This window comes from Peromyscus leucopus, chromosome 20 (assembly GCF_004664715.2).
Source record: "Peromyscus leucopus breed LL Stock chromosome 20, UCI_PerLeu_2.1, whole genome shotgun sequence".
Classification (NCBI taxonomy): domain Eukaryota; kingdom Metazoa; phylum Chordata; class Mammalia; order Rodentia; family Cricetidae; genus Peromyscus; species Peromyscus leucopus.
The window spans coordinates 42,663,598-43,817,030 of NC_051080.1; the positions used below are offsets into that span (position 1 = coordinate 42,663,598).

The 1,153,433-nt window shown below is 42.0% G+C and overlaps 9 protein-coding genes, 2 long non-coding RNA genes, 1 other non-coding gene and 3 pseudogenes across 18 annotated transcripts; 6 read left to right on the forward strand and 9 right to left on the reverse strand.

Annotated features, from left to right (window-relative positions):
- Nucleotides 1-4,455: 4,455 nt before the first annotated feature.
- LOC114703620 lies at nt 4,456-29,825 on the reverse strand. The gene is made up of 3 exons (XR_003736151.2): nt 29,678-29,825; nt 29,286-29,332; nt 4,456-5,710 (listed from the first exon to the last, which is right to left on the reverse strand). It is a non-coding gene; the product is annotated as an uncharacterized LOC114703620 (long non-coding RNA).
- A 46,422-nt stretch (nt 29,826-76,247) lies between these two features.
- On the forward strand, nt 76,248-82,791 carry Osr2 (odd-skipped related transciption factor 2). Of its 2 annotated transcripts, XM_028884494.2 has the most exons (4): nt 76,248-76,453; nt 79,754-80,515; nt 81,460-81,559; nt 82,249-82,791. In XM_028884494.2, the coding sequence occupies exons 2-4, from the start codon at nt 79,860-79,862 to the stop codon at nt 82,429-82,431; spliced, it is 939 nt and encodes a 312-aa protein (XP_028740327.1). In that variant the 5' UTR covers nt 76,248-76,453; nt 79,754-79,859; the 3' UTR covers nt 82,432-82,791. The 2 variants fall into 2 exon arrangements, with proteins under 2 accessions (XP_028740327.1, XP_037053621.1); XM_037197726.1 differs by lacking the exon at nt 76,248-76,453 and having other exon boundaries at nt 79,760-80,515; nt 82,331-82,791.
- Nucleotides 82,792-152,290: 69,499 nt separating this feature from the next.
- Nucleotides 152,291-679,444, forward strand: Vps13b (vacuolar protein sorting 13 homolog B). Of its 6 annotated transcripts, none has more exons than XM_028884474.1 (62): nt 152,291-152,382; nt 152,534-152,708; nt 161,246-161,389; nt 187,200-187,320; nt 192,896-193,063; nt 193,833-194,014; nt 201,083-201,257; nt 204,679-204,944; nt 210,064-210,159; nt 210,547-210,669; nt 211,102-211,239; nt 212,148-212,235; nt 213,168-213,359; nt 218,345-218,514; nt 221,364-221,558; nt 222,761-222,885; nt 237,475-237,656; nt 284,276-284,410; nt 285,147-285,320; nt 344,258-344,367; nt 347,991-348,138; nt 367,954-368,081; nt 373,050-373,284; nt 389,768-389,988; nt 396,702-396,905; nt 405,629-405,800; nt 406,309-406,423; nt 407,958-408,024; nt 411,270-411,678; nt 418,563-418,674; nt 443,757-443,960; nt 446,348-446,474; nt 450,131-450,274; nt 488,499-489,186; nt 510,798-510,935; nt 532,830-533,237; nt 554,332-554,534; nt 556,180-556,387; nt 556,673-556,857; nt 584,961-585,157; nt 589,786-589,967; nt 591,216-591,565; nt 597,042-597,203; nt 618,029-618,184; nt 624,924-625,187; nt 625,770-625,853; nt 626,027-626,202; nt 626,654-626,824; nt 627,515-627,716; nt 628,823-629,011; nt 630,396-630,542; nt 632,426-632,706; nt 634,796-634,923; nt 635,113-635,312; nt 651,045-651,163; nt 658,198-659,003; nt 663,164-663,340; nt 665,183-665,353; nt 671,442-671,618; nt 673,561-673,663; nt 674,259-674,508; nt 677,921-679,444. In XM_028884474.1, exons 2-62 carry the CDS (start codon nt 152,562-152,564, stop codon nt 678,167-678,169), a joined length of 11,988 nt encoding a protein of 3,995 aa, XP_028740307.1. In that variant the 5' UTR covers nt 152,291-152,382; nt 152,534-152,561; the 3' UTR covers nt 678,170-679,444. The 6 variants fall into 6 exon arrangements, with proteins under 6 accessions (XP_028740307.1, XP_028740308.1, XP_028740309.1 ...); XM_028884475.1 differs by having other exon boundaries at nt 347,994-348,138; XM_028884476.1 differs by having other exon boundaries at nt 193,836-194,014.
- On the reverse strand, nt 194,563-196,776 carry LOC114703634. The gene is made up of 2 exons (XR_003736155.2): nt 196,591-196,776; nt 194,563-194,690 (listed from the first exon to the last, which is right to left on the reverse strand). It is a non-coding gene; the product is annotated as an uncharacterized LOC114703634 (long non-coding RNA).
- Nucleotides 291,561-291,664, reverse strand: LOC114703652. Its single transcript, XR_003736157.1, has one exon. It is a non-coding gene; the product is annotated as a U6 spliceosomal RNA (small nuclear RNA).
- LOC114703632 (40S ribosomal protein S9-like) lies at nt 504,310-504,985 on the forward strand. The gene has a single exon (XM_037197727.1). It carries the CDS (start codon nt 504,329-504,331, stop codon nt 504,911-504,913), a length of 585 nt encoding a protein of 194 aa, XP_037053622.1. The 5' UTR covers nt 504,310-504,328; the 3' UTR covers nt 504,914-504,985.
- A 1,360-nt stretch (nt 679,445-680,804) lies between the features above and the next one.
- Nucleotides 680,805-692,264, reverse strand: LOC114703635 (cytochrome c oxidase subunit 6C-2). The gene is made up of 4 exons (XM_028884481.2): nt 692,148-692,264; nt 691,223-691,349; nt 687,480-687,608; nt 680,805-680,924 (listed from the first exon to the last, which is right to left on the reverse strand). The coding sequence occupies exons 2-3, from the start codon at nt 691,334-691,336 to the stop codon at nt 687,495-687,497; spliced, it is 228 nt and encodes a 75-aa protein (XP_028740314.1). The 5' UTR covers nt 691,337-691,349; nt 692,148-692,264; the 3' UTR covers nt 680,805-680,924; nt 687,480-687,494.
- Nucleotides 692,265-752,408: 60,144 nt separating this feature from the next.
- Rgs22 (regulator of G protein signaling 22) lies at nt 752,409-889,944 on the reverse strand. The gene is made up of 27 exons (XM_028884482.2): nt 889,839-889,944; nt 889,481-889,509; nt 877,151-877,213; nt 863,715-863,936; nt 860,016-860,101; nt 859,187-859,355; nt 854,142-854,271; nt 851,675-852,296; nt 843,889-844,050; nt 830,877-831,051; nt 825,673-825,803; nt 812,341-812,452; nt 810,340-810,459; nt 809,464-809,565; nt 784,571-784,765; nt 781,770-781,862; nt 778,868-779,037; nt 777,918-778,080; nt 775,439-775,597; nt 772,905-772,973; nt 770,157-770,318; nt 763,871-764,050; nt 759,476-759,631; nt 756,206-756,298; nt 753,787-753,880; nt 753,334-753,383; nt 752,409-752,598 (listed from the first exon to the last, which is right to left on the reverse strand). The coding sequence occupies exons 1-26, from the start codon at nt 889,861-889,863 to the stop codon at nt 753,379-753,381; spliced, it is 3,687 nt and encodes a 1,228-aa protein (XP_028740315.1). The 5' UTR covers nt 889,864-889,944; the 3' UTR covers nt 752,409-752,598; nt 753,334-753,378.
- Nucleotides 833,115-833,980, reverse strand: LOC114703616 (annotated as a pseudogene).
- Nucleotides 889,945-902,034: 12,090 nt separating the features above from the next.
- Fbxo43 (F-box protein 43) lies at nt 902,035-914,614 on the reverse strand. Its single transcript, XM_028884496.2, has 5 exons — nt 914,303-914,614; nt 911,229-912,681; nt 907,558-907,660; nt 902,671-902,874; nt 902,035-902,577 (listed from the first exon to the last, which is right to left on the reverse strand). The coding sequence occupies exons 1-5, from the start codon at nt 914,388-914,390 to the stop codon at nt 902,329-902,331; spliced, it is 2,097 nt and encodes a 698-aa protein (XP_028740329.1). The 5' UTR covers nt 914,391-914,614; the 3' UTR covers nt 902,035-902,328.
- Nucleotides 914,615-923,210: 8,596 nt separating this feature from the next.
- Polr2k (RNA polymerase II, I and III subunit K) lies at nt 923,211-925,998 on the forward strand. The gene is made up of 4 exons (XM_028884484.2): nt 923,211-923,352; nt 923,902-923,971; nt 924,525-924,617; nt 925,812-925,998. The coding sequence occupies exons 2-4, from the start codon at nt 923,911-923,913 to the stop codon at nt 925,832-925,834; spliced, it is 177 nt and encodes a 58-aa protein (XP_028740317.1). The 5' UTR covers nt 923,211-923,352; nt 923,902-923,910; the 3' UTR covers nt 925,835-925,998.
- A 1,705-nt stretch (nt 925,999-927,703) lies between these two features.
- On the forward strand, nt 927,704-994,830 carry Spag1 (sperm associated antigen 1). Its single transcript, XM_028884485.2, is given in 21 exon segments — nt 927,704-928,226; nt 937,259-937,400; nt 939,408-939,567; nt 945,191-945,316; nt 950,317-950,381; nt 951,718-951,827; nt 952,591-952,696; nt 955,314-955,444; nt 957,350-957,456; nt 959,998-960,036; nt 960,038-960,158; nt 968,067-968,351; nt 968,698-968,797; nt 973,021-973,173; nt 979,018-979,178; nt 980,871-981,003; nt 983,156-983,282; nt 991,816-991,861; nt 991,864-991,967; nt 993,595-993,963; nt 994,050-994,830. Coding segments are annotated over 20 exon segments (2,715 nt in total). The 5' UTR covers nt 927,704-928,226; nt 937,259-937,260; the 3' UTR covers nt 994,182-994,830.
- Nucleotides 994,831-1,002,984: 8,154 nt separating this feature from the next.
- Nucleotides 1,002,985-1,048,397, reverse strand: Rnf19a (ring finger protein 19A, RBR E3 ubiquitin protein ligase). The gene is given in 11 exon segments (XM_028884486.2): nt 1,002,985-1,005,120; nt 1,006,270-1,006,413; nt 1,007,816-1,008,029; nt 1,009,342-1,009,503; nt 1,009,991-1,010,105; nt 1,015,112-1,015,274; nt 1,017,628-1,017,772; nt 1,021,204-1,021,412; nt 1,028,102-1,028,706; nt 1,028,708-1,028,867; nt 1,048,277-1,048,397. Coding segments are annotated over 10 exon segments (2,490 nt in total). The 5' UTR covers nt 1,028,747-1,028,867; nt 1,048,277-1,048,397; the 3' UTR covers nt 1,002,985-1,004,426.
- Nucleotides 1,048,398-1,066,905: 18,508 nt separating this feature from the next.
- On the forward strand, nt 1,066,906-1,067,711 carry LOC114703618 (annotated as a pseudogene).
- Nucleotides 1,067,712-1,098,386: 30,675 nt separating this feature from the next.
- Nucleotides 1,098,387-1,099,248, reverse strand: LOC114703619 (annotated as a pseudogene).
- Between the last annotated feature and the right edge of the window lie 54,185 nt (nt 1,099,249-1,153,433).

Sequence of the window (1,153,433 nt, forward strand, 5' to 3'; positions counted from 1 at the left end):
CAGAGGCAAAGAGATGGCTTTAAGGAAACACAGAGGGAGACTTAAGAGCCAAGCTCAAGTCCACAGACGTACTTCACTGTGAGACCTGGAGATCACTCATAATTACTTGAACTCTCAGTTTCTGAAAGAATGTCAGCTCAAGAGATCAGCCACAGAGATTTAATTGGGTAAATTAAGTGGAAGTCCCATCCAGACTCAATCTATCCCTGCTCAGGCCTGTGTCCCCATGCAGGGGGCATGGCTAGGAAGCAGTCTCCATGGAGCACAGGGAGTCCACACCCCCAGAAGAGAAGGGGGTGAAGAAGTGAGGTTCCCTTTGACTCCTAGACAATGAACACAGGAAACTGAACTTTTCTTTAAAGCCAAAGAAGATTCTGAGTAGAAAATGGTCAGATTCCTAGGGTAATGCATTTTCTCCCTTAATGCAGGAAGGCATCACAAAGACTGGATCCAAGGGTGTTAAAATATAATAGAATTAGACTCACGGATTGCCAAGATCTTGATAAAAACAAAGTTCAGACACAGGAACCACCAACCCCGGCTGCCAGAATTTAAATCAAGTTAAGTCCAATCAATCTTCAGCATATTCAATGAGGGAAAACACTTTTTATAGCACCCGACCTGGACTCCAGCAGAGAATCCTCAGCCATGGGAATTCATAGACCTCTATAATGCCATGTTAGTCTACACTCACAGCAATTACTTCTTGCTGGGAAAAATGGGCATTTTAGTTGGAGATGGCACAAGGCCAGAGCAGAGCCTTTTGGAGGCATTAGAACCCTCAAAGTGTCACCAGTCACGGCCCGTGCAATCTCAGCTCACACAATCTGTGTTAGTGTAGTCATTTAAAGACAACGACGACGACAGGAGGACCCTGGGTCCGGAAGGACTGCAGACTCCATGGCAACAGAGTTCGCTCCAGGGGAAGTCAGGTGAGCTGCTCAAAGGCTCTCAGTTCTGTTAGTAAACCAAATGGGGACTGGATGGGATGAAATGACAGATGGCTAATATTTCTTATTCTTGTGTACACAAAACAGGTTTGAACCAGCCTAGGAGAGATTCAGGCATTCATCCTGTGGATTGGCCAATTCAGTCTGAGGTGAGGAGGCACTCCCAAGCATACCAGACTCCTTGGAAACATGTTAAGTGGTAATGATGATGGCCAGGGATGCCAGAGATGTCAAACGTATTTAAAAGTGAGGAAAACCCAAGCCTGCCGCCCTTTGGGTGGGACACCATTGACTCAGGGGGTGTGATTCCTCTACCGTGGTGTGTGTCAGAGCATCACAGATCTCACCTCACAGAGCCAGATGACACGTCAGGAAGAATGTTTCTTCATGAAGATAATGAAAATGGAGTTATCAGTGAGATCATGTTTCTTCACGAAAGATAATGAAAATGGAGTTATCAGTGAGATCAGCTAGGAAGTATAAGTTGGTAGTAATAAAAACAACCAGTTTTTAAGAAATTTTCTTCCTTTCTTATTGACAATTTTTTCATATAATATATTTTGATCACTTCTTTTCTTTATTCTCTTTGCTTAATATCCTTTGAGGAGAGACATAAACCATAATACAGCCTCTCAGCTAGTTTCCCTGGGTTTGAACATTACCTTTCATATTTTCTAAATGGGTGACATTTGAGAAGTCATTTATATCCCTGTGCCTGGTTTCCCTATTATTTATATTTATACTTATCTCATATGTTTATATACTATGTATTATTTCTATTTTTTAAGAGTTTTTTTTTTTATTTATTATGTATACATTTATGTATTTATTATGTATATTATTTATTATGTATTTATTTATTTATTTATTATGACTGCCGGCCAGAAGAGGGCACCAGAACTCATTACAGATGGTTGTGAGCCACCATGTTGTTGCTGGGAATTGAACTCAGGACCTCTGGAAGAACAGTCAGTGCTCTTAACCTCTGAGCCATATCTCCAGCCCCCGTATTATTTCTATTTTATGTATAAGATTCAGTAGCACTTTAAAGATTTTCTATGAGGAATTCAGTGTGTGTGTGTGTGTGTGTGTGTGTGTGTGTGTGTGTGTGTGTGTGTGTGTGTAGTGTTTAAAGCAATCCTAGTATAACAAGCTATCATATTTCCCATGGGTGATTAGAACAAAATGTATATTTAGCATAAATTAACCAGTATTTAACCATTTTCAAGATGGAAACAACACAGAACTATTCACAATCCCACTATTTTTACAAAATGAAAACATACAGAGTAGGAAGTATAAGTTGGTAATAATAGAAAGAACTATTTTTTTTCATTTTTTATTGAAAAACTTTTTCCATACAATATATTTTGATCATGGTTTCTCCTCCCTCCCCAAACCCCCAGATCCTCTCTATCTCTACCCACCCAACTCTACGCCTTCTTTCTCTCTTTTTAGAAAACCAACAGGCAAGGCAACAAGAAAACCAGAATGAAAGAAAAAGAAAAAAACACAAGAAACACACACACAAACCAAAACAAAAAAACCCACAAAATTATAAACCACAAAATCAGGAACTATAATACATAGGCAAAAGACCAGTGGGACAAAAAAAATTCCCAAATGAGACAAAAAGCACAAAAATACATTGAGCTCATTTTGTGTTGTCCATCGACTGCTGGGCAGGGAGCTGCCCTTAAGTGTGGTTAATATACCCAGTGAAAAATTCATTTTCCCTTTGAAAGAGATGTCACTTGGAGATAGTTTCTTGGTTAGGACGTGGGAGCTCATTTCTACTCCCCCTCTCGGGCTTAAACCTGTGCAGGCCCCTGCACGCTACCACGGTCTCTGTGAGTTCATCTACATCTCAGTCCTGCTGTGTCTGGAAGACACTTTCCCTGGTCCTCCAACTCTCACACTCTGTCTCTCCTCTTCTGCAGAGCTCCCTGAGCCCTGAGGGTGGGTGTGGTGACGACATAACATTTAAGACCGAATGTTCCAAAGTATCTCACTCTCTGCACATTGTCCAGTTGTGGTCTGTGTGTGTTAGTTCCCATCTGCAGGAGGAAGTTTCTCTGATGATGGCTGAGTGCGGCACTGATCTGTGGGCATGGCAGCAGGTCACTAGGAGTCATTTCATTGCTGTGTTCCTTCAGAGCACAGGAGTATTTGGTTTTCTCCTAGGCTTATTGGTCAGGTTCCTGCTCACTTGAGCGGGGTCAGGCGTAGGGTCCATCTCATGGAGCGGGCCTTAAATCCAGTCAGAGAATGTTGGTTACCCCGACAATGTTTGCGCCACTATTCCAGCAGCACATGACGCCGGCAGGCCACGGTTGTAGACTGCAGGGCTGTAGATGGGTTGGTGGTTACCCTCTCTTCTGGGAGCGTGCAGAGTACCTTCCAGCACCATAAACACTGGTCAGCAGGGTGAAGGCTCTGGGTAGGCACCAGCTCAACTTCTCTGTATTCAATGAGATATATAAGTGTTGTCCTTAGACAGATTTTTCTTTCAGCCACCGGCTCACAAATAGCGACCTGGAGACTTCTTATTAATTATGAAAGCTCGGCCTTCACCTAGGTTCATTCCTAACTAGTTCTTAAATTAACCTATATTTTTAAATCTACATTCAGTTGCATGGCTCAATACCTCATCTCTCTGTACTGCCCATCCGGCTTCCTCCAAGCTGGCTGCTGACTCTCTCTCCGCCTAGATTCCTCCTCTTCCTCTCTCTCTCTCTCTGCTCGGAAGTCCCGTCCATACCTCCGGCCTAACTACTAGCTATTTATTAAACCAATCACAACAGTGTATCTTCACACAGTGTACAAATATCCCACAACAGTTGTCCACAGCAATAGGCCTTACCATCTGTTTGTAGAGAGCAACCAATAGCCTTACAAGCCTTACAGCTTGAGAAGTTTGGGGTTTCTGTAGACTTCCTTTGACACTGGAGGTTTCACTTGGTGATAAGAGATGTCTAGTTAGTGTTTTGTCTCCCCTGTTTTATATGGTGACTCCATTTAAATTTCTTCCATTTGCTGGACAGTGGTGGTGCATGCCTTTAGTCTCAGCATTTGGAAGGCAAAGACAGGCAGATCTCCATGAGTTCATGGCCAACCTGGTCTAGAGAGCTCGTTCTAGGATGGTCAGGGATACACAGAGAAACCCTGTCTTAAAAAACTGAAAAAAAATTTCTTTTGTATATGTTTTTTGTTTGTTTGTTTTTAATTATGTATACAGCATATATGACAGCAGGCCAGAAGAGGACACCAAATCTCCTTGTTGTGGCCCACCATGTGGTTGCTGGGAATTGAACTCAGGTCCTCTGGAAGAGCAGTCAGTGCTCTTACCCTCTGAGCCATCTCTCCAGCCCATCTGTATAAGGTTTAAGAAGCTCCTACAATAGTGGGCTCCCATACGACCCCCAAATGGCCTTAGTATTCATCGTCCCTCCCCATATTCCTCTCTTACCCCCTGTCCCGTCCCCTCCCCACTTAATTTCCTCGGTCCAGTCTCTCCATAACTACATATATTCTAGTTCCTCTTCCTTAGGAAATCTTCCCTGCCCCCAGTCCTTTATTCTATACCTAACCCCTTCTATTATGTGGATTTTAACATACCAATTAAATGCTTAAAAGCTAACATCCATGTATAAAAGAAAACATACACTATTTGCCATTTTGGGTCTGAGTTGCCTCACTCAGGATGCTTTTTTCTAGCTCTATCTATTCACCTGTGAACTTCATAGTTTCATGCTTTTTAACAACTGAATAATAGTCCTTGTGTAAATGTACCACATTTTCATTATCCATCCACCCATTGGTAGACATCTAGACTAGAAACAACCATTTCTTGTTGCAATAGTTAATTTTTTTCCTCATTAATCATACATAATTTTACTATTGTAACAAACTACATTTTCTAGGTTTCTTTGCCAATAAGTTTAGTCATGTGATTAGATTAAGGCCAGTGTGATAAAATGGATGTTGAATGGAGCTTCTCGAAAGTTTCTTAAACTGAAGGCTGAATTAATTGGATTTTATATCATTTTGTCATCAAATTTACTCTCAACTGTTGTTAAAACATGGTAGCATTGGTTGAAATTCCAGGAATCATCTTACAAATCTAAAATGTAAAAACATACCAGAGAGATGATAGAATTAAAAAGTTGAAAAGTAGTGCATCCCCGAGGACATAATGAAGCAGCTGTTACCAGACGTGAACATCTGTCTTTGGGCCTCTCATTTGATGAGACCAAAAACTCTCATTGGAACTACTAGCTACTTAGAATTTGTTTCCTATAGTTAAACTAAATCCATGCATTCTTTCATTGCCTCTGCCCAGATTAAATTTTCTGTTTCCTAAATGCTCTGGTTTCCTCTTCTTGGCTGGTTTTCCGTGTCAGTGGACCACGGCATCGGTTCATGAGAAGAGTACAGAATGGGCAAACTGTTAGAGATTTAGGTTTTCAGATTGCTGTATTAGGGACAAAACGACAGTGGATAAAGCAGGAGCGACACTTTTCTCTGCCAGGTGAGACCCTCAGGATTACACTGCCCAAGGCCAGCATGGTGAGCTCTGGCTCATTGTCTTATCCTCAGTGAGTAACTTGTGGTCCAAGTTGCATGCTTCAGCTCCATCAGAAAGGAAGGAAACAGGAAGGAAAAGCCAGCTGCCTTTCTTGGAGGATGGCTCAGCATTTTCATCTGCCAGTTCAATTCTCATCTTATTTGCTGGAGTTGAGTTACCTGGGCACATCTAGCTGCAAGAGAGGACGAGAAAGACATTCTATATTCATATCTAAATGTGTATCTGATTTTAAAATCTAGATTGAAATCAATTTCCCTCAGAGTTTAAAAATTTGCTCCCTATCTATAGATTGCAATGATGTGTGTGTGTGTGTGTTGTGTGTGTGTGTGTGTGTGTGTGTGTGTCTGTGCACGCATGGGTGTGTTTTACTGGGAATTGACCCTACATCCTCACACAGGTTAGGTAAGCACTCTAACCGAGCTATACCCTGGCCATGCCTGCATAACTTCTAACTGAAAGTCTTAAATTAAAAAAATGTGAAACATTTTGAAAAATGATTAATAGTGTCTATTAAAGTGGAATAAATGTGTACCATCTGACCTCCAAATTCTTTCCTCGGGTTTTTGTGCAACAGAAAGGAACAAGTATGTTTAGCTCAAAGTACATTCATAGAAACTGGACTCATAATGGCTCATAAATGAACTCTAATATCCATTAATGGAGTGGATAAGTAGGTAAGTAAACACTAGAACAAGGTATTATGCAGCACCAAGAACGAACAGCTTTAACTAAATCTGCAGCATGGATGAATTTCACAATTACAGTGTTGACTGGAGGAAGCCAGGCACTAATTGTGACCTGCATTGTCCCATTTATATCAAGAACAAAAAACAAGGAAAATAATCTATGTTACAGGAAATCAGGATAGTGGTTCATTTTGGAGGAAGGAATGCTGACAGAAGGCAAGCCTGTTGGGGGCTCCGGGATGCTGGTTATGCTCATTTCTTAACCTGAGTCGGGGCTGCATATGTGTGCTCAGTGTGTGAGTAGTCATTTAGTCACACATTTGTGGAATATTCATTTACATTGTGTGAATATATGTCGCTGTAATTGGTTTAATAAAGAAGCTGACTGGCCAATGACTGAACAGAACAAGGTTAGGTGGGATAGCCAAACTGAAAATGTTAGGAGGAAGAAGGGCAGAGTTTGAAATTGCCAGCAGACACAAAGAGAAGCAAGATGGGCATGCCATACTGAGAAAATGTACCAAGCCACTTGGCAAAGCATAGATAAGAAACATAGGCTAATTTAAACTTAGCTAGTAACAAGCCTGAGCTATTGGCTGAGCATTTGTAATTAAGTCTTTGTGTCAGTTATTTGGGAACTGGTGGGTGGGAAAGAAACATCTGCCAACATGTATTTATGGTATGCATACTTTTTGCATATCTCTTGTATCTCTCTGATGTTAGAATTCCAAGTATTAGCCATTAGCTGGAGAAGGATTAAAGGAACATGAACAAAAGAAGTTAATATACAGCAGGAAACAGTTTATTAGGCACTGCTCAAGAAATTTTTTACTAAGCAAATTTTTTTTCAATGGATAACCAGGCATTAACAATGACAGTAGATACATTCTTTGAAGTGAGAAACCTCAATATGAAGTCAGCCATATAAACCCAATGGAAACTGAGCTCCTAGGGGCTCACAGAGGCTGAACCAACAATCGGGAGCCCACATGTGTCTGACCTAGGTCCTCTGCATATGGTTGTGTAGCTTAGTGTTCTTGTGGGACTCCTAACAGTGGGAGTTGGGGTGTCTCTAACTCTGCTGTCTGCTTCTGGGACCCTTTTCTCCTGCTTGGTTGCCTTGTCCAGCCTTGATATGAGGGGAGGGGCCAAGTCTTATTGCATCTTGTAATGCCATGTTTGGTTGACATCCCTGGGAGGCCTGCTCTTTTCTGAACGGGAATGGAGGAGGAGTGGATCTGGGGGAGTGGATCTGGGGGAGAGGGGCTGGGGAGGGAGGGGCTGGGAGGGAAGCAGGGAGGGGAAATTGCAATAGGGTTGTAACACGAGAGAAGAATAAATAAAAAGGAGTTATTATGACCACGTCAAATGTAAAAATAAATTTTAAAAAAGCCAGTGGAGAATTACTACATCTAATGCAGTGTTACTGACATTTCTTGAGTTCCACGGAGGAAATTTTGAATTTATTATTTGTAGCATGAATCCTAATTGGTCTTAATAAAAACCTGGAGACAGATATTGGGGTAAATGCTGAAAGATCAGAGAAGCAGAGCAGCTGGCCACTGGAGTTCTTACCTCTACCTAATCCTCAGCCTGAGAGGGACTGAGTTCCTGTCTCCTCCCACCTTATATTCCTTTCTCATCCCAGCCATATCACTTACTGTCTCAACCTCCCTAATGGATCAAAGGTGTGTGCCACCACTGCCTGGCTCTGTTTCTCTTTTAGACTGGATCAATCTTGTATAGCCCAGGGTGGCCTTGAACTCACAGAGTTCCATCTGCCTCTGCCTTCTGAATGCTGGAATTAAGGATATGTGCCACCACTGCCTGGCCTCTATGGCTAACTAGTAGTAGCTTGGCTCCACCCTCTGATCTTCAGGCAAGCTTTATTTGTTAGATCACAAACAAAATATCACCACAATTATTTAACATTCTCAAGTGTTTTGAAAAGTAGATATTACCCCTTTAATTTTCAAGTGAGGAAATGGGGACACCATGATACACTGTACTCCTTGGAATTGACATATAATATTGATCTTAATTGCCGTGGAATAATCCTTCTGTACACCATGAAGACGTGTTATTCTCATTGTTAATAAAAACCTGACTGGCTGATAGCTAGGGAGGATTTTCGAGGCAGAGAGAACACAGGGAAGAAGAAAGGACAGAGTCGGGAAGTCACAAAAGTCACGAGCCAGCTTGGATGAAGCAACATGGGAAGTTCATAGATGAGGTAAATGAGCCTCAGGGCAGCACAAAGATTAATAGAAACTGGTTAATTTAGATTGTAAGAGCTGGCTGGAGACAAGCCTAAGCTGAGCATTTATAATTAATAGTAAGTCTCTGTGTAGTTATGTAGGAACTGACTGGCAGGGAAAGAAAAGTCCACCTACATGCTTATACTTTATTCACTAGAGGAGAGAAGGACATTGCCAAGCCAGTCACATGAAAGGGGGCCTCTATCACCCAGAGGAGAAGCAGAAACCACAGGTGTCTTCTGTGATGCATAGGGAAGATTTAGGGAATCTAAAAACTGTCAGTTGTTTGAAATAAAATGGCCCCCAAAGGGAGTGGTACCATTAGAAGGTGTGGCTTTGCTAGAGGAGGTGTGGCTTATAGGAGGAAGTGTGTCACTGTGGAGGTGGAATTTGAGGTCTCATATATGCTCAAGCCATGCCCAGTGTCACAGACTACTTCCTGTTGCCTGTGAATCATGTTGTAGGACTTTCAGCTGCTTGTCCAGCACCATGTCTACCTGCACACCGCCTTGTCCCACCACGATGATAATGGACTGAACCTCTGAAATGTAAGCCACCCAAATTAAATGTTTGCCTTTATAAGACATGGGTATCACATCACATCAAAGATTTTTGAGATGAATGTTCTTATCCTGTCTTGACAATAAACACTGAAGAACAATTAATTCACAATGTGGAATCAGGTGTGTGTAGTAAGCAAACTGCTCAAAGTTGTGAAACTGGGTCAACCTTGCTCGAGAGCCTGCTATTTCCCATCTCTCTCCGTTTCCCAACATAGGCAATCCAAAGTAGTCTTTCTGCACCATGTCATTTGCTATTTATTTTTTCAGACAGGCTTCAAGCTCACCAGCCTCCTGCCTCAGCTTACCAATTGTGTGGATTATAAGAATAAGCCACTGTGTCCAGCTAGATTGCTACATTTTCAGTATGGGTCATTAATCAGGGACAGTCTCCAATAAAGATATTCCATAGTGATCTTAAGTTATCAGCAGGCCAGTGCCATCAGCTGAACACTATCACCTGAGTGCAACTTTGTAGTAGGACAGGCCCATAGGGTCGAGGAAATTGGCTCAGATCAGTTGCCAAGGCATACGCTTAACATACTCCTTAAGAGCCAACCTGGAGTCTGCCTGAGGGCCTAGCAACAGTCACTGTCAGAGTTCCTGATCAATGTCAGAGTTCCTAATCATGCCCAGCCAATGAGGGACAACCACACAGACTGGGTGCTGGGAGGAGGGTATATAAGGCCTTCCCTGTTATTGAATAAATGAGTTCCTTATTTGCCTTCAATGGACTCACAGTGTCTGTGTCATTGACGCCATGCCTTCTCACCCCCTCCCCCAAGAGAGTCCTTAGGATCCAGTTACACACCTTCACGTTACTTAGAAGACAATCACTAAAGCCAATTACAGCCTCATTACTACCTTACTTTGAGCATGGCATGGGACATCCCACTTGTTTTCTTGGAAACCCTACAGTTTGTCCATGGCTCCCATATGCTCATATATTTGAATTCTTGGCCCCTAGTTGGTGGAACTGTTTGAGAAGTATTAGCAAGTGTGGCCTTGTTGGAAGAACTGTGTCACTGGGGGCAGGCTTTGAGGTTTCAAACGTCCATGCTGTTCCCTCTCCCTTCCTCCCTCCTTCTCCCCTCCTCCCCTCCCCCCTGCTTGCAACTTATGGATGAGATGTGAGCTCTTAGCTGCTGCTCTGGTGCCATGCTCCCAACCATAATGGTGATGGACTGTAACCCTCAGAAACTGTAGGCAAGCCCCAAATGAGCTCTTCCTTTATAAGCTGGCTGGGTCATGGCATCTTGTCACAATTGTTCACCTGTGAGTGTGGCCTTATGTGGATGGAGTCCTTTCAGATGGAACTAAATTATGGATCTCAAGATGAGATCATCCTGAGTAATCCAGATGAGGCTTGATCAAAATAGCAGGTGTCCTTAAAAGAGAAAGGCTGGAGGAGATCTGAGCAGCAGAGAGCATGTGTTTCCTGCAGTGAACAGCAGTGTTGATGCACTGACTCACAACTGCTCCAAGTGCTGAGAATGTTGAGTGGCTGTTGTGTGCTCAGTCCTAAACGACTTCTGTATTCCAAGCAAGGATGGGAAAATCACACGAGAGAGGACAGAGAGAACGCAAGAGTTGGAGGATGAGAAAAGAGTGCTATGAAATACCGTCTTCTGGACACAATAGGGTTGACGCACTCATGAACTGGCTGCAGCTGTGGCTACCTGCTCAGGCTCGGACAAGCTCATTCAATACTCCACAGCACTAAGTGGACTTGGTGGGTTCCCAAAGCCGTGGGTTAAGGGGGAACACGGAGTTGAGAAGGGATGTGTTGAGGGCTGTCTGGGGAGGAGTGTGAAGGAGGGGTGGACAGACAGGGTCAAGATGCATTGTATACATGTATGGAATTGTCAAAGGATAAACAAAAGCTATTTTTTTTGGGGGGGGTTCGAGACAGGGTTTCTCTGAGTAGCTTTGCGCCTTTCCTGGAGCTCACTTGGTAGCCCAGGCTGGCCTCGAACTCACAGAGATCTGCCTGGCTCTGCCTCCCGAGTGCTGGGATTAAAGGCGTGCACCACCACTGCCCGGCTCATCAAAAGCTATTTTTAAAAGGAAGTTCATGTAAAAATAAAGGTAGCAATTAGAACTGTACAGGAAGTACCAAGGAAATGCCTAGAGCTGCCAGAAGGTGAACAGGCAAGGAAGAATTCTTCCTTCACGTCTTCAGAGTGAGCATGACCCTACAGAGACTTCATATTAAGCTCCTAGAACCATGAATAAATAAAATCTGTCTGATTGTTTTATGATAGTCTTAATGTATAGCCCATGCTGGCCTTGAACTTCTCACCTCCTAGTTTAGGATCCCAAGAGCTAGGATTAAAAGCATGCAATTCCATGACAAGCTCCAACTTCTTTTGTTCTCAATCACTGCGTTTATACTAGTTTGTTACAAAAGCCCCCAAAACTAATGCACTAAATGTGTGTCTTAGTCAGTGTTCTATTGCTGTGAAGAGATACCATGACCATGACAACTCTTATAAAGGAAAACATTTAAGTGGGGCTGGCTTACAGTTTCAGAGGTTTAGTCCATTATCATCATGGCAGGACATGGCAGAATGCAGGCAGACATGGTGCTGGAGAAGGAACTGAAAGTTCTACATCCCGATCCACAGGCAACAGGAAGAAGTCTATGTCATGCTGGCCAAACTTGAGCTTAGAAGACCTCAAAGCCCACCCCCACAATGACACACTTCCTCCAACAAGACCACATATACTCTAACAAGGCCATACCTCCTAATAGAGCCACTCCCTATATGTGGGATGACTCATCCCTAAGGGGCTTGAGGGCCAGATGGCCCAAAAAAGTAAAAAAGATACTTTCTGAGAGCCAGCCTGGGTCTGCGTGATGGTCTTAGCAACAGCAGCTGAAACATGATCTGGAGATGACCTGGACCAATGAGAGGCAGCCATTTCACACCGGCTGATGCATATTCATCAGACCTCCCCCAAGGGTGGGTGGAGAGTATATAAGGCTTGCCTCTTCCTGAATAAACTGAGCTTGTTGTTTTGACATTCTCCCGGAGTCTGTACGGTTTGACTCTGTGCCTACTTGGCCCCCGCCCTCAAAGGGAACAACAGCAAGGACCCTGCTACACCTATAGACCAAGCATTCAAACCCATGAGTCTGTGGGGGCCGTTCCTATTCAAACCACCACAATATGTAATCCTGTTTGATAGCTTCCTGTATAACCCACAAACGTAATTGTATTATCCATCAAGATGTTTATGATTTGAATATAGTCAAATTAAAATCATTAGAAGGCTTTCTGTCCATGTGTGCACCAGTAAATAGATCCTGGGTTCCATCCTCTGGACTAGATATGAGCAGGCCACATGGGAGCAGGCTGGCTCTCTGATGTGAAAATAATGAAATTTCCCCATCAAAACACCCATGCTGGGGTGAAAGAGGTGGCCCAGTAGTTAAAAGACTGACTGCTCTTTCAGGGGACCCCAGTTTAACCCCCAGCACAGGTGGCAGCTCTCAATCATCCTTCACTCCATCTCTAGGAGATCTGAACCCATTTCAGACATGCAAGTGGCGCACAGACATGCAGGCAGGCAGCAGAACGTGCATCGTCTTAGTCAGGGTCACGACTGCTCTGATGAAACACCATGACCAAAGCACCTTGGGGAGGAAAGGGCTTATTCTGCTTTCACTTCCACATCACAGTTCATCGTCAAAGGAAGTCAAGGAGAGCAGGAACCTGGAGGCAGGCGCTGATGCAGAGGCCGTGGAGGGGTGCTGCTTACTGACTTGCTCCCATGGCTTGCTCAGCCTGCTTTCTTATAGAACCCAGAACTACCAGTTCAGGGATGGCACCACCCATAATAGACTGGGCCCTCCCCCACCAATCACTAATTAAGAAAATGCCTACAGGTTGGCCTACAACCTGATCCTATGGAGACATTTTCTTAATTAAAGCTCCCTTCTCTCAAATGACTCTGCCTTGTGTCAAGTTGACATAAAACTATTTAGTACGCACATATCCATAAAAACAAAACAAAAAGCCTCAGTCTAGAGGTCAAAAACTGGCTTGTGCATAGCAGCCGGGCAGAACCCACGTAGTTCACAGAAGACATCCAGGTTTACTGGGAACTCAGCTGACAGAGAGGGAATCTTCCATCAGGTTGGAGTTCCCAACCACCCACAGCTGTTGTCCTTACAGGAGTCAGGCTGAAAGTTATAAAATCTTGTTACTTTCTTCAAGAGAGACTAGAAGTTTGGATTTTTATATGTAATTTTTTTTTTAATTTTATGTTATGTTGGTTTTTTGAGACAGGGTTTCTCTATGTAGCTTTGTACCTTTCCTGGAACTCACTCTGTAGACCAGGCTAGCCTTGAACTCACAGAGATCCGCCTGCCTCTGCCTCCCTAGTGCTGGGATTAAATGTGTGCACCACCACCAGCTACTTTATTTTTTTTAATGTCAGCATCCATTTAAAGTTTTCAGGCCAAATAAAACACAGATGCTTTGGCCTCTAAGTTCCTCCTTGTGAGTTAGAATTTTACAAATAAAAGTCATTTCATTTCACTTGGAAATTAAAAGACATAATTCTAGGCTTCAGAACATAGTGCCTAGAAGAGATATGGGACAATTCTGGTCATTCCTTGCTGATGAGCCTTGAACATAAGCTATAGCTGCTTTTGTTATCAAGTTGTCCTGCTACATGGACAGTTTGTAAAACCATCCCACTCAGCATGCAGTGAGCCAGGCTCAGGCAGTGGTGAGGCAGGCTCAGCATGCAGTGGTGAGGCAGTCTCAGCATGCAGTGGTGAGCCAGGCTCAGTCAGTCAGTGGTGAGCCAGGCTCAGCATGCAGTGGTGGCTGCCATCATAGGCTTGACAACTCTGACTTTTCCCGTGGGATACTCCTACAGGACGTCATCAAAGTAGAAGTAACCTGGGAACAAAAGGGTGGGGGTGGGTACAGGGCAGGGAGCCATGGTGGAATGTGCTTAAAGCATATTACATACTTGCATGGAAATGGCCTTGTATAAACCTGCATAATTTTTAAAAAACTGAAGAAGAGCCTTTCTTCCGTGGACTGCCGCTGTAACTGATGCTCACTGGCCAGGCTTTTGGAGTCTGTTCAAACAGAAAGGACCTTAGTGTCTCCATTCCCTGTGGGGCTACCTACAGCCATAGGAGCCTCCATGGTGTTACCAGAGGCAAGTACTGTAGGTGATCAGTCTGGTCTCCCCATGTAATTGCTCCCATTTCCATCAAATACCCAGTTGTGGCAGAACAAGACAGTGCGGAGGTCCCTCCATCTTATACTCTTGCTGAGGCCATTTTAGGTTTAACTGGAATTTGATATCCTTGATGGGAAGCTCTGTGGAAAATTACCCAACTTTATTCTAGGAACCCGAGGTCAAGATGCCCCAGCTAACTTATCTTAGCTTTTGTTAAACTGTCTGCTTATACAAAATCTCTCCCTGCAGCTGCTGAGTGAAATACTAGGATGTGGGTTTTAAAGGATTTTGCCTTTAAAAACCCCTTACTAAAATGCTCAGGACCACGCTTGGGTCCTAAATATCCGAGTGTAGTCCCAGCTGGAATAAAGACTTCCAGCTGGGTATAGACTGTGTCTGAGTGGTCATCTCTGGTGGGCTCTCTGTTTTGGGGGTCCACCTGAGGTTCCCCAGAGACTGGACCCTGACACTTGGGGGCCTCAGGCCCCTGGGAACAAGGAAGAGCACACTGGCTGGAGAGGACTCCTAAGGGGTGCATACCCCAAGATGTTTCAGGGCCCCTAGAAAATCCTCCCTGATGGATTGTTGTCCAGCACTCTGAAGGCACCTGACACCCTCTCCACCCCCCCAAAAAGGTAAATTGACAGCCATCTGGTCTGAACACCTCCAGAGGTTAGTTTAGTTGGTAGGAGGCACATCTGGTTAGGACACAGGAGGGAAGGTTGGATGCAACCATAGATCTTGTCCAGGACTAGACTCTCCTGGTCTATTCAGGTGTATGAATTATGTAGTAGCCATCCCTGACTGTCTTTACTATGTGTCACTCTGTATGTTTCTGTCAGTTCTGTTGGTTGGAGAAACAGATCTAAAACAGAAGGGGGAGTGGGCTCTAGACCAGCCACTGCTTCCCCCAGACTCAATGACACCCAACTTCCCGCAGGCTCAAGGGCTGCACTGGGCCACCTACGCACGTCCCACGGGGACCGTGGCCATGTTACCAGTGGCCGCTGTTGCTTTGCCAGTGCTGCCATCCTGAGCAGCAGGGACCACTGCAGCCACCGGTTTGCCTGTACTAACCAACAGCGCTCTTGAGTGTGAGACACACACCTTCGGCTTAAGACTGTGCCCTTTTATTGGTGACCCAAATCCTTTTGGTCCTGGCCAGATCACCCAGAGATCTCTCAGCCCCTCTGAAGGAGACTGACCTTTCCCCGCTCAGCCCTGGTGCTCCTTCCTGACTTGTTTCGTCACTGACTCCCACTTGCGGTCCACGGGTCCTGGGCTGTTCCCTGTGTGGAAGCTGGGAGGGGTCCAGCCTCTGATGAGGGGCCCCTGCCATCTAAGCAGAGTGAGCACGGAAGAAGAAATCGTTCCCTGAGATGTGCTCTCTCTCTCTCTCTCTCTCTCTCTCTCTCTCTCTCTCTCTCTCTCTCTCTCTCCTCCTCCCTCCCCTGTCCCTCCCAGTGGCACCTGGGGAGGAAGGAGTAGAGGTTCAGCCCCTTCCTCATTTGTGGTTGTCATCTCCATCTCTACCAGTGACTTGTATAATTGGAAGACCTCAAACCCTCCCTTTTCAGAGAAGCTGCAGACACTAATCAGCCTGTTGGAAACTGTTTTCTACACAGGCCAGCCAACTTGGGATGGCTATGAGCAGCTCCTGGCCACCGTGTTTACAGTGGAGGAGAGAGACCAAATCCTGCTGGAATGTAGGAAGTTGGCTAGATGATGGGACACTGCTTGATGCAGAGGCCTGGATAGAGTGAATCTTCCTGTCTACCCAGCCCAGTTGGGATCCTAATACCAATGAAGGTAAGAGGATGTTGGATGCTTTTTTTTGCCAAACATTATTGGGAGAATAAAAAGCAGCACTCAGAAAACCTACCAACTTATCCACGGTAAGTCAGTGTTAAGGACCTGATGAATCTACTGGATCCCTGGAAAGGCTCTGTGAGATACATAGTGTTCTTACCCCTATAGACCCAGATAGCCATGGAAACCAGTGAGCCACTAAATTGTTTGCAGTCAGTCCCAGACATAAGGAGAAAGTTCCAGAAACTAGAGGGATATGAAGGGATGAATAGGTCTCAACTTTTGGAAATTGCTCAGAAAGTTTACAACAGCCAAGATTCAGTAGAAGGCAGACAGGAAAGAAAATCTCTCGTATGGTGATTGCTTCCCTTGGGGAGACAGTCAAGGAAGAAAGTAGGAGAAATAGATCAGGAGAAAGGGTTCAAAAACTAACCAACATTATTTGATGAAGTTCCGAGCGCAGAACTGTTGGAATTTAGAAAAAAAAAAAATCCACAAAGCACCCTGCTCCGACATGTAGATGGCCTCCTTTGGCTTCAGCCACTGGGGAGGAGTGTGAGCAATGAAAGGCCGTTTAGAAATCCTCCAAGCCCTGAGGGACAGAGTCTCATCCAAGGAGGCTCACCTGTGTGTTCCTCAGGTCACACACCAAGGCTACAACCTAGAGGAAGGAAAGCAGATGCTGTCTCAAGACTGTATTTCACCCATCCTGCAAATCTCTGTTCTCACACTGAAAAAAAAAAAAAACAACAAGTATGGCACTTCCTGGGGGTGGCTGGATACTGCTAGCTATGGATAATGGGACTTGCACAGATAGCCAAGCCCTCTATGCCAGCATTGGAGGACATACCCCTTGGAATATACTGAGACTGAGCAGTGGACCTTTGATGTCTGCCCCAGCCTTGACCCTCCCAAATATTACTAAGCCATTCCACTTGTATGTGGATGAGGCCAGAGGTGTTGCCAAGGGATCCTCATACAAACCCTGAAAAAGACCAATGGCATATCTGTCCAAGAGACTTGACCGAGTTGCAGCTAGATGGCCAGCATAAAGAAGGGCCACAGCTGACAAATGAACTTTGGGGAAGGCTTGCTACTGACAGCACCACACTCTGCCGAGGCCCTGTAGAGGGGAGCACCCGAGATGGATGTCTAACCCCCAGATGACCCAACGTTGCGTTCAGTCTTACACATCGCTCCTCCACCCTGCCAGTTTCCTGAGGATTATGACTAACTTGAGGTAACTGACCAGGCAAGCAGGCCTGAGCTGACTGAGATTCTGTTGGTGTGAAGACATGATACAGTCACAGATTCCAAGATGGACTCAGGTATACAGGAGCAGCAGTAGTGACCAAGACAGGAATATCTGGGCACAATCTTTAATGGTCTGTATGTCAAATGCTCTGATTGGTCAATAAATAAAACACTGATTGGCCGTGGCTAGGCAGGAAGTATAGGCGGGACTAACAGAGAGGAGAACTGAGAGAACAGGAAGGCGGAAGGAGTCACTGCCAGCCGCCGCCATGACAAGCAGCATGTGAAGATGCCGGTAAGCCACGAGCCACGTGGCAAGGTATAGATTTATAGAAATGGATTAATTTAAGATAAAAGAACAGTTAGCAAGAAGCCTGCCATGGCCATACAGTTTGTAAGCAATATAAGTCTCTGTGTTTATTTGTTTGGGTCTGAGCAGCTGTGGGACTGGCGGGTGACAGAGATTTGTCCTGACTGTGGGCAAGGCAGGGAAACTCTAGCTACACTTTAAGCAGGGGACTGCCTGGAATACAGCCTAGGAGAGGCTGACTGGGCAGAACAAGAACTCGCCACACAGGATAAAAAAGATCAGCAGATGCTGCCAGTGGCCGACCCATCCTTCCCACGAGTCTGGCAGGGCAACTCAGTACGGATCTCCACCAAGCCACCAACCTCAGGGCCACAAAAACTGCCAAGCTCCTCAGAGCGAGGTATTTTTTTTTTTTTTTCCAAATTTGGAATGCCTGATTAAAGACATTACTTTGATGTGTGCTCATGTAAATCTCAAAGTGGGAAGGAAGATCCCAGGAAATGAGCCCAGAGAACACTGGGAGTTGGATTTTACTGAATCAGGCCTCCTGTGTTTGCCTATAAATATTTACTGGTACTTATACAAACCTTTTCAAAATAGGTGGAAACCCACCCCTACCCAAAGTTACTAAGAAAATTCTTCAGGAAATAATTCTTGAGTTTGGACTGTCCCTAGCTTTAAGGTCATACAATGGCCCTGCCTTCATGGCCAACGTGTCTCAAAGTCTGACAGAGGCATTAAGTATTAATGGGAACTACATTGTGTGTACAGGCCATACAGCTCAGATCAGATAGAAAGGATGAATAAACTCTTGAGACTTTGACAAAATTGGTCCTGGAAACTGGCAAAAACTGGACCAATCTCCTCTCCTATATCCTGCTCAGAGCCTGAGGTACTCCTTACCAGAAGGTAAGGTATGTTTGGGAGATCACTTCCCATCCTCCACAAACTCCAAGATATTCCCCCAGCAGAAATGCCTATTCACTCCTTTCCCAAGTCCTTGCAGGCTTTGCAGGGAGCTCGCCAGTTGGTTCTCTGAAGGGAATCCTCCAGCTCCCACCTCTGAACCTGTCCACCAGTTCCAGCCAGGAGACTTGGTTTGGATAAAGAGGATCTCTACCCAGATGCTGGAATCTGCCTGGAAGGGACCCTACCCAGTTACCCTCACCACCCCAACTGCTGTGAAAATGGCTGGTCTTGTCCCCTGGACTCATCACTCTCAATTAAAGATCACTAAGGACAATGACAGATCAACTGTTGCTCAGACTTCAGGCCCTTAAAGATAAGACTGACCCTTGGGGCTGGAGAGACGGCTCAGTGGTTAAGATAAGACTAACACGAGATCATTAACCTAGAATGCTATGTTCACCTTTTCCTTTCTCTCTGTAAGGTGGTGGGGGCCGATAACCCTCACCATCCTCCTATCTGGAATTGGGAATTAAGAATAACAGACACAGGGAAGGTGATAGTCAACCTGGCCGCAGATCAGCAACCCTGGTTCCATACAGACCTTTGTTCTTTTATGCCCACTTTTGGAGTTAGGTCTCCACAACTTTCCCTTCTGTAGTTCAACCAAACTTTTGAGAGAGAACTGTAGCAGGAATCTTAAAGGTTCTTACTAATAAAATCAAACCTGAGGCGAGTTATTGGGGTCCATGCTGGTAGATCAGAGAGACAGAACAAGCCACAGCTATCTCACCTCGCCGGATCCTCAGCTGGTCTTGTCTCCTCAGACTGGAGGCCTCTGAGTCCTCATCCGGAATGGGTCTCAGCTGAATTACTGCTCAAAAGCCTGAATGCTTAACCAGCCAAAACCTTAACCAGCCAAATGCTTAACCAGGCCAAATGCTTCTAGTTTCTGGTCCTCACGCCTTATATATCTTTCTGCTTTCTACCACCACTCCCTGGGATTAAAGGCTGGCTTTCTGGGATTAAAGGCGTGTGTCACCATGCTTGGCTATTTCCAATGTGGCCTTGAACTCACAGAGATCCAGAGGGATTTCTATCTCTGGAATGCTAGGATTAAAGGTGTGAGTGCCACCATTTTCTAGCCTTTGTATCTAGTGGCTGTCTGTTCTCTGACCCCAGATAAATTTATTAGAGTACACAACATTTTGGGGAACACAATACCACCACAGAGAACTACACCCAGTCTCTGTTTCCCTGGACCCTGTGACTGATCACCTTACTGTCAGCATTAGCTAGACCATTGATTCTTATTCTGATGGGGCTAATGGTGGGACACTGAATCGTCAACTGCATGGCCAACTAAATCAAACAGAGAGTAAACTCAGCTAAGCCTACTATGCCCACCTACAAAAAGACAAGTCAATGAGCTAACCCATGCTTGTAGAACCAGTAGGAATGTGACAGGGCATGACAGCATGGAGGTTCCTCCATCTTGTACTCTTGCTGAGGCCATTTTAGATTGAAGTAGAATTTGATTCCTTGATGAGAAGCTCTGTGGGAAATTACCCAACTCTACTCTAGAAACCCAAGGTCATGATGCCCCCAGCTAACTTAGCTTCTGTTAAACTGCCTGCTTGTACAAAACCTCCTCCTCCAGCTAACTGCTTACATTAGATTCTGTTCAACTGCTTGCTTGTACAAACCTCTCCCTGCAGCTGCCGAGTCCCACTTGGGTCCTGGATATCTGAATGTAGTCTCGGCCAGCAGAAGTAAAGACTGTCAGTTGGCTATAGACTGTGTCTGAGTGGTCAACTCTGGTGGGCTCCCCAGAGGCACAACATGGTAAGAGCCGGTGTCCACTCAGCCTCCTTGAGCCTTTGAGCCCTACTGCTGTTTGCATGACTTAGGACCTGTAGGAGCCTAGGATGAGGAAAAGGCATTTAATTTCTCTAAGAAACAAAAGCAGGACCACAACACAGGCTCTCTTAGCTGCTTTAAAATGTCAAAGACGGGCTGGAGGGATAGCTCAGCCGTTAAAGGCTAGGCTCACAACCAAAAATATAAAATGTCAAAGACTAAGAAGGTTCTAGAGACATGTCCTCATGTTTTTTTTACTCTAAGAAACAAAAGAGAAATTAGTCCCTTAAGGACTCTATGACAGTATAATCTTCAAGAAAGCAATGCCCCAGACTTTGAAGTCCTGCAGGAGTGAGAAGCCACTATCTCCAGCTGCTGCTGTGAGCAACACCAGTGAGCCAGAGAGTGGACAAGACTGTAGATGGAGAGACAGGCTTTGTGTTGGGAAGAGTGACAGGGCGCTGCCGTCTCACTGGGACGCCAAGTTTCCTCCCCTGGGCTGGGAGGTCAGGAGGTGTCCTTTCCTCTCAGCAGGGCTCAACAAACTGCATGCCTTAGTCATCTCTAAAATTTGAACGGGTTTCCACATCAGCTTCTTCACAAATGACCAACAGCACCCCTGCAGGGAACTACACAGAGCCAAAGAGGAAAATGTATTTGCTTTGGAAAGCACGCAATATGCTCTTAAATTTGCGTTTCAAAATTGAGAAATGTCCTTGAGCAAACTGCCAACTCCTTGCAGAAAAGATAAAGGCACTTTTTATTCTGCCCAGAACAAAAAGGTCCTGGCTGTCCTAACAGAACACCAACCTTGTACCATTATCTAAGAATTTGTTACACATTTTGTAAATCCTTCCAGCTAGAGTGACTCTGATTAGATAGGTAACTGTGATTTCGAGTTATGGCACTTACTCGGGAAGGGTTTTGAAACGTGCTGTTGTATATGGTAAGTAGAAATCTAAAGGAGCTGATTCTCCGAAGGCTCATGTAGGCTGTGGAGAAGCCATGCTATCTGGAGTTCAGTACAGGGGGCATCATGATTACAAAGACGACCAGTTCTATCAGCTGTGGCTCTGGCATGTACAGTAGTAAGAGGGTTGACTCCTCGTTGTATTGTCTCTGCTCAAACTCAGGACACCACACTGTCCAGTTTTCAAATCCCAGAAGTTAAGACGTCACAACAACCCCTTTACTTTTTTTTTCTAGGTTTCCATAGCTTTGTAAATATAGTATTTTATTAATTAGTTGAGACTTTCATACAGTGCACTTTGATCCCGTTCACCTCCCCCCGCCACTACTCCTACCTCCTTCCAATCAACTCCCTACTCCCAATTTTGTGTGCCCCTCCCCCGCCTTTAGAGATAACCCACCAGCCCAGTTTGTGCTGCCCCTGCACTAGTGGGTGTGGGGCGACCCCCTGGAGCACGGTCCCCCGCCAGGAGCCACACCCTCCCTTCCCCAGCAGCCACCAGCTGTTAATAGCTCTTCAGTTAGCTATGGAAGCTCACTTTTTAAAATTTGGTAATGAAGCTGTTAATAAACAACTATTCCAGGTTTTTGAAAGAAAAGAAAAAACACTGGAATCGTTACTAGGTAATATTTTTAAAATGTTTTCTACTTTCAAAACCGAGCATGAAAACAAGGATAGGATTTGAGGAAACTAAAGAAAGTAGGCCGGCAGATTTTGGTTAACTTCAGAGACTTCCTCAGAAGGCGGCTTTACAGTCTGGGCCTCTTACTTCAGCTGTGCCAGCTGTCACAGGACCTGCTGAAGATGAACTAAGGGTCTGTCTTTGAGTATTGTTTCTATGTATCAGCTAGGCATAATAATAATAATGTGTTTCATTATGACATTTTCATGATGTATTAATATATTCTATCATAGTCACACCCCTCAGACTCATTATATTCCTGAGACTGGTCTTGAACTCCTGATTTTGTTGCCTCCGTCTCCTCAATCCTGGGATTACAGGCGTGCACCATCACGCCCTGTACTTCCTTCTTATGTACACAAAAACATACAGACTCTAACTAGAGTGGCCAAAGCACAACATTCCAGAAGTGGACAGAGCTAACCTGAGATCCAGTCTACAGTGTTCCACATCAGAGATACCTGAAGTCGTGACAGCCAAGGTTCTAAGATGACGGAACCCTAGACTCTTCGTCGTATGTACACAGACACAAGAATGATGTCTGACATACTTTACTACATGGATAGGCATTCTAAAATAAAAGGGCTCCTGTCAAATGCAGATGTTTAAACTCTACAGTGCTGATTGTCATTATCTATCACGACTTAGAACAGAAATTTAAAACTTAAACTATCCTTCTTTGACATTTGAAAATGTGCATATTTCCTTTTATGTTTTATTATTTACTGTGTGTGTGTGTGTGTGTGTGTGTGTGTGTGTGTGTGTGCGCGCGTGTGTACACGGGTGCCGTGTTGGTCCTGAGGATGGAACTCAGGCAGTCAGCCTTGGTGGTGAGGACCTTTCTGCTGAGCCATCTCTCCAGCCCCATGTTTCCATTTCTTTCTGTTCCCACAGAATTGTATTCAATATTAGTATTTTCTTTTTCATTTGACAGAGATTGGGGATTAAAACTCATGTATGCAGGGCAAAAACTCTACCATTGGGCTACATCACCAGTTCCTATTGCGTATTATACTCTCTCTCTGTCTCTCTCTGTCACTGTCTCTCTGTCCTCTCTATCTCTCTGTATCTCTGTCACTGTCACTGTCTCTCTGTCTCTGTGTCTTTCTCTGTCACTGTCTCTCTCTGTATGTCTCTCTATATATCTCCATCACTATTTCTGTTTCTGTTTCTGTGAGTGTGTGTGTGTGTGTGTGTGTGTGTGTGTGGTGTGCATATGTGCATGCATATGCATTTGTGTGTAAGGAGGCCAGATGTCTTCCTCCACAACTTTTTATCCTATTTCGTGAGACATGGTCTATCACTGCACCTGGAACTTCATGCACCTAGGGTGGCTGTCTAGGAGTTAGGAGGACCTGCCTGTGTCTCTACTCCCGGCTCCCAGCCCCAGTATACCCAGCTTTACCAGGTACTGGGATCCAGACTCAGGTCTTCAGGCCCTCATGCTTGAGTGGCAGGCTCTTTACTGACTGATCCTTGTTCTCAGATGCATCCTCTCTAACTTCTTGTTTAAAGTCTCTTGTTAGCTGGGTATGGCAGTATGAGCCTGTAATTCCAACGCTTGGGAGACAGAAGCTGAAGGATCGAGAGTTCAAGGTCATCCTCAGCTTTACAGCAAATTCCAGGTCATTAAACTACTGCTCCTTACCCTTGTATCTCGTTCATCATATTAAAGGCACTGTATTTTATCCTTTGGGCTTAGACACATCAAGAAAACTGTATAGATCTTAATTTCATTACATTTCTGCCAATTTTGAGTAAAATGTTCCTAATCAGCACATGCTATAAATACATTTTAGACAAAACTTGGAACTGAACACACGGTCTATTCAAGCTATGGGAATTACCTGCCAAATACCCTAAACAGCTTTCATACCCTCAGCCTTTCTAAATTTCAACATTTAATCCATTTTTAAAAACTCTTGTGTATATCTATGAGTATATGACATGTGTGCATTAGAATGCAAGTTTAAGTGCGTGATGTAGGCACCAGATGACATGGCACACATAAGGAAGTAAGACAACTTTGAGTCTTAGTCCTTGGATTTGACCTTTTTGAGATAAGGTCCTTTGTTCATTGCTGCATATGCCAGGCTATCTGGACTGGGAGCTCCAGGGAGTCTCCTGGATCCCCTCCCATCTCATTATAGGAGCATTAGATTTACAGACACTTGTAACCAGATGGTTCCTGTCCTGATTCCCTGTTCCCAAATACCCAGCATCCACTTCCCACACAGGGGCTTATATTAATTGTAAATGCTCAGCCAATAGCTGAGGCTTGTTACTAACTAGTTCTTACAACTTAAATTAACCCATTTCTATTTATCTATGTATTGCCACGTGGCTAGATGCTTTACCTGTCCTCTGGCATGTCTTACTTCCTGGGCAGCTGGCTAGCATGTCCCTCCCCTTCACCCTTCTTCATCCTAGTCCTCAGTTTGATTGTCTTGCCTAACTTTATCCTGCCTTGCTATTGACCAAACAGCTTTATTATTAACCAATGAGAGTAATACATATTCACAGCATACAGAAGGATCATCCCATAGCAGATGCTTGCTGCTATGTCCAACTTTACATGGATTATGGATCCAAACTAAAGCCCTCATGCTTATATGGCAAATGCTTCATCCAATGGGCTATCTCCTCAGCCCCTTTAATTCATCTAAAAATTCAAATTCACATGTTAACTCACATGTAAAAAGCATTATTAAAAAGTCACTATGAGGCCAGGCAGTGGTGGTGCATGCCTTTAATCCCAGCACTCGGGAGGCAGAGGCAGGCGGATCTCTGTGAGTTCGAGGCCAGCCTGGGCTACCAAGTGAGTTCCAGGAAAGGCCAGCCTCGACTATAGAGCAAGATCCAGGAAAGGCGCAAAGCTACACAGAGAAACCCTGTCTCGGGGGAAAAAAAAAAAAAAAGTCACTATGAAATACTTTCAGGAAAGTACCACACAAAATTACTCAAAATAATTAAATTGTATAATTAATTATAATTCAACCAACACAGCCATTCTATAGCATGCTTTTCAAACATGAGCAAGGTGGCAAATATATTTGCTGGGTTTCTATTACTTAACTTATAGAAAGGCAACAAGATGTGTTATTAAATTTTTTGGTTGCAAAGCAAGTACTGCCATAAAAGGCATAGTATTCCTTTGGTGAATTTATTTGTTTCAAACCCTGGTGTTCATTTTCTGGGGCAAGGGGGATGTGTGCTTCAGAAATAAAAACAATAATGAAACTCCATTAAGAGAAAACAAAACAAAACAAAAAGGAAAAAAAATCACTGTAAGAGGCATGTCTGATAAAGGACCTGTATCCAAAATATACAAAGAACTTTAAAACTCAATAATAAGAAACAAACAACCCTGCTTAGATTCGGACAAAGATCTGAAAAGATCTCACTTCACAAAGGAAATGTGTGGAGAGAGAGGTCAAGGAAGCATATTTTTCAGCTAACTGCTTGTCTGTTGTGCACAGGCCAGCCAGGGTGGAGCTCTAACACTGCCTGAGCAGATGATCCTCACCTGCAGTCCTAGTGCCCAGGAGGTGAAGGCAGGGAGACCAGAAATTCAAGGTCATCCTTGACTACACAGCAAGTTTGAGGCCATCCGAGGATACTTGAAACACTGTCTCCAAAAAATTAAATAGATAGATAGGTATGTAGATAGATAGGTAGATAGGTAGATAGATAGATAGATAATTAGATAGATAGAGGATGGATGAAGATACTCAACATACGTCTTCAGAGAACCACAAATTAAAACAACAGGAAGCCACCACACATCTGGAACAACTAAAACATGAAATACTGACAACCCAAATGCTGGAGGAGCAATGTGGAGAGGCGACAGAAACTTCCACTGTTTAGGACTGGTCATAAGCCTGCAACCCCAGCACTCAGGAAGCTGAGGCAGGGGAACACAAGTGGGAGGTCCTGTTTCCATAAACTGATCACAGCTGTGGAAGCGCAAAGCAAGCTGGGATTCAATCTGGTGGTTACTCGGAAATCCTGACGTACTCTGAGTCTACAGCTTTGCTCCTCACAGTGACGCTGACAGCCGAGAAATGTATAATGTACGTCCACACAGAGTCCTGGGTATATGTTTCTACAGTGGCTTCCTTCAGATCAATAACCACATCACTTGAAAGAAAGGGTCTTTACATTTTCAGTACCTGAAACAATAGTGTCTGGACATACTATGTGCTCAATGAATGTTTGTTGATTAAGCCAATGAATAAATAAGTCTTTTCAAATAATTTTGGGAGTCAGGCAAAGTGACAAACACCTTTAATCTCAGCACTTGGAGGGTAGGGAAGGTAGATCTCTATGAATTCCAGGCCAGCCAGGCCTACATAGAAAGACCTTGAAAAAAGTAAAAATTTTGAAACAAAACAAAACCCTTCACACATTTGGAACTCCTGTTAAGAGTTACTGTTGCCTAAAACTCAACTCTATAATAAAGTATCTTTTACAAAGTGGCTTTGTAAAAGACACTAAATAAATCTCAAATAATTTAAAAGTACCCTGCTAACCACAGAGCATGTGATGGAGAAATCACCTATAAGGCCAGTGTAGATGGCTACACTCTGTGGAGAATAGTCTTAAGCACTTTAACAAATGTCTTGTCGCACACCAAAGCTCATGCTTACCAAGGCTGTGGAATCACTAAGTGGTTAGCAGAACCAAGACCAGACCTGCTGCCTTGCTCCTGCACACACGTGCTCTGACTTCAGGCCATGCCTACTCCTGCACACATGTGCTCTGACTTCAGGTCATGGCTCATGCTTAAAGGCAAGCAAAGGTGGCCACAAGCAGGACTGCCAGTGACCAGTAATGCTGAAGCCAAGTTCCCCTCTCTTTGGAAGAAAAAGGACAGTGTCTGGGAGAGCTAATGTTTAATATGCATGAGATTGTAGGTTCAATCTCCCACACACTTGCACACTCACACACACACACACACACACACATACAGATACACACACATACACATATACACATATACACATATACACACATACACACACATACATATATACACAGATACACATACACACATATACACACATACACATACACACACATACACACATACACACACATGCACACAGATACATATATACATACATGCAGAGATATGCACATACACACACAGATGTACATACATAGACACATACACACACACTGGTGTCATTTTCAACATGTAATTGGACATTACCTGTCCTGACCATCTGGTCCCAAATAACCAACTCAGAGGCTGAATATGAGTTATAAATGCTTGGCTGACAGCTCAGGCCTATTACTAACTAGCTGTTAGAACTTAATTAACCCATTTCTATTAATCTACCTTGTGCTGTGTGGCTCATGGCTTTACCTTGCTTCCTGGGCAGCTGGCTGGCATCTCCCTGACTCCGCCCTCCTTCTTCCCATCATTCTCAGTTTGGCTTTCTCCCTAACTTCCTGTCCAGCTACTGGCCTGTCAGCCTTTTATTAACCAATGAGAGTAATACATAATCACAGTGTAGAAAAGGATTGCTCCGTGGCATCAACATTTGCAATTTTTTGCATTTTCTGTTTAAGTTTTGATCTGTCAGAAATTCAAAGCATTTGCCTGTACTCCCTCAAACTGGAAACCATTCAAATAGTCCTCTTTAGGGGAAAGGGTTAAACCGGCTCTTACACGGTAATAATGACCATGGAATACCTCTCAGCCACCAAGAAGAGCAAACCCCTTATACAGAAAACAGCACAGGTGGTGCTGGAAGGAACTGTCGAGAGGGAAAAATCAAAGACCTCGCCAAACATTTGCATGGCATATGACTCCATTTGTAAAGGTCTCAAAACTGTCAAAGTTACATCGTCAACGAGCAGATGAGTGAGTCCTAGAGGTTGCAAGGGAAGGTGGGGGAACAACAGAGGACGATGGTCTTGACAGTGAAGGAGAAGTACAAACGGCCTTTGTAAAGCAGCTCCGTGTCCTAACTGGTGGTTCCAAGAATCCACACATGCTCAGACCGCACAGAACTTCACCCACACCCCTGAACGCCACTAACATCTGACTGTGCTCGTGAGTTTCCTAAGTTGGTGTACACAACATACAACAAAGGAAGAATCGACCCTCAGGGGAGATCCCTGAGGCTTCTGGGAAATATCTCTACTTTTGCAACTTCTGATAAATGCAAGATGACTTTAAAATAATTTTTTTTTAAAAAAGTACATACAATTTTTAATAAAACAACTGATTCAGCACACACATGTGCCTTCACTTTCTTCTGAAGTCCCTCTTACAGGATCAAAGGAATAAAAAAGGTGTGACGTTAAAAGAACACTACACACCAGTGTGTGATCACAGAAGCCAAGAAGCCAGAGGCTGGGGTGGAGCGCAGTGACAGGACATTTGCCGGTGTGCAGGCCTGTGTTAGGTCTTTACATTGGAAAAGGAAAGAAGCTGTACAACAAATGAATACAAGATAATACAAGATCCTATTTATAGCTGCTTTTCTGATGTCAGAGTGACTCCCTCCTGGACAAGGGTACCAGGAAGCTCGCATCCACAAATGACCTCAGGGCCACACAGCTGGGGAAGGAATGGCAGTGCTTGGCGGTCTGACTAGATGCCAGGCACTTGGAGACGAGGAGAATCACGGGAAACTTTTGAGAGGGAAGAAGCTGAGGAAGAATTAGAGTAATGACTGACTACGGGATTAGAGGAGCCTTTGAAGTTGGAGCTGCTGAGCCTGGTCCTCAGTGCCTCACTCGGGCTTCCAGGTTGGCTCTCTGGATTGACAGGAGAGTTAACTGGACTTGTAGGGTACCAGCAAGGCTACACACCTCTAGTCACACTTTACAGAGCAGCAGTCTCTTCCCTCCAAAGAAAATGAAAGTGTAAACAATCCAAATTAAGTAAAGTGCCAGAGGGAGGAGCAGCCAGAGAGAGGTAGAATACGTAGTCCTACAAACTGGGCCTGTATTTCCGTGGCTCGGGTGTCCTGTTGATCACACACCCAGATGTTAAAGCAGAAAAGAAAGAAGGAAAGAAAGAAAGAAAGGGAGGGAGGGAGAGAGGGAGGGAGGGAGAAGGAAGGAAGGAAGGAAGGAAGGAAGGAAGGAAGGAAGGAAGGAAGGAAGGAAAAAGAAAGGAAGGAAGGAAGAAGAGAGAAAAAAGGGAGATTTGCAAATTCTCTGTATTGGGAAGTTAGGCACAAACCCCAATACTTACCTGTGTGTATAACCCCAATACTTACCTGTGTGTATATTAACTAGAAGGTTTCCGGTCTCTATTGGATGAAATCTGGAGATGGAAACTTTGAGTTAGCACAGCAATAACCATTTTCTGTTGGGTCCTGCTGGCAGTCTTTTGTGGCCTCTGTAATTTAGCTGGTTAAACCCTTTCCTCGGGCCTGACAGCTAAGCCTGAGTCTGGTGGGCTTAAACATATTAACTAATTCAGAGTTGACTTCCCAAAGACGAGAGTGTGGCGGCATCTTCTGCGCTTCCACCCAAAGTTCCCCAGAGCAGAATTCAGCCCTCACCTCCCAGCTACAGGCAGGGAGGCCTGCCCAGTTGAAACCGCAACCCTGGAGCCCTTCCCAATAAATTACATCAAACAAGCCAACCCAAAGGCAACTGTCCTTACCAGTTTCATACGGGAATCGCCTGGGAAACAATCCTTTGCAGACCTAGTTATAAAGCCAGGTTTGAATAACAGAACAAGACGCTGTGAAAGTCAGTGTTCAACAAGCAGAAGAGACAAACGAAAAGATAAAATGCAGTGGACTCTTACCGGAGAGCTGTTGCCAGCCGCAGGAGAAAAGGCTGGCCTTCAGCCAAGTCTGGGTGCCCTGGAAAGCTTCGCATCTCCAGTGAGACAGTACCCAGAGTCCAGAACTCCTCCTATCCTTGGCAAGGTATTCCTATAATAAATAAACTACATTTCCCAGAATTCTCTTTGTCCCACCCTGGGGCTATACTTTAGAGCATTTTTTTCTTTTTTCTTTTTTTAAGTAGAAAAGTTCAAATGTGACAACCTTTTGACATGTAGAGTTGACTCAGCTCATTCCAAATCTCATCTTATCACTAGTGCCCTTGGGCTCGTTTTCAAAGATAAAGACTCAGCAGACTGTTCCCAGATCAGCACAACAAGGAGTCCAGTGTTATTTGCACTCACTGTTATATATCGCCCGCCCGTCCTCTAGGTGAGTGGTCATTAAACATTAGTATGTGTCAGAATCTCCTGAGCTGCCTGTTGAAGCACAGCCTGGGACCCCACTCCCACAGCCTCTGATTCATCGGGTCCCCAGTGATGCCCCAGATCACACTGTAAGAACTCCTGAGAAGTTGGGAGTGCAACTCAGGGGCTTGTGGGACCCTAGGCTCCAACTCCAGCACTCCCCACCCCCTAAAGGGAAAGCCAAGCACCAGGCTGGAGAGGAAGCTCAGTGGCTAGGATCACTTGCTGCTCTTGTAGAAGGCTGAAGCTCCGTTCTCAGTACCCACAGCAGGCAGCTCACAACCGCCTGTAACTCCATCGCCAGGGAATCCTCCTCTGGCCTCCTCAGGACTGTACACACACACACACACACACACACACACACACACACACACACACACACACCACAGGTGTGATTCCATTTCTCAAATCCTCAACCCAGGAGTTCTTCTCTTCTGTAGCCTAAGGCAGGCAGGCAGTGCAAGCCGGAAGCCTAATATTCACGTCAGGCTTTAGTTACAGTGTCCAGTGATAAATTCGTACCATGTATCTAATTCTCTGTCTACCTTGTCCTTGCCACAGCAAGTAAAATAGACTCTTGGGAAACACCACCGAGGCCCTGTGCCCCAGTCTGCCAGTTGTAAGGACATCAGGCTTCACAAATGAACTTGGCACATGAATACCTTCCACTGTCCCCTGGGGGTCATGTGAACTGCACTCTCTGCTGGATTTTCGAATTCACAGCCCACCCCCTTCACTCTTCACAGCATACGGCTCGGCCACTGGAGGCCCTTGAGGAAGAAGAAAAAGAAAACAACAGCCAGAAAACAAATTTGGTTTTCTTGTCATTCCAGGGCCACAAAACTCTTCCGGCCACGGTTCACGACTATCCATTAGCTGAAAACATGCAGAGATAAGCCACTATTTTGCTAGAGATACGTCTTCCAAATACCACTAAGCCTGACATTGTGTTTGTCCTTGAATTGAAGAACGATTCCATTTTATTGTCTTAGCCTTGGATGTGGTTATCACTGCTAGTAACCGAGGAACTCATTTGAAACAGAAGTCTATTTCCTGCCTCACAGAGCCTTTTATTCAAAAGGGGTCTGTTGAAAGCACAAAGGTTCAGACTTGTATACTGTTATACAAGAGAGAATCCAACTTCCTGATTGTTTGTTTGTTGTTATAAATACTCTGGGCAGCGGTAATGGTAAGAATCTAGACTCAGTCTAGGTTCTGGGACTGTGGGGAAAGCCACCACTCCATGGGAACCCCAGCAGGAGGCATGGGAGACCTAAATTTGGAGCCCTGGATTAGTGCCCCCTCCCAAGTGCTTTACCTAATGTTTTCATGTTTAACTGTTTATTATTTGTGGTGCTGGGCAGTGAACCCAGGGCCTGGTCTATTAGGCAATGTGTCAGCGAAGGGGCTGAGGATGCAAGCTAAGAAGGCCTGGGGATGATTTTGTCAGGACCGGGGTAGCCGTCACAGTCACAGGCAAGGCTTTTGCAGCTCAGCGCTGCAGGGGCAGCTGTGCTGGCAGCCCCAAGAGAAGCAGGGGCGTGTGTACATAAAGAGTTTCCTGAGAGAAGCTCTGGAACCATCTAAGGCAGACTAGGTGCACAGTTTTCTTTGAAAGCTCACTGCATTGTCAAATGCTCTCATTTGTTCTTCAAATGCTCTCTGTGTGCAGAGTTAGGCGTCCTTCATTGCAACGTAATTTGTGAGACCCTTAAAACATAACTAACTGATTACTAGTCACATTTAGGATGGTGCACATCAGAACATACCTGCTAACAGTTCCGATGTTTGCACAGCAGGACTGACAAAGGGAGGTACCTGGAAGGTTTGTTCTCTTTTTCAATTTTAAGATGTGCCTACATTTTTGGGTCTTAGACAAAGTTGATGATGCCCAGGCTGGCTTTCAATTTCTGGACTTCAATTCTCCTGTCTCAGCCTCCCTACTAGCTAGGAATATAGCTACCACCATCCTCAACTTTACTTTTACACCGTGTAAGTGTGTGTGTGTGTGTGTGTGTGTGTGTGTGTGTGTGTGTGTGTGTGCACCCATGTTTGTGTGTTACACAGTGCTTAGATATAAACAGTAATAAAAGGCTAATTCAATTCAGTATGTCATGCTGTTAAGAGACTTCCAGCTGCCAGCTCTTTGCACTATAAAAAAAAAAAAAAGAGGTGAAAAACGGGATTTGAGGGAACAGAAATTACATAAAGGTAAAAAATGTCATATTGTGAGTGGCTGAGGATTGGACTCAAGTCATCATCCAGGTGAAAACAGCCGATACCCTAAATACTTCTGGGAAACCATCTGTGGTCCTTTGCTAGACTCTGAAAATATGCAGCTCACAGGCCCTTCTGGTCCCTGCATGACAAAATCCTCCCTGAACAAGTGCGTGCGAATGAATGCTGGCACATGCTGAAAGGTAGACACGGGGGTAGGCGGATGTTTGCATAATGTGATTTTAGGTGTATGAACACACATCTCACACCCCAACAATGTCTGTGCTGCAGACCTGGGTCACAGAGTCATAGTCCTCCCATTAGGGGTATCTCATTCAGGCATTCCTCACTCCTCATTCTGGCCCTGACCCCATTCGGCCAAACACATATTCCTCCTACGCAGTTCATCACTCCATCCCTTTATCTTCACTCCGACAGTATGACAGTTCAGGTCACCATGGATTGCTGCTGGGATGACCGAAGTTGACTCCTGACTTGTCTCAAAGCTGCCAGTCCTTTCTTTCTCAAAAGTGCCAAATCCAGTCTTTCTAAAATACGAATCTGATCATGGCAATCCCCGGGTTAAAACCATTAGCCGAAGATGGGCACAGTGGTGCGTACCTGCATTCCGGCGCTGGAAGCAGAGGTTGGGAGAGGACTCTAACACAGGAACTCTGAGACCAGGCTGCGAAACCAGCTGGAGCTCTTCAGACCCTCAGAATGAGCGTTTAGTGGGTCCTCATGGTTGGTTGCTGTTGACCACTCCAGGCTCCTCTCCGGCTCCTGCTTCTCCATCAACACGCTCTCTTTTCTCTGCCTTGTGTCAGCTTTCCATTACTGTCACATAAATTAGATGAATTGCCTTAAAGAGAGGAAAGGCTTACTCAGTGTTTACCCACAGTTTTGTCGGCTTTTGTCGGCTTTTGGCCGTGACTAACCAGCCTGCGCCTGGGCCCCACTGTGACATGGGGTGTGAAGAGGAAGATGTCTTGTTTTATGACTTGAAGATCTCCAAACACAATCCACCTCTTACAGGTTCTTCTGCTTTCCTGCATCACCTCACTGAGTACCAGAGCCTGATGCATGGGCATGTGGACTATTGCAACCCATCGTTCTTGCTTCCAAGCTGCTCTTGCTTGGTTTCTGCTGCTGCAGGAAACACTATAACTAAAAGCATCTCAAGGAGGAAAGGGTTTATATTGCACCTTACACTTCCAGGCAACAGTCTGTCAGAGAGACAGGCAGGAACCTGGAGGCAGACTGAAGCCGAGATCACAAAGGAGCACTACTCACTGACTAGCTCCCATCCTCACCTCCCAACCTTTCCAACCCAGGCTCACTTGCCTAAGCATGGGACCACCTACAGGGGGCTGAGGCATCCCACATCAATCATCAATCAAGAAAATACTCCACAGAGAACCATAGGGGGAATTTGATGGAGGCAATTCCTGAATCTCCCTCTTCCCAAGTGGGTCAAGTAACAACCAAGATTAGTCATCACACAAGGTTGTCCTCTTCTTAGAACTCCCCACTACACTTTTTTAACAACCCCAAAGACTATAAGTTATTCTTACTTAGCACTTTCTTATTATGCAAACTTCATCTACATATTTCATGAATGCCAGAAATGTCACTTTTCACTACTGTATTTCTAATACAGTATATTAGATATAATACAATGCCTACTTCTAAGACATAAAACAATGTCTGTCCACAAAATAGTCACTCAAAAAATATTTGTTAAATAGATGAACAAATGAATTCCAGGAAATATCTTCTATTATGCTACGAGTGTCAGTAACTCACATTTGTGATTTTCTTACTACACCCTGAGGATATATTTGAGAGGGATAAAGACATAAAGGCAGAATTGCCTCAGAGAACCGGGGAATAACTTAAAGGAACTGACTAGTCCAATCACAAAGGACAGGGAGGGAGGAAAACCAGATACCCTGGGCAGAGGTGAGGTTGCATCACCAATTCAAAGAAAATATCAAGTACAACTGCATTTCATCCCCGAGGCAGCCCCATGAAACCAGACCCAAGGATTGAATGGCTAGACTGGGGAGATGCCATTACTTGGGCCAGCATCCACATCTAGGCTGGCTCAGCAATGGTGTTCTGCCACCAGGTCTATGCCATAGACTAAAGGAAAAGGCAGTGCCTTGGACAGGCTCCATCCTGACCAATTTGAACTTGTCTAGACACTCACGCCTATGACTAATTTTTACTTATCACAGACTTTCATAGGCGTATTAAAATTTCTCCAGCCCATACTTCATACATTCATCTCTTCTCTGGTAGGAAATATACTTCTCTTTTATCTATGATCAGTACAGAGAAAAGATAATACCGAAAATTATCTTGTTTGTTTCTTCTGCTACTGACCTCAATCAATCACACAGTAATGTTTCTGGGCAAGACAAAGACATCTTCTTCTTCAACCCTGTAATTAGAGACATTCTCCAAGGCTCAGCCATGAACTCCTGGTGTTTTCGTTCTGGATTCTTTCCCTGATAAACCAGTTCTATATCATGACTCTCACTTTTAGATTTACATTCCATACCAAAGATGTCTAAGGGACATCCACTCTGGCTGATAAGATTCCAGACCTACATTTTGCATTGTCTCTAGGACATTTCTCTTTGGACATTTCACCAAAGCCCCAGCTCTACAAACCCAACTAACTTGTAATCTTGCCTCCATTAAAAATATTTTTGAAAGGCTGGAGAAATGATTCAGCAATTAAGAGTGAGTACTGCTTGTCCAGGGGCCCTAAGTTTGGCTTCTAGCACCCAGGTCCAGTGGCTCACAACTACCAACTGTAACTCCATTCCAGGAGAGTGTGTGTTCGTGTGTGTGTGCACGCGCACACACACACACACACACACACACACACACACACAATGTTTGAGCCATATCTGGAACATTATTATTTTTCCTGTGGCACCATCATCCTCCGAGACCCCACAGAACACAAGCTGTCATCTCTTCGGCGAAGCCCACCCCATGTATTCTATTTAAAATTGCAATTCCATGGCTCAGTCTACCTGATTCTCCCCTTGAACTGCTCTGCTTATTCCATAGCACGCGTGCTCTCCTAACATAGTGAGCAGTTTGCCTATGTATTACTCACCAGTGTCTTCCCAACAACTACAGAGACGGGGATCAGCATCTGTGTGTATTCACTGGGGTCACAGCAGTAGCTAGAACAGTCTCCGATGTGCAGAAGGTACTCAATACATACTTGCTGAATTAATTCATTCACTCCACAAGAACCTATAACAAATAATATAATTTAAAATACTTATCTAACTAGAACTTAGGCTTCCTAAAGTGATGGACTTGATCCACCTTGTTCACTGCTGAGCACTCAGAACCACGTGTGTGTATACATCACAATTATCCCTGTAAGGTCTATGAACTAAATGATTGGATGGACAGATGGGAACTCACCAAGTATGACTTGGTACCAAGCCAAGAGCTTGAGGCTTCAATGATAATTTTTATATCACAGATCCTTTATTATGAGTCTGATTTTTTTTTTTTTTTTTTTTTTTTTGGTTTTTCGAGACAGGGTTTCTCTGCATAGCTTTGCACCTTTCCTGGAGCTCACTTGGTAGCCCAGGCTGGCCTCGAACTCACAGAGATCCGCCTGGCTCTGCCTCCCGAGTGCTGGGATTAAAGGCGTGCGCCACCACCGCCCGGCGAGTCTGATTTTTAAAGATATATTTCTTTAAATTTATGTGTCTGTGTATGTGCCTACAGGAATCATGGTATTGGGTGTCAGATCCCCTGGAACTGGAGTTCCAGGTAGTTGTGAGCTGTGCAAGAACAATATGTACTCTTAACTTCTGAGTCGGCCCTGATTCTACAGTAATTTAAGCATCTACATATAGTGCAATGTGAAGAAGATAAATGATAGAAGTGGAGACAGAATGCCATGGGAGCCCAGGAGCAGTTCCCCTAGAGTTGATTCTGAACAAAGGAGTCTTGAAGAAAAGGTACCTATTCATCTGCTCTCCGTGACAAACCCCCCAAAGGGTTCACGTGTAGATCTCGGAGCAATGTCTCTCGAATGTCACTTGCATGTAAGTCATCTTGTTAAAATAGGCTTATTTGGTGGACTTGAGGTTACCCACGAGATTTTACATTTTAAAAAGGTCCCAGGTGAGGTTGGCCCTCACACCACACAGTAAGTAACAAATATCCCACATGGATGAGTTTTCCTTTGTTTCTTTTATTTTTATTTTTTTATTTTTATTTATTTATTTATTTATTTTTTGGTTTTTTTCGAGACAGGGTTTCTCTGTGTAGCTTTGCGCCTTTCCTGGAGCTCACTTGGTAGCCCAGGCTGGCCTCGAACTCACAGAGATCCGCCTGGCTCTGCCTCCCGAGTGCTGGGATTAAAGGTGTGCGCCACCAACGCCCTGCTCCTTTGTTTCTTTTATACTTGACTTTAGTATTGTTCATGTATCTAATCCTCCCTCCTCAAATACCAGAGTGAATGAGCACAGCCCAAGCTCCAGGGACAGAGTGGATTTGAGCTCAGAGCCAATTCATACAAGGTATTCATTCTTCACACTGATGAGGATGGAAATGGGAATTAAAACTATGTCTATCTGGGGGTGAAGGTTTCTCCTCTTCTGGTGTCTTTGGCAAGGAAGTGTGTGACTTGCCCACCGTATGTAGCCATCCTAGCGCACAAGGAGCCTCCATCTCAGGAAGAAGCCAGTGTAAGGGCACCCAGCAAATCATGATGTCATGACTGATGACGTCACCCAGCTGCTAACTGTGCTGAGCCTGGATTCAAGGGTATCTTTGACCTCCCGGGTGGGTGAAATAACGCATGCTCATTGTTTATACAGAAGTGAGGCTGAGACTTCTCTTCTTTGCAGCACAGTTTTTCTAATGGTTACGTGTGGCTGTGAGGGGAACGCTGAACAGTGTCTCTGTTCCAGGCACCGTCCTAAGTAAACAAGATGGACATAATTTCCTACCCTTATAAAATTTATAACTTAAAAGATTAATTTAATGAGTCTAAATTCCAAAACAAATACAATTTTTATACTATTTATCATGTATTTCCTTGGCTGGAGACTATTCACTCTCTGAAACAGTAGTCAACTCTAGCCTCATACAATTGATTAACCTGAATCAAAGCCCCAAAGAGCCAAACTCATGAAATAAGAATCTTCATAGAGCCTTCTCTGCTGCGTCATTATTTTCAAGTTGGCTTAAGCAAGAAACTTCAAAGTCAAAACACTAGTCTCAAAGATGCAATACATAAAATAGACAAACCAGTGTGCCCCAGAGGGGTGAGGGGTCGAGCATTTCACCTATCCACCCTGCCACCAGTCAGCTCCTACACACACACACACACACACACACACACACACACACACACACACCACCCCCGAGGACCCACTTAGTTCTGTTGGTGCATTCCTCTCTTGCATTCACAGGATTGCATATGGCCTTGTCAGGGTAGAATTAAATGCTTCTGTTTGTCATCCATTATCTGTCTGCTTGTCTGACACCATTCTTGTCTCAACCCAGTCTCCCAACTATTTTCAAACACACATGCCCATTCTCAATTCTTGCCCAGGCTGTTTCTTGCATCAGGAATATTGAGCATTAACCTCTGTCTTCACAAAAACAGACTTGCACCACAGTAGGCATTACCAATCGATCCCTGTCCAGTGTGTTTTCTTTCTGTTGGGTGGTAGTTCACAGTCCTTATCTAGGTAGCACTTCAGTCAACCACTACCACTCCAAGGATCCATGATTCCAAAAGACACATCCTTTGATCCCTTTCTTAGATACATCTCTCAGTCTGTCTCTTTGATTCATATCAATACTTATAAAACACCTTCACATATACGATTCCTCAGGCTATAAATAAGGACAAGGCCTATATTTCTTCATTTGTCCCTCAAAGTCCTAGCTCTCTTCGATAACATAGTAAGATATTGTTTTATCATCTAAGCCTGCTTCTGTGATCACGGTACATATCAAAGTGTAAAGCTGCACTGTAATCTGAGGAGCTTCGGTCTGGAGACAGGGTAGAAGGGCTTGACACAGCCGATAGGTGCTTTGTATTTTTCTTTATTCTGTCTTTGAAAGCCACCGCTGTCCCAGTCTCCCGGAGACACTTTTCCTTTTTGGGTGAGAACATGGTTCAGAGAGAAACGGTGTTTGCTTTCAAGACGAAGGACCTGAGTTCAGTCCCCGGGACCACAGGGTAAAAGAAGGAACCAGCTCCTGCAGGTTGTCCTCCGACCACCACACACACACACACACACACACACACACACACACACACACACACAAATAAACAAATAAATGTAATTTGAAAATTTTTAATTAAAAATAATAATAAGGGATACTTTCACTTTAGCTGTTCCAGATTCCGTTCTGGACCAGACCCCAGTTGACTTCCCTCTTCAGTGGATGATCCTGCCCTCTACAGTTCTTTCTTATAACCCGGCTCCGTTCCAGAGGGGGGCCTCTCCCCTGTGGACATCGCACACTCATAGTGCTCCCCCTTTCTACACGGTCCCTTTTACTCCAGCATAAGTTGTAGTCATGGTTTTATTTTGCCCACTGGAGGTGGCTGTCTTAGAACAGGCTGAGCTGGTGACATGAAACGCCGCCGGTCGGCACTGAAAGTGGCCCGCAGCTGGGGCTGGAGACGCCAGGGACAGCCAGCAGCCAGAGAACCCAGAGGGGAACAACGGGTGGGGGCTGCTAGCCGCAGCTACTGAGAGCTCCAGGAAGCTGCGGCAAGCTGCAGCTGGTGTGAGTCATGGGAATCGCTGCTGGCACTGGGAGCTTGGAGCTGCTGACAGCGGACGACGGAGCTGGGCTTTGCCTGCTTGTGACTGCTGTCCCAGGCAAGCCAGAGAATCCTCAGCCCGCTTGTAGAAGGCAAGAAGCCTACGCTGCTCTCCCGGGCCCACTACAAGTTAATGGTGGCCAGGCCATTTGTCTTTGAGCTGCGAACTGGAACTGTAGGTTCTAACCCGGCTTGCGGGTCCTTCTTTGTGTGACACCCGGCTCTGTCAGAGGCTGTCCCCCTCCTCTCCAGCCTCCATACACTTGTCTTCAGCTGACACCAGTCTCTGGCATGATCATCTTCGGGCCAAACACCACAGTCAGTTTCTACCAGGAAATACTTAGAAACTTGATGCGTGGACAAAAATGGTTTGGGCTCTCTGCCTTGTGCTTGTGGATCAAATGTAAGCTCTCGGCTACTGCTCCAGTGCCAGCCATGCTTGCCTGCTGCCATTTTCCCCACCATGAGAGTGAAGGCTTCACCCTCTGAACTATAAGTGTAGTCTTCACCCCTCAGCAAGGAAACTCCTCTTTACACCAGGAGACCATTTCCACAAAGGCGAGTTATGGAGCCCAGTACCCATGGATAGAGCTACAGAACACCTCCATGCCCAGTCCCCACACACAGAACTACAGAACACCTCCATGCCCAGTCCCCACACACAGAACTACAGAGCAACTCCATGCCCAGTCCCCACACACAGAGCTACAGAACACCTCCACCTGAGGTTCCAGGAACGTAGAGGAAGGAAGAGGAGGCAGGAAGACTGTAAGAGCCAGAGGATCAAGGAGCTCACTGTGAGAATGTGTCTCCCGGTAATGTCAGAAGCTACACACACCGTCTCGCCAGCATGACTGTCCAAACATGAGTTGGCTAAGGGTCCACCAACAGACACGTCCAAGTGGATGGGATTCTTCCTTCAAACCTACACAAGGAACCACAGACAACTGATGAATGCTGAGAGGGGGGAAATGTCTTCTCAGAGGAGAGCATACCAGTTGTTACCAAAGACTAAATGATCGACTGAAAACATACATACAAGTAACATTGTACAGACTGAGCAGGTTATATTTAGGAATAGATATGTATATACACATACATATATACATGTAACAGCTGTTAATGGAAAGAGAGGCCATGAACTTGAAAGAGAGCAAGGAGTGGAATGTGGGAGGGTTTAAAGGGAGGAAAGGGGAAATGTAATAATATTATAATCTCAAGAAGTTTGAAAAAATCAAGAGTTCTTTGGAGCATCACCCTCAGGAAGGTGGCCTCCGGGTATGGCTCGAAGCCGGCACTCCATAAGTGTTCTTAATCCCTTCTGAAAACTTTATAGGGTCTAATTGCATGCTTCAACTAACACAAAAGGCAATAAGAAATACATGTCAAGAATGAAACATTACATTCCTCGGTTAGCAAAACCTTACCTTTCCTGCACGGTAGAACAGTGTGAAGGAAGTTAGCTCTGTGATAGCCCTAGAGAAGAGGCAAAAGACACAAAGCATAAAATTGCCATCTTTAAAGACTTTCAAGACCCAGAAGCCTTAAGCACAATACAACATTCCTTTAGCATTAATTTTTTTCCAGAAAGAAGATAAGGAAAGATCAGTGTTTTATAACCTTCTGGCATACAGCTAATGCAAACCCAGCCTCGTGCCTGCTTCTCCAGCCAGGGACAAAAAATCTCCAACCTGCTGGCCTGCTCTGCTCACCTGTCCTAGAAACACACACACACACACACACACACACACACACACACACACACCCTGCATATATCCATACTCACAGTGCTTTTGGGTATGTATGCATTGCACAAAGTTGTTTCCTGTTCCTTCTGCTGCTTTTTTAAATGTTTTATGTTTATTTTATGTTCTCATTTTATACTCAGCTTTTTTCACTTAACATTGTAACATTTTGAAGGTAATCAATAATATGAACAGTATCTTCCATGCTATTTCTAATTGTAAATAAATGAACCATTCTATAATAGTTTTCTCTTGACAACAGGGATGAAAAGTTTAGACCCTGTGTGAGAGAAACTATTTTATCTCCGTGTCACTTTAGAAAAGTTTCTTAAACCTTTTGACCTCTGTTTATTTATCTGTACAACGGAGACAATGGTTCCTATGTCAAAGGATTGCTTGGAGATCAAGCAAGATCACACACATAATGCCTCTATGATTTTATTACTCTTTATAACCTTTTATTAATAGCTATCCTTAACTACAAACTTTTCTCTGTCCATCCAAATAGTGCTGCTATACATTTCCAGTTAATCAGTGGCTTTGCAGAGATTAAAGGAGAATTTAAAAGAGTGAGAGGGGATAATGGGATAGCAGAGAACTTGGGAGCAGGAAGGCCCCGCCTAGCTCTGTGATGCTCTGCGTGCCTTGCCTAGCTCTGTGATGGCCCTGCCTTAGCTCTGTGATGGCCCTGTTTGCTGTGGCTCTGGTCTTGCTCTGCAGAAGCAGTAGGGGTCCCCAGGCTGAAATTCCATTCCCAGGTAGCTCACAGGGCAGAGCTGGTCCCTGCTGGGGTGTGTGGGCTGTGCCCACCTGCTCCCACACACAGCTTCATTCCACACTGACTCCCTCAGGATGACGGAAGCCTCTGGGGGAAGGGCATGGAGGCAGCTGGGAGGGCAGGACAGCTTGTTCCTGAGACCCTCTCAGTTGTCTGAACGCCTCAGCCTTTCAAAGAGGGCTGATCCCTACACAGAAATGCGAAACTGGTCTAAGTCAAATAAATCATGAACAGGCACTCTGGGAAAGAACAGCAGTAAAGAGGACAAAGGACCAGCCTAGCCTGTCTCAGCTTCCTTACTCCATTCTCCTGAACTCCCAAGATGCTCTTTGCTGCCCCTCAAAAACTCCTGAGGCATTCCACATAGTTGAGCACTCCGTGGGTTTGAAACCCTATGCATGCTTTTCTATGACACCACCCTCTCCTCAGCCAGCTCCTAATTCCCTGCAGGTTCCAGCTCCACCTCCTTGGCCCCCACTTCTCTGCTCGGCCCCCCAACAGCAGCCTTCTTAGAGCACAGCTCCAAGGCCTGTCCTCAACTTGAACTCTCCTTGTCTCCTAATGACTTAATCTCTTCCCATAACTTGAAATAGTATCTATGCCTACAGTGTGGTCTTCACCTTCACTTCTCTGCTGAGACTCAGTCTGGTTTATCCAATACCATAGATACAAAAGGTCTGCATGGCCATCAGAAATCATCTGAAATTTTACATATCCAAAACTGGGATATTGACCCTCTCTATTGGTCCCCAAAAGTTGTTCCCTCATCCGGCATTTTTCTTAGTAACTCTCAGCTGCACAGGAGTTCATGCTAGAAGCCAATCTGTCTTTGACTCTTTTTCCTACATTATCTCTATCAATTTATAACAAATCCCTCTTGTTCTTCCTCTGTCCAGCTGCCCACATCTTCCTACTGTCATCCTGTGGCAACATCACACCCAAGCTTTATCTTTTGATTCCTCTGCACAGAAATCAGGGAGCACAGAAAATACAATATACAGCATCATGTTTTAATTCTACATAAAAACATTTTCATAGACACCCACTGAAAATAACAGCTAATTTTTCAGGCAGCATGCAATAAATACTGCACATATAATCTCAATTAAACCTCCCAACTCTGTAATTATCTACTTATTTTACAAATAAGAAAACTGTAGCTTGAGGAGATAAGGTGATTGGCCCAGACTGACAGAACTATAACAGATAAGGTTAGACTCTGAGCCAATTTGAGGCCAGAGATGTGGCTCAGTGGTTATGGGGACTTGCTACTCTTGAAGAGGATGGTGTTTGTTTCCCACTACCCAGCTCCAGGGGTCAGAATCGATGGCCTCTTCTGGCCTCTGTGGGCACCAACACACAGAGATACACACACATACACACAAAAATCAATCTTTTTCAAACATTTGTTAGAGAATTTGAATAGATCTGACCGTGAAACCCAAGGCTCGTCAGTCACTGCTGCCCACATCTTACTGCAGAGGAGAGGCCTGCCGCTGGCCTCTGCCCACTTCCTCAGGACCATTTCCTTCAGCATCTCTGCTGTTCACTGTGTCCTAGACAACCTTGTCTTCTCACAAGGCCTCTGATGCCCTCCACTCCTTCCTGCCCGGGGCTTCGCTTCCCTCTGTTTGGTCTGGGTTGCTGTCTGTCTGTCTGTCTGTCTGTAACACTTCTTCCTCCTCATCTTTCAGCACTCAGCTCAAATGTGGCTTTCTTACCAAGAGAACTTGCCCTAACTTCTGACTTAAATTATTTTATGATGTTACCCTTTCTCACTGTGTTCTGCACTTTCCTTTCTAGCATTTACCAAATGTACTAAGTGTGTATAATATTTAATGTTTAGCTTTTCCAGAAATCCAAGCTCTGTAAGAGCACAGACCATGATTGTTTTATTCAACCCCATATCCTCTGAGCCCAGCACAGCAGTAGATGCTTAATTAACATGAATTAAGTAGGGCTGGGATGCAGCTTAGTGCAAAAGCACATGCTTAGCATGTGTGACACTTCAGGTTCAATCCCTAGAACCAAAACCCAAGGGAAGAAAAAGCCCGCTCGTTAAACAAACAAATGTACTTATTTATTTATTTGCCTTTATGGAAAAAGGACTTTTGCACGTTGTTAAGAAAGCAACTACATTCTTCAGTATATAAATAGGTAACGGATACCAGTTAACAACTCACAACACTGAAATAAACAAATAGTAGAATGTTCTACTATATTAAGTAATCAAGTAAACTGAAAAAGAAAAAACAGGAAATGGCCTATTTTAATATCCAAAATTTAAAAAGTAAGAGACCCAGAAGAAGAATAGTGCTACTAGAAAAAAAAGTAATGTTCCAGAGGTAAATCAAACTTCTAGTGTGTGTGTGTGTGTGTGTGTGTGTGTGTGTGTGTGTGTGTGTGTGCGTGCGCGTGCGCGTGCACACACACACATCAGATGTCTTTGTCAATCTCTTCTTCATTTTATTTTTTGAGACAGGATCTCTCACTGAACTGGGGCCAAACAGATTTGGCTAGACTGGCTGACCATCAAGTCCAGGAATCTGCTTGTCCCAGCCTCCTCAGTACTGGGATTATAGGTGCGCACAGCACGTGGGTGTGGGAACCCAGAGTCGGTACTCCATGCTTCACGGCAGGCAGTTTAACCCACTGAGCCGTCCTAACCCAGAGGAATTTCTTATATTCTGAAAAGCAAGCAAGAGTTTTCTTTTAAAAATGTGTTGATCTAAGCTTCTTTCATATCCACGTGTTGAAAGTGTTTTGCAAATTACACCAAAATCAGAAAAGCATGCCCAGTAGAATTCTCTCCACCTTCTTAAACATTACTTAGCCAGAAACAGGAAAAAAAAAAAAAAAAAAAAAAAAGCAAAGTTCCCTGTGCAGAGAGGAGAAGCTGTTGTTTGTTTTCACGAAGTTAATCCAGTGTGTAAACCTGTAGGCAAGCCCATCCTCTTAGCTGGAGTTGCATAATCTTCAAAGAAGAGTCCCTGGAGAGTCATAACCAGAATTGTTGACTCAACACCCACACTTGCTGTGCAAGACTCTTGGCCTTCTTCCAGCCTCCTTGGGATGAGGTATCCACACGCTCCTGAGCATTGCCGAGGAGATGCCAGGTTAGGAGGACATTTTCACATAGGCATTCGGGGTCAACCCATCTGCCCCACATTTGCTCACTCACTCAGGCATTAAACGAAACCCCCTTTCCACACCTTCATGTGACCAAACCCGAGGGAAAGGATCCTCCACAGCAGGCACAAATGATTACTCTGCTTGGGAACAGAATCCATGACTAGAGACAGTTCCAAGGCAGTGAAGGGCTTTGGTGTCCACAGGCTGAGGACACTCCAGACAGACCTCCGGCCTCTGCATTCTAACTCACAACCAGAAACCCAGTGATGGGGTAAGGCTCAGTTGGGAAAGCATACTTAAGGCCCCCAAGCTGATTCCCCAGCACACCACCACCTGTACCCCCAAACAAAACTGGATTCATCAAGCTGGAACTACCTTGAAATTCTGTTTCTTCAGTTTCTAACCACCCACATGTCTTTATGATGATTCGATAAATTAAGGTTAAAATCATTTCAGTGTTTGATTACTCAGTAAAGACAATGAAAAACATGAACAAAATTAGCTGGCTGGAGAGATCTCTAATCAGGTTGGGACTTCTGCCTGATGACCTGAGCTGGATCATCAAGCCCGTAATGGTACAAAGAGAGATCCAACTTCCACAAGCAGTGCTCTGACCTCTGCACGTGCACCAGGACACACATGGGCGCGCACACACACACACACACACACACACACACACACACACACACACACACACAAATAAATAAATAAAATGTAGTAAAAATTCAAAGAAAGACCTGTGGGTTTGGCTGTGTGTAAGCACACTCATACATGTGCACACACACACACACACACACACACACACACACACACACACCCTACTCACAAAGAAGCTTCAATTATCTCACCTGTTTGTTCCCACAGGCCCAAATTGCTCAACTTTGGGTTTCAGGTTGCAGCTACTGACGTATTAATTATGTTGGGTCATATTTCATCCTTTCAAACTGTCCTCACGGCTCTTTAAGCAGGATGGAGTTCTAACTGCAGGTCCTCCAAACAGGCTGGTGGAAGCAGCATGGTGTGCTTGGGGCCCTGAGGAGCTGCAAGTGAGGATGGGCTGAGAGGGTGCCTTAAAGGCAGACAGACGTGGCACAATGGCCAGGAGGTGACGGAGAGACACATTCCTGAAAATCCAGCAGAGTCTCATTTACAAGTTATACGTCGCCAAGTTCCTGGCTTTGGAGTACAGTTTCAGTATATGCAAGACAACTCTCTGAGCATTAACTTCCCCTCAGAATCTCCAGCTCACTCCTGCTTGATCCAGAAAGCCCCATTCCTCTCTCTCCAAACAGAGACTGTAAAGTGACTGCATTAGTACCTTGTACGCTTGAAAGTGATAAGACATGACTTTTTAATGGTAGTAATTCAACTTCTTGGGGGGGGGGTGCAGGATGCCACAGGTGAAATTCATCTTGCACACAAGTGGAGTTTCTTCTTATTCTTGTCATAAAAATAAAGGTACAAAGTTAGAAGAAACAAAGATGAATTGGTCAAAATAAAGTTTTCAAAATCTCAGAGACTCTCCAGCAAAGGAAAGGCATCTAAAAGCCCAGTTCCACATTCTCGGTGGCTGTGGCACCTCCTCCTCTGAAGTTGCCAGTGGCCCAAGACCCCGCCTAAAGTGCTCAGCTTTTGACCACACTTGAGCACAAACCCAGCTCGTGGAGGACACGTCATTACCCCTCGCCTACAGGGTATATAAGCTCCCTGCTTCAGTTTCGGTGAGTGACTTCTCCGCCCTGGTTTCTGGGGCTGAAGGACTCACCCCAAAGTTGCTTTGCTCAAATAAACCTGTTCTTTTTTTTTTTTCAATTTAGCTTGATCTGGCTTACTGTGTCGGTGGAGAAACCTATTATTGAGATACAGAAAACCTATTACCGTGGACAGGGTGATACACACATGAATGAGAGACTGTAAAGTGACTTCATTTGTACCTTGTACGCTTGAAAGCTGTTTGGATGCTAATTATTTTATCATCTGAGGAAATTTTGTGAAATGCAAAAAAAATTATTAGTACTGATTATGTGTGTGTAGTTTTAAAATCTGAGTTTGGTAAAAATTGTCCTCGTGTGGGGCATACCCACCACTCTGTCTGTCACACCAGACACCCACTGAGAGGGCACACCCACCTGCCAACATCAACCCAGCTCTTTTCCACAGAGCGCTACCCATAGCCCCTCCCACATCCGTACGGCCATCCCGTACGCTTGTCTGTCCTCCTGCCTTAGACAGCTCTGTCAGAGCCACAGAATGTAAGTGACTGCTGTTCCCATTTCAGAGACCCTCAGCAGTATGTTCCATTCATGTTTGTACCAGTGACTGCACGAGGCTTCCGCAGTGTTTAAAACGCTATGACATCGATAAGCCTACTAAAGCTCAAATGAGAAGGTTTCTCCAAAATACAGCAGGCAAGGGTGCTTCCCACCAAGTGTGACAACCTGGGTTCCGTGCCCGAGACTCACACGGGAAATGAGAAAACTGACTCTTGGCCTGCAAGCTGTCCTCTGACCTGGACATGTGTGCTCTCTCTCTCTCTCTCTCTCTCTCTCTCTCTCTCTCTCTCTCTCTCTCTCTCACACACACACACACACACACACACACACACACACACACACACACACACACGGGGTGGGGGGGCATAAATAAGTAAATAAGATGATTAAAAGCTTTAGTGAATAATTAAATGAAGTATAAAAGCTTTAGCTGCCAACTCTGCCTTAAGCATGCAGTGAAACACACAAACACATAAAAAGGAAAAAAAAAAAGTTCTGTGTCTGGAGTCATTCTCCACCCAAGGTGAACCTGATTTTTCTCTCTATCATTCTCAATTATTATATATCCAATAAATGCTGAGATCAGCACCGCAGCCTCTGGGAACCTTGGTTTACACTAACGGCTCTCTGCCTGTCATACTTCCAAGTAATGGTGGTTAAGGACTAGTAAAGAAATGAGCACCGCAATGTCATTAAAACACGCGGACACGGGCAGGCGCACATACACACACCACCAGCAGGGAACAAGAGTTACTCTAGGCTAGGCAGGCTTCTCTGAGGATGAGGAAGATGATCTGACCTGAGGGACCGGAAAGACCCCACCATGAGCAGACCTGCAGGGAGGAGTAGGGCTGAGGGACTCACCAACACTTCCGCTGCAGGTTGTGAGCTGGGCATGAGCCCCTGTGACAGTGGACTAGAAGATGTCTGCTTCAGCTGGAGCAGTGTGAGCAAACAGGATAAGATGAAAGGTGACAGGAAACAGAGGGGGGGCTGGAGAGACGGCTCAGCAGCTAGACACACTTGTTCTTTACAGAGGACCCAGGTTGGATTCCCAGAACCTGCATGGCGGTCACAACCACCCACAACTCCAGTTTTGGAGGAAACAGCACCCTCTTCTGATCTCCACAGGGCATCAGACACACACATGGTATGCATACATACATGTGAGCAAATAAATCATAGCACACATAAAATAAAATAACCTAAACATGATTTAAAAAAAATAGCTGGCTGTCCAGGCATGATGGTCACAGCAAGCACATTACTCCAAAGGCCTGGTAAAGGGCACACTGTCTCAGCTACAGCAAGCTCTAGTGAGTGTTTAGGGCGCTGGTCTCCCACCTGGGAGCAACCAGCAGCAGTTGGTTTTTGTTTGTTTTTGTTGAGACAGAGTCTCACTCTGTAGCCCTGGCTGTCCTGGAACTCAGATCTTTCGGCCTCTGCCTCCTGAGTGCTGGGATTAAAGGCTGCTGACACCACAGCCCTAGACTCATTGTGATGTTCTCAGAAGGGATGTCATACAGGCCACATTCCAGGGGCAGGGTTCACAGGCAGGCTTCTCCTCTGTAGTACACAGAATGTTTGTGTCCCTACACAATGAATATCTTGACCTTCTTACCCGTAATGGGATGGCGTTAGGCCTTTAAGAGATGGCTTGGTTGGTCCTGAGAGCAAAGCCTTTATGAATGTTGTTAGTTCCCTTCTAAAGGAACCCCTGTTGTGTGACAAAACTCCCTGGGCAGGGGGTGTCTCCTCACCCCAGATAGGGAGCCTGTGGCAGAGACCACCAAGTCAGGCTTGGTGAACCAATACCTTTTACTGGGGTTACTTACAGGGGTGTGGGTGAGGGGTCACTTACAGGAGCAGAAATGACCCAATGACAGACAGCTGCATCACCAGAGCCCACCGCAGCGTGGGTGACAGCTGTGAAGCCGGGAACGGAGCACACCGCACACCTGCAGGCAGCTCAGCAGGCTGGAGCGGGCCCTTTCCAGGTGCCTCCGCTGGTGTCAACTTCTAGGCAGGTTGGCATGTTTCTGCTCCTCCCAGGCAGCTGGTCTGGTCTCCGAGTCTTCTTGGCAGCTCAGCCTCCTTCCATGTCAGAGGGACTCGCAGCTTTTATTGCTTACTCGGGCAGGGAGGGGCCTAGTGAATCTGGTCGGTTTCTGGGACTTCCTGAAGCTCCTTGGAGTTGTTTATCTCGCTGTGTAAGAAGCTCAGTGAAGGATGGAAGGAGTCAGTCTCAGAAACGGTTGAGCAACAGGCCCTGACCAGTTCCTCTTCCCATTCTGGCCACATCAGGAAGTGGTTCCTTGACAGACTGAATTTATTAATCTTTTAGTTTTGGACTTGTAGGCCTCTATAACTGTGAGAAAATTTTTTTACATTAATTTATTTGTGTTTGTGGGATGGGTAGGTGGGTGTGCATTTCTAATGGTGCTTGAGGAGGTTTCTGCCTTGTGAGTTCTGGGAATCAAAATCAGAATGTCAGGCTTGGCAGCAGGTATCTTTACCCACTGAGCCATCCTGCTGGCCTGAGAAAACAGCCTTGTATTGTTTATACGCCATCTGACCAGTCCGAAACCCCTCTTACCCTGTTCTGGATCTACTGAACCCCTGCTGAACACCAGGAATGGAGCCCAAGGCGAGTGTCTTACCCCCTGGGTCTGGGAACTCAGCAAGCATCTGTAGGGGTGCATAGGTCTGAGGACTCAGCGAGCATCTGTAGGGGTGTAGAGGGAGAAGGAAGGCTCAAGGCCTCTTCTGTGCTCCTTCCTATGCAACCTTGAGCACAGGAATCACCCACTGCTAATATTAAATGCTGTGGTCCTTTCTGTGGGCCAGGCTTACATGCATTAACTCATTTAATCTCCAAGAGAGGAGGTAACAGCACCCACTTAAGTGTGCACTAAATAAATGTTTTAAAAAAAGATTTTTTAATTTAAATCAGACCAATGATTGTCTGAGAAAACTGAGTAGGGTGGTACTTCAGGGATTTCCCCTGGTCATGAAAATAACTATTGTGATGGTGTGGGAGTTATATGCATGATTGTTGTAGCCCATTTGCCACACTTGTACAGCCAAGAGCTCTATATGTAAATTATCTTGAAAACTGTACGAAGGGATGGGGAGAGGGCTGGGTGTGAAACCTACAAGCATGAGGACTTTGATTCAGTTCTCCAGCACCTACAGAAAAGCGGGGTGCAGCCGCCTGTGTCTGTAACTGCAGCGCTGGGAGGCTGGGCTAGGAGACCCTGGCAGGGCCGGCCTGCTGGAAGCACTGGAAGCCTCGGGTTCAGCAAGGACTTTGTTTCCAAAAAGTGTAATGGAGAGCGATTGAGGAGAGATCATCACCCTCCGACCTCCACACCTGCCTGCGCTGGTGAGTGCCCTTTCACTACTTACAACACATACACAAAAGAAATTTAAATAAATGAAAGAATAAAGCTTGCTTATTTTTAAAAACCCCACAAGATAAATAGTAATGAAGCGGGAGCAGGGAGGTGGCTGCATCTGTGTTCTCTTTACTTTGAATATGTTCAGAATTTTCCACATAAATAAAAACTAGGAACGTTTTTATTAAAAACAAAGGAAGGTAGTCTTGGAGAAGAGTGAGGAGCCATGAGGTCTGAGGCCCACATAGGGGAGAGAGGTGAGGGAACAGACTAGAAGGTCTGGGGAAAGGGTCCTTTCTCTCCTCCACACAGCTTGTCAAATATAACCCGTGCATAAATTTGTACTTCTCTTACCTCCTCTCTCTCTCTCTCTCTCTCTCTCCCCTTTTTAATTGAATTTGAATTTTTCCCATTGAATGTTCTAACTATAGCAGCAAGCCAACACGTCTATGTATTTGCACAGATCACTATCTTAATAGTTACCATCCCAAGAGAAAGAGAATTAGAAGGTAAAAACTGTTTAAATGTGTCTACCCAGTAAGTGACTTCAGCGAGGGACCCACAAACTCAAGCTAAAATTGCTAAAGAAATTTCCACATGAAGATGGTTGTGTTCCCAGAAATGGCTCTCATCAAACAAAAAAATGGGGGGTTGGGGAGGGAGGTTAGTGAATAGCCTTCATGTGTAGATGGATTTCTCCACCACGGCCTGGGGTTGTCAGAAAAAAAGCCTGCAAACTCATGGAAATTAGCAGTAATGAGACATAAACAGTCAAACCTCAAAATAACATCTCTGGCCTTTAGAATCAACACAGCTCTCCTGTCAGCCTGCACCTGGCCTGTCCGGCTGGATCTGGGAGCCAGTGGGGTTTTAGGCCCCTTTTAACAGCTGCCAAGAGCACATTACTCATGGTGGGACGCTGGCCTTTTATGTTGCCACAAGTGGCCCAGCCGTTGTTCGGACCTGGTGGAGTCCATTGACGGCTTTTCCTCAGAGCTGAACTTTGCTGTCTGATTTTTCCAGAAGCTCCAGTGTGTACAAATGTTACCCATGTATGCTGAGCAATAGCTCCAGGCTCCTGTGCTGGCCCATGGCCACACTCACTGCCTAGCCACGTACCCTGGTCCTCGGAGAAACATAGCCCGGGGCCCAAGTTAGACCTGCAGAGGATTATGGCCTCTGCCAGGTAAATGGTGGTCTGCCTTGTCAGTGCCTGGGTTCCCAGCACAGTGGAAGAGCTGGGAGGTACCAGCTGAAAATGAAAATCGCCTCCCAAAACCAATCTCTAGAACTGCAAATAAGCCTAATTGTAAAGTGCACCCTTGAAACCCATCAACAAGTCAGTTGGTTAGTTTGGTTACATGAATAAGATATTTTTAAATCCCTATGTCTAATTGACCATAGTCTCTGCATTTCCAAGCTGCGGGTCAGCCTGCTGTGATTAGATTTGGGGTTCAATCCGAGTAGATCATTAAAATCAGGTAATCATAGCAAGCCACCATATTTTATTATAATTATTTTCTATTGCCCTATGTTTGCTTCCCTTTTGGATCATAAGTGTCTTGGAAGTAAGGGGTACATCTGCCTTAGTAACTAGTATGCCTTCAGGGCATAGTCCAAAGATAGCCCTCAAGTAAACCTTTCTGAATGAATTAGGTGACCATCTAGTCTTTGAGTTGCTACAGGCTGTGAAGACACACTGGAATTTCCTGCTGCAGGGCTGTTAGCTGGGGTCTAAGCCGTTTGCACCTGCTCTCACCTTTCTCCTTCCTACGACAGACAGACTGTTAGAACGCCTCCCCATAAGGACTTGGGATGTACCAGTGTAGAGCGTCTGCCCAGCTTGCATGAATGGGGCTCCGTTACCGACAGGCGTGGGCACGTGGCACCACTCTAACATTACGGCATAAGAGGCGGACTGCCGAGATACATCTGGAAAAGATATCTTGTTTCCTGACTTTAAAAAATATTTTTTCAGATAAAACACTAGAACTTCTAGAGTTTCCCTTTCCCGTTTTTTATTGCTGTGAATGTAGACTCAAAGCCAAACACCCTGACCCTCATCTTAGAACCAAGGGTGGCAAGTAGGGGGAAGAAAATGCAGCACCCAATGATTGGAGCACAGAAACATAAAAACAATCTGCCTCCTCGTGCTCCACTGAGTCACTGGGACCATCTCTGGAACCAATTACCTCCAGCCTCCTGCTTAAGTAAGATAATATAAATATCTGTGAGGTTTGCGTCACACTCGGTCTCACTCGATTTTCTGTTACTTGCCTTTAAATACTTCCTAACCGGTGTCTTTTCTGCCTTCCACAGTCGGTAGATAGGACAGAGATTGTTTTGTTTGTTTTTTAAGTGGGTTACTCCCAAGCACCTAGCCTAGAATGCGGTAATGACCGATGAGTGAACAAGTCATCCAGGAGCTGTCAGGAGAGGGCCGCGCAGGCCGCTGCTGAGCTCTTGTTTTGTATAACTGGCTGCTGAGTGATGGCTGCCGGAATCTGTCCAGTTGGCTATGCTCGAACCATCATATTTATCAGAGGTTGGTTTCAAGCAATTGTAATTCTTGGGTCTTGCTCTTTGATTTATGTAAAGTATGGTTTATCAAAGTACATGCTGTCTGCTTGTCTCCTTAATATACACAATGCACACATATTTGTTCTGGAAGCTTGACGAAAAGGAATTGTCCTTCTAAGTTCCCCTATTATGTTTATTAACAGACCCTTTCTATGAAATATGGAAACTATTTCTCCTCTTTGAAATTAGCTGAAATTGGTTCCGCCGAAGATTGTCAGACTCTAGCTGTTTGCTGACATCATTTCATTTAGAGGTCTAGGATATATACCATCCATGGGGTTTCAAAATGTTTGATGTTTGGAACTTCTAAATTAAAAAAAAATGTGGAGCCTTGATCAAATGGAAAGGTTTTAAATATATCTAATGCAAATTGTAATGAAGCAAAATGTATACTAGCTTAGAGTCAATGACCCGTGTTAAAAGAGGGTCTGAAATAACAAAGAGAACAGCAATAATGCAAATATTATGCTAATAAGTTTAGGGATTGCATCTGTGGGAATTATAATAGGATTTCTCTTTCCTTTCATGCCCTTCTTCATCAGAGCCCAAGTGAAACTAGAGTAATGCATTTTCCATCAACAGGTGGCCACCCTTGCCCTGCCTGCGTCCGTCCGACAGGGGCCTTGATTGCGGCAGAGCCGATGCCCTGATAGCTGGCAAAGATGGATGCGATGGTTTTCAAAGCAAAGCAAAATGACATCCTCACACAAGACCATGATCAAAAAATTCTCAAAAACAAGCCAGCCAACAAAACAAAAACCTAGTCACAGTAATAAAAAAGGGAGGGGTCTTGGAAATACCACACAAGTCCTTTAAGGAAAGATAGATGGGGTCTCCCTAAGATGGGGCGCCCTACAGGCCCACGATGGGAACATAAATTATTGTGTAGGCTGGACCCATGAATAAGATGAACTATTCTACAGTTATTCAAAGAAGTTGAAGCTGGGCATAGGGCATGTGCTAGTGAGTTCTAGGCCAGCCTGGCTACAAAGCAAGACCCTGTCTCAAATAAATAAAGAAGCAAATAATTGAAGCCCAGGGAACCAGCCAAGTCAAGACAAAGTGTACATGAATAAAGTTAAGGCAAAAAAGCAGAACATAAAACTTGAAAAACGTGTGTGTGTGTGTGTGTGTGTGTGTGTGTGTGTGTGTGTGTGTACAGAGGTAGGAGAGAATTTGGAAGCACATCAACTGTTTTATGTTAAGCCAGCCAGTTCTTTTTATTTTTTCCCTGTGGAAGTTGTTTAAATTCATGATGTAAGAGGAAGAAATGTTCTCACACTGGAGGAGGTGTCAGGCCTTCCTAAGTGGGGGTACTTGAAGAGGCCTGACACCCAGAAGAGGAAAGCCAGGGATTGGGAGCCGACTCAGTGAGTAAAACGCGGATTACATGAGTCCAAAGGCCTGACTTGGGATCCAACTACCCATGTAACAGACAGGGACCCACGTGGAGGGAGTCACGTGTGCCTATAACCCCAGTGTTGGGGGCAGGGGCACTGGCCAACCAGCTAAACTGAAGCATCAAGTTCCTAGTTCAGAGACCCTGTCTCAACAAAAATAAAGTGGGCTCCATAAATGAAAACACTCATTTTTTGTGAATGTTTTCTGGCCTCTGGCCTCCACATGTGTACACAAGGGGCACATCACCCCCATATACATGAATACACACACACACACACACACACACACACACACACACACACACACACACACGGAAGTGAGCAGAGCAGCCTAAAGACAGGAATCTTGTTTTGCTTCTGCAGATCTCTTGGCCAGCCTGCTTCCCTGGGTGCTCTCCCCATCTTGTTCTTCAGATCATGGTTTAGGCAGCAGAAAGAACCTTGTCTGTTTAATAAGTTTGTGAGCAAAGGCTGGCCACTTCCCTTGTCAACAAACAAGCATTATCTGCTTCTGTTTCTCTGCGAAGTTGAGTTTCTACTCACCCTGACTGCTTATACAAAGCTGACTGTACACAGGAGAAAGAAATGACAATACAGTGTAAGCGGGTAGCCCTGAGTAGAGCATGGAGTCAGAACAGTTTATTTCTGAGATCCTTTCTTCTTTTTTATGCATATTTCTCCCTCATTTAAAGGTCCAGATGGCTTGTGAAGCCGTGGCTTTCATCTTGCATCAACCTATTAAGGACTAATGGAGCTATTTCTAGCAGTCTTTAAGTTTAAAAGAAAATGAAATAAAACAACAATTTGAAAAAATGAGAAAGATCATAGGCCAAGGAATGAGTCACTATTGACTGAAGTTTGGACATGGAGGTAGGTTTGACATTAAGCCACACCACATAGGCAACAATCTTTGTAAAATCCGGAACTGAGGAACAAAGGGTTAGACGGAGTGAGCCAAGGTCAAAATGCTGAAGAGCAGGATGGGAAAGATTCGTAGGTGGGCCTGCGGAAAGTGCACTAGGAGGCTGAGTTCAAGGAATGTGCTCTTCCCATACTGTCTGGGCAGCATGCACAGAGAATGTCACAGAGCTGTAGTCAGTGGTGACACAGTACAGTCCCAGTCAGAAGGAAGAGGACAAAATCTGGTTTTAACATAGTGAGGGGCAAAGGAGAGAGCAGGAAAGAAATGTTCACTACAGTCATTCAAAAATGGGTTCATCTGGAAAGAGTTCTGCAGAGGAGATGATGTTGCTGCAGTTCAGACTTTCCCCAGGGAGCCGTGAGGAGGTCTGAGTGACTAGACTGAGTCAGTGTTCTGATGCCCCTCTGCTCCCCAAAGTCACCATCAGGCTGCAATGGCTATCCTTCTCTATGCAACAGCCCCTTGGGGCTCTCCTGACAACTCCTAAAGCGATTTTTGAACCTTACTTAGACTCAATAATCCTAATTTTCCTGCCAACATTAATGACACTTTTTGTTTTGTTTTGTTTTTATTCCAGGTTGACATCAAACTTGCTGTACAGCCTGATGGTGAATCCCTGTCTCTACCTCCTGAGCACTGGGACTGAAAGCATATGCCACCACACCTACAGTCCTAGGGATCGAACCCAGGCCTTCATACATGCTAGGCAAGTACTGATCCACTGAGCTACAGTCCCAGCTGATAATGGAAACTTAGCTTCAGATTGAAAGTTAGAAAATAAACCATCCAGACCTCCGGTGTCAGGAAAATATGGTTACTAAGACATGAATGAGAATTTCTGGGGAGCTGAACATGGTGATACATGTAGATGGAAGTTTCTCCAGTCCCACCCGACCCCAGGGTCCCACAAGCACTTATAAAATAATCACTCAGAGACTTAATATTAATTACAAGCTGTATGGCCTATGGCTTCGGCACATTACTAACTAGCTCTTATAACTTAATTCAGCCTATTTCTATTAATCTATGCATTGCCGTGTGGCTTCCTGGCTCACCGGCACTTTCACATCTTGCTTCTCCTGGCAGAGGCTGGCAGCGTCTCCCCTCTCTCCTCTCACTGTCTCTCTTGGATTTTCCCACCTGGCTCCATCCTGCCCTGCCATAGGCCAATACAGCTCTATTTATTAGCCAATGGGAGCAACACATATTCACAGCATACTTCTGCGACATCCCACAGCTGGTAATCCTGTAATCCCAGCACTTGGTCTGCTGAGGCAAAAGGAGCATGAATTTGAGGTCGTCTTAACAAGGTGTTGAGACCCTGTCTAAAGCCAAAGCAAAGTAAACAGTACCTAAGAGCTGGGGAGGGGGGGATGGTTTCTGTGCTGAATGCATCACTGCTTTACCTGAGTGACCTAAGCTGTGGAGAGACGGAGACAAACGCTGCAGCTGATGGAGAGAAGGCAGCCCATGGCCTTTAGGGTCAAGAACACAAGTCAGGGCCAGTGAATGAGACATGCAGCCAGTAAAGGTGCTTACCTCAGAAGCCTGGTGACCTGAGTTCATGTAGAGCACACACAGGTACACACACACACACACACACACACACACACATACAGACACACACACACAGAGAGAGACACACACACAGGTACACACACAGACACACAGACACACAGACACACAGGCACACACACAGGCACACACACAGGCACACACACAAAGAGAACAACGAATTTTCTAAAAAGAATACAATCTCATTCAAATGCATCTAATTGTAAAGGTTTTTTTCAGCCCTGCTTTCCAACCGAGATTTTTATTGCTCTTGGCCCAAAGGCCCCTACTTGATCACCCTTCTGCCTGTTGAAAGTGCAAGCTCTCTAAAGAACTCTGTTTAATCTTTGAATCAGCTCAGGAAGATGGAATTACCATCCCTGGAAAAGTGCAGTTCGGTTTCAGGGAACTTAGCGCAGCTGCAGCACCAAAATGAAAATGTGACTGGCGTGGAGGCCGGGGTTAAGGGAGCCTTGCTTACCCTAGTGAGTAGCCTGATTCCATAAATCACGGGCTAACCTTTGCTCTGCTCAAATTAAAACATACACCGTCATAGCCTCCCCCAATCAAGACTTGTCATCTCCAACATCAGGATGGAAGACACAGATGCCGAAGAGGGGCCGGAGGGAAACAAAGAGGAGGAAGTGAGTAATCCTGGTGATAGTGACCGCTGTGTTGATAGGAGCCAGAGTGCCTGCGCCGTCTCAAGAACCGTGAACAAGTACAAGCACTGTTGGAAAGGAGCCTTCCAGCTTCGCTCTGCGCCTGACTGTAGAACACTGATAAGCTCCAGAGAGAGGGAGAGCAGCTGGAACTCTGCAGGCTGCTTGGGTTGCCTTTCTTGATATTTATTCCTAGATCACATTTGCAGCTGCTTTTATCTGCTCTTTAGAAGTTCTTGTATTTGGGAAATCGTTTATGGTAAAATAAAAACCCACTTGCTGACATGGAAATGTAATTTATTAGCCAGCTAGAAAACCAGTTATCTCTTAATGCATATATATGGAATCTGGAACTTTCTACTCTGTTCAAGATGCCATTTAGAGAGACTCAAATCTGTCATATCTAATGTTGCTTAGGGCTGACATTGAAAATAGTGCCCACTTTAAGAGAAAGTAAATGTGTATTTCCCCGTAACATGCATGAAAAATGACCAACCGAGAATAAGACAAATACAGCTGGATGAACAGAATGTAGGGAAATACAGCCTCGCCAGATCTCATTAAAAAAGGGCCAACAGATATCCATTCCTCCAGCAAAGGAGCATTAGAGGAGGGCAGAGATAATGTCATGAGGAAACTGACCCCAGGATAGCTAAGGTACAGGCTTTGGACACAGTAAGCTTGGGTGTAGGTTGCCATCAACGGCTCCTAACCAGGAGGCAAGGCAAGGTCCTGAAAGGCTCCTGGCCTCTGGTGGGGGTGGGGTGTGTGTCGGTCAGAACCTTGGGGGTCATAGGACTAGAATCCAGAGCAGGCTGTCTAGAGCCACAGCCACACAAAATAAAGTCTGTGGTATCACAGGTATCTTCAGAGCCAGGGTTTCTAGGCTGGTGTCTTTCTTGGTTTGCTTTCTGTTGCTGTGATAAAACACTAACCAATATTGGAGAAATTATTTTGGCCACTCCACGTAGTTAAAAGGATATTTATTTAATGGCGTAACTCACAAATTAAGTAATGGGTAGGTCGCAGGGTCTGGGGAAGGTGTAACGCAGTCCAGCGGTGTTCTCTGGAGCTCTGCACAGTCCACCTTCACTGTTCAGCATCCCGGCACTGAGAGAGCGCACAGAGAGAGCGCTGGCCCATCCAGCTCTCGGGTCCCCAGGCGCCTCCCCTCGCCCAGCCTCCTAGGTGTGACAGTTGCCAGAGTCTCAATGGGGGTTGGAACTTCCAGATCCAAGCTGGAATGGCTACCCACTACAAACCAAGAACAACTTGGGGAGAGAATTTATTTGGCTTACACATCAGTAAGAAAGCCAAAGCAGGAACTCACAGCTGTTTACCTGCTTGCATTCCTGGCTTCCTTTTTTTAGACAGCCCAGGCCCACTGGCCCAGGGATTTTACCATCTACAGTGGGCTGTGTCCCCCACCCCCCAAATCAATCAGCAATCAAGACCAGCGTGGTGGAGGTAATTGTTAGGTGAAGGTCTCTTCTCTCAAGTGACTCCAGCTTGTGTCAAGTTGACCAAAAACTACCTGGCAAAGCTGGATACCTAAGTAGATTCAGAAGTGGGATCAACCCTGTCTCGAAAAACCAAAAAAAAAAAAAAAACCAAAAAAAAAAAAAAAAACAGATGTGTAGGAGGGTGTAGATCTGAGAGCATAAGGGGGGGGGGGCGGTGCAGTGCCTCCAATTCCAGCCTCGCTGCAGCACTTTTTGGGTCCTATCAGCTAGGACAAATCAGACCAAAGAAATCATTTCATTCAGTCCAGCTTGGTGATGCAGTGGGTGTGTGGGGTTTTGCTTATAGAAGCATGGGTGAGGGGTTCCTTACAGGATCGAGGGCACCGTGATTCGCTTTCCATAGCTGCGGTAAATCCCATGATCAAAGCAACTTGGGGATGAAAGGGTTCATCTGGGCCACATGTCGCTGAGGGAAGCCCAGGCAGGGACTGAAGCAGAGACCTTGGAAGGACACTGCTTACCGCTTTCATCCTTCATGGTTGGCTCTGCCTGATTGTTTCATACAACCCAGGGCCACATGTCCAGGGGTGGCCCTGCCTCACAGAGTTGCCTGCAGGCTGTTCTGGTGGAGGCTTTTTCTCTACTGAGGTTCCTTCTTTCCCTTTTTCTCAACTTATGTCCAGCTGAGAAACCCAACCATGGTGATGGTAACTCAGCAGCATCAGCGTCATCACAAGGTCCCAGGGAGCACGAGCCACGAAGCTGTGTCACCAGTAACCAGGCCAGATCAACCCTCCACATCCTGTATAAAGAAATCCTGTATGAGCCCAAGGCCATGCATGGCCGGGTCCGGGGTGTGGGGGATGTGGGTAAGGCTGGTCTGGAACACGGGTGTGATGGTGGACGGTCTGAGGACTCCACCTGCTACCAGGAACGGCAGAGACACACCTGTTCTTCTTACGTCATGTCATTCAGGTTACATTTGGCCCAAGGCTCAAACTTTAAATGTGACAGAATGATGACAGTTTATCCCAAGTCATACAGAGGCCAGGGCTGAGGCCCTATCTGCTTCCTGTCATGCTCACAAGTGAATCAGATGTCTCCCTAGAGTGGACAAATGTCTAATCTTTGTTGTCAACTTGGCTTGATCTGGAATCAACTAAGCTGCAAGCCGGTGGGCATATTTGTAAGGGATTTTTCTGATCAGATTATTTGAACTGGGAAGACATACCCTGAATTCAGATGGCACCTTCTGGTGGTGCCCCAGATAAAAAGGCACGAAGAAGAAAACACTACTTTTGGCCTGCTTGCCTTCAGTCCTCTGGCAAGTCAGCCAGCAGCATTTCCCATGGATTCAACTTCAGCCCGCAACTTCAGGTTCCTGCCTGCAGGCTCCCATCTGACTTCCTCCACGATGGAGTGTCACCTGGAAGTGTGAGAGGAAGCACTCTTCCCTCTTCAAGTTGGTTTTGGTCACGGTGTTTTATCACAGCAGCAGTGAAGCAAGCTGGAACTGTGGACCTGGGTGTTTTGTCTTCCCAGCAGCCCTTCCTTTGGCTCTTGCCCTCCTCATGCTCGGAAGTGGTAATGAGATTCAGGTTTATTTCCCTGGTGAATTAGCCAGATAGGCACACTGCACCATAAGCCAGTGTATCAGGCCTTCTCCCGCTAGGCATTTATTATTTACAAATAACCTTTCCAAATGCTTAAAATTTATTCTTTCATCTAAGATTCGTGTAATAGGATATGGTAACACTATTACTATCTCTCTTTATATGAAGGAACTGAAATACATATGCAGTCACTTGTCTGAGATTGTACGACTAGGTGGCAAAGGTAGACTGCACGGTCAGCCTTGTCCTACAGCTTGTGCTGCTCATCCGCAAGGGATGACAGCCGCTGCCCCGGGGTTATGAGGATAACCTAAACTGGAAACACGAGCGGCCACTGTCCCAGGCCACCGGGCAAGCAGAGCAAAGGAGAAAGACCAGCAGCCAATGAAGAAAAGAGAGGGGATTCAAGGTATGATTTGAGTTGCCGTGTGTAGCTGTGCCTAGACCTTTCAATCATGGGCATGCAGTGACACAGACCACAAACTCTCTCTAACCACAGGGAGGTGGAGTTTGTCACCTAAAACCTAAAAAATCCTGGCTAATAAGGCTTGTCTGGGGGTGTCGGGGGGGTGGCGATCAGGAAAAAGAGAGCAAAGACGTGAACCAGGATGTGGAAAGCCCAAGGTAGCATTTTAAAAATTATTTTATCTATTATTATTCTGGGTGTGTGTGCATGTATATGTGTTGTGTGTTGGGGAGGGGCACCTATGTGCCATAGAATGCATGTGATCAGAAAACAACTTGTAGGAGTTGGTTTTCTCTATCGTATGGGTCCTGGGGATCGAACTCACATAGTCAAGCTTGGTGGAAAGCCTTGCTGAGCCATCTCACTGGCCTCAGGTTGGCCTCTATGGTATATTACTGTGACATTCACATTGCCTTCATTGCCATGGCCTGTGTTGGCGACCATCTGCAAATGTACTGTCTGTACATAGACGCAATCCACCGGCCCCTGAAAAGAAGCCCAAAGGCAGAGGCAAACAAGGTTATCACCTGACCAGGACAAAATGTGTGATCTGCCTTATAAATGCACACTACAAATAACCCATAGAAAGCAAGTTAAACACAAAACAGCCACACTTTGGGAACTGTGAAAAACTCTGGTCCACAGCAAACACCACCCCAGGAGACTCTTCTTGGCTCCCCAAAGCTTTTGAAATGCTCTTTTAACTTTTCTGATTTTAAAAAGTGATAATGAATTGCGACTCTCCTGAGAGGAAGCACAGTCCTACTTGAAATTACTTCCCCACAAAGCAACCTGGTGGCCCAGAAGGCACTTCCTAAACGTACTGAAGATTCTGTGGAGAAGGGAGCATGGAGGGGTTTACCAGCTGGTTCTTGGAAGATGACTCTTGAGTTAGCACACCCACCCGGAGACCAGCTGGAGGGAGGTGTGTGGTGCGAGTCTCTAGTGCCAGCGACTGCAAAGGTTGAGGCCCACGGTGCTCTTGAATCAAGGAAGTCAAGATCTCAGAGTGAAAAAAAAGGTCAGAACTTAAGAAACTGAGACAAATGACCAAGAACCCACAGCCAGTAAAGCAACAGCATTGTAAAGAAAATGCAGGTATTATGTTTGCCAGACCTTTGTCAACAGCGACAGGGTAAATAAGTAACTCATACTTTGTGAGCATATTATTATAACTTTGTTTCAAAAACTTGAGGGGCTGAAAAGATGGCTCGGTTAGCTTGAACTCGAGGACCTGAGTTCAACTCCCCAGAATCTGTGTAAAAGGCCAGGTGCGCACCTGTCACCACTGCAAGGAGGGACCAGAGATAGAAGGGTCCCTGGAGCTCCCTGACCAGCCAGGCCAGTGAAGTGCAGGTTCAGTGGGAGATCGTCTCAAAAAACAAATGGGGAGTGAAAGACACCCCCCATGTCAGCACACACATGCACACACCCACACCAACGAGTACACATACCATACACACAGCATACCAAAAAAGGCAAAATGAAATAAAAGTTGAATTACTCATCACAGCTTTTTCCTCACAAAATGAACTAGTTTGAAAAGCCGGAAGTGCTTGGTTAGCAAGATCTGGATGGCTACAAATCAGCGCTGAAGAGGAAAACTGTAACAAGCAGCCGCTCCTGGCGAGGCTCACCCTTGGAGGAGCTGGAATGCACTGGTTTGATTCTCCGAGGCAGGACTGAGTGCGCAGCCTTTCTCAAAGTTCTTCAACAAAGGAACAACCCCCCACCACCACTGCAGCAAAATTATTAAAATTCTGATGTGTCCTGAACACTGTGTAGGAAACTGTCATAGATCTCAGGGGTCCCTGCCAGGGCTCACATTTTACTCTGTAAATCCTAATTATGCTCTTGCTAGCTGAGGCCTAGCACCTGGGGTCCTTCTGGGACCTCCTGGCTCCTGTTCTCTCCCGTGCCTCCGCCTGTGTGGGAGAAGCCAGAAAGTACAGCTGCTGCCCCAGGCCCATGAGCTCTACTCCAGGCTCTGGAGCTTTGAATTCCCCCTGCATGTAATTATAAAGTATGCATCCAGTTATTTACTTTCCCTGTTCCATGCAGAGTGTGTTACTGAATAATCACAGTTCACAAGTAAACCCAGCTTTTCTGCTCCAAGGTCTGAATTAAAAAAATTACAACCCTCTATCATTCCACCTTAAACAGAAACCACTGCTTGTGCGGCTTTAAGAAGAGGACGGATGGAAACAATGAATCTCTGTGCTCTCAGGAACGCCAGCACACTGTGGAATTAAGATGTTTACATGCATTTTGTTGTTTCTGACAGCCCTAAATTGCCTCATTTAGAAAGGTAGAAAATAAAATGTCTGTATCCCTTGCATTTCCAGGAACCGAGTCTGGCAGCTGATTCACTGTTGTCTTCTAAAATTTGAAGCAAGAAAAATTACAGCTGAAGTGGCATCAATTTGCTCTATTTATCTTGGGAATTAACTTTAAAGCTTAATTGTCAGAGACAGTGACCTCTATCCTCATGAAAATCCCCAGAGAATTAGACAGACAGGCTACTGGGGGGCAGGGAGATGGAATTCAGGGTTGAAACCACCCTCACAGAGCGTAAAGGATGCAAAATGGCCCTACAAGTGCCCTTGCTCAACACTCAGACCAAGTTCCTAGCCTCTGCTTCTGTCTGACCCACGTTTCTGCCATTGAGCTGGTCCCAGAATTGCCTAGATGTCCCTTGCCAGAGGGAAAGGAAGTATCATTGAAAGAAGCTGAGTTGGGGTCTAACTCTAGACCCGGTTCAGCTCTCGAAAGACCTTCTGTGGATGGTCAAGTAGCTAGAGGATGAATTGAAGAAACTCTGATTGTTTAGGAAGGCCTCTGGGCAGGATTTCGCCTGGAAATTTCTCTTAATCTGGCAGAACTTGGAACAAATGTTTGGCTGAAAGCATATACTATCAAATTAATACAACAATTGTAGGATAGAGAACAATAAGTCAGAAAACAAAAATCCAAGCATACAGCTCATAAAGTTTGCTTTATGTGAGTAGTACAGTGCTGGAAAAGTACACATTGTACTCAGTGAAATGACATTCCCACCCACCCCACCCCTCCCGATCCAGCCCCATCCATTCTGCACATACTTAAAAACAAAGAAGAGGGGAAGAAAGGTATGAGCAAATGGTGTCCAGGCCTCTGCTGTGGTCAGTACTAAAGCCAGGTGCTCAAGAGGGACATCACTGCTGTAATGAGGTCATGGAATAGCTAGAGGAAACACTGACTTCACAGAATAGCCCATTGGAAAGTACAAAAGCCTCAGCTGACTGGCCCTGCCCTGTATCATTGCCTTGTAGAAGAGCTGTGATGAGCAGAAGCGACCAACCTGAACTGGACTGTCCCTGAGTACACAACCATCTCCTTTCCTGGATCTGTTAGATCAAGTTCAAAATCTGCAAGGGATGACATCTGCTTTCTTTTTTCTCTAAAGCATGGAGCTCATTCCTTGCTTTGGCTTTGTCTGTTGAGCGGTCTCTCTCACTCTAGGAAAGTTGTTCCCTTTGACCAAGGACAGTCCCAGGAAATATTTTCATGGAATGATGAGTAGGTGGAGAGTTGCAGTTAGCAAAATCAGATCAGGGAAATCAGTCACAGCAAGGGGCTGAATGTCAGATATCAAAGCCAAATAATCCCAGGGAGAGGTTCTCCAATGGACTGAAGAGGCTTCTAGGGTAATTCCATCCCACCAGTAACAGTAATTAATCCTAGGGAACAGGAGAGCTAATTTGAGAACTATGCAGAGTTTATCTTCTCAAATACATGCAAGTGGAAGCCAATGAAATGGGGCACAAGAAAACAGATTTGTGGCTTGGGATCTGAGAAAAAAAAAAAAAAAAAAAAAAACAGGTCATAGGGAACAAGACTTTGGAATAGCTACCTCTCCTTAGCTATTCCTAAGCAGCATTTTGGACCAATATTTCTCCAACATCCAGCTTAGTTACCTGGAGAGGTCTTTTAAATGGCCGGAATCCCAGACCCGGCTCTTGAGAAAGTCTAGTACATGGACTGGGCAACAGTACTACTCAGGTTTAGTTAATGGATTGAGACTGAACTTTTGAAATATTTGGACAGAAACAGATAAGCAATAGGAAGCCATTAGAGATTTGCAATATATTTAAGGGAAATGTTTTAAAAGGTCCTTAAGGAAATACCTGTTAGTGGAGACAATGGCGCGAAGGAGCTTTTCTCAAATTCAATCTATGTCACCTTACAGAGGAATGTTCCCCTACAGCAGGACTGTTAGAATCCCACCTAGCCCTTCCTCAGTCAGCCCTTCACTCCACACTGCACAGAGGACAGCTAAGGCTGGATTCTGGTACCTGAGAGTTCTTGGCAGCACACAAGACTTGGCAGGTCAAGTCAGCATCTTTTCCTGGAGGCAAATGTCAGCTTCACTCTAGATGGAGTTGTGAGCCATAGCAAAGAGAGCCCTCGCCTGAAACGGTAAGTCCCAATCAGGTCTAGCATAAGGAAATTCATCCCACCCACCCTCAAATCCCGTCCTGCCTCTGCAGCCAAATGTGTGAAAAGAGAGGACTATAAGATACTGTCATCAAAATAATTTCTCATTCTATGGTCCAAAATCCTTAAAGCCCAACATGTAGAAGAGGGCCAAACCAACTTAGGTGGGCTTTTCTACCTTTGCGGGCGCTTGGAAACTGCATGGTGAAGAATCGCTGGGTGTTTTAATATGTGTGTATGTGTGCTATAGAACATGCATGCCCTTCCTATACATCAACTGTATACATTACTATTTAGACATGTAATTACACCCTAAAAGGGGGAAATACGTTTGTATGTGAGGGGCTGATAAAAGAAAATGTGATTGTACACAGACGGAACATTATACTTTATTTTTAAAATATCGTATGGCTGGCATAAACAAGTCATAGCTTACAGATGTGTGTAAGTCAGCACGCACTGTGCACATCTGCTGGTTGGGAGGGGAACCTGGGCTTTAAATTTTGTTTGGTCTGTATGTTCTTTTCCTTTTTAGCAGAGTGGGAGCCAAAAGGATTGGATTACAGTAGGATATAAAATGCCTCCTTTAAGGAAATGAATGTGTAAAAGGAGCTATCTAGTCAGTTCTCTCAGACACGGGAACCCCTGGGGCTTGTGGAAATGTGTATTAGTGTCTCCTCAATGACACTCCAGATGTTCCTGCAGCGGTGGAACCCCACTCCCCACACACTTGTCCCAAGCCAGGTAGCAACCTGAAGAGTGACTGCAGATGGGAAGAGGAGCAGTGGCCTTTGCTGCCCTGTCTGCCCACACCGGGAAGACCAGTCACTGAGATCCATCCTAGGGTTGGAGGGAGGAACCCAGCCTGCGAGTACTCACGTGCGAGGCTCGGAGGCAGAGCTAACCCGGCAGGCAGAGGTCCCATCAGAACAACTTTAAATGGTAATTAACTTTCTCTATACCTATCTTTTGAGATCGGCCTTGGGCTCTGGCTGAGCAGACTCCTCACTGTGTGTGAGGTCTGCCTGCAGTTTTGACCCTGCCCCTCTGAGGAACCTGAGCTGTCCTTTCCCCCCACCCCTCTGGCAACAGAGGCTATTTAAAAATAAAAATAAAAAATAAAAAAACACAAAACACTTGTTCCGGCTTTTACAGACCCCCCTCACCTCTACCCTCCACTCCAACCTGTCCTGCTTCACATAGCAATGGGGCCAGGAAGAATCTGGGACGGCCTCCACGAGTGATGTACTATCTCTTTTTTCAGCCCCTCTGCCAAGGAAAACATGGAGTTCTGCTGCAAAAGACTAAATCGTTCAGCCTGCCCAGCACGGTCCCATGAGCTGCCACAGGGCCCTCCTTAAGGATCCATAATCTTCCCTTTCCAGGCAGGCTCCCGACGTCAGCTTTCTTTGTCCCGACCTCCTCACTCTGGACAGAAGTCTACAGCACCCCTAACTGGAGTCAAGGACTCAATGAGAAAAGGACAGGTGGTGGTAACCGGCTCCATGGTTTCAGAGTCCTGCAGATACAGACTCACAACACCCACCAGAGCAGTGAAGGGAGAGTGGACCGGACCCCAGATACCCGGCAGTGATTCCGGCGCCAGTGCACGATGTCATACTGTAGTACACAGAGGGAGGCAGGTGTGATGTCTACTGTAGTACACAGAGGGAGGCAGGTGTGATGTCTACTGTAGGACACAACACAGAGGGAGGCAGGTGTGATGTCTACTGTAGGACACAGAGGGAGGCAGGTGTGATGTCTACTGTAGGACACAGAGGGAGGCAGGTGTGATGTCTACTGTAGGACACAGAGGGAGGCAGGTGTGATGTCTACTGTAGGACACAGAGGGAGGCAGGTGTGATGTCTACTGTAGGACACAGAGGGAGGCAGGTGTGATGTCTACTGTAGGACACAGAGGGAGGCAGGTGTGATGTCTACTGTAGGACACAGAGGGAGGCAGGTGTGATGTCTACTGTAGGACACAGAGGGAGGTGTGATGTCTACTGTAGGACACAGAGGGAGGCAGGTGTGATGTCTACTGTAGGACACAGAGGAAAGCAAGCTGCAGCACGCACACGGTTGTCCCCGGCATCCATTCCCCTCTTACGTGGGAAAAGTCTGTACAGCATCTGGAGACCCAGAGGAAAGATTTCATTTGAAAATCTCCCTTTCCACCAGATACGCCCAGTTCTGGGTTCTGCTTTCTGTGGCCTCTCATCAGAGAGGGAGCTTGTCTTCCTCCTGTCGTCCTCGCTGGCACTCAGAATGTATCCGTGTTTGAGTAGAAAGTTTAACAGAGTCATCAATAATTGGCAATATTCACTCAACCTAGTAGAATCATCAGCCGGTAACCTTGGGTCTGGGATTTTGTGATTTACATGGTACCAAGGTTATAAATGTATGTGTCTCTCTCCCCAGTAGACTGAAGTTACCCAGGGCTGACCATACTGAACCCACATGCATACATTTTAAGTTATTTAACACATGAGTTATTCACAGTGGCACACACCTTTAATCCCAGCACTCAGGAAGCAGAGGCAGGCGGATCTCTGTGAGTTCGAGACCAGCCTGGTCTACAAAGTGAGTTCCAGGACAGTCAGAGTTACATGGTGAGACTGTTTCAAACAACAACAACAACAACAATAATTATCACATTTAAAATCTATCCATGCCCTTGCTTCCCCGATTTACAAGCATTTTAGAAACTATTGCTCTTAATACAATCCAGGTTACTACCAGGTCATATGGCCTGTCAAGATAGTGTGGTCAAGGATGAGACAGGGGGAACAGGACTAGTGGACACGCCCATATGACACATTTGTGATCTCCTTCCCACTCTCCAGGGCCTGGGCGGGCCCAGCACTAGGGCATTTGGATGTGTGCCTCAGGGCCTGGGCAGCACCACATACTACGTGTGCTTTTCCAGGCAAAGGAAAAGGTGGCTGTGGCCTGGCCTAATGCACATTAGAAATACTTCAGCCTGGGACCCTGACATCACAGTGCCCACCCAGTCTGGTTCCTGGAGACAAGCCTGCTTGCCAAGCAGAGCCTGGGTGTGTGTGGGGACAAAGGACAAAGAGGGTTAGGTGACTGTAAAATGGCATGTGCAGTTAACACACGCAGTGTGACCAGGCGTGCACAGGGTACGAAAGGAGTGGACCTCTCAGGGTGTTTCCCTGATTTATGACACTATCTAAGTTTAGGGCTCAGAGGCAAATTAACAAAGCTTATCTCTTTCTATAAGATTTGGACTCTCTGAGCTTGCATCTGAGTTTATCCTGGTCCACAAGAACCAGGCCAATCTACTTCCTTGACTCTGAGGAGGATGACAGAGCAAGAAGTAATCCTTTTCTCTTTGGGGCTCGTAAAGAACCAGAAGTGAGAAGAGGCTTGAACCAAGTGTGGTGGCCCATCAAGGTGCCGGCCTACTGAGAAATAACATCGTTGTACATGTCTTCTGGTTGGAAAGCCAAAGGCTATGCCGCTGCTGGCATTCATTTCTCTTTCTTTCTTTCCCCTTTTCTTTCCCTTTTTTCTTTTTGGTCTTTCGAGACAGGGTTTTTCTGTATAGGTCTGTCTGTCCCGGAACTCTCTCTATAGATCAGACTGGCCTCAAACTCACAGAGATCTGCCTGTCCTGAGTGCTGGGATTAAAGGCCTGCGCCACCTTGCCTGGCTAGCATTCACTTTTCAATAAATGAGCTGGCTTAGACACTGACCTTCTCCCCTTGACTTACAAGAATGTCCTAAAACTGTAGGAGAATTCAGCTGAGCGGTGGTAGCGCACGCCTTTAATCCCAGTACTCAGGAGGCAGAACCAGGCGGATCTCTGTGAGTTTGAAGCCAGCCTGGTCTGTAGAGCAAGATGCAGGACAGGTACCAAAACTACACAGAGAAACCCTGTCTTGGAAAAAAAAAAAAAAAAATTGAAGGAGAATTCAATGTAGTTTTAAAGATTACTGATAAATAGAAACACTAAACACTTTTAAAACCAAGGGAAACCAATCTTAAAAATTCTACTTTCCTTCCCCTACCTCAACAGGATAAAAGTTCAAGGTTTCCAACAGTGATACAGTTACCCAGTACACAGTACATAATAGACACTAAAAAATATTTGTTGAAAGGGAATTGTATGGGCCTTATAAGTTGGCACCACATAGTCTATTTGGAGTTTGGCAACTTGGATTGGATTCAAGAAGAGTGCATAATCCTCCGGGGAAATATTCTCAGGCAAACAGCTACAAGGATCTTCATTTTCCTTTGTTAAAACTTGTGTCTGAATTCAAATATTGGCCTTGGCATTTCCTCTGTGCTCCTGCTCTGAATGTTACTGTGTCAAACTGTTTGCACTGGGAAGCAAATCCTGTTAAGAAATAGGATCCCTGGTTGTAAAGAGATTACCATGCTCTGACCATCACACATTTTACATTTTAAAAATCCTCATAAGAAAAGATCATTTTAAAAGAGCAGCTATTTGTTTAGGCTGGAGACAGATGTGTATATAACTCATGACTGTGGGTAGTGCAAAAATTAATTTTTCTGTTTTCAGTGGCTTTCCTGTATTAACTCATTAAAAAGAAGCTTTTTTAAAGTCTGAAAATGGAGGATGACAAAGCCTTTGATTAAACTGGATTGGGGAGGGCTACTGTCTGTGAGGCTTTCTAGTACTCTTACTGCTAATAGTCCCCTGACCCCCAAATCTCTGAGGGGAACAAATGGTCAGTGGAGGAACTCTTTGCTCAGTGAAAACAGACACAGGAGTCAGGGTCTAGAGAGTCAGAGAGAAGTGGCCTCTCCGGGAAGTGAGTTCAGTTGGCATAAGATGAGAAAGCTTGTTTACGTTCAGGGCTTTAGTCACTCCAGAAGAAAATCAGTTCGCACTCCTTAGAGAAGCGGAAAGGACTTGATCCAATTTAAAGGTGGCAAATCAGCAGGTCCAGAATGAAGACCTATGTGCTGACATGTGGCCTGGTAGGTGGGCAGTTTGGAGCAGAAAGATGAAGAATGAGAGCTGGTTGGAACCAGTGCAGACAGAGTAAGTAAGCTGAATGTGTAGACAGTTTCAGGGTCCTTCAAGTGTCCTAAGAGCCTCAGGGTGACCCTGGAACACAGCAGCTCCTAGCCCTTGCCCACACTTCATCTCATCAGGTCCGACGATGCTTTACCCCTGTGACCTAATGCAGAGAGGACAGGCAGGCAAGGGCAGATGTGTGTGGAAGGGTACACAGCAGACATTTAGAGTCCCTGAGAGGTAGTGACTGTAAGAAAAGAATGACATTCGTCTGGATAAAGAGAGTGGGTGAGCATTCCAAAGACAGAAACTATAAAATGAGGTTAGATGCTCAATGCACTTGGTCCCTAAAGGAAACATTTGTTGAAGTAAAATGAGATCTAGTATTAGATTAACAATTTGGTGGCCGCCAAAGAAGACACTTGTTTTTCGAGACAGGGTTTCTCTGTGTAGTTTTAGTGCCTGTCCTGGATCTCGCTCTGTAGACCAGGCTGGCCTTGAACTCACAGAGATCCGCCTGACTCTGCCTCTCAAGTGCTGGGATTAAAGGCGTGCGCCACCACCGCCCGGCTAAAGAAGACACTCTTATCCTCGACAGGTTTCCAGGGATATTAAAGTTGTCCCTGTACAGCCAGGTGACCATAATGAAGAAATCAGTGACTGAATGAGCAAGTTGTCCCACATGTTTCCCCAGGGAAGGAAGAAAGAAATGGGTGGGGAGGAAGAGGAGGAGGAGGGGGAGGAGGAGGAGAGGGAAAGGAGCCTGAAAGAGGCATGGGCTTCTCTGTTGCTCCCAAATGTCGATTTCATCAGATCAGTGATTCTCAAATTATAGTGCCTCATATTCACCTGGAGGACTGATTTAAACCCAATTTGCTGGGCTGGCTCCCAATTCTGACTCAGTAGGTGGGGCAATTCGTTTGGCTACCCCCACAAGCTCCGTGCTGATAATAGACCACACTGAGAAGCCGAAGTCTCCTACTGTCTGTGGATAGCTGGAAATGCCTAGGCTGTCTTCTGGCCAGCATTTTAAAAAACAAAAGTCAGCGGCAGGGGAGGAGCTGCTGAGCTGGGCCAGGAGGATTGGAACTCACTGGAAATCAGGATTTCCGTTAGAATTCCCACCGTTTTAACTTTAGGAAGCTAATGCACACACACACACACACACACACACACACACACACACACACACACACTCGTGAACACACACAGAGCCACCACGTGAAGGTCCGATCTAGCACAGTTCCAGCTGCTGTCTTTTAAGACATGATAGCCCATCTGTCCCACGAGAGAGACAGTCTTCTGGGATGCTCCTGGCTCTTGCCCTTTGCTGTCTTCCTAGTTGCGGACACTGGCCGGCTCAGCAGGAAGAATGGAAAGCTGTCCTTAACCTCTCACCTAGGAGTTGACCTGACTCTTTCCATCCGCCGCTCTGGGACACTGGCAGGACAGAGCCCTCCGTGTCACCTCACCGCGCACCCTGGCAACCACACTTTGTCGCACCGGTCTTGAGATGCAGAGCCGGCTCTTGCGGGTCTTGCCCGGTACTTGCAGGAGCCAGTGCACTGTTCCTGCAGTTCCACACCCTCCTTCCACCCTGCCCCAGAATGCGAGACCTGGAGACCTGTTGTACTCTAGCCGGCAGGAGAGCATTGGGCCGCTCTCGCCCTGGTGACAGGTGGCTGGGGTGGCCTCGTTCCAGCCCTGGACTTGACAATCCAAACACAGACTAGACCAAAGCCCTGGGTTTGCGCCACCACCACCCCCATCACCCACCCCCGGCTTGGTCATGCAGCTTTCACCGAGATTCCATGTTTGGCCTCCCCAAGCTGCTTCCCCTTCAGTGTGTCCTGGTGTCCCCCAAGGTGGCAGCGAGAAGTGTGTATGCTGCAGACTCTGGTGGGAGGAAGCTGAGTGAGGGGCTCGGGCACAGGGAGGGTGCCCCTGGGGACAATACGCCCTCCTCACCTCCCTCTAGTGGGTATGGTCCAACAAAGGGCGCCCGGGGCTGGTCAGTCAAGCCTAACTTGGGATTGCCAGGGCAAGGATCCATGACTTGGGTGTCAGTCTAGCCGCCAGCTGTACGCACTACTTTCCCTCTCCTGCAAAGAGGCTCAGGTTCAAGCCAAGGGAAGCAAGGGGTGAACGAAATCGGGGAGGCCACACACTCACTCCCTGGAGCCCACGCCACGAAGTGTTCGACCTGCGCCTCCAGGGGGCGCTGCCGCCCTTCCAGCGGGCTGCAGAGCCACAGCCGGCCGCGGCGCCTTCCCACCTTGTGCAGTCAGAGAGCCCGAGACCCAGCCACACTTCTCAGAAGATGGGATTCTTAATCCTGGCCCCTACTTCCGCACCCTCAACTCCGCGTCAAAGGCGTGCCAGCCTCTCCGCTCCCCTGGGCCCTCTTTGCTCTATGACTGGAGTGCATGCTTGCGTTGTCTGCAGCAAAAAACAGCGAAGGTCTCCTCTCCGCAGAGGCTGGGGAAAGCTGGGGACCGGGAAGCCGGCCCTCAAAGGGATCCTAGGGAAAAAAATAAGCTTCCCATAATTTGATTTTTAAAAACGGTACAGGTGATTTAGCATGCTCACAGCGTGCAGTCAACTCCAGGGAGTCTGTGTGTGACACCTGCTGGCTCCACCCGCGGACTCCTGGGTGGGCTGGGGGCAGTACGTCGCCACCACTCCCAGCTCCTCTGTGCTAGGCCTTGACCCTTCCTCCCCTAGCGTAAACGTTGCTGTCGGGTTTGGGGCTGCAACCGCCCAGCCCGCTCCTGATCAGTGTGTTAGCCATTTCCTCGCAAGCGTCCCTGGTGTCCAGAGCCCAGTGCCGCGAGGACAGCAGCTGACCCGATTCGCAGGAATTTGCGAGTGGAACGGGCAGCTGAGCTCCGGAGGGAGCTGGGACGGCCCCGCGGAGACTTTAGACCTGGGGGTGCAGCTGGCCTGCGGCTGACTCCGGGCGGGACCTCGGCTTCGGCACGCCGGGGCCCCGCGGCCGGTTGATAGCCGGGCGGGCCAGTTTTTCTGCACCCGGCGTTGCTGGGGGTCTAGCTGGTGAGCGACTCGTGGGCGGGCTCTCCCAAGGAGTGCGCCCTAGACTCCGGCCAGCACTTGGGCCTCCCCGGGTCTGAGCACCCCGAAGTTCCGGTGAGGGTTCCAGGTGAGCAGGAATGTTCCGGGATGGGCAGGTGCAGCCGGCCGTGCGCGGCTCGGCACCGCCGCACCCCTCCAGGCCGCTGGGGCTCCCCGGGCCGCGCGGCTGCGCTCAAAGGCGCGAGCTCTGGAAATCTCCCCTACCTTTGCAGCCACCGCAGTGCTGGGGCTGGGTCGGCCCAGAGTTCTTCTGAGGCCCGGGTGCGCGGTAAACATGTTTACAGTAAAACCCTGGCTCCGAAGGTTTGGGGAAAGAGGGTTCAGCTAATGGGAAGGTGGAAAGCCCATCTACCCCAGGGGGAGAGCGGGCGGTTCGGTACCCAACGCACACTGGGCGTGAAGGTGCGAAGCCTGCTGCTGGAGAGGCTGCCTCCCCTTCAGTGAAGAGGAGCCTCAGGTCACCACCCGGTGCGTCTATGTCCTGGGGGATCTGAATGAAGAGAAAGTTCCCTCCCGTTCTCCAAATTGAGAAGGGCTGTGGAAGGAATGAGGCGGTTGGAGAGAGGGAACCGCAGGCATCCTGGGAGCTCAGGCTCGGGACCTGGCGCTAAAATGAAAGCAGCCTATGGAACCCACTCGGGAAAGGGTTTCTTAAACCCCCGAACTCTCCGAGGCGTTCTCGTACTTCCACGGTGTTCGTCAAATTTATTCTGAAGTGGTCAAGCCCTGCAGGATACTGAACACGGAGTCGCATGTCCCAGGCTCACTGTGTAATCCTTGAGAGCCGAAAACTGGAAAAAGGGGGAAAGAGGACCTTCTCTCCTGAATTATGTTTTTACCAAAGAAACGAAAATTTATATTCACTTCGACGAATAAAATAAAAGGCTTTTACCTTAATATGAGGTGGTTTGCGTAGTGACCGCCTGCCGCCTGTGCTTAGCCTTTGACGGCTCTCGGCGTGCAGCTCACGTCCACCCACCTCCCCACACGGTGGGGGTTACTGTAATTGTCCTTTGAGAAGAGTGGCTGAAACGCATCTTTTGGAGGAACGCTTTTGAATTATGCAGTTTCCTTAAAAGATCTATGCTCCTCCAAACACCCGCTAACGTAAGTGCCCTTCGGTGACTCGTTTGGGACCAAGGACGGTTTGCTTAGTTTTGTTCAGGCGCATCGCGTCTGAAATGAAGCTGCGTGGTGTAGATCCGTGCCATTCCCTGTCACCCTATTCCAAAGGGGCTGGAGTGACTTTTCATTCACACGCTCACAAAGTAACTAAACCTTTAGGAGAGCTAGGAAGCCTAACAGTGCACGTCAAATTCGATTAATTTTCCTGGCGGCTGGACAATGAACTCAATTTTTGCTGAGAATTAAGATAATGCATGTTTTGAGACGCTGGAATAGTATTTTCCTAAAATTTAAAAATGATTGTTCTTCACCCATTCCAGATGGGCTCTTCATTGTTTGCCAATGGATCGCAGATGCCCACTCCTTTAACCAAGTTGGTTAGCTGCTTATGAAATGTACATTAGCTGATTAAAGCTTACATATTGGAAGAAATTTCTTCTGGAACATTCCACATGTCTTGACACTAATTATGAAATTAGTCAATTGTCACTTCCATAAACAAACTTCGTTTTGAAAACAGTGGAGGAAAACAGACTACACATATAGCCATAATTGATCAAAAATATGGGCAGAACTATTTTACGTTGGGGCAAGGGAGGTACATACTGGAGAAGAAAATCCAGAGCTGACTGCCTCGGCCCTTTGAAGCAGATGATCATATAAACGTGTTAAGACGTGGAAACGAAGCTGGCCAGCTAACAAAGTAGAAGCACAAAATGCAAAATGCCCTTTGGACTCCTCTGAGGACTCGGAAAAGCAAAGACCCAGAAGCTGAGCTTCCAACAGTGTAAGGAAAAGTGTCGTCCTGGGAGAGGGGATGGGCGTTGTCTTAGTGTGTGAGATTCGAACTGAGTCACCTTGGGCTCTGCGTCTGGGCGAACGGGGAAACCTCGAGCAAACCTGCGCCTTTAAGACTCAGTTGCTATCCAAACACAAGTAAACAGAGTGGACCATTAGCGGGCGCCGGGCGCGGAGGCGGAGCCTGGGTGCCCCGGCCCCACTCCTCTGCAGGACGCCCGCCGGGAGGGGAGGCGGGGCCGCTACTAAAGCCTTGGACTCCGGGCGAGGGGCAGCCTGGGGCGGGCCGCGGGCCGCGGCGGAGCTGAGCGCGCTCGCTGCCGGAGGGGGATGGCCCTGCAGGGCTGCGGGCTCCGACTTCACCCGCAGTCCGCGGCGGGAAAGTGGCCCGGGCACCGCGGTCTGGGCGAGCGCTGAGGACGCCTCCAGAGCACGCGCGCTCCTTTTTACACATTCCGCTCCCACGGACCGACCAAGAACACGATCCGCTCCCCCAGATCATGTCCTCGGCTCCCGGGACTTCGCGCCGAAAAAGAAGTTCGCCCAGCTTGGACCTCATGACCTTTCCAAGCTGTGCGCGCTGCTGCCCCGACCTGGTCTGAACCGCGCTGCCCAGGCAGACCTCGGCGCTGGCGGTGAGTGTCTCCGGGCCCGGCTGTAGCTGTCCTAAGGAAGGAAGGGATGTGGGGGTTCCAGGAGCGCCCCGGTTCTGTGTGGAGAGCCACAAGTTCAGTCCCGGGCCTCGTGCTCTGGCTCCCTCCTGTCCCTCGCACGCAACTCCCAACTAACACACCCAGTCGAACCTTTGTGTGCTGCCCCGAACTTTTGTGTTTGGTTTGGGTAGATTTACGCCTTCGGCAAGATTTATAAAGAGGCGGATCGTCGTATTTTGTGGTCAAACCCCATCATCCCAAGACGTTGCTCCCCCGCTCCAGAAAGCCCGACCCACGCGTCCTACAACAGCCCTGGCTCGCAGCACAAAAGGGCCGGGACGCACGGTGCGGTCAAGCCGGCGACTCCGAGGGCGCATTTCGCGGGGAAGAGTCCAGTCATAGGTGATTTTTCCCCCAAGCGTGGGCTGGCCTCTTGCTTTTCCTTCCGCTCCCGCCTTTGCCAAGAGGGCAGCAGGCAAGCTCCCCAGGGGCCGAGACGCTCGGATTGTCGAGAAATAGCCGGGAAGGGAGTCGCGGTTGTGGGAAGAAGGGAGGACAAGGTGTTTGTGGAGACGGCTGCGCCGTCAGTCTCCCCACCTGTGAGCAGAGAACAAAAGAGCGCTGGCTGCTCCCGAAGCGAAACCGGGTGCAGACAGCTCTCTGCAGCCGACTCCACAAACTGCAGTCTTGAACAGAACAAGAAAATGACACGGGAGGAGCGAGGGAGCGGAGACAAACCCAGATTATGTGGAAGACATCCTAATTTAATTAACTCCTTGGGAGGGCAGAGGCGCGGGGAAGGGGCAGGAACTTGGTGGCTGCCCCCTGCACCTAATCAAGTCCCCCCCACACACACACCATCATGAGCTTTCTGGTTTATATAAAGTTGTGCTGTATTTGAGTATTCAACGAGCATACCCATCTATCCGTCATTTCACTCAGAAATCAATACAGATGGGTTAGCAGATGACCCCAAACTATTATTTTTAGATAACTCAGTGTATCACCCCTGTTACCAAAGCTGAAGATCCTTTATCAAATTAACCAGAGTGCCTGTGTCCCCCGGTGTTTTGAACGTCTCAGTAAACTGAAATTAGTATGTACAGTTCTCCCCTGCTGACAACCAGTGAAACTTAGAAAACGTCCAACGCCTGGGAACGCCATTGAAAACTGATGAAAGAAATGTAGCCTCATCTCCATTGAACCGTTTATGACTTTTCATGGTTTAACTTTCTCTCCTCGCAAAATTAAAAGAAACCAGTGGTCCGAAACAGGCTGGTGGAGAATTGACAGACAGCGGAGGGCTCGCAGTTAGTGCCTGAAATGGAGTGAGCACTCAGCCCAACAAAACGAAAGTACCTTAGAGCTCTGCGTCCACTTAAGCCATGGCTTGACATACATTGCTAGCGACTAGAGCGGGCTTTGGGAACCCGAACTCCCTCGTTAGTTAGGCCAGCGGCGTGTGGAAGGTGTTTAGGGGAGTTCTGTTTGTGAAAGGGTTTCGGATGGCACAGTGGCTGGCTCTTCCTTTGCAAATTAAAGCAAACTTACAGTGAAGCGGCAGTTTGGGACGAACAGAAATGATCAAAATGTCCTTTACGGTATTGGGAGGAGGAGAGTGGCTGCAGACAGAATTAAGATTGTGACCTTTATGGCAAAGTTCACTTAGAGCATTTAGAGTAAAAACAATCATAAATGCTGGTAGTCGTTCTGATGACCAACTCTCCATCCTGGCCCTACACGGCCTGTGCTGAGGATCGTGTATTGCCTCTTGTATTTATTTCTAAGAAATCTAGTCTGGGAATACACCCAACTAATAATTTCGGTTTCCTCTCTATGTGGAAGAGAGGCTGCTTTTCAACACTAGGGGGAAAATGTTTTGACTCCCTGAAAAATCCTCATTACCCACGGAGAAGGAACTAAAGATGAAATTTATTATTTTTAATTGAAGAGAAAATAATCAGTGATGTTAGTAGAATCCCCCCCACACACACTCACACACACCCCATAGGAGAGAGTTTGAGGGCTGAACAAAAGTGAATAGTGATTTGTGTGGTGGGAAAGTTTATTACTAATGGAGTTCACAGTTTCGGTTGAACGGTCTGACTGAGACCCTCTGACTGTTACACACCTCTCATTAACTCCCAGCCTGAACTCCCAGACCGCATACCACCAGGCAGAAGCAGTTCATTAATAAATCTCTTGTCTCCAGACTGTTCCAAGCAGCGGAGGAAGGTGGGGGCCCACGGAGGCAGCCAGTTCCAGCCCTGCCAGAGCGCTGTGCCATAGCGCAGCCCCCGAGTCTGCTGGCAGATGCACCCCCGAGCACCACTGCATAAACGCGTGGGGAAGAACAGTCTGGTGTAGAAGGGGTTTGCGGGGCAGGGGGAGCAGGCCAGGCCCTCGCCTCAGATGTTGGGGTTAGCGGCGCGCCCCGCACCTGGAGGCCACCCTCGGCGGGGCTGGCAGAGCCCACTTATAACAGGGGGTGGCTGTGGGAGACTGTGGGCCCACTGCGCACGCAGGTGAGGCGCTCCGGGGAACCCGGGCTGCCAGTGCGGAGGCAGACAGCAGGCCACACACACCCCGGGCCTCGGTGCACGCGAGGACCCCCTGCAGCTCCTTCCCTCGGCCTCCCCCAGAGCGCACACTGCCCCCCCCACACACACCCCGGGCCTCCCGAGGGTGCCAGGTCCAGAAGCAGACCCCTCATTGAGAGCCTGGTGCTCAGTCTGGGAAGAGGGGTTCGGGCCTCAGAAATGTTCTGTGTCCTCACCCCAAGCGGGCTGGCGTCTGAACCATCTGGAAGGGATCTTGGTAGGGGTGGGAGGAGGGGAAGGGGTGAGCCCAGGCCGAACCCAGCCCCGGGTGTCACTTTCCTTTCCTGCGGGCCCGTCACTGCTGATAAATGGGAGGAAGGCCGCGGAAGGCGCAGGAAAACCAGCGAGGTCAGCGCGGGGCGAAGCCGAGCCCTGCTAGTGCCCCGGGTGAGCGCGGGCGAGGCGACCACAGCGGGCCACAGCGTGGGGGACAAGCCACGCGGGTGACCGGGGTCCAGGCTGGCGCGGCGCCGGAGCCCCCGTCCGCCTTTCTTCCCCAGGCGGAGTCCCCTCTCCCGGAATCCGATCCTCCTGCCACCGGCTCGCCAGAGGGCCACTTGACGCCGGGGCCCTGGTGTCCTGGAGACGGGAACTTAGGAGATGTAACCCGCGGGGTAGCCCAAGGACTCGCGGGGCTGAATAATAATCACGGTGTCTCCCTCTCTCCCCTGGACGTTTTTAGGGCCTCCTCTGCGAGCTGCTGTTTTTTTCTTTCTCTCGCGCCCGCCGGCCTCTGAGACCTGGAAGAAGGGGGCGGCTTCCCGCAGCCCCCCGGAGCCGCCAGGAAGATGGGGAGCAAGGCCCTGCCAGCGCCCATCCCGCTGCACCCATCGCTGCAGCTCACCAACTACTCCTTCCTGCAGGCAGTGAACACCTTCCCCGCCGCCGTGGACCACCTTCAGGGCCTGTACGGGCTCAGCGCCGTGCAGACGATGCACATGAACCACTGGACGCTGGGGTACCCCAACGTGCACGAGATCACGCGCTCCACCATCACGGAGATGGCTGCGGCGCAGGGCCTCGTGGACGCTCGCTTCCCCTTCCCCGCGCTGCCCTTCACCACGCACCTGTTCCACCCCAAGCAGGGGGCCATCGCCCACGTCCTCCCAGCGCTGCACAAGGACCGGCCCCGTTTTGACTTTGCCAACTTGGCGGTGGCCGCCACGCAGGAAGATCCCCCTAAAATGGGAGAGCTGAGCAAGCTGAGCCCCGGGCTGGGCAGCCCCCTCTCGGGCCTCAGTAAACTGACTCCGGACAGAAAGCCCTCCCGGGGGAGACTGCCCTCCAAAACGAAAAAGGAGTTTATCTGCAAGTTTTGCGGCAGACACTTTACCAAATCCTACAATTTGCTCATTCACGAGAGAACCCACACGGACGAGAGGCCATACACGTGTGACATCTGCCACAAGGCATTTCGGAGGCAAGATCACCTGCGGGATCACAGGTGAGGCCGGGAACTACGGGAAGGTGCATTTGCCCAGGAACTGTCCCGGCAGACATCCCCAAGTGTCACTGAAATCCAAATCCCTCCCAAAGCCGACTTCGGCGAACCTCCGGCGCTTACCTCCCCACCCCAAGCGATGGGAAGGGGCCTCACTCGCTCCTTGAGCAGGAAAAAAATTTGGTAGCTTGGCTTTGGCCTAGGAGTCAGTAATTCTATTTCCTCTGGGTCGGCCTCGGTCCTGAGTGAGGAGTGAAAAGTTAACCTCAGACCCCGGAGTCCTCCCAACTGGGTGGACTGGGTGGGAGCGGGTGCAGGTTTGGGGGCCGTGGAACCATTTCCGGACAATCTACTGGTCCCTCCCCACCTCCCCGAGTACCCCAGAGCCGCCCACAGGCTTTCTTATTCTTTGAGGGGTCTCGAGGTCGCTGTATTTAGCAACAGCTCCCATCACCCTCACACCCTGGATTAGTAAAAGACAGTAAAATAATTCCCACGGTAGGGGTGTGGAGGTTTCGCCGAAATCTTATCCGTGACTTCTGAGGTGGGACTTTCGTATCCGTCCCCGAGGCTGTGAAGTGATTCCCAAAATCAGCCTCCACCCCACTCAGCCTTGCCCTCCGTCTTCGTTTAAATCCCAGGGAAAAGGCCTGGAGACCCCAAACGGCTCTTTGTGCAGCATGTGGAGCTCCAGAAATACGCCAGAGAGGGCGGTCAAGTGTAGATAAAGCCAGAAGGCCGTGAATGTTCCCAAGAGTCTGTTAGCTGAGGTTAACTATAAACAGAATTTCACAGAAAATCTAAGAACAACATAAACAATAGACATTCTGCTTCCTTTGCCCTCTCAAAATTTCGTTGGAGTAATTGTAAAAATTAAATTAATTGTAAAAAGTAAATCCTAAGCCAAAGGGATGATCATTTCAATGAAACCTTGTATTGATTTTCAGGTATATCCATTCCAAAGAAAAGCCCTTCAAATGTCAGGAGTGCGGGAAAGGATTCTGTCAGTCTAGAACTCTAGCAGTTCACAAAACTTTACATATGCAGGTAAGTTCATTTTCTTTAAAATTGCTTCATTTTTATCATTATGGCTTTACAAAAGTGTTCAAGCCAGGGTCTGTTTCTTAACGCTCTTTTCAGGTTAGCTTGGGGAGGGGACAGAGACACTTTTTAAAAAATATGAAATGAATATACATAATAAAGAATTTTTCTTAACGAATAGGCCAACCCGTCTATAATAAATCCTAATGTTAGTATTGTATTTTTTTCATCCCATCTGCTCCGTGTTTAAAACTTCCGTGTTTGGGAGGAAATAAAGGTAATTTTGACAATGGAGCCATGGTGAAATCCCATATGCTCTCTTTCCCAGGGGCCTCGTAATTTGTAGCTTTCAGGATGTTGAGGAATAGTTTAATTTTCCAGCAAACAGGAGCTTCATTTCCCGGGAGAATGGAGTTCCCTAGGAGAGGATCCCCCCCTCCTTTCCTGCCCTTGACGTGGCGATGAAATACGTGGCCACCGAGGTGGTCTTATCAGTGCAATCAGGCTCCGCGGGCGCCTGTTCGTGTGCTTCACGATTGGCGGATGAAGAACACAGATCTGTCCCTGCAGGTCCCTCTTTTGTTGTCGCGCGCTTGTTATGTTAGGGCTTGGTACAGATAAGACAGAAACTGTTGAGGTGGGTGCCCGTGGTGGTGTGAAGGATTAATCCTTTGCCTTGCTTCACATCTGAACAGGAATCTCCACACAAATGCCCCACATGTGGAAGAACCTTTAATCAGAGAAGTAATCTGAAAACTCACCTTCTCACCCATACAGACATCAAGCCCTACAGCTGCCAGCAGTGTGGCAAAGTGTTCAGGCGAAACTGTGATCTGCGGCGGCACAGCCTGACTCACACCCCGCGGCAGAACTTCTAGCGAAGCCCAGGATCTGCCCTGTCCACGCCTCCCACCCGAGGGGCCCACCCCCACCCCCACTGACCCCAGCTCTTCCCAGGCTGCAGCCGCACCTGCAGCTGCGGAGAGTTAACTGTTCTTCCGGAGGACTGAGAACTCTTAGAAAGACACACACTCCCCCCTTCGCAACCAGCATGTACTAGATCCGTGTAGATATTCACGGCTCATTTTAGAGCTCTGTACATAGTGTCGTGGGTCTTCGTCCCGTCATGTTGTTTTGTTTTTGTATCTTGTTGGATGCACCCAGACGTGGAAATTGGAAACCAAATTTATCTTTAAAGACTGTATTTTCAAAATAAAACTTTTCTTGTTTCAACGCTTCTTGAGATGCAATGCTTCTTGATGCTAGTCAACTTCTGTTTTCCCTGTGGGTTCCAGAGGCGGGGACAACCGGGATTCAATGGGATTCAATGGGAAGGGTGTTCTCTATTCCTCGGTTTTAAAAACAGGACTTCTCTTAATAAAATTTGAGTACTTCCTTCTTGTACTGTGGCATTTTGGAATGGGATCATGCCCAGTTTTTTTTTTCTTTTTTCTTCCAAATATATAAAATTGAATCGCCTTGGAGTCCTAGTCCTCTTGTTTACTCCAGTCCCTACGTTTGTTAAGTTTATTCCTTCAGGTAAGTATACTGTAGTAATCACTGTTGATAACACACTGTTCACTGTTATGCCCTTGAAAGGCCCTGATGGCAAGAAATACAAGAAAGGAGCTTCGCGTTCTGGAAGTCCTTGACCTGTTGTCGAAGTTTATGGTGGGCAACTGCTCCTACTTTAGACTTTGAACACTGATTTCTCACTATAAACACAGACTTTATCCTGCCTTCAGGGCATGAGTGTAAAATCCTCGGGCAGAACAGGAAGATATGGAGGATGGAGAAAGGAGGAAGGAGAAACCACTTAGTAGTGTTTGCACACAATATTTCTTTCCAAGGGTGGAGATCAATTCTGTCAGAAGGGTAGGATTTCTCCACAAAGCAAAGTGAGTGAGGTCACTGGCCAAGGTCTGCCCTTGGAAAAATGTCAAGTGTAGGCTACTCCTTGTAGGGAGCTTGCAGTTGATATGTGGTAGCCTTCCAAAGCATGTCACTGTTTCCCAAGTAGCTCTGCAGCACAGGACACTGGGGCAGCGGCAGCCCTGGAGTCAGCAGGATTTGGGCGGAAGGCTCTGGGTGGAGGTAAACAGCAGATGGTTCCAGATGAAAAGAAAATGACTCAATTCAGAGAACATCCCTGGAACCTGTGGCCCAGTGGCCCAGTAGGCGCTCATAAATAGTTTAATACTGAATAACAGGCTGAATCAGGCATTCTCGGATTTCTTTTAAAAACTGTATTATTTGTGCAAGGGTGGCTTGTTTAACCTCCGGGGATATCAAGCAACAAGTTTTTCGTTTGTTTGATACCTTAGGATCTTCCAGAATGATAGGTGGGGATTTGAAGATAAAATTTGAAATTTCTCACCAGTGCCTGTTTGATATAATTTCCCAGGGGGTTTCAAAGCATTTTAGGTTCTTCTGTTATCCTGCTCTCAGGGGAGCTGGATGAGAGTCACCTCTCCATCTCCCAGGGGCTCATTTCTCCACACCTGTCTCCTCACCTGGCTATGTTCTAACACAACACAAATGCATCCCCAGAAAGAAGAAAGCTCAGAGCCTTCACTAGGAGTGAGGTGGTGTGTGTGTGTGTGTGTGTGTGTGTGTGTGTGTGTGTGTGTGTGTTTAGAGGAATTAAATGGCTGTTTATTTTCTTCTGTTTGTACAGAATTAACTCTGTGACCTCCCCTAACCCTACTCTTTCAAGATTCTGCCTGCCTTGACATGGAAGATTTTAATACTTCAGGGCAGGATTAACATTGGCTGTCCCTAGAGACAACCCCCCACCACCAATCTTTCAGGATTTTTCCATGTAGTCAGACTCACAACCCCACCCCCTACATACTACAAGTGTCACAGTTCCCCTGCACAGGAGTCAGATGAATCGTAAAAGAATGACCCTTGCCCATTACCGAGCTGCAAGCCTGTCCTGGGGGTCCCTACCACAGATATATACGTGGACTGATACAGCCAGCGCATCATTTCCTCCCATTTATTCTAGTTGGTAAAGTAAGGCTCTTAAGTGAAGGAGGAAGCACAGAGAGAGCCCAGAAGGCAGTTCCTCTTCCCATCACACACCATTTCAAAAGTCAAGGTCAATTCACATACAATTTATTTCCTTATTCCTTGATTTATCAAATGTCTGTTGTGTGCTTTTCAGTTGCCGAATCTTGTGACAGTTGCCCCTGCCCTTTGGTTTCATTTTTGCTATTGTTTTATTTAGAGACCAGGGCTTCCACGGCAGCTCAAGCTGGCTAAGAACTTACTTGGTAGCCCAGACTGGCTTTGATCCTTCTACCTCGGCCTCCTGGGTGCTGGCATAACAGGCTGAGCCACCACACCAGACCTGGTTTTTGTTTTCTGTTTCTGTCTTATGCACATAGTGGCACATTTAAAGACTCTTGACTTCTCAACTAATTTAAAAATCTGTATGAGAGAGCTTAATTTAATAGCTCTCAGGTCCAGTGGCCATCTAGGCTCAGGCAGGACCACGCTTTGTGACCTCCACACAAGTGACTCCACAGTCTTCATGATTCCAGGTAAAATTCTGAATAGTTGATCCCTCTCCAAACTCTGCGGGTTTTTCTCCTCTATGCTTAAGTATGCAGGAAATGAATCTTGTGTGAGACATTCTTCTAAGACATTGTAAGGACAAGGCAGATCTTGTGTCTTGGGAAATAGAGTTGCTGCTTTTATTTTTTGCTTATTTGTTTGTTTTCTTTTTTAGTTCAGAGAAGAGTCATTATTTGTGTTTTAGATTAGCCCATGTTTCCTTACACCCCCTATCATAGCCAACTTATGAATCAATTGCCTTGGCAAAAGACTTGGCAGAGGAAAGATTACCCATCACAACCACAGTGCAGAAAAGTTAATGAACAGCAGTTACAAATGACCATTGAGTTGTGACTATAATATCATCTTGTCATCTGTGTGTGAGATCTGAAAGACATTTCTGAACACTAATTATATTGTAACCAGTTGCCTGTGCAGAATTACGAATGAGGGTCAGGTGCCTTCATGGGCACTTAGCTTGAAATGCAGGTCATTGCAGCCCAAGCCCTTTATTACTGCAATAATTAGCATTATTTTTTTTGCCAGATATCATTGTATAAGAGAAAAACTTCACAAAATCTACCTCTAAGACAACTACGTGCTTTAAAAGTCAGCAAATTCAGAGTCTAAAATTATAAATCGGCCCAATTACCTCTGCTGATAAAATAAAAAGCAGTGCCGGGAATTTCCTCATTTTACCTCTGTCTCAAGCCTGGATGGGCAGCCAGCTCCTGGGAGGTGCTTGGGAAACAGAAGACTGTCAGCACATCCAGGTTTCACACTATGTAGAAACAACAGAAAGTCTTAATATGAGATAAGTACGAAATGAGCTGCTCTTCTCATTACCATATCATTTCAATATTATTGTAATAAGGGAAGAGAACAAATTGACGAAACCATATAATACATTGCAAACACTTGAGCGTTGGGAGGATTACTCGTATCCACACTCACCAGTGTGTTATGTTGAGACAGTATTTCTCAATTTTTCCCTTCTAACATGTCACTTGACATTGATAGCTACTACTGATGACAATGATGCGCAATAAAGGGGGTGGAGACGCAGAATGATTCAGCTCTGATGACCTGAGATAATTCAAGTTCATTCTTGTTTCTTTTCTTCTTTTTATTACTTATTGCCTGCACCCCACACAAATTACCTTATTGTCTAAGCTAGGTGAGTTTTCTTTATTGAAACAACCCAAAACAAGAATTGATAGTTTAAAAAAAAACTGTAAGTAACCTTAAAAGCCCACCTCCCAAAATTTTTTGTAAATTATGCCATATCTGCTAGGACAATTTTTAATGAAAGAAACAGGAAATGTAACTAGTGGGAGCTTCAACAACAGAGGCTCTTCTTCTGTTTGATAAGATGTCTTCAGACAGGGTCAAGGGATTTGTAATTCACTGAAGTGACAAGGTCATCTGGACCCAGTTCTTCCCTCTTTACTGTGTAGACTGGGGCTCCCTTCATGGCCACAAGATGGCTGCAGCACCTCCAAGCCCATTGTTGGCTCATCAGACACATTCCAGAGGTAGAAAAAGATGAGCCCTTCTGTGGGTTTCTTTGTAAGAACTAGGAGTCTCTCCCACAATCCACCTGCAGACCTACCCGGTCTCTTTTGTCTGAAAAAGTAAGCTGTCTTCCTGCTCCTCCTCCAACCACTAACAAGGAGAAGAGCACTATAGCGTAAATGGCCAAGACTCCATAAATGACACTAGTAGGTCTTTCCCGAAGCCCAGGACTACCTGAAGAAAAACACAGATAGGAAAGCAGGCTACCGTGAACAGGAGGCAGGCGTCAGAAATAAAGTTCCCAAGGGCCGCAGAGATGCCTCAGCCAGAAAATTGCTTGCCCTGCAAGTTTGAGTTCAAGCCACAGCATGCACAGAAAAAGGCCCGCGTGATGGAAGTCATTCAAAATCCCAGTGCTGCAGAGGCAGACACAGGTCTCAAAACACCAAGTGGACAGAGCCAAAGGAACAGTTTCTGACCTTGACCTCTGGTGTCCACATTCACCTGCACAGGGATGATCACACACACACACACACCACCACCACCACCAACAACAATAACAACAACAACAACAACAAATAAAGCTTCTGTTAATAATCTTATCATGGAGAGGTTGATGTCATGTCAGATGCAGGATATATCACATACACCTATTTATTTCAACAATATAAAAACGACAGCAATCTTGGAACACTAAACAGAAAGACTGAAACACACCAAAAATGTTAGTAGGAGATTCCTAAGTGATGGACTCAAAAATCATGTTTGTATGTTTTTGTTGTTGTTGTTTGTTTTTGGTGCTTTTTTTTTTTTTTTTTTTTTTTTTTTTTTTTTTTTTTTGGTTTTTCGAGCAGGGTTTCTCTGTGTAGCTTTGGTGCCTGTCCTCAATCTCCCTCTGTAAACCAGGCTGGCCTTGAACTCACAGAGATCCACCTGGCTCTGCCTCCTGAGTGCTGGGATTAAAGGTGTGTGCCACCACCACCCAGAGTTTGTATGTTTTTAAAGACAAAATGTAATACACGGTATTTTAAAAATTCAAAATAAAGCCTTAACATGCTAAATACATTGGCATTTCTGTCTCGATTTATTGCCTCTGAGCGCCGTTGCCTGTCTATTTATTTCTCAGCCCCATACAGCCTCCGGTGGCTCCTGACCGCCTCTCATTTCGTTGTATGTTTACTTTCTTTTAGTTTTCTCTCCTTTCTTCCTTGATTTCCACTCAGAATTCCTTGTCCTATTCTTTAGATTTCTTTATCCTGGGTCTGTGTTTTTTCCCTTCTAAGAGCTTCTTCAAGAGTGTTCTTCAAGCTGTCACATTCAAGTACCCAAGAGCCTTTTTTTCTGAGCCTTCTCCAACCCCTCGGGTGAGTTGGAATTTCTGGTGATAACAACTAAGATCTCTATTTTAAACAAACACTTCAGGTAGTTCTTATGTGTGTGAGAGCCGGAGAACTTCTGAGTTAGCCTTTGGCACCACAGTTCCCTTATCTTATCCATCAGCCATTTACTATGTGCTTACCATAATAAACACAAAACAAATCTCAACCTCCTCTCTTTACTTACTCCCTGGCCTTGAAGTTGTCAAATTTTCCTCTGCTCTGATTCCTACTGCTCTTCCACAGTCTCTCCCATCTACTTTTCTATCGTTGCTGCCCAAATTTTCATTTCTTTTCATATTGGTAGACATTCTTGGCTTTGATGACTTATTTCTCATTCTTTGTCTTCTTAATCTACTCACTAAAGAGGCAAAAAAGGAATGAATAGAGTGCAATATTTGATTAAATGAGAACATAGAGTAAAAAGGGGGAGGATCAGGCATCACAGAGTAAGCATAATTTTGTTTTCAATCTGTTGGTTGAAATATTGTTATTGAATGTCTTTTTATTTTCACTCCTATATGAAGAATATTCGTTTACTATAGTAATACTTTATATATTGAAGTACAAATGTGTGATAGTTTTAAAGTAATAATTAGTTTAAATTGCTTTTTAGATTTTTAAAAAATATTAACAATACACAAAAGCCTCAGAGCAGGAGACATTTTGAGATACAGCTGCGGGACTGTTTATGGACAAGACATTTGACCAGAGGCTCAGTGTCTCGACTGTAAAACAAGGATTTACTCTGTGAGCTTCCCAGTGACTCTAGCTTGGACGATTCATGCTTTTCATTAAGAAATAGATAAGTGTGACTTAAGGAAAGTATTATTGACATCACAAAATCCAGACAATGAGAAGTCCCACCAGCTCCGGCACATCAATAGAAACAAATGTGACCTACACCTCAGACCGTTCCTTTTGTTTTCATAGAACCGTTGATGTTTAGAGAATCCACAGAAGACTGTTGACCAAAAGTAATGCATTCACACTGAAAAGTAAGTGCATTTATTTTTAGGTGATAAAAGCAATCACATTTATTGTAAAAACAAACAAACAAACAAAAAACTCACATAGCCTAGAAATATATTAAGGAAGTTTAAAAAATCTACTGTGACCTCTGTCCTGCAAATGAATCATCTTAATTCCATTCCAAGAGACAGCCACTGTGAGCGCTGAACATGTGTTCACACATGTTTTGCTATGAATAAGCAGATTGTGTATACACACAGACACACACACACAGAGACACACACACACACAGAGTTATCTATTTTGTAACTTGATTCCCTTTCCTTAACAAACGTTTTTTGAGATCCAAATACCTAGATCTGCCTCTAATGTTATCATGAGAAAACAAAACAAAACACTTTTAGATCTAAAGATTGCTTAAGAATCTAAAACAGAGAAATAAAAAAAAAAAATCTGTTACTGAAGTTATTTGCAGAATGCTGCCCTTGACTGACAGCCTTTTGTCCCTGATCTTCATGGCGGCACCTGAGAGTGCCCGAAGGGTTCTGAGGATTCTTCAAGGTGTGTCACATTATGGTTCGCGTCAGCGCACCTTGCTCTACCTCCCTGGCAAGAACTGAAAGATACAGTTCTTAAATCCCCTGGTGACCCATTATCTGTGGATCACTGGCGAGACAGAATGTAATAGCTCCTGCCTCTTCACCAGCATAAACTTCCCAGAGAAACCCAACTGCTGTGCCCTACATCCTCCATCCAAAGAAGGAAAGCCAGTGTAAGAGAAAAGAAGTACACTAAGGAGACCGGTGATGCAAAGGCTTTTCTCTTCTTTATTTTATTTTAATTTATCTCTTGTGTGAGAAAACAGTAACCATTTAATTGTAGAGACCAGGACTGGGAAAGTCATAACCTATCTTCCACGTGGATTATCTGAAATAAAAGGCTCCATGGGTCGCACAAGCTGCAGCTTTTGATCCACCAGGGAAACGGAGCCGTCCTGCCTTTGTGAGGACAGCATAAGAGGGTTTAGTTGGTGTTATGGGTCAGAATTGATCACTTCCCATTACCTTGTTCTAAAATAATCAGTGTTTCTCTGTCTTAAAAGCATTTCTTTTGTGAATTGAGTCACAAAGGCTCATAACTCTCTGAGGGACTGATTCGCAGGCCTCTGAAATGTTTACCATGTGGCACTGTTTTCGCAACATCGTACACTGACAGTGTTGTGTTGTAAATATTGCAATGTGATGACAGGACATGGCCGTGGTTTTGTGTGGTTCTGATCTAGGGCCATCTAAAAGCTCCTCATGTTATAATAATTGTCTTTACTTCCAAAGGGATCCTGCTGACTCTACCTCTCTAGAGATAAAAAAGGAGGAAGATAAAGATGACAATCTTATTAAGACTTGATTGACTCTTTGTTTCCTGTTAGGCAAAAAAAAAAAAAAAAAAAAGTACAAATACTCTGACCACCCTTTTCTTGTTTTTGTTTTGTTTTGTTTTTGTTGTTTTTTTTGTTTGTTTGTTTTTTCGAGACAGGGTTTCTCTGTGTAGCTTTGCACCTTTCCTGGGACTCACTTGGTTGTCCAGGCTGGCCTTGAACTCACAGAGATCCGCCTGGCTCTGTCTCCCGAGTGCTGGGATTAAAGGCATGCGCCACCACCGCCCGGCTGACCACCCTTTTCTAAAGTAATACAAAGAAAGTAATCAGATCCTGTGACCTAGACTATTGAAATTGAAAATATATTCCTTCAGCCCTGTAGGTCCATTAGAGAAACTCCAGCAGAAAGACACATGGATAAGAATATTTTCTGATACATATACACATGCACAAAGACCTACTTGTTTGTTTTTGTTGTTGTTGTTGTTGTTGTTGTTGTGTGTGTGGTGGGGATTCTCCTGGGAGGTGAGACAGAGGCTCTACCATTGATCGAAATCCCCAGCCTTCATGTATTAAAACTCAAAAGAACATAAATATCCAGCAATAGGAGAATGGATAAAGCTCATATTCACACAGAGAGCAGCAGACAGTACTAAAATGACCATATTAACGTGGTGTGTTAAGCGTAACGTTATATATTAGAAAGCAAGTTGTGGGGCAGTTAGAACACAGCATCGGTAGTTTGAGGACACATAGTTTACATAAACATAATGACAACATAAAATGTTCTCAGAAGTAATGAACTCCAAAGGCTGGATAACGGTTATAATAACTAAAGAGAAAGAGGAAAGAAATTAGGAACTAGTAAGTGTTGGCTGGGGACTTAACATTTGTGGTCTCTTTTTCTCTAAAAGTGATCTGAAGCAAATACGGGAAGGAAGACGACGGAACTGGATAGTAGCGGTACTGTGTTATAATCACCTCTGCACTTGGACGATTGGAGATCCACAGTCTCTCTCTCTCTCTCTCTCTCTCTCTCTCTCTCTCTCTCTCTCTCTCACACACACACACACACACACACACACACAACTTGGGATCAAATCCAGGGCCTGCCACAATCTAGTCAAGCATTCTGCAATGGCGTGTGTGTGTGTGTGTGTGTGTGTGTGTGTGTGTGTGTGTACACACGCACACTCGTGCTCATAGGGTGTGCATGTATGAAGGCTAGAGGTTGACTTCAGGTGTCTTCTTCAAGGCTCCCCATCTTATTCTTTGAGACAGGGTTTCTCACCGAACCCAGTGCCAGCTAATTCAGGCATACTGTCTGGCAACCAAGCCCAGAGGCCCCCATCTCTGCTTCCCCTGAGTTGGCATGACAGGTGTGTGCTACCGTGCCTTTTGGGGGGGGCGGGAGGGGGTTGGTTCTAGGGGTCTGAACTCAGGTACTCAGGCCTGCACAGCAAGCATGTTACTTGAGTCATTTCCCAATGCTCCCTGCCCCTGCCCCCAAACTCATTTTCCAAAGAAGAATCAGAACTGAAAAGGCTTTGGGGAAATGTCTATTATTGGATATTTAATAAGAAGTTCTTCAGTGGCATTGGTGATGCACTGGGGTACCAGGGACAATGTGTGTGTGTGCGCTCGGAACTTATATTCTACCAGAGAGACTAGATTGAAGGAGGAGGAGGAGGAGGATGCAAAGGAAGAAGAAATTAAATGACATTACATAGAGAATTTTATTTCATCTAAGGACAACAAAGTGGAGGGGCAGAAAAGTTACCTGATTTTTCCAAGATGCAAACTGTTTCTAGAACGTTCCCTTCCCACCTTCCTCACTTACTTCTATTACTGTAACAGCATAAACCAGTTTGCTAAAAACCTAACTAAATAGCTATAAGGAATTTGAACATTTTGAACATGACATTACATTTACACAGCTTCTTATTAGTTAGGTCACCGCTATTTATCCTCATTTCATGGGTGAAGAGAAAGGTGAATGGGGAGTCGCAGCGGGGTGGAGGAACTTGCCTAAGGCTCTGGAGGTAATAAGAGTGACAGGTTCTGGGTCAGAACTCAGAACTCTAGCTAATTTAATGCAAAATCTTGACTATGTGTCCCTCGGGTCTTGTTTTTCAGGTTAATGTGTGTCGAGTTCACACATCCCTGTGAAGCCAACCACACTCTGGACACCGTCAGGAAACGTATGCTAACATCTTGTCAGGTAAATTGTCTAATTCTTTTCATTTTCAAAGTTGGAGATTCATTGGTTAAAAAGCTTAGCACAGGTTTCGTGTTCATCGAGGTGTGCAAATTTCCCCCTCCAGATGGATGCAAAGAATGTGTGGGGTTATTATTTCCCCACCTGGGACTGCACTGCTCAGAGCTTTGCAGACAGGTTGCAGGCGAGACCTCACCCACAGCTGTAGTAAGGGGAAGAAAAAGAAGAGGAAAAAGAAAAGGCCCACGACGAGCTGATCCACTCGATGGTGTTACCAAACTCCAGTATTTGCAAAGTTTCCGCTGATTGGCTTCATTTCTATCTATTAAAACAATCCTACTATGATGAAATCTAAAGGTGATAATTCTGGCTCCTTCCCAAGTCCATTAGAAAATAAATGGTCACTTGTAGGAATAAATAAAATTGCTTTGTTTTTGTTTTCATTGTTGTTGTGTTTTGTTTTTTGTTTTGTTTTGTTTTGTTTTGGAGACAAGGTTTCCCTGTGTAGCCTTGACTGTCCTGGAACTTGCTCTATAGACCAGGCTGGCCTTGAACTCACAGAGATCTGCCTGCCTCTGCCTCTGCCTTCTGGATGTTGGAATTAAAGGTGTGCACCACCACTGATGGGCTGAAATAAAACTCGTTAAAGAAGGAAACACACACAGCCCCTTGGTGTTTTAAAGAAGACAGAAGACCCTTTTGTGTCACCTGTGTGAGTAGACAAGAGGACACTTAGAGGAGTCGTCTGTCCTCCCACCAGGCGGCCTCAGGGATTGAACTCAGGCCAGCAGGCTTGGTGGCCAGTTCCTTTACCTCCTGAGCCATCTTGCTGGCCTATAACAGTTCATAGAGGAAATATATTCCAAGGCGAATTTAAATTCACAGCTGCAGGATGCAGTGTGACCTGATTCCACCACCACCCAGGACTCCATTTGCAGAGCTCACACTCCACCCACGTGTTCCGCTCACACTCCACCCACGTGTTCCTCACTACAGCTCACACAGCTCACACTCCACCACGTGTCCCAGCTCACCCCCCCCTGCCGCTCACTACAGCTCACACTCCACCCACAGTCCGCTCACTACAGCTCACACTCCACCCACGTGCTCCTCACAAATCTGATTACAAGTTGAGGTTGGAAGCGCTCAATATTGATTGGTTCAGGGGTGCTCAAGAATTACTTGTTATCTTCAGTTTCCAGTGAGTTCTCTTTCCTGGGCTGATGTGTGAAGCCTGCCTTCTAAGGATCTCTCCAGGATCCTTATTAAGAACATCTGTAGGGAGCATCAGGATGAAGTGTTGAATTTCACCCATTTGGATTTCATTAAAGTGTCTATAGTTGTCAAGCGTTTAGAGAGTCAAGACACCAAGAGTTTGGGGTTTGACCCAAAGGAAATTGGTCTTCATTTTAAAGCTAAACAGGAGAGATAAATGAGCCAAAGTTTTCTTTCTTTCTTTTTTGAGAAAAGGAGATTTAAAAAAAAATTCCTTTCAGATGTATACTCTGAGAATGGAAGCTTTACCAGCCATACGTTCTACTGTAAGTTTTCCTAACGCCAGAACAAATGTGGGTTTATTTGAGGTGTCCATAAGTCAGAGTTTGTGGACCTTGGTGGGTCCACAGGCTGACTGCTGAGAGCCCATAAACCGTGAAACTTTAAGCAAAATGTCACACGCATATATAGATGTTATTCTGGAGAGGGGAAGCTATAGCCTCCATTAGGTTTTCAGTGTCAGCTGTGACTCAGAAAGGTTAAAAGCCCATGAGACAGCCCAGCGGGTGAAGGCTCTGCTGCCCAGCCTGACGAGCTCGACCCCTGGAATCTCTGTGGTAGAAGAGAACCTGCTCCTGAGGAGGAAGAGAACCTACTCCTGAAGAGGAAGAGAGAACCTGCTCCTGAGGAGGAAGAGAACCTACTCCTGAAGAGGAAGAGAGAACCTGCTCCTGAGGAGGAAGAGAGAGAACCTGCTCCTGAGGAGGAGAGAGAACCTGCTCCTGAGGAGGAGAGAGAACCTGCTCCTGAGGAGGAGGAGAGAGAACCTGCTCCTGAGGAGGAAGAGAGAGAACCTGCTCCTGAGGAAGAAGAGAGAGAACCTGCTCCTGAGGAGGAGGAGAGAGAACCTGCTCCTGAGGAGGAGAACCTCCTGAGAGAAGAGAGAACCTGCTCCTGAGGAGGAGGAGAGAGAACCTGCTCCTGAGGAGGAGAGAGAACCTGCTCCTGAGGAGGAGAGAGAACCTGCTCCTGAGGAGGAGAGAGAGAACCTGCTCCTGAGGAGGAAGAGAGAGAACCTGCTCCTGAGGAAGAAGAGAGAGAACCTGCTCCTGAGGAGGAGGAGAGAGAACCTGCTCCTGAGGAGGAAGAGAACCTGCTCCTGAGGAGGAGAGAAAACCTGCTCCTGAGAGAAGTCTGAGGAAGAGAACTTGCTCCTGAGGAGGAGAGAGAACCTGCTCCTGAGAGGAAGAGAGAACCTGCTCCTGAGGAGGAGAGAGAGAACCTGCTCCTGAGGAGGAGGAGAGAGAACCTGCTCCTGAGGAGGAAGAGAACCTGCTCCTGAGGAGGAAGAGAGAGAACCTGCTCCTGAGGAGGAAGAGAGAGAACCTGCTCCTGAGGTGGAAGAGAGAGAACCTGCTCCTGAGGAGGAAGAGAGAGAACCTGCTCCTGAGGAGGAAGAGAGAGAACCTGCTCCTGAGGAGGAAGAGAGAGAACCTGCTCCTGAGGAGGAAGAGAGAGAACCTGCTCCTGAGGAGGAAGAGAACCTGCTCCTGAGGAGGAAGAGAGAGAACCTGCTCCTGAGGAGGAAGAAAACCTGCTCCTGAGGAGGAAGAGAACCTGCTCCTGAGGAGGAGAACCTGCTCCTGAGGTTGTCCTCTGACCTCCACACTTGCACCATGGCACTTGTGTATAACTGCATATAAACATGAACACATGCACAAAATAAATAAATAGATAGAATAAAAATACTTTTAAAACCCAGCCTGTAAAAGAAGGCTAAGAAATGTTAGTTTATTTTCTTATTTATTATATATTTTTAAATTTGCAAAACAAGTAGTTTTTAAATTTCTCTTTTATTAAGAGTATACAATGCATATAAAATTTAAAACTCTACCAAAATATAATTATTTAAAAATATTTTCATGATTCATGTAATCTCTACTATGGGATTAAGTTTGCATGGGCACACACCCTGATCTAGCCTGGTTTAACAAAAATAATCTGACTAGTTCTTTGCCATGAAAGGGTGAGAAGTGAAAATATGCCGTAAAATCGGCACAAAGTAGAAAAAAAGTGAAGCCATTTAAAAGTTTTTCTCCATTACATTCTGTGTTATAAGAGGTTTTCTTTTTGGCCAACAGTTATGTTCTAATTATACTACAGTGGCATGTACTAATTTAAGTTGTGACTTTCTGAGTCAAAACAGCAATTCTGTTTAGTAAAGAACAGCAAATGACATAAATTCTGATGAGAAAAAGCACTGGGTTTTTGGGGTTTTTTTTTGTTTTGTTTTGTACATGTATAATGAATACAAATTTACACAAAACATATATGTACAAGTAACAAATATAATTCAAAGAAAAGAGATTATCAATTTGAGAGTGGGAGGCTTTGGGGGGTTGAGAACTGGGAAAGGCTGAACAGAGGAAAGGGAGGAGGAGGTGATGTAATTCTAGTTCAATTAAAAACATTTAAAAAAGAAAAATAAAACTTTGGGCATTTGGTTCAATTTTAAAAGTCATATTTAAAATTCAAATGTAATACTTATTTTCTGCACGTGATTTTTAACATATTTTGACCGGATCATATTTGGTTTTAAAAATAGATTATGTAGTATATATTGAGCTAGCAACATTTTCTTTTTCAATGTGGTTTTTCTGGTGACTCACCCATTTAGACTGCACAGATGAGAAGCACACTATGAATCCTTGGTTAATAGGCTATCTGCTACTTGTCTTTCATAAAGAACAGTCTATAGCTTATGCCCCCCCTTGAGCTACCTCAGGTACAGCCTACCCTGTCTTATCTGCTCCTCGTGCGGCAAGCCTTCCTCGGCCACCTTCTTGAATTTCCTATGCTTTCAGTCAGTTCTCAGCTTATTGTATGTGAACCTGGCTTGTTTCCAAATTAACTTGGCTGGTCTTTTCATCTTTCCTGTCCTTTCTCAAAAGCCTTGATTCACCCTCTTGATATTCTCCAAACGAAGCTTCATTCCAGGCCTCACATTCTCCACATCTGTGACATGTATTTACTGTATGTCAGTAACTTTTATTTATGATGTTTCCAAGTGTCTTTATTCTCTCCTGAAGCTTTGCCTCTCTCTCTGACTTTGCCTCAAAATATTTTCTTCTTTCCAATCTGTTCTTAAAAATGTACTTGAGTTTAATTGTTGGTGAAGTGTGGGCTCTCGCAGAGTTGCTCATTTGTTTGTACAGTCATGGTTTGTTTTCTGTTCCCTAATTCCAGTTTTTATTTAAGTAATATTACAGATTATGGTCTAAAATTATATCTCAATAAAACAGATACAACTCAGAAAAGAGTGAAACAGAAAAATAATGAAGTAAATGAAGTTATATAAAAATATTGTGCCTAGACACTAGCCATTGTTACTAATCCATGTTCTGCTTAGCCCCCCTGGCTCTCTGGAGCTTGCCTGTAAATCAGTAATTGGATCTTCTCTGCTAATTCACTGTTCTAGAACTACATAAATGCAAGTTATACCCAAGACTGTAGTATAGTGGCCAGCACATAGTTGCCCACTAAGTGTTTAACAACGGAACTGGAACTGAGTGATCGAATCCCCGCGCATACACATCAGCATAGGACTGAACATTTAAATAACTTCTACGGCTAAGTAGTCCATTTAAGGCTTGAAAATGTTGGCTCTTTGACATCAGAAGTAACGAAGTGACAGAGCTGGAAAGCCTCAGGTTGACCGCTCAGGTCAGTCCTTTGAGAACCACTGCCAGACAACAGCTGAAATTTGGTTTTGTGGACTAACATCATGTTCCCAGTTACCTTCTCATTGTGGGGATCTCACACTTATGGTGACCCAGTAGTAAATAATTTATCCCCACACAATTCTCCCTTTGGGAAGCAGAGCAATTTTTAAAAGTTTCCTCTAAAATGCGTTTTCAGTAGTTGACAGGTGGTTGGAGATGTTTCAGCAGCCGGGGTGGTGTCCCGTCTGTAATCTCCGCGTAGGATCAGTGTAGGTGACGAAATGCCATGCACACACACAGCGATGCTTCATTGCTAAGGTGGGTTTTGTTGTTTATTTTGTTTTCTGTATTCTAACCTCACCTCTGTTTCAGGTCTTCAGAAGCAATGCACAAGGAAACAAGACTTTATCAAGGACAGTGGGGTGGAAGTGGGAACAGCGGCAGGATTTCAATGCTGTGATCTTTCTTATGGTTCAAGAAAAAAAGGTATTTTTGTACTTGGGAGGAGCTCAAGCCATGTCTTTGTCCGTCTCCCGAACAGTATTAGTTCCACGAGGAACTCTTTCTAGTTCATGAGGCTCTGTACCATAGCTCTGAGTGTTAAAAAAAAAAAAAAAAAAAAGTGCAGCATCGCGTCAAATACCACCTCACAGCAGCTTCCAGTGGTAGGTCCCAATCCTGCCCTCTAATGTCAGTACGCCAATAACTTGGGAGAAGCAGAGGAGAATCCATCTTACATAAACAGATGAGATATTTGTGTTGAACTTCATAAAATGTGTAGTCACTGGGCAATGGGTCCACGTCATCAGGCCCTCAGCAAATTGCACAGCTTCTTCCTTTTAGATTCTAGACTTGGAAGTTTTCATTTTTTTTTCTCCAAATGTGCTAGTGAATTTAGCAAGTTTTCAGTCTTCCTGGGAGATCTGCCAACGATTAGCAATAAGTCAACATTAGCACACCTCCTGGGAGGACAGCAGGGTTAGAAGCTCAAGCTTCCTTTCCGCCTTCGGTGGTGTGGCTCGAGGATTAATTCACTGCCTTAAGCTGAAGCCTTACTGGGTATGAAGCGCTGAAGTCCGTGGCCTCAATTGACTGAATGATCGAGTTGAACGCCAGGCTGTCAAGAGGACTGTATCTCTCTGATTTGCCTAATAACTGATCTGATCGCAGCCTCCTCCCCCTCTAACAAGGAGACTCCATTGTCCTCACCCTGCAAGTTCTAACGTGTGCTCCCATCTTGACTCCAAAGGGTCTGAAGCACATGGCAGTGTGTCAGCACCTCTTCTTCTAGAAACAAAAGAAAGAAAGAGAGAAGAAGAGAAAAGAGCGTCCTGTGGCAGCCCACAGAGCAGGGCTCTGAGCGCCCACACCTGGCTGGCTCTTGTGTGGCACGTCCTCATCTCCTTAGTCATCCAAATAATAACTTCCAAAAACGTAAGAAAAAAAAAATGAGTCACCCTGGTACCAAGCCTGAGATAATGTGTATCAGCTTTGCTCGCATGCTCTGGGGTTTGGGAAGTGGCTTGTTAGAACTGAGTGCCATCCTTGGCTCTTCCCTGGAAACGCTTTTCTTAAACGCTGCTTTTGATCATATTTTTAAGACATAATTAAGGATCCCTTTCCTAGTCATGCTTCTCTCTTGAGCCTTATGGAAACAATCCGATGGAATTATACAGCCATGGCTCCACTTGCAGGAGCTCTTGGTAACGATTAAGGGTTCCTGGCTGAAACAATATGAGATAGGTGTTTGCTTAGTGGGTGTGTCAGCAGGAGGGGTTTACATTTTGTCTGTCTACACCCTGGGGTCCTATAAGGAAGCCTAGGGTCTGTATGTAACCAGGACATGTTCCTCTGACTCAAATTATATTTTTCCAGCACTTCTCATTCAATAGCTATTCAGTAAATATTTTAGTACCATTGTGTGTTAGGTGCTGTACAAACATGTCTGAGATAAATAAGGAAAAAGAAACCCATGGATACATAGAGGTGGGGAGAGGGACAGAGAGAGGGAGAGGAAGAGGGAGAGAGAGAGAGAGAGAGATTATGCAGGTATTCCAAAGAAGTATGTGGACGGTTCCTCTGTCAGCAGGTGCAGAATGGCAGGGTGAAGGGCACTCCCAGGGAGAGGAGACGACCCGGTGTGGAAGAACACTCAAATGGCTATCTCCAGTGGAGGCATACGGCTTTGGCAATGATCAAACAGCAAAACGATGAAGCATAATCCACAGAAGCATAATCCAAAGTCTTTTCAAAAGTCTTTTTAAAAACTTCGAGAAAAAGAAATTTGTCATCAAAACACCTGGACCACACAATGTACATTAACAATTAACGTATCTGTGAAATCTGATAATAAAAACACATGATTACTAAAGTATAACTAAAGTATAAAGTATTTTCCATACTGCTCTAACCGTAGTTCTGCTCCATTGAGACGACCTAGATGGCTTTTAGAACCACCAAAATGGGCCATGTCCTGAAGTCTCTTGCTGACTGAAGGTCTGTGTGCCTTACCCTAAAAATGCCACACAGAAAGCTGAATGTGATAGGGTATATCTGTTGCCCCAGCACTCAGGATGCTGAGGCAGGAGGATCATGAGTTTGATGGCAGCCTGGATTGTATACATGAGTTCACAATAAGGCTATAGGCTATACAATAAGACCTTGTTTCAAAATATAAAAGAAAACAAAGCCCCTCCAGCTGCCTAGGCTCTTCACTGAGGTGGATGGGCTGAAGCCCTGGGGTAGAATATGCTGCTGCATTCTTTGAAACAAGTGTGAAGAAAACTTTCAAGCACTGCCATGATCAAAAGTCCCTATACTTTGAAATCCATAATCATATTAGAGGATTAAAAGCACATCACTGAACAGTAATTTATTTATTTCCGTGTCTCCTTAGGCCTTTTGACTTTGATAATACAAATAGTGTGTGTTTCTGAATTGGAGGAGGTTTCTGAATTGTTCTCCAAGACCTTTCTCTTGCTGAAGTCAGTCTGGAAGGCTCCTTTTGTTACAATGTTTGCTTGCTATATACTTAGGTCCCTGTCAGTTTCTGGCTTTGCCCAACCCACTTTTTTCAGTGACTTTTGCGTAGAAGCATGAGGGTTATGAAAGATTAATAAGTCTTTACTAGGAATGTGGGGGGATGGGAGATGTAGGTCAAGAACAGAAAGTAGCAAATACATAGAATAAATGGGTTGAAAGATCTAACAAAGCAAGGAACTCTACTTACTGCCTAATGGTTCCCTATGCAGTGCACTTGACAATCTGTTTACTTAAAAAACAATCTAAAGTGCATCATGAGACCATTAATAATGGTCTTCTATTCAAGGTTTTTTGCTTAATGTATAGATACAGCTGCAAATGCAGCAGAAAAATGGGTAGGATACGGGATGGTGGATATATTCATTTGCTCCACTATTGTAACTTTTTTGCTGTTTTTTGAGACAGGGTTTCTCTGTGTAGCCCTGGTTATCCTGGAACTAGCTCTGTAGACCAGGTTGGCCTTGAACTCAGAGATCTGCCTGCCTCTGCCTCTATGATGCTGGTATTAAAGGCATGCTCCACCACTCATGGCTTTTATTGTAAACACTTTAATATATGTATTCAATATACATACATATGTATACATCTTATAAGATCAAGTTGTATGCATTATAGAATCACAATAACATCTATTTCAAGACCATAGTTGCTGAGCCCAGCAGCAAGTCTCGAATTCCAGCTAGTCACAAAGCTGAGGTAGGAGGACCACAAGTTCAAGGCCAGCCTGGGCAACTTGGTGAGCCCTGCATGGTAAAGTAAAAAGAGGGCACATTGGTAGAGTGCTTGAGCAGCACGCTCGAAGTCCTGGGCCCCATCACTCTAGTTTTATTATTTTAGAAGTCAGTGTTCAATAGAAGCTAGAAAAATGGCTCAGCAGTGAGGAGGGTCACTGCTCTTGCAGAGGACCTGAGTTCTGTTACGAGATCCATGTCAAGTGGCTCACAATCCCCAGTGACTTGGACATCCTCTTCTTCTGGCCTCCTCAGGCTATATATACATATGTTGCAAACACTCATATATACATTTATATAAATAAAAACAAAATTTCTTAAAATCAGAGTTGTAGGTAGCTATGGTCACCACTAAGGATAACTACTAGTCATGCTATTTCATGTAATCCATACAACAATCCTCAAAAGTAGCTTCTATCAATCCCATTTTGCAGAAGATAAAACTGAGACTCAGAGAAATCAAGTACTTGTACATCCCATAGCTACTGTGCGGTTTCACCTGACTCTTGAGCCCTAGTGAAGTTACTTACCATTTTAGCATTGAAGTTTTCTACTTGAAAACATTGACCTTTTAGGGCTGTCAGATTCTAAGAACATGGGGGATTTGATGGATAATGTGTGTGTAGATCAGGGAGGGGGTTGTAGGTCCAGTTGTAGAGTATGTACTTAGTAGCTCAAGATCCTAAATTTAATGTCCATCACGGGGGCAGGGCAGGGCCATTGGTTAGAGCTGCTATCTCCTATATGAGGCTTGTTTGTAACTAACCTTCTACCCTCAGGACCCTGGCTGTCCTGGAACTCACTCTGTAGGCCAGGCTGGTCTCGAACTCACAGTGACCCACCTGCCTCTGCCTCCCAAGTGCTGGGATTAAAGGTGTGCACCACTACGGCCTGCTATTCTTTAGCACTTTTGACTGAATTCATTGGAACCCATGTTTTCAGCGTTACTGAGCTCAGATCCTTGAATGTCTTACAGACACACCAAAGTGTGTGTTCCAAACTGAACATGCCATTCTTCTGTCCCAATCCCATTCCTCTCTCAGTAAGTGGCACCACAGAGTCACCAGCAAGCCTGGGAATCTCTCTCCTCATTCTCACATCTCCCTCAATCAGTCATCACATGTCTTTATTATCTCTGCTATCAGTCCCTCCCTTTCCCCTTGTAACCTCTTAATTTCATTTCCATAGCCACTATCTCCGCCTAAGCTTCAGATTCTCATCACTTCTGCCAGGCACCATTGTAATGATCTTCTGACTTTCTACCTGCCCTCAATAATGCTGTCAAGACGTTCCTTCTGAAAAGCAAAACGCATCATGCATTTCCCACTTAAAATCTCCCAAGGGTTCTCCACAGCCTTCAGGATAGGGTTCAAATTCATTGCACAAGAGCCATCAAGTCGCTTCCAGCTCCTATTGATCTGCTTCCCGCTGTATTTGTTCATTTGTTTCTGCTTTCATAGACTGCAGGCACTTCGCCAAAGAAGCTGTTTCTAGCCTTGGACCCTTCTGCATGTCACGGATCTTCCCCGGCCTCCAATTGCTCCTTTCATTTCTGCCTTTAAAGGCCAGCTCAAGAGTCACTCCTGTGAATAACTTTTCCTTTGTACCAACTCTAGGATCTCATGACACTCACTCATTGCTGTATGAAAGCATTTTCCATACTATCCATTTTCATCATCTTTTAACTCAGTATCAAAGTCTATTCCACATAGTGTCACACACACACACACACACACACACACACACACCCGTGACACACACATAGCGTGAGCACTCGCACACATCATAGCAGATGCTGCATAATACAGGGTTAAGGGAGTGGATTCTGAAACAGATGTTTCTAAGCTGGTTATGGTGTCTACACCTATGAATCTAAAGGAGCAGCAGAGCTCCACGTTAGCGGCTCCAAGGCTCGTGTCCTTCGGCCATTTCTCTCTTCTTGCTTCTGGACTGACAGCCACACACCTTTCATCCCCGAAAGGAGAGCCAGCGGCAGCCTAGGATATAAAACAGTATGATTGGAACTGACCAAACGAACAGGCTTCTTGCCTTCTACAAACTTGAGCTACTGTTCCTGCACAAACTTGAGCCAGGGGCCAAGGTCTCAAGGTCCGGGTTTACATCATTAAGGATTCTCTCTTCTATGCCATCAATTGATTTCTACTTTCTTTTCCCCATTTTTCCAGACGTCTCTTAGTGTTTTGTGTAAATTATTCACCAAATTTCTTTCTGAATGTGCAAGGATTTTAAAGACTAAAAAAGGAAAGAAAAACAACCAAATCAAGCTAGTGAAATGTTCTAGCTAATAAGCTTTTCTAGCTTTCTTGGTGGGGGGGACCTCCAAACATGAAAAGACTTTAGGAACACACAGCCTATTCAACAACTTTATTTAGTACATGATTAAATAAGGGTCTAGCAACTTGATTAAAACCTCTTAGCTGAGAGGAAGAGCTGTATGTTTTCATTCTGCCAAGGTCTGGTCCTTGCGGTCTTCTTAGAGACTCAGGTAATTCGCCTCAGCCAATGCATCGTCTAGGCAAGGTCCTACAGCAGCAGGTGTGACTTAATTTCCGTAACTATCTCCTGAGAGCAAGAAGAGAGGCGCGGTCTAGGGGCAGGATTCAGATGTAGTTCTTTGTATTTTGACCCTGATAGAGTAACAGAAGTTGCCAAGGGACCTCAAATTGTGGCTGGTTCAAGCCACTGGTCCTCTTTGACCATTTTCCAAAGACAGAATTGATGCCCAGAGTCCGGGCAGAGAACGGGGCGCCACAGGTGGAGTATGCAATGGCTAGGAGAAATGATCAGCAGAGCAACTTCACAGCTTTAGAGATTGGAACCACAGATGCAGGGCTGGGATCAGGCTTCGGACCACCGCCACGCAGATCTGGAATTCTGTCGGTGTTCTCTCCTGGCCTGTGACCAGACTGCAGTCTGCTCACCTGTCCCTAAACGCTCTTAGCTGGTACCAGGCAGGTCCACACTGTCTTTGACCTTCTGAATGAGTGGATGGGCTTCTCTTAGAGACTTCGTCTTGGCCCGTGCAGAAATCTTCAGGTGGAGATCCTCTTGAGAGCCCACTTGATATTTTCATAGCCCCTTTGGTATACCCGAAGCCGTTCTGCACTGCAGGCAAAGAGATGGATTTAACTGTAGGCTTGCGGTACTCATTTCACATGAACTAAGAAATAACTAGGTCTTGCTGGTGGGTTGTGGTGTATGCCTTTACTCCCAGCACTCAAGGCCAAGGCGAGGCGGTTCTCTGAGTTCGAGGCCAGCCTGCTCTAAAGAGCGAGTTCCAGGACAACCAGAGCTACAGAGGGGAACCCTGCCTCAAAAACAAACGAACAAAAACCACAAAGAAAATAAAGAAATAATTAGGTTTGAAGTTGATGGCTCAAACAAATGCAGCTTTGGGGGAGAGAGAAAGCAAGCCGTGAGGGAGAGGATGGGGAGCAGAAACGGGAAGTGGGGAGGTTGGCAGGGAAACAGATGTATAAACTCTGAGAGGGAAATGGGGAGGGAAGAAGACAGACTAGGTGGAGGACTGGGCAGAGGTGAGGCACGGAGTGGGCAGGGATAGGCAAGGCTCCAGGACCTCTCTAAAAGTGTCGCAAGCCCCGCACACGGCCGCGCCCAGCCTGGCCGCACCGCTGCAGCCCGGCTCGCTGCCCCACGGCCTCATTCCCGCGTGGGTCTCGGCGGGTCCCGAGGCGGGGAGGGCGACGGGCCACGCGGAGCCGAGGCCGGGCTGGCTGACCCCCGCGCGGACGCGAGCCGAGGGCCGCTCTCCCTTCCCGGGAGCCGGGCTGCGGCCACGCTCCACGCGCGCTCGCAGCCCCGGCGGCGGCTGCCCGCGTGCTCGCCCTTCCCGCCCTCCGCGCCCGCGCTTCCGACCGGCAGGGGGCGCTGCGGGGACGAATTCGAACCGGATGGCGAGGGGAAGCGGAGTCCTGGATCCTGGAGGACTCTGGATTCCACTAATTGAGCGACTTTGGGGGACCTTCGGGTGGTTGGTGTTTGCACCTCCTCCTTCGCCCTCTTCTAAACGGAAATGTAGGATTGAAATGTCAGTACAAGATTGAAAAGTAGAAATGAAATGTTCAGGTTTGCCGACCTCGCCTTCTAAAGGAAGCGCAAAGGACAGAATTTCAATTCTTGGCTATTAATAAGTATAATAACAGTCATTAAAAATTCTTCAGTCTCTGGAACAAAATATTTATTAAGATTTGGCCTATTTTGTTGAAATAAAGATGATTACAAGGCTTTTTTTGTTCATTATTGTCTGAGAGATTACATATATCAGTAACCCAGGAACAAGGCAAAGTCAATCCAATTTATAAAGAAATTTAAAAACATTAATATCAATGTTCTTTATAATAGCCTTTATCAAACTATCAAAATTATATGATTTTTGCATTCATAGTGGCCAATGAATCGTTTATGAATCTACTGTTAGGGAAATGATGCGAAGATGACATGAATTATTTAATTTATTGTCATGCTTAAATGCAGAGCCAAATCCTAATGGGGACTAGTGTTGTGTAAACTCTGATCAGAGATGAGAAGAAATCCCCAAATCCGCTGTGCACGTGGCCAGTTTAGACTCCAGAGTCCTGTGTAAACAGTGGGACTAGTATGGGATTGAGTTGCCTCGGTTATGTGTGGTTTACGCCTCAGAGGGATGGGCATCCCATTAAAGCTGGTGCTGCTAGACTTCAGTTTTCAAAGGTGATTTAAGTCGTTTTGAACAATTATTTGGCAGTGATTATAAAAGACAAAATGCATGGGACATGAAGAGACTTGTCATCTGTTAATGTTTATCTAATACATACATGTGTAATTACCTGGTATAGCTTCTATTTCAAAGAAGATTCCCAATGGCCCTATAGTAGCATGATTTGAAGATAATGTTATTCTGGCCAAAAATTAATCACGTCAGGACCCCAGGACATTAAACTTAAGATCTGTATGATTAGGTTTGGGGGTGGGGGGAACCTCAATGACTGTAGTACAAGCAGATGTTAGCTAGTTAGGCATTTTCCCAGCTTCTGCTAAAACACAAATCTCCAACCTGCTGTGCGTGTATCTGGTAGTCTAACCTCTCTTGTATCAGCTACACCCCAATCAGGGGTAAAGTAAAGCTGGTTAAATAGTTCTTTCACTTTGGTAAGGTTAGATTAAGTCATATAACTTAGGAAAACTACATAGGACACTAAATATATTTATCAGATTGCCTTTCATTTGTTCATTATATATGAACCTCGCTGAGATCTGCAGTGAACTGTCTGAAACAGTTCCTTATGTTTGTTTTACAGGAGGGAACAGGAGGCTCCCAGCAGTGTCAACTCATTCAAACGCCAGACAGGGTTTCTTAGTTTGTGTTCTATTGCTGCGATGAGACACCATGACCATGTTAACTCTTATGAAGGAAAACATTTAATCACAGGTGGCTTACAGTTGTGGGTTAGTCCATGATAAGCATGGAGGGAAGCATGGAGACGTGCAGACAGACATGGTGCTGGAGAGGTAAGTTTTACATCTGGATCCACAGGCAGCAGGAAGAGCAAATGAGCCACCAGGCCTGGTTTGAACTTCTGACACACCTCCTCCGATAATACCACACCTACTTCAACAAGGCCATACCTACTGATAGTGGCCTTGTTGAAGTAAGTCCCTCTGGGTCCATAGGGCCAATTTCTTTTTCTTTCTTTCTTTCTTTCTTCCTTCCTTCCTTCCTTCCTTCCTTCCTTCCTTCCTTTCTTTCTTTCTTTCTTTCTTTCTTTCTTTCTTTCCTCTTTTTTCCCCCTCAAGACAAGGTTTCTCTGTGTAGCTTTGGAGCCTTTCCTGGAACTCACTCTGTAGCCTAGACTGGCCTTGAACTCACAGAAATCATGAGTACTGGGATTAAAGGTGTGCACCACCACCATCCGGCTTCATGGGGCCATTTTTATTCAAACCACCACATAGGGCTAAAAATGTCTTCTTTTAGATATTTAACAATTAAATGGTACATTTTAAATCTTAAACTTCCTGTTCAAATTCTTTTTCAAATTAGTCAATATCCATCTTATTTCAATAAGGACATCACAGAGTCATTACTGATTAAAATGTGCCAAAGATTTTGATTGAAAACTTGAGTCAGCTAGCACCTGAATGCCCTCCACAGTAAGCAAGAGTCATTCTCCAAGGACCACTCCTGTTACGGTTTTGTTTTGTTAGTTTCGTAAAAGTTAGAATACAGCTCTTTGCCTAGCATTTGGATATGTTTCCCTTTAGCAGCAATCTCATAAGTGAAGAGAAGAATACATTTATGCACCGTTGTAATAGATGTAGCACCATTCCTGTGGGGATTAACCTTCATTGTGGACTTGACGGGGCTCCCCAGGAGACAGACTTTGGATGTATCTATGGCGGTGTTTCTGGAGAGGTTTGATGGGGGGGGGGATGACCCACAGTCACTGAATGTGGTGGGTGGCACCATAGCCCCAGCTGGGCTCCCACGCTGAACAAAGGGAGAAAGGAGTGTCAGTGCATCCTGGTCTCTGTGGCCTGCCCTGGTAGGTGTGAGAAGTGTTAGCAGTGTGCTTCCGCTGCCAGGATCTGGCCACACACCGTCCTTCCCTTCTGTCACCCTGTGAGGTTGTATGTCACATCAGTGAGAAAGTAATGGATGCAGTATCTGACACGTGCTTGGAATTTAGTGGGCACAATAAACATGTTATAGTAAACGACATTTGCATCTTTGTCCACTTCGTCTCTTTGAAATTCTATTTGGTCCTTAAAGAATCAAATGATAGATCTTCTGAGAAGTTCTCTGATCTCTCCCACCACTAAATTCTCCAATGCCCTGTGCATGTCTTCTTAGAGCATTTACATATCCCAGGTGTGTAAGGGTGACTTGTGTTTACATATCCCAGGTGTGTAAGGGTGACTTGTGCTTATATCCCAGGTGTGTAAGTGACTTGTGCTTATATCCCAGGTGTGTAAGGGTGACTTGTGTTTATGTATCCCAGGTTTGTAAGGATGACTTGTGTTTACATATCCCAGGTGTGTAAGGGTGACTTGTGCTTATGTATCCCAGGTGTGTAAGTGACTTATGCTTATGTATCCCAGGTGTGTAAGGGTGACTTGTGCTTGTGCATCGCATGTGTAAGACTGGCTTGTGCTGGTTTCACACTTTCCCTTCTGGACGGCAAGCTGTTGACAAAGCATCAGCAGTTTTGTGTGTCTTGAGTGGTGTCCTCTAGAAAGGGGACCATATCCAAACGTGAACATATCCAAATGTGTACAGCCTAGTGTGAACTCGTGTAACTCCCTTATAAATTTCTGTAAAGACCTTAGTATAAAATTTATGAGCTGGGCTGGAGAGATGGCTCAGAGGTTAAGAGCACGGACTGTTCTTCCAGAGGTCCTGAGTTCAATTCCCAGCACCCACATGGTGGCTCACAACCATCTGTAATGAGATCTGGCACTCTCTTCTGTATACATAATAAATAAATAAATCTAAAAAAAAAATTTATGAGCAAGGACACTTTGACATACAAAACTAGCTTATTGGAGCTAGGATGATAACTCAGTGGTAATGTGCTGGGCTGCACAGTGTGAGGACTGGGGTTCAGACCCGTAACACCCACATAACAAGCCTGGTGGATGTGGCAGCCCCATTATCCCAGCAGTCCTGGGAAGTGGGAGCAAAGAATTCCTGGGACAAGCTGGCTAGTGAGACAAAACCAACCTGTGAGCTCCAGGTTCAGTGAGAGACCCTGCCTCAGAACATAAAGTGGAACGTGATGAAGAAGACACTTGTTATAAACCTCTGGCCTCCACACATACATGCATATGCGTGCTCCCAAATACATGTGAACACACACACACACACACACACACACACACACACACACACACACATACATACACACACACACACATAACTTGCTGAAATTGGTCATAATCATTTCTCATTTGGTAGATATTCTACAATGCTTGCTTCATGATTAAAAAAAAAGTAGCATTTAGTGCTGCAATTAACAAAATTTTAGCATTAATCATGAATCTACAGCAACACTTGCAGGGGTTTTTAGTATAATCTTCCATGTCTAATAAAAATCTTTTACCAAGCTGCATACTGCTTCTCTACATTACAGAGCAGAAATGTTACATCAAAGCTGTTACATGTGTTTTTCAGAGATAGTGATTAACGTTTGGTATTAGACGATTATTTTTTCAGCTTCTATTAAAAGAATTAAGTCCCAAACAACATTATTTTTGTAGGAATAAAGCAACTTGAGGGCTAACAAGATGGTGGGTAGAGACGCCTACCACTAAGCCTGCTGGCCTGGACTCGATTCCTAGTGCCTCACGGCCTGGGTGCCCTGAGTTGTCCTTTGACCTCCATGCACATGCTGTGGTGTGTGTGCACACATGCACTAAAACATACACCCCCAAAATAAGTCAATAAACATGATTAAATATATAACTTGCTTAAGAATAATTAACAGGCCCTGGAGAGATGGCTCAGTGGTTAAGAGCACTGACTGCTCTTCCAGAGGTCCTGAGTTCTATTCCCAGCAACCACATGGTGGCTCACAACCATCTGTAATGAGATCTGGCGCCCTCTTCTGGTGTGCAGGCAGAACATTGTATACAAAATAAATAAATCTTTTTTTTTTTAAAGGAATTAACATTGAAATATATGTTTTAAAGAACAAATTGAGAAAAAAAAACTTACCTGTAAATGGACGGTTCTCCCCCACCCGCCAATTCCCAAATAACCACTCAGAGGTTTAATATAAATTGTAAATGCTTGGCCGGTAGCTCATGCTTATTACTAACTAGCTCTTACACCTAAATTAATCCATAATTCTTATCTATGTTTAGTCATGTGGCTTGGTACCTTTTCTCAGTGTGGCATCTCATCTTGCTTCCTCTGCATCTCACTGGTGACTCCTGGACCTGCCCTTCTTCCTGCCAGAATTCTCCTAGTCTGGCTTCCCACCTAACTTCCTGCCCAGCTACTGGCCTGTCAGCTTTTTATTAAACCAATTTGAGTGACAAATCTTTGCAGTGTACAAAAGGATTATTCCACAGCACCTATCTTTATTTATTTTGCTTCCAAATTTACCAACTTTGATAATGATTTAGACTCAGTGGAAAATTCTTGCTTTTCACACCATTCATTTTACATATAACATACTATTAGAAGCATATACCAGGAGTATTTCTGTAGTTTTTAAGCTACCATAGGAAGTCATGGGCTTCAGCAGACATGAATATTATGGCACTTTGTACACACTCATAACTATAGTACCTTCTTGTGCTACCTAATCTTATGTCAACTTGACACAAGCTAGAAGTTGGAATAAAGCCTTTTCTCTGCAAGTTACTTAGGGTCATGGTGTTTTATTGCAGTGTTTAGAAATCCTAACTAAGACATAGCTCCTGTTCTTCCCTCCCCCACCCTGCTGGCCCCTTCCTCCCCAAATATTCCCTCTTTTCTGCTTTCACACCATTCAGATATATATTTGTGTCTTTAAATATATATATTTAAATCTTTTATTATTAATATCTTTTTATATCTAAAAATTTGGTTCCATATTTGGGATAAAATATAATATTTGCTTTTCTTTTTTATTTTTTTACAGTTTTAAAGTCTACATTAATTTAGATAGTCATTTTTAATGCTTTAAAATACTATTTTATTTTTTGTGTACCTGTGTTCCAGAGTGTATGTATGTGTGCCATGCATGTACATGAGACCAAACACAGAAGTCTGAAGAGGGAGATGGATCCCCTGGAACTTGAGTTAAAGAAGGTTGTGAACCACTATGTGAGTGCTGGGACCAGAACTTAAGTCTACAAGAGTCATAAGTGCTCTTAACTGCTGAGCCATCTCTCCAGCTCCTACTCAGCTGTCATGAGGACATTCCACACATGTATAGTGTTTGTTTATATTCACTCCTTTCCACTCCCACTCCTGTTGGCCTCTTTTTTCTTCCCAACTAGTTCCCATTTAATTTCTTTTCTTTTCTTTCTTTCTTTTTTTTTTCTTTTTTTAATCAGCGCTGAGAACCGAACCCAGGGCCTGGCGCCTGCTAGGCAAGCACTCTACCACTGAGCTAAATCCCCAACACACCTTTTACTTTTATCTTTCCCTCCCTCCCTCCCTCTCCTTCCAGTAGATTTTATTAGGGTTGCTTACAGAACCACTGAAGAAAATGTCTCTTCCCCCCTTAGAAACCCTCAACTTCCTATAGATTCTTAGGGAGGGGCAGGGCCTCCTGAGTACCTCCATGCTCCATGACAGAATATTGGTCGGTCCAGTCTTGTACAGCTCTCATGAAGTGAATGAGAGCCGCTAAGAATTCAAGTCCAAGGGCCATGTCATGCCTAGAAGACAGTATTTCACAGAACTCCTTCCCATGTTCTGCTTCTTACATTCTTTCTGTCTACTCATCTACAGTATTTCCTGAGCCTTGGAAGGAGTGAGGTAGACATTCCACTTAGGGCTGAGCACTCACAGAAACATTCTCAGCTCTCTACTGGTTATGAGTCTCTACAGTAACTGGCACCCACAGCAAAAACAAGCTTCTCTGACTAACGCTGACAGAGGCACAGAGTTATGGCATAAACATAAATATTCAGAAGCCAGTTTGACAGATACACCGGAGATAAACAGATTGCCTGGAATTTCCTCCTATCTTTGCAGAGTGAGTCTACACAGGGCTCTTTGGAATACCGTTCAGAAGTAAATTTGCTGGTCCATCGTTTTTACGTTGTAACGATGCCGCGCAGTTGTAGCAGCCGGCAATGGAAACATGCGGACTTTCTAATCGCATAGCAGTTGCTCAGAGACTCAGTGTCCCTGCACCAAGTGGACGGATTTGCTAATGGGCAGAAGACTAATGTGGTTCTGAAGTGGGAACTGGGGGTCGTGGGAGAGATGGGTTTCTAGTCTAAGATTTAAAATATAAAAGTACAAAGTGTGTACTTCTGAGTGTCTTTAAAAGCAGCTGTGTGGCCAAGTTTATCACCCAAATAGTTCTTTCTCAAGAAGGAGACAAAACAAACAAACAAACCCCATGCCGCTCAAATTTTAAAGTAAATTTAAAAGACAATGCTAGGATGTCTTTTTTGTTTTTAACTAAATGAAAGCAAGCTTTAAAAGTTTATTTCCTTGGACGCTGAAATATAATCTGTGTTGGTCAGAGGACTTGAATAACAGATAAAAGTGACTTACGGCCTGGTGAAACGCCAGGCTGAAATCGATGCTTGCATCCCTGCTTCCCCTGGACCAGCTGCTTATGCTTACCTTCATTTGCTGCTTCCAGAGTCGTATTTACGCTTCTCCAGATACACTTCATCCATATGTGCCTTGGCCTTAGACGTCACAGAAGGCTCTTTTCGGGCAGCTTCCCAATCCTCTCATTAAGAAGATGTCACGCTCACCCTAAATAACCCTATAGACCATGTCACATGACATCACCACCAAGATAGCCCCATAGAAAACGTCATCTGACATCACTTATGGGCTTCCTCTCATTTTTCCCAGTATTGGCCTTTGCCAGGTTGCTCCTGCCCTTTCAATAGCTAGGATGCTTTCTTTTTTCCACAGATAGAAACCAGTGATCTAAAATACTTCATATTTCACTTGGTATGAATTTAGTTCCTTTAAGGGAATCACAATGTAAAGATGCTCTTTGGTTGTTATAAGTGGGTGTGCCTAAAGAAGTCCACTGACGGCACTTCGCTTCCTCAGTGAATGTTGGACTGTGATTTCCTAACTCAATATCAAAGACATCACAGTGCCAGGTGCAACCCCAGCTGGGTGGAGGCTGAAACACTAAGATCTCAAGTTCAAGGCAAACCTTAGCAACTTATGGAGACCCTGGAGACGGAGGTAGACTTTACATTTTTGTCTAATAACTAGTTCATTTCTGTTTTTTCCAGAAATTTAAAAGATTATAAGCCTTATAAATTATTTTTATGGGTGAATTGATGTGATTTTTTTCACTTTGACTGCTGAAAATAATTATGCATATTTATTGGGGGAAGACCAAATCAGTGAATTAATTTGATGGTACTTAATGGTTGATTCATGGAAACTGGCACAAAGGCTTTTATTTTTAAAGCCTATTTATTGAAATATACAATGATCTAATAGATCTGAATTGTTCAGTATCAAAACAGGCTTAAGAACTTCATCTGTAAAACAGGTAGGATCTTACTTGTCATCTTTCAGGAATATTTACATTTTTAACTTAAGCAATGCCAGATAAATTATATTATAAAATAAATTTAGCATGCTACAATTATTAGCTCTCCTGCATCTTTAACTTATAAAAAGCTTATAAAAAAGAATGTGATCTGATTAAAATGCCCACCTCTCTCTCATATGTTCTTGGTAGGAGAAGATATTGGGACTGGAAGATGGCTCCATGTGTAAAACACCTGCTCTGCAAGCACGAAGCTCTGAGTTCAAATCCTTGGAACTCACGTTAAAGCCAGACATGGCAGCTGTGTTTATAATCCTAGCGTTTCTATGACGAAATTGAACGTGGAGACAGAGACTCCAGAAGCCCAGGGCCAGTTGGCCTGGAATGCACAGTGGGGGCAAGAGAGCCCTTGTCTCAAGTAGGTGCAAGACTGGTGCCTGATGCTGTCCGTTGACTCCACAGGCATTCTGTGGTACATATGTGCCTTCACACACACACACACACACACACACACACACACACACACACACACACACCCTTTGATTTCACAGGCGTTCTGTGGTACACATGTGCCTTCACACACAAACACACATATACATGCACACACTCGAGTGCACGCACACACACAATGTAAATTTTAAAAATGTGGGGTTTTTTGTTTCTTTGAGACAGGGTCTCACTACACAGTCTTCATCGGTCTGGATGCCTCAAATGCAGAGATCCTCCTGCCTCTCCCTCCTGAGTGCTGGAATGAAAGGCTACCATCAATTTTAAAAAACTTTAAAGAAGATATTAACTTTTACTAACACACCATTTCTTCCAACCATTCAACACCAGTTGATAAAAAGGAAAAAAATCATAGTAAGTAATTTCCTCTTTGCACAGAATGTGACTGTCTCATCTATGGCAGTTTGTACAGCTGCATACAGAGGTTCACCACAGTTTTATAACCTGTAGTTTGAGGTTTGAAGAATCCTCTCCATGAATTTTACATCTAAAATTACTGTCAATGAAATTGTTCAAAAAAATTACTTCCTATGATTTTTTTTTCTTTTTGTCAACTGGTGTTGAATGGTTGAAAGGAATGGTGTGTGTTAGTAAAAATTAATATCCTCTTTAAATTTTCAAAAAATTTTTCCAGGCATGGTAGCCTTTCATCCCAGCACTCAGGAGGGAGAGGCAGGAGGATTTCTGAGTTTGAGGCATCCAGGCCAACCAAGACTGTGTAGTGAGACCCTGTCTCAAAGAAAAAAAAAAACAAAAAAAACAAAAACAAAAAAACCACCACATTTTTAAAATTTACATGAAAATATGGTATTTTAAAAATATTACATCTAATGCAAAAGTTATATGAATTTTCAGTATAAAATTGTGACTGTTAGCTGCTGTGGGATGTTCTATATGTCCTGTGGGAGCCCGTTCCTAGGTTCCTCGTGGCTTTACCCAGCAGGTCCACATAGAGGATGATTAGGACCATGGGCCTGAGTGCAGGTGTCTGAAATGGTCTGCACTTGGCTGTGCTGGGGAATGGTCTGTATGTCAAGTTGCTCTGATTGGTCAATAAATAAAACACTGGCCCGTGGCTAGGCAGGAAGTATAGGTGGGACTAACAGAGAGGAGAAATAAAAGAACAGGAAGGCAGAAGGAGTCACTGCCAGCCACCACCCTGACAAGCAGCATGAAAAGATGCCGGTAAGCCACGAGCCACGTGGCAGGGTATAGATTTGTAGAAATGGATTAATTTAAGCTATAAGAACAGTTAGCAAGAAGCCTGCCACGGCCATACAGTTTGTAACCAATATAAGTCTCTGTGTTTACTTGGTTGGGTCTGAGCGGCTGTGGGACTGGCGGGTGAGAGAGATTTTTCTTGACTGTGGGCAAGGCAGGAAACTCTAGCTACAGTTAGTGCTAATAGAATTCTCCATCAGACTGTGCACTGCCTGTCAAGACCATGAATCGTTCTATAAGCCAGCTTTGACGGTTGTGAGGTATTGACAGCGCTGGCGTGGTGTACCGTATTACAGTTTTATGTCCCCTTGAGGGCTTCTACTGCAGACCTCCTTGTTGTCTGGACCACTCGTTTTGATACTTAGCCACAGACTTGTATTTTAACATTTGCTTTCTGCCTTGGTCTTCTTAAAACCATAATGCTGTCAAAGTCAGGTTCTGTGCATTACAAGGTTTTTAAAAGTCTGTCTCCCAACTCTTGAGAATAGTTTTGGCATGCAGTACTTAGTCAATGAAAAATTCTTTAAGTAAATGTTGACTTTTTTTTTTTGAGTGTTCTGCAAGACAGTTTTCTAGAGGTGTGAAAAATTGGAATAGATGGTCTACAACATGGTGGCACACTCCTTTAATCCCAACACTCAAAAGGTAGAAGTAGGGAGATCTCTGTGAGTTCAAGGTCAGCCTAGTCTACATATCAAGTTCCAGGACAGGCAGGAATACATAGATTCTGTCTTAATAATACAGAAAGAAAAGAAAAAAGGAAATAGATGATCTCTGATGCTGTGATATACATAGTCTAGTGAGAAAAAATAATCACACCAAGGCCTGTTTTATTTATTAGATAAGCAATCCTTGATATGTAATTTTGAAATCCAAAATGCCCAGAGACTAGTTTGTTTTAGACAATGTATTTGGAAATAAAAATCTAATCCAAAATTAAACCATTAGGCAGAAATCCTGACTTTCACGAGTGTCTTCACTTCAATTTTGTATTCTAAAAAAGACTTCAATTTTGTATTCTAAAAATCTATTAGATCTCAAGAACTTTGTCATTGTAGAATGCATAATCTGCAGAGAGTTAAATGATAACATTTGTAATAGCAACCAATACACAAGAAAAGTGTCTAAAACCAGCACTTGGGACATAGATAGTCCTTGAGTCACTGTGTCTCTGTGGGTGTCCCTGGAAATGGACAGGGACTCAGTCTAGGCTCCTATAGGTCAGAGGTAGATAGGTAGGAATGCTTTCCTAACACACGATAGTCACACAAGACAGTCCAGTGAGAAAGCCAGGCTGCCTTTAAGGACACACGGAGTCCTTCAAGGAACAGTTCACATTCAAGGCCAGGTCAGTCATCACGGGGAGAGAAACCACTCAAGAAAGAGCAGAGGGACACCAGAAAGGAGACAGGAAGTGAGAGTCAAGGAGGGTCCTGGACAGTTACAGAGGTGAGAAACCTGCCGACTGTTCTGCATGAAGTAGACAGCCTGACTTAAATCATGGAAGAAGGTATGGACCGGTATGGACAACAGCGCTGGGACCCTAGATCTGGTGGTGGGCCTTTGGAAGGTCATTGGCCCTGGTACCCCCTCCCCACATTACACATGAGTTATGCATCAACCTGACGTTAACAGTCATTTCCCCAACATCTATAGTAACTGAGCCGCAACAGAAACCGCTGCCTTTTAGTGTTCTTCCCGCTACCATGGGGATGGTATTTCAGTTTGCATTTGCCAAGACTGGCCTTTCAGAGAATATGAGATCTGGGCTGAATTACTATAGTAATTTGTGAAACCTTTATTCCAATTAAATGTGTACATATCATGGTGCCAAGAAAAGTCTTGATTTTTGCAATCCCTGGTCACCAAGGTAGTGTGTCTTCCACATAGCTTGGGTGTAGATTTCTGAACACCTCTTAGTTCCAGTTTCCACTGTTATTCTGTGACTTAGATTTGTGTCTCTCTTTGCTAGGATAAAATATTGCCATTAACTTTCAGTGGCTTTAATTATTTATGAATTAAAAAGGTATAGGCTATATGGCTTGAGGTTTTCTAAGGTCTACATGTATTATATAGTGATATCTGTATCTGTATTGAATAGAGGTGAGTATTTTGATAAGATAAAATATAAAATAAATTAATGGCAACAATATATTCAACAATGATAATTTTATATTTATTGTGTGCAGGTATTGAATAAAAATGTTTCTGCCTTTACGTTGTTTATGAATCAATAAGAATTTAGCTTGAAACAATGCAGGCAAGCTTCGGGGCTCTGGAGCTCACACGCCTGTAATAAGTGTGATGTGGCTGCCTATTCAACCTCTCGTTAGCACTGTTACTGTTTCATAATGTAAATATTTTGATACCATACCTCCCTTGGCTCATATGAAAGTGCCTTAGCATTACTAAACGAAAGTTTTCACCCTTAAAAACCAACTCAGAGTATAGTGTTCCTAATTGCATGTCCCCTTCTTGAGGCCCAAGCATGTTCAAGCAGTATCATATTTACCTCATTCTCTGTTGTATTAACTAATGCCAATTTTTTTTTTGTTGCAACTACAGAGCACTGTGATTGACTGGTGAACATTTTAATGAAAGAGATCTAGAGAAAGATAACATTTTTTCCAAAGCAGGACCCTGCTGGTGCGACTACCTGTTCTGTGGGTATTTATTTAGTCTTGTCAGTTAATTTAGATAGAACGTTTGAAGTTACCAGTTTGTGACAGTCTTCAGAGAATGAACCATTGTGTGAAAATTTCTTTTAGGTACTTTCCCAAGCAAAGAAATTTTTTTCAAACTTGAATGTGACCCACAATGTGGAATAAATTTTATGTTGTGACCCAGCATGCATACACGCATATAATTGGGACAGAACTTTGATGAGACAGTGCTTTCTTTGCTGCTCGTCATGCACATGGCGTTTAAAGCTCTGTCTTCAGAGTGGTTGGTCCTCCATCCACTAAATTAATTCCTAAGTCTCAGAAGGGTCGCAGTCTGCCTTCTGAAAAGCTTAAGCCAAACATTTTTAAAGGGCGATTACTGTGTTTTCCTTATCTTTTCTTCCTAGTTCCTAGGGCTGTGCTCACTGGGGATAGACCATTTAAATGTTTGGGGAATGTTTTATTTGTCCTTAACCTAGTTTCAGAGATGTTATGATGTCACCAAGGTTGATCTACAAAGGCTGTAGGAAGCTCTTGAAAGAAATTTGTCGGTAATTAGAAGGTGAAGCTGAAACATGGGAGAAATCCTCACACCCTGAAAAAAACAACTGCAAAAACCCATAACACTGTCTAGTGCCCCCCTGGAAACTCGACTGTAAGTACTGACATATCTTTTTAACATGCCACCACTTCAATCAGAATGAACAATGAATTGACAAATCGAGCTTGTTCTTTTATAATTTTTATACAGAACTGTCGTCTTACAGCCATATAGCACGTTCCCTCCACTGCTTATAATGGCACTGTCTTCACACTTCAGGTAGATATCACAGCCCCTAAGAGTGGTGCACCGTTGCATATCCCCTGTTATCATTCCTCAGATAATGATCAGAGGCAGGGCTGAGAGATGGCTCAGGGGTTAAGAGCTCTGACTCTTCTTCCAGAGGACCTGAGTTCAATCCCCAGCACCCACATGGCAGCTCACACCTGTCTGTAACTCCAGTTTCAGGGGACACTGACACCCATGGCAAAACCACAAATGCACATAAAAAAATAAAATAATTGGAGCCAAATACTATTTTTGTATAAATCATACTTCCACCTTCTAATAATACAAACTAATTTAGGGCATGCTATTCAACAATTTAAATGTCTCATCTCTACATATTAATAGTATTTTATAGGGACCTCATGATTATATTGGCACCTTATAAATGCTACTCTAATCCAATTCTGTTAAGACAAATACTATCAGAATGGACATTTCTGAAAAGATCTCAGTGTTTATCAGTTGTTGAAAGCTTTCTTTGTAGCAACATTTTCTGTTTAGCTGAATAATTAGTTGAGTTCAATAAAAATTTGGGTTATTTGATTTATTTAAATAAATAAAAAATGTACATTTTGCTTTCCTGAGAGTTGGGAGGCTTACCTGGGGTCATTTTCAAGCATTTTCATATAATGGCATACAACCTTTTAAAAAAAAAAGTTTTCTTCTTCTTCTCTCATACATTACGTACGTCCCAAGAGCAGTTTCCCCTCCCATTGGCATTCTAACTTAACAACACTAAAATTCGTGTTTTCTTCTCAGCATGATTCCAAGTCCATCAGGGAAGCTACTGTTCCTTTCTGTTTCCAATGACTCTTCCTGTGTTTGTGGTCTTCCATTTTTTCCCATAGCACACAGATAACCTGTCCCTCGCACACTATACAAGCTCATCCCATGTTCACCCGTGGGCTTTTTAAGCTAAGTCATTTGATAAACGATTTAGGGTCATCAAGACTCTCTGATCTTTATGTTACTTTTGGGTAGTAAATTAGGTTAGAAGTTACAAAACTAAGCTTGCAATTTTGTGTATTTGTAAGTGTTTAGTACCTAGTGTTTTTAATCTATTCTTCAATATTTCTTTCAAATTATTCCTGCCCTAGGGCTAATATTTGCTTTTGTTTTGTCTGTTTTTTAGCAAAATATGAACTCAACATGACATAATTCTAAGAATGCTCCTTGAATGTTTGAAAGAGCGATGCACATATAAATGGCTTAGTGCGGCCCTTCCTGCATGATAATTAAATAAGGAAAGAAAGACGTGTCAGGAGAGGCTGAGATAATCTGAAAGAAAAATCTGGTGAATAAAACTGTGACAACTTCTTTTCTGGGCTGTTGTATTATTTTCTCTTTGAGAAAACCAGGACAAAAAGATGACTATCCTGAGACCCCGTTAACCCCATTCGGAGCACAGATTAGATGTTTCACAATGTCACACTTACTATTTTTCCCTTTTCATAATTTTCAAGTGAACTGTAACATAAGTGGTTTATTGGCTTGTTCATTCATGTTTAGGTGTTGGGCATCGCTAACTCCTTGACTTACAGTTTGAAATGACTACTCACTTCCCATACCACATTGACTATCAAACTGTTTGATTTTCACTCAAAAAAAGTTCTATTTGTGTGAAAAGAAGTAATGCCAGCCAGCAGAGCACTTAACACAAAATGAGTCTGTGATGATGGTTGGCTGAGGTTAATATTTAAAATTTGCATTTTTTATAAGTATGTTTATAAATTTCAATCACTCTATATTTTAAATATTAAAATTTCATAAAGCTAAGATTTTTGTAAATTTCTTTCTCATGCTTTATATTTTTCTCAAGTTTCTTAGCTAGGAACACTACCCTTCCAACCTGTTCTGTTACCTTATTTCTTATACCAATTTTCCATTTAATAACCTTTTTAATATACAATTATTTACATTTACGATGCAAAATTGAAAATAAATTTAAAAATCAAAGCAATTACCCAATCTGATAGTCTATGGTATTGAATATTTTAATTCCATATTATGAGCTAAAATAATTAGCATTATTCAATAATCATGTAACAATAGGACATTTAGTTGTTCAAGTTATAGCAATTGTTTTGAATTACATAACCTTGTCTAAATTTTATTGTCTATTAATTATATAAGTCAAATTTACATTGCATTATTTTTATGAGCAACAAATATTATATGACGGGACATTTTAGCCTGTTGATATTAAAAAAGTAGTAAAACAATTTAACAATTTAAAAGCCACACAGTGAATTATATTTGACTTAATAATATTGTTAGGGCTTCTTCTTATTTTTTCTTTCAAACTATTATTTTGTTTTCTCACCAACATAGTGAACCCACAATAGCCTTCTTATTTTAAACATTAATGACAATTCATGCTTTTGCAACTGAAAAGTGCATGGGCTTCTGTTGCATGTATGTGATTTAGTGAGTGTGGTTCTCTTTTCAGGAACCTTCCACTAAATGTTGGGAGAGGCACAGACAACATCTGCAGCTTTCGTTTCACTTAGTGAACGCGTCATGAGCTTTCTGCACGACAGCCAGACAGCAGCCGAAGTCCAGGGGTTGTGTTCTTACGTGAGCAAGAAAACGTTCTGCCTCCAGCTCCCACATGCTGTTCCTTTTTTCAGTGGTTTTTGGACCTCCTATTCGGCACCACTTAGCCTTCATTCTTTTGGGCATTCATCTGTTCAATTTGGAAGGCAGAGGAATTAAACTGTTTTCAAAAGTTTCTGTATATGAGAGACACTTCGTGGAACCACCTTTCTGTGCGGTTCTCCACAGAAAGGCTTGTGCAGACCCCCAAGATGTGCGTGGTGTCAAGAATGCTCTCAGGAAAGAAAACTCACAATCTTATTTTAAGAACATCTATTGATTTTTTTTCTAAAGTCAAGTAAATCCCCCCTCCACTCCCACTTTTTAAAGTGCTCGATTGGCAGGCAAATTTTTAATGGCATCCATTTTCAGGAAAAGACAAGGGACTGCCAGAGTCCGATGCCACAGCTCTTGGAGACCCAGGAGTCTGGGCCTGAATTTGGAGTTAACTTGATTCACTTACCTGCTCGCTGACTCTTTACACATGTATTCAGTTTTCATCGGCTTCTCCTCTTTCCTTCAGCGTAATCGCGTCATCTCCTTAGCCCGGAGAATCGCTGTCTGCTCCCCAGCTCCATTAATAAAGACCTTTAATTCCAGACTGGCATTCTTTGAGACAGGTTGCTACTTGGTTTTGTTTTGCTCAGATTCGTTATCAGGATTGTAGTGGCTGGCTGTACTTTCATTCCTGTGTGTGCAATAATTTATTTCCTAAAGTATTTGTGTTACACATTTTTGTACTGGGACTGAACCCACTTTTGTTCTCTAGCTTCTTTATGATTTATAGAGATTCTAAAAACAAAGCAAAATCACCCCAGCCACAAACCAAACCAAATAAATTCTTTTGGTTCTGAAAAAAAATCTCAATTCTTCATTTTTATGCTTCTTTGATTTCATTCCTCAATTATAAATACTTAAAAATTAGTTTGAAAAATATTTACTTGAAATCTGATAGTTTCTTCCTCTGGAGTTTCTCCTTATCGGTTTTACCTTCAAAAAAGCCTTGTTATGGAGGTGGTAAAGATCCAAAATAAAGTGAAAACTTGAAATAGTCCAATGAATCAAAACTGCTGTATACAGTGAGAAGTGAGGTGAACATGATCAGAATATGTTGTGTGCACACATGAAATTCTCTGCGTTAATGAGAAATATTGTATTAAAAACCAAACCGGGTACACAGACTAAAAAATAAAATTCACTTTACAGCGTGGCCGAGAAGACCACTCAGCAGTTAGTGACCGGGGCTCCTGCACAGGACCCGTGTTGGGACACCAGCAACCACCAGGTGGCTCACAGTAACCCCAGTTCCAGGGTGTCCAACACCCCCTGCTGGGCTCCACCGGCTCCTGCATGTGTGTGGTACACATAAACTCACACAGGCATCTACACACAATAGTAAATAAGCATTGAAAACGTCACTTTAGAATAACAGTTGTTGGTTGGCATTGTCTCAGGCTGTCTACCAAGACAATCCTCTCTTCCTTGTTTTTGGTAGCATGTTAACCTGACTGGATGTGAGTTTCTCTCCACAATTTGTGTTGTTCCACAAGTACTGAGAGCCACAGGGAGTTTCCATTTTCTCTAAGGGGCTTTGCAGCACACATTGATTTGGCCTCCTGTACGTGGGGCAAACAAATTCCAAGTCCATTGTTGAAAAGGCTGTGAGCCTCCTGGATTAGCCACCTCAAGAAGAGCACCAGACTGGGTCCAGAAGGGGGGCTGCAAGTTTAGTTACCCTTCTCAGAATTCCTCGAGGATTTTATTTGGCTAAGAACTGAGCACATTCTGGTCACCTCCCTCACCATATCTTCTTCATATTTTCACTGGATCTTTTCCTACTCCAATTTTATTTCAAGGTTGGCATTTCAGGTGCCTATACTTTATTAGTTTTTGAACCTTCATGTGCTGAATTTAACTACCATCATTTACAGTCTTACCATATAAATCTCATATTTTTGTATCTTTAAAATCACCTTTAAGTGTCTGGTGTTTTGAAAGAAAATGGCCCACATAAGGCGGGGCACTATTAGGAGGTGTGGCCTTGTTGGAGGAAGTGTGTCACTGTGGGGGTGGGCTTTGAGGTCTCCTTTGTTTAAGCTTTGCCCAGTGAGACAAACCACTTCCTGTTGCCTAAAAGTCAAGATATAGGACTCTTGGCATCTTCTCCAGCACCATGTCCGCCTTCATGCTGCCATGTTGCACCATGATGATAGTGGACTAACCTCTGAAAACGTAAGCACCACAATTCAATGTTTTCCTTTATGAGAGTTGCCATGGTCATGATGTCTCTTCACTGCAATAGAAACCCTAACTAAGACAGTGTCTCTGAGCTCAGCATTTCCTAAGTCAAAATTTATATATCAAGTTTCCTTCTATGCATATCTGTTTTTTAACTTAAAAATATTTGTGTTGTATTTTTAATCATGTGTATATGTTTGCTTAGGGATATGTGCGTGTGATTGCCTCTGAGGAGGCTAGAAAGAATGTTGGATCTTTTGAGCTGGAGTTACAGGCTGTTGCGAACTACCTCCCATGGGTACACAGAACTGCCTCCCATGGGTGCACAGAACCTCCCATGGGTACACAGAACTGCCTCCCATGGGTGCACAGAAGTGTTTTTAACCACTCAGCCATCTCTCCAGCCCCACCTTGAAAGAATAAACAGTATATGCTCTTAATGGCTGAGCCATATCTCTGGCCCCTGAACATACCCATTTAGAAGACACAAACCACTTTATTTTTAGTAAAACCAAGCTAGTTTCTCTCAAACCTCCTCTTTCTCTCTTATCCTTCATCTAAGTACATGGCAGTTAGCCAGGGAGCCAACTATGCTGGGATTACCCTAACTCACTAACATTTTCAAATCATCCCCTTCTATATCTGCATAGTTCACAGAGTTTAACAAGAGATCCACGGAATTAATACATGTAAATAATAGCTATTTATAAATAGAACAGACCACTCTACCTTCAAGTTTCCTTAACTTCCTGTCTTCTGCAGAGAAAATCCAAATCACTGACCTAGCTCTTGCCTGCCTGAGACTCACATTAGTAGTGTGTGTGTGTGTGTGTGTGTGTGTGTGTGTGTGCGCTGCGCACACACGCATGATTCCCAGAATTTCCTGTGCTATTCTCACGCCTTTTGTCTCCTGTCCTTCCCTCTCTCCTCTGTCTTTTTCTTGCCTAAGTAATTACTATTCATCTTTCAAGATTATGCTTGGAATATTATTTCCCCCCCCCAGAAAACCTTATTGTGACCTTGTCCTCTCTGATTTCCCATAAATTCTCTCATAGCACTTATCTCTTTATCTATGGCTAGAATCCACTAGAACGAGCTCTCTGAAGACATGGGCCAAATTGCAATTGGCTTTGTGAAAGTATTATAAGAAATATCTGTTGAACTGATATTTTCTCGTCTCTGTCTTAAAAAAGAAGTTGTACATGCCATGAAGAGTGTTGACAAGGGGGAAAGCACGCCAATCACGCAGGCATGTCGTAGACTACTGATGGCTTTATTGATAAAGGCAGCAGGGTGATAATCGAAGTGTTTAACTTGTTCCTTCATTTCACACTGAGAATTCTACATCGAGGAAATTCTGCCCGTACTCTGTAGCGCTGCCTAACTTGGACAACTTTTGGCATTCCATAAACGCTCAGATGGTTTTTAAGAAAGGATAAGCCATATGTAGCAGGTGTACTCTGCAATGGATGCTGACAACAGAGAGCAAAATACAGCTAACTGATCCCAGTTCTGGAACATCGCTCCTTAACTATGCTCCAAAAGCCCTTGGCAGGCATGTACTGGAATGCTCTGACTGTCCACATTCTTGGAGAGATGTCAAGAGGAAAAAGTTGCTTTCATCCAGCCAGTTTTCTGCAGTTCTACATTTCACAAAGTTTAACCTCTGAAGCAATTTTGAAAAGAAAACAGACTGTAAGCACACTTAAGGAAACATATTGCTAATCCCACCTTTACCCATTCTCAAAATTTGACTAATTTCCCATATGTTTCTGGGAGAACTGGCAGATCATAATGCACAATACTGTTTACTGTCTCCTATTAGGGAGGTTTGTACATGAAAAACATCTGCATGGCCTGAAAATGCAATGCTTTTAGTATTGTTGAGAGAAATAGATGTTGTAAACAGATGTTGTAAATACTGTAGTTGTTCTGGGGGTCTGTAATGCAGACACAGAAAAGGTGGTAGTAGCTAGAGTTTTCCTGCCTGCCCACAGTCAGGACAAATCTCTGTCACCCGCCAGTCCCACAGCCGCTCAGACCTAACCAAGTAAACACAGAGACTTATATTGCTTACAAACTGTATAGCCATGGCAGGCTTCTTGCTAACTGTTCTTATAGCTTAAATTAATCCATTTCTATAAATCTATACCTTGCCATGTGGCTCGTGGCTTACCGGCATCTTCACGTGCTGCTTGTCATGGTGGCCACTGGCAGTGACTCCTCCCTCCTTTCTGTTCTCTCAATTCTCCTCTCTGTTAGTCCCGCCTATACTTCCTGCTTGGCCACTGGCCAATCAGTGTTTTATTTATTGACCAATCAGAGCATTTGACGTACAGACCATCCCACAGCAGGTGGTAGTAGTTTTATATGTTGAGAATTTGGGTAAAGATTTATGGAAACCTTCTGTAAGATTATTCTATTACTGCTCTTGTTTTTAGTATATGCATATGTAGAGTATATGTGTACTGACATGGGTGCATGTGTGTGTGTGCTCCTGTGTGTGCAGGGGGGCATGTGTGAGTGTGTGTGTTTATGTGTGTGCTCCTGTGTGTGCAGGGGCATGTGTGAGTGTGTGCGTGTGTGTTGTGTGTGTGTGTGCACATGTGTATAAGCCACAGATCAATATGTGTACATCTTCTCTTGTTTTCCACCTTACATTTTGAAGTCAGGGTCTCTCACTGAACCTGGAGCTCACTGGTTGGTTTGACTATCTGGCTAGGAAGAAGCTCTAGCCATCTGCATATCTCCACTTCCAGAGTCGGAATTCGAACTCAGGTCCTCATGCTCATGTGGCAAGATTGTTGCTAAATGAACCATTTCCCCAGACATTTCTTTGGATAGTTTTTTTTATGAGGAACTCTAAGACCTAACATTTTTAGAAAACTGAGAGCTAAAACTTTCCCATATTAATCTAAGAACTTTACCACTGTAAAGATAGAATCAAATAATTTTACTAAATTGAAATTTGTTCACTGAAGTTAAGGATAGAGGGATCACCACAGTAGGAAATTCAAGGACACATGTAAATGAATAAATAACGTCAACATCACTAATTAGATTTAGGAAATCTGAAATTGTCTAAAATGTGTGTACACATTTTTAACGAGCCTCTGTGTGATCCTCAATCACTTCAGAGTTCTGGGAAGATGGAATAGGGAAGTAGGAGATAAGTCATCCAGAAGTCACTGCTGCTGGAGGGATGGGGCTAGCCTGCAATCCCACGTCAAATCAGAAGTTCAGTCCTCTCCAAGGCACTCAGTGGCTGTTAGATGGAAATAAAGTGATCTTTGCTGCTCTGCCCTTCACCTCACCGGAGCTTTAAAGTTCTGCTGCATAGAAGAACACTGTCCTCAATACGTTTATTGAAAGTTTGCTTTGCGACACTTTCAGTCTTGGAAAGATCATTGTGAAAAGCCACTATCACCCTATGGTAGTACCCCCGGAAAGCCCAAGAGTAGTTACATAAGGAAGCCCACGAAGGCCGAGTTCTCTCCACCCATAGAGACGATTCCACCAGTCTGAAACTAAGTTCATTCTTAAAAATATTAGGAATGCATTATTTCAGAGTAAATAGAAACAGACTCAGAAACAGCATTAACAGTTTGAGATTTGATGAACTTTTTCTTTCAGTCAGATTAAACTTTTGATGATGAGCATGCAGGTTCAGTTTAGATTCTCAAGTGAAAAGGCTGAAGACAAATGTCTGGAGACATTCTCGGCCCTGTGAGGAGCATGAAGAGCCAAATATTTCGTGAGAAGAAGACAACCTGTTTTCTCAAGGGTTCTCGTCCAGCCAGGCAAATTCAAAAAGGGAGACCCTCGCTGTGTTTGGTTTTTGCTTTCTGAGACAAGGTCCTGTGTAGCTGTTTGGCCCCAAACTTCTTATACAGGAGAGGATGGCCTTGAACTCCTGACATTCCTGACTCTATTGGGATTACAGGCATGGACCCCAGGCCCAGTTCTTAAAGAAAGGAGATGCTTTTTGTTTTTATAAATATTCATTTTTATTTATATTACATGTGTGTGTGTGTGCGTGAGTGCAGGTACTCGATGAGGCCAGAAGGGGTGGTGGGTCCCTGGGAGCTTGAGTTACAAGCAGTTGTGACCCATCTGACAAGGCATTTGGGAATGTGCAAGTGCAGTGTGTACGCTTAACCTCTGAGCCACCTCTCCAGCCCCAAGAAAGGCCATTGTTGACTCCTTAGTCCGTAGAAGAGAAAAAGAAACCAAACACTCGAGGCAAGTATCAAAAAGCAGAATGGTGAAGGGTGCTGGTGTTCTTTCACTTGGTAGAAGAGAAAGATAAAGCGTGTGCACAAGTGAGTATGTGCAAGAGTGAGTGTGTGCAGAGTGTGAGCTGCAGCTATGGTGATATTTTATTTGTACTGAAATGTAATTTTAATTTTATGTTAATAAAGTGCCTGGGTCAGAGCTATTAGAGCCATGCAGAGCGTGTGGTTAGAAGAGCTAGTAGATTTCTGTGTGTTCAGGATACAGCAGTATTGGAATATGCCTTTAGATGGAGGCGGTATTACAGCAGTGACAAGGAGTCATGTGTTGGGTTACAACCATGAGAAGGCAGACAGAAAGATATTAAAAAGACAAAAAAGAAGCTCTCTCTCGGAAGCTAGAGCACTGCAGAGTAAGATTTTATCTCTGACTCTGACTCTCGCTTTCTTCTTTTACATTGCTCTGTTTTTTTATTTTTAAAAAGACGATTGGATACATCTACACTGCAGCATTTAAGGTCAGTAATGAATATTCAATCTTGGAAGGATCACTGTGAAAAGCCACTGTCACCCTATCGTAGTCCCCCGGAAGGCCCGAGTAGTTACATAAGGAAGCCCTTATTGGCTCTGTGTTTCCAATTTCAAGAATGGTCAATGGAAGGAGCGGTTATGTAACTTGCGGAAGGTCACATGGACAGTTGGTGGGTGGACTGGATTTTAAATCCACAGCACTGATGCCAGAACCTGACCTCAGAGTGCTTACCGATCCCGCCCACGCTCTCTCTCCTCCCCTCGTGCCAGGCAGCGGTTTCCCTCAGTTTTACTTCCCGCGGAGAGCGTTCCCAGCATTTCCTCATCACTTCTCACATCTTCTCCTTTTATTGTTAAATCACGGTTTCGATTTTCTTCTATGAAGAAGCAGAGGTGTTTTCAAAAGATGTTTGCCCTTTTAGACTAAAATGTTTGCTTGCTTACATACACATTCTGCCCTCATAATCCCCCAAGATTTATTATGTGGAAAGTGTTGGAGATATATGTGAAGTATATGCCCAAGGAATAAAATCCAAGTACAGTTGGTCGTATAGAAAAATTAGAACAGTTGTAGTGACTAGCAGTGGGGTTAAACACAAGTCAAACGTTATACATTATATGGTGGGATATTGCAAAACAAAGAAGATAATTAATATGTAATGACAGGGCAAGTGATCACATAGGTTTTTAAACTCATTATGAAACTGAAAATGTATGATAAAGTTGTCATCCACATAAGATAATTAAATATGCATTTAATGGAAGACAAAAGAAATAAACCCCCATGTGTCTAGCCTCCACTTGACTCACTAAAGAAAAGACAGGTTTAAATGTTAAGAACCTTCCCCGTCTCAGGCTGGGACGGTTATAATCAGTGACTGCAACAAGGCTCATCTACGACTCATCACCCATTATCATTTTCAATAAGCATAACAATGTAAGTCCCTTTTGACATAAGGCATATAGCATAAAGAATCATCAGTCCGGGGCAGGAGAATTGGTCAGCAGTCAAGAGCACTAATTGCTTTCCCAGAAGACCTGTGATTGGTTGCCAGCACCCGCATGGTGCTTCATAGCCATCTGTTGTTCCTGTTTCAGGAAATCCAGTGCCCTCTTCTGGCCACTACGGGTACCAGCACTCACATAGTGCACAGACATATATGCAGGCAAAACACCCAGGCACATAAAATAAAATAAAAGATTTAAAAATGCAAACATTCTAAAAACAAAATAAGAACCGAGATGGAGGATGGAAGGCCTCTCTAGTTGCAGTGGCTACAGAGCTTATCAGTGAGCAAGGTGCTGATCTGGACTTCAAACGATGCAGAAAATTTAGATAAACATGGCCCATTCTGGTCTTCGAACTACTTTATAATGCTTTTCTATTATTGAGATCACAAAAGAGATTATGTTCATGTGGTTTCTGTCCATTTATATTTACCATATTAGATACTAAAACCAATAAAAATGTAAAATACTCACTTATTTAAAATAAAGTACTTGTTAACATGGGGCTAAGTCTATAGACCCAGGGGGAGATCCTTTCCTAGCATGCTCAAAGCACTGGATCCTATCCCCAGCAGGCCAACAAGAACAAAAACAGAGAGTAACATAATAGTGTATTTTAGGAAAATGTAGGTTTATTTCCCAAAATGACAATATTTAGTTAGGAGAATGGTATGATTTTTACATGTTGCTCTATTTTTTCCTTTATTTATTATTAATTTTATTGTGTGTGTGCATGTGTGATGTGCATACATGTACCACTGCATGCATATGAAGGTCAGAGGACAACTTGTGGAAGTCCGTTCTTGCCTTCACTGTGTGGATTCTGGGGACTGAACATGAACTCGGGTTGTCAGACTTGGCATCAAGCACCTTTACCCTGCAGGCCATCTCACCAGCCTGGCATCTGGCGTTTTTAGTATGTGGTTTAGTAGAAGACAGCTGGACTCTCCTATTTATTATGATATCACAAGTTACATAGCATCTGAGAAACCCCTTTGTACACTTGCAAGAGACCAGAGTGAGAAGACAAACAGGATTTCAGCACCAAGAACTTCTCATTGAGGAAACAGGAGCGTGGAATGCACAATTCAGAAGTGGCATAGGAACTGAGCTGGGGAGCAAGTGCCTGTGATTATAACTGGGAAAGACTTACATGGTGGAGACCTGAAGAGATGTCTCTAGTGGGCAGACTGGGTTATGCCAATTTAAAAATCCTAGCATTTTTACTTATGGCCATGGTCACTGGCCTCTACCTGGGCTTTTGAAAACTTCCTGCAGGAACAATAGAATTTAAATTCATCATCAGTCCTAGACTATTATAAAATTATGTAGTTGTCAATATTCTTATAGATTGTTTTTTCATTCAATTTCTTTAGTGTTTATACATTCAAAGAAGCAAGGTAAGCAGTAGTGACAAAGACAGGAAGGTGAGTCTGCTTATTGGCGTGCTCGGCTGAGCGGGAGGTTCACACACCAGCACACCATTGAGAACATTAATCTGGAGTACCATGGAGGAAAGTTACTAATGTTGGCAAGTGGGTGAGGTGGGCAGTTGGTGGGTTGAGCGTGAAATCTTTAAATGAAGTCCCCAGTACCAATACTCAGTGACACTTGTGGGCCATAGTGTGGGACACAAGTGTGCCATCGTGAGAAGTATAAGATACAGCTCTAGAGTTAATTCATCAGGGTTGGTTTTTTGGTTGGGGGAGAGGGGAGACAGGAACTTACTCTGTAGACCAGGCTGGCCTTGAATTCACAGAGATCTGCCTGCCTCTCTGCCTCCTGAGTGCTGGGATTAATAGTGTGTGCCATCATGCCCAGCTAATTCAGCAGTTTTGAGGAAGTGGGCAGGGGCTACCGTGGGACAGTTTGAAAATACAAAAAACTAACAAAATGTCTTCTTCCTCTACAGCTGCGTCATTTCATTGCTGGGCCTTGTAGATTTAGCATCAGATATTTTAATCTCTTGTTTCCTCCCGTTGAATCACCCTTTTCTGTGTTTGTTTTTCCTCTGTGACTCAATAACTAGAGAAGGAGTAATTGAGAAGAACACAACAATTTAACCCAAATGCTGAGAACATCCTTACTAGCTGAAATAATCATCAGTAGAGAGGCGTCCAGACCTTGTGTACCAGCACCACCTGCAGGGGGTGGGAAGTCTGCAGAGGCTGTAGTTACCTCTGTGGAGACCTGGGCTGCTACTGATGGAGGTTGGGGGACATGCTATGTTGGTTTCAAAATATTATTGTCCTTATTTATGACCATCTTTGCTGACTTCAACTTGGGCTTCTGAAAGCTTCAGGGCAGGAGCAATAGAATTAAAACAATAATTGTTTCCAGGCTATTATCAATATTCCTTTGGTTAGCACCTACTAAGAGCGGCTGTGGAGAAAACAAAGATCAACCACAGCCCCCCCCCCCACGCTCACCCACACTCTGAGAACTTTTAGAACCTTGTGGTAAGTCAACAGTTAGGAATGGACTCCATCTGGGGGACTCAGCCTTCTTTGGTGCAGACTGAGCGCTGCATAGCCCTATTTTACATCTTCCAGGATAAAGAACAAAGGCGACTTCACAGCTCTGAAGAGTGAGAACACGAACTGTTTGTGACGTTTCAAAAACTTAGGTGTACAATGATAGAAAAGAATCTGTATTGCATATGTATGTGAACCAATTAAAGATGTTCTTTCCCAGCGTAAGGCTCCACCAAACAAAAATCTCATTGGCACTCAGCTGGTCCTACAAGGAATCAGATGAAAGACACTACATGGTTTAGTACAAATGCATAAACTTCAACTTGAAGTCAAGTCTATACTACCAATACAATTCTCTTTTCCTTGTTAAATCATGTCCGAAGAAGCTAAAAAGATGTCTATACATTCCTACTCTTTTTATAGACTTGATAACAAGTACAAAATATTTTATTTCTAGTTTTTTGTTTTTGTTTTTGTTTTTTTCCTGAGGCAGTACGTCACGATGTAGCCCAGGCTTGTTTCAGCTTGAGATCCACCCATCTTTGCCTCCATAGTTCTATGATTGTAGGCACATGCTGCCACAGCTGGCTCCTTAATTTCTAGAATTTGAAAAGGAAGTGAACAGACCAGGTATATGAGAAGCAACGTGAGAAAACAGCCTTCCTTGTCTTCTCTTCATAGCAAAGAAAGACATCTTCTGGGGGGTCATCAGGAGCTGGGGGCTGGGAAGACAGCCAGTGGGAAAGTGCTTGCTGTGAACATATGAGGACCTGGAGCTGGGGGATAGCTGAGTAGAAGAGTGCCTGCCTGGCACATGCAAGACTCCTGTCCCACCAAGACATTTACACTTTCAAATGAAGACTAAGGTTGAGTCAAAACTCCCAACTATACCATGTTCAAATATCACACAAGTTATGAAAGTAATGATATGAAATAGTGAGTAGAATGACATTGTCAGAGGTGAGGGGATCTTAGCTCTTACGGAATCCTGAATTTCTCTACGTGCGTTCATGTCTACCAAAGACTTTCTTACTCATTACAAATACACTATTGGCTTGTCCTCGAAGCTAATCAATTTCAGATTCTAAGGGTGAGTAGAAGATTCTTCATTGTAAGTTCCTTAAATAGATAATCACATTAAGATTAGGGAACTACGAATATATCTTGTCATATTCCTTCATACCACAGTACTGAAATAATAAGAGATATCAAATAATTTGGTCAAAGTGGTATAGCCAGACAAAGGCAGAGGTCAGACTCGGAGATTGTCAGCCCTAAGTAGTTTGTACTCAGTTATAAATACTCAGGGACCTCAATGAAAAAGGATTTATTTGAGTTCTTTGTTCCTTGGTATTCTTTACAGACTTAATACCAGTGCTTTCCCTTTAATGGGCCCCTAGCACTTGCTAAGTGACCTGCTTCTCTGGGGAAATTTGGGAAATAGCAATAACAGGAGCTTGTGGACAAAGAGATCTTGTTATGTTGCTACTATCTTAACTCTTTACAGTGAGACAGACAAAATCATTTTTAACAAGAACACACACTCATTTTTCTCCAATCATAAGACATAATAAAAAGCAAACGGGAAACACTTTGCTACCGGTGTTCAGCAGGACTATCCCACCCTCCACAACCGCGAGCCATATGGTATCCCCTACCTGGTTCAGTCTTTAACCTAAGGATTTATTGCTGGGTGTCTTGGCAGCAAGCTGTGTGAGCCGAAGTGGAGTCTGATTGAGTTAATTAATGTGGTGGCAGCTTGGAATGTTGTCCAGCTGCCAGTGAGAATTATGTTTGTTTGCTTTGGGCCCAAGTGTGAAATGGCTGCCTGTTGATTTCAGAAGTGTGAGCGTACATTTTTATATCTCACACAAATGAATACATTTTTTGTACCCTACACATTTGGGGAAATGCTAAAATTTATTGGGTAATGTAATGTTATGTACCACTTGTGTGGCAGAAAAAGAACAGTGGAATTTTGCCGGAGAGGTTGACTTTGCATCTGTACAAGAAAGCGAAAACAGGTGGTTTATACCCATGAGCAGGTAAATAAACCATCTGAAATTAGTTCACTGGGCCCAAGGCTTTAAAGACTAACATTAAAAGCAAGTTTTCTCAACTAAAAGAGACCAGCTCTAGTAATGATGAAATAATGCTGAACATAAGAAACATAGTTTTAAATTTCTCCAGAAGGAATGGCTCGCGGGTTCTTCATGGGCTTGGAGGAGTGTGCTTTTCTCTTCCCCAAACACAACTCTTACTGAAGCCATCGTCTCACTGTGCACCCCTCTCTCCTACGTGACGGGGGTGGCCGAGTGCTGCCTGGTTGTCCTGGATGGCAGGATGGATTTTGCTGCTTATTATTTGTGTCTCAAGGGAGTCCTGTAAGCCAGCAGGTAAGTGCTGACATTGGACAAAGTCCCGTCGAAGGTGCTAGGAGGCATTACTCCCCTAGGTTTTCCCCAATGCTATTTTATTGAGATAACATACGTCAACAAAAGCAGAGTGGGTTAAGAAAATGCATATTTAGAATATATGAATACATTTCCTTTATTTCACTGTTCTGAAAAATTTAAAACAGTGAAACTAAGAGAAATCACAGAGTACTTAAGAGCAAATAATATGAATTCTCTCTCTCTCTCTCTCTCTCTCTCTTTGTGTGTGTGTGTGTGTGTGTGTGTGTGTGTGTGTGTGTGTGTTGCTGGGTGTCAAACTTTACTCATACTGGGTAAATGCTATTCCAAATGAGCTACTTCATTATTAGTAATAATGGCTCCCAGAATTCTTTTATGACAATAAGAACATTTTTAAAGATGTGAATGTAAGTATATCAGGAAGATTATATACTTATTATATTTTTATGCTTATTTTACAAATGAAAAAGATGGGAAAAAAGCACAGTGCAATTCTACTCAAGGTTCTCCCCCTCACCCCTAGAGTCTCCTAGGGTCTCACCATGTAGCTCAGGCTGGCCTGTGAATTTTGGCTCTTCCTGCCTCACCCTGCCCAGCGATGGAACTATAAGCATACACTACTACATTTAGTTTGAATTTCACTTTATTAGGAGTTGGGGGAAGGTAATTTTTTTTCTAGTCACCTATTGGCAGGTTATTTTTTTGTCAACTTGACACAAGCCAGAGTCATCTGGGAAGACGGAACCTCAATCGAGGAAATGCCTCTATCAGATCAGTCTGTTGGCAAGTCTGTGGGGGCATTTTTTGACTAATGACTGGTGTGTGGGAGACCAGACCACTGTTGGGGGCTGCTATCCTTGGGCAGTGGTGCTGGGTTGTATAAGAAAACATGCCACTAAGGCGGATCTCTGTGAGTTCAAGGCTAGCCTGGTCTACAGAGTGAATTCCAGAATAGGCTCCAAAGCTACACAGAGAGAAACCCTGCCTTGAAAAAACAAAACAAACAAAACCAAAAAAAAAAAAAAAAAGTCTAAACAGCATTTCTCCATGGCCTCTGCTTCAGCTTCTGCTGGTTTCTGCCCTAAATTTCTGTACTGATTTCCCTTTATGGTGAACTGTAAGCTGTTGTCTTGAAGTAAAACCTTTTCTCTCCAAGTTGCTTTTGTTTTTAATGTTTACCACAGCAATAGAGAGCAAACCAGAATGCCTGCTAAATAGCAGAACATGGCATTTTCTTTTCCTCCAGTGATCTTATGCTGTGAGCCACAGAAATATGAAGTAGGAATTAAGCTGACTATGGCAAGGCTAATACCTAGAAGAAGCCAAGGGCTCTTCCAGAGGATGAAGCCAAGACTCAAGGAGTCTTGGTGACATTGGCTTTTGAATGTATTAGCCGTTTCCTGCAGTGACTTTCTTGTGTGTTACTGTAGCTTTCCCATTTGATTCTTTTCCCAGGAACTTCTAACAGTGTGGTTGATCACCCATTGGGCACAATGTTCCCCTTTACAATTGGGGTGTTTGGATAACATCCCCAGCTGTGCTGACAGCAGCCACACAGCCAGACCCCTGATTTCAGGCCTTTCTGTAACTGTCGTCATTAGCAACATCTGGCCAGGACCATCTCTGCAGGAAAGTATCTTATCTGAGATACTTCCCAGACTCTCTGGGAACAGACTGCAGATAGATAAGCGTCCAGACTATTCATTAGTTCCCAAGAGAAGGTAAAAATTTACAATGAGACAACTGCCCAGGCCAGGCGGATGTGCTAATTAATCTTCACCCCCTTCTTCCAAGTGCTATCTCTAGTTCTAGATCTCCCTTTAACAGTTAACTCAGAACTAAAGGATTTTACACACTAGTTACATCAAGCTGTGACCCAGGTTGCCTAGTTACAGAGTACACTGCCCCCATCCTGCCAGAAAATAGTGCAGCTTGTACAGATTTCAGAGCCAAAGGGAAAAGGGCAGTTTAATTTTCACTTGTGACTTAGTGACTTATAGAATCCTAACATTTTTACCTAACCACTTCTAAGAATAAAGTTTGAACACATAAATTCCCTTTTTAAATCTATTGACCGAATTTAACTATTAGTTGATTCATTCCCCATTAGTCACTTCCATTTTGGGTTGCTAATGATAGCTGACAAGTACTGGTCTTTGTGTGGATCTTATTGTCTCTCCTTTCGACCCTGAAAGAATTCAAGCCTGGTGACCTTGCCTTGGCCAGAGTATTGCTGGGTATTGCATGAGTATTGCATGGGTATATAACTGAAAACCTCAGAGACTTGGGAGAGAATTAAGATGGGAAGAACTAGATGGTGAAGAACTAAGATGGAAAGAATTAGATGGGAAGAACTATGATGGGAGAATTGAGATAGAACTTAGAACAGCAGAAAATGTAGAGAGAATAAGGCAAGAAAGGAGCTAAGTGTGAAGCAGAGAAGAAGCTGTGCAGAGAGAGAACTGACTCAGAAGAGTTTCGTGTACGTAGGTTCATCCAACATCCCTCAGACTAGTTAATTTGCCACTTGTAGCATCTCTTCTGGAACTCTGGGAAAGGACCATAGAGGTACTGGTCCCAATAGTATTGTTAATCTTTGGTGTAATGTTATTTATGATGCTCTTCTGTTGTTAAATTTTTTATGGTAGGACTGGGGATATAGCTCGCTTAGTTAAATATTTGCCTTATAAGAACAAGGAACTGGGTTTGATCTCCAGAATTCATGATTAAAAAGAGCAGGGCATGGTAGCACACAGTTGTAATCCCATTACTGATGGGCAACAGGAGATAGGCAGGTCCCTACTTGGTATATTCTAGATTTAGCAGAAGACCCTACCTCCAAAAACCAAAACAAAAAAGATGATCAGTACATAAGGTACCCCACCTCTCTCTCTCTCTCTCTCTCTCTCTCTCTCTCTCTCTCTCTCTCTCTCACGCACACACACACACACACACACACACACACACACACACACAATCACCCAGTAAACATTATTTTACTCTGCATGTGTCTTAGTTAGGGTTTCTCTTGCTGTGAAGAGATACTATGGCCACAGCAACTCTTATAAAGGAAAATATTTAATGGGGTGACTTACAGTTTCAGAAGTTCAGTCCATTATTATCATGGTGTGACATGGTGGCATGCAGGCAGACATCATGCTGGAGATGTAGCTGAGAGTTCTACATCTTGATATGCAGGCAACAGGAAGTGAACTGAGATACTGGGCGTGGCTTGAGCATATATAAAACTTAAATGCCTGCCTCCACAGTGACACACTTCCTCCAACAAGGCCACACCTACTCCAACAAGGCCACACCTCCTAATAGTGCCACTTTCTTTGGGGGCCATTTTCTTTTAAACCACTACACCATGTTATAGGGATGGCATAGTTTGATTGTTCACAGCAAAGTAACCTCAGGGTTGTTCAAGGTGGTATGCTGTCAGAGTGGAGAATAAATTAGACATATTAATATAATATACACCCAGTGGTTATCAGGCCAAACTTATAAAAGGTTGCTGCCAGAACTTCTAGAACTTACTTGTTATTATAAGACAATTCAATAAATCTAATTTGGCATCAGGGAAACTATTTTTCCCTTAAAAAATTCTTTTATTTGTGGTATGTAATGACTATGGAAGAAAACCATACAAAAAATTACCCTGATTTTTTTATTACAATAATATAATCTTTTGTTTTCTTTAAAAAATGAACAAACGCCAAGTCTAATGCATGCTGCCCATGTACACATGGGTGTTGGACCCTTCACTGGGGTGTAGGCAACCTACCAGCGACCACATGCCCAAAGGAGTGTGGCTCTCCCTTCCTCAGCAGCAATAGTCTCTCTGCCAAAGGCGAGCACTCAAGGCCCCACCCCTAACCATGCTGGAGCTTTAACTGACCAGATCTCACTAGGGCTTGTGCAGGTAACCACAACTCTTGAGAGCTGATGTGTGCAACAGCTATGTCATGTCCAGCAGTCAGGATTACACAGCTTCCCTCCCCACCTGCCAGCTTTTTGCTTTCTTCCTCTGCCCTCAGAGATGTTCTCTGAGCCTGCACTGAGGAAGGTTGGTATAGATGATTCATCTACAGCTGACAGTTGCTTACACTTAGGCTGGTTAGGAGTCTGCATTAAGCACTACCCACTTATGGGCAGATAGAAAATGGCCCTGTCTTAGTTAGGGTTTCTAGTGCTGTGAAGAGACACCATGACCACAATAACGCTTATAAAAGAAAACATTTAATTTAGGTGGTGGCTTATGTTTTCAGAGGTTCAGTCCATTATCATCATGGCAAGAAACATGGTGGCATGCAGGCAGGTGCTGGAGGAGTAGCTGAGAGTACTACATATTCCAGGCAACAGGAAGTCAACTGAGACACTGGGCAGAATCCTGAGCATAGGAAACTTCAAAGCATGTCCCCATGGTGACACAATTCCTCCAACAAGGTCATACACACTCCAACAAAGCCACACTTCTGAATAATGACATTCCCAAACTACCACAGGCCCCTAAAGGGAGTTGCCTAGAGATAGTTCTTGTGATATTATGGAGAAGAATGTGGCTGCCTTTCGCCCTTGTCTGAAGAGTCTGCCTGAGGCTAAAGTGGAGAGTTTTGGGTTCATTCTGTTGGCAGAGAAAATCTCAAAACAGCCTAGTGTAGACTGTCATGTGGTTATTAGTGTTAGCTCTGATGAAAAGGAGCAAGCTGAGCAGGGTAAATTACAAAATGTAAAATTTGAGGAGGAAAGGAGTATCAGGAAGTGGAATGGAGCTCAGTCCTGTGTTCAAGGAGATAAACAGATTAAGAAATGAAATAAAGGGAGTGGTGACCTCAGGGCCAGATCCCACCCAGCCAAATTTCCAAATTGTGAAAAGGAATGAAAGAAAAGCTTAGAGCTGTGTGTGGTGTGCACGCCTTTAATTCCAGCACTGGAAGGCAGAAGAAGCTAGGGGGTCTCTGAGTTTGAGGTCAGCTTAGTCTACAGAACAAGTTCAAGGACAGCCAAGATTAGTCAGTGAAGGAAACCATTGAAAACAGAAAGCTGGTGAAGATGTAATTGAACCAGGAGACATGTTCCAGCCCCAGCAAGCAGCAGAACTTGGCAGCTTTGGACACATGGTTCTGGAGTCAAGGAGAGAAGAAAGGGACTTTGGAATATGCCTCTGGAAATTGCTGGGCATGTGTCAGGGGTGTCCCTGAACGGAGGCCCAGAGAGGCCATTGTGTGAAGCTGTGAAGGATAAGCCTGGCTTGTCTTGGAGACCCCAAAAATGTTAGAGATGCAGAGTCATGAGATACCTGCTAAGGAGAGCTGCTAACAGGGAGTGGAACCAGCCCAAGAGAAAGACTGTGTTCAGTCAACAAAGCTGAATGGCATTTGGACATCTGAAGAGCAGCTCTTTGACGTCATACAGGGAGTTTGGAGTTTGCCTAGGTGGTTTTTGGTCTTTCTTGGGTCCAGTATTTCCTCATTATGTTCCCTTCCTTATGTTTAAAATGGGAATGTATATCCTGTGCTATTATATGTTGGAGATATGTGATCTGTTTTTTTAAATTTTTATTTTATAGGGGATTGCAGTTAAGAGATTACATGAATTGCAGAAGAGACCTTGAACTTTAGACTTTTAAATATTGTTGAGACTGTTATAGACTATGAGGACTTTTAAAGTTGAACTGAATGCATTTTTCTAGTATGATATGCCTACAAGCCTTTGGGGGCCAAGGAGTATAATGTGGCAGTTTGAAATAAAATAACCCCCAAAGGGAATGGCACTATTAGGAGGTGTGGCCTTTTTGGAGTAGGTATGGTCTTATTGGAGGAAGTGTGTCACTGTGGAGGTGGGTTTTAAGGTCTCATATATGCTCAAACCACACCCAGTATCTCAGCTCACTTCCTGTTGCCTGCATATCAAGATGTAGAACTCTCAGCTCCTTCTCCAGCACCATGTCTGCCTACACAGGTCCATGTCCCATGATGATGAAAATGGACAAACCTTTGAAACTGTAAGCCACCCCAATTAAATATTCACCTTTATGAGAATTGCTGTGGTCATGGTGTCTCTTCACAGCGACAGAAATTCTAACTAAGACAGCTCTGAAGAAAGAAGAATCTCTAACCAAAGTTACAGCAGCACACACGCAGGGTCTCAATTCAAATACCCAGAAAGCAGCTTGGCAGCCTGACCATTCAACAAAACAGCAACAGGACCCCTCCAGGGTCTATACTCCCCCAGTTCAGGGCTTTTGCCACATAAACTTTATGACATTAATGTATTGCATACTTGTCATGGATGTTTAGCTCAGAAAAGGTTTTGTTTTAATAAACACGTAATGAGATATCCTGAAGTTCTAACATTAGGAGGTTAAGGTTAAGCTAACACTATGTTACAGGTTTTTGAAGTGTCTGGAAACTGTGTGTTTCTCTGTAGAAAATACATCATTGAAGGACGATGTAAAAGCCAGTTCTGTGGCAGAGTCACTGAGTTCTCTCCCCAGGTTCCACTGCAGACAGGCCTGGTTGCGCCCAAGATCTGCATGGGTTAGTTTATAAACTGAAGTCTTCCATTTCAGTTGGAACTAATTTTTGTTTATAATATGATAAGAGTATAACTCCATTATTTTGCAAGTAGATTTCTGGTTTTCTTAGTAACATTTATTGAAAATAAATGTTCTTTTCCAACTGGCCTGCATGTCCACAAGTAATTGACCATAGATGTCGACTCTCAGTTTTATTTTGTGCTTTGTATGTCTAGTCCAAAATTATCAAAAACTGTTTTTATTCCTGACAGTCTATAGTAAAAAGTAAAAACTTTTTTGAGGTAGCTTTTTACTCTATAGCTCAAGCTGGCCTTGAACTTACAATCCTCTTGCATTAGACTCTTAAGTACTGGGAGTAAAGCCATGTGCCATCAAACCTGGTTTATAATAAATAATGCTTTGTCCAGCACAGCTCCAGAGACAGCCCTGTCTGGAGCGGGGAGGAAATGAAGCAATGACAAACAGACATGAAAAGAACTGATTTCCACTGGGACTCTGTGTGGTTATTGAAACACCCTGGAAACCAAGAGAGTCATCAGTACAAACAGACACTGGAGTATGGGACAAGTTACTGAAGGAAAAAGCATAGGCCCAGCAGGCTCCTCCTTGGCCAGTCTTACCTGCATGGATGCAATTACCAGGTAGCATTTGCAACTTTTAGAGCATTAAAACAAACAAACAACCCTTTGGCTGGGGGCCTCCTCCATCTGCAGGCACATTTGGCTGCCTTCTTGTCTCCTAGCACTAGGCATTTATATATGGAAAACACTAATTGAATTCAGTTGGTTATTAAAAAAAAAGACATTGTGGTACTTTAAATAAGAACAGTCCCTGTAGGCCCATGTATTTGAAGACCTGATTCCAGTTGGAGAAACTGTTTGGGAAGGATTAGGAGGTGTGGCCATGGAGAAAATGTGTCACCAGGGTCAGGCTCTGAAGTTTCAAAAGACTTGCGCCATTCTCTCTCTCTCTGAAACCTCAGCCCCAAATTAAAGGCTTTCTTTTATAAGCTGTCTTGGCCATGGTGTTTAATCACAGCAATTGAAAAGTAACTAAGACAGACATGGAGTTGGGAGCTGTGCGAGGGTGGGTCCAAGAGGAATTTAGGGAGAGGATTGGAGGGTGAATATGTTCAAAATACTTTGCATGAACGTATGAAATTCTCAAAGAAGTAATAAAAATAGTATCTTCTTCAAAAGAATGGTTTATCCTGGATTTTCCAAGTTACCCCTAAATCTAATGCCAAGTCTCTTTTCGACAGTAACAATGGACAGCAACAAATGCAGACCAGGAGCAGCCGGTACAGTGCTGGAGGTTAAGAGCCGTAAAGCCATGGTGTAAAGCCAAGGAAGGCCAAGAGGTCAAGAACCAGCAAAACTGGAAAGCAAGAAGGCAGCCAATGTGCAGACGGAGGAGGCCCCCAGCCAAAGGGTTGTTTGTTTGTTTTAATGCTTTAAAAGTTGCAAATGCTACCTGGTAATTGCATCCATGCAGGTAAGACTGGTCAAGGAGGAGCCTGCTGGGCCTATGCTTTTTCCTTCAGTAACTTGTCCCATACTCCAGTGTCTGTTTGTACTGATGACTCTCTTGGTTTTCAGGATGTTTCAATAACCACACAGAGTCCCATTGGAAATCAGTTCTTTTCATGTCTGTTTGTCATCGCTTCATTTCCTCCCCGCTCCAGACAGGACTGTCTCTGGAGCTGTGCTGGACAAAGCATTATTATAAACCAGGTTTGTTGACATATACCAGGTAGACATTGCCTGGGCTCCTAGTCAGGCACAGAGTACAGGCTGCTGAAGACGGCCACCTCCCCCAGCCTCGACTCAGGGCCCACACAGCTGGCCAGTCATTGCTCAGAGCGTCCCCCCTCACCCCCCGCCCAAATGTAACAGGAAATCAGATAAACTGAAGGCAAATTGGGAACACACTGAGTTGGGGTGGGGTGGGGGTAGGGCTCGGATGTGTATCTATTCCTCAGTGGTTGTTGTTTTTTCTAGTTACTCAATTTTTCCCCAAGTAGTTGAGTATATCACCCCCTTTCCTGCAAAGTAAGGGCAGGAACACAGTCCAAGAACCAATGAACTGCAAAGCCCTCCCTGCACTTCCCTGGTTTCCCAAAGTCTCCCCAAAGCACAAGCATAGAACTACCCATCTCTAGATTTCCTTCACTACATGCTCACAACTGCATCCTCTTCCATTTATTTATTTATTTATTTATTTATTTATTTATTTATTTATTTATTCATTTATTCATTCATTCATTCATTCATTTATTATTTGGTTTTTCGAGACAGGGTTTCTCTGTGTAGCTTTGGTGCCTGTCCTGGATCTCGCTCTGTAGACCAGGCTGGCCTCGAACTCTTTATCCTTTGCTCTTCTTACTTCCCTTCTCATATGTTCCCTCATCTAACAAACCAGAGCTCCCCGAAGTCAGTGTCTGTGCTCGTTTGTACCCGTGTTAGGTGCCACTCTGCTGAATCCTGCCTGGTTCCAGGGACTTGCTCTGACTAGAGACAGTGGAAAGCTGGGCACTGATGGAGAAACCGCAGCTCCCTGGCTCGGCACGTGTGTCCTATACAGTAGAACAGCCGAACAAGGACATGGGGTAATTACATACAGATAAACAAGGAGGTGGGGTCAGCTAATCTTGGAGAGATGAGCCGTGTCTGTAGTGGAGTAGTTCAGAGAAGCAGCCCACAGGGAGAAAACAGGCAGGTGCCCTCTGGGCAGTTATCTTGAGATTTCATAGGAATGGATAGGATAAATCAGTTCATTTTTGTAAACAACAACAAAAAGCACCTTTAGGACTTGTTTATCTATTTTGCAGTGCTACAGAGTGGGGACTGAATGCAGGCCTTGAGCACTACCCCTCAGGTACACCCTCTGCTTTCCCTTCTCCCTTCCTGAGGCAAGTGTTTTGGCCCAGGTGGCCTGGAACTGGCTGAGTTTCTCAGAATGGCCTTAAGCTTTCAGTCTTCCTCTTCCTCCTCCTGCTCCTCTTCCTCTTCTATGACAACTTCTTTTTTTCCCCTAACTTTTCAAGGTTGGGTTTTTCTGTGTAGCTCTGGAACTTGTTCTGTAGTCCAGGCTGGCCTTGAACTCAGAGATCTGCCTGCTTCTTGTTAGTATTCTGACCTGCCCCTTGGAAACCCGCCCCTTGGTGCCGCCCTGTGTCTTGATGTAAAAGCCTCATTTTAAAGAAAAGCCCCACCCCATCCTGTCTCCCCCCTTCTCTCTCTCCATTCTCAGGTGATGTGCACACTTCTGCTTTCCCTCCCTTCCCTTTCTTCCTCTCTCTCTCTCTCTCTCTCTCTCTCTCTCTCTCTCTCTCTCTCTCTCTCTCTCCCTCCCTCCCTCCTATCTTCCTCTTCATCTCTCTATTATAATAAACTCTCTCCCCACATGGATGCAGTGCCTGGGTGTGAGTGACGGTTCCATGTACCGCCTGTAGCTGCATCTGCCAGCCATGTTTCCCTGCATGCGGGGGATACCCTGGCCCGGCCAGCTGGGGTCCCCCATGAGATATATCACAACACTTCTGCCTCCTGAATGCTGGGATTAAAGGCACGCACCACTACTGCCTGGATACTTTAGATCTTTTTGGCTCAGGCTCTCAGGTCCTGGAGTTACAGGCTGTGCCGCCATGTTCAAGAGATTATATTTGTGTGGCTTTACATTGTACTGACATTTAACAATACATTTTCCATTCTTGCATGAACACTTGCATTGAGCTCCCGCCCCCCCTCCCCCATACTAGGCTTCTCTGTGTGTAGCCCTGGCTGTCCTTGAATTTGGTCTGTAGACCAGGCTGGCCCAGAACTCACAGAGATCCGCCTGACTCTGCCTCCTGAGTGCTGGATTAAAGGCATGTGCCAACACCACCCAGTGCTTTTTTCCTTTTTTTTTCTAATTAAATTTATTTATTTATTGACTGGTTGCTGTACATGCATACACATGCGCATCTGTGCATGTGTGCCACAGAATGTGTGTGTGGAGGTTAGAGGACAACTTACCAGTGTTCTCTCTTTTTACCATGTGAGTACCAGGGATTGAACTCAGGCCTGCCTACATTCAGGCCTTTTTTTTTCCACTTCAGTTCACCCTGTGTAAAAGCCCACAGACACACCTAAGGATGCACTCATTAATGCCTTAATTGCTTCTTAATCAAGTTGAAAAAACTAAATTTTTCATCACAAGGCCACCCCTGGTTACCTTGCTACCCAGACAAGCACTTTCATTATGGCACTTTCATGCATACATAAATAGCTCTGTCCTGGTCATCCCCCTCCATCCCGTTTGCTTCCCTGACCAATGAGGCTCTATCCCTACCCTCCAAAAGGCTCTTTGTGTCCCATGGATTCCACTCCCTCTGTTTTGAGTCTCTCTCCTCCCTTGAGGTTTCCTCTTCCCCCTCTTGGTCCCCTCTTTACTTTTGAGATCCTTTCGATCTAGATTCTACATAAGTGAGAAACAGGTGTTTGTCTTTCCGAGTCTGGCTTAATTCACCTAACATCATGACCTCCAGTTCCCCTTTTCTGAAAATATTATATCACTTTTTGTTTATAGCTGCCAAAATTCCATTGTGTGTAAATGCATTTTCTGTATCCATCCGATGCTGATAGACAGCTGGCCTGGTTCCACTACTTAGCCTTTGTGATTAGTATAGCAATAAACATGGAGGGATGTGTGGTCCTGGGTGTGTTGGTTGGGACTCCTTCAGCTTCATACCTACAAGTACTATAGTTGTGCTGTATGATAGTGCTAATTTTAGTTTTTTGGGGCCCTCCATATTTTATTGTGGCTGCATATTTATACCAGCAGGGGATAAGAAGTTCTCCTTCTCTACATTTTTGCTAATATTTATTGTCATTTGTTTTCTTGTTGTTAGCAATTTTGACAGGGATTAGATGGACTCTCAAAGCAGGTGTGTGTGTGTGTGTGTGTGTGTGTGTGTGTGTGTGTGTGTACACATGTGTGTATTATGCATATGTCTTGTATAATATTAGTGGGACCAGCCTTAATATTATACATCCCAGGGGCTCAGAAGAGAGAACTACTAACGGCGAGGACTATTTTCAGGAAATAGAATTTCAGCACACCGAGCTCTATAGTTCACTTGCTTTAATTTCTCTGGCATAACATCCTATATACACTAGCTCCTTTCTTGCCTGATTTCTCTATCTATTACTTGTAGTGGGTAGCCATTCCAGCTTGGATCTGGAAGTTCCAACCCCCATTGAGACTCTGGCAACTGTCTGGAGACCCGAGAGCTGGATGGGCCAGCGCTCTCTCTGCGCTGGGATGCTGAACGGTGAAGGTGGACTGTGCAGAGCTCCGGAAAACACCACTGGACTGCAATACACCTTCCCCAGACCCTGCGATCTACCTATTACTTAATTTGTGAGCTACGCCATTAAATAAATATCCTTTTAACTACGTGGAGTGGCCAAAATAATTTCTCCAATAATTACTTCCTCTAAGTTCTATCTTAATTCTCTCGTCTTAATTCTGCCTCAACTAGGTCCTTTTCAGCTTGTTCTTACCCAGCTAGTACTTCCCCATCTGGCTCTTCCTCATCTTCCGTCTCATTCCTCTAGTACTCTCTTCCAGCCCTCCAATCTAGTTCTTCCCCATCTCAGTTTGTTCCTCTCAAGTTCTTACCTGTCTAGTTCTCCCATACTCTTTTCTCTTCTCCATCTTCGTGCCCTGGAAGTCCTGGTATATAAAGCTAGGCTTCCAGGGTCAAACAGAGGGGTGATAAGAATCACTGAGAGGCAATAACCGTTAATTATCATTTGCAACCCCAAAGGGAAGTGACCAATGTTGCAGGATTCTTAAAGGTACTTATTAATAAAATCAAACCCGAGGTGAGTTATTGGGGTCCATGCTGGTAGATCAGAGAGACAGAACAAGCCACATCTATCTCACCTCGCCGGATCCTCAGCTGGTCTTGTCTCCTCAGACTGGAGGCCTCTGAGTCCTCATCCGGAATGGGTCTCAGCTGAACTGTGTTGCTCCAAAGCCTGAAAGCTTAACCAGCCCAATGCTTAACCAGCCAAATGCCTAACCAGCCAAATTCTTCTCGTTTCTGGTTCTCACGCCTTATATATCTTTCTGCTTTCTACTACCACTCCCTGGGATTAAAGGCTGACTTTCTGGGATTAAAGGCGTGTGTCACCATGCTTGGCTATTTCCAATGTGGCCTTGAACTCAGAGATCCAGAGGGATTTCTATCTCTGGAATGCTAGGATTAAAGGTGTGAGTGCCACCATTTTCTAGCCTTTGTATCTAGTGGCTGTCTGTTCTCTGACCCCAGATAAATTTATTAAGGTACACAATATTTTGGGGAACACAATACCACCACATCTCCTCTCTTTTTGTCTAAAATTAAAGAAGCTTATAACTAATACAAGAAAAACTATCTTCAATAAGTATATGCAATATATACAGTCAAAACTTAACATTAATGATGTCTAGTCCATTAACATTTGACAGATTCAGATGAAAACTCCATTATATATATTAACAATGTCCAGTCCAGTAACATCTGATAAACTCAGACCAAAAAAAATTTTCATTACTTATCTTATTTAAAACAAGTAGTTCCTTTTTAAAAGTACTTTCCATAATCTCCCTTTTTATCTTATCATATCCATATTCTCTTTTTTCTTTTCATAATAGATTCAGTAGTCTACCTTTTGTCATTTTTATATCTTCCCCTTTTTCTTCAGCATAGATTCAATGATCCACCTATTTATCCTATTATTTCTTTATCTTTTTTCTCAGAGTAGATTCGATGATCTATCTCATATCTATATTCTCTTTTTCTTTTTGCTTTCTAGGGGTGAAGATATCTTTAGGGAATCTTGAAAAGAAAATTTTGGGGTTAATCATCAAGTCCTGTATCGTTTGTCCAGTCTCTGCATAATAGGAAAGTTCAGGGCTTGTTTCAAGTCCTTGTTTGAGTAGTCTGTCAGGCTGGATATTCTCAACTAGTCCTCTCGAAATTGTTCTGATCAGTTTGTAGTCCAAAGTCGATTTTTCCATGGTGTTAATCGGCTTAATGGCTTTATCATAGTCCATGTGGAATCATCATTGTAGGATCCTGTCATCTTTTTGAAGATTTCAAAGTCACTGTTAGGCGTAGTCATGGTTTCCTGTGGATATATTTTTTTTTTTTTTTTTGCCTCCTCTGTGGTTTGGAGCAATCACAGTCTGATAAATGTCTGTCTCTCGGAACCATGAACATTCTTTCCTAGAACAGAAAATCTTCACAATTTCTCCCCACCATTTGTCTTGCCAAACTTTTCCAAACTGACCTTTGCCGATGCTTTCTTGTAACACGATAATCCTGGCAATTCTTCTCTGAACCAGCAGCAGTAAACCCTTCGTCCCAGGTAGCAGCATCACCGCTGTCACCAACATGATGAGAAGGAGCTGGCAATGTGGAGCAGTAGCCACTGCTTCCATGGTCCCACCACTGTTTGTGGCTCAGTCTGGGCTAAAGCTTCTCCCAAACCTCCTAGGCCGGCTCAAACTCGGGTTCCTACTGCCTCTGTCTCCTTCAGCAAATCCTACCGGTGTGCGCCACCACAACCACCTGAGTGTAGCTTGGGCCTGAGCTGGGGCTTACAAGGCCACAGGCAAACAGCCCAATGCTTAACCAGCCAAATGCTGGTTGTCTCCTTGTGGAATTTGCCTTAAATCAGGAGACTTTCATGTGGACTGTTATTACTGCTAGTCCTTGAAAGTGGCCAAGGGAGATATCTGATTCCAGAGAAAGCCTTTCCTAAGGCTGTTCTCCACATACCTGGAACGTGTATGTCCAGAGAGTGATCAGTCCACACTGTTAGCCCTTCTTAGGGAAAAGTCAATTGGGAAAACTATGAAGGCACACATGATTTTCGTAACAGAAGACAGCTGATTTATAACAAGCCAAGAAACACCAAAAGCTCCTTGGAATTTGGCTTCCTCTGGAGGAATTCCCGATCCCTCCAGGTAGTGACTTTGCCGTAACCAGCTGAGTTCTTATGATGTATTCCTCAGGTGCACAGCACATATGTGCCTGTATGAGTGTGCATATGTGTAAAGGTACATGTGGAGTTTGAGTATCTTCCTCTTTTGTTGTCTGTGACAGATATTCTTGGTTGTAAACTTGACACACTTTAAAGCTAGCTCTTGAGTTGGGAAGACACACTTTCAACCTTGGCCACATCTGCTGGAAGCCTACATAAGGCCATGGAAGAAGGAAGCATTTGCTGTTTGCCTGCTTGCTCTCCCCTTGCTGGCAAGTCCATTCCTTCACTGGCATTGGAGTCTACTTCTGTGGAATTCTAGTGTACAATGAAAACTAGCTGAGACATCCAGCCTTGTGGACTGAGCAACTATTGGCTTGGACTTTCCATTCATAGTCAGCCATTGTTGGGTTAGCTAGATTGCAGCTTGTAAGTCATTCTAATATATATATATTCATTCTAACATATATATTCATTCTATGACATATATTCTAATATATATGTCTGTGTATACACATGTGTGTATATGTATGTGTGTATATATATATATATATATATACACATCCTGTAAGTCTTGTTACTCTAGAGGACACTGAATAATAGAGATTTTGGTACCAGGAGTGGTTCTAGAGCAACAGAAGTATGATGATGAATCTTTTAAGTATCTGGAATTGGCTTTTCAGGTTGCCCACACTCAGTTATCTTAGCCTCTCCTGGGAGCTCAGAAAGGGTTCAAAGCCTGTGATGTGAACTATTTTACAAACTTAAAGAGATAAATGCATTTGATTCTCTTGATTCACTGATTGTGGGTGGCGAAGGATTTATTGATTCTGTACATGAAGCTTTTGGCAATTTTGGGAAAATGATGATGCTGGCTGGTTGCTCTTAGTATCTCTGGATAAACTGACAAGGGACAGGGATGAAGTCAGTGATAAAATTGGCTCCAGAGGTGTAGAAACAGTGTAAAGATTTCTGAGTGTGTCCTAAAAGAGAATCTTTCCAGCAGCCACAGAACCCACGTTGCAGAAAATCAAACCCAAGTCCTCATTACAAGGCTGGCTGAATTACAGTGAAAACTCAAGTCCCAGCCATTAAAGTCAGGACATTAACTGGTAAAGAATGGGATCCTTAAGTTGGCTGGGAATGTGTGGGAGGACACTACTGAAGCTGAGAACTTTGCACCCTCAGATTCTCGAGGGTTTATCTCACCTGAGGAAGTAGTACCCTCAGCCCTACTCCTTGAAATATTGTGTAACAAATTATGCCTGAATTTAGGCTAAAAATAAATAATTACCTTCTCATAGTTCTAATGTATTTCACAAATTCAGGGGTGTCCTCCCTGGCTCGGATGAGGAGGGGTTTCTGGGTCAGTCTTTTCTCTAATGGTCCAAAATTAACTAGCAAACTTTTGACGGAGAACTTTCTCAATTTGCTAATACAACTACAGATCCTACAGCTAATCGCATGTTTACTGGTGGGAAAGCTGAGTTTCTGCTCAGCCCCCTGTGCAGATGCAGACCGAGGGCATTCCTGTACAACTACTCTCTACTCAAGAGAGACTTCAGAAAGACTTTGTGCACATGTGATATTTGGGAAAGCCTACTCATTTGACAATATTGGTGAAAAGGAATTAAATTTATTTTAACTACGTATAGAACAATGCTCAATTGAACACAGGTGGATAACTACTAATTTTTGATACTACAAACTGTGCCCGGATAATATTTTTAGGCTAGGGATTTGGCACCCTTTCCTGGTTACAAAAGAAAAATGACATGTTTAGCATTCTACATTATTTTTTGCTAAAACATATTAGTCACACTTATTGCTGCTTATTTTAAGAATCTGGCTAACATCCTGACAATGTTTTATTAGATTGTCACACATCTATATGTTTAGTGGAATGATTTTTGTTTTTGTTTTTTGAGACAGGATTTTTCTGCATAGCTTTGGAGTCTATCCCAAAACTCACTCTGTAGACCAGGCTGGCCTCGAACTCACAGAGATCTGCCTGCCTCTGCCTCCCGAGAGCAGGTGTGTGTGCCACCACTGCCCAGGCTGTGGAATATTTTTTTAATATTAAAACTTCTCAGTCATAGCTTCAACCTACTTGCTGTTCAAGTGATGCAGGTAACTTAAAATGTTTATTTTGCTAATTAAGTTTTCATAACTCAAATTACATGGTTATTTATTAAGGTATTTGAGGAAGCAGCTGCTATGAATTAGCAATTGCTGCTTTTCTGCGTGTGAAATCTAATACATTTATTTTCACTATTAAAATAAAATTTGGTATCTCCATAAATCTCATTTTTTACAGCAATCACCAATTCTCTTTCAGGAAATAGTAATTTTTTTTTTAACTTCAAAAGAGTTTTAGGCATGAGTGGGTACTGAATAACCTATACAGGAAAACTAAATTCAAGACACAATGTTTTCTTCAGAAGTTGCCCAAAGTAAGACGCTGGTAAAAACAAAACAAAACAAACAAACAAAACCGACAACAAAAAAGGAGACAACTTATCCGGTGCTGTTTCCACCCACTCGGGTACGTCTTCCAAAGTCTGAGTGTCTGCTGTTAGTCTACAAGTGGCTGCATTGAAGCATTTTATACATCTATTTAATAACATAACCCACACTGGCCCTTAAAACGGAATTTATTCCTTCTCAGTTATCTCACTTTTGACCCAGGGCTCTTATTTTGATACTTGTTCAGCTTTTTGGGGAGCCCCATATCGGACTGTAGTCTCATAGTCGCCCAGTGACCGTCTCTGGCCGTTTGTCCTCCATTCTGTGCACCTGCGCTCGCTAGCTAGGGATTATCTCACCATGCTTTGAGAAAGGAAAAGAACGAGCTTACGTACACGGTTGCTCTAAGCGCATTCTCAACTTCGTGCCCTCAGCCACCTTCCCAATAAACTTCAGTTGTAAATTTAAATCTTCCGCCCTACTTAGCTCCTCCTCCCTGCCTTTTACCTCCACCCCACCGGACCCGGTTCCCCTTCTCAGTTCCCCCAGCAGCCGCGGGAAGCAGCCGTCTGTTCTCAGCGCTGGAAGAAGGAAGGCTCCTGCCTCCCTCCGCCGCAGAGTCCCGACGTCCCGCTGCTCCAGTCTCCCGGCCTGCCCTGGGGCGCCTCCCCGCCACCGCCTCCGTCCGCAGCGCCACTTCCGGATCCCCGGTGCCTCCGCTTTACCGGTCCGCTCCCCGCCCCGAGCGTTGCGGAGAGGTCGGTCCGAGCCCGGAACGCGGTGGCAGCGGGGGTGCGGGCCCAGCCCCGCCGGAGTCGTCCCGGGCAGAGGCTCCGAGTCGCTGGTCCCGCCGAGAGAGCCTGTCGGACAGCGAAGCGAGCACACCCGGAAGTGGCGCGGAACGCGAGCGGCGCGGCGGCGGCGGCGGCCAGGTGCCCGGAGGTGGAGTGCGAGCCGCCGCTCTGTGGCTTGTTTGGCTTCGCCGCGGGTGCGGCGCCTGGCGCGGGCCGGACGCCAGCTCGGCTTCGATGGCCGGAGGTCCGGCTGCGCTCCCGGAGTCGACCGCCTCAGGGGCAGGCTGGGCTGCGGCAGGGCCGGAGTGAAGGGGCCGTCGCCTCCTGTCGCCGCCTCTCTGCCCACTCCCGGCCAGGTGAGGCGCGCGGGTCGCGGGGAGGTGGCGGCCGGACGCGGAGGGCGTTCCGGGGGAAGCTTGCTGCCGCTCGTCGGCCTGCCTTCCCGAGAAGTGCTTCTCCATTCGCTGCCCGCCGATTCTGATACATTTCTGTCTGTACCCCTTTCAGGATCGGCCGTTGAGTCCTCACTTCGAAGATGCTGGAGTCGTACGTAACTCCGATTTTAATGAGCTATGTGAATCGCTATATCAAGAACTTAAAGCCCTCGGATCTCCAGCTTTCACTATGGGGCGGGGACGTGGTTCTCAGCAAACTCGAGTTAAAGTTAGATGTCCTGGAACAGGTACGTCGTACAGCTGTCAGTGGAAACATCTTCGGTTGTTAGACATAACCTGCTTACTATGTTTTGAATGACAGACAAGTTTCCTGCTAGTGTGTTTTGCTGCTGTGTAGCTAAAGACTTCATTTTATAGAAAAAAAATGAGGCTTTCTACCTAGCGAGGGTTTATTCTATTAGGATTCTCAAAGGTTTTCAGCTGATAGGAAAACAGTTCTGTTCTTGTTAGCAGATTTTTTCATCCTGTTTACTCAGTTCCCAAGCCTTGCCAACTATGCACAGTCAGTTTTATATGAAGCTGGAGAACATTACATTCTTGTTCTACTCTTGGGCCAGTGGAAGAGTGAAAGACAGCAAGGTCGCACACATGTCAAAGAAAGTGCGTTCCTTTACCAGGAAAAATGACATTACCCACGGCATCCTCAGAGATGGTGTAGACACAGATGGAGAATGATGATAAAATTGGAAACATCTTTATTAATCACTTTTTATTATTTTTAGCATTGAAACGATCTGATGCAAATGAACTGTGACTTCAAAGTTCATATGTTTATTAATTCACTTACCACATTTATCAGTAACATATGCCAAGTACTTCTGTTCTGCTTGAGAATCCAGGTTATCTGTGGAAACCAGCTGCTCTGTAGGAGATAAGGGAGGACTTGATCTGATGGTGAAGATTTTCATAGAGTACTCTTTCCTGTTACTGGATAATCTAGATCCTTCCTCAGTTCTCCTCGGGCTTAATTGGATGTCTTAATATTTTCATTTACAGTTTTAAAAAATGATAACAAATCTGAAGTATAATAGTTCAACTTTCAGGATGGCTGTATCTGTGAATTTACCATCAGGATGAAGACACAGACTGTTTCTAGTACCCTAAAAGGTTCTCCTGCGTAACTAACACACCTCACCCCTAAGACACTGCTAATCTCATTTCTGATGTTTGTTTTACACATATAAAGAACTGAATTTGGAACTCATGCATGCTGGTCACATGTCCTGCTGAGCTACATGCCCTGGCAGTTAGATTTCTGTCAAGAAAGAGGTTTTTGCTTTTTATAAATCCGGAAAAAAAAAAAAAAAGATTTATTTTCCTATTTTTGAGTCTCTGATACACGGAGTGATTTCTGGTTTCTGGTTAGCCCCTTCTTTACTAACTCCCATATTGTTGTGAGCAGTAGTTTGTATAAGATGGCCACAATTTAGCTGGATGGTGGTGGTGCAGGCTTTAATCCCAGCACTTGGAAGGCAGAGGCAGGTGGATCTCTGTGACTTTAAGGCCAGCCTGGTCTACAGAGTGAGTTCCAGGACAGGACAGGAAGAACCAGGGCTCTTACACAGAAACCCTTCCTCAAAAAAAAAAAAAAAAAAAAAAAAAACCCACAATTTATCTTTTTTATCAGTAGCACTTTTGGTTGTTTATATTTTTGGCTATTATAAAGAAAGTGCCTATGAACATTCTTATATGTACATTTTTATATACATAAGCAGTGATTTTCCTTTAGTATATACCTAGGAGGTCGTCATATGTTTGGTTTTAATATGTATTGCCAATACTGTTAAACTATTTTAAGAAAGTAACTGTGGCAAGTGACAAATTGGAAGATGCGATATTAACACACATCTGACAAAGAACTCATTTCCCAGACACAAAACAGAGCTGGAGGGGCAGCCTCCTCACAGAAGGCAGGCTTAATTCGTGTGAGCGCCTGGATCCAATACCCAGAACCAAACAACATAAACAGAATCAATACTATTAAACTATTGGCAATACATATTAAAATAACAGTGTATTAGCAGTCATACTGTGACAGTTTTAATTATTTCACATTTTTATTCCTACTTGGTATGTTTGTTGCTTTGAATTTTTGGCTTCCTAGTGGGTGTGTAGCACACTGTTATACCATTATAAGTAATACTAGTTTTATGTCTTTTAAGCCAGTTATTTTTTTAATTAGTATATAATGTTTAGATACCATCAACGCTTATAGTTTTTATTTTTAGTACTGCATGTCTAGAAAATCTTAACAAAATGTGAGCAGATGTGATGAGAATAGACTTCCTTCTTGTCAAATTGGTTCTTTCCTTTCCTGCATGGGTCCTGGGGAGTGAACTGGGGTCATCAGCTTGGTTGGGCAAGCACCCTACCTGCTGAGCTACATGCCTACCTTCCACTAGTATTTTTTATTTTTTAAGCTAAATTTATTTTTGAATTTATTTTAAGTGTATGATTCTTTTGTCTGCTTGTCTGTCTGTGCACCACATTTGTATTTGGTGCCATTGGAGGACAGAGGTGTCAGATCCCCTGGAGTTAAAGATGATTGTGAGCTGCCACGTGGGTGCTGGGAATTGAACCTGAGTCCCCTGCAAGAACAAGTGTTCTTTTTTTTTTTTTTTTTGGTTTTTTCGAGACAGGGTTTCTCTGTGTAGCTTTGCGCCTTTCCTGGAACTCGCTTTGGAGACCAGGCTGGCCTCGAACTCACAGAGATCCGCCTGGCTCTGCCTCCCGAGTGCTGGGATTAAAGGCGTGCGCCACCACCGCCCGGCTAAGAACAAGTGTTCTTAGCCACTGAGCCATATTATTTTTGAGGTGTTTTTTTTTCTTTTCAGTTTTGTTAGATTTTGCCTTATGTATTTTGTGACTTTCTTGTATATTTTATGTGTTCTTCATGAATTGATCTTTTTTTTTTTTATCACTGTAACATGTCCTATTTGACCTTTTCTTTGTTTTATTTGGTGTGGCTGTGTGTTTGTGTGTATGTGTGTATTTATGTGTTTGTAAGTGTGGTGTCTGTGAGCATGGCATAAGTGTGTGAGGTGTATGTACATTGGCATGTGCATGTGTGTTCATGCCTCTGTGTGTGAGTATAGGCCAGAGGAGGACACTTTGTGTACTTCTCTATCACTTTCCACTATTTATTTTTTTTTTTAATGTATATGTTTTTATTTTTATTTATTTTTTTAAAGATTTATTTATTTATTTATTATGTATACAGCATGTATGACCAGAAGAGGGCACCAGATCTCATTACAGATGGTTGTGAGCCACCATGTGGTTGCTGGGAATTGAACTCAGGACCTCTGGAAGAGCAGTCGGTGCACTTAACCTCTAAGCCATTTCTCCAGCCCCACTTTCCACTATTTCTATAGGCAGAATATTTACTGAACCTGGAGCTAGCCTGATGGGTGCAAATCCCAGCAGTCCTCCCGTCTTCCCTCTCTCCCCAGTGCTAGAGTTATAGGTATGGCTGTGCCTCTTTTTTTTTTTTTTTCCTCCATGAGTCCAGGGATCTGAACTGGATGCTCAGATTTTCTTAGTATGAACTGTTACTCACTGGGCCATCACTCAGGCCCACCCCTATTAGATTTTCATATTTTGGGTATGGTTTCATGTAGTCCAGGATAGTCTCCAACTGTTGATCTTTAGTAACATTTTTCTCTAGATCCCCTTATGATGTCTGTCTTATCTGATAATGGTATAATTTAGCTTTCTGTAGTTACTATCTGCACGATATGTGTGATGGCTAATCTTGTTTGTTCACTTGCCCAACCCTGAGGAGAGAAGCTCAGTCAGGAATTGCCTTCATCAGACTGGCCTGTGGGCCGCCTACTGTGCCGCTGTCCCTGGGCAGGTGGGGCTGCTGTGTAAGAAAGGCAGTTGAGCAAACGGGGAGGGAGGAAGGTCAGTCAGCAGCGTTCTCCATGGTCTCTGCTCCAGTTGCTGCCTCGGCTTCTTTTGGTGACGTACTGTATCCTGGAAGCCACACACGCCTCTCCTCTTCAAGTTGTGCTTATCACAGCAACAGAAGGCAAACTAGGACAATATATATTTGGTTTTTTATTTTCACTACATTTGTATTTTCCTATCTGAAGTGTTTCTTTTGTAGAGAGTATATATTCACATCTCTTATGTTTTTAAATCGTCTGACAGTCTTTGCCGTTTGGTTGGAGTATTTAATTCATATATGTTCAGTACTTACATTTTATATGGTTGGATTTTCATCTTTCATTTTCAAATTACTTTCTGTTCTTTTGTCATTTTTTCCTTCTGGTGTGCCTCTGCCATTTACTTTTGTATTTAATAGAGATTTTTCTCAGCTCCTTATTCTTTTGATTTCAAGTTACTTTTGAGTTACTGTCTTAGTGATTGTCCACAGGATTACAACATGCAGTTGATTCACCACACTCTGAGATTAATGAGAACCTTCATTTCACTTCATTGTGTGCCTTTTTCTGGGGATGTGAACAAACCCCATTTACTTTAGACACTAACAACAGAGCAAAGAAACGATTCTACTAAGTCCGGCTTGGGGAACTAGTGGGAGTGTAAGTGTTCCAAAGGCACCTGCACCCCTGAAAATCCCACCTTAGCACGGGTGACAACTCATGTTTGTTGTATCCCTGGAGCTCACTGCACAATTTGCAAGCTGCCATACCCAAAAGTCTCTCCTCTCTTCAATAATTATTTATTACTAACCTGGGGCAGGGGGATTGTTAACCATCTAACATTAAGAGCTTTCTAACTAAGGTACACTTCATTAGCTTTTTGAATCCAATATGTCTTCCTTCTTCCTCTAGGAGGAAATGTTTTCATTTAAAAAAAAAAGCCAAACAAGTCTCTCTAATACACTTTGCCCTTGAAAAACTCCTTTTCTCGCTGCTGTGTTATTTTTGAGGGGAGCATGAGCAGTGTCACTTGACTTGAGCAGGGCACTGATGACAGAAAAGAAACAGGTGTACCCAAGTCTAGCTTGGGGAGCTTGTGAGCGCCTGTAGTTGCTTCCAGGAACCTGGGTGAGGAGAGCAGTGTTTGTCAACCTGTGGTCTCGACTCTGCTAACAGCCCTTTCACAGGGGTTGTTTATCAGATATTTACATTACAATTCATAACAGCAAAATTAGTTACGAAGTAGCAACGAAAATAATTTTATGGTTAGGATCACCATCACATAAAGTGTATTAAAGAGTTGCAGCATTAGGAAGGTTGAGAACCACTGATTTAGATTATAATGGGTAAGGGAAAGACAGCTGCATCTTTGAAATGTTCACTCAGCATAGGTGATATATTCCCAAAAGCTGCATCCCTGGAACTCTCTGCACAGCTGGCAGGCAGATCAGTCACAGAGGAGTCTCTTCTAAGCAACAATTGTCACTGTTGATGCATCATTGGGAAGGAGTCTTGTGACCCTATTCTGAGATCCTGAGTCTTGAAAGTTAGGAGAGCTTCTCTGTGTCTCTAGGAGGGTGTGTTTCAGTTTCACAGAAACACTGCCCAGAATCCCCTTCTGTACTTGCTTTCTTCACTGGAAGAAGAAAGGAGGAAAGAGTACCTCAACTGTCCATATATAACCATCGACTTACCTTTGTTTCTGGGCGGGTTTTCTTTATAATTTGATAGGACTTTGAAGAAATTCTTTTCATATTCTGCTAGTGGTGAATCTGTTATTTATTCCTTATTGATTTATGTGTCTGCAATTATATTTTAAAAAGTGTACACATTAATAAATACGGGATCAGAGCTCACTGGTTTATGTTTGCATTCTGTGATGGTTTGAATGTTGACCGTCTTCTCGTGCTCGCTGTGTAGACCAGGCTGGCCTTAAACTCCGAGAGCCGCCTGTTTCCGTCCAGTTCTGGGGTTAGAGGGGTGCACCACTGTGCATGGCGTCTCCATCCATTTTTGAAATAGGATTTTGTTGTTAGATTTTAGAAATTCTATACAGTAGATACTAACACTTTTCCAGATAAGCGGTTTTCATGTGTTTTCTCTCTTACCTGTTGTTAATATGGGCCATTTCCTGTCTTCTTTGCTGTTCAAAGGTTTTAAGTTAGATATAAAGTCACGTGTTTTGTGTTTGTTGTCTTTTATGTTCATTTAATATTTTAAATTTATATTTATAAAAGAACACCCCCTCACACACAATTATAGCTTACCTATAATAAGTAATTAGTTTTATAGATAAAGTCCTTTGTTGCCTAGTTTGGCCTTAAAACTTGATTCTCCTGCCTCAACTTCCTGAGTAGCTTGGATTATAGGCATGGATCACTGTGATTGGTTAGACTTAGATTTCTGAGAGATATTCAACTCTCAACTTAAATCTTGGCTAGCAATATCCCATGTACAGCCGTGCACAGCCATGTACAGCTGTGTACAGGTGTTTTAGGAAGCACCTCTCCCACTCCTTTCCTGACTTGTAGTTCTCATTGTCAAGCCTCACACCACGTGGTAGGTACTTTGCCTCTTTAGCTCTCTCTGTGTGTGTGTGTGTGTGTAGATATTCTAGTGGAGGGTTGCGAGTACAGCATTTTAAAGATGTAGCTTTGTATTTCTAGGAGTGGAAATAACAGGAAGGAAGTAATTTGTTGTTGGTTACTTGAAGATCTAGGTACAGTAATCAACATTTGTATTTTACCCTTTTCAAAGTAGATGCACCCTTGTTTATCACAATACTTTGTTGTAGGCGGATGTTTCCTGTCCCGACTGCCCCGTCCCAAATAATCGACTCAGAGACTGAATATGAATTATAATGCTCGGCCAGTACAATAGCTCAAGCTTATTACTAACTAGCTCTTACAACTTAACCCATTTCTATTAATCCACGTACTGCCCCAAGGCTTGTAGCCTTTACCTCTATCCCATTTTGTGTGTCCAACTCGTTCTCTGTCTGGCTGGAGACTCCTCTCACTCCACTCTTCCTCATCTCATCATTTTCAGTTTAGCTTTCCTGCCTAACTTTATCCTGTTCAGCTAGCTATTGGCCAGTCAGCTTGTTGATTAAACCAATTACAGCTACAAATCGTCACAGTGCACAAAAGGATTTTTCACAGCACTTTGTAAACAATCTTATTGACAATCAGATGACTACTAAATATAGAATTTGATTTGTACCTCTGACATGGCCTGTATGGCTCATAATTCCATTCTCTAATGTATTCCATTCTCTAATGTAGAGAACTGCTCCTGTTTTAGTATGTTGATAGTAGCTCAGTTGATGAATTAGCATTCTGATGACACTGAGTTCTTGAATTTAATCAAAGTATCTTCTCTCTGAGAAAATTGATTTGTGTCCATAGACTGCAAGTTTGTTAGACATTTTGCAAATACATTGTTGCACAAGTCAGGAGGTGCAAGCGGTGGAAATGTAACCACTCATTGTGATTGAAGACAGTGTTGGTAAAGGAGGTAGAAGGGAGAAGTATTTAGTAATATTGTGTTGTTGTAAATACTGATTAGCATATAATCTTGTGCCAGTGGAAGAGTATTTGAAGACGTTATTACCTCTTTAAGCTTACTATAATGAGATGCACTTATTAGTAAAGGTTAGTAACAACAAAATTTTAATAGTCTGGTTTTAGGCAAAAAACAAAACAAAACAAAACAGCAACAACAAAAAATTTCTGGTTGTAGTCATACATTTGACCACACTTATATAATAATAGTAATTATAATATTAGTGCTAGCATCCTTAGAGTGAGTTCTGTGTGAGAAAGACAGTTTAAACACTTTTTATGAATGAACTGGTTAATCCTCAAAACTATTGTTCTAATCTAAACATTGCATATAATGAAAAGAAGGCAGATGAGACAAATTTGTCCAGTTTGACTGGGTTAGTACATGACAGAGACAGGATTTGAATCCATGTCTGATGGTTCCACAGTTACTGGTTTTAACCACTTACCTGTACTTAGATGTATTTTTATTATGTTATGACACAAGTATTCAGGCAAAAAAATATATGTTTAATAGTAATTAAGTTTACAAGTACCTGCAGAATTGTACAAATGCAGTAAATATAGTTTCTTTGATTTGTTGCAAAAATTTTATCTAAAAGTGAGATGAGTATGAAGTGATTTTGGTCAAATTTATGTTTATTTTTTAGATCTGCGTAATAATAGTGGAAAGCAATTGGAAGCATTTCAAGTTGATACCCTCATCATAGCTAGGTTAAATATTTAATTAGGTACAGCACAGTAGATTATCCAGTCTCTTTCGTCAGGTCAGTCTTGTGTCTCCAAGTAAGCCTCTTTTTCAGCTTGTTTTAGGGACATGTTTGGAGACATGCTGTGAGATAGGGAAAAAAAAATACCATCATGGATAGCCCAAGTCTTGCTGCTGACTTCTTCTATGATTGCTGCTACTCCAGCATTTATAAACCTGTATCATGTACCTGGATGGTAGACTGTTCTATTTGGCAGATTAGGAAACTGAAACATGGAGAATTTAAATAACTTTTAAAATGTAACTTGTATAGCACATTTTTGTAGTTTATTATTACCTATAGTTTAACTTTTAGTTTTTTGAGACAGGGTTTCTCTGTGTGTAGCTCTGGCTATCTTGGAACTCACAGAGATCCACCTCCCTCTGTTTCCTGATTAAAGGTGTATGCTGCCACTGCTGGACTGATGATTCTAATTTTTGATAAGCAGTAATGCCTCAAATTTTTTTGAAAAATTTCTTTGCCTTTAAGAAAGGGGCTTATATATGACAATAACAACACTTTAAATATTTACTAACTTTTATTTAATATTTTATGTTTTAAGGAACTGAAATTACCATTCACTTTTTTAAGTGGCCATATTCATGAACTGAGGATTCATGTACCGTGGACAAAACTGGGCTCTGAACCTGTGGTAATTACCATCAATACAATGGAATGCATCTTGAAACTTAAAGATGGAATCCAGGTAAGAAACTGCTGAGCCTAGCTGTTACTGTTAACTACTTTCCACAGTAATTTTATTTGCTTTCAGGTAGGTCAGCTGTCACATAAATCTTGTATACTTAACTTTCTACATGTCCATTAAAGTAACATAATTATTTACAAAGCTATTTTTAAATCTTGGTAAAGTATCTAAAGGGTGTTTTTATATAAAGTTTGATTAGTCAGTTGTAACCCTACTAGGGATCATGTAGAGTTCTCATTCCCTGTATCGTATCCTCAGCACACTTGATCTTTATTTAATTGGTTGTCTGAGACAAGATCTTGCTTTGTAGACTTTTGTGCTGGAATTCTTCTTGGTATGCTTGCACATCATTGCCTGATTGCTTTCTAGTCTTTTTTTTTTTTTTTTTTTTTCTAGTCTTAAGAGAATTGATAAGTATGATTGAAATGCCATTCTTTATAAGAATTATAAGATAGTTTTAGTGTATCTTAAGTAGATATACTATGTTATCTTAGATAAAAACTTTTAATTTCTGGGAAGTTAGAGATTTTTATGAGCTAAAAATTATTTCCTATTTGAAGTAAATACTTCGTTAGAGTAACTCATTGGGCTTCTATATTTTTTTAAAATTTGTTTATGTGATCTTTGATTCTAAATCTGTATTATCCATTTTCACTTAAATAATGTGATTCTGGGAAATAAATAGACCAATGTTACATTCTCACAAAAATTTATTTTGTGAACTTTTAGTATTTGAGATTTATTTATAAATCTGTAGTTATATTGCAGCTTAGTTTCTTCTTAAACTTTTACTTGGTAATTAGTAGTCCTTAACCATCATCTGTTACTTGGATTTAAGTTTAGAAAAAAAAAATCTGGACTTAGTTATACCACCCATGTGGTGTTGTACATTAAAAGAGGGAAAATTACCCAAACACTAAGCATTTTTTCAGTGGGAAGGTACAAGTTTCAAGGCCAGATGTCCTATAAAAAACACATTTTAAACGAGACAGATTACAACTAATTCCACAGTAGGGGCTGTGGAATCATATTTGTAACACATGACTTAGTACAGTCTAGAACAATATCTGATATTGGTCCATGTAGATGGCTACTGCAGGCTGATCAGATTTCCTCCTTGCATGGTATTTGAGATGTGAGTTTTGTGGTATTTACAGCAAAAGGTCAAGTGTCATAAATGTAAACCACTCTCAAAACAAGTCTTTTTATAAATGTTTAAATTTTTGGCAAGAAAGAATTTTGAAAATTGCATTGGACATTTGGACAAATTATTTAGTATTATACACCCCTAGAGAGTAATACTCAGGTTTATGCTAGTGATTGGTATTACATTTAGACAAAAATCATTACAAATGAAATGATAGTTTAATGATATTTAAAACTATTTTCAGGTTTTAAGTTTTGATTAGTAGTTTGTAATAAAGTTAAAACAATGCCAAGTGTGAGTACAGCTGAAGAGCTCCACTCAAAAGGAGCTGCATAGAAGAGACGTCTTGGGAAGTTCGGGTTAGAGAGCAGGTACATATGGGCATATGGAAAAGTTAGTACTAAAATATGATTAAGAGCTGTCTGAGCCTTAATTGTTGTTATTATGCAGATACACAATTTTAACTGCTTTGCTAGGAAGGCATAGCTTGTTTGTAATGTTCACTCAGTCTCACTTTTCCAACACCTGCCTATTGCTTAATTGGTGGTGACCTGAAAGCATTACTCAAGTTATTCTGTTTTTAGCCACTTAGGGAAAGAGATTTCCAGTGATTTAGTGTGACTATGGCCAACAGGGTTATAATTAACTGCCTTAACATGCGTTTGTAATCCATTGTAATTACAAGACTTTTAGGATGTGAAGGTGACCAAGTTGTGTTAGATAAAATGAAGATTACATTGCTGGTCACACAAAATCATTTTTGACATTTACAAATTAATTAGTAATGCATTTAACCATTTGCTGTCTACTGTGTTAGTCATATCTGTGTTAGTCATTGTCCCTACCTTTAAATCCTCTTGACTTGTTACTTTTGACCTATGGTTTTCTCTTTTTGGACTTCATATAACAATTTGATTCATGACATATTATGAACACTCCATTGTAATCTAGTAAAGTCCTGTGAACATAAAACTAAAGAGCTAAAACAGTAAAATAGCTTACATTTAACTGCACATTCCTTTCTTTTCTTTCCCTGCCCCCCCCTCTTTCTTTCTGTTCAGCCTTTGTGGACTTGTTTTGTAAAATAGGAATAGACTTTCTACACAATTAAAAAGTTCTGTGATGGAGATATATATATATATTAATATATATATTATATATATATATATTAAGTCTTAAAACATATCTCTTCAACTTAAGTGAATGGAAATTTATTTTAAAAACTTATTCTGATTTTTGTACCACCTAGAAAGTAAATGTTTAAAATCCTTTTGTTTTGTTTTTTTAGGGTCTAAGTATATAGCCCTATCTCTCTTGGAACTTGCTACGTAGAAAATGCTTGTCTTGAACACACAGAAATCCACCTGCCTTAGCCTCCTTAGTGCTGGGATTAAAGGCTTATGCTGCCAGACTTACTCATGTTTAAAATCTTTAAACTTAATAAGTGCAACAATTTTTAAGACTGTCTATAGAATTAACTTTATTATTATTAAGATTGAAGAAATCATTTGAACTTAGACCAAAGCTTCAAAATAACACAAAAGAACTAATAAGGTTTAAAATTTTTTTTTTGGTTAGTGTATGTAGTTATAAACTCTCCGTGGTATTTGAAGTTATAGAATAAGCTTTTCTCATTATCTTTTCTTGCATTTTTAGATACTATGAGAATCCCTTATTGGCTTAGAATTTCTGATTAGGGCTTTGGAATTGCCATACTCTGTGGGAGCCCACAGAGGTTTCCTAGTGAGATCTGAGCTTGCTTTACCCAGCAGGGCTGCATAAGGGGATGGATTGACCATGTGTGTGGTTACCAGGTGTTTGGAAGGGTCTGCACTTGATTGTGCTTAGGAGAGGTCTTTTGTTCCACCCCTTGGCATTCCTTTAAAAAGCCCTTTAGAAGAGACAGAAGGGGCTGGTGGATAAGGATCCAGGCCCTCCCAAGGCTATCCTGTGTTCCTGTCTGTCTCTTTCTCCCCTCTGTATTTCTATCTAAATCTCTTATCCCTCAGTCCTCAAGTGTACTAAGGGGGAAAAGGTGGGGATGGTTCTCCCACAAATGGTGCCAGGAACGGGGACCCAGGGACTTGACGAAAAGGGTTTTAGGGGGCTTCATGGGTGTAAGGCATGCCAATAAGGAATTGATAGAGGTGACAGTATTTTATTCTCAGGAGTTAGGTGGTGGAATGATGAAGTTGGAAAGTGAGGCTGCAGCATATATTTTTCTATATCTAAGTTTCTCTCTCTCTCTTTTAATTTCTATCTATAAAAATTAAGGAAAAATTATAAAGTGGAATATAGGTATATAGTGTAGGAAGAAATTTAGAGTAAAGTAGAATATAAAATTATTGAGTTAGGAATGTAGTTTAAGAAAAAATTTAGAATAAGATAAGCAAAAGACAGAGAAACTATGTCCTTGATTTTCTAGCTATGTGGCTGTGAATGTAAAATCTTGGGGAAGAGTCAGAAAAATCTATCAAAGATGGAAACAAACAAACAAACAAACAAAAAAACCAAACCAACAACAACAACAATGCCCCCCCCCCAAAAAAAAAACAAAAAAACGGGCAGAAAAAGATTTCCATGGAAGCTCTTGGCCTGGAGACATCTTAGAATCAAGCTTTGAGAGGCAGAGGAAAGAATTTTCCTGAGGTGGATGTGGGTGAAATAAAACTTTCACTCCTCTGATGCTGCCACTGTATGAAAATGTTGTACCATCAGAATTAGTTTCTCTTTGGCCATGAAGCCAAGGAGAGGAGAGGTCTTAGTAATCTCTCTCTAAAAAACTAAAAGCTTTTCAGACCTTTTCTTTCTCAGATTTTTTTCCTCTTTCTGTAAGGGCAAAAATTTAACTCACTTGGAAACAACATCTGTAAGTATGGAAAAATCACCTGTAATTGCTCTAAGAAAAAACAAAAAACCTCTTGGAACAGGGAAAATCGTTTTTGCTAGTCCTGTATCTCCTTCAAGGCAGTATTAGAAAAACAGCAGCCAGAGTCCCCTATGGCTAGAGCCTAGCCAGAAAGTGCAGGCAGAAAGCGGAGCAAGGACAGCCTCCCCCAAGGTGAGTCCACAAAAGAGGCAGGGAGGGTCTGCTGGCATGGAGGAAGCAGTGGAGGCTTAGTTCCCAAAAATCTCTCTGAAAAGACTTTTCTTTAGGTACTTTCTTTTCCTTTCACTGACCTGGTAAGGTGGAAGAGCAAGCCACGAGAGGTTTTTGCTTCTGTCACCAAAATGCCTGTCCAAATGTGTGCGATTGGGTGGGCGTGACCCTGCTCTGGGAATAATGTCAGGTGAAGGAAATACATCTATCAATGCCAGCTCAAGGAAAATCTCCCATGGTAAAAGAACAAACACTTGACTCAAAAAATCTCCCTTGGTAAAAGCAAAAGCATGAAAACAAACCATGGAAATGGAAATGTGACGTACCTGAAAGGCATCTTGGGGAACATAGTCTGTAATGTCATCCATAGCCATGGGACAATAAAGAGAAAGGCAGTATGGGAAATGTAGTCTTTCAGCTCAAAATGGCGATACTGCCCCAAAACTCTGTTGTTTTTTCACCTCCAAATGCTTAGTCTTACTTCCTGAGAAGTAAGAACAGGTGAACAGCTTGGCTCTAAGGAGATTATTAAAGTGTTAATACCGTTTGTCAACAAGCTACTTTGAAATCTTTTAGAAAACAAGGGAAAATTGTCTTTACACTGAGAAATTGCTTCGGGTATGAAAAAAACTTAAGGAGTTGTGCTTAAGATACAAGAGAGAAACACTGGCATCATTAAAAGCACTCGTGGTAATCTTAAAAAGCAACTTTAAAAAATTAAGAAGAGGTAATTTTACTCTCAGTCAAGCTTAGATGAACTAGTCTCTGACTTAAAACTCTCAAGAAAACTTGCAGAATGATATCAAAGTTGACTTTAAACTCTGAGCTTTAGAAATGATTTGTGTACTTTCTGTTTTTGTTAATACTTCAGTTAAGAAACCTCTTCTAGTTGTTTGCTAATAGTTTGCTTTTGAATATGTTAGTTCTGTTAAGAGATTCTTTCTAGATGTTTGATAATAGGTTCCTCTTGAATATAAATTTGGTAAATAGTTCTTCTAAGAGACCTCTTGTAGATATGTGCTAATGTTTGTAAAATAGTTTCTTTATGAATATAAGTTTGTAAAATAGTTCTATAGTTTCCTTTTGAATATAAGTTTGTAAGAAGTATAAATGAGTATATGTTGAATGAGTTTGTGGAAAGTGTAAATGTTGAATGTAAGTCTAAATGTTTAATGTAAGTTTGTAAGAAGTGTAAATACATATAGTTAATAGTCATGCTAGTTGCAAATATGTATAGTAATGTTCATACCAGAATTATGGTGATATTAATGAACCAAGTTTGCTTAAGTTAAGGGAATGTTTAAGTTTGATGCAGTTTATTTGATGCGATTTGCATCAAGAGTTTATTGATTTAAAAAAGGACTTGGCACAGCTAAGTCTTTCATAGACATCTTAAGACTTATTCAGAAAAGAACATTCCATCTTGGTGTTCCTCTACTCCTCTACTGGGGGGTGTGGCAGCCTAGGGATCGCTGGGTTCTTCAAACTACTTGCAAGCTCCTGAGTCAGAGTTGAGTTAAGCTCTATACCCCCTCCTGCCAGAGGCTGGTGGTCAGAGATGGGCAGGCTTCTTCTTGATAGCTTCCAACCTAAGCCAAAGTATACCTGATGGAAAGCATATCTCCATGACGGGTAATGGAAGAAATAATCAAGGAGGACAACCTAAGATAGACCTAGTCTATCTGAGAGGCCTGAGGGGTTCTTTAAAAGATTAAGAGGAGGGACCTGTGGGAGCCCACAGAGGTTTCCTAGTGAGATCTGAGCTTGCTTTACACAGCAGGACTGCATAAGGGGATGGATTGACCACGTGCATTGTTACCAGATATTTGGAATGGTCTGCATTTGGCTGTGCTTGGAGAGGTCTTTTGCTCCACCCTTTAGCATCCCTTTAAATAGCCCATTGGAAGTGACAGAAGGGGCTGGTGGTTAAGGATCCAGGCCCTCCTGAGGCTATCCTATGTCTTTCTTTCCCCTCTATATTTCTATCTAAATCTCTTATCCCTCACTCCTCAAGAGTACCCTAGGGGAAAAAAATTGGGAGATGGTCTCCCACAATACTCTATTGGTTTTCTCCTTTCTTCTAGCATAGACCAGTGATGACCTTGATATAATGTAGATAACACAGTCTAGTTTCTGTCTGTAGCCTCTTTTATTTGAAGACTGAGAAGCAAGAATTTTATATATCCCATGGCTAGCACCTTTACTGCCTTTGGAAAAATGAGCCCTTACCTTCTTTGATGAGCTCTTTCTTTTGGCATGTATAAGAAAGAGCTCCAAAAGCTGCACACTTGTTAACAATCTTTGTAAAAATTCATTATATTATCATGTAGTTGGAGGAATATTTTTAGGTGGATCCTGTGGGTAAGTAACTTCCAGACACTGACCACATACCTGCTGCCTGAAAACTTCAGGCCTTGCGTTTGAGTTCTTGTTTCATGTGTTGTAACTGGAATGAACAAGTACTTGATTTTGATGTTTTCTACAAGAAGGTAAATGGAAGTATCAACAAAAGTGAACCTACTTGCAATGCACTGATTTGACTAGACTGGTCAGTAAGTCCCATGGATCCTTTTTCCTCTGTTCTCTGGCACTGGAATTACAGGCAATATGGCACCATAGTCCTCAGCTTTTTTTTTTTTTTTTTTTTTTTTACATGAATGCTGGGATCTGAACTCCTTGTTCTTGGTGGGGAACAAGCACTTTACCAACTGATCCCCACTAGCCAGCTCCTTTTACACTTGTTGTTGTTGCTACTAGGTGTTAGTTTGTGGGGTCTCTCTCTCACCCTGGTAGAAAACTTTGTTTCACAGTCTTTTTTTTTCTTTGTTGTTCATCTTGGGTCATTTCATTGACCAGCATTATCATTATGAAATGCTGTAGCAACACAATTCTTTGGCCTTAACTCCATAATCTTTATTTCTGTTCTCTTTGAACTAGTCTGTGGCATTGCTATTGATTTTATTATCTTCTTCCCTTTGCTGCAGATCTCTTTCTGTGCCTTCCTTCAATAATTATCTTTCACTTGCATCTTTTATCTGCATAATTGGCACATTGCTGTCATTGTTTAAAGTGCTTATTTCTTTTCTATACAGCTCCACACAGTTCTTCCAAGAAGCACAAAAATGAAAGGTGAAATTAATATACAACCAACCATTTAAAAATGTACAACTTGCTGGGCAGTGGTGACGCATGCCTGTAATCCCAGCACTCGGGAGGCAGAGGCAGGTGGATCTCTGTGAGTTCGAGGCCAGCCTGGTCTACAGAGCTAGTCCAGGACAGGCTGCAAAGCTACAGAGAAACCCTGTCTCGAAAAACCAAAAAAAAAAAAAAAAAAAAAAAAAGTACAACTTAATAGATAGTGGTATTATATTTTGTATAAAGGTTATTTTATTCACAATATTTTGTAACTACCAGCACAGTTTAGTTTCAAAACTTTTTCATCATCTCATTAAGATACTCTGTATCTATTGATGCCTGTTTTAATCTGCTTTCTCTCTCTGGGTTTGTATACATTCTAGAATGTTACATAAAATAATAAAACATCTACATTGTGACATTTTCAGATGGTCATTTAAGTTATGGAGTATGTGGTAGTTTAAATGAGAATGGCTCTCATTTGTTTGAATACGTGGTCCCCAGTTAGTGGAACTGTGTGGGAAGGATTGGGAGATGTGGTCTTGTTGGAGGAGGTGTGTTAAGGGAGGTGTTAAGCCTTTGAGGCTTCAAAAACCTCCTGCCATTCCCATGTGCTCGCTGCCTCCTGCTTGGGGATCCAGGTAGAGCTCTCAGGTGCTGCTTTAGTGCCATGCCCATGTGCTTGCCTCCATGTTTCCCACCACAGTGGTCATGGACCTAACCTTTGAAACTATAAGCCCAGTTAAACTCATTCTTTTATAATTTGCTTTGGTCATGGTGTTTTGTCACTGCAGTAGAATATTAACTAATACAGAGTAAATCAGCAATTCATCTTCATGGCTGAATAACATTTCATTACATACATACAAAACAATGTATCCATTTTCTGCATGGATAGAGACATGAGTTATTTTCACTTTTTGGTATTATGAAGAGTGATGGGATTATAAGATTTATGTACGAGCTTTTTAAGAAAGTCTTTTGGGTATATCCCCTGGGAATTGCTTCTAGGTCCATATGGCAGTTCTCTGCTTAACATTTGGATGACTTGCCAAGTTGTTTTTCAAAATAACCCTACCATTTTATGTTCTCCCTTTTAATATTCAAGAGTTTGTTACTCTTTGTTTATATCCACGGAACCAGTTATTTTCCTTTTATTTCACAACAGCCATCCAAGAGAGTAAGTGATATTGCATGTGTTTTTGATTTGTATTTTCATAGTAACTAATGATGTTACTTTTTATGTTCTTTTTGGCCATTTGTATATCTTTATAAAATGTCTTTGAGTAAAATATACATATTATGACTTTTTTTGTTTTCCTTTCTCCCTCCTTCCCTCCGTGTCCCTCTTTCCCTCCTTCCCTCCCTCCTCTCCTTTCTTCCTCCCTCCCTTTCTGCTTCCTTTCCTTCCTTCTTTCTTTTCTTTCTTCTTTTTGAGACAGGGTTTTACTTTGTATCCCTGGATGGCCTATGTAGACCAGGCTGGCCTTGAACTCCACAGATCTGTTCCTCTGTCTCCTCAGTGCTGGGATTAAAGGCTGGCCTCTATTCCACTTTTAAATGGATAGTGGCATTATGTACTTGCCTATTCATTGCCATTCAGTTTAAGTTGGTAAGCAACTTGTGATTTGAAAGAAAATGACCCCCATAAAGAGTAGCTTGTTGGAGTAGGTATGGTGTTGTTGGAGGAAGTGGGTCACTGTGGGTGTGGGTTTGAAGTCTCCTATGCTCAAGCTTCACCCAGTGTAGTAGAGTTCAATTCCTGTTGCCTGCAGATCAAGATGTAGAATTGTCAGCCACCTCTCTAGCACCATGCCTTCCTTCATGCTGCCATGCTCCCTGCCATGATGGTAATGTGTTGTGGGATGTTCTGTATGTCCTGTGGGAGCCCATTCTTGGGTTCCTCGTGGCTTTACCCAGCAGGTCTGCATAGAGGATGATTAGGACCATGGGCCTGAGTGCAGGTGTCTGAGATGGTCTGCACTTGGCTGTGCTGGGGAATGGTCTGTATGTCAAGTTGCTCTGATTGGCCTGTGGCTAGGCAGGAAGTATAGGCGGGACTAAAAGAGAGGAGAAATAAAAGAACAGGAAGGCAGAAGGAGTCACTGCCTGCAGCAGCCGCCAGGACAAGGAAGATGTAAAGTACCAGTAAGCCACGAGCCACGTGGCAAGGTATAGATTTATGGAAATAGATTAATTTAAGCTATAAGAACAGTTAGTAAGAAGCCTGCCACGGCCATACAGTTTATAAATAATATAAACGTCTGAATGATTATTTTTTACATAGATTGTGGGACTGCGGGGCTTGATGGAACCTGGAGAAAAGCCCTCCAACAACAGTAATGGACTAAACCTCTGAAACTGTAAGCCAGCACCAATTAAATGTTTTCTTAATAAGAGTTGCCATGGTCATGGTGTCTCTTCACAGCAATAGAAACCCTAACAGACAGAAATTGGTATCAGGGACCGGGGTATTGCTGTGAGAGGCCTGACCATGCTTTTGTTTAGAGGAATTTGGACTTGAGAAGTTTGGATTAGGAAAGCAGTTGAAAGCTTTAAGTGCTGCTTAGTGGGCCATCCTAGTAGGAATATGGAAACCAGTGCTGCTGAAGGTGATTTGAACTGTGGAGGTCTGGCTCAAGAAGTTTCAGAGGAGAAGAATGTTAGTTTGTGGCCTAGAGACCAATCTTGTGATATTTTGGTGAAGGATGTTGCTGCTTTTTGCCCTTGTTCAAAAAGTTTGCTTGAGACTAAGGTAAAGCATTTTGGATTCATTTCATTGGCAGAGGAAATCTCAAAACATCCTAGTATTGACTCTGTCCTGTGGTTATTAGTATTAATTCGAATGAAGATTTATAATGAAAAGGAGCAAGATGAGCATGGAAAAACACAAAATGTACAATTTGAGGAGAAAAGGAGCACCAAGAAGTGGAATGGAACTAAGTCCTGTGTTCAAGGAGATAAACAGATTAAGAAATGGAATAAAGGAGCCACGGTTTGTGTTGATATCCAAAGTGCCTCTTGCTCCCCACCTGGGTCTGTGCTGATGTCCAAGGGCCACCCTACAGCTGGTGTGATGGCGATGTGAGTGGCCTGTGCTGCCACTTGTGACCATGGTGGCATCAGGACCTGGGCTGCTGCTGCTGACCATGTCTGGGTCCATGGCCCTGTTGTAGCTGGGGTCTGTGCTGATGTCCATGACCCATGTCACTACCAAAGGCCACATGGATGTCTGGGTTCTGGGCTGCCACCTGTGCCATGTTGGCCACTGAGGGAGGTGCTGTGGTTGGAGCCTTTCCAATCTGAGTGGTCTGCACTGCCACCCATGGCCAGGGTGTCCACCAGGCCTGAGCCACTGCCTCCAGGGGCCATGTCTGGGTCTATGGCCCTATTGCAGCCAGGGTCTCTATCAATGTCAGTGGCTCCTGTTACCACTGAAAGCTGTGTAGATGCCCAGAATATGGGCTGACACTAGAGACCATATCAGTGCCTGAGGGTCATGCTGCTACAGGGGCCATACAGACAGGGTGGACTGCACTGACTGCCACCTGGAGCCATCATGGCATTCGGGCCCTGGTTGCAGCCTGTGGCCATGTCTGGGTTCTTGGTCCACTGCAGCTAGGGTCTGTGCTGATATCTATGGCTCCTGGTATCATTGAAGGCTGTGCAGATGCATGAGGTCTGGGGTGCTACCCTTTGCCATGGTGACATCCAGGCCCTAGAGGGTGTTAAGGACCATGTCTGGGTCCACAGTCCTACTGTAGCTGGGGTCTGTCTTGATGCACATGGCTTTCGTTCCTATCAATGGCCAAAAGGATGCCTGGCTTCCAGGTTTCCACCTGTGGCCATGTTGGGGTTTGAGGAATATGCAGCTGCTGGGGCCATGCTGACCTGAGTTGCCTGTGCTCCTACCCATGGCCATGGAGTTGTCTGAGCCTGCTGCTGCCTAGAGCCACATCTGTGTCCATGGCTCAGGTTACCACCGAAGGCAGTGCAGATGCCTGGGGTTGACACCTGAGGCCATGTTGGTGCCCCAGGATCATGCTGCTGGTGGGACTGTGCAAATCAAGGTGGCCTGTGCTCCCACCTGTGGCCATGTTGACGTCTGGGTCCGAGCTGTGCCTGGGGGCCATGTCTGGGTCCATGGCCCTACTGCAACCAGATCTGTGTTGAGGTCTGTGGCTCCTGTTGCCATGGAGCCTTGTGACTGCTTGGGATCTCTACCTCCACCTGGGACCATATTGGAGTCCAGGGACCACAGGAACCATGCAGCTGCCGATCTGAGAGGCCTAAGCTGCTACTCAGGGCCATTTGACATACAGGCCCAAGCTGCTGCTGCTGGCCACATTTGGGTCTGTGATCATGTGGCAGCTGGGATCTGTGTTGATGCCCATTGCCCATGTTAATCACAGGGGCCCATGCAAACCATATTTTAAACCACGAGTTGAAGTCCTAGGACTTCAATGAGTGGTCCTACCCCACTCTGGCTCTGGGATAATGGACCAATGACCCCAGCACAGGAAAGCTGGCTCTGCCCCTAACAGGAGAGCTGGGCCCCCATACTTGGGAAAGATGGTTCCACTTCTCAACATGAATGTTCTGAAGCTGGCTCCACCTCTCATCCAAGGGGAGTGGTCCCAGGGACCCAGACTGACCAACTCAGCAGCCACCCAAGTACACATCTAGGGCTTTGAGCTAGCACACTCAAACATCTACCCATCTATGACCTGCTGGAGTTTGTGAAGGGACTGGTCCTGAAGAACTGTGGCTACATGGTCTACATGACTCAGGGCAACAGCGGGATGTCCAGGGAGTTTCCATGGGGGTCCAGTGTTGATGGTGTGCTGGAGGCCAGAGGCCTTGAACTTGGCCAACAACATATTACACAATGAACATTTGCAAGGAAACTGCATGATACACAGCAACTCTCACGGCCACTAAGACAAATGAAGAGGTGATAGAGAGGCAAAGATGGAGGAGCTAAGTTTTTCCTTTTTTTTTTTTTTTTGGTTTTGTTTGCTTGTTTGTTGTTTTTTTTTTAATTGAAATTGATATTCTTAACTTGTTTTTTACTTTTTATTTTTATTCTTTTTTATCTTTATCTTATTATTTCTCTTTTAGTTTTCCTTTGAGAGGGACACTACAAGGGTGAGGGGTGGATGCAGAGGGATTGGGAGATGGGTGGGATTGGGGTGCATGATGTGAAATTCCCAAAGACTCCAAAAAAAAAAAAAAAAAAAAAGAAATGGAATAAAGGGCATGGTGACCTCAGAGCAAGATCTCACCGAACTAAGCTTCCAACTTTTGAAAAGGGTTTAAAGAAAAGCTCAGATCCTGGTATGATGTTGTACCTCTTGAATCCACACACTTCTCACTTCTGAGGCAGAGACAGAGGGATCTTTAACTTTGAGGCCATCCTGGTCTACAGAGCAAGTTCCAGGACAGCCAAGCTGATGCAATGAAGGAAACCATGGGAAATATAAATCTGGTGAAGGTGTAATTGAATGAAGGGGGCATATTCCAGTTTCAGCAAGCAGCAGAACTTGGCATCTTATGCTGCATGGTTCTGGAGTCAAGGATAGAAGAACGGGACTATGGAATTTGCCTCTGCAACTAAGGAAAGCTGCTGAATTCAGGTATGTGTCAGGGTTGTCTCTGAACGGAAGTCTAGACAGGCTATTTATTGTGTGAAGCTGTGAAGATGAACCTGAATTTGTCTTGGAGACCCCAAGATGTTGGAGATGCTAGAGTTGTGGGATACCTGCTGAGGAGAGCTGATGGAGTGGAACCAGCCCAAGAGAAAGTGCTGCATTTAACAGAGTTGAAAGGAGTTGGAGATCTGAAGAGCAGTACTTTGATATCAGACATGGAGATGCAGAATTTGGAGTTTGCCTAGCTGATTTTTGGTCTTGCTTTGGTCCAGTATTTCCTCTCTGTGCTCCCTTCCCTATGTTTTGGAATGGTAAAGTATATCCTGTGCCATTATATGTTGGAAGTATGTCATCTGTTTTTTGATTTTGATTTTGTAGGGGATTATAGTTAAGATATTGCATGAATCTCAGAAGAGTCTTTGAACTTTGGACTTTTAAACAGTGCTGATACTGTGATAGACTATGGGGACTTTTGAAGTTGGACTAAATGCATTTTGCATCATGATATGGCTACAAGTCTGTGGGGCCAGGGAGTGGACTGTGGTGGTTTGAAACAAAATGGCCTCCATATAGAGTGCACCATTAGCAGGTGTGGCCTTGTTGGAGGAAGTGTGTCACTAGAGGTAGGCTTTGAGGTTTCAGAAGCTCTTACTAGACCCAGTGTTATTCCCTCTTCCTGAGGATCAATCAGTATGTAGCTCTCAGCTACTGTTCCAGCTGCATGAGTGCCTCCATGCTCCCACCATGATGATAATGGATTAACCCTCTAAACTGTAAGCAACCCTACAATTAAATGCTTACTTAACTAATTAAGCACTTGCTGTCAAGCCTGAGGACCTGAGTTCAAATTTTAATTGAGTTCAATTTTAGTGAATTAAAAAAGAAACACTTTGCTCCTCCGTCTTTGCCTTTCCATTGCCTCTTCGTTCCTCTTAATGGCATTGGGAGCTGCTGTGTATCATGCAGTATACCCTTTTGTCCAAACAGCTTTCCTTGCAAATGTTCATTGTGTAATATGTTGTCGGCCAGGTTCAAGGCCTCTGGCCTCCAGCACACCATCAACACTGGACCCCCATGGAAACTCCCTGGACATCCTGCTGTTGCCCTGAGTCATATAGACCATGCAGCCATGGTTCTTCAGGACCGATCCCTTCACTCATTCCAGGGAGTCATAGATGGGTAGATGTTGGGGTGTGCCAGCTCAGAGCCCCGGATGTGTGCTGGGTGACTGCTGCATTGTCTGTGTATTTTCACAGCAATAGATCAGTGACTAAAATATTAGTTTTAGGATTATCAACTCAGTTTTTAGTTTAGCTGCTGAAACAGTGAGAATATCTAAAATAAAAGTAAAATACCAAAGCAGATAACCTTTGTGTGGGTAAAGGTATAAATAGAGCATACAACATAGTTTGAACAAAGTCTAAGAATTTGGGAGTAGAAGAAATCATGGTTTTCTGAATGTTTACCTGTGTCTGGAGTCTAGAAATAGTGGAAGGAAGACTTTAATTTATCTCTTTGGAATGTACCACTTTACTGTAAAGATGTGATTTTTAAAAGTACGTACAACAACAATAGCAGCAACAGCCGCAAACTCCAAACAATCTGACTTGTCTCTCTCAGGTTACAAATGAGCCTGAAATTGATGTTGCTTGAATATCAGCGTTGGCTTCCATGTTTCCACACAGTCACTCATCCTTGACTTACTGAGGGTGAGGGTGAGGGTTGTCACTGTTGGTGGCTGTAGATAGAAGTATATGGACTTCTGTTGTACTTGCTTTTCCTTTTTGACCTGTAAATACGTTTATAAAGGAAAAACATGATTTCTCTAGCAGGTATTTGTTTCACTGCTGCAACAAGGTACTTGACAGGAGCGGCTTAAGGAAGGTCGGTCTCCATCTCCAGAGAAGACCGTCAGTCAAGGCGAGGAGGACAGGGAGGCCGAACCAGAGGCTGGACAGAGTGGTCTCCAGTCAGAAGCACAGAGCAGTGAATGTTTGTGCTCAGCTGCTTTCTCCTCTTCCCTCCTTCACCACATCCCCGGAACTGTAGAACCCATGTGCATTCCCACTTCAGTTAACCCAATCCTAAAACATCCTCAGAGACATGCCAGAGATCTGTTTCCATGGTGATTCTAGGTCCCATCAAATTGACAAGATTAGCAATCAGATTCCAGTTTCTACTCTACAGGTCTTATGCCCCAGCCAGCAGGGCTTCAATGGGTTCTCGACCACCCTAAGGATGGAATGATAGGGACAGGAGACACAAAGAAAATACACCAAGACAAGATTCTGATCAAGGTGCAACTTTATTTTTCTCCAGGAGGTTTATATAGTTCCTGCAGGGTGGGAGGAGCAAGAAGCTGTTATCTGCATAGGGTGGGGCAAGCTAACAGGATGTTTATGTAGGATGTTTACAGGGTGAAAGGGTCAAGAGCTCTGACTCAATGACCTGTTGCTAGGCAACCTGACTGTAAGATGATCTAGTTCCCTGTCTTATGGGAGGGGGGTCTGTATTTTTCCACTAATTAGAGATTCTGTCCTTGTCCCTGACAGTCTTATATTTATCTACTTATCCATTTAGTTTTTGGGTATGATATATGTTTGTGTACATACTATGATGTGCATGTAGAAGCCATAGAAGCCAAAGGACAACGAAGGTATCAGTCCTCACCTCCCACCTTGTTTGAGGCAAAAATCTGTTTTCTTTTGTTTGCTAACGCACATGCTAGGCGTCTGCCTTTAAGCTTTGGGGATTTTCCAGTCTCCACCTCCCACTAGAATTACAGATGTGTGCTACAGTGCCTGGGTATATATGGGTTCTAGGGATTCAAACTCAGGTCTTAATGCTTGCACAGCAATTTACCCACTGAGCCATCTTACCCTGCTTCAGTTAGTGTTCATGGACGTGTATCATGGCGTTTGTGTGGATGTTAGAGGACAACTTGAGGGAGTCACTTCTCTTCTCACCATGTTGGGTCTGGGGACTGAACTTGGGTCCTCAGGCTTGACAGCAAGTGCTTTAGCTCACTGAGCCATCTCGCTGGCCGCAGCTTCTTTTTAATAAAATGGTTAGTTAATCTCTAAGTCACATTTGTTTATGGGAAAGATAAGAAATGCTATTTTTCCTGTAAATAAAATTCCTATAGCATTGGCAATATAAATACTAATTCAGGAGGGGAAAATGTTCTTAGGGTTTTCTTTATGTGCTGCTTGCTTCCTATTAATAGAGTATTTTCATATGTATCAGGGAAAACCCAGTAAGAGTAGATACACCTTTAAGAAAACTCAATAAGTTAATATTATCCTTTTCTTATAGTCAAGTGAGATGAAGTTTAAACAACTGGAAAATATGTTCTCTCGAAAAATGTGATGCATTTAATTTTTAGTCTTTATTACATAAGTATGCATGTTTTCTTATAAAAGTTAAAGGTATTGAGACCTTTTCTTTACCATTGTTTAAAATATCTGAATATATATGGATAGTCTAGAGTAAACGTTAGAGAATTGTAACTACTGAACAGGGATTCCTCATTAATTCAAACAAGAGCATGGTAAATAGTGTGCTTTTGCTTTCTTCCTATAGCTCTTCTTTAGGAGCCAAAGTCCCCTTCAATAAAAAAAAAAAAAAAGATGAAATGCATCATTATTATCTAAAAAAATTTGTACTTTTTTTGCCTGCTAATAATATTATGTATAATTTGATGTTTTTGATTTTACTTAAATTATTTAAAGTCTTTAGAGGATAAGTTGACTTAAGTAATACTGTTGAGAGTAATTCTGTGCTTGATTGAAGATTGACCTGAAACACATCTTTTTCTACTTGCATACTGAACATGCTTTGCATTGGCGTTATTGATTGATGGTTGTGCTGAGGGTCCATCCCAGAGCCTTCGGAGCCAAACCACTGCTAACTCCGCTGGCCTCTAGAAGTCATGCATGGTCACTAGGTGCTTGTGATGTTTTTTCTGCATGCTCATCTATTTCCTCTTTTACTTTTGATATTATTATATTGGCCAGATGATGAACAGATCTTGCTTCTACTCACCCATATGTTTAGAACATGGTGTTTAAGATTATGGGAAGTTGTGTATATTATTTCTTTCTAGAATTTTTTTTTTTTTTTTTTTTTTTTGAGACAGGGTTTCTTTGTGTAACTTTAGAGCCTTTCCTGGAACTCACTTTGTAGACCAGGCTGGCCTCAAACTCACAGAGACCCGCCTGCCTTTGCCTCCCGAGTGCTGGGATTAAAGGTGTGCATCACCACCACCCAGCTCTAGAAATATTTATAGTTTGCTTTTTCCCCCGAGTCTCTGGACTTGTTCAGTCTCTTTATTGACTGCTTATTTACTTTTGAGTCTTAGTCACACTGAGTAACCATGGTTGGCTTGGAACTTAGCATACAGCCCAGGCTGGACTTGCGCTCATACCCTCCTGTCTGCTTCCATTGTCATTACAGACATCCCCTGATACCCTCTGCCGCTTTGCCTTTTTTTAATGGACTCTGTCTTGTCTGTTCTCTTCGCCTCTTCTCTTACTGACACTCAGTTAAGGGAAGAGGAGAGCCGCATTTTCCTGGCAGTGCTTTATTGTCGGTCATGAAGTTTGAACTCCCCTCCATCTGTTTTTACAGGTTCTCTCATAATTCAGATATATTTATTTGTGGTCTGAATTTTTTGCCTAGGTAATAAAATCAAATCACTAGATTATAAAATGTCTTCAACTTGAGTCATAGCTGCATTTTAAATAGTACATTTTAAATGGAGACAGATGGTTTAGATACTGGTCATGACTCTGTTCCTGAGCCCATGGCTTGTTTTGTAAATGAGTTTTAGACATGGTCCTAGTTGTTTGACGGCTGCCCTCTGTGATTGTCCTCACACTTCCGCAGCAGAGGAGTGGAAACAGCAGAGCATAAGTGCTTTGCAAGCCCTGAGCACTTAGTGTCTGTCCTTTACAGAAAAAGTCTTGTTCTAAAGGTGCGTAATTATTTGAAAATTTCATTTAAATTAAAAATATGAAATATATTTTCATAGGAATTTTTATATTGATGATTATTAAACATTAGATAATCTGTATCCATTTTTATTGAGTTGAACTTTATTGAAAAGTTACTGTATATGTTACATTAATATTATGATAAGAGACAATTTAGCAAAGTAAATGTTAGATTAACATATACTGTGATATCCATGTACCTAGAACCCTGTGTAGTCATTTTGTGTTAACTAGAGACAGGGAAATGAGGTAATGAATTATTAAAATCAAACTATTAGAATATATATCAAATGTTGTTATAGAGAGACACTGTTCATCTATGTTTTTGTTTATATAGGTTTTAAGGTTTTGGATACACACACACACACACACACACACACACACACACACACACACACACACACACAAACACTTCTTTTAGTTACCTGAGCAGACTACTTGTCTCATCAGCAGGCTATCTGTCTTGTCGGAACACTCAAACTTCTCAAACAAGCACATCCTACTTCCACCCCACACACCTGTACTTCCCATTGTGACCCTCCACCCTAACCCCAGTGCTGCAACGTAAGAACCGGACAGGGCTTCTCCTAAGTGGTTTGATCTATTTTTATGATTTATTTTTAGTTCCCTCCCTCCCTCCCTCTCCTCCTCTCCCTCTCCCTGTGTGTGTGTGTGTGTGTGTGTGTGTGTGTGTGTGTGTGTGTGTACATGAGTACTGGTGCCTTCTGCAGAAGTGGGCACTGGATACCCTAGAATCACAGGTGACTGAAGTCAACTCCACATGGGCACTGAGAAATGAACTCAGGTCCTCCAGAAAAGCGGTACATGTTCTTAACTACCTAGCCATCTTTCCAGCCCCCCAAAACTTGTTTAACTTCTACAACAGGCAGAGGGACGACCTAGTAACAGCAAGGGAAAACATGCCCTAGAGTTCAGTCTAGAGTTGCAGCAAGAGCACCAGCAAAAGAGATGGCTGGAAGACACAAGACACTGCAGACACTGACCACGAACTAACTCCAGAAGGTAATGGTCCTAAAGAGACAAGACTGGAAACCCTGCTCTCAGGAAAATGCAGGGATGCTATATGTTAAGAGCTACTGTCTTGATACCCAAAGCTCAGGGGCTGCTGTACCACTAGCTACTGTTCCCAAAAGCTAAGTAGACGCTGGAACACTGAGTTGCTAGAAGCTGGCATCTAGAGTCTAGCACAACACACCTCTGATGAACACCTAAAAGTTATTAGTCTCTGGCTCAAAACTCAGACCATAAGCCTATGTAGTGTTCAGAGTAAGAACTCAGAGACCCTGGGGGCTTTAAGACCAGCCTGTAAGTCTCTGGAACTCAAAAGCTTGAAAATGACAAAGGACTCTCAGCCAGCCATCAGGAACAGCAGAAGACAGTTACCAAGCTCTATATATGAAACCAATAATAAAGTCTCAGTCCTTGAAAGGAACTAATACAAAGCTGTGTAAGAAGTCCACATTGGTGTTCCCTCACCACTCAGGTTTCTGAAGTTTTGCAGCTATTACTTATTGGCACCTCTCCTTTGGAATGTTTTTCTTCATCTTGCTACCTTCCCACTTGCAGGCTTTATTTCTTACCAGCACATAGAATAAATACCTAATTCAAGGACACTACCATTGGCCTATTTTCATAGCATCCTATTTTATTGCTCTCCATAGTGCCTAAACTTGGGCTACTCATTTCTCATTTTCATAAGAAGTAAGCTGTTTCCCTTTTCCTTTTTTATTCTTCCTTCTCCTTTCCTTTTCTTCTAGTGGAAGATCTTTTCAAGCCTCATGTTCTTTGTGATGCTTTCGTGGCTCCTCAAGCTCTGGTCAGGATTGTGCATTGAGTAGTGGGGTAGTTTTGAGCCATCCTCTCCTTAATACTTTAATATCCTCATCTTTAAAATGAGGATATTCTCGTATTCATTGGTTTGAATAGGAAGAGAGTGAGAGGTGTGAGTATATGTTTTGACAATGTGATAATTTGAGAGCATCATAAACACAGATTTTCCTTATTTTTTCTTTCCTACCTTACCTTACTCCTTAGGTTTTTAAAAGGGAAGTCTTAGTTGCCTTATTCTTTAAATCCTTGCTGCTCAATGAGGGAAGGAAACTTCTTTATACCATATGCTGCCACAGATTAGATCTGAAACTGCTCTTCCTGTTTTAGTGTGTGTCTGGACAGAGGTACCACTTACTCTATTCTATGTTTTCTCAAAGTGCTCAACATATACTTTTTTTTGCTCAGCTATTACTTGTTCAGGGAAAGTACACATTAATGGATATTGTAGTAAATTAAGTGCCCAGTTCCCACTCTAAATTCTGGTAATTATTATATGATATAATGTGGTTTTGGTCAGGTTGCCTCTCTCTGTATACTTTCTTCCCCAAATTTCTACCAATTCGTTTTCCAAATTTAGTGGTTCAAGAAAGGAGTATACAGAGAATTGTCACCGACCTCAGTAAAGAAGAATTATTCAGTGTGTTACTGCTGACTGGCATGGCTGGATTGTAGTGTAGCCAGAACAGTGTCCTGTGTGAGGGAGCTGAAGAGAAGACAAAAAGACTGGCGGGTGGTTGAGTCATCTGTCAACAGGAGCTCTTGTCCTGTGACCAGGTAGTGTGGACCTCAGAGAAGATGGGCCCCACCACCTAGATGGTCACTACACTTGTGTTACTAAACTGTGGACTACTAAATGGTACTCTTGGCTTTGGTGACAAATTAGTTATTTCTTTGCTTTTTGAGGTAATTAAGTGCAAGAATGAAAGGTTGTCATTTTCTTTCCTACCCTAATTGCTTGTTAAAGCCTATATGCATAAATGAATTTTGGGCTTAAGTCTCTGACTCATGAATGTTTGAAGAATGCATTAAAACTAAGGGAGTGACCCAAATTAAGTTCAATACAGCTCTTAGTTTTTAGGGGTGAGCCAGAGATTCTCATTTAAAACATTATTATTTGTGTGTGTGCGGTATGTGTGACCCTGGAGGCTAGAAGAGGGTGTTCAATCACCTAGAGCTGGAGTTAAAGGAGGTTGTGAGCTGTCTGATGTGGGTGCTGGGAACTGACTCCTGTCTTCTGCAAGAGCTGCAAGTGCTCTTAACTCCAGAGCCATCTCTCAGCTCTGAGGTTTCCATTTTTGTCACGAGGAATAGTAAAATATTTTCTGTGGTTCCTTTTTGTCCTTCCAGGCATACATCTTAGTTGGCTTCTGCTTTTTTGGCACCCTGAAGGGTATTGGTGCTCTTTGGGATGCCTTTTGATCTGAGCATTACAGTGCCTATTACCTGAGAGGACTGAAGGGGAGTGTTCCTGAGTCTTGTATTAGTTTATTTCCAAAATCTTTTCAGTGTCTCAGGAGCTCTTGGTGTCTAGAGCAGCTGGGTCTTGGGGAATATTATTTTAAGGTGTGTTACTTTTGTTTATGTTGCATTTGTTTAACTCTGTGAAGCTGTGTTACTGTGCCTGATTGTCTAATAAAGAACTGAATGGCCAATAACGAGGCAGGAGAAAGGATAGGTGGGGCTGGCAGGCAGAGAGAAGATATAGGAGAAATCTGGGAAGAGAAAGGAGAAAGAGCCAGAGAAGGAGGAGGACTCCAGGGGCCAGCTACCTAGCTGCACAATAAGTCTCAGAGTAAGAGTAAGATTTACAGAAGTAAGAGAATGGGAAAAGCCCAGAGGCAAAAGATAGACGGGGTAATTTAAGAAAAGCTGTCTAGCAACGAGCCAAGCTAAGGCCGTGAATTTATAATTAAGTATAAGCCTCCGTGTGTGATTTATTTGGTATCTGGGTGGCAGCCCCCCCCCCAAAGGAAAAAAACCTCCCAACAACAGCGGGTAAGCCTTCATCATTTTCTGCTTTCTGAGTTCTATGCCAGAAAGTACAGTGCACATCACTTTTTCTTTCCAACACTCAGCTTCTCTCTCCATCGGCTCGCTCTTGTATCTTAATTTATTGCCGTTTTTACAACGATGCATTTACCTATTTTAAGTTTTGTCCTCAGTCTTATCACAACTTTGTGAATTTGATAGTTGATGTTTTTCAAGTTTTAATTGACTAGACCTGTAAAGGCCGAGGGGACAGTATGCTACCTGAAGCCATGACCTGTCAAATGCAAGTAATAGATGTATTGCATTCAGTATTTGCTGCATTTCCCTCTGTTAGGAAGAAATGGCATTCTTGCTTATTTAAGGAGGAGCGAAGGGCAGCATTTTCAGAAATAGCTATGTGATCCTCAAGAGAAAACATTTTTTTGCAGTGAAATAGGCTTTCCAGAAATTTTGGAAAAATTGAAACCCCAAAAAAGAAAGATAGAAATGTAATATTTTGGGGTTAAAAGTTATCTCAAATATTCTGACTAGTATTTTTGAAAACAAAGTTTCTTTTATTTGAAGTTGGAAGTTTTCAGTGGATAAAAATGTGTAATATTCCAAAGGGATGCCTACTGGTGAAAAGCACAAGACAAATTTAAAAATAATGATGAAACAATTCCAGTTTTAGAATGTGGTACATTTATTTCATATTTTTATCTTGCTTTATTTTTATTTAATTGGATTGGGCAGGCTTTGACTGGAAGCCCACTTGTAATTGAGACAATTAAAATATAATTGAAGTAAAATAAATTCAAATTACAAAAGGATTCTTACCTAATTATAATATGTATATAATCACAGTTTCTTAACCACAGTTAAAAAAGTATTCACACATTTGGTAATGTTTGTTTCATAGTGTATATTCCTTTGAGTTCCATGGCTAATGCTCATTTGTATACATACTAAAATTTCAAGTATATTATAAATCTATTAAGCTTGCTTTTCTTTCCAGTAACAACAATGTAGTTCTGTAGAGAAGCTTTATTAACAGTGAATTTATTTATTTATTTTAAAAAAAAACCTCTTTGAAAACTCATATTTAGTCTGCCGTATTCTCTTTTTGCTTCTAATAACATTTTAAAAATAAAAATAACTTCTTTCTTTTGCTTTAAAATGTTTGTCATCTCTTGTGCCCCAGATTTATTGGACTGTGGTAGCGTTGAGTGGCTTTTGGCTGGAGTGTTTATTATGACATCACTGTAATTTGATGCAGGTTGTGATTTCAGATGGTTTCAGTGTTAAATATTTTCATAATTATGCTAGTTTTGGCAGTTCATGCAAGATTTTTTTCCCACATCTCCTTAATGAACATGTTTTACTTCTGGGCTTTTGAGGCAAACACGTTTCAGAAATTAATAGTATGCTCATAATGTTAATATTGTGCAGAAGCATCTAACTGGACGTTGTAAGGTCGTTTCTTCAACTGAGGGTAATTATATTTAGGTTTTGCTCTTAGTAGTAGTCTTGAAGTATTGGAGGTCTGAAGCATGCCTGTGACTATAGAAGATGTCATTGTAAAGCTGGAATTAGAAAGTTTTGTTGAATGAAACATTGTGGAATTATCCATTATCTTAAAAATGAACAAAAATTTATGCACATTGCCTTTGTTGTTTATGATATCAAATATTTTGCTTTTTGCTTATATGAAGTTTCAGACAATATTTTCCCAAATGTGTCACCAGCATCTGAAGTTATGTTGTATTGTAAAAGACTCACCTTTTATTAGGGTATATTTCTCTTGTGTTATTGAATAAGTATTTTTCTCTTTTTGTTGAATGTATGTGTGTGTTATGCTTGTATGTATTGTGTGTATGGTTCACATGTGGGTGGGTGTTTGGTACGTGTGTGTGCATGCTTGTGGAGTCCAGATGTTAAAGCCAGGGGCGTTCCTTTGTTCTTCTAGTGTTTATTTACTGAGGCAGGGTCTCCTGCTAGATCTGGCGCTTGCTGACTCTGCTAGTCTGGCCATAGCTGCCCTGCTGACCCCGTCTCTGCTTCTTGACTACTGAGATTAAGTGGACTGCCATGCCTAACTCTTTGGTAGGTGCTGGGAATGCAAATCTTGTCCTCATACCTGTGTGGCAAGTGTTTTATCCATGGAGCATATAACCCAGCCCAGAAGTTTTGTTATATATATATATGTGTGTGTGTTAGATTTTATTTATTTATTTTAATTTTATGTATATGGATGTTTTTCTTGCATGTATACCTGTGCATCATGTGCATGCCTGGTGTTCCCAACGATTAAAAGAGGGTGTTGGATCCCCTGGAACTGGAGTTACAAACAGTTGTGAGCAGACATGTGGGTGTTGAGAACCAAACCTAGGTCCTCTGCAAAAGCAGCCCAATGCTGTTAATTGCTTAGCCATTTATCCAGCCCTTGAATTCTAGTTTTTGAAAGAAGGCCTTTATGTTTTTTATTTGCTCCTACTACCAATTAGATCAGCAAATCTAGTAATTATTAGTTGTGTGTGTGTGTGTGTGTGTGTGTGTGTGTGTGTATGTGTGTGTAATAAAAACTAAATTTCTCCCCATTATTGTAAATGTCATAGTAATTCCTGAGTAGTGAATTGGAGGTCAGGGCACCATCATTTAATCTTTGTATTGGACTTCTCACTGCACATTTGCATGTCTCACGTTAAAAATGTGCCCTTTTATTCTTAAAACGAGAATAAGTTGACAATTGTACTTACCTTATTATTTGGTCTATTCTCTTTTCTCATACCTGTTTTCCTTTTGCATTTAATTAGTTAATTAAATTTGTGTGTGTGTGTGTGTGTGTGTGTGTGTGTGTGTTTTAAGGTGTAACTTACCTAGTTTTTCCAAATGGAATGACTCTGTGTTTATCTTCCTATTACTTAAAGAAAAAGACAAAAGAAAAAAGAAAAAGAAAAAAAATACTGCTTGCAACTACCTAATAATATTTTTGATAGATTTTTGAAATCCTTAATGACAAGCCTAATAACTAATTTATCTTAGGAAATAAGTCCACCAATTAAGATTATTTTGTAAATGTTGATTTAGGACATGAAAATTATACTCATTTGCATTTTATAAATGAGATAAGTAAAAATGTGCAATTTAACTTTCTATGATATCCATATCAAACCCATATAAACTTTATATCTACTACCAATAGTAATTTAGTAAGTATTGTTAAGTACTATGCAAAGAGTGGAAGAATCATGACTTTAATAGTTAACTAAGATGACTGCTTGGATTCCAAATAATGAAAATTTTAACATAGAAGTTAAAGAACAAGACATTAATTCTCTTTCTATTTATTTTATGTTTTGATATGGAAATCATTAAGAAATTTCTATTAATAGTCATGTAGGCTTGTAAAGCCATAAATAAGTCTTTGGATATTGCCAGGTAATTTGTTTTGGTAGTAGCTAAAGAAAGAAGCTCTGAAGTAGTTCGTGTGTGTGCATGGTGGATGCACTTCCCTTTGTGTGCACTGAGGCCAGAAGAGGATACTGCATGTTCTCCATCATTCTCCACCTGATTCCATTGAGGCAGGGCTTCTTTTTAACCCTGGAGCTTGTATGTTTTGGCTAGGCTGGCCATCAGAAGGCCCCGGTAATCCTCCTGTCTCTGCTTTCCTCTATGCTGGGTTACAGGTATGTGCAGCACCATGTGTGGTGTGTTACGTGTAGGCTGGGGTCAGCAGTCCTCATGCTGTGTATCAAGTGCTGTTAACTGCTGAGCATCTCCCAGACCTTAAACTAGTTATTGTTAAGTGCTGTTTGCAAATGCAGAATTTGAAAGTTGGTTACATAAAGTTTTAGAGCTAAAATATTGGAAGTCTGACTTTTAGTAATCATAATTCATATGCTGACCAAAATTTCCCAGTCCTTAAATGTGATCAATGTTGCTTTTTCCTTTAAAACAAAAATAGGATGACCATGAAAGCTGTGGTTCTAACTCTACCAACCGAAGCACTGCTGAGAACACAAAATCTTCCATAAAACCGAGAAGAGTCCAGCAGGCTGCTCCTACAGACCCGGATTTGCCACCAGGTAACCTCTGATGTTGAGATTACTGCTCTTACTGACCATGAGCTAGTATTTGTAGAACATATATTTTCAGGCTTATTTGCTGCCGTAAAATGTTTAGGCCATGTGCACGTGTGCTTTGCCACATGACTTCAGAACATGTTGGGCCAGAGCCCTCACAGATGGCTTCTCGTCAGATCTTGGTCCTTTCTTTTGTAGCAAGTTAGTCAGAACCTCTCTCCGCAGAGACTCAGGGTCTCCCTGTTACGCTTTGTGTTAGAGCCGAGAGAAGACACTGGGTCACTGAGGTAGCTGTAGCTGAAGGAAACCATAGATACAGCCTTTTTATTTCCGGACGTCTTTATTTACCCGAGCTAGTGGATTGCAAACAAACTCTTCCTAGGCAGATATTTAATGACGAGACCATGACATGCTCTGACATGTTAGCAGACCCATTGCTGCTTCCACAAGTCAGTTGTCAGTTACTTCTTTGATTTAAATTTTTTTTTGGATTTTTAAGACAGGATTTCTCTGTATAACAGCTCTAGCTGTCCTGTAACTCGCTCTGTAGACCAGGCTGGACTTGAACTTACAGAGATCTACCTGACTCTGCCTCCCGAGTTCTGGGATTAAGGATGAGTGCCACCATTGCCTGGCAGTTTTTTAATTTTTATTTTTTACTGTTTTTGTGTGTTGTAGTGGAGATTGGTGTATACCTAGGTTTGAAGGATCTCTGCTAGTTCCAATCCAGTTAACGTCAGAGGTTAGAGTTAGAGACACCATTTTGCAGCCCTGCTGCCTTCAAATATGTGTTCAGAGTTCCTAGTGCCCTTAAGTGAGAGTTCTCAGCAAAGTGGCTGTCTGCTGTGGATATCGCTCTATAGTGGGCCCGGGTGGGCCTGGAGAAAACTCCAGCTACAGCTGTCTGTCTGCCTTTCAGTTGCTTTGAGCTGGAGAAGGTACCGCAAGATATTTCTAAATGTTTCCAATTTTGCTTACTTTGGTTCCAGAAGTTTCTCAGCTTTTTCTTACTAATTACTCCTTTGGAAAAAAAATTAGTGTAAGTTGAAGTGGTAGTTTATACTAATTTATTTATTTATTTATTTTTTTGTTTTTCAAGACAGGGTTTCTTTGTGTAGCCTTGTGCCTTTCCTGGATCTTGCTCTGTAGCCCAGGCTGGCCTCAAACTCACAGAGATCCACCTGCCTCTTACCTTTCGAGTGCTGGGATTAAAGGCGTGCGCCACCACCGCCTGGCTATACTAATTTATTAAATGTGTAGCTTCTTAATTTCTTCAGGTTTGACAATGTATCTTCTTAAACTTCCCAGCATCCCCCATGGTGTATAAACCCATCTCTTGCTCTTTCCCTGTCTCTCCTGCTTCCTCTCTTCCTGTATCTTTCTTCCCTTCTGTCAGTTTTAGGTGAACCAGGTTCCGTATTCTGTTTTTCTTAAGAAAAACCTCAAAATGTTGTTACTTATTAACTTCAGACAGAGCCATTCTAAGGATGACTTGTTGTGAACTTGGATTCCAGACACCTGACAGCTCTTTTGGGTCAGCATTAGGATTAGATGGCTGGAATTAGGACAGCTGGCTTATTTGTAGTGCCATAAAACAGCTGGGTTCTCCCTGGGCAGCTTGAGGTAGCTTGTGGGTCAACATGTGCTTTCCACCTTGTCTGAAAAGTTCGGAAGTTGGTCCGAAGCAGCTGGATCCATCAGCTCAATACTGGGAGTCAGGGCAGGTCATTTTTGCTCAGGAGGGAAAGAGGAAACATTGAGACTCTATTGGATAGGCAAACAGTGATCATTTATTTATTTAAAGGATGACCTATACTGCTATTATTCTGCATTTTTTTTTCCCTCATGGTAGAGGCAAACTCTTGTTTCTAGTTTTCTTAAGGCAGAGTTATGTCTCTGTGGTTATAGTTTTTAAGTTGGAACATTTGTATGAATCAAAAAATGATTTAAAACTTTAGCATTGAATAATTTTTATGTGTATGGATGTTTTGCCTACATGTGTCTGTGCACTGTTTGTGTTCCTGCTGCCTGCAGAGGCTAGAAGAGGGCCTGGGACTGGAGTTACAGGATTTGGACTAGGCTCCACTGGAGATGAGCCAGTGCTCTTAACCATGGAACCATCTTGCTAGCCCCTCCAGAAATGATTTTTAAGAAAAGCTTTGGTGTTGTTAATAGATAGGCATTTGTTGTGCTGTTTTGCTGGATAAGTAGCTTTCTAACAGGCAAAGATCAAGAGTCAGTCTCTAGAACAGTCTTTCAGATTGTGTGTCTTTCCCCATTAGTGCATTGTGGGTCCCAATAAGCATTCTTAAAAATAAATACTCAGGACAGAAAACCTCAAGATAATAGCACGTAGTGAAAGTAAGATCTTAGGACGTGTGTGTGTGTGTGTGTGTGTGTGTGTGTGTGTGTGTGTGAGCGTGTGATCACACGCATGCGCACACGCACACATGCTTGGGCTGGGATTTAATGTCATTTCTGACTGGATAAAGGTCAACAGTGATGAGTCCAACTGATTTGAAACATATGTATTTTCTTTAAGTTAGTGATGCACATCCAAGAGCAGCAGTTTATGGGAGTAATAGTCTTGAGTTCTGGGCTTAGCTTTCCTGTAGAGACACTGGCAGTTTTTCCTGGTTGTTCACGGTTTTACGCCTTTCTCCATGTTCCCTGCATGGGTTTTTTTTGTAGTTGCTGTTTGTCTTTTCTTTCCCTTTGCTGTGGATCAAACAAAGCTTTACGCAGGTTAGGCAAACACTGTACCATGGAGGTCTGCACTAGCTCAGGTTTCTGTATTTTATCATGTGTAAGTGAGTCTATGTTTCCCTTCAGTCTTTCTGAATTAGAGTTTGGCTTTGATTGAAGGCCATTTTCTTTAAAATGTCCTTGAAGAGTATTGCTTTGATTTTAGTCAGAGTTTATTAATTGACTTACACTTTTCTTTATGAAATATTTTCTCTTTTTTAAATTTCCTACTTTAATTGTATGCTAGAAAGCTCAGAGATAAAATTTATGCCTTGCTATGTAGATGTAGTATAGATGCATTAACACACACACACACACACACACACACACACACACTCACACACACTTTAATGCAAATATTTAGGGTTTAGTTAAGCTCAAACTATGTATTCATTGGACCAGTAACTATAACTTAGTCCTTTTTGATTGCCAGGAGCATAAGAGCAAGCAAGCACATTCTGTGAAGGGTCACGTAGACCATGGAAGCCATGTTTTGTCAGTCTTCTGAGAATATGGTGAAACCAGCTATACATGATGAATAAAGTAATGACTGGCTGTGTGCTAATAAAACTTCAGTCTTGACAAAGTTCATACAGCCCATACTATCATGCAGCCCATCCTCTCTGATCACAATGCAAATGATTAGAAGAATGTAACTACTGATGTATTTGAGTTCACGTTTACTGGGTTTTTTGGGCGGGGGTGTTTTATCTTTTCTAAGCTGTTTTTGTTCCCGTCCCACCCTTGTTTACTGGTTTCAGAATGCTAAAGTAGCTGTTCACTCTGTGTGTTTTTTCTAGTTTTTATGGCATACTTGTTAGGAAATGTGGATAGAGGACTTCAAATGATCTTTCCTAGAGCTAGAACAGCATTTACTGTATAGCCACAGGCAATGCACATACGCTTCGCTTTGTTTCCTGAATTTTTTTTCTTGTTTATTAATAACATTATTCCAAGACATTACTATATTTTACATTTAAAAAAATCAGTGCTGTGTAGTAGTCGTTTCTCTATAGTTTGCTAAGCTATCTGTTATTCTTTAGAATGTTTTCATTTTTAGTTTTTAATAGTTTAACATGTAGGGTAAGTTCTTGCATACATCTCTTTATTTCCTTAAAGAGATTCTTACTAATTTATAGAATTAAAATGTATAAATTGTTTTCAGGTTTTTCAGCATAGGTGACAAAATTATTGTGTGATAATCCCTCATTATAACAAGGTTTTGGTGCATCACTATTTATTTTTACTATTACAAATCTTCCGTTGAAAATTTCAGATGGAAAAATGCTATCCCATACATTTTATAGCTACATAGGATTAATATTTTACCATCTAGAAATAGTTTTGTCACTTTGTGTAAAAAAAAAAAAAAACCTTAAAATATTTTATTAGCTAATTAGTATTGTGCTCTCTTCAGTTACTGCCCTTTGATTTTTTTTATATAAACATACCATTTGTTTGGAATTAAGAAAGCTTTATCATTTTAGTATATTTATTTGCTTTTGTTTTGTGTATGCTTGTGTGTGTATGGTCGCATTTGTGCCGTCGGGTGTGTGTGGAGGGCAAGATGAAGCAGTTGGTTCTTTTTTCCCACATGTGGACCACAGGGTCAGGTTCAGGTTGCTAGGTTTCTGGAGCAAGTTATTTAACTCCTGGGTCATCTTGCAATCCTGTCCCTGTGTTCTTTATTTTCCTTCTTTCACTTCTGCGCGTACAGGTATGCACACATGTGTACATGTGTAATACAGGTGTGTGCACACATAGCAGCCTCCGGCTAACATTGAACACTGTTTTTCTATTGCCCTAAACTTTATGTTTTGTGGCAGGTTCTCTCACTGTACCTGGCATGCATCAGTTCAGCCAGACTGGATCCCTGTGGAGGTCCAGGGATCCACCTGTCTTTGCTTTCCCAGTTCTGGGATTACAGATGTGTGCCGCAGTGCCTGGCTCTTTTTCCAAGGGACTCAGGTCCTCATAGTTGAGTGGCAGGCACTTTAATCACTGAAGTATCTCCCCAGCCTTGCTTTTTGTTTTCCTTTTTTCCCTCTGAAACAATGTCTTACCATATAGCACTGATTGGCCTGGATCGTGTTATGTAGACTAGACTAGTCTTGAATTCACAGAGGTCAGCCTGCCGCTGTCTTCCGCAGCTCTGTGTTCCTTCCTGTCTCCTTTCAGTTGTCTTCTCCTTGCCGTCTTCTGCACTCAGGTTTCTCCTCTGCTGTGTGTCACATTACGTGTTAGCCAGTGCAATCATTTCCCCTAGCTTTCTGTTCTGAGGCAGAGCTTAGATATTATTATGGCCAAATATAGTAAGGATGGAGTAACATTGCTGCACTTTAATTAATTGATTAATTCATTTTTGAGGTCATTTCTTGTTATGAAGCCCTGGAACTCTGCTTCCTTCTACCTCAGCCTCTAGGGCAGTTGGGACCGTAGGTATATGACACCATACCAACTGTTCATGAAACAGGCAGAAACCAGACAAAGTACGTATGTAATACAATGATCATTGTGTGGGATCTAGTGTTAACATTATTAAATATGGTCTCTGGTTTAGTATATTTGTTCATGTTTCCTTATAGCATCTTTTAGTAAAAGCAAGCGTATGTTGGGCTGTCTGCTAGTCTAGTTTATTTAAACTTTAGTTTCCTTTTTACAGAATCGTTTAAAAGAAACCTTTTATAAACATTGCTTAGTAGCATTTTACATTTAGTACCTTTTTACAGAATCGTCTAAAAGAAACCTTTTATAAACATTGTTTAGTAGCATTTTAAGAATATTTATTGGTAGACTTACAGCTAGCTAACTGAGCTTTTTACTTACTTTGTAGGATATGTGCAGAGTTTGATTAGACGAGTTGTAAATAATGTAAACATTGTTATAAATAATCTCATATTAAAATACGTTGAAGATGACATTGTCCTTTCTGTCAACATCACTTCTGCTGAATGCTATACTGTGGGTGAACTATGGGATCGGGCATTCATGGATATTTCTGGTGAGTAAATGTCAAGAAAATAGTGTTAGTGCGTGCTTTCCTGTAAATGATAAAATTGCATTCATTTCTTAACCATTTTTGGGGACCTTTTGGTAGCTGTGATATAAATTTTATACATTTGGTGTGGGAAAAGTGCATGTATACAAAAGTTAGCATGTAACTATGGGAGGTTAATAGCAGTTTAAGAACCATCAGATTGCTTTTGAAAACTTAAATTTTTTTCCCTTTTACCTATCATATAGTGTAATATGTTATAACAATGAAAATTATATTTGCTTTGTATTTTTAATGCTTTTTAAAAAATAATCATTTTATGCACATTGGTGTTTTAGTACCCTAGAACTGGAGTTACAGATGGTTGTGAGCTGGGAATTGAACCTAGCTCCTCTGGAAGAAGAGTCAGTGCTCTTAACCGCTGAGCCATCTCTCCAGCCCCGTTTTTAATGCTTTTTATTGAAAGAAAGGAAGTATATTGCTTTATATACCAGAACATGTGGAAGTTTTTGATTTTCTTGAAGCTTTTGGCTATGACTTGCCTCCCTCTTCTGCTTATTGCAAAGAGCTGTACAGCACTGGCAAAGCAGCCGGGAGCTGTCGTTTGCGGTGGCTCTTCCCGCACTCCGTATGTAGGCAGGTAGACATCTGTGCTGCTCACTTGTCAGGGGAGCTTCTAATTAAATAAATCATAAGATTGACAGATATCTGACACATTTAGAAGTGTTCTAATTTTCCTGTTTTGCTCACAGTGGTTTTCTTTTGTCTTTTGAAGCAGCTGATCTGGTGCTGAGGAAGGTCATCAATTTTTCTGACTGTACTGTTTGTCTTGATAAAAGAAATGCAAGTGGAAAAATTGAGTTTTACCAGGACCCTTTATTATACAAGTGTTCCTTCAGAACCCGCCTTCATTTCACATATGACAACTTAAATTCCAAGATGCCAGCTGTTATCAAAGTGAGTATCTCTCTTCCTAGTAGTTTGCTTATATACCTTTATTTTGTTTATTGGTTATTGTGCATGGTAATTATAATAAAAATAAAGGAAAAAATAAACTTCATCAATATATGTGCTATTGGTTTTTGTAAAAAGTTAAATGTATTAGTTTTTATATTTTTAACTTTTTGTACAATGTATTCTGGTAGAGATATTTTGGAGATAAGCTTTTCTGAAACTTTAAATTTCCTTTTTGGTTTTGCTGTTATTAATCCTTACCTTATTTATGTGCTGAGGACATCTTATAAAAAGTAGCGCAAGGCCCTGAGATTAAACTGCAATACCACTCAGGAATTCAGCACAGCAGTAATCTGTATTTTAGTCCTTAGTAGTTGTTCAGCATCATCTAATGACTAGTCATGTGGCTTAAGCTGTTTTATAAGGTTTGATATGATAACCTAATCTAATACTATAGTTTATTGGCTCAAAAATTTTTGCTGCTGCTGTTGAAACTGGATCTAACTCTGTAGCCCAGGCCATCCTGGAATTCACTGTATATCCTAGACTGGCTCTGAATTAGTGGCAATTTTCCTGTCTTAGCTTCCTGCCTGCTGAGCCACCATGAGCTACCATGCTAGGGCAAGCAAGTATTAGCTTTTGAACCATAGTTTCAATATGTAAATAAAGTTTTAGAGTACTGGAGTTTTCCAGGATATGTCTTTTGATGCATGTAAAGATTTACTGTATTCTAAGGTGGTAAATCTTTCATTGTGTGTAGTATGTAACCATACATCTTGTTTTATTACCCACTAGTTTTCGAACATTATCACATTTTATAACTGTCTGTATAAAAATTAGATTTTCTTTTTTTAACATTACATTTTTAGTAAAGCACTTTAAAAAATATAAATATCTTTTATTGAAACTTTGAAAACTGATTTCTAAGAACCCTGGAATTCTCAGCTTGAAGGGACCTTGGAGAACATGTGTTTTAATATTCTTAATTTTCTAGATGTGGAAACCAGGGGCCAGATAAGTAATTAGGTTGATGTCATATAAATTAATAGAGCAAGAGTGCTGGATGACTGATTCCTGGTTTAGGGCTGTTCCAGCTTCCAATAGGAGGATCCACTTACACTTGTATAATAGTATGGATTATATTTCTGAGAGCATACCCATAAAAATCACTCCTCCCTCTTTCTCTCTCTCTCATCATTAGGTGGGAACTGTTTTCCCTTTTATTGAAAATAGATTTTTTCTCATATAATATATCCTGATTATGATTTCTTCTCTCTCTATTCCTCCCAGTTCCTCCCCACCTCCCCTCCTATCCAGATCCCTCACTTTCTGTCTCTCATTAAAAAGCAACCTTCTAAGAGATAAGAGAAAATAAAATATAATAAGATATAATAAGATATAACAAAAACTAACATTTCAGACCAGGATAAAACAAACAGAAGGGAAGGAGCCCGAGGGAAGGCAGAAGGAGATGATTAGATGCAGAGACCCACTTGAGAGTTCTCACTCAGGAATCCCATAAACACTCAACTGGAAACCATGACATATACCCACAGGACCTGTGCCTTCCTTGAGAATGTTGTCCCAGTCTGTGAGTTCATATGTGTGTTGATCCTGTTGATTTAGAGGCCTTGTTTCCTTGTGTTCTCCATCCCCTCCGGCTCTTACACTCTTTCCACCTCCTCCTCAGGGATCCATGACGATAGGGAGTTGATGGAGACATCCCATTTAGGGCTGAGTGTTCCAAGGTTTCTCATTCTCTGCATAATGTCTGGCTATAAGTCTCTTTGTTTGTTCTATCTACAGCAGGAGGAAGCTTCTCTGATGATGGCCTATCAAGGCTCTGCTCTATGAGTGTAGCAGAATGTCATTAGGAGTCCTTTGATTGCTACGTTCTTTTAGTAGAACAGTAGTAATATTTGGTTTTCTTCTAATGCCCTGGGCTATCTAGCCTCAGGTTCTTGGTTACCTTAGCAGTGTTGTGTATGGGTTCTGTCTGGTGGGGTGGACCTTAAGTCAAATCAGATAGTGGTTGGTTCCTCCCACAAGCTTTGTGCTATCATTGAGCTAGCATATCTTCCAAGGAGATGCCATTGTAGGTCAGAGGGATTTTAGCTGGGTTGGTGTTTATAGCTTTCCTTTGGTAGCATGCAGAGTACCTTCCTGTACCCAAACTGCTGGAACTTAGGGGTGACGGCTCTATGGAGGCACCAGCTGAAATTCTCCATGTTCAGTGAGTTGTGTAGGTGTTGTCCTCAGCCATAGGGCCTTGCTAGTAAAGTACCATAACTCTGCCTTACTTTATATTTATATGTACAATTTTGTTTTTCCTTGATGGGGATCAGTCATCTGTATTTTACTTTTTATTTCCCACTGTGTTTAATCTATATTGGTTTATCTAAATTTGTTAGTCTTTCTATATTTGAATGAATGAGTGTGTGTGTGTGTGTGTGTGTGTGTGTGTGTGTGTGTACTCAGTAATATTGGTATCTCTGTCTCAGGAAAGAAACTTATGTTTCTAAGCCTTGAATTGGCTATTGGTGTACATGTACAGACAATACACTTTTTGAAATAGAAACTTGATATATATTCTAGGCTGACCTTCAATTTGTGATCTTCCTGTTTTATCCTCCATAATATTTTGTATTGTATAGAAGCTTTGCTATATAAAATAATCTTGCTCATTAGTGCAAGTTTAATTGTCCATAATAGGATTTGGCTAAATTAGAGGAAAACATAAAAAAATAAGTTAACTAGAAGGAAGGGTTATTATTGGCATACTATTAATGTGCGTTTTTTTGTTTTTTTTTGAGTAACTGATATTTTATTTTGAAAAGTACCTTGGTGTAAAGAAGTTTGCTTATAATTGCTCTTTTTTTTTCTTTTATTTTTTCTAGACAGGGTTTCTCTGTGTAGTCCTGGCTGTCCAGGAACTTGTTCTATAGACCAGGTTAACCTCAAACTCAGAGATCCGCCTGCCTCTGCCTCTGGAATGCTGGGATTAAAGGCTTGCACCACCACCACTCAGCTTGTAAGTGCTTTTGACTCTGCTGATTACCACAGAAACTTTTAAAAGTGTATGTGGCTAAGCTTACAGATCATTTAAGATAGTTTTTCCTTAATTATTATTCATTTTTATTTAGTAATTTTGTAGACCTTTTTCAGAGGCTTAAGTGGATTTTGAATTTATTTGTATTTTGTGTAGGCTGTTACAGTTTTCTATATTTTGTATGAAATGTGTTTTAGAGATTGTGTCATAAGAAATAGATCATGTGGAATAATAACTTATTTGATTTTCCCTCTATGTTTGGAGTTTCCTTCCTTCCTTCCTTCCTTCCTTCCTTCCTTCCTTCCTTCCTTCCTTCCTTCCTTCCTTCCTTCCTTCCTTCCTTCCTTCCTTCCATACTATGTTTGTTAGCACATAAGGTGAAAGGTAGCTTTTCTCCTGCAAGAAATTGAGGTGATCTGCCTGGGGGAAAAGCTGGTTGTAACCCTTTATAGGGCAGGGTGAGGGCCTTGAAAATGGGGAGATTGCTGCAGCCATGGGAGCTATGTGCAGTTCTGCAGTCTGTCTTTCCAAATTATCTTGGGGATGGTTGATCTCTGTAAACACTTGTCTGGGATGACTAAGCAAATCCATCTTTAATGTTGTAGGAGTCCTGTTTTACCACCAATACACTCTGTCATTCTACACTCCTAAAAGATGTAAAACTGGGTGGCAGGGGTGTTGATTCTTTTTAGCTGCTCCCTGCTGAGGAGGGTCATCTTGAGTAGGAGATAGTTTAGGGTTCATTGAAGAGGGGTCCTCTGGTCACATAGCTGGAGGAGAGTTTTAACTTGATTGGTCTCAAATGATCATGCAGTTGCCATCATGAACTCCTGGAGAGCCTTTTGAAAAGTAATTATATAGGGGTCTGTAAATAGATGATTTGGTTATAGAGCAAAACTGAGAGATTTCCCAGAAAGGTGGATGGGGAGGGAGAAATGGGCACAGGAGAGACAGAGTGAGCTGGTGAGAGGAAGTGGGTCTAAGTCGATTAAGGGCGACAGTGACAAGTCCCACTGCCAGGAAGGCTGCTCCCCGTCAGCTAGCAGAAGCAGCAAGGAGCTACAGAGCACTGGGAGAAGGGAACAGGAGAAAACTGAGGACTGATGCAAGGAGCTGGCCTGGGGTGAATGGGATGAAAGTTCCTTCCAGCCAGAGTTGCTCTGCTGCATTTGAAGGGCTTTTTGCAGATGTATCAGGAAACAGTGTCGTAGGGTGAGAGCCATTGGGAAAGCTTACATGGAACCTTTTGTTCGGGTATAGGGCGAAGTTCAGCAAGTAAAACATTTAAATGACAGGGTAAAAACGTAAGTATAAGGACAATAAGGCAGAAAGGAGAGATCCAGGGGAGGAGCCAGAGTTGGAGGGAACCAGATGCCCATATGTAGGAGGCTTGTGGTTGAATTGTTGTTTGGTTCTTGTGTCTTTAGCCCCATCTCAGACAGAATTTGTAGGTGCAGAAGCAGCATCATTTGTGGAGGAGGGCACAGATCCCATCCTTAGCAGCCCTCAGACTAGTCTTGAAGTACTACAGCAGCCAAAGGATTGAGTTGGTGCTCAATGAGGTTAAGCTGACCTGAAATGTAAGAGTTTTTTCTTTTCTGAGAGCTGGTGAGACAGAAAAGTTAATTCATGCGAAGAAGGCTTTAGTCCAGCTGTTTTAGTTCCGAGTCCTGAAAAGAATGGCAAGGAGAGGCATGAGTTGGATGGCCCATGGCCCATGAGTCCACCTTTTAGGGGTCACTGGAACTGCTTTCACGGGTTGGGGGCACTGATCTAGTTTGCACTGCTTCAGCTGGCAAAATGGATGATGGAGAAGTGTCTCAGGAGGGTCCATCCAAGGGGCTACAATAAAACTCAACAGAGGACAGAGATTCGTAACATAATTCGAGAAATAATAACTGTACAGCCTGTGGGGGCTATTAGGAGACAAAGTTAATGAGGAAAGCTTTTTTTGTTTTATTAAGAAAATTTTTAAAATTCATTTTACATACCAACCACGGATCCTCCTCTCAATCCTTTTCCAGCTCCTCCCTGGCCTCTCTCCCCAACCCCCATTCCCTCCTCCAAAAGGGTCTTTTTTTTCCTTAAAGAATGAAGTTTGGGCCGGGCGGTGGTGGCGCACGCCTTTAATCCCAGCACTCGGGAGGCAGAGCCAGGCGGATCTCTGTGAGTTCGAGGCCAGCTTGGTCTACCAAGTGAGTTCCAGGAAAGGCGCAAAGCTACACAGAGAAACCCTGTCTCGAAAAACCAAAAAAAAAAGAATGAAGTTTGTATATAAATATTTAGTCATGTATGATTAATTCCTTAGGAAAGTTTTCTATAATTTTATAGGTGTAAATATCTTATTAATGTGTTTAATTTTTTCTAAGACTTATAAATCTATATTGAACAATTATCTCCAGAGAGATTTAACCAGGACATATAGCCATTACTATTAAGGGGACTGTTCATATTATACTCTTGTTAGCCTGAAATATTTGAAAATATTTCCAGCTTGTTAGGCAAGGAATGGTAGGTAGTTCAACTGGTGTTTATTTATTAGGATTATGAAGAAAATAACTGGAGATTTGATTGCTGCGATATCCATTCAGGTTCTTCGTCTATTTTTCTGGTGAGGAAATCTCTACAATGGTTTTTCAGTAACTCCTGATGTATGTATCGATGATAGATCGTCCTTGTCTCTTGCTTGTTTTGCTAGGCCGCTTTCCACTGGTGCTGCTGTTACAGCGCACCCACGTCAAGGATAGGCAAGGCCCAAGGCTGCAGGGGCTCTTTATCAGACGTGGGAGGTAGAAGGAGCAGGAAACCAAAGACAGTCTAATTGTGACAGACAGAACTCAAGAAAAGCTTAGGCTGGCTGTGGTGGTGCGTGTGTACCTGTAATCCTAGCACTCTGGATACCAAGGCAGGAGGATTGCAAGTTCAAGGCCAGGCTGGGCTGCATAGCATGACCTAGGCCGGCCAGCCGCCAGCCTGGTTCTTCTTCTCTCCTACAAATTTAGCAGCAGATTCATATTCTTCCCACTCATTTTCTTATCCATTCATGGCTTATTCAGTGTGTGTTCTCAGGTAGCTTTTAAGGAACCTGGGATTGTTTTTGAAGTTTTGTCTCCCAACTTCCACCCCACATCCATCTCCCTGGCACCTTTATTTGGATGCCTTGATTTCCAATAAGAGGATGACTAGGACTTCTCTTTCGTGTTTCATAGATACTCAAGTGCCAGTTATTCTCAATAAACTAAGAAGGGCTTGATTTTATGGCTTAGTTGTTTCCCTCGCCCCATGTTTATGGAGCAGCAGGAAAACAATTACAGTTTAGCTGTGTTTGTATTTTATAATTGTTTTTCTTTTTAAGGAGAACTTTCAATGCCACGTCCTACTTGGTAGTAATCTTATTTTTTTATTATAGTTGATTCATGTTATAAATTTTGTGTCATGTTTTAATATCTTTAAAGATTGTCTGAAAAACTGCTTGAACATAGTTACTTGATTTTACGTATTTTGACAATAGCATTTTAATTATTTCCATACTTATACACTTACAATGTGAGTCTTTTACCCAGTTTTAACATATGGTTTTAGGATGCCTTATGGTAATAAAATTGAAAAGAGTGATTGAAGTTCTACTAAAGTGACATCATGAAACTCACTATTTTTTGATTTGACCTTTTTTTTTTTTAGAAGGATGAAGGGTGAAAATACTGTCATATTCTTCAATTGTTTGGTGACATTTCTCTTCTAGAATAATCTAGAACTCTAGTATGAATATATCTTCAGGTTATTAATTCTGTTTCCACAGTATTTATTTTAGTCTGACTTTTATCAAAAGTATATTCATCACAGTACATTTTTTTATTACTAGAATTTTAGAGTAAATGTTATTTTTGTTTAATTATTAGAAATGCTTGTGACATTGTTGCTTTTTATATTATATTTCATTTTAGGACTTAAATTGGTCAACTTAATTTAAAAGATATCTTTAAACATCTTTTTGATAATGCTTTTTTTTCTCCAAAATACAGATTCATACTTTAGTAGAGAGTTTGAAACTTTCTATCACAGATCAGCAGTTGCCTATGTTTATCCGTATAATGCAGCTTGGGATTGCTCTTTACTATGGAGAAATAGGCAATTTTAAAGATGGTGAAGCCGAGGACCCTGCCTGTCACAGTAAAGATGCATTAGGAAACATTGCAGGTTAGTATAACAGAAACTTAATTTAGAACTACCCAGTTTCACTACTTAAAACTTGAAGAGCAGAGCAGAGTGGAGCCTGTCAGCAGTGACAGTCTGGTTGCCCCATCCTGACAGCATCTGCTGAAGCCACCCTGTGTTCGTTTGCTGCCCGCCATTCTGATGGTTGCGTCGTCACAGCACATGGCTTTAATTTGCATCATTTTGATGGGTAAATATTTTGAGTGTTTTCATAGGTATTGGTCTTTAGTTATTTATCCTTGTAAAATATAAGTTAAATATTGCCCATTTCAGAAGTTTTTCTGTTTTATTATGAATTTGTGTTTATATGTTCTGGATTCAAGTCACATTTTGTGAGTTTACTTTGTCAGCCTATGACTTGCGTATTCATTTTTAATTAAAACGTTGCGTGCACGTGTGGGTGGGTGTGGGGGTGTGGAGGTTAGAGGAGAGATTGGTGGGGTCCATTCTCTTCTTTCACTTCCATGTGGTTTCCAGGGATGGGACTGGGTTGCTCAGGCTCGTGGGGCACCTTAGCTCCCTGGGCATCTTGTCACCCAGCCTCCTCATTTTTAATAGGTGGTTCATGAACAGAAGTTATACCTTTTGACAGAATATAATCAAGTTTTTCTTTAATAACTGCTGCTTTCAGTGCTGGGGAGTTGGTACAGATGTAAAAGCATATGCTCGACAAGCTTGAGGACAGGAGGTTGGATCCTTGGAACCATACAGATGCCAGCTAGCCCTGGAAACCACCTGTAATTCCAGAGTAAGCAGGTAGCCAGCCTAGCTGTGTCAGTGGCTCTGTGGTAGCTGAGAGACTCTGCCTCAGTGAATAAGGTGGAGCGCCATGGAGGAGGGCTCCTGATGTTGACCTTGGGTCTCTACACACCTCACACATGCTCCCACACGCCTGAGAACAACAGATGAAAGAAAAATATTACTTTCTGGACCTCAGAGAGCAACTAGGGGTTTTTTGTTTTGTATTTTATCAGAGGGCGAAAACAGCTCCATTGTTTGCTTCTGAAGGAGCTTGATTTAGTTTTACCGTCTTTAAAGGAGGATGTTTTCTTTACTGTTTTATTGTGTACGTGTATGTTTGGAAAACCGTGCAGAACTCTCAGAAAGCTCTGGGCAGCTCGATTATGACACTTGCTGGTGTCCTGTGTTCTTGTTCCTTGTACTGAGGCTCACGGGGGCTTCTGTACCTGGACATCTGCAGCTTCCTTGAATAGTGTAGACACATTCTGACCACACGTCTTCATTTTTTTCCTGATTCTCTACTTCAGAGAGTTCCAGTCACATGCATTCAGGTGACTTGTTTGCCAGAGATCTTTTGAGCTTGCCTCATCTATTAATGTTTATCTTTCGTTCTGTGTTTCATTTGATACAGTTTTTAGTTCCTGAATAATTCGCTCATTTTCTTCTGCAACTCATCTGCTTTTAGGTTCCTCCACCATACTTTTGTCTTTGGAAGTTCAGTTGGAAACTTCTGTGGTTCATGCCAGTTTAAGCCTCATGAAGAGGCGTGTGTTCTGTAGCTGCTTGGTGTCCTGTTCTAGCACTGTGATCTTATTTTTCTGGACTTGTTTATTGGCAAAATTATTAAGGCCACTCCACATAGTTAAAATGGAGGTTTATTTAGTGGTGTAACTTACAAATGAAGGGATAGGTAGGTCGCAGGGTCTGGGAAAGATGTAACACAGTCCAGCGGTGTTCTCTGGAGAACTCTGCTCGGTCTACTTCCAGCATCCAGGGTCCGGGAACCAAGAGAGGCAGTGCATCCGCATCTCGGGTCTTCAGGGTACTCTCTTGGCCCTGCCTTGTAGGCGTGACAGTTACTGAAGCCTCAAAAGGTGTTGGAACTTCCAGATCAACGCTGGAATGGCTGCCCACTACATCTCCCCCTTTTGTCTAAATTAGAAGGTTCTAACCTAATACAAGACTATATATAAAGGAATGGTTATCAAATATTGTCCAGGAATAATGAGGGATAATGACCTAGATAAGATGGAACTACAACCAATGCGAACAATATCAAGCAAGAAACACATACTAAAATCTAGAGAAGCCTAGCACATAGGTAAATGACATGTTACAAAGATCATTCCAAAAGGTGTGCTATCCTAAAGAACCTGTATATAATACTTAATATGTTCTATCTAAGATTATATATATGTTATTATAACTGCTAGTCTTTAATCCCATCAAAGACCTGAGAAGGAATATAATGGTACCTGAAAAATGTAGATGGATGCAAGTAACTTTCGGAAATCTTGTAAGAGTAGACGGAGACAGCTGGCAGCCTGGACAGTTACCTAATGTTTCTCAGCATTGTTGGTGCATTCAAATTGGCTACAGGCCTAGAGTATCTGACAGACCATTTTTAGAAGCAGGAATTTTGAAAGACCATCTTACCCTGTCTTGGCAGAGTACAGTGGTCCGCTACCCACTACACTTGTTTCTATTGTTTTACTTTCCCCTCATTATGTTTTTTATTTGCCTTAATAAATTGTATTTATTTTTTGAGATGAGAATCTTACTGGCTGCCAGGGCCAGACTCAAGATTGTCGAGTTTAGACACTGCTGCCTTAGCCTCTGGAGGAACTGGGATGGAGGATGTGGAGGAACCGGGTTGGGGGATGTGGAGGGACCAGGTTGGGGGATGTGGAGGAATCCGGATGGAGGATGTGGAGGGACCGGGATGGAGGATGTGGAGGGACTGAGATGGAGGATGTGGACGGACCGGGATGGGGGATTTAGAAGAACTGGGATGGAGGATGTGGAGTAACCGGGATGGTGGATGCGGAGGAACCAGCATGGAGGATGTGGAGGGACCGGGATGGGGGATGCGGAATGCAGAGGGACCGGAATGGGGGATGCGGAATGCGGAGGGACCGGGTTGGGGGATGCGGAGGGACTGGGATGAGCACTGCTGCCTCTGACTGCCTAGTTGTTTTGGTTGAGTGCTGGACATAAGTTTTGTCTTGCTGAGTTTTTTTAGATGTATTTGTGTTCCAACAAACAGTGACGTTACTTGGAAATGATTCCTTTGTGGCTTCTTCAAGTCTGTTAGATGGCAGCAGAATGCCTGTCAGCTTAAGTTCCTAGATCTGCTGCTGTTCTCTCTCTAAGAGAGACTCCTGAACTTGGTTGAGTTTCTCCTTTGTTGGATATGGCTTAGAGTTCATTCCAGCAATGAGATGGTGGTGATTAAAGAGTTCAGTGTTCTGTCCTTCCCTCATGTTTGATAGCCATTTTTGTGTGGAAACCTTTATTTCTTATGTTTTATCTTGTTTTTTAACTGGGATATTTAAAATACTTAGAGCAAATAGATTTGATTACAAAAGAAACTAATCATATAGTTCCATTTTTCCTATTTAAATGCTCTTTATTTAGTTAAAATGACTATTTTGATTGGCAGGTACTGAAGATGAAACAAGAATAGACATGCAGTATCCTGCTCAGTACAAAGGCCAAGAGTTATTGTCGCAAGACTATGAGGAGCCCCAGGGATGGGTGTCCTGGGCCTGGTCATTTGTTCCCGCAATTGTGAGTTACGATGACGGGGAGGAAGACTACCTTGGGAATGACCCCGTATCAACCCTGCTCCAGCAGAAAGTGCAGACTCTGAAGGATCCCATTGTTTCTGTAGGATTTTATTGCACAAAGGCAACTGTGACTTTTAAAGTAGGTTTCTCTTTCTTTTGTTACTAGTGTCTGTTAACTTCAATGTTTAAATTTTAGCAGCATTATAACTGAACCAGGGAGAGGTAGGGGGCTCAGTGGATGAAAGGTAGTATCTCATGGTTCTCATAAAATTGCTTGATCCTTCTAACTGAATTCTTGAATTTTGATTTCTTCTTGTCCTGTTAAAGTTGCCACCACTTTTCTTTCTTATCTATGTCATATAAACTGTCCTGCCCTGGATTATTCAGTTGGCATATAAACCTGCTTTAATATTAAAAAAAAAAAACAAACAAAATCTCATAGCTGGTGCTAGAGAGATGTTTTGGCCATTAAGAGCTCATATTGCTGTTTCAGAGGACTGAGTTTTGGTTCCCAGCATCATGTCAAGCTCCAGGGGATCCTGTGCTCTCTTCTGGCCTCTGTGGGTACTGCATTCATGTGCACATTACCCCCACATAGACAGACAGACGAATAATTAAATATAAAATGAATCTTTAAAATCTCACAGCTGCCTCTTTCTGTGATTTCCTTGTAGCAAAGTTTACTTCATATTAATTATTCATTACTAATGAGATTAAATGTGATATTTTCACACATGCATGTAGCAAGTACTGGAAGTTAATTGTGCCCTCTCTTTCCCTTGCCCCCCCCCCTTCCACCCCCTCCTCAGCCCTTAGAGTTACTGATGTACTGTCAGGCCATCTTCCTTTGGCTTCCTCCTGCCAGAGTGAATATGCAGTGCTGTTTTTTGTTTCTTCTTCTTCTTTTTTTTTTGTGGTAGTGGTAGTGGTAGTGATAGTGGGGTGTGTGTGTGTGTGTGTCCAGCATGTTTCATTTAATGTAATGTTTTCTAGTTTCATCCATTTTCCTGGAAATTTCATTCTTTATTACTGAGTAAATACCCCATTGTGTATTTGTATCTCTTAAATGTCATTTATTTGGTGATAGGCTTCTAAGCTGTTTCTGTATCTTGGCTATTATAAATAAATAATGGCATAATAAATACGGAATGGAGGTCTCTCTTTAGTATGCTGAGCATTTTCTTTGAATACGTATCTTAAGTGGGCTACTGGATCATATATAGCAGTTGTATTTTTCATTTCATAGACATCTCAATACTGTTGTCCATTGGCCATGTTGATTTGCATTCTCACCAGTAGTATGGCTGAAGTTCCTTTTTTCTATATCTTTGCTAATGCTTGTAATACATTTTCATTGTTTATGTGTAGATTTACCAATTTTACTTTGTTTGTGTGAGTGTTTTGTTTGCATGTATGTATGTGTTCTATTTGTGCCTGATACTCACTGAGGTCAGAGGGCAGTGGGTTCCCTGAACTGGAGTTAGAATAGTTGTGAGCCACCATCTGGGTATTGGGAACTGAATCCATTGTGAGAGTAGCGTGTGTTCCGAACTGCCGACCCATTTCACTAGCCTACATTCTTATTTATTTATTTTTTTGCATTTTTACTTTTAAAGAACTAATTTTATCCTTCCTCTCTTTGTTTAAGACAGTTCATTTTGTGTCTAGGTCCTCTTCTATTTTAAACAGCATTCAACTGCTTTCTTTATTAAAAGTGAATATAGCTAGGCAGTGGTGGTGCACGCCTTTAATCTCAGCACTCGGGAGGCAGAGCCAAGAGGATCTCTGTGAGTTCGAGGCCAGCCTGGTCTACAGAGTGAGATCCAGGACAGGCATCAAAACTACACAGAGAAACCCTGTCTCGAAAAACAAAAACAAACAAACAAAAAAAAAAGTAGCTATATATTCAAATAGAGTACATAACATGTATGATCACAGTGAGTAAAAGGGAACTTACTAGCACTTTGGTATCCCTCATTTGTTCTTTGATAATATTTTGCCTTCCCTTCCTTTCAAATATAACTCAGCTTGAATTTTGAGTTGTTTTCCTAGCTTTTTCTAATACTATTACCATACATGTCTATAATCAGTTCTTAATTTTTGCAACAAATATTTACTCATTTATTTGACCCAGAGTCTCATTTAACATGGACTGGCCTCAAACTTTCTATTTACTAGCCGAAGATGACATTGGATTTCTGATCCTGTGTCCTCTTAAGTGCTATGAAGGTTCACAGCCATCTACTGCTGTGCCTAAATTCAAATATTAATGCAGCTGTGTCCCTGAGTGAGTCTGAGTGAAGTCCGCATCCTAGTCTAGAGCTACATTGTAATTTAAATCAATATGATGTAAAGAACGTTTACTAGTAAGTTAGGTAGAGAGAGAGGAAATTATGTAACAGTGCGGGTTGCATTAAAAGGGAGAGAATTATGCATTTTAAAATTGGTGGCCGAGGGAGGTTGTTTTGTGAAGGAAGAATCATTTAAGCAAAGGTTCCTGAAAGAGAAAGCCTGGTGGATATATGGGAATGAGCATTTCAGGACTAGCAAGGGTTCAAGAGCTGTCCAGGAGGCGGCTAGTTCAGAGCAAGAGCTAATGTGTCAACAGTGTTACCTGCCAGGCAGGGGGTTTGCAGCAGTGCAGTTTGAAAACCACTTAGGCCATTTAGACTTGTCTTTATTTTGAGTGAGTTAGGAAGTGTTTGGACAGGAAAACTATATGATAATTCCAATTATTCTTTACAGTGGATCATTGTGATTGTTGTGCTGAATGGATGTGTGGATGCTGACAGGGGTCAGATTTGTACCTTCCCTCTCCCTGGAGGGCACTGTTGTGTCACATCTCACGCTTCAACACATACAAACACAGAACACTTGGTTTTCCTATGCTGTCCTGCACTTTGCACTGTAGTACATTTTATGAAAATTCCAACATTATCCATTTTATGAATATTGTTTCCTAAACCTCTGTGTCAAGTTAGTCATCATATTCCATACTTCTTAGAAGCTCTCACAGACTATGAGTTTTTAAACTCAGTACGTCAGTATGTCTTTAAAAAAAAAATAAGTAGTGAGGGAAGTCAAAGATTAAAAGTTAAGTACTACCTTTTCTAATGATTTATCAAATTACTGATGAAAATTGTATTCCATAGAACCAGTATAGGCACTTATGCAAAATATCTGTGGAGGGACAGTATTTGTTATTAGTCAGTCAATTTTGTTTATTTGTTTTTCAAGACAGGGTTTCTCTGTGTAGTTTTGGTGGCTGTCCTGGAACTCACTCTGTAGACCAGGCTGGCCCCAAACTCATAGGGATCCACCAGGCTCTGCCTCCTGAGTGCTGGGATTAAAGGCATGCGCTACCCCTGCCCGGCAAATATTTTTAAAAATGTAAAGCATTTGTGCTTCTCTAATGTTTCTCTGAGGAAAATATGTTGATATGTAGGAGGAAAATATTTGAATTCAGGGTTCCGCTTGGATTTTAAGAAGGTATGGACTTAATTTGTGGTTTATATTTTGGTCAGAAAATAAGGTCATGTTTCTATATTAGCATTTGGAACATTTGATATTAGTCCAACAAAAATCATGCTAAATTAAATGTAGCATTTTTGTAGTAATGTTTAAGTTGTTCTTGTAATGTTTAAGTCCTTTTAATCAATTAATTGCTTTTTCTGTGGAGTAATTGTAGACAGCTGAAGGCTGATCAAGTTTTGAAATTCATTTTTACTTAAATATTTTCACTTTCAGAATTCTGTTTAAAAATAGCAACTTTGAGAATGCCAGTACTAGAAACATATAAGAAATAAAAGCTTATCTGTAAAGAAAAAAGTATAGAATCTTTAGATTAAATGAGAACAATTAGTTCTCAGTATAAAGTAGTTAGGCTTAAAATTATAATTTCCAGTTCAATAACTTTTATTTGGCTTAATTCTTTTTTAAAAATGTGATCTCTCTCTTTGCATTTCAATTTGAAGTATATTATATATCCATTTTGCAGTCTAACACTAACCAAATCATTGCCAAATCCAAGGAGGACACGTTAATTAAAGAAATAACCCTTTCCTAAGGGAAGGAATGTTACATTGCAGAGGAGTTGCAGCAGTACTGCAGAGTTCTCCTCTTTGCCCGTTTTTCCTGTCTTTGTTACCAGTTTGTGCTGCCATGTGTGTTAGCCAAACCAGTAAGCAAAGGCTGATGTAATCCTAACTGTTTCTAGACTGTCATTAACCCTTGTCATTTTATCTTTCTGTTCTGTGATACAAACTAGGCTGGCCCATTGTGATCAGAGAAGTAGAGTTCAGGTCAGGTGTGCTCTCTTGCCCCCTGCACTTAGGCTTCAAAGGCAGGGGTCTGCTGCACATGCTAGCCAGCCTTCGGTACACAGGCAGGGGTCTGCTGTACATGTGAGCCAGCCTGGGGTACACAGGCAGGGGTCTGCTGCACATGTAGCCAGCCTGGGGTACACAGGCAGGGGTCTGCTGCACATGTGAGCTAGTCTGGGGTACAGAGTAGGGGTCTGCTGTACATGTGAGCCAGCCTGGGGTACACGATGAGCTCTGGACCACTCGAGGTTGTATAGGGAGACAATATCTCAAAAAACTAATCCTTCAAACAAAAACAACCAAAAGGGGGAAGTAATATAAACACATTCTATAAATAACATGCTACGAGTTTCAGGGCACAGCAGTGTTTGTATTGTGTCACTGGTGGTCCACATGAGTGCTTGTTTCCCACAGATGACAAGTGTTTGTTGCATGAATGAACAGGTCTGTGAGATAAAGTAGGGGATGCATTTTTGATAAGGAACACCTGTGAGTCTACCTCCTTTGGGAACTAGAAAGTCTTACTGAGTCTGTAGTCTGTGTTTTTCTGTAGCTTCTTTCTTTTAAAAATAGTGGAGAATCTTGGAAATGATCGAAATTAAAAATCAAATTAAATGAATTAAAGTCATAGTATATATAATATGTTTTTGATAGATTATTTGGGCCATCTTATGAGTGGGACTGTGAATATATGTAGCTTTTTTTTTTAAGTGCCATGAAGGAGTTAAAAATGTTGCATGTTTGACTTCTTTAGTCCATGGATAATTCGTAGCAGCTGTTTTTTTTTCTTTCTTTTTTTTGCACCTGTTTTTCTGCTTAATAATTAAATTTCCTGAATCTTAAAATTGGCCTTATTTTCATAATGCATAATGAAAATGACAATGTATTGCTATTTATGGCTAGTTTTGATTTACTTAATATCCCTCTATTTCTTAGCTCACTGAAATGCAAGCTGAAAGTAGCTATTATAGCCCACAGAAAGTCAAATCTAAGGAAGTTTTGTGTTGGGAACAAGAAGGAACTACAATTGAGGTAATCTGTCAACATTCACATGGGAACATGGGCTTTTGTCAGATATTTGTGTATTTAAAATACTTAGATTTACAGTCTTGCAGTCATTCTGTTTTAGTCAGTATTATTGATTGGAATAATTATTCCTTCAATATGCAACATGAATTTGTTTCAGAATGTGTGTCTGTGTGAGTGTGGGATGCTTGATGTTCACAGAGTTCCAACCATTGAGGCTATGAAGGTTTGAGGATACAGAGACAAGGAAGCTGTCTATGTCATAGTGTATCATTGTTGAATGCATATGAAAGGCAGCAGTCCTAACTGTTTTATGTAGAAAGTCTACAAGGAAAGTCTGTACTGCCGTTATTAAATACAAGTTCTTCATTCTAATGTCCCTTTCCCTTACAGGCACTTATGATGGGAGAGTCTTTCTTTGATTGTCAGATTGGATTTGTAGGGTGCAGAGCCATGTGTCTTAAAGGAATTATGGGTGTTCGAGATTTTGAAGAGCATATGAATAGAACTGAAACTGTAAGTCAAGAGCTTCCCCTTATTTTAGAGAAAATGCAAGGATAATGAAGTGTACTAATAACCATATAGGATCTGTTTGGCTGCCTTCGACTGTGGCTTGAAAGAGGGCCTTTCCTGTTCCCTCTGCATTTCCTGTGTAAGAAATTATGTATCGCAGGAGATATAAAAAGTTGATAGCACTTAACACTTAGATAATCATTCCAAACGTATTTCATTCATAAATGCTTTATTGTTTATGGTAGTTGCTTGGAGTGCCTTTTTAGTTTTTTAATTGTTCTTTGTCAAAATAGCAGTAAACAGAGATCGCATTCCTTTCCTTTTTATAGGAGGACATCAAGCTTTAGTGATTTCTGTTGAGTATACTAAAAGAGTGAAGTATCATTAATAGTAATGACTTTTTCTCCTGTTCGGATTTATGCATTCGTTTTTCAGGAATCCTGCTTCTTCATTTGTGGTGAAAATCTGAGTACAAAAGGTTTGACATACCTCACAAATTCACTGTTTGATTACCGAAGCCCGGAGAACAATGGCACCCGTGCGGAGTTCATATTGGATGCAGCTCTCCATAAGGTCCGGGGTAGACATTTGAGCCAAATACTTGCTGTGGATCGGTGGACACATTGTGTGAATACTTGTGATTGTTGTTTGCTTCTCAGTCTCTTCCAAGCATTGATTGTTTATTGAAACATTTGGAATGTTTTGGTCTAAGTTCTAAACCTAGAAAGGCTTAAGGGACGTACAGAAATATTTAGCTTTTTGTAGTATAGCCATAGTTTGTTTATGCATACTTACTCTTAATCAGTTATGGAGGAAACATATAGAATTACCTCTATTATTTTTCTTGTCTCTAAACTGTAAGATTGATGAAAAGGAACAAACTTCACTTTTCACTGCATACTTTTTTGCCATTTTTTCCAATTTTTCATATGATTGCATTAATATGCTTATAGAATATTAGTGAATTTTCAGATAATTAAGTAATAATCTTTCGTATTCATGTAATATAAACTTATAATTTATACTTTAATTTTCTAATTGAGATTGGCTTTCATAGTTAAAACTAAAGAATTTAATGTTTCCTAGTGTGATGAGCACACATTTAGAACATTCCAGTGTATTGTCAGTGTTTGAAGTGTTTCATGTCAGTATATTGAGGTAATTGTGGACTGCCTCTATTTGAAGGATGCATTATTGAGCAGTTTTGTGATAGTGATTAAGGTCAAGATACATACTCATTAAAGCTATTCATTAACTAGCCAGTGTTCCAAATGTCTAGTAGAAATATGGTTGGCCTCCAGTGAGGTCGGTGTTAGAGGATCACTACTCTTCTTAGGAGGGAATTTTCTGGATAGCCTCTCTTCTTTTGCTTTGCAATCCTTTGGGTTGATGCAGTCGGTGTAGGGTTGTGAACCAGATGTATTCTGTTTTAATACGTTGTTCTGTCCAATATTGTGCTCTATTTCTGTGTTAATTGGCAGGAGACGTACACTGAAGTAGCAGGCATGCAGAGGTTTGGTGCTTTCTACATGGATTACCTGTATACCATGGAGCACAGCTGTGGCAAAGGTGTGGCTTCTCTTGATTTGCAGTTACCTCTCCTTAAGCAGCAGAAAATAAAGGCAGCTTCAGAGTTAGTTGGCCCTTGGCATGCTATATTCCATTCCATTCCATTTATTTTCAGGTATTTTGGGGGGAAGGGTTTAATTTTGGTATTGTAATAGAATTTTAGTGTTATAATAGACTGGTCTAATAGATCCTGGCATTTTAAATCCTTTACTTGTATAGCTGTGCAAAAATACATTTAAAATACCCAACTAATATCAGTATCCATACACATTAAATATAAAAATTATATATATAAAATTTCATTTTACATTAGCATGTCAGAAAAAACAAACACTTCTTTTTCTGTACTAAATATATTTTGAAGACTATGTATAGAGATTTTTTATTAAATGTTTGTTGTTATGAGCAGAAAAGTAGAAGTAAATTCCTTCAATGCTGAACACAGGTTTAAATAGACATTTAAATAAGTAATGGTTATAAGCCATGTTAAAAAAGGAGCTTGGGGAGGCCAAAGTAAAAAAATGACAGCTTGTTTGAAGGGTTGAAAATTTCAGAGTTGATCTTGAAGGTAAGGTCTTTTTTTTGTAAAGAGAAGAACATGAGGCTGGAGAGGTGGCTCAGCCGCTGAGAGCATCTGGCTGCCCTTCCAGAGGTCCTGAGTTAATTCCCACAACCACATGGCGGCTCACAACCATCTGTAATGAGATCTGGCGCCCTCTTCTGGTGTGCAGGCAGACATGCAGACAGAACACTGTACATAATAAATAAATCTTAAAAAAAAAAGAGAACATATCAGCAAATTTCTGTCGTCTTTTTTGCATTGTTTTTGTGTTTTTAGTTTTCATTAATCAGAATTAAATATGGTGTTTATACATTTACTTTTTATGTCTGATTGATGCTTAAAATACTAATATAAAATTGATCTCTTCTAGGTCCAGCAAATCAGCAAGACTTTCCTTCAGGGAAAAATGAGGATTTGGGAATAGTCCAAGAAAAGTCTACCAAAAGCCTTGTTATAGGTCCTCTGGATTTCCGCTTGGACAGTAGTGCAGTACATCGGATTTTGAAGATGATTGTCTGTGCTTTGGAACATGAGTATGAACCATACAGCAGGCTAAAACCAGGTTTGTTCTTGGCTTAATTCTTGACTGCCAAGATGTTTCACTGATTGTGTGACTCAGTTTTACTTTCATTCTGTTATATTTTGCCTGTTAGCATGGGCTTTCTTTCATTTGTACATCTGTCAACTTAGTGAGTGAACTTGTTTGTGGAAGTCGTACGGTGACATGTGTAATTTTTGGCATAAGGACTTGAATAAGTCATATTTGTCAGTGTTTCCTTGTCATGCTTCTTTGTTTTTTATTTTATGTGGATTGATTAGTGCTTTGCCTACATGTGTGTCTGTGTGAGGGTGTCGGGTCCCCTGGGGCTGGAGTTACAGACAGTTGTGAGCCGCCATGTGGGTCCTGGGAATTGAACCCAGGTCCCCTGGAAGAGCAGCCAGTGCTCTTAACCATTGGGCCATCTCTCCAGCCCCCAGTGTCATGCCTTTTACTAGTCTTTTTAACACATGTTGGTGAAGTATTACCTGAACATGCATATTTAACATTCAAGAAAACTTAGGAACTACTGATAAAAATGAGTTTGCTATACAACTAATTTTAACACATGATGTGAAGATATTATATTTTCTTAAAATAAATTACTTTTAATTCAGTGAGACGACTCTATAGAAGAAAGTACCATACTGAGAGAATATAGTATACTAGTTAAGAACTCACCTGTGGAATCACAATACGCTTTGAACTTCAACCGTCACTTTTTTTCCCCCCCAAGACAGGGTTTCTCTGTGTAGCCTTGGCTGTCCTGGAACTTGCTATGTAGACCAGGCTGGCCTTGAACTCACAGAGATCCACCTACTGCTGCCTCCTGAGTGCTAGGATTAAAAGGCGTGCGCCGCCGCCGCCGCCGCCGCCGCCGCCGCCGCCGCCGCCGCCACCACCACCAGCTTAACTTTTTTTTTTTTTTTTAAATGTATATTGGCTTTCCTCCCTCTCACCCTCTCTCCCTTCCTTCCTTTTTTGCTTACCTTTGTGTCTGTGTGAGAGTGTTGGATCCCATGGAGCTGGACAGTTGTGAGCTGCCATGTGGGTGTTAGGACCTGAGCTTGGGTCCTCTGGAGCAGCCATTGCTCCTCACAGCTGAGCCATCTCTCCAGCCCCTTCAATTATCTTTTTATTTATGGGTATGTGTGTATGTTTTAATTCTAAATGAAAACAACAACAAAAACAAACAAACACACACACAAAACAAGGTGTCTTAGGTTTTTATTTCTGTGAAGAGACACCACAACCACAGCAACTCTCATAAAGGAAAACATTTAACTGGGCTGTCTTATAGTGTCAGAGGTTCAGTCCATTGTCATCATGTTTGGAAACCTGGTGTGCAGGCCGACATGGTGCTGGAGAAGGAGCTGAGTGTTCTACTTCTTGATCCACAGGCAACAGGAAGTGAACTTCCTATCACACTAAGCATAGTCTGAGCAAAGGAGCCCTGAAAGCCTACCCATACAGGGACGCACTTCTTCCAACAAAGCCACACCTCCTGATAGTGCCACTCCCTTTGGAGGCCATTTCTCCCCCCAAACCACTACACAAGGCAATGAGTATTTCAAGGCAATTGGTGATCTTTCCTGAAGGCAGATTTTTCTGTCTCACCAGCCAACTCCTAAATAACCACATGGAGACATCTTATTAGTTATAAAAGATGGGCTGATAGTTTAGGTTCGTTACTAACTAGCTCTTACAATTTAAATTAACCCACTTCTATTAAGTTGTGTACCACAAGGCTCGTCCACCTCCTCTGTGGACTTCCCATGTTGCTTCTCCTGTGTCTGCTGGCAACTCTCGGCATCTTCGCCCTTCTTCTCCCAGCATTCTCTCTGCCCTGAAAACCCTGCCTAGCTATTGGCCATTTAGCTTTTTAATTAAACCAGTCACAGTGACATATATTCACATAGTGTAAAGGAATAATCCACAACACTTTCCTATAGAAGAATTATGTCTATTCATCTCTATATATGTATGTATGTACATATATACACACACATACATATATAATGCATGTATACACACAACTAAAATTTAAAAATACATAAAATACATAAAATTTGAAATAGTTGATCATCTGCTAAATGTGATATATGTATATATGCTTTGTAATCCTAGTACTTGGGTGGTGGGAGTCATTATACATGGCCAGCCTGGGACAGATGATGAGGCCTGGACTTAAGTAAACAAATGCAGGAGTGCAAAGCAAGATGTTAGTGATCAGTGAGAAGACAGAGTTGTTCTACACTTGGTCAGAAAATTAAAACTTCTGTTTCTACTTGTTACACATATGTAAAGAACAAAAATTAAAAGAAATTATAAAAATTAAAATAAACTTCGAGTTTAAATTTCAAATCAACAAGCAAGCAAATAAATACCACCCCCAAAACAAAACAAAACAAACAACCTATGGTATGGTCAGTTTTGTATTGTTCTTGAGTGATTTTCATGTAGAGTGTTTCCTTGGCATTCCTTTTTCTGTTTTGGGTAAGACTTCAGGATTCTTCTCCTTTGTGTCTTCAAAATCTTGGAAGTCTCTGAGAGGTTCTCCAGAGATCTACTTTGCTTTTCTTTATCTCTTCCTCCTTTCCCCCATTGTCTGTGGTGTTTGTTTTCACTCAGTTCTTCTACTTGATATGTGGAAGGTGGAGTGGTGGATTGTTGGTATTCTGACGGTAAGCTAGCCTGTCATTATATATTCAATATAAGTATATAACACGTAAATTTATATATTGACTATTAATATGTAATATTCAATTTAGAATTTTACTTCCTGTATTGTCCAGTTTTGTTTCTTTGCTGTACTTTTGTTTTTAATGATCATTTTTCTGTTTAGATTATTAATTTTTGTAAACTGTCACACAGTTTTATTAGTGTTACATATTCTACTGTTTAAGCATGAGCTTAAATAGCAGATGTGCAGTAGTAATAATTGTCCAAGCATGATAGAAAAAAAAGATATAATTGATGATTGATCATGATGCTCACCTATTGCTTCCCTAATGATTTGTGGACTGAAGACCTATAAGTACATCATTTATATAATTGGAGTGAATATACCCTGTTAACTGATGCTTGAATTCTACAATTATGCTAGTTGAATTCTTACATATCAGCCTGATTACATATGTTTTAAATCTTAAGTTGTTAACAATTCTTCTGTATTGTTTTTATGTACTTCCCTATCAGTATATATTTAAGTAAAAAGTTAAGGGTACAGTTCTATGAATTTTATAAACTTAACCCCATCTATTTACGTAACTGCTCTAGAAACACAAAACATGATCAGTTAGAAATCCTTATTGCGCTTTCTTCAGATTATTCATTTTTCTGGCTTCAAGGATAACCATTATCCTTATTTCTAACATCTGAGAGTGCTTTGAGTATTTGAATGCTTGTTTCTACTGTTTATTTATTTTTGAAATAAGGTCTCATTGTCTAGCCTTAAATAGCCTGGGACTTGCTATGTAGATCTGACTGACCTTGAACTCATAGAGATCTATCTGCCTATGCCTCATGAGTGCTGCAGTTAAAGGCATGTGCTACCAAGCTTGGCTTGAATTCTCATATATGAAATTATACAGCATTTGCTCTTTTTATATTTGTGGGATTGTTCTTACTGATGTATAGGCTTCTTTTGTGTGGATATAATCTACTTTTCCATTTTACTTTCAATGACTGTTTGATTAACTTTTAGTTCTTTTACTGTTTTCATAGCGAACACTAGCTTACGTGTTTATACATTCCACTCTCAGTATATACTTCCAAACTGCATGTGTGAGTGGCTGAACCTTTCACTCCTTTGAGTATGAAACTTTCAGTTGCTTTTGATCAGATTATAACCTGCTACCAAATTTTTATGATCCACAGGCAGAAATGGTTTTTTATGTCTTAGACAGTTAAAAAATTTCATTTTGTACATATTAAAATTGTATGAAATATAAATGTGAATATCTCTAAGTGTATGTGTGTTTTGAACTCACGGCCTCATGCATTCTAGGCTACATCAAGTTCCACGAACACGAATTTGTTGAAGCCCATATAGTTGTTCATTGTCTTGCACTGCTTTTGTGCTCCAATGGTATATCTGAGTAACTGTGACATGATCTGGCCCATCAAGCCTAATATTTATTTATAGTATGACACTACTGACCATCCCTTCTATATGCGTGCCAAAATCCAGTCATTTTCATCTTTTAAATTTTAACCGTTCTAGTGGGTGTTCTGTTATGATACCTAATGTCTAGCTTTTTATATACTGTTTAGTGTTTGAAGAAGTCACATTTTGGGTAAGGTGAATAAGTTAGCCCAACTCCGTTTTCTTTTAATTATTTTCTAAGGGGTTTTACATTTTAAAAAAATACCCATTTTGGGGCTTGGAGAGATTGCTCAGAATTAAAAGTGTTTGCTGCTGTTTCATTGAACTCAGGTTCTATTCCCAGCACCCATGTGGCAGCTCACAAGCACCTGTAACACCAGTTCCAGGGGACCTGACAACCTCTCTGGCCTCTCTGGGTAGCAAGTCCTTCTGTGCTACACAGATGGACCTGCATGCAAAACGTAAGGAAAATACATGAAACACACACGTAAAGAAATCCTGAAGGACATCTGTCTGTCTGTCTTTGTAAGGGTATCTGTCTCCATCTGTACATATCTTTGTCTGTGTCAAATAGTTTTTTCTAGTTTGTGTTTTGTCTTTGTACCTTTAATTTTAATGGTCAGAAAATTGGTGTTATTTTAAAGAAAGAAATTATGAACTCCTGAAAAGAAATATCAAAATAAAATATTTAATTTCTGTATACCTACGACTTATACATTTATATTATCTAGTAATTTGTATTATAATCTAGAGTAACTAGATGTTAACTATTTTATGACTGTTTCATTGTTGAAGAATTGCCCTTAAAAATCATGGAGCTCATAAATTCAGTTTTTAGTTGTTTAAGAAAATTAACTTATTTAAAATATTCTTCATTGACGTTTCATCATTTTCATTTTAGAAGGTAAGGATGAAAAGGACGCAGCAGTGACCTCCGAGGATGTGGCTGCTTTGGAGGAATACATTCCCACGCGGCACACAAGTGTTACTCTGCTCAAATGCACTTGCACCGTTTCCATGGCAGAATTCAATTTGCTAGACCGTTTGCTTCCTGTCATCGCGGGAGGAAAGGTGCGTTTGTTGTTCATGGCCTGTTTTCTCTGGTGCATGCGTTATTAAAGTGTGTCTGCGTTTATTTTTCCCCTTATGGAATAAACTCAATATAATAGTTGTTGATTTTTAGAAGCTAACATTAAATAAAACACTTTTAATAAATCTAAGTTAAGGTTGTATAAAGAAATGCTGAAGAATATGGCTTCTAGAAATGAGAGCATACGCTGCTGTATTACCTCAGACAGCTGCTTTACAACTTTAACTCTTCCTTTCTCTTCTGGGTTTGATATTTCAAACAGTTGTTAATTTAGGGGTTAAGAAATCAAAATTTCTGCTGAATTATCTTTATTTCTTTTAAAAAATATTATATTTTCTTCCTCTGTCTCTGTCTGTCTCTGTCTCTCTGTCTCTGTCTCTGTCTGTCTCTGTCTCTGCACTTTATATACCTTGGCACACTTTGGAGGTCGGAAGCTAACCTGTGGGAGTCCGTTTTTGCCTTCTGCCATGTGGGTCCCAGGGACTGCTGTCAGGTCTTTAGGGTTAGAAGCAAGTGCCCTTACCTGCTGAGTCACCTCACCTGCCCTTTATGTCTTTATTTACACAATGAAGGCAAAACCAATATTGCTGTCAACTTCTCAAAGGACCAAGTGACTTCAGTCATGTGTGAAAGAGCATATATTTGTCCTTCACTGCAGCTAAGTGTTTTATAGGTCCACAGCTGTACTCCAGGAGTGGTATCTAGAAAGCCCTACTGTCTTACTGAAATGAGAGAAGCCAATAATCTAAACAAGTCATCTTGTTCCTATTCAGGCCTGGAACTGGACAGTGTTAGAACTAACACACTTCTGTTTGTTCTTACTGCTGATATGTCACCCTTATAAAGGCTCAAGGAAAGAAGCCAGCGAAGGGTCCAGCACCCTCTTCTGACCTCTGCAGGCATAGGTGCACCCCCATTCCCAGATACACATGCAGGCGAGACACTCCTATGCACGAAAAAAACCTAAAATAACCTTAAGACAAAATCCAAGGAAGAAATGTGATTCCTACAAGGATCAGAGATTGAGTGCACAACCACTTGCACTAAGAAACCACACAAATAAGAAAAAAGAGGGATAGAGTAGCCAGAGTTGGAGCACCTAGAGCTGGGCATTTCACAAAAGCGTAATTCAAAATGGAGAACCAAGAAAAAAGTTGAGGACAACTTTTGCCAGTAAACTCTTAGGCTTTATTAAGCTATTGGGATTTTGGAATATGGACTTGTTGCTCCTAGTAGCATCAAGAAGCAAAATTAAGGTAAAGAATATTAACAGAAATTGAGCCACGCATGTTTGCATGCTTGAATCCCAGCACTCGGGGGGCAGAGGCAGCAGGTCTCTGTGATTTTGAGGCCAGCCTGGTCTACAGAGTGAGTTCCAAGAGTATATAGAGAAACCCTGTTTTTTAAAGATTTATTTATTTATTATATATATAGCATGTTTGACTGCGGGCCAGAAGAGGGCACCAGATCTCATTACAGATGGTTGTGAGCCACCATGTGGTTGCTGGGAATTGAACTCAGGACCTCTGGAAGAGCAGTCAGTGCTCTTAACCTCTGAGCCATCTCTCCAGCCCTTGTTTTTTTTTTTTTTTTTTTTAAAGGAAAGAAAAATTAAAAAAAAGAAAAGAATATTATCAGAAATAAAGGGAGCCACTCCAGAATGTTACATGTGTCTGTTTAAAGATTGAGGGGCATACACAGTTCCTACAGATGTTTAGTCACAGGGGGTTATTTTGTATGACTCCATCCCATGGAGTTTAAAAAGAGACCGAACTGATCTACAGTGATAAGTGAGAATGCCGGTCTCTCCCGTGCCGGTGCCAACCTTCTGGAGCTCTTAAAGGGGCAGCAGTCCGACAGTCATTGTGCCTCAAAGTTCACATTAGTGTGGTTCATTTTAGGATTTTCCCCAGGTACCCAAACTAATTTAGAAAGCAACACAAAGCAAAAACTGAATTGGAAGTAGTTTCACAGTGAGTGCTGATATAAACAGTGAGGGTAGTATGTTCAGTCCATCAATTTTAACCACATTTCTCTCTGATATTACTGATTTTGGGTTAGAGAAACAGTTTGTCAATAGATTGTCTCAAGACAAGAAGGTCTTGGTTTTCTTTATTGAAAGCCAGAACTGGTTCATTTTGAGAGTCCCAGGAAAGGCAAGGGTACTTCCCATTTGGGTCCACTCTCTTTCAAGCTTGTCTGTGCCAATTTGTGAGCTCACTGCTGCTGCCAAAACCTCTGTGATTTAAGGACTTTTGTGCCTTTAGCATTTGTATCCTTTTTTTTTTTTTTTTTAGGTTTTTAAAGGCAGGGGTTTCTCTATGTAACTTTGGAACCTGTCCTGGAACTCGCTCTGTAGACCAGGCTGGCCTCGAACTCACGGAAATCCACCTACCTCTGCCTCCCCAAGTGCTGGGACTAAAGGCATGTGCCACCACTGCCCAGCTTAACATATGTATTCTTAGTAAATGTTTTGGATCATAATTTTGCTTCGTGTATACTTTATTATGTCTTGTACAATGTTTGGTGTGATCCTCTCCCGTTTAGAGTGGTTAAGGAAATAAGGAGTGTTAATGCTCCTTCCATTGATTGAAAAATAGAAATTATTAGCTAAAAGAGCAAGAATAATTTTACCTAAAATGCATTCTTTAAAAGTTGAGGCATACTTGAAATATCTAGAAGGCATTTGTATTTGGTTCTTTCATGAGAGTACTACCAAAGGCATCTCTGGAGGTTTCTCACTGTGAAATAGGAGGGTCTGAAGTTTTGTTTAGAGAGATATATGTAGATCAGTCATTCTTCTACTCAGATTAATACCATTACTTTCCAGAACTCAAGTAACTTCATGAATGCCACAAACTTCCAGTCACTTCGACCTTTGCCATCCATTCAGATATTGGTGGATAAAATTAATTTGGAACATTCTGTTCCTATGTATGCTGAACAGCTGGTGCGTGTAGTCAGCAGCCTTACTCAGCCTTCTGATAATCTTCTGCATTATTGCTATGTCCACTGCTACCTTAAGGTATGGAAAGAGAATTTTTCTGTTTGGTATTATCTGTTCAATTTATGAATATCAAATGAATTGCTTCTGAAATCTTTGTTCTTGAGGTTGTAATTTTATAAAATCAATATTTCATATGGTAAGATTTAAGTAAGATTTAGTCACTACTCCACTATAATTAAAATGTCTGTATTTTAAATTCCTTTGAATTCCAAGAAATTAGTAGTTTGATATTTGTAAGGCAATTGTGATTTTATAGTTTTAAAGATTTAAAAATATCACCCATAATGAATTTTGTAAGCAGTAGTATAACAAAATGTTTAATACCGGTGCTTTTTTAAACAAACTCAGGATACTTGGAAAGAAACATTAATATAGGCATAGTACTTCTTTACACTTTAACATACTTACTTTTAGTCAGCTTCTTCTTCTTGGACTCACAGTAATTCTTGATATAAAGGAAACATCTTATTTGTTTAGTGAGTCTGTGTGCAGGCATGCATGCATGCATGCATGCAGGCAGGCATGCGAGTACACACCCTTGTCCTTGTGGCTCTGAAGCTGAGGTTGACTTTAGATGTCTTCTTTGATCACTCTGAACATGATTTCTTGATAGTGGGTCTCCACTGTACTTGCAGCTCATGGATTGGCTGATCAGTGAATCCCTGGCTGAGGTTACAGGCATGTGACCTGGCTAGCTTTTATCCATGCGTTCTCGGGACCAAAGTCAGATCTTTACAATTGTACAGCAAACCATCTCCCCAGTCCTTCTTCTTCAAACTTAAAAACTATTTGAAATATTCTTGTAGCCAGTGAGGTGGCTCAGTGGGTAAAGGTGCTTGCTGCCAAGCCTGCCATGGCTGTGGGCACATGTGGAGTGAGAGGACCACTCGCGTGAAGAATACTTCCTCTGAATGGGTTTTAGATACTGAACTCATCTTCCTAGGCTTGGTGGTGCTTAAAAAAAATTCTTAGTTATATGTGTATAATGTAAAACAGATATAACACTAAAGATAATACTTTTATATCTCTTCAGATTAATTTTAAGTGTAAAGTATTTAAATGTAACTGTTGTTGAACCGTCTCAAACAGAACATGTTTTGTAGGAATTTCATTTGAGAAGTGGAACAAACATGGTAACATATTTATTGTGCAGCTGTTGGTAGTGACTCCCATCCTCACTTACTCTACTCTGAACATTTGATTGTGCTGTGTTGTTCTAGGTGTTCGGCTTCCAGGCAGGACTGACATCTTTGAATCACAGTGGATCTTACTGCTTACCTGTACCAATTATTCCCTCTTTCAGCACTGCCCTTTATGGGAAACTTCTGAAGCTCCCCACTCTCTGGTAAGTAAGTACTTGTTGAACTTTGTGATTTATGTTCATTTTTATTTTATAATTTCTGGATAGAAAAACTTCAAACATGTCTATCTTATCCTCTTGTACTAGCTTTATACAAAAGTTTAGAAAACAATTGAAATTGTTTTTTTATTGAGACCTAATGTGGAATAATCTTTTTGTACACTGTGAAGAAGTGTCACTCTGATTAGTTTAATAAAAACCTGAACCGCCAATAGCTAGGCAGGATTTCCAGGCACAGAGGATGCTGGGAAGAACAAGGGAGAGTCACCAGGAGACACAGAGTGAGTGAGACATGCTGGACGACAGGTAAAGCCATGAGCCATGTGGTAATACATGCATTAATAGAAGTGGATTAATTAAAGTTGTAAGAGCTATTTAGTAATAAGCCTGAGCTATTGGCTGAGCATGGTTATTTGGGAACTGGCTGGCAAGAAAGAAAAGTCAGCCTACAACCTAAGAAATGAAAACCTCTTTTTTTTAATTAACATAATTTTTTAAATGATTCTTTGGGAATTTCACATCATGCACCCCAGCCCCACTCATTTTTCAATCCTTCCATGTCTGTCATCCACCCTTGTACCTCTCCTCACAAAAGAAAATTAAAAAGAAAAAGAAAAATAATAACACAAAAAGAGAAAAAAATCACTCCACTCCTGATTTTTCCCACCTCTCCATCACATAGCCATTTGTTGCAGTGGTCTTGGGAGCTGCTGTGTGTCATGCATGGTAACTTTTTTGTCCAAAAAGCTTTACTTGCAAATGTTCATTGTAATGGGCTGTTGGTCTGGTTCAAGGCCTCTGGCTTCTGGCACACCATCAGTACTGGACCCTCACTGAAACTTCTCTGGGATATCCTGCTGTTGCTCCAGTCATGGAGATCCTGTGGCTGTGATTCCACAGGACCAGTCAGTCACATGCTCCAGTAGGTCATAGATGAGGTAGATGTTGGGATGGGCCAACTCAAAGCTCTAGATGTGAGTTTGCGTGGTAGCAGAGTTGGTCAGTCTGGGCCTCCACCAGGACCAGACCCCCTAGGCGAGGGTCAGGGCCAGCTCTCCCTCACCCATGCCATTGGGGCCAGATCTCCCTCAAGCAGGGATGGTGAGGGGTAGGGCCAGCTCTTCCTCTTGCAGGGCCAGTTTTCCCATTGTGTTGGCTGGCAAGGGGGAGGACAATTTTTCCAGGGCCATTGAGGCACCTGTGGACAGCTTTCCTGCATCCATGACACTACTGTGCAGTTCTCCTGCTGAGGCAACCATCGAGGGGCAGGACCAGGTTTCCATTGCCCAGGCCACAGGGAACAGGTGGAAACTCGGGCCATGGACATCATTACAGACCCTGGCAGCAGTAGGGCCACTGACGCAGACATGGCCCTGGCCTGCAACTCGGCCCTGGTGTGTCACCACAGATATTCTTTTCTACTATGCTGTACCCTTCATAATATACAGTTTGAAAGTGAAATGAGTAAGGTTCACCTTTTCAAAGAAGTTTGCCTATTAATCCAGAAAGTTTATAAAAGGACATAGTTTAATTAACTCTTGGAATGTATCCTGTGAAGAAAGCCATTTGGAAGTTACTTTTAATGCCTTGGTAGGTTTATTTTAGTAAATGTAATTTTCCTCACATGTCATTTATTATGCTATGCACAGATGGATTTAACTTTATATACATGGTGTATTCCATTGGAGTCTAATGCAGTTTATATTTTGATGTGTTAAGAAATGGGGGCTGGGCATGATAGTGCATACTTTAATACCAGCACTCAGAAGACAGAGGCAGGTGAGTTTTTGTGAATTTGAGACCAGTTTGGTTTACATAGCAAGATGTAAACAATATGACAGCCAGAGCTACATAGTGAATAGTGAGACCCTGTTTCAAGACAAAAAAGAAAAAGACCATAGCGTTTTTTTTTTTGTAGTATCAATTTTGTTATCATTTTTACTAAGTGCTTCAGAAAACTGTTATCTCAATTGTGTTATTTCATTTACTCTAATAAAAACCACAATGAAATATTTAGTTTCTTTGTAAGAAACCTTCTGTGTTGACATTTTCTGGATAGACATGAATAGGCACCGACTGGCATGATCCAGAAGTTTAACATCCCAGTGTTTGACTTTGCAAATTTTGCCTTTGCCTTTGAGTGACTTGGGCAGATTCTTGTGTTTTGCTCTTAGCCCATCTTGATTCCTTTAGCATTTTAGGAACACAATTTATATTTTGGTCTCTATTAGTTACTTTTCTTGTTGCTGACCCAATGCCTAATGGAAGCAACTTAAGTGGGGAAGGACTTTTTGGTTTATACTTTGAAGCTCTGTAATCAGTCATGTTGGGGAAAGCATGGTGCCAGGAGTGGAAGACTGCCAGCCACATTCTATCCAGTCAGGAAGCAGGGGCCAGAGTATAAATTCCCACCCCCGTGACCACCTCTTCCAGCACAGCTCTACCTCCTAAAGGTCACAGCCTTTCCAGACAGTATCACCAACAGGAAAGCAGGTGTTCGAACACATGAGCACACCGGGTCCTTTAACATTCAAACTACAGTATGTTCTGAAGTATTTAGATCTGCCAGCGCCTCTCCTACCTCCAAGACCACATACTACCATGGGGAGCAGCAAAGTCTCTAAAGCTCCATGGTGGTCCTGACATCCCTCTCTTGTGAACTCTTTTGTGAACATGCTCCTCTTTAACCTGATGAACTAGGCAGCAAATATTTTCTCTCTTATATCCTGTTCTTTCAGGAATGCTTGTCCTTTTTCTGAGGACTTTAGGTCTTGATATTAGCGAAGACCTCAGCCTGCAATCACCAAGTGTTCCCTAATGGTTCATGAGACAGCCAAAGACTGATTAACTTCATATTGCCTTAGTCTGTATAGCCTTTGTTTAATGAAGGAATGAGTGTGTAGTATATTAATTTCCTTGTTTCTAAAGCAGTCATACTTATTCCATTTACCTCCATGTTACATAGTCTCACAAACCAGGTTCTAAGTGTCTCTTTCCCCAACTCAGGCAATCCAGTTACAAGGTATTCTCTGATTACCATAGTTTCCTGTAGTAGGACATTTTTGAGGCCCCCATCTACTAGCTAAATTATAGATTTTCCTTTCTTTATTATTAATTGTTGCAAATGAGGGCTATCTTCTATCTCTTATTATGTTTTCTTTCATTCACTGTTTGATTTTTATTGTGAATTCCAAGGTTTTGGATCCCAGCAAAGGCTCTATACCAGTCTTAACTTGTGTGCTCTCTTTCCCTTACATCTGGCCAGCTGTGAAATATAGTAAGCCAACACCTCTATCTCCTCCTTTGGTTGTTGGTTGTTTTTACTGTTTTGGGAGACTCCCAGCTCCCAAATAAATCACTTCCGGAGGCTTATTCTTAATAATAAATGCCCAAACTTAGCTTGCCTTTTTTTCTAGCCAGCTTTTCTTAACTTTAAATTATCCCATCTATCTTTGGCTTCGGGGCTTTTTTCTTTCTCTATTCCTGTATACCTTTTCTTTTCTTCTTACTCCATGTCTGTCTGTGTGGCTGACCCCTTACTCCTCCTCCTTCTTCTTGCTCCTCCTTTCTATTTATTCTCTCTGCCTTCCAGCCCTTCCTATCCTTTCTCTGCCTTGCAATTGGCCATTCACATTTACACAGGCTCAGTAACACAGCTTCACACAGTTAAACAAATGCAACATAAATAAAAGCAACACACTTTAATATTCTACAACATCCTGTTTTTCTGCCAAATCAGAGCCTGATGTGAAGAATGGCATCTTCATGTCTTTTTTCTGTTGTATTTTATGCCTTACATAGACACTTTTTTTTATGGCAGTCTTAATGTCTACAACAAATGCCACTCAATAGCCACCAAAGCTTTTTTATGACATTGTCCAATAGATGCAACTTCTTTGAGGATTGCTGTATATTCTTAGTTCATCACTTGTTTTGGAGATATCTTCTACTCATGAGGTAGATGCCATTTTTAGTGATTGGAATAGGAACAACAGCCATCGGCTCACATTTTTGAATGCATAGTCACCAGGTAGTGGCACTATTTGAGAAGGATTAGGAGGTGTGGTCCTGTTGGAGTAGGTATGACCTTGTTGGAGGAAATGTGGCCACTGTGGGTGGGCTTTGAGGTTTCAGAAGTCCATGTTAGGCCCGGTCTTGCTCACACTCTCTCTGCCTGTGAATCAAGATATAGCTCTCAACTACTTCTCCAGCACCATACCTGCCTACATGATGCTTTGCTTCCTCCCATCATGATACTGGACTACCCCCCTGAAACTGAAAGCAAGCCCTCAATTAAATGTTTTCTCTTTTAAGAGTTGCTTTGGTTATGGTATCTCTTCACAGCAATAGAGCATTGACTTAAAACACCGTTCATCAAAGAGGCATGCCATTTCATACCATGAGGAGTAAGATGACCTCCCTAAGGATACTCGACTATGAGATACCTAAGCTAAGGTTGCATATCTTATCATGAATCACAGTGAACTGTCAGTACAACAAGGATGTATGACCCTGTATCGTATGGGAGAAGGTAGCCATATCTGAATTGCTTTTTTTTTTTTTTGGTTTTTTCGAGACAGAGTTTCTCTGTGTAGCTTTGAGCTTTCTGACTCACTTGGACCCAGCTGCTCAATCACAGAGTCCGCCTGCTCTCCCGAGTGCTGGATTAAGGCGTCGCCACAGCCTGAATTGCTTTTTCTTAAATTTCTCTCTTGAACTGATCATCCCCAGGTTCATGTCTCAGCCATTACAGGCTACATATATACATGTAACAAACCTACCTTACTCATCTTTGTCTTTTTGGTCCCTGTTAAGAAACTTATGCTGTGGAGCAATCCTTTTCTATACTATGACTATGTATTACTCTCATTGGTTAATAAAAATTTGACAGATTGGTGGCTGGGTAGGAAGTTAGGCAGGAAAGTGAAACTGAGAATGATGGGTAGGAGGAGGGTAGAGTCAAGGGAGATGCCAGTGAGCTGCCCAGGGAGCAAGACATGCTAGAGGTCAGGTAAAGCCATGAACCACATGGCAATACATAGATTAATAGAAATGGGTTAATTTAAATGTAAGAGTTAGCTAGTAACAAGCCTGAGCTACAGGTTGAGTGTAGCTGGAGTTTTCTCCAGTCCTGCCTGGTCCCACGGTCAGGACAAATCTCTGTCACCCGCCAGTCCTGCATCTGCTCAGACCCAACCAAGTAAACACAGAGACTTATATTGCTTACAAACTGTATGGCCGTGGCAGACTTATTGTTATTTAGTTCTTCTATCTTAAATTAACCCATTTCTATAAATCTATACCCTGCCACATAGCTCGTGACTTACCAGTATCTCACATGTTGGTACTCATGGCAGCGGCTGGCGGTGTCTCCTCACTGAGCCTTCCTGTTCCCAGAATTCTCTTCTCTGCTTCTCCTGCCTATACTTCCTGCCTGGCCACTGGCCAATCAGCATTTTATTTATACAGAGCGATATCCACATCATGTTGAGCATTTATAATTCATATTCAGCCTCTGAGTTGTTTATTTGGGACCCGTTGGTCAGGACACGATGCATCTGTTTACAAACTTACCTTTGTTAACTTGATTGGAGAAATGTGAATAAACATGTCTTTACCCAAGATAGGGCACTGATGACAGGATCAAAGAAAGTATTCTGTCTTTGCTTAACTTAGGAAACTAGTAAGTTTATTGGGGTTGTTTAATGGAACCTGAATAATGACATAGCAAAGCCTACATCCTTGGAGCTCCTGGTAACGTGTAGGCAGCTCAGCTGGTTGGAGTGCCTCCCTCCAGAGGTTCTTACTACTTCTCTAAACTTGTGGATGTTGTAACATTCTGAAGTGCTTTGGCCTGTAAGTTTTATTTATTTCCTGAGTTTTATGAGGCGCTTTGTTTCCAGGAAGGATTGCTTAAATTCAAGGAAAATGGCTATGCAACACAGCTGAAATTTCCATAGTTAAAAAGGAATATTTAAATAAGGTTTAGTAATATGTAGATCTTAATAGTATGAATTTCATGTAAAATAGGTCTAAAGGCATCTGAAGGAAAATATTCCAGTTTAAATACTTTTGAATGCATTCAACATCAAAAATTGTATTTATTTGCCCGTGCTTTGTAGTTTCACACATAAGACCATTCCCCATAATTTGTAACATTTGTTGTTTACAAAGGCATGTTGCTTTGAAATATTTTCTTTATAGTTTTTTCTTCATAAGTACTACATTCCTTTAGTTCTTTTTTTATTCTTTCTTTCTTTCTTTTTTTCCCCCTAGATAGGGTTTCTCTGTGTAGCCCACGCTGTCCTGAAACAACCTCTGTAGACCAGATTGGTCTCGAACTGCAGAAATCCACTTGCCTCTGCTTCCTGAGTGCTGGGACTAAAGGTGTGCACTGTCAACTGCCTGGCTAAAAATTACAAAACTTAGTACATTCAGATACTGCTAAGATAAGTACAATTGGAAGCCAGTAAACCACTACATAAAACAAACCACACAGTTGGTGATTGAAATCAAAATCCATACGAAGGCCGAGAGTTCTTTTGAGCACTTTTTAGATTATTGAAGTGGAACACACTGGTTATGTCTCCAGTCAGTTCTGCTCCCGCTGTTTTCTCTTTCCCACATCATACACACTGTTGCATGTGGATTAAAAAGTTCACACTCCAGATTTCTTGACAGTAGGTAAATGATGCTGTGTGTGTAATTCATTTTGTAGCATAAAGAACATTGGAAATACTCTTAGTATGTTTTGAGTTATCAATTAGAGTTCATGTAAATGAGCAAAAATGGTTTGTACTTTTAATGTAAAACTATTTCTAAATTGAACTGTAAATTCTGTATGAAACTTTAATCAGGTAAATTAATATTTCCAAAATATGTGATTAAATAACATTAAAAATTCATTCTTCCATTTAAATTTATTTTTTGTTATTTGAAATTTTGGGTTGTGTTTTATCTTTCTTTCTAAACTATATGATTTTGAAACATAAACTTCAAAACCTCTTTGTTTGCTCAGTGGTTGTCGTCAGTCTAATATGTTGTTAGTTCTCTTGTGTCAGAAACAAATTGGCGTGTGTCAGGCATGCCAAGACTCAGTGGTCAGCAGCGCTTGATAGAAGTCTTGATCAATCACTTTAAATTTGTAGTTGTCTGTTCCCAAAATAGGAGGGTATTTCATGGTCATTAAAAAGTAGCCAGTGGATAATGTGGAACCATAATCTTTTTACTAGTATCAGTTTTAATCCTTAGTCCCAGGCAGATCGCTGTTTTTAGATACCTGTTGGATTTCCAGATGAATGTTGAGAACAGAGCAACATATTTCCAAATGCATTTTTTAAAATTTCAATTTGAGCATTCTATGTAGAAAGATGTGTTTGTTGTGGACATGCACTGAGATATTTCCTTACTGAACTGGACCTTTGGTAACTAGCTCAAAGCTGAAACCCAGCATTGTTAGTATCTCAGTAGCCTGTGTAAGTTTCTCTCTTTTATGGTTCATCATTAGCCTGATTCTAATAGTAGCTTAGTTTTAGCTGTTCTGTGTATAGCACAGGTAACATATATTCCATTTTGACTGATTTATGTCACTCAATGCTTTGAAATATATCCAGACAGTAGGATGTAGTTTTGAAATTGCTTATTATTGCTTGTGTATGATATTCTATTACATGAACATTTTTTAAAGATTTATTTATTTATTTATTTATTTATTTATTTATTTATTTATTTATTATGTATACAGTGTTCTGCCTTCATGCATGCTTGCAGGCCAGAAGAGGGCACCAGATCTCATTACAGATGGTTGTGAGCCACCATGTGGTTGCTGGGAATTGAACTCAGGACCTCTGGAAGAACAGCCAGTGCTCTTAACTGCTGAGACATTTCTCCAGCCCCTACATGAACATTTTTAATTCATATGTTCTCGATCTGAAATTTTATTCATTTGTATTAAGTTTTTTTATTCCTTTTGCCATTTCCCCTTAAGCTTAAGTTATGCCATCTACTAAATATTTTTCAACTAACCATGATGTAATAGGGCACTGTGCTATGTGTGAGTTTGGGCAAAAACTGTAGTAGAATACAGAGAGTATCAATTGTCATGTGTCCCTGGAAAATTAAGTAATAGTGGAGAAGACACTAAAAAGCAATCAACTTTAAATTTCAAAGGTGAGTATGAATCACCCTGCTCTGTGTGTTTAAGAAAGGAGAACATTTCTTCAGTTATCAGGGACAGCTTAAGAGAAGAGGTTCTGTTAGGACTGACCTTCCATGACTGAGGGAAGTTTCTGCCGTCACAGGAAGTACAGTGGGCCAAACTCTGCAAAGTCCCTTGAACCTTTGATTTGTGTATGAATACAGTTATCTATACTTTTTAATATCAACAGTTAAAGGCAGTTAAGCTAGTTAATCATACATTTGTTAGCCCTATTTGTTTTTGATGGGGTTTTAAAACTTGTATTACAGTTTTAAATCACTTTTCTTCAGTACTTGTTTTAAAATGTTGTTTATTTGTTTATTTTTATTTTTATGACAGGGTTTCAATCTGTAGCCCAGGTTGTTCTGGAACTGAGAGTGATCCTCCTGCCTCTGTCTCTTGAGTGCTGGGATTACAAGTATGAGCCACCATGCCCAGGTAAAGTGTGAGTTTTACTTACTAAGTCACATTTGACATGTTTTGAAGGTTGAGTGCATAGAGCTGTTAATTGAGGTTCAGCCGTTTCTTTGACGATGGTGTTTGGGCCCTCACAGTGCTCTGGCCTTCTTGGGATACAGTGTCTGCAGGGTCACCACCATGTGAGTGCTAGGAACAGAACTCAGGTCCTCTTAAAGACCAGCAGTGCTCTTAACTGCTAAGTCAACTCTCCAGGGTCCCTTCTTTAATCTTCATTTGTGTCTTTTATGTGTGTGGTTGTTTTGAAGGTATTTTTATGATAGAATCTAAAAGAATATTTCTGATTAGATATAAAATTTAAAAACACATCTCATCTATAATATGCAAGCTTCTTCACTAAAAAAGAATGTCCTGGCTTGTTTTTATACCAGCTTGATACAAGCTAGAGTCATTAGAGGAGGGAGCCTCAATTGAGAAAATGCCTCCATAAGATGGGCTGTAGGCAAGCTTGTGGAGCATTTTCCTAGTGATTAATGGGTGGTGCCATCCCTGGGCTTGTGGCCCTAGATTCTATAAGAAAACAGGCTGAGCAAGCCTTGATGAACAAGCCAGTAAGCAGCAACCCTCCATGGCCTCTGCATCAGCTCCTGTTTCCAGGTTCCTGTCTGTTTTTGAGTTCCTGTCCTGACTTCCTTCAGTGATGAACAGAGATGTGGGAGTATAAGGCAAATAAACCCTTTCCTCTCCAAGTTTCTTTGGTCATAGTGTTTCATTGCAATAATTGTAGCTCTTACTAAGCAAGGAGTGTGGGTGGTTTGGCTAGCTTGTCCTTTTTAAACAGTAATTTGAGCATGTATCCCTGTTGTTTTTCTATAGATTTATTTTTTAGAATGTTTATTTAACTAAATTCCTTTTTAGCTTGTTTTCATAAACATTTACTGAATGTAAGTTACAATTATGTCCTGGCGCATAAGAGCTCCAGGTATGAAGAAACCAGTCATGATACAAAAACGATTAAATTCTGAATATAAAACTAATATAATTTCTAAGTTGGTGGACATAAAGATTTATATTAAAAAGAACAAACTAACACACAAAGCTGCCTCTCGAGAGCACTGCAGTGTTCTTGAGAAAAATGCACTTCTGATACAGTTCTGTGAATTTGCATGAATTTTGAATGCTGATATTTACAAGGTAAGCATGTATACCATTCCCATGACAAAAACCTATGTGTCCTTGAGGTTGCAGAAAGGACACTGCCACAAAAAGTATTCTTCCCATGTCTATGAAAGCAGCAACTGTAACAAGACCTGAAAACCCTTCATCCATCTCTGGAATTTAAACATGGCTTAGCAAGGGTGAGTGTAGTCATTTGTAGGCCTGACTAAAGTTACAAATTCTAAAACGCAAGTCAGCTGTCTGATGTATAGAAGTCAATGAATTTAACGTTATTTACCAACCCGATAAATTTTCAGTAGAATTCCTTCACTGTTTTTTGCTACATTAAAGATTGTTTTCATCTTAGCTTTAGTGGAACTATAGATTTACTCCCTAGATATATGTATGTCTTTTCCATCTGCCCTTGGACTCTGTAGGATGTGGTCTTTTGTTCCAGGTTTCAACTGTGTTATACATAACAATAATTCTTTGTTGTATTTTTAAGTGGCATCATGTATATAGATAGACCTTATTTTGTTTCTCAATTCACATTTAAAAAATGAATTCACAATAGCAATTTATAAGAACATTACAAGAGAAAGCTCTGGTCTTATTCATAGTCCATGACAACAACATACTTGTATTACACATTCTCACTTACACATTTTTAACAAATTATAAGTAATTGACTTGCATTTTTATTTGCACAGACAGTTCATACATTTTTATAGTGATGTTTGTCTGCTTTAAGATTATCTTAATGCAAGGTCTATTATGAATCTTTAAAAGTTATTTTTAATATACAATGTAGTAATTAAAAAAATAATTTTATTAGCATATATTATCAAAATACCGATTTTCCTGATGACAGGTTCCTAAATCCTTTGAGTTGGTCAGTCTTTCTCTTTCCTCATTCTTCTGGATTTGTTCTTTGCTTCACTTGTACTATTTTGCTTCCACTAATTCCTTCTCCACTGATAAAGTCTCTTTTTGAAACAAGGCCTTTCTCTAGTTCTCTGACTGTTCTGGAATTCACTATGTAGGCCAGGCTAGCCTTGAACTCTGAGATCCATCTGCTTCTCCCTTCCAAGTGCTGGACTTAAGGGCATGTACCCTACATCTGGCTTAAATGTTTTCATTTCTTAGTATGACAGGATGTAATGTCTACAGTGTCCTTACACTGGTGGTGTTGAGAGCAGGATGTTTAGATGCACTGCCCAGGACCTTGACCTTGCAGTGCGTCACCATGCAGCATTGGAAGAGCAGCTGAGAACAACACACACTCTAACTCCAATGTAACTTATTCGGAGGAAGCTGGCTGGCACATGTTCATCCATTTCCAAACTAACTGTTGTCACTGCAGTGCATAAGGTCGATGCATAGCGTCTGCGTGTATGTTCATTTTTGGAAAGTGGTTGTCTGGGGTAGAGGAGTGTACTGGGAGTAGAGAGTATACACTTTCATTTATCCTATCATTTAATTTTTAAAAGGAGCTTAAAAGGTTTTACTTTGAGTATGAAGTGCTTATGTCAGTTAAGTAACCATTCTATAAAACAAACAAAAAACACAATTTTTCATGTTTAACCTATCTCGTAAGTTAGTAAGATTTTGTATTGACTCTATTTTGGAAAAAAAAATGACCTAATCTTTATTGTACATGATATGAGCAATAACAAAAATAAATTTTTGGAATCAGTCTGTTTTCAGCCCAGCTGTTGATGAAAATAGTTTTTTTAAATTTCTGTGAAGTGTGTCTTAGAGTGGGTGACCATGCCTGCAGTGTGCATATGGCAGACGTTTAATGCTATCTGTTTTGAAATTGAGTGGATTGTTTTATTTCTTGACATGCAATAGGAAGAACCACACTGCTGAATTTCATTTTTATGTATTAAAAGCAAGAATTTTAAAAATAGAAATTATATTGTCACAGAAATTTGATTGCATCTGTATTATAATTTGACAGGAAATGGCAGATCACAGTCTTTTAAATTATAATTAGGGTATATTCATTTAAAGTGTTTGCTACCATGCAATTAAGATCTACTTGTTTCATTTCCTTCAATTTATCCTGGAATTTGTCCAAGTTGAGTTTTAATGAGTTTTTTATCCACTAGTTACACTAGGATTTATTTTTCCTTAGAGAGTAATGTTTGAATTGATAGTTTTAAAATCTATTTTGTAAAATGAACATATATTCAGACCAAGATTTCTAGTGTATTTGAACACTAGACATTTGCCAAATTAATGACTTTATATTAACCAACAGAACTATTAAAATACATCGTAGTGATATTTTAAGACAAGTCAGAACTTGTTAGCTGCTTTTGTATGCTTTTAGATTGAGTTGTTTTGTTTTAAATAAATGTGTAGTGGTATAAATCACAAGGAAAAGTCACACTTTTATTGTATATTTGCACTGACATTTTAAAGAGTCCCCCAAGGAACTTTAAGTTGTAAAATCTATTGATCTTTAAAATTTTTCTGAAGCAAAGATAATATAACATGAAGATTTGGTGAACTGGGCAGTAGAAACACCAACATTGGTTACTTTCCCTTGCTTTGTAACCTATGAAATATAATTTAAACTTGACAAAAGAAAGAGAAAAGCCTTCCCTATTGATACTGTTCTGTCACAACAGTAGGTACATTGTGTCAGTTACTGTGTGTTGCCAAATCACTTTAAATTTGTTTAGTTTAGTTTAAATACTAATTTAAAAGAGGTGTAGTAAACTATACTTTTGTTTGTAATTGTTTTACTGAAAAAGAAAAACCTTCAAAATGTCATGTGTGTATGGCAAAATTACCTTGCTTTATTATTGAAAAATGACTTGTGCAAATTGTATTTTCTCTGATAATAAATCTGAAGAAAAGAATTACTCTTCAACCTTGGCAAACAATAAATGTAGAATAATTAAATTGTTTTTGAATTTGCATATGGTTTTTATTCAAACCACTGTAATTCATTGGGAATCATTTGACATTACATCTGATGGTTTGAAAGTCATCGTATTGTATAAAGTATGTAAATTTATTCTGAGATAATAAAGTCCCATTTGTATCAGTATCAAATATCCCCTCTGTAATTTCATCTTACAGTATGGTGCTCTTTTAGGAGCATGACTTTGGTTGTACTCCTGTGCCCAGTGCTGTGTTGAGATGAAAGTGCATTGTCTAGGTTTGTGACACATTTTTCATAATGTTGACGATTCAGTTGTTTGTGTCCCCCGTCCGCCCCCCCAAGACAGGGTTTCTCTGTGTAGCCCTGGCTGTCCTGGAACTCACTCTGTAGACCAGGCTGGCCTTGAACTCACAGAGATCCGCCTGCCTCTGCCTCCAGAGTGCTGGGATTAAAGGCGTGCGCTACCATGTCTGGCACTTGGGGGTTTTGTAATTTGTTCTTGAATCTAATCCGTTTAATGACACTAGATATCCTTTTGGTGATATGGAGTCGAGTGCTGGGATTAAAGGCGTGTGCCACCACCACCTGGCTTGTGTTCTTTATTAGTGTTAGTAGTAATAGGATTTTTATTTGTCCAGGAATCCAAATGGAAATCTGAGAAAGTAGTAAAGAGAAGCAGCTGTCTGTTTTGAAACTCTCAGGAAATGAAAAAAAAAAAAAATTAGAAAAGGGTCCACATTAGAATAAATACCGTTCTGTGAATTCTGTTTGATTCTAACTTTTCCATTCTGATGACCAAAGTTCTGTTTATTTGGTGTAAAGAATCATGTGTGCAGTGTACATTTATTTTCTGGTTCATTCACTTTAGTGCCTTGACTGTTGGATTTTTGAGACAGGACAGTCTTGGCTGTTCTGGAACTTGCTCTGTAGACAAGGTTGGCCTCTACTCACAGAGATGTGCTGCCTCTGCTTCCTGAGTGGTGAGATGAAAGGTGTGTGCCACCATTGCCTGGCATATCTTAATTTTTATGGCAAAGCATGATCAAGACTGTGGATTGAAAGGTAAATTTAGGTAGAATTCTTTGATGCTGATGAATATTGGAAAGCTGTGAGGACTTGTGGTGGTTATTTTAATGTGTAACTGGATATTTTGTTATCTGGCATGCCAATTAAGAGGTAGGCCATTCTAGTGCTTATCTTCCCATTGCTGTTTTGATTTTTTCTTTCTGAGGGAGGATAATGGCCACTTGAAGCCATGTTCCTGGAATGCCATAGGGGATTTTTCTCCTTTTTTTTAAAGCAAAATTTAGCATTTTAATAATTTAACAGTACACAATTCAGTGCTTTTTAGTATTTTTTATAATGTGGCAATTATCCTCCCTTTTTAATTAAAAAATTTTAAAACTGCAAAAAGTAAAAAAAAAATCATGAGTGTGGGAAATGGTTTAGATAGTAAAGTGCTTGCTGCACATGAGGATCTGAGTTCTGATCCACAGAACACACATCATTTGGATATGGCAATGCCTCCCTGAAATTACCAACTTCACTGATGGGACTGGAAGGTGGTGGTGGTGGGGGCTGTGGGAGGAGGATCCTCGGGACTTGCTGGCTACTCCGCCCAGTCTAGCCTAATTGGTGAGTTTCAGGTTCAGTGAGAGGCCATCTCAGAAAGTAAAGTGTAGAGTGATTGAGGAAGACACCTGACATTGACTTCTGACTTCCCTCTCAACACACATGTACATATGTAAAAAATACATGAACATAATACATGAGTATATGCACATAGATGCTTACCATACATTTTTAATGTATAACTTTTCCCTTTTGTAGCATAATTTCTCTGTGTTGTGTATAAACACTACTTACTTATTTGTATGATTTTTCTTTCTACTTTTATGTATAGGACCAAAAGATCTCAGACCGTTGTAACTGAAGGTATTTTTGAACTCCCACATCTCACAATTCAAGCAACAAGAGCACAGACCCTTCTGCTGCAAGCCATATATCAGAGTTGGTCTCATGCCGGACACCCCAGCTCTTCAACAGTGAGTGAAGCTTTGATGACTGAGGTCTTCCAGACTGCAGGTAAGAGCATGCTTTTCCTCTTAAGGAAAGTCTATTTTAGAGGTGACTAATATTCAAATCCCTGTGTCCAGCAAGCTCAACTTAAGGTATATTTCTATGAAAGTAGATATTTACTTGACTGATATTTATACCACATTTTTAGAAACCACTTATCATTTCATGGCATCTAGACTGATTTCTTAAATTGGCAATTATAAGTAATGTTCCTCAGTGCACATGAATGTTCTGGTGTCTCTGTTTATTTGCTAGGTCATATATGTCTAGAGATATATCCATTTCTTTTGGAGTTTCTGGTTTATTGAAATATGAGTTTTTAAATTATTCTTCAGTGATCCTTTACACCTCATTTGTGTCTGCTATGATGTACCCTTTTCCTTCTCTAATATTTGTCTTCACTGTTTCGTTTTCTTAGTTTGGTTAAGAGTGTGCCAATCTTGTGTATCATTTTAAAGATCCATCTCTTTGTTTCACTGATTTTTTTTAAACACTATTTTAACTACTTTTTATCATTTATTATTTCTTTCCATCTTGTGGGTTTGGGTTTGACCTGTTTTTGAGTTTCTAAGACCTTAGTTACATGTGTATGCTATTTAGTTGAGTGCTTTCTTACTTAAGTATAGCTACTCATATCTATAAAGTTGTCTCTGAGAACCACCTTTGCTGTTTAAGTTAGATTTTCTTTGATTCTAGGAAGTTTTTGTTTCCTCTGTGATCTTCTTTAGTGACATACTTGCCATTCCAAAATCAAATTTTCAATTTCTTTGTGTTTTTGTAATTTCTTTTGCTGTTTGGTTATAATTTTATTCAATTATGATACAATAAAGGTCATGAAGTTTAGTATTTTTGTGTTTGTTTGGCCTCAATGTGATGTATTTTAGAGAAAATTTCATAAGCTTTCTAGTATAGTCTCTTCTTGTTAGAGTTCTATAAGGAGGATTGGGAATGGGGGCTCTAACTCACTAGGTGTCATCACATGGCAGTAGACAGGAGGACATTTGTCTGTCTGTCGTCTTTTGTTCTCTTTCTAGGCTGGCCTCACACTTGGGATCCTACTTCCATTTCCTCCTAAGTGCCAGGATTGCACGTGTGCAGCCTTGCCAAGCCTCTCTCTTCCTTTATGGCACTGACATCGAGTCTTGGGGGCCTACTTTGATGGTATTGTCATTCTGTTCACATCATGCTTTGCATGCATTTCAAGTTCATGACCTGATGAAGTTTCTGTCCTCTCAGTACCTCACAGAGGGGGCTAAACTCCAGGATGTCAACCCTTGTAGAATACACTGGTATCATATGCAACTCTAGCTGAGTTTCCATGTCCATGTAAGCTCATTGTGTTTCAAGGCCATTCAAAATTTTATTATTTCTTTCACTCTTGAGATTATAATACAATTATATCATTTATCCCTTCCCTTTTCTTCCTTCTTGTTGTCTTTCAAATTTTTCATTAGTTGTCATGTGGATGTCTGTATGTGTCTGTACAAACATATTCCTAACCTGCTCAGTCTGTACAATGTTACTTGTATGTATGTTTTCAGGGTATTTGGTATTGGATAATCAGTTAGTGGGTGCTTCTGAATTCTGAGGTTGGCTGAGGCTTTTCATGAAAGTACTGTTATAATTGAAAATACCTTGTTTATTTTTCACATTTTTATGTCAAGTGATAGTCTCTCTGGAGGTCTTGTTTTCTTTACTGTTTACTGCCTATGGTATTCATGAAATATTAAAATTTTTATTTTTGTGAATTGGTTCAAATAGCCTAAAAATGGTTAGTAGACTTAGGGGCATTGATTTTCCTTTATAATGTTTCTTTTTTTCTAAGCAAATTTACTTTCTCTTTCCCTTTATGAATTTATAATATGAGCTGTAACATAAAAAGAAGCATTTTGGAAATTCTCCTAAAGGGATGTGTTAATGTTTTGTAACCTGGTGTATCATAAGCTCTTAGTTTAGTGGAACTAATGTTTTAAAGACTGAGGAACTGGGCAAATGGGATTGTTAGAAAATGTTACCTCTTTTCTATGTACCTGAAAAAAAAATGAAACAAGTCATCTAAAACACTTAAAATAGTATGGGAGCACACAAAAGCTTCCTAGTGAGATTTGAGCTTGCTTTGCACAGCAGGGCTGCATTAGGGGATGGCTTGACCACATGCATGGTCACCAGGTGTCTGAGATGGTCTGCACTTGGCTGTGATGGGGGGAGGTCTTTTACTCCACTCCTTGGCATTCCTTTAAAAGCCCTTTAGTAGAGACAGAAGTGGCTGGTGGGTTTTGACCCAGGCCCTCCCGAGGCTATCGTATGTTTCTGTCTCTCTCTTCTGTATTTTTATCTATATATTCCTCATTCCTCCTTGCTCAAGAGTACCCTGGGGGAAACAGTGTGTGACTAAGATTTTAGCATACCAGATGCAGAGATCCATGGCCAGGCACCAGAAGTCCAGTTGATGAGAGAGAGGAGGGATTCTGTGAGCAAGGGACATTGAGATCACTATGAGAAAATGTACAGAGATAGCCAGCCAAACTAGTGGAAATGCATGAACTGTGGACCAGTAGCTGAGGAGCCCCATGGTACTTGGCTAGGCCCTTAGATAGGCGAGATAGCTGTTTAGCTTGAACTGTTTAGGGGGCTCCTAGGCAGTGGAATCGGGACCCGTTCCTGGTGCATGAGCCGGCTTTTTGGAGCCTAGTGCCTATGGCGGAATGCTTTGGACAGCCTTGGTGCAGGGGACAGGGGCTTGGACCTGTCTCAACTGAATGTGCCAGGCTCTGCTGACTCTCCATGGGAGACCTTGCCTTGGAGGAGGTGGGAGTGGGGGTGGGTTGTGGAGGAAGGCTCGGGGGTGGGAGGAGGGAGGAGAGGGAAATCTGTGGTTGGTATGTAAAATGAGTAGAAAATTTCTTAATAATAATAATAAAAGAAATCTGAAAAAAAAGATTTTAGCATACCATTTTCAAAGTTTACCTGTAGTATAGAACGTATCATCACTTAATCCTTTTTCTATTGCTATGACAAAATTGTTTGGGTTCATTACAGTTTGAAGAGATTGATTTTGCTCACAACTTTGGTGGCTAGAGGTTTCAGTGTGGAGTGCACGTCCTGCTTTCCTCCGTCAGGGACCCTTCTGGGTGTGTCACAGGTTGTAGAGAGACAGAAGGGAACATGGCTAGCTCCCTGGTGCAGCAGGGAGAGCTCCTTTGTCTGCAGTTCATGTTGAATCCACTTGTAAGAATCAGCTCCTCCTGAAGTCAGCAGCACCCTTCCCGAGAGCACATTACACTCTGATCTCCATTCCTTTTCAAAAGGTTTATTTATTTTTATTTTATGTGTATGAGTGTTATCTCTGAATGTATTTAAGTGTACCATGTGCATGGGTGTACCTGAGGAGACCAGAAGAGGGTGGTGGTCCCCTGGAGCTAGAGTTCATGGCAGTTGTGAGCTGCTGTGTGGGTGCTGGGAACTGAACCTGGGTCCTCTGCAAGAGCAGCTGGTGCTCTCAACTCCTGAGCCATTCTCCAGTTCTTAATGGTTTCACCCTTTAGCTTTAACATTGCCGCACTGGTGACCATATTTCCAGCATGTGAAACTTGGTGGATCACACTCAAGCGTGCATGCCTGTTACTGTAGAGTGCCATTGTGTGTGTATTTCACATTTTGTTCATCACTTGGTATATATTTGATTGTTAATCTTGCTGACTATTATGCAGTGTTGTTATACTTTCATACAAGTTCATACAAACACATACTGTCATTTCTCCATAGTATATTACTAAGAGTAGAATTACCGGAATTCTATTATTGGGAAGTCATTCTGTATTTAATCTTTCGAAGAACTGCCAAACTTTCCAAATATGTAACTGTTATATAATCTTATTGGTGTGTGTGTGTGGTGGTGTACCAACCTCTCCACATCTTTGTCATATTTTAATCTGTAAGGTTGGTGCTGCCGTCATTGTCAAGTGGTGTACTTGAGGCTTGATTTTTTTTTCTCCCATGAATAATGATGCTGAGCACATTGTTAGGTATCTATTTGCTATTTATATATTTTTCACTGAAAAATGTCGGAGTTTTTTGCTTTTAAAATGATTATCCTTTTGAATTGTGTAAATTCTTTTATATTTTGATTATAATACCCTTATGGTTTTCAAACATTTTCTACTACTTTATGAGTTCTTCTCATTTTTCTGAAACAAGTTGTTCCTAAACCCACATACATTCATGTCCAAGCAACTTGTTATAGATTAACAGAGTGTAAGCAAGCGGGTATTTTTCTCAGACAGTTCTTTTACTGGCAGGCTGCATATTGTGGTTACAAAAAAAGGATTAATCACTTTATTACTTATATAAGAAATCTTAAAAGAATCACAAACCTAAACTTTCATCTATGAAAAATAATCAGTCAGCTCTACTTTAAATCTTTAGGGTGCATACCTATTCATCAACAGTTTTGTATGTCAGGAGATTGAGGGCAAAAATGGGTACAAGGAATTAATCATCATCTTTGATCACCAACGAATCCTAGCAAGGAAAGTACATTAGCTAATAATAATTGGGCTGCTTTGTTTTTGATCCCTGACCTTAATGAGTCCCTCAGCAATGTGTCCTTGTCAGCTTTAGACGTTTTCGAGAGTTTTTCATCTTAAAGCTATTATCAAAACATCTTAATCTAACCTGAAGTCATTCTAAGATTCGTTTGAGCTATGATGCACTCTGAATCCTGTAAACACATCCCCCAACATTAAGATTAAAAGAACTGAAGCCAACCTGGCTCCTGGAACTCAATTATTTTTCTTAATTATTAGCCTAAGGCACAGTCTATACAGCTCCTCAATAGAAACTTATGTCTTCTAGCTGTGTGACATTTCCTTGTTTTATGTTTTATCCTCTGCAGCCTCTGCTTTATCATAGACAGGGCAACATGTTATCCTACCTTAACCTATGTTTTCCACTGAACTAACCTCTATCATAATCCTTTACTATATTTATTAAAAACTCAATCATCAAAATCCTTCTTAAACTAACACTATTACTGTATAAAATCATTGCTTCAGTTAAACAACACAGCTTAAGAGGAAATCATCTTCATAATAATCCACAGGTAAAAATGCCCAGTAGAACAGGGTATTCCCAAGAGATGATCGATCATACTGCACTAAGGGGAGTGGGGATCCCCACGCCCATTCACACCATGCCAGACAGCAGAGGAAAGTGGCAGCGGCAAACATGCAAAGACCCAGCAGTAGCAAGAAATACTCTGGAGCTGAGGCTCTTGGGGTCTGTCCGAGATTCATCCATCAGGGTTCTGTTTCTTGGTGGGCCCATCCCCTGAAGTCAGTTGCCATTTGGTGCTCCTGAGATGGCCACTGACAGGTTCTCTCTGCCCAAATGACTAGCTTGTGTCGAGTTGACATATAAACTAGCTACTACAGTCAGGTAATATGAGTATTTTTCCTTTTTAATATTAAAATTTAGGAGAGATGACTTAATTGGAGTGTGATAATCCATCTTTTAAATACCATTTTCTTTCTTTAAAAACAAACAGACAGACAGACAGACAGACAAACACTGATCCTGGAGACTGCAGAGCTTCACAGGTTCTCTACTACTGAGCCATATCTCCATTTTCTTAGTTTGTTGTTTGTTTCATTGAACTGAGAGGTTAATTCTCTCATCTTCAAAATGGGTGGTAGAATTATTATAGCTTCTTGTGATTACTATATATTATCTCTGGAGGTGACATTTTTCTTGTCTTGAACGTAGAATCTTGCCAGGAGTCTTCTATGTGGGGTATTCCCTATGGAAGTGGTTCTAGGGGATAAATTCCTAGAGATTTCTGTTTTCCTTGGAGTCTATTTGATTCAGTGTTTTAGCTGAGCAGATAGAGGATAGGTACAGCTGCATTAAAAGAACAAGGAGAGAAAACAATTTGGATAGAAGACAGTGATGTTGATACGAGAAGAACACAATTCAAGAGGTTGGTTATGTTTTGTTTGAACTTAGAGAAAAAAGTCTTCGTTGGTGTCTCTTTAATATGCTTGATTTCAAGGTGCCAAACAGAGCTCATGAAACCTGTGATGAAACACATGTTCTCAGTTTTCCTACAGAGTCCAAAGGGGAGTGCCGCAGCGCACGTGCAAACGGGTGTGACAGTGCAGTGGCTGACAGAGATAAGAAACCCCGTTCTTTCTTGTTCATGTATTTTACAGCTGTCTGCTAAGCATTCTCCTCTGTGAGCTGCATAATGGAAGGAGCGGACACCACAAGCTGTACTTGAATACTCGGAGTTGGCTCACCTATTTTAGGATGACTTTTCTTATACATTAATTCAGTTGGCTTTTTACCAGTGATATTGTTGTTGGCAGGCTATAGATTCTGTTCTACACATGGAAAAATTTATGGTCAAAGTGATGTAGTGTTTTTTCCCCCCTGAAATATTATATCATAGCTATTCACTAAGTCAGTTTTTGAAGTAAGATCTTTGGATCTTTCTTTTATTATTTTTATTGTTTCAAATTATTTTCCTGGTGTATGAGACCTGAAATAACTGGCAAAGATTAATATCTGGTAACCCATTAGAAATTATTTAATGAATGTCTAGTGAATACTTGTAGTTCATTTAAAATGTAATTTAAAAGAATGTATTAGAATTGTAATGTTTGGGCTTAATTTTTAATACTAATTGGGATCATTATTTTATGTAATTTTGTTGTTAATATTTCTGATAGTCATCAAAACAGAATTAATAATTCTTGTCATTTTTCCTGAAGATAAAATACAAAGTTACATGTGAACTTGGTTTGCCATGGAAAACAAAAACTTTCTATTTAGATAGTTCTTTATTTTGTTGGCTTAGTTCCATTGATCTGATATTTTCAAGGAATTAATTTACAGATTTAAAAAGGTATAAAATAATGATCAAATGGATACTTGACTCCCCCATTTAAGTGATGTCTTAATGTTAAAATAAAAATCTATTCCAGAAAGTAACTGTAAAAGTATTTTATGCAAGATTTCATATGGGATACCTTAATGGTTGAATAATAAATTTTACCTCATAAAAATGAAATTCAATAATACAGTAGCTTTCTCAGCTCAGTAGCATCTGGTCTATTCTCATGAGAGCCAATATTTTCCAACTCATTAGGATCATGTCATTCTGTATGTCGTCAACATTGACTTAGCCAAGCTACCTTTACTTACACAACCGCCAAGCTATTAAATAGGTCTCTTGTGGAGTGAAGTCAAATATTCCTTTTACTTTACTTCTGTCTTAGAAGAGAGGAAGAAAATATACATACTGTAACATTTAAACATCTGGTTTAAAACCACATCAGTGTAACTCTGAGCAAATTTACAGATTTGGTATTCTTCCCAGGTGTGCATATAAAAAGGATTTTGGAATTATTGAATACTCTTAAACCACTTAGAAAACAACTGAGGGATAGTGAGATGTTTTTTTCTGTTTCTCTCTTTTCAAAGTATTTTCTTTGTCCCCACATCTGAAAACGTCTTAAGTGTTCCACTGTACATATTTTTGATTTGTTTAAAAAATATCTTGCTGTATAGTGACATTAGCTATGAATATTTATTTAATAATAAAAACACTGAATTGAGTTATATTTATGTTCCAATGGAAAGATGAGCACTTCTTTTCTTCCTTCTCCTTCATCTTTGTTGTCTTTTTGATATCACCAAGACTGGCCTCTTATCTTGTAATGATACTTTCTCACCTCTAGAGTGCTTAGATTATAGGCATTAGTTATTATGCTCCGCTAAAGCTTCTTGATATTTAAATTTAAACAAAAAGCCATTACCTTTTGCAAATTTTGCAAAAAATATATTTATGTGTTTATTAGCGTGTTTCCATGACTGTGAGTGTGTAATCTACATGTATGTAATATATGCAGGTGAGCATATGGCTACACATGCATTCAGAGTCCATAAAGGACTTGAGTGTTTTCTCCATCACTCCCCACCTCACTGACTTGAGACTTGGAGTGTTGCTTGGCTGGCTGGCTGTCCTGTGAGTCTGGGAATCTGCTTCTCTCTGCACCCCAGTTGTTGAGGTAGAAGCATGATCAGCTATGCCCAGTCTCTGTAATGGTATTTGTGTGCTGGGATTCGAATTCACCTCCTTATGCTTTCAGAGCAAGAGTTCTTACTCATTGAACCGTCTCCTCAGTGTTGTGAATTTTAAAATGTCTATGTATGTTGTTCTTGTTACCTTACTATTGCTGTGATAAAACACCATAACTAAAGCAACTTACAGAAGAAGGAAGATTTATTTTAGCCAGTAGTTCTAGAGAGATGAGCTCCATCATGGTGGAGAAGTGTGACATGTGGCAGATATGGAGGCCAGGTCAAGAAAGCCAGGAGCGGACATCTTAAACGACAAGCGTGAAGCAGAGAGTGAACTGGAATGGCAGACTTTTCCTGCAGTGACACACTTCCTCCTGTGGAGTGGTGCCCCAGCCCTCCCCGCTCAAACAGCACCATCAACTGTTCAGATAGGTAGACTGTGGGGAACATTTCCCATCCAAACCTCCATATGTATACACATGTGTACACACACACACACACACACACACACACATACACACACACACACACACACATTCATACTATAAATATTTGAACATCATGCTTCTTTCAATTGAATTCCTGTCTGGGCATTGAGAATCCATTCATCAATCATGTTATCACCACTAATAAATCTATTAAAAATGAATAATTTATGTAGGTCTCAAGGACTGATTTTGGATGTTAATAAGGTATGTGTAGCTTAGTTTCTTATGGTATTTTCATTTAGACATTTGATAATGTTTCTAAAGTATTGTTGTTTTTTCAGATATATTTTAGCTCAAGAATGGCTTCTTTTTGGGGGGACGGGGTGGTGCGTCATCATCAAAAGGGATTGGGTGAATGATTGAATAATTTCAAGTAGGAGAACATAACCTTTATAAAATTGGAGTCTACTGTGAAGACTTGAGAAAAACTCAAATTCTTAAGTATTTCACTGGGCTTTTGAAAAACATGCAATTTTTGTCTTTATTATGATTTGTTAGTCTTACAGAAAATCTTTTATAAATATCAAGAGTATATTTTAATATGTATGTTGATAATGATGTAACTATAGAAGAATGTGTTAAATTTGTTAAGAAAACATGTTTTTTTTTTGCCTACAAAAATACTGTATTGATTATTTGCTTATTAACTTAAAATGTACTTGTCAGTTCTGTTAACTAAATAAACTTGAAAATATGTATTATGTCATATGCTTAGTTTTAGGGACAGTTAGTTAACCACAAATAGACATGGTTGTAGTATGTTTTGTATCAGCTCTGACAGGATCAAGTATGACTAAAGATACACAGTGGTTACTTCCACAAGCTATGGGATAGGCCAGTGCACACCACGATAGGCCAGTGCACACCGTCAGTGGCGCTTCCGACAACTCGTCCCACCTGGGCAGCTTCAACCAGCAGCCGCAGGCGCCATCTTAGTCCTGGGATGACGCATGTGTCTGAGGTTGAGGTGCTGCTAGTCTGTGTTGAGTGCTCTGGGGAGGATCTTGCCCCGCCCCGCCCCTCGGTGGCTGGTCTGCAGCTCCAGTTCTGCCTCTGTCACCATTATGAACCCTCTCCCTCCTGCTCTTCCTCTCTCTTCCTCTTTCCCTCCCCCTTCCCTCTGCCTCCTTTCTCTTCCTCCTCCTCCTCCTCCTCCTCCTCCTCCTCTCCTCCTCCTCCTTCTTTACGAATAGTCTCTTGTGTGTCAGTCTCCTTTGAATACGGACAGTTACTCAGTGTAAGACTATTCCTGGAGTGAGACGTACTGGGAGGGGTGGGCACAAGGCATCTATCTTTTCATTTACCATCTACCAGAAGACAAGACTTCTGGCAGCCATTCTGCTCACATCTGAATGCAATCTTGAAGGTGTTTGCCGCCTGCTTTGAACTCATACATACTTCTGGCTGGATTCTTGCCCACTGCTTGTATGTCTTATACTAGTCCTCCACATGGTCAGAGTGAGCCTGTACTAGAACCGGAAAAAGGGAAAAGGAATTGGTTTGCCATCTGCCCAGAGTGGAAATTTCTTCCTGTGTCAGTATATTCTGGGTCTCTGGTGTTCAGTATTTCTAGTGGACCATCTTACTAAATACTGACACACTGGATTATGGAATGGAGCATTAGATGTGACCTGATTTGGTTTGCAGGCAGCAAGGTGGAAGCAGTTTTGCTCTATGGAACCTATTACAGCACCTCTGTATATCATTACCAGCTTTTAGACTTAGGATTCCTTTTCAGAGAGCAGAAGCTGGCTGCCACTGCCACAGAGGGGTTTAGGTTATCACCTTTAGTTATCAGATACAAAGGGAGCTTTGGGTCTACAGACATAATTTGAGATGTTTTTGTATAATGTGCTCAGACTGCATGAAATATGCGTTCTCTCTATCAGTATACCATATAATAATTATTAATGACATGATGTCAGCAGCTAACCACCAGTGGTAAGTTAGTCCACCATTATCTGAGAACTGCAGTACTGAAAAATAAAATCCATGCTTCAGGTCTGTAATGTTTTTTTTTTTTTTTTTTTTTTTTTTTCTTCTGTGTATCGCAAATTACTTATTACTGCTTTTCCTTTCCCGGTTCACTAATTAAGATTATATAATCACTATTTTCTAAAGTTCTCAGTGTTTTCTCTGTCCTGTTTCTATTAGTGTGTTTCAATCATTCCATTATAAATGATAGCAGGGGTGAGTAGAGGACAACAGTGACTTACTTTAAAGTGTTATGTTTTTTCCTGCTTAGATAGGACCTTCCACAGTCTGTAACGGGAGTGGTGATGGCGAACCCCTTGTTCACCTGTGCAGAGGGAAGAAGTCATCTGGCATTTCTCCATTAAGTGAGAATGCCAGCTTTGATTTTCTTTCAGAGGTCCTTGTGGGACTGAGGGAAGTCCCTTTTCTTCTGAGTTTGTTGTGCCGTACATTTCAGCTGACCTCCCTAGTGCATTTCTGCTTCCTGAAGGTTCTTTTTGCAATACTAGCCCTGGTTTGTGTTGAATCAACAACAACAACAACAACAAAAAAAGATAGCTTTGCTTAAATATACTTTTTTTCCTTGTTGACATAATGTTATCAGTGAGTTTCTCAGCATCCACTCTTCTTTTGTTCTCATTAGACTTTGTTCCTTTTAGAGAATTCATCTTTCTGCCCTGTCAAACTGTAATCCAGTTTTTGAGGAATTGATCTATAACTCAATTTCATTTTCCTCTTCTTTAATTCTATATTTATTAGTTGGAAGCCCTAATTGAGAACAATGAGATAGGAAAGAACGTTGCTTGTGCAAGTCAGAAATGATCCCCCTTCTCAGCTGTTTTCCATGGCAAGTGAGGTGTGATGCTATGAATTGTGAGTCTGTTGCATACTTCAGTTATGCTACATTATAACCAGGAAGATGGGAAATCGGAGGAAAAGAGACATGGTAGGTAAGAAAGAGAGGAGGAATCTCAGAGAAGTGGTGTGATAAAGCTGATGCCATTTGCAATCTCAGAATTTATCTAGTGCTCTTTCTTTCCTCTTAAAAAACAAAAGTAAAACGTGAACTCAAGTCTGGGCTGCTTCACTAGCTACACTGAATTCCGCTTTGGGCACAGCTTTGTTTGTAGTGCTGGAGACTGAACTTGGAACTTTACACATCATCTGAGTACCCTCAGCTGCCAATGTAGTCTAAAGCCTCCTGTAGCCATGTAGTTTCCAGTTACTGTAACCCTAATCTCCAGTCTGTTTAGGATGTTATTCTTTTTCTTCTCGGTCTTGCTAGTACTTTTATTGTGACATAAAGAATCTTGAAGGATACAGCTTGTCATAAAATGTAGGGTAAAAATCTTAACATGAAAACCATGTGAAATGATTGTGATACTATTTTTGGATACTAGTATTTGTAGCTTTGTTTTCCAGAATGATTATTGTTTCTCTCCTTTTATGTCTCTTCTCTTAGAGATATTCTTAGTCATACCATGAAGTTTCTAGGCTAAGTCAGACTTTCATATGCTCCAAATCTCACTTTTTCTTCTTTCAGATTTATTAGTCTTTTTTGTTGGTTTGACTTCTGTTTTTTTGAGGCGGGGTTTCTCTGTGTAGCCCTGGCTGTACTGGAACTCACTCTGTAGACAGGCCAGCCTCAAAATCATAGAAATCTGACTGCCTCTGCCTCTTCAGTGTTGGAATAAAGGTGTGTGCCACCCAAGCCCAGCCCAGGATTTATTAGTCTTAATAAGTATCCTCTGTAAATTCTTTTTTTTTTTTAATTCAGTCAAGCAAAGGTCACTCTTTCTTTCTTTGTAGTATTATGGATTATTATATCATGTCAGTCCAACAAATGTGTTTATTAAGTGTTTTCAAAGGTCTTTCAGTCTGGCTGAGAAATACATAATAACATGTATTTTGTTTGTGTGTGTGTGTGTGTGTGTGTGTGTGTGCGCGCGCGCGCGCGCATGCCACCAGTGAGATGCTACCTATAGAGGCCAGAGAAGGGAGTTAGATTTCCTGGGGAGGCTGAATTGCCTAAATTGGGTGCTGGGAATTGAGCTCAGATCATTGGGAAGAGCAGAGAGTGCTCTTAACTGGCGAGTTATCTCTCTATCCCTAACATGTATTTTTTTGATAGCCATCACTCTATTGCAGTAACTTTTTCCCTGTTCTGTAGTAAGATCTCACAAGCTAGTTCAGGCTGCCTTGAGCTTATAGTCCTCTTGCTCCATATCATAACCTTGGGATTAAAGGTTTGTCCCATCATGCCTGGCTTTGTCACAGTAACTTTGTGCTATGATTCTTTTCAATTTAGTTTTCTATGATAGATGATATTGTTATATGAATCATAAGCTATTCCTATTAGCTATCATTACTTGCTCTCAATACTTAGATTTAGTTGCATCTTTGTGTGGTTTGGGTATCAGGGTAACTGTAGCCTCATAAAAAGAATTTGGTAATATTCCTTCTGTTTCTATAGTGTGGAACAATTTGAAGAGTATTGGTATTAGCTCTTCTTTGAAAATCTGGTAGAATTCTGTGCTGAAACTTGTATTTGGGGCATAAATATTCAGAATTGAGAATTCATCTTGTCCGTTTTTTCCTGTGATAAATATGTAGTGTCCTTCCTGATCTCTTTCAATTGATTTTAGTTTGAAGTCTATTTTATTAGATATTAGGATAGCTATACCAGCTTGCTTCTTCAATCCATTTGATTGGAAAGTCTTCCCAGCCTTTTATTCTTAGGTGGTGTCTGTCTTTGACGTTGAGGTGTGTTTCTTGTATGCAGCAAATGGATAGATCTTGTTTTCGTATCCAGTCTCTTAGCCTGTGTCTTTTTATAGGTGAATTGAGACCATTGATATTGATGGATATTAATGACCAGTTATTGTTAATTCCTGTTATTTTTTGGTGATAGTGTTGTATGTTTCCCTTTGGTATTTGTTGGTATGTGACTATCTATTGCCTGTGTTTTCATGGGTGCATCTAACTTCCTTAGGTTGGATTTTTCCTTCAAGGGCTTTCTGTAGGGCTGGATTTGTGGAGAGATATTGTTTAAATCTGGTTTTATCGTGGAATGTTTTGTTTACTCTGTCTATGTTGATTGAGAGTTTTGCTGGGTATAATAGTCTGGGTTGGCATCCATGGTCTCTTAGTATCTGCATAACGTCTGTCCAGGACCTTCTGGCTTTTAGAGTCTCCATTGAGAATTCAGGTGTTATTCTTATGGGTCTGCCTTTATATGTTACTTGCCCCTTTTTCTTTGCAGCTCTTAATATTTTTTCTTTATTCTGTATGTTTAGTGGTTTGATTATAATGTGGTGAGGGAACTTATTTTTTGGATCAGTCCATTTAGTGTTCTGTAACCCTCCTGTATTTTTATAGGCATTTCTTTCTTTAGGTTGGGAAAGTTTTCTTCTATGATTTTGTTGAATATATTTTCTGTGCCCTTGAGTTGGTATTCTTCTCTTTCTTCTATCTCTATTATTCTTAGGTTTGGTCTTTCCATGGTGTCCCAAATTTCCTGGACATTTTGGGTCATGACTTTGTTGGCTTTCGTATTTTCTTTGAGTGATGAATCTATTTCTTCTATTGTATCTTCAGTGCCAGAGTTCCGCTCTTCCATCCCTTGCATTCTGTTGGTTATGCTTACATCTGTAGTTCCTGTTTGTTGACTCAGATTTTCCACTTCCAGCATTACCTCAGTTTGTGTCTTCTTTATTGACTCCATTTCAGTTTTGAAATCTTGAACGGTTTGTTTCCCTCACTTGTTTAATTGCTTTCTCTTGGCTTTCTTTAAGGGATTTACTGATTTCTTCCAATTTTTTGTTGGACTTTTTCTCGATTTCTTTAAGGGAATTTTTCATTTCCTTTTTAAAGATCTCTAATATCTTCTTAAAGTCATTTTTAAGGTCGATTTCTTCTGTGTCTTCTGTGTTGGGATGTTCAGGTCTTGCTGATGTAGGTTCTGGTGGAGCCTTATTGTATTTTTGCACTGGTGTCTACCCATCTCTTTCTCCACTTGGTGCAAGCGGTGTCTGTGTCTGAGGGAGCCTTTCCTAGTCTGATTGATACTTTGGTCCTGTGGGAGCTCTTGGTCTAGTTTGGGCTCTTGGTCTAATTGGTGCTGATGTACTCTTTGTCTCAGGGAGCAGCTCTTAGTCCAATTGGTGCTGGTGGGCTCTGTCTCAGGGAGTAGCTGCATTCTCGGAGGGTGGGTAGGTTTGGGAGGGGTGGGGCTTGTGAGTTACAGGGTCTGGTGGGGGATGGTGGTAGTCCAACCTGCCTGCAGGAGGTCTGCTGACTGGCCTGAAACTGGGATTGTAATGGGTGATGGTGTAGGGGCACAGGGTTGTTCCCCTGGGCCCAAAGCCTAGGGGCTGGGGTGTTCCGCTATGAGTATAAAAACTTAACCTCTTAGTCCAGTCGGGTGCTGGTGGGTTCTGTCTCAGGGAACAATTGCAGTCTTGGAGGGTGGATGGGATTGGGGGAGGTGGGGCCTGTGGGTTACAGGGTCTGGTGGGGGGTGATGGCAGTCTGACCTGTCTGCAGGAGGTCTGCCTGTTGGCCTGAGACTCGACTGCAGTGGGTGGTGGTGTGGGGGCACAGGGTTGTGCCCCTGGGCCCCACCTAGACAAAGACTCACCTCTTAGTCCAAATGGTGCTGGCGGGTTCTGTCTTAGGGAACAGTTCTATTTGATACTTATTTAAAACACTAGTTTTTATTAAGATTTTTATGAAAAAGTTACCATACTCATTCATGTGTTTACCATGTAACTCATAAAAATTGACTTAATCTGAGGATCAAGAACTCCTGGGCTTCAAGAAATTGTCACTATTAATTTATTTTCATTCTTCAGAAAATTATTATATTTTGAGAGGCGTGTGTGTATGTGTGTTTGTATAGGTGCAGGTGCCCTTGGAGGGCATAGGCATTGGATCACCTGGACCTGGAGTTACGGGCAGTTGTGAGCTGCCCTGTGTAGGTTTGTACATGAACTCAGGCCATCTGCAAAAGCAGTGTGTACTCTTAACCATGGGTCCATCTCTCCAGCCCCTGCTTTTTATTCTTTGAATCACTATTTTAAAAAAATGGTTTACCCCAAATACATGGGTTGATAATGGCATCTGACACTTCTGGCCTTACTTCAAAGACCTATGCTCATGATCAATCAATCATAAATTATTGACACATTCATCTTGTAAATACGTTCACAACATCCATTTTTCTCCAACTTTTTTCATTTTCTCATTGTCCTAAAGAAACTCCACCATAAAATCCCCCTTCAATTTTTTGTTTTTGTCTGCCATATAGCAAGGGAACTTTGGAAATGTAGATGTAATGAAGCTACCCCTATTAATTCAGGGGACTCAGATAGAAGTCTAGTCTGTCCTGCTGACTCCTGAAGAGAGGTGCTTCTCCTTGCCATGGGTTTGTCCCTTACCTTCTTTTGATTCTGTATTCTATTTCTCTTTTTAAAATTTATCAGTTTATCCTTCAGAGCCCAATTCCAGTGTTAGTTTCTTAAAGGAGCCTTCTTTAAATTTAAAATACTTTCCATGACTGTAGTCACTATGCCTTACTTGTTCCTCAGTTGCTAGTATTTCCTCAGCAAGTCATATTTACTTTGGATAATGTCTAGAGATTGTGTGTGTGTTTCAGAGTGTCAATAGTTAACTAATTCTACTAATTTTAAAAGAGTATGTCTTTTTTCTCCTGCTCTTCCACCTGTGATACCATTTGTGGTATAAAGAATATGAAGTTAAAAATCTGTATGTGTAGTAAATGAGCAAAGTTACCAGCTAAAGTTAAGTTAGGAAATTTAAGTTACTAAACATGGCAAATTGTTAAAGTAGATTTGCGATATGCTTTCATTGTCTTCAGTCCTCAAGACCATCGTCCCTACTCCTGGAATTTCACTAGCAGGACTCACAGGTTGACAGTATCCCTTGATGAGAGTTTCTCTAGCATTATAGTGAGGTCATGAAGGGAAAGACATGAGCAGACTGAGGAGACATGCTCCCTCTGCTCACTGCCTCCTTCCGGAGGATGTATTTCAGTTTTCTTCCTTTTACCAGCCACAAAAATGCAACAAATTCTGTGATGTTTCTGCCTAGGGTATTTCCTTCAATATCCAAGCAACCTCTGCTTTGCAAGTACCAAAATCCCAGGCTCCAAGAAGAAAAGCAGTTGTTTAATATAAACTATATATATATATATATATATATATATATATATTTTTTTTTTTTAAAGATTTATTTATTTATTATGTATACAGCATATATGACTGCAGGCCAGAAGAGGGCACCAGATCTCATTACAGATGGTTGTGAGCCACCATGTGGTTGCTGGGAATTGAACTCAGGACCTCTGGAAGAGCAGTCAGTGCTCTTAACCTCTGAGCCATCTCTCCAGCCCCAACTATATTTTAATTGGTATAAAATCTAGGCACAATCAATTAGTCTTATCTGTCAGAGAATGGGGTAAATGAAGTTCCTGCATGCTGCCATCCACTCTTTTTTGTTTCTACATTTTATTCATCCAACAGTAATGTTTTAGATGTATCTGGGTTAATAAAATGTTAATTATTTTACCTATCTTTATTTAATACCATGAATGTGTTACAACTTTTAAATTATGTAGGTGACTGCCATACAGTTTTATTACATAGCACTGGCTTAGAAAGTGAGGTGATGATGTTCTACATATTGTTAAAGTTGAAGAGTTTAAACTTTAGGCTATTACTAAGAAGAAAGTGTGGCTGTATTTGTTACTTTTTATCACTAACAAAAATACCTGACAGACCCAACTTAATGGAGGGGTGAACTTGGTTCAGGGGTTTAGAGGTATTTCAGAAGTTCATTACTTCTGGGCAAGGCCCAGTGTTCGGAGCCACTTTGTCTGTGACCCTGGGAGCATGGGCTAGGGGTTTTTCACTTAGTGGCAGACTTGGGAAGCAGAGTCAGTTTGGAAGAAGGAGCTGGTATGACTTTTAAAGGTTTGCCCCTAACTACCTACTTTAACCGGCTTCTAACATAGTCCCCTAAATGACAGCCATCTTAGGAATAGGTGTTTAAAAGATAAGGCTGTTGGAGACTTTAGATTCAAACTGTAACAATGACTGAAGGTGACACATTTGCTTCTCTTTCTTCTTCACTGTCTTGCAACTAACTTTGTGGCAAAATTAGTTTGCTGGCCCATCTGGTCTACTCTTTTGACAGTCCTCAAACTAACCGTGTATCTTGGCATTTAAAACTGCCAAAGGGTTTCAAAAACATACAACAACAACAACAACAATTTGGCAGAGATCATATGCAGTCTAAAATATTTATTGTTGGCTCATGGTAGAAAAGGTTTACTGACTCATAGTTCATCTCCACTGCTTTTTCCCTGTAATAACCCTAGGGGTGACCAAAAGGACATTGCCCCTTTGTAATGAAAGTTGTGTTTATTAGTAGTCTATTTCATTATTGAGTAATGTGGATTACAACTATTTGAGTGGTTGACAATATTAGGTGTCTGTGGATTGATAAGGTGTTTAGAGCATCATTCCAGTATTTCTGTTGAGCTGTAGTGTGTTCTTTGGCATAAAAGGTACACTGCTGGCATCTATTGTGTAGCCTCAAGTTAAAGAAAGTCGCAGCTTACTTTTGATGTCTCCAGTGGTATAGCATCAACTGACTGATGAGTAAGTATACAGTAAGTGGTATGTAGACTTGATGTTCATTTTCTGAGAGCAGCTAGACAGGGATGGGTGACATGTGAGCATGGCTGATTTCACAACATAAATTTTTTCATGTTAATAGTCAGTCTATCAAGGGTGGCACCCTTTGCATCAGAAACATATTTCTTTCCTCTTTGCATCATTTATGATGCTGTATTGCCATGTCTAAATGGAGATGGTTCCAGACAGCAGTACTGTCCTTCTGCTTGACCAACAACTTGGTTCTTACTGGTTAGCTCTTCTTGTGCCATCAGCATGGGTAATATGGATGTTTGATCACGTGTTTTTGTCTTTTTCTTTATAGTTTGTGGCACTTGATCTTTAGTTTATGTGCCTGTTGCTTCCTATAGAAACAGGCCCATGGAAACAACTTTAAGGCTAACCACTTATGACAAGACCCATCAAGAACAGTGTTAGCCAGAATGAAATTGGCCCTGACGTCCGTACATTGCATGTGGGAGCTGTTGTTGATCAACTGTAGTACTATGATGGACACCATTAGCTTTCAGTTCTGTGTCATTATCAGTGAATTGACTTTGGTTTTTTGGAAACTTCCATGTATGACAGGCTTCTAATGGAGCATACTGCTTTACTTCAAGTGGTGGGTTAAGTTTCTCTGCTAGGTTTAGCCAAATGTGCTTGAGGCAACTGCAGCAGAATGCCAGAGACTGGGTAATTTATAGTGAACAAGATATTTATTGGCTCATGGTCTTGAAAGGATACATTTGCTAGAATATATAAATATCTATTGCCTTCCATTGTCCAGTTACCCACTGTTTTTCACTCTGTGTGGTATTTATGTCCTTTACTTGTTCTGATTTTTCAAAATAAGATTAGTTCTTACTGGGAAAATCACAAGAGTGCGTTGCAGACCTCGGATGTGACTGAACGAGATACCACAAAATACTTTGACCCATGAAACATTGCTGTAGTTGGCTTATGACTACTTTGCCTGCTTACTAATTCTTTCTTTTTTTTTTCTTTTCTCTTTTTTGAAAGTCATAGACAGTTTACTGCTCTGTAATAAGATAAAGGGGGAAAAAGACCCACCCTTGGGTAGCAGATAATAAGCAAGAGTCTTCTCCATTTGAGAAAGTTGTTCAGTTGCTCTGTATTTCCATTATTTTTCCAGGGCAAAACATATTGGGGAGATACAGAAACTCACAAGCTTGAAGCCAGGTTATTCTTATATTCTATAACTATGTCATTTGCAGTACTGTTGTTGCCATAGAAACTGGCTGTGCCCCAGACAAATGGGGTGCTGTTTTGTTACCACAAATCTTTATTCCAGTCTTCATCACAAGGAAGACATTGCTATGTGCTTTCAACCAGAGTCTCTTGTCCAGGGTTCTTGGTTTGGTTGACCACATCCTATTGAGTACAGCTCTCATCATCCCAGTTCTCATCATGTTGGGTTACAGCCTGAGGAACCCGTCAGTCATTGAATGATAAGTAGCCAATTTGTTTGCAACGTTAGGAAAATTCTTTCTGCACTTGATAAATGACAAGGAAACCTGCAGGCCATAATGTGGTGATTTTGGTCATAGGGCACAGGGTTCAGAGAGTCAGGATTAGCATCTTTGTCCTTGCTGTTGACAGAGGAGTTTGTTCAAGTGCTGGCTAGTTTCTTGTTGCCTAGTAAGGTCTTCTGCAGCCTCCTGCCCACCTCTGCCTCTACTAGAGTTCACTGCTTATGGTATCTCGGCATGCTGCTTAAATTCTCAAAATTTATTGTTTCTTTATTGGAAAATGTGGATATAAACATTTTTTGTGTGATTTATCATTATGTAATTACATTAATAGCAATAGCAAAATCTATTGGCTTGTTTTATAATTTATGAAAGATGAGTTTTTTTAACTATATAAAGGAAAATAAGTTAAAACTGGAAGGGATTTAGATTATATAAAGAACAACCAATGGTATTTGTAAAAAGGAGGATGGAACCTCCTAACAGTTACTTATTAACTTCATTGTACTGTTTGCTTTCTAACATCCTTTCCCCACAGAAGCCTGTGTATTTTTCTTATAATACCTACCCTTGTATTTACCGTAAGTTGCCATCTAGTTCCTTAAATGTTTCCAGTTTCATTTGAATGGGCTATGGAGACATTTTGTTTTATTCTATTTCAGTCAAATAGCTTTTAGCATCTATTGCAAACATTGGTCTTAATGCAACTATTAACCTTTCGTTATTAATATATGAGTCATTCTAGATAATTTTTATTAGTATAAGGGAACTTTACAACTAAGAAATTTTTTTTACTGTATATTAGAAAAAAATATATCCCACATGATTTTAAATATTACCTAAAATATCTTTTGAGTAAAATCTTGGTTATACAACATTGCTTTGTGAAAATTATAGACACTGTTACAGAAAATGTTAATAATGACTTCAGTTACTAAGCATTTGCTATGTGCAGGCACTCTTTTGAGTGCTTAATATCTTTGTTGCACCCTATGGTGTCATATCAATTTTAGAGGAAGGTACCAAACTCCTCACGTACAGCTAAAACCCTGGGTCACAGGAAGGTTCTGAAGCTGGAACACCACACTGTGCGTGGTGACTGTGCCTGCTCTCTTAGCACTGCGTCCCTGTCACCTGCTAAGTAAAGGACAGTGCAGCTGCTACGTGGATGACATAGTCATAGATTGCTACAGATTAAGTGAAGTTTATAAACGTCTCTAGATCACAGCACCTTTCTATTTTATAATGTGCACATGTGGAGTTGAGTAACGATGCATTTAGAAATCCAACAGTAATTTTAACATTAAATGAAGCATTATCACTTCATTGTATTTTGGACACAAAGAATGCTTCCTTTTTAGAAGTCATGGTATAGTTAGCTATCGTGATGGTTTGTACCACTCTTGCACCTGTTTCTTTTAAAAAGGAATGTCACAGTTTATAAGTGCTAAGAGTCAGTTTTTTTTAGGTCACTCACAACTGTGTTATAAAGTACTTGACATTTTAGTTTTAGGATTTAACCTCCTAACAAACATCACGTGACATTAGCAGCATGGTGCAATGAGAGCTCTCATAGGAATATTTGGAATGGAAAGGACGACTTTGGGTCTGTGAGGTTGTGTGGGCTTGAACGTGATTTCTATTTGATATATGAGCTGTGACATAACTCTTGCCTGACTGAGATGTGCTTGTAAGTGTGACACTATGCAGATGGTTTTTTTCTGAAACAAAGCCAAAAACAAATCTTGAATGTGTTCGTTTACTGGGAAAATAATACTTCATAGAAACATATGGAAACATTTTTACATTTTTATTTCATTAAATCAGCCTTTTACTTTCTAAGTATTTTTATGATTGTTCTAGTTAATATGTCATTTACCTCATATTTTCCGAGTTTGGTGAGACACGGGAAGTCTTACACAGGAAGTACTGAGATGTTGGGAAGCAACCAGCTTACATTTAGGAACTCGTGTGTTAGAACTAGAGTAGATGCTTATGGAAAGTTACGATACATTCTTTAGTTATTAATAATAAGAGTGGCTATAGTTAATTCTTTTAATCTCTGGTGGGTCTCATGAGGCTTTGTACAGAGTGGTTATTTTCTTTTTACTTAAATTATAAAATCACAGAACATTAAAAGGAACTCATGAGGAAAAAACAAGAGAAGAACATGACTGTTTTTAATTTTTCTTTCTTTCAATCTCCTGCCTTTATATAGAAATTTTATGTGGTTTTTATTTGCTATGTATATATCATTTTATGTTATGCTTTTTATAGTATTTTAAAATTTCTCTTTTGGTGGGCACATACCACTCCCATTGGCTTTCTCACTGCTGACAGGCATACAAAGACATTTTCCTCAGATTCTTAAGTCTTTTTCTGGCTCTCATTGTGTTTTCCTCTTCTGTCATGGAGAAATGATGGTGAATGTGGTGTATATTGCCTTTTCACTGAGCTCTTATATTGAGTAATTTGTGGTTTTATTTTCCGTTAGTTCATCTGTAGCATATGTAGAACTTTTATTGATTTGTATCCTTTCCTGTGTTTGTGTCCTTGATTGAGGAGGGAGCGCTTGAGCAGTTTGCACTGAACCTTCATGTGCCACCAATGTTGACGACTGGTGGATTGAATTGTGTATCTTGGAACCCTTTCTAGAAAACAATTCTGGTAAAATCATTCAGATGAGACAAGGCATATAGAATTCACTGTTCAGTGTGAAACACCTTGTTCTCTAATTGTAGCTAATGTCATTATTATTTATCCATTTGTTTCACAAAACTTGATTCTGAGACTTTATTCAGCCTTTTCACAGCTTTGTCTTGCATTATTTCTTCTTCTTTAATCTTCCTGGCTCTGGACCGATGCTTGTGTTCGCGACCTTTCCTTTCTAACTGGGACTGCTGCACTGTATCTGAGTAGACTTGGTGATAATGCTGCAGAGGCATTCTTGTATCCTTCTACCTGCAAGATGAAATTGGGATTCTCGCTCAGTGTCTGTCTGTAATCATTTCATGACCTTCTCTTCCATGAGCCCCATTTTTTAGCTGTTTGAATAACTGGTAAATGACAGGTTTTTTGTGATCTCTGGGCATCGTTTTTTTAAGTAGTAATTCTTAATATCAGTCTTACTCAGAGTATAGCAAGAGGGGTCTCACAAACCAAGATGGTTGGTGCTGGTGACATTTCCTGTTTAACCAATTGCCATCCTTAAATAACATTCTTTGCCCAAGTGTTTCTACTTTTTGTAATTAGTTATGCATGTGGATAGTGCTGTGCCCTGGGTTCTGTGTAAGACATCAGCAAAATGTGTAGTTCAGCTTTCTTCCTTGTCATTATCTCCTTGATTAATTTCAAAGCAGGTTTCCCAAGAGCTTTGAATAATAATATCTATAATAAAACTTGTGCATCTAGTTTGAGCTGCTTTTTAAATATGAAGACAAAATGGGGGGTATCTTCAACTTAATAGTGCCATAAGGTTAAATGATTATATGTATATTGTTTGGCAGTGGTTTCCTTACTTGTAAAATTGCCCTTTTCCATATTAATTTTGAATTTCAATTTCTGATTCTTTACAGTAAAGGACTATTTTTTAAAGTTAGGCTTTGATTTTAATAATGAGTAGTAAAAATTAGTTGTTTTGTTAAAAAATATGATCAATAGATTGCTGAATAGAGTTTAAGTTGTCTTTTTTGGTGACAAGTTGAACTAATAGGCTCTAGTATTTTTATATAAAATTTTGTTCTGGTATATTTCATCTTTCAGTACTCATACAACTAAGTGATTATAGAGTTTCTTTGTACATGATGTCCACATAAGAACTCTTTGTACTTTGGGCGGTCCTGTTACAGGGTTCCTTGCTAGAGTGAGTAAATACATTACCTCAGCCCTTCCCCAGCCTTCCATTGCCACTGATGACCCAGTGCTTAAGTTGTAACTCTATGCTGCTGACTGGGACCCAGGGGACTTATTTCATTTTATTTTTTGATGCCTTGCTGTAGGCAATTTTAAAGGTGTGGAACCAAGCCATTCTCTCCCTTGGCCTCATTTCCACGTTTATTTCCTGTGGGACAGCTAACCTTCCTTTAAAATAGTTGGATTTTAAAATTGTTCACCTAGTCAGTGATTACTGTGTGTAGTAGTTAGACTACTGGCTCAGTTTTAGCTCACCGATTTTTTTTTTTTAAGTATGGCTTAACTGTTAGTGTTAAACAATTCTCAGACTTGAAATTTTATAATTTATCACGTGCTTTCCTGTTATACACTTTATTCTCTCTGGGTGAATGTTTTTCACGGATTACTTCTATTTTATGCTTATATACTAAGACTTTTTGGCCTGATTTTTGTACCAGGAGTGTGTAATTGAGAACTGACAGGTTATATGAAGTTGAAAAGAAATTTAATGAGTTGTAAAAGCCAGTGCTTCATTTTTCCTTGGTAACTAATATGTTATTTGTGAGGAAGTGTCCTAAAAGGTTCCAAATGAATAAGCCTCCAAATTGCCTAGTAGTTTTCAATTTTAACACTAATAACTACTTCTTTTAAACAAGTTGAATTTTACTCCCTAAGAAGGATAAAGTTATTTTTAGAGTGCGTGAATGTTTCGGGCTTAAATATGTTAATCTCAGTTGTTCAACCTTACAGATAAAATATATCCATGTAAAAACTATATGTTTACAATAAGAAGTATGCTCTTAGTTTAGTTTGTTTCCTTTTTAAAAAAATTATAGAGTTTTTTCTTTATTTTTCATCCTTCTGAGATACTGTAGCCCAGGGTGGCATCAGACTTAGGAGCAGCACTCCTATTTCAGGCTCTGAAGGGCTGGTACTATGATTGTGAAAGGTTATGCCCAGGTGAATATTTTATTTTGCTCTGCTGTATTGTAAGGCATTGGACTTATCACTGTGAAAAAGGCATAGGTTGTCTGAGTTTCATCTTTAATGGGGAAACTGGCATCATAGGCATTGAACACCGGGTTAAGTCCTGCTGCAGGTGCAAATGGGAGCCCAGAGAGAGAGCAAAAGCTTGGCTGAATTTGGTGATTCACAGAAGAGTTGACATTCTCTAGTGTGCTCTCTCTCTCTCTCTCTCTCTCTCTCTCTCTCTCTCTCTCTCTTTCTCTCTCTCTCTCTTTTTCACACACACTCATACACACACAAAGGAGTGATGGAGTGGGTTGTGAGTGAGGCTAAGTTCTTTTCATCAAGATACTTGATGTAAGTGAATGGTATGCTCTGTAAAGAATTAGCATTTTATTTATAGATATAAGGAGTGTGTTTTGAAACTGTCTAAATTCCTAGAAAACAGACATTGAGATGGGAAGCAATACTTCGGGGAAGAAAAGGCTGGGTACAGTTTTCGACAGAAGAGTAGTCATGTTTTGAAACCGACTTGACAGGAGTCTCTGCTAGCTCAGTAGGGAGCTCTAAAGATAAGACTTTGGAGGAGATGACACGGGTGGAGCTGTCCGGTCACTTCTGTCAGCATCACCAGACGCTGCTTGTGGGTTTCCCCAAAGGTAGTACGCCTTTGTCAAGCAGTCCGAGAGAAACTATAGAACTGGAGGCTCCGGGACAGTTAGTTCACTGCAATTAGGGTGTTCTTGTTGAAAGGTGATTGAAGGGTCATATCTGTGTGTGTGCCATAGGAATGAGGGTGTGCTGTATCTGAGTATGAAATTAATCAGTAACACATTTGTTCATTGAGTCCATACATATTATTTGACACTTATTCTGTGCTAGGAATAGTGCTGGGCACAGATGGTGCGAACAAAATAGGTTTCTCCCCATTTTCCTATAGTGTGAGGACATGGGGAAGAATGTTTCAAGCTGATGAGAAATGGGTTACAAAGGACACATTATGAACAAGATGTAATAGAAAGGAGGCAGTTTTGCCTAGAGAGTTTTGAGAGAAAAAAGTGTATGTGCATGTTTGCTTATAGTAAAATGAAGATAGAGATTTTTTTTTTTGATTTTTCGAGACAGGGTTTCTCTGTGTAGCTTTGCGCCTTTCCTGGGACTCACTTGGTAGCCCAGGCTGGCCTCGAACTCACAGAGATCCGCCTGGCTCTGCCTCCCGAGTGCTGGGATTAAAGGTGTGCGCCACCACCGCCCGGCGAAGATAGAGATTTTAATAGTAAGTAATTGTTTTCTAGAGCCCTTGAAAACACAATGAGAATTTTATAATTCTAATAGCAGTGGAAGTCGTCAATTTTAATCAAGAAGTCATTACAGTTTTATTTATGGAGTAAAATATTAACTGTTGCCCACTAGTTTCTGTTTTGAACAGTCATGGTACAAATGTATCTTGACTTCTGGCTTTTCATGTTATGGCGAGTCCACCAGAGAAGACCTTTATTGTGAATTGAAAGTCTTTATTCCACCTGGCAGCGACTATACTCAGGTATTCAGGACCCAGAATGTATCCCACAGTGTTTAGAACAAGGGGCTCTTAAAGGCAAAACTCACATCCTGTTATCTTGCTGGGCAGCTGCAGGGGGAGGTTTTGTGCAATCAGTTTAACAGAAGCCAAGATAAAGTTAACTGGGTCATCTTGACCGTGGGATATCAGACAGGCTGCCATGTTTGCCTAGCATTTGTGTGGGTGGTGGGGAATCTCTGAACTACATCCTCACACTTAAATGGCAAGAGTTTTAACCACTGGGCCATCTCCCTAGCCTCAATAACTCTGCTTTTGGCTGGAAACAGCCAGCCTCCTTACAGAAGTCTTAAGGGCATGTTTTCCTTGCTGTTAGCCATTCTCTTCTCTCCGCGACAAAGCACTCTTCCCACCAAGCTGTTCCCACCTGTGACTACCTTAGTCTTTCCTGAGGTTGGTGGCTCCTGTTTTTCTGTTGCTTGCAGCACTCTAGGCCAGTCTATCTTCCCATCTTTTTCTGGTTTGCCTAAAAAAATTTTTTTCATATCATTTCTTTGGGTGACCTATAAGGGCCTCTTTCATTATAATTTTTAGCATCTTGCACTACTGTTTTCATAGTATTTATCATATTTCATTGAAATGTTTTATTTAGTTATCAATCTCTAAATTAATGTAAGACAGCCATAGTAAAAATAACCGTGTATATAGATAATAAGTAGAAAATAAATATGTTTTGAAAGAATAGCTTCCAGCTCTAGTATTTCCTAGTTTTTAAATTCAGGGACCGTATATTAAGTGCTGTGTTACCTTTTTGCTTATCTTGGTGGGGATGGGAGACAACAAGTGGCGATGAGCCATGGTTAGGTAAGGATGTTGCTCAGTTCAGTTGTGAAGAATGAGTTAATTTGGATCAGTAACAGGTAAAAATAGCTCACGTTGTAGGAAATCTTGCTCTTATGTATTTTGTCACTGTTTTGGTGGAATAAAAAAAGTTGAAGGATGTTAGACTGCAATGAAATCTATATTACAAAAATAAAAATTTTGTAAGCTATTTACTTCATGTGAAAACTAAAAAAATCCAGCATTTTCAAATGTTCTGTTTTCACACTGACAGTTATTGGCCAGTTTGTCTTACTTCATAAGCAAAAAGATCTGGCAGTTGTTCCTAAGTGTTCAGAGACTGATTGGTGTTGAGAAGTCACACTGTATGCTAAGCATGACATGTCACATGGTGACGCTTTGCTGCTCTATAACTGATTGAGTCATGCCCTTGTTAACCCCACCTCCTCTCACTGCAGATCACTTTACTCTGTTCATGTCTTTTTGTTTTCTGACCCATTGGAGTTAACTTGAGTGATCTCTGTGACCATTGAGTTATCTAATGCAGCCAGTGGGCTCAGCAGTGGGTACATATTACTTTTGTAGATAATGATTTGCTCTTTCCCAGAATCGCTCAGTAACTCTTAGTTCAGAAGGGAGGGGTAGGCTCTGTGAGCAGGTCCCTCCCTCCCTCATCATTCACTGGGTGTTAATAGAGCTGGTTTTGTAAGGGCCAATGCAGGAAGGCTATAGCTCTTTAAGTTTGTTATTGCCATGGCTATGTCATGCTCAGAGGACAGTATTTTGCTGCCCTTCTCCCCATTTGCAGCATTTTATATTATATTCTTGCCATTCCTTTGTCTGGGATAGCCTAGCTTTAGAGATGGTCTTAAATGCCCTTCTTCTGGCCGAGCCACTCAGCCATGCCTTTTTATCAGTACATTAAACATCTCATAGACTCTGCATTTACCACCTGTTCACTATAAAGAGAAGCTTCTCCCATGAAGGCTGAGGACAGCATTGCCTATAGGTATCAACATAGATGTTGGGAAGGCAGTTTGACGCCATTGCCTGGGATTGCTAAGTGCTTTGTGTCCCAACTCTCCTGACTACTCAGTGGAAGGGCTGACACATTCTGTGTTCATCTGAAGTTCTCGAAACAACTATATGCATTCTGTCATGAATTTTGACTTCTCAGTTACATTGGATGGTCTGTTATTTGAATGTATAAAATTTTAGGTATAAGTTGATGAACAACAGTTAGATACTTTGTCTTCTTGGTCAACTGTGTTTGCAGAATGAACTATGCCATTAAAGGTTCTTTTCATTTCAGTCCACAAAATCAGTACTGTTACTGTAAATGCCTGTGTGGCTCTGCAGCCTTGGTGGTTGTCTCTTAGTGATATGATGCAGTGCGCTTTCATGTCATTGCTGCCCCACCAGTGCTAACTGTTCTGAGAAGCATGCCTCAGTCTCTGCATTAAACTACCAGGTTTTTAATCCTGTGTGTGTGTGTGTGTGTGTGTGTGTGTGTGTGTGTGTGTGTGGAGAGAGAGAGAGAGAGAGAGAGAGAGAGAGAGAGAGAGAGAGAGAGAGAGAAATCCTATTTAAAGGACTTTGTGATATAATAGATTCCTCCATTTTATCTGATTCCATGTTGCTTATAAGACAAAGTGTGCGTATTTACTTTGCTTTTTATCTTTAGAATGTTGAAGTTAAAATAAGTTCATATATGTATGATCTTTTAATGTGTGACACAGTATATGAATATGTGAGGTTTTGTTTTTAAAGTTAATTTCCTTATGCCCCTCCCCCTCTATCTTTTTTTTTTTTGTATGTGTGTGTGGATACAAACACATGTAGGTTGTTTTCAGTGTATATTGAAATGTACAGGAAATAGAAAATACTTATTTTTGTATACTTTCATAAAGAATATATTGAGTTTTGGGTCTTTTCAGAACCATTAACTTCTCTCCTGTCTTCTCGCCCTTCTCTCCCAGAGCCTTCCTACTTTTCTTCCTTTCCTTTGGACACACCAGGCTTAGTTATGGTTGCCTGCCAAGCACGAGTTAGGTACTGCTGACTGGAGGTCGGGCAGCTTCTCAGTGGGTATACCACGGAAGGGAGTGACCTCCTCCCTGCATCCATGAACTCCCACAGTTCCTCAGGGAAGGGTGAGGCCCTGGGCTCCCCTCACTCATGCCTGACGCAGTGGTGAGGTGTGTTGTGTAGGGCTGTTCAGTAAACACATCTGCATGAGCTCGGGAGTGTCATGGCCGTGCCTTGTCCAGAAGCCCTGGTGATAGCACTTCTTCCCAACCATGGAGGGAATGACACAACATGTCCCACTTTGGGCTGAGCACTCCAGTCACTTCAAAGGTTGCTGCTACAGTGATGTAGGTAGCACCCCACCCTTCCACCCTAAAGACTGTAAGACAAGCTTCCTAGTGTTTTGTTCTTCTATGGGCTCTCTCCTGAAGTTAGAGTTTTCCTGCCTGGCCCACAGTCAGGACAAATCTCTCTCACCCACCAGTCCCACAGCCACTCAGACCCAACCAAGTAAACACAGAGACTTATATTGCTTACAAACTGTATGGCCGTGGCAGGCTCTTTGCTAACTGTTCTTATATCTTAAATTAATCCATTTCCATAAATCTATACCTTGCCATGTGGCTCGTGGCTTACCGGCATCTTCACATGCGGCTTGTCATGGTGGCTGCTGGCAGTGTCTCTCACTCAGCTTTCCACTTCCCAGAATTCTTCTCCTCCTTGTCCTGCCTATACTTCCTCCTGCCTGACTACTGGGTGTTTTATTTACTAGCCAATCAGAGCAACACATTTGCCATACAGAACATCCCACAGCACTCTCCCTGAACCTGGACTCTTTCTCTGATGTGCTTTTCATAGTAGATTGTGGGGAAGGTGATGCTGTTTTCTTTCCAAGGCTGGGTTGTAAAAGGCATTGAGGTTTCTGCCAGGATCACTTGGATAGTGTACTCTGAGAACACCTAGATGTTCCGTCTATTATAACCGAGGTGTCAGATACATTGGTTCAGTTGAGATTTCATATGTTCCAGGCTTACCCACTGGCAGCAGCTTCATGGGAGAAGCAAGTAGTACACAAAAAACTATTGGACTGTAACATTAAAACAAAAGATGATGTCCAAAGCCACCAGGTTTTTGGAGTAGTTATACAGGAATAAGTAACTGGCACAGATAACTTTAAGACTTGTTTTTAAGGGGGCTGGAGAGATGGCACAGCAGTTAGCAGCATCTGCTCCTCTTTCAGGGGATTTGAGTTCAATTTCCAACAACCATGTTGGGCACATCACAACCCCCTGCACCTCCAACTCCAGGAGATCTGACAGCCTCTGTGGCCTTCTTTGGCACTTACACACAGGTGGCACACAGACATAAACACACCACATACATATACTTAGATATAAATAATAAAAATAAATCTTATGAATAATTTTTATAAAATGTATTTTATCATAGAAATTAAGAAACATATTCTTTTTATCCTTACCATTTGACACTTTTTGGAATGTGGTAGTTTGTGCCAAAGGACACCCATGTCTTGTGACAGAATTGTAGTTAACAGATATTCTATGGTGAAGACTCCATCTAGATCTAACTTTCTATCTCGACAAAACCAATAAATAAGATCTAAGATAACTCACCTTAAAGGAGCTTAAATAAGCGTGAACATTCTATTCTTTTCTCTTTACTTACTTCTTTCCTGCTTTATGTACTAAGTTGATAGGCCAGTAAAGTAGTTCTGAACAGGCTTCTTGACAGGGAGATTTGTATCGACTGGTGTAATCTTGAAGAGGTTTTGTACATTCCAGATAGAGGAAAGCACCAACCTTGTGTGATGGACTGCTGTTTCTTGATTACTAACTCTTTGACCTCAAGTTCCTCGGAGGTCAGTGTATTAGGCATAATGCATTCAAGCTCGTTTTCTAAGTTATCTCTCATGTTTTGTCAATTGCCAGGTGGACTCTGAGCATCTGGGGGAAATGTAGTTACTCATAATTATTGATGGCCTGAAGTGCTTGACAAATATTTTAAAGAGTATTAATAAGGTTAAGCTTAATTAGGTTGGGGGCTTTCACATGATGGTGAGAAGACCAGGCCTTTTTCATGTATTTTCATGTATTTCCTTAGCCAATTTAGGCCAGCATACTTGTATATCGCTTTTGAAAATCAAGTGTTTTATTAGTGTTTACAGTTTATCAAAACAGTTAATTTAAGGTAGTTAAATGTTGTCTAATACATAATGTTACGCTTTATTATCATGTATTAAGAATTATATCTTAGCCGGGCGGTGGTGGCACACGCCTTTAATCCCAGCACTTGGGAGGCAGAGCCAGGCGGATCTCTGTGAGTTCGAGGCCAGCCTAGGCTACCAAGTGAGTCCAGGAAAGGCGCAAAGCTACACAGAGAAACCCTGTCTCGAAAAACCAAAAAAAAAAAAAAAAAAAAAAAGAATTATATCTTAAATATAAACAGCAAAGCAGAATTTTAAATATTATACATCTAAATGTGTAACTGGTATGTTAAGATATAGTGATTATGATTTGTGGTATTATAAATATCATCATGATATAAGTTCTAATAACTAAAATTTAATTTATAAAGCTGTTCACATTTTTGTACTTAAATTTATATAAATTTTACCATATTTAAAAGTAAAAACAGATTTTACTTTTCTTCAGCCATTCTAACAAAAACTTAGTAATAAGCACACTTTGCTTTAAAAATGACACAACCCTTCAGTTATTTTGTAAAACTAGCATAATCATAAATTTCCTATCCATGGTTTTTTCCAAAAATACTAACCCATATTGTTCTCTCTGGACCTGTTCTAAGGATGACTAATTCAGCTGCTGAGATCTCCTTTATGTGTTTGATGGAACACTTGGCTTACTGGAGCACAGCTGTGTGTTTATGTGCACTGCACACCTGCAGGACCCTGACAAATAGCTGGACTGTGCAGAGGATACAAAATTACGCTGGCAGCGCTGCAAATAAGGAAGTTTCTGTTTTGGAGTCCATATGTGTGTGTGCTTGAGATGCCAGCTGGTATATTTATGTTGCATGCACAGATGTAAAAGTGTCAACTGATTTTAGAACAGATGAAGGCCTACCTGCCTATGTACATTGTGTCAGCATTAGGAAGTGGTATGAATGTTCTTACAACTTAGGTCTTTCAAAGTAAAAGCTGCTATTAAAATTGTGAATGTAGGGCATGATGAGAATAGAGGATAGTAACATAATGAGAATATTATTGCTTTACCATTAAGTAAATAAAGTCCTGATTTATTTTAACCATTAATGATATATATCCTCTTTGGTGGCTAGCACAAATTGGCTTTGTGTTGAATTCAATTTATGGAGACTGAAATGTGAAAGTCAAACTCATAATAGCTACTTAGCTCAAAGGCTTTGACTGTACTGTTTTTAAAAATATATTTAATTTTAAAAATTGAACTGATAGTAAGTTCTTGACAGTTTCACCACATGTATTTAAATTAGTTATGATAGAGATTTCAGTCATTATAAGTACCAGGAATAGTATTTTCTAAGTTTAGGAATTTTTTATTTTTATTTATTTATTTTTTTAGTTTAGGATATATTTAAACCTATGTAAAATAAACCAACTAATTAATCAATCCTTTGAAAGAGCTGTCAATTGATTCTGTTAAAATATTCTCTGCAAATGAAGACCCAAAGATTTTTTGGAAATTGATCTTCAAATAAATATTTGAAAATTAGATGCTTTGTATCTGTTATGTGACTGTGGAATTAGATATGGATTTGAAACTAAAATTAATGCTCACTGCAGTCATATTCCCTAAAAACTACTATAGCTTTCTAGTTAATTAAATATTTTTAGCATTTTAGCATTAAATATTTTTAGTTGGCTTCTAATATTAATTAGATCTATTTCAATTGAACTATTTAAAAATATTTGTTTTTACTGTATTTGAAATCTATACAAATTAAGAATTTTTAGACATTTGCAAGTACAAGAGAGGTATTTTAGAACTTAACCCGAATAACATAAGATATGTTAAGCTATAATTTTAAATCCTGTTTTGAATTTGGAACATTTGGATTCAACATGTAGCTCTCTATTAGTTGATTCCTCTGAATTTTATATACTTTTCATTTTTCTGAGTTTATATTCTCAAACTTTTAAAATCATAATTATGTTTCACTAATGGTTTTGTGTTTCTAATTACTATTTTTATTGATGAAGTCAAACTATGCAGTTATTTGAATAGTATTTTAGTTAGCATGTCTTCATTTTTATTATTAGATATGGTATATTTTTCTATATAGAAAGGATATATATTTTATATAATTTTTAAAATGATTTTATCTAAAATCTTACTTTCAGCAAATGTGTAAAGAGCTTGAACATTTAGCATTATATATGAACCTTAAAAGTTTGACTTTTGACTAAATCAGGTTCCTCAGTTTATGCTGACAATTTGATGTGCGATAAGTTTGTGTAATGAGAGAGAAAGATGGAATAGAAACTTCATCTTGTAGTGTCTGACCTGAGCAAGTCAGTGTTTCTGACAGAGCATATAATTTTTCATATAGTAGTGTGGAATGGCTGTGTGAGCTATGAGAACAGGTTCTTCGAGCTGTAGTTGGCTTGGGTTTTTCCTCCAGAAAAGTAGAACAGTAATTCCAGCTGAATATTGTTGTGGATATTTAGATAATGAACAAATAGCCTTTCTGTGGGCAGTGTGTGGAGTGTGTAGGTTGTGGCCAGTGAAACTGAATATTTCTTTCACATCAGCAGTGGTAACAGTTTGAAATTATTCTTTGCATGGGAAGTAAGAGATGTGTCAGCTGGCATGAAGATGGAAAAAAAACCAAATGCATCATTATTATCATGCATTACTTCCTCAGGAATATTTTCAAGAAAGAACCAAACCCCATTTTTTTTTTTTTTACAGTGGAAAGACAGAAGCTTTTACTACTCATTTGAGAGATTATGTTCCATATATTGTGAGGTTATTTCATGTCAGGGCCAACCGCCTTTCCTAGGCTATCACTTCAAACACTGTTGCCGCCACGGCAGGTTGCAAGCACATGATTGAAGGCTTCTAGTTCTCAGCTCCCGCACAGATGTCTTTCAATAGCTATAGCCAGTAATTTCTTCAAATTGCTCACTTTATCAGCAGCACATGTCATCAATCCTGAAGTGGTTGCTCAAGTCAGACTGCAGAATCTTTAGCTTACAGATGCAGCTGCAAACAGGTGAACAGGCAGAAAGTAATTTGTGTAGCTTGGTGGCTGTCAGACGAAAGACAGACAGTCTGTGTTTAAAACAGATTGCAGGCCCTGTATGGGCCAGACAAAAGGGGTTTCTCCAACTGCAAATAATTCCAAGGTTAACATATTTTCCTTTCTGCCATTAGGTGATTTGTTAAAATTTGAAACAATGAACATTATAAATCTACACAGAAATTGGAGACAAGATGAAAGAGAAAATCAGATTACTAAATAGGTTTACATTTGTCCTTCCAGAAAAGTACAACTGGCATTCATAGATGCTTTTTTTCTCCTCACAAATAATTCAGGCCATAACAAAATAATTCTTTGATACTTAAAGATTGTAAATATTTAAGTTACATTAAGCATTACTGCTATGAAAACACAATACAGCCAGAACAGGGCAGTTTTATGAAAACATTTAGTTTCAAAATTGTTATATTGTAAATATTGGAATTTGCTTTTGTAAGACATTTTTTAGTGTTTTGTGTGAATCTTTCCTAATGTACTTAAGAAGTAGTTACACTATACGTTTCAGAATATCTTAATATACAGTAGCTATAAAACAAAAACTTGCATAAAGAAAAGACTTCCAGAATGTATGTATCTAAAAACTTCTCCCTGGTTTTGTTTTCTTGGATTAGAACATGAGGTGGACGGGTACTTGCTTTTCTTTAAAATAGTCATACTTTAAAAGACTGTTCCATAATCGTATTAGTATTGAGAATATTCATCATCTTATCCATAAATCTTTTTTTATTTTTTCAAAACATTTATTTTTTTCTGTGTAGCTTTGGCTGTCTTGGAACTTTCTCTGCAGACTAGACTAGCCTTGAACTCGGAGATCTGCCTACATCTGCCTCCTGCATGCTGGGATTAAAGGCGTGGCCACCATTCCCAGATGTCCATAAATGTTAATATTGATAGATTATCTTATGAGACTCTCAAATCAGATAAGTAATAATCATCAGTGCTAGGCTATGTAAGTGCAGACTCTCTTCACAAAACAGAACGAAGAAATTTGCTCCCCATAGTCTTCGTGAGTATCTCATAATTGAAAATTATCAAACAATACATACACACTCTTATGTACATTCAGATATACATATGATACAGTTTTTACAAATATTTCAAATATACATGCCATGAATGCACTTGGTACCCCATTCATTCATTCATTCATTCATTCATTCATGCATGCATGTATGTCTGTGTGACACATAGGTAGGCAGTAAACCAGTAGCTTGTGTTGTTATCACCCAGAACTCGTGTGGTGCTGCAGTGATTCACAACTCTGAGTGAATGTGTGCTGATTTATCCATTTTTGTTCTTTTATTCAAAATTAATTTAATATTGTAATTATAGATAATAGGTCTTTATGCACAATATTTGAAAGCACAGTTTTATGTATGAAATCTGATGCTAGTTTTGTTTATATTATGTGACTTGGGGAAGTTGATAAATGTCTCCTTACTTTTTAATGATCATAATACCATTGAAGTCATTTTCATATTAAAACAATTATTGTAAGTATTTTCTGTGATGTCTTGCAAGGATTTCTGGTGCACACTGATGGACAGATCTTACCCTGGGCCTGCACCCTTGACACTGTTCTCCCTCACCCACACCCTTAACCCCGTGTGCAGGGAAGATTGTCAATGTACTCCGTGTGTCTGTCTATCTGTGTGTGTGTGTGCACCCATGTCCATGCAGGTGCCTGTTTGCCGTGCAGACAGGTTCAGGAAAAGGACGTTGGACAACTTCCTCTATTGCTCTCTACCTTGTTGTTTTTTGCGACAGGGTTTCTCATTAAGCCTGACATTTGGCATTTTTTTTGCTAGACTGGCTGTCCAGAATTCCCAAGATCAGCCTGTGCCTGTCCCCAGTGCTGGGGTTACAGACATACATGGCAAACCTTGGTGTTTTTCACTGGAGATTCAAACTTTGGCTTTCCTGCTCAAAGAGCAGGTGTTGTTACTTACCGACCTGTCTCCTCAGTCCTCTAGAACCTGATCTCAATGTGGCCACCACTGTCGTAGCAGTCCCCGTGGACTGAGAAGAACCGCCTTAGGACAATAAGTGGCCCATGGGTCAGACCCAGCCTAGCACCAGTTTTTGACTGTAGCGAAGGCAATCATTATTAATTAGTTTTTGGCTCAGTTATGTTCTGTGGCTTCTTTGTGTGACAATAGTAGAACTGAATAAATATAACAGAAACTTTACATATTGCAAATACTAAACATTTATCTTTAGCGTACTAGAAAAAAAAGTTTGCCGACCCTCACTATAGACTATAGACTGAGCTGTTTTAAGCAAAGCTTCGCATAAATCCTGGATTTCATGTTTTGTGTTTCTGATGTGTTTTTTTTGTGTGTCCTTGATTCATATATTTGAATGTTCTAGATTTTCCCTGTGGTTTTTTTTTTTTTGGTTTTTTCGAGACAGGGTTTCTCTGTGTAGCTTTGCGCCTTTCCTGGGACTCACTTGGTAGCCCAGGCTGGCCTCGAACTCACAGAGATCCACCTGGCTCTGCCTTCCGAGTGCTGGGATTAAAGGCGTGCGCCACCACCGCCCGGCTTTCCCTGTGTTTTATTCCATGCCTAATAAATTATAACTATTTAAGGCATGCATTATGCTTGTAGCTCTTTGAATTCTTCAGTGTCTGTCATAGGTGTTTTGCCTTGTTGAGTAAGTTTATGACTAGTTGTTTAGTACTGCTGTAGGTTACTTACGTGGGCACCATCACGGGAGGTATGGAGCCTTTGCCTGATCTATTTCTACTTTCTGTTTTTAAGTTTATTTCTCTCTAATTTATTAAAATAGATATTATAGTATTCCTAAGTTATCATTTTATAACTATGAAACACCTCTTGTTCCTCTGTTTTTGTAATTCCCTGCAGTCTTTATATAGTGTACTTAATTTTTAGGTTTGTATGAGCTATGGAACAGTAGATCACATTTTCACCATTGGTATACTTGAAATGGCCTTCATTCTTTAATTTTAGAAAGTTTTGGCAATGACTCAGCTATTTTTGCTTGGAAATGCCTTGGGGGCTCTGGTGGGTGTGGGCTTGCTGCAGTCTGAATGGACAGCTCCTTTGTCCAGGCCTTCCTGGGCCAGCACCCACTTAGTTCTGGCTGCATCTCCACTGCAGTGCTTTTCAAGTACTAGGTGGTTTGTTTCAGAGATGATCAGTGGCTCTCCCAGGATTCGGTGATGTTCTGAAGGAATGGTATGTATAACCGCTTTCAACTACAGCCTCACAAAGTCTGACCAAGCATTTTATCTCAGCATTGTATTTCAAATATACTTACTACACATACCTGCATTATGTATTTATTAAGAGAGCAATATCACCATAATACAATTTTTTTCATTTGATGTCCTAAATAAAGTAAATATATTTTAGTGGTCAGTGCAAAAAGTACTTAGGCAGTCTAAAGGGCTAATCAGAGTCTTTTTATGCACTGGTGTAACGTGCTGTGCAATATAAGCTGAAATATATTCCACAAGGGAGGAAAATGGGATAGGTTACACACACTGTTCCTCTGAGTAATGCATGTAAGAGACTCCATCACTCACTTTTGGCAGGTGATTTTATATGAGGCTGCTGGTGAGGTGACTGTTTCCACAGACACCATTCAGCATCCAGTTGTGCAGCATAAAGAAGCTGGCAGCATTCTAGCAACATTTCACCAATGTCTTGTGGGCAACAGTGAGTGAGTGCTTATTAGTGGAAGCAGTGCATGATAGCATTGTATAGTATGTGCAGCTTTTCTGTGACTTGTTTAAGAAACATTTTCAGGGATGTAGTAAAATTTTGTACTTTTGTTCTTAGTGAGGAGGAAATGTAACTTCCTTAAACATCTTTTATAGATACATACAAGTACTTGGAAAAATATACACATTGTTATGTTTTTCGAGACAGCTTTCACTGTGTAGCCCTGGCTGTCCTAGATCTCACTCTGTAGATCAGACTGGTCTTGAACTCACAGAGATCCATTTGCCTCTGCCTCCCTAGTGCTGGGTTTAAAGGCGTGTACCACCACCGCCCAGCTGGAAATATTTTTGAAAGACTTACTAAGTAGTATTTTTGTAGTTTTAACGTGTTCTCCAGAAACTATATTTTATAGTGTTATATTTGGGCAAGTTTTGGGATATAGGATAAATTTTTAGGATAAGCACTTCAGTATATAACTATGTTACTCACAAAGATTTACAGGCCATACCTGTATGTTTAAGCTCTTTTATTCCTCTTTGACACTTTGATTTCCTTAGAGAGAATATGCATCTATTGTTTAAACATTGAACATTCCTTCACAAAGAAATTTTCTTGTACATGAACCAAAAGTTAAATCAAGAAGATATTAAATTGGTATGTTTTAGAATTGTTTTAATCTTTAAACCTTTGAACAAGTGGGTTTTTAAAAAGTCTATCATTGATACAGCTTTGTCTCTCCCTCCGTCCCTCTGTCCCTCTGTCCCTCCCTCCCTCCCTCCCTCCCTCCCTCCCTCCCTCCCTCCCTTCCTCCCTCCCTCATTTCCTCTCCCCTTCTTGTTACTTGGACTAATTGTTTCTGATCCCAGTCTGCTTCCTCTCTCTGTGGAATTACTTGTCATGAACAGATCATATGAAAGAATCAAAAGTGTGAATCTCTAGAGATTTAGAAATGTTTATTGTTCTATAATAGTCTATGATACAGTTAAACCACAGTTTTGGGTTATTATAAACAAGTTTTGTTCAGAGCATAATCTTTCACTTTTCTTTGATTAATATTCAAGAGTACTGCTTATGAGTTTCATGGTAGCTATATATTTAGTTTTCGAAGAAACCGTGAAAGTACCTTTAGTGATTTCTGTACCAGTTTGTGTGTCCTGCCCAGCACATGTCCACAGCACAGTGCTCGGTGTCTGCGCATCCTCACCAGCATATGATGTGTCATGGATTTGTTTTAGATGCTGGGGCAGTTGTGTAATGATGTTATTGTTACTGTACTTTCTTTTTAACCTAAATGCAATACAATGACGACACATATCTTTTTATTCACAAAAATCTTATACATTTCCTATTATTATTTGTGTATTTGGAGGAGTCTTTATACATTCTAAATACGTTGGTTCTTTGTTGGATATGTGATTTTCAAATGTCATTTCTCAACATCTTTTATCTCTTTTCATTCTCATATGGCAGGATTTTTTATGGATTTTTTTTTTAAATTTAGTTTAAGAATTCTTTGCCTACTTCTAGGTCCCAAGGATGTTTTTTTCCTGCTGCAATTGTTAATGGCATTGTATGTATTAAATTTTCTTCCACTTGTGACTTTTTCTTTCTATTATTGAGTAGCGGTCAGTAGCTCTCACTAATTGAATTGCTGTTACACCTCTGCTGGAGTCATGTAGGAGATTTATGTGCCCTGCTAGGATTCTCTGTTCCACCCTTCAGTTAGCTGTTGGTCTTCCACCCTGTTTGCATGGACTGATTCTTCTCTGACGTATAGATCCAGTGCTGTTAACTTTCCTTTTCACACCACCCTGCCCTGTTCTTCCAGTTTTGATACATTATAGTTTTATAAGTAGGTTAAATAAATGTCTTCGAGTCTTCCTCTTTGACTTGTGAAATACTTAAATTTGCTAATTTCTCAGCATTGGAGGATTTCAAGTTTGAAACTCTTGTGGTCATAGAACAGACTCTATCAACTCAGTTCTAATTTTGATGAGATTCCGTTTTGGGCCAGAAGACTATGGTCTGCCCTGTCTACATCTCCTGTGGGTCTTTGGGCACAGTGCACATTCTACTTCTTCTATAATGTGGTTGGAAGCTTGTGATGTGGTTTTTATCATCTGTTTCTTTATTGAAATTGAAGGTAGTTGTCAGTCCCTGGGAATGTTTCAGAAGTTTATAACTGCAGCATTTCAGCCAAATCTGTTTCGGTGTTCCTCATCTATATTCCTTGGTTTACACACATATTCCACATCCATGTTCCCTGGTTTACACACATATTCCACATCTATACTCCCTGGTTTACACACATATTCCACATCTATACTCCTTGGTTTACACACATATTCCACATCTATACTCCTTGGTTTACACACATATTCCACATCTATACTCCTTGGTTTACACACATATTCCACATCTATACTCCCTGGTTTACACACATATTCCACAGCTATGCTCCCTGGTTTACACACATATTCCACAGCTATGCTCCCTGGTTTCTACACATTTTGGATTTCTATGTCTTTTTTTTTTTTTTTTTTTTGGTTTTTCGAGACAGGGTTTCTCTGTGTAGCTTTGCGCCTTTCCTGGAACTCACTCTGTAGCCCAGGCTGGCCTTGAACTCACAGAGATCTGCCTGGCTCTGCCTCCTGAGTGCTGGGATTAAAGGCGTGCGCCACCATTGCCCGGCCTTCTATGTCTTCTTAACAGAATTTTCTTTTGTAATTTTTTTTTATTACTTGAAATTCTACGTTAACATTAAAATGCTTGTTGATAGAAAGGTTCTGTCTTTGTGTTCTGTGGCACTATAGGGGAACAGGAATATAGCTAAAAAAGAACATGTATTTCAGCATAGGTAGAAGAGAGAATTTTGCTTGTTTTGAGCTGCAGTCTGTCTGTTGCCTCAGGTGTCTTTGAACTCTGGATGCTCGTGCTGCCCCCTCACTACTGCTGGAGTGCAGCCTCGCTGAGGTCACAGGAAGAACTGACTCAGGACTGAGATGAACATATGTCAGTCCTGATGTAGCACATGACTCAAAACATCCCAGTGTACCCTACATCTGTGTGACAGATTATCATAGAAATGGAAAGCTAGCTCAAGTGGACTGAGACTTAAATGCAGGACTGGGACTGAAGATCCTGGAAAAAGCAGAAGGGGAGAGCCTCATGGTGGAGGTGTGGACAGTCATTTTTAGGTTAAAAATCCCAAAGACTAGACAATAAAAGAAAAGTAGACAAATGGAGTTTCTCCAAATAGAAATAAGTCAGATAGTCTCCAACTGAGCTTACTGTCTTGTGCTAACTGGTCAAAGGCTCAACAAAATGTAAAATCATGATAGTATGGAATAGCATTCAGCCATGAAGAGAAATGAATTTCTGGTGAACCTTAACAGGATCATGTTATGTGAAAGAACTCAAACAAGTAGAGAATAAGGTGGTGGTTACAGGGAGAGGGGAGAGTTACAGCTGGACAGACATTTGTATATTCTCTTTGGAGAAGTGTTTTCAAGTCCTTGGCCATCCCCAATTTTGAAACAGAGTCTTGGTGTGTATTGCTAGCTAGCCTGGAACTTGCTATGTATATGAGCTTGGCCTTGAACTTGAGACCATGCTCCTGTCTCTGTCTCCTGACTGCTGAGATTACAGGTGTGGCAACTGGGTGAGGCCCTTTGCCCCTTGTGAAGTAGGTACTCCTGGTTGTCCTGGAGGCCATGTAGGCTTTGTCATCTGCCGACTCCTAGAGCGTCCTGGGTGACGTTCCATCGCCTTAGCTGTCCCCTCTCCAGCCTTTCACTAGGTCCTTTCTTCATCTCATCCTGGTTCCTTCTTTAGTTTTTCCCATGAAAGAATGCTTACTACTTAGTATTAACTACTTGAAAACTCTTTGCTATAACTGAGTGATGAATATCCCTTCAATGCACAGTTTAGAATAATTTTTCTCTTTTCCTTTTTAGAAATCTTTATATCGGTATTCTCTTCTATCACTTTGTAGATTTTCTTTTGAAGCATGAATTCTGGCTGCTTGAGTGTCCTGCATGGCATGTTATTTTGTTTTATAAAATTATAATTTTGACTATCTTAATAGGAAAAGTGTAGTTCTTGGGTTGCTTATGATCACTGTCTTTCAGAGGCAGTTATTTTTATCTGACTCATAGATATTTACTGGAAACTCTTAAACAGCATGCTTTAATAGAGTTTTTGAATTATTTGTGTTTAGGTATTTATATAATTTTAAAAATCAAAGTCTTATTTTTGTATGTATATAGGTGTTTGCCTGCATGTATGTGTGTGTACCATGTGTGTGCTTGGTGCCCTCATGGGCCAGAGGGACCATCAGATCCCCTGGAACTGGAGTTACAGATGCTTGTGAACTGCCTTGTGGGTGCTGGAGATTGAACCAGGGTCCTCTGGAAGAACAGCCAGTTCTCTTAACTGCTGAGCCATCTCCCCAGCCCCCTCATCTATATAATTTTTAGTATTGGATTTAAGGAGTTTAATTCACCATTGTTTCTTCTATAACTTTTATCAAAACAGCATTTTTTTTTATAAAAATTAAATTTTGTTAAAATTATGTGTTGGGGTATATGTTTACATGAGTGTAGGTGGCCATGGAGACCAGAGGCTGGAACTAGAGGTGGTTGTGAACTGCCTGAAATGGGTACTTGGCTCCTTTGCAAGAAACAACACATGTTATAACTTCTTTACCATCTCTACATCCTTCCAGCACATTTTTGTTCTTAGAGTTCTTTAGTATACAGGTAAGACTGAAATAAATTTCAGATAAAATCAGGTGTCAATAGGTCTGCTATCTGGAGTCTCTAGGGACAAGCCTTCTTTGCCTTTTCTAGCTTTCTCAAGTATCAGCAGCTACTCTTGGCTCATGGTCCCCTTCCCATCTTCAGAGGCATCAGTATCATGCTTCTATGACAGTGGTTCTGACTTTATGTCTCCTTCTCTCTTCCTTTCTGTTTCTAAGGGTTTTTCACATCACACTAGGTTTACCCAAGTAGTCTTAAGTTCATCTCCCACTGCAGATCAACTCACTAGGGTCTTGTATGTTCTCCCTGTCCCTGACCCGCACCCACCCTTCCATCCCAAGTAGGTCAGTAGTACTGTCCTAGGACCAATGCCTATGGTCTTCCTTTCTCCTAAATTTTTGGGCATTTTACATCATAGTTTTTGTTTAAGTCTACCTAATACAAGCATAGTAAGACTATGGATAGTGTTACATGTGATCATTGAAATTTTCTCTTTTAAAACTTTAGTAGTTTTGTTCTTGCCTTGTTAGTGTTTTCTGTACATATTTTTGATTTATTTTCTAAAACTGGTAGAAATTCCAAATGCATGCTTAATTTTGGAATGGTTTTTTAGTATACTTTCCTCTTTTTAATGTCTGGTTGCTCCCCAATCCAAATCTAAGGCGTCTTGAATTTTTTTTTTCTTTTTCTTTTTTTTTTTTTTTGTTGCATTCTGTTTCTTGGATAAGTGTTTTCTTTCTTGACGAACACTCTTCCTGGGGTATAATACTCTACAGTTACCATTCTAGTGTAGGAAGTCTTCTGGTCTGGCTGAAGAAATCCTTGTTTCTTTATTTCACCTTTTGTCCCAGTTCCATTTCTGCTGCTCAGGTAACGCACCCTGCCCCATGCCCCAGCCCCACAATGCAGCTTTAGAGCAGAAGGCTTCATGTATGGCCTGCACTTCCAGGTCACACTGTGTTAATGGGAATTCAAGGCAGGACCTTTAAAGCACCATGTCTGCGGCCTGCTTTGCTCTTGGTTGTGTTCAGCTAACTTTCTCTGCTCTTCCATAGTCCAGGCCCTCAAGGTGAGAGTCAGCCATTCACAGTGCCTTGGATCTTTCTGTATCAATTCCCAGTCCAGACAGCTGCTGCATCCTCAGATATGCCCACAATCAACCTCATCTAGTTAACTGCTCACTATGACTCTCTTTGGGTGATTTTGGGTCATGTTAAGTTGACAACTAAGGAGCACGTTTTATATGTGATTCATAATTTGGCTGGGTATAGATTTTTCGATTGAGATTTATTTGTCTATAGTGTTTCAAAGCATGTTTTATTTCCTCCTGCTCTCAGCAAGCTGTTCAGATGTTTGATGCCAGTTTTTGTTATTTAACCTTGTGTGTGTTGCCTACTTTTGTTCTTGTGGGTCTAGGTTGTCTTTACTTTGATGTTATTTCAGAAGGATATTGCATGCTGTACTATTTCACTCTCCTCTCTATTCATTTGAAATAGGATTTCTCACTGAACCTGGAGGTAGGTTTGGACCCAGAAAGTTTCAGAGGTCCTCCCTTCTCAAAACTCACAGTGTTGGTATAGATCTGTGGCCACACCCAGCTTTTAACTTGTCTGTCAGGTTCTTAAGCTTGTGTAGCTGACTCTTATCCAGTGACCCATCTCTCCAGCCCCATGCACCCATTGTAATAAGGAAAACTGTGGTTCAGATTTTGCCACTTTCTGATTCGTTTTTGCCAAATCTGTATTTCTTCAAGACTTTTTTTTTTCCTATATGTAAAATGGGAATAGTAATAGCTTTCTTATTTTTTTGTGTGTGATGAATAAATAAATTAGGCATAATTAAGTGTTCAGTCAATGCCAAATGTTATAATAGTACTACTAGCACTATGATTATATAAGTTTTTCTGTCATTTAATTTTCCTCAATATTATTTAAACGTTTCCTGTCATGGAATTTGAAAACCTGCAAAATACACAACATTTGGATGCCACTTTATTGGCTGCATACACTCTTTAAACCTGTTACAGAGCTCAGTTCAGCTTTTGTTCTGAGGATGAGTACTATAAATTAAACTCATCTAAACTTGACAAATTAACAATTAATTGATACACGATTGTAAAATGGCTGTTTTAGAGTTTCTTCTGCTGTGGGAAACACCATGACTAAAAGCAATGTGTGGTAAACACCATGACCTTGGGGTGGAAAGGGCTTATTTTGCTTCTACTTCCTGGTAACTGTCCATCACTGAGGGAAGCCAGGGCAAGAATGCAAGGAGAGCAGGAACCTCAAGGCTGGAACTGTAGCAGAGGTCATGGCTCACCGGCTTGCTTCTCAGGGCTTGCTCAACCTGCCTTCTTATAGCATTCAAGATCACCAGCCTAGGGGTAGCCCTGCCTATAACATCAAGATAGTAGTACCCCACTGACTTGCCTGTAGGCCAATCTTAATGAAAGCATATTCTCAATTAAGAGTCTTTCTTCTTAGGTGACTCTAGCTTGTGTCAAATTGACAAAAATCAACCAGTACAATGACTAATGTGAAGATTAGAAAATTAAGAGTTCTTTCAGAAATGAGGATTAGTATATGGGAAGTTTTTCCAACATGCTATAATCATTCGGGAATCATTTAGCATGGTAATTCCTGAACACTGCTTAGGAAGACTTTCATATACTTTTGGAGAGATAGTAGGTATTCATGAATACACAATAGTTGGACATGAGATTTTAGAAGAAATTTTAATATGACATAGAATGCTTATTTTTAAAATCATGTAGAATTAAAGAATCTTCAAATATGAAGGATAATACTTTGTTTCCCTAAAATTTGAGGTGAGAAACAGAAGGGAAATAGTATTCCTGGATGTTTATGAATATACTCAAAATGAGTGGTAGAAAGACAAAATTATTCTGTAACATATATGGCATTGTTTAAGACTTTGGTTCTTTGATTTATTACTTTTCGTAAATGGTGCAAAATTTAGTTAATGCCTCTAATTTGTGATATTCTTATCTATACATTGAGGATACTAACACTTATATCATAGTCTTTTGTGGAGATTGAATTCATTTGTACGCATACCACAATGCAAGTCCTCAGTAAATGTTAACAGATTACAGATCCTCCTGTGAAATTTAGTTTTCGCCCCCAACCTATGCATCAAAAGTGAGGATAGTAGTATCTGTATTCTGGTCTTCTGTGCAGACTGACTCCATTTGTGTAGATAACACACAGTAAGTCTTGAGTACATTTAGTTAATCAGAGATGACCCTCACCTCTTCCTCTTCTCCCCCTTTCTTCGTCAGTGCTATATTCTGTAGGTTTCTCTGCTTGTATGATCCTCCCTCTGCTTTTTGACCAGAGTCAGGGTTGACCATTAAAATGAAAGTTTCTCAACTGTTCTCTATTAATAAGTATCATCTAGTAGAGATATTGATATCTACTTTTTTGATTAATTGATAAAAAACCCTTTGCTTTTTTTGCTTATAAGAGATTGTCCTTTATCTTACAAACTTTCTTGGCCTCAATCTATCTCCTCAATCAGGTAGTTTTCTTTGTAAATATCTGTGCCAAAGTAAATTAAACTTATTTTAAAATATAAAATTTATTGTGTTTTCTAAAACTAAATATGATTTTTAAACTTCCTTTTGAGTTTTATGTAATGATTTATCCATTTATTTTCATGTCTTGAATCCTACTAATCAAGATCTGGTTATAAGGATAGTTATGAGAGTTCAGCCCATTTATTTTAAATTTGCATTTTTTTACCTTTTAAATATTGAACTCTGAAACCTAACACAAATACTATAAGGACATCTAAGGTAGATAATTAAAGTATAATTAACTTTAAATACCTTGGTGAAGGAATATAAAAATTATTTAAATTCAATCAGCTAGTACATTTGCAGTTTTCTTTTATTAGGTGTGAAATCTAAGAATCCCCTGCCAACTCTTGAGGGCTCAATCCAGAATGTTGAACTGAAGTACTGCAGCACATCATTGGTCAGATGTGCCTCTGGGACCATGGGATCAATAAAAGTTTGTGCCAAAGCCCCAGGTATGTGCAGCTGGACCGTGTAAAACTTTATTGCCTGTGTAGGAGAATCGGCCTTGCCTTTTACAAGGAGCATTTGCTGAAATAAGAATTTACTCATTGTTCCTATGAATCAGAGCTTTTCATTGTTTTGTTTATACTTAATATTTTTAGTAGTACAGGGATGGTACTTACAAATTAATTTTTATTTAAGGTAAAGAACTTCACATATTTTTAATAGTAGTTATGAGGAAAAAATTAAAAGAATATTTATTGTTACAGTTTTGATAGAAATGTGCTGTGATAATGTATGATAATTAAAAATTGAATTAAGATGTTAGCATTGTAGATTTAGACACCTCATTTGGGTGTTACAAAAGTTAGTTTGTAATTGTATTCCTCTGTCTGCAGTGTTTTGTTGCATAATGCTCTCCTTAAGCTATTGGCAGTTCTTTTAGCAAACTTAAATTTCATCATATCATAGTATGTATTTTGCTGAAGTTTATCTCTGTCATTTCATTTTATGAACTGTTCTGAACATGTTCTGCATTCATTAGCATCATGTCAAAACTTAATTCTAACAGCTAAAATGGCATTATCAGTCACTCTGATTATTAACTAGATAGTTACAGTGGCAACTATTGTTTAATCGTTATTTTAGTGATATGATTTGAGATCAAGCATCCCCAAACTGTTGTATTTTACATAAATATTATTAAAATTTTTTTCCTTCATTTTTTCAATCAAAATGTCTCTTTAGGTGACAGTGGAAAGGAAAAGTTGGTTCCTCTGCTTCAGGGTCCTTCTGACACTAGAGACCTTCATGGCACCAAGTGGCTTAATGAGAGCAGGAAGCCTGAGTCCCTCTTAGCTCCAGACCTGATAGCCTTTACCGTCCAGGTTCCCCAGGACATGGACGACTGCCACCACTCTGGTACGTGCAGCCAACGGCTTCCTTCAGTTTACATTGCCAGTTTAGAAGTGCCTTTCCGTGCAGACTTCTAAGTCAGTTTCTGTTTGTTGGGATATATTCTGTAGTTAGTCTTTTTAAAAATTTTTGTTTTATTTCATATCAGTATTGATAAATGAAGTGTTTATAAATCAGGGTTTTAGGAGAGATTCAAACTCTTTGTGTAGCATGCAACCACAGAATTTGTGTGTGTGTGTGTGTGTGTGTGTGTGTGTGTGTGTGTGTGTGTGTTTTAGATTACAGCTTTTTCTATAGTACAGATTTTCTAATGCTGCAGCACTTTGGCTGTGACCCACAATTTACCATATTCAAATTACACATTTGGCCCACTCATAAGTTTTTATTAAAAAGTAAAAGGTTTTGATAGTGAAATTTACAAAAATCTACAAAAAAATCAAAACAATTCAGAAGTTGTGATTTCATTTTTTTGGTTGTGTTTTTACTGTTTCGCATAGCCTTTTATTCAGAATCTTATCTGTTATGTTGAGAGGCTGTTGTAGCACAAGGCTGAATGGGGACTAGGAAAGAAAGATGAGAAGCAGAGGCCATGTGCACAATGATGTGCTTGGTAAACCCAGGGTAGTCAGTCAGTGGAGCTAGAAATTAGGGATCCTTACAAGACTTCAGTGAGCTTTCAAATAGTGTGGAAGAGGAGAGCTCTGTTGACATCAGTCAGTAAAACACTAAGTGGAAGCACGTATTAATATATTCAGTACGGAAATTTGAAAAGATTTATAATTGTCCAGACAGTAAGTATGTGTAGACCGATACTAAGGAAGCAAACGGTTACATATTTAGGACTATCATAGACATGTGAAATTAAATTTTGTTACAGTCTATGTGTAGCTGAGTCATTAGCCCCATTTCAAAACTTGAAATGTGTAGTTTCAAAGGCTAGTTTAAAATGCCTTACCATGATGCTGGCGAAGAGAATGCTTTTCAGAAAGAAGGAATTATTTGCAAAGCAGCATGCCACCAGCACACAACCAGATACCCAGACCCATGAAACAGAATAGAAGACCCAATGATAATCCCATACCACTAAAGCAGTCTGAATTTTGTCAGAGGTATCCAAAACATACTTCAGTAAGAATGGTAGCCATTCAACAAATGTTGCTGGCGAAAACTGAGTATGCATACATAGAAAACCAAAAGTAGATACCTGTTCCTCACCCTGTCTTAATTCAACTCCAGATGGGTGAGAGATGGAAGGACTGGAACTTTGAAACTGTTAGGGGTAAGTAGAGAGGAAGCATTGGTTCCCTAGGACTCCTGCTATACCAGAAATAACAGCAATTGAGCAATGGGAAATACGATCACATGAAGTTAAACAGCTTCTGCACAGCAAACAATGTAGCAGTCGGCTAGGACCTACTCCACAGGGCTTGGAGCAGCCCAAAAATAAGAGGCACAGATGATAAATATGATCACATGAAGTTAGAAAAGCTTCTGCACAGCAAAAGGAATAGTCAGTGAAGTGAAGAAGACACCATTACAGAATCAGAATCTTCACTAGGTGTCCACAGGGAGGGTGGGGAGTATTGGCATGGAATATCTAAAAAAGGAAAACAAGATGTCAGAAAAGCAAATAATCCAATTAGTAAGCAGGCAAGTGAAGGGGAGAGATTCTTACAAAGTGATAATGTACATAGGCCAATAAGCATATGAGAACATCTTTAGAATCTTTAGCTACCATGAAAATCCAAATCTCAACTACACTGGAATTCTGTCTTATCTCAGTCAGAATTAAATTTTTCTCTTTTTATAATATCTAATGTAATACAAATGCAATATACATACAGTTTTGAGGAAATAATGACAAGAAAGGTTTTTATACATGTCCTTTCAGAATTTTTATCAGTCACAAGACATGAACAAATGTTTATATGGATACAGGGAAGGGAATGGTAATATAGTGTTGTTGAGAATGTAGATTGGTTTAGTCACCGTAGGAATCAGTTTAGAGGTTTCCTGCTGACAGTTAAAAATGGAAGTATTTCATGATTCAGGTATACCATTTCTAGACATGTGCCTTAAAGAGTCATTCTTGGCTTACTACAGAGATACCTTTGTGCCCATGTTTATTTTCCCATTATTTATAAAGTCAAGTAGAGAATCAGCACATATTCCATATATGCTTATCACCAGGTGAATGGATGAAGGAAAGGGCACACTCATGCATGCACTTGGAATTGCAATAAAATGAAGCACTTTGATAGTTAATAAATTCCAATAAAGAAAGGCAGTGTTTTTTTTTTTTTAAAGGAATTATCTTCTTTAAAGAGGAAGGCTTTAGTTCATAATAGTAGTGTGTTGAACACCAACTGATACAAGCTTGAGATGATGATAACTATGGACAAAATATTTTTCTAGTATTCTAAGGCAGAGAGAATCTTTTGAATCAAATGGTCTCTCTCTCTCTCTCTCTCTCTCTCTCTCTCTCTCTCTCTCTCTCTCTCTCTCTCTCTCATTTTTGGTTTTTCAAGACAGGGTTTCTCTGTGTAGCTTTGCGCCTTTCCTGGAACTCTCTCTGTAGACCAGGCTGGCCTCAAACTCACAGAGATGCGCCTGCCTCTACCTCCCAAGTGCTAGGATTAAGGGGTGCGTCACCACTGTCTGACTTCAAATGGTCTCTTAACTGTCCTGCTCTTACAGCACAAAAATATCCATTGGCAGAACATAAATCAGTGGCTGTGACTGTGTTCCCACACAACTTTATCTACTAAGATGGAAAGTGGCTAGTTTGGCCTTTGGGTTTCCTAACCCCTGTGCAGAGAGGTAGGCATGGTGATTCAATAAAATACCATTGTTAACATCTATTTAATCATGTTTTAAAAATCTGTATAAAATTAAGCACCTTTGCACAGTTATGCATGCTTTAGTTTTAGTTAGATTTTGTGTTTGAGTCCTGACATTGTCAGGGTGTTGAGCTCCCCAGACCATCCAGGCTCCGTGCGGCCACACAGTAAAGCACAGTGGTGTTTGCATCCTCTGTTTACTGTTGAGTTACAGTCTTCTACTTTCTGTTTTCCCATGTACAGAATTAGAAATAATGAGCCACACATATTTAAATAATAATGCAATCTTTTTCCCAGCAATATTAGTATTAATATTAATGATAATTTAAGACCATTCTTAGGGTTACAAAATTTATTTGCGTCTCACAAAGTTACAAAGTAGTCTAAAAACAAGTTGGTATAAGAAAAATTATCTGTGACATTTAGGGTACTTATCAGTTCAAATTTTATAATTTTTCATGATGTTAAGGAAATTCACATAATCATATTCAGATTTATTTTGGTGGTATTTTAATAATTTCTCATGGTGTTAAGGAAATTCACATAATCATGTTCAGATTTATGTTTTGTGGTATTTTTTATGGATTTGTGTGTAAAATGTTAATGTAATCATATATTTGGTTTTTAAAGAAATACTCTTTTGGGCTTATTTTACTCCTTAAATGTAATGTAATTTTTATTTCTTTATTCTGGGTATTTTAAAATAAATATTTCTACCCACCTTGGAACTACCAACCATATTCATGTTTTAGGATATAGTAAGGCACACGTAAATATTTTTATAGAGCCAGTTTCAATGTGAGGTTGATAAATCTTTTGAACAGGAACCTGGGTTTGAATTGAATGTGTGCATCTGTGCTTGGGTATCACTGATGTTATAGCCAAATTATAAGTCAGGATATCTGAATGAAAGAAAGGTAACCAGTTCATAAACAGCCTTTCTAGACTGAAGTATTAACTTCTCAGTGCTGGGACCCTGTCTGGCTTAGACCTGTGCATGCTGCCTCACTCTGTCTGAGTTCATGGGTGTGTCAGTCCTGGGGTCTACAAGGCCTTGACCAAAGAAAAATCCTTGGTGTCTTTGACCCCCTCTGGCTGTTAGAATCTTTCTGCCTTCTCTTCTACAGAGTCTTCTGAACCTGAGGGAGAGATTTGATGGAGACATCTCATTTAGGACTTAGTGCTTCAAGGTCATGTACTGTACACATTGTCCAGTTGGGGTTTTCTGTATTTGTTCCCATCTGCTGCAGGAAGATGCTTCTCTGATGATCCAAGGCACGGATCCATGAGTATAGCAAAGTATTGTTAGGAATCTGTTTATTGCTGTGTGACTGGCAGATGGTGAGGCAGTCACACAGCAATAAACAGATTATTATTATAGTTGCGCTTCTTGTTTTCTAAGGAGAGAATGAAAGAGTTGGGGCAGGAGAAACACTAATCAGAATATGGGGAAAAAAATCTATTTTCAATTAAAAAAGTTCTTAACTTGGAAGAGTCCCCCTCTCCCTTTATAGCATTGTCTCAGAAAGCCTCACTTGGTTGTGGGGTGGGGATGCTCTCTCCACTTGACAGACTATGTTTACAGGGAAGCACCTGAGAGTTCTTGTGTGGTCTTAGCATGCCAGTTCACATGCTATCTTCATGGTCCCCCTTTGGTATGACTGTTTAATGATGTGAACATTGTTATGTTCCTATATGTTACTAGAAGTGTACAAACAGGTTTTTCTGTGACTTTTTCATAACTGGAAGCATTTGATCACTGTAATTTATTTATAGATAATACTTTAAAATTAGTTTTAGATTAAACTCTTCATCTTTTATATATAAACTCTCGCTTTTTTTATATGCTGTGTTTTAATTTTATAGCAAATTCTGCTTGCTGTTTAAAAAAGCTCTGCATTTTTATTAAGTGTGGTTATTGATATAGCAGTTGGTTATAGAGTGTGTACTGTGTAGAAATATAAAGTAATCTTGGAGGACTGTGTACACCCCGTGTTCCTGGGTGCTGTCTCTAGGCCAGTGTTAGGAGACCTTTTTTCACATGTCCCCTCTTGGTTGGCTCAGGTCTACTGGCCTGGTTTTTCTCCCTGTTTCTTACTGTAATTACGTTTTCTGCATATACTGGTTTTTTCCTGTTGTCAATTCTTAACATCTGTCCTTGTTCTTTCTCTCTGTGCTTAGCACCATTCAGTCTTAAAAACTCTATCCAGTTTTTCCCTCTTTCTCTGAAACTCCTCCATCCCCCCAGTTTGAATAGGTCTGTTACTGTTTGTCATAGTTGCATGTATTTTTCTCTCTTACTTTTGGTGGCAGTACACATTTACATAATCTGTCTTTCTCCATCTGACAGTGCTCTCCAGAGTTAGTTACTGGATGTTTGTCACATGTTATTCAGGTCCTTACATTGTGTGACATGTAAAGAATGCTTGGGATGTTTTGGTGGGTAATGAATAAATGAGTGAACATTCATGACAAATAGTCAAGCTTATGAATGTGTTTGATAGACCAATAGTATGTTTTTAATATGTACTAGATTTCTCATCCTCTTCTTTCCACTGTTTAGCAGGTAACTGTACTGGTAGAGAATGTCTGCCGATGTCTTCCTCTGATAGTTCGAATCACCACTAGATAGCGTATTCACTGGATTATAACTTGCATTGTTCTGGCTTTACTCTTTACAGTGACATGAAATGACATGTCAGCCTTCAGTGTGCCTCCTGAAACTTACCTTCTCAGCTTTCTCTGCACATCTTCTTCTGTGATCTTGCCTTTGCTGTGGAAACCTTGGTCATTCTCGGCTCTGTTAGCATACTAGTCTCCATAGGCCTGAAATGTTGTTTACAAATCCTGAGAGTGCAGCCACTAACTTTTGTTTTGGATTATCATTTCCAAGATGTCTGTGTAGTTTATAGCTTTGAAAGATAACATACAGTGTCTCCTTTAGGAATCAAAGGACTTACTGCCTATCTTAAAACAATCAGTTCCCCGACTCAGGTTCCTATCGTGTGTGTCTTTGGCATGCACACATATCTGTTTGTGTCATGATGTCTGGGAACATGGGAACAAAGTAGCTGAGGCAGCTGTATTGGTATCACAGTTGTGCTTCCTATGTGGTAACTGACGTTAGTCCCTGACAGGGGTGTCTTTTCTTCCTCAGCACCCACACACCTGATTAGTAACATCTCAGGCCCTCATAGTTCTTGATACTAGAACAATGTTGTCATTTTTTGCTCCACCTTAAAAACAAACAAACAAACAAACAAACAAACAATTCCCTGCCAGGATAGTTCTCTCTTTTCTTCCTTAAGTATAGGTCATATTATTTATATTTGTGTGGGTAGGTGGCATATGTACATGCATTTAGTGGTGTATTGGGTGTCTTTTTGTTTTGCTTTCCACTTTATTTTAAATTATTGAATACTTAATGAACTTGCATGTCATCCTTGTGCAGGGACAAGCTAATTATTTGTGTACAGTTTCCGTTTTATATCATCTTGTTCCTGAGACAGGCTCTCTCCCTGAACCTGCGTGGCTGGCCAGTGAGTTCCTGTCTGCCCTCCGTTGCTGGCACATGTGCCTTCCCAGTGTTTTCCATGTGTGCTGGAGATTTGAACTCAGGTCGTTTTATTTTGACAGAAACTGTCTTTACCAAGTGAGCCATCTCCTCATCCCCAAGTATATGTCATTAAATTTTTTCTTTTTATTATTTATAATTGTGTATGTGTGTATGTGTGTGTTGGGGGAATTGTGTTGTGTGGGTATGTACACGTGAGTCCAGAGTTATTGGATCCCCCTTGGGCTAGAGTTTTATAGGCAGTTGTGACCTGCTCAGTGTGGGTCCTAGAAATTGAACTTGCATCTACTGAAATAGAAGTATGTAGTCTTTACCTCTCAGCCATCTTTCCAGACCCAAGAATAGGTTGTTCTAAAGATGATGCTCTCATTCTCCTTCTTGCTATTTGATGATCTCATCAATACTTCTGTTACCAAGTAACTATGTATTTATATCTCTGTGTCCATTTATTTTTTTTTTAGAATCAGCCTCCAAATTTCAGCCATACTTTGATGACTTTTCCCAAAATATATTAAAAGTGTTTAAAATCAGCATGAACCTTTCTTCTCTATTTCATAGTCCATTGATTTGCTAGCACTGACTGAATATCTTCTTCTTTTTCTTATATATAAGATTAGTTGCTCTCTCTCTCCTCCCTCCCTCCCTCCCTCCCTCCCTCCCTCCCTCCCTCCCTCCCTTCCTTCCACAGGTCTAAACATGATCAATCAGTGTCAGCCATTTCCTGTATGATTTAAGTTCACTCTCATGTGGGTTTCCTCTGTCTGTTTGAAACTGACACAACAGTGCTCCAAATGGACCACAGGATTCTACATAACACAAGGATATTTCTGCATGTATTTCTCAGACTCGTATAGACTTCATTTTAGTTACTCTTTGTTTTTAATTTGTGTACCACTGGATGCAGTGCTGTTTTTCTCATACAAATGACTTTTGCACAAAGAAAATTTCCTATATTTTATATATTTATATTAGTTTATGAAAATGAAAATTCTAGACTGAACTTTGTAGACTGTACCCTAGTTTAGTTTGTTCACCATTAATAGACAGGGCCTCTTTGAAAGTCTGGATGACTTTAATTATTTGTGCAAGTTGAAGTACATGCTTAATTTTCTCTTTCTTTCTTTTCTTCCTTCCTTCCTTTCTCTCTCCTTCCCTCCTTCCCTTCCCCCCCTTCCCTCCTCTTCTCTCTCTCCCCGCCTACCTTCTCTCCCTCTCCCCCCTCCTTTGTAAATACTGGCTGTGGTGGTTTGAGTGAACTAATCCCCATTACTCTGGCATTTGAACACTTGGTTCCCAGTTGGTGGCCATGTTTGGGAAGGTTTAGGAGATGTGACCTTGTTGGAGAAGTATGTCACCAGGAGCACACTGTGAGGTTTCAAAGCCAGGAGCCATTTCCAGTTCACCCTCTCTACTCTCTGCTAATGGTTTAAGACATGAGCCTCAGCTTCTGTGCCAGCTGCCGTGCCTGCTGCTTGCTGGCTTCTTACTGACCATGACATAAGCCCAACTGAACTCTTTTCTAAGTTGCCATAGTCAAGGTGCTTTATCACAACCACAGCAAAGTGACTGATACAGGCTTGCATTGTAGCCCAACCTGACCTGGAACATGAGTTCCTTCCCCTCGTCCTTGCTGAGTGCTAGGATTATGGACGTGTGCCACCACACGCAGCACTAGGTTTTCTTTTCTGTACAATACTGAAAGCACCATTTTCATTTTAGAGTTGGAAAGATAGAATTAGGTGTTTTCAGTGCTATTCTGCAATAATGTAAAGTAAGTGTTTCTAGTAACATAATCTTTGACAATTTAACATAATATTACAAATTGAAGACATTCTTTTTATTCTCCAGAATCGTTAATTTCATAAACCAGTATGAAGGTTTATATTTTATTAGGTTTTTATGAATGGAAATTATTTTATCTGTTACTTACCAAATAAGTAAGGGGGCGGGGCTTGTTATATTTTAGTGGAAAGTTAAAATTACAATTTTGGACTCAGAAAATCAGCTCAGCTGGATTAGTCTACCTTTTTGTTGATTAAAACATATCAGAAATTGCACACCATTCAAAGTTCTTTGGTCAGATAGGAATTTCTAAGGAGATCTAAGAACCTCTGCTTTCATTAGGGAAATGTCTTGTTTCACAGAATTCTCTTCATAATGGAAAATTAGGTGAATTGCCTTGAAGTTATACTTTTAGTATTTTTGACCTGACACTTGACTAGAAATGTTTATATATTGGACCAATTAAAGACAATTTACATTTGTGCTTTGTGTATAAATAGGTAAAAATTATACCCATCTATCTTACTACATTTCCTCTCTCTTCCCTGAGGACTTGACTGTGGACTTCATCTGTAATTGTTGCCAGTTTCTATCGTGTTCCCGCTGGGCTTCTGGTGCAAAAACCTTGTCTTCTTGATGACAGAGCTTGCCCGCATGATTTCATGCTCTTAGCATTTTTGTTCATGGGAATTAGGAGCAAAATGCAACTACAGCTGAACAGAGAGTCTATTTTTGTAATTTTGGACTTTGGGCTCTGTTATTGGAACTAAATGAAGAGATGCAGGTGTTCTCCAGTCCAAAGCCTTTGGGAGTTTTGAGGGTAAATGCTTGAAAAGAAAATGCATGTGTTTCCAGAGTTAAACAGCAGCTGTGAGACAAGGATTTATGTTTTTCTCAGAACTTTGGGATTTCAGAATGTTACATTTAATCACAAGCACAGAAAGGGGAGCAAATGTTAAAGATGTTAGGCATAAAAGTAAGTTTTCTGATCTCTTTACCTTGCAAACTAGTTGTGGGAATATGTGTACAGCTTGACTTTTAAGCATGACGTAACAATTTTTAAAAGATTATAGTAGTTACAGTATATAGCATTTTGAGAATGTTGCATTTGTAGTGGGAAATTTTTTATTCCACTAATTATGTAGCAACCTATTTTCTATTTAAAGAAACATACACATCCTCACACACACTCATTCATTAGATAATAGGTGTGGAAAATATTATCAATATGTACTTTGATTATAGCTTTTTATGATAAAATTTTTAAGTCATAACAATCTTATTATAAAAACTAAAATATTTTTAAATACAGTAAGTATAAGTCTATAATAATGAATTTTGACAGGTTGATGCTTAAATAAAGCATATATAAATACATTTAAAATGGTTTCTCAGATCATAAATTCTTTGTATTTTAGTTGCTAAAATATTTCAGTATTTATTTGTATTCTTGCATTTTTATTTAGCTTCCTTTTTAAAACTGCTTCTTTTTGATTTTCTGAGGGTCAAATGTACCCTGGCAGGTTGGTACTCAAGGTAATGCCCAGATTGTCCTCAGGCTTGCAGCCTCCTCTGTCTTCTGCCTCTGGAGTGTAGGATTATTATTATTATTATTATTATTATTATTATTATTATTATTATTCGAGACAGGGTTTCTCTGTAGTTTTGGTGCCTGTCCTGGATCTCACTCTGTAGACTAGGCTGGCCTTGAACTCAGAGATCCGAGTGGGTCTGCCTCCTGAGTGTTGGCATTAAAAGCGTGTGCCACCACTGCCTGGCTGGAGTGTAGGATTGTAGGTGTGTGCCCCCATGCCTCGGCTATTGTGCTGATTCTTTTTGTGTAATCAGTCATTATTTATTAATTTATAAACAAGTACTTTGTTACAGATTTTCTGTAAATAATCGTTGTTGCTAGTGGAAAACGCTAGTGCGTTCAGGAGATAGACATAAACGTCATGGAAGAAGGAGTGAATGATGTGAGAGAAGAAGGGCTCTTCTCTGGTCTTCTGGGCTCAGCTCCATCTTTGTAGTTGGAGTCCTTGCACCAAGTTAACCTTTCTGAGTATTGGTTTCTCATCTTTAAAAAAACTGATCTATTTTTCTCAGATTTTTTTGTGAAAACTAAGTTTAACATTAATAAAGTCAAGTTTGTTGTTAACTAAAATGTAATGAAAGCTTCAATTATTTTTTAGTTACTATATCATGTTAATTAGACATTTCAAATTTGCCCAATACTTTTATTTTCCCTCCTTGTTGTGTGCATCCCACTTGATCCCTTTACGCTTCAGTTTTTCCTCCAGTTACTTTATAAGCCTGGCGGTGTTTGGTTCTAGAATGGGCAGCGAAGCCTTTGCCTGGTTCCAGAATGTTCCTTGCACATTTACGCGTCTCCTGAAATCATGGTTTGATCGTCAGGAGCAGTTTCAATAGCAACAGGAAATTACTTTGCTCCTGGATTCTGGAGGGAAGCCAGAGGAGGGACCCCGTGAGCCTGTGGGCGGTCACTTGTCTTCCTCATTTACAGCAGAAGGTTAGAAGTCTGTGTTTTTCTATATGTTTAGTGAAAGAGAAGTGATAGAGAAAATAGTAGTAATTTCACTAATAAGGATCAAATTAATATAAAAGAAATAGTTTGGAAATGGGCTACATGTGTACTAAGCTATAAAGCAACTATAAAATCTGTAGTATTTAATCATTTATTTAAAGTCTCTTTAAGTAAATCAAAAGTCACTGTTATCACCCAAGTTTATATTTTCAAAAATGATACAATTCTTCAAATTGTTTTAGCTTTTCAAATGCTGGTTTTTGTATTTAATGTCAGTCGCACTAACCTTGCGAATTTGTCCGTATTTTGAAGTTGATTGTTTAGTAACATTCAGGGTTGAAATTCCTATTAATCTTTGCTCTCTTCTCCCTTCCTAGGTGTTTTAGCCCCATTCCACAGCTCCATCCCAAAGACAGCTTTTGTATCTCATTGTAATATACACTGGGCAGTTCCTAAAGACAGAGACCCTTGTTACTGTATGAGAAAGAAAAAAATATTTTTGCCATTTGGGTATAGCATTACTGTTTACAGGTTTTTGTGACTTCATTCCTAAATTGCTCAGTGGGAGAAAAATGTCGTCTGGCTTATAGAGAATAATTTGGAATAAAAGTAAACTTTATGATTCTTGCAGAGATGCAGAGTATTTAAGTTTCTACTTAGCTCATTACTGTTGAGGGAGCCAGGCAGATATTATAGACCAGTAATAAAATAAATTTGGGGGTTTATAAATTGGCTTTTTTTAGTAGTCAATGAGGCTGTTTTTCTTCCTGAAGGAGTTTGTTAATATTTGCATACCTATAGTGAAGAATTATTTTATATTGCTTTCATTTACTTATCATGTATTGTGCTTGTGCCTGCGTGTGTGTGTGTGTGTGTGTGTGTGTGTGTGTGTGTGTGTGTGTGTGAGAGAGAGAGAGAGAGAGAGAGAGAGAGAGAGAGAGAGAGAGAGAGAGAGAGAGAAGTGGGGGGAGGGAGAGAACTGAACTCTCAAAGGTGATGAAAAGTGCAGAGGCCTAGAGAACCAGACTCAGAAAACCTGGAAGGTGTTCTGAGCAGTGCAGAGCACCATGCTGAAATACATAATTCTCCCCTCATCCCCTAACTGGATTCCAGATGGCCAGGCTGATTTTAGCTTGGATAGTTTAAATATAGCCACAAGCTAGAAGTAATGTGGTGGAAGCAGAGTTCAGTGCATGGAGAATTAAGAGTCCCTCATGTCTGAGGGAGGTAATAATTGTAGAATTGTAGTTAAATTTGGTATAGACCTTATCATGAATTTAGCTTTTGAAATCTTGGCATACTAAAACTTCTTCATCTAGTTGTTTGATTAGTAACAGAAAAATCTCAAGGTGAGTTTTTTTTTTTTTCATGGTGGTTGTGGTGTTTTAAATTAAGTGTTCAAGCCTGGCTTTAAGTAAATAATTTATTTTAAATAATTAGAATGTTCTATTGAGAAGAGAAGAGACAGCAAATACTTAAACACCTAGTATGTGCACAATCATTCTGTTTTAATCATTAAGGAAATAGCAAGGGCTGGAGAGATGGCTCAGCTGTTAAAGGCTAGGCTCACAACCAAAAATATAAGGAAATAGCTGATCCCACACACAGTGGAAAGAAGAGTTCCCTTTCACAAAAGTTGCGTTCTGTTGATCATCACAGTTTTATTTTTGTAGTTATTTCTCCTTTATATTTATTATGAAAATTTAAAAGGAAATATTTAAACTACTTGAAGCTTTTCTTTGAATATAACAAGTTAGGAATTCTAGTTACATTTTTATTTTTCATTTGAAAAGTAGAACTCTGAAGTTGAATAGGAATAGCTGAATGAATATAGTAGAAAAATTTCTACAAACTCTGTTATGGATGACTTGGGAAATCACATAAGTATAAATATCCCATAGATAGTAATCCCAGAAAGCACAAGCAGAAAAATAAGTTATTGTAACATGTAAAAAACATAAGCTACAGGTAGTCAACAAAATAGATCTTAGTATACCAAAACATCTTACTTAAAACAACCCCCTCACTGCTACTTTTTTTTTTTTTTTTTTTGTGAATCAGGATCTCTCTACAAAGTCTTGGCTATCCTGGAACTCACTGTATAGGCCAGGTTAGCTTTGAACTCACAGAGATCCTCCTGTCTCTACCTCTGGAGCGCTGAGATTAAAGTCGTACACCACCATGCAAGGCTCACATGTTTTTGATAAATGATGTAATAGAACTGAGAAAGTTATGAGACTAATGGCTGTATTAGTCCTTTCGGATTATATTTATAAAGTCTCCAGAATTTATACAGCAAAGTTCATGTCAGATTTTGTAGGAGTTACTCTCCATAATCCTAGTTCTAAACTGTGCCCTAAGATCACTATCCATGATGCATTGAAAGAATTGTATTTAGGTCTGCAGAGATGGCTTAGCAGTTAAGAACATTTGCTGTTTTTGCAGAGGCCCGGGGTTTCGTTTTGATTCTCCAAGTCAAGTGGCTCACAACTGCTTGTAACTTCAGCTTCAGGGGATACAGTGCCCTCTTCTGGCCTCTACAGGTTCTTGCATGCATGTGCAGGCCTGTGTGTACACAACCCCCCCACCCCCACCCCCCACATTTTATTTAAAGTACAAGGATATTTGTAGCAGTTATTTATGGCAATCAGGAGGGGTTTTGCTGTCCAGTAGTAATTAGGAACCTGTAAAAATATTTGATGTCATTGGAAAATGTTCATATTAAAAGCTTATTTAAAAAGTAGTTAATGTAGCCTACATTGAAGAGGACTATTAGTATAGCTCAGTGGCAGAATACTAACCAGGCCTGCCCAAGGTCCTGGGTTCAAGTCAGAGCACCACCAAAATAATCAGTACAACAAATAATGCCAAACTGCTTTATTAATGACTTTTCTTGTAGCTGTGGCACTATACCCGATCAAACAACGGCAGGAAGTTAAGAGTCAGTTCCGGTTCACCGTTGAGCCTTCTCTATGACACCCAAGAGTGTTCTTCTGTGAGATCGAAAGAGAGACTTATCTTCAACATGGAGGGCACCATCCCATAGACCAGGGTCCCAGAGTGAATAAGAAGAAAAAGGGAGGAAGCCAGCATTATCTTCCTGCGTCTTGACTGGGAACTCCATGTTACCAGTTTCCTCATGCACCCACCAGCATGCCTCCTGCAACGCTGTATGCAGCAGAAAGCAAAAATGCAGTTGCTACTGTTCCCAGTCAGCTACTTGCTCAGCACAGTGAACCACAAATAGTCTCACATGTACTGTCTTGCGAAGGTTAAGTGTGTAAATGCTCTTTTGACTTATAATGCTTTCAATTTTTAATGTGTTTGTTGGGATATAAAATCATCTATTCTTAATGGTTTGGAGGCTATTACCATTGTAGAGCTACCATTCTTAAAGGACACTGTAAGAAAACTTTAGAGTTGATAATACCTTTGTTTTGTTTTTTGAAGAGTAGGTCAAAATAGTTGTGGAATACCTTTGTATAGGAACTTAAAGTTTGAAGCATTTTCAAGACAACAAAGGTTTGTGGTGGCTGTTCCTTTTGATTATACATTTGTTTCTAATTAACCTTTCTTTTGACTGAAGCATAATTCATTATTATTAGCTAAGCTTTTTAATTTTGGAAGTAGGACATTACCTTGATGTAAGTGAGTAAGGATAGAGAGGAAGAAAAAAGTCAAGAATTTAAAGAAGTATTATTACTGCATGTGAAAACGAGGCTTTCTTTAACAGCTCTATAGGTGTAGAAGGCAGGCCACACTTAGCTGATCAGTCTTGATAGGAAGACAGGAAGTCGTGGGCGATCCACTATTTGACAGATGATGTACAGTCATTAAAAGGAATACGCAACATTGAATTAACTGAAATAGGTGCTTTTTAAAAAAACTGTGTTCCCTTATAAAAGAGTTATAACCCTATAGGAGAATTTCTGGGTAGAAGCCTTTCAAGATTATTTGTAGTTGAGAAGAGTAAAGTGAACATCTTATAATGGCCAGGCATTGTTTTCAGATGTAAACAGGTAGAGAATGAGAGAGAAAAACTGACTCTTGCAACCCAGAATTCCCACTACTGTGCAGAGCAGCTGAAGTGGCCCTTTCGGGTGACCAAGTGGTTATCTTCACTCATTCAGTACATTTCTTTCTTTCTTTTTTTGTCCCCCAAACCTTCTGAGGCCATTCTGGGCTCTATCATATAACCCTGTCTGAAAAAAAAAATGAAAAGAAAAAAAGGAAATTAAAAAGAATATTGTATTTCAAAATGTTTAACTTCAGAATTATTTTAAAGTATAAAATATTTGCATCATCATTGTCAATTTGGCTGGATTTAGAATTACATCAGAGACCCATGCCTGAGAGTGAGTGTCCTGTGAGGGAGGGCATCTCCCTCTGGATTTAACTGAGGCAGAAAGTCTATCCACTGTGGGCAGAACTGCCGTGGTTTATGTGGCGGGCAGAGAGTGGGGGGGGGGGAGGAGGCCTGCAGACAGACAGCCCGCATGAAGATGGGAGGAAAAAGTGGGGGTGGGACTGGTGGGGGGTAGGAAGGGGTTCGATCGGGAGTGAAGTGTCTTAAACCACGTTGCACACATGCCTGTGTGAGATTCTTGATACAGGGTGAGGAGGAGATGAACTTAGTACCATCATTCACCTGCCTCTGCTTCCTGACTGACTCCGTGTGGTTAGCTACCTCACGTTCTGTCTCTTCACCTTCCTGCCATGCTGTGATAGGTCTGTCTTCCCAAATTGTGAGCCAGAGTAGACTCTGTCTTCATTTGGTTCTCTCAAGCATTGTCACAGCCTCAGGAAGAGTGAGTGATATAGCTTGTTACTGCTGCTTTTGTTTTCTAGAGCAAACCTTTTTTCTCTTTATTTTTCTATTTATTCTATGTGTCTTTATTGTGTATCTTGATTCCATTCATTTCCCTGCCCCTGCGAATCTGACCTCTGCCTCTGCATAACCCTCCCTAAATTAAAAAAAAAAAAAATTGAAGAGAAAAAAGGAAAAAAAAATTAAAAAACGGGCGGGGGGGATTTAAAAATCGAACTATGGAAGCTGCAGTGTGACACGGTAAGTCATGCTGTAAATCTCTTTGTTCATACGTTTTTTACTTACAAGTGTTCATTGCAAAGTCATTGTCTGGTTTGAGGCTTCTCTTTCTACTACACTATCAATGCTGGGTCCTTGCTAGGACTCTCCCTGGATATCCTGTTGTTTTTCTATGTCATGGAGATCCTGCAGCTTTGGGTCTATGTGTCAGGTCCTTTGATGTGCTCCAGCAGATTATAGATGGCGTGGATGTTGGGGCAGGCCAAGTCATAACCCTGTGCAGTCCTAGGAGAATAAGATGCCTGCACACAGCCGCGTGGAAGCCCACCCTCCTCACAGCTGGGGCGTGGTGAGCGCTTGTCATTGCTGAGGTTGTTAGCCTTCAGGGATGTGATCAGTTTAATTACTGACCAACTTTATCCACCGCCTTTAATGAGTATGGTGTCTAATGCCTGTGAGGTTTGGTTAAAAAGATAATGTTCAGATGTTATATGTTCTAGTTTTCAAAAATTTATCATGTTGTTTAATGTTTTTACTATCTTATCACATGTACTCAGATTAGTAAAACAGCCAAGATGATCTATAATCATAGAAATAAATTTGTGCATTTTGAATGGAATCTTAAAAGTGTGTTTGCTTTTAAGAATTAACTGTATGTCTCAGTACTGCAGTTCCTAGGTAAACTTTATACTTTCTATTCCTTCATCTGAAAACTTGGGTAATTTTCCTAAAGTAGTGCTGAGGCTTATTTTGAATCACATTACTTGGAAACACAAATATTTGTACCTCTTCTGATTTTCTTTTTATTATCTTTATAGTGACCATCCCAAAGCAGAATTTTAGAAACTCATGGTTTGATGCTTCATAGTTAAGAAGTAGTTTTATATAGTGAAAGAATGTCTTGAATTCTAACCCTGACCCAGGCTTTGTGTAAGTTACTTGATCTGTCTTTGGTCATTTCTTTGTCTGTTGCACAGTTTCAATAGTCACAGCGTTTCTGGTTAATTTATCAACTATTGCATGAATATACCCTTTTAGAGAGGTCTACATCTACATCCAGTGACTGAGGAAACAGATGCAAAGGCGCACAGCCAAGCACTTGCTGGAGACCTGGAGATCAGTTGAAGAGAGGGAGGAGAGAGCAGGGTCAAGATCATGATGGGGAAAACCACAGAGGCAGCTGACCCAAGCTAGTGGGAGCTCGAGGACTCTGGACTGACAGCTGGGGAGCTGCATGGGACTGAACTAGGCCCTCTGAATGTGGGTGACAGTTGTGTGGTTGATCTGTTTGTGGGGCTACTGGCAGAGGGACCAGTACTTATCCCGGGTACATGAACTGGCTTTTTAGAGTCATTCCCTGTGGTGGGATGCCTTGCTCAGCCAGGATCCGGGGGAGGGGCTTGGTCCTGCCCCAACTTGGTATGCCAGCCTGTGTTGACTGCCCAAGGGAGGCCTTACTCTCTATGAGGAGTGGATAGGGGGTGGGGTGGGGGGAGGTAGGATGGGTAGAGGTGGGGGGGATGGGAGAAGGGGAGAGAGGGGGAACTGTGGTTGGTGTGTAAAATGAAAAAGAATTTTTAAATAAAATGTAAAAAAAGATGATTAAAACCTAAAGTGGGGAGTGATAGCACTGACATCCACATATGGCCTTCACACACATGTGTGTGTGTGAGTGTGTGTGTGTGAGTGTGTGTGAGTGTGTGTGTGAGTGAGTGTGTGTGTGAGTGTGAGTGTGTGAGTGTGTGTGAGAGTGTGTGTGTGAGTGTGTGTGTGTGAGTGTGTGTGTGAGTGTGTATGTGTGAGTGTGTGTGTGAGTGTGTGTGTGAGAGTGTGTGAGTGTGTGAGTGTATGTGTGTGTGTGTGAGTGTGTGTGTGTGTGTGTGTGTGTGTGTGTGGTTCGTGCACACACACAAGGGGTGGGAATTATTGATTTGTGGTTAACATGAATAATTATCCTGATTAGTTTTAATACATGATTGTGTAACGAGGCCAGACTGAGAATGAAACACATTGTATGTCTTTTCTCTTATGTGGAATCTTACAAAACACATAAATAGATGAAAATGAAGGAAGAATGGTTAGGAATAGGAAGGTCTAGCAGCAGGGAGTAAGAGATGATATGTGTCCTAAGGACAAATAAAAAGCGAAGTTCTTTGTGTAAATTAGGAAGATACTGTAATCAGATACATGATTTTATACAATGAATATACACTTTTTTTAAAAAAGAAGAAACTGGATGAGATTTGGAATAAAGCCTGCTTCACATGTTTCCAGGCTGGTATTTACTAAGTTCAATGTGTACAATTTAAGTCTAGTTTTATCAAGATGGTAATGCAAATTTGGAATCTTTTGTTATTGGGAGCTCTTTCTTGGGACTTTATAGGAGGGCTATGCTCAGTGCCCATAAAGTAAGGTATACTATAGATGTTCTTACTAGAATGATAGGCTTTTCCATAGCTTATGTTTCTGTCTATGGTTCTCTGTAACTTAATATTCAATTCCAGTATTTATACAATGCTTTGTGATCCTGGAAGGGTTTCTGATTCTTTATTTTGCATTATTATTGGTTTGATGTGAAAATTAATAGTAGATATCTCGCCATATAGTCATGAAGATTAAGTGAATTCATGTGAGTAAAATATTTAGAATAACATTTGATATTATGTTTAGTAAGGACCCTTCCCATCTGAGGGTTTCTATTGCTGAAGAGACACCAATACCATGACAACTCTTTTTTTTTTTTTTTTGGTTTTTCAAGACAGGATTTCTCTGTGTAGCTTTGCACCTTTCCTGGAACTCACCTGGTAGCCCAGGCTGGCCTCGAACTCACAGAGATCCGCCGGGCTCTGCCTCCCGAGTGCTGGGATTAAAGGCGTGCGCCACCACCGCCGGGCCTCCATGACAACTCTTATAAAGGAAAAACATTTAATTGGGGTGGCTTACATTTTCAGAGTTTAATTCATTATCATCATGATGGAACATAACAGCATGCAGGCAAACATGTTGCTGGCTACATCTTGATCAGAAGGCAGCAGAAATGAGCTGAGACACTGGGTGTGGCTTGAGCATATATAAGACCTCAAAGCCCGCCTCCACAGTGACACACTTCCCCCAATGAAGCCAAACCACCTTATAGTGCCACTTCCTGTGGGGGCCATTTTCTTTCAAATCACAGCACTTCCAAATTAGATCATCTTTATTCTCTCCTTATCAGGAAGCATTTTCCTTTGAGGGATTCTTGAATATAAAGCCTGGAAGACATTTTAATGATGTTTATATTTTGTATACATAAAAATGATTGCTTTGAATGAAAACCAATGTTATTGAAAAAATTATTGAATCTAATGACTGAAAGGAACCAATACCAAATCCATGCCTTTTAATGTTTTTAGTTCTATAAAAATGAATTTTAAATTTGTATCATATCCCATACCATTTATAGCCACAGCATTTCTTTGCTCTGCATATGAATTTTTGGTTATATCAGGAATAGCTGTGTTGGACATCCCTGGCACACCACTTGGAAGTTCATTTCCTCATTTTAGTCCAAGCTTTTTACCATGGTGTCATTTCAGTGTGGTCACTATAGCCAGATGTTTACTGATCATTCAGAGTCTTTCCTTTCTCTCATTTCCCATCTTTTCTGAGTGGTAAGAAACTATCAGACTTTTCTGTAAACCTCCTCTGGATGGTAGAATCTGATCTTGTTTCTCCCTTACAAGTGTTCTTTAAGGGCCTCTTCCATTGCTGTCTGCTTCATCTCACACTTGGTAGCAGGACAGCTCTGTCCTCCATGGGCAGCATCCTCCCACACTGGAACTACAGCCCTTACAGGAGTGTGCCTGTGTCCCGCCATCTTCTTCAGCATAGATAGTGTGGTGCTTACGCTGGACATCAGTCTTCTTCTTTCTCTGTCCCCCATCCTCCTCATCCCAGACTTCCTCATTCAGCATGTTTTCATGGACCCCACCAAACAGGTAAGAGCCTCTTTTACTTACTTCTCATCTACATCCTGGAGTTGTTTGTGAATATTTTTATTAAAGTTCCTTCCAAACACAATTATTTTTGTCATTGTTTCCCACTAATTTGTGAGCAGTTCAAATTTGGGGTCTGCATCTTATGTCTGGAAGTTCACTTTCAGGTGTGTGGTTTCAGGTATCCAGTAAACTTTGTTCAATTAGGCAAGACATGGTGGTGCATGGCTGCAATCCCAGATTTCAGATGGAGAACAGCATGAGTAGGGGTTAAGTGCAGCCTCCAGAGGGACTTCCAGGCCTTCCTGGAACAGTGAGACCCTCTGCTACTCCCGCACCCCACCGCATCCGGAAAAATGTCTGTTGGATGACCAGCCCTGAATAAAAATTTACTTCAGTAACAATTACATGATAAGCCTATCTAACATGAGAAAGAGTGAGAATTAACTTAAGGCAAAAATAGGGAAATGGGCTGGAAACCAGTGTTTTGCCTAATAATTAGCACTGGCCAATTTGCTAGTGTCTTCCCTTATCCGTTCTCTACATTGTCATTAGTGTTTGGTCTTCTTGGCTTTCTTGTTTGTATTACTCACTTTGTCAGAAACAATGGTTGCTTCTCACTCAGAATAAGTATATGCTTGCAATATCCCTCTGTTTCATTCTTAGTCATTTCAGAATGGTATCATTTTTGTTATATTAGATGAAAAACAGTTTGAAACGTGACCCTTGTGTTTTTGCACATTTATTGCACAAGTGTGAAATGGATTCACTGAAGTAATTTAAGAATGTCTAGTTAGGAGGACTAATCCTTGGAGCAGGTTAAAGAGATGAAGATAGAGATCTATGGCTTGTAGGCTAAGAAACCAGGAAACTGTATGCACCAGATGAATGTTATGTTAGAGAATTTTCTCATAGAGGCTAAGAATCTGAGTAAATTGGTGTGGATGTGGACAGGAGGAGGTAAAATGTCTGAATTGACAGATGGGCTGGTGTGGTAGAAGTTATGTGTCTTCATTGCTGTGTGCAACATCTGCCTTGTAGGTGAGAAGAGAATGAACTGGCATGGGTTGAAGTGATGGCCAGTTGAAGCTGATGGACTCCACACACAGGAGTGACCTGGCTTTGGCATTAAATGTAGTTACGTTTACTGCTGAAAGTCAGGATCACACACTTTTGTCTCTGAATAACCTAGATCAGTGTTGGTCTTAATCACACGGGAGAGACTAATGTTCAGATTTATTTAGTGAAAAACCTGGAGTAGTTTTCTGTGCCATTGGTGGAACAGATTAAACTCTCACTGGTTGACTGATTCTCCCCCTGCAGTGTGGGGTGTGGGAGGATCTTCAGCCAGTTTGTCTTATTGGCAGCAGGGAACTCTATAAATAGAGTTTTCCCATGGAAGTGGTGTCTTAGTTGAAATTCCAGAACTTTTACTAAAAAATTTATGAAGTGGGATGATAGTAAGTTACTGAAGAGTCATCAAAGCAAGTATGTTATTAATTGGAAATTTCTTGACTTCATCCCCAGGGCCAGTTTAAAGAAAAGGGAGGGAAGGTTAGATTTGAAGCTATGCTTTGAATGCTGTGTGAGGTCTGTTTGAACTTTCTGCTTAGGCTGCAATTAATTAACTCAATTCAATTAGTATGTGAGTAAAAGTACACTTCTCTGGATCTATCAAAGGTATATTAATGGATTAGGTCCTGACAGAATTGTGATTCTGAGTCTGGTTAATATCAGAGTGCACTCAAATTTACCTGTCATCATTAATCTCTTAATAAAACGTAGCAATAACTATTCAGTATTTTATGTGTGTATTCTGATGTTTGTTTTTCTTTCACATATATCTCTACCTATGTTAGGTAGTGTATGTTTATTTGACTTCAGAGGACATGACATAAGTAAGTTTTAAGCCTCCTTTTTAAATGGTATTTTAAGATGTTACCTTCCAGTTCATTTGACCACTTTAAAAATGGTTAGAAATTTCTATCCTTGGGCTTTATAGCCTTCTCAGGTATGTACTTTTACCACAAAGAAGGGTGTTGAAAGTTTCTAACCTTCTTTTATTTGCTGCTGTTAGTTTTTTAGTAGCTGTCTTAGTCAGAATTTTCAAGAGAAACAGAAGTGATAAATTTAACATACATTAAAGAGAGATTATTAGATTGGCTTACATGATATGGTTAGAGTGCTCAATGGCTTTCTTAAAAAGGAGAGGCCAAAGCACAGTAGCTGGTCAGTGCATTAAGCTAGGTTCCTCAGCGTCCTACCTGGTGCCCAAAGCCTATAGGATTCTTGGAGAATCCTGGTCTTCAGTCCATGTTGGAAGCCCCCGGGAACTAGTTTTAATATCCACAAAGGAATCAGCAGGGTTCTTAGTTGACATTGGAAGTCTAGAGAAGTTGGCCTTAATGTCATCAAAGGAGTTAGCAGCAACAGGGTAGGTGGACATGCCAGTACCAGTGAAAGTCAAGAGAGCAAACCACCAAGTCTTTCTCTCTCCCATTTCTGGGCCACCACTCAAAGGTACCATTCACATTCAGGAGGGTTCTTTTCACATCAGTTAAGGCAGACATGGCCATAGGCTGACCTGAAGTATATAATCCCTTACTGAAGCTCTCTTCCCAGGAGACTCCTAAGTCATGTCAGGTTGACTGTTAAAACTGTCCATCAAGCTGGGCGGTAGTGGCACACCCCATTAATCCCAGCACTCAAGAGGCAGAGGCAGTCGGATCTCTGTGAGATCGAGGCCAGCCTGGGCTACAGAGCGAGCGAGTTCCAGGACAGGCTCCAAAGCTATAGAGAAACCCTGTCTAAAAAAAAAAAAACCAAACCAAACCAAAACAAAAAACTAAAACGAAAACCAAAAAACCACCACCAAAAAAAAAAAAAAAGACCAAACAAACAACCCCCCCACCCCCCAAAAAACACCACCCTATCCATTAAGGTGGCATTGCAGCTTGATGCTCCCCTTACCTAGATGCTTGATCCCTATAGCATTTGGACTTTATTCTTAGTGGGTTTAGACTATAAACATGTATGAATAAAGTTTAGGTAGAGAATTAGGTAGACAATCTTATAGTCCATACACTATAAGACCAGTATTACATCAGTGTAATCTCTGAGGTGAAACTCCCAAGACTCATTTCACTATTAATAATGATTCTCAGTCAGGCAACAATTATTCTCCATTCAAAACGTTTTGGTATGAACTTAGTGATGCTGAAAGCAACTGAAATATTCACAAGTTACTAGTACTTACTTGTTTCCTAGAGATACATATTTTCCAAGCAGCTCATATTTCTGTGTGTGAGTAAAGCCGGAAACCCTTGAAGAAATAGATTTCACAATTATCCACTTCAAAGCTGACTTTAATTTTGTTAACTGAGATATGAAACCATTGTATGTCTGTCCTAATTTACTACTTGTGCATATTAGTCTCTTAATTATTTTGGTAGGTCTATATACTTGAGCTGTGTGTCAGTTAAAGACTACCATGTTTAGTAGTGTTTTTCTTAAGTGAAATTTGCTATACCATATATATTTTCAAGTATGTATAGTGTATACATATTTGCAATCATTATATTTTCTTGGTGGATCAGACAAGAAAGTAGTGTGAGCCTTACTATGAATGAAAGGTGGGGCAAACAGAGGCAGAGTTGGGGAATATAGAAAGGCAATAGGTCAGTGAATATGAGCAAAATATGATTAAATGTCTATTAAAGCATGATAATGAAATCCATTATTTTTGAAGAGAACAATTCCAATGACTTAATGTTAATACAAAGACTAGATTTAGATAAAGACTGAGCTGTTTCACATGTTAGGTTATTTAGTTCCTGAGCAAACTTAGAGCCAAGTGCTGTGAAACCAACTGTTCTATAAACAAATACTCCCTGGCTACCTGCTGGGAGTGATGTAAGGGAGAGGGAACTGGATACAATCCAGAAATCAAGTCTCGTCTCACCATTGCAATCCAGTGTAGCCGTTCCTGCCTTGCACTGTCATCTCAGGAGAAAGAAAAGGATAAACAATAGAATAAGGACCTTGAATGCAATGTACGAAAATGTTCTAATAATGAGAATGACTAATGTGAGCGTCTTCCTGAGAAGAGTTCATCTAATTGGAGTGGATTACATCCCTTGGAATAGCTTAGTTACTGATACAGTGATGTAGAGTAGGTCTCTTTCATAACAGATCTCTTTCTGTAACATGTATTTTCTACTGTCCCTGGAAATAACTTGAAATGAATTTTCTAATTAGTAACCATTCTAAGGTGATGAAACAGTCAATATAACAAGGCAATATTTGAGTTTAGTTGAAGACTACACAAGGAAGTGGTCAGGTCATATATTCATTCCAGCCTTTGTATTATATTGAGGCAGTTACACAATTTACTTGTCTATGGGTGTCATATACTGGTAATGCAAATTCTGAAATGTAGGATTATGTGAAATGTTGAGTATATTGTCTTCAAATTTCAAATGATAACATTTTTAATATTTCTGCTGGGTCAATTTTGCAAAGTTTCAGAATTTATTAAGTATGTACTTGCTAGTTTTATGTCACCTTGACACACGCTAGAGTCATCAGAGAGGAGGGAGCCTCGATTGAGAAAATGCTTCCATAAGATTTGGCTGTAGGCATTTTCTTAGTGATTGGTGGGAGAGGGCCCAGTCCATGCTGAGTGGTGCCATCCCTGGAATGGTGATCCTGGGTTCTGTAAGAAAGCAGGCTGAGCAAGCCATGTAAAGCAAGTCAGTAAGCAGCTCCCCTCCATGGCCTCTGCATCATCTCCTGCCCTCAGGTTTCTGCCCTGTGTGCATTCCTGTCCAGACGTCCTTCAGTGATCAATAGTGATATGGAAGTGTAGGCCAAATAGACCCTTTCCTCCACAACTTGCTCCTTGGTCAAGTGTTTCATCTCAGCAATAGAAATCTTAACTAAGACAGACTGGGTTTAGCCTTTTTTTTTGTTTAAATAATAATAATAAAAAGAGATGGAGTATACATATTGAAGTAATTATAAAGAAAAATTTGACGTATATAACTGGGAGAACATAACTTTACTATCCTTGGCTGATACTTCGTGTTCTTAGTGTCTCATATTCAGTGTGACATCCAGAAACCAACCACATAGATGGACTTAAAGACAAAAGTTACATGATCATCTCAGTAGATTCAGAAAAAGCCTTTGGCAGAGTCCAATATGCCTTCATGATAAAAATCTTAGAGAATGTAGGACTAGATACATAAGTACATAAAAGTCATTTTTGAGGAACACACACCAACATCATCGCAGATGGAGAAAAATGTGAAGCCATCCTTGTGAAGTCAGACATGAGACAGCGGTGGTCCCAACCCGCTCCTTTGTAATACTGTTCTCTATCCCAGCTGGGGCAATAAGGCAAGGGAGGAATTAAAGGAATGCAAATGGCAAAAGAAGTCAAACTATCCCCATTTACAGATCACATGATACTATGTACTAGAGATCTCCAAAGTTGTACTAGAAAACTATTATAAATGATAAATAAATCCATTGATGTAGAAGAGTACAGAATCAACTTTCATAAGTCAACAGCTGTACTATATACCAGCGGCAAATACACAGAGAACGGAGATCATGGATCAATCCACTCCCATTCTCTATAGCCTTAAAGAAAATACGGCATCTAGGAACAAACCTGACCAAAGAATACAGGAGTCTTACAGTGAAACCTTAATTGTCTGAAGAAAGAGATAAAGATACTGGAAAATGGAAAGACATCTCATGCTCGTGTGTTGGTAGAATTAATGTTGTGAAAGTGACTGTTTTACCAAAACTCTTGCTAGAGACTGATAGACTCCTTATATAGAATCCTTTGGATATAGAATAAAGAACAATTATTACAGAGAGAAGACTCAGTCTTAAAATTGATTTAAAAAATTATGTGTGTACGCACATGTATGGGGTGGTCTCAGAGGCTAGAAAAAGACATCAGACCCCCTGGACATAGTGTCATATCCTCTGCAAGAGCAGCAAGCTCTCTGAACCATAGAGTCATCTCTCTAGTCCCTTACATTTAGTTTTTAGTTCGACTTACTGACTTGTTACCAGTTTCCTCCGATGTTGAGAAGTTAGTTGACCTCTTATGGTCTCTGCTTCCTTTCTGGAAAATTGGGGTGATAGAATTTTTATATGTGTAAAATAATGCATTTTAGGTATATAACATGTTAATGCTTGCTTATTATCATTAGTATTTAACTACTGTTAAATCATGTCATGCCTCACTATTTGCTGTAAGCTGAGCACATGTAAGGGGACGACTGTTTATTATAAGCACCAGGGAATCATGTGTTTTTCCTCCAATGTTAATGTTTTGGAGTTTTAACTTTGACAGTTCTGTTCCTTTGGATTGTGGCTTCTGGTTTCCAGTAGCATGTAATTGTTTGGCTTGGAGCTCTTACCTTTACTACTTTTCAAAAAGAGACCATTTCAGTCCTGAAAATGAGTTCTTTCTTTCAAGGTCCTGATATTTGTTGCCTAAGAATTACTGAGTTATTTAGTGAGGCCACTGGACAACTGATGCCACCTTCCGTAGTAGAGTGTATGATTGAGGATTCACTAGGATTAGTTTCTGCCCTTTGTGATAGTCCTGGAAAGATTGAAGTCTCCAGTGATGTTTCTTTAGCAGACTTGTTTTGTGGTGACAAGAGAACAGAAGATACATCCAGCACTGGCCATTCTACCTGTCCTTGGGCTTCCATTGTTGTGATTAACACCATGACCAAAAGCATCTTAGACTCCATCATCTAGGGAAGTCAGGTTTGGAGCTGGTGCTGATGCCATGGAAGATGCTGCTGGGCCATCTCAGGTAAATCATCACTTAAGAAAATGTACCCCAAGCTTGTCCACAGGTCTGTCTGCTGGGGGCATTTTCTCAATCAAGCGTTTCACTTCCAAGATGAGTTCAGCTTGTATCAAGTTCACATAAGAACTATTCAGCACACTACCTGTGGTTACTTGTTTAGAGTATTTTATCTAGTGTGGATTAGCAGTTGCCACACTGACAGGCAAATTCCACTAGTAACCGTGTTAACCAGCCTGGTGTATGGATGGACAAGGTTGAATTATTCATGTTCTTTGGTCCTACAGAGCAAGGAAGGAGTGCAGGTGGAAATTTTGGCAGATGCATGCTGGCTCATGAATACCCCATCACTTCTCATGTTCGCTTTATTTTCATTCTGATTTTGTTAATCACAGGAGTATAGGAACAGAGACAGATGCCTTGCTTAATGATTGCCTTAGGAGTTAGAACAACATCTTTTACTCAGATTAGCAATTTTCTATCTATCAAGGTATATAAGGAAGGAAAGTAAAAATTGCCATTTACTATTATCAGATCCTATTCATAGCACTTTATCTTACATTTTTAAACTGAGAAAATAGGCTTAGACATGCACATTTCAAGGGGGCTTATAAATTGTTTCAAAGATACACCAGTCATAAGTGGAAGAACCAGGAATAGAAGCAGTAAGTGTGTGCCCCATCGCCCTGTGTTCTGTTTGTGTTCAAGTGGAACTATAAACAGCAGGAGCCCGTGGCCAGCAATACTGCACACCTCCTGTCGCACTGCTCTGCCCGTGAGTGTGGCACTTCCAATAGTCTGCTTGTATCTGATTAATCTCGATTGTGTTCTGATGAAAGATCTTAATTTACTTGACTTGCAACCTGCTTTATAAAGCTAGTGATTTATTGAATATCTTGGAACCACATCCCTGACAGGCAGTATTTTAAGGTGAAATTGCTGTGTGAGGATTTTGTTAACCTGACGTTTTGTGGTTTCGCCTCATAAAACTGGTAAAGGACTCCCAGTGTGGAATGTTAATGGGGTGAAGTAATGAGTGCAGGCTGGGGTGGAAGCAACCAGACATGAGCAATCCTCCAGTTGATACTCAATGATTCTTGGGGACTGCTTTGTAGACAGTAGCCTTTCTAAAGATAAAAGCACTTGATTAAGTTCTGAAACTGTGCTTAGATGCCAAACTGTGCTCTACTCATGGGAAAGTAATTCATTTTAGGCTACTAGACTCTCTCGTGATCATTTTCACCTTTTAACTGAGTAATTATCAATTACTGATTTCTTCTAGGCCAGCAGTACTTTTACATTCTTCTCATGTTCCGATGTCTGTAACCATCTGTTCCACTTGTATATCTCAGTTGGTTAATGAGATTAGTAGTTTGATTTAAGTTAGGGTTAGTTGTGTGATTTTATTTCATTGGATCAAATAAATATGTATGTTTTCTCCCTTTATTTATTTTTACTTGAAAAATTTACAAATCACCAAAGTTTAGAAGTACCTTATTTATGGGACTCTGAGCCCTCACTTTTAGATTCCATCAGGGGCCCTTTGTGTTTTTCTCTGCCTTTTTTTTCCCGCCACTACTTAATAAGATTATGTATGTGGGAAAAATAAAACGAATAGAATTCTTCTACTAAGAAAGTTCGAAACCCACAGGCTCAGCTACAATATAATTCAAAAGTACACCAATTTTAATATACAGTGTTGTATTTTTTGGTTTGAATTTCAATGATAGAGCAAAAGAATGATCTTGAATCTTTTATTGTGAAGGAGATGTAATTGTTTATAGATGAAGAGGAATTTTAAGACTTTTTGGTCAAAGTGATCAATGGTAGAGGTTATAAATGTTTTTATACATAATTGTTACATTTTGATATTTTACTTTTATTTAAAGGTTTTTTTTCTCTGCTGAGCACACTGCTTGGGTATCTTTGAGATAAAGTTGAAAACTCTTTTATTAGCCCATCTCATCTTCTTGTAAGTTCCTGAACATATAACCTAGTTTGTGTTGTTACTCTCAAGACTAAACACAGTTTTAATCTGTTAGTCGATTGCTTCATAGTCAGGCAACCAGTTGTAAACTTATTTTCTTTGTGATTCACTTAAATACATCCCATTTTAACTTGTCCTTGTTTAACCTCCTTTAGACTAGATTCTGAGCATTAGTCATAGAATTGTTGAATATTATGTTTTTAGTTTTGCTTTCTTTTCTTTTTGTTTAAACTGCTGAACTGTTTTGTTTTGTTTTCCTCATGAAGCCTTGCAGTAACTATGTATCTGTTTTCAGATAAAATTTAAAGGTTTCACTCAGTGCAGCTGTTTATGTGTTATCTAATTGGTAAACAGAAGTCAGTTTTATTTCAGGATTCCTTTGTTCTTCAGAATATTGCTTTCCAGGTTAAAGGGTAGTGATACTTGAACTTACCTCTCAAAGGCAGTTTTGTAAAAAGCATTTAGCTACAAGCACCCATCACAGAGCAGTTTTAATCTGTGCAGGTGCATGTCTTAAGTGAGAATGTGGTATATCTAGAGAATTATAATTCAGATCTCTTAGTGTTATTCTTCATGATTACAAGGCCCTGGATACGTATTTTCGTCAAGGTCTTTGGTGATTTGATAGTAAATGGCCCTCAAAGGGGTGGCACTATTAGGAGGTGTGGCCTTGATGAAGTGGCTGTGGTCTTGTTGGAAGAACTGTATTTCTGTGGAGGCCGTCTTTGAGGTCTCATATATGTTCAAGCCAAGATCATTGAGAAAGACCATTTCTTATTGTCTGTGAGTGAAGGTGTAAGAAGTCTCAGCTCTTTCTCCAGCACAATGTCTGCCTGCATGCCATCTTGCTTCCTATCATGGGGATAATGGACTAGACCTCTCAACTGCAAGTAAGTCACCGCAATTACATGTTTTCCTTTATAAGAGTTGCCATGATCACCATGTCTGCTCACAGCAATAGAAACCCTAACTAAGACATCAGCTTTCACTTATTAGATAATTTGTGTTTAACCTTCATAACTTTGATTTATATACCTTTTACTTTCTCTCTGTTTACATGACAAGTATTTTAACAATTTCAGAAATAATAGTGATTTAAAAAAATTTGTTCTGACTAAATTATTTATTAATCATAGAATATGGCTGTGAGGGTCAATCAGTCATTCTAAACTCCTACTATGATGATTGATTTACTTATAATAAATTACCTTTTTGTACCAAGTTTATTGAAATGAAAATAAATATGTCTTGCTTGTTTCTTAGTCCTTCTCTATTGGGCTTTCTTTTGTTTTGTGTATCTAGAACATTTATACATTAGACTGGCAGAATTGAGAAGATAGCCACATAAATAATTATGTATATTTTTGTAGTTCACAAATGAAAATACTGCATACTCCCTGACATATAAAAGACTGATTTAGTGGCTATTGTGTGAACAAAGTTGTATTTTAGCAGTTCCGCTTTTCTATGGTTTTACCTTTGTGATTTCACTTATCATGATCAGCTATAGTTCATAGGTATTGAATGTAAAATTGGATAAATCAACAATTCATAAATTTTAAATTGTTCACTGTTTTGAGTAACATGAAATACTTTTGGATCCACCTGCTCTATCCCATACTGGATGTAAGTCATCCATTTGTCTAGTGTTTCCCTGCTTTCTAAGTGTCTTTCCGGCAGTCATCTCAGTCACATTGTGAACTCTGGTGACATTGCACTGCCTATCATCAGGTAATAATGGCACCACTGTATTAAGACTAGTGATATTGGTAATTCAGATCTGTCAAAGAGCTCCTTTAAGTGAAAAGTTCTAAGTACAGTACAGAAGAAAAATGCTGAGGTTATTAAGCTCTTTGGAAAAAATGAGTCTTAAATGAGCTTTAGTATGTCTAAGAAAATGAAAGACTAACACCTTAGAAAAATAAAGTTGAAGGTGTGTGTTTGCATATATAAGTGTATAATTATGAGAAAATTACTTTAGAGGGGACTGATTAAAATTTTTTATTTATAGGTTTTTGTCTTGGTATCTACTGCATGATCCTTCCTTCCTTCCTTCCTCCTTCCTTCCTTCCTTCCTTCCTCCTTCCTCCCTCCCTCCCTCCCTCCCTCCCTCCCTCCCTCCCTCTCTTTGTTTAAAGAATCCCTCTGCTCTGAGAGTGAGGAGATGGTGTTGGCTCCAGATGTTACAGTTCCAGTGGATTGCAGTGTTCCCGCCACTTGCATTTTGAAGCCGTTTGGGGGCATTGTTGTTTTTCCCCCCGAGTCATCAGATACACTGGATTATATAGAAACACAACCACTAAGCATTCCCAGTGACGTTATCTTCCTGTTTGGTCTGTGACTGTTCTCTTGGGAATCCATGAAATAACATCTTCCTTAGCATCTTGCAAGATTCTTATAAAAGACAACCATCTAATGATTCCAACAAGTAATGATAATGATATATAGGAAATGATAGCTTTCGTTCACCTTTCTCTCCTCTTCTTTTCCGTTTTTTCCCCTCTACTTCAGAGTGGCATAACTAACATTTCATACTTGGAATTCTGTCTTGTACATTATTGGATATTTTGTAGCATCTCTGATCTGTAGCATTAAATACTAGCACAACACTCACTAAGTTTTGATAACCAAAAACAGTTTCAAAGCATGTCATTTTCTCTCTAGAATCAGTTACCCCTGTTTGTGAATCAATGTTTGGAATGTGTGGTACATATGAACTCTAGTATGTATTAGCTCATTAAAAATACCTATTAAGAGGGCAAGTATTTTCTTAGTTATTTGGGATTTCAAATTATTTAGACGTGTTATTTGGACTAGGTCTCCTGGCACCATTTTTTGAAAGCATGTGGGACTGGAATAAGTTCATGTTAAAGTACCCTCTCAAAAAATTTTGACCATATATATTAAAACTTGTAGGGTTGTCTGGGTTTAGTTGTGCATGCTTTTAGTGCCAGCACTTGGGAAACAGAGGCAGGTGGATCTCTGTGAGTTCAAGGCCAGCCTGATTTACAGAGTGAGTTCCAGGACAGCCAGGGTACATAGTGAGACCCTGTCTTGGAGAAACAAACAAACAGACAATTACAGGGTTGGCCTCACGCTTTCCTTTGCCATCCATAGAAAATGGGAAATCCTATAGAGACCTGGGATTGCATGTGCGTATTTAAGGTGCAGGCTTTGGAAAAGAAAGAAATGGAATTCAATTAAGTGTTGACTACAGAATAAGTCAAAGTCCTGGGTCTTGCTTTTGAGCCATCACTTGCCATGTACTTCTTCTCCCTGACCCCGAGTGTCTGCACCTTCCATCTACACCTTTCCCTGTCTCCTTTCAGTCTTATTCTCTGTCTCTTAAGTGTTTACTTTCTTTTCCTTTTTTGTGTGTGTATGTGGAGTGCACACGCATGCTTACGTGTGGGTGTTTGTATGTGTCCACCTGAGGCTAGAGTTACAGGTGGCTGCCTATCTTGCATTTACATGTGTTCTGTGTATACAAATTCCAGTCCTCATGCTTGGCACGTGCTTAACCACCGAGCCATCTCCTCTGCCTCTGTTTCTTCTCTTTGCCCAGTTGAAAATTGACCAATGAAAAGGAAAACAATGTTCCCTTGAGTTAGATCAAGATGTTATTTGACGTAGTCATTATCTACAAACAGATACTGGAACTATAAATATCTTGTATTTTAATTGGGTTTTAGATATTCTCCAAGTTTTCACATTAGCCTCTTTTTAAAGTATCTAATAGTCATTGGACAAAAATGTAACCCCTAATCTTAAAAGCAGTTTAGAAAGTTAAATGGATTCAGTCTCTTCAAGTTCTTATTATTCTGGATAATGATTATTTCTTTACTTTTCAGCTTCCATTCTTATGCATGTTGAAGTATTCTTCATATTGTGTAATAATAGATAATTTACTTTATCATACATTTGATTTCCTAAAGTTTTTTTTTTTTTGTACCCTTTTCAAGTAATAAAGTGGTTTCAATAAAATCTTAACTTCTTTGGCTTATGATAGTGAACAAGACCTATAAAAGAAAAGTTAAATGATGACTACTAGCAATTAATAGCCTTTTCTGTTGTTTTATGATGGACTGGCCCTGTAAAGTGCTTAGAAAAGTTTACTTGAGGAATCAATTGTGTTAGTTTGCTAGTTTTTTTTTGTTTTTGTTTTTTCCTTGAGACAGTCCCACTGTGTCGCTGACTGGCCTAGAACTTGCTCTGCAGACTAGGCTGGCCTCTCACATAAACAGAGATTCCCTGTCTCTGTCTCAGGCTCTGCCTCTGAGATGAAAGGTTTTCAATAGTAGGCCTGGTCTTAAGCAGCATTGTTTTATCATTGTATTGCAAGGGAGTAATTGACTACAGTAGCCATGACAGTGACTGCTAAATGAGCATAAAACAGTTAAACTATGTAAAACTATTTATATTCTGAATTCTAGAACCTTCCAATTATAGTTATAGGGCAGCTATTAGCCCTTTAAAAGGAACTGTTTTGTTTTAATTGACATGTTGAATTAGCATAAGTTATATTAGTAATCATTTTGAAATACAAATTTTAAAATTTCAGTTTAAGTGACACTTAACACTGAATTAGGAAATCAACTACAATCTGTAAGGGATAGATGGTTACATCATCAGCATACAATAATCCGTATTGTATTTGTACATTTTAATACAAATAAACACAATAATGTTAATATATTTCTTCATTGGTGATGTTTGTCTCTTAGATTGTTAATATAAATGTATATTGTGATTGTACACACACATACACACAGGCATACAATTTTCAAGTTCCATGGGAATGTATATTAGGGCTTTAATTGGAATTTTCTTAACCTTTCTTTGTTTTATGCACATTTGAACCTCAACTGACTGTACATCTAAGAGTGATTCTCAACAAAGATCAAAACTACTGGGAAAACTTTTGAGGGGATTATCACCTGTGATCTATGGAACAATGAATTAAATTAACAACTTTCCTAAGCCATTGGGCATTGAGGTTTGGGTTGGTATGTTGCATAGCAAAAGTGTTTGTATTGGTCAATATTTCTTTTTCCAACCTCATTTCTTTATTCAACTAATGCTGTATAAGCTGTATTTATATACCTATATTTCCTCAGTAATTGTTTAGATTACATTTGTAACTAAAAGTAATTACAAATAATGCTCTTATGAGCATTTTAATATATGTCTCCTTATGTACATGCATAGAAGTTTTACTGCTCTTTTAAGCTTTGGGCCTAGTGTTTAAGAAACTTAGGTTATGAGTTTAGTTAGGAAGTAGTTTTCAGAACGTGATATGACTTACCTCTATCTCCTTTATCAAGTTTGGATTGATGGAATGGATGCTATTTCTTACTCTGCACTTTTCTTTTACTGTTGTACTCTGTTGACCCAATTGTTGTGAGACTTGAACCAGACTTTTCTTTAGTGTCTGCTAGAAGATTTCTCTTTTTGGTTTTTTTTTTTTTTTTAAAGAAGAAGATAGATTTTATGACTATATGTTTTTCTTGAAACCACAACAGCAACAATTCTATCTTTATCATCTCTCTCTCTTATCTATCTCTCTGTCTCTATCCATCTGTCTCTCTTCTATCTCTCTCTGTTCCTCTATCATCTATCTATCCATTCCATCTCTATCTATCTATCTGTTTGTCTGTCTGTCTGCCTATCTGTCTATCTATCCATTTATCTATTACCCACCAACTATCTATCATCTCTCTTTCTATCTATCTATCTATCTATCTATCTACCTACCTATCAATCATCTATCTTTCTATCTATCTATCTATCTATCTATCTATCTACCTATCAATCATCTATCTATCTATCTATCTACCTATCAATCATCTATCTTTCTATCTATCTATCTATCTATCTATCTACCTATCAATCATCTATCTTTCTATCTATCTATCTATCTATCTATCTATCTATCAATCATCTATCTTTCTATCTATCTATCTATTTATCTATCTATCTATCATCCATTTTTTCTATCTATATCATATATCATTTATCTGCCATCTGTCTGTTTTATTTTTTTGTCTGTGAGTGGATACAAGGGTACTTTTGAAAGTCATAGGATACCTTGTGGGAGTCAGTTTGTTTCTATCAAGTGGATTCCAAGTATGAAACTTAGATCATCTGGCTTGGCTATCAGTAGTGTCACGGAGCCAATTTGCTGACCCCTTTGCCTCATGATTTTTGTTGTTGCTGCTGCTTTTTGCTTTTTTGTTGCACAGGATTTCTCTGTGCAACGACTCTGGCTGTCCTGGAACTCACTTTGTAGAGCAGGCTGGCCTCGAACTCACAGAGATCCGCCTGCCTCTGCCTCCCGAGTGCTGGGATTAAAGGCATGTGCCACCACTGCCCAGCTTTGGCCCTTATGCTTTCATGTTCTCGCAGAATAAACTATTTCCAGACCATGGTTCCCATGTGATATTTCTGATGATAAATTTATTCAAGATTATGAAATAAAGCAATCATGAAAATAAAGTTTTCAGATGACAAGGAAAAGTTAACTATCTAACTTCTGCAGTGTTAACTCCACAGACATAAACTAAGTGAATCTGCTTTTTCTAGTACACATAGAACAACTCTACTCAAGAGGCCCTATACCCATATCATACTGTTATAAAACAGTTAAGAACTTGCAATATGACCTGTTCCTAATAGCTGGGAGCCTCCTAACAAGTGTGCTTATTTTTCAGGTATTCTAGAGTATTCCCTTCTTAAGGATTCATCATTCACACTTTCTCCTGTAATCTTTTTTTTTTCTCCTGTAATCTTGAGACAAAAATGTTAATAGGTAATAATTAGTGTAAATGAGATTAAGATAGAGGATTTTCTTTTTTACAAGAATATGTTCAAATATTATTTTGAGGAAACTTGTAGTACTCTATGGTATTAGTTTTTGTAATACTTGAAATAACATTATTTTATTGAGAGATTGAAGCAGCACAATCACGAATATTGAAATATTCTCACGTCTTAGAAGCTAGTGTAGTCTCCTTCATGTTCTAATATGAGCGGAAGGACTAAATAAAAACTGTGCTGGCACAACATCTTTGTTCCAAACCCTTCTGTGAGGGCTGAGAGTTTGCCTCAGGACCAGAACATTTGCCTGGCAGGCACAAAGTTCTTGGTTCAATGCCTATCATTGTCAAGAAAATATAAAACAACAGAAAACAAAAATCATGAAAGGGACTGACAAATTGACGTAGTGTTTGCTGCTGAGTGGATCCCTGGAGCTTGCATGTGGAGGAGAGAAGCAGTTCTGCAGGCTGTCCTCTGCTCACCACATGCATGGCACGGCAAGACACCCCCCCCCACACACACACACGGAGAAAATGAGTCAAGAAGTCCTGGCCTGCAGCTTCAGTGCAGCTTCAGTGCAGCTGATGTCGTCTTTGCTGCTGCTTCCCTTCTCTTCTCTTTCTTCCTTCCCTCCTTCCTTCCTTCCCTCCTTCCTCCTTCCCTCTTCCCTCCTTCCCTCCCTCCCTCCCTCCCTCCCTCCCTCCCTCCCTCCTTCCCTCCTTCCCTCCTTCCCTCCTTCCCTCCTTCCTTCCTTCCTTCCTTCCTTCCTTCCTTCCTTCCTTCCTTCCTTCCTTCCTTCCTTCCTTTCCTCTCTTTTGGTTTTTGGTTTTTCAAGACAGGGTTTCTCGTTAGCTCTGGCTATTCTAGCATTCCCTTTTAGACGAGGCTGTCCTGGAACTCAAAAATATCAGTCTGCCTCTGCCTTCTGAGTGATGGGGTTAAAGGTGTGCACCACCACTGCCCTACTGTCATCCTCTTGATTAAGCATGTGCATTGGGGGCAGGGAGGATGGATATATATATATATATTTGCCTAGCGGGTACAGAGAGACTGTCAATGCCCTGGTGCCTTGTCTCCTTAAATATGCTCACTTTTCTTTCTAGAATACCCTTTTAACCCTCAAAATAGTGGTTTAACTCCCTAGATTATTAACTATTTCACAATATGAAATCTTCAGGGTAGGAATTTCTCCTGTCAAATTTCTATGAACTTGCAAAAATCATATTCATACAATAATTTATTTATGACACTTAATAACTTCTTATTAGTGTTCCATATAATATAAAAACTACAGTATATAAAATTCATATTATGTTGTTTTTCTAAATTAGTTGTTCAAATATTTATTCTGGTTAAACATGAGGGTTTTTTAAGAAACCCAGGCACAAACACACACAAAACTAGCATTTGATTGTTTAGTAAACCTTTGTTATAGTATTAATCATGTCCTGACAGAGGTGTTTTATTCCTGTCTACAGATAATAGATGATCAGAGAACTGTATCATCAAATATCCTAATTTTTAGCAGAGACAGTAGATGCATAGGTGTGTTATTCTGCACCAGCATGGCTAGTGTTGGAGAGATGCAGTGCTGCTTGGCAGACTCGTCTTTACAGAGCCACTGTTTTCTCTTCAACAGGGGACTAGGATCCATCAGGCTTGTGTATCTCTGAGGGATTAATTTTCCTTTCTGAACTATTTCTCTGAATCTTAGCATTCATTCTAATACATTAATAGAGGTACGTAGTGATACTACTAACACTGGCTGACCTGAATCATTTAAAATTTTGGATGTTAGTTGCACTAGTAGACTATAGTTGGCCTCCCCATTAAGTAATTTTCCAAAATAAAATGAAATACAAAACTACCTGTGTAGACTCTGACCAGTATACCTGTTCCTAGTGGCATATGTAGGCATTGCCAGATTGAGATGGCCTCCCTAGGCTCTTTCTGAACAGTTGTGCTTTTCATTCTCATCTCAGTTTCTTACTTAGTATAGTGATGTCTTTATATCATGATAGCTCTCTAGAGTTATTCTCAGCAAATAGGGAATAATATAGGAAGCTAAATTTTAAGAGATGAAAGGAAACATGGAAATGATGAGGAAACCTTGAGGTTTAACATGTAAGGGGGAATACATTGTTATGTGATTGAATGATGAACAGATTTAAGATGTCCTGAAAGACAGATTCTAAAAATAATAGTAGCATAACTATTTTCTAAATCCTAAGTTGAAATTAATTTACTTAAAAGTGAACAAACGAAACAAACTTACGTTCTTGGTAATAAAGAAATCACTGGAAAGGACAAAGCATGTTTAAAGACTGTATTTTAAAGAAAATTGTATGACAGAGCTCATGTAGTCAGTCATGAGGTGTTGGAAGAAGCAGTCTCAATAGTTCACACATCCGATGTCCTGAAACAGTGTGTAGTGAGGGATTTGTCATTATCAATACCATATGGAGATCTGTCTCTGTTATAGTCTCTCTATTTACTTTTTGGTGCAGTACCATATTCCGGTCCTGAGCGTCTAGACAAGTGTTGTGCCCCTAAGCTTGTGTTCCCCAGCCCTGTGCATTGGTTTTAAAGGCAGGTGTACTTTCAGGGTGAATACTCTTTTGAGGAAGTACATATGGTACAGCTGGCAAACTTCTTCCAAAACAAAGCAGAAACACCACACAGCAGTTGCACGCCCATGTTAGTACTTAATTGTTATGGAAAAATGCAACCCTGGATTTAGTTCTCATTGTTCTATTTACCTGACCTGAAGCCACTTTTGATGTCTCCACCCCTTTTCTTCCAAAGGGACTAAAGGTATTTCCCAGCATGCCCTAGAGTCTCTGTCTTTGGTGAAGACTCCTCACTGATTTATAGCAATATAAAGTCATAAAAAGAAAGATAAGAACTCTGAAGAGCATTTTGTTATTCTGTCATATTATCTTTGGTTTTATGTGAGTTTTCCATTCTAAAATGTTTTTATTTGTAGTACTTGGATGTGTCACTTGAATTAAGTGTGATTGTAGTAATATTCAAATTTTTAGATACATGATTAAGAAAATGATAAAATAGATTGATCTAATTCATTTGAGCTCTCATTTGTGCTTTCTTGTTTTAGAACACAACGTAAATATAAAGAGAAAGGTATTTAGAAGTCACATAACACAGCTTGCTCTCTGAGATTTGGGCGGTGTTAGGAGGCATGGATTCAGTGAGAAGTGAGTTACAATTGTTACTCCGAAAAGCTTAAAAATGTCCAACTTTTAGGTAAAGTCATTACCAGCTTGCTATTCCTATCTTTTTTCTTTTTAAGTTTCAAATTATGTGCTTTCCAAGCAATATAGAAGTATTCCAGAATACAGAGAAAAGCCACCCATGCTAAAAGTGGTTGTTTCATTAGATTACTAAGACTGATTTTAGTTTTTCAAAAATTATTTTTGTATGTTCATGTTCTTGGAACTTGAATATATTTAAATACTTGTTCTTAAACTGCTTGTATTTAAAAAGTGTGTCAACTGCATTTTTTAAATGCAGTAATTGCCAACTATAATTTAGGTTATCTTTACTGTTTTCCTATTTAAAACAGTCTGATTATTTAGAAATCTATTCTTAAGAGTTGTAAATATACATTTTATTGTTCTTTACAAAATTAAACTCACATGATAAGAATATTTAATTCCAGTAAGTCCAATATTCTTTTTAAATATAACTAACTCCTTCAACTGCCTATGAAGTTATTGTTTATTTTCTTTTAGATCACTCTTTGTTATTAACCTTAGTTTTTAACCACGTGTAATATTTTTGTTTTCTTTAACCATAAGGAATTATTATTTTTAATGTTTTATATCATTTCAGTGTAGTTTGAAGTTAACTGACTTGTCTGTTTTGTGTTTTGAGTATCTTTCTTTGATTTCTGTCCTAGCATTTGTGTTTTTCAATGTACAAGCCTACTAAAAGTAAAGAGTTCAGATGAAATTGATCATTAAAGAATAAATGAACAGCAAACACAAATCAAGACTTCTTTATTTTCTGTTAAATAGCCGTTACTTTTTGTGGTGTTTGGTTTTTCTCAACATGACACACCTAGATATATTTGTGAAGAGACATATTGTGGGAAGAGAGAACCTCAGTTGAGAAAAAGCCTCCATTGTATTGGCATGTGGATAAGCCTGTAGTGTATTTTCTTGGTTGATAATTGATGTAGGAGGACCCACTTCATTGTAGGTGATGCTACCTCTCAGCAAATAGCCCTGAGTTGTATAAGAAACCAGGCTGAGCAAGCCGGTAAGCAGTGTTCCTCCACGGCCTCTGCTCTAGTTCCTGCCTCTAGATTCCTGCCTTGAGTTCCTACCCTGACTTCCCTTCATGATGGACTGTTACCTGGAAGTGTAAGGTAAAATAAAACTTTTCCAAGTTGTTTTTGTTCATGGTGTCTTTTCAAGCAATAGAAACCCTAGCTAAGATAGTTTTCTCCAAAGGAAATAATGCATGTTTTATCCACAGCATCATATACTGTGGGATTCTAAGTGGTACATACTTAGTGCCTTGTTACTTAGCTTGAGATTTCAGCATGTCTGTGTAGTGTTGCATGTTTCTTGGGAAGGTTATTCAGTCTCTCTGTTTCATAGTTCCTTCATTTGTAATAAAGAAAATGGCATTACCTTTTAGGTAGCGGTGTGACCTAGGTGAGAAAACAAATGTACAGTTCTTATCACATTTCTTGACACAAGTTGACACTCAATAAATGATAGTAGTGATCTTCCATGGTAACCACAGCAGGATTTTGTGCTGTAATAGAGTTCATGTATAAAGGAGTTCATGTCACATTTTCTGCCAGTGATACCTTTTCAGTTGATAAAATTCTAAGTGATGTATGTTTACATAGTTACACAAACCAAACATTTACTAATAATAAACCACAAATTATTAAAACAGTTTATATTTACAAATTTATCATTTATTAAAATTGAAAGAAGTTTGCATACTGATTAGACTGATATACTTATTTTTACATAAAGAATTAAATATCTGAATATTTGTCCCTACAGGATGTAGAGCATCTGATTTTTTAAAATTATTATTGTTGTGAACATTGCTTCACATAAATGGCAGAAGTATATTTAGAGCCACTTCAGAAGTTGTTAGAATTTTCTCCTTAATATTTGACAAGAATTGACTGAAGTGTTCTTTTTTCTTTTCTTTCTTTCTTTTTTTTTTTTTTTTTTTTTTTTTTTTTTTTTTTTTTTTTTTTTTTTTTTTTTTTTTTTTTTTTTTTTTTTTTTTTTTTTTTTTTTTTTTTTTTCTTTCTTTCTTTCTTTCTTTCTTTTCTTCCTTTCTTTCTTTCTTTCTCTTTCTTTCTTTCTTTCTTTCTTTCTTTCTTTCTTTCCTTTCTTCTCTTTCTTCTTTCCTTCCTTTCCTTTCTTTCTTTTTCTTTTCTTTCCTTCCTTTCTTCCTTCCTTTCCTTCTTCTTCCTTTCCTTCCTTCCTTCCTTCTCTTTCCTTTCTTCTTCCTTTCTTTCTTTCTTTCTTTCTTTCTTTCTCTCTTTTTTTTCTTTTAAAGATTTAATTATTATGTAAATAGTGTTCTGCCTGCAGGCCAGAAGAGGGCACCAGATCTCATTACAGATGGTTGTGAGCCATCATGTGGTTGCTGGGAATTGAACTCAGGATCTATGGAAGAGTAGTTAGTGCTCTTAACCTCTGAGCCATCTCTCCAGCCCTCTTTTTTTTTTTTTTTTTTTTTTTTAAAGAAGTAAAATCCAGCCACTCAATCAGCCACTTTTACAGTCAAGTATTATAATATAACATAATCCAAAGACACTTAAATGCTGGGGGATTATAGGAAAGTACTTAGTATCTTTGTTTTCTGCAGTTAAAACATTCATAATTATAATCTCAAATCTGAGCATAATTTCATTGGTCTTGCGTGGCAAATGTGTAGTGCAGAGTTTCCATGCTCTGTCTTCAGACCCAGGTAGGACTGCAGTGACATTTTGCCTTTGGATCCACTGTGTATTTGATTTTGGATTACCTTTGGTCTTTGAGCATTCAGAAACCCTTTACTGTTGCAACATTTCCCATGTTCAGTTTTGTGATCCCCTGTCATGTTCCACTTCTCTAAGATCTAGGTTCTATTATGGTAAAGATGAGATTTTTTTTTTTTAATCTTTGTAGAAACTTTATTTCCTCATGAATTGTTAGTGTGTTCCTAGAGCCGATCAATTCATTTGTTTCTTTCCCTTTCCCTTCCCCTTCAAGGATTGTTAATGTTAATATTAACATTAATATTAATGTTAATATTAATGTTAATATTAATACTTGGTAATTGTTATTTCAGGTTTGTTTGTTTTTCGTAATGAGTAATTAGAACATCCCAAAGTATTGCTCTTAGTTTTCTATTGGTCTAGAAAATGTGACAGTTGCTATCCACCCTTATGATTGGTCAGTATATACCAAAGTATTGCTCTTAGTTTTCTACTGAACTAGATGATGTGACAGTTGCTATCCACCCTTATGATTGGTCAGAACATCCAGTATTGCTCTTAGTTTTCTATTGGTGAATCTCACTTTAGATCACATCTGAGTGGCTGTAGTAGTCTACCTTGCCAGTTATTGGAGGATATCAGCACCACCTTGTGGTGCCTCCTTTGCTCTGTCATTAACAGTTAAAATTAAGAAGACCCCAGTGTCAGGTACTCTTGAAAGTGTATTCAGTTTTGATCACTTCGTCTTCATGTTATTTAATCTTTCATATTTCTATCTTTAAACATAAAATCCATTTATTGCAATGATTTATTTAAACACCTTAGATTTCTATAGCTTTTAAAGTGTAGGAATATTTTAAAGTGTATTCCTACTCTAGTAGTTTTTCTTGTTCTGTTCTAAGTTATATAATATTATTATGAGTCCTTTGATCTTAAAGTTATTTTACAAGTTATATTTTGGTGTGGGATAATGTCTTAGTCACTATTGTGTTACTGTTAAGAGATAACCAAGGTAATTAAAAAAAAAAAAACAAAGCATTTAATTGAGTGCTTGCTTATACTTTCAGAGGTTCAGTCCATAATCATCATGTCAGGAAACATGGTGGCAGTCAGGCAGGTATGGTGCTGGAGAAGTAGCTGAGAGCTAAATTCTGATCCACAGGGAGTAGGCAGAGAGGGAGAGAGGGAGAGACAGGGACAGAGAGACTGGGCTTGATGTGAGATTTTAAAATATCAAAGCCTCTCCCTAGTGACACACCTCCTTCAACAATGCCACGCCTCCTAATGCTTCCCTGACAGCTTATCAGCTGTGGACTAAGCAACCAAATAGCTGAGCCTACAGGGACCAATCTCAACCAGAGAGTAATTGAACCCTTAATTCTTTTTTTTTTTCCTTTTTGAGACAGGATCTCTATATGTGTAGCCTTGGCTGTCCTGGAACTCACTGTATAGACCAGGCTGGTATCCTCCTACCTCACCCTTCTAAGTACGAGAAGGAAAGGCGCATGCTGCCGTGCTTGGTGTAATGGAATTTTTGTTTTGACTACTGCTGGAATATAATACATGACTTTATTTTTATAAAATATAATTCTTTGCCAAAAAATTAAAATGTACTGATCATTTCACTGAAAACAATTATATAATCATAAAATAACATTTAAATGCAGCATTTTCAATAAATGCCAGGATATTGATTTTATTCCAAAGTTTCATGGTACATTTTAAATTTTTTGAACACATTGTTCCTTAATATTATTCTCTCTTAGATTACTTTTTGATTTTTGTTTTTGATTGTTCAGACAGGGCCCTTTCTTTGCCCCAGGCTATTTTGGCATGGATTGTGTGGCTCAGATAGGCCCAGTGTTCTTGGCAAACCTACCTCAGCCTCTTGAGCATGGATATTAAGGTAAAATACAATGGGAGAATATACCCTACATCAACCTTTGACCTTCACATGCATATACGTGTTGCACACTATAGACACACATAAGTCTATATATGTGAAGAGGCATACATACTCATGCACATTAGACACATACACATAAAAATAAAGCAAGTTTGATGTGTGAGTGTCTGCCTGTAATCCCAACCCTGGTCATTGGACATAGGCTTCCTGGTAAACCGGTCTATCCAGTCACTCGGGAGCTTCAGGTTCAGTGAGAGACCCTGGACAAACTGAGGAAGAGAGCAAGAGACGACAACACCCAATGTCGAGCTGTCTCCAACATACAGGCACTTGTGAAAATGTGTTCTCTCTCTCCACTAAACTTTGAGTCAGTGTCCATCAAGAACTATGAATTACTAAATTATAAAGAACTACTGTTTTTTATCTGATAATACAATTTGAAAGCATTTTATTATTATAAAATTGAAGATTTTGTAACTAAGAAAATGCTGCCTTTTAAAATTCTGTACTTCGTTTTCTGTTCATACTTTTAAACATATCCATGCCCTTTGGTCTAACCCAGGAGCAGTAATAAAAGGTGATGTAGCCAGTCTGTTATGTAACTTGGCAAACTGAGGCTAGAGATTCCAGGGCCAGAGCAAAGGAAGTATAGTGATGGTCAGTTTGGATGGATAAGTTCTTAACCATTTCAAAAAGATGTTCTTTGCTCTGCACACTGGTTGTAGGTTATGACTGGAGTGTGTGCATCACTCTGTGCACTGTAGAAATCTCTTTTCCTTGGAGGAAGTCACCGCTCTCTCAATTCTGTTTTCTAGTTACTCTTAGCAGGGAGTAGTGTTATTTTCATGGGCTTTGCAGCCACAGACTGAACATTCCATTGTCTTCTGTTTCAAAAGTGTAAACTGTGAGCTGAAAAAGAAAGCAAGGTGTACCTTTTTTTACCCCCTTCAGTTTTCTCACTTGTGAAACAAAGATAACACCTGCTTATGGTGTCACTTGTTATAATAACTAGAAAGGAGCCTTCGAGTGATCTTATCTGAAAATCCAGTAGACCTTCAGCTGTGTTACTGGGGAACTGAGGCAGGTGTTCAGTATCTCATAGTAATGCATCTGAAGGTCTAGGTGCTTTTTATCTCAGTGGTTGGCAGATTTTTTTTTATGAATGGCTAGATAATTCATATTTTCAGTTTTTCTGTTCTGAATTGCACTGATCCATTCTGCTGCTGCTGCAGCTGGGCAGCCCCCAAGACCAATATGTCAGCGAACCAGTAGGACATACTCCAGTAAATGTTCATTTATGGAGATTAGTATAAATTTCCTATGATTTCTCAAGTTGTGCATTATTCTTTTAAAAAAAATTTAAACTAAATTCTCCCCATTCAGACTCTGTAAAAACAGATGTTTGCTTTACAGAATACAGTTTGCTTATACCTTTCTAAACTAATGTGAAGGTAGGATCATGGACACTACAACAGAGCACCAGAGACTGCATTTCCCATGAATGAACCATATTGTTGTACTTCTGTTGTAAATGTGAAGCACTCTGGTGTGTGTGCGCGTGCTTGTAGGCACATGTGTATTTGTGTTGTGCACTTGATATTGAGGCGACAAGTCTCCCTCAGATGTTGTTCCTCAGTAGCTACCTACCTTTTTCTTTGAAATATTCTCCTGCTGGGACCTCTAGGCCTCAACAGATAGGCTAGGCCAGCTGGTTAGAGAGGTCCCAGTGTCCTCCAGTTCCTGCCTGCCCAGCACTGGATTACAAGTACCGTGCCACCTTGCCCAGCGTTTTCATTTAAGTGCTCGGGATCAAGCTCAGGTCTTCACGCTGTTGGGAGACCACTTCCATGACTGAACCATCTCCCCATCCCAGTCACTCTGATTTGGGAAGGATAACTTTTAGAGGATGTGTCTAGAATGATTATCATGGCCCCTTAGGTTATCAGAGTAATTAGCATACCACTCTCCACCCCAGACTGACCAACTAATGAGTAGAATTATTGAGATATCAGCAGTATAACTCTGAGTCGGTCATCATGAAGAAGAGTAAATGGAGAAAAGGTGCTATTTGGTATGATTGCTTGAGACATATTCAAGTTCTTAAGCACCTCCTGAAAAGGCGGTCTTTATTAATGTGTGTACTGCTAGTTTCTATCATTTGAGCACTACAGTGTTTGGGTCTGACTGTGCTTACAAGAAGACCCCCACCGTTTCCCCGCTGGACACGTGGTCTTCCTTTTGTCCTTTGGAACGGTTGTTTTACAGGCTGGTCACCAATTGAACAAACTCTGCTCTGATGCATAGCAGTTCTATTGAGGAAGTAGCTCTTCTTAAGTCTTTCTGTAATCCCATCACAGTATAGGCTGTTAGAGGAAAGAAGATTAGATACAATCATTAAAAACATGAAGAACTTCATAACTAGAGTACCAACAAAAGCAGTAATTGAAAAAAATAACAATTAGGTGTTAATTTCAGCACTTGGGAGGCAGAGGCAGGCAGAACTATGAATTTGAGGCCAGCCTGATCTATGTAGTGAGTTGTAGGGTAGCCAGGGCTACATAGCTATAAAAAAATAATAGCATGGATGACTTTCCTCTGGTATTTGTGACCAGCACAGCTGGTTCTAGGGCTTATAGTTTCAGGTCCAGGACCGTGAAGCCACATGTTTTGAAGGGGTGTTTCACCAGATGAGAAAGATAATGTGAACCAGTAGACCTTTTCATTGTCCGCTGCGCCTCTGAAACCTTGAGTCATGACCTAGCATCTTAGTCCTCTGTATTCCATCTTCTTCACCCAGGTTAGTGATAACAGAGCAGTGACGTGGGAAGTCCCCGACTACGTCACTGTCTGTGTAAAAGGAAAGTGTCCCTATTAAGAAATGAGAAAGTTGTTAGCTTTGCTGTATGATGCTATGGTCTATGTATCTAGCCTAATACAACAGTTTTATGTTTGTTTATACATAGTGACTGACCACATTGTCTTATGTACTAATCACACTTGAACTAATTTGATATAAACAAATAAGAATTGTAATATAACAGATGGCTTAAATTTAGCCTTTAACTCAAAATAAATAGACATTGTCATGTATTTTATTATAATTCAAAAATATAAAAAGTACTATCAGTCCTTTGAATTATTATTGGAAACATATGTTCATGGTCTGATGTATACATAACATTTGAGGTTGGAAAATACTGTGTGTGTGGGAGAGAGGGAGAGAGGGAAGGAGGGAGAGGGAGGGAGGGAGGGAGAGAGAGAGAGAGAGAGAGAGAGAGAGAGAGAGAGAGAGAGAGAGAGAGAGAGAAGAGAACGAACTAGTAAATGATGTGGGCAAGAGGCCAAAGAGAGTGTGGGAGAAACAGTGTGACTTAGAGCTTAAGGGATGAAGAGAAAAGGATATTTGCTTAAAATGAATATTTTATAGACAGAGTGTCAGACACTAAAAGAGAAATAATTTTTTAAACAAAAACTACAAGTACAGATTTTTATAGTCAAATGACCTGATTTTGAAACCTCTTCTCCAGGCTTATTAACTTTCATGATCTTAGATATGTTACTTCATTTTTCTAAGGTTCAATTTTAACATCTATTAGGAGTTTAAATATAACCCACCTCCTTGGGTTGTTAGGACAAGTGTAGTAAAGGCTGTGAAGTATTTAGAGTAGTGGCTAATATTTTGCATGTGCTAGTAATTATGTTTTATATCCTGGAGGAAGATCATAAGGACCACGGTTCATTTTGCATTTAAATGTAATGATAAGAATAACAAGGGAATAACGGAAGGATAGACAAAAGACACAAGTCTATCAACGCTGGTGTCAGGTGGGCTGGGCACACTCTGATGGAGCTGCACCAATGACCTCAACTCCCAGAACCCTGCTCAGTTTATGAAGTAAAGCACAGAGGGGAGGTGTTAGCAAGTCCCACAGGGGTTCTCAGTCATCCTGGAGGAGGAGCTGGAATTGCTAGTTTTTATACACACTGGTCAATCCTTGGTAAACAGCTGTACTTGAACAGTGGGAGGCATTGCCTTTCCAAACCTGACCCAAAGGAAAAGATTTGGCAGTTTTCCTTAGGACCCCTTCCTTTGTCCGTTATCTGTCCAGCTCCTGTCAGACAATATACATTCACCCTTAACCTCGCTGTTCCAGATCTTACTCATTCCTTACAATTGGTCATCTACTTTTCCAGACATTCCCTACTCAAATTATAGTCACCATTAACTCCTTTAACTCAGCCTTTCCAGACTCATTTTTCTGATGATGATTTTTCTCTCTGAAGACTGAAGCAATTAGCAATATTTAATTAATCTACTTAATATTCTACTGCACAATACTTCAGTGCTTCAGGGAAGTCTACTGGTATTCTTCATGCCTGTTGCTCTGGGTGGAATAGCTGTGCTCCTATCTAAAGCTGGTCCATCCTACCCATCTCTTCCTCCTCCTCAAGGACACTACAACAGTAGCTGTTCTCTTCCTTATGTCAGGACCATCCATGCTGCCCTCTGTGCTGGAGGAGCCTCAGCAGCTCTAGCTATGCCTGTTTCCTCTACCATCTTCAGAACCCAGCACTCCCCTGGATTCCATTCTCTCTTACCCACTCACCATATTCCATTACTTCTTCATGTAAAAACTCAACAGAATCCTCTGTCCTCTCTGTGCGCATTTCTTCTTGTGTTTCTGAACTCTTCTAACCATTCTTTTGAAAACCCCTCCTCTCTATTCCATTGAAAGTGCTCTTGTTCAAGTTATGGGGTACCCTTATCTGTCCAGTTTGCTGTTCTCAGTCCTCACTGAATCCTTCTTGTGGCAATATTTGACAGAGTTGGCAATTTTTTTTTTAAGGTTGGAACACTTCCTTCCATTTGTCTTCCCTTTGTTTCCCTATTTCTCTGGGTACTCTTAACTCTTTTGTCTGGTTCCTCATGATTTCCTAGGCTTCTTGATGTTGGAGGAGCTCAGTGCTGGGTGCTTGATACTCTTTGCCCTCTCCTTCTTGATACTCAGTGCCCTCACTGACATTACTGGTGCTGTCATTTCATCCCGAGGTTCTAAGTATCACTTATGTCTACTGTTCTCAAATTTATCTGTTTGGGCAAAGTCCTTGCCTTTAATTGTAAAAAGTATTTTTATTAATTCATTGTGAATTTCAGACAATAACATTTATCACTTTCACCCCAACTCTTTCCTTAACTCCTCCCATTCACCCCATCTCCATGGCCTACTGTGGTAGCTTGGATGATATGCCCCCATGTTCTCATGGTTTTGAAAATTTGATTTCCAGTTGGCACATGAGGGGAGGCTTAAGAGATAGGACCTTACGTCAGGAAGTGTGTCACCAGGCAAAAACTTGGAAGTTTCAAAAGACTTACACAATTTTTAATGTGCCTTTCTCTGGCTCCTGCTTACTGATCAAGATGTGAGCTTTTTAATTGTACTTAAGACTGGCTCAACCCACTACTGGAAATCTAGCCACCTACTGAGTGCTAGTGAAGTCATTGATCTTAGAGGAGCACCTAAAGCCACCACTTGACTAGACTAACTAGTATAGTAAACTATACTAGCATAACTCCTAACAACAATCCAAACATTGGTCTTCATATCTACAAATAAGGGTGCTCCTCACTCCTTATCAGAGAAATTTCATTTTTGTAATAGATGGAAACCATTACAGAAAACCACAATCAACCAAAAGGCAGAGTTGTGGTACCTAGTCCCGGCAGATACATCTGCAAAACAACCACACAGCTGAGGCACTGGGAACATTATGGAAGGAGTGGAAAGATTTTAAGAGCCAGAGGATCGGGGAGTTTCCTTTGAGACTTTGTCTCCTAGGAATGTTAGAAGTTACACCCGTGAAATCTTAACAATGTGAGTGCCTAAACATGAGCTGAACAAGCATGTCATCAATAGATGTGGCAAAGTAGACCAGGGCATGGGGTAAGGGGTATGGGTAGAGGGACCCAAGATCATAACCATATACAAAGAATTGCAGGCAACTAAGGGACAGTTCTTCTCTAGGGAAGAACACACTAATTTGTTGTACAACACCAAACTGTCAGTCCTGACATACCTATGAGTAACGTTATATAGACTGAGCAGGTTATAGCTAGGAACCTATATGTATATGCATATATGCATGTCATAAAATTAATGAAAAAAGAGTCTGAATTTGAAAGAGAACGAAGAATAGTATATGGGAGGCTTTGGTGGGAGGAAAGGGAAGGGAAAAATGAAATACTTATGATCTTAAAAAAAAGTATGTGAGCTTTCAGCTATTCTTGCCACTGTTCTTTGCTCTGCCATGAACTCGAACTGTCTAAGACTGTAAACCCAGTTAAACACTTTCTTTTGTATGTTGCCTTGGGCATGGTGTTTAGTATAGCAGAAGAAAAGTTACTAGTATGTTCACCAGTTGTGGTTTTTTTTTTTTTTTAAATAAAGTGTCAACTCCAATTTGTGCTAAACACACACACACACACATACACACACACACACACACACACACACACACCCTCTGTCCCTCCCTCCCTCCCTCCCTCCCTCCCTCCCTCAACCCTTTCCTACCTTTCTCTCCTATGTGGGGGGACCATTCACTGGAGCATGGCCTATATACTAGGAGCCATACCCTTAAAGAAACCTGACTCTTCCCAGATGCCGTCAGCTGTCTATATAGATCCTCAGTTAGTGGTGGGTCTCATGAGTCTCTTCCCACTCCATGCAAGTCTCTTGACTAACTTGATCTTTTGCAGGAAGGAAGCTTTCTGTTTAGTAGCAACTCCATTACTCTGGTTTGGGACCAGTATATGTAGTGTCGTCAATAATAGGATTTTACCAGTAAGTTCTAGTGGGAAATCAAGACCAATCTGTATCCTTTTCCCTTTAATTTTGTTTAATCAATTTTGACTTGGACATCAAGGAATATGTGCATGTGTATGATGAGCTTCTGCTTTTCCCTGCAAACATGTCTTTTCATCATTCTTTCTCTTAGGAAAATTTCCAAAGTCTTAAACATAAAGCATGATTCCATCTTAGCTCTTTTTGCTTACATTAGTATCCAATATTATGGAATAATATAATAACCCTTAAAAATATTCTAATCTAACTAATATGCCATATTGATTTTTTATCTGTTTTACTGTAATATTAATTGTGTACTGAATTTTTTTAATCTTGTAATCTTGACTACTTACTTTGGGATATAGACTCAAAATCAGAAGTTCAACCATTAGCTGAGTCTAGCTGAGTCTGATAGTAGCTGGAAAGTGCTACCGTATAGGTGTATATTTATTTTGTTCATGTGGATTGCCATATTTTCATGTCAGAATCCAAGTAATAAAATGTAAACCTTTCATCTAAAAATATTTCATTGAGGAATACTCATTTCATCATTCATTTCATAAAATGCAATTCTTTTGTCTTTGTCCAATTAGAGAAATTTAAATTATGTATTTACAAAGGAGCCACATTTCCAGTACAGATTATTTTAACCACATCAGAGACTAACTTTTTTCACATTTAAAGGCTCTTAGATACATTTAGGAAACCTAAGTATTTTGTATTGATTGTACTCAAAGATGGATTTTTATACATTTACTTTTAAAAAGGTTTTAGTGATAAAATGTTAAATATAAAATACCCATTTGCATATTGGATACTTTTAATTTGGATGTTAGCATGCTTTTACTTTTGCTTATATGTTTTAGAAAAAAAACTACAAACACCATGATGTGTCAAGTTTACATGCCTCAATATTAAATAATGTATTTTCCAGATGTAATTCTCTTTCAGGTAAAAGTCAGTATTCTCATTATTTACTTAGTACAATTAACAGATTTCTTGAAGTTACCCCCAAATGACACAATATTCCAGTTTTTCTAGTTACTCCCCCTCAAATGTTATTTAAAGACTTGTTTGTTTACAACAGAACCCACTCAAGCAATCAAGAGTCTCTTAAGCCTCTTGAATTTGGACCTTTCCTTTCCCATGTTCCCACAAGGCTCTTATTAGAAGTGACATAACTTCAGGCTTTTTCTAGTCTTACTCTCATGGTGCTGTTCAACTTTTTGTTCTAACTCTTTCATTTCCTGTACATTATAAGTTTGATTTATTCCGTTCAACTTAAATTTTGTTGCTAAACCTGATAGATGATGGTAATGTATACTTAACATACATCACATCAAAGGAGGCACATATATTTGCTCATTGATAAATTCGTGATCCACAACTGATTACTAAGTGGAGATTATGTTGAAATGTTTATTTTTGTTGTTTATTTATTTTGTATTATTTTATATTTTTAGATTATAATTACATCATTCTACTCTCCTCTCCTTTATTCCCCTCTCCTCCTCTCCCCTTCTCTCTCCCTTCTCTTCTCTCTCTCCTCTCCTCTCCCATATCCTCCCATATCCCTTTTGGTCCCTTTTCAAATTCATGGTCTCCTTATTTTATTAGTGGTTTCATACATGTATTTTGAGCATTACATCTTTTAAGTCTTCTTCTTGGACATAGGGTATAGCACCAACTTTTTACAAATGATATTATCATTTGTCTTCCAACTAATATTACTAGAGGTTTTTCTGTCACTATGTTCTTTTTAAAGTTTAGAAATGGAGTTACTCTCCTAAGATGTGAAGCTGTCGCAGACAGCAGTAGAGCAGCCATGTCCGTCACTCGCAGCCTGTGCCCTTGGACTTTCTGTTCTCCACCCGACCTCCTTTGAGCAAGCAGCTCCGTCCTTAGCATCTGTCCCTGGGATTTAGACAGATGGTCTTTCCATGATCACTTAGACTGCCTGTTCTCAGAACCTACGATAAGTATGATAGATCTCTCTGTCGCATGAATTACCAAGTTTATCAACCGTTCATTTGTTAGTATATAAGAAATTACTTTCAGTCTTTATATTATTGCTACAATACTTGTAATACGGGTGGCCCTGCACAGGGCCTCTGGCAGTCATTGAGATCACAGCTATTCTTATCACACTAAGGAATAGTCTGAGTGTCCTTGCCTCTGGGCATCACATCGTGGGGTCTGTTCTTCCTGTTTTGGTTCTCCAGTTTTCCTGTCAGTTCTATACATAGTTGTTACACATGAAAATGTAAGTGATTGTATAATTGAAGATGTTGCACCTGGGTAGTCCGGTGCTCGTCTGTGAACGACAGAAGCCTCATTGGCCGTTAGTTCCCCTCTGCCCAACTCCAGCATCGCTTCAGTGCTCCCTCTCCAGCATCCACTGCCGTTTTTATTGTAGAAGAGAAACCCGCTTAGCATTCAGTCAGTGAGCACAGAGCATAGGATTTAAGTGTGAACATTCCAGGGGGAGCCTTGACTTATTATTTTACGGTAGTCTATGCTTGAAAAAAAAAATGTCTACTCTCAAAAGTTATTGCCCCACAAGGAGAATGCAGTAGTGATACTTAGCCTAGGAATCTCAAACATTTGTGTGAAGATAAATGTAAATTCACATACAACTTTGGGTTATTGGCCGTTACTATGAAAGTATTATGGTATTCTATTTGGTTAATATGCCTAGATAGTATTTACTTTGTTTATGTTATTTGCTTTATCCATTAACTCCAATATTCTTAAGAACTGTGTTTATTCTTATCATCATTTTAATACTGAGAAAACACAGGCTTAACCTTAAGGAAATAACTATACTGCAATTCAATCCCAGGTTCTTGTGATTATAAAATGAGCTAATCCTTGAAGTGAGAATTTGAGAACACCGTAATGTAGGAAGGATGCTTGTTAGTATTTTCAGGTTATTGAGAAAACTTAACAGTAATCCAGTATTTGTTCATTTCTTCTCCATGTTTACTTCTAATTTAGTTCTTTATACAACATTTTGGGAACAAATTGTTCTTTAAGAATGTAATTTGATCATATCCACCTCTTTATACACCTCCTCCTTCAACTGCTCCCATCCCCTTCCCAACTTGATGTCTTCTTTTTATTTTTTTAATATAAAATACTGAATTGGTTTACAGATTTACCACTGCACCTGCTCAGCAATATTTTAAAGTTATACATTTCATGTCTTGTACTTTTTGTCATATTTATTCCTCAGTAGTTAGCAGTATTGATACTACTACAAATCATGCTTTTGAACTGTTTTTTAAAGTGAAGGCTATGAATCATTCCATCACAGGAATAGGTTTTCAGAAATGTGTTATTAGGTGATTTCTCTTTGTATATGCATCATAGCTTGTAATTATTCACAACCTAGATAGTATAGCCTAGCATATACTATGGTGTGTGTGTGTGTGTGTGTGTGTGTGTGTGTGTGTGTGTGTGTGTTACTGTTAAGGCTCAGTGGAAAACACCATGATATTATCCTCAAGCATGGATAGCCCCAGAAAGGGGAAATGGCTAAGTCCTCCTGGGTAAACTAGGAGGTGGGTAGAGGGGAGGGAATGGGGAGTTGGGGACATGAGGGATGGAGATGGCTGAGTTGGGAGAGGGACAGAGTGGGAGAGCAATGAAAAGATATCTTGACACAGGGAGCCATTATGGGGTTAAAGAGGAACCTGATGCTAGAGAAATCCCCAGAAACCCACAAGGATGACCTCAGCTATGACTCCTAGCAGTGGTGGAGAGGGTGCCTGAACTAACCTTCCCCTGTAGTCAGATTGGTGACTACCCTAATTATTGTCATAGAATCTACATCCAGTGACTGAGGAAACAGATGCAAAGGCGCACAGCCAAGCACTTGCTGGAGACCTGGAGATCAGTTGAAGAGAGGGAGGAGAGAGCAGGGTCAAGATCATGATGGGGAAAACCACAGAGGCAGCTGACCCAAGCTAGTGGGAGCTCAAGGACTCTGGACTGACAGCTGGGGAGCTGCATGGGACTGAACTAGGCCCTCTGAATGTGGGTGACAGTTGTGTGGTTGATCTGTTTGTGGGGCTACTGGCAGAGGGACCAGTACTTATCCCGGGTACATGAACTGGCTTTTTAGAGTCATTCCCTGTGGTGGGATGCCTTGCTCAGCCAGGATCCGGGGGAGGGGCTTGGTCCTGCCCCAACTTGGTATGCCAGCCTGTGTTGACTGCCCAAGGGAGGCCTTACTCTCTATGAGGAGTGGATAGGGGGTGGGGTGGGGGGAGGTAGGATGGGTAGAGGTGGGGGGATGGGAGAAGGGGAGGGAGGGGAACTGTGGTTGGTATGTAAAAATGAAAAAAAATTTAAATAAAATGTTAAAAAAGAGAGTCATAATTCTATACTATTCCTAATTATGTTGTGTGTGCTCAGTGGTCCCACCAGCCTCGGGATACCTTCCTTCTGAATGTCATCCTAGAAGTTCCTGGGGGTGGCAGTACAGTGTGACAGTTGTGAGAGTAATGTTAATTGTTTTTCAAATTTCATTGTCCACAATCCTCTGTTAGCAGATTTCCAGGGTCTTGTATGGCTTGCACGGTATAATGTTAAATAATAAGATTTTTCACGCAGGAGTTGAAAGATGGCCTGGTCACTCCATCTCAGTACCAAATAGAATACTTTTATCATTACATAGAGTAGTTGAGGTTGAGTCTCCCATTTCAGAATAAACCTGTTGAGATTCTTGTGAAGAGTTTCCCTGAGCTCTTCTATGCCCACCATGGGGGAGACTCACCTTTTCTTGTTCTTCTCCTGACCCTCTGCTGACGGCTAGAGGCTGTGATACTGACTTATTTCTTTGGGGAATAGAGAGCTTTCTAAATGAAATTCGAGTCCTTTCTATGATTACAGGCAGGAATTGAGAAATTCTAGATGATGCAGAGTATTTCCTTGGAAAGAAAGAGGCAGCAGAGGACTTGCTTCTCCTGGGATGTTGCACTTCCTCCTCATTTGTGATGGCAATCTCGCTCCTCCCAGCAGCGCTAGACGATTTCATAGGATACACCTTTCTTTTTAAAATAAGGAACGCGTATTTAAAAATAAGGAAATATTTTTAAACTGTTCAGAAAGTGTCTTAGCAATAAAATATGTTCAGAAAGATAACATTTGTGTCAGAGCATATCTTTGTTTTTCATAACAGTTGCAAATTTGGAAGTATAGTATATTAGTTCTCCTATTTACTTGTAAATTGTTAGTAAAGGTAATATGTAAGTATACATATATGCACGAAACAGTTTTCCCAGCTTACATTTAAAGCTTTTACATCATTTAAACTCTCATTAGCAATGTGATATTAGGCCTCAGAAAACACTTTCTTGAAGGGCCAGATTGATGGTAAATATGAGGCTCATGTGCTGTATATATAATCTCTGTTGCAGCTGCTCATTTTCCTGTTGAGTGCAAAGTGACTTTAGACAACAAGCTATAGCTGTGGCTGTATTTCAGTAAACTTCCTTTCTATAAATCAGGTGACTGACGTATAGTCTGAGGACTGAAGCATGTGTTAGCACTAATAAATTTATTTCCTTTGTCAGTGTTCAGATATAATCTTTTATAATTATATGTCCAGGTTTAGAATTCATAATTTGTGAACTTCAGTGTAGCTATATTGTTGTTGTTAGAGATGACTTACTCTGAGATGGAATCTTGAGAGCTGCATGTGGCCATGAACTCACTGTGGACCCCAGGCTCTTACACAACTCTGATGCGCTTCCTCAACTTCACTAGTATAGAGGAATAGGCAGGGATCACAAAGTAAATAAAATTGTTTTCAATTACATCTTATTATAAAACTCCTCATTGTTAAAAACAATACGGTAAGAAAATATTAATGTGTTATAGTCCTGCTTTAAGTGTATCAATAATTCATATATTTCTGTATTTTGGGACTATGCTCTATTTATAAATTTTTATATCCTAGATAATAATTGCCTGGTATTAAGTGAGTAATACATTTGTATTCTTAATCACTGCAGCCAGATACTCCATTTAATACCAAATACTGTTTAGCAACTAGAAGTCTCTATTTTTAATCCTCTTATTCACATCTAATCTTTACATCCATGTTAAATTTTTAACGTTGAAATTTTGTGCAATATTTAATATTTTCAGCTCTTCACTTTTACCTATATCTTATTTTATGATTCTGTTACAGAGAGAAAACACAAAATTGAATCCAATGTCTAATAGGGTAAAAAAAAAACAAGAAAAAAAACCAAAAAAAAACCCTTTGTACCTCACAACAGTGCTATTCCATGGAGTGCTCTATGTGATATTAAAACAGTGTTATTCTGGTTTATCCTCATATGCTTTAGTAAGTGTCAGAAAGTTAGGTAGGCTACATTAAAGATGGAGATGGCCTTTTACCTTAACATTTTTTCCTTCAAAGGCAAGCTAATTAGTATGGGAAGTCCATTTCAGGTTACTTTTTGACGAATCTGAAACTTTGAATTTTGTTTGATTTTAAAGAATGAAATGAAACAATTTTTTTAAAAAAAGCTTTATGTTCCAAGGATAACAGCCATGATTTTGAAAGATTAAAAAATATAACTTGCAGCTAGAATGGAGAGCAGTGTCTTGTTAGTAGCAATTTTAGGAGCTGTTCTGTGTTGTGTACCACTAGTCCTTAGGTGAGGTGTCAGGCTGTGATGGTAAATATCAGAAAATACTTGAAGTGAGGATTTACTATCGATAAAAATTTTAATATGAAGGGGTCTGTAATTAAACAGAAATACATAGTGTTATCTCATTTATCTTCTGTTTCAATGATTTTGAAAGAGTAATTTAAAGTATCTATTGGTATACAGAAATTTAAAAATCTAGAGATACTATAATGTGGATGACTCAACATTTATTCTAATTAATTTAGAACATCATCATAACAAAATATTCATGAGCTAGATAGATGGCTACGTCAGTATTAACAAGATTGTCACTTTAGCATGGAGTTGTGAGTTTGGATCCTTCATCACCCGTTCAAGAAGCTGGGTGTGGTGGCACTTATTTACAGACACAGTCCTGAGCAGGTGGAGACAAAAGGGTCCCTGGGACTTGATGTCCAGTCAGTCCAGCAGAATTGAAATTGAGAGTAATGCTGTCTCAAAATAAGGTGGAATATGATTGAGGAAGATATCTAGTGCAGTTTTTGGCCTCTACACACATGTACACATATGTGTGTGTACATGCATGAACATATACACACACCAAGAATTATATAAAATTTTATTAGGCTTTCTGCATGAATTTATAAACTAAAACACATGCATATGGTATTTTATTCTGTGCATTTGAAATTTTGCCCAGATATAGGGAATTGTATATATTCATCAAGAATAAAATGCTAAATCATTATAGTATAATATTAAATAATAAAAAAATCTGAGTCAGATGCAAGGGGATGGACTATAAACTTTGTACATTCTAAAACAGAGAGATTACATCTTGAGCTGGTTGGCAAGAGTAACAGCATACAGATACATTTTCTCTCTCTGACACATGGACGGACACACACACACACACACACACACACACACACACAAGTGCACATGAAATCTAGTATTACATGTTCAGTTAATATTGTCTCCCTTTGAATTCAAGACTAAGTGGAATATGCCATTTTTCAATGTTATAGAGTATGTGTGTGTGTGTTTGGGGGGGGGTCTCAACCTTTGATGTGTTAGAAAAAAATTGCAAATAAAAAGCGTCATGGTGTTTGAAGTTGTTTATGATTTATGTGGGCCACATTTGTAGCTATCCTTCATGGTTGTTTCCCAAAGCACCTGTCGATACCTCTGTCGCCTTTATTAAGTGACAACATTCTTACCTTCATTGAGAAAACTGAGTTCTCAGTGACCAAAATGAACCACATAATGTTTAGTATTGTGGTCCGTCAGAGAATTCAAGTTGAACCATGTTAGGAAGGCCCAGTGGTGAAGGATGTGTAGAAGTGGGTATTTAGGGAAAGACAAGTGCATTTCTAATATGCTAGTGTTTAGTCACTGTTAGTATGGACGGCCGTGACAGCAGCATTGGTGAGTCCAGAAGACAGTGAAGAACTAACTCTGTAGGCTAAACCAGCCTCACTGCCCTGCTGCTCTCCTTCCAGTTCCCACCGCTCACTCCTCAGGTTCAAAGATGAGCTTCACTTTAGAGTTTTATTGGTTTTGCTTTAAAAAGACAAAAGTGATTTGAATGATATTCAGGTATAATATTTTATTTGTATATTTACTTTCAAAAGCAGCATTTGTTTTTCACTGCTGGGTTCTTTGTCCTTTAGAGTTGGTTTTCTGTCTGGTACATTTTCTTTTGGCTTAAGTCATTTCTCTCATAATATATTGCAGGATAGTCTTTCTGTAGACAAATTATTTCTGTCATGTGTTTTTTTCTTTTTTCTTTTTTTTTTTTGGTTTTTCGAGACAGGGTTTCTCTGTGTAGCTTTGCGCCTTTCCTGGAGCTCACTTGATAGGTAGGCTGGCCTTGAACTCACAGAGATCCACCTGCCTCTGCCTCCCGAGTGCTAGGATTAAAGGTGTGTGCCACCACCACCCAACTTGTTTTTTTCTTTTGTCTTGTTTATCTGTTTAGTACTTAGGAACAGGTCATCTGTAACTAGATTTCTAGATGCAGTGAGCGCAGGCGCAGTTGGGGGTGTGTGTGAGCGTGGGCTTGACGGCCTGCACACTTGAACAGTATTTTTTACTTTCCTTTTCTCTTGTAACCTCTTATTTTTGTGTCATTTTAATAATTCTAAAATATTTTATTTTAGGTGCTGTATTTCTTTGTAGTGTACAAGGACTAGCAGTTAACATTGACCCAATATTGTATACATGGGTCATCTATCAACCACAAAAACGAACAAGTAGACATATGCAACAGGTGAGTGGTCCTATAAGTTTTTATTTTAACAAATCCAACATTTCTTCTGTTTTGTTGAGTTAGATGCTCCTGCTGTTAATGACTGAGTTTGGATGATGCAGGTATATCAGGGCATTAGATGCTGCTGTGACTGTCTTAGATGATGCTCTTGTTAGTGACTGGGGTGAAATGATGCTGTTGTTACTGATTCTCTTCTTATTTGTGTGCTAGAATTTCTTTAGGCCCTACTTTACACCTTTCAAAGAGCTGTAATTTTATTTATAAGAAATTGTGTTTAACATAGTTTGGCTTTTGAAGTAACTTTCTACATAGTTGATTATAATGCAGAACGACCATTTTGGTAGTCCTGTTTATTGTTACACATCTTTGGTTTTATTTAATAAACTTACTTTGAACTTTAACCCTGGCAATTCGATAGTTCTGATATGTATTCATTTGAAACAATGCAAATTACAAAGGAATAGGTATTATAGTTTCTAGAATCATTAAATATTCTGTGTTATGATACATCAATGTGATTCTGACAAACTGTTACCGCTCTCATTTTAGATGAAGTGACATTTTTGAGGTTTTTGTCTGCAGTAACAGTGTTTAGTAAATAGCAAAATTTAGTCCTTGAGGTCATGTTTATGCTATATTGGATTGTATTTATTCATGAACAGTTGTAATTTTGCAGTATTTTATTTGAGATAATTTTGTTATCATTTTCCTCTTATAAACTAATGCTATTCAGTAGGAGACAGATTGTTGCTGGAGTTGTCTACAGTCCCACCTGGGCCCGCAGCCACTCAGCCTCAAATAAACACATAGACGCTTATATTATTTAAACTGTTTGGCCTAATGGTTCAGGCTTCTTGTTATCCAGTTCTTTATCTTAAATTAACCCATTTCTATCAATCTATAACTTTCCATGTGGCTTGTGGCTTATTGGTACTTTAACATCTTGCTTCCTCTGTGTCTGGCTGGCGACTCCTGACTCAGCATTCCTCTTCCCAGCATTCTCCTCTCTGCTTGTCCTTCCTATACTGTACTTCCTACCTGGCTGCTGGCCAATCAACGTTTTATGTATCAATCATTCAGAGCAGCACATTCACAGCATACAGAAAGACATCCCCAACAACAGATGAACTATAATTACATAACACCAGTCTGTTCAATCGGAGGAGCATTTAGGTGCTGTTGTTTGGTGTTGGGTCACACTGTGGCCGCATCTTGCTGTGCACATGTTCTGCCACTCCCCTAGCTGCATTACAGCTCCCAAGCTGCAGCCATTAGAGCCTTGCCAGTCCTTTTTCTTGATTGAATGTCTACACCATATCTCCTGTTTACTCTCCATTTTAACAAGTATTTGCTTGCTAGACACCAAGATTGTAAAAATGGTATCACTAAAAGCTTCCATCCCTCTAAAATATTTAATACATTTGAGAATATTAGAAAGTACCAAAAGGCCGGTTTTGGTGATGGACACTTCACATGATGTGTCCAGTGTGATGTGAAGGCAAGAGGGAATTTTCCTAGGCAGATGGTCTGTGAGAAGAAGGGGTAGGTTACAGTGTGTGCCGCAGGAGTGAGGCTGACAGAAGCTTGTTCCTTCCTGAATATTTGGGCAAAGTCAGGGAAGTCAGAATCGTGGCAAGGAGGATTCTGGGCCTGAATAAACTGTTCTAGACACCAGCAAAAATAAGAACCCAGTTCTTAAAAGCTTTTGTCTGCAATCCTTCGTGCTGGTAACTGAGATTTCATCCTGAAGGATAGAGAGGAACTGCATGAACCTGTTGTGAACAGACCTGGATCTGAGAACGTTTGCTGTAGTCTGGTGTTGGGAGGGCCTCTAAAGGGTTTTCCTGTGTCGACATTCTGAAGTGGAATCTGCCTGAGGATGGCTTGTCCTTTTTGTCTGGGATGGCTTGTCCTTTGTCTGTTGTTGGGTGCACCCACACTATGACTTCAGTCAGTCTTACCTATGTGTTCCAGCCTTTCCGCTGGGACTTACTGTCATGTCTTTGTTTTCTCATTTTTAGAAACATCCTCATTTTAATCCTTTATATGATTATAATTCTTGGAGTGTATGATTTTCTCTCAGGTGTATGAAGATGGGCAGCAGCTGATGGGTCCATCAGGCCCCTGTCCTGGAGCTCAGTTCTGCTGCCTTGGAGTCCCTTGTGGTGGAATAACAGGCACATGTCACCACGCCTGTCTAACTATTGAAAGTGTGAAATAAACTTGCAACATAATTAACATACTAAATACATTATTATAATCAGGTACAAAATATTTTTGTCCTCACATTTTCAGGTTTTTTTTTCTTCTTCTTCTTCTTAGGATAGATTTCCACTTTCCTTCACTTTACTGTGTGATGGTTTGTGAAACGTTGTTGTCGTTGTGGAAACCACACTGCAGCCAGCTGCATGTACTATTTCATACCAACCACCAGGCTTACCATAGCTGTCATCCCTTGTTTCCCTGACTGGACTTTCCTTCTCAGTTGTGGCTAAAGCCCAGTATTTAATACTCATGCAGTTCAGCATTGATCTTTGATTCTACAGCAAAAGCACCTTTTTTTTTTTTTCCTTTGGCCCAAAATCTGACAGGTTTGTATTGGACGTCACTGGCAGTAACATCAGACTTTATTTCACTGAATAAAGAAGAAACGGCTGCTTCCTTGTCCAGCCCTGACTCATGTGTTCAGTGCAGAATACTAATACTTTCCAGCTTTTTCTAACTTTCATTGGTGTTCTGTGTTCCTTAAATATGCTGTGATTATTGCTTTATCAGACAAAATAGAATTCTCAAGATTCCTTCAAAAATTGGACTGTTCATATAATCAATAGTTATCCCCCCCATTCCCAATAGCATTATTTCCTAGTTGTCACATTCACATTGGGAATTTAGATTTGATTTGGTCTCCCAGTATTATGTTTATATTTCTCATTACGATCTATGCTAACCTATAGCCTTATAGGTTTTCACACAGAATTCTCAATCCTCATTTGAAAATATTGTATGGGAAATTCCAGACATAACTAATTCATAAGCTTTGATTAATTGTTATTGCAGTATTATTGTTATGTTCTTTTGTTAACCTCTTATTAACATATAAATTAAACTTTACTATATGAAGTATTTGTATGGAAAATTGTTTCTTGGGATCCTTGAAAGACTATTGGTTCCAGGAACTAAAGTGTGTTGATGCTTGAGTTCTCTATGTGCAATGACATAGAATGTTCCCACCCAACCTAATCACTCTGTAGTACCAACAATAATGCCTAATGCAATGTAAATGCTCTGTAGGTGTGTTCCATTGTATAGTGTAGAGAAAAGACCTCTGTAAGTTTAGTATAGTTGCATTCTGCCCTGAATATGCTTCATCCACAGTTGGCCAAGTTCATAGATCCGGAACTCACAGATAGGCAGGGCTGGTTCTGTCTCTTGTGGAGGAAATCCTCTAGTAGTATTGTAACATATTCCCTGAGTATATATGGGGTTACCTAACACATGAGAGAAACGAGAGAGATAGAGATGGTGTGATTTACAACAATGCTCAGTCCCCAGCTTCTAAAAGAGTGTCCTTAGTGATGCCATCTCTGCCCTTCGTTGCCTCATTTTTCCTTTGTTTCTTCCAGCAGCCTGTGGTAGCAGTTCCTCTTGTCACTTCAGTTAACAGAAGGAAAGAAGAGGAGCTCTCTGTTGGAAGTGCCCCATTGGCCAAGCAGCAGTCATACCAAGCCTCAGAATATGCCAGCAGCCCTATAAAAACAAAAACAGTCACAGGTATGTGTCAAGAACAGATGTATCAGTTTTCTGAGGATTAGTTAACCTTATTATTCTTTTCCATGTTTTTAATTAGAAGATAATATTAATTATTGAGGGAGGAAAACTTAAACACAATTTACATTAGTCATTATTCTCTACATAATATAAAAATGAATAGTACAGTGATTACTTTCCCCTTCAAATGATTGGTCTATACTGTGGTATTGTTGTTGTTTTTGTCTTGGAGAGGGGTTCTGTCTTTAGTTCTCCCTAGCTTTAGAACTCTCATGCTTTCTAAGTATACTTGAAGATTTATAGATGCTGAATACCATGGGTATAATGTGCTTTTTGTGAATTATGCATCCTCTTTCTCAGATGCCTACCCCTTTTCCCTTTCTTGGGAGGCAATTATGGTAGCAATAATGTTTCTTGAGAATAAACATTTTTTAACTTAAAATTTGATTTTTAAAGTTTTTAATTAATTTAAAGTGTTTGCTTTCTTTTTCCATTAATTGAAAGTAGATTTTCCTTACCTAATATGTAGTGGTTACTGTTTCCCTTCCCATCTGGATCTACGCCCTTTCTGTATTTCATTAGGAAACAAATAGGCTTCTAAGAGTTAATAATAAAAAAGAGAAAACAAGCCAAGTGGTGGCGCACGCCTTTAATCACAGCACTTGAGAGTCAGAGCCAGTCGGATCTCTGTGAGTTCAAGGCCAGCCTGGTTTACAGAGCGAGTTCCAGGAAAGGCGCAAAGCTACACAGAGAAACCCTGTCTCGGAAAACAGAGAGAGAGAGAGAGAGAGAGAGAGAGAGAGAGAGAGAGAGAGAGAGAGAGAGAGAGAGAGAGAGAAAGAGAGAGAACAAAAACTAACACATTGCAGTTGAACATAACAAACAAATAGAAGGAAAAGAGCCCGAGAGCACATTCAGGAGTCCTGTAAAAAACACTAAACTGGAAGCCACAGTGTATATGCAAAGGACCTGTGTAGACTTTGCAGCCACTGGGCATGCTGCTTCAGTCTCTGTGAGTTCATGAGCTTTGCTCATGTTGATTTAGGGGCCTTGTTGTTTGGTGTCTTCCGTCCCCCTGGCTCTTACACTCTTTCCACCTCCTCTTCTGCAAGGTTCCTTGTGCCTTGAGGGAGTCGTTTGGTCTCTTATTGTCTGTATTGTGACTGGCTGTGGGTCTCTGTATTTGTTCCTATCTGCTGTAGGAGGAAGTTTCTCTGATGGCTGAATAAGGCACTAGATCTATGATCTATAAGTGTAGCAAAATGTCATTAGGAATCATCATTATGATTATTATTGGAACAGTAGTATTTGTTTTTGCCCTAAGTTCCTGGGCTAACAAGTCTTTGGTTCTTGGTCACACAAGCAGTGTTGTGTATGGATTCTTATCTCGTGGAGTTGGCCTTAAGACAAATCAGATTTCTTTGAACATACACTCCACATATTAGTGTGTGTTCATCATTTTTATTTATATTGTATAATAAATTAATAAATTTGGAAAGTTATTTATAATTTATGGTCATTTGGATATATCTAATTTTTAATTGCCTTGTACAATGGAGAAATGAATTCCCAACTCTTGTTTTTCTTTTTAATGAGATGATTTTTTTTTTCCTGTTGCCAAGGCAGTTATCTTGCTTCAGTCACCTGTATTACAGGTGCATGCCACAACTTCAAGATTTATGCCTCAGTTCTTACTAGAAGTGTTAGTTTTATATTTTTAGCCACTGATGCAGTGTTGATCACAAGTTTGTCTCTAATGAAATTGTGTGGCATTTTTAGTTCACGATGACCAAAGCATGGTGATACCAAAGCACTGCATTTGATTTGGCTTTTCAGTTTCAACAAGAAGCAGCCTGTCTTCTTTTATTCTTGTGTAAGCAGTGTTAGCCCCAGGCAGCAGGGCATGTGCGAAGAGGCTGGGAGCATATCATCAGCACAGCAGTACAGGATTTTCTGTACTCTTCAGGAAGATCTCTGTCCTCCTAGTTATTAATTCCTAATGGTATGATGCATTTGTCCATTGTTGAGAAGATGATGAAATATCTGCAATAAACACAAAAACTCTGAAAACATAATATTGTGCAACTGTTAATTAGAATTTTATCTTAGATGTTTATATATTACTTATGAGGTCAAAAATAAAAACAGGCAGAAACTATGGCAAGGTAGAAATCAATCAGTAAGAACACACTGAGAAATAGCATGGAAGAATTAGCAGGCAATTTGAATTTAACATTTCGAAAAATGAGATTTTCATTGAGATAGGGATAAAAGAATATGTATCATCCATTTACCTATACTATTCAAACTACAAAAAAAAAAATACTTATGTGCCCTAAATATTTGTTTTCTCAAATTATTATAGAGGTGGTGAGAATAACTTAGGAAGGTATAAGCCCTTTACTTTTTACCTACATAGAATTCTTCTATGGTGATACACTGTGGCATCTTCCCTTCTTTTGTTCTTTTTTTTTTATTAGTTTAACATGCCATTCTAAAGTCTGTACTTTATTTAAATAATAAAGGAATCATTCTAGTCATTGGCAATGCACTTTTTTAAGGACAGTTTTAAGTGGGAAGACTGCCAATTTCTGTTAATGTTGATTCTATGACATTGTTTTTTTTAATATCTAATTTTAATAACTTGATTAAAAGCAAAATGAGTAATACCACTCCAGTCAGTATCCATCAACAGCAACTCATCTCAAAGTTCTCAGGCCATCCTTAATTTGGTTAAATTTGAATTTGAACAGATATGTTCCTAATTATAGTATGGAATTAGTATTAAGCATTAAAAACTACATTTTTGTGAATTTATGTATTTTAGTTACTTGCTTTAATCATGCAGTTTAGCTTAAAGTTCTATTCTTTTGTAATTAATTATGTATTTAATTTCATTTGAAAATGTTAAAGAATTGAAGATGGACATTAATGTGTAATGTACTCTTTGTTGAATTTATTCTCTGAGATAAAATGTAGTGGTAAAGTGTTTTCTGCCTTACATTAGAAAAAGATTGTGTTTCAAGAATTTTCTCCTTTGGGTTATAGACAGAGACCCTGTTCACCTGTAGATTATAATGATGATCCAAACTTCCATTTATCCAAAATTCGCTCTGAAGAATCAGTGAGTTTGTTCGGCTTCCTTACCGAGCATGGTGACCCAAAGCAGCTTCACTGAAGAGTTGCCCCCATCATGGAAGACTGTGACTCTCGCATAGTTGCAGAGGTGGAGCCCCAGTCTTGCTCTTGCCCCTCCTGGAATCTCTGACTCACCCCAGAGACTCCGATGCCCCCTGTAATTGGGGCAGAATTGCATCCAGTTGTTGAGATGACGGGATGGATACTCAGATGAGATCCCATGACTCTCCTTGCTGCCTCCGTCTAAGAGGGAGTGTCCACAGTTAATGCGCCCAGCTGAACATTGAAGTGGTCACTCTTGGGCATGGCGATAGTGTGCTGTACAGAAATGATACCTGACACCACATAGTTAGTACTAAAACAACTGGGAAATATTGGGGAAGGCAGTGGAAAACTCGGTCAAAACTAGGTTTATCAATGTGATTGTCTCCATTTGTAAATTATAAGAAAATTTTTTTCTTTCTGAGTCAAATATACCCCAGTGAAGCACTGCCCTAGGAGTATAATAGAATGTTCTGGGGATACTTTTTTTACTTTAATTAATTACATTTTGGAACATTTTGTCGAAAGCAGGCTAAGGAATTTCCATCTTCCAAATACAAGATGTATATTTCAATCCAACCGCAAAGGGCTCCCCTTTTTTAAAACAAATTAATTTTATCTTTAGGCTTTGTATTTGTGTATGTTTCTTTTCCATGTCTCTCTTTTAAGGTTTTATTTTTTTTTTCATTATGTTTATATTTGTGTGCGGGATAATGTAACCAGACTTTTCTTTTTGGGCTGCCAACTCACAAAAAAAAAATGACACAGAGACTTATTATTAATTATGAAAACTTGGCCTTAGCCTACGCTTGTTTCTAAATAGCTCTTATAACTTAAATTAACTCATATTTTTAAACTACGTTCTTCTGTGCGCTTGTTACCTTGTCCTGATTGTGCCCACTCTGGTTGTTCTGTGTCTGGCTGGTGACTCCTCCTTTCTTCTTCCCAGAGTTCTCTGTCCGTAGAAGTCCTGCCTAGCTCATGGCCATTCAGCTCTTTATTAAACCAATCACAGTGACACATCTTCACACAGTGTAAAGGAATATTCCACAACATTTCCTCCTGTTTGTCTAAATTAAAAGGAAAGGTTGGAATTCTAATATAATTATAACAATAAGAGCAATTATCAGGTAAAAATTACATTCATAATGTCCAATCCATTTGTATGTGGCATATTTGGAGAAAATACTCTATTACTTATCTTATATTGATGAATTTAAAGTTTTATACCTCAACCCTTTTTTATTACGACTTGTATTACCATCTTAAAACTATCTTTTTAGACCTTAGAACATTTATAAGATAAACAATTTCAGCTTTTATGTCTCCCAATCTTATGTATTTTATCCTTCTTTGTGAGTGTTTTTTTTTTTTTTTTTTTTTTAATTTGGTAACAAAGAAACATGTAACTATAACTATCTTGTCTTCACCTCCACCAAAGACCTGAGAAGGATATAATATTACCTGGAGCATTGAAGTAGGAGTCCTACCTACCTCTTCCTGCCTAGCTATTGGCCATTCAGTTCTTTGTTAAACCACTCACAGTGACACATCTTCACACAGTGTAAAGGAATATTCCACAGCAGGATGATATGTGCACATGGATGTACGTACCCATCTAGGCATCCAGCTCTCCTCAAAGAGTTGAGTTTCAAGCAGTTGTAAGCTACCCAGTATGGTTCCTGGGAATAGAACTCAGTGAAAACTTTAGTGAAAACTGCACCTGCTATTAACTACTAAGACATCTCTGTGGCACCACAGGAATCTTTTAAAGGTGTGCATACATATTGAGACACTGTAGTTAAAAATAGTTAATAAAATTTGTAAAGCTGCTTAGCCATCACCAGTAAAACAAATTTTAATTATCTGAGATAAAAAGAATGAAGAACTGAAGGGTGCCTGCCATTTCCTTCTTTTGAATGTTCATTGCTCCCACCGTATACTGACAATCATTTGTAAGGGCACTAGTCTCCTTAGGCAGTTGGCTCTGGAGATCCTGTCTCTACCTTTAGAGGCTGCAGTTACAAGAGGATTGCAGTGCTCATGCACCATTTACTTGTGTCTGGGTCTCTTACGTTTATTTGTTAATTCTGCATGTATGTGTGTGGGGGAAAGGGTGGCACTTCCACTAGCATGTGTGTGGCTGTCAGAGGACAACTTTGGGGAGTTGCTTTTTTTCTGTTGTGTGTATCCCAGGGTATTGGACTCAAGTCTTTAGGCTCGATGGCAAGTGTTTCTACCTGCTAACCTATCTCACTGGCCTAACTTTGTTTTAAAAGCATTTTTAAAGACATTCCCTTTTTTTTTCTTTACATTTATATATTTATTATTTACTGGGAGGTAGGTGGTAATTGCAAGTACATTAACTCTCTAGCCATCTTGACAGCCTTGTGAGTTAATACCTTTTTATCTTTGGCTTTCTGACATAGGAATGGCTCTAATGTCAGTATATTTTATTTAATATCAACAAACTGCATATCTTTCTCATATTTAGGTAAAATATACATAGATGCTTCAATAATTTGCTCGATAATAGTTCTGTTTATAGTTTTTGTATTTTATATACCTATTTTAAAGGAAACTTCTATTTTAAAAATATTATCTGGATTTTTAGAGTTATGTAGGATACGCTTCTTCCTAAATAATAAGGTCCAGTGACTAGGCTGTCTACTCATTGGCCATTAACTTGTATACAGTGAGTTAAAGGTCAAGTATAGGCAGCAAGAAACAACACAAACATACATTTTCTCAAGAACCAGGGTCCAAGAGGGCAGGAGACCTGTTGAAGAGATCTGGTTCCTCATCAGTGTATGCCCCATTGGAACTGACAACTGCCCACCGTACATTCTATCCCCTAAACAAACATGACTTGCTAATTAAAGCAGTGGCAGATCCTATATTGAATGTGAACTACAACAGAGCATAGTCTCATCAGTCCTTCCCTAACTTAAGATGTTACTCTTCTCTTTTCCTTCTCCTCCTCTCTCCCTCTCCTTCTCCTCCTTTTTTTTTTTTTTTTTTTTTTTTGACTGTGTTCTGATAGGTATGTGTGGATAAGTTGGTAAATCCGGAGAGCCCAAGACTGGTTGAAGACCTACAGGCTGTGTTTTAAGCCCCACGAGCCAGGATATATTCTTTCAGTCTTTAGAACCCAGAATTATGGTTTTAGCATTCATGTGGGGCATATTGCTATTGGCTTTACCACCAGTGTCTCTGGTACATGGGAGTCATTACAATCTCTGGATTCTAGTTCCAGTAAACAATTGCAGGAGACAAACAGCAGGCAGGGCCTTCTAGTGTTATTGCTCTCAAACAGGTCTTAGATTCTGGAATCCTCAGCCTTATAATAATCTAATAGCTTTGACATTGCTGTGATTTAACAGTGTTCTAACTCTATTTACCATCTACTTCAGTGCTCCAGAGGAAGGGGTATCCTCTAATCTGGCTCAATGATGTTACACTTCTAGAATATTCTACAGCTTTTTTTGAAACTACATGCAACAAAGATAAAAGAATCCCGTAGGGTCAAAAGCACATTTTGCATGTACCATGGAGCCAAGTTAATCTGTGAAGAATATTGACTGGGTAAAGAAAGTATCAGACGATTGTAAAATAAGCTCCTCTAAATTTGTGGGCTTAGGCAGAATGAGGAAGATCATGACTAGTGGATGTTGAAACAGGAGGTCTGAGATCCAGATTAAATAGGATCGCATAGGGTGACTAGTTCCTTAGGAAGGAAGGCTAGGAGACAAGCCCCGAGATGTACAGACATCTGGAGATCTATGTAAGCTGGATAATGAAAGGCTAGATGGGGAATGTACATCTATAGCATATTGTCTACTGGTTAATAAATCATTACTTTACTGAGAATAAACAATTTAAAATTAGAAGGATTACTCACAAGAGAAAGAAACAATAATCAAAAGGAAGAAGGGTGTTTATTGATTTCCATAACTCAAATGATCAGCAGGAAAACCAGATCTTGGGCACAAAGTAGTGCTAGAGACTGCACCGTCAGGACTTTGTCTTTTCATGGCCTGATTTTCTCTTACTGATCATAAGTTTCTTGGCTGTAGCAGTATGATAACATGGCTATGATAACCTTGAGTTCACATGCCTAATGCTTCATGATTAAAGAGAAACAGATCTTGTTTAGTGTCCATTGGAAGCATGCCTAGGGAGGATTTGCCTGACTTGTCCTGGATCATGTGTCCATTCTTGCATAATTGTTATGTACATGGAGATTAGTTGTTATGATTGGTCCACTGTTATCACAGTTATGTATCCAAATATCATGACATACAATACCAGAGAATAAAAAGACAGCAGAAATATGGCTCATAAGTATAATTTCTGTGAGCAATTACAGTTTGTTTCTATTAATGTTTCATTTTATAATTAAGTATAGCATAATTAAAAATGAGCAGATAACATATGCTGCAGTCACACATCCTGTTCTGAGAAGAATTGAATAATGTGGGTACTGTACACATGTCTATAAGAGATTGAGGATATAATCTAAAATAGGCATGTTATACTTAAGCCAGACTAGGGATCCCCCTGAGGATCAAAGCCAGGGCTTAAGCATGCTAACCAAGTGCCCTATAGCAGAGCTGTAGCTCCAGACCATGACTTTTTGAGATGGAGGTCTTGCTCTGTAGCTCATCCTGGCCTGGAATTTGTGGTCTTGCAGTCTTGGCCTCTAGGCTTCCTAGTGCTGGGATCACAGGCTTTGAAAGTCTGCCTTACTATTTTGATTTTTAGTGTAGAGTTTATTCAATCAGGGGACAGGAATTAGGATGTATATAATTTTGAACAGCCCAGTTCTTGTTTATATAATTTGTAATTTATTTCTCAGCTTTATCTGTTTCGTTGTAAATTTTTTCCTAGAAATCCATGAACTTGAGTCATTATAAAAGTGATTTGAACTATAATGTCAGTTAACTATGAAGTTCTTTGAAAACATGTTGTGGTGTTGATAAGTACATTGCAAGTGTCTCGAATATGAAGTTCTTTGGAATAAGTCAGTTATTCTAGTTTTTATATGAATTGGCAAGAATTCAGCAAAAATTCAAATTCTTTTTTAATGCAGTCTTTTCACTCCCTTTTAGCAGTCAGAACGAGATTATAGTTTCCAGATGAAATTCTGGATGTCAACATTGTGATGACATATATTTTCCTGGTTGGCTCAGCATGAGATGCAATTTTGCATGCCATGTCACGCTGACTAGCAGAATCCAAAAGCCATTATTTCCCAAGGGGCTTTCAAGAGTGAAAAATCTAATGGAGTTTGTGTTCTGATGAAAATTTTCAGGCATTATTGCAGTTTGCCATAAGTTGCTTGAAGCTTAAAATACCATCTTGCCATTAGAAATTAAAAAGGAATTGTAAAGGTCATTTTCTCTTTTAATTATTTAGATGTGTATTGCCAAGCGAAGTTACCAAAAATATTGATCATTGTAAAATACAGATCAGAAATAAATAAGATCTGTGAGATAATCCATAAAGGATTAAAAACCATAGTTTTGACACTAACCTGAATTCATCTCAAACTAATCACATACTCTGATTTACTTCAATTATAAAACAGTATTAATGTTATTCCTAATAATATGCTGTGTGCCCAACAAAGATATGTGGAAGCTCTTTAAAATTGTATACACACAGCAGCAGGTAAAGATCACATTTTGTGTGTGTGTGTGTGTGTGTGTGTGTGTGTGTGTGTGTGTATTTTAGGTATTAAAAAGAAAGTGTAGACTTGAAGCATAGTAGAGCTTATTTTATCTCACAGTCACTCCTTTGAAGACCTTGGGGGAGTAATCTTATTTTTTCTTTTTTCCTTTGGGTCCTAATCATGTGCAAATTCCTTTATGTCCATTCCATGGTTATCAAGTAGAACACTAGCTGTCAGGCCTGATGATCTGTGCTCAGTCCCTGTGGCCCAGTATGATAGGAAAGAACTGAGTCCACAGTCTTGCCCCTGACTGTCATGTACATGCTGTGGAATAAGGGCATCAACACTAATAATAAAACATCATCCATTATATTAGTGCATGTATGTAGAACACTTAGTTTACATTAATGCTCTCTGTTCAGCTTTATATTTATTTGTTATCTCAACTGGTTTGTAGCAACAGTAATTTTCTTCTTTATGAAGGCTCTCATATATCTATTTTCCACCAGCTTTCTGCTTAAGTATCTTGAACGTTCCTTAAGTCTAGAATGTGTTTTGACCTATGCTTTCTTAAATATGTTTATCTCTATACCTCTGCTTCTCCTGCTATGTGACATGTTTGATGCTGAAATCAAGATTCCTGCCTCTTGATCCTTTCCATTCTTTCTCTAGTTCTGATGCTGGTTTGTCCTTCTGTTTCCATGCTGCAACACTGGTTGTGGCCGTCTCACCCCAGTGTTAGCATTTCCAGGAAGTCCTAATGATTCTCAGTGGTACCCTCCTCCATCCCTTCACTCTTGCCAAATTCTCTGCTGTCAGTTATCTGCTTCCTTCTTTAGAGTCTCATTTTCTTAACTGAATGTAGGATGCCATGAAAAAAATTGACACAAGTACCATGTTCCTGAACATGTATTGACCAAAGTTAATTCACATTCAAACCTGCAGTAAATCTGATGTGTTTCTACAGTGCTTGTCTGTGTCACACCGTGTAGCTTTCCTGCCGCCTCAGTCTGAACATGCAACATGCATGCTTTGTATTACATTTGCCATTGTGCAACACAACACCAAGGAAAGCTGCTGAGATAACTTGACTCATATTCAAAACTGTGTGGTGAGGTACAGTATTTTTACTGCATACAATGTTTCCTGATGTTATGGATGCCTAGTGGTTTAATTATGGAAAACAAGGACTTTTAAACATTTTTCTTGGTGTGTAAGTATCAAATTATTAGAACTTTGGGTTTTAGTATGTTAGAAGTTTTATTTAAAGATTGCTGTTTGAGTTGCTGACTGAGTTTCATGACAGTGTTTCTGTAGGTGAATGGATGCATGTGTTTCTGCACTTGAGTGTACATATGCCAGCCCTGGCTTGCTTGTTACCCCTCATGACCTGAGCACCTTTTTTGTTTGTTTATCTTTGTTGTTGTTCTGTAAGTTTGAAGTTTTTAAAAACAAATTTCGATTTTTTGACATTATGGATAGAATAACATCACTTCTGCCTTTATATTACATTACTTCTTTGAGAATTCCATACAGTATGTTTTAAATAATCTTATCCACCCTTCCCAGATCCACTCCTCTTTTCCCTACCTACCCAATTTGAATCCCTCTTGAAAACACCCATTTTGGACATGTCTCACTGTTCTGGAACACCCCAATTAGGCTAGGCTGGCTGGCTGTTGAGCCTCAGGAGTCCCCATCGCTGCTTCCCCATGCTGGGGTGGGAAGCATAGACTCTCACTCCTGACCTTGTAAAATGAGTTCTGGGAATCTGACTCAAGCCCCATGGTTGAATAGGAAGTACTGTATCAGCTGAGTGCTTTCTCAGCCCTGCCTAACATTTTCATTCTGAAATAATCTTTTTCATTTGGATATAACTGCAAGTAATTCATATGTAAAGATTATTTTGTCCTGGAAGCATAAGAATACTTGTGGACACAATCCAGATTTTAACATTTATCCACTGCCATTTATTGCTGTACCATATTGCTGCGCTCAGCTGTCAATGTGGATAGACAAATATTCCAATAGTATTATATCATGAACAATTCTATGTTATGTATACTTAGGTCCAAATTCTGCAAGTTTTAAAAGACTAAATATAATTTTAGGAAACCAGTGTGTTGTTCGAATCTTAGATGGTCTTTTAATAAAAAGCCTGGAGCCAGATATCAGGTTGAAAGCTGAAAGATCAGAGAAGCAGAGCAGCCAGCCCCTACTTCTTACCTCTACTAAATCCCCAGCCTGAAGAGAGTAAATTCTTGTTTCCTCCCACCTTATATTCCTTTCAGTGCCCTGCCACATTACTTCCTGGGATTAAAGGCGTGTGTGCTTCCCACGCAAAGGCATGAGATCTCAAGTGCTGGGATTAAAGGTGTGTGTCACCACTGCCTGACCTCTGTGTCTAATCCTCAGGCAAGTTTATTAGGGTACACAATATATCCCCACATTTCCCCCTTTTTGTCTAAAATAATAAAAGGTTATACCTAATAAAAAACTATATACATTAAGTATATATAGTATATATTGCCAAGAAATACATTAGCAATCTGTCCATTAACATTTGACAGATTCAGAGAAAACACTCCAGTATTTATGTTATTTTGATTAGTCCAAAATGTTGTACCTAATTCACTCTCTGTCCTAACTTGTATTACCAACCAAAAACTATCTTTTGATGTCTTTCAAACTTACACGCTTTATACATCTTTAGTGAATATCTTTTCTGAATTTGTTAACAAGCAAAACTATAACTAGTCTTCAACTCCCTCACAGACCTGAGAATGAAGTAATATTACCTAGTTAAATAGGAAGTGCAAACAAGCGACTTCCAAAAAATGTGAGGAATGACAGAAACAGTTGGCTGCCTAGAGAGTCACCTGAGGTTTCTGTGCAATGTCGGGGCATCCATCTTTGACCTACAGGTCTAGCATATCTTCCAGATTCATCTGTGAAGCAGGATTTTCTGAAGGTCTGTCCTACCTTGTCTTGGTAAGGTGCAGCAGTCCTTTCTTTTGTGTCCTGCTTGTTCATTGTGGACAGCATACTGTCAGCAGTTGAGTCATGGGCACTGTCTTGCCAGTGGCTAACTTTTGCTCCAAAGAAAGTAAACTCCATATGGAGTTTCTTCAATGCCATTATCTTCTCTGAAATATATTGGTGCTGCCACGAGCAGACATGTCTCATTGTCAACAACAACAACAACAAAAAAGAACCTATGTTGGAGCTGATGAATGGAGGTGAATACACCCCCATCTGGGAATAATTTGGAGTAACTTATAAAGTCCTCATAGGAAAGAACAATGTCATCACCTTTCTTAGCCAGTCCCCTGGCCACCATCGAGTCTTTCAGTATTTATTAAGTACTAGACACTCTGCTAAGTACCCCCAAAACACACAGACAGACAGACAGACACACACACAGACACACAACACACACACACACACACACACACACACACACACACACACACACAGAGCATGTTTCCTCCATGGAACTTAAACTTTGGAGAAAAGGGTAAAACAAGGTAAAATGTGGTATCTGTATTGAAGACGATAAATCCAAAGATAAGGGGATCTATCCGTGAAAGGCATATGCCATTCAGCACTCCCAAAAACTTTGTTCAAACTGAATGAAATACAAATGGGAGTTTATTGGCTCTCTTGACTGCAAAGGGAAAGGTATTACTAGGTGCAGACTGAATCATCTACCAGGAATCGCTCTCCATAACTTTGGGTCAGTTTCCTATCTTCTTCTGCTTTGAACTATTCTTTAAAATTTTTTTTTTTATTCTTTGTGTATTTCATACAATGCGTCTTGATCATAAATACTGCTACTTCCCCCTTAACTCCTCTGAGATCCATCCCTAGCCCTGTGCTCCCAATCTCAAATAAATGTGTCCTATTTAAAAAAAAAAAAAAGAACCTATGTTATTAAAACATCTTAAATGCCATATTGTATAAATCTCTGAAGTGTTTGAAGGTGACCTAAAATATATCTGTTTGATCTTGAAAATGTACCTAATCTGACTACAAGTTAGATTATAATAACTACTAACTTTCATTTTTTAATATCCTAATAACTTTCAAGGACTAGGAATTTGCATTACATTGTTAAATGAACTGTTTAGGCACAATACCTTGAACAAGATTAGAAATATATGTGCAATATTTTCTAACAAAATTAATCTCAAATTTGTATCAATATACATAATTTGCATACAATATTACAATAATCCAAACCAATGTAAAACCTTTAAAACTAATAGTTGCTTTCTAAAAGTAGATTCAATAATCTACCTTTTAATCTTATCGTATCCATATTCTCTCCTTTTTCTCTTTAGAGTTGATTCAATAATCTACCCTTTATCCATCATTTTTTTTTTCAGAGTAGATTCAGTAATCTACCTATTATCTTATATCTATATCCTCGTTTTTTTTTTCAGAGTAGATTCAATAATCTACCTTGTATCTTATATATATATATCCTCTTTTTTCTTTCCCTTTCTTTTTTTTCAAACAAGAACTCTAAATCTAATTTTCTTTGTTTAGCATTTTTCGTGACAATTAACAATAAAAACTTGTAACAAACTATCCTAAATAATGATAATTATCCATAACACATTGAACGACCAAAAACCACCCACCCCACCTCTTGGGAATGTCGGCATCGTGTTCTTAAGATTTTCTTAAAATTACTTCCTGCTCTCTAGGGGCTAAGGAATCTTTAGGGTATTCTGAAAAGAAAAATTTTGGGTTGTCAAGTCCTGGGAGAGGTAGCTATATCATTATTTGTTGTCTAGTCTCTGCATAATGGGAAAGTACAGGGCTTGTCTGAAGCCCTTGCTCAAGTTATCTGTGAGGCTGGATCATTTCAGATAGCCATCTTGAAATTGTCCTGAGCAGTTTGTAGTCCAAAGCTGATCTTTGGGTGATGTTTGTCAGCTTAGTGTTATTATCATTGTCCTGATGGAATCTTCAATGTGGGGCCCCATTATCTTTTTGGAGACTTCAAAGTCACTGTTAGGCATGGTGATGATTCACTATAGAAAACTGATTGAGACTCAAACCTGAATCATATACAGGAAGCTAGATGAAGTCTTTTTTCTAGAATTAGTTAGTACTCTATATGACCATTAATATCATGACAAAAATTTAAAATATTAATATATTAATCTTATAAATTTTGATATGAAATTGATACCTTAAGAAAAGTTTTTAAGAGTTAAAATAAAACCAAAGAATTATGAGATTAGTGGCAATAGAATAGACCCTTAATTTTTTTTTTTTTCCTTTTTGTCCCATATCAGTTGGCTCTTCTGACATGATGCAGAGATTTTATATTTTCCTTTTAACAAGCACGCTTGGGTAGAAAAGGAGAGATTCATACTCAACTCCAAAGCCAGCTTTAATTTTTAATTGAACTGGGACTACTTAAAGACCACTTGCATCATGTATCTATAGAGAACAGCAGAAACAAACATTTAGGAAGATTTTTGAAATTTTATCCTGTTAGATATGTGATATACAAATAGGCCAATTTACTTTTTTCTTGGGACATTTTTTTTCTGAATGATTTGTCTTTTTTTCTTCAGATGTCTCATTTGTCCAGTGTTGTTAAGATTCCTTTGCCTTCATTCTCCTGAAAGTCAGAAACAAAAACCTTTCCCCAACCCTAACTTTTTAGAGGTTCCTTTTTGGCAAGGTATATCTGATTAAATAAGTTAGTTTAAATTGAATGACCATCTATGAGATCTCAAAATCCTGCCCCCACAGTGACACCATTGCTCCAACAAGGCCATACCTCCTAATAGTGTCATTCCCTATGGGTCAAGCAGTCAGACACATGAGTCTATGTGGACAATACCTATTCACATCAAGAGATTCAATAACCTCAATGATTGATTTATATGCATCATGACATATCAAATGAACAGTATTTTCATAAGAGATATAAACTTTATTAGCTTTTTTTTTTGATGGGTTCAAAGCTGACACTTAGCTTTTCCTTATCATCTGATAAGTGCTACAGTTGAAACACTAAGTTAAATTGGTTCCCAGCATAATACTTTTTCCACAGCATGTAAATAAATAAATAAATAAATAAATAAATAAATAAGGTAGTCAATAGTGATAATACATCCCCCAAAACAATTATTTATGTTATTTTTGAGCTAATAAAATTCATGTCTCAGAATTAACCTTATTCATTGCTAAAATAGAAAATAAATGTTTAAAATCACACTGTGGTAAATGTAACTTTAATATACCTCCAGTAATAAAAAGTAACTCCATTTAGGAATTATTTGTAGTATGATAGAAATATGACACATCCTCTATGCATTTTGTTAAATGACATGTCATAGTGCAGTATTTGAATGACAGGAAATGAATGTAGTAGTTAAAAGAATAGACTCTGAGGGCTTTGTGTATAGAGTCCAGTATTTCTGTTGCCACTGCCTGTCTAGTGACTTGGGGTAAGTTAATTAACTTCTTTGTGATTGGTTGTCGTAAATAGCAGTCTTGTTGCATCTGGATAATAATGTATTCTTTCTGGGCTGTTATGGGTTTAATGGTTGATTGTTTATATGTGTAGTAAGTAGGTTCTATAGAGGTTTCAGTAGTGAGTGTAATTCTATATTAGCAAAGGTTTATGTAGAATATTTATCCTGCCTAAAAAACATACTAAATTGTCATCTTACTTCCTGACAAACACGAGACACAAAAGTGAGCTGTTAATTGTTAGAAAATATGGTAGATTGAAAATAGTGTACATTTGTATTTCTAATTGCCACATTGTTATTTAATGATAAATGTTAATTATGTTTTTCTGTAGTCAGAAAGTTTCTCCGGTCCCACCAGGCCCCTGCAGTCCCATGGCCCACTTATAAAATAATCACTCAGAAGCTTATATTAATTATAACTGCTTGGCCATTAGCTCAGGCTTATTAATGACTATCTCATATGCTTAAATTAACCCATAATTCTTATCTGTGTTCAGCCATGTGGCTTGGTACCTTTTCTCAGTTTTGTCTTGACATCTTGCTTCCTCTGTTTCTGGCTGGTGACTCCTGACTCAGTCCTTCCTCTTCCTAGAATTCTTATCTGCTCCCCCTCCCCACCCCCCACCCCCCGCCTGTACTTCCTTCCTGGCTACTGGCCAATCAGTGTTTTATTTATCAACTAATAAGAGCAACACATATTCACAGCAAACAGAATAACATCTCACAGCACTTCCCCTCTTCTGTCTAATCAAAAAGGAAAGTTTTAACTTTAACATAATAAAATTACATATAACAAACTGTTATCAAGCAAGAATCACAGTTATAATATCTACTCTATTTGTATTTGTCAAAATTAAAGAAAATATTCTATTCCATATTTGTGAGTCTACAGTTTCATATCTAATTTATCTTTTATCATAACCAAGGACAATTATAACTATCTAGTCTTTAACTACATCAAGGACCCCAGAAGGAAGTAATATTACCTAAGTAAACAGGAAATACATTGTAAGCAACTTCCAAAATTCTGGAAATGACAGAGATAGCTGCCTACCTGGACAGTCATCCAAAGTTTCTCTGCAAGGTTGGGTCATCCATCTTCAGCCAATAGGCCTAGAGTTTTTTAGTTGCTTCTCTCTGTGTCCGGCAGAATGTCTGGTAGTTTCCTTTGTGAAGCAGGAACCTGAAGAACCATTTCACCTTGTTCAGTGGTTACCTTCCTATGGGTCCTGTATGTTCAGTTGATAAAACATTTTGTCAGGCAGTCCAGGCAAGAACAGTTTCTTGCCCAAATCGCCAGTTTTGCCAAGAAGGTAAACTCCATATGGAGTGTCTTTGATGTCCATCTTTGTCTTTGAAGTAAATCGGTGCTGCCAAGAGCAAACCTGTCTTATCGTCCAGGAATGTCTAAATTTTACATTTTTAAATGCTATATTCTGTAGGTCTTTGATGTGTTTGAAGGTTACCTACCTAACTGAAATATATCTAGAAAACTTAACTAACATGACTATAAGTTTGATTATCATAGATGACTAATTATTAATCTGTATTTCTCAACTATACACTACAATTTCAAATGAGTTGCACAAACAAAATACTTTAAACAAGAGTAGAAATATATGTACAGTATAACAAAATTAACTTTAAATTTGTATCAATAAACTACAATCCATAGCAATGTTAAAACATTTCAGTAAGTTGTTACTCTTTAAAAGTAGATTCACTAATCTATCCTTTTATCCTATCATATCTATATCCTATCCTCCTTTTTCTTTAGAAAGATATTGACTATGCCCAATAACAGTAATAATGGAATATGTTCTCAGAATTTGTCAAATGCAAATGCACTAGACATTGTTGATGTATTTATTGCTTTTATATATTGTATATAGTTATTGTACTTATTGTAAATAGTTTTTCATATATTATCTATAGGTTTTTTATTCTAGACAAAAAAGGGAAAATGTGGTGATATATTGTGGACTCCCCCAATATACTGTGATCCCCAATAAAATTTATCTGAAAATCAGAGGAAAAAGCCAGCCACTATAAGTACACATAGCAATTCAGGCAATGGTAGCACATGCCTTTAATCCTATCACTTGGGAGGCAGGGATCTGTCTGGATCTCTGTGAGATCAAGGCCACACTGGGGAACAGAGCCAGGCATGGTGAAATACGCCTTTAATCCCAGCACCAACCATAGAGGTCTGTAGTTTGTACAGATAGACAGGAAGTAACATAGCTGGGCAGGAAGAGAAAGCGGTGTAGCTGTGCTGACAGAGCCAATGGGAGAGCAGAACAAAAAGTCATAAAGGTGTGGGTAGACAGGAAGTAGTTCTCTTTGGAGACTGAGGTGTCAGTGAGGTGAGGTTAGCTTGTGACTTTTCCTATTTCCCTGATTTCTCAGTTTTTCATTTCTATATCTGGCTTTGGATTTTTATCTAATAAGACCCTTTAGCAATTCTTCTATATTTTTCTTACTTGCACAATTCCTTAAGGCTACAATCAGATTTTTAAGGACTGCGATTTTTAAAAATTGTATCATTTGAGGACTTCATACATGAGTACTGTATCTACATTACTTCCTCACACCAGCTTCCTTATCAGATCATTGTGTGGGAGAACACTGTATTTACAGTAAAGCACACAACTGTCTTGGGAGGTGGCCCCATTTCATTGTTAAGGGGTAGTTGCATTGATAATATTACTACTCTCTAAATGGATTTATCCCAAGTTATAAAAGTCATTACTTGGCTATAATATTTTTCAGTAGTTTAAAAAATTACCATAAACCTCTGATTTCAAAAAAGATTTTAATTAAATTGATAGAAATTTAAAATATGTTTATTTTGCCACTTTCTTATGCAAAGAGGTCCCAATGAGTATAAAGCTAATTTCTGTTAAGTAAATCAAGATAGGTAATTGTTATAAAGCAATTTATATCTAAATGTACACAGTAGAACTACCGTGTTCACTTTATTTACCATTTTCTGACTGACCCTTCACAGGTATTTATGCCATGGTTTGTTGTTCAGTTTCTTGTTGATTTTTGTTTATCTAATAAACAAGTTCTCACTAAAATTTATGCACTGGTTTAAAATATCTTTGGATTATATCACAAAAATTTAGTTTATTTCTATTTTGGAATATATGAAAATATGTTTTTGTCAGTGCCTTGAATTGTACCTCATCTTCAACTAGCTGAATTATACTTTTTCAGAAGGTAGTAATTGTTCAGCATTTTCTGTCCTTCCCTATCACCTTTTCTTCCTCTTTCTTCTCCCTCTTCTGTTTTCTTTTTTATATAAATTACCTATTTGTAGTAACATTTTCAGTTTAATTTTCATATGAATCTACTAAGATAAAAATACATAATTTGCATGTTGTTAGAAATTTAAAATAGCTTAAAGTTATTCTTGAAATTGTCAACAAATGTGAAGGCCTGTAGTTCTTGATGAACAAAATTTCATTAACAGTGGAATATCATTTTTATTTTATGATAACAATAGCTTTCTGTATACTTGGATTAATTTTTGTCACCCTGAACTCTTTTGTAGTTGAGAAATTCTATGAGTCTTTGTCATCAGAAATATTCATTTATGAGAAGACACATTTTCTATCACTTTATGATGGTGTATAGACAAATTTCTAAATGGTCTTATTAAATAAAAAACACGGAGCCAAATATAGTAGTGAAAGCCTTAGAGATCAGGGAAATTGGAATAGCCACCAGCCCACATTACCTCACCAGCTGTGTAACTTCCAAATGCCTTGACTTGCTGTCTACCCAGGCTGTTATTGCCGTGTTGTTCTGCCCTCTCATTGGCTGTCTTAACCCAGCTACCTCACTTCCTTGTCACTGCCTGTCTATACAGACCTCCAGATCTCTATGGTTGGTACTGGGATTAAAGGTGTATGTCACCACACTTGGCTCTGTTCGCTAGTGTGGCCTTGAACACACAGAGACCCTGCCTGCTAAGTGATCAGATTAAAGGTGTGTGCTACCACTGCTTGACTTTTGTGTTTACTTAAATTTGCTTGTTATTTCCTCTGATCTCCCGGCAAACTTTATTTAACATACAAACAAAATATCACCACATTTCAGCACAAATAAAATATCACCACCATGGTGAATTAGTCTTTCACAGAATTTTTATTGGCTTACTACTTTTGTGCTGAGAAGTCAATAAAGTTACAGCTTAGTAAGTGTTCATAAAGGGGTCCCTTTCTGTGTAATCAGCGCCTTCCTTCCCTCCAGAAGTTAGCCACAGCCATTGGTGACTTGAATTGCTGCTGATATCAGTAACTTTAGAGGACAAAGTGTTGTGGCACATATGATCTCAGATAGTTGCAATGAATTTAAGCAGAGAAAGAAACCATCTTCGAATACTTTCAGTATAGCTTTGTGAAATTATAGTGTATACATTTTACTAACTAACAAGCTGTTCTTATATTTAAGAGTCCCGACCACTATCAGTTCCTGTGAAGGCCATGCTGCACATTCATGAAGGTTGTAGAAGTCCTGAAGAAAGAATGAAAGAATTTATTGGAATATTATGGAATGCAGTGAAGAGCCTCACACTACAGGTAAATTTGACTATTAGAAATATTATGGTTCTTCTCAGAATGTTATAAAATTATAGCATATTTAATTGTGATATAATATTTCTGACAACATTCCCATGGTTTGCTCATGTATATTGAGGTTTAGGTTGGTGTCCTATAACATTTCAGTGTTTGATTTGTTTTCTGAGTCTCTGATTCCTCAGTAGTACTCGGCCATTTATAGAGAACTATTTTTGTGATTTTTGTGAGATTGTCAATCATACTGTCTCAAGTAAAGCATTATAAGCTGGTTACACTTGAATTAATTGAATTTTCTCCTGGGGAATTTCACCCAGATTGTGGACAGTGATGAAACAATCATATTTTTTGATGTCTGGTGATCTTCCTGACTTATCTTCAGGATCAGTTATGAGTAGACATTTTTGGACAGGCAGATGAATAGTCAATCACATTAATTATGAAAGCATGTTTTATAACATTAACACTAACAGTTTTGTATATGCATGGTAGCTTTTTAGCAGGGATAAACCTGAATCCAACTCTAGGAATTGCCCCTCCTTCTATCAAAATTGAATGGGAAAATTCTGGAAGATAATCCATGTTTCCCTTTGAGATTTTATTTTTATTTAAAACTTAAACTGTGGTAATTTAGATTCCATACCCAAAATATTCCCATGACATATTGTGCTGGCTGGTTTTATGTTATCTTGACACAAGCCAGAGTCATTTACAAAGAAGGAACTTCACTTGAGAAAATGCCCCCATCAGGTTGTCCTGTGGGCTAGTCTGTGGAACATTCTCTTGATTGATGATTAATGTAGAAAGGCCTACCTCACTGTGGATAGGAGCTATAAGAAAGCAGGCTGAGCAAGCTATGAGGAGCAAGCCATGCACAGAGCTCCTCCATGGCCTCTGCATCTGCTCCTGCCTCCAGGTTCCTGCCTTGAGTCCCAGCCCTAAACTGTGTTCATGATGCTCTGTGACAGGGACCTGTGAGCTGAGCTAAACCTTTTCCTCTCCAAGTTGCTTTTGGTCATGGTGTTTTATCACATCAATAGAGACCCCAAATAAGAAACAGACTAATAACATAAAACAAGAAATGAATTTGGTTACAGTTTTGTGTATTTGTTTTGTTGTAGCACAAATAGAAGGCTGATAATTTTGAAAGCCCATAAATATATAGGTAAATAATAACATTTTAAAGTATGTGCATCATGTACATTCTCTTAAGTCTTTGAAGGCCAATATATTTAGTCTCACAAGTAGTAGACAGTGTTTATTCATAGATTTAATTGTTTGGCAAATGTTTAGTTGACAGTATCATACATTTTTCTGTCAATTTTATATTTCCCCTAAGGAAAATGGCTTATCACCTATACCTCAACTCTGCTTAAACTTGTCTGACCAATAAGTGAATTTTATTGATTGCCCTAATAGATTTCTTCTGTGGAACAAAATAGTGAACAACATAAATGAAATGATATTAATCTCTGGTGGCAAAAATCGTCCTTTACGTATTTAACAGTTGTTTGTTCAGGACCTAGTAAATGCTGGGCACTGTGTTGTGTGCTGTAGCCCACATGAAATGGTCTACTGAAAGTTTGTAATATCCAGAAATTCTCTGAAATATTGTCAAGTAGTTTCTTTTTGCACTACTAGAGAGTCTCACATATTAATGAAGCTCTCTGCCACTGTGCTTCCTCGGTCTTTATTGTAAGCTTTTCCATGTCAGGCCCATTTCCTTTGTCTCTGTTTTCCTGAGTTCCAGCTCAGATCATTGTTGATATTCAAGAGTGCACAGATGAAAAACCATGGATGGCGTAGTTTACAATGTTCATTTTTCTTTAATTTGAAATTGTCTCTTAAAGAATAAAGGACATTCACTTAAAGACCACCTAGCACAGCATTAGAAAGCATTTACATATGAAGTGTTTTATAAGATGGCCACTGACTAGTTCTGATTTTTCAGATTAATGTGTAAATAGTTCTCTGTAAATGATTTGCTATCACATTTGTACCACATATAAATAACAAAAATTGTTTTTTTTTTCTTTCACTGAAAATAGATTCTTTCCTCATGCAATATGTCCTGATTACAGCTTTCCCTTCTTCTATTCCTCCCAGTTTATCCTCACCTCCCCTTCCCGCCTCACCTCAGGATCTACTCCCATTCTGTCTGTCCTTGGGAAAGTACAGGCTTCTAATTTTGAAATCTCACATACAGAGCCGGAGAACACCATGGCATAGATCTGTTTTAATAACACATAAACTTGAAATTTAAGAAAAAGAATACACTGCAATAATTTCATTTGTTAAACTATGAATACCAAACCTTTATCACTTTGTTGGGTTACTCTCTGTGTCTCCTACCTAAGTGCATAGCCCCTGACCCAGTAGGAATTAAATAGAGGTGGTTCTACTTCAAGAATTTGTAATAACCCCTTACTTTCACCCATGAATGTGTTCAGTGTTGGCAAAAGAGCATGCTGCTACCAAAACTGAAACAAGATCCTTGAAACAGAAAGGCTGTTGCCATGGAGAAATGAAGCAACACTCAGTGCCACTGCAGCGCATTAATGAAGAGGATATTTTTTTAAGATCGTTTGTATGTGGTGTGGTGCAGAGGGTTCCAACCAGGTGGTTTCCATGAACAAAATCTGACCCCTGACTCAGGATGTCTTACTGGCAGATTACTTCATTTTCTTTCCCTTGGATTGTCAGGTCCTTACATTAATGCAGAATTTACAGCCTCACATTTATGCCCAGTAACATAAATCACTCAGAATTTTACATTAAACCACAGTTTAGACACAAGGTTTAACAGTTATTCTAAAAATGTGAAAAGATTCATGTGATAGCCTCGGCGTATAGAATACATATCACTCTATAATAATTTTGAGTGCTCGCATTGTGTGTGTTTAGATTCTAATCACCAAAGAAATCCTCCTCACATGTGTCATCTTTAGAAAGCTTGTCTTCTAGACTGTTTACCTAGCTCATACTATATTGTTATATATGTATTACTATTGTCACCCTGTGGGAAAGAGTTGATGCTTAAGTTAATAGAGTGGGATGCTTTATGATTTTGGAAATTAGAGTGCAATCAAAATTGTATTTCTGATTCTGACTTTTTGTATGTAGTCACATGTTTTAATATCACTAAGTGAATGGCCTCAAATTGTTGAGAACATTTTTAACATGACATCAATATCTATATGAAATGTTATTCTTTATTTATATTTTGTTGTTTTAACCTGAGTTAGGAAAGAATGCTCACTTAGGTTATGCCATTTTAAACTGTATAATTAAACATTACCAATGCATTATGTTAATTATTTAAAATTTACTAGTGTTACATATAAGACTATTTAGACTTATTTCTTTTTCTCTCTCTTTCTGTCTCTCTTTCTCTCTCTTTGGTTTTTCAAGACAGGGTTTCTCTGTGTAGCCCTGGCTCCCCTGGAACTCACTCTGTAGACCAGACTGGCCTGAAACTCACAGAGACACACCTGCCTCTGCCTCCTGAGTGTTGGGTTTAAAGGCATATGCCACCACGGCCCGGATTGACTTATTTCTCAATGAAGTACATTGTGATCTTGAGCTGATCAACTGTTTTACACTTGTATGCTTAAATTGCCTGAGCTGTAAGATAAGGTTCTAAAACTTACTAATATTTTCACAATAAATAATGAAGTAAAAAAGGCAAACAGGCCCTCTGTGTGTCTTCATGAGTTATTTTTTTTTTTTTGAGAAATCCAAATGACAATTGAAAAAGTCAGTTGATATATCATATACATTTGTTTATGCAAAAGATTATGTGCCATTTTTTTCCCTTGAATTCAGTATTTGTCCCAGAAATATGAAGCCAACGTAAACCAGGTTGTTTATTTGTAGGTTAGTGAATTATTTATTATGTCATGGAAATCTGAGTGGAATGCCATGCTCTCATTAGAAATATATTACCTTGAAAGAAGGGATATTACTATACCTATTCTTATCTTTTATAAAATATAGTATCCTTGCTAACCCAGTTACCCGAAGTATCCCAAGGCTTAATAAGCAATACAGTTTTCATCTTACCTTCAAATCACATCTTTGTTGTAAAATTTCTATAGGAAACTAACAAGTTGTAGTTTATATTTGCTTAACAAAATAACTCAAGTATGCTAAAATTTGAGGCAATATTATAGCCACATACAAAATATTATTTTGTAATAGTCAACTAAGACTAACAGAACTTAATCTTTACTGGTTCTGAATTCAGAAAACAAACAAACAAACAAACAACAGTTATCATTGAGTTTTGCATTTGAACTTATTTGGTCTTAATGTACTGTAAGTCTGGTGAGTTAAGTAAACATTTTATGGAAAATCACAATTTACTTAATAACTTGAATGCTAAAATCAGAAAAAGTGCTTTGATTTCTAGGACTTTTCATTTTACCATGTGTAATACATATGGCGTGCACGCACACACACATTGCCTTTTAGGGTGTATAAACAAAGTTTCTTACATAGACACATTCTTTTAATGGTTGTTTAGAGCTGTGAACTGAGTATTTTATGTGTATGTTTATCTATTTTAGTCTGTAATTTTAAAATACAGGGCCTTGAATGGGCATAGAAATAGCATTATTAAAAAAAAAAATTGCAGCCTTATCTGGCTGCTGCTAACCAAATCTAATGAACTGGAGAAGCAGGGCGATCTTTTTCCATTTCTCTGCACATTTTCTAACTCAGTCATGATTCTTGAAAAGTGGTGAAGGGCAGCTGCAGTTTTGATCTCATGTCACTGGATGCTTTAATCAAGTTTGTAGCTTGAAACAATACTTTTTCAATTGTCATTTGGATTTCTTAAGTAAAATAACTCATGAAGACACACACACAGGGCATGCTCTCAGTTTTGACTTCATTATTTATTGTGAAGTTATTAGTTCAAATGTATGTTTGATCTCACCTGCATATTTTCATTCTGCTTTTCTTTTCTAGCTTGATGTCCAGTCTTGCTGTGTGTTCATTCCAAATGATAGCCTGCCTTCCCCGAGTACAATTGTATCTGGTGACATCCCTGGGACAGTAAGAAGTTGGTACCATGGACAGACCAGCACACCAGGAACAATTGTCCTTTGTTTGCCACAAATAAAGATTATCAGTGCTGGTCACAAGTGCATGGAGCCTCTGCAGGAGATTCCCTTTGTCATCCCACGGCCCATCCTTGAAGAGGGTACATTTAAATATTTTTTCAATTTTCTAAGAAAGCGCCATATTGATTTCCAAAGTGGCTGTACAAGCTTGCATTCCCACCAACAGTGGAGGAGAGTTCCCCTTGCTCCACATCCTCTCCAGCATAAGCTGTCTTCAGTGTTTTTGATCTTAGCCTTTCTGACAGGTGTAAAGTGGTATCTCAGATTCATTTTGATTTACATTTCCCTGATGATTAGGGATGTTGAGCAATTCCTTAAATGTCTTTCAGCCATTTGAGCTTCCTCTGTTGAGAATTCTCTGTTTAGCTCTATAGCCTATTTCTTAATTGGACTGTTGGGCATTTTGATGTCTAATTTCTTGAGTTCTTTATATATTCCGGATATCAGCCCTCTGTCAAATGTGGGGTTGGTGAAGATCTTTTCCCATTCTGTAGGCTGTCGCTTTGTCTTGTTGACTGTGTCCTTTGCTCTACAAAAGCTTCTCAGTTTCAAGAGGTCCCCTTAATTGATTGTTTCTCTCAGTCTCTGTGCTACTGGTGTTATATTTAGGAAGTGATCTCCTGTGCCAATTTGTTTAAGAGTACTTCCTACTTTCTCTTCTATCAGATTCAGAGTAACTGGACTTATGTTGAGGTCTTTGATCCACTTAGACTTAAGTTTTGTGCATGGTGATAGATATGGATCTATTTGCAGACTTCTACATGTTGACATCCAGTTATGTCATCACCATTTGTTGAAGATGCTTTCTTTTTTCCATTGTACAGTTTTGGCTTCTTTGTCAAAAATTATATGTTCATAGGTGTGTGGATTAATGTCAGACTCTTCAATTCAATTCCATTCGTCCACCTGTCGGTTTTTATGCCAGTACCAAGCTGTTTTTTATTACTTTAGCTCTATAGTAGAGCTTGAGGTCAGGGATCGTGATGCTTCCAGAGGTTGTTTTATTGTACAGGATTCTTTTGGCTATCCTGGGTTTTTTGTTTTTCCATATGAAGTTGAGTGTTGTTCTTTCCAGGTCTGTGAAGAATTGTGTTGCTATTTTGATGGGGATTGCATTGAATCTGTAGACTGCTTTTGGCATCTTGTTGTTTGATGCTGGCAGTTGTAGGTTCTCCTCTACCCCTGTCTTTTGTTTTATCCATATGAGTGTTTTGACTGCATGTATGTCTGTGCACCATATACGTGTAGTCTGCAGAGACATCAGAGGAGTACATTGTATATATTGGAACTGGAGTTACAGACAATTGTGTGTAGCTGGACATTTTTTCTGTCCCGCCCCAGTCCCACAGTCCTGCAGCCGCTTTTGAACAATAATTACTCAGAGGCTTAATATTAATTACAAACTGTTTGGTCTATAGCTCAGGCTTATTGCTAGCTAGCTCTGACATCTTAAATTAACCCATTTCTATTCATCTATGTATTGCCACATGGCCATGGTGTTACCAGTCTACTGGCATGTTGTTCTTTTGGCAGCAGGCTGGCATCTGCTCTGATTCTAACCTTCGTCTCCCTCTGTTTCTCTTGGATTTCCCACCTGGCTATGTCCTGTGTTGCCACAGGCCTTAACAGCTTCTTTATTAACCACTAGTAACAGCACATATTCACAACGTACAGAGAGACCCTCTCCCAGCAGCTGTGAGCCACCATGTGGTGCTGGGACTTGAACTCTGGTCCTCTGGCAGAACAGCCAGTGCTCTTAACTGTGCGGCCGTCTCCCCTGCCCTGTTTAGTTTTTGATATGTTAGTATATATTAACTTCTACATGAGGATTTATTATAATTGTAATGTGTACTGGTATATTTTGTTGCTCTCATACTTTTAAATTATAATTTATATATTAACATAAATTACCTATAAGATATACAAGATAATATGATTAAAAATACAAACAAGGAAATATTAGGATGAAAGTTGGTTTGAGTTTATTTTATTTTTAAAAAGGTTTTATAAACTATATTTTGATTATATTCCTTCTCCTTCCCTAATTCCTCCCTGGTTATCACAGCCTCTCTACCCACCCAACTTCATGTCCTTTTTCTCAAAGAAATGCAAAATAACAAAAACCAGGAAAACAACAAGAAAGAAAATCAAAACTAACAAAAAGAAGATCAACAGGACATAAGAATACCAAAACAAAAGAAAGAGAACACAGAAAATACAGGGAGTCTATTTTGTGTCAGTCAGCTACTCCTGGGCATGGGACCTGCCCTGGAGTGTGGTTGACAGATCCAGTGACACGCCATTGGAACAGTACTTCTTCTTATTCCCAATAGGTACCAGTTGCGTAGCTTCTTGGCTAGAGTGGGACGTGTGCTCACTTTTCCTTCTCAGTGCCAGGATTGTGTCTGCTTTCAGCCTGTGCACGTCTTGAGGGTGATGTCACCTTCCTGTGATCTTATGTGTGCCAGTCCTGTTGTGTGGGAGACATTATTCATGTGGAGTCACCCAGCAGCTCTGCTCTTGCTCTGTCGCCACTTCCTGGTGGATCCCTGTGGTCTGATAAAGACATCCCACCTTGTCTGAGTGCTTCCAAGTCTCTCACTCTGCCCCTTGTTCACTTGTAGATCCCGTTTCCTTACCGTTGACTGCAAGTAGAAGCTTCTCTGATGACAGTTGAGTGGTGCTCAAATCTACGGGTATCGCAATATGTGTGACACTGGGAATCTTTTAGTTATTATGTTCCTTTAACAGAATAATAGTATTAGGCCTGTGACCTGTCTAGTCATAGGTTCTTCTTTAGCAGTGTTATATACATACATGGTTTTTATTTCATGGACCGGCCTTAAATCCAAACAGAATGTGGTTCATTAGTCCATAGCATTTGTTCCTCTGTTGCTCTGGTATATTTTGCAAGCAGGTCTCTGTGTAGGTTGCAGGGTTTATAGCTGGGTGAAATTGATGATTACTTTTCTCTGAAATTCATGATTACTCTGGTAATGTACAAAGTTCCTTCCAGCACCATAAGCACTAGTGAGTATGGGTAAAGTTTCTAGTTAGGCACTAGCTCAAATTCTCCAATGCCATAAGTAAGTTTTCCCTTCAATGATTAGGAGCTTACCCTCAGGTTATGGAGAGTAACCAATAGCTTGTGATGTTTGGTAGCAGTGTGTGTTTGTGTGTGTGTGTGTGTGTGTGTGTGTGTGTGTGTGTGTGTGTACACATTGTATGGTGATTCCATTTAGCTTCATTTCATATATGTATGTATTTTAGATTAACTTCTACAGTAGTAGGCTTCTATATGGCTTTTCAAAAGGCCCTAAGCATCAGTTGGTCCCCTCACCACATTCCCTACTTTGCCTGTCCTCTCATTCCCCTCCACATCCTATTCTAGTTTCCACTTCATGTATTTGTTACCATATACTGTATTTCTCCTTCCATGGAAGCTCCCCCCACCCCTTACTAGCTCTTCAGATTGAAACACACACATCTACAGCATAAAAACTGACACACAAATATCAGAGAAAACATGCAGTGTTTGTTTTTTTTTTCTGCATCCTGGTTACCTCACTTGGGATGATGGTTTCTAGTTCTATCCAGTTGCCTGTAATTTCCATTTTTCTTAACTGCTATATAATATTCCATCATGAAACTCTACCACATTTGAATTATCCATTTATTAGTGATGGTCATCTAGACTGTTTTCAGTTTCTAGCTGTTAGGAAAGGAGCAACAGTGAACATGGATGAGCTAGTATCTTTGGAGTACGTTGTAGAATCCTTTGTGTATATCCCCAAGAGTGGTATAGCTGATCTTATGGTAAGTTTATTTTCAGCTTTTTGAGGAACTGCTAAAGTGATATCAATAAGGGCTATATCAGTTTGCAGTCCTGCCAGCAATGAATAATCCAATGTGATTATGGTAGATAATCTTTTTCATGTGTTCTTATTCAGTTTGCAAGTGTTTTTATTGAGAAAATTTTGCATTTCTATTCAAAATTACTAGTCTATCATTTTTTTTTTTTCTTTTTTGGGGAAAGGGGTCTTTGTATGGTTTTGGTTCATGGTAATAGTGGCTTTGTAAAGAAAAATAGGAAATGTTCCTTCAGCTTATGTTTTACTTAATAATTTGAGGAGTACGGTTTTTAGTTCTTTTAAGGTCTTGTAGGATTCTGCACTGAATTCAACTGGCTGTGGGTGAAAACTTTCCTTTCAGAATGAAGTTGTCCTTCTAGTACCTTCTATAGAGCTGAATCGATGAACATAAATGGATTGTTTGATTTTTTTTCCCCTATAGATTGTGATTGATGGTTGTTCTGGGTATAGTATTCTGGGCTGGCATCAGTAGTGTCTTAGTGCTTGTTTGACAATGTCCAGGATCTTCTGGCTCTCAGAGCCCTCATTGAAATGTAGTGTGTTACTCTCATGGGCCTGCCTTTTTAGGTGACTCCGCTGCAGTTTTTAATATCCTTTGTTTGTTCTGTTGATTTGCTATTTTGTGTTATGGGAAAATTCCTTTTTTTTTTTTTTTTAAATCTTATTTGGTGTTCTGCATGCTGCTTGTACCTTGATAGGCATCTCTTTCTTCAGACCTGGGACATTTTTTCTATGACTTTGTTAGAGATATCTTCTGTGTCCTGGGACTCTTTTCCTTCTATACCTATTATCTGTAGGTTTAGTCTTTGCATAGTGTTCAATATTTCCTTGATGTTTTGTGCCTAGATTTATTTAGATTTAACATTTTTTTTTTTAATTAGATACCCACTTTGTCTACCTCATTTTTAAGGTCTCAGTTCCCTCTTCCATGTCTTTTCATCTATTGCTAAAGCTTACTTCTGAGGTTTCCCTTTCTTCATTTCCAGTTTTAGTTCAGTGTGTATTTTCTTTAGTGACTCTATTTCTTTTGTAAATTCTTTTATGTCTTGAATTGTTTTCATCATGTCTTTGCCTGCTTCTGTTTTCATGCTCTTTTTTAAGGCATTTATTTATATCCTCTTCAAAGATTTTAACATGTTTGTGACTGTGATTTTGGAAGTCCTTGTCCTGTGCTTCAGCGTAATTGCTTTTCTTGGGACCTGAAACAGTAGGGCTCCTAGATTCTGAATGAGGTGTATTGTCTTGGCTGTTTGTGTTTTTGCACTGGGATCTGGTATAGATACCTGGTCTCCTATTGTTGGGTGAGTATTCTGTTCTTTGGTAGCTGTTGTCCATATTAGTTATAGTCAAATGTGGAGACTGTGTAATCTTTGAATCCCAGCAAAGTGTGGTGGATATGGGGCCCCTGGTAGATAGTCATTCTGCGGATGTGTGGGGAAGTCACAAGAGTAAGAGATGGGCTAGAAGGAAAGACTGAATGGGGCCACCAGGTGGGTCCCTGCTTCTTCACCAAGAGTATGATTCCCTAGGGGATGGGGATTGGTTGGTGGTTTGGGGTACTTTTATAGGCCAAAGTGATTTTAATTGCAGCCAGTTGAGTTATGAATGAGTATATTATGGAGAAGTCATTGAAGATATTATTTTTCAGGTTTCTAAGTAACTAATTGTGAGATGACTGGAGCTATGGTTCATGTTCAATATGTACTTGATCTCTTAGATTGCAGGGTTTTCAGTTGCAAATTCATACCTCTACCTCTTTGAACTCTGACATGCTCATTTCAAACAAAAGGTGAACTTGGAAAAATTGGATTCATAATGAAAATAATATGATTATGTATTGCAATAACAAGCCTCAAAATTTGACTACTACATAGGTCAGCACCTTGTTCATATTATTAGAATGCAAGAATAGGAATTATGGTATTTGATTACTGTATATTCTGCCTAGAGCCAAAAAGCAGATAACCTGTGGATATTTTAGCTCCAGATTTGATGTTTAATTCTCGGCCTTTCTTGAAATGAAAACTCCATTGAAAACTTTTTCTGGACTGGTAATATGACGTATTAAAAGGAGGCTTTTAAAAAGTTCTTTGTATTATCTTTGTCTTGATGTAAAACTTCTTTCTCTAGCATCTTGAGCACATTCATTATTTCCCATTTGAATTTGGGTCCTGGGAACTCTCCCCTGCCCCTGTCTGGGGGTGTTCAGAATCCACCTCTGATCGTTGTGCATCCCATGCAAAATGCTCTGGTCATAACGATTATGTTAAGTTCAACTAGTGAGTTTTGGGGACTCTTTTCCTCAAGTATAGAATTAATTTTGTAAGTTCTAAATTAAGGAATGTTACTAACATTCCTTAATGTTTGTGTAGAACCTTTTAAAGATGTAGCTCCCATGCCACGAAATTCCTTGTAAAGTTTCTAATTTAATGTTCTTTAGTGTGTTCACAATCTTGTGCAACCACCACTGTTGTCGGATTTTAGAATACTTTATTTTCCTACAAACGACATACCACATTGGCTATTACTCTCCATTTCTTGTGATCTCAGCCTGTCGCCCTTATTAATATGCATTTATATCTGTATGAATTTGGTGTCTTAGATATTTTGTATGAATGGAATCATAGTATGTGGTCTTTTGTGACTGACATTTTAAAATCATTGATGTAGTAGGTTTCACTTTTTTGGTTATTAGGCTTAGCAACACATAGTTTATAGTTCTCTCTTTTCTAGGTTTCTTTTCCTTCTGTCTTCACCCCTCTCATCATAATCCTCAACTGAATCTTAATTACTTTTGTTCAGCCTGTGGTTTCTCTACTAATGTGATGAGAATAGATGTGATTCCCATCTTACTCTATGCTCAGTTCCATCATCTAGCATGGCGTGTGAAAAGAATAGAGCTGACTACAATACTTGTAATCTATAAGGTTTTCACACAATTCTTAAATATTATTTGAAAGTTCATCGGTAATCCAATAGATTTTTCATTAAAAGCCTTTCTAGAAAATTACAGAAATGATAAATGGAATGATGTAGAAGCTATCTTATGAGAGATTTAAGGCTCTTTCTGTATTCACTTATATTTAAAGCTCAAGATGCTGAAATCTATCATCTAATTTCAGATGCATTGTGAAAAGATGGTCCCTGCTGTAGCTAGATTTAGTTTATGTAGGATGTTTTGGTCAAAGTCAACATCTTGAGTTTCATTAGGCAGCTCTTGCAGTGAGCCTTGCAAATGTAATTTGCTACATCCAGCCAACACCTCTGAGCAGATGGGTTTCTACCCTGTGCCTAACAGAGGTTTGTTATTTCTTCTTTGAAAGAGTTGCTTGTGACGTTAACAAAATATTTTGACAAATGGAATATTGAGATCATTTGTAAGTTCAAACTTTGCTGCTGTTGGATTTAGTGAGTTTCAGTATAAGCTAGTGTGGAAATTATTCAGCATCTATGCAAAACATAAAGGTGCTTTTTCTTTGTTGTTCTTGTTCACTCGATTGTTTTATGTGCATTGTTCCAGTCGAGTTGTTGAAAATGTGTCATATTCAACTTCTGTCAATTATGAAGATGGTGATGTGCTAGTGCAATATTTTATTTTCCCATTTTTCTAGGCTTATTTGTTTGAATTCTTAAATTATGTATTCAAATATAAATCCTTTGACTCTTAGAAAAGAAATTCTAATTTTCTTTTTATGGTAATATTTTTAAATGTCTTGAAAATGACCTTGAATATTTTACAAATGATGTTAAATTTCAGGCTCTTCCTGAGCCCAGGCTAGCCTAGTGTTTCCAATCCTCCCCACCTCAGTCCCCCAAGTGATGAGATTAGTTGTGCAGGCTGTCTCACCTTGTGGTGCAGCTTTTGAACTACCTAAATCTGGCTAACATGGTTGCTGCAGGCACTATTCTTTTATTACTCACATTCAGCCTGCTCCATCTTTTATTTGTCTATGGGTTTGGTAGCTCCTAAATGCTAAAATGGATTCTTACACCATCTACTCCATGCTCATCAATTTTGCCTTTATGAAATGTTAGAACATTTACATTAAAACAAAACCTAGTGTGACAGAACTAAATGCTTACATAGTTTTCTGATCACCTCTTAAAGAAATAGTTTTTTCTTGGACACTAAGGAAAAGATAATGTTTTTCCTTTTTAATATTTGTTTTTAAAATCATTGTAAAATGTTTGATACTATTGTGACACCTAATTTTAGGTTCACAATAAAATTAAGAGACAATTATAGAAATATCCTATATATTTTCTGCCTGTACACTTGCATTTCCCAGTTGACAACATCACAGACCTGAATACTGATTTGGCCACAAATGATGGGCCTGTTGAGACATCTTTATTTCTCAAAATTTGTAGTTTACTTTAGGACTGTCTTTTGGTGATATTTGTTATGTTTAATGACAAATTTCTACTATTATCTTTTCATACATAGTATTTTCATTGTCGCCAAATTCTCCGAGCTACACTTATTCATCTCTCTGCTTCTTCATCTGTTAGAACAGCTGGCACTCAATGATCTTATTATTTATTGTCTCCTAGCTTTACATTTTTAGACATATGATAGTGCAGCTGACATTTCTTCTGGGCGTTTGGATGGTTAGTATCTCTTCCTGTTTTCTGTACTAGGCTTGCATTGTCTGTAGGACCATTTCTCCGTTCATCAACCAGAATATCTCAGTTACTTTCAAATTTGGGCAACTTATGAATAATACACAGACTCACATATCTATATTATTTTTATTGTTAACTCTGTTGGATAATTACAGAAGTGTGTGTTTGTTGGATCATGTACTCTGTTTACTTTAGTTAAAAACTGCCAAAATGTCTTCAAAGGAGGTGTGTCATTTTATTTGCAGTAGCGATGAATGTACCTCCTTCTGATGCACAGAATCTGCAGCATGGAAGGCTGTGTTTTTGTCTGTCTCATAGCCCTGTGACACTTTCTCCTTATTTTAAGTTGCATATTCTTTGTGATATGTGAAAGGAAGCTTCAATGCCATGTGCGTACCTTTTTTGTTGCTAGTGATACCTTCTAAGGCTTTTACTTTTTGAATAGAATTTTATTCTTACTCAGTTTTAATAGCTTTGAGTTTGGAATAATAATTCTTTATTAGATGTCTCACTTAAATATTTTCTCCCAATCTGTGCATGTGTTTTCAACTCCTGAATATTTCTTCAGCACAGCATAAAAGTGTGAAGTTCATTGCAGCCAGCACATCAGCTCTTTCTCTTGTGGACTGCTGCTTTTAACTATTTCTGAAAAATCATCATCCATTTTCTCCTGTTACCTTTTGGGAGTTTTCTTAGTTTTATATGTTACATTTAGTTGTGAGCCATTTTGGATAATTTTTGTGAAATGCATATACTGCTCATTTTTTTCAGACAATTTTTATAATTTGTGTAGTCTCAATACATTAAATATGTTTTATTTGTATTATAACTTTTTTGTTTTATTTTGTTTATTTATTTTTTACATCCCAACTGCAGTCCCCCACCCCCAGAGCAGTTCTCTTCCCCCCTCTCCTCCACTTTTCCTCCTCTGTTTTTCTTCAGAAAAGGGCAGGACTCCCCTGGATATCTACCAGCTATGGTGTATCAAGATCAGTGAGAATAGGCAACTCCTCTCCTATTAAAGCTGGACAATTGGACAAGCCCCCGAGTAGGAAAGAAGGGTCCCCAAAGCAGACAGCAGAGTCAGAGACAGCCCTGCTCCCACTGATAGGAGTCCCCCGAGAAAACCACGCCACACAACTAACACGCGCAGAGGGCCCAGGTCAGTTGCCCCCTGGCTTCTGGTCCAGTCTCTGTGAGTCCCGAGAGCCCAGGTTAGTGGATTCTGTGGGTTTTTTTCCTTTTGTGCTGTTCTTGACCCCTCTGGGGTTCTTGCCCACATGAGCTGTCACTTGAGTTTTTGATCTTAGCCATTCTGACAGGTGTAAGATGGAATCTAAGAGTTGTAGTGATTTGCATTTCCCTGATGGCTAAGGATATTGACCATTTCTGTAAGTGTTTCTCAGCCATTTGAGATTCCTCTGTTGAGAATTCTCTGTTTAGACCTGTAACCCATTTTTTTAATTGGATTATTTGGTTTGTTGATGTCTAGTTTCTTGAGTTCTTTATATGTTTTGGAGATCAGCATTCTGTCAGATGTGGGATTTGTAAAGATCTTTTCCCATTCTGTGGCCTGCCTTTTTGTCCTTTTGATGGTGTCCTTTGCCTTACAGAAGCTTTTCAGGTTCATGAGTTTCCATTTTTTAATTGTCGATCTTAGTGCCTGCACGATTGTGTTCTATCCAGGAAGTTGTCTACTTTGTCAGTGTGCTCAAGGTTATTCCCCACTTTCTCTTCTATCAGGGTGAACGTAACTGGTTTCATGTTGAGGTCTTTGATCCACCTGGACTTGAGTTTTGTGCAGGGTGACAGATAGGGGTGTATTTGCTTTTCTTCTACATGCCGACGTCCAGTTGTTCTAGCACCATTTGTTAAAGGTGCTTTCTTTTTTCTATTGTACAATTTTGATCTCTGTCAAAAATCAAATGTTCATAGATGTGTGGATTTACTTCTGGGTCTTCAGTTTGATTCCATTGATCTACCTGCCTGTTTTTATGCCAATACCATGCGGTTTTTATTACTGTTGCTGTTGTACAGGGATGGTGATACCTCCAGAAATTCTTTTATTGTACAGGCTTGTTTCATGTATCCTGGGCTTATTGTTTTTCCATATGAAGTTGAAGATTGTTTTTTCAAGGTCTGTAAAGAATTGTGTTGGGATTTTAATGGCGATTGCATTGAATCTGTAGATTCCTTTTGTAAGATGGCCATTTTTACTATGTTAATCCTAATGATCCATGAGCATGGGAGATCTTTCCATCTTCTGATACCTTTCCTCAAAGTTCTTGAAGTTTCTTTCCTCAAAGACTTGAAGTTCTTGTCATACAGTCCTTTCACTTTCTTGGTTAGAGACCCCAAAATATTTTGTTATTTTTAGCAATTGTGAAGGGTGTTGTTTCCTTGATTTCTTTCTCAGTCTTGTTTATCATTTGTATGTAGGAGAGCTACTGGTTTTTGTTGTTGTTGTTGGCTTTCAGTTAATTTTGTATTCAGCCACTTTTCTGAAGGTGTTTATCAGCTGTAGAAATTCCCTGGTAGAATTTTTGGGGTTACTTATATATACTATCATATCATCTGCAAATGGTGATATTTTGACTTCTTCCTTTCTAATTTATATCTCCTGATCTTGTTTAGTTGTCTTATTGCTCTAGCTAAAACTTCAATTACTATATTTAAAGATTTAGAGAGAGTAGACAGCCTGTCTTGTCTCCGATTTTAGTGGAACTGCTTTGAGTTTCTCTCCATTTGATTTGATATATTGGTTTTATTATGTTTAAGAACATCCCTTGTATCCCTGATCTTTCCAAGATTTTTATCATGAAGGAGTGTTGGATTTTGTTAAAGGCTTTTTCAGCATGTAATGACATGATCATGGTTTTTTCTTTCTCTTTTTCTTTATATGGTAGATGACATAGCCAGATTTTCATAGGTTGAACCATCCCTGCATCCCTGAGATGAAGCCCACTTGATCATGGTGGATCATCTTTTTGATGTGTTCTTGGATTTGATATGCCAGTATTTTATTGAGTATCTTTGTATCAATGTTCATAAGGGAAATTAGTCTGTAATTCTCTTTCTTTGTTAAGTCTTTGTGTGTTTTATATATCAGGGTGACTATGGCCTCATAAAATGAATTTGGCAATGTTCCTTCTGTGTCTATTTTGTGGCATAATTTGAGGAATATTGGTAGTAACTTTTCTTTGAAAATTTGGTAGAGTTTTGTTCTAAAACCCTCTGGCCCTGGGCATTTTTGGTTTGGAATCTTTTATGACTGTTTCTATTTCCTTGGGGAGTATAGGTCTTTTTAAATTGCTTCTCTGATCTTTGCTTAACTTTGCTAAGTGGTATCTATCCAGAAGATTGTCCATGTCTTTTATATTGTCCAAATTTTTGGAGTACAGTTTTTGAAGTATGACCTAATGATTCTCTGGATTTTCTAGGTGTCTGTTGTTATATATTTGTGTTTTCATTTCTGATATTGTTAATTTGGAATTTCTCTCTCTGCCTTTTAGTTAGTTTGGATAAGGGTTTGTCTGTATTGTTGATTTTCTCAAAAGAACCAAGTCTTTGTTTCATTGATTCTTTGTATTGTTCTTTTTGTTTCCATTTTATTGATTTCAGCCCAGAGTTTGATTATTTCTAGTCATCTACTCTTCTTAGGTGTGTTTGCTTCTTTTTGTTCTAGAGCTTTCAGGTGTGCTGTTAAGTCTGTGATCTCTCCAAGTACTTTATGAAGGAAGGTATTTAGTGCTATGAACTTTCCTCTTAGCCCTGCTATCATTGTGTCTCATAAGTTTGGGTATGTTGTGCATTCATTTTCATTGAATTCTACGGGTCATTCAGTAGAGAGTTGTTCAGTTTCCATGAATTTGTAGACTTTCTGTTGTTTTCTGTGGTTGATTAAATACAGCTTTAATACTTGGTGGTCTTTTATCTGTTGATACTTGCTTTTTTACCGAGTATATGGAGAAGGTTCCGTGAGATGCTGAGAAGGTAAATTCTTTTGTGTTTGGATGAAATGTTTTGTAGATATGTTTGGTCCTTTTGAGTCATAATATCTGCTAGTTCTATTATTTCTCTGTTTAATTTATGTCTGCAGGACCTGTCCTTTGATGAGAGTGGAGTGTTGAAGTCTTTTATTAATGTTGAGTTCTGATGTGTAATTTAAGCTTTAGTAATGCTTCTTTTACAAATGTGGGTGCCCTTGCATTTGGGGCATAGTTGTTCAGAATTGAGACATCATCTTGATGGATTTTTCCTTTAATGAGTATGCAATGTCATCTCTTTTGATTAATTTAGGTTTGAAATCTTTTGTGAAATAGAATATTTGTATAACTATGTAAAGATGTGTTACATTCGTTTATTCTGCAGAATAATTGTTTAACAATAAACAAGTTGCTGTTTTAACTTGCCTTCCTAACGCACCTGATTGGTCTGACCAAAAGCTGAATGGCCAGTAGCTAGACAGAGCCACAATAGGCAGAGCTGATGAGCAGATAGAAAAGGTCAGCCAGCTAGTGGCCAGGGAGCAGCCAGGGACTAGCCACCCAGGCAGGGGCCAGCAGACACAGAAGAAGCAAGAAAGTAGGACACACAGAATGAAAGAAGGGTCAAAAGTCCCAAGGCAAAACATTGATGAAGAATAACATGTTATATTAAGTTATGAGAACTAGTGAGATAAGCATACAATAAGGCGAACTCACAGAGCTCCGCCTGGCTCTGCCTCCTGAGTGCTGGGATTAAAGGCATGCGCTGCCACTGCCTGGCTAACAGACTGTTTTTAAATATACTAATTCTTCATTGTGTGTTGTGAGTTACCTTGGATTTTGCCATTTTCAGCAATAATGAATTATAGTTCTGATAAAACTTCATAAAGTAGTAATTTTAGCACTTAATTCTTAAATTTTTAGATATTGAAGAAAATCTTTTTAACTGGAGATCAAGTATTTAATATTACCATTTTTGTATTTTGAACAGTAGGTGTACTTCCTGTTTCCTAGTGTGCATCCACTTCTGTTCCCTACATACAGTTTTGTTGACAGAGAAAATAACACCATAGGCTGCTTATAATTTCCCATTCCTTCTCATAAACTTGATATCAGAATAAGGGTCTGTGCAGTTATTTACTGTTCACTGACTCCCAAATGTGAGGGTGTGTGTGTGTGTGTGTGTGTGTGTGTGTGTGTGTGTGTGTATCTATCTGCATTAAGAATGACCATTGTTATAATCGCAATATGGTTTAATATCAGTGCCATGTTATATACTGTGTGGTAAAATAACAGGGCTTTTTTTTTTTTTTGTTCCTGGTTTTAATCAGTTGTAATTACTTTGCTTCTCTGGTGACTATTGTTGCTGAGACATGTACATAGTCTGACTTGTTGTTTTTAAGGTTTACGTTTCCCTCAGCTTTGGGTCTGTTTATTCTGTTTTTCCTTATTTGTTCAGAACTGCTTTGGCACTTGTTCATTTTCTCTCAATTATTTTCTTTTCATTATTTTTTCTTTTAATAAGGCAGTGAAGTCTCAATTTACACATGATTTTTAACCTTCATGCTTCTTTTTTTCTTCCTTGTTATTTAGAATTTTGTTTGAAAATTAATAAATTTTGCCAGAAAGAATATATCTAGAAAATGTAGACACAGATTATAACATCTGAACTAATTAACATGGAAACTCTTTAACTGTGCATAATAGCTTACACCTGCATGCCAGCAGTTGAGGAAGCTGAGGAATGATTTCTGGAGCTTAAGGAATTTAGTGCCAGCCTGCCCTCATACTGAGCGCCTGTCTCAGAAGTTCACTGATTAGATAATCAAAGTGTCCTGAGCTTTAAGGTCAGGCTCCTCTGGGAAGAAGCTACATGGAGTTCTCAGAATAACACAGTCTGGGCTAGTAATGGGTTTTGAGTTTATTTGAGAAGTCTCTGTATGTATTATTTGATCTATAATTTATGTAGATTATAAAGAGTCTTTATTTTGAGGTGTTTATGTGTGTAAAAGCATCAATGATTTGTCAGTTTTTGTCATAATAGTTGATCTTTGATTTTTTTTTTGTGATTGAATGTTCATTTCAGATCTCAGAATGTACATTTTCTTTTGAAGACAGATAACCTGTGTGCTAAGACCATGAAGTATTACTACTTTTTAAAATATTTATTTATTTATGTGTACCATGTTCTATCTGCATGTATTCCTGCCCTCCAGAAAAGAGCACCAGATCTCATTATAGATGGTTGTGAGCCACAGTGTGGTTTCTGGGAACTGAACTCAGGACCTCTCAAAGAGAAATGGTGCTCTTAGCCTCTGAGCCATCTCTCCAGTCCCTATTATTATTTTAAGAGAGTATAACATAACCAACTTCAATTTATTAATCTTATTCTGAATCGGAAATATTTTTCTACGATTCGTACCAATGTCAGTTGTGATGTTTTTTTTAATTTAACAAATTTAAATGTGATCCTTTTTCATCAAATAAATCACCATTTGGTATTTGTTAGAATAAAGTTTGGAAACTTAATATAGGTACACCTATCCATTTAAAGGAAGTATCTTAAATCATCTCAAAGATGTAAGACAAAGTTGGCAGAAGTTTAATTTTGTAAAGAGCATGGAATTTGATGTAAGTTTAAAAATTATATTAGAATTAGTTACAGATGATTTAAGGTTCTCATCCCCACCCCCCACTTAAGAGCAAAGTACTACTCTGGGCCAGGGAAAGTGCTGACTACGTGCTCGTATTCAGTTGTTCCTAGTCAAGTTACTATTAAATACCCTGTAGCTGTATTTATTATTGTATCATCAAAGTCCTAACTTCCTTTTTAAATATTTTGAATGTTCACACTTTTCAAGTATCTAACTCATGTATCTATATCTATATAGATATATCTGAATTTTAACACATTGTATGATTCACTTGGCAATATATTTCTTATATTGTCTCCAATGAAAAACAAAGCAAATGTGGTCTTTGGTCCTGTGTTTTGCTTCAGTATTTTTGTCAGTCATGGAATTTATTTGGGAACTGCAGCAGAATATTAGTTTATGATTGGGACTGGCATAATGGATGGTGGAGCCATGACTTATTCTGATATTTAACTCTTTCATATGTTCTGAAATATCTATAGTAAGTATTAAATGCCTCTCTAATTGGAAAATGAATGATCTCTTATGTTTTAAAATACTAGCAGCATTTCAACAGTAAGTATACTGTCCTTTCTGTACTTACAAGTAATCACATAACTTGACATTCTAAAATATGTGATAGGGATGTATTTTTCATGAATTGACAACAGGGTAATTATAGTTAAATATTTTAAGAGGACCTTTTAAATTATATCACACTATTTTACCTATAGTAAAGTATAGACGTTTTATTTTGTATGCTTTTACTGATAAATTCATTGTACATGAGATAAATACTAAACACAGTAAAAGAAAGGACTTTTTCTTTTAATTCTGATATTTATGCATGCTAAGTTTTACTTTAGCATGCATGCCTCATTTAAAATGTACCTCATGCACTATAAGAACCATCCAAGAATGTGTGAAATATGTCTGAGCTTTCCCAAAAGAGCAGACTCAGTCCTTCCAAGGCAGTGCCTAGAAGCTTCTGTTTTAAATAGCATGCCACAGAATTGTGGTGTGGGTTGCCCCACACAATAATAGTTATATCATTTTCCCCTCTCATTTCACACCCAGATTTCCTGGCTGTACAGTGTCTCTGCACATTATTAAATGCAATCCATTTTACACAGACTCCAAATGCAGGGACATTTACTATCCACCAAAGTGGGCAAAGATGGCATTTGGACTTCTATTCTGAACTTATTTCTTGTATTTAATTTTGCTTATATGTTGTTTATAATGTACACACTGAAGGGTATACAAAGTACATTATTGCAATTACTAATATTAAAGTTAAATTGATTATATTAAGTAGCATGGAAATTGTGTATATCTGAATATCTGAGACCCCACCTTTGCTGTGTCAAGTCTTAGATTTCAGATAGGAATGATAGAAAATTTTCTATTGATGTTAATTAACTGTATGATTTTGTTCTCTTATAGGTGATGCATTTCCTTGGACTATAAGCTTGCATCATTTTAGCATATATACCCTTCTTGGAAAGCAAGTGACACTTTCCTTAGTGGAGCCCATGGGATGTACCTCTACTCTAGCAGTCACATCGCAAAAGCTCTTTACCCCGGGACCAGATGGGAGACATTCTTTTGTTGTCTGTCTCCATGTTGACTTGGAGTCTTTAGAGATAAAGTGCTCTAATCCTCAGGTTGGTACATTGATTTATAAAAGCTAAGTGTGTTAAAAACATGTTCATTTGTTTTAACAAAGGACTTTTCTTTGGTTTTACTCTTTTTTCCCCCCTTTTATCTGGCCATCAACATTGTGGTGATTAGGTTAAAAATGGCTTTGTAGTTCTGTCAACTTTTATTATGAGAATGTATTGATGATAGAATAAATTCATCTTTTGACTGGTGGAATATAATCAGTTGTAGTTGTGATATTTTCAAATTCTGATGAACTATTTTTTTTTACTATTAAACTGGAGAGTGTACTGAAGTGATAATTATACTGAAGTATAATTTTTAATCAGATTCTCACATCTTGCTATATTTCAAACAAAAAGAAAAGACCATTTCTTAGTCAAAGTCATTGTTACTCCCATAACATTTTAGTTGCAATATGCCAATCCTGTTACCTTCTGTAGTTTTACAATCACTGTGAATTGATATTATCTGAGTTTCTATAAATCATTAGGTAACATGAAATTTACATTTTTAACTGGAAATATATTGTATATTTTCTACACTTACAGTCAATGTTGAATACTATTAAATGTGGTGGTATTGTGTTCCCCAAAATATTGTGCACCCTAATAAACTTATCTGGGGTCAGAGACAGAACAGCCACTAGATACAAAGGCTAGAAAATGGTGGCACTCACACCTTTAATCCTAGCACTCCAGATACAGAAATCCCTCTGGATCTCTGTGAGTTCAAAGCCACACTGGAAACGGACAGGCATGGCAACACACGTCTTTAATCCCAGGGAGTGATGGCAGATCGCAGAAAGGCATGAAGACCAGGAACTAGCAGCATTGGGCTGGTTAAGCTTTTAGGTTTTGAGCATCACAGTTCAGCTGAGAATCATTTGATATGAGGACACAGAGGCTTCCAGTCTGAGGAAACAAGACCAGCTGAGAAGTTGGCCAGGTGAGGTTAGCTATGGCTTGTTCTGTCTCTCTGACCATCCAGCATTTCGCCCCAATAATTGGCCCCGGGTTTGATTTTATTAATAAGAACTGTTAAGATTCCTGAGACAATTAAAAGCTATATTTTTAAAAACACCCCTTTCAGCATCTTGTCCACTCTGACCGGTCAGTATCCAAAAACCTCTATTCTGGCTGTAGCAGTTATTTGCCCATTTTTGACATATTTAAAGAAATTAAGTTTCACTCTCATTCTATATTATAAAACTTCCTTTTCAGTACAGTGCAGCTCTTTTCTCGTTTGCTTGCCTCTTTTGAAATATTTGCTTATCCATTTATTTATTGGGGTGCATACACACGCCACGGGCGAGAAGACAGGAATTGTTTCTGTCATTGACCATGTGGTCTTAGTGATGGAACTTGGGTTATCAGTCTTGGTTGCTGACACTCTCCCTGCCTCTCTGCTGTCTGCTATGTATTTGGTTTCATAGTGCTGTGTTTACTGCTCTAGTTGGTGCCATGAACCTGGGAGAATGGGGCCTAAAAATGAGGCAGGTTCAAGTCTCATGCAATGGCCAGTCTTATTCAGAGCACCAGACAGTTTATACTCTGAGGGTTAAAATGTCACCTGAGTAAAGCATACAATCACAAGGACAAGCCACATGTGGCCAAACCATGTGTTTGCATAGAGGCACATGAATAACAACAGCTGATGTAAACTCACTCCTATCCGCTACACCTGGGAGGAGCACAGAAGCATGTTTATTCCAAGAACAAATCTGTGCTTTTGAAGAAAGTGAGCTCACAAGACTTAGCTTATTTTCTTGGAGTTTTCTCATAAGCACTCAGAATTTGCCTGGCACAGCTCCATTCTTGGACTGTGTTCTAACAGCACATGAGTCTTCATCCCTTGTGTTGCTCTTGGAATGTTACTGCTATTGGCTGTTATCAAGTGTTTCCAAGAGTAAGAGAAACTGTTGAGTTTGAGTGGTGGCCCTTGTGCACTGGGGTGTGTGTGGGGGTTATTCTTATATAATATTAATAAAGGACCAGCCTTCATATTATACTTCCCAAGGGCTTAGAAGAGAAAACTATGAACAGCGAGAATTATTTTCAGGAAAATGAATCTAAGTACACCAAGCTCTTTGTCCGTCTACTTTATTTCTCTGGGATAAAAATCCTATCTACACAGCTTAAGTTCTGTGTTTGTGCGTGGCTCATCTCTTGCCTGATTTCTCTCTACCTTTATCTACTGTCCCCTCCTTAAGTTCTATCTTAATTCTCTCATCTTAATTGTGCCTCATCTAGGTCCTTTTCATCTCATTCTTACCCAGCTACTACTTCCCCATCTGGCTCTTCCTCATCTTACATCTTTTCCACACGTTCTCTCTGGTCAAAATCCTCCTTATCCCTCTCAGTTCTCTGTCCTCAAGCTCTCCGCTCCTCTCTTCCTCTCCGTCTCCTTATACTGCTAGGTTCTATCTTTTTTTCTCTGAAAATAAAATTGCCTTTTGATCCCTTTGACCCTTATCTGTCCAAGTTTTATGCGGTTTTTCTGCAAGATAGGGGAAAAGTGTGCTCGGGTACAGTTAGATGCCTCTGGTGATAGTTAAAGGGAGATCTGGAACTTGAGGTAAGATTTGGGAAAGGAGGAAGTTAAGCTTAATTGGCACATCAGCCAGGCCTTAAACAGCTAAAGTCTGTTCTTAGAGAGTACAGAGGTATCTCTGATAAGGTACTTTCCTCTGTCTGGGGATGGACCTGGTCGGATGCTGCCAATGACAATAATTACAGGGAGGCTTGAACTGGAGTTCAGACTGTGCATATCTGTCAGCGCAGAAGGTTATCTAAATATTCCTAGAAGTGGTTAGAGGTCTATAAAGTTAGTAATGCTGTAAGAAGGAAGGGTCCAAGCTGAATTGTGTGAAGCTATTACTTCAGGTCCACCAGACCTAGGCTGTGTCTCCGTGTGGTATTTACCTTGAATCAGGAGACCTTCATGTGGACTGTTATTACTGCTAGTCCTTGAATGTGGCTAAGGGAGAGAACTGATTCCAGCTCTAAAAGGAGAAGAAACGGATGAGCGTGAGGGAAGGAAGTCTTTCCTGAGGTTGTTCTCCAAATACCTCGAATGTGTATGTCCAAATCATGACCAGTCCACACTGTTAGCAATTCTTAGGGAAAAAAAATCAATTGGGAAAACTGTGAAGGCACACATGATTTTCATAACAGAAGACAGCTGATATATAACAAGCCAAATAACACCAAATGCTCCTTGGAATTTGGCTTCCTCTGAAGGAATTCCTTGATCCCTCCAGGTAGTGGCTTTGCCATAACCAGCTGAGTTCTTATAATACATTCCTTTGGCCCACAGCAGGTTATGTTGATGTGCTGTCCCCATTATCTCAGAATGTGATCTTATGTATAGCAAAGGGCTGTGACAGGTAATCAAGGTAAAAGGAGAGGCCATTGGAGTGAGCACTGATCAGTTCCTTTACAAAGATAGGTTTGGATACAGATATTTGTAGACAGACATTAACATGAAGGCCATGGGTACGTACTGTGCATTTGTGGAGCAGAACCTGGAATGTGCAGCTACAAACCCCAGGACAGCCAGGTCTTAGGGAGGAAGGAAAGGAGTAATTCTCCTCTGCTCTCCCATGGTATGTTATAGCGCCGATCTCATCGTTTCTTACTCATATTCTGGAACTGTGACACAAACATTTCTGTTGTTTTAAGACACCTCCTTGATGGTGCTTGTTTCCTTAAGTTCTACAAAACAGATTTTACTTCATATGTGTTTCCTAGCTTTCCGTCACTATGACAATAGTCTAGATAATGAAAAAATAAAATATAACAGTATATAAAAATGAAAATGTTGGTTTGTAATGTTTCCAAGATTGAGTCTTCTACTATTTCATTCCCCAAACTCTGAATTAACTCCTTTTCACTTCTCTTTCCTTGTTGCTCAGAGTTGGAACATAGGTGATTTGGGCAAGTCTTTCCCTCTTCTGAATACCTCTCTCCTTCCCTTACTCCCTCCCTCTGTCCCTGTTTTCCCGCTCTCTTTCCTTCTATGAAATCAGGCATTTTTGTTTTCACCTGGCTTCCTTGGTCATTGTGTAGACAGATTGCTGAGTGAATAGCTGTTGAATAAAGTTGTGAGTGTGCATTTCCTCTTCATGTTCTACGCCTCAGTGGGTATCTATATTTAACATTCTAGACCTCAGTGAGTATCCATCTTGTGTTCTAGACCTCAATGTATATCCATCTTGTGTTCTAGACTTCAGTGTGCACCATCTTATGTACTAGACCTTAGTGAGTATCCTATCATGATCTCAATAAGTATCCATTCCATGTTCTAGACCCCAGTGGGCATCTGTTTCATGTTCTAGATCTCAGGGTAATCCATTTCATATTCTAGATTTTGGTGGGTATTCCTGTCATGTTCTACATTTTTAGCAGGTACTGATTTCATGTTCTAGATCTCAGTGGCTATCCATATCATGGTCTAAATTCTTAGCAGGTACTTTTTCATGTTCAAGATCTTAGTGGGCATCCATTTCATGTTCTAGATCTCAGAGATAAGCTTCCATATGAGTTCTATTCTTTATGGTATGATTTTCTTCACCTCTTAATATTTAAAGAATAAAACATTTTTTATTTAGCCAGTACTTCATACTCAAATTGTCATTGCTAGTCAGTTGCCTTCACACATAGTTCATAGAATGTTGCTTTATAGATACTTATTTTTCATTTATATCTTAATCCAGTTTTACTGACATCCACTTAGCATACAATAACTCTGTGTTTAAGTTACCCAGTTTGAAAAAGTTTGGGATACATTCACTCATTAAACTATCCTGGAAACTACTCTCAAAATTGGTTATGTTCCTTTGAGACCCCACTTCCTTTTCCTCAGACATCTGTGTAGATGAAATTATCCTGTTGTGATTTTGTTTAGCCCCTTTCATTCAGCACAATTATTTTTAGATTACTTCATATTTTACACGTGTCAGTCCTGTTTTTATTGCTAAGTAATATCCAGCTATATGGTTTTGCTTCAGTTTATTCAATGCTTGTAATTAAACATTTTGGAGTTATTCAATTTTGAGCTATTACAGATAATGCTATCAATATTAATTTTTTTTCTCTTCAGACATCAGCTTTGGTTTTTAGGGATACAACTTGAAATGGCTGGATAATATAGTAGATATATACTCTGTTCAAAACTACCAAAGTGGATTAAATTTCATATTCTTAGCATTAGAAAATGAGAGTTTCTGTCACTCTGTGGTAATATTTAGAATGGTTAGTTAAGCTTTTCAGTTACACACATTCCAATTTTGTTGTGATTTTAGTTCTCAGTGTTCAGTTCAACTCCAAGATTGAAAATTGATCATTTATCCTCAAAATGTTTTCTTTATTTGGGTGGAGAAGCAATGTGTTAGCAAGTTTTTCTTTGAAAATAAAATTATGTTTGAGGTTTATGTCATTGTTTGCCAGGTTAAACACATGTGCTTTTACGTCGTTTTAAACAATATAAAAGTTGAAGGAATTAGAAGTAGTAACAATCAAAACAGTATTGTGCCTCTTAAGTAAATAATCCTAAACCCTCAGGAGTAGAACTTATTTCCTTTGGTTAATGCTTCCCGTGTTAGATAGTTCTTTTATTTACAAAAAAGAAAAACAATTATTCTTAAGGATTTGGATTGCAACAAAGTTGTTTAAGAGAAAAATCTTTCTTTATGAGAAAGAAAATGACGTGAAGTATTTTTTTTGGTAGTATCTATAGCCATTAGATCATCTTAAAACAAGAAATATCCATGACCGAAAATTTGAGGACTCCTTACACAAAGAGCAGCAGAAAACAGTGCAGTACACACTGCTTTGAATCAAGGATGCATTGGCAGCAGGGTTTCTATGCATCTATTCTGCCCTCATGAGGAGCCAGCCTCAGCATCTGGATGTGTCCTGGGGCTGAAACTTTTTATAAATAGGAGAATTTCACTTTTTAAAAATGGCAATCAGAGTATGGCATCCAGCTGTGGATTTGCTTATATGTTGTGTCTGCATTTCCCCCGGGCTTGTTTTATACCGTATATGCCAATATGTTCTCCTAAAATTCCATGATTAATGCTTATTTATGAAATCTTGTATAAATATCTTAGAACTCAGTCAAACATTTTGCAAGTTAAACAGTTTACTCTGAATATTGGAATGACATATCCCAGGGGAAGTAGATTGGATATGTTTTCTATCTCTAGAATTCTCATAATGCAATATTTTCCTTTTCCTATTCCTTATTATATCACTCTTCATTTGCTTTGAAAGAAATCTCATTTCAGATTTTTATCTCTGAAAAACAGAGAATATTTAGGTATGAAAATTATCTGGAAAGAAAGATGATAATGATTTCATAGGTCACAAAGTAATCACATTTGCCCAGGTATATGCTTGCTTTCTGCTGTTCACCCTGTTCTCTGTGTAAGAGGCTTTTGTGTTTGTTCCTTCATCATGTTTGAAAATGAATCTACTTCACCATAACGAACTGCTGATTACACTTCCATCCACGGAAATGCTTCTTTGGTTATGACATAGCACAGTGTGAGTTTGAGGCTGGTTTAAACAAATCATGACCCATGATGCCCTGGGAGTTATTTATTTTGTAGACTTTTGTTTTTGGACTTGTTAGTTTTCTCTTATATAGCATTTTAGTAGGTTGTGAATAGAGTCTGAAAACCTGATTCTCCTCCCTACTCTGCTCTGCTCAGGTCCAGCTCCTTTGTGAATTAGCTGATACAATGAGTAAAGCCTGGAGCAGGATCCAGAAGAGAGGCCCTCTTAGTTCATCTTCAGTCTGCTCAGAGAGCACAGCAGGCCCCAGCCCTGGCTCTCCAGTGCGGAGCAGTGTTGGAACGGTTCCACCAGACACCAGCACATGCAGCCCGTCTGCTGACATGGTGACCACCACTGAGGTAAGGATGAAGTTCTCTGTCACTGTTGAAAGTGACCATGACCCTCCCCACCATGGAAGCTGACAGATTGAGAAGGCTCCTGAGGAGCTCTCCTGTGTTCTGTTCTGTATTGTGTTTCCCTGAACTTCAAATCGCCTTAGCACTTTGAGTATGCTGTGATGTGATCCAGGACTGTGCAAGTCTGGGGTGCAGGAAGGGTACTGTTTGGGACTCTGGGAGCTTAGAAGTTGAGTGACAAAGAGGCTTGTGCTCCTCTTGGCTGTCTCTGTGCTTAGAGCCACCGTTTAAATCAGAGTGTTAACTATTGTCTTAACTTAGTGGTTGTGAGGTCTTTTGTCCTCAGTGTCCTCCTTCCCTTAGTCGTGAGCGCTGTGAGGACAGAAGTAATGCCATTTTCCTTTTATACAGTGACCCATTTAAATAGATGACATAAGAAATGTTATGAAAACAAAGATGGTGGAATGTGTGTGTGTGTGTGTGTGTGTGTGTATACATGCAATATTACTACGATATAAAGGAAGATAATATAAGATCCAGTAATGTATACTTCACTGTATGAATACTGTGGCATAACTATTAGAATTCATAGCCAAATAGTCAGGTACACATAAATAGACAGAAACGTACCCAGGATTCATATGCAGAGGCTACATATAGAATTATATAGTCTGTATTAGATACCACAAGTAGTAGTGTTATCGAAGCATGACTTTCTGAAGCAGTGGTAAACTTTTTGATACGGTTTTGAACCAAGCATAGTTTGGTCTTTATGTAAATTTCTGGGACTATTATTGCTAAAATAGTAAAAAGGTGGGGAAACGCATAATGAGGTTTTTTGCCCAAGTATTTATCAACAGCATTTTTGACTGTGTAATTAGTCTGTAAGACAATCTTCATTGGGCAGGATTGACCTATTCACCACAGGACCTTTTTAATCTCCAGGTCCTAACCATTAAATGTCTGAAATGACATCAATCACTAACACAGCCTAAATATCCTCCTTCATTTCCAGCTCTCACACCTGCCCCTCCTGCTGAGTCTCCCTGCTGAGAACCCCAGTTCTGCAGTAGGTGGTGGTAGATGCTGTAGTTAACCTCTCTGCTGAGAACCCCAGTTCTGCAGTAGGTGGTGGTAGATGCTGTAGTTAACCTTTCTGCTGAGAACCCCAGTTCTGCAGTAGGTGGTGGTAGATGCTGTAGTTAACCTCCCTGCTGAGAACCCCGGTTCTGTAGTAGGTGGTGGTAGATGCTGTAGTTTTATTTTTGCAGAGACAAGACAGTTTCCTCTGGAAACAAACACTTCCCAAAATAGAGAATGGGACTCAAGTAAAGGGGATGTTGCTCTGTTTTTGTAATTTTACAAATCAGTAAGAGCAACTGAACTCCTCCAAATGGCAGACTTTACCTGCTTTTAGGCTTCGCAACAGTTGGAAAAGATATATTTCTTGTTCCCACAACCAGCTTCTCTCTCCTGTTCATCAAAAAGCTCAAGAAGTACAGTAACCTAAGTGGTGGGAATTTTTCCCCCTTTTCCAAATGAGGCAGAGGTAGATAGACTGGCATCTCTTAGAGGAAGAGCAGTGAATTCTTACCTATGATGCCTCAGTGTTATTGGTTTCCAAGGCTTTGACAAGTGTTACAGGAAGATCCTGATTCCATTTGGCAGTTTCCAGATTTATTTGTTGAGTACTCATTTGAATAGTGTTCCTGTTATGATGCTATAAGATAAAATAGTTTGTAAAATAGAATGATTGAAGTTTGATGTAACAAATTGCTAGACAGAGATGGCAATGAGGAAGTTGGTACAGGCAGTTAAACTGTTTTAGTGGGAAGTTAGAGAGTGTTTCATTAACACATGCTAGAATCATGCAGTGTGTAACCAGTACAGAGGACCTGGCGGCCTGAATATACATGAGCTGTAACGGAAATAAATAGTATTGACATTTGTACAGAAACCATTATGAGATTTCTTCTGGGAAATGTATTGATAGTTTGGTTTAGAAGGAATATTTGAATTTTTTAAATAAATTAATGAGATTTTAATAAGTGAGACTTGGGTACAATTTTGTTTTAGTAGAGTTACAATGTAACAAACCAGAAGAATGGTCTTCATTCATCAAAGTGAAGACATTTTAAAAGGAAGAGATAAGACACATAAACCAGGGGTGAGAGGATTTTATTCATTTACTTTAAAACTAGTCCTGAGATGAAGATGGAGGTCAGTGTAGACCACCTGCCAAGTTTGCTGCATAAGGCCCTGGCTTCAATTCCTAGTTCTGCCAAAGAACCAAAGGCAAACTAATTCCAACTTTAAGAATTTTTTTCAATGGCTCACATCAGTTCATTTGAAATTAGAGTGTTGATTTCTCTCAGACTTTGATATAAAGATAAGTAATGAATTCCCTCAGAGAGGATTTATTAATTTGAATTAATTTGGTTTGACAAAAAAAAAAACCAACTAAAAATGAAAGAATTTTAATACAAAACATTCCAGAATTAATCATCAAGAAAAACTATGTAAAGAAGCTTTACAGGAAGCAATACAAAATCGGGCTGAGCAGCAAAGAAGTGGCAGTCATTTGCACAGGATGGACTCTTCTCTTGGACAGTGTGGCCGAAGCAGGAATCACTGCTACCCAGAGTCATTGGAGTGACTCGGGAAGCCTCTTCCTGGAGAAGTAACTTCAGATGCTTTGGCTGGTTTGTCTCCATGAAGGAGGCTGTGACTGGGACGGTTCTGATGCGCTTGCGAGGCTGAGGCTGGGACTTGCTTTACATCTTAGATGTTCATGTTTTATATGTCTTAAAGTTTCCTTTCCTCTAAATAAAATATTTGTGTGGGGATCACAGTGAACAGTGAATACACCTGAATTTAAATTTATCTCCTTGATAACTTGGTAGTAAAGGACAACATAAAATATTTGATTATGCTGGGGAGTGGTGGTACACGCCTTTAATCCCAGCACTTGGGAGGCAGAGGCAGGCGGATCTCTGTGAGTTCAAGGCCAGGCTGGTCTATAGAGTGAGTTCTAGGACAGCCTGGTCTACAGAGTAAGTTTCAGGAAAGGCTCCAAAGCTACATAGAGAAACCCTGTCTTAAAAAGTAAAAAAAAAAATTTTTGATTGTTTTCTCAATTTGTAAGTTTGTGTCAGCTGTGGCTTAACCGATTAATTCAACCAAAACTCAAACTTTGGGCCAACCTTTCATTTCCCAAATCCTTTTGGTTATAGTGTTTCTAGGGATGTGCTTCATGACCTTTCTAATTTTCTTTTCTTCTACCTTTGAATTACACAGTGACCTTGTTTTTGGGATCCTTTGAGTCCCATATAACAGGTATCTGTTTTTCCTGAATTTCCTTGTGTGCTCAGTGTATGACCTGCTCAACTTAATAGAAGTAAAAGTGTGTTCTCTCCTTGGAGAAGCTACTGAATGAAAGCATGGAATACAGAGAACCTGTGTCCCAGGAGACTGTCCATTTGCATCTGTTCCAATGCTTCCTTGAACATGGCATTACTGCACAGCTCTGCAGTCCTTTGCTTTTCTTAGTCATTATTGCACTCGTACTGTCCTTTTCATATTAGCAATGTTGTACATGAACTGATGTTCTGAGAACCATCTGAGCACAGAGCATGCACTACATGTTTTGATTCTGGCTGTATTCCTGACCCTTGCTCGTGTGGTTGCACATTCCTATTGTGAAGTGTCCAGTTGACTCCAGGGCACCGTCCACTCTAAAGCCAAGACACCACAGGCAAAGGAAGTCAGTGTGTTGACTTTGTTGTGACAGTTCACATGCTTTATTAGCATACAAACATATAGGCATGGATTTAAAGAAAATTATTATATTTTATTCGTTTTTGTTTTCACCTTTTGTTTTTTGAAACCAGGTCTCATTATACATCCCTGGCTGGCCTGGAATTTGCTACATAGACTAGGCTGGCTTCAAACTCACAGATCCACATGCCCTGGGACTAATGAAGTGCACCACCCTGCCTCGGTATAACAAAGTAGTAATATAGACAATAATATAGAGCTGCTGTAGAAACCCTGTTATTAATACCCAGAATCTTCCTCTTAAATAGTCTTGAAGGAAAATTAAATACTAACTTAAAATAGTATAGTTTTTAACCATGATAGTTTAAAAGAATCTCTTAATAAGTTACATGTTTGACTGCTTGCTTCTGGATAAATCTTGGTATTGCTGCTGTCTGCTTTTCAAGGCCAATGTTAATTTTTGTCAAGGAGAGGCACAGTAGCTCTTTATTGGGAGTACTTATTAAAATGATGGCTTTACATGCATTATCTCTTTGCGTTCTCAAGTCTGTACTTCAGGTAGGTGATACCATTTCTACTTTCAAAATGAAGAATTTATTTCTAAAAAGGCTAAATAGCTTCCCCAGGGTCATAAGGATACTAAATGTCAAAGGTGGAGTTTAAATCTTTGCATGCTGACTTCAGAATCTCAAATGTATAAATTCTCAACCGTAATCTACTCGTTAAATTTTTCAATAATATTCTGGGGAATCAATCCATGATTTTTAAATGTTAAACTAGCCCTGTACATCTGGGATTTATTGTATATTTATTTTATCATTGGGGGGGGGGTAAGGTTTGGCAGGTTCTTGCTATTTGCTTCCCCAGAATTCATTGTGTAGACCAGGCTAGAGCTCTGGCTGTCTCTGCATCCTGCATGCTTGGGTGCTGGGGTTAAAGCTATGTGGCACCACATTTGATCTTTCTTTTCAATTTTTCTTATGATAACCTTGCCATATTTTAGTAGAAAGAATATTATTGATTTAATGAAATAACTTGGGAAGTTTTTCTTTGGTTCTATTCTATGGGAACATGATTTTGATAAGAAAATTCTTATGATCTCTATGCTGCAAAGTAATCACAACTGAAATGGCACTGGATGTGATAGTTGAACTAAATAAAAGAAATTTTAACTTAGAAGACTGTCAGAACAGAGAGACTGTGACATGACACTGAATTTTATACTAGTCATTGACAAAATAATACTTAGGGATAAAAATCTGAACCTCACTCAAGTGCTTAACTAATGTCAAACAAATCTGTTGTTGACCACATTCGATGTGCTGTTTTTGGTGCAAAACTTAATAGATTTATATCCCATTCAACATTATTTTAATCTATATTTAAAAACACATGTTAGTCAGTTTTCCTCTTGTGGAAGTCCAGTTCATGAAAGGGATTAAAAGAGACCAGAGGAGGAGCTGAGCTCCTTGAAGGACACACACCTAACTACGAGAAGACTTTCCATAAGTGTTATTTGTGTGCAAACACACACCTGACTACAGAAGACTTCCTATAAGTGTTCTCTGTGTGCAAGGACACACACCTGACTACAGAATACTTCCCGTAAGTGTTCACTGTGTGCAAGGACACACCTGACTACCAGAAGACTTCCCATATGTGTTCTCTGTACAAGGACACCCCTAACTACCAGACTTCCCATAAGTGTTCTCTCTGTGCAAGGACACACACCTGACTACCAGAAGACTTCCCATAAGTGTTCTCTGTGTGTTAGGACACACACCTGACTACAGAAGACTTCCCATAAGTGTTCTCTGTACAAGGACACACACCTGACTACAGAAGACTTCCCATAAGTGTTCTTTGTGTGTTAGGACACACACCTGACTACAGAAGACTTCCCATATGTGTTCTCTGTACAAGGGCACACACCTGACTACAGAAGACTTCCCATATGTGTTCTCTGTACAAGGGCACACACCTGACTACAGAAGACTTCCCATATGTGTTCTCTGTACAAGGGCACACACCTGACTACAGAAGACTTCTCATTAAGTGTTCTCTGTGTGTAAGTTTTTTTTGCAAATTGTTGCTTTCACTTCTTTCTTAATTTGGATGATTTTTATTTTTTGTCACCTAATTGCTCTGACTAGAAACTTCAGTACTAACTTGATTTTACATTCATTAAAAAAATTAGGCAGTATTGCAAAGTTAAATATAATTTTAACTTTTCACAATTTTCTTTATTGTGAAGGGAAATTTATCACATTGTTTTGGCTTTAAAGAGTTTCTGTACAAAGAGTTAAAACACATATTGAAAAGTTGGCCTTGATTTTTTTCTGTTTCCATATTAGTTCTATATTTATGCTGTTTTTGTAATTTAATAAGTATTGTTAAATATGGTAAACAGAAATGAAATGATCTGATTTCCATTGTTTCAGGAGTAATTTTGCTAAGTAATGATTATTTCAGGTTCTTACTGGATATGGCATACAAACTTCCAGATGAACCAAGATAAATTGACCTAGAAAAATAAACTGGGTATTTTGGTTAATTTGTCATGAACTTTATATCTCAGACTTGGACTAGGGAGGTGTGCGAATAGTTGAGCATTGCCGTTTGGGTACGGTTTTCACTGCAGATGTGCAAAACAGAAGGGAATGAGGGCAGAAGCACGTTTACCAATGTCACAGCGCATGCCCACCCAGAAAGAACGCTGAGACTGCTCAAGAGTGCTTACTAACTAAGCTGCAGCCAGGGTTCTCAGCGTTTGTAGCAGGTACTCTGTAGTGATAACAATTAATTAGATGTTTTCTCGACACCTTTCTTCCCGTGGGGTATGTTGTTAGTTGGAAGATTTGATTAGGAGTGTTTCTGTTAAGAAAGGTGTAATAGCCACATTGTGTCATCTTTTATTGATTTGACTTTGTAAAAAGCATCCTGTTTTGGAAGTAGTTTGTGCTTTTTAGACGTTGTGTTATACAGCCAACCAGTAATAAAATTTCTGTAGCTTCTGAAGTTCTAGAAATTTCAACTATGGAAATTTAAGATCTACTTATTTTGTAGAAATATGAAAAACCAGCAAACAGCTTTTGGTTATGTTTGGGACAAGGAGCTGCCTAATAATTTTCTGTCTCAGTAAATCCCAAGACACTAGTTCTTTACTGTGCTCGGTCACACCTTGCTTTTGAGCTCCTGTCCCGAGCACTCAGTTGTCACAATTGTCTTTCACATTTGATCTTGGCTCCCTCTGGGGATTTCAACTGTCTTTGGACTGAAGGGTCTTCAGCTAAAGTGCAGAGGTCACTGGGAAAGCCTCGAGCAATGTCCTAAGCACCTGCTCAGGACAACATGTGTGGGAAGAGCATGGTTTCTGCTTCCTCTGGTATGGCTTTAGTTATCACCCTTGCTTTGGGGATGATTGGGCTATAGACAGTGGCTTCTGCTCTAACCATCTCCAGTAGAAACAGCACACTGACCGCCACTGCATGCCTTCTCAGAAATAGCACACTGACCGCCACTGCATACCTTCTCAGAAACAACACACTGACTACCACTGCATGCCTTCTCAAGGATTCTAAGAGCATTTTGCACTTGCATGATTACATAACCTAAGATATACATGTTTTGTTTGAGACATTCAAATCAACAGGGAACCATGAGAGATTATGAATGTATGCAAATGAAAACGTGTATCAAATTAGATAAATAACAAACTCAGAAAGCAAGAGGAAGCAGATCCTAAATCCTACCAGAATATGCAAGTACAGTTTCTTTAGTATTGCTGTAGCTTGGTGTTAATAATTAACCTGTACTTATGAAATCTTTACTATGTAGAAACACTTCCTTTATGTTCATGGTTTATTTTATGTTCTTATTTATTCTAGATTCTAAGCAATAAATATCATCATAAAAACTAATTTACAAAGGAGGTAATGGACTCTGGAAAGTGGAATTGTTACAAAGTCACATGAGTAGTATATAAAGTCCTTATCCTAACATATCATAATGCTTACTAGATTCAACCTAATTAAGTAGATATATGCGTGTGTACAAATGTGTCTTTTGCAAATAAACATATATGGTCTGTTTCCATCTAGGTTTTACATGCACAGTAGTGGAGGCTCTATCTCTAGCAGCATCTTTTCCTGCATCTGAGACTAAAGCTGTGCAGCTCCGGTTTAACTTCAGATAAAAGGGTTTATTTTGATCCAGGCTACTAAGCGCTTTCGAAAACAACAACAAAACACCCCAAACAAATAAACAAAATGCCACCAAACCTTTCACAGCAAGTTTGCTACCATGAAATTTAGGATGTTATACATACCCAGAATTCAGTATATAGTTAAGAAATTGAATAAGCTCATACTTTATTCCTCTAGTTGTCAGTCATACAAAACATTTTATCAAGTCTAACAGTCTACAAAAATAGGCGAGAGAAATATTTTCTTGATTGTTAAACTGTGCAGATCATGTTATTACATTTTTTTTCTAAATTCACCCGTAAATACTCTATACCAAGTACACATTTCTCCTGTAAAGAGATACAGAGTAAATAAATACCTTAAGCTGTGTGGGTCTCAGCTTCCCTGTAGCAGCTAATCATTTCCATCTAAGAGCAGAAATAGACAGGAAATTATGGCCTTGTCTGTGATCTTATAAAACTGTATTCCTAGACATTGGCTGTTTGGAGATAATCATTGGTACAGTCCTTATATACTTACAGAGAAAGCTGGAATGTCATGAACTTACATTATAACTATGTAAATAAACCTTCTGAGTAGTGTATGTTTATAATACTTAGCTTTATGTGTCAGTGGTATCATTTATATGGTTAGAATATATAGTACAAAAAAGTTAAAAATAATAATTTTTAAGTTTAAGTTTTATTTTGCCTGTTTTGGGTTAAATATCAACATTTGCTGGTTTCTTGCTTTTCCTCACCACAGGGGGATTCTATTCAAGCAGGTGATGATTCACCATTCTCAGATTCTGTTACCCTGGAACAAACTACCAGTAACATTGGTGGGTCCAGTGGCCGTGTTAGTCTGTGGATGCAGTGGATGCTCCCCAAAGTCACTGTGAAACTCTTTGCTCCAGATTGTGAAAACAAAGGCACAGGTACAGGATGCTTTTCTTCCTACTGTAAAGGTAAACAGTGAGTACTGCTTTTAGAAGAAATATTGGGTTAATTTTCTTTGATGTTGCCATTTAGCTCTTACAGTGTTTTAAGAGTGTTGCTCACATTGATTCTCATCTCTGAGTAAAGTTTATGTGTACATATTCTTTGACTTTGTAAAATCTAGTTTTGCTTGTTGGTAATTAAAATTTTCCACAGAAGGTATGAGAGACTTACCCTCTGACCATAACTGCATTGAATTGTCAGTATTCAAAGATGCTTGGCTAGTAACAGATTCAGTTATTCAAATAATAAGTATGGCTTCTCCTAACTTGAGACAGATACACCTTCTCTCACTAGTAAGTTCCTTTGACACTAGTGTTGCTTATAAGTATGGAAGTTTGTGTAACCTTAATATGGTCAGGATGTGTTAGCCAGTGTGAAATATAAAATTGGACATCGATGTTGATTATGAAGACTCTCTTGGTAATCGTACCCGTTTCTTTGCAGAGGTTTGTATGGTCAGTGAACTAGAAGACCTCAGTGCGTCCATAGATGTACAAGATGTGTACACCAAAGTGAAATGTAAGATAGAGAGTTTCAATATTGACCACTATCAAAGCAGGTAAATAATGAGTCATAAATACAGGAAAACTTCTGTTCTCTTTGAGCTCAGTCACCATAAGGATGTGTCTATTTTACAATTATGATTACTCCCAAAGAGAATACTTAACAGATGAAGTTGTTTTCTTAGCATTCTTTTATTCTTATCCAATAAAATTTTATGACATTACATATAGCTCTTCATAAATATCCAAACTACTCCTTTTACAAATCACCTCATGAGTGTGTGCCATGTGTTACAGATTTGTTCAGATGTCTGAAGCACTATTGACTTGTCTGGTTATTGCTTACTCTGTCCGTAGTCTACACAGAGGCAGAGCACCTGCTCATCCTCCTTAACACTTAGGGACTTCTCCCTTACTGTACATCATATAAATGTCATAGACTTAATACCACATATTCCCTATGTAGTCTCTCTGTACCAAAAGTAAGATTGTACGAAAATGACTTGTTTGTAATAAGTCATACAGAAAAAGTGAAGATAGAGATGTTTTTCAGTGTTTAAAAATGATCTAGCCATTATTGTTCCCTAAATATAAGTATAAATTCATTTTCTTTGTTTGACTTTATAATTCCAATGTTTATTTTATTTTGAAATATAATACACATACTATAAAATCCAAAGATGCTATTAAAGTATTTTAAATGATACTGTATTCTTAATTTCACAGTAATTTCTCTTATAAATAGTCTTAAAATCTATTTCTTATGAACTCATAACTCTCATCAGTTCAAGAGTTTTTTTGTGTAGCTATAGATGCCCAATGTGCTTTTGTACAAATATTGATCAATTATATCACCTAAAATAATTCTGCAAACATATTTCTAGTTCTCACATATCATACTGCTTATATCAGTAAGTACTACAAGTTCATGATAGCTGAAAATTGTCATTATGAAATATAAAATATTTCAATTGTTATGTAGTAGGACTTGTCATAATACTATCTTAATAATCAGGAGGTAGTTAGTTTTGTCATATTAACAATGAATTGTTTATTAGCATTTGATGTTTATTTCTTTAATTTCTTTCTAGTGCAGTGTATTTAACATGAAATTATTTTTCATATCAATGCAAGAACTGAAGTGATTTCTGATATGAATATTATGCACTATAGTTTATTATTAATTTTACTGTTGCATGTAAATTTTAAATTCTTTGTAAATTTTACATTTAAGATAAGTTATTCATTATGACATGCTTATTAATATACTTTATATGCTGGGCTCTATGCTAAGCACTAGGAATATAGGGTTTGTCCAAAAAGATTTTACATCTCTTTACCTTCTCATCTTATGGAAGAGACACAAATTGATGAAAAAGAAAAACAGTTAAATCTGTCATTTGGAGAAATGCTCCAATGCCAAGCCATTGGAGTGCTTTATGGATCGTTCTGCTAGGTACATTGTTATATCTGTGCTTTAGTACAGTGGACTGTGCTTTGCTTTAGAACTGTTGATATGGTTATGTATGGTCAGCTTTTTTAACTGAGAGAAATTGAAGAGAACAGATAAGGTGAATTTATGTTTTCCAGGCCAGGGGAAGGTTGGCAGTCAGGACGTTTTGAAGGAGTATTTCTGCAGTGCAAAGAAAAACCTGTGGTGAGACTCATTTAGTAATTTTGATTTTTGAGAATATATTTTAAATTGTTTGTGTTTGTTCTACTCTGCAATAGGACTAATAATTTGAAGAATTAGAACTCTGAATAAATTATTTTAGACTTCTTTCTCTAAAATTATGTTAAAAATTAAAGTTGCTTATTCTTTTAATCTGCTCATGTTTTGTAACCATATTCCTTTGTAGCAATTAAGTAAACTTATCCAAAGGCAAAAGTAGGCTCGTGTCACATTTATTGCTGTATTTTAGCATTTTTGAATGCCGTGTTGACTTTTTGGAAGATTTGTTCCTTTTGTTAGTAAGTTCATCCGGGATTGCCATTTTAAGAAATATAAAGTAATAATTCTATATGGAAAGCAATTATTTCATTATTTTTAATTTACTTTCATTTGCAATGATTTTGCAGAAGAAAGTACAGACAGAGAAGCCATATTCAAGAATGGCTCAGACCTGAACTTATGCAAACTTGAGCAGAATTAAAAATCTTGCCAGCTTTTTTTTTTTTTTTTTTGGCTTATTGCTTTTATTGCTTTTTTTATTTTTTGTCTTTTCGCCTTCTTTGCACCTGTCCATCACCTCAAGCCATGGGGAAGAGTGTTGGTCTTTGGGGCAATGTGGAGGTGTCTTCCTTTCCTGTACTGACAAGCTGAACAGACGCACCTTGTTGGTTCGACCCGTCAGCAAGCAGGACCCTTTCTGTAACTGTCCTGCCTTCTTTCCTTCTGTAAGATATCATTTCAAAGCTATACTCCAGACCTCCCCTGACAAGGGCCTGAAGAAGGAATTGAGCTGTCCGTGCAGTCAACTCTTGATGTTCATTCTTGTCAATCAAATTATAAGTGAACTATAATGTATTCTCATATCATAGAATGCCTTTTTACCATACTCTGGAAGTCCTCTGTACATACTATTATTATTCTGAGTTTATAAATAAGAGTAAATATTGCCATGACTGTAAGAATATCAAGTCAGTTATTAAGCAGAATGGCTTTCTGGTTGACTCTGTGTTGAATGATCAAGAGTTGACCAACACTGCGTTTGCTGTTCCCTGTTTACTTCTTGCCCTGACTGCTTTTTGTTTTATTTTTGTCATGCAGTTATCATCTTCTCATAGGTAATCGGAAGTACTTTACTTATTGCTGTCTTGTATCTAGACAAGTTTGTACTTCTGTTGGTTCCTGGTTACAAAATATATTTAGATTACTCCCTAATAACTTTCAGAAGTATCAAATGTATTTTTTTCTAATGGTACAACATATGTAAATATGTTATTTGAAATTATTTTTAAGTGACATTCTTAAAAGTTAATACAATTCATGAAATTTTTAAATATAGCTGATGCGTAGTGTAATAAGTCACTATAAATATTAATGTTTTATCAGTGTGTGCAAAATACTTTATATCTTTACATAAATCTCAGTCATAAATATTATCCTTATAAATATTTCATGATTTTCTCTTTACGTGTAAAGCTTACTTATATATTTGCATAATAGCAATTTTTTTTTCATTTGGGTTTTAACTTTTCTAATCATTTCTTCAGTACTAGAAATAGAGTCTGAGATGTGACATTTGTATCAGGAGCAGCTCTGCTTAGCTTTCTTTTTCTTTACTTGCATGCTCATTAATATCTATGAGGAGCATTCCTAGGTCTTAATCATTTCAAATGCCTTCAGAGAACCCCACACATTTTATTGTGAATTCCTTTAAAATTTTTCTTTCTACGTTAAAAAAACTTGTGCTAGAATAGGGTTGGAGCTCTGTAAGGGACTGCAAGTTGCATGAATAATCCCTGGGGCTCAATCCTCAAAAGAGTTAGTTACTTCTATGAAAATTTCTTAATTATTTGCTGTCTCTAAGAATTCATTTTAAACAGTATGATACTGATTCTTCGCCATATGAAAAGAATACATTAGCTCAGGTTTGTATTTATTCTCCTTATTCAACACAGTACAACAGTTTTAAAAAAAAACTACAGCTTTTCCCTTATGTAGCCCAGCTTTCAAGAATGTTTATACTGAACATGTTTTAAAGATTTTCAAACGTTGATATATTGAAATGCCTTTTATACTCTTTCTAGGGTTTAAATGAAAGCTTATTATTGCTGGATTATTCAAATTAGTGTAGCCTTCTCCTCAAAGTACTTTTTAGACACCTGGGATATGGAGCATTGCTGTGGCCTCTTCCACTGGGGTGATGACAGACTCTTTCCACCTGTTACTGCCTACTCTCCAGCAGCATAGGGATCAAAGTGGTAGCACTCTGTCTTGCTTTCCTGTGGTTCTGTTTCTTTCAAGCATAGAAAGAGAAAATCCAGGAATCTGAGAGTGGACACAAGAGGAAGTTTGGATGGGTTGAAATGGTGTGAAGGCAGACCACTGAGTGAAGGTGGTAGTTAGCACGAAATGATTACCTTCTATGTGTTTTCCAGTGCTCAAGGAATTAACTCCAAAAATGCATACTAAGTTTTTTTCACCATTCTTCATCATAAAGTCCAGTTTAAAAGAAAAATTAGTAGCTTGCAATTGAGCTCAGAAGTAGCGTACTTACATAGCATGTGTTAAGACCTTCAGTTCAATCCCTACCAATACATACACACACATGCATGCATGCATGCACTCACCAAACCAAAGCAAATAATAGGAGAAAGAAAAAACTCAACAATCTGAATTGCCTAGGCATTCCTCTCATCTGCTGTTTGTTTATAGACATCAACCTGAAAGAAAGTAGACAGCAAGGTGTCCTGGGGTGATGGGATCACAGACAGAGACACCACGGCTCATGGCTTTCCTTGTTGCCCTGTTTCTCTAATGCGCTCCTTTCTTTTTCTTCTTCCCTAGTTGAGTTCTGTTACTAATATCCCTCCATGGGCCCTAGTATCCAAAAACAAAAATCTTGTCTGGAATTAAAAAGAGGTGTTGGGAATGAGGTAATCTCTTCCAGTCTAATTTTATGTTAAGCAATGTGTAAAATAGAATTTTATGTACCACTAATTGATTAGGGGAAAATAGTTTTATCAGGGAATTCTTAACTCTCAGGTCTGTCAGTCTAATATTGCCATGGAAGCTTTCAACCTCTCTATAGAATTGATGACTCCCATGTTTATTAACAAGTGTAGGATGAACAATACAAAAAGGTCAAACTACTAGTCTTTTTTTCTCACACACATGTACTGTCTCCTTAAAAAAAAAAAAAGAAATGTGATTTGTGCTTGTCTTTTCTGGAACAGACAACTACAAAACTTCTAGATGGTGCTCATCAGCAGCATGGATTTCTTTCTCTGACATACACAAAAGCCGTAACAAAAAATGTCCGTCACAAGTTAACCTCAAGAAATGAGCGAAGAAGTTTTCATAAATTATCTGAAGGTTTAATGGATGGCTCACCTCATTTTCTTCATGAAATTCTTCTTTCTGCACAAGCATTTGATATTGTGCTTTGCTTTCCTTTACTTAATGCTATTTCAAGCATATTTCAAACGAAACTACCAAGGACCCAAAAAGAGAACAGGAAATCTTCTGGTCAGCCCATGAGGACCCATACGCTTACTGCCCGCAATTTACCTTTGATTTATATCAATACAAGTGTCATCAGAATTTTTGTTCCGCAAACCGAAGAAACACAGTCAACTGTCGAAGGTATAGTTTTTCTGGTTTTATTTTTTTCCATGTACATGTAGTATGGAGATGGTTGGGTGGATGTGTTGCATTAAATAATTTTCCGTATGAGGCATGGACAGTAGTCTTATTAAAATACGGACAGAAATCTTATTTTACATTTTGTCTTCTTTTTACAGGTGTTACTAAGTATCTAACTCTATTAATTTAGTAAAATGAGAAAGTTGAGATTATTTTTCCTCTGACATTTTCTGTCTGTAATTCTAATTCTATATTCAATTAGTATCCAAGATATGTCATTTTTGGTTAAAAAAATATTTATAGGGATGAAATTTATGAAAATTCTGTTATAAATACCCAGTGACAGAGTAGGAAGAAACCTACAACAGACCAGTCTTTGACTGTATGAAGTTAATAATCCTGCTTCCACTCACAAGAGTGATTTTAACATTTTAGTTTTCTCTATTGGATAAAAAAAAAAAATTGAAGATTAAGAGAGACAGTAAGCTCAGTTTTTTATGCTGTAAGTTTTCAGATTATGTAGACTGAGGTAAACCCCAACTTTGCTGCTTCCATTTTGAAATCCTGAGCACATTAATCTAAGTTTTCTTGAGTAATGGCACTAGTGCCTTGTTGGATGCAGGTTGTAGTAATAGAATATTGACACCCAAGCTCTCGCATCATGTTGCTAGATGCTATCAAAGAATGACACTAGGAAACGATGTATAGAACAGCAGTTCCATAGTCAGTTCTTAGTTCACAAAATTAATCCCGTGAGGAGGTTGTACCCTTTCTGCTAAAGCCTCATGTGAATCTCACTGTCACAAATAAATATTTAGCCAGATTGAATGATGTAACAGTACTAAGGTGCAGAAGACACTGAGTTGTGATCTTTTTTATGCTATCTGTCTGTTCCTGTGGCTGTAATTATCTTAACTGGAAATTAATAAATAATAGAAATTTATCTTTTACATTGGGTGCTTGAAAGTCCCAGATAAAGGTATTAGCAGATTCTCTGTGTGATGAGAGCCATTTTCTGCTTGTCGATTAGCACTCCATTGCTCCGACTTCACAGAGATAAAAATGGGGCAAATGGGACATACTCATTGACCAAATACCTTTAATTAATAGCAGGATGAATGCTGAGGACTGTGTTACTTCCTATAATAACCACTTCTTAAAACTATCATCTTGACTTTATCTGCATCGTAAGCATTTTGGGGGGACACATGCATTTCAACCCATAGCAACTACCCTGCTAATCATTGCAGCCTTATGAATACAAGAGAAATGGAAAATTTCAATATTGAGGCACAGGCCATACTCTATGCTACATAAAAATATAAGCAGTCTTTCTTTTTTCTTCTCCTTATTATTCTGTAGGGGAAGAAGACTGAGTGGCCAGTGGTAAAAGATACCAAAAAAGAATAATACCTGATTACACACTATCTTCTCTGTTACTGTCTGTTACTGTCTGTTTTCTGTCTACCTGGACAAGTAATCTTAATTGCAGAAGATATTCTGCCTGAATATCACCAGTTACTATGGTTTATTAAAATAGCTCTTTCCATTTTCATAATGAAAAAGTATTTGTATAGCTTTATAGACTTGTCAGGATACCTAGAGCTAACTTCAGTGAATTAGTAATTCTTAGTATGTATTCATTCCTATCTTTATGACTATTTTCATTAGGGATTACTTACTTTGACATTGAAAGTTAATATCTTTCAAATATGCTCTATTCTAACTACTATATAATTGCTTCCATCCATTCAAATAGTTTATAAAAGCGCAGGAGTCATGAAGAACAATTGACCCTTGTGAGCAAGTGATGTGTGAGCACCCGCTAAGCAGATAAAAGCCGCATGTCCTTTGCAGATGTAATGACCTTTATGCATTTACCTAATCATTGGCTTTAGTTATGTGACTATCTAATGAATATTATTAGATAAATAATTCACATTAAATTACACAGTAAAAGAAAAACCTACATTTTCAGTAGATAATTCTCTAAGGGCCTAATTTGCAAGTAATTGTTTTCTCATGACCATGGTAGAGATGACTGACACGAAAGACCACTTAGAGTAGCAAACACCCTTCGTTATCTTTTTTTTTTTTTTTTTTTTTCGGTTTTTTGAGAAAAAGTTTCTCTGTGCAGCTCTGACTATCCTGGAACTCATCTAAATTCATCTAAGGTTCATCTAAATTGTAACATACAAGAATGATATTGGGGGCTGGAGAGATGGCTCACCAGGTAAATGTACTTGCCACCAAACCTGGGGACCTGAGTTTGATCTCTAGGACCCATGTGATGAAAGGAGAAACCTGGCCCCCATGGGTTGTCTTCTGACTGCCACATACCCCACCACCCAGCTAAATAAATACAATATAATCAAAATATTAAAATAAAGAATGTCATTGGTTTATGAGTGAATAGCATTTTTTTTAGATAAATATGGCATTTTGTTTATCCATTCATCTTTTTAATACTTGAGTCATTCTCTTTTTTTCTTTTTCTGTGGATGTGGTTAGTGTTAGCATGTGCTGTAAATACTGGCTTGAGAGTATTTGTAGGAATCTGTGTTTTTAGTTCTTGATGTATCCAAAATATAGACTTCCTAGATCATGTAGTAGTTCTCTTCTACAATTCTCTATTATTGAGTAGCCACTGACCTGTATGGGAGCCCTTTTGTATTATAGCAGGATTGGTGGAGCTTTTATGTTGTTGGTTTGTTTTGGTTTTATATTTCTACATAGTCACATTTACTTTAAGAAGTGAGAATGGGAACCAACTCCAGCTGACACAGTATAGCCCTGTGGGCTGACGGCAGAAATTCATCATTTTAACTCTTGATGTATTTTGTATTACACTTAACAAAAGCTTATCAAAACAAGTTCTGTCCATCATTGATGTCTCTGTATATATGTCTAAAGCAATAGGAATCTGGCTGATAGAAGATTTTAAAAAAAAAATAGCATTATTTCTTTTGTATAGTTTTAAATTTCCAATAGGCTTCTAGAATTATGGAGTCCTATTTTAAGCAATTCCAATAATAAACCCAGAATTTTACTACTTGATTTTAAAGCTATTTATGTTGTTTGGTTTTTTTAATCTTTCTTTTCTTTTGGTGGCATTATTATTATTTTTTTGTTTTGTTTTGTTTTCAAGACAGGGTTTCTCTGTGTAGCTTTGCGCCTTTCCTGGGACTCACTTGGTAGCCCAGGCTGGCCTCGAACTCACAGAGATCCGCCTGCTCTGCCTCCCGAGTGCTGGGATTAAAGGCATGCGCCACCACCGCCCGGCTATTTTTTTTTTTTTTTGGTGGCATTATTATAACGTATATAATTTCAGAGTTCAGGTACTTAAGTGTTCTCTTAGATTGCTTTGAAGAACATTATGAGACAGAGAATATTACTGTAGATATCTTTGGAAATATGCTGAAAGCAAAATTTGATATAATTAAAGAAATCTTAGTAGAAGCAACAATATCATTGTTAAAAATACCATTAATTGACTGACTAGTAAAACAGAATAAAGAACAAAATATTTGTTCATTTTATTTTAGAAGTGCTTTGAAAGGAAGTTTGTTGGAATGATATCTTGAGAAGAGTAATTAAATTGAGAATGTCTGATAAACAGTCTCAGTGAGTATAGTATAATAAATGAAGAAACTCTTTAATAAAGGTGGCCAGTGTAGTTTGCATATTCAGCTGGCTGTGTGCATCACAGAGCAGTCTGAGATGACTCATCAAGTCTATTTCCTTTTAGTATGCATGTGCTCATCATAGTCACACATATTGAACCTTACTGCAAACATGACAGTAACTAATTTAAGCCTTTTGTTGTGTGGCTGTTATAGTGGTTATGATGTTATTATACATGATAAGTTCAGTATGCTTTCAACTTTAGGTATTTTATTCTGTTGAGCTTATGAGAAACCTAAAGGAAAGTCTCCCAAACACCTTTATTTTATATTTGACTTTAGAAAATTGGGTTTGAAGAGAAAAAATCTTATGTTGACAATTTCATGAAAATCCTCTTATTTCTGCTTCCGAATAATGAAGCAAGATTTCAGAGTTGTTTATAGCCTTTTCACTTAAAGCACACACTCATGCGCACACACGCGCGCGCACACACACACACACACACACATACAAACACACACACAGTTTTACCTCTACAAGGATGATCTTTCTGAATTATAGTTCTTGCTAATGTAAAGCTTGGTAACATAAAGCTTTTTAATAAGATCTGACAATGATAAAATTATCTTTAACATTCTAGTGTTTATTCAGGTAGGTGATTTTGAAAGTCTGGGTTAACCTGAGTATTGTCTGCCTCTTTCACAGTTATCAAGATTCCAAATCTATAGGTATTCCACTTCCCATGTTAGTTTTTTATTTCAGTATAGAGAGCTGGTTTTTGGATATAGTATGTGTCTCCTGGGGTGAGTAGTTCCTGATGAGCCTCAGTTAAAACAGCTAAAGCCAAGAAGGAAGGCATTGATTTTCATGTTGAAAATGCTTTAAAAGAGAATACCCTTGGCCGGGCAGTGGTGGCGCACGCCTTTAATCCCAGCACTCGGGAGGCAGAGCCAGGCGGATCTCTGTGAGTTCGAGGCCAGCCTGGGCTACCAAGTGAGCTCCAGGAAAGGCGCAAAGCTACGCAGAGAAACCCTGTCTCGAAAAAACCAAAAAAATAAAAAAATAAAATAAAAATAAAAAAAATACCTTCATGTGGCCCAACTATTAAATACAGGTTAAATAAGCCAGAAAGGTAGGCTTGTTTGTTTCCAGCTATAAAGTAACAGAAGAAACCTCTCAAGGCATTTCCATATGAAAGTTCATAGTTTTATCATTTTTCATATAAATGAATGAAATTTTTTTAATAAATTGAATACTGTTCATAATAAAATTAATTTTTTGATTTAATTTATAAACCTTGTCAGTAAGTAGTTCTTTATGTATTTTACTATGTAACCTACTGCGAGCACACTTGGCTCTCAGAGATCGTTCTCTTCTCGGATCTGGCATTGTATGTAACACAAGTATGTAATTGTCTTTCATATGCTCCCCATTTACTGCTTCTGTTGCAGTTGGGATTTCATATGGCGGGTAGTATCTGCAGCCTGGAAGGACAGTTAGCAAGTCCACTAATTGTACTTCTGTGGTGTAGTCTATTTTCCAGGCTTACTATTTATTGATTTAATTGCTGCCTTCTGCTTAATCAGAGGCCTTACCACATGGAACTATTAAGCTTGGCATATAATGCAAGATCTGTGAAATGTAAACACTGTTCATAGTATGAGGACCTATAATCAAGCCAGATCTCCTGTCATTTGAAAATAGCACAGCTGGTTGAGACGTAGTTTTCTGTTTGATCTTTTTTTTGCAATGGACTTTTAAAATTATTGTGTTTACTGAGATGTCCACATGCTAATATTTATTATGCTTGTTCATCTCCTTACTCCCATTTGATGCCCACCTCCTTCCATCTCCTCTCACCCCCACCATTGTGGCGTTTTCTCACTGTGTACCATCTTCCTCCTGCCCTGGGCAGCTAGCTCTATTCTGCTTTTTCATTTTCTCAATTCTAACTTTCTTTTTTTGGACTAATCGAAGTCAGACCATTCCAGCTGTTAAAGCAGCTGGAAATAATCTCCTAGCTTTTGCATTCTTTGGGCAGCACAGTTTGGGAAACACGAATTGGGCCTTTGCAGGCTGTCTGGAGGCCTTGCACCCAGCCCCTCTCTGTTCTCTTTGTGGCAGATCCGGAGGGTTCCTTGAGAAAAGCAGGTTTCCATTTCTCTCCTTGGTTTCTAATACTTTCTATTCCTCTTCCCACCACCACCTTCTCAGTGGTATTGGTAGTGTTTCCCACTGGTAGGCAGGTATACTATCACTGAGCTAACTCACTGACCTCATGGGTTATGTAGTTACTTAAAGTGCAGAGAGTTGTATATTATGTTAATAATGTTTAAATAATAGCTAAACAGCTATTATAGTTGATTTATTGTTAGAAGTCATCAAATTTAATAAAAAGGGTCATTAAAAAGGCCCTATCCCTTCCAAATAATTTGAAGTAGCTTCTCTCAAGCTACTTGAGTCTCAGTCTCTCTCTCTCAACCACACACACATACACACACACACACACAAAAAAAAAAAAAAGTTTTGAATTCTATAAGTTCAATCCGAAGAGAATAATTAGAGCTCAGGTATCTGTTTAGTCTCTCTCATACTTTGTCTTTTTATACTCTCACTTCTCATCTTCATCAGGAAGTGAAACCTGAAACCTGTTCCTCAGTGAGCACTGACTGTTCCCAGGAGCAGCCCCTGCGGTTGGGACAGCTCTGCTGACCAGCGGCGATGTCCTCTCACATGCCGTCCTCTGGCCTTTGTCGTCTTCAGCACTGGACCAGCCCATGTCTCTTAGACTGTCTGACATTTCCCAGCTGAAAGTCTTGCTGTGTAGTTGTGACACATTTCGTTACCGTTGCACGTGTGAATGTAAATGGCTGCGAGTTTTTGCCGGCTGTTAATACTCTGTTGTGTGTTTGTAATGTTAAAATTCCAGACTGGAAATTTTTTTCGGGAACTCTAGTGTGATTGTAGAATTAACTCATCATATTATATACATACACTTAATAATAACAACATATTGTTACGTTGGGTACAGTTCATTATTTTTTCATTGTGATTTTAATTGTGGTAACAGAAAACTACAAAATAAGTTTTGAAGGAAATAGACTTTAAAAAGCATCAAAAATTTTATTCTAAATATAACTTTTTGTTGTTTTTTTATCATTTATTGGCTGTGTTGTAAGGTATTGGCATCCCATTTCCTCAACTATTTCTCCTTATTCATCAAACATCCACATCCACTAATGTCTGTTTCTTTGTTGCAGTGGATCAGGCAGCACAGGAAGACACCGTGGTTTTGAAGGTTGGCTCTGTTGCCATGGCTCCCCAGGCTGATAATCCGCTCGGCAGATCTGTCCTCAGGAAAGATATCTACCAGTAAGTTGATTTTCTTGCATTCAATCTTGCCATACTTTTGTCCTGCAGAACACAGTGATCAATAAAACTTGGTTGGTGTGGCCTCTAGAAATACTTTTTACTGGAGATCTTTGATATTTCAAACCAGGCTTTTCTGATTTTCCTTAGTTGTGGGTTTTTAAATTCCTTCAGACAAATCAAGTATTCCTGTGAAGTGTTGATGAACAGCAGAATGTAAGTACCAAGTCACCATAAAGTGAAGAAGCAAAGCATGGAAAATTCTAGCAGCCTTCATATTTGACCAAATCTCTAATCTCATAAGAAAATGAGGTCCTTTCTAGAACTACCACATCCTGCTGGAGTCTTGTTGTATCAAAGTGAAGCGTTTTCTTAATTTAAGCATAAGCCATTATTTGAAGTGTAGGCTTGTGGATGTCATATGGATCAAAGCTGTAAAGAACAGCAAACTTCTAAGGAGAAATTTCACAGTAAACACTTTCTGCGAAAATGCCGGGCTCTGATTCTGTCACCAAGTGTTTGCAAACCACACCAAGCATATACGGATGACTCCACTGCTGAGCGTGTGTAATGAGCATGGTAAAAATAATGCAGAACCCGCACTGAAGCTGGCGCTGCTGCCAGACGTCCAAGTGCAACTGCTAACGGCACCAAGTGAGAGCAGTCACAGAAGTGCGGGTGAACAAGTGCTCGCCTGCTGGTCTGGACTTGAGATGTCAGGCTCTTAGTCTTTTAAAACTAAATGGCTGCTGCTGTCCAGTAGTCATAGCTTTGGAAAAGTTCCAATTTAAGTATCACTTTCACCACCTAGAAGATGACAGGGTCTCCCTATCTAGTCAGAGGTGACCCCCAGTCTCCATCCTGCTGCTGCAGCACCACCGTGTCCCAGTGCTGAGGTCACAGCTTTGTCCGCAGGACCCATGATGTAGTTTCAAAAGACCATCTCTGTAATGGATGTAGATTTGACTTATAAAGTTTTTCCCAATTTGTTTTGATTTACATATTGAGCTCTTCCTTATATTACTATTTTATGTAGGTTGTAGTATTTATCTCCTTAGCCTTTATTTAGTTGAGTTTATATAAAAATCCAAGGCTATCAGAGCTCTGTGAGGCCTAGAGAATTTTATAACCCCTCTTCTTGGGGATTTTAAAAATTAAAAATGGGGCCGGGCGGTGGTGGCGCACGCCTTTAATCCTAGCACTCGGGAGGCAGAGGCAGGCGGATCTCTGTGAGTTCGAGGCCAGCCTGGGCTACCAAGTGAGTCCCAGGAAAGGCACAAAGCTACACAGAGAAACCCTGCCTCAAAAAACCAAAAAAAAAAAAAAAAAAAAAAAAATAGTTGTTGCTTGTCTAATAACAATAGTGAGTTAGCCTTAGAGCTTTCAGAGCTGTTGGAATTTAGCTCAGTGGTAGAGTGCTTGCCAGTAAGACTGCGGCCTGTGCTTCAGTCTCGAGCCCTGTGATAGGAGCGGAAGGAAGAGTAGAAGGGATTTCAATTCCTAACGTTTAGAAGTTTTCCCATACGTTTATGTTCTGCACTTTGGGGATACACAGTCTTTTTTTTTTTTTTAAAGATTTATTTATTTATTATATATACAGTGTTGTTTGCATGTATCCCTGCAGGCCAGAAGAGGGCACCAGATCTCATTACAGATGGTTGTGAGCCACCATGTGTTGCTGGGAATTGAACTCAGGACCTCTGGAAGAACAGCAGTGCTCTTAACCTCCGAGCCATGTCTCCAGCTCGGGGTGGGGGGTGGGAATACACAAATCTGTATTAGAAGATCATTCTACCATTAGTGAAATAGACAGTGAGATTGCCCCCCCCCCTTTGCCCTTCCCTTTCCAGTTGCAGACCCTTTGTGTTTGGAACTCAGTTTGTCCTCAGTGGGATTGTTCCCTCAGGTTTGCTTCCTGTTCTTCCTGGGCTTGTTGTTACTTTCCTTGCTGGTCTTTCAGAGCGCTCAGTTTAATGTCAGCATCCCTCAGGGGCCTCTTTTCTCCCCTCCCCTCCCCTCCCCTCCCCTCCCCTCCCTTCCCCTCCTCTCTCTCTCTTCTCTTCTGCCGATTTCTGTTCTCATGGCTCAGGAGAAATTGAATTCAAAGCATATATAGTAACTTTGAAGTCCCACATAGACTAGGCTTAACACTATGTGTCAGAGTGTCAAACACCATAGAATTATGGAATCCTCAGGCCTGCTAGGGAGAGCAGTTTTTTGGAAAGCTCACATTCCAAGTCATTGTCATGTAACCAAACTAACGAAGGTTGACCCAGAAGTTCATCAGAAACATTTCAAGATCTCATTGAAATGCTGTGTCGTTAGTGTCAGAAAACAGAAACCACACAGGAATAAAGGCATCTGAGTAGGGGTGACTCACTGGGAAAAAAAAATACTGACATAGAGCAAAAGACCCTGGGCCCTAGGGCTTTGTTTTTATGAATATTTTAACCGTGAATCGCAGTGGACAAGGCTGAAAAGATTCATATTGTGTATTTCCTGAATATATGAAACTTTCAGAACCCAAAGTTTCACAGTAGTGGATTACTACTTCTCGTGGTATGGAATGAGGAAGAAATGGGAGTTGTATTAATAATGAAAGTTTCATTTTGATTCATGAAAATACTCTTGATTTAGGTAGCAAAGACAGTCTTTAAAAAGAGTGAGAACTCATAGTTCCTGGTCTTTAAATTAAAACAAACAAAAGCAGAAGCTTATCCATATCCTTTTGGGGTTTTATAAATAATTATCACATAAATAAGATTATTTACAGTTTTGGCCAATGGCAGCCTTTAGCCCATGCTCCCCTAGAGACTAAATAAAAATTCCTATCATAATTTTACCTTAGTCTTTCAGAGGACATAGCCGTGTTTACCTCATTAGCTTTCAAACATACTCATACTACTCTAGAGGGATAAAAAGTTTTAGGGGCTGTGTGTCAGGAACTAGGCATAAATATACATACATACATACATACGTAAATATGCATACACACACATACCTACATACAGACATACTTACATGTGTTTAAGATACCACAAAAATGCCCATATATTTCTGGTGGGAATGTAAAATGTCTATATTAAAGATAGTTATCATATGGTGTCGCAGTTCTACTGTATACCTACATGTCCACACAAAAGTTTATAGTAGAATATAATACTTTTAATCTTTTAAATTAAAAATAACCTAAAGACACATCACAGTGATGAATGAAAAACCAAAATTTGGCATTCTGTGTGATTGGCCATTATTCTGTCCTAGGAAGAAAGGCAGTAATGATAAATACTGTGACATGGCTTGACCTTGTGCTCCGGGCTGCAGTGGGGAGGTAGGTCATTCTCAGGTCAGATCACTTGGCTCTAGTGATTACTCAGCATCTGGGGGAGCCCCATACATACATGCAGCACGGTATAGGACCTTTGCTAAGAGGAAGATCCAGCCAGAAGAAATTGATTTGAACATTTCTTAAAAGACAAAGGCACACTAGAGGTATACCAACCCATACAATGGTCACAACTATATGTCACTCTTCTGCCTTTCAAATATGTTGAGCCAAAGCTGGGGTGATTATTATTTTTTTTTTTACATGAAACACTAATGGATTTTAATGAGGACCATTTTTTTCCTTTTTATCTTTATAATTTTATTTACTTCAACAAACACAAGAGATACATGATAGGTGTTTAGCATCCTTTTCTGATAGTTCCATCATCTTTTTCATTTTGAGATGACCTTTTAAACAGAGCTTTAGCAAGAATCAAAAAACATGATTGCCAAAAGGAGAAATGTTTTAGTAAGTAAAAGACTTCATTACTATTCTTCATATCAAGTATGTGTTGCTATAGCATTTTGTTTGGTATATGGACAAATGTATTATTGCAGCTGTATTCCGCTTTTAAAAACCTTTTTCAATAAGACTCCATATAAATTTTGATTGGTACAATGGCTTTTCTTTGTGTTTGGTTTCATTTGCACTGAACAGTGCTATACTAGAGAGAGGAGCTGTGAGTACACAGGGAAAGCCCTGTCTTAGAGACAGTTAACAAAAGGTGATATAATGCAACTGAAGTTGCAAATCATGCCACCCTTGGTCAATACCAGTTAGATTGCAGAGATCGATATACTTTATTTTGTCTAATTGGCAAGAAAGTATGCCTCTCAGATGTGTGTGGGGGCAGTCTTAACTTTAGTGTCCCTTTATATTTGTTTTATATATATCAATTATAAAATATCAAAGAAGCAGAGAAATGGGACCTCTTAGCAGGAGACAAATAACTCAAAATTAAGTCAGTAAGAGAAAGACCACCAAATGACACCGTTGCCTTCCTTAATTGATCTCAATCTTTATGTTTTTAGCCATGGTTCCTCACTGAACCTATAGCTTGCTGATTGAACTAGACTGCCTGGCCAGCAATTCCCAGGCGTCTACTTGCTTCCACATCCTCAGTGTTCTGTGGTTGATATATTGTGCACCCCAATAAAACTTATCTGGGGGTCAGAGAACAGAACAGCCATAATATAAAAGATAGAGGTTAGGCAGTAGTAGCACATGTCTTTAATCCTAGCATTCTGGAGGCAGAGATCCATCTGGATTTCTGTGAGTTCAAAGCCACACTGGAAACAGCCAGGCATGGTGACTCACACCTTTAATCCCTGGAAGTAATGGCAGAAAGCAGAAAGGTATATAAGGTGTGAGGACCAGGAACTAGGGCGGGTTAAGCTTTTAGGCGTTTGAGCAGCACAGTTCAGCTGAGAGGCTTCCAGTCTGAGGAAACAGGACCAGCTGAGGAACTGACTGGTGAGGTGGCTGTGGCCTGTTCTGCTTCTCTGATCCTCCAGCGTTGACTCCAGTACCTGGCTCCGGGTTTGTTTTTATTAGTAAGGCCTTTAGGATTCGGGCACAGTGTAAGCTTACAGATGGTGCTATCACCCCGGCTCCCCCGAGTGCTGGGATTTGAACTCTGCTCCTCACGTCTGCATAGCAAGCACATCTTCCTAGACCCAATGTTCATTTTTTAAATTTAAAAAGCAATACCAAAGTATAGGCACTAGGAAATAGAGTTTTTCTTCTTACCAGTACTTATTCCAAATACTAACCACTCCATGCTGCGTTCACGGTGTACACTTAGGCCAGTTCTGTTTGCGCCCACTTTCTTCTGTATGCGTCTCTCTGTTGTCTTGAGTTAACAGTGTTACTTAAGTGTCCTCTACGTAGTGTTTTCCAAAACGTATTTGTGTGAACTCATTAATATATTATGGTCATCTTCTCATATCATCCTATTCAGAACAAAATGCCTTTTTAAACTAGTATTTTATACAGCATAGGACCAAGGATTATTTAAATGGTGATTTTTGTTTTGAACCAGCTAGATATTCAGTATTTTTACAAATTCCCTTAATGTAACTATTCTTTAAACATTTCTATTAAACTTCTCAGACCTGAAAGAATCATTTACATGATAAAATATAAAAGAAAACATGAGTTATCTTCTTCAGTGAAAAGTCTAGTGAATCTGTCCTTAAGAATAACTGTATCACTTGGTAGTTGAAATTATTATATTGTATTTTGCTGCCATTGAATCATGCAGGCTGCATGAGTCACAATTCGACAGTACTTCATGAGTTCCATTGTTCCAGGCTTTAATGAACTCATCAGAAGACCTCCCAGTCTTGTGTCTCAGCATCATCTCCCTCCCTGAGCTGACCTCACCCTGTACCTCAGACCTCACAACTAATGCCTCTCTTCCTAGGACCATGTTCAGGTTAATATTCCCAGTGGTGTTTATTGTGTTATATTTTGGGGCCAGAATGCAGATATTTTCAACTTCCTTGAAGTACGGTTTTCTTCTATTTACGTTTTTCAGATGGATTTTTCTTTGGGATTCCAGCTCACAAGAAATTTTAATTAATTATGAAAGCTCAGCCTATAGCTTAGGTTTGTCCTACCAGCTCTTCCAGATTAAATTACCCCACTTCTATTCACCTAAGGTTGCCGTGTGACGCGTGGCTTTTACCTCTCTCCCTGCATGTCGTCATCTCCTCACTGTGTCCAGCTCACAGCTCGTCCTTTCCTCTTCTTGCGGTCTTTCTGTGCAAACGTCCTGCTGCACCTCCTGTCTAGCTATTGTTCTTTTAGCTTTTTATTAAACCAATCACAGTGACACTTCTTCACACACTGTGAAGGAATATTCCACAACAGGATTCTTATTATGAAGGAGTTTACATCGAAAGGGTTGTAGATTCTTAACATATTTGTGCCAAATATTTTTTTCCATGAGTTTCAGATATTTATATAATGTATATCAGTCATATTTTCCACTACCTCCCTCCAACTCGCCTTATTGTCTCCAGCGCTGTCCCCCCAACTTCATTTCCTCTTTCATTGTTGTATTAACCCCCCTTATCCAGTTAATGTTGCTCTGTGCAAATAGGTGTGGGCCATCTACTGGGCCATGAGCAGCCTTCCCCAGCCAGTCCTACTCTGTAGCCAGTAGCTACCAGTGCCTACCCCAGGAGAGGTGGGGTTTCATATAAAAGTCTTTAGAGCTTCTGTCTTCGTTTTTCTCAGATCCTGTTTAATTTGGGACTTTTCGGATCCTTTGATTTAAATTTCATGTTCTTTCTGCAGTCCTGGAGCTGTGACTGACAGCCCATGTGCAGTGAGGTCATAATTGTTGTGCAGCGGCCTTTGGTGCATACAGCACGCTTCTTACAGCACGCTTCTGTGGGAACTTGTATTTCTTCCTCAGTTCAGGGCACACCATCTCATCTATCAACATACTGAGCTCATGACTCAGGCATAGTGATTATTGTTTATGTTTTAGGGACAAGAACTTCAGTCTGTAGGCTTTTCACCTCAAGTGTTACATTTACATCTCATCTCAGTACTTTTTTTTTTTTTCCCTGCTGTTTAGGTAACTAGATTTCTGTTTTTCATATAACTATTCTTGTTACCAGGTGGGGAAGAAATTTACAGTTTAAATACATTTTATTTTGCATCTTAAAAATGTTGTATGATGAGGTAGAACTAGTATTATAGATTTATAGCTGGAATTTATGATGAAAACTCTTAAAAATTCCTAATATTTGCATTTCTTGGTTCTTGAGAATTCAATCCAGTTTTTTGTATGTGTGTTTTAAAAGCTCTGAAATGACTCATGACCAGATATAAATATTAACAGATTTATCTGATAAAGTCAATATATTTTATTTTTTACTTTATAAGTGGTAATTTTAATCATCTTGAGTGAAGTAACCCAGACCCAGAAAGACAAACATAGTATGTACTCACTCATAAGTGAATATTAACTGTAAACTAAAGGATAACCATACTACCATCCACAGACCCAGAGAGGCTAGGTAACAAGGAGGACCCGAGTGGAGTCAAGGGGCTGTGTATGGGGGGGTGCTCAGATCTCTCTGGGAAGGGGAAATAGAGAAGATCTCCTGGATGAACTGGGGGAGATGGGCATTGGAAACTTGAGAGATTGAGTTTGGGCGGAGGGGGAGAGTGCTGAGAGATGACTGGAAAAGGGGGCTTTGGGGGTTGCAAGGCTCGCACTAGCTAAGACTCCTGGCAGCAGTGGACACAGCCTAAACAGGCCATTCCCTGTGAGCAGACTGAGAGAGAGGAGGGACTACAGGAGCCAGGGGCTTCAGGAACATCACCAGAAAACCCACAACAAAGCTAGCCTGACTCCTGGGAACTCACAGAGTCAGAACCAACAACCAGGGAGCCTGCATGGAACAAACCTTGGCCCTCTCCATATGTATGACAGTAGTGTAGCATCATTTATTGGTGGGGCCCCTGCAGTGTGAGCAGGGCTGTCCCTGGTACTTTGGCTGACTCGTGGGAACCTGTTCCTCACACTGGCTTGCCTTTCCTGGCAAGAGTACAGGGGGAGGAGCTTGGTCTCATGGAGCTGGACAGGCCATGTTTGCTGATGGGGGGGGCGGGGGGGGGGGGCGGGGGGGGGGCTGCCCCTTTCTGAGTGAGTATCGAGGGAGTGGATGGAGGGAGGGGAGACTGTGGGCTCCATGTAAAGTAAATAAATGAATTCAAACAAAGATGGTTCCAATTCTTTTTTTCCTTAAGAGGTTTAGTTATCAATCTTGTTCTGTTTCACTATTATACAAGGAGGCAAATTAAAGTTCATTTTAGTTTTTCTCTTGGCCCTTAAGTAGTCATATTAATAAATCAGCTTTCAAAATAAATTTAAAGTATTGAATTCAATATTTTTAGAAAATGGTATTTACAGATTGTGTTTTTCATACACCAGAACTATGTCCAAGTTAATAAGTATGTTATGAAGATGTCTGTTCTTCTCCATACTTGTCCATATAGTTGTGGAATCCTGAGGCCCACTTACGTATCTGAGACTGAATCTTATAGAACTAATAAATGTGGAAACCATTTGAAATCTCTTGACTACCTATGTTATTATGCTGTCATATTGTCTAAAAATTTAGAAAAGCTTTTAGTATCTATTCTAGAAAAAATTTAAGTAAACTGAGTGTAACAATATGCTTTTAAAACCAAATCAAGTAACATATATTAAAAGAATTTTTGAAAGATTAAAATCTTTTTTGTGGCATTTTTAGTAGTTTCTTAATTTTCCTCCTGTTCTCAGGAAAGCCAGGCCTTTTTCGTATTAGGTATTCATGAGCTTTTGCATTCCACTTTACATTCATACCACAAATGCCCATGCATCTGCTTATGTCCATTCTTTAAAAACTTTGTGAATTGTCTGTTTTCTAAACAGTTCTTTGATACATTTTCTAGTCATTTTTAGTGCATTTATTACTTAACAGATAGGAACTTGATTTTTTATTTCAGTTTTTCTCCATAGAAAACTTATTCTCTTAAAAATGTCTACATGTGCCAGGTGGTGGTGGCGCACGCCTTTAATCCCAGCACTCGGGAGGCAGAGCCAGGCGGATCTCTGTGAGTTCGAGGCCAGCCTGGGCTACCAAGTGAGTTCCAGGAAAGGCGCAAAGCTACACAGAGAAACCCTGTCTAGGAAAAAAAATAAATAAATAAATAAAAATAAAGTCTACATGTTATATGAAAATTACCTATGAATTTTGAATACTAAGAGATGTCTTTTGTAAGTGAGACTTATGACATATATACCTTGGTCTATGGCAGTTTAGTCCACTATATTTTAGTTCAAAAGAATTCTGAAAAGTAGAGGAGCTGGAAGGCATAGTGGAGCATTTCCTTAATTCCAGCACAGGAGTCAAGGGCGGCCTGGTCCATGTGAGGTCCTCTGTCTAAGAAAAGGGAGGGAGGGAAGGAGGGGGAAGCACCATTTTGTTTTCTGCTGTTAGAACAGTTGCTGTGTTGATTCCCTCCAGGGATGAGCACAGACTCTGTTTCTGATGCCATTGCATCTTTCTGAGCAACCTTTGGACACTGGCTGCTCTGATTTTCTCTCTGAGCCTGAAACAGCAGAGTAAGGTGCAGAATATATGGTCAATATGTCTTCTTCTGCAAATGCTGAGAAAAATGTAACTTTTGTTAAAAACTTTACTTGATGATCAGTATTTTAATTGCATTAAAAGTTTTCTACAAAACTTCATGTTTCCTAAATGGAAACTTTATTATTTTATTCTGATTGAAAAATGTTTATAAAAAATTTAAAAGCTTAAATTTAATTGACATTCATGTGTTATTTATTGAGTTTTTAAAAAAATTTAATCATTTTATGTGCATTGGTGTTTTGCCTATGTAAAGGTGTTGGTTTCCCTGAATTTGTAGTTGCAAACAGTTGTGAGCTTCCATGTGCGTGCTGGGAATTGATCCAGGTCCTCTGGACGAGCAGTTCTTAACTGCTGAGCCATGTCTCTAGCTCCCCCCCCCCTTTTTTTATTGAGTTTTTAAAAGCATAATTATTCAAGTCTGAAATGTACTGTCTTGTTCAGAGTTTTAGTAGGTAAGAAAATGTTTATTTACAGGTACACAACTGTTTTACCCAGTACTTCTTAAAAATAATTTTAACATCTAACTTTAATTCTTTTGTTGTATATGGTCTCAGAGATCTTTATAAGGGCAGCCCTTACTTTCAAGGACATAGATGTGACTAAGAAACTGTTGGCTGAGAAGAACTTAACTCTTCAGTTCACATTTATTTCAGCTGCATATTAAAGCACACAAGTAGAAGAGATTCACGACTGAGCTCATTATCTACCCATCCATGAACTTAACATTAGTAATAATCAGTCATGGTTGTAGCAGGAATCTTAAAAGTTCTTATTAATAAAATCAAATCCCGAAGCGAGTTATTGGTGTCCATGCTGGTAGATCAGAGAGACAGAACAAGCCACAGCTAACCTCAACTGGTCAACTTCTCAGCTGGTCTTGTTTCCTCATCCCAATGGCTCTCAGCTGAACTGCTGCTGGAAAGCCTGAAGCTTAACCAGCCACATGCTTAACCAGCCAAATGCTTCTAGTTTCTGGTCCTCATGCCTTATATATCTTTCTGCTTTCTACCACCACTCTCTGGGATTAAAGGCTGACTTTCTGGGATTAAAGGCATGTGTCACCATGCTTGGCTTTTTCCAATGTGGCCTTGAACTCACAGAGATCCAGAGGGATTTCTATCTCTGGAATGCTAGGATTAAAGGTGTGTGCTATTACTGCCTGACTAGTGGCTTTTCTGTTCTCTGACCCCAGATAAGTTTATTAAGGTACATGATATTTTGGGGAACACAATATCACCACACATGGTTTCCAATAAAGGGCGACATTTAAAAACAGGGCATTCTAAGGATTGCAGAGACGGCTCAGTAGTTGAGAATACTGGCTGAGCTTGCAGAGGACCTGGGGTTGATTCCCAGCACCCACATGGTGGTTCATAACCATCTGTAACTCTAGTTCCAGGGGACCCAGCAACCTCTTAGGAGCACAAGGCACACACGGTGTACAAGCATGCGTGCGGGCAAACATGCACACACACAATTAATTTCAAATACTGGGAGATACTTTTTCCAGGAATTGTCATCATGAGCTTTCTTTTCTCTTGGTGAATGTAGCCGTTCCTATCGTCATTCCTTCTTGTAGTCTGCTAAAACTTACTGTATTAACAGGGAGCTCAGTCCCCGCAGAGATGCGCTCTTTCCTTCTCTCAGCCTCTGATTTCCATCTAATTCTGAATATACAAATGTTCTCCAGATTGTCATTGTGTTCGCTTTTGACAAGGTACGTTTCATTATCTAGTGATGTCCCTAATCTTATAGTACTTGGTATTGGCTTCAAATATCTCCCTTACAAGTCAGGCTGACTCAGAAGAGTAGGTACTTGACTAAAGCTTTGTTTTGAAGTGCTGTTGGCAGTCTTAGTCCTTGCCGTGGTCTTCGGCTGATCTAGTGGGGGCTGGAGATTTCCATTTGGCTTTAACTATAGGAACTACGTCTTTTGTGGCTTCCTGTATCAGGATATACATTCCCATGAATCTGTGTCTGCTGCCAAAAGCTTCCTCAATAGCAGTCTCAGAATGACTCTGTGCTCTACTTTCATAAATTGTAGGACATTTTCAAAATATGTTTTACACTTACATTGAGTTCTTTTGCTTTTTTCTTTTGCTCTTGTAATCCATATTGGAAAGAAACTACAGAATAGTAGGATATACTTCAGATCCTATCATGAATTTCTTAATTTTGAAAAAAATAAATCTATCTTATGGTTCTTTCAAATGCCCTTGGGTTTGTGAAGTGCACTGAATGTGGGATTTATCATTCCTGATTGGAGTCTTTCATTAAGGCACTAACATTTTCATTCCAAATTAATATATAAATGTTTATGAGCTTAAACATAAAAGAGAAGAAGCATAATGTACCTTTAAAATATACCCAAAGGGTCAGCAAGATGGCTCAGCAAGTAGGAGCTTGCCACCAATTCTGACAACCTGAGTTCGATTCCTGAGACTCACACAGTAAAGGAGATAACCAGCTGGCAGAAGTTCTCCTCTGACTTCCACTCATACCCACTCATCCACCTACAGCAACCTACAAAATAAATGATTGCAATTAAAAACAGTTTAAATATATTTTAAAATAGATGTAAACCTTTAAATCTGCAGAACATTTGAAATGTAATGCTTGTTTTACCATGGCTACTGACATGCCAAGCAGATCTTTAAAAAAATGGTAAAATACTCTGCTGTTCCCTTAAGTGCATGATATAAAATATTATCTTTTCTCTGGTAATAGCAGTAATTGAATCTTACAATTGAATAGTGTCCTATAGGTTTGTTTCTTATAGGTATTCATGGATGGAAGAATGGATGGATGGATGCACATGTCCTTTTTAAAATGTCTTTTGAGCAAACTTGTAAGTGTGAGATGCAGTGTGGGCCATTTAGTTACAATTTTAGCCTGTGTCGACTAGTGTCCATTTTCAGCCTAGAGCCTCATATCTCTACCACAGAGAAGCTAGTTAGAAGGAAAATTAGGAAGCAAGAATCATACACGTATTTACTATGTATACACAGTAAGTTCCTGTTTATGTCATGTGTGAGTGTCTTGTAATCAGCAGTGAGGTGATATGCTGCCTCAGAAAACAGCCTTGTACTTCTCCTGACAAAGCAAATAAACAGTTGTTTTATAAGTGTCAGTGTCCATGACAATTGTCCCATGCACATTTCTCTTCATCTATTACTCTGTCCACTGACATTAGTGTCCTAGGGTAAACAATACAGTTTTTTATTTATTTATATTATATATATTATATATATTATATATATGTTATATATATACATATATATGTATATATGTATATATATACATATATATAAAAATGTCATATATATATGTATATATATATATATATATATATGACATGCTTATCCTTTTTTAGGAGGCTGTATATCCTCCTTATTGAAACCATTCCTTAATCTGGTATACTTTTGTCCGTCCCTGTGATTTCTAACCTTGAATTTTGGTCAAAACTAGATTCCAGAAAAACAGTTAATGCTGACAAAAGGAGTGAGAAGCGCAGACCTAATTGTCATGGTAGGTAAAATGGCCATTTAATATTCTCCTATTTGTGCTTGTCGTGTTCTGAAGTTTTATATTCCATAGGAGGAAATTTTAATCACTTATACACAGTTTAATGACTTTGTGCATATGTAATCAGCCACATTAGCACTACCCAGAACCCCAGCAGCCTTCATTCCTGCCTATAATACTATGTATGTATGTCAGAGAGTAACACTATCCTGGCTTGGCTTTTATAATCATTGGTCAATTTTAAGAAAACTAAATGTTGGGGATGGGGGACAAGAAAAAGAAAACTAAATGTTAATTTCAGTTTCTAATTAAAACTAAATGTCAATTTTAATTTTCAATTTATGAATACTTCTTTTTTCAAACCTCTGTCACCTATAAATTTTCTTGTCATAGATTCTGAACCAAAGCAACACAATTAAACAAAAAATATAAATCAATAATTTTGAGCAATGTTAAAGCATAATATTAACATAAACTCATATTTTAATATCAAGTGATAGATAACTTATCCTCTGTGGTGTTTTTCATACAAATCTTTTAGTACATCAGTAAACCTTAATAACTGGTTATAATTAGCATTTGAACCAGTTTCTATCCATATTATTTATTGCTTTAGTTATAGCGAAAACTGTCATATACATATGTATTTGAGAGCACAGAGCTTCTCTATAGGAAATAGTGCTTTGAATTCTGGGAGTGTTTTTCCTGTCGTTGAATTGCCTGTCATCCAGGTATGGGTTTGATAAACTGACCCAACAGTGGAACAGACTCCTGTCCTGTGTCAGCTTATCAAGTACACTGTGGGCAGATGGGTTTGCATTGAGTACAGCCTTGGTCACTTTGAGTTCTGAATAGAATCCATGAAGCTTATGTTCTGTGAAACATAACCTCAGTATTTTCAGGTGATTTTAATGAACACCTGATAAAACTGAGGTATAGTGCCACCAAACTTAGAATTTCCCCAAATCTAGGAAAAAGAAACACATGCATAGGTTTACAGAATTGTAGCATCATTTGTTCAGGCAGAAGAGGAATTAATGAAATGTTCAAAAAGGTAGCCCTTCAATTTTCATTCATTCTGGTAAACAGTGTCAAGTTATCTTGTGAAAAAAGAAAAAATTAACATATATAATTGAATATAAATACATATGTATACCTAGTTTGTATCATATCAAGCATTCTTCTGGAAATTTTTGCTTTTATCTAGATCTGTATTTTGTCTAATTTCCGTTATTTTATTTGAAAATGCATCCAACAGTGCACCAGAATCATTTGTACACTGTCCAGGTTCAAGTATAGTCATGTGAGAAAGAAAATTTATACAGTTTATTCTTGTATTTAAAATATAATTCTGGTTCAGGTGAAAAGCTGATTCATAAGATGATATGGTTTACAATGTTACATTTAGCTTCATTCATATCAAGCTAAGATAAAATTGTTAACCCTTTTCAATTTTGGATGTATTTGCCTGCTATCTGATACACAATATGAAAACGCAATGTTCTGCGGCTCATCCTGTTTTCTCAATGGTGTTGTACAGCTACAGTACCTCCTCGGTGCGGCTCCCGGGCTCTCCCAGGCTCTGCAGCAACTGCACGGGTGGCACACTGGTCCTGGGCAGGAGGTGCCGTCCCTTCTGGTGGAACTACAGCATCCAGGGGCTCATTCTACAGGGCACTTCTTTTAAATGTGTCTGCTCACCTCGATCGTTGTGTAAACCATTTCCTGCCGGTAGGATTAGAGGAAGGAAGCACCAGGCCAAAGCGTTTGATGTGTGATGTACTGTAATTCCTTTCATGTGTTTGGTGGCTTTTCTATGATGATCAGTGTTCTGCTACCAATTGTGACCCTGGTGTGGTCCAGGTTATTAAAGTTCAAACATCTTTAATGTATAGGCTCTGTAACTATACCTAGCAGCATTATTGTAATTAAGGATACTGTTTTATTTTAAAAAGCCACCTCTCATTTTCATTAAAACATTTATTTTTTTATAATTGAGTAATTTTGTTAGTGGCTGAAAGAGATGATTCTATGTTGGGGCTGCCAGTTCTTACTCCACTGGAAGTAATCACATACCTTTAGGTCTCTTCAGTTTACCTTTTAGATGTGAATTTTAACTCAGCATTTCCCCCCATAGTTTGAGTATATAAAGTTGAAAATGAAATCTTGCTTTATAGTATGTGTGGTTCACTGCTTCACAGTGTGTGTGGATCACTGCCTGACAGTGTATGGATCACTGCCTGACAGTGTGTGTGGATCACTGCCTGACAGTGTGTGTGGATCACTGCCTGACAGTGTGTGTGGATCACTGCCTGACAGTGTGTGTGGATCACTGCCTGACAGTGTGTGTGGATCACTGCCTGACAGTGTGTGTGGATCACTGCCTGACAGTGTGTGTGGATCACTGCCTGACAGTGTGTGTGGATCACTGCCTGACAGTGTGTGTAGATCTCTGCCTCACAGTGTAGATTTGTAGGGTCTGAGGATATGTAAGCCCGTTATTGCTGATACGCCATGGCAGTAGGAGCAGCTCACAGCTCTGGGGGCAGGAGTGTGAGGCTGTTTGTTCACATCTATGTAGGCCAGGCCGCAGAGGGCACAAAACAGAATCTGGCTTATAAAACCCACCCAGTGACCCATTTCTTCCAGGTAGGACCCCCCCCCCCCGCCGCGCCCGCCCTAAAGTTCTGCAGCCTCCCAAGACTACACTACCAATGGCAAGTCAAGATTTGACATGAGAGCATGTAGGAACATTTGTATCTACACTATAGCAATGCCTTTAATGAAACAGTGTGGTAATTACACCCTTCTTTATTTTCAGTTAACATATTAAAGAACATTTAGTGATGAGCTGTGTTGGATTTAGGATGGCTTATTTGGAGGCATAAGATTATTGATTATATAAAATTGTCCTGACTTAAGCAATACTAATGCTTAATTGTAGACAGTGATTTAATGTTGTGATATCCATAGAGGGAAATTCTTTTTTTTATTCTTTGAGTCTTCTGCACCATGCATCTCCAACCCACTCATTTCCCCATCCCTTTGTATCTGCCCTCTGCCCTTGCAATCACCCCCAAAAATAAAATAAAATTAAAAAATTTAAGAGATACAAAAAAAGAGAGAAAGAAAAATCAATCTTGTCATGGGAGCTGCAGTGTGATGCAGTGAGTCACGCAGTGAACCCTTTTGTCCATCCATCTTTACTTGCAAGTGTTCACTGCAGAGTCACTGGTCTGGTTCAAGGCCTCTGGCTTCTGCTCCACTGTGGAAGCTGGGCCCTCCCTAGATCTCTCCTCTTGTTTATCCTGCTGTTGCCCTGTGTTGTGGAGATCCTGAAGCTTTGGGTCTTCAGCCCAACCTTTTCATGTTTCAGCAGATCACAGATGGGGTGGATGTTGGGGTGGCCAACACATAACCCTGGTTCTGGGCCTGGGTATTTGCAGGGTTGGTCAGTCCACCAAGTCTCTCCTGTCATCGCCACCAGGGTGAGCTCTCTGCGTTGCCCTGGCTAGTTCACCCTTGCAGTGAAGAGCAAGGGCTGGAGCCAGTTCCCCTGCCTTTCTGTCCTCAGGGTCAGGTCTCCCATACCTAGACCTTCATGGCCAGCTCTGTTGTGTTGCCCAGGCCTGGTGTAGGGCCACTCTCCGGATGGAGTGTTGCAGTAGATGAGGGGCAGGGACAGGTCTTATGATCATAGGCCCAGCTCTCCCACTTGCCTCAGGCATTGATGGACAGGGTTGTGGGGAGGGCATCTCTCCCACACCTATGCCGCCACATGATAGATGAGTAATGGGGACAGCTCTTCCATGCTCACAGCTTTAGAGCTGGCTCATCCACACCTCCGCCAGTGGGGTTGGCTCTATTGTGCTAGCCAGGCAAGATGCAGGGCCTGCTCTCCCAAGTGTGGCAGCTGGTGGCAGTCAGGGGAACTCTCCTGTTATTGTGACCTCAGGGCCAACCATGAAGTGAAATTCTATGCAACCATCAAGAATGATATCTATATATACCATTTATTAACATAAAACGGGATACAGATGTTTAGTTACTCAATAACACGGTCTTAACTGTCTATGTATTGTGAGCTTGTCTTTTATTGTTTATGTGAATGGAAAACGGCCTGCGGGCTTCAAGAGTACCACTGGTCATTTATAACTGTTCCAGGTCTTTGGGTAGATTGGATTAAGGTGACTTTATGAAATTATTTTGTATTTATTGATATTTTAATTGTTATATACAAAACATCATTATTCTATAGTCAGATTAAGCAATTGTTTAAAAATATTCAACTGCTAAATGATGATGACTGGATTCCCATTAGTATTTAACAAGTCCTGGTAGATGTGCTTATTTCTTGTGAGTTACTCCTCTGGCCCTCAAGCCGTCTGAACTGGGCAGTTGTGTTCCACAGTACAGTAAAGAACACTCAGGCTGCAGCTTCAGTCTGCACAGCCTATACCAGAACTAAAGAATCTATATGTGCTTTCCATCCCGTGCTCTGTCATCAGTGTGCACCTGATCTGTAAAATGTCCTGGGGTCACCCATCCACAGACAAGGCGGCCTCCACAACCTCCCTCAGCCAGTTATTCTCGACCTGTCCTCCCCTGAGAATTCAAATGCGTTGCTCTGTGCTGAGCTTAGGATCCTCTAAGGCTGGAGATGAGATGATGATGGTAAAGAAAATACCTTTGCTCTTCTCTGCTGCATTATCTCATTAAGTTTTTTTCCTTAATAAACAGAATAGCTTAGTGACTAATGTATGTAAATTTAAGAATCCTAATTTCCGGTTCCAGCTCTTCATGACCAGTTTTGTGGTATTTGTGGGTTTGAAAAATCCCCATAGATTATAAACACAGTTTTATTTTTAAAGGAGTTGGGTTGTTGCATGCCAAATCTAAATGTTTTTCCTTCCAATGTTTTTTAGTTTAAATCAGTTCTGGTCTGTGACCTTGATGGTACTGTCTTTATCAAGTTTAACTTGAAGTCTTACAGTTTTCAACCATCTACATAACACAATTTATTTCATAACATATTATGCTTTTAAAAATTTTGTTTCTAAGAGTGTTTTATATAGAACATAGGCAGCTGAATTTATAGTCGAGGTGTAGCTTTCGACTGTGATCTTTCAGATCTCTCTTACCTAAAGTATCTGCATCGAAATCTGCATGTACCCCTGTGGATGGTAATCTCCCTAGAAGCAATTGAAGGCAGCAGGAAGGTGCAGTTATTAGTGTCATCACTATCATTTTTTATGTGATTGTCTTTTTTTTTATCACAAACACATTAGAGTTTGATAGTAGAATCCATATGAAATGAAAGTATGTAATTAAAGAAAACAAAATTTAAATGATACAGAGAAGTGGGTTAATAAAATGAATACATTAAGATAGGAAAGGAATTTGCTTTATTAAAATGTTTTATTGCAATTTGGAACTCTTGGACTAGTACATTCCAGTTAATTCAGTTGTAATTTATCTTTATTAATGCCTCCATTAGATTTTTTTCTCAATATAGAAGCTAATTAGAAAGTTAACGTATTAGAATAAATATTTCTAAAGACTCGTGGTTAAGAATTCTGTAGTGATTTTAAATGCACACTACAAGGAATGGGGAGGAGAGAAGGGGAACAGTATTCCTGAAGGCTAGCTGACCCATGCTAAATGGGACTGTCCGTGGGGGAGTCTAGCATTTCCTCCATGCTTCTGAGAGGTTCTTGTGAGGCAGAAGAGCATCCTGCCCTGAGTCACTCATCCAAGAACTGTGTTGGTTTGTCTGACAGTCCGCCATTTTTATCTCCTGCTATATTTATTTCCCAGATTACTGTCATTCGTGGAAAATTGGTGATCAAATGTAGACATTGAATTTATTCAATACATAAAAATTGTACTTGGATTTACGTTCCTATTTTCTGGCTTGTTTAGCATTCTGTAGATCTCAAATTGAACTATAAGTGAATGAATTTTGCTACTTTACATTGAATTCCCAAGATATGCCTATTCAGCAATGAGCAGTAAATGGTTCCACATGAGCTGCTCCTTGTGTAAACATACAAAAGGCTTGCCCCAGACTAAATCAATTTAAAAAGGAAAACATTAAAGCTATGTTTCCTGTTATACACTTAGAGTCATCTTTGGTTCCTTATGATTACATTATTGACCAACTATTGCAGATTTGAGTTTACCCTCCTACACCACCTGCTGAATGGATCAAATAGTATGGGAGGAGAATTTCAGAAGGCCAAAGCAATTACAATTATAACTCCTATGAGGTAGCCGATAAAGCAGCCTTCTGTGTTAAGGGTAAGGAAGTTATGAGAATTGTACTTCTCCCTCTTTCCGGATTCACTGCTCACTTTCAAAGGCAGCAGCGAGGACGGAGCAAAGTTGGTAGAACTTTTTAGAAGCATATGCATTTGAGACAAGAAAATCTGATTTATGTTTTCCATGGCAAATTTGTCTAGAAAATACTTAATTGGGGAAGGAAACAATACTGTGAGGCTTTTGCTGTAAGATCATATTCTTAAGAAGGGTGTTATGAATTTTAGACATTCTAGTCCTTACTGATTTACTTCTAGTAGTATATTTTCTTTGTAAAGAATTGAAAATATTGTTGAGATAGTGTAAGATGAGTCGGACTTGTATTTTATAAGTCTAAAAATATTATCTGTGCCTGTTGCCGGTGGTGCACGCCTTTAATCCCAGTACTCAGGAGGCAGAGCTAGGTGAATCTCTGTGAGTTGGAGGCCAGCCTGGTCTACAGAGTAAGATCCAGGACAGGCACCAAAACTACACAAAGAAACCCTGTCTCGGAAAAAAAAAAAGCATCTATATTGTTTATTACAGAAAAAGTAAACCAAATTTGGTTTTTTTATACTTTTGTAGTTTCATATATATATATATATATATGAAAATTTTACTTGGGATAGTAAATTGGAAATATGTTTATGTGTCCTGATTTTGATATCTTAGGTGCTAAGATATTTAAGAAATTATTGAAGAAACTGTTTTACAAAAATGCACATATTTTTAATTGGTCTAAATTTTCCATAATAAACTTTTTCGTAGCCTTTGGAGTACAAAATTTGTTATGCTAACCAGCATGCTATTACAATGATTTTAGGCTAATGGAAATGTGGTTTGAATTCATTAAGGACCAGTGTTTTCTCTGTTGTGTTGTCAGTTTTTTTGTGGTTTGGTTTTGATTTTCCAAATTCTAGTGCACATTTGATATGGCTGCATCCCTTCGTGTCAGACTCTAGACCTTCACTTCTATCTAATAGTTTATATGGAGGCTGAGGAGAGTTAAAATAGGATGATATCTTTTCCTTTACACCTACTAAAGATTTCATGATGTAACAACCTCCACACACATACACACGTGTGTATGTATATGTTCTCGGTAACCATAGTTAACCAGAAACCAAGGCTTTCTCTGGATAGCCTGTGTGGTGGAACAATCTTTTTGTACACTGTGAATATGTATTACTCTCATTGGCTAGTAAAGAGCTGATTGGCCAATAGCTAGGCAGGAAAATTTGGGCGGCAAATGCAGACAAAAAGAGAGTGGAGTCTCCTGGAGGGTAGGTTGTAAGATGAACATGCTGTGCTGAACAAATGTGCTGCCATGTGTTAGAGTGTAGATAAGAAATACAGGTTTATTTTAGTTGTAAGAGCTAGTTAGTAACAAGCCTAAGCCATCGGCCGGGCATTTATACTTAATATCAAGTCTCTGTGTGGTTATTTGGGAGCTGGCCAGTAGTCCTGACTTAAAACTCCACCTGTGGCTATGGCATTTCATCATTTCTGTATTCTATTAGACAAGGTAAAATGACCATTGTGTGAAGTAAGCCCACCTTTTAGGCCAAGCCTCTTTATTCTCTACAGCTTCTTTGTCTCCTTTAAACTTTACCAAATAAGAAGTGGGTGGAACTCATTTGGTGCTTGATTCTCCTCTTGCCTATGGCCTTCCTTCTTTCCTGCCCATTCTCCACAGTAGCTTTTCAGAACCTTCTTATGTTTGCTGGATCTGCTGTTGCCATACCTTTGGACCTTGTTTGCCCTGTGTGAAATACTTCATTCTATGAGAAGATGGGGCTCTTTGGCACTTCAGACCTAAATATTTCCTTTCTCTTTCCTGGGCTCCCCAAGTCTGCTAGGAGGTCCTTGTGTGTTTCCAGCTGTGTTGTGCTCAAATCTTTTTTTTCTTTTTCTTTTCTCTAATTGCTTCTAAATCCCCACTAGATGTGAGGGATTGGGTAATGGTAGGAACACTGCCAGCAGCCTGGGACTACCACAAAACATGAGACACAGTGCCCAATAACTATCTGTTCAGGAACAAATGTAACATTGCTCCCTTGAGAAAATGCTGTGGTTTTCATAGTCCCAAGACTAGAGATGGTGATGGACTTAGCTGTTTGCCCACTCGCTACTCGCTACTTTGTATCAGTAGTGATTGTGTTGTCCAGGTACTGAAATGGACCATTCTGTGTGTGTGTGTCTGTCTCTCTCTCTCTCTCTCTCTCTCTCTCTCTCTCTCTCTCTCTCTCTCTCTCTCTCTCTCTCTCTCTCTCACACACACACACACACACACACACACACACACACACACACACACACAAAGAACTTGTACAAAGAAAATTAGTATCCTGTTGAGTGGAAGAAGTGAGAGGATGGATGTTATTTAGTACTATGATGGGATGAGAAAGAAATACATTCCAGGAGAGTAATGACCAGGAGAGAGTTTCCTTTTGTTTGTGTTTCCTGCAGAAGTTGAAAGAGCTGACTCTGCAGACCTGTTGTCTGTTTACTCTGTTCAGCATCATACCTATGTTGCCCTTTCATTGCAAATATGTTATTTACCTCTTTTATCCTTTTTCCCTTTTCTTAGACATCTATCTATTATAATTTGGCCTTGTTGATCATCTCATATTATTTCCCTAACTTCTGCTCTCAAATCCCACTCTTTCTCAAGCCTGCTCTGCCATTTTATGTGGAGTTGTTAGTTCTGAGCCTGTCTTCCTCACCAACACATATGTGTAAACAGTGCGTTTTCCTGAAGATCTATCTCCACTGTATCCCATGCTGTTAGTGCGCAAGGTTGGAATTGTTTCTTTCTTAATATTTTGACCAAGGAGTAACTAACTTAGAAATGTCTTTTAAATTTCTAAACATAAACAGTTTGCAGGTTCTCTTTAATAAAGCATTGAAGGTAATTTTATTGGCTCACAGAATACAGTCTGTATTAATTGGGTGAAATGTGTTGAGGCAAGGTTTATGCTAGGTGGAAATCAGTTTTTATAAATATTGGTGTGCACTTGAGAAACATGTTTTCTAATTGTCAGATACTATGTTCCATAAATATCTATATCATCAAATGTAGGAATTTGATTTTTCTAATTTTCTATTCCCTTTCCTCCTGCTTATATCATGACTGAGAGAGAGAGGTTGAAGTTTTACACTAAAGTGTAGCTATTAAGTAGAGCTATAACTGTGTTCTGTAATAACTACTTCTAACAAATGTTTTGGACAAGTTTTTGTCTAGCATCTGTTTTTCCATTTGCTGACTTTTTTGTTTGTTTGTTTGTTTTTGTTTTTTGAGACAGGGTTTCTCTGTGTAGCTTTGCACCTTTCCTGGAACTCACTTGGTAGCCCAGGCTGGCCTCAAACTCACAGAGATCTGTATGCCTCTGCCTCCCGAGTGCTGGGATTAAAGGCGTGCGCCACCACCACCCGGCCCATTTGCTGACTTTTAATCATTCTATTGTTAAAACTTTAGCTATGTCTCTTGGGCAAGATTATAACTACAGTATGTTAAAGTTGTTCCTAATGTTTTAGATCGAGTATGAATCAATTATATTTATTCTGATTTTTATTGTTTCATTTTCTGATTTTTTTATTTAGTTAACAACAAGGAAAAATCCAGGTTCTCCCTCATCTGCGCGATTTTAGGACTCAACTGAATTAGAAGAGAATTATTAGACAGATGCAGCTCAAACAACAATCTGGAAGACAACTCACCAGAAACGTTTAGAAAAAAACAACAACGCAGCAGACAGACAACTGTCAATGCAGACAGACAACTGTCAGTCCCCGCAGACAGACAACTGTCAATCTCAGCAGACAGACAACTGTCAATCTCAGCAGACAGACAAGTCATCAGACAACAATGTCAATCTCACAACAGACAACGTCACCGCAGACAGAAACTGTCAGTCAGACAGACAACTGTCAATCCCAGCAGACAGACAACTGTCAGTCCCTGCAGACAGACAACTGTCAATCTCAGCAGACAGACAACTGTCAATCTCAGCAGACAGACAACTGTCAGTCCCTGCAGACAGACAACTGTCAATCTCAGCAGACAGACAACTGTCAGTCCCCGCAGACAGACAACTGTCAGTCCCTGCAGACAGACAACTGTCAATCTCAGCAGACAGACAACTGTCAGTCCCCGCAGACAGACAACTGTCAGTCCCCGCAGACAGACAACTGTCAGTCCCCGCAGACAGTTCATGCTTTTTGAGTTTGGGGCAGTAAACGCCATCATGGTTAGCAGTGGAGGTTGCCAAGATGGAACATGGCAGAAGTTAGGGCTTCAGATAAATAATGGGGATCCCAGAGTGTCCGAGAAAGCACGCTTAGGCTTTTGAGCAGTATCTAAAAGAAAAGAAAAAATGACACTTTTCTGAAGTCAGAAAAATAGTCAGGCTTAAGTGAGGGTGGCGCTTCTGGGAAGGATAAGTGCATTATCTCATTAAGGGGGTCATCATTTTACCCACCTCCTTGGCATTATTTTCGGGTGAGTCAGCTTTCCTGGGGTGTGGGCTCTTGGCCAGCGGGTTGTCGGGCCCTGTTGAATTCAGTCTTCAAGGGGGATACAATGTTGTTAGTGTTCTAATCTTTGGATAAAATCAGAATAGTGTGGCTCTCTTCCCTTGGCTAGAGGTATCTTGTTCTTTTGATTGATCAAGAAGCCTAAGGAGGAGCGGTTGTAATGTTTTCTTTTCTGGTGTTTCCAGGGAAGCCAAACAGGGGGTCCAAAGCAGGCTATAAGCAAGGGATCCATCCTCCAAGGCTGCTGATTCTCCTCCTAGCTCCCTAACATGATGTGTATCCCCCAGTCTGTATATTATCACCCTGAAGTTCCCTAAGCTGTCTATGTATCCAAACCCCATTGTATCTATAAGTGGCCTTTGTTTCTTTTTATTTTCTTCAGTGTGCTATCCCTAATGTTGTACTATCTGAACTTTAAAATGTAAGTGATTCTATTCTTATTTGTAGTTTCGCATGACTGTTTAAAATTCTTACTCTCTGCTGCATATTGAGGATGTGCATATTCTTATCTGCTAGTGCAATGTTCTTGAAGTCTTTGAGGCTCTGTTTCTGGTTTCTATTTCTGCTCTGTCCCACTCAAAAAACCTGAGCAGCATATGAGAGTTAGCATTTGTATCTTTTTTGTGTCTTATTTTACTGGAACCCTCCTCATCTTGGAGAAATTCTTTACATTGAAGTTCAGTTCAATTCAGGCAAATCTGTTTTTGTCTCCATCTGAGAGCCCTGTCTGCCTCCCTGGGACAAGCCTCTTGAAATTTAAAGTTTTTGTATAATATCTGAGCGCCAAATGTCCAAATGCTGGCCATGACCTTGCAGTGGGGTTTTTAGGAAGGTGTGTGATTGGCCCTGGAAAGGGCTTTGAGGAGGGGGCATCTCTAAATTATGCTTGTAGTTTTGTCACGTGCTAACTTTGCAGCTTGGCTGTTTTTCAGCTTCTCTGAACTGATTTTAAAAAATGACCATAATATAACCTGAATCACAACGTTAAAATCATATGTGTAGAAGTACTTAGAAAAAGAGGATAGTGTGCTGTGAAACAATCATTATAGTGGATAATTATGAATATTGTACACCTTTATTAAACAATGTAAATTGCTAATACTTTTATGCCTGTGATTAACCTAGTTTATTAACTAATATCTTTCATGTTGATTGTCAATTTAGGGCAAACATGGTTATGATACTTTATTAGTAAGCAAATAACTCTGGAATATCTGTTTGCTTTTTCCATTGCTTCTCAGGAGAGCCTTGAACTTAGGAATTCTTCGAGATCCTGGATCAGAAATTGAAGATAGACAGTACCAAATAGACCTGCAGTCCATCAGTATTGGCACTGCCCAGTGGGGTCAACTCAAACCAGAAAGAGGGAGTGGCTCAGGAGGCGTGCTGACAGAGAGTGAAAGGAATTCCCAGAACCCGGCCCTGGAGTGGAACATGGCCAGCAGGTAGGAGAAGCCTGGGCAATGGCCTCCTCTCTAATCTTGCTATTAGGGCAGTTAATAGCCTTAGCACCCCAACGTATGTGCTTTTATATGTCTCTGCCTTTGTTACAGACACGAGCTCCGTTGTGCAGCTGTAGTGGGTGTGTTGTTGTAAGTAACTCAGAGTGGTCACTCCTGGACTCCGTAGATGATGTAAATGAGGTGCAGAGAGAGAGAGAGAGAAAGAGAGAGAGAGAGAGAGAGAGAGAGAGAGAGAGAGAGAGAGAGAGAGAGAGAGAGAGAGAGGGAGAGAGAGTGTCCCATTCTTCTCGATTTTTAGGGAGCTCTCCGTCACTCTCAGTATGTTCTTGCTAAGCCAGGCCATTCCTGTTTCCCCTCTCAGATGGACTGGTGCTTAGGGACCCAGATCTAAGGCTACTCACCACCTCAGTCTGTGGCCTTGACCCCAGGCATCCTCTGCTGGTGCCCCAGGTCGACTGCTGTTTGAATCTGCACACTGTGTGTCCTCTCAGTGCTTCTCTTCCCTCCTCCAATTCATCCTTGAACATAATTGGTTTATAACATTTTTAATTCTTTATTAAAAGTTTGATCATTACTTCAAATGTTTATCAGTGATAGCACAGAAGAAACACTCTCATCATGCAACAGAAGATGGCTGATGATTTGATGAGATTTCCTTTTTCCTGCTGTAGTAATAGGGCTTTCCTAGTTGTTATCACTGATTTAGTGCATCACACAAGTGAGAAAACACCCAGGATAGGGACAAGGACCTTTTCATCGCACCGCGCTGCAGTTGATGTTGGTTCTGACTTGGTTTGCTGCCATCCTTTCCATTTACGGCCTTTTAATGCACCCTGTGTCTCAGCACACCCCTTCCAGAGCACATTGTGTTTCGTGTTTCTCACATTGGTCATTTTGTGGAATTTGAGCTATTAGACTGTAATTATGGTGTCTCTCAGGATCTCAACCTTTCCTCCATAGTCACAGATTTTAATGTTTCTTCCTGTTGCTCTCTACTTAGCAGATCTCTTAATTCTTTCAAATTGACTTTCCTGAAATTCAATACTTATGTGTCACAGAACCAGATGATCCAATTTGCTTTTTTGGCAGATGCCATATAAAACTCTGCCCACTGGAAATTTCACAAAAGACATTAGTGCTCTCTAGACTATTCTCATTTTTTTTAAGATGTAGTAAGACTTGCATTTTATCTGCATTTTCACATGAGGTAAAACTTATGCCAATTTTCTGCTTTCAACTTTATCATTTTTATCATAAGGGAATAATAAGGTTGTACTTATGGAAAATATTAAATTAATTTTAAAGGAAATTTTGAGGTGTGGTTTCTAGTCAAACATAAACACAGTGATCTATTATTTCATAAAATGAAAACTAAAACTGCAGAGAGTTGCTGGGAACCTCTGTGCTGTCAGAAGTTGTGTTTCTCGGGTGTTTTCTAGTTTCATCTTCCACATCAGTACTGCTCCCTTTAACTCGCTATCAACTGTGGGTGCCAAACAGAAAGAACTGATCAAAGGTGAAAAATGTATAAAGTAGAATTAAAATAGGCCAGATGCCGGCCAAGTTCTAGAAGTGTTGTATCCATTGAGTGTCCATGCTATTTCCTCATTTGTCTGATAAGGCTGATAATGATCTTTCCTTCTTACAGGATTGTTTTGAGGAAGCATTAGGTTTCAAATACAAAAGCTATTGAGTAGACAAAGAATGCTTTAATATACATATTATTATCCATAAACTCCAATGGATCTTCAAGCTTAAAGCAAAAGGAGTTCAGAGATGAGCACCATTACTCACACCTATAATGCCAGCACTTGGGAGGCAGAGGCAGGAGGATCACTGCAAACTCAAGGCTAGGCTGTTCTACAAAGGAAATTCCAAGCAAGTCAGAACTACATAGGGGGACTCTGCTGGGGGGTAGGGGACATAGAATATACTGGTGAATCTAATGAGATTGGAAAGATGGCCGTTGTCAAATGGAACATACAGTGTATTAAAAATAGGAAACAAAAATTATTACAAAAGTAGTAAGTTCATTGATGGTAACAAAAGAGATATAAAACTGAAAGAACAGATAGAATTACAAAAAGAAAATATAGTTCATTGAAAGGCCTAGGATGACACTGATAAGAAATTGCTTAAGTCTGAATTTCTCAGAAGTTCTTTTTTCTGACAGTGTTTTGAGATCTTACAGAACTGAAGGAGCTGACTATAAAGTCCTCAAATAGGCACTGTCAATCAAAACAAGGGTGAAATTTTGTTGTGCTGTTTATAGGACAGACTTAAACACGTTATCCTTGAAAAATATCAAGTGACTAATAATTTTCTTTTTTAAACTCTTTGACTAACAATTCTTTGTCTTGTCTTTTTAGCATTCGGCGACACCAAGAAAGGAGAGCAATTTTGACCCCTATCTTGACAGATTTTTCTGTCCGAATAACTGGAGCACCTGCCATCACTTTCACCAAAATAATCTCCCCAGAAAATCTGCTTACCGAGGTTAGAGCATAATGTAGACTTCAATTTATTCCAAGTAACGGAGTGACTTCTCTGTATGTTATACAGTTTCACTGCATGAGCCTATCTTACACCAGAGTAGGTAATTAATAATGAGAATCCACATCCAAACTAATAAATGCTGAGTACCTTCTGCTGCCCATAGTAACCCATCAGGCTACTCTTCATAACGGGATTTTATAGGTGAGAAAACTGAGGCGCAGCTGCCTGGTCTGAAGGAATAATTCTGTGGTGTTTGTGTTTACTAAGTGAGCATTTGAGGTCCATTACGTGGGCTAGGAACTGCAGTAAGTTCAGGTAACCATGCCTCTATTAGCTTGTAATCCATTGTTAGGTGAAAACAGTTTTGTATATTAATTTAAAATTATAGAACCTTAGATTCCTTCTTTAACTTTTTTATAAACTCCTTTGAGGTTTATAATATTCTAGTTTGGTTTCTTTTTAAATTAATTAAATTTTTATTTAGTTTTTTCATATAATAAATTTTAATCATATTCTGTTCTCTCCCCCAACTCATTCCAGATCCTCCCTAGCTCTCTGTCCACCCAATTCATGGTCAGTCTGTCCGTCTGTCCGTCCATGTCCCCCCTCCCTCCCTGTTTCTCTCTTTCAAGAATAAAATAGAGGCTGGGCATAATGGTACACGCCTTTAATCCCAGCACTTGGGAGGGAGAGGCAGGTGGATCTCTGTGAGTTTGAGGCCAGCTTGGTCTACAGAGTGAGTTCCAGTATAGCCAGGGATATAAAGAGAAACACTGCCTCGGAAAAAAAAAAAAACTACAAACCAGAGCCAATGTTTAATTTTTTTGAACCAAATATAAACAGGAAGTTAAACAGTTCTTTAATGTGTTCTAGACAGAGTAACAGTCTCAAAAACAAAAATAACAAAAAAGAAGCAAACTAAAAAAACACCAATAGACAAAAACAAACAGAAAGCCAGAGAGACAGACAGTCACACACACACACACACACACACACACACACACACACACACACACACACACGACGGGAAGGGAGGAGGAACAGTGGGTGGTATGTAAAATGAAAAGAAACTTTAAATAAACAAGTAAACCTTAAAAAAAAAAAAAAACCATGAAGTCCATTTTGGTTTGGACAAATCCTCCTGGGTGTGGAGCTAGCCCTAGCCTGTGAGTCTTCACACCGAGTGACGCTCCACTCAGAACCCCTTTCCCTACAGGAATCAGGTGAACATAGCTTCTTGGTTAAGGGCAGGACCGTGTCTACTTCCCCGTCTCTGTGCTGGGATTCCGTCAGGCTGGAGCTGGTGCAGGTCCTGTGGGTGCTGTCACAGGCTCTGTGTCCTATGAGAGTCAGTCCTGTTGTGTTGGAAGATCTAACACCTGCGGCTCTTACAGTCTTCCTGCCTCTTCTTCCGTATAGAGAGGTTTGGTTCAGCCATTCTGTTTGGTGCTGAGATCTCCAGAGTCTTTGACTCTCTCGACAGTGTCTGGTTGTGGGTCCCTGTGTTACCACCGTCTTGAAGAAGAAGCTTCTCTGAGGAGGGTAGGGTGCTACTGTGACGGAGTCCCACTTTATTTTTGCAGCTGTGGCTTCCTGGTAGAGTGGTTGTGGGTGGAGTCACAAAAGAATGGAGATGTTCTGGAAGGAAAGGCTGATAGAGGAAGAACTAGGGCCCTAGGACTATACCAAGAGGCTATGTTCCTATGGGACGGAGGTGGGCCGCGAAGAGAAGCTAGTTTGGTTTCTTTAGAGCCCCCAAAGATGTATAAGGACTGCGTCTTATGGTTGGTTTCTTAGTAACACAGCTGGTTTAGACTGCACAATACCTTAGGAGGTGCTTTTCCCCAAAACTGTCATTGCTGTGAAAATATGAACAAAGATTCATACATTTGAACACATTAGAGAACTGATTAACTTCCTGTTTATATTTGGTTCACAAAAATTAAATATTGTGTCTGGTTTGTACCTTCCTCATAGAGGAAGCCATGAGATTGGCCCCTAAAACTACCATTAAAATAAAAGAAGAGCGAATGACCAACAAGAAGAAGAAACAAAAGAAAATGGACAAGAAACAAAACAAAACAAAACACAGATCACTTTGAAATAACTTTTTTCCTGGAAATAATTCCTTTCTTGTAGTCTTAAGTCACAAAGTTAAGAAATGAAAATAAAAATATATAAAAATGTAAATACAATTCTATCCCAGCTTAGTTAACTGATAATTTGACTTGAAGGCCTTGGTAATAATTCCTCCTTCCCAGGGAGTGGGACGGGAGGGGAGCAGGACTAGAGCTGTACCTGGCTGGCGTTGGGAGTTGGAGGCCTTCGCTGCAGCGCTCCCTTACCTCCTCCTCTCCGCTCCTGTCCTGTCCTTAGCTGTCCCATGTGAGTGCCCCGCTCACCTCCAGTTGTTCTGGAGGTGAGGACAGGACGAACGAGAGTAGAAATGATTCTTGCCTGTGGTACTAAGCTACTCCTCCTACCCCTGCAGGCCATGCAGCTCAGCACAGGACAGGAGAGCTCATCCTCTAGTTACCGGTCCTGTGTCACTAACATGGTACATGTTAAGACATGGTACAGTGACAAGACAGTTTTTTAAAAGGTACCTCTAAATTATTGTCCTTTCTTTTTTCATCATGACTTGAGTAAGAAAATAAGAATTCAAGTATAATAAACTAATATAGGAAATTTGTGAAGGAAAGTTTATTTAATCCCCCCTCCAAAAAAAAATCATACAAACATGCTGTTCTTTATGACTTTATTTAAAGCAGCTCCAAACTGTCTGGTGTGTGTTTAAACCAACCATAGTGTCCTTAAGTCTATCCTTGCATTACACTAGCAAGGAGATCTGCTGGACATTTGCAGACATTTGAACACTGTCCACTTGTGCCTCATGACAAGGGGCAGGACTTGTGCTTGTTAACTGAAGCTTCTGGGTTGTTTTTGTTTTGTTTGCCTCCTCTGAGTGGCTTCTAATGATAAATGTTCCAGGGACAAGTTATGAAGAACAGCACCAATTAACTGGTGGTCATCTACCTAGTGCTGCCAAGGTTTTAGCAGTTTAAAGAAGAGAAATTAGTATAGCTGTCTTGCAGTCAGCCCTTTTCTTTGTTATAAATCATTTCCTGTGGTCTTTGGCGAATGTTCGTCCAGTGGTGTTTCTAATTTTAACTGTTTACCTTTAGTGGCCTGTTTTCATCTGTCTGCTCCAAGAGCCGGTTGGCCTTCAAGGCCACTATAATCTTGGCAGTATTCTGAAGGTCCCAGCACTCTGATGTGGAGCTCGCTATGTAAAAGATTCTTGGTAGCTGTTTGTACATTTGAATCAATGAACAAGATCTTACTACAAAATTACACCATTAATTACATATAAAACAATGACAGTAGTTTGAAGTGTGGGGAAAAAAATAAATGAACATGAAAAGGTAAAAAAATTCCCATTGTTTCCTGACGTATGTATATAGCACACAGCCCAACAGACAGTACACCCTTAGAAGTACTTGTTAAATTGATCCATTCAACTATGTTAGTGGCTGTGCTTGGTAGTTTTGCTTTTCTCATTAATATGTATACTTGAGTCCCTAGAGAGTTAGAAAGTAATAAGCATCCAATATCATTTTACATTTTTCAATTAAACCTATTTTCCTCCTCTTTAGGAGATTTTAGTGTGTGGCCATTCCTTGGAAGTGAACATAACCACAAACCTGGACTTCTTCCTAAGTGTGGCTCAAGTTCAGCTCTTACATCAGTTAATAGTGGCAAATGTGACTGGATTGGAGCCGTCAAGCAAGGCCACAGAGGTAACCGTTACCTGATGTTGATTCTACTTTCTTCCTTTCTGCCAACTTTACAAAGGAAAACTTAATTAACTAAATGCTTTCTGTTAACTACCCTGCATTAACTTTTTTCAAAATATGGTCATAAATCATTTTAGATTGATGTTTTTTATATATATATTTAATTTGTTTATTCTCTTTTCCTCTTATCATGCAACGTCAACAAATTACTGTGGACTGATGTCAGAAAATCTATTGTTAAGACATGAGAAACCTGGTACAATTTTTATATACTCGGATATATTCTGGGCGGGAGCTCTTTTATGTGAACTTTGTAAGCATTCTACAGGAGTATCTTCCAAGAAATAATACCTAAAGCATTCACTTCGTTTGCTTGGTGATGAATGGCCATGATCATAGGCTGAATGCCTGCTTAGAATTTCAGTTTTGTTCTCATGCTGATTCATTGGAAGCCTAAAAACGCCTTCCCTAGAGTAAAATGCTCACAGAAGAGTTAATGTGCCTTGTTAGATGTGCCCCAGAAAGCTTGTCTGTTTCCATGCCTCATTAGTCATATCTGTACAGGAGAATGGATCTTCCGTGCAAACTCTCAATATGTAGAAGAGGTGTTGCTTTTCCTCCAGTGAGTGACACAGAATGCATCTGAAGTGCCCCTTGGTGAAGAAGGTGCATGCACTATGGCCTCATTTTATAAACATTTATTCACAGATCTTCAGGCATATCCTAATAATCTTGGAAGAAGATGAGGTCTTCCCACCCATTATATAGGTGAGGCCTTGGGATCTTAAGGTGTAACTAACATGCCTAAAATAGATCCTGAGTTAAGAAATGCAGCATCACAGAGTTGAAGTTCAGCCTTTCAAATCATTTCACTTTCTATCTCCCAGAAATTGTGTAACTCTCCTCATGGTCTTTATTTTAAAACAAACAAACAAACAAACAAACAAACAAAAGTTAAGTATGATAAAGCTTATGTTTGTAAATGGAGTTCACTAACCTAATCATCTTTTACCTACTATAATTTACTTAGGAATGACTTTAAATTGACTATAAATCTATATAGTATCCAAAATGTTTCTTCTAGTATATTTAAGAAAATCCATAAATATATAATTAATTGGCATGGAAATGAGCAAATTAAAAATATTCCCCCTTCATTTTCAGTGATGTTTATGAAGCAAGTGATGATGGAGAAGAGAATTTTATATTTCCATGGCACTTCTGCCTGTTTCTATTGTTGACTCTCACATCAAAGAAATGTAACTCAGATTATGGGTTTGCTTTGGGAATTCATACAATTTAACACTGTTAAATGATCATCTGCATACTTGTATTGTTTGTTAGTAGTTCAGGAAACAGCAGGTAAAGGGACACCTAGAATTCATAACCACTGTGATAATAACTCAAGTCATTCCTCAGATACTCATGAAGTAGAAAGCATGATGGCTGCTTTTAAGATGTTTCTGTAGTTCTCTGTTCCTTCTTGGTGCTCATTTTTGAAAGCACAGGCTCTGTGATCCTTTAAAAAGGGGAGCTTTATAGTATGTGTATTTACAGTTGAAAACATGAAAGCACAAAGGATAATTTGGTGTTGCCCCCAGCCTTAAAGAAATATTTGTGTGAACATTTCATCTTCTTGAAGAGATTCCGGTGAACGAGGAAGATATGATTCCATTCATGAGTTATTAACAGAAGGTACATTGGATTGTCATGGATAGAAAGATATTTCCTTATGATAGTATTCTTAACTATTCAAGCTATACTTTGAAAAGACCAATTGATTATCTTATAAACAACAATACTACAACAATTTTTCTTAATTCCTAATTTGAACTTGATTGTTGATCGACAAGTAGAGGCAAAAATGTTTATTTAAATGCGTATCCTGACCCAAAGAACTATTATTTCATGTTAGTGACGACTTAATCATAGAAACAAGGAAGTCATCGAGAAAGATACCTGATGTGGACCTATGGCCTCCATCTGTATATTTGATGGAGTGAGACCTGGCTCTAGAAATGTCTATTTGTCCTGTGATTTTCACTGTCCCTTCAACATTGCTACTGATATGTGGCTCCCAGAATATGCTGTTTCTTCTTCGCTTATCTATACATGACAGTCTTAGAAGGTATTTAGGAGAAATAAATATTACTCATAACTCCTTCTGTAGTATAAAATACTTTTGATCTCATAAATGGCCTAATTATCCAATCATGGCTATTAATAACAGTATAATATTTGCCATCAGTTTCAGGAACCCTTGCAAGAATGTCTGGGGCTGGAAAGATGGCTCAGAGGTTAAGAACACTGGCTGCTCTTCCAGAGGTTCTGAGTTCAATTCCTAGCAACCACATGATGGCTCACAACCATCTACAGTGAGATCTGGTGCCCTCTTCTGGCATGCAGGCATACATGCAGGCAGAACATTATAATATACACATAATAAATAAATAAATCTTAAACAAACAACAACAACAAAACAAAATGAGAATGTCCTTCCTCACCTAGCTTACTTCCACAGTCCAACATCCCATATCATCTTTATATCTCAAGGATTACATGGGGCTGTAAAGTACACCTACAATTGGTATTTCATTTATGTTCTTGGGTCCTGGTTCCCTCTCTTCTATATAAGGGAGGAGCCTTAATAGTAAAGCAGTGTACCATTCTGTTCTCTCCCCTTTATTTCTTCCCAGTAATTAGCTTGTCTGTGATACTGATCGATACAACTGCTTTACCTTTCGAAGGTTCTTTTACTTTATTACAAAATACTATTGTTGCCCATTAAGTTCAATCATGTGGACGTTGCTATCACTAGTGAAAGCATATTATGCACAGGCAGTGGTGGTGCACACCTTCAATCCCAGCACTCGGGAGGCAGAGGCAGGCAGAGCTCTCAGTTTTGAGATTAGCTTGGTCTATAGTCGAAATTCCAAGACAGCCAGGGCTATGCAGAGAAACCCTCTCTCAAAAACTAAAAAAAAAAAAAAGGAAGGAAGGAAGGAAGGAAGGAAGGAAGGAAGGAAGGAAGGAAGGAAGGAAGGAAGGAAGAAAGAAAGAAAAAAAAGGAAAGAAAAAGAAAAAGTCATAATATACTTTCAGAGTAAGTATGGAAGATTGACTAATTACATCTGCCAGTAAATTTCTGGATGTCATTGCATTAAAGTTAAAATTGTAATTCATGCAGATATTTTAAGAAATAAATCATTCTTATATCATAATAAAAGAAAACTAATAATTGTTGTAAATGTCCCTAAAGCTATCAATGTACAGATGTATAGGACATCAGAAACAGAAAATTCTGCCATTACATTATTTTTACTCCAGTAGTGGTTAGAGAAATGTTCACCATAAAGATTATTTATATATTATTTTAAAGCATTTGAGAGATATTGGCCAACAAGATGGAAGATAACAAACTATCTGTAAAGTGATGAAAAATACATATAAGATACCAAAACTATCTATAACTCAAAGTAATTAATGTATTTTTCCAGTGCATGGTGTTGTCCCTGAATAACTAAAATAACATAAACTTAATTAAGAACGTCTTGATGAGGTGTATCAAAGTAGCGCGTGCCCTATTGTGTCTCCCACCTCATGCTAATCACATTTTGCCACTTTCATCTCTGTAAGCCGCTCCTTTCTGGTTCCCCATCTAATTTCTAAGGGGCAAGAATAGACTTCTACCTCTTGACTCACTGTGGTCTTGGCTGCTTACTTATTGTAAGTAAGCAAGAGGACATCATTGCTTTTGGACCCTCCATCATCCCAATGTTCCCAAAAATTCCTCTTTGCCAATGTGAAGTGTTTCATTATAAGCATTTCATAAGTCGTACGTCATATTCATTGCATAACGGAGTAGGATAGTGTGATCTTCCTTTTATTCATATTTCCTGAAATTAGTTTTGGCAGTTTTATTTACTTCATATTTAGAAAAACTGTTTTTTGAGAACTTCATGCATGAATACTGCATCCACATCACTCCTACCCTCCTTCTCCACCTCCTATTTCCCTCCTCCTTCCCCAAATTATGACCCTTCTTATCATAACAATTATCATTGTTATGCATTTATTCATACACACACACACACACACACACACACACACACACACACACACACACGTATGCAGCCTACTGAGTCTATTTATCCTTGCCCATAAATCCATGTGTTCAGAGCTAACCACTGTAATTGGACAACCTATGTGGGAAATGGTCTCTGGAGGGAGCTGATGCCCCTCTCAGCAGCCACTGACCCCTTGTAGCTCCTCATCTAGGGGAGACCTGGTGCAGTCTCCCCATCTGCACTGATGCGTTTGACTAGTGCTGCCTGCCATTTTTAGGTCTTGTTCAGGCAACTGTATTGCCATGCTTGAGAGTTCCCAGGTGCACCTTCACTGTCGTGTCTAGGGAACATTACCCAGAGGCATCGTCGCTGTTATCATTGTCCCCAGTCTGATCCTGCTCATACCAGTGGCTTAGCAATTTACTTTTCATGCTTTGAACCATCCCTCACTTCAAGCCACTCTGCCTAAAGTATTTTCTTCCTTTTCTGCTTTGGACTATTCTATAGACCTAATGCACCATGGTTCAAAATATCCAGGTAAAAGACTTTTGAAGTGAATGTGAAGATTTTTTGAGAAAGTCTAGGTGTCAGAAAAATAATGTGTTCTATGAATATAAATTAGTAAATTTACCAATGGGTTTATTCCACCATAGTAAAATATTAAGTATTTTGAGTTATTGTACTAATATAGTATAATAGTATGTAAAAATATTGAGATGTGGATTTTTATCACTGGCTAATATAGTTTTCTTGGATAGTTTTAAAGTTTATTATATAATAAATATTTTCCTATGAGCTGTGATTGATTATATTGTAAAGAAAATGGTGGTAGTGATTTTTTATAATAGTAGATATTAATAATATATATTAACACATAAGTATATGTTGTTAACATTGATGTCTACTATTAATTATTAATGTTATTAATATTTTAATATCTACTATTAAAACATTAATAAATAGATGTTTCAGTGATTTATTTTTCTTGCTATTTTAACTTAGAAATAATATGCTTGGTCTCCATTTTAGGAGTAGGAACCTTTTTGGTTGAAAGTGAGGCTTTGTTACCAATATTGTAATAATCTAAAGATCACTAGGATTGATTTAAAGAGGCCTTGAGGGTAAATAAGAGGGAAAGGAACTCCTAAGTGTGTGGTGGTGCAGAACTTGAGTCAATGGGAGGAGGTAGGGGAGTGTTCACCCTGAACATGGAAGGCAGGGTGGGTTTGAGCACGGTAGGAGGGGGTGTGCTTGGACCATCTGTTATCTTGCTTGAGGAGGGCACGGATGGAGAAGGCCAGGTTAGAGGGTAACTCTGAATTCATAAAAAGAGAGGAAGGCTTATGATTTGGTTGGTGTGTGTGTGTGTGTGTGTGTGTGTGTGTGTGTGTGTGTGAGAGAGAGAGAGAGAGAGAGAGAGAGAGAGAGAGAGAGAGAGATCTGTTTAGATAGAAAAGTTGGGATTGAATATAGAGAAAAATAGCCTATTTATTTATTCTATAAATATTCAACTCTACTTCTGTATCAAACATAATATCATGACTACTAAAATAAATAATAGATGTCAAGTGTCTTCTCTAGTATACATATATTTAGTAGGGAATATAAGTAATAAATGAATAATTGGAGTTAAATGCAAATATATATTCCATTTCTCACTTCTGCCAAGATTATGTAGCTAAAGCTTTGTAACCAATTTGCTCTCTAACCATCCTGTATAAATCTCATTTAGATTAGAGGGGTGGTTGTCAGGGAAGCAAAGCACCCAGGGATAGAAATTAAATTTACCATTAAAGAATATTTAAGGGATCTAAGGAAATGGCTCATCGGGTCATATGCTCATATAATGATGGAGAACACTTGGATTTTGTGACCCTCATAAAAGCCCTCCAGTGTATACAGAATCCTTACACATCAGTGCTGAAGTAATATGCACCAAACTTAAACACTGATGCAAAGGGTCTGAGTAGCTCCTTCTAAGGATGGTACAGACATGGCCAGTACATGGGTGGAAAGGCTGTTCACTGCATCAGCCACTGGGAAATGCAAATCCAAACCACAAAGAAATAACCCTCCACACCTACTAAGATAGGTGTATTGAAAAAAATCAAAGAAAAAATTGGTAAGGAAAATTAGAACCTTGATAATTGGACTAGAATCTGTAGATGAACAATCTTATTAAATAAGAGACACAGAGACAATTGCAGAGTTAAAAGCCCAAGAGGTCAGAGCAATAACTGAGAGCTAAAAACCTTACCCTTCACTGCCGCTGCTGTCCTCCTCCGCCAGAGACCTACTTCCTATGTGTTCGTCCTTTTAATTGACTTGTTGTTCTGCCTTCTCATTGGTTGTAAACCCAACCACATGACCTCCTCGTCACTGCCCGTCTATACAGACCCCCAGGTCTTCTATGGTTGGTATTGAGATTAAAGGCGTGTGTCTCCATGCTGGTGGTATCCTTGAATACACAGAGATCTGCCTGTCATGTGATCGGGGATTAAGGGCGTGTGCTACCACTGCCAGACTTCTGCTATGGCTTGCTATTAGCTCTTACCCCCAGGCAACTTTATTTATTAACATACAAATAAAACCACATTTCAGTACAAATAAAATACCACCATAAGAATCTTTATTTGCATAGCCTGCTGTTAACCATGTTGATCATCAGGACATCGCTGCAAAATTCTGGTCTTAGGTTGAAAACAATGGCCACTCTTCTTTGGAGAGTTTTGCTGAATATCCTTCAAAACTAAAAAGTAGTCCTCCTTGTGCTTATTTATGTAAGCTGCACTAACTGAACTTAGTGGGTTATCAAAGCAAGGGGTTCTGGGAGGGAGGGAGGCTTTTGGAGGGTGGGTTGACAGAGGGAAATGTGATGTGTGAGATATATATATATATATATATATATATATATATATATATATATATAACCTATTACATATTATATTGTATATGTAGTGAATATATGTATACATATATACTGCATATATATTGTATATGCATATAATGTTTTCACAAATCATAAAATTTAAGACTTTTTATATTTTTCATTACTGAGCTCTCAAACTGGAGTGTAGAATATAGCTAATCACTAACGTTCTGAGCAAGAATATGTATAAACATTTAGAAAACCACTGAGATGTGAAGTCTGACCAAAGGCTATAATATTCAGTCAGTGTCACCAAAGCCCCAAGAAGATGTTTCTCTCTTATATACCAGTCTTTACATCAGTGTAGAGATGGTGGCTCTGTGTCTAGAAAACTGTGTCCTCTCCTTCCTTTTGTCATTTCTAAGGTGTCTGCGTTTATTATCTGTCAGGTTTTAGTCAGCATATTCAAGGAAAGAGGAAATGAATTGGGGAGTGATGTACATATCCATATGAGGACAAGCTTTGAAGTTGTATACATCACTTGTGCTGACATCCTGTTGGTCGAAACTTAACATGTGCTCACTTCCAACTGCAAGGAAGGCACAGAATTATAGTCTTTCTATAATATCCAGCTGGCCATCATTTTATTGCCGTATGCCTTATTGAGAAATACTTAGAAATAAGGAGGTCATGGAGAAGTCCATGCAGATCATCAGCACTCTTAGCCACAGGGACTTTGAGGTTACCTTCTAAGCAAAGTGAAAATATTTTTCACGAAGTAGCTTTGCATCCTTCACAATACATGACACACATCCCCGAACAGCCTAAAATTTCATACTGTATACTATATTGGAAATAATCATAGCTTGCGAAATGGGGTGATGCTATAGGGACGTTATCTTCTCCCATTGTTTCTAGCACTCTTAATATGAGTGTAGGTCTTAAGTTTTGAGACAAGTCTTGCTGTGTAGGCCTGGTTGACTTAATATTACCATGTAAACCAGGCTGCTCTCAAACCTATGGTAACTCCCATACTTCAGCCTCCCCAAGTGCTGATCTGCAGCGGTGCACCACCATAGCCAGCAAGGCAGCTGGTATTTTGGTGGTAAAGTACATTTTTCTGTGTCATGTGATTTTGAAGCTACCATTGCATGGTAGCCATGTTGTACATCATCTTCCAGACTCAGTCATTGGCTGATGTGGCTACAAGACTTAGGAAAGGGCAGTATTTCATACGAAGGCATTCTAAGAACAAGCTCCCCTTCCTGTGGACCGTGCACTCACATGTTGCTGCTGAAGCTCTCGCCCTGTTCTTACTCCTAATCACTGTCATGTGCAGAAAACGGGTCTGTGTTTTGAGAGGAGGTGGACACACAGAGGCAAAGCTGGGGCCAGAGGACTTGATTGGCGGCATCTGACTTCCTTGATACAATCGTTGAACATATGGTTTAGAGAAATGTACAGAGTTCTGGAAAAGTCCTTCCTTCCCTGTCCTCTCCTTTGTGGCATAACTACAGTGGAAGTAATTGGTCACACTGTGACTATGTGATGACAGAAGGCACACAGCACTGAGACGTAAATGACAACTGCTGTACCAGATGGCACTTGACAGTCTGTGAGAAGCATAATCTATATTGTTAAGACACCAGTATCTGGGTTTCAGTTATGTAAAGCCAACAGTATTCTAAGCTGAGTTGGTAAGTCCAGCCTGGTTCTGAGTGTGTAGTGGATGACACTGAGTAAATGCCTTGCTCTATATACTAATGACTGGATTCTGTAACTCATGGAAATTCCATCTCTTTCTATAACTAGAAAATGTAAGGCGTGTACAACATACAACTCCAATGACTTTAAAGAAATTGGTGTCTAACACTCAGTGGGGACAGACTCAGTACACGGTTTAAAGTACTGTAGAAAGAATGATGGATGCTTTAAAGCCCAAGCCCATTCTAGTCCTAGAGGAGGCATCTGTACGCATGTGGCTTCAAGCATAAGTGCCGCCGTAGGATTATTTCCCTATTGCCAGTGTAAGAGACTTTCAGCTAGGAACTGAAATATAGCACCGCATAGTGCTCCATAGTCTTTTAAGAAGCTCCAATTAATCTACCTTGTGTTTCTCTTACACTATGACCACACTTTCCAAAGTGAACTGACTTAAAGAGGAAGAGGGCTGGATGCCCTGGGTTATGCTCATTTGCCTTCAGTAATGATTGTTATTCCTTAATAGCAAGTAATCATCTAATTTAGCCTCCTCACAGAGGTGGTGTAAGGAGTAACCCATGCTCATTATCAAATCAGTGCTTTAGAAAGAAGGAAGCTTTTGTAGGGAAATGTAAACCATGTTTTGGAAGGCAGACCAGAACCACATCTTTGGAGATGTGCCGTGGGAGTCTCAAGCAGTGTGTCCTGAGAAGAATGGGAGCCGCTCACAGCACTAATTGAGCGTTGCTTCCTTCGCCTTCCCGCCTGCCTCCCCACCCGACCACTTGCCCTTAGGCGCTTCCTTAGCTGTTTCCCCATCTGCCCCCATTCGGGTTCCTTGCTAGACTGTCCCCTGTGTGGGGGGGACCTGTTACTGCTTTTTAAGAAAAAGAAAAAGTCTTACTTGTAAAAATAACTTACTTTGTTTTACTTAGCCATCACAAAACACACAGTGCTTAGTCTAAGCTCCATTATGATTTTTCAAGTAATGGATATTTACACCCAAAGTGACATTTCTATTTCTCCAGACTTTTTCCTGTTATTACATTTAGTCTGGGTACAAGTACCTAACAAATAAAAAACTACATCAAACACTACTCGGATGTCTACTGAGCATGGTAAGGTCACCTCTTAAACCATGTTATTGTCAAACTGTCCTTTGCTGCTGCTGCCTCTCCATGCTCAGCAACCAGTGTCCTCTCTGGGCTGCTCTTCTGCACTCCCCACACCCCAGGCCTCACTCAACTATTCGGCTGTAATTTATCTTCTTTTTATCCATGCTCAGGTGTCTTTCTGACGTCACTCCTGTGAGAGCCAGCCTAGTGGCGGTTCAGAGTCACCCACTGGAGCCTGTGATTTAAGTTTGTGTGTTTTTACCAAACTGCCTGGAAGGCTTTCCTTGCAGTTAACATAAGATGCTTGATTTAAAGGATTAACAGGAGAGCCGTGAGAATGTATGTAAGGCTGATGGGAGGTTTCATGCATTTTCAGTTCTTATTTCTAGACCTTTGCCTCTTTCTCAGAGGTCTTTCATATCAAGTAACTAATTCTCCTAGATCATAGAACTGTGTAAGATAAACACCAAGGCCTACACTTGGTCATCTTCCTTCTATACTTTTAAATTTTTTACTTGAGGGACTATGGACTAGGTGGTCCTTATCATTTTTTAAAAGTTGACCAACAGTACTTTTTAAAATGATGAAATTTATTTATTAATCATTTTGTAAACCTAGCTTTAAAAAATACTGGACTATTCAGGAATGCTGCTGTAGTAGACAGGAACCCCAGGCCCAGGCATTGTCTGTTGATGGCACAGCTGCCTGGACTCTGGTACCCACAGCTGTGGTTTGGCCTCACTCACTGTGTGAGGGTGCTCTAAGTTTTCTCTGTCCCTTCGCTCCTTCGTTCTGTAATGTGCCTCTGACCTGGAGATTTCAGACTGCAAAGCTATGGAAACTGAATTTCAGGAAGGTCTCAAAATTTGACAAAATAGGTAGCTACTATCAAAGCAAAGTTTCTGGTATTCTGTGTTTTTGTCTCTCTGTCTGTCTGTCTCTGTGCCCGCCCCCGCCCATGTCTTGCTCTCTTTTTCCCATCTCTCTCCTCCTTTTCTTTCCTCCTTCCCTCCCTCCCCTGCTCACTTCTCCTTCCCCTCTACTACTTCTCTCTCCTCCTCTTTTACTCTTCCTCTTCACCTCCTGTTAAAAATACTCAGGATAAGCCGGGCGTTGGTGGCGCATGCCTTTAATCCCAGCACTCGAGAGGCAGAGCCAGGCGGATCTCTGTGAGTTCGAGGCCAGCCTGGGCTACCAAGTGAGTTCCAGGAAAGGCGCAAAGCTACACAGAGAAACCCTGTCTCGAAAAACCAAAAAAAAAAAAAAAAAAAAAAATACTCAGGACATGTTGAAGTAGTTCCCTCACTTACAGGAGTGGGGTTGCATAGAGTTGGAATGGCCCAGGGTTTCACTATGCTTTGCTCCTTTGTTCCTGCCTCCCTTCAGTGTGTTGTCCATGCTGGGCTGGAGTAATTCTCCTGCCTTGGTATGCTGACGAGGAGACTGCTATAGACAATCACCTGCTCTTGAACTCTTCACGATTTCAGTATTTCCTTTATGCCTATACATAAAAAATGTTAGATTGAAATGGAATTGTTTATGTTTCCACGGAGTGGGGGGCAGTATTGCTTTGGTTTTAGGCTTTATTTCTAAATATGAAAAAATAAACGTTGAAATGTCACTAGAGATTTACATGAATTGGAATGAGGAAGAAAAATTGATAGCATGATGTTATGAAATAGTGAGAGGATAGACTCTTCCTGAAAAAGATGGGCTGATATTAGAACTTGTAATGCAACAGGGGAAAGCAAGCTGATGGCAGATTTCAGAACATTTGTAAGCTTAGTTGATAGGGAGCCAAGGAGATGCCCATCTAACAGTTTTCGTCTTCATTCTGAATAGGCTATACCGTTAGGTTGTAAGAACAATAACCGGGGCTAAGGGTTGAAATGGAGCATAGATCAGAATCTATAGAAATGAATACACAATAGTAGGTTTTAATGATTTATTTAAAAAATAAATAAATAAAACCAGAGGAATATAACAATGTAAATTCAGAGCTCGAGGTCCAAACCTCAGGCTTTACTCTTTGTGGAAGCCCAAGAGAGAGAGGGATTCAGATACTAGACACTAGGAAGTTGCTTAAAGGCTATTATACTTTTTAGAATGTGTGTCATCAACTTAAATAGTTTTAGATTTGTACAGTAGAGTAGATGATTCCCTTGTACTTTATTCCTAGTTTCCTTCCTTAAAAGGAATGAGCCAGCACTGATACATTATTATTAACAGGATATCACAGTTTTCACTGAGTTTACCACTGCCCTTCTCTAGAAGGGAATTTTGTTTCGGGATCCCATCTATAGCACTACATTGTTCTGTCTCTGGAGGCTGCCTTAGGCCAGCAGTCCTTGACCTGTGGGGTTTGAATGATACTTTCACAGGGGTTGCCTAATACCATCAGAAAACAGACGTTTACATTATTGTTCATGACATGCAGCAAAATGACAGTTAAGAAGTAAGTAGCAATGATAATAATTTTATGGTTGGAGTCATACAACATGAGGAACTGTATTAAACACTTGCAGCCTTAGGAGGGCTGAGAACCACTGCCTTAGACAATGTCAATTTCTCATGGTCCCCTTGTTTGGAATGACATTGACAATTCTGAATCATAGATTAATGTAGTACCTGTCTAAACTGTGCAAAATGCTTCTGTTCAGATTGATCTGTTAGAATATATAAGTAAAATCCTTTAGAATCTGTAAAAGTATACCTTTAAGTGTAAAAAGATTGAAAAGCAGTTAGTCAACATGAGTTGAAATGGGAGTTAATCAGTGATGTGCCAGGCATTTCTCCGTCTCTGACATCCTTCATGTCTTCATCTGCAGAGGGTTGTGCTGTCACTTCCTCTACTGGGCTCTCCTTGGCATTTTGATGACCTGAGAGAAAGCCCAAGATAGACCTCCAGAATAGGAGCAAATAGTGGTTAAAGTAACTCTCCCAGAGATAGTTTCTTTTTTAAAGCTGATAAGAAATCATAAATTTATTGTAAACTAGTCATTTGGTATACATACAATTTTACCACTTATTAAGGGTAGAGACAAGTTTGTGTACTAAAGAGATGGATGTGTGTGTTTATTTTTACATAAAGAACCATTTCTTGGCTAAATATTTGATACTGCAAGACAGTGCATCTTCATTGTTTTTTAGTTTAGATTTTGATTTTTAATCACTGCTGAGAATATCATTTTACATAAATGCATTCTAGAAAATGGTAGAAGTATATTTAGGACTGTTTCAGAAATTATTAGAAATTGTGTCCTAGTCCTAAGCCAAACTTTTAATTATTAAAACAATATTTTATTAGTTTTTTTTCTTCGTAACTCGTTTTTATTGATTCTTTGTCAATTTCACATCATACACCCCAGTCCCACCCACTTTCCAGTCTACCCACATGGTTCAGCCATTAAAGGCTAGGCTCTCAACCCAAAAACATAGACAGCTTCTTACTCATTATAAGTGAGGAAAAGTCTCAGCTGCTCTCAGACATGAGGAGGAAAGATTCAGGAAGTAGCCCCAACCTGCCACTTCTACTTCATTTGACCGTTTGGTGGGGGAAGATGAGTCTAAACTCTTAAAACTCTTACTTGTTGGAATCACACAAGGAATTGTTGTGCTGTAGTGATTTCGTCTTTATCTTAGGAGGGTCTGAGCAGCCCTTAGTCCTAATTCTCCTCAGCCATCCTTCCCCTCAGAGACCTCACTTTATAGGTCCATGCTCACATTAAAACGAGAGAAAAAAGTTGTAAATATAAGTACTTTCTATTTCTAGCCATGGATAATTTCTCTAATACTGCATTTTAGTGTTCTCCAGGAAATGTACCTAGGTTTTCTAGGCATTGCTGTAGGTCTTTCATGAAATGAATGCATGTGTGGTCCATATGAAGTTAGATGCCAGCCTTGAAAATAGCCTATACAAGGTCTTGAGGTGGATGTTCCTCACTGCATTTCCAGTGAGTATGAGCATCACCACTGTTTCAATATTCTGCATCCTACATTGAGTGTGCAGGGAGGTCTTCAAGTCAGAAATTGTATTCAAACAGGCTAGAATCAACATTTTAGCAAGGCTGTGATTGTATCTGGAGGCTCTGTAGGAGAGTCCATTTCCTTGCTTTTTCTAACGCAAGAGAGGCCTTCTGTATTCCTTGACTATGTGTTCATCCTCCGTTTCCAAAGCCAACAGTGGCTTCCAAGTTCATCTTACACTATATCACTCTAACCACAGCAAGGAGCAATTGTAATGTGAAAAATAGTTACCAACACTTATCATAGGACAACTTACCACATTTAAGGAATTCATTCAGAAGACCTAAGTTAGGAATAGGTAAGGGGCAGGAGGGGGAGAAGAGTGAGTAGACGTAAGAGTAATCCTAATGTACGTATACATGTGTGAAATTGTATTTGAACAAATTCAGTACAAGTTAATTTCAACTTTTAAATGGAGAATTTTATGATAAGTAAATATATTTTCTAAATCAAAAATAAAGATTTACAGTTGCCTTAAAATTTCAAAAATCTTTCTATTATATTCAGTATGTCTTAAGAAATAGTATCCTTTGTATTTATTTTGTTACTATATTTTAGCAGCTTCATTAAAATGTAGCTCATTTGCCGGGCGGTGGTGGCTCACGCCTTTAATCCCAGCACTCGGGAGGCAGAGGCAGACGGATCTCTGTGAGTTCGAGGCCAGCCTGGGCTACCAAGTGAGTTCCAGGAAAGGCGCAAAGCTACACAGAGAAACCCTGTCTTGAAAAACAAAAAAACAAACAACAAAAAAAAATGTAGCTCATATACCACTAACTCATTGAACGTGCTCATTTGTCTGGCATTTAATGATATTTAGTATTATGTAGTCATACTACAATCACTATTAGAATTTTTTTTTTCACACCAAAAAGAAATATCTCACTCATTAGCCATCACTCCCCAAGTTCCCCGTGCTTGGGCAGCACGGGCATACTTTTTTCTTCTACAATTGGCCTATTCTGAAATTTGACATACAGGATCATATCATAGGTGTCCTTTCACTTAGCACAACCTTTATATTATTCACTGTATGTTAGCTGGTATCAGTACTCAAATCTCTTTTTTGTTTTTATTATTGTATAGATAAGTACCACAGAGTTTTGTTTTCTGGGACTTTTTATACATTCATCAGTTGATGGTCCACTCAGGGCTATCATTAATGGAGCTACTATAAACAGTCATGTGCATGCGTTTGTGTGAATGTGTTTTCATTTATTTTGAAATGTGCCTGGGTCATTTGGTAACTCTATTCAACTGTAGTCCATTCATCCATCTGTCCTTCCTTCCTTTTTTCCTTCCTTCCTTTCTTCCTTCCTCCTTCTTTCCTTCCTTCTTCCTTTTTTTTTACTTTTAATTTCTTTTCATCACTAGTAATATTTTAACTAGAACCTCCTGGGTTCCATAGGAACATTTTCATCCAAGTGTATAATGTACACTGAGCATCCTCCTGTTCTTCTCCCTCAAGTGCCCCTCACCTCACAGTAGACCACTGCTACTTTCATGGTACACATACATACATTTAGGAATTTTTGTGTCTATATAAAATCTGAAACCTAAAGTTGAGAGTAAACATGCAGTATTTGCTTTCTGAAACTCAGTTTACTGAATATGATTATCTCTAGTTTTATCCATTTTCTTTCAAACAACATATAGTTGAAAAGATTCTATTATGTGTATATACGATGTTTTTTATCCATTCCTCTGTTGACTGGTTAGCTGTTACAGATAATTCCACAATAAGCATTGATGTGCAAGTATCTCTGGATAACTCAGAGTTTTGGGTAAATTCCCAGGAGTGATACAGCTGGATCACATCTAGTTCTCCTTAGAACGCCATACTGATTTTCCCAGTAGCAGGACTAGTTTACATCCTTACCACCATTTGCTTTTTTTCTTTGATTTCTTGATGATTGCCATTCTTACTAGTGTAAGATGCAAATTCAGTGTAGTTTCAATTTGAATTTCTCACATAGCTTATTGGACATTTAGCTTCATATTTTGAGAATTTCCTATCCATTTTATTAGCCTGTTTATTGATTGCCCAGTCAATAATTTATTTTTTTAAATTTTTAAGTGTATAATCTACGTATTATTTCTCTGTGACACTGAAATTGACAAAGACTTTCTCCCATTCTTAGGTTGTCCTTTCACTTGATCATTTATTTATTTGCTTGGCAGCAGAAGCATTTTCATCCCAGGAAAGCTCATTTGTCAGTCGTTGGCATTATTTCCAAGGTGACACAAATCTTTTCCAGAAAGAAAATAGTATCCTTTAGTGCCCTTGCTTATGTTTATGTCTTGAAGGGTTTTTTTGTTTTTGTTTTTGTTTTTTTAACATTTCCCCTATTGTTTTTTTCTCTGAAAAATTTCATAGCTTCAAGTCTCACACTAAGGCCTTTGATCCGTTTGAAGCTGCTTTGTCTCCTTCTCCACATGACTATCCAGTTTTCCAACATGAGTAATCTTTTCTTAAAGGATAATTAAATTATGGACCCCGAAACTATAATAATGAATGTTCCTTATCCTGTCATAATTAATTGATTTGTCCTGAATGTAAGTGGATATGTTACCACTACAGGATTTTGTAATACATTGGTGTTTGACAGTACTATTTACTTGGTGTTATAGAAAGCTTCCACACACAGACATGTTGCTTACTCTCATTGAAGTTCACATTTTTTAATGTCACCACTGATCTCATCTGAAGTCTGTTTGAAGTTATAGGCAGCTTCATGATGGCAAGCAAATGTGTTTTCACAAAACATTACCTTTTGCCTGAAACCTTGAGTTTTATCAGTAGGAACAAATACAAATATATTTTCCTTCAAGTAGCAGACTTACTTTGTTAATTTTGGAGAAAGCATTTGTGAAATACCAGTTAAGAATGACAATAGTTTTCACACTCATTCATTCAAATAAAAATTATTTTTCTATAAAGAGCTCAACTGGTGCAGCTCGTGGTTCAGGTCCACATCTGCATATCTTCCAGACAGCTGTTGTTCTCTTATGTCCAGGAAAATGCTTGATCATCACACTAAATACTAAATATTAAAATGATACAGATTTAAAGTTCAGGACTTAGTGAATAACTTTTAGTGTTTCATTAAGGAAAGTATTTTCTTTGTGTGTGTGTATGCATGTTTTTATGTTAGGGCTGCACGTGTGTATGTAATGCATATGCATATGGAGGCCACAAGACTACATCTGTGTCTTCTATTACTTGCCACCGACCTCAGTGAGGTGGGTCTCTCAATGGTTGTCAGTACACCTCCAGAGTACTAGAAATACAAGGGGCCTCCACCCATCCCCACCTGGTAATTCACTTTGTTCTGTGGCCCCTAACTCCTCACATCTGTCCAGCAAGTGCCTTACATGCTGAGCCATCTCTCCACCCCCAAGAATGCTGTTAAATGATACTTAGGTGCTCTTACTGCGGTTGTGTGGTTGGGAAGGGTACAGCAAAAGCAGCTCCTCTTGGTGCTTCTGCCCAGGCTCATGCCAAGGGACTCACCTTTTCTATTTCTGTGGAAATGTCACTGAAGGCAAAGGGCAAGTGGCACTTGAGAACTGCCGTGGCACGGGTTCCAGAAGTCTGTGTTACTGTTGCCGTGTTAACCTCCCTATCACTTCTCCAACACGTGGTAAAATTGATTCAAAGTGATTGGTCCTTTGAAAAGTAGATCAGTTATTGTTGTTATGTTAGAGCACCATATTGTTTTGTTTTGTTTAATATAACAAAATAAAATATAAGATACAACAAAAACTATCATATTGCAGCTGGACAAGAAAAACCAACAGGAGGAAAACAGCCCAAGAAAACCCACATGAATCAAAGACCCACATGTTCATACACTCAGAATCCCATAAAAACACTAAACTGGAAGCTATAATAGATGTGCAAAGGACCTTCAGTCTATGTGATTCAAATGAACTTTGAGCATGTTGATTCAGGGGACCTTTTTTCTTGGTACAGACTGTATGAAATTATCCTGGTAGAAATCGAACACTCAGCGAATACCCTGTGAATTTACAGTAATCATTATGCCGGAACTACCTGGAATTTTAAAAGTTTATTCCTTTAGTAAGGAAAACTATAGCCATATATGTTTGCTAGTTCATAATTGATAATATGAAAAATTCCTTTGGATTTTTCATGAGTCTAAGCTTAATTGGAATTTGAATACTGTGGTATTGTGGGGTAGTTCTAAATGTAGAAGAATCAAGATTACTCAAAAAAGTTGCTTTGCTGCTAACAGCAGCATCATGGTTCCTCCAGTGGAGTGGAGACAGAAGACTGTTTCTCCACAAGTGCTCCAACTTAACTATCCATCAGTCATGTTTTTAAAAATTAGAAATTAATGTTGGCAGATATGTTTTTGTATACCCCCCTCCAAACTGAGGATGCTGCCAACAGTCATGTGAGCAAGGTAACGTTGTACACAGGGTTATTTACCTGCTCACCGTAGCATGTTTCACCTTTGTGCATGTTTGAAAGTTTCCATGATGACGTCTTGAAAATGTATTTATAAGAATGATTGTGCTATAATCGAAACTACTGAGGGCGACGTGGAGAACAAAAGCGAGGATGCTCCAGACAGCGGAAGTTTACCCCAGAAGGCCTTCAGGTGACATGCTGCAGCAGTGCCAGCCAACCCCGGAGAGGTCAGGATTCCATTTCTTCATCGAGACGGGTGGTCCAAGCTTAGAAATTTCCTGCCTTAAAAATTGTTTGGTGTTGTTAGGCATGGCAGCGCATTCCAGTAACCCAAGAACTTGGAAAACTGAAATCAGGACCCGCCCCCTTCCTCCCTCCCTTTCTCTCTTACCTTCTACCTCCTACACACACACACACACACACACACACACACACAAAACCACAAACACACTTATTTGTTACTGTTTGTTACTGTTTTATGAGAGACATCCAGAAGGTAACAGGTGTATGTGAGATGTCCCTAACAGGCTTTAGAGGCACTCAGATGAAGGGAAGAGAGAGCTGCACATAGAAGGGTGTCAGAAATGGTCCTTAGCTGAATCCCTGAGCATATATGTTCAAGACACCAATTGCAAGAAAGAGTAAAATATATTCACAGCCTTCAGAGAGTTCATGCCTCAGATCAGAAGACACACTTTGAGAACATAGTGGGAAGGAACTGCTAGCAGATTTCAGCTGTTCCAGGCATGTAGGCTTCTAGTATTAGATTATTCCAAGTTATATTCAGTTTTCGTGCTAACTTCACTAGGATTTGATAAGAAACCTAGAGATTCTGCCTCTGAAATTTGGGCACCTTCCCTTAAAAGCATGCTTCGCTGGCTCCTGTCATACAGAGGAGAGCTGATCCTTTAGGTAACCTCTAAGGTGTGATGGCTTGTAAGGTCAGACCTTGCTACTCTGCCTGGTGCTTACTCTCCCAGCCACTTTGGCCTGTTGGCTGTCTTTTGAGCATGCCTGGTAAGATTACTGCCAGCAAACCTTTGCAAAGGCTTTCTGAGAAACTTTCAGATGTTCACACACAGCTTTTCTGAGAGAAGCTTTTCATAACTTGCCTTAGAACTACTGAGCTTCTTCGCCCCACCCTTGTCTTCCTCTTACGCTAATGATCTACTAAAACATTACAGAATCGAATTGCTTTCCTCACTTCTTCAGAAGACAGGTTCCACAAGGTTTTTGTTTGTTTGTGGACTCTTATAAGGCCAGTGTCTTAAATCACTAGATGCATTTAAGGACTCAGACCAACTTACAAAATAAGTGCATAATGGATATATTAATGAATATCTGTGAATGAAAAGTTCATATTTGCACTTAGTCTGTGCTTATTCTGACAGCAAAGACAATAGAAGCCTGTGTGATGAAACTTAAGCTCAAAATAAAGAAATGGGGATATCTACAACCACACAAAGTTCATTAGTATGTTAAGTTTTGGAAATCAGGCCCTGTGCCTTTTACCTGCCACCAATAAGCCATCAATGCTGCTGTTTTTGTTGTTTGAGGGGAGAGCATTGTTTGTTTTTACCAATGATCTGAAGACAGGCTCCTGTTTTCAAGAACATGGGTATACTATTCTCTATACTCTGCCTGTCTACTTTAATGACAAATGAACTAACTTTCCTATAACTCCACAATATTGGTGGATGGGGTACAGGGATTTGGAAAGGATCACTAGTGGGTTAGGTCTGGTGGCCAGAACAAGTTTGATATGACTTTTTTTCTAACTCTTGCTGACACAGTTGTTTTAACTTAAAACAGTACTTCTGTTTTGATGTGGTAAGAACATTTTTTTCCTATAAAATCACCCATTCCTTGGAATGAAGACAGTATTAGATCCTTATAAGTCAGATATCTTTTAGCACGGAATTGTTTATTATATAAAAATATTTTATTTAGACTGAGTCTGTAGCTTGATAGTGTTTCTAAGAGTGCCTAAGAGTAACTCATAGAAGATGCCAGGAACAGCCATAGTTGGAAGAGGGGTGTAGCGGTTGCATCATTTTCCTGGTAGATGTAACCAAGCTGGAAAGTCCGTTGTTGCTATTTGTAAAATATGTTCTTAAGAATGTACAAAACAAACTAGCACCCTGGGAGCTACATTACATATAAAAATAAAATACCTGCATCAAGTGGCTGGCCACTCTCTTTACATTGCTAAGGAAGCATTACTTATTGAGTTTTACTGCCCCAAGCAGCAGTCATGTTTTCACCACAGTCAGTGTTTTGAGCAGGGTCTTGGTGTGTATTCTAGGCTGCCCTCAAAATCACAACTCTCCTGCTTCAGCCTCATATGCCAGCATACCTAATCTTTTCCCGCATGTAATGAGTGTATGGTGCCAGTGAAACCTTGGACCTACCCGGCTTTTCCTTATTTAGTTTTGAGGCAAGCGTGTTCTTGTTAACAAGTTCTGGTAAAGTATTTTAAGGCTTCAGTTCCAAGGTATCCTTTCTCAATTAAAGCCCAGAGGCCAGTATAACCAGGGAGAGGACATTTGTACAAAATTGCCTGAAGATTTTGAATAACGCACAATAATTAAGCTAGCACAGCACAGATTTCAAGATGAATAGTGTATGACAATACATCACCTGTGTTTATTCTTTCATAGTACAGAGTACTTCAGAAATATCCAACTACAATTCCTTTAGTCCTTGTGAATGAAGGACACCCTAAATAAACAATGCATTCATTTATAGTAAAGGCAAGAAAAGTAGAGTCTCTCATACAGCTGCCTCTACTCATTTGGAGACGACCTGCCTGGGGCAAGGCAGGGCATGGGAAGGGCTTGGAGTGAGTTATTAACATCTGATAGACTTGACAGCACTGACTGGAGTGGAGTGGAGTACGCCTTTGGGGCAGGTGAGGTGGTTCAGAAGGTAGAGGCCTGAAGACTGAAGTGGCAGGAAAGAACCTACTCCTCCGAGTTGTCAGCACATGCATGCCCACACAAACTTTAAGAGATCTAGATCCTACCTTTTGACCTTACTTGTCTTTATTGGTATCTAGCCCGTTTTTTCTGAAAACACATAAACTTTCAAAGGTAGCATACATACCTGCATTAATACAAGTATGGAATGTGCAATGTGCACAAGTCAGTTAAAGGTGATTGTTCTATGTTTGGTCAGGTAAAAGAAATCTGTTAACTTTATAAGTTTGGACTGTACAACCAAACCTCTATCTATGCCATATGAAAGGATGGCATGTAATAATAAGTCATGAGGATTCTGCAGCCAACAAGGTTTTCCATGTCTCCTCCTGTTCCCATGCAAAGGATCAGCACACACACCACCTGTCCTGCAGTCTTTCCTGGCTTTTTTATGTTTGTAGTCAAGATTTTCAGGAGATCTTTCCCAATCAAATTTGATCTTCATTAATTTTGAAGAGAATCATAACTTTTTGTTTCCTGTGGAAGCAAAGGCATAACCTCTCCCCCAACACAACATATTTTTTGGCTTCTATTCTGAAGTGAAAACATTCTTTAAATATATTGGTTGGTTTAATTTAGCCGTTTCCATAATCCATTGTTTCTCAGCAGCTATTTTTTTTTTTTACATGAGCATTTAAAAATTCATAGTACCATATAGGATCCGAAGACCCTGTGTATTTCCCATTCTTATGTGCTTTATTGTTTTTATATTACTTTAGTCTTATTACTTTAGACTAAAGTCTTTCTTAAAAGACTTTATTATTTTTATACTCTTTTTTTCTGTGACTGTACTCATACACAGCAGTGGGCTCTGCATATGTGCCTCACATTAGACACCAAATGCAGACAGATTTTTCTTAGACCATCAGCTTACAGATAATGCTATGGAGAGTTATTAATTATGGAAGCTTGTCCTTTAGTCTTGTCTCAACTAGCTCTTATCACTTAAATTAACCTGTATTTTTTAATCTATGTTCTGCCATGTGGCATTACCTCTCTTCCATCTTACACTTCCTGTCTCCTGTCTGTGTCTGGCTAACAACTCCACCTTTCTTCTTCCCAGAGTCCTCTCTGTCTTCAGAAATCCCGCCTAACCTCTTCCTTCCTAGCTATTGGTCATTCGCTTGTTATTAAACCAAGCAGAAGGCACTTTGGCAGAGTTCTTCACAGTGTAAACAAATAATCTGCAACACCTGCCTCAATAACAGTAACAACAACATTGATACTAATATATACACTGAGGGTGGCTGACCTGTGGCATTGACTTTGTTGTTCTTTTTTTTTTAAAAAAAAAAAGATTTATTTATTATGTATACAGTGTTCTGCTTGCACATATCCTTTCAGACCAGAAGAGGGCACCAAATCTCATTCTAGATGGTTGTGAGCCACCATGTGGTTGCTGGGAATTGAACTCAGGACCTTTGGAAGAACAGCCAGTGCTCCTAACCAACCTCTGAGCCATCTCTCCAGCCCGACTTTGTTGTTCTTAATGTACCTGTATGCACAAGGATGACACAACTGCTTTGTAGCTGTCTTACTTTTATCTTTTACATGTTATCCATCAATCATCCTTTTGCTATCAACATCTCAAATCATCACCCCATAAGTTGTTCTTTGAAATAGTTTCTTCCCGGGTTTCTCTCTCTCTCTCTCTCTCTCTCTCTCTCTCTCTCTCTCTCTCTCTCTCTCTCTCTCTCTCTCTCTCTCCCTCCCTCCCTCCCTCCCTCCCTCCCTCCCTCCCTCCCTCCCTCCTTTCTTTCTTTCTTTCTTCCTTTCTTTTTCCAAGACAGGATTTCTCTGTGTAACAAACCTGGCTGGCTTGGAACTCAGAGATCTACCTGCCTCTGACTCCCCACTGCTGGGATTAATGATGTCTACCACCAAGCCCGGCAAGTTGTTCTTAGAAGAAAAAAAAAAAAAGAGAGATGGAGCGGGGTGGGGATTGTTTAAAATTTTCTCACATCAATAAGTTCCATGTCATCTTCCTACTCTAACAAACTTGATTCTTGTGCACTGAGCTGAGCATTTGAACTTGACCTACATCATTTCATTTTATTTCTACCTACACAAACAAAAGCTGTAAACAAATCCTGTTTTCCTCACATAGCGGCACACAGGTATGAATTAATAGAAACAATGGAACTCAATCATTCATTCATTCATTCATTCATTCATTCAGCTCCCTGGTTCTGTACTTTAAACTCCCAAGCTGGATTTCTGTTCTTGAACATAGTCATTTTCAAACATCATGCACCTGAGTCCAGTACCTTGTAAATGTCTTTTTTTTCTACATGTTAAAATAGATCCATATAACTAGAAAGGTTTTCTTTTGAGAGCCATCTCCCTGGAATCCAAAGCAATTAAATACTCCCTGGCTCCCTCCAGTCCTCCTACTTAACTCCTTGCTTTGCTCATCTACGCATCTCTCCTATTCTTTTTCTTTCATTTGTTGTGTCTACATCCAGCATTGTGTGTGTGGTAGCAAATAAGATTTTTTTATGTACCTACAATTATTGATTTTGCCATTTAGTAGAAAGACATACATTAACAACAATGTATAAAAGTTTTTTGAATCAGGGTAAAAAGTAAGATTCTGGAAAACAGACACTATAGATTTTGGTTTCAATTGAATTATAGACTGGATGTAGATATTCAAATCCTAATATCATTACCTATTAAGACTCTGATTTTGATTAAATTACTTTATATTTTGGGACCTCTTTTTTTTTTATCTTAGAATGTGGAAAATAATAGTATATACTTTATAGGGTTTATATATATGATAAGATAAAAAAAAAGAGCCAAGTTCTTGCTAAGTGTCTAGTAAATATTACCTGTGAATTTGATACTGTTGCTTCAGAGACTACCCAGGAACCAATTAGGTCATCATTGTTACCATCTTAATCACAATTATTAGCCCATCTGCAGATACCTATCCTGTACATGTTTATGCACATGGTTTACATACATATACACAGCATATTCCTAAACGCCCAAAGCCAGTAATCTAATTAAGAGAGAAAGTATCAGCATTAGAAGAAAATTGCAATAGAAGGTACTGTATGCTGCTTGCCAGCAAAGTAATAGAGATCACATGTCCTACCCATTTATAGGAGAGACAGTTCTGTGGGCCAAAGGAGGCTAGGCTTCACAGAGGACAAGAACTTTTCAGAGGGAAAATAATCCAGGCTGGGTGAACAAGATAAATGATAACACAGAAGCAGATGGAATGAGCATGAAGTCCTAGAATGGGGATTTGAAATTCGAAGCAGAAGAGTTGTGAGTACTGGGTCAATAAAGAATCCCTTAGTATCTAATTTATCTTTTATCATAAACAAGGAAAAATTGTAATTATAACTATTTAGTCTTCAACTACATCAAAGACCCCTGAAGGATATAATATTACCTAAGTAAACAGGAAGAGCATTGTAAGCAACTTCAAAAATCTAGAATGACAGAAACAGCTGCCTGTCTGGACTGTCATCCAAAGTTTCTCTGAAACATTGGGGCATCCATCTTTAGCCTATAGGCTTAGAGTCACTTTGTCATTTTACCCTGTGTCCTATAGAATGTCTGGCAGTATCCTCTGCAAAGCAGGAATCTGAGGAAACATTTCACCGCATTTTGGCAAATTCAGTGGTCATTCTCCTATGGGTCCTGCATGTCAAAAGTTTATACAACATATTATCTGCAGTCTAGGCAAGAGCAGTTTCTTGCTCAAATGGCTGTTTTTGTCAAGAAGAAGATTAACGCCATATAGAGTGCCTTCGAAGCCCATCTTTCTCTTTGAAGTAAATCAGTGCTGCCAGGAGCAGATGTGTCTCATTGTCCAGAAAGTCTAAGCTTTTAAAACATTTTAAATGCCATATTTTGTAGGTCTTTGAAGTGTGTAAAGATTATCTACCTAAATGAAATAGATCTATGTATACCTAGAAAACTTAAGTAACATGACTATAAGTTTGACTATCATAGAAGACTAATTATTAATCTGTATTTCTTTATTATCCATTACAATTTAAATAAGTTACATAGACATAATACCTTAAACAAGAGTAGAAATATGCATGCAGTATAACAAAATTAACTTTAAATTTGTATCAGTAAACTAAAATTTATAGCAATGTAAAACATTTTTTAAACAATTTTATACTATTTATCCTGTCATATCTATAATATCCCCCTTTCTTCTTTTGAAAGAGATTGTATTTATAATCAACCCCTTTAAATAAAAATAAACATTTATAAACAATATTTTGGGAATTTGGGTATAACTTCTCCTACTACTTTCTGCTGAAGGGGGTGCTGGTAATCTTATGGGGATCCTGAGAAAATTAAGAATTATGGTTAAATCCTGACTGGAGTAGTCTGTGATGCTGTATTCTCTGAGCCCGTTGCCTTGAAGCTGTTCTAGATGTTGGATCTTCTGGAGACCTCTCAGAGGAACTTGGATAATTACACCGTATTAGCCTAGAAGCAATCCACAGCTTCTCATCTTCTGTGGAAACAAAAGCAGACCCTGTTTTCCAAAGCAACATATCCTTAGACATAAATTTGAAGTCAAGACACCTTTAAAATTTATATATTGGTTTAACTCAGCAGCCTTTACAATCAGTGTCTTTCTGCGGTTAAAAATCCCAAAGACAATATAATCTGGACTCTCCGTGTGTTTTCCATCTTCATGTGGCTTATTTTTTATATTATTTTTACTGTCTCTTTGACAGTATACTGATAATACTCCTTTTCCTTTCTCTTCCAAGCCTACGTACATTTTTACACACACTGTAAACTGTTTAGAGGTTTATTCCATTTGAATCTGACTTATTGTAAATCTATAATCTTTCTCTGACCACGAGAGATTTTTAAACTGCTAAACTGTGTGTTTAGGAATAAAGGCAGCCTTGGCTGCTGACTCTGCCCATTTCAGCTTTTCAACATTACGGAGGTAATTCACCACCAGCTCTAGGAGCCATGCTGTCCACTGACTCTGGGAGGTAGTGTGTCTATGCCTCCATCCAGCAGCATGTAGCCCTGAAACCTTTTTGTTGTTGTTGTCTTCTGTCTGTACTAGCAAAAGCTAAATCCATGCAGCACACTGCACAGCTTGGAGATGCCTCTGTGTACTGTGGCAGGAATCTACTGTGCTGCAGTTCAAGCCCACACTCCGCAAACCCACCATAAGGTAGCTCAAGCCCACAGGCTGGCATTTTAGAATCTTTTTTTTTAAAGTTCTCTCAAGTTTTAGGTGGAAGTCAAGCCACCACGTTGGGCAGCCTAGTGTAGTCAGACATTTTCCTGTGTCCTGCCTGGCTTGCAGGAATGCATCTCTTCCACCTCTGCCTTTCTTCCTGTCTCTCTCCTGGATTTCTTGCCTGTCTCTGAGCTGCCTTGCCATAGGCCAAACGGCTCTATTTATCAACCAATCAAAGCAACACATATTCACATTATAGAGAAAGACATCCCACAGCACCCTTGAGCTGAGGAATTGCTTAGTAGGGAAAGGTGCTGCTGCCCGATGCTCTTCAAGCTCTGGACTCACATGGTGAAAGGAAAGAACAAATGTTACAAGCTTTCTTCTGAACTCTACATTTGTGTTAAGGAGAGGGAGAAGGAGAGAGGAGAGCAAGAGGGAGAGATTGATTGACTGATTGATTGATTGATTGATTTTAAAAGAGGAAGTCTCAGAGAGTGGGTACATTATCCATATTCTGTCATTATCTGCTGCCCTGCACACAATCACCACTTTCTGGAGCACTGTCCTGTGATTGGTTTGCTTAGGGAGTTTTTCTAGTTCTTCCTCACGTGGAACAGTGTTTTCCAAGCAGTAGTGTGCATGAAAGTTGCTGGGTATTCATCACTGATGCAGATGTCTGACACAAGGCCCTAGAATCTCTGCTTTACTAAGTGCCTTTGGCCATGCTGAATGGCATGCCCAAGGGGCCCTGCTGCGAGCCTGAGTGGCATCAAATAAAGAGTTGACATTTTTAAACCTGCTGTCGAGAGTCTTGTTTGGTGCCATCTTTCCAACTTTGTCTTCCATTATTCTCAATCATCTACCCTTTGAGCTACAGGGCCTTGTGCTTTTCTAGATACTTTGCCTGCTCTTAAATTTGTTTATAAGCTTCCTTCAGCTTAGGTTTGAATCCTTCCTTCTTCCAGTCTTGGTTCAGATGTGTACAGAAAGCATTTTTAGCAAGAAGGCAAGTGCTAACTTCCACTTGAACTACCCTCTGAGTGACCAAATGAGTTCTTTGTAAATGATTTGGTCCATTTGATCCCTTTATGAGTCATTCATTAGATATTAATGAACTCTGTAACAAATATTGTTTCAGGTGCTGCTGATAACTTGGGAGGGGACCACAAACTTTATTTTCATGGACCTTTTATTCTCCTGGGGCTAGTATTTATAATTTGATGAGGGCCCTTGTGGTATATTTTATGTTTTAGCCTTTGGGAAGGAGTAAATAATGGAAAGGTGAGATGGGAAGGTGATGTTATAGGAAAAGAGCATTTGAAAATAACATACCAAAATATTTTGTTTCTGGCATTGATCATGCAACATCCAAACGGAACTTTCGGTGACAATGCGAAATTCGGTTGAGCCAGGCTTTCTGTGACTCCAGCTACTTGGGAGAGATGGTTAGCCAGTGTAGGACTTTTTTTTTTTTTTTTTCATCTCTTAATGGTAGGGGAATGAAACTTTTCACTGTTGTTAAAGAAGTCCCACATGACAAATGTCCAAACTTAAGGTACATGTCAAATTTTCTTTATAAATAACTATGCAGAAAATTACCTTATTAAAATTTTAACTGTCAAAAAAAAGGGGGGCGCTGGAGAGATGGCTCAGAGGTTATGAGCACAGACTCCTCTTCCAGAGGTCCTGAGTTCAATTCCCAGCAACCACATGGTGGCTCACAACCATCTGTAATGAGATCTGGCACCCTCTTCTGACCTATCGTCATACATGCTGTATACAAAATAAACAAATAAATCTTAAAAAAAATTCTTTTTTACTACTTAAAGTACACCACACAATGAAAACTTCCTGGTAATCTGGATTAAGCTGAGTAGAGCTGTTGTTTTTTTTTTTTTTTTTTTTTTTTTTAAACTTTTTACCTGATTCAAATACAGTCACATTGTATGGAGAAGTATAGTTGTAGTTTTCATGGAAAGGCAAAGAAGTTAGGAGCACTTTCTAATGCAGTAGAGTTGGCAGTAGAATGTAAATGTTCTCTCATCTTGGCTGCCTTTCACTTCAGGACTTTTACATTATTCTTTTCAAAGTATCAATAATATAAGACAGAGGAAAACATGTGGTCTTAGTTCAGTTCACATTGGATGTGCTGTTAGGAAGTTAGGGTAGCCAGTGAGGTGTGCAAGTGATCCTTTGGTTTGCAATTACAAGGTGCGTTTCAGTGTGTCAGGAAGAGAACAGAACACTGAGGGTTGAGCTACTTTAAAGATCTGGGCTTAACTGAACCAAGTTTATTTGGGAAATAGACAAAAGTCTTCTGCCAGGTGTGCTTGCCTACTGCTAGATAAAATTAACTGTGCATAGGCTCAACTTATTCTGCATATTGGGAGAGATTTGGTTTAAAGCATGCTCATTTTTTGCTTCATTTCTGTGAATTGTGTAATTTCTTTAAAGACTTATGTGATTCACATGATCATCAAATAAGAATTTATATACAGTTTCATGGTAGATATTTCTTCAAGTTCAGCCAGTCTCCTACATTGCTGCAGAAGCTAAACACATACTTTTGTTTGACTCTTACAGAGAGTGCATGGGCTCAGTAAACTTTCATCTGCTTCAGGGTTATGGCTGATTCCATCTTAAAGCAAATTTATGAGAGTAGCTGATGTGATACAGTTGTTTCTAGTAAAATCAGACCAGCTATAAGGAGCCAATCTCAGTCAGTCTCTGAGTAACATTCTATGAGAAACAGACTCCAACTCAGACACCATTGTAAAGCCTGACATAATGAGCACTTGCAGCTGACTTAATCCTAGTGCAGATCTTTAAGCAGCCATGGGACAAAATGGTTTCCACATTGACATCAGTGGAAGGAGCTTTAGATTTTATCAGCAGAAAGAATAGATACCTTGTCCGAACAGTAGCCACTTTTAAAGAATTAGCATCATGATCCTTTCTGAGCCAGGTTGTTCCTGATACAAACCCATCTGTGTTAAGGTGCCCAGAATGTGGGGTTTTGTTTTCTTAAAACACGAGTTCATTAAAGAAAAAGAAAAGAAAAGAAAAGAAAAGAAAACAAATAAGACTTAAAACCCAGGGTATAATATATTCTGGAGCAATGACCAACCTATTCTGATTCACTATACATGTGAGAGGTATAGAGAGATGATAATAAGGGCTGGCCTTGAGTTCAAACTCTGTAATGCAAAGTTTTTCTTTGTACTAATTTGTTTTCATGAGCTTAGGAATCTCTGAAAATGAGTTTATGCTATGAAAGCTTGTATGTAAAGGAACAGGCATAACAGGTAGATGTTGGGTGACCTCTGCCCCTGTGCATGGGCTATACATCCTTTCTTTCTTTCTTTTTCTGGTCTATCATTTTGAAACAACACCAATTATGATCTAAGTATAGGCCTGGCCCCCTTCCCTAATTTACGACGTATTTAGAATACACACTGCAATAACACTCAACCTGACTGAGCTGCCTCACAACAGTGTTGTGAAATGTGATGATTTAAACTGATACAAAGCAGGCATGGGTGGCCAGTAATACTACTTCAAAGAACTGGGAATGCCCCTTGGTGAAAGGGAAAACTGAGACTACCGTGCTCGTCACTGTTCTGTCTGTTGGGTGGTAGTGAGTATCATTTGTGCTGCATTTTGGCATAATTACCTCATTATTGAGAAAACTTTCTTGTCATTATCTGGGACAGATACATTGTGTGGGATGTTGTGTGACATTTCACTTGGAGAAAATGAAGCGTTAAAAACCTTTGTTTTGTTATACTCTGTAATACTCAAGTTTATATCTTGATTCTTTACTAAGTTTCAGTTTTGTTGTAGTTCAACCCAGAGTCTCCTGTAGCCCATAGGCTGTCCTAGAACTTGCTGAAAGATCTGAGATGACTTTGAACTCTGAATCCTCTTGCCTTTACCTTTCAAAGGCTGGGATAGCAGGCATGTACTACCACCCCGAGCTTAAGTTCCTTTTAAATAAAAAAATACCATTGACTGGGCTCATTGAAGGAAGTTTTTCATGTGAAAGTCCACTTATTCTATTCTCAGTGGTAGAGCACTTTGCCTAGTGTGTGTGAGGTCCTGGGTTCAATCCCCAGTATCACACAAATATTTTATACACTAAGATAAATGTTACCTAACATATCACTGAGTTGAAATAGTAATTCACTGTAATATTTTCTGATCTATGATACTGAAAATTTGGAAGTATAAAATTATTCTCTTGTTTCTTGATAAAATTAATATAATTTGCTATTTACATAAACTCTCCAATGTGGGCAGTCTTTGTATTAAAGTCCAGTAACAACCTCTTCCAGCCCCAGCATGCCATACCATTCCATAAATATTTAGATAATGAAGCACGTGAGTTTTTCAAGTTTATAAATACTCTGATTTGTAATTTCAGTATGCTATAACCACTCCTCCCTTTTAACTGTATTTGATTTTGTAAGGCAGACATGATGTTTACTTGTTTGAAGCACTGCTAAGTTTTAGTCAGGGCAGTAAAATTAGGGTACATGTCACAGTGATACACAGATGTGGTTGAAACTTTGATTCTGTGGTTTTACACTTGACTTTTTTATAATTTATAAGATGTGGAAAATGAACTCATAATTGGAAAAAGCTACTTTGATCAAGGTCAGAGTCTGACTGTTGCCTGCTGAGGGATGTGTCACTGTTGTTCCACGTGCCTGGTTACCATAAGGCAGAAGCACAGGTGTGTGCACCTCACCTGGCTAAGTTCTGGACGTGCTTCTGCTTGCCATATAGTGCCCATTAGACACAGAAATGGAAAGCAGTAATGCGAAGTGATACATTGGAATGAAAGCTGAATTTCCCTTCATTGTCTTCCATCAAAGCAGAATTTATTATAGTCTTTGACAATACTCAAGAGTTTGCTTTCCACACATTTCTTCATATAAAATATTTGAACATGTTTTTATAGCATTTGTGTTCATCAAGCCAGGGTGTGTGTGTGTGTGTGTGTGTGTGTGTTGATTTTGGTTTGGGTTTTGTGTGAAACAGAGTCTCAACTTCCATTCTGGTTTCACACTCATACTGTTCCTATCCCTGTCTTCTAGATGTCAGGAATGCACTAATGTACCACCACACCTGCCTAGGGCTGCTTCCAGTGGGATTGTTAAAATGCTGACACTACCTAAGAAGAAGCTTCAACCCATCTTATCTTTTCTGTTCTACAATACCACTGACAAGTATCTAATTAAAACAAGGAGCAATCGCTCTACTTCCTTCTTTGATGTTGTCCCCTTACCCAGTGTGCTTTGAGTCCCGTCTCCTGAGCACCGTGAGTCTCAACAGCCCAGGCTGCACTGGGAAACCTACCTATCTCGCTCCCTTAAGAAGAGGAGCTAGCTCCAGTTCTCTTCTCCGCTCCAGCTTTCAGCACTGTCTCCACGGTGCTCATTGTCTGTTAATGGATAGCTGTGAAAGGATGGGGAAATGCGCTTCAGTCATCTTCGAAGTAAACTGTCAGCATGACATGTTTTCCTAGCTATTGAAAACCTTCTTATGTTGAAACCCACTGATAGTGAAACTGTAGAATTCCTGGGAGTTCAGGACCATCTGGTTGTGCTCCAGGCTTTAAAGCTGTTATCTCCACATAAAATTTCAGAGCCCTATACTGTTTTCCTCACCACACTATCCATTTTTAAGCCACAAACATTTTTCCATCTCTTTCAGATTTTATCTAAAAGTATATTTTAACAGTATTTTTAAAAGTTCTTAAACAATAACAATTTATCTTGATGGATAGCATGCTGTGTTTTTTCATTTTATTTTAATTAGTCATTGTGGAACCAAATTCCCTTTTGTTTTAGTCTTTGGAATATTGTTTAATTATTGTTATCATGCCAGATATCTTAAAGGTTATTTTACCAATACAGTTTCATTTAACATAACCCATATGGAATCAATAGTCTAGTTTCCTAAAGTGAATGCTTGGAAAATCTTACATTCATATGTTAAGAGTACACATCCTTTCCTCATTAGTTGGAAAGTACGGGGATTTTGGCACAGGTTCTGTGTGGAAGCATTGTGCAGCTTTTATATGGATTTTGTTTTTAGCCTTTGATGACACTGTTTAGAATAGGAAGTATCTAATAAGTAAAGCATTTTGTCTCAAGTGCTGCCAGTGTGTTTAATATATGCCTGGAGGTCTGAAACATTATCTTCTTCACTACAGTAATATGCATTTAATTCTCTGAAAGCAGAAGGTCGAACTTTTAAAAGGGACGCAAAGTACATTTTCAAACAGAATAATTCAAAACATATGGAACAGGGGACCAGAGTTATGTACAGTTGGTTTTTATGGTTTAATCATGATCATGTTAATGCACACCAGTAGCTAATTAAAGAAAACTTTTATTGTCCATTTTAAATAAGTTAGGTAGAGAGTAGAAGAGCTGAGGTAACAGTGCTGCCCAGAGATCCACAGTCCACTCCCCCGCTGCACACAGAGACTGCTGTTTTTGAAAACTTAGTCACATTCAACAGTACAAAGCAAAAGCTATCTTGAGACTAATTACACTGTGAACTTTTTGTTTCTCTCAGAGGAATGGTAAATTTGGTGATGCACAAATTTAAGACCCAATACATACAATGAATCGTAAAGTGGTTCTTCATAGTGGACCAGAACTTCCTCAGCTAGATAGGTAAATCTACAACGAGCTGGATGAACTGGTGGATTTCCAAACATGTCTCAATAGCCACCTTATCATGGTGCTAAAATAATTTGGAAGTTTGGAAAAATGGAGGAAATCCAGGCTTTTAACTAGAGTTCCCATTTTAAGGAATAGTTTTCTAGGACTGAGAAATTTATCTCCTTTTCTTCCAAAGAGAGCCAGTCTTTTGTCTCCCGGTCACTGATTCAAATTCCATTCTGGTCAGTAGTGAGTAGAATGAGCTACTGTGCAACTTGTGTTCAGTAACCCGAGTGTCCTGGGTGGATGGCTGCCGCTTTGCCCCTGCCAGGCTCAGTGACATGTGCTAGATCCTGATGTGCGACTCTCCATGTGAACGGGACACTCCCTTCCCTTCCCTTTCCCTACGGTCAACACCTATAGGAACACTTACAGGAACACTGTTCTAGGGGAGAGGAGATTTTAAACATTTATCTGTAAATCAGAAGCAAATTCTGCGTGCATAAACACTGCAGCCTCGGGTATGAAATTGCAGCTGACTTTCCTGATTGAGACACAAAAATAGCTTATTCTTGGTTGGGGTTTGCCATGGAGCCCAACCTGCAGATTTACTTAAACTATATAGAACTTAGTGTATAGGGCCTCAAAATGTGGATTACTTAAGTACTTATATTACTTTTTCGAATGTTATTTGAAATTTTGTAATTGGCAATGTATTTGGAGGTCTTTTTGAAAATCTTGACATAGTGACACAATGCTTTAAAATTAATCTTTTATCTTGAAAACAAATGACTTTATTTTTACTTAGTTCCTAAATCAAGTCTATTTGTTCATGTATTCCAAGAATATTAACAAGGTGTTCCTTCCCTTTTACTAACAAACTGCCAGCTTTCTCTTCAATGACCTATTGAGTAATCTCCTTTAGCCTCAGTTTGTTCAGCTGTAAGATGGGAATAGCAATACTTTCTCCTCAAAAGATGATAGCACTTAGGAAATACAGTGTATATAATATGTAACAATATGTAGCAAACAATAAACACACTTGTTCACAATCTCTGAGACATAATATAGGGTGGGAAGTTAAACAGCATGGAAAGGAGAGAGTTAATCTGCACCCAGAGAGATTGTAGACATTTTTTATAAAGACGGGGTTGTTTTAACTTACCCTGTATCAAGTACTTTATTCTTACATTCAGTACCTCACCTCGTTCGGTGTTGTCTCAGCCTTGCACACTAGTGCTCCAGTGTGAGAAGGTATCCATCCAGAGACTAAGAGGATTGCCCACACCGTGCTCAGTTCACAGTGTGGAGGACGCAGAGCCCACAGGCGTCAGGAGTGAGTTCGTACTGAGAAGTCTCCTACACGTGTATTTGCATCTTAACAGTCCTTAATTCAGTCTGCCAGGTGGTTTGTTTTCCTACTAGATAGGAAGAACAGTTATCACTGCACACTTGTGGATCTTCAGTGTGTTGGGCATCTACTCCTACGTATGCAGTGGAAGAGATCCTATCATCTAGCGTTCTTCACCTGGTAAAAGCTCCAGATCTATAGCAGCTACCCAGTTTAGGGAATTTCCTGTGTGCCAGATACATTATGAGGTAGACTGCATTTCTGGATCTTCACACCTACTCTGTGAGGCATAATTAACTCTATTTTATGCATATCCTTAGAGAGGTTTGCAATTTTGTCCAAAGTCCTATAATTAGAGAGTGTTGGGCTTGGTCTCAGATTTGTCTGACTCCAAAGCCCATATAGAACTATACATCACTATCCCTATCTATAACAATACTCTGAGAAGTGTATGTGCCATTAGACACTCTCATATCTGTGTGAATGTGGAGTAGGAATGTATAGCAGGCTGGATGGTATAGCCTGCCGTACATGTAGTTTGAATGTGTTTGTGTGTCTGTGTAATAGCCCATTGTTTTGGGGCATGATTAACCAATATAAGAGAAAGTAATGCAATCAAGAAAAGTAGTAAACACAAGATGTAGAATGCTACTGTGGGCACAAGAGTGTGTTGTTTACCATAAATCTTTCTGTAAGCAGGAGCACACACTAAAATAAGGATACAAAATGTAGTATAATGAAAACAGTGGTGAAGTCACTTAATCAAGTGTCGTATACTGTACAGCATGATGTGTGCAATATATTGTACTTTTATGTGACTGACAGTACAATAGGCTTCTTTATACTCATGTCACATAAATGTGACAAACCCATTGCATTAGCATACTCAAGACATCAAAATGAAACAGCAACTTTTGAGTCCCATAATCTTGTGGGAACTCGGGTTTATATGCAGTCCACCATCTAACCATATTGTTCTAACACTATCTGGTATTAATACCACAGAACATTTAAGCATATAATTTATGCTGTAGGAGACGTGTGTGAAGTACTAAGATCACCAAGAAGAAAAAGTTTTGATGGATGACTCTTTGCCAGCTGTGACCAGCACAGTGAGGTGCTGTGGTCAGGGCAAGAGCACAGAATACATAGGGTGACTTCAGAAAACATGGTGCCTCTAAAAGTAGGGATACATTGTTTTGTTTCAAATAATGTTTTTGTGTTTCTTGGTTCTGTAGAATCAAGATAAATGTTGTTGGAAGACCTTTTCATAAGTGTTTACTCATTATCTTTCATTATTAGTTATTTCACACTTAACAATGGGTCTTTGGTAGTCAGTGTAGATAACTGAGAAAATCCCTCCAAGTCCTGGGGAAGATGCTACTTTGGGAAAGGAATCTACGTACACCACGCTCTTTTGTCCTTTTACTTTATTCCTTTAGGACAAAACTCTGTACAGCTTCAGTTCTGTCCTGAGTCTCAGTTCCTCTTTGTACCTACTTTTTTCTGTCCCCTGAAGGCCCTAGGAAATAACTAAGCCTTATGTTTTTTGTCTCATCTTCGTCCTCTTTTCCCTCATCCTCCATCTATCCTTCCTGGCTCCTTACCCCTTGTAAACTCTACAAGAGATCTGCTTTACAGAATCTGTATCCTCCCTTCTCTCTAGCCATGTGGTTCTGTGTCTCCTCTGGAATTCTGCTCCAGTCCTTACTGTACCTGGTTATGCAGAAAGCTCTATTGTCCTCTGTCAATCTCTCTGCCATGCCCCTCGGCCTGAAGGAAGGGGATGGTCTGAGCTTCATTTGCAGAAGAAACAAAGCTATGCATCTAGGAGCCTGCTTGTCTCCTAGGCTTGGGGTAGGGGTTAGTTACCTAGAGGTTCAGCAAGTCTGAGAAGCTTAGCTGTTTGCCAAATGGTCTGTTAATATTTGAGCCCACAAGATATTCATAGCAAGGCACAGCTGAATATTAAGGCTGTATAATACCAAATATTCTGTGATAAATGGCTTCCCATTTGACAGACTGTTGGTTGGTCAAAGTATAACTTTAATACACAGCTGAATCTCTATAATATATTCTTGCGGCCCACAAGAAGTCAACTTACAATAATTTGTAGCATTTGACAAAATATTTTTTAACCAGTAAAATTGGAATCTAAAAACTGATAAATAGCACTTAGTAGTTACACTGTGCCTTAGGAATATTTGTCTATCACAAGTTGCCTTGAATCCTAGTGCAGTCCTTTTGGAAATACTCAGTAACTTAACAGATGTTCATGCTACTTACCTTGTAGTTTGACTTCTGGGAACCTGTCCTAAAAGTTCTTATCATTTATTATAGACGCTTATTAGCATGAATTAAAAGCCCAAATTTCTAATTGTGTAGGAATTGATGAAAAAAATTACTCCTAACATTAAATGAAATGCTGTGCAGCTTTTTACAGATTCTTTTAAAGTGGTACTCATGAGGCTGAGGCAGGAGGAGAGACTGTGTGACTGTGTGTATGTGTTGGGGCCAGTGTGGCTCCACAAGTGGGCTACATAGCAAGACCCTGCCACAGAAACAAAGTAACTTACAAGGATAATACCTTGTCTAGAAATGGGTTTCAAATTTGTCTCGTCAATATGAAGTCTGAGTAGCAGAAAGAAAAAAAAAACTGAAGATGTTAAATAATATGGTTGATGTTACTTGCTAATGCAGTGGGAATAGGGAAGGTTTATTTTCTTTTTCTTATTTTTATGGATTCCCCATGTTTATATGGATTAGTCTGTATCACTTCAAAGAGTAGCAAATGAAATGCCCAATGCCCAGTAGATAGTCAGAGGATCTCAGAAGAAGCTGAAGGTCTCAGAGGAATTCTACCCATCTGCTGCCATCAACCTGTCCTTTCTTCTCCACAGGGAGTCATTAATGGAAGACATTAGGGAAAAGCTACTTCCAGAGGCTTTCCTTACTGAATTATTGACTCACCTTTACTTCCTCCCAAATTCTGTTGTAGGAAAAAAAAATTAACATCTTTTTAAATGTCATGCATTTATGTTAATTTGATGATCTTTGCCCTTCAGAGTCTGAGCTTCTTATATTTTCCCCCTTTTTTACTGCTCAAAATCCTATAAACGAGTTTTATAATAAGGATGAAAAACACAGTACAACTTGCAACCAGGTGGAACCTGTATTCACTAACAATAACCCTGATTGGTGGCTGGAATCATTTACTATATTATTTGGGGGATTATTGTAAGACTACCAAAGTAATTATTTGGGGTAACATTTTTAAAGGCTGATTTGTTGTATTAATATAAAGTGGGAAATAGTGACCCTCAGAAGTACATTTGAATGCACACTTGTTATTCGTTCTCAAGAATTTGAGATGGTGTCAGGCATCTTGGCTGTTGAGAGACTGAGGACTGCTGCAAATTTCAGGCTGGCCTGTATGGTATAGTTCCAGGCTAGCCCAGGCCAAGGAGCAAGAGCCTTTTCAAAAAAAAAAAAGAAGAAGAAGGAGAAGGAAAGGAGAAGGAAAGGAGAAGAAGAAGGAAGAAGAAGAAGAAGAAGAAGAAGAAGAAGAAGAAGAAGAAGAAGAAGAAGAAGAAGAAGAAGAAGAAGAAGAAGAAGAAATAAAAAAGAAAGATTTCCCTTGGATTGTGAAGTGATTTAGGGGTGGGGTGGACTTTCATGTAGTTTTTGTGGTTGTTATGGCTTTAAGTTGTACTAAATTCCTTTTAAATGCCTTTAAACAGCATGTTTAAGTAACATTATTCATTTAGTGACACTTTATGTATAACTACCTGACATACCTGCTTGTTTTTTCTTAAAGATCTGTAAACAAGAACAGAAGAAAATGGATACATTTGATGGAGCCATAGCTGAAACTTCTTCCCGATACAGTGGTGCTCAGGACAGTGGAATCGGCAGTGACAGTGTTAAAATCCGAATTGTACAAATAGAGCAGTACAGTGGTGCCAGTCAGCACCGAATTGCCCGCCCCTCACACCAGTCATCAATTGTGAAAAATCTCAATTTCATTCCCTTCGACATATTTATTACTGCAAGTAGGATCTCACTAATGACCTATTCCTTGGTGGCCTTACCCAAGTTCAAATCACCAGAACAGAAGGAAGATGGGAAAACAGGCAAGAATTCTTTAAACCTGCCAGAAGTTGATTCTGATATAGCTCAGCCTAACCAGGCATGCATTTCCATGGTGACTGCTGAAGATCTCTTAAACAGTAGCAATTCTTATTCTTCAGGGAAAAAAATAAGGGTTCTCTCTCTTGAAAGCCTCCATGCGTCCACACGGTCATCTGCTAGACAAGCACTTGGCGGCACTGTTGTCCGGCAGCCTGGCCGAAGAGGGACCGGTGACTTCGAGCTCCATCCATTTCTCTACTTAATTGTATCTCAGCCTTCCTTGCTTCTGAGTTGTCATCACAGGAAACAGAGAGTGGAAATATCCATCTTTGATGCTATGCTTAAGGGGGTAGCCTCTGACTACAAATGTACAGGTAAGAGCCTTGACATAAACTTGAGTGTAGTTACTTTATTTCCTGTTTCAAGATTGATCAAACAAAAACAGCTGACAAATCAGACATGTTTTCTCTTCTCTGCAGAATATGGTAAATACATGTCTGCAACTGAATTGAGTGTAAGAAAATGTTGGGAGAATGTAGCAACATTTAACATTAGTATTCTCATTGTGCCTCCGAATATTTCATCTTTTTCCTCAGTAAGCTTTTTCTTGGCTGCAGAGATACTTATAATATCTAGTGTTTGGGAATCATAGCTATTTTTACTGGTAATGGCCCTTAGGTAGGTGATCCAAATTAGTACAGATGTTTTTAAAAAAGAAGAATAAAGCCTTTCTTACAAACAGAGAGCATCTTATAGTATTATAACCATATAGAACTTCTGAAACTCGTTGAGACTAGGAACGGGAGCTGTTCAGAGTTAAGATGTATGAACATTAAATAATAAGATCCAGTGAAAATGGAACCAGAGTATTAGAGACCCTGGAAATTTAGCAGCAAACACTGGAGAGTAGCTATGAATGTGATTCAAGACTTGAAGAGGAACCTAGCAAGCACATGGTAGTTTGGCATGTTGCTATCACACCAAATGGATAGAAGTCAGCAGTGAGACATTTGGAGAGCTGATCTGATCTGAAACTCAGGCTGTTAATTCTCATTAGAGAGAGCCATTGAATTAACTATTTTCTTGTTGATACAACAAATGCAACTTCAGGAAAGGAAGGGTTTTCTGACTCATGATTTGAGGGGATACATACAGTCAGTCCGTCATGGCAACAACAGCATAGTAGCAGAGGTATGAGATGGCACCCACATTGTGTTCAAAAACCACAGGAAATGGATACTGGTGTTCCATCTACTTTCTCCCTTCCTCCTCCTTATTCTTTTTCCCTTCTTATTTTTGAAATCCCACTCTGGTCCTTGGGGTGGTACCTCTCCTATTTAAGGTGGATCTTCCCTCCTCTGTTAAATCTCTGGAAAGTCCTCACAGTAACACCCAGAGGTGTGTCTCCCAGGTGACTCCAAATCCATTCCAGTTGACAAGGAAGAGTAAATATCACAACCATTTTACATAGCACATTACTGGAAAACAGGCAGCAAGGTGAAGACTCAGGCCAAGGGTGTGGAACCCAAGGCTCTTGCCAAAACTACTTCCTGGTCTCTCCTGTAATCCTCTGTAATAGTATCAAGCTGGCAGCTCATACTAGGCTTCTAAAGGCCAGCTGCTCACCTATAAAGAACTGTTAATCCACTGGCAGTTTAAATCAGCCATGTTGAGTATTTATTTATACCATAGATACTGGGAAATGCTATCAAACAGCTCTACTATTGTGAGAACCATTTATTAACATTAACTGGCAACTACTGTCTTCCTTCTTCAAACATTCTCGTCACTGAGAGCCTGTGATGTAATAGGTACTTCAAGGCACTAGAGATCTTGCAGGTGCTGTGTTAGCAGAACTTCTATTATTATCTGAGGATTTCTACCTACTTAACTGATGCCTCTTTATGGTTCGGCTTAGCATTGGTTGGAACTTGGCACAGATTAGAATAGTAAATCTTAATTCCCATCCCCTTCTTAAAGTCACTTAGCTACAATTTCTTATGTAGGTAAGGATCTTCAGTGGCTCTGCTAAGAGGTAATTGGAAAGACAGGGAAGAATGGTGGCGGGGAGGAGCTGATAGAAACATCTTTAGCCTCTTCCCAAACTTGCATTGTAAATATTGCAAAATCACAGATCACTCTCTTTGCTTACTTCAAGCTCAACCTATTGGTATGCTCTGTGTGTGTGTGTGTGTGTGTGTTGTGTGTGTGTGTGTGTGTGTGTGTGTGTGTATACATGTGTACGTGTGTACACATATATGAGGCAAGCAAATAGTCCATAGTAATGAATGGGAACTGCCAATGATGGGTTTCACTTTTCCAAATATATAGAAGTAGGTTCAACTTAATCTATTTTATTAGTATACTTCTAAATAATATGTCTGTCTTTTTGTCTAAATTTGTATTCAACAAGGTCATAAAGAGCTCAAAGCAAATATACTCATTTGGATGATAATATCTTCTTAGAATAAAAGAATAAGGAAAGATTTAGGTATTTCTCTCATGAGTTGGGGATTGGTGTAGAACCCAATTACAGCAGATGAAGCCAAAGTAGAGTTACCTTCTGAAGAAAGTCTACTGAGGAGTATTCTGTGGGTGCCTTCCTTGGGCATCTCCTTAGACCCTTGCATAGAGCAATTCTTGATTATAACCAAGTATTACCAGTATAGTATGCACTTTACATGGTCATATTTCTTAAAAGTTAGTTTAGCGCTTTGAGGAGATGTGGTAGAAAACCAAAACTGTAAGTAGTTAAAATACAATGACTTAAAACAAACAAATAAATAAATAAACTGTAACTGTCACTGAGTACTCCACCAAGAATTGTCCTGCTTTAATACATTCTCTTATTTTACCCTAATAATAACTCTGTGAGTATGTCATGTTTCATATTACAGATGGAGAAACTAAGAAATAAAGCTTAGAGAAGTAATTGCCCAAAGTCAGAGCTGTAATGGGAACAGCTACAACTGCAAACCCAAGATTAGTCACTTTTCTGCAGCTAGACTCTCTACCTCTAGGTGCCCTGAGGAGAGAGCTGTGAAGCCATTGTCTTCTTCAGACTTCCCTCTCTACACAGCTTGTACAAATGGTTCCCTCTCCAAGTTTTAGCTAGTGATTTTGTCTATTAAATGTGTCCAATGATTGACTATATAATATAGCCTGTCTTCACAATGTGACAAACCTGACTTCACATTCTGGTGCTATTATGGGATATAGAATTATCTGATAGGGCAGTTGTGATGAAGAGAGATAATTTATGAATAATTCTAAGGTACTAATGCTAATAATTCCTAGCATTAAGTCTAGTAAGTAGGAGTTCCTAATAAATGTTTATTATTCCTGTTTTCATCATTGTTATATGACAGAAAGATTACTAAGGTAGAAAACAGAAAATTGGACTTTTATTATCCACCCTGCCATTAGTTGGCAGCTCCCTTGTGCAGATACTTCACTTCCTTGTGTTTCTGTTACCTTATCTACGAAATAAGATGTCAAGTAGGACAATTCATTCCAAGTCTATGACTTCATCATTCTGTAATCTAGAATTCATCTCCCCACCATTACTTTTTCAAACCGGCGATCTATAATTAATCCATACTGCTTTAGCTGAAAGCCAGAGATATTAGGTTAAAGTCTGGAGGCAAGCCTCATACCAGTTTGATACTGCTGTTGACTTTTGAAGATATAAATTTCCTTTGGTACACAAAAATGCACTGATTAGTTTTCTCAGGGTTTTAAATAATTTTTATTAGATATTAATGAAATTGTCATTTAAAACTAGATGTTGGAAAGTTCTTTTCAATTGGTCATCCACTTGGGTGAACTGATCAACTCCTGTTATCAATTTAGTCATTAAAACAGAATTTATGTGGTGCTTTCCCATGCCACTAAAAGAAACTTGTTCCATGTACCTTAGTCTGTGGCAGTCCACAGACAGTAATTTTACGCATAGAAAATATGCATGGCTACTCTGTTAAAGTCTATGGGGTGGAAGGGGGAAGGGTGAGGAGGAAGTAGCCAGCCCTGTCATTGAGTTCTAAAGTCAAAAGTCCTTATTGTCTGAGTTGAAAGAATAAAATGGATTATCAAAATGAAGCTAACCTTCCTAGAAAGTTTAAGAGGAAATTCAAAACCAGCAGAAGTTAAAAATCAAGGAAGAAACAGGTTGTGTCTTTCTACATTGTTCATATTTTGGGGACATTTAAATGAATATTTTATGAAAGTAACAGCCCGGCGATGGGGAATTTAGCATGTCTGTATGTACAGGTTGGTTTGGTCAACTTAATACAAAACTAAACATTTCTGGGAAGAGTGAACCTCGGTTGAGGAATTATTTCCACCAGACAGACTTTTGGGCGTGTCTCTGGGGCATTTTCTTGTTTGCTAATTGATATAGGAGCCTGTCCCACTGAGGTGGTTCCTTCAGTGAGCAGGTAGGCCTTGGCTATATAAGGAAGGTAGCTAAACGATCCTGGAAGTAGTGTTCTCTGTGGTCTCTGCTTCTCTTCCTGCCTTGGTTTCCCTCAATTATAGACAGTAACCTGTAACCCTTTCCTCCCCAAGTTGCTTTTGGCCATGGTGTTTATCACAGCAACAGAAAGCTAACTAGAGCAATATGCTTCTCAATGGCTTTATTAAATCAATGTTTTGAACATACCTGCAGTTCTTAAGGAGATATTGTTTGGGTTTGGAAGGTCATTTTTATATTTAGTTAGTTTTCAACAACAAAAAAATTTATTATAAAAAATTGACGCCATGTTACTTGTAATTGTTTATTGATTTCCATGAAGGTCACAGCCATTACTGCATGTGCTCATGTATATCATATATATAATGTATATCTTTTATATGAGGATCCTGTGGAGCAAATGTAAATAATTTTTTTCACTCTTTTAAAGGGCCTGTTATGTTTAGAGGATAATATTTAAGAAGAGAAAAATAATTGTTTTATTTAAGAAAGTGTGATGTTTAGTTTTTTTGTCAACCTGACACAAGCTTGGATTTTCTGGGAAGAGGGAACCTCAATTGAGAAAATTCCTCCATCAGATTGACCTGTAGGCAAGTCTGTGGGACGTATTATTGATTATTGATTGATGTGTGAAGGCTTAGCCCACCATGGTGCCAGCCCCGAGCAGATGGTCTTCCTGGTATAAGAAAGCAATGCAGTAAACAGCACTCCCAACATGGTCTCTGCTTTTTCCTGCCTTTGAGTTCCTGTCCTGAGGTTCCTTCAGGACAGACTGGAAGCTAGAAGCTGAAATCAACTCTTTCCTTCTCAGGTGGCTTTGGGTCATGGTTGTTTATCAGAACAACAGAGAGGCAAACTGCTATGAAACAAAATTAGCATTGTCAAAGATTTTATTTAACTCATGATGTGACATCTCATTCATTTTATTCATTCATTCGTGTTACAGAAAGAGAAAATCCATGCCAGTGTCTTAGTCATCTTAGACAACAGTAGTCTAGAGTTCAAACTGTTATAGCATTAAGTGACAGTCCTTCACATCACTCCTTGTTGCAGCGTGGCTCTGAGTACTCTAGGGAGGTGGAGGTCTAATGTTAGCTTATGAAGGATTCATTCTGCTAACATATTAAGGGCATCATGATGAAGAATTTGAATGCAAACACTAAAACTCTGTTTAACATTTTTAGAATGTGCTGTTATATCTCAAAATAATTCTATTAAATTTATCAGTGTACTTTTTGAAACTATCCTTCTTCCTGTTTTTTTAGTCAGCTCCACTTAATGCTGTAGGACCTCTTACCCCTTTTTGTGTGCTTTCACTCTGTTCTCAGACCATCTTTAGGGCAGTCACTCATTCATTCATTTTGAACTCGTGCCATTTATGAAACAAATGCAGATGCTGGGAAACCTAGTTTCTGCCTTCAAGCATCTCACTTTAATAACTGTGCTGAGAATTCCTGATAAAGATTTAGGGAATGTAGGTCTTTGTGGAATGAGGTATGCTAGGACGCATTGAATGATGGACTTGTACTTCTCAAGAGACACTTCAGAAAGCTGCGTCAGACAGCCTGAACACAGAGGACTGCTCTAATTCTGTTAGTGGTAGGTTCAGCTTTCATTCTGCCCTCCATGAGTCCTAATGAGAAGTCTGTGGTTATTGCAATCACAGTTTCTAAATCCATAATTAGTTGTTTTTCTGTAACTGTTCTCATGACCTTGTTTCTTCTCTATGCTAGTTATCATGTGTTTGAACTTGAATTGTTTTGAATTTATTCATTTTGAGGTTTGGTGAGCTTCTTGATTCTGTAAATTGGGTTTTTGGTTTGTTTCTATTAAATGTGAGGTCTTGGCGACATCATTTATTCAAATCTGTTTACACCACTCTGTCTGGCTTCTGGTGTTCAGGGTTACATCTGGTTCTGTCCCACAGAGCTCTGCAGACTTTCTCATCCCACCTTGACCTGTATGATCATACGGTTTTTATTAACTATTTCATTTTTGGTTTCCTTGTTGGAAACTTGTGTTATTTCTACCCATTTCAGGTATGTGTGTATTGGCCTTATGAAGTGTGAGTGTGATATTGACTTACAGTCTTAAATACCTTTGTCGCTGCCACCAGAGCACAGACATCATCCTCTCCATGTGCTCACACACGCACACATGCTCTCAGCACAAAGCCAAAGAGAGGAAAGAGAAAGGATACAAGGTTCCCGTTCCCAGTTCCTGAAACCATAGGGACCTTAGTTCCCAGAGTGTCTATTGCTGTTTTCGTTGTCTGCTTCCCGTTGCTGTGCACACAGCTCAGGGCTCACTCTCAAATCAAAGTTATAAGAAGAGAGAACAAAAACAGACAAAACAAATGCAGAGACTCATTGTTGAATGAGTCATATCTGTAAGCTTGGCACCTCTTCCCAATTTGTGGTGTTCTTAACTTTTCAGAGTGTGTGCGTGTGTGTGTGTGTGTGTGTGTGTGTGTGTGTGTGTGTGTGTGTGTGTGTGTGTGTTTAAATTAGAAACAGGATATGAGTTAGGTGGAAATGAACTTATTCAGTTATGGCTGGTACTAGAAATTTTGCAGTTTTAAAATAATAATTTCCAGTCCAGTAGCTAGGGCCTGGTGTTCTGAAAAATTTACTATGTGTTTTCCTGTAGAAGTCATATTTTACTGTCTAAATCTGTGAGCATGGGTCATTGGAGTAGATGGTAGTGATAATTACTACTCCCAGGAAACTGTCAGTATTAACCCAAATTTTATCCATGTCACCACTAAGCTAGCGCCTGCCCAGATGTGCAGAGGTAACAGTGATGTTCCTTTGGGGTTCCTTAGTGATTTGTTTTCATACACCATTCAGAAAAGGAAATGCTGTGAAATTGTCTTTGTTGTCAGTCCACAGGATATGTGAAATACATATTTGCACACATATATGTATATGTATTTTATATATTTATACATAATATATGATATGTTTATATATGTATTTCTGAGACAGGGTCTGGGGATGGAGCCCAAGCTTGTCTGCACCTTTCCCCCTCCTGCCGCAACCTCTCAAGAGCTTAGAATCAGCTGTAGGCCACCATACCTGGCATACATTTCCTTCATATATGTATATATACATGAATTATAAATCCTGTAGATTATAACCAGAATATGTGGCAAGTAAAATCTACTACTCAACTACATCTAATTTATAAACTTAAAGTGAGATAAAAATTGTAACAGTTCTTATCTTAACCATATTATCTTATAAAGTGTAATTTCCAATCTGCATAACTTAGTGATCCCAAATTATACTAGTTATATCATTAAGTATATGCAATACTAAATTATTTCCTTATTCTAAAAACTGGAAGTTTATACTTAAAGACTAGCTTATCGGCTTGAGTTCATTTTTGACAGTTAATAATCAATTACAAATGATTTTCAATATAGTCCAAGTAAATAATACATCTGTAAGTCAACAAATTTTTAAATGTTAAAGTATTATGTCAACAGCCCTTTTCATACTCTGCCCACCTGGAGCAACCTCTAGCAGAAATGAGCTCTCTGCCAATACCTTTATATGTAACAGCTGTAGTATTGGCAATTTTCATTTAAATAAAGATGTATGTAGTTGTTTTCAACATAATCATATTAGTTGTGTTTATAAATATTTTAATGATATTTGTTTTGTTTAAGTAATGAAGTACAGGTTTTAAATGGCCTCCTAACTTGACAGTGTGGCCTAAGGCAGCTTCAGACGTCATTTTCCTGATTTGTTTGATGAGTTTGTGTTTTTTTAGTTTGTTTGTTTGCTTTTGAAGAAATGGCTGTGCCATCTGGTCATTTGTGGACAAGTTCAGCCATTCTAAGGGAATTAACCAACCCCATATTTCCTTAGTACACAGTCAGTCCAGGATCTTACTTCTCAGGCCAAATGAAAACAATTCCTTTGCCCACTCAGAACTTCTATACTGATAATAACTTTTCAAATATCAGATAGATTAAAATAAAAGCAAATCATAACACACTTTGTTGGATGCTAACATCAAAGACACAGTGTATGTAACATTGGATATTTTTCTGTATTTTCAAATGCTGTAGATATGAGGTAAAGTCCACTAAAGAGTCAGACATTGAGTGGAACCCAATAAGAGTTCTAGATTTAGAGATGATCAGTATTGAGTTCTAATTTCAGCTCTGTGTTTTTAATATCTCTGTATGGCTGTAAGCAAGTTAATCGTAATCTCTCTAAGCTTTAGTGTCACTATCTGTGACATGGGGATGACACTGGTAGCAGCTTCTTGGGGCTGTCAGGAGGAACAGACAATGTATATTTGCTATTCTTAGTTCATTGTGTGGCAGAGTTTAATAAACGCTAATGTTATTGAGGTTGCTTTTATTATTCTGTGTTACCACCTTTAAGTCTATTTAAAATAGTGATTGTAATAGGCTAAAAATAATTCCTCTGTCTCAGTGTCATTAAAGCTATTGTGCAACGTGAAATGTCTCAGTTACATCAGTTGGCTGGATCACCCTTTCAAACAGGACTGGAGAACATGTGCCAAGGACATTTGAGTAAACCAACAGTTGAAAAATCATAAACTAGTTTCTTACACCTCATAAATCATATCTTGATTTCATTGAGTCATTATGGCTTTATGAAAAGGACTGAATTGCATGTGTCTTTAGAATATAAGGTTGTTAATGTCCCTGGAAAAGCTTAGAATTAACCTGTGACTTCAATGTCATAAGGATCACAACTTGAACATTTATCTGAAAATGTAGCTTCTGGGAAGATTTCTTGCTGGTCTGTAAAATGAAGTGAAACTAATTTACACATTTTGTCAAATAAGTAGATTGCTTAAATGCATCGCTCAGGGAGGAAGGTAATGAGAAGTATGTGAGAATCGTTGTGGAGGATTAATAATATATGATGAAATACATTGGAAAGAAAATCACAAGACGTGACTTTTCATCTTAGTTCTGCTGCCCAGTTTCTTTCATGCAGCAACTAAATTTTTGATGATATAAATTTCTTTATAAAAGTGCTGCAGCAATATCTGCTCTGTATACTTTTGTACATTTTAACATTACTGAACTCTTTGCTTAGAAAACGGATGTTTACAGTTAGAATTAAGTTCGTCTTCCTTGGACGTATGACTACTTTTTATTAAATAGGAGAGCAAGTACCCGTGTTAAGTTGCACTAAATTTTAATCAAATGTTATCGTATAAAATATTTGAAACTCGTGCTATAATTTAACATGAAAACAACCAAATAGGGAAGATTTAGAATATCAAAGAAAGAGCAAAACAAAACAAAATACAAAGTCAAAAGAAATGCATTGAATTGTTATTGCACACGTTACCCTCTGGTTACCATCATGAAGTAGCAATACCAACTTCCATCCAGCAAGGTGAGGAAGACTGATTTCTAAAAGTAAGAACCAAGGACACTTTAATCCATTCTTTCTCATTGCTGTAGGATACAGAACAGCAGGACATGGCAAAAGAGCACTTACATATCTGTGCAGATGCCTGGGCAACAAAATGAGCTGCCGCTCACCTGGAATCCAGTACAGTTCAGAATTGGACTCCTCGTCATTTTCTGTCCAGCACTGAATTATTAGAACATATTCTTTTATATAATATATATATATATATAATTTTACAATACCATTCAGTTCTACATATCAGCCATGGGTTCCCCTATTCTCCCCCTCCCACCTCCTCCCCTTACCCCCAGCCCACCCTCCATTCCCACCTCCTCCAGGACAAGTCTCCCCCGAGGACTGCGATCAACCTGGTAGACTCAGTCCAGGGAGGTCCAGTCCCTTCCTCCCAGACTGTGCCAAGTGTCCCTGCATAAGTTCCAGGTTTCAAACAGCCAACTCATGCAATGAGCACAGGACTTGGTTCCACTGCCTAGTTGCCTCCCAAACTGATCAAGCCAATCAACTGTCTCACCTATTCAGAGGGCCTGATCCAGCTGGGGACCCCTCAGCCTTTGGTTCATAGTTCATGTGTTTCCATTCATTTGGCTATTTTTTTTTTCAATAATTGAGTAAAACTGAAATTTATTATAAGCCACAGTCGTCCTAGGGACCTCCATGCTATATATATAGCCTCTATGGTTCTATGGGTTGTGGTCTGATTGTTCTTTATTTTATATCTAGAATCCACCTATGAGTGAGTACATACCATAACTGTCTTTCTGGGTTTGGGTTACCTCACTCAGGATGATTTTTTCTAGTTCCATCCATTTGCCTGCAAATTTCATGCTTTCATTGTTTTTCTCTGCTGAGTAGTAATCCATTGTGTATATGTACCACATTTTTTTCATCCATTCTTCCGTTGATGGGCATCTAGGTTGTTTCCAGGTTCTGGCTATTACAAATAGTGCTGCTATGAACATAGCTGAGCATGTATCTTTATGGTATAAATCAGCATTCCTTGGGTATATGCCCAAGAGTGGGATGGCTGGGTCTTGAGGTAGTTCGATTCCTAATTTTCTGAGAAACCGCCATACTGATTTCCACAGTGGTTGTACAAGTTTACATTCCCACCAACAGTGGAGGAGTGTAGAACATATTCTTTACCTAGATTCCTTCACAATTTAATTTTCAGGTACTATAGGACCTCATAGACTACATTTGATTCTGTGGCTTTTTAACAAAGAAAGACTAGCTATTTAAACTATAAATCATAAAACAAATACAGAAAAGCTTACATATTATATATTTGTTTTCCTTTTCCACATCCAGTGGTCAAATTATCGACAAGCTCTGTCATCAATAAAGATTCCTTTTTTATGATTTGGTTTTATGTGTATTGGGTGTTTTGCCTTCATGTATGTGTATGTGCCACATTCATGTCTGGTGCTCATGGTGACTAGAAAAGGGCACCAGATTTTTCTGGAACTGGAGTTACAGACAGTTATGAGGCACCATATGGATGATGGGAAACCACCAGCTTCCCTGAACAGCAAGTGTTTGTACTTACTGAGCAATCTCTTCAGCCACAGTTGTACCCATTCTTGACTGGGCCTAAAAGGACTTAGCTAAAAGATGGCTTTTTCTCAAGTATTTAGAGAAATGTTGTAGCTATGGGGTCCCCGAGTCCTCAAGGAAGGAATCTTTTAAGTGTACTACAATTACTGTGACACCTGCGGTACTTTATCATGCTGCACTGTGGCTCTCTGTGAAGCTTCATCAAAAAAAAAAAAAAAAAAAAAAAAAAAAAGCCAGTGGAAATTGGAATTTTGCTATACTCAGTGACTTATTTGTGATTCATAGTGGGGTCTTGTTTCAGTATCATCCTTCCATCCAGTTCAGAACATTGAGAGCTGGCTGCTCTGGCTTAAGGGTTGTTTACTTCCTTGGTTCATATGTAGGCCATATACTTCTCATGGATGAAAAAGAGTGTACGAGTAGAATTTTGATAATCATTAGAAGTGAAATAAAAGGAAATTGTCAGATCTGTAATGTTTAATAGGGATGTAAAATGTATTCGTTATTTGAAGCCTTGGTGATTCGTTTTATTTTTATATAAAGTAGCTTTTTTTATATGTTACAACTGGTGACCAAACTTTCTTATTATTTTTACCTTTTTTATTATATCCCTCTTATTTTAGATTGGAGATAAAGAAAATTAAACTAGATAGAATAGACAATAAAAGGTATAACATACACATTGTGGTAGTTTGAATGGCTTCCATAGGCTAATATGTTTGAATGCTTAGTCATCAGGGGTGGCATTATTTAAAAAGGATTAGGAGATGTGGCCTTGTCGGAGGAAATGTGTCAGTGGGGGTGGGCTTTTGGGCTTTGAGGTTTCAAAAGCCCTAGCCAGGCCCAGACTGTGTGTGTGTGTGTGTGTGTGTGTGTGTCTGTGTGTGTGTCTGTGTGTGTGTCTGTCTGTCTGTCTCTCTCTCTCTCATCTCTCTCTGCGTGTGGATCAGGGACTACTACTCTCAGCTACTACTCCAGTGCCTGCCTTTATGACATCATGTTCCCTGCCATGATTAAAATGGACTAAACCTCTAAAACTATTACGTACTTTTTTAAAAAAGAGTTTTCTTCATCATGGTGTCCCTTTACAGTAGTAGAACAGTGACCAAGACAGATGTTGGTATTGCTATGACAGGCCTGACCATGCTGTTCGTTGTGGGAATATAGAAACTTTGAGACTGTGGACTAGAAAAACAGTTGAACGCTTTAAGTGAGGCTGCTGGGCCATCCTAATAGGAGCATGAAATAGGAGAACAGCAACAGTAATGCTTAATTTCCAAATAAAACCAGCAACAAAGCCATGATTTCACTTTTCCACATACAAACACTAATGTATTCTTTTTCCCTAGAATAGGTGGCAGAGTACCTTGAGGAATTTAGTTTTTTAGTGTCCTGCAATTTAAATATAATAACACCAATCTACAACACTTATCTACTGATATTATCTCAGTTGCTATGGGTTGGGGAACACAAATATCTGCGCGCGCGTGCGTGCGTGCGTGCGTGTGTGTGTGCGCGCGCGCGCGCACACACACACTCTTTACAAAAAAAATAGAACAGAAATGCTTTTGGCAATTACAGTCCTGTGTCTGAATCTCGTCACATGGCATTAGCTGATATTGTACCCACCTTCTTCAAATACCCATTATGTATTTCCTCTATCCTCAACAAGTGCTTCAACTTGGAGAGACTAACCATAACCTCATTCCTGAAGTGTCTGAACCCTTTGTCATCCTGCCTGTATTAGGTTATTGCAGTTTCTCATTGACCTTAATGACAAAACTTAATAATACCAAGAGATACCCAAAGGATCTCCTACATTCATAATCTTTGGTGACTCTGTTGAGAAGAAGCAGTCCAGTTTACCTCTAGTGATCTGAATCATCCACCACTCTGAACACTATAACTCTCTCTTACTCTCTTGACTCAAGGACATCAGTAGCCCAAAGTGGCTGTGGTCTAACCTACCAGTTCAATGGAATGTGTGTAGTGGTCCTCTTATAGAAGCTCATCCCCCTCGTCTGTAGGCCAGTGGAGCAGAAGGTCATGAGAGCATGAACCAGTTTTTTTCTAGTGGGTCAGTAGAGTTGATGGGGAGTGATTTCTACCCATTGATTCCTGGACCAGTGAGTCCTGGCTGTAGGAAAAGTATTATCATACATTAGATACTGGTTTAAATCATATGCTGACTTTTGAAGAACTCTGAATGAGCCCTACAGGCTTTGGACATCTAATTTGGCATGATAACTGTGTTTTTAAAAGCCCATTCCACCATTCTATTAAGGCAGCTGCTTTGGGATGATGGGGAAATGTTAAGATGAATTGATTCCATGGGCATGGGCCTAGTATCACACGTCTCTTTCTTGTGAAGTTAGTTCCTTGGTCAGAAACAATGCTGCATAAAATATGAGATGTTGAATAAGGCATCCTATAAGTCCAAGTATGGTGGTTTTGGCAGAAGTATTAGATTCAGTAAAAAGCAAATCAATAACTGTAAAATATTTGTCCTAGTAAGGACAGGACACTGCCCTTTCCATGATGGAAGTAGTCCAATGAAATTAACATGTCACTAGGTTGCTGGCTGGTTGCTCTGGGAAATGATACCATCCCAGGGATCTAGTGTTGATCTCTGCTGTTGGAAGATTTCCTATTCATTAGAAGCCATAATCAGTCCATGTTGTTGAGTCCAAGTGTAACTCCTGTTTCAGCCACTGTGGCCATTTTGTTCATGAGCCCCTGTGCAATGATGGTAATGGCCAGCAAAAGGGGGTGGTTATCCACGGAACAGATTATCTTATTTACTTGATTATTGAACTTCTCCCTTGCTGAAGTCACCTTTTGATGAGTGTTTACATGGATGCAAGTGTCTTCACATCCTTTGTCCACATGGATTGATCTGTCTACCTATCTCTTCTTCAGATGCCTTTCTCACCAGTTTTCCAGTCTTTGACCACTGAGCAAAAACATTACCCCATAAATCACTATATAAACATATATCTGGCCATTTCTCCTTCCAAGAAAAATGTATGATCACGTGCACTGAAATTCTATCCATTGTGAAGAGTTCTATCCCAGAAAGAGAATGTAGTCCTTTAGATTGCCCACTTCTGGGTGATACCTAAAGAGTGTGCAGAACCATCTGTAAACCATGCCCTAGCCTTCTCTTTCTCAGTCAACCAGTCATAGAATAGATACCATGAAACCACAGGTACATATTTGGATGCAAAAAGCATTGGAACCGGAGTAGGACCCATAGGCATTTGGACAGCCACTTCAAGTAACTTGCTTGTACCATTAACACGTTTGGGCTATATTGCTTATGAACTATGATGGGTTGCTATTTTGCATGCCCAACTTAATGGATTGGTATGTCAGTAGAGGTGATACTGAGTGACACTGTTTCCATTTACCAGCTTAGGGAACATAGAGGGGCCTCAGCTTAAAAACAAACAGGGAAGCCGGGCGGTGGTGGCGCACGCCTTTAATCCCAGCACTTGGGAGGCAGAGCCAGGCGGATCTCTGTGAGTTCGAGGCCAGTCTGGGCTACCAAGTGAGTTCCAGGAAAGGCTCAAAGCCACATAGAGAAACCCTGTCTCGAAAAACCAAAAAAAAAAAACAGGGAAATATAGTTACAATGAGGTATATATAGCAAAGCCCCAATAATCAATCATCCTTTAAATTTTACTAGACTTTTTCATGAGCAGAAATTTACAAGAGCTTTCCACCAGAGGGAAATTTAATACCCTTACGGTATATCATATCTGAGTTAGCACTCATATCCACAGTAGACCAGGGTCTTGTGATTAATATTGTCACCTTGACAGGACCTAGAATCACCTGCAAAACAAACCTCCAGGCATGACTGTGAAATCTTAACAAGATAGGCTAATTGAGAGCATGCCCATCAGGGAATTTCTACGTTAGGTTAATTAAGATGGGAAGTGATTCCCTAGCTATGGACAGTACCATCCCATGAACTGGAGACCTATGCTGAATAAGAATTAGAAAGTGAGGTCACAGGCGTGAGTTCGTAGGCGCGGTGGGCCTAGAGAATCTAACATGCCGGTTGCCAGAAGTTGGGTTTGTCTCAAAACCTATGTGACCCTACGGAGACCCTTCGAGAAATCGCGTCTTGACCAGGAACTGAAGCTGATCGGAGAGTATGGGCTCCGGAACAAACGTGAGGTCTGGAGGGTCAAATTTACCCTAGCTAAGATCCACGCCCTGGAGCTGCTGACACTGGACGAAAAGGACCCACGGTGTCTTTTTGAAGGCAATGCTCTGCTGAGGCGACTTGTTCGAATTGGGGTGCTAGATGAGGGCAAGATGAAGCTGGATTACATCCTGGGCCTGAAGATTGAGGATTTCTTGGAGAGGCGGCTGCAGACTCAGGTCTTTAAGCTGGGTCTGGCTAAATCTATTCACCATGCCCGTGTGCTCATCTGCCAGTGTCGTATCAGGGTCCGCAAGCAGGTGGTGAACATTCCATCCTTCATTGTCCGTCTGGACTCCCAGAAGCACATTGATTTCTCCCTCCATTCTCCTTATGGTGGTGGCCGCCCAGGCCGAGTGAAGAGGAAGAATGCCAAGAAGGGCCAGGGTGGTGGTGGTGCTGGAGCTGGTGATGATGAAGAAGAGGATTAAGTTAATGCCTCCCTAGACTGGAGGATTGTCTAGTTTTCCAGTTGACTAATAGAGCAGAATTAACACTTGGGAAAAAAAAAAAAAGAATTAGAAAGTGAGCTGAGCACCAGTAGCATTGGTCTCTCTCTGCTTCAGGACCAGCTGCTGCCTCAAGCTTCTACCACCAGGATTGGTTTACCTTGATGTATTGTACTCTGGGACTAGGAGCCAAAATGAACCCTTTCTGGGTTGCTTTTCTTGGGGTATTCTGTCACAGCAAGGAGGAAAATTACTGATACAGGTATTACAAAAATTGTACCAGTGTAATCAAAACATTTTTGTGGCTCTGGTTACTTGTACCTATCACAACAAAATATGTTGCCTGGAACTGCCAGAGAAAATCACTACTGGACTAATCTCTCTTTCTGGCATTACTTGACCAGTTCCCTCCGGAGCGCCGGTGCGGCTGGTGTAAGCAACATTAAGATACAAGGTGAGGATGAGGACAGAGTTATACTGGCTTTGAAGACCTTTCTGTAAGAGATAGTAACTTATAAGTAAATAGATTTCTATGTGCTTGGCTTTTTAAAATTCAAAATTCATTACTCATAAAATGTACTGGGGGCTGGGAGAGATGGCTGATCTATTAAAAGTGCTTGCTGCTCTTTTAGAACCAGGGTTCTGTTTCTAGCACCCATGTCAGGCAGCTGTGACTGCAGCTTCGTGGGGCCCAGTGCCGCCTTGCCTCCACCAGCACGCACACACACATGAATGAATGATTGAATAAACAAATGAATGGAAGGATGTGTTTTTGTCTCTATGGTGGGAACAAATGAATGTAAGTATTATGTTTTTGTCTCTGTGGTGGGAATAAGCATTTAGAAGAACCTACTGGACAGTACCTGGGCCTCATCATCTGGTCACTGCCATGTCACTCTCAAAGAAGGAAACAACACTGAGATCTACGGCAAAAGGAAATATGTTTCCCTTTAGTACCTAAATAAAAATTCAGCTTTTTTTATAACAGAAACACACCTTCATCCTCTGGTGGAAAAAGAATAATTAATAAAGCTTTTTAAATGGTATTATTTCACTGTTATGTGAGCTTATCAAACATTTTGTGGTAAATAGGAAATTTCAAAGAACTCTTGGAGATTTATCTCTGCACCTATTTTGAATTGTCTGTCCCGAATTATGTTGTATTTTGTACAATCGAAATGATACACTTACTGTGACTATCTGTTAGGAAGTAAAAATAACAGCAGCACTTTCCAAGATGACTGTCCCAGGTTTAGTGGAAGCATTCCCAAAGTAGGACAAAGCCATTGTCCATCAGCAGATAGGCCTCCATGATCAACCTTCTGAAAGCCATGGTTTTGACTATCCTGGGATTAGCTTTTGTAATCACTTCCGTAGACACTGAAAGGAGGCTTTGTGGATTGGTCTCTTTGGGTACTTTAGTGTGATAGATTATTTTCTTTTGCAAGTCTTCCTAAAAGAAAGTATTACAACCTTGTTGCTAACTCTCTGACCTGACTTTCTCACCTTGAATAAAATGTATGGCTATGAGCAGTTCATCACTTTTTCCGTTCCATTTCCCACCCCTGGTTTCTCATTTAAGAAAAACAACAACAACAAAAAAAAAACAAAAAACAACAAAAAAAAACAAAAAAAAAAACCTTGCCCTAGTTTCTTAGGCTTAGAAACAAGAAATTAACTGCACTCATCCACACCGGCAGTTTATCCTCTTTGAGAGCTTCCAGTACTTAATAAATAAGTGCTTACTACATATGAAAAGCCTGGAGGAGCATCCAATAGGAAACAGCTGTCGCTGTCTGTCACTTCATGTATACAATCTTTACAAGCTCCTTTAATCTCAGTTTATCTGGTGCTTTCTCAGGTATAGGGCCTGGAAGAATATATAGTGCACATCCAATTGTCTGGTCCTGATGATGATACCTAGGAGAAATTAAATTGAAGATAGCACTCAGGAGGTCCAGACATTGTCTTTTTCATTGTGTGGTCATTAGAGCACGCAGCGGTGTTGGAAGTGAGACAATCCACGATCATTCTCACACACCTTTACCACCACTGCTTCAGCAGCCGCCAGGACTGCCTATCAGTAGAATAAACTAGAAATTGACCAACAAGTCCTGTTTTTGCATTCAGTAACCATCAGCTCTGAACTCACATATTTTGGATGTTTCTAAGTTCAATTATTCTGTCAACCTTTTAAGTCCGTATACACTTTTTCAACCCAGTTATCCAAATACTTTGTCAAGAAGTAGCCCTCCAAGTGCTAGTTTCCTTGGCTAGATTTCGTAGATGTCTATAGTTGCTTTAATTCCTAGTTCTGGCTCTGCTTTGATTCTTCCCAGTTGGTTTACTGTCTCCCCTGCCTAGTCAGAGCTCTGTAATTGGCCCAGAACTGATTTCTTGCCAGAGCTCACGGTGGCCAGACCCTCCAACTTCTGTCCTATGAGGCACCTGCACAAAACCTTACCAACCTGAAAAACACTCAGACGCATTTTCAGAATTAGCTTTCCATTCCCATTCCTATTACCTTCTTAAATTCTTTAGTAAAGAGTCCTATTTTATCCTCCATCCTGAATAACTTACAGTTCCATATATCAGCATGTGCTTAAGCTTGTCTCAAGAATGGTGTTCTAGCCGGGTGGTGGTGGCGCACACCTTTAATCCCAGCACTCGGGAGGCAGAGGCAGGCGGATCTTGATGAGTTCGAGGCCAGCCAGGAAAGGCGCAAAGCTACACAGAGAAACCCTATTTTGAAAAAACCAAAAACCAAAAAAAAAAAAAAAAAAAAATGGTGTTCTAGTACTTAAAAAAAAAAAATGGCCAGGTGTTGTGGTATCCACCTTTAATCCTAGCAGTCAGGAGGCGAACAGATGTGGATCAGATCAGTTTACCTAGTTCTTGGACAATCCAAGCTATGACCATGTCTCAAAAATGAATGAATGAATAAATATATATTTGTGTGTGGAAGGGGGGTCATATTTGTATTTACTAAATCCATTTCGGCTGTGTCTGTTTTATTAACTAAACAGTGTGTTGAGGTCTTCTATGGTAGTGTGGCCTGAGTCTCGTCAGGGCGTCGCAGTCCAGGCAGTGTTCCCAGTGCTGTCACAATTACTGTTCTCTTCTTTAGGTGAATATTTTTTTCCTGAATTTTGATTGGTTCAAATTATTTTGAAGTCAACTTCTTTGAACATTAATCTCTGTGTTTTTAAGTGTTTCTGTGAAACTGTAGATGTTTGCAGATGTCATTTCTGATTCCAAGGGCATGGATATTTAGAATTTTAATGAAAAGTTATCTGGTCTTTGTCCTGTCTGTGCAAGAACCCTGCATGTTCAGTCATGTCTACCACATGTAGGAGTAACCATTTCCTCTCCACCACCCGCACTTAACATAATGATCTTTTATCTATTCCAATTAATGAAAATTTGATTCTTCATTTTAACTTGTATATCCCTGGTGAACAGTAAAGGTGAGTAGATTTTCATGTTTATCTTATGTACTCTCCTGAAGAATTAAATAGTGAAAATTTAAGAAGAAAAGCAAAACATGTTTCCCCAAATGCTAGGAGTAGATTCATAATTACCTAAAAATAAGTTTTTGAAAGTATATCTTTTTTTCCCTACATCTGTTAAATGATGTCTGCATGCACAGAACATTAGAATGCAGTTGAAAGACATCTAGCATACTAAGAGCAAACAATCAGTTCCTAGAAGTCAGTAGGAAAAGGAACCCTGTAGGAAAATGGGAAATAGATGTTCAGTAAGTGTGAATGTATGTGCGTGTATCTATTCAGAGGGACTAATTTCTAAAGTTAGTTTGCTATCTCCAATTATTACACACACAAAACCCTCCAGAAGGGCCTCCAGTATTAGAGGACAGTTGATGTCCCCTCCCAAACCAACAAAATAAGTGTTGCCGATTGTCTTAGTGTTGGTCCAGCTTGTTCTGTGAAGATGTCTATTTAATGATGCTGAGATCTGACACCCATTAATGTTTCTATACCATTATCAATGGTTCTGTTCAGTGGTACCCATACTGTCTGCTTACTTTCCAGACACTTTTTTTTTCATGATTTCTTAGTCAGTGTCAGTCTTTATATTCTCTAGTGTGGATTGTGATTGATGTGTATCAGTTAATGTAGTTAGAGTCCCACAGCCTGCTCAGAATCCTTACCTCTAGAAAGTATAGAAAGTGGTCTATAGTTTTTAGATGCCATAAGTACAATAAATTTCCAGCTTCCTGCAAATTGTACTTCCTGCGAGTTGTTTGAGTCTTCCTTGCCAGTGTTCTATACGTCATGTTAGTGTTTCTGCACTAATTTAGTGGATTTCTATTGATTGTCATTACGTTTAATCTGTTAGATTATCATATTTACTGCTTGATTATTTCCTCTTCCAAGTGAAAAATGTCTCCTTATATAGATCTAACAGGAAGTATTTACTTGATGGAATCACTTTTGATGATGTGTAGATAGCTGATACCTTGAGAAGAGACACTCAGATGCTGATAAGTTACACAGCTCTTGCATACTGAGTTGAGTCAACTCAAGTTGAGTTGAGTCCAGCAACAAGAAGTTACCATGCTTTCCCCAGGCATGACTATTGTATTTGAAAGAGAGAACAGTGTATTGTTCCTGTGTAATGGGACTACTCTTCCTATTTCCCCTGCTTTAAATTTAACAGCTGTAAAAGGGAAGCATGCACTAGCTTATTGTTTGATCTTTACCACACACATTGGACATCACAATCAATCGCTTTCAGGATTTTCTTTGAAATAACATACAGGTTCTTATGTGCCAGTTTTCATAAGGATCACATGATAAGGTCAAGAAACACAAATTCCAAGGCAGAATTTATATGCCCGGTTCACATATGACAGTAATACTATATAACCATATGTTGAATATAGTATACTATATGTAAATGCTATTCTTGAAAGCAAGCCAATCAATAAAGCCTAAAATAAATAATGCTTTAATAACACATTTCAGATAGGCTGAAAATGGGATAGATGGGTTCTATGGCAAGAACATTTCTATAAAAATGGCGTTCAAAGGACATTGAAACACAGAATAAAGCAGTAGTGAAACTGAAGGAAAACTGGATATTGAAAAGACTTTTTAAAGCCTATTATATTATATGCCAACATACAACAGTCATTTTTATTTAAAGAGCTATCTAAATAAAAAACTATACATTTCCAAGTCTTTAAAAGCAAGTTCTTTGGCATTACCAGTATCCAAAATATATTCCTAAAGGATATATAATGCTAAACAGAAAAAATTGAAATACATCATATAAAATGGAAAATGTCAAAATAGAGTCTAAAGTTGTAGTCATAATTAGAACTAGTAAAAGGCTGACCAAACTTTCTCATCATGGGAAAGTGGGTTTGGGAAGGCTACCGACAGCAACCTCCAAAGCTCAGCCATGAAAAGTGGTTTTGCTGTCAGGAAAACTCTGAAACAGATCAACCCCTGAGTAGTTCAGCCCACTGCATCTTGTGAACGTGTATGAGCCTCGTTTGTACGCTGACAAGCCACATTGCCGCTTCGTTTCCAGCGGTGTGTGTGAAGTGGGATCCAGTCCTCAGCGTGCAGTCTTTCCTTCACACACACTGTGACTTAAGATTGGAAATTAGTTTGGTAGTTCTGGTGTTATCATCCTCCCTTGTATACTTAGTTTATCTGTTTTAGACATACATACATATATTTATATGCACACACCATATGTATGCGAATAAAGGAAATATGGACGTTTACATAAAATGGTTTAACCATACTTTGATCTTATTTGTCCACCCAAATTCATGCACCAAACTGAGATGTTTGTGGTTTGATCAGTGTGTTTCCCTTCACTTTTGTCCTAGATCATGGGAAGACCCTGCCGGAAGCCCTTGACTATAACACTGTGTGGCTGCAGACGGTTCCTGGAGAAACAGACAGTAAAAGTGGGATTCCACCTTCCCTTGTTACACTACAAATTAAAGACTTCCTTAATGGACCAGGTATGGAAGTCATAATCATGCATACTTTATTTCCTGTGTGAAGATAGACAATTGCCCTCGGGTCTGTCAGTGGACAGTGAATAGCTAGCTTGTTTTCCAGAAGTATGCTCTCTTTAGGCTGCCCATCCTGAAGTTCCCAAAGCAAATGTGAATTTGAGTAGCACCTTCATCCTTACTGGCAGGAGGTTCCCACCCATCAATCATAGTTGCCTGGAAGCTGAAACCTTGTATTTTATTGCTGCTTTTCCTCTTAATCATGTGCTTCTAAAGGAATTAATGCAATTTTCTGTTCCTCAGTTTTATTACTACATATGAAGAAAATAGTATGTATGATGGATGAGTTTCGTGATTCCATATATTATAAGGGAGCATGCATAGATGAGCATACTTATTTCAAATACATAAAGAAGGGTTTTGAGAGGCAGTAAGTATTTGGTTTTAGATAGATAGCTTAATATCAAATCTTCACATAGGTCTGAAGAGCCAAGGGGCAGTTACTGCTCTTCTCCTAGTCTATGAATAAGGAGACTAAGACTGAACGAACATGAAGAACACTGGCTGATGTCATAGGGATAGATGAGCTGTTCAAACGGTAGGTTTCTGTGACTCTGAAGAGTTGATCCTTGTGTGGACAATGCTGATTAGCATGGCTAGGTCGGAGTTTCCTTCTCTATCTCCTCTTCATCTCCCCCTCCTGTTTTTACCTCCTTGATGTGATCGTCACTGTTTGCTTACTAGAACTGACTGTATTTAGTCTTGTGTTTGTTATACTTAAAGGACTCCTGAATGTATTAGTACTCAAATGAATATTGGTTTCTTCATAAGAAATTTAAAACAGGGACATTAGACTGTCTCAGAATCTCCAGTAACAACTAAAAGGTAGGAGTTTTGAGGAGAGATACTATCCCTGTGTGGACCATGCTGAATGTGTATGCTGTGGCCTGTCAGTCATTTCTGTATAATGGTAGGTAGATAAGAAAACAAGTCCTGCCTAGCAGTGGTGGCGCATGCCTTTAATCTCAGCACTTAGGAGGCAGAGACAAGTGAATCTCTGAGTTAGAGGCAGTCTGTTCTAAAAATGGAGTTCCAGGATAGCCAAGGCTAACAGAGAAAACCTATCTTAAAAGGGAAAAAAAAAAAAAAAAAAGCCAGTCCTGATGTCTGGACTGAGTAGACCTGGAACTGCCTGGGCTGATCTTCACTGCTCTGGTTCTGCAGCATATGTCTCTAGGGCTAGTGTGAAGAACTGGTTCTAGCCGGGTGGTGGTGGTGCACACCTTTAATCCCAGCACTCAGGGAGGCAGAGCCAGGTGGGTCTCTGAGTTCGAGGCCAGCCTGGTGTACAGAACAAGATCCAGAACAGGCACTAAAACTACACAGAGAAACTGTTTTGAAAAAAAAAAATAAAAAAGGAAAGAAAGAAAGAACAGGTTCTATTCATAGCAAATATACACATGTGATCTTAGGGAATGGGATAGCAGATGGACTGGAAGAGTGTGGATCCCACTTCCTAGTGCATAAGAAATATTGGATATAATCAATTGTAGGGGAAAAGTAACAATTTATATCCCACTAAGGAGAAAGAAATGAACACTGCCATTGACCTGTGGTGCATGCGTCCCTCACTCCATCAGCCGTTGTGGTGCATGCATCCCTCACTCCATCTCCCATTGACCTGTGGTGCATGCATCCCTCACTCCATCTCCCATTGACCTGTGGTGCATGCATCTCACTCACTCCATTACTGTTGCTTCACTCCATCTCCCATTGACCTGTGGTGCATGCATCCCTCACTCCATCTCCCATTGACCTGTGGTGCATGCATCCCTCACTCCATCTCCCATTGACCTGTGGTGCATGCGTCCCTCACTCCATCTCCCATTGACCTGTGGTGCATGCATCCCTCACTCCATCTCCCATTGACCTGTGGTGCATGCGTCCCTCACTCCATCTCCCATTGACCTGTGGTGCATGCGTCCCTCACTCCATCTCCCATTGACCTGTGGTGCATGCATCCCTCACTCCATCAGCCGTTGTGGTGCATGCGTCCCTCACTCCATCTCCCATTGACCTGTGGTGCATGCATCTCTCACTCCATCTCCCATTGACCTGTGGTGCATGCATCCCTCACTCCATCTCCCATTGACCCGTGGTGCATGCATCCCTTACTCCATCTCCCATTGACCTGTGGTGCATGCATCCCTCACTCCATCTGCCATTGACCTGTGGTGCATGTATCCCACATTCCATCAGCCGTTGATGTGTGGTGCATGCATCCCTCATTCCATCAACCGTTGACGTGTGGTGCATGCATCCCTCATTCCATCTCCCATTGACCTGTGGTGCATGCATCCCTCACTCCATCTCCCATTGACCTGTGGTGCATGCGTCCCTCACTCCATCAGTTGCAGGGTATCCCGGTCACAGGGCTGTTCCTCTGTAACACTGGATATGGTAGAACAGAGTGGAACATGCAGTCAGCTGCTGGAGGAGAAAACAGGAATTTGGAGTTACTTGTTACTTTTCATTTAGACTCAGTTTTGTTTGTTTGTTTATTTGTTTGTTTGTTGGCAATGGAACGAGTCTTTCTCTGTCTCACCAGCCAGCTCCCAAGTCATGACATGGAAACTTATTATTAATTATGAAAGCTCGGCCTTAGCTTAGGCTTGTCCCACTAGCTCCTATAACTTAAATTAACCCATATTTTTATTAATCTACCACATGGTATTACCTCCCTTTCATCTTTCACCTCCTGTTTCCTCTCTGTATCTCCTGGCATCTGCCATGCACCTAGATTCTCCTCCTCTTCCTTTCTCTCCTGGGCAATCCTGCCTATCCCTCCTCTTATCTATTGGCTGTTCTGCTTTTTATTACACCAATCACAGCAAATACATCTTCACACAGTGTACAAATGTCCGACAACGAGGCAGTCTTTCAGTTTGGCTAGGAAGTTATCTTACAGTTCAGATTATTGATTTGTTTGTTAGAAGGGTGGGATCTTTAAGTCAGTGATAAATTGAGCACCTTATTTGCAAGACAACCAGATACATTTATTTGAAGAGAAATGCCAGCGTATGAGTGAATAGTTACAAGTTCATAATTCTGGCATTTAATATGACAACAGAGTAAAAACATAAGCATAGCAAATGGTTTTAAAGCATTTATACTTATGCTTTTCTTAAGGTACTTTCAAAATTTGGAAATAGATATATATCGTTTCTGATTTCATAGTTAAAAAAATTAGCAAAAATATATTTGGAAATTCAAACTTTTAAGATATTTAATTAATGTAATTATTCTCTAACTGTATTTCTTAAGTTTGAATTTGTCCCTGATGCATCTCTACAAACAGTGTTTTAGTGGATGTTGCTGAAGTCTGTTTCTACTGCACTCCAGATGAAATGAGTGCTTCTGGTCTAGACATTGTACCATTTGTAGCAAAGTGGTTTTTGTTTTGTTTTGTTTTAGATTTATTTGTGTGTCTGTGTGTGCCACAAAGTGTCTGGTGGGCCACTTGTGGGGGTCACCAGACAACATGCAGGAGTTGGTTTTGATCTTAGTGATGGAACTCAAGTTGTCAAGTTTGGTAGTAAGTGTCTTTGCTACGGCCTGGGAACTTTTATATGCCTGATTAAAATTCCTTTTAGACTCGTGTGTAAGCACACATTATTTCCCTTCATAAGTGATAGTTTTCCAAAGGCACCAATCACAGTTGAGCCAAGCTAGACATTTATGGTAGAGGAGAGAGCGGTATGGAGGAAGAGGAGCAGGGGTTAGAATGCTTATTTTATTATGAAAACACTGAATGTTGTTTAACTTCTTCTAGCCCTAAACATTTTTATCAAAAAATACATTCATTTATTTGTTTATGTTGTGTTAAAGGAATATTAGTATGTCAGCTCTGTGACATGCCTTCTAAAACACTAGCCTAACAACTGAGACAAATCTTTCTTACAGTAAACAATGTCAGTTCCAGCACCTTGTAGGTAGTAATCCACAGAACTATTCCATTTCTCTTACTGTTTTTCCATGTTGTTCCATTATATTTAAGACTTCACAAATGCTGTAGCAAAAGTAGGATTAATTAAAAGGGAAGCACAAGGCATGTTAAAAATCTTTTAACATATAAAGATTATATTGTGTTGTTCATATTAGCAACTCAAAAAAAGTTCCTAGGGTTTCCGTTTGTTTTTTATTTTGTGTTACTGTTGTTAGGTAGTAGACCTGTAAGAGGACTGTTCCTTGTGCTAGGACTGGTAACACCTGCCGTTCAGATTGTCCTCCACCGCCGTTGCTCTGCTTTGAAAGGAACAGTACAGATAACACAAAGTATAGCCAATGACACTTCTGATCTTAATGGCAGCATCGGTGTTAGCGTTAAAATCGTTTAGCAATTAGTTTTTAAAATCTGTGTGCACATCATTCATTACCAAAGAATGTCTTCCTGTTACATCTCTAAACCATGTATTTTTATTTCCTTTTTGCTTGTTCTCTAGGTTGGGTTACAGTAACAATAAAAACTGGGATCATGAAATGTAGAGGGAAACTGTAAGTGCCTTCAAGTTCCCACAAAGGATATGAACGTAGTTGCTCTCGGATTTAGCCTTTCAGATCCATTTCTAGGCTCAGTTTCTCTCAACAAGGTAGCACAAATGCATTTAGGTTGCTAAAAATGACCCTGAGTTGTTGAGGGGTGTGTGTGTGTGTGTGTGTGTGTGTGTGTGTGTGTTCTTTACATAGTACCTTGGACAGATGACATATATAACCCCCACATCACAAACTCCTCTAAAGCCCTCCAAGCTTCACCTCCTTCCTCAGAGGCAAACAGTGCCCATTAGTGAGGTCAGTGGCTTGGAGAAACCCACAAAGCAGCAGCTACCACAAACCCTGGAACGGTATTTCCAGCAGGTGAGAGATTAGTTGGAACAAATTGGAACCACTGCAGTTCAGCTATCCTGGTTTCTTTCAACCTGTTTTTAAAATGTCGTCATTTTAATACACAATCTAAGCCCTGCGGAGCAGTCCACAGCAGGTTAATTTGAATCGTATGATGTGTCACTGCCCTCAGCTGACATGAGCTCTAGTCCATGTGTGAAGCCATAATAAATCCATTCCCAACCGAGGAAAATTCCCCGGGAGAAGGTGAACTAATCCAGGCCTCACACTGGCATGCTAGCCCCTGTAATTGAAAGCAGGGCCACCTGTTCCCTGGACAGTAAGCCTACACAGAAAGAAGTTAGTGTTAGATCAGATATTTCTTACACTGAAGGGCCACTCATACTTCTTGCAAACACAAATTCGGCTGTGGAGTGTTCACTATGACATCATACAGAAAATTAGGAATGTGCTTACTTGAGCCCAGTTCAAAGTTTTGCTAACCATGGCTGTTCTTAACTGTGAAAGGACTTTTTCTTTTTAATTTAATCAGAGCTGACGCATGAGCAGAACTGGTAAGGACGCAGCCTTTTCTAATTAACTTTAGGTTATTTGTAAAGACATGTGGCTCCCTGGGATTTTTTTTCCCCACTGATCTTTTGCAGAAAAATTTCTGAATCACCGTCACTTTAGCCATCAAGTGACATTTAAATGACCACAAAGAACAAAAGTGTCAAAATAGGCTATCATTCCTGAGTCGTTCCTGGTTTATTATGAAATAATCATTAGCTGCCTCATTCATCCTATTATTGAAGTAATGAGATTATATCCAACACAGGTTCTGAGTGGTTGCCTTTCTTTCCATCTATTATACATTACATTGTAGTTGAAACTACTGAGGCCGGGCTTAGACTGTGAATTAAAAAGGCTACTAAGGCCTTTTCTTCTAAAGGAGCCTCTTGATGAGTCCTTCCCTGTATAACATGTTCATTCATTTTCTCATCTAGTTTTCAGTTTTTCTCATTCCTTTTTAGTTTTGGATTGCTTTCATCTCTCTCTGTCTGTCTGTCTGTCTCTCTCTCTCTCTCTCTCTATGTATATATATATATATATATATATATATATATGTGTGTGTGTGTGTGTGTGTATGTGTGTGTGTGTATGTATATATACATATATATGTATGTATAATTATATATACTCTACTTTCCTTTACTTGTTCGTAATCCTTTTTCTTTTTTTTATTCTCTCATACATTACATCCCGACCACAATTTCCCCTCCGCTGCTCATCCCAGCCCCTCCCCTCTCCTCCAGATCCACTCCTCCTCCACTTCCCTTCAGAAAAGAACAGACCTCCCAGGGATGTCAGTCAAACATGGCATTACAAGATGTAAGTAAGACTAGGCACAAACCCTCCCATCAAGGCTGGGCAAGGCAACCCGGTAGGGGGGAAGGTCCCAAGGACAGGCAAAGAATCAGACCCTCCTGCTCCCCCTGTTAGGAGCCCACACGGACATTGTGTTCTGTGTTGCAGAGTTGGTTGAAGAAAGAAGGTACTCCAAGATGAAATTTCAAGGTCTGTGTGCAGCAAGAAGGTCCAGCCTCTCTGATGGACTGAACCCCCAACATACATACAAAGGCCATTTATTAATTGATACACAAAAGGTCCTTAGTCTCATTTACATGTCTTACTAAAGGAGAGCATCACATGCCCTCATGACTTTAGTCCTTTATTATGGATTGTGTGCAATACACAATAATACAAGAGCTTCAGGTGTGCCTGAAGCATCTTGTGACCAAAGTCATGTGATGGCGGCAAAGCCCCTTCAGCAAAACAATTCTACAACTCCCAGAAAACAGTCACTGTTTTTCACAAGGATTCTTCAAGGAATGTCAAAGTACTTCTAGAAAACAGCTGTTTGTTCTAATGTCTACCCTGGATACAGTGACTATGCTAAATTCCTACAACAAACATTAAGCTACACAACCATAACATATATGCAGAGGACCTTGCACAGACCCATACAAGCTCCATGATTACCTCCAAGTCTCCCTGAGCCCCTATGAGCCCTGCTTAGTTGATTCCATGGGTTGTGTTCTGATGTCTTTGATCCATCTTACTCCTAGAATACTCCCCCTGCCCTTCTGCAGGATTCCCTGAGCTCTGCCTAATGGCTGTGGGTCTCTCTATCTGTTTCCATCAGCTGCTGGGTGAAGCTTCTCTGATGATGATTGGGCTAGGGACCCATCTATGAGCATAGCAGAGTATCATTAGGAATCATTGGGTTGAATTTTTTTTTTTTTTTGTTTGGTTCTATCCCAAGTCTCTGGTCTGTCCAGCCTCTGACTCCTGGCCCCCCGGGCAGTGTCAGTGTGGGCTCCCTCTTATGGCATGGGCTCAAGTTGGACCAGTCCAACTTGATTGGACCCACCCTCAAGTTCTGTGCCACCACTGCCCCGGCATGTCTTGGAGACAGGACAAATTGTAGGTCCAAGATTTTGTGGCTGGGTAGGTATCCCAGTCCCTCCACTGGAAGTCTTGCCTGGTTACAGGAGATGGCCAGTTCAGGCTCCAAATCTCCTATTACTAGGAGTCTTCACTAGGGTCACCCTCACAGATTGGAGGGAGTTTCCACTTTGCTAGGTTTGCCCCCCAGTTCCAGTGGTCTCTTTAGTACTCTTCCCTCCAGCGTCCCCCACACACCAGAGATCTCCTGTTCTCATCCCACTCACCCCAAGTCCACTAGCAAAATCTGCTCTATTTTTCCTCCCAGGAAGATCCATGTGTGTGCCCCACCCCACCCCGCCCCAGCCATCATCTTCTTATTTGGCCTCTTTGGGTCTGTGGATTGTAGCATTATTTATTATCCTTTCTAGGCTAACAGCCAAAAATCATAATCCTATTTCTAATCTGTCTTCTGGTATACTGTGGTTTCACTGGTTATAATGATTTTTGTTGCTGTTTTAAAAATTTCCTAAACATCCTCAACTCTTTCACTTCTGCAGACCTATTTGATTTGAATTAACATGTACACTTGTTCTGTAAAGTAATGAAAAATCCCCTAGGTACAGTGACACACCATTCAGATGAATTTTTATATGAATGTAAAGTAGAGATTTTAACGTTTAAATTGTGTGTGTATGTATGTATGTATGTTTAAATATGTGCGTGCGTGCGTGCGTGCGTGTAAATATGTGTGTACTATGTTTTAGCCTTTCTTGGTGGAACTCTGCTCTTAGGTTCTGCTGTTGCTAAATCCATTACTCAATGAGAATTCAGTGTAATTTTAAACTTTATTGATGTGGGAATGTATGTAAGATATTTGAAGAAAAGCCAAATATGGTGATACTGTCATTCTGGCACTGAGAGGTGGAGGACGAAGAATCAGGAGTTCAAGATCATCCTCAGCTATATAGTAAGTTCCATGTGTCAGAGGTGGGGAAAAGGGATTTCTGAAGAAATTCTTTATAAAATAGCATTTTATAAAGAAAAAGAAAAAAGAGCCTATGACTGTAGCATTATTCATGGATTTATTGTGTGTGCATACACTGCCACACAGCATGGCAAGTATAAGGCATCAGATGACAACTTGCAGAAGTCACTTCTCTTTTTCCAACATGTTGGTTCCAGGGACCAAAATGAAGCCATCATTTGTGGTGGGAACATCTTCATCCACTGAGCCATCTTACTGATCATGTTTTGGTGGTGGTGGGGAGGGTGTTAATGGTGAAATTTATAAAGGCAAGAAGAATCAAAGTCTACTTAATTTCTTCTTCTTTTTGCTTTCTTTTTTTTTTTTTTTTTTTTTTTGTTGTTGTTGTTGTTGTTTTGTGAGACAGGGTTTCTCTGTATAGCTTTGTGCCTTTCCTGGAACTCACTCTGTAGCCCAGGCTGGCCTCAAACTCACAGAGATCCACCTGCCTCTGCCTCCCAAGTGCTGGGATTAAATGTGTGTGCCACCACTATCCGGCAATTTCTTCTTCTTGATGTTGCCCTGGTAGTTACTTGAGAAGGCCCTTCCTCAGGCTCTGGAGTCCTGGCTCTGGTTTGATCCAGTGACTTCCACTGTAGTGCTCACATGTACATTTAAGAAACATAACCCAGTTAATAAATCCCTAAGAACCTTAAAGTTTCCAATTTCTATTGTCAGCATATTACATGGTTTATTCTCCACATGATTTATCTGCATGAGCAGTAAACGTGACGTTGAGCTGCCAGTCAGTAAATGGACCAAGGACTTCAAAGCAGGAAAGGTGTTCATCATTTTACCCCTAGTTTTTCACCTAGAATTCACAGTTTTAAAAGAAGTGTCAAGTGGATGATACTTGGGGTTTTTCATTTGTTTGATACAGAGTCTCACTATGTAGCCCTGCTGACTGGAGCTCACTCTGTAGACCAGATTGACCTTGAAATCACAGGAATCTGCCTGCCTCTGCCTCCCAAGTGCTGGGATTAACGGTGTGAACCACCATATCTTCGAAAATGGGTGATTTTTAATAAGAGACATTCCTTTTTTAAAATTATATACATATATGCAATGTATCCTATTCATATCCCTCCCTATTACCACCCCCCAGCATATCTTGTTCCCAACTTTGTCTTTTTTATTTTAACAACCTGTTAAGTCTAATTAGTGCTGCCCATATGTGCACGGGCTTGAGGTCATCCACAGGGGTATGGACACCCTACCAGTGTTTCCCCCAGAAGAAAGGTGACTCTTCCAGAAACTGTCAACTGCTATTCACTTCCCGGCGTTGGGAGCCTCTGCCCATTCCATGCTGGAATTGTCACTCTCTTGATGCTGTAGAGGCCCTGTGTAGGTAACCAAACTGCAGTAGGTCCCTGTGGGTAGCAGCCACGTCTGGAGGCCAGTGTTTCACGCACTCCTCCCATCCTCTCCCTCTGACACTTCCCACCCCTTCTTTCTTAAGGTCCCTGAGCGGGGGCAGGGTCTGGTAGATGCTCCAACTGTGGCTGAGCGCTCACTCACTGTGGCTCATTTTCAGCCTGTTGAACAGCAATGCTTCTCTGCCACTACCCTCTTCAGGAAAAAAGTTTCCTAGCCAAGTTGAGAGCAGCACAAATCTATAGATATAAATAAATATTTATTGGGGAGTTTGATTACATGGCCATTTAGAAAAACAACAAGAATAAGTTCTCCCTTAGGGCCTATGACTTCCCTAGCCATGGGTTTTGACCATGTTTGTAGAACCAGGCATGAATTCCCTCCTGTAAAGCAGACTGCAGATCCAATCAGGAGAGAGTTTATTGCTCCCGTAAGCTGTAGAGCAGACCTCAGGTCCAATCAGGAGAGAGTTTATTGCTCCCGTAAGCTGTAAAGCAGACCGCAGATCCAATCAGGAGAGAGTTTATTGCTCCCGTAAGCTGTAGAGCAGACCTCAGGTCCAATCAGGAGAGAGTTTATTGCTCCCGTAAGCTGTAGAGCAGACCTCAGATCCAATCAGGAGAGAGTTTATTGCTCCCGTAAGCTGTAGAGCAGACCTCAGATCCAATCAGGAGAGAGTTTATTGCTCCCGTAAGCTGTAGAGCAGACCTCAGGCAGCCTCCCAGTAGCCCTGCTGCTGAACTCCTGCTCAGCAGTCCTGTCCCCTTGCTTCTCGTCAGCCTCTCCTGCCGGTCTCCTGAGTCTGGACCTCCTCCCCACTGCCCTCAGTGTTTCTGTCAGAACTCCCTCACCCTGCTCCTCTGTCCCTTCCTCTGCATTTCCTAATGTACATTGTGTTTTGTTTGTTTGTATTTAGTCTGATTGCTGTTTGCTTGTTTAAGTGAGGCTGTGTTGTGGGAAGTTTTGTGCTGTTCTGTCAGGATACAAACGGTGTCTGAAGAGATCTTTGTGTGTGTGCAGTCACTGGTCCTCGATGCCTACATTCTTTTTTTTTTTTTTTTTTTTTTTTTTGGTTTTTCGAGACAGGGTTTCTCTGTGTAGCTATGCGCCTTTCCTGGAGCTCACTTGGTAGCCCAGGCTGGCCTCGAACTCACAGAGATCCGCCTGCCTCTGCCTCCCAAGTGCTGGGATTAAAGGCGTGCGCCACCACCGCCCGGCCAGCCTACATTCTTGAGAGATTGTCAAGACCAGTTTCCTGGCTCTTGCTCTTCTCGTGGATATGTTTACTTTAGCTGGCATGTGCTGTAAAGAGAAAGAGTCGTCTGCTATTTGGTTACTTTGTGATATCTGTCATCAAAAACCAGAATAAGTGCTTAATTCATTCTCCTTACTTATCCATTTCAAAAGTAAATTGGTTTTCTATCTCATCCCAATGATGGCCATTTTGTTGGTATTATATGCTATTATTTTAAACTATTTTTTTAAAGGTGTTCGGATTGTCACATCATTTCACAGTAGGAGCCTCTCTTGACATTTTGAATCCCTGGGAATCATGCTTCCTGTTCTTTTCCCGTGTCTAACCCCTACCATGTCCCCATTGTAGTCTGTGACCTGTCTCCTTCGATAGTCATATCCTTCCCTGGGCTTTCCCTCTGATCTCAGTGATGCTCATTTCACAAGCAGCTGAGAAGATAGAGTTCACTAAACTGTAAACTTACCTCAGAACAGTGTTTGGTTCCCTCCAGAAGGTCTGTTCATTCTCTCTAAGGATGAATCTATGTCACTGTTGAGAGCAACAAGACAAACAAAAGACACAGGCACCAGAGAACCCGCCAAGATGATTGGAATGGGACACATTTAGCCCCTTACTAGTTTCTTTCCTGCGGCAGAGCCAGAGCACCTGACACAACCAACCTCAGGAAGGAGAGGTTCATCTTGGCTCCCGCTCAGGCATGTGGTCTGTCTGTCAGGGCAGGCATGACCGCAGGAGCAGCTCCTGTCCATGGGGATGGAGGCTGCCCTCTCACATCTCAGTGAGTCCGGAAGCAGAGGAAAGGGGGTACTGGGTTCAGCTGACTTCCTCACCCCTTCTTATCAGGACAGACCCCCCAGTCCGTGGGATAGTGCTACTTCCAGTCAGAGCAGTTCTCCACACACACTCCTCCCCCGCCTCAGCCAGTGCTCCCCAGAAACACCGCCCGGAAGCTCCCACAGCTGTCTAGCACTGGGCCTCCACTCGGACTGGCAATCAAGATTAACAGTCATGCCCTTGCATCGGCTTCCCTGAGGGGAGAGGCTCACTGGATGAGTTTAGTCCAATACAGTCATGTTAGAAAACCAGTGCATCCACCTAACCATACTTTCTGTATTGTGGTTTGAGGTAGGACACGGAATCAAATAAAAGGACAGTGCGTGCTTTATCACAGAAATGAATAGCTGAATAACCGCCCTAGTAGTCGTGGCACTAGATCACAGTGAAGGCGCCAAGGAGTGCTGCTGGCTGATTGACTCCACGCTTGCCAGTCCGGCATCAGCGCGCAGACAGAACATACCCAGTCCCACTCACTGTGCTGCCATTACTTGGTGCACTCAGGTCTGCCGCTACTGAAGACCTTACATGTCACATCTTCAGTGAAGACACATGGATTTCACTGTCTTCAGCAGCTTTCTGGTTTCAAGGTCTGTCCTCTGACTACACAATCTCCATTGTCCACTGTCACCAGGAATATATTTGTTTGAACAATGTAACAAAAATCAGGATTTGAATTACCGAGCAAGAGAAAATGTATATGACCAAATAGTAAGAGGAAAGTGCATTATAGCTAAGTAATAAAAAGATTTTATTACTGTTATCCAGCAAGTCGAGCTAGATGATGCATTTGTAAGTCCTGTGCTGTGCACTCGCTCCCTAGCTCAGGGCTCGGATTCCCATTACCCCTGTCGTGCAGCCGCCCGTGTGTGCAGTTTCCACTAAGCTTTACTTGTCTAAAATAACATCGTTTCTTTTACAAATAAAATTCCAAAAGAAGGAACACTTAACAAAGAAGCTTTCCTTCGTAGATGTTCCCATTTGAGTGTAACAAGCCATATTGAACCCATTGGGTGTTTGGTAAGAGATTTCATAATACATCATAAATGAAAGTAATATGATGACTATGGGTCAAGTCAAGTTGGAACATTTTCAATGGGGAAATAGCTGGAACTGTTTCCAGGAACCTTCTCCAGTTGGTGTTTGGTCCCCCACAAGGTGTGCATTTCCATAAACCGAGGAGAGTCACCCTGGGGTTGACTCCCACTCTGTTTTCATTATTGCAATCTGATTCTTCCCGCTCACTGTGAAGTTACCTTGCATGGTGAGAGCAGCATGAAATAACTGTCATTTGTTTGTATTGGTCTAATCTCCTCCTAACTCAATAGTCAGTCTGTCATTCTCTTTCCTGGTAGCTGTTCAGAAAGTTTGGAAGGGTAATTAGGATCTAATAATTGACAGCCATGGGTTTATTTGGTAACTTAAAGATACAAAATATGTTCCAGGCTTGGTGAGAAACTTGATCTGGCAGACAAGATGACTCAGCTGGGACATTCTATTATTGCTATATTTTCCTAAAATCTAAACTTTGAAAATAGTCCATTTATTACAGTTCAGTAAGGATTATGAAAAAATTCAAAACTCTCAAGTCCAAGAATCTGATAATAATTGGAATAAAGCCCACATCAACAGTCTGTGCTGAGTCTAGTCATGTTTATGGTTCTTACGTAGCATTATTCTGTATAATCCCCACTGTGTCCCTGTTGGTGATGACGTTACTGTATTTTATCAATTTGAATAACAAAAGTAGATGGCCCAATTTTTATTTTTACTTTTCTATGTTTAAACATAGTGCACTTTTTAAAAATGAATTTCCCATTTCTAAAAATATTCTCCTTATTATCTTTCTGATATTGAAAATACTCATCATGAAGGCACTAATTTTCACACACACACACACACACACACACACACACACACACACACACCACACACCACAAAATGCCTGGCTAGCTTAAGGATGTGCAAGTATATTGACCCTTAATAGTAAAACTATCAGCCCAAATTTAGTGAATGGGCAGGCATGACAGTTGTGATGTCAATGGAAGAATTCCGACATGCTGCTGAACTTTGTATGCCAACAAGTGTACTAGTTGATGTGTGGCCCTGCACATTCTGGCATGTGGTTCCAGTTTCTTGATGGAGCTGATACTTGGGGAGGAATACTGCTTTGTATAGTGGTCTCATCTCATTTCCCCATGCTTTTCCTCTTTCCACCTACCTGTCCAGCTTGCCCAAAGGGGCTTCCCAGTGACGTTGTCTCCATTTACAAGAGCATGTTTGTTTGTTCTGGCAGGATGGCTCTGCAGTCTCCCTGAGGGGGGCAGGGACAAGGGACTCTGGAGGCTGAAAGGCATCTTGCACAGAGATCGCACTGTGTACAAGCATACACTTTAAAAATGAATGATTTTAGTGTTTTAAATACCACCCTGGTTCTTATTGGAAAACTAGCATTACAGTTCTCTTGTGCTCTGTATGGCTCTTGTAGGATTTCAGGTTCCTAAGGACGTTCATCAGTTGTTGTTCAGTGACTAAGAGGATTTACTTGTGATATTAAATCTGAGATACACAGAGCAGCTTGGGCCTGACTCCACAGGAACAAAACCAGTGTTCTAGGGGCCCAGGAGTTTTTGCAGTCAAGCAGTGGTGTGAGGAAGTCACTCAGAAACCACCCCACAAATCAGCATTAAACCACACTTCACAGTCAGAAGACAAAACTGATGTCTAAGAAATGGAAACAGACTCTGAAATTATTTTCATATTCTGAGGAATCTATGCTTTTGACTTCACTGTGGCATTAAGAGACGGCCCATGTGAGAAAGCATGTCCCATGGTGCTGCTCAGAATGTCCTGTTTCTGTCCTAGATCAAGGCCTTGCTGATTATGTATGCAGGCTGGCCTCTTGGAGTCTCTCACAAGACAATAAGGAAGGAAGCTGTGCTTGCCTAATTAACTACACATTTGCCTTCGCACTTTTGTGCTATTATTTTTGAATAAGACTGTAGACCATCCTTTCATCTGAGAAAATGTGTCTTTCTAACTTCAGAGTATTCCAAAAAAAGTCATATTCAGTAAAGTAAGGTCAATAATACAACTCAGATACATGTAGAGTTGAATACTACCAAAAATGACTGGATTTTTAGTGTACATTTCTCTTTCCAAATTAATAAAGATTTGAACTCTGCTGATGAACAGAAGCCTGTGTTTAGCATTGATTTGATAGTATGATCACAATGTGTAAAAGACTATTCCCATGATAAACTGAGACTCCACCAAACTGGCCTGTGTTTTTGAGTTTTACTGACTAAATTGACTTAGGTTTAACTAATTTTCATCTGCTACATCTTTTGATGTTAATAAATTTAATAGTAGCCCTATAATTTTCCTAACATTTAGAAATGATATTGCATTATTTTCAGATTCTGAAAAGGGGCTACCATGACCTCAACATTTATGGTTCAGAGTAAATGTTGAACTGTCTTGTGCAGACTCTGGGAGAAGTAGAAACTTAACTTTAAAAGCACACTGAGACTCATTGCCTGGGAGAAGTGCGAAGTGAGCTAACGCTTGGCCCTGATGTGGATCTGCTTGACCCACAAGCTTGTGTAAGCCCATTTTATCAGCCTTTGTGATATATATATATATATATATATATATATATATATATATATATATATACACATATACATATACATGACTCAAATATTGAAATGGAGGAGGTAAATCTATCCTGTTACCCATCAGATACTCAGTAGTTATTGAGCTATTTTAATAAGACATAACTGCATAACCCTCTTAAACAGAGCCACATACTCCTCTTACTACTACATATTATATAGCCATTCTCTTACATTACCATTTCTTACTGTATATAAACATTTTAATTTAGTTTATAAATTTTAAAACTGAGTCATGCTTTTGTGTGCCATCTACAAGAATTGTATCTTATCTCTAAAACTTGAAGACTCATCTACATTTCTCAAAAATTCTATATTATACCTCATTCCTAAATCTATTACACACTTTAAGCTAGTTTTTTAATGAGGTTTGAGGTCAAAGTACTTTTTTCTTTTTGTATACATAGCTAACAAACTTGATAATACTACTGTCTTAATTCCATTTAATTGCTTTTGTGACATTTTCAGAAATCATTGGGCAATATTTGTTTGTACTCTTTCTAGATTCTGTGTTATGATCATTGAAACACACACACACACACACACACACACACACACACACACACCCTGTTCCAAGTCTGTTGTATCTTTGCACATGTGTGTATGTTTGTATATGTGCTTGCATGTGTGCTGCTTTGGATGCAGGTTCATGTGGAAGCCAGAGGTCTCTTCTTTGGTCACTCTCCACATTATTATTTTTTTTTCAAAGACCATGTCTGTCACAGAACCAGGATCTTGCCAATTCAGCTATACTGGATAGCCAGCAAGCCCCAAGGACCCTCCTCCTTCCACCTACCCACCACACCAACTTTTTTACATGGGTGCTAGGGATCGTTTTTAGCTAAGCTGGTCACCAGAGAGCCCTAGGGATCTGCCTATATTCACCTTTCAGGGGTGAGGTTATGGGCACACATAGTCATGCCCAGCTTTTTATAATGGATTTCAACATGTAACAATCATGCCATCTACAAATAAGCATTGTCTTTCTTTTTTCCTTTACAGTCTATATACTTTTTATTTTTCTCCCCTTATTTTGACTATGATTTCCAGTATGATGCGATGAGTAATGAGATGGACATAACATCCTTAGTTAGTTCCCAATCTCATGGAGAAAGCATTTCAACTCTCATAATTCTGATGCTAGCTCTAGACATATTGTATATGACATGTATCAGAGTAAAATATTGCTCTCTGTTGATATCTTGCTTAGGAGTTCTTAAATTGAATAAATATCGGACTTTCCAATATTTTTTCTTCATCAATTGATCTTTTTTCTCTCTAGGCTTTTAATTTAGTTAATCCAGCCTTCAAGTTCCTGAATAAACTGTGCTTGGTTGTAGAATTTTTAAAATGTTTTATTACATATTGTGTATGTGTGTACATGTGCATGCATGCACACATACATGTGGAAGTCAGAGGCTAACTTACCCACTGAACCATCCCACTGGCCCTTAATTGTGGACTTTTGTGTCTCTCTTGCTGAGAGATGTTGATGTGAGTTTCTTATGTCAGGAATAGCAGTTCCATAAAGTTACTTCAAAAGTGGCCTTTCTCCGTCTGCTTCTGGAGCACAGAAAAGAAGAGAGGAAAGGAGTGCCCTAGCCCTCTGGAGCCTGGACCAGAAGTCTCCTTCTGCACCTCTGTTGCACATGGCAGTCGTGTCTGGTTTGAGGCTGCTGCTGTTCTAAGCCAGTGGTGAAGGAGAGTACAAGGAGGCACTCAGCCCCACTTGGATAATGTTTTGAATTCTGTGTTTCTTTTCTTTCATTTACCATTTGCTTTTCAGAATCTTCCAAATAGCTATCTCTGGAGATTTTACAGTTGTGGTCTTTCTGTTGGGAGAGACAGGGTTCCATCTTCCCTGGGTTCCTGAAACAGTATTGAAGGAGTAAATTCATGACAGAGGGAAGCATGCACTATATACTTAGACATGTTTCATTACTTGCTATGGGAGAATGGGTGGAACAAGGTCAAGCCGATTTGCATAGACCTAGAAACTTCATTTGTATTCACATTAGGACCTGGTATGTTATATGTGGGTCCGCAGCCATATGGAATGTATGTTTTTATTGATATATAACAAATCACAAGAAATGTGAGTTTAGTCTCTCATGGACTGTAGTTGTTTCTAGGTGGGTTCAGCTAGTTCTCTGCTAAATGTGTGCGTCATTTGGGATCAGCAGTTCTATGGAGACTTCCTAAAGAAAACCTGCTTCTAAACTCATTCCAGCTGCTCCTTGTGTTTGTAGGAGGGAGGTCCCCATGTCCTGGTTAGCTGTTGTCCAACTGTAGGGTCACATGGTTCTTCTCACCTTTTTCAGGCTTCACATCCCTAACTTTCCCTCTTATCTTTCATGTGCCCTTTCCAAGGCACATGATTACATCAGCCCCTCTAGATAATCTCCTTATCTAACTGGGGACCTGGAGCAAACCTCAGACTCTCTTTATAGTAGACCAGTACCTATATTCAGTATCTAATTTAGTAGTCAGAGCATGGGAATCTTTGGAGGGAAGTTCATTATTAGAATTCTGTCTGCCACAGAACCAGATTAGTATGTTCTGAAACGTTCGAGTACCAAAAGACCAAACATGGGTTTCGTGCTGTTTGAGGCCTGATGCAGTGTACTGAGGATGAAGGATGTCTAGTTAGGGTCTTCTTAACTAGCAGGACATATAGCTCAGAGAAAAACAGTATGCAGACATAGAACCCCAAGGAGGAACACATGCTTCACCTTGTGAATAAACTTAAAGAAAATGCTGAGCAGTATTTGAACATTGGAGATTATAGAGAAACAGCAGAGATACATTATACACATGAATAAATGCCTGGTGCATGGTAAGGATCAGGAGAAGTAGGTTCTATATACTGAGCCTTTAAAGATGAGACAAGCAGAATCTACAGCTTAAAGGCAAGATTGTTTTTCTTCTATCATAATAGGTTGAATTTTTATGTCATAGATGAATAGGAGTCAGTAAAGAGTTATAAGCAGACGTAAATGTCATTACCTGTATAGCTTGGGTCCTAGCACCCTGGCTAGGGGAGGAAAGGGAATTAAGAAAATACACATGCAGTAAAGCTAGGATTATCTGGGGCTCTGCCATCACCACAGCCTGGAACCACAGCCTGATTACTGGGTGCAGTGCAGAGGGACTGCTCAGCGAGCCTCTGTAGAAAGTCTCTGTAGCAAGCAGCTCCAGATGTAAGCATGTGGGAGGAGAAAGCTGCAGTTGCTAGTGTTTGCACATGCTGATCAATTATTCATAAACACTCACTGGAACTGAGAAGAGCCTTGCCACCCCTCTTCAGCCTGGCCCTTACATGGAAACTACTTTGTAAGGTCCCCATGGAAATACTTTGTAAGGGTCTAAGGCCTTGGAGTCCTCAACTTGACTGTGCCCATGTCAACAATGCACATTCACTGAGGACTCCACTCTCTCAGGTCTTCCTGTGCTTCCTACAGGCGCACCTACCAGGATCACACCCAAAATAAATGCTTTGGAAATTGCTCTGTGGCACTGGATTGAAGGAAAGGCCTAGGCAGAGAAATCAGTTAGTAGACTTTATAATAGATGGGGAGGAAAATGAGGAGTGGTAGACGTGCTGGAGAGGGGGGGATTGGAGTCAAGCAATGTTTTGGAAGTCAAATTGGCACAACTTATTTGGGAGTTTGATTGGGAGTGAGCAAAGACAGTAGAATGAGGAACCAGGAAGTCCGAGTCCTGCTCTGAACCCTGTGGTTGACTGATTGTAGAGCCGTTCACTAGCACAGGTGACAGAACAGCAGAGAGGGGCTAATGAACTGTTCTGGAGGAGCTGATTGATGGGCCTTGGTCAGTTCAATGACATGTCCGTTCATTTTCCTCTTACACCTTTTTCATTCAATACAAACAATAGTCTAGGTGCTCAGTACACTAAGATGTATGACAACTGCTTCCCCATCAATCACAATTCACTAGGCAAGTGTACAATAGTGTCTAGCAAAATGCACTGGAAATGCACTTAGTAACAGAGGTTATAAAAGGTGGCCTAGAAATAAGAGCTGAGTCTCAAAAGACAAGTTAGGCAAGTAGCCAGGGTTATAAATAATTTTCATCTGTGTTCCTGGGAACACAGTGATAGCCGAGAGATGGAGATTCATCTCAAGATAATAGTTGGCTACTCTATGTCTACCCTCCATGGATGTTATACCAATCTGCAGTCAGAGAAAAATGGATCCCCTAGGTCTACCAGTTGACTTAGTGGGCCTGTCTGGGCAACCTCCTGAATAAGTGACTAAGTTGTTGCTATGGGTACAGAATGAGTACTTTTAAGTTCAAGTTTCTTGGTATAAAACCAGGAAGGTGAGGGGCACACAACTTATCAACTTTAGTTTTATTTTGTCTCACTATTATAATCATCTGCTAAAATTGTTCTCCGATTCTCATTGTGATAAAGTCAGGGTTACTTACTATGAGGCCACAGAATCTGGAGGCACATATAAAGGGCTGTGTAGACAGAGCAGGTAAATGTGTGAACCATTTGAACTATCTGTTTTCCCCCACAATATTTATCCTATTGCTCTATTGTTTTCTATAGAACCCCAAATTATACCTTTTAGCAGCATATGTTACTGGTTGACACAGTATCCACATCCAGAGTGTCATATAAGACACAAAGGTTAGACTTAATGTAAGAGAGAACTATAAGCCTCTTCGAAGAATCATGGCGCAAACCTCTGGGGTCTTAGGTTAAACAGTATAAACAAAATAATGGACATATTGGCCTCACAAAATTTAAATACTCAGTGTTGAAAAGCTGAAAGTGCTGTGCTAAAAGCAGCCAAAATAAAGTGAAAAGACAGTCCAACTTCATGGAATAAAATATTTACAAACCATGTATCTTAGAATAAGGACTTTAAAAACCCTTCAAGTGAAAAAAAAAAAGCATTACTGTTAAAAATTAGCAGATTTGGGGGCTGGGGAGATTGTCCAAAGGGGAAACCACTTATTGCACAAATATGAGGATCAGCATTCAGGTCCCCAAAGCTTATAAAGCCATGTGAAGTCTAACGCATCTATAATCCTGGTGCTCCCCCAGCACTAGGAGATGGCAGCCAGCACAGGAGAATCTCTGCTAGCTTGTGGGCCACAAGCTTGACATCTGCAGCAGGAATGAGACTGCTCAAAACAATTGGAAGAGGAGGGCAGATCCCTGGACTTGTTCTCTGAGCTCTACACTGGTGCCTGCCCTTCTGCACTCACCTGTTCACTTCTCTCTCTCTCTCTCTCTCTCTCTCTCTCTCTCTCTCTCTCTCTCTCTCTCTCTCTCTCTCCCCTCTCCCTCCCCCCTCTTTCCCTCCCCTCTCCCCCCTCTCCCTCTCTCCCTCTCCCCACCACACACAATGAGCAGAGTTAAATACATATTTTTCATTTTTCAAGCATTTATAAAAAATGGACAAGAAGTACATGAGAAAGCATTCAACAAATTAGTCACTAGGGAAATCAAATGAAGGCCAATCAAAATTAACATGGATGTGTACCTCACAAGCATGTTGATATATAAAGGAAGCAAGGCAGAAAGCATCCAGTATTCTATGGTTCTATTTCTATGCAGTGTCCCCAGTCAGCAAGTATGCAAAGACAGAGCTTGGTGGTAGTTTGAGGCTAGGAGTGGAAGAAAAGTAATAAGTGATTGCTAAGTAGTCAGTTTGTCTGTCTGTCTGTCTGTCTGTGGTGATAGTAATGTTCTGAACTTAGAATGTGAATGTGTCAATAAGGTGTCTGGAAACTAATTCCTGGACTGGTAAGATTGCATATCTGGAGACGATGATATGCACAGGTGTGCTCTCAAGGACATTTGGATCAACTCCTTACTAGGCCGTGCAAGGGAAAAGAAGAGGGAAACAGAAGTAATAAGGCCAGTTGGAAGACATCTGACATGTGATACATGTAAATTGGACTATAGATTTTAAGAAATTTCTGTCTACTTAACATTTATTGGAGTAATGCACATCAGTGTTTATCAGTGCAGAATGCAAGTCCCAGAATCTCTTCAGGTCATAACAGTTCGTAAAGGAGGAAGGTAAGGTCTGGAGATCCGAGATGTTTAGGATTGACATTTTGTCCTACACTGTTCTGGTCCTGTGAGGAGTTCTGTTTCCTTGGGAGATCCAATGCCAGTTTCAGATAGGTACCAACCTGGGAAGCCTACTTCAGTTTGCCATAGAACCTGAGGATAGAAGGTCCTGTCCTGGGCTGGGCCTTGCATGAGGGGCCAGCAGTTTAGGCCACTAAGCAGCTCGATAATGATGTTCCTTTGGTCGACTACACGAGAGGAGGTGACAGGTAAGAGGATGCAGTGCTCTGGCACTTTGATGAGTGTTAGCGCTCCAGGAGGTTTCTGAAGGTCGTTGTTGTTTTTGTAGCTGACATCAACTTGGATGCATCAAAGCCTTTGAAAGCAAACTTGAGTTTCACCAAGCTGGACCAGATACATCATTTTTTAAAGAAGATTAAAAAGGCACACAGCTTTGCACATAGCAAAGAGACCTCAGCCCCACCGGACCCTGTACTGAATAAGGATGAGCCTCCTGCCTCCAAATGTTACCGCGGAAAGTTGTCTACGCCCAAAGTTCACTGTGATGGAGCACAGAAGACGTCTTTTCAGGAAAACTTGTGGAGAGCCATTTCCTGCTTTCAGAAAGTTTCTGTCCATACTACCCAGATTGTGGTCTCCATGGAAACTGTCCCACATCCTCATACACCATGTGTGTTGGCATCACTGTCGAACCTCAATGGAAGCCTTAGTGTCAAAGCAGCACAAAGAGCACCTGGTGAGTGACAGAGGAAGGAGGGCGGGGCGGAGGGAGGAGGAGCAGAGGAGAGAAAACAGCGTCCTATGTAAGGTATGAAAATGTAACGTTTTCAAGATTGGTGTTGTGCAGAAATAAGTTTTAGACTCACTCGAGATTGGGAACATTTCCCGCTTGTGAGCTTATTGCAGAGATGCTGGTCCAGTTTGGTTCGGTTTGGTTTGGTTCAGTTTGGTTTGGTTTGGTTTGGATTGGGGCTGTTGTCATTTTGTTTAGGCTGTTTGTCTGTTTGTTTTAACAAATCCTGTGAGCCTGGGGTATTTCCAAGCCCTAAAATGTCCTATCCACCTCTTGAGGCACATTCTTGTAACTGTCTTCGGAACTGTTTGTTCCTGGCTTTCTTTAGCTGAAATGGCCGAGGTGGAACAACAGCATGTCGGGCATTTTGAAGCATTGGAACAGTGTTTTTCCCAGTGCCGTCTGTGGAACAGCACATCAGATCACCTGGGACCCTGAGACCATGCTGGGAATGTCCGTGCTAGACCCCACCCCAGACTACTGAATCAGACTCAGGGCGCAGGGCCCGATAGTCTGTCTCTTGTATGCCTTGCAGGTGATTCTAATGCAGTGCACTGCGTCACTGGGAACAGTTTATTGTAGAAAGAGAAGTTGCCATGGTAGCAGGTACACTGCACAGTGTCAAGCCAAAGCTCAAGTCAGCGAGAATGCCGCCGAGGCATTTTTGTCAAGCAGCAACACCTGGCCAGGGGAAGGCTGAGCCTCTGTGAGCCACCCAAGGCCAGCTGAAAACTGTAGCGGACAGGAAGCTCCCCGGCCATGATGTCTCCATTTTCTCTTCTGCTGCTGTGACTAAGTTGTTAGGTGCTTTTCCACACTGAAGCAGAAAGGGCGGCCATAAGGTATGTGAAGAGGAAAGTCAGCACAGGCAGGAAATAACCATTGCAATCACAGACACTGCTACTGTGAAAGCTGAGAGCCAGGTGCCAGACATCTCAGGAGGGAACCATATAGTTTCCACAATCCTGTGAGAGCCATGTCCTTCCCCGTGCCTGTGTGGAGGAGGGCTGTGGACTGCTAATGTGTCGGCTCTGTCAAGCCATAAGCTGTGTGCATCCTAGCTGCATACCGAAGGGAACCAAGTGGCAGCTGGAGACTGATCGTGACGGAGTTTAGAGAGCCAGTTTGAGCACAGCAGATTAAGAGGGTTTTTTTGTTTTAACTTTTATAGTTGAGTAGTAATAAATTTAAGCCAAAACATAGATGACGTCTTTCTTCCTCAATGAAGTATTTGTAACCAACCCAGCTAAGAGCTCTGTTTTTCTTTGTTGTCTTTGAAGTTAGAAATGAAAAATGCAGTGTTTGGGGTGTGAGAGATTCCAACCCTGGACACTACAGTGTCAGTCCACTGTGCTCATCTCCCACCTTCCTAATCGCTGTCCCTTAACTATGGCGGGAAAGGTTAAGACCAAACAGAGGAGCAATTTTAAACACGGTGGACTGAACCGTCTGTAGAGCGGGGCCTGCTTTTTCTCCTCCTCTGAGTTCATTTGCTGCTTATATTTTATTCACTTTTAAAGGTATTTATGCTTCATAATTGTTTTCTCTACAATACAATCGAAAACCTTTCATTTAGCTCTACAAATGGTCTGTTTTTTTTGTAATTTCCCCTTTATATTAGAAAAACTATATAACCCTCTTATAATTAATGTTCTTTTTATCTTGTTAAACAGGAAAATAGAAACTTCCACTTTGACTAAAACTTACAGTTTCAGTAACTGTGTTCAGCAAACATTTTAAAATAGTTTTTTGTGTCACATTAAATCAAAATTGAAGACAATCATTCGGTTGAAATAATTTACTATGGTGAAATCACAACAGAATTTAGTCAGCAAATCCATTGTGTGTGAGTTCGATAAGAGAGGAGCAGGTGTCAGTGGTTGCTGAAGGCTGCTGTCTGTGGACACTGTAAGAGAGGTCACTGCACAGCTCTTTTGGTGGTGGTGTTTGTTAGCAGTGAGGATAGGCTCTCTTTCTGGAGCCCAGGCTGCCCTCAAACCCACCTTGAAACCAGGCAGTTAAAGATGGGCACCATGCCTGGCAACTAGGTATAGTTTTGGTAAGTGATAAAAATGAAAAAGTTATACACACACACACACACACACACACACACACACACACACACACACACACACACCCTACCAGTAGTCATATTTCTTTTTGTAGTTTTCAAGTGGCGGTGTTGTCTATGCAGCCCGGTTTTTATGGTATATCTTTGAGCTCACTGGAATGAATGTCAGATCTGTATAGGCTGACTGTAATGCAGAAATGCTTCACTGAGTCTTTGACTTTACAGTTTGTGTAACTGTTGTGAGCGCCTGCAGCAGCTGCACTTCTCAAACTATTTGCTGAACCAAATTGAGCCCAGTGACAAAGTAGTCATCTCAGACGAGCTATTAAACAGAGCGCGGGATGGTGCCGCACACGGCACAGCATCTGCTTCACACATGGTGTCCTATAGAAGAACTCAAGATAAAACCATTGTCGAAAATTTCTTCATTAAAACCTCAGCAGTTTGCACTTGTTTATCCGAATCTGCATAGCTCCCCAATGAGACAGCACACTTGGGGTTTCTTCGGTTCTCCCTCACTTTCTCTTTGATCCTTTTTGATGTGCTGACTTTAATAAACACACTCAAAAACACTGTGCAAGAACATGGTGGAAAAACTACAAAGGACCAGCTCCAGCAGCAGAGCTCTGCTGATCCCTAACTTACGCAGGCTATTTTTAGAGAAATGTTTTTTTAACACTCTTTATGTGACAATGTTATATAAACAGGGAAAAGCAGTCCTTTCCAGATGAATTTTAATTTAAGAGCTGAAATAGATTTGTAATTCTAGAGGAATCCTATGTGCTAAGTAATTCTTAGAGAAACACCGTTGGGAATGTGCTGTAGGCATGTTCCCTCACTTGTCACGAGGACAGAAAAAATGAGTTTGCCTAATGATTTTTTTTTTTTTATCATCTAAGCTGTTAGAAGCTTATGGAAAGTATGTGGGGAAAGGGAATAATAAAGGCATGAAACAAGAAAGCTAATGTTTTCCCCCTAACATCATCAGTACATTTCTACAATCTGAGGGCTTTCCTACTCATTTCCTCATTTTAAAGTGAACAGTTACAAATTATTTACTGAGTTTGCTAAAAGAATTCCCATCTTCACCTAGCAGAACAAAGTGAAGTAGTTAAATATTTTCTGCCTAAGAAAAATAAATAAAATAAGCCATCCAGCTCTCCTCAGACTCCTGTGCTCCTGGGGACCGAGTATTTCAGGGACCTGAGTCCTCCTGTTTCCCCATTCTGCGCATGCTTTCAGCAGCAGTGACTCATGTGACTGACGACTCTTTCTGCTGGAACACTTACATTCTCTATGTGTCTGAGTGAAAGGGCCCTTGCCATCTGATTGTAGAAGATGCGATGCTTGTATTCTTTTAACTTGGTATATACTACAGGCAATCTTAGGAATGTTTTACCAGTAACAAGACAAACCTTAGTTAGAAATTACATCTTATATTCTGAAATATTTTAAGGTCAATAATATTTCTTTGTTATCTGTTAAATCTGTCCCATTGGAGAGTATGTTCTTTAAAAGTATGTTCTTCCCCCAACATGGGCACACAGTGTAATCCCCTTTTGCTGTTTAAAGCATGTCATTTCGAAGACACTCGAAGTATATAGTTATAAATTCTAAACTGGCAGCAAGTCTCTTTCCACAGGAGGGTGGGGATTGATCTCACTGTAGCTCCCTGTCAGAGTAATTTACAGCTCTATTAAGATGGCACGCCTTAGGTTTCTGCACACAGAGTACACAGTCAGGATCTGGGAAACCCTGGACTGGAGGTTGCCACGCTCTGTCTCGGGGCAATTAAATTAGCAACCTCCAACTAGACAAAGAACAGGGAAGCACAGCATGGACAGCTGAATGACATGCGGGGAAGATCCTGGGTAACTCCACCATTGACAAGAAAGAATCTGACCATGGAGACATTGAGGGGTTTTCTCGCAGGCAGAAAGCAGCGTGTTGAGCTCATTGTCAAAGGAACAGTGGTTTAAATCACTTTCTCTGCCCTTGCTGTACTTAACTTTGTATATAAACAGAACAAGAGAGAGAGAAAGGAAGCATAGCCATTTTTTTCCATGAAACTGGAATGCTCCCTTCATGTTCAGTACATTCAGGACCATCAAAGCCTAATACACATAGAACCTAACCCCCTCCTAACACACATAGAACCTAACCCCCTCCTAACACACATAGAACTTAACCCCCTCCTAACACACATAGAACCTAACACCCCCCTCCTAACACACATAGAACCTAACACCCCCCTCCTAACACACATAGAACCTAACCCCCTCCTAACTAGAACCCCCCCCCTAACACACATAACAACCCCCTCCTAACACACATAGAACCTAACACCCCCCTCCTAACACACATAGAACCTAACACCCCCCTCCTAACACACATAGAACCTAACCCCCTCCTAACACACATAGAACCTAACACCCCCCTCCTAACACACATAGAACCTAACCTCCCTCACCCCCCAAAAGTGAAACCAGCTCATTAACTGAAGCAAAGTGTTGGTCCCACTTTCCATGTTGTGCTTATCCTGAAGGAAATCTCTAAGCGTCCTCATAGCCTTTGGATGCCAGTTAGCACAGTAAATCAGATAAGTCCACCTAAAATCCCATGGTGCAGTGGTAAGCTATTTACAGCACCCCAAAGCCCCTGCTGCTTTCAGACAGAAATGCATCTCTTTCCAGGGTCTGAAGGACAAGAAATGAACTTCTTGACAGTAAAAGACAGAAGACAAACATAGCTTTTAAGGATCCACTGAGAATGGAAACATAAATGTAGCTAGTTGACAGCTATACAAATCACCAACAGTCCTTAATGAATATTGGGTGTGGGCATCAGGGTCCTGTCTTTTTTGACACTCTGTCCCAAGTAGCTTAAAGCCAACACTCAAGGAAAACAGGAATGCTCACTGGTCTGCAACATCTGGGGTTTTATTTGTCATTTTGGCATACCTGGCGAGCACAAAAGAAAGAGTAAAGGGACTGTCTTGACAATGAAATGAGTTACTGAATCTCGTGCTAATGAGAAGCAGAAGAATCTACTGCCCTTCTGTAGTCCCTGGGGTAGAGGTGCCTTTATGGGTTTGCAGAAGGAAAATGTAGGCGGGCAGAACAGATGGGCTAGAGTCCGTGAAACACAGCACCTCCTCATCCCCGACTGAGTACCACTGTTAACCCCGTGCAGAGTCCCTCCTTTTGCTCTAAGGTTCACAGCTCCTCCTGATAAGCTGGTATGGCATCTTTTCACCCTGAAATTACTCGTAGACTACTTGTTTTTATCTGTGAGAATATTTTTCTGCACATTCTGGTAAGCGATTGGGCATTCCCCAAAAATGTAGGAAGTTCTAAAACTTGAAAATGAAATAAAACCTAGTAAAAATATTGTAACTTCTCCCCCAAATAATACTTCATATTACTTCTCTCATATGACTAAAAATAGAAACACATGAGTATTAGAGACTCAACACGGATTATTTTTGCTGTGATTGTTATGATGTGTGAGTAGATGACTATTAGACATCAATCAGCAGTATCAATTCCACAACTAGGAAAGGTCGTTTTTATGTTTCAGAGTGTGTATGATGCGGGGTATGGGTAAGTGCACAGCATACACGGGAAGGTCAAGAGCTGCTCCATCTCTCCATGGGTCCTGGGACTCAAACTCAAATCACCAGCTTGCACCGTGAGTGCCATTGCCGACTGGGCTGTCTCACCAGCAGAAAAGGGCTTTTCTGTGCCAGGTGGGGCGTGGGGGATGAATACCTATGAATGTTTAGTATTTTTTTAAAACTAGTCAATTTTTGCTATTTGGACATGTTCGTTTGTTTGTTTATTTTGTTTTTTGAGACAGGGTTTCTCTGTGTAGTTTTGGTGCCTGTCCTGGATCTTGCCCTGTAGACCAGGCTGGCCTCGAACTCACAGAGATCTGCCTGGCTCTGCCTCCCAAGTGCTGGGATTAAAGGCGTGCGCCACTGCCACCCGGCATTATTTGGGCATGTTTATACAGAAGTCATTTATTTTGTTGAAACAAGTAATGTCCCTGCAATGTCCATGTCTTCAGTTTTGTGAAATGTATATGTTCTGTGGTAAAGAGCTATGCCATCAAAATGTTTCTTGTTTGTCGGGTTTTTTGTGTTTTAGTGCTGATGAGGTTCCCATACCTAGTAGCCCAGCAGGAGCCATTTAAAATTCAGAGTACAGCAACTTCAGAGAAATAGAAGTGAGCACTGTGTTCAGTCTCTCGTGTGTTCATTTCAAGGCGGCATGAAAAGTGAAAACTTTCTAATGAGCCGCAGGACAGGCTATCAAGGCAATCTCCTGTGCAGTGGTGAACATGATGTACCTGCCCAGCCTTTCTAGAGGGAGATGAGCTCACAGCAGAAAGATAGCCATCTCTGACTTTTTCTTCTGATTCATCACTGACCTGAACTCCATTTGAACCTGGTTAGACAAAAAACAAGCAGAATTCCTGGCCCAAACTATAAAATATAATTAAGCCCTTTTGAAACAATGTGTAAAAGAACATTGCTGTACCCCCACTTATAACCACTACCACCACCACAACCAATAAAGTTAAATCAAGCACTGCCTGTAATGGATTAAAATAATAAATGTTCCTGGACTTCAGTGTTTGATGTGCTTGAAGAAAACAGGCTTCCACCAGCCGAGTAGCTGAATGGAGGAAAGACATTTATTAATGACGAGTTCAAGGATGTGGCCTGCTTAAGATCATTGCTTTCTGTTTACTGTGTGTTACATATCTCTTGTGTTTTTACACAGCCCACATGTGTCTGCACACAATAATGGAATTCTTTTTTCAGCAAAACAATTGTTAATTGTATAAATATGATTCTCTCAGGGAACTTTCATAAGACTGTGCTTTTTTCTGATAGGAAACCCATTACCATTGTTATAATATCTTGTGTAAATCCACCTTCAAACTTTGTCTCTAACAGCATTAGCTTATCTTCCAATCTAATTTAGTCAGCAGATTTCAAACTTAATTCTTTTTTTTTTTTTTTGCCAGACTACTTTTGGCCTCAAGTGATATATTTTCACCATAGTCCGTAATAGTGATGTGTGCCTGTCCTGCATGATGCCAGGGTGTGGTGAAACAGTGCTTTCTGTTTCAGTTTCTCTAGATTTGGTTGCATCTGAATAAAAACAACAACTGTACAAACTTCACACATACTCACATTCAAACAGTGTGTTTTGTAGAGAGGAAAGGAGGCCTTTAAAACAACAAAACTGCAGTCAGTTGCCATGAATGTCATTGAACAAAAGGTTACTATAGAAGAAAGTTCCTAGTCCTAGTAACTCAGTACTAGAGAGAGATCTTTTCCTAGCAGTCCTTCTTTGCATCCTAACATAGAACCTGTTAGTTTAGTGTTCTGTGAAATGGGTATATGTTAAGATTCAAAGCCCTGAGAATGTAGGAAGCCACAAGCAACCCTCCACCCATGCAGTTGGTTGAATGTGTGACATTATTAAGTTCTGCCTATGGCCACAGCAAATTGTCCTATTGTCCACATAAGCCATGTGCTAAAGAGATTACTGGCAAAACAAGGCTGGCAGGAATGAATGAGTAAAAATATATTTGAGATACTCTTATACCCTGGCTGGTTCCCTAGACCTGTTGGCCATGTTAGCATTATGTACTGAGGCTGTGTAAGAGAGCTGTGACAGAACAGCATTTATTTGCAGTGCTGTTACCACCTCCAAAGTGAAGTCTGAGAATGGAGTTTCTATAAAGCAGCGAGTGCTTAAGTCAGAATGACAGACTCAGTGCTCTCGCCTGCTCCTTACTGACTAGCTGCCGTCTTCCTATGGAAGGCAAGGCCACCATGGGAGTCTGGGTGCTTGGCAAGAACTAAATGCCTTCTTTCTTTTTAATCTTCTTTTCCCTCTCTCAATAAAACTACATCACTTGAATGCCGAAGTCATCTATCATTAAATGTTTGAGGTAAAAATTATTTCTAAAGTCATACTTTTCTTTATCAAGAACCCTTTTGTCCTTTCCTCCCATAAACCTTATGAACCAAACACATTGCATTTAATACTAACTAGATAGGTTATGATACCAATTTAATAGAATAGTAACTACAAATAAAAACCTTAGTAGGTCTCCACAGCCCCTGATTCGAATTCCTGACTTGTAGGTTATTTGAAATAGTAAAACAATGTCATGGACTTTTAGTTACTTTGTGCCCCTAAATGTCAAGGAATGCTGGGATGAAGCCCAGCGAGGTAGTCTTCTGCTTCATTGAGTTAATCTTGAAAAGGTAAAGAGATTTGCCCAAGGAAATTCTGAGGGAGAATGGACTTTCATGGCCTCTGGTTTGTTTCAGACTTTTGATCAGACTTTATTATGCAGACCAAGACCAGTTTCTAAGCCACTGCAGCGAATTACCTAGCAAGTCATTTTGCTTTCAAAATTAAGTTTATATGCTGGAGTCCAGCTCTGGATGAGGGCAGGGTTTGAAGATGGATGGATGCAAGAGCGGCAATGGAGGAATCAGATATGGGACACTTCTTAGTTTCATTTTAGGAGAAATGGACAGAGAGGAAGCATACAGGAGTCATCCCCAGTGGGACAGGTCCCAGCAGAGGATGTAAGGAGTCAGCTGGGAAGGGAGTGAGCCACGCCATGGTGGTCGGGAGAATCTTGCAGCCAGACTGACTAGCAGCCAGAGTGTTTCTTTATTTATACAGAATTTAGTTAGCAGGGATACATTCGTGATGTTCCAAAACATAGATCATATCATTTTTGGTTTGGACATATGTTTCACTTCCTTTTGCTCATCTTTTAGTCATCATTAATAAACTATGACAGAACAGAGTTATCACTTCCAATCATTTTCCCCCAAGTTTTGATATCATTAATAAACAGAGTTATTATTCTTACTCATTAACCCCAAAACCCAATTTTTGAGAACTTAGAGGCATGTGACAGCCTGTTCTCAGGCTGGTAGCTTTGGTTGCTTCAAGGACAGTAGACCAAAACAAAATCTTCAGCCACCCTGGGCATTTTGCCATGTCCCAAGCAGTGTATTATTAACTCTTAGTGGTCAGAGTGCCCAGGAAAAATCCTCAGGCTAAAGCTGCAGTTATTATTCAAATTCTGGCATAATACAATCAGTGTTCACATTTATATCTTTATAGAATTTGTCTATATGTCTAATCCTGGCATTCTGTTGTTCTTTGGTCATATGACATTATAGTGGCTCTACATGAGCAAACTGTTCTAAGACAGGGAGGTCCTGACACCTCATACTTTTATCATCTTTCTACTCCATACTTTGCTCATCAATGTGTCTCCATATAGTACAGAGTTGTATGCCACGTAATTGTCTGAGTGTACAATGGGAAGAGGCTTGTAATTCGAACTGTGGACAACTCCTCGAGCCCACCGAATCTTGTTGACCTTTTTGAGTTTACTTTGTTTTGAATATCTTGTTCTGGTGTAAGTCAGGGACAGATGTCTCAAGAATGTCTCATAGCCTCATGAAGAGACCTCTGGCTTCTTTATGTGTCACAACCTCCAAGGCATAAGGAAGACCTTCAAGTAGATAAGGATTATCTCCCTAAAAGTGGGGGAATAATATGTTCAGGACTTTTCTGGGGAAGCTTAGAAGCAGCATTCCTGGAAGAAAGCAATAATGATTCGTAAGGAATTTTCCATCAATCCAATATCCCCAAACTACAAATATTTAAAGTCCCTCAAGTATGCAACAGGTGGAGATGGTAACCAAAGGTGGCATGGCAGCCATCATGTGGCTCAGCTTTGTTAGGTCTTTGTCAAGCAGCTGTGGTGGCTTTATGACTTCTGCCATTCCATTCAGATATGGCTGTGCCATTTAGACCCAATCTTCATCCATGTCACTGGCTACAGAAATGACTTCAGCAGGCATGATGGCACATACATATAAATCTAGCACTAGGAGGGTCTGAATTCATAGACAATGTGGGCTCAATGAGACCTTGGCCAACCAAGCAAAAACAAAAACAAAGAAAAACAACCAAAAAACCAGCCCAGCAGAACTGTCTTCATGGAAATTATGTACTGTTCATCTTAGAAACTTTACCGATATCTTTTACCATTCTTCCTCTCTAAGAAGGCTGTCATTTAGTCATGTGGTCAGATGTGCCAACCTGCTTTCATAAAGTAGGTCCATAGGATCGAATCAAATTTTATTTTTCCAGTAAATTCATACAGTGTTAAGAAAGAGAGCATGGTGGCAGATTGGAAGGGTGGAAAGAGCTATGACTTTTTAGTATTTTCATTTTGGTTTTCCAAGATCCAAGAGTTTTTTAAAAAAAATATACCTCCCCAAGACAAGGACCAAGTATGAGCAGCCGGTGTAGAAGATGTTTCTTCTTTCATGAGAAATTCTCCTTTTATATGGAAAGGAGAAAAGAAGAACTTCCTCTTCTAGCTTATTTTCCTGATCTCTTGAATTCAGAAGACCAGGCTTGGGTTAAAGTGGGAGTCTTGACTTTTAGTCTCTGACAAGCACTGATTAAGAGGTCTTGAGGACTTTAAGTTCTCCCTACAGGGAATGAAAAGGTGCCTTGGAGAAGCCCACGCTGAGCTCGCAGCTCCTGTTCCTTCATTCTGGGCACTGGTACTCTGTTCACTGAACAATGGGGACAGCTCCATGTTTTATTACATTACTGTATTCTGTCTTTTCATTTATGATAGTCATAGCATAATAGGTTTACATAGGCTTATTGCAAAATTGAATATAAGTAGGATCCAATCAATTTGCACATTCTGTTTGAGGGTGGATAACAAGGTGTTTTTGTTTCTGTTTTTTATGGTTAAAACATGCAAATGCTGTATTTTATGTGCTTCAAAATAATTGCTTGAAGGAATATGAAGTGGAAAGAGTTTAGTCTTTGGTAGTTTAATCATATTTTTGTGAATTATATTTAAAATATTTTTTTCTTCCTTTCTTTTTGAGACATCCTGATATTTTACTGTTATACAAATTTGCTCCTGGATGTTTTAACATATCCTTGCTGATTTTTAGTAGCCCAAAATTACTTCCAGCTGGATTAAAAAACCAAACCCAACCTACCTGGCTCTGCTTTGCCAGCACGTGCCGTCATTGCGCACCCTTGCAAACTCAGTCTGCAGGGGCTCAGTTTCGGTTGCACTTGGCGCAGACGGCATGTGGAAAGGAGGAACGTGACGTGGGGTCTAGTACATCCTGATGCTGACAGACTGGCAGTGTTCTTAAATAGTTTTCTAAACAAATGGTTTACATTTATTCATCTTCTAAAGGAGTATTTTAAAGGTCATAAGACTATTTGTTCCTTGAATGTAGTTTTTATATTCACTTGCAAAGTATGTCAATATGCAAACAAAGCAAGATGCCATTGATCCCATCATTTACTTCTGACATTATTCCTCAGTGCTGTTACACCTCATTTACTCTAATTAAATGTCTGCCGTTGGTTTTCAAAAACAATTTTAAAATATAAACAGATTTTTAAAAGAGGTAGTTCAATTGGGAACAAAAGTATTTCTTTAAAGTAGGGAGACAGAAGTTACACAGAGTGATGATCACATGGTCACTGAAGGCAACATTGGATCTTGGAACAGTAAAGAAGTTATGAGAGGAAAATCCAGTGGGATTCCAAAAATGTCTGTGATTATACCACTGTCAATGTACTTGCCGTTGAGAGTACCCTGGGTTTGTAGAGTTTAGGGGAAGAACATAACTTTGATGAAAGACTAAATTTGAGAATTTGTTTTTGTTTTGTTTTGTTGTTTGTTTGTTTGTTTGTTTTTTGTTTTGTTTTTTTTTTGTTTTTTTTTTTTGTTTTTGAGACAGGATTTCTTTGTGTAGCTTTGGAACCTTTACTGAAACTCGCTCTGTAGACCAGGCTGGGCTCCTACTCACAGAGATCTGCCTGCCTCTGCCTCCCAAGTGCTGGGATTAAAGACGTGCACTATCACTGCCCGCTGTGAAGTTGTAAAAATGACTTGATCAGTGGGGTGTGGAGGCTTATACCTTTAGTCTCGGCATTTAGGAGGCAGAAGTGAGTGGATTTCTGTGAGTTCAAGGTCAGCCTGGTCTACTTAGTCTCTGGCTAGCCAAGGACTATGTAGTGAGACCCTGTCTCAGAAATTAAATAAACAAAAATGCTTGATCTCTAATTGAAGTAAATTTAATATAAATATTTTGAAGGTTGTGATAATTTCATATCTTTTAGTTGAGAAATAATTTAAATCTATTTTTAAATAAAATATTTCTTGTAACATTTGAAAATTTAGAGAACAAAATATACAGAAAATGTAACAGATAGGATTTCAAATGCCTTTGTACTTCCCAGCCAGCAGACATGTGTACATGTCCTATTTGTTGTCAACACAGAGAACTCTGTGGAGTGATGCAGCCATCTCCAGTGTGTGCCATCTCCATTGTGGACATGGTGTCCAGCAGTGCAGAAGTCCACTAAGCAGAACAACATGTGCCTTAACTTACCTCCTCTTGCCATTTGTCCAGAGTTTAAATGTCCTAGGATCCAATTCACATAAACTCTGAGAATTCACTGTGAGAGGTGGATCTATGACAGCCCAAGAAAGCTATGTAGCATTAATGACAGAAGACAAGGTTAAGGAGACTGTCACAGAGATTGGCTCCTTAGACTGGATGAAAGGGGAAAAGTAATGAATAACCATGTTGCAAGTCCCAGAGGTTATGTTCTTGTTTTGTCAAAATCACGAAGTTGGTGACAAAGTTATGAAGTTGATCTACTTTCTTTTTTGACTGTGAAATTCATCGCCACTCTTTGTTAATAAAAAATTGCCACATCTTACAGTCCCTTTTACCAAGATTAAAACCATTTGAACTAATGTTTTCCTCTTACCACACTGTGGCTTTCTAAAACTGTGGCAGATGTACTGTTAAAACCTTATAAGCAGATGCTTGTGGGTGAACCTGTCTGTGGTATCACAGGTAACAAGGTCCTTTGCTAGGGCATAGTCATAGTGGGCTGATGTGCTATAAGTGTGGTGGGCAGGGAAGACCCATGGGAGTGAACTGAGTTAGGCTTCTAGTCTTGAAAGTGGGCCGTTCCTCACCTCCTGTTAGCTGTATGACAAGAGCATTCAAGAAGGGGTGACAAGGACCGAGCAGATGTTTCTATCTGCTGGCCATGTGTTTTCCTGACGCATTTCGCCATGCCCTTTTCTAGACTCTAGTAACATGAGCATGGTAGTTTCTTCGTCCTTTTATTCATCCACATATTCATATTTTCTTGGATATCACTCAGGTGTTTATTCTTATCCTCTTGGAGTTCAGTGAAGTGTTTCTTCATTTTGTTTTTAACTCCAATGAATTCTTTGATAAAGTTCATCATTGTTTTAAAGTCTGTGTCCTGGTATTCATCTAGGCACTTCGACGGCGCTTCTATAGGAGTAGTGGGTGTGATGGGAGACATGCTACATTGTCCATTCATGTTGTCTTTGCTATTTGACCTGGGCATGTGGTTGTGCATCTGTGTGATAATCTGGCTTTCGTTAGATTGGGCCAGTACAGGAGTTGCATACGCTGAATTATGCTGGGTAAAGCTGGCGGATGAGCTGTTTAACAGACCAATGCAAAGATGACTCAAACATGGGTCTGGAGCTAGGCCTGTGGGTACAGAGATGGTAGTGGACAGAGGGAGGGATGGGCATGGGAAAGAGGTTCTCCCAAGTCAAAGGTGACTCTTGAACAAAGTAGATTTGAAGACCACTAATCTGGACCTAGACCTGTGGGTGGGGGGTGCCCACAGGCAGCACTGGGGTGGATGGAGGAAGGACAAGAAAGGGAAGAAGCAACTTAGCAAGCAAAGGCCGCTAGGAACTAGGCCTGTGTGAACTAGGTGGTGGGAGAGAAGGGGCGTCCCCCCCACGCTGGGCAAAGGTGGGAGAGAAGGGGCGTCCCCACGTGCTGGGCAAAGGTGGGAGAGAAGGGGCGTCCCCACGTGCTGGGCAAAGGTGGGTGAGAAGGACGTCTCCCGTGCTGGGCAAAGGTGGGAGAGAAGGGGCGTCCCCCCATGCTGGGCAAAGGTGGGAGAGAAGGACGTCTCCCGTGCTGGGCAAAGGTGGGTCGCAAACAGTAGTTGGTTTGAGGGTTGAGGGTCTGGTGCCAGGTCTGTGGTTTGCAGACAGTGGATAGGCGGAGACCATGGTAATTCTCAATGCCACTAATATGTTCAAATAAGCTGGTGATCAGTGTTAGTAAGGCTGAGATACAGGCAAGTGCAAACTGTAGATGGCTAAGAAAATCAGAAGTGAGGGTGAGGTTTTGAGGAAGAATTAGAGACCAGAAAGAAGACAGATGAACAACAACGTTTTTTTTATTCATTTTACATGCCAACCACAGATCCCCTCTCTTCCCTCCTCCTGCCCCTCCAGTCTTTCCCCACCCCAGCCCACCCCCATTCCCTCCTCCAACAAGGTATGGTCTACCATGGGGAGTCAGCAGAGCCTGGTACATTCAGTTGAGGCAGGACTAAGCCCCTCTTCCTGCATCAAGGCTGTGATAGGTGTCCCACCATAGGTAGTGGTCTCCAAAAAAGCTGGCTCAGGCACCAGGGATGGATCCTGATCCCACTGTCAGGGGCCCCTTAAGCAGATCAAGCTACACAACTCTCGCTTATGCAGAGGGCCTAGTCCAGTCCCGTGGAGGCTCCACGGGTATTGGTCTAAATTTCATAAGTTCTCACTAGTTTGGTTTGGTTGTCTCTGTAGGTTTCCCCATCATGATCTTGATGACCCTTGCTCATAGAATCCCTTTTCTCTCTCTTCGACTGAACTCCTGGAGCTCAGCCTGGCGCTTAGCTGTGGATCTCTGCATCTACTTCCATCAGTTACTAGATGAAGGCTCTGTGATGTCAGGGTATTCACTAGTCTGATTACTGGAGTAAGCCAGCTCAGGCACCCTCTCTGCTATAGCTAGTAGTCTAAGAGGGGGTCATCTTTGTGGATTCCTAGGAACTTCCCTAGCACCCAGTTTCTCCCTATCCCCATGATGTCTCCCTCTATCAAGGTATCTCTTTCGTTGCTCTCCCACTCAGTCACTGTTCCAGATCGATATTCTTAATTACAATAAAAGAATTGATAGGACATGAAGTGGATTTTTTTTTGAATACCAAGAGTAATGGAGTTTATGAGCTATCAAGAGGAAGTGTTCCTGTTCTGCAGCAGTTCATGTGCTCAGCAGTCCCTACATAAATGTTGTTGGTTAACTTTAATCCCTTAGTACTTACTGAGATCTCAGAGCCTGAGAGACTCTGGTGTGAAAGAAAATTCTAAATGATTTCCTTTATCTTGGTATACTGAGTGGATGGTAGGTAACCAGTGAATGTCGGTTCAATAATAAATGCTCAAAATCCTCATAAATCGACAGCATAGGAGTGCCGCTTTTCTGACAGCTTAGACCTGGCTATATGGACACTGTCAACAAGAAGTTACCATGAAGGCCATTAAAACAAAGTCAAGTTCACTAAAGTAGGAGACTGTGTGTGTGTGTGTGTGTGTGTGTGTGTGTGTGTGTGTGTGTGTGTGTGTAGGAGACCTTTCAAAATCCAATTGGCTAGAAGATATGTATCAGATACTGGGGGGATGGATCTGTCTTTAAAATGCTTGCTATAAGAGCTTAAGACCCAGGCAAGATCCCCAGCACTCGCTTTAAAAAGTTGGTGAGGTGATAATTTGTAATCCCAGTGCTTGAGAAGTAGAGGCCAGGGAATTCCTGGGACCTAGTAGCCAGCCAGCCTATCCTAATTGGAGAGCTCCAGGTCCCATTAAGAGACAGTCTCAAAAATCAAGTTGGTTGGCCATCTTGAGGAACAACACCCAGATTTAACCTCTAACCTCCACATGCATGTACAAACATGAACACAAGGAAGTAGAAAGGGGCCCAGACAGGTTAGCACTGAAGGAGGCAGCAATGTACCTGAGATACAGAGATCATGTACCTGAGATACAGAGATCTTGTAACTGAGACAGGAATCGCGCACCTGTTGCTAAATAGTCCAATGACAGCAGAATTTGGTGACTGAAAACTTGATACATTTTATAGATTCTAAAACTTCAGAGAAAGCAGGTAAAAATAAAGACAGGGAAATTACTAGAAACCAACCAGTGATGTTTAATTAGACCCAGAAATACCAGTATTAGTTTACGGTTTTAATACATTTACTGATGGGTACATACAGAAATAGGTATAAATGTGTATATACGTGTGTTAGTATGTATTCACTTCTTATAGCTTTATCTACAGCAAGTGTGTGGTTGTTTGAATGAAAATGACCCCCATAGACTTATCAGGAGAGGCCCTGTTGGAGTGTGGCCTTGGTAGAGGAAGTGTGTCACTTGCAGTAGACTTTGAGGTCTCGGGTGCTCAAGCCAGGCCCAGGGTTGCTCTCTCTTCCCACTGCCTGTCAATCCAGATGCAGAACTCTCAGCTCCTTCTTCAGCATCATGTCTGCCTGCGTTCCACCATGTTTCCTGACATGATGATAATGGACTAAACCTCTGAAACGGTAAGCCAGCCCCAATTAAATGTTTTCCTTATGGCCGGGCGGTGGTGGCGCACGCCTTTAATCCCAGCACTCAGGAGGCAGAGCCAGGTAGATCTCTGTGAGTTCGAGGCCAGCCTGGTCTACAGAGCAAGATCCAGGACAGGCACCAAAACTACACAGAGAAACTCTGTCTTGAGAAACAAAAACAAACAAAAAAAAAATGTTTTCCTTATTAAGATTTGCTATGCCCATGGTGTCCCTTCACAGTAGTAGAAAGCTTGACAGAGATAGAGGGCTGGGAAGAGGTGAAACCCAAGGAGTAGTAGGCATTCCTGCCATTCAGAATTGGGCTTAAGTTACCATTCTTCTACAAGAACGAGGCTAGAAAGTAAAGATGTTTATCGCCAAAGGATAGTTCAGAAAGATCAACTTAAAGGTTTAGTTCCCAGGGACCAAAGTTGGTTCATTTTAAGCAGTAAATAAAAATAATAATTGAGCCAGGCATGGTGGTGCACGCTTTTAATCCCAGAACTTGGGAGGCAGAGGCAGATAGACCTCTGAGTTCAAGGTGAGCTTCTTCTACAGAGAGAGTTTCAAGGTAGCCAAGGCTACACAGAGAAACTCTGTCTCATAAAAACAAATAATAATAATACTGACTTTTGATTTGTAGAGTAGGATTCCATGTTAACATGAATACAAAGACAACGTGTAAAGCAGGGCACTAGAAAGCCACCATTGTCACCCAGCATAACAATAATCATTATGAATGCCATCAGTGAAGGGGACAGTGTGTGGAAGGTAAATGAATCTTCCCCAAGGGTAACTCGACAGTGAGTGGAAAAGCCCTCAGGGTTACTGTACATAGCAGTGAAATAGAAAGATCATATGTCCTGTAGGATGCCCCAAGGGAATCCTTTCTTTGGTTATCCTGTGGGAAATGCCTCGCCTCATTCTGCTCATGGGAAAACAATATAAAGTGAAATTGACAGATGGGCCATGGAACAGTTGAGATTCAGAATCTCAGAATCACATAAGCCAAGAAAGCTGGAAGGTTGGTTACACAGATTAGGAAAAGTCTTGACATATAAACTCAGTGGCATTCCAGCTTGGGTTGTAGGCCAGGAGAAAGACATCATCGGGGAGGAAGAGAATTTTAAATAAGATCTAGCGAGGTGTGGTGGTGGTGGTGGTGGTAGTGCTGCTGCTGCTGCTGCTGCTGCTGCTGCTGCTGCTGCTGCTGCTGCTGCTGCTGCTGGTGGTGGTGCTGCACACACACACCTTTAATCTCAGGACTCCTGAGGTGGAAGCAGACTGATCTCTGTGAGTTGAAAGCCTGTCTGATCTACAAAGCAAGTTTCCAGGTCAGCCAGAGACATTGTAAGACCCTGACTTGGGGAAGGAAAAAAAAAGGAAACAAATAACATGGCTGTGTGAAGGATGTATTGAAACTCCATATTTTTTTTCACCCTTATATGTCCTGAGATGAACAGGCAGGTACCACATGTCTTGCTTCTTTGATTTCTTTTCTTTTATTTATTTTTTTAAATTACACTCATGATATTAATCACATTTGTGGTATTCATGGATTACATTTGCAGTATTCATTCAATTATATATATATATTCAATTTTAAATGTCGAATGTCATTTCTTGAAGGGGGTAGGAGGTCTTAAATACAGGCTTACAGCACAATGGGAGGACCCTGGAGGGCAGAAGTTGGCTCCCGATGTTTTACAATCTTGCATCTAAGCTGTTAACGCCCATTATGCAGGATACACAGACAAGGATCTTCCCTTAAGCATTCAGGAGGGTGGAACCTGACAGGGAATTAGCATTGGGAGGATATCAAGGTCAAGGTCCACAAGCAAGGCAACAGTTACCCAAAACGGGGGCCAGGGCCCTGCAGGTCCCCCTTTTATTAAAAAATGAGCTTCTGACTTGGGTTGCGTGGGACGTCAGCAGGTCACCTTACCGGTCATGGAGACGCCTGCCCAGGCCACACAGGTGCTCTGTCTTAGGTTGGTGAGTGCCCCCCAGGCATTACCCGTCTCTGAATACTCATTATCATACCTGCTCAATCGTGTGTGACCTGCATGGTTAATTGCTGCCAAAGATCTCAAAGTGGCACTGGGCTTGCAATCTGTGTGTTCGATACAGAAAAGACCAACAGAGGTCCTATCTCACCCATAGCCAGTAGGCTAAAGGCAACTGAGCCATTCCCTTCCTTATCAAGCCATACTGTACGTTGGAGTCCTTGTAAGACAGTATCCCAAAAAGCTAACTGGAAAACTTGAGTTTATAAAATTAATATAATATATTCAGAAAGCCAAATCTGAGAGATGTATATATAACTACTGAACTTAATAATTTATCTGATGCTCCAATAGAATGAAAGATTAACTAACTGTGGTAGCTACTTTTGTTGCCAGGGTCTCCACTGTGCTAGCTGTAGTAGGCAATTATGAAATGGTAATCCCAGAAACAGTAGCAGCGGTGTGCGCCATTGTTATAACAGCAACAACGGCAGCAGCAATGTCAAATTCTCTTCTGTGTTGTGTGGACATCCACTGGCATGGATACAACTCCAGGAACACGAACCGCCAAGGCCCGTTTTTCTTGATCCCAGCATGACTTTGGCTGGCAGCTCTTCTGGAGAATCCAATCTCATGGCTACAGTTCCTAGGCTTACATTAATTGCTGCCAAAGCTGGCCATATTGGGCTCTCAATCTCCATTGGCATCAGAAGGGGAAACTCCATATTTTTGAAGCTAAAATATTTCAAAGTTTTTGGTTTTTTGTTTGTTTGCTGAAGACCTAGAGGAAGTAGCTTCCAAGGTTTTCCATTCATCTTTCTTCTCTTATGGTGATGTAAGATGAGGAAAGTCAAAGATGTGGGCACTTTTCTTTCCTGCCTGGCAAGTCAGAAACTTGGAGGGCAGATCCTAAACTGGGTCTGTTCTGTGGGACAGCCTCATCAGCACTTAGACCACACAGCCTCTTTTCCTTGATGACCTCTGTAGTATGCCACATGTTGACACAGTTGTCCGGAAATACAGTAACTCCATTGATAAAGAAGCTTTCTAATTTGGGGGTAAATTGGAGCTTCTCTCTAGGTTTTTACTTTGGTTTTTGTTTGTTTGTTTGTTTGTTTGTTTTTTAGTGTATAAGTGAAACATAGCTTCAAATTAAGATAATCAGCTGGGCATGGCAGTGAATGCCTTTACTCCCAGCACTCCAGAGGCTGAGGCAGACAGACTTCTATATGTCTGAGGCTAGCCTGTTCTAATTAACAAAGCCTTGTCTTAAAAAATCAAAAATCCTAAACGTAATTGTGAAAAAGGAGAAGTATCAGTGGTATATGTTTGATAAAAACTCATTTCTCACCATGGTAACTTTTAAACAAGCCATAGCCCTAACACTTGTGGCTCTGATGCCTTCTGTGGAAGACTTAAAGTTGTGTCTCTTATTTCCACAATAAGTACATAGAACATATGAAATTTTCAATTCTCCACAGAACTGAGAAGTCAGTGCGGGTACTGTACTTTAAAATGTGCATACACCCTGGGCTGAAGGTGTTTCTTAATCTTTCATCTTTTTGTAGGATCAAACAGTGTTAGGAAAGTAAGCCCTGAACATTACAAATGTGGCCTGGTGAAATTCAATATTCACAGTGACAATTTAGAGTATGAGTTTCTTGGTAGGAAAATGAACATACCACTTTAACTGTGCATCTAAATATCTTAAAGTCTGCTGTAAGCTTATGAAAAGGTTTTGATCCACACTCCTACTTCAAGTTCAAAAGGAAACCTATGTTTTAAAGTGTATTCCTTTTCTGGGTATATTTACTTTGAACTATAACATATAGTTTTTCTCATAAATCTAACCTGCCACTATCTGTTTTTAAGGCTTTGTAAACTTCAAGTGGTTATGAGGTGTGAAATTTGGATTAAGCTAAAGTTTTTAGAAAGCACATGTTTTGTATTTTGATTGTTTTGAATTTTAACATGGGCCAACCCTAAACTTGAGTGTTTAGCAGAGTAATATACTGGCTCCGCTGCTGTCAGAAATCACAGAAAATTGCCCTTTCACTTCATGCTAGGAATGGACAAATGAAGCAGCTGTTCTTAGTCTTAATGGACTTGTTTGAAAAACTTGAAAGTTTAATGAAAATATCTCCACTCATAAAACCTAAACTGTGCACACATGGAAAAAGTCATAATGTTTTGGCAACTATCGCTTTGTTAGGAATGTGAATGTCTACCTGCTTCAGAATTCTGTAATAATGGCCTTAAACTGCAGGAAAGCCAGCTGGGAAAGACCCTGGCAAAGGAGGAATCCCCATTGATTGAAATTTGCCCAGTCGTCTCCCTAACCTTCTTGCTTTCTTGGTCAAGAAGTAATTAAACTATACAGCCTTTCTGTTTCTCTCCTTCAGGCCCAAGTCTTGGATCATCAGTCCTCCTCAGCATAAGTGATTTTCTCCTTAAAACAAGCCTCAAGGAAAGAAGTCGAATTCTGATGGGGCCGTTCTCTGCTACTGTCCATCTGGAAGCTAAATGGTGTAAACACAGTGGCAATCCAGGCCCACAACAGTCCATACCAAAAGTAGCCATGGATTTAAGAGGTGGTCTGCTGCAGGTCTGTAGGGATCTGCCGTATTTTCCCCACAAGTTTTTAACTAGCCTGTTTTTGTTGTTTTGTTTTGAAGTGCCTCACTAAAATTTAAATGTTTGTGTGACAAGGAAGTTTATGGTATGATGGTGCCCATTTTAACAGCATTATTGAAGAATAAGTTATACAAAATCTGATTTACCTGTTTCGACAGTATAATTCAGTGGGTTGTGTTTTTGTTGTTATTTGTATATTCAGGGTTGTATGCTCATTATCATCATGGTCAACCTTAGAACATCTTCTCATTCATCAGTTGAGAGAGTTTGGGTATCTTTCCACTTTGCACTATTTCTGAATAATGTTTCTGTGAGCATCTGCAGACAAGTTTCCATGGACATACATTTTTCTTTCTCTTGGTTGTATAATTGAGAGTGGAAATGTCTGGTGAAACTTTTCAGTGGATGGAGTTTCTAATTTTAGAGCGGTCGGTCAGCCTGGATCAGATCCAGTGTCACCGAGACACACAGAGCTGTGCCATAGCTGTACTTCCTTAGGTATATGATGCTCCATTAAAACTTGACATGTTTCACCCCAACCTCTTATTCATGTGCCTATAGCCAGGTATGGAATGCATAAGATTCTCTATCCTATTTCATGATAATACTTAGGTAGCTCTTAACTTCCTTATGCAATTTCATGTCCCTCAAGGTTGTTAGACATCAAAAAAGTTGTGAGATTCACAATGATAGAAAATTGAAGTGACTAGTTTATTAGTAAAGGGATCTATTAAATATGAATTTCTTAAAGTCATCAACAAATTGTAATTTTTCAATTTCTCACCACCTTATACTGACATGAACCACATTTTAGGGGATTACAAAGAAATTACTTGTGACTTTGAAAAGGCTTTTATTTCTATCAGTAACCTTTTAAATGTGTGCTGCTTCACAGTGAGTTCAGTTGTGCTGCCTTTTTCCAAGGCAGGAAAGTACACATTAAGAACAGTACCAACAAGAGAGACAATGGAGTTCGTCCTCTCTGCATCCTAACCACTTGGCATTAATCACTGGGCCCCACAGTCATACAGCTGTTGTGGAGCTCTGTGCCCCTGGGCCCTCAGACTCTTCACACTGGACACTGGAGTGTCAGAGTCGGGGTGTGTGTTGACAGTCTGACTAAGCACAGACTCAGAATCCTGTAAGTTCAAGTCCGTTGGTCAGCTCCCTTCTCTCTTGTTAGAAAGCAGCCTTGGCCAGGATTATTTGATCTCATGACAAATGGAAGAAGCTATTCCACAAGGCTGTTTATCATTTTATTAATATTTGGCCTAGAGAATCTGTGTGTCCTAATCTTGGACTTTAAGAAATATTCTTTTTCCTCCTTGTTAAATGAATTCACAAATAATGCTTCACACCAATGTAATATCATCATTAATCTAAAGTTTAAAGTTTACTGTTATTCACACTATCTGAAATACGATTTTCTTGCTGTTATGTATTTATTCAAATATTAGAATTTCAAACAACAAATTATTATTTCTTGGAAATTATAGTTTATTATCAGTAATTATACTGAACATGATTATAGTCTCACAGTAATTCAAATATGATTTGTACCTAATTATCCTCAAGATAATGTTTAAAGACTGTAAATATTTCATACCCTTTTGAAGGTCTTCTGGGGTCAAGAACATTTGAATTGCCTGGCCCTTCTGCATGAATTATTCAGTGGGTATCTTAAGGAGGAGAGAAAATTTGAAGTGCCGATTCCCGAATCAGTACCCCAAATGCCATCTCCCGTGGATAAGACACAAGCTTTTAAAAGTGAACACAGTTCAGATGACCTGCGGACAGGCATCTTTCAGTACATACAGGATGCTGGTAAGTACAAGCAGTGTCAGCATAAGAGTACATGTATCCAAGTGCACTTAAAATGAGTTCACTGAGTAGCACTGTGGTGCACTAGAAAGTGCATCCATCCACACTTAGAGTATGGAAGTCATATATACACCAGTCGTTTCCTCTTTCCTCTTTTAAAGTTGACTTTTCCCATCTCAAATCTTTAAACTCATCAGTTTCATTCTCTATGTGATTTTCTTTTATTCTCTTTCTGAAAAGTCAACATGTTCCTTTTTTAAAACATGCAATTTTGTTTTTGTCTGGCAGAACCTTTGAAACTCCCTGGTACCTATGAAGTCTTGTTTTATAGTGAAACAGAAGAGAGCCCAGGGATGATGTTATGGAGGTACCCAGAACCTCGAGTGCTCACCCTTGTGCGAATAACTCCTGTGCCTTTCAACACCACAGAGGACCCAGATATCAGCACAGCAGACCTGGGTGATGTGCTGCAGGTGTGTGGTGGCTGGTTGTTCTTTCTAAAGTAAAAGCAGTATGAGGAAATGCTGACCATCCAGTAAGGGAAAAAAAATGTTTAGAGCATACTTACTTCTTATGTCAGTAGTAACAAAGATAAGCACATTCACTTGTGTACTGTATTAGGCATACATGTATAAAAAGGAGAGCTGTATTTTGATGTCTCTGGATCACCTAGAGTAGTGCAGATCTGGGCAGTTCCAGGTGCCCAGGTAGCATGCAGGAAGCTTGCCAGTTCTCAGCAGCCAGAGTCAATATCAGGTTCTGTAATGTTTTATAACTTAATAAAAATATAAGGAGCCAAAGTGTAGGCAGAGTTCAGAATCGGAGATGCTGGCCTAGGCAACAAGACAAGGCTGTGGTTTCTGAAAGCTGAGGAGAGCTTGCTCTAGAGTTCACAATATGGATTCTGTATATAGAGTAGTATGGAATTCTCAGTAAGGATAAAGGAACAGGACATGACAGGTGGGAGAGATGCCCTGATGCCATCTCCTGAGATTCTGAAGCTGTCCTCCTATTCTGCCAGTGAGCAGCAGAATTGAACTTGGGGCTGGAATGGGTCTCCTAGGTAGAAACAACTCTTAGGTTGCAGTCTTAGAATCATACAAATGATCTTGTTTCCTCGGAGAAGTTGAGAACAGACAATATGTAGCATTGGTCACAGGTTTGGATCAACTGCGATGTTCTCCTTTGTACCCGAAGTGCCGGGCCCGGAGCTGCTCTTGTGGATCAGAAGGCAGCTGCCATGCTCTCTCTCGGGTGCTGGAGCTCAGTCTAGCGTAAAACCGTCTTTGGTTGTTGAGGGTAGAAGAGCCCCGACTTGATCTTCCAAAGGGACCTTGCTGTTGTCACTGCCGTCTTACTGTGAGGGTCTCGAGGTCTGTGCTGGAGGCCCAGGTTGGATGCTGATGGCTGACCCTGAGTGGGAGGACAGTGTGAAGGGGGTGCCCTTCCTTGGTCAGTGTGTGCAGTGCACATGCTGTGTGCTGTGTCATCTCTTCCCCTGACCCTCTGTGTACTGACTTGGTCTCCTTAGGCAAACTCTGGTCTCCTAAAGTTTCCATTTCCTTGACTAAAAGTAACAGTTGGTGTTATCAACCTTTCAAAGTAATTATGGGCTATTACAATAACTGGGACATTACAGTTCATATGCTTAAATAAATGCTTTACACATAGTGAGGTCCTAAATGTTAATTCTTCTTCTCTACTCATTTTACACAAACACCTAGAGATTATTGTGAGACTTCTCCATGTCATCTCAGCCTCCAGTCTCCCATCCAACCTAGCCTTCTAGAAGCCTATAGGAACAGATGGATCATATGACTCCGTGAGAGAAACCCTCAGTGACTCTGTCACCCTGCTGTGCCTGCTATGGTAGCCTGGCAGGCCATGGACATGGGACATGCTTGAGTTAAACTAACCTATTCGTTATTCCCCAAACCAGCTTTAACTACCCATTTTTCTTTTGTTTATTAGTTTGATTTCTATTGTGTGATAAACTCCATGACCAAAACAACTTGGGGCAGAACAGATTTATTTTAGCTTGCAATTCTGGGTCACAGACTACCATGGGGGAAACCAGGATAGGAACTCAAGCAGGAACTGAAGCAGAAACCACAGAGGAACACTGCTTTCTGCCTGTTCTCCTGGTTCATGGTCAGCCAGCTTCCTTACATGGCTTGGACCTCCCTGACTAGAGCTGTACTTCCCACAGTGGGCTGGAACTTCCTACATCAATTAGCCTTTGAGAAAATGCCCCAGAGACATAGCCACAGGTTAATCTGATCTATATAATACCTCAACTGAGGTTCTCTCTTCCCTCTTGACTCGAATTTGTGATGATGATGATGATGATGATAACTAAATAAGCCAGCACCCTGTCAATTTCTCCTTTCCTGAAAACTGAAGTCCTGTCTACTCTTGGAGTAGCTAACGTTCTGTCTGTCCCTTGAAAGATTCTTGGACAGCATGTCCAAATGTGCATTCATCCTCCTGAAATCCTGGAGTGTTGATCCACTACTTTGATGCTGTTTTCACTTTACCCTATTCCTCTATATTTTTTCCTTCTATATTATGTATCTCAAGAAAAGGATTATATCTTACTACTCTGTTCCTTATATTAAATAGGGTTATTCAATAAATTGTTTGTGGTAAATACATGGATGCCTGGGTTCCTGCTGCCTGCTGTGCAGAAGTATTGCATAGTTTAGCACACTGTGGTGATAAAGCATGCACACTGATTTCTAACTTGAGCTGTGTCTTGATGTAGCATGCTGTTCTTCAGTGGTATCATCTGCCATGAACACATTACAAAACACAGGCTCTTGTGAGTTGATTGAATATTCTGCCAAGATCATTTTCCCTAGCAGAGACTAGTTCCTGATTACCAGGATAAGTCAGTCTGTTGGCCTTAGTCTAAAACAGAATTGAGTTTGGTTGGCTTTTTCCTTCAGGACCTTAAGTTCACTAAAAACTTAAGCTTCTGGCTCTAAATTTATAGGCTGACATCCCATCATTTCCTCATGACCAATGGGGTTTAGAAACAAGTTATTCATATTTTCTTAGTAAATTTATTTTGGAATTTTAATTGAACATATAGGAACATGCCTATATTATTCATCTAAATAGATTCTAAATAAAAACCCTGAATTTAATGTTTATAGAAACAAAAATGAGTTTATTTTGTGTCCATTTATAATTTTATCACATAAATTTTAAGGTTATAATACTAACGTCAACAAACTTGGGGTCTGTTAAGTAAACTAAAATGATGATGTGTGTGGTATAACAAGAACTGGGGTTAAAGGAACGCCACCAACCTGAAAGGAGTGTTGTTTTAAATGGAGTTAAGTAGAACTTCCTGCTATTACGATTTTATGTGGCAGTTTTCAGGTTTCCCTTTTCCTCACCTCACTGTATCTTTTAAGGATTCCAATGTGGAAAGTCTACTTTCTGAACTTGGCAATGGATTTTTTTTTTTTTAGATGGAGTCTCACTGTACAGCCTTGGCTAACCTGGAACTTGCTCTGTGTGTGTGTGTGTGTGTGCGCGCGCGCGCGCACACACACCAAACTGGGCTTGAACTCACAGAGATTTGCCTGTTTCTGCTTCTCAAATTCTAAGCTTAAAGGCATCTTCCACCATACCTAGATGAATATTTTAATCTTTAGATAGATCCATTATGTTACTTTTTTTTTTTTTTTTTTTTTTTTTGGTTTTTCCAGACAGAGTTTCTCTGTGTAGCTTTGCGCTTTTCCTGGGACTCACTTGGTAGCCCAGGCTGGCCTCGAACTCACAGAGATCTGCCTGGCTCTGCCTCCCGAGTGCTGGGATTAAAGGTGTGCGCCACCACCGCCCGGCCCCATTATGTTACTTTTTAATGGGAGAGGATAATATTTAGCTTGACTGATTGTTGTATGCAGCATATTAATGAGAAAGCAAGAGTACAGTACTAATGGAACAAGAGCAAAATTAGAAAATGTCTTTTTAAAGTATTTTCAGGTTTCTTTTTGTTATTTATATGTGTGTGTGTATCTCTGCGTGTGGGTATATGCACTTGAGTGCTGGTGCCTGTGGAGGCCAGAGGCGCCAAACTCCTCGGCGCTAAACAGACAAGTGTGATCTAGCTGGTATGGGTACCTTGAGTGGAACTCGGGTCCTCTGGAAGAACAGCAGGTGCTCCTAACCACTGAGCCATCTCTCCAGCCCCTTGAAAAATGTCTTTAACCAGGGAAGTGCTTTGACATCTTTTAGTGACAACTTTATTCTTCCCATTTAATTTTGCCCTTCAGATCTCAAAATTCTCCAAATTGAATGATTTTTCCTTAGTGAAATCTTAAGAGTTTGGTACATAATTCTTCTATGAAAACAAATCATGTTTGTAATTCCTTAAAGGTTTGCGGGGGGGGGGGGGGGGGGCGCAGAAGGAAAAGGAAAAGGCAAGGTTGATGGTGTCATTTGTTTATCACGAGGGAGAAAGATAATCCTCTGATAAGAAGTCAGTGTGCTTGTGCCCAGTTCTCTTTAGTTTATCCAGTTTAAAAGTCAGGACAATTGGTTTTTCTTTTTCTGAAAACCCATTTTTAATTATGTTTATCTTTATTGGGAATGAGCACATGTGAGTGCAGGTATCTAAGGAGGACACAAGAGGGTGCCAGATCCCCTGAATCTGGAGTTAACAGGCAGTTGTGAGCCATCCAAAGAACTCAGGTCCTCTGGAAGAGCAGCAAGTACTCTTAACTGCTGAGCCATCTCTCTAGCCTCAGAAAAATTAGTTTGTAAAAATCCAAGTGAAGCCCCATTGAATGAATAACAAAGTAATTTCTTATGAAATGGGCATCATCTCCATTTTACAGTTGGGTAAACTGAGACCTAGAGCAATTAATGAACTGTTCCTGAATCACAGAATTTATAAAGTAAGGGAGTCACAACTTTACACCCATCCGTCTGACTACAAAGCCTGTGTTCTACATAAAAATCTGGGAAAAGAATATTCTAGATGGTTTACCTGAGTGACAGTGAGCCCTACCTACCCTATTGAGAAATGTGGGGGGAAAAAAAGAAAATTATCCTTTTTCTTTATCATAAAATAATTATCCAATATGCCTAAGTAGCTTTAAATCAGTAAAGTAAATGCAAGAGAGATTAGCTCTTTACATATCTAAAGAAGGACCTGGAATGGGGAAAATGCCCAGACAGAGCATTATGAGACAAAATTAACCTCTAAAAATACCACTGAGAGGTTTTTTTTTTCCTGTTATTGGCCATTTACTGCTGGTTCTAGGACCTATCTTTAAGTCTTTAAAGTGTGATTTGTATACCCAGTGAGACTCCATTGAAGAAAATTAAGTTTTCACTTGCAAATGATTATCAGTTGGCTATAGCTTCTGGGTTAAGGATGGTAGCTTGTGTCCACTTCCTCTCTCAGTGCTGGAACCTCCTCTGGCTTAGACCTGTGCGGGTCCTGTACATGCTGCCTCGGTCTCTGAGTTTATAGGGTGGCAGTCCTGTTGTCCACAAGACTCTGTTTTCCTGGTGTCTTCCATCCTCACTGGCTCTTACAATCTTTTACCTCCTTCCACAGAGTTGCCTGAGCCCTGAGGGGAGGGATTTGATAGAGACATCCCATTTAGGACTGAGTGTTCCAAGGTCTTTCTCTGCACATTGTCCAATTATAGGTCTCTGTTTTTGTTCCCATCTACTGCAGGAGGAAGCTTCTCTGATGATGGCTGAGCAATGCACTGATCTATGAGTGTAGTAAAATGTTGTTAGTCATTTTGTTGCTGTGTTCCTTCAGCAGAATAGTAATTTTGGTTTTCCCCTTGTCTCTGGCCTATCTAGTCTCAGGTTCTGTGCCACCTGAGCATGTCACGGATGGGTCCATTCTCAATGGGCCTTAAATCCAATCAGAGTGGTTGGTTACTCCCACACTTGAGTGCCACTGTTGCACCAGTGTGTCTTGTGTACAGGCCGCCATTGTAGATCACAAGGTTTGTGGTCAGGTTGGTGTTTCCCTTTCTCCTCTGGGAGCGTGCAGAGCACCTTCCAGTTCCATGAACACTGTCAGTAGGGGTGAAGACTCTAGGTAGGCACCAGCATGACTCCTGTGTGTTCAGGGGTTATATAGATGTCGTCTTCAGCAATGGCCTTGCCATCACTTTGTGGAGAGCAGCCACTAACCTTGGCAATGGCCTGGGGTTTCCATGGAGCCCCTTTGGGCAATCTAAGGACATAAATCTTTTAAAAGAAGAACAACTTTGAATTTACTGTTAGAAAAGAAGCCCTGTCTTCTGGGAAAGTTATCTTTTGTGTTCGTAGCTTGTTGATGTCATAATAATTCTGGGGAATGCTGGATCTGCATGTGATTAATGGATGGAATGCTTTTGCTGACAAAGTGACAGCCAGAGGAGACAATGCCTTTCTCACAGCTCTACCATCAGTGGTTTCTGGGTATTATGTCCAGAGAAAGAAACTCCAGTGAGGGCAACTTGAGCAACAGTAGGGAGAGTTAATATCAAGAGTCAGTAGGGAGAGCAGCCCGAGAGCAAGGACATGGTGGTGTGGATGGGCCCCAGGGGAGTACCTCTGGGAGAAGGGCCAGCCCTGGCAGAGGGGCTCAGGGAAGACTCTTTCTTAAACAGGAAATAAGAAAAGAAGAAAAAAAATGGAGTTTATTTACTGTGTTTTTCTAGCTTCTCCTCTTGCACCTGCCAGAACGATTCTTGCTATTTAATCCCTTCTCTGTCCCCCTGGCCTCTTCTGTAGACAAGGTCTCCTGTCACTCAAGACACACAGGAGGGCATTTCTTGTCACAGCAACTTAAAATCAGTGCTTGCATTGACCAGTACAGTGACCAGTACTGTGTGGAATAGCAGTTTCACAGATTCACAGCGATAATGAGGCTTCAGCACTTTACATACCATTTTTAATTTTAAAAATTTGTTTACAATATGGTATATTGATATCTCTAGATTAGCACGGATTTGGTTTTAGTTTATTAATGGCATTTAACCCATTATCTAGATACCAAACAAAGACTTCATTAATTTTACAATTGTGTGATTTTTTTTCTTTTCTCTTTTATAATTATGTGGAAAATATTCCAGGTCAGGCATATATACTTGATATTATGAAATAAAGTATAAAAGACTTTTACTGCTCTAAAATCTAAAATTTTACAATCTCCATATAATTCTAGAACACATGGACCCAACAGACAGAGATTAGGGTTATTCACAATGTAATATGATTTCTCTCTTCCACACATAGCTTAAGAAGAAAAGAAGGAAGTAGTCTTGGGTGTTTCTTTTCAGCAGCGTTGAGCAGTTCACTGAGAATTGCACATGTGTTCCAGAATCCTGAGCTTTTTATTTTATAAGCACCTCCTGCCCACTGGCAGCTGGACTAATGTGTCCCAGAAGGCTTTATGCCTATCCATCATCTTTAGGAGAAGTGCTCAAAGCCAGATAGGAGATTCATTGTTGTTGAAATGCAGAAATGGAAAAAAAATCTGGATAGGCCTGGAGGAAGTGAGGAGCTGGGCCAGAGTCTTAGGACTCGAGGAAAGGAAAATGCTGTGCACCAAGTGGATACTAATAAATGTTTGTGGATGATGGACGGTGCTGGATGAGCTACTAAGAATGGTAACTTCCGGAAGCCACTGCCTCTTTTTTGGATGGAAAGAGGAAATACAAATAGAGAATTCCCTGAATATACTTTTACTCATTCTGTTTTGTGGTGTTGTGCAAGTCTGGACCAATTTAGGAATAGATCCCAAGGAACTTCTGATCACCTCAGCAGATGGAGATGAGGAGAGCAGGTCTAGGTGGTGTGAGTAATGAGAGGACTCTAGCTCTGTTTTCAAGTTCTGTCACTTCCAAGAGGGCTAAGTACACAAAACAAAGCCTGGCAGAACCTGTTCTAGAATGGAAGAAACACAGAGAGTATGCCTCTTAGCAAAGCAAGTTTCCAGCTCCTTGGAGCCACCACAACAAGCCTGCAAGGGAGAGATGGCTAGCTAGGTGAGTCAGTAGGGTCTCAAGAAGTAGAGAAGGGAGAAAGGGTCTTTTAAAAATCACTATCAGGGCTGGGAATGTCAAACTCAGAGTGCTTGTCTACCATATGTGAGGCCCTGGGTTCAGTTCCCAGTACCATTAAAAAATAAGTATGTTCAGAATTAGAGAAAGTTCAACATAACATTTTTAGGAAGTAGAATGTAGTCTGATTTGACAAAGACAGGCGGAACAAGGGTGGGTGAGTAGAGGAGCTCCAGTTGTGGTCATTGTGTGCTGGTCTGGATCCATTCCGTTGAGGGAAAGGAAGTGATGATTTGCTGGGCACCTGGTATTCACCGAGCACCAGATTTACCATTTCTGTCATGTCTCTTCATTAGCCCTGTAACCTATGAAATAAGGACTGTGGTCTCCACTTTGGATGGAAGGTAAGAAGGTCTGAGAAGTTAAGTAGTTTCAGAAAGTGGGGAGAGATAAAACTAGGATTCACACTGAGATTCCTGTGGATCCCTGAGTCCTGTGTTGTGTTACTTCAGCTACATGAAGACCATGGATTCATCTTTTACTTTATAGCTTCATAAGCCATTGTCAGTTCAGTCCTTAGAGTAGATTGGCCCAATGGTCTGTAAAGATGGAAAAGAGAAAGGGAAGACAGACGGAATGAGAACCTTGCCAGGGCTCTCAGAGATGACAAGGTTATAAACCAAGAAAGCAGTTTTGACTGAGAAAAAAGGAAGACACAGACAGATATGTCTTTGGCAACTTAAAGTCAAGGTGACAGGCAGATGTCGGGCAATGAGAAATATGTCGTGTGAGCATTCCCATTGTGGAAATAAAGGTGCTGCTCTGCCAGTGTGGTTCACTTTGCAAGGCCTCACATGGATGTGAGAGCTGAAGCCAGCCCTGTGGAGGGACTGGTGGTATCTTCATGTCAGAGACAAGGGAAGTAGCCTTGGGCATCTGCCCTCAGAAAAGTGGATGAATTCACAGGGATTTGACACTGGAAATTTATAGGCCCGATGAGCTGTGATTGTCTGCTGAGAGTCCCAGTAGTGCCAGAAACACTGCTGGAGCTGTTTTGTTCTTTGTGACAAGATGCAAATTACCAAGAGCTCAAACAAAACAGTAGCTCATCTCCCCTCCCATGTGGGAACCGTTGAGGTAGGTAATCTCGGACTGTCTGTACATAGCCTTCAGTCTAGGTGTCATCAGCTTCATGCTGTCTCCAACACTGGATGTTGGCATGGTCCAAGATGGCTGCCCAGACTTCAAGTACCTTTTTCCCACTCTAGCATGGGAAAAGAATAGGACAGACAGAAGCCATTCTCCTCCTTAAGGCTGTTTCTTGATGTCCACATCCTGCACTGCTCTGCTGCCAAGATCCAGAGTTGGGTCACTTGGCCTCACCTTGTTAAGGAGAAATTGGTATTGACTTGCTGAAGAGGCAGGAGGAGATGCTGGGAGACTAGAGCAGTCCCGCTGGCACAGAAGCAGCCAAAGGACCGAGTCCTGTTCTGTTTTGTTTACTCCAGAGCACCCCCCCTCCACTGTGGGATGCAGCATCTACTCATTGGTTCAGGAAGAAAACTCATTTTTCAGTTCATTGTGTGAAAAGTCTGTTAGACTTCTAAAAGGTAGAATTAGATAAAACTCTAAGTTACTGGGATTTTGGAAATAAAACGCAGTAAATAGTTTTAAATGATAGCACTCCTTACCCTTCAGGAAAGAAGCAGGGGAGGAGGCTGTCGGTGAGATGTGCTTTTCAAGTAAATGGAAACCATTTGCAAACTGGAAGAATACTGAAGTCATCTCTGTCCTGTCACTTTATTTGGTGATAGAAATTTTATTAGCCTCTTTCTCTCTTCCTATTAAAGACTCTTGCACTTAAGGATGGAGGAGGGAGCTGTTTCTTTCTGGAAACAAAGGACTGTGTTTAACAACTAGAGTGTTTGATGTTTACTATTCAGCACTAAGTATGTCTGGGAGGGGCTGGGAAGATGGCTCAGCAGGTAAGAGCTCTTGTTGGACAAGCATGGGGACTCTAGTTCTAACCCCAGTGCCAACCTAAAGAGCTGGGTATGGCTGTGTGGGTGCCTGCCACCCTGAACACGTGGTGAGCAGAGGAAGCAGGATGGCTCCAGTGAGAGACAGTCTCAAGGAGTAAATTGGAGAGTGATGGTGCAGGACACCCAGCCTCTTCCTCGGCCTCAGAGTACATGGGCACACATACATGTGCGTGTACCACATACGCAAAAATACAAAAAGTTGCGGTGTAAAACTATCTGATGAAGCAATAGTAAATATTACTACATAGTGTATGAATCCGTTTCCACTAAATAGAATTCTCCTTCTTAGATTCATTGTAAAAATCATGTTCATTTCTTTGGCTTTTTTTTAACTTGAGGATTTACATAAATATACCTGCGGCCTTCCCACCCCCCTTCTCTCCCATGACCTGTAATTCCATATTTATCATGCACACACACACCACTGAATCCAGTGAGTGCTGCCTGTATTTGCATGTGTTTAGGGCTGACCCCTTGGAATTGAGAGCTCATCCTGGAAAAAGAGAGATGTAAAACTGGTTCTCCTTCTCTCAGAAGCTGTTGGCTTCCTATAGCTCGTCACCTAGGGGTAGGCTTTGTGAAGTTTTTCACCATCTACATTGGCATCTCAGTGGGTGTGGTCTTTGCAAGTCTTGTGCAGGCAGTCATACTTTTGAGAGTTCATGGGAACAACATCCAGAAGAAACTATTTTAGAATGTCCCGCTGGAGGCTGGACAGCCTACAGTACTTAGTCTCTGCATGTTGGTTTATTATGGATCTCTCTAATAGTCTCTATCTGCTGAAAAAAAAGTTTCTTTGATGAGATATGAGAACTACGTTTATCTATGGGTATAAAGATGAGTAGGTAGGAGGCAGTTGGAAACTCTATTACTTTAGCAATATAATGTTAGTAGGTTTTCCTCTAGGGTCTGTGACATTTCTAGCCACTGGATCTTGGCAAGGCTTACAGTACTATGGATAAGAACGACATAAAGTGACACTTGCACCAGCTCTTAGCCATGACTGTGGAGTCTCGATTCTAGCTACAGCATGCGAGCTTAGACTTTGTCTGCTAGATTAGAAAATAGCTGATAACGCGAATCAAGAGCATTGCAGCTCACCTTGCCATCAGTTGTCTTGCACTGATTTCGTTCAGCATGAGTTCCCTTTCATTGAGTGGGCTGGAGGTCTGATCAGACAGATGTCAATTGCTTCTAAGACAAAAGTGTCACCAACGAGGCTCAGTTTTTAGGAGCACAGACTTGGGCATAAAGACTGGTTCTGCAAAGCTGGTGACCATGGGCGAGTTAGGTAACTTCTCTGCTCTTTGTCTCCCTGATCTATAAATTATGGATAACACTGAAAAGAGCACTTAGCACCAGCACTTAGCACCGTGTCTAGCATGTGGGAGGGGCTGTATGAGTGTGAGCAGTTAACACATTCAGCTAAGGGCTTGCCCTAGGCTTGCCTCTTGTCTTGCCTAGATTATGGATATTGAAAGACAAGTAAGTTTCAAAAGCATTGCCAACTACAAGTTCTTTATCCATTTCCTATCATCTTTATAAAGACATTCTCCTGTAACCTTGCACTGTAAGCTATCTGAGAGTTTGGGCCATAGCCATGTGCTGCTGTGTGGTGGCTAACAAACTTTGACAAGTAATAACAAACCTATGGTCTTGGGACTGGAAGAGGCCATTTCTTACTTGTCCTTGGTTCTCTGTTCCCTTTCACTGTTTCCCTGTTTGATGCCAACGTCGTGCAGGCCATTTTAAGGGACTGCCTTGGTGCTCGTGCTGTGAAAGTCACTCTAGTTTTATCACAGCTGTCACTCTTTGTGTGCAAGAAAGCTGAGGCTCACAGAGGGGACAGAAGACTGCTCAGGCCACCATTGGTAAAGGGCAAAGCCAGGACTCTAGCTCATTGGATGCACACTTTATAGACTGAGGGACCGCTATGGCTTTACTCAATTTGAGGCCCTTCAGAGCATGAGTTTGTCTTTCCCAAAATACGCCTTCACATATGGTCAGTGTGCCTCAAATTTACCAGTCCAGAGATGCTGTCCCCAAGCAGCAGACTCCTTCCTACAGCACATTTTTTTAAATCACCTCTTCTTTTCCACTCAAACTCTGTATTCTGCTCAATACTGCATTGTATTGCTTCTATAATTATGAAATAATATTTGAATTTCTATCTTACTACCTATATTATTGTTGAACAGGTCATCTTTCATTGTATAAAACTGATCTAAATCAAAAGCATGTGTCACATAGTTTTCTAAATATTGGTCACAATGTTTGAATAACGCAGACTTGCATAAGTCAGTAACTACAGATGGCAATGATTTCTTCATGACTTTATCAGCCACATAGTAGCAGTGAGATACTTGGAATGCTGTAGAAACAGCTGAATTATGTCTTGATTCTAGGCTACCAGTAAAACCCATTCTGGTGTCCTTCTTAGGGTTTTTTGTTGTTGTTTTTGTTTTATTTTGTTTTTTTCTTTTTTGAGTCATCTATTGGTCTGGTTGCTTTTGTGCAGAGAATACAGAAGAGTCTTAGCTGTAGGAAATTCTTGTCAAAAGGCCAATTTCAGTGGAAAGATGAGAGATGTGGTTGGTGTGTGTTTGTGTGTGTGTGTGTGTGTGTGTGTGTGTGTGTGTGAGAGAGAGAGAGAGAGAGAGAGAGAGAGAGAGAGAGAGAGAGAGAAAGAGAAAGAGAGAGAGTCAGTCATGTATCAGCTGACTTAAATAATCTCAGAGGACTCTTCACCTCAACCAGCGCTTTAACACACTCTCAGATGGCGTTCTGCTACACTGATTTTGAAATAAGCATCAATTGAATTCCTAGATTTGCCTTATTCAGAGCCAACAAAATGTAATATCATTCCTTACAAATACTCAACATGGATTCTCTTCTGTGGTAATGAAATTTTGTTCCCATAATTGCTTTTTCCAACTCAAGATTCCACTGAGGCTCATGGATTACATTAATTTATAGATTTCTCTTTTTTATTTCTCTCTCTCTCTCTCTCTCTCTCTCTCTCTCTCTGTGTGTGTGTATGTTGGCATGTGTGTGTGTGTTGGCATGTGTGCATGCATGCACATTTGTGTATGTGTAGTTGTGGGGGGTAGAGGTCAAAGTCAAGTATCTCCCACTATTGCTTTCCACTGTTTTAAGACAGACTTTGTCACTGGACTCAGAGCTCACTGATTGGCAAGGCTGACTGGCCAGTGTGTTCTGGTGATCTTCTTATCTCTATCTCCCCAGTAGGGTTACAGATGGATGTTGCCATGGGTAACTTATTTTATGTGTTCCTCAAACTTGTGTAGCAAACATTTCACTTACTGGGCCATCACCTTGGCTTCCCCTTTTCCTTCCTTCCTCCTTCCCTCCCTCCCTCCCTCCCTCCCTCCCTTCCTTCCTTCCTTCTTTGCCTGCTTGCTTGCTTGCTTGCTTGCTTGCTTGCTTGCTTGTCTTGTCTTGTTTTATCACCCAAGTTGAGCTCAAATTCTTGATAACCCTCCTGCCTTGGCCTCCCGAGTACTGAAATTTCAGATGTATACCAGCACACCAGGCTGCACTGGTTAATATGTTTCTGATATCTCTTTTAATTTGTACTAGTTCTCTCCTCCCATGCCATGTATTGGTCGGGGAGGACTCTTTGACCTGGGACATCTCGTGCTCTGTGCTGTGGACCACTGGCTGTAGTGGTAACACTACTTAACACCTTCTTTGCCCCTCATGTAATCATGCAGCTGGATAGAGCTTGATTCGATGTAAACTGAATTTTGGAAAGGTTGCTTCACAGGCAACATAGTATTGACATCACAGTAGGAGGCACAGCATGCCTGCTCATTTCACTTTCAGCAATGTGAAGATTGACCAGTGTGACCTGTCATATAAAAGCCCCATGAACTCTTGAGCAGCTGTTGTAGCATCTAGTAATATGTACTGTGTAATTTCCCTAACCCACAGATCTTAAATCCAGTCGTGGATGTTGACAGCGTTACAGGCAATCCCTCTACAGCCAGAAGGTTTGCTGCAGTTGACCTGCATTCTGACTTTGCTCTTGCCATACAACGCATATTCCATGTCTCCCTGACGTGAAGTTTGCTTAAGATTAATTAGCTTAAGGTCATGTAACAAGTAAGGTAACACAATCATGTAAATTTGCAGAATTGTTTAATGAAAAATTAGCTATAAAATACTGAGAAATTAATAAGGTAGATTCAAACTGAAATAAAAAGAATCACAGTAACAGTAGTGTTGAATCATTATGAATAAATCAAGACTAATGTCCTAGAGATGTTGTATCTTTCTAGCCCTAGCTTTAGATCCAAACCAGTGATGGATCTCAGTGTTAGCATCCCTTTAATGAGGTAAAACCGTAAGCTTTGTGGCAGCTTGCTTTGCATAAAGCCATGATGTGCAGCAAACACCATTCCATAAAGTGGAAGTGTATCACAGAAAGGTTCCTACAAGGCTCTAAATGTCATTTGCTTTCATGACTTGGAGTTATCTTGTCCAGAGCAGCAAGTTGCTGTCTTCTGAGGCCTATGGTTCTCACACTAATGAATCCAAATAGAGAAGGATTATTGGGCTAGAACTCAGAGTCTGTCTTTAGAGCCAGAATGGAGGAAAAGTTACAAAATACAGATGTCTGTCAGGGATTCTGTCCAAAGAGAAAAGCATGCCAGAAGTTAGAAATAGATATGTTATTCTACCCAAAAAAAAACAAAAAACAAACAAACAAACAAACAAAAACCTTGAATTTGGCTTTTACCCAGAAAAAAAAATTTTTTTTTTCTTAAATACTCAGATCAACCTATTAAGCCTTAATGTACTGTTAAGGTACAATGACTAGAAAGACATATTTTAAAAAGTCAAAGTTCATTATGTCATAGTGAGGGCAAACCTGCTTTCACTTCCTCAGAACCATGCCAGATTGTACCTGTCAAGATTCTGTAATCCTATATTTTTATTCGTGACTAAAAGTGTTCTGATATTTCTGAAATCATTAGTTTTTGCATATTAAGAATTTAAAATGGATCTCAAAACCTCCAAGGTATTTTTAAATTACGTGTAAGTTAAAAATGTCTATACTTCCAAATACTTAAAGTAAGCCACCCTGTTCTTGTTGTTTTATTGGGATTTCTGTTATGTTTGTTTGCTCTGTCATTGTGTGTGTGGGCACACACTTGCCGCAGCATGTCTGGGGATTAGAGGAGAAGTTGCAGGACTTGCTTCCAGTTGTGGGCTCCAGTGATCAAATGCAGGTATTCAGGCTCGGCAGGAAGCACTCCAAAGTGTTTGGCCCTCTCACGAGGCCCCATTTTATTGTTTTTTATTAATGGAAAATCTCTAAATTCAATGCGATTTATTTTGATTACATACTAAACTTTATGAATTGGTTATATTAGGGGAAATTTGTTCTTTGTAAAGTTTGGTTGGTTTTTTGTTTTGTTTTGTTTTGTTTTGTTTTGTTTTGTTTTGTTTTGTTTTGTTTCTCTTGAGTAAAGAGTTACTTATTCCAGGAGGCAGAAGTTTGGGGATGAGGAGTGGGAGACAAGAAGGCTCCTGGTTACTCGGTACTCCATGCACACTTAAGAACATTGTGTAGACACCGTGCTGGGCAGTGTTTTCTCTTTTATTCTCGTTACCTCTAGCCATACTTTATATTAGTTTTCTACTTCATACTTTTGTTGACTTTCAATGAATCTCACTAGGAAAACAGAAGCAGCTCCCACTGAAGTCTGCTTTTTACCCCTAAACGGATCTCGTAGCTGTGCTTTGGTTGTAGCTTATGATGTTATGAATTTGACTAAATTGTCTAAATAATTACATTCCCAAAACGTATTTTTTCCACATCACATTCTTTCTACATGATGATCTATTTAACAGGACATTGGTCAGGGCAGACAGTCATTCTGACTGAGAAAATCTGCCTCTCTATAAATGTTTGAAGAGTTGATTTAAAGACTTAAGAATTAGCAATAGCTTTGAGAGCACTGTTGTTCTGTTAGCCACCTGGAACCTGACAGTGAGCTAAGTGAGCAGAGCTGTGCTTCGACACAACCGCCTGAGATGTCAGCAGGCATGCTTTTTACACTATGGCTGCTCTTGTGATAAATCAAGGAAGTATAAGGTTAAGATTGATTGGGACCTAACTACTGGAAGTTATTATTTCAGGCAAATTTGATATGACAGAAAATAGGCAGAGAATGATGATCACTGTCAAAGACATTCATGTATTTTGTGATGCCATATATCATATACATGACTACTTTTTTGCATTCCACTTGCCTATAATGTTGAGGTGGTCACTTATGAATATGATTTTCTTGATAAAAGAGTTTTATTCTCTTTATTTAATTCTATTTGAAGAAATACTTTCAAATTCCAAGAACTTTTACTTTACAAGCAAAATTTAATACACATGTAATGATAAAAAAAATATTTGCTAATCTTTTGATTTTACACTTAAGTAAATTTAATTCATGTCTTTTCAAAGATCGTTCACTATGGTATGTGCCAATAACATTGTCATTTCTTGGTAATTTGATTTATGGATGTTTGAAATGTGATAACTTAAAGTGGTATGCATTTTGTACTCATAAGGAAATCTTTTAAGGTAAGTGAGGCCTTATCATGAGCCTCAAGGATAATCAGGCACATCCTATATCTTTGAGTTTATGTTTTTTGGTTTTTGAGGGGTTTTTTTGTATTTTCATTTCTTGACTCTTCAACAGAAAACCATTTATGACATCCAACCAGACTTAGGAAAGTTGTACTTCTTTAGAACATTGTTAATACATGGGTCTGTTTGTATTACTGACTATATCCTTCACTTTGCCTTCTTGAGAAGAAAGATTATGTGCTATTTATCCTTGTTCTCCAGTGCCTAAGGTGGTATTCACTGAGTGAAAACCATGCCTGAGTGGAAACTCAAAAAGAAATAGACATTGGCTAATTTGTTGAGTCTGTCCCCTGAAAGTGATGGCCAAATCAAAACCCTGTCTGTGCATTCTCTGTAGTCTAGACTTTACATATGTCACACTTTCTATGGATCTATGAAGGTCAGTGAATAATTAGGCTAAAGACAATGAGATCCTTGTGATACTTCTGGTAAGAAATTAAGACACACCACCTGGATTTGGTGCAAATCTCCACCATGTACCCATCAGGGAAGCGCAGAGTCCCAGAGGCCCACAAACTGAAGTTCCATCCGTGTGCACAGCTTTTAAGTGCAGTGAGAAATGTGTGTATCTGATTTTGAAGTTCAAAAAAGAAGTGCCTTTTAGCTTGAGTGGTTAAGAAGGGGTTATTTTTGGCTTTTGCTTTTCTAGGAGGGAGTGTAATGAGTAGTTTTGAGAGAAGGGAGATTTGAAGAAACACTGAGGAGACAAACTGATAGCATCTAAAGGCCTGAGCAGCATAAAAGCCGGAAACTGGTCTGAAGAAAGAGCCAGGGGCCAGAACTGGGACTCATTCCTTAGAAGTTTGCAGACAAGTTCATTTTGATGAGTCCAAGTTATTCTCCTGGGACATTTACCCAAAAGTACTAGAGGTCAGCCAAGCCCATTACTTGCTGAGTGTGTCATCCAATCTGCCCCGTACTCAGGAGTTGACACTGTGGGCACATGTGTGTCATCCAGTCTGCCCCGTACTCAGGAGTTGACACTGTGGGCACATGTGTGTCATCCAGTCTGCCCCGTACTCAGGAGTTGACACTGTGGGCACATGTGTGTCATCCAATCTGCCCCGTACTCAGTTGATTCAATTTTTTAATTGTATAGATTGACACTGTGGCACATGTGTGTCATCCAGTCTGCCCCGTACTCAGGAGTTGACACTGTGGGCACATGTGTGTCATCCAGTCTGCCCCGTACTCAGGAGTTGACACTGTGGGCACATGTGTGTCATCCATCTACCCTGTACTCAGGAGGTCATGGTGAGAGCATGTATGTCATGCACATATAGTTTCACATTTCTAATTTTTCCTTCCTGATATCTAAACTAATTCTTCTTCCTGTCAGGATCAGAAATCTCAGGTCTCTCTTGCCTCTTTGTCAATATCTCCATAGAACACCAGGTTCTCTTTGATGTTTAGCTGCACTAATTTAGACTATGAAGGCAAACTCAGATTTGTCAGAAAAGTATGGAATTTGTACATTGTGAGAAAAAATATGCTTTTAAAAACATATTTCAAATCTTTGGTGGCAACCCAAAGTATCTACTAATTTTTATATTGCGTGTTTCTGAGTTTCCTGAAATCAAGAAATGTATGTGTGCTTTCCCGACACTGGTCCCCTCTGTCATGAAAACATTACATTAATACTGATAAATTAAGTGTAATCTGAGGGTAAATGTACATATGTTATACATACATTTATTACTGTTACACATAGTCATACTTTCTCAAAAAGCATGATGAGTCTGTGTTTTACCCTATATGAAAGTTAGCCATTGAATTTTAAAGTATGGTGTGGCAACAGACTGCTTACATACAAAGGAATAATGTCCTTAAATACTTAGAGATAAGATTAAAATATATTATGAATTTAGGGTTTATATTAGTTTTATTGAAAAAAAAAGCCCTATAATAGTAAAATGATCTCTATTTTAAGTTAGTTTTTATCCAGAAGTTCTTAATATATTGGTATTACTCCTCTTTTGGGAAAAATATGATCTTGAAAGATGTCATATTATATACCTGCATCTGCTTGAAACCTGGTAGCTTGATAAATTGATAAGATAACTGGGTCATGTGTTAAGTTTTCTGAAAAACCAAGCCAAACAGAGATCCTAATAAAAGAATGTTACACATTTCCTTTTAAATACAAAGAAGTATTTCTCAGGGCTCTTAAATTACTATGTTCTAATACCAAGGGAAAATAAAATCTGGACTTCGAGTCTTGTTTGTACTTAGAGGTTTTCCGGACAGGAAGGCAGTCTTGATGCAGTACAGTAAGCCACAATACCAGTGGGGCATTACAGGTGAAGAGCACAGCTGTGCCCACACTCCAGTGGGGTCCAACTGTACGCTGAAATAGTTCCTGTGCAGAAAGAGAGTTTGCTTAACTTTGTTTCCCAAGAGTAGATCATATTAAAATGTTATAAAATCATGATTTCCTGCATTTGAATACTTGTGGTTTCTCAACTGGTTCCAAGTGTGTGTGTGTGTGTGTGTGTGTGTGTGTGTGTGTGTGTGTGTGTGTGTTTCCACATGCATATCCATGTGACTTCCATTAGCTGAAGATGTATAGAAGCTTTTCCTTCTTAAAAAATAGCATGAAAGGCAGATGCATGTTAAAAATACATATAAGCAGAAGTATTAGAGATTAAAAACATTTGCATTTTACCTCATTAAATGATAGACTTTTACAGTGAAGTGGAAACACAAAATAAGCAGATTCTGTGGTCAAAATATACTTTTTTAACTATTAAAAACTATACTCAATTTGTATTATTCTATTTGATGACTATATCTCCTATTCTGCATTATAAATAACTGAGTGTAAGAAAGAAAGAAAGAAAGAAAGAAAGAAAGAAAGAAAGAAAGAAAGAAAAAAGAAAAAAAAAAAAAAAAAAAAAAAAAAAAAAAAAAAAAAAAAAAAAAAAAAAAAAAAAAAAAAAGAAAAAAAAAAAAAAAAGAAAAAAAAGAAAAGAAAGAAAGAAAGATGAGTCTTCTGAACAGCTTTAGAAACCTGGAGCATGCCATCAAGTTCACTAACACATGCAGAATGGGAGTTCCAGGGTAGTGGATGGGAGGAAGGGTGATTTGACACAAGCCTTTATGTGTGGTGATAGATTGTGTACCCCAGTAAAGCTTACCTGGGGATGGAGGACAGAGCCAGCCAGTAAATTAGACATAGAAGTCAGGCAGTGGTGACACACACCTTTAATCCTATCACTCGGGAGGCCGCGATCTGTCTGGATCTCTGTGAGTTCAAGGCCACACTGGGCTACATGAGAGAAACAGAACCAGGCAGTGGTGACACACACCTTAATCCCAGGAAATAATATGACAGGACACAGAAAGGCATATAAGGCATGAGGAAACAGGAACTCTCTCTCTTTAGACTGAGGATTTCATAGAGGTAAGAGCTAGTGGCTGGCTGTTCTGCTTCTCTGATCTTTCAGCTTTCTCCTTGATATCTGCCTCTGGTATTTTTATTATAACACTTTTTAAGATTCATGTTACATTTATGCATCTAAGAGGCCCGTTGAACTCCCACTGAATACACTCAAATATAGCCATACTTTGTCAGAAAGACAAAGAAAATATCCTGAAGCAACCAGAGAAGCCGCTTATTATATACGTAGACAGTCGAGACAATTACCATCTGATTTCTCATCAAATATCATAGTGCTAGAAAACAGTACATTCAAAGTGCTGAATGAATACTTTTCATTAAAACTGCCCAACTAAAGTTAAATGCCTGAGGGAAATGGCAAAAATTAAACATGTATCCAACATTCATTTTGTTCCAAAGAATGTACTTTTTAAAAACCTGAAAGTACATAAGCACTCATAATGGCTGTGACAGCATGCACAAGCCTTGCACACGGACACATCAGCCAGAAACCCCGCATGGACAGGGGAGGGAGAGTCGGTTTTCCTCAGGAAGACAGCCCATGCAAGGTTACCCGTGCTCCAGTACACGGTCCTGCACCCACGCACATATAGACCGCACCAAGCATTCTGCTCACTTCAGTGAGTTCAGGAGAGAGAACACACGTGAACTGGAAAGGGAAATGTGGTAGGTTAGAGACTAGGGGGGAATTTGATCAAAATAGATATGTATGTGTGGAATTCTCAAAAAAATGTAAAGTATAAATGACATATAAATATAGTCTATTTTTCCTCTTTAAATAATGAAAGAGCATAGTTTTTATAGCCACTAATTAGGTATCTCTGAGTAAGTTCCCTAACTTGTATCAGCCACAGCTAATTTATCTGTAAAATGGAAGTATTTTCCTCACTAAGCTAATATATAAGAAACATAGGAAACCGCAAGGTGGCTTGGTGGTAAGGTGCTCTTGCACAGGCCTGACACCCTGAGCACGGTCCTCTGATCTCCACTTTCTTGCCGTGGCATACCTACACATACATGCATCCGCGCACACACACAAGGCAAATGTGACCAAAAAGGGTAGGATCTTCTCTCATCATATCTTCCCTCGGTGGTGATCATCAGTTAACTGGACTTCCTGGGAAGGCTAGTGTGCTGGGAGGAGCAAGGACAGTCACAGACTGTTGTGGAAGCAGGCATCGGTAACTGAGTCAGGACTGAAAACTGCTTTTGTATTCACTAACCAGTCCCACGCGGTCAAGCCTGCCTTGTTTGTGGGAGGACAGAGGAAAGAACAGCTGAGCAGGCTCATGGACTTGAGTGACCTAGTCTGTCCTGTCGACCTAACAGCACAGGTGTACAGGAAGGACAGTCCCTCTGCCCTCCGCCTAGGTGCTGTAGGGAGACTGGGCCTGTACAGGGGTGGCTAATTGCCTCACTTCAGCAGCCACTGCACAAAGAAATGGGAGCTATTCATCATGAGGACAGATGGGCAGTTGTAACTGCTAATAGTCTTGGCAGTACTAGTGAGTAATAAAAACAAATTAAGTGCCAAAATATTCTTTGCACCAAAAATATTTTTAAATGGCCAACACACATGCAAATCTTCCCAAATTAGCCATCAAGTGGAAACAAATTGTGGAATAACATTTTAAATGCATAAATAGATGTGCTTTTACCAACTGGCAGATATACAGCCTAAAATGTATTCATATGCAAAGGCAACATATGCTTAGAGTGCAGTTGATTATATATGGCTGGCTAATTTTTTAGATCCTGTCAAATAGTGAATAGGAAAACAAAATGTAATAAAAAAATTATAATCTTGACAGTCATTTGAAATGTACCATGTGTTACATGGGGAATGTGAGACCAGTCTACTTGTCCCACTTCCCATGACTCAGTACAAGATAGCCAGGCTTTCTAAACTGTTCTTTGGCAACCAAACTTTCTTGGAATAGTCATTTTCTTTCAAGTTATTCAGCACAGGCATTAGTCATAAATCCTCAGTTATAGATATATAACTAAAAATCATTCACATGGCCTCCTTCAAACCTAAAAGCTCATACTAAAATTATTTTAAATAGATCACACAAAGCAGAGCCAACTCTTCCTTGGGAATAATTAATTGCTACCATATGAAGCTGTAAGAACAATGTGACCATGTTTGATTTTTAGTTTTATTATGTCACTACTTATCTAGAAACTAGCTGGGTGACGTTAGCTTCTAACTGAAAGACAAAGGAAGATAAGTGAGCTGCAAGCAATGCTGTGCACAAATGGGTTTGATGGCAAAGTCATCTGAATGAGAGAAGCAGGGCCCAATGGATGCTTTTAGAACAATACAGTGTTGAAACTGATACTGTTATCTCCCTCCATTCATTAATGTGGGGTGTGGATGATACAGGAGACTGAACCGGACCTCTCTCACACTAAGCAAAGGCTACACCCAGCTGTATTAAATCAATTGAAAACTTTGCTCAGAATATCCAGTATACTAGCCCATAAGCAGCTTCAGCTCTTTCAGAATATTCAACCAAGAATACATGAGATGCACAAAAGTCTGAAAGAAGTACCAATGGCTCCTTTTAAAACCAGACATTGATCCTCTCTTCTACATTAAGACTCAGTCGCAGCTTCCTCTCTCTCCTCCCTAGTCACCATCGAAACAGATTTATCCTCTCCTGTCTGGACACTGAGTTGTATCTATCTCTCTCAACCTCGCAAGATTCATTTCACCCGAGCACATCCTCCTTACCCTCTTGGTTGGTGCTCTCTCTCATTCTCAGAAGTCCTTTGCCACAGCTACCAGCCTTTTTCTTCAGTGCTCTCAGCAGTCATGCAGATGATGTAGTCGACTTCTCCTGTTTTCTCTCTCTAGTGATCCCTCACTCCCTCATACAAACCCTGAACTTGTCATCTCCCAAAACTTTCCTGCCCTCCATGTCAATTAACCACCATCCTGATCTCCGTCAGTGTCTCATAGCCTTGCAGCCTGACGGCCCAGCAACTTCTACTACTGTCAGCTCATTAAGCTGTGTGAAGCTCTCCATAAGTGCTCGCAGTTTTCCTGCCAGCCTACTGTGTTTCCATACTCTTAACCAGTCTATATTCCTAACTCATCATTAAAAACACCCTCTAACAAATAAATACCCCAGGCCCTACTAGTTGCCACCCTTCCATTATATGCTCTTGATGGAAGGGTGGTGCAGGATAGACTGTATTAAGTTCTGTATCAGCAGTTAATCCCCCTTTGCACTCTGGAACAGCCAGCTCCTCACTGACTATTTCTACTGGGCTCCTTGGTACTTCCTACTCAGTATGTCTACACATGAGTTCATGGCTACCCTTTGACAAAAGTGACATTTCTTACCCCTGCATCCATTCACTGCCAGTCATGCACAGGAAGGGGTAGAAGGCCCTTCTCCAGTGATGAAATGCTGGCAGACCCCAGCTTGTCTAGTCCTTGCACAAGTAACCATAGCCACATTGAGCTCACGAGTACAGTAGCTGTGTCATACACATCTCCTCACCCCTGGCGCTAAGGTCCTTTCTGTCTCCAGCTTCTGTAGATGTCCAGTGTAGGACAGAGCAGTCCAGCATCATTTCTCAGCTCTTTGGCCCCCAACAAGTTGTGAACTCTTTTTTTTTTTTTTTTTTTTTTTGCTTTCTTTATTTTTTTTAAACTGCACTTCTCTTCCCTCCATCCCCAGTGTTGAAACAGCCGTCTTTCATTGATTGAATGGCCTAATGATTTCCCACACTGCCTCCAGCTTAGATTTTCTTATGTCAGATACTGAGTCCATTAGAATCTACTGGTGTCCTTTTCCTTCTAATTTCCAATATGACAGCCAATTTTCATTAGCTATTGTGTGTTTACTTTGATGTAGAATTTCTGGTGCAGAGTCAGAAACAATTTTTAACCCTATTCACAATGTAAACCTCTTCACCAAGACAATGCAGAATTTTACATTCCATTATTTATATTATAACTACACACTGAGTATGTTAATGTGTATTTCTAAATTCCTCTAGTCTTCCACCAAGGTTCTTGAACTCCTTTCTAAGGTTCCTGCTTAACTCATATCTCATATTTCTTCTGCCCCTAGTTATGAGTCCCTTGATCCAAAGAGGAGGCTCACTGGCTGCCCAGAGAGGAGTTAAAGAATGAGATGCTTTGATCTCTTAAGTTGGTGTGTATAGAGGACCATGGTTGATGGTTATGTAGCAGAAAAAGCATGTGGAGCTATGGTGTGGTCAAGGTTTATTTTATTTGTGAAAGTTCAGCTCAATGTTTAAAAAAAAATTTAAAAAAGAGCTAAAGAGATGTCTCAGAGATCAAAAGCGCTTGTTCTTGCAGAGGACCAATGTTCATTTCCCTGAACCCACATGGAGGCTCACAACCATTGTGACTCCAGTTCCAGAGATTCTAATGCCTCTTCTGGCCTCTGTGGTTACTTCAGAATACTCTCCACATAAAATCGTTTAAAGACCTAACTAGGGACCTACTGCTTACCTGATTGCAATGGCATTCAAGCTTCTGGGGCTCCTTGGGCTCTTGCCCAAGTAACTAAGCGCTAACATTCTTTTTTTTTTTTTTTTTTTTTTTTTGGTTTTTCGAGACAAGGTTTCTCTGTGTAGCTTTGCGCCTTTCCTGGAACTCACTTGGTAGCCCAGGCTGGCCTTGAACTCACGGAGATCCGCCTGGCTCTGCCTCCCGAGTGCTGGGATTAAAGGTGTGCGCCACCACCGCCCGGCCACTAACATTCTTTAAGGGCTTACTATATGCTAATGAATTTTTTTGCCTCATTTTATTCTTACAAAAATGTATGACAGTAGTTACTTCATTATCCACTTTTTAGAGGAACTAATGTTAGAAAAATCAGTTTACCCAAGAACCTATAGTAAGTGGAGCTGGGATTTAAATCCTGATAGCTCTAGCTGCAAAGTGCATGCATTTGTCTTCTGTACGTTTTAGTGGCAAACTGATACGGGCTGAGTTACCCATATCAATTCAGTGTGTAAATGTTTGCTCATTCACATATGAATTATGCACTCATTCAGCAACTCTGTGAACATTTGCTGTACACCCTTGCCGGGTGTGTAAAAACCTGGTGTTTGCCCAAATGGAGATCATTCCCTCAAGGAATGTGTTTTCCAGAGAGAATACCGTGTATAGAGATAAATATAACATGTCATGGACATGAGAAGAGCTGTGAGATAGACTTTAAAAAAAAAAAAAAAAACTATTGGCATTCAGAAAAGGGAGAAAATTTTTCTATTTGGGAATTGAAAGGCTCAAAGAAAGGTAATCTTTGATTTGGACTTTGATAGATAGAAAGGATTTAAACATGAGACAGTGAGAAAATAGGTATTTCCAGTTTGAAAAAAATATAGAAATAATGACCCAAAAGGTTATAGAAAAGCTTGCCATGGGTATCAAGAAAAGAGAATTTATTTTCTTTTTACTTCTTGATCTTCTTTTTGTTTTGTTTTCTTTTGTTTAGCACAGGTTGGCCTCAGATTCCCCAAGTGCCTGCATAGCTGAGGATGACTTTGAGTTTGTGATTACCTTCCTCCTCCTCACAAGTGCTGGGATTACACATGCACACCTTACTAACAGTTTCAAGAAGCAGTTGCTTTCACTGGCTACTCTGACTGTAGTACTTTTAAGTTCCCCAAACAGATACATCTGTTTCAATGTACTCATGCGTTGATTTCCTTTCTTCTTCATCCAGCATCTCCCTCCTCAGTCATGCATGCTCAGGATCCATCACTGGGGGGCTGGAAGGTGACTCAGTGGGCAGAGTCCTTGCTGCCTGTGCTGGCCAGTTTTGTGTCACCTTGACACAAGCTAGAGTCATCTGAAAGAATAGAACATCACTTGAGAAAATGCTCCTCGTAAGAACATTATAGGGCATTTTCTTAATTAGTGGTTGGTGTGGAAGGGCCCAGCCCAGGTGCTATCCCTGAGCTGGTCATCCTGGGCTCTATAAGAAAATGGGCTGAGCAAGCCATGGGGAGCAAGTCAGTAAGCAGCTCCCCTCCATGGCCTCTGCATCAGCTCCTGCCTCCGTTCCTGCCCTGTGTGAGTTCCTGTCCTGACTTCCTTCAGTGATGGCCTACAGTATGGAAGTGTGGCCAAGTAAACTCTTTCCTCCCCAACTTTCTTTTGATCATGGTGTTTCATCACATCAGTAGTAACCCTAAGACACTGTCTAATCCTGAGGACCTGAGTCCAGTGAAAACCTAGTGTAGCACCCTTCACCTATAATCCCCTTGCTGGAAGGCAGAGATGGGAGAATCCCTGAGGATCCTTGCTGACCAACCAGTGAGCTCCAATTTCAATAATATGAAGTGTGATGATAGAAGATGCTTGACACTGATCTCCATTCTTTTCATGTGCATGTGCGTGAACTTCACTGTAGATGGAAGTGAAATATGTTCCTGCTAAATGATGAAACATAACCCATTAAGGAAGGAAAAGTTTATTTAGGAAAGTTTTTTTTGTTTGTTTGTTTTTGTTTTGTTTTGTTTTGTTTCTGTTTGTTTTTTGGATTTAATTATGGCCTCCAAACTTTTAAATGCTGAAGACAAATGGTAAAGTAATGTATCCTTCTTCACTCAGGGGTCTCAGTCTAGTATAGTCTAGTATATGAAGAGTTAAGGGGTCTGAAGTATGTTAGAGACATGTACAAGAGTTAGTGCCAGCTCTGTTTGGCAACTAGGGAATGCTTGCAAAAGAGGAAACACATCTTACTACAGTACTTTTTAAGACAAACAGGATTAACCTATATGTTGTCTTTTTAAAGCTAAAATTTTAAGTTTAATAACACATCTCATGTATCTTTTGTGTATATGAATATTTGTTACTCAGTTTGATCTTTGTAATTAATCCGCTCTGTAAATATACAACAAAGATATTTGAGTTGTTTTCACTTTTCCTACTAACACTGCTGAAATACAAATGCAAAGACATAATATGCATAACAGAGACACACATGTACATATACATGCTCTCTTTCATTGCCATAACAGTAAAACAAAGCCTTAGAAATAAACTAAGAGATATAAGCACTTAATTCATAGTGGCTAGGAATGTTTTCTTTTCCCACATACCTTTGCAAAAACTGGAGCCGTCAATCTTCTTAAGCTGCCAGATTAATAAATACATTATCTCATTGTTACATATTTGCTTAAATTACAATTTCTTGAGTATTACTAAAGTTTCATAGCTTTTCCTGTGTATTGGCCAGTTTTATTTGTTCTGTGAAATAGTTACTATTAAGATCTATGCATTAGCCTATGCAAGCTGGTAAGTGATTCATGGGTGCTATGGAAAGCATCTGTCTCCTAAGTCAGAAACAAGACTGCATTACAGACAACCCCACAAGCACTGTGAGCATCACATGTGTGTTGATTCCCCTTGCTTTCTAACAAGGGCTATGCAGAAAGGGCCTGGGGGATGCTGCACTGCAGTGGACACTGGGAACAGCTGAAGTATGTGGAGCTAGAGTGGTGTGTCTCTTTAAGACACATATGTGTTCTTCTTTATGCGTCTAGTTGGTTCATAAGAGCTGTCTCCTGTCTGAACAAATAGTGCCTGGTCTCTCATTGACTCTTGCCTTTCTTACCTTGTCTGAATTTTTATATTTGACTTTGATCAGTGATGCTTTTTCCTGAATGCTGAATTTTGTTGCATACATAGCAATACTTTGCTGTTTCAAAATCAAAATGCAGCAGCTTTCTTTTCTCTTATGCTTTCACGCTGTGGTCATTACTGGTTTGATTCTGTATTTACTTCTGTGTGAGCAATGATGTAGGGTCTCATCTGGTTTTGTCTCTAAACATCCCCCCCATCCATCCCCGCACGTCTGAAAGCATGCTCTTACTTCATCAGCACTCGCTGCCTATTGTATCTTAACTCTGGCCGTAGCTTTTGAATACTGTAGTTTCAGAAAAAGCATAGAGTTTGTTCTCCATTATTTTTCTTTTAGATAGAAAACTGTGGGTGTTTTTACTATTGAGTGAGGGTTTTTTTAATGAATCTTCTAGAGTAAACAGGGTTAATGTAACTGAAAAGGATAGCCTACAGCATTCTTTTATACCTTTATCTTACTATCAAATTGTAAGGTTATAATTTTTGGAGGTTTAATTTACATTTCAGTGAGTATATTTTCAATTTTATTATTTTTTAAATTTTATTTATTTATTTTATGTGTATGGTTGTTTTGCCTGCGTGTGTGTTTTTGAACCATGTACATGTGTGTGCCCTCAAAGGTGAGAAGAGGGTAGGGTGTCAGATCTCCTGGGGGTGGAGTTACAGATGGTTGTGAGCTGCCGTATTGGTGCTGGAGATTGAACCTGTGTCCCCTGCAAGGGCACTGAACCATCTCTGCAGCCCCATCGTTTCTAGTTTATAACTTTTTTTTCCTTTATTTTCCCATAGGTCCCTTGTAGTTTGGAATATTGGGATGAACTCCAGAAAGTTTTTGTTGCATTTCAAGAATTCAGCCTGTCTGAAAGCAAAGTTTGTGAATTGCAGTTGCCAGATATCAATCTTGTGAGTGACCAGAAGAAACTTGTGTCCTCAGATCTGTGGAGAATTGTCCTGAACAACAATCAGAATGCAACAGATGACCAAAGGTAACACAGGCAGACGATAGAGGCAGTGGTTAGACTGGAGAACGGCCAGCTGGCGTCTTGTCTTCTCCCACGCCTCCCTGCTGACCTGTAGAGTGGAGCGCTAACAGGCTTGTGCCTGACTTAGAGACAAAAAGAAGTAGAGCTCAGTTCTGCTGTTTGACAGTCTGGGCCTTACTCATAAAGTAGTCTGGGAACCCTATGAGAGAACCTGTAACCTAAATGTAGAATGAAAACATCGAACAGTCAAACCTAACAAGCCATCCTCCTGAACTCAAAACACAGGGGAGTAGCCGAATAGACTCTGATGTTGCAGTTCGCGTGCTGAGGGTAAACATGGGGCAGTGAAAGGAGGATGACGGGAATGTGCTTGTCGGCATATGAAGTCAAACTGAAAATACATTCATCTTTAGTGATCTTTTTTTTACTCTAAGAGGTAAACTTTCAGACACTAGGAAAATTTGACCAACCAGGGTCAATTAGCTGATGTTTGCAGCTGTGAAGTCACATTGGTCATAATGAATTCCAGAATCTATAAGCTTCAGATAGTCTGATCATGTGTCCAGAACTTCCCAGTCCACTTTATAACTCCAGATTATGCCCAATTCTGGTATTTGCCTACTTGATGTGTTTATAGACTTAAAGTAGAGAAAAATAACTCCAGAAAGCTATTCAGCATGTGCCCTGGTTTACGTGCCCTGCCAAGCCTTTGTCCTTATGCTTTCATGAACGATGAGAAGAAGAATGTGAGCCTCATCCAGGGGCCTTCCCTGGGCCACAGGCTGTGTGTGCAGTGAGACCCCGCTATTCTGGCCTTTCCGTGTCTTTCCTTCTGGCCCTCCTTCCTCATGGGTTGGCCTAGGGGCTGCCTGGCTCCCTTGCCCATTCGCTTCCTTTTCTTCCTGGATAACATTCAAACACTCATGGGAAGGAAGACATCCACCACTCCAGCGCTTTGCAAATCAGGTGTTGTTTTGTTTAATGTAACTTTGATTCTGCCCATATGTAATCATCATAACACAGCATGTTGTGCTGGTTTTTACTTTATGTTGTAAATAGTGGCAAATGGTTTTTATTCTGAAAGTATTTACTTGTGTTAATAGTATGAGCTTGTGAAGCACCACACTGAAGTGACTCTGAGCAGCATTTTGGTCTATAGCCTCACAGTCTCTTTCATTGATTACATTGTATGTTTCATAAAAATAATGTTTTTTAACTTTATGTATTCTATCTCCAGGATATCTAGGCTCTTTAAAAATAATTACCTCCCAACATATTACCTGGTAACGTATTGTCAGTGAAAGTACACGTGAGAGGTAGGGTCTTGATTTTACTGAAAGGGAAAGAGCAGCAGGCCTCAGGGGTGTAGCAGATGGAGAGGAAGATTGCTTTCTCAAGTAGAGGTTACTCCTCACAAACCCGATTTCAGAGAATAAGCTGCAGACAGCCAAATTGATTTTTTGAAGCCGTTTCATTAATAGTATCGAGTTAGAAATGATCTCTTGATTTTAATTCTGGGAGAATGCATTTTCACCATGGAGAGTCCTCTGGGCAAGGTCAGTCCCTCTGACTCTGAAGCTTCGTGAAAGTTTCTGCGGTGGTGAGTTCGGTGCTGTTGAGTGCAAAGCCCTGAGAAGCCGGAAGTGCATGCAGCCGTCACACCCGGGTCTTCCCCATCAAGCTGTCGGCATTGCAGCCCCAGACCTGTGGCCCTTGCTGGGGACTTTCACACTACCTAATACTTTGTGATTAATCTTAGTTTGAATTGTTTGGAATGAATACCTTTTCAAGTAGAAACTGGTATTAATGAAATTTAATTATAACTGTTTTAAAATCCAACATAATCAATTACTATTACTATTGAACTCGAGTTGGGGAAAGCAAGTCGGGTTTCAGAATGGAGGGCCATGAGCCAAAAGAAGCAGAACAGTTGAGGAGATGCTCTGCTCTGAGCTTTGGAACTACAGATGGTTATTTAAGAGAACACTCTGGAAAGGGCACAGTTACAGACTGTGTGGTAATAAGAGACCCCCAAACAAAATATTCCCGGAGGCAGCTTTGGTATTGAGCCTTGCTCTTGTGTTGCTGAGGTGGAGGCAGCAATGAGCACTCCACACAGAAGGCTAATGAACGCACACAGAAGGGTGTCAACATCTTTGTTTCCACTGCTTGTAGAAGAGGGTTCTGGAAAGCCTGCTGCCCGCTGAGCAATGCAGAACACGTTTGCCGGATGTGTTAGAGTAAGATACAGAAGGGTATAACTTGAGAGGCTGCTTTGAGAAGTGTGGCAAGATTGAGACCAGAGAAGTTACGGAAGACAAGCAGAGTGGGGAAGAAAGAGAAGATTTGCTTTTATAGCTTTTGATGGTCATGCTGCAGTTGATAAAATTGTCATTTAGAAATACCACACTAGTAATGGCCATAATTGGGAAGTGAAAACGGCTCTTTCTAAACCAGAGATGTAGTCTGCTGGAGCACAGAGAGGTCATGGAGGTGGGGCTGGCCATTTTACAAGTCATGGAGAAACTTTAGGAGAAGAGGGCTGGGTCAGTAGAGGTGGTGGCAGCAGAGGCGATTTGCCAGAGGACTTTGTTTGCCAGTGCAGAGGGGCAGTTCTAACATTAAATGCTAGACATTACTGTAGTCTGTATACAGTATCTCATTTAATATTCAAAAAGTAAATCTAGTTACTATTTTCACACATAAGACTAAGACTAACCAGGTTGAAGTAACTTGTGCATTTCTACTAGAACTGCATGATTTTAAACTAGATTCTCTTCCCCTGTTCACTCTGCTTGCCTGTGTGCTGTATTGTAAAACTGTATTAACCATGTAGAGAAGCAGCGGTCCACTGAGAGCTTCGTTGGTAAAGACAGATTGCTGTTGGTAGATGTGCCACTTTTAGTCACTCCAAAAGAGCTTATATGGATGAATTTGTAGATATTATTTCTGACCCCCACGTGCCATTAAGATAAGATCAGTTTATATCCTGACATCCTGAATTCCCCCCTGTTTTATTTAAAGCATTCATGACCTTCTAGAGGTCACCCAGAAAAACTAAGAAGTAACCCTTTGGCTGCCCTGGAGATACAGCTATGTAAAAGTCCTGCTGTGTGTTCTCTGTTTGGGCTGTTTTCACTGCTCTATGTGTTTGCATTTACAACAGACTTCTCGATGGTTCAGCACAATGCTGCATGATGGGCTCTGCCTATTTCTGGAGTTATTACTTCTAGGAACTGTTTTCTTAGCCTGTTACAAGTGAGCAACATCCAAGCGCCCTCTAAATACTCTGATTGGCCATAAATTTGACCTGTTTTGAAAGGATGAAGTCTGCAAACATGAATAGTATAGGTTGTGAGGTTTGGAGTCTACTTTCTATTTCTGCCTGTTTCCTACAGTGTCTTTACTGTAGTATATTAAGTGCAGAGACAACTAATACATCACTCTGTCTACAAGTAAACACTCCATTTTAACCCTGAGGATGAAATTTCATTTGAAACCTCACACACAATTCGTAGAAAGTTGCTTAAACCAGCTTTCCCACCTAGAGACACTCTGAGAACTCCACGTGTTGGGCACAGTGATGCATGCCTGCAATTGCGGCACTTGGAGGACAGAGGCAGGAGGGCTGCGAGTTCTAGGCCAGCCTGAGCTGTAGAGCAGCTCTATCGTAAAGCGATCACAGCTCCATTTTGTGCACAGTGTTGGTTCGGTTCTGGTGCACTGGAGTTTGTATTCTGTCTGTAGTCGGTGTCGGTTGACGGGCTGCAGTAAACACGACCACGTCAGCGGGACTGCGGTCAGAGACGCAGTCGGCGCGCTGGTGTGCTTTGCCTTCACACCGCTCCTTCACAAGCACTTTCAGACGGCAGCTGGAGTCACACCTCAGAGACCCCACACATCCATGCCTCCTTCTGAGTTCCTCTCCTGTGTCCATTCTCATGTCCTCTCCCTCCTCCAGGAGAAGGTTCTATTATGTCACCGGTTAGGGTGAGAGTTCTTTGAAAGCCAAGGACTTAATCCTTCTGAAACTGGATGACTTCACTCTTCATTTTAACCAGACTACCGTGGATAAGAGGACAAGCAAGTGAAGAGAGAATTCTTGTAGTGTAATTACCACAGGACCACATTCTTTGTGCATAGTCATAACTTGGTGCCACTTAGTGCAGTATTCAGTGGGTCTTCAATAAAGAGTGTAGATTAATTCACAGAATGCATGTTGGACAATCAGAGAAGGAAAACAGTGGTGAAGCATTTGTGGTGACACAGGAAGTTTTAGGTTTTTAAACGGAGTCATGCTCACACTTGTGTTCTCCTTACACCAATAGGACACCAGACTGTCCATAAGGTCTGTGAAATGAGTATAGGAAAAAACTGGATTTGATCTAAGTCAGCATGCATGGAGGCTGAAGAGTAGTTTGAAAGTTTTCTGCAAATAATCCAAATAGAACATTCAACATAAATTGAATTTTAAAGCAAAACCAAAACTCTTGTGTGTGAGTAATGCATGATACTTGATGATTAATATATTGACTGGAGGATTTTTCAGTTCTGGCTTTAAAGGCCTTTTAGAAAGACATTGTGCTCTTGTGATACTGGGAAACGGACGTTGCTGAACTTGTTTTTCACAGCTCTGCAAGTGAATCTGGTTCTCAAAGCACCTGCGAGCCCCTCGTGACTCCAACAGCCCTGGCGGCTTGTGCCAGAGTCGACTCCTGCTTTAGCCCGTGGTTTGTCCCGGCACTTTGCATGGCCTTCCGGTTTGCACACCTGGAGTTCCGTCTGTGTCATCACTTGGACCAGCTAGGCACAGGTACGTGTCATGGCAGCATCAAGAGGACAGCTGCTTAGTTGCTCCATGGCACTGAGTGTTCTCCATATGGTGCCCCCCTTTACCGGCACCAGCCCTGGACACTGGCAAAGCTACTCTAAAGTTGATCTGGTACAGCAGGTGTGACCCCTACCCCTCACTGAGCAGTATTGTAGTACCATGTTGTGACATGTTTCCTAAGAGCATTTTCAAGGAAGTTTTTTTAACTGCAGATTTTACTGTAATTCCAATTATGGTATCTTTGAAAGAAACTTGTTTTCGTCTGTATCATACATTAGTGAGGAATAGATCCCCAAAGTACTTGGTGCTTATCACCTGAGTTCACAGTGCACATTCTCATTAAATTACAAGATGCATATTTTTACACATTTAAAAAACATGAATAAATTTTCCCCACTTAGCAAAAGTATGCGTCTATAAATTCCCAGTGTTACTTGAATAATTATTTCTCAAGCATTGTGTTCAGTATCAATGCTTTTCTAGTTCATACAGTTTGATTTAGGTTTTGGGTTTTCAACCTACATGTTATGGCAAAAGGAGGGGGTCATTAAAACTGGACACAGCTCCTGTGAAGTACCATGCCTTTTCAACAAGAATAGGGTTTAACTGCCTTTTCCTGAGTAGGTCTTTGTTGTTATAGAGATTTGGGTAATAGCTAGAGTTTTCCTGCCTTGCCCACAGTCAGGACAAATCACTGTCACTCGCCAGTCCCACAGCCACTCAGACCCAACCAAGTAAACACAAAGACTTATATTGCATACAAACTGTATGGCCATGGCAGGCTTCTTGCTAACTGTTCTTATAGCTTAAATTAACCATTTCCATAAATCTATACCTTGCCAGGTGGCTCGTGGCTTACCAGCATCTTCACATGCTGCTTGTCCTGGTGGCAGCTGGCAGTGACTCCTTCTGCCTTCCTGTTCTTTTATTTCTCCTCTCTGTTAGTCCTGCCTATACTTCCTGCCTAGCCACTGGCCAATCAGTGTTTTATTTATTGACCAATCAGAGCAACACATTTGACATACAGACCATCCCACAGCAGGTGGTTACAGAGATTTAGATGGTTGTCTCCTCTTGTTACTGTAATCAAAAATTTTATCTGTGGAAGTGAAAATTTATGAACATCAAGCACTAAATTCAAGAACAAAGGGAGTTCTTTAAAAGTCCCCTCATCTGTCTCCATGAAAGACTGGCACATCTTAATTGGCATTTGTCTTGTTTTCTTACAAGCCTCACCACAGCACCTGCAGCCATTCACTCCTGATAAAAATGTGCCATCTGACCTGGAGTACATGGTTATTTCCTTCAAAGAACCAAACCTGTATCTTCGGCAGTGGAGCGGCGACTCTGTCTGCCAGGAGATCCGGTTCTCATCTCAAGTAGACTGTAAACTGCTGGAGTGCAGAAACGTCACCATGCAAAGTGTGGTGACGCCCTTCAGCATCTCAGGGCAGATGGCGGTCTCCAGTGACGGGGTGCAGAAGCTGCTTGACGGCACCATGATCGTGGACTCTGTGCTGGTAAACTTCGGGCAGCATGCCGTTCACTCCCTGCACACTGCAGTGCAAGCTTGGCAGCAGGTATGCACGTTCCAGAGCGGTTGGCCATTTAGCCGCGTGTGGTCTGTTATTACACACTCCATGTTATCGCTTGTACTTAATTATGAGTTAAGCACAAACCAGAATGTGAGAAAATGAAGAATTTGATGGACGCCACTATATGCTGGCTTTCTTTGTCTAGGTAAAGTGATGTAAGGGTTCTCTTTAGAAAACACTGGAGAATGTGGGTTCACACACGCCTCAGAGATCATGCCCATCTACAGCTAGTGTATGACTAATATACCATATCTGGGTGGAAAGTAACATATTCCCAGGGATTTTTCCGAAGTGCTATGCCTTTATTTAGCTGAAGCTTTGACTTTGGTGTGCACCAGAGTGTCTAAATGTTCCGTGCAGAAATGAAGGGCTTATAACAGAAACATAATGCACAGTGGGATAGAACCTGGGAACAGAGCAGTCTAGTCTTGCCCTTTGTTGAAATCCTGCCTTTTTGATTCACTAGAGTATTCTTATACTCATAGAAAATCATGGTGACTTTAATAATTTTCTTGTATTTTTGTAAGAAATTGTTCATATTGAAAAACAGAAGATGTATAACCCAGTGTTGCATGGCATATTTAAAATAGGAAACCTCCAGTAGTCTGGCAGTATGGAAATGGCCCCACAGAATGTCTGAATGATAATACATCCAGAGATACAGCAGTAAGTTGCTTCTGCTTTGGGGCTAATTTTCATTGCTGCATTGTGTTGCCCTCACATTTAGTCACCGTTTAAGCTGAGACATTTGTCTCCATTTGAGCATGTCCAAACACTGTGGTAGAGCTGGTAGAGCTGGCTTCCCAGGATGAGTCCTTCTCCTGTGCTGACCTCCTTAAGTGGCAGGCATGGGGGGGGGGGGGGGGGGGGTCCTGCTTCTACAAGAAGTTTCTTGGGGATGAGGAAGAGAACTTGGGGGGAATTTTTATGAGAATAACTTGAGGATCTTTATGGAAACAATTTTATGAAATAAGTAGTTCTAAATTTTTTAAGTTCTCTAGCCTAAAATGTTTATGAGAATTAGATTTTATAAAAATAAAATTTAATGTTCACTTTATACGCATGAAGACCTATACAAGACTAAGGAATTAATTGCTTGACATGGTACTACAATAGCAAAGGGAAGAAGATAACACATCTGGTTTATATTTTAAGTCTTTTTTAAGGGCATTCCATGGTTTTCTTGTTGCAAAGGACATGCATAAAATAAGAGCTAGTGTGATCTAAATCTTTGCAGCTGGTTCAAATAGCAATGTGAAAAAAACTTCCATAGCTCCAATTTCTAGGGTTTTTTTTTTCATATCTTGAACAATGCATTTAATAAAAAACAAACGTAGAAAATAGAAAAGAATTCTTGATAGAGCATTTAAGCCCAGGACATTTTTGTCTTGGTATGAGAGCTTTATAAGAAGACTCATATGTAGCAACTACTGCAAGATGGCCTTCAAAATATCAGTTTTCTCCCAGAGAAAAAAAAGATTCTCCTAGACACAGCTATACACATAAATAAAATATGGTACATAAATATTTAAATGTTTTAAACCACATCAGACTGTGAATGACTGACTGGTTAGCACAGTGCCTTGCAGGAATATTCCATTAAATAGAGCCATGTGTCACACAGCAGATTGCTGACAGGTACATTCTATGAATAGTTGGTTCTGATTTATACAGGGATTTGGCAATGTTAACATGAGCCACAGAGGATATGCTTCTGTAATTGTTGCTGTAATTTTCTTGTTTCCTCCCATGTCAAGGGTACTTGCCACCAAGTTTTAATGTGGTAGGCGTCAAACCCTGTGTATTCTAAAGTAAATACGAAAGTACACTACTTTGAAATCAGAGGACATTTGACATTGAAATGGGCTGATAAAGGCTTATTAAATTCATTATTTCTGTCCTGAATGTAGTTTATTGCCTTTAGAAGGAAGTTTGAAACTTGAATTTTATTGTATGTTTAATAATGCTGACATATAGTATAGTTATTGGCAATGAAAAATGAATTTAATAAGTAGAACAAGAGATTTGAGTTCTTCATTTACTCTCTAAAATCAGCTTATTATCAGGCATGAAACAGTTTGGCCCTTCACCTTCAGGTCATAAGTTCAAAATTAACAGAACTTTCCATCAGTTCTGACTTCTGTGGCTGTAGAACGCTCTCCCCCCCCCCCCCCGCCCCGCTTCTCTCTCTCTCTCTCTCTCTCTCTCTCTCTCTCTCTCTCTCTCTCTCTCTCTCTCTCTCTCCCTCTCTCTCCCTCTCCCTCCCTCCCTCCCTCCCTCCCTCTCTGTCTGTATGTGTGTGTGTCAGGATGATGGCTTCTTTCATGAAACTAAACTAAGAACTCAAAACACCACTTCCTGTCTGTTTCCTAGGTCTGAACAGAATAGCATTAAATGGAGGTCACGCTCACATATCTCCCTTCCACCAAACGTTAGCTCTACTCTGCCTATTCCTGTCCAACAAGACATGAACTTGCAATGTGAATAAGCCATCTTTTAACTACAAATCCTTGCAGGCATTCTGAGACTTAATGTAGATGATGTCACATAAATGAATATATGCATTTTTATATGCTATAATAGAATCTAAAACATTCCAAGAAATGTTGAGGCTTATTACAGTTATAGTAAATTCCATAGATGAAGGAGAAGTTGAGAAACTTCCCCGAGGACCTCAAGGATTCTTTAAAAAAATGTAAACAATCCCTTTGTGTTCTTTAATTTACATTTTCCCCCTAAAATCCTCATCACATTAAATCGTCATCAGGTTTTAGGGATGAGGAGAGGGATGTGATTTTTTTTTTAACCTCCATCTGGTAACTTAACCTCTGTGTTGAGATTGATCCTAGTTCATTATGAAAACTGAATTTTAACCTCAGGGTGTGGAACTGAGTGGGAATTGTAGTCATACCCTTCCTTCGTGTTTGTACTCTTGCATGGAAAGGAGAGAGAAATGTTTACAAGGAGAGCAGTCTATTTTGATTATATAAGACCAAGTGGAAAAATCAAATCAAAACTAATCATACACTGTGACTCTGGTTTGATTAAAGGTTTTAGATAAATACATTAAATAAGATTGGGTAGAGCAGGCTTAAGTAGTCAGGGCCAGAGCCGTCAGGAAAAACCCTTCCAAATGAGCATAAAAGTGATGGCTTAAATTCACTTTTGGAATATTTTTCTAGTTTTTATAAAATCAATATGTTTTACCAATATAATTATTAATGTTAGGCTAGGTATGGTTCTTTGGTAGCGTGCTTACCTGTGTGCATCTGGCCCTGGGTTCAATTCCCAACATAGTTAGAAACAAACACCTACTTGTTTTTGTTGTTTCCTAAATGGTTATTGAGAACTCAAGTATCAGCAATGCTATGAGTATTAGAGGTAAAGTTGTAAAAGATCCAGGTCCTATTCCTTCCCATAGGCAGCAAGTATAGCATCTGAGTGGAGCAAACTAACAAGTCCTCTGAGCTGATACAATGTGATATGCCAGCATCAAATAGAGAAACCTGACCAGGCCTGGGGAGGGCTCAGAGAGCTACTTTGAGGCACTGGCTTTATACATAGGAACCTACAAGCTGGATACACACAAGTTGGTCCAACAAGAGGTAGAGGAAAAGAGGTCCCAGCAGAGAGAAGGGACTGGGTCAGGAAGCAGCTGGACACCTGACTGAATAAAGGAGGGCAGGGATGTGAAGTGCCTTGGGGAAGGGGCAGGACTGGAGTGCCCTTAGAAAATGGCACTTGAAATGCAACTAGTGTTGTAGGCACAAGCCCAGGAAAAGCAGACACCTGAAACCCAACAACAGATATGGTTTAAGCTCATGACTAATGGTTAAAAGCCATGTCAGAGAGCATTAATCGTTACAAGTGTTTGGGTCTCAGCCAGATTAGTGTGCCTGTCAAGCAAGGTTCTCCACCATAAGAATTGAGAGGTCACGCAAGAATGGATAGATGATTTAAAAAGAAGAGGAAAAAGAAAGAAGGAATTGTAGTAGTAGTGGTGGTGGTAGTTAGTGGTAATGGTGGCGGTGGCAGTAGTTACAGTAGCAGCAGCAGTAGTAGTAGTTACAGTAGCGGTGGTAGTGGTTGTAGTAGTTATAGTAGCAGCAGTAGTTATAGTAGCAGTAGTAGTTGTTATAGTAGTGGTAGTTATAGTAGTGATCTTCAAGATTATCTGGGAGAATGAGTCCTGTCAGGGCCCCCTCGCCACCCAAAAATATAGAACACACACTTTGGGAGTATTCTGCATGGCTGGGGTTGGATTCTGTTTCCCCCAATTTTTTGCTGATGGAGCTCTGGGTCTGGTCTCTGTCCTGGCTGGATATCACTGACATTCATCCATACTCACTTAGACTTCATGCCTCCCAATCCCTGTATCATCCTGCTTCGGAGTTATGTCACTCTTTATCTTCCTCACCTCAGTAAAGGGGCATACTGTAGGATGTGACATTCTTTAGATCCTGAGCCAGAAAACAGAGGCCACTAGAGAAGTATCTGCTGTCTGTTACCTCCCATTACCTGCACATCAATGAGCTACTTGGGAATTCTTCTTCTTTCCTCAAGTGGATACCTTTCTTAGCTGCACTCTTAGTTTCCCAAAAGCATTTGATTGGTTCTTAAGCCACAAGCTGGGTGACAAAGACAGTGAAGCCAGTGTTCTAATGTCACAGCACCCGGTAGGGACTCCTTTAGGCTGAAACGGGTATCAGCATAGGAACTTATTACTAATCAGATGAGCCTTCACTGTTTAATATTAGCTACTGAGCTATTTACTGAATGAAACAGACACTGGGAACTTTTTCAACTCACATTATTCCTCTTAAAAACTGCAACTTGGCCTTTAAATGGATTCTGGAGTTGATCTGTTTTGTATGTTCAGCCTTTTAACAATAGAGGGAAAGTTATGGTTTTATTTATATCTGTCCCTGAGCAGATTTACACACACACACACACACACACACACACACCCGTCTTCCATCCTTCCCTCCCTCCCTCTTAAGAACCCAGGGTTGTAGTAACCTAAATGATCCTTACTTTCTGTAGGGTACAAACTGTGGCTTTGGTAATTGGCCTTGATTGTGGAGTTTAGAGGGCTAGGAACATGGTAATTTTAGCCTCTAGTACTCTGCTCAGAAACGTGCATGACCCAGTACAGCACTCTTTATAGCATGTTAATTCGTTTTAAGAAATGTTAAATGTTTGTGGGATCTCATTGTTCCTTTCTTCTTCTGGTGCGTATGATTTATTTTGTAGGAATATAAATTGAAACACATTCCTGGAACGTATGATGTCTTTAAGATATTTTTGTTGTGCTTATCCTGAAAGTATAGAATACCAGAGCTAATGACAACAGATCCTTTAACATTTGTGTGTTATAACAATGGCCACTGGGCAGACAGCTGCCAAACATCTTGCAATTAATCTGATACACACATTGGCTTTCATATTCTTTTTCTTCCAGAACAAATGCCCTGAGGTAGAGGAGTTGGTCTTCAGCCACTTTGTGATCTGTAATGACACACAGGAGACACTGCGGTTTGGCCAGGTGGACACTGATGAGAATGTTCTGCTGGCCAGTCTCCATAGTCACCAGTACAGCTGGCGTTCTCACAAATCCCCACAGGTATTTGAGAAGCAGTCTTACAAACAGCCATTGTTCAGGTTGGGATTTGTTTATTCTGCATTTATGTGTTTGTGTCCGGTTATTTCCCTGTGTCGTGGCATCTGATGGAAACCCAGGGATGTTCAAAGGCCGTGCTTCCCGTGGAGTGGAGTGCTTCCTGATAGCACAGGTGCCGCTCAGGACAGAGAGGCCTCTAGAGCTGAAGCACAGAGGCCTGAGGCCTGTGCTGGGCAAACTTGCTGTTCTTCTGTGATTTGATTTTCCCATCTACAGAATGGGGATGAAACAGTCTCCGCTCTGTAGAAGGCGTTGGACTGATGCCTGCTATGCAGTCAGCAGTATGTGCTGAGCACAGCACCCATTCATTTACTCAGATTTCCTCTGTGCACGTGTACAGCACCCATTCATTTACTCAGATTTCCTCTGTGCACGTGTACAGCACCCATTCATTTACTCAGATTTCCTCTGTGCATGTGTACAGCACCCATTCATTTACTCAGATTTCCTCTGTGCACGTGTACAGCACCCATTCATTTACTCAGATTTCCTCTGTGCACAGTGTACAGCACCCATTCATTTACTCAGATTTCCTCTGTGCACTGCACAGCACCCATTCATTTACTCAGATTTCCTCTGTGCACATGCACAGCACCCATTCATTTACTCAGATTTCCTCTGTGCACATGTACAGCACCCATTCATTTACTCAGATTTCCTCTGTGCACATGCACAGCACCCATTCATTTACTCAGATTTCCTCTGTGCACGTGTACAGCACCCATTCATTTACTCAGATTTCCTCTGTGCACGTGTACAGCACCCATTCATTTACTCAGATTTCCTCTGTGCACATGCCTTGTACTGGGTACATGCTTGTCTCTAGCAGTGCAAACACAGCAAGTCATTCTGTGGTCTCAGGGACAGCTCAAGACAGTGACTATAATGACAAACTGTGCCCCGGGAGCACTGGGAAAAGACATAGCAAAGGATGTCTGTTTTCCAAGTGGTGTAATTCCACTTTCCCGTCACTTTAGATGGGAATAATTAGCGAGATGTTCCCTGCAGGGATAGTCTAGGGATGAATTAAATGCAAAGATGTGGTCTTAAATGAGAAAAAGAAATCCAAGCAAGTATTCTCAAGAAGGATGTATTTCTAAAACTCTGGGCAATAAACTATCTGCTTGTGATTAAAAGTAAGCCATTAGATTAGAGAGCATGTTTTCCCATGTGGTCCACAGGTCTGTTCCACCCTCAGGCTCCACCTCCCTTCTTTCTCCTCTGTACCCTAAAGAGCTAGATTCTTGTCTTTTACTTATTTTGAGTTTTTTCACATGAAATGACCCCACTGTTATTATAAAATTTGGAAAAATAGATACGATGAAATATTCTTTATCTAAATATCTTAATTTTAAATCAAATTAATCTGACAGGGCTTTACAATTCTAAGCTTTTGTAATACAAATTTTTTGTAAAGATTTGTTTTTATTATTTTTAATTATGTGTGTGGGAGTGAGTAGGTCTATGCACATGAGCACAGGTGCCCACAGCCGCCAGAAGCGGCTAGGATGCCCTGGAGATGGTGTTCTGTACGGTCACGAGCTGCCTGACACCGATGCTGGGAGCCGAACTCTGGAAGAGCAGCACATGCTCTCAGCCACTGAACCATCACTCCAGTGCCTTGTAATAGAAATTCTTACAGTGCTTCTTACACAGTGATACTGCACTCACAATTGTCCTAAATCACACATACTTCCATTTCCATTTGAAAATGTTCCATGCTAGAGTTTCCATTTGTCCTGTGTGACATGATGGACATTGTATTTAGTTCAACTTTTTCTTCTTGTTTGTTTGTTTGTTTTTTTCTTATTGCCTGCAACAGTTAGAAGCATACAGGAATACACCCAGACACTTGCAATGGCAGCCATAGTAACGCTGTGAGCCTTTTCATCCTCCAAAGGTTTACAGAGTCCCTGCATCCCTAGCAATGCACTACAAAGGCAGGAAACAAGCCTCAGAATAGCTACACTAGCATGTGACTGTGTGCTCGAGTAGCCACATCACCCACACACAGCCAACTATGGGCCCCAGCTGACAGAGAGCAAAACAGAAGACACTCAACCCTCCGCAGTGTGACACCCCACCACTCCACCACCCCCACCCCCACCTCCACCCCCACCCCGACCACCCCCACCCAGACCACCACCACCCCGACCACCCCCATCACCACCTCCACCCCACCCTGACCACCACCACCACCACCACCACCCCGACCCTCAGGATTCCTGAACATTGGAGCTCAGCTGGAAAGGCCTCAGGACTGTGGGGTCATGCAGTTCCTGGGAAACAAGAATGGAAGGCCACTGCCACCATTACGCCTGTCATATTTATGTTTAAAACAGTTATTACTAGTTTATTTCACATCTCTATGTAGTTTTTTGCTAATATTTTAAATATAAGGGAGCTTATTTTTTTCTTTTCTGGAGACTTTTTATTAGTCTATATATGTAGTTCTCTACCCACAATCCTGTCTTCTTCCTCTATACTTTGGCTGCATGGTTGGTTTGTTAAACTAGCCAAGCTGTGAGATTTTAAGAGAAGGGCTGAGAAACCTCTGATACAGTACACCATGGAAGCCTAAAGCTGAAGATTTAGATGATTCTCGGTCCAGGTGTGAACCCTTGCAGAGGGGTTAACTGTATCACCAAACTTCTATAACTTTTCACTTACATAAATTAAGTTCATGTAAAACATTATCTGTAGCCAGATGTGATGGTGCACCTGTAATCTCAGCAGCCAGGAGGTTGAAGCAGGAAGATCAGAAAATTCAGATTATTCTCCACTACATAGGAGTTCAAGGCCAGTCTGAGCTGAGTGAAACCCTGTTTCAACCCCATCCGCCCCAAAAAAGAAAACTTTGAGTTTAAATCAGACTTCTTTAAAAGAAAATGATGTCCTTTTTATGTTTCTATGTATGCTGAAATGTATTTTAAGACCTCTGAAGCCAGAGGCCTTAATGGGCCCAGAGGGTGCTCCTGGAATTCCTAACATCCACAACAGCACATGCTGCTCTAATGAGAGGTTACATCTGAGCTCAGAGCAGAAAACCCAACCACTTAACTCCCACTGCACCTGGAGCTCATCAGAGATGCACAAGTGAGCAAAATGTTCCTTTTCCAGATTCCAAGGCACAGCCTGCACTGCCCTGCAAACTTGGTTTTAGGAACGTTTGTGTCTGTGTGTTTATGCAACCTCAGGATTAGTCGATTCCTAGTCTCCAGGAGAATTTCTAAAGTTCATGGACCTAACTCGACTGAACAATGAGCTTATATTGCAGAGATCAAGGAAGTGACCATGACACCCGGGAAGGCTTCGGAGGTCAGGAGATCTTCGAACCACACAGAAGGTTGCTAACAACACTGAATCCCCGTAGGACAGGAGGAAACACGGACATGGCCAATCCCAGAAATCTCAAGCTGAGGAACCTCTTAGGGTTGAGAAGTCATAAACTTCTCTTATAGTTTCTAACACATGCTCTGAATCACTTCAAGTGTTGGACATTCCACAACAACTTCTTGCCTAAACAAACAAAAGAAGAACAGAGCTGTTTCTTAGGGGATAAGTGAACATGTTCAGCTGCACAGAATTGTAGATGACACCACAAAGGACTTGTAAATACTGGGTTTAGCTCACTAGATAGGTTGAATGACCACAATAACCATCAAGGAGTTGGTCTTCAAAGAAGTTTTTCATGTTATACCGAGTTGAATCTAGATCCTGAAAATATAAGTTCATGGCATCTTCCCAGAATATGAGCAAGTGTGTGCATCTCAAAGATAGGGGAAGTCTTGTTTGATTTAACCAAACTAGGTAGAGCAACACCTCCATCAACTGTAGGCTTTATGTATAAGCTATCAAAAATAACTTCCTTTCTGGTTCTAGAGAGTACTTTGGTTAATCTCTTGAATGGGAATACTTCTGCTCTGTGTGTAAGAGTTCACACTTCTTTTTACCTTCAAAAGGCATAACTTGTGAGTTATGAAAATTTTTAGAAGTGTAGAATTCCAATTATTAGTGATTTAGTTTGTTTTATTATACAGATTTATTTTGATTTCATGTATATGTGCACCATTGTGAGTAGAGTTAAGGATGGTTGCTAGCCACTACATGGGTGCTAAGAACTGAACCCTGGTCTTCTGCAAGGTCAGTCCGTGTTCCTAACTCCTGAACCATTGCTTTAGCCCCATGGTCATTTCATTTTAGTAATAAAATCAAGCAAGGTAAAAAAAAGGGGGGGGGTTCTAGAGAGTGTACATAAAATAACAAAATACTTCTCTGCAGTGAGTGTAAAAGTAGTGTATGAGTTCATGAGCATCTTTTAAATTGTAAAATGTAGCTAGGTAAGAATTAATTTTGATGACCAGCACAGCATCTTGCAAAATATTCAATAAAAGGACATAGCACCAAAAATACAAACCCTACATTAAAGATGTAGGTTGGCAAATGATCTCTAAGGGCCAGGCGGTAGATATACGAGGCTTCTATAGCTTTCCGACCTGTGCTGCAGCTTCTCAGGATGCAAGAGCACAGTAGAGTCCATACATGAATGAGCAGGGTTGCATCCCAGGGAGACTTGATTTATATATGGGTAAGGGGGTAATTTCATTCCACTTTGACACATGTTGAAATGCTTTTATTTTTCAACATCAGAAATATAATGGTTCAGGCTGGAGCAATAGCTCAGCAGTTAAGAGAACTTGTTGCTCTTACAGAAAACCCAGGTTCAATTCCCAGCACTCACATGATGACTCACAGCCATCCCTAACTCCAGTTCCAGGGGCTCCAGTGCCCTCCTCTGGCCTTCTTAGGCACCAAGCATGCACATGGTGCACAGGCATACTTGTAGGCAAGACATTCACATATTAATAAAAATGAATAAATCTAATTTTTAATAAAATATTTTTTAAACTCGGTTTTTAAAATGTAGAGGTTCACAGCCTAACCAGAAATGCTCTATTTGCTCATGAGCCCGTGTGCCAGTCCCTGTTTTCAGGCCTTGTGCTAATAATAGACTTCGAAAGGCTAAGGTTTGATTCACAGGACTCCTCACTCTGACCTTTGTGATGTTCTCATCACTTCCAAACCTGGCCAGACTTCTCCAAACCTTGAGAAATGATAAGTTACAGTGTACCTCATACAATAAGCATGCTCATGAAGTAGCAGTGAGGTATTTTGTTATTCTCATTCTGTACCCAGGCAGTGTATGAGCTTTGGAAAGTTCCCCAGTTCCCTTTGTGGATATAGAAATACTTTAAGGTGAAATCTGATCATTTTTTTCATTTTCTTAAAAAAGAAAGCAGTGTGTATTTTGAGTACAAGACTGTCATTTGTTTGTTTTTGTTTTTCCTGATTTTAGAGAAAGGGTTTCCCTGTATAGTCCTGGCTGTTCTGGAACTTGCTCTGTAGACTAGGCTGACCTCAAACTCAGAGACCCACCTACCTCAGTCTCCTGAGAGCTGGGATTAAATGTGTGTGCCACCACCACCACCCGATGGCTCAAGGCTGTCTTAGAATTCCAGCCAATTGTCCATTTTGTGAACTGGACTATAACTCCTATTCAGTTGTCGCTCTTTCCAACTGAGTTCATGTAACACATTTGTTCACACACATCCAGAGAAAGAACAGAGTCCTTATTGCCTCAGTCACTATTTAAAAACTCAAAAAACAGACAAAGGCAGGAAAGGCTCTGTGTTAACAACATTGTCAAATGTGTCAGGTAGGCTCTGTATGCACACACACACATGTTAAGGCTGGTTTGGTTTTGTTTGTGGTGCTGGGGACTTTGAAGTCTGTTTAAAAGAACAAATGAACAATATTTTGAATGAATTATTTGAGAATGTCATTCATATACACAATGAATTTTTCACCCCTCCCCCAGTCCTCCTGGATCCTACACGCACACCCCACACCTTTTTTGGGTGTGTCCCTCTTATACATTAAAGTTGCTAATGGAACCGGAACTTCTTTTCTAGAATTGTTTGGGTAAGAAGCTTCGGCACCATTAAAATAAGCCCAAACTTTGAGCCCATAACTTTCTTAGTAATCTCACATTAGAAAAGAATGCAAACTAAAGCAAAGACTTACATTCAAAATAATTCATCACAACTTTAAAAACACTAAAAAACAAAGATACTCAAATGCTTATGTTTTAAAATACATTTTAATTAAAATGGAATTACATTGCTTTCCTTTCCTCCCTCCAGCCCTCCTATGTCCCCTTCTCAAACTGATAACCTCTTTTTATTTGATTATTATCGTTACATATGTATACATATGCACAAGTACATAAATATTACCTGCTGAATCTATTTTTGTCATCTCCTATAAGCAAGAGAAGAATTTAAATTCTTTATACAGAATGTCATCTTTACAATATAAGGAAAAAAGCACAAAAATATTGAAAGAGATATAGCATTTATATAATACAGTGCAGTGTTAAAAATCAAGGCCTGACTTAGTTTCCTCACAGGTCCTTCTGCCATTATTTTTCTCCACCTTAATTAGTCTCCTTTCTTCTGTTCATTTTTAATTGATAGTGGTTAGTTTCTTTTGGTCTATCGTATGTATTAAACGTGCACATCCTCCTAAGGAATGTATTCTCAACTGAGATAAATTTTGTAGACACAATCAGTACCTGTCGGGATATCTCTGTAAAAGTTCAGGACAGGGAGAAATGCTCACTGACTAATTAAAATCCCTGCTTTGGGGAGAGAAGCCAGGGAATTAGGAACTAAATTGGTTGTGTTTAGAAGCAAGGTCTTCATGGGAACATGAAGGAAATGTTTCCACGTCGGAAGTGAGGTGAGGCCCTGGCAAGGCTTCTATATTAAGCAGACGCAGGATCTATAATTATAATATAATCTGTATTAACTGGCTCCCAGCCCAGTGTGGGGGAGTACAGGTGGTGGTCCGGATGCGTGGACGGCGTGGATGGCACGCGTGGTAGGGAACTTAAGTAATCTGGTGCCAGTGTAGAGTCCATGTGTGGAGCTGCCAAAGGGGAACGTGGGTAAATGCTTGCAGTGAGAGCTATGATATGTTGTGCTAATCAGTTTAATGCTGTCTTGAGATGTGATGGCATAAAGGTAAGACATCTCCATACCCATCACAGGCTGGACTGAAGGGTGAGTAGAGGTAGCCAGTAGACTACAGTGGAGAGAGCACCCTGCAAAGCCTAGGAGATACATACACATAAACAGCATGTCATGGTCAAGGAAATTCAGTGTTTTTTCATTGTAATTCAGGGATAAAATGGCAGGTTATGCTAAAGAGATGGCTCTTAAGATGAGTTGGCCAAATTTTGAGGTATAAATATTCCTGCCATAGCTGGTTTCAAGCTGTCAATGTCTTAACAACCTTCTAGAAATCTCTGGCTACTCAGAGACTGGTTTTCATAATCAATTATAAGCCAACTCTAGTTTACCAGTGTTTGGAGGAGTTCCGTCCTCGAGAGCCTGCAGGTCGTCTGGAGATGCACCTGTGTGTAGCAGGCGGCTTTGGGCTGTGGCCTCCCGTGGGCTGAGGAGTGTCACAGTCACAGACAGTCAGCAGCGGGGTTTCTGGTAGAGTTGAGGAGACAGACGGAGGAGATGAGGCACACAACAGGAGAGTGGTTTGTACACTGCTGCATATCCTAAGCCTGGACAGACGCCGTGCTGAGCACAGGAGACCGATTACTGGGGAATAGCAGCTGGGAGTTCTGAACAGCACTAAAGCTGCTTGAGGACTCTGGGTTCTAAACAAAGGGGGCAAGTTTGGGCAGGGGTCACAACTAAGCTACTGATTGACAGAGTTCATCTTCTTTCTGTGGCTTTTCCTTGAGAGCAAACATAGCCATGGCGGTGCAGGGAGGGTGCAGGGTGGCCTGTCGTTTTTTTTGGCCCAGGGCACCAGCACTGCTAAGAATGGAGAGAACCCTGGAAAGGAGGAAAGCCATGGAATTGATTATAATGTGTATACATTTGGCCCGACTGTTCTCACAAGCCACGCGTGTGCGCAGAAAGACTGTGAGTAACTTGCATCTCAAACTTGGACTGAGCTGTCTCTCACCCGAGTGTGAGAGTCTTCTGTATGACTCTAAACAAATGGACTCCCCCAAATCAGCACTCCTCAGAATTCACTCTCTATAACATAACATCTACAGTGTTACCACCCAGCTGCCATGTCCTACTTTTGATTTTAGCCTGGAAGCCATTACTTTGTTTAATGTCATTTTCCATTTGATAAAGCTGGAGCTTTCAGAACCAGCTAATTCTGGCCTCCTTTTATCTGACAACCGTTCCTTAGTCTTATGCATCCCTCCTGGATTTCAGCACAAGCAGGAGGTAGAAACTAGGAGCTCTTCAGCACTGTCTGGGAACCTTAGCCATCCCTTGGCTTATTAAGGCCATTTGCTATTTTCTGTGACACTGTAGGTGACAGTGTTGCTGGCCTTGGTGACACTGCTCAGCAGCCAGCCCTTTCCCACTTTCCTCAGCCCCAGCCTCGGCTAGCCTGTCAGGTTCCTGCTCATCTTCTGTTAGGAATCCACTAATACTTTCTTAGTCTGTACAGATTTTATTCTTCCTTGCTCCAGATCCCCTTCTCCGTCTTAGGCTTCTGTTACAAGAGCACCCGTTATAAATAACAAAATCTCTCTTCTTCAGCTATTGCTATCTAGCAAATTATCATAAAACTTGACTAGCTAAAATAATAAGCCTTATATCTCAAAAAGTTTTTTTAGTCGGGAATTTCAGGACTAGATTAATAGTTATAACACAGGGTCTGAAAAGACTGCAAATAAGACTTCAACAAGGGCTGAAGTATAGTAACCATCTGAAGGCTTGACTGGGCTGTAGGATTGACATCCAAAATGACGTACTCATGTGGCTCATGGTAGGAAGTTTCAGACACTCACTTCAAGGATCTCTCTCTAGAGTTGCTTGTGTATTCTCTTGATGTGGCAGCTGGCTTCCTCTAGGTTAAGGAACCCAAGACAGAATGAGGCAGAACCAGTGTCTATGCATAAGCTTAGGAGTCATTATCATTTCTGTAACATCCTAGGGGTAACAAATCAAGCCTAAAAATGTGGAAAGGATTACACAAAGAAATGGATACCAACAATCGAGTATCATTAGACTGTCTTAGAAAGGAGCTTGGTAATAATTACCTGTAGTAGAATTGGTGGGGGATAGTTTGAAGAATGGGATCTGTGCAGGGAGAATAAGATACATAATAAAAAAAAATAGGATGTAGTAAGAAAACTGGGACATACTAGTATTTTAAGAGTCAAGAAAGGAAGAATTGGGGAGGTGGCTCAGTCAAGTAAAGTACTTGGCATGCAAGCGTGAGGACCTGAGTTTGTATCTCCAGCACTATGTTTAAAATAAATAAAAATTAAAACCTAAGGACAGTGCCATATGCCTATAATTCCAGTGCTAGGTAGGTAAAGACAAGGAAATCTCTTAGGGTTACTGGCTAGCCAGTCTAGCCAATTGGTGAGCTGCAGGTACAATAAGAGACCATGTCTCAAGAAAATAAAGTGAAGAACCATGCAAGAAGTCACACAACATTGACCTCTGGCTTCCTCACATACATGCACACATGTACACACACATACATACGTCAGAAAAAAGAGAGTATCTAGCTGGATAGAGTTATCACTATTGTTAGATATCATAGGAAATTGAGTGATGCAAAAATTGAAGAGACTTATATTGGATATTTAGGACATCACTGATGCTTTCATTACTGAAAGAAAGCCCCTTGTGTGGAAAGATGAAGATAGAAACCTACTATGGAAATGTACTATAGAGGCTGAGAAATGATTGGCAAGTAAGAAAGTGGGGAGGACGAGTCTGGAGTTTTTGTTTGTTTGATTGGTCAGGTTCATGTTTTTGTTGTTCTTTTTTAAAAAACCTTATTTGGAGATTAGACACAAAAATTGCAAGGCCAGGGAAGATTTTAAATACATTTAAGCATATGAAAAGAAATTGTGAAGAGATTGATGATGTAGAACAGAGAAAGAACCTTTAATAACATGAGGACTTAGAAAAGAGGACATTTTGAATGTTAGCCACAGGTTGACCTTGGATAGTGTCTTAGTTGGGTTTTTATTGCTGTGAAGAGACACTATGACCACAGCAACTCTTATAAAGAAAACATTTAATTAGGGTGGCTCATTTACAGTTTCAGGGGTTCAGTCCATTATCATCATGACGGGGAGCATGGTGGCATGCTTGCAGACATGGTGCTGGAGGAGTAGCTGAGGGCCCTACATCTTACAGACAACAGGACACTGGCGGTATCATAGGAAACCTCAAAGCCCACCCCAGTGACACACTTCCTCTAAAAAGGCCACTCCACCAAAGCCACACCTCCTAGTAGTACCACTCCCTATAAGATTATGGGGGCCAATTACATTCAAACTATCATAGATGGAAGAAGTTCACAGCAGATACCTATTGCTGCTTAATAAACTACTCCAGGCATAGAGGCTTAAAACCTTTCATCAGTTCATGAGTCTATGAGAGATCCAGAGCCACTCCAGCAGAGACTTTGCTGTTCCCATCAGGGTCCACTCTGGAGACCATAGTCACCTTGAAGATCAGCATATGCTGAGTGACCTAAGATGGCCTCACCCACATACTTGATAGTAGGCAGGATATTGGCCAGGTGTCTTGGTTCTCTGGCATGCACAGAATTCTTCACATGGCAAAATTGTTCTGGGAGAACAAGAAGACTGTGTTGTCTCTTAAATCTCAGCTAAGAACTCTTAGTATTATTCTGACACATTGGCCAGAGCATGTTACAAAATTAGGCTGGCAAAGAACCTGCACAGATGATTTGTGGCCATTTACAACTTAGAAGGGCCTCTTCCTAGAGGTCAGAGAGACAGGTTAAATGGAATGGGTTTACCCAGCATGAAAGGGAGGAAAGGTATAGGAGACTATAATGATGCTGGCTGTGATTTGTGATAGGCCTTCAGTAGATGCTTAACGAATAGAGAAAGCTAGGGGTACTCAGTAACTTCTCAAGTAGTTCTCAAGATCCATAGGTTAAAGTAATAATCTAGCAATCCTGTGTTTATAAACCCCACTTCTGTATCATTCTGGATGGCTCTGTATATACTATGCAGCTTTTTAAAAAATGTGTACGTGTGTATACCATCAGGGCAGTCAGGTTCTTAACCAAGAATGGTTCCTGGTCCTCTCCATCCCTGCCTCTTGGTGACAAAGCCAGTGCTGCAGAAGGAGGTGAGGTTCGTGCTTCGAATGGAGCTGACCTCCAGGCCTAATGCATGTCCAGGCCTTCACACTCCTGTTTAACCTTCTGTATTTATTCTGTAGAAATTATTACTTGCCATGAACTAAAACTGCATAGAATAATTACAAAATATTGTGTATTGAAAGTAGACTTCACTACACATTAAACTTGCCACATGCTGTCTTTTTCTCTAATCATGAAAATCATTTCCCAGAAATCGACAGTATCCCCTTATTGTTGTTGAGGGCACAGCTGTCTGCAGCTAGCAATCCCCTTGAGAAGAAGGCTTTTATGCCTTGCTCTGCGGTGACAGTAACAAGGTTCTTTTTATTGTTACTGACATCAAGATAGCTAAAATCAACGGTGAGGTAAACACTTCTTGGGACCATCTGGCAAGGATTTTAATCCAAACTGTTCTGTAAACATTGATTCTGTTTGAGCACCAGGAACTACTGTCCATTTGCCCTCAATTGCTTCCTTCATTTTACACGGCAATCAGAGCTAAAGGGGCCTCTGGACTAGTTTCTTCACTCTCTTTTTTTCAGGGATTCCAGGAAAGTCACATTTCTCTGAGGGACCTTCCAGTGCCTTCCAGAGTCATCTGTAGACTAAATGAGGCTAGAGTGGGTTCCAACACTAAGTGTCTAGCAATGGTGACATCTCCTTACTTCCTTCAATTGGACACAGGAGTTTGAGACTCTGCTTCTTTATAAAAATCATCTGCACTGTGGCCTTTCCAACCTTTTACAAGATAGGACTGTGATGGGCACTTCATCCAATCCTAGGGTTTTCTGGAGCTTTCTACAAGACTGCCTGGAGGTTGACTGGGGATTGTTTCAGCTGTGAGGCTCAGAGAGGAACGGCTGCTGGGACTGCTAATGCCTCTGGGACAGAAGTCCAGGCTATGCTGGGCCTGACTCTGCCTCTCCCTGGCAGTAAATTCCATATGTTGAAATATACTTTGGAGAATACATACTACAGATTCCATAAGGTTTTTGTTTTGTTTTGTTGTTTTTTTTTTTTTGTTTTTTTTTTTTTTTTTTTTTTTTTTTTTTTTTTTTTTTTTTTGGTTTTTTGAGACAGGGTTTCTCTGCGTAGCTTTGCACCTTTCCTGGAGCTCACTTGGTAGCCCAGGATGGCCTCGAACTCACAGAGATCCGCCTGGCTCTGCCTCCCGAGTGCTGGGATTAAAGGCGTGCGCCACCACCGCCCGGTTCATAAGGTTTTTTTTTTTTTTTACAAGATATTCAAAGCCTTCCCACAAGCCATTACCCTGCAAATGGGAGTCCTCAGTGTTTAAACATAAAGGTTCTTTACAGGGCTAATTTTAAGTGTGAATTTGAATATGGAGTGCTTAGGAAAAGGCTATGCAGCTGGACCATTAAGCATGATGCTATTTTGACATTTTTAACTTATGGGAAATACTGATTAGGAGTGTTATAACGACCTCAGCATACATAATGTGATTGTCTTTAATCATGACCCATTTCCGTGGGTCTGTGTGACAAGCACATTAACTGAAAGACTCTTGCACTGTGGCACTTCTAATTGTCTCCATGCTTTTCATTGTTTCCAGGATATTGAATAACTATTATTTAAAGGTCAGAATAATGCCCAAGATATGGCCAAACCCAGTGAGTGTCAGACACAAGGAATGTTGGATGACTTCAGTTATGATTATTTCATTTCTCATGACAATTCTTGACTTGCCAAGCTAGTGGATTTTAAGAAGGCAGAGCAGGTTTTAATTTAAATGTGAACTGCCCCTTTCTTGTGGAGTCAGGGACCTCCCTTCAGGTACCAGTTGCTGTTTCTCTTGCCCGACTTGCACTTCAGGATAGCATGAGTTAGGACAAGGTCTTATGCTGCACATCCCCTCACTGGGAAAGAAAACCAAATGCACAGCTTGGAGCGGCTCTGAGAACCCAGAGTCACCATGGTTATTTTAGCCTTTATAAAAATGTTTTCTCAGTGTGGCAGCACAACCCAGTTCAATGAAAATAGATAGGAATTTTGGATTTCTGTCTGTTGATTTCTTTTTTTCTCTAATTAAAAATTGGAGATAATGATTTTAATTGTCCATGAATTTAAAATCTCAGAAAACCTCTCAATCTTTTCTTAGGACACGTGTTGGCAGTCTCCTAAATTAAACTAAATTTTCCTGAACAATGACTGTTGCATTTGAGAGCAATTTAAAAATCAAATTTCAATTCTAACTTTGGGTAGGTTTCTCCATCATTTATACTTGTAGTTAGTGAACAATGGATTTTTAAACAAACAAACAAAAGCTGACAATTTTGATTCACAGACTCAAGGATATTTAGCCAAATCTGAATGGCTGTCAGTGGCCTCTGCAGTTTTTCTTGGCTTCTGTTTCTCAGCTCCCCTAAATCACCCTTTTTCATTCCATCCAACATATTCTAAACTCTTCCTCAAAGAATTATACCTGACTAAGTTCATGACTAGCATCAACTGCCGTGCTATCCAGAGAGTGGGTCTGTGTGTCAGCAACACCAGAGTGTGTAGGTGTAACTGTATTAAAGAATAAGACATTTTCATTGTTTTACTTAGTAATTAAGAAAATGTAAACATCCTCATCTGCATGCACATATCAAAGTTCAGTGAATTCTTGCCTTAGATGCTATGTGGTAGGATTAAAAGTAAAAAGGCTTACAAAATTCTGAACTTAGAACAGCTATCTGTCAACATCAGAGCTCATGTTATTTTAGTCACATATAACTTAACTATAGGGAACACCCACACCCCTTAGAAACATATGTGATGTTGAAATGAACTCTTTCATAACAAGCCTGTATATCATTGCCTACTTTCTTAAACCATGTATATCTTTATCTGGTTTCATGATGGAAATATTTGAAATGTCATTAATGATAATTTTAATAAATGAGCAAGCTTGGATATTGAACTTTTTGTCCCAAAAAAAAAATCCCTATTTTGTTTCCTCTAGTCTGATGCATTTAGAATTGATCATCTTTGAAGCAAAGAACATCTATGAGATGGCCCATTGTTTGGGAGGCAATGTCTAAATGGGAAGTGCTGCTGCTGGTCATGCTGCTCCCCTTAGCATCTCCCAAATAGTGTAAGCAGCCAACAACTGAACAGACTCATGCATACACAACAAAAGTCCATGAGCAGATTCCGCATACAGATCTGTTAACAGAGTGGCTATTTCAGAATGCTCGATAGAAAGGTGTGGTATCGGACATCACAGCTTACACCTCTGGCAATTCAAATGGCTGTTATAAACTTAGGATGAAATGGCACAGTGCGGTGACTGAACACTTTGAGGGTCTCAGTAGAATGAGTGGGTAACATGTCCTTCAACCAAGCACGTTCTTTACTTCAGCTATTCTCACTGCCTTCCATGCTTCAGTCCCTTGTGTTTATTGATCAGTGGCTTCCAGAGGAAATGGCCACAACTGACCCAGGCTTCACTGCTTCTGCCTCTCTCTTACCAGCTCTTCCTGCTGACCCTCACATCTCCATATCCCCTCTTGACTTCCTAAAACAATTGTTTTTATTCCAGTATGACTCTTCCATTTCCAGGATGAATATTCAGTGGCTCTATTTGGATTATAAGAAAAACTAGTAGAGAAAAGGAGACAAAAGAGTTAATAACATAAAATGTTCTAAACTATATTGGCAAAAAATGTTAGTTTGAAGCCTTTGCTTGCCACTTTTATGATGTGTCTTTGTTTCTGATGCCGTCAGTATGCTTGGCAGGCCTTAATTTTATACAGAAAGAACCACCGTATCCCTAGTTGTCACGTAACTGCTAGGCTGCCGCTTGCTTTTGTTTGTTTTTCTTTTTTTTTTTTCCAAAATAAAAATACTGTCATTTTTTAACTACACTTCAACCTGTATTTCTTCATGTTATTTTTACTTTAAATAAAATATGTCCTCTGGTCAAACTTCCTGCTCTCCCAGGAGAGCACCTCTGGAGCCTACTGCATTTTTTCCCTAATGTTGAATAGAATTTTGCAACATAAATCTTGTTTGATATCTGTTTTTGTGCTGTTACTGTCAAGATTTTTAGACCCTGTATTAGTTCCCAGCACCCACATCAGGCGACTCACAGCTACCTGTAACTCCAGTTCCAGGGGATCTGACACATCTTCTGGCCTCTGTAGGCATTTCCATGCATGTGATGCACATACTTATACTCACTTTCACATTCACATATATATAAAACACAACATAAATAATTTAATTTAAAAATAATAGAGGCTCTGAATTCGTACATGGAAAGGTCTTATACTTTCCTCTCCCAGAACTGTGACCCTGCAGGAATCACTTGGGCTGTTGTAGTCCATGTTGTTAAGGCTGAGGGGGGTAGGGGTGCTCTGTGAAAGTTGAGTGAGGAAGGGGTTATCTGACTTATAAATTTGTTTTAAGGAACAATTAGGACAATATATAAGCAGCATTAGTCTTGCATATAGTAAGTGTCTCATGGATGGCAGGTTAGTAATCTACTATATTTTATTCTTAGCAGCTTCCTAGTGCTGCTGTATTTTCATTATACACTGTGCCGAAACAAAAATACATCTAGATAAATCACTGGATACATTTATATAATATTCCTTGCCTTTTTTATATGACATTAGGATAAATTATTACATAGAGCTGGTGGGTCAATAACTATCCGAAACTGAGATTTTTATACTAGGAATACTCTCTAGCTAATATTTCCACCCCGACCAACACTTTGCAAGTGTCAGGTTTCTCTCCCTTTAAGTCATTTCATAGTAATCACACAGCATTGGTGACCTTAATGGAGTCAGACAATCTGGAGGGGAAACTTACAAGCACTTCACACTCTATGGAAAATGAAGTACTCAGTGGCCCGTGTGCCCTGGCAGCAGTCACCCTCAGGAGCCCACGTCCCATGGTGGCGGTCAGCCTTAGAAAGTTGTTTAGAAAGGCTTTCATAAGTTAGCACTTGAGCATTTTTCTTTTTCATACCCAAATAAGCTGTACAAAAAAAAATCCAAGTTCTGCACGAAAAAACAGTTTTATTTCTACCTAATCATTCTTTCCGATGAGAAATTGTATCCTACAAATGTGAAAGCCTCTATAGGGTCCACAAATTGTCAGTGTTTAGTCATGATGATATCAAGCCATTATGTAGAATCATTTCTGCATGGTTCAAGCTAACCTGAACATTCTTAAATTGAGCTTCTTGAACAGTTACAATGCATTACGTATCTCCCATATTTCCTCTCATTGTTGTGCTAATTTTCCAGTGTTTCACATACATGTTCCACTTAAACCAGACACTGCAGACAGGTAGTTGAACTTTGTTTTCCAGATATTATTTTGCATAAGTAACATCTTTTTAAATTTTCTAAATTTTATTCATGATACTCACCTATCATATCATTTTTTGTTTCCTTGACCTTTTTCCATATTTTTATTAAAAGTTTTCCACATGATATATTTTGATCGTGGTCCCTTCCCCCCAGATTCTCTCCTAGTTGATGTTTTACTATCAGTGTCTCAGCCTCTGGATTTGGACTCTTAGAGGGCACATTGGTTTACAGTTTAATATCATCCATATAAGACATAGCTCCTATATTGAAAGAATATTCAAAACAGGCAAGTTTTTAATATTGTGATTTAATTTAATACTTATTTTATGCATAAATATCTCTACTAAAATTTGAGTATTAATTTTAATCATTACTTGATTCATTTATTAATCATTACTTGATTCATTTATTCAATAAATTTATTAAATTCCCACTGTGGACTAAAATTTTACAGTAATGAGTTTAAAAGTTTAACAAATTAATGGTGTGTAAGTTTTAATGTATTATATATATGCAAAAGTTATAGGTTTAATGTATATTAATATATATCCAGTTGCTTATTTCACTTGAATTACATCTTAATATTTTACCCTCCCTAAAAATTCCTTATAATGAGTACAATGAATTATGAAAATTTTTGAAGCTGTTGGAATTTTTAGTTCCTCTTTAGAACATGATACATTACTCTAGAGTAAATTATGAAACACAAAAGCAAACCTCACTAATTTATTTTTGAGGTGTGAAAATCTTTACAACAGTTTTTAAATGAATAATGAATGTATTAGTTCACAGTAAAGTATTTGGCAACTGTATCATGTAGACTTTAAATGTAGTATACAACATCCACTTATCCCTTTCCCTTCCTTGGTCTGCTCTGTTTTTCTAGATTTCATCTGATTTTTCTTTCTTCCTGAATGTATCAGTTCGGGAATTCTCTCTTTAGACATGTCTGTGGGTGGTCCTCAAGGTCGATGTCTAACTCCCCAACCACTAATTCTGTTTTATTTTGTGTAGAAAAAAAGAGTTGAAAGCTGTCTATACTCCCATCTGAAATCTTCAGTAGGAGAATTACACATTTAGTCTGCTGAATAATAGCGCACAGCCCTCAGGATCCCCCACAGTTGTGGCAACTGTCCCTTGCCCAATTGCTGCCTTTAAGTTGTCATTTAGAAGTCCAGCGAGTGAGCCCTGGTCCAGTTTTCCACTCAGTGGGAAATATGCAGCGCTAGCTAAGTAGTCCCAAAAAGACGAAAGCCTGGGTTGATGGGAAGGCGGTGGGAAGTGAGTCGGTAAGGAAGACTCTTCAAATAAAGCTCCCCAGCTGATAGAGGAGCATGAAGAAGAGCCTTGGGCTCTGGGCAGAAGGGGAGCCTGGTCCTCCTCTCTCCACACAGCCTCTCGTCCTGATGTGTGGCTGTCGGGCCTCCACACAGCACTGACTCTTCTGTCGATACTATGCTTGGGGTGCTGAAGGTTCTGTGACTACCCGCTAATTCCTACATAGATCACAAACTCCTTAGCTTCAGAAATCAGTGCCTGCTCCACCTAGGCCACCTGTCCAACTCCCACCTCCCTTTCTCCAGCCAGCTGGCACTCTGAACTGTGTCTGCTGCTGCTCTTCAAATCTTACATTGCCCTCTGGCCTCCAATGAACTGTGATCTTTAGTAGAAGTTCTACCCAAACTGAGACCTGGCTGTTGAGGAAACGGCCTTCCCCTTGTCTGGCTGCCCCGCCCCTCCTCTCCCCCACTGCTGGTCTGCATTATCTGCTCTGGAGTATTCTCCCTAGACGGTAGTCCACTCCTGGGGGCTGCCTCATCTCTTTCACAGTGCGTCCATAGTACCTTATGCAGCTGCAGAATAAAGATGTACTGGGTGGATGACAGAAAACATCTCATTAAAATTAGGTAGTCTAACATAAATTTCATAGTTTTGTGCCAGATTTTATATTTATGTCTAGAAATTAAAATCCAGATAGGAGCTTCAATTCTTAGTGGAAACGTTCAGTTCCTAGAGCAGGGAACTTTAGTCACTGGAAACAAGGAGATGACTCCCACCCTAGCTGGTGCCTGTGGGTAACTGGTGCCAGAGTCCCAGGCCTAGTGATTCCACCCTGAGCAGGAGAACTGATGTGCTCCTGGGCCTTCTCAGTTCCTTCTCATGGGTTTTCCTCCTAATAATATAATTGCTTTCCTGGTAAATTATATGTGTGCAATTACCAGTGATAGATATTTTTTAACAGTAGACCCAGAACATTGTAAATACCCAATTGATACATATGGAGAGAAATGGTTTTTTCCCACTTAACTTTTTTGTATGAACTGAATCAAAATGTATCTGAATTTTTATAATTCAAAGAAAATATCTATGCCCACATTGAGAAGAAATAACTGACAAGGAAAACCCAACTGTATTCCTTGGTGGTACTGAATCAGTAAAAGTTGTGTGCAGGAGGGAGAAGCTTTAATTAATCGAGCTCATATGCAAATGTGCACATCCTCACTTAAAATCTCATTGTATATATAAAGCCTTCTCTGGAGGCTTTGGCATGTTCAGGATATTTAACTTGATTTGACCTTGAGTACCTTGCGTCTTTTTTTTTTTTTTTCATTTCCAGCTACTAGTATCCAAAGTAAACAACTTTCTTGTTTCCTTTAGCTTTGTGTGGACCTGAACCTTATTCCCAGTTGCTGCTATTTAAAAAAAAAAGGAAGGAAGGAAGAGAAAGAGAGAGGCAGAGAGAGAGAGAGAGAGAGAGAGAGAGAGAGAGAGAGAGAGAGGGAGAGAGAGAGAAAGGGAGGGAGGGAGGGAGGGAGGGAGGAGGGAGGGAGGGAAATGATTCCAAACACTGCTATTTATTTCTCTCTTTTTTTCCCCCTTGTAACTAATATTTAACCATCAAAGATACTCTGGTACTTTTATATTGTGGAGTGTATGTAGGTGAGAACATATTTCCCCTAAGGGTACTTGCTGTCCTGGATTTTTGCATTTTGTCCCTACAAAAGCCTGGTTATTTCAAAGGCCCCTTGGCCATTGTGTGGAGGAAGAATTGAAGAAAGGCCTGAATAAAAGCAGGGGTGTTAGGAGGATTTAGGGGAGACTTAGCTGTTCTCAAAGGAAATGCTACTGCAGTTGGCAGCAAAACACATCTTGTAACAACTATAGTGACCTCGGGAAACTTTTAAACTAAAGCATGTTGTCAACGATGAAATTAAAAGAAAACGATCTGCTTCCATCAAGACTTTGGTTTTGATGATAATTCTGTGTGTACCTGAGGGCATCTTTGTGGATTTGTAGCTCTGTGGATGTTTTCAGTCTGTAGTTCCATGTTCCATGAGTTTCACCTTTAGTTACATCTACTAAATAATAGAATGAAAAGTGTTAGATTTTTGTATCATATAAACACTTTACTTAAACTATCAGTTTCTTTATAATAATTACAAAGCATATCAAACATTGCTTAAATATCTTATAAAGAAGTACTAATTATTATGTTTAATATATAAACTGATTTTTATAATTTAAGTTAGTGATTACTAGTCAAAATAGTAAATATTTGAATGACTAACAAAATGTTATTACCAACACTCTCAATTCTAATGAGTAAGTGAAAATATGCACCCAGAGGTTCAGTTGGTAAAAGTTACAGTTAGTATATAATGCAAAAAATAGAAGAGCCGAAGGCGTTTATCTCGTATCAAAATGTTGAAGATTTTTCTGATTTAATACTGCAATTTCATAAGAGGTATATTAAGTAAACTGCATCTTCTGTTTTGTGTTTTATCATAAGAAAAAAGTAAGGAGTGGTAATTTAGAGTCAAAAATAGAGCTACAAGCCACTCAGCTGAATCTGCTATCAGCCAAGACCAATGTTCTTTGATCTCACATTTAAACCTTCTTGTCCTCCAAATGAATGAAATGGCCCTTTTCCTCCTCAAATGTTCAACAGACCTTTTGCCATTTGATAGGACCATTATTTTAAAATGCGATCTGGAAAACAACATTGACTCTGTGGCATATTTGCTATTCTTAGCCTGGTGAAATAAGCTGGAAGTAGATGAATAATGCAGGTTAGAGAGAAAACACATGCTAGAGATTACAAATAGAGAGGTTTTCCAGCATGAGACTTTCATTTTAGGACTAGATTTTTGTTGGCATGTTTGGCATTATGACGATAATTGTTTTTCTTTCCAGCTGTTACACATCTGCATTGAAGGCTGGGGCAACTGGCGTTGGTCAGAGCCCTTTAGTGTGGACCATGCCGGAACATTTATTAGAACAATTCAGTACAAGGGTCGAACCGCTTCGCTCATCATCAAGGTTCATCCCCTCAGCGGGGTGCAGAAACAGGTGAGTTCCCTTGTGCTCATGCCCAGACAGCTCCTAAGTCTTTGTAGAATGGACATGAATCCTGATTGTCACCAAGTAATATGGAAAGTGAAGCAGAGGTTGTGTGTCTCTGCCTCCTGACACCACGCACAGGAACACTTAGTGAGTGCCCTGCTGGTGGTGCTGATGGTGGTGGTGGCAGCGGTGGCTCCGGTGGCTCCGAACCCCTGTCCTTGTCCTTTGCAGGAGCTGCTAACGAGCAGTCAAGTTTACTGAGGTTACTTCCACCTTTCTCCCTGTCACCACCCACCTCTGGGAGAGGTGCTAATGAGCTGTGAAATAACCAAAAGGCCTTTTCTGAAGAGGAAAAGAAGCAAAGAGTAGTAGAGATGGCTGACCCACCAGTGGATAACCAAGAGTGACTTCTCATGCACGTGCACGCAATAGGACGTGCGAAAGTGTTGCGATGCTCTCCTGTGACAGACTGAGCTCACGCCCAGCCAGCTTTTCTTTTCCTAAGAGTTAATAGTAACTGCAGTAAAAGTTCACTGCAGGCTGACTCTTGGCATATAAAACCTCAGCTCTCAGCACATATTTTTACGTATTTTATAAAACTTCCTTTTGGCTGTTTTTGAAGTTCTAAGACTGCAAAGGGAAAAAAGTATCTGACACTTTTTTTCTGTGTTCTTAAGATGTGAAAATGTGGTTTCTAAAAGATATTTTTCAAGTATGGAGCATATGACAGAAGTAGAAAGGAAAAAAGGAAGTATTAAAATCTGGAAACTGGCTTCCCCACACACACTAGCTGGATTTGTCTTAAGGGTTTTAACAGACACGCCTGCATCTGGGTTGTAAAGGCAGAGCAGAGCTCATGTGAAGAACTGAGGACACCATAGGGTCAGCATTAGTCCTGGGAAGGGGGCGCCCTCTGAGGGAGCCACGGGGCTCTTCTCCAGAAACAGGCAGCGACTGGCAGGAGGGAGGTCAGGCCCCACCACACGTCCTCAGTCTGTAGCTCTCAGGGATCTGGACTTGAGGTTCTCATGACTGTGGACAAGAGCAGTAAAAACAGAAGGCCCAGCAGAGCCTGACAGAGGGAAGGGAGAGGAGTCCTGGTTAGACCTTCAGTCCTCACAGTAGTGACTGTCCCCAGGAAGACTCCAAGGATGGGACACCATCTTTGTTCATAAGTTGCAAATTCATGTAAACCCTGGCCTGCACACTACTGGCAGTAAGTGGAAAGGGAATGTCGAGGCCTCGCTGAAGATGATGCTTCATTGTGTCTTTGAAAAATAGATAGACTTTCCAGACAGGACACTACAGACAAACATAGTCAAGTAGACAAAGACATAAATGTAAAACAAATGAGTCTTTCTTATGAGAGGACCTGCTTGCTTGTATGAAGGAGAATCCCAAGGAGCTGAAGTATTCACAGGCTCCTATCTACCCTAAGAGTTCTTATATGGTTGTACTCATATATGGTAAATGTGGTCATTCAGAAATACATCATCCACCTTCCTTCCCATTTATGCTCGTCTCAGAAATGGTCATTCAGCTTTGGGTCAAATAGTTTAGACAGGAGGCCTGATACCTCAGACCTCACAGTCCTTCCTGTTGTTAATCTCTGCCACCACTTAGGAAATTCTTTCTGAAACTGGATACAACATCTTCTACCAAGCTTTTACTGTTCTCCATGATTGTCATGCATACACAGCCAGCACACAACTTACTGTGAGGATTCTGCAAGCAGCCTCTACATTACAGCCCTTAAAAATACTAGACAGCACAAACAACAGAGCCGTGCTCAGCAGGCTGCATTTAGATGTGTGCATATCTACTTACGCATAATAGAGCAAAGAGGCCACAGTTTGAGAGTCGGGGCAGAGGAAGGAGCTAAGGGAGGAAGGGGAGGGGCAGTGATGTAGTTATATTTTAATTAAAAGTATATTTAAGGGGCTGGGGAGGTGGTTCACTGTACCTGGGTTCAATTCCCAGCACCCATTTGGCAACTCACAACTGTCTGTAACTCTAGTTCCAGGGGATCTGATGCCCTCACACAGACATTCATGCAGGCAAAACACCAATGCAGATAAAATAAAAATAAATTTTTTAAAAGTATATTTAAAAATAGATAAGAAAAAAGAAAGACATTCTAACATGGATGGGAAGGTCTGTAAGCCCCGGCTTGCAACACACACACACACACATACACACACACACACACACACACACACACACACACACACAAACGGTTTCTAAAAAACCTTGTCAAAGTTTTCCCTCTCTTCTCCTCTGTCCTTCCTACTCACACACACACAAGCAATATTTAAAAAGTTTTTCCCATTAGATTTCATTTCTGCTGCCATGATAATTTAGTGTTCAGATCTGGCACATCCAAAACACAGAATATTTTCAAGTGGTTGAGGTTACAAAGAAAGAAAGTAACCAAGCTTCTGGGAGCTTTGCCTCTTCTCTTGGCCTCTTTCCTTCTCTCCCACCTGCATTTAGAAGTCTGCAATAAACAGCAGCTGCCTAATTACTGAGCTCATGGGATGCAGGTCCCTAGCGTGCGCTAGACATGTTGATATGCCCGACAGTGGGGAGGGGCCAGAACCTGCTTTAATATGGATACTTGGTCTGTCTTGCTTACATCATTTCTCACAAGTGAATGGAGCCTGACCACGTACACAGTTTGCCCGGATCTTTGTGTGTTGTGCAACTACTGTTGTGTAAATCTTGTACCCACATTTGCTTCTGTGTTTCCTGTCTCTTCACTGACGAATCACCTACCAGTCTAAAAGCTGGAATGCATGTATTTGTGCATCTCTGTACATCCACTTTGAATCATAGTTAAGATGCTGTTTTCCGTGCATCTGGCACTCTGGAGTTACTCTTTTATATCACTGTTCTTTTTGGCACTGATCTAAGAGGAGCTCTGAAACCTGCTAAGTGAAATCATATGTAGAAGTCTTCTTTGTGGCTTTGGGGAGAGAGGAATTAGTGTGAAACCTGGAAATGTGTATTAAAGAGAAACCCTACACTTAAAAAAAATTAAGTAGCTGTCTTCAACTGGTAAATTAATCTTGATATTCTAACTGTGATTTGCAAAATAAAGGCACTGTTGGTTGGCCAATTTGAAGAAAAGCAGACAGCTCTCCTGAACCGGGTTCCCTGAGAGAGCACCCTGCCAGTAACTGGCCATTTTGGATTTCCCCTCATATAAATAGTCTTCCCTCCCTGGCCATTTTTAAGGATTTTCCCTTTTATCAAATTTGAAAGCCTATTTAAAGGGCTTTTTACTTTATAATGAAGCTGTAAAATCCACCAAGAGGATCTTTGCCTTTAAAAGAAGTGAGTCCCAGATGGTTACAAAGGTGCTGTGGTCTCTGTGAAAGCCAGAGTCTTTCCTCAGTCCTGGGCGCACAGGCCATGAAGTAAGCTTCATGTATACATGTTGCCAGGCCTGACTATATTAAGAATTAGCCAGTTAGATACTACCTTGGAGTTTTCAAATGTTTATTTAAAACTAGGTACTACTATGGCATCATAAGACGGACTACCATGAGGGCCTAATAATCCCTAGCCCATGTTAAAAGGAAAGCTTGCCTACTAATTGAGGACTCACAGTTGAGTTTTATGGTTTGCCTCTGTGAAAGCATAGTTCTAGAAGGTCATAATGGCTAGCATATCTAAGGAAGTATAACAGTGGAGAGCAGCTTCTTTCACAAATGTGCTCCTAAAGAAATGGAAACAAATGATTGTGAAGCAAATGGCTAAGAAAAAAATGATAGGAGTTGGAGAGATGGCCCAGAACTCAAGAGTGCTTAATAACTTCAGTTTCAGGGAATCGAGGCCCTGAAATAAGGGAATTCCTCCAAAGGTACCTGAACACACGTGATCCACACAAACTCATGCAGGCACACACATACACATCAATAAAATAAATCTTTTTGTTTGTTTGTTTGTTTTTTGTTTTTTGTTTTTCGAGACAGGGTTTCTCTGTGTAGCTTTGAGCCTTTCTTGGAACTCACTTGTAGACCAGGCTGGCCTCAAACTCACAGAGATCCACCTGGTTCTGCCTCCCGAGTGCTGGGATTAAAGGTGTGAGCCACTACTGCCTGGCCAATAAAATAAATCTTTAAAAATAAAATGCCAAATCCTTACTACTCAAATAATGCAGTGTACTACAGAAAGGTCGTTTAATAATGGGTCTCTCATTCTAGGAGGTTTGTCCTGGATAGATAATATTTTACTCAAATTCAGTTACTCATGGGACTGGAGAGATGACTCAGCAGTTAAGGACATGTCCTGTTCTGCCAGAAGACCTGAGCTTGGTTCCCAGCACTCACAATGGCTGACTCACAACCACCTGTAACTCCAGCTCCAGGGGATCCAGGTCCTCCTCTGCCCCCCACCTGCACACATGGCAGATACACACCCACACCCTCATCTCATAAATAAAAATTAAAAATAAATCTTTGAAAAATAGTTATTCATGTTTATTCGTATAAATAATGGTGCATTGAAATCATGGTCACAGTGTGCTATCAATGAAAGGAAATGTGTTGACTTTCAAGGTTACTTACACCTTGATGTTATAAATTATGCCTTTTAATCTTCATAAATTATGCCTTTTAATCTTCACAGCAGAGGATGAGGTAGAGCCTGCTGTTTCTTGGTTTGCTCCTCATCAGAAGGAGGAGGCAAGCCAGTGTGAGTTAACTCAGCATCGTAACGCTGAGTCTACTTCCTGCCTCTTTCTGTATTGACTTCCTAGTCTCAACGCGGCCACACAGGCTCTGCATGTCCTCTTAGAAGACATGAGGGCAGATGCAGGGAGACTTTTTATCCCCTGTACCAATGAAGAGTGGAATACTCACATTAAACACACAGTTCCATGTTTACCCGAGGCATTGACAACAAGAGAAAGGAATTCCCTTATACCACCTGTAGTACGGCTGAGGGCCACGGAAGGTGCCTGGCTGGCTTTGATACCTAAACCAACTCCAGTGTTTAATAGCAAGAGAGAAGAAAGACACAATATTGAGATGAGCAGGGAGCCAATGGTGCTTGTCCAGTGTGTGTGTTCTCTTTCTTGTAAGGTCTGAATTGATGAGTAGGTACTGGTATTTTAAGACCCACGTTTATTGGGGTTATCTTCAGTGTAGACTATGGGACAGATTCTGTGGGAGTCACCTGGCAAGCTACTCAATATCTGCATACCAGTGTTTTCTTCTTGTCAAGGAGAATCATACCAGCACCTACTTTATAAGAATTAAAGTGGCTAATTTGTGAAAATGATTTGTATTGAGTTAGGGTTCTCTGACAAAACAAGCCAATATAGTATGGTGGGAGGGGCGGTGATTGATTGATTATAAATCAATTCCCATTACTATGGAAACAGAAGTCCCAGGATCTGCAGTCAGCAAGTTGAAGAGTCAATATGCAATTGCAGACTGATCCTGAAGTCCTCAGAACCAGCAGAGCTGCCCAAAGCTAGCAAGTATTTCCATTTGCATGAAATGACTAGAAAAGACCAGTTCCCTACTGAGCAAAATACACACCCTGTACTATTCACATTGGCTGGATGCTGCCCTTTCACTGCAGGAGGGGCAGTCTGCCCATTCACATGTAATGTCATCCAGAAGTACCCAGAACGGATAACATTTGACTAGATATCTGGGCAATCCATGGTCCAGCCATGTTGATATATTAAAATTGGTTTCATGTGCTTAGACTTGTAATAATATGTTTATTAGTTATTGATATTATTTTATAATTGGAAAATACCAGAAATAAGTGATACAGTTTATAAAAGTATTATATTTAGGGTCTGCAGTTATAGCTCAGTGATAGTGCACTTGGCTAGGATATGTGAAGAAGCCCAGGGTTCAATCTCTAAACTACAATAAAGAAGGAAGTCCTGTCTCCCTTAGTAATGGTAAATATTTCATATTACAGATGGATTTGCTTTCTAAAAATATTAACTATGTCAGAGTAAATTTCACAATAGCTTTCCAGTTTCAGTCAACTTAGAAAATATGTCTTACTATCTATCCCCTATAGCCTATACACTCGTAGCTGGGTGCAAAATTAGATAATCCATGGGATTGTTTATTTTTCAAGTTGTATAGTTCTACAATGTGGAAAAACAAATGTAATTCTGTATTTCAACCCAAGCTCATTTGTATTAGTTTCCACTGAGATCTTGAGTGGATAAGATGAACTCTTGGAAAGCAGCCTGGGGGAGCACAGTGATGGCACAGCTGCTCTCACCCCCACCCACCCCACCCACCCCCCCCCGATTCTCAGCTTCTGTGCCGTCTCAGTACTAACCAGCACTCCTGGCCAGTCACCTCTCAAGAAGGGCTTACTACAGGCTCCACTTTAGGTCTGTCACCCTTCTCCTCTGGCCCTTCTCTGGCTTCTCACTCTGACTCTACTTAGGGTAGTCCGTAGGGCTGAGCTTCCACCCTGCCCGCCAGGTAAAGGTGCGCTGGCATGCTTTCACAACTTCTATCTCACAGGTCTTTAGCTCAGTCATCTCTCAAGAACCTGACCATTTCCAGCTGTTACTGGTCCATGCATACGTGTCTCCTCTTTAAATATCACCAACTCTGTATGATCAGAACAAAATTCGTTTCTTCTTTAAAGGCCCCTTCCCTGTCTTCCTTCATTTGTAACGAGCATCAGTGGATCTCTGCAGGTTAATGACATCCAGATTGATGAATCTTTTGTGTACTTACATGTCATCTTTTAGATTATCATCTGTGGGAGACAGATCATCTGTAGTTATTTGTCTCAGAGCATAGAGTTGAAAGTGGTTCAGCATTACCTCGGTCAAGATGGACAAGCTGTAGTCCGAGAGCACTTTGATTGCCTCACAGCCAGACAGAAACTGCCTTCGTACATATTAGAAAATGGTGAACTGACAGAGTTGTGTGTGAAGGCCAAAGGAGATGAAGACTGGTCAAGAGATGTGTGCCTGGACCCCAAGGCCTCGGAGTATAGCACTGTCATCCAGGTATGCGAGGTATTGACATCTTAACAGAGTGGCTGGAAAAGAGGAAGTGGTCTCCGTGTGCACCTCACTTGTTGTAGCCCTTGTTCTGTAATAAAATTACAGTTGTAATGTCAGAAAGCGAAATCTGAAAAAGCACAGAAAGACTTGGTGAGGGCTTCGGGCAGCCGGCTCCCATCAGTCCTTCCAGATGCTACTGCAATGCGTCTTGAGAGTCTGATGCTCTGAGGCTGAGGCGGGACTGTGGTCCTCAGCTCCCCACTTGAGGATGTGTTGCTTTTTATTTCTGTCTGAATATTTGCCACCATTTTCATCCACTTAAAAAATGGATCTCTTCGTTCTCCCAGCCCATCTTGCATCACTTTCTGTGTACAGACCCTTCACCTTTATGGAAAGGATTCCCTTTGTCTCATCATAGTCCGTCTATGCCATTAGAAAGTCTGCTTTTGCTTAGGTGGTTTTCTCAGTGGCTTTTTCCTATAACTGTGAACTTCTTTCATCATCTAAACTGATATTCTGTGACTTATTTTGCTTAATTATCAAGCTGTTTAGAATCTAATGGGGCCTTTCCTGTCTTATGTGCAGGTGCCTACTTCAAACAGTTCCATTATTTATGTATGGTGCACAGTTTTGACTTTGGAACCCAACTCTCAAGTTCAACAGCGAATGGTGAGTGCTTTCCCAGTCCTGAAATATGGTGAACGACTCAGACCTTTCCTCTTCTCAGATAAGGTCAGAGTGACCCAGGGAAGAGATTTATTACAAGTATGTTTCAGCATCAAACAGCTGGAATACTGCAACAAAGCAAATATGAATGTTGTTCTGTCCTTTTACTTTTATAGATCGTGTTCAGCCCTCTTTTTATCATGAGGAGTCATCTTCCAGACCCCATTATCATACATTTGGAGAAAAGAAGCCTGGGTCTGAGCGAAACACAGATTATTCCAGGCAAAGGGCAGGAGAATGTACTGCAGAATGTAGAGCCCGACCTTGCACACCACCTGACATTTCAAGCGCGGTATGAGCAAAGCGAGTTCTCTAAGAAGCTTGGCTGAAAAGTCACCTCGAACTCTTTTTGTTTGCATGGATGCTTATGTCTTTATCTGAGAAGAATGTTACTTTAAAACTGCTCTGCCTCAGCCATGTGCTTAGATAGAATTTGGCCTTTTTCATTAAGCTTATAAATAACCAAGTGGAATCATTAAAAGTGTGATTTAATTTAGATTTTATTGACATGTTACTACAAAGAAGAGATGGCTAGAGATCTTACCCAAGTATGGACAGGTGGGAGGAAAGAGGTAGGGCCCACATCATCTCATAAATGTCATAAATCTCTTAACTCCCTACAAAAAGGGGGAGGACTCCCCACAAAACAGTATGTCAATCTAAGTACATTTATGATTGAATTTTTTTCAGTAAATTGTAGATCACTTGGAATCTGATAATGCTTTTTTCTTTCCATTTCCTAGAGAAGAATATGATCCTTCGGATTGTGCTGTTCCCATATCAACAGCCCTCATTAAGCAGATAACCACTAAGATACAACCTGGAGGCACAGTTAATCAGATGCTTGATGACTTCTATGGGCCAGAAAAGTCCCATGAACCCATTTGGCCTTACAATAAGAAGGATTCTGACAGGTAACGCTCATCATTAATTTTCTACATGTACTTCTAACCATTAAGAAATAACCATTCACAAAATACTAGCTGTGTCACTCAGATTCTCTGCTGCTGTGACAAAATGCCTGAGGAAAACACCTTGCAGGAGGAAAGATTCATTTGTCTCACAGTTTCAGAGGTCTCAGTCCATTATAGTAGGGAGGGCACCACAGAGCAGAGCAGAACCCGTCATGGCCATCAGAGCACAGAAAGAGAATGTCTTTGCTCTCAGCTTTCTTCCCTCTCAGTCCCAGCCTATTGGATGGTGATGCTCACATTCAGAATTAATCCTCTCTTGAAATAACTTCATCAGCATACCCAGAGGTATTTTGCTGAGAATCTGATATGTATTTCTCAGTCCAGTCAAGCTTATAGCATGATTAACCATTGTGCTAGATACAGTAAATGCGGTGGAGAAGACCATTTGCAAGCGTCTTCCAGACTCTGATGTCATCAGTTTGGTTTAGCCTTATGAATATCTTTACTCATAAGGTGAAGCTTCATTACATGACAAGCTGCTTTCTTGTGCTTGCAGATGCAGCACTGGGTGAGTCTGGCATGCCAAGGTATTCTGCGGGAGCATTGTGTGTCTGGAATGCTTAGACATACTTCATAAATTCTGAACTCATCATGTTTCCGTGAGTCACTTGGATGTGTTATTTGGAACAGGAATGAACAGCTGAGTCAGTGGGATAGCCCAATGCGAGTGAAGCTGTCGGTCTGGAAGCCATATGTGAGAACCCTGTTGATAGAACTGCTGCCCTGGGCCCTGCTTATCAATCAGTCCAAGTGGGACCTCTGGCTATTTGAAGGAGAGAAGATTGTTCTACAGGTCCCTGCTGGCAAAATTATTATTCCTCCTAATTTTCAGGTAATATGACTTAAAACTCGCACATTCTTTTTCCTCAATAACTCGATTTTATTCTTAGGTTATTCTTAGGATCTTAACAGGATGAATCACTTATGAAAACTGACCTGGTAGGTGCATACATAAAGGGTATGGAATGTTCTTTGATATTGAAACATTTTTCAGATGTGCTTTTCCTCATCAGCAGTACTACCCATGACTGAATTATCATTACATCTAAAAACACATACTGTTTACATTCTCATTCTCATTGTATACAAGATACTTGACAAGTACAACAGCTGTATTAAACACTAAATACTGAGCCTCTTTTCCTTATCACTGGACTTGTTGTGAAAGTTTACTTGGTGATTATAACACCATAGAATCATTAGTGACACATGGTAGAAAATCCTCACCAGAATCAAAATTCACAGAAAGACACCAGAGAACTAACTTTTTAAAGCTAACCCATTTCAAGAAGAAATATAAATTTATAAGGAAATCTTAAAAAGTATTTTCTAATCGAGAACAATTTCAGAATCTTCTTTTTGAGTTCCAGTTTATAAACATCTTTATTCAATTGTATATTTCCTACTTCTTAAAGCAATCAGATGCCATCACCTTATTGAATTGGAATGTTAGCCCGTATGGACCTAATGTTGCATATTATTCTGATGTCAAATGAAATGGAACCTCTCAGTTTTTAAGCCTTTGGAATTCATGGGGTAGTCACAGCTTGAGTTTGTTTTTTCTCTCTTCCATGAACTTGAATTTCATTGTGAACCAAAAAGGATATTGGAAACCAAAATTAAATACATGTTGTTGTTTAAAAAAAAAAAAGTACAGGGGACTATTTGGTTGCCTTAATAGACCTATTGTATAATTTTGGTTTAGTTTGGTTTGGTTTGGTTTTTTTGAGACAGGGTTTCTCTGTGTAGCCCTGGCTGTCCTGGAACTTGCTTTGTAAATCAGGCTGGCCTCTAACTCAGGGATCAGCCTGCCTCTGCCTTCCAAATACTGGGACTAAAGGTGCGCACGGCTACACCTGCCTTTGTATAATGTTTTTTAATCCTGGAATAAAATATGGAAGAATTAAGAACAATAAAATTGAGGCATTATTTTTCCAGGAAGCTTTTCAAATAGGAATTTACTGGGCAAATACAAACACTGTGCACAAATCAGTAGCAATTAAACTGGTCCATAACCTGACCTCTCCGACGTGGAAAGACGGCGGGAACGGTGAAGTAGTGACGCTGGATGAGGAAGCGTTTGTTGATGCTGAGATCAGACTCGGTGCCTTCCCGGGACATCAGAAGGTAAAGTCTGTGTGGCTGTGTTGCAGGGAGATAATCAGCCACTCTCCTAGACTGTGTCCAGTGCGTCTCCTCCCCCTTCAGCCCCTCCTGGTGCCATTTGTCTAAGTCATTTACAGCGTAGATACCTGGTTGCTTCACTTCCTACACTTCTGCTTTACAGTGGAATTTTTTTCCCTTACTGATGATAAACCCTGGGTTACGTAATTCACCCCCGTAACTGCTCCGTCTCAGAATACTCACCGTCACTTGATTTATGGTATGGGGAGTGGACTTACTCCCGAATATTCACAAACTGCTTCTGCCCTCCTCCTTCAGAACAGCAAGTAGGGTATCTAGCACTATGAGCATTGAGGAAAATGTCAAAGACTGCACAGGAGTGGTCATCTTGCTGGAAAGGGCATCCTGACCAAAATGATGACTAATTTGATTCTCTTGTAGAATTAATGCTATAAGAAGGAATTACATTCTTCAACGCATGATTGTAAAACTTTTTTATTGGCTCTTTGAGAGTTTCATACAATGTGAATTTCGATCATATTCACCCTTCTCCCCCAGATTCACCCCTACTACCATACCCACCCAACTTTGTGTCCTTTAATAAAAAAAATTGAGACCTATTTGTGCTGCCCAGATATTATTATTTGATGTGTGGTCTCCCACTGGATCGAGGACAGCTTACAAGGGGTGGAGGGCTGCAGTCTTAGAGAGCACACACACTCTCCGATAGTCCCACTGCTGGGGATGGGATTCTGTACCCAGCTCCCAGCTCCATACCGGCATTTGTCCTGGCTGGGCTTGCACAGCTTTGCGTGTACTGTCACAGCTGCTATGAGAGCACATGTGCATCTGCCCTGCAGTGTCTAGATGGCCCCCATTCTTTGTCTCAGCCGCTGCCTCTGGCTCTCACACTAGAATCACGCCTTCTTCTGCAATGACCCCGAGCCTTGGGAAGTGATAGAATACATGCATCCCCTGCAGGGCTGAGTATTAGGCAGTCTCTCTGCACCTTGATCATTGTGGAGCTCTGCGTTAATCAACATTTACTGCAAACTGAGAATGCTAGCACGTACTCCAGAAAAAGGTAAAATTGGTACTGTCCTGGGCAAACCTATATATAAGACAACTCTTCAGGAATAGCTGAGGCTAGGTGTAGTGGTACACACCTGTAATCCAGGCACTTGCACAATATAGAGGCCTGGGGATTCAGAAATTGGGGCTAGCTTGGGCAGTAGTTAAAAACTGTCACAAAAGAAACTGCAGTCAATAAGTCTCTCTCCGTGTGTGCGCGTGCGTGCGTGTGTGCGTGCGTGTGTGTGTGTGTGTGTGTGTGTGTGTGTGTGTGTGCGCGTGTGTAAACACTGCTGTCTTTCCTTGCTCCCCACAGCTGTGTCAGTTCTGCATCTCCTCCATGGTACAGCATGGCATACAGATTATCCAGATTGAAGATAAGACTACAGTAATCAACAATACACCATACCAGATATTTTATAAGCCACAGTTGTCTGTCTCCAACCCCTGTTCTGGAAAGGAGGTAAGCAATCCATAACATGGTTGTTCTCTCTGTTTCTATCCATTCACTAGAAATAGACTCAACTCTTTTCAGCCCAGGGCAAAGAAGAAGCTAACCCTGAATATAGAAATCCTCCTATTTGTGCTGGATTTGAAACCATCGACGGCAAGTTGAAGTTACACAGTGGCAAGTGAACAGAACGCTGGCTGCAGCAGCCCTGGACGGCGCTCAACCAGCTCTCCTCTGCAGCCTCTCCTCAGAGGCGCCAGCATGGTCCTGACGCAGGCTCGTCGTCACTGACTACACAGTAGTGGCTCCAGAGTGTGATTATGAACATGAAGGCTAGTGCCTGAACTGAGCCATGGCTCGGAGAGCAATGAGCTTTGTGTCCACAGGCAAGCAAATGTGCTCATGGGCCAGTTTATTTTGTTAACATCTTACAGTGGCAACATGTGCAGAAAAGAAATCCGAGAATATCAGGATTTCTAATGTGATTATTTGTACAATTTGTACAATACAACAGCAGTCATAGTTTAAGAAGGTAAAAAGGCCGGGCGTGGTGGCGCACGCCTTTAATCCCAGCACTTGGGGAGGCAGAGGCAGGCGGATCTCTGTGAGTTCGAGGCCAGCCTGGACTATCAGGTGAGCTCCAGGAAAGGCGCAAAGCTACACAGAGAAACCCTGTCTCAAAAAAAAAAAAAAAAGGAGGTAAAAAGAAAGGCGTTTTAAAACAATGTAGAAGTTCCTTCATGCTGTTAAAACCATCTAGTAGATGATTATTCTTTAGTCTGTGCTCAGCATTGTCCCTTTCAGCTCGTAAAAGTTGTTCTCAAATGATCAAGTGATGTAGCACGAATCTTAAACAGTCTTATTAATAAAATCAAACCTGAGGCCAGTTATTGGGGTGAAACTGGAAGATCAGAGAGACAGAACAAGCCACAGCTAACCTCACCTGGCCAACTTCTCAGCTGGTCCTATTTTCTCAGACTGGACGCTTCTGTGTCCTCATCCCAATGGCTCTCAGCTGAACTGCTGCTCGAAAGCCTGAAGCTTAACCAGCCAAATGCTTCTAGTTCCTGGTCCTCACGCCTTATATACCTTTCTGCTTTCTACCATCACTCCCTGGGATTAAAGGCCTGATTCCTCCCTATGTCCCTTTTCAACAGTGACCCTGCCTCAGGCAGGTAGGATCTTTCTGAGATATGGAGTCCCTGGCTATTCTGGGAGACTATGGGACAGTAGGGATTTTTTTTTTCAAGTCTAAAATTCAGAGGCTTGAGTCGTTGACTAAGACTAACAGCCTGAGATCATTCTGCAAAACCCACAGTAGAGAGAACCACAGTGGTTCTCTGACCTGCTTCTGTGTGTGTGTGTGTGTGTGTGTGTGTGTGTGTGTGTGTGTACAGACACACTAAACAGACAAACAAAAGGTAATATTTATATGAAGAGGCTCTAAAGTTGGAAACTGTAAAACTCCATTTGAAGGCTGGGCTCAGAGCATGTTTCTCCTGCAAGTGAGCCTCACAGCTTGCCGTCTGAGTCCCCCGTGCCTTTTCCTGAATCCTGTTGAGGTCTCTTTCTGCAGATTCCTCCTGTCCCACATGACTCGTTCCCCAGTGCATGGCATCTCTTTCCCCAGGCCATGAGGATTTTTGCAGTGCCTAGGGGACTTTGGTACTGGCTCATAGGTCAACCTGACACCATATTGTTTGATTCTGCCTGAGAAGCAGCCGATGCTTCCACAGCCATCACTGTCACGTCAGGGCCTTTGCGTGGAGGCAGGATCACTGGCTCACCATGTCTCCATCTTGGCCACTCTGTGAAATCACAAAGTTATGGTTTCTTAGAATAGATGCTGCTCTGTGCTGCTGGATTGAGCATGCTCCTCTGTCTTGTCTTTCCAGTATTTTCACGTTCCAGACTGTGCTACCTTCAGCGTTGGTCCAGGTGGAGAACATCCTGCTATGAAATCCAGCTCCCTGCCTTGCTGGGACTTCATGCCTGATGTGGGGCCATCAGTGGACACAGCCGTGCTTCAGAAACAGATACTGCTGGGCTTTTCTCCTGCACCAGGTGCTGACAGCTCTCCGTGCTGGAGCCTGCCAGCTGTCATTAGACGAGAGTTTCCTAGACAGAGTGTAGCAGTGCCCTTCGGAGCCCTAAGGGAGAACGGATTCTGCACCAGGTATTTTACAGTGTGCGTGCTCTTTGCCTGTCATTGTTGCTGCTCATCAGGAGGCCAGGACAGCAGTGCTCCCTCCCATATGTGATCCTAGGTTCCCTTTCATCTTTAATGATTGTAGATATTGGATACAGTCGAACAAAGGTCATGATCACAAACAGGTTGTCTGCTTAGAAGATTTTCCCCCTTTGTCCCATATGCTGCAGGGAGATGGGGAATGGGGGTGTACCAGAATGGCAGTGATGTATGGTAATGGAAAAACAAAACAAAAACATTCTTTTAAGAGCTCATACTCTCTGTAAGAAGGAAGGCAAAAGATTGAAGAAAGTACACTCGGCAAGTTTTTCTTTTCCAGTATTTTACTTTTACTTCAAAATGGAATTTTTCACAGAAGACATTTAGAGAGATAATAACATAGATAAACCCAAGCCAAGGAATATGTTGTGCTGTGGCTGTTCCTGCACGCAAGCTGTTCCAATTGCAGATTACCAGTTATGCAAATAACAACCACAGGATTGGGCAGAGACGTGTAACGGTTTCTTCCGACTGCACGTGCAGCTTGTGGTTGTTTCATATCGGGGTCTTTTCTGCAGCTGTCAGGAATAACTTACTATGGTCCATGCAGCCACACAAGACCCTGCGCTGTGACCTTGTGAGAGGCACCTTCTTCTCAGGGTTTGAAGTCATACACTGAGATTTAAACCATCCAACTCTTTGGATGTGTGTAGAGATTTGTAATAATCATTTTAAAGATTGCAGCCTAACTGAAGATCTCCGAAACGGCCGGTCCTGTTCCCTCCACACACGCTTTTCCTCTCTCACGTCACGAAGACCCCATTGAACAAATCGTTTTCACTCCTAGTCCTGTGACGATGGTCACTTTGTATTTGGTTTTAGAGAACATTAAGCATGTTGAGTTCTCTTGAAAGGTATGTGAATTATTTTTAAGTGGAAAGTCAAAATTTTTAACAAAACATGTGGAAATTAGGTTTAAATTTGCTAAGACTCACAGTATAAATTAATCTTCTGTGCAAATATTAAGTAAGTTAAAAGTATGACCCTGTAGTCCTGGCCCCAGCTTCGTGGCTCAAAAGGAAATTGGAAGCTGGCTTGCCCAGCCCTTCCAAATGAAACTGGAAACAGTTTCCTTGTCTGGGTGAAGACTTCACTCTGAAAGGAAATGTCCTCTCTGTTCTCTGGGCTCCTCATCTTTCCCACCTCAGTCCAGCAGTGGACATTTGGTAGCATGGTGGCTGCATTTTCACCAAATATTAGTGGATACTTCCCATTGTCACTCCAGACAAGGACAGTTTTAGGGGAAGCCTCTCTGCAAATGGGGAAATTTTTGGTGCAGCATTGACCCTTTTTAGTCATCATGAACTAAGAGCTGCATTTGGCAAATTACCTAATTTCCTTAATTTGATAATTAGTGCAGTGTATCAGAATTTTTCTTTCTATTCAGACATAAATACCATTTGTAATCTGTAGGACAGTGGTGGTTTTCTCTTTATAATAGCAGTTATCTGCACCTGTGCAGCCACTTAGAAACAAGGACTCCCAGCCTGCTCTGGTGGCCAAATGTACGTCCTGTAAAGTATGGTCATTCTGCGCAATTTGACAGCACACTGATGGATTTGCCTGCCGTTAAAATGGAAAATAGGACAAACACACAAATTTGCTAGAAATTTCTTTAAAAAAAAAAATGAGAAGTAGCTGAGTTCTTTCTTTACCAAACTCGTTTGGGGAGGAAGAAAGTGCAGCACTTGAAGAGTGTGAGGCAATGAGCACAGAGCCAGGGCGACGAGCAGCAGCTGTCTGTCTCGATGACAGTGTCGTGAGGGGTTAATCTAAAGCCATGTTTCACATTTTGAGTATTTTATAATAAATGCATATTACTACTTCTATAAAATTAGTAAACCTACATTTGTGTACCCCAACTATTCAGTGGGGGACAGGCTCCTTTTCTGGAAAACATACCCTCTGAGTTAGAAAAGAGGCATTCCAGAGTTTGGAATTTGTACATTCAAGTAAACACGAACCAGAGAGAAGCCTGTGTTCCCCTGTAAACCATGTTGTCTCTGGTCTCTCCCAGGGCAATAGCACTGACCTATCAAGAACACTTTGGAATCACTTATTTAACCCTCTCAGAAGACCCGAGTCCTCGAGTAATTTTCCACAACAGATGTCCAGTAACGATTCTCATAAAGGAGAACATAAGAGGTATGCTTCACAGCCCTGAAGGGAAATGATAGAAGACATAGATTTGGGGAATTTTGATTTAGTAGATACCTGTGACCCTATGAAGAATACTTATTAAAGCATCATTCCTTCCTTCTAGTGTTTGATGTCCCTAAGTCTTTGTCCTTAAAACAGAGGTCTGCATGCCCCCCCTTTTTTTTAACATTTCAGATATCCCAAAGTTTGAGGTTTATTGCAAAAAAATCCCTCCTGAGAGTTCAGTTCATCATGAGCTGTATCACCAGACTATCAGTTACCCAGACTGCAAGACCAAAGACTCACTTCCCAGCCTCCTTCTGAGAGCGGAAGTGACGGGAGAAGGGACAGCGGAGTGGAGTGATGCTGTCGACATGAACAGTCAGGGGACACAGGTCAGTGACTGCTCTTTCTGAACACAGCTTCCTTCTTTCCCTCTCCCTCCCTCCCTCCCTCCTTTCCTCCTTCCCTTCCTCCTCCTCTTCCTCCGTCCCTCTTTCCTTCCCTCTCCCTCCTTTCCTTCTTCCCTCTCTCCTTCCCTCTCTCCCTCCCTCCTTCCTTCCCTCCCCCTCCTTTCTTCCTTCTTTCCTCCCATGTGTATTATTTGTGTATGTGTGTGGGCACACATGCACCATCGTGTGCATGTGAAGGTCAGAGGATAATCTGTGAAAATCAGTTCTCTCCTACTTCAAGATGGGTCCTAGATTTTGAACTCAGATTTCTAAATGCTGAACTTGTTGGGCTGACAAGATGGTCCAGCAGGTAAAGCACTTACTGCCAAGCCTGATGGCTTTAGTTTAATCCCTAAGATGCATGTAGTAGGAAGAGAACCAGTTCCACAGGTTGTCTGTCCTCTGGCGCGCACACGCATGCGCACACACACACACACACGCACACGCGTGTGCACACACACACACGCATGCATGCACGCACGCACACGCACACAAATATATAAGCAAACAAACAAACAAATAAATTAATACATGTCAGAAAATGAAAAATCACAGCTAAACTTGTCTCAGTGTGAGGGCACTTGTATATACATTTTTATAACTTCATCAGGCTCTAAATTCTTAAATACCAGTCACATGAGGGGAACCCATCTCAGATCTAATACATGTCAAAAATGCAATACAATTATAGACTTCTTTGTATGGAAGGTTCAGCTGTCCAGGTTTTCAGATGTTTATAGCATTGATTCTAGATTAATTCCTTTTTTTGAAAGCATGCCAATTTAAAAATTATGCTAGTCATCTATAAATATGTTTTTAGACTTCAGCAATAAAATATCCTATCTTTTACTCTAAGTGTTCCTGGCATTATTTTTATTGAAATGACACTTGAACATAGCTTTTTTTCCCTGTTGTGCTTAAAATTTAAATACATTTACAATGCTGTACAATCACCAGTTTTCTGTCACTATGACAAAACACCTAAGAAAATCAGCATAAGTTCAAAAGATTGGTTCCGGTTTGTGGTTTCAGAGCTTTTAGTTCCGACCAGTTCTGTTGCTCTTAGGCCAGTGATAAGGCAGGAATATGGCAGAGCAAAGCCTCTCACCATGGGTGCAGCAAGCAGAGAGGGGAAGCAGAGACCCGACCAGAACAAAATACATCCCTCCGTGGCATGCCTGCAGCAGCCCACTTCATCCAGCTAGGAACCACTTCCTGACCATCTATTTGGCTGTGAACTTGGGATGGCTGACTCCAGAAGGAAGTTAGCTCCCTCCTGGTCCACTAAGCTCCATAGTATCACCAGCTGGAGAGCCAGCCTTTAGCACATACACCTGTGGGGCCTTTTGTATCCAAGCCACAGCACTGACTACCTGACTTCAAAGCTTTTCCTCACTCCCAACAGAAACTGTAATCTTCCTCTCCCCTGCCCTGTAGCCTCTATTCTGCTCTCTGTCTGCATGAATTTGTCTACTCTAAGCATCTCAGATAAGGAAATGATGAAGTATTTGTTCTTAGTGCCTGGTCTATTTCATGGAATAGATGTCTTAAAGGCTTATTTATGTTATAGCATGTATCAGAACATCATTGCTTTTTATGACTGAATAAATTTGTGCTTATACTTTCTTATAGGTCTTTCACATTAGTTATTCTTCACAAAAGCTTGTAAAATATGACCTGTTGTAATGGCCATAAGTATGTGTTAAAAGTATAAAGTATTTATGAGAATAATAATAGTTAACATTTGACAGCCACTCTGTGTCTGATGCTGTGCTGAGCACCCTGACTCTTTTTTAAGCTTTACAACAGCCAAGCAAGTTATGACTCGCTCTAGATGTGGGAGGGGAGCCCTCCAACAGTAGCATGACCTGAATCCCATGCGTTTAGAAGACCCTAAGAGTGTATCCAGCCCTGCCTAGCTCCAGCATGTGCTACCTATGCCGGTCCTTATTTGGACGCCCTTGACTTTTCTTTCCTGGTCCTCAGGAACACTCTCCTCTCAGGACCTATAAGAACCCCTTGACAGTCTCCTTCCTCCTTCTTTGGGCCCTCCATGGTCTTGTATAGCATTTGTAATTTTAATTGAACTTCTCTTTTCTTTAAGCATTAAACATCCAGAATCCTCTATGTGATACTTATTCAGCTTGAATGAAAAAATATCCAAGACAGTTCTACAATACAAATACAAACCATTGAGGTGTTGTTTTGGTTCCAAAGAAGTCGCCACACTCACTAATTTATTTAATATCAAATTGCACATAGATGTTCTTACTAGGATTTTTGTCTTTTTTTATATTTTTATACATGTATATCATATACTCTGATTGTAAAAGAGAGAAAACATGCAATTCTTGTCTTCCTGAATTTAGTTTATTTCATTTAATATGATGATATCCAGTTCCATCCATTTTTCTGCAAGTGACATAATTTAGTTCTTTATGTTTGAATAATATACCATTGTGGAGATATATATTGATAGGTAGGTAGGTAGGTAGATAGGTAGGTGGATGGATGGATGGACGGACAGACAGACAGACAGACAGACAGATAGATCAATCACAGATGATAGATAGACAGATTTAGATAGATGATGTTTTCTTTATCCATTAATCTGTGGATACCCACCTAATTTGTACTTAAATGATCTCCTATCATATCCTCATACCCCATCCACAGCCTGCAGCCAAGTGCCTGTCATCACTCTGAGATCTTAATAAAGGTCAGCTGAGTAAGTTAGTGACCCAGTGAACAGATGGAATAAGAAGCAATAGTTACCAAAAGACAGGAGGCCACGAGAGCCTCAGGTGTGACTGTAAGCACAGAGCACCAAAGGAGACAAGGAGGAAAGGGCCAGATGGTGACGGGAAGGTCCTCAGCATGAGCCTGACTGCAAGGTCCAGCCCAAAGCAGGGTAAGGCAATAATGAGAGTTGCAGGCTGGGAGCAAGCAGAAGGCCGGAAGACATAGGAGGTGAGCATGGGTGTGGCCATAAACGTGAGGCCAGTGTCGGGGCAACTCTTCTTGCTCCAGAGAGGAGCAAGTGAGAGGACAGTGAAGGAGACAGTGCCCGGAGAGACAAAGCCAAGGAACGAGAGAGTAATTCCACCCGCCAGAGGGGCACCGCCACTTCTCTGCTGGGGAAAGAGGCCGGAGTGGGCACAGGAGTGGGTGGAGCCATGCGGACGGGGGAGCCTGGAAAAGTAAGTGACTGGGTTTTAGTAGACTAGAGTTGATGAAGTAGATAATGAATGGTCTGCTAAGAGAGAGAAAAGAGGGTAGCGGTCTGAGAGGAGCTGTGAACACAGATGAAGGGTGGGGAACAGAACAAAGAGTGGGTGAGCAGCCTGTGGAGATGCATTCACTATGGTCACCTGAGTCCCTGGGACTGAGCCTTACATCGGCAGTCCTCTTCTGAGCTGAAACTCTGCTGCATCTGTGCAGCCTCAGATGGCTACAGTCTCAGTACTTTCCACATAAGTCCTGTCAGTCCCCAAGTGTCCCTGAACCCCACCCCACCCCCCACCCCCACTCCCCCACCCCCGCATCAGCTTGAGCACTTTTGCAATCTTACTCATGTATGACTAGGGAATTCCTTACCATAGGCATGCTGTCTGCCAAACTGTATTTTGGGAGTTCCCATTTGCTTTAAATTCCTCAGCCTTTTGTACTGGGGGACACTTCAAAGCTCAGAAGAGGTGCTCTTTCCGACACCTTGTCACCCGTGGGGGAGGACCGTGGAGGCTCATGTTCCCATTCATCTTTTAGGAGCTGTGTGCCATATCATATGTCCTGCAGACTGGCGCACTTCCTCCTCGGAAAGAAGATGTCTTTCAGACCTCTCACACATCTTCTCAATAATAACCAGGCATATAAACACTGGGGAGAGAAGTCGCCGAGTCCTGAGGGGAAGGCAGTCCTTGGTAAGCATTGCCTTGTCCTCCGGGAGCACTCCTCAGCTCAAGGTCCCAGGGACAGGACACAAGGCAAACACTGACCTAAATAAGCAGAACGAAGTCACTCAGAATTTGTGATGGGTCCAGACTTTGTGTTAGTCCTAGCTATATCTCCAGGCTATTTTGTACAGCGGACAGTCTTGTGTTTTATAATTTTGAAATGGGGTACATGAAACAACACATACAAATAATTTTATAATCTCACAAAGAAGATTCTTTGCGCACAGAGAATCTCAGTAAACAGTGATGGCCTAAGGAACAAGTTTTAAGTCATTGTTTTGATCTTATCAGCAGAATGGTTTGGACCCTGCCATAGCACATGGGATTTCAGTTCTGGTAGTCAGAACCTTATTTTGGGTAGTTAGTCAATGGTATGTTGAAAAAGCCAAATCAAGATGTGGAGAGCACATAGAAGTTACTGTGTAACTAGCAACTTTGGCCCAGCCTGCTCCATCCAGTACAGATGCTGGGTTATGACACGTGCCAGCCATCAAGCTTGGTGCTACTGGACACAGGTGTCACAGTCCATGCTGTCAAGTTCACATGTGAAAGAGACAGTCATTAGTAAGAACAAGCAGTCAGCTCTCATGATACTGTGGAGAAAGGAGACAGGTACCCTCAAGGGAAGCGGGGCTGGGAGTGTGCCTCTGGGCGAGGACCTGCCTCCCATCTGTGCCATCAAGGCTGGAAAGGCGTGAATTAGACAGGAGGGTGGGAGAACTGTCTAAGCAGAAAGAACATGTTGGAAGCTCCGGAGCGCAGATTGGAGCATAGTCCTTCCAGGGCACTAAATGCCAACGTGGCTGTGATGCCAGGTAAAGGAAAGGAGAAAACAGAAGGCTCTGGGCATTTAGGAATTGCTAGGACCATGTGTGACCTTGCCAAGACTGGGCTTCATCTTAATATCATTGGAAGTCACTACATCTTTACTCAAACTCATTTTTTCTATCCTTCTTTGTGCATGCATGTGAGTGTGGGTGCATGCATGTATGGCGTACATGTGAAAGTCAGAGTCCTTACCTTTTACTGTGTTTGAGGTAGTCTTCAGGGACTTTCTCCACCTTCCGACTCGCTGTAGGAACACTGAAAGTCACAGGTGTTCTTGGCATCTAAACTCAAAATCCACACATTTAGTTTGCAGGCACTTCACCCAGGAAGCCTTGTCCCATTGCCTGTGGGCAGCCATTTCTGAGCCATTAAATGACAAAGGGAAAAAATTGTTTTGTTTTTTGAGACAGGGTTTCTCTGTGTAGCCCTAGCTGTCCTGGAACTCGCTCTGTAGACCAGGCTGGTCTTGAACTTACAGAGATCCACCTGCCTCTGCCTCCTGAGTGCTAGGATTAAAGGCATGTGCCACCACCACCTGGCTAAGGAAAAAAAATTGAGACAGGGTCTCTCACTGGAACCTGGGGCTCATGAGGCTAGCCAGCTTGGGAGCCGCAGGGAGCTTTTTCTCTCCACCTCACCATCACTGGGATTATAAGAACATGGTACTGCTAACGTGTCCCCAAATACGGTGTAATTCTCCACTTGAGTAAATAGATAAATGTAGTTAAGGATAGTGAATCTTAGGTAGCTCCTTTGATCACCACAGGCCCTCAGCCAGTAGCTTTAGAGTTTATTTACTGATGAGAGGCTGCAGGCTCACAGCGTGTAATCAGTTAAGTGACCTAACACTAAACTCCAGCTGGTTGGCACCTGGAGCTACTCAGGAGTTCCCCACTCTGTTCTCCCTCCACCAGGTAGAGGTCACTGACTGGCCTTTGGGGTCTTGACTTGGCTACAGATGCCATCACCTGCAAGTTCACCAAAGCTTCAGTCAGACAAGCTTTCTAATCTCCCCTTTGCCTAGTACAGAGCCCCCTCAGTGGCATGTCATCTCAAAGCATCCATGTGTCACACTTGTGGCCTTGCCATTGGAGATGGTGAGGAACCCCGTTCTTACTTCTAGCTGGAAGCTGTCTCAGTAGCATCTGCTCTTTATCCTTGTGGTTCTCTAGGGCAGTGGTTCTCCACCCCCTTTCACAGGGATCACCTCAGATATCATGATTCATAACGGTAGCCAAATTACAGTGACGAAGTAGCAATGAAACGATTGTATGGTTGGGGTCAGCACAGCATGAGGAGCCGTGTGAAGGGGCCCAGTGTCAGGAAGGTTGAGAGCCACTGCTCTAGGGCATCACAGAGTGAGTGTTTACTTCTCCTTTCTCCCGTCCCACTCCAGGTTTTTGATGGCAGCCTAAACCTCTGTTTCCTTACCCAAGCCAAACCTTCTGGCTCCTTGAGTCACTCCCTCAGCAAATGTGATTCCAGACATATCCCTCGTTACCCTTGTCTGAACACACCAGCGTGTTATGTTCCTTTTTTAAAATCTGGCAGCCGGAATTACACACAGTATTCTAAATGTGGTCTAACCAGCTACTCCTCCCTTTCCTTTCATTAATAAAGCAGGAACTGGGCTAAACTTTTTATTTACAAGTTCAGACTGTTTGTTCCCCCAGGTCTTTATCATATGACTTGCTATATACAGCTGACTTTTTGAACCCAACGATAAGACTTTACATTTATTCCCAGTACATTAAGTCTTGTTAATATTGGCCTAGCCTATCTTATTGAAATTACTTTTTGTTAAAAAACTGGGGTGGAGGCTGTCATTTAACATATTAAGCATTCATGGTAGTTTTATGTCCTTTACAGATGTGGTGAACATATATTCTACATATTCACCCAAGCCAGTAATAAGTATATTGAGTGAGAAAACCCAAGGTTCTCCTGTGGAGAACCCCTGGACACTTTTCTCATAACTGGGTTAGATCACCCCGTAACTCACCAGACAGTACTTCCATCTACTCCACAGTTCTAAAGTAAGACAGTGGGCCCCAAAGCATATTTAAAGTATGCTGAACATGTCACATGTATAAAAATATTGTGAGACACATCCATTAAGGGTTATAATGAACCAGGACCCAGATGACAATCAGTTCATATCACAAGGAGTCACCATGAACTTCACTGGTGCTCGACGCAGCTATATCTAACCTCCGTCCCGGAACTTGAGTATGGAAGAAATTGTCAACCAGTGTGGGGATCTGACTTTGAAACTGGGTAGTATGGGTATTGGAGCTTCTTGGTTATTTCTCACACACACCCCAACCCCATGTTGGGGCCAGAAGTGATATCAGCAAGTTGACACCCACTTCCAAGTGTCTGCCAAGTGGCCTGGTCTAGAGCCTCCTTATGTGTTCATAGTTTGTTCTGGCTGAGTCACAACCATTCCAAGATAGTCAGGAGCAGAGATATCTCTTAAATGTTTTTTCAAAAAGTATATAGCTGGTGAAATTATATCCAGAATATGTACTGCTCTCTTCTCATCACCTCTCCAAGATTTTCTATTTTAGTCATCTTAGAAATTTATCTTTCTCCTTTTCTTTTCTTGGAAATCTGATTAAATCCACAGCATCAGCTACTGTCTACCACCCAATCATGCCCAGACATCTCTCTGGCCCTCAGATTTCTCCTAAGCTCCAAGTCTGTACTTTTGGCCTTCTACCAAACTTCTCAGCCAAAGAACTTTATACAAGCACCTCAACCTCAACCTGTCTGCAACTAAGATGATCATTTCCCAGACCATGTGCAGCCAAGGGTAGCTGTGAATGCAGCCCAACAGAGAATCACAAACTTGCTAAGAGAGTTTTGAAATTTTGTGGTACTCAGTTGCATGGATTTGAGCATGAACTTTGTAGATGACACTGTTGTGTTGTCAGAAGTTTGAGCACACCTGCCCTGTCTCTGCTTCAGTTAGTGTCAATATTTCCCCAGAACAAACACCTCATATGATGCTGATATAAATGCATGTGTGTGTGTGTATACACACACACACACACACACACACACACACATATATGCTGCTTGTCTCAGACACTCTGTGTTGCCCCAATCCACCACAGCCCCTCAGTGTAGACGCTGCACCCTGAGCTGGAGGAAGTAGACTGGGAATTTAAACCCAAAACTTAAACACAACATCCAGCACAAAGACAGCGTAGAACTGAGCATGGCTGACAGCAGGCTGTATCTCCCTGTTCTCCCCCAGGTGAGAGACGGCGGCTCAGCACACCCACACACCTCTTTGGAGGCAGTCGACAACACGTACATATCAGTGCTCCTAGTTGAAACACTTTTTAAAGAACTCAGCACAGCTGGATGTGCTGCTGCATGCTAGAATCCCAGCCCTTGAGAGATGGAAGGAGGGTCAGGCGTTCGCAGCCAGCTTCTGCTGTATACCAAGTTTGAGGCCAGCGCGGGCTACATGAGAACCTGTCCCAAAAGAAAAGGCCTGTGGTGTGTGTCTGTAACCTCAGCACTTAGCAGCTGGGGCAGGAGATCAGGAGTCAGGCTCATCCTTGGCTCTAAAACAAGTTTGGGGACCACCTGGGCTCTATGAAACCACCTCAGAAACTTGAAGAAAACTTTTAAATTAGTACTTCATACATGCATATATAAATAACAAGGTTTAAACTTATTCTTCCCAATATGGGGATGAATATTTTATGAAAAATAAGTCAGAGCTTAAGTCAGCTGAAAAAATAAAATGCCTAATTATCTTTAGGTCATTGTAGACATAACAATTCCTTGCTCAAGGTAAGTTTTATATCATCTTTAATGTAAAATTTCACAAGTAGGAAACTATTGTCTTTTATCATTTTTTAAGAATAGAGTTTCTCCGAAGGAAAAGTCTCTAAAAGTGTTACATATTTGTGTGTCTCTCTGTGTGTGTGTGTGTGTGTGTGTGTGTGTGTGTGTGTGACAGAATGCACACTCTGACACAGTGGAGAGGGCAAAGAACAACTTTTGGAAGTTGATTCTCACTTTTCACTTTAACGTGGTCTTTGGTCTTTGGGAGCAGACTCAGGCCTTCAGGATTGCTCAACAAAACACTTTTCCTGAGGTACTGGCTAGTTTTTTGGAAGAGAGAACCTCAGTTGAGAAGTGCCCCCACCATATTGGCCGTGGGCTAGCCTGTATTTTTGATTGAAGCTCACTGTGAGAGCCCCCTCTGGGCTGGTGGTATGAGATGCTCTAAGAAAGCAGGCAGAGAGAAGACCAGGAAGCAGCACTCCTCTGTGGCCTCTGCATCAGCTCCTGCCTCCAGGTTCCTGCCCTGACTTCCCTCATTGATGGAATTTAGATGAAATAAACCCTTCCCTCCCCCAGTTGCTTTTGGTCATAGTCGTTAGCACAGCAATAGAAACCCCATCACTAAGACAGTGGGATTCTCAGTTTTGTTTGTTGACAGGTAGCCAGAACAGGCTGAGGATAAAAGATAAGGATGTCTAAACTCTTCCACCTAAGAAAAAAACATGAAAATTTGAGGTGGGGCAGAAGCACTCGGGTAGTAAATAAGTTGCAACAGGAAGTCAGGCCGGCAGGATGTATGGTAATGGGAACTGGGGACCATTGGGGGGGATTGGGAAAGATTGGAGGAGGGGACAGCATAAGCAATTTCACTGACAGGGAGACCTTTTATTTTAGTGTGACTAACATACTAAAATGCTTTATAAGCCCCTTCTGGTACCCCCAGATCCTCTCGTGGGTTTCTAGGGGGTACACAAGGGATGTCTGCCTGTGTATCACCACAGAACTGATCTGCATGGGAAGTTAAATTGGTATAATTTTAAAATACTGCTTGCTAAATATAAATGTGATAATCATTTTGATGAACATGGCTGAATGACCAGAAAAGCACAAGTTATGTTACATGTTTATTATTGGTAATGGTGATAAGAGAAAGGCTCATGGCATTCTTCTCGACAGCAGGTAGGACGTATTTGGTGAAGTTCTGTAATGCAGACTCACATGACACAGCATGCAGGAGCTCCTGACTCTGTTTGCTCTGCCAGTCACTGTTCCCTTTGTAGTCACTAAATCTCCAACAAGAAGCCTGGTGTGACAGGGTTTCCTCTGGCTTGTGGGCTGCCCTGGCAGGGAAGGCAGTGTTATAGAATATTATGTTAAGGTGTATTACTTTTGTTTATGTTGCATTTGTTTAACTCTGTGAAGCTGTGTTACTTTGCCTGTCTAAAATACCTAATGGTCTAATAAAGAACTGAACGACCAATAGCAAGGCAGGAGAAAGGATGGGTGGGGCTGGCAGGCAGAGAGAATAAACAGAAGGAGAACTCTGGGCAGGGAAGAAAAGAAGCACCCAGGGAAGGAGGAGGACTCCAGGAACCAGCCACCCAGCTACACAGCAAGCCACAGAGTAAGAGTAAGATTTACAGAAATAAGAGAACAGGAAAATCCCTGAGACAAAAGACAGGATAATTTAAGAAAAGCTGGCAAGAAACAAGGCAAGCAAAGGCCAAGCATTTATAATGAATAAGCCTCTGTGTATGATTTATTTGGGAGCTGGGTGGCAGGCCCCCCAAAGAGGAAAAAACCCCAACAGCAAGGCAGAGCAGCAGTGTGTCTGCAGTCACAAAGAGAGTATGCCGGAGCTCAGTTCCCTTTGTCCCATTGCTTTCTTTCAGCCCAGGACCCCATCCCCTGGAACAGTGATACCCCACATCAGGCAGGTCTCCCGTTACTCAACCTTCTCTGGAAACACCCAGGAGTGTCTATGATACTAAACGCTGTCATAGTGACAATCAGGATTGCCCATCACAACTACCTCATCCATTCCACACAAGCATGTACTAGTATGCAGTGGAAAATATAAGCTAGGACTAAACGATGGTTTCGTTCTTGACAAGGTTACTCTGGTAACAAACCACTGCCTCCCTACTCCCCTCAAGAAAAGTCTGCTTGGCCATCCATCATTCGGAATCTTTTTTTCATACAAAAAACAAATTAAAGCTCTACCCACTCATTATATCAAAATTGAAGCTCACTGTTTCACAGTGAGTGCTGGGTCTATGTATTCTAGACCTAAGAATTTACTCCCTCTCCCTGCTATTCCATAGAACAGAATAACATCTCTAATTTGGGGGGGGTGGATAAGAGACATGTTGCAGCCATTTACCCATACCAACTCTGAAGTTTCTCTGGGAACATACTGAGGAGTTTATACCTGAAACAAGAAACAGTCTTTAAGTCCTGTCCTTCCTCCTGGGAGCAGAGCACCTCAGAACTCTTCAGGTATCTGGTCAGCCCTTAGGGGATCTTCATTGACTATATGAAAATTCTGTTGGCACTCAGATAGTAGGTTCCACTTAGCCTGGACTTCTCCAAAGCTCAGCTGACTTGTTACCTAAGTCCCACTAGGCAGTGACTGTAATCTTGATCCTTTCCCAGGCCTGTCTCTTTGCTTTCGTTCTTCCCTAAGTCCTTCTGTGCTGAAGGCAGGTCTTAGAGAAAGGTATAGCATTCAAGCTGAATTGTTAGTTACTTCAACAGTTAGAAAGTTTTAGCCAGTAATGTGCTACCTCCCATCAGTTCCAGCCTGTGTGCTGACCGCCTTCATTCAGAGGCCCTCAGACTTCACATCTTGCTGGGGATTCATATTAGTCTACTTGGACTCTAAAAAAATACTGTGGACTGGGAAGCTCCTAATAGCAGATTTATTTCTCGTGTTCCGGAGTCTAGGAGGTCCAGGAAGAAGGTGCTGGCAAATCCATTGTCTGACATTGACTTCTTGGGTCGTAGGTAGCCGTCAACCCCAGCATAATAACCATTGTCTGGTGAGAACCTACTTCCAGGATCATGGGTAGCTGTAGCAGGCTTTCTTTTGGGCCACCAGCCAGCTCCCAAATCATGACGTGGAGACTTCTTATTAGTTATGAATGCTTGGCCTTAGCTTATGCCTGCCCCACCAGCTCTTATAATTTAATTTAACCTGTGTCTCTTCGTTGACATTTTGCTTCAGAGCTTTTTTCCTTTCTTGCATTCTGTGTGTCCTGCTTTTACTGCTTCTAGTGTCTGGCTGGTCCCGGGCGTCTCCCTCATTCTCCCCCTCTCTTCTTATTCCCCAGCCTAGATTCTTCCTCCTACTTAATCTCTCTGCCCACCAGAGAGATTATCCTCTACTATCTCTATCCCTCTACTGCATCGCTATTGCCATTCAGCTTTTTATTAGACCAACCAGGTACCTTAGGCAGGCAAGGTGGAACAGCAACACATCTTTACATAATTAGACAAATGCAACATAAACAATGTAACACACCTTTACATAGTTAAGGTGATATTCCACAACATGTAGCTGTCAGTCCCAGCATAATATGCAGCATTACTCAGAGACAGTAAATCATTTGTGATTTAGTGAGTGTGTAGAACTGTTATTTATTCCATGTGTAGGAAAAGAAAGAACCGAATAATGATGGCCACAGGTATTTATCTACTGTCATTTTTCATGCCAGAGAGTGAGGACTTTCTTGGTAACCTTCTAATAGGGAAGGTGCTTAGGATTTTGACATTCCAGTTAAAGGGAATGCAGACGTGGAGACCACCAGTAATCCTAAGAACACTTTTATTTTGTAAGTACAGAATTTCTAGATGTGTTCCTTCATTTGTCCTCACAGCCTGGCCATTCTTTCTCATTCATTACTAGACATAGCCAGCAATGGCCAATCATGCTGTCAGTGTGTTCTTACGTCTCCACCATTGGCCCTGGCTTTATGGTTTGTCTCCTACTTTAGGAGACTTAGTACTTTCTTTGGCAATTCTATGATAACCTCCATTTTTGTAGCTTTCACAGTCCACTTTAACTTCTTGACCATTAAGCCAGGGCCTCATCTTTCGGGGTTTTGTTAAGACCCTGCCTCTGTTGCGAATGTGTGTGTCAGCAGTCTACGGTAGGTTGTGTCTGGTTTCAGTCTGCAGAGCAAGGGCGGAAGCGGCCCCCATGATCTCATCAGTGGTGACGTGTATCAGTTTTGCCTTCAGCCTATTGGCCAAAGCTGATGGTATGGCTGTGCTGATTTGCAAGGATGAGTGTAAATCGTGTTCTGTACTGGGGGACCTAGACACGGAGCACCAGGAAGGTATGATCTTATCGTCTCTGATAACTGATTCTTAGTAGGTTCCCTACATAATTCCAAAGACTGAATAAAGAGATTAAATGACAGTACCATCAGAGGCAAACAAAAATCTCCTTGAAATTTCTGGTAACCTGGTTATTGGTCCCTAAAGCTCTTGGGTATTGTCTTTGTTTGTTTTTTCTTTTGCTGTGACAAAACACCATGACCAAGGCAACTTATAAAAGAAAGCATTTAATTTGCCTATGGTTTCAGAGGGTTAGAGTCCATGATGATATAGCAAAGGCATGATGGCAGGAATAGCTGAGAGCTCACATCTTGATCTGCAAGTAGGAAGCAGCGAGAGAACACTGGGGATGGCCAAGTCTTCTGAAACCTCAGAGCCCACCCCCAGTGACACACCTCCTCCAACAAGGCCACACTTTCTAATCCTTCCTAAACAGTTCCATCATCTGGGGACCAAGGATTCAAACTTAAGAGTCCAAGGGAGCAGTTCTCCTTCCAAGCACCACAGGTACCTAATCCCTGACCAGTCCGCCTACACTGTACAAAGCTTTGAAGTTGTGGCTTGTTGCCCTGACTACAGAAAGTGGTAAAGAGAGGTGTGATGAGTCAAAAATCTTTTCCTTTAATTCTCAGTGTGGAAAGAAAGGGACATAGACCACAGAATCTCTCTTCAAAGTCCAGACTCTTTGGTCAGAAGTACCTTGAAAGTTTAGGTCATTTTCTTGCTATCAAAAGTCCCTCGAGCACTTAATACAAACCGTCAGCCAGCCTTGCCTTTATTAGCTTAGACTATTTAAACACCTTTACTTCATAATGCCTGGAGATTACTCTGAGGATGAGCCGAACACTAAATATTTCCCTGTTCTGATCATTTCATTTCCTTCCTCAAGGCATAAAGCAAGTCATGGACAAGACAGTTCATCCCTGAGAAAACAGAATATAGATGGAAGCAGAGAGCTTTATAGGTTACACCAAGTTAGTCATCCCAGACCTGTCAACCTGGGAGAAAATACCATACAAAGGATGATTTTAAATAGCAGGAAAGCTTTCATACAAAGGATGCCTTTAATTTTCTTTTGAATTCCATTTATTTATTTAGTGCATGTCTGTACACAAGGCAGCTTGCAGTAATAGAGTCTCTCCTTCCATCACGTGGATCCCAGGGGTCAAACTCAGGTCATTGGGCTTGACAGCAAGCACCTTTACCTGCTGGACATCTATCCAGCCAAGAAGTGGCTTTTATAACTGGGAATATTTCTCTGAGAATTTATTTAGTTTAGATTTATAAGATGTGACATTAATTTTTATGATAATTTAATTCTTATGTTGGAACAATTAGAGCAAATTTAAGATACCAGGTCCTTTGAACTGTTTTTGGAACAGTCCGGGAGACTTGGCTGCATAGAACACAAGCACAGCAAACTGACTTTGTCTTGCTATCAGGAAGTTTAGAAATGTGATTGAGTCAGATCTGGAAATAGGTAACTGTGATGCACACATGAGAAACTTTGTGATCAAGCAGAAGTATGTTTAACTGCTTTTAGAATGTGGAACTGAGGAGGGGAATAGAAATAATAATCCCATAGAATAAGACTTCCCTTCAACTGTGTTGAAGATGTACAGGTTTTAAAAAGGGGTTGGGGGTGTTCTAGGCACAGAGAACCCAGGAGTCAAGGTGAATGCAGTGAGGGCCAAGACTATAAGAGTAGCTGGTCACAGTGGGGAGGAAGAGGAGGGTGACATCCAGGTGCCCTGGAAGCTTCGGAGGGTCAGGATTTCTGAGGGAAGAGCCACTGTAAAAGAGAGAGGCTCAGTAACCTGGACATTGCTTCTGAGTCTGTGGTCTGTGTAAACGCCCCTGGGGCCTTTGTGTACCACTCTTAGAAGGCCGCGTTCCTGCTGTCAGACAAACACCTAGCTTGTTTCCTCGTCTGGGGTTGTCAGTCTGCTCTTCACTTGCTGACGTGGACCTAGGTACCATTACCAGTCACGAGACTCTGCACTCAAGCACACCGAAGCTCTTGCTTCTGCCCTCAGGTACTCTTAGCTGTGAACACGATGTTCTTGGAGTTGTTTTTCACACAGCTCTGGTCTGTTTTCAACTATTTATCCATTTAGGCATCCTTGGTATTTAATGCTGAAAGGCCGTCTGTTCTGCTGACCTGGCATCTGGCTTCTGAGATAGTAGAGGCTCTTATTTTTTTAGCTTTTAGCCCACTTTCTCATGGTTGAACAATTAATTTTGATAAACAAATTAACTTACCTGAAGTTTCTGGTCATGTGAGGGACTTTGGGGGTCTTACTGCTAGCTCTGGAGAGAGTTCATTTTTGTGTTCTACATGTCCCTGTAATAGTAAGTCAACAAGCAGGCACCTGAAAAGGTTTGCACATTGCATTTAGAGTCCTGAGTTGTAAGGTTTTTTTCCCCCACAGCAATTCATATGCACATATAAAGCTGGCCCTGTGGCTGGCCTCCAGCCCACAAGGGGCTAGTGCCAATTCCAAAAAGCAGAGAATGAAGACACACTCATGCTCCATCATCCATCATTTTTCTCCTATGAACCTTACAGCCTGGATATTGAAAAATCTGGATTTGATTTTTTTTTTTTTTCCAACTCAACCAGATAGCCTATACACATGGTTAGAAAGTGTGTGCAGTGTTGAATCAGAACTGGAGGACTTGACATCAGCCATTTCAACACTGTCCTTATTTCTTTTTAATCAGATCTGGAACATTCTTTTGGCAGGTTGTGTTCCTCACTGGCTTCGGATATGTGTACGTGGACATTGCCCATCAGTGCGGCAGGGTCTTCATCACCATAGCCCCAGAAGGAAAAGCAGGACCTATTTTAGGCAGCGCCAACAGGTGGGTCTGTTTGCCTAGCAGCAGTGCAGCGAGCTACTAGTTATCATTCTTGTTGTACCCATGCATTCTAAAGGTTTTGGTTAACTATGACATTATTCACAAGTAACACAACTAGTAAGATCTAGTTGTTAAATTATTCCTCCAGCATATATAGATAATAATAACATCTTTCTTGAGTCTCCCGGTTCTGTGCTAAGTTCAGGAAACTTATTTTCAAGCTAAGATATGCTCCTCAGAATGTTGCCATTATTTGTAGTATAAAATGCAAGCTAGTATCTCTAAATCCACATAACAACTTTGTCAATAACTAGACTTTTCAGTTAAACTGACAATAAATCTAAACAAAGAAGCCCGACCACCAGACTTTAAAAACATGAATCAAGGAGGCTGGGGAGGTGCTCAGGGGTAAAATCCTGATGGTACAAGCATAAGTACCTGAGCTCAGCATCCACACAGAAGCTGAGCACAGCATCAAATACAGTGGAGCTCAGCGCCCACACAGAAGCTGAGCACAGCATCACGGGTCTTAAATACAGTGTTGCAAGACTGGACACAGGCAAACCTCAAGGGCCTCTGGCTGGCCAGTCTAGCCCAAATGGCAAGCTCCGGGTTCAATGACAGACCCTGTCTCAAGAATAAGGTGTGGAAGGGATAGCAAGATGGCTCCCAGGTAAAAGTTTATGCCACCAAATCTAATGACCTGAGTCCATCCCCACAAGTCACATGGTAGAAAGAGAGAACCAATTCCTGAAAGTTATCCTCTAGCCTGCATACATGAACCAAAAGTGAGCATTTGCCCCAGAAAAGGAAATAAAAAATAAAAACAAGCCACGCAAATAATTAATATCCTTAACTTAAAATAATCATATAATTCAGTAGAAGTAAAGATACCCCCTACTCCCAAAACAAAAATGGCAAGAAAGACATGAGCAGAAACTATAGGAAGAGGAAAATATAAATAAGATAGTACCTATCAAATTAACAGTAGTATTTCATCTTATTCAGTTGTCATAGAAATGTAATTGATACAATTTTCTTGAACACACTTTCTACATATTAAAAAATTCAAAACCCCTTTGGTTTAGGATAGTGGTTTTCAACCTGAGGGTCAAATGACCCTTTCACAGGGGTCACATATCAGATCTGATACTTACATTATGATTCATAACAGTAGCAAAACTATAGTTATGAAGTAGCAACAAAAATAATTTTATGGTTTGGGTGTCACTACAACACGAAGAACTGTGTTAACGATCACAGCATTAGGAAGGTTGAGAACCACTGGATTAGAAATTCCACTTTGAAGAGTTTGAGTTCAGAAAATAATGAAAACAGTACACAAGGATATACATGGAGGTGTTTATTTCATTGTTAGTTACAGTGACATAATATTGAGAGTACAAATGCTTATCAAATATATCAAAAATGTTGTATCATGGGATGTAGGTGTTAATGGCTGCTGTGGACTGGAAGAAGCATATAATCTAACGTAGAATAAAGCAAGCCTGTTATGATGCTGAATATATGTTCCGTCTGTGAAAATAGACACCAATATATTTTTAGGCAACACTGGAAGAGAAAGAAAAATTTCAACATTAGTAATAGATGTGGGTTTTTCAGTGCTTATTTAATAATTTCTGTGTGCACAGATTTTTCTTTGGGCTGCCAACTCACAAATAACAACACAGAGACTTATATTAATTATGAAAACTTGGCCTTAGCTTAGGCTTGTTTTTAACTAGCTCTTTTAATTTAGCCCATTTCTATTAATATGCATTCTGTCACGTACCACCCATCCTGCTTCCTCCTTGTCTCCTTGTGTCTCTCTTATGCACCTAGATTCCTCCTCTTTTCTCCCTCTGCTCAGAAATCCCACTGCCTAGCTGTTCACCATTCAGCTTTTTATTACATCAGTCACAGCAATATACCTTCACACAGTGTACAGATATCCCACATTTCCCTCTCTTTGTCTAAATAGATAGGAAAGGTTTTAACTCTAACATAGTAAAACTACATACAATAAAAACAATTATCAAGTAAGAAATATATTTACAATGTTCAGACCATTAGTACTTGGCAAATTCAGAGAAAATATTCCATTATCTATTTATATTGGTGAGTCCAAAGTTTTCTACATAATTTATTTTTATCCTAACTTTTATTACCAACCCAAAACTATCTCTTTAGACCTCAAAAAATTTTCTGAGATAAACAACTTAAGCTTTTATGTCTCCCAACCCTATGTATTTTACACCTCTTTTGTGAGTTTCTTTTCTGAATTTGCTAACAAGGAAAACTGTAACTATATCTAATCTTCAACCCCATTAGGGACCTGAGAAGGAAATAATATTATCTGAGTAGACAGGAAGTGGAGCAGAGCAAACAATTTCCAAAGCTATAGAAAAGCTGCCTGAACAGTCACCCAAGGTTCCTCTGCAATGTTGGGGCATCCATCTTTGGCCTGTGGGCCTAGCATATCTGACAGACTTTTCTGTGAAGCAGGAATTTTGAAGGACTGTCCTACCTTGTCTTGGCAAAGTTTGGCAGTTGCTTTCTTTTGTGTCCTACTTGTCCAGTTTGGACAGCATACTGTCAGCAGTCAAGACAAGGGCAGTTTCTTGCCCAATGGCTAATTTTGTCACAATGAGAGCACACTCCATATGGAAGTTCTTTGATACCCATCATCCTTTTTTGAAATAAATTGGTGCTAGAAAAATCCATAGCAATGTAAAATATTTGAGATTAATAGTTGCTTTTTAGTTAAAAGTAGATTCAATAATCTACCCTTTTTTCCTATCCTTTACATATCCTCCTTTTTCTTTTTAGAAAGAGATTTTTAAATATAACCTCCCTTGCTTAGTTTCCTCCCTTACCATGACCAGTAATAATTAGCTACCAACCCCCTTAAATGATGACAAGCATTCATAACCAGCTGAACAACCAAAAACCACCCACCCCACCTCTTGGGAATGTGGGTATCATATTCTTAAAATTACTTCCTGCAGTCTGGGGGAGATGGTATCTTTAGGGGACTCTGATAGAATTGGGATAATGCTCAAGTCCTGGGAAAACAAGCTGTGTCACTTGTTGTCCAGTCTCTGTGTGATGGGAAAGTGCAGGGCTTATCTGAAGTCCTGGCTGGAGAAGTCTGTGAGGCTGAACCATCTCAGGTAGCAGCTTTGAAGTTGTTCTGGATGCAGAATTTTGAGGACACTGCAACAGAGGCATTCTGAGAGGCTGGATCACCTGGGCTACTTGTTTTTATTGGTGTCTGGCCCCCTTTTTTTTTTCTGAAAACACATAAACTTTTAAAGGTAACATACATACCTGCATTAACACAAGTATGGAATGTGCAGTGTGCACAAGTCAGTTAAAGGTGATTGTTCTATGTTTGATCAGGTAAAAGGCATCTGTTAACTTTATACGTCTGTTTGGACTGTACAACCAAACCTCTATCTATGCCATATGAAAGGGTGGACTGTAATAATAAGTCATGAGGACTCTGCAGCCAAAAAGGTTTATCATGTCTCCTTCAGTCTCAGAGCTGTTCCCATGCAGAGGATCAGCATACACACCACCTGTCCTGGAGTCTTTCCTGGCTTCTTTTTTATGTCTGCAGTCAAGATTTTTAGGAGATCTCCCCCAATCAGATCTGATCTTCATTAATTTTGAAGAGAATCATAACTTTTTGTTTCCTGTGGAAGCAAAGGCATAACCTCTCCCCCAACACATTTTCTGACTTCCATTTCCATTAAGACTGGGCCTTGTGCTTGCTAGGCAAGCGCTCTACCACTGAGCTAAATCCCCAACCCAAGACATTCTTAAAATATATAGGTTGATTTAATTTAGCAGTTTCCACAATCCAATGTCTCTCAGCAGCTATTGTTTTCTGTTCATTAGCATTCAAAAAATTCAAAGTCAACAAAGCACCATACAGGATCCAGACACACTATGTATTTCCCATCTTTGTGTGGCTTCTTTTTATATTACTTTACTCTATTTTTAAAGATTTTACTATATTATCTTTAAACTTTTTTTTTCTATGACTGTCTATACCCTTTTTTTTTCTTTCTTTAGCAACTAAGCACATTTTTCAACATACTGTACCTTTTTAGAGGTTTTCTATGTCTGGACCTAGCTTTATTAAGTGCCTGCAGCATTTTCTGACCACATAAGACAAATCTTAAACTACCATGTCAGCTGCTGTGTGGTTCAGCTTAGCTCATGGTGCTGACACATGGTGCTGTCTGGCTCAAGCCCACAGGCAGTGGCCAGGAGCAGCATCTCTGTACTCTGAGCACCTGCCTGAGAGACCGCGGGGCTAGGAAGCTACATCCAGCTCCTTGTCCCCAACTTTTCTTAGCTTTCTCAGGCCCTGTGTTTGGTTATTAGAGCCTCCACATTGAATACCATATGTAGATAGATTTTCCTTTGGACTGCCAGCAAATAACAACATGGAAACTTATTGTTAATTATGAAAGCTTGGCCTTAACTTAGGCTTGTTTTTAACTAGCTCTTATAACTTACATTACCCCATTTCTATTAATCTACATTCTGTTACATACCATCCATCCTACTTGCTCTATGTCCCCTCACATCTCTTTCATGAGCCTAGATTCCTCCTCCTCCTCCTCTTCCTCTCTCTCTTCCCAGAAATCCTACCTATACCTCCTGTCCAGCTATTGGCCGTTCGTTCAGCTTTTTATTACACCAATCACAACAATACACCTACACACAGTGTACAGATATCCCACAACATTTCTCTACTTTAATTTTCTGAAATAGATTTATATATTTTATAATCATAAAATTAAGTTACAATATAAAATAATAGTACCAATTTTCATACATTTGTTTAGGACTTTTAAAAATATATTTCTTGTATCTACATATGACTAAAAACTCATTAGTTCAGACAGACCTTGCTAATTTTTTATAATATTTCAAATAATATTAGATAGGATGCTTACTTTGCCCAAACATGTTTGTTTAAAAAATAGTATAACAAAATTGGAGAGTAAAATTAAGTTATACAGAATAAAATCTCAAGCCTACACATGTATTTCAGAAAATTTTATCTAAGTCATAGTAAATGTTAATGATAGTAGCCACAACCCACACATTTGAAGGTAAAATTAAGAATAACACAATGTCTACTCATATTTGTTTGGCTTGCTCTTCCCGGGTCATGCATTCAAGTGCTTACTAGATGTCAGGTCTGTTCTAGGAATGGGGAAATGGTGAGGAAAAGGGGGGAACCCCTGCTTGACATTCAATTCTCACAGGCACAGAATGGGAGAGGCCGGAGCGAAGAAGCTCCCCGGGTACAGTAGAAGATCAGCCCAAAGAGAGGTGTGCGGTGGCAGGGCCTTAAGACAAGGAGAGTGGAGTTCTGAAGAATGAGTTGGAGGGAAGTCTTTTCAAGAGACTGGCATCAGAATGTGGACTTGAAAGCAACAAGGCAGTTAATTTAAGAACGTCAGCACACAGCCAGGCCACAGCCAGCAGAGCGCCTGGCCTAGAGAGAGCAAGCAGAGGACAGGGTGGGCCCATGGCAGTGGGTGAGGGTGAGATTAGGAGAGGAGAAGTGAGTGGTTCAGTGCCTTGTGAGTTCCTGGAGAGCGTGAGTGGAACTGAGTGAAATGAGGAACTTGGGAGCTTTCAAGCAGAGTGCTTACGAGACTTAAATGTTTAGATCATTGGCTGTTTTGTTGAAGTAAGATTGAGAGAAAGCAGTCAGGAACCTCTTTCAGTTCTTCTGGGTATTCACACTAGAGGCCCTGGTATCAGAGAGAGTGGTGAGCACGGTCAGAATCTCGGCATGCTTTTACAGAAAGCCAGCGGGGTTCCCTGCTGTTGGGAATAGGGATTGAAATAGAAGCATCAAGAATGATTCTGACCCACTGGTGGGATATGGTTGCCATAACTGAAATGAGAAAGGCTGTATGTAGACTGTGGGTATGGTCAGAGTTTGATTGCAGACATGGTCAGTTTAGTATCACTTAGGTTAGTACTTAGGAGCACAAGAATGGAGTCAGGAAAGTCCTAGGCACCCACTTTTGGGTGGTTGTCAGTGGAGATGGGGAAGAAAAGAAAACCATGTGCTAACTCTAAGCACTACAAGGGTAAGTAGTCAGAGAGAAGGGGAAGGATTCACAGGGTGGCTGAGGATGAGAGACCAGACAGGAGAGAGATGTGCGAGGGCCCAAGGAAGGAAGAGGAGGCTACTGACGGAGATGGACGGTGCAGAACTGAAAGTCTGCATTTGCCTTAGCGCCAGTGACCTTGATCAGGGTCCTTAAGTCACACTGGGGAGCATAAGCCTGCTTGCAGCAAGCTTCAGAGAAAAAGAAAGGGAAGGGCCCGAGGTGGTGTGGGAGAATGCCTTAGTTTTTACTGAAGAGGATTGGAGGACTGGGAAGGAGTTAGAGAAGAAGTGAGGTTGGAATAGAATTGTGTCTGCTCGGAAGAGGAAGACAGCAGCATGTTCGCACACTGGCAGGATTGCAGAGGAAGGGAATGGGGGACACGTGGCACTCTAGAGTGATGACTTTGAGCAGGTGAGTGGGGGTGGTACTAAAGTGCCCCAAAGAGGCATGGACCTGGGGACTCTTCAGCTCTAGAAGTGGGTGCAGGGCTGGCAGAACATACTTGCACACAGTGGTTGTACATACTAAGCTGAACTTTCTTCTTGCTTAGCTTATCTTTTTTAACATAAGAAGTGTTGTTTTTCTTTCTGCCATGATCATCATAACAGAGAATTAGTACATAAAAAAACGAGGAATTTGGAGTTAAAAAAAGGAATCTGGTGTTGATGAGAGAAAACACATCTAAAAACATGACAAGAGCTTGTAATAGTCCTAATGGGAACATTTCCCAATACTCTTCAAGCATGGCTGCCTCTGTCCAGACATGCACCAAAAGTTGAGTTCTTGTTTTTTTTGATGAGAATCTGTCCCAACATGGGGTCCTCAGTGAGGCACTGTCCTTAAAAAAGAGAGCAGAGATACTAACGAGCGTTGCCTTTCCTCTAGAGCGCTGCAGAAGACTACTACGTTTAAAATGTTCATCACCCGCTTGAGCCTGGCCGTATCTGACGACCTCACACACCACAAGGCGTCAACTGAACTTCTCAGGCTCACTCTGGACAACATTTTCCTCCATGTATACCCTGTGCCTGGTGAACTCCCAGGGGAAGAGCCCCCCTCCACCCTCCTCCAGCTTTTCAGTGTGGAGGTCTACTTTGGGGACCTGCAGCTGGACAACCAGCTTTACAACAAGTCCAATTTCCACTTCGCTGTCTTGGTCTGCCAGGGAGAGAAAACTGCACCATCCCAGTACTCCAGAGTGCAGAGTCTCCTGCTCTCCACCAAAGACTTGGAGGGGTACAAGGAGAACTGCTTCATCAAACTCCGCCTCACTGGATCTGAGGGGACAGACTTCCTCTTTGATGTCAGCGAGTTCTCTTTTGAACTGAAACCAGCAAGGCTCTATGTGGAGGACACCTTTGTATACTACATCAAAACTTTGTTCGACACCTACCTTCCTCACAGCAGGGTGGCTGGTCACCATGCAGAGCTCTCTGCAGGGAGGCAGGTGCTGCCCCTGCAGGTGAGACAGCATGCCAGGGCCTTGGTGAACCCGGTGAAGTTGCGGAAGCTCGTCATCCAGCCAGTGAGCCTGCTTGTCAGCATCCATGCTTCCCTCAAGCTGTACATCGCCTCCGACCACACCCCTCTGTCCTTCTCTGTGTTTGAAAGAGGACCCGTGTTCACTACAGCCAGGCAGCTGGTGCACGCACTGGCCATGCACTATGCTGCTGGGGCTCTTTTCCGAGCAGGTGAGGATGCAAGGGAAGGGTCTGTGGTGGGCTCGCACCTAGACAGAAACGGCACCCTGGGGGGGAGAGCAGGGAAGAGGTGAGGCATGCAGGCTACACATCTAACAGAGCTAGGTGTGAACTGTGGCTGTGTAAGCCTTGGGTGACTTCACACCTCCCTCAGTCTGCGTCTTCATCTATAAAGTGGATTTTCAGATCCTGAGATCAGCCGAAGTATGTCAAGCCTGGCATTTTCCTTGGCACTTAGCAGACTCTCAAGCCTTCGTAGCTGTAATAGTTTAGCTCTTACACAACGTAGATCAGTTAAATGTAGCAAACACATTTTTAGTACCTTGCAGGCACAAGACTCTGTCTCAGTTCGCTAGTGCAGCCAGGAAAGTGAGCCTGGGCCCTCAACGCCTGACCTAAAAGATGTCCAGTTCTAGGTGGCCGGTCTCCTTCATTCCAGATCATGTAGGTGAGAAGCATGTATGGAGAGCCCTGTGTGTCCCCAGCAGTCACTGCCTGGCTAGACAGAGCACAGGGAAGCCTGTCGGTGGGTCTGCTCTCCACAGACTCGTCCAGAGAAGAAGAATGGCCCTTCCTACCCTCTGCTTGGTGGCAGGCAGATGGCCTGCTGCAGGCTGTGGGGTGCATTAAACTTGGTGTCAAGGGGAGAGGTAAGGCTTCTGTTTCCCGTCTGGCTGGAAGAGCCTGCGGGGGTGTCTGCTGTGAGGGCAGAATTTCCCATGGGGAGTACTGTGTGCTGAAGATGAGAAGTGGCTCCCTGGGATCTCAACCACTTGACAGTCATGTTTCTGACTCGGCCACTCTTAGACAGGTCCAGGTTGATAGCCTGGTCCTCATGGTCATTAGCACTAATGTCAAGAGCAGTATCCACACTTGGCTTTGTTACGTCTTCTCAGTAAAGACCCTGAAGACCGACTTCCTGAAAGTGACGAGGGTAAGAGCTGCTGTCCTTCTGTCTCGTGACCTAGACTGTTCAGACTATGGCAGCAAGTGACTGTGTTACCATTGATGAGAGAGAGGCCAGTAATCATGCTACATGCGTAGACTAAACTCCCCCATAGTGAACTATGTAGAGAGAATAGGGCCATCCTGACTGCACTTCCAGGGAGCGTGACTGCTGACCTACCCCAGACACTTAGCCTTCTGGGAGATTGGCTTGTAACAGCTCTGCTCAAAGGCCGAGGACAGAGGGAGGCTTTCTGCAGTCAGAGCCAGCACTAAGCTAGGAAGACGGGGTAGAAACCCCACCCGTGCCCAAGAAGTCATGGCCTCTGGAGCCCTGTGCTGAGCTGACTGCTTCATTTTACTAGGGGAGTCTCATGTGGACATTCTCTTGGCCTTTTTTCTAATTCACTTAAAAATCCTGTGATTATGTCAATCTCAGTATGTAGCAGGAAAGAAATTCTAATACCAAAGCCATTTTAAAGCTATTGAAAATATTGTCACTAAAACTCAGTGGTCAGTCTGAATATTGTCTGGAGAAAACAGCCTTCGGAGGAGTGGGGAAGGGAAAGGTCACAGTGAGGGTGGTCACAGCTAAGGATGACAGACTAGCATTCCTGTAGAGAGAGGGCGTGGGCTGGCTGGGAGGAGGCAGGTTGTATCCATCTCACTTGGGTCCGCATTCACCCATTGGGCTCAAGAAGGTTCCTGGCTGGGACAGTCGAAAACACCCTGACCTCATTTCTAGGGAAGTTTGTGAAGTCATTTGAAGAGGCTTTAAAAATAAACAACAGCTAACTAGAAGTGAGTGACCCTGCTCAAAGGGAGGATGTGGGCTTGAGAATTCCCCAAGGTCCCTGGTACCTCCAGCTCTCACTCTCGGACTAAGCCATAGAGGCTCAGGTTATCAACAAAATTTCCAAACAGCTAAGCCACAGATATGCAGATGGCCCCCTGTATTCTTGAGTCCAACCAACTGTAGCCTGAAAATACTCGAATTACGTGGGTTGAACTAAACTTTTGTTCTTGACATTATTCCCATAAGTATGTAGAATAAAGAGGCCAGCAAGATGGCCGGCGGCTGGCGCAGTGGGTAAAGGTGAAAGGAGAGAACTGAGTGGTCATCACAGATTGTCTTCCGGCCTCCACAAGTGTACCTGGCCTTTGCACACCCACATCCACACAAATCAGTAAATGTCATAAACATTTTTAAAGTCAGCATAAGAACATTTGAGGCAGCTTTTGCTATACACACAATCCAGAGGCCATTTCCATATACTGGAGGACGGGAGAGTTGGATGCTGCATACACATCTGTATGTGTATCTGTACATCAGGGCTGGACACCTCTGGACTCTGGAGCCTGTGGGGTCCTGTGCCTGGGGAAGCTGAGAGCACTTCATTTGCTTTTGGAGAAGACCAACAGAGAGTGTCCTCGGATGCTTTGTCTTCTCTGCCCAGCCTAGACGCCACTGACTTGCGTCTCACTCCATAGACAGCACTCTGGTGGTGTCAGGCCTCACTGACCATAGCAGAGATGTCAGCATCACCTTCATGGAGCGAGGAAGAACAGGAAAGAACTCCCAGTAGCTGGGTGGGAGCTAAGAGACGAGGCTGGGCTGGCCCCTCTGTGTTCCCAGATTTCCAAATCTGAAGCAGCAGTCAGAGATCTCTGCCTGACACAAACGTCAAGGGAAACCAGTGCTTCTAAACCAACCCTCAGGTAGAACTTTATGATCATTCCAGACTAAGGAAAATCTGCTTTTTTTTTTTTTAAACCTTTCAGGGATAACTTACTCCATATGACCCTGCTTTTGTGTGTGTGTGGGGGGGGGGGGAGCAGGGATCCAGTAAACTAGCCGAGACTGTAAACCCTACTCCCTGTCTCTCCAGCCATAGACTGTGACTTACTGACATAATCTTACCTTAGTGTCCTCTGCTTCCTGCCCAGTGGGGATGCTGCCCCGCATCACCAAGTGAATACCCATACAGCTCTGAGCCTAGAGGCTCAGTGGTCAGGGTACATTTGCAAGGTGGTGATGGCACTGTTTGCCTTGCTGCTTGGAGGACCCCATGGTCAGTGCCTTACCCCATGTGGCTCCACTCCCCACTTTGACTGAACCCCGCCTTGACATTCTAATGTTCCAGGGAAAAGGGCTCAAAATTTATGGGTGTCCTTCCCTCCCTGCCTTGATAGTGACCTGGGAACTTGGGATTCCTCTTGGGTTGGTGACTTAACTGCACATCTCTATCACTGAGACGTGATGTTGAGAGAGAGAACCGTTCCTACATGGGCCCTGGCCTCACAGCTTTCCCAATAATAAAGCCACAGTACCGGGCTGGTGCTTGAAGATTCCTGGAGGAAGTTGCTTTTGCAGAGTTCTCCCCACTTGGCCCTGGTCCTTGACCAGCCCTGGAGTCCTCTGGGTTTATAGCCCTCAAGCCCCATCCTCTCGTCCCCTCCCCTCCAGGCGGAAGGGGAAAGGCAGCTGTGGACCACACCACAGCCTCATTCCCACAAGGCAGAGGGCTGTGTAGGCCACTGAGCAGGCCAGCTCCTGGCAAGCCTGAGTTTAACTAGGAAAGCAAAGCCAGCCTCCGGGGACCCTGGTGGGGAACAGCACTCCCTCTCACTAACCTAATCAGTCCATCCCTGTCACCGATGTTTACACAACTGAGGCCCGGTGGGAGGGGAGACATTTGTTCACCGTGGCTCCGCTCTAGGAGAAGCACTCAGCATGATGGGGTTGGGAAAGATTAAAATAGCTCCTCTCTCCTTGGCAAAGTCTGCATCCCTTGGCAGCACCCTGTTTCGCATCTGCTCCTCCCCACCAGGCAGCTCCTGCACTGCTGCCCTGGCAGGTTGGGACTTCCCAGCCTGTGAGCACCTGCAGCCCAGAGCGCCTGCCTGAGCTGGGGTGTTCTCTGCACATGGTTCCCTTTACAGGAGGACAGGAGACTTAGACACAGAAGTCATATTAAAGCTATTTGCAAGGCTGCCAGAGGATCACTGTGATTTATAAAGTATGAAAGTTCACCATTTATGAATTCACAGAGAATGAGTTATTTCCCATGTTTTGCTCCAAAGCAGCTTATGACACCCTCCATTCTAGTGTGAAAGGGAATTTCAGGGAGAACAGGCCGCTTTTCACACATGCTGAAACCACTGAACTCAAGGTCTCACTAACCCTTTCCCTTTGTGTCTTGCAGGCTGGGTGGTGGGGTCTCTGGAAATCCTCGGCAGCCCCGCCAGCTTAGTGAGAAGCATTGGAAATGGGATCTCGGACTTCTTCAGGCTTCCATACGAAGGGTTGACACGAGGCCCAGGGGCCTTTGTGAGTGGAGTCTCCAGAGGGACCACATCCTTCGTCAAGCACATTTCCAAAGGTAACTAGCGAGGTCCTTACCAGTCTTTGTCTGGTTTTTCCAGTGTTCAGTCCTATAGCAAAGCTCATGTATAAGGCTTCATGTTTTAAACAAGTCACTGCTTGCCTGTAGTGTATGAAAATGTTTCAGAAACTGGAAGATTTTAAACCTCTCATTGGGAAAACATGGACTGGCTCAACCGTCATTCCATGCAATAAATACAGAAATATTGAAGGTGTCCATGACTGCTGCTGAGCATCAGAAATCCTACACTAGTTTCCTCATCCTATTTTTAAAATGCAGATACAGTTGTCCCAACTTTCTTAAGGACATGAATACACTGTGATGAGGAAGCTGATTCTTAGCCAACTTCACTCCAGCTCCCTGCATACACAGTGCCATCTTGTGGTCCAGACAGGTCCTCAGGCATGGAGGCCTAACTGCTTCCCACCAGGAGAATGTTTTCATTTCATCCAGTGTTTGCTTGATATTTTGGTCAGGTTGGCAGTGACTGGGAAACTAACAAGGGCCATCTGAGTCCCCTTCTCTTCTCAGCAGGAGGCAGAGAAAATAGGGCAAAGGCCTTCTTGCCCATAAAAGGCATTTTACTGTAGACAATACCATAACTCTGTTATGAGTGAGCAGGTTATGGAAGTCTCTAGAAGGCTCAAAAGAAGACTTAAGCTTGAAATATGAGAACCCATGATCCATAGCAAGGATGGAGCTCTGGGTGGGGGATTGGCAAGAGAATAGCAAAAGCAATAAAAACGAATTCCATGAACAATGAAAGGGCGCCTCCCCCAGCCCCAGATCCCAGGAGGCCTGGGAGCTGACGAGAGAGTCACAGCTGTGTGCCTGGTGGGCTTCTCGTTCCTGCCGTGTGTGCGTCTCTGAGGTTCTCTTGTTTCTGTGTACAATATGACAACAAACACCTGCTAAGCTGAACCTCAGTGGTAAATGTAAGTGCGTGCACGTTCAGACCACAGGTAGGTGGCAGCTGCAGAAATGGCACGCGCCATTCCTTTTCCTCCTGGCTGTGCTGACTGAGACGCACACGCACTTGGTGGAGGTTTGACCTGTTCAGCCCGTGGCTGAAGCTGCCTTTCTCAGGAAAACCAAACAGAATCGTCGCTTTGATGCCTTTGTTGTCTTTTCCAACAGTCAACATCTCGATGACCAAAGCTACGTAAGTTTCCTGTAGTAAATAGTGATTTCCTCAGAATTCCAAATGGTAAGGGTTTAATGTCTCCCTTTTTTAAGATTGAAGTCATGGCCAGGTGTGTTCATGCTTGCTGAGGAAGATCCCAAGTTCAAAGCCAATCTAGCTTGCATAAGAGAACAAAGGGAGAGGGAGAAGACTGAATTCATAAAAAGACAATAATTTGAGTCCTAAAGTGGGAACATTTCTTGGCAATCTATCTAAAACTAAGCAGCTTACATGTAACCTGTCTGAGCTCAGGAAGGCAGGTAGGCTGGGGATGTGGTCAGTAGTAGAATAAGCAAGGCCGAGGTTCAATCCTCACTAATGTACACACACCAGAGCAGGTAAATTTTAACCTTTTAGAACCAGACCCCATGGAGGACTTCAGAAGGAAGGGTGTAGAACTCTCAGCTGCTTAGCGCTAGTTCCTGTGCCCCGCTGGGGAGTGCCGGCACCCCCATGTGCAACTGGTACATCTCCTGCCTCTAAAGGCTGGGAGAGAAGAGTGTCCCTCCCCACAGGGCATACCAAGGGAAGACCCAAGTCTGCCGGTGTGCCGCCTCCTCCTCCTCCTCCCCCCACACACACACACCTCCAAGGCTACCACCTCGAGCCCACCGTGTCTGTGACGAGGAAATCAGCCCATGCTCTTGTACCCTCAGGTACCTTGACGTCCATCACCAACTTGGCCACCAGCCTGGCCCGGAATATGGACCGGCTTTCGCTGGACGAGGAGCATTACAACCGCCAGGAGGAGTGGAGGCGGCAGCTGCCGGAGAGCCTGGGCGAGGGGCTGCGGCAGGGCCTGTCCAGGCTGGGCATCAGCCTGCTCGGTAAGGGACGAGGGCTGCCGTCCGTCTGACTCAGCTCAGAGTGGCCACGATGCCTTCTCCATGGGAGTGGTTGTGAAGTTCATGACCTTTCACAGGCAGAGCTGAGCTTAGACAGGATCAGACACTTGTGGCGACGTCTGCAGTTATCCGTGGAGCACTGAGACAGGACCAGTTCCACAGAGTTGTGCTCCTGAACAGGGCTATCTCAGGACTGTCTGGGGAAGAGACTCCCCTGCACAGTGCCTAACATGGGCTTGGCGGAAGGGCTGCAAAGCAAAGGGTAGCTAACTGCACGGGACAGCCCTGAGCACTTTTAGAAGTGAGGAGCCATCAACCACAGCATCACTCCCCATCACCATGGCTGCCTGAGCACTGTGCACATGCCACTTAAACTGGTGAGGAGCCAGCTTCCCTTCGATTTCTTTATTTCAGATCAGCCCATCTCAAAGCAGCCAGATAGTATAGTTAGAGGTGAAGATTGCTGTGGGGATTTCAAAGTATCAAGTGTTTGGAAATAAGTTGCTTTGGAAAAATCTATAAAAAGGAAGCTCCAGAGCTGGAAATGTGCAGGGTGGGATTTTCAAGGGTGTTCTTTGTTTATTCGCTTGCAAAGGAATTTAAAACTGGACTGCTTGGCCCCCTGCCTCCCACACATCTGAGGGAGTATGCAGTGTGTGGAGATCAAAGTGACCATGAGGTGCAGAGCACAGGGTGGAAGAGATGAGGCTGAAAGCTTCCTCCCACCTTTATCCTGATCTCCACTCAGCTGCTCGCCCTGCAGCAGCACGGTGGGCTGAGGCTGTGGGAGGAAGCGGTAAAACGTTACAAGCATAGGTTAAGTTACCAGAGGTTATGGAAGCAGCAACAGTTTGTGGCGTGGGGTGCTGTCATTTGATAGCGTGTGGAAAGGGGGAGCCAGTGACCTGTGATGAGTGTGGGTAAATCAGCAGCCTCCTCGATTGATTCTGCAGTCCAAAGACTCCTGGGGGTTGGCACAGTGGACAGAACTGTGTCCCTCAGGGCCCTGGACTCCAGGCTAGGTTATCCAGGTCCTTTCTTAGTGACCTTAGGCAAAGGTTTAACGTCTCTAATCCTGGACTTGTTTGTAAACTGGAGTTGATTAATGCAGTTATAAGAAATAGTGACCAGGCAGGGGCCACAGGGCACTTCCGGGGCAGACATGAATTGGTGTTCTACAACCAAAGGAATTGTGAATACTGTCCTGACTTCAGAACAGCATTTGAGCAACTACAGGAACGTTCTTGGGGAAGTCTGTCTGATGAAGTCACTCTGTCCAGAGGGGCCTCAAGGGGCCTTGAGGCACCTTGGGGCCTCAAGGTGGTTATTTGGGGACTTGGGGTTGTTTTAAGCTAAGAATCACCCTTTGCTTTGGTCATGAGTGTTCTTCCACCTGTCCAAGAGATCTGAGCTGGCTGTCAAAGGCTGTCTCCATCCTGGTCGTGAGTCCCTTCTGGTCCTGGGATTCTATACTCTTCCCACAAGGAAGCTGCCTCTGTCCTGCTCCCCTGTTGAAGTTTACCCTCTGGCAGAAAGCTCTGCTGTGTTCAGTCTCTGGCACGCTGGGAATGGCAGTGGACTCGTGTGCTGTCTGCATCTGAGGACGACTCCGTGTCCACCCCCCACCACCAGTTCCCTAGCGCTGGTCAGCTTGGGCCCCCAGGAGCTCCAGTCCAGACTGGTGCCCCTCCCCCAGGGCTGCAGATGTCTCTGGACTCCTGAGTTTGTGGTGAGTGGCCCCAGCTTGGTGGAGTGACTTCCTGTCCCCCAGGGTCCAAGGGCCTGTCCATGTCTCAGAGTGTACAAGCTGCCCTGCAGTGCATGGTCCAGGCTCAGCCGTGTGCTAGGAGGACAGGAACAAGTCTCCGTGTCACCATGTCAGACTGATCCCCAGAGTGTTTAAATTGCCATGTGACGCTCAGAGCTGTGCACAGGTTGGAGCTGTTGTTCTATAATAATTGAAGACCCCGTGGGGACTGGAACTCCAGCTGCTCAGATGTTTCTTTCTATAAGACTCAGTTACTGAGATACACTGACAGAGCATTTTAGGGTGACAAAGTCCCTTCACACATGCCATCGTACTCTGCCTTAACAGCCTTGGTGTTAACTTGTGACTACTCAGCAGGGACCTTCCTTTCTCCCCAGTCACCTCCTCTCAGGGCTCCCAGTTAGAACCAATCAGGACAATAGAATGAACAGCTGAGAGTCCCAGGGTAGGAAAAATGCATTGCCACTAAACATGCCCCTTTCCTGCCTCCTTGGGGACACTGGAGTGCCATAAAGCACTTGAAAGTCCAAGGACGTCTGTAGCTACTTCAGGCCATGTGGCTCCAAGTCATTGAGGCTCACGGGGTTCTGCCCGAGCTTTACCTTTGGGAACGGGTGGCCCTGCAGAATTGGCGCTGGCTTTGCTTACATGTACCAAATTCACTCACTCGCCCACCTGCCACCCATGCTTCTGTGCCCTGGAGCCTAGCCAGGAAAAGCTGACCACCTCCGTATCACTGTTCAGTTCCGGGTCCCCCACCCACCAAGGGTCCTGCTGCCTAACGGACTGATGCAGTCATGCCTTTCAGAATCCCACAAGACAGGCCTACAACAGACAGAGACAGAGCAACAGAGGAGGTCCCCTTAAGGAGACCCCTGGACATCAGACCTGCTACCAGCAGTTCCATTTTCAGTTAGTTGGGACTTGCCGAGTGACAGATTCCAGTTTAACTGCGTCCTAGTCTGCTGTCCGGCTCTGAGGAGGAAAGCTGGCCCCAGGCTGGAATGCCAGCGCACTATGTGGTCTCTTGCAGGTCCCAGCAGCGTGGTGTCCTAGCTTAGGCCTAGGCTCCTGTTGTGAACAACAACAGATTGCATTGTGTGTAAAGCTGCCATCAAAATAGACTAGTAATAAATGTCCTCGCTGATCACAGGAGAGAAGGAAGCACTCAGCGAACAGTTCCTTGCTTCTTCAGGACAGGCCTCCTACAGCTCAGGGTACAGAAAAGGCTGTTCCCGTTCCCTGAGGCCCAGCACTGCGTCCATGGGTGCCCCTCCCACACTCCTCCTTCCTCCACTCACTTCATCACATTACAGCACTCTCCATGTGGCCACCCGCTCCACGGGCTGGTTGCCAACAGACGACTCTTGAGATCAGTTTCCACTACCTAAAGCCGTAGAGCAGTTTGAGAATACGACAGTAAATAACTTAGCCGTTGTGGGACTTGGCTGGATCCTACCTACAAAGAAGCCTCCTAAAGCTTCCCCAAGCAGCTGCTTCCCTCCAGCTAGAGTTACAAACTGCCGGCTGGTTGTTCCTGTCTAAAGAGCCTGTTCTCCAATCATGAGCACAAAATAAGGGGTCCTTGGCATCTGGTGGTGGGTGAGCTCCATGATGGCCCCTGGGCTGCAGAGTCTGGGGCCGCACTGCAGACGAGTGACCTGGAGAGCACTCCTTGTCTAACTGGCGGGATCTAACCCTGGGTCCTGGAGCTCAGCTCTTCTGGCGGCTCCAGTAGTGTGTATCCATCAAAGCCGCTGCAACCGGGGTCTGAGACAGAAGGGAGTCTCCCTGAGGTGTGTATCCATCAAAGCCACTGCAGCTGGGGTCTGAGACAGAAGGGAGTCTCCCTGAGGTGTGTATCCATCAAAGCCACTGCAACCGGGGTCTGAGACAGAAGGGAGTCTCCCTGAGGTGTGTATCCATCAAAGCCACTGCAACCGGGGTCTGAGACAGAAGGGAGTCTCCCTGAGGTGTGTATCCATCAAAGCCACTGCAACCGGGGTCTGAGACAGAAGGGAGTCTCCCTGAGGAGACAGAAGTGAGCACCCATGTGGACAGTATCAGCTGTAAAGGACACATCCCTTGCCCAGGTTAGTCTGGCACATGAAAGGGAAATGGGGGAAGATCCTAAAGGAGGCAAACACCAACCCCCAATGCAGAGTCAGTAGTTATAACAAAAGCCACACTGGGAAAGGGCACTTTCACCTAGAACACTGGCAACAATTTGTGATGGATTTGCAGTAATTTATCCTAGTTAATAGGTAGAGGCATAAGGATCAGGAAGTCAAAGCCATCCTTGCCTCTGTAGTGACTTAGAAGTCAGGCCGGGCTACAAGAAACGCTCTTACAAACCTGGACCAGCGGGACGCTGTCGTCTCTCCTCAGTCCATCATCTCCTTAGGTTTGGGTGGCATTACTCTAGGCTGTCACCTCTGTCAATGCCTAAACTTAAATGTCTGTTAAAACCTAAAGGCCTGGAACCTGTGAAGAACAGTCCCCTTGGATATGACCTGAAGGAACTAGTCTAGTCTTCTCTTTCAGTGGATTTTGCTCAGTGGAACACCGGTTGAAATTAGATCATTAACCGAGACCTGGAAATCTCCTTTTACCCAAGAGACGTTGAATTGGTGGCATTAGGAATAATGGGATTTGACATGTACTAAAATTTCCACCAAGGAACTGTGGAAATTTTTGTGGTACTCCTGCCAGGCTGGAGCTGAAGGCAAAGAGTTGTCAGGAATTATAAAGCAACCTCTCCTGAGATAAGGAGCCCTTTGCTACATCATGAAAAGTCAGGATCCATGAGGCCCTTCCTGACCTTATCACTGACCCCTAAAGTTAGAGGATCTAAAAATGAGTGGCAGAGGCATGCCTTTCATTTGTAACTACCTTCAAGCTCAGTTAAAAAAAAAAAAATGGGGGCTGCAATGGTAAAGCTGTACAGCAATTTGTGAAGCAAGTAGTGTTTTAATAGCTATTCTAAGTCAAGAGTGTAACCAAACCTCAGCTAAAGTGAGAAAGAATGTAGTTTTTTCAATGTGGAAAAGGAGAGAAGAGCCTGTTTGATAAACTGGGTGAGCAAATAACCCAAACTCCTTGGACTCAGATCAAGGCCCAACCACTCAGCAGTTTGTGACCTTGGGAAGATCCCTTAACTTCTCTGTGTCTGTTGGCCTTACTCACAGGATGATGATGATTGAATGACCTCATCGGGTGGAGTCCTTTGTACAGTGCTCAGTTCATAAGCACTCAATAGACGGGCTATAACAGAAATCATCTGCCGATGACTGCTTTTCCTAAGTAAATATTAAATGATAATATTGAATTAATACAAAATCATTGTTTTAGGCAAGGGAGGGGCCAGTGATTAAGAGTGGTGGCCGTGAAATCCTGAGGACCTGAGTTGAGATTCCCAGCACTTATGTAAAGTAGCAGGGCATAACTACATAACTATAACTCCAGCAACAGAGCAGATAGATCCTGGGCCTCACTGGGCAACCAGCCTAGCCAAAAACCTCAGGCAGAGAGCACTAGAGGGAACACCTGACACCTCCCTGTGCCTCCAGAGGCACCTCTCCCTACCCACACACAAAAATGAGGGCACAGAAAGGGGCTGATCACCTTCCAGTTAAGTTTATTGGGCTCTGCAGGCTCTCGAGGCAATGCTTTCTCCCAAAAATGATTCTTTCTGCAGAAAGGCACAAGGGTAACTGTTGTGGGATATCTGCACACTATGTGAAGAAGTATTGCTGTGATTGGTGTAATAAAAAGCTGAACAGCCAATAGCTAGGCAGGAGAATATAGACGGGACTTATGGGCAGAGAGAGAACTCTGGGAAAAAGAAAGGTGTAGTTGCTAGCCAGACAACGAGGAAGCAGGATGGTCAGTAAGGAGATGAGGTAACGAGTCAGGTGGAAGAAGGTAGATTAAAAGATGAGTTAAGTATAAGAACTAGTTAGGAACAAGCCTAAGCTAAGGGCAAGCTTTTATAATTAGTAAGTCTCTGTGTCATTATTTGTGGGCTGGTGGTCCCGATGAGAAAGTACTACCACAGATAACACTCCAGAAGTCTCAAGTTTCTAGATCCTGACTTATGAACCAAACCCAAGCTAAGCATTGTTTTGATGAAGAAAACATCTAGTGCAAATGTTCTTTAATATAGATTATTGGTGAACAAAACATTTTAATGAGGGCAGGGATTCATTTTCAGTCAAGATTAAACCGAGTTCCAGATTGAGGTTTTTCATAATCTGAAGATTTTAAGCCTCTGTCCTCACTCGAAACCTTTTGTTATTTCAGGTGCTATTGCTGGTATAGTTGATCAGCCAATGCAGAACTTCCAGAAAACATCCGAGACCCAGGCTTCCGCAGGACATAAGGCCAAGGGTGTCATCTCGGGTGTGGGGAAAGGAATCATGGGGGTATTCACCAAACCCATTGGGGGAGCTGCAGAGCTTGTGTCGCAGACTGGCTATGGTGAGTAGGTTAAAAGAGATAGGCCAACTGAGATCTTATGAACTAGTGCACATTCCTATTCAGGTTCTCTGAATCTAGCCTTTCACACGAGCAAGGGATGAGGAATAAAATGGAAAATAGTAGCTATCTTTTTGTATCCTAATGTTTATTTACAGAGTAGGACTACTGCCAATTAGTAACATCAGTGAGTAATTTCAAGTATTTCATGCCCCCCCACTTTTTTTTTTTTACAGTACACTTAACAGACTTTAATAAAAAGTAACCAGTTAGAAGTTTCCAACAGTATGGCAACAGATTACTTTTCACGTGATAAACTAGGACAAACAGGTCTTAAGTCAGGAAGACATCTGTGCCTGTTGACTATGGAGAGCAGGAGAGGGCATGCACACTCATCTTTGGGAGTCATCTGCATTTTTCCAGTTGAGTCTCCTGGCCAATGAGAGCAAAGGCACATGGTGTGCAGCTAAAATGCCTTGCCCCAAGCAGACGCTGGGAGGCCTGGGGCAGAGGGCCAGGCCATCTCCCCAAATGTGCCGTGTACAAGTGCATAATGGATGGTGTGGAAAGGAAGCACCTCTTGGCAGAACACGTTAAAATACCTTGCAGTAAACATGTGACTAGAATTACCTTTTTACTTAAACTTGATGGCATCCTTTGGCCATGCAGCAGGCAAATGAGCTGGCATTCAGGCCATAGGAGGTGCCACCCACTTGTCAGACAGCATATTCTGTGTCTGCATCCGGCCAGACAGTCAGGACACATTTCACTGCAGGAAACCTGTCCCTGAGCTCTGACAAGACAGCCTCATCACACACACTATCCAGAGCACCCTCTGAGAAGCCACACCTGCAGCCACGCTTCTGCTCCGCTCTCCACTCCAATCCCCTGTGGGCGGCAGGTCACTCACAGGGAAACTGACCGTACAGATTGCTACAACTCAGAGGTGGAAAAGGTTAAACTCTCCCTTACTTATGAAGAAAAAGTGTTCTTTTTGCTCCAAACCCAAGTGGGGTAACAACTCGTACTTCATAAGCTGCTGGGGTTTAAAATGCCATTGTCTCTTACATGTTTCCCAGGCTTAGGAACTTATGTAAGAGCGTCTCAGAGCAGAGCTTCACATGGCCTTTTTGGTTTCCATCACTCTTGTAAAACTTTTATGACCACACTGAAGGTTTTACAAACCACTAACTCTTAGTCTAATGACTATGCCTCGTTTATAAACATTTACAAGCCCTCCGAAAGCACACACGCTGTACCATCTTTGGTTCTGGAGTCTCTTTGGAGGCTTATGTGGCTGCTGCTGGGTGCCCTCATTTGGTCCTGGCACCAGCAAAAGCATGTAATAAACCAGAGGCCCCAAGAGCACTCATAAATGTATACAGAATCTTGTTTAACAGCTGGATTAAGTCATTTAAATTTAAATACTCTATCTGGGCAAACCGTGTGCCTTTGTATGTGCTTTTGGTTTTGTTGTTTTCGGCCAGTCATAACAGGTATAGAAATACTGTATTAAGCAGCAAAGCCAAGAGTGACTTTTAAAACATGTAAGTCTTAAATGACATGTAAGATACTGTTGATGACCAGTTTTCTCTTAGCATCATGCTTCCTCTAAGTCAGTGGTTCTCAACCTTCCTAATGCCGTGACCCTATAATACAGTTCCTCATGTTGTGATGACCCCAACCATAAAATTATTTTTGTTGCTGCTTCCTAACTGTAATTTTGCTACTGTTATGAATCGTAATGTAAATAGCTGTGTTTTCTGATGGTCTTAGGTAACCCCTGTGAAAGCAGTGGTTTAATGGTTATCTATAAACTTATTTCCAGAGATGTGACTTCATCTTGAATCTGTAACATTTTATGGATAGCTATAAGATAACATCACTATAGCAGAGAACTGTTTTCCAGAAAATTAGTACAGCTCCTTTGCTTCTCATACCACAGGTATTTTACATGGAGCTGGACTTTCTCAGCTTCCCAAACAACGGTACCAACCAAGAGATCTACATGCTGACCAAGCTCCAAACAGCCACGTCAAATATGTCTGGTAAAATTCTTGAACCCCTCACTCGGTTTACATTCACACTGCACCTTGGTTTGCTCCATTGCTACTGGAGACCAAAGGACCAGCTGGTGTGGACAGCATCGTTTTAGGGAACGGCTGGTCTTCCTAGAGGCTGGCTGTGGTAGAACCACAATAGCTCGTAAGAGGCTAAGGCAGGATTGTCAGTTCAAGGGCAACACAAGGTGACAAAATTATCTTCTCTACTTGGATCTCTTAAGGATACACACCGTTAAAAGTCTGGGCCTGCAACAAGGATCAAAATTCCCTGTGGAACCAGAGTTCTAATTGGGGGTGTCATTTCTGATAGGAAGAAAATAGCTAAATGAAGCATAAGAAAATCTCTTCTCCAGGAGCCAGGCTCTGCTGACCAGAATCAACTTAAGAATTGACACTATTTTTTTTAGCCAGCTGTAGCAAATACAGAAATACTGTAATATTAAGCTAAAGTTAACAGTCCACTCTGCCCTTGGGAAGGGCTTGGTTTTTGAGGGGATATGCCCCAATCACTGACAGACAGTGAAAGCTGTTGTGACTGTTTTTCAGGATGGCTCCTGACCACTTCCTTCCTTTTAAACAGGAAAATGCTTCAGTCTCTGGGTAGACCAGAAGTCCACATGGCCCTGGATGTAGTCCTGGTGAGGGGCTCAGGCCAGGAGCATGAAGGGTGCTTGCTCTTGACATCTGAAGTGCTCTTTGTCGTAAGCATCAGTGAGGACACACAGCAACAGGCCTTCCCCATCACGGAGATCGACTGTGCACAGGACACCAAGCAAAACAACCTGCTCACTGTGCAGCTCAAGCAACCAAGAGTAGCCTGTGATGTGGAGGTACAGTTCCCAAACCAGGATGACTGGGGCTAGCTCTCGGGAGTTGAAATGTAGCATCATCACTGGTGCTTAGGCATCTAGACCAGGAGAGACAGGAAGGATTGATTGTAAAGGAGACAAGGTCGGTATTGCAGAAGGGACTAGGAAGGCCCCACCCACCTGTGTGTGTGAACCCTACAGAGAAGAGGAACAGTACCCTAGATGTGCTAGCTACTGGATCCTGGCAGTGTTTACATAAAATGGACGCTCAGGTAGAGCATCCAGAATACCAGGATTCAGAAGCCCAGCCTGAGCAGAGTGGTTCTGGCCTCCTACAAGCCATCCTACATTAAGCAGATGCACCCACTGGGACACTGCTCTCTTCCTGTCTGCCTCCCAGGTGACGGCCTGAGCCACACATCCTAATTACTGAGTTTTTTGTTGTTTTTTGTTTTTTAATTTTATTTTCCCATATGAGATAGGGTGGTCCTTACTGGGCACTGAAGACTGACAATCAAGGTTACAGAACTACCCCCAGCAAGACCTGCCCAATTCCTTCTTTCATGATTCTTCCCGATACAGGATCTTGTCTCCCTCACATTATTTGGGTAGAATTATCTGAGCAGATGGAAAGCAGCCAACCACAACATCTCCTAAGATCTCTCCTGTTTCTTGGACTGTAATCAGTCAGGCTTTAAGCTGGGGCTTGGCACCAAGACTACACTGCAGCTTTCAGTTGATGACTTTCTGGGAATAAACAGGGGTCGGATGTCCAGGCTGACTTTATTAGATCTGCCAGAAATCTTCTGATCCAGTTGACAATAATTATAGCAGCAGTGATCTGGCTGCAGAATTTGGCAAAGGACAGTAGCATTGTCTTCAAGTCCTTAGTCCTGGAGAAACCTCCAAACCCCAAGAAATATCTGTGACCAGTATTTTTCTTAGTTGGCATAAAAATACTTTAGATCTTCAGCTATGTGATTTATCTTTTACTGATACCTAATTCTCATCCTCCTTTGCACTTCTGTTTGAGGATTTGGGGGGGGGGGGCGGGTTTGCTGAGACCTGGTAACACCAGTCGGCATGTTGGAAGCTGTGAAGGTTGAGGTGATGAACTCACCAAGCTAAGAGACGGAAGCATAAAAACCTGCTGGTGTCCAGGGATAAAGGAATGGCAGTTAGAGGCAGAAACACAAAGCAGCCCTTCAAGACAGCCATTCAATAAACAGCACCCAGTTCACACACACACCTCTCTCTGGTACTGTGCAGAGTAGTTCACACCTCTCTCTGGTACTGTGCAGAGTAGTTCACACCTCTCTCTGGTACTGTGCAGAGAGTAGTTCACACCTCTGTCTGGTACTGTGCAGAGTAGTTCACACCTCTGTCTGGTACTGTGCAGAGAGTAGTTCACACCTCTCTCTGGTACTGTGCAGAGAGCAGTTCACATCTGTCTGGAACTGTGCAGAATAGTTCACACCTTTGTCTGGTACTGTGCAGAGAGTAGTTCACACCTCTGTCTGGTACTGTGCAGAATAGTTCATACCTTTGTCTGGTACTGTGCAGAGAGTAGTTCACACCTCTGTCTGGAACTGTGCAGAATAGTTCACACCTGCCTGGTACTGTGCAGAGTAGATCCCACTGGGCTTTCTCAGTACAGCTTTGTCCTACCCTTACCTTCAGCTTGTAACTACTCCCATCTTGTGTCCATGAAGAAGACTGAAGCTGCAGGACACTTGGAGACCCTTCACCGAGAGTTGGAAAACTGTGTCTCAGTAGGAGGGAAGAATTGTGGGAGGCACTGGTTGGACTGTCTTCTGCAGCTGTCCTGCTCAAAGCAGAACCTAACGCAGTCCCAATCCAAAGCCTCCTGCTGTGAAAACCAAGAGCGGTATTTCCAGCTCTATAAAGTGCCCCTCACCTTAGAGGCTAGAAACAGAACTCCTTTGAATTCTGGAAGGAATTAATTTGTAGATGACATCACTGAGTATATTCAAATATGGCAAGTTTTGGATTTTTTTTTTTTTTTTAAATCAGCATTGCTTTTCTTGGTTAAATGCAGTCATTTTTTTTTTAGGGATAATTGCTTAATATGCCTGGCACATTATTAAAATCCCCTATGAGAGGCTCAAAATGAGTCAGGAGGTCAATTTATTCCTTGGCCAGGTTCCTTTCACAACACAGGCTTTCCTGCTGCTGTTCAGGAGCAATTAAGCCTTTTTGTATATTCAAAGCTCTCCAGCTGAATTCTGGCCCCATCAAATGATATCATCAGAACTCTGGCCTTTGCCTAGTGGTGCACAGCTTTCATCTGTCAGTGAATCTTAAAGGCTTTTCTTTCTCAGGCTGAAAACTATAAGACCCAAACTCTAACACAAGCCTTAACTTACACCTCTGGCAGGCCCTTCTACTACCTGCTTTCTGTAGCTTTTTACAACTTTTTATACTTTTAGCTACATTTTTTTCTGGGCCGTTTAAATTCTTTACATTACCGCAACTCTGAAACTAAAACACCTCTATTTAAAGGTTCCTAATTCTTCCAGAATGGCCTTGCCAGTATTCAGTAGGTCACAACACTACAAGGTTAGTGGCTGCTGACTTCTACAGACCAGTGGCCAGCTCTGCCAATTCCCTCCTCAGCTTGATCTGTGCACTAGATAGCTAGCTGTGGGACTTCAGGGTGAGAAGAATTTATAGTCCCCACTGCCTTTGATGGGTGCTTCCTCAGACTGTCTCACTTAAGAACTTAGGTAGTTTATCTATCTATCTCAGTTCTTAAGTTCCACTGAAGATGAGCCAGACTTTTATGAACTATAAATGTAGTTTGCATCCTCCCTTTTTGCCATAAAAATTTCCCCTTCCTCTGCCCAGTTCTGTTTTTTTTTTTTTTTTTTTTTTTTTTCTGGCTTTAAATCCTAGTATTTATAAAAACAGAAAATGTTACAGTTCAAAAAGGTAGGAGGTTTTGTTTTTTAAAAATGTTCTGCCCAAAGCCACTGGTTCTCTTCCCTGCCTTCTGACAGGCTGTGGCAGCTCTGGGAGCTGGGGCAACTCTTACTCCGGGATGCTGAGTTGCATACTGATTACATTTAACCAGAGGAGCCATTTTTATCCTTTGTTCCAGGGCTGCTTGGTAAAAAGCAATGACGGATGTGATAATAGTTAATGAGTACTATCAAATGGTTAACTTTAAACAGGAGAATTTTATGCAAAATGAGCCCTTTATCCAAAGGGAACGTGTCCTGATAGTCTTATGGAAACTGGTTACATGTGCCAAACTTGCACTGGGATTGCTTTTTCTCAGAAGTGCTGATGTGGACAGAATGGCTCACAGGATGGCCTAGGAGACACAGTGAACAAGTGCACCCAAGAGAATAGTTTTGTTGTCACAGTATCACAAAGGTTGGTGACTCTAACAAACCTTTGGTTTTGGCAGGTGGATGGTGCCCGGGAGAGACTGTCGGAGCAACAGTTTAACAGGCTTGTGGACTACATTGCAAAAACATCTTGCCACCTGGCTCCAAGCTGCTCTTCCATGCAAACATCATGTTCTGTGGTGGCTGTGGAGCCCCCCGCTGCCACTGTCAGAACCTACCATTACTTAGCTGACCCCCATTTTGCTCAGGTGTTCATTAGTAAATTTACCATGGTAAAGAATAAAGCCCTAAGGAAAGGCTTCCCCTGAGTCCCTCAGGGAGGAGGAGTTGGATTTTTTGCTGAGCAACACAGAGTTCCAACACTCAACATGGACAGAAGGCCAACATGTCTGTAGTAACAGGCATACTAATTTTGTAAGGACTTACATCTTACCTTCTCCCCAAACAAAAAAGATACTCCTCCAAGTGGGGGGAAAAATTCCAAGTGGGAGAGGAACAAATGATCAAAGAATCCTATATATGTTATATTCTTAACATACATAGACTTTTTTTTTTTTTACTCTATGCCATTTGCAGAAGTTTCCACTGTAATTTCAATCTATTAATGCTCTGCTTTCTAGTAAAATGTGGACAGGCCTTAGAATACAGACCCAGAAAATAAAACTCCACCACCTCTATAATACAGTTGTTTCGCTTGTTGAATGTTTCACTTAACTACAATACCATTCTTTTTAGGAAAAACAATGCATATTACCCTCAAAGTCAGCAGTCTGATTTGTCAGACTTTTAACTGCTCAGGTATATTTTGGAAAGCTTATGTTTTACAAAGCTAAAAAGTAACATTTTGTGTCTACCAACAAGAACAGACCATAATGCCTGTAAATTTGTTTGGTTCTAGAACTCCTTAGTATATGGGTGTAAGTTAAGAAGAACCCTAACACTGCTAAGCCGTGGTGGTGCACACCTTTAATCCCAGCACTCGGGAGGCAGAGGCAGGTGGATCTCTGTGAGTTCCAGGCCAGCCTGGTCTACAGAGCAAGTTCCAATACAGTCAGGTGTACACAGAGAAAGCCTGTCTCCAGCAATGCCACCAGTCAGGGCCAGTTCTCTGTGAACTGACTTGGTAAGGCTTGGAGATAATTCCTAGTGTCTGCTAAGTATTATTTAACACCTAAAGAAAGGCTTTGATGCAAGACCTGGAGTCAGCAGTGATCTTAAAGTTCTCAGTGACTGTCACAGTCTACCCACTGATGGCAGTCATGCGTAGGCCTGCAATTTGTTCCCTTCAACTGTAAGTAAGACAGTGCAATTTCAAAGGCCCCTGACCTTCAACTCTCAGATCTGCTGGGCACACATGCCCACCACATCCCTATTACTGAAAAACAAGTCATTGATGGACAATTCAAGCCAAATATGAAAACCATCCATGCACTTAGTCTGTGACTCATTTAGGAAAGCAACATTTTTGTCAGCCTCAAGAATAATTATTTTTAAGAATGTAAATATGTACTGATTCTTGTATGGCTTATGGTAATTTTACATATTGCCAGGAATTATATAAATAAAGTATTGCTGACCATGGATGAATGTCTATTTTGAGTTTTTAGTTGGCAGGTTTTCGCTAATACCCTATTTTAATATAGCTCATTCACTGAGTACTACACAAGTTAAACAGAATAAGGACTACTACTGATCAAATTTGCTTTTTCATTGTACACACTAGATACAGCGCAGTCATAGAGCTCTTAAGGGGGCAGGGAGCTGAGTTCAATGCCTGTACCACCAAAACAAAAACAAACAAACAAAAAAACTAGACTTGCATCAAATAAATATAACATTGGTCACAACAAAATCTAAAGGATAGAAAAATTCTGAAGATACTAATGAAAAAAGCTTTATCTCCAAAAAGAAAAAAGTTTCATCATTTATTAGACTTTTTTTAAATGACCATAAGACATTACTTGGTACTAGTTAAGTGTTTTTCTAGATACTACATGTATTTCCATTTCTCATATATACTGTGGTTCATTAATAAAAGCAAGTATTCGCTGGGCAGTGGTGGCGCACGCCTTTAATCCCAGCACTCGGGAGGCAGAGCCAGGGGGATCTCTGTGAGTTCGAGGCCAGGCTGGACTACAGGGTGAGATCCAAGACAGGCACCAAAACAACAGAGAAACCCTGTCTCAAAAAACCAAAAAAAAAAGCAATTATTCTAACAGCATGTCGTCATATTTCCCCATTCTTTCTGATTGATCTGGAACTCGCTATGCTGGCCTCTAACTAGAGAGATTCACCAACACCCATCTCCCTCTGCCTCCTGCAAAGAGACATTTTATTGATAGGACTGGAACACCCAAAGCTGGAAGATTAACCACTCAGGTACTCCAAGGGACCAAAGGCAGGACTAAGTAACTGCAAGCAGGACCTATCTCAGTGAAATGACAAAACATAAGAGCAATTATACATGTGTTGAAATAATGAATTGGGAGCTGGAAAGATGGCTCAGTGGTTAAGAGCACTGACTACTCTTCGAGAGGACCCAGGTTTAATTCCCAGCACCCACATGGCAGCTCACAATTGCCTAATGCCAGTTCCAGGGGACCAGACACTCCTGGCAAAAACACCAATGCACATGAAATTAAAAAAAGAAAGAAAAGAAATAATGAAGCCGGGCAGTGGTGGCGCACACCTTTAATTCCAGCACTTGGGAGGCAGAGGCAGGCGTATCTTTGTGAGTTCAAGGCCAGCCTGGTCTACAGAGAGATATCCAGGAAAAGCGCAAAACTCCACAGAGAAACCCTGTCTCGAAAAACCAAAAAAAAAAAAAAAAAAAAAAAGAATTGACAAGTTATCTTTATAATATTCATTCAGAGTTATATGAATAATAGATGTCAGATTTTTAAGCCCCTGAATTATCCACAATAATAACCAAGCAAAGACTTACTGTCCATATAATTGTTAATTGTTTATTGAGGTAACCCACTCCTTAGCCCACATATTCATGTTTCATAGTTCAGGAACACAGGTCAGCAATGAACTTCTATTGAGTGCAATCCAAATATTCTATGGAGAGAAACACAATGGCTATGTTAATGATGAACAATCTTTATTAATACCAATGAGGTCTACACCTACTACTTACTGATACTCACCTTCACCCATTTCTGGCTGCCTAGTGTCAAGCTCCCTGACCACCTGCCTAGCTTCCATTCTGGGCAGACCATAACTTACTCTTATTTCTTGCTTTTATTTTAGCAGCATTCTTGTTCCTCTGACATCTGTATGCTCTTCTTTAAATTGTTTAACTTTCATTTTTATGTCTCTTGATATCAGTGCTAAAGGACATTAACAGTCCATGGTATGATAGAGAGTATTCTTACTAATTTCCTACCAATGGAAAAATGAAGTTGTTGGTTTTGTTTCTGTTTCACTATAATGATAAATCAGCAGTAATACTCTGGATATTTAATTCATGCAGCTGTGGTGGTTTGAATAAGAATGGCCCCCATAGGCTCATTCATCAGGGAGAGGCACTACTTGAGAGGGATTAAAAGGTGTGGCCTTGTTGAAAGAACTGTCACTAAGGGTGGGCTTTGTGGAGTTTCAGAAGCCCAAGCCAAGCTGGTGCCTGCCAATCCAGATGTAGAACTCTCAGCTGCTTCTCCAGCACCCTATCTGCTGTGTGCCAAACACTGTATAAGCAAGTCCCAATTAAATGCTTTTCTTTGTAAGTTGCTATGGTCATGGTGTCTCTTCACAGCAACAAAACACTGATTAAGAGAGCACCTACCTGATTTTGGATAATAACCAGAAATAGAACATTGCAGAATTAAACCTTCTATTAGACAAAATCTAATTACCTTAAAACATCTGTAATAGAAAGGTGTAGTAGACCTTTTTGTCACCCCAGATCTTGGAAAAGGTACATATTTAGTGGAGTTGAAATGCTCAGCAAAGAATAGTATATATTATCTACATCACATCAAACTCATTTTACAGAGCACAGAACCAAAACGAAGGGCAGAGTCTTTATTTAAATTGAAATGAATAGGACCCTAGACAGTAACTTCAAGCTACACAAAGACATAAAGTGCTCTGGTCGCAAGTCTATGATACTGTAATTCTGGTTTTTAACTCTTACTTTAAATCTTTTTATAATATTTAAAAAACATAGGCACTGAAAACAACTATAAATCTGTTAATGAATACACAATATATAAAAATGTGTAACTTATGGCATCAGTAACAGGGGAGGCATTATAAGGTGGTGTTTTTGTGCTATAATTTACATTTGTTAAGTTTATTGTTATAGCTGTTCTATGTCTCATAAACACAAAAATACTAATTTATATAAAAGGAAATAAACCAACTGAAACTTGTCTTTCATAGGTATATGTATGCATACACACAAAAGACCACCTAAATACCAACAAAAATAGAAGGGGCAAAAAAGGCCATAAAACATACCAAGAAGGAAAGAATGTAATAATGTCTTTCCATACTAGTAACTGACTTACATGTACATAAATTAAATTCCCCAATCAAATTACACTTAAGGTCCTAGAAAGTGAAAGGAAAGCTATTCCACAAGTAAGTAGTAACTAAGTGACAAAAGTAACTAATTTTTGTCTGATACCAGACAAAACCAGCTTTAAGGGGAAAAAAAAATGCAAGAAACAAAGACATGATGGTAACAGGGCCAATTACCAGGAAAACAAAAGTACCTGCACCACACATCAGAGATCCAAACAGATAGCGTCAACAAAAGAGAAATAAAAACTGCTCAATGAAGTAGTAGAGGGCTTACTCTACTTAACACTAGACAGAGATGAGGAAATAGAAGGCTTAAAACAGAGATAATTGGAATTCATATGTCTGCATCTGCTCAGTAACAGAACATGGAATTCTCTAAGACATTATATGGGTGGTGGTTTGAATAAAAATGGCCCGCGTAAGTGTGACTTTGTCAGAGGAAGTGTATCACTGAGGGCAGGCTTGGAGGTCTCAGATGTTCAAGCCAAGCCTAGTGTGGCAGTCTCTTCCTGCTGCCTGTGGATCAAGATGTAGAGCTCTCAGCTCCTTCTCCAGCACATTGTCTACCATGTACCACCATGTCCCAGCATGATGATAATAGACTAAACCTCTGAAACTGGCAGCCACCACCCTCAATTCAGTGTTTTCTTTTTAAGAGTTGCCATGCTCATGGTGTCTCTTCACAGTAATAAAACCCTAAGACACCATGATAAGGCAAAAACAAGCCTTGACAAATCTTGGGAGCCTTGATAAGTATCTTCTGACCACACTGGCTTAATTAAAATAGGAAATCCAAAATTCACTGAAGCAATGGATCAATGAGGAAGTCACAAGGAAAAGTTAACTCAAATGCACAACCTAATAACATACAGCTCAGGGAATTTAAAGAAGAGCTAGTAAAGCTACCAAAAGAAAGGAAATTATTAGATCAACAAAATAATAAGCAATAAAGAAAATCTTGATTCTTTGTAAATGTCAAGTATACTCAAAAATCTTTAGTTAAAATGAATGGCAAGAGAAAACAGAAAGCTCAACGAAGAACAAAAAGTGAACTTGTAAGACTTGCCAGCATGAACTCAAGAAGCAATTGACACTAAGTCTACACAGCAGACTGAAGTTATTAAATTAGTAAGATCAAATCAGAAATCAAAAACTTCACAAATGAAAGTTGAGGAACAACCAGATAAATTTTACCAAAAGTTAAAGAACACCAATCCTCAAATTCTTCCCAAATAGATGTGGTTATTTGAATAAAACTTCCACACTGAGTCTAAGTCCAGCACTGTCCTGATACCTAAACTAGGCAGACATAAGAACTCCAGTCCAATCACAAAGCAATGCAAAACTCAAGACTAACAACACAAATCAACCACCCAGTGAAAGGACTGATTATATACAAAGCACAAGAGACTTAATTTCTAGAATGCAAGGGTGAATTAATATATAAAAATTAATAGATGTAGCTGAGCAGTGTGGCACGCACCTTTAATCCCAGCACACAAGTACTCAGGAGGCAGAGGCAAGTGGATCTCTGAGTTCAAAGCCAGTCTGGTCTACAGAGCTAGCTCCAGGACAGCCAGAGCTGTTAAAGAGAAATCTGTCTTAAAAAACAAAGTAAAACCACAACAAAAAACAAAAAATTAATAGATGTGATACATCATACAGAATTTTTAAAAATTCCACAACCATCTATGTCTCAATAGACATAGAAAAAAATCTGATCAAACAACTTTTTCATGATTTAATAAACAAAACAAACAAACAAAAAACAAATTGGGACTGGAGAGTCGGCTCAGCAGTTAAGAGCACTGGCTGTTCCTCCAGAGGACCAGGATTCAATTCCCACCATCCATATGCCTGCTCACAACCATCTGTAACTCCAGTTCCAGAGGACCTAACAACCTCTTTGACCTCTTCAGGCACCAGGCATGCAAGTGGTCCACAGTCATACATGCAGACAAAGCACCCATATACATTATTTATATAGCTACAGACTTAGATTTATGTAGAGATATATACTTTTTTTTTTTTTAATTTGGTGGGAGTGATGAGATAGGTAAATCTCTGTGCAGCCCTGGCTGTCCTAGAATTCACTCTGTAGACCAGGCTGGTCTCAAACTCAAGCGATCTGCTGCCTCTGCCTCCTGAGTGCTGGGATTAAAAGCATGTAAGTGTTCTAAACTGTAAAGACACACACCTGTACTCTAGTTCAGTGTATCTCAACATAGTCCACTACAGATGAGTCCACGGCTAGCATGCAGCTCGTGCAGCTAATTGAAAAAATGAGAGCTTTTCCTGTAGACTCCTCCGCAAATAAAGATGCCCATTCTTGCCACTTCCATTCAACATAGTATTGAAAGTCCTAGTCAGAAAAATTAGGCAAGAAAAAGAAAATACACCCAAAAAGGAAGTAAAATCTCTTTGTAAGTAATATTTTATATGTAGAAAATTCTAGTAATACACACAGAAACAAAACAAAGCTGCAGGGCATAAAATCAAAATACTTAATAATAGAAGAAAGTGGAAACAGTTCTATCTCTAATGGACACTTAGGCAGACTTAGAGCCCAGGGACAAAGCACCACTGAGAGACGAACACTGTTAAGATGACCACACACCCCAGAGCACTCTGCAGACTGAACACAATCCTTATCAAAATCCCACCGTCATTGTTGATAGAAGAAGAAAACCCATTCTAAAATTGAGATCTCAAACAGCTCCAACAACTGAGGGGATGGGATGGAAGACTCACATAGCCTAATTCCAAACCTACTATATAATCAGAGCAATGAAACCAATGTGGACAAACGTGGTAAACATAAACCAGGCTGAGGTCACAGCTCAGTATGTGAATGCTTGCTATACAAGCATAAGGATTTGAGTTCAAATCCTCAGCACCCACATAAAAAGTCCCCCAGCCTTGGGGAAGAATCAGGTGGAGCTCAGGAGCTCACTGACCAGACAGTCCAGTGGAAACAGCTTCTTGTTTAGGGACACTGTCAAGAAACTACAGCAAGAAGCAACAGAGGAGAACTCTGAGGGGAAAGGATATGTTTTTAAAATGCTTCTGGGACAATGAGTTATCCATATACTAAAGAATAAAGCTGGATCTTTCCATTACATCATAAATAAAAATTATCTTAAAATGGATCAGAGAAGACTTAGAGCAGTGGTTCTCAACCTTCATAATGCTGTGACCCTTTACTAACTCCAACCATAAAATTATTTCACTGCTACTTCATAACTGTAATTTTGCTACCGTTATGAATGGCAATGTTACTCGATATGCTGACTATCTGATATGCAACTTCCAAAGAGGTCTTGACACACAGGTGGAGAGCCACTGACTCAGAGGTATAGCTAAATTATAGCATGCACTTCACATACACAATCACCCAGCACCACCAAAAAATAAAGGATCAAAGACCTAAAAAGCATTAAATACACAAAGTGTAAGACTTTTGAAGAAAGCACTTAAGATGCTGGATTTGGCAATGATTCTGGGATATGACACCAAAGCCCATTCAACAAAAATAAAAAATTCCCCACCAGAGAGAGAGAGAGAGAGAGAGAGAGAGAGAGAGAAAAAGGCAGGCAGTGGTGGCGCACGCCTTTAATCCCAGCACTCACGAGGCAATGACAGGCGGATCTCTCTGAGTTCAAGGCCAGCCTGGTCTACAGAGTGAGATCGAGGACAACCAAGACTGCTAAAACAGTGAAATCCTCTCTCTCTCTCTAAAAAACAAAAACAGAGAACCGCTCATCTAAATGAAGATTTAAAAGTAACCAGCAGAACGGAATGAAGAAAGAATCCCCAGGGCGGAAGGCTGGCCAGTGACTAAAGCACAAAGACACCAAATCAAATCCAGAGTTGAGAATCCCAGAATCTCCACAAATGCCAGACACAGCGGCTCACCCGCAGCTAGCCTCATCAGGGCTCTGGGGCCAATGCAGTCCTGCCTCAGTAAGGTGTAAAATAATACAGGAATACTCTCCACATTAACCTGGGACCTCCACATCCCCACACACACATGCCAACACAGTGCAGGGGGAAAAACCCCAATATACCCAGAGTATATACAAATGGCCAATACATGCAACCCCCCAAACTACAAATCATTAGGGAAGCTCTAATCAAAACCATCCTGAAGTATGCCAACCCTATAAGATATTCAAGATAGCCATTATCAAAACAAAGTAGTTAAGTGCTAGGAAGCACGTACAGGAAGAGATCCTGAGCGCTGTGGAAGTACAAATGCTGCAACTACTAAGGAAAACAGTAGTGACTACAAACACACTATCCTATGATCTACCAATCCCAGCGACTGACAGGCAAAGACAACCCCACCGTCTACTGACAAACAGATGGACTGAATCAGTACATACAAACAACAGGACAGGCACGGTGGCACACACTTAAAATCCTAGTCATTCAGGAAATAGTTCACAGCCAGGTTGTGCAACTTGATAAGGCCAAGTCTCAAAATTAAACTATATATATATAGTTATAACATAATAACACGATACATTGTATATTATTGTATATATTGTATGTGTGTATGTACATATATATATGTATGTATATATAAAGGATAAGATGTAGTCAAAGTCAGTGATATAATGCTTGCCAAGTATGCACAATGCTCCAGGTTCAATTCCCAGTAACAACATAAAGTACAGTATTTTCAGCCTTAAAAAGGAAGAAGTTCCCGACAACATGATAAAACACTACGTTAACTGAAATGAGCCAATCACAAAATGACAAATAGGGCCAAGCAAGATGGCTCAGAGGGTTAAGGCACTCGATGCCTAAGTCTGGCAAGCTAAGTTGGATCTCTGGCATTCATATGCCAGGTGGAAGGAGCTGTTCTATGACTTCCACACGCATAAGAGGAAGAACAACTCCACAGAAAGGCAAATAATGTGGTCAAATCCCTAACGAGGAAAACTATCCAGGTCTGGGACAAAGGCATAGTAGCAGTTTTGTAAGAACTTGTTACCACTGAACTGACAATTAAAAATGGTAAGCTTATTCATACTTTGCTAGCTAAGAACATTTTTGACATAACTTCAAGTAACTGATCACCTGTACATTCTGAAGTCACTTCGCACTCTGGAAGATACCAGCCCTCCTCATCTCTTCAAAGTCCTTCATGGAGTCATAATGCCTGTAGAAATCTGCATATGCCTTCTTTCTGGGTTCAGCCACGCCAAACTGAAAAAGAACATCGCCCATTACATACTTATTTTTCAGATTAGAAATGCCTAAGAACAAAATAAATCAACAACATATTTGTGTTCCTTCTTTACTGACCCCTGTTTCCTAAGACAAGGGAGAGGTAACACAATGACAGGAAGAAAGTCTCATGGTAACTACACAGCAGACGCTTACTAGGGACAAATCGCCCTACTCCTGGGTAAGGTTGTGTGTCCATATTTGTATGTGTGTTTGGTAGAATAAGTGCACAGTTAAAAGACAGTACAAAATAAATGAATAGCCTTCCCTCCAGCAAACCCTAAATATTGCCAGTTGAAACATGGTAACATATCCTCCTGGCTCAACATAAGCAGAATGTGACACAAGAGAGACACAAGAAAGTGCCAAGTTACATTTTAACAAAGGAGAATGGAACCAAAGTGACAGTTGATTACTTCAAAAGAAGGCCTTTAATAAAACCACTAACACTTCAGCATCAAAGAAGAAAAGGATCAGGAAGAGGTGTGTTCATTTTAGGTTTTGTCTTGCATAGATGATCAGCACAGAAGGAAGGAATGGCATTTCAGAGACCAGGTGGAGTTCAAGCAACTGATCAGAGGCTGAGCAGGAGCCATGGCTGGCATTTGGTGATCCAAATGCATGTCTGGGGCATGGCAAAGATTTAGTCTCCAACAGCACTGCTTAGTGTATTCTGCCAAATTCAATCTCATCCTGCACATTAACAGTACAACTTCAAGTACCAATCCACATCAGTGAGGTGCTACAAGAAACACACAGAGTCATTCTGCCTAAAATGAAGTAATACAGTCAATGTTACTGTTCCTCCACCTATTAGAACCCCCAATTTCTTCTAGCAAGAGAACAGGAGGAAGACTCCTCCGTGCTCTCTGCAGCCTGCTGAGGCTCTATTAGTGGTTAAGTTGATGTCTACAGGACAAGTCTAAAGGATGTCCAGACAGCTGGTGTTCTGTGAGGCTGGTGTTGGGAGAAACTGGACTAACAGTCATTTACTCTCCACAATGTAAACAGAGGCCATCCAATGCACAGAGGGCCCAAACACAACAGAACGTTCACAAAAGACAAATGCTCACTCTTCTTGAGCTAGAGACATCCATCTTTTCCTAAACTTCCAACTCTGGGACTTATACCAGAATACCCCATTTCCCACAGGCTTTTGTATTGGGTAGTGGACCATCAGTTCAATTGATGCTCAGATCTCCTGATATGGAATAAATTATAACACCAGGTTTCTTGGTCATCAGTTAAGCTGACACATCTGGGCAGAGGGAACCTATGGGCATATACATAGGGCATTTCTTAATTGCTAACTGATGTAGGAGGGCCCAGCCCACTATGAGCAGTGCTACCCCCTGGCAGGTGGTCTTAGGTTATATAAGGTAGCTGAACAAGTCAAAAGAAGCAAGCCAGTAAGCAGCATTCCTCCTTGGTTTCACTACAGATTGCTACTATAAGCTAAATAAACCCTTTCCTCCTAAGTTGCTTCTGACCAGAGTGTTTATCAATCATAGCAACAGAAAACAAACCAAGACAACTCTACAAATTTTGGATGGCACGTGGTGGGTCTTTTCAGCCCAGTAAACTCATGAGCCAATTGTGCAGTAAACCTTGGCGTCTTTCAGTACCCACACGGGGATGTATAAATGCTCAGTACCCGTACGGGGGATGTATAAATGCTCAGTACCCACACGGGGATGTATAAATGCACACGCACATTTATCATGCCGGCTTTGTTTCTGGGTGCCATAATACAACGGGCAAGTCAACCATGAGTTATTGGTTAGAACAAGAAGTATTTTTCATTAACATAATTTGAAAACAGCGTGGCTTTATAACCTCATCTAAACTAGTGAGTACACACATTTAGTCATCCATCCATCCAGTCGTCCACAGACTGCCCACTACACAGTAGGTAGTAAGGATCTGAAAGACCAAGCAAGGACTGAGGTTTCTCTCTCTTTCAAATGGTAGCAAGGCATGGGCACACTTAACACCAACAAGGGTTCCCTGTCAGCTCTCAAACCCACAGGGACCCCATCCCTGCTCCTCAAACACTTCTACACGTCGGTAACCTCCTTAACTAGACAGACTGAATCCTACTGTTCTTTGTATCTTCCAAACCCACCTACATTATACTGTGCCCCTCATTCAACATACACTTCTAAAGACCCACTGTTGTGTCTCACACTTGACAATGGACTGCCCCATTTAAAAAGAGAAAAAAAAAAAAGGCACCTGACCTTAAAAAGCTCAGTCTGGTACAGATTTATCAAAAGTTTCTAAGGTCCTGATTTTAGCCAGGCAGTGGTGGTGCACACCTTTAATCCTGGCACATGGGAGACAAAGGAAGGCAAACCTGAATGGAGGCCAGCCTGGTCTACAGATTGAGTTCTGATAGCCAGAGCTACACAGAGAAACCCTGTCTCAAAAAAAACAGTCTTCAATTTTCTCATGGTTTTATTACAAAAACATGCATAATAATAAACATTTTGAGAGAGGATCTTAAATAACAAGGTACTCTGACTAAACAGGGAAGGTAAGTGACAGGAACATTAAAGTCTATAGCAGGGCCAAGCCTGGTGGCACACACCTTTAATCCCAGCACTTGGGAGGGAGAGGCAGGTGGACAAATGTTCCCAAAGAATTCACTCTAGACACTCCCTAATCCTGCTAACCCTCAGATCTCTGAGTGGTCTATGAGCAAGTTCTAGGCCATCCAAGGCTCTATAGTGAGACCCTGACTCACTACCCCTCAGATCTACAGAAGGCCAGCATTAAAATGCTACTCTGGTCAATTCTTCAAAATTGCCTAAATGAGGAACTGTTTTATCTATATCCTGCACATCTACCCTCTGTTGAAGGTGGGAGTTTATTCTCCCCAAATGGATAAAATTCTACCTTGTAAGACCTTTGGAAATAAGGTCTTAAAAGACATTCAAAATGGCATGGGTCCTAACCTAGTCTTTTTTTTTTTTTTTTTGGTTTTTTTCAAGACAGGTTTTCTCTGTGTAGCTTTGCGCCTTTCCTGGAACTCACTTGGTAGCCCAGGCTGGCCTCGAACTTCCCAAGTGCTGGGATTAAAGGCGTGTGCCACCACCGCCCAGCCTAACCTAGTCTTTATAGGAGGAAATCCAGCAGTTACAGAAGACGTGTGAAGAAGACAGCAAAGGAGAGAGGACCTGGAAGGCATTGCCCTTGCTCTTTAAAAACTGAAGAGTGTGGTGGCACAAGCTTTTTAATCCCAGTGTTGAGAAGACACAGGCAGGCAGATCACATGAGCTGAAGGCCAGCCTGGTCACATATCACAGCCACAGTCATATATCTCAAAACAAAAAAACCTGTGGGAAAAAACCTGTGTTTAAAATACTCAGTCGGTTCATCGATATGGCAGCCCTCGCAAACTATCACAGCCTCATCTGAAGATGAGGGCAAACTACACGGGGCTGAGTGTTCCTGTCACACTGAAGTCCAAGGGAGGTAGGAGGAAGGAATACATTTAAAATGGAGTTTCTTTTTTTAAAAAGCTCTTAATAAATATGAAAATGTTCTAAATAAAAAGCTTGTGACCTAAAGCACCAACAGCAAACACATACCTTATAGGCAGCGGCAACTCCCAGGGCCATAACGAACGCGCCAACAATGTGAACCCGCAGGCGCTTGGCCAGGAGACCACGCATCTGAGGTTTCGGCAACGTACCGGAACTCATGGTGGCGGATGTCCTTTACGGGTTAAAACAACAGAGAGAAAACAGGGTAAGTGACTGAATGGCCTCTTCATGCCCGACGCACTTTCTGTAACTACAGCCGAGGCCGAACTCCTCCCGCAGGGCTGCAGTGACTTGGGCGGCTTCATCTCTGGCCCACTGCTCTCCTACGCGCTCCACTACCCGCTCCAAAGGCCTCGGGAACCGGCACAACCAGCACCCGAGGGGCAAAGACCTCCGAGAGCGGCGACCCCGCCACAGAAAGGCAGCGCGGATCTGGCGGTTGCGTTTCGGAACTAAGTCTGCGGCGACAGCTCCCGTTCCTGAGACTGTGAGCCCGGAGCCTCGAGGCCCCAACTCCCCGGCTGCCGGCGGGTCGGGTCGGGCCCCCCGGGTCCCCGGCGCCGTCGGGTCGGGTCGGGCCCCCCCGGGTCTCCGGTGCCCGCGCCGGCGGAGGCTGCACCCCTTACCCAGGTGCAGCACCAGGCCCCACAGGTCAAACGACCCAGTCAAGGTCACCCTGGCCTCGGCAAAATACAACGGAAAACGGGCCCGGCGGCCACCAGGGAAGCCGCGGGGCTCCGCAAAGCCCCTCCAAGGCCCCGACGGCGCAGAGCGGCGGGCGGCGGGGTCGCCAGAGCCCCCCCCGGGCCGCCAGACCCGCAGCCTGAGGTCGCGGCGGGGACGAGCGCGCCGCGAGGACGGGAGGCCGCGGCCCCACTAGGCCAGGCGCAGGGCACATCCTAGTTCTCGGCCCAAGAGAAGCCGGAACCCGCAGCCGCCCAAGCCCAGGGTCCCTAACGCCCCGCCTCACCTCTGCACCAACGTCCTTCCCGGTCCTCGCAGAAATGGAGAGCCTGTCGGCAGCACGCAGGCGCGCGGGTCCACGCAGGGCCCGGCTACGGTAGCCGCTGGAGTGCAAAAGTGTGCAAACGCGTACCCGACGGGTCATAGCCGAAACGTAAGTCAACACTGCTTTCTTTTCTAGGTGCAGCCTTGAAAATGAGTCTTGACTACCTAAGAAGGTTTCTTCAGTAAATTGGAAATATTAAATCTTGCCCCGTGTTGTGAATTTATTAAAGAATTCATTGATATTTCACATGTGGGGAAAAAAATCAATGTACTATATAAATTCATTACATCATCTTGTTGAATGAAATATAAAAACGGGCGCAGCAAAGAAACCAAAATAGCCTCTCCGTGGGTAAAAAGGGAAAAGTTTATTCCAAACTGCAAAGGCTGTCTTCCGGGAAAGCGGAGAGAAGCGACATGGGATGGGGGTGGGGGATGTTCTCAGGGTTATAACTGAATGGGTACTTGGGAGGAAGGCAGCCTATGAGCCAGGCTGGGGCACCACTGTCATAAGTTAATAGAAAGCTACGTGTCCATTTTCATACAGATTAGCAAAATGATTCCTTTTAGCAAGGAGGAACTTTGTTCAAGCCCTGAGATAGTGCTGACTTTTGTCTAAATTCCTGACCCTGATACTTGCATCAAAGGATTGCCCAAACCATGTGCGCATTTTCATTACAGCTATCTTGACGCGAATAAACACTTGGTGTTGGTAAAGAGAGAAAAGGCTGATTTTAGAGCTTAACAGATATAAAGATATTAAGTCCTAGGAAGAACGGGAGATGTACCCCACAAACTTCATGACGAACCTGAGCAAATTGTAATCGGTATTTGTGTTCTTAATACAAAAAATAACTACTTCCAATGATAACAACGTGGATGTTTTTGGAAAGCCAACAAGAGAAGACCTTTTGTGCCTTGGGATGTTTATCTTGCTTTTTATTGAAATCAACTAGATTCACAGGTGTTACTTAAGTAGACTGAGTAAGCCTCCTTACATGCAGGACTTCAGATGGAGTAGAGTGGTGGTTAGGAACCCTGGCAGAGAAGCACCCGCCAATCACATTATATAAATAACCGAAGGTGGTGTAACCCAGGGCACAGTGAAACCCCTGAGCTATACCTCCATGGTTAGAAAGAAAGGTATACCGGGAATCAAAGTGCCAAGGCTATCAATAACCCCACAGGGTGAGAATAAGACCACTACCACAGTTTTTGAGCCAAAGCAAGCTTTATTAAATACTAGTCAGGTAGATACCCAGGATTCCCGGAGCATGACACCAAGGTACATTAGTCAGAGGTTTGTAAAGGCAAAACCCACAAGGCTACATACTTCTGCCTTTGCCCAATCAGAGCAAGCATACATCCTGACATACTTCCTGCCTAAGTACCTCCCACCTACATCCGCCTACCCGCGATCAAGCACACCTTATAAAGTTGGGTCACCTGAGCTTGTTTACTGGAGTGAAACACTGTGGCTTGTTGTCTTACGTGACCACCAACCCCAGCATTCCAGGAAGTTATCCGCCCTGGGCGAGTGGAGCTGACAAGTTAGAGGCATCTTCGTTTTATACATCTCGGGCACAACTTAAGCCATCACACTATTTCTGCAGGAGGAGAAGCAAAATGGCAGAAAAGCAAACAGATCGTATGTGACGGCAAATAGTCTGGGGTCTTCGAGCTGCCACAGGCTGTTCAGACTGCCCTGGAACTAGATGCCTTTGCCAAACTTTGAGGGCGGAATTAAGGGAGGTTCCTGCTAAACAAAATCTCACTTTTAGTCATCTGTTTACCCAGCGAAAGTCCTTCTGTTTAGGGCATTATCACCAGCACTGCTATTTGGGAAAACCACTTTGGAACTGGATTGTAGGGTGAGAAGGGCCAAGAAAGACACCTTGACCCTGACTTGACCACAGGACCAAGGGCTTGGGAAAAAACCAATCCTTGAGATTGCCCCAGAGCCAGGCTGCAGAATCCCACCAATCCCTGAGGTCCCTGAGCTCAAAATGCCACCAATCCCTGAGCTCGCCTCAGAATCAGACCACAAAAATACACCAATCCCAAGCCACCCTGGAAAGCCACACACACACACACACACACACACACACACACACACACCGCCCCCCAAGAAATCCTATATAAGGTCTGTACCCTGTTCAGGTTCCTTCTATTTCCCACCCCAGGCAGCCACCCTCCAGAGTTCTTCCTTCCCAACAAATCTCTTGAGCGAAGTTTGTTGTGTAGTGTGACATTTTCCCTGGAGCTGGACAGAGCAGAACTGTAACACTGGGGACCCTCGCCTGCTCGGGCAGAGCTGTTACACTTGCATTGGGGAAACCTTTCCTTGGAGCAGGGCTGTAAGCTGCTCTACTCACGGTGACTTGTGGTAGTCCTTGGCTCTGGACGGCCAGGATACCCTTCCACCCGAACTGCAACACTTACACAGACGGCAGTTAAAACAGCTCAGCCCTGCCAGGCCGTGGTGACGCACACCTTTAATCCCAGAACTTGGGAGGCAGAGGCAGGCAGATCTTTGTGAGTTCAAGGCCAGCCTGGTCTACAGAGCGAGATCCAGGAAAGGCGCAAAGCTACACAGAGAAACCCAGTCTCAAAAAACTAAAAAAAACAAAAAAAACAGCTCAGCCCTGACTTTTATTATAGCTAGCAGATATCTTGGTTTTAGTGTCAGGATCATAATGCTGACTTCATGGAGTGAGTTTTGTAGTGTTCCCTCCTTTTCTAGTTGCTGGGACAATTTCAGGAGCATTGGTTGTTAGTTATTTGGCCGCGTTGTGTTCTTACCCTGAAAGGAAATGTCACGAAACATGACAGAATCCGCTAATAAGAGTTTTATTAGAGATAAAGGGACAGAGAGTGTGCAGGCCTGTGGAAAACACGTGTGTGGAGGAGAAGGAGGAGGAGGAGGAACTGGGAGCATGGCGCTCATTTTTTAAAGGCTGGGCATGGCCAGGTCACGTCACCACTCCAGGCATGTGTGTAGATCACATGGCCACGTTGCGCACTTACGTCGCCATGAAACTTCACGGATCCTGGTCACGTGAGATGCTCTCACCTGGAAATGGCTATCCTGACCTGGAACTGGCTAGGCGGAAGTGTCCGCCTGGCATATGCAACTGTGGGGGCGTGTTGTGAACCCTTCATTGGTGTTAGCTGTTCTTTAAATCTTTGGTATAAATTGCTGAGCCGAGGCCTTGTTGGGAGATTTTTATTACACCTCAATTGTTATGGATCCATTTAAGTTGATCATACCCTCTAGATTTAAATTTGGTAGCTTGTTTAGGTCTAGAACTCTATCCATTTCTCCTAGATTTTCCACGTTTTTAGAATATGTTTTCAAAATATCCCCTTGTGATCTCTGAACTTGATTGGAATCTGCAGTAACCTCCTCTTTCCCATCTTTAATTATATTAATTTCAGTCTTTTTTTCTTTTCGGTAAGTTTGTCTAGGGTTTTGCCAATCTTGTTTATTTTCAAAGACCAGCTTTTTAATGATTCTATGTGTTGTTCTTTCAGGCTCTATTTTACTAATTTCTTCCCTCCCCCCCCAAACAAACAAAACCCTGAAGTACATCATTAGGTTGTTTGAGATCTTCCTGTAGGGTTTGTTTGTTTGTTTGTTTGTTGTTTGTTTCTGAGATAAGGTCTCTGTAGCCCTAACATTTGCTATGTAAACTAGGCTGGTCCTGAACTCCTGGAACTCTGCCTGCCTCTGCCTCCCAAGTGCTGGGATTAAAGGCTACTATGCCCAGCCTTTCTCCATTTTTAATTTAAACACTCATAGCTATAAACTTTCCTCTTATAATTAATTGCCTCTGGCTGTATCCAAAGGCTCTTTGAACCTGTTTTCTCATTATTTGATTCTAGAATTTTTAAAAATGTCCTCCCTGATTTAAATGACCAGTGTTGAATCAAGAGTCTATTGTCCAGTCTCCACGTCACCATGTCACTTTTGTGGTTTTCCGTGCTATTGACTTTTAGTTTCTCTATGAACTGATAAGTTACAGAAAATAATTTTGACTCATTTGTATTTGGTAAGACTTGATTTGTAAGTTAGAATGCAGTTTACCAACCCCCTTAATCTGCTTTCCCTCTCTCATAAATGTATGTCTAGTACTTCTAAATAGACATTCTGAACATGGAATCCTCCCTCTGTCCTTTTGTTAATTTCTATTTCTTCTTCTCTACTTCCAGTGCCAGTATCTGATTGCTTCCCAGAAATCAACTCTCCCTCACTTTCCTCCACACACTTCTAACAAGTCCAAATCTGATTTTAGTTTCACACAGGATCCAAGTGGGCCAAATGATGTCATACATCACCTTGGCCACATCCATTTGCTGGATATGAGCACAGGTCCTAGACAGATCGATGAAGCTCAATTCTACAACTTCTGTTAAGATTAACGGGCCTAGGGGATCTTCCAGGTAGGAAAACATAGTACGTGAAAGAGTTTTGTAGATCTGCAGGAGCACAAGGCCAGAGAGCAGTGTATGCTTAAATGGACCAAGTGTTGTTTGGAAAAATAAATGGTGTTAATAACTCACCCTTATAATGGAATCTTTAGGAAGTTTTAAGAGTAATTTTATTTCATTTGCACAAAAAATGGGCTCAGAAAAAAATAATAAGCTTGAGGCCGGGCGTGGTGGCGCACGCCTTTAATCCCAGCACTCGGGAGGCAGAGCCAGGCGGATCTCTGTGAGTTCAAGGCCAGCCTGGGCTACCAAGTGAGTTCCAGGAAAGGCGCAAAGCTACACAGAGAAACCCTGTCTCGAAAAACCAAAAAAAAAAAAAAAAAAAAAAAAAAAAAAAAAAAAAAAAAAAAAAAAAAATAATAAGCTTTAAAAATAAGCATCTAGGGATGCTCGAGAGATAGCTCTGTGGTTAAGAACATGCACTGATCTAGAGAACCTAAATTTAGTTCTCAACACCCACATCAGGGGGCTCACAATCACCTGTCATTCACAGAGGACTTAATTCCTCTGGCCTCCACAGCACCTGCACAAATAATAAAATCTTTTTTTTTTTTTTTTTGAGACAGGGTTTCTCTGTGGAGCCTTGGCTGTCCTGGAACTTGATCTGTAGACCAGGCTGGCCTTGAACTCAGAGATACACCTGAATCTCTGAAATAAAATAAAAATTACTTTGTTTAAAAAAAAAAAAAAAAGGTAGGTTGAAAGCCTATGCTGTGTGATCTAATCCTGAAATGTATACATGCATGTATACATATGTATTTATATGCAAAAGTGATACTAAATTGAAATCCCCTCAAAACTTGGGGATTTTTGTTTGTTTGTTTGTTTTATTTATTTTTTTTTTGAGACAGGGCTTCTCTGTGTAGCCCTGGCAGTCCTAAAACTGGCCCTGTAGAACAGGCTGGCCTTGAACTCAGAGACATGTCCGCCTTTGCCTCCCCAGTGTTGGAGTGCTGAGACTAAATATGGTGATATTTTATTTGTGCTGAAATGTGATTTTATTTGTATGTTAATAAATAAAAGTGCCTGGGGGTCAGAACTAATAGCAAGCCATAGCAGAAGTCTGGCAGTGGTAGCACACGCCCTTTAATCCAGATCACATGACAGGCAGATCTCTGTGCGTTCAAGGATACAGCTCGCATGGAGACACATACCTTTAATCTCATCATCAACCACAGAAGACCTGGAGGTTTGTATAGACAGGCAGTGACGAGGAGGTCATGTGGTTGGGTTTACAACCAATGAGAAGGCAGAACAGAAAGTCAATAAAAAGACAGACACACAGGAAGTAGGTCTCTTTCTGAGGGGAAGGACGGCAGCAGCAGCAAAGGGTAAGAAAGGGTTTTTAGTCTCAGCTCTTAGCTACTGCTCTGACCTCTTGGACTTTTAACTTTGCATTTGGCTCTGTGTTTCTTATTTAATAAGACCATTATATCTACAGCTAAAGGTGTGATTTCCTTCTCGAGGGTCTAAGGAAGAATCTGCTTTCTTGCATTTTCTAGCTTTTGGAAGCAGTCTACATTTCTTTGCTCATAGTTCCTGTGTGACTCCATTTTCTGTTACCATCATGAAATGCTTGAGACTGGGAATTCTATAAAGGAAAGAAACTTCTGAAGCTTGCAGTTAAGAAGGTTCAAGGCTGCGGCATAACCATTGTCTTCCAGCTTTGGTGAAGAACCTCTTGGCTCTCTTACGTGTTAGACGGAATCATGGTGGACACATCTCTGAGAGCAGTGCTGTGGTAAGACCACAGTCAGAGAACACTAAGCTGGTCAGGCTTGCTCTTTTACAACAGTCCCTTCATGAGAACCAGGTTCCCACAGTCTGCACCGACTCCTTTTAAAGGTGACTACTCCAGTGACCTTCTGCTAAGTCCTGCGTCCTCACAGTTCTACTTTCTCAACATAGCCTGCAATGGGGTCAGATTCCAGTACCCAAAAAGTGGGCCATATCACACCTGAATCATAGCAGCCACCTTTTCAGCTTCAAAGCTAACCGCCACCCCCACTTCTGTACTGTGTGAGCACGTTTATCCTACATGGATAAGGGTAATCTCCCTATTTTAATATCATCTAATTCCACATGAAACTCAGCTTCCCTTTGCCATGTAATATAATCCAGGGGTTAGCAAGTGGAATTTTTTGATGCTTGTCATTATGCCTGCTACAAGAGATGTAGTCATAATTAATACCATATAACAAATATTTCTATTCTCCATTCAGGCACATAATAGCGTATGTTTCCTGTTCCTCACCTCCTTTTTTGTGGTATTGGGAACAAGCCTAGTACTTCATGAATAGTAGGCACATGCTTTACTTCTGAGCTATATCCCCAGCCCTTTCTGCTCCCTTTCAAGTTAGAGCCGGATATGGCTTGCTTTGACTGATGAGATCTGACTGGAGGTGGCTGTATTGTTTCAATTGAAACTTTACAATCCTGTAGTAAAGCTTCCCCCCTGCCTTTGCTGTGATGCGTGTGTCAACTGAGATGAGAGCCTCAGTCTGGGAGACTGAGTAGAGTCTCCTCCTGGCCTGTGTGAGGCCATGTTGTGAGAAGAGCTACATGGTGTGTTATCCCATGGAGAGTCAAGGGGTGTTTGGAACTTGTTCTAGTTAGATTTAATTGTCAACTTGAAACAGCCTGGAGTCATCTAAGAGGAAGCCTCAATCTTCCTGAGGAATCGCCTACATCATATTAGCGTGTCTGAGAAGATTGTCTTGGCTCTTAAATGATGCAAGAGGATCCAGCCCAGCATGGGCAGCAGCAACCCTAGGACAGGTGGGCCTGGGATGTGTAAGAAAGCAAGCTGAGCATGAGCCAGAGAGAAAGCCAGCAAGCAAAATTCCTCCTTGGGTCCTGCCTCCAGGTTCTTGCCTATATGTAGGACCTGCCCAACATTCCTTGGTGATGGATTGTGATCTGGAAGTATAAATCAAATGATTCCTTTTTTCTTGCAAGTTGCTTTTAGTCAGAGTGTCGTGGGTTTTTTTGTTTTTATCACAGGAACAGAAAGCAAATTAAAACAAAATGTGTATGTGTCCAAAGGCCATAGATTAAAAGCTTGGTCCCCAGCCTGTGACACTATTGGAATGGGGTAGAATCTTCAGACAGTAAGGACTAGAAGAAAATTGGGTTATTGAGGTATGGCCTTGAAGGTGTCATTGGCATCCCTGCTTGCTCTACTGTATATTCTCTGTCAGGGTTCTCTAAAGTAACAGAACATGTAGAATGGGTCTCTGGATATATATATATAGAAAGGGGGGTTATTAGAATGACTTATAGGCTGTGGTCCAGCTAATTCAACAATGGCTGTCTGTGAACAGAAAGTCCATGAATCCCAGTAGTTGCTCAGTCCACAAGGCTGGGAATCCCAGCTGTTCTTCAGTATATGCTGGAATCCTGAAGAAGTTGGCTGGAATGCCAGTGAAGGAATAGATGTGTTATGATGGAAGGGCAAGCAGGCAAAGGACAGAAGCTGCCTTCTCCCATGTCCTCATATGGGCTTCCAGCAGAAGGTGTGCCCAGCTTAGAGGTGTGTCCTCCCAACTCAAGATCTGGATTAGAAGTGGGTCTTCCTACTTCACATCAATCAAGACTCCTCACAGGTGTGTCCTCCACTTTCAAGTTTGAGTTAATTTCAGATATAGTCAAGTTGACAACCAAGAATAGCTGCCACATGGGATGTGCCTCCTCACCAGAGGCCCAGAGCATCAGGGCCAGGTGACCATGGATTGCAATCTCTGAACCCATTAGCGTCAGTGAATCCTCCTCCTTTCAAGTTGCTTTGCTCAGGAGCTTTGTAACAGTAATACAAGAGGAAGAATGGCAGCCTGAGGCTGAGCTCACCCTGACTATGCAAAGGTTAAGAGTTAGGTTCGCATGCTGTGTGGATGCCGAGACATGAAATAAGTGAAAATACAGTAATAATGGGTAAGCAGGGGCTTATGGTGACACTAGAATTATATTATGTTGAGCATCAACATGTCTTCCAGGTTAAAGACAAAAGAAAAGTTTGCAGCTCCACCCTGATTAATGGTCTCCCAAGGCCTAACTCTGGCCACCAGGGGAGCTGGGAAAAGGCCCTGAGTCTTGAAATGGAGCCTGCCTTGTGCTTACAAGATCTGCATGTGTGGATCTAAGAAACCCTAGATATTTAGGCACCTTTAGGTGTTGAGGGCCCAAGGCATCAGCTCCCCCAACATTGCTGATGAGACACAAGACTTCCCTAAAGCTTAAATGTGGATCAGGGTCAATGTTCTCTTGCTACCAAAAGGACTGAGGCACTGCTTCCTGTACTTACAAACCCCGGGCAGCCCCTAGTAGTTTGCAAACATGCACATTCTTGTGGTGACATTTTATTTGAGCTTTGATAAATAAAGCTTGCCTGGAGATCAGGGGAAAAGGCCAGCCATTTTAAGTAAACAAAGTCAGGCAGCACACAACCTTAATCCTATCACTTGGCAGGGTCTCTGCGTGTTCAAGGCCATACTAGAGAACAGAGTCAAGTGTGGTGACACAGGTCTTTAATCCCAGTACCAACCATAGAGGCCTGGAGGTCTGTACAGACAGGCAGTGACAAGAAAGTGAGGTAGCTGGGCTAAGAGCCAATGAGAGGGCAGAAAAGCAAGGCATATAAAGGCATGGGTAGACAGGAAGTAACTCACATTTGGAAGCTGCAAAATTGGTTAGGTAAGGTTGGCTGGTAGCTTTCTGTATTTTCCTGATCTGTCTAAGGCTTTAACCCAAATTTCTGGCTCTGTGTTTTTTCTTTAATAAGACCATTTAGAAATTCATCTACCTTTTTCATTGCAACCTCTTGCTGATCCCATGAGAAGAGCATGGGTTCTTGTTATCTGAGATGGACCAAGGGATGCAGGGAAGGAAGCCAGCAGAAGCAGAGCCAGAAACTAGAGCGCCAGGCTCTAGGGATTTCCTGCTCTTCAGAAGCTGTAGAGAAAACCTCCAGAAACACAGATCTAGGGCTGGAGGGGTGGCTCAGTGGTTAAGAGTACTTGCTGCTTTTGCAGAGGACCAGAATTCGATTCTCAGCTCCCACATTAGGTAGCTCACTCTTCCATACCACCACTAAAAAGGAATCCAACATTCTCTTCTGGCCTCTACAGCACCTGAAAGCCCATGTCTGTCTCCAGAAGAAAGAAAGGCAAATCTGCCTCACTGGCAGCCTTCATTGGCCTATGGTGATGATTTATTGGGCACCTACTGTATACTTTGGGTTGTGGCTAATGGCTGGGAGTATTATCCCAAGCAGCCAGGAGGACACTCTTCCAAGTTTATTTTAATTGGACAGATATGTCCTCCTGAATCCTCATAATTCAGCCTCACTGCGGTGAGGTCTGGGCTTCCTTTGGGCATTTCAGAGCTAGTACTAATTAAAACAGCTTTCCCCGGGTCAGTCTGCTATCAATCACAGAAGCCAGGCACAGATGTTCCAGCCTGATAAAGGCCCTTATGAAGTGAAGCCATTAAATGTAAGAGTTGTGTTCAACTTAGCTGCATTAAGCAGACAGAGAGAGAGCAAAAGAATCAAAGTTTACTAGGTCAGAAAAAAAAGAGGAGGGAAGAAATAGCATCTTTATTTTCAAGAGGATGCAATAAAGCCAAAAGATATAAATTATCTAAGATAGGACACTTGATAACGACCTTTTAATTGACTTGAAAAAAAATGGATCTCTTGGTAGTTACTTCAGAATCCAACTTTGAACTTATGTTTATTTTAATTTATGGACATGGTGAACTAATCAAATCCAATAAACATGGGTATCTTTAGTTACCAGATGTTCTGCAGGGCAGACAGTCACTGTGTGCCAGCAGGACACGGTTTACACAGTTGTTAGAGGAATGAACAGTCACACTGACACTGTGCTGCATTTCAACTCTGGTGCCTGGGCCTGGGGAGATGGCTTGGTTGTTAAGAACATTTATTGTTCTTACAGAGGACACAGGTTCGATTCTTAAGACTTATGTGGTGACTCACAGCCATTTGTAACTCCAGATCGCTCTTCTGGCCTCTACAATCACTGCATACACACAGGCATACATATTGGCCAAACACACCCCCCACCCACACACATAGAAAACAATTAAAATCTGGGGGCCCAGTCTCTTCAGAAAAGACCATGTCCATCAACACTAAGGACGAGTAGACCTGGCCCCTTTGCACCTTCCCTCTGCCTAGTGACCCGCTGCACTCTCTGGACTTAGGATTGGGGCACAAGAGGGTGAACTGTGTGATTTCAACCTCATTTTCAGGAATTAGCTAACAGAAAGGCACCACCATAATTCAGTTTTCTGCACCCGCACTTGCCCTTGTGTGGAAGGGTAAGAGCTATGTAGCCCATCCCCTTACCTTTAGCAGCTAAGAATTTTGTTAAAGAAGACTCATGAGCACCAAGACCAGAGACAGAACTCAGTACCAAATGAAATAGAAATACTTAAAGATAAGATGGGAGATGACTTGTCCCTTCTTGTGTTCAACAGCCATGAAACAAAACCCACATTCAAGCATTGCCCAACCTGTCAGAAGACAATGTGAGAAGTTCTTGTCCTTATCCAATTTACACTTCTGCACTGATTGCTCTGCTTAGCACAAGGGTGAAAAAATAAATATGTCTTACATCTTCTAACAATGAGAAATTATGTGAGGAAATGAAGCAGAGAGAGCATGCCATAGAACCCTTTTGGACGGGGCCATCTTCTAAAGATAAAAAGTTATGTAAGAAAATGAAGCAGAGTGGGCACACAGTGCCCTTATAGATGGGGCCCTCTTCCTCTTAGAGTCCCTACCGATCTTAGTCACCGCTCTATTGCTGTGCAGACACACAGTGACCAAGGCGACTCTTAGGAAGGAAGCACTTAGCTGCGGGCTGGCTTGCATCGTTGTCATGGTGGAGAGCGCGGTGGCATGCAGGCAGGCATGGTGCTAGAGAAGGAGCCTAGTGTCACCTCCTGAGCCCCAGGCAGAAGGCAGAGGGAGAGACTGGGTCTGGCATGGGCTTTTGAAACCTCAGAGCCCACCCCCAGCGACACACAAGGCCACACCATTCCAACAAGGCCACACCTCCTAATCCTTTTGAATATTGTCACTCCCTGGTGACTAAGCATTCAAACATATGAGCCTGTGGGGGCCGTTCTTACTCAGACATTATAGGTACCAAAAAGGAGAAAAGAAAGATGCAAAGGAACCTACAGATTGAAAAGCAGTCATGTGGTCAGCAAGATGTCATGTGTGCCAGCACACACACACACCATAAATGTTTAAGTATCCAGAAACATGTCAATAATCACAATTAGTGAGCTATATTTTTAAAAACCACAACTGAGCAAAGGAAAAAAAATACAAAGACCTGGAAATCAACAGACATGTGAGCAGGAGTTAGTTATTGTAAGCCTGGTGCAGTGAAACCACCGAACTGGACCACTCTGTGGGTAGAGAGCCGGTTTCTTTGGGAAATCAAGCTGCTGGGCTGTCTCAGGGCATGGAGGGGGTGAGGATGGGGCAGTAAGGAGCAGGAGAAGTCTTGTCAGTTTTATGGGTACAGGTAGAGGCGGGAGGAGAGGTGCAGGCCAGAAAACCCCGGGGCATAGCATGGGGGCTTGATCTGTAGCAGGCCCTTTGGGTTAATCAGAAACTAGATGCCCTTTGCCAGAGGCGGCTGGAGGCAGATGGCTTTTCCTGACAAACAGAAACCCATTCACAAGGTTTGAGGAATACTGAGTCTGGGTTTTTTGTTTACCTGCTAGCAATCCTGTTACTGGGCGGGAATCTAGCCTGAGCTGAGCCTCCTGTTACTCTGTCGGTGCCTCTGCCATTGGGGTGCCAAGGAGGGGGGCGCTTTGGACTTAACAGTGATTTGATGATATTAAGGAGTACAATACCTTTTTGAGAATTCAATAACACTAGAACTTAGAAATGTATGCATTGGAATTGATCAAATGATATGATGATGAATATTTGCCTCAAAGTAATCCAGGGATAGCTGACAAGCTGAATCTGAGGAGAAGTGTGAATCTTGAGCGGAAAATTAGGGAAAACAACCGGATAGTAACTGTGCATCAAAGTGTCTGCTTCCACTGCTGAATGCTGCCATTGTATTGTGAAATCAATTACAGGCAAAATACAAAGAAATGGCTATGTGTTCCAATAAAACTTTATCTACAAAGGCATTCAATGGGGCTGGGACTCAGGCTTTGGACCACGTGGTGGTTTGAATGAAAACAGCCCCACGCACTCATAGGGAGTGGCACTATTTGAAAGGATTAGAATGCCTGTCCTTATTGGAGTAGGTGTGGTCTTGTTGGAGGAAGTGTGTCTTTGGGGGTGGGCTTTGAGGTTTCAAATGCTCAAGTCAGGCCCAGTGTCTTTCTCTCTTCCTGATGTCTGTGGATTTAGATGTAGAACTCTTGGCTCCTTCTCCAGCACCATGTCTGCCTGTGTGCTGCCATGTTTCCCGTCATGCTGATCATGGACTAAACCCCTGAGACTGTAAGCCAGCCCCAGTTAAATACTTTCCTTATTAAGAGTTACTGTGTTCTTGGTGACTCTTCACAGCAATAAAACACCAGCTAAAACAGAAGTTAGTACCAGGAACTGAGTTATTGCTCTGATAGGCCTGACCATGTTTCTTGTTGGTGGAATGTAGATTTTGGATTAGGAAAGACGTTGAATGCTTTAAATGGGGCTTGATTGATATGTTAATCTGATTAATCTTTATCAAATAAATAATCAGGACTCAAATATTGGGGTAAGAACTTGAAAGATCAGAGAAGCAGGGCAGCAGCTGCCAGTCGCTTCCTATCTTTCTGGCTTCTCTGACCAAAACGAAGCTAGATCCTCTCTACACCCCACCTTATCACTTCCTGTTTCCTCTCTGTACAGACCTCCAGACCTCTATGATTAACTGGTGGCTAGCTCCACCCTCTGACTCCAAGCAAGCTTTATTTGTCAAAACACAAACAAAATATCATACATTTCCCCCTTTGTGTCTAAATAAAAAGCAAAGGTTTTAACTAACATAGAAAAACTATATACAATAAGTACAATAACTAAATACATATATACAGGTAATAATTACATCAACAATGTCTAGTCCATTAACATTTGACAAGTTCAGAGAAAATACTCCATCATCTGTCCTATCTTGGTGAGTCCAAAGTGTTGTACCTAATTCACTTTACATCCTAACATGCGTTATGAACCCAAAACTACCTTATATCTCTCAACCTTGTACAGTTTACACCTTTTTTTTATGAATTTCTTTTCTGAATTTGTTGACAAGGAAAACTATAACTATCTAGTCTTCAACTACATCAGAGACCTGGGATGGATATACTATTACCTGAGTAAACAGGAAGTGCAGAGCAAGCAACTTCCAAAACTAAGAAACGACAGAAACAGCTGGCTGCATGGACAGTCACCCGAGGTTCCTCTGTAACACTGGGGCATCAATCTTTGGCCTGTAGGGCCAGAATATCTGACAGACTCTACTGTGAAGCAGGATTTATGAAAGGCTGTCTCACTTTTTCTTGGCAAGGTTCAGCAGTCATTTTCTTTTGTGTCCAATTTGGACAGCATACTGTCAGCAGTTGAGGCAAGGGCACTTTCTTGCCCAGTGGCTAACTTTTGCCACAAAGAAAGTAAACTCCTTATTGAGTTTCTTCGATGCCCATCATATTCTCTGAAGTAGATTGGTGCTGCCATGAACAGACATGTCTCAATGTTATAAGAAAAAGAACCTATGTTATTAAAACATTTTAAATGCCATATTCTGTATGTCTCTGAAGTGTTTAAAAACCACCTATCTAAAATATAACCCTGTTTGACCTTGAAAATGTACCTAACATGATTACAAGTTTGATTGTAGTAGGTGACTAACTACTAACATGTATTTCTTTATTATCCTAAATAGTTTGTAATAATATCTTTGAAGGACTAGAAATTTATATTACATTGGTAAATAAGCCATATAGGTACAATACCTTGAACAAGAGTAGAAAAGTATGTACAATGTGTTCTAACAAGAATAATCTTAAATTTGTATCAATATATAAAAATATCTTAAACAAGAGTAGAAACATATATACAGTATAACAAAAATAACCTCAAATTTGTATCAATATACAAAAATCCTTATCAATGTAAAATATGTGACTAGTAGTTGCTCTTTTTGTTTAAAAGCAGATTCAATAATCTACCCTTTTATCCTATTTCTATACCCCTATTTTTCTTTTTAGAATGAGATCCCTGAATCTAATCTCCTTTGTTCAGCTTTTTTCCTGACCATTACCAATTACAACTTGTAACCAACCCCCCCAAATGATGACAACTATCCATAACCCACTGAATGACAAAAAACAACCCACCCCACCTCTTGGGATGTGAGCATCATGTCCTTAAAATTACTTCCTACTGTCTGGGGTGAACCCTGAAAAAAAAATTGAGATGACTGTCAAGTCCTGGGAGAGCTAGCTGTATCATTTGTTGTCCAGTCTTTGTATAATGGGAAAATTCAGGGCTTGTCTATGAGGCTGGATCATCTCAGCCCAGTCACCTTGAAATTGTCCTGAGCAGTTTGTAGTCCAAAGCTGATCTTAGGGTGGTGTTTTTCAGCTTAGTATTGTTACCACAGTCCTGGTAGAATCATCATTGTGGAACTCCATCTTCCCTTTGGAGACTTCAAAGGTCACTGTTAGGCATGGTCATGGTTCATTGCAGAAAATGTAAACATTTTAAATGTCATACACAGCAGATCTCAAAGAGGCTAAAAAACCATAATTTGTTATGTATATGCAGAGTACAAAAACTTAATTCCTAATTACCTAATAGAAATTCAAACTTGAAATCATGTACAGGAACCTAGGTGAAGCTTTTTTCTAGAATTAGTACTCTATATGACCATTAATATCATGACAAAAACTCAAAGTATATTTATATATTCTCAAAAGTGTATCCTAAGATATCTTGAGAAAAGTTTAAAGAGTCAAACTAAAATCAAAAGATTATAAGATTAATGGCAATAGAATAGTCCCTTAATTTTGGTTTTTCTTCTGTCCCATATCAGGTGGCTCTTTTGACATGAGACAGAGATTTTGGATTTTCCTTCTAGCAAGCATGCTTGGTTTTATAGTAATAGAGAGCCATGTTCCAACTCCAAAGCCAGCTTTAATTTTTAATTGAACTGGGACTACAAAAAGACCATTTGCATTATGTGTCTGTACAGAACAGCAGAAAAAAATATTTGGGAAGACTTATTAAATTTTATCCTGTTGGAAATATGATATACCAATAGGCCAATTTACTCTTTTTCTTGGGACATTTTCTCCAGATGAGTCATCCTTTATCTTCAGATGTCTCATTTGTCCAGTGGTCTTCAGATTCCTTAGCTGGATGCCTTCATTATCCTGAAAAGACAAAAATAAAACCCTTCCCCAGCCCTAATTTTGGGAAGTTTCCCTTTTGGCAAGTTTTATCTGATCAAATGAAAAACATTTGTTAATCTTATAAGTTAGTTTAGATAAAATGGCCATGCTGTTAGATGAACTATCACCTCTTCTAATCAAGAGGTCTTTCTTGTTCAAATCTAATCTTTTTAATATTTGCTTTATGGTTTCTCCTGAAACATTTGTTTTATATTCTAAAGCTGTTCTACCATCCAGAGTATTTTTTTTTTTACAATAGGCATTAGGTCCTTCAATTGCTCTGGGGAGGAGTTTCCCCCATGGTGACAGGGAATAATTGAACCAAATTTGACATGGGGGCCTGAAAGAGGCCCCCTGAGGGCCTTCTGTTTGAATTATTCCTAGAAAAAAAACATTGTTTCTAGGAATGCCCTGTCTACAACCCATTTTTAGGTAAACTTGTTTGTCACAATTGAAACACCTGACATTTTGATTTTTCTTCAAGCCTCTGGAAATCACCTCTCCTTTCCAAGCATCATTATGGTTATGAGATTCAATACTGACTGTATCTCAGATCCATTCTTCTATGGGTGCTGATCTTGCTTTTAAATGCCTAATTACCCTTTTGCATTGTGAATTAGCATTTTCAAAAGCCAAAGATTCAATTATTATTTGCCTAGCTTGGTATCATTCTGTTTTTTCAGCTAAAGTCAGTCTTTATAAGAAATCATTGAAGGCTTCTTTAGGGCCCTGTATAACTTTAGTAAATGGCTTAGTTCTCTTTCCAACTTCTTCAGTTCTGTCCCAAGCATTCAAAGCTGCTGCACAGCATAGAGCCAGAGTGTGGTCATCATATAGAGACGGTCTTTGCACATCAGCCATGAGCATCATTGCCCTTTCCAAGAAGTTGGTCTTGGGAGATTTCCATACCTCTAGCCCTACTTTGTTGTTCAATGGTCCTAGCCTCATCTTTCCACCAGGTCCTCCACTGCAATTGAGGACCAGGTTCCAATACTGCTGTAACCAAGTCTTTCCAGTCTTGTGGGACAATTCTGTTACTAGTTGACCATGAATTTAACATCTGCTTTCACAAAAGGTAAATGCATACCATATGAGACCAACTCTTCCTTAAATCTCCTCAAATCTAACATTTCCACAGGAATCCAGGCAGCTTTTATATAGCTTTGGAGATACCTGTCATTTGGAAGTTGTTCCCATAAGGTGACTGGGTAAATTAAGGTTGGTTGTTTGAAAACCTTTGGCTGTTCCTCACTAATTTTATAATATAACGGTGAGGTTGGTTCTCCTTTAAATTCCTGTCTTTGTTTGTACGGTTTTTCTAAGGCTTGTAACTTATCAGTCAAAATGGCAATATTTTCTATAGCAACTTTTTCTAAGGCTTGTGTCTTGGCACTCATATCAACAAGATAAAGCAAGAATTATTAAACTAATAATGTTTATAATTGACATTATCTGTTAATTATCCCCTCATTTAATTCTTCCATTTTTAAATCACCAATTGTGTAATCAGACACAGACTTAACCCCCTCCATTGTAATAGTGTTTCCCACTTTTTTAAAAAAAAAAAAAAACTAATTCCCCACTTTAAGAATTCCCAATTGTCTCACCAAATCTGCTGACGATGACATGAAGTGTGAGACTGGCTGCCGCTGTTTAGCATGTCTGAGCAGAGAGCACAGTCAGTGCACAGCCCGGCTAAGGAAAGCTGCAGCTGCTAGAGTGTAGCTGTGAGCTGAGAGTGTGTGATGGTCACAAGAATAAAAGCCTGAGCAACTACCTAGTATGGCAGCAGCCCAAGGAGTGGGGCCAGGGGAAGCCCACAACCCACAGGGAGAGGGAGCTGGACATCTGAAAAATGCACACAGGGGATCATGTGGAGGAAGCATGTGTGGTAGGAGCTGCTTGAAGGCAGAGCTGGCCAGTGGTGATGGGCTAACTCCCGTGGCATTTGGAGCCCAAGTGCCTGTGGAGATTGTTTTAGAGAAGCTGCAACAGAAAAATCCCAGACTCACTCAGAGGGCTTTTGGAAGAAAAAGAAAACCTAGCCAGTGGGGTGGTGACTCCAGTGGGTACAGCTCTGGTGGCTACTTCATGAATTCATGCCCCAAAAGTTGGATGCCAGATGATGTGTTAACCTAATTAATCTTTATCAAATAAAAATCAGGACTCAAATATTGAGGTAAGAACCTGAAAGATCAGAGAAGCAGGAGAGCAGCCACCAGTTGCTTCCTACCTCTCTGGTTCCCCTTACCAAAAAGGGGCTAGATCCTCTCTATACCCCACCTTATCACTTCCTGTTTCCTCTCTGTACAGCCCTCCAGACCTCTATGGTTAACTAATGGCTAGCTCTGCCCTTTGACTCCAAGCAAGCTTTATTTGTCAGAACACAAAGAAAATATCACACAACAGGGCTTAATGGGCTACACTGGTAGGAGCATGGAAGGCAGTCATGCTGAGAGCAATGTAGATGATGATGGCCTAGCTCAAAAGGCTTCAGAGAAGAATATTTGTATGTGGCTTAGACACAGTTCTTGTGATATTTTGGCCAAGAATGTGGCTGCTTTCTGCCTTGACCAAAAGTTTGGATTAGTGGCATCAGCAGAGGAGATTTCAAAACAGCCTAGTATTGACTGCTTATGTAGATCTGTAATGAAAAGGAGCAAACTGAGAAAGGAAAAATACAAAATGTACAGTTTGAGGAGAAATGAGGCACTAGGAAGTGTAATGGAGCTAAGTCCTGTGCACAAGTGAGATAAACAGATTAAAGAAAAGCCTGATATTAAAATGAATAAAGGAATGGTGATCCCAGGGCAAGATCCCACCCAGCTAAGCTCCCAATTTGTGAAAAGAGATTAAAGAAAAGCCTAGGGATGTGAGTGGTGGTGCATATTTTGATACCAGCTCTCTGGAGGTAGAGGCAGATAGACTCTAGGCCAGCCCAGCTTAGGCAGTGAAGAAAGCCATCAAAAACAGAAAGCCAATAAAGATGTAATTGAATGAGGGGACCATATTACAGTCCCAGCAAGCAGCAGAACTTGGCAGCTTTGACCACCTGGTTCTGGCTTGAGACTTAAGGATACAAGAAAGGGGTTGTGGAATCTCTCTTCAAAGCCACTGGGGCCAGGCATGTGTCAGGCGTGTCCCTGAATTGGTGGCCTAGAGAGGTCATTGTGTGAAGCTGTGAAGGTGAAGCCTGATCTACCTTGGAGATCCCAAGATGTTGGAGATGCCAGAGTCATCGGATAGCTGCCGAGGAGAGCTGCTAACAGGGGTGGAAGCAGCTCAAGACAAAGGAGTATGTTTTAGTCAACAAAGCAGAAAGGAGTTGGAGATCTGAAGAACACTTTGACATCAGACATGGAAAGTTTAAGAGTTTGCTCAGCTGGTTTTCTGTCAAGCTTTGGTCCAGTATTTCCTCACTATGCCCCCTTCCCTATGTTTTGTAATGTATCACCTATACAGTTATATGTTGGAAGTATGGGATCTGCTTTTCTATTTTTATTTTACAGGGTATTACCGCTTCTTACCATGAATCTTCAAAGAGACTTTGAACTTTGGACTTTCAAACACTGCTGAGACTATGGGGACTTTTGAAGTTGGACTAAATGCATTTTGAATTATGACATTGTTACAAGTCTCTGGGGGCCAGGGAGTGGAATGTGGTGGTTTGAATGAAAATGGGCCCCATAGACTCATAGGAAGTGGCACTATTCGAAAGAATCAGGACATGTGGCATTGGAGTAGGTGTGGGCTTGTTTGAGGCAGTGTGTCACTGGGGGTGGGGTTTGAGGTTTCAAATGCTCAAGGCAGGCCAAGTGTCTGTCTCCCTCCCTGCTGCCAGTGGATCCAGATGTAGAACTCTTGGCTTCTTTTCCAGCACCATGTCTGCCTGTGTGCCGCCATGCTTCCTGCCGTGATGATAATAGTCTAAATCTCTGAACTGTAGGCCAGCCCAAGTTAAATGCTTTCATGGCAATAGAACAGTGACCCAGACAGGCTATAATCTGCCCACCCCCTGTAAAATGATCATTATTGTAGTTGGGTTGTATAGGCATGGGGTTCACTGTTTTATTCTATTTTCACACATAAGCAACTCTGCTTTTTTTCATAATAAAATCTTGAAAATAGTTGTATGTGTGGGCGCCATGGGCCCTGGCCCCCGACTGTGAGTGGCTGCGGCCTTGCTTGCTGACCTTGATCAGATGTCCTCCCTATTCAGATTCCCTGCCGGTATCCACCCTTCTGAATGCTTAAGAGAAGTTCCTTGTTTGTGTATCCTGCATTTTGGGCGTTAACAACTTAGATGCAAGAATGTAGAACATTGGGTCTGAGATATGTAGACCATTGGTAGCGAACTTCTGCCCTCCGGGGGTTCCTCCATTTGTGCTGTAAGCCTGTATTTAAGGTTTCTTCCCTCTTTCAATAAACGGCATTCGGCATTCAGCCATGGTGAATGACTCGCTGTCTCTTGTCTCTATTTTTTAATCCGCAGCCCTTCGCTCGGACATGGTGAACGGGTATCGGTAATGTGCGGGCGTTACCGCTACAAATGGAGGTTCCTACCGAGATCTGAGAAAGAAGGACCAGCTGACGGACACTCTTGGAAGGCCGGCCGGCATTTTAAAGGTAAGAGTGAATTGAAATGGGTGCAATTAGCTCACAGTCAGTTAATTGGACTGTTGAAGCAGGAAGGCACCAAAGTTAAGTAAGGGCAAGACAGCTAAAGATTTTAAATGAAAAAGGAAATCTTCCCAATAGAGAAGAGGGAAGGAAAGGAAATTTCCCGTTAGAAAAGGGAGAGAAAATTTTAATCAAGAAAAAAGAATTTTCCCAGTAAAAAGAGGAAAAAAATTTTGAAACTAGACCTAAAGATTGGGGCCCTGTAGAGAAAGGATGAAGGAAAGAGAGAAGCCTCTTCCTGTGGTAATGGAGGAAGAAAAGACTTTTTCCAACTGTAGAGTTTTCAGGAGAGCTGAAACTCTGAGCTCTTTATTCCTGCAAGTGCAGAGCAGCAGTATCTGAATTACAAAGAATCAGCAGGTAGGCCTCATTGCTGCTGGCTGAACAGCAAGTGAGCCCAGAGCTTAAAGTTTTGCTGTCTGTTTGCATAATTTTGGTTCAAATGTTTTTTATTTTTCCCTCAGAGTGGGAATAATTCAATATTTAGGATCCCTTTGTGGGAAATGTTTTTCTGTTTTCCCTTATGGTGGGAATAACTCGTTATTAGGTAGTCCCTTCATGGGAGTAGGAAGTTTAAACGTGAGTTTGTGTGTGCGGGGCGCGTGGCGGACAAAGGCGTGTGCAGCACATGCAAGATGGCCCGAAGCAGCGGGCGGACAGGTACATGCCTGTGGGAGGCAGAGCTGTGAAGGAGTGCGGCCCAGGCAGGTGCTGGCAATAGAGCCCGAGCAGTGGGCAGAGCAAAGCTAAGCTGCAGCCTCAGCTCTCGCTTCAGCGAGCTGAGGCCGGGAAGGGACTAGCACTAAAAGTTTAAACGGGCCTAACTTCTGGTGAAAAATGGTTCCGGTCAGGACATTGAATGCTAAGTCAATGCTGTTTGAATAAAGGATGTTCTGTTCTTTTGATTGTCTTGATAAATGTTTGGATGAATGTTTGATCCTCATGGTAGATAAACTAAAGGAACAAAATTCATAATTTTGAACTATATATTTGGTGTGCTCTTGTCTGTTGATCATTACTGAAAATTTGGCTCTGCAATTTAAGTTGCTTTCTAGAAATTCTTGGTTTAATTCTATAAAAATATAACACCTGAAATGAATTGGGTTATCAGCTTATTAAATAATGTTGCTAAGATAAACCCATAAATGATAATCTCTTACTGATAAAGAGGTTACAAAATTATTTTTCCAGTAAATAAATACAGGTAAATTGTGTGGTCCACATTGTTAATAATTGGTTATTTGCATTAATGTGTTACTTAAAATTTATAAAAAAGGATCCTCTCTTAAAGATTTTATAAAATACTAAAGAGTATTACCTAAAGTTTACCTTTTCAAATCCTATAGAGATTGTATTTAATGCTTTTATAATTGGCATATGTAATAAGGACCATGGAAACAGAAGCTGGTGATAGAATTGCTCAATTATTATTGCTTTCATATTTTAAATTCAAAATGGTGCCAATATATATATAGAACTGGAGGCTTTGGAAGTACAGGGAAAAAGGTGTTTTGACAAACAGTTATCAATGATAAACAGCCTAAATTAAAAATAAAATTATGTGGGATTGAGATTGGAAGATTATTGGATTCTGGTACTGGATATATCTATAATTTCACAAGAATCCTGAGATCCCAATTGGCCCCTTAAAAATTCTACCTCTAACCTAAAAGGTATCAGCACAGCTCAGACGCCATTGCAGAGCAGGCTACTTATAAATTGGAAGGATGAGGAAGGTCATGCAGGAACTTTTCAACCATTTGTGCTACCTGACATTCCAGTGAACATGTGGGGACGGGATGTGTTAAATGGTATGAGAACAGTGCTTACTACACAGCCTGTACAACAGATGCTGAAGAGTCAGGGCTACTGCCCGGGCAAAGGCTTAGGGAAAATGTTGCAAGGAGACCCGCTCCCTGCGGCAGACAAAAACTGTGTCACTAGGGGTCCTGGCGATACTAGAGGATTAGGGTCTTTTCCGTAGAGGTCACTGCACAACAGCCTTCAATAATACAACCGATAAAAATCACTTGGAAAAGTGATGACCCTGTATGGGTGGAGCAATGGCCCCTTACTAAGGAAAAATTGGAGGCTGCGTATGCATTGGTTAAGGAGCAGTTAGATGCTGGACATATCATTCCTTCCACTTCACCTTGGAACTCACCTATATTTGTTATTAAAAAAAATCAGGAAAATGGAGGCTATTACAGGATCTTAGAGCTGTAAATAAAACCATGCTTCTCACGGGAACAACACAGCCTGGCTTGCCTGCCCCTGTGGCAATTCCTAAGCATTGGCACTTAATTGTGGTTGACTTGAGGGATTGTTTCTTCACCATTCCTTTGCATCCTCAAAGACAGGCTATAGTAGAACGCTGCCATAGTACCTTAAAAACCTTTTGCTAAAGTAAAAAGGGGGGAGCTAGGGGCTCATCTCTCCTCTCCACATTCTATTCTTTCCCTTGTTTTATGTATTTTAAATTTTTTATCGATGGATTCTGCTGGAGTATCTGCTGCAGATAAGCACTGGAGGGCTCCTGTTGCAAATCATCCTCTGGTGCGATGGAAAGATCTTTCTACTGGCACTTGGAGGGGACCCGATCCGGTGTTGGTGTGGGCCCGGGGATCTGTTTGTGTCTTTCCACAGGACAATGAAGTTCCTCTTTGGGTTCCTGAACGCTGTGTGTGCCCCGTGACTGCTACTGAATCCCAACATGGCAGAGACCTATTGGGCCTTCGTAAACCCCCGCCCCTTCTGATGCCAATGGGGACTGAGAGCCCAATACGGCCAGCCTTGGCAAACATTATTGTAAGCCTAGGAACTGTAGCCATGTGGTTGGATTCTTTAGAAGGTAATGTATGGTAACTTTTTTCAAAAATGTTGAGAATGTGCCACACCTTGAAGATTAAGGATAACTCTGAAGGTCAATGAACTTCATTTGTTAACAGTAGCATGCCAGCTAAGCCTTTTTCGCATTTTGCAACCCCCCTCAAGCTGGTGTAGTACCTACTTTTCAGGAATGGCTCTGTGCAACATTTATTTGCCTCCTGAAATTCATCTAGCCTTTTTGAAGATACCTCAAAATTTGTGAGCCTGAATGTAGCCATTATTCTGCTCCTTGTTTGCTGTTTTTGTTTTCTGTTTTCTTTATGTCTCTCAGTTGTTCTCTTGCAGACCTGCCAGCCTAAGTAGTGCTGGGATCAAGAAAAATGGGCCTTGGTGGTTCGTGTTCCTGGAGCCGTGTCCATGCCAGTGGACCGTGGCAGCTAGACACGGATGATGCTCACACGCTCCAGACGAGACTCTGACATCGCTGTTGCTGTTGTTGCTATTATAGCAGTGGTGGCCACTGCTGCTATTGTTTCTGGGATTGCTATTTCATAATTGGTTACTACAGCTAGCACAATGGAGACCCTGGCAGCAAAAGTAGCTACCACAGTTAGTTAATCTTTCTTCTTATTGGGCATGATAAATTTAATTCCACTATTATACATTAAAATTGGCTTTGAAAGTTGTAAAAAATTATTAAAACTCAAGTTCTATTTGCTTATGGGATACCACCTTACAAGGACTCCAATTTGCAGTAAGGCTCGTTTAAGAAGGGAATGGTTCAATTGCCTTTAGCCTCCTGGCTATGGGTGGGTTAGGACTTCTGTTGGTCTTTTCTGTGTCGAACAGATTGCAAGCCCAGTGCCACTTTGAGATCTTTGGCAGCAGTCACTCTACAGCTCACGTGGTTGAGTCTGTATGATAATGAGTATTCAGAGACGGGTAATGCTTGGGGGGCTGCCATCAACCTAAGACAGAGCACTTGTGTGGCCTGGGCAGGTGTCTCTATGACGGGTAAGGTGGTCTGCTGACGTCCCACGCAACCTAAGTCAGAAGCTCATTTAATAAAAAGGGGGGACCTGTGGGAGCCATGGGCCCTGGCCCCCGACTGTGAGTGGCTGCGGCCTTGCTTGCTGACCTTGATCAGATGTCCTCCCTATTCAGATTCCCTGCCGGTATCCACCCTTCTGAATGCTTAAGAGAAGTTCCTTGTTTGTGTATCCTGCATTTTGGGCGTTAACAACTTAGATGCAAGAATGTAGAACATTGGGTCTGGAATGTAGACCATTGGTAGCGAACTTCTGCCCTCCGGGGGTTCCTCCATTTGTGCTGTAAGCCTGTATTTAAGGTTTCTTCCCTCTTTCAATAAACGGCATTCGGCATTCAGCCATGGTGAATGACTCGCTGTCTCTTGTCTCTATTTTTTAATCCGCAGCCCTTCGCTCAGACATGGTAAACCGGTATCGGTAATGCGGGCGTTACCGCTACAGTATGCTTTTTAGCATCACTAAGAAGACCCAGTTCAGTCTTCAGCCTTCTTAGCATTTGTCTTAAAGTGAGCACTTCTCTTATATTTTACTTAGACTACTCACCTTTTATTTTCTCTTTTGTATATGGACTTGCAAATGACAAAAGAACCTAAGAGCCCCCTAAGCAAGAGTATTGTGTTCACCTTCCCTGTTTTATGCTGTGCAGACATTATATGTGGTTATACTTCAGTTTTAATGTTTCTCCTTTATTATACTGTGTGTCACTTCAAATCCTCTTCTTCCTTTCAAGTCGTTCCATTTGAAGTTCTCTAAGTAACTTAATACAAAAAGCATCTCACTTTTGGTCGAGGGTGCCCGGTCCGTAGATAGTCATGGAGGCTTGTATTGGCCAGCCTGTGCTAGTTCTGTGGGTGTGAAGATGACAGTCCAGTCTTAAACCCTGGGTAGCTCTCCAGATCTTCAGCCCACTTCTTGCTTATCTCTAACAATGTCCTTCAGGATTCCATGTTCTGACAATAACTGGCTCTTCTGTCATCAAAGAACCAGTTATTTGCACGATGTCTCCTGCTATCTAGGGAGACAGACTAAGAACAAACACAGATGTAACCCAGGAAATGATTCTAGGATCCCATAAAGATGATGCCACACCAAGCCTTTCCCAGCCTTCAATTATTTGCACAAGCACATTATTTATTTAAAGTCTATCTGCCTCATCTTATTTACTTTATGTTTGTGAGTGCTTTGCCTGCATACATGTCTGTGCACCACATGCATGCCTGTTGCTGGTGGAGGTCAGGAAAGGCCATCAGATCTCCTAGATCTGGAGTTATAGATGGTTAAGCTGCCATATGGGTGCTATCAAGTGAATCCAGGTCCTCTGCAAGAGCAGCAAGTGATCTTAACTACTGAACCATTTCTCCAGACCCATATTTGGCTATTTTTAAAGACACCATAGTTGTGCATACTTTGAGATGCTGGCTTGAGTTTTCACATCATCCATTCCTTCCATGGTCACTAGGGAGAGAGATTCTTCCCACAGAGTTCTTGGGAGTGCTCAACTTGCTAAAATGATTTAAACTTCACAGATAGAGGCAAATAATCTTAAATGTCATAGCTTTTGGTTAATATTTTTAAGGGAAGAGGATGTTTTAGATAATTAATATTAAGTCTATCCAAGAGGAAGGGTATAAAGAATAGATAATCAGTAAGTATAAGATATACAAAGTTATCGAGCCAAAGGGAATTGGATTGGAGGAAAGTCAAGAAAGGCAGCCATAGAGTAGATTTTCGTGGCTGAGAAGGGCCTCAGGATGATTCTAGCAGGCACTGGGAAGTAGTGCTCCTTAAACTTTAATGTCATATAGATTCTGATTCAGCCAAGGGCCTGACAGTCAACATTCTGACAGTGCTTGGATGGTGTGATGCTCCTGATAGACCACATTTTTGCTCAGCAAGGCTGTAGAAGATCCTAAGTGTTCCCATGGCCTCAACAGCGGGAAGGATGGGCTCTAAGACTGATTGGTGACAGATCCAGAAGCACATGGAGAAGAGCAAGACCCTGAAGCCAGGAACCAGTGCTCAAGCACACTGTGTAAGACTTGGGAAATCACAATGCATTCTATGAAGGAAAATATTATGCCTGGTGCTGGCTCACTCCCTAACACCAGAACACAAGCTACTTCAAAGGACCCAGGGGATTGGGATGCCCAGCAAGGAGGGCATACATGAGGAGGTAATGTGGCTCTGAAGAAACTGCAGATGGATACATGATAATGTTTTCACCCAATGCATGCTACACAGCAGTAAGTATAACCCTTACTGGGCCACGGCACATACCCAGTGCTTTAGCTCTGTAGTTGTCTGACATTTCTAATACAAAAAAGATTAATGAGCATAAGACAGATTTGTTCAAATAAAAACATCAAGTAAAATAGGAGGGAACCATCTATGCAGAATACTGAACTAGAAAAACAGCTGGCACCCTTAGGAATGAAAACCAAGGAAAATCAAGCAGGTCAAATGTCAGCAGAGATAAGACTAAGGATGGAGTATTGGCCAGAAGAACCAAATATGACACACTAAACCATGTGGATAAACTTCAGGAAGGTGATGGATCACAACTGTCTCCTGGCAGGGTATCCAAAGTGCTTGCAGCAAGTCAGGTCCCTGGGCTGAAGGTAAGGGCCGGGTGTGGTGGCACATGCCTATTACAGCACTCAGCAGCACTTAGAAGGCAGAGCTGGGAAGACCTCTGTGAGTTCTAGGCTAGCCTGGTCTGTAGGGAAAAGGGGCCAGCCAAAGAAACCTACTCTGGCCCTGAAACCAGAGCTACTGAAAGAAACATACCCTGGCCCTAAGACCCAAGTCAGCAAAAGAAACACTTTAGCCCTGAACCCAGAACCAAAGAAACACACCCTGACCCTGAAACCAGAGCTAAAGAAACATACTTTGTCTCTAGAAAAAGAGCCAATGGAAAAAAAAAAATACACCCTGGCCCTAAAATTAACACCAAAAGGCTAAAAAGGACCAGTGGAAAAAAAATACAGTTTGGCCCTGAAACCAGAGCCAACTCTGCCCCTGACCAACTGACTAACAAAACCAACCAATCCCTGAGCAAGAAAACCAACCAATCCCTGAACACAAATTCTAGCACCCTAACCCTGAACCCAGAACCAAAGAAACACACCCTGACTCTAAAACCAGAGCCAAAGACACACAGTTTGTCCCTAGAATCAGAGCCAGTGAAAGAAATACACCCTGGCTCTAAAATAAGAGCCAAAAGGCTAAAAAGAACCAGTGAAAGAAACACAGTTTGGCCCTGAAATCAGAGCCAACTTTGCCCCTGTCCAACAAAACCAACCAGTCCCTGAGCAGGAAAACTAGCCAATCCCTGAGCAGGAAAACTAGCCAATCCCTGAGCAGGAAAACTAGCCAGTCCTTGAGCAGGAAAACCAGCCAGTCCCTGAGCAGAAACTCCACCTCTACGAAGCCCTATATAAGCCCTCTACCTGTTCAGTTGTGTAGTCAGAAGTTTTCTCTGGTCCCGCCAGGCTCCCACAGTCCCGCAGCCTTTTTATAAAATCACACAGAGGCTTAATATTATTTATAACTGCTCTGCCACTAGCTCAGGCTTATTACTGATTAGCTCTTACACTTAAATTAACCCCCAATTCTTATTTATGTTTAGCCATGTGGCTTGGTATCTTTTCTCAGTTCTGCCTTCACATCTTGCTTCCTCTCTGTCTGCCTGGTGACCCCTGACTCTGCTCTTCCTCTTCCCAGCATTCCTTTAGTCTGAATGACCCACCTATACTTCCTGCCTGGCTACTGGCCAATCAGCATTTTATTAAACCAGTGTACAAAAGCATTATCCCACAGCACAGTTGGGGGCTGTGCTTTCCCACCCTGGCAGAGGTAGCCACTTTCCTGGACTCCTCCTTCCCAAATTAATCTCTTTCTTAAAAGAGTCTTGGGTAAAGATCTTCATTCACCAGTAGAACAGAAGAATCTTGCTGAGACATCCCTTAGGGGGATTGAGCAGATAAAACCTTGCTTAGATGTTCCCTTAAGGGGGCTGGGTAAGGCTGAGCAGAAAAAAAGTAAAAACTTTTTGCCTGAGCCGGAGGACATTGCTACATTTCTGCAGGAGTTTCCCCTTTAGCAGAGAGGAGAAGAAGAAGAAGGAGGAGGAGGAGGAGGAAGAAGAAGAAGAAGGAGAAGAAGGAGAAGAAGGAGAAGAAGGAGAAGAAGGAGAAGAAGAAGAAGAAGAAGAAGAAGAAAAGAAGAAGAAGAAGAAGAAGAAGAAGAAGAAGAAGAAGAAGAAGAAGAAGAAGAAGAAAACATCTTGAGCCAGAGAAAAGAAGCCCCCTTAAAGGGGTGTGGGATGTGGAGCAAAGCTCAGCTGTAATGGCTCTCTCTAGAAAAGAGCAGATTGCTACATCCTGCAGGGAGACCATCCCCCGCCTCACCTCAGTTTCAGGTATCACCTGACTTCCCAACAAGTCAGGATACCTCTCCCTCGAGAGCTGTCCTGTTGCAGCTCCAGGTGTGGCCTGGCTTCCTGACAAGTTAGGATTCCTTTCCCTCCAGAGCTGTAACACTCCCATGGACTACATATCAAGTTTCAGGTTAGCCAGGGCTCCAAAGTGGGCAAAGTGAGAGCCTGTCTCAAAACCAAAAAAAATAAAAAATTGGCTTATTGGAGCAAGGGAGTGAGTCATATACCCATATTCTAAACAAACAAACATTTCAGATCTTCCAGAGTTCCAAGGGAGTGTCATGAACAAAGCAATAAGGCTTGCTACTCCCATTAGCCAAACTGAGAAATTGCTGCTCTCACCCAGTCATGAAGTAAATATTTGATATGCTGCTGTCTTTGTATTATTTAAAATTTCCATAACTTCATTTATATATTCCATAATGGAACTGTGCACTGCTCATTATGATTTTAAATTTCTTTTTGAATTAAATAAAATGTGCTTCAGAGAGAAGCAGGAGGGACATGAGTGTGAGGACAGTCCTCAGCTGACCCGGAAAACATGGAATTTTAAACTGAGACTGAATTCAATTCCACTTTCTGTCACTAACATAAAAAAGGGCACAAGAGCCATGTGCTCAGTTAAAGAACAAGGTAATTTCTACATGCAGAAGCAGGTCACCCAAAATTCATATTTGTTAAAATAATTGAACATCTTACAGTATCTCTGTATTCCAAACAGTGGATCTTAGCCATTTGGAGAGCACATGTTGGTAAGTTGTGTGTTATAAACCTAACGCCAGGATTAACTGTAAACCAAACAACTTGATGTCTTACTTGTGTCTCTGAGCAGAACTAGATAGCACAAGTTAGAGGTCCTCAATCTAGCTAGGCGGGTTAAAATGTGTTGGAAAGGGATACTATTCCCACTGGGTCACTCAATTCTTAAAAAATTAAATTTGAAAACTGTCACACACACAGTTGGGTGGGAAGTCTAGAAAGTTCTTGTCACTAAGCAACTATAGCACTCAGAATAAATACCAGGCACCACAGTTCTCCCAACTCCCCATCCTCCGCCCTAACTGATTACTCGGAGCCAGTGCCAGATGGCATGTAATTTCCCCTGTACATATTTTATTAATTGCCTCTAAAATATAAAATATATTTTACAATGACAATAGCATTATTCTCATACCTGAAATGAGGATAATCTTTATTGTCATAAAATTTATTATCATAAAATTTACAAGGCTTTTTTTTTTTTTTTGACTACTTGAATCAGGACCCAAGTGAGCGACAACCTGCTAATGGCTGGCAAGCCTTTCTATCTCTTTTAATCTGTAGTTTCTTTTCTCATCTTTTCATTTCCCCCGGCAAGTTATGGGACAGGTTTTTATTGTAGTGGCTGTATGCCACAAAATGTCATATTGGGGATAAAGCTGGCTGCTGGGACAGCACTGTGTCCTGCAGCTCTTGGTGCAGAGGATGCAGCATTAGTATCTGTAGCTAGGACAGCACTGTGTCCTGCATGCAGCTCCTGGAGCAGAGGATGCAGCATCAGTATCTGTAGCCAGGACAGCACTGTGTCCTGCATGCAGCTCCTGGTGCAGAGGATGCAGCATCAGTATCTGTAGCCAGGACAGCACTGTGTCCTGCAGCTCTTGGTGCAGAGGATGCAGCATCAGTATCTGTAGACAAGACAGCACTGTGTCCTGCAGCTCCTGGAGCAGAGGATGCAGCATGAGTATCTGTAGCCAGGACAGCACTGTGTCCTGCAGCTCTTGGTGCAGAGGATGCAGCATCAGTATCTGTTAGAAAACAAAAGCCAAGGAAGAAGGCAGATTGGGAGGGAGGAGCAGGTAGTCATGCTTCCTGCTTCATCACAGTCTGAGGGAAGACTCTCCCATGAGTCCTAGGTCACTACGGTGACCCAGCCCAGACTAAGGTCCTCAGTGGCCTTCTCATTGCCTCAAGGCAAGGCCATGCTCATAACATTGTGAAAAAGCAGTTCTAACAGGCCTCAGTTTGCCTTTCCAGTTTCTTGTCCAGCGTCACCTGACCATAAAGGAACTAATCTATGTTCATGGTTATAACATCAAATAATGGGGCTGGAGAGGTGGACCAGTGCTTAAGATCATGTGCTGCTCTTACAGAGGACGTGAATTGGGTTCCCTGCACTGGAGTAAGGTGGCTCACAACAGCTTACAGCGAATCTCTTGCCCTCTTCTGACCATTAGAGGTAACTGCACTCATGTGCACACAATTTTAAAATAAAATAAAGCTTAAAATGAACCAAGCATTGTAGGTGGCTTTATAATGAAGTACCACAGACCTCTGCCCTCCTGTATCCCACTGTTACTGCACTTTTCAAAATCAACTATTTTTACCTATTCAGTTGATTACCTTTATTTTCACAGATAACATCATTGTGCATTAATACAATAGATTGAAAATATGATATCAAACAAGTTTCTTGCTTTGTTGACATGATGTTGACATGAGACATGCCTCTGAACCCCAGCTACGACAGCTGAGTCACTCACACCACCTCACCACCCCTTTCCTGTTTCTCCAAATACTGCCTTCTTGGGTACTCTGAAAGCTACTAATAGTCACATGCCTCATTTGTGTTACATGCTCCTGACGTGTAAGCATTACCAGCTGATTTCTCCTCTTGGTAGAAACCAATAGTGCTTAAGATCTTGCCCTTGGAACCATAGGAGAGAGAAAAATCTTCTTGTTTCCCAGAGAAGACATTGAAGTTATTTAATGGGCTCAACAAGAAAGGCATTTCCCACTGTTAGCGTCTGAGAATCGCTGAAGAAAGACTCCAGATCAAATAGAATGCAAACTCAAGGAGCGTTTATTCTGCAGAAACAGCCAGCATGCAGGGTCCATCATCCTCACAAAATGGCGATGATAGCCTGAGACAGAGGGCACAGGTCTTTTTAAAAGCGACTTGGGGAATTCTAGTGTGATGAGCTAACGTGATGGGCAGTCAAGGGGCAGTTGCATGGGGCACATGTTGATTGGACGGGGCCAGCAACAGTCCCACTCACTGTGGGCCTTTGTCATATCGGTCAGTAACAGCCATATCCTGTAACTTTGGACCCCCAAATTAGCTAAACTTGGCTGGGGACTTCCAGGACACAGGCTCAGTCCATTATCTACAAGGGAATTGTTCTGTGTCTAAGATGGGGCATAGTCCGGGCTCTTCACCAATGAGGTTGGCAACCTGAGTTTGATTCCTGGGACCCACATGATAGGAGAAAACCAACTACTACAAGTTTTCCTCTGACCTCTACACACATGCTATAGCAGATGTACACACACACACACATCACACACACACACACACACACACACACACACTAAAAGACATAAATAAATAAACGTAACTTTTAAATTACTTACTAAAAGGTATCACATTCCTACTGGAGAGGAAGTAGATATGACGATGAACTGTGCTCTAATCAGGCAGACTCAGCCTGATGACAGACCTTGCTGGAACCCAGAGGATCAATACGAGCTAGTCTGACCTCTTCTTAGAGGCCAGAGAAAAACAGAAATCTACCTCCCAAACTGGTGCTGTAACTAACCCTTACAAACACTTCTGCAGGATGCTTCTTCCTAAAAGGATTACTGCAATGCTTTCTGTGACATGAATTTTGAAAGTGAGAAATATAGAAGAGTTGATGAGGTATTTGCTTTTTTATTTCATTTTATTTTTACATTTTTAATTGTTTATGTGTTTGACTGTTTTGTCTGCATGTATGGGTACCACATATACATGCCTGGTACCTGAGAAGACCAGAAGAGGATGCCAGATCCCTGAAGCTTCTGTGAACCACCATGTGGGTACAGGAAGCCACATCCAGGTCCTCTGAACGAGCAACAAGTGCTCTTAATGACTGAGCCATCTCTCAGCCCAAGTTGATGAGTATGGTGATATTTTATTTGTACTGAAATGTGATTTTATTTGTATGTTAATAAATAAAGTTGCCTGGGAGTAGGAGCTAATAGCAAGCTATAGCAGAAGCTGGGGCGGTGGTGGCACACACCTTTAATCCCGATCATATGACAGGCAGATCTCTGTGTGTTCAAGGATACAGCCAGCATGGAGACACACACCTTTAATCTCAATACCAACCATAGAAGACCTGGAGGTCTGTATAGACAGGCAGTGACGAGGAGGTCACGTGTTGGGTTTACAACCAATGAGAAGGCAGAACAGAAAGTCAGTAAAAAGACAGATACACAGGAAGTAGGTCTCTTTCTCAGGGGAAGGACGACAGCAGCAGATAAGGGTAAGAAAGGTGGTTTTAAGTCTCAGCTCTTAGCTACTGCTCTGACCTCTTGGGCTTTTAACTCTGAATTTGGCTCTGTGTTTCTTATTTAATAAGACCGTTACATCTACAGACGAGGATTTTACAGACACCAGCACTAGCACCTCTGAAGAGTCAAATGATCCAGGCAAGCTCCAAAGATGTCCTGTAACAATTTCCTCTGGGATTCAAACTTCCATCTTGGAGGGAAACTTCTTAAGACTTAGTGTTCAATAGGGAAAAGAAATAAGAGGATGTTTTAGGAAGGATGTTTACAAGGAGTCTAAGGGGAGGTGAACCACTGCATCCTGCAGGGAAGCCCAGTAACGCAGGAAGTAAATGTGGTGATATTTTATTTGTGTGTTAATAAATAAAGTTTGCCTGGAGAGCAGAGGTCATAGCCATAAACAGAAGTCAGGCAGTGGTAGCACATGCCCTTAATCCAATGGCAGGCAGAGTCTCTGTGTGGTCAAGGACACAGCCAAAAGTGATGACACATGCCTTTAATCCCAGTACCAACCATAGAGCCCTGGAGGTCTGTATAGACAGACAGGCAGTGATGAGGAAGTGATGTGGCTGGGCTTAGAGCCAATGAGAAGGCAGGACAGGAAGGCAATAAAGGCACAGGTTAGACAGGAAGAGGCTCTCTTGGGAAGCTATGGCAGTGTGGTGAGCTAAGGTTAGTTGGCGGCTATTGCTCTGATCTCTACGGCTTGCACCCCTGTATTTGGCTCTGTGTTTCTTATTTAATAAGACTGTTTAGAAATTCACCTACAAGTAAACAACTAAAGATAACTTCAGGAAGTCCCTGAAACCAGCCAAATCCACAAGGCCCCCTCCCTCCTTATAAGTAAAGACTGCAGGGACCTCTCAGACAAGCCAAGCTGCGACCCAGAACCTTAGACACGCTGAGGAGACTCCTGCTAGGGGACGTTCAAACCGAGCAGCCCAGAGAAGGCAGAGACAGCAGAGCTGCTGCCTGCTCTCTCCAGCCTGCTGATCCGCCTGCAGGCTGTGCAGTGAGCTCCAGGTTCCCCGCTTTGTGAGCCATCACCCACGCAGAGGTGCACTTTGGTGATGCAGCCGCCTTTGAGTCAGTTCTGATCCTATAAGCAACCCCTCACCCATACTCCTATAAATAGTCCCAATAAAACTCATTAGCTCACCAAGATGGACTTCGGTGGTATTTGTACTTTGGTCTCTTGTTAATTCTTTATCTGGGGTGAGTTCACATCTCCTCAGGAATAGTGTCATAGCAGGTACCATCAAAAAGAAACCTCAAGGCATCAAGTATGAATATCCAGTAAATGGTCCAGAAGACCTCGATCAGACGAGCCTGCTAGAAAGCCGCTGGATCCTTAGTTGCAGCCTCTGAAGGATGCTCTGTGTGGTCCATTAGTCAGTACAGTAAACAGAGAAGTGCTGCGTGGACTGCCAGTCCTCCCTTGGTGTATGTAAAGTGAATACGTTCAGGCCAAGGTTCACCGGGTAGGGGCCATCCTGTCATCTTTCAGGGTGCACTAAGTATTCTATAAACACATGCAAACACCACCCAATAAACCTAACCTCTAAAGTTTTATTGGTGTGAAATTAAATTCTTACTGGCTAAATGTTGTTTCTCATGAATTGACTCATAAAGATTTTTGTTAAGCTCAAGATTTTAATACTGCAGCTCACCAAAGAGCTCGAGCTATTTGAAGACAATCACCATGTCTTAGCCGCCGCAGTTGCTGTTTCTTTTGCTTAGAGAGTAAATCATGATCTCTCTGTAAATTTGGGAAACATAATGCTTTTATTCTTCCTTGATCAGAACAAAGTAATGGGCCATACTGTCTGTATAACACACACTGACACTGACTCATGCTCCCAGTAGGAAGACTGAGTCAGGCCAGTTTAAAATTTAACCGTAACTGCCCCAGAATAGTAGTGCTCATTCACATTCAGCTGGATCTTGAAAAGCATCATTCTGCAAACATTACCTGCTGAGCAAGAGAGCTGCTTTGAGTGACCTGGCCTTTTGGAAATCAAGGTGTATCCTCAGGAGACTGCCATGTTTTGTAGCAACTAATTATAATGCAGATTAGGACTCCTAATCTGCTTTGTTAACAAAACTGACAGTATACTGATGAAACTGGTCATGTTGGAGACCTTTCTTCTCCTGCAGAACTGGGCTGCATCAGCGACTGTGAGCAGTGGGAGAAAGTGGGAGTCTCCTCTGGGGTCTGGGAAAGGAAATTCCTAGAACAATTTAACCAGGTGCTGTGAAGTGGGAGCAGGTGCCATGGGTGACATTCATGGGAAGCAGGTGCTGTGGGTGACATTCATGGGGAGCAGGTGCTATGGGTGACATTCATGGGGAGCAGGTGCTGTGGGTGACATTCATGGGAGTGTGTAGCGAGGGTGACATTCACTGAGGACTGCCCAAAGACACTCAGACGTCAGTGTTGCTGACATCACAGACATGACACCCACCAATGTGGAGATGCACAGACTGGGAAGCAGCAATACCAGCTTTGTATTAAAAATAACATTGTAACTTAGCAAAACAAAATAAATGAAAATGAATGATTAGTTCCTCAGTTACAGTGAATTAACACTAACCCTACCCTCCCACCCCCCAGTACCTGTCTTCCTTCTCCAGTGTGTAAAGCACTATGAAACCAGACAACCCTATTCTAGGCTCTATTGCTAAAACATTTAAAGTTATTTGTGTGGGGGCTGAAGAGAAGGCCCAGTGATTAAGAGCGCTTGCTAGTCTTACAGATGGTCCCAACCTAGGTCCTAGCACCCACATTGGGTGACTTACAACTACCTATAATTCTATCCACCTCCAGGGGATCCAGTGTCCTCTTCTGGCCCCTGTAGACAACACACACACACACACACACACACACACACACACACACACACACACATGCACGAATGCACACACAAACATAATAAATAAATAAATAAATAAATAAATAAATAAATAAATAAATAAGTCTCTAAGTCATTTGTACAGACGTAAGAAAGTTAGCCTTTTCCATCAAACACTTTAAGAAAACTTGTATTTAGGACACGGACCACACAGTTTTTATCTTCACCTTTATGCAAATATATTAATCCTTCAAAACCCAGTACACCAGTCCTGGTGGGAGCTCCACCTCAGCCCCGGCATCCATATACCCAAAGAGTCTGGAATGTTCTGGTAGAAGCCCCACTTCAACTCCCCTCCCCCACCTCTCCCCAAACCCTGCTGCATCTCAGAAAGCCCTGAGAAACGCATCTCCTCCCCAAGAGATGCTCAAGACCACTCCCACAGGGTATTCAAACTGCACCCCAGAAATAGACACATGGTTTTTCTGTCTCTCTTCCCCATCTCCCCTCTGGGGGGCTGGAAAATCATCTGGGAGTGTTTTACCCATTAAACTGGGGCTTTTTCTAATTCTGTTTAATTCGGTCTGATTTGGATTGCTGCATTGGCAGAGAAGCTTAACTGGGTACAGAAACTTTTCACACAGGAGCCCTGATGCATTCCAGGAGCCTGTGACCTGAGCAGTAATGGAGAAAAGACACAGCCAGCCTGTGTTAGGATTTTTAAAAAAAGCATGCTTCCTGTCCCTGTGTGCCTGCTCTTCTGATTTGGTAAACAAGACACCATCTTGATTAAGAGTAAGATTTTTTTGCCTTGTTGAAACACTTCAATTAGAGTGGAGGTTTCTTTGTGACCCAGAGTCATTTCTAACACAATGACATGTAAAGATGTTTACACTTTGAAGTTCATGTCCTTTAAAATGTAACTGTCCCCCATTAGGCTGGGTTTTGTTTTGTTTTGTTTTGTTTTGTTTTGCTTTGCTTTGCTTGTTTGTTTAAGACAGGGTTTCACTAGGTAGTCCTGACTGGTAAACCTTTCTTTTTGATTAGACAGAAAAGGGAAAGTGCTGTGGAATGGTCTTTTGTATGCTGTGAATATGTGTTGCTACCATTGGTTAATTAAAGAAGCTGCTATGGCCTATGGCAAGGCAGAATAGAGCCAGGTGGGGAATCCAAGCAGAGAGACAAGGAAAAGAAGGCAGAGTGAGGAGATGCTGAGTGCTGCCGGGGGAGCAAGATGTAATGGAACACAGGTAAACCACGTGATAAAACAGATTAATAGAAAGGGGTTAATTTAAGATGAAAGAGCTAGCTAGCTAGAAGCCTGAGCCATAAACCAAATAGTTTGTAATTAATATTAAGCCTCTGAGTGATTATTTTATAAGCAGTTGCGGGACTATGGATAGATTCGTCTGGACCGTGGGGCTAGGCAGGACAGAGAAACTTCCACCTACAACTGGTATCCACCATTAGACATTGATCCACATAGACCTGAAAAATCTTTAAAAAGATTCTGAGAAACAGAGCCAAGAGCAGCTTCCTAGTTCATGTCTTTCATGGTACAGACACTGCAGCATTCGAGCTTGAACATAGTGTGGCAGATTCCCACCACAGTACACAGAGGCGTCTCCAAGTCATGCAGCACATTGCATGGTGGATTTAGGTTTTGCTAGCACAGACAGAAGAAGATTTCTGGGCTGCACACTGCTTGGTGGAGGCATAGATCCACTGCTTTCCAGAGTTGGTGATGAGCATGGCTCCCAGAGCCAGAGATAAACATACCTCTGCCATGTTGGGAAGCTGAATGGGGTGGAGCCAGCAGCCAAAGCTGCAGATTCAGTCCTGGCCACATAGCTTAACAGTTTAAAAACTCTCCTGGTCAAAAAAATGATTACAGATACACAATAGGATAGATTCAGATGGAAAAAAAAAACTCTAAATGGTTTACTCTATGTTTAAAAATATATGTAGGCTTAAGAAAAAAGAAAAAGGGTAGAGAAAGTCCTTAAAAATGGAGTAAAAAAAAGCCATGTAAACATGGAAAATACACAGAGAGACTGGATACTGTGTATTATTGTGTTGTCTTTGGGATTTTTTAACTGCAGACAGACATTTGATTATAAAGGCTGCTGAGTTAAACCAACATATATACTTTAAAGGTATCTTGACTTCAAAATTTGGGTCTAAGGATATGTTGCTTTGGAAAAGAAGTTCTGCTTTTGTTTCCACAGAAGATGAGAAGCTGTGGATTCCTTCCAGGTTAATATGGTTCCACCAAGGAAGACCCCCTGAGAGGTCTCCAATGGGAGACATGCAGAACAGCTTCAAGGCAACTGGCTGAGACAATGCATCCTCACATACTACTCCGGCCAAGATTTAACTATAATTCTAAATTTTCTCAGGATCCCCGTAAGATTGCCAGTGCTCCCAATCAGCAGGAAGTAGTATGGAAAGCTATGCCCAAATTTCCAAAATACTGTTTATGAATGTTTGTTTTTATTTAAAGGGGATTGATTATAAATGCAATCTCTTTCTAAAGAAAAAGGATATGATATAGAAAGGACAGACTAAAAGGATAGATTGTTGAATCTACTTTAATCCAAAGAAACAACTGTTAATCTCAAAATACTTTACATTGGTATGGATTTTGGTTTATTGATACAAATTTAAGGTCAATTTTGTTATATGTATACTTCTATTCTTGTTTAAGGTATTATATTTATGCAACTCATTTAAAATTGTAACATATAATTAAGAAATACAGATTAATAGCCATTTATGATAATCAAATTTATAATCATGTTAGTTAAGTTTTCTAAATATGCAAAGATATATTTCAATTAGATAGGTAATCTTCAAACACTTCAAAGACCTACACAATATGGCATTTAAAATGTTTTAAGAACTTAGACATTTCTGGACAGTGAGACACATCTGCTCCTGGTAGCACCAATTTACTTCAAAAGAGGATAATGGGCATCAAAAACATGTGGCTGGAGAGTTTTCTCTCCAGGTCCCACCAAGCCCTGGCAGTCCATTTATAAAATAAACACACAGACGCTTATATTACTTATAAACTGTATGGCCATGGCAGGCTTCTTGTTATCTACTTCTTCTATCTTAAATTAACCCATTTCTATTAATCTATAAGTTGCCATGTGGCTCGTGGCTTACTGGTACCTTACATCTTGCTTGTCATGGCAGCGGCTGGCTGGTCTCCCTGCCTCAGCCTTCCCCTTCCCCCAATTCTCTTCTCTTTGTCCCGCCTATACTTCCTGCCCGGCTACTGGCCAATCAGTGTTTTATTTATTACCCAATCAAGTAACACATGTAACATACAGAACATCCCACAGCACTTCCCCTTTTCTTTTTTTCTAAAAGGAAGGTTTTAACTTTTGCACAGTAAAATTACAGTTAACAAAACCATTATCAAGCAAGAATTATAGTTATAAAGACATCCCATATGGAATTTATCTTCTTTTTGACAAAACTAGCCATTTGGACAAGAATCTGCCCTTGCCTGGACTGCTTGACAATATGTTGTGTAAACTGAACATGCAGGACCCATAGGAAAGTGACCACTGAACTTTGCCAAAACAAGGCAGGATGGTCCTTCAGGTTCCTGCTTCACAGAAGAAACTGCCAGATATTCTGCAGGACACAGAGAAAAGTGACTGATGAACTTTGCTAGAATGGGCAGAACAGTCCTTAAAATTTCCTGCTTCACTGAAAAGTATGTCAGAGACTCCAGGTCTGTAGGCTGAAGATAGATGCCCCAACATTGCAGAGGAACTTTGGGTGACTGTCCAGGCAGCCAGATGTCTCTGTCATTTCTAGAATTTTGGAAGTTGCTTGCAATGCACTTTCTGTTTACTTAGGTAATATTATATCCTCCTAGGGTCTGAGATACACTAGGAGCCCTGGAACCTTCAACACTCACTTCATCCAACACCAACATAATCGGTCTCTTTGATATGGCCATCTATATTTCTTTCTGACTGACTTTTAAAGGCTTCAATTTATCTGCTCAGTTTATTTTGGGGGAAAAAACACATGAACACATGGTCAGACACCATATTTGATAGGGATGATCATGTGGTCAGGTGGCACCATCTTAAATAAGGGCAATCATGTGGTCAAGCTGCCATCTTAAATAAGGTCAAAACAGATAGTTCATCTGGCCTCACCACTATTTTTACTAAGGGCAGCAAAAAGTCACTCCCTGTCTGTGGCTCAAGCATGGGCAAGGCACTGGTGCTCAGGCTGTCTGTACCGGGGAGAGGTCAGGAAATTGCTCACACCACACATTGTCTTACCATTGTTTTATGGACTGAGAAAAGACCTCTGGTCTTGGCCTGATGTTTCTTAGCAGCTGCTCTCAGGCTCAAACAGGTGGGGTCCAGAGACCCATCCTCCCCACATGCTGGTGATATAGCCAACTTGCCAGCCCACTTCATTGCCTGACTCAGTTGTGGGCAGGGGCAGCATGTTCCTATGCCAGGATAATATAGCAATAGTAATGCTTAAGAGATTTTAAATCTTTTTTAAATGCCATATACTTTATTTTTGATATTGCAAGAAGACATTTGAGAGATCTTGAACCTTTCCTTGGGAGCAATTTTTAGGAAATGGTTCAGGATATAAATACCACTTATACATACTTTTAAACACAAATCTGTAATTCTGCTAGGACTCAAGGGTATGAGTCCACTTCTGCTGTTTTGCAGATACCCATTGTCTGCTCTTCTATGATATGGATTTCAGTACTGATTGATAATGCCAATTTATCTAAAACTTTTATTTCCTTTTATGAAAAAATTCATATAAGCCTCAGAGGATCAAAAGAAGCCATTGGATCCACTTCACAGAGGTCAAAGGAGCTCCAGACAAATGAGTTTCCTCACGTCTGTTCGTGAGGATGGTATTTCTCTCCCTCCTGGTCTCCCTTTTGCAATCACTAAGACCATGGTCCAAAAGGCTCCAAGTAAATTCATAAATTTTAACTCCCATCTCTGGTCTATATTTCAGCAGGCTGGCAGAAATGTCAAAGCAGCAGTGTGGACCACAACCTGCAGACTCTCCCTGCTATGGATGCCAGCAGAGACTCTTGTCTATGTGATGTGGACCAGACCAGCCAAATGTAATGATTTCCTTTCTCTATGGCTAGGTCAGATGACCACATGCCTGAGTTCTCTCCTTCCCTTTTACTAGCCAGAGTCCTGACCACCTGCACCTGACTTCAGTTTGAAGCAGCAATGACTAATATGTCATCCTGTGCTCCCTGTTCCTAGGACAGGCTGGAGGGCTACATTAAGGATGGAAAGCCTAGCATAAAGTCCACCAAAAGGGTCTTTTTCCTTTTTTCAGAGGGTCCTTTTCTCAGAGTTGGGCTATATCCTGGCTCACAAGCCCCTTTTCTCCGGTTTCCCCTGTCAATATTCTTTGCCCTCTCAGGAGACAGCTTAAGAAATAATTATTTCTATATAAGTCATTCAGGATTGTAGTCTGGCTATACTACAGGACATTAAAAGTGGCAGTGGATGCAGATCACTGACAATGGCGTAGAGAATGTCTCTCCTTGCTCAGGATCTATTCAGGCTTAGGAATGTAGGCCTCCCTGTCCTTGCTGACTTCATTGGACTGTGACCAACAGGGAAACCTGTATATTCAGATTTAATTCATATATATATGCTCTCAAGTTACATATATACTCTCAAAGTTATATATATATATATATACATATATATAAATATACACACACATTTAACAGATTTTGTTCCCCCAATCCTCAAACACCTGTAGAGATCTGAGAATATGGCATTTAATATAAAAGCTTTTAATGATAGGGAGACATGTCAGCTCCTGGCAGAATTCTGTATCTCCTCCAAGAAGATAGATGGCCACAGAAGAACTTCAACCTGGAAGCTCTTGGCAAGGCTGGCCACACAGCAAAAAGTTGATATCCTGTCCAGACTGTGAATAAAAGGAGGAATAGGGCTTAGTTGTCTTTTCTGCCAAGACAGGTAGGATGACCTCCCCAAACTTCTACTTCACAGAAAAAATCTGTCAGGTCTTCTGGGCCTATCAGTTGAACAGGTGCTGCCTTTGGGGCCTCTGTCCCCACAACGACCATGGAGAGACTTGGGATTGCTGCCTAGGTAACTGGAAAGCTGTCTCACTTCTTCTTAAATTTATCCTTCTCAGATCTGACAATGTTTGATGACTAGGGTATCAGTTTAACAGCTCCAGTCCCAAGATTGTGTGTGTGTGTGTGTGTGTGTGTAAAATATGCACTCTCCAATAACAGACTTGTATTCCTCATTCACAGACTTCATGGTACAGAATAGACTGGTTTCAGATATAACTCCAGAGGTTCAAAGTTTTAATACTGATAAATGCAGCTTTGATAAATGAATAGAATATTGACTACAAAGCATTCTTAAGAGCCCTTAAATGGATTTTTAACCATTTTGCTATGATAAAAATCTATTCCAGCTCTCTTACCGATACCTACAAGCTCCTGGGAAAAGTTCTGCTACTGTATCAAGAAATCTGGTCTGATGAAAACCAGCAATCTCCAGAGCCCATTTTTGACCTCACCCACTTTGGAGCATAGTTTGCAGTTTCCCTCCTCCTGTCTGGGCCAAGGGGCTCCCCAGACATGCCAGCCTGCACCAGCTGGCACCAGCTCTGAGGATGCCAACCCCTACATGAGGACGCCAACTGGGACGGATGCACCCCCCCATCTCCAGAGAAATGGCAGATGTGATGGCTTCTGTACTCCTAAAGAACACATCCTTCAAGTCACTGCCAGTACCACCCACCTCTCTACTCAGCTGGGCACCTGCCCAGCAACTGGAACCTGGTTTTCCAAGATGTCCCAGTGAAGGGCATATTCACTCTCATGCCTCACTCGTTCACCCTTGCCTCTTCTGTACAACCAGGGCACTTCTCTGTTCCATTCTTTATCCATGGCTAGCCCAGTTCATAAGGCCAATGATAACAATCTATCTTTTCTCTAGCGACCTCAAGGAACAGATGCCTGAGATCTCCACGACGACCACAGCTAACCACGCTTCCTCACTCACGCCTCCCGTTGTGTGTGACTCCCGGCTTCCCCCTCCTCACTTCCCCCCTTCTCAGGTTGAAGCAGTCTCGGGAATTCAGCGTCCTTGTTCCCCCACTCGCTATCCATAACTCACCTTTTTGCAATCATCAAAATGGAGGAATGCTAATATTCTGACCCACTCATGAAATCCTGCTCCTTGGCCCCACCCTGCATCCTGACGTAAAAGCCTCATTTTAAGGAAAAATTCTCCCTTTCCTCTCTCTTGCTTTTCCTCCCATGAGGTGTGCACCTCTCTCTCTCTCTCTCTCTCTCTCTCTCTCTCTCTCTCTCTCTCTTCTCTTCTCTCCTCTCTTTCTTCCCCTCTCTCTTTCTTTCTCTATCTTCTCTCCCTCTTTCCTATCTTCTCTATTATAATAAGCCATTTCCATGCGGACGCAGCATCTGAGTCATGAATGACTGCTGCTGCCCTGCTACCGCATCTGCCCAGCATGCCAGCACACGCAAGAAACCCTCAGGGTCCCCCACGCACTGTATCATAACACATTGCCTTTAACAGAACATCTTCTGAAGGAGGGGTCCCACAGAACAAAGGTAGGTCTTTGCTCCAGAAACAGGTCAGGGCCTGGCACAGCCGCGCCTTTGGCAGGACACCCCGAAAATTGGAGGAGGCCCTGGCCCTCTCAGGCAATGACTTGGAAATGACAATTTACCCAGCTGAAAGCTGATCTTAGTCTGGTGGAGAGCAGGTGTTGGGGAGGAGGGTGTTTTCCCACCATGTGGCCCCGGGCCAGTGGGGGAAAGTCAGCCCCCTCAGTGGAACCTCCAGATGAAAAGTTTTCGCACCAGGATAAGCCTCTTCACAGAGGCAACAATCCAAATCAGACCAAGTCAGACCGAATTAGAAAAGCCCCAGTTTAATGGGTAAAGCACTCCCAGGTGATTCTTCAGCTCCCCAGAGAGGAAATGGGGAAGAAAGACGGAAAAACCACGTGTCTGTTTTCTGGAGTGCAGTTTAAATACCCTGTGGGAGTGGTCTTGAGCATCTCTGGGGGAGGAGCTGTGGTTGGCGGGACTCTCTGAGGGGCAGGGTCTGGGCAGAGAGGTGGGGATTCCACCAGAACATTCTAGACTCTTTGGGTATATGGATGCCAGGGTGTCAGGGGCTGAGGTGAGGCTTCCACCAGAACATTCCAGACTCTTTGGGTATATGGATGCCAGGGTGTCAGGGGCTGAGGTGAGGCTTCCACCAGAACATTCCAGACTCTTTGGGTATATGGATGCCAGGGTGTCCGGGGCTGAGGTGAGGCTTCCACCAGAATACCATAATTAGCAATATCGTCACTCTTTAGTAAAGAAATCTAGATGTTATTAGTTCTGACCTCAGCTATGCCAGTTACTTTGTATAAGAACATGAAAAAGAACGTAACACATTTTTATCATTTTGGACCTTTCCTCAACTCCCTTTAGTAAAATACGGTTATTGTTATCAGTATTGTTATTTTTCAACTCCTTTTAGTAAAACACAGATATTGTCATCAGTGACACACGTTAGAGAACCTGAAAGCTACGACAGGTGCTTAGAAAGGAGGGGGGAGGTGCTGCTGAGACAGTTCAGTGGGGACCCAGGACCGGGGTCTGAATCCCCAGCACCAGGGAGAAAGTTGTGCGCACCTGGAACCCCGGCTTCGGGAAGTAGAGACAAGGCACCACGTAAGCTTCCAGCTCCGGGAGAGACTCTGGCTCAAGAAAACAAGGTAGAGAGCCACAGAAGAAGGCAACTGTTGTCCTGTTCTGGCCTGCACAAGAGCACACAGAGCACACACCTGCACGTGAACATACATGCAGAACACACACACACACACACACACACACACACACACACACACACACACGGGGCAGAGGGGATCAGAGGACTAGGATTCTGAATTAAGGTTTTATTTTTCAGGTAATTTTCAATTAAATATTAGAAAAACCAGACCATGACACCTTGGAAAAGATAATTTAAAATTATGAAGATGATAGCCTTAAGTGAGTCACACATAGGCTTTTCCATCATACTCGATTGTTGTGAAGTAAACTTGTCTTTCCTTTGGGTCAGGCAAGCACTGACAGGCATTACCTAATATACTAAAGTTACCTTTTTGCTGCCTAAAGGTGAATCACCAGGCTCTCGGAAGTATGGTAGAATTACCGATGCTCTGGAAGGTCTTAAAGTGTGTGTGTGTGTGTGTGTGTGTGTGTGTGTGTGTGTGTGTGTGTGTGTGACTTTCAAACAAATGGGGATTAAGGTAGCGAGGGGCAGGGCAAGCAGTCCTTCCAATGTGGTGGTGGGTGCTGGTTGCTGAACCCACGACACAGACCTTCTCCTACAGTGTAGAGATCCGGCTAAGTGAGACACTGCCAGCTACACGTACGTGCTACGCTTCAGGTCAGCGACTGAGTTTTAAAGTGGTCTTTCCTCTTTATTGGCTGGAATTCCAAGAAATCTAAAGGCTTTAACTCAGCTGCATTCTGTAGTCTACAGTTTCCAGAATTTAGGACTATCACCCAAGCAGCCTTTTCAAAGTTTAAACACACTGAAAGTCTGGGCTGAATACGTGGCACAAAAGTACTGAATTGACATCTACTGACATTAACCCAAGACGGCGTGTGGAGCCGTGAACCTTAGAATCAATCAAAACGCCATAGCACTGCTACACTGATCTGCTACAAGCTTGGTAGGTAATTTTCGGTTCATTTCATTTTTACTAAAATGATGGCTGTATCAGATCACCGACCAGAATTTACTGAGTTGTTGCTAGACACAGCGTCTGCCAGCAAAACAAGTGCATTTGTAAACCTTGCTGTCTCCACAGGTCTCCATGCAGGTCTGACCCCATAGTGACCATTCCTCCCGTCATGTTGTCACAAAGATCCACAGAGGCACACAACTGTTCTTCTAAAGCCACGACGCTATTGTTCTGTGTACTATTTGGGACTTTTAGAAGTCACAAAATGGTCTATTTTTACTTTATTGTTTTACTGGGAGAAAAACCAACTAGGAAAATGTAGATCTCTATTTCTGCTGCATTGAAAGGCTTGCACTGGATGATGAACTGTTTTGGCAACAGATAACAGTGTCAACAGCCCCCACAAATGTCTCTTGGTTAAACGCATTTAGACCTCCATGTAAGATGCATTCTGCCGTGTTCAATATGGTGCTAGACACGGGGAGAAAAAACCAGCATGTATGTAATTCTTTCAAGCAGGAGGCATGAGGTTGCTAAAATCCTCAGCCTCCACAATAGCATTATTAATCAGCGTGTTTCACCAACCAAAGCTGTAAGGTTTGTGGGAGAAATTCTAGAAGGAGCATCCAGCTAGAACAGGATATGGGAGCCAAATGGAAAACATGAACCAATAAAAGAAAAACGTTAAACTAGCCGAAGTCTCGGTTTAGTCTTTGAAGTCAGTTCAAGTCCCACATACTTGAGTTCTGATGTAATCTTAAGATGGTGGGCACAAACAAGGACTCAGAAACAGCTTTTGTAACTTTTGGACCGATTGCACATGAATCAGCTTGCTGATGGCTGTAATGATTACGCAGTGGCCTTTGCTGAGCTACATTTGAATGAAAGCAGCCATTCTCCCCAGGATGAAACGTTAATAAAGACTTACCAAGGAGAAAGGCTGGGCTCCCAACTCACACCTCCCCACACGTGCGTGTGAGAGACTTCACACGCACGTTACGTCTTGCTCCTCCGTGAGCCGGTTCTCCCAGACTGCAGTAACGCATAGGCTTTTGCACGCAATCGCATTCTTCCCATGTGACACATGTTTGTTCCTTGCTCGCCCTGTCATCTGTCGCTTTTCACATTCCAGTTAACGAGATGATTGCTTTTCTCTGCACAGGAATGCTTTTCTGAGAAGAGATAATTCCCTTGATTTGGAAAAAAAAAAAAAAAAAAAAGATATTTCTGGTAGGATGGGGATTTCAAACACACATGGTATCAAAGGGCCATGCCCATAATGGACAAAAATGTATTCAATTAAAAGCACATCTCATTAAGTGTGTCCTTTTGTGCTGACAAGTCTTAAAAGTAAATAGTATATAAGATGAAAGTACACAGTGATTTTTTTTTATAATAATCCATTTAAAATCCTTAGATGAAATGAGTGTTGTTATAGTACTTCACTTTCCCTCCCTCCATCCCTCCTTCCCTCCCTCCCTCCCTCCATCCCTCCCTCGCTCTCTCTCCCCCTCTGCTGCTGTGATTTTGGAGACAAGGTCTCATAAGCAGCCCAGGTTAACCTCAAACAGCAAAGCTTCTGCTCCCAAGAGCTAAGACTCCGTGTGGATGCCTACTCCTTAGCTATAAAGTGTGACACTCTGAACGACATTCACCTTCTTCTGATGACAAACCAGGAAACTTAGTAAATAGTATTTAACCTTAAAAAGACAGAACAGCGTTGACTAGCAATACTATAATCTTAGTATAGTTATGATTCCAACTGGATAGAAACTCATCAATATTTCTTTATAGACTACATATCAATAATCAAAAGTGGTGTAACTAAGAAACACAGCTTTGTACGGATAGACTGTGCCACACATAGTGCGCGGTCCCCTGGTGGCAGTACTGTCACATGTAAACACAGCAGCCTGCAGAAGAAAAGAGTTGCCCTTGCCATGATGTCTGGGGGTAGTTACAGGGCAGCTTCTCAAACTATTGAGCACCTAATCAAACACGCAACCCAAGCCTCAGCGTGGTGGATGACCACTACTGAGATACATGGTAAGACAAGAAAGAAAATGACGCTAACTTAGTTGAGGGGAAACTAGGGATAGTTTTAAAGGGATAATTTGTAAGATGAGTCTCTGGAAATGAGTTGGGCAACGAGGAAAAGAGGGATTCCTAGGCAGATGGACAGGCACAAACTGCCATAGGCCACTGGAGTTGTAGGTGACTTGAGTGCAGGATTGATCCAAGTGTGCTGTAGGCCCATTTTCAAGGGTTGAAAATTCTTTTTACCATGGTGCTAAACCACCAGGAATATGTGAAAGTTTACCAGTGACCACTCCAGCTATCTCAGATTTCATTTTCTTTCTGGTTTGACTGTTAGTTTATGATTGATCAACCAATGATATAACCTCAGTCTAAGTGTGAGGTTAGCCTTCCTGCATTTCTTGCTGTTGTGCATGGGTTATTCCAGTTTTCACAACAATCCTGGCCCAAATTATACCTTTTGAAGGAGAAAAGCATCTTTCCCAGACAAGTAGTGCTGTCACATTATGGTAGCTGGGTGATGTGCAAGCGTGCATTTGTAAACAGCATTAGTTCGAAATGGTGTAAGCTATTTGTATTAAGGTTCAGGAATTTTTCCTTGAATAAGTACCTAGAATTCTTTGTTGGTAGTCTTCGACGATGCTTTTCTTTTTGTTTCTTTTTTGTGAGATGAAGTTCCACCCTATTTAGCAATTCAGCAATTAAAAAAAAAACTTGCTAGAAACTCCACATTTGCTATGTGAAACTATATGCCTTATAATGTACCCTTCTTAAAATCTCACAGACAGGATGATAAAAAGAAAGCCAAAGAGTAGGATACATTCATGTTGAGTTTGGGAGAGGAAGCCGTGAGTGCACCAAAGACTTGGATAGTGTGTGAGACAGAGGATGGAGGGAATGACCCTGACGTACAACCTGAGGAGAGTCTGAGGGCTTGAAACATGGTGGATAAATAACATTGTAGTCACAATTCAACCTGTGTCCAGGAGCCCTGTAGAGGCCTCCCTATGCCTTGTCCTCTGGGCATTGACTTTGACTTCTAGGAATTTTTTCCTCATCCTTTTCACTTCTAGAATACATCTGCAGTTGGCATCACAGAGGCCTTTTGTGGGGGTTGTACAAATTTCATAGCTTGTTTCTGATGCAAGTTTGGGAGCCTAGTGGTTGTTTCAGAAATTGAAAAATTATAGAGTTTTCAAGCCAGGTTAGTGGTTTTGTTGAGAATACAATCACATCAAAATTTTAGCTTTCAGTCTAGTCAGTATCAGTTCCAAGTCAAAATCTCTTCCAATTATAGTGTTTAAGCAGCCGGCACACATCTCTGCTTAGCGTAGTCCTCCTTGTTTTAATTGTGTCTATTTTAAGGACTTCTAAAATAATTGGTTAGAATAAAAATGGTAGTCATTTTTATTGAGGGGATGTTGTGAGAGTGGGGGGACCTTTCTGGGCTCTTGGTAGACTCTCAAGGCCAGTGTGTCTGAGGGTTACTAGTCACCAGAGCCATCCCGAGCCAGTGGCTTGAAATTTTTTTCTGAATGAACATAGATTAAGGAAAAATGTGGAAGAACTCCCAAGAACAGGAAGGGTTCTAAGGGAGAATCACCGCAGTGTTGCCCTGCCCAGGGGTCTTCTATGAGTCTTGTCTGTTTGGTTGTGAACCTAAACTTGAAGCCTGAGTCATTTCTCTAGCCCTCTTTTATGGGTCTTATGGCAGGAATTGGAGACTGAAATTATCTTTATTGAGATTGGTCATTTTGAGTACACTGTTGGGTAAGCCCGCAAGGAGTCTTCATGCCCTATTCATGCTCCCTAGCATGACCAGAGAAGTGTTCATGTGTTTCTTACTCACCCAATCAGGCTTGTAGACACGTGTTTGTGGTTAGCTGGTGGTCTGCCATGAGCCCTCCCTAACTCCTGCCTCATCCTTACTTGGGCCTTCCCCGGGAGGCTACCACTACCTAAATGAAAAGCATCAACACTTTTGAAAAAGGGAGGTTGCAGTTGACTTTCTGAACTTGGAGAACTCAAATCATCAGATTTCATACTAAGTTTAACTGCAAGACACAGAGAATGTGCCTCCTGGCTGGACTGTGCTTTCTTCCGCATCTACTAGTTAAATGGATTAACTTCTGCCCAATGCTTTCTCACAGTACTTGCTAAAAAGCAAAGATCACAAAGTGCATGAACATCAACGCCTTTTAGCCTCTTTTAGAGGTCTGGACACATCGTGCATGTGACCTTCCCTCCAAGTCATCAGAGGCATCAGTTTCACCAACTATTTTGCCATATTACAAAACTTGTTAATTTCCTGCCTGAGATTGTCTCCTTGATGTACACTGGCTGATTGGTACCTTCCATTTTGGGTTTTTGTTACCCTATACCTAGTAACTTTGCATTAGTTAAAGCCTAGACAAGCTGCTGTAACAAAAAGGCATGAAAAAAAGTAATTAAAAAGATGGCAGTTTTGGCTTTCTCTATATAATTGTCCAGAGTGAGGGAACTCTAGTTCCATAGAGGTTCCATCTATGTGCAGAAGCTTGCCTGCCAGCACAACTGTTATCTGGCTTATAGGAAGACTTGAAATGAATACCATACACTGCTGTGCACATCCTCTGGGCTTGAACTTGGTCAGATAGCTATATCTACTGTTGCAAAAAATTCCTCCCCTGGGGGTACCTAGGGTGAGGAGTTTCCGGTAGGAGCATGGGGCACCCTAAAGCAGCAGATCTTAGAAGGCTTGGGCTCAGTGGCGGCACAGAACTTGTGGGAATAGCCAATGTCTGATTTGATTTAAGGCCCACTCTACGAGAAGGAACCCATACCTGATGCTGCTTGGGTGACCAAGAACCAGAGACTAGATAGCTCAGAGACCTAGAGTAAAACCAAACACTACAAGTCTAAATATATATATATATATATCAATAAATTGACTCCATAGATATTCTGCTATACTCATAGATCAGAGCCTTAACAGTCATCATCAGAAAGCCTTCCTCCAGCAGCAGTTGGAAACAGATGCAGAGACTCACAGATTTACATGGAGTGAGAGTCCAAATGGGAGGTCTCCATCAAATCCCTCCCCTCAGAGCCCCTTTGAAGGGGAGGTGGAAAGATTCTAAGAGCCAGAGGGAAGAGAACACCAGGAGGACAAGGCCCTCTGAATCAATTAAGCAAGGTGTGTATGTTCTCAAAGAGACGGAAGCAGCAAGCACAGGGCCTACATGGGTCCTCTGCATCTGTATCACAGCTCTCAGCTTGGTGTTTTTATGGGACTCCAGAGTGCGGGAACGAGGGGTCTGTTTCTTATGCCTGCTCTTGGGACTCTCTTCCTGCTCTTGGTTGCCTTCTCTAACTTCAACATGGCTTTTATTTCAGGAGGGGAGGTGGGGAAGAACTGGGAGGAGTGGGGGTCGGGGACAGTATAATCAGGATATATTGTATGAGAAAAGAATATTTTCAATAAAAAGAAAAACAATGGGGAAAAACCAAGGCTTGCACTCATCATGGATGATGGCTGCCTTCATGGGTCCCCTTCTGTTAGTCTCCCCCAGTTTATACTCTGGGGACCATACATAATTAAGGCAGAATTGTATGCAGATGGCTGAGATGAGTTACTGGGAGCTCCAGTGAGTGTCCAGTGATCTTTCCCACCTGCTTCTTTGAGGGAATGTCAACAGTCAATAAGCCCAGCTGCTGCAAGGAGGCAAGCTTACCTGATGATGGTGATGGCTGTTTTACTCTATAGCATTTACCCATGAAGTAGACTGAGACATGACGGTGAAATACATTATGTAGTTATGGGAATTCCATTACTAAGAGGAATGAGGAGAGACGCTGGGAAACAGCAGTTTGTTATAAGGGGATAAACAAGAAGACTCCACGCAACTGTATCATGTACTGCTGAGTAGATTAGTTCTATGTGACCAGCCGCAATCAGCAGATAATTCTTTTGCTGTTCAGACGGAAATCATAAACAGCTAAAATCTGGCTCCCTTGGTGATAGCAACTTAAGCCCACACTGTCAGGACTGCATGCAGTGTAACAGTTCTGGACTGCACCAGTGACCCAGCACACAGGAGTTAGTTGTGGCTCTGAGCTTACAGTGTTGGGACCCTTGTTTCTTATCGAGAACGCTCCAGGCTTGGAGTGTCAGGACCCTCACCTCTTAGCATTACAACTTTTCAGCAGCCAGAGCTTGTAGCTCTCAGCAACTTTCTGGCTCTCTCCAGGTTAGATCTGCAGCCTTTCTGGAATCTGCCACATCCCCCCTCCCAACCACTCCCCTATAGCTGCTGCTGGGTGCTGGTGCTGGCCAGCACTGGGGGGTGCCTGCTCTCAGTACCAATGCGGGCTATTCAACCCCCAACAAAGAGTACAAGTAGACAACAGAGCAATTAAATGAGGCTTTACTGGGGTCTAGGCCACAGCACTTGGGGAGACCATGTATAGGGAAAAGCTCCCCTAGACTGCTTAGAGGAGACAGAGGTACACCATACCTAACTGTCATTAGTCAGGAGGTATTCTGCCCAGACAGATTGAGGACTACAAGGCCCAGGGTGGCTGTAGACCAGTTCGTCTAAGTCCATCTGAAGGCATTATGGCCAAGGTAAGATCTCTGGAACTCTTAGAGGGCCTATGGGACAGTTGAAATTGAAGGGGAGTCCCCAGAAGCTGTGTTTGGAATGGCAGTAAAGGCAATTGCAGCCATGGCGATGGAATGGTTCACACTGCACTGGCAGCCATGGAGATGGAATGGTTCACACTGCACTGGCAGCCATGGAGATGGAATGGTTCACACTGCAGTGGCAGCCATGGAGATGGAATGGTTCACACTGCAGTGGCAGCCATGGAGATGGAATGGTTCACACTGCAGTGGCAGCCATGGCGATGGAATGGTTCACACTGCAGTGGCAGCCATGGCAATGGAATGGTTCACACTGCACTGGCAGCCATGGAGATGGAATGGTTCACACTGCACTGGCAGCCATGGAGATGGAATGGTTCACACTGCAGTGGCAGCCATGGAGATGGAATGGTTCACACTGCAGTGGCAGCCATGGAGATGGAATGGTTCACACTGCACTGGCAGCCATGGCGATGGAATGGTTCACACTGGCACTGGCAAGCCATGGCGATGGGAATGGTTCACACTGGTGCAAGCTGGCAGCCATGGGCGATGGAATATGGTTCACACTGCAGCATCTGGCAGCCATGGCGATGGAATGGTTCACACTACTGCAGTGGCAGCCATGGAGATGGAATGGTTTCACACTGCAGTGGCAAGCCATGGTGATGGGAATGGTTCACACTGCACTGGCAGCCTCTCAGACTTGAGCAGCCTGAGGTTTTGGTTGTTTGTTTTGAGATAAGGTCTCAAACTCATTTCCTGCTTTGGTCTCCCAAATGCTGAGATCACTCACACACACACACACACACACACACACACACACACACACAGAGAGAGAGAGAGAGAGAGAGAGAGAGAGAGAGAGAGAGAGAGAGAGAGAGAGAGAGAGAGAGTTAGAAATGACTATAGGAAAGGAACCTGCAGGGAAGAGGTGGACTTGACGGTGGTGGGAGGGAGACATGACAGGTGGAGGCTAAAACTAAACAGGATGCCCCATCCACACAAAGGAAATTGTCAAAGAACAAATCTAATTAGCAGGAAACTCCACAGTTAAAGCTACAAAAGATTCTGAGTTCTTTATGAACAACTAAACAGAGATTCAAAGAGATTAAATGAATTGCCCCAAATAAGAAACTGCAACAGATGCAGAACTAGACTTGATTTCTGCTGAGTCTGTGGATGACTTGTTATTTTGTCTGGAGCTTGGGCCTCCCACACGCCAGGCAAGTGCTCCACTGAGCCACAGGCCCACCCTCACTGGATGTATTTCTGTAGGCAGAAATTTCATTGTCATTGTAAACAGTATCAGAATTAGAAAAAGAAAGTATACTCAGTTTTTATGCTGTATTTTTCAATTATATGACAAATGGAAAGACACATGTTTAAGAAATACAGCGTGTCAAATGTGGTAGCACACGCCTTTAATCCCAGCAGGGGCAAAGCTGGTGAGATCAAGGCCAGCCTGGTCTACATAGTGAGTTCCAGGACAGCCAAGACTACATGAAGAGACCCTGTCTCAACCAGGCAGTGGTGGCACACACCTTTAATCCAGTACTTAGGAGGCAGAGGTAGGTGGATCTCTAAGTTCAAGGCCAGCCTGGTCTAGAGAGTGAGTTCCAGGACATCCGGAGCTACACAGAGAAACCCTGTCTGGAAAAACGAAGGAGGAGGAGGAGGAAAAGGAGGAGGAAGAAGAAAGGAGGAGGAGGAGAAGGAAGAGGAGGAAGAAGAAAGAAAAGGAGAAGGAGAAGGAGAAGTACAAATTATATCTTTAACTGGCCAGAGTACTTTTGGATTACTTCTACTGAATTTCCTTTAAAATACTTATATTTATCTCAAATAATGTAACAAAACTATGAGCTCAGGTTCAAGCTTACAAAAGAGAGGTTTTTTTTTTTTTTAAAGAAAACTCATTAAAATCAAGAAGAATGTTTCATCAAATGCCCAAATATAGCACAACTAGAATTTATTTAGTTATCTGTACACACTCAGGTCAGATTTAAAGACAGTTAAGGCTGTCTAATATATAGCATCACTATATTAAATGCAAGGAACTGACTTAGGGAAGAAAGGGTTTATTTGGCTTATGATTCCAGGTTACAGCCCTTCATTTGGGGGAAGTAGAGGCGGGATCTCAAGGAGCTAATCACATCACAGCCACAATGAAGAGCAGAGAGAAGCGAACAGATCTGTGCTGCCTGTTCATGGCTTCTCCAGCGTCTCCTGTCTGGTTCAGTTCCAAGTCTAACCCACACTGAAGGTGAGCCATCCCACCCAATCCACAAACAGACAGTCCCACACTCATGCACGGAGTGCAAAGGAGATTCTTGGGTGGTTGTAGGCTCTGTCATGTAGATGGTTCACTACAGCACATCGCTATAGTACGTGTTTTCGATGAACAGTGGTGTTTACCTTCTAGGGAGTTAATACTAGAGTCATTTCCTTTTTTCCCAACAACTGTTTCTTGAACATCTGTTCTTTGGGTGTTCTATGTAAGGTACTAGTATAAAAGTAAACTGGCAGCTGCCTCTAGGCTGTGCTGAGGCTGCTGCTGCACAGTGACTTCGGCAGCTGTGGCGATCTGTGTCTGTAAGAAAGCAGTATCACCAGGTCTGACCAATATCAGGAGGAAGAGGCCTATGTTTCAGCCCTCACCTCAGCAAGGCACTTAGCCAGGAGAATATCATGTTTGCTTTTAGAGTTCCCGAAGGCGGGTGGAAGGTGGCCATGCAGGAGAAAGAGATAAACTAAGTTCCAGATTCCAGGTGGTGAGGTTCTAGAATAAGGTAATTTAATTACCCAGCAATAGAGAGGAATGGAGAATTCAAAGGATGATAAGAACAACAAGCAGGCCAGGACCAGACATTCATGGGCACATGGCTACAGGAAAATCTCTCCTGATGGCAGCGATTCTATTCCATGCTTTGAGGAACCAAAAATGAATGTGTAAATACTTATAGTATAAAAATGACCATCAATTTAATAAACTAACCTTTCTTAACTATAAATTTTATAGCTAAGCAAACTGTCTACAGAATACTTAAAACACAGATGTCAAACATCAGAGCCCACTCTGACATGTAAAGTGTTGGAAGTCATCACAATCACCTCTACAACAAGAAAGCAGCTCAGTGAACAGAAAGGCAACAATTCATGGGTGCATCAAAGACCTGTAGTAACAGGGTGATCTCCGCCTGCAGGAAGGTGGTGCCTGCAGGCAGGAACACACAAGCACAGCACACCAGGTGCAGGGCAGCAGGTGATGAGGCTGACTACAGAAGTGAAAACCTCTCAGTGGCTCAGTCTTAGGGGTGACTCCATTCTTCCTTGAGGGTTGTTGTTGTTTGGTTTTTGTTTTAATTTTTATTGATTTATTTATGTGTATAAATGTTTTGCTTGAATGTGTGTTTGTATACCATGTATGCACCTGATGTCCACAGTGGCCAGAAGAAGGAGTTGGATTCCCTGAGACTGGAGTTACAGAGAGTTGTAAGATACCACGTGAGTGCTGGGAATTAGCCTGCATCCTCCGGAGAGCTCCTAAGTGCTGTAACTGCTGAGCCACCTCTATGGCTCCATTTTCTTGAGTTTTACCCCCTTGGAATTCTATCATGTTCTCCTTTGAAGACCAGGCCAAACCTCTCCTACTGCTGAAAGGGGGCTGCTGTGGGATAATGTTTTTTGTACACTGGTTTAATAAAATGCTGATTGGCCAGTAGCCAGGCAGGAAGTGTAGGCGGGATAAGGAGACAAGAAGAATTCTGGGAAGAGAAGGGCTGAGTCAGGAGACGCCAGCCTGCCATCCAGGGAGCAGCATGTAATGTCACACAGGTAAAGCCATGGAACACGTGGCGACATATAGATGAACAGAAATGGGCTGAGTTTAAGTGTAAGAGCTAGTCAGTACTAAGCCTGAGCTAATGGCCGAACAGTTTTAATTAATAAAAGCCTCTGTGTGTTTACCTGGGTCTGAGCAGCTGCGGACTGGGGGCGGACACAGGAAAACTTTCAGCCACCTCTATAGTTCCTTGAGTTTACTAGAACTGACAGAGGGAAGACTCTGTTTTGTTTTGCTTTTTTTTGCCCCCCCCCCTTAAACCAATGCTCCAACAACCTGGCAAAAGAGAAACACTCCATTCAGGCTCATTAAAACACTGAGACATAATCATAAGACAAAATATGTTTCTTCTTTCCACATAATGAGGTTTAACAAGAACTTCAAGCCTTCCATACTATCAAGGAGGCTTTAGGAAAAACAAAACAAACAAGCAAGCAAAAAAATTCAGAGAAGAAACAATTAAGAGCACAGAGGAAATCTCAGACTCCTCTACCATAGTAAGTTCAAAATTACTGCCAGACAGATACACACAAAGCCCACACCAAAACGAAACAGAGTCTTCCTTCTGTCAGTTCTAGTAAAGCTGTGCCTTTGGTGGTGGCCTGGTTATCACAAAGCCCACACCTCTATCTAGCTCATCTTCTTTTGCTGTGTACATGTTTTGCTTCAACAAAAATTAACAAGTCTAAAAGCAGACAGCACAATCCAAACCACAATAGCAACACCTGAACCAGGCTCAAAGATGGCAGGAATGTTGGCACTGTCAAAATGAGAAGCATGCAATGACTGTGTTTAATAATTAAGAGTTCCCCCTTAAAAACTGGATGATAACTGGGTGGTGGTGGCAGCACACACCTTTAATCCCAGCAGAGGCAGGCAGATCTCTCAGTTCGAGGCCAACCTCTTCTACAGAGCTAGTTCCAGGACAGCCTAGAGAAACCTACACAGAGAAATCCTGTCTATAAAAAAATAATCAAACCAAGCAAAAACTGGATGATATACAAGATCAGATTCATAATGCAAGCACAGAGAAGAAATTCCAAGGAAAAATCAAATGGAAACACAAGAAATAAAAACCAGTATCTCAGACATGAAGAACACGTGATGAGCTTATCTAGAGTGGTCACTGCTGAAGAGAGACTAGTAGAAACTTCCAAAACTGAAATGCAGAGAAGGAAAAGGATTGGAAGGAAGGTGGCTGTGTGAGGGAAGAGCAGAAGGCAGAGACAGGAACGGAAGCAACATTCACAGTGATAACGGCAAATCTTTCCAAAACTAATGACAGATGCCAAGCTACAGACACAAGAGGCTTAGAGACCAGCACCCAGGACAGATGTGCAGAAATTTGCAGCTGAGTGAAAGCTCTTAACCACTGAGCCAGCTCCTCAGCCCCCAGCACAGGCCATTCAAACTCAGGAGGACCAAGACCTTGAAGCCAGGGGAAGGGCAGAGCAACTTCCCCACAGACAGGCAAAGGTGACATCTGACTTTTCTTCAGAAATTACACAGCAAGAAGAGAGGGAAATGAGATATTTTAGGCACTGAAGGAAAAAACCTGCTAACCTATACTTTTGTATCCTGTGAAGTTGTCTGATAAAAGGGAAGGAAAGAAAAGGTTCTCTAAGTCTCAAATACAGCTAAGTCTTTTAAGAGAAGAAAAACTGTATAGGTTAGAAACTATCTGTATAAAGAAAGGAAGAGTATCAGGGAAGGAATAAGTGAAAATAAGTAGTATGTATTAAATAACTCCTTATGGAGTTCGCTTTCATTGTGGCAAGGTTAGCCGCTGGGCAAAGAAACTGCTCTTGCCTTTGACTGCTGACAATGTGCTGTGCAGACTGGACATGCAGGACACAGAGGAAAAAGACTGTTGAACTTTGCCAATACAAGGCAGGATAGTCTTGAAAATTCCTGTTTCACTGAAAAGTCTGCCAAATATTCTGGGCCTGTAGGCTGAAGATGGATGCCCCAACATTGCAAAGGAACTTTGGGTGACCGTCCAGGCAGTCAAGTGTCTCTGTTGTTAGGTAATAGTACATTCTTCTGGGTCTTTGATGGAGTTAAAGGCTAAATAATTTTATAGTTATAGTTTTCCTTAGTTATGATAGCAAGTTAGGTATAAAACTTTGGACTCACTAAGATAAGATAGATAATGTAGCATTTTCTCTGAATTTGCTAAATGCAAATGGACTGAATATTGTAAATTAATTCTTGATAACTTTTTGTTGTATATAGTTTTACTATAATGTTAAAACCTTTCTTTTTATTTAGACAAAAGGGGGAAATGTTATTGTAGAATATTATTTTAAGATGTGTTACATTTGTTTATGCTGTGGAACATTTGTTTAATGATGCAAAAATGTGTTGCATTCTTTTTTGTTGCATTTGTTTAACTCTGTGAAGCTGTGTTACTTTGCCTGTTAAAACACTTGATGGTCTAATAAAGAGCTGAACGATCAATAGCGAGGCAGGAGAAAAGATAGGTGGGGTTGGCAGGTAGAGAGAATAAATAGAAGGAGAAATCTGGGAGGAAAAAGGAAGAGGAGCAGGAGAACAAAGAGAGGAGGCCACCAGGGGCCAGCCACACACTAAGAGTGAAAGTAAGATATATAGAAATAAGAAAAGGAAAAAGTTCAGAGGCAAAAGGTAGACGGGATAATTTAAAGTGAAAAAAAGCTGGCAAGAAATAAGCCAAACTAAGACTGGGCATGTATAATTAAGAATAAGCCTCCATGTGTGATTTATTTGGGAGCTGGGTGGCGAGCTAAGAGTTAAAAAAAAAAACAAAAAAAACTATATTGTATTTTATTTTTATCTTAATTTTCTTCATATCCTACAATGTTTGTACTACCCAGGATATCTAATCTGAAAGTGGGCTTTCATTAGTTGAAATGAACCTTGAAGACTCTGGGAAAACCAGAAATTTCAAGAGAATTATAACTCACATGTTGAGAGGACAGAAAATTGAACCACAAGAAAACAAACAAACCAACAGAATCTCAACTGAAAGTAAAGGATGCAGGACGGGAACCACAAGAGCTTGGTGAGACAGTGGCCAGTTCCACAGCCACCAGAGGATTTCGGGACGTTTTATGGAGCAGGGCAAGGTGGTCCACACATTGTCTGGTAATCCTGACGACTCAGGAGGGTCAAGGACAGCTCACAGCAGGAGCCTCACCCCCAAACCCAGAACCGTCTGTGAGTCCCTTCTTTAGGAGAAAGATGAAGTATGCCAGCTGATACTTTCCCCATTGAAAATTCCAAACTACCTAGAGATTTGGGGTGACAGTCTTGTCTTTGAAAAGACCCGCTGGGACTGTGTGGGGCTGTAGGACATCGTTTCTAATCTGGGTTGTAGTTCTTGGAGGTCCTGAGTTATGTGTGCCACAAATGCCCCTCTCAGGTCACTCCTTACACGTCCTCCTTTCCCGGGTGCACATCGGAAGGTGTGTGTCTGGTTCTCTTTTGCCACAGGTGTAGCCCTGGACCAGAGCTTGTCTCTTTCCGAGCACTGTTGCTTTCTGCCCTAACAGTGTGCCTCAATGAAGAGTCTGTAGTGTGAGTCTGTATGGAAGTCACCTAGGCTTCTGGTAATGATGGCAGTTTCAGAGTATCTCCCATGAGTAACTGGACGGTTTGCAGGGAGTGCCCCATGGAGTCTGAAATGCTAACCCACATTATGTGGGCCATGCACACATTGCTCTGTGAAAACCACTACTTCAGCATAGTCTCATCATAGCCGGGAATGGGGGTGGAAGGCTCTTCTGTTTCTTGGGTTAATTATACTAGGAATAGTCACACCCTTAGTCACCCAATGAATAATAGATCTGCTAACCAGAGTAAGCCTGCCAGGAACATTTGTTGAAAGATTGCTCAAGGGGCATAATATTGCTTTTTCCTTGAGGACTATAATAGGCAAACAATTTTAATTCTTCTAGCCTAGATAGTATAGTATTCTAAAGTAATGCAGACTATCCAAAAACTTGAGTTTTCAGCTTCTCATGTTAGTTAAAGTTGGCTTAAAGAAATCCTGCAAAAGAAAAAAAATGAATGAGAAAAGATATCCAAACAATAATGATAAAAATTTAAAAGAGCTTTCCACTAAAAACAAACAAATGTGGTGTCCTCAATGTTCAGGGCATTATGAAGTTAACCTAACAGGCGGGGGACTTTGAGGGTGCGGTGTGGAGGCTGACTAGAAAGAAAACAAGATCAGCAGCCTGAGAACATTAGCCACCTGCTCCCCCAAAGCCCCCAAGTGCTAGAAAATGGGATTCTGTGAAGCCAGATAAGAGAGGGTAAGAGAGGTGCCTTCACCGGCTACTTTGAGTATATGGCCTGGCCGTTTACACACACACCACATTCTGCCTCTAGACTGCTCTGAAAAGCGCTCGTTAAACTCTAACATTAGAATCCAGTAAAATCTTACAGGTCCATCAGTATCTGAATGGAGAAGGAACTGGGCTTGGAGTTTAGTCTGTTACACATTCCCAGCTTAGAGGAGCTTAGGAAGCCTGAGCTAGAAATGCACATTTCCCCTCCCAGGTCCTTGATGGCGTGGAGTAAACAGAAGCATTCTCCCTGGAGACATCTCCTCTTGGGAGACTGTACATAAATCAGAAGAGTAGCTGTTCCTACCCTTTGGTTTGGTAGTGAGGCATGAGTGTGTGGCTGGTGTGTCTGAGTGGGCATGTGGTTTGGGTCTGTGTAGATTTGCCTATGTGGGAGGGTATTCAGTCAAAGGGAGTCTCACACTCTGACTTACCTGGTACCTATCAGCAGCAGAGTGTGAACACGGGCTTGAATGTTGCTACCCTGGAAAATGGGAGAAGTATTAGGTCTGGGTCCTTATCTATCGCTCTTCCTCAGCAGAGGAGAAATCCTAGACACAGAGAGACTGAACATTCTCCTCACTGGAGGGTGGGGAGTGGGTGGTGGGGAGAGTGGGTGCGTCTGGTTCTGGAAGGTTAGCAAAGAGGCAAAAAGAGGACCAGAGCTGAGGGGGACCCCTGGGAACCAACTCTGAGTGCTGTGGAGAGACAAGTTCTCCTTCAAAGACAGCGGAGCCAGTAGGAAGCTTAAGCAAATTTGTGAAGGATGACGCACCTGCGCAGAGGTAAGAGAAAGATACACGAAGTGAAAGTGGCTGCTGCAAACTCCAGAAAGTAGTCTGTGTGAGGCGTCCACAGAGCAACTCTGCACAGGAGGCAAAAGTTACCTGTAAACATCTTTCTTTCCATTTCCTCTTGAATTTTCAGAAGGATTCGCTCCTGTTCCAAGGCTTCTATATACTTCGAATAGCACCAGGTTGGCTAAAAAAAAAAAAAAAAAAATCAAACTTAATTATTAAAAATTTTGCCAGATTTCCCTTAGGAAACAAACTAAATGTAAAATAAATCTTTACTGCTCCTTTCTTTAAACTTTTTATTGACATATAATGCATGCTGTGGTATGGTCTGTATGTCAAATTGCTCTGATTGGTCAATAAATAAAACACTGATTGGCCAATGGCCAGGCAGGAAGTAGGTGGGACAAGGAGAGAGGAGAATTCTGGGAAGCGGAAGGATGAGGGTCAGAGACACTGCCAGCTGCCACCATGACCAGCAGCATGTGAAGACTCTGGTAAGCCACCAGCCATGTGGTAAGGTATAGATTTATGGAAATGGATTAATTTAAGCTATAAGAACAGTTAGCAAGAAGCCTGCCATGGCCATACAGTTTGTATGCAATATAAGTCTCTGTGTTTACTTGTTTGGGTCTGAGCAGCTGTGGGACTGGCGGGTGACAAGGATTTGTCCTGACTGTGGGCAAGGCAGGAAAACTCTAGCTACAAACATGTACCAAGGAAAGTACATCTTAGATATGGTAGCTCATACCTGTAATTCCAGTGTGAATGAGTCTGAGACAGGAAGATAAGCATATTTTTGAGGCTAGCCTGGGATACATATTAAAGCCCAGGCCAGCCTGAACTATATAGTGATACTGTTTAAAAAACAGAACAAATTGAAACAAAGAGGAATATATTTGAGATATTTCTGTCGTATCTCTCTCTCTCTCTCTTTTTTTTTTTTTGAGACAGGGTTTCTCTGTGTAGCTTTGGCACCTTTCCTGGATCTCGCTTTGTAGACCAGGCTGGCCTCGAACTCACAGAGATCCTCCTGGCTCTGCCTCCTGATTGCTGGGATTAAAGGCGTGTGCCACCACTGCCCGGCTGTATATCTCAAATGATAATACAGATTTTCCCCATTTATGCATTTTCATCCTTTTAACTGTGTACCACAGATCATCATCATCAACCTACTTTATTCTACTTTCCTAAGAATATTTATTCCATAACAAAGCTACTTTTGTCTGTAGCCTTGACCTGAATCTGTAGATTCTCTGAGTGAGGAAGAATGTGAGGGTGATGATACAGTTGACCAGTGAACAATGTCACAAGAGCTTAGGGACACAGTAAGAGTGACTCAGTTATCTTTATACTGATAATGAACTTAGGTGCTTATAAAACAGCCAAGATTATTTTGGGGGTGATAGCTTTGAATTTAGGCTGACTACTGAATAACAGTAATTGATTATTATTCCCTAATTTTCTAGAGTGACAACATGCAGAATTAAAAAAGCAAAAGTCAATAGTAAATATGCATATTTTAAAGGTGCCTCTGACATCCAGAAGCCATTCAGTTTCCTACAGAAGGGACCCGATTGTTATCAACGACATCATCGTTATCAGCATTGTCACCCTTTCTCTTTTTGCTCAGAGGAGATTCTATGCCTTGTTTCAGGCAGCAGAGTAAACTTGGACGCCGACAGAGCTCAGGACAAAGCCTCTATGTCCACATCCCTCGTTTAAGCTTGTGGTGTACAGGTCATGCCGATCATTTGCAGATGCATGTACTGGCCATCATCCACTTCAGATAGATCTGTCAGTACACATCTCTACAAAATCAGCCATTTCTCTTCTTCCATGAGAGTTTTAGCCTATCAGTTATCTCAGTAGGGTAACAACTTATTTGGCATTTTTAAGTGCAGAAACCATTGTTTTATGAGTTAGTATTCTCCTAAGATGCAAACTTTTTAACACAAGTCATTAAAAATGGATATAAATTAAACTCATGTTTCAGAGAATTGGTATGAAGGCACTAGTTATAAACATAAAAATGCAAATGTATTAGGTGGTGGGCATGTACTACAAAGAATCAAGAAACAGACTAAGTATTTCGCATTCTCCTCCATCTCTGAACTCAGCACACTAATCTATGGGGGTTGTTGGATTTATACTGTTTTCTTCAGGAAGACTGTCACTTCACTGTCTTCAAGTTAAACCTTTGTGAGCTAAGGAGGAACTCAGCGAAGGACCACATACCTAGTATGTACAAGGCCCTGAATTTCAACTCCCGCATGCGCTGGGGAAGCACTTCCAAACCCATAAAACATGATTTCCCTTTATTATACTGGGTAATGTACATGTTCTCTGCAGGCTGGGGGACCTTTTCTTCCAGTCTCTCTTAGGATTACCATTTTAGCCCATTTCATATCTGTACCATACACGGGCCCATTTCATAGACAACCTCCTGCTGCTGAGTGACCAAGTCACTGTACACCCACTGCTCTGGACAGGAAGTGGCCCTGCGTCTTACCTGCCGCCCGTAAGCTTGCAGGCCCAGTAAGGACTCGCTGGCCAAGGGGGCTTTGGTTAGAGAGCCTGTGGCGCTTGCATACTGCTTGACGGCCTGTAAGGAGAGCGCGAGTTACTCCAAAGCAGATCAGAGGCCCTCAGAAGTTACAGTGTCACATAAGAGAGGAGTTCATGGTGGGTACGACACTTGAAGCCTCAAGCCAGTCTGCACTTTGATCTTTAATTTTGGCACATTATTACAAAAACATTGAAAAAAAATAAGACAAATAATGAGGTAGAACATAAAAATCCAAGCATCAAAGAAGGACTACAGTTCTCATGAACATAGAGCCAGATTTTCCACTAGGGAAAATGCATGGACACAGAATTATAATCTGCCTACAAATGGAATCAAGGTGTATGTACTCCTTTTTCATGTAGGTGTATTGGGATACGTCCCAATACGAAGAAATGCAGAACTGAAAGGCAGGCCTTGGATTGCTTAGCACCAAGTGTTTGCAGAACAGTATCTCTTGTGTGGTAAAATGGACACACCATTCCGTTGTGTGGCTGACAGTCTCATGCACTCAGATATTTGCCGATGGTGACATGAGTAGCTGTCGTTACGTTGTGTGGATGAGAGAGTCCGCCTGATGCCTTCCTTCATCCTTTCAAGTGGAAACTAAGGTCATTTCCAACTTTGTATATTAGAAATCAATCAGTATACATACATCTGTGTTCATTTTCATGATGATTCTCTCATGCATAGTAATTTCCTAGAAACATGTTAGCTGAACTAGAAAGAATGAACATGTTAAAAAAAAATATGTGTTGTCAAACAAGTGTGTGTGTGTGTTCGTAAGTATACAGATACATCTGAATATGGAGCCCAGAGAACAGCCTTGGGTGCTCAGCACAGTATTTATGAGACAGGGTCTTTCTTTTTCTTTCTTTTTTCTTTTCCTTTATTATTAAGAAATTTTCTATTAATTTTCCATACCAACCACAGATCCCCCTCTCCAACCTCCTCCTGTCCCCCAGCCTTCCCCCTCAACCTACCCCCCATTCCCACCTCCTTCAAGGCAAGGCCTCCCATGGGGAGTCAGCAGAGCCTGGTACCTTCAGCTGAGGCAAGTCTAAGCCCCCCCCCCCCTGCATCAAGGCTGTGCAAGGTGTCCCATCATAGGCACTGGGCTCCAAAAAGCCAGCTCATGCACCAGGCATGGTCCTGATCCCACTGCCTGGGGCCCTTAAGCAGGTCAAGCTACACAAGGAGACAGGGTCTTTCATTCCTAAGGAAGGCTAGGCTGCTGGCCAGTGAGCCCTAGGGGTCCTCCTGTTTCTGTCTCCCAGTGCTGGATTACAAGCACATGCCACCATGCCCAGCTTATCCACATGGTGCTAGGGACCAGACTCACAGCACTTTACTGGCTGAACCATCTTGCCAGCCCCCAAAGCTTGGAATTTGTATTTAGTTACATTGATGTGACACTGTTCTTATGACCTTGGTATTAAACTGGATGTTCAATTAAAACTTTTCCTAAGTCTTCTTTAGTCACATTCTTCAGGTGGTCTAACTCCATTTAACTCCTTTCAAGAATGAAAATGGGTGATGCAGTTGATGCCATTTTGACAGAAAGATCTCGATGACTGTGAAGACAGCTGGTCTTTACGTGTGATTTACTGGGTTGCGTATATCCTTTCAACCCCGTCCTCTGGGATACAAGTGTTGTGACTGTCTCCATTTACTGACAAGACGAGAACTTGGGGAACTGAACTGCTTCGCTTAAGATGATCGAATTGGGCTGGGGGGACGGCTTGATGCTCTTCAGAAGACCCGAGTTCAGTTCCCAGCACCCATGGCAGATGGCTCACCTGTAACTCCAGCTCCAGGGATTCCAAACCCCTTTTCTAGTCTTCACAGGGACCTGCACACATGTGTCACACGCACACAAACATACACATAAAAGATTTAAAATAATAAAAAGAGAAAACAGAAGTAATGGGACTAGAACTTATGATGGGGCTAGGATCCAAAGCCAGGAAGTCCTGCCCAAGGCTCCTTATCTACTAAGCTGCATAGTCTCAAATGAGCAGATAATACCTGACGAGTCCACGGTTGAATGGCCTTTCATACCTACCAGGCCAATTAGTTTCCCTCAAGTCATGTAAGATAAATACTATTTCTATTAATTGATAGTTGAGGTTGGGAATCATACCCACAGAGAAGTCTTATCTATTGCAAAGGTTATTTTCAGTATACATTTTATATTATAAAAAGTTGTAGGTTTGAAACAAATATCTGCTGCTACTACATTGGTCTTCCTTACATTTCCATATGAAAATAAACACAAGTGTGAAGTTTGCAGTTACCAGTAAGTGGTAACAATATAGTTACCATCTACAATAAGAGTATTTAAAGAGGCTAGGGTTGGAGAGATGGCTTAGCAGGTAGAGATACTTGCCACACAAGCCTGGTAGCTTCAGTTGGATCTCCCTGAACTCGTGTAGAGATGGAAGAAGTGGGTTTCAGAGGGCCCTGGCTGCCAAGCCTGATCATATTCTTGAATTTGACCTTTGGGACTCACATAGTGGAAGGAGAGAACCCACTCTGACAGTTGTCTTCTGACCTCCACGTGCACACTGTGGCATAAAAGCTAGGTATAGTCAGGCCCCCTGTTACCCCAGAGCTGTGGGCATGGAGACCAGAGGATCACCAGGCCAGGCTATTTCCAGGTTCACTGTGGGACCCTGCCTCATAGTAATAGAGCAGAGCATAATAGAAAAGGACATGAGGTCCTGCTCTGGCATCTACATGCGCATACACAGGCACCGCCACACATGCATATACATATATCACACAATACACCTCTCCCTCTCCCTCTCTCTCTTACACAGGCACCTCCACACATGAATACACACACATCTCTCTCTCTCTCTCTCTCTCTCTCTCTCTCTCTCTCTCTCTCTCTCTCTCTCTCACACACACACACACACACACACACACACACACACACACACACAAGAGGAGCATCACTCCAGTGGATGGAAGCTGTTGGTGTTGTCTAGAGGCATCAAGAAACCCTTCATGAAGAAGAGAACATATCTGTTAATTTTGGGAAACTCAAGAACAGTCTGAGAGCTGTGAATGCAGGCTTTAAGTCACTAAAGCCTGTGTTCCATAACTCCTCCCCATATCTCCCCATATCTCCCCATCCCACATTCTTCTGTAAGCCACACATCACCTTATCTTTTAGAAGTGTGATTCCATCTAGAATGGATTTGGTCTTACCTTTCCGATTCTGTCTTCCTCTGACTCTGACAGTCTCTTTTTCTGCTTATATTCTTGTCTTCTCTCTAAAACACTCATAATTTTCTCATCTGTTAAATTCTTCCTAAACTCACAGAACTGTGGCCAAAACTTAAACAGAACTCCAAAAATTGTCATCTGTAAATAAAAAAAAAGTGCGTCTCAGATTACAACTTTCTACAAATGTACCGAATTAACTCTAACTTGCCCCAATAATGGATTAACTTCTCCAGCCTTAACATGCACTGCCTCCTTTCCACCTTATTGTTTGCAGACTTGGAGCAGGAGCTCCTCTTCAGAGTCTTCCCCACCAATGAGAAGCCCTTTAAAACACTCACAGGGCACACTTAAAAGAGACTTTATTCTTTATGTTTCCCTAACCAATTGATTACATTAATAAAGACTCCATTAGGTCTTTTTAAACAAGAAATTCATGTTTTCTTTTAAACTGCCCCGGTTGGTGAGCCACACTCCGAAGTTTTATGCAAGTATTCCAAGTATTCAGTTCTTCAAGGGCACTCTCCCCCCACCCCCAGCCCTTCTCTGTCTTTTAGAGAAAGGAAATACCATTTTGCCTCTGGAAAGGCTCTTAAACAAAGCTGCAGATCTGAGAATAAATCTTGAGTAACTTTTAAATGATACAATCTCTTTTATGTGAGAGCAAGAAAAAGTAACATTTAAAAAGCAAAAGGGTATCCCAGACCAATGCTCCATGAGGACACTGCACATTAAGTGATTAATTGTGATGTTTATGGAGATAAGAGTGGCTGCTGTAACTCCCGGGCTGAGTTTTACATTAGCTCCAGAGGCGCACATTACTTCCAGGAAGGTAGGACTTGCCACATCAAATCAAGCCCAGCATCTTATGGCTAAGAGTGGCCTTGAAGAAAAATGAGCCCTTCCATTAGGCCCCAAGCCAGTTCTCTTAGGGTAAAAGAGGAATTGTCTTCAAAGTCAATGCTTGAGTCTTGAATTAGCAGAAGTCACTACTCACGTTTTCTAGTCATGAATATAATTACTTATTCACTCTTTTTGTTGTTGTTGTTTGTTTCTTTGTATCCTGGAATGGCTGTCTTGAAACTCACTCTGTAGACCAGGCTAGGCTTGAACTCACAGAGACCCACCTACTTCTACGTCTCGAGAGCTGGGAATAAAGGTGTGTGCCACCACCACCCAGCAAAAAGTGCTTTTGTTTTGTTTTTATTTTTGTGTTTTGTTTGTTTTTTGAGACATGGTTTCTCTGTGTGTGGCCCTGGCTGTCCTGGAACTCGCTCTGTAGACCAGGCTGGCCTCAATTCACAGAGATCCTCCTGCCTCTGCCTCCCGAGTGCTGGGATTAAAGGTGTTTGCTACCACTATTCCCCAGCTATGAGTCACTCTTTTTTTTTTTTTTTTTTTTTTTTTTTTTTAAGATAGGGTTTCTCTGTGTGACAGTCCTGGGTGTCCTAGAACTCACTTTGTAGACCAGGCTGGTCTCAAGCTCACAGAGAGCCACTTACCTCTGCCTCCCGAGTGCTGGGATCAAAGGTGTGCACCACCACCGCCTGGCTATTATTCACTCCTTTTAAAATACAATCTTGTCATTGTATTCTGTAGCTCCTTGGGAGCATGAATGTAAAAATTTGGAGACCCGTGCCCATGGATGCCTTAGTGACAAAGCATTAAACTGATTCTGAATGGCATCATTCTACCCATGGGCTAGTGCATCTTTCAGCCCTCATCAGATGCTTCTATTTGCAGTAGTTGGTGATTAACACAAAAATCCAAAACTGTCCAAGGTGCAGAGAAGAAACTCTAGAAGGCATAGCCCCAAACAGAACATCTATACCACGCCCCCTCCTACAAGGCTCGGGAATTATTGCAGAAAAGGAGACAGGAAGAATGTAAGAAGCTGAGGGGGTGGATGACCACAAGGACACATCTGCACATGTGAACTCCCAGCAGCTGTGACAGTGTGCACAGCATCTGTGCAAGCCCAAGCCAGACCAAATTCCAGCATGGAGTTGGGAATCAGGCACAAAATCCCAACCCTAGAGGTGGAGCTCTTGGCAACTCTCAGCTGTTGGGAGAGGGGGAGTCAGTCTTCTAAGAAGGTAGCTCCTATAAGACAACCGTACTTCAGCAGAAGGCCATGCACCAAGATTATTTGGGCAGCACAAATTTGGTCTGGATGGGTTTTAAAAAGAAAAGACACTAAGTTGGGTAGGTAGGCAAGAGGGCTGGATCTGAACAGAGTTGAGGGAGGTTGTGAATACAATAAAAACACATTATATATATATAATGTATGCTATGAGTCTCTTCAGCTTGAATGCTTGGCTTAGTAGTTGGCATCTACTAACCCTACTTCTCAGTTATCTCTGTAGAACCTGAGACATTCTTTCTTGTAAATGTTATCCTACCAGGACCCAAGCTTTCAATGGAAGGCATTAAAAATGTTATAATGCCCCAAAATGCAGTTGACATTTGAGACTAATATTGTTTATTAATACACATTCTCCTGTACCTGCAGAACCTAAAAAATGACCAGATTCTAAGATATATTAATGTATCTAGGCCTGCCTCGCTCACTGCCCGCAGACGGGAAACCTTCCGTGCCTGGCAGTGGTGTGGGGACAGATAGGCTAAACTGATGCAAGGCTAGAAGAGCAACTTCTAATTTGTGCCTCAGCCCTTTGGTTCCACTTTGCTCTTATTTCCAAGTTGACCTTACACTCCTCTGTCATGACGATCTCACATATCCACGTGGTCAGAAATACCTACTCTACATTTAGACCACAAAGGTAACTCACAGACTTGACAAGCTCCTTTGGATCTCGTGTTTTAAGTCTCACGACAGGGACAATCACAAGGAGGGAAGGAAGATGGTACTGCACGAAGCTCAGGGATAAAGATGGGAAAGTCCATTTATGGAACTACAGCCATTTCAGCGACCCTGGGGAAGAGACAACGGGGTGGGAAGAGATGCGGCTATAGGTCTGGAGCAAACTGACTTTGCTCTGTGGGCAGCGGGAGACAGCAAGGCATTTCCAGCAGAGGCTGGCACGATCCCACGCCCTTCTGAGGAAAAGTACTCCACTTGCAGCCTGTTGGATGGAGAGAGCCCAGAGACCACAGCTTTGGTAATGGTGAGAGGTCTGCAGATCTGAAGTGGTATGGGGGTGAAGAAAAACTGATAGTATGTCACAACAGGAGATAATGACTGAGTTTTAAGGATTGGTTGGATGTGGGGTTAAGGGAGGGAAGGAGAGGAAGGACATAAAGATGGCTACCAGATCTCGGGCTCGAATCTCAGAGCTGCCCCTCGGCAAACAGGAATAACTCCAGATTTGAGGAAAGAGGACCTGAAATGAAGACTCTGTATTTTCAGATGTCCTAAGGTGCCTCTCTGACGCCACCTCAGGAAATCAGACAGGGTAAGCCTGAGGACACAGGTCCCGCTCTAGACAACACAGAGGAGCACGTTTTGTTCTGGTTTGTCAGGTCTGCAAGGCGAGGCAAAGTCCCCGGATCTTAGCAGATGCCACGGTTTCTGGTGCCGTGCTTTCTCTGTTTCTCTCTTGCACATCCTCAATCACTCCTCTGCCTGTCTTAATGCAGAATTTGGATTGTGAGTCCACTTTCAGTCCCTTAGCAGACTTGAATACAGCTGGTTTACAAATGAATGCTAAGGGGTAATGGCCTTTTTCCATGCCCCAGGGCAATCACACTCCAAATCTGTTTCATATCACTTAGTTTGTGACATGGCCTTCCTCGTTACCCCTATTATAACTTATTTTTCTTAATCATTTTTTAGGAACAACATCACTAAAAGGGTTTTCAAAATGCAAATAAATTATGCCCACCAAGTCAATGTTTTCTATTATTTATCTTAAAAAGAAGTAACTTGAGCAGGTTAAAAGAGGCATGAGTTTCCTCTCATGAGTGTATGTACTTTATGCTGGTTAAGCACTTAAATCTCCTCTCACTTTTTTATGAGCTATTCGAATATTTCAATCTTTAAAAATATACACATTTTAAGGCCTACATATTTTACACATTTTTGTGGTAGCAGATATTTTAAAAGGGAATATGAATAGTGGGAAAGGAAGGAGGAGTTACCTGGAGTATTTTTACAATTTGTAGATAAAAACAGTAACTGTGAAAAGTCAAAGTATATTATTTAGTTCATTTATAGCATTATCAACAATGCAGTACATAAGTTACTAGTTTTGTATATTTTAGTGATATAGGCAGAAGGTATCTACATTAAAGAGAACAAACCCCAGTATTACTGGGGAGATTAAAATTTTGCCATACAAGAGTAATGTAAAAGCTTGGGAGAACATGTTGACTGCTGGTGTATTTAACACATGCTCAGCCACTGCCTTCAGCTCTTACCTGTGCCTCTCGGAACACATATGGTCCCAGCTCCTTCCGGTGTTCAATTATCTTCTGGGCCTGCTCCACTGGAATATCGATCTGCAAAGCCGGGGGGATACAGGAGTTGATGAAGCAGTTGATGATGGTCGTGATCTTCTTCTGGATGATGGACTCATCACAATGTGAGTGGCACAGATCCTGAACAAGGAGGAGAGACAGAGCAGACGCCATCAGTGCTTTTCCAGACACTTTACAGTCTATACCTCTTAGCTTGGGCTTGTGAGGGCATGGTGACATGCCAGAACTATCTTTAAAAATCCTTTCTTTTAGACCCAGGGAGCCTGTCACTGGTACACATGCCTTGCTTTCATTTAATCTGTCACTAGTTTCCCAAAGCAGCGACAGTGTTAACGCCTGGGGTGACTCCTTAACAGCTATACTGTTCATTGAGTACCTGCCATATGCCGGGCACTGGTCAGTCTCCTTGGAGGAGACATGTGAAAGCCTATGGCCCAGAACTGGGATGGAGTCCCTAGCAGAACACTGAGAATCTGCATTTACCAAGTTACAGCTAGTTATAAAAGCTTTCCAAGCTGGGCGGTGGTGGTGGCGCACACCTTTAATCCCAGCACTCGGGAGGCAGAGGCAGGCGGATCTCTATGAGTTTGAGGCCAGCCTGGGCTACAGAGTGAGTTCCAGGAAAGGTGCAAAGCTACACAGAGAAACCCTGTCTCAAAAAACAAAAACAAAAGGCTTTCCATCCTGACTGCTGCCACAAGAAGCTAGCAAAAATCTGCCTGTTGCTGTTAAACAAGAATGTCCTTACAATTACTTAGGATCCATAATGCTCCAGTCTGTATGAGGTGCTCTTACATCACTGGGAACAAATACAAGGAAAAGCAACTTTGATATGGACAGGGTGTCCTCCATTTGGTGTACAGCTCCAGGGGTTCAAGACCCCAGTCCTTGGCTAGGTGGATTCTGGGTGCCGGTGAGGCAGAACCCCCTGTCGGCCAAACATGTGGCTGAGTTTTCTCACCTCTTGGCAGATAGGAAGCAGGAGGGAGGGGACCAGGGTTGAGGCATATGTCCTTCAAGGTCATGCCCTAGTAACCCATCCTTATGAGGTCCTACCTCTACTTCTCAAAACTGACTCCAGCTGGCAACCAAGTATTCACCACCTGCCACATGAGCCCCTGGGGGACATTTCGTGTTTCAACTATAACGTCACCACATTATTCCTTCTAGAAGGATTTTAAAAGTAGTGATAGTACATTAAAATGTTCTAGTTTTAAAGTCACAGTTGAAGACAGTATTTTTTAATAGATAGCTTGGCTTGAATTACAGCATTTTTATGTCAAGATTTTTGCTCTGTAAATCAGTTGAAAGCAAACAAATTTGGAAACTTCTAATTCTAGGCCAGAAATGAGCTAACACTGAGTAAGCACTTGGGGGACACTGGTTATTGTAATAGATGTCTTAGGCTATCAAAGAAAGGAAGCTTGGCACCAGGCATGTGAAAGTTTATGTAGGGTTTACCATATGTTATGTAGAAGAAAAGCTTAATATTAATATTGCATTATAAACAGCATGTCTATTCAACTTCGCATCAACTCAGAAAAAGCCTATTTGCACTGCATAAATTTGGTAAACTATTCACTGTTTACCATTACTTGTAGGATTATTATATAATTATTTGTTGAACTTGATTATAAATATGGAATACAAACTTGTAAAGTAAAAACAAGTTTGCAATGTTACAGAATATTAATTCTGACTAATGGGATAGAACTTAGAATCATAACTGGTATTTTTTCCCAATTTCTTTTTTTTTTCTTTCCAAGACAAGATCTTATTATATAGCCCTGGCTGTCCTGGAACTCACTTCATAGACCAGGCTGGCCTGGAACTCACAGAGATCCACCTGCCTCTGCCTCCTGGGTGCTGGGATTAAAGGTTCTTGCCTTGTTAACTCTCACCTACTACGAGGGTTAAGGATGCTTTCCTCTAGAAAGCTTTCTGGGGCTCCTTCAGTCGATAGAGATGCCATCTTACCCTCTTCCCTAACATCCTGGGCCTTGGATGTGTCTCTCTTTAGATACTGTGAGTCTGAAAGGGAACACTACTTGGTCTTTGTTGTATCCTCAGCATTCATCTTAGCCCTTGGTGTCAAGGGGTGGAGTCAATAACAAACCTGAGAGATTAGAATACTTCCTCCCAATTTTTTTCTCTACAGATCTCACATGAACATAGACTTTATATAAAGTCCTGTTACTGCTCAGTAACTAGCTCTAGAGAAATCAATAGGTGAACATTATTTCACATCACTAATCATTCTCCTAAATGATTTTTTATTGACTGTAGAGATGAATCAACATCTCAATTAAGTACGCAATATCCTGTTGTAGACTTGGTTCTTTCTGATTTTTCACAATCCAGAACACCGTTTGTCCAAGATTACCTGAGCTGTCTCTTTGCTTATTTCCAGTGTTACCACCAGGCTGCAGCACAGCTTTGTGGCTAAGGACAGGGGTACCAGAGACAGGATGACTTGGTTGAAATTCTACCTCATCAGAACGTGGTCATAACTGACATTCCTTCCTAGTAAAAGGTGCTTAGATCATGAGGACAGCTGCTTTGTGGATCCAGAGTAGAAAGCCATCACTGGGAGGTGGTGAGGATGGAGCCTACCTGGAAGAAGCAGGTCACTGGAACCTGTCACTGCCCTACTCTGTCCTTTTCCTTCCTGTTTTCCCTTTCTCTGCTTCCTGTCTGCCAGTGTCTACTGTTGTTCTTCCACACTCTATACGGCCTGATGGACTGAATGTCTGAAACCATGAGCTAAAATAAGTACCTCCTCTCTCTAAGTTGTTCTCTCAAGTATTTTGGTCATGGTAATGTAAAGTCAGAGCACAATTATTAACTGCACAGCTGGCAAGGTGTGGCAGTACACACCTATAATGCCAGTACTCAAGAGGTTTGTCTCAGTTAGTGTTTTCTGTTGCTGTGATCAAACACTGTGACCAAAAAGCAACTTGGGAAGGAAAGGGTTTATTTGGCTTACACTTCAGCATCACTGTTCATCAGTGAAGGAAATCAGGGCAGGTACTCAAACAGGGCAGGAACTGATGCAGAGGCCATGGAGGGGTGCTGCTTACTGGCTTGCTTCCCATGGCTTGCCCAGCCTGCTTTCTTATAGAACCCAGGACTGCCAGACTCCCAGGGATGGCACTACCCACAATGGGTTGGTCTTTCCCCATCAATCACTAATTAAGAAAATGCCTTACAGGCTTTACCACAGCCTGATCTTGTTGGAGAATTTTCTCATCTCTAGTGACTCTAGCTTGTGTCAAGTTGACATCAAACTAGTCAGCACAACTGACCCCTTGTCAACTTGTCACACAAACACACCAGTGTTAAACTTTTCCTTTCATATTTATGGTGGTTTGAAAGAAAATGTCTTGTCGGAGTAGGTGTGATCTTGTCGGAGGAAGTATGGTAACAGTGAGGTGGGTTTTTGAGTGAGACAGTTGACTTCCTGTTACCTGCGAGATACAGGACTTTCCAGCACCATGTCTGCCTGCACACTGCCATGATGGTAATGGACTGAACCTCTGAAGCTGTAAGCCAGCCCCAATTAAATGTTTTCTTTATAAGAGTTGCCATGGTCATGGTGTCTCTTCACAGAAATAAAACCCTAACTAAGACAATATTCATCCCCGATATCTCACATTAATAAGAACATCACAATATAAGATATCCCAAATTTTAAAAGTCCCACAGTATTTAAAAATTAAAACACCTAAAAATCTAGTCTCTTTAAAATAGCTAGTCTCTTTTAAAATTCAAAATCTCTCAACTGTGGGCTCCTGTCAAATCAAAAATAAATAAATATTTTCTCACTTCAAGAGGGAAGAACCAGAGCTCTGTCACAGTCTGAACAAATCAAAACCAAATTCCAAAAGTGTAAATAACTCAACATCCAGTTATCTGGGATTCACTCATGGTCTTCTGAGCTCCTCACAGGGCTTGGCTCACTTCTCTAGCTCCGCTCCTTGTAGCACACACAGCTTGTCTTCAAAGTCCCATCTGGCTCCACTCTGTACCTACTGCTGTTCTTGGTGGTCACCCCATGGTAGTGACATCTCCAAAATGCTGGGGTCTTCTGTTGAAAATGGGCTGCAGTCTCACCAGTAGCCTTTCTTAGGCTCTCTTCAGCGACTCCAGCCCTGCCACACAGTGCCAAACCTCAGCTGCTCTCTATGACCCCTTCATGCCTTCAAAACCAGTACCATCTGGGTGACTTTTACACTACCAAGTTTGGCTGCCAGCACAAGAACACAGCTTTTGGGTGCTGACTCTGAGGAGATACTTCCCAAAAGATTTTCCCTCAGTGATGCTGGTCTCTTTTTAATAACCCCTAATTGCTTAGCTTCAGTTGACCAGCATCAACTGTCCCAGTAAAGCAAAAGTTTCACTTCAGTGGATCTGGTCTCTTGTTAATCACAGTGGACGCTTCAGCCCCACATGACCAAAACCACAGATCCTCAACTCAAAGTAGCAAACAACCCTGAGTCTTTAAGTGACTCTCAAACTTCCCTCTAGAATTCACAAGTCAGGCCTCTGTTATACTTCCTGGTGTTCCTTTTCATTATAAGTCTGCATAAGACTGGCCATTAATAATTACATGACACAGTCAATACTATGCTGTCTTGAAATCTCCTCTGCTAATGCCATTAATCCAAAACACTTCAATTTAGTCTAAGGCAGATTTTTTTGGACAAGGGCCAAAAGCAGCCATATTCTTGGTCTTTAGGCCTGGAACTTCTTGTATGGGGCCATTGCAATCCACATTGCTCTCAGCACCACTGTCTTCCATACTCCTACTAGTACGGTCATTAAGCTTTGCTTAGAGCATTAAACTGCTTTCCTAATCCAAAGTTCTGAAGTCTACATTCAGCCAACAAGCATCATGGACAGGCCTGTCACAGCAATACTCCACTACTGGTACCAACTTCTGTCTTAGTCAGTGTTCTACTGTTGTAAAGAGACACCATGAGCAAAGCAACTCTTATGAAAGAAAGCTTTAATTGGGAGCTTGCTTATAGTTTCAGAGGTTTAGTCCATTATCATCACGGTGTGGAAAATGGCAGCATGCAGGCAGACACTGGAACAGTAGCTGAGAGTGACATTCTGATCCTCAGGCAGAGAGAGAGAGTAGTGATTGACCTGGGCCTGGCATGGGTTTTTGAAACCTCGGAGCCCACTCCCAATGACACACTTCCTCCAACAAGGCCACACTTACTCCAGCAGGTTACACCTCCTAATCCTTCTCAAGTAGTGTAACTCCTGATGACTAAGCATTCAAATACATGAGCGTATGGGCCATTCTTATTCAAACCGCCACAAGGCCAAAGGGAGAATATCACCACAAGTTTGAAGCTATATTGCAGAAGAAATATTAAAACAGAGAACAAGAAAACTAGTATGTTGGAGAAAACTTGGATTTTACTGAACAACTCCATATTGAACAACTCATTAGTGTTGCTCAAGACACACTTAACTTATGAGCCAACAGAAATCACTATCTCAATTAAATTTATTCTTTTCCCACACTTTTGCAATGAGATAGAATAGGCTCCTTGTTAGGAAATCAGCCTATACACCTGGAAGTATTTGGGTGTGGGTTAAGGTACCTCTTGGCATGTCTAGAAAGCAAAACAAAGTCTCCTCCTCTCATCCAAGGTGAAGATTCTATATGATTCCATGAAGACTCCCAAGCCTGAAACTAAGCTGCCTCTGCACCTAAGCCCTGTCCTTTGACTTCTTTGGCTCTGAATATGGCCACTGTTTCTAGCAGAAGAGCTTCCCTGTCCTGCCAGTCCAACAGTGTCTTTGGTTATTATCACTGTACACTTGGTTAGGAAGAATTCTTGTAAAAAGGTCTTTGTTATAGGGATATATATATTAGGAATGTCTCCAGGAAAAAATGTGTGTGGTGCATTTATGGATGCATGAGATAGAGAGGTGTAGTTAAAACACTCTTCAGAAATGTACTAGACCATATTACATGTTCTCGAAAGCACAAATACTATCATGGGGCTCATTCTTATTCTTCATTATATAGCAAGAGGTGTCTCTAGACAGTGGACAATAAGTATGCCAATGTTTAAACATTAGCATGAAGAAAATTGGTGATATTGGGATATATTATACAAATCCATAAGCTACAGACGTGTATCTCCTCTCTTACTGCACCGTCTCTTCAAACAAAAGTCATTTTCTCCAGTTCCCAATACAATACCTTAAACTTCTGCACTTCTTGCCAAAAAAGTACTCCATTTTCCAATAAATCTCCTTTCAGAGCCACAAATCGTTGAAATTGCCTTGCAATGACTGGATTCAATAATGCTTTACGGAAAGCAATAATCTCACAGGATGAAGATATCCACTTACTTGCCACGGGCTGTGCAAACAATACAGGAGATCAGACATGTCCCCAAAGTAGCAATCAAGTCGTTAATTAGACTAAAACCACCAACTTCTATTTCTTTTGATTTGGCTACTGAAATCTGTGATGTGGATATAATAGACTCTGACGGCTTCCCCCTCTCGCTCTGCCTTTTGTCTTTGTTTAATGGCTCCATTAGTTTTAGAAACCAGAAAGAAGAAATTACTGAGTGATTTACATGTAACTACACTGTTAAAACATTTTATAACCATTACAGTTCGGGACCAGTGAAAAAAAGAGAACAGCGTAATCGTAATGCTATGACTTGGTATAATTACATTGTGATTTATCTCATGATTGCATCATTTTTAATTATTTATTTTATCCTTGGGATTATAATATTTTTAAGAAAAGTCAAATAATCCTATAATTTAAGGTGAAAATTTACTCTAATTCTATCCTAGTAAGATCATGTTTTTATATGACATGCTTTTAAACCACTTTAGTAGACTATGAATTCTAATGAATAATTATAAAAATTCATAATAGCAATTCACAATTATTACTTATTAAATGTATTACTGTTGTGCTGTTAGGAATGGAAGCCAGGGCCTTATGCATGCAAGGTAAGTGCTCTCCCACTGAACTTCACTCTGGGACCACTACCAATTCTTTCCTGAGCCTCACTGGGTAGCCCTAGCTGGGCACTCACTGTGAAGCCCGGCCTGGCCTCACTTCACAGAGCTTCACCTGCCTCTGCCTCCTGAGTGCTGGGATTTTTTTTTTAATAATGAAATTCTGACTGAAGATTTACTTTACAGATCACAAATCTAGATGTACCCATGATGTTTTAATAATGCTTAAAGGTATTTCATCTACATCCATTTTATATTGTAACAATTTTAAAATAAACTTTAAAAGATATTTTGCCCATTTAAAGTCACACACTCAACTTCTTTTATTCTCTCAGATTCAAAAACCATAAATAGATTTTATTAAATTTAGCACATTTATATATTGAAAATAGATTTCAATCCTGTTGGAATTTGCTGGAGTTGATGTTAGTAGATAGCCATACAGGGAAGCATCACTCTAAAGGCCATGTTTTAGAAGGACACACAAATTGAACCGATGACAAAATGCCATTACTGACAAGGACTAACTAAGTTCCTGAGACAAATCACATGCGACCATCCATACAAATGTTTGCGAGAAGTCTGCAAGAAATGCCCCAGGACACCAAGGGAGGAGTAATGGGTGCTGCCTGGAGGGGGCTGAAAGGGGCAGCAGCTCCGGGCAGTCTGGGTGAGTGGTGGTGCCATTAACCCAGACATGGGACACAGATGCCTATCACTGTTCGGTGAGGCACATGCCATGTTCTCCGGACAAAAACTCAAGACTCTCAACATCTGGTCCATATTAAGAGTACAACCCTATAAATAGGAACAACTATGGATTAAAGTGGGATGTTTATTTAAAACCCACTCAACAAAGACTGTTTTAAGACCTGCTTCTTAAGATACTAAAACTTAGCCATTTAACAAAAACCTGTAATTTAAATAAATAGAAAATAATGCAAAATATAATTCACAATAATATAAACTATAAGCTCACTATACTTAGTATTTCAATAAAACTATAACAAAAACAAACCTTTCAAGAGTACCTCCTTTCAAGAGGAAGCCACAGAAGACAGCTTCACGATGGATAACACATTCCTCCAACATATGAGGATAAACCTGTATCTTTGCTAGCTAATTTGGAGGGGTCACCTGGGTCTCACTTTTCATGACCTCCAGAGGATAAATCCCCAGGAGCTTATAGACTCGCTAACAGGACTGTGCTCATCATACTTGCTAAGAAGCAAACTAAGCCGTCTACTAAAGCATGGCATTACAGAGATTTTAATAGTCTCCAAAATGATAGCTGCCCCAGCTGCTTTCACGCTAAGCTGTAATGTGAAGTACGGGGTAGGGAAGGATGATTTAACCTGCTGGCTGTGCTCATGTGACTTGTTCGTTCTGTGTAATCCTTTCTCCTGATACTAAACTACCACCCACTGTAAGAATAGCTTGTCCAACACACCCAGGACATGCACAATTAAACAGATGTACATGGGTCCATCCACCCCAGTGCTGGAGAACAAACCTAGGGCCTCAAGTGGAAAGAGCATGTTTAAAGGTCAGCCATGTGCTCCACAGTTGAGGTCAGGAGCTCTACAGAGTCACACTTACCCCCAAGTTCCATCTACCAGCAGGACACAACCGGCATCAGTCAGAAGTCTAGACAGTAAGGGTGTGTGTGTGTGTGTGTGTGTGTGTGTGTGTGTGTGTGTGTTGGAGAGAAAGTGTATGTGAGTGTGAGTGTGTATATGACTGTGTATGAGTGCATGTATGTGAGTATGCGAGAGTAGAAATGAGAGTGTGAGTGTGTATACATGTATGTGAAAATTGTATGTATGTAAGTATATGATAGTGTGTTTGAGAGTGTGTGTATGTGAGAATGTGAGTGAGTATGAGTGTGTGTATGAGTGTGTGTGTGTATGTATGTGTGTGTGCTACTTTGACAGAGTAGAACTTATGAGAGAATATAATTACTTGCCTTCCAAACTCCAATTTTCCTGTCATGCCTCTGCAGTAAAAGCTCATCAGCTATGTCTTTCATCCGTATCTAAAAGCAGAATCAATTATTTTATCAACATACTCAGAATAGCCAAAGCTTGAATTGTTTATTATTTTAACAGCTTAAGAAATGAGGCAAATGTCAGGTTAGGTAGTAAAGTGTCACTCAGGAAAAAGACGCTCAGGCTGAGAAGCGAAACCTGCAGGCCGCGTCCTGGGGGGTTGGGGTTCGGGGAGGGGGTCTCCTGGGAAGCCAGTTCCCTCAGCTGCAGTCACCTGACACTGCTCCAAGTGCTGGTGACAGGTCGCTTCAGCTGTGTAAGAACCGAAACTGCGGAGCTGGAGACGGCCTCACGGGTGTTGTGCTGTCCTCTAGCCAGTCTACATTTCCCATAAGTGATTTTTACAAGAGGCCCAGAGTTCAAAGGAAGGCAGAGGTACAGCTGCCTTCCATATCTGCTGGTTCTTCAGCTGTGGATTCGACTAACCTCAGATGCAAACTATTCAAACAAGAAAACTGCATCTGCGCTGAGCACGTACAGGCATCTTCCCCTTATACTTATTATTCTAGATTTATTTAGCATTTTTATTGTATTATGATTTTATAACTAATCTAATTGGTGAAATAAAGTATATGGAGAAATGTATGTAACCATATGCATTTTATAGAACAGATTTCAGCATCTTCAGATTTTTAGTATTCCATAGTCCTCTCTGGATACCAAGAGAGAACTGTATTTGGGGGAGGGGGGTTCGTTCTGGTTGTGTATAATATCTCCCTTTTCTGGGGAACTACTCCTGCCAAATCTATGCTGTGTGTCTTTTGTTCATTATCCATAAAGATATTCCTAGTAGCTCATCTAAAAAGTCCAGGTCTGTAAAACAAAACAAGGCTGCAGCTTGAACCTGGGGCTACCTGCGTGCTAGGCAAGCTCATGCCATGCCCTGTGCCTTTGTGACAGCCACAGGTCAAAGGAAGGAGACTGGGTCTTTCTTGCTACATTCCAGAGCTACCCCAACTCTATCTTTTCTAAAGTTCGGGTGTCAGTTCCTCCCCCAAGGATGTGAGATGATGTGCTAGCACCGTCTATTCAAACTTCCCACTGCTTTGATCTTCTGCTGAAGGCTGCTAGGATCCGTTTGTTTTGTTGGCCGCTCAAAGAATGCAAAGCCAGGAAATGACTACAAGTTACACGGCTGTGGTAAAGATAAAGAGAAAATGTGGTAAATAATATCACTAAGCCAAATGTCACTTCATCTGGTTATGGAGAGAGAGTTTCCCTCGTCAAAGGAGATTTGAGTTTCCCCAAAGCTTAGGAACATCTTGCTAAGCGAGTTAGCTTGTCCCCATACTATAACCTGTGTTCTAACTATACTGTGTCTTCCTAACATGCTCAGCTAGAAAGATCAAGGCTATCTCCAGATAAGTAGGCCCCAAAGAGCTCGACAAATTGAAAATAATAGAGGCTATTTTTCATGGGGTTTTTTTTGATCAGTATTAATGACACTTGTTTAAAAATCAAAATTATACATGATAAGCCAACCTCTTTTTAAGTATACTGCTGATGTTTTAAATGACCAAAGTAATATTTGCTTCATATAAAAAAAAGTGAAGCAAATGATAAGCCTGCTTTAAAAAATCAAAATCAAAAGCCCTCACTTTCTAAACATATTCTTCAGTGGGCAGATCTTCCCAGTACTTTTTTCATAAGCACAAACATCCAGAAATACGGCAGATGGTTGTGCATAGAGACGTGTCTGAACATCCAGAGGCAGAAGCAGATGTAACAGAGTTATCTCCGCCATGCTGCTCTGCACCTTCTTAGTTTCTCAGTAAATGACATCTGTCATGCATGTGGACATGTCCGTACATGTGGACAACTCATTTTTATATCAAAATTAAGTATTCTCCCATGTGATACTGCAATGGATGCTCTTGTATTATTCTTACTCATCTGTGTGAAAACTTAATAACATTAAAAATACCAATTGCCCGGTCAGACACGATGGTGCAAGACTGAGTTCCAGGCCACCCAGGGCTATATAGAGACCCTGCTTCTAAAAGAAAAAATTAAAAATTAAAAAAAAACAAAACAAAACAAAAAACAAAACCCAATTGCATTACCAGATGAAATTTAAGTCTCTTCTCCTTGCTGGGTGCCATGCTGAGAAGCCAAGCACACATTACTGTTGAGATGGGGTATCATTCCGTAGTTGTATCTGGGCCTCTAACTTGCAGCGATCCCCGGCTCTACCTCCAGAGTCCTGGATTACATGCTGCCATGGCCTAGTGCAGCTGTTGTTGAGAGTCTTATTTCTCAAATGAGAAAATGACAGTAATGAAGGAGGAGGAGCCACAAATGTGTGGCAAATGTCGGGGTTAGAATTTGAGAAGCCTGAGTCCATGCTTTTAACGATTACCTACTGAAGGATCATGGCTGGTCAACAGGTACTCACATTCACGGTTTGGCTAGGTCCTGCCAACTGCTATCCCAAGGTGACACTGCCATGTACCTTTATCTTCTGACGTGATGCGAACTGCTCACTCGCGAGAAACAGCGGTAACCACACGTTCTCCAGTCTGTGCAGGACGTGCTTCTGGATCTCCACCAGCACCGGCGCGTCCAGCTGCTCGTGAAGGATCCTCCCCCAGCCGCCGCTCAGAAGCATTATCTAGGAGAATAAAGACAACAGAAACCACGGGCTGTGGTTTTAACCAGTGAAAGCCATTGTTCCACCGCCGGTGTCCAGCTTTTTGCGTCCTACTGGATAGGAGCCGGTCCCATTCTCACAGAGCGTCTTCTTACTGTGTGGTTTTGCTTCCTAGGGAATGTTGGGAAAAGCACAGGAGTGAGGGTGTTTTTTTGTTTTGTGCTTGTTTGTTTTCTATGTCAGGACCTAATTTCTGCGACTGAGCTCCACCCTGGCTCCCAGGTACTAAGTTTTTCTCTCTGTGGTCTCACTAACTATGACACAAGGCAGTGAACATGGCTTTTCCGAGTTCTCTTCTAGAACTAATATTCTTATAAACATGTGATTCTAGCGGAACTGACCCATTTGAGGAAGCATATTTCTTTCTGTAGGTACGGAAAATGAGGCATCGGATCAGTGAGGAGGGATTCTGACCCAGCCCCCGGAGATGTACACATCAGCAACAACAAACCGGGTCGCTGGGTCGCTGGGTGGAGGTGGTGGGGGTGACTGCCCACAGGCACGTCCCTGACAACATTCGGGAAGAGCAGAGAGGAAGAGGCAGGTAGAGGAAGGTCTGTTTTACAGGTGCTCTTCTGATTTGTACAGCCAGCAGCACTGATAAACATCAGGAGTCCGCGGCCTGAATCTTCACTCACGGCCGTTTCTAGCAGCCAGTCATGGTGCTTTCCACCTGTTTCTATGTACTGTCAATATTCTGCTCATCGGGAAAAGCCCTCATTGTTTAGTTCACCTTTGATAAAGAAAACACTACTAATACTTTATATAAAAACAAAGCAGAAATCATCTTTCTGATTGTCCCTAACAATATTAAATAAGAGTAAATAGTAAAATTTCATTTTCCTAAAAACAGAGACTGGTATGCTGCCGAGAGAGCTAAGTGGTTTCAAACTTAGTCAAGGACAGGACGATCTGCATAAAATGTGAGGCCGATTCCCAAGTATACACTAGGTAGAGATGGACTGAGCAGAAGGCAAAGACAAAGACTGGCTGGCCCGCAGGACAGTCTGTTGTTAGCGAGACTTTCCCACCGGCATCACAGTCCTCAGCATGCCGCATGTACTACAGTTCACACAGTAAATCAGAGGCCACGAAACCTCACTCGATGGAGCACAAGCCAAACAGGAGACAAATGCTTCCCGTGTGTTCATCCCACACGTCACCTCTCTGGGATGCCCACCCACGCCTCTGACAGGCCCCAGATCTGTATCTCGGAACTAACATGCTGCTCTTCTTTCCCTCTAAGCCAAGACAGCCTGTGGGGCTGCTTGCCTGAACTCATGAATATCTCAGAGCCTTTTCTTTACTAAACCTAACATTAATCTGAAATTTCCACTTTCTAAGTATAAATCATTAAAGAATATTCATCCTTATAAGCTCCTAAAATAAAAAAAAAAAACATACACAATACATTTGTTTTTCAGATAGAAAAAATCCCAACAAAAACAAAACAGACCACTTCACACTAAATAAATTATTTTTAACTCTGAATTTTAAAAGCACGATCAGATTGTTTCCTGTAACTGATGGCTTTATTTTTTATTAGAATCTGTAATTCAGGCCACTGCTGTGGTACAACCAAGTGACTAAACCTATGTTCACAGTCCATGAAAAGTTTCCAGACTGGGCATGGAGGTACACACCCTTAATCCCAGCACTTGGGAGACAGAGGCAAGTCAATCTCTGTGAGTTTGAGGTCAGCCTGGTCTACATAGTGAGTTCTAGGATTGCCAGGGCTATGTAGACAGACACTGTCTGAAAAAACAAAGTAAAACAATCATTCCAGGGTGACAGAATCATAAACAGGGTTTTCAAAGATCAAAAGCCTTTTGAGTAAGAGCAGTTTAGGGGAAGAAATCAGAGGTAGTGGTTAGGCTCAGTGGTGCAGAATGGCTCCCTTTTGCTGAAGATGTATGGCCTGTCCATACGGTTTCACACTTGGTCCTGAGCACCTAAGACAGTGTGTGACATACTAGTGACACACACAGTCACTCAGCGAATGAATGACAAATTCAGATCAGTGTGCAGCTGTTGTGGTACCGCCAAATTTATGACACTGCCCTTAATACTGACCGAGATGAACGGCATCTTATCTAATAAAGTACCTTTAAAAGAATATATTTTAGGACATATAATACTTGAGTGGACTTTAGATGTCTGTAGATACTCACCAAACACCTAAACCAAAGTGTCTATCCAAAGGGCAGCACACGATAAAAAGAGACCGTTGTGCTTTTGGGGAAAGGAGGAGGCTGCTTCCACCCTCCAAACACGCTCGTACCTGGTTCTGCTGATACAGGGAAGCTGGGCTGTTCGGGCCGAAGAAATACTTTTTATTGAGGTATTTGTTTTTAATGTATATAGACTTTGCCTCCCTTTGCTTTTGGTCTTTAAAAAGGATTCTTCGGAACTGTTCGATATCTATCCAACACATAAGGTCGATGCTGGAAAGAAAGCACATTCCTTCTTAGTTATTCCTCTAAATTCAATTAGACACCAGCCAAGCTGTTGACAGTTGGAAGGCGGCTGTCTGGTCAGGTCAAGGACTAGTGGATACAGTGCAGCCTCAATCCAAGTCCTGCACAGGACGCTCCACTGCTGCACAGGCTTAATCCTTGCTAAGACTTCTCACAAGGAGTCCTGGGGTTGGAAACAGATCTCTCCTTTACTGGTGGTGTCTAGTATCTTCAATTTCAAATATGGGGAAATGCCACATATATGTCATAATTATTCAACAACAGGACAAATTTAGAGTAATTCTCATCAAGATGAGGAGAAATGATGAAGTTTGGCTCTAAGTTCAAACCAGTTTCTGTTAATGTGAGAGAGAAAAATATGACCAATATTTCAGTTTATAGCACATAAGTTTCTAAAACTACAATGTTTGATTTATATATTAGCTAATAAAACTGTGAATTTTTACAATAATTAGTGAAATATAAGAGACACTTTCCAGAAATACTAAAGGGAGCAGCAGAAAAAAGGAAAGCTTACAAAGTATTTCAAGCTGCTAGTGCTAAAAATACCAGCAAGCATCACATGATCACTGAGAAGGACACCCGGGGTGGACATGGCATTGAGGAAAAGTCATCTGGTAGATTTTTGCTCATCAATTTTAACGACATAGGCAAAGATCTACTACCAAGCCATTAATATAGCATAAATCAAAATCAGCACAAAAAAGGATTTCTTTTTACTGAGAAATATATTTAAAACTAGGTATTTCCTCACCTTGAAGAATGAGACTCTAGGAACTGACGGAAATGTTCAAATTCCAGTTTGTTGTTAAGTAGATCATTAAAGGTAAAATGCTTGTATTCCTCAGGAACATTACTCCAATATTCTGTTTGTTTAGAGACTTCGGCCAGTGACGGTATGCAGGTTACAGATCCAGCAGTGTCCTGGTGACAAAATACTTTCACAGAAATCTCTTACTGCGACAAATTATTTACAATTTTAAACAGAACCCCTGAAATAAAAATTAACTACTGGGCCAAGGCTGGTTAACAACTGGTAGAACTGGGTAAATAAACGAGATGTTCACACTCTGACTCTCAAATTCTTTACTGTTCCGTTTTACTCCATTCCTTTTTAATAAATACTTAGTAAACATTTATAGACAAACAAGTACTCTGTGTGCATGTGTTATGAGCACAGATTCGTTTGGGTGCTCATGTGTGCAAAATATTTGCTTTCGAAATATTACTTTTATTTCTCAGTAAAAGGGAAATGTCTTTTGTAATAAAAACAAAACCATAAAATAATACTTCCACCCAGAGATAACTACCATCACAATATATAGCCTCTTTGCCCTCCTCTCTCTGTATATATATATACACACATATAAATTATATATAAATATATATAAATACACACACATATATAAATAAACTATATATGCATGGTGCACACCTTTAATCCCAGCACTTGGGAGGAAGAAGCAGGTGGATCTCTGTGAGTTTAAAGTTAGCCTGGTCTATAGAGTGAGTTCTAGGACAACTAGGCCTACACAGAAAGCTTGTAATGAAAAAATACCAAAAAACAAAGAAGTTGTCTTCTAGCATCCACATAAACACATTAAATAAATAAATAAATGCAATTTTAAAACATATATATAAATATAGCACACATATAAATATAGCACATTTTATATAATACATATAAACATAGCATATTTATATATAATATATAAATATAGCATATACAATATTTTTAAATCTTATATATTATGTATAAACAATAGAACATTTATATATGCTATATTTATAATACATAAAATATGTAATATAACATTATATATTATGTGAATAATATATAATAATATACCATATATAATATATACATGTAGCATATTTATATATTACATATTAAAATATATGTGCATATGCAGTTCATTATAAATTAAGATATGATCCTGTACCTATGGTTTTATAACTATATTCTTTATTTCAATAATTTATAATAACATAAAATATTGTTCCATAACTATTTAAAATTTTTTAGATTCATTTTATGTGTATGAGTATTTTGTTGACAAGTATGTATGGTACCACGTGTGCCTGGTGCCTGCAGAGGTCAGAAGAGGGCATCAGACCTCTGGAATTGGAGTTAGAGACCCTCGTGAGCCACCATATGTGATGGGGGATTGAACCCACGTCCTCAGTGGCTCTTAACTACCGAGTCATCTCTCTGGCACAAACCACATGTAATTTTTAATATAGTTTGATCACCTCTCTATTTAAAAAATGTGCAGCCATGAGATAAGCTACCAATGTTTCAAAAAGCGATGCTCCTTATATGGAAGAATTATTGTACAGCATTATAAACTGTGTTTCTGAAGCTTAAAATACAACGTTCTTTCTATGTGCTACCTCTGCGATGCTTGTTACTTCCCGGGTTTGAACTAATGGTGCATCCAATAGAAAGCTCTTGCACAAACAAAGCAACTACTGAGGTTTTAGTTTAAAAACAATTGTTTTTGAAAACCTTATTTATATAAAAATAAAAACTTCAGTGAAACAGAAAAAAAGAAACTAAAAATTACCCCAAACCCACCATTCAGAACTCTCTCTCCCATTTTGGTGAACTTTTTCCCAGACATCTCCTTTTGCATATATGTACACATGTGTATATATACACACATGTAATGTTACATAAGTAGGATTACATGATATGAGTGGAGGATTGGTTTTGTTTTGTTGACACAGGCGCTGTCTTTGTAGCCCTGGCTGTCCCGGAACTCTCTATGTAGACCAGGCTAGCCTCGAACTCACAGAGCTTTGCCTGCCTCTGCCTCTTGAGTGCTGGGATCAAAGGTGGGAGGCATGTGTCACCACCGCCAGCTTGACATTAGTGTTTCTATTCCGTGTATTTTTATATAACTGTATATCCGGAACAGATCAATTAACCACAACTTTTATGTAGATGCATACATTAATTTTACAGGTTTATGGACCTATCAAGTTTTATCTAATCAATACAAAACTTGAGAATTTGAGCTGGTCGTTATGGCACATACATGTAGTACCTGACTTGAGAGGCAGTATTAGGAGGAGGATGAGCGCAAGGTCATCCTCAGCCACATACTAGGTAAAGGTCACTCTGGTTTACTGTCTCAAAACAAGCAAATAAATAAATGTCACAATTTTGTAAATAAAAATAAGAGTTAATCCCCTAACCAATCCTATGATCTTTTTATTGACTTTTCCAACTATTTCCCCCATTTCTCTTTTTTAAAAATCTGTTGCTATAGTATGAGAGATTCTTTTTGTTCAGAAAATGCAACTGAACGCTTGCAATTTGACAACTAATATAGTTACTGACATGCGGAAAATAATGAGTACCACTTAAGGGGTTCTCCTGCAGTTTAAGCCCAAGTTTCTGGTCTTAGGAAAGTCCCTCTGTCACTTTACCAACCTGCTTTTCCCAGCTATGCTGAACATGGCATTACGACACCGTGACCCACAAATGTGGCAAGTGGGGCAGCAGGGTGGGGTGGCAGGGTGGTGACGCTTCCAAGTCCCTCTTTAACGAATATGCATCTCCATATAAGATCACTTACCAGCAGCGTACAAGACAGAAACTCTCTAGGATTCTGAACGGGGGTTTTCTAAGTACAGCCAGCGTGTCTTACCTCAGCCAGCTTGGAAACTGTTTCTTTATGCAAAGCTTGTAGCTTTCTGAAGTATGTGGAATCCAGCTGCCGAGTCTCTTCCTGTAGTTTCACCTAGAAATCAACAAAGCTTATAATACTAGTAGAATGCACATTATGAAAATGGGGGACAGAGCACAGTTTCCCAAAAACAGAGAGCTTTTACCAAGAGGGCGAATTGCTTCTGAAGCAGGAGCAGAGAGCCCTACGTCATTAAAAATATTAGCTACAACAAAGGGACACATCGAATACACACAACAAAGAATGGACATTTTCTTTTTAATGACACAGTTGCTGTCAATGAACCCTCCTCCCTGGACACACACAGTGTGAATACGTTGATACACTCTCAGTCTCTAATCAAAGTAACTGACGAGTCATGGAGAAGGCAAAGGCTGTGTGAACCAAACAGTTCACAGGAGAACAAGAAAGGACAGTGTTGTTTACCAGTGTTCCTAAGTGCTTTATTGCTATAGCAAAAGAGGAAACAGCTGATCAAATTACTGCTCATAGCGGGTTTGTCTTCCTAACACATAAAGCGTCAATTCTCTATAGACAGGACAATAAGACCACTTTCTAGTTCTCTATTGCAGGGAAAAACCAGTCACGCCTGGTTGGCTAGCTGCCTGAGAACTTTCTGTATTTAACAGCTAGCTTTGGTAGTCTGCTTCAAAGTCCTTCTGTATACATCGTACAGTCAGTGAGTCTTTTCCAATAGTCTTCTGAATTGACGTTAAGGAAGATTCTAGAACTAAGATTAATGTTTTCCCTTTTATTAAGAACAAACAGTATATATCTGTCTTACACATTTTTATAAGATTCATTTGCTAATGCCAAAAATGTTTTGGTTCAGGGCGCTTATACTTCCCAATATCTTTTACAATTACAGGATCACATTACAGACTTCATGTCTTCTATGAAATGCAGTATATATTATAAATGAGTTAAGAGAGACTTTTAAAATATTACAGGGCATTCTAATTTTTCTATTGTACCTGTACATCCCTATAATAAAAAGGATACTATGTTAATTTTTTAGAACTGTGAGAATTAAGGAATGAAATCTATTTTGGTCTCTGAATTTATTAAAGTTTTAGAATTATTTTAGTTACAATCCAATGAGAAGAGTCTATGCAAAGTTTTTCTGTATTAATTTTATCATAATTGCTTAATTTATCCTTCTTGGAAGACAATGCAAGTCCTTGGGTAGATATTAATAGAGAATAGCAATTCAGCAGCAGCACCCCCACCTCCAACACTCACACCAGGTACATGCATTTACCTAATGGAAAAAATACCCAAGGACAGTTTTAATTTGTGATTCAAAAGAAATATCTAAAGAAATTTCCTCTCTTCGTCAACAATGATATTCCAATCCTGACATCTTTTGGAATGTAAAAAGCTATGTACAAACGTATCCAGTTGAGCATTATGATCTGATAAACACTGGTACTTTAAGTAGCAGCGTTGAAGTCAGAAGGTCTGCTTTTCACCATACACAGGAGGGAAGCATTTAGATTTCTATGGGTGTGCTATTTACTATAACCCACCCAGCAGAAAATAAAATGGGTCTTTTCCCTTCATCATAAGCCCACTGCTGAGGAATATCAGTGGGGACAATAGCAGTCTGGCTAGTTTGCACCAAGCAAAAGCTCACATTCCTCTTCTGACATACTTGTGCAGAGAACTAAGAATGGCAGAGATTAAGTCTTTTGCTAGGAGACAATAAGGAAACGGGCAATAAAAAAAACAAAACAAAACAAAAAAAGCCTAAAAAAATAAACAGAGTTAATAAGCATTTTCCCTGCGCGGATCTTGTGTCTTCTCTAGTCATGACTGCAGAGCCCTGCCCCCCCCCCAGGCTGTGTCCCTGAGACTGTGCCCCCTGAGACTGTACCCCCTGAGGCTGTGCCCCCCCCCAGGCTGTGCTCTCCTGAGACTGTACCCCCTGAGGCTGTGCCCCCCTGAGACTGTACCCCCTGAGGCTGTGCCCCCCCTGAGATTGTGGCCTCCTGAGGCTGTGCCCCTCCAGGCTGTGCCCCCCCTGAGACTGTACCCCCTGAGGCTGTGCCCCCCCGAGGCTGTGCCCCCCTGAGACTGTACCCCCTGAGGCTGTGCCCCTCCAGGCTGTGCCCCCCTGAGGCTGTACCCCCTGAGGCTGTACCCCCTGAGGCTGTGCCCCTCCAGGCTGTGCCCCCCAGGCTGTGCCCCCCAGGCTGTGCCCCCTGAGGCTGTGCCCCCCTAGGCTGTGCCCCCTGAGGCTGTGCCCCCCTGAGGTTGTGCCCCCTAGGCTGTGCCCCCGAGGCTGTGCCCCCGAGGCTGTGCCCCCTGAGGCTGTGCCCCCCAGGCTGTGCCCCCCTGAGGTTGTGCCCCGAGGCTGTGCCCCCTGAGGCTGTGCCCCCTGAGGCTGTGCCCCCCTGAGGCTGTGCCTCCCCGAGGCTGTGCCCCCCAGGCTGTGCCCCCGAGGCTGTGCCCCCCAGGCTGTGCCCCCCGAGGCTGTGCCCCCCAGGCTGTGCCCCCCGAGGCTGTGCCCCCCTGAGACTGTACCCCTGAGGCTGTGCCCCCAAGGCTGTGCCCCCTAAGGCTGTGCCCCCCTGAGACTGTACCCCCTGAGGCTGTGCCCCCCAGGCTGTGCCCCCCCGGCTGTGCCCCTAGGCTGTGCCCCCCTGGGCTGTGCCCCCCGAGGCTGTGCCCCCCTGAGGCTGTGCCCCCCAGGCTGTGCCCCCCCCCCAGGCCGTGTTTGAGCTCTTTCCTGCAAGCACCTGTTGACCAGGCCATCATACCTTTCTGTAAGCCGCTTGGTCTGACATCACCATCTGTGTCCAGGGTTCCAGAAGGATGAGGAGGATATATTCTTCTGCTGTGTCAAAGAGGTCCTCAAACGGTGGCTGGATCCTCATGTAAATGTCTTTCTTCTCTTCCTGTTGAAGTCCAATGTCCAGAGTGGCTGACGGAGCGATGTAAGTGGCAAAAAGGTACTAGAGAGGAGAGGGCGGGACAGAGAGGCTGTGAGGAGCCACAAGTCAGCCAACTCAAAGCGGCAAAACTAGGACTTGTCCAAAGTATGTTCTCTTCTTTTCTTTTTCGCTAGAAACGAGCAACTAGTCATTTTTTCCTCAGATGACAAGTGCATACAGATATGCTATGATTGACTGGTGTCACCTTGAGCGCTGGGTTTTCCTTGAGTGCTCTACCAGTGACCCACACCCCAGCCTTCTCAACAGCCTGGAAATCACATTTTGTTCTACAGCCTGCCATCCTAGCACTCGGGACAGGGCCAGAAAGGTCAGTTCAAGGTGGCTTTGGCTTCATAGTGAAGTCAAGGTCAGTTCAAAGTCACTTCAGCTTTACAGTGAGGGCAAGGTCAGTTCAAGGTCACTAGTGAAGTTGGGACCAACGTGGGCTATGATGCTGCCTCAAACAACAACAACAAACCCAAAACCCATAAGAAACAAAAGCCAAGATCGTATAGGGCTAAAAATCTGGCTATTGGTAGTCTTCTAACCTAGATGTCAAAGGAATTACCCATCCTCTATTTCTAAGAATGGCTAACTGGTCCCATTGGGCATAAAATGCCTCCATCTGGTATCTAAAGCTGTGGGATGGATACTGGAAGGTGATGGGTAAATAGGAGGACACGCACAGAACTTCCCACAACCTCTCCCAAATGCTCCCATTCTACTTCTTTTTCTTGTTGCTCAATAATAGCTATTCAGACATAAGGAGCAATTTAATAACACTGTCATATCACTATCCCTGAATAGTAGCTATTGTTTATATTTATAAATTAAATATTAAAATGTTTTTAAGGCTCAGGAAGTACTGCCCCTCACATAACCCAGACCCGCAGAACCAGAAGAGGCCAGAAGAAGAGCAGGAATCCAAGAGAAACTACCAGGAAAGGGTATATGGCCTCACCCATCACGGGCAAAGCCCCAGGAACTCTGGGACTGCAGAGACCAATGGTTCCTCCTCTCCCTTCCTCCACATCACACCACTTGGAACCTGCCAGAGATCCAGAGGACACTGAGAAGTTCCAGCTCAGCCCAGCTGACAACAGTTAACTCAGGGAGTCTTTTTATTCCTCATTTTCTACTATGACAGTTCCACTCTTACGTTTATTTCTCACGGCAATTTTGCTGTTGTTCATACGTTGCTCAGTTAGGTTTTAGGACTTTGCCCTGTTGGCTATAAAGCCACCTCATATACCCTGCTCTTATGCCTAAGTCTTTTCTTCCTTCTTTCATCCTTACCCCTCTTCCTTTTACCTAATTGTAACCTGCCAGAGATCAAACAATCTCAATCTACGGCCCTAAGAGTGTCCCAGCTTCTCCTCCCACCGACTTTACCCGATTCGATTCTTTTTCAAAGTCAACCCTTACTTCTCATACTTGGCCACCTTTCTTCCTCCCACTGCTCATCTTAGTAACTAAAATCCAAGCACACTCCATACTATCCTTGATTGCTTATCCTCCAACATTTGCTAAAATCCGAGGGCCACCCTGGCTGACTGGCTAGCAAACGTTTGCACAGCTGAGCTGCCAAGAAGCCTCGCTTGCTTCCCCAGGGAGTGACAGAAAGCTCACACCAGACCCCTGTCCTTCTACCCAGGGAGTGACAGAAAGCTCACACCAGACCCCAGTCCTTCTACACAGGGAGTGACAGAAAGCTCACACCAGACCCCTGGGCTCCTGAACTAGGACACACCACCACAGCCAAGTCTCATCTGAACATTGTAAATACTTCAACTAAAACAATATAGCTGATAAAACATAAAGAAAGGAACAAAATAATACCTGATCTGTAAATCCCATCACAGGAGCATAAGAAACATGAAAAACCAAGTCAATATAACTCCCCCCAAATTATTAATCCTACAGTAGTGGCATCTAGTGAAGGAGAGTTAGATGATATCCCAGACAGAACTAAAAATGTCTATAAATATGTACAAAGATACAAACATGTGAATGAACTAAGGAAGATAGTGGATGACAGGAAAGAAGATTTCAGCACAGAGACAGAAATAATGAAGAAAAACCAACCTGAAATGTTGGAAGTAAGTCAATAAAAGGCTAGAAGGCTGTAGCAACGGTGGGCACAGAAGCTTGCTCTGAAGGCATATTTCAAAAGGATCATACAGACACTCTCCCAGCAAGAAACGAGATGCCAGTCTGGAGCTGGAGGCAGCTAGGAAAGTACAGAGAGCAAAATACAAACACAAAACCAAGAGAGACACCAAGTCACATACAAAGGTGGGTCCGTCCAAATAGTAGATTCATCAACTGGAACTATAGAAGCTCACAGTCTGGACAGGTAGATTTCAGGTTCTGAAAGGCAACTGCCAGCCCAGAGTACTATGCCAGGCAAATCCATTACAATTGAAGGAAAAATAACAACTTTCCATGATTAAAAAAAAAAAAAAGTATGACCATTGAGCCAGCTGTACCAAAGATACTCAAAGGAATCTTACATAATTAAGAGAAAGAGTATCCATCCATGAGGCTGTAGGAAAGAATAAACCATACTAGAATAATAGTAAAGCAAGAGAGGAAGACTGAAAAAAAATCAAGTACTATAAAACAAAAAATGACAGGAATTAACGCACATCTTTTAGTAATGGTTCTGAATCCTGATTGTCTCAGTTCCTCAGTCAAAGGCACTAGGAGATCAGGTGAAACGTTGGGAACCATCTATTTGTTGCCTCAAACACATGCACCTCATCACAAAAGTAGACACTGCCTTAGAATAAGTAGATGGAAAAAAGTTTCCAAGCAAATTGACCTAGCAAATAATCTGGTACCACTGTTCTAACATTGGACAACAGATTTCAAAGCAGGTGAGAAAAGACAAGGTCACTGCTCATGATTAAGGGAACAGTCAGTCAAGAGGACATTAGAACTCCAACATACAAGCCTAAAACACTGATAGAGTCAGTTTCATAAAGAAATACTACTAGACATAAAGTCACAGATTGACCCGAGCACAAAAGTGCTGGATGACATCATCCCCACTCTCATCAATCGACCAGTTATCCCATCAAAAAACAGGCAGAGAAATACCTCAATTAAATGATATCACAGATCAAATGGACTTAACAGACATCTTTAGAATTCCATTCCATCCAAACACCACAGAATACACATTTTTTTCTCAGAAGCCCATGGAACTTTCTCCAACATAGCTCATATAATTAGGCCACAAAAAAACTTAGCAAACTCAGACAAACTGAAATAGTTCCTCATATTCTACCTGATTACAAAGGAATAAAAGTACAAACCAAGGGCAAGAGAAACCTTAGACCACATGCGAACACGCGGGGATTAAGGAACACACTGTTGAACAATGAGTGGGGCCTGAGGAAGTCGAGAAGGAATACAAACATTGCCAGAATCAAATACAAATGAAAACACAAGGTATGAAACCCCACAAGACAGGATGAGAGCCGTCCTAAGAGGGGCGCTTACAGCTCTAAGTGCCCACAAAATGAGAGTGCGGGGCTGGAGAGATGCCTCTCGTGGGAGAACACTTCCTGCACTTCCAGAAGACCAGGGCTTAGTTCCCAGCACCCACACTGGACAGCTCACAACTGCCTGTAATTCTAGCACCAGGGGATTTGACACCTTCTGGTCTTAAAAGGCAAATCTTTAGGTAAACTAACCAAAAGAAAGAGAGAAGACCCAAATTAATAAAATTAAAGACAAAAAGAGAGCCATTAAAACAGATATCAGTGAAATTCAGAAGATCATTAGCTCTTACCTAAAAATATATATTCCACTAAATTAGAAAAAAAATTAAGAATGGATAAATTTCTAGACATACATGACTGTAAAAATTCATCCAGGATGAGATAAACAGTTTAAACACAGGTATAATAAGGAATGAAATTGAATTAAAAATTTGCCAACTGGAAAAGTCAATGCATATATGGATTCACTGGTGAATTTTACCAGACCTTCAAAGAAGAATGAACATCAATGCTTTCCAAACCAGTCCATAAAATAATGAAAGGACATTACCAAACTCCTACAAAACTGCTATTTTCCTGACTCCAAAACTAGACAAAGATAAAGAAAATACGAAGAAAATCACAGACCAATTATTGATGCAAAAATCCTCAACAAAATACTTGCTAAACAAATTCAAGAAAACATCAAAAAGGTCATTCATCATAATCAAGTTGGCTTTATTCCAGAGTTGCGGGGTTGGTTCAACGAATGCTGTAAATTGCATGAACTGTTTCAAAGACAGAAATCACGTGCTTATGTTGGTAGATGCAGAAAAAATCTTCTGGAAAGGTCCACCACCACGTCACATTGAAGGTGCAGAAGGAAGACTCTAAGAGTCTCTGCTTTGCAGATGACATGACTTATACCAAAGAGAGCATAAAGATTTCACCAGAAAACTCTGAAAACTTAACATTTTCAGCAAAGCGGCAGAATACACAATTAATATCCAGAAGCTAGCAGCCTGCCTTCATGCCACAACAAACATACCAAGAAAGATACTAGGAAAACAATCTTAGTCAAAATAGCCTAAAACTACCTTCTAATCACCCTAACCAAGGATATCAAAGACTTCTACAATTAAAACTGCAAAACAAGGAAGGAAGAGGACCAGAAAGACACTGGGAGACGGAAAGGCTGTCAACAGGCGGGCACCTCTGCCGGGTGGCCATCTCCAAGTGCAGCGCTCATTTTCCCTCCTCTTCCTCCCTTTTGCTAACTCAGACCTCGGGGTACTGTTTATTATCACCTAAGTAATTTCCCCTTGTTCGAGTCCAGCTCCTATGATGATCAGCATGATCCTTAGAAGTAACAAGATTTATTCCATCTCCTTGCTTCTTTGTATTTTTTTGTAAAATCACAGAAGCAGAGGGTTTGTGCTTCCTCACCTCTTCAAGGTGATGGAGGCAAAGGCAGACAAGGGAATAAAGACAAGAAGGCTGAACTCAGTTGTCAATTCTTTTTTTTTTTTTTTTTTTTTTTTTAGTTGTCAATTCTTAAAGGGCACGGCATTAGTTTTCCTGGGGAGATGTGAAGAAATACATACGAGCTCCAGATAAGAGTACCAGTGGCAGGTAAAAGAGGCCAGCGGTGCCCACATCCAGCTTACAGGCCCCTGTTACTAGGCCTATTTACAGGAGACTGGGTGAGGGATTACTCACAGGTGTGTGGTTGACTGCCTATCAATGAATGAAAACATGGGTGACTTCAACTTCCCCAAAGCGGTGCATGTAGAGCCCTCCTTAGCTAATTTCCACATCCTATATGTAATGAGCACTTCCCAATACCTCATACAGGTAGGAGAGGATTGCATACTGCTGGGAGGGCCAGGAGGAAGTGGCCAGAATTTCAGGTTAGAATCCAGTGACCCTCCCTCACCCCCTCCCTTTCCTTCCACAAGGATATAGTAGCAGGCTTTATCAAGCCCGGTAGTCACAGCTACTTTCCAAGATAACGATGGCCATGTTATGCCCAGGCGACAATGTTCCACAACTTCAGAAAACAAAGTAAATTTACAAACTGACTTTCAGCATTAAGATCTGAATATCAGGCTGGAGAGAGAGCTCAATAGTTAAAACCATTTGTTGCTCTTCAGAGGAGCCGAGTTCAGACCCCAGCATCTACATGGCAGCTCATAAGCATCCTTAATTCTAGTCCCAGGAGATGCAACACCCTCTTGTGACCTCCGAGAGCACCAGGAGTACACGCAGGGCACGTGTGTCCTGCAGACAAACATTCACAAACATCAGAGAAAATGAATCTTAAAAAAAAAAATTAAAATCCCAAAATGTCTTTCTAATAATCAAGGAACAACTTGATGACTTATAACTATAGGATACTCATATATATATGAAAAAGATAAAACAACACACATAATTAAAAAAAAGTTAGCTGGGCGGCGCACGCCTTTAATCCCAGCACTCGGGAGGCAGACGCAGGTGGATCTTTGTGAGTTCGAGGCCAGCCTGGTCTACAGAGCGAGATCGAGGAAAGGTGCAAAGCTACACAGAGAAACCCTGTCTCGGAAAAAAAAAAAAAAGTTAAGCACCTTTATAATTTTTGTAAAGGTGAGGTAACTTTTTAAAAAAGATTTATTTATTTATTATGTATACAGCATGTATGACTACAGGCCAGAAGAGGGCACCAGATCTCATTACAGATGGTTGTGAGCCACCATGTGGTTGCTGGGAATTGAACTCAGAACCTCTGGAAGAGCAGTCAGTGCTCTAACCGCTGAACCATCTCTCCAGCCCTAGGTGAGGTAACTTTAAGTCGATGCTACCTAACATTTTGATGACATACAAAGACTATCATGTATTTCCTGAATAACTAATTTAACTACGAGTTAGAGATATTACTACCATATCTTGGGTCATTTGGTGCTTTTCTGGCCACCCAGCTCTTTTTCAACCACAAAATAAATAACAACACAGCTCCTGTTAAAGAGAAAATGCTCCCTTCATGTTCTACACGGCCACTCTAACTATAAAGCAAAGATTCACGCATACACAGCTGTGGCAGACATGATTCCAATTTAAACATTAACTTATGATGCTTTCCCAGGCCAGGAGGAATACAAGCATCGCCTGTCTATGATCAGGCTGCCTGGCACTGTGCACAACACAGCTCTTAGCTCCATCTCTCTTGGAGACCCTCAAAGGTTATATAATCAGGAAGTGCATGCTGGGCGTCCTGCCCACACCGCTACACCTGCGTCTGTGACTCACTTTCTTGGCAAGTGTATCAAATGTGGGAGGAGGGAGCAGAAGGCTTCTCCCTTAAAAAAAGTTTGGAAATTCTGGGAGTCCATTTTCTTGCCTTGTTGAACTGAACTCTTAATAAGACTATTTCATTGCTAACAGGACAAGCCAGAGAAAAGGATGCAGGATAGGTACCATGGAGACAGGAAGAAGAGCTGAACAGAGGAGGAAAAGGGAATAGCAAAATGAATCCAAAGAAACAAAGACCAAAACCAATTAAAAGGGCATGGAAGGGAAAAACAATGTTTTGATAAATATTTTGCTTTTTAATGGGCAATAAATGAAAATAATATTAACTTACTTTGGGGGTGATGAAAAGATCTCACTATTAGCCCAGGTTAATCTTGAACTTACGATCCTCCTGTCTCTGCCTCTTGAGAGCTTAGTAAATAAGGGCACACCCACTGTACCCATTTAATAAATTAATTTTGTACACATTACTTATTTTGGCATCATATGGAGAAAGGTTTGTATTCTTGCTTAAGGAAATCTCAGCTCTTCATTGAGATGGCGCTCTGCACACTCTCTGAACTGCACTGCCTAGGGCATGGAGCAAACAACCTTTGGCACTGGCCAATGACCTTTGTATTTTCCAGGCTGATCATAGTTTTGCATGCTAGATTAAAGAATCACCAATTGATAATTTTCATTTGGTGGGTAAGCATTTGCCTGCCATGTGTTCAATACCCAACACCATGAAAATAATAAATAGTAACAGTGAGCATCTTCTTCATTTAGTAGATACCAACCTCCTTTTAAATATGCCCTAACACAGGAAGATTCATCTTTACCATGCCAATGTTTTCTTCTTATACAATCAAGCTTGGACAAGCACACCTGGCAGATGAGAGTGCAGGATTTCTGAATATATCCTTTTCCTTTCCTTTTTTTTAAAAAACAATTTAAAAAGCAAAGCAACTGTGAGACATTCCACAGTTGTCTGTGACATTTGGGTTTCTTTTTGTACCAAGTACTAACTGATGAAGTGGGAATACCAGTCACACTCCAGAAGTGTGCTGCGTGCACATGGAGGAAGCACCGAGTGAAGCTTCACCGGGCTGAAGGTGAGCAGTGCTGGGAAGGAACCTTCCCATGAGCTCAGGCTGCCTGACGCGCTGCAGCCCAGCACTCATCTGGGTTCCAATGAAAACAAGACCAATTTCTGTGCAGCCTTAAAAGGCAAAGTCAAGAAACCACCAAACACTGCGCCACATGTGCTGATTCGCCCTGCTACTCTGCAGCTGTTGGCCGTGTTAATGGAACGGTTTCACATGCTTCCTTTTGATGTATTCATTTAATGACGGGGTGTGGGATCTTAATGAGAAGCCTGGCTACAGTGCTTGCCTGATGTTTGACTGTCCCCACCAGGCCAGGCCTGGAAGTGGGAAAGAGAGAAAACTCTAAAACTGGAAGATGTTCCCAAACCTACACGCTGTGAGACCTGAACACCGGCCTATAGGACATCTGGCAGATGAGATGGGCAGGCAGACATTGGGGACACTTGTCGACTTTCCTTGATGGTCTCAAGACAAAGAAATGATAAGTGTATGAGATATGGGCACACTTAATATCCTGCTTTGTTCATTATATTAGGTTTGCACATATCAAATCACAATGTACCCATAAACACATAGAGTTATGGTGTGCTGATTTAAAAAGTAATAACCAACAGATTTTTCAACATAATTAGCTGAAGTAATGGAGAGGTTAGGAGAAACCATGTACGTTTCAGCATGTTGTGCCATCGAGAAGTCCATTTTTCTTAGACTCATTAATTGACTATAACGGTAAGGTCAGCAGAAGACATTTTAATGTGTATCTTTCATATTCTTCTAGGAGTTTTCCAAGATAACTACCAAAGGAATATCAGAAAAAAAGGTCTGTTTGCAGTTGCTTCTCCAGGTAAGTCCGTTGGGGTTTGCCTTACAGACTGACATGGTGGTGCCAGCTGAACCTGTCATCCCTGGAGCAGAGGAGGAGACGGCCTGCAAAGCCCACGCTACTACTTCTTACACTGGAAAGACAGAGGAAGGGGAATCTCTGGGCTGTGGAAACGCACAGTTTGTCAAGTTTTAATTTTTTAAAATCAGCTCCTGTTCAAGTTTATAGTAAGCAAACTATGGGGGACTTGGCAGTTCTGGAGCAAGGGTAAGATGCCGTCCGTGAGGGCACTAACAAGGAGGTTCTGAGCAGTTCTGAAATCCGGGGAAATTCTGAAGGTGGAGGGTAGGGCTTCCAGCTCTAACTTGAAATGGAGAGGGGTCAGAACGACACTTCTCTGCCGCTCCACCTCCTTCCATCGTCAGAACGCAGGCTGCCTCGTCCTAGCTCACAGGAGCTAACCAAAAAACTCGGAAATTTTGTGAACCAACTATTAAATTTAGTCATTATCAAAAGTTGAATTAAATAACCCTTTAAACATAGAAATTATATTAAAATCAAAGATAATGACCACTTAAAACTCAATGCTTCCCACTGGCACGATCTCACTGCCATTCAGGACTGTGATGTCATTTGCCTGCACAGATCGGTCTGGTGGAAAGAGTACAGGATGGTTTGCTGCTGCGCATCTCTGCCCAGCTCTGTATTCTACCCTGACATATTAGGAGCTCGAAATCACCTACCCTGAGCATATTTCCAGCCAGAGATTAGTGCATGCTACAGACCAGGGCTACCCTCCACCGTTAGCTGCTAAGCATCACTATCACACCACTGACTAAAAGGCAAAGACTCCCTTTTTCTACCATGACCACTAAAAGGCTTGAGATAGGGTTGGGAAGCAAGACAGTAGATAAATCAGCTAGTTCTAATGTTTACTGGAGGTAAAGCCACACAGCTAGAATATCCCATATCCTATCGGCACATGCCAATTTATAACATTTTCCTTACAGACTGTTTAATTAACCCCATTTTGAAAGTATGTAGTGTAATAATTTCCCTGTAGTTTCATCAAAGTGAAGCTATCTGGAAGAAAAGTATTTCTTTAAATTCGCCTCTTCACACTCTGAACAGCATTCAGAAGGGCAAAGCTGAACCCGAAATGTTGAATTTAACTTGAGTCAGGGGTAAGGATACAGTGGGAGAGAACTTGTCGATTTGTCCTCCTGAGGAAGTATAAGGAACAGCTCTGAAGAGGAAGCAGTGAAGCATGAGGGAGGGGAAATAAAAATATTGGGTCTCCACTCCGAGCTTCGCTTGCCTATGGCGCCAGCTCCCTTCACAGATCCTTCAGCTCAGCACAGCAGCGCAGCCCTGACGCAGAACACACTGACGTGCTTCAAGGCGCAGCAGCAGGGCACAGGAACCTCTCAACTGGACTCAACAACTCTGCTCTTGGAACTTATATAAAACACCGAGATGAAACTGCTCTCTGAAGCTAAAGGCGAAAGGAGTCCCTAGGGGTGTTTATAACAGGGACATGAATGCCCCATGCTGGATAGTTCCAGAAACCACAAAACTCGGCAAAAGAGAAGTCTGTTTTTATAACTATCCACAGCTCTACTGGGCACAGAACCTTGTGATCTGAGTTCATATGAGGCAGAAAAAGAAAACAACAAGCAAATCCAAGCAATCCAACCTTTTTTTTTTTTCTGCAAAAGAAGGAAAAAATGATGATTTTTAATGACCTCTCACATCCCACTAGGAGCTCAAAAACATGACTGAGAGTCCGTGCCGAGAGGATAAATTACAGATGAAGCCTTGCACAGATGGGCTCGCATGTGGAGAGCCTTGCATTGTTCAGTTAGGAATCCCGAAGATGGGAACCTAGCATTGCAACATCCTGGTCTTGCGAGGCAACTGCTGCAGAGATCTGCACATGACGGGACTTCACCAAGAGATGTCAACGTGGAGACAGGCAACCCGAGAGCTCCCGGCCACTGCTCAGCCCTTACTAATGAGACCTTGGAGCAGAAGAACTTCAGAGAACACCAATAGGATATCAGAGGGACACTAGCTCGAACCAGTTTGGACAGAATGAAAAATCAGAACATGTTAAGAAAGCCGGAAACAAACCATAAACTCAAAGGACAAAATAGATTAGAGTTTTAAAAGTGACCGGTCATTGCTTAAGACATTCTGAGCAAAGCCGATTAACCAAGCACACAATGCAGTAAAACAGACAAATAGCTAAGGAAACTCCAACAGTCAAAGGCAATCAGAACTGCCCAAGGATTTTATCATCTCAATTTTTTTTTATTAAAAAACTAACAAAAGCAGCATGAATTTAAGGGAGATATTTAACCTCCAAATATCAATATAGAAATCAGTGAATAGCAATTCAATAAGAACATGATTATAGTCACTTTTTTGGTTTAAAAAAAAAAAAAACCAAACTGACAAAACCCAGGCCAATTCAGGAAAGCAGACCGTCAAGCAGTTCCGATGAGAAAAAGCGGTTATCCAGCAGGCTGCGTCCACAGCAGGTACAGCCCCTTGGAAAGCAAACATTCACGCAACAGGTTACCTGCCCTCTCAAGAGCAGACGCCAACTCTCCCAGCCCTACGGATATCTCTCCAGCTAGTGTGTCAGGCAGAGTAGCAGACACTCAGGACAGTGAGCTGGGACACGGTCAAGGATGCTCTGGGACACTTCCCTTCTGGGGAGTCTCCTCTTGACGGGAATGTCCTTCCTTGGAAGCATTGGCCCCGTCACTACAAAAGCAGCCAGTGTGGCTTTCTACCTCTAGACAACCACTCAGAGTTATTTTGAATTATTATGTATGGTCTACGTTTCAAAAGGAAATTTAAAAATCATTTGAGTGAGATAAGAGGGGAGGAGAGCTGGAGAGATGGCTCAGAGGTTAAGAGCACAGACGCTCTTCCAGAGGACCTGAGTTCAATTCCCAGAAACCACATGGTGGCTCACAGCTGTCTGTAATGAGATCTGGTGCCCTCTTCTGGTCTGCAAGCATACATGCAGGCAGAACAGTGTATACATAATAAATCAAGTTTTGTTTTTGTTTTTTTGGTTTTTTTTAAAAGAGGGGAGGAAATGTCACTATTGTTCACGTCAACTTATTAGAGGATAAATGTGGCATCTAGAAGGCCAGGCTGTGGACCATTGTGGGTGGTGGGATATGAGAAATCATTAAACCATTTCACTCAAAAAAAAAAAAAAAGCTGTTTAAAAACACATGTCTGGCAATGACATTCATAGAAAAATAATAATTAACTGTGATTACATTTATACCATGTTGCTGAAAATGCAAGCATGCCAACAGATTATTTCATTTATTAACACAAGCCAGTTCCAGTTTTAAACATCCAAAGTGGACACAAAGATTATCCTCACGGACTCCCAAGTCTCACAGGGAAAATGTCAATGGTGAAGGTTAACATGTAACATTCACAAGGATATCTTAAAACATTAATGTGGAAGATTAAGCAAGGTAGCAGACACTCATCTTTGTAGAGAAATAAATAATAATAAAAGCTTACAGTTAGTATAAGGTCTGGAGTCATAACAGTTCTATTTCCACAATTACCAACTGCTAGGGAATGGCCTTGGCAAAGTCTCCGTTTTCTAATCTACAGACTGGGGGCGGGAACAACAAAAATACCTACCTCTCAGGTTTGTCAAGAATTACAGCAGCATACAAATGTATTAGCACAGAACCTAGGAGATGGTAAGCATTCCACAGCGGACATAATTGTGATCTAGAGAAGTTCAGGTCCTAGCCTTCCTTGGATAAGATGGTAAGAGAAAACCTTGGGTCTGGGGGATGGGGGGGGCCTTATTTTTTCTGATCCGTAGTATGTGCAGAATATTCAGGCTGCATTTGGGCAGCTGGTACGGACACCAGCAGGACGGCTGGAAATAAATGGTAACTGTGAGACAGAGAGCTGGTCGCTGGACGTGTTCACCCTGAAACCACTTCACTAGCAAAATGAAGGTCAAACAAGAACTGTGCCAACTCTGCTCAGTGATTCACAGAGCCCAGGAATCCAATCTACTGCTACTGGGGATACCATCTCTCTGTAACAAAAACAAATAACCTAACAAAGCTTGAGAGTAATTGCCCAGCACTCAAGAAACTATCAAGACACTGAAATTTCCAATAAAGCTCTAAGGAGGCCCATGGCTTCCCACACTCACTCACATCCAACCTCACCCCTCACCCTGGTCCATTCATCTTTGAGACATCGCAGCTTGGTAATTACTGCTGTGTAAAGCAAGGAGTTCTGTTAGCGCACCTGGAAATACACGCCGGCCTAGAGGAGCACTTAGCTCATAGCACTTTAATGAAAACGTCAGGACCACCCTGAAGTGTCTAAGCCCCATAAACTCCGAGAGGAGTTAAACAATTACAGTAATGGATGGCAGTGAGCAGAGCAGACTCATCTTCCACACAGCCCCTCTTACGTCACCTTTTTTTTTTCCCCCAAATGAGTTTGTGGTAACAACACCCAAGGTTTGGGTTAAACTAAAGTTAGCTCACATGTCACTGGAAAATGTTGCCAGGACCATGCAAACTTAGAGGAAAAGGTCTGCCTGGTCCTTTCCTCCGACCTTTCAATGTCTCCCTGAAAACTGGAAAAGGCCCAGAGGTCTGGGGTCTAGCAGCAGTGTGTGCTCTGCGAGCCCACAGGGCCCCTGCTCGGCTCCGAGCCTAGTCAAATGCAGGCGTCTGTGGGCACAGCAGTGAAAGTGTCTAGACTAAGGGTGATGCGCCATTGCTGATCCGATTGCTCTTTGGTTTGTCTTGTTGTCTGTGGCTGCGACTGCAGAGCGGGAGCACAGCAATGGGACAAGTGTGTGGACACTTGGAGAATCCCCAGGCAGGTCACCCTGTGCAATCTAGTGTGGCCATCGGAACCACACTGCCTCCTGTCACCCCATAGGAAATGATGCATGGGTGTGTGAACAAATTCTGCACTGTGTTACAGCTGAGGCGTCCTAAGATCAGTGCGGTGTCTAGGTCTTGTGTGATCTGTCAGCTCAGCTCCTGTATTCCCTTTCTCTCATGAATGCTGAAAACACAAAATGGGAGGCAATACAGCCTGGGGAGACGGACCTTGAAGACCTGAGTTTAATCCCAGTGCCCACTGTGACAGCACACATCTGTAATTCCAGTGCTGGGATATGCAGACAGATCCTGGGAGCCACCCAGGGGTCAAGTCTGTGAGAGGCCCCGCCCCAAAAGATAAGGTAGAACGGGATGGAGGAAGACAGCCAACATCAACCTTGTCCTCCTCCCTCAAACAGTGTTCTGCACCCCAGAGTCACGGGAACTAACTTATCACTGGGCCTCTTCGGGGGGTCACTGGAGGAATGTGTGGGACAGAAGCAGTCAGGCTCTTACCACAGTCTTGGGCCAGAGAGTGCTGACAAGTCAGTATGTGGAGATGTCAGGGATGGGACTTGCGATTATCAAGATGGAACCTAGTTATGGTTGGAAAGATTGGAAAGAACTCAAATTTAGTCTGAAGCTGTTTTAATATGAGCAAAATGGAAAAGAATCATTTTTGTGTGTAAGGGGTTGTCATCAAAAGAAAGATTTATTTTGTGTTAAATAAGACTAAAAGGAAAGATGCTTTTGGCTCAAAAATTAGAGAAAATGAAATGGGTCCCTCATTTCTAGTGCAGTTCAAAAGTTTTATTTTTAAAATTATTAAAATATTTTAAAATCACCATTACCTACCAGTAAAGGAAGAGAGTATTTCCTCTCTCCATCACTCCGCTGTCTCTTTCTTTCCAACACAACTGGGTTACTTCAGCAGTTCTTTCTCCTGAGAGAACAAGCGTCTCCAAGGACACTCTTGTGTTCAGAGGACCCAGAGCGTGAAATAATCTTTTTAATTTTTTTAAAGATTATAATAATATAAAAACATCATTTCCCCTTCCCCTTCATCTCCCATGGGCATATATTCTCACTCTCTTTCAAATTCATTTAATTGTTAAGTATATCTATGTACATGTACTGCACATATATTCTTAAGTTTACGGCTACACCCTGCTCAGTCATATGTATGTTTCAGGGCTGACTCTTTGGTCTCGGGTAACCAATCTATGAGTCCTGGGGAGGTCTGTTTTTCCTGTTCTCGGCATCCCTCACTTTTCCTCTAGTTCTGTGTGTGGAGCCAGGGCCTGGTGGGCTTTCCCCACCCACTTTGGCATGAATGTTATTATTGTCCTTGCTCAGCTCATGCTTAGGTGGCGTGTTTGTGACACTTAATGGGTGTAGCTTCTGACATTACTAGGAGACACAGTCTCACAGGAAATCCCTCTGAGAGACTCTCAACAGAACGTGGTTCTGGTCGGTCCAGTTTCATCACACTGTATTTGAACTCAGAACAAGTTGTAGCAAAGGCTAAGGTGGCAGCGGTGGCTAAGGTCGTGGCTAAGGTCGTGGCTAAGGTCGTGGCTAAGGTCGTGGCTAAGGTGGTAGCGGTGGCTAAGCAAACAGCCCTTGACTTAGCTGTGTTCCTTCTATTTTCTTCAATTACTGCAAGTTCTTCTTTCCTTCCCTGTTATCCAATTGGCAGAACCTTAATTAGATACTGGCCCTGAGAACAGCAAGATTTCTTTCTTCTCCAGGTTGCTCTGCACTAACCACAAAATGTTCTCACCTGCATCACCTGGTACAGTCCCTGAAAGTCCACATGCGACGTGAGAACTTTCATGCAGAGAAGGAAGCAAAGCCCAACAGAGGCTCTGAGCTCGTGACTGAACACGGGACAGCTCTCGGGAAGCGAGAGCTCTCCGGGAAGCACACGGCCCTCCTGCCTTCAGTGTGTGTAGCTTCCTCAAGCTTCTCCTTCATGCTCTCTCTAACACCTGTGCTCAATTTGCTATTAAAAACCTTTTTTTGACTGGAATGGTGATCATGCCATTAATCCAGGTGGATCTCTATGAGTTTGAGGCCAGTCTGGCATACAAATCAATTCCAGGCCAGCTGGGGCTACATAGTGAGACAGTGTCTCAAAAACAACACAAAAAAGCCTTTCTGGAGATAGTCCAACTTTCCTTCAAAAACAAACACTGAGCTCGGCTTTGTCCCTGCTGTGTGGCTTTGCCGTGTAAGTGCTTGCCATGCCTGAGTTCCATTCTCAGAACCCACAGTGGAAGGAGAGAACTGACTCCTGGAAGTTGTTCTTTGACCTCCTCACAAGCGTGCTGTGCTGTGTGTATGCCTTTGCACACACATCACACACACACACACACACACACACACTCAGAATCATAAATCATAAAAATAAAAATGAAACAAGTAAAAACATCTCATATGCTTACTATGGGCTATATATAAATGTAAAGTAGAAAAATATGTATTTGAATTAAATATTAAAATATATTTTAATTTATGCAAATAATATAATTTGCACTCTACATTTCACTTTGTGCACAACCATTCAAAACTTGTGTGTAGAAGTCTCAACATAACTTTCACTTCATGACACCTGCCACTTAGTCCCCATGTCCTGTTTCTTGGGTTTGTGCTGTCCTGTTTTCTACTCAGGCTAGCTGCCAGGTTTCCACCGGACCCCTCACTCTGCCCTGAAGACTTCCTCCCTTGCTATTTCAGTCATGTGTTCAGCTGGGTGTTGCTTATACTTCACCCAGCATTTCTAGAAATTGTATAGAGGAGGCTTTTCAAGTCATCTGGGCTGCCGACATACCAGAAAGAATGTCTCAGAAGGACAGCTCACACATTTTCTTTATGAATAGCCACAGTAATCACCACACACACACACACACACACACACACACACACACACACACACACACACACAAAGATTCTTTCTACCTACTGAGCCTGGGAAACAAAACCCAAGCGCCTGTCTTCACCTTCCTTTCTGTAAGAGGAAAACATTTGCCTTCCCTGAGAATTTGTCACTGTTCCCCTTGTGGTGAGCCTGGTTTTCCAGTTCACACTTTGTCAACTTTCACATCTCTCCAAGGTAAAAAAATTAGCATTTAAAATGTGCCCAGCAGAAGAGTGACATAAAAAAAAACCACTAAAGAGCTCATAATTCAAAATTACTAAACACACAAAGAAAGAATCCACTATGTCAGCAGAACTAAAAATTAGTTCTTCCAAGAACTACAAATCATAGAATTATTGAACACTGTGGCAGCCAGCCTCTAGGGTGGCCCCTATAAACACCCTGATATCCAGGTTTTCTCTCCTTTCCTCTCTCTCCCCTTCACTCTCTCTCCCCCCCTCTGGTTTTTGATATAGGGTCCCATTATGCAGTTATAGTTGTCCTATGTAGACCATTCTGGCCTTGAACTCACAGAGATCCTCCTACCTCTACCTCAAAGAGCTGGGACTAACGGCGTGTGCCATCACACCTGGCTGTCATGCCCTCTCTTGATTTCTCCCCCAGGTATGGACATAATGTATGGCTTGCTTCTAACCAACAGTACACAGACACAGAGTGATTTATGTGCAAAGACAAGTACACAATTATATTATGTGAAAAGGTAACGCCCACCTTGCTAAGGAGTCTCCTCTGGGCTGAATGGACAAACAAGTTGTTGTATTGTACATAACCACATGCAGAGAGCCACATGGCGCAGCTCCAAGAATGGCCTCTGGCTCACAGCCAACAAAAGTTCTCAGTGAGGTAGTTTGCTGGGAACTGAATGTTACTAACAACCACAGGAACAGTAAAGCAGACCCTTCCCCAGGCTGGTCCATGGTGAAAACTACCCAGTCTTGACCACAAAGGACCCAGCACTGTTGCCACCAGAATCCTGGCCACAAAGACGGATACAACACATGTGTGTTGTTCTGAGCCACAAAGTTTGTGATAAAACTGTCATGCAAGAATAACAAATACAGCTAAAGACTAATAACACCTGCTCTAAATGATAAAATTTAAAAATATATGGAAGGAAAGAAAATACCAGGAAGAACTATAAAACACAAATATGCTGTTTAAGAATAAAAATTATAGCTGGGCATGGTGGCACCAACCTTTAATCCCAGGCAGAGGTGGGCACATCTCTAAGAGTTCCAGGCTAGCCTGGTCTTGTAATAAGTTCTAGGCCAACTGAGACTATATAGTGAGACCCTGTCTCAAAAAACAAACATAGAACGAAAACACCCCCCCAAACAAACAAACAAAAAGCCTTATGAATAAAAGACATAATTTAACTCAGTGGGTGGGTTGCCTAGCAAAATGAAGACAGCATGCATTGCAAAGCACCAGCATGGTTCGGATGGGGAATCCAGGACAGGACGGAATCCCCAAGTGTAAACACTGAAAGATGTGTCAGCTGAGGGCTCCCCAGAGCCGACACAAAAGCATGATGCCTGAGATCTGAGAAGCAGCTGAAGCCTAAGAACGAGCATGGCAGCAGGCACATTGTGGTACAACCCAGAACTCTGGAGTCAGAGGGCAGGCTGAGGCAGTAAGGAAAGGCGTCCAAGAGCATCAACAGACTTCAGCAGCCCCGACTGAACGCTGACATCTGCACACTGCTAAGAGCAAACAGTCTATGGTCGGAAGAGGAGGGCATCAATGGACATGGAAGGAACAAGACGGGGTAGTGAGGGTGGATACGGTCAAAATACGTGATTTACACTATGGAAATGTTACAATTACGTCTGTTATTATATAATTAATATATGCTAACTGCAAACAACAAAACCATCACATCCTTAAGTCTATAATGAACTAAGTCACCAGAATAAAATGGACATTTTCAGGCAAATGAAACCTGTGATTTTTTTTTAAAAGAAGAATGTCTTCTTTTCCTTTTTACAAACTTAATTTTTACTTATTTATTATAGTGCTGGAGACTGAAACCAGGGTCTCACACCTGCTAGTCAAGTACTTGCCAATGAGTCAAATGCCCAGCTCTGTTTCCTATCTCCTGAATCTTGTGTGTTTTGGTGTGTATGTGTTGGAACACTGTCCAAGAATGAATATGGGAAGAGATTTCTGAATGTTTGTGAAACTCTAAGAAACCAAGACAAGAGTCTTGTGGCCTCTGTTTCTCCAAAAACATGGAACTGGTCTTGGATTGTGCTTTTGTGTCCCCCACCCACCCCACCCCCACTATGGCAGATAGGGGTGATTTTAATTCAGATTATTCATTACAACTGGCTATAGTTTTTAGTTTATATGTTTCTATGGGAAAACATGTTTTTGCTGTGTGCAGCTTGCCTGCCGTGTGTGGCCTGCCCCTGTGCTTGTCTACTTTACTATTTGTTGCTGGAGGGCTTCTCTCCAGGTTCCACCAAGCCCCGCAGTCCCACAATCCACGTATAAAATAATCACTCAGACACTTATATCACTTATAAACTGTATGGCCGTGGCAGGCTTCTTGCTAACTGTTCTTATATCTTAAATTAACTCATTTTTATAAATCTATACCTTGCCACGTCGCTTGTGGCTTACCGGTGTCTTTACATGTTGCTTGTCCTGGCGGTGGCTGCAGTGTCTCTCCCCCCTTCTTCCTGTTTTCCCAATTCTCCTCTCTCCTTGTCCCGCCTATACTTCCTGTCTGGTCACTGGCCATCAGTGTTTTATTTATATAGAGCAATGTCCACAGCAACTATGTGACTCCTCATCACCCTCAGAGTACGAACTGTCTGATGCTCTGAATAAAGTGGCTATTCCATGAGACTTAGCCCACCTCATCTGTCAGCTCCCCTCTTCCAGGTCCCACTGCCTCTAGGTCAGCTCTGAGGTAAGAGAGAGGGACCCTCACAGGAGATGAGTGGGAATAATGGGAAAGCTTTGCCTTATGCTGAGCTTGTGAATCATTTTTAAAGAAAGAAGGAACACAAGCATTAAAATCACGACTATTAGATTGCTGGCAAGTTGTTTATGATTATAATCCCCAGTTTCCAGAAGAAGAAACTTTAGGTGAAGAAGTATGGGACAGAGTACAAAAGAATATTGAAAATGCATATAAACAAGGGGGAGATCCCTACTCAATTTGGGGTCACTTGGGCATTAATTAGGACTGCTTAAGGCAGCCTCGGTAGTTAAGAGCAGTGGCTGTTCTTCCAGAAGTCCTGAGTTCAATTCCTAGCACCCACATGGTGGCTCACAACCATCTGTAGTGAGATCTGGCGCCCTCTTCAGGCCCGCAGGCACACATGCAGGCAGAATATTGTATACATAATAAAAATCAAAGGAGGACTGCTTAAGGAAGATAAGGAGGCCATCAATCATGGAGAAGAGAAGGCTAATTCCTTGAATGAATATGAACTGATGATCAAACCTTAAGACAAAAAAGTCTAACCACCCCCTCCACCCCTCCACCCCCAATGCCCCCCCATCCCCTGCCAGGCAAAATTGAAAGTAAAAACAGTGCCAGTGACAGCGACGTCAGCGACAGTTCCCTCAGCCCCCTCCCGGAGCCTCCTTTAGATCCATATCCCCCATTGCCTGAGAAAGACCCTGAAGCGTGGGGTGAGGAATTCGATAATCAATGTAAGCTTAAATTCCCTCCATTTCCTGATGAGGACTCAGAAGAGCCTATGAAAATGCTCACTTCACAACCTAGGCAAGCTAGGGCAGGAAAAAGGCATCGGTTCCCAATTCCTCACCACCTTATGAGCTGTGCTTGGTGTCTCCAGTGCACTAACCAATCTATTTAAAACCCTCGAAGGAAAGAGGACTGTGTTGGACAGTCCTCGAATATTATCGCAAGAGGCAAGAAAAGACCTATAACTATTTGAATCCAGACTAAAAGAGGAATTTGTGTATTATGTGGATCCTTCACTTCCTTTAAACTTACTTATTTTCCCCACTAAATTGTCTCCCACGTGTATTATAGCATAAGAGGATAAACCTTTGGAATGGATTTATTCACACGATAAGGGTCATAAAATACTAACTGCTTACCTTTCTCTTCTTGCTCAATTAGTAAATCAGGGGAGGACCCAATGTTAACAATTATATGGATTTGATCCTTGCTGTATTATAATAACCTTAACTAACAATCAATTGTTTAAAGTGTTACAGAACTCTGAATTTTCAAATTTCATTTGCAGATTACTATAGAAGTCTAGGAAATCATTATCCAGCTGGCAAGCTATGGGATTTCCTCATACAACAAATAATTTTCCATTCCATCCATCCAACCATCTCCTGTTCCACCAGCAGATACTTATCTTATTGATGGCTCATCTAAAGACATTCATGGCCCAGATATTCATCAATCTATTAATACTTCTTTTTCCTCAGCCCAACAAACTGGCTGTTTTGATTCATCTATTATGGTTAATTCATAAACCCTTAAATATCATTTCAGATTCTGCTTATGTTGTAGGATTATTTCCAGCAGTAGACTCACACTCATGCACACTGCAACCTCCCTGGTTTTATTGCAGAAGGGAATAAGCAGCAGATACATTAACCTGCCCTACTTTTACTCCCCAGAAGAAAACTGGGAAGAGGTCTGCATCTGTCGTTGCAGATGGATCCACTGGAACATTAGGATTCCTCTTTGATTCCTCCAGCCCTCATCAAGGACAATGGCGGAGGGTGAGGAGACAGTGGAGGTCACCAGAAAGATAGCAGACCTCCAGCTAAATGACAAAAGGAGATATTCACCATGCTATCACAAGTCAAGTCTGGCCACCTGGGCCAAGTTAAGGCCCTTGCACCAAGGGGGACGTTATTCTATGAAACACACAGAGCCTACGTCACCTGAGAATTCTTCTCTGCCAAAGCTTGCTGTTTTGATCTGTGCATTTGTGGTGCCTCTGAGCACACGTATTGGAGGTTCCTCATCCTCCTTTGCTTCAACTTGTAGATTGGGTGGATCCAGCTCCTGTTATCATTACTAAGGACTCCGTGTTTGTGCCTGGACCTTGGGACTGTAATAGACTCATTCATTCATCTGATTTGAATCACTTCCTATTTGCATAGGACATCATAACATTTGTATTCCTATTAAAGGTAAATATGGGCTTATGTTCTACAAGATACTACTAATCATGTGGGTCTCTTTTCAAGCTATTGTCTAGATCTTTCTGACCAATATAATAATGTAACCAATAGTACTGGACACAGTTTGGAAATGCTTCCACTGTTCTAATATTATTCAATTAAATTTATAATTGCTTACTTCTAGGATACTCATGCATCAAATGACAATTAGATTTATCTACAACATCTCAAATCAAAACACTCTGGCTATCCTGTTATTAAAAAATAAAAAAGAGAGAGAGATTGGAACATGGTTCATGAATGAAGCTATGTTGAGATTTCTGAGTACTTGTGAGAAAATTCCAAGAAACCAAGACAAGAGTCTTGTGACCTCATTTTCTTCAAAAACAGAATTGTTTTGGAATGTGCTTTTGTGTCCCTCTTTGCTGTAGCAGACAGGAGTGAGTTTCCTTCAGATTATTCATTACAACTGGCTATCAATATTTGTTTATATGCTCTAAGGAAAAACATGTTTTTACTGCATGCAGCTTGCCCAGCACATGTGGCCTGCCCTTGTGATTGTCCACTTTACTCATGTGACTCCTCATAATCTCAGAGTATAAATAAATTGTCTGATGCTCTGAATAAAGTTGGCTATTGCCTGCGACTTTAGTCTGCTTCATTTATTGGCTCCACTCTCCCAGGTCCCACCACCTCTAGAATGGTAAACATGCTTATAAATATAAGCATATCTAATATAAATCTATCATATGTATTTGTTATATTTAAAAATATCAATGTTTATGCTAGAGAGGGTGGTAGATTCTAAATGCAGCTTTTATTGCAACATAAATTTTCTTAGGATTTAAGAACACAAGTTAGAGAAGGCAGCAGTGTTCTGTTGTGAGTCCTCACTAAAACAAGCAAGCAAAGTAAAGTGCAGGATCTCGTCTCCAAATCCTCTCAGTGCTGTGTGGCCCTCTAGAGGCAGGACTTGTACCTACACAATGCCAAGACCTTCGTTCTCTTGAAGTTGTGTAGAGAAATCCTCAAGGCATGGCCAGGACACTAGTTCAAACTTCTGTGCTCATGAGTGACACTGAATCCTTATTGTTGACTCTCCCCTGTCTACCCCATCTACCGCTGTCCCTGTACTACTACTGGGAGAATAAAACTATGTTCAGAAAGTCACATAGGTCCTTTGTCACCAACTCTTAGTCCCTTAGGGTGTAACTTGGCAGACATGAAAATGATACAAAATCAAGTTCATAGCACATTCAGCATGTAGTGGCAGATAGAGTCCCTTGGTGGCATTATCATTTCAAAGATCTGTATTATAAATGAATCTTTGAAGAAAGCCACACAATATTTCTATTGCCATTAAATGAGTGATATTTCATACTGTAAAACAAATGGGTAATACAATGATATCATAGACAATTCCTGTATCTAGAAGAATAAAAACTTTGCATAATAAAACCCAAGTTTTTGTTCTTCCTCCAAGTATAAAAAAGTAAAACAACTATAGATACAAGATTAAAATACATTTCTAAAAAAATCACATGAATTCTCTCCTTTTATCTCTTCCTATTCAGTCCTTAAGGTGAGTATTCTACACTGGACTGCTCTTCACATTCATGCCTTGACTCCCAAAGAGCAAACCTTGGGGGAAATCTTCTAGGTCTTGGCAATCCCCAAATAGAGCAATCTATTTCTAAATAACCCAAACTGCCCAGTTTCTGGACCAGGCAGAGTTAGCTGAATAATGGCATTGCTAAGAACCAGGAAGCCTACAAAACCCTAGTAGAATCTCCTTCTTCATATGTATACGAAATCTGGTTAATTATCAACACACAAATAATCCCCCTTCACTGGGCAGCTGAAGACTTTTGGGAGGAGTCCTTTCTGAGTAGTGAAAACATAATAAAACTAACAGATGGCGCTGCAGCAGACAGGGGCGGAGGGTGAGGGGAGGGGGGCAAACTGAATTACAGGTAGAGGATTAACAAGCAGAACTGTGTGGTCCCAGAAAACTGGTAAATTAGAGATTCATCTCAAGATTTCATGGAGACATCTGGGCTATGTTGCAGCTGCAATCCTCATTCTCACGGCAGAGAGTGCATAGCTGCCACTGAGCTACAAAGCATAGTTACTCACGCTGGAGTTGAGGGGGTGGGGGTGGAAGCAGCCAGACAGCCAGCGGTGCACTCTGGTGTCCTGAGCAAGATTGTAAAATATAAATAATGCGATGAAACTAACTCCCTGAGCAGCGTTTGGGGGTAGGACCCTCTGGGATGGGTTATTTGGGGTTATAAGAATTACCAAGTGATCAACAGATAGAGAAGTGGTTCTTAGTTGTCTAATTCTGGAGACCTTGCTCCATAAAAGATCTGAAGAACCTAAAAATAAAAACCTCAAAAAGTCAGCTCAAGTCATAATTCTGCTCTCATCCCCACCTCCTGCCACGGCCCCTGAGAGGCTGCTCTCTCTGCCCCCGTTTGCAGGGAATCTTCTGTCCTTCCTGGTCTTGTCTTTTGTTGCTGTTTTTCCTTCCCTGTTTTGCTTCAGGGTGGTCGTGAAACGCTCTCTCCTCCGCCCTCTGAGTGTCAGTGTCATGTGGCCGGGAGATGGGAGCCCAGATGCCCACATGGGGCCTGCCCAGGCACAGCGATGTGCCAGCAGCCTGGCACATCCAACAGCTGGCATCTGCAGGGAGCTCCGGGGACACTAGGCAGAGCTACTCCTGTGATTCACTGCACATCCTCTTAGTGTTCTCTTCAATCCCCACAGGCAAACCCAAAAGGTGCGCTAGGGGGAAGGAGACGAGGCATTCTTTATTGGAAGAACAAGTCGTTGGCAAGAAAAGAAAATAAAGCAAACCAAATAAAATAGAGAAAACGGAAAACTCATAAATCAGATTAGAAGACAACACTCTGCCTCCATTTAAATGAAGTATTTCTGAGGCAGTGCTCTGATGTCTGCAACCCAGCTCTCTCTGGCCTGGGGCTGGACACAATTTTAATTTTCCTTTGTACTCACAGCTTTGCACAGAGCAGTGCATCTGCTACTTACTTGGGCTTGCTTGCATACTTTAAAAGGCTGGAGTGTCTCTTGATAGAACAGCTGATGGTAGGCCTGGAGGTCAAACCAGAAGTACACACTGTGCTTCCACAGCTGCGGACGGAGAAGGGCAGAAATCAGCACAGCCAGTTAGTAAGGCCCTCAGAGCTCCGGTTCCATACATGTGTGTAAGTGCTCACTGCTACCACAAATCGCGTGTCTACAGCAATATGTAATATAGTTATTGCTCTTGTCAGCTGAACACTATATTTTTGCATGTAACCCTCCCATACAGCTGATCATTAAAACAGAAAACGTTTAGAAATAGTAATGAATACAGAAGTCGCAAGCATTCTAGTTGACAGGTAAAGAGCATGTCTTTGTGGCATGAAAGCACAGTCTGAAGGTGTTCTGATACATCAACATATGGGCAAATGCATATCATAGCAGAACTAAATATTAACTACTAAGGCAGTTAGTCACTGCTCATATGGGTCATTGTAATTTTAAAAACATTACTGGAAATCATTTTACCTCTATTCATTGTAGTTTATGGCTGTCAGAATTATTAAAAATCAAGTATTAATAGAAATAAACTAAATATGGCATATTAAATTGAGATTAAATCTTATAATTATAGTTAGTAATATATGTCAATATTTATCTGTATTTCACTTTTCTTTGTAATTTCAGTAGGGTGCTAAACCAAAGAGAATTATAATTCAGTTGGATGGTTAAATATTAACTAAATATCAAGTGTAGATTTAAATTTATCAGATGGGAATCTGAACATCAGATCTATTTATATGAACACCAAGTTATTTTAATGCCACTTATTTTTAAATCAATTAAAATAATAAATCCAGATTTTAAATAATTTTTTTCTACCTTGTTTCCTGACTTCTCACAGAACTTAGTGAAGAAGAATCCAGCTCTATTTTCAACATACAAAGACTGTAACAAGTTTTCCATGTCAAATCCTCCCAAGGCTCCAGCATCAGTTTTAACCTAGATAACAAAACAGAAGTTCATTATCCCCCCAAAACAATGCAGTGCTTCATAGCCCTGTACAAGAGGGTTTCATAAATTCTGCTGGGTTGTCATTTTATTTTTGTAGCATATATGTAATTAATGCAATGTGCTTGCATCTGACTGTCATGTAAGATTCATTTATAAAACTCAATTATGGCAGGAGAATCCATTCTGTTATAAACCAGTGTGGTTCTAAGCCCGACGTTAGAGTAGCTCCCTGACCTTAGTGAATTTCATGTTTCAGGCGCAGTGGCTCCATTGGAGAGCCTTCCACATCTCCGTTGGTGGCCTGTTTCCTACATATTTATTGTTATTTTAGCCTTGAGGTGCTGCTTTTCTGGCTACAAGTGGGTTATAAAAAGAACCATCTCCAAGGCCTCTCCGCGCTGCTTGTTAACTGGGAGGGGGCAGTCTTTGGACGGTCGCACTCCCACAGGTCATGGCCTTCGGAATGAAATGGCCATGGAAGTTCTCATAAAACTCTGCTGTTGATGGTTTCTCTGCCAACAGAGCTAGTAACCCTGATCCCACCCTTGAAACATGGGGAGCTGGCTACTTCTCAAGCACACGGATGGCTCCAGAATACGGCCAGGGATGGACTGTTCGTGGAAACTCACTTGATTTTATGGAACTCAGACTTCTTCATGCCGCCCTCCCCCACCCCCCACCAAACAAGCATGATGGGGACACGTTTAGCAAGACTTTTTATTCCCTGCATCTCACTCTCTCTGCCTGCTAAACAAATTCTGAGGTGAGAACATAATGTTTGTTGTTTTTAATGTCTAACTAACAGCATTTGAAACTAAAATATCCTTATTTTAGTAGGAAAAGAATCCTAGTTAGTAGAAAAGGAGAACTATTTACTTAAAATAAAAGAATTATGCAAAAATATAACTAAGTGTTCAGATAGTGTTGCAAAATGCTGAAGATTCTACTAATAGCACAACTCTCAGAGGACATGAGATCTTCATTTAATACACCTCTTTAGAAGTTTGTTGTCTAAGCAGCTGCACTCTGGAAACCCCCTGCAGTAGTTTGAATGTAATTGCCCCCATAAGCTCATAGGGAGTGGCACCATGAGGAGGTTGGCTTTGTTGGAGTAGGCATGGCCTTGTTGGAAGAGGTGTGTCACTGTGAAGGCAGACTTTGAGGTCTCAGATATGCTCAAGCCATGCTCAGTGCTCAGAGCACTTCGTGTCACCATGTCCCGCCATGATGATAATGAACTAAACCTCTGAACTGTAAGCCAGCCCATTAAGTTTTCCTGTATAAGAGTTGCAGTGGTCATGGCGTCTCTTCACAGCAACAGAAACCCTGAGACACTTAGTCTTCATAAAATAATTTGAAATTTCCAGGACTTGACATCCACTGTTATTTCAATCAAGAGTTAAAAACTAAACAAGAATACTAAAGGGTCTTATTTTGTGTCTGAGGTAGCATCAACCCAGGCCATAACAATTGTTTGTGAAAAGACTGATCACCAGCATTTGAAAGGCAGAAGCAGGCAGGTCTCTATGAGTATGAGGCCAGCCAGAGCTACACAGAGAAACCCTGTCTTGAAAACCAAAAAAAAAAAAAAAAAAAAGGAAGGAAGAAAGGAAGGGGAAGAAAGAGACAGACAGACAGACAAAGAGGAAGAGAGGAAGAGAAAGAGAGATCAGGACTAATGCAGGGCTGAGTAGAACAATACTATAAAAAAAAATCACAGGTGAAGAGTCTGTGAGGAAATTCCTTTGCAACTAAAAAGCAAAAGGTGTTGTTTAGTAGAGAAAAAATATGTTTTTTTTTAATCTCTAAAATTAGGTACATTGGTTGATTAAATGAGGAACATGGTTATTCAGTCCTTAAAATACTTACATTATGCTCTTCTGTATAAGTATATTTTCTCTCCAGCTGGGGCTTCAGACACTCAGAGATGTCAGTAAACGATGTCAAACGAACTACTGTGCTTCCCTCTGCCAACTGTGACCTAAATTATAGACATGAGAACAAACTGATCAATTAGCAAGTCTGAGTGCTGTTGATCTATGTGGCATCAAAGAACTGCTTCACGGTTCTAAAGACTGGATGTGAAACATATATTTATAGCAAAAATTCTAATTGGTCTTAATAATAAAAACCTGGAGCCAGATATTGGGGTGAATGTTGAAAGATCAGAGAGACAAAGGAACAAGCCACAGCCACCTCTTACCTTGCCAGCTCCTCAGCCTGAAAGGGATGAGCTCCTGTCTCTGCCTGCCTTATATTCCTTTCTCCACCCAGCCATATCACTTCCTGTTTTCTCTTCCCTAGTGCTGGGATTAAAGGCATGTGCCTCCCAAGTACTCAGATCAAAGGCATGAGACCCCAAGTTCTGGGATTAGAGGTGTGTGCCTCCCAAGTACTCAGGTCAAAGGCATGAGATCCCAAGTGCTGGGATTAGAGGTGTGTGCCTCCACTACCTGGCCTCAATGGTTAACTATTTGCTAGCTTTGCACTCTGATCTCCAGGCAAGCTTTTTTTTGTTAGAGCACAAACAAAATATCACCACATTTCCCCTTTTTGGCCTAAAATTTAAAAAAGACAGTTTTAACTAATATAAGAAAAACTATACACAATAAGTACAATAACTATACACAATATATACAGGCAATAAATACATCATCAATGTCTAGTCCATTAACAATTGACAAATTCAAAGAAAATACTCCATATCTATCCTATCTTGGTGAGTCCAACAGGTTTTTTCTAACTTGCATTACCAAAACTGTATTTTAATGTCTCTCAACCTTGTATACTTTACACCTTTTTAGTGAATTTCTTTTTTGAATCTGGTAACAAGGAAAACTATAACTATAAAGTCTTCAACTCCATCAGAGACCTGAGAAGGAAATAATATTACCTGAGTAAGCAGGAAGTGCAAGCAAGTGACTTCCAAAAAATGTGAGAAAAGATAGAAACAGCTGGCTGCCTGCACAGTTACCCAAAGTTCCTCTGCAACATTGGGGCATCCATCTTCAGCCTACAGGCCTAGAATATCTGACAGACTCTTCTGTGGAGCAGGATTTTCTGAAGTGCTGTTCTACTTGTCTTGGCAAAGTTCAGCAGTGACTTTCTTTTGTGTTCTGCTTGTCCCATTTGGACAGAATACTGTCAGTAATAAAAGCAATGGCATTTTCTTGCCCAGAATTTCTTGCTAAATTTTGCCAGAAAGAAAGTATACTCCATATGGAGTTTCTTTGATGCCCATCATCTTCTCTGAAGTAGACTGGTGCTGCCAGGAGCAGACATGTCACATTGTCATTAAAAAAAGCCTTATGTCATTAAAACATCTTAAATGCCATATTCTGTAGATCTCTGAAGTATTTGAAGATGACCTGTCTATATAAAATATATCTGTGTGACCTTGAAAACATACCATGACTACAAGTTTAATTGTAGTAGGTGAATAACTACTAACCTGCATTTCTTTATTATCTTAAATAGTTTGTAATAATAACTTTCAAGGACTAGTAATTTGTGTTACATTGTTAAATGAGATGTATAGGTACAATAACTTGAATAAGATTAAAAATGTATGTACAGTATGTTCCAACAAAAATAATCTTAACTTTGTATCAATATACAAAGATCCATATCAATGTAAAATATTTTAAGCAAGTAGTTGCTTTTTAAAACTAGATTCAACAATCTACCCTTTTATCCTATCATTTTTATATCCTCCTTTCTTCTTTTTTTTCAGACTAAGAACCTTGAATCTAATCTCCTTTGTTCAGTATTTCCTAAAAACTATTACCAATAACAACTTGTAACCAACCACCCTAAACAATGACAAATATCTATAACCCATCGAATGACCAAAACCACCCACCCCACCTCTTAGGAATGTGGGCATCATGTTCTTAAAATTACTCCCTGCTGTCTGGGGGCAATGGCATCTTTAGGAGATTCTGAAAAGAAAATTTGGGGTTAATTGTCAAGTCCTGGGAGAGGTAGCCCAGTCTCTGTGTAATGGGAAGGTGCAGGGCTCGTCTCAAGTCCTGGCTAGAGTAGTCTGTGAGGCTGGATCATGTCCTCAAATTGCCCTGAGCAGTTTGTAGTCTAAAGCCAAATTTTAGGTTGTGTTTTTAAGCATAGTGGCGTTATCACAGTCCTGGTAGAATCATCACTGTGGGCCCCATCATCCTTTTGGAGACTTCAAAGGTCACTGTTAGGCATGGCTGTGGTTCACTGCCAAAAACTTGAACATTTTAAATGTCATATGCAGCAGATCTTGAAGAGGTTAAAGGATCAATATTTGTTATGTACATCCAGAGTACAAAAACTTAATTCCTAGTTACTTGATAGAGACTCAAACCTGAAATCAAGTACAGGAAACTAGATGAAGCCTTTTTTCTAGAATTAGTTAGTATTCTTTATGACCATTAATATCATGAAAAAAAGTTTAAAATACACACACATATTAATGTGTATATTAATCTATACGTTTTGGGATATTTATACTTTAAGAAAAGCTTTAAAGAGCTAAAATAAAACCAAAGGATTATGAGATTAGTGGCAATAGAATAGTCCTTAATTTTGGTTTTGCTTCTGTCCCATATCAGGTGGCTCTTCTGACATGAGACAGAGATTTGGGGTTTTGGGTTTAGAGGGGAGAGCCACACTCCAACTCCACAGCCAGCTTTAATTGTAGAAAATTGGACTGGAACTACAAACAGACCATTTTCTTTCTGTATCTGTAGAGAACAGCAGAAACAAACATTTAGGAAGATTTATAAAATCTTATCCTGTTTGAGACGTGATATACCAATAGGCCAATTTAACTTTTTTTCTGGATGATTTGTCCTTTTTCTTCACATGTCTCATTTGTCCAGTGTTCTTTAGATTCCTTAGTCTTCAGTCTTCTGAAAAGACAAAAACAAAACACTTCCCCAACCCTAATTTTGGGGAGGTTCCCTTTTGGCAAGTTATATCTGAACAAATGAAAAGCATTTGTTAAGTCTTAAAGTTGGTTTATATTGAACAGCCACACTGTTTGATTAACCATCATCTCTTCTAATTTAGAGGACTCTCTTGTTAAAATTGAATCTTTATCAATTTTGATGGTATCCATAGCTTTTCTTCTCCTGTGGAAACAAAAGCAAAACCTCTTCCCCAACATAACACTCATCTTGGTTTCCATTCTGAGGTCAGTACATCTTTAAAGTATACAGGATGATTTAATTCAGCAGTTTTTTTTCTATTATCCAATGTTTCTCCTCAGCTGTCATTCCTTTCTCATTAGCATTGAGAAAACTCGAAGTTAATAAAGCATTATGTAATCTATTACATTTCTATTTATTTAGCATATCCTTTAGCATTCAATTTGGTCTTTCTATAACTGTTTGCCCTGTAGGTTTATGTGGTATACCTCTAATCTGCTTTATATTGTAATAAGCAAAAAACTGTTTCATTTTACTAGAGACTTATGCTGGAGCATTGTTGGTCTTATTTATACAGGTATTCCCATGATGGCCATAACTTCTAGCAAATGTGTGATTACAGAGTCAGCCTTTTCAGAACTCAAAGCAGTTGCCCATTGAAATCCTGAATAGGTAACAATGGTGTGATGTACATATTTTAATTTTCCAAATTCTACAAAACAAAACACATCCATCTGCCACATTTCATTCCTTTGAGTATCCTTTAGATTACTTCCTACAGGTAGTGGAGTTTGGTTGTATAAAGAACAAGTAGGACATTTCCTTGTCATTTCTTTAGCTTGTTGCCAAGTGATGGAAAAATCCTTTTTCAAATCCTTGTTATTGACATGGTATTTTTTATGAAACTCTGAGGCCTCCAGGATATTTTCTACAAATAGTTGATGAATTTCATCATTACCTTGTGCTAGAGGGCCTGGCAGATCAGTATGGGATTGGATGTGTGTTTTATATATAAGGGATGATTCCTATTCCTTATTATTTCTTGTAATTAAATAAATAATGAAGTTAATTCTCACTAATCAAGAATAAATTCAGCAGTTTTAGTGTGTAAAACAACTCTTTCTACATACTGAGAGTCAGTAACTATGTTAAGAAGTTCTGTAAAATTCACTAATACCATCAGAATAGCATATATTCTGACTTTTTAGACAGAATCATAAGGACTTTGAGGCACTTTACTTAAATTTCCTGATTTATAACCTGATTTTCTTGATTTGTTTGCATCAGTATAAAATGTATGGGCTCCAGAAATTAGTGTTCCCCATATAAAATGAGGAAGAATCCAATTAATTCTCTTTATACATTTAATTATCTTGCTTTGGGGATATTTGTTAATCTCTCCCAAAAAATTATTGCAAGCTTTTTGCCAAGGTTCACTTTCTGCCCATAATTTGTCAATTTCATCATTAGTAAAAGGTATTACAATTTCTGCTGGGTCTATTCCTGCTAATTGATGAAGTATCAATTTTCCTTTTTAGAATAAACATAACTTTAAAATTTTTTACTCTGTTTATGTGGTAAAAAGCTCCATTCTAAGATAATATCTTCCCTCTGCATTAATATCCCTGTAGGAGAACGCATAGAGGGTAAGATAAACAGAATACAATCAAGCTCTGGATCCAAATGCTCCACATGTGCATCCTGTAATTTCTTTTCCACCAAAGCCAATTCTTTCTCAGCTTCAACTGATAATTCTCTTGGACTATTTAAGTCCTTCTCACCATTTAAGATTTTGAACAAATTACTCAGTTCATCATTTTTTACCTCAATAGTGGGTCATAGACTGGCAATGTCTCCTAGCAATCTTTGAAAGTCATTAAGAGTCCACAATCAACCTCTCCTAATTTGCACCTTTTGGGGCTAATTTTTGGAGACGTATTTTATATCCTAAATAATTAGTAGAATCTTCTCTTTGTATTTTTTCAGGAACAATTTGTAATCCCCAACAAGGTAAAATTTTGTTTACTTCTTCAAACATTCTTCCTAAAGTATCTGCATTTGAATCATCTAGTAAGATGTTGTCCATGTAATCATAACCTATAGATTGGGGAAGTTGTTTATATATCATTTCCAATGGCTGTCATACAAAATATTGACACAGGGTGGGGTTATTTAACATTACCTGTGGGAGAACCTTCCATTGATATTTCTTAACAGGCTGAGAATTATTATAAGTATGCACCGTGAAGGCAAACTTTTTCTGTCTTTTTCTTGTAAAGGTATTGAGAAGAAACAGTCTTTTAAATTGATAACTATAAGAGGCCATCCTTTAGGTAATAAAGAAGGCAAAGGAATTCTAGGGTGTAGAGAGCCCACTGGCTGAATTACTTTGTTAACAGCTCTTAGGTCTGTTACCATTCTCCATTTTCCAGATTTCTTTTTAATAACAAATACAGAAAAATTCCAAGGGCTGGTTGCTTCTTCAATATGCTGAGAATTTAGCCTCTCTTGCCAGCTGTCCTAAGGCCTGTAGTTTCTCTGACATCAAAGGCCATTGCTCAACCCAACAGGTTTGTCTGTCAACCACTTTAAAGGTAGGGCTGTTGGTGCCTTTGAAAGATCAGCAGCTGTTGTGCCCTGTTCTTGTACAACTTGAATGGTATGTAACTGTTCTTTATAATACCTTCTAATATTTTTCCCAGAAACATGTTAATTTATGGTTTATTTCTGAGATTGGAGGAAAGTTAATCTGAGTATTCCATTACTGTAATCAATCACATCCCCATAAATTCATTGCTATGTTAGCCACATATGGCTTTAATTTTTCTCTGTCCTTCTGTCCCTATGCATTCAACCCATCTCACACTCTGTTTTACCTGAGATAACATTCCAATCCCTAAAACCTGAACAGTTACTTCCTAAAGAGGCCAATTTGAATGCCAAGATTCTGGTGCAATTATTGTTACATCCACACCTATGTCTACAAGACCTTCAGTGATGATATCATTTATTCATAGTTTTAATGTTGGTCTTTGTTCATTTATAGATGTTTGCCAAAATATTAGCTTTATGGTTTCTCCTGATTTTTTGTCCCCTCTTTTATACCTGTTCTATCATCCAGAGCAGTATGGTTTCTTACAATAGGCATTAGGTGCTTTAATTGCTCTGAGAAGGAGTTTCCTCCACAATGACAGGAAATCACTGAACCAATTTGACATGGGGGCCTGTGAGAGGTCCCCCCAAGGTATTTCATGATGGCAAAGGGTTACCTTGTCTGTCCTTGTTGATCTACATTCATTAGTCCAGTGCCTGCCTTTGCCACACCTTCTGCATAATCTAGAAGTGAGGGGCACTCTGTTGTGATTATTCTTTTAAAAAATTGTTTCTAAGAACACCCCAATTACAATTCATTTTTGGGTGACCTTGTTTACCACAAGTGAAACACCTGACATTTCAATTTTTCTTCCAACTTCTAGAAATCACCTCTCCTGTCCAAGCATCATCATGGTCATGAAATTCAATATTGACTATATCTTGGATCCATTTCTATAAGGGTGGTAATCTTTCCTTTAAAGGCCTAATTCTCCTTTTGCATTGTGCATTATCATTTTCAAAAGCCAAAGATTCAATTATTATTTGCCTAGCTTCTAAATTTGGTATCATTTTATTTACTGCTGAAGTCAATCTTTGTAAGAAATCCATGAAGGTTTTCTTTTGGGCCCTGTATAACTTTAGTAAATGACTCATTTTTCTTCTTACTTCTTCAATTCTGTCCCAAGCATTCAAGACTGCTGTGTGGCATAAAGCCAGGGTATGGTCATCATACAGCAATTGCTTTTGTACATTAGCATAGTCTCCCTCTCCAAGAGTTGATCTTGGGAGATTCCCATACCTCTAGCCCTACTTCGTTGTTCAGTGGTCTTAGCCTCATCTTTCCACCAGGTCCTCCACTGTAATTGAGGACCAGGCTCCAAGAATGTTGTAACCAAGTTTCTCCAGTCTTGAGGGATAATTCTACTATAAGTTGACCACAAGTTTAACATCTGCTTCACAAAAGGTGAGTGCATGCCATATAAGACTACCACTTCCCTGAATCTTGTTAGGTCAAACATTTGCACAAGAGTACATTCAGCTTTTATAGCCTTGGGCATATCTATCATTTGGCAGTTCCTGTAAGGTTACTGGATAAATTAAGGTTGGCTGTTTGAAAACATTAGGCCGTTTCTCTCTAACCTTGTAATGCAATGCTGAGATTGGTTCTCCTTTAAATTCCTCTATCTGGGTCTGAATGATCTCTTTTTAATAAGATTTTCTAAAACTTGTATCTTAGCACTTATAGTAACCAAATTTTTTAGTGATAAAACAAAAAAGATAAAACTGACAATGTCTATAATTGACATTACATAAATCCAATCTACATTAATTATTCTCTCATTTAACAGTTCCATTTTCAAACCATCCAGCAAATTATATACAGAGACCTAACTCCCTCCATTATAATAGTGTTCCCAATTTTTTAATGTGGGGGAAAAAATCTCTCTGTGTCTTTTTTTTAAAACTTATTCTCCCCTTTAAGAAATCCCAGGGGCTGGAGAGATGACTCAGAGGTTAAGAGCACTGACTGCTCTTCCAGAGGTCCTGAGTTCAATTCCCAGCAATCACATGGTAGCTCACAACCATCTGTAACAAGATCTGATGCCCTCTTCTGGCCTGCAGTCAAACATGCTGCATACATAATAAATAAATAAATCTTAAAAAAAAAAAAGAATGGCTTTAAAAAAAAAAAGAATTTCCAGTTTTCTCACCAAATCTGCTGACGATGACAGTGAAGATGTGAGGCCGACTGCTTCTGTGTAGAACAGTAGAAGCCCGAGTGGGTTTTCAGGGCAGCTACCTACTTTGTCAGCAGCTCAAGGAGGGGGTCCAGGGAAAGCCCACAACCCACTGGGAGAGGGAACCCACTGTCTGAAAAAAATGCACACAGGAGATCGTGGGGGAAGAAACACATGCATTGGGAGCTGCCTAAAGGCAGAGCTGGCTGGTGTTGAGAGGCTAACTCCAGCAGTGTATTGAGCCCATGTGCCTGTGGAGCTTGTTGCAGAGAGGCTGCAACAAAACCTTAGCTGGTAGGGTAGTGATTCCAGTCACGTGCAGCTCCAGTCTGTGGCAGTGTCTGTAAAGCCACAGGCAAGCAGCTTTTTCGTGAATTCATGACCCAAAAGTTGGACACCAGATGTAGCACGAATTCTAATTGGGTCTTAATAATAAAAACCCAGAGCCAGATACTGGGGTAAATACTGAAAGATCAGAGAGACAAAGGAGCAAGCCACAGCTACCTCTTACCTTACCAATGCCTCAGCCTGAAAGGGCTGAGCCCCTGTCTCTGCCTGCCCTATATTCCTCTCTCCACCTAGCTTTATCACTTCCTGTTTCCTCCTCCCTAGTGTTGGGATTAAAGACATGTGCCTCCCAAGTACTCAGGTCAAAGGCATGAGATCTCAAGTACTGGGATTAGAGGTATATGCCACCACTGCCTGGCCTCTATGGTTAACTAGTTGCTAGCTCTACATTCTGACCTCCAGGCAAGCATTATTTGTTAGAGCACAAACAAAATATCACCACAGGTGAAACATGAATTTTTCCCCTAAAACTGTGAACAGGAAAGCCTTAAAGTCTGGTCCAGATAGGGAAAGGAAAGAAACAAAAGGTGTCTTGAGTGGGAGGAAAATGTTAAAATAATTGTAAGATGAATTGCTAAACAGTCTTATAAATAAAAAACCTGGAGTCAGATATTGGGGTGAAAGACTGAGAGATCAGAGGATTAGGACAAGCCACAGCCAACCTCACCTCACCAACTCCTCAGCTTCCAAAGAGACTTACTTCCTGTCTACCCACGCCTATATACCTTTCTGTTCTGCCATCTCATTTCCTCACTCTGCCCAGCTACATCACTTCCTCTTTCTGACCAGCTCTGTCACTTCCTGTCTGTCTGTATAGACTTCCAGACCTTTATGCTTAACTAGTGTTGGAAATTAAAGCATGTGCCACTACACCTGGCTCTGTTTCCAGTGTGGCCTTGAACTCACAAAGATCCAGATGGATCCCTGCCTTCTGAATGCTAGAATTAGAGGTGTGTGATACCATTGCCTGACTTCTATGTTTAATATAGTGGCTGGCTTTTTCCTCTGATCCTCAGATAAGCTTCATTAGGGTGCACAATATATTGGGAGACACACTATATCACCACAAACGATCTTTACTCTCAGATAATATACAATGTCTACAGAAAAAGAAAACCTGCTAACATTAATAATTGAGTTCAGTTAGATCACATGATACAAGCTAAATGCACAAAAATAAATTATTTCTGTACACTAACAATGGACAGAACAAAAATAAAACATTTCATTCAAAATAGCCTTAAAAAGAAAATATTTAAAAATCAAACTTTAAACTTTTTCCTCCACATCCAGTGACTTTAGACTATTATTCTCTTTCTAACATGTTTTTGAGACAGGGTCTCACTGTGCTGTCCTGGTGGCCTGGAATTCACTGTGTACACTACACTAGGCTGGTCTCCAACTCATAGAGATCCACCTGTCTTTGCCTCCAAAGTGCACCACCACACCTGGCATGCTATTCTTTTTCTTTTTTTACTTATTAGTACAAAAAATGCTTTCAACATTGTTTGTACAATGTGTTCAAACAAATCTGAAACCAACAACATAAATATATATGGTAATTCTCAGAGAGGTGAATTTTTCAACCAAAAAACCCTCATCTATTTATTTTATTATATATTTACTCTGCAAATTTTACACGTGTACACAATGAAATGTAATCATTTCCACCTTCAATTTGTCTCCTTCCACTTCCCCCAAGTCCTCTCCCTCATAACTCATGTCTTCTTTTCCCTTGTTACATCCAGTTATGGCTGCCTTGTGTACGTGGATGTGGGACGTTCACGCCGTCCAGTGGTTACACCCTCAAAGAAGATTCCCCTCCCCCAGCAGTCTCACCTGGAAATAACTCCTCAGTGAAGGATGAGACTGGGGAGCATCTCCTTCATCTATGTGGGGAACTTTAGTTGCTTGATCATGTAACCACTGGCTGGCAGGTTCAGGGCACACCCAGAGGACGGCCTTACAGCACTCCTCCCCACCCTCAGCTCTGAAATGGCTCTGCCTCCTCTTCTTGGTGCTCCCTGAGTCCGGGGTGGGGTTGATAAAGATCCCCTGTAGGGCTGAGCACTTCCGTCAGTTAGGCATCTCTGCTCTGACTATTGTTTACCACAAAGGGAAACTTCTTCAATCAAAGTTGAGAGCAGCACAGGCCCTGGTTCAGACCCAGTCTCCACCCCAGGTCTGCAGCTGAAACAGCTATGAGCTGTGCAACTTTGCTGTTACTCTCATTTCTACCCCTATGTCTCATTTTTAGTGTTTAAGACAAGGTAGCCCACATTGACTTGAAACTCATCCTCCTGCTTCAGCATCCTGAGTCTGGGGTTATAGGCATGTGCCACCATGCCCAGGTATGCACAAATTAAAAAAAGAATAAATTATGGAATACTATTCTGCATTAGAGGAACAAACTGTGGATACATACAATCATGGGAATCATGCTGAGTGAACAAGGTCAAGTTCAAAAGGTTGTACTGTCGTGATTCCGTTTACATACATTGCTAACAGAATGGGCTACGTGGATGTCTCTTGTTTTTAATGCTGTAATTATTCAAGACTCCCTGACCCTGACTTCAGCACTGAGCACTGAACTCAGCATCCCATGTTTAAAAGCAGACATGACAACATCAGTATACATGCCCCCCTGTTTTGTCTTCCATTTATTTAACAGTTTTTAATTTGTGCGTGTTTATCTGCATGGATGTGCGCCACAGGCATGCCTGGTGTCTGAGGTGGTCAGAAGACAGTATCAGATCCCTTGGGATAGGAGTTATAGGCGGTTGTGATCTGCCAGTGTGGGTGTGGGGAACTGAACCTGGGTCCCCTGGCAAGAAGAACACATGCTCTTAACCATGAGCCGTCTCTTCAGCACTGCATAATTTTGCTCTTTATTTTGAGACAAGGTCTCATCTGCAGCCCAGGCCTGCCTTGAATTCGTTGGGCAGTCCAGACTGGTCCTGACCTGCTGCTTAACTTCTCAAACAGTTGGGATAACAGGTCCCTCCACCAGACCAGTTTCCTTTCTGACAATAACATGTAAACTACACTTCTCTCAAAATAAAAAGTTCAAAGAAGGGTGATCTGTACTAATTGGTTCATTTTCACCTTCAAAATATTTTTCCAGGTACTACCATCTGGCCTTGAATTCATAAAGTCAGTATTGGATATTAGTCAATCTCTTTGTCATGGAAAAGTAAGCATTTAACCTGCCTGTAGCATGAATCTTAACAGTTCTTATTAATAAGATCAAACCCTGGGCCAGTTATTGGGGTGAATACTGGAAGATCAGAGAGACAGAACAAGCCACAGCTAACCTCACCTGGCCAACTTCTCAGCTGGTCCTATTTTCTCAGACTGGAAGTCTCTGTGTCCTCATCCCAATGGCTCTCAGCTGAACTGCTGCTGGAAAGCCTGAAGCTTAACCAGCTAAAAGCTTGTTTCTGGTCTTCACGCCTTATATATCTTTCCTTTCTACCATCACTCCCTGGGATTAAAGACTTGTGTCACATTGGATGGCTGTTTCCAATGTGGCCTTGAACTCACAGAGATCCCAGATGGATTTCTCCCTCTGGAATGCTAGGATTAAAGGTGTGAGTGCCACCATTTTCTAGCCTCTGTATCTAGTGGCTGTTCTGTTCTCTGACCCCAGATAAGTTTATTAGGGTGCACAATATTTTGGAGAACACAGTACCACCACACCTGCCGACTTCGCAGCACACTCCCTTAGAATCCCGCCTTGTCCTCCGGGACACTGTGCAGCTCCTCGTGTGTTGCCCCTCCTCGGGCCCCTGTAGGTCTCTTCTGCTGCCTCCCCCGCTCCACCTTACTAGACGCTCACGGACTCAGTGCTCCTCGGGCTTTTCTGGGCTCCAAACCCTTCCTTCAGTTGTTTTGGTCATAAATATCTCAAGCATCTCCTAACATCGCATTAGACTTTTATTATGGAAACATTAACAGTTTCAACACAAAGTTTTTGTTGGTAAGGATATGGAAAACCTGGAACCGAGTATACTTCTGACTCAGCCCTCAAGAGGACTTTAAACTCTACATTCATTCATTCAATTCTAATTAAATGTGCACCGTGCCACATATTACATATGATTTGCCGTACCTATAACTTATATATCTATATTCATATAAGCTTTTCCTATAACTGAATGGATCATCTCCCTCCTCCAACCTTATTTTTCCTGTTTCTGAGCACAGGTTTACAAAAACTAATGTAAAATGGTTCTTAAATGAAAAGTTCAACTTCAGTGGAGAAATTTCTAAAGTCTATGTGCACATCAAAGGTAACATATATCATGTTGGTGACAGTATCATGAAGATGTCACTCTCCCTCGTGCTAGAAAGATAACAAATTGTTACATTTCCTAACAGAGACAATTGTGTAATGCCTAAAAGAACTTAGCAGTTCTGAATTTGTCTTCATTCATATATATGAATGAGATACAGTTTCTGAATTTGTCTCCATCCATATATATGAATGAATCACAGGTTCTGAATTTGTCTCCATCCATATATATGAATGAGATACAGGTTCTGAATTTGTCTCCATCAGTATATATGAATGAGACACAGGACTTACACAGTGGTAGTGGCAGGATGACTTTGTAAATATGCTGAAAACCAGACTGTATCACTTCATATCATTTCAGTTGTTAACTTTATTGTTATATGAATTTTACTTCAGTAAAAAAGAACAAATGTCAAGTAATACATTACAAAATAAAGAATTGTCCAAAGTTAATATCAAAGGATATTCTTCAGGAAAAATAAAACATCCCACTGGGAATTCGGAGCAATTATAAAGTGAGGAAAGAGGAGCAGGAATACAGTGCCCTATTTTAGTGGTGCCAATGCTCTTCAGGTCTTACGGGTCCTCAAACTTGAGAAAACCTGGACTAGAAGAGAGCCCAGTAAGTATTAGAAGGCCCTGCTGGGAGGTCACTTACAAGTCCTGACTGTGGCTGGACACCAACACTGTCTCTTCTCACTTAGTGTAGGCAGTCAATCCTGAGCCTCAATGCCTATTACTGAATCCTAAGAATTCATATTAAAAACCAATAAACTACTGCACTTTAACATTAAAAACAACCTGTACTTACCCTTTCTCCGGTCCGTCATCCTTAGAAGGAACTGGATGCAAGGACTCGCTCCTCCCAAATTTTTGGGTCCCTGTGCTTACTCTTGATAATTTCTTAGATTTAGGTGTTTGAAATAAACCAATTTCTTCTCCCTAAAAAGTGAGAAGATAGTGAAATGGAAAATGAGCAAAATGAAAACAGAGAGAATAAAGTTCTGCACATATACCTCAAGCTTGTTTTATCTCTAGACTTCAAGCCTCCCTCTACTGCCTACTAAATATCTCATTGAAATAGAAATGCTACCCTCATAAACAGGCAGGTTTTATGGGACAGGCCGAGTGAAATACAATAGCAGTTCAGGCAATAAGAGGAACCAGAGGCTGGCTAAGTCCTTACTTCCAGGGCCATAGATGCAGACTCCTTCCTGGGAAGGAACTCGCAGCCATCCCTTCTTCCAGAACATAGGTTTAAAACTTGTGTGGGAGAGCACCAGTAAGCGGTAGGGCAGGGGAATAAAACCAAGATGCTTGCTTAGCTGTAACCAGGGATCTAGAATTTAATAGTACCGCATCTTTCCTTTTCAGGACATTTATGTTTATAGTCCTTTTTCTCATTCTTAGAAGTGTCTAATGGAACAAGCAGGAAAGAGGGTTCAACAGCTGTTAACTGGCTGTTTAAGAACTGGCTGCTTTTCCAGAGGGCCTGGGTCCAGTGCCCAGCACTCACGTGGTGGCTCACAACCATCTGTACTTCCAGTCCCAAGGAAGTTGAAGCTCTCTTCTGGCATCTGTGGGCATGCTCATAGTACACAGTTATACATGCAAACAAAATACCCATACATACAAAAGTAATAAAATATATTCTTTTTAACAAGAGTATAAGGAAAACTGTGCACCAAGGGCAGTTGGGAGCGCTCAGGCAAGCTCCAAGAGAGACCTTGGTTAAAGAATAGGGAGTGGGGCGGGGAAGGGGACCGCTAGCCAAGGGGAAGAAGAGTCAGCCCTGGGAAAGAGAACAGGCTCAGGAAACGGGCACAGCTGCTCTTCGCTGCTGGAGCTTCAGGTTAAGGCTGGGTGTGCGGTGCTTGTCTGTAATCCCAGCACTCGGGAGGCTGAGGCAAGGAGGTCACAAGCTCAAGGCCAGCCTGGGCTACATAGCAAGTCCCTGTCTCAAACAAATCACATATAGTTTTAGGTATTAAGCAACTGTTAATGAGAAATACTGTAAGAGGCTGACTATAAGTAAACATGTATTATACAAATATGGTTAAATTTATAGAAATAGAAAATACAACAGTAGCTTCCAGGGTCTAGGGTGGGAGAAGGAGGCAGAGTAGTCTTGAGGCTATGAAATCATTTTTATTTATGTATTCGAGGCAGGGTCTCACCATGAAGACCTGGCTGTCCTGGGACTCACTATGGAGACCAGGCTAGCCTCAAACTCACAGATCTGCCTGCCTCTGCCTCTGCTAGGATTTAAGGTGTACATCACCATGCCTGTCTATACATTATTTTTTAAGTGTGTGTGTGTATGTGTGTGTGTGCCAGGTGTGCGCCAGGTGTGTGTGTGTCAGGTGTGTGCCAGGTGTGTGTGTGTCTGTGTGTGTGTGAGTGTGTGTGCCAGGTGTGTGCATGTGTGTGTGTGTGTGTGTGTGCCAGGTGTGTGATTGCTCTTGGAAGTCAGAAGATCCTCTGGAGCTGGAGTTGTATACAGTTATAAGTTGGTACTGGGAACTGAACCCAGGTCCTCTGGAAGAGCAGCAAATGCTCTTAACCACTGAGTCATCTCTCCAGCCCCTCTTCATTTAAAATTAAATTAAAACATAGTTTAAGTGTATAATACATGGAAAAGCCTGTTGGTAAGTTTTTGGATTTGAGTGTGAGTGTGTGTGTGTGTGTGTGTGTGCGCACGCGCACATGCCTGAATGTATATGTATGCATAGCACACTTGTGTAAGTGCACACAGAAGCCAGAAGAGAGCATCAGATCCTCTGAAACTGGAGTTGATACTGGTGAGCCGCCTTATGTAGATGCTGGGAACAAAACCCAGTTCTTCAACAAGTGCTCTTAACCACTGAAGCATCGCTCCAGCATGTCGGTTCAAGTCTTCGAGTTTGAATGTTGTTTCTTGGCTGGCAACCATAGGAACAGCAGAGAGGTGGTTCAGCAGGTAGGGGTGCGTACTGCCAAGCCTGACAGCCTGAGTTCAGTCCCAGGGACCCACATAGTGGAAGGAGAGAATCGGCTCCCTGAGTTGTCCTCTGAAGGCCCCATCTGTGCTCTGTGGCATTGCGCGCGCACACACACACACACACACACACACAAAGTGAACAAACACATGTAATTTAAATAAGAAGAAGAACAGTCAGAGTAAATGATGGGAGAAAACAAGTCACTGCCGTGGGATTTCTTTCTGTACGCTGTGAATGTGTGTTGCTATGATTGGCTGATAACTGTTTGGCCTATGGCAAGGCAGCTTAGAGGCAGGCAGGAAATCCAGGTAGATACACAGAAGAAAGGCAGAGGGGAGAGATGTGAGCCAGCCGCCCAAGGAGCAACATGTAATGGGACGAAAGTAAAGCCACGGAACATGTGGTGATACACAGATTAATAGTTATGGGTTAATTTAAGATATAAGAGCTAGCTAGCAAGAGGCCTGCCATAGACCATACAATTTATAATTAACATAAGCCTCTGTGTGTGTACTGGGGTCTGAGTGACTGCAGGACTGGGCAGGACACAGGAAAACTTCCAGCTACAAGTCACAATAAAACAGAAGAGGAACTACCCTTTACTGTGAATGTGTTGATGCTTACGTACTGTGTGTATCCATGTGCCAAATTTGTAGGACTACATACTAAAAAGACCATAATTTACTGGTTATAAAAGTTCTACTTCTCACCGGGTGGTGGTGGCGCACACCTTTAATCCCAGCACTCAGGAGGCAGAGGCAGGCAGATCTCTGTGAGTTCAAGGCCAGCCTGGGCTACAAAGCGAGTTCTAGGAGAGGCGCCAAAACTACACAGAGAAACCCTGTCTTGAAAAACCAAAAAAAAAAAAAAAAAAGTTCCACTTCTCAGAGCATTTTCTGCCAAGGAGTGATGGAGCATGTTGAGTGGGATCAGAACACACCACGTGGTGATGGTGCTCACTTCACGTGGTGACGGTGCTCACCTCAGGAAGAGAACAGAGAAGTGGCAGACAAGTCTGGTTTATATTACTTTCCACACAAACTGAGCTCTCTCCACTCCTCGGACACTGCCCACTCACTGGAGTGTCTTTTCTTAGTGTGTCTCTTATGTTTTTTCTCCTCTACAGCTGCTCGGTTTGATGATGTTTATCTAAATCATCAGATATCAACAGATGGCATGCTCACTGTACTGTGCCTGCAAGACGTCTTTACCTAGTGCCTGGGTAAACTGCATGGGCTAAGACACTCAGTATGCAGGTGTGTGGTAGGGCCTCAAGGCAAAAAAGCAGGTCAGGAAAAAGGAAAAAATGGATGAGAAAACAATGAAATGGGTAAGAAAATAATGAAAAGTGTGATCTCTAGTGGCAAGAACATCACTTGGGAGAGGGAATTAGAAATGTAAGTCCTACTGAATCTTGATCTCTGGTGAAACCCAGGGTCTCTGCACAGGTTCTTTGGGTGACACTGAAAACCACCTACTAGCAGCAATGCCGAACACATAGATCACCTAGAATTTATTAAAACACAGGTCCTAATTCGTGGCTCTCATGTTCGCATGGGGCTGGAGATGTAGGTTCTAAGCCAACTCATAGGTTTCAGAGTGACCCCAGGCTTTCCCAGGCCAATGACATCAATCTGCGAGCTGGCATACTTTGAAATTTCCTGGGGAGATTTCTAATGTGTACCTGGAGTTCTGAAACCACAGAAAAAGAGAAACTGTGACCCTGCTGGTGACACTGAACTACCGTGCGTGGAAGGAAACACTGAAAATGTGTTACACATTTTGCTGCCTTTGAAATGAGACATGCTGACTGTAAAACAACCGTGTGGCAGTTCTGTGTGGCTGTGTCCAGTAACAGAATATTCTGTGATACCCTTAAGGCAGCAAAGATGAGTGAGGGCCTTTACCACTGTGGTCAATGCATCAATGTGAGAAAACATATAAGGTTACTTACTATTTCCTTCAATTACCGTCTCTTTTCAGACTTTCCCCTCATCTTCCTGTCGTTTTATTCTTCACTGTGTGCCCAGCTCCCTTCCCTTGGTTTTGGTGTGCTGCTTTCAGCCTGTCTACTCAATTCTACGGGGCTATTCTATGTTAGGCTGTTCTAAGGACATGCACTCAACACAGAGAATTCCCTTGTAATTCTAGAAGGAGGTAAAAGGCAACAAACAGGTGAATCATATGACTGTAAATTCAATAAAGCAAAGCAAGGCAGGGCAAAGGGTACAGACAACGATGGAAGATGCTCTGTATGTGAGAGCTTACGTGGAAGACAGCCTCTCATTAAGTGAAGGATGAGCTGCCATTCAAAGGATGTGAGAGGTAAGATTCATGGCTGTGCAGCAAAGGTGCATCAAACACAGGGAACAGGGAGTGCCAAGCCCTGTGGTCTCCCTTGATGCTCAATGACAAGCAAAGGAACCAGTGTGGCTGGGTTGGAGTAAACTGGGAAATGAGGGGACGAGGCTAGCAGGGACCCGCACAGCCGTGCACAGTCAGACAAGTGAGTGGCATGGCTGTTGTGTCAGAAGGCTCTCTGCTCACTGAACACACTTCTTCCGACCTGAGGTGGCGTGTAGGCCGCCACAGCAAGAGCTTGTGATGAATGCCAGTATCCGTGGCTGCCTTGGTCATTTCTCATTGCTCTGATAAATTATGCTAATAATGGCAACTCAGGGGAGGAAGGTGGTATTTGGACTCACAGCTCCAGAGCCATTCACTCCACCATGGTGGGGAAGGCATGGTGGTGAGAACCTAACACACTGCATCCACCTTCAGGAAGCAGAGTGTGAACAGGAAGTGGGGCCTGGCTAATAAGGCTTCAGAATCCAGCTCCAGTGACCCATTTACTACAACATGGCCCCACTTTTAAAGGTTCCACAACCTTCCTAAATAGTGCCAGCTAAAGATTGTTCAAACATGTAACCCTGTAGGGTGTAATTCACATTCATTCACAGCAGTTGGCAAACACCCAAGGATAGATGTGAACTGTGCAGTTACTAAAGAGTAGGTCACACACTGGACACCCTACCTGGACCTCAGGGACCTGTGGAATGCAGGACTTAGGTCTTAATGGAAGGAGGGTAGCCATCTGTGGGAAAGGATCAACATCCTTCCTCGGTTTCTCTTGACGGAGGCGCCAGAATTTCAGTTCAGCACTAGCATTCTTTGTTGAAGATGAATGAGTAACACAAAATCTTGGTGCCCTATTTATTGAAAAAAACAAATTTAAGATTCAACATGCTACGATGAAACTATAACAAATCTCAGAATCAAAAGCCTACAAACCGCATAATCTACTCTCACGATTACTAACTCTTTCTGTTACTTTCCATTTCTTTTTCTGCTGGTTCATGTTAAAAATATTTTTCTATATATTACTTCATTATACTTCATTCACTAATAGAAAAGGTAACATATATTAGAAAAATTCATAATATTAAAGTTATCTGCTTGATAAGAAAAAGAAATACATAAAACAATTAAGTAATTTAAAAATAACATAAAATATGCTGTGGTGGTTTTAAAACAGTTTGGTATTTATTTATAATATCAAATAAAAACTGGTCAAATTAAGTTAACATTTAAAAATATATAAACATCTCATTTTATTTATTTTTGGGGGGGTTTTATGTTGTTGTTTTTTTTTGTTTGTGTTTTTTGAGGCAAGGTCTCTTTATATATCCCTGACTGTCCTGGAACTCACTATGTAGACCAGGCTGGCCTGGAACTCATAGATCCCCCTACTTCTGCCTCCCCAGTGCTGGGATTAAAGGCACACACCACCATGTCTGACTAAAAATATAAATACTTGAGAATATTCAAGTATACTACTAAAGTGGGCTAGACTGCACATTTACATGTTTTTCAAGTCTTATACTTTGAAGGCAGGAATTAATTTTACAACAATTTATACAAATGAAAGATGAACTCTGCTTCAGAAACTGAAGGAAAAGACTGGCACAAGACTGAGCCCACACCAGCTGGAGGACTATCCTAGTAGTCAGTCCGTGCTCGAACCCTTTATGGTACTCAGCACTAACTCCAGCTCACAGGCCTGTGACTACATTGCTCTTTAGATCAGGTTTCACCTGATGTCAATTTCACCTGAGGACTAATTCCTATTCCACGTTCCAGAGACTGACAGAAAACGGCTTTCCTCTAAAACAGGAGGAGAGAAGATGTTCCCAGTGGACGTGTAAGGAGTGCAGAGAGCCCAACGGCCACAGTCAGTTTAAGAGCAGAAACCACGCGTCAGTGTGGCTGCTCCTCAACTTCACTTATTGCTTATCTGTGTGTTAACAGGAAGTGGGTCCACAAGCCCCTTCCCGACTCCTACATGTGGTGTCCAGGGAACATAGACCCCCTCAATCTCTTGATTAAAGTGTATTCATATGGATCCACAATTCTCTGCTGCCCTTACCATTTTAACTGGCTCTTATTCCACTCACAGCATTAATCTTTGATGAGCCACTCTATGAACTCCACTATAACAGGACAGTCCACCATGAATTCTAACCTGGTACTGCTTTATCAGACAGCATCATCATACAAGCTCTCACGCACAGTGGTTTTACATGTCTTTATTCTCAAGATCTAGTGATCAGAAGACACTTTGGACATAACCACCAAGAAATTGGGGTGTGTGTGTGTGTGTGTGTGTGTGTGTGAGAGAGAGAGAGAGAGAGAGAGAGAGAGAGAGAGAGAGAGAGAGAGAGAGAGCAGAAACAAGCCTCTAATGTTTTTCAAGGAGTGACTGGCCATACACACAAGGGAAAACAACTCAGGAATAAAACAGAGCATACTTTTGATACACACAGCTTGGTTACACTTTGAGACAGTTATGCTGATCTTGAAAAGCTTGTAGAAAAAAATTACGTTATATAATTTGTACTGATGGTTTCCAGGAGTTGGGGAGGGAGGAGAGAAGGAGGTTGGTGCGGTGCTGAGACAGCAGTATGAGGCTCACGTGTGGAACGTCCTATGTCTTGACTTTGACAGACATGCATGAATGTATAAATGATGAAATAACATTGAACTAAATACACACACACACACACACACACACACACACACATACACATGAGTGCATGTAACATTGATGAAATTGGAAAAGATAGGTACATCAATGCTGATTTTACTCATTTTGATATTGTACTACTATGATGGCTATTCTTGGGTGTCGACTTGATTACATCTGGAATTCACTAAAACTCAAGTGGTTGGGTACACCGGTGAGGAAATTTTTATTTTTTTACTTAAGCAGTTTTTAATGAAAGCTGTATATGAGATGCCTCCAATCTTGCACCTTCTCAATCATTTCTTCCTTGTATTTGCCCTTCTCCTTTCCTACTGTTGAGACATGGCTTCTCTTTCCGGGATCTTTTCTGACAACCACCTTGCTGGGGTGGATGCCCGCACGGACAGTTGTGCCAATAGCCTTTTCTCGCTGTACTCGTTCGATGTCGACGTGTTTCTTCCTGCACATCTGGACCACTGTGCCAATCTGCTGGCTGCTGCAGTTTCTTTGGACAACCTGAATCCTTTTGAATGGGCATAGACTTCACATTGTACTTCTGTCTCAGCTCTCTGGAAAGAGGGGAAGACGTGATCTTCCTCCAATGTGAGAAGATGTGTTGAAATGCCCTTCGTAGCTCTTGCTTTGGTCAGAATTCACAAAGGGATTGAACTTTGTTTTGGCAGCTTCTGTCCAGTGATGGCCACGGAAGGAAAGAGGGATTATTTTTTTCTTAATTAAATCATTTGAAGTATGAAGACCCACTTCTAATCCATATCTTTGTGGTGGGAAGATCCATCTTTAACCTGGCCACACCTTCTGCTGGCAGCCTATATAAAGGATATGGAAGAAGGATACTTGCTCTCTTAGCCTGCTTGCTCTTGCTCTGGCTAGCTAGTCATTCCTCACTGGCATTGGAGCTGACTTCCCCAGGATTCCAGAGCAGACAGAAGAGCCACTGGGATAACCAGCCTTATGGACTGAACAATGACTGTGTTCTTGCACTTTCATGTGGTAGACTCTTGTGGGCAGCAAGAATATATTGTAGAGACTCAACTGTGTATTAAAGTCATACTTTGACTGGCCAACAGTCTGTCAAATGGGAAGCCATTTATCATGGAATATTTGGGTTTATACAGCCTTAATATTCCAGCTGTCTTCTGCTATGAAATTCTTATATGCCCAAACACTCCCAGACCATATTGGAAATAGCTAAATTTCTCAGACACTGATCCACTAGGTAAAATAACTCCCCTGCTGAGCCTAGGAGACAAGCAGGCTGCAGATTCATAGCTTCATTTCTTGTGCAAATGAAGATCATATCATCCTTGCCTTTGAGCTTATGGGCATTACAGAGCAATTGACTGAGGACAACAGGGCCTTTTGCATAATCAGGTACAATAAGGACTGGAGTGGAATTCCACAGGCAGACACAGAATCATGTGACCAAAGAGAGGGGAAGACAGAGATTCTGTAGAGGGTAAAGCAGATCTCTTGTAGAATTTATCAGAGCCAGCGGTTGCTGTGGATATCGCTTTGTATGCTGTGAATGTGTTGCTCTGATTGGTTAATAAATAAAGTGCTGATTGGCCAGTAGCCAGGCAGGAAATATAGGAAGGACAAAGAGAGAGGAGAATTCTGGGAAGAGGAAGGCTGAGTCAGGAGTCACGAGCCAGACACAGAGGAAGCAAGATGTAAAGATACTGGTAAGCCATGAGCCATGTGGCAAAGTATAGATTTATAGAAATGGGTTAATTTAGGATGTAAGATCTAGCTAGCAAGAAGCCTGCCACAGACTTATAGTTTATAAGTAATATAAGTCTCTGTGTGTTTACTTGGACCTGAGTGGTTGCAGGAGCCAGGTGGACACAGGAAAACTCCAGCGACAAGGGGTAAGAAGCCAAGAAGGATAGATGGAGGACGAAGGAACAGAGGACGAAGATCAGGTCAAAAGCATAGGAGCTTACCAAAACTATGAGGACAGGAAAACTGGGCACAGAGGGGAGCTGAATGTGAGGACAGAGCTGAAGCTGTATAGACAGAATTTTGTCATAGAGGAATAAAATTAACAGACAAAAGAGCGTAGTGTACATAGATTCCTTTCCCTCAGACACCTCACACCATATGTAGCATCTTTCCCAGGACTCTGGGAGGAATTTTCTCATGGTAGGAACTTGGGAAAATTCTGTTATCCTTAGTAGTCCACAGCATATAAGCCATTCTAATAAGTCCCTCTTCTCTATATTAGGGAGATGAATTCTGTAATTGCTGTCCCTCTAGAGAACCCTGACTGACGTTGCAGGATACTATCACTGAAGGAAAACACACATAATATCTCTTTGGATTATTTCTTACAACTGTATAAATATATAATTATCTCAAAACAAGATGTTTAATTTTGAAATGAGATGCTAGAGAGATGGATTGGCAGTTAAAATCATATACTGTTTGTTTGGATATCTGAGTTCAGTTCCCAGCACTCACCCCAGGCAACTCACAAACTCCTGTAACTCCAGTTCCAGAGAACTGGACGTTATCTTCCTGCTTTCAAGGACACTGCATTCATGTGCACATACACACAAACACAAAAATATTTTCATAATAAAAATAATAAAAACAAATTAAAAAGCCAGAGTTCTTCTATCCTGGCAATTTTTCTGAAACTCAATGATAAGTTGGGTGGTGTGTATATATGAACCAACTATAATGCAATTTATACCTTTCTGTGTGCCTCAAGATTTATTTTATTTTTATTTATGTGTCTGTCTGCATGTGCACAGATGGATAGGTGCCCACTGAGGCCAGAAGAGAGTGTTGGAGCCCTCTGAAATCTAGGTGCCTTGAATGCTTGGGACAGAATTGAAGAAGTAGGAAGAAAAATTGAGTAATTTACAAAAGTTATGCAGGGCCCAAAAGAAAACCTTCACAGATTTCTTTAAAAGGCTGTCTTCAGCAATAATAGAATGATGCCAAATTCAGAAGCTAGACAGATAATAATTGAGTTTCTGGCTTTTGAAAATGCTAATGCACAATGCAAAGGGATAATTAGGCCACTAAAGGAAAGATCAGCACCCTTGAATGAATGGATCTGAGATACAATTAATATTGAATCTCATGACCATGATGATGCTTGGATAGGAAAGGAGATTTCCATACATTTGAAGAAACTTAGTAATGTCAGGTGTTTCAATTGTGGTAAACAAGGTCACCTAAAAAGGGACTGTAAATAGGACATTCCTAGAAACAATATTTTTTCAAGAAATAATACCAACAAAATGACCCTCCTTCTGGAATATGCAGAAGGTGTGTTAAAGGGAAACATTGAACTAACAAATATAGATCAACAAGGGACAGACGAGGTAATCTTTGCCATCAGGAAACTCCCTGAGGGGCCTCTCACAGGCCCCCATGGCAAATTCAGTTTAGTCCTTTCCTGCTATCATAGAAGAAACCCCTTCCTAGAGCAATTAAATAACCTAACGCCTATTGTAAAAATCATACTTCTTGGGGTGATAGATATAAAGAGAGAACAAAAAATTCAGGAGCAACCATGAAGTGATTTGTTTGGCAAACTTCTATAATTAACAAAGACCAAAATTAAAAATATGAATAAACAATGTTCTTATTGAAGGGTTTGTAGACATAGGTGTAGATGCAACAATAATTGCACCAGAATCTTGGCATTCAAATTGGCCTCTTCAGGAGGTAAATGTTCAGCTTTTAGGGATTGGGACATTGTCTCAAGTGAAACAGAGTGCAAGATGGATCGAATGTATAGGGCCAGAAACACAAAGAGGAAAATTAAAGCCAATATAATAATTCCTGGCCAGTGAAGGGGTATCAATGGAAGGGTCTCCCACAGGGAATGTTAAATAGCCCAACCCTGTATAACAGCTGTTGGAAGTATCATGTAAAAAATTTCCTAAATCTTTAATTTACCATTACATGGATGATATTTTACTAGCTGATTCAAATGCAGATATCTTAGAAAGAATGCTTGAAGAAGTAAAGAAAATTTTGCCTTGTTGGTGATAAAAAATTATTCCTGAAAAGATACAAAGAGGAGATTCTATTAATTATTTAGGATATAAAATAGGTCTACAAAAAATTAGACTCCAAAAGGTGCAAATTAGGAGAGAATGGTTATGGACTCTTAATGACTTTCAAAGGTTTTTCAGAAACCTTTCTTATCTATGGACTGCTATTGAGGTAAAAAATGAACTGAGTAATTTGTTCAAAAACTTGGAGGGTGACAAGGACTTAAATAATCCAGGAAAAATACCAGTTGAAGCTGAGAAACAATTGGCTTTGGTGGAAAAGAAAATACAGGATGCACATGTAGATCAGTTTGATCCAAAGCTTGATTGCATTTTGGTTATTTTACCTTCTAAGCATTCTCCTACAGGAATTTTAATACTGAGGGAAGATATTATATGTGATCCCATATGGGTCTACCAGGCTCTCTAGCAAGAGGTAATGAAGAGATCAATAAACTATTGATAGGAAATGTCCTGGAGGCCTCAGAATTTCATTGAAAATATCATGTTAAAAGTAAGGGCTTAAAAAAGGATTTTTCCATAACCTGGCAACAAGCCAAAGAAATTGTAAGGAAATGTCCTACTTGTTCTTTTCTTTTTTTTACCTTTAGACTCCCTGAAGTCCTTTTTTTTATTTACTTATTTTTTTTTTATTTTATGTGCATTGGTTTTTTGCTTACACAGATGTCTGTGTGTGAAGATGCTGGATCCCCCAGAACTGGAGTTACAGATAGTTGTGAGCTGCCATGTGGGTGCTGAGAACTGAACCTGGGTTCTCTGGAAAAGCAGCCATTGTTCTTAACCTCTGAGCCATCTCTCCAGCCACCCTTCTTGTTCTTTTTACAATCAGACTCCACTACCAGCAGGATATAACCCAAGGGGGTACTCAGAGGATGTACAGATGGATGTGTTTCATTTTGTAGAATTTGGAAAATTGAAATATGTGCACCACACTGTTCAGGATTTCAATGGACAACTACTCTGAGTTCCAAAAAGGCTGATTCTATAATCATACATTTACTAGAAGTTATGGCCATCATTGGTATACCTGTACAAATTAAAACTGACAATGCTCTAGCATATGTCTATGGTAAAATGAAAAAATTGCTTATTACAATATAAAGCATATTACAAGTATATCACACAATCCTATTGACCAAACAGTCATAGAAAGCTCAAACCAAACTCTAAAGGATATGCTAAATAAACAGAAATGTGTAACAAAAACCCCCAGAAATAGACTGCATAATGTTCTATTAACTTTGAATTTTCTCAATGCTAATGAGAAAGGAACAACAGCTGTAGAGAGACACTGGATAATAGAAAAAAACTACAGAATTAAATCAGCCTATATACTTTAAAGATGTGCTGACCTCAGAATGGAAACCAGGATATGTGTTACATTGGGGACGAGGTTTTGCTTTTGTTTCTACAGGAGAAGAAAAGCTATGGATACCATCAAAATTGATAACGGTCTATTTGAATAAGAGAGACCTCTTAATTAGAAGGGGTGATAGATCATCAACCAGCATGACCATTCAATTTAAACTAACTTATTACACTAACAAATGCTTTTCATTTAATCAGATATAACTTGCCAAAAGGGAACCTTCTGAAAGTTAGGGTTGGGGAATGGTTTTTGTTTTTGTCTTTCAGGGGAATGAAGGCTAAAAAAAATCTGAAGAACACTGGACAAATGAGACATCTGAAGAAAAATGATGAATCATCCAGAAATAATGTCCCAAAAAAAAAGAGAGTGAATTGGCCTATTGGTATATCACATATAAAATTTCATAAGTCATCCTAAATATTTGTTTCTACTGTTCTCTAGAGACACATAGTGCAAATGGTCTTTCTATAGTCCCAGTTAAATTAAAAATTAAAACTGGCTTTGGAGTTGGAGTGTGGCTCTCTCCTTCTCTAAACCCAAGTATGCTTGTTAAAAGAAAATACAAAATCTCTGTATCATGTCAGAAGAGTCACCTGATATGGGACAGAAGAAAAACCAAAATTAAGGGACTATTCTATTGCCACTAATCTCATAATTTTTTGGTTTTATTTTGACTCTTTACAACTTTTCTTAAGGTATGAATTTTATATCAAAATTATAAGATATATATATATATATATTAAACTTTTGTCATGATATTAATGGTCATATAGAGTACTAACTAATCCTAGAAAAAAAGGCTTCATCTAACTTCCTGTATATGATTTCAGGTTTGATTTTCTATCAGTTTTCTGAAGGGAACCATGACTGTGCCTAACAGTGACTTTGAAGTCTCCAAAAAGAAGATGGGGCCCCACAATAATAATTCTATCAGGACAATGATAATAACACTAAGATGACAAACACCACCCAAGGATCAGCTTTGAACTACAAACTGCTCAAGACAATTTTGAGATGGCTATTTAAGATGATCCAGGCTCACAGACTACTCGAGCAAGGATTTGAGACAAGCCCTGCATTTTCCCGTTATGTGGAGACTGGAAAAAAAAAATGATACAGCTACCTATCCCAGGACTTGACAATTAACCCAAAATTTTTCTTTTCAGGATCCCCTAAAGATGCCTTCACCCCCAATCAGCAGGAAATAATTTTAATAACACAGTGCTCACATTAGTGGGGTGGGTGGTTTTTTTGGTCATGAAAATAATTTTAATAACACAGTGCCCACATTCCCAAGAGGTAGGGTGGGTGGGTTTTTGGTCGTTAAATGGGTTATGGATAATTGTCATTGTTTAGGGTGTTTGATTACAAAGAAGATTAAATTCAGAGTTCTTATTTTGAAAAATAAGAAAAAGAAAAAAGGATATAGATAAGAGGTAGATTATTGAATCTACTCTGAAAAGAAAAAGGGGAATGATATAGATATGATAAAATAAAAAGGTAGATTATTGAATCTACTTTTAAAAGACAACTACTATTTAAATATTTTACATTGGATTGGATTTTTGTATATTGTATACAAATTATGTATATTGATACAAATTCAAGATTGAAAATACTGTACACATATTTTTAATCTTGTTCAAGGCATTATACCTATGCAGTTTATTTAACAATGCAATGCAATTTTCTAGTCCTTGAAAGTTATTACCAACTATTTAGGATAATAAAGAAATGCAGGTTAGTAGTTAGTCATTACAATGAACTTGTAGTCATATTAGGTATGTTTTCAAGGTCAAGCAGAAATATATTTTAGATAGACAGGTCATCATCAAGCCCTTCAGAGATTTACAGAATATGGAATTTAAGATGTTTTAATAACATAGATTTTTTTTCCTTTTTTTATGACACATGGCTGCTCCTGGCATCACCAATCTATTTCAGAGAAGATGGTGGGCATCAAAGAAACTCCTTATGAAGATGACTTTCACTCTGGCAAAAGTTAGTCACTGGGCAAGAAAGTGTCCTTGCCTTGACTGCTGACAGCATGCTGTCCAAAATGGGCAAGCAGAACACAAAAGAAAGTACTGCTGATCCTTGCCAAAACGAGGTAGGAAGACTCTTTAGAAAATCCTACTTCACAGATGTCAGATATTCTAGGCCTGTAGGTCAAAGATGGATGCCTTGACATTGCAGAGAAACCTCAGGTGACTGTCCAGGCAGCCAGCTGTGCCTGTCATTTCTCACATTATTTGAAAGTTGCTTATTTGCACTTCCTCCTTACTCAATTAATATTATTTCCTTTTCAGGTCTTTGAGGGAATTGAAGATTAGATAGTTATAGTTATAGCTTTCCTTGTTAACAAATTCAGAACATAAACTCACTAAAGAGGTGTAAAGTGTATAAGTTTGAAAGATATCAAAAGATAGTTTTCAGTTGGTAATGCAAGTTAGGATAGAAAGTGAATTAGGTACATTTTGGACTCACCAAAATAGACAAGATAATGGAGTATTTTCTCTGAATTTGTCAAATGCAAATGGACTAATAATTGTTGATGTATTTATTGCCTGTATATATTATATATAGTTATTGTACTTATTGTATTTAGTTTTTCTTATATTAATTATAACCTTCTTTATTATTTTAGACAAAAAAAGGGGGGATGTGGTAATATATTGTATACCCCAATACAGCTTGCCTGGGGATCAGAGGACAAAGCCAGCCACTGTATTAAATATAGAGGTCAGCACACACTTTTAATCTTAGCATTTTGGAGGAAGAGATCCCTCTGAATCTCTGTGAGTTCAAGGCCACACTGGGAACAGAGCCAGGCATGGTGGCACACACCTTTAATCCCAGCACTGGGAAGGAAGGAAGATGGCAGAGCACAGAAAGGTATATAAGGTATGAGTAAACAGAAAGTCTCTTGAGGCTGAGGATTTAATAGAGGTAAGAACATGGCTGGCTTATTCTGTTTCTCTGATCTCTCAGCTTTCATTCCAACATCTGGATCTGGGTTTTCTATTAATAAGACTGTTTAGCAACTTGTATTACAGTGTTTCCTACTAAACCATGAACCCTGGAATGGAGCAGGCTTTAGCCTATAAAGAGTTACCACAGCATTTCACCAAAAGTGCTAAAAACAATTCAGTGAGATGACAAATCTGTACCAACAGCTGCACACGATTGTGAGAACTGATCATACAGTAAGCTGTACAGGGACGTACTTACAGAGATCAGCCAAATCTTCCATGCATCTAAAGATACCCAAGCACACCAAGTATCTTAGTTCCTGTTCTATTGCTGTGAAGAGACACCATGACCACAGCAACTCTTATAAAGGAGAACATTTAATTGGGGGTTGGCCTAGAGTTTCAGAAGCTTAGTCTATTATCATCATGGCAGGGAGCATGGCAGCATGCATGGTTCTGGAGAAGCAGCTTAGAGCCACATCCTAATCAGCAGGTGGGGGTGGGAAACTAGGCCTAGCATGGGACTTTGAAACCTCAAAGCATACCCCCAGTGACACACTTCCTACAAGAAGAACACATCTCCTAATCCTAATCCTTTCAATTACTTTCATCCCCAGTAAGCAAACATTCAAATACAAGAGCCCGTGGGGGCCATTCTTATTCAAACCACCATATTCCACTCCCTGCCCCCCAAACGCTTGTAGCCATAGCATAATGCAAAAATGCATTTACCCCAACTTCAAAAGTTCCCATAGTCTATAAGAGTCACAATACTGTTTTAAAGTCCAAAGTTCAAAGTCTCTTTTGAGACTCAAAGCAATCTCTTAACTGTAACCCCCTGTAAAAGCAAAATAAAAGAGCAGATCACATACTTCCAACATACCATAACACAGAATATACATGGCCATTCTAAAAGGGAGGAAATGGAGCATAGTGAGGAAATACTAGACAAAAACAAGACCAAAAACGAGAAGGACAAATTCCACACTCTGTCTTATGTCAAAATACTCCAGATTTCCAACTCCTTCCAGGTTTGTTGACTACAACATATTTCTCTCTCTTTGACTGGTTCTGAATTCAGTCTGCAGCTTTCCTTCACAAATATCCCAGGACTCTGGCATCTCTAACATCTTGGGATCTCCAACACAATCCAGGCTTCACCTCATTGCTTCACACAGTGGCCTCTCTAGGCCTACATGCAGGGACACCCTGATACACGCCTGGCCTCAGTGGTTTTCTTTAGCCATAGAGAGAAATTCCACAACCCTTTTTCTTGTATCCTTAACTCTAAATCCAGAGCTACATGGCCAAAGCTGCCAAGTTCTGCTGCTTGCTGGGACTGGAACATGGCCCCCTTATTCAATTACATCTTTATTAGCTTTCTGTTGTTGATGCCTTCCTTCATTGCTTACATTTTTCTTTACTTCTTTTTCCCAAGTTGGAAGCTTAGCTGGGTAGGATCTTGCCCTTAAGTCACCATTTCATTCCTTTATTCCATCAGGCTTGTCTTTAAGCTTTTTCTCTCTTGAGCACTGGACTTAGCTCCATTATACTTTCTGGTGCTCCTTTTCTCCTCAAACTGTACATTTTGTATTTCTCTTTCTTCAGCTTGCTCCTTCTCATTATAGATCTGCATACAAGAGATTACTAATAACCACATTACACAGTCAATACTAGGCTGCATAATGTTTTTGCATTATGCTATGGCTACAAGCCTTTGTGGGGCATGGCGTGGAATGTGGTGGTTTGAATAAGAATGGCCCCCGTGGGCTCTTGTATTTGACCAACACCATTAATCTCAGGCAGATTTTAGGGACAAGGACAAAAAGCAGCCATATTCTTTGCCAAAATAACACAAAAATGGTCTCCAGGCTACTTACTAAAATTCTTCCCCTTTGAATCTTCTTGAACTGGGCCATGTAATTTACATTGCTCGTAGCACCACTGTCTTCCATACTCCTACTAGGATGACCTCTTAATCCCTGCTTAAAGCATTCAGCTGCTTTCCTAATCCAAAGTCCCCACGTCCACATTCCACCAACAAGCAGCAAGAGCAGGGCTGTCACAGAAAACCCCACTCCTGGTACCAATTTCTGTCTTCTTAGTCACTGTTCTGTTGTTGTCAGGAGACACCATGACCACAGCAACTTTACAAAAGAAAGCATTTAATTGGGGCTTGCTTATAGTATCAGAAGTCAGTCCATTCCGTCATGGCAGGGAGTGTGATGGCAAGCATGGTGCTGAAACAGTAGCTGAGAGCTACATCCTGAGCCACAGGTCAAGAGAAAGAGAGAGCCTGGACCTGGCATAGGCTTTTGAAACCTCAAAGCCTACCCCCCAGTGACATACTTCCTCCAACAAGGCCACACCTCCTAATCCTTATAATATTTACAAATAGTTTCACTCCCTGGTGACTAAGCATTCAAATATATGAGCCTATGGGGGGCCATTCTTCTTCAAACCACCATACCAAGTATCTAAAAGATAAGTGCTTTTCAAAAAAAAGGCAAAGATAAATGGGTCACTTTAAGTTTCCACAGCTATATAATCATGAGACAAAAGGTATTATTTATGACTAGCCTAAGAAAAATAAAGGAAATAACTTTAATCCTCGTTATTTTCCTTACCAATACAGAAGCAGAGGTTTTATAACCTCAATCTGAATGTTTTTCAAATGTTCTTCTGTCCACCGGGATCCATGCAGCAGTTTAAACTTGGATAGGATTTCTGTAGAAAGGTAGCGCTCCCCACTGCTCACAAGGTAGCATTTCTTCATTTTCTCAAGATGTCTTAGATAAAACAGTTATACACATGTCAATACAATATTCAACTTCTCGAATGTAAATGTTTCAGACAAGTAGTAAATACCTCAGACCAACACTCATTACAGAGTACTAAAGGGTTTCATAGACATAGACTATTTCCCAGGGTGTTTGCTTTTCTCAATAAGCTGGATGGCCTTGTAGAGCTGTGCATGTCAAATCTCCAAAACGTGTAGCTTTGTTACCTATAATGGTAAAAAAGGCAGCAGATGTAGGTAAGTGAGGACTAGAGAGAAATCAGCCTGCAACTCCCAAGACCCATGGGAATGCCAGAAATTCTTCTACAGTGAGGCCAGCCATGAGGATGTAAGGGAGACGTCAGAAAGGAGCTATGATGTCATGTTGCTGGTTTTGAAGGTAGTGGAAGGAGCCCTAAACCAAGGAGTATAGGCAGTCTTGTTGGAGCCCATTTTTAGGTTTCCTAGTAGCTTTACCCAGCAGGTCTGCATAGAGAGGATGATTGGATCACAGGCCTGAGTGTAGGTGTCTGAGATGGTCTGCACTTGGCTGTGCTGGGGGAGGAGGTCTTTTGCTCCACCCCTTGGCATCCCTATAAATACCCTAGGGCAGAGACAGTCAGGGCCCAATGGATTAGGATCCAGGACCTCTTGAGGCTATCCTGTATTTTCTATTTATATTTCTCTCCCCTCTATCCTTCTAACTAATATTTCCTGCTGCTCCTACTCAAGAGTACTCTGGGGAAAATGTGGGGGTGAGGGATGGCCCCCTACAGATGGTGCCCAAACAGGGACTAAGACAAAAAGACTAAGAAAAAAAAGAAAGAATATATATATATATATATTCCAAAGGGCTTGGTGAAAGTAGGAGTGAGGTCCTGTCAGGGTCTGGTCCAGTTTTGTAATGTAAAAAGTTAAATGGGGCAGGAGGTTTTATCCTCAAGAGAAAAAGAAAAAACAGACTGGAAGGATGTCTGCATATAAGGCTGCAGAGTAGAATCTTCTCTATCAAGATTTCTCTCTTTCTGTCTCTCTCTTAATTTCTATCTATGAAAAATAAGGAAGGTAGAGTGTAGTAATTTACTGCAGGAAGAAATTTAGAGTAAGGTAGTGTAGAAAAAATTAGAAAAATAGCATAAAGAAAATAGGGTAAGATAGGCAACTACACAGAGAAACTAGGTCTTTAATTTTCTAACTTTGGGGCTATGAATGCAAACTGGGGGGAGGGGAATCTATCCTCTTTGAGCTTAACAGGCAGGGAAAAGCTCTTCTTTGAGCTTATCCAGCAGAATAAAAGATTCCTATGGAAGCTTTTGGCCTGGGGACAGCTAAAATGCTAAGTCCAAGCAGCAGATGAAAGAGATTTCCCCTGGGGCAGATGCAGAGGACAAAACAAAAATCCTTTGCTGCATGAGCAGTGCCTGAGAAAACTTGTGTAACACCTTACCAGCAGAATTAGTTTCCTCCTGGCCATGAAGCCAAAAAGATTAGAGAACAGAAGTTTTGGGAAAACGTGATGGTCTCTCTCTCAAACTAAAAGCTTTCTTAAAAAACTTAATCTCTCTCTAAAAAAACGACAAAGCCTTTCAGAACTTTCTTTCTCAGTTTCTCTTTCTGTAAGAGAAAAATTAGATTCACCTGAAATAGTTCACATGTGGTTCACTCTAAGAAACAGAAAAACCTCTTAGAACAGGAGAAAAAAAATTCTCTTTGCTAAGCTCTGTCTTTCTTTCGAGCCAGGAGAAGCAGCAGTCAGAATCCCCTGAGGTTAGTTAGAACCTGCCTGGGGGAATCACCTGTAATGGCTTTAGAAACAACAAACCTCTTGGAATATGGCAAATCCTCCCTGCTAGTAAAAAGAACAGCCAGAAGTTCCCTGTGGTTAGTGCCTAGTGAGAGTGTGCAGGTAGAAAGCCGAAGCAGGGACAGCGTCCCCCAAGGTGAAGCCACAACAGAGGTAGCACAGGACCTGGGGAAGGGCTACTGGCAAGGAGGAGGCAGCAAAGCCAAGCCTCTCAGCTGCAGCTGAGGCATCGGGGACTTTGTTTCTGAGTGGGCACCTATCAGAATGAAAAGGTTGCTCAGAATCACCCTACTGCAAAGATGCCCTGAAGCAATGCAAACCCTCTCTGTTAGCCTTGTCTCTTCACTTCTAACCAACAACTGAGAAGCGATTAGCCAGCACCTCTGAGTCTGAGTGCATTCTGAGGATACTAGGGTTCCTGCAGCTGTCAACAGCTTCCTCCAGCATGGAGCAGAGGCAGGAAGGTGCAGGACCTGGGGAAAAACTGCTAGTGTACAAGCAAAGCCAAAGCCAGTGGGAACAGCACAGTCACCTGCCTGACTACAATCCCTGGGTTGGTAGATGAGGCTACACAGCATCCATGCCTGCAAAAAGAAATCTAAGAAAAGCTCTTTTCTATCAGAGAAAGGACCTGGGGAAAGTTGCTAGAGGTTGAGCAGATTTGAGGAGAAATGCTCCTACCTCCAGAGGCAGCTAGCACAAGAACAGAGCTGCAGCCTGAGGCATCTGAAGTTCTGCATCTGGGAGGAAGAAACAAGCAGGCCTAGATAAAGATCCATCAGGGAAAGGCTCTCTGAGGGAGCTGTAGGGAAGCTTTGCTTTAAGTGTTTTTGTTTCTTTTCACTGACTGGCTGGGGCAAATGAACAAGCCCTGAGGAAATTTTGGTATCAGGGATGCCCACCCCTATGCATGCTAGCAGGGCAGGTGCAATTCTGATCTGGGGCCAGTATCAAATGAAAGAAAAACACCTAGTGGGGCCAGCTCAGGGAGAACAGAAAGCTCTCAATCTCCTGTGGTGAAAAAGCAAAAAGCTTGACTCAGATCTCCCAGGCTAAAGGCATGAAAACAAGCCCGGTAAAAGGGAACTGGAAGTTGGCTCTTGGACCCAAAAGAAACTATAGGAAATAAAGTCTGAAACATAGTGATGCTATAGAGAAATGCATCCTGGGAAATGTAGTGCTTAGAAACAAGACAGCCTAGGCAAGCCGGTATAGAGAAAAGGCAGACAAACTGGGACAAACACTTTCAAATGCTCATCTTAAAACATTGCTTTTTTTCCAAGCGCTGCTAAAAGACTTGGCTTTACCTCCCCCAAAAGCAAGCAGGTGATCAAAAGCTTGCTTACAAGAGATAATTAAAATGAAAAAAGCTTATGAGATTGAGTTGTGTTTAAGATTCCAGAGAAACATTGATATGAGCATTAAAAGATGCTCATAGTAAACTTAAAATACAGTTGTTGTTGTTTTTAAGTAAGAAGGAGGAAAATTGAGAGTTTGTTGAATGTCAGTTCCAAGGAAAAGCTGTAAGGAACTTGGAGCTGTGCCACTTTTGGCTCCCTAATAACTGCACAAGAAATTTTTGCTAAGACCTTTATGGCAGTTCAATACAAGAATTTCACCCTCAGTCTAAGACAAGGCTTTTCGGTAGCTTTTCTGCTATAACAGAAACATTTGCCTGAATTATGACACAGGGAAGCTGTTACTTTGGGGAGTGGCATTGTCCTGAGAGTGTTACAGTCTCCTAGCAACAAGAGTTACAGAACTCACTAACTCCCAGCATGGAAAGAGCCATTGACAAATTAGGCTCTTGTTTCCAACTGTCAGGAAAACTTTTAGAATTATATAAAAGCTGACTGTAAACTCTGAACTTTACTATAAACTCTGAACTTTAGAAATTATTTGAGTACTTCCTGTCTTGTTAACAATTTTGGTAAATAGTGCTTCTAAAATCTTTTCTAAGAGATAGGTGATATAGTTAAGAGACTCTTCCTAGTGTAAACTAGTTCTGTTAAGAGTAAGAAGTAGAGCCGAACAGTGGTGGCACATGCCTTTAATCCCAGCACTCGGGAGGCAGAGCCAGGCAGATCTCTGTGAGTTCGAGGACAGCCTGGGCTACAGAGTGAGTTCCTGGAAAGGTGAAAAGCTACACAGAGAAACCCTGTCTAGAAAAACAAACAAACAAACAAACAAACAAAAAAAGAGTAAGAAGTAGAAAATTAAGAAATCTCTTTTAGGTGTTTGCCAAGTTAGACATTTGCTAATGGTAGCCCTTTAGAGAGTTTCCTAAGAGATTCTTCCTAGTGTAAATTAGTTAAGAGTAAGAAGTATCTTTGCTAAGGTAGTCCTATAGAGTTTCCTTATAAATATGTTTGTCAAATATATCTATAAAATTTCTTTAAGACATATAGTCCTATAGAATTTTTTAAGACTATAAGCTTGTATGAATATAAGAAGTATATTTGCTAAGGTAGTCCTATAGCGTTTCCTTAAGAATAAAAGCTTGTAAGAAGTATAAATAAGTATATGTAGAATGTGAGTTTGTGAAAAGTGTAAATGTTGAATGTGAGTCTAAATGCTTATTGTAATTACATGTAAATGGCCGTGCTTGTTGTAAATGTAAGAAGTGTAAATAAAGTAAATCATAGAAATATAAGGAAGGATATAAGCTTTAGGTCTAGGGACATGGTGAAGGTTTAGAGTATGGTTTCCCAACCCGGGATGCAAAAAACAGCATCCATAGCAGACTGCAAACTCGGCAGTTCCAAAAGCCCCAACAACAACAAGAAGCAGGTTCAGAGACTCATGACCTGAGACCTACGGAACATCAGCATGGCGCAGATGGCAAACGCACGAGGGTCTGCAAGCTTTCTGCCAAAAGGAAGTCGTGGGAAGAGCAGACACACGAAGCTACGAGAAAGGTGAACAACAGGCTTGGAAAGCCCAGCCGAGATGCTAGGCTGCAAGAAAGGCAAGTGGCAGACAGTGGCTTGGAGAGCCCAGTGGCTTGCATCGCTGGGGGAAAGGTGAACGGTGAGCAGCAGTGAGCAGTGGCGACTGCAGAAACCAGACTGCTTCCAGGAGTGGAGAAGTGGGGTCAGTACCGGACAAGCAGCTGAGACACATGGGAACTGCTGAGTGCTCCGGGCTGAACAGTCAGACCAGGATTCTGTGGAAACTGCTGAATGCTACAGAGGATTCCTAGACCTGAGATGCTTAATACTGGACTGTCAGCAAGGCAGGTAAAGAGACTCAAAAAAGCTACAGTTTGTAGCAGCTGGGTTTTCTACCAGAGCCGGGGTTGCCATGGGAGGACCACAGTTCATCTCATGGCAGCTGAAGGAGCCTTGAGCCCATGTGGCTGTGAGGTGAGGCTCTCTAGCCTGGTCCAGGGGTGGTCTGGTTACGGAAGGCTAAAGACTGTAAAGAGAGACTTGCTTGAACTGAAAAAGTTTTGGTTATAGAACTCCTCATATTTGGAGTTGTTTGCTATACACAAACTTAAAGGCAGCTGACAAGCCAGGCCCTGATTCTGAGCACTCAGAGGAACTTTAAGAAAGGTACCAGAACTCTTTTTGAACTTTTGAACTTAAGAAAATGAACAGTAGCAATTTCGATGCAATGGGACAGTTTGAATTTGCTTACACAGATAGACTCTGTGAACTCTGATGATTTATGGAACTGTTTATGTAAAAATGGAACTGCTAGAAAGTTGAATTGTTTAATTAGAGAAGTTTTTTCCTAAAAAATTATAAAGAAAGGGGGGAGTGTTAATATTCCTCAGTCTATTTAATTAAAAAAAATTTTAGTGTTACTTGAGTGAATCAATGTTATGCTTTATATAGTTCTATTAAGAAATTGTTTTTTGAATGTAGGTTTGTAAGAAAGTGTTAATGATCATACTGAGAGTATGTTTGTAGGAATTATAATGGTGTTTAGTAACATTTATACCTATTGATATTGATGCACCATGGTTTGGTGAAGCCACGGAAGTACTTAAGTTTGATGTGAATACATCAGAAGTTTATCCTATGTTTTGTTTGCAAGAAATTCAAATGGTTCTATTAAGAGTTTGCTTTAAGATGTAAGGTTGAGAGAATTGTAACTATGTATAGCAATATTTATGTTAGAATTATGTTAACCTGTTAATGTCAATGATGAAGCTAAGGGAGTTTTTAAGTTTGATACAGTTGCATCAAGAGGTTTTTTTCTTTTTTTTTTTTTAATTTAAAGGGCTCGATGCACCTAAGACTGCTGTAGTTACCTTAGATGAATTCCAAAAAGAAATGACATCTTTATTATCCTCTACTCCTATACTAGAAGGTGTGACAGCTATGGAGAGTGCTGTGAGCTCTTAATGGGGAGCTGCTTTTATATATTAAGAAGGGAGAACCTGCTGGAGCCCATTTTCAGGTTCCCTAGTGGCTTTACCCAGCAGGTCTGCATGGAGAGGATGACTGGGCCATGGACCTCAGTGCAGGGTCTGAGACGGTCTGCACTTGGCTGTGCTGGGGGAGGTCTTTTGCTCCACCCCTTGGCATTCCTTTAAATACCCTAAGGCAGAGACAGTCAAAGCCTGATGGGTTAGGATTTAGGCCCTCTTGAGGTTTTCCTGTATTTTCAATGTTTCTCTCCCCTCTATCCTTCTAATTTTCCTGCTTCCTACTCAAGAGTACTCTGGGAGAAATGTGGGAGTGAGGGATGCCCCCCAGTCACCTCAATAAACTGGAAAATGTAAAGAAATAGGTTCCCTCTAGAACTGTTGCTTTAGGTCACTGAATGTGGGAAATTCATTATAGAGACAACAGAAGTCCATGGTATTGGTTCTGAAAATCCCAAGGTTTCTTGCATATGACTCTCTTGATATGTCTTACAAATATGGATCAAGTCAGGTTACAGAATCAACCATTTATTGAGCCCTATTCAAAGCATAAAACCTGTGACCCAAATACTATTCTAATATGTATAGCAACCCAGTCACTAGTAGATCTCTACCAAGCCCTTAAGAAGAAATGCAGCTTAACATGCTTCAGATTAGATCAGGAGCTACAGACATAAGGACTTCCTTAAAGAAGTATCCTGTTAAGATGAACAGTCACAGTAACCTGAAGCATAGGGAGATAGCCACAGGCAGATCTGAGCCCCACCAGACTTCAGAAGAGACTTCGTACAAACAGACAGCTATGTGGAATCTGACCAAAGACCATAGGATGTGTTAACCAGGCAGGTTGCTGAACTAAGAGGCCCACACAGTGGCATCCATACCTGTCTATATGAGTGTGGTCATATAGCTGATAAATTACTATTTGTATAAAATTTTTATAATATTATGACACTATAAAAAGTAGAATAATTTTAGAGCAGATCTGGAATTTATGGGAAGAAACATTACTCAAACTGTTATTGGTATATTTTTCATTTATTTATTTTTTTGTTTTACTTATTTTGTGTGTCTTGAGTGTTTGGCTTGCATGCATGTATATGCCCTACATGTGTGCCTAGTGCCCATAGTGTTCAGAAGAGAGCAACAGATCCCCTGGAGCTGGAATTATGGATGGTTGAAAGCCACCATGTTGGTGCTGGGAACTGAACCTGGGTCCTTTGCAAGAGCAGCAAGTACTCTTAACCATTAGGCTACCTCTCCATCCCTGGTATCTTACAGCTATAAAATCAGAAAACTTGTGATTTGTGATTGTGGTAAAAAATTATTACCATAAAATAAATGTCATTGTTTTTATCCCTCCCAATGCATAAACTATATTTTAATATTTAATATTTGTGCTTGAATAGCTCAAATATTCTATAATTTATTTTTTAAAACTTTTGAAAATACCTTTGATGTCTTCCAGGGTCCTTAAGGACTTTTAGCCTCTCGATATCCATCCACAGCCACCAGTATCTTTCTCCTAATGTTCCCTTTAGAAACTTCTTAAATCTTTCAAATTCCCTCCTGCTGCCAATGTCATAGGTTCTGTGAGGAACACACCAGTCGGCCCTGCCCTCCGGCCCAAGACTCTCACTCTTTGAACTTAAACTTGCTTTTTCCAATTTCTCTTCTGAGATTTCCTTTTCTGTTTCAAACTGAGGTGAACTCACAATCTTCCTTCTAGGCACGGGCTCCATCCTATCGAATATCAGCTGGGATACATTGTAGAAGTTGATGTAGCCTGGGATGTCCCTAAAGGAGTGGCCTGTGATGTGCTCAATGGCTTGTCTCAAGATAAAGACTACATAGTTGTTGAGAAATTCTTCAACTGATGAGAAATGCATTGTCAGGTTCTTGTCAACCTGGCCCTCTTTCCTTTCAAGGTATATTCTCAGAAGAGCTTGGGAAGGAGTATCTTTTATTGATACAGAGCCTTCTTCTTCTTCTTCCAGCTCAGGAATTATTTCAGTGGTTTTAGTTGGGCTCTTTGTTTTCCTGGGGTGAATTCCATCATCGAATATAAAACTCTCTGTATTAAATTATAAAAGGCTGATAGGTTAGATATGACACAAACTCTTCCACTGTTAGGTTCTGTAGAAAATGGCAAATAGGGCAATCACATGGACCAGTAACTTCAGAAGAATTCTCAAGCCTTGTTGGGAGACCATGAGGGAAAATCTGCCAACAGGAATTAACTTTCCCTTCATGCATATGTACTAAATATTTATAATAGGCTTTAATAACTATAATGCATGTAATTCTTATCATAAGTAACAAAATAATGTAGGGACTTGTAAAAGATTACATCCCTCCCAAACAAAATACAGTTTTAGTTCTTACTTTCTCTTTCAGAATTCAGTGAACTATGAAAGTGTCACATGTCAGTCTCTCCTCCCAACTCCACAGCTCAGGTGATTGTCATCAATGTGCCTGCCCTTAGTGACTACTTTCTGTTGCCAGATTTGAAATCTCCATTGACAAGAAACATTTCATTATAATTCTGTATTGAAAATGAATACAACAACTTTCCCCCAAGTCTGTAAGTCTGTGAAGGGATGCAAGCGCTCTTCTCAATCCCATAGAACCGGAAGAAGGCTGGGCTGGGCACAGAGACAAGGAGAGCATTCCTGCCCAGTGCCCTTTGGCCAGCCTTTCTGTCCACTATCATGTGCTCTAGTCTTCCACTTCAATATAGTGAGAAAGAGCAGGAAGCAGACAGAAATCTAGATATTTTCAACCACAAAGGTTGGTTGGTTTTTAATCTAGACTTTTCGGTCAATTATTGCAGCTAGGTCCACCTTCTCTGGGCACTACATACTTATCGCAGAGAGGTTGGGGTGAACTGCTAGTGACTTCCTGAATTCTCAGGAATCATATCTGGGATTTCTGCCTTCATAATATCATAGTTAGTGACTCCCATTTTGTGGCAGTTTCTTTCAATTTTTGTGAAAAATTGGTATCACCCACAAAAATTCCCTATGAACTGATCTGTTTTCCAAGAAGAAAAATAGTCTAAACTGAGAAGTAGGAAACAAATTCAATTTCCCTCAATGATTATTTCCAAGTTATTGTTGTTGTTATTGTTGTTGTCGTGAGACACAATCTTCTTGCGTTAGCTTCTTGAGGCCTGGAATTCTAGCATGCTCCAACAATCCCAGTCCATTTGCTTTTAGGTCAGAAATATCATACCTACTTTATTGCAAAGATTTAGTAAGAGGAATTTATAAAGTATGACAGAAATAAAGACAAGACACTCCCTGGCTGACTACAGAAGGTGTGCCAAGCTCTGGGCTTGCATTCTCTACATATTTACTCTATATAATTAGTCTAAGCTGATAGATGAGGAAAAAGCAAGATTACAAGTGGAATAACTCACAAGGACCATGTAACTAAGAGCTGGGCATGCTCAGGTGGTCCCACCATGCTAACACAGCAGAGGCTGAGGCGAGAAGGATCACTGTGATCGCAAAGCCCGCCAGAGGTACTGAGCAAGTCTGCAATTAGCCTGGACTACACAGTGTGACCCTGTCTCAGCAAACAAAATCACATGACTAATAAATATCAGCGTTCAGTTCTAACTGCCTCCATTTTACCATATCCACTTCTTGAATCTTTAGTCCTGGTACCTGGGAAGTTAAAGCAGCAGAACTGAGTTTGAAACCAGCCTGGGCTACATAAGGAGACTCTTCTTCAAAACAGAATAACAATAAACAAACAATAACAAAAGCCAAACTAAGCAACAACAATAAACAAAACCCACAAGAAGTGAAAGGCGGGCAGGGACTGTGTGGTGAGTTTTTTTCCCCCGGCCCCTGAACTCTGAACGGCACAATCACACCGGACAGCCTCTCTGCAGGGCCTGCTCTTCACTTACCAGACACGGAAGAAATAGCTGGGGAAGCAGTTTTGTGGTGGGGTTTGCAGCAGGGTAACGAAAAGGTCGTTACTGTTTTCTGACTTTCCTTTGCTAGTGTAAACCATTCTTTTGTTTGAGTATAGGAGGCCTAGGAAGAAAGAGAGACATTAGTTTAACATAACCTTAACAGTAGTCTGCCAATCAAAACTCTAAAAAGAAACTCTTTATAATTCAATTTATGGAATATAATGTGTGAGGGAAAACATTTCATTAAAAGACAATTGTACTAAAAATTCAGTAGATGGAGAATGGAGGCTGGAGAGGTGGCTTTGTAGTGTAGAGCACTCGCTGTTCTTACAGAGACCCAAGTTCATTCCTAGCACACAGAGTGGCTCAGAGGCCCGTCACTCCAACTCCACAGCAAACATGCACACAGACAAATATGCGTATACACACGAATAAAAAAATAAGAGAGAATGTGAAGGGAATAAATTTCAATTCTTTTCTTTTCATATTAAATGGTGACCACAGAGAAAAACCTGTGCCTGCCAACCACCACACTCCTGTCCTGACGTCCACCACACTCCTCTGTCCTGACGTCCCACCACACTCCTCTGTCCTGACATCCCCCACCCCCCCCGACCCACCACACTCCTGTCCTGACGTCCACCACACTCCTCTGTCCTGACGTCCACCACACTCCTCTGTCCTGACGTCCACCACACTCCTCTGTCCTGACATCCACCACACTCCTCTGTCCTGACGTCCACCACACTCTCTGTCCTGACGTCCACCACACTCCTCTGTCCTGACAAAGTCCTGACCACCACACTCCTCTGTCCTGACATCCACCACACTCCTCTCGTCTGTCCTGACACACTCTCTGTCTGACTCCACACTCCTCTGTCCTGACATCCACGCACACTCCTCTGTCCTGACATCCACCCACACTCCTCTGTCTGACGTCCCACCACACTCCTCTGTCCTGACATCCACCACACTCCTCTGTCCTGACGTCCACCACACTCTCTGTCCTGACGTCCACCACACTCCTCTGTCCTGACATCCACCACACTCCTGTCCTGACGTCCACCACACTCCTGTCCTGACGTCCACCACACTCCTCTGTCCTGACGTCCACCACACTCCTGTCCTGACGTCCACCACACTCCTCTGTCCTGACGTCCACCACACTCCTCTGTCCTGACGTCCACCACACTCCTCTGTCCTGACTCACCCCTCCTCGTCCACCACACTCCTCTGTCCTGACGTCCACCACACTCCTCTGTCCTGACGTCCACCACACTCCTCTGTCCTGACGTCCACCACACTCCTCTGTCCTGACGTCCACCACACTCTGTCCTGACGCCCACCACACTTCTCTGTCCTGACGTTCCACCTCACTCCTCTGTCCTGACGTCCACCTCACTCCTGTCCCCAGTATTCCCGGTTCTGCAGTCTTCTGACTGAGTGTGTGTCAGAAGCTCTCTACACACTGTCTCCACTCAGCCACCTCTGTGTCTCAGGCCAGGCTCCCACAACTCTGGTTGGGCTATGGTCACAGAAGTGACTCCTGACTCTTCCTGTGTCTAGGTAGGCCTTTAGGCTTTTCTTTCCTTTAGTCACCCACAAAAGCTCCCTGAAGTAGAAATTTCTCTGTTGTTCGAGGGGAAAGGAGTCTAAACTTAAAAACACAAGGGGGACTGCTTTGTGTATCTTCAAGCCAACCAACTCAATCTTTGAGCTGACTGTTTAATAGAAGTTAGGAGGACCACAGCCTTGGAGAGGCACATGAGGTCCCAACTCTAGCTGAGGAGCTGCTGACAGTGGCTACCGGGAGGAGGTATTTTTCTTTGGGGTTACAGCCACTAGCATGCTGTTCATGATGCAATAAATAACCCCATACTTATGCACATGCAAGGAACCATAATTAAATGCTCAATGGCTGCTCCTCTTATAAAACACAGGGATGTGGGAGGCGGACAGCTGAGGGGGGACCCTTCTGTATGCTGTGAGTGTGTTGCTTTCACTGGCTGATAATAAAAGCTGATTTGACCTATAGCCAGGCAGAATGAGGCTGGGCAGAAAAGCCAAAATCTAGGAGATACTAGGGGAAGGGCAGAGTTGGGGGAGATGCAAGCCAGTCACCCAAGGAGCAAGATGCCAAAAGACCAGGAGGCCATGGGTCACGTGGCAATGCATAGGTTAATGGAAATGGGTTAATTTAAATGCAAGAGCTAGTTAGTAATAAGCCTGAGCCATCGGCCAAACATTTATAATTAATATAAGCTTCTATGTGATTATTTGGGAAGTGACTGCAGGATGGGGGGACAGAAAAACGCCTCTGATTACAGGGGACTTGTTAGAGGGGGTCCAGAGGGAGGGGGAATAGGAGAAGGGGGTGGGGCAAAACGTTGAAATGTACTATATATGTGTATGAAGTTGTCAAAGGATACTGAAGTTGGAAAGAAGTTTCTCTCTCTCTTAATTTTCCTGAAGATCTAGGGAAGGAGGAGGGTTGTCCAGGATCCCTCTCTCTCTCCTATTTCCAGTCTGCCACATGCAGGAGTGGCCTGGCTCACACGCAGGACCTGGGACCCCTTGTCTGTTGCACACACTCCAAAGGGCAAATCAGGCCACACAACAAGACAGCATGAGAAGGAAATGAGGGAAACTTCTGTGGCCGCTGGCTCCTTACGAGCACAAAAGTCCTGAAGAGTCCAGTGCAGCTCCGTCATCTCATTCATTTATTTATTTGTTGGCTTGGGTTTTGTGAAATAGTAGATCTCTATATATTGCTCTGGATGGTCTCAAACTTACTAAGTAGTCCAGGCTAGCCTTACACTCAACTTGAGATCCTTACACTCAACTTCAGCATCCCAAGTAGTAGGATACAAGTGTGCTACTATACCTAGCTTATATCCAAATCATTTATTATTGATAATTACAAATCCATTCTACATTAACTTGGGCCACGACTCTGTTTCTATTTGTTTAAAGGGAGGAAGGAGTGAGCAGTCTAATTTTCCCACTTGGTGCTGTTAAGAAATGGACCCACTGTTTGTGTGTAGATGACAGAAGGAAGACTCAGAGAAATATCACAAATGATCACTAACAGCAATTCCCACCTACAGCCTGGTTTCAATAATCTGAGAATACAGAGAAACTTCAATTCTCAAACTTCAAAAGCTGTGACAGATAATTTGCAATTGAGGTTGTAAGAAAGAGAATGGTGTCTCAGAGACAGCAAGGGTACTGCAGGCTGGATTCTCGCTGTCTGCATGGTAGTTGTTCCCTTGCCAGAGGGACCTCCCCTTTGAGGTTTATTGACTCTATCAACAAACATTTCGTGGCACCTCTAATATTTCTATAATATGTAAGAGAAAAAATACTAAGAATAAGTATAACAGAGAAGAAATTGAGTCTTTAACACATCATCAAGCATTATTCAGCAGAGAAAGAGAGGTAGTGTACTTCTCTCAACACTTTGTAAATAATGCTGGATAGGAATGCCCAGACTTCAAGAGTAACTAGGTGTGATACAATGAAATGAAAAATATGCATTCAAATAACATAGATCTATCTACTGTAGTACAAAAAGCATAGGTGGCCTCTTCCCATCTGTTTTGTTTGTTTGTTTGTTTGTTTAGACAGTTTCTCTGTATAGCCTTGACTTGTCCTGGATCTCCCTCTGTAGACCAGGCTGACCTTGAACTCATAGAGATCCACCTGCCTCTGCCTCCCGAGTGCTGGGATTAAAGACATGAGCCACCACCACCCAGCTCCATCTGATTTCTCTAACTGTGGGTCTAGAACACTCTGTTGATAAAAATTGAAGCCTAACTCTAGCTTAGCAGAAAAAAAAATGGCCATAACTGATTGCCAATGTCTGACACAGACAAACAATAAAAAAATAGCGCACATGGGCCACATGCTTGCCAGTTCAGATTTCATATGTATTTGTGTATCCTGGGTATATTGCAAAAGGAAAGAGTTGGTAATTGGAGCCAAAAAATAAAATAAAATACAAATTCTCACTATGTTATAGACAATCTAAAAGGACAGTTGATTCTAGGTCACATCTATTTAAATCACTCACAAAGACTCCACACTTAAGCAATAACAGAAAAGGAATCTGTCTGATAACAGTTAAAAAGTGATGCGTTTCTATAACTAAGTATCACCTAGACAATGCTCAGCATCCTTACTGAATTGCTACAATAACAAATTCAGAATATAGTCTGTAGTGGGTTGCTGGGGGTGTCTTTCTGTATGCTGTGAATGTGTGTTGCTCTGATTTGGTTGATAAATAAAATGCTGATTGGCCAGTAGCCAGGCAGGAAGTATAGAATAGGTGGGATAAGCAGAGAGGAGAATTCTGGAAACAGGAAGGGAGTCAGGAGTTGCCAGCCAGACACAGAGAAAGCAAGATGTGAAGGCAGAATTGAGAAAAGCAGCTGCAGTACTGGCGGATGAGAGAAATTTGTCCTGACCATGGGCCGGGTGGGGCACAGGAAAACTTCAGCTACAGTGGGTAGCTGTTCCAACTTTGACCTGGAAGTACCACACCCATTGAGGCTTCCGGTAACTGTCATGCCTACAAGGCAGGGCCAAAACAGGGGCCCTTTAGAGCTGAGATCAGGATGTGCTGGCTCTCTTGGTTCCTGGATCCTGGATGCTGGATGTAGACAGAGCAGAGTTCTCCAGAGAACACCGCTGGACTGCACTTCACCTCTCCTGGATCCTGTAACCCCTTTACTTATAAGTTACCCCTCAAAATAAACCTCCCTTTTAACTACGTGGAGTTGCCTTAATACCTCCACCAGTAATAGTCTCCATGCCCTTGCTCCCTAGAGATATGGAGCATGTATCTCAATCCTCTTTGCTGCTCTGAATCCACAAGCAAAGTCCTTCTATTTGCATTTGAGTTTCCGCACATCCAATTAGTCAGCATACACCCATAAGGAACCCAACTGTGCATGGGGTGGGGGCTTTAAATCAATTTCTCTTGAGCTGAAACAAAAGGCTTTGTTGCTGCTGAGTCATAAAAACCCTCATCTTACCTGGCCAAGAGAAATGTAGAACTTTTTCATAATCATGAGATGGTCCTCTTCAATGGTAGGAGGAGGTGGGGTGGGCAGCTTTCTCAGGATCCAGGGGGAGAAGTTTGTACCTACTATGAAATTCATGCCTGAGTTGCTCCATGTTGCTTGTGAGATCAACTTGGCCAGTCTGTATTGTAGAAATCACAAACTAACAAAGGCTTACTCATGGAAATATTCTCTTTTCATTTGTATTTTATTTAAAATAATAATTTTAATAATTCTAAGCAAAGTTCAAATTTTAGTAAAATTTCAGGAAAATGTTTCCATGTTTACACTTTAAAATGAAGTCCTTAGCCCCACACAGATGTTCTATATTTTTAAAGATTCATTTATTTTTATATTTGCCTGCCTATGGATAGGTAGCGCATGCATGCCTGCTACCCATGGAGTTCACGAGAGGGCATCCAATCCCCTGGAACTGAAGTCAGGGATGGTTGTGAACCACCATGTGGGTGCTGGGAATCAAACCCGTGTCCTCTGCAAGAGCAAGTGCTCTAACTGCTGAGACTGCTCTCTCGTCCCCCACATTCTGTTTCTCATGTCACACTGACATTCCCTTTGTGTTTCCATAAACACACTACGGATGACAGGTAATTTTTAAAGTAAATGATCAAAGAGATAAAACTGTGAGATTTCTTTAGAAAGGCGGTGTGATTTTTGCCAGTGTTTTAATTACCCCTATTCTATAGCAGATAGGGTCCAAACTCAAATCAGTATCATAAAAAATAACTTTATATGAAGCAAACAGCTATTTAAAAAAACACATAGGCAGATGGCAGCGTGATACCTGTATTCAAAGTAGCAATCACTCTCCAGAAATGCCGGGAGTCTTTTTCTTTTGATCCACTTAATACCTTGTTCACGATTGAGACACTATTAAGAGAACATGAAGAGAAAGTCATCTTTGGGTTCCCATTGTAACAGTTTGCAGAGTACTTGCCTAGAATGTGTGAAGGCCTGGGTTCAATCCCAGCAGAGGCATGTGCATGGTGGTGAATCACTGTAGTCACAGGCATGTGCATGGTGGTGAATCACTGTAATCACAGGCATGTGCATGGTGGTGAATCACTGCAGTCACAGGCATGTGCATGGGTGAATCACTGTAATCACAGGCATGTGCATGGTGGTGAATCACTGTAATCACAGGCATGTGCATGGTGGTGAATCACTGTAAGCACAGGCATGTGCATGGTGGTGAATCACTGTAATCACAGGCATGTGCATGGTGTTGTTGAATGGTGGTGTCACTGTAATCACAGGCATGTATGGTGGTGAATCACTGTAATCACAGGCATGTGCATGGTGGTGAATCACTGTAATCACAGGCATGTGCATGGTGGTGAATCACTGTAATCACAGGCATGTGCATGGTGGTGAATCACTGTAATCACAGGCATGTGCACTGGTGGTGAATCACTGTAATCACAGGCATGTGCACTGGTGGTGAATCACTGTAATCACAGGCATGTGCATGGTGGTGAATCACTGTAATCACAGGCATGTGCATGGTGGTGAATCACTGTAATCACAGGCATGTACATGGTGGTGAATCACTGTAGTCACAGGCATGTACTTGGTGGTGAATCACTGTAGTCACAGGCATGTACTTGGTGGTGAATCACTGTAATCACAAGTATGTGCATGGTGGTGAATCACTGTAATCACAGGCATGTGCACTGGTGGTGAATCACTGTAATCACAGGCATGTACTTGGTGGTGAATCACTGTAATCACAGGCATGTACTTGGTGGTGAATCACTGTAATCACAGGCATGTGCATGGTGGTGAATCACTGTAATCACAGGCATGTGCATGGTGGTGAATCACTGTAATCACAGGCATGTGCATGGTGGTGAATCACTGTAATCACAGGCATGTGCATGGTGGTGAATCACTGTAATCACAGGCATGTGCATGGTGGTGAATCACTGTAATCACAGGCATGTGCATGGTGGTGAATCACTGTAATCACAGGCATGTGCATGGTGGTGAATCACTGTAATCACAGGCATGTGCACGGTGGTGAATCACTGTAATCACAGGCATGTGCATGGTGGTGAATCACTGTAATCACAGGCATGTGCATGGTGGTGAATCACTGTAATCACAGGCATGTGCACGGTGGTGAATCACTGTAATCACAGGCATGTGCATGGTGGTGCAAGCCTGTAGTCCAGCACAGGGGGATCAGAAGTTCACGACTATGCTATTTCTTCTTTACTTTGGGTCTCAGGTAACTCTTCTGTTTCTTGTTTCCCATGGTGGTAGATAGATCCCTGAAGCGATGCTTGTTATTTTTATTTTCTATTACGTATTTCTTATTACTTAATTGTACAAATTTCCTTCTAATGACTAATTTAGCTACATCCCAAATTATGATAGTTTACTTTTTTTCTTTGAGACTTATTTTTTGACTTATGGGTTATTTAGAAGTATGTTGCTTAATTATTTAAGTATTTGGAGATTTTTCCATAGTTTTTGTTATTGACTGATGGTTTAATTCTGGGGTGATCAATAATATATTTCATATAATTTAAAATATTTTCGTTATTATAATAACTTTAATGCCAGAATAACATCTATTTTGAAAATCACTCTAGTGTACTTTGTAAAGAACATGCCCTTTGGCTTTGTGGGGTGAGGTGTCTATAAGTATCAACGGGTTGGCGTCATTGCCAGTGAGATACAGAATTATCCTGTCCCTATGATCATGTTTCTCCTGATTACCAAGAGCAATGTTTTCATCTCAAACCTCAACTATGGTTTTGGACATTTCCTCCTGATGTTTGATTAGCACTTATCATGTATTCTGAAGCACTACGGTTAGGTACACACATATTAAAGCTGGTTTGTTTCCTATGAATTGACATTCATTATTGTGAAATACCCCTCTTTATCCATAGTAAAAGTCTGAAGACTACTTTGATACTAATACAACCCCAGCTTTCTTTTAATTAGTAAGTATATGGCATATACTCTCTTACTTCTAATATATGTATTTGATACTTAAGGTTGGTTTCTTTTAGGCAGCAAATAATTGAGTCTTCTTTTTTAATCCCATCTGACTCTAATATTTAATTAGGATGGGTAAGCTACATACATTTAATGTAATTAGTGATGTGTTACTAATTATTGTTGCTACTAAATATTTGCATACTTAGCTAGAAAATGCTTAGCTAATAATTTGTATAATTCAATTTCTCTGATCCACCTTCAAAACAATGCTTTAATGTTTATTATTATCATTACAGCAATAGAAATTAAAAGAAGAAAAATATATCTGAATTTAGTAGCAGGAGAATTCAAGTCGAGCTGTCTGAAGCTATGAGCAGACCCATTTTTCAGCCTGCTTCTACCTTGTTCTAAAATAGCATTTTAAAATAAACCTTGTCCATGTCACTATCCACACAGCAAGTCTGAGGAGTAGTTAGTGGCAGCATGCGTCCACACACAAGTCTGAGGAGTAGTTAGTGGCAGCATGCGTCCACACACAAGTCTGAGGAGTAGTTAGTGGCAGCATGCGTCCACACACAAGTCTGAGGAGTAGTTAGCAGCAGAATGACTGATGGGAGAAACAGGGTTCATCATGTGACTTTTTCAAGGGACACAGCTGGTGGATTTGGCCAGCTTTGGTTTGCTGACCTAAAGCGAACGAGACAGAAACTAGCAGCTGATAACAGGATGCAAAGCCAGGGAGGTCAGAGTCAGAGTATTCCTGGAGGCTTCAAAGTCATCTCAGTTCCCAACTGTGAGCAGGATTTGTTCAGAACTCCAGAAGAAATAGCTTCTTTCTACACACATTTCAAATTTAGGAAACTGAACAATAAAGAATATGCATATTTATACCAGTATAAATGCACCTGACATTTTATACACTCAAGGCAAACCACATGACCATTCTTATATTGGTTGATAAAAATCAACCAAACTGCTAAACCGGCCATTCTGTGTGAGCAGGCGACACCGTGTTTGAAGGACTTTCTGTGTAAGCCCAGCACACTAACGAATGTGACGGTGCTTCAGAAACTCAAGTCAGTTTCACCGAGTGCTCGCTCTCTCTCTCTCTCTCTCTCTCTCTCTCTCTCTCTCTCTCTCTCTCTCTCTCTCTCTCTTTCTCTCTCTCTCTCTCTTTCTTTTTTTTTTTTTTTTCGGAGCTGAGGACCAAACCCAGGGCCTTGCACTTGCTAAGCAAGCACTCTACCACTGAGCTAAACTGATTTATTCCTATTTTCTGTGAATGAGTGTTTGCCTGAATGTATGTCTGTGCACCATGTGCTTGCCTAGTGCCACAGAGACCAGAAGAGATCCAGTTCCTGATTCCCTAGAACTGGAGCTACAGACAGTTGAGATCCCCAGTGTAGGTGCTGGGGATCAGGGTCAGGTCTGCAGGAGCAGTAAGTGCTCTTAACTACTGGGCCCTGTCTCCGGCTCACCAATGCTTTCTTGATCTTACAAGGAAGAGACTCGATCGATCGCACCGGCTCACCATGATAGTGTAGTTGACACTGATGGCTTCATCTTCCCTGGGGACGCTCTTCTGAAGAGATGCAGCATCGTTTTTCCCTTTCCTTATAACATCGTAGATGGGATTTCGGGGTTGCTGGTTTCGCAGAACTCTTTTCAGTTGTTTTTCCAGAAGTTGTGGCGCATTATTAATGACTTCAAACACTCCGTAGTCTACATTAAATCTAATTGCCTCTGAAAAGGTCTGTAAAATAAAGTATGAAAATTTTTAAAATTTAAAATACAGAAATTCATTGTCTCTCGGAGGACCTGACATCATATAGTCATCATCTCAATCATTATCTCTCTTCCCTTTTAGATCTTGGGAATCCCTTGGCTAGAAGACACAGGATCCACTGAAGGCTTCCTTACCAGGAATTTATGCCATGAAAAAAGTGCCAGGGAATGTTATGTTAGAAATCCTGTTTGTGTAATCCTACCTCTGTGATTCTTTGAAACTAGAGGAAAATATCCACCTGGCTTCACAGGAGGGAGGAGGAGGGTTACTGGGTACGTGTGAAGAAAAGGAAAATGAAAAAAATAATTCTATTGCCTTTTAGCCTCAGGAGTCATGAAAGCTAACAATTTCTCTTTCCTAAAGGGGACAATTAACTACACTATGCTCGTCATTTAAGACTCTGACTTTGGGTAAAACTGTTGAAGAATTTTAGGTCCTTTATTTCCATAAGAATTAATGGTACATTGACTATATTTTCTCTAATTTTGTCCTTTAAATCTAGGATCAGGTCCCTTTTTCAGAGCATTCATTTACTGTCAGTGAACTGGCTCTCATTCATGTAATTTACAGATGCTTAGCCAAGTGGTAGAAAGGATCAGACTCTTTCCTACGGTTCACTAAGTGCCCCAGGAGAGTTTTGCTGTATATATTATATATATTATAATGCAATAAGTGGCAGGGTATCTTTGTAAACTTTAAGCTAAAAGTATGTATTATATATGTCATATGTATCACATCTCAAGAGTCTAAGGCATTTAATGCATAGACAACAGACTTAAGACACACATCAGTCTACAGTATATCACCCTAGAGTTTGACTCCAACATGACAAGTTTAACTTAGTAAGTATAAAACAATCAGGAAATTACCTAGAATGTTTCTTTAATAACCACATTTTATTCATGATCTATTACATTTGTCTTCTGAATACAGGATTCAAACAGACAACCTAAATGTCAAAAATACACTTCTTGATATGGTATCCTTGGACTAAAGAGATGTACAAGTCTGTAATACCAGAGACAAGATTTATCTGGTTAATGGAAGGAAATGTACTAAATGTGTTGGAGAGTCATCACACTTACAGGGTCAGGGAAATGGGGCTCTACAACCAGAAGGGCCATCTGAGATAAATCTCCTCTACTCCTGCAGGTTTGCCTTGTACCTGTCTTCACCCATATGAGATACAGCAGCCAGATGAACACAAAGATAGGATAAATCCAAAGTAAAGGATGCTAAGTAGTTAGCTCAGTGAAGAGAGAAAAATTTCCTACTAATCAAATAAATGTTCAAACAACGGTGATGCTCTGAGCCCACATGCAGCCAATGCTTAGTACTACTGGAAAGATAAAATTGACAGAACTAGCAGAAGAAGAAGTGCTGCTTGCTGGGGTCTCCCAGGTCTGTAATGATCACCTTAGCGCCCCACCCCCAGCACTTCCAGCTCCTGAGACAGCTGTTTAGGAGACGACCGCTGCAGTGGTTAAGGGACAGCCTGGATTCAGAGCTATGGAATGACAGATCTGAACCACACCAACGAGCCTGGCCATGTGCCTCACCTATGAGAAAGCTAGTGTGTGCGACCCCTTTCCTACGCCAGGTACTGTGCTGAGTAGTAACCCTGAGGGTCAGTAGGGCTCCGCGGTCACCAGGCTGATGTTTAATGCCTAGCTTCTTATTTTCTCTGGTCTTGCTGATAAAGGCACAAATGCATGAGGCAACACCACATATGGAGGGAGAACTGTCATGGGATGACTACAGGGAGGAGAGAACAGTGTAAGGCACAAAAGAGAAAGCTTCCGTAAACAAGGCACAAGGACCAGATAATGCAGCTCACTTTCAGAACAAAGGTTTTATGTTAATGTTCTGGGAAACAGGAAGCATGGCGACATGGTAACTGTGGGAGCAGCATAGAGCCCTTCAGTTCCTTGGTAGCAGTCTGGAGGGGGTGTGTCTCCTTGCCAGTGCATGAGCTGGGGGCTAGACTGAGAAGAGACATCACCATACTCTGGGGAGGTGTCACTGCATAGAAACGGCCATCAAAGCCAGGTTTGGTGTGCTAACTAGGGGCTCTCTGTGTAAAGCAAACCGGAAGCTAAGGAAGGGTGCATGGTCTCTGTGGTGTAACGGGGGGGGGGGGGGGGGTGCCCCGATGTGCTTGCTTGCTGCAGAACTCAGGAGTGATGACTAAGATGCCTTTAAAACCAGGGCATTTTAGCCAGGGCTCATGGTGAGTGCTATCGCCCGCTCAGAAGCCATCCCAACTTCCCGAAGTGCACAACCTAGAAAACTAAACAATTTTTTCCAGACTACCTATTGTACGGTTTGAAAAATGGCTTAGGCCATGCTGCTTATAGGTATTTACAAAGCCAGTTGGACCCTGAACCAAGGTAAAAGGTAAAAGATGTGTGTCCATTACAGGAGGAAAAGCTAAGCAGGTTAAAATGAAGAAAATTCCAACTGGTGCTGGCACATGCCTTTAATCCCAGCACTAAGGAGTCAGAGACAGGTGGATTCTCTGAGTTCGAGGACAGCCTGGTCTACAGAACTAGTTCCAGGACAGCCAGGACTATACGGAGAAATCGTGTGTCCAAAAAAAAAGAAAAAAAGAAAAAAAAAGAAAAAAAAGAATGAATGAATAAAAATAATAATAAAATAAAATGAGGAGAGGAACTGATCAAAAAGTAGTACAGGGCCAGGAGCAGCTGGAAAAACAGAACAAGGGAGACTGAGACAGGAGAATCCAGAGTTCAAGGCCAGCCCGGTCTGTATAACGAGCGGCCGGTTAGCCAGGGCTGCATAATGAGACCCCATTTCAAACAAGCAAATGCATAAATACAGAGTGTTTTAAACTGTCCACAAACTGCTCGTGGTATCATGTGCCTGCAGTTCCCAGCATCCAGAGGGCTGAGGAAGAATTGCTTGAGCCCAGGTTCAACAGTAAACCATACCAGCCTGGACAGCATGGAGACCCTGTCTGCGCAAACCACCCGAGCCAGCCTGGATCACAGAGAGTGTTTTTCAAACACTCAAAAACATTTTCAATGTTTATGCTTGAGAGTGTTTAAAGGCAAGCACAGCAGCACACGCCTCTAGCCCTAGAATGTGGGAAGCTGAGGTGAGAGGAGCATGAGTCCAAGGTCATCTTCGGCTACATAGTGAGTTCAAGTCTACCCTGGGATAAAACAAGAGCCAGTCTAAAAAAATACAGAACGAGATCACTTAAGGCTTAACCGTCTCTGCCAAGGGTAATGTTTTTCTGCTTGAAAGCTATGTGCTAGATTTGATCTCAGAGGTCCTTAATAGCAGTATGGCTCCAAAATGTTAAAATGTCAAATAACAAATTCAATTGCTTCTTTCTCTGAAGAAACAAGTATATAAAAATTCGTTATTTTCCTATGATAAAGTCAACAAAACATTCACTTACATTAAAATCCACATAAATGCAATGCTAGGGTATTGAGTCTGGTCTGGTTAGTATACTTGAAATTAGATTTGGCTAAACTAGAAACACTACAGGAAAGAACAGGCAGAATGACTAATCTCAAGAAACGCTGGGGAAACTACTTTGCCTTCCTGAGCTAAAAGGGGGCAGAGATTTTAACTAGACAATCTAACGGTGCCTTCCATGTTCAATATTCTATTTGCTCATGATTGTCTCCCTGGAGGAACCAGTCTGTATTTGTCTTAGTTGGGGTTATCATTGGTCTAATGAAACACCATTGACCAAAGCAACTTGGGGAGGAAAGGGTTTATCTGGATAATACTTCCACATCACTGTTCATCATCTAAGAAAGTCAGGACAGGAACTCAAACAGACAGGAACCTGGAGGCAGGAGCTGATACAGAGGTCATGGAGGGGTGCTGCTTACTGACTTGCTCCCCATGGCTTGCTCAGCCTGCTTTCTTACAGAACCTAGGACCATCAGCCCAGGGATGGCACCACCCACAATGGTTTGGACCCTCCCTTATTAATCACTAATTAAGAAAATGCCCTACAGCTGGATCTTATGGAGGCATTTTCTCAATTGAGGTTCCCTCCTTTCAGATAACAGTGCCCAAGTCCACTGTTCCTCTACTGGGTCATTCATTTATACAGTACTGAGTCTCTGGTAAGTGACAGAGTATGATAGATGATCTATTACTATACTGAGGGAGCATGTATCACAAAGCCCTAACTGAAATGAGCCACAGAGTATGCATAATCTAATAGAAAAGATACATAAACACATACAGACAGGAAAGACTGTCTTCACGAGGAATGAACTCTAAAGCTAGGACTGAAGTCAAATCAAGTTAAGATTAATCCTGCGGAGTCCTTGAAAGCACTATACAGAGTAATGCTGTCTTCATCATTGTTTAACTTGAACACAGCCAGTTTTCCTCCAGCGTGGAAATGACAGCAACTCAGATATTGACCAGGTGACATTGCAAGCCTATGTTTAATGTTCATGTTGCACAGAATATTCATGTTTAATGACCGAGTTGCTCTTACTTAGTGAGACAACTACTTTTTTAGAAGGCAAGAAGGATGAGATGCATCAGGGAATGGCAGATTCTCATGGTAGGCCTCAGACCTTTCTAGGAGACATGTTCATGGAATGATACAACACACAGAATCACCTCCTATTAAAACCACCTTAGTTCTGTGCGCTGGTGTGGGCATCTCAATCTGTATAACAGCATGCATGTTTCAGGGCCACATCAACACGTAAGAAGCACAAGAGAAGTGTTGTGTTGCACATAGGGAGTCGCTTAACTGGCTTCAGAAAACTAAGGAAGAGGTGTAGAAAGTGGGATGCTCAAGTTGGTCTGAAAGAATGAACTGGCAGCCGTCAGACAGACAAAAAAAAATTCATCAGAAGGAAGAGTCAATGCACCAATACACAGGAGCGCAAAAGAACAGGCCAGCCTGGGCAAACCGCAAGCTGCAAGGCATTGTTGAAGCTTGACAGGTGCAGGAAATACCGGATGTAAACCTGGAGGACGTAGACCTGGAGGGCGTAGGCCTGGAGGATGTAGACCTGGAGGATGTAGACCTGGAAGAGAGGCAGGAGTCCGTCCATCCAGGACCCACCACTGCACGCTGCTCTTCACAGAGGAAGGGTCCACAGTTCGTGATGGTTCAGGCCGATCCTTGACCAGTGGCACCAGCACCTGTTGTTATAACCTTTGGGAAATGCCAGTTCTCGGGCCCCTCCCTAGAGCCGGAAACAGGATGGAGCCCAGACCTCCAAACCCTGTGAAGCCCTTCAGTAGTTCCAATGCTCCTCAAGTGTAAGAACCTTTGCTTTAGGTGGACAGAGTGCTGCTGAAGAACTTTGAGTGAAGGGGATAGGATCTGGGCGACGACCAACTCTGAAGTCCACATGTGCCCACTCCCTTACACTGACTCTCTCACAATCATGTACGTGGCGGTGCTGGCCATCTATGTTCTACCATGAAAGAAAGAGGCCAAGCCTTCAGTACGACCCCAGTTTGACAAATCCTTTTTCCTTTTCCCCATTTCTAAACTTATCTACAAAACTTCTAAAGTGAATTCAGAAGTAACGGTAAAAGGCACCGCGAGTGGGGGACATGGAATGAGTAACACGGAACATGTTCGGGGCCCAAAGCTGACCGGACTGATTTTGACAACACAGCTTCCAATCCTACAACAGCAAAGTCTGCAGCTTGCGCCTCAGACCCAGACAAGCTCCTGCAGACTACCCCTTTTCTGACTTAATTTTCTCATTTTGAGAGTGTCATTTTCTAAGTGTTCTAAAATGGATTGACCTGGAGGTGGTGAGAGCTAGCTTTGTGGTACTAGTCATCCATGTGCGAAAAATATTTTCACAGAAAAAGTAAGTGCATGAAAATATTTTTACCACAATAAATTGCTGGTTCCACATTTCTCTGGAAAGAAGAGGGGGAGAAAAAAAACCTGTGAATAATTAGTGATGTGCTTAAACTGCCAGCCCAGCACCACTGAAACTTACTGGTGCCAAATTATTTAGCTGAACAGTATTTAAATTAAAAACTAATGACTAGGTTAATTTAAGACATGTCCATCTCTGCTCCAACTCTGTCTCTACTAATTGAGCTCCAAAGCTGTATTTCAAACTTGAATCCTCATGGTGGATAAAAACCATCCAACTACTTGAGTATAACAAGTTGGTTACCATTAACAACTTCTCTCAATTTAACTTTTATTGACGTTTTAGATGCTGAACTATAAATTGTTTACTAGACATTCAACCATGAGATAGAAGGAATAGTGTGCCACATGAAATAAATGTATGGAATGTCCTTAGTTAACGAAATGCGTTACAGTGGGTAATCTGAGTATTTTATGTTAGAGCTAAGGGTTTATCAAAATGTTCAAGGTATAAATCCTGAACTAAACAGTCACCTAGAGTTCCATCAACATGCCTTTGAAAATCAATCTCTGGGTATTTAATTTTTGGCAAGGGAAGACCCAAGTTCTCCATCTCTTTCAGCCCACTCATCTCTCAAATTTATATTCTTTCTCCATCCCCCCTCACCCAACAATTCTTCAAGCATATAACTCTTTCATAAAGCTGCAAGAAATTATAATAGTTTACAGATTAAAAAAAAAGTGTGGAGAATCAGGCCAAAAAAAGTTATGGTAAAATTCCAAAAGTGCATAGCTAAGCACGGTCTGGCAAACATATGACATACCTATCCTTTCAAGGCGGGTATAGAACAGGCCACCCCTTCAGCTTCTGCAAACCATAAATGTCACAAACATTTGAAACCACCCACAGAGGACCAACCTAAATCTATGTGGGCTCATCTACTCAATCCCACAACAGTCACTGAGCATAAAACACACAAAACAAAACCAAAGGGAAAATGTTCTCACACTATAGCACAGAAGAAAAGCGAATGAGCAAACACTTGTCCATAAAGAGTTGACAGGAAACAAACCCTCCCAGACACCAAATGAAAACAAAATCTGAAAGTGAACTTGGCTTGAGAACAAACAGAATGAAGTTATGAAAGCTGAGATCTGGAAAGTGCCATGATCATTTATAACAGCGGCGACTGTCCTGGATTTCCCTCGTCAAGAGCAACATGGGGCAGGCTACCAGCCATCAGTTCTGGATCTCACAGCGTGTCCCAAGAGTGTGATGGTGTAATGGAAGGAAGTGTGAGAGGAGCCAAAGGCTGGCTCTGGCCCATTTTGGCCTTGAGCTTGTCCCTACAAAGGTGGGATGGGGTCTCAGAAGGTCTGGAAATCTAGATTGACCCAAGACCCATATGAGTCTGTGATAGCTATATTCTCGGGCTCAGAGTGTGTGCGATGTGGTAAGGAGGTGAGAGAGGAAGAGAAGTGAGAGGACACATTATAAGGAGTCCCTGTTTCAAAGATTTTACCTGGAAGACATAGAAATGAAAAAACGAAGGCTCTCTAAGGAGTTGGGGGAGATGTAGGAGAGGCCTGGTTTGTTGATTCTAAACCGAAATAAGCAGGAAATGAGGAATTAACATTTTTTTCATTTAGGTAACTCCAGCCTTCCACCATAGTAGGCAGACAGATGATAAATTAATAGCTATAGATAGATGATAAATACTCTTTTTGTATACAATAAGAATGTGGGATAAGATTCATTCCACATTCATCATTATTATCATTTAATAATATCTGTCATAGAAATCATCTTAAGGGAAAATTTTATGGAGAAAAATCTCTCTTCCCCCACTTCACCCCTCCCTCTCTTCTAATACAATACATTTCCCAGCCTCCACCTGAATACCTCTACATACATGAAGATTTACCACTTCCCAAGTCAGCCCTCTTATTGTTTGAAAACTAGGCTCTCATAAACAGGGCTTTGGCCTGCCTCTGGATTCCCATTCTGTGAATCCATTTCCCTTGATTAGATCTTTACATGTTTGGAAGAGTGACCCCATCCTAGCCAGGTTAAACACTCTCACGTCTTTCAACCCTTTCTCATCTGACATGGCTTCCTGAGTGTTTACAGGCTGAGTCTCCCTGAGACTGGCTTGGCAAAGCAACTCTTAACATATGGGACCAAGATCGCAACACAATATTCCAAATGTGGTCTAGCAATTCAGCCCTTTCCAAAAAAACACCAAGTGCCTTCTATGCTCCAGACTAATATTTTTCTTGATCTGAACTACACTTCAGTTAATGTACCCTAAGAACACATTAGCTTTGTTTGTTTTACTTCATTTATGTATCGGGATAAGCATGAGGCCTCAGCCTGTTATCCGAATGACTTGTTTATATTTTGTCCCTAGTTCTACAGTAGGACACTCAAAACTGTCTGGGCATGTAGCCTTGGGTGGACCCTGTCATTTACTAGCTGAGTGGTCTTAAACTGGAAAAATATTGATTCTCTTATAATTTTTTATCCAAGTCTCCAAATTTTTAAAAGGCAAAACTAATGCCAGATTTGTGTGACATGGGAGAGTCGTCTGGATGGACACTGACCCACCAAGTCAGCTGCAGGAATTGCATTGCCTCCTGTATTTCAGGAGTGAAAGTTGAGTCCCTGAGGTTACAGAGAAAACGAACTCTAATATGTCACACACATTACCTCACTCCATAGCAATCCTGTAAGATGCACTGGTTTTGTTATTGAGAAAGAAAAAAAAAGGTTAAGTGGCATTTCTAAAAGCACGGGGTTAATGAATGGAGGACCAGAACCAACCGTAGCTCCTTCACACGCCTTCCTAATCACTAGAGAGTGAGCACTGAGCAGAGTATGGAGTTTGTATGTGGGGTTCATGTGGTTTGGTGGGTTAATGGACATAGAAACCAGAAAGACACAAGTCCTGTGAAGGTAGTCTGGGTAGAAGGGTTAATCTGAGGCCACACGGCAAAAGTCTTGAATTCCACACTAAAGTAATGTTCTGTTCAGCCTATTGGCTATTAAGAATCAACCCTACAGGTTATAGTTAGTGAATCAGTTCAAACATTTGAAAATTAATTTCACAGATAATGATGAGGGTTTGGACACAAATAAAGCACTATCAGGGGTGTGTACTGGGGATATTATTTCAGATGGAGTTGGTGTGAAGGCTAACGGAAGTGATGAAAGTCAAGGAGATGGTGATATCTCAGAGAAGAGAGTTCCAGGCTGGAGCACTCGGTGTCTTCCTTAGGGTCTCTATTGCTGTGATGAACACCATGACCAAAAGCATGGGGAGGAAAGGGTTTGTTTGCCTTACATGTCCTGAATCACAGTCCATTGAGGAAAGCCAAGTCAGGAACTCAAACTGGGCAGGAATCGATGCAGACAGAGGCTGTGGAGGGGAGCTGCTCACTGACTTGTGCCCCGTGGCTTGCTCAGCCTGCTTTCCTACAGCACCCAGGACCACCAGCCAGGGATGGCGCCACCCACAATGGGTTGGACCCTCCCACATCAATCACTAGGAAAGTGCCCTCCAGGCTTGCCTACTGCTGGATCTTATGGAGGCATTTTCTTAATTGAGGTTCCCTCCTCTCAGATGACTTTAGCTTGTATCAAGTTGACATGAAACTAGCCAGCACACTTGGCATATTCATTTTTAAGAAACACAAAGAAGGCTGGAGAAGAATTAGGACATCAAAAGGAGAGGAAACAAAGATCAGGAAATGGAAAGGCCAAATCCTGCCATGGTTTAAAGCAGAGTAGGAAAAAACATGATTTAATTAATTATTTTTATAATACTATACTGAAATCATAACACACCATATTCACAGGTGCCTAAAACGTCAATATCTGATCCAAAAAGACAGCTTAGTTTGGCACACTTTCTCTAAGTGAACCCATATTGGCTGCTAATTCTTATCTAAGTGCTCATAAACTAAACATTACTAATCACTAATCTGATCTAGAACTCTGCCAGGCCCTTGCCTTGAGAATTCATCATTCTTCTCCTTCCTGTCCACAAATCCATTCTGGAAATCTGGGACGGCTTCTTCCTTCTCTTGCAGTGTGAAGAATTGGCAATGGATAGGTTGACTAAGTGGTACAAAATAGGCAAAGAGCTGGAGAAACAAGGGGTCTGGGAGGGGAAAGGCAGAAGGAACGAGAAAGGCGGAACGGAGCCATGGGGATTGCTGCACTGGACCCACTAAGGGTTGACCTGTGTGAGTGCTGAGGGGTGAAAAGGCAGCTCCCCAGGGAGCTTCACAGATGCCACACCTGCCAAGTGACCTAAGGCCTGAAAAAAAAACAAAAACACAAACTGGGCATGTCTATTTTGACTGGATGGCAGGACTATGGCTGAATTTTTCCTTTTTTTTTTTTTTTTTTTTTTTTTTAAAGACGGGGTCTGAAACAATGTAGCCCAGGCTGGACTCAAACTTAGGGACCCTTCCAAACTTCTGTCTCACCCTTCCAAGAAGCTGGGATTACAGACATGAGCCATCGTGCTTGGCTTTGATTTTCTGTTACTGTTGTGTTGATTTGTACAGCTTAACACAGATTTCTGACTGTGGCCAGGAACTCATTTACTTCCTGGAGGCAGCAGGCAACTCAATTACTTCCTGGAATCATCAGGGAACCCATTTACTTCCTGGAGGCAGCAGGGTACTCAGTTATTTCCTGCATCAAATAAGCACCAAAATAGTCTCCAATCTTGGCACCAAGACATAAATGCTGAGAAACTGAAATGTAAGATTTAAATTGTTTCTTGTTTGATTGGTTTGGGGTTAGGGGGTGTTGTGAGGTGTGTGAGGTGCTGGGAGGTGACCCAAGGGCTGTAGGCATGCTGGGCTAGCACTCTACCATTGAGCTATATCCTTACTCCGGACCCCCGGCCCCAGACAGGCCTAAACTCACTGTGTATCTCTATATCTCTATGAATGACAGCCAAGCATGATGCCAACCTTTCTCTTTCACACTTTACAAAATGTGCTTCTTTGGAAAGAATGGAGATTGCAGAGCCTGGGGGCGGGCAGAGATGATATAATCTGGGAAAGCAGAATTCTACTGAAGGCTGCTGCGTTACACAGGAGTCGCGGTGAGAGCTGGGAAGCCATGCCCTGAGGACCCCATGGGAATCCCAAGGGCAAAGGTGACTTGGCAGCTCAGCTCCCCGTCTGAAAGCACCAAATGCTTTGAGAGAAAAAACATTCACAAGAACAGCACTCGCACACCTGTGGGTCATTGGTACAGACCTTCCCCCTTCAAAAGACGCGGTCAGTAGGACTTCCACATAGCTTATGGTCCACTCTTCAAAAGTACTTGTGACTTCTCTAAGTTCCATTCCCCCCCCCCCAGTTAAAATTTTTTGTGTGTTTGGTCTTTTTTGAGACAGTGTCACATAGCTAAGAATGACTCTGAATGTATGATCCTGCTGATCCCACCTCCCAAATGCTGGCATGCAACACCACCACTGTGCCTGGTTTTGGTGGTTATCATTCCTAGCCAATTTACAGCTACATGACCACGCATGCGCTGACCACGCATGCGCTGTCCAGCAGCCAGGCAAAATGCTTAGTCACTCAGGGCCTTACGTGCCACGTAATCTGTGTGCACCTTGTGGTCATGTAATCTGTGCACAGCGTGATCACGTCATCTATGCGCATTCATGGCATAGCCCATATGCCCATGAGAGAGGTGACCCATAAAAGCAGGCTCACTGGCTCCCTGACCCTCTCTGCACGATTCCTTTCTGGTAGGCCTATTCGAGGTCCCCTTTCCCTCCCCTAACAAAACTCTTACAGTGGGTTCCGTTGTACCTCGAGTTCTCTCTTGCCCAGTAGACAGCACGCAAATAAATAACAGTGGCACTGGCATTACAGGCGTGCACCACGACCACGGGGCCTGGTCTGGGTGATGCTGGGGTCGGTACAGGCTCTGTACATGGTGACTAAGCACTCTATCAACCGAGCTACATTCCAAGCCCTCGGCTTGTAAAAATTCTAATGAAGAAAGTTTTCACGCTTTAAAAATTTAACTAATTTCCTTTGAAGTGCCACGCCTCACTGACTTCATTTCTACAGGACAGTGCAAACCATTTCGGGAACTGTCGTGTTATGTTCCCCAATCTCTTCATACCCTGCTCTGTCAATCATTGCTATTGAGCTGAAACTCTATTAACTGGCATCCACCTATGTGTCCTGAGTCTTATTTATTACTGATACAAACTCTAGTTGCTGTAAATACAAATTCTACTCCAATATCTTCCCAAGAGGATAACAATAATAACTAGAGTAAAAAAAAAATGGTAGTTTCTTGAGATTTTGATATTGTCCTTATCAGCCTGCTCCAAGTCTAACATGCTGCCAAATACACCAGGTCAGGACTTTGTACAGACGCCTTAGGTGGTCAGGGAAGCTCCAGCTTTCCTCAATAAGAATATTTCTACATAGGATTCAAGCCCAAAGGTCTAACTATAAAGAGATATAAACTGAGCAAAGTTTCTTAATTGACCATTATTTATTTATTTACTTATTTATTTATTGTTAAGATAACAATATTTATTGTTCTTTATTGTTATTTATTAAGATATTGTTAAGATAGCCCAGGCTGGCCTCTAATATTTATGGCAATTCTCCTGCTTCAGGCTTCAAAGTGCTGGCATAGGGGTGTTAAAGGTGTGATTAATCACATCCACAGTTTACCTTAATTGACCTTTATCTCTTATAGTTTATTTTATTTTACTTTTGAGACCAGGATTCACTATGTAGCTCTGGCTGGCTGGAGACTTTCAATGTGGGCCAGGCTGGCTTCCAACTTACAGAAATCCACCTGGCTTTGCCTCATGAGTGCTGGGATTAAAGGCCCATCATCTCCTAGTCCTTTAGTTTATCTAAGAAAAACTATATTTGATATATATGTCTAATAAGATAGTCCAGCTTTGGAACTGGTGAGGTGGCTCCATGGTAAAGGTCCCTGCTGCCCAAGTCTGATAACTTGAGTTCCATCACCAGGTTCCATAGAAGGAAGAGAAAACTGACTCCATGATGTTCCTCTGACCTTCACATGTGCATGTATGCACTCACGTGTACACACACACTCATACACACATGCACACACACTCTCTCACACATACTCTCCAGCGCACACACACTCACATACACATGTACATGCACATACACACACGTGCACACACACATATGCACACACATACACACTCACACATACACTCATACACACACTAATAATTTGTAAATACCTTGCTGAAATATACCCAATAGAACATCATAATGTACTCACAGGAAGGCTTAAGAACTCATTAAAGTAATCCACAAGGAAGTCATCTGTTGCCAAGTAATTTTCCTGCAAAAACATAAAAACATATTGTGGTCATGTTTTGAAGTACACCTGTATTACAATGACTTAGATCTTTGAGGCTTTTTAAGTCAGTTACACATTGAACCCTCACTACAAACCTAACACTGTCTCTGGAAGGGACAGGAAAATGGGTGAGCACTCAGCAGACACAGAGCCGAGAGTTCAAAGCCGGTCTCAGCGGTGCAGTGAGCTCCGAGTAAACTGGACAGCTTGAACCAAACAGAATGGATCTTCTCTCAAAAGTCCTCCCTGCTGCAGCTCGCTAGCACGTGGACATGAAGGATGTAGCATCACATGTGAGCGAAGTATCAACAGATACAAACTGATGCAGCACGTGATAAACTTCTCAGACTTTTAAAATAAGCACTTCATAAAAACAGAGGCAGGAGGTCTACACTATCGCTCAACAGGTAATGTTCTTGCCATGAAAACCTGATAACTGAATTCAATCCCCATGACCCTCACGAAAGCGGACAGAGAGCAGACTCGGTGGAGCTGTCCACTGAGTCCCACATGTGCCCCTTGGCACACACCCAATATTAATAATCATAAATGACACAAATTTAAAATAAATAAAAATGGAGGCAGCGTCACGGTTGAAGATGTGAAGCTTGTTGCTGCTCGGTTAAGATGACAAGCTACGCATGATACTCATCTTCTCTGTAAGCGTGAGATGCAGTCCGCAGGATCTGATCCTGCCTGCTTCTGAACCCAGACACGCTGGCAGTGCGTGTGTTCTGCACACAGATCGTATACATTGTTTTCTACAACTGTCTCATCCACCGACAGAGCCACTTTTGAAACTGGCAAATCCGAATAACCACTGCCAAGAACAAACTGCTCTCCCAATCCTAAACCACCTTCTTTCATAGTCATTGTTTCCATTGTGTCAAGAGCACATCATGGCTCGCTCGGCCCAACAGTACATGTGGTTATTTTGTTATTCATAATTATGTTTCAATTTTGCAAATCTAACACGAAAGTTGAAACATGACACAATGCTATTATTTCCATATGGCTGATAATTTCCTTTTTATGAAGTACTAGCTAATTTTTAAAAATTAGTGAAGGAGTGGCTGGACAGATAGCTCAGTTGGTAAAGGGATTGTTGTGTGGACTGGGTGGTTTTGTGTGTCAACCTGACATAAGCTAGAGTCACCAGAGGAAGCAGCCTCAGCTGAGGAAATGCCTCCTTGAGATCCAGCTGGAAGGCATTTTCTCATTTAGTGATCAATGGGGGAGGGCCCAGCCCATGGTGGGTGGTGCCATCCCTGGGCTGCTGGTCCTGGGTTCTATGAGAAGGTGGGCTGAGTACGGCAGCGGAAGCAAGCCAGTGAGCAGCTCCCTTCCAAGGCCTCTGCGTCAGCTCCTGCCTCCAGGTTCCTGCCCTGCTTGAGTTCCTGTCCTGACTTCCCCCAGTGATGAACAGTAACGCTGAAGTGTGAGCCAAATAAACCTGCCCTGCCGCCAACTTGCTTCTTGGTCATGTGTTTCATCACAGCAACAGAAACCCTAACTAAGACACTGTGTAAGCATTCGGACTTGACTTCAATCCCCAGTGCTCACACAGGAAGCGGGGTGTGGTGGTGTGCACTGACTTCAATCCCCAGTGCTCACACAGGAAGCGGGGTGTGGTGATGTGCACTGACTTCAATCCCCAGTGCTCACACAGGAAGCAGGGGGTGTGGTGATGTGCACTGACTTCAATCCCCAGTGCTCACACAGGAAGTGGGGTGTGGTGGTGTGCACTGACTTCAATCCCCAGTGCTCACACAGGAAGCAGGGTGTGGTGGTGTGCACTTGCAGTACCAAGTCTGGGGAGACAGAGACAGGAGGACCCCCAGGCTCTCTGGCCAGCCAGTCCAGATCTCAGTGAGAGACCCTGGCGGGGGTGGGGGGGGGAGAAGGTGGAAGTGGGGGGGAGGGAAGAGGAGGAGGGGAGGAGGAGGAAAGAGGGAGAGAGCAAAAACCAGTGGGTAGACTTCCGAGGAACAGCACCCATGACTGACCTCTGTCTGCACTCACATGCATGTGCATGGACACCAGGAGGGGGGCGGAGGAGGAGAAGACGATGAAGATGAAGAGGTAGCTCTACACAGGAAGTACCCTGGTATATTTAAACCTACTTTGGAAAATAGATTTGTTTTTGGTAACTTAGTAACTGCAGTGTCTGAAGAGAATTATAAATAGTTCTAGTTCAAGATTCATAACTAGGAACGTATTAGAAATCTCAACTAATCAACACAGGGTTCAGTTTGCTAAGACCCCAAGTGATTAAAACAGATGAACCAAGGATTCAGCAAACGCACCACCTCAGAGCAGCGCCTTGGCAGCGTGGCTCCGAATGCTGGTCAGCGAAGGTCTGCTGAGGTGGAGCGAGGCGGACACCCACCGTTGGAGGAAGCTGTAAGTTAGTAGCCATCCGAGTCTGGCTTCTGCTGCTGCAGGCCAGGCCAGTCTGACGCTGATCTTTTCTCAGTTGAGGGTTCCTCTTCTGAGATGACTCCAGCTTGTGTCAAGTTCACAAAACACGGGCCAGAACAATAGCTTTATAGATGTTCAAGCTTCTGAACTTTATTTAGTGAAGCGCCAAGTTAACTCTTGAGAAACACATCCTAGCTCGATAATTTTAAGTGTTGCTCAAGTGTGTTACAATAAGAGCAGCCGAATTTGGGTAGTGGCGATAAATTCCAAATGAAATAATGCTTTAAAACAAAAACTATGTCTTTCAGGTGAAATTCTTTTTATTAAATTCTGTAAGTAATTTTAAAAAGTAACCAAACTTAGCCCGGCAGGCGGTGGCACACACCTTTAATCCCAGCACTCGGGAGGCAGAGGCAGGTGGATCTCTGTGAGTTCGAGGCCAGCCTGGTCTACAGAGCGAGATCCAGGAAAGGCGCAAAGCTACACAGAGAAACCCTGTCTTGAAAAACCAAACAACAACAAAAAAAACCACAAACTTTATACTAAGCCACCAATCATGAATCCATGGATAGAAAAATGTATATTTATATTAATTTTACAAATTAACTATATTATATTAATAAACATATTAATAGCAGTGGGGTATAAAATTTCTTGTTAAATTTTCTAAAATATGCATTTCATTTTCATTTTTAGCTGATTTAAACTTAGCTCTATGCATTTTGTAGAGCCTTGTGGACCTCAATAACCCTCAGATTCACAAACTCACTCTAGAGCAGTGGTTCTCAATCTTCCTAATGCTATGACCCTTTAATACAGTTCCTCATTTTGTGGTGACCCCAACCATAAAACTATTTTCACTGATACTTCCTAACTGTAAATTTGCTACTGTTGTAAATCGTAATATAAATATCTGTGTTTTCTGATGGTCTTAGGCGACCCCTGTGAAAGGGTCATTCACCCCAATGGGGTTGTGACCCACAGGTTGGGAACCTCTGCTCCTGACGCTTCCAGGTCCAAGAGCCTCTAACTCACTTGATGAGGCACCTGCTTTATTTTGATCTCATAATCCATTTCAGACATGAACTTTCCTGAAACACACCGAGAGTGAATCTCTGGGAACGAAACCAAAGGGCACACATTGCAGTCCGGTTCTCGCTGCAGACTCCACAGTGATAAACACTTCAAGTGGACACAGCATTCCTCAGCATCTCTTCTTGGTTGCTGAGCTCCTCCTGCTTGGGACTGACAGTCCTGGGGTCACAGTGGCCCCTCCTTTCCTCCACGGCGAGTTGGCACTGTGGTACTGTCACATGCTCAGGTTTGTGGGGACAACCATAGAAACTTAAGATCTTGTTCAAATACATCAAAATCAGCATTTCTTTTGTTTAGCTATGTCTTAACTTTTATGGTTATTAAATATATGACATGTGAAATAAGTGTATATGGCAAGTGCTACCCGCTCTGGCATTAATGGCATTTCAGCAGGAAGCTGCATCTCTAAATAAGCGAGTATTTTCCACCACAGTTACTAGTTCAATGTGTTGACACATCTAGTCACATCAGCAGGCAGTCCTGCAAATCAAAGAGGCTAGGCAAGTGCTGTGCGTGCGCGCGTGCGTGCGTGTGCATGTGTGTGTGTACGTGTATGTGTGCATGTGTGCATGTGTGCGTGTGCATGTGTGTGTGTACGTGTATGTGTATATGTGTGTGCACGTGCATGTGTGCATGTGTGCGTGTGCATGCGTGAGTGTGTGTGTGTGTGTGTGTGTGTGTGTGTGGTACTGGGATTAAGCACAGAATCTTGAGCATGCTAAGGCAAGAATTCTACCACAAAGTAGCATCTCTAGCCCTAAACTTATGGAGATCTGAGAAGCTTTTTACTCCCAAAGCCCTTGAATTATAAAAGAAAAGCCCGAAAGCCTTAGATCTGGGTTAGTGGCTCTGCTTTTCTCATTGTTTCCTCAATCCATTACTTGGACATTTTTAAATTAACTAAATTTTCCAAGTCAGGTTGGTATCTTCCAAATACCCAGCAAACTTGATGGTTAAAGGAATAACAAGAAAGTCGAGTTACACTTCGTTCCTCCATTACATCACCCACAGGTGTGACTCAGTGTGAGGGGGAAGGAAGTGAGGGAGAGAGGGAGGGAAGGAGGGATGGAGGGGAAGGTCTCCTTTAATTCTGCCGTTTCCTACAGGTGTGCCTCCTGAGAAAGTGAAATCAGCGTGGCCCATTTGAGTCCAAAGTTGCCAAGTTTCTCACGGAAGGAGGGTGGACCAGTAGTCTCTGCACACGCGCCGGATGGCAGCTGTCATGTTCTCCCTCGCGTCCTCATCATTCCGTCACAGTTCTCTCTTTTTGTGTAGTGTGTGTAGGTCAGAGGACAGCTTTCGGGGTTGGTTCTCTTGCCATGCAGGTTCTCAGGACCAAACTCACATTGTCAGCCTCGGCAATCCCCTGCGGCGCCGTCTCACTGGTCCGCGTTACAGCTCCTCCCTTCCCACCCATTACTTAATTCTAATCTCAAACACCCAAGTCTTCCTCCCTGTGTAAAAGTCCTTCCAGCCTGATATGTGTATATATAATAAAGAATTGATTGTGTACAGTGTTCTGCCTGCATGTATGTCTGCAGGCCAGAAGAGGGCGCCAGACCTCATTACAGATGGCTGTGAGCCGCCATGTGGTTGTGGGAATCAAACTCAGGACCGCTGGCAGAGCAGCCAGTGCTCTTAAGCGCTGAGCCATCTCTCCAGCCCCCCAGCCTGATAGTCTAACTTAAAGGAGACAGTGGTTCTCACTTTCTCCCCTTCTCCATCTTAAAGGGTAAAGGTGGATGTGATAATATCTCTAAGTCTGAACCTCACAATTAACAAATAAATATGACGCTTAGCATCCTGACGACAGGAAAGGTTGGTGTCTTCATTTGCTTCATTTGCTTTTTCATGTTGTGATAGAACAACTTAGGGAGGAAACGGTTTATTTCAGCTTACAGCTCCCGGGTCCATCCCAGCATACAGTCCATCGAGAAGGGCAGTCGGGGCAGGAAGTCAAGCCAGGAACCTGGAAGCAGGAACTGAAGCAGAGGGTGTGAAGGAACGCTGCTTGCTGGCTTGTTCAGTTTGCTTTCTCATACACCGCAGAAGCACCTGCCCAGGAGCGGCACTGCCCACGCTGGGCTAGGCTCTTCTGCAACAGTGATCCATCAAGGAAATGCCCACGGCTGCACCTGCAGGCTGATCTGATGTGGGCGCCCTCTCAGCTGAGGTCCACTCTTCCCTGGTGACTCTGGCTTGTGTCAAGCTGACAGAACAAAGGAAAGCCGAGCCAGCACCGCCCTCTCCCGTCAGAGGGAATGCTGTTTTTGGAATTCCCGACTGGTAATGTGTGTCCCCAGAACAAGCGACAGCCATTGACTACTTTATTTATGGAACAGTTCCAAAAAGCATTAGAGAATTGATCCCTGTCCTGAGTATAGACCTCCATAGGGATGAGTGATCTCCAATAGCAACACTCCAAAGGCCCTCTGGGATGCATCTCAGTTTCCAAAAGCCTTTGCTAAGTACCCTGGCTCCGAGATCAACAATGTCTTCAGGAAAGAAGGGATGAAGGGCGATAGAACCAGTGAACCCTGCATCTAACTGCCCCGCCCTCCATGGTTCCCACACGAAGCCACCTGTTACTGAGCATGCTCACAGTCACTCAACCCACCATGTTCCATTTGGAAAACAAACACCAAGTGATCACAGCCATGTAGCCTTCTTCCTTGGGGCTGGGATTATGGATCTTTTGATATATTGTGTTTAAATATCTTAGGGTTTCTGTTGCCGTGAAGAGACACCATGACCACAGCAACTCTTATTAAAGGAAAACATTTAATTGGGTGGCTTACAGTTCAGAGGTTCAGTCCATTATCATCCATGGTGGGACACGGTGGCAGGAAGGCAGACATGATGCTGAAGCTGAGAGTTCTTATATCTTGATCAGCAGGCAACAGGAAGTGGTCTAAGACACTGGGCATGGCTTGACCATATGCAATCTCAGAACCTGCCTCCACAGTGACACACTTCCTCCAACAAAGCCACACCTCCTAATAGTGCCACTCCCTTTGGGGCCATTTTCTTTCAAAACACCACAAATAAGGATGGTATTTTCATGTTTTAGAAATCTCTCTGTTTACTATAATAATATCCAAGCTATAAAGATAACAGTGAATCTGAGAAAGCTAAGCCTTAGTTTTTCGAAAACAACTCCAGTTTTCACAATTAAATGCTGTAAATACTGTTAGAAGCTGAAGCCCCTTTTTAAATGATATTTTTTTGAGAATTTCCTTCATAAATCCTCTATTTACATCATTTCTAATCTCCCTCTCCCCTGTGACTGCCTCCTGTGCTCGCCTACTCCCTCTCAAATCCACGGTCTTTTCTTTTACAACATATACACAGAGAGATATACAACCTACTGAATCCATTTATGTTGCTCATATGTGTGTGCTTAGGGTTGGCCATTTGGCCTGGGTAACCTGTCAGGGCCTTATCCCTGGAGAAAACTATCCTCCCCTCTTAGCAGCCATTGGTCCCTATCTCTCTTGTAAAATGTCTCCCCATTTCACATTGGCATGTCAATGCCAGGGCCTTGTAAAATGTCTCCCCATTCACATTGGCGTGTCAAGGGTGTCATTATGCAGGCTCTGTTTCGGCCACCGCATTGCTGAGATTGGATTCAGCTTCTCAGTCACATCTAGAAGACATGATCTCATAGCAGGTGTGTTAGGTACTTTTCTATGCTGTGATAAGACACCAAGACCAAGGCAACTCATAGAAGAAAGGGTTTATTGGGGTTACAGTTTCAGCGGGTGAGTCCACAGCATCATGGCAGAGAGCATGGCGGTGGCAGGCATGGTGCTGAGGAGTGGCTGGGAGCTACACCCTTGGTGACAAGCAGGTGACACAGAGAAAGCCACATGGGAATGGCATGGGCTTTTGAACCCCCAAGCCCATCCCCAGTGACACACCTCCTCCAACAAGGCCACACCTCCTAGTCCTTCCCAAATAGCCCACCAACTGGGGACCAAGTATTCAAGCCCATGAGCCCCGGGGGCTGTTCTCATCCAAACAATCACAACAGGCATTTCGGTCCTCAAGGCCTTTGCTTCTTTAACTCAGGGTCTGATATAGCTGCAGCTGACCTCGAACTCTGCAGTGGACATGACCTTGAAGTCCTGATCTTCCTGCCTCTACCTCCCAAGTGCTATGACACCCCACCTAGCTAAAGTCCCTTTTAATTTGATGGTAAAATAAAGACATACTTTCTCTTTTTGATTTTTTTCTTTTTTAAGCAACTTTTAATTTGTTTTTTAATTTTTTTGTTTTTTATTTATTTATTTAGGCTGGCCTCGAACTCACAGAGATCCGCCTGCCTCTGCCTCCGGAGTGCTGGGATTAACAGCATGCGCCACCACACCTGGCTCAGGAGCCACTCTCATAAATTTGACCAAATTCACGCACTGCCTGTCTCATGAGACCATGTGAACTCAGGCCTTTTGCCACAGAGATTGGTGGTGTGGATCTGCTGCACTGTGAACACAGAAGAGCACTCAGGACTGCAAGCAGTGTATTACTTCTCTCTCTCTCTCTCTCTCTCTCTCTCTCTCTCTCTCTCTCTCTCTCTCTCTCTTTGGTTTTTCGAGACAGGGTTTCTTCGTGTAGCTTTGAGACTTTCCTGGAACTCGCTTTGTAGACCAGGCTGGCCTCGAACTCACAGAGATCCGCCTGCCTCTGCTTCCCGAGTGCTGGGATTAAAGACGTTCACCACCACCATCCAGCCTGTATTACTTTGCAAGAACTCATGCATCATTTACATAAACAAAAATATGCTCTGCAAAGGACATAAAGATATATTCGTGTTTTTGTACTTGTTTCTCCAAAGAAAATTACCAAAGTTCAACCAAACACAATAAAGATGCTAAGCAGGATATGGTAGCATGTGCCTATAACAGCAGCGCATGGGAGGCAGAGGCTGGCAGGCAAGAGTTTAAGGTCATCCTCATTTACAGAGTTAGAGGCCAGCCTAGACTACCTGATACTCCATCTCAAAAATTAAAATCACTAAATGAAAACCAATCCACTGAACCAAATTAATCATCTGAGTAGCATGCTCTGTATTGTCATGTGCTTGGGAAATATAAAGGTATGTCAAGACAGTTCCAGCCCACAGTTTTGTTAAGAAATTTCAAAATTTATAGATAAAATGTTTAACTAGCTGGGCATGATGACTCATGCCTACAACCTAGCATGTAGGAGGTTAGAGGCAGGAGGGTCAGCCAGCTACAAACCAAGTCCAAAGACAGTATAGTCTACATAGAGCTCCAAGGTAGCCAGGGCCACATAGCAAGACTCTACCCCAAAACAAGCCTGCCACCTAAAAACAGAAATTTAAATATATACAACGACCCTGGCAGACAAGCAGTTGATTCCAAATGAATTACTCTATGCTTTGAAAATGAAGACCCCATGTGAAGGTTAAGATCTTTTGTAGACATCCATAATAACAATGTAGTTTTCAATTACTGGTTGAGAAAATATGAAGAAAGTTATTATAAACACTGGAACACCAAAACACCACTTCTTAAATGACATAGGGAATTATTTGTGTAATCACAAGCAGTTTCCAGGCTGTCACTGAGGTTCCCTTTGGTCACGTGATTCTGTTCTCCTCAGAATGCCATCTCATGATCCAAGGTAATTGCTTCAGTTCAGCCTCACATCGTTGTCCCAGCAAGCAAGTAGAAAACTGGCTTACTCTTGCTTTCTATACTTATATGAATTTTAGAAGCTCAATAACCCAGCATCTGAATGTGGCTGGACCACAATAACAAGCCTGTGATGACGGGGTCAGCCACCCCTCTGTAAACACCAGCTCTCCAGAGGTAGGGCACAGACCTTCTATTGCAGCCTCTCAACCAGAACTCAGTTACATGACCCTGTTTAACTACTGCAGGAGAGACGGAAAACAAGGCTTGGGGTCGCCGTCACCCTTCTCTAAGAATGTGTAGTTTATCGATGAGAACACCGCCATCACACTTCAGAGAAGAAGGCCAAGCATCTGTCCGAGGCAGGTTAATGATTTAATGAGTAGCCAACACTTGGTTGAGCATGTGAATTTGAGAATCTGGTCACAAACTGGTTTCCATGGGAAGCTGTCCAGAGTGCCAAGGCTGTCTGCATGATGTTAGGTTGGGAAGGCTTCAGGGGGATGAGCTGGGCCTGAAGGAATGTGCCAGATTGTGCAATGGGTGGGGAAGGACAACCCAGTCAGAAGTGACAGCAAAGGCAGGAGACAAGTGGGCAGCTGGCTGGGGCCGGAGGCATGTGGAAGTGCTTTGTAAACTCAAAACAGGGTGGCTGTGGTATTCATCGAAGGGAGCAGGGATGGGAGGCCAGACTGAGGAGGACTCCATGTTTGAACGGCTCTGTAGGCTACTAGATAAGCAGCCTCCATGGTAGTTAACATCTGTGAACTTTGACTCCCTCGTCTGTGGAATGCGGGAAACAGCCGCCACCTCATAGGGCTATCTTGAGGTTAAATATTAGTCTGTGGTCAGCATTCAAGGATACAAGCTGTTAATCAAGTTTCTTACAGTGGAGCAACATGGTACTTTTGGAAGGAGTTAACAGCAGGATGATAGCCATGATAGAAGCGATGAGACACATAATCCAGCACAGCCGATGCACACAAGTTTGCTCTTTATGCTTTAGACAAAGAAAAGCTATAGTTGAGAAAAGGAATAGTGAAGTAGTGATACCAGTTAGGACTGCAGCCAAACTCTGTGCCTGGGGATGAAGTCTGACATAAAACAGCAGGTGTGCAGATGCCGAGAAAGACACAGACAGAAAGGAGCTGGAGGGAGATGCTTGCAGTCAAGGGATGAAGAAAGAAACTTGGATGACTCCATACCCAGTGTGCCATTTACCAAAACACAAGAAAGTGATGGAAAAGCAGAAATGGGGGCTGGAGGGTGGAAGGAAGCATTCTGGGGAGGTGACATGGGGACGTCTAGAAGGTGCAGGAGCATCATATGCAGAGCATCAAAAGTGGCGCCTGGACCCAGGTGTGGAGGCACACATCTGTAATCCATCCCTGCTCTGGGGAAGTTGCAGCAGCTGGATGGAAAGTCTGACGTCATCCTGAGCTACATACATAGCAAGTTCCAGGCCAGCACGGATTATATAGTGAGACCCTGACTTAAAGAGAGTCTGAGCAGATGGGCTAGGGGTGTATGGACAAAAGAAGAGCTCACCCACAAAATTCTGTAGAACAGATCCCAAAGGTCAACAGTTTCACAGGAGAGAGAAAAGAGAAGCTGGAAAGGGAGAAGGCGGCAGATCTGAGGACTGGAGACAGTGGGTGCCAGTGAAGCCGAGGGGAACAGGACCAGGCAAGAGTGTCTTCCAGCACATGCTCTAATGTTAAGTGGTGTGTTAAGTGCTCTTAAGACGCCCAGGCAGGAGCAGTGCTGGAGAGGAGCACTCTCTCAGAAGTCCTGCTTCACTGAAGAGCACTTCAGGCTTAGTGCCTGGAATAACTTAAATTTCCCATAAATGGGGCTTTGCCAATCTGCTGGAGCACTTCTGACGTGCTGTGTGTACCTGTATGCTGGTGTGGATAGACACTTGGAGTTGCTCTTTCATCCTCCTCTTCCTCTTCCTCCTTCTAGCCCCGCCCCTCCACCCTTCTTCCAGGATCTGCTGACTTATCCCTCTCTCCTCTATTAGCCCCCTAGACTGTAAATGTCTTGAGACTTAGTCCCAACATTAGGACAATACTTTGAATATACAATCACTCATGTTTGTTGAACAAAAAGCCAAAAGTAAGATATCAGCCAACAAGAGAAATAAGTGTTGGCGAACACTGTAATAATAGAAGTGGTTAAAGCTCTGGCCGGGACCTTGGTAGGAATAGGCTTTGCTACTGTCCAGCTGTACCCTGGGGCAAGTGCCTCAAATATGCAATAGGCTTTACAGAATATACTCCAAAGACAGCACTCCCCCAAATGATGTGTCTATTTGCAGATATTTAGGATGCTCAGTTTCTCCAAAGTCTGAATAGAAAAAATGTATAGAAAAAAATTTAAACAATTATAAATGGACCACTGTTTTTGTTTTGGTTGTTTGGTTGGTTATTATCAGGGCTTTTTGTTTGTTTGGGGTTTTTTTTGTTATTTATTTATTGGGTTTTTTTGTTTGTTCCCTTGTTTGAGGCAGGGAGGGTCTCCCTATGTAGTAGTCCTGTCTGTCCTGGAACTCTCTCTGTAGACCAGGCTGGCCTTGAACTCACAGAGATCTGCCGCTCCTCTCCACCTCCCAAGTACTGGGATTAAAGGCACACTACCATGCCCAGAGTTTTGTTTTTTGTTTTTGTTTTTTAAGCAGGGTCTCCTGTCGCATGAACTCCCAGTCCTGCCCCCATCTCTGATGCCGGGATTATAAACGTGAGCCACCTCACCACTGAATCGACCCCTTTCTTCAATGCCGTATATTAATGTTTACTGCAGCCAGGAACTGCCCGGCACATCACAACAAAACCATGGAGATAAGCCTGCCCTGGTGGAGACTCTGGGAGTACGAGACATTAAATGCCCTTTTACAGGAAACAGCTTTGACAATGATTGACATCCTTATACAAATCAGGCCTGTGCGTTGTTCTCACCGAAGTGTTAACTGAAATGGCAAAAAGGAAAAGCACACACCTCTTCCACCATCTAATCTTTTCTATGAAAACAAAAGCCGAGGGGGGAACACTAAGTAGCCCCTCTAAATTATACTTACAAAATCTTCTTCTGTAATATCTGGCGGGTCTGAAACGAGACAAAACGTTACGTTTGAGCACTCAGATCCATCTGACTTCCCTTTAGACTAAGTGAAATACTCGGATGAAGTAGGGCAGCGCCTCGCCCTGCTGAATACTCCCGGTGAGCTCAGTAAAATGTTCATTATCCGCACATGGATTAGATTTTAAACTAGAATTCAAGGTGGGGAGGTGGGGAGGAAAGAGCTCTGGACTCTGGCTTGGAACGCACGGTGACCCTGGAGCTAGCCCAAGGTCCCCAGCTGCAAATGGAGACTATAGCAAGGCGCGGGCACAGGGCCTGCGCGGGGCGGGCGCGGGGCTGCGGGTCCCACCTACCGGCCGAGAGCCGCTTCTCCGGCATGCCGCCGTCGGGGCACCCGCTGCCGGACCCCGCTGTCCGGGAGCCACCGGCGCCTTGCGCCACGGCCTGGGGCTGCCCGCTGCCGCGCGTCCAGGGTTGCCATGGAGCTGGACAATGCCAGGCTGGGCTGGGGGTGGCGGCCGGGGAATGGCCGTTACTGTGGAGACCGCCGCGCTCCCAGGATGAAAGGCCGCCAGGGCGAAGGGGACTCACCCATGAGAAAGGACCTGAGAGCCAGGCCGCAGTTTTCTTAGTAAAGCCACACACTTGGTCAGACGCCTGTGGCAAAAGGTAATCCCCCTGGCTCCGTGTTATGACCGATGCGCTTTCATGAACTCAGACCATTAAAAATTACCCGAACAGGAGATCACAAATTAAGATTGTCCTGTAATGTGTGTTCTGGAAAACAGGGTAAGAGAGCTGGGCGTGGTGGCATACACCTGTAATCCCAGCAGCTGAGCGGTGGTGGAAAGAGAAATCAAGAGCTATGGGGTGTCCTCAGCTACATAGAGTTTAAGGTCAGCCTGGGCTACTGTGAAGCAAAACCACAAGAAAGAATGTTTAAAAAAGAGAGAGAGAGAGAAAATTTAAACTAACTATTCTAAATATTAAAAAAATTTTATAAAACATATGTCTGTATCTGTAGGCTCGACAGCGGTGGCTTACGCCTCCCCGGCAATGCTTCCAAGACCAATGCCTAAACTGAACCGCTCCACCGCACCCTATCACCCCACACCCCATCCCCAAAGCGGGTCTCCGAGCTTCATCTTCTGGCCAGGGTTGTGGCAAAGACCCCCAAAGCCCGCACTAGGAAGGTGGAGGCAGAATGATCAGGAGTTCAAGGCCAGCCTGGGCTACATGAGAACCTGTCTCAACTAAACGACAGAAGATCAGATAATACATCTCTTAAGCCAGAAACCTGGGAGTCTCCCTCCAAACCCCATATTCAGCATGCACTGGATTCAGCCAATTCTACCTTACAGTATGTCTGTATTTGGAACCTTCTCTCCATTCCCACTAGCAGTCACACACAGCCTTAGTCCTGGTTCCCATCTGGTCTGTTGTAAAAGCATCCTGACTTGTCTGTCTTCCAGTCTTTGCTTCCAGCTAGGAGTTCTCCTTAAATCCATTATCCATGCTGAAAGCAAAACCAGCTATCTCCGTGCAAATCTGACCTACTTAAGAACCTTCAGTGGCTCCCCATTTGCCTCCTCAGTGTGGGGCAGGTATTTGTGTGCCCTGGAGACAATGGGTGCCTGTGTTCCAAGGAAGCAGGACACCTGCTCGCCTGCTTGTATTTATTGCTCTTTCAGTATGACATAGAAAAAAGACAAAAGTGAAACCCTGCCCTTGCCAGGCAAAACCAGAAAGCCAGATGAACCCAAGGGAGAGGGGTAGGAAGGGCCAGCGAGGCGAAGGGAGATGAGGGGTTCCTCATAGTCTGCATGGACCCAGCGAATCCTGGTTTTATCAGTTGGCTCTCATGACCCAAGTACCACTTTGGATGCTGTCCAGAGGATGTGGCAAGCTCAGGAACAGGCAGGTAAGAGCTGAGGATGCTAGAGGATGGTGTGGCATCGACCAGCACTAGAAGATCCGACTTCAACCCCCAGACCCTACATGGTGGCTCAGAACCCCAACTCCAGGGGACCCCACACCTCTTCTGGCCTTCACTAACTCCCACAAGGATGTAATGCACATACTTAAGATACATACACATAGATTTTAAAGAATGGAGCCAGAAGATCTGAGAAGTTAGATGTGGGAAAGAGGTATGTGGGAATGATACTTGAAGGTTTTGGTCTGAACAAACAAAGGAGTATTGTCGTCAGTGGAGATACTGAAGACTGTAGGGTCACTGGGAAAGAAGTCCCCAAGCCAAGATTTTGAGTTTGCAGTTGACACAGGACTGCAGGATGTGGGATATTAGCTTGAGAATCAGCACACAAATCAGCTTCTTTTTCTTTTTCTTTTTCTTTTTCTTTTTCTTTTTTCCTGCCACCAGAGAAACCCTCCTGGTCTTTTCTTTGCCAGGAGCATTCTTCTGGACTCAGCCTGGGAACATTTCCTGCCATATGTATGTTCCCATGGACTCCTGTCCTGGGTTCCCCCCTTGTTCTTGTCTATCCATTGCAAACCCACACCTTAAAGCCACAATAACATTGAAGTCACTGACTCATGCCCTCGTGTGCCACCACCAGACAGTAAACCCTGGGCATTTTGGAGGATGCTCTGTTGGCTAGCCTCTCCCTCTGCACCACACTCATATCGTGGAGTGGCTACTGGTTAAGATGAGCCTCTGTGTGGCCTCCTCATTGCAGTTAGAGCACTGTGCTCTGCTCATAGGCATGCGTGTTCCTTCTGGTCAGACAGCCGCATTGATGAGTACATCTATTTAACACGGATGGTGCCTCATGTATTGCCCCCTCTTACCAGGAACCCTGAACAAGAACCTCAGCAGAACAGCATTTCAGCATTGTTCTCATTTTCTAGTTTAGAAAACAGATCTAGAGAGGTAAAGAGAGGTTAAAAAATTTACACTGACACCTTTTTTTTTTTTTTTTTTTTTTTTACTTTTTTTTCACATTCCAAAGCCCTTGCTCTTAGATGATGTGTTAGTTTTAATGGCAACTTGACACAAGCTAGAGTCATTAGAGAGGAGACAGCTTCAACTGAGAGAATGCCTCCATGTGATCCGGCTGTAGGCAAGTTTATTGAGCATTTTCTTAACTAGTGATTGATGTGGAAAGGCCCAGCCCATTGTAGGTGATGCCATCCCTGGGCTGCTGACCCTGGGTTCTATGAGAAAGCAGCTGAGAAAGCCATGATGAGCAAGCCGGTAAGCAGCGCCTCTCCATGGCCTCTGCATCAGCTCCTGCCTTCAGCATCCTGCCCTCTTCCTGTCCTGAAGTTCTTCGTTGATGCAGTGATGCTGAAGTGTGAGCCAACTCAACCCTTTCCTCCCAAGTCGCCTTTGCTCATGGTGCTTCATCACAGCAACAGCAACTCCAACCAGGACAGATGGCGGTATTGTATGGCTTTTTCCAAAAAGCAAACAAACAAACTCCCAAGATTAAAAAACACGGGGATCACAAAGACAGTAACTTGAAGCCAAATGCCCAGACTATTTTTATAATAACTTTAATGATATATAGTTTATATACCACCCATTCCATTCATTTTAAGTGTAGAACTCACTAGTTTCTTTTAATACATTCAGAAATGCACAACCAGGCAAAGTTAGGACATTTCTAACATCTCAAAGAAGTCACAATACTTCAAATATATCCCCATCTCTATATACCCCTGTCTACCTTCTGTCTCTATCAAACCCATTCTAGACACTTCCCATAAATGAGATCACATAGCTTGTGGTCTTTTGTGTCTGGCTTCCTTAATGTTTTCAAGGTTCAGGCACATTGTATTTTTATGAATAGATAGTATTGTTATATGTTTATAGCACATTTCTTAATCCATTTATTAATCAGTGGACATTTAGGTTTTAGGGATAACGATGTCATGAACATTCTTGTATGGATTTCTGTGTGCAGACTTTTAAGTACCTAACAGAACTGCTGGGTCAACTGGTAACTCTACACTTAAAGTTTTGAGGAAATAACAGGCCATTTTCCAGACTGTCTATACCAGTCTATATTCCTTGACCAACACTTCTGACATTCTTCCTCTTGGGTGTGAAGTGGTTTTGTGGCATCTCCTTGATGACTTGGTTCTCTTGATTTTCAGAGCATTATAGTCTGTCTCTGCCTTCCCTAACCCACATGATAAATGTGGTTTTTCTCCACAATTAATCTGTAAATACCCAAGATAGCTTAAAACAAACGTCTTCTTTAGAAACGAAGTCTACATGAACAGGAATTCAGTTTATTATTTTCTAATTAGAGAAATGTAATCAGAAACCCCAAAGGGTTTGAGAAAGCCTAGCATAGAGGTTCCTAGTATACTGGAAGCTCCCCTTAGAGAGCCCAGGAGAGCATCATCATCTCCCCAGAAACAACTGAAACCATGAAGCAGTGAGCTATGTGGCCAAGACGGATAGAAGTGACACCATATTAACTTTCTAGAGAAAGAAAAATACAGGTTTTCAATATGAGCGTCCACCAAATGCCCCAGAGGCAAGCTTCTGAACTAAGGCATTGATGTGTGCGTGTGGACTGGTTTATGTAGCCTGCTCGGGAGAAAGTGATGGCCACACCTGCAGTCACCTGTGTGACTGTGCTTTGTGTGCTTCCTTGGCTTTGGAGGGACAGAGTCCAACCTAAGCCCCATTCCCAAGTTTTTTGAATGTGAACAAATATGAACTCCATATTAATTTTGATAGTGATTTAGTTTTTGACATTTAGGACATTGAACATGGCCGAGCATCTGGATATAGAAATGAACAAAAAGTGACCTAATATTGGGATAAAAAAACTCTGACCTAAACTCCTGCAGCAATCCACCTTGCAGGCTAAAACACAGTTGTTGGCTCAGAACAGTCTGGACTTGGTCATAGCTGCCAGCTTCTATAACTGTGCCCCCACGTCTAACTCAGAACCAACCAGAGAAAGACCACTTGCTCCCTAAACTAGCCCCAAGGACGTGTGCTCGATACTAGCTAACCCACTTTCAGCGTCCTGTGCCACAGTTTCCGCAGAGACCCCAACGGAGCGCTCTCTGCCTTTCCCCACAAAGCGATCCCCTCCCTCGCCTGCGTTGTTCCTGAAAACCACAGGCAGTGCGGGTGGACGCCGGCCACAGTTCTCAGCGGGTCTGTTCCAGTTTGGACTGTCTTGCTGCCACACCGAGAGACTACAAGCCAATTTGAATGTGCAGTGGATGCACTGGAGTGTTTTCCGAGACACTGCACAGTGCCTCAGCGGGTAATATTGTATGATGGCATCTCCACTCTCCAAGCCCTGAAATAACTGCCAGCATGGGAAAGAAATTTAAAAACAAGACTAGAAAGTTTATACATCAAGTATTTCTACAATCCTCTTGATTACTATTATCTTTTTCTGTTGTTAAATTATATACCTTATCTATATTGGAAAACAATTACACACACCCACATGGCATTTAGTTGGAAAATGCCAGGGAATTTTTTTTCATACTTCCTAAATTAACAGTTTATAATTTTTGGAAGAACATAATTAGTTTAATATATTCATTAGGCAATTTCTTAACTTACCCCAAGTTCACTACCATCTGGACCTGCTGGCTTAGATTTGCTCTAATTGTCAATATATCCCACCCCATTGCCTTGTTTCTGGTCCACACTGATGAGATAATTCCATTTCATTTTTAACGCTTTCCTGGTCAATGCGAATATTGAAGATGCTAATATTACTCTAGGATGTTGTGATGTTTTTTACAGGTAAGGAATACTTTCTGGGGCCACAGAGATGGCTCCATGGTCAACAGCACTTGCTGCTCTTTCAGAGGACCTGGGTTCGATTCCCTGCACTCCTGTGGCAGCTCACAACCATCTGTTACTCCAGTCCTAGAAGACCCAGTGCTTGCTTCTGTTGCTTCTGGCTTCCCTGGGCACCAGGCATGCGCATGGTGCCCAGATAGACATGCAGGCATGCACATGGCGCCCAGATAGACATGCAGGCAAGCACTCATATGCGCAAAACAGTTGCTGTTGTTGTTTTAAAGAAAGCACCTCCTGTTTTTCTCTTCTCTCCCCTCACCCTGTGTTTCTTCTTTCCAAATTCACTTTCCTTTTTGAAAATGAATTTGAAAGCTCTTAGTGATAATTTTATGTGTAGTGTGTTTTGCCTACATGTGTGTCTGTGCACCACATGTATGCCTAGTGCCCACAGAAGCCAGAAGAGGGCATCAGATCCACTGAAACTGGAGTGACAGACAGTTGTGAGCTGCCACATGGATGCCGGGAATTGAACACAGGTCCTCTGAGAGAGCAGCCAGTGCTCTTACTCTGAGCCATCTCTCTGGTACCTTTAAGGGATTATTTTGAATTAAGTTGATATCTCTGATATCTCTAAAAAGTTGGAACAAAGCTCATCATGATGCAGTAAATGCTCAATAAATATGTACTAAACCAATGACCCCTTTTAAGATTATAAATATTTGCACTAATATATGTCTGTGTACCATATGCATGCCTGATACCCACAGAGGCAAGAAAGGCATGGGGTCTCCTGGAACTAGTGTAGATGGACCTTTCTTTTTTGCCATTCAGTTTGAAATAACCAACATGAAGACTTAATATAAATTATAAATGCTCAGCCAATAGCACAGGCTTATTACTAACTAGCTCTTACAATTTAAATTAACCCATTTCTATTAATCTATGTATTGTCACATGGCTTGTGGCTTTACCTGTCCTCCAACATGTCTTGTTCCCTCTGTGTCTCCTGGCAACTTGTCTGACTCTGCCCTTCTTTTTCCCAGCATTCTCTGTCTGGCTGTCCCTCCTATACCTCCAGCCTAGCTACCAGCCAGTCAGCTCTTTTATTAAAGCAGAAGGTGCCTTGGCAAAGACACATCTTCACAGTGTACAAAAAGATTATTCCATAACAAACTAGAGTTAAAGTTGTGAGCCACCATGTGGGTGCTGGGGAACAAACCTGGGTCCTACTAAGAAGGGGCAAGTGCTCTTAACCTCTGAGCAATCTAATCTCTCCACTCAAACAACATTACCTAATGAGGAAACCAACACATTATTCAAAGTTACGGAAGAATATTGTCTCAAAACGCCATGCTCTATGCACGTATCAGTGATTGGGGGCAGGGAGGAAGCCCAACGACTCAGATTTCTTACTTATTCACCTGAAGCCACAAGCACAGCAAGCAGTCTTTAAGAAGGAAGAGAGCAATGAGCACAGAGGTCCCTGAGGCAGGACAGGGTCCATACAGGCACCATGCCAATGCTTGAGGAAGGAGACAGCATCTTACACTTCCTGACAGCAAAGGGGAAAACGGGGCATGTTAGAGTCCTTTGTCACAGGAGTGGTCCCTTCTCCCTGCCTCACTCTGCTCTGCCTTCCTAACCTCAGCAAAGACGAGTAAGCTCATAAAGAAAGACCTCTGCCAGACACAGGACGTCTGTCCAGACTAAGGACCGGGAACACAGTGGATCAGAGGATCACTGTGCTGGGAAGGAACAGAAAGGCCGGAACGTGCAGAGATTACCGTACAAAGGAGCTCCAGCTGCCCTGAAGGAGACAGCCAGCCTGGGACAGGAAGCAGGTGACCCGCTGTGACCCCGTGGAGAAGCAAGGAGAGAGGGTGACACCAAAGGGGGAGAATGAACGGCCCTGGCACAGGTGGAAAGGGATCGGAAAATGAAACATGGTGGAATCAGGGCAGCAAAGATGTGGTGTCTCGTTTCTGACTCACTCGAAAATGACTGAAAATTAATAACTGCAGTTGAAGTTTCCTATGCTACTGGCTGGAGGAGGACAATGAGATGTGGATAAAGTCTCATGTCACGTGGCAACCAGCTCTTATCACTGCGGCCACTCAGCTAAGCCTCTCTACGGTCCACCATGCAGGAGGCACTTTGCCGAGGGAGGGAGAAAGGTTAGAGCTCTGCCCTCCAAGAACTCGCTAATGGTGGGAGACAAGGCTTTAACACCAGTGAGACATGGAGAGGACCACAAAGAAAAGATAAACACGAGATTCAAGGAAGGTAAAATTTTCACCTTGGAGAGATCAGATGACAGACGGGCAGGAAGGATGGGACAGCTGGAGTCTAAGTCTACACGGCAAGAGAAGGAAGAAGAGAGAAGACACAGGGGAGCTCAAACAGCTTGTTTGGAATAGAGTGTGCAGAATGGATAGTGGGAGAGATGCTCAGTCTGGACTTTAAGAGGAAGCCATGCAGCTGGGCGTCGTGGCACAGCCTTTATTCCCAGCACTCAGGAGGATCTCTGTAGACCAAGGCTAGCCTGGTCTACAGACAGAGTTCCAGGACAGCCAGGACTGTTACACAGAGAAACCCTGTCTTGAAAAGACAAACATCAAAAAAAAAAGAAGAAAGGAAGGAAGGAAGGAAGGAAGGAAGGAAGGAAGGAAGGAAGGGAGGAAGGAAGGAAGGAAGGAAGGAAGGAAGGAAGGAAGAAGGAAGGCAGGCGGTGTGGGCCACGGTTTAGTACAAACAACCTGGAATCAGACGTTGCTGAGAACATTGGCAGGAATGTCAGGATGTGACTAAGGTCTGCGCCCTGTCCCTGCTTCCTGCAGGAACATGACACCATTTCACAGTGCACGCTCATCTGCCCATCTCCACTGTCCATGATGAGGGAGCCAGGGTGCAGGTCTGGTGGGCAAGTTAATACAGTTAAAGCACACATCTGTGTCCACCAACAAAGTGCTCTGTTAGCATCCTGGAAAATATCACACACTTTCAAGATAGTCAAAAGAACTGAGTAATAACTATTTCCCAAATTTATTCTATATATACTTTTTTAAAATGAAGTAAAGAAACAGTTTTCCTATTTGGAAATGTCACAGTATGTGTCAAACTCATAAAAGCTGAACTTACTTGTAGAAGGCCCTTATCGCCATAAATAAGTCTTTGGTGCCCCCTAGTGAAATGTTTTAGTATTCTCTTTGAAAAATTAACTGCTGTATTTGAAATGAGTGGGTAATTTGATCTTTCAAAATACTATTTTAAACATAAATAATTTAAAGAAATAGCCGGGCGGTGGTGGCACACACCTTTAATCCCAGCACTCGGGAGGCAGAGCAAGTGGATCTCTGTGAGTTCGAAGCCAGCCTGGGCTACAGAGTGAATTCCAAGAAAGGCAATAAAACTACACAGAGAAACCCTATTTTGAAAAACAAAAAACAAAACAAAACAAAAAAAAAAAGAACTAGCAGAAACAGGAATGTAATTTATTAAGTGCCAAAATCCTCAGTAAATCTTTGTGTCATGCATTTATAACTGTGATATATACAATTGGTTAAGCCAATGGACTAGAATTTAGCTTTGGTAGTTGCAAAGAACCCGAGCTCAGTCCCAGCATCCACCGTGGGCAGCTCACATGTGTGACTCCAGTTCCGTCAGGCACCTGCCCTCATGTGCACATACCCATACACAGATACAAATCTACACATCATCTAAAATAAACGTATTTCAGAAGAACTTAATTTAACAGTGCCAAGGTATCAAAATGTTTCTTGTATAAATTACATTGTATACATATATGAAATTCTAAAAAATTCAATACAAATATATTAAAATAAATGTCTCGGACTAGAGGTGTGGCTTGGTTGGTAGAATTGCTTGTTCGGCACACACGAAGTCCCAAGTTCAACCCACAGCATCCCGTAACCCAGACGTCCGGCACACACCTACAGGTACTTGGGTCATCCTTGGCTCCATAGAGAGTTTGAGGCCAGCTTGGTCCACATGAGAACCTGTGATGCTTTTTGTTTTGTTTTGTTTTTTCTTGTTGTTGGTTTTTCAAAGCTAGCAACATAAAAGTGGCTTTAATACCTTGCAATTTAAATCTTAATAAACCCACAATTAAACCTAGTGCTTTAAAAAGTTTCAGTAAATTTCAATACCCTTCTTCGTGCCCACGGGAAAGCTAGCATGAAATGATCAGCTTGCTTTTGTTGTTTTTTCTTCATATTTGACACAGTTTGTTGCCTTTTTCCCCAAGTCAGCTCAATAGAATATTCTTGCCTCAGCTATAAAGGCTGTCAAAGAGACTGACCATGGCAAGTGGAGAGAGGAATTCAACGTTCTTACACCAACAGTGAAAGGTAACGTTCCACTGCTTCTCCTCGGAAGCAGTGGTCTTTATTTCCTTGTTTTTAAAAAGTGAAACAGAATGAGGAATGAGCCAAGGTCCCCATCCCTTTCTTTTGGAAGCCCTGTGGGAACATGGAGCGGCCCCACAGAACTGCTCGGTGAGTCTTTCTCGCCTCTCCCTTCGCCCAGCCAGCAGCAGATGAGGATGTGGGGTGGAAAGCAGAGTGTGGTGGCGGATTGTTGTTTTTGTTTCATTTTTGGGTTTGAGACAGGGTCTTATACAGCCCAGGTCAGCCTCAGATGCGTTATGGAGGCAAAGATGACTATGGACTCCCGGCCCTCACATGCAGGGATCATGGGGGTTTGCTGCCACACCCGGTTTCATTTACAGTTTTGAATGATAGAGTTTTTAAGTCATGCAGGAAAGGAGGAATTACTCAAGTAGAATTATTTGTAATTAGAATTTTTCCCCTAGTGGGCCAAAAAAATTGTTAATAGCAAAGCCACCTTCCATTTAAGGCACTGTAATCACACATGTATTGAGTTCTCAAACAGCTGTGCAAAGACCTCTGTCCTGCACCAACAGCAGATTACCTCTGCTATAACCCTGACCTTGTGCTGCCTGTGTGGCCTGACACAAAGTCATCTCCCTGACCCCCAATTTCCATTGTATTAAAAGGAGTAAGATGATTTCCTCCAGGGCTGGAGAGATGATTCAGCAGTTAAGGGCAGCAGCTTCTAATAGATACGTTCTTGGAATCACGTTGAGGAAGGGCTTAGAACAGAGTCTTAGCAACTCAGTGAGTGGCGTGTGCATCTGTGTTCAGCCAGGCAGTTTGTGAGCAGTTCTGACGTTGACCCCACGCTTCACTCAGCCCCAGGTTCTGTGCTATTGCCCCACACGTCTCCAAATGAGCAGCAGCACCAACTGCTGTTCCCTTTGGAGTCTCTGGGCAGCTTCCCAGTATACTGTCCTTAAACTCCCTCCCCTGAGGGATGAAGGAAGCAGTCAGCCTGAACCGGCCCAGTGAGTGAGCAGTTCAAAGAGGAAGTAAGAGAATCAGGACTGAAGTAAATTCCTAAAAAGTACATTTAAAAGCCTCTGCAGCAAACAGTGAAGACTACAGCATAATTAGTACATTGATCCTGGTGCAGAAGATGTCTCAGGAAATTAAACAGATACCAAGATGGGTATGGTGGCCTGTAATCCCAGCACTCAAGTAGGCTGAGACAGGAGGATTGCCTTGAGTATGTAGTGACTTCCTTGCCAGCCTGAGCTACATACAAAGTAAAAGTCTATCAAAAGAAAGAAAGAAAGGGGGAAAAAAAGACATTCAACTTAATTAAAACCAAATAGAATATATATATATATATATATATATATATATATATATATATATCTTAAACACTTGAATTATTTTCCTAAATAATGTGTTAAGAGCTTCATTTAAATATGCACACACACATATTGTTCATACAGCAGTCACCTAAGCACACAAATTATAATCTGTTCTCAAAGTTTCCCTCTTATGAGTCTAGAGAGATGGCTCAGTGGTTAAGAGCACTGGCTGCTCTTCCAAAGGACCCTGGTTCAACTCTTAGCACCCACATGGCAGCTCACAACTGTCTGTAACTCCAGTCCCAGGAGATTCGACACCCTCACACAGACATACATGCCGATAAAACACCAATGCACATAAAAATAAAAATAAATAAAATTATTTTTTTTAAAAGTTCCCCTCTTGTGGCCAGGTGCTTTTAATTCCAGCACTCCGGAGGCAGAGGCAGGTGGATCTCAGTGAGTTCGAGGCCAGCCTGGTCTACAGAGTGAGTTCCAAGACAGCCAGAGCTACACAGTGAGACCCTATCTCAAAATAACAAACAAAAAATGTCCCTTCTTATACTAATTTTTCAAATAAAACTTAGCTCTTTTTTGCCACTGAAATTATTCTTGGAAAAAGGTACATTACATACACAAATTATAGCATCCATTAGCAATGACTTCATACATTTTCCTATTCAAAACCCGTCTCTTCTACCCAGTCCAAATCTTTCAAAATATTAGAATCTGTGGCTATAATTCCAGAATTTTTAAGTATTTAATTATAAATGTGTGACTTATAGGAGTTTGTTAATAAAATTCTGTATGAGTAACTTACTGTGTGAGTAACTACAGAGTCTCCATAATTGACATTTAAATTATTAGTATTAAGTAAATTTTACTGAGCCAAACGTCTACTAAAATAGCAAGAGAAGGATTGAAATTATGGATTGCATTTGATGGAACTTGTAAAAACATTTTATTTATATTTAATTTCAGCCATTAGCTCATTTTCTAAACCTGAAAGTGCACTGGTCTAAAGTTAAATATTTTTCAAATTATTTGGGAAATTATTTAAAAAAACAATAGAAGAACATTTCAACACATAGTTATGAAATGCACAAATTTAAAAGTTACATGAAGCAGTAAAACACACATATGTAACAACCCTGAAAATTCTTTATTTAAAATATTAAGTTATAATATAAAGTGGGAATATGACATAGTAAAATAAAATTCTCTCAAAACTAATCACTTTAAAGAAAATATACAATGGTATGCATTATAACATATACAAAACAGGAAATAAATCATCATCTGTCATCAACGGGAAGATTTGCATGTGTTCAAAACAGCCATAATTTTAAGTCAGACAGAGCACGGCCAGCCAGCAGGGGGTGTCTCCTCAGTCTCTTTAGAGCCGTTTTAAATTCCGCTTGCTCTGGGCACTGCCTGGGAAAGCATCTCTACTGCTCCGTGGCTTTGCCGACCCTCTCACACACTCTTCAGACCCATGGTAGGCACACAGACAAAGCACACAAAAGTCAAAGCCGCAGGCCAGACGGCTGCACAGCCCCCTCTTCCTGTACGGCTGGTACTTCGCAGGGGACTGGCACCTTGGGCAAGGTCTTAACGCTTCGTCACTGAAAAGAGTCCTGGCAACCTGCAGTGGAAGCAGGACACTCAGTCTTCCAGTGCAACTCCGCCATCACTTTATGCCACACTATAATTCCGATAACTTGGGATCCACACTCACCTTTACGAACTGCTCCTGTTTACTCCTCAGGTGCGTGAAGGAAGAACTTGCTACGGGCGTCAGAACATCTCCCCAAGGGGACAGAGTTGGCGTTGGCTCGTTCTGAGAGGTGGGTGCCTGTGCCTGTGCCTGCACCGATCTTAAGGCTGAGCGACTTAGGAGCTGGAGCCGAGTGGCAGCATCCTGAACATGTAACACAGCCCCCTGTAGTAAAGACGGGAAGAAGCGATACTGAAAAATCAGAAACTTCCCAAGCCAAGACAGCGTTCTGCCTGGCCTGGATTTCAATGTTTAGGAGTGGTTATATCACTAGGGGCTTCCCCTGGATTCGTTCTCCTAATCAGTGCGGAGCTGGGGGCAGGCAGTCTTTTCCCACCTAACTTTTAAGTCAAAGAAAACAAGTTTGGAGATAGTTCTGCAGGGAAGTGCACTAGCCATGACAGCCCGATGTGGTCATGAACGTGAGATGGGAAGTGGAGGCAGGAGAATTGCCTGGGAGTCTATAGCACAGCAGCCTAAACAAGAGAGATCCTGTACCAACAAGGTGGATGGCCAGAACCAACTCCTCCTCAAAGTTGTCCTGACCTCCATGCTCAAGCCTTGGCATGGGTGGTCATGATCTCTCTCTCTCTCTCTCTCTCTCTCTCTCTCTCTCTCTCTCTCTCTCTCTCTCTCAATTTTGAAAAGAATGCTTTTTGGTTTTTTTGTGGATATGGTCAATTACTTTTCCATTTAAGTCATTTATTTATTATTGGCCAACTTTTCCTCTATGGAGTCAGACGGTATAAAATGGTACACATTAGACTGTAGACCATGTAGCCGCAGCTGCTCGGTTCTGGGTTCGACAGCAGAAATACCCAAGAGAAGAGCTGTTCCAATCAAACTTACTTTGAGAACACAGGTGACATTTCTTAAAATGGCCTTGGGCTACAAAGCATAGTTTGCAATCCATTTTAGAGCCAATATCTAAAAAGAGGGAGTTGGGGGAGGGGCGAATCTTTTCGAAGTCTGCCATGGAATCTGCAATTCTTACCTTAAGCACATGTTGGACAAAGGATTGCTGAGGTCATATAACCCAGGGTCTTTGGCTGGTCTGCAAAGATCTGGTTCTGATTCATTGTTATGGTTGTTTTATATAGCCTTGATATTTTTAAAGGAGCAAAAGCATCTCTCATCTGAACTAGATCCCCACATTATTCAAATGTTCCGTCAAAAAACGTGTTAATTGGCTTGTACACCTTAAAAGTATACAAGGTCCTTTTTTCAATTAGATACTTCAATAAAATTGGAAAAAATAATTAGAAAAGCATTTTCAATAAGTGATCTTTATAGTCTTGTACTTTGTTGTAAAGGTTGTAATGGGGGGGGATGTCTCTCTAAAAAAACAGGCAAGACGAGCCAACTATCAGGATGAACACACTGGATGAGTTTCTTCACAATTCACCTGTAATTGTACTTCTCTTGGGAGTCTCCTGAGCTGTACAGTGATCCCAGCACTGGAGGGGCAGAAGCAGGAGGGCCAAGGAGTTCAAGGCCAACCTTAGGGACAAAGTGAGTTCAAAGCCAGTCTGAGTTCCGTGAAACCCTGTTTACAGTCTGGGGAGCTGGCTCAGTGAGGAAAGGGCTTGAGCAAGTGTGAGGAGCTGAGTTGGGATCCCTGGCCCTCAGGGAGAAGCTGGCCAAAGTGGTCCGTGCCTGCAACTCCAGTCCTGGGCAGGCAGAGACAAGCAGGTCCCTGGAGCGCAGGACCAGGCCAGATTAGCCAAGCTGCTGAGCCCCAGTTCATGAGAGATGGTCTGCCACAGAAGTAAGGTAGGGAGCAAGAGGAACACACCTGACATTGGCCTCTGGCCTCCACATGGGCACACACACATACGTACACATGTATACATGCACACACACACACACACACACACACACACACACACACACACACAGACGCAAACATGCAAACATACTAAGCAGGACATGGTGGTACACACCTGTAGTCCCAGCATTCAAGAGGCAGAGGCAGGAGGATTGCCATAAGCTTAAGGTTGGCCTTGTCTACATACAGAGTTCCAGGCTTTCACAATGAGAACCCCCCCCTCAAAAAACAAAGCACAAATGTTTAACAACAGGAGAAGGTGATCCAGAGAGGAGGGTGGAGGGAGAGGTACTAGTGTTGAATGGCTGGAAAACTAACTGAATCCCTTCCAGATAAAATAACAAATTTCGGCTGGGCATGGTGACATATGCTTTTAATCCCAGCACCTGGGAGGCAGAGGCAGGTGAATCTTGAGTTCAAGGCCAGCCTGGTCTATAGAGTGAGTTCCTGGACAGCCAGGACTACACAGAGAAATACTGAATACTGTCTCAAAAAATAAAAAAATAGCAACTAGCATTCCAAGTACATTGCCTAGGAATACGAGAACTAGAAGCAGAGACCAGAAGCCTGGTGTGCAGTCTCACACCTGTAACCCCAGAACTCAGGAAGGCGAGGCCATCCTGGAGTTACACCGTGAGTTCTGGAATACAGCGTCAGACACTGTCTACAGAAGCAATCGGGACAGTGCCAGAGGAGAGAGGGGAACTCTGGAATAAACCCATACTCCAGTTCACTCTGAAAGCTTGTGATGGGAAGGGGCTCTGGGAGCAAACATGTCAGGCAACGCAGCCTTCAAGGAGCCAGACGGGAGGCTCGGAGGAGGAGGGGGAGGGAAAGGTGCCTTGTTCTTTATGACATCGCTTTACATGTGGCAGGGTCACGCATGCGCCACCGCATGCAGAAGGCATGAGACAACCTGAGAGAGTTCAAGATCCCGTTGTTGGGCCAGCAGTGCCTTCACCTGCTCCTCCACCTCACCTCCTCCAACCTCACCTCTTCCAACCTCCTCTCCTCCACCTCACCTCCTCCACCTCACCTCCACCTCACCTCCACCTCACCCCCCCCCCTCCTCCACCTCACCTCCACCCCCCTCACCTCCCCCCCCCCCCCTCACCCCTCCCCTCACCTCCACCTCACCTCACCTCCTCCACCTCCCTCCACCTCCCCTCCTCCACCTCACCTCCTCCAACCTCACCTCCTCCACCTCCCTCCCCCCCCCCCTCCACCTCCCCTCCTCCACCTCCCTCCTCCACCTCCCTCCTCCACCTCACCTCTCCCCTCCCCTCCTCCACCTCCCCCTCCCTCACCCCTCCACCTCCTCCAAGGTTATCTTTTCTCCCCCTCCTCCTCTTCCTCCTCCTCTTTGTCTTCATTTGTTTGTTTGTTTTTGTTTTGTTGGGACAGGGTTTCTCTGTGTAGCCCTGGCTGTCCTGGAACTCACTCTGTAGACCAGGCTGGCCTTGAACTTGGAGATCCGCCTGCCTCTGCCTCTCAAGTGCTTGGATTAAAGGTGTGCACCATGACCATCGGGCTAGTTTTCTTCTTTTTTAAATGATGGTGAAGATGTGAGGGTCAAATATTTTATCTGCAATTACCAGATGGTTGCCAACACAACCAGGTTTTTTCCTTAGAGAAATTAGGTAGAAAATGGAGTGATGGAGTATGCAATTTAAATATTAATAGGTACTTGTTTAAAAAAGTTTCTTTTTGAGACAGGGTCTCACTGTGTAGTCCTGGCTGACCTGGAACTCACTGTGTAGACCAGACTGATCTTGAACTCAGAGATCCACCTGCCTCTATGTCTCAAGTGTTCGGATTAAAGGCATGTGCCACCACCACCCAACTATTTGAAACTATTTTTTAAAGCTTGTCCCTCACACATAGGACAATAGTCTCTAAAAACATTATGTGGGGCCTGGTAAGATGGCTCAGCGTGTTAAGGGGCCTGTCACCAAGCCTCTTATCTTCTGACCTCCCCAAGACCCACAGGTGGAAGGAGAGAACCAACTCTTGTGTGGTGACCTCCACGTGTGTGCTGTGGCCCAGGAGAACATGCTTGCCAATGCGAGTGTGCAGCACACACAGGCACACACTTTAAAAAACACATGAAGGAAGTGGTTATAATGTCAGCGGCTTCACTGTTTGGTGGCCCCAGGATCAGGTGCCACAGCTGTCAGCAGCCAGACACTGAGAATTCGCCCCGATGCCGCCTCACAGTAACAAGAGAAAACTTTTCCTTGGAGCTTTACTTGACATTAGTCCCCAGTATCTCACGGGAAGAGAGATCCGCAGATGTGCGTTTAGATGGTTGTACTTGTTTAGATCATGTTCCACCCCAGTTATTATAGTGCTTCCACCGTCCTATGACACAAAGCCGTGTCTCTGTGATGAACGTGACAGTTTCTATAAGACTCAAATCCTCAAAGGAGGACAAGTTACCCTTCAACCCGCCAAGGGCACCCTCCTGGGCCACCCTGCCCTGCCTGCCTCACTGACCTGCAACTCCTGGCCCAGGTCTCAGCAAGGTCTCCTTTTGATTCCCAAGGACCTGTTCAACAGTCTTTGAAATGTCGAGGAGAACTTGAGACTCTCTAGGCACACCTGTGCTACAGTCTCCCGTCCAGCTGTGCCGTCCCAGCACATGACCCCCAAGCAGCAGGGGCCATGTCAGAGTCGTCAGAGACGTCCACCATGGTGATCTGAGCAACTTGTACAATGGCTGGCATGCAATGTGTGCTTAAAACACTGGGTTCTTAAACGCTTCAAGGGCATCTCATTATGAAGAGGCCCTGGAAAACCACTGGTGTTTGAACACTGTTAACAAGTCCACCGTGGAAACAGCTTGGTTCTCTACTGCACTGATGAACTAGGTGGGAAGAGTTTAGAAAAAGTGAACTTCTAAGGGAATGTTTGCTACATGGAAGCAAAAGACTGGCAGATGAGAGAAAGACCAAGCTTGGAGCTCAGAGATGTGGCGTCACTAGCCACAAGCCACTTTGGGGACGCGTCCTGCACATTACCTGAGTGTTTGCTTTCAGATGTGTGATATAGCGTTTCCTCCTCTCGTTTGCCTTTTTATCCTGAGCCACAATTTCACGCCAGTTTCTGCTGACATTCCAAGCACTACAATAAACAATCAGTCTGTTACTGCGTGTTCTCCAAAGGTTGAAATTTTCTTATAAGATAACCAATAATAAACATAATTTTAAAGCTCTTGAACAGGAAATTTAAGCTTAAAATTACATAATAATATGATTTGATCAACTCACTGTTTCAGATTGAGTTACCATATGAAAGAAGTCCTATTAAAACACTAAGCACATAGTGGTATTATCTTGATAGATCACTCTTCCATTTATGCTCATTTAATTTTTAAAAAAATATATTTTTGTACATAAAGGGCACATACATGCCTGGTCAGAGGACAACTAGTTCTGTTCTCCAACGTGTGGGTCCCAGGAACTGAACTCAGACCATCAGAATTGGTGGTAAGTGATCTTACCTGCTGAGTCACACTGCCGGCCCTGCAAACCAACGTAAGCCGTGGATGGTGGTTTAGAGCTCTAATCCAAGCACTTGGGAAGATGAGACAGGACTGACTGCCATGAATGCAGGGCCAGGCTGGGGTACACACACCGAGTTCAGGGCCAGGCCGGGGTACACACACCGAGTTCAGGGCCAGGCCGGGGTACACACACCGAGTTCAGGGCCAGGCCGGGGTACACACACCGAGTTCAGGGCCAGGCCGGGGTACACACACCGAGTTCAGGGCCAGGCCGGGGTACACACACTGAGTTCAGGGCCAGGCTGGGGTACACACACTGAGTTCAGGGCCAGGCTGGGGTACACACACCGAGTTCAGGGCCACTGGCCTGTTAGGCTCATGTGATATTTGATATAAATTTGGAACACAACATGCAGCAAATGATTATCATCTAGTATGAGAAGCTACATTGATTCCTCCTGTCCTCCTGTACCCAGCAAATCTGCCACTTTTGGCCAAATGAACATAGGAATAGCCCTTCACCAGAAGCACAGGTGACAAATAATAGATCCTATTGGTGGGAGCACCATAGTTAATCATATAGGGTCCTGTTTCTAATGCTGAAGAGAGGCCTGTTGCCAATAGTGTCTATTTTATTCACAAAGCTCACGGCGGCGGCAGCAGCTAGAGCCCAGCTTCAACCTCTTTATCTCTCAACAGCTACGTAGTGAAAAGAACTGTTAGTCTTTCTTTCTTGTTCTAATTTAGCCAATCACGGAAAGAGACCAGAAGACTAGGAAAGAAGGTGCTCACCCTGAGGGCCAGGCAACGTTCCAGTTATCAACACTGCTTTACGTTGCCTTGGTGATGCAGGTGGCATCACCTCTCTAAATCAATCTACATGCTTTACCTCACACAAGAGGTGGGCAGAAAGTCACCCAGGGCCAGGGGCTGGCTCAGTGGATAAAGTCAAGGGTCATGCCAATGTGACAACCTGAGTCTCATCACACATAAAAGTGAAGTAGAGACCTGATTCCACAAAGTTGTCCTCTGACCTCCACGAATGCCATGGCATGCACTAGTGCACACACACATAACACACACACACACACACACACACACACACACACACACTTCTCCATAACTATCTCATCTTCATCCCTCATGTTATCAAAAAGACTACCACTAAGATCATAAACACACATTCTTTGCTGCAAATACTCCACAGGGAGGGGAGGCAAAAATCATTGATGTATGACCAGTACCAGTGGTTCACATAAGCAGCCACCTAACTGTCACCCAGCGCTCTGACTTTCCTGTATTGAAATACTCCAGCATTTAAAAACAACATTCCTGTATTCAGCCATGTTCATTTTTTTTAAGACAACTTACCATTTGAACACCTTTGAAACACACATACAGATGCACACACATGTGCATATGTTATCCATCTGGGTTACACCAACATGTGCTTTACCAAATATACTCTGAAAGGGGGCAGAACATTAAGAGTTTTCAGGAGGGTATTGGAGCCCAGGGGGGTAGACCTCCATCTATTTCTGGACTGCTGCAGGTGTTTTATTTATCTAGGGATGTTTCTTCATCTGCAAATTACACAGGTAGACAAGATACCTCAGAAGACTTCTAGCAACAAAATATGTAACTTTCTACAATAGCCTAAAACAAACGTGTGGGAGAAAAGCAAAGACGGGCTTTGGAAGCAGCAGCCATAAAAACAGCAAGGACATAATCCACACTTGATACCTTCCCATCAAGAAAGAGACCCACGAGGCAGGGGGTGTCACCAAGCCTGAGGACCCACACACTAGAGAGGGGAACTGATGTAAATGGTCCTCTGATCCCCACATGCAAATAATTACAATCTTTTTAAAGAGGGTCACTGACTGCCACATGGCTTCTTCTCGCTGGCGTGACATCGGAGTATCCTGCCTTGCGATGGCCCTGCAATGCAGTCTTGCTTGTGGTCATTGTCAGCTGATCCCACCCTCCACCCCCAAGTCTCTGCAAGCCCCTCCGAGTACAGTATCTGTGGACACAAGGTCCTCAGGTCCAAATCCCTCAGACACAACGACCTCTCTCTGCTGTGCTAACAACAGAGGGAACAAGGCACAAATCCACAGCCTCTGAAGACCAAAGCCTGAGATGAAAGCAAGCTAGTTCTCTCGATTCTAGCGTTTGGACTAAATAATAACATCCATGCTTTGTGATGGTTTCTCAGTTACCATAATTATTTCTCTTATTTCTGGTCAAGTATTATAACTTTAAAACAATTTGTAGCTGACAATGGGATGTGAATTTTTAAATAAAACGTTTAAAAATCTGTGGAATAAACTGGGCATGGTGGCACACACCTTGTAACACCAGAGCCTGAATGGTGGAGGCAGGAGGATCAGAAGTTCAAGGTCATCCTCAACTACATGGTGAGTATAAGGCTAGCCTGGGGTACAAGAGACCCTGTCTGTCTGTCTGTCTATCTGCCCTCCCCATCTCTCCCTTCCTCCCCCCTTCCCTCCCTCTCCCTCTCTCTCTCTCTCTCTCTCCCCCTTCCTCCCTCCCTCCCTCTCTCTCTCTCTCTCTCTCTCTCTCTCTCTCTCTCTCTCTCTCCTCTTCACACACACACACACACACACACACACATGCGCGCACAGTGGCAGTGTAGGAGGCACTGGGGAGTCAGCTCAGTTGGCAAAGCGCTTACTGCGTAAGCGAAAAGACCTGCGTTTGGGTCATCAACATGAAAGGCCCAGCACACACTTGTAATCCCAGTGTGGGAAGGTGGAGCCAGGAGGATCCTGGGAGCTTGGCCAGCCTAACTGGTGAGCTCCACATTCAGTAAGAGATCTTGTCTCAAAAGGTAAGGTGGAGAGCAGTTAGAAAGACTGAAGAATATGGACTGACTTCTGGCTCCCACACACCCCACCACCACCACCAACATCATCTTGATTTTTCTTGTCTTGACCTTGAACCTGAGCAATCCTTCTGCCCCGGCCTCTTCAGTATCTGGGATTACAGGCCTGCACCATTATTTTGCATTTAAAGAGAAGGAATTACTTAGCAATCTCTACTCAGGAGGTCATTTAACTAACCTCTTATGTAGTGTGATACAACCAAAGACAGAAAAACAACAAAGCAAACACCAATTAAAAAGATGAAAGTTTTCTTTCATGAGCAGTTTTTATTTCTTACCTGTATAAACTCTCTGAAGTCAAGGAATCTAAAACCATAGCTAAAATATGCTTCAGATTTCTATACTGTAATTCTGTCAAGATATCCAGATGTTCTATGCCCATCTTCTTGCCAATCAATCCGGCCAGAACACGCTGCAGTCTGTCTATTTTCCCATCATCCCTTTCCTCAAAGAACTCCTGGTCATTCTCCTGCTGGGATCGCTTCCTTTTGCTTTTCATAAAGAGCTCATGCACTAACTGCAAGGCTGGCGTATTTGATAACTTCTTAAAGCTTAAAGCCGCATCCACAATCTTCTCATCGGAGCCTCCCTGACCCTCCAAGATGCCAGAAGCTGCGTCCACTCGTGTTTCAGAGTCGGGAGGACTCACCTGCTTTTCATCTTCCGCCTCTGACTGGGAGCCTTGCTCCCTCAGAGTAGACAGTCTTCTCAGCCTTCCAAGATGCTTTGGCTTTTTTACGAGGTTCCCCACTCTGGGAGTTCCCTTGCGTTTCTGAAACAGTTCTTGCAAAGAGCCCTCTTGGTCAGAAAGGGAATCTTCTGACTTATCCCAGCTAAGGGAGCTAAAACCACTGTCTTCAGGGGTGGAGACACTGTCTCTCACTTCTGCTGTAGAAGAAAATGTCTGGCCCCCTTTAAATCTAATTTTTGATATGAGACTACTTACTGGAGTTACAGATGTGGTTACATCTGCTCCGTAGGTTGTCTGACTACCAGAGGAGCCCAGAAGTTCAGGACATGTGTTCTCATCACTAACACTTAAACTGCTATCGCTAAAGTCGTGTGTGATAGAACCTTTAAAATCATTGCCTTGAATTGGAGACAGGCACTCTACTTCGAATAAGCCGCACTCTCCTGTGGAATCATCAATTGTGGAAGTCTTATGCTGAGAAAAACTTAACCTTGAGTTCTGACTGCTGGAAGTCACATCCTCTGTTTTTATCCTGCTGGTAACTAATGGGCTGAGGTTGTCCTGCTTTGGGAAACCTGAAGTGCTGGCTGGGATGTGCTTCTCTAGGCTAAGAACGTGGCTTCCACTGCTTTCCAGGGAACTGCTTTGTGGATCAGAATCCCCCTTCAGAAAAGTGAAAGATAAGTCGAGCCGCCTGCGTAATGAGCTTGTTTTTCTTTTGACTTTAGGAGTCTCACAGAGTTCTGGGCTTCCACCCTGCTCCTTCCTTGGGAACACAGATTTCTTTCCTTGACTGGGAGATGCTGCAGGATTGGCTGAGCCTCGGCTTGGCGTTTCAAGATGCTCATGGGTTAACACCGGGTCTTTTTCCTTCTTGATGAAGCTGCAAGTCCCCGAGAGCTCACGATGGCCCCTATGTTGGAAGGAAGATGTGGAACAAAAATCTCTGAGGCTGGACCACTTGGCAATGGCAACAGGGGAGTCCTCTTTGCTGCCTGCTCCCTGGCTGGCTGAGTACCTTTGGGACATCTTCGAGCTCTCTGTCGTAACAAAGTAAAAACAAGTTTATCCTTTCTTTGCAATGAGAAGCCAAGCAGCTTACACCAAAATATATTATTTGTGTTAAATACAGAGAATGGGAAATTATAAAACGATTTTTTCAGAAGTTACTTAAAAACTAAACCCTCATAATATACGATCGTATATTTCCTACTTAAACAACACCTGGAAAACCAGATGTAAATATCCCGACTGCTTGACAACTGCAGACAAAGCACCGGGCACAGATACTTTATTGCAATGTTCTTGTCTTGTCTTGTTTTCCCTTGGACAGGCCTTCTCTGTGTAAGCTCTGGCTGTCCTGGAACTCGCTTTGTAGCCCAGGCTGGCCTCGAACTCACAGGCATCCGCCTGCCTCTGCCTCCTGAGCACTGGGATTAAAGGCATGTGCCACCACTGCCCAACTCTTGGAATATTCCTAACAAAAACATAACAGCCTTATTTTCAGATTATTTTGTTACTGTATAGTTTTTCACTGAAGAAAAATAGTTTTAGTATTCTAACTTCTTGGTGTCCAGGTAGTTATTTCTTTCAAAGCTCTGGAGCCACTTAAAAATCACTGTGGGAGAATGGAGCTACAGCTCAGAGGTCAAGAACTCATACTGCTCTTGAGAAGGACCCAGGTTCAGTTCCCAGCACCCACATCAGGCAGCTGTCAGATCCTGGTTCCAGCTGCCCTCCTTTGGTCTCTGTGGGCCCCATACTCATGCACATGATTAGAAATAAAACAAAAAGTTAAAAATCACTGTTTTTTCTTTCCATTTATTTGTGCGTGAGTGTGATGCACATTTATTTGTGGGTGTGTGTGGAAGTAGACAAGAACTTTTGGGAGTCGATTCTTCATACCATGTGGATTTGGTGATCTATGTTACATAAGTTAGATATATGAGTAAAAAACAAATATTACAGAAACTACTATGGTAAACACAATATTAGAAGATCATTTTTGCAGAGTAAAGTAATTTTTAACCTTTACTCTTTTTTGACAGTTTTGACCCCTGATGCCCAGGAGGTCAAGATGATTAAACTTTGCTTTCAACAAATTGCATTATACTTTCAAAAATTTTTGTCTCCCAAATATTAAGGAATAATGTTTCATCTCATTAATCATTTTCTCCTGAAAAAATATTAAATTCAAGCAGTTTGTTGAAGTTGGATCAAAGCTTGTTTTTATTCCACGTGGCCAGCGGCCTTCTAAAATGTACCCGTTCTGCTACTTCACCACTAGGTGTCTCAGCAGCCTAGGATTTGGGAAACGAAGCCGAAACCGTTGGGGATAAACTGGGAGCCCAGATATGCTCCCTCTCCCCGAAAAACCACAGGCTGTCTGCTGCCGTCATTCTCATCTTTCCTGTACCCCAAAATGCCTGCTTCAAAACTTTGGAAATTTTTCACGCAACCACAGATCGCCTGGCTGACTGTACTGACCCAACAGTTGACTGATGGCTCAAACGAACCTTTTTGATGCTCACTTAAAAACAAAACAAAAAGCAGGTTCTGATAAAGGGCTCAGAACTCTTATCTATAAATGACAACGTCCAATCACCAGAGAACGGCTTAGTTAAGGCAGCCGTCCTCATTCGTTCATGTGTGATGCCTTACCATCAGTCAACCTTGAGCTCTTAAGACATGTCAAAGTAAGGCGGGCTTCCACGTAACTAAGCCTCTGGTCTTTGCGTCTAAAGTCCATGCCGAGGTACAACCACTTAAAGAGAAAAACCTGAGCAATCAACCGAGCGGCGCAGCAGCGCCCCGACGGCTACGGCTGGACCGGCACAGGCGGCATGCGGGGAGGGTCAGCCCCTGGGGACGCGTCCCGGGCGGCGGCCGCGCCCCGGCCTTCCTCCTCCGCTAGTCGTGGACGTGGGGACCTCCCCGATTCCAGGCCCGACCGCCCGGGAGCTGCCGCGCCGTCTGCTGCGGGCGGGGCTAACGGTCGTCACCCTGGCGTGCGGGAGGAGGGGAGCGGCGCGGGCGGGCGGCGGCGGGCGGGCGCACCTGGGCCGCGCCGCCCACCTGGGCACCCTGCCCCGCCCCGTGCACGCCGCCCTCCCCTCCCTCGGTCCGCGGCCCGCCCCGCCGTCGCAGCCCCGCCCTGCCCCAGCGCCCTGCCCAGCGCCCTGCCCCAGCGCCCTGCCCCAGCGCCCTGCCCTGCCCCGCCCAGCATCACTCGGTGCCCCCTGGGGGCTGCGCCTGTTAGAAACCGTGCGGTGCTGGGGATCGGCACTGGAAAAGTTCCCCAGGCGTTCATGTCAAAGCAGCCTGCCAACCGAACTGCCTCTGGATGGTAAAGTCATAGATATCCACCCCATGACTGACTTCCTTACTACTTGATTTGGGGGTAAGAGAGAGGCAGAGGTCTCAGCGAGTCCAGGCTGGCCTCAAACTTAACTTGCTAGGTAGCCAAGGCTGCCCCGGAACTCCTGATCCTCCTGCCTCCATCTCCCAAGTGCTAGGATTACAGGGGTGCCCCCACCAAACCCAGCAAGACTACAACAACAACACACCCTCATTTTTTTTTGTTTTGTTTTGTTTTTATGTTTGTTTTGAGACAGTGTCAGGTGTAGTCCAGGCTGGACTTGAACTCGTGATCCTCCTCACTCTGCCCATCCCCTCATGTACTGGGATTATAGGCATGTGCCACCACACCTGGCTAATGATTTTTAAAAATAGTTCTTTTATATTTTCGGCCTTGTTTCTACAACAAACAAACATAGATCTTGTGAACAGAAAAAAAAAACTGTGAGGCACAGGCCCACAGCCTCCGCAGTCAGGAGGCAGAGTCAACAGCAGGATTCCCATAGAGACCAGCTCTGTATGCACACCAAGTTTCAGGCCAGCCTGGGCTACATAGCCACTGCCTTGAAAAACCACCCAAACAAAAGTTATGAATAATAAGAGAGATCTGCTCATTGTTTTCAGACATTCCTTTTTAGGCATCAGAAACATCCAAGAACCTTCCATGCCAAACACATTTAAAGGCCTGATTCATTCACTGTTTCCTGAGTGCAGAATGGAGGCCAGGCACAGACCTGTCACCCTGAGTCACTTCTAGCCGCTCTGCTTTGGGGACCTCTCTTCCGAGGCCCACACCAGTGAGACATCCCAGCTAGGTGCTTCACCGTCCCCAGGTTAACATAGTTCTCATTCAGGACCTGGCTGCCGCCTTTCAGCCGCTGACAGCCACTTTACACCCTCTCCTCTGAGGATGTTTCTCTGCCTGGATGCCCCTTAGGCATTGCAAAAATAGGTGCAGTATATCTAAACTCAAACTCACAAATACTAAGCTCAAACTGCACACTAGCTACTCCTACACGGATGAATAGGGCACAGCTTGCTAACGAGGCTGGCTTGAAGAACAGGTGAGACCCTCCCTCCCTGGGGCTCTGGCCAGGTGATAACTATTATTAAAGCTCAGGTAAAAATTGATGGCTCGGCTGTGAAGAGCACTCGCTACTCTTCCAAAGGACCCAGGTTTGGTTCCCAGCACCCATATCACACTTAAAGCTGCCCGTAACTGTGGCTCCAGGGGATCTGATACCCTTTTCTGACCTCTGTAGGCACCTGCACACGCAAGGCATGTACTCACACAGACACATTTAAAAGTGTTTAAAATCGCTGTGCTTGTGGTAATGACTCTTCGTATACATTTTCCCGTAAATAAAGATGCTGAGGTGTGGGCAATTTGACTCCTTAATTAGCAGCCCTGATTGTCCTGAGCAAAAGGACTGGCAGGCAGACAGAGCCACGTCTATGCCAACGTCAGCCATTCTGAGCACTCCACCAATGCTTTGAGAAATCTACGCAACCGTCTCTGCTAATGCTCCGGCTTCTGCAGAGGCAGCCTCACAGTTCCAGTTTTAGCTACACTTATTGCTATCCCAAGCCTCAGTGACCCCTCAATGACCCTAAAATCATCCCCCATTTTGGCCAGAGGAGTAGCACATCCCCCAGTGATCCAGCAGAGAGACACCTTTGACCTGGTATAAAAGGGCAATACTGTATTTGCAGTACACACCCTCCTCTGGCTATATGAGCAGGCTATTTGATTTACTTGGTGAGTTGCCTAGGAAACACCCTGATATGATGCTTCCCCTGCTCTTGAGATGTTTGGCCCAATAAAAGTCCTCTTGCCTGTTTCTATTTTTTATTCATCTATTTTAAAATATTTTAGATTGTGTGTGTGTGTGCGCGTGTGCGTGCGCGCGCATGTGAGAGCACACTTGCTTTCGCATGCATGTGAAGGTCATAGTAAAGCCTGATAGCTTACTCTTTCCTTTGAGTGTGTGGGTCCCAGGGCCTGAACTCCATTTGTTAGCCTTGGCGATCAGCACCTGAATAGTGCAGGCTGACAGGAAGGAGTTGATATGAGGCATGGCAAGGTGGCTGGCTGCTTGGCAGCTAGAAAAGGGTCGGCTGAAGAGCTCCGGAGCGCAGCTGGGGCAGGTGGGGCAGGAGGTAGAGAGGATGAGAGAAGAGAGACTGGGTGGACCCAGGGCTGTAAAGAGTCAGAGAATAGAAACTGTAGGCCCTGATGACCGAAGAGCTCCAGAGAGCTGGCAGGATTTTAGGGCAAGGGTCTCTGATACCTGGATCCCGAGAATTATGTCACTGGCCACCTGTCAAGGGCTGAGGAGTCCAGACTTTCTAGTCCTAAGCCGAAGCTGTAACATGTGCAGAGCTGATTGACGGTCCTGGTACTGTTGGCTTCATAAGAGCCGTAGAGCAAAGGGTGAGGCACCCAAGGCTTGCACAAGAGCGAACACTGGAGGGCGCCACTGCTGCTCAGGTCTGGAGAGCTAGACATGCTGCAAAGGGCAGCGCTTGACGGGCGGTCACGCCCCTTACAGTTCCATCTGGGTAGGGCAAGAAGCCCCCAGCCACCCTGCTGGTAACAGTGGCTGGCACAGGACAGGACGGTGCTATAATGTCATAACAGCAGTGGCACAAAGAGCCAACTAACTCCACTTGAGGAGAGAGTACAGTGCTGACTTGTAAGCATCCACAGGTGGATTTTGATGGGTGGGTAGCAATTAAAAGGCAGATAACAGAGAATTCCAAATTTAACAAGCAAGAGCAGCTTGTTAGACACATTAGAAGAGCTGTCCATCACTCACTACAGACTTTATTACAGAGAGTGCTTTCCTCTGGGGACTCTCAGGAAGTTGAGTGAGCTAGACGGCATGTCTCAGGCTGAGTGAGAAAACAGCTGAGGGAGTCAGCCCCTGGATACCCAGCCTGCAGGAGATCAGCTATTCACCCACAGTCACTTCAAACAAGTGGATGGGGCTACAGACAGACAGACAGACAGAGAACAGCCAGGGACGCCCGACCTCCAAGGCAAAGCCAGATGGGGTCCCTGCCATCAGCTGAAAGACACTTTCAAGGAAAGTGTCATGAGCAACACCACCAGCAAAGTCGGAGCTGAAGGAGCGAGGCAGAATATGAAAGACTAGATTTTATTGCCAGCTGCACGTCACCTGAAATGATGTAACGCCTTGTTTTTTCTGATACTGTGAAAATGTAGTTTTTTAAACCTAAAAATCAATGAAAAACATGTTTATTACTTAAAAAACAATTTATAACCAGCATGGTGGTGCACATCTTTAATCCCAGCATTTGGGAGGCAGAGGCAGACACAGGCAGATTTCTTATGAATCTGAGGCCAACCTGATCTACATAGGGAGTTCCAGACCAGCCATATCTACATATTGAGAGTTGATAATGATGATGATGATGATGGTGATGATGTACTGTTACAGTTGGGAACCATGGCATAGTGGCTGAAAGGGCAGGAGAAAGCTCCTGAGAAGTGGGGACATTCCGTCTCAAGAGTTGTGGATGATTGTTAAGACAGGTTTCCTGCAGGCAATGCAGAGCATCTTAGAAAAACAGGTGCATAGAATGGAGGACAGAAGTGAGGGTGGCAAGGAGCCCAGCAGAGAGCTGCTGTGTCACTCAGGAAGACCGCGAGTGGGGGCAGTGAGCAACCTGGACCAACATGCTCCTCAGCAGAATCAACGCGCGGGGGATGAGAGGTTGGGGGGGGGGGTAACGGAACTGCCTTTGGGGGAAATGTGATACTAATATAATGTTGAGGAGGTACCTGGACAGTTTAAGGGGCAATGAACTCATGACACAGATGACACTTGGTGCTCCCCCACTCTCCCGGCTCCTCAAATAGTCTTTGTTCTAGCCATTTCATCCTCCTTTGCTCAGCATGACAGTCCTCGGCCCTGCAGCACTTCCCAGGTATCGTCTTCTAAAATTCAGTTACCTAGAGTGGAGGATGGCGCTCAGTGGGTGGAAGTTTGCCTAGCGTGCAGGAAGCCCGGGTTAACCCAGCATACCCCAGACAGCACTGGTGTGAGATCAGCATCTGGGAGGGAGGCAGGAGGACCACAAGTTCAAGGTCACCAGCTAGATAGATTTGAGGTCAGTTTAGGATGCACGAGCACACCCCCAGACAAAGAGGGTGATGTGGTAGTTTGAAGGTAATTGCCCCCGTAAGCTCATCGGGAATGACACTATGAAGAGATGTGGCTTTGTTGGAGTCAGACTTGGAGGTCTCATATATGCTCAAGACACACCCATTGTCACAGTTAACTTCCTGTTGCCTTCACTGTTGAATTATCGACTCCTTCTCCAGCACCATGTCTGCCTGCATACCACCATGTCCCATCATGATAATGGACTAAACTCCTGAAACTGTCAGCCACCCCAATTAAGTGCTTTCCTTTATAAGAGTTGCTGTGGTCATGGTGTCTCTTCACAGCAATAGAAACCTTGACTATGATTGTTGAGTAGACAAATGATATATGTTATAATCATGAAGATATTTTTCCCAGGGGTGAGGCTTATCCACTGAATTCTAGATGTGATGACACCAGCGATTTTCCCAAATACGGGGAACTCTGCTGCATGAATTCATGGTAGCTGTGGACTTTATTCATACTCTCCTTTGAAAATAAAGGATGTAATCTACTTATTTTAATTTCTCCACCCCATTGTAAACAAAGGACTTTTTGCTTATGGCTAAAAATATCCAAATAACCACTGTATTGTTATTTTTCAAATTTAAAAACGCTTATTTACTTATTTTTCAGGAGACATTTTATTACAAGTGAAGGAAAATGAGTTCCCCAGAAGCAGGCACAGTGGCTCCGGTATCCACAGAACCAGACACCATGGCTCCAGTGTTCCCCAGAAGCAGGCACGGTGGCTCCGGTATCCCCAGAACCAGACACCATGACTCCAGTGTTCCCCAGAACATGGGAGGGGGAGAAGGATGGGAAGTACAAGGCCCTCCTTGGCTACATAGCAAGGTTTGAGACACCGGTGAATCATCTTGCTGACCCTGGTATATTCCTTATCTATCCAAGTCTTTTGCTTCTCTGTGTGGTGGTATCGTGTTCCCCATATACTGTAGACCCTAATAAATTTATCTGGGGTCAGAGACAGAACAGCCACTAGATACAAAGGCTAGAAAATGGTGGCACTCACACCTTTAATCCTAGCATTCCAGAGGCAGAAATTCATCTGTTCAAGGATACAGCCAAGCATGGTGATTCACGCCTTTAATCCCAGGGAGTGATGATAGAAAGCAGAAAGGTATATAAGGCGTGAGGATCAGAAACTAGAAGCATTTGGCTGGTTAAGCATTTGGCTGGTTAAGCTTTCAGGCTTTCAAGCAGCAGTTCAGCTGAGATTCATTTGGATATGAGGACTCAGAGGCTTCCAGTCTGAGGAAACAGGATCAGCTGAGGAACTGGCAAGATGAGGTGGCTGTGGCTTGTTCTGTTTCTCTGATCACTCAGCATTCACCCCAATACCTGGCCTTGGGTTTGCTTTTATTAATAAGTACCTTTAAGATTCATGCTACATCTTTGCTCTCTTTTCTTGGATCAGGCTCCCATGACAGAATTCTACCTACTTGGTTCCCACAAGATCTAATTTCTTTTGAGGCTCGTTCAATAAAACACCATGAATTTTTTCCCAGTGACCTCAACATTCAAGCTATGCAGAAATTGTTATCATTAAGCATAAAAGAAATTCAGAGGTTCATGGGAAAAATGGCAACTTGTTTCATCATAACCATTTTATAAAGGGTTAAAAACCTCAGGATGGCAGGACAACCAGCTTCACTAGGAGAGAGCCATGCAGTGATTTCTGGCATGTGATGAATGTTCAAAGAGTCAGCTTAATGTTGTCATTGAAAACAGGGCAGCATCTGTGGGGTATGGTCCATGGTGATGTTACAGTTGCTGCTAATAGAGTGTTGGGTTGGGAACTGGCACCAATGTGAACCATTATGGAAATACTAGATCTCTTTACTGTGACTAGGCATAACACCACCATCCTGTAGATTCACACGGTACATTTATGATCAACATGTGGTGATCCATTCTAACCTTCATACCTGTTTTGTGATTTAAAAAAATTTAGTATGTGAACAGATTTAGAATCCAGGAAAAAGTTATGCTTAATGGTGCATACTTGTTATCTGAGCACTGAGAGCAGAGGCAGGAGGAATTCCAGGCTAGCCTACACTACAAAGCAACACTGTATAAGAAAAAAACACCTGGTTGTGGTGGTGCTCGCCTTTGATGCCAGGGCGTGGGAGGTAGAGGCAGGCAGACCTCTGAATTCAAGACCAGCTTGATCTACAGAGAGTTCCAGGATGGCCAGAGCTACACAGAGAAACCCTGTCTCGAAAAACAAAGAAAGGAAGAAAGACGGAGGGAGGGAGGGAGGGAGGGAGGGAGGGAGGGAGAGAGAGAGAGAGAGAGAGAGAGAGAGAGAGAGAGAGAGAGAGAGAGAGAGAGAGAGAGAGAAAGAAAGAAAGAAAGAAAGAAAGAAAGAAAGAAAGAAAGAAAGAAAGAAAGAAAGAAAGAAAGAAAGAGAGAGAGAGAAAGAAAAAGAAAATACAAGAGCTGGAGAGGCCACTCAGCACTTAAGGGCACTAGCTGTTCTTGCAGAGGACCAAATTCAGTTCCCAACACCTGTGAGGGCAGCTTCTGATCGTCTGTAACTCCAGTCCAGGGGATCCAACAACTCTTCGGATCTGACACTAATACACACACATCACTTAAAATAACAACAAAATCTTAAAGTCCAAGATGTCTTGCAAGTGTGAAGGTCTCACATCCTTGACAGTGGTAGTTTTAACCTAGTGTTTATTGACAGATGCCTGATGTACACATTTGATTACCTCTTCCCTTTTGTTGAGACTTTGTAACATGGCTGAGGGTCAAAATAGGCTGTTCTTCTGTGTGTAGAGGAAGAAGCTGAGTACTACTGTTTTCCTGAAGATTTCCTTTTTAAAAAATTACCGTTGTGAGCCTATGCAGGTTAAGCAGGCATTTTACTACTGAGTTGAGCCACCAGTCCTGAAAATTTTTTGACATCTAGGAAGATGTCAGTCTAGGAAGAACTGGAAATTTCTCAAGCTGGTGGATACCACAGGTTTGAACTCCTAGAAATAAAAGGCAAAGCTCCGAGTTCTCCATTTGATGGATGGAGAATGGGAAGTACAGCCTACTAAGATGCCAGGATGTGCATTGGCAGAGAACCTGTCTCTTTAATTTTTAATAGTTAATTAACTTTTAATAACTTCACTTCTCCACCCTATTGTTTAATATAAGTGACTGATGTAAAAGAATTGAAAGAATGTAAATGACCTGAACTCAACAGATAGGTTTTACTGAATTAAATGTTTGATCTTTGAGAGCACACACGCGTTCTACGGAACTGTCACTCTCTTCCTGTGTGAACGAACACTGGAGGGAGGAGCTGACGCCACCGACTGGTGGGAGTAAATGGAGCTGCTCGGAAGAAAGCCTTTGCTTCCAAAACGGAGGGAGATGGCAGGCGTTGTCTGCACGGGTTATCTCAGCACTGAGAGGCGAAGGGACAGGACTGTGCGGGTTTACAGCTTGCCTGGGCAACACAGAGTACCCTTAATAGAGTGGAAAAGTGGTGACAGGAGGGAACCGGAAATTGAACAAAACAGACAAAAAAAAAAAAACCAGCCGCACAGGCGTTGAACAAGTTGAAAGCCGCAATGCAGAGGTGTCTTCATCCCGTGAAAGGACTGGTAGGGTGGCCCGGTCGTGTCGGCCCGGCAACGGCGCCTTCAGGATTCCAACAGCGCGTGTCCCCCGGACCCCTGCTCTGCGTGCCCTGAGAGACGCACCAACCTTCGACTGCTGAGCTGTGGAGACGTTTTGCTTCCGTGCTTCCGTGGGGAGGGGGGGACATGAACACAGAGCCCACGGGAATTAGGGAGGAAGGAAGCACGGCCACCCGTCTCCACCGCCAGCGCACGGGGCTGCTCCGATTTACCGCGATCGGAGCTCCAGGGCAGAGGGGGCGGGGCTCCTGTGCGTCATAAGGCAGCGCCGGAAGCTGACGAGCAGCGCCGGTAGCGATTCTGCTTCTGAAGACCGGAAGGAGGGTTTGCGTGCACAGAGAAGCTTCTCTGAGCTGCCGAGGTAAGAGATCGGCGGCTGAGGACTTTGGACGTAGACTGGGGGCAAAAACTGGAGAGACACTTGGTTTTAGAAAGTTCCCGGGTGGCACACGCCTGCCCTTGAGCGCTTGGGAAGCAGAGGCCGGAGACTGCCGCCTTCAACACACACCTTGACTTTGAGGTTAGCTTAGGCTATAAAGTGAGTTCCGGGCCAACCTGAGCTACAAAGTGAAGATTCTCCCCAAGACCAAATCCGTAAATAAGTAATTAACGAGCAGCCCCCCCCCCCCCGTGGAATTAGTGTCGGGAGAGGCTTTGATGGCGTCGCTGCCCCCAGCTCACGTCTGAATCCCTTTGCTTCTTAGGAGTGGGGTGATACTGGGCTCACAAACCCGTTCTTCGCCTCAGTTTCTTCGTGTGTAGAGAGTGATCCCCTCCAGGGTCTTGAAGAGTGGAGTAAACATTCATAACGTATTTAATGTTGAGAATGTGTTTCATCGTTCAGACCCAGCCCACAGTTTGGGGGGAAGTACAAATAAGGAATTATGATTTTATTCCCTGCTGTAATACTAGGGTTGGATCTTCGAGCCTCTGCATATTGGGCAAACATTCTGTTCCCGAATTTTTCTCTTCGGCCCAGGAATCAGGACCTTGCATAGCTTCTGGGAAAATGGGGCCTGGTAGGTTTTGTGCAAAGGCCCTGTAATTCAGTCTTTGACTCTGATTTCAGGCACTAACAATGGACACTCAGAAAGACGTTCAGCCCCCAAAGCAGCAGCCGATGATATATATTTGTGGAGGTAAGATTAACATTTAAGTAAGAACGTTTTACTTAAACTTTCCTTACATGAGTACTAATCTTTAAAGTTACAAGTGGAGCATTTTAGCCGGGCAGTGGTGATGCACGCCTTTAACCCCCGCACTCGGGGCCCAGAGACAAGCGGATCTCTGTGAGTTCCAGTGGAGCACGTTAGCAGTCATTAATTTAAAAATACCTCATTAGGATTCGTCTGTTGTTTTGTTTTGTTTTTCGAGACAGGGTTTCTCTGTGTAGCTTTACGCCTTTCCTGGAACTCACTTTGTAGCCCAGGCTGGCCTCGAACTCACAGAGATCCGCCTGCCTCTGCCTCCGAGTGCTGGGATTAAAGGCGTGCGCCACCACCGCCGGTCTTTTCATCAGGACCAGGTGCAGTACCGACAGCTCTTGTTTTTCCCTCCGTGGTCTGTTTAGTAATAAACAGGCACTTGGCTGCCTCGGGTGCTCTGGCTCGCTCCTGAAGAAATCCCTGGTTATATTCGCTTCCCTGTAGTGTTTCTCTTTCAGGCATTGAATAAACATGTTTTATTTCCTAGAGTGTCACACCGAAAATGAAATAAAGTCCAGGGATCCAATCAGATGCAGAGAATGTGGATACAGAATAATGTACAAGAAGAGGACTAAAAGATGTATCCTTTTGACTGTTCTTTCTAAATGTAAGGGGGAAATAATATTTAGGTTGATAAAAACTAAGTTCTGATAAAAGTAGTAATAACTTTTGGATTATTTATTTTTAAGCAGATTGAACATGGATTTATTAAGGAAGAGTAAGAAAGAACTGAGAATGTAGGAGGCTCCAAAGGAGGTATATCTAGATTAATTATGGTAATAGGATTTATTTTTCCCTAAACTTGGGGTAGAGGCAGGCAGAGCTTTTTGAGTTCCATGCAAGCCAGAGCTGCTTAGTGAGACCCAGTCTCACTGTAGATTTTTTTTTTTAATTTTTAAAGTAAACATGATTAGCACTTTCGTGTGTCTTTCATTATGGGCTCTAAGTAATTAAAAAACTAGTTGATTTGGGTTTACATAAATATTTTTATTTTTTCAGGAATTCTTTGTTTTTAGAAGTAGTCATTCTTGGCTGGGCGTTGGTGGCGCACGCCTTTAATCTCAGCACTCGGGAGGCAGAGGCAGGAGGATCTCTGTGAGTTCGAGGCCAGCCTGGGCTACCAAGTGAGCTCCAGGAAAGGCGCAAAGCTACACAGAGAAACCCTGTCTCGAAAAACCAAAAAAAAAAAAAAAAAAAAAAAAAAAGAAGTAGTCATTCTTGATTGTTATGTATGGATAATCTGAAGTATGCAAGAAGAAATTAGTGGAGACTAGCGAGCCCTACAAATAGTCCAAATACAGAAAGCAAATTGTTTCACAGTAACTGACATGAACTCTTAAACGTCATCATCAAGTGTTTCAGTGTTTTTGAATGATTTTTATTACCTTTTAAAATTTATATTATTTTGTATCATGGAGATGAACTAATGAAATGGAAGTTGTGTACTTTATTCTTTAGATAATGTCTGATTGCCATAGTGAAGTTCACTTTTGTTCATCTTATATTAAATAGCAAGCTTGGTGCAGAGGTGGTTACTTGGAAGCCTTAGTATTACACATTTTTTTTTTTTTTTTTTTTTTGAGACAGGGTTTCTCTGTGTAGCTTTGCACCTTTCCTGGAACTCACTCTGTAGACCAGGCTGGCCTCGAACTCACAGAGATCCGCCTGGGTCTGCCTCCTGAGTGCTGGGATTAAAGGCGTACGCTGCGACCACCACCCGGCCAGTATTACACAATTTTAAGTACTGTTCAGAATCCTTAACTGGGTTCCACAGTGGTGGTCTTTGATGCTCGATGAAGAGTGGGATTCCAGAGTGTCTTCATTCATACATCTGCCCCACTGATGTTTCTTGCAGCTGTTGACTTAGCTTACTTATGACTACAACTGTAAACCTATGGTTTCAGTTTAGAAATGTGATTGTATTCTGATACTTTGTATAAAGGAATTTTTGGTTTAGCATACGGCTTTTAATTTATTGTGCTCTTAATCTCTCACGCAATGAAGATGAAAATTGTTTCCCCAAACCACACTTTTATTCAGTCTTGTTAAAAAGTAGCGTTTCAGGCCATCAAGCCGGTGCTTGCCACCTCGCCAGGTGACCTGAGTTCAGGCCCTGGAACCACATGGTGGGAAGAGAACTAACTTCTGGAGCTTGTCCGTCCTCTGACCTCCGCGTGCGCACCAAGACTTGAGCATACACAGAGAAAAGAAAGAAAGAAATAAAATTTAAATAAATTTATCTAAATAAATAAATTTAAAAATTCTAAGTGCTGTTTTTGAGAACCCTTTTTGAATGGGCTGAAGAAATAAGTTCTTTGGAAACCATAATACTTTGTTTACAACTGTAAACTATCCAGAATACCATTGTACTTGCTGTCTGTAAGATTGTAAAAAGTCAAAAGTAATATAAAAAATTAAAGCGAACAGAATAAAAGGGACAGCTGGGCCTGAGGGCTGACTCAGGAGTTAAGACACTTACTGTGCCTTCAGAGCCCCTGATTCTGTTCTCAGCACCCTCGTTGAGTATCTCCCAACAGCCCGTTACTCCGGTCCAGGGGATCTGACACTGCCTTCTGGGTATCTCATACATGCATGCATACACTTTGAAATGATGTTTTAAAAAGAGGACTACGGGTGTAATAACAAATGTTTCCTCACATTTACAGGTACACATAGCCCTCAGACCACAAAATGAATTCTGGGAGCTGGGGGTTGTGGAGCCTGTCTGTGATCCCAGTGCTTGGGAGGTGGAGGCAGGTTCATTTAGAAGTCAAGGTCATCTTTGGCTACACAGCTAGTTTGAGGCCAAGTGACTGCCAGAGCAGAGTGCTCCACCAGAGTTCTTTCTTTCTTTCTCCAGCCCTCAGTTTTCTTTTACTTGTGTCTCACTAAGTTGGCCTTGCAATCCTCCTGCCTCAGTCTCCTCCAGAGCTGGGAGTACAGACCTGCCCTCTGGAGACCTGCCCTCTGGAGACGCGCAGTAAATAGAGCGCCCAGAGCAGCCCCATGAGCCGCTGTGTGACCCCAGCGGGCCTTGCTTTACACCTTGGTTTACCGGTTGCAGTTCGTCCTCTTCTGAGGACCTTACTTGCCCACGGTGTTTTTCAGATCGTTTTGACCTTTTTCAGTTCCGCATAGATTGTACTAGCCAGAAGAAAGCGTTACATGTAAAAAGAGAATTACAAAGCCCACAGAATGACAGCCATTCTCCAGATTGTTACAGAGTCTTTCAGCTGAAGTCCTTGGTGTGGAAGTTCAGGTGGTGGCTTGAGCCTCACTTTGTGGCTGGAACGAGGTGTGATGTCTTCAAACACCTGGAGCATATGATGCTGTTTCCACAACTGGAGTCTTCATCTATAAGCATGCATCGTTCTGAATCATTCATTCTTTATGCCCGCAATGGGCGCTGCCAGCAGACTTGTCTGTACTTAAAGAGTATATCTTGATTTGATAAAGAGTATTATCAAATTCTGTTACCGGCTGGGCGCACACGGGCTGCTTCATTCATCTATTTTAACGAGTCTGAAATGTATTTGAAATGGAAGTAAATTTCTCCACAAATGATCTCTAGTGTTGCATTCATCTGAGTTGCTTAAGCCTTAATCATATTTGTATCTCCAGCACACAGTGGGGTGCCTTGCTCGTCGCCAAGCTCTTTGGGGAATGTGGGCTCCGTGAAGAGGGAAATTTGCCTTTCATATATTCTTGTTAAAGGACAGTAGGTAAATAAGCGTAGGGTGCGGCGCCAAGTCTGGAATTTTAATCAAGGTTTACAGTTACGAAGGAATAAACGCCACTCAGCAGGAGTGCAGCATAGAAACGTTTTACCTCAGTAAAACACTGAAGCCAAAGGGAAGGAAGGGCAAGTCTGGCCCTCAATTCTGGTCCTGGGGAGGGCAGACGTGGGCTGGGGCCGGCGAGGCCAATCAGCGGGTGGACGGCCTGGTAGCCAGTGGCGGCGGAGGGCTCAGTCTCCGCCCAGCTGCGTCTCAGTCGGTCGCGGTGTCGCTAGCTGGGCGCAGGGTGAGAGCCAGGTGAGCACCCTCGGGGCGGGGACGAAGCGGGGACCGCACCCGCACACCCGCACACCCGCACTGGACTGGAGCGTGCTGGACGGACTGCTAACTGCTTCGACCCGGGGGACCACAGCCCACGCCGAGGGAAGGACTCCCGACGCAGGCGCTTGCAGGTGGGTTGGAGAGCGAGCTGCTGGGCGCCTCCTAGACCGTTTCCCCGGCCTGTGGGTCCTGGAAACTGTTGCCATGGCAGGGGGATGCCAGTTCCCGTTTCTGGCAGCAGAGGGCGCCCGGCCACCTCGGTGGGAGAGTTGGGCTTTTCCCGTTACTAGGGTTACCACGAAACGCTGCAGATGGAGAAATACGGGAAGTGGACGTTTAGCAGGATGATGGAGAATAAATCAAATCCAGCCAAGATCAAGCTTTAGAGACTTAAGACTGCCAAGAAATGTGGAAAAATTCTCTAGAGAATACATAAACCACCATTTGGAAGCTGAGAATTAACTTGAGTAATATATATTGAGGCAAGGTCTCGTGGAGCTCAACTTGACTGTGTTAGTAGCTGAGGATGATCTTGAACTCCTGGCTCTCCCAAGTGCTGGCATTATGCCAGGCCCAGCTAACATGCAGTAATCTTTTGTTGTTGGTTTTTTGTTGTCTTGTTTTTTGGTTTGTTTGTTTGTTTTGAGACACAGGGTTTCTCTGTGTAACAGTCCTGGCTGTCCTGGAACTCGCTTTGTAGACCAGACTGGCCTCAAACTCACAGAGATCCGCACGCCTCTGCCTCCGGAGTGCTGGAGTGCTGGGATTGAAGGCCTGGCATACGGTAATCTTAGGAAAATGTATCCTATGGGGGGAAAAGCAGGACAACTCTCAAAAGATTCTCAGATTTTAGAATAGTGTTCAGAATGAAATTTTCTTGGTTAGGTAAGAGATGGCTCTATCATGTTTTTTTCAATGTATTTTATTCCAATAAAAATTCCAATGATTATGGGATATTTCCACTCAAGATAATGTGTTTTAATCCTGTTAGATGCTCAGTTCTCTCCCACAAAAGGTTTACCAGCCCTTTTGAAATTTTCTCTCAAGAAAACATTCTGTTTTGCACACATCAATGAAAGTTCTTCATGCTTCGCTGGTTAAGAGCACTGTTGTGCTTCCAGAGGACCACAGTTCAGTTCCCAGCACCCACATCAGGTAGTGCATAATGGTGTGCAACTCCAGCACCAAGGGCTGGTGCTTTCTTTTGACCTCAGTGGCTCGAGTGTGTGCGCATGCCCACACACACACACGTAAAATTCTTCAAGTTTTCCCCCAATTCCTTTTAGATCTTCAGATTATCCTTGTGATGGAATGCATTCTTCGTTCTTAGCCTAGAGGTGAGTTATGAAAGCTACAGTCTAATTAATTCCTTGGCTGGCTCTTATTCCAAAGTTGAAGAACTGTTATCTGTATTCTATCCCTAACCAAAGCCAGCAGCAATATGGAAGAGAAGTCTACATACCCTCCCTCTGTAAACCACACTCCCAGGGAGCAGTAATGCTAAAAAAAAAAAAGCTTCTGTGAATTAGACCTCTGCTACTTGATCAACAGTAGGTTTAGAGGCAGAGCCAAGCAGATCTCTGAGGTCGAGGCCAGACTGGTCTACAGAGCAAGATCCAGGACAGGCACCAAAACTATACAGAGAAACCCTGTCTCAAGAAACCAAAACCAAACCAAAACACAAAACAAAACAAAAAAACCGCAAACAAACAAACCAAAACAAAAAACCCAGTAGGTTTAAGTGCAGTGGCTTTAAAAAGAGAGGAACTTTGGCAGTGGTGCCCAGCACCCCTAAGAAATGTATTTCCCTTTGCAAACATGCATTTGTATGTGTAGACGTGAAATAGAAAATTTTATAAAACTAATGTTACATGGTACATAGGTTTTCTTTTTATTATTTTTAAGTGGTGGGGGAGGACTAAAATGTAAGTGAGGCCCCATGCCTTGCTATAGGCGAGTGCTGTAGCACTGAGTGGTATTCTAGTCTCTCTCTCTCTCTCTCTCTCTCTCTCTCTCTCTCTCTCTCTCTCTCTCTCAACAGTTCACTAACTACTAGTAGAATTTTCTGGAGAATACCTAAATCTAAATAAATTACAACATTGTTTCATCCAAACGTGTGACTCCTTCAGAATTGATGGAGTCCAGCACGCAATGTGCTGTGTCTTCTCTCTTAGCTTCTGGTCAGTCTCTGCGGGAGTAACTGCATGCAGACAGTCCAGCCAATAGGCGGGCAGCACAGCTGCGTCAGGACAGCAAACAGGAGTATGAGGACAGAGTTCCAGCCACTGCTGAACAAAGCTGGAGTGATTCAGAACACACACATGAGTTCGCCTTTTCCATCATTTTCATGTATAATATACCTCCAGTAGAAAAGCTAGCATTTTTTAATTGTCACAGGTTTAAGGATTCTACACAGAAAAAAAAAAAAAGTACTTAGCAGAACTTAAAGGATCTTGTGAATCTTGATTAATGTGTTTTTTATTACATGCTGTGACTGAACTATTGCTGCAGAAATGTGTGATCCATGCTGTTTGTGCTGGTCAGTTGTTTTTTTGTTTGTTTGTTTTTGCCAACTTGACACAACTGGGGTCATCTATGTAAGGATCACAGCTCGGATGGAAAGGTGTCCTGGCAGCTGGAAGCCAAGGAACACCATAAAGTCACACCATACAGCAAACCTCAAAAACCAAGAGAGTGGCTACCTCTGCTCCAGAAAGACAAGGCAGCAAACTGAACAGGATACAAGGTTTATATAGAGTTTCTTGGGAAGGGGGTGGAACTTTTCATGGTGGAGCTTTCCAGGGTGGAGATTGGTGGGATTCCATGTCCAGAGATTGGGCTTTTTGCTCTGCAGGGTGGGGCCAGGGGTGAGCAGTTAGGGCAGTTAGAGTGTTCTGTGGGTGGAACCTGGCAGTTAAGGGGGGGCAGGGGGAACTGGCCACTCCTGTGCAGGGTGGGGGCAGGGCACAGCAGTTAGGGAAGCTAGAGTATTCTGTGGGTGGAACCTGGACCACTCGAGTGGTTTGAGGGTCTTACATTCCCCCTTTTGTTTATTATTAATAAACAGGTCACAGGAAAGGGGGCAATGTTATCATTAGACTAAATCAGGGTGTTGAGGTTCTTTGGGCAATCTTGATCTTCATCAGCAGGATGTAACCCAGTACTGCAGGTCTCTGGCTCTGTAGCCAGGAGATGGTAATCCTGTAATAGTAACTGGTTAAAAGTCTGGTTAGAAATCTCTTGGATCTGCTGTTGAAGAAATCTAGACAAGAAGTTTATAAGGCAGGGTGCAACTAGCAGGATTGGGAAAAGAAGGAGAAGAGGGGTGAGAAGGGCAGCACCCAGTTTCTTATTGGACTATCAGTGACCCACTGGCCAGAGGCATCAAGATGTTTCTTATGTTTTGAAGGTCTGTCTGAAGTTGTCCGATCTTATCTTTTATAGGATTGCTAAGGGCAGCCTACATCTGGCCAACATCGATGGTGATCTCTAGTTTGATCATAGAGAAAGAAGGAATAGGGGACAGGTATTTCAGAAGTCGATTTATGTATCACAGGGATAAGCATCTCCTTTTGGCAACCTGCTGGTGAGCAATCTCCAGACCCCACCGTACAAGTGGTCTGGTTGAACCATTAAGTATAGATTTAACAATGGCATAGAGGGGAAAGAAATCTGAAACAATTTCCATCATCCTAAGTCACTTTCTTACACCTTCAGAACTTTCACGAACATGACACTTTAATACACTTTCTTATACCTTCAGAACTTTCATTTACATAACACTTTCTTATACCTTCAAAACTTACATCAGCTTTCACATGCTCAGACAATGCTTTCTTAGACCCTCAGAACTGAAGTTTCCTCGGTGCTTTCTAAGTTTTCACATTGTCAGACCTTTATAACATCTGTACGTTCCTGTATGAGTACATGAATGTGCAGCTTTTTTTAAATGTGCAGCTTTAATACCTTATTAAACAAGCATTGTTTTTTTTTAATTCTATCATAAACCCTGTTTTTATGATTCTTTGTTTTCAGGACAGGAATTATCGCACAAGAATAAACATGCATAGGTGATAAACCCCAGTGAAGGAGAGATGGATAGGGGAGGTTAGGGGACTGAATCAGCCTTTGACAATCTGATATAGAGTAATTCCTGACCTTATTATGACTGGCTGTTGACTAAAGGTGAGAGTCTCTTGAACAATAAACATCCCTATGTAAGAGCTACTCCAGATAGGTGTAGGCAAAAGAAATAGAGGAGAAAGCAAGTTTAGAGATAAGAGAATTTGGAATAATTTGTTTGTGCAGTGGCAGAAATTGCCATAGTTTAAAATCAAGAATGCCAATTTTGGCCGTCTGAACTGTACTAAGGCCAGAGAGAAGCTTTAGTAAAATTGGAGTCCGTGGAGGAAGAGGGGAAGGGTTGCCAAGTGAACTCCACTGCAGGGAGTTTCTATCAGCTCCAAGTGGGAGCTGAGAGGAAGGACAAGGGCGCAGAGGCCCAGGTGGGCTTAAGGAAGCTGTGGGGCTTACTTAGCAGGCAGCTCCTAGGAGGAGGAGGCCAGGAAACAGGGATGGTCCAATACTTGCCCACATGGTAAGCCTTAGAGGGTGTAGCAGGTTCCAGGAGCCAATGAGAGGACATTTACCAAGTAGGCAAGGAGAGATGGATGGTTAGAGCAGGTGGAGGAAGAAGCAGCTGAAGAATTTGGAACCAAGCATGATGGGTAGCAGAAGCCAGCAGAAAATGGTCTGCACACATCTTAAGGGTCAAATCGGCAACTTGAGTGGTTTTGAAATGTTAAGACATGGGCACTAGGGGCTGAAGGGGAACTACTGCTGAGGTGCTAAGTCGGAGATCCTGAGCCAAGCGGTAGGTTCCATTGGCTTTAATAACTGCAAGGATGGGGGTATTAAAGCGAGAAGTGGGGAGCAGAAGATTCTTTCTTAGGTCAGAGATGAGAGGCTTAAGTCCCCTGAGGCTTTGGAAAGAAAATGGGTATTGAGCCTGGGTTATATATTTGGTGGGGTTTTGTAGTTGAATGATAAGGGGTGTGATGTTTGGCTATAGAGGGTTTTAGGTGTCCCATACCTAGGGATCTACCTGAGAGGTTGGTAAGAGAAGAGGTGTGTCAGATTGTGTGGTTTGGAGGAGGAGGAGGAGGAGGAAGGGAATGGCTAGTGAGCCTGGGGTCAAGCGGATGGGGGGAGCAAAAGAAATAGAGGTTCCCACTTTGGCCAGGAGGTCCTTTCCCAGCAAGAGGAAAGGACAGGTTGGCACCATTAGGAAGGAATGGGTAGGAGAATACCTCTCAAGATACCGCTAAGTGCTGGGGTTTTGTGAGCCTGGTAAGGCTGTCTCCTTACTCCAATATACAAGAATGAGAAGAAGAGGTGGGTCCCCAGAACTCCATCAGGACTGAAGAAGTGGGCCCAGTGTTCAGAAGAAAGGACATGAATCGCCCTGATACTGTGGTAACTATGTGAGACTCCCTGTCGGAGAGGTCAGTCATCAGGCCATCAGGCCAAGGGAGCCCAGGGCCCCGCTCACTCATTCATGGCCAGACCAAGGAGGTCAGATGAAGGACGATCTGGGCTTGATGTCTTCATGCCGCAAGGAACATGGGGGCAATCAACACCTCAATGGCCTTCTTGATGGCACCTTGGACATTGGGTGGTTTACGAGGGTTCAGACAGGTCCAAGCCCAGTGACCCTCCTGATCACATTTGAAACAAGGACATCGAGGTTCTCGGGCTTTAGGAGACCAGGGCACCTGGGCTTTTGCTTTGGTCAGCTGAGAGGCCTAAGCCATCATCAGGTATTTTTGTTTGGGGGTTTTTCCTCTCTCCCATGGTACACCTTGAAGGCACAGTGAAGACTTCTGCCTGTGGAGTCAGGGGTCCTCTCCTTAGATGTTTGAGTTTGACCCTAATATCAGGGAAATTCTGAGAGAGGTAGGTCATAAGGAGTTGTTTCTGATCCGGGGGTCTCAGGATCCAGATTGGGATACTGCAAGAGGGCCTCTGTAAGGCGGTGTAGGAATTGAGATGGGTTTTCATCCTTTTCCTGGATGACCCTTTGGACTTTTTTATAATTTACCACCTTAAGGGTGGCCTTGTGGATACCGGCCAGGAGGCAAGTTATAAATCGATTCCTAGCTAGGACGACTCCTGGGGTACTGTAATCCCATTCGGGGTCTTCGTCAGAGAATGCAGTAGCCTGGTCCCAGACTCGCCTATGCTCCTCTGGGAGAAGATTGTTGGCAAGAGTCATATAAACATCATGCAACATACCAACATCTAATATTGGGTAATATATTGGATATACAGTTGGTTTTCATAGAGCAAGGTCTCATGTGATAGTGGAGAGTGCTCTGCCTCACTGCCACATTCTCAGCCCTGACTGGGTGGGCAGCCTGTTGCTGAGGAGGGAGAAAGGGAAAGTGTAGAAAGAGAAGGGACCACTGGTTGAGGCTGATAAGGGGAAGGTTCACTAGTGTGATAGAAAATAGTGGAGGAATTATTTGTTTTGGGCTTCACAGCCAGGAGTTGTTTCCTCCTTGGTTGGTTTATCCTAAATGGCATCACACCACATGGTTCCTTTAAGATTACCTAAGTATAGATTTTTAACTATTAACCCCAGTGTTACTGATTTTTCAGACTTGTGACCTTACTCAATATGCTTACAGATCTTTGAGGCAAGATTTATACCTTAGCAAAAGTTTCAGAGAAAAAACAAAAGCGTATGTGAGGAGCAGCAATGGTGCCCACTGCAGAGTCTGTCCTCTGTTTTGTTTGCTCCCTTTCTGTCACATGGCAGGTGGCTCGCCTGATTACAGCTCCAAGGGTGGGGGAGTGTGGTCAGGTGACGAGGGCCATCTGTACATAGCCTTAAAGACTGTGGCTGGGGGTACCTCCGCTTCCAAGAGCACTAGAGGGGTGCCAGACTCAGGGAAACATTTACACTGACCGAAGGGAAACTTACCTAATTGATTCTGGTGGATGGGGTGCTGAGCGGTCAGTGAGCCAGGTGAGTCTGTGGCAGGTGGGCCGGAGATGAGGGATGGGGTCCCAGTGCAGCTTAGACCATGGGGAAATGCAGGCACTAGGAGAGCCTGAGTCTGTCACCAAATGTAAACAACGCAGCTGGGATGGAAAGGTATCCTGGCAGCTGGAAGTCAAGGAACACCACAAAGTCACACCACACAGCAAACCTCACACAAGAGATTTATTGGGAGGGAAAAACCCAGAAGGGTGGCTGCCTCTGCTCCAGAAAGACACAGCAGCAAACTGAACAGGACAGAGGGCTTATATAGAGCTTCTTGGGGAGGGGGTGGAACTCTTCAGGGTGGAGATTGTGGGATTCCACGTCCAGAGATTGGGCTTTTTGCTCTACAGGGTTAGGCCAGGGTCCAGCATTTAGGGCAGTTAGAGTGTTCTGTGGGTGGAACCTGGCAGTTAGAAGCCCTCGGGGGAGGGGCCTGGCCACTTGAGTGGTTTGAAGGGCTTACAGTCTAGGAAGAGGGAATTGAAATTAAGGAACTGCCTTCATCAGATTGGCCAGTGTGGGGACATTTTTGATGAATGATTGACGTTGGAGGACCCACCCCCTGGGGGTGGTCCTGGGAGGTGAGGGGGTAGCTGAACTGGAGCCATGGGGGTGAGCCAGGGAGCAGTGTTCCTACAGGGCCTCCGCCCTCTCCTCCTGCCCTGACTGTCACCCCTCAGTGATGGCCTGGGAGGGAGCCGGAAGATGGAGTTAACCCTTTCATTCCCAAGTGGCTCTCAGTCATGGAGTTTGTCACAGCAGCAGAAAGCAATCTGGTTCTGGTTTTTGGTCACAGTACCCCTCCCCCAGTCTCTGTTAGTGTGAAGGTTTTATGACAGACACATTTTGTAAATTTGAAAATTTTTTCAGATATTGAATGCCATTTATGTATTTATTTTGAGACAGGGTCTCACTGTGTAGCCTTGGCTGGCCTAGAGCTCTCTATGAAGACCAAGCTGGCCTAGAACTCATAGAGACCTACCTGCTCCCAAGTGCTGGGATTAGAGGCATGAGCCACCACACTTGGCCCTGCCTTATTTTTATTTTTATTTTTTTTAATTCTTCAGATTTTTAAGTTTGAGGAAAGCGCTGAAGAGGCTTTTTAAAGTAAACTGTTATTTTATGGACGTAGGTGTTTCACCTGCGTGTGTGTTTGTGTGCCACACATACCTTGTGCCCACAGAGGCCAGAGGAGAGCTCCAGATCACCTGAACGGAGTTACTGTAAGCACGGCGGAGGTGCTGGGAATCACACCCAGGCCCTCGGTGCTTGGCCACTGAACCAGCTTTCCAGCCCCACACTCCAAGTTTTAAGACACAGACTGTTACATGTCAAGCTGTTAAAACACACGAGTTCCTTGCAGGAGGCTTTGACACCTGTCTGTGCAGTGGGGTTAAGAAGACTTTGGCTCTGTCTGTGGCAGCTTCATTTCATGGCAGAGGCACATAGTTTATTTCATCATGAAAGTCTTCCAATTTGATTGTTTTATAAAGCATACTTTATGCACCCAAACCTGTCCAGCCGTTCTGTTCCAGTCTTGTTTAAGGTGAAGACTGAGAACACATGCCTGAAGAATAGTTACCTCAGCTGATGTTCACAGTTGTTATCAGAGAGAGGTTCAAGACAGCCTTCCTCTTTGGGAAAAAAATCACTCCGCCCCTTGTCCTCTGGGAGCACTCCACAATCCCGGCTACCCAAACTGAGCTGAATTATTGTACATATTAGATCACACCTTGTTGTTTGGATTCTAATGGCTCCCTCAGGGGAGGGGGTGAGAAGGCATGGCATCAATGGCACAGACACCAGGAGTCAGTTGAAAGCAAATAATGAACTCATTTATTCAATAACAGGGAAGGCCTTATATACCCTCCTCCCAGCACCCAGTCTGTGTGGTTGTCCCTCATTGGCTGGGCATGATCAGGAACTCTGACATTGATCAGGAACTCTGACAGTGACCAGGCACTCTGACAGCTCCTGTTGCTAGGCCCTCAGGCAGACTCCAGGTTGGCTCATAAGGAGTATGTTGTGTGCATGCCTTGGCAACTGATCTGAGCCAATTTCCTCAACCCTGGGCCTGTCCTGCTACAACACCTATTTTCTTATACTGTGTTTCAGCCATGACTGCTAAGGACTGCCCATCATTGTGGGGCTTTGGAACAACAAAGACATTTAAAATTCCCGTTGAGCATTTGGATTTCAAGTATATTGAAAAATGTTCAGACGTGAAACACCTGGAAAAAATTCTTTGTGTGCTGAGGTAAGCATTTAAAAAATAATTTCATGCTTCAGCATGCCAGTTTTAATTATGCAATTGCCCTTTATTGTGAAGTATTAGAGAATTTTCAAATACTGGGGTTGTTATGTGGGTTCCATATTAGTTTTATACTGTGGTTCTGGAGGGTTCTGACCACATGGACTTCCCACATGGACTTAGGCTGGTTTGGCTCCAGGGGGTTCTCTTCTTGTTTCCTCTGAATTGTGGAAGAAGAGGTAATGCAGCCGTGTGGGGAAGGTGTGACAGCAAGTGTGACTCACTGCTGCCTGGCCCCAGGGAAGAGATGGCTGGGGAGGCCTGAAACCGGAAGTTACCAGAGCCCCATGCGGTGCTGTCCAACTGTGTGCGAGCGTCCCAGGTGTGGTGGTTAAAATGCAGGTTTAAGGGCCTGGTTCCCAGCCATTGCACTTCAGAGAGCCCGAGGGGGAATGTGCTGTTGACAGTGCAACTGATTGTTCTGGGGGGTTCGGAGTCTGCGTCCAGAGCCACTGCCCCGTGGACTGCCGGCCCCCGTGGACTGCCGGCCCCGTGGACTGCCGGCCCCCGTGGACTGCCGGGCCCGTGGACTGCCGGCCCCGTGGACCCCGTGGCTGCCGCCCCCGTGGCTGCCGACCCCGTGGACTGCCGGCCCCCGTGGACTGCCGGCCCCCGTGGACTGCCGCCCGTGGACCCCGTGGGCTGCCGGCCCCCGTGGCTGCCGGCCCCGTGGAGTGCCGGCCCCGTGGACTGCCGGCCCCCGTGGACTGCCGGCCCCGTGGACTGCCGGCCCCGTGGACTGCCGGCCCCTTGCCAGGACATGGTCGCGGTGCTCGGCTCTTCCCTGGTTCTTGCTGCTTTCTCTGACCCTCTTTTCTTCAAAAACACAGATTTATTTATTTTATTTTATATGTATGTCTGCATATAGTATGTGCACCACATGCATGCCATGCCCAAGGAGGCCAGATAACTTCATTAACTTTCTAGGGAAGGAATTCTGTTTCTTACATGTTTCACTTTAGGGGAGTTTTGTCTAAGCTGTTTCTCTGCCATTTTCTCCTCATACATTAAAAAAAAAAGTGCTAGCCAGGTGTGGTGGCGCACGCCTTTAATCCCAGGGGAGGCAGAGGCAGGCGGATCTCTGTGAGTTCCAGGCCAGCCTGGTCTACAGAGCGAGTTCCAGGAAAGGCACAAAGCTACACAGAGAAACCCTGTCTCGAAAAACCAAAACAAACAAACAAAAAGTGACAAGGGCTGGGGACATTTTAGAATACTTGCCTAGTATTCGTGAGGTCCTGGGTTTGATTTACATCAATGGAATTTGGTGTCAAATGTTGCAATTCCAGCACTAGGAATGTGAGCCCAGAAGGATTAGACATCTATGGTCATCCTCAACCACACAGGGAGTTAGAAATCAGCCTGGGCTATATGAGACCCTGACTCAAACTGAGATATATATCTTTTTAAACAGAAACTCCTTGAAAAGGAAGCCTATATTACCTCTCAGCTTGTCTCTAATATTGAATTTCCAATGTGTTTTGAAATTGCTTTGTGCATGAAGTGAACACATATGTTAGGTAGGATTCAACTTAAAATGTGTTGTTTTATGCATATGGGTGTTGTGCCTACCTGTGTTGTGTATACCTGTGCTCTGTGTGCACACGGCAGCCACAGAGGTCAGAAGAGGGTGGAGGCTGTCAGATAACCTGGAACTAGAGTGGCTAAGCTGTGAGCTGCGTGTGGGAATAAGTCTCAGGTCCTCCGGAAGAGCAGCTGGAGCTCTCGACTGCCAAGCTCTCTCTCCAGCCCCCATGTCAGCCTTTGATGCACGTGATGCACACTGTTTCCTTGGAATCCTCACCCTGCGTGTGCTGTAGATCTGCTGGATTCCGATGCCAGCCCTGCACAGCCTTTGAAATCAAAGTACCGGGGGTCCCAGAGAACCCAGTTTGCAAACCAGCAGTCTAGAGGTCTCTAGAAGATGCCAATCTAACATTATAAGTGCTCTTTAAGGTCCGGTGAAGAAGGCTACTATCCTGAACTCATGGAATTTTGTGAAAAGCGCCTCATGGGCTTGGCTCCTGAAAGTCGAGCTCTGAGGAAAGACAAGCCTGCAGCAACCGCGTCCAGCTTTACAGCAGAGGAGTGGGAAAGAATCGACAGCGATATAAAGGTGAGCGCGGACCGGTTCCGGGCAGTGTGTGCACCACTGGAAGCCTGGCCTTCTTCCTTTCAGTGGTGACTAGTTAGAAAGTAGTGGGGGCATCTTGATTCTAGTTAAATGTTGTGAGTGTGTGTGTGTGAGTGCATTCTAAATTTCTGTATCATGTCCAGCCACAATCCAATCACCATCCATATCTTTATATAAAGATACCTGGGCTGGGAGTGGTGCGGCCACCCTAATCCTGGCACTTGGGAGGCGGAGACTAGAGGATCAGGAAGAGCTCAACCTTGGTCACATAGTGAGCTGGAAGTCAATCCTGACTACACAAGACTGTCAAAAAAACAAAAGCAGAAGTCCTGATGGTTGGCTGTGGGTTTTTTTACTTTCTTGATTTCCCTTGGATGTCTGGTTGAGGATGGCTCTGAGCTCCTAAGCTCCGGCTTCTGCTTTGTGAGAGCAGGGATCACAGGCTCATGTCTCCACACCAGGTTCCGCTTTGTCGTGATGGTAGTGTTTCTATACTAAACCCTGAAATCCGGCAGTGACCGTCCTTAATTCTGTTGTCTTAGTTAGGGTCACTGTTGCTGTGATGAAGCATCATGGTCAGCAACTCGGGGAGGAAAGGGTTATTCAGCGTCACAGTTGTCACTGAAGGAAGTCTGGACAGGAACCTGAGGCAGGAGCTGAGCAGGGGCCGTGGAGGGTGCTGCTCACTGGCTTGCTCCCCATGGCTTATTCAGTCTCATAGCACCTAGAACAGTTTCTGGGGCAACCCTCCCCCATCAGTCACTAATTAAGAAAATTCTCTACAGTCTTGCCTGTACCCCGATCTTATGGAGCATTTTCTAAACTGAGGCTCCTGCTCTCAGATGACTGTAGCTTGTGTCAAGTTGACATAAAACTGACCAGCTCACCTGTTCTTTTTGCTAGCTGTTTTGCTTCATTTAGGGCCTTTGCTTGTCAGTTTTTATACTTGTCAGTTTTTATGCAATAAATGTGCTTCTGTTTGGATCGAACTCTTGCATCTTCTTATTGTTGCCCAGGCTGGCCTCAGATCGAGGTCTCTTACCTGTGTGTCTCAAGTGCTGGGGTTGTATGCTGCCACACTTGCTTTGTGAGTCAGTTTTAGAAGAACTAACATGAACTAACATCTTGTTTTGCTCTGTTTTTTCTTGAGACAGGGTCTTTCTATGTCTCCCTGGCTGGCTTGTAACACACTATGTTGACTTGATTGGCCTTGAACTCACAGATCCACCCGGGACTAAAGGTGTCCTCCATCACGTCTGTCTTAGAACAGGATCTTAACAATATTGAGGCTTCCATTCAGGAACACTGTACAGTTTTCCATTCCTTTAGCTCTGCACACGGGTCTGCTCCCCCCCCCCTTACAGATGAACTGGGCCTCTCTCTCACCATTCAGTCTAACGGTAGCTTTAGATTTTATGTAGGTACCTTTGCCAGACTAGGGACTCCCCTGAGCCTTGGTTCATTTTGTTACTGTTGTTTGTTTTGTTTTGAGATAGGGTCTTTCTATGAGGCCTTGGCTGTCCTGGGACTTTCTGTGTAGACCAGGCTGGCCTTGAACTCAAATATTCCCCCTCCTCTGCCTTTTGAGTACTGGGATTAGAGGCATGCGCCATCACACTCTGCCTGATCCTTGTTCAATAAGAATTTTTTTCATAAGTGTGTTTTAAATTTTGTAAAACAAGTCTTTTCAACATTTATTGAGTTGATAATATGGTTTTATTTGTAGTTTCTTAATATGATTTAATAAGATATGTAGACATCCTATACACACAAGTGTGTGTGTTTGCACGCATGTGTGCGCACGCACACACATGCACATATGCGCACTGATGCTAGGGATTGAGTCTAGAGGCCTTCCATTTTCTTAGTATAAGATTTACCAGGCTGGAGATATTGCTCAGTGGTTAAGATCACTGGCTGTTCTTCCTGAAGACCTGGATTCAATTCTCAGCAACCACATGGCAGCTCACAACTGTCTGTAACTCCAAGATTTGATACCTTTATACAGACATACATGCAGGCAAAACACCAATGCACATAAAGTAAAAATAAATTATTAAAAAAAGATTTATCACTGAGGTGCATCCACAGCCCAGATATTCTTTAATTTTATACAGTAATGTCTTAATAGTTTTTCAGTATATACTTTTTGCATTTTTTATTAAATTTTATTCCTATTTCCTATTTCCTTGCTATTATTTATCTTGTCACCTCACTATGAAATTTGTCATGAGATACAAATAACATTAAATTCATCGTTTTAACTTTCTTTTAGATACTGGAGATAAAATCCAAACTTTATACGCTCTAAGAAAAGTGAGCCAGATTGCAGCCATTTTAAACATTTTATCGCTGTCATCGACAGTTCAGAAGTGTTGAGCATATTCTGAGTATATTCACATTCTTGCACACCCACTCTCCAGAATGCTTTCAATGTGCAAAGAAGAAGCTCTTTGCTTATCAAACAATAGGTCTCTATTTCCCCTGCTCCCAGCCACGGCCAACTGCTTTCTGTTCCTGTTTGACTACTCCAGATAGTTTGCGTTAGTGGAATTTCAGTTTCTTGTTTGTGTATTTACTTTGTGTGTGCATGCATGTGTGTAACACGTGTGTATATATGGGTACATGCACCTCTGTGTGTGTCCTCAGAGGCCAGAGGAGGGTGGCATTGAGAGTCCTGCACTGTCATGCTCTGCCTTGTTCCTTTGAGGCAGGATCTCTCCCTAAACCTGGAGCTTGCATGTCTTATGTTCTTGCTTTTGCTGGCACCCATGGCCTTCCTGTTTCCACTCCCAACGTTGCTAGGCTACAGGTGTCCAGGAGACCACTCCTGGCTTGTTATGTGAATCTTGGGATCTGAACCCATTCCCTCATGGTTGTGTACCAAGTGCTCTTAGCCATAGAGCCACCTTTCCAGTCCCGGAATTTAAAATTTAGTTGCATATGAGTTTATAATTATCAAATTGATCTTTAGAGATTAACTGTCTATCTGTGTTCTTGTTAAATTCATAGATTGGTTCTGAGGCTTTTTTTGTAGATGCATTGAATTTCATTTTTTGTTTTGATACACTGGAGCTTCTACTTGCTACTTTCCTAGTGGGGTCCAGTGTAGCTACTGTGTGCTTGTTTGTTTATTTATACTTGCCATATTTTAAGATTACATTTATTTATGTGTGTGTGTGTGTGTGTGTGTGTGTGTGTGTGTGTGTGTATAAGAGAGAGCTATCACAAATTGTTTTTGAATGTACCACTCTGGCAGAGAAAATGGCTCAGTAGCTAAAAGCACTTGGCACCCAAGTCTGATGACTTGAGTCACCCCCAGAGCCCTGTAAAAGGCTGAATGCAGTGGTGCGCATCTGTAATCCCCGCACCTGGGAGGTGGCCTTAGCCGGAAGGTCTAGGGCCAGCCAGGCTGGAGCGTGCGGTGCCCCCAGAGGAGAGAGTCTCCCCAACTGTAGCGTGTGCACACCTCCCCTCCCTCCCCTTCTCTTCTCCCCTTGAGCTCAGAGATCCACCTGCCTCTGCCCCCCCCCCCTCGCCGCGTGCTGGGACTAAAGGCGTGCGCCACCACCGCCCGGGCCCCTCTGCAGCTTTTTTATTTTACTATTTTGTAAGTAGCACTTTCTGCGCATCGTCCACATTTTATAGGGCAAACAGCTTATCATGCGTTGTGGACGCTGCTTTCCTTTTTTATCCTCCGCTCCCTGAGCTGTCTCCTCATGACCCTTCCTTTCTTCTTGGTCTTCATCGAGTGTTTTAGTTCTTGTCTGTCTGTCTGTCATCCTCTCTGGGGCGTGTGTCTCTGTAGTCACATGTGTCACATCCATGTGGGAGCACGACATTACCTCAGCTGTCTCCACCTTATTTGGGGACAGAATCGCTCTGAACCCGGCCTGCCTTACTGGCTGTGCTGGGCTGGCCAGGCCTGGGACGCTCCAGTTCTGCCCTCCCGGTGAGGGAAGTACAGGTGCAGGCCACCTCGCCCGGTCCTCGCGCTGTGTGGCCAGCCCTGTGCCCGTCAGGCCATCCACCTCCCCTTCACCCCTTTCTCTGTCACTTTTTTTTTTTTTTTTTTTTTTTTTTTTTCGAGACAGGGTTTCTTTGCGTAGTTTTGATGCCTGTCCCGGATCTCGCTCTCCGTCACTTTTATAATGTTCTCCTACTCCTTTATAGTCCTCGGTTTCCATTTTAACTCTGCACTGTGGCTCTTCTGTTTCTCGTCAGGCCTCCTTTCCAACCACTCTTCTTCCTGCACGGACCGCACAGGTAATATACTGTGTTATTCAATTCCAATGTCTTCAAATCTTTGCCAAATATTAAAGCTGTCAATATATATTTTCTGAATAATCAATAAGAAGAATCTCACTGACACTAGGGAAATCTCCTAAGTTTTCCTGGGCACCTGTGAACTGGTAACTCAGTTCAGTGCCCACTACTTAGGCTCTACCGTGTGAGCCATGTATGGGGGTGCATGCCCAACTTCCAGCATTTGGGGGGAGAGCAGGAGAGCGAAGAGCTCAGGGCCACCTTTAGCTACATCGTTTAAGGCCAGCCTGGGCTACATGAGACCCCCAAAAGATAAAAGTAAGATAGGCAATAGCTACATAGACATTCTTTAAAATTTTTATTTCATCCACCCATCATCTCTCTATCTCTCTCTGTGTGTGTGTGTGTGTGTGTGTGTGTGTGTGTGTGTTTGTGCACACGGACCACATGTGTGGAGGTCAGAGGACAACTTTTGGGGAGCAGTTCTCCTCTACCATCTTCATCCTGAGGATTGAATTCATGTCATTCATCTGGTAAACAAGTTCCTTTGGCCACTGAGCCATCCCACCGTCTCAAGTACTCTTTTTGTGTTGTTGTTGTTGTTATTATTATTATTACATGTAGAGAAAGCAAGAGAGTGAGAGAGAATGTGTATGTACGGGGTGTGGGTCAGAGGACAACTTGCAGGAATCAGTTTTCTTCTTCCACTGTGTCGTAGGGTTTCTGTTGCTGTGAAGAGACACTATGAGCATGGCAACTCTTATAAAGGAAGACATTTAATTAGGGTGGCTTACAGTTCCAGAGGTTCAGTCTGTTATCATGACGGGGAGCATGGCAGCAGGCAGGCAGACATGGTGCTGGAGGAGTAGCTGAGAGTCCTACAGCTTGCGGGCAACAGGAAGTTAACTGAGACACTGGGCAGTATCCTGAGCATAGGAAACCTCAAAGCCTGCCCCCACAGTGACACACTTCCTCCAACAAGGCCACACCCTCTCCAACAAAGCCACACCTCCTAATAGTGCCACTCCCTATGGGGGCCAATTACATTCAAACTGCCACACACCTTATGTCCTGAAGTTGAACTCAAGTGGTTCAGACTCAGCTGCAAGCACCATTAATGGCTGAGCCATCCAGTGCCCGCCCCCAAATATTCTCAATGAGACTCAACTACGCACTGAAAAGAGTTAGTGACATACGTTTTGTATCAAGGGTATTTATAGCAAGTAAAAAGGAAGGACTTCCAGAGAGAGTGACGTGGAACTGAGAACACTCTTCACAGTCCTCCTAATGGTGGTCAAGCTTCGAACTCTACAGTTGCCTTCTGCTCCATCCTTCTCAGAGTTGGGTGTCCGAAATCAAAAGAGAGGAAAACACAAGGCACTTCCATGACCCCGAAACACAACCGGGAGGGGAAGATCATTTGCCTCCAGTTCGTGGCTCTGACAGCTGCCCTCACAGAGGCAAGGTAGGCCCTTCTGGTTTGTGGGGTCGGGGTGTTGACAGGGGAAGGGTGGTGGCTGTGGCTTACAGGGACCTCGGTCTGGCCAGAGTAAACCCCTGTGATGTAAGTGTGCAGGGTTTCCCTCTTCTGGTAACTCCTGGTTCCTCCTCCTCCTCCTCTCTTTTCCTCTCATTCCTCCCCCCTTTCTCTTTCTTTTTTATTTTTGGTGTGGTACTGGAGTTTACTTGGGACCCCACACTCGGCGAGGACTGTGCCCCTGAGCTCTGCACCTCTTTTATTTTTATTTTGAGACAGTGTCTCCCTCGGTGTTCTGGGCTGGCCTTGAACTTGTGACCCTCCTTCCTTACCTTCCTGAATAGCTGGGATTACAGGTTTGTGCCTTCAGTTCCGGCTGCCCTCTTGTGTAACTAGATCTGATGGGTTGGTGATGGGAACAAAGCTATCTTTTCTCAAGGCTGGCGTTTGGGGTCAACAGCTTTCATCTTTTCCCTTTGCTGCTGCTCTGGCCAGTTTTTAAGAGCAGGAAAGACGTGGCTCAGTGTTTGGGACTTTCAGAGAACACTTGTGCCTGTCTGGTAGAGGTGCGGTGACTGTCACCGTGTAAGTCAGCTGACTGCACATGAGCAGGAGCACACACAGTTTAAGCATGTGGAGATGGCCCTTCGCTCCTTAGTGTGCGTGCTTCTCGGTTTCCATTCTTTTGTAGGTGGTCCCTATTTGGTCTTGCAAATCACCCCTTTTTAACTCAAGGGTCACAAAGAAAGGGTCTGTTGGAGGTTCAAGTCCCTCTTGTCCACTTAAAGTCAATCTAGGCTTTTAACACCGGATCACCTTGCTATTTCTGACAGGATGACTACCCAAGGCTTTCCATTTTGTGTTCTTGTTATTCTTGTGTTTTGTTGTTGTTAACTTACATTTATTTATTTATTTATTTATTTATTTATTTATTTATTTTTATTTTATTTTATTTTTTTGATGATGGTCTTCCTATGTAGCCCTGACTGGCCTGGAACTTAATATGTAGACCAGGCTGTTCTCAAATTCACAGGAAATCTGCCTGCCTCTGCCTCCCAAATGCTGGGATTAAAGGTGTGCACCATCATGCCTGGCTATCTATCTTTTATCTTGTACACACACACACACACACACACACACACACACACACACACACACACACGTTTGGGGACATGCTTATGCCACAGTATGCATGTGCAGGTCAGATCTGGCAGGGTGGGTTCTTTCCTTCTACCTTACAGATTCGGGAGACTGAGCTCAGATCTTTAGGCTTGGCAGCAAGCACATTTACCCACTGAGCCATCTAACTGGCCCCTCATTTTTCCTAGACTCTTCAGTTGTATTTCCGGGTCACTTTCCATCACTCTGGTCTCTGATAATTTACCTTCCTAGACCTCTTTGCTCCTCATTAGGGGTTACACAGGTAGTGGGGGTGCTGCCGTCTGTAACCAATGAATGCTGAGTTACTAATGGAGCACTGTGGCCTAAGTCTGTGCCCTAAACCATAACAACATAGAACACTTGACCTGGCCTTTATTTTTGTCTGTCTATTTATTTTTAGTTTTTGTTTTAGTTTTTGTTTTTTGTTTTTTTGAGACCAGGGTTTCTTTGCATGGCCCTCCTGTCCTGGAACTCACTCTATAGACCAGGCTAGCCTCGAACTCACAGAGATCCTCCTGCTTCTGCCTCCTGAATGCTGGGATTAAAGGTTTGCACCACCAGTTTTATTTATTTTAAAGATTTATTATTTATTTTTATTTTCTGTGTATGTGTCTTTTGATTGCATACTGTATATTATTTATTTTTATTTTCTGTGTATGTGTCTTTTGCTTGCATACTGTATGCATGCAGTGACTATAGATGGCAGAAGAGGGTGTCAGATCTCCTGGAACTGGAGTTACAGACAGTTGTGAGCTGCCATGTGGGTCCTGGGACTCAAACCTGGGTCTTCTGGAAGAGCAGCCAATGTGCCAGAGAGACATCTTCTGTAGCCCTTGACCTGTCCTCTAAAGAGCTTATTATAGATGACTTTTCTTTCCTAGCCACCAGTTCCCAAATAACCGAGATGGAGACTTAATATTAACTACAAATGCTCAGCCGATAGCTCAGTCTTATTACTAACTAGCTCTTACAGCTTAAATTAACCCACTTATATTAATCTACATTCTGCCACGTGGCATTACCTGTCTTTCATCTTGCATCTCCTGTTTCCTCTTTGTGTCTTGCTGGCGACTCCTCTGACTCTGCCCTTCTTTACCTAGTGTCCTTAGTTTGGCCCTTCTGCCTAACCTTATCCTGTCCAGCTATTGGCCAGTCAGCTTCTTTATTAAACCAATCACAGTGTAATTTACACAGTGTACAGAATGATTATTGTATAGCAGCTTATAATCCACTGGTATAGACAGATGAACAGCATGGTGATTCTCAGCCTGGATTCCAGGGAATCCCAAGGTCAATGCTGTATTTCTTCATTTGTTTTCCTTTGATAGAGAGTTATGCTGTATTGCCCAAGCTGGCCTGGAATTCTTTCATCCAAGTGATCCCTCTGTCTCAGCCTCTTGAGTAGCTGGGATTTTAGGTGCGTACCACCGCATCCAGCAGTGTTGTCTGAAAGAATAGTATCAGTGCCTCAACTTTCCCACTGTCTTGACATTGGCGTTGAGAATAAAACTGCTGTGGCTTAGCTTAGATCAAGGCAGGGCACTAGTACACCTGGTGAAAAAAACAACCAATTGAATAGGTGATACCTTTGGGGCAACAGTAAATTACTTTGTTAAATATTAAACCTTGAGGACATGTACTTTTAGTTTAGTTTTTTGTTTGTTTGTTTGTTTGTTTGGGGTTTTGTTGTTGTTGTTTTATTTTGGGGTTTTTTTTTGAGACAGTTCTTCTGTGTAGCCCTGGCTGTCCTGGAACTCACTCTGTAGCCCAGGCTGGCCTTGAACTCACAGAGATCCACCCGCCTCTGCCTCCCGAGTGCTGGGATCAAAGGCGTGGGCCACCACTGCCTGTGCTTCTGCTATTTTGTGTGAAAAGCTAAGAAGTGAGCAGAAAGCCTTGCGCTGAGCAGGAAATACATTTTTACTATGCATCTCAACAAAAGCTCCGTGGACCAGCAAGATGGCTTCAGCTGATGAAGTACCTGGCCCCGAGTCCGAGGACCTGAGTTCAATTCCAGGGACCCACATGGTGGAAAGAGAGATTTTTTTTTAATTTATCTTATGTTTGCCTGCATGCCTGCATGCCTGCATGTGCACCATATGCATACACGGTGCCTGCAGAAGTCCAAAGAAAGCATCAACCCCCCGGAACCGGAGTTAGCCTCTGTGTGGGTGCTGGGAACTGAACTCGGGGGTTTGGGAAGAACCACAAGTGCTCTTAACCTCAGAGGTGTCTCTCCAAGCAAGAGAGAGCCAGCTCTTGAGAGTTACACACACACACACACACACACACACACACACACACACACACGGGCACACACAATGTATTTTTATTCTCGAAACGGAATATATATTTCACATGGGGATGTTGAAGAACCACATAAGAATTTAAGTACCCGAAGTTTCTTTCTTTGAAAAATTTTTTAGATTTATTTATTTTATGTGTGTTTTGCCTACAACATGTGAATATGTGCACCATGCGCGTGTATGGTGCCCAAGGAAGTCAGAAAGGATGTAAGAGCCTCTGGAACTGGAGTTACTAGTGCTGTGAGCCACCAAGCAGGTGCTGGAACTGAACTTGGGTCCTCAGCAAGAGCTGCCAGTGTTCTTATCTGTTGAGCCATCGTTCCAGCCCTAGTACTCCAGTGTCTGTCTCTACAGCCTTTTATTTTTTAATTAAGAGATTTTCTATTCATTTTACATATCAACCTCAGATTCCCCTGTCCTCCTCCTCCCCCGCCAGCCTCCTCCCCCCAATCCACCCCCATTCCCACCTCCTCCAAGGCAAGGGTTGTGCCACTTGTTTTAGTTTCCAACAAAATGGTTGGCTTAAAACAAAAGAATGTGTTTTACAGTTCCAGAGGCTGGAAGTCTACGGCCAGGGCGTTGGCAGGCGTGCCCCTGAAACCTGGGGGGAGGACCCCTCCTTGCTTTTCCGGCTGCTGGTATTGCTGGCCATCCTCGGCTGACCGCTGGATCTGGTGTCTCCTTTCTTCCTCTTCACAGCTCCCCTCTCTTGGTACACCCCTCGGTAGCACCGTGTGGTGTGTTCGGGAGATCACGTCCTCTCAGCCTACTGTGCTTTCCTCCTGGTGCAGAACCTGCCTGCTTCCCCATCAGCAGCAATGGCTCTGGGACCTAGTTTGGGCCACTTTGCCCCTGAACAGCGCCTCGGAGCCCTTTCCTGTAGTTTCTCAGAGGGACGGAAGAGGGAGGGTCGCTCTTTTGCTCTCTCTGATGAGGCCTTGGTGGTTATAAACCTAGACTTCGGTGCCCAAATCTCCTGCTTCTTGGAGAAAGCACACTGTCAGTCAGCAGGCAGGGGTGCAGCGTCGGGAAGAGCAGAGGCTGGAGAGGAGAGGGGAGCCTTGAGCAGCAGCCACGTCATCATTGACGTCGTCATCGGTTTGGCTGTGACCTGCTTTGGGTTTGTTTGTCTGTCAGGACACACAAAAGAGCCCTGACCAATATAGCAAAATCGCTTTTCTTGTTTCTCTAAATGCCTCGGCTCTGAAAGAGTGAATGAATTCAGTGCTACTTTCATTTTAAGAAATTTAAATTTAATGCTCACACATGAGTTTTCAAATATTATGTATGTCCTTAAAACCCTGTGAGACTGTCCTCAGGATTAACTACACATTTGAAATCCTGTCTCTTACCTCAGTATTTTATTATTTCGTGATGCTGGAGTTGTTTGAACCTCAAGGGGACCTGTTGTCTTGGCCCACTGCATTTGTGTGTCTTACTCCCAGGGTTCACAGTACATTCCTAATAAATCCTGGTGGTCTCACTGGATGTATCTCACAAAGTGTGATGTTATTCTTTCAGGAAACATATTCTAGAAGTAAGCCAGTTAAGAAGAAAATTCCAAGGGCTTATGCAGAGTGGGATAAGTATGTTTCATATTTCTTAATTTAAAATTTGTCTCTGAAAAATTGTCTCCCATTAGATTCTATAATTTAAAATATTATCAACCTGATAAATCAAGTGTATCGAATTACTTTAGTAAAGTTACCATTTTACCAAATACTTCCTACCCCCCATTCTTGTTTCTTTTGAGACAGGGTCTCTCACTGTGTGACCCAGGCTGGCCTCAAACTCAGAAGTCCCCTGCCTCAGTCTTCCAGCTGCAATAATAACAAGCATGTACTACCACATCTGACTAGTGTAAGCACTATGGCACTTGGCTAGTCTAAGCACTTTTAATTTCTTTCTTTTTTTTTTTTTTTCATTAATAATATCTTTTCTGGAGGCTGGAGAGATGGCTCAGAGGTTAAGAGCACTGACCGCTCTTCCAAAGGACCCAGGTTCAATTCCCAGCACCCACATAGCAGCTCACAACTGTTTATAACTCAGGTTCCAGGGGATCTGCCACCCTCACACGGACCTACATGTAGGCAAAACACCAATGCACAGAAAATAAAAAAATAAATTAAAAAAATACCTTTTCTGTATTCTTTTATTTATAAAACCAACCACAAAACAGATTAAAGTTTGATGTGGGTTTTGTTGTTGTTTGATTTTTTTTTCTTTTTGAGACAGGGTTTTTCTGTGTAACCCTGGCTGTCCTGGAACTCACTCTGTAGACCAGACTGGTCTTGAACTCAGGTCCACCTGCCTCTGCCTCCCAGCACTGGGATTATGAGTGGTACCACTGTGTCAGCAATTGCTTATCTTAAGAAGGAATGCAGACGGGGGAGTTGAGGGCAAACCTCTGAGGAACGTTCTGCATGAGAGTATGGACACAGTACAGGTTGACATTGTAACACAAAAATCCAGATCCACATGTTCCCAAATCTGAAACTCTTACACTGCCATGAATAGTTCCACCCATGAAACTTCATAAAATTAGTTAAAGTATTATATGAAACTATGCTTAGGTTACTTGTGTGTGAAGCAGGCATGAGTGTCATATATGAACTTGTGGATTCCCCATAGACCTCATGTGGTATATGCAGATATTTGCTAGCTCACCTTTAATCCCAGCACTCAGAAGGCAGCAGCAGGCAGATCTCTGAGTTCAAGGCCAGCTTGGTCTGCAGACTGGGTTCCAGGACAGGGCTACATAGTGAACCCTGTCTGGAAAAACAAACAAACAAAACGAACCCAGCAAATCTCAACTCCAATACAGAGTCTGTCCCAAGCATTTCATCTTCAGATACAGGAGTGCGTCTTCTTTCTTACTGTAGCATGCATGTTCATTTTCCCCCATTTTGGTTGTTTTTTCAGATTTGATGTGGAAAAGGAATGTTCAAAAATTGATGAAGATTACAAAGAAAAGACTGTAGTAAACAACAGGGCTCATTTGTCTAAAATTGAGACAAAAATAGACACAGCAGGTAATGAGAGAAAGCGGGAGTAGTCCTTTTCCAACCTTTTAATTGCGATAAGGACTTGTCAGCCTAGGAAACATTACCCTTGAGCACCATTGACTTCCACTAAAGTTTGTAGATTTTTGACCAGAATTGACGACTCCTAACAAACTTATTTCTGTCTTTAATTACTCAATTTTGTTTGAGACAGGGTCTCATGTAGCCTAGGTTGGCCTTGAACTCCACATGTAGCCGATGATGACCTTGGCCTTCTGATCTCTCTGCCTCTTTTATCCAAGTGCTGGGATCACAGTAGTGTACCACCGTGCCTGACCTTAATAATGATGTTTGCATACAAACCTATTTTTCTTAGAATATTCTTCTGTTTTCCATTTCCTATTTTCAATCCTCTTCTTTTAAAACTTCTCATGCTTTTCTTTTTGCATCAACAGAAGAAGTGAGACCGTCTTCTGTCTGAAGTCCGTACATAACCTTTAAAGTAGAGCAAACTAGTCATCAGAAGACTAACCTCCAAAGACTGGGGGTGATTAGAGAAGAAGAAATAGCCCTCCACCCAGGAAATCTTTTGTTTTGTTTAATCTATGGCTTTCTGCTTCAGTTAGAATAAGTATTCTTGGATTATGGGAATGTAGCTCAGTGGTAGAGTACTTGTTGGACATACCTGAGTCCTCGGGTTCTATTTCCAGGACTCCCCTTAAGCAAAAGCATGCAGGTTTAAGCTTTTAAAGGAGTTGTCTTCAGGTATGTTTTCATGTGTGTTTGTTTCTAGGTCTGACTGAGAAGGAGAAGAGTTTTCTTGCCAGTCGTGAAAAGGGGAAAGGAAATGAGGCGTTCTACGCGGGGGATTATGAAGAGGCCGTGATGTATTACACCAGGCAAGTAGGTTTTCATTTCACTGCAGCTTTATTTTGCTACCTTAGGGGCTGAAGCGATGGCTCAGCGGTTAAGAGGACTTGGCTCCTCTTCCAGAAGACCCAGGTTCAATTCCTTGTATCCACGTGGCTACTAACAACCTGCTGTGACTCCAGTGCTGGGGATCATCCAAGTGGGTACTGGCATACATGTGGTCTCTGACATATATGCAGGCAAGACACCCATACATGTAAAATTAAAGTGATGTTTTAATTGTTGAAACCACATAAATAAACTGAAAAGTCTATGTTGTGAATCACTGGGGATACTGTACTTGTGACATCATGGATTTTCCTCTGAGGATGTTCCCCTCCCCTCATTATCTTTTAGGACTCAGCCCACGCTTTGACTTCCTAGAGGAGTCTTCCCTGACCTCCAGCCATGTTAGGTCTCTACTCCATAACACAGCAGGCCGTCCCCTGGTTAGCCGGCTCTGGCAGCAGCTCATTGTCCTTGGTAGCTCTTCTCACAGGTACAGTTCACACTGGCGTGGTCTGATACTGAGGCCCGTAAGCTCCCAGGGCAGAGCCCATTTGCTTAGTCATTTATACCAGGGTCTCCTCATTGCTTGTCTTACAGCGGGTTTTCAGTAGACTGTAGACAGGCTCCTCGTGGACTGTTCATCCTGTACAGCCCCCCACATTTAGTCAGGGGGACATCCCCCTGACACCCACATTCCTCCTCCCTCCCTCCCTCTCCCTCACTCCTTTTTCTGATAGTCTTATGAGTCCAGGTTGGCCTTGAACTTCTGATCCTCCTGCTCCATGTTTTAGGTTCTGGGCTTACACGTCCCCACCATCTCACCCAGCTGTTCGTTCGTTTGTTTTCTTGTTGTGGATTTTCTCAAGTGGAGATTCTCCTGTCCGCTACAGGGAGTGACATTTTCCTTACCTTCTTTGTGGCGGGGTCAGCTAGTTGAAGAATTTAAGCAGTATGGTCTGATGGATCAGAGAGCTGAGGTCTGCTGCCTTCTAGCCTTACATCTCGTGCCTTATTTCCTCAAGGTGATAAAGCTCTAAGCCTGCCACCCTCAGGGGTGCTGTGAGGACTAGATGGTTACTGGAGACAGCAAGCCGACTGTCTAGGCGTGACTCCTGTCTGTTTTTATTATTATTTTACAATAATATTTATTACTATTATTAATAGGCACACCTGAGGTTTTCCGTGGCACGTTTTCTCCTCTTCCAAACGGGCAGAGCAGTAGCCTTGGGACACGAGCTACGTGTGCAGGGCGCTGAGTGCCTGCAGTGGGTGTGCCGGGCCGTTTTATGTCAGCTTGACACAAGCTGGAGTCCCCTGAAGGAGGACCGTGTCTCAGCACTTTCAGTGACATCGGTTGTATTATTTAGCTAGGACTGCCGTCCCCTAATACCTCAGACCTGGTGGCCTGAACAAGATGTTTATCTAACAGTCCCGAAGGCTGGAAGTCTAAACTAACTCAAGGTGAAGGCAGGCTGGTTTCTTCAGAGGCTCCTGTCCTAGGCTGGCAGGTGTCTGTCTTCTTCCCTTTGCTCACATGGTGGCCGTCACTCTATCTGGTTCCAATCTCCTCTTTTCATAAAGGTATCAGTTTTGTTAGACTCATATTAACTAAGGACCTCATATTAACTTACTTATCTTTTTTTTAAACCTTTTTTGATGATGGGGCTGGTAATGGCTGGTGTTATTTGTAATCTTGACAGAATCTGGGGGCTGGGTCCCTGGGCCTGCCTGTGGGGGATTATTATCTTGATTATGCTGAGTTGGGACACTGCGCCCAATGTGCCACTGTGGGGGGTGCTATTCCCTGCCAAGGATCCTGGACTGTGTAAGTGGAGAAACGATGCTTCACAGCAGTACACATTCATCTCTTTCTCCTCTACCTGCTTGTGCATGTGATGATTTCCTACCACGATGGACTGTATTTGAACTGTGAGCCAAAAGAAGCCTTTCTGCATTAAGTTGATTCATCACAGAGACAGTGGTGCTGGGGCTGGACCGAGGCCAGCGCTCTGAGCAACATCCTTGGCTTAATCATCTCTCCAAAGCCTACGTCCAATGGATTCACACCCTGAGACATCGTGGGTTTAGGATTTCAACATATAAACTTTTAAGGGACACAGTTCAGCCTTTATACAGCATATATTTATTTTATTTACAATTTTTACCTGTTCCTTTTACATGACTATGACCTAAATATCCAAGAACTATAGCTTCAAGGAGGGAAATCTTTATTTTGGCTCATGAGGGTGGAACCCATGCTTGCTGGTTTGGCTGGCTCTGTTACCTTGGCTCTGAAGTGAGGCTGAACTTATTGGTGTGAGAATAAGCTATTTACTTCATGGTGGACTTGATGGTGGGACATGGGAGGGGGGTGAGCATGGGGACACCCATGCACTGGGGGTGAAGGGTGAGAAGCCCATGGACACAGTCCCGGTAATCTACTTTCTTCAGCTAGGCCTAGCCTCCTGGTGTTTCCAGAACCAGTCACCACTCATGCCTCCGGCCTGTGAGGACATTTCATATTCTAACCACAGCATAACTTTAGCAGAGTTTCTCCGTCTTCGGCCTCGCTATTGTCAACCTGTGCTTCTCTTGTAGGAGCTTATCAGCCCTTCCCACCGTGTCCGCCTACAACAACCGAGCGCAGGCGGAAATCAAGTTACAGCGATGGAGCGGTGCGCTCCAGGACTGTGAAAAGGCCTTGGAGCTAGAGCCCGGAAACGTAAAAGGTGAGCGGACAGTGAGTGAGCAGCTGGTCTCACAGTCCAGGGCTCTCAGCTTTCTCTATGGAAACCCTGGGAAACCTGACTTGTCATGAATTTGATTGGAATTTAAGTCCTTCCTTCTTTGAATTGTGGTAGCCAATCGAGAGGCGGTAAAATGTTCACATTAGAGGAAGCTTCGTGGAGGTTTCTGAAAATCTGTACTAGCTTTACAACTCCCTGATAACTCAAATTATTCTACAATTAATAATTACAAAAAATTTCAAAATTACAAAAATAATTCTCCTATCATGACTATTTCTTCATGGGAATTTAGTTTAGAGACCCAAATAACAATGGCAATACACAATAATAAAGTTTGATTAAATATTTTACAAAATGATTTATCCTTTAGGTTTTCATGGCTCATTCTAAGTTATGTAACAAGAGAACTTTGCTGAATTTCTAATTGCTTGTTACGATAGTGTATTAAAATATATCTGGTACACCTTTCTCACATTTCAGAATTATTAAGCCTGATTTTTTTCTCAAGATACTGTTTGACTATGCAAAATTCTTTCATATAATGGACCAAAGGACTAGAAGGGTACATTGTTAGTACTAAATGATTATAAAATTATAAATTGAAGCCTCCAAAAATAATCTGCCACAAATTACCGAAGTGCTCAGTTTCTGACCCCAGCTGATGTGATCACCAAGACTACATCATGGTTCCACATGCTAAGTTAACTTTTGGGTAATTTTAGTGTAGTTTATTGTTTTGAGACAGGCTGACCCAAACTTCACCATCCGGAATGCTGGGATTTAGGCCTTTGCCACAACCACCACACCCAACTCCGATCATTTTATAAATAGCTATTAGAACTGGGTGAAATGTCTGTAATTCCAGTACTTGGAAGGTAGAGAGGGGGGACCAGCGTTTAAAGGTACTTGGCTGTACAGTGAGTTCAAGACCAGCCTATGCTATGAGACCTTGTCTCAAAAAGCTAAACCAAGTCAAGCCAAACAAAACAACTGTTCCACTACCACCAAACAAAAATAAGTGGTTCAGTCAAGTCCACTGATGGGCTCTTCCTGTCCTTTACCGACCAGTGCTTACTAAATTTCTGTAAGGGATCTTGTAAATTTCCAGAAGATGATGAACTGGAAGCTGGATGATTGAAGGAAGTCAGGTGGTATTGTTCTGTGAAAAGCTTCCTAGTGTTGCAGCTGGGACCGGGGAGCCCAGGAGCTGCGGGTCTGGTGAGGCTGCCAGGGAGTGTCAGTTTTCTTCAGACGCAGCCTCTGAGAGGCCACACGTATGAGTTTTTCTTTGCTATGATCAAACACCATGGCCAAGGCAACTTAAGAGAGAGCGTTTTGGGTTCACGGTTCCAGGAGAAGAGTCTGTCATGGCAGGGAAGCGTGGCAGGAGCAAGCACCAGAGAGAGCCTCTCCCTCTTCTGAACTGCCTCCTCCGGGAAGCCTGCACCTCCTATACGCCCCCAAATAGCCCCACCGACTGGAACCAAGTGTTCACATATGGAGACCCACGGGGGACATTTCTCATTCAAACCACCACACTGTTCTTGCTCCATTCAGGCAGCGCTGAGTGGACTCAGTAGGTTTTTTGGTTTGCTTTAAGAAAAGAGCTCATGCAATAGAAAGTGCAAAGTTGTGGGAGAATGGGCGAAGAATTGGAGAGGGGAGGGGAGATTTGACCAAAGCGTAATTTGCATACACGAATGTCTCAAGTGAAAAAGCGGGCTGGTGCCCGATGAAAGCCTTCTGTGTACAGCAGGGTGGTGTGCGTGCTACGTGCTCCACGACCCGGACCTGGGGTTCAAGCTCTGCCAGTGCCCTGTGCAAACTGTGCTGAAGCTGTCATGCTGTACGTTAAGCTGTTGCGCATTTGTGCTGGTATCGTTTCAGCCCTGCTGAGACGGGCCACGGTGTACAGACATCAGAACAGGCTGCAGGAGGCCAGGGAAGACCTGAGGGACGTGCTGCGTGTGGAGCCTCATAACGATCTGGCCAAGGTGAGGACAGAGAATGGTTTTTAAAAACCTAATTCTGGAATTTTCTGTTTCTGATTTTCTTTATTTATTTTGAGGGTTTAAGACAGGGTTTCACCATGTGACTCTGACTGGCCTGGAGCTCCCTAGGGAGACCAGACTGGCAGTGAATTCACAGAGATCCACCTGTCTCTGCCTCCCAAGTGCTGGGATTAAGGGTGTGTACACCACCACATCCAGCTGTTTCTGAATGTATGTTAAAGATGGTATCAGTCTTGTTGAGTAGGTCTAGTGTGTTGACATCTACTTGAAATGGAAGAAAGCAAACTGTTATGGGAAGCTAGTGTGGGGGGGGGGGCTGGGGCCGCTCAGTGAAGGGTGCTTGCCTAGCTGCCCAGGAGCCTGGCTTCAGTTCCCAGTAAGTCACTGTCACCACCACCAAACAGCAGTGTAACAAGAAAAAAAGGAACCATGCAGACATATAAAGCTACCACTGGAGGCTGGAGAGATGGCTCAGTGGTTAAGAGCACTGACTGCTCTTCTAGAGGTCCTGAGTTCAATTCCCAGCAACAACATGGTAGCTCATAACCATCTGTAATGAGATCTGGTGCCCTCTTCTGGCTTGCAAGGACACACGCAGGCAGAACACTGTATATATAATAAATAAATAAATCTTTAAAAAAAGCTACCACTGAATAACAAATACTTTTTTTCTATACTGATGGAGTCAGTGCTTTTCTCTGAGATACTCTCAATTTATTATGCAGAGTTCATGGAAGTTCTAGATAGGATTATGAGTGAGCACCAAGGCCACAGAAGAACGTCGTTAGCGTGGTAAGCCTGGTGGGCTGCGCTGCTCCCTAACTGAGTGAGCCCACTCAGGGCGGCAGTGCTGAACTAAAGAGTAACCGTCCAGCACCAGGAAATTAGGAGAATTCACGCTATTGCTGTGAAGACACACCACGACCATGGCAACTCTTATAAGAGAAGCATTTAGTGGGGCTGGCTTACAGTTTCAGCGGTCCGTCCATGACCACCTTGGTGGGGACACAGGCAAGCATGGTGCTGGATCAGTAGCTAGAGCTTACGTCTTTGTTTTGTGGCTTTTGTTTGCTTTTAAGATGGGGGGTGGGGATGGGGGGGTTAACAGCCCTGGCTATCCTGGAACTCTCTTTGTAGACCTGGCTGGCCTTGAACTCAGAAGTCCACCTATCTCTGACTTTTGAGTGCTGGAACTAAAAGCGTGTGCAGAGAGAGCACTTACAATTTACACACAACCAGCAGACAAGGAGTTAGAATCTGCAAAGCTCACCCCCAGTGAGACACGTCCTCCAGGAAGGCCACACCTCCTAATCCTGCCCAAAACAGATCCACCAGCGAGGGACCAGGTATTCAAATATGAGCCTGTGAGGGCCACCATATCTTAGTCAGACAAGAGGGTCTTTTGTTCACAGTCAACAAGTTCCCCACGTTCCCAAGTCCCACAGTGGTTATACAGAGGAACCCACATGAGGGCTGCATGCTCAGTGGGTTCGTGTGGTGACTGAGGAATCCAAATTTTAGGATACACACACACACACACACACACACACACACACACACACACACACACACACACACACCAGGCAGCCTACAGTGGCCTGTAACTCCAGCTGTGGGGATTGAATTGACACTCTCTTCTGACCTCTGCAGACACCAGCGTGCATGTGGCATTCACTCACACAAGAACTAAATAAAATAATTTTTAAGTATTTAATGGGGAGTTACTATACACATGTTTTCCTTTTTAATGGCATAAAATACCTCAGATCTTTGAACACTCCTTCACGGCATGTGTGGGTACTTTGTCTATAGCAACTGGCCGACTCTGAGTGTGTGCACACAGAAACATCTGGAAGCTTGTGAAAATGCCGGTATTGTTAAGTGAATGGGAGGAGAGTGGGCGACCTCTTCCTTTTTCAATGTATTTTTGTGTATTGGGCGTTTTGCGTCATGTCTGTGACCCATGTGCTTAGTGCCCGAGAAGCCAGAAGAGGGTGTCGGGGCTTCGAGAACTGGGGTTATATAGACAGTTGCAAGGCACCATGTGGGTGCTGGGAATTGAACCCAGGTCCTCTGCAGGAGCAGCCAGTGCTCTTAACCACTGAGCCGTCTCTGAAGCCCTGTTTTGCTTCTATTTTATTTTATTATTCACTGTTCATTTATTTGCTTATTTTATAGTGGACATAAGTAATTTTAATCAGATAAAACAATGAAATTGTTGTAAAAAGAAAACTAGACTGAGTTTTAAAGTTTTTTGTTTATTCACTTTAAAGTAGCTTGATATTCTTACCAAAAAAATAAAAAATGTCTGTGGCAGAATCCACTAACCTGGGCTCTCGGGGCTCACAGAAACTGAACCAGCAACGGGGAGCCTGTGTGGACGGACCTGGGTCCTCTGCGCATGTCAGCTGTGTAGCCTGGTCTTCCTGGGGGGCTCCTAACAGTGGGAGCAGGGCTGTCTCTGGAAAAAAAAAAGAATGATTGTGTTCTTTATTAAAAGAAAAACAATTAATTATGTTGCAGAAAACCTTGTCAGAGGTTGAAAGCGATCTGAAGGAAACCAGAGTCTGCCTCTGAGCCCCAAACCAAAGGGAAAAAGATGGTTATCGAGGAAGTCGAGAACTCTGGAGACGAAAGTGAAAAGGGAACCGGAAATAAATGTGAAGAGGGTGGTGTGGATACGGGTGAGACATCTTTTCTTTCTGGTTATGCAACTGCTGTTCCCATCATGAGCTTGCTTGGGGGTCTCTGTTGCTACAGAAACTGTTTCCCCCAAACTCTGCTCTAGCTTTACCTTAAAGTCTACAGTCCAGTTTAGCCCTGCTTTTCTTTTTAGATTTATTTTTACATGTGTGTGTTTTGTGTACTGGGGAGGAACACATGAGCACATGTGTGGAGGGCAGAGGGCAGCTGTACCCGAGTCCTGGGATTGGTACCATGCACACCCTTACCAGCTGAGCATCTTGCTGGCCAGTCTTTTTTTTCTGGTGGTTTTTCAAGACAGGGTTTCTCTGTGTATCCCTGGCTGTCCTGGAACTCCCTCTGTAGACCAGGTTGGCCTCAAACTTGGAGATCCGCCTGCCTCTGCCTCCTGAGTGCTGGGATTAAAGGCGTGTGCTGACATCCCCCCACCCCACCCAGCTTCTATTTTTTTTTTACTTGTTTATGCTGGTATTGTTTTGAGACCGTCTTTATTCCGTAGCCCAGGCTGGCCTGGAGTTCATGGTAGTCTTCCTACTTCTGCCTCTTGAGTGCCGGGCTTACAGATGTGACCCACTTTACCCCCTGTTCCTCCCATTCCTCAGTACAGATGCCCTTAGTTCCTGACTGCCTTGCCTCCGCCTCCCACGTTTGGGATTGCAGATAAATGCCATGGTGCCTGAGACTTTTCTTTACTGAATGATAGCTTTTTTTTTTTTTTTTTTAAACTTTATTTCTGAAGGAATTGTCAAAGGTGGACAGTTCTTTGGTTTGCCAGTGGGATTTTTTTTTTTTAAATCTTAACTGGAACGTCTCTTGCCATTGCTATTTGTGTGTGTGCACGTGTGTGTGTGTGTGTGTGTGTGTGTGTGTGTGTGTGTGGTGTGTTTGAAGACTGATGCTAAGGCCTTATGTGTGGCAGGCAAGTGCTGTACCATTGCCTTTATGCTGCTGTGATTCGAATTCTGACCCAGGATGGCTGTGGTACATTATCTAAGAGATCTCTGCTCTATAAGAACCATTTCTGACCCTGCCATTTGGTCCCCATCCCATTATTATATGTAAATTAGGGGATGTATAAAGTAAGATTCAGAAAAAAACAAAAAAGTCTTGACAGAAAAGCAAGCATTAAGAGCAGTGAGTTTTCTCTGTCTGCGTTAAAGCCAAGATGGCGTGGGGGACAGCTGGGTACTCTGAAGTCGTCCTTTCAACATTAAGAGGGGTTAAACACAGCTGAACCAGCTAATGCATGCCTCTACCGGGTGACATGTTTGAAAGGCACATAAAAAGAGGTCCCCGAGCTTCCAGGTTGCTTTTAAGAAAATAATGTTATAGCCTAGAAGGGAGTTACCAGGTGAAACTCTTGGCATGTCCTGTCCCTACACAGCCAAGAAAGAATTCTTAGTCATTATAGTTTATGTTCCAGGAAGCTTTGAGGATCATGGGAAAAGTGCAGCAAGAAGTGTTTTATCACCTTGGCCTGTGCTGCTGTTTCATACAAATTCCACCTACGGTGGCCAGGCCCAGTTCTCTAGTTTTATTCTATTTATTCTTTGAAAGCTTTATATATAAATAATGTATCTTGGTTATATCCCTCATTCCCCACACCAGCTCTCCTAGGAATCCCTGTCATAGCTCCCTCCCAACTTCATGCCCCCTTCTATATTTATTGTTTATTTATTTAACCCACTAGTCCAGTTAGTGTTGCCCACATTCGTTTGGGCCTGGGGAGCCAACCAGTGGTAAGCCACCTCCCCCACAGCCAGCAGCTGCCAACAGCACTTTGCCTAGGGTGGGACCTGGGGAGCCCCTCCCTCATCCATGCTGGAACTAACTGGCTTGATCTTTATGCAAGTCTTATTTAGGTAATCATGGCTGCTATGGGTCATGTGTGCAGCAACCATGTGATGACCAGGGGTCAGCATTTCACAGTGGTTGTCTGCCTCCTAGTCTTTCTGCCCCTGGACCTTGGGTGTGTGTGTGTCAGGGGACAGTTGATATAGATGTCCCATCTGTGGCTGAATGCTCATAGTCACTTCTGCTCAGCTTTTGAAAAGTAACGTGCCCGGGCAGTGGTGGTGCACACCTTTAATCTCAGCACTCGGTGAGTTCGAGGACAGCCTGGGCTACCAAGTGAGTTCCAGGAAAGATGCAAAGCTACATAGAGAAACCCTGTCTCAAATAAACCAAAAACCAAAAAAAAAAAAAAAAAAAGAAAGAAAGAAAGAAAAAAGAAAAGTAATGCATCACTGAATTAACCACTACCCACCACAATAAGAAGTTTCTCTGACCAGGATAAGTCTATAAATAATAAAAACGTAAATATTTAGAAAGCAGTTTAGCAACATGAATATTCATAAGTCATGGCTTTTCTCCTTACTTACAATATCGCGCACGAATGCCCTGCTGGGGAGCAGACCTCTAACTCAGTCGAGAGAGTGGTCGGTGACCCCGTAAGCGGTGTCGCCACTGTTGCCCCGGGACGCAGGCACCACTGCTTGCAGGGTTGGTGTTAGAGCATGCGGGGTCCAGCACAGGTTAAGACGGTCGTCTTTTCTCTGGCAGCCTGCATAGCACCTTCCAGTACTGTGGAGGCTAGCCTTCAGGGAAGGTTCCCCGGTCAAGACCTGCAGCCCAAGTGTGTGGTGTCTTTGGCAACAGAGTCTCACCATCTAGTTGTGGTGGGCAACCAAGAGCAATACCAATAGCCTACATTGTTCTGGGTGCCTTCAGGGCCTCCGTGATCAATAAGCCGTTCATTAGGAAGTAACCTGTCAGACCCAGTTCATCCACACTGAGGTACCACATAAGCCACGGCATTAATTTCGCAAGTGACGATTGCGAACACCTGTGGTGGAAGCTGAGGTTAGACAAGCAGCAGGTCGCCTGTCCTTCTGTCTCTGTCTGGTAAATCTTGTACTAAGAGATGCCTGCCGGTTGGCCGGGGTTCCTGGGCTTTCCCTCAGAACCCGCCCATCTGTTTGTATTTCTCCTTTCCTAGCAGGATTGTTAGAAATGGTTGTCATGACTCAGCCGACTGTCAGGCTTTGGTACTTTGTCCCTTCACAGCCAGAGACAGCGAGCACCCAGGCCTGGCATGGTGCCTTTGGTCTACAGTCCCAGCAGTGGGGAGGTGAAGGGAGGAGGAACAAAAGTTCGAGGTCACCCTTGTCTATATAGCAAGTTCAAATCTCAAAACCCCAACAAACAGGTGGGTGTCCAGCTTCTTAGTGTGCCCTTGTGGGCTTAGAGTGAACTAGAAGGAGCTTAAAGTCACCCACAAACAAGAGTAACAGAAATATTTCTTTTGCCCTAAAATTGGCGGGATTTGGAGTTAGAAGGCAGAGATTTCTAAGAGTTGAAACTATGCAAAATCATAAAGAGAAAGATAAATCTGACTTACATAAACATGAGAACCACTGATTTCTGTGGGTACCATAGGAACGACTGAGGAGGGAACTCCAGCCTAGGGTGGCAAAGGCTTAGGACAGCGACAGATTCTACACAACAAGGGGTCATCACAAAATGGACAAGCATATTAGCAGACAGGCCGCTAGGGAAATTACCAGGGTAATAACTTATAGCTATGAAAATTAAATGTATTTTCCTATCAAATTTTCTTATCAAATTCCTATCAAAGAAGAAAGTGCCCTTTGTTGTAAGTTAAACTCTTTTAAAAAATATTATTACACATTTTTTAATATAACATATTTTAGATAGCATCTAATCTATACATTGTCACAGAAAGGCACTGAATGATGGGTCAGAAATGGCTCTCTCTCTCTCTCTCTTCTCTCTCTCTCTCTCTCTCTGTCTGTCTTTGGAGTGGGGGAGTACTGCTTCTGTGGTACTTGGCACAGGGACCGTCAGAGAGAAGCATCTTAAGAATCTATTTAGTAATAATATACCATGACCATCCAGATTCAGGTTTTTAATCAGTGATGTAAGGCTCCGTGGGAGAGTATCTACCTAGAACACATAAGGCAGGCCTGGCTTTGATACATTCAGACACACACACACAGAATACATTCACCACATGCATGCAGACCACACCTCTCCACACCCCCACACACCACAAAGATATACACACACACACAGAGACACAGACACACACATATACAGCAACATACACACACTGCACACATACAAACCACACAGATACAGACCACACAGACACACATACACATACCACACACATACAGACCTCGCAAACATAAACACACAGACCCCACAGACTCAGAGACACAGACACATATAGATCACACACATACAACCACACATACACACACCACACATACAGATCACACACATACAACCACACACACACACCACACATACAGATCACACAGACACACACACGCACACATGCACATGATCGCTCCTTTTCTGCTTATGTATCTTTATTTGGAAAGAAGGGCTTTCAGTTTATGAAACAGTCACACTCTGCTCTTGAACATAATTTTCAAGTTTGGCAGATTTTGGTGTTTTCGACAACTTTTGCCACTGTCTAATTTGGGGACATTTTCATCACCCACCAAAGCCATGTGACCCCTTCATCCATGGCTCCGCCTGCCCACCTCCAGTCACTAGTCTGCTGTGGTTCTGCCTGTTCTTTTTGTTTCATACTAATGCAAGCTCAGACAACGGAGCTTTTTGTTTGTTTTCCTTTTGAGACAGGGTCTTGCTGTGTAGACCATGCTGGTCTGGACCTTGAGATCTACCCCTGCCTTCCCAGTGCCGGGACGTTAGGCGTGCACCTCTATGCCTGGTTTGAGATGGGATGATTTTCTAATATGGAAATACCCTTTTCTTCTTCTTTTTAAAATTTATTTTATGTTTACAAGTGTTTTATTTGCATATACGTAAGTGTATCACACCCATACCTGGTGCTCTCAGGGGTGTCAGATCCCCGTGGAAATGGAGTTATGAATGACTGAACTACTGTGTGAGTGCTGGACCTCTGCAAGAGCAGCCAGTGGTCTTAACCCCTGAGCCATGTCCCGAGCCCTACCTTTTCATTCTTTAGCTACATCACTCTCAGCCATGGTGTGTGATCCTTTTGGTGTGTCATTCAACCAGATCAATGGTGTTTTACTACGATTTTCTTGTGTCCTACCACACCGAGGCCTTACTGCTGGCCATGCCTCTTCTCATGTTGACAATGGCTGGCTCCTTTGGTCCTGAATCCTCTTGGTTTCTGAGGCAGTCCGTGTTCTGTCTCCTTAGACACTCATCCACCTCCACAGGAGACTTCTCGGCTTATCCTCCTGGTGTATTTCTCAGGGACCTCCCCCGGGGTGTGTGTGTGTGTGTGTGTGTGTGTGTCTGTCTGTCTGTCTGTCTGTCTGTTGATGACACCGCCTCCTGACAGACCCCTGGCACTATCCCATCACTAGCCGCGTCCCCAGCAGGACCCCCACGCAGGCCTCTCTGCTTCCCTGTCCGGAGGTGTGGAAGGTTATCCAGACATGTCACATGGCAGCTGTGCTGACCGCTGCCCTGTGCTGGAGTGGATCCTTTGTGTCTCTCGCCTTCACTTGTGCAGTGGGGATGAGACTGCTGAGCCTGAGGGTTAATGAAGATGTGTGCAAAGGCCTTGACCCCTGGTAGCCATCTGGTAGTCGTTTTGGTCAGACGTGAGGGATGCCACACAGAGGGGTGGAAATAATGCAACACCCCCATCTCTGCTGGCAAGTCAAAAGCTGCAGGAGGCCCCGAGCTCCACTGTGAGCTGTGCAGCCGGAGGCCTCCTCATTGGCCTCCCCTCAGGAACAGCAGATACTCCTGACTTACAGCAGGAAGACTTCCTAGGCCTATCAGTGTGAGGCAGAAGTTGGATTTATTAAGAAAGGGTTTTAATACAGATGTAAGCACAGGAATTAGGAAGGCAAAGGGGGAGGAGCCTGAGAAGGATGGTGTCCAGCCCAAATGTGACACTGGCCTCTGAAGACACACTCTGGTACGAGTGTCTTACCCACAGCTCCACAGAGAACTTCAGTGGCCCTTGAGGGTACCTTGTTGAGAGGATTTGAGGGTCAAGGGAAAGGTTTAGCATACCTTTTATGTTAAGAACTTTTCTTTAGTACAGGAGGGTATAAGGCACTGTATGAAGTTCATCGAACTGGGTTTACAGGCTGGGAAGATAAAAATGGGTCAAAAGGGTCCAAGGAAGCCTCACTACACACAGGCCACAACTCAGGCATATTTTGAGTATAAACATGGCTCATAGCCTTGTTCATGTGATTTTTTTTTTATTCTCAGCCAGCATGAGTGCCATGCCTCCTCTCTTCCCCACATTTCCTTTTCTCTTTCTATCCACGTTTTACAGCAGTTTGGGCTTACATCACACAGCTCACGTCAGGGGGAGGCTTTAGTAGTCGGTACCAGTCATATGACTTATTTCCATTACACAAACTCTTTTCTATTATTGTAATAATGAGTCTCTTTTGGTTGGTGATTCAAATCGAATTTTTTTTAAAATTGTATTTGAACATGGTGGCTCACTCCTATAATCTCTAATATGCAGAAGGCTGAGGCAGGAGAGTTGTCATGAGTACCAGGTCAGCCTGGGCTATAGCACGAGAATCTGTCTGGAAAAAAAAAAAAAGGAGGAGGAAGAGGTGTGGGGGGGGGGGCTCTTTAAAGTCTCCCTGTGACCCAGTCACCAGTCACTTTCATGGGCTAACTGTGGTTTTCTCTGCTGTCTCCGATGATGGAAAATACAGCCAGGAAAAGTTGGATTAGGAGTTGTTAAAAAGAGGAAACTTGGGAACTTGGGTATTTATGGTTTTTGTTGATTTGAGACAAAGTCTCTATATGCAGCCCTGGCTGCCTGGCAGAGGTCTCCCTGCCTCCATTAAAGGTATGCACCACCGGCTTTAAAAACACCAAACCACCGGGCGGGTGGTGGTGGCGGCGGCGGCGGCGGCAGCGCACGCCTTTAATCCCAGCACTCAGGAGGCAGAGCCAGACGGATCTCTGTGAGTTCGAGGCCAGCCTGGTCGACAGAGTGAGTTCCAGGAAAGGCGCAAAGCTACAGAGAAACCCTGTCTCGAAAAACAAAACAAACAAAAAAAAAAAAAAAAAAACAAAACAAAACAAAAAAAACACCAAACAAAAAACCTTTTTTTCAACATAGCTTTGGCATACTTAGCTACTCTGCTTTAGGTATTGATAAGACACCCACAATTGAAATACATATTTTCATATTTAAAACTAGAATCAAGTAACTAATGCCTGAAACTTGCAGTTGAATTAAAATAAATGTTTACTTTGAATAAGGCATCTGAATGGAAAATTCACTGTTTTGTTTTTATTTTTTGAGACAGGGTCTCCTTATGTAGTCCATTCTGGCCTGGAATTTGTCATATCCTCCAAGGGCTGTGATTATAGGCATGTGCCACCACATCCAGCTATGAATGGAAAGTTTACTATTTTTAGGGCCCCATAAAACTAAATACTTTCTATGATTTTGCTGAATTCATTTTGAAATGAATTGAAAATCACTTTGATGTTATCTTTCAAATGACCATTTTCTCCTAGTTCCCTGACCTTGAGCTTAGTCCTCATTCTGTGGATCAAGGTCTAGTGACTTCATTCATTCCTAAATTGAGAATGAATGAATGCAAGCTCTACCTGGACAGGTGTGGTCTGGTGAAGGAGATGGCTTTGAAAGGCCAGCTCTCAGTCGCCTGCTCTTCAGCGGTTAAGGAGTTAATCTGTGCAGATGGCCACTGGAACTGGTCCTCGGGGATCCTGGGGCCGGGCGGGCAGGACGCCCACTCAGGGCGGCGGGGAGCTGGGACTCCGCCCGCGGGGTGGCGCCGCCTCACCGGCCAGGCTGGATCGCGCGGCGGCCGGGGATGCACTCACCTCCCGCGCCTTCCCTACAGCGGCGGCCAGCGCCATGGGCAACATCCAGAAGAAGCTGATGGGCCGGAGCCAGGGCAGCAGGCGGTCGCGGCGGGGCCGGACCCCGGCGCCCCGAGCCGAGCAGCCGGGAGGTCTGCAGGAGACAGAGACGGCGGGTAGCGCCGACAGCCCGCGCCCCGGGGAGCCCCGAGCCGCCGACGGTCCCTGTGGCCTCAAGAGCCGCGGCAACCAGCTGTTCCGCGGCGGGCAGTTCGCCGAGGCGGCAGCGCAGTACTCGGCGGCGATAGCGCAGCTGGAACCTGCAGGTAGGGGACCGCGCCGTGGCCACCGCGGGTCGGGACAGAAGCCGGCCTCCCGCGGTGACAGGCACCGGCCCCGCATTCCTTCCCGGTGACTAAGGGCACCGCGCCACTTGACCTACGTGAGCAATACCTCGGAATGCGGAGCCGGTGCCGGCCAGGCAGGTTTGCACGGGTCCCTGCCCTACCTTCCCGTGTGGCTGGTGCGGGGACAGCTCCTCCGAGCTCTGCAGGATGAGCAGGCTGTGGGACTGACCGCAGTGCCGCTGAGACCGCAGTCCTGTCACGACATTTTGGTGAACTGTGATTTTGCTAATGGGTTTTAACTGTGTTTAATTAAATGTGGTTTTAGGAAATGCAAGTGTGGATGAGCTAAGCATCTTGTATTCAAACAGAGCAGCCTGCTACCTCAAAGAAGGGAACTGCAGCGGCTGCATCCAGGATTGTAACAGGTAAATGCACTCCAGGTTTGTCAAGAGACGGTTGTAATGGTACTGTGAAGAAGGCAATGTTTAATAGCCTTCTAAGTTTACTATTGTAAGAGCCTAGTTTCCTAAGACTGGCTTAAGTGCTGTGACTAGAATATGAAAAACCCCTGTCTACACACACACACACACACACACACACACACACACACACACACACACACACATTCACAACCTATAGGAAATTATCCAAACACCCTCACGTCCCTGTCCCCCGTCCCCCCCCCCCTCCGCCCCCCACCGAAATTTGTACTTTCGTCTCCGGATTACCAGAGATGCCCAATAACTAGTTTCAGGCCACTTGTCACCAGGGTAACTTCCACTGAATTTTGCCCAGATTGTCTCCAGCAGCCCTTCAGTGACTCAGTATTGTCTTCAGATCGGCTTCCTTGGCCCCAGCTTGCTCCCCAAACTGGACCGCCTCCCTCCACTCACCACCCAGGCGCTAGGCCTTCCGCTTGTTCAGATAGTTTCCCTGCTCTGACCATCTTTGCTCCTGAAACCCTCCCAGCTGCTGGTCTACCTGATGGGTTTCCCCAGGTCATCAGCAGGCTGAACCTGGGTCCTGTAGATCCTCCAGCCATTCACTCCAGCACACACTCATTGATGGTAACCTGCTGGGCTGTGTAATATATGCACATGAATAAAACATTTTGTTTTCTTTCATCATTAAGTAGTAAACCCTTTGGCAAGAAGTTACTATTATCACATCTGAAAACAATAGGAAGTCATGTTCTAGACTGGTAACACAGACCTGGTTTACTCCTGCTCTTCATGTAATTAGAAATGCTCACACCTTTCCACTCAGAGAAGCTCCAGTTTGGACAGTAACGTCATGAATCCTGTTTATGAGGCAAATACTTTCTCCCGTTCAGCTTATTGATGTAGATTAAGCATGGAATGTTTGCATCTCCAGTGTCAGAAGAAGCCCTATGGCACTTTGGGTTTCTTTGTTTTTGCCAGTATTATAGACTGCCGTTTAATGTAAGAGCGTTGATTTTTTGGTTTGGCCTGTCTTTACTCACAGCTAACTGCTGTGTTTTAGGAGTTCATGAGCTAGTTGACATCAGGTGGGTAGCTTGAAGTCTGTCATGGTGTGAGCACTGACCCTGTGAACACCATCAGATGCCCCAGATCTGAGCTGTGACTGGCTGAGAGGGAGGCAGGGCCATGTGAACTGACGACAGGCATGTTGTGATGGGCAGTGTGCATCCTTTCCATGTAACTGCTTGTTTCTGGTGTATTACTCAGGAGGAAACCAAACAGCAGCCTCCATCCAGTCCTGGTATCCACGGAGGCTAGAGTAGGAGGAGCTGGTCCTGGGGAGCCAGGGGCCTGCTGGGAAGCGGGGTGGGCAGTAGCTGAGAGAGAGTGACCCCTGAGCTGTGTTCTAAGCCAGGAATGTGGCTCTGCCAGTCAACACTGACCTCTGTGTGGGCTGACCTACTTAGGTGTTTTCTTTGATACCTGGTGACAGTCCCATCAGGAGAGTTGGAGATGACACCTTGCGAGATGCTTTTATTCTCAGGTTTGTTAAATGATGTGCTTCAGGAACATGTTCAGATATGGATGCACTTGAATCTGTATGAATGAGGAGCAACTTATTCTTACAAAGTGTGATGCTCTTTTATAGCCCCAAAGACTGCACACATTTTAAAGGAAGCTTCTTATTTTTAAGATTTGCTTTTTGAAGCGTTCCATGAGCTCTTATATTACCAGATAAGTGGAATTATGAGAAACCTTGAAAGAGAACCAGGAGTTGTGGCTCACACCTGCAATCCCAGCATTTGGGAGGTGGAGGCTGGAGGATCAGGAGCTGAAGGTCATCCTCAGCTACAGAGAGAGTTCAAGGCTGGGCTACATTAAACCCTGATTGAAGAAACAAGCCAGACATTTTAAATGAGGAAAAACTTTTAACTTGTGAAGATACTGTTTTTTAAGATTTATTTTTAAAGTATTTAATGGTTTTAAATCATGTGTGTTCATGTATCTGCCATATGTGTGTATGCCTGAAGAGCCCAGAGCTGTTGCCTCCCCTGGAGATAAAGTTATAGGTGGTTGTGAATTGTTGATGTGGGTGCTGGGAATCAAACCTAGGTCTTCTGGAAGAGCAATAATGCACTTAACAGCTGAGCCATCTCTCCACCCCAAGATTTTTTGTTTGTTTGTTTGTTTTTTTTTTTTTTTTTTTTCCGAGACAGGGTTTCTCTGTGTAGCTTTAGAGTCTGTCCTGGAACTCGCTCTGTAGACCAGGCTGGACTTGAACTCACAGAGATCCACCTGGCTCTGCCTCCCAAGTACTGGGATTAAAGGTGTCCGCCACCACCCGGTTTGCCCAAGATTTAATTTTTTAAAAAAAAGTGTATGTATGTGTGTATGTGGGTGTGTGCATGTGAGTGCAGGTGCCTGAGGAGGCCAGAGGAGGGCGTCAGATCCTCTGGAGCTGGAGATCCAGGGGACTGTGGAGCCTCACTATGTGAGTGCTAAGAACCTTGGTCCTCTGCAAGAACAGCAGTTGGCTCTAACCACTGAAACATCTCACCAGCCCGAAGATATATGTTTATGTATCTTTGGAGCAGTAGTGCTGCCCAGATGTTTGTTTGCAGAATCACTGTTGGGAATGTTGGTGGTGTACAAGGGGCTGTGGACCTGCTCCCGCCTCATGCCATCCTTCTCCACATTTTAGCTATCATGCCTAAGCAAAAATCCGAGAAACACTGTTCTCAAAAGCATTTTTACTGCATAATTGCCAGCCCCCCCAAAAAGCCACATCACATTTCCTATTTGTCAGAGAGCCTCTTCAAGTTCTCTCTCTCTCTCTCTCTCTCTCTCTCTCTCTCTCTCTCTCTCTCACACACACACACACACACACACACACACACACACACACACACACACACATACAAACACACCACTGGACAGCTTCTCATTTAGAATATTTAAATAGACTAAAGTTGCGTCTGCTCCTGACAGACTTGCCCACAGGAGACTCTTGAGCGTCTGAGTTAACCTGAGTAGCCAGCCTCCTGTCCTGGTGAGCTCTGCTGTGTGTGCTCACAGCACTTGTCTGTGTTTATGGTTGGACCATTCTTCTCTTTAATGGAATTTTCATCCATAAACTCATATTCATTCAAGATTGCAGTTAAGGAAAAAACACGGATCCTTTCATTTCCTGTGTTAGGAAGTGCTAAGAATCATGTGTCTCATTCTATTGATTTTAGATCCCAAGCTTGATTGTTTATGTGGTGCCTGGAGCAATGAACGCCTGCTGGGAATGGAGGTGGTGTGGTGGGTGTGGCAGGGCACCTTTGCACTCTCTGGTCTCTCAGATGAAATTTATCTTTAGTGATACTGGAAGTACTTTTCAGACTAAACAGTGCGATATGAAAACCCATGACTGAGAAGAAAGTGTGGTAGGTTTAGCCCTCGATTCCCAATTCCCTCCGGTCTGTCACTGACACGTTTTTACAATTAAGTCATAACGAACCACAGAAGGTGTTAGAAAGCTGATTTCAGAAAACTTCATGTAAGTTCTTGTGGTTTAGTAGTAAGGCACCTTATTAAATGAAGGGGTGCAATTAAGGATTATCTTTCAAAGTGTGTGTGTGTGTGTGTGTGTGTGTGTGTGTGTGTGTGTGTCTCAGAGGTCAACATCCAGTGTCCCCCTCACCATTTTATCTTTTGAGACAAAATCTCTCACTGATCCCAGAGTTGACTGCTTATGGATTCACCTAGACCAGCAGCCAGTGAGCACCAGGGGGCCCAGGCTGCCTGCTTTTGCCTCTCCCGCTCTGGGGTAGCCCAGGCAGCCTGTGTTCGGGTAGCCCACGGATGCTTCCCTAGTGCTTTCCTGTAGGTGTAGGGAATCCCAGCTCAGTCCTCGTGGTCACAGAGCCATGCATTCCTGAGAGCCGCCTCCTTCATGGCAAGACATTTTAAGCTGTCCACACTGGTTCTGCCGGGGACCAGGAGGCTGCAGTCCAGGGAGCTCACACTTAACTATAGAACAAGGACACTCCAGAGTGCTTTCTTATCCGTGGATTCAAAGACCGTGTGATTGCTTGCTGCCAGGACCCCAGAGCAGACATCAGGTGTGGTGTGCAAGGGTCCAGCACTGCAGTATACACTGTTAAATAGAAATTAAGGGGCCCCTCTCAAGGTAAATGACATGGAATATTTTGTCCTCTTAGGGCTCTGGAACTTTGTTCATTCTCAGTGAAGCCTCTTCTGCGACGAGCAGTGGCCTATGAAACCTTAGAGCAATATGGGAAAGCTTACGTGGATTATAAAACAGTGCTGCAGATAGATTCTGGAATCCAGCTGGCAAGCAGCAGCATTAACAGGTAATGGAATCTGAGGCTGCTCTCCGGGGTCTGCCTCCTTTAGGGGAGGGTCGCGCTCTTCCCTTCCCCTCTCTAAGAATGCTGTCAGATCGTCACAGGTCCTCACCTACTTTCCATGAACTTGATTTCTGATGAGCCCTCCGTATTTGCTGGCTTATCCTCGTACCTCTGTTGATTTCTGTGAAGTCACTTCACTTTGAACACACCACGTGTGCAGCTTCCATGTGCTTTCCATGGATGTCCAAGTCAGTGCTGGCACGGGACAGTATCTAACTAGGAGCTGTGGACAGACTGCACGCGCACCTTCTCAGAGTCCATGCATTCCTGTGGGCACCAGAACTGTCGGGGAATGCACCTGTTGGTTATGCTCAGAAGGGATGCTTCGGGACCTGCTCACATGCCCTTGTAAGCAGACACCTGCCTAGGAGGAGGAGCATTACTTAGTGATAAACTTGCCAAGAGTTTGATCTAGTTAAACTTCTGACTGACTTCTCCCATGAGGGAGAGTGAGAAGGCAAGAATCTTCAGACTATGGGGCTGGAAGTGTAGCTTAGGGCCCTGAGTTCAAACCCTAGTAACAGAGACGTCATAAACATTCAGGTAAAAATTGAAAACTATGCATCAGATAACATTTTCTACTATGTGTAGTATTTTATAGTATTTTCTTATTCCATTCCCAAATGGCAGCTTTTCAAGTATTTCTGACTGTCCTGGACCCTGTGATCGTCTTTGGGAGTGTGTGTCTCACACACTCCGCAAAGGACAAAGGCAGAGCTGGCATGGTCTCTGCCTCTCAGCAAGCCAGAATGTAGTTAGGGGAAGCAGTGTAAGACAGAGAACCCCAGGTAGGACAGTGTGTTTGGACAGTGAGGTGGAGGGGTTGCAGAGGGGTGAGGCAGGCCTGGCCACGGCTGCTGCAGAGGAAGTGTCTTTGAAGGATGCTAGCAGAACACCAAATTATGCAGCCCTTCCTGGCTGGAACTTGATATGTGGACCAGACTGGCCTTGAACTCACAGAGATCTACTTGCCTCTGCCTCCTAGATATGTGCCATACTGCCTGGTGATATTTGTGGTTGTTAAAATAGTTGCATCTATAGATGTGTGTGTGTGTGTGTGTGTGTGTGTGTGTGTGTGTGTGTGTGTGTGTGTGTGTGCGCGTGCGTGTGTGCGTGTGTGTATGTGTGCGTGTGTGTATGTGTGTGTATGCGTGTGTGTGTGCGCGTGTGTGTGCGCGTGTGTATGTGTGTGTATGTGTGCGTGTGTGTATGTGTGTGTGTTTGTGTGCGTGTGTGCGTGTGTGTATGTGTGTATGTGTGTGTATGCGTGTGTGTGTGTGCGTGTGTGTGTCTGTGTGTGTGTCTGTGTGTCTGTGTGCACGTCCATGGCTTTGAGCACCCAGTAGACAGTGAGAATGACCAGGCTCACGTGAACCCATTTTCCAGTCATGCCCTGTCCTTCCCGGAGCCTCAGCTTTGGTGGGAACTTTCCCTTGGCAGTCACCCAACTCACTGGACAAAAGGGACAAAAGCAGTCTGAGCACCCCTAGTTCTGAAAGCCCAAAACTCAGAATGGTTCAGAACTGGAACCTTCTTGAATGCCTACATGAATTTCAGGTTTAGAATTGCATCCCATTGTAACACATGTGTGCCCTAGCATGTGCATGGGTGTGCCTGTGAGCGCATGCGCAAACACACACACACACACACACACACACACACACACACACACACACACACACACACACAGAGATATCTATATATGCAACTAGTCCAGGAACAACAACAACAAAAATCACCAGGCAGTGTGACACATATCTAGGAGGCAGAGGCAAGTAGATCTCTGTGAGTTCAAGGCCAGCCTGGTCTACATAGCGAGTTCTAGTCAGCCAGGGCTACATAATGAGACCCTAACTCAAAATAATGATAATAATAATAATAATAATAATAATAATAATAATAATAATAATAGGAATTCCCAAACTGGAAGCACTTCTAGTACCAAGCTCTCCAGGTATGAGACATTGCCTTTTCTTGGTCATCTGTGGTGACACTAGACAAGACATCCCCAGGCTCTTTGATAGTGACTCAGGAGAACCACACAGCACCTCACTGCCAGTCATTTGCTTCCCTGAAGGCTGGCTTGTGGTGTAGTCTTCTGGTGCTGTCTCTTTTAGGAGAGAGCATGTTTCTTCTAGGAAGCGAGCTCCATCAACTCTCTTAGGTTCCCTTTCTCAGTGCCCAAAAACAGCGTCCATCTCAATTTTTATATTCTTTTTTTTTTACCCTCTCTCCCTCTGGTATGTGTGTGTGTGTGTGTGTGTGTGTACCTGTGTGTTTTACTAAAACAAGTAAGAACTCCCAAGTGTGGATGGGCTCCAGGGAGGAATGTCCTGCAGTACGTCTCTTTTTGTGCATTCATTTTCTTGCCATTTTACTAGAAGCTTCATAAGGTCAGGGGTTATGGTCTATCCATCGTCATAGCTGCAGGTTGTGATGAGAAGGTGTTGAATGAGTGTGTTCTCAACACGGAAAGCATGTGCATGCCTCTGTTTGGGGTTTTGCTTTAATGTACCTGCCTTCTACCTGGAGTGCCCCCTCTCTCTTCTGTCTCTCACGCTTTCTGTCCTTTTTGTGGTTCTGGGGCTGATCCTGGCCCCCATGCATGCCAGACAATTGCTGTCCTACATCCCCATCCTTCCTAGAGATTTTCAGGATGAAGTTTGGAAAAGAAGCATCATGTTACAGTCATTTCTCAGGGAATATCTGAGACTGACAGAAAGGAGGCCTGGCCAAAGGTGCTTTAGGTCTGAAAAGATGGCTCTGGACCTCAGGCATGAGGACCAGAATCCGGATCCCCAGCACCTGCCCAGGTCCAGGCAGGCATGGCTGCTGCCTGCTGTTCCAGCACTTGGAAGGCAGAACGGGACGTCTCCAGTGAACTGCTAGCCAGACCAGCTGCTAGGTAGCTCTGAGTTCAACCGAAAGACCCTGCCACAACAAACAGACCGCGATGGAGGAAGACAGCTGATGACAGCTTTGGGCCTCTCTGCACACATGCACACACGTGTGCCCCTCACCACCATGGTATTTCAGGAAGCCAAACAATAGGCTGAAAGCGTGTGGCAATAGTCTGAATGGCAGGAAATGTGTATGCGAGACCATGTTGATTGTAATTCTCAACTTTCTGCGTTGTTCTTTTTAAAAACTAAGATGAAATTGATGCAAGATTAAACACCTTAGCGAGCACGGCACCATGCAGCTATCAATTTCTTCTTGTTTATCACCTTCATCATGCTCAAAGGCCATCCTGTCCACAGTCCACTGCAGCCAGCATCTGCTTCCTGCCTTCTGGAATGGGTTGATCCATTTGGATATTTCATAGAAACAGAATCATAGATTTCATGATGTTGTGGTTGACAAAATGTTTCTGCATTTTGTCCACAGTGCAGCATGTGCTAGCTCTGACTTTCGTTATGTCCTGTGCATGTCTGCACAGAGCACATCTTTATTTTTATTTTTTTATTAATCCCTCAGTTGATGACCATTTTGGCTGTTTCCATTTCATTTCCTTTGGTATATATATAGGAGAGGAATTGCTGGGCCCAATGGTAATGCCATGTTTAGCTTTCTGAGGTTGGTATTGGACATTTACGTAGGACAGTTTCAGAGCAGTTGACTTTAAGACTCTGTCACTTTTTAATGGAATTTTAAAGTTGTGTTGTCATTTTACAAGAAAGACGAGGAAGCTTTAGGTTTTCCACGGTCTTTTTTTTTTTTTTTTTTTTTTTTTTTTTTTTTTTTTTTTTGAGACAGGGTCTCTATGTGTAGCCCTGGCTGTCCTAGAACTCACTCTGTAGCCCAGGCTGTCCTCGAACTCACAGATCTGCCTGCCTCTGCCTCCCAAGTGCTGGGATTAAAGGCGTGCGCCAACATCAGCCGGCTTCTGTGTTCTTGATTAAAACACTTTCACTCCATGTTTGTGATGCCGTCCTTATTCATGCTTGCTTTCCCATTTATTACAGTTCATTGTGGAAAAGCAGGCACCAGCAACTTTTTTTAAAATTTAAACATCTGTGCCTAGTTTCTTTTTGTTTCCCATTAACATCTGCCCCTCCTCCTCTCTAGGAGCCTTAGCATGTTAGACCCCTGCATTGACCCCCTACATTGACACCCCCCCCCCGCATTGACCCCTCCACATTGACACCCCCCCTGCATTGACCCTGCATTGACCCCCTGCATTGACCCCTGCATTGACCCCTGCATTGACCCTCTGCATTGACCCCTGCATTGACCCTCTGCATTGACCCCTCTGCATTGATCCCCCAACATTGACTCCTGCATTGACCCTCTGCATTGAACCCCCCCATTGACCCCTGCATTGACCCTCTGCATTGACCCCCTGCATTGACCCCTGCATTGACCCTCTGCATTGACCCCCTGCATTGACCCTCTGCATTGACCCCTCTGCATTGATCCCCCAACATTGACTCCTGCATTGACCCTCTGCATTGAACACCCCCCCCCGCGCATTGACCCCCTGCATTGACCCCTACATTGACCCTCTGCATTAACACCCCCCCCATTGACCCCTGCATTGCCTGCTCTGGCAACACAGCATCTCTTTCCAGCTGCCTCTTCCTTCCTCTCTTCTAGTAATACAAATTTTGCTTAAAAATCTTTTTCACAGTCTTTTCCTTCTATAGTTGTGGATGGTTATACATTAATGTTCAAATTTATCTTTGCACACCCAACCAAGGAGATGTAGTTATTATAGCTGTAGTTTATAATGGAAATTTATGTATAAAAAACTATGGGAAAAGCATGTATATTATAATATCTATATATAATTATATATTTTGTTTACATAAAAGTATGCAATTACAGACCCAACTAACATGAATGCATTTCACTAATTTTCAGCCAACCTTCCCAGTCTTGGGAAGTGCCTTTTTTAAAACCAGATATTTGTCCCAAAAATTGAATTTTGCTTTTAAATCTAAATTGACTTAAACAAACAAGCAAACAAACTTTGAAATAGGGTCTCACTGTATAGTCCTGGCTAGCCTTAAACTCATGCTGGGATTAAAGGCATGCACCACCTTGCCCAGCCTCTGTATGTTTAAAAATAATAGGAAAATGATAACCAAGAATGGTTATCTGAATTTTAAGGTGGTCATTGAGATAAGGACCTTAGTGAAATACTCTGATAATTCTATTTCTTACCTTTATTCATATGAGAAGAATATAAGTGGATACATTTAGAAATGAAAGAACACGTGGGAAGTGTGTTGATGCACATTTTGCCTTAAGAAGCAGCAGTGTCCAGGGAGAAGCTGGCCTCATCGGTCAGCATGAGCTGTGCATCTGTCTCAGGCACCAACCGGGTATAGTTTGAGCAAAGAAAACCCCAAAGGACTCCCAGCTACTTTCAAGAGTAATACATTGTCAGTTCAGCAACTGGTTAAGGGTTATGGGGGGTATTTTCTTCCAGTCCTAAATTTTAGTTGCATGTTTCACTTTTTCAAAAATTAAAATTTTATTGTTTGTATGTTGAAATTTTAAAACAAATTAACAAATAACTTTTTCTTTCTTTCTGTTTTTTGTTTTTTGTTTGTTTGTTTGTTTGTTTTGTTTTTCGAGACAGGGTTTCTCTGTGTAGTTTTGTTGTCCGTCCTGGATCTCACTCTGTAGACCAGGCTGGCCTCGAACTCACAGAGATCAGCCTGCCTCTGCCTTCTGAATTCTGATATTAAAGGTGTGCGCCACCTGCCAGGCGGTCAGTCTGACTCTTGCTGGATGAAGCACTAATTCCTTGATCGTATCAACAGTTCATTCTCTCTTTAGGATAACAAAACTCTTAATGGAGCGAGATGGACCAGAGTGGCGGGAGAACCTGCCGCCTGTGCCAGTTGTACCCACGGCCGACCCACTGCGAGTCTGGCGTCCTGCTGCAGAGACCCCAGACCAAGAGCCACCTCCCAGTGGCTGCCCGCCAGGCATCACAGGTGAGGAGGACTGCCCGCGTTTCCTCCAAAGGCATCCTGAGCTACACGAGGGTTCTGGGGTAAGCGGAGGGGGCGGAGCCTGAACTGAGTTGTTGCTGTCTGTAACTCCAGTTCCAGGGATCTGACACCCTCCCGCAGACAAGCATGAAGGCAAAACACAAATGCACACAAAATAAAGGAATATTTAAAAAAACAGACTTGCCTGTAGGTAAGTCTGCAGTGCTTTTAAAAGTAAAAATATGATTGATTCAGGGCAGGCGAGGTGCGTGGTATGTAAACACCCGACGGCCTGAGTTCAGTCTGCAGAGTCCGTGGGGGGCGGGGGGGAGAACAGACTGCCCAAAACTGCCGCTGAACTCCATGTGCTTGCTGTGGCACAAATCATATGCACACATGACACATACAAATTATAAAATGCAAATATTTAGTAGGAAAACTTGGATGCTGGGTATATACCACATCAGGCTTTAAAAGTTTGACATTATTTATCAAATATTTATTGAATCTTTTGTTTTTAAAGATTTATTTATTTTATGTGTGTGCTTGGCCTGGATGTACATATGTGTACCACATATGTGCCTGGGACCTGAAGAGGTCAGAAGAGGACATTGAATCCCCTGACACTGGAGTTACAGATGGTGTGAGCCACCACATGGGTGCTAGGAATTGAACTCAGGTCCTATGCAAAACAGCAAGTGCTCTTAAGCACTGAGCCATCTCTCCAGTCCCCAGCTTTTAAGAATGGTGTGTATGTGTGAGTATGCATCTGTGAGTACAGGTGCTCACAGAGGTCTAAAACATCTGGCATGGTGCTGGGACTCAAACCCAGGCCTCTACAACTGCAGTAAGTGTCTTAATCACTGAGCCACTGCTCTAGCCCCAGCTTTGTGGGTTTTGTTTTTGTTTTTGTTTTTTTCACATAGTCCAGACTGACCTCTAATATGGGAGGGAGCCACAGATAACCCCGAGTGCTGAGCACCCAGACTGACCTCTAAGATGATAGGGAACCACGGATAACCCCGAGTGCTGAGCCCCCAGACTGACCTCTAATATGGTAGGGAGCCACAGATAACCCCGAGTGCTGAGCACCCAGACTGACCTCTAAGATGATAGGGAGCCACTGATAACCCCGAGTGCCGAGCCCCCCTTCACCACCCAGGCGCTGGGATGGCACCACTCTATCGGTTCACTTATGGTGTGTGGAGCCATTTCATAGACTTATTCTGCCATAATTCCAGCTTAATGAAATGCCTGAAGTACTGTTACCTAAGTGCTTTGCAACTACAGGACACTGTGGGCCTGTGACTTCATGGAAGCAGTCCTGTCTGAGACTCTGCCTCACGCCATCTAGTTACCGGTGTCCCGGTGTCCATACGGCTTGATTCTCTCCATCTCTTACACAGTCCTTGCTCCTGGCAGTGTCTCCAGAATCCCAATGGAGAGAAGAAAACGTGCCCACATGTGTAACACATTGTTTGCAGTTTATTCTCTAATTTGAAAGTAACAGTGTCATAATTTTTTGACATTCAGCAGCTTCTCCTCTTTAATATTTTTTATTCTGTATAGTTAGCTCCTCATGGTATGCAAGCACATGACTCTGCAATGGAGGGTTTACTGATAACCATTCTTAAGATTTTATAGATGTACTTACAGGAATGTTTTCTCTGTATATTTATTTTATTGGTCCTATAGATGAAAAAATGTTTCAAATCGTTAAAGAAGAAGGAAATCAACTTGTAAAGGACAAAAACTATAAAGATGCCATTAGTAAATACAGCGAATGCTTAAAAATTAACAGCAAGGAGTGTGCCATATATACAAACAGGCAAGTTCTTTGTGGTATTCTGTAGGTCTTCTGTGAATAGCATTTATTATTTTAAAATAACTTTTCATAAATTAGCATAATAAAATTCATTTCTTGCCAGTTCTATGTAGGGCTTCTAGGTATCTATACTCGCTGTCTTGGGTGTTTCTGAAAGAGCTGGGCTGGAAGCGGTGGAGAGGTTGGAAGGGCGAAGGTCTGATGCACTCTGGCCCTGCGCTGTCTGTCTGGCCAGGCTGCAGCAAGCTGGGCCTAAGCCCTGTCCAGTGTGGGAACTGGGACATGGGGGTGCGGTAGCCGGTGGCCTTCAGAATCTGTCTTATGGAGCCATGCCCTTTTCTTCTGAAGTGCTGAAGGAATGGAAAGCCTTTTTTACAGCGTGTGGTAGGATGGGCAGGTTGTTCTAGAACCATCTTTACCACTGAGATACTTCAGGGATTTGAGGGAGTAGGGAGGGTACAGTAACCGGAAGTTTTAAGCATTGTTCTAGCGTATTTCATACAATTTAAAAACATTGTTTGAGAATTTCATATGTGAGTACTGTATTTACATCATCTCAGCCCCTCCCCCATCTTTTTTTTTTAATGTTTGTGTGCTTTGCCTGTATAGATGTCTGTGTACCGTGTGCGTGAGTGCTGTGCCTGTAGAGATCAGAAGAGGGTCCTTGACCCCATGGAACTAGAGTTGGAAATGGTCGTAAGCCACCCTGTGGATGCTGGCTCCAGACCGGGTGCCCTGCAAGAGCAACATGTGCTCCTAACTGCTGAGGCGGTTCTCCAGCCCTCAGATAAAATTCTCGACTAGCCTCTTACGGTGGCCACTGCTGGCCAGACACATGGTCACTAAATCCAACAGGCAGTTTCTGCCCCTGTCCTTCAGCCTTTGCAGAGCGGGCAGGGATGTCTCTCTGGTTTCCTTGAAGACCCCTTTGCCCTTGGCTGGAGTGGCTCAGAGCTCGGTGCCTGGTTCTCCTCTCTGCAGGCTCCCATTGTCTGGTTTCTTGCTGCTTGGAAGCTCTGGATCCCTGTCCTCCGCTTGTGCTCTAGACCAGCTCATCCATCTCTTATCTGTCAACATCACCTCTTAACCCTTGTGCCCCCCTGGTCTGTTTTCTGAACTTCCCTTTGGAGAAGCCGATCCCTTTGGCCTTTCCTTCTCAAGCGGCAGTAACCTTGGGCGGCCCACCTCCACTGCTCTCCAGAGTGCCTGTCAATCCCTTAGCCCCGCCCCCACTGGCATCTCTGACAGGCTTGCAGCGCCCTCTGCAGCATCCCGGCCTTCTCTTCTCTCCTCTTGTGAGCGGATCACCATCTGTTACAGACATGCTTCTGCCAGGCTCGGGACAAAGCCCAGCGTAGAGGACCTCCTTCTGATCTGGCCATGCTGTCTCCCAGCCCCACCCTCCATTCCAGCCTGGGAAGGCTGTGCCCAAGCTGCGTCCTGGGCCTCCCTCTGCTCCTGACCCTTTTCTCTGTCCCTTATGCCCAGTGCCTTGGCAAGGTCATCCCCCTTCATACCACATGCCTGCCTTTATTCTGGTGAACGTATCTTCGGGAAGTCCCTCTGATTGCTCTCCTTGCTCTGTCCCACAAGACCTGCTGTGGGTCTCAGCTGTGTGCTCCGAGCCCTTTACAGATTTTATTAGGATGCTCATTTTGTTCTGTTTCCCGCCTTGTTACATCCTCCTTTGGGGTCAGGGTATGTTGTGTTCACAGCGGCCTCCCAGTGATGTAATTTCATCCCCTGTGAGAGCACCGTGGCTGACTTCAGGTGTTATGCGCCAGTTGAAGCAAACTGTGGCTAAAACAGACTTAAGGAGCTGGTTTGGTCCTTACAAGCTACTCTTCCTTCCTTTTAAAAACACCATAGATTGATTGTTTTTTACATTTTATCTTTTATTGTGCGTGCGTGTGTGTGTGTGTGTGTGTGTGTGTGTGTGTGTGTGTGCACATGAGTGCAGGGGTCAGAGCAGGTGTCAGATCCCCTGGAGCAGGAATATTAGGCAGTTATGAGCTACCCAGTATGGGTGCTGGGGATTGAACTCGGGTTCTCTGCAAGAGCAGCAAGCGCTTTTAAACACCGCCAACCTCCCCAGCCCCACGAGCTGTCCAAATGCACTGATCAGCTTCCTTTGCCTTCCCTTGCATGGTGCCAGAGCGCTCTGTTACTTGAAGCTGGGCCAGTTTGAAGAGGCAAAGCTGGACTGTGACCAGGCGCTTCAGATAGACGGAGCGAATGTGAAAGCCTGTTACAGACTAGCGCTCGCCCAGAAAGGACTCGAGGTGAGGGCATCTCTGTCTTTGTGTGTCAATTTCATCCTTGAACTGATGGAGTGGTTTCAGGAATGTAAATGTCAGGATTATGAATTCACAATAATATTGAATCCTGGTGTACACTGACCTGCTCAGAAGCCTCGGAATAGACTGCCAGCTTTCACCCTTATCTCTTACGTGGACCAGGTAGTTTCTGAGTTCCTGTCCAGCTCAGCTTCAGTCCACAGGGAGTGTGTTGGCTGTAGTTTTCCAGCTCTACCTCCTAAGGCATCAGGGAATGTTCACTTTCAGGGAGATGGCTATTGCTGCTGTGTTGTTGTGTAAATATAGGAAACTTTGTTCAAAGAAAAAGTAGTATTAAAACAGTAATAAAAACTCAACCACTAGCGATGCCGTTGGTTCCCAGCAAAGGCTGCAGCCGGAAGTGAGGAGAGGAGCATCCTGGTGGAGCATGGGCCACTCAGTGGAAGCTGGGAGAGATGTAGCCAAGATCTAGAAGTTTCCAGTGGCCTGGGCTCTGACTACAGAGGACATTCTTCTCACAACACATTGTGAAGAAAGAAGGCTGAATATAAAATGCTTTTCCTTATGCAAACTCTTTTTCCCCTCTGTTTTTTAAAGACAGGGTGTCAAGTAGCCCAGGCTGGTCTCACACTCCCTAGATGGCAGAGCCTGGACCTGAAGTTGGTTTTCCTGTCTCCACCTCCCAGGGGCTGCTCGGCATAGAATTATGGGTCTCTGACTGTTCGTGTGTAGGGAATAACATTACCAGGCACCTGTCTGCAGAACGCATTCCTGAAATGGATGGAGAGAGAAACGTTACCAGGGATCCAGCCAGTGCAGAATACAGTTCCTGAAATGTTTTTTTTCTGGGGGAAGGGGACATAATTCAGACAGGGTTCACTCGAGTTCAGGGTAGTCGAAACTCACTATATAACTCAGGCTAGCCTCAAGCTGATGTTCCTCCTGCCTCAGCCTCCCAAATACTAGGAAGATAATTGGTTCATTGATGGCTCCCACTGGATTCTTTTTTTGTTTTGTTTTTGTTTTTTATTTTTCAAGACAGGGTTTCTCTCTATAGCCCTGGCTGTCCTGGAACTCGCTCTGTAGACCAGGCTGGCCTTGAACTGAAGAGATTCACCTGCCTCTGCCTTCTGAGTGCTGGGATTAAAGGCGTGCACCACCACCACCCAGCTTCCACTGGACTCTTAAATGTCCCCTAGCCCCTCTCCTCCTCCTCCTCCTCCTGCTCCTCCTCCTTCTTCTCCTCATTCTTCTTTTCTTTTCCACCTCTCCTCTTCCTTCCTTCTTCTTCTCCCCATGAATGTTGAAATTTCTCCTTGATAGGATAGTCATCACCTTGGAATAGGAATCACCTAACACATCTCATTACCTCTTTCAGAACCCTCTCTCCAAATATGGCTACATTCTAATGTACCATGAGTTAGAACTCCAACTATGAACTGGGGGAGGGAGGAGTCAGACCATAACAGCAGGTGAAAATAATTCAAGGTTATTTGAAGGCAAAATTGGGAGGAAAGTGTCTGGGGGGGGGGGTGCCTCCTAGGCCTCTGAGGTGATAATGGAGACTAGCCAGGTTCGGAGCAGGGGGTTGTTTTGACCTAATTGAGTATGAAGTGCACTTTTAACTCCAAGCTTGTCACTGAATGGGAAATGTGGAGGTTTTATTGCATTGGCTACCAAACAATAGCTATCAGTGAGCACCAGATCATCAGGCCTCTGTAGATCCCTCCTCCCCTGTGAGCATTGGTCATCAGACCTCTGTAGATCCCTCCTCCCCTGTGAGCATTGGTCATCAGACCTCTGTAGATCCCTCCTCTTCTGTGAGAATAGGTCATCAGACCTCTGTAGATCCCTCCTCTTCTGTGAGAATAGGTCATCAGACCTCTGTAGATCCCTCCTCCCCTGTGAGCATTGGGTCATCAGACCTCTGTAGATCCCTCCTCTTCTGTGAGAATAGGTCATCAGACCTCTGTAGATCCCTCCTCCCCTGTGAGCATTGGTCATCAGACCTCTGTAGATCCCTCCTCTTCTGTGAGAATAGGTCATCAGACCTCTGTAGATCCCTCCTCCCTGTGAGCATTGGGTCATCAGACCTCTGTAGATCCCTCCTCTTCTGTGAGAATAGGTCATCAGACCTCTGTAGATCCCTCCTCCCCTGTGAGCATTGGGTCATCAGACCTCTGTAGATCCCTCCTCCCCTGTGAGCATTGGGTCATCAGACCTCTGTAGATCCCTTCTCTTCTGTGAGAATAGGTCATCAGACCTCTGTAGATCCCTCCTCCCCTGTGAGCATTGGGTCATCAGACCTCTGTAGATCCCTCCTCTTTTGTGAGAATAGGTCATCAGACCTCTGTAGATCCCTCCTCCCCTGTGAACATTGGGTCATCAGACCTCTGTAGATCTCTCCTCTTCTGTGAGAATAGGTCATCAGGCCTCTGTAGATCTCTCCTCCTCTGTGAACATTGGTCATCAGACCTCTGTAGATCCCTCCTCCCCGTGAACATTGGTCATCAGACCTCTGTAGATCCCTCCTCCTCTGTGAACATTGGGTCATCAGACCTCTGTAGATCCCTCCTCCTCTGTGAACATTGGGTCATCAGACCTCTGTAGATCCCTCCTCCCCTGTGAGCATTGGGTCATCAGACCTCTGTAGATCCCTCCTCTTCTGTGAGAATAGGTCATCAGACCTCTGTAGATCCCTCCTCCCCTGTGAGCATTGGGTCATCAGACCTCTGTAGATCCCTCCTCTTCTGTGAGAATAGGTCATCAGACCTCTGTAGATCCCTCCTCCCTGTGAGCATTGGGTCATCAGACCTCTGTAGATCCCTCCTCTTCTGTGAGAATAGGTCATCAGACCTCTGTAGATCCCTCCTCCCCGTGAACATTGGTCATCAGACCTCTGTAGATCCCTCCTCCTCTGTGAACATTGGGTCATCAGACCTCTGTAGATCCCTCCTCCTCTGTGAACATTGGGTCATCAGACCTCTGTAGATCCCTCCTCCTCTGTGAACATTGGGTCATCAGACCTCTGTAGATCCCTCCTCCCCTGTGAACATTGGGTCATCAGACCTCTGTAGATCCCTCCTCCTCTGTGAACATTGGTCATCAGACCTCTGTAGATCCCTCCTCCCCTGTGAACATTGGGTCATCAGACCTCTGTAGATCCCTCCTCTTCTGTGAGCATTGGTCATCAAACCTCTGTAGATCCCTCCTCTTCTGTGAGAATAGGTCATCAGACCTCTGTAGATCCCTCCTCCCCTGTGAACATTGGTCATCAGACCTCTGTAGATCCCTCCTCCCCTGTGAACATTGGTCATCAGACCTCTGTAGATCTCTCCTCCCCTGTGAACATTGGGTCATCAGACCTCTGTAGATCTCTCCTCCCCTGTGAGCATTGGTCATCAGACCTCTGTAGATCCCTCCTCCCCTGTGAGCATTGGGTCATCAGACCTCTGTAGATCCCTCCTCTTCTGTGAGAATAGATCATCAGACCTCTGTAGATCCCTCCTCCCCTGTGAGCATTGGGTCATCAGACCTCTGTAGATCCCTCCTCTTCTGTGAGAATAGGTCATCAGACCTCTGTAGATCCCTCCTCCCGTGAACATTGGTCATCAGACCTCTGTAGATCCCTCCTCCTCTGTGAACATTGGGTCATCAGACCTCTGTAGATCCCTCCTCCTCTGTGAACATTGGGTCATCAGACCTCTGTAGATCCCTCCTCCTCTGTGAACATTGGGTCATCAGACCTCTGTAGATCCCTCCTCCTCTGTGAACATTGGGTCATCAGACCTCTGTAGATCCCTCCTCCTCTGTGAACATTGGGTCATCAGACCTCTGTAGATCCCTCCTCCCCTGTGAACATTGGGTCATCAGACCTCTGTAGATCCCTCCTCTTCTGTGAGCATTGGGTCATCAAACCTCTGTAGATCCCTCCTCTTCTGTGAGAATAGGTCATCAGACCTCTGTAGATCCCTCCTCCCCTGTGAACATTGGTCATCAGACCTCTGTAGATCCCTCCTCCCTGTGAACATTGGTCATCAGACCTCTGTAGATCTCTCCTCCCCTGTGAACATTGGGTCATCAGACCTCTGTAGATCTCTCCTCCCCTGTGAGCATTGGTCATCAGACCTCTGTAGATCTCTCCTCCCCTGTGAACATTGGGTCATCAGGTCTCTCTAACTCTTGCACCCTCTCGGTTTACATAGAACAGGCCTGTGCTTCCAGCAGCCAGGACTTCCAGCAGCTCTTGGTGGTGGGGTGGGGTGGGAGTGGGGTGGGGAGGGGTGGGGTGGTGGCTGCAGCACATACTGTGGCTGTTCAACCCCACCCCTGCCACTGCCTTGCTGGCAGCATACTAACCTGTGAGCCCACCTAAAGATTTCCTAGATGGCACCCGAAATTCAAGAGACGCCTTCAACTCTGCCTCAGCACTGAGCTTTGGGCCAATGGCTTTGAGCCAGTGACTCATCACTCTGTAGGGCCACACCTAGAGCAGGTAGCTCTTGCTGGCCTCTCCTGATGATTGAAGGTCAGAAGCTCTGTGTGAAAAGCACTGGGATTTTTTACTTCCTTGGAGTGAATCTCAGCAATGTCTATGACGATGCAGACAGATGATATCCAGCTGGAGCAGCTCTCTTTTTGGATTATGCCCTCACAGCTTGTTTTTCCGGCTAGGTTCTGGCAGCTTATCTGTTCAGTAGGCTGAGGTCCATGCTAAGTAAACTTATGTCAGGCTCTTCAGTGGCTGAGACTTTGTAAGATGTGTCAGAACACGGCTTGGAGCAGGTGCTCAGGAGTGTATGGTGTAGCATGAGGCCCACCTCAGGAGTCAGGTCTCAGCCTGAACCTCCATGCTGAGAGCTGCCCAGAGCTTGCTCTTCTAAACTGTCTTTAGATGTGGGTATGTGCCAGTTCTTCAAGAAGAGCTATCCGCATGTTCGGCTTATTTATCTTCCTGAGGGCTGATTATATGCTGGCTGCTGTTGGTTAGCCTTAAGACACGGTTCCCGACTTAAGTTTCTAGCAGTGTGCGAGGCCCAGACACCACAATGAGCCGCGCCTGTATGTAGTACGTTAACAGTTTAATAGTGAGCACTACTATAACATGTGGTTCTACTGAATCTTTGAAATGCACATGTATGTTGGTGTGTGCCACGACACAGATATGGTCAGAGGCGGCTTGGTGGACTCAGCCGTCTCCTCCCACCTTTATGTGGTTCCAGGCACCCAGTCAGGTCATCAGGTTTGTGTGGCACACGCGCTTTTACCCCCAGCCACCTCACCAGCCCTGTGCTGTATCTTTTTAAAAATTGTTTCATTACGTTTTTTGTTTATTAGGGTGTGTGTGCATACCACCATGTACAAGTGGAGGTCGGAGGATCACCTATGGCTTCTCCTTCTGTCCCTCAACCATGTGGGTCCCAGGGATCAAACTGAGGGAGTCAGTCTTGACAGCCAGCACCTTCACCCATGAACCATCTCACCAGGCCAATTGTATCCTCCTGAAACGTGTTGTGAGCTTTCAGCAGCTCAAGAAAAATCTCCATTTTCCTTCTCCTTCCGCCCCCCCCGTGTGTGTGTGTGTGTGTGTGTGTGTGTGTGTGTGTGTGCATGTCAGTGCACACATGTGGAGGTCAGAGGGCAACCTCCATTGTCTTCAGCTTCTCCATGTTTGAAACAGGGTTTCTTATTCACCGCTGTGCACAGCAGGCTACTGGACCACAGGTGTCTTCCTGTTGCCGTCTTCCCCCACCCAGGAATGTTCTGGGGGACCTGAACCTATGTCCCCTGCTTTCCCTGGCGGTCAACAACTTCTCTCCATTCTTGCCAGAGTCCGCTCTTGGAGGCAGCATGCTCTCCAGCGGCCCCTCCCCCCAGCTGCTTTCTCTGGGGTCTCAGCTTCACTGACAAATGTCACCTCAGGCCTTGCCTCCCTTTGTTGCAATGGGACAGCTCAGTGGTATTGCAGTTTGTTTCTTCTGTTGTTTCCTCTGATAGGATCTCAGGTACCACAGGGTACCAAGGCTTCCCGTCACTGCACTCCATCTCCTAACAGGGACCACTCAGTGACTCCTGTGGACTAGGTGGCCCTACATCCTGCCTCATCTGCTGTCACATCCTGCTGGGCTGCCCCTCACCTTGCTGCCTGTCTGCCTAGTCAAGTGCTTTCTGATTTCTCCCGACTCCTGCAACCAGACAGACCGGTCTTCCGGCAGACTCTTGAGCGGGTGAATGATGTAATGTAAACGTCATGTCCATTCTGTCCGGTTCTGTCGGAGCACTCCAACAGTGGAACGTGAACAGGTGTTAGAGTTTGCACCCCAGCTTTAGGGTTCAGTCTGAGACATGCCACTCTTCCTCTAGTCATTGTGGAGGAAGAAGGGACCAGTGTTACAGCTGGTCTCCCAGGAATACCATGCAACCGCTAACTCAGGAGATGCCATTCAGCCTCCAGTGCATGCTGCCACGATGCATCTCAAGTACTTAAGAGAGTCATGATTCTCCACCTCACAACTGGGCTTAATTAAACATGGCTCTAGGCTGTAGTTCTAGAACGCTGCTGAAATGGCACATTTTGTCTCTGCAAGTAGAGTCTCTCTTCTACCTCTCCAACTTATGCTGTGACTCTAAAATGAGATTAAAATCCAATGCTGGCCAATTTCCAACTGGGAACTGTTGTGCCCTGGGTGCAAGACCCCCGAAGAGACCACCAGAGACACAAACTCACCGAAATGCAAAAGCAAGGTTTACTGAAGCAGTTCAAGCTGTGACAGGGACCTTGTCAAGCCATCCAACACCATAGAGGCTGGAGGAGGTGCCCGCCCCTCTGCAAGCTCTGGTTTTAAAGGCAAAAACCACAGGGTTACATCATTTAGGGGTGCAAGTATGGGTACAATTCTGATTGGCTCAAGTTTCAGGGGCTTTTCAGAATTTGTGTTATTTTACTTTGTAGTTTAACCAGTTGTTTGTCAGACTTTATAGATTACCTCCAGCATTGGGGCATTCTGTGGTTAATCAGTTGTTTCCAGATAGTCCTTCAAACATCCTGACTTTGTACTTTGGCCATCTCCGGCATTGGGGCATTCTATGGTTAATCATTGTTTGTTTTATTTGCATTCTATGGTTAATCAGTTGTTATCAGAAGGCTCTTCAACAATCCTGACTTTATCCTGGGACCTATGTTAGCAGCTCTGAGAACTTTGAAACCCAGGCCTGTTTCAAGCTGGGGTGAGGGGCTTGCTTGAATTGGGGGTGCTTTGGTTCTTCAGGAACAACTTTGCAGGGTTTTATAGAACAAGACGATTAGAAAAGCTATACCCTGTGGTGCCCGTTATGGGTCCAGTCACTCACTCATTCCTTGCTGCAGCCTTGAGAAAGCATTTTTTACTGGGAAGCTCATCATGTTTTGTTGCTCAGGGGCTTTTGGACTTCTGGGCTCAAACCATTCTCTGGCCTCCAGAGTAGCTAGGGCTAGGGCTGTGCACCATACCTCGAGTGGGATCTCAGGCCTCACTAGCAGGGACTTTGACGGTTAATATTTATCATCAGTTTGATTAGATTAGCATTACCATGTATGCTGGCTGGTTTTGTGTGTCAACTTGACACAAGCTAGAGTCTTCAGAGAGGAAGCAGCCTCAGTTGAGGAAATGCCTCCTTGAGATCCAGCTCTAAGGCATTTTCTCATTTAGTGATCAATGGGGGAGGGCCCAGTCCATGGTGGATGGTGCCATCCCTGGGCTGCTAGTCCTGGGTTGTATGAGAAAGTAGCTGAGCAAGCCATGGAAGCAAGCCAGTGAGCAGCTCCCCTCCATGGCCTCTGCATCAGCTCCTGCCTCCGGATCCTGTCCTGTTTTGAGTTCCTGTCCTGACTTCCTTCAGTGATGAACAGCTATGCTGAAGTGTGAGCCTAATAAACCCTTTCCTCCCCAACTTGCTCTTTGGTCATGGTGTTTTATCGAGCAATAGAAACCCTGACTAAGACACCAGGGGAAACGTCTCTGGGTGTGTGAACGAAATCTAGATTAGGGTAAGGAGGGAAGACCCGCCCTAAAGCATTACATGGACAGTGTATTTGGACTGAATGAGAAAGTAAGCTGAGCACACTTGTCTCTCTGTGCTTCCTGAGTGTGGATGCACGTGACAGCTGTCCCTGCCCCCCCCCCCCCCGTCACACCTTCCCTGGCATGACAACTGTGCCTTGAACTGTGAGCCAAAATAAACCCTCCGGCAACAGGAAAAGTTATACTAAACAGTTCACTCATTTCTTTTATTCATTCAGCAGATGGGTGCCTACCGTGCTTAGAACAGGTTATCATGACACAGAATGGGCCCGGCTGCCTAACTGTCCTCTCCACCACAGTGGAGGTTTGCTGTAGTACGGTGTGTCCTGGCTGTCTCACAGCACACTCATCCACACCCACTGTGTGGTGTCACTGATGGAAGCCGTTGTACACACTGTCGTCCAGGCTAGCCCAAGAGCCTTGACCTCCGCAAACCATCCTGTCTTCACGTTTTTCAGAACTGCCGGGAAAGCCTAGCTGACTCCCGTCAACACCCAGACATGGTGAGGCAAAGACGGAGCTGCACGAGGCAACCAGGCACCTTGACGCTAAGGATGGTGCAGCGCCTCCCAGCAAAGGAAGGGAGAGGAAGAGAATCGAAGTCCAAGAGGTATTTGTATTTCAGACTCTGAAAGCACTCTGCTGAGATCTGATATGGATCCCAAGGTTATATTCCTGTGAGTTCTACAGGATCTTTTCCTTTTTATTCTGATTGTCAATGAAAATTTGAGCCAGTTGTGAAGACAGAATTTGCCTTTTGACATACAATTAGCCACGTTTCTTTTCTTTTTTAATTTATTTATTTAGCCACCATGTTTCTCAGCGTGGGCCATGGATAGTGGGAGTCTGTATGTCAGAGAAGTTCTTGTTTTAACTGTTACCTCTGCCGGCTTGTGCCCTGGGAGCCCGAGGCCATTGGCTTCTCCTGGGGAGACATGCTCCTCCTCAGCCGTGCAAACCACTCCTGGTGGGGACGTTCCCAAGCTGACGTACTGCTGTTGTTTTGTTTTGGTTGTTCTGTAGACCAGGCTGGCCTTGAACTCAGATCTGCCTGCCTCTCTGCCTCTGAGTGCTGGGATCAAAGGTGTGCACAATCACTCCTGGCCCATCTCTCTCTCTCTTTTAACTCTTCGATAGTATGGCTTCTCCAAGAGAGCCCGGGCATCATCTCTACCTCTGTGACTCCTAGAAAGCCACATTATTTGCTTTGCCATTAATGAAGAATGTCAGGACATAAACTCCTGTACATCCATGAATGCTAATATCTATTTATGGTCTGACATTTCTAATAAGAGGCAGCAAGTGAGGATCTATGACTTTTTCCCCTTTCTTGCTTAAACAAGAAAAAACTTTTTTTTTTTTTATAGATTTATTTATTTATTATGTATACAATGTTCTGCCTGTGTGTATGCCTGCAGGCCAGAAGAGGACACCAGATCTCATTATTGATGGTTGTGAACCACCATATGGTTGCTGGGAATTGAACTCAGAACCTCTGGAAGAGCAGTCAGTGCTCTTAACCTCTGAGCCATCTCTCCAGCCCCCAAGAAAAAACTTTTAAGAGAAATGAAAAATGTAGGCTAACTTCACTAAATATAAGGAAATGAAAATGAATGTAAAATTAATCATAAAAATAAAAACTGGGAGCCGGGCGTGGTGGCGCACGCCTTTAATCCAGATTGGAGGCAGAGGCAGGCGGATCTTTGTGAGTTCGAGCCAGCCTGGCTACAAGTGAGCTCCAGGAAAGCGCAAAGCTACACAGAGAAACCCTGTCTCGAAAAAACCAAAAAAAAAAAAAAAAATAAAATAAAAAATAAAAACTGATAGAAGCCTTTAGTTTAAGTGTAGAACAGAGTTTTTAAACTTCTAAGAATATTTTTATACCCTAACTTCTTCTTAAAGAAATTATGTATCTTATAATGTTTTTATTTTTATTTTTTAGCCTTGTGGTAGTGGCACACACCTTTAATCCTAGCACTCGGGAGACAGAAGCAAGTAGATCTCTGAGTTTGAGGCCAGCCTGGTCTACACAATGAGTTCCAGGACAGCCAGGGCTACAGAGAAACCCTGTCTCAAAAAAAAAAAAAAAAAAAAAAAAAATCTGAAAATAAAGAAAAAATTATTTTCATTTAGAACTTGACTACTGAAATGTTGTATGTGGTCTCAGTTCACAGAAACTTGTGATATGTGTGGCTGGTATTCAGTGTCGTGACTTGGTGTCATTTTCTATTGTAAAGGTTAACGAAAGCAGCGATGAGGAGTATGAGAGGCCTGCAGAGGCCCCTGCCGCCTCCCTGCCCGCCAACGAGGGAGTTGGAGATGGAGAGTCTGTAGAACGCTCTGGAAAAGTTGAGGTCTCCAAGCCTAGGAACGCCTATGAGTTCGGACAGGTCCTAAACACTATCTGCACTGAGAAAGACACAGAGGCCTGTGCACACCTTCTGGCCCTCACTGCACCCAGAGATCTGCCAGTGTTGCTAAGTAACAAACTGGAAGGGGACATGTTGCTGCTCCTCCTTCAGTCACTCAAGAGTCACCTTGTGGCTGAGGACCCCTCGCTGGTGTATGAGCATCTCCTGTATCTGAGCCGAGCAGAGAGGTTTGAGGTAAGCAGCAGCTCGCTGGGACGAGCCCGGGGCTCCGGGCTCTGTAAAGGTGTGGCCTGTGCTCACAGGACTGTCCCCTTTTCCAGATGACCCTGACACTAATTAACAAAGGCCAAAAGGAGCAGACGGCGCAGCTGCTTGAGAGCCTGTCGCAGGCCCGGGCCCAGCGCTTCACTGCCGAGGACGTGGAAGCCCTAAGAAGGAAGTACTTGCTTTAACGTGGGGATGCTGACTTCCCGGCGCTCCGAGCCAGCATGGCGCAGAGACCCACGGGTAAAGCTACACCCAGAAGGACCCTGTTGGACTGCTGGACATTGTACTTATTTTTATATCCAGAATATATATATATATTCCACAATCTGGTTTTTATTTGTTGTAAATATTATCTTCTTTAGACAACACCTTTATATTTAATAACTATATTCAGAACTTGGCAAATTACATTCTGATTTATAGTACATATTTTCTTTTGATGATATACCAGTAAAAAACTTAAATTACACTTCTTTGCCTGGGCAGTTCCTTCAGATTTGATAGGAATGAATGTCTTTAGTTCTTTAAAAGTAAATGTTAACAGTGATGATTCTACCACTTTCTGTCCCACTCAGATATGCACAATATCCATGTTAGAGTAGTGGCTTATTGTCAGTTGAGATGAAATACAACACATGTCTATAAGATCATTATTAGTTTATTAATTTAGAGCCACAAGGAACTTATTTTTTCTAATTTGAAAATAAACATTGCCTAATAAAAAGAAAAATTGCCAAAATTCCAATCATTTTTTACTATGTGACTTTCCCTATATATATGACCTGTAAGCAATAAAACTGCATGAAATAAATTTAGCCTGCATTTGCATTGGAATTGCCATCCTGTCCCTTACTTCTCAAACATTCAGATGTCCCCGCCCAAGTTTTTGTTCTCTGTTTTATTGAGTACATATTGATTCCTTTACTGTAAAGGTAAAGTGAAAAGGTCATTGGGTTCTCCTTTTTCCTTTGAAAAGATGAATTTCTTTCTTTAGTGTGTGTGCCGAGTGTCTGCATGTGCACCTCATGGAGGCTACAGAGGCCAGTGGAGAGCACTGGACCCTCCAGACTAGAGTCAGAGATGACGTGAGCCTCCTGGGTTGTGAGTCTTCTGCAAAAACAGCCATCTCGCCAGCCTCAGCGTTCAGGTCTTAGTGTATTGTCATTTACTTCTGTATTCCACAGGCATTCTTTTTCAGGAGTTATTTGTTCATTTGAAAGTTAAAGTGAAAGATTAACATTTTCATATTTTTTTTTTTACAATTAGAGTATTTAAGATTCATCCCGGATAAATGGTACCCTTCAAACTCTGCTGATTTTCCCCCCCCCTCAAACAGTTCTCTCCTGTTTTTACTTGAGAACCTACTGTAATTGGTTCTCTAGTCCTTAAATACATGTTTCTCCTTCTTAAGTTTCTATAACAGTAGATGATGGGTCATTATATATACATACATGATGGCAGTCTCTTAAGATTGTATCATCTATTGAGGTCATAGATAACAGCTTGTTCAAGTACACCCTGCTGTTAACATACACACTAATCACCTTATGATGTATTTCTCTGAATATGTCCTCATCAGGGATGGATGACAGTTGCTTTTATCCATGTTATTGGAAGAGGATAAGAACATCACTGTCTTGAATGCTATGCACATGCTATTATATAGGAATACTCTTCAGGAGAAACACAACCAGACAAGTGGCTGATGCTGGCACTCTGGCGCCCCCTCCTGGGACACAGTCCTGTAACAGCTGGCAGGTGCCACTGCACACCTTCCCAACACACCATAAGCAGGTCCGGACCAGGATGCTGAGTGCCAGTGTTCGATCTAGAAGGCTCCTTTCCAAGGTCAGAGCAGAGACGTCTCTGAGGGGAGAAACTCTAACCCATACTTGGAGTGCCTGCATAGTCATGTGGGAACCAGAGCATCCGAAGGGTTGAGAAGGACCTGGAGGCAGCTCCTGTAGCCCCCAGACAGCTAGAACACATGGCCAGCCCATGGCTCAGAAGCTACATGTGTAGTAACTAATTAATATAGAAGGACCTAAACTATTTGTGACCCTCAGAATAAAGCACCCATGGTGATAACCCTAAATAAGCTGACGATTAATTTGGGAAAAAAAACAACAACAACAAAAAAAAAAACAAAAAACAAAAACCAACCAACCAAAAACAATGATATCAAATATAAGGCTCTCTAGTAGAAAAACAGAAGTGTCAATGGAGTGTTCAAGGGACCCAGGGACTAAAAAGGACAATGGTATAAAATCTAAGCTAAGTTCTGAAAGACTCCAGTCCATAAGAGCGAGCAGAGAGGACAAAAGTGCTTTGGTGCAGAATCCTGTGTCACACACAACACAAACAGCCCACCTCTGCCACCACATCTGCGCACTGTGGCAGGAAAGGAGCCGGACAAGACCCTGGAAAAGCAGCTTGACTATCTCTCCTTGGGGTTTTAATAGTGCCTAAAGTCAAGTTTTGTTTGTTTGTTTTTGTTTTTTGAGACAGGGTTTCTCTGTGCAGTTTTGGAGCCTGTCCTGGAACTCGCTCTGTAGACCAGACTGGCCTTGAACTCACAGAGATCCGCCTGGCTCTGCCTCCCGAGTGCTGGGATTAAAGGTGTACGCCACTGCTGCCTGGCTAAAAATCAAGTTTTAAAACTTTACTCCATGCCATTTTGTCTCTTTTAGGTCAGTAGTTTTGTCTGTGTACTAGGAATGATTGTTTCCTACAACTGAGAGATGTGTTGGGAGCTTATTTGGTTGGCAAAGTTTCAGCCCCAAATAAGGTGAACCCCGAAAGGTTCAGCCTGTGCTGCACAAGAGTTTACTAGAATGCCACAGCAAAAAAGACAATCAAAAGTACTGGCAAGTGTGGAGGAGCTGGACTCTCACAGTCTGCTGAGGACAGATGGTGACTGCCAGTTTCCCAGAAACTTGAAACAACTACTTTTATCCCAGTAATTCCCAAACCCAAGAAAACAAAATATATCTTCATATAAAAGCTCACAGAAATTCACAGGAACTATAGTAACTGAAATGTCCACCACCCACTGCCAACTGTGTGAGATGTTACAGCCACACCAGAGGATGTCACCCAGCCGTAAGAGGAGCGATGGAGCAGTGCTGCTGGGCGAGGCTTGGAATCAAAGCTATAGGAGGCAAATTTCATGAGTCTGCACATAAGAAATGTCCACATGCCCAAATCTGGAAACTGAAGGCAAGTCTGTGGTGGGCAGGAACTAAGAGAAGGCAAGGGGAACCAATGATGGGGGGTGAAAATGTTCCGGAATTAGTGATAATGGTTGTACAAACCTTTCAATAGAGTAAAACTACTGAATCAAACACTTTAAAAGGTGGATTTCATGGTATGTGAACTGTACCTCAATGTTCTAAAAAATGAGAGAAAAAAACAAAAGCAAAGGAGAGATACATAGATAGACAGAAGTGGGGAGAGAGAAGATGAGAGAGGGAGGGAGAGAGGGAGAGGGAAAGACAGAGACAGAGAGACAGAGAGAGAGCTGCCTAGGTAGTTGAAAATGAGGTAAAACCCAAGGTCCTCTGACCAATTCTAAAAGGCCAACAGTTTGAGCTTTTTGGGAATTTACTGAGATGAATAAGAGCTAAGGAAAGTAGACGGGTAAATACCTGTGAATAAAAACAGGGTAGGATGTTCCTATTTCTCGCTGTATTGGCGGCTGAAGTCAGCACAACAGGCCAAATGCCAAACATGTTTACAAAAGGTGTCCAGACTAGAAAGGAGGAAGGAAAGCTGTATTTTCAGACACAATTATCTACAGAGAAAATCTTCAAGTATCTATAATAAACAGGTATAGACAGGACTATGTTGTCCTATGGGTGAAAAATCAATACATGAAAATCAATGGGATGTTTGAAACAATAAAAAAACCGAGGCTCACAGGGAAGGGCGTAGTGGTGGCACACACCTTTAATCCCAGCACTGGAGGGAGAGCCAAGCGGATCTCTATGACTTGGAGGCCAGCCTGGGCTACAGAGCAAATTCCAGGCCAGTCAAAGCTACATAGTGAGACCCTATCTCAAAAAACACCAATACATAAATAAAAATAAAAACTAAGACTGTAAGTACAATATAAGACTAGGGAAGACTTTGCTCATGGCCAGAAGGTCTGAACGTTATAGTCAAAACACACTGCCAAGACATTATATGTAACACCCACAAAACTCAATAAATAGCAAGGCATGACTGCCTGTGAATGGAAACTTGGGGAGCTATACTTGGGAGGCTATAAAGTTGTTTGTTTTGGTTTGGTTTTTGCTTTTCTGAGACAGGGTTTCTCTGTGTAGCTTTGCGCCTTTCCTGGAACTCACTTGGTAGCCCAGGTTGGCCTCAAACTCACAGAGATTCGCCTGGCTCTGCCTCCCGAGTGCTGGGATTAAAGGCATGTGCCGTTGCTGCCGCCACCACCACCTGTCCGCTATAAAGGTTTTTAAATAAAAATATTCACGGGGCTGGAGATGTGGCTCAGAGGTTAAGAGCACCGACTGCTCTTCCAGAGGTCCTGAGCTCAATTCCCAGCACCCACATGATGGCTCACAACCATCTGTAATGAGATCTGGCACCCTCTTCTGTATACATAATAAATAAACCTTAAAAAATATAAAAAAATATTTACAATTTATATGCATATTTCCAGGAATCAGGAACTATTAGAATGAAAAGAATTAAACAAAATTCTTCAAAAATCAGATATTTTTCTCTAGCATTGGTTACAAACAGGAAATGCCATTTTAAAAAGGTAATACTATAACAGAGCAGTACCTGGAAACAAGATAGGGAGGACATTACAGACAGCTGCAGACTCAATGCACTCTGTCACAACAGAGAGAACTTGACGTCATTCTAAGCTGTTTGTGGAAATGTAGAATGCCAACAATAGTCAAAACATTTCAACAAAAACAAGACTTGCTTACCTATAGGACATCCACTTCCAATTCTAAGGTTTACCTCTAAATGTCCCACTAACTGATTTTGCAGGTCAGTTTCTGTCTACAGGTCCTTCTTAACTTGGAAGGACATGTATGCAGTTTTATTTACCAATGAACCAATGGCTGTGGACAGAATGGAACTATTTTTGTCACTCAAGATTAAACACTATGTGAACACTAACTCTTGGCAATGAGATTTACCTAAATGAGAGATATGTAAGACAAGGGCAATAAAAGAACCACATACATGAATACATGAGTAAAGAGAAAGGCCAAATAATCCATGGGGCAAGATTTCTTATTTTGATCATGTCATGTAGGATTTTTTCCTTTCCTTTCTTTCTTTTTCTTCCTTCCTTCCTTCCTTCCTTTTTTTTTTGACAAAGTTTCTCTGTGTAGTTTTGGTGCCTGTCCTAGGACTTGCTCTGTAGACCAGGCTGGCCTCGAACTTGCAGAGATCCACTTGCCTCTGCCTCCCAAGTGCTGGGATTAAAGGCGTGAGCCACCACCACCCGGCTGTCATGTAGGAATTAAATGACAGCTTTTAATATAAACTTTAACCTTTAGTGATCTAAGTCTCTAATTAGATAATATACGATGTTAAGTTTTAGATATTTTTAAATTATTCCAATTTCTAGCACAAATAAGACTGGTAAATTATGAGCCAGGGAGTGGTAAGATCACTACCACAATCTTGAGCCAAATTTGAAGCAAGCTTGATTTTACTGGGGTGCACACAAGAGCTGTCCAGCAGACTGCCTTCTAAGTTGGGTTAAAGAGAACAGCCCGGGTCCATTTTTTGGGCCCCTTTTAAGGAGTAAAATCATGAGTATTGGCAAAGCAGGTTTGCAGAAGAGAGACAATGGAGCGATAAGGAAGACCAGAAAAGTCTCGAAACAAAACGAAAACAAAACGAAACAAACCCTAAATCAACCAACCAAACCCCCAAAAAAAACCACCATACGGTTGCCATGTAGGGGGGCGATTAGGGGAGGTAGGGAGGGCCAGGATGTCCTTAAAAATAAGTCAAGGTTACAGGTTAGGGCAAGTCAGGCTCCAGGAAACAGACTTAAAAACAGCAACTCAGCTCTTACATAAATGGAAACTTATTTAACTGTAACTCCAGTCCCAAGGGATGTGACACCCTCTTCTGGCCTGAGGGCGCTGTATGAACATGGTACACAGACATACTTGCAGGCAAAACACTCCACTACACAAAATAATAAAATCACATAAAAATATTTCAGTGAATTGGGGCTAGTTTTCACTTGAACTCTAGAGGAGTCTGATTTGGTCCTTAGTTTAACTGTCCTCCATGAATTAATCTAAGTCTGGGCCTGCAGACAAAGGCACCTTTGAAGCTATCCCTGTAAGGTCTGGGTCCTTGTCAAGATGAGCTTGAGTGTAATGGTTAACAATGTCAATTTGACAATCTAGAGTCTCCCAAGAGACAGCTTCTGGGTATGCTGTGAGGGATTATCTAGACGAGGATAACCAGTGTGAACCCACCTTCCCTATGGGTCTTCCCTGGGCTGGGGGCTAGGAATGAAAAAGGAGAAGTAAGGGTGAGATCAAAATGGGAAAAACACACCTCACAGGTTAAGAGTTCTGTCTGCAGTTAAGACAGTTAAGAAGAGTAAGTTCCTGGGCTGGAGAGATGGCTCAGTGGTTAAGAGGACTGGCTGCTCTTCCAGAGGACCCAGGTTCAATTCTCAGCACCCATGGCAGTTCACAACTGTCTTAAACTATAGTTCCGGGGGATCCGACACTCTCACACAGACATGAATGCTGCCAAAACACCAAGGCACATGGAATTAAAAAGGAAAAGACTAAGTTCCTTGTTGTCCTGTTTGACCCATCTGCACGAGACAGGCTTGAATATGTAGGTGGAAGGAAGTATGTCAGGATGTATGTATACTTGCCCATGACTGGATGTAGAAGGGAGATTCACAGGTAGGAAATACGTCAGGATATGCTTGCCTCTGATTGGACCTGATGGGAAATGCATAACCTTATGGGTTTGCCTTTATAAGCCTTGGCAAATGTGACTCGTCACCATTTCCTGGGAACCCTGGAATGCCCTGGTCAGTCCATCCACCTGGCCAGTATTTAATTAAAGCTGGGTTCAAATTTGGCTTTAAATTGTGGTAGTGGTCTTCTTCTTGCCAGTGGGATTAACACAAGCTGAGCGGCAGCACTTATCACCTGCCTCTCCTATGAGGAAATGCAACCAGCTGCCTCAAGCTCTGGCCACCAGGGCTTTCCCGCCAGGAGGCCGCATTCTGGAACCGCCTTCAATGACTTTTGTCAGGGGGTTTGTCCCAGCAACAAGACAAGTAACTAGTATAGAGAGGCTCCGCCAGAGGAGTGACAAGATTGATGGGCACACTGGCGTCTCACACAACACCATTTTTGCTGTATTTCTTAAAAGCTATCTGGCTTTCCCATTCATTTTTAGCTTTTAGACTTCTGTAGAAATGTCGATGTATTCACAGAGATTAGGCTAAATAAAGGTTATAAAAGACTTCATAACCATTAGTGAGAATTTAAAAGTTCTGGGTTCATTTCCTACAATGGGAATTTACAGTAACAATCTATTCTACAACTCAACAAGAGGTCTCTCTCTCTTTTTTTTTTTTTTTTAACAAATAGCCAGTCTTTTATTTAAATGGGGGACTGAAGTCTTTGACATCATCTTCTATTAGAGCTGGAAAAGTGGTTGCATGTTTTCCTCATCTTTTTTTTTTTTTTTTTTTTTGTGGTCTGATTGTTCTTTATTTTATATCTAGAATCCACTTATGAGTGAGTACATACCATGACTGTCTTTCTGGGTTTGGGTTACCTCACTCAGGATGATTTTTTCTAGTTCCATCCATTTGCCTGCAAATTTCATGCTTTCATTGTTTTTCTCTGCTGAGTAGTACTCCATTGTGTATATGTACCACATTTTTTTCATCCATTCTTCCGTTGATGGGCATCTAGGTTGTTTCCAGGTTCTGGCTATTACAAATGGTGCTGCTATGAACATAGCTGAGCATGTATCTTTATGGTATGAATCAGCATTCCTTGGGTATATGCCCAAGAGTGGGATGGCTGGGTCTTGAGGTAGTTCGATTCCTAATTTTCTGAGAAACCGCCATACTGATTTCCACAGTGGTTGTACAAGTTTACATTCCCACCAACAGTGGAGGAGTGTTCCCTTTGCTCCACATCCTCTCAACAAGAGGTCTCTTTGCTCAGGGTCTCACTGAGTAACTCTGGGCTAGAGCTCACTATGTTCACGGCTGGACTTGAACTTAGAGATCTTCCTGCTTCTGCCTCTAGGACACCACCACACCTGGCCTCAGTTCACTCATGAAATCACCCCCCACCCCCCCACCCCCCGAGGTAAAGGTGGGAATCTGTTACGGAGAAAAAGGTTGGTTTCTAATGCTGTTGGTTGACAAGTTCAGCAAATATTTTCTTTTGGGTTGAGACCAGAATCATCTCAATGGCTTGTAATGTTGATGAATTTTGCTATATAGCAAATGTGATGGCTATCCTTGGTTGTGAACTTGACTATATCTGGAATTCATTTAAAACCCAAGCAGGTGAAACATTTGTGAGGGGTTATTCTTAAATTATTTGAAATGGGAAGACCCACTCTTAATCTGGATCTTCTGAGAGATCCACCTTTAATCGGGCCACACTGGCTGCCGGCGGCCTATAGAAAGGACGTGCAGAAGGAAGCTTTCGGCCTTTCAAAAGTGAAGTCCTTTCCTTTACTGACATTAGAGCCTACTTCTCTGTGTATCCTGAAGACCTGCTGAGACACCCAGCCTCATGGACTGAACAGCTACTGGATTCTTGGACCTTCTGTTGGTAGAGAGCCATTGCTGGACTGGCTGAACCACAGCCTGTAAGCCACAATAAATCTCCTTTCTACATACACACTCACTTTATCAGTCTGTTCCTCTAGAAAACTCTCACTAATCACCAAATGAGTATTTGTTCTTGTAAAAATTTCTGTGCACGCACCAAATTCATTAGTATTTACATTTATTTCATGTATGCTGTTTACACACTCATTATTGAACAAAACTGGAATGCAAACAAATGTACAAATACCATAATAAGCATTATCAAATAAAATAACTGGCACTAGTGTTATATAAGCAAGTTAATGGACGCAGTGAGGAAAATGACGGTGAAAGACTGCAGCCCGGGACATTTTCCTTTATCAAAAGAAAATGCTCAGTAGCACCATCATGGCAATACTTCAGAGCAACACCTAAGGTGGAGCATGGGACTGCTGTGAGGTCAGTCTGCTGGGAGGAGTTACGTGGGAAGGTGAGAGCCCAGCTTCCGCTTGTGTCAGCTGAGCATCCTCCATAAACAAAGCCAAAGGAAACAAAGCCATGGACCTTTTGAAGAAGCTTGGTGCAAGCTCTGCATTGCTTTGATTTCATGGTTCAAAAAGATAGACATGTTAAAAATTGAGGTTATGTAACATTAAATTTACTAAAGCCTGAGTGTGTCTTTGGTAGGCGAATACTTTTTCAGCATAGTTAATAATCACATTCACGTTTATCTATTTCCTGTATTTTTCTATATAATTCAAGGTGACTAGAGAAGACATTATGGGAAATGATATAGCAAAATCCTCAAATAACTAGGCTTGTAAAACCCAGCCTCCCCCAAAGGCACCAGGAGTCAAAGGGTACCAACTCCCCTCAGTGAAGGTGACTTTGGTGGTCTTGTGTCCTAATGGGATTTCATTGTGTAGTTTTTGTCGTGGTTGTTGTGGTCAGTATACTTAATTACTACTTTTACCTTTTTCTTCTAAAATGGCATTAAGAACGGATGAGCTATGCAACAGTACCAAGTATTTCTACTTCAAAGTTGTGCAAAAACTGCCACACTCTTGCTCAAGTGTCTAAGTATCCAATGGTTACAACGGGCTGCATGAAGCTTTGTCTCCACACTGCAGGTGAAGAAACAAGGAAACGGAAGCTCAGCTAGAAGAGAAACGTTACGAAGAGCATCACACCCCGAGTAACCTGCCGAGGTCCTCCAAACACCATCCTTAGTGGTTTCAATAAAATGTCACTAACCACTCACCCCAAGCCTCCATTTTCCTTAAGAACGCAGTAGAACAGCGTGAGGATCGTCTGATTATAACGAAGCCAACTTCTATCTTAAATACACAGGTGTGTGCATCAGCAGTGTTCTGTGACAAGAACACAAAACATGCCTTTTGCTTAAGTTATGATTCTCATAATAATGCACTTTTAAAGCCTTCATTTCATAATTTGGTAATTAATATCCACATGAAACACAATGCTTTGCTGAACATACAAAATGTATTTGCATTATGATTATGAAACCTGGCTTTTGCTGGTAACTTAAACCTAACAGTCGCGCATGGCTCAACCAGTTCCAAACAAGGCTGTTCAGTGGTTATTACTCTGCAGCATTACGGGCCTAAATTTCAGTCTGAATGGCAACCTTCAGGTCCACTGTCTGCTGTGGGTGGTTGTTATTTGTTTCTTTCAGTGCATCGCCAAAGCACAGATCCCCACTAGGCTTCACCCCGCTTCTGCCGGGGCCGTGCTCTTCCACACGATTCGGCTGCGGGCCTTCTGAACAGGCAGCAGTTTTGGAAAGCAGAGAACTGCTGCACTGATGGGGTGAATTCTCCAGACGGTCATTTTCCACCTCAGGAAGGGTGTTCACAGTCGCAAAGCGGGCGTGACAATCCGTGGAACCGTGACTACACGACGTTCTCATGCTTTCCAAGTCTGAACAGCTAAATTCAGAAAAATGACTAGAGTGGGAGTCGGCTACAGATGGCATACTGTCACTGAGGGACGGCGCCTCAAATTCACTTGAGTTCGTGCTCTGCTGTTCCAGTAACTGCGCATCCATGTCCTCTCTGGTCTCGTTGATCTTCATGTTCCCCTTTTTCCTCAATTTGCCACTTTTTGATTTTTTCCCTGCGGTAGCTTCTTTGGACCACTTGGCGGCACCAGACTTCCCTTCAGGCAGTGCACCGGCTGGCGCTCCGGTGTGGCTCCGGGCACCACTGCTGTCCTCCACACTGCTGCTGCCACTGTGGTGCCGGAACTTGAACGGCTTTGACTCGATGTCCACTTGCACTTCCATGCTGTTTCCTTCTCTGCAAGGAGACAAACAAACATGAAACTGCTCTGGCTTCGCTTTGTTCTGGTGGACGAGAGTGCAGGGAGGAGCTTTCCTATGAAACACCAAAGCCTTATAAAGAAGCTTCTGGAACGTCCCAGGGCAGGCTACTCTACTAACACAGATGAGGGCTGTCTTTAGCCAGGTGGCGGCGGTGGTGGAGCAGCCTTTGATCCCAACACTCAGGAGGTAGAGGCACGAGAACCTCTGTGAGTTTGAGGCCAGCCTGGTCTACAGAGCGAGTTCCAGGACAGCCAGGGCTACACAGAGAAACCCTGTCTTGAAAACAAAACGAACCAAACAAAAAAGGCCTGTCTTTGTTCCTGGTTTTTTTTTGTTGTTTTTTTTTAAATGCAGTGCTGGCTGACCTCACTATGTAAACAAGGCTGGCCTTGAACTCAGAGATCTGCTTGCCTCTGCCTCCCAAGTGTTGTGATTAAAGGCGTTCACTGCCATGAACAGCCCAAAAAGACTGTCTTCATGTTTCACTTTTTAAAAAAAGATTTATTATTTTATGTGTATTTGTTTGTACCTGAGTGTATGTATGAGCAGGTACCAGCAGAGGCCAGAAGAGGGCATCAGATCCCCAGAAACTGGAGTTACAGGCAGATGTGAGCCACCTAATGTGGGTGCAGAGCTGAACCCAGGTCTTCTAGACGAGGAACAAGTACTCAGCTGCTGAGCCTTCTCTCCAGCCCCTTAATGCTTCAAGTTTTAAAATAGTAGTGGGGGCGGATCTCTGAGTGTTTGAGGCCGGCCTGGGCTACAGAGTGAGTTCCAGGAAAGGCTCCAAAGCTACACAGAGACCCTGTCTCAGAAAAACCACACACACACACACACACACACACACACACACACACACACACACACACACAGACAAAGTAGTAGTGGGTACATTTACTGCTTTCTGTTCTGGGCACGACCATCCCCACGACCTAACTTCAGAACATTGTTCACTGTTTACCAGCCCCAAACCTACGTTACTTAGAAGTCAGTGCCCATCCTCCCTCTCCCCGGCGCTCAGCACGCACAGATGTCCTTTCTAACCAGGCACCTCACTGTTTTCTTGGGGACCTGCCCAGGGAGAGACAGTTCCCTCTCAAGGCTCAGCAGCACCTCCTCTTACCTGTCCAGAGGGAGGTAGGAGTTGAGGATGGAGCCCGCCATTGCTCTGGTGCTGGCGCTGTCACTCACTGTCCCCAGGCTCACGGTGCCGGACTCCCCACTTAGACTGTGCCGCTCCTTCTGGACATCTGCTTGCACCTCCAACCTTGAAGAGGAGGCACCCCATCAACTCCAGTCGTGTACAGTTCAGCAATCACAATACATATCGAAACTGTGGACACTAGTTTTTCAGTTCCCACTTACTTGATTATTCAGATTATACTGTGGTGTATTAAACAACATCAGAAAGAGATCAAAAGAATCTGAATTTAAAGACCTCCAGTATATTTTCACTAGGATGAAACATGTGACTAGGATGAAACATCTACCTTCCTCCACATAAAAAAGCTAATAAACAGAACAGTGAATAGAGAAACAAGCCCCCCACGGTGAGATCAACATTCATTTCTCCTCCTTATCTCCATGGTATCAACAAAGGACTTGGTGAGAGCTGACCATGTTTTAATACAAACTACAAAGTCAGAATATATTAATCAATAAAATAATAGATCAATTAATAAACAGAAAATCCTCCATTAACTGGGTGTAGTGGCAAATGCCTTTAATCTCAGCACACAGGAGACAGAGGCAGGCTGGTCACTGTGAGTTTGAGGCTAGCCTGGCCTATATGGTGAGTTTTAGGCTAGTCAGTGCTACACCAGGGCTTCCGCTTGCACTCAAACTGCCAGTCAGACCACCAACACTCCCTTCTCCTATGCTGGGGTTGTGCCTTGCTTCTGCTACTGATGTTGTATCTAGATGTAAAGAAATTCAGGAACTGAAGGAAGAAGGATTACTCATTTTCCTGCCTTAAACTCCCACAGGATTTCAGAAAGGACAGATGACCCGAAGTACAAATCACACTCTATCTCAAATAATAATGAAAAGAAATCCTATACTGAAAGAGTGCTAATAAATAACTTCAGCCCACATTTGATTCTGTAATGAGAGGTAACAACATATACCACTACAACTTAACTTCTGTCCAACTGTTACCTACCTAAAATAAGATAAATACAACTTTTAAGTCATCTACCTTCCTCCACATAAAAAAGCTAATAAACAGAACAGTGAATAGAGAAACAAGCCCCCCACAGTGAGATCAACGTTCATTTCTCCTCCTTATCTCCATGGTATCAACAAAGGACTTGGTGAGAGCTGACCATTATCACTTTAGGATGCAGCAGGCAGACTATTCCAGTCCCGCTGCATCCGTCTCGGGTTTCCTGACTCCACTTGTTCCCACTCCTAACATCCAGCTGTCACCACAGAAACGGTCTAGGCTAAGCGTGGCCTCCCCTTCAGTGTCCACAAAGGCAGCTCCAGCACTCACTTATCAGATCAACTTCATCAAGTGCACGGTAGTTCTCAGGACTTACCTTTTATTCCAACGTAAGTACCAAACACAGTGCTTTTTAACCTTAGGATAATTATCATGCTTTGTATTCAGATTTTTCATCTAATTTATGTCTTGTGTCTAACCAAACAAAGCAACAGCTATCTCTTACCTGTTGAAACAACTGACCATGGCACTTCCCGACAGACTTCCTGTTATGCTAGCCCCAGCTAGTGCCATGGTGCTGGCTGTCTCACTCAGGTTGTCTCTGATGGTGCCAATTCGATCCATGTGGCTTCCGCTTGCACTCAAACTGCCAGTCAGACCACCAACACTCCCTTCTCCTATGCTGGGGTTGTGCCTTGCTTCTGCTACTGATGTTGTATCTAGATGTAAAGTAATTCAAGAAACGAAGGAAGAAGGATTACTCATTTTCCCGCCTTAAACTCCCACAGGATTTCAGAAAGGACAGCAGATGACCCGGAGTACACCCACACTCACGTGAGGTCAGGCCCAAGGAGAGCTACTGCAGGGAGTACAGTTCAATCTGAGACCGGCTCTAAATTTAAGATGCTCACTATTTGTTGTTCCTGTTGTTAAGTCCAGACGATTTAGGAATTTTAAATGAACAAATGATTTAAAAGGCCTTCCTTGCCAGCACTAGGTTCCAGTGAGAGATCCTATTCTCTAGATCAGTAAGATTCGGACAAAAGTTGATTTCTAGATACAGTTCACACTTCTAGTTGTCTATAAACTATCACAAGATGTGTTATGATCATATTCTAATTCTACAGCACTACTGAGAAATGCACGTATTTACGTCAGTATCTGAGTTCCTAGTACAGATCCAGTCGCGTGACCAAAGCGATGAGGAAATACAGGAGAGGGGGAGGAGGTGGGAGTGGGGGCAGGGTCAGGGTGTCATCTCTGTACACTGCTTCACAGCATGACCAGGGAAGGTCTCTCGTAAGGTCCCACTGTACGATGACTCAGAGGCCTGAACAGGTGAGCCATACAACTATCCCAAAGAAGAGGATTTCAGACAGGGGTAACTACAAGTGTAAAAGCCCAGAAAGAGCTCTGAGTATTAACTGTCCTCTTCAAGAAAAGGTGGTATAAGACAGGACGGGAAGGGCAGAACGTGAGAATAACGACTGGACGCCTTGCTCCCCATGTAGACAATCAAGAGACTTCAAGAGAAGGAACACAAAAGGAAAGTGACAGGGTTCTGATGACCTGGCTGAAACACTGTAGAGGTGCACAGGGGTACAAAAGGGCTTCATTCTTAGAGATTACAAAGACAAACACATGTGACAAAACTGCTGGAGACAGAACAAGCAAGCTGGCCAACTAACAGTTCTCCCAGCAGTATGTAGAGCCTTTATTCTTCGAGATTTCTGCCCACTACAGTTCTAATTTGTATTTCTTTGAATGATACAGAAGACATTTTTGGTTTATTGACCATCTGCAATTCTTTTAACTGCATTACTCTTCACATCCTTTTCATACTGGTTTATAATGCATCAAGCAAAACCCTGTATGAAAAGGTTCTCATTAGTCCCAAATGTATTCTCAGTGAGACCCTGTCTCAGAGAGGAGAGGGAAGAGGGCGGGAGCGCGTGAGCCAGTGTTCATACAATGAGGCCTAGATAAAGGAAGACAGGAACAAACACATTTCTTCCTGTTGGGAGGACTCACCCATCGCCGTGTTAGCTCCACCAACATTTATGTCGTTCTCATCATCAAACTCGATCCTCACTCCTTTCCCATTGCCTGCGGAGACTCCACAACCCCCACTTCGGCAGAGGGAAATGGGAACAACGCCATAAACATAGGCTAACATAATGGGAACGCCAATGCCTAAAAGGGAGTTAATTAAACTGCATATTAGAAACCAAAACCTGAATCACGGAATATGAGGTGGAGGTCTTTTCAGGAGAAGGTGCACAGGGTTCTAAGGAACACAGCAAATCCAAGACCCCCAGGTGGGCTGCAGGTAACAGAGGCAAAGACAGATTCTGTGAACTTGTTAAGTGCAAGTCTCTGAACTCAAGCGGAAGGAAGGGCTATCCATCAGCTATCCTAACAACAGGTTCCTGGGGATTGAACCTAAAGGCCTTATATATGTGCCTGAGGCATGTGCTGTACCACTGGGCTAGAGCCCTGGCCCTAAAACTAGGTTCTGGAGTCTACAGCACTTTTAATGAAGTTTCTGTGAAACCTCCTCTAAGTTCTACTTAAATCACCCTTCATGTTAAAAGTAATCCTCATAGCAACATACTAGTTAGAAATCCCTCTTCTGTCAACTTCCCAAGATCTGAGGTAATGTTTTAAAGCATGCTCTTACCTACAGTCACTGCAGCTACCACCGGAGATACAATTACAGACAGCGTTACACCACCTGCTATGGCCAGATTCCGCTTGTGTTTTGAAACATCTTTGCCTTCATAGCGATTATGAATCTTAAATTTAAAAGGGAATGGAAATTTAGAGAAGAAACACATTGTATGTTTAGTTTAAATGGAAGTCTTTTACACACAAGAAAGCTCAAGTCACTTCTCACACAACTTCAAACGCCCTACTTCAAGGTAACCGCAGCGTCACACCTCGCTCCTAAGGATCTGCTCACAGAAGGCGGGCAGCAGGGGCTCAGGAGACTCAGGCTGTGTCCAAAGTTCACCACCACCCATGTGTACACTGCTAGTTCAAAGCTGGCCCACACCATGAGACTCTCTCAGAAACAATACTAGATAGAGTTCCACAGGTTTCTTTCTAAATAAGACTCCTTTGCACCAGCCCCCAGGAGAGGGTGCCACAATCTTTTTTACTCCTAAAAGTTGAGTCTAAAAAGGCACTGTATGAAAAAAGTAAAACTTTTTTTTTTCAGACACCATTTTATGGCAGAAAATTATTAACAGGTAACCCCAAATCCTATCTACTTATTTACAGTTTAAAAAGGTAAAGACAGCCGGGCGGTGGTGGCGCACACCTTTAATCCCAGCACTCGGAGGCAGAGGCAGGCGGATCTCTGTGAGTTCAAGGCCAGCCTGGGCTACCAAGTGAGTTCCAGGAAAAGGCGCAAAGCTACACAGAGAAACCCTGTCTTGGAAAACCAAAAAAAAAAAAAAAAAAAAAAAAAGGTAAAGACAAAAATAATGGTTACCAGAGAACAGGAGTTAAATCTACTTAGCATCATTGTACAGTCCACATTAGTAAATACAATTATTACCACAAGAATAGCTTGTGACTTATTACATGAAACTGGGAAATAGTTTAGTAACTTTCTTTTTGGGCCCTGCAAGAGGCAAACTAAAGAAGGGTATTTTCCCATCTGTTTCACGACATCTTGTGAGCAGCCTCCAAACCACACAGTCAGTCAGTCTCTACAGTAAGATGCTAGGTCCTTTCTACGTTCTTTTTCCTGCAGCTCCTTTCCAGGCCATTCCTGGACACAGTCCTGTGGCAGAGCAAAGCCAAGCCTACACATACACAGGGTAGGTCTGTGAAGACAGGCTGCTGAGGGGAAAAACATCCTCCATCAACCAACTTTTGCTCCCACCCCCCTTCTTCCTTTCCTTTATTTGGAGACAGGACCTTGTTATATATAGTCCAGGCTGGCCCCCACAGTACTGAGATGTACACCACAAGCCTATCAACTCTGGCATCCTTACCCGCCCCCCGTGTGGAGTAACAGTGACCACATCATCCTATTATTTTTGGTTCAACTTAACTGTTTCTGTTTGCTAATTTTTTTCCTTCCAGTTTCTTCCATTTTTTTAAAAAAACTTTATTTATTATATGTGTATGGGTATTTTACCTACATGTATATTTGTCTCACGTATATATGTGCCCTGTGGCCACAGAGGCCAGAAGAGGAGGGCATCAGACCCTTGGGATCAGAGTTAGACAGCTGTGGGTTGTCTGCTGGCACTGGGGACTCTTCTGGAAGAGCAGCGGTGCTCTAGTCACTAAGCCATCTCTCCCCCAGACCCCAGACCCTCAGGTTAAGAACTGGCTTCATGGAGTGCAGGCCCTCCTCAATTCACCATGTAGCCAAGGATGATCTTCTGAGCCTGCGTCTCTATCTCATCAATGCTGGGCTCATAGGCATGTCTAGCTGGTTATTCTTGTAGCATTTTTTACTTTTGTTCTAACCAAAAGCTCAGTTTTCAGGCATTTCCTTGACTTATTAGGTTCTCCTGCTAATGCAGATCCCAAACACCACAGAAAATTCAAGAATGACTCCATCAACTCGCCTTCAGGTGCGCGTGTGACTAACATCAGGACCAACAAACACCTCACAACTCTGGACAGACCGCGGACTGGCTGGCCTGTAGTCTGCTGCAGCCTGTGTTAGTTTCAGAGTACTGGGTCACCAGTACTCGATAAACCCGCTGCCAGTGTGTATAGTCTCTCGTTTTCCCTTCTACTTCTAAGTACCCAAGCAAATAGTTTTGCTTTTTGTTTATTTTGTATACAGTGTTCTGACTGCATGTATGACTGCAGGCCAGAAGAGGGCACCAGATCTCATTATAGGTGGCTGTGGGTCACTATGTGGGTGCTGGGAATTGAACTCAGAACCCCTGGAAAAACAGCCAGTTCTCTTAACCACTGAGCCATCTCTCCAGCCCCGCAAATAGTTTTGCTTTTGATAAAAATCTTTTGGCATTCTACATGAAAAATTATTAAAATCAGTTTCTGTCCTGGTTAACTTTTTTGTTAACTTGACACAAGCTAAGAGTCATCTGGGAAGAAGGAACCTTAACAGAGAAAATACCCACACTAAGCCTGGCATGGTGGTACATGCCTTTAATCCCAGCACTCAGGAGGCCAAAGCAAGCAGATATCTGAATTTGAGGCCAGCCTGGTCTACAAAGTGAGTTTCAGGATGGAGGAAGGGCTACACAGAGAAACCCTGCCTGGAAATTTTTTTTTAAAAAAGGGAAGGAAGGAAAAGAAAATGCCCACACTAAATTGACTGGTGGGCATTTTCTTGATTAATGATTGATATAGGAGGGCCCAGTCCACTGTAGGTGGTGCCACCCCTGGGCGGGTAGGTGATCCTGGGTTGTGTAAGAAAAGAAGACAATAAACAGCATTCCTCCAAGGAATGTGCTTCAGTATCTGCCTCCAGGTTCCTGTCATGACTTCCCTCCATGACCAACTGTGATGAGAAAGCTAAACCAAATAAACTCCTTTTCTTGTCAAGTTTTTTTTTTTTTTTAAAGTCAGAGCAACAGTTCTCATACTGGAGATAATTTGTCTTCTCTGTAGTGCTGGGAATCAAACCCTTGCACACGCTGTGTGAGTGATGCCTCGCTGTGCCGTCACTCACTGAGTTTAGAGGGTTACTTACTTAAGACCCTTCTGAAATAAACAATCAACAGAAATATCTCTGTTCCTCACCAGTCACAAACAAATTTTTGTTTTGTTTTTGTGCTGTCTATGATCTTACACAGAACCTCCTACAAATTAGGTAAGTACCTACCAAGAAGCTATATGCCTTTCTATCAAAACTAATTAAAAATTGTTTTTTGTTTTGTTTTTCAGACTGTATTTTCAGGGCTAGAAGAGATGCTCAGCAGTTAGCAGTACATGCCACTGCTCTTGCAAAGGACCGAGTCTGACTCCCAGCACCTACATGACAGCTCACAACTGTCTGTAACTCTAGTTCTAGAGCAGTGGTTCTCAACCTTCCTAATGCCGTGACCCTTTAATACAGTTCCTCATGGTGTGGTGACCCCAACCATAAAATTATTTTCGTTGCTACTTCATAACTGTAATTTTGATACTGTTATGAACTGCAATGTAAATATCTGTGTTTTCTGAAAGTCTTAGGCAACCTCTATGAAAGAATTGTTCAACCATAAAGGGTTCACAGCCCACAATTTGAGAACCTCTATTCTAGGTGACCTAACGCTGTTTTCTGACCTTTGCAAGCACCAGGCACACGTGGTACACAGGTATCCATGCAGGCAAACACTCACGCCAATAAAATAAACGCAGCTGTCTATGGCAGAGGATCATTTTCACCCTGAGTTTAGTAGCACAGCTCAGAAACAGAATTAAAGGACACAAAGGAGACAGTTGGACTCAGCCTAAGTACTGTCTAATAACAGTGGGCATCTGGCAATAGCACCGGCTTCCTCTCTGAGTTGATACTTTCTCCAGGACTGAAATCTAGGATGGCTTCATACACTGAATTCATTCACCTGGGGCCCAAATCCCTTTTCTAAACCACAGTATTAGGCTGGCAGGATGGTTTGGAGGGTTAACAGTATTTGCTGTCAAGCCCGAGTGTGACCCTGGGACAACACAGGAGAGGTTAAAAAATCAGTTCCAGCAGCTGTCCTTTGATCTCTCCTCATGTGTCCACACACATACTATACGCAAGTAAATGTAAAACTCATTATTTCACCACATCGATTAGAAGCTACAATACCTAGGGTGCTACATTAGGATCAATCAATGGCTGGGTGTGGTGAAACACACTTTCCCTCTGGGAGGCAGAGGCAGGTGAATCTCTGTGAGTTCCAGGCTAGCCAGGACTATATAGTGACTATACAGTGAGACACCCTGCCTCCCCAAAAGAAGACTAATGCAGGCTTATAAATCACCTGCCATTAAAGTTTGGGCTTTTCAACTATTAATTCCCCTCTGAAAAACTGTTCTCTTTGTTCTGACTGTGTTAGGATCATGTAATTTCTTGACATTCAATTAATTTAATTTAGATGGCAGCAGGCTTCCTAGTACTTCATAAGTTGTCCCCGACTCTCCCAAAGAAGCGACTGCTTAGCTAACGATGAGAATGACAGGGTCAGCACATGCTGGGTTGGGTTACCACACAGACGGCTGTAACTTGTAAACCGTGCATATAAACAGCGGCATATAATGAGGTGGAGAGGCTTTGAACTGAAGAGTAAGGAATTAAAGAACGGGTTAATTAGTTTTTGCTTGAGGGCACGCATTATTCAGCCATGAATTTCTATCTTAAAGATCTTACAGAAATAACTTTAAAAGGATATACCAAAGAGAGAACAATGTCAATTATCCTTCAAAACAGTTATACCAGGCATTGGATCTGTAGTGCAGATTGTAACAATTTTAAAGGAAGGTTGCTTTTTATGCACACACATTAGCCTGCCAAACACTGAGAGTTTACTGTGTAAAATGGGGACTTTTGTTAGTTTACTTATTTATTTTTGAGATATATGAGCTGGCTTCAAACTTGCAGTATCCGGAAGATGACTTTGAACTCCTGAGTGTTGGAATTACAGGTATGGGACACCATACCCAGTTTACGTGAATCAAATCCAGGACTTCCTCCATGAAAAAGTCTACCAACAGAATTACATCCCCAGTCCAAAACTTTCATAATCAAAAACTAAAGCCAACTCCTGTGTTAAAAATAAAGCAAAGCCACTTCAGTTCTAAGAAGATGCGCCAACCATCTAGGAGAAGAGCTCACCTTGCGGCCCACATACACAGGGATGCCAATGATCATGGCAGGGATGGCAATGCCGGCTATCAGCGCGATCCCGACCGGAGCGCCCACAAGGGTCCCCAGCTGCCACAGGATCTTCTTCTTCCGGCTCCAGGGTTTCTTCCCCCAGAAAGTACAGCCTGATGGACTGAGAGGAAAACTATATAGTGACTGTTCAGAAACAGTACAACAGGTAACTACAACACCAAAGCAACAACTGCAGAAGGGAACGTCTCTCATACTTAACCCCCCCCCCTTTTTGTATTTTGGGTTCATTTAAAAGCCAAAATATTAAAGATCCAACTTTAAGTTACATGAACAAGACATTGCTAGTTATGATTTAAAATTTATCCATAATTCTCCATGACCTTCAAAAAACCCCAGTTTCTGAAGACTATACTGATGTAAAATAAAATTTTATTTATTTTAAATAATAAAATAATAAAAGTTTAAAATAATTATATTATTCTAATAATAATTTTATTATTTAAAATAATAAATGTTTATTTTATCTCCATTTTAGGCACACAAATATGTAATTACATCATAAATTCATGTTGGGGCCTAAATGAGAAAATTTATTTATAAGAAAATTAAGAGCTGGATTAATTATATAGAGTAGCAAATATTAGCACTAAAGTTCAACAATAACAATGTAAAAACAAAGGAACCTCTATTTCCTATCTTTGCCTTGTTATTAATTCTAAGTTATTTAAGTATAACTTGGTAGTTTTTAAACTTATGTAAATAGGAATACAATCCATCTTTTTAAGTAGCTTATAAACCTCAGGAATAAAAATGCTTAGGCTATTACTGTGTAGTGGTTTGAAAGAAAATAGCCCTCAAAAGGAAGTGGCATTATAGGTGTGGCCTTGTTGGAGTAGGTGTGGCCTGGTTGCAGGAAGTGTGTCACTGTGGGGCGGGCTTTGAGGTCTCTTCTCAAGCTTCACTCAGTGTGACAGTCAATTGACTTCCTGTTACCTGCAAGATGTAGCACTCTTAGCTCCAATACCATGTCTGTCTGCAGCCAGTCCTCATGATAATGGACTGAACCTCTGAGACTGTAAGCAAGCCACACCAATTAAATGTTTCCTTTATAAGAGTTACAGCAGTCATGGTGTCTCTTCACAGCAATAAAACCCTAAGACAGAAATTGGTACCAGGGACTGGATAGGCCTGACCATGTTTTTGTCTGGAGGAATTTGGACTTTGGTACTTGGGTTATGGACGAAGTGGAATGCTTTAATTGTTGCTTAATGGGCCATACTAGTAGGAGAGTGGAAGTGCTAAGAGTTATTGAAATTGTCAGGAGGGTGGGGGCGTCACTCAAGGGGTTTCAGACAAGTTTAGTATGTTGCCTAGAGATTGTTCTTGTGATATTTTGGTGAAGGAAGTGGCTGCCTTTTGGCCTTGTCTGAAGGGTCTATCTGAAGCTAAAGTGAAGAGTTTTGGATTAATTTCATTGGCAGAAGAAATCTCAAAACAGCCTAGTACAACTCTGTTGTGTGGTTTTAGTGGTAACTCTAATGAAGATTTATAGTGTCAAGGGGGAAGGGGAGCAGGGTAAATTACAAAATGTAAATTTTGAGGAGAAAAAAAAGAGCACCTGGGAGTGGAATGTAGCTAAATCCTATGTTCAATAAGATAAATGGATTAAGAAACAGAATATAGAGAGTGGTGACCCCAGGGCAAGATCCCACCCAGCTAAGTTTCCAACTTGTGAAGATGAATTAAAGGAAAGTTTCAAGCTGGATGTGGTGGCACACAGAGATGCAGAGTTTGAAATTCGCCCAGCTGGTTTTCAGTGTTGTTTTGGCCCAGGATTTCCTTGCTTTGCTCCCTTTCCTGTGTTTTAGAATAGTAATGCATATCCTGTGCCACTGTATGCTGGAAGTATGTGATCTGCTTTTCTATTTCAATTTTACAGGGGATTACAGTTACAGACTGCATGAGTCTCAGAAGAGACTTTGGACTTGAAACAAGTTTGGGACTGTTACAGACTATGGAGACTTTGGAAGTTGGACTGAATGTATTTTTGCATTACGATATGCTACAAGCCTTTGGGGGTCAGTGGAATGTGTGGTTTGAAAGAAAATGGCCCCCAAAGGGAGTGGCACTTTTAGGAGGTGTGACCTTGTTGGAGTAGGTGTAGTCTTTTTGGAGGAAGTGTGTCACTGTGGGGGCGGGCTTTGAGGTCTCTTTTGCTCAAGCTTCCCTCAGTGTGACAGTCAGTCGACTTCCTGTTGCCTGCAAGATGTAGGACTCTCAGCTCCAGCACCACATCTGCCTGTAGGCTGCCATGCTCCTCATCCTGAGGCTAACAGAAACCTCCGAAACTCTAAGTGAGCTACCCCAATTAAATGTTTTCTTTATAAGAGTTGCAGTGGTCATGGTGTCTCTTTATAGCAATAAAAACCCAACTAAGACATACTGCTTTCAAAACAAAAACTCTGATATACAATGTAAAGTCTATTCATAAATAGTTGTCTCCATCAGCTTACCTTAGATAATGTAAATCGGATATTTCTTTCATACACAACCAACAAAACTCACAACCACAGACAGCACATGTCATATGATTGCAGCTCCCATCATTCATCTTTATTATGTAAGCAGCACACCGTGGGCACGGCTTTATATCATCAGCTATGAGGAACACAGACAAGAACATTTAAAGTGTGTAGAAATGGTTTCCAGATTAGCAGCTGTAACACTGCCCAAACAAATCTTTGCAATTACATTCATTAAATGGCAATTTTAGCCTGCTGCTTTTAGCATAGAAAACAATTTTTTCTTTCCTTTAAGAAATATACTTTGTACTAAATTTTCAGGTTGTAACCATTTTCAAATATGGTAGCAAAGCAATGAGAACCAAGAATAATGACAGAGGAATTCAGACTCCTGTATCAGCCCTTTAGTGAAGAGGCACCATTAGGGAGTGATCACTTCATAGTCACCTAAGGCGCTGTACACAAACACTCCCTTTTCTATTATAATAACATCAACTAAGAACACTATAGTTCATAGAGAATAGCTTTAGAATAAATGTAACCATTCTTATCCTCATGACTGCTAATAAGCAGTCTCCATCTTTTCTGTTCATTTATTCAAGAGTTGTTGGTGCAACTACATGTATACTAATGTGCTACAAAATGCACAACAATGCCAAGTTAAAATGTGGTAGATAACCTTAGATATCAACAAAGAATAAGAGTTCTGAATACCACCATTCAGAATTCTAGCTGCTCTTTAAATAACAGCCTACACCTATCTAATCATTACCATTAGTCAGTTATATTGTCTATCTATATGTAATTTTTTAGAAAATGTATTTACAATGCTAACCACTGAGTTTAAGTATTTGTTCATGTTATTATTTTATAAACATTAAGCTAATATTCTATTTTCATTTCTGCAAGTTTTATGCTCAGTTTTTAACTGCTTTATCAATGAATTCAAGTTTCCTTAGTGTTTTTTGAAAGGCTAAAGTTGTTTATAACTAAGAATTAGTAAGGCTCACATTAAGTGTTTTAACAATTCAAGCTATTTTGAACAAACCAACAGCTCTAAGCAGTCAAAGACAAAGAGAAATGATTATTTCTAGAATATAAAATGTAAAAGTGTTTATAAATTATGATTTAAATGACCCAAAGACAGCTGGGCGGCGCACGCCTTTAATCCCAGCAGAGCCAGGCGGATCTCTGTGAGTTCAAGGCCAGCCTGGGCTACCAAGTGAGCTCCAGGAAAGGCACAAAGCTACACAGAGAAACCCTGTCTCGAAAAACCAAAAAAAAAAAAAAAAAAAAAAAAAAAGACCCAAAGACTACAACATTTGCATTACAAATTTTAAACATAGGGTAGACAAGAAAAAGGCTAGCTTTTATACCTAACACAACAAAAAAACTTTTTGATGTACACATCAAAAAGAAATACTAATCCTATCTGCTTAAGAAGCAGCAAACATAAAATTGTAAACTTATCTGAACCAAAATCCCTGATTTACATAGCATGATATCATTAGTTTTAGTTAGCTATAAAAGAACTTTTGGTTATCTTTTCCAAATGGAAATCAAACTGATACTACCTTTGCAGAATTTGCTGGTTATGACAGCAAGGCATTCCAGTATAACATGGCTACTACAAAAACTCTCCCATGGTGACTACTTGGAGGAAGCTCAATGTTTGTTTAGATAACTAAGTTGTAATGCTCATTTAAAAAGTAACAAAAGCCACTTCAATGTTCTTTTTGATTTAATGCTGGTTCACACAAGCTCAAATCTCTAGCAGATTTCTGTGGTGTTTCCATATCTAACATCATAAGAACATGTACGAGGCAGAAATATTGCAACCCTACAGACATAAGCATTGTACTGTCTTCATTTTTAAGACGAGAGAAGCGCCTTGCTCAAGTCACACAGAGGAAGAGGAGAGTCTGGAACTTAAATTCAGTCCAGATTCTGAATAGTCCTTTCTATTACCCTACATGCCTGTGCGCCGTGTGACCAAAAATACCTCCTCCACTCTTCAAGGGAACATCCAATGGTTAGCGAGGAACAAGTCCTCGCTAAAAAAATCCTTCTGGATCCTTAACTGAATTATCACAACTACTGCTAATATCTTTGCATTCTCCTCAAATCTTCAGGAGAGGAGACAGAAACAAGCCATTAAGCAAATAGGAATGAAAACCCAAGTATATTATATAAATTATTAAACCCATATTAAAGCTTCAAAGACTTTTTCTCCAGCAGGATAAAGTACATGACAGTCTCACTTTTTTTTTTTTACACCAATTTCTATATTTTAAAATTTTTTCCATTGTAATTATCAAGACAAAATGTTTTCTAGGAATTAAAATCCCAATGAACAAAGAAAATTCTGTTAATAGGAAATAGTGACTTTTTTTGACCATTCAAAGAGCATTAAGAAATCTGAGATTTTTGTAATTAATTTTTTTATTTTGAGATTTATGAGATGTATGCTTTACAAACAGATCCCTAGGTAATTTTTAATTTCCTTCCCAAAGACACACTGAAGTTCTGTGTGTCTTCCCAAGTAAAGTATGATTTTTATGCCCTTATTCCTAGACCGATATATCTGAAATGTTTTAAATTTCACAAAATACTTAAAAGATTAAACTTTTGTGTGGTCTTTATACAAACAGAAATAATTGTAAATTGTTCCACTCCAAATTATTATTTTATTAAATGTGTTTACAAGTTCTGTGTACCATGCACTTATGAGTAATAGGTGCAGACTGTGTCCAGTGGTCTAGTACACAGAGTCAGGCAGCTTTCTTTTTCTGCTGTCACTGACAACAAAATCTTTCCAATCTCAGAACCACTTTCTGGATTTATTAAACAAAAACACATCAAGAATAAGGTTTCAAGCCGGGCGTTGGTGGCGCACGCCTTTAATCCCAGCACTCGGGAGGCAGAGCCAGGCGGATCTCTGTGAGTTCGAGGCCAGCCTGGGCTACCAAGTGAGCTCCAGGAAAGGCACAAAGCTACACAGAGAAACCCTGTCTCGAAAAACCAAAAAAAAAAAAAGAATAAGGTTTCTAGGACAGAAATATGTAAAGCATAAAACCCACTTAACAGGAAAGGGAAAATAAGGTAAATAATGGTAACTGAATATTCTTTACGTTAAAATCACCAAGCAATCTCTATGTGTCAACTAACTTACTTTTTGAAAATCAGACAGGGACTGACTGGGCAGGTGGCTCAGTGAGGAGAGCACTTGCTTCAAGAGCGTGAAGACTGAGTTTGAACCCCAGAACCCACACAGTCAGACACTGTGCACACACCTGCGATCCCAGGGCTCCTGTGCTGAGACAGAAGGCAAGGACGGGAATTCCTGCAAGTTCACAGGCCAGCTAGCCTGACATACACAGCAGAGAAAAACAAGATACCTGTCTCAGACAACCAAAGGTGAGGACCAATATCCTACATTACTCTCTGATCTCCACTCATTTTCTTTCTCTCTCTCTCTCTCTCTCTCTCTCTCTCTCTCTCTCTCTCACACACACACACACACACACACACACACACACACACACTGAATAAACACAGACATACTACCTGCTGCTCCAGACTCCTGGCTGTAACTAATGGATGAAGAACGTATCGTCCTTAAGCGTAAACTCTGGGCTCTCTCTTGTCGAGCCGCATCGCAGGTCTGGTTTGGGTGCCAGACCTGCTTACAGTGGTAGCAGAACTCTGTCCCGCAGCCTTCTCGCCCACAGGTTAGTTTGGGACAGCTGGCACATCCAAACGCTATCACGGCATATCTTGAAAGAACAAGGAAAATAATTTAAAATGTGACACCAAACAAGATAAATTCAGTAAAAATTTAAGAAACGTCCAATTAAAATTCTACTCAGAAAACATTTTTCAAATATGCATTAATAAAATATCATAAACCCTAATACAACCTCACCAACATGAAAAAAAAAAGAAAAATGACAGTTCATAAATGCAAATAATATAAATACCTTTAAAAAATTCTAAATTCTAATATAAATACCTTTAAAAAATTCTCAATTCTTAGCCGGGCGGTGGTGGCGCACGCCTTTAGTCCCAGCACTCGGGAGGCAGAGCCAGGCGGATCTCTGTGAGTTCGAGGCCAGCCTGGGCTACCAAGTGAGTTCCAGGAAAGGCGCAAAGCTACACAGAGAAACCCTGTCTCGAAAAACCAAAAAAAAAAAAAAAAAAAAAAAAAAATTCTAAATTCTTTACTTTCAAATTTTACCCAGGTATGGGGGTGCATGTCTTTAATTTCAGCACTAAGAGGCAGAGGCAGGTGGATCTCTGTGAGTTCAAGGCCAGCCTGGTTTACAGAGTGAGTTCCAAGACAGCCAGAGCTACATAGTGAGACCCTTTCTCAAACAAAACAACAGAAAACAATGTCACATAATAATTTAATAAAAATACTTTATTTGAACTAAAACAGGGTGTCTGGGATCAAATAAAAGATGAAGAGTACATTTATGATTAGCCTTCATTTATGATTAGCCTTAATGTCTATTCTCTGAGTAAATATTTTCGATACTTTAAATTTTTTTAACTTAAATTTGGGTACTGTTAGACATCTGTCCCAGAGAAATTCAATTTTCTTGACATCAACTCTCACAGCAGATGTATTCATAATAGCCCCAACTGGAAAAAGCCCAGCTGTCCATCAACAAGCAATGGTTAAACTGTGGTGCATACATGCACACCACAGAATACTACTCAATCAAATGAATGATGGACACAAATAACAAGACAAAGAAATCTCTGAGGAATTACACTGAGTTAAAGAAAAGTCAGTTTTAAAATGTTACAAGCTACATGCTTCAGTGTATGTAACACTTGAATGACAAGGTTTCAGCAATGGAAACTAGATCAACTGCCAGGGTTCCAGGAAAAAGTGGAGTGGAAGTAAACACCGTTAGACAATGACGTGAAGGATTATGGCCCTTAAAAAGATTTTTGTTTTTTTATTTTAAATTTGAGACAGGGTCTTGCTAAACTGCTGCCTCTGAACTTGCTATTAGTCAGGCAGACCTTGAACTTGTGACCCTGCCTCAGCCTCTGCAGTTAGCTGGTACTAAGGCATGAATGTGGCTGTGACTGGCAACACTGTGATATCCTTGACTGTGATGTAGGCACACAAACCTACACCTGATAAAAATCCCATGTAACTAAATCCACCCCACATAAATTAGCTAGTTCATGTAAAAAGAGAAATCTGAGTAAAACCAAGAGACTAGACTGTGTGTGGTGATTTGAATGAGTCATACTCCCCAACCCTCATAGTCTAAGGCTTTTGAATATTTAGTCCCCAGTTTGCTGTACTGTTTGGGTAGGATTAGGGTGTGTGGTCTTACTGGAGGAAGCATGTCACTAGGGGTAGGCATTAAGGTTTCTGAAGTCATGTGCCATTGCCATTTTGTTCTCTCTGCTTACTGCTTGCAACCTGAGATGCCAGCTCTCATCTGTCCCTTCCACCATGACTGCCTACTGCCATGCTTCCCCACGATGGTGGTGATGGTCTCATCCCTGGGCATGATGTTTTACCATGGCAACAGAAAAGTAACTAATATGCTGTATCAACGCCAATATCCTTATATAGCAGAAGTGACAATCATGTGATAATGTTCTACATCTTTGTAGATGGGGATGGGGGAGGAGGACAAGCTGTGAGTCACACATAAGGGCAGCTCTATTCCTGTAAGTGCATATACACACAATCATACAAATGAACTGTCAAAGAGCTTTTTAGCTCTCTTTAAAAGCAATATCAAATAAATCTGTCTATATTTAAGTTTTGGGGGATTTTTGTGTTATTTTTAAATATCAAATATTTCCTGGAAACTTGGGGTGTTTTGGTGTTCTTGTTATTGGCAATAAAATTTAAGTAATTATCATAGCTAAGGTTGTATCAAATTTCAAGACCATTTGCATTAACTGTGCAGGATTTTAAATAGAAGAGCATTCCTCCCTTTTTGACTTACTACTCTCTTAAGCATCCCATTCTTCAAATGTTAAACTTGTAACATTTTAAAACTGACTTTTCTTTAACTCAGTGTAATTCCTCAGAGATTTCTTTGTCTTGTTATTTGTGTCCATCATTCATTTGATTGAGTAGTATTCTGTGGTGTGCATGTATGCACCACAGTTTAACCATTGCTTGTTGATGGACAGCTGGGCTTTTCCCAGTTGGGGCTATTATGAATACATCTGCTGTGAGAGTTGATGTCAAGAAAATTGAATCTCTCTGGGACAGATGTCTAACAGTACCCAAATTTAAGAAATTTTTACTTCTGGGAGAATTTACATTAAAATAGTACAGAATTAATGGCAATTTAAATCAAAACAGTAATTTAGCAGCATTTCACTTCCCTAGATTTTAAGAGAACCAATGAGGGGCTGGAGAGACGGCTCAGCATTTAAGAGCACTGCTGCTCTTCCAGAGGACCTGAGTTAGAGTCCTAGCACCCACGTGGTGGTTTATAACTAACTCCAGGCACAAGGGATTTGATGTCCTCTTCTGGCCTCCATGGGCACTGCATACATGTGGTATACAGACTTTACATGTAGGCAAAACACCCATACATATAAAAATAATACTTATTAAAAAAAACTTTTTTAAAGGATGGCTAATTCATTGCAGTCCCAGGGGTGGGGGAAAGAATCTACATTTTATTTTCAACTTTAAAGTATATGATTTAAAGTCAAGTTTTTATATAAAAATAGTAATTTCAGCTGGGTGATGGTATCTGACGCCTTTAATCCCAGCACTTGGGAGGCAGAGGCAGGCGAATCTCTGTGAGTTGGAGGCCAGCCTGGTCTACAGAGTGAGATCCAGGACAGGCTACAAAGCTACATGGAGAAACCTTGTCTTAAAAAAGAAAAAAGAAAAATTTCAGTGAAAAGGAAAAAGACATTTTATTCCAAGCCTCTTCCATATCGTATCTTCTACTGAAGGAATGAAGAGGCTAGAAGAGGAGCCAAACGGGAGATCAGAGGAAGTCAAAGGCTAATGCTAAGATAAGCTGGTTTCTATGTTTGTTTTCAAGTGGCAGCAACTGGAGATACGGCTCAATAATCAAGAGCGCTGGCTGCTCTTGCAGAGGACCCACATTTGATTCCCCACGTCCACCTACATGACACTCAAACTGTGCATACAAGTTTCATGTTAGTGGGTAAAGTTTTCTATACAATACCAATATAACACCTGTAACATTACCAGCTACATATAAATTATGCTCTTAATCTCTAGAGAGCCAACACAAACAATAATGTAAAAATAAAGGGACTCTAACTAGCTTTCTGTCCTTTGTAGTTAAGACTACTGACATTGCCGGGCGTTGGTGGCGCACGCCTGCCTTTAATCCCAGCACTTGGGAGGCAGAGCCAGGCGGATCTCTGTGAGTTCGAGGCCAGCCTGGGCTACCAAGTGAGTTCCAGGAAAGGCGCAAAGCTACGCAGAGAAACCCTGTCTCGAAAAACCAAAAAAAAAAAAAAAAAAAAGACTACTGACATCAACACCAACTTACTGTACAGCCAAATTAATGAGGGATAATTCTTTACTACATTTATATAACCACCATAAATTTGTTTTTAAGAATATAATTTATTGAATTAGGTGTTCCTATTTTGTTTCTCTTGGTGTTACTCTCTCTACTGTAAGGTGTATTCAATTTTAATAGATAATGTGGCAAGTGAGTAAATCATCCATGTATATTTTCTTATTTTACTTTTATAACTACCTCTGTAATCTGCTCTGATTCTGTTTAATGTGTTATGTGTGGTGACAAGATAATACAGAGCTATTTATCAACCAGAAGTTGTGGGCCCTTAGATTTACTGTCAGTTTATGCTGGCCACAGTTTCTGACACTTCATTAATAACTCGTGTCCTGGGGTTCTATGAAAAATACTCTGAAAACCACATTCTTCCTCCACATGATATATACAACAGAAATCATCTCTCAGTGTTTGAAGTGTTTTATGGTAGCATTAGATATAATGATTCTTAAAAGGATAAGGTAAAATGTTTTGTCCAACTCAAAACCTAATTTGAGGAGAGACATTTTCCCTCTTGCACCAGTGAAACTACCGTGCAAGTGGCCCCTGTGCTCCCAAGTGATGCAATCACATCTGAGCTGTTTAAATAGGATACGCTCTCTCCGCTCTCTCGCGCAAATTATTTGAAACCACTGCTCATTAATCCTATTTTCTAGACACAGAGTGTAACTTATCACAGATCCCGGAGTTTGGTTCTGCCATTACCCCTGGAAACTCAGCTGGCTGTGGCCTAGTTTAAAGAGTTACCTTCTTTTTACATACACACATACATACTACCGATATATTTTTGAGGAAGGGTCTTATGCAGCCCTGGCTAACTCTGAACAAACTATATGGTTGAGGATGATTTTGAACTTGATTGTCCTGCTTCTGCTTCCCACGTGCTAAAATTGTAAGCATGCACCAACATCCTCAGTTTATATGGTGCTGGGGAGCAGACTCTGGACCTCACACTTGCTAGGCACGTAATTTACCCACTGAACTACACCCATGAGCCCTTAAATAGTATCACTAATGTATGCTTTTGTTACAACAGAAACTCTTTCGTATCGGGAAGCATAATTCAAATCTGATACTAGATTCTATCTGAGACTTACACAACTAATGAATTCATAAAGTATTAAGTAACTAAGTTTTAGTGCTTTACATTACACAGTAATCCTTGGTAGACAGTTGTGTGTTCACTGATTTACCCAGATGGGAAATACTTAACTTTTTCCATTTAAAATCAGGGAATATAGACTAGATGCAATCTGAAAATTTACTCAACAAGTTTTTAAAAACTTGTTTGATTCAGGCAATAAAATTGTGAAACTATAATTTAATAAACTCTGTAGCATGAATCTTAGAAGGTCTTATTAATAAAATCAAACCTGAAGCCAGGTATTGGGGTGAATGCTGGAAGATCAGAGAAACAGAACAAGCCACAGCTACCTCACCCTGCCAATTCCTCAGCTGATCCTGTTTCCTCAGACTGGAAGCCTCCAAGTCCTCATCCAAATGAATCTCAGCCAAACTGCTGCTCAAAAGCCTAAAAGTTTAGCCAGACTAGTTCCTGGTTTTCACACCTTATATACCTTTCTGCTTTCTGCCATCACTTCCTGGGATTAAAGGCGTGAGTCACCATGCCTGGCTGTTTCCAGTGTGGCCTTGAACTCACAGAGTTTGGATGGATCTCTGCCTCCCAAGTGATAGGATTAAAGGTGTGTGTGCCACCATTTTCTGGCCACTATGTCTATCTGGTGGCTGTTCTGTTCTCTGACCCCAGATAAGTTTATTAGGATGCACACAATGTATCACAATATATCGGGGAACACAATATATCACCACAAAACTCACATCCTAGCTTTTCCTGGATCTATAATCAAATAATATAGAAATGCAGGGTTTTTATAAGTTCTACTTATATAATGTATGGGATACTAATGGTATGTTAAATTTTACTTTTCATGGACTGTGTATCTTTTTAGTAGTCTTATATGTCGTTTTTGTGCTATGTGTAGGGTATGTACACACAAATATGCTGGAGGCACATGTACATGAGGCCAGAGGCTGACAATGGCTGTCTTCCTTCAATCATTCTCCACTTAATTTGTCTAGGCTAGCTGGTCAACGAGCTTCAGGAACCCACCTGTCTCTGCCTGGCCCCAGCACTGGGGCTACAGGTATGTCCACCAAGCCCAGCTTTCTGACATGGATTCTGGGGATCCAGACTCAGGTCCCCCATGTTTGCAAAGTAGTCATTTTACCAACTGAGCTACCACCCTTTTTGTGGCTCTTACTATAAAGTTATATAAAGGGCGTTTAACTAACTTAAAGGGCAAATATCTGGTTTTTCTTAGTTCTGACAACTGCACAACATGCAGGCTGCAGTTACATAATAATCTAATACATATGCAAAATTATTTTATTTTAATGTGGAGAAAATGGCATTTGTCATTTAGAACTTAAGGTAATGAATTATAGAATTCCTGTGTAGCAATTCTTGAAACCTGAAGATGTTCACCTATGAACACAAACACACTTATCTGTGGTATAAATGCCTTTCAAAAGCATCATTTATTTATAACAACAAATAACCCTAACACTGAGCATTCTGTTATCAAAAAAAAAAAAAAACTGTTCATGGGTGAGGACATTCAAATTTGCTTATAATTTATTCCTGTTTCCCACCATCTCACTGGCAGTTGTCTTCACAAAATGCAGGTAATAATTTAACAGAGACAATATAAAAACAAGTTAGGATTTCTGAATTTCAATACTTAGTATGCTATCTATATACCCAAAATGTTTTGTTCTTGAATAAGTTATTTAGAGTGTTAAGACTATATTTTAGACTACAAGAAAATTCTTATCTTATCCCTAGAGAAAAACAAACTAACAAAAGCCAAATGATATGTTCTCACCCACAGTCTGGAGCTGGACACCACCTACAGTCAGGATCTGCAACAAGCCATCGTCGAAGCATAAACTCTTCATATTTTTCCATTAAGACATCATCACTTAATATCAAGCGAATGTCATGGGGATTAAACCGTTCGGTACATTCTGGACAACTGATATTAACTCTACTTTCAGAGATTTCTATCCTTAGGTACTGTCGTAAGCAATCCACACAAGACCTATGGTGACATGTCATTATATCGGGAAACCTGTCTTTAGAATGCCGCAATAGGCACAAAGGACATTCTATGAAGTCTCCAATTTGTTTGCTGATGGAAGTCAATCCATTGTCAGAAGAGGTATTTGTAGAGAAAATGGAGTTCTTATCCGTACACATTTCAGAATGTATACTTTCAATACTTGCAATTCCATCCACCCCGCCATTGAGCTCCCTTGATTTACGCCTGTTGTCCTTTTTCCCCCGAAAGAGCGAGCCTATTGAAATTCTTCTCTTTTTGGGTGCCTTTTTGACAGAAGGCAAGCTCACAGATGAGGCAGAAGACTGAAGATCTCTATCTGAACCCATTTGCCGATGTAAACTCATGTCTAAAACGCTCATTAGAATTGAGTTGAGGGTCAGTGTTCATACACAGCCCTTCATTATACATATAAATAAAATTAATTTTTGTTCTTGTATTCAGATTAAGTCATGGTGCAAAAAAAATCCTATTGGCTCCTTCAGAGAATCTTGAAAAAGTTCAATTAGAGAAGACTGTTGTCACAGATGTCCTAAAAAACAAAAAACAAACAATTTAACTGTATTTTTATATGTATATGTTTTTATAATCTTACAGGTTCTCTGTGAAATTTTTAACAAGTATGTTCTATAACCATTAGCATAAAAATTAAAGTCATTAGTCTACAGGAAAATGTACAATGAATACTGAAATAGCAAACACATTCTTTAATCCTAATATAAGGTTTCCTACATTTGAACTGAAACAATTGTTACAAAAGTCTTAGACAAATCTTGATGCTATCATTGATTTAAAAGATTCCTCGCTGCCTTTAATTTGTTTTTAATTAGGAATAAAATGCACATGAAAACAAATTTAGGAATGGCTTATATGATAATCTTAAAGAAAAACATTCTAGGTAGAGGGTCTCTTACATTCCAGAAACAATCACTTCCTATAATTTCACAATTATGGTAATGTGCATGTTATTAGGGTGGTGACAAACCAACTCAACAGAATAAAGACGGTCCTTTAAAAATCTCACATATTAGCTGAGTGGTGGTGGTGCACACCTTTAATCTCAGCACTCGGGAGGCGGAGGCGGAGGCAGGCAGAGCTCTGTGAGGCCAGCCTAGTCTACAGAGCAAGTTCCAGGACAGTCAGGGCTACACAGGGCAACCTTGTCTCAAAAAACTGAAGAAAAAAAAAACATAAAAAAGAAAACCTCACCTATTATATTTGATTTTTAACAAAGGTGACTTTGCTGAGCACTAAAAATAGTCTTTTAAAAATTGTTTGAGAGGGGATCAGGAATTTGACCTATGGCTCACCCCATAAAAGCACTTGCCACATAAGCCTGATGACCTGGGGTCTATTCCTGGAACATACATAGTAGAAGGTGGGAACTGCCTCCTGAAAGTTGTCCTCTGAATTTCATGAATACACCATGTCATATGAACATAGAAACATACAAACAATAATAAAATGATTTTAAAAAATCAATTACAGCAAATTCACAAATTTAAATGTGAAGAAGTTTTTAGGAGACAAAGAGAATAATATTTCAACAAAAAGATTTCTTACACAGAACATTACAAGTGCTAATCATAAAATAAAAGAGGGTAAATGATGAAAGAAAGTCCAAGAAACAAGTATTAACGGCGTGGAAGAAGCCAGGCACCACAAACAGCTAATAAAAGAACAGTGTCCAGAAGAGGTAAAGGGCATGTACATGTACATAGACACAGACAATCCAAAAGAGAAATGGACAGGGGTATAACAAGCACTGTACAAAAGCATGTTTAAGTGCACAACATTATTAATCTTCACTACAGCTACACAGACAGGCCACTATATACCTAGTAGATGGCTAAAACGAGGAGATTGGTATTTCTAGATGTTGACAGGGATGTGGAGGAGTGAGGACTCTTTCATATTAGTGGTGAGAAAATAAAATGGCACAACTACTTTGGAAACTGTTTAACAACATCTACCAAACGAGAGCATATGGTTACCCAGTATTTTTACTCCTAAACAAGACCATACACAATACACTGGAAAACATGTTTAGTAAAGAATAAGCTTTCTTATTACACAAGTTGACTTTATACACTAGCACCAGTGAGGAAACAATGTAAAGTCTGAGAGCCACACAGACTCAGCAAGTGGTTTTGAGTATCATAAAAATTAGTCAGACAGGAAACATTCAACAACAATCACAACTAAAGACATAAAAATCCAAACATTAGACACTATTGTGGTAGATACCAAGAAAAGCTGTAAAAGGTTGATTGATATTAGTTTAGTGAAAGAATCACCTCATGTCTTGCTAGAAGAATCTAAGCACAAGTGTGTGTGTGTGTGTATTTAGTATTATTTTAAATCTTTTGTTGTTGTTTGTTTGTTTGTTGAGACAGGGTTTCTCTGTGTAGTTTTGGTGCCTATCCTGGATCTCGCCCTGTAGACCAGGCTGGCCTTGAACTCACAGAGATCCGCCTGGCTCTGCCTCCCGAGTGCTGGGATTAGAGGCGTGCGCCACCGCCACCACCACATGGTTAAATCAGAAAATTCTTAAGCCCAGGTACCCTACTTATAAAGTTTGTCCTTCAAGTGAAATAATAATATATATTGCAAATAAATCTATCTATTGCTGTATAGTTGGTAAAAGAGTGTGTGTGTGTGGGGGGGAGCAAAACAATAAAATCTCCATGTAAAACTGGAGAATAACATGTAAGCCTGGCGGCAGTGCACACCTTTAATCCCAGCACTTGGGAGCAGAGGCAGGTGGATCTCTATGTTCGAGGCCAGCCTGGGCTACAGAGCGAGATCCAGGAGAGCCAGGGCTACACAGAGAAACCCTGTCTTGAAAAACCAATAAATAAGTAAATAAATAATGTTTGAGTATTCAACTGGGCACTTAAATGAACAAACTATAATCCAAATGTAAGCTATGGAAAGATTCATACAGAGTGCTGAGAAATGACAATCGCAAAATAGTATCTATGGTATGAGACCACTTGTAGAATAGGGACACAACTTTTGGTATTCTTTTGATATTTAAAATGTTCCTCAGTGATTTGGCTGCACACTCTACTTAACAACCACTAATACTACAGACATTTTTGCTGTGCAATAATCCTGTACACTGTGAAAATGTGCTGCTCTCATTGTTAATGAAAAGCTACTGGCCAGGAGCCAAGCAGGAAGTATAGGCAGGACAAGCAAACTAAGGCTGCTGGGATAAAGAAGGGCAGAGTCAGGGAGACACCAGCAGATGCAGAGGAAGCAGGACTGTAGAAAATGAGGTAACACGCCATGAGCCACGTGGCAGAGGGTAGATAAGAATTATGGGTTAATTTAAATGTAAGAGCTGGGTAACAAGCCTGAGCTATGGGCAAGCATTTACAATATAAACCTGTGTGTTTATATGGGAGCTGCTGGCAGGACGGAAACTTCTGCCAACATACTTTGATAAACACACTCACTTAAAAACAAATTCCTATAGGTTGCCTTCTGTCCTTGCAAGGGAAAACATTCTCTGTTTCTCACTCATTATGCTAGGGAGGCAGTAAGACTATTTTTATTTCAAAAAAAAAATTATTTAGTTTTGTGGGTTTTTTTTGTATGTTTGTTTTTTGAGACATGGTTTCTCTGTGTAGCCCCACCTGTCCTGGAACTTGAGTTCTGTAGATCTGTAGATCTATGTAGCTCCACCTGTCCTGGCCTCGATCTAACTCAGGAGTGCTAGGATTAAAGGTGTGTACCATCACCATCTAGTTTTTTTTTTTTTTTGAGATAAGATCTCACAACATATTCCAAGCTGCCCTGGAACTCACTATGTAGACCAGGCTGGCCTCAAACACACATATATCCACCTACCTCTGCCTCCCAAGTGCTGGGATTAAAAGTGCATGCTACCATATGTTCCTTTTTTTTTTTTTTTTTTAAGTAGGTTATGTTTGTGTAACTGTGTGTAGGGGTATATGCATGTGTGTGTGGGGGTGGTCATGGCCAGAAAAGGGCATCAGATTCCCTGGTGCCTAAGTTACAGGTAGCTATATGCTTCTTGACATGGGTGCTGGGAACTTAAGTCTTCTAGAAGAGCAGTAAGTACTCTTAATTGCTGAGATACCTCTCCAGTCCCAATACTTCTTTTAAAAATCCACACAGTTTAATGACCACCCTTTGGAGAAATGGTCCAAGGGAATTATCCATAAACATGTGACTAAAGAGAACTGGGAATGCCTCAGTAAACAAGAACTTTGGTGAAATCTCACAGTAGAAATCTTGCCCTCCATGTTCTAAACACTGAGATTATTACTATTAATAAGATACACATACTTCCAATCTGGACTTTAGTAATCTAAAGAAACATTATCCATATACCAGCTGTAATTATAAGCCATTATTCATAAAATTTACCTGTTAGTTTGTCTTAAAATATCTCAATTTTCACAAAACATAGAGGGGTATCATTGAGAAATTATAGCAAATGACAGCCTAATACAGAATTCACCTTTATAAAAACAAACAAACAAAAAACCAAAAAACAAAAAAAGGAACCATCTTGCAAGCCATATGAACAAGATTAAGAAGAGATCTATGTAACGGCAAATTCAGAAGATATAGTCAATGTTTTTTTATCTTACCACCCTGGAAGTAGGGACACAAGCAGCTCACTTTTCTCTCCTGAATGATTTGCAATTCACAAATTTTAGCTAAAAACATTTTTCATTATTCTCATTTTATAGATGGAGAAACAGAAATTCAGAAACTATCAGACTGTGGCTTCATTATCAAACCTCCTAGACATGCATATGTGTGTGTATATAGACATATACACACATAAAAAAACATGTCTATATCTATATCCATCCAATTACTTCAAACTTAGTCTACAAAGACTAATAAGGTCCACTGGATTTATACAGAATATACTATATAAGATCCTAGGTATTGCCAAGCATGGTAGCACACACCAAGCCTTTAATCCTAGTACTCAGGTGAATCTCCATGAGTCTAGTCTACATAGTAAGTTCCAGGACAGCCAGAGATACACAATGAGACCTTGTCTCAAAAACAACAAAACCAAACCAAAAATGATCCAAAGTATGGGGCTAGGGAGATGGTCATTGGGTAAGAGCACTTGCTACAAAAGCATGTGGACCTGAATCTAAAGCTATATATAGAAAGCCAGGTGTAGCCACTTGTGCCTATAATCCCAAAACTGGAGCAGGGAGAGGTAGAGAGGGGATTGCTGGGACTTGCTGGCTGCCAGTCCAGATAAAGAAACAGGTTCAGTTACAGATTCTGTCTTCTTCAAGGGAGTAAGACAGAGTGAAATAAAGGTACTTGAATGTCCTCGCTCAACATCTCCACGGGCACATGTCGGAGCCCACTAGGTTTCCTAGTGGCAGGATCCAGCAGGACTGCATAGGAGGTTGATTGGACCATGGGCCTGGGTACCAGGTGTTTGTAAGGGTCTAACTAGCAATGGGGAGGTCTTTTGCTCCACCCCTTGGCATTGTTATAAACAGACCTTTGGAATAAAGTTCTGGGCCGGTGGATAAGGATCCAGGCCCACCCGAGTCTATCCTGTGTTTCTCTCTGTTTCTAACTAAGTCTCTTATCCCTCATTCCTCAAGAGTTCCCGAGGTATATAAGTGTGGGGGCGGGTCTGCTACATGCACACAAGTATATACACGTATGTATACACACACACACCCCTCATTAGGTCACAGATGCTGCCCTTGTAGAGGATCAGCCATGCCTTACCTATATGGTACCTTCCCTAAAAGACAAAATTCCTAAAATGCAGCAGCCCCAAAGTAGGGTGGACAACAGACTTCGCTTCTTAAACTACAGCCTTCTATCCTACCTAGTACCTTCTCTAAAGACTTAGAGACTTCTCCCTCTAAGTTCAGAGGCTCCTGCCCCCAAGTGTATTCGAGTAAGGAAGTTTCTTTGTTCTGCAGGTTGCTGTTGGATACCCTGCTTCCTTCACTGTAAGTGGCCAGCATGGCTAAGCTATCCTATCCTCCTCAGCACACTCCTGTCTATGGAACTTGAAATCTTTATGATTTAAATCTCTCTCAATCTCTCCCAACCCAGGTGCTTGCACTATACAACAAATACTTAACCATTTTAGAATAAGAACAAATGATAGAGAGCACAGAAAGATTCCCAACTGATTTGTTAAGCTACAAAACACTGATAACATGAAGAAAAGCAGTGATGGGAAGAAGAATTTCGGATGGTATGTAAGAGAGCAGGACCTAAATCAGCACACTGAGTACAGAAGAGCACCTTACTAATGTGTGTGAGCACCAACTAAGCCACTGAGGGCCTGGATAGAGAGAGAAGGGAAAAGGGGAGTCTGTCCTCTGCCTGATATCTACCTTTCTCCCACTCTTGGGCCTGAGAGCTCCTGGTTCCCAGACCTTTTGAACTCAGACCAGAACTTCTAACACTTAGTTCCCAAACATTTGCATTTGGACTGGAATTCTATCAGTTTTCCTCAGCCTCTAGCTTGCAGACAGCAGATCATAGTATGTTTCTGTCTTCATAACAACATAACAAAACAAAACAAAAATCTTTCTGTGTATCTGTGACATTTGTTTCTCTGGAAAACCCTAATGAATGCAACCTCCATGATTTAATGCCTATCTATTTAATGAGATCCTTTCCCCAAGAATGAAAGTATGGATCAGTAATTAAAAATACTAGAAGAGCTTGGCTCCTGAAACAGAGTGAAATGTAAGTAGACTCCATAGTCACTTCAGTGTCATAAGGAACTCTAGTCATCTGCTAATGAAACAGTGAGAAATGTTTCTTTTCACATTCAGCACAATTCCAACTGTATATATTTTCACTGCTAGAGAATTAGTTTTTCAGTGGCAAAGAAACCCCAGTGCCTCCTTCAACCAAGGAGAAGCAGGTCACATTACTTTTCTAACTTCTATTCTAGTGTTTACACTCCCTCGCCTTGATTCTTTTATCCATCTCTCGAGGAATATGTGGAACTGAGAAATGAAATGGAGCCCAGAGAGGTGGTGAACTGAACTGAGACTGAAGTAGATGGTTCACAATGAGTTCAAGGACAGCCAGAGTTACATTTCCTATTTCTGAGCGAGAGAGAGCGAGAGAGCGAGAGAGAGCGAGAGAGAGCGAGAGAGAGCGAGAGAGAGCGAGAGAGAGAGAGAGAGAGAGAGAGAGGAGGGAGAGGGAGGGAGAGGAGGGAGGGAGGAGAGGGGAGAGGGAGAGGGAGGAGGAAGAGGAAGAGGAGAAGAGAAGAGAAGAGGAGAGGAGGAGGGAGGAGGAGGAGGAATGAAATGAAATGGCCCAAACAAAGGTGTCTGTACCACATATAAAAGCCATGTGTTCTATAGACCTAGTAAAAGTGACAAACAAAACAGTTTTTAAAGTTTATCCATGTGTGTGTGCGCGCGCGCTCTAAAAGAGGGTATCAGATCCCCCTGGACCTGGGAACTGAAATGGAGTCCTCTGGAAAAGAAAATGAATGACTCAACCTCTGAGCCATTTCTCCAGTAAGGGATTAGTTTGTTTTGACACTACTTAAATGTATTTAATTTGACAATTATTTTCTTACACTTTGTAAAAACTACAAAAGTTGAACAGTTCAACTGAAACACCTAATCAACAATTAAAATACTGATTTAAAGAAAAATGTGCTCTAGATTTTAAACACTGAATTTACTGATGAAGCACCCTGCAGTCAGAAGGCTCAAGGCACAGACTGAAGACAAGTCGTGCTGGTCACAGTTCTAGTCAAGGCAAAAGCTAGCGCTGGAGAGAAGCGCAGCAGAGCACCACAGTGCAGTTCACCACTATCCATGTACCTTGTTCCAGGGGATCTGGTCCTCTCCTCTGACCTCTGCAGGTCAGCACAAAACACCCAGACACAGAAAATAGAAATAGATAATAAATCTTAAAAACAGCATTCGCAAAGAGGTAAGTGAAGGATGTGCACTTAGAAAGGTGGGGATAGGGTTAAAAAGAAAATTTAACGAAGATAAAGCTGCTGTCATCCCTTAGGTGGACGCACAAAGTAAAGAATAAATACCCCCCCCCTTTTTTTTCCTCCTCTGAATCCAATATCCAACCAGGGCCTCAAATTTGGCTAAATTCAACTAAAAGTCAACAAGAGGACAACTGAGATAATTCTTAGAGGTTAATGCTCTGGATCACAAAGCAAGGCAGAGGGGTGAATGAAGAAGAGTGGATGTAGCAGTTGGAGCAGCGGGTTAGCATTTACGAGTACTTGTTGCTCTCACAGAGGACCTAAGTCCTGTACCCAGCACCCACATGACGGCTCACAATGGTCTGTGTAACTCCAGTTCTGTCTTCTGACCTCCAACGGTCCAAGGCACACATATCTGGTGTGGTACACACGTGGTGCAGAAGAACATTCATATACCTAAAATGAAAACAACTAAAACACTCGGGAGACAGAGGCAGGCGGATCTTTGTGAGTTTGAGGCCAGCCTGGTCTACAGAGCAAGTTCAGGACAGCCAGGGCTCATGGAGAAACCCTGTCTCAAAAAAACTATTTAAAAAAAAACTGGGGGGAAGGGCAGGGTCTCTCTCTATTATGTAGCTCTGGCTTTCCTGGAACTCACTATGTAGACCAGGCTGGCCTTGAACTCTCAGAACACTACCAGCCTCTGCCTCCTGGGTGCTGGGATTAAAGACAGGTGCCACCAGGCCTGGCCTATGGTTTTTAAAATGGGACCTGGAGGATGTGGTGGGAGTGGTAAACAAAAAATACCCAGCATCAGAAGAAACTTGGGAGTCAAGACCTCAGCCATCTTTAGTGACAACAATACTCTAGAACAGTGGTTCTCAACCTGTGCATCAAGACCCCTTTGGAGGTCAAGTGACCCTTTCACAGGACTCGTATATCAGATATCCTGCATATAGGATATTTACATACGATTCACAACAGTAGCAAAATTACAGTTATGAAGTAGCAACGAAGTAATTTTACAGTTGAGGGTCATCACAACAGTAGGAACTGTATTGAAAGGTCGCAGCATTAGGAAGGTTGAGAACCACTGCTCTAGGAGTCTGTGATCTCCATTATAAATATGGATATCAATCACTCTAAACAGAAACTAGGAGAATAATGTGAAATCAACTTTTGACAAAGTATCTAAGTAAACCTAACTTATTACTGAAGTAAAATGTAAGCTATGTCTCTCTGGTACCTCACACAATGTGTAGCTCATAGAAAATAGTATTTGCTACAAAAAATGCTTCAGGTTTGCTATTGCTGACGTGTCCTTATTAAACCATAGTTTTCCTACACATAATTTTTTTTTTTGTTTGGTTTGGTGGGGTTTTTGTTGTTGTTTGTTTTGTTTTTGAGACGAGGTTTCTCTGTGTAGTTCTGGGTGTCCTGGAACTCACTCTGTAGGCCAGATATCCGTCTGCCTCTCCCTCCAGAGTGCTGGGATTAAAGGCGTGTACCACCACTGCCTGGTCTATAGGTAAAATTTTAAATTGTGAAAACAATCTTTTTTACCCCACAAGTTGCTATGGGATATAATAAAATATGTTAAATATGTTAGGTATCTTGACACTATAGAATTTCAAGGATTACAGATTCAAAGTATTCTATTGATAACATCTCCTAATCATGTCCTTAAGTAAATGACTTATAATTCACTAGAGGTACCCTGGAAACGAGGAAGGCTAGGTGAGAAATGTCTGCAGACCAGGACTAGGGAGACAGCTGTTAGTTCTCTCCCCAAAATCAAACTTTAAAAAAGCACAGTATGCTAGTGAGTTCATCTCCCCCGCACCCCAAAATATATGCCCACACAAAGTCTGCAGACTAAAATAATAATAATACTTCAAGAGAAAATCCTGACGGTGACCTTCCCTTATTTATATAAAGACTTAGTTTTATATAAGAAACATGGCGCCATGTTGATATCTTTTTAAAAATTTGTATTTGATTGTACAGCTATTTTCCAATGAAAAATTTTTACAATTCACATCTTTGTCTTTATGACCTTTGTTTTTTCCACTTAGAAATGGCTTACACATTTCAAGACTATACTTTAAATTAATGGACTGGTAATAGCTTCAGGTACTTGCCACTAAGACTGACCACCTCAGCCCAATCCCTGGAACCTACATAACAGAAGGAGAGACCCTCCACTTATAGCCAAATGTAATTTAATGAATTTTGGGGTGAGGGGAGGACCTCACTGTGTAACTCTGGCTAGCCTGGAACTTGCTATGTAAACCAGGCTGGCTTCAAACTCACAGAACTGCTTGTTTCTGCCTCTCAAGCACTGAAAAATATAATTTAAAATTAAATAAAACTCTATATTGTCTTCTGCTACTTCTAAAGTTTATTTTTCCCTAAATTTTTGATTCATTCAATATTTTAATATAAGCAAAAGATCAAACTTTTACTTCTAAATAGCTGCCCAATTATTTTAACACTAATTATTTAATAATGACTTTCGCTCCATCCAACTCATTAAACGGATAAAGTCACATCTTGGTGCATGAATCCCCTACTATCTTTTAAATGACGTGGACTTCTAAAATAAGCACCTGAAGTAGACTACTAAGATGCTGTGTTCCTGGTGTTTATTTCCCTCAATGCTCATCAACATCTTTTATTATAGCAACAGTTTTTTGAGTAGTAAAAACTACTAACTTCAATTTATTTCATTAATAAACAACTTTAAAATGCATGTATAAATACATGTAAAATATATATGTATATATATACATATATACATATATATGTATATATGTATTTTACATGTATTTACATGTATAAATACATGTAAAATACATGTATCCCTACTTTATCGGTTCACTTTTTGTTCATTTTTACATTTAAACACTGTTCCCTTTTAATTGAAAACATTCAATCTTTACCTTATCCAAATGTGATTTTTAATTTGATGTTTTAAAATATAGAAATTAAGATTTTAATTGTCACATTTATGAAACTCCTTTAGAAATTATTGTACTAGTTTTTAGGCTTACAACCCCTTTCAGAGGGGCCAATGAGATGGCTCAACAAGTGCTTGCCACCAGGTCTGATGACCTGAGTTCAATTCTGCAAGCTGAAAAGTTCTCTGACCTTCACATTCATGCCCAGACACACATGCCCCAGCCCTTCAAAAATGTAGTTAAAAATAATTCTTTCAAAGACAGAGCCAATTTGTGGTGGTTTGAAAGAAAATGCCCCCATCGGCTCATTGGTGTGGAACTATTAGGAGATGTGGCCTTGTTGGAGTAGGTGTGGCCTTGCTGGAGTAGGTGTGGCCTTGCTGGAGTAGGTGTGGCCTTGCTGGAGTAGGTGTGGTCTTGTTGGAGTAGGTGTGGCCTTGTGGGAGGATGTGTGTCACTAGGTGAAGAGCTTTGAGGTCTCAAAGTTCAAGCCATGGCTCTGTCTCTTCCTGCTGCCTCAAATCAAGATGTGGAACTCTCAGCTCCTTCTCTAGCACTGTGGCTGTCTGCGTGCTGCCTTGCTTCCCGCCATGACGATAATGGACTAAACCTCTGAACTGTATGCCAGCCTCAATTCAACGTTTTCCTTTAGAAGAAAATGCTTTATAAAACCATGCTGTTATCATGGTCTCTTCACAGGAATAACTAAGACACTATTTTTCAACGGGTTTGCCATTTCTGGGGCTCTTCATTTCTTCATGAGGCTCACGTCTGTCCCCAAATCTGGTATCATCTTCCTGCAGCCTTCGACCCTTCTTTAATACATCTTGGTGCGCAGCTCTCACAGCAGCAAGCTGTTTTCTTCAAGTCCCCTTTAGGCAATGTGATTCTTTTTCTTTTTGTCTTAATTTATATGCTTGGTATTAAGCATTATAATGGTTTTTTTTCTGGTTGCTGTGATAAAACACCCAACCAAAACAGCAACTTAAGGTTTATTTTGGATTCATAGTTCAAGAATACAGTTCATCACAGCAAGAAGCAAGGTAGCTGGCCTCCACATGCACACACACTTAGATGTGAATATAGGTCACATTGCATCTAGGTAGAAAAATGCCAGCGCTCAACTTGATTTTTCCTCATGATGCTGCCTATGTTCAGGGTAGGTCTTCTTTCTCCAATTAGACCTTTCTAAGAACACCCTTATACATATCCAGAGACATGTATCAATGATGACGCTAAATGGTGATTAGCCATCACAAGCAGTGTGGTTAAGATGTTTTCTTTGTATTAATTTTGTTTGAGACTCAATGAACTTCTTGGATTTTAAATTAATTCAAACATTTAAGGAATTACTTCTTTTCACATCTTTAACTCTAATATTTTCTCTCTCTCTCCTCTGCTTATGGAATTGTAATTGTACGTTTGACAACTTAAGTTTGTTCAGTGGCCAATATGCTCATTTTGTGTCTCTTTCCCCCCAATTCATTAACTTGGCAGCTTTTCTTATTCTACCTTCAATTTTATCAACCTTTCCTTTTACCATCTTCTATCTGCTGCCATTTCCATCCAGTGTATGTGTATGTGTGTATGCTACGTGTGTTCATGCCCTCAAAGTCTCTAAAAAGATGTTGAATGCCCTGAAGCTGGAGTTACAGTCAGTTGTGAGTTGTTTGATATGAGTGCTGGGCAGCAAACTCAGGTCCTTTGGAAGAACAACAAGCGCTTATTCTGACCTGAGCCATCTCTCTAGCCTGAAATGGCCTTTCTCATTAGTATAGTCAGCCACTTGGAAATCTGGAATACATTATCAAATACATTTCTTGAAAGTAAATACAGAGCTTTTAGTCTTCTTGCATCTACATAGCTAGACAAACCTAACTCTAGCGATCTAATATTAAAAATTGAACAAATACTTTCACAGCATTATTCCTAAATATGGAAGGATGGGACAAATCATTAGCATCAATAAGTATTCATTTTTCAAAAATCCACTCCGGACTTGAAACGTATCATTTTCCAACACCATATACACACCTTCTACCCAAGATACTTTCTATGATTCTCAGAAACAGAAACTATAAGTTCAGAATAAACTATTCCCACATGCCAAAGCCTTCCAAAAGAGGTATGTCTTGAACAGCTTCACACCCACCTGCCACATTGACCTATTTAAGCCCTGTTCTTTACTGGAAAGTAGAGCAGAATGGTGCTCTGTAGTTTCAGTCAAACTCATTATAAATAATATACATTATCTGATCAATTAGAAAACAGTAAGCTGCTATAAAAGAAGGTAGTATTTGTTCAACTGGGAAAAAGAAAGATTAAAAACATTCTGGCCAGCACAACAAACAATGTATTAAAAGGGAGACAGTAAACACTTAACTACTGACTCCTGAGAGGCATTAACTAAAGAACAATTTGAAAAGCAGCCATTGAGAAACAGAGAGGTCTCCTAAGATAGGAGAACATTAACAGGTTCTAAAACCCTGGACCACTTCACAAAAACTATCTAGGTGGAAACATACCTTCTAGAACCGAAGGTGGGGTAGAGGCAGGCCTAGAAATGTCATTTGGGAGTTGTAATAGGGGTGATGTGTAAAATCACGAGCATGGATGAAATCACCAAGGGCACACCTATAGACAGGTGGGCAATCAGTCCTCTGGCACTTCAACATTAGGGTACAGGACAGATGTGAAGGAGTCAGCACAGGAAAGAGAAAGGTGCGAGAGGAACCAGACTTGAAGGAGCAGAACTTGTTAGTTTATCCCTATCAGCAGTTTATCTACCCCTCCCCCAAAATATCAACTACACCTTAAAAATGAAGAGCAAAAAAAAAAAAAAAGAACAAGCTGGGAAAAAAAAGAGGAAAAGGAGTAAAAGTTACAGAACAGATCATCTTATAGGATATAATCTATTTCTTAAGCCTGTTGAGGCTGAAGGGTATTAACACACTTCCCCTGACAATTCTAAGAAAGGATTAGAATGTAACTGTCTAGTACCTGATAATCATGCATGACTGAAAGGCCAGATAAGCACCAATCTTTGGTTTATTAAAGACTTTTGATTATATATTAGTTTCCTGTGGGTGCTGTCAAATACCCACAAACTAGTGGTGCTTAAACAGGGATTTACTTCTTCTGTTCTGAGATTATAAGCAGAGCTGTATTCTTCTGCAGCTCTGGGGGAGAGTCTATTCTACGCCTCTTCCAGCTTCTGACTATGAGCAATTCTTGGGTTTGGGCTGTATTACTCCAATCTTGGTCCCCCCAGTCACACTAACTTCTCTTCTTCCATGTCTTCTATAATTTCCTGTCTTTCCCTTGTAAGGGCAGCTGTCACTGGATTTTGAGGCAGCCTGGACCTCACTGTAACGGACTCTACACTGTGGAGAGAGCAGGGTTCAGAGGAGCCAACAGGGCACTCCATTTGCAGTAATCTCACTGGGGTTTCTTCTGTTCTACACCCAGCCTTGGGAAGACAAGGTACTACTAATGAAAGACCTCTTCTGCAGAGTCTTGTCTGAGTGGCCAGTGCTGCACATGCCTAGTTAACTTATCGTACCCCAGTACCATAAAGGACAGCACACTCCCTCATCTGACAGGGAGAGAGAATGAGGGACAAAGGGAAGCTGAGCAACATCCAGGTCCCCTTTCAACACAACACAATAATCCTGCAATAGCGAGTGCCAATTCTGTAGTTGGCTTCAAAAGACAGGGTTAAAAAAAAAAAACTATCAAGATGGCAATAAAAAAGATGAAGATTTCTGCAGGAAGGAATATGCCACACAAAATACTCAGAGCTACACTCTACTGTGCAGATGAAAGAATGAAAAGTCACCTATTTATTATGTTGAAATGATATTTTGGGTGTATTGGGCTAAATAAAATTCATTACAAAAATAAGTTTGACTTTAAATCTTCTACTTTCTTAATGACACTGGCACGTCTTAAATTACAGTTGTGGCTCACACAGTGTCTCTACTGAAATAGCGGTTTGGGGCTGGGAACGCAGCTCAGCTGGTAAAGTGCTTGCCTGGCATGCACACGGCCCAGAGCTCCACCCCAGCCCAACACAACCAGAGCTGATAACACTTAAGGGAAGGCGACGACGACGACGACGACGACGACGACGACGACGACGACGACGGGTCAGGAATTCAAGCCAGCCTGGGACATGCACAATGAGAGGGAAGAGAACAGAGAGATGGGAATACACGAGAGTGTGATCTCACACTGTATTTATTCACTTAGCAAATACTTATTCAATACTAAAATCATTTCACTACATGCTGTACTAAGTGCTAAGACCTTCAGCATGATCAAAGAAAACAATTCTGCCACCACAGAGCTTACATCACCTACTACACATTTTTATGTGATCATGAATAAAAATAATAATTGTAACCTTTTGAGATACAAATGACAAGGCTTGATTTAGAAATTATCAAATATAAATCTGTAATTCCAGATTAATGACGACTTGTCTGGTGACAAGGTAGTTTTTAGTATTATATTATACTCATCCAGAAACTTTGTTTTTGTTTTAGAGACAGGATCTCACTATGTAGCTCTGGCTGGCCTACATAGGCTGGTCTAGAACTCAGAGATTTACCTACTTCTGCCTCCTGCTACTGTTACCAGGATCCTAATAGCTTCTCGGTCTTCTCTAACTAGTTTGTTCCCTATGATACAAAGTGAGAAGTTCAAGTGGCAACATGCTAGGTATTCACAGTACAAGGGCTTTTTTTCACTCTTAGGGGTCTCTAGAGTGGAGTAGAATAAAAATGTTAGGGTATATACTTTTAAGGAGACAACTCCAGCTTTGGATGAACAGTTCTGAAGTTTCTTTTGGGCTTAAATAAACAAAGGTAGTTTCTGACCAAAACTGTGCTTCAAAATTCAATGTACAAACTTATCTTTTTTTTTTTTTTTTTTTTTTTGGTTTTTCGAGACAGGGTTTCTCTGTGTAGCTTTGCGCCTTTCCTGGAACTCACTTGGTAGTCCAGGCTGGCCTCGAACTCACAATGATCCACCTGGCTCTGCCTCCCGAGTGCTGGGATTAAAGGCGTGTGCCACCACCGCCCGGCACAAATTTATCTTTTAAGCTAAAAGAGTTAACTAGTTCTCTCCTACTGAGACCTTCACATAGCAAAACCTTTCCAAACAGGGCTTCTAAAACAAATCAAAAGAACTGGAGTGATGGCCCAGCAGATATCTGGGTTTGATTCCCAGGACCCACATGGCAGTTCACAACCATCTGCAACCTCTTCTAGCCCCTCAAAAATACGTGCTATATGTACGTGCTATATAGAAATATATGTAGCCAAAACATACATACTCATAAAATAAAAATTTTAAAAATTAGAAAAAGAACCAAATCAACAATTAGTAATTTTCTAGCAAATGAATTTTAAAATGCTAGCTGGGAACGGTAGTGGGCATGTAACCCGTAACCCTAGCACTTGGGAGGTGGGAGGATTAAGAATTCAAGGTCATCCCCAACTGCACAGTAAATTCCTTTGAGACCAGCCTGGGCTATACAAGCCCTTGTCTCAAAAATCCAGGAAACAAAATAAAACACTAGATAACCTCAAGAGAAGAAGACTATACAAGAATTTTAAGGTAGCAGAATAGCTTCCAAAATAATGTTAACAATAAAACAATTATTAAGCTGGAGAGACAGCTCAGTGGTTAAAGTATTTACTACTTCTGCAGACAGCCTGGGTTCAGTTACCAACATGGCAGTTCACGCACGCCAGTAACTCTTCTAACTCCTTCAGCCCTGCACTCATGAAGTGCACATACATATACTCAGGCACACACACATGGACATAAAGTATTCAGGGGCTGGAGAGATGACTCCTTTACGAACACTGGCTGCTCTTCCAGATGACCTGGGTTTCATTCCCAATACCCTCATGGTAGCTAACCAATGTAACTCCAGTCCCAAAGGAATCTGATGCCCTCTTCTGGCTGCCACAGAAACTGCACACATGTCCTATACTAGATTTACATGCAGGCAAAACACACACACAAAAATACAATAATTCTTCAGATATTACTGATAACAACAATGAAAACAATATAATAATATCTTTTTTGGTTTTTTTTTTTTTTTGAGACGGGGGTTCTCTGTGTTGATCTGGCCGTCCTGGAACTAGCTCTGTAGAGCAGGCTGGCCTCAAACTCAGAGATCCACCTGCCTCTGTCTCCCAAGTGCTGAGATTAAAGGCGTGCGCCACCACTGCCCATCCCAGTACTATTTTTTTTTATTTAAAAAAATGCTTTCCCCCCCATTTTCATATATCAAGTATCACTAATGTATGACAACTATAGAGAAACAATGAAGTATCCAAATTTTAAACACCTACAATTATTTCAGTGTCTACCACCATGTGAAATACAAATGTTTTAGGCAATGAATACTTTCCTTCACTCTTCAGCTGCATAAGTGTGCTTGTTCATAAGCTGCTTCAACATTATGCATCTTCTATCAGTTAACAAAGAATTGGCATAGTGACTTTAAAAAAGGACGAGAGAAAAATTATTCTTTGTTGGAGAGGGGGAAAACTGCCTAGGTTTAGAAAATTCAGTTATTCTCCACTGGTAATCTCACACTTCTGAACAGGAGTCAGGGTAAAGGCTTTCATTCAGCCAATGTATTCCCTATGTGAGTGTGAGTCTTTCCAAACAGGCTACAACTTTGTTCTGAAGAGGTAGCTGGACAAATGGAATGTAACATGCAATCAAACAGTCATTTAGAAACTCAACTTTACTTTGGCTGTTAGCCCAAGATGCTCAAGTTTTTTATCTAAACCTCAACAATAAAATCAATAAAAGAGCATATGCCTGGTCAGTCAGACAGGCCTGCATTTGACAACCGTCACCTAGGTACCCTCAGGAGGACAAGTGACGATCCTCTAAAACTCTATTTGCTGAGTGGGGAAGATACAAATGAATAACTCTAATATAAAAGTACCCAAATTTATCACCACCTTACTCTGGGCCAAGCACTTGACAATTCAAGTTATCACAAGTAGTTTGCCTTCTTAGAAGCTTCAGGAAACTGTATTTCTCAGTCTTCAGTACCCTGCAGGTGATGGTGATTGTTGTTACTAGTGTTTATTGTTGTTTACCATGGAGTCAGCTAATTGCTTTTAACAACTTTCCCACCTCAACCTCTGGAGTAGCTAAATTACAAACAGATACTAACACCAAGAGGTGGAAGGCAGGTGATCAGAGAACCTATGTGTATTAGGTGGTAAGGGCTGACTAGAAACCAAAGGATTTCTGTTTAATATCTAAGTGTTCAGGAAAAACCAGGACCTGCCATGCAAATATACAAGATCCTTCCAAAAGACAGGAAAGAAGAAAAAAAGACAAGGAGTACTAAGATATTTGCCTTGCATAGCCCTATCCTCAGGACTAGAGACACACACACACACACACACACACACACACACACACACACCCCTCTAAAATTGTGCATACATATATATCCCATTAAAGAACAATGGTGACTTCTAGCCGGGCAAGGAGCACAGGCCTTTAATCCTGTCAGTCGTATGAACTCATGGTTAGCCAAGATCAAGATCCAGGCCAACCAAGCTACACGGTGAAACCCTATCTCAAAGAGTGACGACTCCCAAGTACATTACACAAACAATTGCAAAAATATTTTGACTACCAGTGTTCAAACATGGCAAGTCAGTCCATTTACTTCCTACCAGGTGCTAAGTATCTTTAACAACACTTAAGAAAATAACATGGTACTCTCATTTTGCCAGATTAAAAAAGGCACCAAAATTTCAACAAACTGTGACAAATATTCAAAGTTAAATTCTAGCATTAGCTAGACAACAGTACAACGAACAATTCTTTATATTAATTCTAATATTCAGCTGAGGCATCTCCAGGACGAGACATTCAGGAAGCTATTTTAGTAAGGAATAGGCTGTGTTTCAACTTCTAAAATAATCCCGAGATTTAAAAAAAAAAAAAAAAATTAATCTTACTGGGGCTCAAATGAGAACCCTGAGATAACATTTTTTTCTTTCTCAGAAAGACACCTTGCAATGGAATTAAAATTTTGTGCCATGGTCATATGAAATTTAAACTTACACTGTATACAGTAATTTAAAAAATTAAAAAGGGGGGCTTGTTTTTGTTTTGCATAATTTGGTTTAGTAAGTCCCAAGACTTAATACCAAATCCTTTCCCAAGAAATTGCATGTACCAAGAAAAGAACATCTGAAAATAAGGTCATCGCCATTTTCTAAATATTTACATTTTAATTCAATACAGGCTGCTCGATGTTAAAGAAGCTTAAGCAGGCAAATATGGAAATGGCTTGAATTACAAACAGAAGCGGTAGGATGTGCACTGAGACCGGTGAACAGCAAAACCGGAAGAAAAAAAAAGAACAAGTATATCGTCACACTACATACAATAAAACGGGTCAATGAATCCAGGTTAAAATAAGAAACAAACAAACAAACGAAAAAAGACAGCCAGGTGTACACACACACACACACACACACGAACGTAGAATGATCAAAATATTTTGAAAGCACCAGCCACGGAAAGGACAGCTTTCATGTTTGCCGTTTGCTATCATTTCAAACCAACCTTTCTCGCCCACCTCCAGGTTTGAAAATTGCAGCGGCATTTAAAGGCCGTCCTTTCTAACCTTACCGACATCCCCAACGGCAAATCTTACACAAAGTAAAGCACCAGCCATGTATTTCTACCTCCAAGGGGCCAATGAGCAAAAAATGAAACCTTTCTTTCTCCCATATATAGCCTTCACCATCCTCTTCCCTCTTTTATTCGCTGCCCTTGTCTCGGGATTAATGAACCCTGAACTACTTCTTCCCATTAATGGAAATGGAAAAAGAGGGAGAGCAACGGCAGAGTGGAATCCCAGACCGTAGGGAAAGCTGGAAATTCATAGTGGCCTCGCTCCCGGGAAGGGGGAAGAGCCGGAGGTGGAGTCCCGGAAGACCCCGCTCCCACGCTCACCCCAGGCCGCACGGCTCGCCGCGCGGGTGCCGAGTGTGTGCTCATCTCCCCGCCGCCCTCCCGGGCCCAGGGGCGGCCTCCGGGGGCGAAGTCCGCGGCGAGTCCGCGGCGAGGCCCGGAAAGCGTCCCGTTAGGGCCGATTTCACCCGTCAGGAATGCGCTCCGCCCCCGCCGCCTCCCCGCGGCGGCCGCCCTCGGCTCTCGCCCCGCTCCGGGCAGCGCCGCGCGCGGCCAGTCACCGCACCGCCGGGCCGCGGAACCCGCACCCCGGCCCGCGCCCCGGGGGCAGCCGCGCGCGTCTCCCGGCCCCGGTCCGCGGCCTGAGCGGCGCCTCGAATCCCCGACCGTAGGGAGGCGCCCGGCCCCCGCGGCTGCGGCGCCCGCCGTACCTCAGCTCCTCAGGGCGGCGGCGGCGAGGGGCGGCGGGCGAGCAGGCCCATCCCGCGGAGGCAGAGGCCGGAGGGAGGACGGAGGTCGGCCCCTCAGCCCCGCCGCGGAACCTTCTCAGCTGGGGCAGGAGCTGCCGGTGCCAGCGTTGCGGGCGGCCGCTTTCCCGAACTCCCCTCGGGGACTCCAGCCGGACCGCCGCAGCCGGGGACCAGCGCCTCAACTGCCATTCTCCCCCGCCCTCGCCCCTGGCCCCGCCCCCGCCGCCCACTCCGGCCCCGCCCCGCCCGGCCCCGCCCAGCGCGCGCCCTGCGTCTTGGCGTCACGCCCCTCCCCCTCCGGGGCCAGCCCCGCTCGCCGCCCGGGTGCGGCCGCCCGCAGGCTCGCGCACGTTGGCCTCGCGCCGTGCGCTCTCGCCGCCCGCCCGCCCGCCCTGCCGCCGGCTGCCGCTCGCCCCGGGCGCCCCGGACAGGAGGGCGGGCGACGCCGTTCTGCTAACCCCGACCACGTCTCTCTGAGTGACCGGTGGGGACGGCAGGAGCCACGCCCCGGGTGCAGCGCGTCCTGGGCTGGAGGACCCTGACCCGGCACTTGGCTGTCGACTCTCCCCCTTTGTTTCTCACGGTTTCACCTGCTTGATTGGCAGCCCCCCTCCGGAGAGCCGAGCCAAAGCGGGTTTCTGCTGCTCTCCGTCCTCAAAGAAGTATTTCAGCCCTTGTCGATCTCTGGGAAATTCAACGTTACTTTAATCCAGCCCGTGTGTTCCATTCTCCGTTTCTTAATCAACCCAGTCAGCAGACCCCCTCTGAATTTCTCACCTATTCAAGATTTGCTATAGATTCTTAGTTGAATAAACAGATCCTTTGCCAGTCCCAATCCCATCCTCTCCTAGTTTATTTTGGGGGAGGATTTAAATCATTTCCTTAGAATACTAAGAAATGGATGTGATGGATGCCAAAATGTCCATTCACCATCTGTTACTTAATCTAAATATATCACTTTTGATCCTTATTTCAGTGTGTCTAAATTAAAAACTAACCGAGGAGCCGTATCTTTTCAAACCCCACTTGGCATCTTTGGTAACCCAGTAAATTTTTCCCAGTTAGAAACAGGCTGGGCAGTTTAAGGTTCAGTATTTTTGACCACACATCTTAAAGGAAGTAATTTCGGATATGATTTTCATTTGTTGGAAGTTGAGAGCCTTATGTGTTCACCTTTAAATGCTACCTGAAGACTGCATGCAGTATACCATAATCTACAGGACACTTTAAGCCTACAAACAATGCGAGAATAACTTTACAGTATAGATTGGGCAATGGCTGGGAAAGAGTCTTGAGTTGTGCAAAATACCAATGGTCTTGCACTCTGTATAGCCGTCATGGTTCTCAGAGATTCAGTTTCTTTTCTGTCTTCTTAGAAATTGGAAGGATGTGTATTCCTCACTAGGCCAATATTCATGTATTAAGAAAGAGGTACATCTGTTGGACATCTCACTTGAATCTATAAAGGCACCTTGTGCTCAACAGTCTTATGTCAACTTGACACAAGCTAGTCATTTGAAAGGCAAGATCCCCAAGTAAGAAAATGCCTCCCCATAAGACCAGGGCTGTCGACAAGGCTGTAAGGCATTTTCTAATTAATAATTGATGGAGGAGGGCCCAGTCCATTGTGGGTGGTTCTATTCCTGAGTTCTATAAGAGAGCAGGCTGAGCAAGCCATGTGGAGCAAGCCAGTAAGCAGCACCCCTCCATGACCTCTGCATCAGCTCCTGCCTCCAGGTTCCTGTCCTGAAGTTCTTCATTAATGAATAGTGATTGGAAGTGTAAACCAAGTAAGCACTTTCCTCCCCCAACTTGTTTGTGGTCATTTTTTTGTTGTTGTTGCTGCAGCCATAGAAACGGTAACTAAGACATACCTGTAGCTCAAGTCTGTCTGAGATGGGATAGGGATTTATCTAAAACAAACAAAACTTACTTCTTCCATTCAACCATGGCCATGCCAGAAATCTATGGTTCTTCCCAGACACTCTTCCTTCACTTTCTCTAAGTCTTATTTACAGTGCCCTCTAAACAGCTCTCTGCTCTCTCTTGGCTGTAGACCGAAGGGCAATCACTTCAAGTTTGGCTGCCTCCCACAGGTGAAATGTGTGATGTCTAGGCTGCACCCTAGTGAAGATGGTTCTGGGTAGCTGTCTGTTTGTTAAACTCCAGATGATACAATGTACATTGGAAACGGAAAGCCAATGCCACACCTCACCATCTCCAATGCCACACCTCACCATCTCCAATGCCACACCTCACCATCTCCAATGCCACACCTCACCATCTCCTCGGGTTCCCAGGTGTATTTTGCAGCACTCTCCTAATTTCCCATTGTGATCCATTCAGCGTTGGTTCTAGACGTAGTTTGCTGTGTGCTGAACTTAGAGACGTTTGCCCCAGGGTACAGCAGTGGAGCACACAGCCAATGTGTTTGTCCTAACAGAACTTACACGGGAGGGTGCGGCGGGAAGGATAAGGAATGAATTTCCCAGAGTGAGTGGTTTTAGTGGGAATGCTCCCGAACTCATACGTCAGAATACGTGTCCCCAGTTGGAGGAACTGTTTGGGAAGGATTAAGAGATGCAGCCTTGCTGGAGGAGTCCTGAGTCGGGCTTTGAGCTTTCAAAAGCCCCCTCCATCTCCAGTAATTCTCTCTTTACCTGGTGATTGGGATCAAGATCTGATAGTCAGCTGTTCCTGCCACCACCCCTTACTCTACCATCATGGACTATAACCCTCTGAAACCATACACCCAACTGATTTAAATCCTTAAGAGAAACTAGGAGGAAAAAAAATCCTGTTTTCTTTTGTAAATTGCCTTGCTCTGGTGTTTTGTCCTCATGGCAATAGGACCATAACTAGGACACAAAGTAACAGAATAAAAAATATCAAGCTGTGTTTTGTTCTCTCAAACTAAACTCAACTCTTCTGCTGTTGGAATGGAGCTGGGTTCTGCAAGGCAAGAAGGAAAGGACATGGAGGATGCTTGAGGACCAGCAGGTGGGAGGTCCTGGCAAGAAAAACCTGTCCAGGTTCAAGGCAATAGAGACTGAAGCGTAGTGAGTGAGAGGAAGAGCTTAGATGGGAGAGGTAGGGACTCTGGAGCCAGATGATTAAATGCCTTGAAGGATGTGGTAAGGGGATGCTAAATGATTAGTATGCATCAATACATTTTGTAAAAGTAAAGAGCATCTGCTTGGATTTGAAACCTATCTCTGGCTGTTCTATGGATCAAACTATGGCAACCAACACTAGAACCAGGAAGACTAGTTAAAGACCGTCGAAGGGTTCCAATAAAGAAGCCACAGTTCTAAGGAGGCTGAGACTGTGGGAACAGAAATGGATGGTTTGCATATTTGTCTTGGGGTATAATTGGTAAGGCCTGCGTGGAATGCAATAAAAACAGGGAATGAGATAGAAGAATGGGATTAAATAATAGCTACTCCTTATTGGGTACATCCTACATGACAAGCCCTGCCCTGCTTTATTAGCGTTAAGCCATTTAATTATCACAAGGCCCCAAAGATAGGTGTTGATATTAACAACAGATTAACAAATGAGAGTCTGAGGCTCGAGATTAAGTAATTCGGTCAGTTCCGTAACTGGTAGTAACAGGGCTGAGGTGTAGCCCATCGGGCAGTCTGGCTCCGTCTGCCACACACCAATCCCAAGCCCCTTCACCAGAATCACAGTCTAGGTGACATTTTCCTCAGCTAATTCCTGAAGTACCTCCTGCCTCCCTTCTTCTCTGCCTTCCGTCTCCTTCCTACCCTCACTTTCTTTGTAGGGCCACCTAACATTGTACGTGTTACTCTGTCTATCATTCTCCCTCCCCTCTCCTCTGCCTAGCTCCATCTCCCAGTCTCCACTGGGCCTCACTGTGTAAGTTAAGCCTATCTGGTTACACAGCAACCCTGTGCTTATCTCTGATTTTCCACAGAAGGCACTACGTTATGACTTCTCTGATTTTCCACAGAAGGCACTACGTTATTATCTCTCATGTCTTCACACTACACTTCGGTGCCAGGCACCAGGCAAAGAAGAAGGAAGCCGAGAAGCTTAGCTGCGGACATGAGACACACCCAGAGAGACACCAAAGCCTCATCTCATCTCTGCCCTGGAGCCATTATAAACTTGGCAGAGAAATGACACACAGAAAATCACTCCAGCAAGGCGTGGGAGCACACACCTTTAATCCTAGCACTCTGGAGGCCAAGGCAGGTGGATTCGGTGAGTTTAAGGCCGGCCTGGTCTACAGCAAGAGGCCCTGTCTCTAGTGAAAACACAACAAAGAAACCTGGTGTGGTGGCGAACTGCAATCCGGCAGTGGGGAGGCTGAAGCTGAGGTGGGAGGATTGTGCATTTGAGACCAGCCTAGGCTGTGTAGCAAGTTCAAGCCCATCCTGGGCTGTATAATAAGACCCTATCTCAAAAGCAAAGTAATTAGCTCATTTAAAGGGACAGTTTAATACTAAGGCCAAAAATATGATTTAAGAACATTATAGAAACATTAATTCTGTCTAAGGTTACTAGAGGCCAAGAAGCTTCATTTTAGCTGAGGATGACCTTGAACTTCTGACTCTGTCTCCTTGCTGTGGGATTATAGGCATGGACTAGTCTTATGCTGGAGATTGAACTGAAGACCTTTTACATCTCATGTAAGCACTTTACTAAATGAGCCACATCCCCAGCCTCAAGAAGCTTGGTCTTAGGGTTGTTTCCTGGGGCAGGGGGATGGGAAATGCATTTCAGGAATGGCAGACAACTCAGGCCTGATTCTCCATTGGCATTAACAGGACACAAAGAGGTTGTCTTGGGCCTTTGCTTTCCAGAAAGACGTGGGAGACTCTTGGTTAGCACAACTGATCACTGCCACGCGCCTTTTCACACTTGCTGTGTTTCCACCTAGCTGCTTTCCACGTTGACTCAACGGTCTTCCCATCAGAGCCTAGACATTTCTTCTTATCCAGTTCCCTCCTCGTTCTTATCTGTGAAGTTGCAGTTTCCGGTCTAGCTGTGGGACCCTGGGAAAGTTGGGAAATTTCTGTAAGTCACAGTGCCAAGACCAGTGTCAACCTGTAAAGGTTGTGGCATAAATTCCTGGAGAGGTGCCATGGAAACCGACCACGCTGCTAGTGGCCCGTGTACGTGCATCACAGTGACTCTGCTTAATGCGCCCAGCTATAAACCGGGCACAGAAATACCTACCCTACTGGGCCGTTCTCAGGACTAAATGAGTAATGGATCAAGGCTAGGCACACAGTACACCATTAGTAAGTGTTAGCTACAGTTACCAGGTCTGGGGAAACTCACCAGGATAGGGATATTCCAAATAGGAGTTTTAAAAATAGAGTCTCCGTGTCCCTGCTTGAGCTGTTCTCTTGTTAGGATCATCCAGGGAGCCTGCAAGGAGAGGCCTTTTCTTTCCCAAATGGAGAACAGGTCCCTTGACAGAAAAGTCCTTCCGGTAGCCGAAGGCTGAGCTGCTGCTCAGATTTCCCCTCCCCTGTCCCTCATGGCCCACCTTCATCACAGGACTCATTTGTAAGGCTGGCCCTAGGTTCTCCTTCCTGCTGGGGTGGGAGTGGGAGCTCCATGAAGGGCTACTTAAACAATATTTAGGGTGGCATTTCCCAAAGAGAAGGGTCAGCATCACCTGGGCGTGCTTATTAAAATTCATCCCTGGGTCTATCTCAGAATAACAGAGTCACGACTGATGGGGCCGGAGTCCTGGGATCTAGTATTTAAGAAGCTCTCTGGGTAATTCATCCCACATGTCTGGAAACCACAGCCTCAGAGCTTCGTTATGGCAACGCTCAATTTCAGGAAGGTGTCTTACAATCGATTTCTCATTGGGCCTTTCTTTCACAGAGTGCTGGGGGAGAAGGGTTCCTTTTCATGGGACCTACTGCATGCAGTCTCTTTATGGTCCTGTACTCGTTCTTCGGACACTCACATTTTCTTGATGGAGACTAGATTTTCAGGTCACGGCTCCCAATTTCTTATCCCATCTTCCTTAATTACTTTCCCTGTTTGATTATAGGCAAGCTCACCCTGTGTTGGTGACCTCGAAGTAGAGCAGGTTAGACTTACCCGATGCTGGATGGGATGAGTTTGGCTCATTAGGTTCATAGCAGTGTTGCTGTGGGGGAAGCATGCCTGGGCTTGATGAGCAGTGACTGAGAGTGACCATGTGTCCCAGTTTGCTCAGGACAGCCAAGGATTATGCCTGTTGTGGAAGCTCTCTTGAACATTGCTGTGGGACGGCATGCCAAGGGACTGAGTGACCATGTGTTCCAGTTTGCTCAGGACATGCTCAGGACATGTTGCAGAGGCTTGCTAGTTAACAATATGTTCTTTCATTTTCACAGAGTCCTGGATTGGACAACAGGAGAATCTCACAATCATCTTGGTAATGAGTGTCACTTTCAGCTGGCAGTGCCAATGCCTGAGCCCTGGGCTGTGCCTGCACCATCCTGTCCCTGCCCTCTCCAGCTCCCAGTCTCCTGCTGTGGCTCCTTCCTCTCAGATGCCCTTAGTGAATCTACTTTGGCTTGGGAGTGGTTTTTATTTTTTTTCACGTTGGTATATGATTTTATGCCTACATGAAGCATGTGTAAGAAATGGTGATGGAATTTGTTGTTATATTTCACCTCTCTGACAATGTCTGAAAAATATTTTTCTTTGTTTTTAACACCTGTCATGGTCATTTCCCTTGTTTATAATTATGTGTTTTCCTCTTGTGGAACTGACACTTTGTCCCTTGGCTTAGAGAAAGCCTAGATCCATGTGCATGGTCTCCTTTCAGCCCGTGTACAGATGTGACAGGACAGTCATTGTGTGCTTAGCACACTTCCACAGTAAGTCCTCTGTTCCCATTCCTTCCCCAACTTGAGATGATTTGGGCTGAATTATTTGCATCTGTAATTCATCTGCTATCATTTTTGAACCAAAAGGGATATCTTTTTGTGTGTATACATACCGACAAACCAGTACTATCAATTGTATAAGCAAACAGGATTATATTCCAATGCAGAGAAACATAAAGTCCTCACTTACAAAATATAATCTTAACAGATGGGTAGCCCTCCAGCGTTGGCTTTAGCCCTCCAGCGTTGGCTTTAGCATTCAGCTGCAGTACTGTCTAGAGAGTGGAAATATTCTGAACAAAAGCAAAGAAGCAGGGGGTGGACTGGCATTCAGACAGGAACCTTTTCAGATATGACCCAGAACCCTGATACAAAGTACTGTGATCAGGGCACTCCGTCCTGGGCTTGCATAGCCCAGGTACACAGCATTCGGTGTTCTCAGTGTGATGCTGTGCTGTTGGAGGAAAAGGAGAGGAAAGGGCGTGGCTGGAGAATTCTGATGTGAGAATGCAGTCCACACAATATCAACCACCATATGACATGTAACAGCCCTGGGAGACTGGTCTTCCCACTGCCCCCCGATAACGCTGTGGGGGCCGTGGGACTGGTACCCTGGGCTGTGAGGCTAATGGAAAGCTGAATAAAGAAGTTTATTGTGACCAGGCTAGTGGCACATGCCTTTAATTGAAGCACATGGGAAGCAGAGGTAGGCTGATCTACATGAGCTTAAGGCCAACCTGTCTACATAGGAGTTCCAGGCCAGCTAGGGCTGTATAGTGAGACCTGTCTCAAAGCAAAACAAAACAAAAGATCCATGCGCAGTTAGATTCTTAGAGCCTTTCCAGTCAAAGGGATGAAATTGTTAATATTGGGGGATGGATGACCTTACATTATGGTCCCTTAGGTTCATTCCTTCATCTTTATAATGACAGTGATGAGCTACCTTCTTCATAGTCTCTGTGAAGTTTAGGTAAACTAATAACACTAACACTAAGTATTAAGCATAATGCCTGAAATTTAGGAATAGCTGAGAGGCTGTTGCTGTTAGCAACAGTGTTATTTTAAAATGAGTGGTTATTAGATCTAGTGGCTTTCATTTGAAGATAGTGTGTCACAGGAAGTTTTTATAGAAGAAAGAAAACTTTATTCCTCCCAGTAATATCTTTTCTGAAGTGCTATCTCTGTTTTTTAATTTCCTTTCAAATCCTGTTCAATATTTTTGTGGGGATCTCAACAGTAGGAAGATAAAAGATATTTGAAGAAGGAGAAAGCAGTGGAGGAAGCCTCCAAAGCACAGAATAGCTACTGCTGGGCTGGACAGGCGGATTTTTCAATGCCCATCCCCACGCACATCCATTCTGTTCAGTAGAACTGTCGCTTTAGCTGTCTATAGGCTAGCCAGGAAACTCACTTGCAATTACCAAAAACAATTCTGTTTCTAGTATCGTTCCAACTTTTAAAATCCCATCTACTTTTGCCAGGGGAATCCCATTAAAAATGTGTTAGAGGAAGGCATACTTAAATAGTTATTTCCTAGTCAATGTGGTCAGAAATCCAAAGGGCTAATCGAAGGTCTAAGAGATGTAAAAAGATAGCAAGAGGTGGCATGTAAGACCTTGAATACATTGGCTGATAGATTTTTGGAGCTAGAGGTCAGGGTGGTGAGATTTAGCACCCTTTGTTAATTGACAAAATTCATATTTGAGAATTTTCAAAGAACACCACAAGTTTGGAGCAGAATTGACTTTGCCAACCCAGCATTCCTATCAGCAATCAAAGAAAATAAGACTCTCAAATGGTTAGACAGTGCTTCCCGGGAAAGAAGTAGCTAAAGTCAATTTCAAATTGTTTCCAGGACTTTAATATCCTGCGATAAAAAGCAACATGTTGTACAATGTATCCCAAGGACAGGAAGGGAGATGGAACCCAGAGCTGCAATGTTTCCACAGCTTCGTTCAAATCAAAACCTCCCCACAGAAGCTGAAAATGCTGTAGATGTTGCTGGTCAGAGGAGGGTGCTCAGCCCAGGTTCCATGTCATGTTGGGTCCATGTATTACACGACCTCCTTTGAGTTACCTTTCCTGTGGTCAGTGTTAAGTACAAGAGGAGTCATTCCATAGCAAGCGTCTTGGGATTCCGAAACTGCGCCGTCTGTTTTCAAATGTGTGGATTTAGATGCATGGATGGAGTAAGTATTTGTAATATTCATATTCACGCACATACATATCCATGTATTATACATATACAGAATTCTGAATAGCTCATAATTTTAATAGTCTTAAAACATTTCCTTAATTTCTTCTTCCTTCTTTCTCTCCTCCCTTTCTAATTCATTTAACTAGAAAGATCAGGCTACAAGAGAAAATAAACCAGATACAGTCCATGCTTGAACATTCACATAATTCATAATGAAAACTGGAGTTGGGTGCTTGGCCTGCTGCTAATCTGTGTACTGCAAACCCAAAGCTCTTAGAGCAACTGTAATTTTATGACTTGTTGACCTACTTCTAGCCCGGACTCCATCCCCCCGCTGTTCACAGTCTCCCTCATTCCTTTTTCATCCTACTCTGTTAGTCATGACAATTACCATCCGATTGCCTTTTCTGTTCTTGCTCCTAAGCTTCAGGAAAATGATGATTTAATTCTCTTTCGATGTATGCCACTGCCACTGAACCTCAGAGAAGCAACCCCATTATTCATTTCTTGTTTCCAGAACACAGTTCCTGCCATAGCTAGTCAGAATACCTCCCACGTATCTGTCTTTAAAACCTACACGCTATTCAACAAGTTCTAGTTGAGAATCAATAACATTCTATGCACTGTGTTAGGCAGCATGCATTACAAAAGAGAACAAAACGTATCCAAGCCCTGCCTTGCTATCTAGCTTTCTGTTACTCTAACAAAATGCCAGAAATAATCAACTTATAAAGAGGAAACCTGTATTTTGGCTGACAGTTTGGAGAGTCTCCAAAACTTGATTGAATTGATCTTGTTGCTTTGGACACACAGCAAGGCAGTGCATCTTGGAAGGATCATGTGGTAGAGCATGATGGCTCGCTCACTTTATGGCCAAGAAGGAAACAGAAAGGAAGATACGATATGAAGGGGCCAAAGTCTCACCACCTCCTTCGCGACGCAACACCTCCCCCCAAGCCCCACATCTCAAAGATCCTACCCGTTTCCAACAGCACCATCCTGGGGCCAAGCCTTTGACACGGGACCTTGGGAACCTTTATCCACATCAGAGCACTGCTCTCACGGATCTTAGTCTAGTGAGGGAAACGGAGGGAGCCCTCAACTTCTGATTGACTGAGGTGACTTAGTGATGGAGAAGCATCCATCACCTCATCCACCCTCTCACCACGCTGCATCCCTGTCTCCCTTCAGAAGTGCTCTTCTCCCTCCTGTTTCAGAAAAGCTGGTCTTATTTTCTCCTCATCAGTTCTTGAATTCATTCCCTCCTCTCTGTTCTTACCCCGTATGGTTCTCAGTTTTATTATTTGAAGTAACTGATACTTTATTTTTACCCTCAAAACAGTCTGCAAGGTACACAAACGGCACTGTCTTCCATCAAAGAAATCCTGAGTATATTGGGTAGCATTTTCAAGTTTTGTTTTGGCAGTTTCTTTGAGGATCATTTCATACTTTTATCCCTTTGAAATTTGTGTCTAACCCCAAATGATCAGGGTGGGAGCCAACAGACTGATGTCCTTGGATCTGGATTACACATTCTTCTGAATGGTTTCTCAGAAATTGTATCAGCTTTGCTTCTCTTGAAGTGATTTTATTTGGATTGTCTTCTAGGTACTTTCTGCTAGGCTGGGAAAAGTCCCACACGTCCAGGTTTGCTTTCTGTTACTCATCTCAGCCTAGCTACAAAATGTAAAGAAAAGCTGCTTTCCTCTTGTGATCTATTAAAATTGTGCCAATAAGGAAGAGAGTTTTAGGATCTGGGAATCTTTATAAAATACCCACTAGATCTCACTTTATTATGGTCATAAGCTGGGGGACCTGGACAAGTTGGCCCAGTGCTATTAGTGTCCTTTTTTGTCTTTTCAAATGAGTATTAGATAGTCCTCCTGGGGAAACACATGGTTCCTCTTTTTAAACTAATACAAAAAGGGCACATAAATGTGGAGGCTCCAGGAGAGCCTGGGTTCTTCTGCTCTACTACTGCTCTTCAAGACAACATTTTCCTTCAGAGACTCAGCAAGGCACCAACATATCACTGTCTGAGGTGTTGACATAATCTGACATTGGGTGGTTGTCGGAATTTCTGAAGAAATCCATCCTGGCAAACAAGCAGGCATTACAAGCAGTTGAGGTCTCTCCTGTGCCAAGGGAGAGTCTGGATGCCCGTTCTGTGGTAAGAGAGGCTGTCTCTGCTCTTAAGAGAGGTGGGGTAGGAGGGTAGTTGGTATCTGTCTCAGGCACAGTGCTGCCCCTCAGACACAGGAGTGGCTTCGTTTTGACCTCACTTTCTGTCATGTGTCAAGTATCCCAGTTGTATAGTCTCAACCTGGATCATAAGTGGACTTTCCTAGAGCCTCAAAGTACTTAGAATTTCTTTTTCTTTGTTTTCTTCCAAAATATTTATTTATTTATTTATTTATTTATTTATTTATTTTTGCTTTTTGAGACAGGGTTTCTCGGTGTAACATTCCTGCCTGTCCTGGAACTCACTGTGTAGACCAGACTGGCCTCGAACTCACAGAGATCGGCCTGCCTCTGCCTCTGCCTCTCAAGTGCTGGGTCTAAAGGTGTGTGTGTGTGCCACCACCGCCCAGCTCCTTAATACTTTCTTGATGGTGTGGTGGTACATGCCTGCAATCACAGGAGGATGAGGCTTTTTTTTTTCAGATTTATTTATTTATTATTTATTTTTCAGATTTTTTTTATTTTTATTGTGTAGATGTGTGTATGTCTGTGTATAGATAGGTAAGGTCTAAAAGTGCAGGTGCCCTCAGAGGTCAGAAGAGGTCAGATTCCCTGGAGTTGATATCATAGGTAGCTATGAGATGTCTGCCATGGATGCTGGGAACTAATTTAGGTTCTCTGCAAGAACACTACACACTCTTAGCCAATGAGCCATCTCTCTAGCTGTTGGGAGTTTTTGGTGTAGAAGCAGGCTCACGTGAATAGGAGAGTGTTGTTGGGGCTGATATAGCAAACTTGTCAGGGACAGATGACAGTGGAAATCAGGAAGTAGAAGGGACAGTGGATTTTAGTTGCTTTAATGTGTTTCTACATGTGAAGGTCCACTGCAGTGCTCTTGGGACGGTGGGTAGGAAAGAGCTTAGAGATATTGGCATTAGCATTTCAAGATGGCAGGCGGTTACGCCAGTCTTAGACCCGGGAGGGTCTTTGAGTCTCTGGAAGCAAGTCACAACCCCTTAAAAGTGGTTTTCTATGAAACAAGTGAGGGGGTCACAGGAAATCAGGACTTCCTGATGACGCAGTGGTAGGACAGAGGGTCCAGTTAGGAGCTAGGGATGTATGTGCGAATCTATGGATCTCAGTTTGGGGTGGAAGCTCACCAGAAAGTTTGGCTACCTCACCATGATTTTAGAGCTCTTCCTCAAGGCAGAAGGTCAGTGTGACTAACTCCAGATCCTCCAGAGCTGCTCCAGACACTGTCTTAACAGCGGCCACAGGAGAGAGGCAGAACAGTTCATAGGTACCAGAGTGTCTGTCTGTCCAGAAGAGCTGGCACTAACCAAAACTAGGAGCAAAGGCTGACAGTGACTGAAACAACCAGTCAAAGCTCAGATACACACTCGAGCACATGTGCACACAGACACACACTCACAGACACACACTCACAGACACATAGACAGACACAGACACACACAGACACAGACACACACACAGACATAGAAACACAGACACACACTCACAGACACACACTCACAGACACACAGACAGACACAGACACACACTCATAGACACACAGACACACACACAGACACACACTCACAGACACACAGACACAGACACACACACAGACACACAGACACACACTCACAGACACACAGACACACACTCACAGACACACACTCACAGACACATAGACACAGACACACACTCACAGACACACACTCACAGACACACAGACACACACTCACAGACACACAGACACAGACACACTCACAGACACACACTCACAGACACACACTCACAGACACATAGACACACAGACACACAGACACACACTCACAGACACACAGACACAGACACACACACACTCACAGACACACAGACACACACTCACAGACACATAGACACAGACACACACTCACAGACACACACTCACAGACACATAGACACAGACACACACTCACAGACACACAGACAGACACAGACACACACTCATAGACACACAGACACAGACACACACACAGACACAGACACACACACAGACACACACTCACAGACACACACTCACAGACACACACACAGACACACAGACACAGACACACACTCACAGACACACACTCACAGACACACAGACACACACACTCACAGACACACACAGACACACAGACACAGACACACAGACACATACACACAGACACACAGACACATACTCACAGACACACATTCACAGACACACAGACACACACAGACACACACTCACAGACACACACACACAGACACACACTCACAGACACAAAGATACAGACACACTCACAGACACACTTACAGACACACAGACACAGACACACAGACACACACACAGACACACACTCACAGACACACACTCACAGACACAGACACACAGAAACAGACACACAGACACACACACAGACACACACTCACAGACACACACACAGACACACAGACACACACACAGACACACACTCACAGACACACACAGACACACACAGACACACACTCACAGACACACAGACACAGACACACAGACACACTCACAGACACACACTCACAGACACATAGACACACAGACACACAGACACACACTCACAGACACACAGATACAGACACACACACTCTCACAGACACACAGACACACACTCACAGACACAAAGATACACTCACAGACACATACTCACAGACACACACTCACAGACACTCACAGACACAAAGATACAGACACAGGCACACAGGCACACAGGCACAGACAGGCAGGCAGGCAGACAAACAGACACACACACACCCCTGGCTAGTGAGGCCACAACACACAATCAAGGCATTAGCAAGGTAGCCACCATATTTTTTGGGAACCAGACATCAGAGATGGTCACTAGTGCTAAGGGGTCACTAGTGCTAAGGGGTCACTAGAGCTAAGGGGTCACAGAGCTAAGGGGTCACAGAGCTAAGGGGTCACAGAGCTAAGGGGTCACTAGAGCTAAGGGGTCACTAGAGCTAAGGGGTCACTAGAGCTAAGGGGTCACAGAGCTAAGGGGGCGCAAAAGTTTCTGTTTACAGCAAGGTGCAAAGACGTCCTGCTTATAAAGTCAGATTTTGGCGGGGCAAGTGACTAGATGAAAACCAAAAGAAACAAGGAAAGATTTGAAAGGAAAAGTAGAAAGTCCCATTTGGCTCCAAACACACTATTTTCGTAGTTACAAAAGGCCTGACTTGGCAGTCATTCATAAGAAATAGGGCCTGCGATTTGATGGCTCATGAGCTCACAAACGAGTGACCCGTGACACAGTATCAAAGAAGCAGGCCATGAAGTCTTAAACCGTGTTAGCAAAGCACGGTGTCCAGATGAGCTGAGTCAGTGGTGCACAGGCTTCCTTTTAAACAGATTTTAAAGATGGACATAAACCAGGCGCATGCCTGTAATCTTAGCTCTTTTGAGGGGCTCAGCTCGGAGAATTGTGAGTGCAGGGCCATCCTCTGCTACATAGTGAGTCCCAGGCTAGCCTTGGCTAGAGAGTGAGACCCTGTCTCCCCCCAAAACAAGAGAGGAACTGGGTAGATGTTCCGGTGGGTAAAAGCACTTGCTGTCCAGGCATGAGGACATGCCTGAGTTCGAATCCTCAGGACACACACGACCATAACCCCAGGGGGCCCAGACAGGATGGTCACTGCGGCCGAGCTGCAGGCTCACTAAGATGCCCTGTCTCAAAGGAGTAAGGCCAAGAGCGGAAGAGCAGGACACCGGATGTCCTTCTCTGGCCTCTGCATGTGCAGAGACACGTATACACCATTGTCTCCACCCCTGCCCACACACAGGGGTTGGGGGCATGAATCTTGAGAAAGATAAATAGGTCATAGAAAAATGTAGCAACTATGTCACCAGATATGTGGTCAAAGAACTGGTTGTGCTTGGCCGAGAGGGAAAAGACCGGGGCAGAAATAAACGATCTTGCTGCACAAAGGATCGTGTGATGAGAGAGGATTTATAGTTATCCCGAGGGCGAGCTGAGACCTAGACTTGAGCTCAATGAAAAGCAGGCCTTTTAGAGAATCAGACCTGAATGACAGCACAATATCCCTACACCCACGAGCCAGTTTAGAGAGGCTTTGTAAAGAACCCCAATTGTGTGGGACTTGTGGGGAGCCCTGGGGAGGTGGACTAGGCGAGGTGGAGACTTGGGTCAGATGGCCTGCAAAGTAGAATGACTCCATCAAACAGTGCTCCTCCTGCTCCTCGTCCCCGGTCTCTCCAACTTCTCTGCCACTTGAACCTTTCTCCCTCCAAAGATTTGTTTGTTTGTTTGTTTGAGATGGGATCTCACTATGTAGCCCTCGCTGGTCTGGAACTCGCTCTGTAGACCAGGCTGACCTGAAACTCACAGAGATCTGCCACGCTCTGCCTCCTGAGTGCTGGGGTTGAAGGTGGGAGGCTTCGTGCCTGGACTTCTCTGTTCTTGAGGGAACAACCAGCATTTGATCCTTTTGTTTTTGCTCATCATAGACGGTTAATGTTTTTACCTGCTCAGCATCTTGGTATTTAGAAATAGGATCTTGGGCCGGCGAGAGGGCTCAGTCGTTACAGGGGCTTGCTACCAAGCCTGTCAACCTGACTCCAATACCTGGAACACACGTGACAGGAGCGAACTGACTCTCCCAAGTTGTCCTCTGACTTCCACAAGAGTGCCGTGGCACACACACCCCCATACAATAAACAAATGTAAAACAAAAAAAATAACGAGGACCCTGACTCTTTGGAGAAATCCCCATCAGCCTTTCTCTCTTTTGGCCTTTAGATTAAATCTGTCACACAGAGGAATGAGCATGTATCACTTCCCGGCTTCCACGTGCTTCTTCACACTTTGGTTATTCCACAGGCAGTCCAGTGACCCAAACCGACCAGTAGGAATTAGTTCCAAGATCTGCACTGTGACTATTAGAAAACGTTGAGGCCATTTATTTGTAAGCTGCAGTTGTTCGAAGCCAGTGTGTTGAAAGAATCTGAAAGAAAATGAAGTCAACCCAAGTTGAAAGTGAATGTGGGGAATGGAGAGAGATTATTTTGATGACACATGCCAATAAATTTCCCCCTTGATTTAGATCTCTGTCTCTTGAAGCCAACTTGTCCTTTCAGTTTCAAAATTTCTCAGTGCTTGGCTTCTCGGCCTTTTGAAATTTGACCCTCCAGCATGTTCTCTTTCCACAGCTCTGTCGCTTGCTGTACAGCTGGAGCCCAGGGAGCCAGATGACTGCACGGCCCTCGGCCTGGCCTTCTGAAGACCGACATGCCTTCCAACATGCTTTTAGGGAACATGTCACTCCTAAATGCTTTTGTCCCTGAGGCGGCTTTTCACACTGCTCTGTCCACAGTGTGTCCATTTTTCTAGTCGTAGGATTTGGATCCTGGTAGTAAGCTATACTTACTAAGCCCTTCCCGTACAAGCTAAGTGCTGGCCACTCAGAGCCCACATTCACAGCTCCTACCATGCTGGACTTAGAGGTCCAGGAGAGAACTGTAGGTGGACTTTTCTCTGGACTGCCAGCTCACAAAAGATGACACCGAGACTTATTATTAATTATTAAAGCTCGGCCTATAGCTTAGGCTTGTCCCACCAGCTCTTATAACTAAAATCAATCCTTTTCTATTCATCTATGTGTTACGACATGACTCGTGGCTTTTACCTCTCCTCCTTCATGTCTGTTTCCTCTGCCTCTGCTGGCAAGTTCTCCTTTCTTTTTCCCAGAGCTCTCTGTCCAGAAGTCCCTGCTGTACCTCCTGCCTAGCTATTGGCCATTTAGCTTTTGTTTAAGCCAATCACAGTGACACATCTTCACACAGTGTAAAGGAATATTCCACAACAGAGAGCACTGAGTAATGGAGTTGTATCCTAGAACACAAATCCATGGGAAGAATTCACATAGCTGCTGCTCTGAAGATTGAGCTTGTATCATGGAGAAAACCATTCTTGTGTTAGGCTGCATTCTGTCACTAGAATGAAGTGCTGGAGACAACTAACTTATGCAGGTTGTTTGGGTTTCGTGTTTTCAAGGTTTGGTCTGTATTTGGTTTGGCCTTGTTGCTTTGAACCTGTAACGAGACAACATGTTGTCGAGGGGGCAAACCATTCTCCTCATGGCCAGAGAACAAGAGTAAAGAAGATGCTGAGGCCCTATTGCCCTTCAAAGGCATACCTCATACAATCTAAAGACCCCCAGTCAGGTCCCCTCTTAGAGGTGCTATAACTTCCTGACAGCACCAGCATGGGCCCAAACCTTTGATACACAGTCTTTAGGGAACATTCCACGTCCTAACGCTTCGGTTCTGTTCCTAGTCACACTTTCCCACTGTAACCTTATTTAGAACAGAAAAAAAGAGATGCAGGACAAAACCCACAAGGAGCAAATAGGGCAAAAGGGGTCTCTTTATCACCCTGTTCCTCAGTCCCCACCCAACAGCCCCATCCCAAGGTATCAATCAGTTTCTTATGTCCCACCCCAAAGCAAGTCTGTGCACACCCAAGAATGTGTGTGTGTGTCCTCCCCGGCCCTGCTTTTTACCAACATAGAGCTGACCTTTGCACCTCCTTCTCCACACAGGAACAGTCCCCGGAAGTTGAGTGTTACTGGCATGTGTCTGTGATTACTGGCATTTGGGAGGCAGAGACAGAGGAATCAGAAGTTAAAGGTCATTCTTGGCTACATAGTGAGCTTGAGGTCAGTCTGGGTTATAAGAAATATTATCTATATAGATACTAAAAAGAAAGGAAAGAGGATCCTGAAGAAAATATTCTTTTTAATGGTCACACAATATTAAATAGAACAGTGAGAAATCTATTACTTTAAAAATCTCCTTTTGGCTGAGGCCTCATGGGACCTGGACCATGCCACCGGGTGCCTGAGGCCACCCCTTGTGTGCTTGTGGTCCCTTTTGGTTCCAGGTCCAAAATGGCAACCCTCAAGGACCAACTGGTTGTGATTCTTCTTAAGGAAGAGCAGGCCCTCCAGAACAAGATTCCAGCTGTTGGGGTGGGTACTGTTGGCATGGCTTGTGCCATCAGTATCTCGATGAAGGACTTGGCAGGTGAGTTTGCCCTTGTTGATGTCAAGCAAGACAAACTGAAGGGAGAGACGAAGGATCTCCAGCACGGCAGCCTTTTCCTTAGAACGCCAAAAATTGTCTCTGGCAAAGGCTGCAGTGTGACTGCGAGTTCCAGGCTAGCCATCGCCACAGCAGGAGCCCACCAGCAAGAGGGAGGTTCCCTGGCTCAACGTGGTCCAGGGAACCGTGAACATCGTCAGCTTCATTGTTCCCAACATGGTGAAGAACAGTCCAAACTGCGAGCTGCTTGTTGCTTCAAACACAGGGGCTATCTTAGCCTCTGCGGCTTGGGAGAGAAGTGGCTTTCCTGAAAACTGAGTTCTTGGAAGTGGCTGCGATCTGGATTCAGCTCCATTCCCTTACCTGGTGGGGGAAAGGCTGGGAGTTCACCCACGGAACGATCACGGACGGGTCCTCGGGGAGCGTGGGAGCTCCAGGGTGCCTGCGTGGTGTGGTATAAATGTTGCTGGCGTCTCCCTGAAGAATCTCGACCTAGAACTAAGTAAGCACTGCCGCAGACAAAGAGCAGTGGAAAAGGCTCACAAACAGATGGTTGACAAGGCCTAGGAGGTGCTCAAGTGGAGGATCCTATGTCCTGAGCCGTCGGCCTCTCGGTGGCAGACTTGGCCAAGAGCAAGATGAAGAATCTTAGGAGAGCATCTCCCATTTCCACCATGATTAAGGTTCTCTATGGAATAAAGGATGACACCTTCCTCGGTGTCCCCTGTATTCTGGGACCAAATGGGATTGTGGGTGTTGTGAAGGTGACTCTGACTCCTGCGGAGGAGGCCTGCTTGAAGAAGAGAGCTGTAGTTCTAAAGTCGATGCTAGCACTGGACTCACAATGTAGCCCAGGCTAGTCTCAGACTTGTAGCGGTCATCCTGCTCCAGCCTCCCAAGTGTTGGGATTACCAGTGTTTGCCCTCAAGCCTGACTTTTGTCTTACTATTTCTATGAATGAGAAAAGAAAACTCAATCACAAATGGGAAATACACATGTCTAACAAACACGTTAAAAGTTCAGCCTCAGCCATTGTGTAGCAGTGTATACCTGTAATCCCAGCTCTGGAGACTAAGGCAGGAGGAGAGCAAATGTCCTGGGCTACCTGAGTACCAACCAACAACCAACAACAACAACAACAAAAAACAGTTCAAGGCAACTGCTTATGGAGTGGCAGCTGTGTAGCTAGGTTAAGCCTGCCTGACGTTCTGAGGAAGCCGTAAAAACGTAGTTCTTCTTCCTTTTTTTTTTTTTTGGATACTTGCCTGTGCCTGCTTTCCCAGGAATCTGGGCTTTCTTACTCTTATCTCTGAGTCGACTTCCTTTGAGACAAGTTCTCACTATGTAGCTCTACATAGGCTAACTCACTACGTAGACCAGGCTAGTCTGGAACACATAGATCCGCCTGCCTCTGCCTCCCAAGTGCTGGGATTAGACGTGACCAGCACCAGCTGCCTGCCTTTGTTGTCGATTGCATACAGAATTCCCACCCCAACTCAAAAAGGCCAGGCCTTCTCTCTCTCCTCACTCTCCTTCCTCCATGCAACTGCTGAGATTGACAGTCTGCCTGGCCTGCTGCTTTCCTTTTTTAATTATAATTAAATTATCCTTGATATTATTTGTTTAGATTACATCTTTTATTCCAAAAAATTATGCCATGTTGGCAACGGGTGCAAACTAATGGATGCTTTCAGAAAGCAGTTCCTAGCAGCAAGAGACTTAAGGTTTTTAAATCTTGGTCCAGTATTGGCACTTCTAAGAGTCCATCCTATGGGCGTAACCATCAAAACAGACCAAGATTAATGCACACAGATAAGTACTGTTTTAGCTGGCGAACTTGAAAGCCTGTTTGAAGAGCTATTTGAAAGCTATTGTTTTCTAAGTAAGGCATGTTATGTTCCACCAGGAAGGCCACAGGAAAACTGTTTCAAACTATATCGACAAGGGAAAATGTGTACATTATATTAAAAGCAGGACACAAAACTTCTTATGCAGTGAGTCCATAAATACACGAAAAAAATAGAAATAACTCGTGTTTGTTAAGGCCCACAGATCACTGTACAAAAGACCACTACTCACATATGCAAAAGCAAAAGCATTTATTCCTTGCATTAATCATTAACCAAGAATTCCTGCATGCAGGGGTCACCCACGCAACAAAATGGTGACCACCCCCAGAGAAGCTCCCAGGCTCCTTTTATAGACAACCAGGAGGGGATTAGGTCATCCTAAACATGACTGGCCAATCGAGCAGCAGCCACATTAATATGTTTCTGATTGGCTGGGACTGTAAGTGCTGAATCATGCCTGGCATGCAACGTCTCCCTCACCTGCCTTATTAGAAACCGAAACTGAAACAGAAGTGGAGACTTACACAGAGACTGAAACTCAGGCCTAGTAGAGGCTGGGGCTGGGAGAAGCCCACTCTGGTGTTCCTGTGGCCTCTCAGTGTTTAAAGAGGTTACACTTGTTGTCTCCTACCCTTACCCATCTGTTATTTCTCCAGTTTTATACTGCTCCTGTTCTTTGTGGTCTAAGAAGAATCCTGCACAAAACACACAAGCAGACTGTCACCTCCAGGCCATGGGGCTAGCCTGGATGGTAAAGAGAACAAGTGTGAGGACCTAGGTTTGGTCTCCAGTACTCGTTTAGGAGCTGGGTGTAGCCTTTTGTGCTTCTTATTCCACTGGGGGTCACAGACAGGAGGACCGTTGGGGCACTGGCCTGTTCAGTTCAGTTGGTGAGGTGTAGAGAGACCTCACGAGGTGTGGGGGCTGGACAGATGGCCCAGTGGTTAAACAAAGGATGGATTTGGTTCCCAGGACCCACACTGAGCCACTCACAACCATCTGTAACTCCGGCTCTGGGGCCCTCTAGCCTCTGTGGATACCTGCCTAACGTGTGTTTGTGCATGTACACACACACACACACACACACACGCACGCACGCACGCACGCACGCACGCGCGCTCATACACACATGCACATGTACACACGCACACGCACACGCACATGTACACACACACTCACATGTACACACATGCACATGTACACACACACACACACGCACACGCACATGTACACACACACACACACACACGCACACACACACACACACACACGCACACTGAGGGGGCAGTGACTTCTCTTCTTCCCTTGCCTCCCTCACCTGACAGACTCTCTTTGAAGTAGTTTCTGGTGGCGAAAGCAAATTACAGGGAGCTCTAGAAGAGGGGGTTCTCAATCTAGGCTGTCCACTGTAAGATTTGGGGAGCTTTTAAACACAGCTGCTTGCCATCTCCCTTCCCTGGCCGCACCTCTGAGCCTCAGTGTTTAGTCAGCCCAAGGTGAGACTGGCCTTCAACCTGTTCTAAAACTCCCTCCATGGTCCTGATAGCTCTCCTGAGTCCACCGGTTCCGGATCCCAAGCTCACTGGCCCGCATCCATCCAGCACTTCCCTGTCTTATTTCCAGGCAGGAAGTCATCCCAGCGCTGGCCAGGGACTCCAGAGACGTCTTAGATCAGTCCTTTGGCATCGGCTACAGCCTTTGTTGTTTTTCGAAGGTGTTTACCTTCACATTGACAACGGTCTGCGGTGGGGGCTGCCTTTCTGTGTAGGCTCCAAGATAAGTGAATCAGCAGAGAAGCCAACCCAGTTCAGACAAGCTGGGGAGACCCCCGGCCCCCCAGCATGACAATGTGACTCTAGAGTAAAACAGCCTGACTGAAGCAATTTCCTTGGTTTGGAGATGGAATACTCAACTTGTTTTCAGTGTAAGAAGACAGGGACAGGGAAATCTCAACCGTTATCAGGCCTTATACAAATGCGCGATCACGTAGCTCCATTTTTATACAGTAGCGACAATGACAGACGGTTTTTAGTACTTCGCTAAGAACCAGGGACCTATTCTTGATGGTTCATTTGGATTTTCTTTTTTATTAAGGTGTGCACGTGCGTGCGTGCGTGCGTGCGTGCGTGCGTGCGTGCGTGTGTGTGTGTGTGTGTGTGTGTGTGTGTGTGTGTAGAGGTCCAAGGACAACCTTTGCGAGTTAACGTGAAGGTGCTTGCTGAATTTGCCTTGCTGGGTTCCAACGAGAGCCCGTGGAGCTGGGAGCCCTGTTTTCATCCTTGCTTATAGCTCCTTCCTCTGATATTCAATGTAATTTGAGCCGTCCTCGGAGCCAAGAGACGTAGAAAAACACTCTCAGGAGGCCGCAGACGTGGTGGGTCAGAATTGCTGGGTCCCTCTTTATAGTTTCGATTGTCCCTTGTGCTAGGCTGTGCGGCCACCATCCCTGCCCTGGTGTGCTTACTCCTACTGGCCGCTCTTTGTAAACGCTGCCCGGGGCTCGGGCACTAGGTCTGGAAGCTTGATGGGGGCTTTGAAAAGTAAAAGTAAATAAGTCACGAAAGAAGGCTGAATTTTCAGAGTATGTAAATGATCTCAATACAGCTGTTATAAACGTTAAGTGAATGATAACAGATGTCTAGTGTCATGTGAGAGCTAGCCTATGACGGCTCAGACGCTTTCCTTGTTTACTTTTAGCTCTGGGCTCTAATCCAATCGATGAATGTCTTTCTCAAAGCAGCCTTTGGTTCCGAGGAATCAAAACACAGTGGAGCCAGCCCCGGTAATGGAAGGAAATTCGTTTTAAGAGATCAAACAACCCAACTAGAGAAGACAGCTTGTCTGACTCCTGCTTGCTCTCCTAATCTCTTGCCCTTGCTTCACTTCGGTTCCATTTTCCTCTTACAGCCTATTCTTTATCTCTGCAAAGTGCTTGTTTGTTTATGAGACAAGGTCTCACATAGCCCAGGCTGGTCTTAAAACTCTCTATGTAGCCAAGGGTGGCCTTGACCTCCTGCCTCTGCCTCCTTGGTGATGCCTGGTTTATGAGCTCAAGGCTTCAACCCAAGGCTCCATTCATGCTAACTAGGCAAGTGTTTTATCAACTGATCTCTCCTTAGATTCTGAGAGTCCCTCTTCCGAGTAGGTCAACTCTTCACGCTGCACGTGGTCTTCATCATGACCTCGGATCCTCAGTGTCAGCAATGTTCAGTTCAGCTCTTGTGTCTAACAATAGGATCGCCTCAGCTTGAGCTAAGTGTCTGTCCCTGGTTAGATTAGCTAGTCAGGAAGCTGAGCAGGGCAAGGTCCTGCTACACAAGGGACAGTCTCAGCTTGCAGACCAGCAGGCCCTAAGCAACGCTTGGCAGGGATGAAATGACTGACATTTTGACCAGTGTAATTTCTAAATTTCAGAGCTGATAGTTCATGTTAGATATTTTGTCTTTCACTTCTATGTCGATCTTCATTCATCAATTAAAGTCTTGCTAACAGCAAACAAATTGTTTGTGGTTCCGATGTCTGGAGTTAGAGGATTCGTCTAGTCAGTAGCCTCTCTTGGTTTTCATTCACAATAACACAAGTAAAAGGCAATTTCCCCCTTTGATTCCTTTCTGTCAGGACTCTGTTACTCATTTCTCTTGGTAAAACTGTACTTCTTATGTGAGCAAAGCATAAGAAAGATTTAATTAATTAATGTTATGTATGGGAGTGTATGCCTGTATGTGTACCATGTGTGAGCCAGGTGCCTGAAGAGGTCAGAAGAGGGTGTCAGGTGGAACTGGAATTATGGGCAGTTGTGAGCCACCAAGTGGGTGCTGGGAACCAAACCTGAGTCTTCTGCAAGAGCAGCAAGTGCTTTTCACCCCTGAGTCATTTCTTCAGCCCCCTCATTTTATTTTTAATTTGTGTGTGTATGTATGTGGATATGTGCATATGAGTGTAAGCGCCTTCAGAGGCCAGAGACATCGGTGCCTTTGGCAGAAGTTACAGACAGTTGTGAACCACTGGACATGGGTGCTGGGGACTAAATTTGGGTCCTCGGCAAGAGCAGTGCACTCTTAAGTACTGAGAACTCCCTCAATCCCCAAACCCTAGAGCATGGTGGCTCTGGGGAGGAACTCAGAGCGTTGGCATACTAGTTAAACCCTGTACCACTAAGCTATATCTCTAGCTCCAAAAGCACGAAACTGTTTCATTCTTCCTTGTAAAAATATTTTGAAAACATTAATGTCAATGCTGGTGACTAAGGTATGGTGTCCTGAGTGTAATTTGAGGTCCTTATATGGTTGTGGTGGCTTTGTCATATTAAGGTCATCCATGGTTTCTAAAGGCATTGTGTGTGAGACTCTGCTAGCTGCTTACTCAGCAGCCATCTGTGGGTAAAGCCACTACCACACACACTGGAACAAGAAGGTAAGTTACATGCTTCCTAGTCTTCCCCAGTCTGTTATGAACACACGACTCAGTCTTGGCCAATGGGAACTGAGAAAAAAAATCAGTGCAAAGACTTCTGGGAAGATTTTTTTCAGAGAGAGAGAGAGAGAAGTATGAATATTAAAGGATACAGTGCTTGGCATTTTTTTTTTTTTTTTTTTTTTTTTGGTTTTTCAAGACAGGGTTTCTCTGTGTAGCTTTGCGCCTTTCCTGGAGCTCACTTGGTAGCCCAGGCTGGCCTCGAACTCACAGAGATCCGCCTGGCTCTGCCTCCCGAGTGCTGGGATTAAAGGCGTGCGCCACCAACACCCGGCTCAGTGCTTGGCGTTTTGATGGCCATTTTGGATAGTGAAAGTAAATTAAGTAAATCAAGACAATAGCAGATACATTGCTCTAGAATCCTGATATGGTTCTATCATTTATTTAATCATCCACAGTCATCTTCTGGGTTTCTTGTTTTGAAGGAAATCCACCCAAACTAATCTCTGTTGCTTAAGTCACTTTTATTTGCGTATATTAAATTATTTTACTTGCAACCAAAAGCACATAGACACAGATTATGTAATTTGATCCTATGAATCAAAAATACAATGAACAGTTGGATTGGAGGTTTGCCCTCAGACTTCACCCAGATCCTCTCTCATCCTGTTGCCTGGGTTCCTTCTCTTCTCACTTCCTGTCCTGGCTAACCAGGTCTACAGCCTCTCACCAGCCCCTGAGAATCCACATTCCTGTCTTCCTCTCTGCCCCTCCCTCTGCTGGGCTTCATCACCTGAAATGTCGATGCACAAGGAAAATGGCCTTTGCAGTTGGAGAGGTCACAGCTTCTCCCAGACTTCCTGGGTTTTCAACATCATCTCCTTTCCATTTGTTTGTTATTATTCTCCTCCAACCTCTTTCCCAGCCTCGCTCCTTCCCTTCCTCAGAATATCCTCTGGGTGGGACACTATCTAACTTTCTGCTCTTCTACTCTGTTTTCCCTTTCCCCAGTGTGAGAAGGGCTCCATTTTTCTCACGGTGAGTCTCTGGTCTTTCTGCTTCTCTGGCAATCAGTCCCACTACAGAGCATCTCGTCAACTATCCTCCGTCCATCTCAGTAGAAACATTTCCTCATCTTCTGCCCTCTCTGCATACAAAACCTAACACACCACAGACCTAAATATAAAACACAAAGGCATAGCCCTTTTAGAAAAAGATCAGAGAGCCTTTGAGTTAGGCAATGATTCTGTGATAGAATGTGAAAGAAAGCCAGGTGGTGGTGGCGCACACCTTTAAGTCCCAGCACTCGGGAGGCACAGCCAGGCAGATCTCTGTGAGTTCGAGGCCAGCCAGTTTTACAGAGCGAGCTCCAGGAGAGGCACCAAAACTACACAGAGAAACCCTTTCTCAAAAAAAAAAAAAAAAAAAAAAAAAAAAAAAAAAAATGTGAAAGCATAAATCATAAAAGAAAAAAGAGATTAATTGGACTTCATCAAAATGTTAAACTTACTAAAAAGACACTAGAGCAAATGAAAAGGCAAAGGCAAGCCACTGACGAGGAAAATGTTTGAAAAACACCTATCTGATTAAAACAACAACAACAACAACAACTGATAGACCCCAGACCCAGGGTACTATCTTCTCGAGGGGGTGCCCCAAGAACCCAGACCCCGATCCATTTGATGCAACAGCAAGAGGTGTTTATTGATGCGACTGTACAGTCGGGCAAACTCAGCTCCAAAGAAGAGCAAGAGTTGTCTCTTACTGCAGCCACATGGGGGCTTTTAAAGGGAAAACCCACAAAAGCCGTAAGATTGCAATTCCCATACAATTCGTTTCACAAGATCATGGCCTGATCACAGAGTGGGTACAGTCACGTCCGCATGCACATTCTTCCTGAAACCTCAAGGGGGGTATCAGGGCGGGAGTGGAGTTTACACAAAGGTCACAGTGGTCCTTCCTGGAACACTTGCAACTATCCCAGTCACAGTTGAGCACATCTCCTAACACAAATCTTTTTACATTGTTACATTGTTACAGGGGTGGTTGAATAATGATTGAGTCAGCTCGCCCTTGGAACTAGATTTTTAGTTTCTCATTTCCTGGGGCTTGGGGGTGTAAGCCTGAAGGGTTAGGGTCTTTCACAACAAAAGATAATTCAGAGTATGTAAAGACTCTCACATTCTGGGGCTGGAGACTCTCAGGGTTAGAGCACTGGCCGCTCTTTCAGAAGACCCGGCTTGGGTTCCCAGCACCCACATGATGGTTCACAACCATCCATAGCTCCAGTTCCACAGGATCTGATGGCCTCTTCTGGCCACCACCTTGCATGTGGTGCACAGATATGAAGGCAAAGCACTCACAAACAAAAAAATAAAAAATAAAAACAATATTTAAAAAAGACTCTCACAATCCACTAATAAGAAAACAACCCTGTCTTTAAAACAAGCTAAAGATTTGAGCAGACTTCTGCAAAGAGCAGGCACAAAGGGCAAACACACAGATGAAGAACTCCTCAGAGCACTTTGCAGGATGCACACGCAGTGGGACATGTAATAAAAGCTGTAAGGATACACCACTCAGCAGGGGCTGCTCCACTTATAGGTCTCATGTTCCAGTAAAGGTGTAAGCCAATGGAGTCTGACTTTCTTGTCTGGACTGCCAACCTCCAAATAATGACATGGAGACTTTTTATTAATTATAAACGTTTGGTATTTGGCTTAGGCTTGTTAACAACTTGCTCTTATAACTTAACCTGTTTCTATTTATCTCTGTTTTGCCATGTGGCTTCCATTCTGTATGTCCAACTCTCTCCATGTCTCACTGGTGTCTCTTGCACACCTAGATTCATCCCGAGTTCCTCTCTCTCCTGGGAAGTTCTGCCTATTTTCTCCTGCCTAGCTATTGATTGTTTAGCTTTTTATTTTATTAAACCAATCACAGTGACACATCTTCACACAGTGTAAACAAATATCCTATAACAAGCCAAAATTAACATTCTCAACCTGCCAGACCTCAAAGCTAAGCCAGATTCACCTTGAGCATCCTCAGACAGCCATGTGAGTCTATGGTTTGTTAAAGCTGACACAAGCCCATTTTACAATGAGGTACAGAAGAGCTCATGCGGTTTACTGGACTTCTGTACATGGAAAACAGCAGCACAGTACAGTGTAGAATATTAACTATGATCTCACAGCTGAGGCTCCTAGATTGTGAAGGACTCTCATACTACATTTGCTAGCCCTAAAGCTCCAAATTAAAAACTCAGAGTTCAATTTCTACTAAGTGTCAAATTACTTATCATGTAAAGTCGAAAGCTAAACTTTTAAAAAATGACAATATTAAGTTCTGAGGAAAATACAAAGCAAAAGGAATCTAATATATTATTGAGATTGAGGGCAGCTCTCTCTCTCTCTGTGTGTGTGTGTGTGTGTGTGTGTGTGTGTGTGTGTGTGTGTTACTACTTGGAAAAAGGTTGACAGTTGTTGGGTTTTTTGTTGTTGTTGTTGTTGTTTTATGAAGTTTAATATATGTCCAGCCCCACTCCCTAGGAGTCACTAATAGAAATGAAAATGTATGCCCATACAGAGATCTGCATACAAATTAAAATTGTTCCAAACTGGAAGCAACCCAAATATCCATCAAATTGTGATGCAGCCATACAATGAAATACTGCTAACCAACCAAACAGAATGAACTACATGCAACAACAACGTGGGTGAATCTCAAAAACATTATGTTAAATGAAATATGCCAAACACAAAAGACTCTGGCTTGGTTATCAAGCAAAAAGATTCCTGCTTGAATGGCATTTACATGACATTCTGAAAAAGTCAAAGCTACAGGAACAGAAATCAGTGGTTATAAGGACTAAGGTGGGAAAAAGGGGACTTTGGTGGATGATGAAAATTGCCATACAGCTTGTTGTGGTTCTGGATCCCTGTTCATCAAGACTTGTGAAACTAGAAAGCTAATATAAAAACTTCTAAAACAAAACCTCTTTTTTAAAAAAAAAAATTTATTTATTTTATTTTACAATACCATTCAGTTCTACATATCAGCCACGGGTTCCCCTATTCTCCCCCCTCCCACCCCCTCCTCTTACTCCCAGCCCACCCCCCATTCCCACCTCCTTCAGGGCAAGTCCTCCCCGAGGACTGAGATCAACCTGGTAGACTCAGTCCAGGCAGGTCCAGTCCCTTCCTCCCAGCCTGAGCCAAGTGTCCCTGCATAAGCTCCAGGTTTCAAACAGCCAACTCACGCAATGAGCACAGGACTTGGTCACACTGCCTAGTTGCCTCCCAAACTGATTAAGTCAATCAACTGTCTCACCTATTCAGAGGGCCTGATCCAGCTGGGGGCCCCTCAGCCTTTGGTTCATAGTTCATGTGTTTCCATTCATTTGGCTATTTTTTTCAATAATTGAGTAAAACTGAAATTTATTATAAGCCACAGTCGTCCTAGGGACCTCCATGCTATATATATAGCCTCTATGGTTCTATGGGTTGTGGTCTGATTGTTCTTTGTTTTATATCTAGAATCCACTTATGAGTGAGTACATACCATGACTGTCTTTCTGGGTTTGGGTTACCTCACTCAGGATGATTTTTTTTCTAGTTCCATCCATTTGCCTGCAAATTTCATGCTTTCATTGTTTTTCTCTGCTGAGTAGTACTCCATTGTGTATATGTACCACATTTTTTTTTTATCCATTCTTCCGTTGACGGGCATCTAGGTTGTTTCCAGGTTCTGGCTATTACAAATAGTGCTGCTATGAACATAGCTGAGCATGTATCTTTATGGTATGAATCAGCATTCCTTGGGTATATGCCCAAGAGTGGGATGGCTGGGTCTTGAGGTAGTTCGATTCCTAGTTTTCTGAGAAATCACCATACTGATTTCCACAGTGGTTGTACAAGTTTACATTCCCACCAACAGTGGAGGAGTGTTCCCTTTGCTCCACATCCTCTCCAACATTGGCTGTCATTGGTGTTTTTGATCGTAGCCATTCTGACAGGTGTAAGGTGGTATCTCAGAGTCGTTTTGATTTGCATTTCTCTGATGATTAAGGATGTTGAGCATTTCTTTAAATGTCTTTCAGCCATTAAAACAAAACCTCTTATCCAACATGCACCTTACTCTGTCTATTCACTTTCTGGATGGTGAGTCTCTAAGGGAGGGGCAGCTTCTGTCTGGATTTCACTCCACTAGTATTCCTTGTTTGCCATGTGCCAAAGCTGCATTCGGTTCCAGAATTCAAGATGAACAGGACACGTTTCTCTGCACTCAATGTATAGTCCGAGAGTTAATTGGAGCCTAATCCCATTTCTCTCTAGACTCTTCATGGAGGAGGCCTCTACATTTGATGCTGACCTGTCTTCAATTCCTCAGCTTTCTGAATGCAAATGTCCCTTCCGTTTGGTGTAACTCTTTCTGGTGGGCTACCAAAGACCTCCCCGCTAGCCAGGTTCAATGGCAGCTAACCAGTCCTTACCCCTTTCATTCTCTTCCTGGTATCCGAACTGCTCATTCCACCCCTCAGCCTTTCCACCTTTGCTCTGGCCGATGTTTGCTCTCTCACAGGCTACCCTTGGTTACCACCAGCTTCCGGTATCCAGTAGGGTCCTAGTTCTTAGCCTTTTCAATCACATTTTTTCCCCTAGGAGGTAAGGAGATGAGAACCTACCCTCTTTTTCTACTGATCGGTATGCATTTTTCTTGGTCTTCTTTGTAGAACAGGATGCCCTTGAACTGACTGTGTACCCAAGGCTGGCCTTGAATTGGTAGTCCTCCTGCCTAAATGTCCCCTGAGCCACCATGTCCATCTGGAACTCCATGCTTTTAAGGGGACTTCTTAGAAGTCTCACAAATACTTATTTGTATTTGAATTTAGCCACAAAACCACAAGTATACTGGGATACTGATGGGCTCACAACACAGTCCCCACAGTTGGGCATGTTTGTACATGCCCAGCAGACCTGGACACTTCTGCCTAGCCAGTTCCAGGTCAAAATAGCCATTTCCGAGTCAAGGCGTCTCACGTGACCAGGATCCATAACTTTGCATGGTTGTGTAAGAGCGTGCAACGCAGCCATGTGATCTGCGCAGGTGTGGAGTAGTTACGTCGTCGACCTGTGTACGCGTGTGCCACTCAGCCTTTATAAACTGGTGCCATATTCCCGGCTTCCTCTTCTTCCCTTCTTCTTCTTCTTCTTCTTCTTCTTCTTCTTCTTCTTCTTCTTCTTCTTCTTCTTCTTCTCTCTCCTCCTCCTCCTCCTCCTCCTCCTCCTCCTCCTCCTCCTTCTTCTCTTCTCTACACGTGTCTTTCCCACAGGCCTGGGCACTCATCTGTCCCTTTCATCTTAATAAAACTCCTGTTAGCAGATTTTGTCGTGTTTCATGACATTTCCTCACAGGGTAAGAGCGCCACAAAATAACTAACAGATACTTAGACACATATTTCAAATAATGCAGAGGTTTGACTGTCTCCAAAATTCATAGGTTGGAAATGTAATCCCCAGTGCAGTAGCACGGAGAGGTGAGACGCTGGGGAGGTGGACTCGGCCTTCACAAATGAGCTACTGTGTCTCTATGGCGGTGGGGTAGCTTTGCTGTCATGGGTTTTGACACAAGGATGATTCAGAACCCTCTCATGCGCTCCTGCCATTCCACCTTCCACCGGGGAGTGATGCAGGCAGAAACCCTCACCAGATGTCAGCCTCTTAACCTTGCACTTCACCGGCGCCAGAGCTGCAAGAAATGAGTTGATTTTCTAAGTAACCCAGACCCAGGTGTTTCAGCAGCATGAAATAGACAAGACAGGTAGAAATGTGAAAGTGGAAGTTCTTGTGGATGGTATATTTGCCAGACCACAGTTCTGTCGACCTTATGGTAAAGACCGAGAACACCAAATCCAGGTGGATGAGCTGAGCATTTATATGGCCTTAAAGTATTTCCCCTCAGACTGCTTATGGCAACGAGGAGGAAAACAGAAACTCCACAGTGGAGAAAGAAGACAACTTCCTGACTGGATAATCAAGATTAACATAACCAACGAGGAGCAGGTGGTCACATCATGTGGCCTCCAGATGTGCCCTTCAGGACACTGCATTGCTGATGTGGTTGGTATTCCATCTGGACATGCACAATCTGAATCAAATCACAAGGAAACATCAGACAAACCAAGACTATAAAGTAACTTCGTTTCGTCTCTCGGCAATTTTCCTCCTTTCAGCAACCTTCTAGAACTTTCCAATGGTACTGCTAAGTTCACTATCTTACCCTTCCAATCTGTTCACGTTGTCATCAGAAATCAATGACTTTTTAACGTACAGAGCTGACCATGATTTACTCCTAACTAGAACACACCTATGTCTTGCTGTTGCCATCCCTCCTCTGGCCTAGCACACCCTTCTCCACGGACATTCAGATCTCCTTGCTGGCCATTTCCTCCTCTCAGCTCCCAAGTGGGTCCAGTCGTTTGGTTCTCGCACCCTTGGTTGTCACAACATCATCCCCAGCACAGGACAGCAAAGACGGCATTGGGACGGAAAAGCGGCTATTTTTAATCTTTGACCGAGTTTGAAATATAAATCGGGGTCTCCTGTGAAATGACTCCATTGCGTTTTTTAAAAATTATCTTTATGAAAATAAGTGTCTAACGCCGGTGCCGAACGAAAGGGAAAAGTGAATGAAGATGGGTTTGTTGGCGGACTTCCATCTTAAAATTTCCTGTGAAGCTATTAGGTGCAGCCAGCTAAGGCCCTCATTATCTGAGTCAGAATTATTCTATCAACAGCCATCTTCCCCTGTCACAGCTGGTGCTGAGAGCCATATGTCACGAGACTCTCCATCCCCAAAGTCTAGAACACTTGCTGAACGGAAAATAAATCACTGCTGTTGGATCAAGTGACCCATGGGTTGGTTCCCAGGAGAACTTTCTTTTATATTTTAGTTATGTGGTGAAAACTCATGGCTTTCCTTGCCCACGTGGCTTTTCTCCTATTTCCCATCTGCTTACTTTCCATAATTTTGCCAAAATGTGATCCCATCATCCTTTGCAATAAACAAGGGCTGTTTTCTTGCTTACTCTTAGAAACAAGAAAGGAATTGCCTTCAGTCGTGAATTGACAGAATTTACTTATTCTGAACTTATCAGACAATAATAGCAACAAATGAATACTTGCCTAGAATTCATGATTAATTACTACATATTAATATCTATCTCATGCATCCATATCTATCCTCAAAGCCACATTTTAATGCATCTTCTTTAACTTTAACAGTCCTTTTCTTGAGTGTCAAGGCTGTATTAGTGGAATGAACACAGAGCTAAGACTGGGAGCTTTATTGGAAGTGAGATTATGAATTGTCAGAGTGAGATTATTTGTTTTTCTCTGTGGTGCTTTGAATGAGACGTTCCCCCATAGTCTCAGGCATATGAATATTTCATCCCCAGTGAGTGGCACTATTTGGGGAGGAAGTGTGGCCTAGGAGAAAGTATGCCACTGGAGGCAGGCTTGGAAGGTTTAATGACTCTCTCCATTTCGAGCTTGGCTCTTTGCCTTGTGCTTTGGTTCAAGATGTGAGCTCTCAGCTTGCTGCTCCAGCTGCCACGCCTGCCACAGGCCCACTGCTTCCCCATGATGGACTCCCACCCATCTGGAACTGCAAGCCCAAATGAGCCCTTCCTTGGTCATGGTGTTTTATTACAGCAATAGAGAAGTAACCAAGATACACTCCATATATTCTATAGCGTCAAGAGGCATTCTAATTTGTGATGAAATAACCGTGTTCCTTTCCACACAGGAGAGATTGTCTCCTTTATAATTCTGTGTTTCAGAGAGGATGCTGACATGCCATTCCAGATCTATTTTGCATCCTTTAAATGCCTCTCTCTCACTCTACTTTGCTCTGTGAGTTAGAAGTCCATTATCTTATGTTCTTAGAATATGTGAAGTAATACATTACTTATGAAAGCAGCAATTGCTAAGCTACAGATCCATTTAAAGTAATCATACTTAAACTCAAAATCATCAAGGATTTATGATTGGATTCTAGGAAACTGATGAAAAAAAAATCTGAGTTACCCTCTTGCTTTTCCCGAGAATATCACTGCTTCATCAACATCTGTGTAAGTTTCCAGAGTATTAACTAAAGTTCTTATGTAGTTGACAGTTTCAAACACCATAAATTAACTCTCTAAATGTGATAAATAACAGTCAATCTACTTACCTCTAAGGCTTGTGGGAAGTCTATAAAAATCATTTATAGGAAAAACTAAAAGGGGAGATTCTAATGTTAGATGCTATTAATAAGTACAACTAGTTCCTAAACTGCAATATGATCACAGAAATGTAAATTATGGAAACCATCTAATATTACCTTCTGACTACAAGGAGACATACAGTCTGCTGACATCATGAAAAATAATTCTCAATTTCCTGGTCCCATTCTTTATCAAAGTAAAATGAGCTGTGCTTAATAACCTGCACTGAGGTAGACCTATTGTGTGTGAGTTGGGATTCTCTAAAGGAACGAAGTAATAGGATATACATGTAGATTTGCCTATACATCTACCTATCCATCCATCTATCTGTCATCTATCTATCTATCTATCTATCTATCTATCTATCTATCTATCTATCTATTCTGGCTTTGTTGTGGAATATTAGTTTAAGATGTGTTATATTTGTTTATGCTGTGGAATATTTGTTTAATGATGCAAAGATGTATTGCATTCTTTTATGTTGCATTTGTTTGACTCTGTAAAGCTGTGTTATTTTGCCTGTCTAAAATGCCTGATAGTTTAATAAAGAGCTGAATGGCCAATGGCTAGGCAGGAGAGAGAAGTAGGTGGGGCTGCCAGGCAGAGAGAATAAATAGGAGGAGAATCTAGGTTCAAAAGAGAAGAGGAGGAAGGAGAGAGAGAAGGAGGAGAGGAGGATGGCAGGGGCAGCCACCCAGCCACATAGTCACACAGTCACACAGCCACACAGCCACACAGCCACACAGCAACATAGCCAACCATGAAGTAAGAAGGAAAGAAAGACATATATAATAAAGAAAGGTAAAAGTCCAGAAGCAAAACATAGTTAAAGAGAAACAGGATAATTTAAGTTAGAAAAGCAGGCTAGAAACAAGCCAAGCTAAGGCTGGGCATTCATAAATAAGAATAAGAATAAGTCTCCATGTATTTATTTGGGAGCTGGGTCGTGGGCCCCCAAAGAGTTAAAACAACAACAACAAACAACAAAACACCTACATGGCTTGTTATGCTAAACACCATAGCTGAAGCAGCCTGGAGAGGAAAGAGTTGATTTCATCTTACAGGTTACAGTCCACCATTGAGGGAAGCTAAGGCAGGAACTCAAGGCAAGAGCTTGAAGCAGAAACCCTGGAGGAATGCTGCCTAGTGGCTTACTCTAGGCTCATGTAGCTCCCTTTCTAATACAGCCCAGACCCACCTGCCTAGGGATAGCATCACCCACAGTAGCTGGTCCCTCCTACATCTGTTTTAGCAAATGTCTCAAAAACATGTGCACAAGGCCAATCTGTTCAAACTAGTTCCTCAGCTGAGGTTCTCTCTTCCCAGGTGACTCTAGGCATATGTCAAGCTGACAGCTGGAGTTACCTGTGGTGTGTGTGTGTGTGTGTGTGTGTGTGTGTGTGTGTGTGTGTGTGTTTTACATGTAAAACACAACACACATTGTTTGATTGGGTTACACAGTGACTAGTTCAACAATGACTGGCTATAAACTGAAGAACAGAGAAACCAGGAGCTACTCCAACTAAGAAGCTAGAAGCCTCAGAACAAGAGGAAGCAATGCCATGGTCCCAGTCTGAGGTTGAAGGCTTGGCAGCTTCCTAGAGAGCCAGAGGTGTGGGTCTAGATTTAAGGATCAAAGAAGCTTTAATATGATGTCTATGATGGTGGGGAAATCAAGTTTTTATTCTCCGCAGGCTCCCTCCCAGCTGTCTCTCCACTTGGGGTCCCAGCCTATTGAGTAATTCCATCTGCATTCAGGTTGCTTGTTTCTCCCTCAGTTCACTCACCGCATGCCTGTTGTCTCTGGAAACACCCTCACAGATACATTTGGAGGTATGCTTGACTAACTTGCCAGGCGCCTCTCATGCCAACCATTAACTACCACAGGCCCAGCCTCTGTCAATTCGATTCCCAAACACATCTTGAACCATGCTTTGTCTCCAAATAAATAGCATTAGAAAGTCGTAACTTTGCCTAATGTGGTAAAACTGGCCTGCACACTACTGAATATGCATCCTTCCTCTAAGAGGTGAAGTTTTCTAAGTAGTTCTTTCTCTGGCCTCATAACTTAAAATACTGTGAAACAAAGTTCCCAGCACCTGATACCAACACAGCAATCAATGCCGAGACAAAGGCCTAGGATGAAAACAAAGACATCTTTTGAATATGCTCTATATAGACACAAACCCATATTTCCCTAAAACGGGACATATAACAATCAGTTTTCAGTAACTGGTCACATGGTTGTAGCTAGTATTTATAACTATATTCCTCTATTACCCATTCTGTATTTCCTCTGTCTTCAGCAAATACCTCAGCAAGCTTTGGTCCTTTATCTGGAGGGACCAGCCATCTTCAGTCCTAAAGGGTCTGGGCCATTTGTCACCGCACCTGGGTATAATTGAGTGTTGAAGTTTCCCATTGACTTTAATAATGGCTTGGCGACACTAATAGATGACCTAAGGGGCCTCCTGTGCTCCAGACTGCTGTGGCCTATACGCTGGGTCCTGGAGACCTAACGGAGAGTGATGAGCGGACCAAGAGAAATAGACATAAGTAACAGAATGTTGGAGTGGGTGCGGGGGAGGCTGTGAGCTCAGAGGGAGAGCTCACCTCGGTGAGTTTATTATGCACAGTGCAAATGAGGAGGTGTGCTAGCTAACCGCAGTGTAAGGAAAACCTCTGAGTCTCAGTGGGGGGCGTGATCATGTAGTCCTGTGGAGGGGGAGCTGTGCTCAGTACTCTGCAGGCACTGTTTTTAGCTAAATGTCAACTTCCTTACTCAGGGGAAGCCTTGCCGTTCCCATGAGTCTGAGGCATTGGTGCCCTTAGCATGACTGTGCTTGTGCCTTGAAAGCTCATTTACACAGGGGTACATGTGCTCCCCACGCCAGACACCCTCTGCCCTGGCTCCAGTGTGGAGTATTCTACCTACATACTTCTTTCCCAAATGTCTTTATCACCAACCTGCCTTTTTTTTTTTTTTTTTTTTTTTTTTTTCTGAGACAGGGTTTCTCTGTGTAGTTTGATGCCTGTCCTGGATCTCGCTCTGTAGACCAGGCTGGCCTCGAACTCACAGAGATTCGACTGGCTCTGCCTTCCAAGTGCTGGGATTAAAGGCGTGCGCCACCACCGCCTGGCTTTATCACCAACTTTTCAATCATGTTCCTCCTCCCAAGTCCTTGACCCTCTCACCAAACCATTTTCTATAGCCAGGGCTTGGTGTACAGTCACACATCTGGCCATTTTTCTCTCCAAGGACAATTTATGAGTGTGTAATGTGTAGAACCATCTATAATCCACAGCCTATCCAGAATCTTCTCTTCCGTTCCCAATTGATAATAGATGCACACTGGGGGCCAAAGGCATTGGAGCAGGAGCAGGAGCCACAGGAATTAGGACCATTTCTTCATTAACTCACTTGCACCTTCAGGACCTGCTCAGGCCAATTATGCAAATGCCTCTTCTGTTGGATGATACACACTCTGTGCACACCCAACTTTGTAGCTTGGTGGGTGAGATCACAGCCAATTCTGGCCCAAAGTCAAGCATTCAGTTTCCAGCAGGGCTCAATAGCAGGTCAAGATCTGTCTCTCAAAGGGAGAAGAGTTTTCCGCAATGACAGCAGGGTATTGCTCAAAAATCCCAAGGGCCTTTCCTGTGATTCACCTAGGAGAGCCTGCCAAAGACTCCAAACAGCATTTCTGTCACAGACATCTCAAGTGTTAATTGGGTCTGCTGTATCAAGAGGCCCAAGGGACAAAGAAGCCTGCGTAGCAGCCTGGATCTGTTGTAGTCTGGGCCCACTCAAGCCCAGCAGCTTTTCCAGTCACTCAGCTAGGGTTTTGGACAACACACAAGAGCAGAATGTGCTTCCTCAAAATCCAAACAGGTACATGCTGTTTTCTTAGTTGTAGGAGGGGCCAGGTACAACTTGTCCTTCACTTTACAAGGGATATCTTGCCATACCCTACACCATTACACTCCCAGAAATTCTGCTAAGGTGAGTCCCTTGAGTTTTATTTGAAGTTTCCCCCCATCATCTGACAGACAAATGCTTTACCAACAATTCTGGGATAGATGTTCCCTCTCATCCACTTGATGCAATCATCATAATGTTACAGTGTGACAGACCAGCATAATATTTTGTGGAATAAATAAATGGTCAAGGTCCTGTGAAATTATGTGATTTACCTCTGAGGTAGAATAAAAGAGGACTACTGCTGATCTTACTGTTTCTGGTGAGCCATGTGGGCACGTGTGGAGAGGAAAAGCAGTTGCTAGATTACCAACTCAAGCAAGGAAACCACATCTGGTACGGTGATGCAACTGAAGTCACCGCCTGACTAAGCTAATGCTAAACCATCTGGCTTTGGCAAAGGCCACACAGAGTTAGATGGTGGGAACTGCCACTCTGGTATCTTTCAGGTCTCCATCCTGGCACTGATGTCTGTGATCTCTCTAGGGATGCAATCTTTTGTTTTAATTCTCTCAGATAGAGGCAGCTCTGATGCCTTTCCTCAATAGCTTCCACTCCACAGGCCGTAGAGAAGTGTTGTGGGGCCCTGCCAACTGCTAAGTATATTTACCTCAGTTGTGCATCCTGGAACTGAGGAAAGAACCACAGAACAGGTTCTGGACCCAGCGGATCCATTGTGGGATGGACCTTGGCTAAAACCCCAACGGTCATCTGACTTCCATCAGACCCCACTTCAACTGGAGGGCCACAGTGCTGTGTGTGAGCCCCCCAGGTCAACATCTGTGCAGAGTGAGCGTCCAGCCACGGTGCTGTGTGTGAGCCACCCAGGTCAACATCTGTGCAGAGTGAGTGTCCAGCCACGGTGCTGTGTGTGAGCCACCCAGATCAACATCTGTGCAGAGTGAGCGTCCAGCCACGGTGCTGTGTGTGAGCCACCCAGGTCAACATCTGTGCAGAGTGAGCGTCCAGCCACGGTGCTGTGTGTGAGCCACCCAGATCAACATCTGTGCAGAGTGAGCGTCCAGCCACGTGCTGTGTGTGAGCCCCCAGGTCAACATCTGTGCAGAGTGAGTGTCCAGCCACGGTGCTGTGTGTGAGCCACCCAGGTCAACATCTGTTCAGAGTGAGCGTTCAGCCATGGTGCTGTGTGTGAGCCACCCAGGTCAACATCTGTGCAGAGTGAGCATCCAGCCATGGTGCTGTGTGTGAGCCCTCCAGGTCAACATCTGTGCAGAGTGAGCGTTTAGCCATGGTGCTGTGTGTGAGCCACCCAGGTCAACATCTGTGCAGAGTGAGTGTCCAGCCACGGTGCTGTGTGTGAGCCACCCAGGTCAACATCTGTGCAGAGTGAGCGTTTAGCCATGGTGCTGTGTGTGAGCTTTCCAGGTCAACACCATTCAGAACCAGTGCCTAGATAATGGTGCTCCATGTGAGCTACCCAGGTCAACATCTGTTCAAAGTGAGCGTCCAGCCATGGTGCTGTGTGTGAGCTCCACAGTCAACATTTGTTCAGAACCAGTGTCCAGCAGTCTAGGAAAGGTTGGTTCTTCCTTCCTTTTCCCCAGTGTGCCCGTAGCTTGATGAAAGCCTGTAGGTCCTTAGGGAAGATTGGGAGAAAGTTTAACTGTATAACTTTTTGGTGGTGTACCAGGGTCCCTCTTCAAGGCAACCTGGCCCCCCTTTCACTCAAGGGGTTATGGGTCTGTAAACTGGTTCAAGACTGGAGGTTGGTTGAAGGTCATGCATGATTCTGTTTCTATAATTCCAGACAGACCTCTGTTCTCTAGAAAGAAACCATGTTTTCTGATTATTCAGATCAAGACATAATTCAGTAGGCTTCCTTCCTATTTCACCTCTGGGAGCTCCACGATTACCCAGCCAAGGCCCTGGGTCTACTTGAATAAGACCATTCTGACCAATGCTCTGTCCCCACTGTCCGTCACGATATTACTCATCTTGTCTTTGCCTACCTGCCATACTTTCAGCTACGCAAACGCAGTTTATCTTTGAGGGGTAACTTAAACTTAGCTACATCAATTTCATTTCAACGTTGGGCCCCTCAGAGGTTTATTACTCAGTAGCAGGTTCTAGTCACACCATTATACTGTCTTTGACATCAGAATAGAGAGAGATTTTAAACTTAGTTTGATTCTGGAACCTCAGGTGTGTTGACTCTGCTCTTCAATCCAGTAATACATGGCTTGAGCACGGCTTGTCTCCTCCGGTACTTGAAGTCTGATTGCCACTGTGACATGATGAGAGGCAGGACCTAGGTAGGCTGTGGGGTGGAGCCCTGGAGAATAGATCGCTGCTTCCCTCGTGGGAGCGCATGAGGCCCTGCAGTGTCTCAGCCCTCCTTTTTGTCTTGCGCTGTATCATCTGCTCTGCTGGTTTTCACCAGGAGGGGCCCTTGAGGAGCCCAGGAGATACTAATGCCATGCTACTGGACTTCCCAAACTGTGAGCCCAAGTAAACCTTTCCTTCGTAAGTTATCCAGTCTCCAGTGTTCTTTTTATCGCAACAGAAAACAGACAATGATGTCCTTTAAAGAAAACAGTTCCATGGTTTTCTTGACAAAATAGTTTCTAAAGAGTGTTCAGGTTTCCCCAATGTCAGTCTACTCCCCCCCCCTCAATTACTCTTCATCAGTGTCTGCTCTGAGCCTGAGTGATTTGGTCCAAATGTCTCCTCTCATAAAGGTCTTATTTTTTGCTTTTACTTACTATTAGTGGGGTGTGTGCATGGTGTGTAAGTGAAGATGTGTACATGGTGTGCAAGTGCAGATGTGCATATGCCAGGACTCTTGTGCAGAGGTCAGAAGGCAATTTTCAGGAGTTGTCTGTGGGTCTGGGAATGGAAATCAGGTTGTCAGGCTTCTACAGCAATCATTTTATCTGCTGATCCACCTGGCCAGTCCCAAAGACTGCCTGACTGTCTGTCTATCTGTCTGCCATCCTGCCTGCCTGCCTGCCTGAGTCAGGGTCTCACTATGTATTCCTGGATGACCTGGAACTTACTTTGAAGGCCAGGCTGGCCTTGAACTCACAGAGATCTGCCTGCTTCAGCCTCCGAGTGCTGGATTAAAGGCGTGCCCCAACACACCTGTCCTGGCCTTATTTTCAAACAGAGAAGTTTACATCCTTGGAGTCAGGTATCAACTATCTCTATGTTAGAGTGCATTTATGCTTCCTATTTGAATCATTAAACAGCTATGAGCCAGGCGGTGTTGGTGCACGCCTTTAATCCCAGCACTGGGGAGGCAGAGGCAGGTGGATCTCTGTGAGTTCGAGGCCAGTCTGGACTACAGAGGGAGTTTCAGGAAAGGTGCAAAACTACACAGAGAAACCCTGTCTCAGAAAAAAAAAAAAAAAAAATCAAAACAGCTACGAGCCAGCCTCCTGGGTTCAGACTCTGCCTTTGTACACGGCCTCATGCTGAAAGGCATGCTTGTTCAATGCTCTTCTGAAGACACTTTGGAATAGTCTGAATTTTGGTTTGGGGTCTTGCAAATACGTAGCTGGTGCCAACTGACCCTGCTAAGATCAGAATCACCTTTTTTTTTTTTTTTTTTTTTTTAAATTATGTAACTTTATTGTATGAACCTTGGTGTGAAGGTGTCAGATCTCCTGGAACTGAAGTTACAGACAGTTATGAGCTGCCATGTGGGTGCTGAGAATTGAACCTGGGTCCTCCGGAAGAGCAGCCATGCTCTTAACCACTGAGCCATCTCTCCAGCCCCAGAATTACCTATTTTTTATGTGGCCATTTTTTATTCCTATTTCAGAGATCTGTGAGTCAATTTACATTAAAAATCATTCAAAATTTCTAGATGACAGTCTCGGGATGCTTCTTTTTTTTCTCACCACAGGCTGTTTTTGCTGGGTGCTGTGGGTTCCTGTTACTGACGGCAAAGATCACTGATGGCACGGGCCTGAACTGATAGTTGACTAAAAAGAAAATCAAGTTTGGACAGGGGTGCATTAATTGATAGAGTACTTTCTAGCACACAGGAAGTCCGGGGCTGGATCCCCAGCTCTGCATAAACACAATGTGGTGGCACATGCCTGTAAGTCCAGTACCTGGGAAGTGAAGGCAGGAGAATCAACGTTCAAGGCTATCCTCAGCTACATAGGGAGCTGAAGGCCAGCCTAGGCTACATGAGACTCTGTCTCAAAAAAGAAAAATAACGGTAAACTCAAGAGATACCTTCTCGGCCATTACTGGCTTGCTCCCTCTTTCTACACTGGGGCCCCCGCCGGCATCCACTTACTCTCATTTCTTACTGACCATGTAGTGAGCTTAGATGCCACACAAGGCTGAGGAAAACAGAAAGAAGAATACCACAAGCCTGCTTTGGCTGGATAGAGAGGCAGCCATCAGTCCAGACAGTCTCTCATGACTGTTACCTCTCCCTCAATGTCTCTCATATAAAAGTTGCTCTTTGGAAAGTGGAGAAGGGACAATCGGCTGACTCTTATCCAGTGTTGACTGATGAGAATCAGTGTGAACCTTCTGTGATATCTTCATTTTAATACAGCATAGTACCCATTGCATCCTTGTTGTGGGTGGTGGGCTTCTAGGAGAATACCAGAGCAGTCAGTAGGGGTGGAAGGCTGTTAGGGCAGGGGTGAGGAGGGGGAAAGAGAGGGAAGAGGGGAAAGGTTTCCACAGCTGACTCTAACGCAGGGTAGCTCTGGAAGGCCACTTCTGCTCTTAACAGAGTGGAATTGCTCTGCACATTCAAACGAGGAGGGTGAAGGCCCAGTGGAGGAGGGAAACGGAAAGGAGGGCTCTGAGCCACCGCACCCCAGGACACTGTGTCAGAGGTAACTGGGGCACACGCACCCCGTGAACTGGTTTGAAGGGAGGCATGTCCTGCGAGTGAGTTTACACTCCTCCAGCTGTCTGCCGTGACTCAGATCATTTCTGCAGTGAAGCCAGTCTGCCTTCAGGCTGCTGCTCCATGTTTATCTCCCCTCCTGGGAGCCTCTGCTGTGGCTGACTGATAAGTTGTTCCACACTGTAGTAGGACTTGGGCAGTCAGTCATGCCTGTCATTTTTAATGAAAAGCCAGCCGAAGACTATTGGTGGACCAACAGTCCTGAACAGACAGGCATTCTTCAGTCTTCAGTCTGCTGAAGAGGACTCCTGGAGAACTGTGATGTTTGGGTTGTTTGTTTTTATTCTCTGAATGATTAATTGAGAGAGCCGAGGCTACGTGCAACGTAAAGAGATTCAAAGGCAGAGAGGTCAATGGAGAGGTCTGGATTTGGTCCCGCAGCTCAGGAAGGTTCTTTGGGGAACAGAGGAAGAAGTTGATGGGATTTTGGAGTCCATGGAGGGGGGGAACCTTCCTCCAAGGGAAGTGACTAGGAGTAAACAAAATTAAATAACACAACTGTGATATTCCCAGCTTAGGCAGGGTTTTAAGGTGAAACCTGGACTTCCCGTGAAGAAAGGTGTGTCATCCTGAGGTGATTTAGGGCTTCAGGAATGAGAAGCATTGAGGTGGAATTACATCATCTGCCTTTAATAAAAGAGGCCGATTCACCCTTTAAATCTACAAAAGAGAGGCATGTGTTAAAATATGGATAGCAGTTCTTGCTTTTGTTTTTTAATGAGACTCAAAATGACCCAATCAAAGCACTGGGCACCATCTGGAGCCGGCTGGCTTGAAGTCTCTGAGTGGAGTGGCCAGCACAGCCCTTCTCACGGGGGCAGAAGGCAGGACCCAGCAGTAACAGTTTGGCTAGAAGGTGTGCCACAGAAGAGAAGCAGTCAGGTTGCCTTTGGCTTCACTGACCTTGGTGTCTTCACTAGGCAAGGGCATGAGATGGGTGGGGTAGAACAGGCAGCTGGGCCTCGGTTAGGGGCCAGGATCTCCAGGCCCTTGGATAGAAAGCCAGCTCCCCCTTCAAGACCTGACATCTAGAGTCTAACTGTGACACAAAGTCCTGTTTAGACTGGGCAGCAGTGTGTAGCCCTGGAAAAACTGTACCATCAGTATTTCTTACGAAACTGTGTCATCCTGTCTATTGGTCTGAGAGACACCTGTTATATAGGCTACTTTATTTTCTGCCATTTAATGTGGATCATCAATTCAAAATCCTACTCCTGAGACTGTATGCAAATGCTCAACAGCATCTGTTACTTAGAGCGTTCTCTGTAAGGTTAAAAGCTATTATGTAATTAAACTACACATCAACATTTGCGATTCTCCCACCATTTGTCGGCGAGAAAGCTCAAGACAGATGCAGAGCTCTTACCAGCTCTCAGTGCTTCGGCAAGATGTGACATTAGAACAGGGACCTGGCAGAACCAGGGAACTGACGACACATGGGCGAAGCAGAGGAAAGCGGAAGGAAGAGCCAGTGTGGAGGGAAATGATCAAGTTTTGTCTTCGACACGGCGTGGAAAAGCTGATGGAGGGAGCGTCCAGCAGACCCGGGAGAGACGGACGGACGGGCCTAACAACGGGGTGTTCTGCTTAGAAACAGGCATGGAAGCCCTGAGGATATGAGTCCACGACGGGAGGGGAGGGGAGGGGAGGGGAGGGAGAGGACCTCCAGGACCACAGAGACCGCCACAGTTAGGTGAGAGGAGGACTCGGAGCAGGAGGGAACTCACTGGGGCATCATCCCAGAACTAGAGAAGGAAAAGTGGCCGGCAGCATCACACGACCTCAGGCTGGCCCGCACAAAAGCCACACTCGGCAAACAGGTCTCAGAGCGTCTTACAAGGGAATGATTTTATTAGGTCTCTGAGACTGGAAGGCTGATTGTGTGTGTGTGTGTGTGTGTGTGTGTGTGTGTGTGTGTGTGTGTGTGTGTGAGAGAGAGAGAGAGAGAGAGAGAGACAGAGAGAGACAGAGAGAGACAGAGAGACAGAGAGAGACAGAGAGACAGAGAGAGACAGAGAGACAGAGAGAGAAAGAGAGAGACTTTTCAAAGCTCTTTCTTACACAGTTTCTTATTTCATCCTCACAAAAAGTTTCCAAAAGTGGATTCCTGTAGCTCCATCTCAGAGATGAGGACATGGAACTTTCAAGTTGTAACTTGCCCAAGATGTCAGGGTTTGGAGTGTTAATCTCATTGAATGAGAGTAAAGACCATTACCCAAATTCTATAATCGAATTAAACAAGCTTTATTTTCTGTCAGACAGGGCTATTTCCTTAAAGCAGGGTTTGAGAAAATAGCATTGAATATAGGAGACAGTGGGGTTTATATAGTCCCCCAAAACTGCAAGGCTTTTCAAGGATTGGGGGATTTCCAGAGGAACTTCTCAAAATTATTTGGCAAAACATCTTTTTTTTTTCCCCCCCCCAGAGCTGAGGACTGAACCCAAAGCCTTGTGCTTGCTAGGCAAGCGCTCTACCACTGAGCTAAATCCCCAACCCCAAAACATCTTATCTTATCAGGGTGGAGGTTAGGGTATAGAATGTGGAACATGTCAAAGTCAGAAAGTGGGTCAAGACCTGGTCAAATCCAAGTGTTTTTGTTTGTTTTGTTGTTGTTTTTGCTTATTTGTTTGTTTTTTCCCCCAAGACAGGGTTTCTCTGTGTAGTTTTGGTGGCTGTCCTGGAACTCACTCTGTAGACCAGGCTGGCCTTGAACTCATAGAGATCCGCCTGCCTCTGCCTTCCGAGTGCTGGTATTAAAGGCATGCGCTGCCACCACCCGGCTAAATCCAAGTTTTACAGAAGACAGGAATGAACTTATTTTGATCTTGTAACATGATGGCTTTTAATCTTGAGATGGAGTCAGGCTGATTTTATGTGTTCCTTTCAAATCCTTGATAAGGAATGACCATTTATATCGGTTGTATGGGCTGATAATACCAGCAGAGGGTAAGTATGCTAGCATTTTCTATTTGGTGACAGACAATATTTATCTGTATCATGGCTAGGGTCTCTCTAATTATATCTGATTGGTTAGCATAGGAAGACTACATTTCTCTTAAAGCTATCCTCTTTGTTCCTCAGAAGCAGCTATCCTGTGCCTCCTGAGTGCTGGGATTAAAGGCACGCTCTACCACCACTTGGTCTCATAAAATTATTTTTGTTGTTACTTCCTAATTGTAACTTTGCTATTGTTATGACAATGTGAATACCTGTGTTTTCCAATGGTCTTAGGCAACCCCTGTGAAAGGGTTGTTCAGCCCCCAAAGGGGTTGAGACCCACTGGTTTGTTTGGTTTTAACAGGTCTTTTGAGGAGGAGAGAGCTTGGTGTGTCAGTAGGCATGATATGTATAGCCATTTTGTCTCCCTTGCCAGGGAGTTTCCTTTGGAATTAACATTCCAGCCCTTTATTGAGGATAAGGGGTGATGTATTCTCTCTACTACTTCCTGCTGAAACTAAGATGCCATTGTCTGGCCCAGGAAGGCTGGAACATTAGCCAAAGGCCGGGAGGGGATTAGGGCAATGGGGCCTTCATCAGAAGCATCTGGCTTGCTGACTCAGCTGAAGAGACAGGGAGCAATCGCATGGACTGGACTAGTTCACAACAGCTCCCAGTCCAGGGCTCTCCAGGTTTGTAGGACTACCTGGGGCTGGCGTGGTGTAGATCACCTTTGGAGCAGTTTTTAGTTCACATCAGCTCCAGTCAGGCTCTCCAGTTTGTAGGACTACCTGGGGCTGCGTGGTGTAGATCACCTTTGGAGCAGTTTTTAGTTCCCAGCAGATCTCCGGATGGTGTCTACCAGCTGAATGGAACTCTGCCAAGACAGACACAGACTAGGGACAGAAGTTAAAGTTAGAGAACTTAAACTGTTGTTTTAATCTTTGGCACAGTGGCTGCACCTTGATAATACTGCTATTTCAGCCATCAGTTGAGACTGCACAGTTACTGACCTGATTCTCTAGCAGAGGCCCAGCTGCTCAGGCTGCAGCCTGGTGGGAATTCTGTTCCCGCAGGCACTGGCCCTGCTGCTAAAGGGGGCTTTAACTAAACCTCTATGGTTCTATTTATAAAGAAGACTCACGACTCAAAGGCTGGGGTGAAAACCTGTGAGCTCAGAGGCTGAGCAACAACTAGCTGACCTTCTCTCCTTGCTAGCGTCTCCAAAAGACCTGTTCTTCTGCTTCTTCCCCAAACCAGAAAAAGCCGCCACTCCAATCTCCTCCCTACTACTTCCTGTGTCTTGCTATCTCTCCCCGATGCCCTCTGATGCTCTATGATTTTGTTCGGTCAGCTAGTTGCTAACTCAGCCTCCTGAGCCAAGGTTAATGTCATTTAATCAACCCAAATGCAAACTTGGGGTTCACAGTATGATCGAATATCCTCCAACAGGAAACTTTTATATTTATAGTCCTGGTAGCTGGGAGAGGGAAGGAGTCTGAAGACCAGGCAGAGAGAGACATCCCACCCTCAGGAAAAGGCAGGAAACTTAGGCTGTTGATTGACAGGTTTACTTATCTCACAGTTTGACCTGTGAGAGGTGGATCCAAGTCATGTGACTCCCTCAACTCCCTGAAGTTTACATAAATTTTTAGTATAAAAAAAGAGATAAACGTTTTAAGATATATTAGCATTGCCACTGTTTGCATTCTGTACTGAAATCCACACTGGAGAAAAGGCAGCTAACAGGCGTGTGTAAAACAGCTGGAGTAGAGTCATGGTTTTGAATCATAGCAAAAGCTCTGGCTTTGGGTTAAAAAGCATGAACATTTTTTCCTGTCTGGATATATAGATTGGACAGAGATGTCTTTAGCATGATTAGAAGCATCTTCAAGTCTATACTTAGAAGACAACCAGAGGAAATTTAAAGTCTGGAGCTTGTGACTGATAATAGTAGTCAGTGCTTTTCCAGCTTATCAGAACTCTGACGATCAATGTTAACTCTGAACCTTTGAAATCCTAGTATAATAGTACAGAGTAAATTGTATTTATAAATCTTAAATCATTTTCCTAGACCTTTATAGTTTAAGTTTTCATATCCTCAGACCTTTAGAACTTATATTTATTTTAGAATATTTTCTTAGACTTTCAGAACTTACATAAATTTAAAGCCTTTTTTTATTTAGTCATTTACCATGAGACATAAGTGGTTGACTATTGAGAGCAGTCATTGCAAAGCAAGTTTCTTTAAACAGTAAAAGTTATATCGGAAGCCTGCTTTCCTTTAATATGAAGCCTGTTAGGAAGGCAAACCTGTCTCTGAGTTTGCCTTTCTCATCAGGAGACCTAATGGGAAGGCAAGTCCTGATTCTCATACATGAAACGCATTAACCAGGCAGCTGCTGTTAAACTGATAAAGCTACAGTTAGCTGTTGACACCCTCAGAGATCTGAGAAGGATAAACTACAGCTGGAGGTAGAATCCAAATGTATCAATTAAAATGACAGACTCACCAGCTACCTGGACATTTACCCTAGTGGGCTCCCATGGTAGTTTTTTGGGGGGCAGAGGTTAGTCTTCAGCTGTCACACAGGACAGCATTACATCTTCAGCTGCTGCATGGGACGGCATAGACCTTTGCCAAGGTCTGAAAGATTTTCCTATGATGAGGAACTTGGGAAAATTAACCCACTTTGACTTAGGCAGAGGAGGGCAGTGGCCACAGTTGTGCAGGGCCCTAGCAGCAGACAAGGCATGGGGCAGTTTTTCCCAGTGGTTAGCATTATCACAATTCAGGCATGTGTCCCATCTGTCTTCTTTAGGATTGGCATTTTGGTCTATCATAACAATGTTTTTCCATTAAATATTTTAAATGCCATATTCAATAGACTCTGAAAAGTTTTGAGGGCCATCTAATAAGTATATCTGATTTTAAATAAACTTTACTTTTTTTAGTTATTTGCTTAACTAATAACTAAATCACAGGCTTAACTCTGAAAACATACAAAGAAGGCTAAACAGAGCTTATTCCTGTAAATAAAACACAAGTATAGTTCTGAACATATTAAAGAATTTGGTCTTTTTTGGGGGGGAGGGGTCTTGAAACAGGGTTTCTCTGTGTCGCTTTGCGCCTTTCCTGGAACTCACTCTGTAGCCCAGGTTGACCTCGAACTCACAGAGATCCGCCTGCCTCTGCCTCTCGAGTGCTGGGATTAAAGGTGTGCGCCACCACTGTCTGGCCAAGGATTTGGTCATTTATAAGATGACTATCAACCCCCATGTCCTAACTTTTTTTTTTAAAACAAATTAGTAGCTTTTATAAGATTATGATTCAAACTTAGTTCTAAACTAATTAGCGTTTTCATTTTAATATTAACCCTTAGAAACATTGAACTTGACTGGGTGTGCTGTAGGCCCAGCAGAAAAATGTACCAGGAAACACAGTAGCCATTGATGTCCCACCTTTACCCAGCGGTAAGAGCCAGTCCTCAGCTTTTGCACAGTTGGCGACAGCACCCAGTACCTGCATATCCAAGTACCTGGGTTTCCATACCATTGTATAGTTCTGTAAGCCAGCAGCGGGCATCTGCACTTGAAGACCGACTTTGAGACGCCATCTTTGCCCTGGTGTTCCCTGCTGCACTGGCGCTTTTGAAATCTTCATTTCCCTCAATCTGTTTTTATTTTTTGCTCTTTATTCATCATCTTTCTATTGTTTTGCTTTGGAGCACATTTTAGTCATTTTCATCTGGATCCCTAGTTTAGGAACCTGCTTCTGTGATGATCTTTTAGGACATCCATTGGCTCTTCAGGTGACAAAAATCACATGCACATTTGTAGATATCCAAGGCTACCTAGAAATCATTTCTTCTTCTTCTTTTTTTTTTTCCTTTAAATTCTCTAGGCCCTCCTCCTTTCCCCCCAGCTCCCCACAAGGCTGCAGCCAGGGACCCATCCTAGATGCTGTTGTGAAGGTCTGTCAACACTGGCTAGAAAACAAAAGCAGGTTTCTGAAAAGGGGCCGTGCAGCCAGAGGCGCAGCGTCTTCGTCCGAGGCGGCTCCTCTGGTTCGAGCAGACACCACTTCTCGGAAATCAGGCACAGCTTTGCTCTGCAGTAGCTCAATTACTGTACAGGTGCAGGATCCCCTTCTCAGCTGCTCGGTTGGTCGCTCTCGAGAGCCTCTCTCCTGAAGAATCTTGGCCCTTTCGCTTGGCTCCATGACCATGCCGTTGGTAGAATTATTTAATTCTCTGGAGACAACACAGAGGAATTCTGCCTGGTCTTCATTTCCATAGTTATAGGAGGAGCCGATGCTGATCAGCTGTTCGAATTTCCAGCGGTCAGACATGGTGGAGACCATCTGAGTGCGCTCTTCCTCTTGACACTGCAGGACCCTGTACTCATGCTTCCCGGGGTCTCGTGAGTTCTGTTCTCATCCTCTCGTGTCCTTTCCTTAACCAGCCGCACGAGAGATGTGACATTATAAAACTCTGCTTCCTCCAGCACACCTTCTTCTGCCAACTCCTTGGTGATGATGTGCTTTCCATGTCGGAGGTAGTTTAGGAGAGGACCAAAGTAGGTGGGGTCTCTGTCAATGGGACCCGCTCCAGTCTCGTCCTTGTCCAGTCCAGCTCCGGGTCCTCCTGGCAACACAGGCGGCAGAGGAAGGACTTGGGCTCGCGGCCCAGGGTCTGTCTGGTGGTCACAGGTCCGCCCCGGTTCCAGTGGCGGCCTGAGCTGCCCCGTGGCCACCGCACTCCCGCCACCCCCCTCCCAGCGGGTCCAGCTGCAGTCCTGCCATCCTGGACCTCCGCTCTAGAAATCATTTCATGTAACATTCTGGCAATGTCTGGCAGCAAAAGTCCTTTTTTGCATAAAAATGACAAAGAAGAAGTAACCCACGGGGTAGAGGGAGACTCCTGCTAGGCACAGTGGCAGACTTCACTTGGTCTGTGTACTTTACCGAGAAGAAAATACCTTACGTTTTTGTGCTTATAGTTGTGGCCCTAACTTTTTAGTTTTTTTTTTTCTCTCTCATATTTTTTGTCACAAAATCAGGTGACTCACCGGTCATAGGACAGACAAAAAAATGTTTAAATAAATGTGCTTGGGTCTAGAGAAGGAGGAGCCATAACCCAACTCAGAATCAGCTTTTCAATAAAGCAGAACAGCATAAACAATGTTTAATATTATCCATATCTAAAAGACATCTGAATCCCTGCTAAGTTGAATTCAGTGGCCAGGGGGAAGGGACCAGAGCAACCTGAGAACAGAGAAAGCAGCCATGGTAAGCAGCCAAAGCAGTCCCAGAGCTAGTCAGTCTGTCCAGGTGGTTGTCTGCCTGTCTGCCTGTTTTCTGTGCACACTTCATCCCAGCTAGCACCTACTATCTGCCCCAGATCTGTCCTGGACCAGGGCAAACAACGAAGCTCAAACGTTTCTTGCTGGAGTGGCAGCAGGGATGGCATCAGCAGACTTAAGGAGACAGACAATCAACAAAGCCATAAACACAGAACACAAAAGTTCAAGGTCAGAGTCAGCAAAAATGAAATCAGTCACCACAGAACACAGATCAAAACCAAAACATGCGGTGGCCCCTTTCATTCAACTAGGCTTGACCACTTTTCCTCTGGGTTCCCAGCATCCAAGAAACAAGTTGGCAAATCGACACTCTAGTGCCCAGAGCAGGAGACAGACAAAACTACACCAGATGTCACAGAAGGAAACACCCTCTAAGACTTACTGATGAAGGCGTCCCCAGACAGTTGCTTCCTGGCTTCTTTTTAGTGTGGCAGTTCACTCCAACAATCTGTCAAATTGAAAGCATGCTTTGGAACTTTGGAACATAACATCTTCAAGGTGCACACCTTCTGAGGCAGCATTCTGGTCCTGGAGTCCTGGAGGGAAGGCCCAGCTTCAGAATTTGGGTTGGGGTCTTGATCTTGCTGGGGCCTCCAATTGTTAATCCAAACGATAGTAAATTATGCAAACTTTATTTTTTGTCAGACCGGGCTATTTCCTTACAGCAGAGTTTGAGAAAATAGCATTGAATATACAAGACAGTGGGGTTTATATAGTACAAAAAACTGCAAGACTGGGTTGGGGGCCTTTCAAGGGTTGGGGGATTTCCAGAGGAATTCTGGTTATGTAGGAACTTGGTTGAACAATCTCAAAATTATTTGGCAGAACATTTTATCCTCAAGGTGGAGGTTAGGGTTTGGGTGTGGAACATGTCAAATTCCAGAAAATGGGTCAAGACCTGGTCAACTCCAAGTTTTATAGAAAACAGGAGTGAACATATTTTGACCTTGTAACAAGATGACTTTTACTCATAAGATGGAGTCAGGCTGGTCCATCAAGGACTCCAGTCTTGTCTCCTTGTCCACTACATTCAGAGATCTGCATGGCTTTAAAGACAATGCACTCATGGGATGATTCTGCTTTGGGCCATAGTCGAATGGGACATAGGATTACTTCTTAGAGATAACTATTCTGTGCCCCTTTCAGTAAGGAGAATGGAGGAAAGACAAGGGTGAATCAAAGTTCAGTTGGATCCATGTGACGTGGAGGCATGAGACAGAATATGTTCACTCTCTCTTACTGTAGAGTAGCTAGAGCTGGTTGGTGTTTTTGGCAACTGTCTTCGTTAGGGTTTCTATTTCTGTGAAGAGACACCATGACCATGGCAACTGTTATAAAGGGAAACATTTAATTGGGGGCAGCTTACATACAGTTCAGAGGTTTAGTTCATTATTGTCGTGGTAGGAAGCATGGTGGCACACAGGCAGGCATGGTGCTGGAGAGGGAGCTGAGAGTTCCACATCTGGATTGGCAGGCAGCAGAATAGACTGCCTCACTGGGTGTGGCTTGAGTATCTGAGACCTCAAAGCCCATCCACAGTGACACACTTCCTCCCACAAAGCTGCACTGCTCCATCAAGGCCACACCTCCAAATAGTGCCACTCCATATGGGCCTGCAAGTGGGGGGTGGGGCTTATTCAAGCCACCACAGCAGCCTCAGCAGGTCAGTGAGAGTTTACCGAGTGGCAGTTGTGTTCCAGAGACAAACTTCTTATGGATACACACACCAGCCAGTTTCCATCCAGAAGATGATAGAGAGAGAAGCTAAGCACATCACGCAAATATACACAATCTGTCACTAATGGAGAATTGTTCCAAGGAAACAAATGACCATTTAGATAGAGCACTGGTGGTATCATGGCAAGCCACAGCTGCTTTCCATTTAAACATTGTTTTGGCAGTGTTTAGAGAGAGTTTTTGTTCTGAACGAGTGAATGAGAGTCAAATAAAATGATCAGATGAATAAGTGAATGGCGATTGATAAGAATTTCCTGGGATTAAGTAGTTTTCATGGAGAGTTAATGAAATAGTCTAGAATGAGTTTGTTGGGGTTGGTGATGGGGGCTGTGGTGGTTTGTATGAGAACGGCCTCCGTAGTCTCAGATTTGAATGCTTAGTCACCAGGGAGCGGCACTGTTTGAAAGGATTAGGAGGTGTGGCCTTGTTGGAGGAAGTGTGTCACTGGGGGGTGGGCTTTGGAATTTCAAAGCCATGCCAAGCCTAGAGTTTCTCTCTTCCTGCCGTCTGCAAACTTGAATATAGAAATTTAAGGTACTTCTCCCTTCCTGCTACCTGTGTTTCCAGAGATGTGGAGCTCAGCTACTCCTCCAGCAACATGTTGGCCTGCAGGCCGCATGCTCCCGTCATGATCATGGACTGACCTCTGAAACTGTAAGCCACCCCCACTAAATGCTTCTTTTATAAGTGTTGCCATGGTCATGGTGTCTCTTCACAGAAGTAGAACACTGGCTAAGGCAGGGACTGAAGTGGGATTCAGGGAAAGTAGTTGTCTAGGGATCTTGGATTCAGGAGGGTTTGGGGAGTGTAGAGTGAAGGATATGTGTTAGGAAGTCATCCAAAAAGCTGCATGGTGGACTGAGGCTCAAGACAGGGAACAGAGCAGTGGAAGACATCGGTCACTAGCTGGCAGCTACCTTGTCCTTTCAGGTCTTTGAAATCAGATCACAGATGTTCACCAGAGCTGACTGATTGGAGTTCTAATTCAGGAACATCTCCAAGACCATTAGCTTGGTTCTGCTATATCAATCTCACTGAACTTCTCTGCCCTTAAATCCCTCAAAAACTTTTCCACAGGATGAGAGTCAAGAGTATGTGTTTGTTGTAGGAAAATGTTAGGTTAAGCATTACCATCATTTTCTGGGAGGAATGGTTCTTGTGCAACTAATCAGGAACAGAACGGGAACATGTTAGTCAAGCAGGACTTTGTAGTTTCATTTGGCAAGGGGGAGAGCAAATAAAAGTCACCCTTACTGTAAAGCATGCACATACACTTTGTGTTCTGTCTGACTAATATCTGCTGTGTTTTATTTTATAAAGGCAAATCAATATTTATAAAATCTTCCCTAACTCTAAAATAGTCTTCAGTTTCTTCCACTCGATTCGTTTAGTAGTTCAGAGACTTGCTGCCCTCTGGACGACTGGAGTTTGATTCCCAGAACCTATGTCAGGTGACTTACAACCACTTGTAACTCCAGCTCCAGGGGATCTGCCACCCACTTCTGGTTTCTGCAGAGACACACACACACACACACACACACACACACACACCATACTATTTTGTGACGAAATTTTTCCTGGGGAGATACAGCAAACAGTCTACTCACCCCAGACAGAGAGCCCACAGCAGATCAAAGTACAGATACCACCAAAGTAGTGAGCCAATGAGTTTTATTGGGGTTACTTGCAGGAGTATAGGTGAGGGTTACTTAGAGGAGTGTGGGTGAGGGGTCACTTAGAGGAGTGTGGGTGAGGGGTCACTTAGAGGAGTGTGGGTGAGGGTCACTTAGAGGAGTGTGGGTGAGGGGTCACTTAGAGGAGTGTGGGTGAGGGGTCACTTAGAGGAGTGTGGGTGAGGGGTCACTTAGAGGAGTGTGGGTGAGGGTCACTTAGAGGAGTGTGGGTGAGGGTCACTTAGAGGAGCAGAAATGACTCAAAGACAGTTGTATCACCAAGGTCCACCCCTGCATGGGTGACGGCTCACAAAAGCTGGGAGCTGCAGTCCACCGCACACCTGCTGTGGACTGGAGAGCGCCCTTTTCAAGTGACTCAGTCCGTCTAAACCTCTTCCAGGCTGCTCAGCTGGTTTCTGCTTCTTCCAGGCAACTGGTCTGCTCTCAGGTGTCTTCCTTGTAGTTTAGCTCTTCACTCTGGGAGGGAGAGGCCTAGTGAATCTGGTCAGTTCCAGGGACTTCCTGAAGCTATTTTGAGTTGTTTACCTTCCCGCTTAAAGAGCTTCCCTGCAGGATGAAATGTTCTAATATCAGAGGAAACTATTACACAACACACATACTGAGACACATGCATACACATAAATTTAAAAAAATAAATGTTAAAAAATAGTAACAAAAGAAGATAAACACTTTAACATCACAGGAATTCACTTATACATCAAAGTAGATGCTGAAAATACATAGCTTTTTATCTTAAAATGAAATTGATTTATACTACACAAAGAGAAATTTGTGTGGTGTGTAATATCTGGTCTTCTCTGTGTTTCTTATAGACAAACATTTAAAAGGGCCCACAACAGACTAAGGAATACCTACTGGATTTGAGTAAGAAAGAATTTTAATCCATGCTAGTTTTTCTGTATTACAACCACTTATATTCTAGAAAGACAGGCTTTAATTATAGGCACACTCTTTTTTAAGGTGTCTGTGTGTGTATATACATGTTCTTAAATACAGGTATGTAGAGGGTATGTGTGTGTGTGTGTGTGTGTGTGTGTGTGTGTGTGTGTATACATATGGAGGCTGGAGGATAGCCTCCAGTATCATCCTCAGAAACACTATTCACCTTCTTTTAGACAGGGTCTCCCACTGGACTGGAGCTCACCAATTAGATTAGGCCAGTGATCCCTAGGGATCCTGTCTCAGCCTCCTCAGTGCAGGGAGTGCGTGCACACTGCCGAGCCTGGGTTTTTATGTGTGTTTGGGGAATCAAGAGAGGCAATTACTTTACCAGCTGGGCCACTCCAATTCAATCTTCTTTTTCTGTTTTTGTTTTGTTTTTTGAGACAGGGTTTCTCTGTGTAGCTTTGTGCCTTTCCTGGAACTCACTCTATAGACCAGGCTGGCCTCGAACTCACAGAGATCTGCCTGCCTCTGCCTCCCAAGTGCTGGGATTAAAGGAGTGCGCCACCACCGGCCCGGCTAGGAATAGCCTCTTTATTGATAGGTTTTATAATTCACATATTGTAAATTTCACCCTTTAGCATATTCTCAAATTCTCCATCACTCACCATTATTTTATTTTAAAATAATTTCCTTTTCTCCCAAAGATACTTGAAACCCTGACCCCATGGTCAGGTGTTTCAAAGTCTGTTCTGATTTACATTCTTAACAGAAGTGAAGCCAGGTTCTTGTTACCACGTGGTGGTCAATACTTGCTGCTATCTGCCTTTCCCATTTCAGCCATCCTGGTGGGTGTGAACTGGTGGTGGGGTGTGAACTGGTGGTGGGGTGTGAACTGGTGGTGGGTGTGAACTGGTGGTGGGGTGTGAACTGGTAGTGGGGTGTGAACTGGAGGTGGGGTGTGAACTGGTGGTGGGTGTGAACTGGTGGTGGGGTGTGAACTGGTGGTGGGTGTGAACTGGTGGTGGGTGTGAACTGGTGGTGGGTGTGAACTGGTGGGTGTGAAGTGTCACCCCAGGGATTTGAGTTTCTTTAATAATTAAGGATGCTGCATATTTTTTGTGTTTGTTATCATTTCTATATCTAGTCTTGGGAAATGTCTACTAAATCTTTTGCCCATTTTTCAGACAACTCTCAATTCTTTCAACCCACTGAATCCCCACTATATATATTTTAAAGTGGCTTTATTTTGTTTCTTGTTTTGACTGGCCTTGATCCCTATGTAGACAAGGCTGACCTTGAACTCAGAGACCTACCTACCTCTATCCTGAGTGCTGTATATATAAACAAATGTATTTTGATCATAGTCACCCCACCACACCCTCATTATAATTCTTTATATATTCAGTTACAGTTTTTCATCACAACTGTACACATTGAAAATATAATTTTTCAAGATATTGATACAGATAAATTAAAACTGTTCTGTGAATTATTCTTTTTTTTCCTGTTGCAATATTATAAATAAAAATACAAATCCAGGGAACTGGAGAGATGGCTTAGCAGTTGGGAGCATTTTTTGCTCTTAGAAAGGACCAGAGTTCTGTTCCCAACAACCATGTCTAGTAACTCTCAATTGCCTGCAACCCCCACTCCAGAGAGTCCAACACCCTCTTCTGGCACAGTTGGATATGGTATTTCATGCCTGTAACTCCAGTACTGGAGAGGCAGAGGCTGGAGGACCCTCACTGGTTTGAGGCCAGCCAGCTCTAGATAGTGAACTCCAGGACAGCCTGAGCTACGAAGTAAGACCCTGTCTCAAAATAGACAGACAGATGTGCAGCAGATGTTATAGAACATACATTGTCATGTGCTCCCATAAGGTTTTTTTTGTAAGATCTGTTTCTAAAAGATCAGTATAATCTTATCACTGAAAGACACATTGTAAGTGCTGTAGCTGTGAGGGAAAGGTATGCTGGCCGTGGGAAGAAATACCACAAAGTCAGCTCGCACAACAAACCTCATGTGAGATTTATTGGAGAGACACAAAGTGGCTGCCTCTGCTTGGGGAGAAGCAGCAGGGACTGAGCAGGAGGCAGACTTTATATATAGCAGTTTCTCGGGGGCAGAGTTTTCCAGGGTGGAGGTTTCAAGCTCAGGGATTGGTGGGATTTGATGAGTTTTCAAACACAGAAGTAAGCTCAGACCCTTTGCCCTACACACACATCCCCAGATGTTTATCATAGACAGGTCAACCTGCCCTCCAGATCATTGGAGTACCCTGTGTTCTCACTGTCACATATGTGTGTGTAGGTTGTGTTCCTCGGTGCCCTCACTGGCCTTTAGCTCTCTTCATGGTTAGAGGCCATAGCACCACTATGACTCAGGAGTAGGTAATGACCCAGCCCTTCTCTAGCATTTCTGAACCTGGTCAGAGCAAATGTGTCTTCTGCTTGTTTTCAGCCTTAGTTTGAGATGTTATGGCTTCGTTCATTTGCAAGGAATGGGATTCCAACGAACGCATTTGCTAAAGGAATGATACCGGTCAACGGAATCCAAACTCCACTGCTGTTGCTTCCTTGTCTGTTAAAATGCTGCTGAATTCCTGACAAGTCACGTTAGACATGCCTTGTGGAGACTGTCCTGCACACTGTAGGATTTTAGCAGCATCTCTGGACTCTAGCCACCATCCGCCAGTAACACCTTCACTACCACATGCCCTTACAACAACCAAAAATGTCTCCTAGACTACTCATGCCCAGCCGAGAACCACTAACCCAAATCAACTGGTATTTTCCCAAGATTTGTGGAATGAGGTCGGGTGTGTGTGAAGCATGCTGCCACTCACACCAGTCACTTACCTGTCTGTCCCTATCTTGATGAACACTTATATCTTGATGAAAACTTACATGTGTGCAGCAGCTGAGGGAGAAAGCAGGAGAAGCCAGCACCAGTTCTCGGGCCTGGGAAGCATGGGGGAGGGGCGCAGAGGGGAAGTTAGAAAATGTCTTCTCATTCCATGCTTTTCTTTACTCTTTGAACTTCCATTATTTGTATATGTTCATTATGCACATGTGCTGCTTTTGAAAAGCCTAGAAAGCAGTTTAACATTGTTTAACCCAACAGCTCCGAACCCACACGGTTCCATCAGCTTTTGAAGAACATCCAGAAAGTACCATAGGGAACAAACATTCCCTCTGTTTCTCTCTCTGAGTCCCTTTTGATGACTCAGTGACTTTATTGAGTCTAGGAAAGTTCTAGAGGTTCTCAAGCTAGCCCACCTCACCACCTTCAGCAGAACCAGTCAGTGAGCTCATGCAGATCAAAAGTCCAAAACGTTATTAATCTTGCCTCTTCTCCCCCAAATTCTGCTGATGAGAATAAAGTTACTCTTTCCAAAGCCTTTTAGCTGACCTAAACTTTTCCCTTCCCGTCCCTATACAGCTGATTTCCAGTGATTTTCGTGTTGATATTCTAGTACTTGCTGGCATTTCTCCTCTCCTCCTTTCAGTGTGAGGCAGAGACGGATTTTCTTGTTATAATGACCATTTGCTGACTCCGTTAGGACTGTGCTCATACAAAACTGGGCCTAGAATTGTTAAAGGCACAGTTTGCAAACTGCTCAGTGCCACCTTGTGAAGACGATCCCAGGCCTGATGTGGCACATGCCTTGAATCTCAGGAGGCTGAGGAAGGTAGGTGGATCTTTGTGAGTTCAAGCCTAGCCTGGTCTACATAGTGAATCCAGGCCAGCCAGTGCTACACAGTGAGACCCTGTCTCACAAAAACAAAATGACAGGAGAAGATGATGGGAACATCTCCACGTATAGCTGAGAAAGTGGAGCCCTGCTGAGTTCCCGAGGGGTGGGTCTATGAGCCCAGCCTGTTTTTCGTTTTGTTTTGTTGTTTTTTTCTCCCAAGTGCTGATTTCTTACCCTGTTCTGTTGTCTCAGCTCTTCCGTTTCTTCAGCAGCCATTTTTCTGCTACATTAAACATCCAAAATGAGATCTTCCTGTGCTAGGAGCCATCAGTGGTTGATAAGAAGTGCAATGGCCATGCCTCTTAACCAAGCTTTGTTGTGCAGAGTCTCATCCCTCCTCTGCTACATTTTAGAACAGATTTGCAAGGGAACTCTGCCTGACTGCAGCCTGTTATTGTAATCTTAGCTGAAGAGATATAACTGCCTGAAATGATTAAATTAAAATGCAATTCAGTCTTGAGAAAGTTCCACGTCTAAAGGAATAAAACACACAGTTTCTCATATACGGCTTCTCAATACTCCAGCTGTCCGGGAGCCTTTGGGATGTCTTTGTTCCTCGGAATAAGGAGGACTTATTCATCTCTGCATTAATTCATTTCAGCTGCATATTCACTGCCCACCCCCAAATTTGTGTAAGTTTTCAAAAGCCTGAGATACAAATGCCTTTTGTTGGGGAACGGAAGACGTCAAGTGAGTCTCGTGCTAAGTTTCCTCATCCAGTCACTAACAAGAGCCACGGCCACTGAGTGCTTCTTTAAGGCCTTGGGCAGCAAACGAGACTTCCAAGCAATTAGTCTGGCAGCAATTCTTGGGATCCTTGAAGTAACCAGCGAAGCCCCGGCAATGGCTGATTCAATTGTTTTTTTATTGTGCCTGTTTTAACTTTGTTGTATCAGGTCATTCCCTTAGCAGTTTTCAGCTATCCTGGTCATGTCCATCCCCTGCCTGTCCACCCCCACCCCCCATGCCTTAAAGATCGCATAAACCACTGGTTTCCTAAGAATCTGAGTGGAGGGAAGGAACTTGGCAAGATGGCTCAGCAGGGTAAAGGTGCCTGTTGCCAATCCGAGTCTAGTCCTCAAATACTGGGATGGAAGGGTGTTCTTGGATTTCAACAGGCATGCGCTGCTGCCCTAAATAAATCAGTTGTTTGTTTGTTTGTTTGTTTGTTTGAAGTAACTTGGGGGGGGGGAAGCTAATCCCCAGCTGTAAGACTGAATCTTAAAGGGTCTTATTAATTGAAAACCCAGAGCCAGATATTTGGGTAAATTCCAAAAGATCAGAGAGACAGAAGGAGCCACAGCCAACCTCACCTTGCCAACTCTTCAGGTGATCCTGTTTCCTCAAACTGAAAGCCTCTGAGTCCTCACCCAAATGGGTCTCAGCTGAACTGCTGCTAAAATCTTCTAGTTCCTGGTCCTCACGCCTTATATACCTTTCTGCTTCCTGCCATCACTTCCTGGGATTAAAGGTGTATGTCCTTTCCAAGCAAGACATAAGATCTCAAGTGCTGGGATTAAAGGTGTGTGCCACCATGCTCTGTTCCTAGTGTGGCCTTAAACTCACAGAGATCCAGATGGATCTCTGCCTCCCAAGTGATAAGATTAAAGGTGTGTGTGTGCCACCATTTTCTGGCCTCTATGTCTAATCTAGTGGCTGTTCTGTTCTCTGATCCCCAGATAAGTTTTATTTATTAGAGCACATATAAAATATCACCACACCCAGCAGTGTCTTGCAATGAAAGAATTTCATGATCATGTACATTTGGAAGTGAGTTCTGAGGCCACTCTTGGATGGACAGCAAAGGCTTCTGGGAGGTCGGCGGTAGAGAATTATGTTTAATGTGTTCAGTCTAGGGTTTGTGCTTTGTTTTGTTTTGTTCTAGAACCACAGACCAGCACCACTCCCCTCTTCATTTCTTTCTAACTTAAAAGAAATAAATACCTCTTATTTATTTTTTTTTGGAGAGATTCACTTTAGAAAATGCAGACTTAGTACATTGCAAGGTCAAGGGGACAGTTGGTTTCCTTAACCCTGGTGACAGGTAGCTCATTGGCCAGCCTACCATTGCAGACTCCCCGGGCACCAGGTTTTTGTTATTTTATTATGTATGTGCTTGTGTGTATATGTGCATGTGTGTATGGGTGGCCAAGGACGGTGGGAGTCATATACCCTGGAGCTGGAAGTCCAGGCAGTTGCAAGCTGCCATGTGGGTGCTGAGGTCTCTGCCTCTCTGTCAGAGCAACAAACCCTTGTAACCACTGAGACATTTCACCAGTCCCCGATGCTAGGTTTGAAGCGTCCTTCCTTGTAGAGCCTGGCAGATGTGTAGGCACTCACTAACGCTCCCCGAACAAACGATTCCTGCTGTAAAACAGTGTTTTGAAGCTGCGGGTGTTGGGCTCCTTTAACCCCGTGCTTGGGAGGCAGGCAGGCAGATATCTGTGAGTGTGAGCTCCAGGACAGCCAAGGCTACCTAGAGAGATCCTATCTCAAAATAAATAAGTAAATAATGATTAATTAAAATTTTAAATTATAATGAAAGTATAGAACACAGCATTTCAATGCTCATTTACATAGTGCAATGATTGTTACACTCAAGGAGACTAGTGTATTCACCTCACAGTGAGCATGCTTGTTACCCTCTCCTTGCTGTGACCAAATACCTGACAATAATTGATGCAAAGGAGGAAGGGAATCATCTGTTATCACCTGCTGTATTTAAAAGAGCTAGTTAATAATCAGCCAGAGCCATTGGCCATACAGTTTGTAATTATACAAGCTTCTGTGTGTTTACTTGGGACCAAGCCGCTGTGGTACCGGGCAGGACACAGGAAACATCCAGCTACACCTCTCTGCAGCTGGTCATTTCCTAAGGAGAGCAGTATCACAGTTTATACTTTCTTTAAGATTCTATGCTGCCTGGGCTGACCTTGAATTTGAGACTCTCATGCCTTCACCTCTGGGGTGCTGGGATTACAGGCCTATTGTGGACTATTACTTTAACTAGGCAAAGATGTGTTCCACTTGTTTATGCCACATTGGTTTAATGATGTATTGCTTTGCCTGCCTAAGGTACCTGATTGGTCTAATGAAAAGCTAAACAGCCAATGGCTAGGCAGTAGAGGGATAGGCGGGGCTAGCGGGCAGAGAGAATAAGGAGGAGGAGGAATCTAGGCTCAAGAGAAGAGAATGAGAGAGAAAGAGAGGGAGATGCCTAGGGCCAGCCAGCCAGGTAGCTGCCAGACAGACAGAATGCAAGAAAGATAAAAAGCCCTGAGGCAAAACGTAGATGAATAGAAACAGGTTAAATTAGGCTATAAGAACTAGTGGGACAGGCATAAGCTAAGGCCAAGCATTCATAACTAATAAGAAGTCTCTGCGTCATGATTTGGGAGCTGGTTGGTGGCCCAAGAGAAAGCCTGCTGCCCAGGCGCTCGCCACGCCCCGCGCTCGCCCCGCCCCGCGCTCGCCATGCCCAGCGCTCGCCACGCCCTGCGCTCGCCAGCCTGCAGCCCTGCACTCACCACGCCTGCAGCTCTGCACTCTTACTCCTTCTCCACATCAGTTCCTTCATGAAGCGTGTTCTCCAGCAGTGATGTAATACTGCTGCCTTTTTGTCGATTCCAGTCTGCTTGCTGGAGGCAGTGATGCTGAGATTGTCAACTGCAGAGGACGTGGGTGTGCGTCCCAGGCTCCCCAGAATGTCTGTGCTTGGCTAATCCATGAGTTTCTGAGCTGATGCTAAGCAATCGAGGGGCTTGGTTGGTGTGTGAAGAGAGGAATCTTCTCTGACTTCCTCACAGCAGGTCTCACAGGTGTTTGTTTTGTTGTTGGTTTTTATTTCGGTCAGATGTGAGAGCCTAAGTTATGTTCTAAGTTTTAATTGCTGTGCCTAAGAGAGCCATGAAATAAAGATGCCTCTGACCTGCAAGCCCCCTGCCCAGGGACGGTTCCTGAAATGCTGGAGGCTTTGGTTTACAGGAGATAACAGGCCACATGCTTTCACTCCCCTAAACAAGCTTGTTTGGTTCATCTGCACGGGATGTGCTTGATCACCGGTGGGCGGGAGGTTTACGAGCAGGAAATATGTCAGGATGTATGTTTGCCTCTGATTGGACCTGGCGGGAAACACATAGCCTTATGGGTTTGCCTTTATAAGCCTTTGCCAAATGTGACTCATGTGGCCATTTTCTTGGAACTCTGGAGTGGTCCTGGCCAGAGTCCATCATCTTGGCCAGTATTTAATTAAAGCTTGCTTCAAATTTGGCTCAAAAATTGTGGTAATGGTCTTATTATTGACTGGTGGGGTTAACACAAATCGGATCTATCTTAGACTTTTCTGTTCATATGGATCTTTTTTTTTTTTTTAAAGATTTTATTGTTTTGTTTTTATTTTTATGTGTGTGTGTGTATGTATATACATGTGTGTTTGGCAAGTATTTCCATGTACCTATGTGTATACATGTATGTGTCTGGCATATATTTCCTTGTACCTGTGTGTACATGTGTGTGTGTGGCATGTATTTCCATGTACCTGTGTGTACATGTATGTGTCTGGCATATATTTCCATGTACCTGTGTGTACATGTGTGTGTCCGGCATGTATTTCCTTGTACCTGTGTGTACATGTATGTGTCTGGCATGTATTTCCTTGTACCTGTGTGTACATGTGTGTGTCCGGCATGTATTTCCTTGTACCTGTGTGTACATGTATGTGTCTGGCATGTATTTCCTTGTACCTGTGTGTACATGTGTGTGTGTGGCATGTATTTCCTTGTACCTGTGTGTACATGTATGTGTCTGGCATATATTTCCATGTACCTGTGTGTACATGTGTGTGTCTGGCATGTATTTCCATGTACCTGTGTGTACATGTGTGTGTCTGGCATGTATTTCCATGTACCTGTGTGTACATGTGTGTGTGTGGCATGTATTTCCATGTACCTGTGTGTACATGTATGTGTCTGGCATTATTTCCATGTACCTGTGTGTACATGTGTGTGTCTGGCATGTATTTCCATGTACCTGTGTGTACATGTGTGTGTCTGGCATGTATTTCCATGTACCTGTGTGTACATGTGTGTGTCTGGCATGTATTTCCATGTGCCCAAAGAAGTGAAAAGAGGAGTCTAGTCTCTTGGCTCTGATGTTACAAGCGTCAGTGAGTCGCCTGACATGGGTGCCAGGAACAAAGTTCAGGTCTCTGGAAAAGCAGCAAGTGCTCCTGACTACTGAGCCATCTCTGCAGCCCCAATCCACATGTCTTTGTTGCAAGCACTGCAGCCAGTGTCATGGGAGAGCAGCTGTCAATGGCATGTGAATGAATGATCCTGGGTATGGTTCAGTTATGACAGCAGCTGTCAATGACATGTGAATGAATGATCCTGGGTATGGTTCAGTTATGACAGCAGCTGTCAATGACATGTGAATGAATGATCCTGGATGCGGTTCAGCTACATTTCATTTACAAACTGGGCACAGCAGAGCACACTTTTAATCCCAGCACTTGGGAGGAGAGGCAAGATGATCTCTGTGAGTTCAAGACCAGCCTGGTCTACAGAGCAAGATCCAGGACAGCCAGGGCTACATAGTGGCACCCTGTCTCAAAAACAAACAGACAAACAAACAAACAAACAAAAACAAAAACAAAAAAACAAATACAACGCCCTCGAAAACAATGTATTTACAAACACTGATGTTTGATTTCCCTATGATTGTTCTGTATCATGAAATAGCATTCTTTTTTTAAATTTTTGTCTCTAGCATTTTAAAATATTGAAAAAATAATCAGTAAATCTTGTTTTGCAGGCCACACAAAAACAGAGGGATGAGTGGGGCTGGCTGGTTCTAGCTCACGCACCTCTAGCTTGAGCCAAAGGCTCAGGATTCCCCCTTACACCACCCAACAGATAGACCACCCGGTAGACAAACAGCAACCGCCCATGCAGTAGGCCTGGAAGACTTATGGGAGGATTCCTCATCCAGGTAGGCCAGGGGTCCCTCTCCAGCCTGAGGGAACAGGGGCTCTGAGAGACAGAACTGTTAAAGCAGGAGGAGAAGGATGCCAGGGCTGTGGACACACCCCCAGCAGACCTCACAGGCATCCTGCTGTTCACATACCTGACTGGATCACAGCATCCCACAAGATGCAGACACTCCACTGGAAATGTCTGACTTACTCTTCTCCCTCCAAGGCTGTGAGAGTGATTGCTCCTCTAGGAGAGATTTAGGGGTGTTGGAGACAGTGTCAGAGCCAGGATTTGAACTCTGACCTGGACAATGTTCAGCCACCTTTCTTCTACACCATGCTGCCTTTTCTAGGAAAGATCGCAGAAAACCACCATCTCCATAACTTCATTCTGCTGGAACCAAAAGCCATACCAAACAGAAAGAGCTTTTAAATTCACCAGAACCCACGAGGATCAGCAAACCCTCTGAGCTATTGATTTTCTTCATCTGCCTATTTTAAGGGAAGGGTTATTTGAGGTTGGCTTGTGGCTCAATCGTTTATGGCCTGTGTTACTGTAGGTGAATCATGTAGCTCCAGCTCTTGCTTAAGAGTAGACCTTGTAGACCTGCTCAGTGGTGTCCCCAGCTTTAAGGGAGATCGGATGAACCCCTGCTCTTCCTGTAGGTTCTCGGTGCTGATAGCCTGCGAGCAGTTAGCAGCGAATCTGTTTCTCATCCATTCTGCTAGCTTCTGTGAGTAGCTGCTGCATGATGATAACCGTACACTGGAATAAACAGGAAACTGACCGTTTGGTCAAGTTCAGGTGTAAATGCAAATAAGATTTGCAAAGCACCATGAGAACTGGCAAAGTGGGCGCACAAGGGAAGGAGCGGAGTTTTGAAGTGTGTGGAAAGCGGGCAAACTCAGGCTTCAAAAGGGGAAGGGCAGGGTTTGGATGCAGGTAGCTCAGCCGTTCCCACAACTGATTGCTTACCAACACAAATCTTACCACACGCAAGAGAAAAAGCAACATCAACAACAAGATTGTTTCCTAAAAAATATTTTTGGTATATGCAAATGTTGGAGGGCAAAACAGGAAAGCCAGTAAGAGTCAAGGGCAAACACTGCCTCCCAAGTGCCTCGTGCTTGCTGCAGGCGATCTTGGAAGTTTCCTGCCAGGATGTCCACCAGAGAGAGGAGCAGCCTGACCCGGAGTCATTTGCTCCTCAGGACTTTCTGTTAAAAGAAGTTGACTTCATTTCACATGTTCTCTGTGGCCTTGGGGAACACCTCCCCCCAAAATAGCCATATTCAAAAGTAATTTAGGAGGAAATGATTCACTCAGGGTGTAAATGGTCCACACGTGACGTTGGGGAACTGCCTTCCAGACTGCACAGGTTACCGTACATCACGGTTATGGCGCAAATGTGGCACACCAGGCTGCCTGGGGACGAGTTTGGGTTCCAGCTACGTTTACTAGTTGCGTGACCTTGTTACTGGGAGAGATAAATGACAGGATTCATGCAGAGAAAGCACCACAGCATTTGGTCCAAGAAATGAAAACAGATTCCTCCTGTTAGTCCCTACGTGGAGGTCTTTCCTGGTGCCACTTAGGCTAACTTCATAGACATCTTTGTAATACAGTCCCAAATTAGAGGGGATGCTTTAAAGTGTAACAATGCCTCAAAGTTAGGTTTCACATTTACATAACCCAGTGGGGTGTTAGATATAGGTTTTATATTATATAACCTCCACCTATAAAATCAAGGAGGAAGACTGACCATAATGATGACACCTTATGGGGGTTAAGCAGAGAAATAGTAAATTGGGAGAACTACAAACATTCCTTCTAGGTCAAGGCTATGCAGTAAATCTTGAGACAGCTTGGAAGAAAGGCTAGAGCAAAGCAAAACAAATATAGCTTTTATAGACTTGTATTTAATAGCTTTTTTCCTACCCTTTGTCTAGATTTTTTTTGGGCCATCTGGTATACCCTGTTCTAACATGCTTTCATTCTTTTTTTTTTTTTTTTTTTTTTTTTCGATGCTTTCATTCTTTATGGTGACCTTTACCATCTAAAACTGCAAGCTAGCTGGATAGTCTTCCTCCAGTGGAGCAAAGGTGCCTACTTATTGCTTCAGGGTTCACATGCCCCAGTCTCTAGTTTCGCTTTTTTCAAAAAAGAGTGTCTCTCCCTAAGACACTCTTTTAGTGTATAGACCACTAATTAGGCCATCTTGGATACAAGATTGTTAGGCTAAAGAAGGGTGAATGGAGGAAATATTCTTTCCCCTGAGAGCCATTATCTGAATGTCTTTCATGTGCTGTATAGTAGGGCCACAGGATACATCCCTGCCCCTGAAAAAAGAGGCAACTCCCAGAATACGAGGGAGTGTCGGCGTGTAAAAAGAAAAGGGTCAGCCACAAGGGAGAGGCAGGCCCTGTTCTTCCCAGCCCTACAGCACAGTGTGAGGGTGTGCTGTGGGTAAAAGTCTGACGGCGCTATGATTCCTTGCAGGCTCACTGGCTCTTGGGAAAAGAGTTGAGGAAGAACAGATTTAGGATGCTGCTCAAGGACCGTGATATCATGTAGATCCAAAATGTCCCCCAAAACCCCATGTGTTCATCTTGGTTTTCTCCATGGTGGTGGAGCCTTTAAGAAGTGAGGACTTAGGGGAGGTTAAGTCATGTCTTGAGAGGGGATTGTGAGGCTCTGGTCATACCATAAGGTGAGCATCTTGTCCCGCCGTGTACCCCTACTGTGGTGCATTGCCTATCATGGGCCCCAAATCAACAAGGTCAACTGGCAGAAACCTTCCAAACTGTAGACCCAAATACATGTCTCCTCTTCGTCAGTTGATTTGGCGCAGGTATTTGTTACTATACCAGAACTCTGGCAAGTGTGGCGTGCACAAAGGGGAGGAAAGTTGTGGGACACTAGCACAAGTAGAAAACTCGAGGAGGACCACCACATCAGTCCCAGAGTCAAATGTAGTCTGGCCCTCCTGCCAGCCAACCTGCAGACCCAGATAAAGAAACTTTATCCATATCCTGAAAACGTGAGGCAAGGACTCTGCGCTGGGCTCTGCGGAAGAAGCAATGGAAGGAATCCCCATGTCAGCTGTGAACCCACTTCAGAGTAATGAGTGTCTGTGCACCTGGGGAGGTTCACCACTGAATAAGGCTGACTTAGACCAGGCCCCATCAGTGAGGGATGCTGAGAGAGGAGACAGTGTGGTCTTTAAAACGTAAATCCTCCCACTGGGGAGTGATGCTGGGAAGGTCTTCTGACAGAGATGCTGTCCTGGGTACCATTTCCCAACTCCATGTTCCTTGGGGGTAATTTCAAAGTTCAAAATCGGAACCGGACATGGTCATGGTGGCACCTGCCTGTGATCTCAGCACTTGGGAGGTGGAGGCAGAAGGATCAGCAGTTCAAGGTCAATCTTGGCTAAATGAGGCTCTGTCTCAAAACAAAACAAACAACAGCAGCAACAAACACAAAACAAGAAACAAACAGAAAATCAGCAGATGGGCAGGTTTGGGAAGGATGGTAAAGCTACTTTCTAATATGTACAGCATCCTAGACTTAACCTCCAACATAAGATAAATAAGAACAGAAAATAGGCAGATCTTAGTCTGCACTAATTCCACTTTGAAAGTATAGGTCCTATGGCTAAAAATGAAAACAAGTTTTAGTAAAAGATGTTAGCAGTATCAAGAAGGAGGGGCCCACACTGCGTTCATGGATGAGTGGAGAAGTGCCCAAGATGATTCTGGGAGTGCAACACTGAGCGAAGGAGGCTGAGCGGCCAGGTGTGGGTGGGGAAGAGAGGCAAGAAGCCATAGTCCCTGTTCAAGGGGGCAACAGAAGGACAAACTAACATCCATTGTCCTCACCGATGCCAAGGGCGGCGGGCAGTCTCTGAGTTTGCCAGCCTGGTCTACACAGAGAGCTCCAGGCCAGTCAGGCTGCAGAATGAAACTTTGTCTAAAAACAAAGCAAAAACAGACAACAACAAACAGTAAAATCTACAACAAACTGGTCAATAATGAGCTCTATAAGTGTAACTCTGTGTTAAGTGTCCAAGTCCACAGATCACTACTATATATGGTAAATAAGAAGGACATAAGGGCACAAGGTATTACAGCGACTGATAGCCTTAGCTTCTGTTTTCACAAACACAAACTGAGTGTGACAAGAGTAAGAAGCAGAGTGACTTAGAGGCACCAACAGATTAAACTCAGCTGAGAGATGCTGTCTACAGATGTGCCTGGAGATGGCTGACAGCCAGCCCATCATCACTGGAAGGGCACGTTTGATATGGGTCTGGGAAGACACGGGGCACTCTGACAGGAGGAGAGCCCATCCAAGACAAAAAGGGCGAGTGGGAGAGCTGAGAAAGGATGAAGATCACAGAGACTTTCCTGTTTTTCATGACTGTAATGACGTGTCTGAGAGTAGGTACTTCATAAAGAAAATAGGTTTGCTCTGGCAGATGAAAACCTGCATCTGGTCATCTGTGTGTGTGTGTGTGCCTGTCTGTCTGTCTGTGTTGTCTGTGTGTCTCTGTCTGCCTTTGTCTGTCTGTCTGTCTTTGTTTCAGTCTGCGTGTCTATGTGTCTGTCTGTCTGTCTCTCTTTCTGACACAGGGTCTCATTATGTAGCTTTCCCTGGCCTTGAACTCACTGTAGTCCAGAATCACGGCTCTCTTGCTGCAGCTTCATGAGTGCTAGGATTGGAGGTGTGCACCATACCTAGCTGTGATTGCCACCTCAGGACACTACGTAACAGAGACAGGGAACATATGTGCACATCTCTTTTTGTCTCCATTTTAACAGCAGCCAACTTTCCATTATGGCGGCTCCACTCCACCAGCTGATCTGAGTTTCCACTTACACTGTTTGACACTCATTTATTTCTCAGTGGAGCATGTGACATGGCGCAAGCGTGGAGGTCAAAGGACGCACCTCTCGGGAGTCAGTTCTCTCTTTCTGCCTGTGGTCCTGGAGCTCCAACTCCAGCAGTCAGGCCTTCACCTGCTAAGCCATCTCCGGCTCCTGTGTGCTCCTTTTCATACCTTGCAATGGGAATGATCTTGACGCATGAGCTCAGCCAGGTCAGACTAATGCAGCACCCGGGACAGAGCTTTGCTTTGACCTGCAGAAAACAGAAAGAAGGCATTGAAGAGTCTCACAGGCTGCAGGGTTGGGAGGTGGGGAACTTCAGCTAAGACTGCCAGAGTATCTGTCAAGTTTCTGGGGGACAAACTGGAGAAGTAAGGATGAGTGAGAGCGAAATGAGGAAATACTGCAACTGGGCATATGAGACTAAACTGAAGAGAAGTGTATTCTGCTACTATTTTTCCTTCAAATAAGAGAAAACCTCAAAGATAGACTTAGGCAAAACAGAATTATTTCTGTCTCCTGTGAAGGCCCAGCTAGGCAGTCTGGGGCTGGTGTGTTTGCTCTACAGAATCTGCAAGGCTCAAGGCCCCTTGGTTCCTGGCCCTGCCTTTCCTAAGTACAGCCTGCTGCTGCTAGGCCTGGCCAGTCCATGTCTGTACCAGAAAGCAAGATGGAGGGCAGGGAGGAAAGGGGAGGGCAGGGAGTTGAACCGGGGTCTTCTACGGATACCACCTCATCTCAGAACTTGACAATATGGCCACAGCTAGCAAGGGCAGCTGGGAAATGAGGCCTCTTGTATCCACATTCCCAACTAAGGCTTCTGTCCCTGACTGGGAAAGAGAGTGGGTACCAGGAATTCACCGGCTTCCTCGGCTACTGTGTCCTCAGATCCTAAGTGGAAGGACAAGAGACTGTAATATTTAGTGTCAGAAAATTATTCTCTGGATCTTCATGAAAAATAATTTTCAAATCAAGTTTTCCATTCTGGAGTCTTGTTTCTAAGCTGATTGCCATGGAAACCAAATAAACTTACAGATAACGCTGGCTTTGCCTCATGTGGCCAAGGCTACCCATGCCGCTGAGGGGTTGATGCGCCCAGGTCTTCACGACCCTGTGTGGTAACCCTCCCTCAGTGCTGCTCTTCAGTGATCACAGTGTTGTTAAATCCAGTTGTTGATCGCAGCCTGACAGTCTGTAAACGTTTCCAGCCCCCATTATTTCTGCTCTTTGGGGAAGCAGCCACAGCCCCTGGCTCCCCCTGATCGGAGACGTCCCAGTGGTCTCCCCTCCATTGGGTACTCTGCCCACCTCTGCCTGAAGCATCTTCTGAAGTCACTGCTAACAACAGTGACTGAGCCACAGTGACTGAGCCACCTGTGGCTAATGTCCCGTGTGTAATGCCTTGTATCTTTGTTTGGGGTTCTGGGGATAACTCGGGGCTCTCTGTGTGGTAGGCAGGACTCTACCATCGAGCTACATCTCCAGCAAAAAACCTTAAAACAACTCCTTCATCTGGGCCTCAAAATCTCATCTCACCAACTCTGAGATGCTGCCATTACTTTCCGGCTTCTGGGGCAAATACGAAAGGTATTTGAACCCTCCTCCGTCTCTTTCTGCCCTCTACCTTCTCTTCCTATCTCTGGGTGGTTGGTCCACTCACTCACAATAACGGAGCTTTGTGTTTAAATAGAGGCAGGTTTCCAACTGGAATGTTAGGGACTCCAGAGAAGTACCACAGCTGTGTTTACAGGTATTAAAATTTTACCTATACTGGGGTGTCTTGGTCTCAAATACATCAACTGCTTTTTAGGATATATTTATTTACTGATTTATCTTTTTTTTGTTTTTGAGATTAGGTCTCGCTATGTAACCCTGACTATCCTGGAACTCATTAATGTAGACTAGGCTGACCTTGAACTCAGAGAGACTCTGCCTGCCTCTGCCTCCTGGGTGCTGGGATTAAAGGCTGTACCACCATTCACGACTAATTTTTTTTTTTTTTTGATTTATTGTATTCTGTTTGTACATGTGTTTTGCCTGGTGCCACAGACCTACAAAGAGGATGTTTGATCCTAGAACTACAGTTGTAGGTGGCTATAAAGCAACACGTGAATCCTAGGGACTGAGCCCAGTCCTCTGCCAGAGCGGCAAGTGCTCTTAACCACTGGTCCGTCTCTCCAGCTCCCAGGTCTTATTTCACTAACAATGGAAGATTTTCAAAATTTCATTGTCATGCTACATTTCCGCAGCTGCTGTAACCTGGAAGTTGTTCCCTGTTCATCCGCCTGGCGATACAGATCCCATGGGGCTCACTAGTGTAGAGCTACAGAAGACAACTTCCTGTTTCCTCAGAGCTTGGCAGCCGATCCGGTTCTCTGGAGAGCATTTGGCAGTGTTGGGGACACCTTGGGGTGCAGGGCATTACTGTCTCAGCTTCCCCCCTTGCTTGACCCATGGCATCTGCGGCACTGCAGCCCTGTGCTGCCACCCGGACACCTCAGGTCCCCACATGCTGCTCCTGCCCTTGTTCCCCTGCCTCGCAGTTAAGACGGCGATGATTACTGCAGCAGATGCCAAGGCACCAGGCACCCGTGTGAGTTCCATCTGTCTGGCAGAGCGTCCTCTTCCCTGCAGGCCTCTCTGTCCCTTCTGCTGTCCCTTGGCTGGTGGGGGTGCTGGCTATATTTAGCGTCCCTTCTCTCCTGGAGCTCGTTTCCATCATGATGCAGTCAGTCCCTTGTCCTCCTATGCCCAGAAGGGTTGCGTCATCACAGGGAGCTGTACCCCTGTGGACCTGGGATCCTTTCTTATGACCGGGTCTTACCTAGCTTTTCTTTGCCCTGCTCTGAGCAGAATTCATGGGAGGACCTTGACTCTCGATGCCAGCTCCTCGGTCTCTCTCCTACAACCTTCAACACCTCACTCTGAGGCAGCAGGTCCCCAGTCCCGTCAGCTCCTTTCTCCCTTCCCCCTCCCCAGTATCCCTTGCAATAATGAGGCTCCCACCTCAGTCCTCAGAAAAAAAATATGAGCGGCACCTGATGAGTGACAATGGAGATTGTCTACTGGACTCTGTGCGCAGGCACACACACACACACACACACACACACACATACACACACACATACACACACACACACACAGAGTCTTTAGGAGGCCTCAGGAGACCAACACATAATTAATTTCTTTTGTGGTAATCAAGCTTGGAGAGTTGATGTTTCAAGAGTTGGATGTGGATCATATAACCATTCTTTTCTGTTTTTTAAAGGTTATCATGATACTTGAAGATTCTACCTTTTTTTCTCTGCAAATTACACAGGCCATTTCCTAGCTTTACTAACAAAATTAATTCATTCAATATTAAATAAAACAAATTAAATAAAGATTGTTACTGCCTCTGCTCTTTGTAGACTATCTAATTAGTATTCAATGTGTCCAAGTTGAACATTTTAAAATTTAGTTTTAAGCTTTCAAATTTAACCTGCAAATTGAGTTATTTTGTTTTATTTTTAATTTTTTTTTTTTCGAAACAGGGTTTCTCTGTGTAGCTTTATGCCTTTCTTGGATCTCGCTCTAGACCAGGCTGGCCTCGAACTCACAAAGATCCACCTGGCTCTGCCTCCCAAGTGCTGGGATTAAAGGCATCGCCACCACCGCTCGAGTTATTTTATTTTTAAATACAGTTTTTTAAATGAGAATAATTTCTTTTCCTTGCTGTTTGATTCAAGGTTTGTTCATAAATTTAAAAAGATGTAATTTCTTCAACAACTAACTTTCACATGTGTAGCTTAATTTTCTAAAACGTCTTAGACAATCTTTACAAATTTAATATCTTTTATTTTTAGAAATGCTTGATGGGGCAATGTTTTTAAATCTAGTAAAAAAAAATCTTTCTATAGCTGAAGCAACTCCTATAATAAACTTGGCTCTTATATGTAACAAACTGGGTCCTCTTGAATATTCAAATGCTGCTTAAGAATATATTTATGGGGGGCTGGAGAGATGCTGCGGTGATTAAGAGTGTTTACTGTTTTTCAGAGGACCTGGGTTCAGTTTCCAGCACCCACATCAGGTAGCTCACCCCCACCTGTCACTCCAGTTCCAGGTGAACTGATTGTCTCTTCTGGCCTCCCTGGGCCCCTGCCCAGGTGGTACCCTGTCAGTTGACATGTGTGAAGCAGCTGGGAGCTGTCCTGGACGGCAGTGTAGGAGCAGCAGATGAACAATACCGGTTATGCCTCCTGTGCCGTCAGCGGAGGAGTGTGTGTGCCTTCAACTTCACCCTTACCCTATTTTTATCATAGCTTCTTTCGCTTTTAACGCATGAATTGGTAGACCTCTGACGTCTCCCTTGGGGTACAGCCTAGCTTCTCGTTAATTGAATTTTCCACCCCTCATTAGTTTGTAAATCTCATTTTGTTTTACCTTCTCTCTTTCACTGTTGCAGAAGTTAATTAGACTTTCACCTAGAGCTCAGAGCCAAGCTTTATTTCCCAACTTACTTGCAATTACTGTGGCTGGCCACGTGACTGTCCAGGCCAATGACATAGGCGCTCCCACCCCCTCCACATCCCAGCTCCATCCTCCCTGACCTCTGCTTATGCAGAGCAGAGGGGCTGTGTTTGGAGTCATGGCCGAGGATGGAGGAGAAACGATGGAGGAGTCTGGGGATGAAGAGCTGTGGGCTGGTCAGGAGCATCCTTTTGAGCTTAACCCAAAACAATTATTTCTTGTTAAAAAACTTTTGTTAGCATTTATAAATGGTACCTAATAATGGGCTCCACTATGACTTTTCATACATGTCTATGATGCATTTTTATCATATTCACCATTTTGTTCCCCTCACACTCCTGCTGACACCTTTCCCATTCCCAATTAATAGTTATTCTCCATTGTGCCTGTGTGTGTGCATGTGCCTGCGTGCGTGCGTACATATATCCCAATGAGGGGAAAACAAATTTTAATTGTGATGTCAGAGCAATTATTCATGTTTTGGGGATTGTTTGAATTAAAATGCCTGCTAACTTCTATTTCTTGTCATTTTAATGAAAATTCTTCAAGCTAGTGATAACTGTAAAAAACAATTTTGAAAATTCATACACTGTTAGTCAGCACTGTGTAGTTCACACCCATTCTGGTAACCACCAATAGAAGACATGCTGTGTTCAGCCAGCCACCCTGGCCATTTCATGAAAACCGGACCAATGTAAATTCTTTTCTAGTGTGGACTAATGCCATGAGACATGTACATCTTTTTAGACAACTTTTTAAGCACCTGATAAAGCAAAAACCAATAGCCCATTTGCCCTTAAGTCACTTAACACTATTCACGAAATAAAAATAAACTTATTGGTACAAATATTCAAGGCTCTAGAATCCCTAAGGTCCTAGCAAACAGGAAACTGCCTGAGACAATGGGCCGTACTCATAACAGACAAAACAAATGCCAGCCAGCCAGCGGTTCGCGAGGAGACCGCAGACCTGTTCAAGGGACTCAAGTGAAACATCTGGAAGTATCAACATCTTGTCTTTCTCCTGAAAAGAATGAAATTCTTAGCATTCTTCAGGCAGGTTAGTATACCAAAGACAGCAATGAGGCCTCTAGTTTTGTTTCCTCCGGAGTTTCCTTCAGCCTTGGTGTTTGAGGTTGCTAACGGTTACAGGCTTTTCTGTTGTTTTGGTACTGTCTTCAGGCACTCACTGGCATCCCAGTCACTATTTCCCTTTCCTCTTCCACAGCAACTGCCCTCGTGTGGCAGCTGCCCAGGAAGCTTTCATCTCTGTGGAGTGACACATACTAGATTTTGAAAATGACATCAATGAATGTATTTCTTTCAACGTGAATTTATCTAATCCCCCCCCAAATGTCAAACTTAAACCTCTGTTCAGTGTTCATGAAAAGAACATAAGGACAATAAAAATGGGCTTCAGGAGACGGAAGAGAGGAGAATGGAGGGTAGTTTGGTGGGCATGCTGGAGTGTATTCGGTGTACGTCAGCATCATCTGTGATAAAACCTTCTGTACACTGCTGTGCTAGCTGGAAGCATCTGTAAGAAGCAGAACCTGACAGGAAGTGACTTCTCCGGGCACCACCCCGTCTTTAGGGAAAGAAGAGAAGGGTCACAGTGACAGCATTTCCCCCTTTTGTCCGTAAAGCAAAAGTTTCTATGTGTCACTCCATCACGTGGCCTTCTCTGGTCACCAGGGAAGCCAAACTAGAGAGTATTTAAGAACTGGAGCTCTCCGTGTGAGAACAGAAAGGGCGTGGCTGGTGTAGCCACACAAGGAGAATGACCCAAGAAGATGGGTCAGGCCACGTTGCTTTTATTACAAGGGATTCTTGAAGACAAATTATGCTGTCCAGCATGCTTTCTGAAGCCTGAGTTCACTGAAGATCCCTGACTAGAACTTTACGTGTTAGAGAAAATAACCCTCTACTTTCCCATCCTCCCTGCTCAAACAGTCAAATAGTCCCAGTGAAGACTTGCGGGGTGTCCCTTTCCACTGTGGGAAGATGTGTCACTGTGGTTGGTTTAATAAAGAGTTGAATGGCCAATAGCTAGGCAGGAAGAGATTAGGTGGGACTTCTGGGGACAGAGAGCGCTGGGAAGAAGAAAGGAGGCGTCACCAACCAGACACAGAGGAGGCAGGATGGGTAGCACAGAGTAAAGGTAACCAAGCCATGTAAAAGAATGTAGATTTTAAAATATGGGTTAATTTAAGTTATAAGAACTAGTTAGGGCCGGGCGGTGGTGGCGCACGCCTTTAATCCCAGCACTCGCTAGTTCAAGCCAGCCTACCAAGCCAGGAAAAGGCGCAAAGCTACACAGAGAAACCCTGTCTCGAAAATCCAAAAAAAAAAAAAAAAAAAACTAGTTAGGAACAAGCCTAAGCTAAGGCCATGCTTTCATAATTAATCATAAATCTCTGTGTGTTTTCTGTGAGCCGGCAGCCCAAGGAAAAACCTGTCTACAGTGAAGACTTGCCTAAATGGTACAGGAAAACACTCCAGGTTATCCATGAACGTGAATGAAGAAAATCCTGCAGGTTTCCAGTAAGATGTAGGTCTACAATGGTCCAAGCAAGCAATGGTCGCTGCTTTCCCCGCTGGAGAATCTCTAGCTTGGATTGAATTTTATTATTATTATTTTAATCTGTATATGTATGTATATGTATGGTGTGTATGTGTGTGTGTGTGTGTGTGTTGTGTGTAGGTGTAAACATGTCATACCTTAGTTGTTGAGGTCAGAGGATAACTTTGGGTGTCAGCCGTCACCTTCGACCTTGTTTGAGACAGGGTCACTTGTTCACTGTTGTGAACACTAGGACAGCTGGCCTTAGTACCTCCAGAGGTTTTCCTGCTTCAGGCCCCATAAGAGCCTTGAGAGTGCTGGGATTGCAGATGCACACACATCTGGCTTTACATGGGTTTGGGGAGCTGAACTTGGATCCTCATGCTTGCCCAGTTGACACACTGACACACTGAGCCGCCTCCTAGGCCCTAGCTTGTATTTTATTATCACCCAAGGGAAGCACAGCCATATCCTGGTTAAAAAGGAGGTGTAGTGGTGTTCGCTGCGCCCACGACCTTGGGCTCTACGGAGGAGGCGGTGCTTCCGGCCTTTGACCTCTTACAAGGGAAGGGAGAAGGATCACATGCCCCTTCTCCCTGCTCCTGCCTGTGAGGTGGATTCGCTCCCAGTCAGATCAGAGGACGACTTCCGCTGTCTACTCCATTCTGTATTCGTGAGTGTATTTCCTCAGTTTGTATCTTAATAAATTCTGTTACCCATTTAATAGACTCACGTGGATTGATCGGAATAAGGAACCATCGCCACACCCACTCCCACTACACGGCCTGACCCCAACTATCCCAGAGCAGTCAATGTTAGGGAGTGGAAACTTGGCGGGAGCGGGCCCACCTCCCTTCTCAGGCACATAGACACCCCAAATGCTGAGAGCTGAGATGTGTGTCTGTAATCACAGTTACATTCTGGGACATCCGCAGGCTGTCCAGCAGTTTCTGCTCTGTGATAGCTTGTGATATTTAAGCAAGGGAAGGATGACAGAGCAGTCCCTGGCTCCAGAACACCTCTGTATAATGGGAACATAAAGCCTGGCAAGGGGGTAAGAACCGAGAGGCAGACATTAGGTGCATGTGGCCTGTTGTCTACAATGAAGTGTTCCAAAAAGATTTCATAGTCCCATGAATTGTTCTTCCCCCAAGAAAAAAGTCTGAAGGGAAGACTCTTGTCTTTCAGGCTGGCACCCACTTTAAAAGGTGAAGAGGACAGATCCCTGATGCCTGCGACACTGTACCTGAACCTTGGGAACACGGCACTAAGTAAAATAACGCAGACTCTTAATGGCTAGCTCCCAGATTTGCTCCAGGGCAAATAAAAAGAATGTCTCAGAGCAGTGAGGACTTAGGAAACTTTTTTAGCTGAGGGTATTTAGAAATAAGTTTCTATCTATCTTACTGGTAAAATAAGGAAACACACACTTTCTGCTGGTGACTTTCTCTTTTACTTCATCTTAAAAATGGTCTCTGACTCTGTCTCCACACAGCTACATGTTTTCACACTGCTACATTCTATACATACAGCTATATACCTTTCTTTGCATACACACTGCTAGAATTCCTAGCCACTCCCCCAACTACATGTGCCATCCAGCAGCCAGGCAAGATGTGCTGCGTGATCACGTAATTTGTGTGCAGTGTGACCACATAACCTATGCATATACGTGGCTTAGCTGCTTAGGCCCACATGCAATGCTGGGTCAGGGCTGACCCATAAAAGCAGGTTCCACCCTCCTATCCACACGGGTCGTTTCCATAGGCCTATACACCTTTTCCTCCTCTTCCCTTTCCTAATAAACTCTTATAGTGGGTTTCGTTGTACCTAGTGTTTCTCTCACACGGTGAACAGCGCCACATAATAAATTACACATACGGCCATACATCTCTGTGCACAGTTACATCCGTTTTCACATGGCTACACATCTTTCTTTTACATGCATTTCTCTTCTATGTCTCGTTTTTGTGGTAGCTTCATCTCCTTTGCCTGGGCAGTGACAATTCTCCACACAGCCACAGCTGTGCATCTCATTTACAGAGCCTTCTCACATACGGCACCTTACACAGTTCCTTCACTCTCAGACAGCTCTTCATGCGGTTCCTATACACAGCAGCAGCTCCTTCACACAGCTTTCTCTCACACGCTCACTCACGCACATATATTTCTTATACATCATTCACTCACTCTTTGCCCACTCACCCTCTCATTCATTCATTCTCTCACATTTCTCTCACCTTCCCTAACGCTTCTTCTTCCTCTCTCACTCAGCACACTCACACTTCACTCCCATTCTGCAGAGCTTTTTCCTCTACAATGGTGCTGCCCTCTCTTAGCTAATTATATGTTACATTTTCAGGGTCCGACCCATTCTCATAACACATGATAAGTCACACCGTTTCTCTCAGGCTAGGAAGGTCATGCTGACCAACCAGTGAGTAATTTTGGCTAGGCATGTAGCTCTAAGTTGATTAGGGTTCCCAGACAGAAAAAGACATTGAAATTGAGGACTAAACAATAACAGTTAGTTGGCAGAACTCAAGTGGTAGGGGTATGTGCAGTCAATTATGATAGGGGGTTTATGTCTCAATGTAAACAGCCTGACATTGATTTAGCAAACAGACACTTGGGAATTTGCCCTTGGGTATTTTATTTGCAGGGGCAGCTTAGTCTGTTTTGAATTTGTTCTGAAGTCTAAAATTAACTGTCGTTGTGACTGAGCATACTGTTATTTCCCTGTGTCAGTAAAGAAGAATATTCTGGTATTATTTCTGTACAACAGAATTATACAGCTTAAGCAGAAATCATCTTCCTGACCATCCACAGCTATATGTGTGCCCAAAAGATGTAAAGCACACACCAATGGGCTGTAGGAAGAACGCCACAGCTGTTCTTCTTAGGGAGGTAAGTGGTGGTACATGAGAAAGTTACAGACAGAAGCAACCTGTGGGGTCATTAACAGACAGTTGTAGTGGGCAGCCATTCCAGCTTTGATCTGGAAGTTCCAACCCCCATTGAGGCTTCGGTAACTGTCATGCCTACAAGGCGGGGCCGAGAGAGGACCCTGAAGACCTGAGATATGGATGCACCGGCTCTCTTGGTTCCTGGACCCTGAAAGCTGGAGGTAGACGGAGCAGACTTCTCCAGAGAACACCGCCGGACTGCGCTACACCTTTCCCAAACCCTGTTACCTATCCCTTCACTTGTGAGTTACCCCACAAAATAAACCTCCCTTTTAACTACATGGGGTGGCCTTAATAATTTCACCAATAGACAGTGACCTCGTGGCTTTTCCAGGTGGTGCTCCCCAACAGGTGGGTCGACCTGTTACACACTAGTTGTCACCTGATGCGTATTCCCGTGGCCTCTGGTAAAGCCATTGCTACCAGCAGCTCTGAGCCGGGAAAGAAACCAGATACAAAGGCCACCTGTCATCCAGTCTCATTCACGAGGCATGTCCGTAAAGGCAGAGCACAAGAGACTGAAAATGGGTTCACGGTTACCAGGAGCTGGGAGAAGGAAAGCATTCAAGGAAATTGGTAGTGGGTGTGGGTACCTAGTAGTGGGTATGGGTAGCTGATAGTGGGTATGGGTAACTCATAGTGGGTATGGGTAACTCATAGTGGGAAGGTTTCTTTCTTTAGACCTTGCTTTTCTGAATGCTTCCATTGAACAAATGAAAATGATTGTCACAAACATTGCAATGATATATTGCTATTCACAATATACAAGAGTTTTCCCAATTTTTAGAGTCCTGGTAAAATATAAGATTTACTATCTTAGCTATTTATTTGTTGTTTATGTGTTTGAAACCAAGTCATGCTGTGTAGCGTTGGCTGGTCTCAACCTTGCAATTCTCCAGCCTCATCTTCTCACATGGCCCCAATGCCAGCATACTGTAACCATTTCTAAGTATACACTTCAGCAGAACTATCTTCATGGTATTGTGCAGTCTTGGTAACTGTATGAAATTGCAGCTGTATTCCTATTAACCACCTCCCAGTTCTGACCCCACCCACTCCACCCCACCCCACCCCACCCCACCCCCAGCCACCACCATTTTCTTACCAAACTTGATGACTGTAAGTCGCTTGTGTCAGGGGAGTCTTACACTATTTGTCTTTTTATGACTGGTCTTTTTTACTTAGTACGTGGTCTCTCTCTCTCTCTTTTTTTGTGATATATATTTTTTATTCTACAATATCATTCAGTTCTACATATCAGCCATGGGTTCCCCTATTCTCCCCCTCCCACGCCCTCCCCTTACCCCCAGCCCACCCTCCATTCCCACCTCCTCCAGGACAAGTCCTCCTCCGAGGACTGTGATCAACTTGGTAGACTCAGTCCAGGCAGGTCCAGTCCCTTCCTCCCAGACTAAGCCAAGTGTCCCTGCATAAGTTCCAGGTTTCAGACAGCCAACTCATGCAATGAGCACAGGACTTGGTCCCACTGCCTAGATGCCTCCCAAACTGATCAAGCCAATCAACTGTCTCACCTATTCAGAGGGCCTGATCCAGCTGGGAGCCCCTCAGCCTTTGGTTCATAGTTCATGTGTTTCCATTCATTTGGCTATTTTTTTTTCAATAATTGAGTAAAACTGAAATTTATTATATGCCACAGTCGTCCTAGGGACCTCCATGCTATATATATAGCCTCTATGGTTCTATGGGTTGTGGTCTGGTTGTTCTTTATTTTATATCTAGAATCCACCAATGAGTGAGTACATACCATAACTGTCTTTCTGGGTTTGGGTTACCTCACTCAGGATGATTTTTTCTAGTTCCATCCATTTGCCTGCAAATTTCATGCTTTCATTGTTTTTCTCTGCTGAGTAGTACTCCATTGTGTATATGTACCACATTTTTTTCATCCATTCTTCCGTTGATGGGCATCTAGGTTGTTTCCAGGTTCTGGCTATTACAAATAGTGCTGCTATGAACATAGCTGAGCATGTATCTTTATGGTATAAATCAGCATTCCTTGGGTAGAATGCCCAAGAGTGGGATGGCTGGGTCTTGAGGTAGTCCTATTCCTAATTTTCTGAGAAACCGCCATACTGATTTCCACAGTGGTTGTACAAGTTTACATTCCCACCAACAGTGGAGGAGTGTTCCCTTTGCTCCACATCCTCTCCAACATTGGTTGTCATTGGTGTTTTTGATCGTAGCCATTCTGACAGGTGTAAGGTGGTATCTCAGAGTCGTTTTGATTTGCATTTCTCTGATGATTAAGGATGTTGAGCATTTCTTTAAATGTCTTTCAGCCATTTGTAGTTCTTGTTTTGTGAATTCTCTGTTTAGCTCTTTAGCCCATTTTTTAATTGGACTGTTCAGTGCTTTGATGTCTAGTTTCTTGAGTTCTTTATATATTGTGGAGATCAATCCTCTGTCAGATGTGGGGTTGGTGAAGATCTTTTCCCAATCTGTTGGCTGTCTTTTTGTCTTATTGACTGTGTGTTTTGCCCTGCAAAAGCTTCTCAGTTTCTAGAGGTCCCATTTATTAATGGTTGTGCTCAGGGTCTGTGCTGTCGGTGTTTTATTTAGGAAATGGTCTCCGGTGCCAATGCGTTCAAGAGTGCTTCCTATTTTCTTTTCTATTAAGTTTAGTGTAACTGGATTTATGTTTAGGTCTTTGATCCACTTGGACTTGAGTTTTATGCATGGTGACAGATATGGATCTATTTGTAATCTTTTACATATTGACATCCAGTTATGCCAGCACCATTTGTTGAAGATACTTTCTTTGTTCCATTGTATAGTTTTGGCTCCTTTGTCAAAAACCAGGTGTTCATATGTGCATGGATTAATGTCAGGATCTTCAATTCGATTCCATTGGTCCGTATGTCAGTTTTTATACCAGTACCAAGCTGTTTTTATTACTATAGCTCTATAGTAGAGTTTGAGGTCCGGGATGGTGATGCCTCCAAGGGTTGCTTTATCGTATAGGATTCTTTTAGCTATCCTGGGTCTTTTGTTTTTCCATATAAAGTTGAGTATTTTTCTTTCCAAGTCTGTGAAGAATTGTGTTGGGATTTTGATGGGGATTGCATTGAATCTGTAGATTGCTTTTGGTAAGATTGCCATTTTTACTATGTTAATCCTACCTATCCATGAGCATGGGAGATCCTTCCATTTTCTGATATCTTCTTCAATTTCTTTCTTTAGAGATTTAAAGTTCTTATCAAAAAGCTCTTTCACTTGTTTAGTTAGTGTTATCCCAAGGTATTTTATATTATTTGTGGCTATTGTAAAGGGTGATGTTTCTCTGACTTCTTTCTCAGTCCTTTTATCATTTGTGTATAGGAGGGCTACTGATTTTTTTGAGTTGATCTTGTATCCTGCCACTTTACTGAAGGAGTTTATCAGCTGTAGAAGTTCCCTGGTAGAGTTTTTGGGGTCACTTATGTATACTATCATATCATCTGCAAATAGTGAAAGTTTGACTTCTTCCTTGCCAATTTGTATCCCCTTGATCTCCTTTTGTTGTCTTATTGCTCTAGCTAGAACTTCTAGTACTATATTGAATAAATATGGGGAGAGTGGACAGCCTTGTCTTGTTCCTGAATTTAGTGGTATCGCTTTGAGTTTCTCTCCATTTAATTTGATGTTTGCTGTTGGCTTGCTATAAATTGCTTTTATTATGTTTAGAAATGTTCCTTTGAGCCGGGCGGTGGTGGCGCACGCCTTTAATCCCAGCACTCGGGAGGCAGAGGCAGGCGGATCTCTGTGAGTTCGAGGCCAGCCTGGGCTACAAGTGAGTTCCAGGAAAAGGCGCAAAGCTACACAGAGAAACCCTGTCTCAAAAAACCAAAAAAAAAAAAAAAAAAAAAAAAAAAAAAAAGAAATGTTCCTTGTATTCCTAATCTTTCTAAGACCTTTATCATGAAGGGGTGTTGGATTTTGTCAAAGGCTTTTTCAGCATCTAAGGAGATGATCATGTGGTTTTTTTCTTTCAGTTTGTTTATATGGTGTATTACATTGACTGATTTTCGTATGTTGAACCATCCTTGCATCCCTGGGATGAATCCTACTTGGTCGTGATGGATGATTGTTTTGATGTATTCTTGGATTCGGTTTGCCAATATTTTGTTGAGTATTTTTGCATCAATGTTCATGAGGGAGATTGGTCTGTAGTTCTCTTTCTTTGTTGCATCTTTATGTGGTTTGGGTATCAGGGTAATTGTAGCCTCATAAAAAGAGTTTGGTAGTGTTCCTTCTGTTTCTATTGTGTGGAACACTTTGAAGACGATTGGTATTAGTTCTTCTTTGAAAGTCTGGTAGAATTCTGCACTGAAACCATCTGGTCCTGGGCTTTTTTTGGTTGGGAGACTTTTGATGACTGTTTCTATTTCTTTAGGGGTTATTGGTCTATTTAAATGGTTTATCTGGTCTTGATTTAATTTTGGTATGTGGTATTTATCCAGAAAATTGTCCATTTCTTCCTGGTTTTCCATTTTTGTGGAGTACAGGTTTTTGAAGTATGATCTGATGATTCTCTGGATTTCCTCATTGTCTGTTGTTATGTCTCCCTTTTCATTTCTGATTTTGTGAATTTGGGTGCTCTCTCTTTGCCTTTTGGTTAATTTGGCTAGTGGTTTGTCTCTCTTGTTGATTTTTTCAAAGAACCAACTCTTTGTTTCATTGATTTTTTGTATTGTTCTCTTGTTTTCTATTTCGTTGATTTCAGCCCTCAATTTGATTATTTCCTGACGTCTATTTCTCCTGGATGAGTTTGTTTCTTTTTGTTCTAGAGCTTTCAGTTGTGCTGTTAATTCATTGGTATGGGATTGCTCCATCTTCTTGATGTGTGCATTTAGAGCTATGAATTTTCCTCTTAGCACTGCTTTCATAGTGTCCCATAAGTTTGGGTATGTTGTACTTTCATTTTCATTGAATTCTAGGAACTCTTTAATTTCTGTTTTTATTTCTTCCTTGACCCATTGATGTTTCAGGTGGGCATTATTCAGTTTCCATGAGTTTGTGGGTTTTCTATAATTTTTGTTGTTATTGAGTTCTAACTTTAAGGCATGGTGGTCTGATAAGATACAGGAGGTGTTATTCCAATTTTTTTGTATCTGTTGAGATTTGTTTTGTGTCCAAGCATGTGGTCAATTTTTGAGAAGGTTCCATGGGGTGCTGAGAAGAAGGTATATTCTTTTGTGTTAGGATGGAATATTCTGTAGATATCTATTAGGTCCATTTGAGTCATAACATCTGTTAGGTCCTTTATTTCTTTGTTAAGTTTCAGTCTGGTAGATCTATCTTTTGGTGAGAGTGGTGTGTTAAAATCTCCCACTACTAATGTGTGGGGTTTGATGTGCGTTTTAAACTTTAGTAGTGTTTCTTTTATGAATGTGGGTGCTTTTGTATTTGGAGCATAAATGTTTAGAATCGAGACTTCATCTTGGTGGATTTTTCCTGTGATGAATATGTAATGTCCATCCTGGACTCTTTTGATTGATTTTAGTTTGAAGTCTATTTTATTAGATATTAGGATAGCTACACCAGCTTGTTTCTTAGGTCCATTTGCTTGGAAAACCTTTTCCCAGCCCTTTACTCGGAGGTAGTGTCTGTCTTTGGAGTTAAGGTGTGTTTCTTGTATGCAGCATATGGATGGGTCCTGTTTTCTTATCCATTCTGTTAGCCTGTGTCTTTTTATAGGTGAGTTGAGACCATTGATATTGATGGATATTAATGACCAGTGATTGTTAATTCCTGTTATTTTTTTGGTTGTGTTGTGTTGTCCTTCTGTGGTGTATGTTGGTGTAGGATTATCTATTACTTGATTTTTCATGGATGTGTTTAACTTCTTTGGGTTGAATTTTCCCTTCTAGTGCTTTCTGTAGGGCTGGGTTTGTGGACAGGTATTGATTAAATCTGGTTTTATCCTGAAATATTTTGTTTACTCTGCCTATGGTGATTGAGAGTTTTGCTGGGTATAATAGTCTGGCTTGGCATCCGTGGTCTCTTAGTGTCTGCATGAGGTTTGTCCATGATCTTCTAGCTTTCATAGTCTCTATTGAGTAGTCTGGTGTTATTCTGATGGGTTTGCCTTTATATGTTACTTGGTCCTTTTCCTTTGCAGCTCTTAATATTTTTTCTTTATTCTGTGTGTTTAGTGTTTTGATTATTATGTGGCGAGGGGACTTTTTTTTTGGATCCAGCCTATTGGGTGTTCTGTAAGCTTCTTGTATCTTCATAGATATTTCTTTCTTTAGGTTAGGAAAGTTTTCTTCTATGATTTTGTTGAATATATTTTCTGTGCCTTTGAGTTGGTATTCTTCTCCTTCTTCTATCCCTATTATTCTTAGGTTTGGTCTTTTCATGGTGTCCCAAATTTCCTGGACGTTTTGTGTTACGACTTTTTTGTCTTTAGTGTTTTCTTTGACTGATGAATCTATTTTCTCTATCGTGTCTTCAGCGTCAGAGATTCTCTGTTCCATCTCTTGCAATCGGTTGGTTATGCTTGTTTCTGTAGTTCCTGTTTGTTTAGTCAGGATTTCTATTTCCAGCATTCCCTCAGCATGTGTTTTCTTTATTGTCTCAAATTCATTTTTCAGATCTTGGAATGTTTCTTTCATCTGTTTAATTGCTTTTTTTTGGCTTGATTTGATTTCTTCCCATTTTTTGTTCGTTTTTTCTTCCATTTCTTTAAGGGAGTTTTTTATTTCCTCTTTAATGGAGTTTTTCATTTCCTCTTTAAGGGAAGTTTTTATTTCCTCTTTAAGGGAGTTTTTTATTTCCTCTTTAAGGAAAGTTTTTATTTCCTCTTTAAGGTAGTTTTTCATTTCCTCTTTAAGGAAAGTTTTTATTTCCTCATTGAGGGAATGTTTTATTTCTTCTTTAAGGGCCTCTATCATCTTCTTAAAGTCATTTTTAGGGTTCATTTCTTCTGTTTCTTCTGTCATGGTATGTTTAGGTCTTGCAGGTGTAGAATCACTAGGTTCTGATGTTGCCATATAGGTCTTTATGTTGTTGCCTGTATTTTTGCACTGGCATCTACTCATCTCTTCCTCTGTGCGGTGCAGGTGGTGTCTGTGTCTGAGAGTGCCTCTCTTGTTCTAATTTTTAGTCTTGGTTTAGTAGTGGTTCTTGGTTAAATTGGTGCTATTGGGCTATTTCTTCAGGGGCAGCTGATTTCGATCGGTGAATTATATACTTATGATTCTGGTGATCTGGTTTGGGGTCTGGGTAGCGCCTTCTTCTGTGTTCCCAGGTCACGTTTTGTTCATTTGTCAACTCCTCAGCTGATCTTGTTTCTTCAGACTTTAAACTGTAGGCATCTGAATCCTCTCCCAGATGGGTTTCAGCTGAGCAGGGTAGTCTCACTAACACCTCCAAATTGTTGGGTTTCACAGGATCAGCAGCTGGGCCCTGGGTTGTCCTCAGACGGAGTGTTCAGATTCGTTCTGGTTCTGACCCATGGAGATAGCTTCTTCCCCAGATGTTGGGGTTAGGGGCGTCCCTGTTCCAAGCTGCGTCTGCTTGTCTCCGTCCCTGGGCCTGTCTACCTCTGCGGTCCGCCGCCGGGCCTGTATGTCCCTGTCAGCTGCCGCTGGGTCTGTCTGCCTCTGGGGGCCGCCACCGGGCCTGAATGTCTCTGCCAGCTGCCGCCGGGACTGAATCTCCCTGTTGGCTGCTGCTGCCACCGGGCCATTTACTTCAGCGGGCCGCCGCTGGGCCCGTCTACCTCTGTGGACCGCCGCTGGGCCTGAATGTCTCTGCCGGCTGCCGCCGGGTCTGAATATCCCTGTCGGCTGCCGCCGCTGGGCCCGTCTCTCTCTCTCTTTTTTAATTTAACTTTATTTTATATGCATTGATGTGAAGGTATCAGATCTCCTGGAACTGGAATTACAGACAGTTGTGAGCTGCCATGTGGGCGCTGGGAATTGAACCCTGGTCCTCTGGAAGAGCAGCCAGTGCTCTGAACTGCGGAGCATCTCTCCAGTGCCACGTGGTCTCCCGTTAGGTGATGAAAACTTCCTGGGATGGGAAGTGGCGGCAGTTGTACAGTGGCTGTGCTCAGCAGCACACGGTCTTCCTTTCCTCTTTCCTTTTTGTGGAGACAGGGTCTCACTATCTGGAACTCACTCTGTAGGCCAGGCTGACCTTGAACTCACAGAGATCTGCCCAGCTCTGCCTCCCAAGTGCTAGGATTAAAGTCAATGCCTAGTCATCCACGAATTGAAGCAGTCTTGCCATGACGTCAAGGCTAACCTTGAACTTCTGGGCTGAAGGGATGGGGCCCTCCTGGCTTTGCCTCCCAAGTGGCTTGGCATATGCAATGGTAGAGGGTGAAATTTAAACTCCGTTGCACATATCTTAATGAAAATGCTTTTCAAAGCCCACATACAGGAGGATCGTTATCAAAAAATAAAACCCATAGATTCACAGAGGTTAGAGGAGCCCAGGATCAGTGACACTGAAAAGAGCAGCAGAAACAGCGTGAGGCTTGGGATCAGGAAGCTGGTTGATGAGCCAGACAGTCGTTCCTGGCCTCCCCTTCCTTTTCTGTAAATAAAGTATGTATATCTGAGAACCCTAAATTGTCCGCCTTCTGGATTTGATGACTCTGATATTCATTTCTTTTTATGCTCCCTTAGCCTCTTCAACTCCCCCACACACTGCTTGCCAGACTTGGATCTGGAAGCTTTGCCTTTGTCCCAACACCGGGAAACATTGTAACAGGCGGGCAAGCATTGTAACAGGTGGGCAAGCATTGTAACAGGTGGGCAAGCATTGTAACAGGGGTGGGCAAGCATTGTAACAGGGGTGGGCAAGCATTGTAACAGGTGGGCAAGCATTGAAAGGGGGGGAAGCATTGTACAGGGGGGGGGGGGGGGATGTAAAGGGGTGGGCAAGCATTTTAACAGGTGGGCAAGCATTTTAACAGGTGGGCAAGCATTTTAACAGGTGGGCAAGCAAAAAGGCAAGCATTTTTAAGCAGTTGTCGGGGTGGGCAAGCATTGTCATCGCATTTAACAGGTGGGCAAGCATTTTTCAACAGTAACAGGTGGGCAAGCATTGTAACAGGGGTGGGCAAGCATTGTAACAGGTGGGCAAGCATTTTAACAGGTGGGCAAGCATTGTGGGCAAGCATTTTAACAGGTGGGCAAGCATTTTAACAGGTGGGCAAGCATCCTCTAGGGAAATATCCTGCACTTGGGGTTGCCAATCTAACATTTTCACAGGAATGGAAACTTCGTCTGTGCCCAGGAAGGCCAGAGACTTTTAATTGGTGGGAACAACAGCTTCTAGCAGCTTTCAGATTAACACAGTCTTACTTAACATTGAGACAAATGGCAGTACATCAGAGCTTTCGAGGGGCACACCGATGAGCATGTGTGCTCACGGTCTCCTACTGACTGGGGTGAACTGCCTCTGTTTTACAGCTTTATCTTATTAGAAAAATACAACGGAGTTTTTGGTTATAAATGGGAAATCTAAATGTCTAAAAACTCAAGGCAAATGTGAGCTCCTCTTTTCGCTTTTAGATTGTGTGCTCATGAGTATGTTTCTATTTCACATTTTAATTCCCACACTCAAACACTGCCTTGGTGACCTGCACAGAAGCACAGTGTCACCACCCAGAGCAGTGGCAGTTCTAGGGTGTGTTCAGAGAGCTGTGGATCTGCCTCTGGTGGGGCTCTTAAGGGGCCCCACAGTTGTGTGGACTGATCTGCTCAGGGCTGGTGGGATGGCCCAGCAAGTTAAGAAGCTGGCTGCCAAGCCTGATAAGCTGTTTGATTCCTGAGCTCACACGGTAGAAGAAGAAAACAAATTCTGCTGCACACACACACACACACACACACACACACACACACACACACACACAAATACATATGTAATAACAAATGTTAAAAAGCAACATTTGCCTTCCAGAGGCTTTTGTGAATGGTTGAGAATATACCTAGAGCAGAGAATGCAAGAAAGAAAAGTATGTATAATATTCATCCTGTTCTTATCCTCCATATTCATGGTTTTTGTCTCTTCAAACCTCAAAAATCCTCAATGGCTCCAATTGGCTACAGAACAAAGTCCAGATTCCTTGTGATGCCATTCAAAACTGTTAACAGCAAGGCTTTCCTGGCTCCCAGGGTATCTTGTGAAATTTAAACCTGGCTGGTTGCAGTACGACTGGAGGGCTGTTTTGTTCCCCACTGACCCATGTGACGGAGTATCTGTGTGCCAGCTAGGAACTGTGGTAACCCGGTTTCAAGGCCTCATTTGAGTCTGTTTTTCTACCACACTTGCTGGAATTTCCTTTCCTGAGCATGACAGAACGGGCATAAAATCCAGAGCCTGGTGTCATTCTGAAGACATGGGAACAGACTGCTAGCTTCACTTGACTTCCAGATCATTCCCTACTCCTGGCATAGCCTCCTCATTGTCCATCAAGAAACTCTTCCCGTCCACCAGGTTCACTGCATCCTCCTCTTCCCATCCCCCAGGCTCACTGCATCCTCTCTAAAGCCTGCTCTTCCCTCAGTCAGGGCTCCCTCCCAGTCTGTATGATATTTGCCCTGTTTATAGACAGCCATGTTCCTGTCTGTTATAGGCTGGTGGCTGCACAGGTTTCTTTCTCACGAGACTATAAAGTCAGGATTTACTACTGACTCACAGCTTGCATCCTTACAAGGACTGAGAGAGGACTAGCTTGCTGCAGGTGCTTACACTCCCTGCTTCGTTTCTGCTGAGTAGGAATGAGGGTGTAAGTGGACACCCTAAGGCAAAGCCAGGAGAACCAGGTGAAGCCAAGAAGGCAACCAGGGGTTTGCTCTCCACCCTCCAGGACAGGTGCCGCCACCTTCTCTGCTGAGGTTATTGACGCAGGATTCCAATGAGGTGCGGACTGACATTCCAGGTGTGCATTTTTCTAAGCCAGCTCCTTTCTAACAACGACAGTGACTGAGAAACTCCAACCGTCAGCACTGGCAGAGCCAAAGGAACAAGGGTGTGACACTCCTGCACCTAATGAAGTGTCATGCTCTTAATGAAATGTGACTCTGTCTGGGTTGGTAGATGTGCTGCATGGGCCCGAGACCTTTATGACTGGTTCTCGGAGGGAGCTATTGCGTCTTCAGTCGTTAAAGTGGGTGTCAGCCATAATCTCAGTGAAGTGATGTCTGCACTGCATTCTGCTACATAAAGACATTTATTACCAAGCAGGTACAAACAGGTATGTGACTTCCTTTGCAGGCTTGGTGAAAGTCCCAGATTCCTGACTTTTAAGACCTTTGAACGGAGCCTGAAGGCTTCTGAGTTTCACCAGAAGTCATGTGACAGTACTTTGTGGCACTCGAAGACTTTCTGCTTGTTCTCTCCTATAAGCAGAGCAGAACTGGTGTCAATTAGGAACTGGGACCGTCTCAGGTACGGCACCAGACAGCTGTTTGTCAAGTACGGCTTGACCTCCGGACCTTTTCTGTCCGTGTGAGACCGAGTGAACTCGTTCAAGATGCCAAGGCCCCATTCTCTCTCCCCGCCCCTCCCCTGACAGGATCTCAGATGGCCCAGGCTGGCCTCCACTGTGCTATATGTATCAGAAGATGTCCTTCAACTTCGGATCCTCCTGCTGTCCCGAGTGCTGCATCCTGCCTGGCTCTTTGCTATGCTGGGGTGAGCTGGAACCCATGGCTTCGTGCATGCCATGCCGACACTGTGCCAACGGAGCTGTTCCCAGCTCTCTCACTGCTCACGTCTCCAAAGAGCGCCTTCTCCCATCTCTGCTGTGCTCGTGAACAATGCCTAAGGTATCCTGAGACAAAGCCCGAGAAAGTGTGAGTTTTTAATTAGTCTTTCAAAAGGTAAGGAGTTACTGGGGGTGAGCAGAGCAGCTCAGACAGTTCAGATACTAGTTAACGGCCCCCAGAGTTTAGGGACAACTGATCTGCACATCTGTGCTGAACTGTCTCAGAGCAACTTAGAGACAAGTTGGCAGTTGGCTACCTGGGAAATGTAAGCTCAGCCACATAGTGGAGGCAGGGCCAGGGCAGCCGCACAGGGAGGAAACTCTCTTCTGTCTGAGATAGCCTGAACACACTGAGGATCCCAACATTCAGAAAACATAAGGAAGAGTCTCCAGTCCACCCCGGCCAGGGTCAAGAAGCTCATTGGCAGATCTGCCGTGCTCGTGACATCCACATATTTTGGGTCAAACTTGCCCACACAGATCTTCACAGAAGGTCTTGGTCCCTGGGGATCTTGCAGACAACCTGATGGAGCGCCTACCTTTGAGCACTATATGGGCAAGGTGGGCCCCAGGTCTCCAGAAAGCTGTTCTTTGGTGTTATGTGCCTCTAGGAGCTAGGCCATGTCCTCTCTTTGCTCAAAGCTTCCATTCCCTCCCTAAGAACAAACAAAGCCAATTTCTTTGTATATGTATGAGTGTTTGTATGTATTAGGTGTGTGTGCAAATGTGTGAGCATATATGTGCATATTTGAGAGCATGAGTGTGTGTGTGTGTGGCCAGGGTCATCCTCAGGTGTCCTTCCTCAGGTACAGGCACCAGTTAGCTCAGGCTGACCAAGGAGACCCAGGTCTCTGCCTCTCTCTGCCTCACTGGGACCACACATGCTCACCGCCACACAGGTGGCTTTGTACACAGGTGCTGGACACTGAATTTGGGTCCTCATACTTACATGTACCTTACCAACAGAGCCACTCCCCAGCCCCCCAGTTATGATTTCTCTGCACGCCTCTATAACAAACCTGAGGCCATGGCCAGTCACAAGATTCACATGCAGTTTTAAACATTTTTAGTTAACTGACATTAAACACTTGAAAAGTGTCTTCCTATCTCTCCTTTGCTTTCCGGTCCCCACAGATGAGCAGGCCCCTGCCATGCCGTCCCCGTCCCCACACACTGCTTCATCAAAGGCCCAAGAGCAGCCGAGCAGAAGAAGCATGAGAAGGGAACATGTCTTTCCCACACACATTCTGTAACTCAGACAAGTCACATAGGTTTGGGGCAATAATTGAGGCAGAGGGATGAGCCTATTGGTTTATTTCCTATGTATCTGGATATGACAAGTGGCCAAGGTCGAGCTGTCCTGTGCCTTTGGTTCTCCTGGTGGGACTTGAGATTCTGTCCCCATTCTCCCCTGTCCCTGTCCCAGACAAGTATCTTGTGAAACACAGTCCTTAGAAGCAGATGTATCAGCAGGGGGATGGATTCAACCACACCAGAGCCGACCTTGTGGATGAAGAATAGTGGGATTATACTAGCAAACAGGACTCCCTCCCTGGGCTTACAAAGGTTTCAAGAATGCAATACCTCCTAGTCTTCTGACTTCCTGCCCTCCCCCCTCGCCTCCCCCTCCCCCCTCTCCCCTTCTGTGTCCGCCCTTCCATCATCCCCGTTGTTTAGGAGAATTCACATTTGTGTTTATAACGTACAAAGCCCAAGGAAAACCCCAGTGCTCATTCCGAGGTCACATAACGGCCATCAGAACTCGGGAGGGGTTACAACAGGAAAGGACTCGGGAACTGCAAAGACAATACTTTTGAGTAGCTGTGCCTCCGTTTCTAAAATTAGATGTCACAGAAAACTTCCTTCTTCCTAAATGCCATAATAGCAAAGTATGTTAATCGCAAGAAAATCCACCGGGGCAAAGGCAGGACTGGAGGAAGGCACACCAGAGTCTAGCCAGCCTAGCTTTCGTCCCACAACTATAAACTTCTCACATTTCACTGTGAAAACAATCCCACAGTCTGAAATTTGATAGCAGAAAGTAACAAGCATGCAGGATTTGTAATGAGCTGATGTCTAAGAAGAGAGTGGCTCTGTCTAATGCCAGTTGGAAGTCCCACAACGCTCTTCTGTCAGCTGCCTAAGTCACCCAGACTTAGATCCCTTCTCTTTCTTACCTGGGCTGTAAGATTAGAGGGCTCCGTGGTTAAGAGGCCTTGTTATGGTGCCCGGAGAGGTGGCTCGGTGGTTAAAAACACTTGCTGCTCTTGCAGAGGACCCAAGTTCAATTCCCACACCCACATGGAACAGCTCACAACTGCCTGTAACTCCAGTTCCAGAGAATCCGATGTCCTCTTCCGTTATCCTTGGGCACTGCATACCCACAGTGCACATGAAGACAGGCAGTTACATCCGCATAAAACAAAAACTGAGAAGAAGAGGGGCCTTGCTATGCGATCATGGAGCCAGGAGCTCTGAGCCTAGCATTCACGTAACAGACCAAGCATTGGGGCTCGCCTGTAGCCCCAGGTCTGAGGCGAGCAGGCACCGGGAGTCTCTGGGGCTCGCAAGCTTCCAGTTTAACTGGAAAACAAACAAACAAACAAAACCATGAGGGAGCCTGCCTCAAAGGAATAAGTGGGAATGATAGAGAAGCCCATCCGGTGGCCCGCTCTGGTCTCCACATACCCAGACACAAACAGATAAATAAGTAAGTAAACAAATATTAAATTGTTCCCTATGTATATTCATTGGAGGATGTTACAAAAATAATTTTTATTTGTTTTTCCCTGTTTGTAATCACATGAGGATATTATAAAAACATCTAAAAATTTTTATCTTACAAGAATAAAATTTCAATTTCCCAGTTGGAAATTCTCAATTCTTGCCCTCTGAGGAAGGCCTCAGTGTCTGGACAGTGCCTGTGGCTCTGTTCTCTGTTACTTCCGGCTCTGCCATCTTCCTAGTGGTTGCCCTTCACTGGGAGGATGGCACTAAATTTCGTAAAGGGCCAACACCCATTTTGACTAAAAAAGCACTCATGGTTAGTGTTGGGAGTGAATCCATTTCTTTACAACCCTTTGAAAAGCATCTGCAGGACCCAGCAGAGAGGTAAATGTTGACCTTCCCTAAGCTGTTCTCTGTCTGTGGGACGGAAAATGAGGTCAACAGCCAGTCTTACACAGAACAGCACCCAGCTCTGTGAAATGAAGCAGCAGGTACAGTGTTCATCGGCCTCAGTCAAATTTATCGTGTGACATGGAGCTTATCAAAAGCAAATGGCCACAAGTGTCCCTAGAAATAAAAAATAAAAACAGATTGTTACTTTTGATTGTATTTGTGGACTTTTAAAAGGAACCTCCTCCCAGTAAATTACCAAGCAGACTTTATTTGAAAAGAGGCTTTCCACTCTAATGCAAATGGAGCTGGGCCCGATCCATTTCTTCATTTCTAGTTTTGGGACTCAAGATAAACTTTATTTTTCTTTAACTCTTAATGCTGGAGCTAACATTCTGTAATCGGATCCTAAATCCTTCGGACAAGGTGGATGAGGTATCAGGGAGAACTAGGAAAGAACCAAGACCAGGTTCTGAGTAGTCCAACAGACCAGTCTGAACCGGACAGTTGCTATCGAAGCACCCTTGGGAGACCATGAGATGCACTTGGGCCTCAGAGCTCTTGTTTCTCTGCCTCATGTGGGAAAACAGTAATGGTCTGGGCCTGGCTGTGGGTGATGGCCTATGAATAAAACATCCCCTCTTAAGTACATCAAATCCATGAAGTGTACTTTGGCTGCCTTTTAGAGGACTTTTTGGTTCTTGGCACTACTCTGGTTCGGGTGGACGACTGTGGAAGTGCTGGGCCAGCAGCTTTTGGTGGTAGACGGATGGTGGGTTAGCCCCATTTCAGCTATTGCTTTTGGAGACCTGGGCAGGTTTCCTCAAGCAGGCATCCTCGGTGTCCTTGGGTTCCTCACAGGATGAAATGATGGTATTTATAGGCCTCATAGGAGACACTGCACGAGGTTATCGTGGTAAATGTGGATCCTCTTCCTCACATCATTCCCCTAGAACAAATCCAGTGAGAATGTCGGGAGTCTGGATGAAGTGAGGCTGATTGACAAACCAATACAAGTAGCATTAGTGATTTCTGTGGTGGGACCTGGACTTCCCAGATTTTGTCAAATTTATAAGAGAGGCAAGAGCCAAACAACATCTGTTTTGGGGCTGCAGCAGGCTGGTCACTGTTCAAAACCCCCTCCCATCTTCCCCAGCCTTTCCCCGTGAGGCTGAGAGCAGCTGAAGATGTAGACTAGAATTCTGAGGTGTGTTGGTGCTCTAGACCATCAAGTTCCCCTCCCTGGGGACTACAGAGAGAACCAGGAAGACCCTGCAGGGCCAATATTGTAGGAAGGGGATCCCAGGAGTCATTCCACAAATTCTCAAGAGAATTCGCCATGCCACATTTGGGGCTAAAGACTTGCTGACCTTATCTCCATTCTCTCGAGTTCCATCTGAGAAGCCTGTTGGGTCACTCAAGTCTTGGACAGCTTTCATAGTTTCTATTTACTGTCTCTACCAAGTAAACGGCAGAACCAAGTTCAAGGCCCAGGGAAGCTGATTCCAGGACTCAGTACTCTGTGTCTAAGCTGCCCAGATTTCCCCTGGTTCCTTCTTTTCTTATTCCTTTCTGCGATGTCCTTGACCACAGTCTCAGCTCGGATCTATTAAAATATTCTAAATGTTGTGTTTTTATTTGTTCATATTTTGTCTCATAATCATCTTATCTTAGGACAACAAGAATAATGATATCAGAATTAGTCAGCTTATATAAACAAACGTTGTCCTTTGCATTAAAAAGAACTAAGCCAGAGAATAAAAGGAAGCAGTTCTCCTCCTGTCCGCACAGATGTACTGAGAAATCATCATCCAAGGTCTCCAGCCAACTGGGAAAGAAGTCCGCTAGTCTCAGGACTCGGTCACATCTCCGGGGTCACGCTTTCCTACTCTGCAAGCAGATGCTCAGTCGGACAACTTAGCATGAGCTCAGTGGAGGGACGGAGTAAACGCATTTCAGCGGTGCTCATCACTCTCTGATAAGAAGCGTGTCATAACCAGTTCACACGTACATGTTTATCAGAATAAACGTTAGGAAGATGTTTAGCTGTGTTTAACTAGTTAGCAGAAACAGTTCAGTGCTCAATACTTCACCAATGTTTCCTAAGTGGTTTCTACCGCTGAAATGAAGCAGAAAGTTAATTATGTCCTCTGTTAGAAGAAGATGGGCTGAGAACCTCTTCTAGAAAATTCAGTGAATACACTCTCCAGAGAATAATTTCTGTGTTGGCTAAACCTTATCATAACACACACACACACACACACACACACACACACACACACACACAACACACACACTCCCGCCCCTCACACATACACACACACACTCTCCCCCCCCTCACACACACTCCCCGCCCCCCCCCAGTCTGTACTGCTTCTCTATATGTTCAGCTTTTGAGTGATACTGCATTTGAACAATGAATGATGTAATCAGATAAAGTTAGAACTCTCCAATAAACCTTACCTTTAATTTTACTGATTAAGAAATAAACCCCACGGAGGTTATCAACTACCTCTGCATCTGGTTACTTTGTGAAAGAGCCAGGACTAAAAATCCAAGAGTTCCCACTAAGTCTTAGAGACAGAATGATTCACCCATTCACAGTTCTCTGACCTGGGCACTGTGCTAAAGGCTATGTCCAAAATGACTTACTTGAGGCTTTTAATGGGTCATATTCTTTTCTTTAATGTATATTTCTCACTGACTTGAGCATTGAGTTACATAATAACTTCTCCTTTACTGGCTTATTTAATATCACATTTCTTGTGTTTGCAACAGAGGAATTTGTGGTAAAGTCATATTACCATTTAAAATATGTAGAATGCATCAACAGTTCCAAGTTCCATTCATTTTAAGTAGTTTTGTAGCTAGTGTGAGTGGAGCCACAGTTGGGATGCATCCAACTATATAATGCTGTTTATTGTTTCGCTTTGTGAAGGCAACGTTTTTGAACAGAGCCATGCTTTTGGCTTTTACAGCACTTTTCACTGCTGTGGATTCCTGTTTTATACTCACTTTGTTTTGTGAATATACTTTGGATGGTCATGATGTACAGAGCTCTGCGGGTATACTAGCCACATTATCTTTAAACCATTTTGTTTGTTTGTTTGTTTGTTTGTTTGTTTTCTATGTCTATATGTAAGTACCTGCACATGTCTGTGCACCATCTACATGCACTGCCCAAGGCGACGGGAAGAGGGTGTCAGATCCCCTGGGACTGGAGTTACAGACAGTTGTGAGCCATCACATGGGCGATGGGAATCAAACCCAGGCCTAGAACAGCAGCCAACAGCCTTAACTGCTGGCCATTTCTCAGGCCCTTGCCATTCTATCTTACAAGTGTCTATATCTGTCTGCTTCTCCCAGGGGTACATGAGCTGCTTGAGGGCAGCATTGCCACATTAATAATCTGGGTGTCCCTGGAACAACTTAGATCATGTCCTCAATGACCACTGCAGGGCAGGGGCTCCAGGCCCGGGAAAGAATGAGTCATGGGTGATGCCTCTCTACAGACTGTTTTCTAACAAAGGAAGCTTTGTGCAAGATTGAAGTCTTTTGTTGAAACAAGCTCTCTGAAAAGCACACCATTGCATCATTGTCCTTGGATAGTCTTATAACCATCTCTTTCAGACTGAAATCAAGCTTGTGAATGAAGTCTGTTTAGCTTAGGGGGAAGACGAAGAAACTTCCAGAAAGTTCTCTACCATTTTCCTTTATCCAAGTATTTTGGATATCCTATATCCAAGTATTTTGGCTATAAAAAGATGATCGGTCTCTTACTGTCTTTTAACACTCATCTGTCTGGCCGAGTGTGGGGGGCACCTGACAGGACTCAGGAGACAGAAGCGGACAGAAGACTTGTCATGAGTTCCAGGCCAGCCAAAGGTGAATATTGAGACTATGTCTAAAAATAAACTAAAGCAAGAAGATTATGGCTGTCTTGACCCCATAAGCACTGATTCTTATCTTCAAATTTCGCTAACTCAGTGGAGGGTGACCTAGTGGCGGGAAGGAGGAAACCATGTTCTCAGTGACATCTCTAGGCCACATATCAGGCCATGCTGAAACCAGCGCAGCTTCTAAGCTTCTCGGTCACCTAAACCAGTGAGCTGTGGTTTGTGCTGTTGCTGCCAGGGGAAAAAAAAAACAAAAACAAAAACACAAGGTATCCAGTCAAACTTGAAATTCAAATAAACAGTAACTTTATTTCAGTCCTGCGATGTTCAGATATTGCACGAGGACATGGACTGCAAGTTTTATGTGGCTTATCTGAAGTTGAGACGCAATTGGGCGGCTGTGTTTCTATTTGCTAAATCTGGCAAGCCAGCTTGTAACCAAAGTGTATTAGTGTTGGTGGTAAAACACAGTGTTCAGGAGAGAATCAGAGAAGTGTCTGTTGTTTGGGTGGGTGGAAGACATGGGTCCTCGGCTAGATGTCACAGAATGACAAAGCTTGGGGGTGTTGCTTCCAGCTTGTTTCCAGAATAGTGTGTCCTAGCGCTGAGTGAGCAGATACGAGTGGCAGGCGCGGAGGGGTCTGCAGCAGGCCAAGGACCTGCAACTTAGACACATCCGGGAATAAAAGTCAAAGCTGAAGTTAACTTTATTTATTATTTGTGGTAAGGGTGTGTGCGTGCGCGCGTGTGTGCGTGTGTGCATGTCAGTGTGAGTGTGTGCATGCATATGTGTGTGTGTGCATGTCAGTGTGAGTGTGTGCGTGCATATGTGTGTGTGTGTGTGCGCGCGTGCCATGGTGCAGTGTTGGGGTTAGAAAAAAAACTTTGGGGAGTTGATTCTCTGCTTTTATTATATGTGTACCAGGGATTAAAGTCAAGTCATCAGCCTTGGTGGCAAACAAATTTACACACTGAGCCATCTTGCTGGCCCTCAAGTGTAAATGCAAAGCATATTTAACTATTTTCTCCAATGACTGACACGGTCAGGAGGACGACAAGAATGGGAACGATGTGGGTGACCATCATTTCTACCACAGGGAGGGGAGATCCTGGCAATAATTTAGGGAGAGGGAGTAATGCCTTGGTCTCTCCCAGACCTCTCACAGGGTGTTCATCTCCCTGGGCTGAGTGTGACTGGTCATACCCTTCAAATATGAACTCTGGCTTTCCCTTTGGGTAGCTTCTTTCTGAAAAACTGACTTCACCCAGCACTCTGGCATGAGAGGTCATACCACGTGAGAAAGTGAGAAATTAATAAAAAACTGACGTCTGCTGAGACCAAAGGACAGAGTGTGTATTCAGAAGCACACACTGGAACGAAAGCTGACCTCGAAGTGTGAGACACAACTCCTGAGAAGCCGGCCCGCGGGTAGTGGTGTGTCTGCCCCTCCAGCCTTCCAGGCTGCAGCTTCTGAGGCCATGCCTGCTGCGAAGGAAGGCATTGCTGGGTTCCCAGCTTCAGCTCTGATTCCTGGATACCTTTGACCCTTGTCTGACCTTGGGTGATTTTACCTTCTTTCCTGAAAAGCCCCAGAGTGACACTGTTAACACCGATGTGAGAATTCTGCTTTGAAGGAAACAGTTGGATACTGTGCTAGTTTGAATGTAATTGGAATCCCGGAATGTAACCTCACAGGGACATGGTTAGGAGGTATGGTCTTGTTGGAGGAAGTGTGTCACTGTGGGGGCAGGTTTTGAGATCTCTTTTGCTCAAACTTCACTCAGTGTGACACTGAGGCCACTTCCTGTTGCCTGTGGATCAAAATGGATCAGCTCCTCTCCAGCACCATGTCTGCTGCATGCCACTGTGTCCCACCATGATGATAATGGACTGAACCTCTGAGACTGTCAGCCACCCCAATTAAATCTTTTCCTTATAAGAGTTGCCCTCGTCATGGTGTCAGAGAAATAGAAACCTTAGCTAAAACAGATACATTCTTTCATTAAGGTTGTGAATTTCCCACACTAAAGTTTCCAAAACTTCACTGCCGCCCTGTGTGAGAAAGTTCCTCTACAAATGTAAACAGAGAACTCAGGAAAGTAAGAAAGAAAGCTGGTCACTGTGCCCAAAGCACACCACGGATGCTCCTTATGTGGAAGATGTGCTGGCTACCAATTGTGATTATGACATGTTGGATGAGGTGGCACACTGGCTGAAGCTCCAAAGCAGACCGTTCTCACAGCAGCAAAGCCAAGTGTGTGGCTGGGGACAGTGAGGTGGCTGTGCACCAACCTATGTTTATTTCACTGAGACTCCGATAAGCATAGACAACGCTCTTTTGCAGCAATGTGCCCACTTACAGATTAAGGGCATCCTTCTAGTTATAAAACAGAAAGGCAAAAACATAGATTTGTGTATGTGTGCTGTGGAGCCCAAAGCTGCCCAGGCCTTGTTAGCCTGTGGGAAGCAGAGATCCCCCTGCCTCACGAGAGGGAGCAACACCTGCATCAGGAAAACAGGCTGGGAGATGGAGGACATCTTGGCGGCACTCCATCTCATCTCCTAGGAAATTCTGCTCTGGCAGCTGTCAGGTGACAGACTTTCCAGCTACCTCTTTTCCTCTCCCGGAAATCAGGCCGCAGCCCTCTGCAGACCGAGTTGATGTGCTGTGCCTCGCAGTCCTCCCTCCTTTGGGCAGCGGCTGGATACATCTATGGTCCCACCCACTGCTCCTCCATGATTCCAGGCAGACAGGCTAGGTCACCTGGTCTGAAGCCTGCCACATCCCTGCGAACCTATCAAAGCTAGAAAGCCTCTTCGTTCTCCAGAACTGAAAGGTGTGTCTCTCCCTCAGGGACCACTGATGCTGTCTAAAACATGGTGTCCAAACTCTCTTAATAGCCTGGGATTTTAAGGAAAGCTTTTTCTCTCCTTTCAATTCCCATCATGCCTGTCTATGGCTGTACTACTGTGTCTCTCCTGATGCTCTCCCACTTCAAAGCCCAGTCATGGTGGTCTGTGGTCACCAGTCTTTCTCCCAACAAAGGAGGGGCACTTCTGTATCACTTCCTTCCTGAGAAGCAACTGTTCTTCTGAACAGTACCTTAGCTCAGGCTGTGCCAGCCATGCTGGGACACACATGCCTGGTGAGGAATCTGGCAGGTTACTGAGGGATGCTGATTGTCCTGTGCCCTCTCCCCTCTGGCCTGAACTTACTATGTGGCCCATGGTGACTCTTCTTCAGTAGCTGCAATGACAGATCTGCCACCACAAAGGTCTCTCTTAGGAAACTGTATGAGCCACGTTTGTTTGGTGAGAGGATCCTCTGGGATCTAGCTCTCAAGTCCTGACATTGCTCTCAGTGATGGTCCATGTCAGCCAGAGGACATTTTCTTCATTGCAACACAGTTAAGCCAACTATCATTCATTCATTTACATATTGTTCATTTAAGTTTAGATTCCACCTCATTCATTCACTTATTCATTTAGGTTTCAATTCCTCTTCATCACAACTCCTAAAAATCTTCTTGAGTTCTCTCCAGTGAACACATTCCTTTGAAGCCTATCTCAAAGGCCTCGTCAGCATTAAATTACACCTTTCTGTCCTAAGTTTCACCATACAATTTCCCCATGTCTTTTCAAATGCAACCTCCAAATCTATTTGCATATCCTGGGTCACCGGAATTCCCTTTTGACAAATGATTATGATGTCAGCAAGTCACCAAAGCATATTTACAATTTTCAAAGAATTTATGGAAAAGTAGAAGCAATAAAAACCACAATAAATCATGAAGCTGGGTTTTTCTAAGGATAGCTGTCAACCTGTGCCTCCCAGCCCAGCTACAGTTAGTTTAGATGCCATCAGGCTCTCATGTTCCCATGGCAACCAGCATACACTCAAAATTTACACACATATGTTACGAGTGGGGAATGTTCTGCACAGCAGCAGGAGGAGCCAGGTCTACCCCGCTGCACAGTGGACCAGCTGGGTGACTGTGCACCTTCTATAACTGAAGCATTTTTTCACAACTCTGTCATTGATCCTCAGGCTGTGTGCCTCTGAATCACTGACATCAGCTCTAGCTGATGCATTTTCCTGGGCTCCTTCTAGAACTACTGGATGGGAATCTATGAGAACCGAGAATCTCCTTTTTAACTATGGACTGGTGATTCTTGAACACATTGACTTCTAAGAGCCATAGGACTCTACGACTCCATCGAATGAAATAAAGACATGAGTGCTCCAAGGTATGGTTGAGGAGAAGGGCTTTAGTGTCGATATGACGGAGAGGAGAGTCAGAGGCGTCTGGAAGAATCCAGAGCAGGGGAAGAGAGTAGACTAAACAGGGCCATGAGAGGAGAGAGAGGGAGAGAGGAAGGGGAGAAAGAGAGAGGGAAGAGATCCAAGAGAGAGAGACTGAGAGAACAAAGAGGGCAAAAGAGAACCAAGAACAGAGCCAGAGTGCAAGGACCAAAGTGGCAGGGTTATACAAGACATGAGAAACTGGGGAGGGAAGGGAAGCCCCAACTGGAGAGGTTTAGGACACCGAATGAGCCTCGAGGCCGTGTACACGCTGGTGTACCTCTCCTGCACATTCTCATGCAGCTCACAGCCTGATCACCGGACTCCAAAAATGATCACAAAAATACCTGAGCACTAGGCAGGCAGAATGTATCTTCAGAATACTCCGGCCTTTCTACCTGAAATAAGGCAGTGTTCTTGGGACAGAGTGGTAAATGAGATAAAAACAGAACCCTTGCAGAATTCTGTTCTTACACATAAGAGCAAAGGTCATGCATTGCCGACTAATATAAAATAAATGGGTTTTCAAAACATGATAGAAGATGGTGAGGTGGAGAATGAATAAACCGAGGTGGGGGGGGCGAGGTGGAGAGCTGGTCAAGTTTCTTCTACATTATGTGCATCCCTCAAACAGCTTTATTTACGAAGACCCGATTGGTGGAACCAATCGTACATGCAGTGGATGTTGAGAAGGAGCTGGGGCATCTGGTGGTCTGACGAGACCCTCTTTAAGGCTGGTGCACTACCGTTCACTCCCCTTCAACCGCCCCCCAGCCCTCTACTTCCGTGGTGGCTCGGTGACTGACCGCCACGGCCCCTTGCCTCACCGTGGGTCAACTGGGTGGTGTCATTGTGTTCAGGGGCTGTGTCTTGCTCCCCTCCCCTGTCTTGACAATAGTCTCTGACGTGTCACTTGCCTAGGAAGCCTGGGTAGTGTCACCGGGGTTGTTAGACTGAGAGTGTGGACTCTGGTGGCCCTAACAAGCAAGGCTCTGCCACCCTTCCTCAATAGGCCAATTAACAGTGAAGACAGAGAAAAGAAATTGTGGCCACACTGGGAGAGCATCAAAGAGGTCCTGTGACTCTTAAAATCCACCTTCGAAGTCCTGACTCAATGTTGAGGCAATCCTGGGCAAGGCGTTAACCGCCCGTCACCATCGCCTGGACTCTAGTCTGCCCTGCAAGGCGGCTGACAATTTGTCACAACTACATGACTCTTTCTGGGAGACAAGCTCACCCTTTGGCTGAGACCTGGCTTCAGCCTGTTCCTTCCTGCCGTGTGAGATTCATTAGAAAACTCCAATTCTTGGGGTTCATTGTCTCTGTGGTTTGGTAGTTAAAGGGAAGGGCACAGGGTTCTCTTTAGAATAACTTCATCTCCGCCAGGATGGTTGTGACGGGGATCCCCAGATGGGTGTGGTGGCACTTGGGACGGGGGACAGGAGACTCAGGAGTCTAGGCCAGCCTTGGCTACATGAGACTGTCTCAGAAAAATACAAAAAGAATAAAATTAATATGATCAAACCACATCGTATTAAGTTCCTAAATAATTAACAAAATGTATTTTGATTGAACATAAATTGTGTGTGTGTGTGTGTGTGTATGTGTGTGTGTGAAAACAGGGATCCCCGATGGCTGGGTAC

Excerpts from the sequence above, each read along its gene's own strand:
- Osr2 (XM_028884494.2), top strand. The coding sequence starts at position 79,860 with ATGGGGAGCAAGGCCCTGCCAGCGCCCATCCCGCTGCACCCATCGCTG. Across the intron at positions 80,516-81,459 it reads GATCACCTGCGGGATCACAG|GTATATCCATTCCAAAGAAA; the intron begins GTGAGGCCGGGA and ends ATTGATTTTCAG. Across the intron at positions 81,560-82,248 it reads ACAAAACTTTACATATGCAG|GAATCTCCACACAAATGCCC; the intron begins GTAAGTTCATTT and ends ACATCTGAACAG.
- Vps13b (XM_028884474.1), top strand. The coding sequence starts at position 152,562 with ATGCTGGAGTCGTACGTAACTCCGATTTTAATGAGCTATGTGAATCGC. Across the intron at positions 284,411-285,146 it reads AGTTTGTGCCAAAGCCCCAG|GTGACAGTGGAAAGGAAAAG; the intron begins GTATGTGCAGCT and ends ATGTCTCTTTAG. Across the intron at positions 556,858-584,960 it reads ACCTGGGTGATGTGCTGCAG|GTCCCTTGTAGTTTGGAATA; the intron begins GTGTGTGGTGGC and ends ATTTTCCCATAG.
- LOC114703632 (XM_037197727.1), top strand. The coding sequence starts at position 504,329 with ATGCCGGTTGCCAGAAGTTGGGTTTGTCTCAAAACCTATGTGACCCTA.
- LOC114703635 (XM_028884481.2), bottom strand. The coding sequence starts at position 691,336 with ATGAGTTCCGGTACGTTGCCGAAACCTCAGATGCGTGGTCTCCTGGCC. Across the intron at positions 687,609-691,222 it reads GAGTTGCCGCTGCCTATAAG|TTTGGCGTGGCTGAACCCAG; the intron begins GTATGTGTTTGC and ends GTTCTTTTTCAG.
- Rgs22 (XM_028884482.2), bottom strand. The coding sequence starts at position 889,863 with ATGCCGGAGAAGCGGCTCTCGGCCG. Across the intron at positions 863,937-877,150 it reads ATGAGTTCTTAAGCCTTCCT|ACCTTTTCAGAGGCAATTAG; the intron begins GTGAGTACATTA and ends TTTATTTTACAG. Across the intron at positions 764,051-770,156 it reads AAGAAGTGCAGAAGTTTAAG|GATCTGTGCCACTCACATTG; the intron begins GTATTGTATTGG and ends CTCCTTGTTCAG.
- Fbxo43 (XM_028884496.2), bottom strand. The coding sequence starts at position 914,390 with ATGGACTTTAGACGCAAAGACCAGAGGCTTAGTTACGTGGAAGCCCGC. Across the intron at positions 912,682-914,302 it reads GAGCTCAAGGTTGACTGATG|AGAGCTCGAAGATGTCCCAA; the intron begins GTAAGGCATCAC and ends TTGTTACGACAG. Across the intron at positions 907,661-911,228 it reads ACTTCAGAGAGTTTATACAG|TGCTTGGAATGTCAGCAGAA; the intron begins GTAAGAAATAAA and ends TGTTTATTGTAG.
- Polr2k (XM_028884484.2), top strand. The coding sequence starts at position 923,911 with ATGGACACTCAGAAAGACGTTCAGCCCCCAAAGCAGCAGCCGATGATA. Across the intron at positions 923,972-924,524 it reads GATGATATATATTTGTGGAG|AGTGTCACACCGAAAATGAA; the intron begins GTAAGATTAACA and ends TTTATTTCCTAG. Across the intron at positions 924,618-925,811 it reads CAAGAAGAGGACTAAAAGAT|TGGTGGTCTTTGATGCTCGA; the intron begins GTATCCTTTTGA and ends TGGGTTCCACAG.